Consider the following 1,149,070-nt stretch of genomic DNA (forward strand, 5'->3'; position numbering starts at 1 on the left):
TGTAAAAACACAAACAAAAAATAACACGTTGGACAGAATACAATGGCTGAGGGGTTGGGAATGGGAGTGGGGCACGGACGTCAACGGGAGGAAATGAACTTTTAAAGAATCCTTGTCCAAACCAGTGATGAAGGTTTATATAAACTAAGGAGCATGATTACCTCGGCTGCTTGTGTGCCCGAGGGTGGGGGCAGGAGAGAAAAGAAAGAGCAACAGCAGCAGAATAGCAGAGGCAGGAGGTTTAGGGCTTCAGAGGCTTGGACCAGACGCACGTGGGGAGTGGCGGGGTCTCTGCGGGCAGCCTGGCACCACAGCTTCCTAGGCCCATTGCCAAGGACAGGTCACCCTGGTCTGCTCAACGTCAAGAACATAATCCAAGACAGGGACAAAAGAAAGCAGGACAGAGTTCCTGGCAGTGGTTACCCAGGGCTGGAGCTTCCCAGTCCTGGCGGGGAGCTGGCAGTGAAGCCAGACTGAGCGTGCATCGTGCGTCTCTCTCCACAGCAGGGGAGATGGTGTGAGCTGGAGTGTGCACAACATTCAGGAGTGAAATTTTTAGTGAGCAGAAATGGAGAGAAGGGGTGTGGGCTGAGGGTCATGTGAGGTGAAGTGAAGAGGTTCTGCCTGCCTCTCCCCGGCTGCAGAGGGAACATCCACTGGGCACTGCTGCAGGGGCCAAACCACAGGGGACGAGGCTCAGCGATGCTTGGAATGGGATTGGCAGAGGTTTGTTCCGAACGATAACAGGAGACTGTTGGAAATGGGCTGGGGCGTGTGTGTGCAAATGTGTGTACATGTCTGTCTATGATGTGGATATGTGGAGGTGTATGTGTGTTAATGTATGTGTGCATGTATGTTGTGCAGGCATGTGTGCGAGTGAACGTATGTGGGCATGTGTGAATGTGCACGTCTACTGCATGTATGTTTATGTGTGTGCGTATGTGTACGTGTGAATGTGTGTGCATATGTGTGTGTGTGATGTGTATGTGTGAGGTGTATGTGCATGTGTATTGCATGTTTGTGCATATGTATGTATATGTATGTGTGCGTGTGAATGTATATGTGCATGTTTGTGTGATGTGTATATATGTGAGGTGTATGTGTGTGTATTGCATGTTTGTGTGTGCATATGTATATATGTGTGTGTGTGAATGTACGTGTGTGCATTTATGGTGTGTGTGATGTGTATGTATATGTGAGGTGTATGTGTGTGTATTGCATGTTTGTGTGCACATGTATGCATATGTATGTGTGCGTGTGAATGTGTGTGTGTGTGTTTATGGTGTGATGTGTATGTATATGTGAGGTGTATGTGCGTGTGTATTGCATGTTTGTGTGCACATGTATGCATATGTGTGCATGTGTGAATGTGGGTGCGTGTTTATGGTGTGTGTGATGTGTATGTATATGTGAGGTTTATGTGCGTGTGTATTGCATGTTTGTGTGCACATGTATGCATATGTGTGCACGTGTGAATGTGTGTGCGTGTTTATGGTGTGTGATGTGTATGTATATGTGAGGTGTATGTGCATGTGTACTGCATGTGTGCATGTGCATGTGTACGTGTGTATACGTATGTGTGCAGGTGTGTGTACCTGTGTTCTGAAGAGACTGAGAAAGAATAAACAGGAGAGGCTCCCACCAGCGGCGACTGGTCCTTTAATGAACCCCCCAAACTCTCCTTTCCTTTGCCTCCTGTGCTCGCTGTGCAGCCTCCGTAATTAATGCCTGCAGAATGCGTTCAGAGGCTGCAAGGAGAAGCAGCAGCTTTATAAATAAACACAGACTTCTAAAGGTTGACTAATCCCTGAGTCCCTGAGGGAGAGGAGAGAGCTGTGCTGTGTTGGAGGAAGGGGCACCCTGAGGGAAGGAGGCAGCTGCGGGGGTTCGCTGAGGTTTTGGTCCTGGCTCCCATTAGCAAGTTGCTTCTCCAGGGGCAGGCCCCGGCTCCTTTCTGGGCTTGTCTCCAGCAGCCAAAGGAAAGGCTTGGATTATGGCCTCACAAGATCCTTTCTCTTGCTCCCATTTTATACAGTGCCTGTTGTGGCCAAGGTCACGGCGTTGCCCCGGCTGAGCACAAAAGGGCACTCAAGAGAGGCAGGCAAGGGCCACGTGGCCGCCCCTCCCATGCAGAGAGCCTCGCTGGCTGGAGCCACCCATGGAGTGACCTGTTTGTGGAGGTCCAGCACAGAGCTCTCTAAGAGGCTCAGCAAAGGCCAGCAACAGAGCAGGAGGCTCCCGTCCATGGCAAAGCCAAACCGGGGCTGCAGGGCCATTCCACACACTGCAGAGCACCCCGACCTGGGGGATAGAGCGGGTCTCCAGGAGACGTGGAGGCAGAGAAAGTGGTGGCCGCCTTGCACTCAGTCACTCCGACAGTGACTTCCCCTGAACATACATCTTAACCAGAAGGAAGGACCTGAAAGGAGAAAGGGGGCTGGATGCTGAGACAGGAAGAAACTACATCTGGTAGAGACTCTTCATCTGACAGGGGAACCTGCCCTGTGTTTGCATGGCCTGGCTTTAGTACCCAGGGCGAAGTAGTGACAGAGCCAGCCCACTCAGCCTCCTGACTTTAGTCGGACTCTTTTAGGCTTATCTAAGGGATCCCTGCGGCTGGAAGTCTGGCAGGGCCTACCTGGTGATATGCATGGGGATCACTTGTCTGCATTTGCCCAGGACAGTCTATGTGTGTTTCTGCCTATTGTCTGTGTGACGAGTGACAGTTCACACCCAGAAGTGTCCTAGTTTGGATGATGAATTACGTGGTCACCCCACTGACGGACAACTGGGGGACACTAAAGAAAGAGGACTTGAACCTCCAGAATCTTTGACTTTTAGAACCTTTTGGACATCTGTTTTCTGCAAAATCCCTCCAAAATGTTCTGCAGCCTTCTGCTGAAGTCGTAAACAAGAAATTATTCCTCATCTGCCCACGTCAGAGTGGGGTGTGATGGGGGAAGTGAGTGACCCCGGTATCTGAGTTAGAGGAGGTCCCCTGAGACCCCAAAGCCAGGGTGGCCCCTACCGGACTAACATTTCCTAAGTGCTCACCCACAGGCACCCACAGCACCACCCAGCTCACAGGCGTGCTGAGTTTAAACTGCAGGGAGCCCCTCACGTGTCAGGCATCATGTTTTATTATTGGCATTATCAACTTCCTTATCTCATGAAGAGAGGAACAGACTCCTGAGGGGGAGACGGTCACATCCTGCTCTGTGAGTGGCCATGCAGGAGCTACAGCCCGGGTCCCTGGGCCCCGCCTCCCCTCCACAGGACATTGCCTCTGTGCGCCTGGTCACAGTCAGACCGAGCACGGCGCCCTGCTGGCAGCCAGGCCCGGGCAATGGGGAGCAGAGGGCAGAATCCCTCACAGAGTCTCTGCTCCCTGGAGGGGCTGGACGGTGCTTTGCCAGCCACATCTCCTGCCAATCTCTGTCTTTTAAGTTCCAGAACACTGAGTGGCTTGTATTCTACCCACTTCCCACCCAATCACACACACACGCACACGTGCGCAAGCACACGTATACACAGGCACTATTGCTGCTTCTTGCCTTCCTGTCTTGGCTCATGCCATCTCTTTTGCCTTAAACTCCTGCTGCCCCCTTATTTTGTCAGCTCTTACCTACCCTTTGAGAACCAGCATAGGCATCACCTCTTCCTGGAAGCCTTCCCTGGCCTCTTATTTGCACATAAGTGATGGCACTCACAATGTCACCTATGGTAAGTCTTTCCCACTGGTCTGTGAGATCCTCAGGGCCTGGGCTGGGTCTTACTCATCTCTGTGTCTCCAGCATGGCATCTGATGGGTGGAGGCCATTCACACACAGGCTGGGCGCTCCACTGCCGGGCAGAGCCCCTTGTCCTTTCAGGACCCGTTATCTCAAGATTTCCTATATCAAGCCACAGTTTCCCAGTCTCTGTGCATGCTGGGAAACCTCTATCTACACAGGAGGAAATAAAACCTAAGGAACTTGTGACCCTGGAGAAGTGCCATGGGCAGAAAATATAACAACATCAAAAATAATTTTGGACAGACTTATGATGGAGCCAAAAGTGGCGAGAAGAAAGGCTGGGACACACCTGACCCGTGAGGCTGATAGGGGAAGGGCCAGCTCTGCCTGGCACATCCCACAGGGCTGCCGTCCAGCGTAGAAAACGCCAGCGTGGCGCACGCGCGGCTCTGGCCCAAAGCAACCATTGCAGGGTTCCTCCGATTAACACCACAGAAAATCCTTTCCCCTTGATACTCATCTGGGCGGAGAAAGAGACAGGAGGTGGTGGGACTAGAACCCAGAGCTTCCTGAGTGCAGTATTCTCTACACTACATCACACAGGAGGAGGGACTCCTGACAGCCTAGATCTGGGGACTGCCGCCTTGGTCTTCTGAGCCCCTTCAATTGTGTAGGTACCAGGCGTGCCTGACAGGCGGAGGAAGGAGCTGGGGCATTCACAGAACTGTGTGTGCCCACGGCTGGGTGGGCTGCAGCTCCCGTCCTGGGCCAGGAGAACGTCACCTTGGAGACAAGGCCCTGCTTGTCCCCCAGCGTCTCTAATGCTGAGAACTCCCACCCGTCCCTTGCGTGTCTGTTTCAGTGTCTGCCGACCTCAGCAGGACGCTTTACCTTGGCTTCTCCCTAGCTATTTGGCGCCTTTCATCTTGGCCCTCAGACTTTTAGGGAAATTCTTAGACTTTGGCTTATGACTGTCTGGTCTCCCACCCTTTCTCTTGCCTACTTAGTACATTTTTATCTCCTTCCTGCCGTGCCCTTAGTTAACTTGTCCGAGGCTTGGATTTCTTTCTTCTGCCTCCTTCAGAAGCCTGGGCTGCACAGCTTGGGCTGCTAGCTGGCGCGGGGCCACGCGCCTGTCTGTACTGCCCAGCCGCCGGGAGTGCCAGTCACCCAGTGCTCTGCTCTCCTCCCCCCCAACAGTCTGCACACGCAGTTTTTATTTGTGTACTTTTCTCAAGGCTCTAAGCTGTTGGCAGGCATTACTCATGACTCAATTTAGTGAACATCTATCTAGATACCCAAGGTTGAGTTAAATATACCGAGTATTTGTAACCACCTCCCTCACTCCTCTAATTGTAAGAGGGAGTGGGGTGCAGAGCAGCTGAGATCTGAAAACCAAGTGTTCGGCGAAATGCAGGGCAGCCTCCCCAACGTGCGCGGCCACGCACCTTTCCACCACGAAGCGCCGCCTCAGCCTGTGCACTGCAAACGGCGCATTTCACCTCGAAGATGACTCCATGTTCCAAAGCCTGCAGGGCAGGCTGATTTCTTGGAGAAGGGAGGAGGAGGCACATGTCTGAATAGAGCAGGCCCTGTTAGAAAACAGAAGGCTTCTTCATTGCTAATAGGAGCGAGTGGCCAATCTGTCCACATTAATCCGGAGCCATGGTTCCTAAAACTGCACCCAACACTCCGCCCCTCCCCGCCCCACCTGCGTCTACACTGACAAATGGAAACCGAGCAAAGCCTGGTGCTCAGAGCACTCGTTTCTAATGTGCCCCTCCCTTCCTTGGCACCACATACTCCAGGGAAATAGGCCTTAACAAGTGTGGACTGTTGGTTTCTCTTTATACCCCAGAGAACCAAAGAAGGCTGTTACTCAATAGTTGAGATTTCTTGAGGTGGAAACGCACTTTCCTCTCAGATTTTCACCCTTCTCATTCAAGAGGAAGAAAGCAGGTCTTTCTGTCCTTTCTGGGTCTGAAAAGGGCAGGCAGGCTGCTGGTGCCTGCGGGAAGAACAAACTTACCCAATGCAACAGATCTGTGATTTCCAGGGCAGTCCTTCAGCATGCGATATATATATATATATATATAGGTTTTGTTTTTGTTTGTTGGCCCAGGGTCGACCCCTTAAAAGGGCTGGAAGAAGCCAGTACAAGGGGGCTATGTGTATCAGCAGGGCTGGGTATGCACACCAGACAGTTCTAGAAGACGCTAATGAAGATTTCTCTCACTCTGCAGTTATCACCATGCCCGGCCTTCTGAAGGGGGAGATCGAGCAGAGTTTCTTCTCAGAAGATCCAGGAAGTACAAATCCTATCAAACAGCACTGCCTTCTCCCAGCCTGCAATTCAGGTGGTGCTTTACCCACACGGCAGGGGCAAGAACAATACCGACATGGCACATTACAAGTAACTGTACTGCGGGGTATGTGGACCTCTGAAAGAGCTGTGGCACCTCCTTCATAAGGAAGGCAGAAGCGTTACTGTCTTCATTCCAGTGATAAGGAAATGAAGGGGAGAAGACGGTAAAGCAAGGCGACCACAGATCCCTAAGTGCCAATGCCAGACTGAACACAGGTCCTGGTAGATGGCAAACGAAGGCCAGACCAGCAGCTGCGGGCCTCTCCCAACGACTGGAGCATGGCCCCCCACACCGCAGCCGCGGCACAGAGGAGCTGTTTGACTAAATGTTGCTCCCATTTAATCCTCATATGGACCTTGTGAGGGTCTTTCATTTTCTAAGTGAGAAAACCACGTCCCAGAGATGCGCTTGTTCAGGAACTGAAGGCGGGTCTGTGTGACTCCACAGCTGGGTGCTCTGTCCCCACACCAGACAGCTCTGGCTTCTGGAACTTCCGCCAGGTTGAAGCCCACTGCACTGGATAAGGCTGCCTCTATGAACAGAAATCTCAGCGCTCCACCTGAGATTCAATTAGCTGAAAACTGCTGCCTGGGAACCAGTGGCACCTAAGGAGTGGCGTCCATGATGTTCTCAGAATTTGGGCTGAGTGGAAAGAAGAAAAGCCCATTTATTTATGAAATCTAACTTTGGGTGCCTTAGATAACCCTTTTTGATCTGTTTCTTGGACTCACTAGAGAAAGTCCTTTTGTACAAAGACACTCTCATCTGCTCTGCTGTGTAGAAGAAATAAGCACTCCATCACCAACTGCCCTTTAAAGGCTGCCTTCGTCTTTGGTCTAAATGAATTGGGCCTGTCCCTTTTGAAATGATTTATTCCAATAAAGGATGGAGAATTTATTATTTTTCAAAACAGATGACTGTGGTGTTGACCTAGAAAGGCCCGACTGAAGCCTGCAGGGTAGGTCTGACCGTGCTGGGCTTGGCTTTGTTCCTCTGTTGCATCAGAACATGGGCACCTTTTCACATCAGGTACTGCAACTGATATTCTTTTCTGTGCTGTTTACTCAATTCTGAAGCAAAAGAAGAAATATTTCATGAAATTAATCATTTGCTACTGCAAATATGTTAGGAACATTAAGTATGGAATTCATCTCTCCTTAGCTAGTGAGGCAACTCTAAACATGTCAATAAGATCAAAGATATATTTTTAAGGTTGCCAGCAGTTAAGCAGATCATTGATTTTGTCCCATTTTTGTACATGTGTTGCTGAACCAAGCATTATTATCATTGGCTTTAGAATAACAGATCCAAGTGTGTCTCTGTCCTTGCCCTGTTCTCCTTATAAGACTATTGAGATACCAAATATGCAATTATTAATTTCAAGTGTTTTGTAAAAACTTTGCATGGTTTATCACTATGTTAGATGTTGTAGGTGATACCAAAGAAACAGAAGAACTCAGCACTTCCTAAATGTTGGAGGATAACACAGTAGACTCCTCGCCAAGGTCCGGCACACAACAAGGGTTCAGTAATAGTCAATCCCTTTTCCACCCACCCTTTCTCTTCACAAGAAAAAGCACCTTCCTGCGGAAGAGTAGGGGAGGTGGTGTTCTAACAATGCTTTCACTTGATGGCATGGCTGAACAAAGGTCTAGCGCTTAAAGTCTAAGCCTAGGTCTCAGAAACTGTAGGGAAACCTATTTTCCTCATGCTTCCATTTTATGAACTATAAAATGAGAATAAAACACCTGCCTACTGTGCAGTAATCTAAGATCTTTTTATTATCCGAGAATAAGAAGGGCTATAGAAACACAAAGCTTTATTTATTACGAATACTCAGCAGGGACTGATTCCCAAACATACTCTTAACAACTTGGCAGGGGCTCGTCCGACTCCTTCCAAGATTAAGCTCCTCATCGCTGTGAACATAAAACTCGATCTGCTACACAGCTTGCAGATCATGACGCCCTGAACATCACAGTCACAATCTCCTGTGCCCTCCCCCTCAGCATGTTCTGCGAAGGGTGATATACTATCCATTCGGAAGCTTAGGCGGGCACATCCTGCTGCTTGGGTCCAAAAGAAATACCATGGGCTGGGATGGATGAAGTGTTGCTGGAAATCTGGGCCATTTGTCAACTCCTAGAACATCTATCCTCTAGAAACCAGCTATAAATACCTTTAGAAATAACTTCCTTCAAAGGATTGGGTAAAACATGCCAACTGGGTTTTTACAAATGAAAGGTTTACTTTGTCTGGTAAAAGAAAACCGTCATTACTTCCAAAGGCTCATTAAAGCCTTTGTAGGCGAACTTGTGGGACGACACTGCCACCTGGTGGTCGGCGTGCACTGTGCACACTGAGCTCCCTAATGGAAGTTACACACTGCTCAAAGAACAGCCCTTCCTTCCCACCGAGACACCGATTCTTCTAAAGTGGCCCCACACACGTAAGGAGACATCCTTTAAGCTTGGCATTTACTTGAGTGACCTGAGCAAAGAATTTTCCTACCCACTCAATTCTTGGTACCAGGTGTACTGAAGGACATGATTTCTAAAAGCAAAACAAAACAAAACAAAAACACTTGAAAGGCAGGCCTGGTGGTAACAAAATCGCTCAGCATTTGCTTGTCTGTAAAGGATTTTATTTCTCCTTCGCTTATGAGGCTTAGTTTGGCTGGATATGAAATTCTGGGTAGAAAATTCTATTTTTTTTTTTTTTTTCTTTTTTGAGACAGAGTCTCGCTCTGCTGCCCAGGCTGGAGTGCAGTGGTGCGATCTCTGCTCACTGCAAGCTCCGCCTCCCAGGTTCACGCCATTCTCCTGCCTCAGCCTCCCAAGTAGCTGGGACTATAGGCACCCGCCACCACACCCGGCTAATTTTTTGTATTTTTAGTAAAGACGGGGTTTCACCGTGTTAGCCAGGATGGTCTTGATCTCCTGACTTTGTGATCCCCCCGTCTTGGCCTCCCAAAGTGCTGGGATTACAGGCGTGAGCCACCACGCCTGGCCCCTGAAAATTCTATTCTTTAAGAATGTTGAATATTGGCCCCGACTCTCTTCTGGCTTGTAGGGTTTCTCCAGAGATATCCACTGTTAGTCTGATGGGCTTCCCTTTGTGGGTAACTTGACCTTTCTCTCTGGCTGCCCTTAATATTTTTTCCTTCATTTCAATGTAGTTGAATCTGACTATCATGTGTCTTGGGGTTGCTCTTCTTGAGGAGTATCTTTGTGGTGTTCTCTGTATTTCCTGAATTTGAATGTTGGCCTGCCTTGCTAGGTTGGGGAAGTTCTCCTGGATAATATCCTGAAGAGTGTTTTCCAACTTGGTTCCATTTTCCCTGTCACTTTCAGGTACACCAATCAAATATAGGTTTGGTCTTTTCACGTAGTCCCATATTTCTTGGAGGCTTTGTTCTTTCCTTTTCATTTTTTTTCTCAAATCTTGTCTTCATGCTTTATTTCATTAAGTTGATCTTCAATCTCTGATATCCTTTCTTCTGCTTGATCAATTCAGCTGTTGATACTTGTGTACGCTTCACGAAGTTCTCGTGCTGTGTTTTTCAGCTCCATCGTGTCATTTATGTTCTTCTCTAAACTGGTTATTCTAGTTAGCAATTCCTCTAACCTTTTTTCAAGGTTCCTAGCTTCCTTGCACTGGGTTAGAACATGCTCCTTTAGCTCGGAAGAGTTTATTACCCACCTTCTGAAGCCTACTTCTGTCAATTCATTCTCCATCCAGTTTTGTTCCCTTGCTGGTGAGGAGTTGTGATACTTTGGAGAAGAAGAGGTGTTCTGGTTTTTGAAATTTTTAGCCTTTTTGCGTTGTTTTTTCCTCATCTTCGTGGATTTATCTTTGATGTTGGTGACCTTTGGATGGGGTTTTTGTGTGGACGTCCTTTTTGTTAATGATGGTATTCCTTTCTGTTTGTTAGTTTTCCTTCTAACAGGCCTCTCTGCACTAAATATGGAAAGGAAAAACTGGTACCAGCCACTGCAAAAAACATCAAATTGTAAAGACCACTGACATTATGAAGAAACTGCATCAACTAATGGGCAAAATAACCAGCTAGCATCATAATGACAGGATCAAGTCCACACATAACAGTATTAACCTTAAATGTAAATGGGCTAAATGACTCGATTAAAAGACACAGACTGGCAAATTGGATAAAGAGTCAAGACCCATCAGTGTGCTGTATTCAGGAGACCCATCTCACATGCAGAGACACACATAGGCTCAAAATAAAGGGATGGAGGACTATTTACCAAGCAAATGGAAAGGGAAAAAAAAAAAAAGCAGAGGTTACAATCCTAGTCTCTGATAAAACAGACTTTAAACCAACAAAGATCAGAAAAGACAAAGGCATTACATAATGGTAAAGGGAACAATGCAACAAGAAGAGTTAACTATCCTAAATAAATATGCACCCAACACAGGAGCACCCAGATTCATAAAGCAAGTTCCTAGAAACCTACAAAGAGACTTAAACTCCTACATAATAACAGAGGGAGACTTTAACACCCCACTGTCAATATTACACAGATCAATGAGACAGAAAATTAACAAGGATATTCAGGACCTGAACTCAGCTCTGGACCAATGAACCTAATATGCATCTACAGAACTCTCCACCCCAAATCAACAGAATATACATTCTTCTTAGCACCACATTGCACTTGTTCTAAAATTGACCACATAATTGGGAGTAAAACACTCCCCAGCAAATGTAAAAGAAAGGAAATCATAACAAACAGTCTCTCAGATCACAGTGCAATCAAATTAGAGCTCGGGATTAAGAAACTCACTCAAAACTGCACAACTACATGGAAACTGAACAACCTGCTCCTGAATGACTACTGGGTAAATAACAAAATTAAGGCAGAAATAAATAAGTTCTTTGAAACCAGTGAAAACAAAGACATAACGCACCGGCTAAAGCAGTGTTTAGAAGGAAATTTATAGCACTAAATGCCCACAGGAGAAAGCGGGAATGATCTAAAATCGACACCCTAACATCACAATTAAAAGAACTAGAGAAACAAGAGCAAACAAATTCTAAAGCTAGCAGAAGACAAGAAATAACTAGAATCAGAACAGAACTGAAGGAGATAGAAACATAAAAAAACCTTTAAAAAAAAAAATCAGTGAATCCATGAGCTGGTTTTTTGAAAACATTAACAAAATAGATAGACTGCCAGCCAGACTAGTAAAGAAGAAAAGAGAGAAGAATCAAATAGACATAATAAAAAATGATAAAGGTGAGATCACCACTGATCCCACAGAAATACAAACTACCATCAGAGAAGACTATAAATACCTCTATGCAAATAAACTAGATAATCTAGAAGAAATGGATAAACTCCTGGACACACACACCCTCCCAAGACTAAACCAGGAAGAAGTTGAATCCCTAAATAGACCAATAACAAGCTCTGAAATTGAGGCAGTAATTAACAGCCTATCAACCAAAAAAAGCCCAGGACCAGATGGATTCACAGCCTAATTCTACCAGAGGTACAAAGAGGAGCTGGTATCATTCCTTCTGAAACTATTACAAACAACAGAAAAAGAGGGACTCCTCCCTAACTCATTTTATGATCATCTTGATACCAAAACCTGGCAGAGACACAACAAAAAAAAAGAAAATTTCAGGTCAATATCCCTGATGAACATCAAAGTGAAAATCCTCAATAAAATACTGGCAAACCGAATCCAGCAGGACATCAAAAAGCTTATCCACCATGATCATGTCGGCTTCATCCCTGGGATGCAAGGCTGGTTCAACATATACAAATCAATAAATGCAATCCATCACATAAACATAACCAATGACAAAAACTACATGATTATCTCAATAGATGCAGAAAAGGCCTTCGATAAAATCCAACACCGCTTCATGCTAAAAACTCTCAATAAACTAGGTATTGAAGGAACGTATCTCAAAATAATAAGAGCTATTTATGACAAACCCACAGCCAATATCATACTGAATGGGCAAAAGCTGGAAGCATTCCCTTTGAAAACTGGCACAAGACAAGGATGCCCTCTCTCACCACTCCCATTCCACATAGTATTGGAAGTTCTGGCCAGGGCAATCAAATAAGAGAAAGAAACGAAGGGTATTCAAACAGGAATAGAGGAAGTCAAATTGTCTCCGTTGGCAGATGACACGATTGTATATTTAGAAAACCCCATCGTCTCAGCCCAAAATCTCCTTAAGCTGATAACCAACGTCAGCAAAGTCTCAGGATACAAAATCAATGTGCAAAAATAGCAAGCGTTCCTATATACCAATAATAGACAGAGCCAAATCATGAGTGAACTCCCATTCACAATTGATACAAAGAGAATAAAATACCTAGGAATACAACTTACAAGGGATGTGAAAGACCTCTTCAAGGAAAACTACAAACCACTGCTCAAGGAAATCAGAGAGGACACAAACAGATGGAAAAACATTCCATGCTCATTGATAGGAAGAATCAATATCATCAAAATGGCCATACTGCCCAAAGTAATTTATAGAGTCAGTGCTATCCCCATCAAGCTACCACTGAGCTTCTTCACAGAATTAGAAAAAACTACTTTAAATTTCATATGGAACCAAAAAAGAGCCCATACAGCCAAGACAATCCTAAGCAAAAAGAACAAAGCTGGAGGCATCACACTACCTGACTTCAAACTATACTACAAACTATACCTCAAACTATACATAACAAAAACAGCATGGTACTGGTACCAGAACAGATATATAGACCAATGGAACAGAACAGAGGCCTCAGAAATAATGCCACACATCCACAACCCTCCGATCTTTGACAAACCTGACAAAAACAAGCAATGGGGAAAGGATTCCCTATTTAATAAATGATGTTGGGAAAACTGGCTACTCATATGCAGAAAACTGAAACTGGATCCCTTCCTTACACCTTATACAACATTAACTCAAGACGGATTAAAGACTTAAACGTTTAAGACCTAAAAGCATAAAAATCCTAGAAGAAAACCTATGCAATACCATTCAGGACATAGGCATGGGCAAGGACTTCATGACTAAAACACCAAAAGCAATGGCAACAAAAGCCAAAATTGATAAATGGGATTTGATTAAACTAAAGAGTTTCTGCACAGCAAAAGAAACTATCATCAGAGTGAACAGGATGGGAGAAAATTTTTGCCATCTACCCATCTGACAAAGGGCTAATATCCAGAATCTATAAGGAACTTAAACAAATTTACAAGAAAAAACAAACAACCCCATCAAAAAGTGGACAAAGTATATGAACAGACACTTCTCAAAAGAAGACATTTATGTGGCCAACAAACATATGAAAAAAAGCTCATCATCACTGGTCATTAGGGAAATGCAAATCAAAACCACAATGAGACACCATCTCACACCAGTTAGAATGCTGATCATTAAAAAGTCAGGAAACAACAGATCCTGGAGAGGATGTGGAGAAATAGGAACACATTCACACTGTTGGTGGAAGTGTAAATTAGTTCAACCATTGTGGAAGACAGTGTAGTGATTCCTCAAGGATCTAGAACCAGAAATACCATTTGACTCAGCAATCCTATTACTGGGTATATACCCAAAAGATTATAACTCTAATTATTACCCATTACTGGGTATATACCCAAAGGATTATAACTCTGCCTATTACAGGGTATATACACAAAGGATTGTAACTCTACTATAATTAAAGGATTATCATTCTACTATAAAACACATGCACACGTATGTTTACTGCAGCACTATTCACAATAGCAAAGACTTGGAACCAACCCAAATGTCCATCAGTGAGAGACTGGATAAAGAAAATGTGGCACATATACACCATGGAATACTATGCAGCCATAAAAAAGAATGAGTTCATGTCCTTTGCAGGGACATGGATGAAGCTGGAAACCATCATTCTCAGCAAACTAACACAGGAACAGAAAACCAAACACCGCATGTTCTCACTCACAAGTGGTAGCTGAACAATGAGAACACATCGACACACGGAGGGGAATGTCATATACTGGGGCCTGTCGCGGAGTGGGGGACTAGGGGAGGAATAGCATGAGGAGAAATACCTAATGTAGATGACGGGTTGGTGGGTGCAGGAAACCACGAAGGCACGTGTATACCTATGTAACAAACCTGCACGTTCTGTGCATGTATCCCAGAACTTAAAGTATAATAAAAAACACTTGACTATAAAAAAAAATCTGAAACATTTTACTTCCTATTATACAGACTTTTTTAAAAAAAGGCAGAAACATTGAAGGAAACCACACTCAACATGAAAGGACCTTGTGCCAGAGTTCTAGAAGGACCTTGAAAATCAGTTTCAAACCGACTTGCTGTCACATAGTCTTTTTCATGGCTGCTTGAGTCATGCTGAAGAGATAGGCTTCATAGATTATATTTAAGAAGTTGTCATCGTTCTGGAAAACAAATCGAAAGACCCAAGAGAATGTAACTTGGTTGGCAGACACAAAAGGCTTCCTCTGTCTTAGAGCTGAACTGGCATTTGGATACTGAGACACTCATCTCTCCCTGTCTGATCTAACAGCTGGTGGTTTTTAATTGCACGTGTGAATGTTAAGTGGGGCTGAAGGCAAGGCTGGACAGAGCTGATGGTTTTCCACAGTCAGTGCACACAGTAGCAAGAGCTCATTACATGCAGCACAGATGGGCAGCCCAGCCACATGGCAGCATGGAGCAAGGTTTACTCAAGAACAGCCTGAGTCTGCTGCCTGAAAAGACATGGCGTTAGGAGGACGTGATCCAAGTCAGTGGTCTCTTAACCAAAGTTTGGTTAAGAGATTGCTGTGGTGTGTTTTTGGTTTCTTGTTTTTGGGGTTTTTGAGACTGGGTCTCACTCTGTCACCCAAGCTAAAGTGCAGTGGTCCCATCATAGCTCACTGCAGCCTCCACCTCATGGGTTCAAGCGATCCTCCCACCTCAGCCTCGGGAGTAGCTAGGGCTACAGTTGCATGCTACCGTGACTGGCTTTTCTTTCTTTTAAGACGGGGTCTCACTATGTTGCTCAGGGTGGCCTTGAACTCCTGGGCTCAAGTGAGCCTCCCACTTTGGCCCCCCAAGTGTTAGGATTACAGGCATGAGCCACTGTGGTTCTTAAAAGGCCCTCCAAGTCACCTACAATGTGTCTACTTTGTTTTGGGCATTACTTAGGATTGTACTTGCAATATCCTTCCATCAATACTTCATCAAAGCCAATATAAGTCTTCCCATAAGTTATGGAAAGTTTCTGGCCTTTGCAAGTGGGCAGGAGTAAGACTGGTAATCTCTGGGCTCTTTTGCCTGGCTAAGAAGTGAGAATCATGGTCTAATCAGTGGTTTTCCTCATTTTTTAATTCTAGAGACTTCTCCCTCCCACCCAAATTCTTTACAGTGTTAGTAATTCACCCACACTTCACATTCCCCCTTCATTCTCTCTTGGCATCCCACACAGAGTTAGCATCATTCTCATGTAATGAAGAGAGTGATGTTATCCCTCTTTTTCCTACAAAGTAGTCACCAAGTTCCTATGCATGAGATTGTGTCCTAACAAGAGGCAGAGACTACAAACAGACTGCTTGAGTGACTGGGAATATGAGGTGTGGCACATGGGAAGAAGTACGATGCATGCAGACAGTGGAGGGAAGGGGAATGTAATTTCTAACCTGCCATGTTCAGCAACTGCTCTGGAGTAACAGTCTCAAGACGATGTGAATGGAATCAGCCAGAAAGCATATGACTCTTTTAAATTCAAACTTCAGAAATTGGCTCAAAGTAAAGAGGTTCCCAGATGTCCTATCTAATTCCTCAGGAACTTACCATGAATAGCGTTAAAAGGTGGCAAGTATTTTTATCCTGATACTTATTTATGAATTAGTAACGCTCAATCATTTGCCGTATTTATCTCTGATTGTTATTATGCTTCTGCTGATTTCTACCCCATTCCTTTCATTCTCCCTCAAACATGTTTCCTTCTTTTGTAGTCTCACTATGTTGCTCAGGTTGGTCTCGAACTCCTGGCCTCAAGCAATGCTCCCACTTTGGCTTCCCAAAGTGCTAGGATTACAGGCATGAGCAGCCACTGTGCCTGGCCAACACATAACCTTTTAAAAAATGTTGTACTAATCGAGACCATTGTCTTTTTAAGTAGGATAAGACAACCACAGAAGGGGCTGGTCTGCTCTCTGAAGAACATCTGATGCTTAAGCAAAGTACCACGGAAGTTTTCTTAAAGATTATCTACCAAAAAGACACTTAGATATGTTAACTGGGGTATCTGAAGTCTGTCTGGTTACAAATGTTCCACTTTTCAAGGACTACCATTGATTTTTTTGGGTGTGCTTTGCTAGGGCACCTGTGCTGAATGTTCTCCCGAGGCTGGTCCCTGGTAACATTCAAGGGCCACAGGAGAGTACGTGGGAAGTGGCACTCGGGGGCCAGGCTAGGGGGCATCCCAGCTCTGCTTATAGTTCTGTGCCTTAGGCCAGTTGCTCAGCCTCAGTTTCCTTGTCTGTAGAATGGGAAAAATAACAGGGTTGTTGTGTAAAGGAGTAAATGAGTTAATAGGTGTGTAGCACTTAAAACACGGCCCGGCACCAGCTCTGTGGAGTGCTAGCTATTACAGCACTCATTATATTATTTCATAATTTCATAGACAAGTGAGGCAAGCGGCTCACAAGGAGTCCTGTCACTCCATCCCGTCCTAATGAGTAGGTTTCAGAATGACTCGTAAAACACACCTGTAGCAGCCATGGCCATTATTGCTTCCCTCCCTGTTTTCCACTCGCTCAGTGGCCTGCTCCCCACTTAGCAGGCGGCCCCTTGCCCAGGACTGCTCCCACCTCTACTTCCCAATGGTGAGTTTTCTGTGTGGGCCCCCAGTAGCACCAAGGGTCCTCTCAGGGACTGCTTAATTCCCAGCGTATGCTTCCTTCTCTTCTGACAGGTGACAGCTTGGAGGCCTTAGAGTCCTTCACATTACAAAATCCTTGAAAAGCTGAGACACCCAAAGCCACACTTGGTATCATAAATAACACCGAACTAACGGAGCACAGAAGCCGCTGGGGTCAGGACGAGCTGTTACACACACCTGTTATTCTCACGGAAGCTAAGCAGGCCTTGGCTGAGTCTTTATCTCATAGTTGCAGCCAGGAGGCCAACCGGCGCAGTCAGGAGCAAAGGCAGACGACGTGCCCGCTTACCTGAATGAGGTACAGCAGTGCCTCCTGGAGCTGGAGCTTGGTGAGTGGGCTGCTGGTGACCACGGAGGGCTCTGGGCCCTGTATGGGCAGGAGGAAGCTGGTGGTGGCAGCAGGTGGCTCCTGGCCTCCCACAGGCAAGGGGACGCTCTCCCTTTCCTTTGGCGGGACAGAAGTGGGCTGTGCGAACACCATGGGGGACATGAGCAGAGAAGGAGCTGCTGTAGCAGGGATGCGCCGAGGTGAGATGACCTGCTCACAGGAAATACACAGAGGGCGCGGCTCAGGAACAGCTCACGGCATCGCAGCAAATACACACAGAGGGCGGGGCTCAGGAGTAGCTCATGGCATGAGAGCTTGCAGTGGCAAATACAGGTGGTCTAAGCATGCCCTGTCCACAGCTTCCCTAGCTGAGAAGTCTACGAGTAACTGATTCTTGTTCCACTCTCCGTGCACCTTCCTTTGGCATCACTGAGCAGCTCTGGTATCGTCTGCTGTGGTGGCTGCTCCCACTGCATATGAAGCCTGGCCTCTGGGTGACAGCTTATTTTTCAGGCTACTAGTATCTGGCAAGTGCATTTAGGACTACTGACCTTTTCCTTAGACCTGGCTGTCCATGACTCTGACCTAAAGGTCTCACAACCTGTGGGACCTGCCACCCTTGTTAGGGGCCTACCCATTTCCCCTCCTGACCCCGGAGCACAGGAGGCGCTGTGAGAGCAAGTCCCCTCCTCCTGCGGCCTCACTCGCTTCTCACTGGGAGGGAGAGTGACTTGTGGGTTCCACCCCTTCTGGGTCCTTCCCCGACACGACCCGCCTGCCTGCAGAGAGCCCGCGTCTTCCGCTTCTGCAGCTGATGTGTTTGGGGTGACCAGGCTGCCTGTTGCTCAGCCCTGCCAGGGCCTGTCTGGTGAGTCTAACTCCCTTGGCAAACAGACCTGAAACCAAGTTTTCTAACAGCCCTTTCAGTTATGCAAGTGACATTTTGATCCTAATCTGACTGACTCCTACAGCTATCATTTGCTTCTAACTCAGGGAAGAAAAAGAATGTTATTTCTCAGCCTCCAAACTCCCCAAAAGAACTCCTAAGAGGGAGGCACGGAGGCCGGCAAGCTAGAAGGTGCTGTAATTTTATCATCAATCCCTCAGCACCTCTTGGAGCAGAAGTCGGCCTAGAGGAAGGCAGGCTGTCTCTTTTAACCTGTCCCTACGTGACATTCCGAGGAGCGGCGCTGAGCAGTGGTGCTCCCGGAGGAGGAGTCAGGCATTCTGAGCACAGCGTGGGCTGCTGCAATGCTTGCCTTTCTCACTTGGCTCTTGATATTTGTGAGTACTGAAAAGTCAAAGGAGTTGTACATCAGAAATTTAAGTCAGACTATATTCACCCCATTCTTCTCATTCTAAATCATCAAAGAGAAAAAAGCAGACATTTTTAAAAGAGGGACAATAACACCGAAATGAGGGGGAGTGGGAGTTACAAATATTGTTCCTAGAGCAGTCAGTACTCAGATTTGGGATGTTAATAAATAATAAACGAGAACACTTGGACTCAGGGGCTCACAAAGACTTTTGGTCCATGCCTAAGATCTTTGTTTTCAGAAAATTGAATTTTTTGTTTTGAGACAGGGTCTCACTCTATTGCCCAGGCTGGAATGCAGTGGTGCGAACATGGTTGACTGCAGCCTCAACCTCTTGGGCTCAAGCAATCTTCCCACTTCAGCCTCCCAAGTAGCTGGGACCACAGAGGTGTGCCACCACACCCGGCTAATTAAAAACAGAAAATTCTTGTAGAGACAGGGTCTCACTATGTTGCCCAGGCTGGTCTGAAACTCCTGGGTTCAAGTGATTCTCTCCCATCTTAACCTCCCAAAGTGCTGGGATTATAGGCATGAGTCACCATGCCCAGCCAAAAGTGAAAGATTTTTGAGAAACTGTTATAAATTACATAACAGGCCAGGTGCAGTGGCTCACGACTGTAATCCCAGCACTTTGGGAGCCCAAGGTGGGTGGATCACCTGAGATCAAGAGGTCGAGACCAGCCTGGCCAACATGGTGACACCCCATCTCTACTAAAAAAACACAAAAAATTATCCGGGTGTGGTGGCAGGTGCCTGTAATCCCTGCGACTCAGGAGGCTGAGGCAGGAGAATCACTTGAACCCAGGAGGTGGATGTTGCAGTGAGCCGAGATCGCACAATTGTACTCCAGCCTGGCAACAAGAGTGAAACTCCATCTCAAAAAACAAAAAAAAAAGGTATACAACAAAACATGACAAAGGGCCAGTGATTAGATATGTGATACACAGGAAGAACTTCCCGATTTTTAAACCCAATGTACTTTCAATGAATGTGTTCCAATCCAAAGGGAAAACAATTCAGTGTCAGATCTCCAGATGTTACCCACAGGCAGATGATCACTAGCTTGTGGTTTCCTCACTGTCCGAAGTCAGTGACAGACATGGAGAAGCGTCTTCCCCAAAGGACAGAGTATTTCTAAAAACGGTCATATTCTCCCTCTCTGGCAGTTTGTGTGGGGGGAGGAAGTGGGTGGCATGTGCGTCTCTCCTGATCTGCAGTAGGCTATACTGACGATACAGAGAAGGATAAAAACAGGCTGCACCTTTAAGGAGGAAATAGGCTGTTTTTTGTTTATTTCAAGAACCTACAGCATGGGCTGTGGGTAGAGGTAAGGAGTCTGTTCTCTTCATCATTATGCACCCACATGTAGACAATGCCTGACACACAGTAAGTGCTCAAAAATATTCACTAAATAAGTGAATAAGCAATAATTTACTGTGGACTGAAAAACAAGAAGCGGTCAGATGCTTGGCACTCCAGATTGATTTCAAGGCAGATCATACTAAGTTCCTATAGTCAAAACTTAGGGTTTTCTCCCATGTCTGTGTTGGTCTTCAGACCTCCTAACATTATGAAGATTTAACTCTATAAGTAAATGCTCTCAAAAAGGTGGGGGGGAAGTTCTCAGATTGTTAACCAAGGTGAAGATTCTCCTTCCAGGTAGAAAGTTCAGGCAATCAAGATGCATGGAGGTGGCTTCCGGCAGCCTGCTCCAAACAGAAATGTACGTGACACGCTGGTCCCTAGAGCACAGAAGTGGTCTCTAAATTTCACTGCATTATAGTAATACCTTTTTCTTTGTCTTTCTTTTTCCTAACAGACAGGGTCTCGGTCTGCCACCCAGGCTGGAGTGCAGTGGCACGATCATGGCTCACTGTAACCTCCGCCTCTTGAGCTCAAGGGAATCTCCTACCTCAGCCTCCCGAGTAGCTGGGGCTATAGGCCTGTGACACCAAGCCCGGCTAAGTTTTTTTTTTTTAAAGACAGGGTCTTGCTATGCTGCCCAGGCTGTTTTATTTTGCCCCAGTACAGATTTACCTGGAAAAGAGGAGTCTGCTGTTCTGTGCTGGATGTCTTGTTGATCCAGGATTCCAAGGGTTTCCCTGTTCCAGAGCTCTGAGTGAGCACAGGAAACTTAGCGGCCAAGGCCGGCCGGTTAGAGGCATGCAGCTGCTGCTCCTGCTGCACAATCTGAAGCTTCTTCAGTAGCTCTTGAGGGGAGATCACTCCAGAACTGCCAGTCTGATTACTAGAGATGGGGAGTGTTTGTCTTGGGAGTGTGGACTGTTCTCTTCCATGTGCCTGACGTCCTACTGTGTGAGGTGGAAGGGACCCATTGAAATAGGCCTGTGGTGGCTGAGTCAGACCCTTTCCTGGAGCCGCAGGGGTGACAGAAGTGGGAGCTCTGCTGCGGTTCAGGGCAGCTGAGCCAGCAGGTGCTGGTGTACTAGGGTCACACTTGTTTGCTGTCCCTGGGATACTCTGAAGTTTCTCGAACAGGTTCTGAGTTCTCGAAGCATTTTGTACACCACGATAAATCCCACCGTTGTGAGACCCTGGCTGGACGGGTCCTGTAAAAACTTCTTCCACAGAAGGGGTACTGCCATTTTCACACGGCCGGTTTTCAGGCAGCTCTGACAATGGGTGGAGGTCTGCACTCCTGACCATGAGTTTCTGAATGGCTGGACAGAGCTGCTTCTCGATAGAGGGTGAGTGTCTTTTGGGTTCCTCATAGGACAGGGAGCGTACAACCCCCTGCCTAATTGGAAGCTTCTCTTGCTGCTGCTGCTGCTGCTGGTGGAGAGTCTGTGGAGGCTCCACAGTTTCCTGACATGTAGCTTTGTCCTGCTTCCTAAACAGAGCTGTCAAGGATAAGTGTTGGGGTTCAGGGTCTAAGGTCTGGAAAAAATAAAGATACCTGACATGAGTCTACAAACAATTTGGTTATATAAGGGAGTACTATGAAACATAACTTCTCTGATGATTTATTCTATTTACAAAGGATTAGAGAGAATGAAAAACTTATAATCAACTTTAAAGACCCCCTTTTTAATGTCAAAAATTTTCACAGCATGATCCCGTACACCCCCAAAACAGTTGTTATATTTTACTATCTGTTGACTGATAAAATAGGTATAAGGTCTTTAAGGGCCTGGGGTTTCACAGATTGGGAACCACCTTGGTAGGAAATTATATGCACTAAAAAAAATAAACAATCTCTTTAATAGGAAGTCCATCTAAGCCTGCAGAGTAATATGAGAATACAAAGGCATATAAGAATTTCAGAATTTCTAGTAGTTGTTCACAGAATTATGGAAATCTAGGGCGGAAAGAAACGGAAGACTTTTAATCTAACTTGATCTTTTCAAATATATACCAGTAGGATTTAAAAAGTCCTTGGATACATAAAATCTACCTTGGCCCAGCCAGTTACAAAGCTACTTCCTTCCTGCTTTTTACTTATGTTGCTTTCCGCATTATTGCACTGAGAAAACAGGAGGCCAGGCACAGTGGCTCATGCCTGTAATTCCTGCACTTTGGGAGGCCAAGGCAGGCAGACTGCTTGAGCTAAGGAGTTCAAGACCAGCCTGGGCAACATGGCGAAACCCCATCTCTACAAAAAATACAGAAATTGCCGGATGTGGCAGCACACGCCTGTACTCCCAGCTACTAGGGAGGCTGAGGTGGGAGGATTGCTTGAGCCCAGGAGACAGAGGTGCAGTGAGCTGAGATGGTGCCACTGCACTCCAGCCCGGGTAACAGGAATGAAACCCTGTCTCAAAAAGAAAAGAAAAGAAAAGAAAAGAAAACACGAGCTTCATTTTAAAGTCAACATATTCAGGTCTCGCTATCAAAATATAATAAAAACTTTCCATGGAAAACAAGCAATAAAAAGAAAGCTAAAAATTAGATTTCTTCTCTTTAAAAATTCAATATAAGATTTTCATTACTAGTCTTTATGTCTTTTGGCTCCATGTTCATTTTCAAAATTGATTTAAACTAATTCCTTTAAGAAAATCTTTTTAATTAGTCATAGTCGTGATAAAATGACACAGCAATATTATATTTACAATCATTAATGGGACCTGTAGACTGACAATTTTTGTCACTGCTGTACTATTCTGAAATATATATATATACACACACACACACACACACACTAATACAAAAGTTGCTATAATATTTCTAATTTAGATTGCAAATACAGTGACAAGTCATCATGTCTGAAGAGGAATTTATACCATTCCTTTGGACTCTGAGCTCTCTGCAGCAGCTACCCCCATCTGTTGTGCTAGCACTGCATCTGGCACAGAGGAGGTGCTCAGAAGTGTTCAACTCAATTTTGTTGCCTTGGTTGTTGTTCTCTTAGGTGGCCTAGGGAAACCACCCACCCCAGAAGAATATGGACCCAATGTTTCTGTCATCTCTGACAATGTTATTAGTTTTCTAGGGTGTTTTTTTGTTTGTTTTTGTTTTCTGAGACATGGTCTTGCTTTCTTGCCCAGGGTAGAGTGCAGTGGCACATCTCATAGCTCACTGTAACCTCAAACTCCTGAGCTCAAGTGATCCTCCCGCCTCAGCCTCCAGAGTAGCTAGGACTACAGATGCACGCCATCATGCCGGGCTAATTTTATTGTGGAGATGGAGTCTCACTATGTTGCCCAGGCTGCTCTCAAACTTCTGGCCTCAAGTGATCCTCTTGCCTCGGCCTCCCAAAGTGCTGGGATTACAGGCTTGAGCACTGTGTGTTGTTTTTTTAAAAATACATTATCTTTTAAGGAGTTCAAGTTCACAAGAGATTAGCAAAGAATGTGGTATATGCCAAAAGTAAAAACTTGAACCCTCTTCTAGGAAGAGTAAGTTATTAATAATGAAAAAATCTCTGTATTTTGAAATCCCTCTTTCTTGGGTTTACCTGAAAGCATTCTTCAACAACACCAGGCCCTCCCCTGACTATATTCTGGGTCAAAGTTCTTTAAGAATTCTAGAGACACACTGAATACGACAAGCAGAGGACTCCGTACCTGGTTGGGCTGAGGTATACGCTGTTGCTGGTTTTCACTGGGTTTCACTGGAATTGGTTTGATGAGATTGGGATTGTCATAGATGGCAGAGGAACTGGTTATCTTTTTTGGCTCAGAACAGGTTTTACACTGAAACAGAAAAAAAAAATCACCTCGTTTTTGGCTTAGAAAAGATTTAGTCTTTTTAAAAGACTACCTTTTTACTTCTTATCAAATTTGTAGATGGCTGTGTTTTTGATAGATTTTCATGCAAAAAACAAAATCTCTTAAATTTCTCTAAGAGCTATATTTGAGTATAAATCAAGTTCAAATTTAATTTTTCGTAGTTGGACAATTCAGTGCTCTAAATAATACTAACACCACCAGCCTCCAGGACCAGGGGTTCTTAGACACCTGTATAATTGAAAGGTTCTATGCTTAATGTATCGACTATACATTTAAATATATGTAGTCTAATGCCTTTCAATGATAAACAAATATAGAAACCATTCCTTAAATAACATGTCTGGACAATTTAAGCAGTTGACTTAAAACTGGAGAGTGACAAGGCACCTAAACCTTTCTTGGTCTACAAACCAAAAAGCTGACTCAAATCACTGATTTAAAAATTACTAACATCATCTTTATTTAATAAATGACTTCTTGCATAAACAGAATAATTCAAATCTGAGCGTTCTGAGCCACTTACTACAAATTAGAATTTTGTAGAGAAAGAGACAAGACACAAATCTCATCATTTCCAACACTGACTCATTATCATATATTAATCTAACCAACCATGCAATTGCTAACACAGTAGGATTCATAACAAAAAGAGCATGGCAATGATACTGGTGTCTAGTTTGTGAAAACACTAAATAAAACAACATGAAATGCTGCTTTCTGTACTACACTCTCTGAAGCATCATTAGTTTCCACTGTACAACCAAGGCTTCAGGCCCCAAATTATTCCACACTGTACCGGACATGAAATGAGACATAAACATAGTCTTGTCCCTCAGGAACCCAGCATTCCCAATGTATTTTACAGTTACCAATGTGTATTTTCTAATCCAGCAATCTAGGGGTGTGGCATCTATTACCACTATATGCACGGTGAGGTTAACCATACAAAACATTAATCATTTTCTTCCGGGCATTCCGTCAATAATTTCTATATTCAGCACAAGTATTATGTGGGATGCGAAATCACCTTATAAGTCATAAAGTGTTCTTTCCAATTCTTCTTAGGTGAATGATGGTACGGGCTGCACGGACCAACTGGCCTGGCTTTCCCAACTCATGGAGAACCAAGATAAGACAAGAATACAGGCTAAGATGTAATCCCTTACACAATTCCGGCATGAAAAGCCTTGCTATTTAAAAGAACGTGAATGCTTACTTTCTTTGAATGACCCCTTCTGTATTTCTTCTTTTTCTATGTTCAGAAACACTGATTATCCGGCAAAGAAAAGCAGATTTTTCCCAGCTTCCCTATGCCCATATCCATATGGGCTAAGAGGCTGCTTTGTCTGTTTATATGCGTAACCCTGATAGCTTTTCCTAGTTAAAATGTATCTCCAGAAGCTGTTTTCTGTGTCACTACAACTGTCTACCCACAAAGCCTTGCTTTTATGTAACAACTGCTCCCTCTTATCAGAGTGCTCAGAATTAATCATCCACCTCAGTAGTTTGTAGCTCATTTTCCAGTTGTTTAATTTTCTATGCTTTTCCCGACCCAAATATCTTTAAAATCCTGGGGGAAAAACAGTTACTGAAAAAGTACATAATGGATTCTTCACAGAGAACCTGAGGCATTTCCTTTTTTTTTTTTTTTTGAGAGGGAGTCTCGCTCTGTCGCCCAGGCTGGAGTGCAGTGGTGCGATCTCAGCTCACTGCAAGCTCCGCCTCCCGGGTTCACGCCATTCTCCTGCCTCAGCCTCCTGAGTAGCTGGGACTACAGGCGCCCGCCACCACGCCCAGCTAATTTTTTGTATTTGTAGTAGAGACGGGGTTTCACCGTGTTAGGCAGGATGGTCTCGATCTCCTGACCTCGTGATCCACCCGCCTCAGCCTCCCAAAGTGCTGGGATTACAGGCTTGAGCCACCACGCCTGGCAAGGCATTTCTTTAAAACCTCAAAAACTTCCTCTGTTGGATGCTGAGGTTAAAATACAATAAAACCTCAAAAAGTATGTCATATAATCCAGTTTTAATCACACACAAATACATACATACATAAACATATGTATTTATGCCAAGAGAGACGTCTGAAACAAAATACAATAAAAGTGTAAAAAGTTTCTATCTTTGGGTTATAGGATTATTGGTGATTTTTCTTTTTATATTCTGTTGAATTTTATCACTCAACAAAAAAATTTCTGTAATTTCATAAATAACTCACAGCTATATCCAGAAAAGAGCCATTAATTATTGTCTTAAACCACAAAACACAAATAGTCCACTTCTGAATACTCCAAGCCTAACTATGCAGCCTGTAGATCATTTCTGGTCCTGACTCTTGTTCTTACTAAAATTTGGTTATTTTATTGTTCACTCGCATCTCAACTAGAAATTGAATAGGGCGGATATAAAAAGAGATTAAATGCAAATTAATATCTTTGCTACTTTAAAGCAGATTCACATAAAGTTTTTTCTCAAAAGAGAATGCACAAAATTTCGGCCAAAATAAGTTTTCAAATTATTTTATTAACCTCCTGTAAACTAGACAGACTTCACTTTACCAGTATCATATATACTGAGAGCTCGACATTTTTCCTACTTCCGCTTCTTGGGATGTTCACAACTTTAAGAATTCTAGAGAGACTTAAACATAAGGCCTGAAACTATAAACCTACTGGAAGAAAACAGGAGAAAAGCTTCCTAACATCGGTCTGGGCAATGATTTTTTGATGTGACCCTAAGGATAGGCAACAAAAGCAAAAGAGACAAATGAGATTACATCCAACCAAAAGGCTTTTGCACAGCAAAGGAAACAACAGAGTGAAGAGATGACCTACGGAGTGGAGGAAAATACCTGCACACCATACATACGATAAGAGATTAATGTCCAAAATATATAAGGATCTCAAACAACTGAACAGGAGGAAAAGAAAACAAATGTTCTGATCAAAAAATAGACAAAGGGCCTGAGTGGACATTTTTCAAAAGAAGACATACATGTGGCCAACAGGTATATGAAAAATGCTCAACATCACTAATCATCAGGGAAATGCAAATTAAAACCACAGTGAGAGATCACCTCAAACCTGGTAGAATGTCTACCATCCAAAAGGCAAAACGTAAGTGTTGGCAAGGATGTACAGAAAAGGAAATCCTTGAATACTGTTGATGGGAATATTAGTTAGCATAGCTACTATGGAAAACAGTACGTTGGGCTAGGCGCAGTGGCTCACACCTGTAATCCCAGCACTTTGGGAGGCTGAGGTGGGCAGATCACGAGGTCAGGAGATGGAGACCATCCTGGCTAACAGGGTGAAACCCCGTCTCTACTAAAAATACAAAAAAAATTAGCTGGGCGTGGTGGTGGCGCCTGTAGTCCCAGCTACTCGGGAGGCTGAGGCAGGAGAATGGTGTGAACCCGGGAGGCAGAGCTTGCAGTGAGCCGAGATCGCGCCACTGCACTCCAGCCTGGGCGACAGAGCGAGACTCTGTCTCAAAAAGGAAAAAAAAAAATAGTATGTTGGCCCCTCAAAACATTAGAAATAGAACTACCACATGATCGGAGAATTTTTGTTATTTCTGGGTATATATCCAGGAAAATGAAATCAGTATGTTGAAGAGAGAGCTGCATTCCTGTGTTCACCGCAACATTACAATAGCCAACAGATGGAATAAGCCTAAGTGTCCATCAAGGAATGAATGGATAAAGAAAACGTGGCATATAAACACAATGGAATACTATTCAGCCTTAAAAAAGAAGGAAATTCTGTCATTTGCAACAACATGGATAAACTTGGAGGACATTAGGTGAAATAAACCAGGCACAGAAAGGCAAATATTGTATGATTTCACTCCCACGTGAAATCCAGAGAAGCTGAACCCATTGAAGCACAGTAGGCTGGTAGTTGCCGGAGGCTGGGGGTAGGAGGATTTTGGAGATGTTGGTCAAAGGATAGAAACTTTCAATCTGACAGGAGGAATAAGTTCAGGAGATTTATTGTACATCATGATGACTTTAGTTACTACTAATATATTGTATACTGAAAGTTGCTAAAAAAGTAGATTTTAACTATTTTTGCCACACAAAAATGATAAATACGTGAGGTTAAACATGTGTTAATTAGCTTGATTTAGGCATCCTATAATATACATGCATATCAAAATATCACATTGTATACCATAAATATCTAAAATTTTAATTTTTCATTAAAAATAATTTAAAAAATAAAACTTCAAAAAAAGTAAGTCTAGCATTGAAAAGCATCTCAGAAGTCTTTTAGTTTAATAGTTATCCAACACAAGCCAAATTATTGTATTGCATCACCAATAGGTGACGGTTCAATCTCTTCTTGAACACTGTAAGCAACAGAGACTCACTTCCCAACAATAACTCTGAAGGAAAATTCTGTTTTCCTTCTCTCTCACCACCTCTCCATTTCACCCCTTTCTTCTATCTCAGAACCACTCTCCTCAGGGTCTCCACATTTTCTGAAATATCTGTGTGTGAGTGCAGAGACAACACGAATGTAAGAAGGCGATGGAATGCTCCTTCCAAACATAAGGCGCTGGCAGCTAGCAGGGCGCATGCACATCTAGTTAGGCAGGCCAAAAATACGGTGATGGAAAAAGAACATCTGAAACGGGCCCTGAAAGATTGATCATATTTTGATGGCTGAAGAAGGGGAGGGAACAGTATGAGAAAAACCATGAAAGCACTCTCAGGAAGCAAAATGGGTATTCTGTTTGGCAGAAGCTTCAAATATTTGTAGAGGGTAGTAGGGTTAGAAGAATAATCCGAGGCCATCTTAGGGAAGGCTTGAAGACTCCAAGGGTTCCTGTACTGCGCAATGACAAACCAAGAAAAATGTAGACTAGGAAAGTAGCATAATCATGCAGGTGTCCTGGCACACTGTATCACAACATCTGGCTGTTAATGGAAGAAGAAATAATTTCCTCTACTATTTATCTCACAGTTGGAGCAACTGACATTACACATATAACAACATGTATTTGATTTTTACAGAAAAGCATCGTCTACACAGGAATCAAGTGTCTGCATGTCAACATTATAACAAATCTGTGAGGGCATAAAGATGAACAGAACATTGTTTTAACTTCAACCAGTTTACAGTGTACTGGGAGAAGCTGACTTAATGTAATAAATGAGGAAGAACAAAATAAGTTTTAAATAGTAATAGACTGAGTTCACATGGAAGAGTAATTAATTTGACTGAAGAGATCTGGGAAAACTCCACGTAAAAAGTGTCATTTTTACTGAGCCTTAAAGGATATGTAAATTCTGAAGGGTAAATAAAATAAGGGGAAAAATATTCCAAGACATAGGCACAGTATAAAGTGATGGCCTAAATTAAATCTCCAGAACCGTATATGAGTGTTCCTGAGCGAGACAGAATGTGTATGCCGTTCTTTTACGTGGTGGTCACTCCAGTGAGGCCAGAGGAGACCCAGGGGAGTCTCAGGAAAACAAAGTTTATTATACTCACAGGTCCTGCAGACAAAAGGCACGCCACACTGCACAGGGCCACATGTGGAAGCCTCAGCAGCAAGGGGAAGGCGTAGGCAAGGCAGGGCACGGGAAACAGGTTAAGCCTGGCCAGTCTGAGAAACTCCAGCAGGCTCTGAACTGTGTGAGTGGTCCCTAGTTGCTGGGTACCCGGCCCTGGGATAATTAAGGCAGAGGAATATTATACAGGCCAGAGAGAGGAGATATGGATCGCTCAAGATGGGCGAGTGTACGTATTAAAGGCGTGCTCCCTGCCAAGCCCTTTGCCATCTCTGAAAACTGGCCGGCCCTAGGAGGGGCGGTCTCCCCAGCCAGAAAGGATTTTGAGATATCAAAGCATTATAATGTATAGAAGATAAAAAACAGAAACAATACAAGGTATTTGTATGTTGAGAGGAGGAAGGGAAAGAAAGGAAAATAGTTGTGTTCAATATTTCTATTTATTATTTATTTGCCATTGTTGTGCTGTCTTCACCGAACATTAAGTTCCTAGAGGGCAGAAATATCACCTTTTGAAGATTAATCTTTAGTGTGCATAATATAGTATAATTAATAAGTATAACTAATTATTCAACTAGTTGCCAAGTCATCATAATATACTTTAATGACTTTTGAAGAATTAAAAAAACACAAAATGAGTATAGAAATAGTTGTTAGTGTCTGAAGCTGAGATTGAGGCATCTCTGTCCAGGCCACACAATAGAAGGAGAATTAAACTGTGGCTCATTCACATTCCGATTCCTTCCTTCATTCAACAGCCATTATTCAGCACTCATCATGTGCTAAGTACTTTGAAGACAACAAGGGATATAAAGATAAATAAAGGACGTTCTTTGTACTCAAGAAGCTCACAGTCAAGGCAAAGCATGTTAAAGAAACTTGTCCAACTGCTCTTATGTGCCACTTCATTCAGGACTTTTCTGATTGCTTCCTCGTGGCACCATTTAATTTGTTTTTCTACCTGGTCTCCCCTCGCTCCCTCACTCACTTTCACTTTCTGTAAACTAAAAAGTTAGGGCTCAAGGTTTAATGAGATTCACGATCAACTCTTTGGGCAAGAATATTTCAAGACGGTGCTGTACATTTGACATCTTATCACATTAGGAAGCCAGAGTGTCTGGTTATCTAACTTTTAATGATGATAATCAATGGGGTTCAGGTGGAGGCAGACTGACGCTTCCACTGTCAAGTTTCTATCAACCTTTCCCATAACATTAATATTACTGATGATCACTGCCTGAATCAATTATTTTAACTAGAGTGTCTTTAAGTTCTATGATTCCCTCCACATGTACCAGCTGGAATTCTTTGGTAGAGAAGAGCTCTCCTTCATTGACCAGGGCTGTTTGATTACTCTGAGATATAGTCCCTTTAGGGCAGGCAGGATAAAAGCTTAATTCATTCCCATTAATTACCAAGCTTCAGAGGAAGGGGTTGGTGCCTTAGCACCTTCAAAGGATGACTAATAATTATTCTGCTTGGTTTTATATGTTTGGTTTGCTTGCTCTCTTTCTCATTACTATGAAACAGATTTTTATACATTCAATGTGTTTTAATCCATTACAGTCATTCCTATTGATGTAAGAATTTGATGCTCTGGTCAGTGTCCTTGAAGCTGATTACTGTGCCCTTTCACATGACCCTATTGGTTTTACTATTCCAGACCTGGAATCAGAAATTTCTTTAAAGAGCCCTGACATCTTTTGGAAGGAAGTAATATTTAGAAATAACAATCTGGGTGATATAGATGCTTACTGCCACTTTTATTTTTATGTCCTTTCAGGGCAACAGTTAGAAACTCTATTTTTTGTTTCTATACCTAAGAAACAAAACATGAACTAATTCTGATATTTCCACTTAATCATATATAGTTTTAACTTATTAGATTTGATTTTTTTTCCCCTTACACTAAGGTTTTGGTTCCAACCACGTTTATCTAATTTCGTATTTGTTATACCCACAACAGTAGAAAAATTACAATGCCAACAGTAGAAAAATTAAAATGACAACATTACTATAAACAATAAAACCAATGAATGAAGTTATAATTTCTTGCAGTTCTTTTTGTCCTTAAAATATAACCCACTAAGAGTGTTCAGTTCAAGCAGCGGGTTTTGAAGTCACTCTAATTTTTTTCTAAGTAATTATATCATAATATGATATTCAGTTAGATACGTTTATTTTAGCTAGTTTCCAAATTCTATAATTTTTTAAAATTTTTATTTTTTGCCCATTTTTCTAGTGTTAATCTTGTACTTCTTAATTTTTAGGAGCTCTTCATAAAATAACCTTCCTGTTATTCTGGTGTAAACAATTTTTTTCTCAGTTGTTTTTATATCTTTCTATTTGCTTGTGTTGTATTTAAACCTTGTAAAATGTTATTTTATTTTTATGTAGTTTAATTAATTGCTTTTGGGTTTTAAGGCATAACTACAAGATTTCTCTTTTCCTAGATTATAAAGAAATCCATACAGATTTTCTTCTGGTACTTGAATCATCACATTTTTACATTTAAATTTCTAATACATTTGGAATTTATCCTGGTGTATGTTGTAAGGTACAGACTCAATTTTGTATTTTTCCAAATGGCTACCACTTGCCCCAACACCATTTATTTAAAAATTCACTCAAATAGCTGACTTGAGATTATCATCTTTATCATATCCTACATTTCATATACAACTGGATTTAATCCTAGACTTAGAATCTTAAATCTGTCCCATTGGTCTATTGGGCTGTTAGGTATCAATACCATCAATACCATACTGTTTGAAATGTTTAGACTTCAATGTTTTAAAATCAGGGAGAGTTTGCTCCATCCCCCCTCATCTCCCCCATCTCCAACCCCTACTAATATCGCTCTTCTTTGCCAGGATTTCCCCAGCTATTCTTTCTTGCATATTTCTTCCCATGAGCCTTACAATCAACTTGTCTGGGTCAGAGAGTAAGGGAGAAGTGGGGAGGGGGGTTGAAAAGAAACCAGTGGTATTTATTTAGCGATCACCTTAAATGTAGAGATTTTTTTTTAAGAGCTTTATGTTGAACCTTCTTATCCAACAATAGGGTGTATGTTTCCATTTGTTCAAGTCTATTTTTATACCTTTCAGGAGTTTTTAAACATTTTCTTTATATAGGTTTTATCCATTTCTTGTGAATTTTATTGCAAACAATTTTATATTCATTTGTTGCTACTGTAAATTGGGGTCTTGTAGTAAGTCTTCTGTTTGTATATATGAAGGCTATTGACTTCTCAGGCTATTTTTTAATCCATCTAAAGGCAAACAGTTTCCTTTAGCTTACTAAAGGCAAATAAAGATTTTTTATTTGTAATATAATTTCGTTTGGTGGAAGGAACAGCACCCACAGCACCTAGTGTTCCTAAACAAGAATATTCCCACTGCAGAACTGAAGTGTGTATGTATCACAAGGAAGGGCAAACACTCACCTTTGTGTATTCGTCTTTGGCCTTGAGGAGCATTCGTAAAATATCTACTTCTTTGCCCTCTCCTGAATTGAGGATCATCGGGGAAATTCCTGCTCCAGTTCCCTGATGGGCTTTCAACTGTTCATACTGAGTTAGACTAGAAAAACAGAGGGGAAGGTCCAAACGAGAAAAACCAATTCAACACAAACAGTGTTTAAAACCACCCCAGTTCTCACCTAGTTGTTTTCATCCTGTTACAACCATATTAGAAAGAAGGCTGCTTAGGAATTTAAAGGAGAAAAATGAGAGTTGAGGTCTTGAATTCACTGACTACATAGATGAATCTAGGGTAGGAGTCAGCAGACCTGCAGGCCAAGTCCAGCCCACCACCTGTTTTTGTAAAGAAAGTCACAAACACAACCAAGCTCAACACAGCCATGCTCCTTTGTTTATGTGTTGTTTATGGCTGCTTTCACATTACAAGGGCAGAATTCTATAGTTGCAACAGAAATCCTATGGACTGCAAAGCCTAAAATACTCTCTCTGGTCCCTTTGAGAAGAGTTTGCCAACTCCTCACACAGTGCATTCTAAAGGATGCTCTCATTAGTTGCTAAGGAAACCCAATTTAGAGTTCTGAAATACTAAGGAAAGTACCCCTGACTTTACAGACTGCCTTGAAGACAAGGCAAGGTTGATTCTGGCAACGCAAATCCTGTAGCTCTCTGGCCGTTTCAAAACATGGTAAAGATTCCATTCTAACTCGGAGAAGAAGGGCCATTTAAAAAACCATTTACAGCAATGAGGAATTCTTCTGTTGCCTGGAAAACAATACAGAGAGAGACCAGATTGCTCCTATATGCTGCTAGGTGATGCCGAGGAAAATGTACTTTCCCTTTATGTGCTGTGACTTTCAGCTCACATTCTTATTATTGCCATGAAGTTTATGGTAACAAAGATGTGAGTACTTACTGAGAGACTTAATTCTAACTAGGGAGGGAGTCTGAACCCACACCAATCAGCTGCTTATTGCTAGTAAATAATCAATTTCCTGCCCGAGTTGTTAGGTAATTACTGCAGAATGCTGACAATTTTAACGTGGCCTCTTGGCTGAGCGACAGGGTATTTTTAAATCTCTGTATGAAATCCTACTATTACTATCCACTGCACAATTTACAGTAACACGAATGTTCTAGAACTAGTTGTTACGGTGGTAAATACCAGTTTGAATACACTTAATCACCATCTGCACCTTGAGCTAGTTACCTAAAGTTAGCTGTCTCTAGCTAGCCTTTCAGGAATCTATCTCATTTCTTAAAAGGTGCTCCCTGTTTTTCATTTCTGTGAGGTCACTTTCTAGTCATTTCATTGCCCCAGGATTTAAAAGTGGGGACTGATTCTTTTGCACACAGAGCTACAGTGTCATGTGGCAGCAGCCATCCTATGTGCTTGGCTGAGTCCAGTCCCAGGCTGTGACACAGCATGTGCAGGAAACTCATCTCACTCTGAGGCTCTTACCCATCCCCATAAATGGCAGGGAAATAACTGCCTCACAGTGAGCAGCCCTGGGCTCAGAAATTGATCAGTCAACCAATTGTAGAGCAGAGAGCAAGCCTCCTCTTCCAATGCAATCAGGGAAGCCAAGAGTGGGACGGTCAGACAGCAATTTTAAAGCTGCCCAAAATGCAGAATGGGACCAATCACAAGGTATCACGAGATTAAAAGAAAGAGACTAGTAACCAGGAAGAGAGAGACGGTCAGCTGGTCACGAAGCTAACAGTAACTCAGCAATTTCTAAGGACACTGGAAATAAAGACTACCTTAACTCAGTGTCTGAGACACGGGAGGAACTTCTGAGCTCCCACGAACACGTAGACGCAGTTAAAGGAAAGCACTTTGGGGAGGAAGGAGATGAAAGATTTTACAGAATCTGGAGCAGGCATTTAGGATGGCTCTGAATGTTCTTTTTACTGACAGGCATATTGATAACTTTTCAAAGCAAAAAATTGCTAATTTACAAATGAAAATATTAAAGAAAACTGCCATCTGGAACAATTCATATATATTTCACACACAGGAAAAAAATGAATCATTCTAGATGATAAATATGACCTAGTGAAAATGTGGCAAGTTGTTTATGTCTATTTTTCATTTATTAATTAATACTAAATGTCTGCCTAACCACTGTGAAAAGGGCTGCTGTGGGAGATATATTCTGTTGAGTATAGTATAGTTACACACACTTAGAAATACAAACAAAAGTACCAGGTCCTGAAAAATATTTAGCCGTTTAGTACTTACTTTTTCATAAGCTCTGCAATTCTTTGGCATTCCTCCTTATCATAAAACCAAATTCCATAGATGGACACTGCAAAAAACACATCAAACAAATTATGAGCGTCTTCAAAACTACAAAATAGAAAAAAATCTCCTTTCCATCTTAAATACATAATAATCTATGTATTGAATTGATTTATTCAATAATTATTGAATAAATAAAAACAATCATTGGGGTTAAAGCTTAAAAATGCAGTGTCAAGCCAGGCACAGTGGCTCACACATGTAATCCCAGTACTTTGGGATCACCTGAGGTCAGGAGTTCAAGACCAGCCTGGCCAACGTGGTGAAACCCCATCTCTACTAAAATACAAAAAAAAGTAGCCAGGCGTGGTGGCAGGTGCCCATAATCCAGCTACGCGGGATGCAGAGGCAGGAGAATCACTTGAACCTGGGAGGTGGAGGTTGCAGTGAGCCAAGATCGTGCCATTGGATTCCAGCCTGGGAGAAAAGAGCGAAACTCTGTCTCAAAAAAAAAAAAAAAAAAGCATCGAAATTTAAGTCCACAGAGAAATCTGTGGTGGTTTTGAGCAAAGATACATACCCACACATATCCAATAAACTGTGTTCTCCTTAAAAATATAGCACCTGAACACAATAGGCATTTGGTAAAATTTTCTTAAGCAAATGAATACAGATTGAAAATGAAATCACAATTTCTAAACTTCCTGGCTTCGAGATATCATTGTTTCCACACTCCATTTGCACATTCATAAACACATTTCATCTTTATTTTTAAATATTCACCTGATACTCAAATTATGCCTGGAAGCCTCCCTCCCCTTCTCCTTCTCTGAGGAACATGTTAACTGAAAAACTGGCTTTGAAAGCTGTAAGTTAGGGATAGGCCACTGGAAAAAATAAAATTTAATAATAAATCTCTAGCTTCAAAACGGTACAGAAAATTTACAACTGCTGAAAGATTAGACATGACTATGATTTCATCACTTAGTAATGAAAGGAACTGTGACATAATATACCTGCTATTGATTCATTTAATAACGTTCAAATAAGTTGTACACTTTAGTACGTGCCTATCTATATCATTTTTATAGTAAAGGCTGAAACAGCTTCAAAAGATGTTTATAAATATCTAGTTGAGGATCTGATGGCATTAATCATCTAAGTAATGTATTAACTACATACACATTTTAAAAATCTTCAGTGAAAATAGCAACAATATTATGATAGAGCAATGAAAACCAACAAAACATGTTTTTAAAAGGGAAAAAAGACTTCAAATTCAAACTTTCCAAACATGTAATTATATTAATAGTGTTTTGCTGTTAAAACAGCTGTGATATTCTAACTACATCTTTTTTCTCCTCTTACCTGACCAGTGTGTGGGCATGGAATTTCTGCTTCTCGTCAGTAATGATTCAGATATCCAAAGGTACAAGAAAGGTCTGTGTAGTGCTATTTTAAGCAGGCATCTTAAAGAGGAACCTATGAATCTGAATGACTAACTTGCCGAAAGGAGGCAATAGGGCTTTAAACTTTGTTTTGCGATTATCGGTGTACCAGAAGTCTTTTATCTTATCTTACCTACCTGCATGTGAAGTAGGGGGGAAGTAGGGGAAAAGATTCCAGCTTTTCCTTGAACAGGACCATTTTACTCTCTTAGGTGAAAATACATACACATTTTCCTCCCTGGTACACTGACTTTTTTTTTTTTTTTTTAAAAGAACATCTGAGTTCTGAAGCCCATGTGCTGAGAGGTTTTACATCAAAACAAAATTCTTTTACCTCAAGATCATTGAATGTGTATCTTGAAACTTCATATTCAAGGTTGCTTCCAGTCCATCAACAGTAATTCCCTACTCTGATTCCCTACACAGATTCCCACACTAACCTGCCTACCCTCACATTCTTGAAGTCAAAGCAGACTGGATCACTGACGTTCAACCACTTAATAAATCTGAATATGTTTGTGTGTCTTGGTGACTTTAACCTTAGTCACAAAACTAGAAGCCTGGTCTATCTTTTTGGTTACAGTGTAAGTTTTCCTTCCTTGAAGACTGACTTTTCCAAAACTATCAAAGGAGAAAGGTGGCAGTAAGGGAGAAAAATAGAGCATAACTCAGAAACACGAGGCCAAACGGCAGAGGAAAAACCGGCCATTGTTGCCTCATGAGTAGCCTCTATTAACAGGAATATTTTGGGTATCTTTTGTTTGATGTTATACATTTGTGGCATTTGACATAAGGAATTAGGCTTTTGTAAGGGTGAGATGCCAAGAAAACTGTTGATACAAATAGAAAAACAGTCTGACATTGTCATTACCACGAGATAACTGAAATGCAGACTTAGGGAGGGAAAATGCCATGGAACATCTTTCAGATGTCAAAGCAAAATGAAGGAAAGACTGAGTTTGCAGTAATTATTGAAGACACTGTGAAGACTTCTTTAGGACCCAATCATTTATCTCCAAAGCAACATGGCTTTAAAAATTAAAATGAGATCATTTTGAGATAACTCTCTTGATCCCAGTTTAGTCTGGACAGAAAATTTAAATAGCCAAGGAGGAAAAAGAAACATTAACCAAGAGTTCTGGCTATCAAAAAGTGGCACCAAGATAAAATGCAGAACTGGGCCTAACTTTCTTCTCCCTAAAATAGTTTTGCAACTTGAGCTGCATTCCCCTGGGAAAGAGGCTGTGAATTCCATTAAAGTTCGCATTCCGACTGAAGTTTCCTGCCTCTTAGCCCTAAGGTCTACCAACCCCTGGACAAACCTATCACTCTTCCACACAAGAGGGTCTATCAGAGCAGTCTGTGGAGATATATAAAAGCCAGAGATCATCATGCCTTAGGGAGGTGATGAGCTGACAGGCTGACAGAAACCATGAAGTTCACATTTCAATCCAAGTTTTCCCGTAAAGCCACTGGGTGAGAGGCCCATCCCTACATAGGCAGGGAGCAGAGCAGGGAAGACAGAAAATACAAGGTTGAAAAGAATCAAGCAAGAAGGTGTTTTGTTTTGTTTTGTTTAGAATTCTAAAATTTAAAAGTAATTTTACTGTAACCTAAACTTGCAGCGATATGATATGGCCATGTAAACTTTTGTGGCACTGAAATGTTACTGCAGGAATGGCTTCTGGGTTTTAAAAAATTACAAGAGATCATGAGCAGGATAATTATTTAGCTTTAAAAATCAACCAATTAATATACAACTGGAAATTCACAATGCTTCGAGCCTTTGTTCAGCCTGGGACGCCTGCATACCAGCCGCTTCCCAGCCACCTGTCTGCCGACACGGAGGTCAAGTTTAAGGGTACTTTGGTGCATGAAGCTCAACTCAACTATTTCTACATCTCTCCTGGAGGTAAGAAACCCTAAAGCGAAATAAAGAGTAGGAAGAACATGTTGAAATTTACTCTAAATATTCTAATGATACTTAGAATGTGACTGCCTCACTCTAAGAACTCATCTCTCCATATTTAATCAGGATTTAGCACATACCGTTGTGAAATTTTGCCTATAACTGCACCATCCTGGTTTATGCCGTTCTTTGGAAATTCTCAATTGAAAAAAAGTGATGTTTGAGGCAACAGGCGATGCAATACTGCCTTTACATAATAAAACACCAATCTTTTACCTTCCTTTTAACTCTGTCAGAAAGATCAAGGAGATCAAAATTTCCGTATTAGACTTCATGCTGGATTTTGTAGGTCCACAAAGACAAGGCAGAGAGCAAGCTGATTATATTCAATAGTGGTGTTTTCTTTTTTAAATTTCTTCAGTGGAAAAACAAAAAGCTGGTCAAATTTTAAGAGGCAAATTAAGAGGCCACTAAAGGTGGTATCAATGTCACTCAAATGCACATTTTCATTTGTAACCCTTTGATTCTTATTAGCATGGTGCATTAGTTCATTTTACATGTTCTTTGGGGATTTGCCTCATCTTGTTTATGTTCCTAATAAATACTTCTGTTCGATCTGTTCTTTTAAGATATTTATAATTTGTTTTATATTTTACCCAGATACCATACAACTCCAAATCATGATTGATAGCTTATAATTGTCTAATGAGGACATGTGATAATGTTTGTGTAAATTTTTAAAAGAAGATATATATCCATTCAATTAGGAAGTGGATGATAAACACATAATTACATGGGTAAAATTTAAATAGGCAGGACATCTGATTTGGTAATGCTCTTTCTAATATAATTTCACTAATTCCTCTCAAAAGGATAGGGAAATATGTTTTTCTTAGTATCCAGCAAGGAAAGCATTTAAGTTCCTTCTTTTTACTTGGAAAGCCATGGAAACAAGGGAGTGTTAAATTACACAAACCTCTTCTGGGCATCTAAGGATAAACCAAAAATTTAAAAATTCCTTCAAACTCCATTCCTTTCATGAAGTCTTTCTCAAAAGAGTAGAATAGTATTTTCAATGTAAGGATGGAGAACATCTAATCATATATTTGTGTAAACACTTGTTTCTGAGACTTCATTCAAATATAGTATTTCTTGATTTACTGTACCATTTATCTAGATCAAGCTTTAATAAATTTGGCCATCCTGATGATGACTACTTACTAGCATATGGTAGTACACATGCACACACAGTTACTAGGCATTTGAAAGACCTCAAGATATTTTTAAAAACAACAGAAAAATAGAACCATGACATTTTAGAGCCAGAAGTCAGGTAAGAAGCATGCAGTTCAATAACCTATTTCCCTAATGAGGAATCTGTGGTCTAACAAGGCTAAACAAGCTAGCCAAAGTCATTTTTCTTGGTTTAATCTGTTTCCCCTAAAATATGCCCTTCTCCTAGCCTTTCAAATGAAATAGATGAAGCATTCAAATTTGTTTTTACATATCGGATTGAGTTCTAGGCTTGGTTATAAAAGACTGGAATTAGTCTTTTTAAACCAAAGTTCATGTGGACTCTCTAAAGGAAAAAAAGAAGGATGGAATGAAGGGAGGGGGGAGATCAGTGAGGAAGGGAGGGAGGGAGGGGGAGAAAAAGAGAGAAAAAAAAGAGGAAGGGAATTAAGCTTTCTGGTAGTGGCAATGTTTTCACAGCAGTAAACACTCGAGCAGCAATGACGCTGCCTGTGTGCTGGCATCCATAGATGGGAAACACAGGCTGTGTTTGGCCGGCTCTATGCGGATTCTGTACTTCTTCCCCATTTGGAATGTCTGCACTCAAAATGCTTTCCCTCCAGCATGTTCTCTAATGCCTTTAAAGTAATGTTCTTCCATTCACCTTCCGCCTTAGCTTTACTGACCAAACACGGACACAATCTTGTAAAATAAAATCTTCACTGGCCACTGAGAGTCTACATAGCACTGTTATCTTTGGCCCTTGGTCTGCTTCTCTTCATATGACATGGTTTTACTGCACCTCACAAATCAGTGATCCCATGACCCGGGAAGAATGAAAGGTTCAAAGCAGATGAGAAGCAGTTTCTATTTTACGGGTGACTAATACTCATGAACATTTTGGGGGAAACAGTAGTAACAACCCTCCCCTTTCTAAATAAATTAACGTTATTAGAAAGTTAATGCCATTAAAAACAAACAAAACTCTCTTAATTAAAACTTTATACTAATTTGGATTAAATTAATATGTACTCTCCAACTATAAATGAGAATTTATTACTTTCCCAGTAAAAGATGGATTTAATCTTTTAGAAAGTTTTAATTCATAATGGATTCATGTTGTATCATTCAATCTTCCTAATCTTCACAGAGGTCATTATCTTCCTAAACTGGGAACCTTGAGGTCATCTACTACCCTCAGGTTTACCAGAGGTCATATGGGATCTTTTTCATCATATACTAATTTCCTAGTTTTATTTGTTCCTTTAATCTAAGAGATATAACAGAGTAAATAAACTTTTAAAAGTTAGGAAGCCGAAAAGTCCATAGTTTGTAACAAATATAAATAGAAACAACTTATTCTGCTTTACTGGCCACTTAAATTTATATTTTCATTTGTTCATAATCTTGCTGATAATTTCAAAATCTCCTTGGCCACAAATATCATGCAGGGAGTCCCTAATATATCTTTTCCTTCTCTTTACGCATCCTTGAAGACCCAGGCTTTCTCACTCCTCTGGGGATAAACAGTCCCAACTTTTTCTTTGCTCCTGTAGTTTTTTTTGTACATCCTTGTACTAAAAAAGGTAATAAATTAAGCATTTATAAATCTGTTCCCTCCACTAGACTATAAGCTACTGGAGGGGAGGACTTTGTTAATACACCCAGTACAGCAACCAGCATGTGCAGACATTCAACAAATACGTGCCGAGTTGAACTGAAATCTAAGACTTCAAGCTCTTCTACCATCAATAATCCTTATAATTGTTGATATCAATAATTATCACTTCCTGGAATAATTAAACATGTGGATTAGATATGCCAGAATTCTCTATCAATTGATTACACCTTCTACTAGAGATTTCAGCATGGACAGTCTCTTCACATCACCCCTTTTGTTCTCCTTCAACCTTCACTGAGAGTTTATTTTGCTTCAAATGCTTTACCTTCTTATGCTTAAGTAATGTTGATGGGATTCTGTCATTAGGCTATGAGCTCCCAAAGACTATATATTTCGATTGATTCAGCACTATGTAGGCACTAATGTACTCATTTAATGTGTATTTATTATTACAACCCTACCATATACCATTCTTCCTGACTGACTACTTGTTAGGCACTAGCAACTAAGAGCTCAAAGAATGCAGCAATTCTGCAAAAGCACATGCATTTCTCTTCATTATGGAAAAACAAAGGACAAATAATAATAATACTTTGGTCTACCAGAAAATCTAAGATATTCATATTCCAGTCGTGTTTGATAATAGTAATCTCAAGCTTACATATATAAGTACCTAAATGATCTGAAAAATGTAAGATTTATATGCATGTCAATTATTCCAGCAACACACTGACAATCTATTACCATACGTGAATCTCAATGTATAGAAATGAATCCAGTCTCCTATAATTGCAGTTTTTGAGAAAGTTATATTTAAACATATCTATTTATGCTTAAGCTTATTTTTAAAACAGAGTATTTCTACAGGTCAAAAATTTGTTCCAATGAAGAACAGACTTCTTCATATTTAAATTAGACGATTTAATCGAGTGTTTAACAATGATAGGAATAGCTCTGCTGAAAATAGCCTAACTATAAAACACATGATCACGGAAATATTTCTACAATTTGACATAGCAGTAGTCTAGCCAAAGAAGCCTAGTGCTACTTCCTGATTAAAGAAAAGTCAGAGTTTCTGTACTTTTTCATTTTTACCTTAATCTGTGAATATAGACATAGGAGATACTACTTTCCAAAAGACTCTTTCCAAAAACCCTTTATGTTGAAACAGTTTCATTGTGTTTTGGTTCTACTATGAAATAAGAGCTCTAAAGCTATATATAAGGTGATTCTAATACAAGTTCTTGTCCAAAATTGTTTTCTTTCTTCAAAACCCATAATTTTTCCTTCTGTGGGTTAAGCAGTAAATTTACTTTGATTCCAGAACTTGATTATTTGAAACTATTTGTTAAATGATTTTTGGACAAAAATTAGTAATATAAAACACAGAATCTAAAAGAATATACATTATATAGCCATAATGACCACTTACTATAGATAAAGGTTAGGAAAACTAAAAGATGCTTTCCTTATTAAGCATTTAAGAAAATGTTTTGGAACCCGGCTTTTCTCTGCCAAGATTTAGGCTTCCACCATGCTAAACTGGGCTCTCTTAAACACAAAATATAAAATACACTGCATGTCCAAGCCACAGATGCAGTGTATGAATCTGAATAGCATTACTATGTTTTCCTGGTCAAGCCGAGAACCTTCATAGTCTGTATCGTTCAGGATAAAACAAGTGACTTTGCTTTAATTTTACTCTCACGTAGCAGCTGTAAATCACCATGTCTGACTTTGCCACATGGGTTTTTCCTCACCTCAGCATGTCAGATTGTTAAGTTACATAAGAGATGTATATATTCACACGAAGGCTCTCTCCGTGAGTCCCCTAGCAGCTACGACGGAAAAGTAGAAACTGTGTTAATTGGGTGGTCAGGGTGAAGAGAAGGGTTGTTTACTCACGTTGTGTATCTGCTTATGTGCGTGTTTCAAGGAACTATCTGGTGTCACGACTCAACACACAGAAAAACAGAAATACAAAATCCAGAGATACCACAAGGCTCAAGAGTGAAATTCTGCTTTACTTGAGATTTTTCAGAGCCTTCTTTAACTGGCAGAACACCAGTTCTTTAGACGAATAGTCTTCTTTAGAGTTTAGATCCCTTCCTTTCAGCCTAAGTGGAGTACTGACAGAGAACAAAAAAGTCATTCTGGATTAAAGGTCAGAGTGACAAGTTTCATCACTCAAGTCACAGTAGATGTATAACCCTTCATCACATATTAACACATTAGCTCTCTAAGCAATGGTGCATAATAAATAGATCAATTTTTCAGTCAGAATGGCAAAGGAGACTTAGAGACACAAAGCAAGATTCAGTGACCACATTATAATTTTTAAATTTTGGGGGCTCTTCTTCCTCTCTCATTAAGTGCAGGCTTAAAAAGAGTCCTTGAAAGTTTCTAATGCAACCAACCACTCCTCTCACGTACAGTAAAAGAGCCTCAAGACTGTATAGGTTAGCAATTCTGACTAAGTGTGAAATGTCAGACTCCTCAGCTCCCATTCCATACTGCTCATGATTTGAATGAGTCTACTTTGAGGATTTTGTCTTGCTGGGCAGATCCCGAAGAGAAATGTATTCTGTTATTCCTACAAATACTAAGTTTTTGCCTAGTAAGAATGTCAAGTATTTTTAGCCATATAGTTACTTTAAATATTAGTTTCTTGACCCTAGAGAGCTTTAGGGGTTCAATAAAATTCCTAAAACTCTATGCAAAATGTCATGTATATATGCAAACAGACATTTTGGGAAGTGAAAAACTGCAAAGCATAGACCCTCTAGAACAATGTCTGGCACACAGTAGTCAAGCAAATATGTCTGAGGAAAGGGGGAGAGGGAGGGAGGGGGGAGGAAGGAAAGTAGGAAGTAAAGAAGGAAGAAATGAAGAAAAAAAGGGAAGAAGAAAAGTATTCAGATTCTCATAGGGATTTGTGACTCACAGAAGATTACGAACTACTATTTGCGACTATCAATATGCCAATAAATATCCTAGAATGGAAAACAACCTTCAATTATCTGTGGGCAGATAATGTGTCTTTCATTTACTTAGTAATGAACTTACACAGAGTTCACTTTTAGCTTTCCAAATAGCTTTTGTAATCATTGCCTAGACTGACTGCAAGGTAAAGAAAAGACATAACAAAGTCTCCAAGTCTTAGAATTTGTGAAGTTGGAAGAGCTATTCCTCCATGTAGCCTGAAGCCTAGGAGAAAGCTTAAAAAGCACAGATCGGTTAGCATGCTCAGCCATGGAGAGGGTGAATCACACAGTTCAGCTGTGGCTACTGGTTTGCTGAAGAGGTGTCACTGTCAGTCTCTACAACGAAGTGGGAAACAGGAAGACATTTTGGAAAGCTGGGCAACTTTGTGGCTTCTGCCTGATCACTCTAAGCAGCATACCTTCAAAGCTTTGTCTTACGCATTCTGATGTTCCAGATGCTAGACAAAATCATCATATATATCTATACACACATACACACACACATATGTAACAATTCTAGAATATAAGTGGTTCGGGAATTTTGTTAAGTACACTGTACATGTCTATTTCTTATCTAAATCTGTTTATTTCCTGTGTTTATTTGGCACCACAGAATACAAATAAAATATAAGATATGTTCTCTGCCCGTAAGGGGCCTGTAATTTATTATCCATGCCACTGCCTTCTCAATAGCCTAGATAATTAGCAACCAGTTAATTAATGGTAACATAGTGGCAGAGAAAACGTTTTACAAAATGCATTCTAAGTATAATGAGCAATATTGTTTCCAAATTATGACTCCTCATTGTTCTGTAAATTTGACTTTCTTACTGCTATTATTTACTATGGGTATATACGGGTACACTTTAACTTTGGTGCTTTGGAAGAGAATCAAGTTTATACTTCATAATATGTTCTATAATAGCCACCAAGAAAATATCTACTATTATATTTTAAAACTGTATTGTTTTTATACATTTCATTCTAGAGGAAACACTGCAGAGTAGATGCTAAGGCTTCTCTTTGCTAGCAAATTGACATTTTAAAAAATTGACTCTCAAGAGAGAAGTGGAAGGTTAATTCCTTCCACTCAGGAAAAATATTAAGTTATACAGGTTTCCATATTTTTAGCAAAAAGAAACCTTGCTTCTCTGACCACGGGGAGAAAGCAGATGTCACAACCCAGAGAAAGGGGGCAGAGCCTTCTGACTGATCTGGAAACTAGAAATGCAGACTCAACTATTTCTATTACCTCACATTACTTGGCGCTTTCAGCTGATGTCAAGCTTTTGGTATCATGTTGGTTTAAAGTACTGAAGATGTGTTTTAGAACAAGGACTGCTTTATTTCCAGGTTGAAAAAGCCAAGACACAAAGTGATAAGAGTTAATGTAATATTCTAATCAACACAGCAGAGATCAGAGTTAGCAGAAACAGCGGCTAATAATGTCAGGAAAATAAAGAAAGGTAAAAAATTATCCTTAAATATTCATTTATTTAAATACTTCTTTTATAAGGTTCAATTATTTCTACTTTCTTACATTGAAGAATCATTTATGTAAAAGAAAATGCACAGATCTGAAAGTGTTCTGCTCAGTGAGTTGGCAATAAAACACTCTTATGTAACCAACACTGAAAACAAGATATAAAATATTTTTATCACTCTTTTCCAGTCAACCAGCACACCCCACTTCCACCACCAGCCCCAGCAGAGGCAACCAATTTTTTACTTCTATCATCCTAGATTAGTTTTGCCTGTTCTTAAACTTCATATCAATGGGGTCGTACAGTATATCCTCTTTCGTAGATGGCTTGCTTTGCTCAACGTGTTTCTGAAATTAATTCATGTTGTTGAATATATCAGTAGTTCATTTCTTTTTATTGCTGAGCAGTGTTCTATTATTATATACCAAAATTTATCTATGTAACTATTAATGGGTATCCGGGTTATTACCGGATTTTTTTTGCTACTACGAATAAAACTGCTTTGAGCATTTGTGTAAAGTCTTTGTGTGGACATGTGCTTCGGAGTCTCGCTCTGTCACCCAGGCTGGAGTGCAATGGCGCGATCTCGGCTCACTGCTGCAACCTCCGCCTCCCACGTTCCGGAAATTCTCCTGCCTCAGGCCCCCAGGCTGCTGGGACTACAGGCGCCTGCCATCACGCCTGGCTAATTTTTTTTTTTTTTTTTTTTTTTTTAGTAGAGATGGGGTTTCGCCAAGTTGGCCAGGCTGGTCTCAAACTCCTGACTTCAGGTGATCTGCCTGCTTCGGCCTCTCAAAGTGCTGGGGTTACAGGCGTGAGTCCCAGCGCCCGGCCTCTTCTTGTTTTTGTTTTTGAGACGGAGTCTGGTTTCACCGCCCAGGCCGCAGTGCACTGGCGCCATCTTGGCTCACTGCAACCTCCCCCTTCAGGGCTCAAGCGATCCTGCCTCGGCCTCCGCTGTAGCTGGGATTACAGGTGCCCGCCACCACGCCCAGCTAATTTTTGTATTTTTTTGGGGGGGGGGGGTTGTTCACCATGTTGGCCAGGCTTGTCTCGAACTTCTGGCCTCAAGGGATCCGCCCGCCTCAGCCTCCCAAAGTGTTGGGATTACAGGCGTGAGCCACCGTGCCCGGCCCATTTCTCTAAAGTAAACAACTATGAATGGAACTTGTTGGATCATACGCTAGTTATATGTTTAAGTTTATAAGAAAATGCCAAATAGTTCTCCAAAGTAGTTGTAGCATATTACTCTCTCAGAAGCAATGTATCAACCTTTCCATTGTTCCACATCCTCATTAACACCTGTCTTTTTAATTGTAGCCATTCTAAGGAGTATGTGATATTCTTATTTGGGCTTTAATCTGCATAGGTTTCCAATGCCCAATAAGCATATGAAGAAACACTCAATACAATCTGTTGTTATGGTAAAATGCAAATTAAAACCACAATGAGATATCACTTCAGAATTCTCAGAAAATTTAAAAAAACAAACAATATCAAGTTTTGACAAGGATGTGGAGCAAATGGGAAGTCTTAGACATTACTGGAGAGAGCATAAATAGGCACACAACTGTTCAGCAGTATCTCTAAAGCTAAACAAACCCCTACACTATGTCTCCATCAATTTCACTCCTACGTATAAACCCAAGACAGATAAGCATACCTATTCACCTAAAAAACATGAACGGAAATGTTCATGGTAACTTTATTCAGAATAGCTCAAATCTGGAAATAACTCAAATCTATCGATAGGAGAATAAACAGACTGCACTATAATGATGCAGTGGAATACTACACAGAATAAAAAGCAAGAAACTACTGCTACATGCATTAACTTCAAAATAACTGATGAATAATGGTAAGAATCTTTTCATATGACTATTGGTATTTGTGTATCTTCTTTTTTAAAGCATCTTTTCAAATATTTTGCTCATTTTTTAGTTGGCTTGTCTTTCTGTTGTTAACTTCTAAGTGTTATTTACATATTCTCAATATAGTACTGTGTCAGATATATGTACATGTTCTCAGTATGTTTTCCCAGTCTGTGGTTCTCTTCATTTTCCTAAAGGTATCTTAAGAACAGAAGTTTTTAATTTGATGAAACTTTTACTTTTGATGAGGTAAAATTTATCATTTTTTGTTTTATAGTAAATGCTTATAAGTGTCATTTTAAATCTAGTGTTTGGTAATACTACCTTTAACTATTTTTAATAAAGATTTATTTCATTGCTTCTATAAAAATGAAAAAAATTCTTATTTCATTTGCAGACAAAACATCTATAGCATAAGCTTTTCTGTTTACACCACATGGCCATGTTTAACAGGGCCAGGAGGAAACAGAGATGTGACCTGTTTTCATGTATCATAATTAAGGTATCAAGTTTAAAATAGTGAATAAACTTCTTAAATATCAAATCACAGTATCTCAATAAGCATAAAACAAGTTGAAGGAGACATCCATAAAAGTGCTTTTTTAGAATTTAAAGTTCTATAAAGAAAATTTATATTATATATATGCATTATACATCATCTTGTTCACATAGATAAAACTAACATTTTCTCACATTACATATCTCTTCCTTGAACTATTAAATTTCCCATGATGAGGATGTATGGCATTCTCACAACTCACAATTACCTCTAGGAACTTCTAGGTAAATGTTGCTACTATCTATATTAAAGTAACCTTGAGAATCAGAGTAGTTCCTAGGTAAGCTGCTAAAATTACTTACTGCTTTGAGTTTCTACACAGGAAACACAGAGGCTTCTTAATGCCTAACGGCTAATGCTCCAAAAGAAAAACTAAAGAAATAGTTGTGAACTTTTAGGTTAAGTTTAATCAGTAGCTTTGAATAAAGAAATCCAATAAAAACAATTCAGTACTCATTGCAAATATTTAATTGTGCACATTTAATGCAAGGAATTCAGTGCTATGGGGGGGGACTGGAAAGATACCTTTGCCCTGAAGGTGCTTGCACTCTAACAGAGAAACTAGCACAAAATATTATGCATAAGGTAAAATATAAGCACAAGTAGTAATTGCCTTTATTTCTAGCTCAGATTTAGCATGTTATTTTGAACATATATGTTTACATGTCTTTTGTGCTAGGATGGTAAACTGTAAGGAGGAAGGGAGATATCTTTTTTTTTTTTTTTTTTTTTTTTGAGACAGAGTCTTGCTCTGTCGCCCAGGCTGGAGTGCAGTGGGGCGATCTCGGCTCACTCCAAGCTCTGCCTCTTGAGTTCACGCCATTCTCCCACCTCAGCCTCCCGAGTAGCTGGGACTACAGGCGCGCGCCACCACACCCAGCTAATTTTTTTGTATTTTTAGTAGAGATGGGGTTTCACTGTGTTAGCCAGGATGCTCTCGATCTCCTGATCTCGTGATCTACCCACCTCGGCCTCCCAAAGTGCTGGGATTACAGGCGTGAGCCAGCGCGCCTGGCCGGAAGGCATATATCTTATTCATTACTTCCAAAACCCAACACAGAATCAGTATCAACAGACAAGTGCTCAATAACAAATGAGCAAAGCAAACATAAATACAACATAAAAGACGTATATGCTGCAGTGAGACACCACAGCTATACGGGGGAATCACAAAAACATCCAGGGAGGTAAAGTTCCAGCTGGGTTTTGAAATATGAGTAGAATTTATCTGGTAGAGATTGGTCAGAATGAGGGAGAGAATTCAAGGAGAAAAAAAATATCGAAAAGCATGCAGGTAGGAGTGTTCTGGGAAAGTGTGTACGTAGTTGTTTACTTGGAGCATTAGACAAGCGTGCAAGAGTGTAGCAGACTTGACCTGAAAGGGAAACTGACCCGACTACAGCAAGCTTTAAATGTTGGGTGAAGAGTTTTACTTGGTAGGCATTTAAGATTTTGAGAAGGAAAGCAACTTAATTAGGCTTGTGCTTTAGGAAGATGAATCCAGCTGTGGTTTTGGATGGAGGGGATAAGCCAGATGTGAAATATAAGGCTAATGACATATCCTTTTTATGAATTGCTGGATTCAATTTGCTAGTATTTTTTCCTTTTTCTATTGTGTTAAAATATTAAAAACATTAAATTTACAGCTTAAAATATGCAGTTCAGTGGCATTCAACACATCCACAATATTGTGCAACCATCACCACTGTCCATCTCCAGAACTTTGCCATCATCCCAAACTCAAACTCTGTACCCATGAACAGATAACTCCCCACTCTCCATCCCCTGAAGCCCCTGAAAACCACTATTTTACTTTCTGTCCGTATGAATTTGACAACTCTATGTACCTCACAGAAGTGGAATCATACAGTATTTGTTCTTTCGTGTCTGGTTTAACTTAGCATAATGTCTTCGAGGTTCATTCATGTTGCAGTACATATCATAATTTTATTCTCTTTTAAAGTGGCACAATATTCCACTGTATGTGTATATAATATTTTGTTTGCCCATTCATTCACTGATGGATATTTGGGTTTTCCCCACCATTTGGCTATTGTGAATAATGCTACTATAAACATTATTTTGTTAGTATTTTGCTGAGGATTTTTATATCTATGTTCACAAGAGACATTGACTGATAATTTTCTTTTCTTGTAATGTCTTTGCCTTGTTTTGGTATCAGGATAATGCTGCCCTGATAAAACGAGCTGGAAAATATTACCTCTTCTACTTTCTGAAAGAGATTGTGTAGAATTGCTATTATTCCTCCCTTGAATATCTGGTTGAATTCACCAGTTAAACTATCTGAACTTGGAGTTTTGTTATATTTTTAATTACAAATTCAATTTCCTTAATATGGGACTATTCAGGTTACCTATTTTTCTTGAGTGAATTCTGATGATTTGTATTTCTCAATGAATTAGTCCATTTCATCTAAGTTGCCGAATTATAGTACTCCTTTATTATCCTTTTAATGTCTGTGTATAGCCTCTCTTTCATTTCTGATACTGCTAATTTGTGTCTTTTTTTCTTCTTCATTAGTCTGGCCAGGTGTTTATCAGTTTTACTGATTCTTTTCAAAGATAATCAGGTTTTGGTTTCACTAATTTTCTCTAAATAGTTTTTCTGTTTTTTATCTCATTGATTTCTCCTCTTTTTATTTCTTTCCTTCTGTTTGCTTTGGATTTAATATACTTTTCTCCTATTTTCTTTAAGTGAACGTTTGAATTACCGATTTAAGAACTTTCTTCTTTTCCAATACAAGTACTTGATGGTATAAATTTCCCTCTAAGTCCAACTTTGGTTGCATCTGAAATATTGTAATTTTCATTGTTATTCAGTTCAAATGTTCTCTAATTTTCTTTCTTCTTTGACACGAGTTTTTCGGAAGTGTGCTGTTTAATTTCCAAATACTTGGGGATATTCCAGATACCTTTCTGTTGTTGATGTCTAATTTAATTCTATTGTGGTCCCAAGAATATACTTTGTATGATTTCAATTCTTTAAAAATGTTTAAGGTTTGCTTTATGACCTGCGAGGAGGTTTATCTTGGGGAATATTTCATGTGCACTTGAGAAGAACGTGCATTCTGCTGTCGTTCGATAGAATGTCATATAAATGACAGCTGTGTTTAATTGATAGTGTTGTTCAAGTCTTCCATATGCTTCCTGTTTTCCATCCTCTTGCTCTATTGACTGTAGAAAGTGGAGCACTAAATTCTCCAAGTGTAATTGCAGAATTTAAAAAAAAAAACAAAAACTTCTCCTTTCAGTTCTGTTACCTTTTGCTTCACACACTTTGAAGCTCTGTAATTAGGTGCATACACATTAATAATTATTATGCCTTCTGGATGACTTTATCCCTGTATCATTATGTAATGTCATTTTTTATCCCTAGTAATTTTCATTGTTCTGACATCTACTTTGTCTGTTAATAATCTAGGCACCCCAGTTTTCTTTTCATGAGTATTTATGGTATGTCTTTCTTCATCCTTTTACCTTTAACCGATCTGTATCATTACATTTCAAATGGGTTTTGTGTAGAAAGCATATAGTTAGGCCATGCTTTTTTAATCCAATCTGGCAATCTCTGTCTTTTAATCACTATGTTAGCCCATTTACATGTAACATAACTACTGATATGGTTGAACTTGGGTAGGTCTGCCATTTTGTTTTTTGTTTAATGTTTGTCATATTTTTTGCTCTCCTATTACCCTCTTTCTTGTCTTCTTTTGGGTTATCTGAATTTTTTAGTATTCTATTTGATCTCTTGGTTGTATCTCTATATTTCTTTTTAGTGGTTGCTCTAAGAATTACAATATACATATCTAACTTTACACAGTCTCCTTAGAGTTTTTCTTTTACCACTTCAAATAGAATGTAAAGGCTCTATAAGTGTCCATTTGTCCTCTCTTTTTATGTTATAGTTGTCACGTTTCACATCCGTATACACTGAACCTCCTCCTGACAATGTTGTAACTTTTGCTTTCAACAGTCATATGTATTTTAAATAATCTGAAAGGGGAAAAAATAAATCTCTTGTAATTACCAATATATTTACTGTTTCTGTTGTTCTTACTTCATCCTGCAATTCCAGCTTTCCCTTTGATATTATTCCTTCCAGCCTGAATAATTTCTTTTAACATTTATTCTACAACAGGTCTTCTGGCAAAAACAACAACAACAACAACAACAACAACAAAAACTTCTTTTTATGTTTCCTTTATCTGAGTATGTCTTTATTTCACCTTCATTCCTGAGAGATATTTTTGCTGGAAATGGAATTCTAGGTTAATAGCTCTTTTATTTCCAAACTTGAAAATGTTGCTCCACTGTCTTCTGGCCTACATAATTTCTGATAAGAAATCTGTAGTCATTCAAAACATTATTCTCCTAGATGTAACACAATGATTTTCTCTGGTTTCCTTTCAAGATTAAAAAAAAAAAAAAAATAAAAAAAAAAAAACTTTGTTTTTCAGCAGTTTGATTATGACTAAATGTCATGTCATGGGCATGGTTCTCTTTGGGTTTATTCTGTTTGGGGATTCACTGAGTTCCTTGAATCTACATACATTTGTTTCCTTCACTGGATTGGGAAAGGTTTTGGATATTATTTTTTCAAATATTTATGAGTCTCTCCTCTTCATTAGACTTCAATGACACGAATTAGACCTTCTGATATTGCCCCACAGATCTCTGAAGGCCCTGTTCATCTTTTAAAAACATCTGGCTCTATATTCTTCAGGTTTGGAAATTTCTATTGACCTATCGATGAGTTCACCAACTCTTCTTTCCACTGCCATCTGCATTTTGCTATTAAGACCATCCAAGAAATAGTATATTATTCAGTTCCATATTTTCCATGTGGTTATTTTTTATACCTATTTTTTATGCCAAGAATTTCTATCTTTCCATTCATTTCAAGAGTATCCAGTTTTACCTCACAGAGCATAGTAATAACTATCTTAATGTCACTATCTTATGATTCTAACATCCAGATCATCTCAGGGTGGCTACTGATTTTTTCCTTGAGAGTTTGGCATATTTTCCTGGCTAGTAATTTTGGATTGCACCCTGTACATTTTTATTCTTTTGTAAGACTCAGAGTCCTCTTGAAACCCTCTGGAGAATGTTCATTTTGTATATTTGAGAAAGCACTCAATTCAGTTAGGTTTAGGTAAGAAGCTCTGTCTTACTGTCTGTGGATGACGCTTCCATGTTAGTTCCATTTTCTTTTCTTTTTTTTTTTTGAGACGAGTCTCCCTCTGTCGCCCAGGCTGCAGTGCAGTGACACGATCTCTGCTCACTGCCAGCCGCCTCCTGGGTTCACGCCATTCTCCTGCCTCAGCCTCCTGAGTAGCTGGGACTACAGGCGCCCGCCACCACACCCAGCTAATTTTTTTTTTTTTGGTATTTTTAGTAGAGATGGGGTTTCACTGTGTTAGCCAGGATGGTCTCGATCTCCTGACCTGGTGATCTGCCCGCCTCGGCCTCCCAAAGTGCTGGGATTATAGGCGTGAGCCACCGCACCCAGCCCTCAGTTCCATTTTCAAAAGTGTGTATGTCTGCCCTATACATATACTAGTCGGAAATTTGGAATAATGGTTTATATTGTAAGCTAATTCTCAAAGCTGTTGTTATTTCCTGGGTTCTGTTACATGTATGTAGCTCACAGGTGGACCCAGGATTTGCATCAGTTCCTAGACAGAATTAGGAGATCTCCTTATCCAGCTCCCTCCTCTAGAGTCACTCCCACTCGCCAGCTGTCAGGGCCTTTTTCCCCAGTCTTCCGGCTACAAAGTCAGGGTTTGTCTCAGGGTTTTAGACTCTCACACTGTCAGGCAATCTGTGCAGCAAAAGAAAATCAAAATAAAATACATAATGGGATTTTCCTCACACTCTTCAGACCGCAGGGGCAGAGACAGGCTCTTTCTTGGGATTTTGGGTGCCTGTGCCACCACCATGACCACCACAGTGGCAGTTCAGCTTTCTTTGCAACTGGCTTCAGGGTAGGGATATAAGAGAAAAGGGGAGGTAGGGAAAGAAAAGGGGGAAGTTTTTAGAAAGAGGAGTTTCTCTCAGGTTTTGTTATTTTTTTCCTAGAGTTATGTGACTTGGCACATTCTTGTGTCAAATCCAGTTGATAAAAGAGGAAAGAATAAACCCGGGAACTCACCACCATAGCAGTTTTTCTTCAAGTTCTGATTGCTCTCCTCAGTGTGTCTGTTGTCATTTACTTTCAGAGGCCCCAGTTAGTTGTTTTTGGAATCTGCCCAGAACTTTTAGTTGTAAACAGTGGGAGAGATACATTGTAGTGAACTTACTCTATTTTGGATGATGCCGGAAGTTCAGTCCCTTTTTGCTATGGGGGGTTATGAAACATCCCAAGTAACACATAATGAAAGCCTGAACTGGAAGAGAAGTGGGGATGGAAAGAAGGAGAGAAGCTACAGAACCACTCCAGAATTAAGAAACATGGCTACAAAGACTTCAAAAGGTTTACTATTACCACACATGCTTAAAAAAAAAAAAACGTACAGGAACTCCTAGCTTTACAAATGATTTGTCAATACAAATGGGAGTAAGAAGTACTCTGCCCTGCTGCTAAGGAAATTATATTCTTGGTGTCTATACAGTTTTATTCTTGAATGGATTTTCCTACAGAAATAATCCTACATATGCTAGTGCTATATTTCATATGTACATCATTATAATGCTAGTATACTACTCTTAAATAGGTGCATACTGGGCTAAAAAGCCTTTTGTGAGTTGACTTGGAAAGCTAACCACAACTAAAATTACATTTTTTATGAGAGAATATATTCGGATATCCAATTATATTTTTAATTATTATTTTCATGAAAATAATACATGTACATAATTTTTAAAGTTAACTAATACTATGAAGTTTATAGCAAATAGAATCCTTCTCTAGTCACTCCATTCTTGATTACTGTTCCCTAAAAGCAACTTAAATTATATCTATGACAGTTCTTTCTGCTCTCCATTTCTCATCTAATTTTTCTTATGGTATTTAAATCCCTTTCCCATGTATCATGTACGTACCATTTCTTGATTCTTAAAAATTGACTGAAGAGGATTCAGTTTTCTTACAATACACACAAATTCACACACAAATTCACACACAAATACACCACACACAACCCCATCCTTCCAATATAAGGCTTTCATATTCAGTGTCTTTAACTATGTATTATGATTTGCAGAGCTACATGGTGTACTATGATTTCCTTTTTTGTTCAATATTTTGTTTTCCCAGGAATTAAAGTGTTTCTTTTGTCTCCCTACCCCTTAGTTTTCAATGCTCCTTATATCAGCACCAAACTCTTAAAAAGTAACTGTAAATGTCCCAATAGATTCAAACTATCAGTTGTGAATTTTTTCTTGGATACCATTCCTGAAGCAATTCACCCTTTGACTTTAATTTAAATCCCCTCCAGTTGCACAGGGGTCATTATGGAACTCTTCACCTTTGCTCTAGGAGATTCCCTTCTTCCTGGATGGTTTGTATATCAGTCACAATAGGCCAAGTTATGCTGCAGTAACAAATGACACCAAAATCTCAGTGGCCTAGCTTACAATGACAAAGGTTTATTTCTTACAAGCTACATGTCCGTCATGGGTCACTTTTACCTCTGGGCCATGTTATCTTCATTTCAGAACCTAGGCTGACAAAGCAGCCTCTGCCCGGAATATTGCTGGTCATCATGGCAGAAGGAAAAAAGGCAGTAAATCTTGAGCTAGTTCTTAAAATATCTGCTTAGAAGTGATACATATTTTCAGCCACATTTCACTGGCCAAAGCAATTAGTATAGCCATGCTTGAGTACAACAAGGTGAGCATGTATTATCCTTCTGCAGGGTGGGTCAATGTGTGGTAGAACCAACAGAGCAGAGATCAACAACCCTCCGTGAGGAGGCAGAGCTCGTATTTGTGTACAATGAAGCTATCACGGCACGGCTTCCTACTTCTTGTTTATTCCATCTCTTTCGTAAAATGGGTCCTCCACTCTTTGGGTTTATGTCTTTTTTATGTTTTCACTGTCATTTCAAGAGAACTTCAGGAAAACCAAGAGTATGCTCACTCTGCCATGGTTTACCCAAAAGCCTATCAGCCAATCACTTTAAAAGGTAACTTTTTGGAAGATGCCTGTTTAGAAGATGAGGGCTATCTGTAATTTTCCTTTTCATTCAGGGTACTATTTCCATTATTTATAGCAGTTTTTCCCAGGTCCTATAAATGTTAATCAAGGATTTAAACTGTCATTTCTTTTTTAATACAAAACTTCCCAAAATGGTAAATTCACTTTAAGACTTAGGAGGAGTTTTCTAAAATAGTTTTGGTCCTAAATATCTTAAGTTTGTCTTTTCTGATTTGATCTAAACTTCAGGTTTACATTTGCAATAAAATCCAGCATCTAAAAAGAATTTCATTGCAATCCTATAACTGTTGATAATAGTATATTCAACTTGTTGGCCTAGCTCTGAAATCTCCCTGTCAGCTGGGCATGGTGGCTCCTGCCTATAATGCCAACTACTCAGGAGGCTGAGGTGGGAAGATCACTTCAAGCCAGGAATTTGAAACCAGCCTGGGCAACACAGCAAGATCCTGTCTCTAAAAAGGTTGTTTTAAATTATCTGGGTATGGTGGTTTAGCCCAGGAGTTCAAGGTTGCAATGAGGCTATGATCATGCGACTGCACTCCAGCCTGGGTGACAGAGCAAGAACTTGTCTCTGAAGAACAGAACAGAACAGAGGAAAGAGGAAAGAAAAGAGAAAGGGAAAGGAAAGGGGCCAGGCATGGTGGCTCACACCTATAATCCTAGCCTTTTGGGAGGCCAAGGTGGGCAATCACTTGAAGTCAGGAGTTTGAGACCAGCCTGGCCAACATGGTGAAACCCTGTCTCTACTAAAAACTAGCCAGGCATGGTGCCGCACGCCTATAATCCCAGCTCCTCAGAGGCTGAGGCAGGATAATTGCTTGAACTTGGGAGGTGGAGGCTGCAATAAGCTAAGATTGTGCCACTGCACTCTAGCCTGGACAAAGAGAGCAAGACCCCGTCTCAATTGAAAAAGCAAGAAAAGAAAGGAATCCCCCTGTCATTGCTGTCTATAACCTAAGTATTATATTTGGGAAAAGATATTTCCATACGCTAGTATCTTATTTAGTTGTGAAATGAAAAACACAGTAAATGATTACTATAGGGGAATATTACAAAAGAAGTGGTCTAATTCAACTTTTTGTTAAATTAGTTTTTAATTTGGTAAAAACGAATCTTTCTAATAACTGATATATGCTTGAATTTCAAGGCTAAAAAAACTTGCTTTTTAAACCTTGGAGTGTACTGTAAAATAACTAAGTGCTTGTAAATGATAAACTTTGCTCAAACGCATTATTTACTGCTAATACTTCACTGTTTGGCCCTTGGGTCTTGAAGTTAAGGTTTCTTGGTTTAATTGGTGTTGCCATCTCAAAATAATCATGGACTACAGTGCATTACTTAATCCCTTTAACCTCAGTATTCTCATTTATAAAACAGGAGTAATAGTATTTCCAAGAAAAAGTTACGGGATAACCCCTATAAAGCCTGAACATAGTGTTTGGCAGACAGTAAATGCCCAGTAAATGTTTGCTGAATAAATGAATGAATGAAATGTTTGCCCTAACTTTAACAGCTATCTTATTTACTTTTAAAGTTCATACAGGTCAAACCCCATTTTAACAATGTTTAAACCCTTTAAACGATGTATAAACCCTTTTCTGTAATAAAGTAATCTATTTTGTGTTTGAATGAAGTTACTTTATTTATCAAGCATCTTTTTTTGACTGATTAAATGAAGGGAGTTTGGGATTTTCATTTCTTTATTTTACTCTTCTACATTCATCCAGTTCAAGAAAGGGATTTTTTTTCTCTCCTAACGAATCTAAAAAACCTCACCACAAACCTCTATCAGTTCTACCTTTGTCTACTTGAAATGCCCAAATATGGCCTATGATATACATAAGCCAATGTGCAATGCCAAGACCATACAGAGAGATTCCTGACTACACAGACTATCTTGAGGAAACAGTCTTAAAAAAAATCCTGAGTGAAGCTGAGTTCCTTGCCCAAAGAAAGGCCGACCAATCTACATGCCACCAAAGAATATGTAAACCATACATAATTATGATATAACATATTTGAATTGTATTAAAATGTTTAAGAGGTATCTGAGACTCTGACAGCACCTGTGGTAAACCCTTCTGTGTACCTTTGATGAGCAGGATTGAAAAGGCTTTTGCAAACAACATAAAACCAATGACTCTGGCTGCAAAGGCAATCAGTATCAGATGTAAAGGAGAAAAAAAAAAAAGGCAAAATGAATCCAGAAAAGTAAATAGATCCATTCCCTTTCACTCTTTGTTGTTCAACTGATTCTATTTCTTTTGTATGGGAATTCATTAGAAACATTTTAATATGCATCCCAAATTTGCATCCATGTTTAATAGTAGAGCAGTACAGGTAGTGGTGTGGAAACAGCAATTGAAGTGAAATCAGAATCTGTGGGTTTTTACACAGTCTGCCACCTCACTGAGTCTCAGTTTTCTCATCTGCAAAATGGCAGTGAAAATGTCTACTCTACAAAATTGTGATTATTAAATACGGTAAAATAAATGAAAATCATTATAAAATGTGGAAACATAAATGAAAATATGAAAAACAAATTAATAGAACGGTGCCATTCAATAGAAATATGAGGTGAACCACGAACGTGAGCCACATCTATTATTTTAAATTTAAAAATTCAAAGAAGCAGGTGAAATTAATTTTAATAATATATTTTATTTTGGCCAATTTATCCAAGATATTGTCATTTCAACATGTTAATATAAAATAATTAATAATTGGGGTTTTTGACTTTTTTTTTTGGTACTGTCTGAAAATTGGTGCCTATTTGACACTCACAGTACAGCTCGGTTCAGACTAGCCACATTTCAGGTGCTAAACGGCCACAGCAGCTAGTGACTATTAGAGTGGTCTGCATATGTTTAGAACCAAGGTATATGTTTATTAGATCTAAATAATATTTCCTATCAGATAAACCCTGTGGGACTTAAGAAGGGTATTTTTAAAATTGATGCATTAAAGAGAGTTTGCACTTTTATATTTTTGATATAGTAGTTAATACATGATACATAATAAGAATTTAAAATATTACCTATAACTGACCAGACCATGTATTTATCCAAAATAAAAGCAACCAAAAATGATGATTATAGGTAACTTTGTAGTTATTTTATTAGGACTTAAATTATATATTAATTTGACATAAAATCTAATAATCTTAAAAAAACCTGATATAACTATAAGCGCACAAAACAATTCGAACTATAAACAATTCAAACTGGCATTTCTGTAGACAAGGAAAGGGTCTTGGAGTTGGAAATCCAAATCTTTGGTAATCAACTACAATTGATAAAGTGTACCTTTTGGCAAAGAAACATGAGGAGAAAACACAATATTTTTCTATATTGCAAAACTTCATTTCACAGGACCTGCCATTAGTAAGTCATATTACAGTTTCAATAGCTTTATTTTTTTCCTCTCATAAAAAATTTATTCTCTAAATAACAGGATGACCACCTATTGTGACAATTATATATAGCATCATTTTAATGCATCTTAATGATGCATTGGGGTTAAAATGTCAAATATTATTTACATTATACTCACTATTAAAATTACACTGAATAGTATATGGTAGGCAAATTCTTGTATCTTGAGTTCAAAGAGTAGGATGAAAAATATAAAGCAAACATTTCTTCACTGCAAGGTCTTTATGACAGCTGTCCACAAAGCGTAAGGTGCGTGTGTGTGCACACATGTGCACACATACATATTTATATATTATGTTCTTGTTTTCTGTGTGTGGAGATGTCCCTGCAACTGGCATATTTTCAGCAATCGTCCTCTGGGCTGACCAGCAGTGCAACACAAGTGGTCAGAAAACGATATGAGAGTAAAATGTAGTATTAGAAAGGCGATGGCTACTTCATTTCAAATCTGACAAGGACTATTTAGTTACCTACTATGACTTCCACATTACAAAGGGTTATTAAATTCTTAATGACGGAAAGAAACTTTTTGGACTTTGATTTTTTATTTACTTGTATTCAGAAGATGGCACTCCTACAACACAGGCCCTCAAACACTTTGTCAGCACACTGGGCCAAAAGTGATACATCCAGAAAAAGTGTCACAGCAGACTCGTTAGTTCTTCGTTCAGGGCGCCACCTATGTGTCTCTCTGGAGTCTCCTCCCTAAGAACTTGCCTCACCCAGCCCTGCTCAGGCTTAAGATCAGCAATGGGTTCACACTACAAATCCATAAAGCTTCAAAAGACATATATCATCATATTTATATTCACTTAAACTCTTCCGAGGACGCATCTATTCCATCAGTTAGGCATGCATTTCCTAAACATTAACATTTGTTAAAATGCTGACCACCCCCCATAGCCACTGATACCAAATGCAAACACAATAGCATACACTGTACAATTTTAAACACTTGGCCAAACTTCAGATGTAAAACTACCCAATGCAGTAAGAAAGACTCACATCTGGCATTTCTGTAGAGAAGGAAAGGGTCCTGGAGCTGGAAATCCAAGTCTTTAGTAATAGGTTCTGTCCTATTTTCCATGCTCAGCCTATTCATAATGGTGAATCCGTGCTTTGGAGAAGCAGACCTAAAAATCACAAGGGGTCAGGGGGAGATCAATAGACAAATTGCTTAGTATGCTATATTTTCAGTATAAGTACATTCTGATGTGTCTCTCAACTTTTGTTTGTATATGCAGCTTTATACAAGCAGCCTGTACACATACTTCCACCACTGGCATCATTAGGGACTGATTCCCATGTAATGCAGCAGCACTGTCATGATGACTCATTCGGTAAAATTGAGTCACACTTCATTTGTGGGGGGGGGGTGGGTGTGTGTGTGTGTGTGTATACAGTTGTTGTTTGTTTATTTCTTTACCTACGTTGTAAATTCCTTTAAGGCAGAGTAACTACTTTTTAAAATATTACTGACTTTTAAAGAATACTTTTTAAAAGTTAATTAAAGATATTTTTAAACAATCTTGGTAGTTAATATTAGAGTGTACATCACAATTATATGAAGAAAATTTTCATAGAAAATGTTAAGTGTTAGTCTGAAACTGAAGGCTGCAAAATCTCTTAACGATATGAATCAACTCTGAACAATGAGTTTATGAGGACACAGCCTGAACTAGAAGTTTACATAACAGTGCAAAGGGCAGATACTTTGTTTTCTTCAATGCAAAGCAAACAGCTTCACAGACAAACCACTATAGAAGTTTTTCTCTATAAAAATGTGACATTTAGTGACGTTTTATTTTCATTTCACTCAATAAACCTTGAATGCCTACTCTGCCAGGCAGAAAGAATCCAAATCATACTGAGTATAAACTCTAACAACTACATGTGCATTTGTCTACCCTTGGGTGACAGCCATATAGTAATTCAACTGTTCAACTTCCGGTGACAAACTAAACACCACATATTTACACACTGAAGCTGAAGCAAGCAGAATTCATTTATTTACTTTAAATGAGGGTGCTAGGGCTGTTATTGACAAACCCACAGAAATGTTATGAGCAACAGGAAGACAAGTTGTTTATGTCTTAGTTTTATTTTGCCTCTATTTGATACTGATCAAGGAACACAGCTACACAACCACTGCCAGGATTTTCTCCTGAAACCTCCAATTTTAAAACTGATGGGAGGCAATCCTTGCCTAGCTTATTTTACAAAGGGGGTAAAGTGGTGGTAAGCATACAATCAATACCAGAAATAATCATGATCATCACTTCAACTTAAACTCAGAGAAGAATGAAAATGTACTCCCAAAGAGCTCTGTTAGGGGGTCTTCTGGACGTGTCAAGTTCAGAAACCACCAGTGGGTGTCTCTATGAACTCTCTATTACAGAAAGGAAGGCATGGGAGGAAATAAATGATTTTTTAAATGGGATTAAGTGTTTTCATACAAGAATCAGAATTTGATTCTTCACGTATTTCATTATCACAACTGGATCTCACCTCTTTAATAGCACGGCTACTATACCATCTCATAATTTAGAAAATAGGCCCAGGGGATAAATGTGCCAGCTGCTCTAAAGTAACTTCCGTAAGAGAAGTCAAAATACATCACTGCCAGCTCCATTCCCTGTAACACGCCTCCCGCCCCCCAACCACCATGAGTTTTACATGCTTTTTGTAATTCTCTACTGAAGAAAGGCCTCAACATACTAGGATCTGGGAGGTTTTTGTTTTGCAGGGGATAAGGAAGGCATCCTATTCTTGAGGAGTTAGATTTGGAGAAGAGACTAAAAAAAAGCAAAGGATTATTTTCTCAATTTAATGTTTTGTTTAATTGAGAGTTCCATTAGAAACTTGGAGTATAGTAAGAAATCCTTGAAAATACAAACCTACATTTGGTTTGGATGTACAAAAGAAAATATTTCTATGATTTGTTCCTCTTCCATAGTTAGAAAAAAACCCTACTAAAAATTCCCAAAATCAATCATTAATACATACGAATACATCTTTTCTGTCACTTCTCCAAAGAGTAGTAACGCCTGTTGTGAGACATGAGTGAGAATGGACCCTGTGCGCACGGCACGTAGTACAGTTCAACCCTATGGCTTTTGTTGTAAACTTCAGAATCCTCAAGAGCGCTCATACTCTATTGACTAAACCTGCCTGGGGGCATGCTCCGGCGCTCTGGATGTTCAGGAGCATAATGTGGACGAATACGCCAATGGTTCTTGGGTACCTCACTGCTTTTCTGAGACTGTGAAGAACCTCACCTCCTTGTCACCGAGTGTGCTGGCCTTGCCTCCCATTCCTTCCTTCCCCCTCCCATTGTTGCCTCCACTGGAACAGACCTTCCTCCCCTGCAGCTGAGCTCCCTCCTGCCCAGCACACACAGACCTCCATCATGCCCACACTTTGCACCCAGTGGGCCTCTCTGTGCTGTTCTAGTCCTGCTTTTACCTTTCTAGCTGACTCCTCTGTATCCTTGCTGGCCCTCAAACCTAACCATAAACCCTCATCGGTTCCACTTTACACTCACTCCTTCAGGGAACAGCTTTCTTTCATGGCTTCAACTACCAAATTACTTCAGACAACTCCAAACCATCTCCAGCCTTGCCCTTACTCTGAGGGGCTGGACACCTCCACCCGAATGTCCTGCTACCAGTCCAGATCATTACTTCAAAGTAAAATGAGGGCTGATCCTCAAACCATATTCTTGACCTCCTGTCTTTCTATTCCACCAATGCTTCTGTCATTCTCAATCTTCCATGTTCAAAATATTGTCATTTTTAAAATTTCACCATTGCAATGCCCTTTCCATTTCAATTTCTATTATTCTAATCCCAACTCTCATCATTTCATATCTACTCCACTGCAATAATCTTCTCACTGTCCTGACTCCAATTTCTTCCAGAACCAGTGCATCCCCATGAAGTTAACACACTGACTTTCCCCACACATTTTCTCTATTACGCTCCTGTTCATAAGCCTTCAATAACTTCCTACTGCTAAGAAAATAAATCTCAAAAGCCAGAGTCTGCTATTCCAAGTCAGCAAATCTCTTTACACTTGCTAACTACCACAAACCAGTATAAGCCCTCTGCACCACATCTCCCTCACTGGCCCTTTTACACACCAGGTTCTATGCCTCTGCTTTTGCCATTCTTCCTGCTGAGACTGCCTTCCCTCTCCTCTATGCAAGCTAAGTTCTACCATATTCCTGAGGCCCAATTCAAGACCCATCACTCTATAAAGCAGGGGTATCCAATGTTTTGGCCTCCCTGGGACACCCTGGAAGGGGAAGAATTGTCTTGGGCCACACATAAAATACACTAACAATAGCTGATGAGCTTAAAAAAAAAATCTTCTAATGTTTTAAAAAAGTTTACAAATTTCTGTCAGGCTACATTCAAAGCCATCCCCGGCCACATTTGTCCAGCGGGCCACGGGTTGGACAAGCTTGCTATAAAGCCTTCCACGATCACAGCAGTCCATTCATTGCTCAGAATCTATCCACTGGCACTTAGGGTACTCTATCCTGTATTGTGGCTTACCATAAACATGAATATATGTAGAAAGAAAATACACTTGTGTGTGTGTGTTTCCTGTCTCCCCAGTGAAACTGATACCCCTAGAAAGGTTTATATTAGGCCTTTTAATTTCATCTTTGTACCCCCAATGAAGGTGATGACCTTTTGCTATGACATTTTATGTGAATGTTTATGTGAATGAAAAGTTATTTGTTGAGCCAATATACATAATGTATGTCTCTATATGCATTTGTAATTTGATATTAATAATATAACAAGAAATGACTAAAAACATGAGCTTATTAAATCTATCCTGAAACATATTCTGTTAACTAGACAATGGAGGACTGAAAGACATCTTTAATTCTGGATCACGCTTTTTTAAAGAGTCGGTGGTGGGAGAAAAATGATCAACGGCCAGGCGTGGTGGCTCACGCCTGTAATCCCAGCACTTTGGGAGGCCGAGGCGGGTGGATCACAAGGTCAGGAGTTTGAGACCAGCCTGACCAACATGGTGAAACCTCCGTCTCTACTAAAAATACAAAAAAAATTAGCCAGGCATAGTGGCGTGCACCTGTAATCCCAGCTACTCAGGAGGCTGAGGCTGGAGAATCACTTGAACCCAGGAGGCAGAGGTTGCAGTGAGCTGATAGCTGTGATCGTGCCACTGCACTCCAGCCTTGGCAACTGAGCGAGACTCCATCTCAAAAAACAAAATAAATAAAAATGATCAATGAAACCCTTTTTCAAATGTTAACTGAACAATCTAGTATTTCTCATAGTGTTCTTCTAGCTCCTGGCCAATGCATTATATTCAAGAACTCTGTGCCATTCATTTGAATCAAAGAATATTTAATCTATTTTAAACAGTGCTCAGTCAATGATTTAAGTTCATCTATATTGAAGTTTAAATTATATTCTGAAATTAGTATTCATCACAACATACCCGGTGACATTGTTCAGTATTTATTCCCTTCTTCATGTCAACTAATAACTTCAAAACTGAGATTTAATTCTTTTACTTCTTTTTGAAATAAAACTGCATGCACTTGAAGAGTGACACAATTGAGCTAAAATATTATTATGAAGATTGTTAGTTTCTTTATAAAAGTGAAACACTCTTACCTTGTATAAACAAATAAGGTTCCTTCCACATCAGTTTTCTCCTAAACAATAAAAACAAAACACACAAGACATGTATGTTCTCCTCATTCACAAAGGTATAAAACAACTTCTCATGGAATAGGAATTATATCCAACTTCAAGCAGGTGAAACTGCAATGGGCCAAATACACCCAACATGAGGAGTGATTCTCAGGAAAAGGAGAAAGCAAGCTCTAGGCCATCCGTGTTGCCTCTGCAGACTAGGCAGCAGGAAGCAGGCTTTCTTCTGTCATTTATAAAATAAACCATCATTCTCTCTCTTTACCAAACACAGGGAGAGCAACATACCTCTAGCTGAAACAACGAGAAAATAAGTGTGCTATGTGGATTTAATTAGAAAGAAGAGCGCTGCCTTTTTCTCCAGCCACCACACTGGGTATGGAGCAAGCTGCAGACATCACTGGTGTCTGCATTTCACTATTCTTCATTTTGTTTTCCTGGTTCATTTTCTCTTGCCATATCCAGTCACTTAGGAGGGCAGATGATCTGTCAATAACTCTACTGTGGCTGCTAGATAGAGAGGGCAATGATGGCCACAGAGTTCTCAGATGAATCAGTCACCTACTTAGTGTAGTCTATTTACAGTCAAGGTCTGCCCCGAGATCCCTGAAGTAAAGTTACACAAGTACTACCAAGTTAGGACTCAAGAAATTTGCCTGAGAAAATCTGGGAGAGGTGGTAAAGTTAAAATGATGCTTCAACTAGTTCATTTGACATTTCTTTTCCATTTCTCCGAAGGCAGGAAGTCGGGCCATTATGATAATATTCATCCATATAACGTATACTAACAAACATACATGTAACTATCCAGGTGTTTGATTAACCAGTAACCAGGCCTATTGTAATTCAGAATTTAAAATGTACTTCTGCAATTTACATGGTTTAATTTCAGCATTCTATTTAAACCCCTGATATTTTATTATTAATATTCATGACCATAATCATTCAAAATTTAAGTACTCTATAATTTTGGTGAAAAATATGCCCTTTTAAAAAAAAGTGTAATGTCAAAACAGCAATTTTTAAAAGGCACACAAGGCACGATCCTTTCACATGCTCAAGCAATTTCAGCCAATTTCTCATTCACTTTAGTTCAGTGGGCCCCAAAGTGTTATCCCCAGATCAGCGGCATCAGCATCACCTGGAACTTACTAGCACTGCAAGTGCTTGGGCTCCTGCCCAAACCTACGGAATCAGCAACGCTGGGGATGGTGCTCAGCAATCTGGTTTTCATTCAACTGTCCCGGTGATTCTGATGTATGCTAGTCTGAGAGCCACCCACTGCCTCAGCTCAACAACATACTCTCTGCCCATGAAATTATATTACAAGTCCTGAAAACAAAATCCATTTTGGCACAAATCGTATCAAGTTATTATCAAGAATAAAGGGCTATAAAAAAATCATTACTTAGTAACAAAATTTTTAATCTCAAGATGTTTATTATTATGGAATATGAAATTATAAATAAAGAATTTAGACTAGGTGCAGCGGCTCATGTCTGTAATCCCAGCACTCAGGGAGGCCGAGACAGAAGATCACTTGTGGCCAGGAGTTCGGTCTGAGACCAGCCTGGGCAACACAGTGAGACCCTGTCTCTACAAAACAAAGTTTTTCATTAGCCAGGTGTGATGACACACGCCTGTAGTCTCAGCTACTCAGGAGGCTGAGGAGGGAGGATGGCTTCAGCCCAGGAGTTTGAGGCTACAGTGAGCTATGATTGTGCCAGTGCATTCCAGCCTGGCAACAGAGGGAGACCCTGTCTCTTATAAATAAATAAATAAATAAATAACAAAACAGCTTTAGCCAGTTTTTCCCTAACATATAAGCATAGGTAAGAAAGTCAGGGAGTTCATCCTTAAACTAGACCCACTATAAAGTTTGTATAAATCACCACAACATACTGTGCAACATTTCCTTATTTCTGAAATGCGGCTCATTTGCCCCCGTACTTTGAAAAATATCCAAGTCAAAATGAAAAAACATATATACAGAAACATTACTTCTCTTTCTTTGAGAACAAACGTGGCTAATTCCTATCTGTTGACAAATGTATATCCTGAGTGTACTTTAAGCACTAAGAATTACTTAACCCCAAACCACCAAAGTATTAATCAGGAAAATGGCCCCTACAGTACAGTAAATGCTACCTGAACAAATTTTTGGCTGTCCCTAAAGTTTAAAGGATTCAGTCAGCATGTATTCACAAGTCCACAAAGCATTTAAAAATAAATTTGTAAAAACTAAGTATTTGGTATTACCCATTATATTGTTAGGAAACTGAGCCAAGATACAGGGGATAGAACTAGGACTTTGCAGAACCTCTATGTACCGTCAGGATCACGCCCCACAAGATCAAAACACTCTCCTGGTATTCCAGTATTTGACCTTGGACTGTTTCATCTTAGAGATCTGAATCAGGACATCTATATACATCAGCACACATAAAACTAAATAGCTTCTGACTTGTTTCCTTTCTTCCTTGATGTAACAGAAATTCTCTTAATTAAAAAAAAAAAAACAAACCTTTAATGCCACATTTTAGTTTTTAAAATTCCAAGGTCAGAAATGTAAAAGGCATGCTTCTCCTAAAATTAATCTCTAACTTATAACGAGCAATTGTGAAAACTAAGATTTTTATTTGGCATTACACACAAAGAACATGAATTTGTTCATAGGAAGGAGTTGTGCTTCAGCAATCACAACCTGGGACCTACAGAGGGGTTCCTGCCAGATCATGCTGTATGGTATGTCTCAGTTTCTCCGCTGAAAAGAGATAACCAGGCCGGGCGCGGTGGCTCACACCTGTCATCCCAGCACTTTGGGAGTCCGAGGCAGGCGGATCACCTGAGGTCAGGAGTTCGAGACCAGCCTGGCCAACAAGGAGAAACCCCGTCTCTACTAAAAATACAAAAATTAGCTGGGCGTGATGGCAGGAGCCTGTAATCCCGCATACTAGGGAGGCTGAGGCAGGAGAACAGCTTGAACCGGGGAGGCAGAGGTTGCAGGGAGCCCAGGTTGCGCCATTGCACTCCAGCCTGGGGGACAAGAACGAGACTTCGTCTCAAAAAAAAAAGAAAAAAAAGAGATAACAAGCTTACAATACTCAGATCTTTTGATGAAAAAACGTCAGGTGCTCTATGATACCTGGATAAAAGAGACTTTGAAAATGTACATTTCTGTTCTATTATAGCTGCCCAAATTCATGCATTTTCCTGGCCCCTCCACAGTTATCCAAGGGCAACCAGATTTTTTTTTTCTTTCTGAGCAAAGTCCAGGGTTAGGGATGTGGAGAATAGTTAAAACAAGATTAGATATTCCTTAGATCCTTTAAGGAGAACTTTTATGTTAAAGTATTAGTTACTAGTCCTGGGGTATTTTAGCTTAAATTTTAAAAGTACAATTTGACGATTTAATATTATATTCTATTACAAAATCTAACAAGTGCCAAAGAAATGAGCAATTCAGAATTCAAAATACTAAAAAACCCAAAATGGAATATAAAATAGTGCTGTTTTGCAAATTTTGGGGACTGTACACTGACACAAAATAGCTCAGCACAATCTCTATTTTAACTTGATTATTCTCAATTAAAATAATCAAAACGTAGGCCTCAACTTATCCTCCCAAATCTCTCTTAATCATGCATGTAGCATCGGCGTCACCTATGAAGCTTTCAACAATCTCAAATGCCTGGGTCTCATTATCCAGAGGTTTTAGTTGGGCATTTTTCACTTTTAAAAAACTCTGAGTTAATTGGCTACACCAAAAACTTAGAAAACCACTAGCTCGGAACACAACCTCAGTCACTGTAGGGCAGTTTACAGGCTCAGCTCACCTGGCCTCTACTCTGCAGATGTCCTAACACTCTTCCCTTCAGTGCGACAACCAAAAACGTCTCCAGACGCTGCCAAATGTCACCTGGGGGCAAAATCAACGCCAGTTGGGAGCCACTGGTCTAAGGACTGACAGCTGGAAAATACCAGGGCTATGGTCTTCAACTGACACACAGGTATTAATATTTTGGAGGGGGGGCATCTTTCCTGGCAACAGGGAGTAGATCTAACTCTAAAATTCCTATTCCAGTCATGACATAATCTTTCTTAATTCTTCTTTAAAGTAGTTCATTTTCTATACACCTTTCCTTCCTAATTTCTCCTCCTCTGAAAGGCTGAAGTCATTCTTCATCCATTCTCAGGGCAATAAGAATTCCCCTCTTTAACATCCCCCCCGCCTTCTTGTAAATACTTTCTCCTCTCTTCTCAAGAATGTTCTCATATTCTTATTAGGTTTACATGCAAACGGCTCCCATCCAGAGTGACAGCACATGGAGACAGTGGTCACAATTTGTTTGCCTCCAGCAACTGCTCTGCAGCTGAACTATGTCTCTCTTTTTGTTTTTCTGGCTACCACAGCCTTGAAGGTTAGAACTTTGAAAGAATGACCTTTTCCTGAGTGAATTATGCCCTGTCTGAAGGCAACATGTCCAGCAAGCAGGAAAGCATAACTCCTGTAAATAATGCATTGTGACACATCTGCTTTTTGATGAGGCTTTAGGTATCTAATAAACATCTGTAACTATCTTAAAAGGTATCTATCACATAGATAACGGTCAAAAGCCTATAGGAAATAACTTTTATTATTTAAGAGAAATGCTCTACTTTCTTTATATTAATAGTTTCTCAGGATTCTCCAGACTCGAATCCCAGTGTCAAGTCAACTTACAGAACTATACATCCCTGGTCCTCATCTCTCTACTATGGAATTAACTTTTACAGGATTATAACATTATACCTTTGGCGTTTTTCTACAGAGCAGCAAAATAGCCTTACGTAGAATATCTTCATATATACTTTTAATTACCATGGAGGAAACTGTCTACTATGTTGCTCAATGTTCTTTATGTAAAGACCTAGGTGACAAATTCTCCTGGAAACTAGGGGGAAATAACCTTTCTCCCGATTAAGTGGTAGGCTGTCTATTACAGAAGAACGAATATTAAAGAGCTCTTCCTGTTCTCCTTTTGAGTTTGGCTACGAGGACCGCAGACCTAAATTCTTTGCCCCATTCCTGTAAATTTCCTCTGTTAAGAACTTTGGGCAAAACTGTTCGTCTATCCCATTGTTGCTTGTCTTTTTATTTTTATGTTAACGATTTTCAGGTGAGTTTTTACTACAGACTGCTGAACTACACTGGAGATAAGCAGGCTTATGAATATGGGTGTTAAAAAAAAAAACAGAGTTGTTCAACATGGATGTTTTCCTTGCTTAAGTTCTGATGTTTATACAACCGACTTGAAGAACACAAAAAGTTTATCTGAAATCCATTCATCAAGGCTAAGTTCTCCATACTGTTTTGTAACTTATTTTAAAATGATGGATATCATATATGTGATATATAATGGGCAATATATAATGGATGATGAATATTATTTGGACAAAAATCATTATGAGGAAAGAAATAAAATTACATCTCTCTACATTCGAGTGGGTGGGTTACAAAATTACAAGCAGCAATTCCTGCAACAGGATTCCAGTGTTCTAGGCTTCTACCCCATTCTAACTGTGAGGACGATGAAATTTCATTCCATTACCATTTATTGGGACTCTGCTTTGAGAAGAGCACTAAAATAATCTGGCTCCCAAATGGCCTCCAATATCAAACTTGGTGGACTGTCGTATAATCATCTTCCCGAGAGCATCAGCCTCCTTCTAAGTGTTGGACCCTGCCCCATTTTGTCTCTTATTTGACGAGTTGGCTCTTTTCTTGGCGTTTCCCTAGTTTATAACTTGCAGATTTCTCCCTTTCTATCAAGTTTTGAATTCTCTTTGTCCCATCTAAGACTGACATTCCAAAATCAGAACTCTGCACTTTTATTCGTCTGCTGTCCTTGCCTCCCCCATAGCCACAGATTCACTGTAACAGAACTCTGCTTTACTGTCTCGAGCACATCCGTCTTCCGACCTTAAGGCATCAGGTCCCTCCTTTCCTTCGGCTCTCAGGGTGCGGTACCCGATCGGTCTGGTCTCCCAGCGTTGGGTACGTTAGAGATTTAAGTCTTTTCCCCAACTCCAGGTAGCTCCACAGATCCGCCTCCCTTCCCCCAAACCCCCGGGAGCGCATCTCCACAACTTCGGCCTCAGGCCCCAGATCCACCCACCTCAAGGGCGTCAACGTCTCCTCCCCCTCACCGGGTCCTCAAGTCCTGAGTCTGGCGCCCCCCGCCTCCACCCCAACCCTGGTCTGCACTGCTCCGCCGCGTCCGCACGCACCCACTCGTTGGCCCGATGGCCGAAGGTGTACAGAGCCACCTGGCTGGCCACGTCCACGATGCGGTTGATATAGGGGTCGTGGCGCTGCAGGGCCGCTAGGCTGATGTCGCGCCCCTTCCCCACCGGGCCGCCTGCCGCCACGGCTGCCATCTTCCCTCCCTCCCCGACATAGGCACGGGGCTCTTGGAAGCCACTCTCAATAGATCGCAGAACGAGCGAGCTGCCTCGCTACCAAGAACCCACGGCGACCACAAGGCCCGGGAGGCCTTCCGGCTCCGGTCACCCACACCCTCCCGCCCGCCGACTGACGCAAGGCCTCACTAATCGATGGCTGCGCTCCGCCCACTGAGGATCGTTGCCACTGGCAACGACAAGCCCAGGCCTGCCCTCTGCATCCGGTTTCTTTCTCCAAGAGCTGTTTTTCTTCACGCTCCAGCCTTTGAGCTGTGTGCGCGGTAGGACTTCCTTCTTGGATGTGTTCGACGCCTTGGCATATCTTTTCTTTGGCGCTTCAGTGATCAGACCTATCACAATAAATAAGCCTCGAGCATCAAGAACTCTGAAGAAAGAGAGAACTGAGTTGATTTCTGAATGCGCTAACACCCAGTGGTTCTCAAAGTGTGGTGTGGTCCTGGAACCCCTTGGGAGTTTCTGAGACCCTTTCAGGGGATCTGCAAGGTTAAAAAAAAAAAAAAAAGTTTGATGACAATACTAAGACTTACTTATTTGACTTGTTCACTGTGGTGACGTTTTGCAGACAATGGTGGTTAAAAGTGCTGGTGGCTTAACCCAATCAAGGCAGGGACACCAAACTGTATTGCTAGTGAAAGTACGTAACTCGTCACTAACCTGCATTCTCAGTTAAAAAAAAAAAAAAAAAGCTAGAGAGCCAGTGTCACCTGATGGTGTTCTTGATAAGTAGTAAAAATTATAAATTTTATTGAAGCTTAATCCTTGGGTACCATTCTTGTTAGTATTCTGCATGAAAAAATAGGAAATAGGCATAAAGCACGTCTGCTACAAAATGAAGTGTGTCATATTTGTCTCTAGGAAAATACTTCTGTGCTTGAGTTTGTAGGCCGAATTCATGTTTTTATTTTTATTTTCATAAAACATTTTACTTGAAAGAAAGATGGGCAAACTATGATTATTCAAACAGGTACTTGACAGACATTTTCCTGAAAATAAATAAAGTGTGCCTGTCACTTTCAGAAAAACAAGGGACAATTACTGCTGCCAATGATAATTTTTAAGCCTTCAAGCCAGAATTAAAAGTTTAGAAAATGTGTATCTGCTGCCATGAGCTTGACAACGTCTCAATATTTAACTTTTTTTCTGATGAGATCAATGATGATATTAATGAGTGCAATTTTAACAAATCTTGTGTAATGGAAAGTGTCAGTATCTCAGAGATCTGCTTAACTCAGTGGTCTAATATTTTCCAAATGACCGATGTCTCATGCTACATAATCATGCACAGGCAAAAGATCCATTCCAGGACAAGGTGGACTAATGGATTTTTAATGTAACGGTATGAAAAGTTAATAGGATTTCAGATAGTACATTGCAGCTAAGCTTTGAGAAACTCCAGCTTGTCAAGTTTTGGTATATTATCCAAGAAGAATATCCACAGTTATCTGAAAAAGTCTATTAAAATATCCATCTCTTTTCCAACTACATTATCTACATATGAGGCCAGAGTTTCTTCATATGCTCTGAACAAAACACACATAGCCCGGCCTCTTTAAAGTTCTTTTTAATTTCCAACGTGGTAAATATAGGTAGATATAACTCATATAAACAAAAGTTCTCTGAGGGAGTCCTTAATATTTTTTAACAGTGGGCCAGGTGCGGTGGCTCACGCCTATAATCTCAGCACTTTGAGAGGCTGAGGCGGGCAGATCACAAGGTCAGGAGTTCAAGACCAGCCTGGCCAACATGGTGAAACCCTGTCTCTATTAAAATTACAAAAATTAACTGGGTGTGGTGGTGGGCACCTGTAATCCCAGCTACTTGGGAGACTGAGGCAGGAGAATCGCTTGAACCCGGGAGGCAGAGGTTGCAGTGAGCCGAGATCCTGCCTCTGCACTCCAGCCTGGGTGATAGAGACTCCATCTCAAAACTAAATAAATAAATAAAAAGTAATAAAAAAATAATTTTTAAGAGTGTAAAGGGGTCTTGAGACTAAAAAGTTGAGAACGGTTGCTCTAAACCATTTATCTAGCATTAAATATTAGAAAACTGTGCAGACATTATTACATTCATAAATTCTTACCTATTTGATATAGAAATATAGATATGGCACACATAACCTCTCGTAATAATACGTTGCAATATAATCTTTGTAGTCACAATTTCAATTGTACTGAAATTCTTGGTGAAGCTGCGTTTTGTAGTCTCAGTCCTATTGGTTCCCAAGCCTAGCTTCCCAGTGAGGAAGAATACGGCAACGGCTTCCAAACGACTTTTTTTTGACTGAGGCTGGGGTTATTTGCAGTCTGACCCAGGACATATGTTTATATATTTATACCTGATATTAACTAGAATAAATGTTTCATGAAACAATACTAAGTGATACAGACATTTTTTAAATTGCTGTTTGTGACTTTGTAAATTGATTTCATGATCAACTAATGGATTATGACCTGCAGTTTGAAAAACACAGGGCTACAGCAACGGAGCAACCACACAAAGCTGACTAGACAACTTTCCATGTTAGTTCACAGCCTTTTTCCAGTGTTACTGACCTGTTTGCTCTTAATCGCATACGTGCTTCCAAAAACAAGTCTAATTTGTAATATGGGCAATGGAGAATTTTGTGATTAACACTTGAACTAGTCACACTCTCTCACTTGATTAGCTGTTCTAATTTGGATTTTTCAGCATGAACCCACAGATTCTACTTTGCATTTCCCTCATACATATAATGAGGCCTTGCTTTTCCTTTGTCTGTTAAGTTCCATGATCCTTACACAGATCATTTTCCAGTCTTTCCATCGTTAAAGTGTAAAGAATAGATTGTGGCCTCCAAAGAACGAATTGCTTTGAGCTCAGTAGAGAAGACCAGCAGTATGGGGGCCGTTGTAAAAGCTTAAATGTTCATAAAACAAAGTGCATTCGGGTCTTGGTGATCAGTGTGACTACAGCCGCAGAGCATTTACGGAGTGCTCACTTGATGAAATTCATTAATTCTTCTTGATTTATTGTTGCTTCTTGTGTCTGTGCTGAAATTACATGGTCATGTCATCTCCGGTCTTTGATCTCACTGATGAGTAAGATGAAGATACCCTTACTGTGCTTATGGGGAAGATTTCACACATGTGAACAACATGCCAATATGATGCTTAGTAGAGAAGGGTTGATTTTTTGTGTGTTGAGAGTTAATGAAACAACCCACCTTCTGTTCCAACCTCCTTGTATCTGAACTCTTTTCTCCCAAGTATCTTACATATTCCCATCTCCGTACCTTCACCCATCTGTCTTCTTAGCTTGGAATGACCTTTTCCTGGAAAACTCACCTCCTGTCTTCTCCCATACACTCCTTTCAGCCTGTGAATCCTCAGTGCAGTCTGTTGCGATTTTTCTTGTGGCACTGAACTCACTTCATCTTGACTTAGACTTATTTCTTTACTATGTTACAAATACTTTTTTCTCCAGTTCTTAAAAAAAAAGAGTCATTGTAACAAAAGAGAATTGTTATAGAAAAATCTAGTCTGAAAACGTTACTGCAATTGAACAAGAAATTTAGCTTTGAGTTTCTTGACAGATAAGCAAAAAGGAGGAAATAGTATGTTTCATAAATATTTATTTATTTATTTATTTATTTATTTATTTATTTTTGAGACAGGGTTTTTCTCTGTTGCCCAGGCTGGAGTGCAGTGGCAGGATCACAGCTCACTGCAGCCTTGACCTCCTGGGTTCAAGCAGTCCTCCCACCCCAGCCTCCCAGGTAGCTGGGCCCACAGGCGGGTACCACCATGCCCAGCCAATGTTTTTTATATTTTGTAGTGATAGGGTCTCATTATGTTGCTCAGACTGGAGATGTTATTTTATTTATTTATTTTTTTGAGACGGAGTCTCGCCCTGTCACCCAGGCTGGAGTGCAGTGGCACGATCTCGGCTCACTGCAAGCTCCGCCTCCCGGGTTCAGGCCATTCTCCTGCCTCAGCCTCCCGAGCAGCTGGGACTACAGGTGCCGCCACCACACCTGGCTAATTTTTTGTATTTTTAGTGGAGACAGGGTTTCGCCATGTTAGCCAGGATGGTCTCGATCTCCTGACCTCGTGATCTGCCCGCCTCAGCCTCCCAAAGTGCTGGGATTACAGGCCTGAGCCACCGCGCCCGGCCGGAGATGTTATTTTTTATGTGCTTATCACCTGCATAGTCTCCCTAGCACTTGGTCCAATGCCTTGTGCATAATAAAGATTCAATAAATGCTTATTCTTTTGAACTAAACCCTGAGTTAGTGGAATTTACTCATTAAATGTCAGCATTTTTTAAAGAGCTCATGATTTATAAAATAATGAAATCCAAGTTGGGATAAAAGAACATATAATAGCGAGTCCTGATCTCTCAGATTTTACATTCTAAGGGAGATAGAAAAAAATGGACAGGTTTTTGGTTTTTTAACTTTCAAACAAAAAACTCTTGAAGATGAGACATCATACTCAGAGAAAAAAGATAAATAATGTTACAGTGACTTCAGCATTGCCATATTGTTCATCTCCTCGGCCCACAGAGCTTTATTTTTTTTATTCTTTTTTCTGCCCCCCAAAGTCCTAAAGCTCTGACCTTCTAGGATGACGCCAGCCTTCTGCCTTCTTTCTATTTGAATAATCTGTGTTTGTAAAACCAGGGCATCATCACTTATCCAAATACACTAAATTGCAGGCTTGATATTAGTAAAAGACCATTTCAAATAGGCAAATTCTTTTTTAATCCATGTAACTTCCATTGCTGTTGGCTTCCAGAGTGCTGGCGCACTTCCACTGTGTTTCCATAAGCCTCGTTATGATACCTTGGACAAATATTGGTGACTTCGGGTTTCATGATTATATTATAATTGTCATTATGAGCTTAAATATATGCTCACACTTGGTTTTATAAAGTTGGATACTGCAATTTAAAACAAGTTTGTAGTGTGATGAAAAAGAATAATGTTTGGGTCTGGGGTTTTTATACCATGGCGATGACTGAGTAAGACAAAATTCAGCACCTAATCAATTAAGATAATTGTAAGAAGACAGTATGTTTAGATTCTTTGAAAATCAGAATATAATTGAAAACTGGTTTTGTAGGTGTGAATGAATGTTTGTATACAAATATAGATTGTATCATAATTTTAAAACACAAATGCACGATCTGCTTTATTAGTACTCTTTTCTTTGTTGTGTAAATACCCTCTAAGTCTGGCATTTGTCTTGTAGCAGAATATGTTAGAATGAAGAGGAAGAGATTCTAGGATGCCCCTAAGAATTTGTGATTCTGAAATGACTTAAACAGCCTCTGATGCTGTGCAAAAGCCATGTGTACGAGTTGCCCTTTTTTTGCTAGGAATTTTATTCCAAAGGATGATAGAAGTGAAGAATTAACTCCCTCTCCCTGTGGAGGAGAACAGTTTGAAGCAGTGTGTTATCAGTTGTTTTCAATGTATGGTTCATTTATTTTTTTAAGCAGCAGAGCACAGTGGAAAGGGCACCCCCCCGGAAGGGAAACTAGTTTCACCTCTTTCTATCTATGTGACATTCAACCAATGACCTCACCTATACCTTGGGGAACATAATATTTGCTCTACCAATTTCACTAGGTAAATGAGATCAAGTGAGAAAATGTACCAGAAAAAGCTTTGCAATCTGTACAGTGTTCTGCAAATGAAAAAACAAAAAACTATTATAATTAGTAGTAGTAAGAGTATCGCTATCTTCATCATGATTATTATTAGTTTCATGACCAGTATTATTCTTTCTAATAGAAGCCCAGAAGGGATACTTTTAGTCCAATTACCCAATTAGTGTTCAAATCAAAAAAAATTCTGCATAAGTGACAAAGAATATGTTAATTTCTAAGGCAGCACATTCCCAATATTTTTATACAATAAAGGATGCAAGTTAAAACATACTTATCAGAAACTTCACAGAGGACGATAAAATATAGGAGACATAGCTCTTTGTTCTGCAAGGTTGTACAAAGAGGTTACAATTTGAAACAATTGTTTGGAAGCCAGAGCAGAATGAGAAGGGGCAAATATGGGGTGAAGATTGGGTGATGTGAGGAAGGCAGACATCTCCCAGGGGGGCTTTTGCTAGGGTAAGAGGTAACCTATACCTTTGAAAAGGTCAGAAATTCTCCAGTCTGGGCCTTATAGCTCCCTGGACTAGACCTCTGTTAACTTGACCTGGAGCGGGGTTGGGGTAATTAGATCTTTTTGGAATGGAGAGACCACTCTTGAATTGACCACTCTTGAATTGACCACTCTATGAATTTTCTCTTTTGATCTCTCTTTGCTTCTCTCAGTCAGTCCTATGAAATCTATTAATTTTAGTGTCACTGTCAGAAGTCAGGTGAAGGTGTAGTGGGTCTAGAGGATCTCTACAATAGCTACTTCTTTTGATTTGTTTCTTTGTGTTTCTGGGCATCATCCTAAGATATGAGGAAGTACCTTTAATTCCACATGAAGAGATCATGGGCTTAAAATGCAAAGATCTGATGCTGCTACCCAATGTCCATGAGTCTCAGTCAAAGTAATCAGTCATTTGATTACCCAGAGGGAGAAAAAGATGTTAAGACAGAGGAAGTAGAGGTCGGACACAGTGGCTCATGCCTGTAATCCCAGCACTTTGGGAGTCTGAGACAAGTGGATCACCTGAGGTCAGGAGTTCGAGACCAGCCTGGCCAATGTGGCGAAACCCCGTCTCTACTAAAAATACAAAAAATTAGCCAGATGTGGCAGCGGGCGTCTGTAATCCTAGCTACTTGGGAGGCTGAGGCAGGAGAATCACTTGAACCTGGGACACGAAGGTTGCAGGGAGCCAAGATCGCGTCACTGCAGTCCGGCCTGGGAGATTAGAGCGAAACTCCATCTCAAAGAAAGTAAAAATAAAAAAATAAAGGAGGAAGTAGAAACTGCAGAAGACAAATCTCTGTTTTATTCTCAGTGTACCATGGAAAGGACAATGGAAGTTGCTTGCCTCTGAAAACACAGGCAGCTCTGTGTCACATTATTGAGGAAGATGTTATTGGATGTGGCTGATTTCACATAAAGGAGCCTTGTCCTGGGACGTGGAGGAGTGTTGAGGGTTGTCACCGGATTGTCTTTCACATTAACTAGGTGTGTGCTAGCTGAATCATTATCATAGCACCAAGATCATAGAGGGACGACCTGAATGATTATCTGCTTTGAGCAAAGAACCCACAGTTCTGGGCAAGTCACTTCACTTCTCTGTGTAATAAAGAGATTGAATTAGAAGAGTGCTACCCAGCTACAGATTCCGTGGTTCTCTATTAAGCTACCTCCATTCACATCAAATGCATATCAAATCTTTACAAACATGTAGATAAGCCCAGAAACAATACTGAACGATTTGTTTAAGGGAACATCTCACACTGAAATTACGTCGGGGAAGCAGCCCATTAAAGACTTTTTAATGTTAAATCAAAACTGAGGGCCGAAAAGCCTTTCTTCTTCCGTGTGTTGTGTTCCTTCATGCTCCAAGGGAAGCTGTTGTGGGGAGGAAGGAATGTTTCCTCTTGCCATGCTGTAGGCGGCTTCCTGCCCGGGTGGATGGGCTCTCACTGTAGATTGCTAATCCAGGTGAAATGAGTATTTCAAATCACCTATGATGATTTGCATGGCAGTCTGTAAGAAGCAGTTGGGAAAGAGTGTCAGAGACTCCTTGGTGGAATGCGTTTGAAGAATTTCGTAATTACTTATTGTTCTTACAACCTACTATGTTAGCTTTCCACTTTGTCATTGATTTTTCTCTTTTTAAACTGATGTATGAAGCCCCAAAGGTAATTGGGCTGCAAAACATTGTGCTAAACTAACCTTAAGTCCTAGATGAGAGGCTTTGGAAAAATACTTGGCTTGGTTAGGGGCTAGAACTCTAGTAGTGGGGACGAGAGGGTAGAGGGATGAGGGGAGGTATAGTATCTACTTCTATAATGCTGATATTTGAGAATATTTCCTTACCCAGTCCCTCAAGCCTATCATACATATTCTATATTGGGTTGACAAACTACAGTTCACAGGCTAAATCTGGCCCTCTGCCTGTTGTGTAAATAAAGTTTTATTAGAACACAGCCATGCTCATTGAATTGTCTATGGCTGTTTGCACCCTGCAACAGCAGAGTTGAGTAGTTGCAACAGAGACCATGTGATCTGCAAAGCCTAAAATATTTACTATCTAGTCCTTTACAGAAAAAGGTTTTTGGCCTATATTATTTAAACAACTCAATACATAAGTTATAGTGAGGACTTTCTACATGCTTAGTCGGCAACCAGTTTGTGCACATTGTAAATACACAATAGATTGGAAGCCCAGTTTCTATAGTCAAGGAATTTAAAATGTAGTTGAGGGGACAAAGACTAGCATACATGAAAAAATAGTGAACAGTAAAAGGCAATGTATAATTAAGGGTTCAACTGTGATGTACAGGCAAGTACCAGAATTTGGAGAAAAGGAAGGAGGATCAGTGAGACCTCTAGTAGTTGGGGAAAGCAATATTTAATATAAAAAGTTCCAGGACACAATAAGAGCTTGGTTGCTCCCTTGAGATCCATTGTAATTGGATTTGACCTGTATTTCCACTCCAGTGTCATTTAAATCACTGTTATTTTTGGCCTGGTGCTTAGAAGACACCTAAATGACCAGAAATATTTCTGAGTGACTTTAGCTGACTGATTTTCCTGGGATTTGGGATTCCTTCAATCTCCCTAAACTACAGAAAATTAAATCTAGCCATAGTGGCATAATGTCTTCCTCTTTTGAAGACAATACAGCAAAATGGTTGCAAGCATGAGCTCTGCAGTCAGAGAAACCCAAGTTTCAATCTCCCTCTAGCTGTGTAATCTTGGGGAGACTCTAAAGCTCTGGGCCTCAGTTTCTTCCTTTATAAAGTAGAGACAACAATAATGGCAACCTGCTGGGGTTATTGTGATAACTAGATCATATAATGCCTGTGACGTGTTTAGAATATAAAGTGCCTGCCTGGTATGAAGAGGTCTCCATGAATGTTTAGCCATTGGCCATTGCTCCTGAGAATAGCAAGGTTTATATCCTGCACAAAAGAGTCATACTTACTTCTGGAACAAAAATTAGTACTTCATCATTTATAAAGGCACTTACAACAAAATGTACTAATGTAAAGCAAAGAATTACTGCTCCCCATTATTTGGTTTACTAATGGTTACGATTTTTAATTTTTAATATATCGCCATTTCCAGGCCCCTGATTTATTTCTGTGATGTCCTTGGGGATCTTGGGACCAGGAGCATGATGCAAAAAACGCAGATACAGATCTCCACTCTGATACTAATGCAGGAGTCTCGGGGGTTTTCAGGACCTGTAGTGACTATCTTTGGAGGTAAGGCAGAGGGCAGTGGTACCAGCCTTGTGGGCTGGGAGGCAGCATCTGCAGGTTCTCACCGATTTCTGTGGTTATGGAAGAAATTATGTAGAATCCAGACCAGTTTTTCTTATCTCTAATAAGGAGATAATGTTATAACATTTATTTTTGTGCTTGTTTTGAGTATTGCTGAAAGAGCTCTTTGAAACACTTAAGTGTTTTGATGTAATCATAAAATATGAGGCTTTAAAAGTAGGGTTTGAGCATCCACAGAAGGCTCTGTTTTCTCTGTGGATAATGTCTGACGATAACATTGTTTTCTGTTTTCCTTGAGGTAATTTGAAGATTAAAGGGCAGGGTGTTTTCCACATTTCCTGTTGGTAATAAACAGCCCTCTCCCAGTGCTTTGACCTTCCCCCGCTGCTATGGAGACTCCTAGGAGCAGTGACCAGGACTGCAGCCAGCCAGGCCCGTGTTGTTAACACGGCTGACTCCGTGGGCCTTCAGTATTAGTGTATTTATAAACAACCCCAAACACTGAAACCACTGTTTGGTTTTGTTCGCTCTTTTTAAAAATTACATGGACTTTAGAAAAAAACAACAAACTGTCAGAAAAATAGGCATCTCTCTCTTTTTTTTTTTTTAACCCAAATAAGCCAGTGTTTAGTCTATAATGGGAGAGTTCTTATAATAAGCATAGCAACTCATGGCTCAGCACCTCCCCATGGAGTAGATAGCAAGTATTGCTTATTCGCTTATGAGAGAACCTTTACATTTAATCACTTGTCTATTCAGTGAATATTTATTAAGCTCTTACCATGAGACAGGCACTGGGTAGGAGCTGGGAATATTGCAGTGAACAAGACAGGCACATTCCCTGCCCTCCTAGAGCTTAGAGTCTCACCGGGAAAATGGACACGTAAACAGGGAATCGAAATAAAGTGGGGTGAGTGTGAAAAGTTTGGGATGCTACAGGAGCATGGCAGACCCACCGGAGGCTCCAGTTTCTTTAAATGAATTGCCAAGTGTATCGACCTGAAGACACTGTACATCCTGTCTTTGCGCCTAGACCAGGGTGGAATGGTCCTAAGAGTTAGAGGCTGGTCTCAGTTATTCTTGGACATAAGACTTTTCTGGTTGGTTCGAGCCTTAGGCCCTAGAGAGGAGCCAGAGACTTGTTTGGGTAGTACCATAGGTGTCATCCTAAAGCCACCTTGGTCCCCACTAGCCTTGGAGCTCGTCAGACTAAGAGCCTTCCAAGAGCACTGGGAATGGGAGCAATCCCTTCCTACTCGCGGACTGGCAGGTCTTGGCCCAGGGTTTCACCTGTGCAAATAGCACATCCTTGAACCACCAGTAGTTTTTACCTGCTCAGCTTTCTCTTGTTGTCCTTCTTGGAGTTTCCTTTCCCAAGAAAACAGACTGGATCTTCTGCTTCTCCAAACCCATCCCTATGAGGCAAGGCTGAGAAGACCATGTTGGTCAATGAAAGGGTTAGTTTACCAGCCAGGGGACTCTGCTGTACCCTCTCTCCCTTTACTTGGTGCCGAAAGACCATCCTCAATGAGGGCTGACAAGGAGCACCCACTTGGCTACATTTATCCTCCTTATTCTTCTTAAGAAGCTATAGCTTTTACTTGCTGTACAGTATCTAACAAAATAAGACTGTTAGCTTATCCCAGCCCCAAGTTTTCTGTAGTGGAGGCTGAAAACTTCAGGGGAAAGCTTTCTGGAGTCAGATGTGGAGAGTCTAGGAGTCCCCTGTTTGCCAGGGCCTAATGTGGGAAGTGGAGGAAGGGCAGGGATAATTTGTAGGCATTCAAGCTAGAATTATTGCCAAGATAGGTGGCTTCAGCCACCTCTTGGTATGGAAGAGACTGAAGCACAGAGAAGTGGCTTTTGGGAGGATACAATGGCTTAGAATAGAGAGAGAGCCTAGAGCAAAAGTTCTCAACCCTGGCCATGCTTTAAAATTGCTGGAAGACATTTAAAAAGAAGCCCCAGTGGCCAGGGCTCATCTAGAGGAGTTAATAGGATTCTGAGGTTGGGCCCTGGTCAGTCTCAAAGTGATGCAAACAGCAGGCAGGATGGAGAACCACTGCCTGGTCGGCAGCCTCTGCGCTTCCTGGGTTCAGATCTGGTTCAGCTAGTATGGGAACTTGGGCAGTTCACTTGTCCTAGGTTAACCTCAGCTTCCTTCTCTATAAAATGAGGTTGCTAATCACATCTATTTGGTAAGATGATTTTTGAGGATTAAACAGGAAACTACAAATAAAGCACCTGGGACATATCAAGCACTTAATAAATACAAATCACTGACTTTGTCATTTGGTAATGACAGAACAGGACTAGACTTCAGGTCTCCGATTTCTAGGCAATGCTCTTTCTACCACGAGGATTTATCAAGGCTTATGATGATCAGTTCAGTGGGAAATGGGGTGCTCCCTCTTTAAAATAATTCCCTTTATTAAAAAAGACATGAATGACTTCATTTCTTGGTTCAGTGTCTCCTGGTTGAAATCATTCATATATTTGTTCATTTGTTTGTTCTTTGATTTGACAAACATTTGTTGAGTGTCTTATTAGGTGTCAAGTACTTATCAGGTCCTGAGTACTGTCTAAATATCATCAGTACAACAAAATAAATACAGACCCTACCTTCCAGGAACTTACAGTTTAATGGAGGAGATACACTAAAACTAACTATTATACAATGTGTCAATGAATTGATTATGACAATGGGTTTGTTTAAAACATTTCTTTCCTTCCTTCCTTCCTTTCTTTCCTTCCTTCCTTCCTTCCTTTCTTTCTCTTTGTTTCTTTGTTTCTTTCTTTCTTTCTTCCTTTCTTTCTTCCTTTCTTTTCTTTCCTTCCTTCCTTCCTTCCTTCCTTCCTTCCTTCCTTCCCTCCCTCCATCCCTCCCTTCTTTCCTCCCTCCCTCCCTCCCTCCCTCCCTCCCTTCTTTCTTTCTTTCTCTCTCTCTCTCTCTCTCTCTTTCTTGAGACGAACTTTTGCTCTTGTTGCCCAGGCTGGAGTGCAATGGCACTATCTCGGCTCACTGCAACCTCTCTCTCTCTCTCTCTTTCTCTCTCTCTCTCTCTCTTTCTTGAGACAAACTTTTGCTCTTGTTGCCCAGGCTGGAGTGCAATGGCACTATCTCGGCTCACTGCAACCTCCACCTCCCAAGTTCAAGCAATTCTCCTGCCTTGGCCTCTCGAGTAGTTGGGATTACAGGCGCCCGCCACCATGCCTAGCTAAGTTTTTGTGTTTTTAGTAGAGACAGGGTTTCGCCATGTTGCCTAGGCTGGTCTCAAACTCCTGACCTCAGGTGATCTGCTTGTCTCGGCCTCCCAAAGTGCTGGGATTACAGGCGTGAGCCACCATGCCTGCCTGTTTAAAACATTTCGAGAACAGTACCTGATCTACCAGGCAATCTGGGTGACCAAAATCCTAATAGAGTTTTGGTATTACCTAAGGTGCCAGACGCTGGCTTTACCCACAGACCTTCTGATGTAATTGACGCAGGATGTGGCCTGGGCATTGAGGTTTTTTAAAGCTCCTAGGTAATTATAATGGAATTATAATGTATAATTCCCAAGCCTGGGACGCACTGGCTTAGAAGCTTCCTGTTCCTTAAGGATAGAGCCAACTCTGGAAAGATAGGCTGCAGCTGGGTGGTTAGGAGTCTTCTGGGACCACGCTTGGACTTTGGGAATTTGGAGTTTATTCTCTAGGCAATGAAGTACAATGACAAGTCTTTAAAAGGGGAAGTGACATCCAAGTTTCAGAAAGGTAATTCTGACTACAATTTAGACAATTGGAAAGGCCGGACACAGGGTAATTGTTAGGAGTAAGAGATGACACCGAGGGCCTACATGAGACTGGGATGGTGGCATTCCGATGCCAGGTAGCAGCGGAAACCCGGGCACACGGGGGAAAAAAGAGAATAAGAGCAACTAAAATGCTCTGCTTCTGCTGGTTTTCAAATTTAATGGTGGCCTTGTTAGTTATCATCTAAAGAATTCAGTTAGTACTTATTAGCTTGGTTGTAAATGGGTCCGGACAGTCCCTTCAAGAGCTCTCAAGCATTTGTGGGTTTCAGAATGATACAGAGATAATCGATCACCCTTAAAAAATAAAAGAACTCGACTGGGCGTGGTGGCTCACGCCTGTAATCCCAGCACTTCGGGAGGCCAAGGCGGGCGGATCACGAGGTCAGGAGATCGAGATCATCCTGGTGAATGCGGTGAAACCCCGTCTCTACTGAAAATACAAACAAATTAGCCGGGTGTGGTGGAGGCGCCTGTGGTCCCAGCTTCTAGGGAGGCTGAGGCAGGAGAATGGCGTGAACCCGGGAGGTGGAGCTTGCAGTGAGCAGAGATTGCGCCACCGCACTCCAGCCTGGGTGACAGAGCAAGACTCCGTCTCAAAAAATAAAAAAATAAAAAAAATAAAAATAAAAGAACTCAGTTAGCTTTTACAGTTACCCAGTTAATTTTGGTAATATAGATCATTAAGCTCCCAGATAGAATTTTTCACAGGGGGTGAGGGGAGAAGAGATAGTCTGGCTACTTAGACTCCAATTACATGGATAATTGCCAGATACCCACTAAACATGGTGATGTAAGCATGGTTTCAGTCAATGTATCTTTTTCTCTGTTTTTTTTGTTTTGTTTTGTTTTTTTGTTTTTTTCTGATCTAATGCCTCTACTGATAAAAATATATTTTTACTATTATTGGTTCTGTGGAGCCAGTATGACTGTGGTAGTGAGAGGACTGGATTCATTTGCCTTGTGCTCCATCAGAGTCAGCTGTCAGTGCGTCCTCATGCCAGACTCATTGTAATTAGGAAGGAGGCAGAAAAGGCAAGAAGAGCCCAGCGGGAGGCTCTCATTTTGGCTTGAAGGCAGTAGCACCACAAATAAGAAAGATCACTGCTTGCCTTCTACACGGACTCAACACAATACTCTTGTGTCTACCAATGGGAGGTTCTGAATATTTTTTTACAACCCTTGAAAACATAAAAACCATTCTTAGCTCAAGGGACATAGGAAAACAGGCCACAGGGCAGAGTTTGCAGACCCGTGGTCTAAACAATTAACAGAACAATAAATCAAGCCCGGATGTGTCACATTTGCTGATCTCCTTGTTGTAAATACTCTCAGGATGACTTGATTTCAGAATCTCCACGTAAACGCGGCTGCGTGGGGAGTTAGGGAGAGTCGTACAGTGGTTTACCATTGTGTGCTATCTCCACCACGCAGAGAGCATAGGCTAACGGGTATGATAAGCAACCTTGAGAGCAAAGCGAATGGTAAAATGTAGTAAAATAATTAGGAAGGAAGGAGTTCTTGAGTATTTATTCTCTTTGTTTCTACTGTGATTTATTTAATTGTAAGTTTACATAATTTAGTTTTTATACTGGCCATGTTGAACAATCGGCTGACAAAATTTCTGAAAATTTAACAATCTTCTCTCACAAACTGGTACAAGCTGGCTCCAGTACACCACGGCTGGAGAGGGGAAGCTGGAGTGCTGAGAGGCAGTCAGGATGAAAGCAACAGAGCAAGGGAAGCTGAAGTTTATGGTTGTGGATGGGCACTTCCTCCATCAACTGGGATGGAGCCACGCGTGGGCATTGCACAGGGCGGCAGCCGATGATGGACGCGCGGGCATTGCACAGGCCGGCAGCCGATGATGGACGCGTGGGCATTGCACAGGGCGGCAGCCGATGATGGACGCGTGGGCATTGCACAGGGCGGCAGCCGATGATGGGACAGAGCTGATTCAGGCCCTGTGTCTTAATAAGCATGACTCAACTAATTTGGGAAGAAAACTCACTTCAGTTGACCAGTACCTGGTGGGGACAGGGAACTTGACTTAATATGTAGTAAATCTGATTATAAAAATAGAGTACTGTGCTCAAAATTTACATGTGAGTAGAACGATCATGAGTGAAACAGAAGATAGAAGTTTTCCCTTACCATAACATTGGATTTTCTTTCCAAACCTAGCTCTCCTACAAACATGCAAATAAACTGAACCAGCTGAAGAAGTGATCTCAAGGTTTTATTTAAAAAAAATATTTAACCCTTTCCTAAATACTATCTAAAGAGGGAGCAAAATGTGTCACTCTCCCTTAACAGATGGGATTCTGATGGCTGCTGTGAAAGGGGAAAAAGGAGAATCCAAACTGGGTGACTCCTTGAGTTAGATCTTTGGCTCTGAACTCTGTGAGTCTATGGTTTGATAGGTTGGCAGGGCAAAGTGAAAAGCAGAGGGAGGTGACTGAGGATTAGAAATGGAATCTGGGGCTGGGTACAGCGGCTCACACGTATAATCCCGATACTTTGGGAGGTTGAGGTGGGAGGATCATTTGAGCCCAGAAGGTCAAGACCAACCTGGGCAACATAGTGAGATCCCATCACTACAAAAAAAATTTTTAAAAAGTAGCTCGGTGTGGTGGCACATGCCTATAGTCCCAGCCACTCAGGAGGCTGAGGCAGATCACTTGAGCCCAGGAGTGCAAGGCTGCAGTGAGCAATGATCATGCCACCTTACTCTAGCCTAGCCCACAAAGCAAGACCCTGTATCTAAAATAAAAATAAAAAAGAAAGAAGAGAGAGAGAGAAAGGAAGAGAAAGAAAGAAAGAAAGAAAGAAAGAAAGAAAGAAAGAAAGAAAGAAAGAAAGAAAGAAAGAAAGAAAGAAAAAGAAGGAAGGAAAGAAAGAAAAGAAAAGAAAAGAGAAGAGAAAAGAAAGAGAGAATCTGGATGACTTCTAATGTAACATGGTATTTTTGAGAGGGGATAATGTTACCTATAGCAGTCATTTGATTTACTCACAGATTGATTTAGTTTTTAGTGTCCATAATATGTTAAGTATTTTAAAATATGAAGTATGTACCTACATGTATTTAATATTTATGACTTAATTGAATTCTTAAGATATCAGTGGTAGATGGCTTTCTGTTTCTATTTATTTCTCATGTTTTTAAACTTTCTGCAGGGAGGAACCATTTGTTAAATTTTATGTTTCTTACTATGCAGCATTGCACCATGAATATGGAGGGTGAGCTTTAAAATAGTATTAAAGACAAATGTTAAAAGGTATACATTTCTTTCAGAGAACTTTTTCTCTCTCTTTCTCTCTCTGAGAGTGTGTGTGTATCTCCTGTGTCTCTCTTTCCCTCTCTCACATGCACACACATGTGCACACACATGCATACACACACTTCTCTTGGAAACTGAAGGAGGCAGGAATATGATGCCATTAACAAATGCTCTTCGGTGGACAGCAATAATAATAACTGCTAACTTTCACTGAGGACTACTTATGTGCCAGATACCATGTGAAGCACTTTGCTTGTGATCACCGAAACCTCAGAAAAACTCTATGAAGTGGGTGCTAATATTTTCTAGATTTTTCAGATACAATACTGAGGGTCAGGGAGATTGAATAAGTTGTCCAGTGTCACCCCTGGTAGCTGAGAGAGCTGATGTGGGTGCCTAGGGCTGTTTGTCTCCAAACCTATGCCTTGCACCCTTAGCTCTGGTTCCTCCCCTCTCGTGTCATGTAATCAGCACAAATTTCCTGAAGTAAGCCTACATGCCTATAACAAGAATAAAGGAATAAAAATAGAGGATGCCGTGGAATGGGAGAAGGTGGACTACTTAAGGCAGCCGAGGAGACAGTAGGAAAGGAAAACTCTAGATGCTGTAAAGCTTCCTGGGACTATAAGTACACTTGGCTCCAACAAAATGGTTGAGCAGGAAAGAAGGGAAGACAGAAGGGCTGATTTGGTGGAGGGCCATGGGAGGAATAAAATTAGACATCATAGCTACAGAATAGAAGCACTGAAATTGCACCAAATCCATCGACTCTCAGGAGTGGAGGAGAATTTGAATGCCATCTGCCTAATACATAAATTTGCTCTGCATCTTGACAAGGTGGTGGTTCAGCCTCCTTGAATGCCCTTGGCCATGAAGAACTCATTAGCTCCTCTCAACAGATGGTGAATTAGAAAGTTCTTCCCTGTATGGAACCCATATTTGCCTACCAGTAACTTCTGCTCAGTGGCCAGGAACTGACTTCTTGGGGCCATACATGAAAAGTCTTTCATAGAATAGTTTCCAGGGTAAATAGGAAAATATCCACACGTCAACTATTTTTCCCTAGTGGTAAAATTATTTCTAGATACTGGGTTCACAAATGCTTCCTAATCACTAATTATCACTCAGTACATTTCTTAATCAACTGCCTTTTTACTAGGTAATAATAATAGTTGATAATAACCAACTGCAAATAGCTTTGCACAGATCACTTTTTATGTTGTCATTTCTAACTTACAGTTGAGGAAGCCGAGGCTCAGAGAGCTTAAATAACTTGCTCAAGGTCTCCTACGCTACAGGCAAAGGAGTCAGGATTTGCTACAGGTAATTTAAACACAGAAGTAGAACACTATCTTAGTCAATTTGGTGCTGCTCTACCAGAAACCTGAGACTGGGTTATTTATAAAGACATTTATTTTGACCGGTCGCTATGGCTCACGCCTGTAATCCCAGCACTTTGAGGGGCTGAGGTGGGTGGATCACCTGAGGTCAGGAGTTTGACATCAGCCTGGCCAACATGGCGAAACCCATCTCTACTAAAAATTCTAAAAATTAGCCGGGCCTAGTGGTGGGCACCTATAATTCCAGCTACTCAGGAGGCTGAGACGGGAGAGTTGCTTGAACCTGGGAGGTGGAGGTTGCAGTGAGCCAAGATCACGCCATTGCACTCTAGCCTGGGCAACAAGAGAGAAACTTCGTCTCAAAAAAAAAAAAAAAAAGACATCTCTTCTGTCACGGTTCTGGAGACTGGGAAGTCCAAGATCTAGGCGCAAGCCCTTTTTATGGTGGTATTAATCCATTCATGAGAGTAAAGCCTTCACAATCTAAACACCTCTAAGAGGCTTAAGTTTCCAACACATACATTTTGGGGGACACATTCAGACTATCGCAAGTACAGCAGGTCTTTGAATAAATTTATTTTGTTCAACATCATTTCATTATGACATTGATGAGAAGAAAAAACTGATTTCTGGCCAGGGCCACTGTCTGGGTGGAGTTTGCAAGTTCTCCCCACATCTGTATGGGTTTTCTTAGCCTTTCCTGTTTCCTCCCACATCCCAAAGCTATGCACTTAGGTGAATTGGTGTGTCTACATGGTCCCAGCGTGAGTGTGTGTGTGTGTGCGCGCGTGTGTGACAGCTCTATGTGATGGAATGACCTCCTGTCCAGGATTGGGTCCTGCCGTGCACCCTGAGCTGCCAGGATAGGCTCTGGCCACCTGAGTTCAGGGGAACTGGAATACTTGGGTAAATAATTAAGTCATTTCTGGTAATCTTTCTTAAATGTATGTATAGCGCACATTTGTTTCAATGTTTAGTATTATAAGTGTTTTGGTCCTTATTTAGAAATTTGGAGGGATTTTTGGTTTGGTAATGTTTTCATGACCAGAAAGATGCCCTAAGGAACTTTTTTTTTTTTTTTTGGGACAGAGTCTCACCCTGGGGGGACTGTAGTGGCGCAATCATAACTTGGACCCTGGGCCGAAGTGATCCTCCTGCCTCAGCCTCCTGAGTACCTGAGTAGCTGGAACTACAGGTGCATGTGACTACACACAGCTAATTTTTGTATTTTTTTTTTGTAGAGAAGGGGTCGCTCTATGTTGCCCAGTCTAGTCTCAAACTCCTGGGCTCAAATGATCCTCCCACCTCAGCCTCCAAAAGTGTTGAGATTACAGGCATGAGCCACGTTACCCAGCCTTAACTCTTGTTCGTATCCATTAGCTTATGGTAAAATGGGTTTTTTGTTACACCAATTTTATAATACCCTTATATCATCATTTCTCTTAAAGTGACAATTCCTGAGAACCTATCAGTGACATTAAGTGAGGACTTATTGTACTTAAACCATTCATTCTACTTGGTATAAAAGGAGAATGCTGTGGAAGGTAGAGTCTACCCAGGGTTAGCTTTGAGGACATGCAGCTTGTACAGTCTCCCAGTGAGAAGGGCTCTGAGCCTGGTTTTATGCTCTGCTGTCGCAGCCTTGAAATTCTTAATAAATTTTGAACAGGGAGCCTTGTATTTTCATTCTGCACTGAGCCCCCCAAATTATTAACTTCTTCTGGGTCTGCCATTAAAAACAAAAGGAAGAAAACAGTCAAGCTGACAAATAGACCACCTGTTTCGGTGGTGGTGCATGGAGTGTTCTATCGTTCTGTAGGTTCACATATGTTGGAGTGACCTTTAGAACCCATTCTCTGTTCTGTGGCTTCTGCTCTTACTACCCTGGAAAGCCTCAGTGGGCAGGGATGGGGTGTAGGCTGTGGAGGTGGCTTCCTTTCTTGTGTCTTTAACGCCATGCATGGAGAAGGGCTGAGTTCTGGCAGGAATGCTTTTACATTTTTGGTTTTTATCACTTTCTACTCCTTAGACACTGTGTCTCCTGTCAAAGGAAATTTATGGGCACATTATAGTAGTTGACAGGAACAACGAGCCTCCAGGATTTCCCCAGGAGAAGCTTCCACCTGCTGAGTGAGAGCTTCCTCCTTCTGGCTGGCATGGAAGCTCTGGGCTCTCCTCATTACTTCCTCAGCCTGTCGTAAATGCCAGGAGTGCAGGTTTCACAAAAGCAGGCAGAGGTGCGCTGTTAGTAACTGCTCCAGGACAAGTCATTTGGGAAAGGTACTTACTGTGCTTCTTGGATGTCTGCTTCCAGTCATCTTAGTAAGTCCAGTTTAACAAAAATGTGCCTTTCTGAGTAAATGTGGCTCATAGCTCACGGTTGCCAATTAAAAAAAAAAAAAAAAGGACAGATGTAACATGTAAGAATGCATAGCCACCCAACGCCTTCTTCAGAACACCAGGGCCTGATAGTGTGTTTTGCTGCTTAATAGGCTTCATTCAGATTATGAATGCCTTCAAAGTGGCAGTAAGATATCTTGGAAAGAGCACTGCACTGGGAGCCAGGAAACCTGGGTTTCCACCTAGTTTAATCTTCCCAGAGTAAGGGAAGGAGTTGAATGAGGCAATAGCTAAACCCTGCCCTTAGTACCCAGTGCAGAAATTTTATGAGGCTCCCTCTTTTGGGAATTGACAGATGTTGAGCTTGGGTTTCCTTCTCTTGGCTCCAAGTGAACAGGCTTTTAATCAATCCGGAGACATTTACCTAGATCTTTTCATTTACTGCGCTGCAGGCCCTGTGGCAGAATGATATACAGGCAAACCTGAGGCTCATTATGAGAAAATTGCATAAGGGGCTTCCTTTTTTTTTTTTTTTTTTGAGATGGAGTCTCACTCTATCTCCCAGGCTGGAGTGCAGTGGCCAGATCTCAGCTCACTGCAAGCTCCGCCTCCCGGGTTCACACCATCCTCCTGCCTCAGCCTCCCGAGTAGCTGGGACTACAGGCGCCGCCATCACTCCCGGCTAGTTTTTTGTATTTTTTAGTAGAGACGGGGTTTCACCGGGTTAGCCAGGATGGTCTCGATCTCCTGACCTCGTGATCCGCCCGCCTCGGCCTCCCAAAGTGCTGGGATTACAGGCGTGAGCCACCGCGCCTGGCCAGGTTTCTTTCCTGACTTCCACACAGGCCCAGGAATCTTGGCTCTGACTGTTAGGCCAGCTCCACCTGGGCCAGATATTTTCAGATGACATCCTTAGATGGGGAACACAGAGCTAGCTGCTATAATAGAAACCCCAAATAACAATGAATTTAATGGGGGTAGACGTTGATTTCTCTCTCAAGCAATCTAGGGTGTCTCTGTGTCAGACTCCCAGGCCCCCTTCTGTGTTGTTGCTCCTGCCCACCTAGAGTGTTGCCCTCCCTGCATGGCCCATGATGGCTTCCCACTGTGTTCACCGTCCAGGCAGCAGGTTGGAGGAAGGGGAGTCAAAGGCAGGTTGCACCTGTCTCTTTTTCCTCCCAGCCCAACGACCAGAACTTAGTCCACCGAAAGGTAGGAAATGCAGTCTTTGTTCTGGGCAGCCATGTGGGAGAGTGGATACTGGCAGACAAGTAGCAGGTTCTGACATGTGGCCTGTGTCTTGGGATTTGATTAAGATGAACCAAAGGGCCTGTGGAGAGCATCTGCACTCTGACCTGTCAGGAGGTCTCTATGCCCTGTAGGCCACAAACTTATATGCAACAAACCACAAAGACCGAAGCAGGCTGTGGCACCAATCACCCATCCCTCCTGCAAGGAGCTGGTGCAGACCCTTAGCTGGTGTGGCCATGGCTGTGGTATCTGTGCTAGTCCAGTCTGGGTCTTCTCTGACTATCCTGCACTGTTCTTGTTGGATTGCTCGGGAGTGCCAACTTTTCTTCGCAGTTCTTCTGATTAGAAATGAATTTACTAAACTTCACTCATGCATTTGTCACAATGGAAGCTCTCCGCACTTATTTCTGGGGAAGGCAGGCTTAGCCTTCCCCACAGCCTCTACAAAGTGCTGCTGTCAGTTCCCTTACCCTGAGTTCTCTGTCTCTGTGCAATTCTATGGTTGTAGTGAAGGCAAGGGATCCCCTTCTAGTGGGAAGGGTCACTTCCGACTTAGATTCAGACTGGAAAGATGACCTCTAGCTGTGCCGAGACGTGTTCCATGGTTCTGCATTCCACCCGACATCTGGAAGAGTTGATTCCAGGCGGTGGTGCCTCAGCACAGCTGGGGCAGTGCTGTCTGCCTCCTGCCATGGTTGACATCCATTAGGTGAGTACCGTGGGTGTTGTGGTGTGTGTTAGAGACTCTAGAGGTGAATGTGATGGTCAACTTCTCCTGTTCCACCTCTGCACTCTCTGCACAGTGGAGGGTCAGACACTTTCTTGTTGAGGACTTAGTTTACTCTAAGCCTCCAAAAATGGTTCTGGGCCCATTTTACTTTGAGTCTCCAAACACAGTTTGGGCCTTCCTGTTTTCCTTTATTCTCTCACATCTCAGCCTCCCAAAATGCTGTTCCGTCTTCTGCCTTTTGACTCAAATCCTCTTCATCCTTTGAAGACTCCAATAACTCCTCTTGGAGAAGCTTTTTCCTAAAATACCAGCCTTGGGATTTTTATGGCACTTGTCTATTCTCCCCTAATTTCTTTCATCGGCCGAGCAGAACCATTACCCATCTCTATTGTTCGGTATTTAACTTCACATATTTTTGTCCTCTTCTCAGGTTTTAAACTCCTGACTTGTTTTATTCATGCATTTATCAGTCATTTATGAGGATTTGCTAGACACAGAGCAGACAAAGACAACTAATTCCCCTCTGTAGCACCTCGCTAGGATAACCAAGGGGGGAAGGCAGTTACTGGAAACACTAACAGAACAAATTATTATCTTACTAGTAGATGTATGTGCAAAAGCCTTTGAAAGACCAGGAGAAAGCCAATGGCCTGGCAATGTCAGAAAGTTTCATGGAGGAGCTGGCATTCTTTTTGGCCTGTTTAGTGGTGGATGGATGGAAACAGTTGCTGGCTGGAAGAGGTGTGAGTATAAATGGTCAACAGTTTGAAGAAGGTGAGAGTTGGAGGTCTATGTATTTGGGTGGGAGAAAAGGATACAAAAGAGAAGGATGGATGAATAGAAGATAAAGCTGAAAACCTGAGCTGGGCAAGATGGGCAAGTACTTATTGGCTCCGCTAACGCTTTTGGATTTTCCTGTCGGTAATAGGGAGCCTTGAAAATTCTTAGGGAGGGAAGGTACATGGTCACTCTGTGTATTAGATGATGAGGTTGGATTTGGAGGGAAAAATCGATTGGGGCTGAGGAGGAGCCTCAAGTCAGATGGATCCGTTAGATACAAATTTCTACCAGACAATGACACCAACAAAGGTGAGAGGTGAGGCGAGTTCTGAATTATTAGCAGTGGCAATGGGTAGGAATGAATGAAGGGAACACATTTAAGAGACACTGAAAGTGAGTAGTTAGATGCGTGTGAAGTTGCAGACGCTGGAAGCCTTCACTCCTCTATATAAGGCAATGTCTTTTTTTATTCAATAAATATTGCCTTTTCTACTCTGTGTACAAATGGTGTATGCTTTTCCGAACATTTGGGTTTTGACACAAACTTCTAAGACTTAAACCATGTGAATATTCTTTTTTAAAAAGTGAATCGTAAAGATTTCATGTGAGAGTTAAGTGTGTACAAGACTTCGCAGTGTTGATTTTCAGTCAAGCTGGTGGTCAGATTCTTTTCTTACAAAGTACTATGGGGGAAATTTCGAGGAGTACGCGGTATACATTCTTGGAGTACAAAATCAAAATGTGTACCCTGTCATGTTTTAAAAGAAGAACTAAAACTATGAAATGATGCTTTCCTTCAGGTTTTGTGGTTTTCAAAAAAAGTTACTGGAGAAATAGCTTTCTAGTTCTTTCTGGCCATTTCCCAAAGAAAGATCCTGTGATATTTCACTAAATTAAAAACAGGGTTTTTTTTTTTTTGTTTATTGTCATCAGGCTGGCAAGCCAGATGATGCTGGGGAGCAGGGGTGTAAAGAAAAGGAAAATGTTTCCCAGTATAAACTCTCTTCCAGTGCCGAACAAGTTCTTCGCCCCTTGGGTGGCATATACCACCCAAATAGCAGAGCAAGGGGGTTTAGGAGAATGTCTTTTCCTTTTTGCCTGGTGTTGCCCATAACTACATAATTGTTTCTTGGTTAATTGGTTCAGATGCTACATTGTTTCCAAAGGAGATCAATCTTTCTTCTCTCCATCGCTCTCCTTCTGTTTTTCCCCCATGTGTTAAGCTCCTTTGCTTTAATGCTTAAATGCTTAACAGTCTGATCTGCTGATCCCCTCAGTTCCCAGATACTGGAAATAAATTACCTTTATGTTACGGCTGCTATTAATATATTCCTGTGTGTCTTGGCCTCTGAGTTACCGGTAGCCGTCTGCCTTGAGCACTGCATTGTAACAGTTGTGTAACCTCTTCCAAGCACTGCAGCAAACTTAAATTGATAAATCCCTGCGAAGTGAGAGGAGAGAATGGAATTGACTTGAGCGTGGGCATTTAAAGCAGAAGGTCCCTTCTCTGGAGGCCTCTGTCGGTTGATCTTTGCAGAGTGAGCGTAAGGGGCTCACTCTCTCCCTGACACTTTTTATCCAATGATTCATTGACCAAGCTTGATGATGGGGACCAGAGGAAATATCAGTATTAAGTTTTAGGAAGAATTAAGTAGTACTACTTTAATCAATGTTAAAAACTCTATTAACTAACCCAGCTTAATAATTGTGGAGCTATTTAGAGAAAACGCACAGATTGAGAACTGAACAGCTTGTCTCCCAAGAGGGCCCCACTGGGCTGGTAGCATCCAGCAGTGAGAGAAGAGGGAGGCTGTGCCCCCTAGAAGGTTTAGGTTTTGGACATCCTTATATGTCCTTGGAATGATCCCCTTTGCACTTCATACCTGAAACCTTCGCCTCCTCTGCACAAAGCCATCAATCCAAACACATGTTTTTGAGCAAAGTGACCAGAAGATTGTAAGTTTTCCCACAGTGTTAAAGAACGCCTAAGGATGAAGTATTTGAATTAAAGGTTTTTAGGTTTTTTCAAAAGAAACCTTGGAGGTTTTCAAATTGTATTCCACAGAGTTACAAGGGTTCCAAGACAGTGTCTCAGGAGCTGCTTGGGGCATGGAGAGCGGGTCTGCATCCTCCTTCCCCCACCTTAAGCCAGAATAGCTCCATGCTTGTATGTTGTAGATACTGGGTTTCTAAGCGAGGTTTAATCTGAAGACAGTTACACTGATTAAATCGTTGGAAAACTATTGATCTAGTCCAACTTCTCATTTTATAGAGGAGGATGCTGACGGCCAGAGAGGTTTTATAATCTGCTCAAAGTCACAATACCAGTGACCAAGATGGATCTAGAATACAGATCTTCTATCAGTCCAGTGTTCTTTTCTTATCCTATTAACTGTTGAATTCCTCCCTTTATCCAGGACAAGCATGGTCCTATCAGCACCAACCTTAGAACTAAAATAAAATCCACAATAAAATGGATCCTGTCTATGGAAAGGCTGTGAAGCAGAGAGGTTAAGCGTGTAGACTCTGGACCCAGATTTTCTAGGATCAAATCTCCACTCCGCTGTTTATGTCCTGTATGATGCAGGGAACCTTGCATAAGTTACTTACCTTCCTGTAGCTCTGTTTTCTCATCTGTAAAATGGCTGTGATGAAATAAACCAGTGCATATACAAATACTGAGAACAGTGTGTGGCAAGTAGTGAATAATAAACATTAGTTTTTAGTTAAAAGTTGGTTTCATCAGCCTTTCTCTAAGTTTCTGTCAGATACTCTGTAGTCTGTCGATCCTTCTGCCCTCTGTGTTTGGTGCTGAGGATGACCGTGGTCATGGATGTGTGTTCTCTCATGTCTGTTAAAGCCATTCTCCCAGAGGTAGAAGGAGTAATGGGATCATAGACCATCTGGACTGGACGCATGTCTTATGTTACAAGTACCTGAGTGAGAACTGAGGCCCCATGAGTGGAAATTACTTGCTCAGTAATCCTAAGGGACTTTCCAAAAGGGCGGGGGACAGGGAAGGAGAGACTCCTGACAGTCCTGGGAACCTGCATTCTATCAGAAAGCCAGTTTTCATTCATTGGACCAATATGTTTATGCTGCATTTACAAATTTTTCAAAATTGAGGTGTGATTCATTTAACATAAAATTAACCTGTTTACAATGTAAAATCCAGAGGTATTTAACACATTCACAATATACACCATCACCACTAACTTTTTCATTAATCCCGAAGGAAACCCTATACCCATTAAGAAGTCACTCCCGGGCCGGGCGCGGTGGCTCAAGCCTGTAATCAGAGCACTTTGGGAGGCCGAGACGGGCGGATCACGAGGTCAGGAGATCGAGACCATCCTGGCTAACACGGTGAAAACCCGTCTCTACTAAAAAAATACAAAAAACTAGCCGGGCGAGGTGGCAGGCCCCTTGTAGTCCCAGCTACTTGGGAGGCTGAGGCAGGAGAATGGCGTAAACCTGGGAGGTGGAGCTTGCAGTGAGCTGAGATCCGGCCACTGCACTCCAGCCTGGGCGACAGAGCAAGACTCTGTCTTAAAAAAAAAAAAAAGAAAAGAAGTCACTCCCTATTCCTGGCTCACCCAAGGCCCTGGCAGCCACCGCTCTGCTTTCTGTCTCTGTGGATTTACCTCTTCTGGATTTTTCGTACAAATGGAATCATGCAATAGGTGAACTTTAGTGTCTGGCTTCTTTCACTTAGCATAATGTTTTCAAGGTTCATCCACATTGTAGCATAAATCAACATTTCATTCATTTTTATGGCTTTTATGTTGCACTTTGGTTAAAGAATTTTATTGCCTTTCTTTGTCTCTCACCACCCCCAAAGTGAGGCTAAGTGACTGTAACATGGTTTTCTGTTTTACTATTTCTCTCTCCCTTTTCACCCCATACCTTGGTCATTGGTAAGGGGTTAATCCTGTGGTTCTGTTATTTACAGAAAACTTGTTCCTGGTTTCTTGGGTCAGGAAACCAACAGCAGAGAAAGTCCAGCTGCTGCTATACTGGTGGGACCTGCTCTGTTAGGTTCCCTGCCTGTCACTGTTCTTGTGCCCAGGTGCTTGTGAGGGCCAAGGGTTGCAGCATGAAGAAGGAAGGGACTTCAGGGGCTGGGCGATCTGGCCCCACCATGATATCTGAGTGTTGCACAGAGCCCACATGGCAGTGGTGAGGCTATCTCTTATCGGTGCCTTAGGTGTCAGCTTCTTCTCACAACCCCCAGCTTGCCAGGGGAACCACACTGATAGGTGGGCCCTCTGGGTCTTGGCAACAATGTCATAACGCAGATTACCAGAGCAATATGTCATGGTGTCATTTTGCAGTGTTGAGGTGTTCCATTTGTTAATGGGGTGAATTTCTGGTCTGTAAACATGAATATCTGAACTGTAGAGGAGAGATTAACAGAATAAAATCACCATACTAATCAGGCCCAATAATTCCTTTTTTAAGCTTGGATCCAATGCTGAGGAATCTCTGGCATCCTTCCTTGGAATCAATTACAGTCAATTTCTTCACATTTTACATCAGTTAAAGGAACATTGTCAAGATAAAATCTTGCCCAACATAGATTTTTTTTTTTGTTTTAATTTCCTTATTCTCATAAACCAAGACCTTCATAGGCTACTTTGCCAAAAATGCATTTTTAGAGCCAAATCCGTGGTTTGTCTTTATTTGGGCTGTGCTGAGGAAGGAGCATCTTCCTTTCCTTTGGTTCACGTGTTGCTGTGGGCCACTCCATGGGTCTCAGATGTGCCCTTGGGGCTGCATTTTGTCCACACAGGGGCCTGTGTTCTAGTTCCTTATGTGCCTGTGAAGTCGTGTCTGCCTGGCTGATGGGGTTATTTGTGCTAATCTTTCTGGAGCCTGGGCACAGGCCACAGCAGGGCAGAGATACCTGGAAGGGGTCAGGGCTGGGTGCCAGCATCCTAATGGGCCACAAAGTCAGGCGGGCATGAGGCCACATTCCACAGGCTTGAAGGAGCAGGCAGCTTGGGCTCAGGGAACTTAGTTGAGGCAGAAAGGCTCAAAAGGCACCAGAGGTGAGGTGGGTGGAAGCTGGAGGCCCAGCAGCAGGTGGGGAACATTACCCGTGAGTTTAGTTCATAAGACAGAGGCAAGCTTTGTCCTGGCATCATTGCCCTTCTCTTTTGTCCTATGCTAGGCAAGAACTCACAGATGCGTGTGTGTGCTTCTAGAAGGCAAGCCAGGTCTCTGCAGGTTCAACTTACCCATAATTAAGGATGGACAGCAGCCTAGACCTCTCAGTGGTTTCCTAATGTGAGTCGTTAACGATAAATTTTGTTCAGTTGTGGTAAAGGGACCCAGAGACTTGCTGCCTAAGTGCCCATGGGCATCCTTGGTTCTTCCCTACCGGGCAGGCCCTCTCCTCCTCATCCGAATTGGAGGATCCAGTCACTCTCTTGGGGGGTCCAACCTGGATTTTGTCTTTATCAGCATTGTGGTCTTAGTATGGAGAAACCAAAACTCATGGCACTCAAGAGCTTGTTCACTCTTCTCTTCTCCAAACCCTCTGGTGTCCAGGTGAGTTTGGACTAAATGGGAGGCCAGATTCATTGGCACACAAGTGGCAGCATGGTGAATGGGGGGCTATGTTGTATTCTTCAGGCTCAACCTTCCAGAAGACAATGCGTGCCTCTCTCCTCTGCCACCTTCCTTGTCCCATGTCTTTTGTTTGAACAAAAGAGGATTGGATAATGTGTTTCTTTTTTATTTCCATCCTTATGTTCTATGGACATGAAGCTTGAAAGTCAAGCTTCTTGGGTCTCTATCTCTCTACCTATCCTACTACCCCTTTCCCTAGAGTAAAGGTTCTGAATGTAAAATAAAATTATTAGGGAGATTTTAAAATTCTGATGTCTAGGCTGTATCCCAAATCAAATTAATGATTGGATTTTATTATACAGTAAGGAATGCTTTGGTACCATTTTGAATGTAGATGACTCAGTGGCTTTCTTTGGCTTTCTCTAAGTCCTGCTCCATCCTTCTGAGATGCCCTGAGAATACTGGCTTCCTGAGCAACAGTGGCAGGATCTCAGGAGAGAGACGGCAGCTGTGGGCTGTGTCTTTTCATGAGTATGCAATAGTCACCTTTGTTTATTATTTTCCCACCCTGGAGAAAAATGTGTTGCTCTCTCTGTGTGCGTGTGTGTGCGTGTGTGTGTGTGTATGTGTGTGGAACGGGTAAGAGCAGTGCAACCACAGCTCCCATCTCCATGCTGCAAGGTAGAGGGAGGAGGGGTGGCTCACATGTGAGTGGGAGTATGGCTTGCTGCAGTCTCGGCAACTGGAGCGGGAGGGCATGCTCTAAGGGAGCCAACTTGGAGGAATTCCTGTGGTCCCAAACACCGATCCATCTCTGCTTGAGTTCTTTGCCAGTTTTAGGTTTCATATGAATGCTTATATCACTATAACTCACATCAGCCTTAGTGCCATGGACAATCCCTAAAGTGAACATCAATCTCTCTGTCACCTGACATATTTTGGGTGTATCCTAGGGGACTTTAGCCTGTGGATGGCACATATTGAGAATGGACTCTGTTGCTCTTGAAAAGGATTGTTAAAAAATCAAGTTAGCATCTCGTTTGTCAACATTAAGACTGTTGATGTTTCAGAATAATTGACAAGCATGAAAATCTGCTGGAAACAGGAATATTATGAGGCGACTGTGTTTGTGAGTGTTCGGATGTGAATTGAACCAATCCATTACACTTGTTTGATGTTCATTGGGCCTGCAATATTTTTATGCAGAACCCGTGAAAGGAGACACAGTTCAGTGGTGTTTGTGAGTGACCTTGTCTTTTCCTCTGAATTATGGACAGGCAGCTCAGAACATCAGGAGCTGGTGCTAAGAACTGCGCCGTGTTTTCTTCATATTCCATATCCCTGAGATGGTGCTGCCATCTCGGGCTTAGATTCTGAAGTAGAGAACATGAATGTGGCTTTTCAAATCAGAAATATTTATAGAACTAGGTCCTGATTTAACCATCGCTGAAGCTCTGGTCATGGAAATAATAACACAAGTCAGGAAAGAGAACCTCCCTCCCTATAAAACATCCCTCCAGTGCTTGCTTTTGAGGGGACTGTTTGTGAAAAATAATGTGTGCCAATCTGTTCAGAAGGGTTTTAAACTGAAGGTAGGGGGTGGTGGAGTAAAATGCCAGGTGAGCCTATGACACTGACAGGCAGTTCCTGGTTAGGTGCAGTGATTAGCTAACCCATCCTAGGGGAGTTCCACTGGCCTGTTCCACCTCCAGAGAGGAGGTGCTTGACTCACCATTCCTTGACATTCAAGGAACCCTGAGGAAGGTGTGGGCAGGATATACCAGAACAAGTGAAGCCAGTCTCTGTGTCCAGCTGGGTCCTCTCTCTAGCCCTGACACAGATGCTCCCATGATGCCCGCGCTCGGCAGGCTCAAGTCCGCCCATATGCTCGGCCACCGCCTGGCCTGCCAGTCTATCCTGGGATGCTGAGGGGGCAGCTCTGGCATCCGATGACGCTCTGGAAACCAGAACATGGGTCCCGTTTTCTCTCCAAACCCAGGCTATATTTATACCTTGAAAACACATAAGGCCGACTGTCCCTTCTTTCCTGAAAAATGGAGCTTCACCTCCACTCTTCTAGGCTATATGTCTCCTGGGGTCTCGGGGTCCTTGGGGCTTGGGGGCATTGTCTTCAGGACTTTGAACATGATTCACAGTATAATCCTAAGGACAAAGTTTTTCCGGCAACCTCATGCTAAAACATGACAACAACAATAACAACAACAACAACAACAACAACATCCCAGCTTGTTCTCATTTAAAATCATTCGCCAAGTCAAATCACCAGCAAATATCCCACTAGAGAAATGAGAATAACATAGTCAAAATGCCCAGTAACCTCAGCAGATGCAGCTGCCAATAAAGCTAAAGTAAACGTAGGCACCATGAATAGATGTCTAGCATTCCAAATGGAGGTGGTGAGAGTTTGCCTGGCCCTGCCATACTGCCCTGGAAGACAGCTTAGCTCTGGCAGCATGTTCTGAGAGGAGCACTGATGGAGAAAGAGGAGCATGGAAGAGGAGCATGGAAGAGGATGGGAGAGTGGCTCATGTTCTGGCCTAGAGAAGAAAAGATTCATAGAGAGAAGAGGAAGATAATATAGTATTGCAACATTTGTTAATAATAATAACAACCACATTTTTAACATCTGCTATACCTTAGGCCTTTATAACGTAGTAACTCATTTTAATCCTCACAACAACCCCATCAGGTGGATATTTTTATTCCCAGTATACAGATGACAAAACTGAGGTTTGAAGAGAGAGGTTTAGTGACTTGCCCAAACCCACATGCTTAGTGTGGCAAAGTTCAGATTTTGCCACATCCAAGTCCTTTTAGATCCAAGGCCATGTTCCTTTTTCTAAGCCTCCCTGGTGTGTGGAAGAGAGTACACTTTCTCCGTGAGATGCCAGATAACTGAATGAGAACTACAGGGAAGATGTCAGAAGAAAAAAATTCAACTTAACCTGATAAAGAACTTGCTCATGGTCAGAGTTGTCCAGAGATGGAATGAACAAGCCCAGCCGGGACTGCGTTTCCATCCCTTGGAGGTCTCAGGCAGATGCTGAGGTACTAAGGTTGAGGGTGCAGTGTTGGGTTATTTAATATTATGAGTCCCTCACAATGCTTCCTGTTTTATTACTCTAAAGTAAACTTCCCAAGCACGCAGCTCAAAGAGAAGGCCAATGTAATATGCTGGTTCAGTATCCGATGACTTGGAAACAATTCGAGGGCTAGCTGGCTCATCTAGTGTGATGAAAGCTCATAGTTTCCCATTCATGTATTTACTCGCTTATTCAAAAAACATCTTTCGGAGTGCCTACTTTGTGCCAGGCTCTGCAAATACCTTTGTGAACAACAGTCCCTGTGCAAGGAATCTATAGATGTGAATGGAGAGAGATGGGCAAACAGGTGATTTTCATTCTGTGTGTAAATATAATTAGGAAAGTACAGGATGCTATGGGACACCGAATCCAACCTTGTGGGAAAGGGGAGGAGACTTAGGAGCGAGGTGAGGGGCTGAAGAGGGGAAGGAGGTCTGGGCACTGGGAACAGCGCACGTGAAAGCGGGAAAGGCGGACGCCACCTCGGGGCCGGAACTGCGACAGCCCCGTCGTCCACGTCCGGTGCGGGCGCCCCCTGCTGTGCACGGAGACCGCAAGGCCGGGGGCGTGTCCTCCCCTGCGCCGGGCGGGTGTGCCCGGGCCCTCTGCGGGGCGCTGGCGTCTGCGCCAAGGCACCGTCTCCTGCTGCCCCAGAACTGCCACCTTCCAAGTCCTGAAGGAGGCCGTTTTCCTGTTATTTTCACCTGGCCGGAGCCATTCTGAATGTTTTAAGGAGACGAGAAAACCATTCTTTCCTCTTACTGGATGCTATGCTATGTCGTTTGGAAACAAAGAAGGGCTCTGTTTCTTGGAGTCCATGTGTTCTGTCTGCAAGAGGGGCAGTCATGAGGCTTGCAAAGGACTGGGTAGGATGCAGGGAGTGGGTGGGTAGGATGGTGCTACAAGCGGCCGGGAGGTGATGGGGTCCAGGGAAAGAGACATTTCCATTTCTTCCTCCTCCCTTCTTTTCTCCCCAAAATCCCCTGTGCGAACCTCTTCTGTGCAGACACCTTCCCACCCCACCTCAACAGAGCCCTATGGGCCTCCCACGCTAAGTGTGCGGACTCATCTGAGTGCCAGTAGGGACACAGCCCAGATTCAACCTGGAATCCCCGTAATAAGTGCACCTGCAGCCAGGTGTGACTATAGAACCACAAATGCGACAGGTGAGGGGACCATCTTATTATTTTCCTACTTCCAAGGCAGGACGGTACTTAAACCATCTCAGACAGATGGTTAACTGTCCTATTTTAAAAGATCTCTGGGGAGGACGATTTCACAATTCCCTGTGGCTGTCTGTTCTAGTATTTAATCATCTTCATTACCAGCGAGTTCTTCTTTATGCCGGCTCTAAATCTCCATGGTTGTGATTTAACTTTTTTTCCTTGAGGGTAGACGCTGTGGCTCTTCTGCTTCAGGGGAGGGGAGGATTCTGGTCCTAATTCTGCGGTCTTGTGAATCATTCATCTCTTGTAACACCTTCTTTGGGGTTTATTTTCTTTATTGGTAAATGGGGTTGGAGGGTGAGTTAGGGATGGTTCCCAATGACTCTTCTACCTCTAAAAGCTATGACTTCTCAAATGTCGTAGCTTTTAGACAAATGCTGCATTGGTATCCTGCGCAATTCAATACTTAGTGGAAATAATAACGCTTTGTTACATGAAAAGTGTGTAGCTGAAATCTGAAATGATACCACGTAGACCTAGTCCAGAAAGCCATCGATCCCTTAGTGGCTGAGTGGGCCGTGGGAAGGAATGAGCAGTGGAGTGGGCTGGGCCACTGAGTGGGCCGTGGGAAGGAATGAGCAGTGGAGTGGGCTGGGCCACTCACAGCTGGACCTTCCAGAAGTCACTTCAGGGTAGGCACTCTGGTCATCTATTGCACAGAAAAGGGGAATCAGGCTTTGTGGGTGCTGCCCCAGCCTCTAGATCTGGAGAGCTCAGAAATAAACACCCAGCAGAGGGCAGTTGTATGAGACGGTGGATTTTCTTCCTCCCTCCCCTTTCCTATCTTTTTTTTTCTTTTTCTTTTGCTTTCTTTCTTTTCTTTTTCTTTTTCTTTTCTTTTCTTTTTCTTTCTTTCTTTCTTTTTTTTCTTTTGACAGAGTCTCTCTCTATCACACAGGCTGGAGTGCAATGGAGTGATCTTGGCTCACTGCAACTTCTGCCTCCTGAGTTCAAGCGATTCTCCTGCCTCAGCCTCCCCAGTAGCTGGGATTCCAGGTGTGCACCACCACGCCTGGCTAATTTTTGTCTTTTTAGTAGAGACAGGGTTTCACCATGTTTGTCAAGCTGGTCTCGAACTCCTGACCTGGTGATCTGCCCTCCTTGGGCTCCCAAAGTGCTGGGATTACAGGCATGAGTCACCATGCCCAACCTCCCCTTTCCTATCTTTAAAAAGCAAATGCCCTAGGAAGGGCTATACCTTAAGTCATTATCAGGTAACCCTTTAGCGACTGGATGAGGAAATGGGCTACAGAGTAGCTGCTTAGTCTCCAGACTGGAGGGGTTAGCACAGGAGGATTTGGGATACCCTGGGAGGGAGGTTTGCCAACAGCAAAACAAGGGCTCCACACTAGCGGCAAGAGACCAAGTTCACTCATTTCCCCTTGTTTTCAAAACATTCTTGTCTGCTTACTTTAGTATGTGTGTCCTTAGGAGCTGGTTCTTGCTCCAGGTGGCATGAGTTACCTTGCTTTAGGGGGCAGTTTTCAGGCAGGATTCATTCCAGGCAAAGTTCCACCAGCCAAAGCTCTCCGAGCATCCTGCCTCCTCTATACATAGGAGTAAACAGAGCTTCAGCCAACGACTGGATCACATCATGAGACAGAGTAATCTGCTGTTTACTTGTATTCTCTTACCTCCTCAAGTTGTTTGAGACAGGCATAAAGACTTCCTTGTTTGGTAGGCATGGGAGGAATTTTAATCTTCTGCACATGTAAATGTGAGATTGTAGGATTTCTCTTGCCTTTGTTACTGGTATCATCAAACACTACGTTGGGCTCACTGTCCACTAACAGCAATTCTTGTATTATTATTTCAGAGTTAGCTGGGAGTTAAAGTATCTTTGGACCTAACTTGGTCTTGAAGTTGTTAAAAGCTATTGGGTACACCAAAAATGTCCTTGGGCCTCTGAAGGGGAGAGAAGGGGCAGAATGGTCCCAACTCAGATATGTCTCCTGGGAAGGGACGTGTTCCCCGCTTTGTGCAGGTCAGACAGGGGTGCACTGCAGAACTGGTTTCCACCATTGTACCAGTCATGGAAGGGTTTCCATTAGCTCAGGATTGCAACTGTGTCCCACTGGAGGAACAGCATGAAGATACTTGGGCCTTCTATATAACCCCCACTTCTCAGAGCATGTTCTGGGGTACAGCAGCATCAGCCTCACCTGGAAGCTTGTAAGAAATGCAGAATCTCAGGTTCTACCCAGCTCTACTGAATCAGAATCTGTATTTTAAAAATAACCCCAGGTGATTCTTATGCACATTTAGGTTTGAGGCCCCTGGGCTAGCCCACTGGAAAAGAGTCCTTCTTGGTGGATTTCAAGTGCATTGTTCTAGGCAATGTTGTAAAGCAGGTGAGGCTTCTCTTCGGGACCACTGACTCTAGTTTTCAATATTCTTTTCTCTCAATAAAGCTTCCTTTTCCCTGCATCTCCCTTCATTCTCTCCTGAAAGCACCCAGACAAAACCCTACTGACGAAGACTGTGCACTCAACATAGCCCAGGTCCCTGACCTACTGGAGAAAAGAGACATGATTAAATAATTCCTATTAAGCTGTTAGTGACTTAGGATTTGAAGGGTTCTTTCTCATATGGATATTGCACTCTAAAATAGGATACTTAATGAATCACTCTTTAACCTAAAGATTATATATCCTTTCATAGAATTCCAGTCACGGTGGCACTCTGACAGAGACTGCAGATATCTGGGGATAGGGTGACTTTTCTAATCACTAATAGGATGCTATGTGGGTGACTACTTAATCCAACTATGTAACAGACTGGACCCCCAAGTTTTGGGTGATCCCCAAAACTTCCCAGCTCAGTAAGCCCTGATTATCGCTCACAGACACTGGATTCTTAGTGCTGCTTCTCAGATACTTCTTTCTTATCTTTATTATTTTGCTATGTTTGGCCACTTAAGATACAGAGTCCAGTTTTGAAAATAAGGAATGGACTTTAGGAGAGTTTCTGATAAGTCAAAGAAACATAAAAGAAGAGAATTGTTGAGACATGATTCAGAAACTGTTTCTGGAGATAGCTGAACCTATGCTTAATAGGGTGCTGGTTTTGCCGGGCGGCTTTGACACGTGACAACTGTCTCTCCTTTTAATTTCCAGTTATTGTGGAAATAAATCCGGCTTACATGGTATTTCTCCTTTTTATTGCTTGACCTGACTTTTTTTTTTTCCCCCATGCAAGTCACTTCCTAGCGATTCACTCCAATATTACAGCAAGTCCCTGACTGTCCTGGGCCCAGGTATATTGACAGGTGAAATCCCTTAACATAAATTTTGTCAAAAAAGCCTGTAAAAGACAGATGCTGGGAGATAGAAATGGATACATCCAGGTGTTACAGATGGGACACTGGCAAATGCAAGGATGGCAAATGTTGTATAAGTAAACACAATGTCCACAGGTAGGAAATTGCCAAAGACAGATGCTGTGGATAATAGTCTACGAGGTCAACAGACAGCCCTTTGCCCATAACATGGGCCTCTTAATAGACAAATAAAATCTAAAACTTTCATGCAGAGTTCCAATCCCCTAGCAGAGGATCTTTTTAGCTAAGGCACTCACTAAACAATGATGAGAGGACAAGTGTAACAACCTCCCTTCAAACTAATCTCCCTGGGTAACCTGCCAGGGAGTTTTTCCAGGAACGTTAGCTACCAGCTCAAGAGCAGCCTTTCATGTAGATATTTTATGAGATGATTGATAGAAGTAGGGCAGGTCTCTTGGTCTCAAAATTTCTCTTCTATCAGCCTGCAATATGCCTGAAATTGCACCATGAGCAATATATTTTTGGATTAATTCTCTACCACCAACAGGATTGATAGAACAATCATTCATTTATTCATCAAATGTTTATTAAGCACTTACTATGAACCAAATACTATTCTTGGTAAAGGAAATTCAAAGGTAAGTACAACATGGTTCTTGCCCTTGAGATGTTCCGAGTCTAGTTGGGAATATAGGAGGTAAACAAATAACTACAGCAATATAACTAGTGCTTTGCTACAGATAGCTGTAGGCTCTATGGGAACACAGGGGAAGAAGAACTGGACTCTTGAGCTGAGTCTTAAAGGAAGAGTAGGAGCTTGCACACAGATGCAAAGGATGGAGGTCTGCAGTTTGGGTGTGGGAGGGGAGAAGGAATAATGGATGATTTTGGACCATTGGGCCATAAGGGTGAGCATCCCTGTACCTGGGCAGGGATTACAGTTCTTGGGTTCATGCAGCATCATGTCAGTATTGGCTGCCTATATATGCAGAGAGAATGCTTCTGGAGATGGAGGTGGGGGTAGGATTTATACAAAGAGGAGATGGAGGATGGCAGAGACCAGTGCATCTATTTGGATGCCATGGAAAGCCTGACAGCACTAGAGTTTTCTTTCAGGTCATTACCTCTTCATTCAATTTGCTTTCCCATCCAGGTGCTTTTCTACCCAGTGGTGGTGCACCCATGACTTCAGCAGGGAGAGAGTTAAGACTTTGAGGATGGAAGCAAACCTCCATCTATTTTTTTGTTCGTTTCTGTTTTTAACATTCGTGATTTGGGTATTGTAGAAACTATCAAAGATGGCTTCAATGAGGTCTGTGTGTGATAGGAAATGTTCTTAGCTCTGCTCTTTTAACATTGAACTGCTCTCTGCAGAACATCCATCTTGGTGGGCCTTCGTAAATGCATAGAAGTGACAGCAAATAATTGAGCTGGTCTAACTACCCCCCTTATAGGGTTTACTTTCAGAGTTTTAAGGGAAATTTTCAAGCAGAAAATGGTTACATGGATAAAACTGTTGAGATTTAATTAGACTTTTACAAGAAATGTGACAGAATTTCATTATCAAAGTCTGAGTAAGTGGTAGGCTGGGTGATGTGGAGACGTTGAATACCTTGACTTCCACTTCTGAAGAACTGGTTTTAAGTATCCTCTTTTCAAATAGTTAATTGATTCTTACGTAAGAGATGGTGATCAACTAGTCTCTTTTTCCAAAGAGGAATAAAAGACAAAAAGAAAATGATTGGAATTGTGGTTAATGATATTTGGGTTGGACCAAGAAAGACTGTTGGGTGCTTCAACGGATTGTCAAAGATGATAGAAAATTCCATCTTTGTGGTAATAAGTACCCTGCTATATCTATACTTTTCCTTGCCAAGACTTTTTCATATTAATATTTCACTTTGTACTCAGAATCCATTCCTTGAAAGTTCCTTGGTTTATGGTTGAGGGAACTGATACTCAAAGAACATAAGAGCCCTGGCTAAAGTTACACAGCCAAGTGGTAATAGATACAAGGTTTAAACTCAAGAGTTCTATCTAATACCTGATGCTTTGGTCTTCTAGACTGTAAATGAAAATACAGCAGAATCAGATCTGTCCAATAAATCCTGACTGAAGGCCGGAACTGAAAGTATTTCTTCTGAGGCTGAGAAAAATTCCATCTCTAATCATTCAAAGGCTAGAAATAGGCAGTGAAGTCCTAGTGTCTGCTGCGTTTGGCCTTTCTGGGTTAAAAACATACTTAAAATTGAGTGACTCTGTTGTAGAATAAAATCTAAACAACCTGGGTTGAAAAAGGCTGCTTAGAGGTGTGTGGGTCACAGCGCTGCTAAGGGTATTCTTGATATCCTCTGGGATAATGTGACCATAGGACACCTTGCTTGCTCGCTCCAAGAATCTCAAGAAGACTAAAAACCCCAAGAAGGGAGGCATATCATTCGAGATCATGTTTGGGATAGAAGATAGAGTGAGAATGAGAAAGCAGAGATGTTCATTTGTTTTATGAACATTTACTTATCTGCCAGGGTCTGTAGCCCTGGCCTTCCGTGTGAAGAGCAGCAGCCTGCACCAACCATCAGAGGCCGGGGTTGCCAAGCTAGGACCTTACAGGGCTGCAGCCTGTGCTGATCCAGGGCCTCCGCAGTGCTTTGCTTGCAGATCCCCCCAAAAAAGTTGTGAAAAAGTCTGTGCCTCATCATGCATTTTCAAGTTGACATCCCAAAAGTTTCATGATAATTTTAAATGGTTGTAAATGATGCAATTTCTGGTGCTTTATAAATCTTGACAGTTTAACATAAAATTGTTGCATTACTCTTCTAAAGTTTCCAATAAAATATAAACACTGCAGCTATTTGATACCTTCTATTATGTATTCAAAAATATATAAAAGCCCTGTTTTTAACAGTCAAAGATTTTTCATCATTTCTTTTTCTCCTTGGATACATACTTACATTCCATTTCCTTCTTAAAATTTTACCCTACTACAATATATTTTTATGCTTGAAAGTCTTTTACTGGTCACACTATCATATTACTCTGCAACAAAAAGATGTATATAAATTAAAATTTAAAATTAAAAATTTTATAACCATAAGGCTTTGTGTTATACATTTCTTTTGGATTGAATTATCACAGATACTAATAATATATAACTGAGCAAAACAACATAATTACATTATGAGCTTTTCGAGGTAATTCTTAATATAAAATGTACCAGAAATATATATTTTAAAAAGATCATGATTGAAGGGATATGTTGTCTGATTCAAGAGGCTTTCTAGATACCTGTATTTCAAATGTCTCCTTGTCTGGGAACCAGTATTTCCTAGATCTCCTTGCTTGGTGTCCTGGGGGCATTCACGCCACAGGGATATGGACCTGGAAGGATGCAGGGTGAATGACAGGTGTGCCTCTCTGCTGAAGTGTAGGATATGGATGCCCCTTTGAGAGACAGGAGAAGCAGCAGGTGGGCTCCAGGTTCTGCCCCAGGTTGTTTTCCGGTGAACATGAAGACTGAGCACATATGAAAGTTGAGGATCTGGAAATGAATTCTATTAAATCATTACTTGTACACGAGTTTCAAGATGTCCTACACTACTCCAATTACTTTCCAAGTCCACTTGGGAAATTGTTAACGTGTTCTTGATTCATCCACACAAGAATAGTTTGCATAAGCGATTCAATATAAACACAAGCATAAATATACCTGTACTTTAAGAAGATTTTAAGAGGAAAACGTATTTTGAGGTATTTCATCTGTATAATCAGTTGCTATAGACACCATCACCAGTTTATCTAGAACAAATAAAACTATTATATGCTACATAAATTATAAATGTTTTCAATATTACTTCATCGCAAGATCATTATCATTACAGCCTGCCCTCCTACGAATTAGAATCATTGACTGATATTATGCTGATTGGAAGAGAAGTCAGTTCAATGAATCAGAACTTGGCAAATCCATAACCACACGTGGGTTACACACATGGAGTTGTTGATTTATTCCAGCCTGTTAGTCAAGATAGTTAACATTATATTATGGTAATATTTTCCACATTCCTGGAGCTTAATAGAGTACAAATCTATTTCTTGATCATACTGCATCCAGAGGGGGCAAGTGAGAGGTTCTGGTTCACAAAGTCACTCAGGGATCCAGGGTTGATGGATGCTTCTCTATCTTGCAGCTGTACCATCTGGATAATGTGGCAGGAGAAGGGAGAGACAGAATAATTGCAACAGGTCTTCCATCACCTCAACCTGGAGGTGACACAGTCACTTCTACTTACATTTTATTAGTCAGGACTAGTCCAATATTTGTGTGCAAATGCAGAATGGTTGAGAAGCTCACTCTGCCCTGTGCCCCAGAGGAGAAGAAAACAGAATATTCTTGCTAACTAAACTACAGTAGAAGTTGATATGGGTGGCATTGGTCAATTGTTCATTGGATAAAAAAAAGATTACCAAGAGTTAGTGATTAATAATAAAATAATGGGGTTATATTCATCACAAAAAATCATTATGTAAGCAGGACTGAACACGACAAAGGCAGAAAATCTGAATCTGCTTGTAAAGAGGCAAAAATGATAAATCTTGGGAGATTGAAACTTACCTTCAAGTATGACTTTGGCTGAAGGAAGACCTATGTAGCTGGTAGAGGTACTTCAGCTGAGTCATATGAAGACATGACTGGAAGTGTCCTGCCATACTTGACAACTCTGCCCAGCTCTTGTTTCCACCAGGTTCCACTTGGCCACTGAGTGGAAGCCATTTGGCAAGTTAATGATGGTCACTACTGAGAAGATATCTTTTTGGTTGCCCTCTTGACTTTGCCTATATCTAGATGTATTATGGAGCAATGACCTCTCTAGTAGGGTGGTGATGATTAGCTGTAACTTCCCCACCCCCAGGTACTTGGAAAATGGCCTAATCAACAACTTAGAGTGAACTAGCCAAATGTTAATTAGTTTTATGGCATTCGAGTTTACCGTTCCAGGAATGCAAATATTTGGAATTATTCCTATCAGTGCAGTCTATATTCTTTTAGATTTCAGGGATGGGACGGCTGCAGATTGACCAAAGGGTACCCCTATAAAAGATCCTTGGAATCTACAATTAGAACAGTGCATCATCTTTAAAAGGAGGCTTTAGAGAACAAATATCCTTTTTCATCTGTTGAGGTGGCCAGGTCCCAAATGTCATATCAAGTAAAGGGTTACCTGACCTGTGTCAGACTAGGAACCAGAAATGTTCATGGCTGTATAACCCTAGTCTCACATGACTTCTGATACTGTAGGAAAGCAAGCTGGAAATTAACGTGGAATTCTAAGAGAGATGCATGCAAAGTGACCATTCAGGAAAGAATAATCCAGAATGCAAATACGAACTGAGCCATCATTTATTATTCATCCTTGCGTGAGAGGGAGAAGAACCAGGGGTCAGAGAGAGAAGACATTACAGATTGAATGAAATATGGAAGGAAAGGTGAGTTTGCCAAGAGTTATATTTATAGGAGGACTGTGAATAGAATGAGGGTTGATGGCTGATTTCTGATGGCCAGATAAAGGTGTTTACTCTTAGGACCGTGTTTTGAAAATGAGAGAACTTAGAATGCGTTCAGAGAAGGGTAAAAAGAGAAGAGAGAACAGTTATAAAGCTAATTAGAAGAGGAGGGTTCTGAAAGCCCTACTGAAAAGAACACTTTTCAGCTTCCTTTGAGAAGACATTTTCTACATAGCTCCATTGAACACGTTTGAACTGGCCTGGAACGTTTAAGAAGGTAAAGGGGTTAGGGAGGTTGAGGATCAGAATGGTCTTTGGGGTTTAAAGCCAGGTCCACTTCTACCCAGCTGAGTTGGCTCGGCCAGGTTACTGAACCTCTCCAAGCATTCAGTTTCTCTAATCAAATAGCCGAGGGTGATTCACTGAAAGGGTTAAGTGTGAGACTGAGTTGTGTGGGAAGGAGCATCTTCCATAGTGAAGCACCTTTGTCACCACTCACTTAAGCTCTAACATATGGCAATAACTTCTGTTTTATAAGTGAAGAAACTGAGCCTCAGTGGGAGAGAGAAAGAGGTTGCTAAAGTTTCAGGAATTAGCAAACGTTGTCTTGAGATTCAAATGAAAATGGATGAAGAAACATTCTTGTAGATTAGGGTAGTGTAGTGGGTTGAATAGCGGCCCCTCAGAATGTACGTACATGTCCTGATCCCCAGAAAGTGTCAATTTTAACTTATCAGGAAAAAGGGTCTTTGTAGACGTAACTAACTTAAGAATTTTGAGATGAAGACATTGTCCGGGATTATCTGGGGAGTCCTAAATCCAATGACAGGTGTCCTTGTAAGAGTGAAGCAGAAGGAGATCTGACTGCCAGGAGATGAGGAGGCAAGGTGATCATGGAGACAGAGTGATGTGGCCACAAACCAAGGAATGCTGCCAGCCAGCAGAAGCTGGAAGGGACAAAGAAGGGGTTCTCCCTGAGGGCCACTGCAGGCAGCACACCCTGCTGAATTTTGAACTTCTGGCCTCCAAAACTGCGAGAGAATTAATTGCTGTTGCGTTAAAACACCCAGTTAGTGGTAATTTGCTATGGCAAAAATTGAATACAGGTGGGAATGGCTTGCGCTTCGTGATGGCCTTTGAACTCCTAAAAAAGTGGACACAATAGTGGATAGGTCTGAACCTTGACTATGCGGTTCCTTCTGGGGGTCAGCAGGTCACCCAGATGAAACAAACGTTCTCAGGGCCTTAACAAGTAATGAAGGTATAACTTTGGTGATTGAGCGCTTCCCTTGGTATCAACTTCTTTTTCCAAAGAGCCTCAGGAGATGAGGCCACAGATTCCCATTTTGCAGATGAGCAAACAGAAGTCCAAGATAGTTACATAATTAGCATGCACCATTGGTTTGCTGAGGTAGAGAGGGCCATGATTTGAATCCACACATGGTAGATGAATTCTCCCACCTGGAGATCCAGTCTCCAGGATCAGGCCATAAATAACCTTGCTGTTTTCTGTCTCTGGGGGCTAAGTATTGCTGAAAATCACAAGGGTATTCATGTTAGTCATGTTACCACACCTTATTATCCTAACAACTTAGGCTGCTGTAGAATGAGGCTTGAATTATCCTCGCACCCTGAGTACTCTGGCTTCCCCTTGGGATGGACACTGGGGCTGAGCTGCCAGGAGAGTTTTCCCTAAGTGTGGTGTATAAAGATAGTCCAGTGGGTTAGGTGGGATCTGGTTCGTCCTATGGCTTCTACAAAAGCAGACAGGAGGAAGGATGGAGATGTGATAGAAGGGAGTACTCTGCCAGCAGAGGTTTTTAAATATTAACATGAGTTGTGAAGGCCTCAGCGTTTTTATGGGTCTTCCAAGAGAAGGAGAAAGGCCATTCTGCACCCTCTTCAGCTCTGCTGTCTGAACTGTGGGTTGAGGGATTTTCCCCAAAGCCTTCCTCTCTCCTCCATTTTAGTTCTAGTGCCTGAAATGTTGTGCATAGTAGCGGCCAGTGCATGGCCTCTGGGTTTGTGTAGACTTGGGTTCAAATCCCAATTCTATAATTTGCTGACAAACCAATCTTGGGCAAGAAAGTTAGCCTCTTAGCTACTGTTTTGCATCTGTACAATGGTGGTAAGTCTCTTTGGCAGGGCTGCGGTGAATTCAGGGCACATAGTAGATAGTCAACAAATCTTCCTTGCAGGGGTGAAGGATGGTAACAGCTAACATTAAATGAGCATGCTGTGCACCCCACACACTTTACCTGGACTATTTCATTTCATTCTCACAACCACCCTATGGAGGTAGGTACCACTATTAGCTTCATATTGTAAAAACTGGGTGTTAAGAGTTAAAGTCAGGTGTCCACATTCCCGTAGCTCATAGCAGGCAGAACCCGGCTCTGTGTCTGGCCTGTCTCCACACACCAGGCTGTTAGCTGTATTTAAAGTGCCTATCATAGCACCTGATATTCACCAGGCATATTAAAGGATGATAATTAGTATGAATTCAACAAACATATATATTGAGGGCAACTATGTGCCAGGCACTATTTACTCATAAAAATATCTAAACAAGTAACCTGGTCATGGGTGGGAGCACTACACTGATGCATCAGTCAGGTTTGATCAGGGAAGTGGTACCACCATGACTGACATGGAGGAAGGGATTGATCGCAGAGATTAGACCTTATCCAGTTGTGGAAGCTGGTGAAGAATCTACAGAAGGCTGCTACCTCTGCATCTGAGGATGGGTCTGAAGTTGCTGTAGTGCCAAAAGGCAGGAGGAAAGCAGGATGTGATGTGGGAGAGAGTGAGGCCAAAGTGGAGCCCACAAGGACAAATAAAACCCTTGTTTGCCTTTTACCATTGCTGATCTTGACTATGAAACATAAAGCTGGAATCTTTACTACAGAGCTGGGCATGTACTTTGCTCAGGCCTCAGAGTAGCTGAAGAAGGAGAACTAGCAGGAGCTGGAGGAGCTGTGGGCTCCACCGTCAGGGTAAGCCAGCAGATCGGTGACAATGAATGCATGCTGCTGCTTCATGTCCACCTTCCAGAGGCTCCACAAATACCTGTTGTGGACAATCTTAATGCAGAACCACATAAGGAAGGCAATTCTGGGAAATAGGTTCCAGCTTAGTTAAGCTGACCTAATGCAAAACCACCACACTGATGTTCCCATCTCTGGCCTTTGAGAAGGAACGGTTGTGCGTGGCCCTATGGGGAGATAAAGAAGGTAAGGTGTCAGAAGGCACATTTAAAGTGGGCTTTCTAACCCCCCTCTTCCTACTCTGGCTTGCTAATCAATTTTACCTGGTTTGAAATGTCCACCCTTATATACAGGCAATTATGTGGATTAGAAATTAAGGATGAAACATCTTCCCAAAAGGTCATTGTTAAGATTTACCCATCATCTTGGTGCTCCTAGCTCTCTACCACCAACACAGAGTGGCTGACGCTTCAACCAGGCAGCTCAGATCGCAATGAGGACAACGTAATGCATCTGGGCTGGAAACACTGGACAGGTAACTTTTTGCAGGTGGGTGGCAGCATTTAGTGCTGAGTGGCTGTTGTGGTGGGCAGAAGGAGAGAAATAGAAGGGACACCTTGCAGACTTGATGACAGAGTTATTCTGAAGAGATTTATTAGCAGTGTCTTCCCTGGCTAGGCAGTAGGGGGAGGGCTCTGTGTCAAGAGGTGTGTGTGCTAAGGGAAGAGGAAGAGCCTGCTTGGCAACCTGGCTTTCCAAGCCTTGGGCCAGATAAGGAAGAAGAAGGAGAAGAGGAGAAGAAGGAGAAGAAGGAGGAGGAGGAGGAGGAGGAGGAGGAGGAGGAGGAGAAGAAGGAGGAGGAGGAGGAGGAGGAGGAGAAGGAGGAGGAGGGGAAGGAGAAGGAGGGGAAGGAGAAGGAGGGGAAGGAGAAGAAGAAGAAGAGGAAGAGGAAGAGGAAGAGGAAGAGGAAGAAGAAGAAGAAGAAGAAGAAGAAGAAGAAAAAGAAGAAGAAGAAGAAGAAACATTTACGTGTAATCCCCCTCCCAAAGAAAGCTACTGTCTACATTTTTTCCCCCCACATACCCCAGTTTGAGGATACTGTCAACATTTTGGTGTGAACCTTACTTAGTCTTTTCCCTAGTTCAAATATAAACCTGACATTAAAAGGAAAATGAAATCATATTGCCTGTAATATTTTTGTGACTTGTTTTTCTTTTAGTGTAAATCATTTTTTTCCACGTTACTAATATTCTTAATATTGTTCTTGTCTACGTAGACTTTCACTGTGTGAATGCACTCTAGTTCATCTCTGTGGTGGTGAAGAGCATAGGCTCTGAAGACTGCTGGGGTTCAAATCACAGGTCTTTCAACATTAACTGGCTGTGAAAACATGGGCAAGTGAATAAACCTTTCTGTGCTTTGGTTTCCTCACTGGTAAAATGGGGATAAAAGCAATTCCTTTACAGGGTTGTTTGGAGGAGCAAATGACTTTATATATGTGAGGCACTTAGAATAATCTCTCAGTGTTGTTATTATTATTATTTTTGAGACAGAGTCTCGCTCTGTCTCCCAGGCTGGAGTGCAGTGGCCGGATCTCAGCTCATTGCAAGCTCCGCCTCCCGGGTTCAAGCCATTCTCCTGCCTCGGCCTCCCGAGTAGCTGGGACTACAGGCGCCACCACCTCGCCCGGCTAGTGTTTTGTATTTTTTAGTAGAGATGGGGTTTCACCGGGTTAGCCAGGATGGTCTCAATCTCCTGACCTCGTGATCCGCCCGTCTCGGCCTCCCAAAGTGCTGGGATTACAGGCTTGAGCCACCGCGCCTGGCCTCAGTGTTATTATTTAACCAACATTTTTGTTGAATATTTAGTTCATTTCCAGGTTTTCACTCTTACAAATACACTGTAATTAACAAATTCAGTGCACTCTTAATTGCTTCCAAAGACAATATCTGTGGTCACATTTAAAAATCTTTTCCAGAGTGAATCATGCACTCAACACAAATGGAGTGTCCATATGCACAAAGCATTATGTTATGCACAAAGAATAAACACAGTTCTCTTCTTGAAGACATCTAAAATGTAGTAAGGAAGAGGAGAGAAAAGGCTCATGCAAATATAAGCATAATACTATGTAGAAAGAGGGCACACATGAAGACCTATGGGAGATTCTTTAGCTGGAGAATCAAATCATTCAATGACAGAGAAAAACAGACTCCCTCTTCTGCTCCCACCACTTCCCAAATCCCCAAGTCAGAATTCACAATGGTCTCCTTTTGTCACGTTGAGTATTTGTTACCTCGAAAGAGCACACCCAGGGCTGTGTTCCAAGTTAAAAGCTGGGATATGGGCGTATACTGCAAGACCAAATATTTAGGAAATACCTTTTTCTGGAAAGGAAAGAACACATTTCACAGCTGAAAAGAGAAGTGAAAAATGAAACTAAAGAAGCATGAAGGTAATATTTACTTGCTAGATTTATACAGTGCCTACCTTTAGAAAAGCTGGGCTATCAATCCTGCACGTGACCCCCTAACACACATACACTCTGTTCCCAGTGACTTGGCTCTTTGTGAATTATCTGCAGCATATTTTGCAATCATTTCACACTGTTCATCTCCCTGCAGCCCTGCCCCCACCAGCTCACCCACACTTCACCCCTCAGAAGAAGGAGTAAGATAATGGTAGAGCCTAAGTCTGGTGTCAGATACGTCTGGGCTAAGTCCAGGCTCCACAGTTACTCACCTGGGTGACCCTGGACATTGTAATTTAAGTCTCAAAGACTCAGTTTCCATATCTATAAAATGGGGATAATAATGACAATAACACATAGCTTATTGAGTTGCAATGAGGATTAAGTAAGATAAAGGCTGTAAAATGCCTGTCACAGTACCTGGCACAGAGCACTCACTAGTGTTAGCTATTATTATTATTCCTGCACTTGTGTGTAAAGGGGATGCAAACCAATTTTAGTATTCATTTAAACAAATTATCAGCTGCAGCAGCCTCTGAAACACAGGCCTATGATGCATCCTAAAGTAAATGGGAAATATTTGAATTTGTGTCATTTCTAATTTTCTCTATTAGGTTGAAAATTGAGTATGAACACACCAGAATGGCAAGGAGGCCAGATTTCTCTTGTAACCAACAAAATTGAGATCGCTATTCACATTAGAATGAAGATAACTGATACAGCTTAATACCTCTCCCAGGGCCACTTGCATTTTAAACTGGGGCCAGAACCACTGGACAAAGGAAGGAAACAGGAGTGGTAAGGTTTCAGGTATCAACTAAGGGACCAACAAGATGCATTTTGATAGGGGGAATTGCAACACTCCTGAAAGTGCTCAGGCACTCATTCATTTCATTCAACACATATTATGTACTTACTATCTGCCAGACACTGCTCCAGGCACTGGTGAACAAAATAGATGACTTCCTGTCTTCATGGGGGTTACATTTTAGTGGGGGGATACAGACAATAAACAATAAAGTTAATGAATAAGTAAACTATATACTATGTTAAGCAGGGATTCAATAAGAGTAAGGGGAGATTGGGAGTGCTGTGGGGGTCCGTCAGGATGAATCAGGATGAGGTCCTGGTGAGCCTCATTGAACAGGTGAGATTTGCAGAAAGCTTTGAAGAAGCCGAGGGCGTTTGTGTTCCAGGCAGTGGGAATAGCTAGAGCAAAGGGCTTATAATGTGCGGTGTGTTGGGGAGTCATTTCGGGACTGTCTGGGGGCCGGCCAAGAGGCTAGTGTATCCTGAGTGAGGGGACGGCAGTAGGAGATGATGTAAGAGGATTTGTACTCGGCCATTCCTGTAGGTCACCACAAGGACCATGGCTTTTACTAAGTGAAATGGGTAACCACGGAGGGTTTTGAGCAGAGGAGAGCTGTGATGTGTTTTAAATGGGTTACTCCAATTGCTGTATTGAGAAAATACCAAAGCAGGGGAGAGGGAAGGTAGGCCAGGGGGACCAGCTACTGGAGAAACCTGGGTGAAGGATGTTGGCTCAGCCCCGGGCGGTGGCAGTGGAGGAACTGAGAAATGGTCAGGTTCTGGATTCACCTGAAGGCAGTGCCAGCAGGATCTCCTGATGGACTAGACGTGGAATGATAAGAGAAAGGAGTCAAGAGGGACTCCAGGATTTTGATCTGAGCAACTAGAAGTATGGGATTGTCATCGACTGCGAAGGGGAAGGCTGTGTGAGGAGCAGGCTTTGAAGAGATCAGGAATTCAGGGTTGGATGTATTAGGATTGAGATGTCTATTAGACAGAGTCTGGAATTCAGGAGAGCGGTCTGGGCTGGAGATAGACATTTGATATGGACAGCTGCTGAAAGCCACGGGAATGGTTAGGGTCCCCCAGGGAATGAGAGTGGATGTGGAAGCGAGGAGGTCTTACGTGGAGGCAGGTAGAGGTTTTCCCCAAGAGGGAGTTGTAGGCCCCCCTGAAAGGGATCACGAAGCCCTACTGGAGGGGAGCCCGGTCCTGCAGGGGGTGCCGTGGAACTTGCTGCGGTTGCAGGCAGTTCTGGAGGGAAGTGTTTGCTTCTCCGGGAAGGAGAGGTGCTGGATAGGTTCCTGCCGGAGTTGCAGAAATAATTAAGAGAAGTGGGTAAGGATATCCTAGCAGAACACGTGCTCGGCTGCCTCCAAGGAATTAGCAAACCTGGGTCTTAGGAATCTGTTCAGACATCTGGGCACCGCTGCCTCGCCTACCAGGCTCCGCCTCGCTGCCCCTCCCGCTTCCCCTCCCCTCCTCTGTCACTTCTACAACCGCTCTGATTATAATTGATCAAACAGAATCACGGAATCACGGCTCATTTTGCCGTTTTGTTCGGTGGCCCGATCCGAAACCAGACTCTGGTAGTTGGGCAAATTATATTCCTCCTCCTTGGAATTCCGCTCACAGAGGCCTTGCCGGCGTGGCCGGCCCAGCAGGGACGCGCCGCCGCAGCTGAAGAGAGAACGCGGGCGGGGGGCTGCAGGCCGGCGCGGGGGGCGCGACGCCGCCGGCGGGGCGCGAGGGGGTGTGTCCGCGCCGCGGCCACCGCGGCCACCACGGCGGGCGTCCGGGTCCCCCGCGCGCCTCGGCCTCCCCGGGGGCTCCTCACGCCGCCCCTCGCCCGCCGGCGGCCGGGGCCCGCTCCCCTTGACGTCATGCGGGCCGAGGGCTCGCTCGGGCGGCGTTGCCGCGGGCGCCGAGAGGGGGCCCAACTTCGGGCTCCAGTCAGCCGCCGTGCGCCCCGCGCCGTGCGCCCGGCTCCCTGCGCGCCGCCGCCGCCACATCTGGAAGCGTTCAGCGCGTCTGCCTCCGGCGCGCCGGGCGGGCGGGCGGGCGGGCGGCGCGGGCAGGGGCGGGCGCGGGCGCGGCGGGGCTGGGCCGGGGGGAGTGAGCGCGGCGCTCTCGCGCGCCCGGTGTCTCCCTCTCGCTGCCTCTGCAGAAACAGCTCCTGCCAGAGCGGCGCTCGGCGCGGCGCGGCGCGGCGGGCCCGGAGCGGCGGCGGCGGCTCTTCCTGCCTCCGCGCCCAGGAGTTGCCGGCTCCCTTTGACAGCAGAGAGCCGGGCAGGGGCCTCAGGAGGACTCGCCGGGAGTGGGCAGAGGCGCCTCGGCCCCTACCGGCCCAGGCGGGCCCCGCGCGCCCCCCGCCCCTCCTTTCCGCCTCTTCTCGCCCTGCCTCTCCCGATTTATTTTTTCAAATGGTGTAGCCGCCAGAGGTGCGGTGCTCAATTCTTGGAAGGGGCCCGGATGTACTGAGGATGCATTACAATTTCACTCGAGGAGGCAGTAGTGGAAAGGAGCAGTTTTTGGGGTTTGATGCCATAATGGGAATCAGGTAATCGTCGGCAGGGAAGAAGCAGCACTGCAGACCACGGCTTCCTCGAATCTTGCACGAAAGCCGCCGGCCTCGGAGGAGGGATTAATCCAGACCCGCTGGGGGGTGTTTTCACATTTCTTCCTCTTCGTGGCTGCTCCTCCTTTGAAAACCATTTTTGGTCCATGGTCAATGAGAATACGAGGATGTACATTCCAGAGGAAAACCACCAAGGTAAGGCTGGACCCCGCTGCCTCGCCGGGGCTCCCTGCCTTCTCCACCGGGTTCCTGCTCTCCCCGCGCTCCCCGAGGCCCCGGGGTCGGTCCCTGCAGAGTGGCCCGGGGCCGCGTCCGCCAGGGGCGCCTCCGCCTCGTCGGAGCGCCCGGGAGCCCGGCGGGACCGGGGCCCGAACCGCCGCGCGAGACGGAGCGGAAAATTCCCGCCCCTCCCCCCCCGGGCCCCAGCTTCTCCAGAGCATGTGTTTCCTATGAAATTCCAGGCGAGGGGGGAAAAGTTCCCCAAGTGGCTGCCGCCGCCTCGCTTTCTCGCGTTCGCCTGGGGAGCCCGGCTGCCTGGCCAGCCGCGCGGGGGGCAGAGGGCGCCGGCGCCGCGGAGCCCAGAGGCCCGGGGTCCCTCGCCCGGCTCGGGGCGCGGCTGGGAGCGCGCGCGCGCGCACCCCGCGCCGGCAGAGCCCGGCGCCCACGGCCGCCCCTGGGGCGCCCTGGCGCTGCCCGGCGTCCACTCTGGTCCAGGCGCCCCTGCCCTGGGCGGCGCGCTCCAGGTGGCGGGTGGGGGCGGCGGTGCAGATGTGAGCCCCAGCGCGCCCCTCTCGCTCCCCCTCGGTCGGTCCCCTTCTTCCTCTCTCCCTCCCTCCTCCGCCGCTCACCTACTCCCACCCACCTCTCCACTGCCGTTGACCCCGAGCGCGCCCACGCCGCGTGTGTTCTCATTCGCACCCATATGTGGGCTAGCACCTGAGGATGGAAGCGGCGAGGAGCCGGGCGGTGTGTGGGCTTTGCTGTTTCGTGTTTGAAGGAGATCATGAAAGGGTGTGCCTGGCTCACGCGGCTCCATACTATTGCCCAGTGTTTTCCGAGCATCTCCATCCTTGGCCGCAAGTGTCACCAGCTCCCCCTGTGATGGTGAAAGGCAGTCAGGTAACTCCCTACTTCCTGGAAACTTTCTCCCTCGCCGCTCTCCCCCCATATTAACAAGTTATTTTCTTTGACGTTGCTCAGCATTTAAGGTTTTGAGGCGGGGGAGTGCAGACAGGGTGGTCCCGCGGGGCTTTCTGGCAACCTCCAGGCGTGACATCTCTTTCTTCTCGCCACTGCATTCTCTGTCTCTTTGGTGTAGTCTCGCCCTTTTCTCTCCCAGTTCCCGGAGCCTCCCTGTTTCCACTCTTCCTCTTCTCTTGCCCTGAAAGCCTGTCTGTCACTGCTGGTCTCTGTTCCTTCCCTGGGTTCTTCCAAGTGATCCTACGAAGACCAGCCTGGTGGAAGGAGTTGTCTCCAGGTCTTTCTGTCCAGCTTTCCCCCTCTGTTTGCTCCCAGCTCCACCTTCTGGGGACAGGGCCTTCACTCTTTAGAACCAGAAGCTGCCAGCCGGCCGGCCTGCCTGGTCTCCATCTCTCCTGAGACTGATTTTGGGGCCAGTCTTCTCTGCTTTCCAGCATGGGTGGCAGCATGGGATTTTGGCCTCCTTTGGAAGAAAGAATCTTGTCAAGGGTCATGGGTTCTGGGGTGAGACAGGACTTCGGGGTCACAAGGGCAGCGTCCATGTTTGGATTTCTCTACTGGTGACCCCATCCCTCGCCTGCTCCTCTGTCCCTTCTGTAGCTGATGGGATAGTGAATGGTTTAGGAGGGAGGGAGGGAGACACAAAAGACAGTGGCATTTGTGAAGAGTGGGGATGCAAGACGACTCCCCTCCAGGTTCTGAGACTGCGTGCTTTACCCACCTCCTCAGTCTAAGCAGCATTGAAGAGGCGAGCTCTGTAGTATTGCCCTAAGTATCACTGTCAATGGCAATGTACTGTGGTAATAATAATGATTATTCACAGGATGATAATCGTAACTAGTTTACAAGGACTCCTCTTAGTGCAGGATTAAACCCCTTCTGATCCCATTTCCTTACTCTGGTTGTTTTCTTTTGCCCCTTTGTGTCTCAGCATCTCCCCGCCGTATGCTGGGAATAGACATTAAAAGTAGGAGTGCCAACCCCAGAGAGGTTCCTGAGAAAGGTAGAGGGGAAGGGAGCAAGGGAACCAGTGGCTGAGAGCTCTACCTTTCCAGCAACATGCCAACAAACACTATGGCAACCTGAATTCCAGTTCTCTCCCTTGAAGCTGCAGTGATTATATAATTCATGGGAGCAGTTTTGCCTCCATTTCTAGATGCGGTTCCCAGGTGGAAGAGCACCAAGATCCCTGTCCCCACTCTGCTCTCCATCTTCTCTTCTTTAGTTGGTTGGCATTGCCCAGGTTTTTGGGGTAGGAGAGGGGAGGAGGGTGGTGGAGGCGGGAAAGGCAGACCTAGAAGAGGATGAATATTGACAAGGAAGAGGTTGCTGTGGCTAATCACTAAAGGGAGTGGGTGAGCCATAATAGGGGTTAGAGTTTCAGGAGACAGAAGAGGAGTCTAGGACTGCCTCAGAAGATCAGTAATGGTGACGAACCAAAGAGTCGAGAACCAAAAAAGTTGCCAGTGGCCGGGGCTGTGCATCCGTCTCTTCCCAACATGCTCCAAGACATGGTCCTTGCACCCTCACCTTTTCTGTGGAGTGTGTGCATGTGTGAGAATGTGTGTGTGTGTGTGTGTTTTGAGGGTTGAATAGGAGACTGGAGGTCAGTGCCTGGGAACAACCTGGAAGTTCATGGCAGGACGAGCTTCTGACCCTGGGTTTCAGGCTGGGGTGGCACCCTCAAACCTTGCCTCACCTCTGGTGCCCTGTCTGCTCTGGGCCTGGGCCAGCCTCCCACTTTTCTGGGCCGATTTTCCATTGCAGGCTCCAGCTAGCAAATGAGTGTCTTAATAGTCAACCACTGAACAAATAAAACACCAGAATGTCCCTTATCTGCTAGAGACAAGGCAGAGGGGAGAAACATGTGTTCTCAGAGTGCAAGACACACTGTGCTTTTCTTTTAACTACTTAGCAATTCAGCAGAGTAAGAATCGCTGTCATAAGGTAATAATAATAATGATCACAGCTAACTTTCTTTACAAATGGTCAGAGAACAATGTTGCTCGCACATCAGCTTGAGCAGGTTAAAGAAAGCTGTGGCATTAGCTTTGCTTTTTCTTGATCCTGCATGGAGAAAATTGGAGAAAAGGGGCTTTTGGAGTTCAGCATATTATTCCTACTATTGGTCAGGTACTTTTTAGTGTTTCATAATATGACAGAATATATTAAAAAGAGTCAAGTTTTCATTATTTCCATAGAATACACACTAACAGTATTTAAGTGTGTGTGTGTGTATACATGCATGGAATAAGGAAAAGCTGTTTAAAATAGATCACACAAGAGGCTGATGTCCTTCAGGGACCTGGGGTGTTGAGAGAGGAGTATTGATAATGCAGTCTCCTAAGACTGTTTAAACATTTCTTCTTCATAGTAAAGGGAGACTTGTTCTTACAGGTAGATGCTGCAGGCAAAGTGCTTTGCAAATGAAATGATGAGCCATTAGCCCCCTGGGACCATGTCTCGGTCTTGGCAATGACCTAGGACTCTTCAATTTTTTTCTTCAACTAAAACTGCTTGAGTTGGGTTCTTCTGTAAGACCTACCAAAGGGGTCCAAGGAGCATACCGAATGGAGATTTCGAGGCCCAGCTAATCTTTGGATCCCTGCTTCCTAGTACTGGCCGCTGCCGAGTCCAGGGCCTTGATGCAAGGCTGAACAAATCAATGCCTGCGTGAATGAATGAATGCGACCTGGCCAGACCTGCAGTAGATGTGGCTTCTGCCTCTTCCAGTAGGTGGCGCCACAGGGCTTAGGAGTCAGGAAAGGGGCTTCAGGGTCCGGCTGGTGATGAAAGGTGTAGCGGGAGTTTGGAGCTTGTGACCTGTTGGAGCTGTGCTGCTTTCATCAGGCCCACACCTGCCCTGGCACAGGCAACCCAGAAGACCAGTGTGTCTCCATGCCACCGCCCACACTGGAGGCCCTCGCGGCATCACTGAGGGACCCAGGTCCCACAGTGACCTCTCCACCCTGTTGTGATGAAAACTCCTTTGGAGACTGCCCAGTCCATTGCAGGCTCTTCCCACAGCCGTCTGTTTCCTCCCAGCACAGACAGCATCCCGCCGAGCCTGGAGGGAGCCTTTTGGGTAAATCGCTGAACTGGGTATGGCCGTATGTTAATTTTCTCCCTGATTTTTCGCTGATGGTTTAGTAACAAGAGGGCCTGGTGGTGCCCAAGCCCAGTGGAGCATGGGGTGACCTGAAGCCATGGGATCTGGGAACCCAAACCTGGGCAGTCACGAAGCTTGTCAGCCAAAGGCAGGAAGACATTTTCCTAACTTTAATAGGGAAAAGAACACAAAAACAACTGGGTGCACTTCACAGTTGATTTCCGTTTATGAGTCTGCCTGGGTCTCCTGCTGGGTAATGGCAGAAAAGCTCAGGAGATCCAGGTTAGGAAGTAACTGAGATTTGTTCTAATTTCCAGTGATGTTTTCCAGCGCCTGGCATTTTCTTTTCTATTCCTTTCTTCACTTGGTTTTCTTAGTTGCGTGGCAAGTTCCATGAGGTCTGAGAAGCCCTTGGCACTGTGTGAAGAAGGGGTGAGTGGCTGGCAGCACTTTCTTCCTTTTACAGTAATTCCTCCCGCCTGACACAGCAGCTACTTGTTCTGTAGGAGGTACAGGTCAGCCGGCGTCATCTCACCTCTTCCTTCCCGGGACCCTGAAATCAGTGCTCAGCATTCAAATTCAGCAGACAGTTTTATTCTCCAGTATGGACTACAGAAAGCTGATAGACTGTTTGGGAAACACCTGGAGACTTAACAACAAGCCTAATGAACAAAATAATCACACTGATTTAGTCTGTTTCTAGATTCCATCCTCACAGTTGCCTAGGTTAATGTTGGGCACTGTGGAGGAGAACAGAAGATTGGTTAAAAAAAAGGCATGGGGAATTGTTTTGCAACATATCAGGTGCTAAATATTTAGCGACATAAGTGCTAAACATTCTGATAATGAAATAACACTCTGAGCCGTGGCTGTCATTATTAAAATAATTTAGTAAACACCTGTTTACATGTACCTCAAGGTTAGATACCGCGTAAAACAAGGAAAAGTGACAGGATCCCTCGGGGAAAATGGAACGGAATGTTTTTCGGTGCCATTTCAAAGCGGGGTGTGTAGACTTAAACTGAGCCCACTGCGGGAAAAGCAGAATGGAAGGCTGAAATAATGAATGCCATCATTTGAACCTAAACCCGGGCATTCCAGAAGAGCTCTTCTCTTTTAGTTTTAGTTTTAGTTCCCAGACGGGGTGCTTATTTGTTCAAGACCAGGCTTTCCTGAGCCCATGTAGACACGGGCCTGGACCAGGTGAGCAGACCCTCTTGGTTTCTATAGTTGAGGAACCCCTGGAGGCAGCTGTTTATCATGGCAGGAAGGGAAGTGGACGCATTCTCTACTGCCCCCTTTACCCTGCCGAATTCAGGCAGGACCCGCGCGGGTCCCTGGAGAACCTTGCTTCCGTGTTCCGTGTGGACAGGACCCCAGCTGGGAGATGGGGAGCCTGGGATGACCCCACAGAAAAGCAGAGCTGTGAGATGGCTGGAGCTTCCAAGAGGTGAGGTGCAGAAGATGAGGGGAAGCCAGAGGAGCCCCAACCCACTAGGGTGTCTGGGAGGGTTTGGGGAGCAAGGTCATTGGGGCACTCAGTTACTCTTTGTGGCACTGAACTGAATTTAAGTAGGGATTGTAGGGACTGTAGGAGAGAAGTTTGGGCCTGGAGCTCAGGAGTCAGACAGAGGTTGAACATAGACCCTTCCTTCCCCGGAAGCTGAGGGAACTAGAGGAAGGGTTCATCTGGCTGAAGCAGAGGGTAAGCAAAGCGAGGGTTAACTGGCAGGAAACCTGAACCTCTCAGCCCCTCTGCTCCCCAAAACCCCACAAAACAGTTCTCTCCAAAACACCCTCATTTTAAAATGGGCTTCTTGTGCTATATACCCTGTGTATATAGGGGGCAGGGAGCTAGGCTCTGGTTCTTTAAAGGGTTTGTCAAACGTAGAATCAATGTAATGTCTCTTTGGGAATTTACTTTCTAGGATCAGGACATTTTATGGGTAAAGGAACCTTAGAGACAATCCTCATTTCCAGTCGAGAAAACGGAGGCCCCTAAAGGGTCACCGAGGCAGGGATGTAACTAAATACAAGCTCTTCAGTCTCTGTATCCTCCTGCCTTTACCACACTTGGTGCTGGCTCCCTGAGAGAGCCTTGTTAGTGCTTCTGGCTAAATTTTGCTTGGTAGATCTCTCAACCTCTCTATTCTTCCTCCCCCTGCTTCCACCTTTGTACTGCCTGAAAATAATTTCTGCGATGTTAGATTTAGGAATGGAGTTGGAAGGGTGGGGTGGGGGAAATCTATCATTGGAAAGGTTTAAAAATACTTTCTTAGACTACAGAGTAGAAGTTCATACATGTCCACAAGAAACTCCTGCAAAATTCAGATCACGATTTTGTCTGCAAACAGATCTGCCTCTAAGCCTTTTTTATTTGCTCACTTCCTCTCGGCCCCAATCTAGGCTTGTTTCAGCCCCTTTGCGAGAGTGGGATGGGGAGGGGAAGCCAGGCTGTGCTGGTGAGCTGCTAGGGACTTCATGGACCAGCTGGCATTACCAGTAACCGGGGTACATGGACCAGCTGGCATTACCAGTAACCGGGGTACGGACACACAGATTAGCCCCAGGGTAGAGACTGTGAACAGGCTGCCACAGACTCCACCTGAGCTGGGCGAACAAGGGCATCATTCTGCTCCCATGTCAGGGCTGGTCTCCTAGGACCCCCGGCCTACTCCCAGGAGACATTCTCAGCCCTTGGAAGAGAATCACTAGGACCTGCTTCTGGCATTCCCATCTTCCTTGAAGTGTTCATTGGCTGACTTGTTTGATACTCTTTCAAGTCATCTCCAAGAAACTGGAAGGCCTCTGAGGCTGACTCGGTCTAGCTTGAAGACGGAGGCATGAGCCAGGCTCATGCGTAGAGATGTGGCCTTTGAATTCCCTGGAGGAAGCCACCATTTCAGAACATAGTGTTGTGATAATTTCATGAAATATTCAAGCTGCCAATTTGCCAACAGGGGTTTCTTTTAATACACTCGGCTACACTTGGTGTTGCCCGCTTGAACCTAGCTAAAAGGAAAATAAAATAATCTTGTCTCCTGTCCTTTGGAGAACCAAGCCAAAATCTAGACAGTAAATGAATGTTCTTCTCCATATTGCCTGTGGGCAGAAATGTTGACTTGATTACTCAATTAAGCTCTATTTACTTTATAACCATTGTGTCATGTTCAGTCATTTATATTCCTTTTTTTCTTCCAAAATAATCTAGGTTGGGCTAAAACCTTTCAAAGACATTAACAAAAGTAACAAAGTAAATAGCTAAAGAATAAATAAGGCTGTAGGCTAGAGAAATGACTTGGGTCTTGGGTCACATTCTTTGACTTGATCTCTTTCTCTGAGAGTTCAGAAGGAATCAAATCCCTTTTTTTTTTTTAATCTGTAAAGTGGATATAATCATCCATAGCCAATTCACTTCATAGGGCAGCTGTGAGGATCCAAATGGGAGAATGAGTGTATATCACTGTTCAAACATCAGCTAGTCTTTTTCTCCCCATCAGAGAGCAGAGCACCCGAGTTTGGAAAAGCAACGCCACGAAGTAACATTCGCAGCATTTCGAACAACTTTGGAGGTGGTGTTGGAGGGCTGACATTATTCAATATTTTAAAGGTGAAAATGTAAAACAAAGAGAAACCAGAGTCTGAGGTGGTCTGACTGATACCAGAATAATCAAGGAGGAAGTGAACCATTGGTTGACATGGGCCTGGTATTTTGCCCTCCAGAGAGTCTAGGAGCCTGTGGCCAGTAGGCTCCCGGGACAGTGGAACCATGTGAACTGCTGCTGTTTCCAAGCTGAGGGTGAGGACGTGGGGATACATGGTTCCCAATGCCCGGCAGCCGTCCACCTGCCATGCTGCTGTCCCCTCACTGCCACCACACATGGCTGCCTGCCTTCGGCCTCAAGTCCAAAGCCATGCTAGCTGGAAGTCCTCTGATGGCCTGAATATCTGAAAATAGGGCCATTGAGGGCAGGAAGGACACCACCTGGCAAACCAATGTCTCCTCCCTTTTGAACGTGAATTCCCCAAACCTAAACACAACTTCCCAGTACAGGAGGACGGGCTGGAAAATAAAACTTTGCTTCACAAGTAAACTTTGGGTTTGGAAAATAAACTTATTTATTTTTTCATAGCAAAAGTGCTGCAGGTTTGGGGATAGAGGGAACAGTTCTGTGCAGCTCCCTAAGACACTGATCAGAATAGGAAAGGGCTTTAACATTACAGTCTAAGTGACAGGATTAGTTTTAGTTTCCAAAGCAAAAATAATCCCATCATCAAAAAGTAAGCTGGGAAACTTTCGCATTTGTTTGCACCTTGCTCTACCCCCAGCTCTGGTCCTGTGATCTGTGGAGCCATATATGTTTTAATTTTTATCTAAGGAAAAAAAGCTATATATTGAGGTATAATATCTACCTTTTTATAACTTTAAAATGGAGCAAGAGTAATAGCCACCATTTATTGAATGCCTGGCATGTGTCAGGCAATATTCTTGGTGCTTCATGTGCTTAATATGTTTTATCTTTACACTGATCCTACCACGTGGGTATTAATTATGTTTTTTAGATAAGGAAACTGAGGAACAAAGATCTTAAGCAATGTGGCCACAGCCACCCAGACAGTGTTGGGGCGGGGAATTAAATTCAGGTCTGTCAAAACATTTGTTCTTTCTGTTACTTCTCCCCATGGGGAAGAGCAGAAAGAGGAACCCACTATCCATCTATCCTGGGAAAATGACCTTGTCCTCGCCTTCTGGAACCTTGGCTTAGATTTGCCTTGTGGAAGCTCAGAGCAGGAATCCTTGTTCTTACTTGATGGCCGTATGTGGTCCCGGTACCCCGCCTCCCCTCCTGGTCCCATCCTCTGGCTTTCCCCTCATTCCCAGGGTTTCTGCCAGGGCCCTCCTTGAGTCTTCAGATGTCCTCATAGGCCTTCACAGACCACCTAGGTCAGTATATCTTGTCTCTCGGGGGACCCCTTTGTGGGATGGCCTTGCTTCACCACCCATTCTTGGCACATTTTCTCAGTCACTCCCGCCTGGAAAACAGACACTCTCCATTCTCCAACGAGATTCCTGTGAGTCCCAGGGACTGCCCCTGTCTCTCCATTCTCAAACAGGATTCCTGTGAGTCCCAGGGACCGTCCATGTAAGCTGAGCTCTCCAGACTTCATGCATTATTTATTTACTTATTTTGAAATAGCAGCTTTGTTGAGGTATAATTCACATACCATAAAATTTACCCCTTTTGATGTGTACGATTCAGTGGTCCACCTAGTTCCCCAATATTTTCATCACTCCCCCAAAAAAACCCTTTACCCATTGGTAGTCACTTTTCATTCCCCTCTCTCTCCAGCCCTTGGCAACCATGAATTTACTTTTGTCTTTATGGATTTTCATGCATTATTGACAGCAGTAGTAATTCCTTGTTTTTGTTGGTTTGAGGCGTAGTGTCGCTCTGCCACCAGGCTGGAGTTCAGTGGCACCATCTCGGCTCACTGCAGCCTCCGACTCCCTGGTTCAAGCAATTCTCCTGCCTCAGTATCCTGAGTAGCTGGGACTATAGGTACCCGCCACCACGCCTGGTTAATTTTTGTATTTTTAGTAGAGACGGGATTTCACCATTTTGGCCAGGATGGTCTCGATCTCCTGACCTCTTGATCCGCCTGCTTGGCCTCCCAGAGTGCTGGGATTACAGGTGTGAGCCACTGGGTCCAGCCAACAGCAATAATAATTCTACAGTTGGAGTTTGCTGCGTAGTCTGACTGTTGGCAACATATCTCACAAATTTCAGACCTAGATAGGTCATAACAATCTGCATGATAAATGATGAAATTAAAAGGAAGCACGTGAAATTGGTTAGGGAGCTGGCTGTCATTTGGAGGTGGGATTAAGCATTTTCTTTCAATTACACAAGAAAGTGGTTTTAGCATTTTTCAAAAGTATCTCAGCATAATGTCTTCAAGGTTCATCTATGTTGTACCATGTGTCAGGACTTCGTTCGTTTTTATGACCAAATAATATTTCATTGAAAGCACATGCCACATTTTGCTTATCCATTCTTCCGTTGATGGACATTTGGGTTTCCACCTTTTGGCTATTGTCAATGGTGCTGCAATGAACACCAGTATTCAAGTATCTATTTGAGTCCATTTTTAATTATTTTGGGTTTACCTAGCAGTGAAATTGCTGGCCCTGCAATATGACTTTTTAGCTTTAAGAGTCCACTTCCTTGTGTAGTGCCCCAAGTTTGAAGCCCGTGTAGATGAGACTACAGCATTAGGAAATCCTGGTGTGTCAGTGGTGAGGGTTTGGTATTTACTCTGGGCTCACAGTTCCTATATCAGAAATTTGACTTTAATTGGTGTTTCACAATCTGACAGCTGCCTTTTGATGAGGAGTGACTGATACTGCCTCTGTTCAAAACAAAACAAAACAAAAAAACCAAAAAAACAAATAGTGTCTCTGCATCCAGTTCAGCGTTCACCTCGTTGCTGACCTGGCTTTGCAACTCAACAGGAAATTGGTGTTTGGCAAGACAAAGCTATTTAGTCTGTCTCTGTCTCTCTCTCTGCCTGTGTGTCTCGTCCAGGAGCACCCATGCCTGTGGCTGGAGATGTGGGCCTGATAAGCCTGAGGACTGTGGGAGAGGGTGGCTCCCCCCATGTGTGGCTGGGCCCAGTCCTCCCTGGACTGTGCGGGGGAGGCTGCTCTGTGCTCTGCGCTGACCAGAGGCTGCCTGCCCTGCCTCAGGCACGACTGATTAATGAGGGATCTTTGCCTTCAGCCTGAAAGCTGCCTTCAGGGGGGAAAAGCAGCTTCCCAGGGCTCTCACCTGCTCCTCACACATCTAAAGTCTAGGCAAGGAAGGCAAAAACGTGAGAAGAAAGGTAAATAGTCCGGGGAGAAAATCAGGAAAGGAGGAAGGAGAGAAGGAAGCGAGCAGGGGGTGGGCAGCCAGGGGAAACAGCAGCACGTGGTAGGCTCTTGGCTGTGGATTGATGCCCCAGTTAAATGACTCTGGAAGCCTCTTCCCATTTGGGATGGGTGTTTTCTTGGTAATCATTTTACCTAAGAGTGGTAATATCATCAGCTGCATTTCTGTCTTAGCATGCTGAACTCTGCTAATCTGAGGAAGTAACAAACACAGACACGGATGCCTCGGCTGAACCCATTAATCAGAGACCGGGGTATGGGCAAAAAAGCACACAGGCTCACGGAGGTGTGTGAAGCTCAGAAGACTTTGCACTTTGAAGGCCAATGCACTTAATTTTTTTTTTTTTTTTTTACGGAGTCTCCGTGTCTCGCTCTGTCGTCCAGGCTGGAGTGCAGTGGCCAGATCTCAGCTCACTGCAAGCTCCACCTCCCGGGTTTACGCCATTCTTCTGCCTCAGCCTCCCGAGTAGCTGGGACCACAGGTGCCGCCACCTCGCCCGGCTAGTTTTTTGTATTTTTTAGTAGAGATGGGGTTTCACTGTGTTAGCCAGGATGGTCTCGATCTCCTGACCTCGTAATCCGCCTGTCTCGGCCTCCCAAAGTGCTGGGATTACAGGCTTGAGCCACCACTCCTGGCCCAATGCACTTAATTTAATCCAACCTACTAGGAGTAAATTCCTTTCCTGTGGGCTCTGCCCTCACACACCCTCACTGGCCCTGCTCACAGGTGCATCTGGGCCACTGTCCAGAGCTGGAATGTTGTATTTCTCCAAGGTAGAAGCTTCTGTTGCTGTATCTGGCTGCCTGAGACATCCTGGGGATTTGAGCTCTACATCCAAGTGGATTTCAGTGACTCAGAGCTCATATTTGGTCTTCCGTGAATAGGATCTTGTGCCTCTGGTTTTTAAATTATTTAAAAGGCAAAAATTTTGACCTATGCCCAGCTGTCTGAAAGACCAGGAGATAAGAAGCCTTTTCTAGGATAAATTGACTGTGAAATATCTCTGAAGATGGAATGTCTCATGCCAGTTGTGGTGAAAACAATTCTAGATAGTTTTTTTTTTTTCCTCCAGAATAGGAATGGTTAGTCATTAACAAAAAGTGATTGAGCATCTGCTGTCTGCAAGGCAGTTTGCTTATAGGATCTCTGGATTCAAGAGTACCTGCAAGGTTATAGCCCTCAACTATCCCTTCCTTCGAGGGAAGTATCTATTCTACTAGGAGGTGAGATGCATGCCTAGACACGCAGACACCCACAACTGTAACAGAAGGCGGAATCTGCTGGATGTTACAAGGATATAAAGGTAAAGGCTCACAGATTTAAAGAAGAAGGGTGATATGGAAAGATGGAATAAATGGAGGACGTGTTACATGGAGGTTGTGACTGAGCTGAACCTTGAAGGGTGGACAGAAGTGGGGTGGAGAGGAGAGGTGCACATTCCCAATAGAAAGGATGGGATGGCCTGTAATGTATTCACAGGGATCTGCATTGAATTTCAAAGGAGTAGTGAGTTGAGTTTGGCTGGAGCAAGGTTTTGCAAGGGGGGAGAAGTGAGAGAGAAGGTTGGAATGGCAGGAAGGGGATAATGCATGGAGCACCCTGTATTGGGCTGAAGAGTTTGCATGGCATTTGGTAGGCAATGGAGGGCCATTTAAAGTGTATGAGTGGAGAGAGAGTATACTCAGAGCAGCTCTTCCAGGCAGCAGGCTAGAGGATGAGGTAGGGGAGTCGAGGCTGCAGGTAGAGGGGCAGTTCTGAGGCTGTTGCCACTGTCCAGGCAAGAGAGGGAAGGAGTGGTTTTCCCAGCAGAAAGCCAGAGACAAGGGAGCCTTGTGCTGTGATCTGGATGGGAAGGGTAGAGGTTGTCTTCGGAGGCAAGTAGAAGTTGCCCAGCATGCATGCCGAATTACAGTTCTGTCTAAGAAGGTGCTATTTGAAGCTGTGGAGATGGAGCCATTAGGGAGAGAGAGCAGAGGGAAGGAAGGATGGAGAGCTGAAGACAGACAGGAGGAGGGTAAAATGGAGGAGACAATGACAGAGCAGTCAGGGAGGTAGGGGGAGAGCTACTACTGCAGGGTCTGGAGGATCAAGGCAGGAGAACGTTTCCAGGAAGCTGTCATTGCTGAATGGAGTCGTGGAAGGGAAGATGGGAACTGAGAAGCCCACTGGATTGAATGATTGGCTTGGAGAGTGGGTTCAGATGACTGTTGTCCAGCCCAACTGTGCAATGCTGAGGTGTGATGGTTGTGAAGTTGGGGCAGCACATGGGGACTACTCTTTCAAGAATTTTGGCTGTGAATAAAAGGAGAAGGGAGGGATTTGTTGGCACGTGAGAGATTGGAAATGCAAGAGAGGGGAGCAGATTGGGAAGCAGGCAGTAGGCAGTGGCATTGGGGATGGGAGTGGAAGCCCCAACCCCAGCAAAGGAGGTAGCGCTCTGTCTTCAGAGGCAGCCATGCAGTAAAGCAGGGGATGAGGAAATGGAGAGGGGTATGGGGGGAGCTGGAAAGGAGGACAGGAGAGGTCTCAGGCAGGGGTGCTGAATCCTGGGAGGGATGAGGCACCTGGAGTGGGGCCTGAGCTTGAGGAGACTGGAAGAGGGAACAGTCAGTGGAAAACACTGTGAGACACCCAAAGAAGTCTGCAAGGGTGCGCAGGTTCCAGAGGGCACTGGCCAAGGTCTGGAAGCATGAGTTAGGGGCCAGGAGTGATTGGCATTCCTAGAGAAAGCTTCCCCAGAAACGAGTTTGGCAAAGTGAGACAGCTGCTGAGTAGGTCTGGGGGCAAAGGGTTCTAGCTCTGTAAGGAGGCGTGCCAAGCTTGAGCTGGTGTGGGAGAATCGAGGTGGCCAGTGGGATGCAGGAGCCAGGATGTGTAATTTTAGTGGGAGTCAGGGGGTCTGAATCCCCCAGCCTACCTCCATCCCAGGTGGATTAGTCATCGGAATAGCCGGTGGGCCCCTTGCGCTCTGAGTGGATGCATAAAGGGCCAGGTGGACTTTCTTTGGGGAGCATAACGGGAGGAAGATGGCAAAAGCCTGGGTGGTGGAGATGGTGGCAGTTTAAGGATGTGGGCTTAGGATTGTGGACTAGGATGCAAGTGTGTGTGTGTGTGTGTGCACGCGCGCGTGCCTGTGTGTAACAGTAGGCACATGAAGACAAACTTTACTGGTTTCATGGTTTGGCCTCCAGAGGGTCTTCTGGGTGCTGACACCAAAGCAGAGAGAGAGCTCGTAGTGTGGAGCCCTGAGGTCATATTTGTAACATGGATGGAAGGAAGTAGGGGATGTGAGGACTGACTGGTGGAGGTGGACCTGAGACACCAGGCTTCCCACAGACTGTCTTAGGCATCAAGGACAAGGAACCTGCACTGTTAACCCCAGTCAGGGCACAACGGTAGAGAGGAGGAGTGATAGGGCAATTGAGACCACAAGTGCCAACCTCAGTACACTCACTGGGAGAACACTTACCTTCACACTCTTCCCACCCCTGTCTCTCCATACCCCTCCATCCAAACCAGGCCCAGCTTCCCAGCCTATGATACTGGCTCTCTGGAGAACCAGTTAGCCTTTGTGGAGTGTTAAGCCCTGCGATTCTATATCCTTATAATTATATCAGAATATCAAATTCCTGAGAACAGAACATTTTATTATTTTTTTCTTCATCCTCTCCCCTGTTATAATTCCGCAAGAAAAATGTTACAAACCACTGGAAAGCCTATGGTTGGATCCCATTTGAGCTTTGCAATGCCTAGATTTCCCTGTAATCAAGAAAAATATGATATCCTGAATGTTTCATGAAAGGATGTGAGTATTTGGTGCCAAGGACAATAACACTCTTTGAATGCCGTGGAAATATGTTCTGCTGAGTGGCTCTGAGCTTACCCTGGGTGCAGGAAGGTGTGAATGACCAGGAGGTACCCCCAAGACTCTGCCTGAGTCCCTGTCACATATGCAGAGGACTCTGGTGGGGAGCAGTCTGGTGTGGGGGTTGTGAGTGGCCTGGAGGCCTTTCCGAGAGGCAGGCAGAGAGGCGGTGGCTGCAAAGGCCCAGTGTCTCTGATTTGGGGAGGCTGGTCTTCTGCACCTCACTCAAATTGTCTGCAGCAGGCAGAGCCCCTGCATCCATTCTTACATGTTGGCATTGTTCCCAAAGGAGGCACAGTTGTTGACTTCTCATAGATGCCAATTTGGGTGATGTTTGGAGTATTAGCTTCTCATGGTGAAATCCTTGAAGTCCTTGCCTTTGTTCTTCCATTTTTGGCTAGGGAAATAGCACTGGTCTTCTGTGTGCCTTGCCTGGAAACAGTGTGTTATGGCAGCCCTCATAGGAGTTGGCATGGCAGGCCCTGTGGCCACCATCTCACCCTGTCTGGCCTCATCTGGAAACCTACTTGAAGAGTTTGGCCTTATTCTGATGAACCTCGAGGGCAGCACTGACCCCAGCTTGATCTCTTGCTGGGTCTGGGCAACAAAAGGCTTTGGGATTTTTCCTTTTTTCCACTCCAGTGAAACTTAGGCAGAATGCAGTGTTTTCCTCTGAGGGTATCCGTTGGGGAATGAACTCAGAGTCCAGATGGACAGGGTTCCACAGTTCCAGCTGCTACCACATTCAGACAACTGGTCCTCTGCATTTCTTTGGAGTTTGACTTGGCTTTAATAAAATGAAGGAGAAAAGAAAATTTTGAGGAAGAAAATGACCAGAAGAAGAATGTCCTTGAGTTGGGGGAAGCCATGGAATGGGCTGGTGTCCCGAGAAGTGGACTCAGCTCTTCTTCAGAGACCTGTAGACATCACAGCCTGCAGTCCTATGCATCCTTGGCCCTCAGACTGGCACAGCTAGCACTCCTAATGATTTTTCCTGGGTCTGTCTGAAAGAGAGAGGATAACATGGCAATCAGGGTCATCAACTTACATCTTTCAGGCCCAGAAGGAAATGAACAGAAAATTTAAACCAAAGATGGAACATTATGGAAAGGTTCCTCTACCACTTGAGGGCCAAACCCTTATAAGTTATTTGACTTGCATGTAGGGGGTGTGCATGTACGTGTGTGGATGTGCATTCGTGTGTGTCAGAAGAAGCAGAGAGGAGGAGAGAGCAGTGTGACCGAGTTTGTAACCCCTGAAAGACAGCATGTTGTCACAAGATACAGCCATATCTGGGGGCAGGAATTTATATTTAGATGTATTCTCATCTGTCACATTGGCATTTTGATCGAACCATGTAATTTTCCCATGTCTAGGATTCTGCTTCTGACCTTCCCACCTTATTAATCTGTTTATTCTTGTAACCCTATTTATAATGACTGTTACTTGAGTATTTCAAAAGGATTGATGGAAATATGGCAGGAGAAAACTTTGTATCTGGTCCTTTTTGTACTATCAGCTGCATTGGGACATTATAGCATAGGCTTAAATGCTTAAAGAGTATTTCTTTTCTTTTTTTCTTGAGACAAGGCATCACTCTGTTGCCCAGGCTGGAGTGTAGTCATCCAATAATGACTCACTGCAACCTCAAATTCCTGGACTCAAGCAATCCTCCCAAGTAGCTGGGACTGTAAGTGTCTACCACCGTGTCCGGATACATTTTAAATTTTTTGTAGAGGCAGGGTCTCACTATCTTTTCCAGGCTGGTCGCAAACTCCTGGCCTCAAGTGATCCTTCTGCCTTGGCCTCCCAAAATGCTAGCATTATAGGCTTAAACCACCATGTCCAGCCTAAAGAGCATTTCTGAGCTAAGTTCGCACTAAGAAAGAATGTCTTGGGGGTGGAGCGGGAAGAATATAAAACAGCGCTGCTCCATGACTTCAAAAATAGTACCAGGGACAAAGGACTTTAGATCTTAAAGGAATGAGGATGTCCCACGTTTCCATAGCCTTGCATATGAAACTACTGAGAGAGTCTTGAATTGGGGATGCTTTATCTTACTTGCGGTAGATGTGACTAAGAAGTCACACCCATTTTCAAGAAAGTCTTTGAGAGGCAGCTTTGTTGCATCTTGCATTCCTTTTCTTCTTTCTGGGTTTCTTTCCTTAGTACTGAAGCATATATTTTGTAGTTCTTTCAGCAATGGTCTATGAGTGGTAAACTTCCTCAGTCTTTGTCTGAAATTTTCTTTTATTCCTTTTGGCTTCTCCTTCTAGAATGATAGTTTAGTCAGGTACAGGATTCTGTGATAGCAGTCTGTCTTCAGTGGTTTAAAGATGTTCCATTATCTTCTGGGTTCTATTGTTGCTGATGAGAAGTCTGCTGTCAGTCTAAATGAATAATCAATATTCTGATTTTTGAAAAGATATATTAGTGTTATGCAGTTTTACAATGGTGTGTTAATTACATAGACTAAAAAAATATTGCTGGGAGTTGGTGAGATACTTCAACTTGAGGATTCATATCACTCACTGGTTCTTAGTCATTATCTTTCTCTCTCTCTTTCTTTCTTTCTTTCTTTCTTTCTTTCTTTCTTTCTTTCTTTCTTTCTTTCTTTCTCTCTCTCTCTCTTTCTCTCTCTCTTTCTTTCTTTTCTTCTCTATTTCTTTCTTCTCTTCTTTCTTTTCCCTCCTTCCTTCCTTCTTTCCCTCCTTCCTTCCCTCTCCTTCTTTCCTTCTCTCTCCTTCCTTCCTTCTTCCTTCCTTCCTTCTTCCTTTCCTTTCCCTTCCCTTTTCCTTCCTTCCTTCCCTCTTTCCTTCCCTTCTCTTCCTTCCTTCTCTCTCCTTCCTTCCTTCCTTTTTCCTTCCTTCTCTCTCTCCTTCCTTCCTTCCTCCTTTCCTTTCCCTTCCCTTTTCCTTCCTTCCTTCTTCCTTTCCCTTTCCCTTCCCTTCCCTTCCTTCCTTCCTTCTTCCTTTCCCTTCCCTTCTCCTTCCTTCCTTCCTTCCTTCCTTCCTTCCTTCCTTCCTTCCTTCCTTCCTTCCTTCCTTCTTCCCTTGCCTTGCCTTGCCTTCCCTTGCCTTCCCTTGCCTTCTACTGCCTGCCTGCCTTCCTGCCTTCCTCCTGCCTTCCCCCTTCCCTTCCCTTCCCTTCCCTTCCCTTCCCTTCCCTTCCCTTCCCTTCCCTTCCCTTCCCTCCCCTCCCCTCCCCTCCCCTCCCCTCCCCTTCCCTTCCCTTCTGACAGGTTCTCACTTTGTTGCCAAGGCTTGAGTACAGTGGCACAATCTTGGCTCACTGCAGCCTTGACCTCCCAGGCTCAAGCAACCCTCCCACCTCAGCCTCCTGAGTAGCTGGGACTACAGATATGCAGCACCATGCCCAACTAGTAGAGATGAGATGAGGTCTTGCTCTGTTGCAAGGCTGAACTTGAACTCCTAAGCTCCGGTGATCATACCACCTCGGCTTCTTAAAGTACTGGGATTACAGGCATGAGCTACTACCGCTCCCAGCCTCATGATCTTTTCAAATATTATCTCTCCCCTAGTCACTCTATGTTATTCCCCTGGAACTCTATTATTAAAACATGTATTGATCTTCTTCATTTTACTCTTTCTTTTAAATGTTCTTTCATATTCTATATTTTGTTATCTATCCTCTGCTACATTCTGGATAATTTCTTCTGCTTTGCTTTCCAGTTCACCAGTTTCGTCCTCATTTGTATCTGCTGCTTAGTCTTTAAATGCATTTGCAATTTCAATGACATTTTATTCCTAGAATTTCCATTTTTTCAAATATTTTAGTTTTTTCATAGAGTATCTTTTCCCCTTTATAATTTCTGTTGTGAATGAATTCACAATATGTGCATGAATTCTCCATTCCTTGGTGCTCTGAGCATGGCCTGCCATATTGCCAGAACTGGAAATTTGAACCTGTGTTTTAGAGACCACTAATAATACTTCTGCTACCATCACAAGGATGTTGTGAAGACAAATGAGATAATGGATGTGGACATGCTTTGAAAGTATTTGTATATTTACTGGAAAGGGGTTATAATAAATATACTTCTGCTTGGCTTGTTAAATAATTCTCTCTTGAATTTAATAAAACTATATTTGTAAGGTGATCTTCAAATTTATGCAACAAGATTATATATATACACAAATATATATACACAAACATATACACACATATATACATATATGTATGTATATACGTATATATACGCACACATATATACATATATGTATGTATATACGTATATATACGCACACATATACATATATGCATATATACGTACATGTGTGTGTGCGCGTGTATATATATACGTGTATATGTATATGTATATATGTATTTGGAAACTGAGTCTCTCTCTGTCACCTAGGCTGGAGTGCAGTGATGCTATCATGGCTCACTGCAGCCTCTGCCTACTGGGTTCAAGCAATTCTCCTGCCTCAGCCTGCTGAGTAGCTGGGACTACAGGTGCACGCTGCCATGCCTGGCTAATTTTTTTGTATTTTAGTAGAGACGGTGTTTCACGGTGTTGCCCTGGCTGGTCTTGATCTCCTGAGCTCAGGCAGTCCACCCACCTTGGCCTCCCAAAGTGCTAGGATTCCAGGTGTGAGCCACTGCACCCGGCCTGACAAGATAATATTTAATAACTTACCTCATTTATTGCCTCCTGTTCATGGCACCTATTGATTTCTAGTCTGTTCGATGGAACTTACTTATTTACAGAGTGTTTTAAACATTCAAGATGTTAGTCCATGGTTTCTCCTTTTCAATGTTTTGGTATATAATTTGATATAAGAGGTATACATTAGATCTACATTAAAATATATTTTTGGTACATTAGGTATGTGTTAGGTAAATTAGGTTAGGTATGTTGGGTATATGTCAGGTATATTAGGCTAACTCATTCTACTGCTTTCATTTAGGGAACCAAAGACAGGGCAGACTGTCAATGAACAATCAATCAATCCATGTTAAATGTGTGCTTACTGTGAGCTTGGCACTGTGATGGCCTTTGGCAGAGGGCATAACCAGGCATAACCAATTTTGACAGCCATGTATTAAGTGTCTACTAGATACCAGACAGACACAGTGGTAGATATGTTGATGAATAAAACAGATGAGCATCTGCTGTGCTAGAGCTGACAGTGGGGCCACTGGCTGGAAGTGCATCACACGTTCTCCGTGGTGGCAACACAGGCCATTGTTAGACCACACTTGTTTGAGAAGTGAGTGAATCTTTCAGCTCTGAAAGTCTTGCTCTGTTTTCCATGGAGCTCCAGTGCACAGGCAGATACCCTGATCCATCAAGGACTAAGTGTTTAAAAAAATGTAGTCCAAGAGATCAGCAGCTTTTGGTATAAGGGGGTCAAAGACAGGACGAAACATGGTATTTTGTGAGGTTGGGTGGCTATCTCTATGTCACTGGAGTTTGTCTTTGGTTGTCATCTTACCCTTCTGTGCCCTTCCATTGCTGTGGAACGTTCTCACTTCACCCTCAGGGGTCTAGGGCTCTTCCCTTGTATCTCTCCTTCCCTCTGCCGAAACATGCCCACAGAGAAAGGGCCCTTGCTGCACTGTTCTTGCTCATCCTCGCAATGCAGTGCTGGCTGTGTCTTGGAGGAGCTGGGCTGGCCCTCCAGGGCAACTTTGCCAGGAGAAAGCACAGGTGGGAGGAGAATGGTCTTTAGGATGCAGCTGAAAGCCCCGCCGGAGCAGGGCCACCTGGAACCTGCTCAGAGGGAGGCTGGAATCAACCATTTACATTTTTGTATACATTTAAGTCATTTCGTCTTCCCTCTGAAGTATTTGCATGTTCAGCCTTTTCTCTAATTGTGAAATGAAAGACTTTGTCTCCTTTCCAGGAATTTCAGGCATCAGCAAATAAGTTCAGGAGGAATTAGTCAGATGAAAATCATTCTGTGGATGATTTTGCCGAGTCTATGACTTCCAGTTACATCCGGCAAAGGAGAAATCTAAGACGACAAATAGGTTTCAGACCCTGTGTGGATTCAGGACTGGTTGTGGCCACCTGGAGTGCTGTGTTGAAAGGATCTGGAACCATTGCCTAAGCAACTAGGGGAAAGTGTTCAGTGATGGATTAGTGATGTCTGCCATAGGCCTAGGCAGGAGTGAAGGCAAGTGGCACAACTGCAGTTTTGGCCATTCCTCATAGAGTCAGAGAGGTGCTTAGGTTGTATTTTACACAGCAAATTGATTCAATCATCTCCATCAAATAGCCAATTCAATGAAAAAAAAAAATCTGTTGAAGTATGTGTTAGGATAATGTAGGAAAAAACATCTACCCATTAAAAAATTATATTCTTCCCTTTTTATTCAGCTAGGTTGGTAACTCATAGACATATTTTTAAAGGGGAATTAATCTGAGAGCTTCTAATTTCTGGTCTAGCTTTCCTGAAGGAGTCAGTAAATAGTACTTTATAGTTTTACTGCACCTTCATTCTAAGGATTTTTCAAAACATCTCACGCATGTTGTGTCATTGCATTGTTTACTTGACCCCATGACAGATTTATTTCCAGCATACAGGTGGGGAAACTGAGGCTCGGAGATGCTCTGACTTGCCGAAAGTTGAATGAGCAGGTGCGGGCAAAAGTCTGAGCAGGTGCGGGCTTGACCCTGCTCTTCTTCCTTTGCACCGTGAACTGGTTGCGACTCCTCTGGGGTCTCCTCTGGGGGTGGAAATTTCCATCCAGGGAATCCTGCTATTGATAGGCTGTCTCAGGGGGAGGGGACCGTTAGTGCGGTGACTCAAAATAGCTGTCTCTTCCCTGCTGAAGATGTTGCTGTTTCCGCAGCAAATGGATGAATTAGACCCCCCTGCTTCGATAAAATACTTTAGGGTTTATAGGGTGGAAAATTTTGTTTGGAAATGAAAATAGCCCATAGCCATCCATACCCTGAAGCTGTCAGCTAATGCCGTCTGAGTCACCCCTCCCCATCTTCTGGCACCTGTGGGGGGCCTCCCTGTGGTCCACCTCGCGGGGTCTGAGCTTGGCCATATTTGGCATTCTAGAGCCTGCTGGCTTTGGAAGTGCCTTTCAACCTGCCAACACCCACATGGGGACCCGGATCAAGCCATGTGTTTAAATGACTGGGCTGTGGAGGGAGCTCCAGTGGAGACGTCCAAGGGATGTAGGGCCATTTACTTAACATAAATCAGTTTCCTGAGTGTGAGTGTCTTAATGCATTCCTTCAGTTATAAACAGTTTAGAGTCATGACAGCCAACATCTTTTCACCCCCACTCTCCTTAGCCCAGGCCTCCATTTGGATTTGTTTCTATAGCCAGAGACTTTGATGATTGCAAGGGATGATAGGGAGGCCATTCTGAAGACAAATAGCCATTGTTTATGGAGCCCTTACTCCTGGGGTGGCAGCCGCTCACTGGGTGCAGGCAGGAGCCCTGCTCATCAGCTCCTGGTAGGCACTACGCTAAGTGTGTCCCATGCACTGTCTTGTGTAATCTTCCCCTCCCATTGATGAGGTGGGGACCTCTTACATTCTATACTTTACGGAAAACTTTACATTTATGGAAACCTATTTGACAGAGGAGAAAAGTGACGTTCCCAGGGCCTAAGTAATTTGCTGAAGGTCACACAGCTAATGAATGGGAGAGCTGGAATTTGAACTTGGGCAGCTTGTTTTCTGAGCTCTGGCTTCTAAAGTGCTCTACCATGTTTATGTTATTTCCTGTCTAATTTGGATGCTTTGTTGTTGGGCTTTTGAGATCTTTCTTGCTTGCTTAAATAGCAGTCCATAGGTTGGCAGAACAAGCCTGTGGATCCTACCCTGGCCTCCCCGAGTCAGGGGAAAGTTTGGGGCAGGAATGTTCACAGAAGTGGCATCAGTGCCATGGATTTGTCCTTGTCCCAGCCTCCGATGTAGAACAGTGGAGCCAGGTTCCCAGAGTCCTGGCTTGTGCTGTGCCCCAGGTTTCTCCTGGGAGCGGATGTGCCAGGGCTTGTTCTTGGGAGTCTGCCTGCACCCATGGAGAACTGACAGTCAGGGAACCCATTTTGGTATAAACAGGGGTTGGTATATTTAGAAATAATCTCTAGAGACTGTCATATGTGCTTATCTGCATGCTCAGAGATAAAAGTCAGGGAGGTGGGTCAGTAAGAAAATGCTGGGGTTGACATCCAGTTGACACATGGCTCTTTCCCAGGGACACAGGGCAGCCTGATACACGGGGCCTATTTTAGGGTCTTTCATTATCAGTTTGGAATTGTCGCTGTCTGCACTGCAGTAAAACAAGACTCGCTGGATCTGCCTTTCCTGACTTGAGAAAAAGATCCTTACACAGGCTTCCCTTCGATTCCCATCTTTCTCCAACGTGCTTGCATGTGCTAGGGCTTTTTGTTTTCTCTCTGCAACCCACCCGCAGATGTAACCTTCTGATTCACTGTCTAATTTAGGGCAGAAACTTGCAGAGCAATGTCAAATGGGTCTGTTTTCACTTCTGGATATTACACATGCTTAATGTTCTTGCTTTGAAAGCATTCCAAGAGGATACGATAAATAAAGGGGCTCGTACACATCCAGCTCAGTGGCCACGTGGCTCACATGGGTCTGCTGCTTTTGGGAGGGAGCCATGTTTCTTCTTCTCCCCTTGTTTCCCTTGCCTCCCTCCCTCCCTCCCTACCTGCCCCCCCTTCCTCCCTTCACTTTTCCCCCTCCTTTCTTTCTTTGTTAAGCAAAATAATTTTTTCATTCATGAACATAAACAGTTTTCCAAGGGATGTGAAAAGGCAACAGAGATGGCATCTCTAGCACCCTGTATTTTTCAGTCACAAAATTATTTGCCTCTGGCTTTTTTCCCAAGTTCGATTCCCATTTATTCTGTAGTCAACTACGCTTGTATCGGAACCACTGCTGTTTTCTGTGTGATGACACAGTTAAAATGAGCCTCTGCTTTATAGCAGGGGACTTGTCAGATGGGTCACCCTGTTTGGAAGGCCCCAGGAGACCTCTGGCTCTTTGAACATGCAGTTGCTGTGTGTGAAGGACGCTGGGTGCTGCTATGTGGTACTTTCTGCTGAGTGGGAAATTGAGAGATGGAACATGAACCAGCCACCCCTGGAATCCAGGAGAGGGCGGAAGCACTGGCTGGCACGTGGCCTGGAGTGGACGCCATGCTGAGCTCACTAGCTGGGGCTTCATGTTTAGCAATGAGGTCGAGCAACATTCATGACAACACATTGCCTACTTAAGTTTGATTTAAGATGTGTACCGTTTGTGATCAACTGGGAAATTTAATTTAGGTATAGCTAATAGCTGTATATGTGAATTTGTGTATGTGGTAGGTTGGTGAGGGTTTCAGGCATTTTGTTTAAATTTGAACATTAGCTAACCTTCTAGGTAAGTGTTTCATAATGGGGTGTCTCACATAGAAAAATGACATGAGGGTTCAGACTTTGCAAATGATTGCAGATCTCTCTTTTCTAAATGTTTTCTTCTGTCTTTTTCAAGAGAACGGGGAGATCTTAATGTATGGGTATTCCGAGGTACATAATGTTTTATATCACAGTTTTAAATTTGTATTACTTTTTAAAGAGGAAGTTGAAGTAGTATTGGCTAGACAGGGTTGAGTTGGGATTTGCAAGTAAAAATAGCCTTACTTTATTGAGTATCTAGTGTATGCCAGGCCTTATATCAGGAACTTTAGGTGAATTGTATAACTTAATTCTCACAACAACCCTGTGTTGTAGATATGAGTGTGAACAAAGGAGAGAATAGGTGCAAAGTGGCTAATGCTATGGCAGCCTATAGAAGTTTGGAGCTGGATATAGGGTATAGGGTTTGGGGCTGGGGAGGTAAGCGTTATGGCCTCAGGCCTATAAGAATTTGGGGAGCTGGAATGGAGCCCTTGCATAAAACCCAGAACCTTAAAGAGCTTCCTGTTCAGGGAAGAGAGATGAGAAGACTCTGTTTACTGCTCTGGAGTCAACAGCAAGGAAGTATTCTGTGTGTCCTGGGGGTTGTTGTGTCACCTTTGAGAAGGCGAAACTCTCAGGCTGTATCACTCACATGTGTGGCACCTGAATTCATACTGCTTACATACTATAGGAACTTTAGGGTAAAAATTAATGTAGAAATGAAATCTAAGACATTGATAGATGAATGGATAGAGAAAATGTGGTGTATACATACTGCTGTGGACTGAAAAGTGTCCCTCCAAATTCATGTGTGGAAGCCCTAGCCTCCAATGTGATAGTATTTGGGGAGTGGGCCTTTGGAAGGTGATTAGGTTCAGATGAGGCCAGGAGGTGGGCCTTCATGATGGGATTAGTGCCCTTAGAAGAAGAAACACCAGAGAGCTTGCTCTCACTTTCTGCCTGCCACGTGAGGACACAGCAAGAAGGTGGCCATCTGCAAGCTGAAAGGAGAGTCCTCACAAGAAATCCATCGGCTGGCACCTTGACCTTGGAGTTCCAGCCTCCAGAACTGTAAAGAAATAAACTTTTGTTTCTTAAACCAGCTAGACTATGGTATTTTGCTATGACAGCCTGAGCTGATTAAGACATATACAGTGGAGTATTATTCAGCCTGAAAAAAAGAAGGAAATCCTGTCATATGCTACAGCAGGGATGAACCTTGAGAACGTTGTGCTAAGTGAAATAAGCCAGTCACAAAAGGACGAATACTGCATGATCCCATTTATACGATGTATCTAAAGTAGTCAAACTCTTAGAAAGTAGAATGGTGGTTGCCAAGGGCTGGAGGAGGGGTAAAGAGGGGATTGCTTAATGGATATAGAGTTTCAGTTACACAAGATGAAAAAGTTCTAGAGATCTGATCACAAAACAATGCACATGGAGTTAACACTAGTTTAACTGTACACTTAAAAATGGTTAAGATCGTTGTCTTAGTCAGTTTGGCTGCTATAACAATTTACCATAGACTGAGTGGTTTAAACAGCAAATATTCATTTCTCACAATTCTGGAGGCTGGGAAGTCCAAGATCAAGGTGCTAGCAGATTTGATGTCTGGTGAGGAACTGCTTCCTGGACGACTGCCTTCTCACTGTCTCCTCACTGGCAGAGGTTGAGAACTGGAGAGCACTCTCATGGCTCTTTCTATAAAGGCACAAATCCCACTCATGAGGAACCATCTTTATGACCTAATTACCTCCTGAAGGCTGCACCTCATACTGTCGCATTGGGGGTCTGGTACTTCAACATATAAATTTTAGGGAGACACACATTTAGTCCACAACAATGGTAAATTTTATTATATTTTTTGCCTCAATAACAAGAACCCCACAAAACTAGATCTGGGATAACTGAGACACATAGGACCCTTCAAAAATAATCACAGTAACTCTGAAGCCTTCTTCTACAGCTCAGGACCCTTCAGACTTTTATAAAATAAGCAGTCCAGGCTGAAGACAAGTTTACAATAAAAAATAATATACACCTCACAACAGAGTTGAGGAAGAGTCAGCAGATATAACAAATAGAATTACTACCTTGAAAACTAAAGTCACAGGACAATTTGAGGAGAATATAAAATAACTTTGTTTAGGTTGGGTGCGGCTCACACCTGTAATCCCAGCATTTTTGGGAGGCTGAGGCAGGCAGATCACTTGAGGTCAGGAGTTCGAGACCAGCCTGGCTAACACGGCGAAACCTTGTCTCTACTGAAAATACAAGAATTATCTGGGCATGGTGGCACGCGCCTATAGTCTCAGCTCCCTGGGAGGCTGAGTGGGGAGAATGTCTTGAACCCAGGAGGCGGAGGTTACAGTGTCCCGAGATTGTGCCACTGTACTCCAGACTGGATGACAGAGTGAGACCCTGTCTCAAACAAAACAAAACAACAAAACAAAACAAATAAAATAACCTTGTTTAAAACAAAGATAAAGGAAGAAATAGAAAGCATAATAAAATATTAGTGCTGTATGAAAAAGGAGATTTTTAAAAAGGGCCCAATTGTATTTTTAGAAATGAAAAACACGTTTAAATAAATAACTTAATGGATGGGTTAAACATTAGGTTAGATATGGTAGAAAGTAATATCAGTGGATTGGAAGTTAGATCTGAGGAAATTGCATAGAATATAGCCCAGATATTAAAATATTGCATATATGAAGGAATTGAAAGGATTGGTGGAAAGAATGAAAAAGGTTAACTTACATCTAAATGGAGTTCTAGGAAACAGTGGAGGGAATGATGAAAAGGCATTACTTTAAAAGATAATGCCAAGAATGTTTCGAAATTTAAGAAAGCTATTGATTTTTAGATTATAATAGCACACTAAGTATTGAGTAGGGTAATTAAAAATACATCTCGATCTAGACACTCAATGTAGAAAACTGCTTAAATGTCAAAGTCTTAAAAGCAAGCAGGGAGAAAAGACAGATTATTTCTGTGAAAACATCAGACTTCATCAACCAACAGAGGCCAGAAGACAATGAAATAATATCTTCAAAGTGCTCAGTGAATATCAAACTAGAGTTCTATACAAAGCTAAATTATCATTCAAGAGTTAGGATGAAAAGACACTTTTCAGCCAGGCGCGGTGGCTCATGCCTATAATCCCAGCACTTTGGGAGGCCGAGGTGGGTGGATCATGAGGTCAGGAGATTGAGACCATCCTGGCTAACACAGTGAAACCCCATCTCTAGCAAAAAATACAAAAAATTAGCCAGGCATAGTGGCGGGCGCCTGTAGTCCCAGCTACTTGGGAAGCTGAGGCAGGAGAATGGCATGAACCTGGGAGGCAGAGCTTGCAGTGAGCCGAGATTGCGCCACTGCACTCCAACCTGGGCAACAGAGCAAGACTGTCTCAAAAAAAAAAAAGGAAAAAAGACAAGACATTTTTCATATAAACAAAGGCTGAGAGTGTTTACCTCTAAAGTGATCTGTGCAGAGAGAACTACCAAGGGACATGTTTAATAAAGAAGCATTAATTTTTTTTTTTTCATGAACCTGGCATTGCAAATGTATTTTTTAAAAGAAGGTTAAGATTTAGGACGATTGAAAATTAAGGTGGTTTTAGACATTGAACAATAATAAGGTGGAAGGTTAGTGAGAGATGGGGTGGGTGCAAAGATCAGAATTTAATGTATTCTAAGGTCTTGGTATTTTTCAGAGGAATAATGAACTATTATTTGAAATATTTCATAATTCAAAAGAAAGAAGAGAGAAATACCCAGACATTGACCTTTGGGCACCGTCATTATCACTAGAATAACAACTAATATATGCGCAGTTCTTACTGTGTGCCAAGGTCTTTTATGATGTTATTCCATTTAATCTCACAGCAACCATATGAAAAAGGCAATGCTGCCATTTTGAGAGGTAAGAAAACAGGGGGACAGGGGGATTTTCACTTTAGTGCTGCCATCACTGAGGGTAATGCACAGCAATAGTCTGTGTTCGGTGAATGTGGATGAAACAAACCAAGCTGAGGTTAAACTACAATAAGCACCTTGCTTGTGTCACATGTCAGAAAAGTGATGAAACTGTGGTTGTAACTCGGGCCTGTCTAGCCTCAGACTCCCTGCCCTTCTCCACAGTGTCTGCCCCTTACTGTTTCCTTCTCTGAGTAGATGACTGTAGGATTGTCAGACCCTGGCCCTGCACTTCCTGTGAGTTAATGCCCCGCTTTTCCCCTCTCACACATGCTGTGGTCTGTGTGACTTGTCCCATTCAGGCCCTGATGTCCTACTGGTGTCTTTTCAGGTGTCACACAGCCTGGCAGAGTCTCCTGGATCCCTGCTTTGCTTTCAACAAGCCTGGGCCAGCTGTCGCTCCCCAGTTTCTATGTGGCAGTCAGACAACACCCCCAGCCTGGTGTTGCTAGGAAATGCAGGAGCGATCATAGCATTTGGAGAAGGGGCCCTTTCTCCTGCCTCCTGTACACACCTGCCTTTACCATCTGTTCAGGACGCTCCTGGCACCTTGACCCTGCCACGCTGAGATGCTCCACTGTATTCTAGACTGTGGACCTTAGAGCTTGTGTTTTCTTAATGGAGGAATTATCAGGGGGAAAACTGGAGTCTGGGGTTGCTAAGCTACACTGGACCCTGTTCTAGTCACACACTGGAGAAGAGGTGCCGAGAGTGGGATGTCTCGCGTTCGAGGAATTTTCATTCAGTTTCCTATATTTTCAACAAAACGCCTATCTCTGCTCAAGTCTACTTTATATCCTATATTTATATATAGATATGCACACACATATGTATACATACACACACTGAATAGTTAACTTGTTATGTCTGTGAAAATAGTTTTTTGGTGGTGTTTGTGTTTTGCCCCTTTGGTTTGTTTAATCATGCACTGTGCTGTTTGGTTTCTGGAATTGCCAGTTAATTTCAGGCTAAGGCAGTTAATCAGGTAGCCCCACGTGGCCTGGCTTGAACATAGAATGAACAGGGAGCTCTGAATGCATTTAGGTTCTGATTACTGGCTACTCACACACTGTCATCATTCTTTGGAGGGTTTTTCTTGACCTGAGCTCAGATCATTCCATACCAGAGGGATTCCTGATTTAAATTGTCAGTGTTAGCAGGCCTGGTGGACAGATGGTGTCTTAAAGGCAAACAAAGACTCTTAGCTTGCTGCTCATGGAAGCCATGGACTCCTCCAATTTCTGCTTTTCCCCCACAGAGGCCCTGGCCGTAGATCCCAGCATTGCCAGGGCAGCCTGTGTTGTTGAGGACTGTGTCCTGCGGTTCGGTGGCCAAGAGCATTTCGGCTCTCCCAGGGGCGTGCCAGAGGATCAGGCTATCCCTTTCTTAGGGGCACAGTCGAGGTGGCTGGAAACCGCGTGCACCTTGCCGTCGGTGGAGCTGGGTTTATGCTGTGACTCACCCAACCATCTCAGGTTGTGCTCTTGGGAAAGTCTTTGATCCTCAGTTTCCCCAGCTGTCGATTGGTGATATTTATCTCCACATTGTAAAGAGAATTTATGATACAGAAGAAAATGCCGTGTAAACTTTAAAACAATACAAATGTAAGGCATTGCTACTCTCAGTGCTTGGAGGATGTTTTGTGGGAAGTTAATGGCCCTTGCTCTACCATATTTCAGTGCCAAGAACCACAAGAGCTGTCAATAAATATTGATGAATGATGAGGTGGAGAAGCCATTTGACTCTGTGGAAGCCCGTGCTTTATATATTAAATGCATGCATTCATTGGATCATTCATTGAGCAAATATTTATTGAGTTCCTATGAAACACGAGGCACTGGGAATAAAACAGTGAGTAGAACAAGTGGAATCATGACGAATGTTTCCTCTGGCTTTCAAAGAGTTAGAAAAATTAGGTGTGTTGTTTTCATAAAATTAAATTATTCTATATATATAAAGGATTTTAAAATGCTGATAATGTATCTGTCCTCCTCTTTGGTGTTCAGATGTCTCTTCTTTTGTGTGATGATGGTGATGGTTGATTTTCAAAAAACTTTTTACATAGTAAAATTTAAAAAGGTATTGTTACTTGTCCTTGAAATCCAGCTTGGGGATGACTAATCCAGCCCAACTCCTCACCCAGGGCAGGCCTGTCTTCAGCATTCTTTTTTTTTTTTTTTTTTTTTGAGATAGAGTCTCGCTCTGTCGCCCAGGCTGGAGTGCAGTGGCGCAATCTCGGCTCACTGCAAGCTCTGCCTCCCGGGTTCATGCCATTCTCCTGCCTCAGCCTCCCGAGTAGCTAGGACTACAGGTACCCGCCACCTCGCCTAGCTAATTTTTTGTATTTTTGGTAGAGACGGGGTTTCACCGTGTTAGCCAGGATGGTCTCTATCTCCTGACCTCGTGATCCGCCTGCCTCGGCCTCCCAAAGTGCTGGGATTACAGGTGTGAGCCACCGCGCCCGGCCTGTCTTCAGCATTCTTAACAAGTGGTCATCTGGTTTCTACTTGGATAGTTCCAGGGAAGGGGGCCTCACTAACTTCAACACACAGCCGCTGGCATGTTAAATAGCCATGATCTTTTGAATGTTCTTTTTTATATTAAGTTGAAATCTGCCATCCTCTAACTTCTGCCCATCAAGCTTGAGTCCTCAGTCTGGAGCAAACGAAATATATTTACTTCATTTTCTTAGAGCCCTCCAGATTTTTGAAGCAGACTATTATGTTTCTTCCAAGCATATTTTCCAGACTTCTTGTCCCCACTTTCTTTACCCAAGTTCTCTCATGGCTTCGTTCCTCACCCTCTTGCCTCTGCTGGTCAGCCTCTACTTGCCAGTGTTCCTCTTGGAGTCTGTTCCCCAGAAGGGACACAGGGCTTCAGCTGTGTGCTGCCTTGGATGGAGTGCTCAGCCTGCTGCGTCCCTGATTCAGAGCTCTGAATGCAGATTAAGGAAGAAGTAAAGATTGCATTTGCCTTTTTGGCAGCTGTGCTCTACTGTTGACTCATATTGAGTCGCAGCCTACTAAAATCCCTAGGGTCCTTGTCATATAAATTGCTGATAAGACAAGCCAGGGTTCCACCTACCCTGTGTTTATGCAGTGAATTTTTTTATCTAAGTATAGTCCTTTACATTCGTGCTTATTATATTTCATCTCGTTAGTGTGGACCATAGTTTCAGCTTGTTGAGGTCATTTTGATTCTGACTCAAACTTCCAGTTTACTAGCTGTTCCTCCCAGATTTGTGTCAGCAGCACATTTGACAAATTTGCTTTCATCCAACTTTTTAATTTAGTGTTCAAAAGGCTGGAGCCAAAGACAGAGCCTTGGGTCACATCAGTAGAGACCTCCCAGTGTAAACGTATCAGTGAGTCAATCCCTAGGCATCTGTGCATAGAACCAGTGCACCTACGCATGTGTCAATCATCAGTGCATCTCTGGATCAGCCAACTGCAGACCCTCCTGAGTGTATTAGCCACACTGGTGATGTGAGTTCTATTTTCAGACTCTTCAACTTCTCCTTTTTTTAGGCAATATCCACCTTTCCCATTATTGCACCACCATTGGTAGGATTATGACTTTCAAATTTACCTTTTCAGCCCGGATATCTGTCTCAAGTTTACATTTTTAATTTTTTAATTGGATAGCTGCAGAATGTTTTAATTTTTCAAAGTAAGTCCACTATCTCCATGTCCTCTGAAACCTTCTTCTCTTTCTGTGACCACTATTTCAGGGATGGTGCCACCAAGTTGGCTAAGTCAGGTACCTGGAAGCCATCCTCAGTGCTTTTGCTTTCTTCTCACTTCACAGCTAATTCAATTAAATAGGGTAATTAAAAATACCCCTAGCTGTTCTAAGAGATTCTACCTCTTTAATACATCGTAACACACCCCTCGGACTCTGATCTGTCTTGCCTATACAACTGTAAGAACCTTCTGACTAGGTTCTGTACTCCTGGCCTAACTCCTTCTAGCCCTCATCCTCTGCTATGTCACCAGGAAACAAAAGCACCACTCAGATTATATCAGTGTACTTCACTGAGGCCTTCGCTGGTGCCCTGCCCACTGTAAATGATAGGTGGTCCTGCATCGTCTTACTGTTCTCAGCTTTTACTGTTTCTTCTACCAACCCTACACTTTAAATGTACTGTCTACTGCTGGTTCCCAGTTGCAGCATGTAAATTCATACTTGGGTTATGCTGTTCCCTGTACCTGGGATGCCTTTCACTCCTTTTAGTCAACTGACTTCTCCTGCTTCTTTAGGATTCAGATCAAGCATCCCCTCCTTTGGGACTCCTTCCACAGATCCAGACTGACTTGAGCATCCCTTTTTGGCGTCACTGCAACACTCTAAGTGTGCCCATTGGATAACTCATCACTACGTGCTAGATTGCTTGTCTGCCTCTCCAACTTGGTTGAGGGCCCTCGCAGGGCAATGCCTGTGCTCCTTTTATCACTAGACCCACAGCTCTTAGCACATAGTAGTAGGCACTTGGGATTTGTTGAAAAAATGGGGAAATGGATGATTTGACAAATCATTTCCAATTTGCCTTGGACTGAGTGACTGTTACTTCCCTTTTAGCATATTACTCTATGATTCTGCATCTGTGGCATCCCTTTGATGTACCAGCCATATAATTCCATTCAAAAAGTGAAAGTGTACTTTGACATTGATTAGGTTTTTTCTCCATCGGTGTTCCACGTCGTCTGATTTCTAATCTATTCTAGACTTGTTAAACTCCATTTTTACCACTGGGCTGCATGTTTGTTTCTCTGATCCTGTATTGGTTAGGAAAGGCTAGAAGCTGTTACAAGCAGCCCTAAATCTCACTGGCTTGATGCAATACAAGTTTAATTTTCAGTTATGTCATAGTCCAGTGCAGTTATTCCTGGTCAGGTGGCCTTCCACATGGTGGCTCAGTGACCATGGTCCATTTCATTCTGCAGGGCTTCTCTCTTTGAGGTCTTTGACGTCTTCTCCATTCAGCTAACATATGGAGAAAGAGAAGCAATTGCAAGTGAGGAAGCAGAGGGATGGTGCATGGGAGCTTCTCACCAGCCCAGCCTGGACTGGCACACCATCACTTCTGTGCACATTTCACTGGCCAGAACTTAACCAAATGGTCATATCTAACTGCCATGGCAGCTGGAAAATGCAGTCTAGCTGTGACCCCAGGAAGGAAAAGAGAACACAGATATTTGTGAGCATGAACAGCTGCCATTGCATCCATTCTTAGATTCTGGACCTCTATGATTCCTAGGGCTGCCTTCCAGAGCTCTTCTTAGTAAGGGCATTTTCTGTGCTTCAAGCACTTTGATATTCTATCTCCCAGGCTGCGTTTTTTATCTCTGCCCTTTGCCTCTCTGTTCTCTCAAGCCCTCTTGGCCATTGGTACCTCACTTCTCTTTTCTTGCTGGCCTGTCTGATCTTGACTCCTCATCGCTCCAGTTTCCCAGCAGCTGATCCTCGCTTGCTCACGTAGCTGGGACTAGACCATCTGATTCTTGGTACCTGCTTGCCATTGCCAGGTGGGTTCCTCAGGGACAGCCCGTCCCATTCCAAATCCCGGCACAACCGGGGAGAGTCCTTTCACTGTGTCCCGTGCTTTGAAGTCCTTCCTATGAGTCCAGAGTATGGATTTGAACCTGTTTTTAGAGATAATTATGGAACTTAGAGAGTTACAGTGAGAGCCATTGGGAGATGTGGGCTTTGGGAAGCCAAAAGAATCCATGCTGTATGTCCTGAAGCAGAGAAGCCTGAAGTGAATGGATAATCTTTACATGTATGTAGAAAAATTGCAAAGGTCGTGATGCTAGAGGACATGTTCTTTTGTTACTCTGAAAAAGAAGAAAGTGTCACATTTTAGTGTGAGAATTTTAGGTAAGAGACAAAGAAAAAAATCATAAATTCCAGAATTTGGGATGCCATTATGGGTTCCTGAGAGAGGTTAAGTAATGTGCTTTCCTAGAAAAAAACAGGAGTGGAAGAGCCCACCTCAGAAGGCTTTGCAGTGACCTGCTGGGTGGCAGGAGATGGATGAGCAAGCTCAAAATCTCTTCTTGTGCCATGATTCTTTGAAAAAAATGAAAAAGCTGGGTGTTCTGACTCTGACCTTGTTTGAGAGATGCTCATACTGAACGTGTTTGTCTCTGGGTAATGGTTCCGGATGATTTTGTAAGTGGAAGGGATGTTGCCTTGTAAGGTTTCAGAAACTATGATGCCTGAGTTTCATTACCTGTTTTGTCACCTACTCATTCTGCGGGTTACTCACTTGGGCAGGCCACTTCTCCATTCTTTTGATGGTCTGCTTATCTATTAAGTGGGGATGGGAACAGGATGAATTTTCAGGAGGTTCAAATGAGAAGTAATTCATGTTTCTAACATGCTTCAGAATACATAAGTACAACATCCTATGGGAATTCAAAATACAATTATACTTTTGTTAGGTTTATTTCTCCGTATGCTGGTTCTTTGGTTCTTGCCTTGAGACATGCAGCTTTTTGCAAATGCTGTTTCCTAGAAATAGCTCTTTATATGTGTATGCCTCTCCTAAGTGAGGGCTGAAATGGTACCCTCTGCTGGGTTGGAGGCTGGGGAGGAAGGAGAAGAGGCTGGAAGTCAACACCCTCCCCAGGGCCCTAACTCTAGAGGCCATGAACATGGTGGTTAAAGTGCGTACTTTGCTGTCAGGCTGCTTGGTTTACTGGAGGCTTTGCACAAGTTGGTTAGTCCCTCTGTGCCTCAGTGTTCTCATCTGTGAAGTGGGCGTCATAATAATGCCTACTTTATGGGGGTGCTGAGGGGATTAAATAAATCAATGTATGTAAAATCATGAGAACAGGATCTGGCCCACAGGAAGTACTCTGCAAATATTAACTCTTATTTTTTTTTTTTGGAGATGGAGTCTCGCTCTGTCGCCCAGGCTGGAGTGCAGTGGCGCGATCTCAGCTCACTGCAAGCTCCGCCTCCCGGGTTTACGCCATTCTCCTGCCTCAGCCTCCTGAGTAGCTGGGACTACAGGCGCCCGCCACCTCGCCCGGCTAGTTTTTTGTATTTTTTAGTAGAGACGGGGTTTCACCGTGTTAGCCAGGATGGTCTTGATCTCCTGACCTTGTGATCCGCCCATCTCGGCCTCCCGAAGTGCTGGGATTACAGGCTTGAGCCACCGTGCCCGGCCAACTCTTATTTTTAAACAGGTATTTTAGAAGGATGCTTTGCCTCTGATGTGTTCTCCTTGGTTACTTGCTGAATAAACAACCTCCTCCCATGTATTTGAAGGGCCTCAGATCTGCCTTCATGCTTGCAGACATGAGGAGAAGGACCTTCCCACTGTCCTCGTGCTGGCTCAGTTGATGTTAAGAGATGACCATCAACACATGGGGAAAGCAATGTTTCAGTTCACAGGATTTAGTTGGAGTGTTTTATTATACGTGACCGCAGCACGGATGGAATATCAGCAGACTCCACCGCACCAGGCAGGCTGGGCACTTGCTCGCGGTTGATACTCTTAAATGAATCACAGTGTTAAATGTGGAGGGAGGGCTGTGCGTGCAGACCTGTATTCTTACTTCTGGGAGACCTGTGGGGCTCTGAGACTTTGTACTTCTTAGTCCAACCAACTTGAAGCAGTCCCTTGCTGCCAGTGACTCATTCTGCTTTTACTGCTGATTCTGTGTTCTTGAGGGATTCATGGTTCGTGCACACGTGGAAGGCTGGGGCAGTGGGTGAAGGAGGCACATTACGTGAGTGTGTAGACAATAGCTGCACCGTGTCACTTACAGCTGGGCCTCTTCTGTAAGCCCTAAGCCACCCCTGTCTGTCCCCCCGACCCTGAGGGAAGCCATGGATGTGGGGGCGAGGGGTAGACTAAGCATCCCTTTGGAAGACAAGGATTAATTTGCATGAAGCTAGGAACACACTTTTGAAAAATTAAATCTAACAAAGGTCTGCTGAGCACCTCCTATGTGTAAAGCCCCATGCCGGGTGCCGTGCAAGGTGCTTGGGGTGGTAAGACTCGACGCCTGTCCTCAACGAGCTCAGGATCTCTTGGGGGAGATGAACACAGGAATAAAATAGGTCGTGATGAACATGGCAACGGAGCGCGGTGACAGCAGTGCCGTAAGAATCCTGAGGCTCTGCTGGGCTCATCCGGGGCATGCTATGTACCCAGAGATTTGACATTTTTTAATTTTTAAAAACTGCGGTAAAAAGTACGTAACACAATTTTCAGTCTGGATCATTTCTAAGTGTTACAGTTCAGTAGTGTTAAGTATATTGTTGTGGAACACATCTCCAGAACGTTTTCATCGTGAAAAATCATAACTGACTGGGCGCGGTGGCTCACACCTATAATCCCAGCACTTTGGGAGGCCGAGGCGGGCAGATCGTGAGGTCAGAAGATCGAGACCAGCCTGGCCAACATACTGAAACCCTGTCTCTACTAAAAATACAAAAAAATTAGCCGGGCGAGGTGGCGGGTGCCTGTAGTCCCAGCTTCTTGGGAGACTGAGGCAGGAGAATCACTTGAACCCGGGAGGCGGAGCTTGCAGTGAGCTGAGATCGCGCCACTGCACTCCAGCCTGGGTGACAGTGCTAGACTCCGTCTCAAAAAAAAAAAAAAAAAAAAAAAAAAAAGAAAAAGAAAGAAAAGAAAAATTGTAACTTTGTAACTATATACCCATTAAACAACTCCCCATTTCTCCCTGCCTGCAGCCCACCACCATTCTACTCTCTGTTTTTATGCATTTGACTACTTTAGATACCTCATGTTAAAGTGGAATCATTCAGTATTTGTCTCTTTGTGGCTGGCTTATTTCACGTAACATAATGGACTGAAAGTTCATCTGTGTTGCAGTGTGTGTCAGAATTTCATTGCTTTTTGAGGCTGAATAAGATTCCATTTTATGGATACACTGCATTTTTTTTTTTTTTTTTTTTTGCGACGGGGTCTTGCTCTGTCGCCCAGGCTGTAGTGCAGTGGTGTGATCTCGGCTCACTGCAACCTCAGTCTCCCGGTTTCAAGTGATTCTCCTGCCTCAGCCTCCTGAGTAGCTGGGATTACAGGTGTGCACTACCCCACCTGGCTAATTTTTGTATTTTTAGAAAAGATGGGGTTTCACTGTGTTGGCCAGGCTGGTCTTGAACTCCTGACCTCAAGTGATCTGCTCACCTTGGCCTCCCAAAGTGCTGGGATTACAGGCATGAGCCACCATGCCTGGCCAAGGATAGACTATATTTTGTTTGTCCATTCTTCTGTCAATGGACATTTGGACTTGTTATTGTAAATAGTGCTGCTATGAACCTGGGCATGCAAATATCTCTTGGAAATCCTGCTTTGAGTTCTTTTGGATACATATCCAGAAGTAGGATTGCTGGATCATATAGTAGTTCTATTTTTAATTTTCTGAGGAATCGCCATACTGTTTTCCACAGTGGCTGCTCCATTTTACTTTCCCGCCAACAGTGCATAACGTTCTTATTCCTCCACATCCTCGCCAGCTCTTGCTAATTTCTATTTTTTGATAGCAGCTATCCTAATGAGTGTGAAGTGATAGCTCGTGATGGTTTGGATTTGTGTTTCTCTGATGATCGGTGATGTTGGCCGTGTGTATATCATCTTGGAGAAAGAGCTATTCAAGTCTTTTGCCCATTTTAACATCAATACTCGAGGACTGCTATTTCTGCTCTGCCTATACCCTCAGACATCGGGACTGGCCTGCTTCTGCAGAGGTGGCCAGATCGACCCTGAGCCAGCAGAGGCTTCTGCCTCTGGAAATCCCGAAAGTATGTGGGTTACTCGTCCCCACTGGCCATATAACTGGCACCCCCCTGGACTGCTTAGCTATGCCCATCCTGCTGTTTCCACCTTGCGATGATTTACACGAATGAGAGGCTGGGTATGTTCATTTCTTCTCGCTTCAGTATAAATACATTACCACAAACTTAGTGGCTGAAAACAACACAGTTTTACTATCTTCTGTTTTTGAAGGTCAGGTGTCTGAAATGGGTCTGCAGGGCTGCAGTCCTTCTGGAGACATTTGGAAGACTGTTTCCTTGCCTTTCCCAGCTCTAGAGAATGCCCACATTCCTTGGCTCATGCCCCGCTCCTCTACCTGCAGAGCGAACAGTATAGCATCTTTTACTCTCCTCCCCTGCCTTCCTCTTCTGAGGACCCTTGTGATGACCTCAGACCCACGTGAATAATCCCCCCATCTCAACATCCTTAACTTAATCACATTGGCAAAGTTTCTTTTGCCACATAAGGTAACTTACTCACAAGTACCAGGGAGGAGGACAAGTACATGTCTGGGGTTGATGGTCATTATTCAGCCCACACTGGGCCTCTGCTATGTGGAAGGCAGGGGTAAGAGCAGCTTTTGTAGGGAGGGTTCTTATTCTGTGCCTTCTGGACTTAGACTTTACCCTGGGTTAGTAGGAACAGCGTCCAGGGATCTGAAGGCTTGGGCTTGACTTTGGTTTGGCTTTGACTGGGCGGGAACCTAGGGGACAAGAGGCTTGCTTTCTCTGAGCTCCTGTGACCTCACCTTTTAAAGGAGGCGGGTGGGTCAGGTGCTCCTCAGGTCCCTCTGTCTCTGCCATATCCTCATCTGCTCTCATTTGTCATGTGGTGTCCTCACATTGCTTTTTCCCATTGGCTGTGGAGAGACTGAGGCTGCCTTGAAGGGTAGAAGAGGAAAGTCCTGTGGAGCTTTGGGGAAATGGCTCGTGGGTACCAACTAATTCAAAGGAGGACGGGAATAGCAGAAATGAAGGGCGTGAAGGCACTTCTTTATTGCCCGCCTCCTTCCTCCAGCCCCTACACGAAGCATCCTTGGAACAAACAAATGGAACTATTGCACACCCTGTATGCTTAATTGGGTCATACATAACTTGTACAGTGATTTCCTATGAAACTTCAATTATCCACCCTTTCTAGTTCAAACCTGATAAGCTCAAATATTTGTCAACTGCCAGCCAGATGGAAGATGTGTCTCCCTGTGGCTTGGATATCCTGTAATTCAATATGTGTGGTGACTGGCATGGGCATCCGTATTCAAGAAGAGAAGGAGCCTTGCACCCTGGACATGGCATTAAGGGGCAAGAAAAGGTGTTGTGTGTTCTTTTTGGGACAGGTGGCCCGACTCTCCTCTGGAGCAGGCTGGGAGAAGTTGCCAAGGACAGCTGGCGTCCTTCAGAGGCTGGGGAAGGAGAGGGTGACTCTTGGGTCTCTTGCGTCATTCTTCATCACTTCCAACTCGAGGGAGAATGTTGATGTGAAATAGTTAACCTTTAGTAAGCATGCATTAGTATTAATGCTCCCTATTTAATCCTTATTATATTACCCCTGTTTTACCGATAAGAAAGCTGGGGATCAAAGAGGTTAAGTTAACTTAGGAAAGATCACGTGGTCAATAAGTGGAGAGCTGAGACTCAAATGGAAATGAGTCTAATGTCTAATTAAATGTCAGATCTCAAAATGCATCTCTTTCTGCTCTGCCACATCCTATCTTCTGGCCTCTTTCCTTCATCTAAAACCACTGCCCTTGGGCGTGGAGTGTGGAGCTGTGGGTGAAGGAGGAGGCACCGAGCCACAGCCTGGAGGAGGTGACGGCTGCAAACCCCGCACTCTGGCAAAGGCCAGTCAAGCGCTTTGGAATGCCAAGCTGCCTGGAGCCAACTGTGGGCCAATCTCGTGTTGGCCACTATCGTTTCAGGCCCAAATTTAGTTACAGACTCAGAAAGAGCGAGGCCCCTAGCCGGGCAGAGTTACCAGAGAGTGTGCGTGGGTGTGTGTCTGTGTGGGTGACTGTGCGGCGGGGCCTCTCCTTCCCAGGGAGGCTGGTGGCTTCTTGTGGCAGGGGAGTATCTTCCACAGCCGTGCCTCCCACTCTCCTGTACCAGTGGAGCCCCTGGTAGGCCTGTGCCCCGATGCTTCTTGACCACTTGTCCTATGCTAGGCACTATGAGACCACATAGTGGAATGAGACAGGGCTCTGCTCTCAGGGTTACGTTTGATCTGGAGGAGACGTTATGTGGATATAAGAAAGGCAGTGACCAAGGCCACGAACTGCACAGATGCAAGTAGCTATGTTTTGTGCCTCCGTGTCCCACGCCGGCAACATGCATTCGTACATGTACTCGTGTACCTCCGTGCGTGTACTCAAGGATGACTGTGGGATCATGTGGGTCTTGCCCCCCGAGCCCCTTCCCCTGGGCAGGTGGTGGCTGCTCCTTTCCCCCATGGCTGAGTCCTTTACACAACTGTATGATCGTGGATGATCTGGGGCCTGTGGGGGCAGCTTGGTAACTCTTTGGCTCAACTGGGAAGTTGGAGCAGGTATTTGCCAACCTGAGTGTGAGCCCTAAGATCATAGTTTTATGCAGGAAACCGCCCCTCTTTCATGACACTCAGTGCCCAGTGCCTGCAGTTGCAGGCTGCCAGGGGACCACCCAGTAACAAAGCTATGTTGAGGCCATCTGCGTTTCATGCTGAAAGGACGTTTTTCTTCAGCAGCATACTGAGTGCATAGAGCAGACCCAAGCAGACATCCCGTTTTCCCCAGTGACCTCCGTGTGTGTGAAAGCGAGGCGGCTCTCGCCTTGAGAAAGCTGCTGTTGGGTCACCCCAGAGATTCCACACACCTGCTGTTTGGTGCCTCCTTGTCTGTGTGTAGCTGCTATTAGCCCCATTTCACAGGTGGGAAAGGCAAAGGCAGGAAGGCTGCCAAAGAGCCTGGTATTCAAGGGAAGCGAATGAGCAGGTCGTTGTAATCCCAGTGGCCTCCCTTTCCACAATCTGAGTTCATCCCCAAGGGTTAGGGAGAGCAGCTTAAGAAACCAGCAGACATTTCAGAAGCTGAGCCCTATAGGCGGTGAACATCCCATGCTCAAGGAGTTCCAGTGGTCCTAGCCCGTTAGCCACGTTTGTTGAGACTCAGGGGAGCACCCCCAGTAAGTGGCTGCCCTATTCAGGAGTACTTTTCAGATTCAAGTCTTTATCAACATTAAGGGAGGAAATTCAGGGGTAGAGGTGGACGAGTAGGGGCCTCCTCTGTTTTGGGAAACCTATTTCTTTGGCCAGCGTGTCCTGAATGATAAACTTCTCCACCACCCACTAGTGAATGCAAGAGTCACTGAATGCCAGAAAAGTGCGTAGGACCTTAGAGATCATTTGGTGAACACCCTCATTTAACAGATGAGGTGACTGAAGCGCACAGAGAGGGAGATAAACTTGTCTAGAGTCACACAGCTGCTTAGTGGGAAAGGGAGGAAGGGACTCATGCAGTCAGCCCCACTCAAAAAAGTGACTCAAGAGGGACAGCCGACCAGGAAGTAGGAGTGACTGGGACTATCTGTGCTTCAGGGGAAATGTTAGGGGTTGTGAAATGCAGCCACTCTGGATGGGGCCGTGCTGGGGTGCCTACAAGGGCCTTCCAGGTGCTCAGCCCCTCCTGTGCCTCTCCTTTATTGCTGCAGGCCCCAGGAGCTCAACCCCCTTTAACAATAACAAAAATGAGACCAATTAATGACTCCTTCCCCCTGAGAACTTAGTAGAAGGGCTGCACCATGCTAAGTGCTTATAAATGTTTTAAGACTCTTGTCACAACTCAGAGATATCTAAGTCTCAGAAATGTAAATAAGTTGCCTGGGCTCACGGGGCTAGTAAATGGCAATACAGACGGGAACTTAGGGCTCCTGCTTTTGCTGTTAACCACCAGATCACACTATCTCTTCGCGGAGGTGGCTGCTGTAATTCACTCAGTGCCCTCAGTGTAATTCAATGCAGTCCTGTCCCCCTAAAACTCAGGAGTTCTAGATCCTGCGCTCCACCTGTACACTTTTTCTTTCCTGTCTTCATAGACCAGAAGCAGGTCCAGTTTGTCTTAAAGGTTATGACCTTCCTAATTCCTATGGGGACATGGGCAAAGGAGAGGAACAGAGATAGGGAGACAGAGTCACAGAGATGATCGAGTGTTACAGCGTTTTTACAGCCCTGCGTTCTGCGCTGTGAGTCCTGACTCCATTCTGAGATGAAAAATGGTAGTGCCATTGACCTCTGCCTTCTGCTTTCGGGCTCTTAAAGATGGACTTCTCCTGACCTCCCCTTCTTCTCCCTTTTGGCCCAGACTTTCAATGCATTGAGGCTGCGGGAGAATCCAGGCAGCACCATAAGTGCCCTTGGCCCGAGTCAGGGCATCCGGTGTTTCCCCAGTCCTTCAAGGAGAAGAGGACCCTGGAGGAGAAGGGCTAGGCAGGGTCGGATACCACCGGCTCCAGAGAGTGTCAGAAAAACCTGAGCAGAAAGAAGAGAAGGGGGAGTGCAGGACACGGGAAGATGGTAAACAGATGCCCACAGAGGAGGAGAGTGCACGTGTCCTGTGGGGATGGAGCATGGATTTATGATGCCAGAGAAATTGGAAGGTTTAGGAGTGGAGAGGTCAGTCTTAGCCTGGGTCCCACTGGATGGAGGCTGTGTGCTTCTCTCTGCCTTGGTTTCATCATACACCATCCTTGGGAATCATGTCATTTGTCTCTTTACTTAAAATGATCAGGCACTGAGTTGAAATCAGCATTCCTTCAGCAAACACTTCTTTTCATCCTGGCTGTGTGCCAGGCTCTGGGCTAGGCACAGAGCCACAGAGATGAGCACGTCACGGCCTGCCCTGGACATACTCACAGGTGCCCAGAGTGGAGCTTTTGGACAGGAATGAAACTGTGCAGAGATGAGGGGTTGATCTAACTTCCCATCAAACCAGCTCTCGCAGCCAAAGGTCCGATGCCTGATTGTTAACGGTGCTTGAGAAAACTGTTGATATATTTGGAGGTGGGTCTGGCTTTACTCAATTGTGAAGGCATGTTTGTGCATGTGCACATGTGATTTATTTGATATTTGAAAACAATTTATGACCAGAATTCTTTGCATCCTTCTCTGGGCCTGTGTCCTGTGCTGAGGGCTCGCCGGAAGCACTTGTGTAGGGTAGAGACTTGTCCTGCCACATCTCTCTCCTCTGGACTGGCCTGAACTCTGTCCTCCCGCCTCCTTCCTGAAGGACAGCTTCCAAATGCCTTCCCCTCTGGTTCTCTTTTCCTGAGTAGGACAGACCTCCTTCTGTTTCCTCTTGGGATGTTCTTCCACGTATTCCGAGTCTCTTTGGCTTTCCAAAAAACATTAAATTGAGATAATTTTTTGGTATGGTGAAATATATGTAACATAAAAATGATCATTTTAACCATTTTAAGTGTACAATTTAGTGGCATTAAGTACATTCACCATGTTGTATAACCATCAACCACTCTCTGTCTCTAGAACATTTTGTCATTCCAAACCAACACTCTGTAACGATTAACTCCCATTTTCACTTCCTCCCTGGCCCTGGCAAACTCTATTCTACTTTCTATCTTTACAACTCTTCTAGGTACCTCATATTAGTAGAATTATTCAATACATGTTCTTGTGTGTACGGCTTACTTCACTTAGCACCGTGTCTTCAAGGCTCATCCATGTTGTAGATTAGCAGAATTTTATTCTTTTTAAGGCTAAATAATGCTCCCTTGTGTGAACAGACCACACTGTATTTGCCCATCCATTTGTTGATGGACACTTGGGTTATTTCCATCTTTTGTCTCTTTGCATAATGCTGCTATGGACATGGGTGTACAAGGATCTGTTTGAGTCCTTGCCTTCAGTTCTTTTGGGTATACACCCAGAAGTGGAATTCCTGGTTCATATGGTAATTTTATGTTTAATTTTTTAATGTTTTAATTTTTATTTATTTATTTATTTTTTGAGATAAAGTCTCACTCTGTTGCCCAGGCTGGAGGGCAGTGGCACGATCTCGGCTCACTGCAAGCTCCGCCTCCCGGGTTCACGCCATTCTCCTGCCTCAGACTCCCAAGTTGCTGGGACTACAGACGCCCGCCACCACGCCTGGCTAGTTTTTTGTATTTTTAGTAGAGAAGGGGTTTCACCGTGTTAGCCAGGGTGGTCTCGATCTCCTGACCTCGTGATCTGCCTGCTTCGGCCTCCCAAAGTGCTGGGATTACAGGCGTGAGCCACTGCGCCCGGCCATGCTTAATTTTTTTGAGGAACTTTCATCCTGTTTTCCATAGTGCTGGCACCATTTTACATACCCAACCAGCAACACATAAGGTCTCCAATTTCTCCACGTGATTGCCAATACTTGTTATTTTGTGATTTTTTGGTAATAGCCATCTTAAGGGGTTTGAAGAGCCATCTCTGGCTTTCAGGATTTCCATGTAAATTATGGTGAAGTGCCAGGGCTCTCTGTGTGGCTCTTCCTAGCCGGGGCCTCTTGGGTTGAACTTGCCCTGTAAACACAGGCAGATTGGAGGCAGCCGCTCAGGATAGCTGAGCGTGCTCTCAGGCCACCTCTGCAGCCGAGAGAGCCCAGCCAGTGGGCAGAGCGGAGTGGCTGCTGGGCTGCACCTGGTTCAGTCCCTGCTTTGAGATCAGTAGGGGAGGAGATCCAGGCACCAAACCACTGGGAGTGCGGGGGTGAGGCCGGCTGGAGAGGCTGAGGGGAGCAGTGAGATGTCTGGACCAATGAGTTCTGGAACCTGAGCTGTCTGAACTAGAAGGACCTCGTACGGTCTCTGGTCGAGCCTCCTCATTCTGTGGAAGAGATTGAGAGCCGGAGAAGGAACGTGATTTGCCTGAGTTCACAGAGCAAATGAGTGATGGGCCTGGGGCTGGAATTCAGATTTACTGACTTCTGGCATGGTTCTTTTCCCACCGAACTTGGGAAGGAGTCAAGATAACTTCATATCTATTGAAGTTTAATATTTACCAAGGAATGACAGCCTCAGGGAAGACTTGCATATTTTTTCATTGCCTTCTACCTTCTTGTCTCCCTGCTGTCTGGTGGGGTTTTGTGGGGATCAGATAAATGACTTTGACTTTTCTAAATGAAAGAAGCATTATGTTTTATACAAAGCATCATTATTAAACGGCCTGTGAGTATGTAGAAATAAGCTGATGCTGTTTCTTTTGTCGTGCCTTAGTGAGAATTAGAGACTTCCAGGGGTGGCACAAATAGGCTGTGTGTGGGTACATTTGTGTGTGTAATGTTTTTGGCGTGTACATATGCAGGTGACCCACCTTCCCCATACAGTGCGATCCCCGGACAATGGAAGAATTTCAGGGCCTTTTAGTAACAGAGGATCCTTGGGAAATGCAGCACCATTTTCAAGGATCTCTGGAATTCTGTGTTCTGAATTATCTGGAGAGATCCATTAATATCTGTGTATGGGATATAGCAATTATTTTTAAGAGTTGGTTGCTTAACATGGAAAATGTGCTTCTGGGAAAAAGAGTTTTAAAAACCCGGCTTTCATGTTTTATTTTACTTCGTTGAAATGAGGTTCTTCTTGGGTGCCCGGAGGCTTTATCTGTGGAGTGATTTTGACTAAATAATTCTTCATATTCAGGTAGTACTTTCATAGACATCATCCCTTGTAGTCTTCACCATTGTTCTGTGAGGGATGTGGTTTCATCTCAGTTTTACAGATGGGGAAACTGAGGCGTGGAGCGCATGCGTCACTTGGCACTGGTGGCACTGCTAGCACTGCTCAGGGTGTGAGGGGTGACTGCAGAGCCAGGGCCTGCGTGCTGAAGCCGCGAGGCTGTGGGGCTGGGGAAGCCCTCCCTCCCTGGCGCCTGGCTCTGAGGTTCTGTGCATGGTGCACCCTGGCCCGGGGCTGAGTCTCGCGGCCGCTCACTCCGGGCGCCTAGCCCTGCTCGTGCTTCATGGAGCCGAACAGGTAGGAAACGGAATGGTTTTTCCATAAGACGAAAAGAAAAAGGAAAAGATGAAGAGAAAAAGGAAAGGATCTTGCCCATGTTTCTCAGCTAATTTTCAAACCAACTGTCTTACTCTACCCTAAACCTAGATCCTTCTGTCTGCAGAGAGCCACAGCTGGAAACCCGGGAGTGCAAGTGGCCCTCTGTCCGGAGCTCAGGCTGAAGGTGAGAGGGCTGCCGAGAGGTGCGCTGAGTTCTCCTGGGACTTCTCCCTTCTTTCTCTGCGGCTGCAGGGAGCTGCCTGTGTGTCCCAGCAGTGCTGGGGGTGAGGAGGAAGTGGCCTCAGGCAGGTTGCAAGGCGGGCGGCCTGTCTGCCCCCTTCCAGAGGCAGGAATCTCGCACTGGGGTGGCCACAGTCATATTGGAAGTATACTTAAGCAACCAAACCAAACTGTAACTGGGTTTTCTTTCTGATTACCAAATAATTACTTGTTGCACAGAAGTTTGGAAAATTAATCACAAAAATACCAGTACTATTTATTATGTATTATGTTTTCTCTTACCGTGGCCATGCCAGTGCCAGATTCTTGCCCAGCCACTGACAGTCCCACACTGGAAGGGGACAGACAGGCCGCCCGCCTCCCAACCTGCCTGAGACCGTTTCCCCCTCGACCCCAGCACCACCCACACACAAGCAGCTCCCTGCAGCTCTGTCCCGAGAGTTTTATGTTCATTAACTCATTTGATTGTCATACAGTGCTATGAGATAGGCAGTGTCATTATCTGCTTTTTACGAGTGAGGAAGCTGAGGCACAGTCAGGCTATGTGCCTTTTCAAGTCTCACAGCTAGCAACCGACAGAGCTCAAATTTGGATCCATTCTGCCTGGTTTCCAGGTCCGTGCTCCTGAGTGCTAGGCTGTACCGCCTCTCAGCACGTGTATATTACGCTACACTTAAAAATAACACTAGTGTTTCCTTCTAGTCTTTCTTCTATGAAAACAAACATAAAATTGGATGGGGGCAGGGTGCGGTGGCTCACACCTGTAATCCCAGCACTTTTGGAGGCTGAGGTGAGTGGATCACCTGAGGTCAGGACTTCGAGACCAGCCTGGCCAACATGGCAAAATCCCATCTCTAGTAAAAATACAAAAATTAGCTGGGTGTGGTGGCGCGTAATCCCAGCGTGTAATCCCAGCCACTTGGGAGGCTGAGGAAGGAGAATTGCTTGAACCCGGGAGGCAGAAGATGCGGTGAGCCAAGATTGCGCCACTGCACTCCAGCTTGGGAGACAGAGCGAGACTCCATCTTAAAAAAAAAAGAAAAAAAATTGCGGTCCCATTGTGTATACTTTTGTGGACCCTGTTTTTGCTTAATATGATACTGTGGAGACAATTTCTATATTCTTTCATATTTTTCAAAATGTAGTTTTCATGGCTTCCTAAAATTCTGTCAGTGGATGTGCACTGATTTATCTCACCAGTTCTCCAGTGCTGGGCTTCTTGGTTATTTCCAGTTTGGTACTGGTATCGTTCACACCGTCACGAGTACCCAGGCACAGAGCGTTGCCAGAGTCTTGGATTACTTCTTTCAGGGGACCTTCTGAGAAGGGTGGTGAACGTTGGAATTTCTTAACAACTCCCGCAAGAGTGCTGAACTGCTGTCCTGACGGGGGGAACAGACCATGCTTCCCCCGGGCAAAGTGCAGGAGGCTCTGGGAGGGGTCAGGGGCTCAGCCTCCCCATCCCAGGTGGGGCTGTGGGAGCTACAGCTTCATCGTCCTCACAGTGCAGAACAGAAGTGCACGCTGCACCTCCCTGAGGGTCAGGTCTGTGGGTCCGCGAGCTCCGAGCCTCAGGAGCAGGGACAGCTTCTGCTGCGGGGACCACTGTGCCATCCCACTGAGTCCCGTGACCCAGGAGGCTGGGTGTTCAGAGGCACGAGGTGGAGTGCTAGCAGTTCCTACCAGTTCCCGCGGGTGCCCGCCCAGTTCAGGGGGTGACAGTGAATACACAGGGTGAGTGAGCGTTAGCTGAGGGAACCATTCCCTTGGATGGTGGCAGAAGGAGGCTGGGGCCACCGAGAATACTAAAAACTGCCCTCGCGAGGTCGCTGCCTCCTATGTTCTAGTTCTGGTGCCCGGGAAAGCTGTGCTCACCCTCTGCTCTGCCCTCCTACCAGTAAAGTGGGCCAGAGCAACAGAACCCTTGCATCATGGGATCGAAGCCCAAGTAATTACTATTATGGGAAAAAAAGCCTTGGGACAGATACATGTTGAGTCATCCTTTCATTCAGCACGTTGGTACTGTGCACGTACCACACTCGGGGTGCCCTGGGCTCTGCAAATACAGTGGTACAAAACAGACAAAGGCTCAGGCTTCCTGGGACTTCCCTCCTGTTGGGAACAAGAAACACATATTCATTTAACCAATGATAATAGATACATTGAACATATGGCAAACATACTGATGTAAAATAATGGAAGAGCATCTTCCCCATATACTTCTGCACAGAAACCTTTGAAGGCCAAATGAAAGTTCTGTAAAGGAACTTCCATGCGGCCAATGTGTTTTGACTGCCTCCTGGCAACACCGGACTAGGATTTGAGGCCACAACGCTGTTTCCTGTTCTCAAGGAGCTTATGAGTTGCTGGGAAAATAAGAGAAGGACCCAAGTATTAGAGTTGAACTCATCTCAGGCGTTCAGCAGCCGAAGGAAAGGCTGAGCCAGTGGCTGGGTTCCCTCAGTGTGGTGCCTGGCTGCTGGGGCGTTCTTCCCCACTGTCTGCACCCCGTCCCTGCTTCCTAGACATCAGCAACCTGAAGGATTTCTCCTTTTTGTGGAGGGCTCTCTGTCTTCAGGCAGGCAGATTATATTTTCTTTTTATTTTTTATTATACTTAAGTTCTGGGGTGCATGTGCAAAATGTGCATGTTTGTAACATAGGTATAGACATGCCATGGTGGTTTGCAGCACCCATCAACCCGTCATCTAATTTAGGTATTTCTCCTAATGCTATCCCTCCCCTAGCCCCCACTCCCCAACAGGCCCCGGTGTGTGATGTTCCCCTCCTTGTGTCCATGTGTTCTCATTGTTCAGCTCTCACTTACGAGTGAGAACATGCGGTGTTTGGTTTTCTGTTCTTGCGATAGTTTGCTGAGAATGATGGTTTCCAGCTGCATCCATGTCCCTACAAAGGACATGAGCTCTTCTTTTTTTATGGCTGCATAGTATTCCATGGTGTATATGTGCCACATTTTCTTTATCCAGTCTGTCTTTATGGGCATTTGGGTTGGTTCCAAGTCTTTGCTATTGTGAATGGTGCCCCAGTAAACATACGTGTGCATGTGTCTTTATAGTAGAATGATTTATAATCCTTTGCCTATATACCTAGTAATGGGATTGCTGGGTCAAATGGTATTTCTAGTTCTAGTTCCTTGAGGAATCGCCACACCGTCTTCCACAATGGTTGAACTAATTTACACTCTCACCAACACTGTGAAAGTGTTCCTATTTCTCTACATCCTCTCCAGCATCTGTTGTTTCCTGAGCTTTCAATGATCACCATTCTAACTGGCATGAGATGGTATCTCATTGTGGTTTTGATGTGCATTTCTCTAATGACCAGTGACGATGAGCTTTTTTTTTTTTTTTTAATAGTTGGTGCATAAATGTCTTCTTTTGAGAAATGTCTGTTCATATCCTTTGCCCACTTTTTGATGGAGTTATTTGTTTTTTTCTTGTAAATCTGTTTAAGTTCTTTGTAGATTCTGGATATTAGCCGTTTGTCAGATGGGTAGATTGCAAAAATTTTCTTCCATTCTTTAGGTTGCCTGTTCACTCTGATGATAATTTCTTTTGCTATGCAGAAGCTCTTTAGTTTAATCAGATCCCATTTGTCTATTTTGGCTTTTGTTGCCATTGCTTTTGGTGTTTTAGTCATGAAGTCTTTGCTCATGCTAATATCCTGAACAGTATTGCCTAGATTTTCTTCTAGGGTTTTTTATGGTTTTAGGTCTTACATTTAAGTCTTTAATTCATCTTGAGTTAATTTTTGTATAAAGTGTAAGAAAGGGATCCAGTTTCAGCTTTCCACATATGGCTAGCCAGTTTTCCCAACACCATTTATTAAATAGGGAATCCTTTCCCCATTGCTTGTTTTTGTCAGGTTTGTCAAAGATCAGAGGGTTGTGGATGTGTAGCATTGTTTCTGAGGCCTCTGTTCTGTTCCATTGGTCTATATATGTGTTTTGGTACCAGTATCATGCTGTTTTGGTTACTGTAGCCTTGTAGTATAGTTTGAAGTCAGGTAGCATGATGGCTCCAGGCTTCTTCTTTCTACTTAGGATTGTCTTGGCTATACAGGCTCTTTTTTGGTTCCATATGAAATTTAAAGTAGTTTTTTCCAATTCTGTGAGGAAAGTCAATGGTAGCTTGATCGGGATAGCATTATATCTATAAATTACTGTGGGCAGTATGGCGATTTTGATGATATTGATTCTTCCTATCCATGAGCATGGAATGTTTTTCCATTTGTTTGTGTCCTCTCTTGTGCAGTGATTTGTAGGTCTCCTTGAAAAGGTCCTTCACATCCTTTGTAAGTTGTACTCCTAGGTATTTTATTCTGTTTGCAACTGTGAATGGGAGTTCACTCATGATTTGGCTCCCTGTTTGTCTATTATTGGTGTATAGGAATGGTGGTGATTTCTGCACACTGATATTGTATCCTGAGACTTTGCTGAAGTTGCTTATCAGCTTAAGGAGATTTTGGGCTGAGACAATGGGGTTTTCTAAATATACAATCATGTCATCTGCAAACAGAGACAATTTGATTTCCTCTGTTTCTATGCGAATACCCTTTATTTCCTTCTCTTGCCTGATTGCCCTGGCCAGAACTTCCAATACTGTGTTGCATAGGAGTGGTGAGAGAGGGCATCCTTGTCTTGTGCCGGTTTTCAAAAGGAATGCTTCCAGCGTTTGCCCATTCAGTAATCTCTCCTACCACACTAAAAGAGTTGAAATGCTGATTTTCAATAAATGTGAATTAACCCTCAACTAGGGCCTGTAATTTAGGTTTGCTATCACCAGGTGGTGATAGCTGCTTTAGTTCAAGTAGAAAGAGGTTGTGACTTCCCTCCTCTCCATGCTTGGAAATAAGTGGAAGAGGCATTTGGTTATTATGGCAAAAATTGTGGCAATTTGTCATCTTTAGTTGAAGGCCATGGCTTATCTGTGTGTCTGTCTCTCAGTTTGTTTTCTTCCTTCTGGTCTCTGATGTCAATATGAGAGCCCTTGAGTGCCAAGGGTGTTATATCAGGGTCCTCTCGCCAAAGCCGTGTTGGCCTTGAGATCATCGCAGGTGATTTGCTTCTGGGGGTTCCTCACGAGGCTTCGTTTTGCTTTCTTTATCTTCTTTCTGCCAGCTGCCCTGTAAAGAACAGAGAGCAGGTGTGGTTTGCTGGACCGCTAGCAGGTGTGAATGCTGTGGCTTTTCCGCTTTTCCCATTGGCTTGGGCCTCTGAAGTGCTCCAGGCTCTTTGCCTTCTCCTGCCTTCAAGCAGTCATCGGAGGCAGGTGGGTTGTAGGATAGAAAAGAGACAATTGTATTTGAGGGAGTACTGGTCAGTTGGGCTGGGGAGAGAGCCGCAGATGTCCTGGCGCCCTCACAGTCTCCTAGTTTTGGAGTACAGTTGACTGCTGTGGTCATGGGGCCTGTTCTGGGCAGCCCGCCTCTCATGAACTGTGTCTGTAGCAGGGCGGGGGAAAGGAAGGCGGGCAGAGTGACAGAATGCTGCTGGAGACGGTGTGAAAATAGTTCAGGTAGGAGGAAGCGCAGTCAGATGCGTCTCGGCGGCGGTTGCATCGGGAAACCACTGGGCGCCCACCCTGGAGCGGGTTTCCACCTCAGCTGGGCGTCCTGAAGCCACTGGGCACCCACCCCGGAGAGGGTTTCCACCTCAGCTGGGCGTCCTGAAGCCACTGGGCACCCACCCTGGAGCAGGTTTTCACCTCAGCTGGGCGTCCTGAAGCCACTGGGCACCCACCCTGGAGCGGGTTTTCACCTCAGCTGGGCGTCCTGAAGCCACTGGGCGCCCACCCCGGAGAGGGTTTCCACCTCAGCTGGGCGTCCTGAAGCCACTGAGCACCCACGCCGGAGAGGGTTTTCACCTCAACTGGGCGTCCTGAAGCCACCGGGTGCTCACCCCGGAGCGGGTTTTCACCTCAGCTGGGCGTCCTGAAGCCACTGGGCACCCACCCTGGAGCAGGTTTTCACCTCAGCTGGGCGTCCTGAAGCCACTGGGCACCCACCCTGGAGTGGGTTTTCACCTCAGCTGGGCGTCCTGAAGCCACTGGGTGCCCACTCCGGAGCGGGTTTTCACCTCAGCTGGGCGTCCTGAAGCCACCGGGTGCTCACCCCGGAGCGAGTTTTCATCTCAGCTGGGGTGTCCTGAGGATTTCTCTTGCTTAGGCTGGAGGGGAATGCCAGCTTCCCCATTTGCCCATTGAAAAGAAAGTCATCTCTCATTTATGTCATGAGAGTATTAGATACTGAAAAAGGACTTGTGGTTTCTACATTGTTTGTTGGATCTTAGAATCTCTTATGCTTTGAAAATATGTCTTTTTGCATAGGGTGGTTAATTCCTGATCAGAAAATCCACCCACCCATCAACATCTGAATTCATTCTCGATTGCCTTTTTAAAAAGTTTTCCCACAATTTTGAATTCAGTGCTCGTCATCTTCCTTACTTCTCACACTTCTTCGTCACCAGGCTCTTCCCACAAGGACTTCCTCTTGATACAGCACAACCTGTGTTGCCCAGTGTGGGAGCCTCTAGCCACATGTGACTATCTAAATGTACAGTAATTGAAAATTAAGTAAAATTCAAAATGCATTTTGCCAGATGTGCTAGCGGCAGTTCAGGTGCTCAGGAGCTGCGTATGGCCGGTGGCTAGGGCTCTGTAATCCAGCCTAGGATTATAGAGTGTTTCCATCACTGTAAACATTGTATTGGACAGCGTTGCTATAGACGGGTCTATATATCTCAGTCAGGGTTCAGGTCTGTCACAGAAACTTCTGCAGCCATTTTTGGAGGAAAGACACTGAGTACAGGAATTTAGGGGTTTATACAATAATTGGAAGTGCTTCAAGAGCAGGTTTTAGGCTGGGTCTGTAGGAACGATTCCCAAAACAACGCCGCACAACAGGCCCGCCGAGGAAACTGCAGCTCAGGTACAATTATGAGGCTGGGGGACCTGGAAGCCACTGTGCCAAGGGCTGGCTCTGGGATCACACCACCTTATGAATGATCCAGGAATCAGGAAGCCACTGGCGTGGCCCTGCCAGCTTGTTCCCTGCAAGATAGACGCCTCCCGCACCTGACTTAGTTTTGATTCAGTTCTTGACGTTGTGTCGGGATTTCTCGCTCCAAGGGAGGTTGGGAGCTGTTGTGTTTAGCCCTCTAGCCCCTGCGGTCCAGCGGGCACAGTAGGAGGAGGGTGGAAGAGCTGCTGAGACCGCCAAGTTTACCAGCTTCTCAGCCACCACATGGTGCCCAGCACACGCCATCTTTCCAGAGAGGAGTGCCATTGGGCTTGAGGTGACAGTTATAAAGCTGGGCCTCGGCTTATCGTCTGAGACCAAGAGACGGTGTCCTCTCTGTTCACGTCCTCCAGCTATCTTTGTACTGCAATAGATAGGGAAGACTAATGGCCCAGCTTTCTAGTCATCGGGCCTTTAGTGGGCAGAGAAAGTCCGGTTTCCGTTCCGGGTTGTCTGCTGTGCTCTTAAAGGGAATGTAGGCCCCTTGTCACTACAGCAAGATGACAGACGGCGAGAGCCAAGTGGGCTTCTAGGTGGCATGTTGGCCTGAGAGAAGGCATTTCCTTTGCCGTGCAGAGATTGCTCAGTGGTCAGGACTTCACGAGAAATTCATTGGCAGTTCTTCCCTTTCTGGGTGTGAGCGGCGGCTGCTCGCCCTCTGAATCAGTCTGGGTGTCTGTGTCTGCGGAGGTGGAGGAGTGACCTGCCTTTGTGCTCACAGAAGGCGCCAAGGCCAAGCAGGGGGACTGCTGCTGAAGCAGGCTGGTCGCCCCAGACCTTTTCCTATACACGGCTGATTGGGGGGGTCCCTTTCCAATGCCAGGGCTGTTGGAAATGTTTGTTTAAGGGTGGCATGGAGGCAGGGAAGTGGGGAGAACACTGGCAGCTGTTTGAGTTCTGCTTCTTTGGAGTAGGGGCTTGAAGAAGGGATCACCTGAGCCTAGACCTGAAATGTGAGAAGGGATTGCCTAGCAAAGGGCAGAGGGAAGAACATGAAGGACATCCTAAGTACGTGCAAAGGCACTGCGACAGGCAAGAACTGAGCATGTCTGAGGCATGAAATGAGCCACTGTGTCAGGAGCACGTTGGACCAGGCCCAGAGGGGAGTGAGGTGAACTCAGAGAAGTGGGCCAGGGCCAGTCTGTGCAGGTGTTGTAAACTGTTACAAGGAGTTTGGATTCTGAAGGGATCTAACTAGGGGAATGACAGGGCCCAGTTTACAAGTTCTGTTTCTAAAAAGTGACTTTGGCTGCTGCATGGAGATTGGCTTGGAGATGGCCAAGTGTGGACTGAGGGAAATGGCAGGGGCTACTGCAGCACTTCTGGGCAAGAAATAGGTAGTGGCCTGGACTAGGATGGACATCTTCCTCACCGCCCCTTTCCTCAGAACTTCTGCCCCATGGTTACATCCAAGAAGTCAGTAGAAGAGCACGTGGCTTGAGAATAAGCGCCTTCTTTAGAGATGGAGGGACTGACTCCAGCAGTGTTCTTTCTACAGCGTCCCTGTAGTCCACCTTTATCTGTATCATGACAACAGTATGATTATAGTCGTTAGCAAACTGTGTTGAGCGTTTTCTGGGATACGGCCCTGAATCAGGTGCAGAAACAGAGATGGATTAAAGAAGAAAAAAACCAATTGTTTCATCACTGAACACTGTCCAAGTCCCCAGCACCAAGCCCCTCACCCACAGGGGACACCCAGGAAGCACATGCCACTGACTCCTAACTTGGACTCCTCACTTGGACCCTTGCAGAGTGGAATGACACGAGGCTGGCCACACTGTGCCGGGGTCCTGCCTTCCTCCTGGTCCCCAGCAGCAGCACCTGGGTGCAGGAGGAGGGTGCAGAGGCTGTCTTCAGGGGAGCTGGGCCATTTGACAGGTGGGAGGCATTTTCTTATGTCTGGGGATTAGGTCACTGCTGGGGGGCACCTACCTATTGGTGTGTGGCCTGATCTTCCAGACAGCTGCTCGGGGCCTTGTTCAGGGGTGGGAGCATCGGTGGAAATAGCCCAGTCGGGCACAGCCAGAGCAGACTTAAATGGTGGCATCCTTTCAGCTGGCAGCCAGGAGCCTGAGCTTTGAATCAGCCTTCTAATTTGAAAATTGATCTCTTTGCATTGGGTGGTGATTTCGTGCTAACAAAAGCCATCAGGGACACAATGCTGCCCGCCCTACCTTCATGGCAGCACTCTGGATTCAAAACATCGAGCCAGAGATGGGGATTTCCACTCCTGGCAGCCTTGGGTGGTTGTGCCACCCTGTTGTGGGTGACCCGGAGATACTCAGAGCATTTCAAGTGCTCAGGAGCCACACATGACTGCTGGCTAGGGTATCGGACAGCCTAGGATGATAGCACGTTTCCATGACTGTAAACATTGTATTAGACGGTGTTGCTGTAGAATGGTCCGTATGTCTCAGGTCAGGGTGGGGATCTACCACAGTGCATGGGGAAAATTACTTGGAGAAGGGAGGCCCAGGCCCAGAGGTGGCCAGTCCCGAGAGGCCATACCTGTGTCACTTGTGTGTGGTTCTGCGTTCCTACGCAGGGCCCTCGTCATGTCATAGGACCGCAGCGATGCTCAGAGCTGCCAGGACCAAAATAGTGTAGGTTGTTTTCTGGGCTTCTGGCTAGGGAGAGGTTGACATTCCATTTTTCCCCATGGGCTGGTTCCTATGTGCTTTCTCCAGATGGTGTGCTCCAGAGAGGTCTTGCGCTCTGGGAATGGTTTACAATATAAATAAGGTCCCCCCTGGAGTTTTGGGAGGGCTCAGAAGGCAGCTCACCAGGATGTGGTTTTCAGAGCTGCCCCGGGGCTCCGCACAGCCAGTTGCCATCTTGGAAGCTTCTACCTCGTGCTCCGGGTGCAGGGAGGTGCCCCTCACGCAGCTTTTCTGGGTGGTGCATGTGTTCTCAGGCTGGGGCTTCCTGCCCTCTTTCCAAGTGTTGTCCCCAAACTCCTGGGACTCTTGGGACTGGTAGCCTGTATGAGAGGGGGAGATTAAGGGCAATGCGTGGGGGTGAGTACAAAGATTAAGGTCTGGGTACAGCCATCTCAGGGGAGGCGTGAGCTGAGGAGGGCTTACAATGAGTGACTTGGGGTCTGGGAATGCCAATAGTTGGGGACAGGGCAGCTTTTATGTATCTGAGGGAAAAGGAGAAGTTAGTCTAGGAACTAAAATAGTCTATTAAATTTTGTCAGTGCCAAACAGAGCGTCTAGGAAGAAAAAAATTATATACCACAGATTGAATGGAGCAAAATTAGAGTTCCAGCCTTCCCTGGCAAGCCAAAGAGGCAGGAGCTCCGTGGCTCCAGTGCAGCAGATGGAAACAGAGGCGCTTTCCACTTTTGCCTAAGAGGCGCCCCAAGGTTACTGCGGGGGCAGGTGGCGTAGTGGATGCTGTCACGTGGTGATCATAGTAAACAGAAAGAATGTTCTTGGGGTCAGAAATCCAGCCCCTTGTATCTCGAGGCCTGGAGAAGCACAGGAGGAAGTGTGTGCCTTGTCTGCCACCGTGTACACGAGCACGTGTGTGCGTGCATGTGGAGTGTGTGAGAGAGGGCTGAGGAGAAAGGAGTAGAGTCTAGCAGCTCACTGTGAGCCCTGTGCCTGCTGCAGCAACCCTCCGTCACCCATTCTGTGACCTTTAGTGAGTCAGACGCTCCTTTGTCTTATGTGTTAAATGGAGACACATATGCTTGCTGGGTGTTCAAGCAGTTCTCGCGCTTTGGGTGCCTTTATTAATTCAAATGCACTCTTTATATCTTTTCCTGCTGGATCTTGTGAGAAAGGTTAAAGTCCCAGCCTTACTGGGGCCTTCCTCACTTTAGGCTTGGGATCTACACAGCGAGTTCAGGGAGGACAGGGACGAGTTACGGGAGCGATGAGACGTCTCATGGTGGGGAGTGTCACGTCCTCCTTGAGCCTGATGTTCTGGTTAATGCAGTTTATCCCTGGGACAGAGAACAGGAGGAAGGTGAAGGGAATATATATGGTAAGGTGAGAGTTGGTGTCACATTGAGAATGTGGCTATGAATTGGGTATGGCAGAGAGGCAATTTCCCAGGCCTTGAGGAGTGGAGGCGGGGCTGTAATGCTACAGGGGCCAGATGGAGGTAGAGCAGGTGGCAACTGCTGTGGGACAGGAGGCAGCTGACCAGCTGGTCTCCAAGAGGACCTGAGGGGTCTTCTTGCGATCATGCAGGGGTGGTAGCTATGTGGCATGAGTGATGCCATTCCCTGCCCTTTGTGCCCGTGGCAGACACCACTAATCTTTCATCCTCAGAGTCCTTTAAGTAGATAGCATTTTGGACAGTGATGTCAATCAATTGGCATAAAAGTTGAAACTTATTGTCTGTCACTGGTGTGATGGAAAGGATATAGACTGGAGTCCAACAGAAATGACAGCCCCACGGGGTCCAAGCTTTGGGCACTGACCAAGCATATTAGGTCGTTTTTTGGTTGCAAGGGACAGAGAGCCGTTTCACATTAGCTTTGGCTTATTTAAGTCACTTAAACATCACGGTGGGTGGGGGAAAATTACTTGGAGAAGGGGAGGCTCAGCCAGCCTTGCAGTACAGCCCTAATGGAGGTCAGCCCCAAGAGGCCACACCTGTCTCACCTGCGTGTGGCTCAGGGAAGGTCTAACTTCAGGTGTGGCTGGATGAGGAATCTGGTGAGGTTGCTGGGGCTCTGCCTCTGGGGCAGACTCTCTCTAGGTGAAAATGTTCACATGGCTAAGCCGGGTCGTGTGCTCTTCACAGGTTCCTGTGGGGACGGGGTGGAGGGGGCGGTGATAGGTTCTAGAAAGCAGGTCGCATGGGGAGCAAAGTTACCTTGGAGGTCAAACATAGAAGGATCAGTCTAAGATAAGAGCTGGGGAGGCGGCTGGGAGAGGCACCAAGTGTTCAGCTGTGTCTTAGTTACAGGTGAGGAGAGGGAGGGGCTCAATCAGGTTGAGCCAGCAACCTTCGGACCCAGCGGCTTCCCCGGAAGACCTTGTGCACATGGAACACAAAAGGTCACTGTGGGCGGCCTCGGAGGTGAAGTATGTGCAACTGGTCTGGCTCCTTCCGCCCCAGTCTCCCGGGCAGCTGAAGTGGCCTCAGATGCCAACCTCACCGCCCACAGTAGCACCCTCTTCTCTGCGGCTTTTCTTGATCCCGCGGCACTTGGCCAGTTGACTAGCGGTACCACGTCTCAAGGTCACACCTGTGTTCTGGGAGATTCAGGTTTGGGCCAGGCTGAGCTGATCGCTTGGCAAACCTTACAGATTCTAGAGCGAGGTATCCAGCCTAACAGGCCAAAGTGTGTTTGCCAAGCATATGTGCTGTCTTAGGGACAGTCTCAGAGGCTTCGTTGCCTAGACACCGGAGCAGGGCAGCTGTCCCTGTGCAGGTTGGAGCCCTGGGTTGCACTGGTTCCAATCAGGTTTCCTTCTTGACATTGTCCCTCTCCCCTACCCCATCAACCCCTGCCACTCACAGCTCCCTTTCCCAGATAGCAAATGCTGTCTAATGAATCACCCCAAAACAAAGTGGCTTACAAGCAGACACCCTGTTATTGCTCAGTCTTTGTGGGTCAGGAATTCAGGAAGCTCTTGTGTGGGTCAGTAATTCAAAAAGTTACTGATTTGGGGCAGTCCTGACTTGGGATCTCTCCTGGGGTGGCAGTCAGATGGTGACTAGGATGGCTGGGGGCTGGCCAGGACTCTCTCTTGCCACATGGCCTCTCTGTTGAGGCTAGTCTGGGCTTCCTCACGGCATGGCAGCTCAGGGCTGAATGGCTGCCTTGTGTGGGGGCTGGCTTCCTCCAGGGCGACCATCCGGAGATAGTCAGGGGGGTGCAATGTGGCATTTTTTTTTAACCTATCCTTGGAAGTCACATGGTGTCACTTTTGCTGTACTTCATTGGTAAAACAGTCACCAAAGGCTGACCTTATTTCAAGAGGAGGGCCTAGATCTTTCTCAGTGAAAGGGATGTCAGATGTGAAGGGATTCGTTGACATGATTTAAAACCATCACAGCTCCCCTAGCTCCTTCTGGTCAACCAACACTTAAAACCCAGATGGCTTTGAGGTAGCTGGATGTGACCTTACTCTAGTGCAACCTTCTCACTTTATTATATTTGTTTTTGTTTATTGGAACCCAGGTGCGGAGAGTTGAGTGAATCATACTCTAGTTCATTGTACCTTTTCATCATTGATTCATGCGATGACCTCTCACATGCACTCACTCATTCATTTATGCTTCCTCCTTGCCCCCATATCTTACTCTCATTTTCCTCCTCACCGTCCTTAAACAGTCATTCTATTCGATTTCATGAATATCCTTTCATTTGCATGTGTTCTTAAAATACATATTTTAATTTGCAGGTAATGTGTTGTGTTTCATCTGTTTCTGCTGAGGTCCACACGTGCGGTCATGCACGGATCTCATCTGTTTCTGCTGAGGTCCACACATGCTGTCATGCACGGATCTCATCTGTTGCCCACCTAAGGTGAGGCAAGGAGACTAAAGTGGAGTGGCGCGCCCAAGGTCACCCAGCTGAACCAGGACCGGAAGAATCCTGGCCCTCTTCCCTCAGCATCTCACACTCATGTTTCCACGTACCACCTCCTAAGCACTTGCAATCGCTTGAAATAAGGTTTTGAAAAGATTGTGAATCTGGGGTCCAGAGAGTGTCGGAAGTGCCCCCGTTTTCTATCTGGTCACTGTTGTGTTCTTTTCTCTTTTGCCACAGGTTCTAACTATGGGAGCCCACGCCCCGCCCATGCCAACATGAATGCCAATGCGGCCGCGGGACTGGCCCCTGAGCACATCCCCACCCCGGGGGCCGCCCTGTCCTGGCAGGCGGCCATCGACGCAGCCCGGCAGGCTAAGCTGATGGGCAGCGCTGGCAACGCGACCATCTCCACAGTCAGCTCCACGCAGCGGAAGCGGCAGCAATATGGGAAACCCAAGAAGCAGGGCAGCACCACGGCCACACGCCCGCCCCGAGCCCTGCTCTGCCTGACCCTGAAGAACCCCATCCGGAGGGCCTGCATCAGCATTGTCGAATGGAAATATCCTTTGTTCACTGGGCTGGGCATGCTCCTGGGACCTGCACCCTGGGGCCAGCCCTCCGAGGCTCCCTGGGTCACGGGCTGTGTCAGCGGTGCTGGGCTACAAACGGGGCCTTGGGCCTACTGCATCTGCATGACTGGGGTGCCGTGAAATGCAGAGTTCTGGGCCCTGCCCTAGACTTGATGAATCAGAATCTCTGGGGTCAAGGCCCAGCAATCTGCTTGTATAATAAGTTGCGTGGGTTTTTTTTTTTTTTTTTTTTCCATATAATAAGCAACATTTGAGAAAATGAGCCTAAGAAGTTATGAAATATCATCTCCTGTAGCTGAGCTTGCCCAGGTGCCGACTCATGCTTTGGGGTAACAGTCGTTAGTTACATGCTGCCTCATTCGCTTCTCTCCTCTCTGTGCCATGGCACTGGATGGTGTCATGGCCTTCCCTCTCTCTAGGGTGAAGGGGCTCAGGAGATGCAAGAGCGTGGTGGTCAGGGCCCCTGGCTCTTGGCTCAAGGGCCCCGAAGCAGTGGTTCTCAGCCTGGACTGCACATTAGAGTCTCCTGGAAAGTTCTAACAAACTACAGAACACTCAGTTCCACCTAGGCATTAAAACAAACAAAAAACAACAACAGAAAACTCTCTGGGTAATTCTCATGTGCAGACGAAGTTGAGAACACTGTCAGGAAGTGTTGTGTTTGTCCATATAGAAACAGGTGAGTGGATCCCTCAGAGACAGGGGCTTTGAAGGGCTGGGCTCGCACTGGGAAGTTACAAGCCCCTTACTTCATCAGGATCCTGGGGCTGTAGCAATTGGAAAGGAACTTTAAGTGCTGAAGTTCCACCCCTACTTCCACCAGTGATGAAACTGAGCCCCCCAGGAGAGGCTCTCCGGGGTCCTGTGGTCAGGAACGGATGAGACTAGAACCCTGGTACTGACTGTGGGAATTTTCTTAGTAAGAATTCATCCCGGCAGGACTGCTATGTTTCTCAAGGGCCAGGATGGGAGCATTAGGCTTCATCAATGAGTTTCTATGGAAAGACTTAAAAGTCTCAGGTACTAGTTGAAAGAAGATAGCCCAGTGATAAAAGAAAGTTTCTGTTGAGACAGAAATGTTAGTTCTATAAATGTTTGAAGCCAGGTGCTGTGGCTCACGCCTGTAATCCCAGCACTTTGAGGGGCCAAGGCAGGCGGATCCCCTGAGGTCAGGAGTTCGAGACCAGCCTGGCCAACATGGTGAAACCTCATCTCTGCTAATAATACAAAAATTAGCCAGGCGTGGGGGCACATGCCAGTAATCCCAGCTACTCGGGAGGCTGAGGCAAGAGAATTGTTTGAACTCGGGATGAAGAGGTTGCAGTGAGCTGAGATCATGCCACTGCACTCCAGCCTGAGCATCAGAGTGCAACTCTGTCTCAAATAAATAAATAAATTAATAATAATAAATAAATGTTTGAGCCCCTCAACTTAAAAGTATTTTAAGAAAATGCATTTTAAAACAAGTGGCTGCAGCTGCCTGGCTGGCCTGCCTGAGTGGCCGGGCCTGGTTTTAGTCCCCAGGGGACTGGGCGGGAGGCTCGGTCTTGGTCAGCCCCATAGGACTGCTTGCATAGCTGCTCATGGTGGAGTCAGGGAGTGGGAAAACTGAGGGCCCTGCAGGTCAGGCACCCCTGACAGAAGGGCAGCAAGGCCCAGAGAAGCCAAAGGACTTGCCCTAAATCACGCAGCTGGCGACTGTCAGAGCTGGGTTTCAAATCCAGGTTCCCCTAACCCCAAAGTCCATGCATGTCCCACACCCTATGCATCCATAGTACTAGGTGGGACTAGGCAGGTACTAGTAGATACTAGGTAGAACCAGTTAGGTACTTGGGAGGATGTTCGGGAGCTGCAGTCCAGGTGCACTGGGACATGCTGGACCTGGACCTGTACCTAAAACCTACTCCCTGGGTGCTGTGGCCACTCCTCTGTGGGAATGTGCCTTCCCACCTGGAGGAGAGGAAGGGGGCCCAGCCTTAGTGCCAGGTGGGTGGCATTGGGAAGAGTGGCTGGACACGGAAGGAGATAGCTTGGAGTACTAGCCAGCCAGTTCTTGAAAAAGTGGCATCTGACACTGTCGTTAGGAAGGAAAAGCAGTTTAAAAAGTCATCTGGGCCTCAAAAGGTGACACAGAGCGCTTCCCAGGGCTTACCTGGGTTCTCTGCTTTTTAGCCGGTGGCTTTGCTTCTCTGCCTGATTGGTTTTTACACATGATCTTCTCTGGCATTAGCCCAGTGCCTTTAGCATAAAGTGAAGGATGGAGAGATGGATAGTCTGAATGAGGGGAGGGGAACTGATAGTGCCAGAAACTCCAAGCTCAGCTGTCCCCCACTGTGGTGGAGGCAGTGAGGCGACATTTTCTGGGCGTGTGTGCATGGGTCTGGCTTGGCTGGGTTGTTGTGTCCTTGTCCCGATGGGGACAGCACAGGCACCAGCTGATGGGAATGAAATTGGCCAGCCAGTGGACTCAGTGTCACTTTCCTAAGCAGGCGAGAAAAGGTTTGGGAGGCAAGAGGCGGCACGGCAGGAGGGCTAAAAGAACTGCCTAGGAAGCCTTCAAGGTAACTTTAGAGTGGATCAGTATAGAGCAGTCCTTAACACTGAGACTGCCTGAGCTTGGATCCCATCCTACTGCTTGCTCTGTGACCTGGCACAAGTTAACATCTGACCCTTCTGTGCCTCAGTTTTCTCACGTAGAAAGTGGGGATCACAAGCATACATTCCACACAGGGCATTTCCATAGGGGCGTAAGAATGTGCCTGGCACTGAGCAAGCTCTTGGCAGAGGTCAGCTTCTGTCCTTACTGTCACCGGCACCAGCATCGGCGTCTGTCTCCCATCATCACCACTTGTGCCTCATCCAGCACAAGGACAGCAGAATGTAAAAGCTTAGTCAGTCGGTCTGGGTTCTGGCCCAGGCTCTGCTATGTGCCAGCCTGGGGTCTTGGACTGGCCGCTTTACTTTTCACACCTGCAAAATTGAGAGATTGACGGGGCCACTGTGTGGCATCTTTTTTGATATCAAGGTGGACACAGAAAATGTTCTACAGGAAAATGGATCTTCAGAAGTACCCACAGGGCTAGGGAGACCAGTGCTAAGATAATTACCCGGGTTCCTCCCAGTTCGCAATTCTGTGACACTGGCCCAGGGTTGCCCGTGAACACGTCAGAAGGCCGTCTGTGGCAGGGGAGTGAACACTGGACTTGGTGATCGGGAAGTCTGAGCTCTAGTCTCAGCTGGTCACTAACCTGCTGTGGGGCCTTGGGAAAGTTTCTCAGGCTCTCTGGGCCTCAGAGGGTTAGACTAGATAATCTCTAAGATCTCTTTCTGCCTCAGTATTCACTAACTTTGTGAGTATGGATTTCCCTGAGAGAATTATGGTGGTCCCCTCACCCCAGACCTCCACCCCTCTCTGTCTTCTCCTCCTGTGAGACTCCATGAACTGGGCTGCAAACTGGGCAATGGGAGCGGGGTAGGTAGGAGTGGAGCTGGAAGAGCATAGACGGGCCCTTCCATGGAGGGTGTGGGGTGGTCCCGTTGGAAGGGGTGTTATCACATTAGCTGATTTTTCTCTTGAGAGTGTGTCCTTCCTGAAAATGTGATGAAGTCGTCAGGGCGTGGGACCCTCTGCCTGCACTGCTTCTGGTGAGGGAACCTCGGACTGTCCCGCTAGAGCCCAGCACACCCCAAGGAAAAGTCAGGAGGCCTTGAAATGAAAGCTTTGCCTGCTGAAGCAGGACCTCTGCAGACCAAAGGGGTTTCTATGCTGTCTGTGAGACTCATCCTTAAAGAGGAGACAGGCTTCCTTCCCTATACCCACTCAGGGCGGACACCCTGCCGTGCTCTTGGGGGTCTTCAAGATCTCTGGATCTTGTCAGAGAATGAGAGAGAAGAAATGGAAACCACTCTTAACTTTAGTTGAAAAGATTAAAAATAAAATCTCCAAATGTCAATGAAACCCAGGGGAGGTCTCTCTGTCTTAGAATCCCGTTCCACCCATGTCCCCCGTTCCAGGTGGGCATGGGCCCACAGGCAGCTCGGCGTAAGCCGTGAAGAAACGGGGTGCTTGGCACAGGCCATGCTCTTTAGAGGCAACCCCAGGCACACATGGGGAAGAATGGAGACCAGTGCAATCCAAATAAATAAAAGGAGGGGAGAAAAGTTTTTAGAACTCTGTGTTTACTCTGGCACGCGACTGGCCTCCACTGCTTTTGACATATTAGGGAAAATGTTGGCGAGGACCCACTAGCCGTACTTAAAAAGGCATATGTTTCTTTTCAGAATACAAGGGGCTTGGAATGCATTGTTTAAACAAAATTCTTACGAATCTTTGATTCATTTGAAAAAATATGTAGATGTATGTTTGTTTCACTTGTACTTTCCGTGGCATTAACTTCCTTAACTCCCTTTCTCAGACCATTTGAAATAATTATTTTACTGACTATTTTTGCCAATTGTGTGGCCTTAGCGATCTATATTCCCTTTCCAGAAGATGATTCCAACGCCACTAATTCCAACCTGGTAAGTCCACCGTCCTCAAGTCTCTGCTTTTTCACTCGATGGAGAACTGCGTTCAGATCACATAGATTCATGAAATGTGGGAGAGAAGTGAGACATGTGTTTGGCATGTGCAGAAGGCCTGCAGAGCTCACATCCCGCGTGCTATTTTGCTCTTTATTCAAATCAGCACCTGTCTCATCCCGGCCTGTTTTCCAAAAGAATATTCCAGTTAGGTGGTGGTGAGCTCTGTGTATGTGTGTGTGTGTGTGTGTGCGCGCGCGCATGTTTAGTAGCAAATCCCATGACTGCCACAAAATGTGCTGCAAAAGTTGTGAGTGCAGGTGTTTGGTGCAGCAAGCACCTATTCTTGGGTTGTGTGTTGTATTTACTTTGAATGTCTTTGTTCCATTGGTGGGGTTTGCTCAGGTGATCTGGAGCGTTGCTGTTCGATACATAATTTCTAGGAAGCTTTTAGGAACGTTTGCTTTTGCAGCCAAGATGTATTATTGAGTTAGAAAGGCTTTCTTTTATTAGGAAAGGCGGCTTTCCATTTGGATTGTTGAGGGGCCAGCTCTGGCAATTTGGGGTTAGAATTGGTCCATGGAAAAAGTGGAGAGTGTGTTTACTTTTGGCTGAGCTTGAAGTCATTACAAAGACTTTTGCTCCGTCTGGGCATGTGCGGAAAAGAGCTCTGGAATGCAGTTGGCAAAATTGGGGCACTCCAGGGTGCCTCTACAAAAGGCACACAGGGAACATCCCGTCTCTTTCTCCCCCTCCATTGCAGAGACACCGTCACTCGTCACGTGATTTCCACATGGCGTGTTCGGTCATCAGAGCCACCATCTTTCCCCTGCCGTGAGCACCTTCCTTTAATTCCTGAGACGGGACCATCCAATGAGATGGTTTTCAAAAGAAGCAGGCAGCTTATAGGATTCTCCTTTCCACAGCTGCTGGGCTGATGCCATCACATGGTTGTTCTTGTGTTTTGTAACCTTCGACATTTCCTTGGGCCCTTTCAGCAAAAACAATCTGATGCACATTTTAACTTCTCTGCTGTCACCCCAGTTTTTTTAGGTAGCCGCTGATGCATAGCAGGTAAGGTGTTCGCCGCCTGTGGGCTGTGGTGTCTTGTGGCTTGGCTTGGGGCCCTTTGTTGGGGACAGGCTCCAAAAATGTCAAAGCTGGGCACGGCACTGAGTGATGACATGGCCGGAGTCGGAAGGCAGAGCATCGGCCGCCTTCCATGAGGCCATCTGAAGCGTGACCTTGCCTCTTAAGGGGCAAGAAATCTTTACTGTGTCAAAATAAATACAAGCCAGAGTGTCTCCCTGAAGCAGGAACTCCTTCCCTTGGTTCTGTTTCTTCCCTGTGCAGCCACCTCCTTCCCCTGCCATGGTCCTCCCAACCCTCCCACAGTTTAACATTTAAGCTGCAATTTTTAAAGAGGAGCCTTGGTTCCAAAGAGAATCCGTATCTTGTTCTTAAGCTGATGATGCTTTGGGCTGCCCAAGGCCCAAGCAGTGGTGAAAGTGGGTTAGAGGAGTTTGGTTTTTCTTAGGTCCTAGCGATGGCCACATGTAGCCCCTTCACCCCTCGGTTCCCGGGAGGTTTAAGGGAGCCACTTGGGTTGCTGAGCTAGAGGGAAGCCCTGGGCTGGCTGAGATCCCTCAACCTTGGACCTCCTGGAGGCAGAGGGGCTCGTAGGAGAGGACAAGAGGTCACCCTGGACTTATTCTGGAGCTGGAGTGAGGTTGCTGGGTACGGATGAGGCGGGGCGGGTTTTTATCACACGGCAGAGTGATGGCAGTGTTCTACACGAGATGGTGGGGCTGCTTGCACGACTGTGTAACTTTACCAAACGTCATCGAATTGCGTACTTACAATGGCTGAATTTTATGGTATGGCAATGATACCTCAATAAAGCTGCAGATGACTCCTCATTCTCTGCAGTTCCACAGTCACAGGGTCGCACTCTCCCTGGGGCAGTGAATGCAGCCAGCTGAAGGGGGAGGGAGGGGGGATTGGTGGGGGCAGCATCAGAAAACCCCTAAAACAGACAAATAAACACTACCTCTCATCAGCTATTAAATCAGAACCTGATTCAGCCCCATGGAGAAACCCATCGCGAGTGCTGTGACCTCGCCTCCCGGTCCTTGCTCTCTACAGTATCTTCAAGCTGCAGCATCTCTGCAGATGCCCCGTTTTCAAAACACATTCTCCCCTTGCTTCTTCCAGCCTCTCTTCCTGTGTCTGCACGGACGTGTACTAGGCTTCTGTCCTGAACCCTCTGATTTTCTTCTGCACTCTCCCCTTGGGGAGCTCCTCTGTGTCCACAGATTTTAGTTCTGTTTCCCGGTAAATTGTTGCTAAGACTGACATCTCCAGTGCTAAGCCTCTCCGAAGGCCTGGCCCAGTATTTCCTGCATTGGAGAGGCCTGTGGACAGGCGCAGCGACCCCAAAGCCTGCACATCATTACAACCCCAGAGAGTTCCAACTGTGCATGGTTGGGGATGCGCATTAAAAAGAATTCCTCATAGGGATGCCAGTGATTAGTCAACTTCGGGAAGAACTGGCCTCTTCGGCAGAGCAAAATTTGACTTGGACAGACCTGACTTCAAATCTTGGCTTCTCCACTTGAAGATTAAGTCTGGGCTGGGCGTAGCGGCTCATGCCTGCAACCCCAGCACTTTGGGAGGTCGAGGCAGGTGGATCACAAGGTCAGGAGATTGAGACCATCCTGGCTAACATGGTAAAACCCTGTCTCTACTAAAAATACAAAAACAAAATTAACCAGGCGTGGTGGCGGGCACCTGTAGTCCCAGTTACTCGGGAGGCTGAGGCAGGAGAATGGCGTGAACCTGGGAGGCGGAGCTTGCAGTGAGCCGAGATCACGCCACTGCACTCCAGCCTGGGCGACAGAGCGAGACTCCATCTCAAAAAAAAAAAAAAAAAAAAAAAAAAAAAAAAAAAAAAAAAAATTAAATGTGATTCTTAATCTGAGGTTATTTAATCTTTCCAAACCTCTTTTCCCCAGCTTGTAAAATGGAAGTGACCTCAGAGGGTCCTAGGGAAGAGTAGGGTTGGCAGTGATAATTATATGTGCCAGGATGTCTTACCGATACCTCAAACAAGCCCCAAATAGAACTCATTCTCTCTCCCGCCACACGACCTGTCCCGCTGAAGAAAACAAAACATAGCCCAGGTGAATGCTGCTCCTTTTCTTTTCTCTTGGCCGGGCTGATGGCATTGCTGGCCTTGCTGTCACACAGAACCATCTCTGACATCTTCTTCCCCTTGCCGTGCCCATCTGAGCAGGAATCCAGTCTTAGAGATTGTGATTTGCAGTGTATCACATTTAGCCTTCTTTCTATTCTCAAAGTCATTTGTTTAGACTTCGTGTGCCTTAGTTTCTTCATTTATGAAATGGAAATAACAGTAATGACAGTACCTACCTCAGAGGGTTGTTGTGAAGATTAAATGAGTCCAAATATGTAAAGCCCTTAGGAGAGCGCCTTAGTAAGGGCTCAGTGTTGGTTCTTGTTCATAGTGCTGGATACTATTGTTACTATTGTCACCATCGTCATCCTTGTCACCCTAACCCAGGCCCTGTTGCCTTTTTGCTGGACTCTTACAGTCGCCTCCTTCCTGCTGTCCTCCCTCTGGTCTCTCCTTCCACTGGTCTAGCTCGTGTGTGTGTGTGTGTAGTCATTTGCCAAACATCTATACCAACAGACAGACACTGCGATTAATAGGGAAGATAAACCTGTAAACAGATGTTTCAAATGGTGAAAGGTCGTATACGGGGCCAAGGTGTCAAGTTGGAAGAACTGATTCATTTTGCTGTAGAGAAAGGATTAATGGCAAGTTTCACATAGGTTGACATATTTGCATTGCGTCTCTCAAGAAGAGGATGCCCTAGAGATACTTCAGGCTGAAGTATACTCATGTACAAAGGCCCTGTGGTCACGTTCTTTAGGACCAGAGGAAGGGGTGCTGGTTTTGAGGGAATGGGAGAAGCCGGGTGATGGAGGCTTGATGGCCCATGCAAACTGTTGGACTTAACTGCAGGTGAGGAGGAGGCTCGAAGGCTTCACCGGCAGAGGAGTGTTCTTGCAGCATGAGGAAGATGGCTCAGACGGAGGCCTCACTGTGAAGAGAAAAAGAAAGCTTGCCAGAGTCCAGATGATGGTGACAATAAGGATAGAGAGGGGGCAGTGGATTTAGGAGGCAAGCTTGCCTGGACAAGTAACCAGATGGATATCATGGGTGGAGGAGAGAGCTGGCTGCCAGGATGGTGATATGAAGAGCCAGGTGCCCTTGGCCAGGAGAAAGACTTCAGGAGAAAGGTCATATTTGAGGGGCAGGGAATGACGCATATGATTGATGATTGTCAGGTGGAGGAGCCCGTGGACCATGAGGTTGGAGATGTCCCATGGGCTGTCGACAGGGGCCTGCAGCCCGGGAGACTGTTTATGCTGAGGTTGGAGACTTGGGGGCAACAGGAAGAGAGACACAAGGAGAAGCTGTAGGTATGGCCTAGAGCACCTGCATCAGGGTGGAGCGGGAGGGTAGCAGTGACCACAGCTGGACCCTGGAGAACAGTGACGTTTGCAGAGGATGGAGGAAGAGGAGCAAAGAAAGGACGTACACCACGTGTCAGGAAGACTTAGCCCGAGAGGTAGGAGGGGAACCTGCTGAGAGTGGAGTCTTAGAAGCTAAGGAAACAGAGAGTTTAAGATATCCAAGAGGGGCTGGTTGGTAGTTCAAAAGCATGGCTCATGGCAACTCAAGGCCAATGACAAGAGGATTGGACTGACCGTGAGAAGAGCTGAGCTTAGGGCCGAAAGTAAGAGAAGAGGATATTGATCTGTGTCTGTACCCCTATGGAGGCCCTGAAGTACTAGGTGCATGACAACGGTTTGCTGAGGTTCAATGCTTGGAACATTCCCATTGTTGGGCCAGAGTGGGTTGCCCCAAATCGTTTATGTACCCCAAAAACGAAGCTTGAGAAATCCTCCATTGGTTTCATAGCTTTTTAAGAAAACATTAAAGAATTGCTATTCCAGAGCCCTGTTCTGAGAAATAGCAAAGAAGAAATGCTGATGCACCTGCAGCAGTGGCTCTCAACCCCTGTGGCATAAGATCCTAGAGATGATTAAAATGCGTGTTCCCAGGCCCTGCTCCCAGGGATTCTGATTCTGGAGTGGGCCCTGGGAGTTTGAAGTTTTAATAAGCTCCCCTGGGGTTCTGATGCAAATGGTCCTGGGCTGCTCTTTGAGAACAGTGACCTAGAATGTTCCTCATGGTGTGACTGGATCCACCTTCAGCTCCCTCCGCAATCAGCTCTGTCTACCCACAAGTTCCCTTTAGGATCCAAGCAGAAAGACGACACACGTCAACTGCTGAGAGCTTTCCCACTCCATTGGGTTCAAGAATAATCTGTTTAGCAAAGCACACTCACACTGTCACAGAATTAGAAAAGATTCTTCTTTTCACACACACTTGCAAATTCACATCTGTGCTTGCTCCTGCTCTCAGATTCCCTCGCAAACTCATCGGCTTCCACCCATTCTCTCGCAGGCCCTTTCCATTCTCCCACCTGCTTAATTTAATCTCCCCTTATTTTTCTAACACTTTGCTTTCTTCTGTTTCCAAGAGATGAAAAGTATTCCAGAATAGAGTTGTTTTTTTTTTTTTAAGATCTCTCTTGCATTATTTAAAGTCTGTTTGTTGTAGGCTCCATCTAACATACACTTTTACACCAAAATCCATCATCTTTGTTATCTTTTCCTCATGCTAGTGAAGCATAATGAAAGCTGAACTGGGCCATGACATGACATTCTTTCTTTAGACTCAGTGCTGTTATTGGCAATGCCACCTCTATGTAGCACATGATTTATAATATAGCCGCTGTAACCCGCGTCTACCAAGAGCTGTCACCTGTTAGGTCGATTGTCTGATGTCTGTTGAACAAGCTCTGCAAGCAGAGCCGACTCACTGTGTGTGGAAAACTCCCTCTTCTCTGCGTACCCTGAAGTCCACAAAGACTTGGCTTGAGTTGAAATATTAAGAGAATATATTTGGCATTTGACCTTGTGCAAAGAACAGTGCATGTACTTTCTGGAGCAAGAGAGCCAGGCCTGAAGTGGAGGTGGAGAGAAGAGGGGATGAGGCCAGAAAAGGGATCATCCTTTGGCTGGGCTTTCTTCCTTCAGAGGCTGTGAGAGGAGAAGCTGTCTGTCAGAGGGGCTTGAGCTCGACTAGGAAGAAGGTTGAAATGCCTGATTTGCCCGTTTGTTGGTGTAAAATTGGGGCAACGAGAGTTGCATCATAACCTGGTTGAGAGGATTGAGTGAGTTAACATAAGTAAACTTCATAGGACATGCCCAGCACAGGCGAATGTGTGTGTGCTGCTCTTTGGAACTCTAAACCAGGCTGAAGGCCCCTCCCCTCCACCTGGTCCCTGGGGGTAAGTCAGGGTCATTGGCACCTTGTACTAGCTTTGGCCTTAGAAGGGTGGGAGAGAGGAGACCGAAACGCTGTGCTTTTTGGCAGCTCTGACCCAGCAGGATTGGTGTCTGTGTGCTCACCCTTGCCTCTGACTACACAGGGAGAGAAGCGGGGGTCCATTCATGGCCAAAGAAGAGCCCCAGAGGGAGAGCACTGGTGGGGGACCCCACTCCCCCACCCCCGGGCTTTGTGTGTCTCTTACCAGTTCACTCAGGAGGTGCCTGTCAGCCTGAGGTTCCCCCACTCCCACACAGTGCTGGGTTGAATTTCGCGACCTGGGGCCCTGCACTTGGACCACCACCGCAAGGTCTGAGATGCCTCTGAACCCTATCGCCCCCCATGCTTTGAGAAGTGAATGAAAATGCCAGTTTGGGTTCCCTCTTCTCCCTGCAGTGAACTGTGTTTTCTTTTATTATCAGGTTTGCCTAAGAGCGAGAAGGGGCTTTTTTGTAGGGCTTTCATGCATCAGCAATAATGGTGATAATGACATGAGCTTATTGCTGTCTCATAGGTGTGGTCCTAATGCAGCAGGCGTTAGGGTTCGCAGAAATGCCAGGGTTATAAAATACACTAATAGATAACTGCAAGGAACAAACCACATAGCTACTGTATCATGCACCCACACCCTCTCCTGTGCTGTGCAGTGGGGTGTGGAAGGCAGGGCGGAGAGCCTGGTTTTGGATGAGAGAATGAACTTGACACCGTGCATTGGGAAGGTGCTTCTACTGAGTCAGGTCTCCCCTCAGATTTTCCTGCTGAATGGGTCTGAGTGGGACCTGGGTGTGGGTGTGTCTTAAAAGCTATATCAGAGCCACGGTTGTAGGGCACTGACCTAGGAGGAGAGATCTGAACTGTGTGGCCTTAGGTCAGTCACTCAGCCTCTCTGTTGGTATCTCTTTTGTCACGTGGAGTAGTAACGCTTGCTTAGTCATTGTAATTGCCTTTGTTGAGTGACCACCAGGTGCCAGTGCTTTGCGTGCAGTGTTTCTTTTTGTATTTATTTATTTATTTATTTTTGAGACGGCGTCTCGCTCCATCACCCAAGTGGAAGTGCAGTGGCGTGATCTTGGCTCACTGCAAGCTCTGCCTCCTGGGTTCACGCCATTCTCCTGCCTCAGCCTCCCGAGTAGCTGGGACTACAGGCACCCGCCACCACGCCTGGCTAACTTTTTTTGTATTTTTAGTAGAGACGGGGTTTCACTGTGGTCTCGATCTCCTGACCTCATGATCCGTCCGCCTCGGCCTCCCAAAGTGCTGGGATTACAGGTGTGAGCCACCGCGCCCGGCCGTGTGCAATGTTTCTAATCTCCACAGCTGTAAATTATCCTATTTCTTTGTTTACTTGAGGGTAGAGAATGTATCCCTCTTGCTCATGGCTATATCCCCGGTGCTTTGGCAATAATGGACACACGTAAGGCTCTCCATAAATATCTGCTGAGTGAACCCTGGGTGAATGAGTGGATCCTGTGAGGTGTTGTCCCTTTACTTCAGATAAGAAAGTAAAATCTCAGGGAAGTAAAGTGACTTGGTGAGGCAGTGGCAGGGCTGGAGTTGGAACTTAGGACTGTATGAAACCACAGCTTGGGTTATTTGCTGTGTTCCCTGGGATGTGTAGGGTCGCTGTGAGTATCCAATGAGGTATATGTGAAAATGTTTTAAAGATTAAACGCTCTGTGGCAGTATTAACAGATTTTGTTTAAAAAAAATCAAAACTTGGTTCTGTTGCAAAATAAATTCAGTAAGTACCAAGTTAGCCAAAGGTAAATACGTTATTATAAGACTTCTCCAAGCCTTTAACACAATAGCAACAGACACTACTCATGAGTTCACACCATGCAGATGCTGCTCTAAGTGCCTTGCGTAGAAATGCATTTAAACATGGTTATAGCACGAGGAGATGTTATAATCCCATTCTATAGATGAGCACACAGAAGCTCAGAGAATGTAAATAATTCACCCTGTGAGATGTAGCCCTGAAGTGAAGTCATGGCCATGCAGATGTGGGCCAGGCGTCTCCTGGTCTGTGTTCTTAGCCATTCTGCTACAGCTGCCTCCTTACGTGGTAGGGTGCTCCGTGAGTCCCTGGACCAGCCAGCACGTCACCTTTCCCACTCATACCGTCACAGACATCTTGAAGAATGGTGTTCCCGGGCTCATACCTTCGGGAAATGCCGCTCTGTTAAAACCACAGAGGAGAAGACTGTCGCCCCAAGAACCGATGCATTAGGAGAAAGGACGGAGCTGGAACCAGGATGAGACACGTTGCAAGGCTGGTGTAGGAAAGGAGCAAAGACCACAGGACTGTCTTCCTCAGGAACATGGCATTTTAAAATAGATGGCAGCTTCTGGATGGGTTTGTGCTTAATCTCATGGTCATAAACCTGCAGAGAGCCTGGGGCAATTGTTTGACTCAGTGTTTACTCACTAAATATTTCAGAGAGAGGAGAAAGCATTGTCTGCTCTGTGTTTGCCAGCGGATGGGAAAAGAGAGATGATGATTTGAAGTCTAAATATGGTGACACCCCTTGCTCCTCTTGCTCCAGTTTTATCTGTCTTTATTCATTTTTTTTGGAGGGGGAATATTCCAAATAAATCCACTGTTTATGTAATAGAACCCCTTTCATGTACCAAACTTCTTGTAATTTAAGTACATTTGAAGGAAGTCTTTCCAGAATGTAAAATAAAAATCCCTGGATCCTTAAAAGAAAAATCTGGACATATTTCATCCTTTTTCTGGGACTATAATTCTTAGGAATTTCAATGATTGCCCCTGTTGTAATGCTGGGAAGCTGTCGGGAGAACTAAGCAACCCCCAGAGGGTCCCAGAACGTCCTGACCTGGGGAAGATTTGGGGTGCGCCTTTCATGCACCTCTCTGGTGGGATGTCAGCCTCCTCCAGCACCAGCCCGATTAATTTGCTCCCCCCTCTGTCCTGCGGGTTTGGGAATCAGTTGATCAAGTCCATTACAGTTATGTGCAAAGTTAAACAGATTCCGATTGAGGACCTGCGAGGCTTACTTATGAATAAAGTACATTAGCTTTAATTTATGGGTTTTATAACATTGATTTTGGCTTCTTAGCCATTTTTTTCCTTTATCCTCTTTGTTCTCTCTAGTTTCTGTATGATTGAAGTTGTTGGATTGCCGCCTTCTGACTAATAATAATAGCAGCAATAACGTCAGCCCTTAATGCTGCTGGCATTGCTCCGACTATGGTCCATGTGTTAACTCATTTAGTCGCCTCGACTCATTTAGTCGCCTCGACGTTTCTTATAATCACCCCATTTTAAAGATGAGGAAGGGGCACAGGCCAATGAACTAACTTGCCCAAGGTTGCATAGCTATGAAGTAGTGGAGCTGGGATTCCAGCCTGGGTGTGTGGCTCCCAGGTCTGTGCTTTTAATTGCTATGCTGTGTGGCCCCCAACTAAGGTGAAAATGGGAGAGGTATTTTGCTTTGAATACAGTGCCTTAATTATCAGGCTCTCACCTAGAGTTTATGCAGTGTGTGCGCTTCTGTTTTTACCAAGAGGACCAGGGGAGGAGCAACAGTGAAGGAGGGAGTGAATGTCCCCAGGCTGGGTGGTGTCTGTGGGGGTCCTAGGGGCATGCCATGGAGCCCCCAGGCCATGCCATTTGGAAAGCATAAGGGGTAGGCAAAGGGGAGGCTTTTTCATCTGCTACCACCTGAGAGGTAGACTTGGCTTTGTGGCCATATTTTCCCAGGGATCGGTGATTCATGTTACCTGAGATCCTCCTAAATAGATGAGGATCTCTCGTTGGGGTGAGGGAACCCGGAATCAGCTTGACTTTCTGAGACAAGCTTAAAACTTGAGGGACCCTTCTTGTGGACTAAGACCTTGGAAGCAGATCCTGGGAGCTGCCTGGGCCTGCATTTGAACTTGGGGCCTTCATGGGATCCCAGTCAGACTGGTGGTTGGCAGGGCTCAGAGCGTAACATGTGGGGGACCCCCGTGGCATCCCACCCAGGTGACAGCAGTCCCCCTCTCATGCTGAGAGACTCCACAGGTTCTGCCTGTGCACCCTGGGCCCTGCTGGAGATGTGGAGATCATAGAGCTACGGCCTGAACACCAGGATGTGGGATGGGTAGTAAGAGAGTGCAGAACTGCAGGTCGTAGCCCTGGGCTCTCGTTCCACTTCTACCCCTGCCTAGTGGCACAGCCTTGGCACTTCACTTCTTTGAGTTTTAGGTTTCTTGGCTGTGAAATGAAGATAATAATTCCTACCTCACTGAGTTATGGCAAGGGCAAATGAGAATATAGATAGAAATGCTCCGCCCAGCTCTACCAAAAAAAATGTACATATATATGTACAGACACACACATTAGCTGGGCCTGGTGGCTTGTACCTGTAGTTTTAGCTGCTTGGGAGGCTGAGGTGGGAGGATTGCTTCAGCCCAGGAGTTCAAGGCAGCAGTGGGCTGTGATTACACCAGGGTGATGGAGCGAGACCCCATCTTTATTTTTTTAAATGCTCTGGAAAAATGCAAAGTGCCATATAAACGTAGAGGTATTATCACAATCATTATTACTGTTATGATTAAAACTGGACAGATATATTTGTCTCTAAAATACGTACTGTTTTTTTCCTGACACATTCCTCTCTGAACCTTTTTCCTCAGCCTCCTCTCAAGATAACTTAGAGATGCAAAGGAACTAAAAGCCAAGTTCCAAATTTAGTTCTTGACCTTTCCAAGATGGATGGTGAGTGGTGCGGCCATAACCTGCCTGCTGCCAAGAGCCTGGCAGAGCTGCTGGGGTCCGGGAGCGCCAGGCCAGGGGACCCTGTCTTTGTGTGCAGTCCCGAAGCCGACACATTGCCTCTTACAGGCGCCCCTGCCGGGAGCTCATACAAGCCACTCCTTGTTTTCTCACGGGGTCTAGCTGAACTCCGGCACAGCTGAGCGTAGCTGCTGAGTCGTTCGTTTGGTGCTGTCCTGCGACTTGCAGACCCCTTCCTCAAATGCATAGCAGAAATAATGGGAAAACCCCAGCGCTTTACTCTCTGGGCTCTCAGGCACGTAGTCAGAAACATGGCCTGGGGCAGCCTCTCTCCCCGGTGTCTTTGAGTCCTGAGGAACAGGGTCAGGCATCAAGAATAAGGAAGGCTGGGATATCCAGGAGCAGACCTTGTGTCTGCACCGAGGCTTCATCAGATCTGACTGGAAGTGCTGTGGTCCCTGTGGCCAGGCCAGCCTCACAGGGCCGGGGAGCACAAGCCTTGGTGCGGCCTGTGCTTGCAGATGGATCCTGGTTGTGTGGGGGAAGGCAGGGGGCAGGTGGTGGATGTTATGCTTGAGGACTGGGCTGTGTGCGTAGCTCACAATGTGGAGATGCTTGACCCGTGGCAGTTGGGCAGGGTTGATAGGGACGGGCCTTGTGGGAAAAGGTGTCGAAGGCCAGGACATGGCTCCGAGTCCCACCTCGGACAGCCTGACTAGAGAGAGCAGGTAAGAGAGTGACCAGCAGCAGGCCGGGGTCACTTCCACACTCCCTGCCCATCAGAGGAATGTTCCAGAGGTTATCCCGGAGAGAGGTGAAGCCCAACATGGTCTTTCAGCCCTGTGATCTCTGCCCATGCCGGGCTCCCCTTCCCCTTCTGCCGTGAGTGGAAGCAGCCTGAGGCCCTCATCAGAAGCAGATGCTGGAGGCATGCCTCTTGTGCAGCCTGCAGAACCGTGAGCCAAATACACCTCTTTTCTTTTTGAGTAACCCTGCCTCAGGTATTCCTTTATAGCAACACAGATGGACTTAGACAGTCCCCAAGGCCCAGTCTTGGAGCCTCTTCTTGTAGGAGGTTTTCTCTGCTGCTCCGTGACTGGCTTTGGTGCTGCCCTCTCTGTTTCCGTAGCATTCTAGATGACCTCCATCTAAGCACGTCCAGCCTCCTACTTACTCATCTGTGTCTCTCATCGTATTCGTTTTCTAGCACTGCTGTGAAAATACCACACATTTGGTGGCTTAAAACAATAGAAATTTGTTGTCTTATAGTTCCAGAGGCCAGAGTTTCAAAATCCAGGTGTCAGTAGCATTGGTTCTCCTGGGCGCTCTGAGGAGCGTGTTCCGTGCTCCTGCCCTGGCTCTGGTGTTGCTGGCCGTGCCTGGCATCCCTTGACTTCTAGGTGCCTCACTCCAGATCTCTGCCTCCAGCTTCACATGGTGCACTCCCCCGGGTGTTTTTCTGTCTGTGCCCAGCCTTCCCTCCTGTGATAAGGACGGCAGTCATTGGATTAGGGCTCCTTCACCTTAATCAGTATAACCTCATTTTCACATGATTCCATCTGCAAAGACTTTATTTCCAAATAAAGTCTGTCTGCAGCTCTCACCAGCAGCGAGCCCTGTGCAAGGAGGGATCACGTCTACACAGATCCAGTGCAGTAGCTGGAGTACAGCTGGAGCCTTGCGCGTGTCTGTGAGGCCAGACCAGGCTGTTAGAGAGTGTTTCTTTTTTTTTTTTTTTTGAGACGGAGTCTCGCTGTATCGCCCAGGCTGGAGTGCAGTGGCCGGATCTCAGCTCACTGCAAGCTCCGCCTCCCGGGTTTTTACGCCATTCTCCTGCCTCAGGCTCCCGAGTAGCCGGGACTACAGGCGCCCGCCACCTCGCCTGGCTAGTTTTTTGTATTTTTTAGTAGAGACGGGGTTTCACCGTGTTAGCCAGGATGGTCTCGAACTCCTGACCTCGTGATCCGCCCGTCTTGGCCTCCCAAAGTGCTGGGATTACAGGCTTGAGCCACCGCGCCCGGCCTAGAGAGTGTTTCTTAAAGGAAGGTGTGCTTCAGTGTGGATGCTGGTCCTGACCGGGCCGCTGCCCTTGCCTGTTAGCTCCAGACAGTGTGGGCTTCTGTACCCAATTATGGCACAGCTGCCTGAGGGACAGTGGCATGCGTGGCAGAGGAGATCTCTTGCCCCACTGAGGTCCTCTAATTATAGCTTAGTCCTGCAGCTTAGCAGCAATGCCTCCTCATTCTCTGCCTCCGCTGCCCGCTGACCTCAGATATGTACCCTAAAGATGGCAGGATGCAGAGTGCGAACAGGAGGTGCTGGGGGGGTAAGGCCGCTCCCAGGACACAGCAGGCCTCATGCAACATGCCCTGGCTTCTGGCTCCCTAAGCACCAAGACCATCCAGGGAAGGGCTGGCCTCCTCCCTGGCTCGCAGGGTGTGTGAATCAGGTTTGGCGGGGTCTCAGCAGGGACTTATCTCTGCGACAGTTCAGTCCAAACAGGGTGAGCAGCTCTCGGTGGACCAGCGGTGACCCAGGCAGCTCCTGGTGCTGTGTACCAGGCTAGGAGCTTTGGAGGGCGTCCCTCCCTGCAGACACCTCTCTCACTGCCCATGTGGCTGTGTGTTGTCATCATATTTTGACAGAGGACCTGTCCCATAACCAGAGAACCTCTGTCCTGGGACAGGGACAGGCCCCAGCTCACTCTGGGAACAGTCACGGCAGGTGGACGATTTGCAGAATGGTCAGAGACCCTCCAGCAAGAGGATCTGTTTTTCACGGCTGTGGGGTGATTTCTTTGGGATTGCAGACTAAGGGCCTTCCAGTCACTTTTGGTTTGGCCTATGTTCTTAACACAGTTCCCGAAACATAGAAGGCACTCGATGAGTATTTGCTGAATAAAGAACTGAATGAATTTGTGAAGAAGAGAAGCTGCTCGTGGACTAGGGATTCTGGCAAGGTGTGGCATGGCTGAGAGAGCACCAGGCGGGAGGACAGGAGGTTTCCATCTCAGACTTCTCTCTGCTCCTCACCAGCTGAGTGACCTTGGGCAAGTGTCTTTGCTTCTCTTGACCTCTGTTTGTTCATTTTTCATAATCTAGGAGAGGAGTATATTTAGAGGATTCTTTTATGTTCTGTGCATCTGTGGTCTTTTGCCTGACAAGTAGACCATTTGACTTGATATGAGCACATTCCTTCATGCATTCATTCTGTCCTATTTATTAAATGCCTACTGCGTACCAGGCTAGGTGCTGGAAACGCAGGATGTGCAGAAACAAGGATGCGTGGGGTCTCTGCCCTCATGGAGCTTACATTCTTATGATGCCAGTCGTCAAACAGCTGGCAACTTCATACACACAATGCTATCAGAGCGTTGTGAATGTTAATACTATGGAGAAAGTAAAGGAGATAATGAGATGGAGAGTTCCAGGGTGAGGGCCCACCTGGAGTGAGTAGGCAGGGAGGGTCTCTCTGAGGAGGTGGCACTGGGGCTGAGACGTGGTGACAAGATGCTGGCTGTGGGCAGACCTGGGGAGGAGTGTGCAGGCAGGGGACAGCAGGGCCAGGACCCCGAGGTGAGCAGGGCCCACCGTGGCTGCTGCTCAGGAGGGAGATGAAGGAGGATGTGAGTGGGGTTGGAGGGGCAGACAGGGCTGAATCATGTGGGCCAGCATAAGGAGTTTGCTCTGAGTGTGACGTTGGCAGGTCTGTGCACTTCCCAAGGCTCCAGAGGCGCAGGAAGGATCTGGAGGAGGGTTAGGAAGGTAGCAGAGATAGGTGAAGGTTACGGCCTTGACTTTAGCATTCCCAGAGCAGTTGATGTGGTTGCCAGAGGGCCTGACCAGAGCTCACCGGGGAAGAAAGCCCTGGACGGTGCGAGCTGCCATTTCTTGAAGGGAAGTCGGTTATGGAAACATGTCAAAGGAACCTGCCAGAAGCTTCCGGGACACAAGGCTCCTGTGAGGTGTTTTCCTGTCTCTTTTCTGTACACTGTGGGCTTGGCCATCCAGTCTTCAGTTCCCTGGCAACTTCTCTACATCCAGATCCACAAGAGAAACCTTTCTGGTCACCTCGTAAGGGGTGCAAGCTCCGTAATGAGCACTCAAGCTCCTCGCCTGTGGGGACTGCGAGGTTCCAGAGGGTTAGCCCACGCAGCCGGCCACTCCTTAGCGGGTCTGGCCCTGGGTAGACTTTGACCTCAGGGGAAAGGAGTGTGGAGACAGAGCTGTGGACACCCAGATTGCTGTATATCTGAAAGCGCTTGGCCCCCATCTATCTGGAAGTGGGGTGAGGCAGACTGCATTTTCAAGCTCGACCCTTTCCTTTATGGCAGCTGGGGTGGTGACCAGTCCTGTGTAAGCCGTAATAACCCAGCCTGCATGAGGATACCATAAAGCGGAAGCCAGGCGGCCCTTTGAAGGGATGACATGGGAAGGGTATCCACTCCTTTCCAGCATTCCTTCATTTGGGGAGCACTGCCTCCTTGGGACAAGACTCCGTATGGAGGAGGCAGCACTGAGCTGGGAGGTCCCTGGTCTGGCGGGGGACAACCACTACCTGGCACGTAACGGTGGTGAGGAAGCCTTGTGCTTATGAGTGCTGCAGTGTGCAGCTCTGTGCCTTACACAGGCCACCTCCTGCCGTCTCCCAAGGACCACGTGGGGTGGATCGTACAGTTAGGCACTGCATAACAAGGGTCTGTCACGCCTGTAATCCCAGCACTTTGGGAGGCCGAGGAGGGTGGATCACAAGGTCAGGAAATCGAGACCATCCTGGCTAACACAGTGAAACCCCGTCTCTACTAAAAATACAAAAAATTAGCCAGGCGTGGTGGCTGGCGTGGCGCCTGTAGTCCCAGCTACTCGGGAGGCTGAGGCAGGAGAATGGCGTGAACCCAGGAGGTGGAGCTTGCAGTGAGCCGAGATCACTCCCCTGCACTCCAGCCTGGGCGACAGTGCGAGACTCCATCTCAAAACAAACAAACAAAAAACAAGGGTCTGATCAGCGACAGAGCACATGTACGATGGTAGTCCCATAAAACTATCACGGAGCCACAACCTCCCTATCTTCTTGCCATCGTAATGGTGCAGTGGCACACATTACTTACATGTGTGTGTGGTGCTGTTGTAAACAAACCCACTGCACTGACAGTCTTATCAAAGTCTAGCACAGACAGTTCCGTACAGTACACAATACTTGATAATAAAGGACTGTGTTACTGACTTATGTATTTACTGCACTATACTTTTAACTGTTATTTTAGTGTATACTCCTACTTATTAAAACAAACGTTAACTGTAAAACAGCCTCGGGCAAGTCCTTCCGGAGGTAGCCATAAGAAGGTATTGTCATCATAGGAGATGCAGCTCCGTGTGTATTTTCCGTGAAGACCTTCCAGTGGGACAAGATGTGGAAGACAGTGATATTGACGATCCTGACCAAGGATGCTGATCCTTGATATTGACAATCCTGGCCTAGGCTAATGTGTACATTTGTGTCTTAGTTTTTAACAAAAACCTTAAGAGTTAAAAAAATGTTACAAATATAAAAAAGCTTATAGAATATGGATAAAAGAAAGAAAAGTATTTTTGTACAGCTATACAATGTGTTTTAAGGTTCAAGTGATTCTTCTGCCTCAGTTTCCCGAGTAGCTGGGATTACAGGTGCCCGCCACTGCGCCCAGCTAAGTTTTGTATTTTTAGTAGCGACGGGGTTTCACCATGTTGGCCAGGCTGGTCTCGAACTCTTGACCTCAGGTGATCCACCCGCCTTGGCCTCCCAAAGTGCTGGGATTCCAGGCATGAGCCACTGCGCCTGGCCTAGAAAATCTTTAAAATACATGTAGTGTAGCCTAAGTGCACAATGTTTGTAATGTCCACAGTAGTGTCCTGTAATGTCCCAGGCCCTCACATTCACTCACCACTCACTCACTCACTCACACAGAGCAACCTCCAGCCCTGCAAGCTCCATTCATGGTAAGTGCCCTGTACAGGTGCACCATTTTTTATCTTTTATAGATTATTTTTACTGTACCTCATCTATGTTTAGACATGTTTAGATATACAAATACTTACCGTTGTGCGACCGTTGCTACAACGTTCTGTACAGTCACAGGCACGGTCCGTGGCCTGGGAGCACGAGGCTGTAGCGTGCGGCCTGCGTGTGTCATGGGCTGTGCCATGCAGGTTAGTGTAAGTGCACTCTATGATGTTCACACAACAACGAAATCACCTGACGACTCATTTTTCAGAATGTATCCCCGTCATCAGGAGATACAAGACTGTAATTAGGGGTAAACTTTAAAGGACTTTGTTGAGAAGATCATTCATGTGGGGTTTCCTGGATTTGGTTGGATCATGGTACCTCCTCTAGTGATGTAGAGCCTTCCTATGATTTTTCTCTCCACCCCACCCCAACACCCAGTGCCATTTACCTGCTATCTGTATGATGTAAGTTGTGTCTTCAGTTTACTGTTTAGCTGCCTGAAGACATTTGACTGTGAGTTTATAATCACTGGTATTGGTTGCAGGAGGCTCGTTAGTTGGTCCAGTCAAACGAAGATGAACTGATCCCTGCTCCCTTGCTTGTGGTCAGCACCATGTGGGCACACAGGAGGACTCATCGCTACTGTGTAAACGTTGAGAAAACAGAACTAAGACACATGGAAAAATTAGGAGCTTTCTGCAGGATTCTGACTGTAGTGCGATCATTAGAAAGCCAATAAGGCAGTGGTTAGCATGAATTGGAGTGGTAGAAATGATTTCTTGGAAGAAGTTGGGCTTGAGTGCCATCTTGAAGGGTGTAGAGGAATTGTCTGGACCAATGGTAGGAGTGCTGGGATTCCAGATAAGGAAAAGAAGAGACACCATTCCATGCGAAAGGTATCATTTTGACATATAAACACAGAATTTCCAAAGTTCAGTCTAAGATCATTCTTAGGGTGGTCTGCTTTCATCTATTCAGAAATTGTCTATTGAGCACCTGTCATGTATGAAACACAACAGTGCTTAAAACACACACAGTTCCTGCCTTCATAGGGCATCCTTCTAAGGGAGACAGGTATTCAGTATCTATTTAAATAATTATTTATGTCATGCGCGTCCGTGTGAAGAGACCACCAAACAGGCTTTATGTGAGCAATAAAGCTTTTTAATCACCTGGGTGCAGGAGGGCTGAGTCCGAAAAGAGAGTCAGCGAAGGGAGATAAGGGTGGGGCCATTTTATAGGATTTGGGTAGGTAAAGGAAAATTACAGTCAAAGGGGGGTTGTTCTCTGACGGGCAGGAGTGGGAGTCACGAGGTGCTCAGTGGGGGAGCTTTTTGAGCCAGGATGAGCCAGGAAAAGGAATTTTACAAATAATGTCATTGCTTAAGGCAAGGACCGACCATTTTCACTTCTTTTGTGGTGGAATGTCATCGGTTAAGGCAGGGCAGGGCATTTTCACTTCTTTTGTGATTCTTCAGTTACTTCAGGCCATCTGGGCGTATACGTGCAAGTCACGGGGGATGCAATGGCTTGGCTTGGGCTCAGAGGCTTGACAATTTATTCATTTATAACTCACCTCTAAAATGTTTAGGTTTGGGGTGTGACTATATTTGTTTTAATATTTTACCCATGCTACTGAAAAAACAAAACCCAAACTAATGGTCACTGTATTTCATGGAAACGGGGGCTGTCTCAGGAAGATGACATTTGTCTTAAATTATGATTGAAAAAATGTTTTAGGATAGATTGTTTGTGGAGTTTTTCATCCTGCTAAAGTGATCCCTACATCATAAAACTTGAGACTTGCTGAATGAAAGGGATGAAAGAGTGAGGAGGACCTACCAGTCTTCGTGGGGAGTAGATTGTGTCTGTCTGAAGTAAAGCCACACCTGTCATGAGGGACCAGGAGAGGGTTCTAGGAGGAAAGAGAACATAGCAGGGAAAGAACTGAGCAAATTTCCAACCCTCTGCTGTATTAGAGGTGGACGGGAGGTCAGCACTATATTGGAGAGATTGTTAAACTGAAACTCAATTAGCATGCACAAAAAGTGTATGTGTTTAAGGCTGTTTTAACTGTTGGTGAGATGCTGAGCTGCGAAGAGCTGCCTGCTGTCATTACCTATTAGCAAGACTTTACATTCTGACTTGCTGAAGTCCTATTTCTTCCTGTAGCTAGCCATTTCTAGTAAAGCTTGTTTATTTCTATTTTTGTTTAAAAAAAAAAAAAATGGTTATAGTTACTTTATCCTTTTGGAATCGGAAGAGCTTTCTGCCTGAATAACTTTTTTTTCTTTTCATTTTCTCCAATGTAGAATTCCTGGTTTTGGCCTTTTGGAGCTAAATAATAAAACTCTTTGTTTATTCTGCTGGGTCTTTGCTTGTGTTAGAGCTGTTTTATCTCAAACATTTGTAATTCTATAAATTGAAATCAGCTTTTCTTACACTTGTGGATTCCTCTAGAGTTGAAATCTATTCTTGGTTACGTTTATAGCTTCAACACGCCTCTCGTTGTAGGTTTATACATGTGTTTGCTTGCTCATTTATTTTGTGATCATTTGCTCATTTTATTACCATTTATTGAGTGCTTACTGTGTACTAGGCACTGGGCAAGGGGCATTCTGTGAGAGAAGGCATGGTACCTGTGGGCTTAAGTAGCCCATGGGCTTGTGGGGAAAACACTAGATTAAATCTTGATTACTGTAAATGTCAAGTATGGCCAAGTGTGGGATTTCGTGGCAGGAGTGAGCTTTCCTGGAATTTGTCTTTCTTGCCTCAATTTGCCTGATAGTCATTTCATGCTCGGGATGTTTTAAAGTCCCTGGAGAGGCCCTGCAGTGTAGAGGAAAATGCTGATCCCACACCAGAAATGCGAACCTGGCTCTCTGCCCTTGGGCAAGTCACTTAACCCTCCTGAGCCTCAGTTTCCATCTGTCACTTAGAGCTGATTATACCTACTTAACACCCAGGCTTTTTGTGAGGAGCATTATCTCATTAGAGATAATGTTTTTAAAAGCTCTTTGTAAATCGTGTAGCATTCAAATGGAAGGTATTGTTATTTTTATTATTGAGTGCCTTCTAATTCAACACTGGGATGGTAACAAAACAAGAGAGGGGTTAGTATCACCCCTCTTCCCGGTCACTGTGGGGGTGTTGTGAGTGTGTTTGGATTGGGGCAAGGAAAGGTTCTCACCCTCGAGGAATTTATGATCAGACTGGGGAGACAAGAACCAGTTCGAGAAGCAGGTAATGGTAGTTGAGAGAAGGGAGAGAGGGCTCAAGAATCTCTCTGGGCCTTTCTGGCTCCAAAATTCTACAGTGGGAGTCAGGAAAGGCTTCACTTGAGAAGTGGCACTTGAGGGAGGCTGTCGTCAGCGTAAGAATCAGAATCATCTTTGTATGCTCATCATAGTCAAATAAATATTGATTGGGTAGCAGTATGTGGCAAGGGACTCAAAAATACCTTTTGGTTGAGGAGTCAGGTTACTTGGATAAAAAATGATAATGAATGGTACAAAATTCCCTCCACTGGTGCCAGAGGAGGGGCAGCCCCAGGCCTGAGGTCTTTGGGAAAGGTGTGGGAGAGGCAGTAGGCACAGGCCTAGGGAAGGGCAGGATTTAGACAAAAGCAGAGCCATTGGAAAGGCGTTCTGTGTTTCTGCTATTGACAGTCTTAATTATCGGTTTTCCCATTCAGCTGGACAAGATTGCTTTCTGCTCTCAATACCCCATTCTGTTTACCTGCTGGTGGGCAGAGCACCACACAACCAAACTCACATAGCCTTCTTCACCCTTTCCCCTCTTTTCTGCAGAATGGGTTTTGTTATGATTTGACTGTGATTTTTCAGGCCCTTAATCATCCAAGGTGAATTGCTAAAGGGTTAATTGGACCCAAGCAGGGCTGAGAGTTGGGGGAAGCGGGGAAGAGACCGGAAGGACAGCCTGAGACCTTCCAGACACAGGCAAAGGAGGACAGACATATCCTCCCTGAGAGCTCTCCAGCCCCTCCAATTATCAAAGCAAATCAATGTCACTCTAAGTCATATCTCCATACGAGCTCTATCCTTTCTCCTGTCCCTATCTCTAGGTCTGTAAATTCAGGGCTTAAGGATAAGGATGGTATCTAGGGCAATTACAACAAAGGAATCACTGAGAGAGGGTGGCAACCCCCAAAATGTTGTGATTTGCTTGTTTAATGTTTCAGGAGCTTGAAAGGAATTGAGCAATTTAGATTAAATTTCAAGAAGTGGGGCTGTCTAGAGAGAGAGGAAAGTTAGAAACAGCGTGCTATAGAGGAGGTTGACGGTGGAAATGAACTCTGCTATTTTAGCCAGGCCAGGTTTCCTTCCAGACAGTGTGCTTCTGTATGATGTTGATAAATGGAAAAGTGATTGACAACTTCCTTAGGCAACTTTGGGGAGTGAAATGCCAAGTTTGGGCAAAGCAGACATCTAGCTTTATTGGTATTGGGGCTTCACCAGAATTATCTTCTATTAAATACTTCCAGGGACCTGTTGCCTCTTTGTGACAAATGTTAGATAATTTCCATTAACTGCATTATTGATGGAGAAAGCAGAAAGGTGAGAGAGTGGAGAGAGTAAAGATTGAATGAGCGTCAGAACTAACTGGAGGAAGAGGGAAGATAAAGATGTGAAGTATATATCTGAGGATAAAATGTAAAAGGAAATTAATGAAAATACGGTGGTCAGATTGGAAGGAGAGAAAATATGAATTACAGAGTGAAAGAAGACTTCTTTCTACTCTCTCAAATGTTTTGGGGGAATTTTGGGGGGTCAATAGGCAGTAGGTTTTCACACAGGTGAAGCATTTTGAAAAACCCAGCTCTTCACGTTTTAGCTTTCATGTTCTTGGTTCATAATCCTAGGATTACCATTGTCAGTTGTGCAGAATCCCATTGGAAAGCAATATACCATCGGTACATCTGGTAACAGGAGGATGCTAGGAATGGGAATACAGTATATTTATGCAACTTCTAGGCTTCTAAAAATTGTATGTTTACATGCATATATACACATACATGCACACTTACGTAAAACCTGTCAAATTTTTCAAAAAGTTTTGAAAGGATTAGCATTATAATGTCATAAAGAAATCTCTGAAGGGACTTTAGAGAAAGATGTGGGAAAAAGCCTAAATATATCACTCTGCAGCAAACCAATCATCCACACAACCACAGACATCTCTGATAAATCTCCTGTGAACTAAACTCCCTGTTGCCTGACGGTTCTTTCTGGAAACTTTGTCTCTGTCTTTCATATTAAAATATTGCACTGAAAAGACCTGCCATGGGGGTATTGATCCCACTTATGGGCAAGAAGGCATCTGAACTTGTCTTCCAGCCATGGCTTAAAGATTGCAGATGGAAATCCCTGCTGTTCACATTTGTATATTTAACCAAACTCTTTCCATGGCCTGACCAGGCTCCAGGGGTTTTGGATCACATCTTCCCTCTAGCTGCCATTTACTTTGATCATACTAGTAATGATTACCACTGTGTACTAGTAATGATTACCACTGTGTACTAGTAATGATTACCACTGTATATAGTAATGATTACCACTGTATTCTAGAGCATGTATTATGTGCCAGGAACTTTGAATTTGTCATCTTTTTGGTTTTCTTGAGACAGGGTCTCACTCTGTCACCCAGACTGGAGGGCAGTCTGGCGTGATCTCGGCTCACTGCAACCTCTGCCTCCCGGGCTCAAGCCATCTTCCCACCTCAGCCTCCTGAGTAGCTGGGACTACAAGGCATGTGACACTACACTCGGGAAATTTTTGTAATTTTTTTTTTTTTTTGAAGAAACAGGGTCTTGCTGTCCTAAGCTGGTCTCGAACTCCCGGGCTCAGGCTGTCTTCCCACCTCGGCCTCCAAAGCGCCTTCCCTCCCTGCGGTCTGGAGGAGGTGCCTTGGGACCTGTGCTTCCTTGGCTCTATGCGCTACTAGATGCAGTCCAATGGGCAGCCTGTTGGATGTCCCTGGGACTCATTGCTTTGCAGCCTGTCCGGACCATCCCTAACAGTTTAGTTTTTTGACTTTTCCAGTGGAGATTCCACAGAGAATTTTATTTTTCCTTGGGCCATCTGTAAAGACTTGGCAAGTGATGTCTTGCATCTGGGAAGATGTGGTCTTGGGGGTCACCTAAGCATCAGAAGAAACCTTGCAAGATAACATTTGGGGCTAATGTAGAATTAACTAATAGACGGATGAGTTTGCTTGATCTGAGAACTCACAAAGAGCATTGAGGAAGAAAGGGCAGCTACGACCCATCTTGGGGCTTTGCGTTTTGTTCTTGTGACCCTGTGGAAATGCTCAGTTGAGTGCACATGTTCAGGCTCATGCCAGGCCAGCGTGAAGAATCAAGCTGAGTATGCATCCTTCGGAGGCTCGAAGCCAAAAGAAAGAAAGAGAGGGCTGGTGAAATATCACGGGAAATGTCATGGTCCTTTCTGGACTCACTTAAAAAGCCCAAGACCCGTTTAATGTTTTGATTGCAAGACTTATCTCTGCTGGATGGTGTTTTCGAAAGCTGGAATTCAGGAAAATGCTGGTTGTAGGAACGCTCTGCTGCTATGAACAGTCCCGCTTTTCAAATGCTCATAGCAGTACAGAGCGGGCTACTGACTTTTCTGGTTTTCAACAGTATCATTTTTCCTGAACATTTATTAACTGTCCTATCGGAGAACTTCTCAGATTGGGACTTCCCTTGAGTAAGAGACAGTGACCTGAAATGCAGGGTGAGAGAAGTTTCTTTCAGTGGAGGGCAGAAGGAGGGACCCAGACTTAAGAGAGCCAACCCCAAGAAAGGAAGACCAGCTCTCACTGGGCATGTGTGGGGCCCAGGCTGGAGCACACCCCAGGAAAGGGCTGCTGGTTGTGTGGGGTCCAGGCTGGAGCACACCCCAGGAAACGGCTGCTGCTGGAGCTGGAGGTCTGACCTGGGGCCCAGGCTGAAGTAGAACGTCAGCACCTCCAGTAGCCCGGGAATCTGGATAGCAGGCAGAGTTTAAATGACCAAACTGGAATTTTGAGTCAAGACTGGTCAGGAAGCAGGAAGCAAGGGTGAGGATCCAGGTTATGATAACTAGTGACGGATGGGGTGTCCAGGCCCAGAGGCACTAGTAAGGGGTCAAGGACCCAGCATGGAGACTGGCTGTGCTCAATGGAATCTGGGCAGCAAGAGTAGCAGCTCCCAGAGGGGCTGGCTGGCAACCCTTTGTATCAGCTTAGGAATTTTCATGTTGGTCAGGAGCAGAGACGCGGTCCCAGTTTTGGCTGGCCTGGAGCTTGCAGGTTGAGATAAGCCTGTGTCTGGCTGCACTGTAAAAATAACATGGAGAGTAGGATGGGTCTTGTCCTTGGTCTCTAGAAGAGCTACTGCATGGAAGAAAAGGTAGAAGGCGGGTGTCTATCAAGTGACATCAGCGGAACTCAAGAGGACTGAATGTCACCTCCATTCCCCAGTCTCCCACCATTACCTGGGGGAACAGGGCAGAGGGAAGACAGAGTAGGGGCATTCCAGGATAAGCTTCACGCACCCAGAATGTGGAATGCTCACCAAGGAAGAACAAGAGCCCTGCTCACATCATGATATTCCGCCCTCTTAATTCCCTAACAGGGCTCCCAGGCTCCAAAGCAGCTTTGATAACAGCAGTGCACTCCCTCTCCTCTAGAAAGTTAGGTGGCTTTAAAATAGGTAAGGCTCATTTCATTCCTTCTGTGAGTTCTGATGAAAGGGGCATTTGGCGAAAAACGTGTGTGGGTTGGCATGCAATGAATACTTATTTACATGGGTGTTTGGAAGACAATGACACGGAATCAACATTTAACCCACAAGTTTTCTTCTGCTTTTCTCCTTTGAGAAGTCGAGATGGGAAACTGTCTCTACGGCTCTTATTTTCTCACTCTGATAACAATCTTTTCCATTACTAGAGTGCTGTATAAGGTACAGTGCACTTGGGAAATGCCTCTTGGGAAGGTGACATGTAAAAACAGTGGTCAATGCCACTTCTGGGCAGGTGCCAAGGCCTGTAGCAGCCTGTGTCTTTGGGTCCTGCATGCTTTCCTTTGTGTTGGCTGGTTCCTTTCGCTGAGTTCACTGTTGGTCTGTCTTTGACAATTACGGAGAAGCAGGGCGGTCACAGCTTCCCTGAGTTCTACTGGACTCATGCACTTCGTTCGTAACAGACTTTACAAGTGATACAGGATTCCTGTGGCCACAGCTCAACTCAACTCAGTAGCAATCAATGTTTATGGATCATTGGAGCTAAAAGAAAACTTGCAGATCAGATCATCTCATCCAATTCCCTGACTTTACAGAAAGAGGAAACTGAGGCACAGTAAGATTTTTTTTTCTTTTTTTTTTTTTGCCCAGGTCTGAATAAAATTGAAGCCACCATTACCATAGCCAGGATTCTTCGTATACACCACTGGCTGACCAGTGGTAGCTAAAAAAAAAAAAAGGGGATTTAAGATGGTAGGATGGGTGTCTGACTGAGGAGCCATTTTTACAGGTTTTTATAGGCATTTGCATGGGTTTGGAGTAGCAGAACCAGAAATAGCCTTTCCCTTTTCAGAAGCAACTCTGCATAGAAGACTCACTGGTTTTGGACTCTGTCCCTATCATATACATTTCAGTAGCCAGGCCAAGGCATCTGGCTGGGAGGCTGGGTGCGTCTCAGCTAGAGAACAAGTGCTTGTCATAGAATGAGTCGTGAAGCTGGGCAGAGAGCCAGGCTTGCAGAAATGGCTTTGTATTGATGAAGAAGGGAGATTTTTACCTTGTCTTGGCCTCCATCATGATGAGAGTGCTACAAAAATGTACGCATGGTAGCAAGCCACTCTCGGAGACACAAACGAAGCTTGTCTTCCTCTATCCCAAATACATAGGTCAGGGGACCCTCAGGAATCTATTCTGATGCACGGGTGGATGAGCCAAGGGCTGGGCAGAGGCCATTTCAATAGCTTAATGCTTGCCAGGCATATCTGAACTAGTGCTACCCCAGGGACAGAGTATGCCTCTGGGAGATCCGAACCAAGCAAAGGTGTGGCAGCCGGCGGGTGATGTACAGTCAGCCTATCTGGGCAGATTTTAAACCCTGGTGTTTTTAGTGCCTTGACTAGTGTGAGAAACTTGGAACTCAGTCTCATTGCTATTTGTGGTGATGGCCATTTAGTTTCAGGAAAACATCAACTGTGCCTTTCCCTCGATAGCCACATTGCAATGGACCACATTATGGCATGCACATTAACGTAGGGGTCGTTCCTACAAAGGAGGGCACAGACACCACTTGTGACAGAAATGACTGTTATCCTGTGTCTGTTCTCTACCTCTTTCATAGTGATAGAATTTTCAGCTGGGCAAATAACTGCCTAGAATGAAGACCTATGGTTCGCTTCCTCCTTTGTCGCTTAGTGAGGTTGTGTGACTAAGTTCTAGCTAGTAGGATGTCAGCAGAGGCGATGCGTGTGACTTCCGATGTGTGCCCTTGAAGGGAAAGGCACGCCTGCCCTTTCCCTTTCTCACTCTGCAGGCGTGAGGCCGTCACGGTGAGGAGCCATTTCATATCATGCAGACTAAAGACCCTTTCCAGGTGGTGGAGCAACCATTCAGAAGGCCGTGATGGCTGGGGGAGGGCTTCTATGGGCGAGGGGAAGTAAATGTCTTTCATGGGGAATCCCTGTTGTTTTGGTCTCTGTCAACCACGGTTCAATTTATAACTTAAGTTATACCCTACTTGTTGGGAACTTTGATTTTGGAAAACAAAGAAATTTAAAAATTAAGAAATAAAAATAAAACAACACATAGCACTTGGATAAGATGGCCAAGTTCAAGTAACACAAAAAAGTCAGGACACGGAACCAGAAGGTGGAAGTGCCTCATTTCTCGTCTCTACTCCTTCTCTTTCTGGTGCCCATCTCACCCACAGGACCGGTGTGCCCTGTAGGAAAGATTGGCAGGTCGCCCTGGTCCTGAGTGTCCTACAGCACTTTGTATTGGATAATACTGGGACTGGATTATCCTAGAGATTGGGAATGGTGGCAGAAAAATTAAAATTGGGAAGTGAAGGCTCAAGGAGTTAGTTACAAAGCAAAGCAAAACAAGCAAACAGTTTTGGGCATCCAGCTGCCTTTCAGTGGTGGTCACTATAGCAGAGACCAGCAGAGCGAAGGGCTGGGAGACAGACTCATTTCTGATCTAACTTTAATAATCAATTTTAATGACCTGAGTGAATGGAGCCGTTGATTTTCCTCTCTGTCTGTGTCTGTTGTTCCTGCAAAGCCTACTGGGACTTGCCTGAGGAATCGGCCCTCGTCCTTGAGGTTAACGAAAGACAACACTCATTTCATAGAAACTTCCCACTTACAGAGACTGTTTCTCCAATTTAGAATGGAGGCTACTTTTTTTTTTATTATTATTAAACTGTGGTAAAATATACATACTATAACAACTTTCACATTGTAACCACTTTGAAGTGGCATTGAGCACATTCATGCTCTTGTGCCACCATCGCATCCATCCATCTCCAGGACTATTTTCTTCCTGCAAAACTGAAACGCTCTACCTATGAAACAGTCAGTTCCCATCCCCCTTCGCCCAGCCCCTGGCACCTACCATTCTACTTTCTGTCTGTGAATTTGACCACTCTGGGAACCTCATGTAAGTGGAATCTCAGAGGATTTGTCCTTTGGTGACTGGAGCTGGTTTTGGCTAAGTCGTGGGAGAGGCGAGTGGATCCCTTGCTGGTAGGAAGGACAGGGCCGTGTTGACAGGGACCATGAGGCCTCCGCCCTACAGATTTCCTGCCCCCGGGGGGAAAAGGCTCTCCTCATTTCATCTTTACTTTTCCTTCCTGGTAGATGGAGAAAATGGTGCCTGCCTTGTCTATTTGGAGCACACAGGCATAGATCATTAATAAGAGAGTTGGAATATACTTGGCAAAATATGAAATATTAACGATCTCAGAGAAGCTAAATAATCACAGGGTCTCACCCAGCTCTACCTCCACAAGGGCAGCTTTCACCCGTCCTTGGACATTTATTTCCCTTTGTCCACACTCTGTTCCCTTTCTCCCAAAATGCTGGGTAAAAGTTCTTTAAAATTCAAGAAAAAAGTAAGACTTCATCTTCTCCCCCATGACACTCCCGGCCTCTTCTCTCACTCAAGCGATTTCCTGTATAAAATTCAACAACAGGTCCACCCAGAGGATTTCTTTTTCCTCCAGCTTCTCTGTTTAAAAATCTTGGGTTCTTCCTGACAAAAGGAGGCTTAGTCATCTTCCCCCAGTGACAGGCCCTACTTAAAAACAAACAACGAAGAAATCCTACATCCCACTCCAGCCTATGCCGCAGAGCCTGGCCGGGGAGGGACAGGGGATGGTACAGTTGGAAAGGCAATCAAAGAGTGGGTGGTCAGAAAACAAAACCTGCCAGGTTATCAAAAGGACACCACCTCCGAGGCACAGAGCTGCTTCCTTCCTGCACACACACAATCTTCCTGCTCCCTGCCCCACTCACCATGGTCATGGCCAGCTGTGTCCAGCAGCCTGGCGCCCACTTAACAAACAGGGGCAATGAGGGAGACTCCTCAACCGGGCCAGTGTGGGTCAGGTAAGAGCATGGGGTTAGGGCTCAGGAGTCTCAGCCTGAAGTCCTGTGTTTGCAGCTACAACTCCAAGGCCTTGGGATTTGCCTAGTGGGGAGTCCTGGGCTCCGGGGCAGAAGTCACTGAAGGTTTACCAGGCAGACTCATGAACGGGGAGAAACTGAAGCCTAGAACGCCCCCCTCTCTGATGACTGCTGCCTACGCTGCCTCCTTCCTTCTCTCAGCTCCAAAGGCACAGAATGTCTGATCAGAGAGTTTAGCGTGCTGCTTTCTACTGTTTTCTCACAGTTTCATTTATCAGCCTTGTCTTGCCAATGATACAGAAGCTCCCCGCAGGACAGTGGGTAGGTGGGAACTTCACGATGATCGTATGGGTGTCGACAAAGCTCCCCACAGTGGGGCATTCCCTCAGGCTGGTCTCCTGAGCTGGCTCTGTGCTCTGAAAGGGGTCCATCCTGCCTTCCTGGGGTATAGGTGCTGTCTCTCTCTGTTTGTTATCAGCAGATGAAAGATTTTTTCACTTGGTGAATCCTGGCATTGTGGGAAGACTCTTCTAATGCAGACATAATTCTCTTGCAATCACACAGGCACGCACATACACAGAGTCACACCCCTGGTGTGTCATGGGCGTTGTTTTGTGTGGAGAACGTGGAGCGTGAAGAAACGTTTTCTGCGACAGTGGCTCCCTTGGTGTGGGATTGATGGACCTGTGGACAACAGGAGTTTTGTTAGTGCTCTTCAGGGTCTCGGAGATCACGTACTGGAACACCTTTCCTCGAACACAGATGAAGAGACTGCAACCCAGAGAGCTTGGTCACTTAGAGACACAATTTTACTTCGCTTGGGCTTCAGTTTCCCTATGTGAAAAGAAAAAAAAAAAATAGAATTGCCCTAAAGGATCCTAAGGACTTTTTCAGAATTCTGTACAAAATGAGTTTTTATTGTCATTTTTCTCACCATTCTTTGGGCTTTGTGGAACTGACTAGAATAACTCAATTGTTTGTCAAGGAATTTCTGACCTCAGTCAGTTTTCGTTATATAAGGAGTTACCAGTTTTAGAGCCTCATGTCACTTGGGGCTGTGCCTCACTTAGAAGTGCTATGCGAGAGAGCATATTGGATTGCTGAAAGGAGAAACTGACCACCTCTTAGAAGACATCACCAATTCAAATGAGGGTGTCCCCTTTCCCAGTGAAAATGGGCACTTAGACTAGTTTAGAGCCACCGGAGGTGGGAGGATGAGCCAGATGTCCCTGGAAAGCCAGTTTAGGGGTGCTTTTCTCGTGTTTTCAGAGTTTAATTATGCTCCGTGCTTGAGAGAAGTATTTTTGAATCTGAGGATTTTTCATCGTAATGTTGAATAAATTATTTAACTTATCTTTCTTTTCCTGTCTCCTCCATAGTTCCCCAATGCCTCTAATTTTATTATTGTTATAAAGCATTTTTCCTTGAAGAGTAAAGATGCAAAAAAAAAAAAAAAAAAAATTCTGCAGCGTAGACACAACAAGAAGGGATCTGACAAAGCTAAGATTGAGTGAGAGAAACACTGCAAAGGGTGTGTGTGTTCAGCAGGACTCCATTCCTGTGAAGCTAAAAATGGGCCAAATGAAGCTATCTTTTAAGGTACACATACCTAAGTGGCAAAACCGTGAAGAAAGGTCAGGAAACGGTGATAGCAAAGTCAAGGTAGTGTTGTGTTTCTTGACTGAGGGTAGTTACAGGAAAGTTTGCTTTATTATTCATTAAACTATAAAAATATGTCAAATGTACCTTTTAAATAAAAATCGAATAAGGTGACATGGAAATCAGAAAAAAACTAGTAGCATAAAAACTGCAGATTAATATGGCGGTTGAATGCTGTCTTCCAAAACCACACTAATGTGATGGTAAAGGAATTGTTAAAAAATGCATAAACCACAAAGACAAAATGAATCCAAAGAAGACATCACCAAGCATATGCATATACATATACACACATACACACGTGCATACACATACATCTATACATACACATATGTAGACATATACATATATATGGAATCGTTTTTATTTGTTCATTTTTTTTTTGTATTTGAAATACTCTTTGATGACATATTTGGCCTTGATTCTTTGGCACTGTCCTTAACAACTATACAGCTGCAACACGTTGCTTACAGGGCTTTGCTTTTCTGCTGATTTTGCAGAGGCCTTACCCATTCCTTTAGTTTGACCAACCTCAGTTGAGCTGATGTGAGTGTCCACAAACAGTTCCTCAAACAGGTTTTTCTGCATAGACTCATGAGAGTCAGATGCAAGTACACATGAATTCCGCAAGCTAAGCCATCGTGGACGAGGGTGGTCTGCAGCACCCTTTTGAAGCAGTGTGAATGTCCCTTTCTCCCCCAGCAGCAGTGCCTTTCCTGGCCATGGTGGAGGCTTGAAGTTGGAGCTGAATGTTGAACTCACTGGAGAAGTTCTGCCTTCATGCAGCCCAGTGGCGGCTGGGAAAGCTGGAAAGTAGATGGACACGTAGTAACAGACTTTGCATGTACTGTATGAGAGCTGAATCCTAAGCGGCAGTGGGGAAAATTGAGACACAATTAAACTTGCAGCTCACAACCTCCAAAAGGCTTGGAAATTGTGGTATCAGGTATTTTTGGAAGTGACTGTTGAAATGGGGCTAAAAACTGGAGAATTGGTTCCACATTTGTATTCTGAGAAAATGCTAAGAGTAGATGTAAAGTGTTCGCACCACAAAAATAATAACTATGTGAGGTAATGCATGTGTTAATTAGCTAGATTTAGTCATTCCACGATGTAAATATTCTTCAAAACATGTTGTACACAATAAATATATATAATTTTATCTGTCCATTGAAAAAAAGTAATTAGACCTCAGACCCCTACTCCTATTCTTAGCAACTAATACGCTTTCCCATTTCAGCTGAGGACTGGAGGATAAAGCGGAATGTCCTCTAGTGTGGATGAAGCGGAAGCTGTCTGTTGGGGGCGCCACTGGTACAATTGAGGGCAGCACGCCCCAGGTGAATACAGGGCTGAGACTGCTGGAGTATCCCCCACTTGCTCTCAGGGGGCTGTCCCATAAGCCTGTACTCTCTGGGCAGGAGGTCTGAATGTCTTTCTCTGAGAGAGTGAATCAGCCTAAAGAAGACAGCCCAAGAGGGACCCCAAGATCTGTCCAAGAAGGCTTTCCAGCCACGGGGCCCTAGAGCAAAGCCTAGTGCATCGTAAGCCACACCTGCGCTCAGAATGTCCCATCAGGTTTTGGTGGTTCTCTCTTAAATAAGGTCCATCAGTTAAAGATCCCTAAATATCCCTAAATATCTTAGGAAGGCCTTGAAATTAGAAACCAAAGCAAACAAGCAAAGGATGCCTATTTAAATCAGAATATATAAGAAGAAAACTTTAAAAAAAAACAAACCCAGCATTATGTTCTGTCTTTAGAGAGAGAAGATATTATATCCCGGATACAGAAGCTGATTGGTACGTAAAGGAAAAATTAAAAAATTGATAATTAAGAAATGTAATAACTGAGTGCTGTGAGTGGTTAGAAAACAAAATTGAAGAATATCCAAGAAAGTAGGGCAAGAAATCAGAGATGGAAACTTTCTCTTGTACTCTCAGCCTCCATGTGGAAAGCAAATGGGGCAGACGTGTTTCCCTACACACAAAATCAGCATCCTCATCCAGGCAGGAATGATGGCTGGTGAGCTGCTCCTCAAGCGGTTTAGGTTCAGCCGGAGGGGACAGGGAGGCCTCAAATGGGAGGGGGTGGTGGTCAGAGATGGAAATTGGAGATGGAGTAAAAAAAAATATGACAATTAGACAACCAGTCCAGGAAGTCCAATGTCTGAATACTAGGAGTTCCAGAAAGAGATAACTACAAAAACAGAGGGGAGGAAATCACCAATGAGACAGTTCTAGTACATTTCCTAGAACAGAAGGATATTAGTATCCAGATTGAAAGGGTTCATCAAGTGCCCTCACAAATAGATGAAATAGGCCTATACCAAGGGTGCATCTTTGTGAAATCTCAGAAAAGTAGGGACAATTCGATCTAGGTTTCTAGGCTGGGTGCAGTGGCTCATGCCTGTAATCCCAGCACCAGAGGCAGAGGCGGGTGGATTGCTTGAGCTCGGGAGTTTGAGACCAGCCTGGGCAACATAGCGAAACCGTGTCTTTACCAAAGATACAAAAAATTAGCCAGCCAAAAAATTGGCACGTGCCTGTAGTCCCAGCTACGAAGAAGGTTGAGGTGGGAGGATTGCTTGAGCCTGGGCAACGGAGCAAGACTGTGTCTCAAAAAAAAAAAAAAAAAAAAAAAAAAAAAGTTTCTAGCAAGAAGAAATGTATTACAAAAGGTCAGGAATCAGCCTGATTTACCAGCAGCAGTGTGGGAAGCTAGAAGGCAATGGAGAATTGCCTTCAAAGTTCTGAAGAAAAATGATTTCTGGTTGACAATTTTACATCTGATCAAACTATCACTCGAGCAAAAAGGTAGAAGAGAAACATTTTCAGTTAGGTAAAAATATAAAACAAAAAGAAAAAAATAAAACTTAGCTCTGATGCACCTTCTCTCAGGAAGCTACTGGAGTTCTTCACCATAAGGAGGGAGTAAACCAAGGGACATGTCGGATCCTGGAAATGGGGGCCAACACAGAAGAGGGGCGGATGGAGAGTGTAAGAGGAGGCCCTTCGTAGTCGTGATAAAGTGGACACAGGAAATTGATCCAAACTAAATCATGACAGAACTATTGCAGAGAATAGGGAAGAGGTGAAAGAGGGCTAAACCCTTACCTTCTATAATGAAGAAAAAACCTTAAAAATCACTAAGGGGCTACATAAGCATATTATTAAAAATATGGAATGAAATACCAAAAGAAACAGCTAAGGAATTGAAAGAGGTTATTGCTGTTGAGGGGCAGGTTGGGGAGGAGGGGTAAGAAGAGAACTGTGGATTTTTTTTCAATGAACCTTTTGGAACAAATTGACTCTTTAAATTATGTGTATAGGCCAGGCATGGTGGCTCATGCCTGTAATCTCAGCAGTTTGGGAGGCCGAGGTGGGAGGATTGCTTGAGCACAGGAGTTTGAGACCAGCCTAGACAACATGGCGAGACCCCGTCTCTACAGAAAATACAAAAATTAGCTGGACGTGGTAACGTGTGCCTGTGGTCCCAGCTACTCAGGAGGCTGAGATGGGAGGATTGCTTGAGTCTGGGGGGTTGAGTGCAGTGAGCTGTGATTATACCAGCCTTGAGGACAGAGTGAGACCCTGCCAATAAATAAATAAATTAATTAAATGTATGTATAAGAGGTAAAGATTAAAACTAGAAAAATTAATAGCTTATTGGTGTTTATCTCCTTTAGATTTCTTTTTTTTTTTTGAGATGGGAGTTTCGCTCTGTCGCCCAGGCTAGAGTGCAATGGCATAGTCTCGGCTCACTGCAACCTCCGCCTCCCGGGTTCAAGCAATTCTCCTGCCTCAGCCTCCCAAGGAGCTGGGATTACAGGCATGTGCCATTACGCCTGGCCAATCTTTTGCATTTAGTAGAGATGGGGTTTCACCATGTTGGCCAGGCTGGTGGTGAACTCCTGACCTCAGGTGATCCACCCTCCTCGGTCTCCCAAAGTGCTGGGATTATAGTTGTGAGTCACAGCACCCAGCCTAGACTTATTTCATGTAAGTAAAACAAGAGTCCTGTGTTGTCCATCCATTTATTCCACAAATTTTGTTTTGAGTATCTGTTATGTGCTGGGCATTGAGGCAATTTCTTTTCTTGTTTCCCCTTGTTTTCATTGCTCCTGTTCTGGACTGTCCTGCTGGGATCCTATTTAAGGAGCTAGTTACCACCTGCCCCATACGCCTCTCTCTGGATTTGTGCTGGGTGTGGCTGTGGCCCTAGTGTGATGTCAGGGAGATCTTAATGCTTCTGTCATGCTCTCCAGTGGTGGGTTGTCAGAAGTGGTACGTTTTGCTTATTCTTCTGAGATGGGAGAAGCCTGCCCTATCCACAGATTCCTACGTGGCACAGGTGACGGCTTATTTGCTTAGCACATGGCCTGACACGTAGCAGACACTCAGTGGATGAATGAACGTGGTAACTGTGACATGTACTCACTTTCTGTCTCCTGTCTCTGATCCTCAAAGAGGAGCAAACATCTGCCACCCTGCATCCTCGGACGGCTCATAGCTTTGGCAAAAAGGGGCCACCACGAGGGCCTGCTGCAGCCTTCCCAGTTCCCTGATGTTTCCACTTTTGCTACCTGAAATCTAATGATTTGAGGTCCAGTACTTTGCGTCTTGAAGAACATTTGGAAATTAAGGAAAATACAAGTGCCCCCTAAGAGGAAAAATACTATGACCCATTATCACAGTAATTTCCAGCCTGGAGTTCCCACACGCTGGGGTCTCATAATAGGCATAATGGTGGCCAGAGAGCACTTTTTAATATTTCAAAACACCTAATGGAAACTGCGCATTTAAGATAAGGCTGCAAAGAGTAACTAAAATGGCAAATTTCTTTGCTTTCCAGTGAAAGAGTATCGATTCAGTATGGTAGCAACGATTCAGTATGGTAGCTCTGGTTATGTTTTATTTTATTATTATTTTTGAGATGGAGTCTTGGTCTGTCACCCAGGCTGGAGTGCAGTGGCTTGATCTTGGCTCACTGCAACCTCCGCCTCCCAGGTTCAAGCGATTCTCCTGCCTCAGCCTCCCGCCTGAGGACTACAGGCGGGACTGTAGTAGTCCTCAGTAGTAGCTGGGACTACAGGCGCCCGCCACCACACCTGACTAATTTGTATATTTTCAGTACAGACGGAGTTTTACCACGTTAGCCAGGCTGATCTCGAACTCCTGACCTTGTGATCCACCCGCCTCGGCCTCCCAAAGTGTTGGGATAACAGGCGTGAGCTACCGCACCTGGCTAGCTCTGGTTATTCTATGCTGAATAGATGCTTGAGTTGATAGCCATCTATCAGTGATAAACACAAGAATGGAAGGAGAGAATAATTATCAATAACAGCTTATGTGGTTGACAAGACCTTGCCAAAGGCAAGGATGTGGATGTGGTAGAATGGGAAAGGAGTCTTTGGGAGGGGAGAGACGGGGGCAATGTATGCTACTTAGTTATTCCTGGGGTTTGTCGGCAGCTGCACTGAGGACAGAGGGCTCCAGACAGGGGCAGAGCTGGGGCACAGAGAGTGGTGTGAGGCTCTGAAGGCCAGTTTGGTTGGCCCACTTTGTCATTTTGCTGAGGGCTGGTGGAGGCGCCAGTGTGGCTGTGCCACGGGCCCCGCCTGTCACCTCTCCCTGCAATCCAGACCCTATCACAGAGCCCATGGCAGCGGAGATAAATGCTTCAACAAGGCAAATGAATCTAGAGGGAAAGGGAGCCTCTAACCGTGAAAAATGATGGGGACTGTGGCCTACTTTCTTGCTTTGTAAAAGTCACTTGCACTTTTCTGGGGCACAGCCAAACTGACGGTGCTGTAGAACGGGATGTGCGAGAACGCTGTTTGGCAAACAAAGAGCGCTCTCTGGCCCCCAGCGGTTCTGGCTTTTGAGCCCAGACTAAAGAAAGCCAGGCTGGAGACCGTATATCAAACTTTGCAAGCCCGTTTATATACCTTGCTGGTGACTCAGGGGGCAGAAGTGGTGGTTGGGTATCTTTGTGTTTTGTTTTGAAAGAGTGATGTTTGGGAGCAGAAGCACTCAAAAATCCATCCTGACCAATGGCACTTAAAGCTGCCACCAGAGCTTGGTTCTCGTGATATGTTCTAATTTTCTGTTTCCAGGTAGATTGTAAGGTCAACAATGGCAGTTTATTTACCAGTAAGTCTTAGTTTTTTCATCTGTAGAAATGGGGATAAAAATGAAGATTTACTGTGAGGGTTAGGGGTTCAGGGTTTACTTTTGGGCCTAACTGCTCCTGTCTGCCTGTCTGCCCTTCCAGTGCCTCTCAGGATACATCTTACTCCCAAAGCACAATGTCCAAATGGCAGAGAGAGTCCCTTTCTTAAAGAGCTCCACAAGCACCTGACCACCACCCCCTCCCATTTGAGGCCTCCCTGTCCCCTCCAGCTGAACGTAAACTGCTCTGAGGAGCAGCTCACCAGCCATCATTCCTGCCTGGATGAGGATGCTGATTTTGTGTGTAGGGAAACAGGTCTGCCCCATTTGCTTTCCACATGGAGGCTGAGAGTACAAGAGAAAGTTGGGGGAAATAACAAGCAAAGTTCAGAGGGCAATGGTCTATTTTTTCTTATCGCCACAAAACAACTAATAAAGAAGGAGGAGGCCGTGTCTTTGAGGCACAGTAAGCCTGCCCACTGAATGTCCCTGAGAGTAACTAGTTATAATAGCTACTCCTTCTACAGGGAGACCTAGAGACGGGGCAGAGAGAGGAAAGGACGTGCCCCTGTGAATAGCAGAGGGGTGAACAAGAGGCCTGGGGGAGAAATTGCCTTCCTGACAAGGAGAGTTGGAGATGATGAATACAAAACCCCTGGCACACTGCCTGGCCCATAGTGATGTTACCATCAGTAGTGGCTTTGCCATTTCCAGATTGACATCCATGCCCTAAACAGAGAACTTTACTGAGATGAAATTTCCTTGTTGGTATACTTTTGTAGACTGCTCCACTGAGAACCAGCACAAAGCCATTGCCTTCTTGAACATCTTCATTAAAACTAGAATAATCGCTGCCCCTCATTTGCCCATGCACATGGAAAAACCCATGGATATGCCTTCCCTGATGAAAAATATGACCACTGATGGGAGTTTAAGACCAGCCTGACCAACATGGAGAAACCCCATCTTACTAAAAATGCAAAATTAGCCAGGCGTGGTGGTGCATACTTGTAATCCCAGCTACTCGGGAGGCTGAGGCAGGAGAATCGCTTGAACCCGGGAGGCAGAGGCTACCGTGAGTTGAGATCATGCCATTGCACTTCAGCCTGGGCAACGAGAGTGAAATTCCGTCTAAAAAAAAAAACAAAAACAAAAACAAAAACCACTGAAATGTGTATAATGCTTTAAAATTGACAGTGAATTTTCTCATCCATCATTTGAGCCTCACAACAGCCTTGTGACGTAGGCAGTATTAGTATTCTTACTTCAAAGATAAAGAAGCAGATGCTGGAATGGCTTGGGCACCAGGCCAGGTTCATACAGTAAGTCAATGGCCAAGGCAGGGCATAAATCTTTGGACTCCACACCCAGCGCTTTTTTTTTTGTTGTTGTCTGTGATGCTTCTTCCGCCCTGCTGTTGATAGCCCAGAAACAAGATGTGTGGCTTTTCTTATCACCCCCTGGTAGGTACATCCTGGGTACACTTTTCTGTTTTCTAGTGGGGGTAAGGAAAATGGCTTTCAGTGGTGAAGGTTCGCAGAAAGAATGGGATCCAGAAGCGTCTTCCAGCATGGTCCAGGTGCCAGAAGGACTTTGGCAGGCGAGTTTACCATGGCTGAGTCAGGCGCTCCTCCCCCGCTCCCTGGATTTTGGATCGATTTTGCAACGGCTCTGGCGGCTCCATGTGTTTCCCTTGGCCTCTGAGGCATTCCAGTGATGATGATGGCTCGGCGGGGTCACGGCCCTGTACAAAGCAAGGGCTATTTGTGGCTGATCTAAAACATAACTGGAGCCACCTGCATCCGAGGCTGGCTTCTCGGGCTCTGGGGCCTGTAACCCAGCCGGAGTAAAAAGTTCACGTTCCCGTGTGGAGCAGATATCAAAGGTGACGTCTTTTTTTTTTTTTTAGGTTTGGCTGCGTAATTGGAAAACCAAGCTGCCCGTTACCTTGCCATGGCTTCTTCTATCCCTAGGGCCTGGACTGGCCCTCCTCCCTCCCTCTCTCTATCTAAACCCTCCTTGCTGCAAGACCCTGCTCCTTCCATGGAGTCTCCATTCCCAGAATGTATGTGACCTGATTGTTTGTCATCCATGTGGGGGCTTTTAAAAATATCCCCTTGCACCATTTTATGACTGCTTCATGGATGATAATCCTGACTGTGTTCCTTGGGGCCAGACACTGGGTCTGCTTTCGTTCGTCTCTCTCAGTGCCTGGCTGTGCTGGGTACACATGAAGGCTGATGGTTCACTGAATGAGGCATTGTGGAGGGTGTAGAAAACATGGAGACCTGGGAAGGCAGAAACCAGGTTTTGTTGCCAGGGCAAATCCCTTTGCCTTTCTGGGTTGCTCAGTCCGTGTCTGTAAAATGAGAGTTGAACTGGATGATTTCTAAGGTCCATTTCAAATTCAAAGTTCTAGAACTCTTTGTAGACTAAGCAGGAGAGATGCTCATCGCCTTTACCTGTCTCTCTGTGCTCCCCGTATTGCAACTCGGTAAGCTGTTTTGGCGTTATCACCCGCACCTATGACTTGCCTGAATGTCGCTTAAAAACTTGTCTTCATATCTCAGGAAAGTCACATAAGAGAATGAGGGAGTGTTGAGTAGTGTTTAGAAGCAGAGACTGGGGAATCAGACAAACTTGGGTTTCAGTCTTAGCCCCACCACTTGTTAGATGTGTGGCCTTGGGCAAGTCACCTTGTTAAGTACCCCCCTTTCTTTTTGGAAACACAGCAATGCCAATCTCACAAGGCAATGGAGGAATACGTGAGATAATGCAGGTATGGCACACACAGAGTGTCAGAGCTCACTGGGTGGTAGCGATCATCGTTATTAAAGTGGGGAGGGGCAAGAAGCAGAGGAGTGTGTTTTCCAGTCCTTTGGTGAGCACTTTCTGACTTGTAAACTATTGGTTGCATTTGGAGACAATGCCTTTATCATTTTAATAAGCAATGTAATGATTTGAGGAAAACTACTTCAGTTCTAAGAAGAACACTAGCAGTACTAATTGTGCGCATGATAACATTTTAATAGAATTCCATAATTTATGGAATTGGGAAGACTTATAAAAACATGGGTTGACTCTGTAGAGTCTTAGGTTTCTGGTGAGTGATTCAAACAGGCTGCTCTTGCTTCCTGCCAGTGCAGATAAATCAAGTGTAAACCTGCACTTTTAAACAAAATTGTGAAAAAGGAAACAAATCCAGTGATAAGAAACTATTTTAACGAGACACTTCATTTTTGAGGTGATTTACTAAGGAGAGATTTTCCAGATTGTCCCTAAACTACCCAAAGCAACAGACCCACCGTGGTACTTGCTTCTCTTTTTCTAGCTGCTCTGGGTTGAAGTAATCGAAGCTTCCTCAAGTATTAAATTTGGAGGGTGGCTCAGTGATTCAAGCAACGAAGACTCAAGAAAGACTTTGGGTCTGAATCAGAGTTTTCTAACTGCCTTGCTGTGAGTGCTGAGAAAGTCACTTCCTAACCTTGGATACCTCAATCTTACCAACTAAAAGAGTGGTGAATGGCAGGATGAACATTGCCCAGCTTTAGACAGTGAAACTTGGATGAACTTAACCTGGCTTAAGATGATCCTTTTCTGTTTAAGTGGAAAATGCATGTTGAGTGAACATTACCTTTCAAGAAACTTCTGGACAGAGTCCAGATGTGTGTGTGTGTGTGTGAGCATTAGCCTGAAGTTCAGGTACTTGCAAAGGTTTCTAGCACACAGTGTGCGGTAGGTGAGCTAGACTTAGTTAGACTTAGGACTTCCACATCTCCCATGTCTTATCTTGACAATTACGTTTAACTGAGTTTTAACATTGACTCTCAGAGTCAGAAAGAATTCCAGAAGATAAAGGAAAACCAGAAAGTCAAACTTTAATAAATACTCAGAGAGCAAAAAGAAATAATGGAAATGGCATACGTGCAGAGGGCACATAGTTAGTGAAGAAATAGCTTTTGATGAAACAGGACAGGGTGAAACTTCAAAGACTTGTCTTTTATCCATTAATCCCATTAGTGCTCCAGTGATTTCTCAAAGATTGATTATCTCTGGGGAAATGTGTTACATCAGCCCTCAGCTTTCCAGTCCCATTAGACCCAGCAAGCATTCTGACCCAGCAGTGCTGCTGGGATGATGGGCTTCTGTGCCATGTTTATCGGTATTCCTCCAGCTTGGCCCCCTCCTCACCAGCTCCAGTCGGGAACAGAGAGAGGCCTCCACCCTCAGTAGTCATTCTTTGGGATTATCACTCACACCCCTTTGGAAGGGAAGAGAAACATAAAGAGAATGGGCAAGCAGCATGTGCTCAGGTTAACTTCACATTGGCTGATCAATTCTTCATATAGCCTTGGGCGTTTATCAGGACTTTCATGGTGAATAGACACACTGTCCCCATTCAAAGTGCCTCTAAATTGGAAGTGAGATACCTAAGGAGTGTCAACAAGGGGGAACAATGGGCTTCTCTTGAAGTCTTGCTCTTTGTCTAGTACGGTGGGCAAAGGAATTTGTCAGTTACTAATTTTGTCAATAACCTTCTCACAGTCTCTGTTTTGTCATATGTAAAATGGCAGCAATATAATGTATCCCTCATAGGGTTGTTAGGAGGACTAAATGGGTTAGTATATGTTAAATGCTTGGCACTGTGCCTGCCTCACACCATACAGGCACTCAATAAAGGTTAGCTGAAATTATGTTAACTAGTGTAAGCAAAGGATTAGTAGGCATGTTGGAACTGATGCTGAGAAGGAATAAGACTCACCCTGGGAAGAGTGGGGATCAGGGAAAAGACTAGGCAGCAGGCTTCTGAGTGTGGGAGTGTGCAGGATGTGAGCACATCTCTGCAGTGCCTGTGCCCTCCTTGCCACAGAAATAACCTACATCAGACATAGTAACTGAAAAAGAACCCAAGCATTTTCAAGACAATGTGAGCAAGGTAGAAAAGGGCGACACATGAGTCAACAATACTCAAGCTTTTATCAGTCTCCGTTTCTTCATTCTTTGGTTCATTCATTCAACCCACGTTTATCATCAAACCTCTGGTGTTCATTGATGTTATAGATGAAAATGAACCACTCCCTACCCTCAAGAAAGCAGAAGAAGGAAGCAGGCAAGTAACTAGACAATTAGATAACAAGTTCCTGAGTGATCAGGAGGAATGAAGTGCCCTGGGAAGGCTTCCGAGAGGAGTTGATTCCTAAGATTAGATGAGTAAGAGTTATCTAGTGATGGGAAAGGCATGGATGACAGAGCACGGTGTGTGACAAATCCTTGTCTGCTAATTCTCACATCTAACTCACTCAGGGTCAGTCTCCATTGATTGCCTATTCTTTTAAGTATGGGCCATATTTTTATGTCTAGTAATTTTTGATTATATTCTAGACATTGTTGATGGTCTAGTGTAGAGCCTATGGATTCTGTTATGTTTCTCTGGAGAGTGTTAACTTTTTATTTTAGCAGGTATTTAATTTGACTGAACTCAAACACCAAACTGTCTCCTCCATGGTGGGCAGAAGCTGAAATCTCTGATCAGTTCTATTAATTTTAGATGGGTTGTTTGGAATCTGCCCCATGCATGTATAGCTCAGGAGTCAGCCACAGATTTGGATGGAGTTTATATGCAGAATTTGGAGCATCCCTTCTGAGGCTTTCTCCTTTTGGGGATTTCTCCTTCCATTTTCCAGCTGCCCCAACCATTTGCTCCTTCCACTTTCCAGCCTCCCTTCTGATCCTGCAGATTTCTATCTAGTTTCTAATCACTCTATATACTACAGATTGAGTTCTGCTCTCAACCAAAAAAAAAAAAGTGAAACCCAGAAACTTATCCAATGCTCCCTTCTCCCAGGTGCTGCCTGCTTTGAGTTGCTCTCTAGTGCTTGCAAATAGGTATTTTAAATTTTTTGTTAAGTAACAGCTATGTTCAGATGATAGGTCCAATATACACTATTCTGAGATATTGGAAGCAAAACTCCCACAATGGATATTTTAAGAACTGCAGGTAGGTCAGTGTGTGTGTGTGTGTGGGAGGGTGTTTGTGTACATGTGTGCATGCTTGTGTTACAGGGCCCTGGACAGATGCACAGCGTCAAGGAAGGCAGAGGTCAGATCATCAAAAGCCTTCTGGGTTATATTAAGGAATTTGAACTAGATCCTGAAGGCTGTGATGGAGAGCTTTAATCAGAAGAGTAAAATGATCACAATTGTTCTTAGAAACATTGCTGGGCATCTGTCTGAAGGATGAATCAGAAGAGGTAGAAAGATGGTTAGGGGATTGATGGGGATTTTGTCCCCTGGAAGATGAGGGGTTGAACTAGCTGATCGTTCATGTCTCTTGTGGCTCTAGTATTCTGATCTTCCCATCAATGCCTTTACTTGGTCCTACTGTAGCCAGGAGTTCCTGCAAGGCTGTTTTTTTGCAAAGCACTATACACAACCCTTAGAGCCCAGGCTTTAAAATATGCCATTTAGTGATATTTTATGGCTTGTGAACAGATTAAGGTAATGGAGGCACAAAACAACACACATGAATGCACCACGGGTGGGTAAACAGCCTTTGAATTTCTCCAGCTCTCCCTTCAGACCTCGTGTATCACAACAGGTATTTGGTCATTTTATGTGATCTTAAATGGCCTACTATTAACCTGGCTTTGATTTTTTTCAGTCCTCAGAGAGATGGAGATGGGCCTAGCGGGAACCCGATGCTAGGGATTCATTGCAATAGGGGTACCCAAACTGGGAAGGGTGAGAAGCTATTCTTTGATGGTCTTACGAGAACCTCACGAGATGCTAGTGGAGGTGTGATGGACATGTTGGTTTCATCCTTTCCTGTTGCTGAACCAATAGGAAAATGAGGCTTCCTGAGCCTCAGGATGCCCTGGCCTTTCTAAGGCTTCCTGGAGAGCAAAGAGTTCCTACTCTGCCCTGGTATGAGTCAGAGATTGTGATGACACACTGAACAGCAACACCTGTCCTTGCTGGGGAGGGGATCCAAAGTCCAGCCACTCGCCTTCAGCATGACACATTTTTCTGTGCTTTGCCTCGTTAAGAGCTCAGGTCCTTCAGTGCTTGAAAGTAACTGAGTGCACCACCTCTATAAATCGATCCCTCACTCAGTTCATGAAACGTCAGGTTTTAGAAATTGGAGAGGCAGCAATATAATTTTTGTGTGCTGTTGCTTGAGTGAACTGTAAACCAAGGCTTTCCACCCAGGATTGCACAGCTTTTTACTTTGATGAATGTCATTTTACTCAGAGTTGACTAAATGATATTGTCTCATGTGGCTCTCAACTTTTTCTCTGATCTGTTCCCAAGCTGAAACGTGTGAGTACATCACTTCAGATATTTGCTACGCATCTTAGCTTGGCCTGAGGATATTCACAAGCATGATTGAGAAAACATGCTTGTCCTCAGGAAGGCCCAAGTCTAAGCACCTGCTCATGCCCCTTCCTTGGCTGTGTGGCTTTTCTGCGCTGCAAACCAAGCTTGTAGACATGGTGTACCTTTTCATAACAGGTCTCTTCTATCATATTGTGGTCACCGAATTGGATTTGGCAGAAATACCAGGAAGTGGAGCATGTGGTTGCAGCATGTGACCTTCAAGTCAGGTTGCAGCTGGCATTTGCCAGCCTCCGTTTGTTGGTTCTGGTGGAATCAGGCCTATGTGTGGACTCTGCTCCTACTATTTGAGGGCATTGTGAGCCCTTTTCTGAGTGTGTCTCCTGCCTCCTGGACTCCGTGCCTGAAGTTTCTGCCATTGATGGAACTCATGTACAGCATTGCTTCTAGAATTCTGCTATTTATGAAGGCCTATTCTGTTAGAACAGGTTGATTGAGGAGCACATTACCTACTTATGGTGCTCCATCTGGGGACTGTGGACAGCCGAAGGTGGGGTGGGGTGAGCTTGAGGGGTTGAAGGAGAGTGACACAGAAGAGCAGGGCTGGTTCCCCTGAAACAGGAGGCTCCCCTGTTTCAGTCGTGGCAGGCTCTCTGCCTGGTTTTTTCCACTCCTTTATCCCCAGCACTTAACCTCATGTTTGGCTCATAGTAGATGCTTAGAAGATGAAAGCCTCGGGTCCAACCATGGCCGGCAGTTAAATCTGTGAATCTCAGACTTGATTTCAGCTTGGCCAGGTCTGAGTCATTAAAGGACGTTTTGCATTTTTGGATAGTGGAACTCTTGCCATCTTCTTCTTTTTCCATGGTGTCATGGCTTTGGCATGATCAGGGTTATGAAAAAAGGGGGGATAAGCCCTCTGCTGTGATTGAGATCAGACACTGGTTTTTAGAGGGAAATGTCCATTTTGGAGCAAGAGAAAGAGGACCTTAAGCATGACCTAAAGAAAAGAGAGAGGCCCGGCTGTCCCGCCACTTCATGCTTGGTTGACGGAGCCAAGTTTGACTGCAGGGACAGGGTCTTGGCCCATGATGGAGAATATTCACTAATGAGGCAAATGACTTCAAGAACATCAAAATAATTAGTCAGTTTTCACTGCTATAGTGAGTCACCCTTGTGAAGACATTATGTTCCAACTGAAGAGTGAGTGAGTTGAGGTGGAAGTCTCCTGGCTCCTGCTCCCTGGGGAGGGCAGAGTGTGTCCAGAAGCCTGGGCCGGCAGGCCATGGAGGGGGCACTGAGCTGGGACTGAGCTGTCTCCTGCCTGTGCTTTTGCTCTTTCCTCTCCCACGTTCACTGGGAAGCAAGGAAGATGAGGACACGTTACCTCAGTACGTACCACAATATGCCTCAGAGGTCTGCTTCCCAGGCCCCTGGATTCTAGGGAGGGCACTCCAGGCCTGCAGGGGCCCTGAGGTGGGGGTTGGTGGGCATGAGAATGGGGCCCACCCCTGCTGCTTGGGAGGGTACGTGTTGCCCTTGGAGGCAGGCAGAAGGGCTGAACTGTCCCTGCATTTGGGCACTCCCATCTCCACAGTGCCCTGTGGCAGGGAGAAATGGCCTCAGAGCCTGTTTGGCTTTTCATGTGCCGGACTGGATTGCTGAGAACGTCTTTTCCCTGGGGGATCCCTGAATAGGTGAGGTGGACTTGGGTCTGGAAAGTTAATTGATATCTTTTCTGAAGGCCAGGGAAGGGCAGGGGCAGCCTGACCTGTCAGGGCGATACAGTCCGTAGCTGTTGGGCCAGAGTGAGAGGAGTGTCTTATGGAACAGGACTTGCCTTGGAACTGAGCACATTGGCCCCATAGAGATTGAGCCTTGGACCTTTGTTCCCCCGAGTCCCCCACCCCAGCCAGCTCACAGATCGGAGGCTGGAGAAGGGAGTGGGGTGGATCACACTCCATCTCCACATGCTATCTGTGGGCCTGTTCTCTCCACATGTGAGGAGGGATGAGCATTCTGCAGGGAGTCCCGTCAGGATGAATCCATGGTGGAAAAGCTCACAGGTGGGGAGGTGGGGACTCCACAAGGTTCTGCCATTTCCTGGGAAGGGAACCTTAGGAACGTCACTTAGACTCTTTGAGCCTTCTTTCTCTTCTTTCCTCCCTCCCTTCCTTCTTCGTTTTCTCCCTCTCTTCCTTTTCCCCACAGATATTTTCTGAGTGCCCATCAGGGGTTGTCAGTGCTGGAAATGCAGTGAAGAATAGCATAGACAAGGCTGGTGCTATGGTGGGAAGAGAGAGAACAATCAAGCAAACAGCTAAGTCAGTCAGGTTTTCAAATACGGGTAAGTGCTTTCAAAAAGTAGGATAACATGTGGAGATGGGCGTGCGACGATCTCAGATAGCGGAGGAGAGGAAGGCCTCCCCGAGAGAATTCCACTTGGTCTGTGACCCTATGATAAAGAGCCCCTCGTGATAAGTCTGGGAGGATGGCCAATACACACAGAAGCAGCAGCACACACCACGGCCAATACACACAGAGGCAGCGGCACACGGCACGGCCCATACGCACAGAGGCAGCGGCACATGCCATGGCCCTGAGGAGGGAAGACCCATATGCAGATGACCGCAGGGCCCTATGGGAGGACAGAGACCAGTCTCTGAACCGAGCTTGGAAGAGCATGAATGCAGGGTTGTTCCTGCTTTGGACTGTGGGCAATAAATAAACTCCTCTTGTGCCCAGAAGCCGCCTCGGTGTTGGGGTGTGTTTGCTGCAGCAGCTAGTGCCACCCTAATGACTGCAGTCTAATCATTGTGTGTGGCAGTTCACAGGACCTGAAGCAACTGGGAGCTTGAGACAGGGAAGTAAAGCTCATTATCACCTCAGCAGCAGGGGCCCTGGGAGAGCCAAAGGCCTGCTCCTCTCTGCTGCTGGTTCTTCCTGCTAGTCTGAGCCAGAGGCTGTATCCTGCTGTAATGCCAGTTTAAAAGGCAGCCTTTCTAGACTCTTGTCACGTCACCAGGAGCTCTTGGTCCTCTAATTAAGTAGTAATGTGCTTGTCCAATAAGTGCCATATGGTTGCAATGAATCAAACCCAAATTATCTTAGCTCTAAAAATTAATATTACTAATGATAATAAAATTGCACAATTTTATGTCTGCTTTTCTTCTGAAGAGCTCAAAATGCAAGTATTAAAATAATATGTCCAAATATCCTACGTTAGGAAGAAAGGAGGACCCGCAGAGAAGTTGGGAAGATGGCTTCCAACGTTAAGATAAGGCTCCCGTCTTTCCCTTGTCTTTATCTCTGACTCCATAAAGATAGCTACTCTTCCCTGGCAATAAGCCAGAATAGTGATAGGATTAGGGAAACGGGATTATCTTAACGTCACAGAAAGGAGATGAGGCACAAATGAGGGACTGAAGCTAATTAGATACTACAGAATGCCAAGATTGGAGAAAACTGGAATAGACTCACCCTGATGGACCTTGTCTGTGGAGAACGGATGTAGGGCGGGGCCAGGGAGACTGGCCAGCCTTGCCTGGGGCCTCCTGGGACCAGAAGTGGCAGCAGACAGCAGAGTTGGTGAGGAGCTGGGAGGGGATTCATCAGGAAGGACTGAGTTCTGAATGGCAGGGACGTTTGCAGACAGGAGACTGGCATCTGTCCAGGAGAGAGCAAGGCTCACTGTGAGCGAGGGAAGCAGTGGGTGTGTCCAGGGGTGTCTCTTCCTTACGAGTGACAAAGGAAGAGTGCCGGAGTTTCCGTGTTTGGCCTTAACCTAGGTCCACTTCACTGCCCCGAGAGATGCTGTGGGATGACGGAGGGGACTGGGTGCAGAGTGGATATTTAAGTCTGAGAGGAGAAGTTAGGAAAGGATTGTGGGTCACAGAATTAGAGAGTTACCAAGGAAACTGCAGAGGCCATTACTTAGTCAGTTCTCCATTTCCAGGAAGGTTTGTCACCATAGGAAAAAATTTCACTAACCTTTTTTTCAACGGGTATTAATTGGCTATTATGTGCTTTTCTTACCCCACAAGAGCTTATGATGGAAGGTGATCATACAATTTATGATCCTAATTGGGACACAGTTGAGAAGGAAAGGTGGCATGATTATGTGGGAACAAAGACTGGTCCATGCCAGCTGGGACATGTGGTCACCTTACTTATCATCCGTGAGATGTGTAATCACCGCATTTGTTGATAGCAGGTGCAATGAGATGCATGCTCTATGTGCAGTGTGTGTTTTCACCCTGTATCACCATCTTCTGCTGGGAGCAGGACTCCCTTTCTCCCCGCCTGAGCCCGTTCCCCTCAGTGTCAGGATCCAGTTCAAGCGCTACCTCCACCTGCCCCACCACCGCTGCCCACCCCACCACCCCCCACCACTAGGCTTGCTACTTAACCATTCTGTGCCTCAGTTCCCTGATCAGTAAAACGGGGCTAACTACAGTACCTACTACTAGAGCTGTGTCCAACTCAAAGTAGGCACCAGATATGTCCTGCTAGGATGACTGGGAACCCTGTGATTTGGTAACTTCCCCAATCTCTCTGCACTTTCGTTTCCTCATGTGGGAATCAGGGACAATATTACCTGCCTTTTAAGGGCCTGGAATTCAAGAAAAATTAGCCTCCCTTTCCCCTTAGAATCAGCAGCAGACATCGAAGGGCGAGTTTTAATACTTTTCACACAAGTTCACAGATTTATTACATAATATGTTTAGTTGTGGTTAAAGGACATCTAAGGGGCCGAGGAGCTGCCCAAGGGGAAGGAGGCAGATGAGAGGGACATGTGTGGCCTTACATGGAAAAGGGAAGTGGTATCCCAGATAAATGGTGGCCAGCCTTCCCAGGTTTCTCAGGCAAGAGAGAAAACTCTAGACGTCAGCAGTGCCTGGGCTTGGTTGCAGGCAGAGATGCGTTCTCTAGAAGGGAGGCAAGTCCCAATAGTCCTAAAATGACTGTCTCTTCAGTGTCTAGTGCTTGACCTCCAGCCAGAATTGATGGGGTGCTCAGTACTATTCTGGGTACTTTGAAATTTTTTTAACCTCATTAAGTTCATCTATAAGATAGGTAGTTGTACATTTTAAAATGGTTTTAGAATGGAAAATTTCAAATGTAATCAAAGAGACATAGATAACGAGTTCCCATGCTCCAGTTTGTTTGGAAGCAAATTCCAGCAATTATATGATTTCACCTGTAAGTACAGTTGATCCTTGAACAAAATGGGGATTAGAGGTACTGACCCTTTGGGTGGTTGAAAATCTGCACATAAATTTTGACTCCCCCAAAACCTAACTCCTAACAACCTACTGTTTACCTGAAGCCTGACCGATAACATAAACAGTCGATGAACACATATTTTGTATATTGTATGTATTATTTAGTGTATTCTTACAATAACGTAGGCTAGAGAAAAGAAAATGTCATTAAGAAAATCCTAAGGAAGATAAAATATATTTACTATTCATTAAGTGGAAGTGAACCATTGTAAAGGTCTTCATCCTCCTTGTCTTCACATTGAGTAGACTGAGGAAGAGAAGTAGGAAGAGGAGGAGGAGGAGGGCGGCTAGATCTTGCCATCTCAGGGGTGGCAGAGGTGGAAGAAAATCCACATGTAAGTGACCCACGCTGGTCAAACCTGTGTTGTTCAAGGGTTGGCTATACTTTGGCACACATCTCTAACAGACAAGATTTTTAAAAAATGTATAGCCAAATGCCTCTATCACTCCAGACAACAGTAACAGTAAAACACAAGAGATCCTTAATATCATCTAATATTCAGTTCATATGTAAATTTCCCTTATTATGTCAAAATATCTTTGCCGGTTGGTTTGAATCAGGATTCTAATGAAGTCTACACGTTACATTTGCTTGTATGTGTTGTAAATCTCTTTTTATCTATGATTGTTCCCCCTGCCATTTTGCATGTCATTTGTTTGTTGAAGAAACTAGGTCTGTTGTCCTGCAGAATGTCCTTCATTTTGATTTGGTTGGCTGCTTCCTTATTTTGTCCTTTAATTTGTTCCTTCATCCTCCATGTTTTCTGTGACCTTGGAGTTAGATTCAGGTTCCATTTGTTTTGAAGGGAGTGTCCAGGATGTGCCAGCTGTGGTTGTGCCCCTTCCTGTTCTGATGCTGAGATGGGTGGGTGGGCTCCAGGATCGGCAGCCTCATCCTTCATCTATTACTGAGGCCCCATCAGCCTTTCCCCTGATGGTTTTCACATCCATCGACAATTGTTGCCCAGATCCATTACTTCATTAGAGCTTGAAATGCTCATTTTCTGATTGTGTCATTCCTTTTGCATTGAGTAGCTGGAATTCTTCTATAAAGAAGAACGCTCTCTCATCAACAGTTTGGTTACCCTGAAATACCATGTGACAGAAAAAGCAGGACAGGTGCTTTCTCATCACTTACTGGCTTTCAAAGTAATGAGCTGGTCCCTTGCAAAGGAGGATAGGTCTTTAATTAATTGATTAAACAAATATGTATTGAGTTCCTGCTATATGCTGGGTATTGTTCTAACATCCTGATGGTTCAGCAGTGAACAAAACAGATAAAAATCCCTGCATTCTCGGAATTTACATTCCAGTGGGGGAAGACTGATAGTGAACAAACTGGTGTGCTGTATATTTAGTTGGGGGATGATACGGGTTATGGAGGAAAGCAAAGCAGGACAGGGACATGAGGCTGCTAGAGGGGTGGGATGCTAGAGGATGCTGGATATTTGGATTTGCAATCTTGAATAGGGTAAGAAGGCTCAGGAGGTGTCATTTAAGCAAACTCCTGAGAAGGTGAGAAATTGCTGGAGAGGAGCCGGCCACACAGAAGGCTGGAGTGCGTGAGGGAGGGGTGCTGGTGTGGAGCCTGTGTGGGGAAGATGGGAGGAGATGGCCCAGAGAGGTGGTTGCAGGGGCAGGCTAGGCAGAGTCTTAGAAACCATTTTCAGGGCCTTGATTTTCCCCTGAATGAGACTGGCAGCCCTGGAGGACTGTAAGCAGAGGTATAGTTGGACTCATGTTTGTTTTTTTTGTTTTTTTTTTTTGTTTGTTTTTTTTTTGAGACGGAGTCTTGCTCTGTCACCCAGGCTGGAGTGCAGTGGCGTGATCTCCACTCACTGCAAGCTCCGCTTCCCGGGTTCACACCATTCTCCTGCCTCAGCCTCCCGTGTAGCTGGGACTACAGGCGCCGCCACCTTGCCCAGCTAGTTTTTTAAAATGTGTTTTTAGTAGAGACGGGGTTTCGCCGTGTTAGCCAGGATGGTCTCGATCTCCTGACCTCGTGATCTGCCCGTCTCGGCCTCCCGAAGTGCTGGGATTACAGGCGTGAGCCACCGCACCTGGCCGGACTCACGGTTTTAAAGGGTCCTGCTGGCCGCTTGCGGAGAGGATGAAGTCAGGTAAGGGTAGCACTGAGTTTAGGCTTGGAAGCAGAAAGCCTTCAGCTCTGCTCAAGTTTCTTCCTTTTCAGCTAGTGCCTGGTGTTGGTGGGGAGCGGGGGGTGGAGCCGGGGGGCAGCAGGTGCTTCACATGTTCCTAGGGGTCCTCTATGCGTGTAGCATTACACGATATGCTTCCCGCTCAATCCCATCCTTTAAAATTCCTAGGCATAGCATTCTCCTTGAGCACTTCAGGGCATAAAATCCCAGAGCAGAAACCTTCCTCCCCGAGTCTCTAAACAGAATGGCTACATGTCCATCACCCCCAAGAACTGGAATTCCATTTTATACTGAAAGTGGGCTACACGAGGACAATGCTATCACTTGACCCATCTTCTTTCACAGTTGGTGATGAGTCTTTTGGACCATGTTTACCATCACTGAAGAATTGGCATTGGCTAGCTAGGCACATTCAGGGGGAACTTCTCATGATTCTAGAACTCAGTCAGCATCTGTGGTGGGATCGGCCATCCACCTATGGAGGGTGACCACTCTCCCCATGGCCAGGTCAGCTTAATCAAGAGATGCCTGATGGCATAAGGTACAGAGCAACAGGGCACCTTTTCCTTTCCATCCAGATTTTCCCAGCCAGCTTGGAGAGCACTTTTTACCCAGGCTGCCTTCCCAATACCCAGAGAACCTTTCTGTGGATGAGCATCTCTCCTTTGCCTGTAACTCTCTCCTATCAAAGGCTGCTTGTGAATTTCTGGGTGCTTAGCAACCAGGAGAGGGGACGATACAAGCCGCCTCTATCCCTGTCAGGTAGCTGCTCCCGTTGTTCGTCTTCTCCTCTGGGTTTGTATATGCAATGAAAGCAGCCAGAGAGACGCTCCACCTCAACTTAAATAGCAGCTTCTTAAATAAATAAAAAATACACAGAACCCAGTTCAAGCAGATCTTGCCTCAAAGACAAGTTTGCAAGTATCTCTTCTCATCATTCCCTTCCTGATTTCCAGTGTTTCTCTCTCTTTCTCTGTCTCTCTCTCTCTCTCTGTCTCTCTCTCTCTCTCTCTCTCTCTCTCTCTCTCTCTCTCTCTCTCTCTCTCTCTCTTTCGACAGAGTCTTGCTCTGTCGCCCAGGTTGGAGTGCAGTGGCGTGATCTTGGCTCACTGCAACCTCCGCCTCCCAGGTTCAAGTGACTCTCCTGCCTCTGCCTCCCGAGTAGCTGGGATTACAGGCTCCCACCACCACACCCACCTAATTTTTGCATTTTTAGTAGAGATAGGATTTTGCCATGTTGGCCAGGCTGGTCTCAAACTCCTGACCTCAGGTGATCCATCTGCCTCGGCCTCCCAAAGTGCTGGGATTACAGGCACGAGCCACTGTCCCTGGCTGATTTCTAGTGTTTCGATGTAACCTTCTGAGATTCCCATAAGCCTAGCATGAAGATGAGACACATCAAGGGAGGTGAGGAGCTAGGAGAAGGGCACGCCTCTCCAAATTGCAAGTTTCTTCTCAAACTGCAGATCTGCAGAGAGAAAGGAAGGACACAGTGAACGAAGAAGATTCTCCAAGGAAGGGGTATCAGGACTTAGGAATAGACTCTTTGCCTCTTATTAAAAGGAAAGTTGCTTGCTGGGGAAGTAGCAAATTATTTCAAATGGGCATCAGTCCTTGGTAGCCACCACTATCCCTCAGTTTAACAGGAGAGCAAGTAGAGCTGTTTTGCCAGGAGGATTTTGGAGGAGCCAGTGGCTGGCTGTCGAGAAGGGAAGAGAGCTAGCACTTGCTGAATTTCTTCAAGGGACTGTGCACTAACTGTAGGAAGCATGGACTTCGCTTTTTGCATGGGATGAGCCTAACTCAGAGTTGATGCTGCATGTAGGATTATGCTTTTCAGACGGTCTGAGGATCTGCAGAAGGCTTGCTACAGGATCTGAGCGGGAGTCTAAGCAGTTGCCTTGTGGTAGCAATGCTGCTGTGTCTGGAGAGCTGGTTGCTAAGTCCTGGAGTCTGGGCCCCTTTTGGACTGTCACAGAAGGCTGTGAACACCTCTCTGCTCCTGGAAAATGCCTTCCTTTCCTGGTCCCAGGACAGACTCTCCGACTTCCTTCATGACCAGGTTCCCACTGGGGAGCCTTTGGAACCGCTTGAGTACCAGATTATTAGCAGGACCCGTGTTTGTGCTTTTTTCCCCCATACATATTCACAGACCCTGAGAAGAAAAGGAGAAGATAGGTCGGGCGCAATGGCTCTTGCCTGTAATCTCAGCACTTTGGGAGGCCGAGGCGGGCAGATCTCCTGAGGTCAGAATTTCAAGACCAGCCTGGCCAACATGACAAAACTCCGTCTGTGCTAAAAATACAAAAATTAGCTAGGTGAGGTGACAGGCGCTTGCAGTGCCAGTTATCCAGGAGGCTGAGGCAGGAGAATCGCTTGAACCCAGAAGGTGGAGGTTGCAGTGAGCTGTGATTGCACCACTGCACTGCAGCCTGGGTGACAGAGCAAGACTCTGTCCAAAAAAAAAAAAAAAAGAAAGACGTGATGAGGGTCTTTTCTGTACTTAGAACAACCTAATACTTATTTAATGGATAAACAAGCATTAAAATGAATGTTTGATGACTTGGAATCCAGTCTTTTACAAAACTCTCAGTGTTTTGTGTCTGCAGACACTCATGGCTGTGGCAGGCATCCTGCCAGTTGGAGCCAGGGGTTCAGCACAGAAGTAAGTGGGAGAGGGGGTGTGCATTGCCACAGACGTAGGAAGCGTTCCCTGGACCTGCTAATGATAGGTTAGTGAACTGATGGTCTTTAGCCATGTTCCTGAACAAGCGAGTTGTCTAATGAAAGGAAAACATACACACCTGTTAGTGGAGTCAGCACCTTAGACCCATAGACTCTAAGGTTGAAAGGACTGTTAAAGTCATCTAGCCCCTTGCCCCACTCGATGCTTAATTAATAAGCACCACAAAAACTCTGGGCTCTGCATACTGAACATTGACCCAGACCTCTGTTGCGTTAGAAAATATTACTGCAATTAGTGGAATGCTGCTAGAATATTGGCTCCAGACCTGAGTCCCCAAATTGGAAGAGACTTAGAAAGAAGGATGTCCAGAGGGAGGAACAGACATGAGTGAAGTTGGAAAATGGAGATTGGCAAAGAGTAGCTTGAAAAAGAACAAAGTTTCATAATAATGACCACAAATGAGTATTTGGCTGTTCAATGGAAATATGCCTGCTCTACACTCATTGGATGCTAGCGTGCTCTCAGGAAGAGTTCTTGCCTTCCTGCCTCCAAACCACCGTACACACCGTTGCTGGACTGATCTCCCAAGAATCACCTTCTACCATGCTCCTTCTCTGCTTCCAATGAAATTTTGATCATTTCTCTTCATCTGACAGGTGAAAATCAGAATTTTCTGAGCTTGGTCCTCAAGGCCCTTCCTTTCTTTCTCCACTCATCCTTTGGCCGGGCAGGCCCTCCGACTGCCTGCTGAGCAGCCTCGCTCAGGTCTTTGCTCACACTTGCTAGAACGGAGAGCACGTCCTCTCGTTCCCTGTAACCCCAGCCATGTCTGTTGTAATGTTAAGCACACGGTAGATGGATGGATGAAGCCTTCATTCTGAGTAAACACGCCTGCAAGTATAAACACATACCTACACACAGAAACACCAACACAGTCTTAAGTGTAGATGAAGAGAAAGAACCCTTTCTTTCTTCCCTGGTGTCGGGCAAATGCCAAAGGGGTGGTGGGGAAGGCATTAGGATACAGAGGCTCTGGTTCTTGTTCCTCCCTGGAACTGGCTTCTGCTAGGAAGCCCAGCAGGGCCTGAGTGCTGGCAAGCCTGGCATGGAGCCCTCCTGCTTTGGAGGAAGCGAAATGTCCCAGCAGGATGAGTCAGTGGGAGAATGGAACCAGAAAGTGAGTCATTTTGGGAGGAGAGGCTAAAGGATCTTCTCTGTTCAAAGATATTTTAGGTCTTGGTAGGTTTTCCCCACTTCTCTTGTTTAGATATAAGTTTGGGGCATGTGACTAGAGTGGCTCAGTTCCCAGGTGGAATGCCGAGAGACTGTCCAGTGCGCCGCGTTCTAGAACATTGTTGCTGATAGGGAGGCCATAAAGTGAGGGGCTGGTTTTGGAGCCAGGCAGATTGGGTTCTAATCACACCATGTCCCAGAATCAGCTGGGGACCTCAAGTGAGTTGCTTAATCTCTTCAAGTCTAGTTTTTCTCATTTTCAAAATGAGAGTTGTTGGAAATGTCAAATGTTTGTTCGGCAAGTGTTTGTTGAGTCCCTAGTGTGTGTGTGGCATAGAGCTGGGTGCAGAGTACAGGGTGCTGAATGCGGCAGCCACACATCCTGCCCTCGGGGGATGGGTGCAGCTTGGGCTTGTGTTATATTTGTAGCAGTTCTGATGACAACAAGAATAAAATAAAACACCTGGATTTGTTTCATGGACATAACCCTCATATCTGCACTCCCCTATTATGTGTTTGGGCAACTGAATTTTGGAATCTACATATCAGACTCAACTGTTTTCCTCTGGGGGGTTATAGTCTGGGGGAGACCCCTGTGTAAAGCATGTAGCATCGTGCCCGTGGACAGGAGTGCCCAGTCCGTGATGGCAGTAACGATGATCATTACTACCTCTGTTATTTCCCGTAGCCAACTCACCTCTTAGCACCTCTGTTTCCTCATCCAGAAAATGTGCAGCTGAATTGCAGTCCTCTCACAGAGGCAGTTCCTAGTCTCTAGTCATTGGGTTCATGCTTGAAGTTATTTAGAGAATCTCTAAGAGACAAGTGGAGAGACAGCTGGAAGGGGCAGCACCCAGGCCTTCGGTGTGGGGACAGAGTTAAGATCCACAGGATCGCAGCAGACTGATAGGGCGAGCTGAAACAAACAGGAAAACATTTGAGCCTGATATTCGGTTCCAAAACTCAGTCACTGAAAGGCGTAATAGGGGAGTGCAGATTGGAGGGTCATGCCCATGAAAATAAATCTAGGTGTTTTATTTTATTCTTGTTGCCATCAGAAATGCTACATACAAATATGACACCACCCCAAACTGCACTCACAGAATAGTGAGTAGTGTGTCGGCCAGGGCAAGAAAAATAACAGCAATAATAGTTATTTTAGTTACTGTAGGCCAAGGGACCCACATCCACGATATCGTTTGTTTACAGCTCATTACTAAATCCTCACAATAACCCCGTGGGTAGATGTTAGTGTTATTACCATTTTATAGATGCGCACACTGGAGCTTAGCGAGGGTAAGTAGTGCACTGCAAGGACGCTCTGCCCCTGGCCCGGAGGAACAGCTGGAGGATGCCGGCAAGATGTGTGTGAAGGGGGTCGTGCAGAGCGGAAGTAAACTGATTCTGGATTACTTATTAATGTAGAACTGCGACCGGTGGGTGGAGGGTATGGGATCATAGGGAGCTCTTCAGAAATGGAGCACATTGAGAGACCAGGAGTTCTCTATCCCTGAAAGCATTTAAGGAGAGGTTGGGTGGCTGTGGGAGGTATTGGAGAAGGGATTTTAACCTGGGGAGGGAACTGGGGAGATTATGTGTGAGTTTCTGTCTGCAAAAAAAAAAAAAAAAAAAAAAAAAAGATGGTACCAACCTTGAACCCGTGTAATCTTCTTTGGTAATATTCAAGCAAGAACAGCCATCATAAAATTGGGTGAGCAGTCCAGGCGTGGTGGCTCAAGCCTGTAATCCCAGCACTTTGGGAGGCCGAGACGGGTGGATCACGAGGTCAGGAGATCGAGACCATCCTGGCTAACACAGTGAAACCCCGTCTCTACTAAAAATACAAAAAACTAGCCGGGCGAGGTGGCAGTGCTTGTAGTCCCAGCTACTCGGGAGGCTGAGGCAGGAGAATGGCGTGAACCCGGGAGGCGGAGCTTGCAGTGAGCCGAGATCCGGCCACTGTACTCCAGCCTGGCGACAGAGCGAGACTCTGTCTCAAAAAAATAAATAAATTAATTAATTAATTAAAAAATTGAGCAAATCAGGTAATACTGGTGAAAGCCAAACACAGGCTCCCCGTTGTGGGAGTGAGAACATGGCATTGTTAGGGTGATGGATTCATGCACCCTGGGGTGGGTGTGCTGATGGCTTCTTTTGCTTCTGCTTCTATGAGGCCCCTCTCCCAATGCCTTTCCCAAATCTCTCCTTGTGGAGATTTTTCCCCCTCCTAAACCACCTTAACTTGAAATCCACTCACATTTGTAGCCATTTCACAGTCTCTTTGCATATTGGTGAGCCCTGTGGGGGTCACTGGTATCTTATAGTATTGAGGTTACAAAATGTAAAGTTATTCTGGGGAAATTCCTTCTCTTCTGAAGTTTTAATAGGGAGAAGGTGGTGAGCTTAACCCTACACTCCTTTCCTTTGTCTAATTCCTCCACAGGACATTTGTCCAGTGCCCACTGTGGACTGGAAGTGTGCTAGGGACTGTGTACTGCAAGGTAACTGGGATGTGCCCCTGAACATCCCTGAGTCCAAGGTAGGGGAAGGAGGAAGTGGTCGACGATCACACTGTGATGATGGCCATCCTGATGAAGGCACACCCCACCCTGCAGCGGCTCGGGGAAGGGGCACGTGTCCAGACATCTTGCAGGCAGGGTTTCGATGGTGTTGTTCTCAGAAGAGAGGACTTTGGAAGCAGGTGGTCTTGGTTTCAGTCCTTAGTCCACCGGATGCCAGGTAATCCTTAACCTTTCTGAGCCTCTGTTCTTCACCTCTTAAATGGGGATAATATTACTTCCCCCACATGATCTTTTATTTCTTTAAAAGAATTATTATTTTTAGTAGTTTTAATAGAAATGGGGTCTCACTATGTTGACCAGGCTTGTCTCCAACTCCTGGCCTTAAACAGTCCTCCCATCTCGGCCTCCCAAAGTGCTGAGATTACAGGCGTGAGCCACCATCCCCAGCCCCCCGACATGATTTCTATGAAAATAAATTAAATGAGTTAATTTAGGGAAGCCACTTAACATAATTCCTGGCTCAAAAAAAGAGAAGGTTTTCTTCCCTTCCTGATCTTGGAGGAGAACAGAGCTCCTTCCCCTGAGGTGCTTGAGTCCCTTTGCAGAGGTTCCCTAACACCTGGTCGTAGGTCAGTGTCCCGCTGTCTGGTGAGCTACGGGAATGGTCTCTTAAACACAAAGTTTGGGCTGCCGCCCCTAGAGATTCTGGTTCCACAAGTGTGGGAAGGGGCTGCACGGGAATCAGAAAAGTTGCCCCGGTGATTCTGATGCATAGTTCGGTTTGGAGACCTGCTAACAAATATGTAGCAACAAAAGTTGTGTGTGCCTTTTTCTGGAGACAGACCCCCACCGGCTTTCATCAGAATGTCATGGTCCCACACAAATGAAGATGCACCCTCGCGTGGTATGCGCTAGTGGGCACAGAGAGTGGGGCTGGAGAACGAGGGCTTGGGAGGCGAAAGGCCCCAGGGCCAGCCCTGCTCCGCCCTCCTCTCTTGCCCTCCTGCCAAGTGGTTCCGGAAATAGGAACAGGTGGTTAGTCACGGGGCTCTCCAGCAGGTAGGGCAGTGGCTGGGGAAACGGGTATCTCATCAGCTCTGTCTCTAGAGGTTCTTAAGATACTTACTTGTCACCAGCCTGAAAAGTCAGCCTGGAAAATGTTCCAGTCTGGTCCCTGTAAACGTAAAATCTGTTATGAATTATGTCCATCCGCGTGGAAAGGGAGACAGAGAGTGATCTGGTGTGTGCAGGAGGGCCAGCCTCTGCCTGGTCTGAAAGCTTTTGCAATTGTTCCTAATTGGCCCAGTCCTTTTCTGTAGGAATCTCCTCTCATCTCCATCCCATCCCCCACTGCCTGCAGCTTCCGATTTCTTGGCAAGGCAAGCAGGCACCAGAGCTGGGGCTGTGGTGGTTCTGAAGGACTTTCAGGTGTGCGTGTTGAAAGCCGGCAGGAAGAGAATGCTGGCTCTGTGTTTGGCAGCCTAGGGGACTTGTTATTTAATGTGTCTTCTGAAGCCGCGAGGCCTCGGCTTTGTAACTGGCTTTCTTTATTCTTATAAATCTTCTAGGATGCTCCGTGGACTGTAGGAGGAGCTCTGACTTCCCGACCATGCCCTTGTGTTTACCACTACAGGGACAGAGGTTCACAGCTGCTTCTGGTTGCTGTGGATGATCTGGTCCCCTCCTGATAACTTGAGATAAGTTTGTGTTCGTTTGGAGTCTTTGGTGAAGACTTTAGGGTACATGATTCTTCGTCGTTCCTGGCAGGGCTGATCATAGACCACGTCAACCCAAGAATGTGATTCCCTCTCCGATGAGGCTACATCTAGAATATGAAATTGTCGAGTGCTTAAGTATCTTTCTACATAGTTTGTTCATTAGTCTGTTCATTTATCTGTTCAACAACGATTTCTTGCTTGTCTACCATGTTCTAGACATGCCATGGGCTCTGGAAGCAGGGTGAGAAGCAGGGCTAAGTCCCGCGCTCACAGAACTCAGGTTCTAGTGAGGAAGACAGGCAAACGGGGCGCTGCGGAGAGGCAGGCAGAGGACCTTGCTTTCCAGCCCTGCTCAGAGGTGCATCTCTTTGTATTTCCACTTCCGCTATCCCTAAATATGCCCATCAGCACTGACATCTAAAGGCTCGTGGTGAATTAAAATGTGACCCCACCTCTGGGTATTTAGTCATTTAGTATTTAACTGGGGTTAAAGTCCTAAGGAAAGGCATGTGGAGCTAATATTTTTGCAGGGACAGGCCCTACTGGAAGTCGTGGGATCTCACTGCGTGGCTCATTGTTCCTGGGCTTTGCAACTCATTGCAGCTGCAGCTGCAGCTCATTCACCGTGCCATGGCCAAGCAGCGGGAGTTCACATGTCCCCACTGCCATCCTCCAAGTTGTCTCTCTCTTGGTTTTCTATTTCCCTGGCTTTTGTCACTCGCACTTCACCTGTGGCCCAAATTCTTCTCTATTTTAATGTGTGGCAGGCAGGCGAGATAGACAATGGGGAGGAGTTGTTCTGCAGGAGGGAAGGGGACAGTCCTTCCTCCAGCCTGGAGCAACTTCCCGCACCTGCTCCCCACCCCTGTCTAATCTCCATATCCCACCACACCCTCAGGGCCTTGCCCTAACCCCAGGAAGCCCACCTATCTTTTGGCTGACTCCTATGGGCTGAGTTGGGTTCCCCTAAAACTCATGTGTTGAAGCCCTGTCTCCTGTACTTCTAGAATGTGACTGCATTTGGAGACAGGGTCTTTAAAGAGGTGATTAAGTTAGCATGAGACCATTAGGGTGGGCCTACTCTAGTATGATTGGATTTATAAAAAGAAGAAACTTGGACACAGACACACATGGAAGGAAAAGCACGTGAAGACATGGGGAGAAGAGGGGCAACTGCAAGCCATCGGGGGAGGCCTCATGAGACATCCACCCTGCTGGCACCTTGATCTTGGACTTCTAGCCTTCAGGAAGTTCATTTCTGTTGTGTAAGCTGCCCTGTCTGTGGCACTTTGTCAGGGCCGTCCCAGCACCACTTCCTGCCCTGTCAGTATGGCCCTGGGTGGAAGTGGCCTGGGAGCTTCACTCACCGTCCCCCCGTACCACGTGTCTTTGCCCAGTGGGTTCCAGCCACGCCTGGGCAGCAGTGTAGGCTTCCTGCAGTGTCTCAGGCTTTTCTGTGGCTGTCCCATACCAAGTGCCCAATCACACTTGTAGCCTGATTGATTGGTTTTCTCAGCCAGGGCACCGATCGTTTCCCGGCCACTGTCTGGCTCCTCTTTCAGGCGCCTCACCCAGTTCCCTACTCTGAGATGGCTACGGCCAGACTCGCGTCAGCAGCTGCCTCTACTACGGGCTGTGGTTTTTGGTAAGCTGCTTTCAGTCCTTTCATCCTTATGGGAAAACTGCCCAGCCCAGCACCGATTAGAGTGGGATGGTTGCAGTAAAGGTCTCCCTTCCTGACATGTGGCCAGCACGGAGCCTTCCCTGGTTCCCTCCCAGCATTCAGTCACAGTCCCCAGCTCTGTGGTGGGGCCGCTCAGCTCGTGTTAATGGGTGGTCGGCAAGGCAGGCTCTCTTGGGGTCTAGGCCCAGGTGATTGGGTGAGGCAAGGTGGCCGCCTCTGCATCCTCCTGGGGACGTCCTGAAGCGGCTGTGGGCCATGGGCAGGTTCCTTTCAGTGAGAAATGTGCCTCTACCCAAGAGAACTTGCATTCACTTTTTTTTTTATTATTATTTTAAAGAAACGAAGGGAGAAAAAGAGACTAAAAACCCTGTAGGTCAGGGTCTGAGAGACAGAAACTGAGATGCGCTGGGGACATTGTTTATGGATTTATTGATCCCTGATTTGTTCCTATCTTGTGCCTGGAATTCAGTACTCACATGTTTCCATAGCATAAGGGACATCAGTTTAATAATAATAGGATTTCTTAAGTGATTACTGTAGGCCAGGTACTATGCTAAGTCAGTTGTCAACACGACCTCCTTTAATCCTCTCGACAATCCAATGGGAAAGCTCTCATTAGCCCCATTTGCCAGAAGAGGAAACTGAGGCTCAGAGTAGGTCGCATGACTAAAAGAGCAGGGGCTCTGCGTTCAGGTCTGCCTGACCCAGAGTGTATTATCTTAAACATACGTGACACTTCTTGCTTGCCTTCCTGGTGCTGCACCATCTGCTTTTTTCCTGTGAGATCCCCTTTCCTCCCACACTGGCTGTGAGCACACCCGACCCCTTGCCTGTCCTGCTGCCCCCATCACTCAGTGCTTTGCTTGTTGCCAGCAGAGTCAAACACACAGACTCATGGTAAAATGTTGTCTTACATTTGTGTACCGTTTCATGTATTCAGAACCTTTTCCAGGCAGTATCTAATTTAATTTTTACCATCATTCTGTGAGTGGATATTATTTTCTGTCTTATGGTTGGGGAAACTGAGGTCAGAGAGGTTAAATCGTTGCCTGGGGTGGCACTGCACAGCCTCTGTGGGGTGGAGCTAGGACCCAGTCCAGGCTCAGAGTTCTAATCCACCACTCTACCCTGGTAGGAACCTCTCTGCAAAGCCAGCCCCTACAGCAGCCTCTCTATCTTGGGCCGAAGATACAAATCACCAATGGCCAGGAAATTATTTGCATGAGGAACTGAGGTGGGGCGGTGGGCAGGAGAGAGGCTGAGGCAGCAAGGGACGGAGTGGGCACATAGAAACTTCCTTCTGGAGGCCTCAGCTGAGCGTCCATGCAGTGGCTTAGTTTGTTCATTCCTGGGAGCTCCAGGGAAGTCTCCCCTCTCAGAGGGAAAAGCTGGTTCTTCCAGGCAAGGGTAAAGAGACCCACCTTTCTGAGTCAATGACTGATGGGCCAGAGGGCTGAAGGTGTGGGCACTGCGGTGAGAACCGGAGTAGCCAGGGAAGCAGAGTGGTCCCCACAGGGGCAGTGATTGGTTTGTGGAGAACCTGCCTATCCTCCAGAGAAAGATTATCAAGGAGCAAAAGCCGACTTTGCTCAGTGACCCCTTCTGGTGCCACATCCCTCACGCCTGCAGCAGAAGGTGGGGAGCTTCAGGCCCCTGACAGGTCATCCTGATCTCAGAGAAGAGTCTGCTGCCCCCAGGACGGGGACTGAGCTGAGGGCGAGGAGGATGCCAGGGGAGGCACCTTGGCCGCTGCTGTGGTATTGGCCGCAGGTTGGGAGCTGCCTTTCCCCGAAGGCCTGGCTCTGCTTCTGTCAGAAGCAGGCACCCAACAGCCTAAGCAGCCTGCCTAGGAGGCTTTTCACTGGGACTTAAAAACACAAAAAAGGAACTTCTTATCAGCATGCACCCTGGGGCCACATGGAATATGATCAGTGGTGTCTTCCCCATGGTCTCCTAAGACCTTCGAAGGCCCAGACCCTCAGTTGGTAACTTCGCCTTTCCGCATCTCAAACATCTGAAAATGTATCTACCTCCCACATCAAATAGAATGTATTCGCTATAACAAAATTGGAAAGAATGGTTATATTTTTTATAATATTGAGTTTTATTAAGAATAAATTATTCATTTTAGTCTTGCAACATAAACTCTATTATTCTGATCGATAACTCTGTGGATTGAGATGCATTTGACTAGTTGACACAATGTTAATTTTTGTAGATGTTGTATTAAATATTTATTTTGATTTTGTAGTTTTATATTTTGGACCCAATCTAGTTTTGTTTTTGATTTTCACATTTTTTTTTCAGGACAGTGAAAAGCTTATAGGGTATAAGAGTTGAACCTAATGGATAAAATCTCTTCTGTCCCTCCCCATCCCCAGAGAGAGAGAAAAAATAAAAATAAAAAGAGAAAGATACTGTTTCAGCAAATTGATATTCAGTTTTTAGGCCTATATTATACTTGTGTCTCAGGTCCTCTACTGTCCTATTTGATGGTGTCCTTATAAAATATAAGAAGTGTTCTCTGAGAAATGTGGAAAATTTCCGACTATTCCAGATGATACTAAATCAATTGCCCCAAATCCTTTAGAAGAAGGAAGAATACGGCTAGGCACAGTGGCTCACGCCTGTAATCCCAGCACTTTGGGAGGCCAAGGTGGGTGGATCACGAGGTCAGGAGATCAAGACCAGCCTGGCCAACACCGTGAAACCCCGTCTCTACTAAAAATACAAAAAAATTAGCCAGGCATGGTAGTGGGCGCCTGTAGTCCCAGCTACTCGGGAGGCTGAGGCAGGAGAATGGCATGAATCTGGGAGGCGGAGCTTGCAGTGAGCCAAGATTGTGCCACCGCACTCCAGCCTGGGCGAGAGTGCAACACTCCGTCTCAAAAAAAAAAAAAAAAAGAAGAAGAAGGAAGAATACAAATTCTCAACGTGAAGCATCAAACAGCTCAGCTTTTCTAAGTGTTGGAAGAAGAAGTGGAGAACACTGGTTCTCCTGGGATGGTGCCTTGGTTAGCACCATTGTGTGGATCTGGTGTAACCTGGATGCGGGATTTCTCTCCTTGCCTGGTAAGAGAGCCTTGTGCTAGATGCAGTGAGGACAGAGGCCCCTTGCTGGCTGTGTGTGCAAATATAGAGCACCAAATGGCTACCAGAGGAATGGGGAAGAACGGACTCAGGGTAAGAGTGGGATGCGTACAAGGAGAGAAGGCTGGGGAAAACCTGGCACGCTGCCAGAGCAGGCTCCCCAGGACGTGTCAGAAGGGCTCAGCTGATGGAAACAGGGAGACTTGCCATATGGACCATCATGGCTGCCTGTGTGGGGACCGAAGCTGGGCACTGGCTGCTGCCCGAGACGAGGGGGCCTGGTCCAGCTTCTAAAGGGCAACTTCTGGGCAGAGGGCTGCTAACTGGCTGGAAAACTATCAGTGCATGGAGTGGGAACCTGTAGGGCCAGGGAAATGAAGGAACCTTTGGCCATCTTCCGCCATTATGATTTACCTGCCATAAGAGAAACTAAAGTAAAGCAGCATGAAGTTGTGGCCAGCCCCATTAAAATAACATGCTTATTGAGGGCTCTTATAACTAGTGATATTTAAAGAAGAAGAAGAAAAAACTCAACAGAAGTACTTGAGGCAATTATCTACGGCAAAAGAAGATACAGATCCCTCGAGATCACTGATGCAAGAGAACAAAGGAGGTCCCAAAAGAGGCTGCCTGTGATCCAAGTGAGAGCCGAAACCTTCAAGGCTGGGTACCAGGGCTTCTTACCCCTGAGTGAAGCATCTCTGGTCATGCCTTGTGGTTCTCCGTCAAAGGACTAACACAGCCAACCAGAACCTGCTCTTCGTTAATGGAATGGAATCCTCTTTCTGCACTAAAAATGAGATGATGTGAAATCCTTTACAGTTTATTGGAAGGAGGGAGAGCTTCTTTGTGCATGATGCGTTGCCATGAAATGACACTGTCTCACTCCTTATTGCCTAATTAGCAATATTGTACTTCTGTGTGAAATGGCGTGTTTAAACATTGCCAATCGATTTAAACAAAAGATTTCAAAATACTGTAGGATGGAGCACAGTGAAAAACTCCTTGCCAGCCAGCGTTCTCCTAGGTAAGGATTTTGTCATTCAGAGTGTGGCTGCACAGCGGCAACTGTGCAGCAGGGAAAGTTTTGCTCATCCCTGCCCCCCAGTGCCCCATTCCCTCCATTGGGGGCTTATCTAGCATTGGGTCTGATTTTCTGTTTTTTGTTTGTTTGTTTGTTTTAATTTTTTCAGGGTATCGTAGACACGTTGGGTTCCCCTGGGCCCTGCCAGCCATTCACTTATTTATTCATGACACACTTAATGAAGACATAAGCTGTGCATTCTAGGTGCAAAGGATGTAGAAATGAGTATAATACAGTTCCTTTCCTCAAGGAGTCAATCCAGTGGGAAACAGGCGTTTTTGTGGAAAATGGAAACATAGCCTGGCGGGCGAGGAGGCTGTAGAGAGAGGAACACCACAGGCGAGGAGGCTGTAGAGAGAGGAGCACCCCGGGCGAGGAGGCTGTAGAGAGAGGAGCACCACGGGCGAGGAGGCTGTAGAGAGAGGAGCACCGCGGGCGAGGAGGCTGTAGAGAGAGGAGCACCCCAGGCGAGGAGGCTGTAGAGAGAGGAGCACCACACTGTGAGGAGGCTGTAGAGAGAGGAGCACCATGCTGTGAGGAGCCTGTCTGCTGTAGCCAGTCAGCCCCACCCAGCACCTGGTGGCTTCACAGAGTAAAGGATAGTTTCTTGCTCACATCACAGCCCAGCCTGGATCGGTGGGGTGGCCATAAGGGTTATTCAGGGTCTCAGAATCCTTCTGCCTACAGGCTGTGCCATCCTCTCGGGCCTTGGAACCCCCCTTTTAAACCCCTGAGTCTAGCTGACAGATAAGGGCTCAAGTTGCACCCATGTTTTAGGGTCTAGGCCTAGAAAGGGTGCCCGTCGTTTCCTGCAAGTCCCATTGGCTGGGACTCAGCCTGTGGCCCTGCCTTGTCCAGGGATACTGGGAAGTGTGGTCCAGTGCCGTGCCCAGATGTGGTGCACATCAGCCATGTCCCCACTCCACGGAGCAGCTCGTTCACCCTGGGGCGGTCGGGAGGGGCTCTGTCAGAGAGGATTTTGCCAGGGAGATGTGGGGTGTGGGGTGCTGGATGCTAGGTCCAGGAGAGCAGGGGCATGAGAAGAGCAACCCAAGCAAGGAAGAGGAGAAGGCCTGGATGTGTCTTCAGATAGAAACAGATTGAAGCGCCGGCCACACTCACCAGCCCCGTGGCTTTGGGCCTGGTCCTTAGGTGTCCCAGGTGTCAGCCTCAGGGCATCTTCCCAGGCCTTCTCCAGCATAGTGGCATCACCTGGGGCCTGGCCCTCTGCAGTCACGCTGGCTCCAGGCTCACCAGGAGTCACTTTCTCTGGCTGTGACTTTCCTTTTGCTGTGGATTAACCCACACATGGGCCTGATGCTTTTTCTTTAATGTATACACACACATACACTCACACATACACACACGCACTCACATACACACACGCACTCACAGACACACGTACACACAGGCACACATGCACTCACACATGCACACACGTACTCACACACAGGCACACATACAGGCACACACACATGCACACATGGTCTCATACACACAGGCACACACGTACACATGCACACTCATACACATGCACATACATGTACACACACGCACACATGCATTAACACACACGCAGGCACACACATGCACACACAGGCACATACATGTACACACACGCACACACATGCATTAACACACACATGCAGGCACACACATGCACATACATGTACACACACGCACACACACATACACACGCAAGTACACACATGCACTCACACACATGCACGCACATGCACGCACACACACACACCCCTCTCTCCCTCTCAAGGTTTTTGGTTCAGCCTGCACTCAAGTTTTTGGGAAGATGGAGCTGACATCACGGTAATGTGAATGTTGACTGACTGAAACTTCTGTGCTGAGAAATCCCCTCCGGCCTTTTTGCCAGGTTGGCTGCTGTGTCTTCGTATATTTCTTGCCCTTTCCACCTCTCCCCCTTTGCTGCTCCCAAGCAGCTCTAACACCCACCGCCCCCTGTTTTTGTTATACAGAGCGAAAACCGTCCCCACCCCTGAGCTCAACTCCAGGCCTCCTTCTGTGCATGGATTCCCGTGCCTGCGGACTCACAGCAGGCCAGGCCGGCTCACGTGGGGTGGACCCTGTCTCCTTCCATAGGGAGACGGGCAGTAAAGACGTCCATTGTCCATGCTCTGAAGGATGTCACTGTCTCAGAAGGCAGAAGCTAATTGTGTCAGTTTTTAAGTACTTTTTCCTTTCATGTGTAATTTCATTAAAGTTAATTTTCCCTTATGTAAAATGGGAATGCTGCCACCACAATTGCAAAGTTGTCCTGAGAATTAAAACGATAATGAATGAAAGTGTGTAACACGGTACCTGGCACTGCCCCCACTCTCCCCCTCCTCCACAGAGCCCTGAAAGACTTGGTGGGTTGGGTGGTGCTGTGACAAGTGCAGTGTGTGACAGGGAGTGGGGAGGGACAACTGGAGAGGGTACGTGGACCCAAGTTTCATGCTGTGTATTTTTCCAAGGAGATGGGCCTTTGTCCTCTGCATTCAGAGTCAGAAGAGAGCTCATCAGGTACAAATGGGAAGAGAACCTTTTAAATAGCTGTCTGTCTGAGCAGATTTCCCCCCCTCGGATTCAAGATGTCATTCCATGTAGGTTTCCATTTGCAGGGCACATCCAGGAGAAACTGTTAGTTGCTGTGATTCCATACCTGGAGTGAGGGGAGGAAAACATCATCGTTTCCTGCCAGGTGTGCTGGGGCTTACTGGCCCTGCCAGGAGCATCTGGTTGAAACTTGTCACCTTAAGGCCCGGTGCAGAGGCCCATGCCTGAAATCCCAGCACTTTGGGATGCTGAGGTGGGTGGATCACTTGAACCCAGGCGTTTGAGATCAGCCTAGGCAACATGTCAAAACCCTGTCTCTACAAAAAGTGTAGAAATTAGCCAGGTCTGGTGGTGCATGCCTGTAATCCAGGCTACTTGGGAGGCTGAGGTGAAACAATGGCTTGAGCCCAGGAGGCAGAGGTTGCTGTGAGCTGAGATTGCACTAGTGAACTCCAGCCTGGGCAATAGAGCTAGACCCTGTCTCAAAAAAAAAAAAAAAAAAAGAAACTTGTAAAGGTGCCATGTGCTCCTTCCCTGCAGAGGTGGATGTTGAGACCCTTGCCTTCTGTTTAGAGGTAGGAAGAGAACTCAGGCAAGTGGCGAGCAAGCTATCTGAATTGAGCAGGGCCCTGGGTTGGAACCCTTCTCTCCCCTGCTTTCCTGGTATCACAGTGCTAGACTGGGCCTCTGCTGCCCACCCAGCCAAGGAAGCCCTTCTACAGCAGCCTTGACAGGTCTGTCTGGCCTTTGCCCTGACACCTCCGGGACTGGCCATCTATGTGGGGAAGATTATGATTGGAAGGAAGGTTTTTCTTAGAGCTGCCAGTCTTTATTTTCTACCTGCTGCTCTTCATTTTGTCCTCAGAGGAGGAACGTGTCCTCTCTTCCCTGGGACGTCTGTCTTGGTGTTGAAGACAGTGCTCCTGTGCTTCTTACTTATCTTCCTTGAGGTTAGCCATCCTTGTCTCTGCACCCTCTTCCTCAGTCCTGGCCACTCCCAAATGAACCTTGGTGTTTATTCCTGACCCAGGATACCTCAGCTCCAACTGGACCCCAGGCAGTAAGAGGCTTCCTGTTAGAGTCAGCGGATTCCCATTGATGCAGCCCAAGAGTACCTGCTCCATCCTCCTCCTCCTGCTCCTCCTCTGGCTCCTCCTACTCTCCCTCCTCCTCCTCCTCCTCCTTCTAGTGCTTCTCCTCCTGGTCCCCCTTCTTCTTCCCTTCCTGCTCCCCTTCTGTATTCCTCCTCCTTCTACTCCTTTTCCTCCTCCTCCACTGCCGCCTCCTTCTTCTCCCCCTCCTGCCCCATCCCTCCTCCTCCTACACCTCCTCCTCCTCCTGTTCCTCCTACTCTGTGCTCTTTCTCCCCTTCCCCCTCCTGCTCCCCCTCCTCCCTGCTCTTCCCCTTCCCCCTCCTGCTCCCCCTCCTCTTCCTGATTGTCCCCTCCTCCCCTCCTCTGAGCAGCCACATTACAGAGCTTACTCACGTTCAACATGTGCTGTCCGCGAGCTTGGTTTCTCTCTTTCTGTTCGTGTACCGTTGTTTCTCTTGGATTGTTTTCTGTCAAATGGTTTTCATTGATGACTTTGCTCTTTGGGTCTCCTTGCCTGTCTTCCTTCCCCCTTCCTGCTCTGTGACGTTCGTGTTTTCATACCCTCTCTGCTGTGGGCCTGGTATTTCAGTGACTGGAGAAGTTTTGGGCCTTATCTGAGCTTCTTTCCTTGTTGTCACTTACATTCCCACGGCTCGATCCATTTTCCCGTGCAGGAATGTTTCTCCCCAAAGTCCTGACCCTGCCGTGGAGCACCTGAGGGGAGGAGCCACAGGCTTCTGGCCTCAGAGGAGCACAGTGTTCCCCAGGACCTACCCTGCGTCCTATACTGGAATATCTGAACATTCATCACTGACTGTTGAAAATAGGAATGTTTTCTGAACTAAGGTCTTCTGAGGACATTGGGGACACTTTATTCCCAAGAGCAAACACTGACTAGGATGTCTTTGTGGCTATGATGGGATCTGGTAGAAAGTTTCAAGTTACTAAAATAGGGAATGGATTCTAATGTTGTCTTGAAATGCACCAAATACACTTCCCTGAATGAAAGACGTGATGTGTGTTTAAGTCATTGATAGCAGCCGCGATGATGGTGACGGTCACCCATGCCGTACCTGGCACCTTGCTAAGCACTTGCACACATCGTCAGTTGGTCCAGGCAGTAAGTCATGAGGAGTGGGTGTTAGTATCCCAAAGCCTCAGGGAGGTTAAGGCCTGTCCTGATCACAGCTGGAGGACCTCACCACGTCCCTCCCTGTGGAAGTGGGGATTCTTCAGCAGGAAACGGAGTTTTCCCACAGAACACAGGACAACAGGGAGGAACTCACTGGGGCGCATGGCTGTACCACTGCCACTGCCACTGGGCAATCTCCGGGCCTCAGTTTCTCCTGTCGTAAAGTGGTGGGATTGAATTAGATGCACTTAAGCAGGTTTCCAGCTCTAAAGATCTATGACTTGATGTTCCCCTTATTTCAGTGACAAACGCCTTTGGAAAACATCGCTGTCACAAGAAAAAATGCCATCATCAGAATATCTTCTGATGTTGGACAAACTGAATGGGGTTAGGAAACCACTTCTATAGGAAGCAGGGGTAGGGATGAAGGCGAGGAGGGCAGATGGACGAGCATCCTAAACAGAATAGGGAAATAATTTTAGAACTGATTTTTCAGGGAGTCGCAAGGTTATATTAATCTAGCTCTAGCTCTGCCCCTGGAATTTGACAGTGCTCGGATAGGGAATGTCTAAACCAGAAAGGGGCTTCCCCTCAGGCCCGAACTCCGAATTCATATGTCAGGTCTGGAGAAGGGACCACCGTGACCACTTAGTCCACTCCTTCATTTTATGTCAGCATCCCTGGAGACCTCAGCCTTTGGGAGAAAGACAGCCCTGAGGTCACATGGTCCAAGCTCCTGGAGCATCTCTGGCAGAGGAGTCTTCAGATCAGTTGTCTCCCCAGCCTGTACCCACCAAGTGTACCATCCCTGCTAAGGAGATCTTAGTGGAGTGGGGCTTACTTCAGGGTTGTGGAGCTTATTGGGATCCTTCAGCCTCTCTTCCAATAACTTCTGCTTTAGAGATTATGAGGTAACTGATGAGAACTGTCTTGAGACTTCCTTTTGTACTTAGAGTGGATGGGACAGGCTGGTTCAGTGCAGTGTACCTGGGGCAAGGAGTCTGGCGTCCTTCTGTTGGTTTAGGAAGCTCCTCTTCTCTGTCTGGCCTGGATACTTGGGATTTGCCAGCTTAGTCTAACAGTTAACTACCTCTTGGTGGGAAGTAATGAATCCAGGATTCTCTGCTACTTCTCAGGTGATAAATTGTGATAAAGTCAAGTCAGAATTTCCCAGCTTAGGGGTTGTGAAAGCCCAAATGAGGCCTGATTGATATTTTGAGTTTTTCACACAGAAGTAATGTATAGATGATTCCCAACTTTTGAACTGCTCTTTTATTTATTATTTAGTTGGTGTTTCAAACTTAGAAAACTGCACATGGCATTCAGTTTTCCAGGCTGGCCTGTTTAATGCATAACACAGCTGGCACACTATATGGTTGCCATAAATCATAATGGAAAATCGTATTTTTGCAAGTGGATAATGTAGAATTGCAGTTGCAGACTCCCTGAAGGCTTTCAGCGGTTCCAGCCGCACACGAACACATTTACATCGAAGCGTAAAGACAGTTGCTTTGTGCATCTTTACTCTGCTGTGAGGGCCGTGAGGAGCAAGAAGTCACTGGGGGTCTTCAGGCAGTCCCGGGCAAGCAGCAACCAGAGCAGCAGGGTTTAGCCTTCTTATGGCTATGGCTGTGTGCAGCCACACGACCTCCTGAGACACCATTCCTGGGCTTTTCAGAACTGCCCCAGACCAACCAGAGCTGTTAAGAGCCAGGTGGGCTGGGGAGAGCAAAGGCTCTAGAGCTTCTCGGGTTTGGAGCAGGACAGAACCTGTTAGCCACCTGCCTTTTGCTCAGAAAAGGTGGGCTGGAGCTGCCCAGCAAAGTAAATGCTGACCCTTTCTAGGTCAGCAATCCAACGCCCAGTTCTACCTCCAGAGCCTGGCTTTCCGCGAGGTGCAGGCTGACCCCGAGCACCTGCCTCCTTCCAGGCTCTGTGCTGTGCTTCTGAGATCGGGAGTGGAAGCTGGCAGAACCAGGGGCATGCAATGCGCTGGCCTCTACCTTGGCCCAGAACATACCCACCACGCCCTCGGGAAGTTTAAATCCCATCACTCTCTCTGATGCTTTTCCCTGTCACAGCGTGTAAACTGAGATTCCACACTTGGAAATTCATGTGTTCCTCTCTGGGGAGACCTTGCCGCCCCCATCTCCCTGCACCTTGTGTCCACTGGATCCTCTCATTGACCGTTGAGAATGCGCAGTTTAATGCCGGGCAGCGCACACTCGGACTGTACCCCGGGCAGTTTAATCCCGGGCAGCGCACACTCAGACTGTACCCCGGGCAGTGTAATCCCGGGTGGCGCACACTCAGACTGTACCCCGGGCAGTGTAATCCCAGGCGGTGCACACTCAGACTGTACCCCGGGCAGTGTAATCCCGGGTGGCGCACACTCAGACTGTACCCCGGGCAGTGTAATCCCGGGCGGCGCACACTCAGACTGTACCCCGGGCAGTGTAATCCCGGGCGGCGCACACTCAGACTGTACCCCGGGCAGTTTAATCCCGGGCGGCGCACACTCAGACTGTACCCCCCGCAGTTTAATCCCGGGCGGCGCACACTCAGACTGTACCCCGGGCAGTGTAATCCCGGGCAGCGCACACTCAGACTGTACCCCGGGCAGTTTAATGCCAGGCAACGCACACTCAGACTGTACCCCGGGCAGTTTAATCCCAGGCAGCGCACACTCGGACTGTACCCCGGGCAGCTTAATCCCGGGCAGCGCACACTCAGACTGTACCCCGGGCAGTTTAATGCCAGACAGCGCACACTCAGACTGTACCCCGGGCAGTTTAATGCCACACAGCGCACACTCAGACTGTACCCCAGGCAGTTTAATGCCGGGCGGCGCACACTCAGACTGTACCCCGGGCAGTTTAATGCCAGACAGCGCACACTCAGACTGTACCCCAGGAAATCTGACACAAACCGTGTTTCCCATTGATTTCAAAAATTAAGACTCAGTGATATAATGCCACTCATTATTACATAATAAACCCCTATTATGGCTAGTAATTTTTCAGTGACTAGCTGAATTTTACTTATTAGTGTTCATTTAAATCTTAACCTATAATATGTTCAGTGCAAGTACTAAAACTGCCTTTCTTCAAACCTCAGAAATTTGAAATTTTTTCATCAGTCAAGACTACCTTCCTTTCCCCTCCTCCAAAAACATCCAGAGAAGTGAGATTTTCTCACATTTAAGTCAATGATTGAATAGAACCAAACTGGGGGATGATTAATTTTTGAACCAGTAGCACCAAACTGAAATTAATTTTACTAATTTCAAAATCTGACAGTTTTGAGGACCCTGTCATAGAACCAGAGCTTCTGAAAATAAGCCCCTACTGAATCGGTTCAGTGTGGAAATGAACCCAGGTCTAGAACTGCGGTGTCAAGAGATGATTTCCAGACTAAGCTGCGGTTTCATTTGGAACGCTCCCTTGATTTACATGTTCTGGGTTTTGTAAGTTTAATTCAAATTAATTTTCTCCTAAATGATTTTTTACTACCGGAAGGCCCCCGTATGGAAATCACCTTGTCTCATTATGCAGCTTGCCTGGCCCAGAGGGTGAGCGGGCCTTGAAACGAGAACAGCCGCCCTGGCTGGGCGTCGAGGCCGAGTTGGCGTCCAAGGCTGTAGCACGGTGCAGCCCACAGCAAAGGGCGTCCTCAGGAAGGAAGGTGCTTGTGTTTGTGCCTTTGTCCTTTAAGACTGAATACCCAGATCTGGCAGCATCTCCTGCAGCAGCAGGGGCTGATTACCTGGAGCTCTGCCTGCCCCTCTCCCCGCCTCTGCCTCCCCACAGAGAGGCGGCTTCTGAGGAGGCTGCTGTTTGCGGCCAGGAGAATTCCTTGTCTCTGTGGAACCGGAGGCCTCCCCTCTGCGGCTATTTAAATGTGTTCCTCCGGCTTGAGGATGACTCACCGTTTAACAATTAATTACAGCTCCGCATATTGTAGGCACTGCACCTACATGGGGGTGTAATCTCGGTGCTGCACAATGTTAACGAGCTTCTCCACATTACCAAACTGTGAGGACTTCGGTTTTAAAAAACAGAAATTGAACCAGGCTTGGAAGAAAAGGCAAATTTATACAACGTCTTTGATAGGAATTCTTTTTATTTTTTACTCTGTGGCTTGCAGTTTCCACTAGGGTAAGGCAGGCAGAGGTGGGAGGTGGGGAGGGAGAGACAAGGGATTCTGGCTAGTAAAGGAACGGACAAGGAAACTGCCCACTATGTGCTGTCATCCGGTGGCTGCTGTGGCCGGCCCTCATTCCCACCACACCAGAGAGAGGCACAATAATCTTAGGTGATTTTTTTTTAAGTTTTCAAGGTAAGAATGCATTTTAGTGTATGCTAATTTTTCTTAATCATATGTTATAGTTTATTATCGACAGATCTTTTAAGAACTTTTCCTGCAGTAAATACTTTAACTTTTATAAATGAAGTATTGGCTGCATCAAGTCCTCTCTCCTGAGATTTGTTGCAAGTTTGTCGTTTTTGAGATGCATTGAGTGGCTCCAAGTCATTCAATCATGATCATGTCCATGACATCTTTTTTTTTTTTTTTTTTTTGAGGTGGAGTGTAGCTCTGTCGCCCAGGCTGGAGTGCAGTGGCCGGATCTCAGCTCACTGCAAGCTCCGCCTCCCGGGTTCACGCCATTCTCCGGCCTCAGCCTCCCGAGGCGCCCGCCACCTCGCCCGGCTAGTTTTTTGTATTTTTTAGTAGAGACGGGGTTTCACCGTGTTAACCAGGATGGTCTCGATCTCTTGACCTCGTGATCCGCCCGTCTCGGCCTCCCAAAGTGCTGGGATTACAGGCTTGAGCCACCGCGCCCGGCCTGTCCATGACATCTTGATAGACTTTTAAGCGTGAATCCCCCGATCTCTGTCTTGCTGCCTTCCCCCCACCATCCCCTCAACTCCCCTCCAAGCCACGAATTATACTTCCTCATACCCAATTTCTTTTGGTACAAGGAGAGGGCCATGCTTATTCTGGCCTCAGGGACGTTGCACTCGCTACAGCTGACCCTTGAAGGGTACAGGTTTGAACTGTGTGGGTCACTGACACGCGGATTTCCTTCCGCCTCTGCCACCCCGAGATGGTAAGACCAATCTTTCTCCTTCCTCCTCCTCAGTCTACTCAACGTGAAGACCACGAGGGTGAAAACCTTTATGATGATCCACTTCTGCTTAATGAATAGTAAATATATTTTTTCTTCCTTAGGATTTTCTTAATCACATATTCTTTTCTCTAGCTTACTCTACTGTAAGAATACAACATAAAATACATATAACATATAAAATATGGGTTCATCGACTATCCTGTTGGTTGGTGAGCCTTCTGGTCAATAGTAGGCTATGAGTAGTTAAGTTTCTGGGGAGTAAGAAGTTACCTTGGATTTTCGACTGTGAGGGAGTCAGCGCCCCCAGTCCCCATGTTCAGGGGTAAACTGCATTCTGTCTTCTTGGACTGCTCTTCCCACAGGCGTTACCCCCTCCCTTTTCCTCTGTCAGGTCCCAGAGCATGCATTACCACCACAGAGAGGGCTCTGCAGATGCCTATCTAAAGTGGCACCATTGACTCGAGCCGGGAGGTCAAGGCTGCAGTGAGGCAGGACCGTATCACTGCACTCCAGTCTGAGCAACAGAGTGAGACCCTGGCTCAAAAATAATAGCAATAATTAAAAAAAGTGCTCCCATCCTCCCAGCTCCTTGCTCCCAGGCATCACTCAGGAGGCAATGGTTCTGTCTTATTTTTTTCATAGCACAATTACTATCTGAAATGATCTCATTTATTTACTTATTTTTTGTCTGCCTCCCACCAGAATGTTCTCTGTTCTCTGCTGTATCCTTAGCACCAAGCAGTGCCTGCACACGGTGAATGCTCCACAAAAATTTATTATAAGGATGAATGAATGGATGGACCCTCGATTCTGTTATTATGTTTTAATCCAGGCAACACTCAGGAGTTTCACTGTATCAATATATCCCTTAGGAAGGTTAGTAATGTGTGAAAACTCTCCTGTGAATGCTTTCATTCAATACTCTTACGGTGCCTAACCCAGTTGGTAAGGGGTAAATCCTTCAGCAGATTCTTGAGGAGTGTTTACCAAGTGTCAGGCCCTGTTCTAGGGCGGCGGTTCTAACCTAGGGATGATTTTGCCTCCCCAGGGGCAACTGTCAATGTCTAGGAACATTTTTGGTTGTCAGGGTGGGTGGCAGGTTACTACTGGCATATAGCGGGGTAGAGACCAGGGATGCCGCTAAGCATCCTGCCGTGGACAGGACAGTCCCACCACAAAGAATCATCTGGCACAAAATGTCAACAGTGTGAGGTGGAGAAACCTTGTTCTGGAGTCTGAGGATGCAGTGGTGACAGGGCAAGGCTCCTACTCCCCTGAAGCTTATATTCTGTTGCAGGAACTGGGGTAGATACACAATAAACAAATGAGATTATTCCGGGAATGACAAGGGCTGACAAAGAAATCAAATAGAATGGTACAATGGTAGCTGTGGGAGTTACTTAGGGTTGAAGGATTGAGGAAGGCTTGCTGAGGGGTGGCATAGGAGCTAGGACCCCTCCAGATGAGCTGGAGGCAGCCTTGGAGATCTGGCAGACCCTACCAGGAGGAGGGGGACAGCAAGCGCTAATGGGGAAGGGGACAGCTTTCCAAAGGTTCTGAAGTTTAGGTTGGTTTAAAAGAGGACCATTCACTTTGGGGCTTGAATGTACTTTTATTCAATGAAGGTAGCCTAGAAATCTGCTTGAAAAACCATTAGATTAGTATTCTTTTTTGCAATATCTCATTTTTTGGAAAGAGCTAAGCTTCCTAAAAAACGTATTTTTCTAGACTTCAGAGTTCCTTAAGAGTAGTGGTTTATCTTTCTGAGGTGGGCTGCCATGTTGATTCCTCCTCCCGTTTCCCAGAATTAGGAATCTTACAGCTTTGTCTCTCCACTCAGTGCTCAGAGAATCACACACACAGCCCCAGGATAGGACATGCCAAAAAATAAAGAAGGGCATAGAGAAGGTGGGAGACCTTCCCCGCAACTTAGCCGCAGTTGGACTTTCAATAGTTGAGCCTGAAAGATCGTTTTAACTTCCTCAATAATAGTTTGGTGTTCTTATCTGTTAGGTTATAAAGCTCCTAAAACGCAGTACAATTCAATACCATTGTGTTGCAAACCCACTAACACTTTCTTCTCCACTGCCCAGCCTGGCTGCTCTTCTTAGGGGTCCCCTGTCCATAGCTGAGAGAGTCCCAGAAATTCTGCCTCTTTTCTCTGTGTTCTCCCAGACTGAACAGAAGACTGGAAATGTCTTCCCTAAGGTCTTTGCTGCCAATCTGGGAAATGTCAAAGGAATTAGCTTTTCTTTCTCGACTTCTAGCATGTATTTATCCTTGCTATAAATGTCACTTTTTTTTACTGCTTGTGTGTCAGGTTGCTTTTGGCTGCAAGTGTCCTCACGACCCTAACAACAAGTTACTGTGTCACATATCAAGTTCTGGGAGAGGGGATTCCAGGGGCAACAGGAGAGCATGTCTTCCTTGAGTGAGGAACCCTCTCCAAGAACCCTCCAGCAGACTCTGCCATGCTTCATCGGCCAGGGGCTGGCCAGATATCTCTTTAGCAGGGAGCATAGGGTTGGCTTGGGCGAATTGTGGTGTGCCTCCATTGCTGCGGGAGGGGTGACATCAAACCAAATCCGGGCACTCCTAGCAAGGGAGAAGAAGGGAGTGCTTCTGGGTAGGCAACGATTCCAGCTTTATCGTTTGTCTTCCTGGCAAGGACTCAGAAGATACTGACCATTTATATTTTTCTAGTTCTCCATCACATGCAAGAATGTCTTTTGTTATAGTGATTAGAGAAATGATAATTATCGTGGCCTTCGTTTCCCCGTGCCTGAGCTGGGCCTTCACAATGCACAGACGTTGCTTTTGATAAATTGGATTGACTTGGAGGATTTTAGACTTGGAAAGCCTTAAAGAACAGCCAGTTCAGTCTTTGTCTTTCCACATGGGGACACTGAGCCCAGGCTGCCTAGTACCTCACCGCTCGTTCAGCTGAGGCCCGCATGCTTTGGGAGCATAGACTCTCATTTTGTGTCTTTTACCTAATTTTATGATGCCTGGTCCCTGTTTGCCTCCAGCTAATCAATGCTGTTGTACACGTTTAAGTCTCTATCTCAGTTGAAACCTGCACAAGAACTGAAGAACTAAATAGTAGTCATGTGTAGCTCAGCATGAATATTAGATATTTCATATTTTAAGTCTTCTCTTGAATCATTTACAGACATTTCAATCATTTATTAACAGGTATGGAAGTTGTTTTAAGGGGTGGAGACCTTCAGTCCTCTTCTTGGTCCTTTAGGACCACACCATTTGGGCGGAGCCTCTTCTGCCCCTTCCTTCTCGAAGGTGCTCTGCCACCACTAACAGCCACAGTGGAGAAGAAAAAGGTGCCTTGCTTCACGTGGGAAGGAGTGTCTCACCTGACAGCATCCTTGGACTCTTATTTAATTTAAAAATGTTTCATGAGCAAATTCTGAGCTCTGTTGTCCTCTTCCCCATGAGCAGAGGGTGGGGTGAAGTTTGAGGATAAAGGACCCTGGGCCCTGAGAATGCTTTAAACCCCAGAGATGAAGCTCTCTGTCTGACAGAGGTCCCCAGGTCTGCATCCAAGGAGAGGACCTCTCTTTATGAAGAGATGCTTGGCTTCTGGAAACCCAAGTACGATCCTAGAAACCTAGGAGCTGGCCGTTTGTACACTGAAAGTTTTCTTTTTTTCTGTGTGAATGGAATCCACATGGGGAGCTTATTGAAGTTCTCTGGGGAATTTAGAAAGGTCTTGATTTCCAGGCGGGGGGTGTAGCCATGCATACTCTGTCTGCAGTGAAATGTACATAGTCTTCCATGAAGGGAAGTGCCTGCAAACTGTTCAAAGTATCAGGCCACGGGAGCGACCAGCCAGGACCGAGAAGGTGGTGTAGGATGGGATGTGCGCCTGCAGTCTGTCTCCGTGCTGTCCTGTCCTCATGTCCTCATAGGAACAGTTATGGACATTGGACTTCTCCTTCTTACAGTCCCCCTCAGTTGTGCTGTTGGCATTTTTGCAGGTACCGTTCGTTGTTAGGGGCAGTTTCACCCACTGAAGGGTGTTTAGGATACTTGGCTTTTACCTTCGCTCAATTCCCCACCCAGGTATTGTAGCAACCAGAAGTCCCCCACCGGCTTCTCGCCACCTCCTGCTGGGTGGACTGCTCTGGGCCTCTGTTAGACACAGGACGGATTAGGAGTCAGCGTCCTGGAGGTGGCTGCAATCCTATGGACAAGACAGTGCCTGTACCTCCAGGGATCCGCATTCTTAGGGCGGTTTTCTGAATGTAGGGAAAGTGCACACCGGGGGACACTGCTCCTTTGGGGTCACCCACCAGCACATCGTGGCTTCACTCAGCCAAGAAGCACACTGCATTTCCCTGGGGCCCCCTGGCATCTCCTCTGCCTTCATACTTGGTCCTGGGATGCGTGCATTTGGGATATATTTTCACACCAGAGAGCTTGCTAGACAGAGCCCAAGGGGATGGAACTGAGTGAAGTGACCTATAGGCCTGCTTCTGGCCAAATCTCAGGGCCCAGGTCCCCTGCACAGGTCTTCGCTGCGTGTGATGTGTGCCCCGTCATGCGGGGCCAGGAGGCTCTGCAGTCTTTTGGACATTAAACGATGCTTGTAAAACAACAATGTGATGAGTTAGGAATGAATCAGAAGCAGACGAGGGACATTTAAAACCTCTTATATATTCATTCCCTCATGCTCATGTTCCTCCCCAAAGGACCTCCTTCCTTCCCAGGGAGAGGGTCTTGGTCACGTGTGTGGGAGGCTCTGTGAAGCCAGTGAGCTCTTCCACCCACAGCACTCCCAGGGCCCTGTCCTTCCTCCTTCCGTTTCCTGGCTGCCAGCCTTCCTAGAAGGAAGCCATGCATTCGGACACTTCTGAAGGACTGGGTGAAACCAGGCAACAGACTTCTGCACGTTACACTGGGAAAGCCAGTGTGTGGAGGTGCAGTGTGACCCCAGCCAGTCCTGAGAGGCCAGGTGTCCACACTTGGCTGTGGGGCGTGGCTGGTGGGGGCCAGGTGTCCACACTTGGCTGTGGGGCGTGGCTGGTGGGGGCCAGGTGTCCACACTTGGCTGTGGGGCTTGGTTGGTGGGGGCCAGGTGTCCACACTTGGCTGTGGGGCGTGGCTGGTGGGGGCCAGGTGTCCACACTTGGCTGTGGAGTTTGGCTGGTGGGGGCCAGGTGTCCACACTTGGCTGTGGGGCGTGGCTGGTGGGGGCCAGGTGTCCACACTTGGCTGTGGGGCGTGGCTGGTGGGGGCCAGGTGTCCATACTTGGCTGTGGGGCTTGGCTGGTGGGGGCCAGGTGTCCACACGTGGCTGTGGAGTTTGGCTGGTGGGGGCCAGGTGTCCACACTTGGCTGTGGGGCATGGCTGGTGGGGGCCAGGTGTCCACAGTTGGCTGTGGGGTTTGGCTGGTGGTGGCCAGGTGTCCACACTTGGCTGTGGGGCTTGGCTAGTGGGGGTGGGGCGTGTAGCCTGGGTATAGGGAGGAGGGGGACTGCCCGGAGGCACTCGCTCTTAATTTAGCTTTCTCTTTGGGACTCATTATGTGTCACTTAATGTGAAAAGTCTGCTTTAGACTCCTATTCTAAATCGTCTTAACCTTTCATCTTTCCCTGTGGTGCTCTTGACTCCTATAGTGCTGAAAACAATGTGTAATTCTATATTTATTTGTATATCGATTATCTGTCACCCTCAGTGGATGGTAAACTGCATGAATTGGGGTCCTGTGCATTGCAAGTGCTGGCATCTCAGTAGCTGCAGAGTGAACAGTGGCAGTAGCATCCTCTCAGGCTGAGTGTTCGAAGTAGGAAGCAGGCAGAAGGTTTGGGGTCATCTTAGTTTGCTCAGGCTCCTATAACAAAAGACCGCCGTTGGGGGGGGCTACAAAGAAATGTATTTCTCACAGGTCTGGAGGCTGGGCAGCCCCTGGATCAAGGTGCCAGCAGATTTGGTGTCTGGGGAGGGCATTCTTCCTGGCTTGTGGACATTTGTCTCCTCACTGTGTCCTCACATAGTGGAAGGGGCAAGGGAGCTCTCTGGGTCTCTAAGAGTGTTAATCTCATTCACGAGTGCTCTGCCCCATGACCTAATTGCCTATGAAAGCCCCTCCCCCAGTATCATCACATTGGGGGCTAGGATTTCAGCATCGGAATTTGGGGGGACACATTCAGTCTATCACTGTGTACATGGACTGCAGTGGGAATTACCCTGATTTGAGGAGTATTTAGGGAGGGGGAAGGCGAGCTGGACAGACCTGGGATGGCTCCATGTAAACCGTGTCTGCAGCATCCTGGGAGCCTGCTTGAGATCCGGCCCTTCTAAGGAGCTCAGGAGACTTACAACCCAGCCCTTGGAATGAGATCCAGAGGGAAGAAGGCCAGTTGATGACTTATGAAATGTAGATTTGTATTTTCAGAAGTGCAGAGTAGTATTTTAAAAAAGCAAATGAGACTCTGAGGGTTGGGAGAATGGCAGAGCATGGGAAGTGGAGGCTGCTTCTGATCCGAGAGGAGGCACTGTGAGACGTGGAAAGAGCTCGGGCTTTGGAGTGGAGCCTGCATTTGATTCTAGATTTCACCGCTGGGTGGTTGTGTAGCTTTTGGCCGAGTCAGTTATCCAGTCTGCAAAATGGGGCTAGTAACACCATCCTCTTTGCGTTGTCATGAATATTCAATGAGATGACGTGTGTACCCACCTCCCTGCCTACCACATGCCTGCTTCATAGTGAGTGTCCAATGAGTGTTTGTTCTTTGTTCCTTTTCTTTCTTGAATAGCCAGCATGAGCAGTTTTAGATTTCTCTTGGTCTCCAACCTAGTCTAATTTATTCTGTCAGCTGTCACATCTAACTAGGTGGTCCGTAGGTGCATATTGTGTGCATGTAATGGACCCATTGTTGTGTGAAGGGTGGTGAAGATTTAGGACTACAGATTTCTCTTGCAGACTGTCTCCCACATTAACATGTTCCTGGGAGAATACATTTTGGATTTTTAATACCCATGCTTCACATTTTAGGCACATATTTTAATAAAATGATTTTAAGCTGACGTTTATAGAGGAAATTATGTTTACAGCCTCCAAACGCAATGTAACATTTTAGTGAAAATCTTGAGTTACATTTCGAGTACAGTTGGTAGAATGTGGGAATCACTTGTGGGTGTTGCGTAGAGCCCGTCGAGTGTCAATCAAGGGGACATGCTTTGGGGATGTGTCTGGGCCCCAGGATCACATTGGAGAGGCATCTTTCCCTTCCCAAGGCAAGGCATCTTGGCCACCTGTGTTGGAGGATTTGCAGAGCCAGGATTTGGGGGAGAGACCAGGCTGCCTTCCCGACCCATGACACACCTGGACTCTCTTTCCTTCCCTTTTTCTGGCTGACAGTCTTCCTAGAAAGAGGACATTTGTTTGGCCCCTCCATGGGGCTGTGTGAAGTCAGCTGGCGGGCTTCTGCACATTAAGCTGAGAGGTCAGGAAGTGCGATTTTAAGCACATTATATCCATTGTGATAGTTGATGTGATAGTTATACTATATAATAGACATGCTCTATTTTGTTACATTTTAGGAAATACATGATGAAGTGTTTTGGTTACATTTTAGGAAATTGGCTTTGAGTTGACATGTAATGCATTATGATTTTTCTTATTTAAAAGATGAGAAATAGGCCAGGCGCGGTGGCTAAAGCCTATAATTCCAGCATTTTGGGAGGCCGAGGTGGGAGTCTAACTTGAGCTCAGGAGTTGGAGACCAGCCTGGGCAACACAGCAACACCTCGTCTCTACAAAAAAGTAAAAAAAATTAGTCAGGTGTGGTGATGTGCGCCTGTAGTCTCATTTATTCTGGAGGCTGACACAGGATGATTACTTGGGCCCAGGAAGTTGAGGCTGCAGTGAACTGAGAGTTGAGATCGCACCACTGTACTCCAGCTTGGGTGACAGAGCCAGACCCTGTCTCAAAAACAAAGCAAAACAAAAAACATGAGAAATAGGCTAGCATTTCCCACAGAACATCTGACTTTCAGGAAAGGCTTATGATGTTGTGCCTTTTTACAAATGGTCCCTATCTTCAAGGAGTGGATAGTTTTTTCAGGGAGACAGAACAAACAATAATAATGGGGCATTCATGCAAGGAACATAACAAATAGCACAAGGAGGTACGCAGCCAAATTAGTGGACCTTTGAGGACAGCAGGGCTGGAGAGGGTGGGTAGCAACCACATGGGCCATGGCTCTTGGAATTTCCGACTTTAGCAGTTTCTCTCAATGAATGTTCCTTAAGTACCTGTCATGCACAGGTGCTGTGCTAAGTATAAAGTGATAAGCAAGGAAGCAGAAAACGTAGCATGATGCCCAGCTTGAACTTCTTTATGTCTAAGAGGAATGAGACAACATTAAAACAACACAGCACAACATGATTCAAGGTAGAAAAGTTACAATGTGCTAAAAGAGAAGAACAGTCAGACAATGCACTGCTCAGAGAGGAGAAATGACGTGCATGTCTAAGAGGTTGCTGTGGCTTTGGCTAGGACAGTTATCTTAGCTGAGATGGCCTTAAGGCAAGGTCTTGATGAGGGCTGCCCATGTTATTAACACCTGGCACTGCAGTGCCCGTAGAGTGGATGCCCCTGGCTGAGGGAGCTGGTAGGCTCTGGAGCTGTCTGTGCCCTAGGCATAAATCCACTATGCACTGCATTGGAGGGAAGCTCCAGGGACCTATGGAAGGCTGTCTGGATGGTGGGCAGCATTTGAGGGACTCAGGGCACTGATATTTACCAACCCATATAGTGTTTTACTATTTATTGACCAGTATGTTTTACCATGTATAGTAGCTGAAGATCAGCCCAAATTGGACCCCCAGGGGTAGGTAAGCTAATGAAGCCAGAGGTGTAGGCTGTCCATCCTTTTTCATCCCAATGCAGGAAATATATTTTACCCAGTAGCAACTGTCCTGTGTTCTTGGAGGGTGTTCTACCTGGCTTAATCTAAGGGTCGAACTTAGGGTTTAAGTACCCTACATTGAAATAGTAGAGAAACCTGTGACCTGACCACTCTAATTATTCTAATCAGAGTGCTCCAGCACCCCTGGGCCTCACCCCCATCCAGTAAATGGAGGGTTTGTGCATGGCAAAGCTGAGGGCCGCAGAGCCTCACGCCAGCTCTCCTGGCCAGCAGCGTCCATTCTGATGGTGGTGTTTGTGCAGCACCTGGTATTCAATCTTGCAGCTATCACCCCCCCTGGTTCCCATGCCTGCCACTTCTATCAGTAAGAAGCAACGAGTCACACAGTACCACGGTGAAGTCTTGGTTTTGGATGAGGTATATGATTATAAGAATTTGTTTTCATAAAAACAATAATCATCCTAAAAAGTTATGTAAGCCTCCCCTCTATAAATCAGTATGGTTTGAAAGAAAACCAAGTAAAACAAACACCAACAATCCTTATGAACAAAGGAGCGGGAAGGGGTATGTTTGATGGTTGTAATAGTAAGACATTCACGGGGAGGAGTCATAGTGTGCTTGAAGTTTGGTGGCTCTCTGAAGACAAATGGCACTCCATCTGTGTGAAAGGGAGCGAGGGAGGGAGGGAGGCACGTCCGTGGTTGCTCTGTAGCTGGGGTGATGTTTCATAAGGTGGTTCACTGGTTGGTACCACCGTCACCCAGCACCCTATTACCAGTTGTTTACCCAAGAATAAAGAGTCCTAATTATATTTTAGAAATACAGTTTAAGGAGCTGAAGTTTAAAATAACTATCTTGAGCTTCAGAAAACTCATCTCTGGAAAATATTCATAGAGAGATATTTGTACTTCCAAGGGAATCTGATGGGGCAAAAAGCAAGTCAGATTTCTCTACTTTTCAGTTAGTGGACTCCTTAAAGATTATGTTCGTATTCCTTTAAAATAGTAATTGCTTTGTTTCCTCAAGAGCCAAGATCCATCCAGTCCCTAAATCAAATTCTCAACTAAAATCAGAAGGTTTAAGATACAGTTATTTTAAGTGCTGCATACTCTTAAAAATGTGTGTCTGGTTATGTTGTGTATATAAGTGGCTCATATCAGAGATGCAGCAAGTCAAGCTATATAAAATTCCGTAACACATGCCAGAGAGGGAAGGAGGGGATAGAGAGAGAGAGAGAGAGAGAGAGAGAGATTGAAAGAGAGAAAGAGATGCTTATCCTTTTCTCCAGGAGAGGCTCGAATTTTACTTTCAAGCGGTTTCTAAAAATGGCAGATACAAAGTAAGAAAACAAATGTATCTGTTGCAGGAAGGAAGGAAGGACAGAGAGGGGAATCTGATCTTCAGCTTGATGTGATATGTTTTTATCTGAATGCTTTTGCAACAGAACATCTGGGAGGCAAGTGAGAACTGGGGTATGCCCATGTTTCAACAGTTTCCTTAGGGTCACAGAGCTTTATTTCCCGGGGCTGTGATAGAAAATATGAACTCTTTCCATCGTTGGGACTTGAGGAAGGGGTAGGCTGAAGCAGTGACGTATGTAACAGTGCGTGCCATCAGTGGGATGTGATGATAGTGCTTATCACAATAGCTTTAAGACTTACGCCCTCTTTCTTTGGAGGCATGTAAATAGCGAGCCTTGTTTCTCTTTCCTAGGAGGAAGCCTGGGATTGATGTTGGTACCTCCATCCTGAAGTCTGGGAAATGGGTGGGGGGTTTGTTGACTCACGTTTGTAAGTGGATTTTAACCCAGTTCACGTGGTACTTGTGCTGACACTGACATTTTGTGCTGCCTGATCTGGAAGTCGAGGCAAACATTATCAATGTTAGGCTGGCAGAATCTCAGAGGACAGAGTCCACGTTTCAAAGTTTAGAAACATTTCATTGATCAAAGTGTATTAGAGAAAAAAGCGTTAAGTTAATATTTTCATTCAGTCATTCAGTCATGCAGTCATGCAATGTACCTTTCTCAATCATCTGCCCGGGCCCCAGCACATGGCTGGAGGCTGTATTTGGGGGCAGACTGAAGCTAGGTGCAGTGTCATCTCCTCTCTGGTAACTCCTTTCCAGGGGAATCTGCAGCTATAACTGGGATTTAGTGCCAAAGAGAAGGAAGGAAGTATACAGGTGGGCAAGCTGGGATTGTGTGAGTCGAGATGGTTATAGTGATGGAGGAACTATCTCTTTTGATGCATTTAGCAGAAAGGAACATAGAGCATTCCAGAGTGCTGTCCTCCAGTTAGCGTTGGGACTGACTTTTCTTTGTGCTGTGGTCAAGGAAGGCCCGACTGAAAACCCAGGAATCAAGGTGGGTGTCTGCATGAAGGTCCCTTCAGCATCAGCAATGACAGCAGTAAATCAGGCAGAGTTCCCTGAATTAGGAGTCCTCCCAGGCTGTCAGGTCAAGGTCAGATTTAATTTGGGATTTTGTAGTTTACAGGATGCTACCCACTTTCTTACACCTTGCAGTAACCACGTGCCAGCAGCTTATCAGATTGGTCCAGGCTGTGCCTGGTGGTGAGAACGTCAGGTTTTGTGGGCACATGGCTTCACCAGGAGAGGTCTAGGGTGTCTCATGTTGGTAGAGAAGGAGTAAGTCGGTGGACTTTAACTTCTCTACAGGCAACGCCAAAGGCAGACTGGATAGCCCTTGCTGCTGTAGTTTTGTAAATCGATGACCCTCTGTTGAGGCCTCTTTAACTCTAGCAGCTTTATGTATCTTTATGATTAATTCGGTAGGACCCCACCAGCAGATTCTCCTTCTTCCAAGAATGTAAAGTCATTCATGCAGGTTTGGTCTTGCTTGGAGGTTGGGGCTTGGGTGGACATGAGCAGGGCTTGCCCTCACATTCCCAGTCATTTGGCTCCTCCTTTCTTTCACCTGTCACTCTTTCTGCTTCTGCTTTTTTTTTTTTTTTGAGACAGAGTCTTTTGCTCTTGTCTCCCAGGCTGGAGTGCAATGGCATGATCTCGGCTCACTGCAACCTCCGCCTCCTGGGTTCAAGCGATTCTCCTGCCTCAATCTCCCGAGTAGCTGGGACTATAGGCACCCACCACCACTCCCAGCTAATTTTTTTTCGTATTTTTAGTAGAGATGGGGTTTCACCATGTTGGCGAGGCTGGTCTTGAACTCCTGACCTCAGGTGATCCACCCGCCTTGGCCTCCCAAAGTGTTGGGATTACAGGCGTGAGCCTCCGCGCCTGGCCTCTTTCTGCTACTTTTAAGTTATTTACACAAGCTTGGAGGACTAGAGACAGGAGCTGGTATTTGGATCAATGGCTGGGTAATCCAGAGCAGTCAAAGAACCAAGAAATTATTAATATTTTGTTCCGGATTATATGTTTTTATGGGGTGATGGTGAAAGAAAGAATGAATTTTGTGTCCTAAATGTGTGCTTCTTGCACTGATAGCAAAATTAGCCACTGTTTGCATTTCCTGAGCACTCATCAGCCTGTGGTAGAGAGAAAGAACTCAAAGTGTGGTTGCAAGGAAAGAAACCAGGAATCCAGTGGTTGCCGCTAGCTTCATTCAATATATAGATCCAGATTATTACATATTATCTGAATTAAACAACTTTTACTTTAGAGAGATCATTCCAGTTCTGTGTTTGAGGAAATCTTATGATTGCTTATAAAGGAAACCATAGCCACCAAAATTTTGGATTTTAAGTGATCTGATCTGCTTAAAGCATGACACCTGCATACTTGCTAACTTAATTTTTGAGAATAGAGAGTTAGATAAGAAATAGGATTCAGTCCTTAGAATGCAGAGCTTATAATTTGAGAAAGAGATGTATTTGATTTAGGCCAGATATTTGTACTGTTAATATCTTTACTGTTTTATCTAGAATGTTGACTCCATTATGCTTGAGTCAGTTGCCCCTTCCTCTCTTCCTCTTTCCTCTGTGTATTTACTGCACACTGACTAAGTGTCTGGGGTGACAGCAGATGCTGCAGTCATAAGGGTGACCAGTTAGACATGATTTCTGCCTTCATGGAGCTTACAGGCTGGTGGGAGGGATGGACAGAGGAAGCACAGAACTGGACACCATGCATTTTCTCCTCTGACATCAAGCCGAACTGGAAGATCCTGAAAATAATTCTATTGCAGGTCCCTTGGAGATATTAACAAATTGCTCAGTGATTTTGATTGTTGAAATCTCCTCCTGTTTGGAATTGTTATCACAGTGGCTCCTCTGGTTCCTCAGTGGTAGCACAGTTATAAAAGCAACCAGCAACTGTCCGTGTGCCCAGTCTAGGCTCCTGACTCCCACAGATGCCTCTGGGGCGGGGGCCCGGCTAAGTATTTTCCAGGAGAAAAGTGGTCAGTCAGGAGCCAGCGCCTGTCATTTCCCATTCTTTCAGAGCCAAGGAGCTGGACGGGCATCTGACAGCGTGGAAGGGCCCTGCTCTGACCTGGAGCTGAGGTTAACACTTCAGGTCAGCAACTTCCTAAGGGAAGGAAAAATCCCTCCCAGGTGTTACTTTGAGCTTTCTCTGGTGCTGCTTATTGCTGGCCTTCAGATTTTGGCCACCACTATCTTCGGGTACTGTTCTCTCTGCCCCCCTTGGAGAGGTGACCTTCCCCTTCCGTGCAGGGCACTGTCTTTCCCATGTGGGCTTCCAGGGCTGGGGTGAGGAGGAGGCGGCGAGATTATTGCCTGTTACACATGGACATCTAGACGGGGGAAGAAACATAACAGCTTTATTTTTAGGCTTTGCTAATTCTCACTCTTCTCCTAGTTCGCTGCTACCTGGCAACAGCTTATTGTCATGGCAACACCGATGTTAATGAGTGAAACTCTCAGTGTGTCTGCTTTCCTGGTGCTCTCACAGACACTGTGTGGAGCTATCTTTCTGGCCATCACAGGCTAAACGCTAGGCTCCCTTCCCCTCTAAAGGCCTCCTGGGCCCCGGGCCCCGTCCACAGAGGAAAGGCACGGAGGCAGCGTTGACAAGGGATTTATGGCGTTGCTTACACAGTCCCAGCTTCCCCTCTCTACACGGATGGGCTGCTGGCTCTCGCACTGCCCCTCCTCCCGCAGTCTATCCCTCCACATTTTTAAGCGGCAGCTGTAGCCCGTTTTCTCATGTTTGGGGCACCTCGAGATTTGAGCAGGTTTTTATGGCGCCTTCTCTGCAGTTGATCAGCAGGGCTGAATCGCGAGTTTTGAGAGAGGAGATTTGTGGCTGGAACTGGCGCTCACACTGGGGAGGGAAGACCTACATCTTCAGCCCTTAGACTGAGAGTCAATAACTCCACCATAGCTTCTTGTCTTGCTTCCCTGACATCTGCCACTCAAGGGTGCCTTCGCAGCATTCCAATAACTTGTGAGGAAGAGCAGGCAGCGTCTGCTCCAGCCTCTTCGTGTCTCAGTTTGTCCATCTCTAAAGCAGCGCGTATCTGAAACTGGATGGTCCTTCAGTTGGCGCTGCTGAGGAGGGGTTCGTGTAAAGTACTCTGGGCTCCTGCTCACCATTTCTGTGATGTGGGTGACTTGCTCCACCCCTCTGTGACCCCACTTCTCACTGGTAGATAAGGGTAGTAACAGTACCTACCTCAGAGTGTCATTGTCGGACTCCAACCAGATACAGATGTGTCCAGGGCTTATAATAGAATCATGGTTCAGTAAATCTTAGTTCTTATTACTTGTGGTCATTATTCAGTCTTCACACTGATCTCATGAACTAAGGACTACTATTATTCTTGAATTACAAAGAAGGAAACTGAAGCATGGAGAGGTTGAACAACTGCCAAGGTCGCTGGAAGCGACATGAAGCCTAGGCGTGCCCTGGGCCACCACACTGCACACTGCAAGGTGAGCCTGAAGGGGATGGCCCTGTATGCCCTCAGTGACTGCTCCCTGTTCTGGGGAGGTGGGTCCGGGGCCTGAGGAGTGTGCCTGAGCACCTTGCACTCCTTGGATAAGAGGTGCTATGTGAACACAGAGTTACCAACATAATTTTTTTCTTTTTTTTTGAGGGACTCCCACTATGTCACCCAGACTGGAGTGCAATGGTGGGTCTCAGCTCACTGAAACCTCCACCCCTTGGGTTAAATAGATTTTCTTGCCTCAGCCTCCCGAGTAGCTGGGATTACAGGCACATGCCAACACACTCAGCTAATTTTTTGCAGTTTTAGGAGAGACAGGGTTTCACCATGTTGGCCAGGCTGGTCTGGAACTCCTGACCTCAAGTGATCCACCTGCCTCAGCCTCCCAAAGCGCTGGGATTATAGACATGAGCCACCATGCCTGGCCACCATCATTGTTAAGTGTGACCTCCAGAGGGGTGTCGTTCAGCTGCTGTGGCCCATCATGAGGCCAGCACTGCTCTACCAGGCTCTTTAACGAGCAATGGAGTAAAAACTGCAGCCACCTCTGTGTAACCCTAGCCTCTTCCTTAGGATGCGGTCCCTGGCGAACACCTCTCAGTTGGGCTAAGGAAGCACATTGCCACTTATTTACTGTGCTAGTTCATCCAAAGCTTCAGCAACGTGTAACAGCTTTACTTTTCTTTTTTCAGAGTAACAGTCCTTTTAATTTTTCTATGTATCTTTTAAAAAGGTAGCACATACACATGGTATAAAGTCAAAAATATGCAAAAAGGTATACAGTGATAAGTCTCTCTTCTCCCTTGTCCCAGCCCCCTGGGGCCTCCCCTGCAAGGAGGTCTGTCCATCAGTAAGCATAAACATGTATATTGATTTGTAAACCTCTGACGGGAACACTGATACATTCTGTCCTGCGTTATGTTTTGTTTTTTCCACTTAACAGTGTGTCTGAGAAACTGCTCCATATCAATTCACAATCTATGAGGGTGACTTCATTCATATTCAACAGACACCTCAAAAATCTTATTGTTTTCCAGGTAAATGAGGTCAAGTATGTGAATCATTGAGGTCAAGTATGTGAATCATTGAGGTCAAGTATGTGAATCAGTGTGAAATATGCTTGAGAAAGCCTAACTGCTGGCAATAAGTTAATAATACTGAACAAATATTATCACCATGATAATAATACCAGGATTCTTTTTAATCCATGATACAGTTTTTTACGTCTCGTTTTAAAGCTGAAACCTGAAGTCATGGAGCTAAAAGTGTCCCTGAGCCGCGGTTTGAACCTGAGTCTGTCTGTCTTCCATCCCTCTGTCGGTTTGCCTGCACCGCACTCCTTCTCTTATAGAAATGTGCTCGGAGTGGGTCTTGGCTACAGCATGGCCGTAGGCGTTGACTCCTGGGAGTTCCCATGATGCTGTAATTCAGCGACAGCATCACAACACAGTTCTCATCACTGCCAGCCCTCCTTCCTGTCTTCCCTGTAGGCCCGGCACTCCTCCACAGGCAGACACTTCCAGTGAGCGCACACGGCTGATGGACATGTGAGGTTCCTTTGATCCCATCCCTTCTAGTCTATGCTTCTGCTTCTTTGCCTAGAAAGTGTGCAGCCATGTCTTATCTCCGCCAAAAGAAGTACTCAAGAAGAGAGAAGAGGAATGTTCAGTGTTTTCTCCTCACGTCCCCTTTTCCCCCAGCGAGGCAGAGGAGCTCTCTCTGGCTTTGGACTGGAGCACCTCGTGGGTGTGAAGTCAGGGGGAGCCAGAGGCAGTGAGGACCTGCATGGCAGCGGGTGTGCTGGAGGGCTGAGCAAACGTGCGCTGCATGAGATGGGGAAACGAAGCCGTGTTTGCTGGCATATCCGGGGTTCCCTGGTCACTGAGACATCAGAGACAGGTCAATCTGAGTCCCTGTGCTTGGATTTAACCTTCTGCTATTTGTGGGTGTTCTGTTGCATTCGGTGGGGCTTCAGTTTTCATTTTCCTTGTCCTTCGCACTTCCTCGTCATTCCCTTTCCGCGAGCTTGCCCACGTACTAGGAGAGATCCTGGTCAGTGGATCAGGTGTTGGTGCTGAGGGCCCTGTTACCCCGATGGCTCGCCAGCTTGCAGGGCCCAGTTTGCCTGTGAGGGTAGAAGGGTTCTGAGTGGGGCCTGTTCCTCTGGATGGGATGTGCTCTCCCTCTTCCTAGGCTTGGTTCCTCTCCTTCCTTGGGGCCTGACTCCTCCAGCTCATGCTCTTGTCTTTCCTCAGAGCTCCTACTACAGTCCCTGTGCCCAATACCGTTGACACTTTTACATCAGCATTGCATATGGACATAAAGGGGCACTGCAGCCAGTCCCCTGTGGAGGACTCAGGATGTCCCAGCCCTTCAGGGATAGGCTCCAGGGTAGGCCTGGCAGAGGGAAGGACCATGTTCTCTCCCAAACGGGCCAGTCCTTGGAGCTGCTGCCATGGCTTCAGCTCCCAATACCCTGTTTGGCGGGCTCTTTGCAAAGAGGCAGAAGAGCCCCAAGGTGAGTTGAAGGGCCCTGGAGCCCCAGGTCTGCCTGCCTGGGGAGCAGCTGATGGCGAATCTGTGTCCTAGAACACGCCCTGTTGCTGCCAGTGTCACGTCGGCCGTGGTTGTGACATTTCTGACAAAGATGCTTGTGGAACTCGTCCTATTCTCCAAGTCACTGTGCTGCCCATCAGTTAACGTGCTCTGCTGTCAAGAACACAAGAACCAGAGAGAAAGCACACGCAACAGAGATGTGTCCTAGGGTGTTAGAGGAGGGAACCCCATCACAGACGAAAACTAGCAAAGACAGAACTGGGCAGAACCACCAAAGGTCCCTGGGGCACGCCAATTAAGTAACTGGGAGTCTCGGGCAAGAGCGAGTGGAGGCCAGGGCTTAGGGATGAACTGTGAGCATGGGGAGGGGCCTCTTGAGCAGGCTCAGTGCCTCAGTCGGGCACTGGATATAGACTGGGACCACATCTTCTGTCCCCTCTTATTGTCCCTACTGCCTTGAAAGGACTAGATTATAATACCTGAAGGACGGAGTAGGCCTGGAAATACTTCCCTAACTGCTTACTCATATCAACATTCCTTCCAAGAAAGACGCAGGCACGCAGTCCACAATTAGAGATAAAAGCCTTCAACTGGAGGAGGTAAGGCAGTGGAGCGAATGTTTCAGTTGAAATGCAGTCAGTCAAACAACTAGGGCAATTGACTGGTTATCAAACCCTTCTGGGCTTTGATGGGAGGAAAGAAGAGGAATTACTCATAAGGCAGAGATTTCTTAAATAAAGAGAAGGGCCCGCAGAAGAAGAGGCTTCAGGACACTGATTCTTACTCTTGTCTGTACAGTGGAATAATCTGGGCAGCCTTTTAAAAATACTCAATTCCTCTGCCTCAACTCAGAGGAGTTCTGATTCAGTGGGTTTCATAGGGCTGGGCCATCAGCATTTTTTAAAAGCACCCCAGGTGATTCTAATATGCAGCCAGGGTTGAGAACCACTGGTTTAGAGGTGTTTAAAGACAGAAGGCAAAATGTGTAGACTCTAGTACAGAATTTGCTGTTTTCTAGGCTGACACCAATAGAAAGCCTATCCTGATTTTAATTCACAGTGGCACATTCTAAAAGTCTACTCCAGGATTTAAAAAGTCTAGGGACTTTCGGAAATATTTGTTTGCCCATGTTCATATCAACATTATTCATAATGGCCAAAAAGCAGATGCAATGCAAGTATTCATTCATGGATAAATGGATAAACAGGATGGGGTATATACATACAATGGAATATCATTCGGCCTTAAAAAGGATGGAAAATCTGATACATGCTACCACATGGATGAACCTTGAGAACACTATGCTAAATAAAATAAGCCAGACACAAAAGGAGAAATATGGTATGATTCCACTTACATGAGGTGCCCAGAATAGACAAATGTATAGAGACAGAAGTAGAATGGAGGTTGCCAGGGGCTGGTGGAGAGGGAAATATGGAGCTGTTGTTTAATGGGTACAGGATTTCAGTTTTTCAAGAATAGCAAAGTGTTCTGGAGATGGGTGGAGGTGATGGTTAAACAACAATGTAAATGTTTTTAATGCTACTAAATTGTACACTTAAAAATGGTTAAGATTGTAAAATTTATGTTACATGTATATATTTTACCACAACCTAAAACATTAATTTCAGATCAATGAGAATCATCTGTCTATTTTAATACTTTAGAAAAACAGAAATTTATAAAGGAGAAAATTTTAAAATTACCACTTGGTATCTAGATGTATTCTTTCTCTGCATGTGCTTAATCATGCAAATACATACACACATTGAATGTTACTTTCTATGATGGCTTGCAATCTGAGTTTTCATTTGTATTTGATTTGGTTTAATCCTTGTTTCTTTACAGAGATGGTTCCATCTCAAGGGTGGAGTAAGTCAGGTGATGTGGTAGGTGGGCATCCTAACATATCCATATAGCCAGCTTTGGAATCAAACAGTACTGGGTTCAAAGTGCACCTGTCACGCTCATGATCGGTGTGACCTTGGGCCTCATTCTGAGCCCAAGTGTCCTTATTTCAGGCTTGTTTGGGAAGTTAAAGATAACTTAGGTGCCAGGTCCCTGCTCAGGCCCTCGGGAAACGGGAGCTGTAACTGTGGAGTCACTGGAGACTTCCACGGACACTTCTATGTACTTGAGATAGATATTCAGTCTCCACTTATACCCCCTGTCCAACTTAGGAGCGAGCTTCAGAGAAGTCCTGATCTGAGATTCAGGAAGTCGCCAGGGCTGCCACGTGGTGCTGTGACCTTGGCAACACCAGGTTCTTTCTAGGTCTCCGTTACTACATTTACAAAGTGAGCACTTTGGGTTTTGGGGTCTCTGGGTTCCTCCCACCTCTCTACTGTAGCATCCTTTGCTTCTCCATAGCCTCTCACTCCCTGAGATGATGCAGAGCCCTCAGTGGATGTCCAGTAAATGTTTATTGACAACGAGGCTCCTGCAGGTTAATCATCAACATGCAATAATATCCCAGATATGACCGGCTCCCTCCAAGGAGGGAAACCTGCTTTTTGGCAAACTCATTGACTTTCCTTCAGGAAGTTAATTTCTGGTGGTGCAGCACCATATTCTGCAGGAGCTTGGATAGGCTGTGCTGGAAAGACAGGGATATTTTTCCCTAAAGGCAGTGCATGGGGCAGAGGGGCAAAACTCCCTTTTTTATTCCTGTAGTGCTTGTACTGGGGTAGAGGAAGCAGATTGGTTACCAAGAGCATGGAAAGAAGTCTTACGTCCAGCCTAGAGCTCAGCACATCTTTCAGTTGCCAAATGGAAGGTCTCTCTGTGGCAACGCCGGGGAGGAAAATTGAGTTAGACTGGCTTGTTCCAAATAAAATGCTATATTTAATTTCACTCTGGGAAACCTTTGATGTCCGGGCTACTGTAATATGTGAAATAGATTTAAGAAGATCCTTTTTTTGGTTAGAACAACAGAAAATACAAAACAGGGAGGTCCTGAAATCAGTTGCAGGTTGCACGTAGGGATCTGATCATTTCAGTGTGGTTTTTAATCATCTGGCAGCTGCTGGTCAAGGGTTGACTAGTCGGTATCTAGCAGCCTGAGTGTCACTGTGCACGTTGAATCTGTCTCAGTAGTTCAGCCTCTGAAATGCCTTTCAAGTTAAGCCAAGGCACTCGGCGCAGGAATGGGAAACTGTCAGTTTGTAAATCTGGGATGTGCATTTGTGTGCTTGACATGTGGAAGGGAAGGGCTGAGTATGAACCAATGCCGAGTTAGATCAGCAAATATGTATCTGACTGTAGGATCTAAAAATCAGCCAGATAGAGTCCCATCTCCAGAATTGCTGTCCCTTTTATGAGGGTCATAAGCGCCGTGGCTGCTGGATGCTTCTCCCGCTTTGTGGAGCTCTGCCCTGGTGCATTTCTGGGCTAACTGGCCATGCAGGAAATTTGGGGAAGGAACTCACAGACCTCCACTTTTCACATTGCTCCTATCCCTTCGGGCTTCCACCTGTTTCCTTCCTAACTCTCCTGTTATTTTTTGGTGTGAGGTCAGAAAAAGCTCTTCACCGCTCTTCTGCCTTCATTCATTTACCATTCAGAGGACCTCACTGAAGTGGAGAGACCAACAGATAGGGCTGCCAACTCAACCCTGGAAATGCTCCTTTCTCGTTTTACCTGGCCAACTAGAAACCAAGTGTTTTATTTCTTTGTCTATTTATTTAAAAAAAAATACAGAATGAAGTATTTTTGGGTACTGTGCCACTCTTCTGGGCTGTAAGTAGAAAAGAACAAATATATACTTGTCCAGCTTTTCCTGTTAGACCCTCAGAGGAAGAAGCTCCAGCCCATAACCTGTGAGGCTTTATCCCTTGTGATTATGTGAATTAGAGAGAGAAGCTAATCTTTTTGAATGACTATGAAAGTTTCTCTGTGGAGCACCTGAAACCCTGGAAACACTTGCTTTCACACACACTGAGGGCCCCCTTATGTGTGGAAAGAATTTCAGAGGCCAGGTGTCAGGAGAGGCCCTGGGAGAGTAAGGAAGTACAAGCAGCTTTTGGTGGGATCTAGAGGCCTGTGACCCAGGCAGAGGAGGGCCCAGGAGGGAGGCAGTCCTTGAAGAGCACTCTCTGATGTTGGTTCACCTCTCTGACATTGAAGTTGTCATGAGAACCCAAGCTGCTCTCCATGGTAGAAAGGATTTCCTCTTCCTCAGACGCTGAGGGAAATGGTCCTTTGCATCCTGCATCCAGAGACAGCAAAAGACGGTGGAAGTGGTCAGGGACCGGCATCTGGGCTTCCTCATTCTCCAACTGGCAGTGCTGTGGGGTCCCTGGGCAATTGTACAGAAAGCACATATATAGAGTCAGATAGATATGTGTTGGAATACAATTCATAGCTCCCTCTGCTCAACTCCTGTGAGCTGAGCTTAATTCATAGCTCTCTGAACCTCAGTTTCCTTATCTGTACAAGTGGGAATGATGATACTGCAGAGTTGTGAGGCCTGTGCGTGCTAATGCATGTGATACACCAGCTACAGTGCTGGCTCCCTGGTAAGGCTCAGGCATAGGGAACTGGTTTAAGCATTGCCTCTGCCCTCCCTTGAGCAGAGGGGTGCTGATATTTGGTGTGAAGGGGTGCTGACACTAGGTGTGAGGGGGTGCTGATACTAGGTGTGAAGGGGTGCTGACACTAGGTGTGAAGGGGTGCTGATACTAGGTGTGAAGGGGTGCTTACACTAGGTGTGAAGGGGTCCTGATACTAGGTGTGAAGGGGTGCTGACACTAAGTGTGAAGGGGTGCTGATACTAGGTGTGAAGGGGTGCTGATACTAGGTGTGAAAGGGTGCTGATATTTGGTGTGAAGAGGTGCTGACACTAGGTGTGAAGTCGTGCTGATACTAGGTGTGAAGGGGTGCTGATACTAGGTGTGAAGGGATGCTAGCACTAGGTGTGAAGGGGTGCTGATATTTGGTGTGAAGAGGTGCTGACACTAGGTGTGAAGGGGTGCTGATACTAGGTGTGAAGGGGTGCTGATACTAGGTCTGAAGGGGTGCTGATACTAGGTAGGTGTGAAGGGGTGCTGATACTAGGTAGGTGTGAAGGGGTGCTGATGTTAGGTTGGGTTCTCCTAGATCAGTCTGATGTAGGAGAGGCATCTTCAGCTGGAGCTTTGGGATCTGGAGTTACTGACCAGTCTGGACTCACCATTGTTCATGGTGTCTCTTGTCTTTTTTTTTTTTAACTTGTTTCCGGAAGGCAGCTGGCAGTAAGTTTTACATTAGATTTAGCTTGAGTATTATGCTTGGTTAGCGCAATACTAAAATTATTTCCTTTTTCCTGTGCATTCATCTGTTCAACACGTATTTATCGAGGATGAACTATATGCGAGGCACTTTGACAGGCACTAATGATGCTGTGCTGAGCCAGAGTTTACATTCTCTGTGCATATGAGGGCAAGAAGAGAGGAGAGACAGAAAATGTAGGTGTAAGCAAATAAATGAGAGAGCTTCATATTATGGTAGGTGCTATGAACAAGAAATTAAAGAGAAACAAGCAGAGTTTTATGGTAACTCTGCTATGGGCGGGGGTTACTTTAAGCTGGTGGTCAGGGAGGTCACCTCTGGGACCTGGAAGACAAGAAGGAGCTAGGCTTGCAAAGAAAGAGAGAAAGAGCCTTCCAGGGGAGGGCATTGCAAGTACAAAGGCCCAGAGGCAGGACAACTTTGGCATGTGTCAAAAACAGAAGAGCAAGGCTGGCACACAGTGAATGACCAGGAGGGTGCAGGTGAGCTGGTCAAAGGGTTGGCGGCGGGGGGAGGGGGAGCGCTAGATCATGACTGGTAGGGATGTTGACGTGTCTTTTTTATTTTTAGGATATCATCATTCTGCCTGTGGATTAGAAAAGGGAGTTGGGAGGGAATGAGAAACTGGTTGGGAGGCCAGTTGGGTAAGAGAATAGAGGCTGGCACCAGGTGCCAGCAGTGGAGGTGAGATGAATGGGCAGAATTTGGCCAGTGGGATGAATGTGAATGCTTGGGAGGCAGAGTTGCCAGGGCCTGCTGGGCAGTTGGGCAAGGAGGCCCCAAAGGATGCCAGGCAGTTGGTTCAGAATAAACATCAGCAGTGAAAGTCTTGTCAAGAGTGTTGGGAAGCTGGACATTTTCAGATACAGTTGATGGCAGTGCAGAAGTTCTACTCACCTTGGTGGGTCATTTGACAAAATGCTCAAAGGCTTCAAAATGCTCCTTTCTTTTGGTTCAACAAGTCCATAGGATTTTATCCTACGGAAATAGTCAGAAATACACAAGGATTACTTACAAGTGTGTTTGTTGTAGTCTTATTTGTAATGGGGCTAAACCTGGGATAATTTAATTTCTCTCCTCTATTTTTCAATCACCAGAGTGCTGGGTAAATAAGTTAGGATGCATCCATGTAATGGAACACCACGTAGCCATTTAAATGATAACCTAGAAGGACAGTTAATGGCACATAAAGATGTTCAACTTCACTGCTAAATGAACAAAGGTAGACAGTTATCTACAATATGGTCCCAAATTTTATGAGACATATAAACTATTTACATCTCATGTAAGTGTAGACAGGATTACTATACCCTGGAAGGTCCAATAGGTATACATTAGAGTGTTAATGATAAGCCAATTCAGGGAACAAAATTACAAATTATTTTATTTCATTATTTATGATTCTTCTAAATAATCTACCATAAACATTTGAAATAAAAACTTTTTTTAAAAAACCCTGTTATTTGAAAAAACTTGTGATGTCTTACCATGTCCAAGTATAAACTGAATAGTGAATAAATCAGTGGGCTGGTGGCCCTTCTTAATACACAGCCGTACATAGGACAACCATTTGTATTCAGAAAGTTCGTGTTGAGAAAGTCACTGGATTTGAGTCAGAGAACTTGGAGTTGGAGTCCCAGCTCACCCATTCACTGGCTTTGTGATCTTGAACGTGACGCTTAACCTCTGACATGCAGACCCTTGGCTGCTTCAATTTGCAGTGGGAATGAATGGTGATAATAAGAACAAGAATAATGCTTTCATGCAGTTGTGAGGATTCAATGATAGGGAATTAGAAAGTATTTTGTAAGAGGAAAAGCACAATGTAAATATTAATATTCCAGGGCCCAAGTCTTTGACATGGACATGACTATGGGCACCAACAGATTTTTGGATGGATCATTTATGGTACCCTGTCATGCCCTTTAGTGTGCATCTCATGCAACCAAATGGCCAGCTCACATCTCATCCCAAGCCCTGAATTAAGCAAGCAATCTGAACATAAGGGACAATGAGTTGTCCTGAGCGGCAGGCAGCTCTCAAATGAGGAGTGCTTTCTCATTCACTGGAAAGCTGTAAGTGAAATGCTGCTTCAGCAGCCGCACCCAGAGCCCCTTTGATACGTGGTTCAGCTGTTCTGTTACATAAACCTGTTGGAAATGAACCTGCAAAGGAGTTGAGCAGAGGGAGGTGCCCATTGGAATAAGGATGAAGGAGTGATGCACTACCTCTCCATTTAAAGGAGACATTGCTTTTTAATGGACCATAAACACTGGGATCTGAAATGTTACAATCTTTACATACTGGAATGGACATGCACATAAATGCTGATGAACAGCTCAGCAGGTACTTCATTTTTAAATCCTTGATTGTTCAAGGACAGGGATATCCTACTTGGCTCTGCAAGACGCATAGTGTACTGGACAATGTTGTCTGCATCAGGATGTCTTAATGGGGAGTCACACCTCCAAAAGAAACTGTAGAGTGAATGGGTCCAAACATAAGGGTTTGAGCCCCTGTTTTCAGCTGGGATTTTGGGGTAAAGGGAGATGAAGCAGCCAAGTCTAACCAACTGCTGAGGTTTATTTCTTGGGGACTCCCAGCTCCACTGAGGTGTAGAAAATATAGCACCTACCAGTTACCAGCAAGGATATCTGTTCCTGGATGGAACTGCCTGGTTGGAAAGAATGCTGGTGGTCAGCAGTGCCTTCTGATCCTAAGAAGAGGACCCTAACCTGGCCATTTTGAATAAGGGCCCCATAGCTGCTGATTAAGTGTGTCAATAGTGGGTTCCTTGTGATGTAACATTCATCGTCCTTCCTGTGGTGGATGACCCTACAGACCCACCTGCTGATAAGCTAAGCTGCTTGCCCAAGGCCATAAAGCTACAGAGGTGTTAATGTATTTGAACTGGATCTCTCTGACCCTAAGATTCCTGCTCTGAAGTCCTCCATTATCCTGCCTCTTACTGAGTTGTTTTGCCAGGGCTATTGGATTTGAATTCGATAGTATCCTATGTACATTAGAATGAAAATGTATAAATCTTAGAAAATGAATAAATCATGGTTCCATCCCTCAAGAAACTTATATATACTCTTATTATTTAAGAGTCTGAAGTGCATAGCAAGAGCTCAATAAATCATTATTGAGTAAATGATAATGCACAAATGTATTCTAGTTTATTTATAGATATCCATAACCCCAATCAGATTATAATGCATCTCATAAAAGGTGCACACACAAAATCCTGTGGGAGTTTAAAGATGGGAGAGGATACCTCTGGAGAAATCAGGAAAATATCAAGTTGGATGTATCGTTTGAGATGGGTCTTAAAGACCTGTAGGCACTTTGACAGGTAGAGATGGTGAGGCTTGGTTCCCACCCTGAGCCTCCTGCCTGCTGACTGACTCCTGCAGTAGACCCCAGGTGTCCTGGTTTATTTCTGCTTTGTAATTCCACTTCTCAATGACATCAACAACCGGGAGCTGGGAAATGAAGTTTTTATTCTGATCAACCTGACTTGCCACAAGAGGCCTACATGAGAAAGTATGATTTCTGGTCTCTTCTCCACTGTCTCTGATATGCAAATGAGTCACACATATCTGTATCTTCATTCTAGAACTCTCTTTTGAACTGCTAATCCCCCTGGCTGAGCCTCTAATCCTGGTTATCCAGCATTCTTCTAGATTTAAGGTTGAAACAGAATGCATGACCTTCCCAGACTCCCTTGTACATGAGCTCCCAACCTCCCAACCCCTGTTCTGTTCCACCCCTTGTGGTGGTAGCCAGGGAGGTCAGCTGCATTGCATGTTAGTAGTAAGGGAAGACTGGGGTGATGGGTCCAGAGTCGTGTGTTATAAGATGACTTTGGAGGTCAGGCTGTTGTTTTGGCTCACTTTGGGATTTTGGGGAGTAGAGCATACTTTGCCATCGATTTCCTGATGAAGAAAAGGCAACTTGGTGTTCTTCGTACAAGCAAACAGGTCAGTGTTGGAGATAATTACCTTATGAGGCACCGTGGGTCCCAGAGAGGGGAAGCCTCATGGAACTACTACTATGCCATTGCCATCATGGTCTGGAGGAGATGATAACGTAGTATTTGCTTGCAAAATGGTTTTCTGATGTTTGTTCGAAAGAGACAGTTATGTACCTCAGCCAACTGTTAGGGCTGTTTTTCTTCCAGCACAATTTATAAAGTGCTTTCTGTCACGCCCAAATTTTGCAGGACTGGAGAACTCAGATATTTAAGGTTGTGGCTTTTTAGAATGGATGAATAAACATTAGTACTCCAAACTGAAGAGTGTGAAGACTTGTCAAGGCTCCGTTTCTGATTTGCTTTCTGATCTCATGCAAGTCACTTCACCTCTCTGCTTTTTGTTTTTCCATCTGTGAGACATTGCTCACTTTGTCAGGATATCTTCAATATGAATAAGATAATGTGTGGAGCCCTTTCAGCTGCTGCATCATTAAAAAGCATTTATTCAGCACTTATGTAGCATTGCACAAAGAGAATTATAAAGACTAGATCCCTGCCTTGCCTGCTAGGTTATATTCTAGTATCTTCTTAAAAAGGCAGAAACTAGACAACTAAAGAGGGCAGTAATTCAAATGTTATCTTTTAGGCTACACAAATAACAGTAGCATAAATAATTAGCAAGCACCAATATGGAAAGAAATCAGTTATCAAAAATACATAGATAAAGTTATCAGAAATTTCTCATCTTTCTGGAGCTAAGTCATGCAAGAACCTGGTTTCATGTACATGAAATTGCCAGACACTGCCCCCTGGAACCTGAGCAAGAAGAAGATCCCAGTGGGCAGAGTGAGGAGGGAAAGCGTTCTGGAGAGTTTTACTTGGGATTCTGGTATTTGGGTTTCTGTCACTGTCTCTTCTCCCTTCAAAGTCAACTAATACTCAAGACATTAAGGCTTAAGGCCCTGTTAAGGGGAAAGGTCTATGCTTTAGAGAGGGTGTATAGAGTGGTAGGCAACCATCATTCCTCTTCTGAATATTGTGGTCATTGCATTGTGGGCCTTCACTGAATTATGAACCACCATGAGAATGAGATCCAAACCAAGCTGGATGGAAACCACATGGATGAGGCCCTAGAGATTGAGGACGCCATACACATGTAATCACTGAGCTGTCTGAATCATCTTGAGAAACTTCTACAAGTCTGTCTACATCTGACTTCCCCATCAGTTACACACTTTGACAGGAAAGCTCTAGGGAGAAGAGTACCATTTCTTCCCCAGTGCTAGGAGAGGAAGGTGATGAGACCGAGATTACCAACTAAATTATTTCCTGTGACTTCGTAGAAAAGCTGAACTCCCAAGGTATGCTGCTTGGAGATGTGGGGGCATGCACATACGTGTGTGCACGTGCACACACACACACACACGGAGTTTTCTTCATATAGGGGTAGTAAAACCTCTCAGGAAATTAATTAAATTAGCTATTATTTGTGTTTCTCTTATAGTTTACAGCATCCTTTCACTGATTTGATCTCATTTGACATAAAAAGATTAGCTGTCAATGTACGTGAGACTAATATTAATCATCCCCATTGTACATAAAAGGAAACCAAGACTCAGAGGTTTGGTAACTTTGGGCCAAAGTCACACAACCAGTATGAATCTGCCGGAGACCAGATTTAGATATTCACTCTAATACCCTGACTTTCTCTCTGGAAGACGGTCAGCATTCTAAAGCCAGTGTATTTAAATACTACCTGTCTATCACAAATTTTGCATACAAAGATTTCAAGCCCCATCTAGATACCTAGATTTCCTCTCCATATGTCATGTTGTTAAATTACTATTTTGTGTCACCATAGTGCACAGTATGCTTAAGACCCAGCTTGCTGCTGTTAATAATTACATAGTGTCATTTTTTCCTCCACGGAGACTCACAATAGAAGCTAGCAAGCCAGGAACTTGTCCTTCACTGCACTTGGGTCTTAAACAACTACTAAATACACGGAGTTTGACTCCCATCTCCCTCCAGTTGTCAAGCTCTCTCCCTGTTGGTTTTCAGCACGGGTTTCAAGTATTCTTTCGGCAGGAGAAGAGCTCTTGACAAATGGCCCATCGCAGTGCAAATTCTTTTCTAATGAATGCACTGGGCAGGCAATAAATCTGAAAGGGCTGCATCTGAATCCTGGTCCAGGTGGAAGATGCTAAACTGGCCTAAGGCTTTAAAATATGCCTGTCCTTAGCCCACTTGCAGATATTGCTGCCATTACTGCTGATGCCACGACCTGTGTCGGGGGAGGCGATCCTCACCAAGAGCTCCCTCCACAACTGCTGGGTGGTGGGGGGAGTGCTGCATGCTTTCTCTGTTCCCTGCCCTCCCCTTTTTAGCTATTCCCCTCCTATTTGAAACCATCCCCTCCTGACTTTGGTCCAGGATCTCGTTCCAGCTCCTCTCCTTCCTCTAACCAGGACCAACTTTCTGGAAAAATGGTTCTTGCACTCCAGTGTCAATTTTCCCTAAGAACATGAGCGTTTCAAGCTTTGAGTGCTGATTTGGGGATTTATCCAGTCACAGGGGTTTCCAAGACAGACACTGCATTCTGCTGATTCGGAATCATAGTGACTCTGTGATCAGAGGGACCTGAGTTGGAATCTCTACACCACCTTTGACTGACTTTTGGCAAGTTACCTAACCTTTCTGAGTCTGCAAAACGAAGACAATGCTATTGTCCTGTTAGAAGGATTAAATGATATCACATAAAGTGCCTGGATGTGCCCAGCCTGTGACGAATCATAATATTTCAGTTCCATTTTTCTGTTTCTCTCCTGAAGAACTCACAAAGCCTCTTTATGTGTTCAAGGTCACTGGACGACTTGCTAAGAACTAGGCAGAAGCCAAAGGTCGTTCTCCCATAAGTTATCACTCCTACTTGACAACACACACCTGATGTCGATTTGTTTTTGGTTTGACCTACTACGTTTGACTGATTCTACTGATCCTGACATTTTTTCCCCTACACTTTCGTTTCTCTGAAACTAAAGTGCAATCTAAACTAATAGGTTAAACTTTAGTTGGCACCATTTTTCTTTCTCGTTGATACATAAAATAATGGGCACGTCTTACAACTTCCGACTTTGATTTGATGGACATATGGTAATTCTTTTTAAACACCTGAGTTTAAATTCCCTGAACTCAAGTGACAAACAACGGCCCTGACCTGGTGATTCTTGATGCAGTCTCTTCCCAGGTGCCTTGTGCAGGAGTGTCTGCAAGATGTCCCTATGTGGTGGGCTGCCATCTGGATAAAGGGGCAGCAGGAAGAAGAGTTTCCAGGCTGCTGGGACACATTTGAATAGAGTGCCAGTGACTCTTAGGGTTGCATTCTTGCATCAGAGTTCAGGAGGCTTGTGCAACCCCGCCCCTGTGTTTGGCCCCAAGATGCCTTCCCACATCTCCCAATATTACAGGACAGGAACTCCCTGTCATGCAATATTCAAAGTGGGCTTTTCAACCAAGATTTATTGAGTGCTTACTGTGTATCAGGCCTTGTTAAGCACTTGACATATGTATGCTGTTTTAATTAATATGATTGCTCCATAAAGTAGGTACTTCTTTATCTTACACATGAGGAAACCCTGGCTTAGGAATTAACTTACTTGCCCAGGTCTTCAACTCAGATTTGTCTGGCTCCAAATGTCCTGATCTGAATCTCTCTGGCCTTCTGCTTCTCTGCCAGCCTGACTTGGCAACTCTGCCTTACCTAGTAGCAATGACAAAACAGCACGGGAGTTAAGTCTGAGTTTTTGTTCCTAAGAATCTGATTGACAAGGTATGTGCTAAAGAGGTAGGGGTAGATTATAGAGTTTGTAGAAAGGGGAGGATGGACAGGAGGAAAACCCACTACAGATTTTGAGCCTGTCTGAGTGAATTTTCAGCTCCTCTTCTCCAGGTATGCTCATTCCATCGTTTCATCTCTGGCATTGTGCCAGCATGGTCTCAGGGCCAGGGGTGACTGTGGCCACCTGGCATGAACAGTGCCCCACTTTTCCCGTCAGTGATTTTTTCCTGTCTTCTGCCTTGAATCAGATATGCCCCAGGTGCCAGGGAAAGAGGAGTGTGTGCTTGATGTTCTGTCAAGACAGGTAGAGAGAAAATGAACATCTCTAACAGTGAGTGATTGAGACTGAATATTTTCCAGGAGCTGGAATATTATGTGTGTGTGCGCACATCTCCTGGAAAAACAGGAGACGCTCCTGTGGCCTCAAGAGAGCTCAGTTTGGTAGTGAAGACAGCAGATGTATGGAGCCATTACTCTTAGGGAGGCAAGTTCTTAGGGGTGTGAGAACCAAGAGAACCGTTGTTTGGTGGAAAGCACACAGGATTTGGAGTTCTGAAGGGCACGTTGAGCTTTTTCTTTTCCTTGTTCCTTAAACTCCAAGCTTTAGTCTCAATTTTATAATGTGGGTAGTCCATTTTTCTCACGGCCTCATTGAAAGACTTAATGAGACACTCAGAGTACAGCCTTGATAGAGGCCTGGGATGTATTAATTGATACAGGCCTCCTCCAGGGCCTGGGATGTATTAATTGCTGGTGCTCCCTCAGTGGCAGCCTTGATATGTACACTTAGGAATATATATATATATATATGCGTTTGTATATGTGTGTATGGGTTTTAAAAGTCCGTCCTTCATCAAATATTTATTACGTATCTGTTCTAGGTGCAAGGGAGTTAGCAATAAATAAAACAGGCCTCAGTCCCTGCCCACGGTGAGCTTACATTCTAGGACAGAGAGACAACGAATAAAATAAGTTAAACACAGTTTGTTGGATGGCAATAGGGGCTGTGGAGAAAGGTAAAGCAGAGACTTGGGGTGTAAGCAGAGGTTTACTTGTAAAGAAGGCGATGAGGGAGCGCCTCCGGAGGGGATGCCTGAGCACGGTCTGTGGGAATGAAGGGGCCAGCAGGGTGGACTGACATGCGGGAGGAAGGCATTCCAGGCAGAGGGAATTGCAGTAGCAGACACTGACAGAGGAGCGAGTGGCCTGGCAGGCTCAGGGAAGGGCGAGGGAGCGGCACCAGCAGGGTGGGCGCTGGCTGCAGGTGAGGGGTCAGGAGCCGGGCAGAGCACGGCCTTGCAGGCCACGGTGAGCACGGCAGCCTTTGCCCGGAAGGAGGCCATTGCACATCTGGAGCGGGTGTGGCGTGGTCCAACGCGGGTCATTGCAGACTTGGAGCGGGTGTGGCGTGGCCTGACACGGGCCATTGCGGACTTGGAGCGGGTGTGGCGTGGCCTGACGCGGGCCATTGCGGACTTGGAGCGGGTGTGGCGTGGTCCGACGCGGGCCATTGCACACTTGGGGCGGGTGTGGCGTGGTCCGACGCGGGCCATTGCACACTTGGAGCAGGTGTGGCGTGGCCTGAGGCGGGCCATTGCGGACTTGGAGCGGGTGTGGCATGGTCTGACGCGGGTCATTGCAGATCTGGAGCGGGTGTGGCGTGGTCCGACGCGGGTCATTGCAGACTTGGAGCGGGTGTGGCGTGGCCTGACGTGGGCCATTGCGGACTTGGAGCGGGTGTGGCGTGGTCCGACGCGGGCCATTGCAGATCTGGAGCGGGTGTGGCGTGGCCTGACGCGGGCCATTGCGGACTTGGAGCGGGTGTGGCGTGGTCCGACGCGGGCCATTGCAGATCTGGAGCGGGTGTGGCGTGGTCCGACGCGGGCCATTGCACACTTGGGGCGGGTGTGGCGTGGCCTGAGGCGGGCCATTGCGGACTTGGAGCGGGTGTGGCATGGTCTGACGCGGGTCATTGCAGATCTGGAGCGGGTGTGGCGTGGTCCGACGCGGGCCATTGCACACTTGGAGCGGGTGTGGCTGGTCCGACGCGGGCTCCCCAGGTGAGCGTGGCTACTGTATGGGAGGTGACTGGGGGCGGGGGGGCTGCCCTGTGTGCGCGCCTGCCTGGCTCCGCAGTAGCTCTGAGAACTGCCGGTAGCCATTCCCTCAGGTTAGAGGCGGAAGGGGAAGAAGAGGCCTGGAGAGGTTCTCGGGGCGGGACGTCCCTGGCAGACTGTGTTCAGAAGGTCCCGCCCCAGGCAGTGAGGGGCGGCCGCCGAGCTCCACATCCCGGGGGCGGGCCCGGCGCGTCTAACTCGTGGTCCGAGGCCGGAAGGGCGCCGTGGGTGTGCGTGGGGACAGCGCCGGGCTGCGGCTGAGACGCCCGGGCCTGCTGAGGGCGAGCGGGGCCTCTCGCCAGGGCGGCGCGCGCGGTGCCTTGTGGGGAACAATGGCGGCCCCGGAAGGGCAGGCGGGAGCGGAGCCTGAGAGCATAGTCAGCCCTCTGCCAGCGAGGAGCTCTCAGTGCGGCCTCTCAGGAAGCGTCTGAGAACTGAAAGCTGAGAGTAGAACCTGAGTGTCCAAAGGGCTGAGAGGAGAACAGAAGGGAATGCTGGCTGAGGTGACACAGCACCCATCACGACAGCCTCAGTGGCTGGCCGTCCCGCTCTGCTGAGCGGGCTCTTCCCGCGCCTCATCTCTCATGTGGAAGGGCTGGCTGGGCCTTCTGGAGAAAAGAGACTAGAATCTTCCATCTTGGGTTGTGCGGGACTTTATTACACTGTCAGTCACAAAGCCATAAATACATTTCTCCAAGACAAGAAAAGGGTAACAACAACTAACCCTTCTCCAGTGCGTGTTTTGCACAAGGTGCTGTTCTGAGTGCTTGGTTTGTACTAACTCCTTTCATCTGCAGTATGATCTGGTGAGATGGGTCGTATTACTATTCCCATTTTGCAGAGGAAGAAACCAAAGAAGGACTTGGCCCAAAGACCCACAGCTAACAGGTGTTGAGACATGATCCAAACGCATGCTTCTGACTTCGTCAATCTCTTAATTTCTTATTTGCCACGTGGACTATTGTGAGGGAGTTTTTGGAAACAATATATACAGATACACGCAAAGGTCAGAAAGGGAAAATAAAAACCGGCTTAAGCCCCTTTCTTCCCATATGCATATGGGTACCTACCTGCCAGGCAGCTGGTGACTGGCAATTTTCACTTCTTATTTTGTTATAATTTATTGATGTATATGTCATCCCACTTCCTAAGGCTAGAGACTCATGAGACCAGAGTCCATGTACAATCCATTTTTATATTCACCATGGTATCGAAGCCAGTGTCTTTAATATAATAGGTGCTCTGTAGATATTAAATCATTTCTAACGTTAAATGGATGCATGTGGTAACCAGCTCTCACTTAAGCCATTCCGTTCTGAAAACAATGAGAATGAGAACCTTTAAATATGTGAATCATAACAGTTACAGCTGCATAATGTTTTTATGATTTTCAAAATGCTTCCACACAGTTTATCTTGTTTCATCTTCCTGCTAACCCTTTTGAGAGTGGGAGGCACACATTACTTAATTATAAGAAAATGAGAAAACTGAAGGCAGAGACAACAGATGAGCTACCCAAGATCACAAATAGGTTTTGTTTTTGTTTCTGATTTTGTTTTTAAAATCAGAGCAGAGATCAGAACCATCTTCTCCTGATCTTCCTATTTTGCAAGCAATGCCCAGTACACACCTGTTGGATACACAGCTTGAACACAGGACCTAATTGTTCATTAGGCATGAACAACAGGGTGTTTTGACTCTTGTAAACTGCCAACAGTCTTGCATAGTGCTAGACTGTGCACTAGCACCATCTAGAATGTGATCCTTTGACTGGTAGACCAGCTATCACTTACCAGTTTTTGGCAAGATCAGGAGCTTGTGACAGAATGTAAATCAGCTGTGTCTATAAACACACTGCTTAGTTAACCTTTTATTTTTATTATTTTTTTACATTTTATTTTGAAATAATTTTAGGCTTAAAGTTGAAGAATAGTGCAGGATTCCCATAAACCCTTTGGAAACTTCCTCTATTGTTAACATCTTGCATGACCATAATATAGTGATTAAAACTGAGAAACTGACATTGGTATAATACTTTTAACGAACTTCAGACTTCATTTTGATCTTACCAGTTTCTCCACTTCAGTCCTTTTTTGTCTGGTGCAGGATCCAATCCAAGATCCCACGTGACATTTAGTTATCATGTCTCCTTTGTTTAATCCAACTGGTGGTAGTTCTCACTCTTTCCTTTTTTTTTTTTTTTTTTTTTTTGTTTGTTTTTAATGACTTTGACACTTTTGAAGAATCCAGGTCAGTTATCATGTAGAATGTGTCTTAATATGGGTTCGTCTGATGTTTATTCATTATTAGATGGAGGGTATGCATTTCTTGCATACTGATTGCATACTTCTGAATATCACAGAAGTGGTGTGCCCTTCATAATGTGTCCTATCAAAGGGTAAAGGATGTTGATGTCTTTCTACTGGTACTGTTGACCTTTATCACTTGGTGAAGGTGATGTCTTTTGAGTTTCTTCACTATAAAGCTGCTATTTCCCCATTTCTAATAAGTATCCTGGGGGAGATATTTTGAGACTATGCAAATATCATGCTTCTTGTCAAGCTTTTGCCCATGGTTTTAGCATTCTCCAGTGCATCTTGTTTACAACAGTTCTTATGTTTGGCTAATTATGATTTTTCTGTTGTCCTTTTTGCCTCCATATCTATTAACTGGAATTCTTCCATCAAGGAGAAAACTGTCCCTTCTTCCCCAGTTATTTATTTATTTAGTCATTAATTTGTGCCAGTCTCATGTTTATTTATTTTATTCTATGGGCAATAATCCACTACTACTGTTAATTTATTTTGTTGCGCAAATTGTTTTAGCTTTGGCCATTGGGAGCTCTTTCTGGTTGGCTTCTGTGCCTCTCAACATACCCCCATCCTTAAGTGTTTTCTTGCTTTGGGACCACAAGATACTCCAGGCACATCTTTTATTTTTCCTCCCCCAGCCCTAGAATCAACTGTTACTCCAAGGAGTACTGATTCGTTTTATTGGAGAGTGGTAGTCTGTGAAAACCAAGACCTGGGCACTAGGTATGCTCATTACTGTCAGCTTGTATTTATATGGAGACTCTCCTGATGAAGAAAGTAGTGTGTTGATTCACGTTTTGGTGCTAGCTTCGTATCTCATCATATCAGGACCAGTTTGTGACTCTCCCACTTTGAGTCTTAGTGGTCTTTAAGTTCTGTTGTGTCACCATGTCCATGTGACTCATCTGGGGGTAATTTCAAATTCCATTGAAGTAAAGTTATGAATCAGTGTTATCCTTTCACTCATTCATTAAGTCAATACGTCTTGCTTGTACAGTGTGTGTTGGGCCTTGTGATAGGCACTGGGTTTACAGTGGTCTTTAAGTTCTGTTGTGTCACCATGTCCATGTGACTCATCTGGGGGTAATTTCAAATTCCATTGAAGTAAAGTTATGAATCAGTGTTATCCTTTCACTCATTCATTAAGTCAATACGTCTTGCTTGTACAGTGTGTGTTGGGCCTTGTGATAGGCACTGGGTTTACACTGGTGAGTAAAATTCTGCTCTTTTTTTTTTTTTTTTTTTTTAAATTTATTTATTATTATTAAACTTCAAGTTGTAGGGTACATGTGCACAACGTGCAGGTTTGCTACATATGTATACTTGTGCCATGTTGGTGTAAAATTCTGCTCTTAACAAGTTTATACTATAGTTTCTTTTTTTTATTGTTATACTTTATGTTCTGGGACATATGTGCACATATGTTCTGTGCACAACGTGTGGGTTTGTTACATACGTATACATGTGCCATGTTGGTGTGCTGCACCCATTAACTTGTTATTTACATTAGGTATATCTCCTAATGCTATCCCTCCTCCCTCCCCCAACCCCACAACAGGCCCTGGTGTGTGATGTTCCCCGCCCTGTGTCCAAGTGATCTCATTGTTCAGTTCCCACCTATAAGTGAGAACATGCGGTGTTTGGTTTTCTGTTCTTGTGATAGTTTGCTGAGAATGATGGTTTCCAGCTGCATCCATGTTCCTACAAAGGACACTAACTCATCCTTTTTTATGGCTGCATAGTATTCCATGGTGTATATGTGCCACATTTTCTTAATCCATTCTGTCATTGATGGACATTTTGGTTGGTTCCAAGTCTTTGCTATTGTGAATAGTGCTGTAATAAACATTCGTGTGCATGTGTCTTTATAGCAGCATGATTTATAATCCTTTGGGTATATACCCAATAATGGGATGGCTGGGTCAAATGGCATTTCTAGTTCTAGATCCTTGAGGAATCGCCACGCTGTCTTCCACAATGGTTGAACTAGTTTACAGTCCCACCAACAGTGCAAAAGTGTTCCTATTTCTCCACATCCTCTCCAGCACCTGTTGTTTCCTGACTTTTTAATGATTGCCATTCTAACTGGTGTGAGATGGTATCTCATTGTGGTTTTGATTTGCATTTCTCTGATGGTGAGTGATGATGAGCATTTTTTTCTATACTATAATTTCTTCAGTGGTGTCTAGGAGACATTACTCTTTTTCTTGGTTCTGCATATGATCTGAACTCATCTCAGATTGTTCAGCATTCTAAAATCATATAAGTTCAGCCTAGGGAATTTTAAATTTTGATTTTAGATTCAGAGGTTGTTGGAATACAAAGACACCATTCCCTATCTCAGTAGCTCCTGGGGCCAGTAAAAACCTTTGCCCATGCCTTGTTTCTGATACAGAGATGGTTGACTTCTTCAGATGCAAGGAGACTGAAGATATATACTTTGACTTGGTAAGACCTCTGCAGTCTTAACTGTTCCCTCTAACCATTGCTCTCTGGTCAATACTTCCCTCTCCTATGGTGTTGGGGTCTAGGGTAGGCATCCTCCTCTTCAAACTACTCTCAGACCCCAAAAGGATCCCTTCAGCAAAGACCCAAAAACATCCCTTCAGCAAAGATTCTGTTGCTTGACTTTCCTCCACCTACAAATCAAGTTGCATCTGGGATCAGCTTCAAGGGGGTTGGCAGTTAAGGTCATTTGGATGGTCATGATCCTCACTCCCAGGTCTACCCTTCCCACTTGATTTAATACAACCTGGCATTATTCCAACACTTCTCCCTTTGGCTGGTCATTAGCATTTCCTTTAAATTTTTGAACATAAATGGAATAAGAATCAGTTTCACAGCCCAGAAAGTGTCTCCAGCAAGGCGTGTTCTGCTGGACAATGCAGCCTTTTCTAACGAGTCAGTTAGCTGGAAGTGTCCGACGTTTCCTTTACTTTTGGAAAAGATGGGAGTGCTGAAAACTCACGCTAAGGCTGGTTCTCTGTTTCTGTTGGTTCCTTTCTGGAGTGTGTTAAATTACGTCTTTTGTGTTCTGAACAAATGTGTGTTCTCAGCATGCAAAATATGCACACAGTGGCTGACCCGTTGCCTGTTCTTGGGAGGAAGGGAACAGTCAAGCCGTGGTGAGTTGACTGCCGTGCACTCTGTGGTCGGAAATGTGAGGGCACCATGGGTCACCTGCGTTTGCCTTGAAAAGTACTGTAGGGTCTAGGCACCTGCGCATCTGTTCATCAGGTGTGCCACAGATACTGCCAGCGGGCTGCTGTATGCAGGCTCCTCAACAGCCTGGAGCATTTGCCGGAGGTGGTCCAACCCCCAGCTTTGAGCCTGGTGTAGGGCCAGGGGCCAGATTGTGGAAGTGAGTCTTTAGTGCCTCCCTCCATTTTCATGTTGGTGTTTTTCGCAAAAATTTTCTCTCTGTGTGTGTATTTTAATACATGAAATCCGGTTTAGAGAACAGCCTCGTATGTCCCATCCTGCTTGTAATGCAGTGATCTGCCCTTGAGAATTTTAAATTAGCTGACCTACATAGCTTAACTATTTCAATTAAAAGTAACAGGCAGCGTAGATTGGCAAGAGGTGGAGGACAGGGAGGGGAAGATCCCTCCCAGGAGCTTTGGTTCAGGCAAAACAATAGAAGTGACAAGCGATTCTGGGAAGAAGTCATGACAGTTGTCACGGAAGCTCTGACACCCTTTCCATGGCTGGGGTTCTCATGAAGGTGGCTTCTGGATATCTGCCTGCTGTGAACACATAGCCTTTGTGGGATGGTGCCAAGTAAACTCTCTTTAAGGGAAGGATTCAGGCAGCATTATTCCTTGCTCTTCTGCACATCCGCTCTTCCATTTCCAGCATCTCTATACATGGCTGTCTGAGGGCCAGTGTTCTCCCAGTCCTTCGGCCTGCTCCCAGGGGAATACATGGAGAGCAAACACTGTCGGTGGTACAGGGGGGCCATTCTTTCTCCCTTTCCATTTCTTCTCTACTGTTCAGAATTCTGATTCCACAGAAATGCCTAATTAACTCAGTTGCTCTGCAATGACAAGCTAACATCTGGAGCTACCAAGTCAGGAGGGCCATTCAGCCGGGGTCCAGCACAGATTTTCTCCCCTCTGCACCCAACTCAGCCACTTGGCACTGCACCAACCCTGATGTGGCAGGATGAGGATGCCAAGGGCTGGAGCAACTCAAGGCTCATTTTTTTTCACCTAGAAAATCAGGGGTTAGATATTTTTTAATTGCTGGCTTATTTCGCAGCATTTTTTTTTTTCTGGTAGATGAGGAGATCTTGTCATCGCTGGGGGTCCATCTCTCCCACATGCTGCCTTGCAGTGCTCCTCTACCTAGACCATCTCTGGGAGATGCCAGGTTACCCAGGAATGGGATGGGGAGCAGTGTGTTACGCTTCAGGTTGTATATATGGCCCCCTTGGGAATCAGGTGCAAAGCAAGGCTGTGCCTGATGTGAGGGCTGGGACAAAGGTCTAAATGACTAACAAAAAAGCTGTCTCTGGCAGGCAGGTAGGGGCAGTCTGGTGCACTGGAGCTGTAGAATGACTCCCAGATTCCATTCTTCACCTCCAGTTTGCATCCATCTGCCTGCCCACTGCGTACAGTGTTTACTACATGCCTTGCCTAGTCTAAATGCTTTACATAAATGAACTCATTTGACGTTCACAGGACATCACAGGTAGGCATTACCGTTGTCCCTGTTTTATAAATCAGAATACTGAAGCATTGAAAGGTTAATAATTTTGCACATGGACATTTGCTTCTGGAGCTGGGCCAGGCAGTTTGGCTTCAGAGTCTGCTCGGCTCTATCAAAGTCTTGCTATCAGTTACATAAGTTCTATTCCATCCCAGCCCCAAGTGTTTTCAGAGACAGAGATCTCGCAGTGTCTCTCAGGACCGTGCTTATCAGGTTTGAATGTGCCCATGAGCCATCTGAGGATTCTGGTAAAATGTACATCCTGATTCAGCAGGTTCAGGTTGGGGCCTGAGAGTCTGAGGTCCAGCAAGCTCCCAGGTAATGTCAATGTGACTGATCGCTGGTCCACACATTGAGCAGCAACACTGTAGTAGACTACTATCATGCCTGTGTACTATTTTCACTGTCAGATTGGAGTTAACTGCATTTGGATAGGGAGCTCTTTCAGCAATAGAATAACACCAGTCAGAATTTTTGATGAGTGATCGACTATAGTAGCAGACAGTAATCAATTTTTGATTTAAAAACTATTTTTCCTAGGACTCTAATGGAAAATGGAAAGGTTGTGTCCCCCTTTTCTGTATCTTTGCCAAGGGTCTTTCCTTTGTTCCTGGGTTTAACTTGGTGCTTCTAGGCTACTTTAGTCCTAACTTTTCTCAGTTACCATTATATGCAATTCTCCCAGCCACACCCCAGCAATGTACAAGGGATCAGACACAAGGTTGAATTCCATTACAGAAGGAGAATCACCATGGTAACTGTATCCTTTGATTCTTGAGTGTGCCCAGCAACCTGAGCAGAGGTGATAGTTAAAGTGAACCAAGTTCTCCTGAGAAATGGAGGGGAGTGGTGCTGGGCCCTCACTAGGGTGCGGTATTTTCCTCTCTACAGTGAGGGGCTTCCATTTTCTCTGAAGACTCCAGACACTCAAAGTCTCCTCCCCTCCCTTTTGTCCTGCAGTTAGCCTCCAGGGGTTTCTGATCCTCAACTTCTACAACGATGAGATTACTACAGTGCCTTGTGATACTCTTGTTCTTCTGGTTTGGGTTTTGATGGATAACCACATCTGAGTCTTGCTGTGTTAATGCATCAGTATTTTGGTGTATCTGCTTGCTTGTCGTGTGGGGCATATGCCAAGTCCAGTAGTGGATGGGCTGGGGAAGACCAGACCTTACTATATGGTGGCCTTGGGGGAAATCTTAATTCTAATGTGTGAAACCAGTGAAAGTGTGATTTTCTGGATCAATTTTTAAAAATGTACATTCAAGCAAAAAGCGACCTATTGTCTCTTCTCTTTCTGCCTCTGTACACGGCAGCCTCCACTACCTCGTGGATGATAGTGTGGATTCACTTTGTCCATCTCATTTGGATGACATCAGCAGAGATGCACTCTGTACCTCTCCACTGAGGCCTGTGACAGGACCTAATGTTTAATGAAGCTGAGAGAAAATAAACCAAAATGACCCAACGGAATATAAATGCTGATTTCTGTTCCCCTTGTTTGACAGAAAGGAAATAATGAACTGAGATGCAGTAGCCTGGCCACGTGATGTCTTGACAAGCAGCTTTCAGATTGGAGATGCTTCAGAGTGTTGCATTGAGTCTCTAGGAAGACCCTAAGCACTCGGTTTCCAGTGGTCAGTGGTTGGCCTCTTTTGAGACATAACCAATTGGAAGGAAAGATGGACCATCCTGCTTCCTATGACGTTGCCTTTAAAAGACATTTTCTGAGAAGAACTGGGCAGATGGTGGCTTTAATCTCAGTAGCCTTGTTCTTCATTTCTTAGCTAATGCTAAGAAACTAGCATTAGCCAACAGCACTGTTTTTACTGCTAACCAAAACTTCAGGAAAGAGCATCCTTCGATAGAACGTTAATTAACAAACGTGCTGTCAGTCCAGATGAAGACCTGTGCTGCTCCCTCTGCCCTCCCCAGCTCCACCTTTATTTACTTACCCAAAACATTTCCAGTGGTATTGAGGCGACAATGATAGGTTTTAATATTGAAGACCTAACATTAATAAATGCAGTTTTGATTGCTGTTCCTATCCGTATGTTCTTTAAGGAGGTTTGTTTAAAAGCCAAACAATCCCACGGGTTGCAGAGACTCTTTGTTCTAGCCTTCATCGTCAAAACAGACAGAATCAGGTTTGGGAGCAAGACTTCTACACAGGAGACTGGGAAGCTGTTACGCAGAAGAAGCGTTTTTTGTTCCCCTAGGTAGCCAATATAGTTATTAGGCATGATGTGTATATAAACCGGGATGTACTGTGATGAAGTAACGAGGTAACTAGGTGACTTTGGCATGACCCTCCCACAGACATAATGGTGCTGGACCATATGTAGACAAAGTTAAGCTTTCACTTAATATAGAAAGAACTGAAATGTAGCCAAAAACTGTGTCTCCTCACCCTTACCTTCACTGTGATTTCTGAGCTGCAGACTCGGAAGTTTCTCGCATTCCGTGAGATAGTGGTGAACGGTAAAAGGTTTGGGAATCGGGGAACTTCTGTAGGAACTCCACCAAAGTCATGTGGAATCTTACAGAGAAATGGGAGGAGTCAGTCAGTCTGACTGTCTTGTGAATGAGAATGGGCAGGTGGCTCTGACAGGCCTCAAAGGAACAGGCTTTGGAACTGACCCACCAAGTGCCCACTGGCCATTCTCTGGGAGCAGAGTTTGGGATGACGTGGTCCTTTGTCCAAGGAGAGTGTCCTGGAAAGGCATTCACCATCTAGGTATTTTCTCTGAGAAGCAGAGGATGAGGGCTGAACTTGCAGGAAGCCGAGAGGAGGAAGTGAAGTCAGGAGAAAATCTTCCTGGTTAAGGCTGAAATTCGGGGACTCATGATCCAGAGAGGTTCAGAATGCCTAACCCTGGTTTTGGAGGCCCGGGTTTTTCATTTTGACTGGCTTAGCTCCTTGGCTTATTAAATGTCTTTTATTCAGTGGCTAAACCACCCTGAGCCTTGGTTTCATTACCTGTAAAGTGGGAATAACTCTTGTTTCAGAAGGTGGTTAAGAGGATTACTTGACATAACACGTATGAACCATTTAGCTAGCATCATGCCTGTCACATGGTAGCTCGTGAAATTTTAGCAGCTATTTTTACTCCTAGTTTTACTACAGTAGACTGACTGGGAAAGCGCCTGTGGGCAGGGCAAAAGGGAGGAGCCGTGAAGATAATCAGGAGGTCAGCATTAGAGGGGGTACCAAAACAGCCAGAGAACTGTTTGGGAGAAGTTGCCTCCAGAGCACCCCTGTTTGGTCCCCCCCATCAGGGTCCACTGGTCATTGTGTGCCGTGTTGCCTGAATGACGGCGAGGTCTGGGTCAACACCAGCTCTCCCAGGCAGTGGGGCTTTCCTACCACACGCACAGGCTTCATCTCGGAAGGCTCTTGGTGGGAGCCGCAGCTGGGGCACTGCTGGAGGAGGGGTCAGCTGCACAGACCTCGCAGCCCTTTGCCCAGTCCCTGACGTCAAAAGGGCCGTTCATTCCCAGGGCTGCTGTCTCCACCCAGCTGCTGGGTCTCAGCTCCCTTCCTGGGAAGCCCAGGGCTTCACGGGTAGGAGATTCTATCCCGACAGCCTGTTCTAGCTCCCTTCCCTGTTTGTGACTGTCCCTCTTCCCTCCCACTCGCCTCCCACGCTGCCCCCCACCCCCTGCCTGGTTTCCAATTTTAGCGGTGTTACCAGGGCAGGTTTTCAGGAAGCCTGCTCCAGTGGCTCTCGCCTGGGCCGTTTCCACAGAGGCTGTGTGCCCGGCTACCATTCCCTAAGGCTCAGCCATTGCACCCATCTGTTCCCCGGGCTGCAGCCAGCCAGCATCTGCGGGGGGCGGTGAAGGCTGAGGATGCCCAGACAAGGGGCAGGGAGGGCCAGCCCACGTGATGGCCAGGGGAGCGGGTCGCCCAAGGGAGATGGCGTAAAGGGTTCACTGGTTGGGAAAAAACGGAAAACAGAAATAAGGTTAAAATTGAAATGTTTTTAAAAAGTAATTTGTGAAGACTTAAACAAATTTCTTTCAAACTGCTTTATTACTCATAGAAATTGTATCAATCAACAGTGATGGCTAAATTGCTGGATCAGTCAGAAAATATTGTTGCTGCTGAAGAATCAATGCTAATTGGATCATTAGGGCATTATTACATGAAACACAAATAGCTCAGGATGGTCGCTCTTTGCTTGGCTTGATCTGTAGTCTTCAGAGAAGCAGGGAAACCGCGATTGTTTCCCGCTCAGCTGACATGCAGTTTCCCCTCCCTTGCTGCCTTTCTCGCTGGAGTTAAAGGTGGATGCTGGTTGCAGACATTTCCCCCTATTTAGAAAAGCAAAGACATACCATGGTCCTTGAAATTGGTGATATTAAACAGTCCTAAAAAGTAGAGAGGTTAAAAAGGGATCTGGATTGCATTTTAGCAATCTTCTGTTGGGGTCTATGATGTGTGAAGACACATCTGCACCTTCACTGAGGCAGGTAGAATCCAACAAAAGCCACTGATGGGGCTCGAGACGGGGCAGGGCCTGCATTGAGGGCAATGGTCACAGCCTGGACACTCGACCTGAGCCACAAGCCAGCTGGAAGGACTCCTGGAGGGGTGAGACGTTTCGTAAGATCTGGGAGGCCAGCGTCAGCGTTGGGCACACCATCCCCCAGAGTGCCTGGTAGTGGTGACCTTGCTGCATGGCAGATGCTGTTGGGTATTGACTGAAGGGACAAGGTGCCCTCTCCACCCATGCTTGGTCATTAGCAAATAGTTAGGTGGGCATGCGTGGCCTCCTCATGGTCTCCTCTTCCACCTCTCTTGACCATTTTCCTTGCCCTCTCCCCTACCCCCGACCTCCGGCAGCCCAGAGCTCTCCTCAGCAGTGCTCCCCCCAACTCCCTCAGGGCCTGAATTTCCAAGGTGAGCGTCCCCTCTCCACACCATCGCAGCGGGTGCTTCTGCCGGTGTGGGATCTCGCCAGGGGTTATGCTTGCATCTTAACAGGAAATTTACAGGGGATGGAAGTATTAACCCAAATGGAGTTACCAGGGAGGGGGTTTCACACGTTTCTCAAATAATGCCAGAGAGAGCCATGGTTTACATCATCAGGACGAGGTGATGGGGGTGGGAAGAGGGCAGCATTTCCTTGCGAGGCTCCCGGCAGCTTCATTTCTGACTTGCAAGTGGTTCAAGAAGCCTCCATCCTCCCACGCACGGAGAAGGCCAGCATTGACTGCAGCCCCGCTATGTCCCCGGGCTGGCCTGGCTGTGTGTTCTCACATAGATGAGGTCATGGCAGCCTTATAAAAATTCTCTGAGGCAAATCTTATTGCCCCCGTTTTTAAAGACGAGAAACTGGAAGCTGAGGATCCTGTGATTTGCCCAAGGTCATGTGAAAGGGCTCGAGTTCAAGTCACCCCAATTCCAGATCTTTTTATCATGCCGTGTTTTTTATGCCTCCCTCTTTGCCCCAGAGTGTGGCAAGCAGAGGAGAACACGTGTGTGGGATGGGATCAATTGATCAATTGTGTGCAGCCTGGCCAAGCAGGTGGGGGAGTGGCAGGACCAGCTATGTGTGTTCTCATGCTCAGGTTCCTCTGTGTCTTCCCAAGATAGATGGGGCAGCGGGTTCCAGCTGCTTTGTGCCTGCACCAGCTGAGCATTGGCAGGTGGGGCATTTTTAACCTCACGCCTTAACTGTCCCCTCTCCCTGTCACAGTCAACTCTGCCTATTGTCCTCCGTGACTCAGAAGCACCTGTCTTTAATTATTCATGGGGGAATTTTGTGGAAAGATCCCTCCTAATGTGGCTGCATCGGCCACAAAGTGGAGATTTTTGTTATGTTTGATCCCCTGCCTGCTGTATTCCCAGAGAACTCAGTGTGTCTGGCACACAGTGGGTCTGCAGTAAATTTTTGAATGAATGAGTTTGCAAGGCATTTCTCCTGGTTCTTGCCCATCAGAATTTCTATTTCTCCTGCTCCCTAGGCTGGCATTACCATGCATGGTGCCCTTGTCCCTGCCGTCGCCATCATCATTCATGCTCCCCGCTCCATTGTGCAGCCTCATTTCTTAGCCCTAAAGTCTTCCCAGTCATCCATTGTCCCTGTCCCCTCTGCATAGCCCCTCCTCCCAGTCAGGCCGCATCCTCCAACCTGGCCTCCCACCTCCACGCTCAGTTTTTCCAGCATACTTTGCTCTTGTTACATTCCCGCCACCGTATCTCCTGGGAGTCTCTTTGTCCTTCAGGTCAGACAGTGCAAACTTAAATGCCTGCTGAAATAAGCAAGAAAGGTGCGCAGGTGCGGGAGGAGTCTTCACTTTCCCACACAAACACACTCCCATTGCTACACAGAGACAGCAATGCAGGGATAATGAAAGCTGCTGACACTTGGTCTCCATGCTGGAGGAGCGGTGGGGGACCAGCGGAACTGTGATGAGCTGAAATGACAGGTGTTTCCTGAAGGTGGCGGCCACAGCAGACGGTCACCACTGAGGAAGTCTGTGCCCGCTGTTATGAGCTCTTCTGACTTTTTAAGGCAGAAAATTTGGATTTTATGTGAAACCTACTGTTTATTTTTCTTTTCTTTTTTTTTTTTTTTTTTTTTTTTTGAGACAGAGTCTCACTCTGTCGCCCAGAGCTGGAGTGCAGTAGCCGGATCTCAGCTCACTGCAAGCTCCGCCTCCCAGGTTCACGCCATTCCGCTGCCTCAACCTCCCGAGTAGCTGGGACTACAGGTGCCCGCCACCACACCCGGCTAGTTTTTTTTTTGTTTTTTTTTTTTTGTATTTTTAGTAGAGACGGGGTTTCACCGTGTTAGCCAGGATGGTCTCGATCTCCTGACCTCGTGATCCGCCCGTCTCGGCCTCCCAAAGTGCTAGGATTACAGGCTTGAGCCACCGCGCCTGGCCAACCTACTGTTTCTTAAATGTTGACTCAAAAAAAATTATTCTTAATCAACTCTGTCAGCCAAAAAAATCCCGTCTGTGGGCCACATTGGCCTGTTGGCCGTGAATGTGTGACCTCTGCTTCAGGGAGTCTTCCTAGATTACTGAGGCCCGACCAGATTCTTTACTTCCTACCTGTTCCTAGTTAGCGAAGCATCATCATGGAGAGGACAGACCTCCTGCCAAAGGACCTAAAAACCTGAGCCCTGGTCCCGGTTCTGCTTCCGGCTTCAGTTTCCTCATTTGTAAATGAGAGCAATACTATTTGGCTTGTCCAATAATCTACCACTGTACAGCTGCATGGCTTGTAATTTCAAAGTGCTTTCGTACATGTGATTTCATTTGATCCTCAAAAGAACCTTGTGTGGTTAGCAGGGGCAAGTATTGTTATTCTTAATTTAAGAGGAAAGAACGGAGGCTCTGAGAGGTGAAGTGACTTATCCACGATCGTACAGCTTATAAGTGGTAGAGCTGGCTGTGTCATGTGGGTCTTTTATCTGCTGTGTGGTTTGGTGTTTTGTTTGAACTTTTGGATAGAATGAGATCTGTCTTTGTAAACTCTTAAGTGCTGTGTGGGTGCATAAGAAGGAGTAAGGAGCTTACTTATATGGGTTATTACAAATAAGTATATGCTCTCCATTTCCTCATAGTGTGGCACTCATCCATACACCATGGTAATTGAGGTCTGATGATTTGATATGTAATGATCTTACCTCTCTAACCAGGTTGTGTGTGAGTACCTGGAGGCAGGGATGAAGTCTAGTGCAGAGAGGCCCATAGAATCATTTGGTAAGTAATTGCTGATGAATTGAATCATAGGAAAGTGGAGATGCCACTTGAGAGAGAACCATAAGTTGAAACCAAAGCTGGACTGTGCCTGAGGTTAGTCAGTAGCCTGGTGGCTCATAGTCCTAAACCCTCAGCTCATGGTCTGTGAGTAGCCACTGATCAAACATGCATGATAGCATGTATGACTGCTGCCATCAGTATGGTCACCATCCAAGAAGACCACATGGGGGGATGATGAGAAGGTATGAAATGACATAGTGGAAATGGCATTTTGGAGTCAGATCTGGGTTTGACTAATCCCTGGCTGTGGGGCAACTTAACTCTTTTGAGCCTTAGTTTCTTCACCTGTATAGCAGGATGATAATAACTACCTCACGAGTCTGTCCCTGGAACAGGCCAGGTGCTCAAGTGCAATGCGTAGCCCAGTTATAAATTGCTTTGTTAGAGCAGTACTCACAAGGGCACTGTTTATCTGGTTTTACCAATGCCGGGCACCGAATTCCTCACTGCAATTGTCAGATGAGGTTCAGTCAATACAAATATTCCTTTATAACAGTACTGGGAGGAGCCTTTTAACTTGAGATTTTATTAAGATAATAAAGACAACTGGAGAATGACTAGGTACACGTAAGGGAAATGGAGCTATTTTCAATCAAACTTCAGGCCAACTATGTACAACTATGGGTCTAGAGCTGAGTTGTGATGTGGAATTCCAGTTTCTCTCCAGTGAGGACCTGGGTGAACTGTTACCAGAGAGAGAAGCATCTCTGGAGAGCTCCTCTAAGCATTCTGCCCGCTCTGTGGGGCCATCCCCTGCTGCTCTTGGCTCAGATTCATTTCTTTGTTTCAAGGCCTTTGCCCTCCTCAGTCTGTAGTTAGCCACTTGCTCCAAGAGTCTTTCAGCTACAGCCTTCATTAATTTCATTGTGAAGGGGCCTTCGGCTCCCCTAGCATGCGTTGTGGAACGTCAGCTGCCTGCTTTGCTCATTACCACTAGCCCAGGAATGCGGTGTTGACTCATGGCTGCAGCTCTGCTTTTGAACAGAAGCACTCAGGGCCTGAGCTGTATTTATCACTAGGCAGGAAAGGTCCTAAGGGAAGGTTCCAGGTGAACACAGACCTCATCCTTCCATCATTACCTATGCAAAACACTAAATACAGCCATTTCCTCTGGAAACTGCCTCCCAGGTCCCAGCAGTAGTTCAGCATTCCCTTGTTAACCATGTTGTGCCCACTGCCTTTCAGGCTGCACACACTTCCCTCCACGTTTAGAGAGAAGGGAATGCAGAAATCTGCCGTGTAGGGCATGAGGGGTGAAGCCACAGGTCGGTCCTATGGGCACCTCCTCCTTCCAAGACCAGAGCCATCACCTGCTTTGGGCCTTGCCAAGGCTCTTGTTGAGCAATTCAGTGCCTCACGTGGACGCCCCCTGCAAGAATCACTGAGGATTATTGGTTAATGCCGGTAAAGCACTTGGGCTATAAATGTCAAGTTTAATGTTAATAAACAGGGGGATTAGGTTCATTTATGTAAAAGGGAACGTTTCACAATGGATACTGGGCAGGGGAAGACTTTTATCAACAAAAAACAAACAGTATAAACTGTAAACCCAGACCCATCGAAACCAAGGCCTTCTTGTGTGCTCACCATGATGTTCCCACAGAGTTTCTCTCTGCGGCTGTAAACGCAGTTCCGTTGCTGAACTGATTATCTGAATATACTTGTGTGCTTGATGTCTTTCAAAAAGAAAGTGTCTAGGAAGGTGCAAAAGAGGAGCAGGCAAGGCGAGAGAGCGCGGCCACGTGGAGGGGCTGCGCCGATTGTGAGAGCAAAGGGAATTGTATTATTCCTTGGGATTTGCATACTTTAAGAAGGTTGTTCAATTAATGGCGTTCTGTTCCTCCTCATTGAAGACGGCAAAATGGAAGCCTAAGGATTTGCTGAGTCCTCCCTCCAGGAAGCTTCTTAGCTGAGCCATTCTCAGCTCCATTCTCCATTGAGAACCCTTCCGCACATGCGTGCGTGCTTAGCCACCTGGGTTTCCATTCTCACTGACTGGACAGTAAAGGGAAGAAACAAACACACATGAGATCACTGAGCAGAGTGTTTCAGGTGCTTTATAATAAACCTGTCCTTGCCTGGACCGTGTCTTCCCATTTCACAGACCAGGCAACTGAGGCTTAGTCCAGAATGCACCCACACTGGGGCTCCTTTCCTTGTGCCTCCCAAAGGCAGCAGTTATACGATTTCCTTTGTGTGAAAATATTTATCTTTATGACCCCAGAACACCTAGTACAGATCCAGAGCCGTTTCTCTGTAATTCTGAAATCCCCGAGTCTCTGAAAAGTGAAAGTTCATTTATTATCCCTCTGACAGCAAAACTTGGCCTATCCCGAATTCTTCTGGGGCAAAGTTGGCCTAAACTGACACAAGAGTCGTTGCAGTCTTATTTACCTGCTTAGAGTGAATATTCATATGATTCACTGCAGAAATACCTTGGCTTCTGGGGCCCTCCACCCCACTGTGCTGTTACATACAATAGATACACAAATGACTTTACCTGACACATTCTGAATTCTGAAATGCATTTGGCCTCAAGAGTTTCCAATAAGGGACCGTGGAGCTCTAGAAGGCCCTGCACCCAGTGAGCACTGCCCGCATGTTGTTGCTTAATTAGAGTGAAACCTCAGTACCATAACTTTGTGCGTGGTACACCCATGGTGGGATGGACACAGAACCACGCCCCCTCTTCAGAGTCACCACAAAGCACCTGCCGTGAGGGTGGCAGGAGGAAGGGCCAGCAAACAGAGCAAGAGAAGATGTGGCGCCGGCAGCAAACAGCACAGGGCAGGGCGTGGGGATGATAAAGGTGAAGAGTGCCCATAGTCAGTGCTGCGGCAGGACAACTGCAGTGGGGCCGGCTGGGCAGAGCTGGGCAGGGGTGCAGACGCTGGAGGCCTTGCTGCCCAGCAGATGAGAGTGGATCCAATTCTGTAGATTGGGGGCCGAGGCTGAATTCTGAGCAGGAGAGTGATCTGCTGAATAGGAGGCTTTGGTAAGGCCTTTTAGATGGTGGCTCCCGGAGTGAACAAGATCCTAAAATCTCAGGCTTTCCTTATCCCACTGAGCCATACTTCCCTCCCTGAAACGTGTTTCTGAGTAACAACAGCTAACACTTATACAGTACTTCCTATGTAATAGGCACTCCTGTAACTGCTTAACCCATGACAACTCTGTGCATTTCATACCATTACTGTCCCCATTGTATAGATGAGAAAACTGAGGCACACCGAGGGTAGGTCATCAGGTCCTGTGAGTTGTGAGTATAGGGGCTGTGGTGAGAACCCAGCCAGCATGGCGTGTGTGTGCTCTTAACTGTTGCCCTCTGTCGTAACCTGTTCTTTTATAGGTCCCAGCAAGGAAGCTTTTCTCCCGGTCTACACCACCCCCTGGGCATGGAGAAACTCACTGGCACATTGGCCAAGGTCAGGGGTGAGGGGTGATGTCATGACCCATCTAAGAAGAACTGTAACCTCCTGTCTTCAAGGCAGCCAATTCCCTTGGCTGACACTTCATGCACAGAGGCAGCATCCCTGCTTCCCCTCTTCTCCATCCCCTCCCAGGCCATTCTTCCCCCATGCACACACATGCCTATGTATTGTGTGTCCTGCAATAACTCCCTGATAGATAAAATTAAAATTTTGAAAAACTTAAGCTACGGCTATAAAGTAAGAAAGGCTAAATCAGCTTCCTTCCTTCTTCCCTTTGACTCCTGCAAATCTGTAGCTTCCTTCAATTCATTCTGGAATTTTTTTTTTCCAGTTTTCACCCTGATAATCCTTTATTCTTGTCTTAAAAATAGGCAGGACATTTTCTTTGGGCATTGGGGTTGGCCTGTTATGACCTTGCCTTCTCTGTGTGGTCACAGTGCATTGCATGGGAGTTGGGAGCACCCTTGCATTTTCCTGTGAGGTCACTCTTTGATTTCCTGCGCCCACTCTGGCCTGTCAGTGCCGCAGGGTCTGTTTTTCCTGTAAGTCTGATGCTCTCTTGCCCTTGAACTCCTTTTCCGGGTGGGGTTTAATTAGCTAAATTTGCATGTGACAAAATGAGATACAAGCTTTGTAGGGAAATTCCTCACAGATTGCTAGGCTGGGAGAAATCGACCATGCCATTTTGTGCTGGAGTGTCCCAGTTTAACATGGCAATGTGACTTCAGACTTCATTTGCCTGGCGGGCACTCTGTCCCCATGGCAGAGTTCCAGGCTTCCTGGCCTTCCTGGTGGGCAGCCAGTGCGAAATCCAGACCTCCTGGTCCTTCCTCAGTTCCCTATGGACTGGGGCAAGATTTGGCAAAGGGACAAAAGGAAACTTTTGCTGAAACCTTGTAGGTCTTTAATCACTTGTTTTTTTTCCTTCTAAAATTCTGGATTCTTGCTGAGCCTCTTTGTGCTTCCTCTTTTCGTTCTCTATCACCTCCACTTAGTCTTGTTCTTACCTGCTCCTCTTTCTCTTTATTCTCCAAGGGTGGGGAAGACAACTTGAATTTTAGGAACAAAGCAAGAAACAATGCATGGAAAGGAGAGAAGGTGCTGTGGCCACTGCAGAGGGTGGACAGGTGGCTGGGAACCTTGGTAAGCCAGAAAGAACTCTTCTCTCTCATTCTCAAATATAATTAGTTATTTCTAAAATTGAGCTGAATCGTGGGCATCTTTTTCCACTCAAACTTTTTTTAACTTAAAAGTCCTATGTATATATGTGTGTGTGTGTTCATTGGAGAAACAGTAACACCACAACTTAGCTAACCTAGGAAGGTTTGGCTCAAATGTCCATTGCAAAGTAATGAAGAATCTCCTCTGCTGTGTTTACACTGCACATTCCCATAATGTCCACCTCCTGGCTGCTGGACTCCGCTCTATACATATAACCAGCGAGCAGTGTCTCTTTCATGCTCAGCTCCTGACCGGTTAGGGGGAGGAGGAGATGAGTCCAGGAACCACAGTTGGAATGCTGGGAATCTCCATGCTGTCCTTCCAGGGAGCATTTCTCTGCACTGGGCCAAGGACCCAAGGGAACATCCCTTTGCATTGTGAAGGAACCAAGGCTGCATCGCTGGGCTCCATTTTCCAGTATTTTAGTTAGCAGCCTGCGAGTGAGTGTTCTGCCTGCAGTGCTGTAGAAACTGACAGACGCTATGTGTTGAGTGGCGTGCAGGACGGACAGGAGTCAGGGCTGGAGAGGCGATGGCTGCAACTGGGGCACAGAAGTGAGCCTTCCTTTCTTCCTCGGGGTGATTATCCCCAAGACAGTGCATCATGCTCCTGTGTCTACCTTTTCTCTGGAAAGAAGTAACCAAAAGATGGGAGCGGATGTTGCTTCCTGGCAGGAAGGCCTCACAGTATGGAGGGGCAAGGGCCATCCCTGGCGGCGATGGTCTTGGTTCTCTTATGGCTCTAATGCTTGCTGACTGTGGGACCTTGAGCACGTTATGGTAACCCTCAGCCTCCACTTCTCCCTCTGTAGAGTGAGCATCATGATAGCCCTGTTCTCACAGAGCTGCTATGAAGGTTGCATCTGGGAAGCACCTGGCACCGTGCCTGGCGTAAAATAGGCCCTCAGGAAATGTTGGCTATTATTATGGCCACGCTTGACTGGCACCTCAGTTTGATGTAGTGGTTGTCATGTTTCATTTCTAGCGTTCTGAAGAGGCTATCAGCAGAGAGGTAAGGACTCGGGGGCCAGACCGCCTTTGTTTGAATCCCAAACCTGCCACTTAACAGCTCTCTGGCATTGAGCAAGTGAATTCATGTGACTGGGCCTCAGTTTTCTCATCTGTAAAATGAGTATGAACTGACGTATACTTCACTGGGTCGTGGTGAGGGGAAGTATGCAAAGCAGGAGTTGGTGAACTGGCGAACAGGTCACATCCGGCCCACCATCTGCTTTTGTAAATAAAGTGGTATCAGAACATAGCCGCACTTACTCATTTATGGCCTGTCTGTGACTGTTTTTCTGCTGCAGCAGCAGAGATGAGTAATTATGACAGAGACTGTCTGTCCTACAAATCCTAAAATAAAATCCTAAAATATTTACTACCTGACCCTCTACAGAAAAAGTGTGTTGCCCTCTGGTTGCAAAAGGTTTAAACAGTGTGTGGCACAGAGCAGATGCCAGGTAAATGTTTCTGTTAGTCCTGCTGCTGCTCCTCTGCAGTTCGTCACCCCCAACCCTCACATTAGCTGTGTGAAGCGGACACAGAGGTGATGCCTGCTCCCTGTTTACTGCACCTGGGATTCAGGGGACTCACGTGACCTGTCCACAGTAATGCCAGGCCTAGAATCTAGTCTAGGGCTCACTTGGCCAGTGGTTCCACATCAGTGACATCTGCCTTGCCTTCTCTTTAGATTCCTCGAGGACAAGGATGTGTCAGTTCATCTCCCTGAGGCATGGACGGTGCCTCACAGAGCCCACCCAGTCAGTATTTGCAGAGTTCATTTGTCTTCTGCCCTCCACCTGGCCAGCGTCAGCACTGAGCACTCCAGGAAGGGACATTTCCAACCCTGGGCTGTTCACCTCCCAGCGCCTGGAGTTGGGAGCACTCAGCTTATTAACAGGGCGGAAACTCCCAGGTTGCACACGCAGCAGTGAATCCTGAAGGGCACAGGCCAAGACCCTCTCTCCATCCCCAGACCTTGAGTCAGGATTGTGGGTGTGGTTGATGACAGCTGATATCTGGGTAGTAATTTATGGTTCACTGAATACTTTTACATCCATAATCTCATTTGATCTTCATAGCAACTACTCAGGGGGACGAACTGGGTGATGGCCCAACCTATAGCTGAAGTGGAGAGAGACTAGCGCCTCCTCCAAGGCCATGCGTTAAATACCCCCTGAGCCAAGGGAGCCCTGGTCATCCATCTCTAATCCAGTGGCCTCCCAACCCCAGCCGGCCCTCCTGACTTAATCATTGTGGTGATGCCAATGCTGTAGCCTTGGGCACTCATTCCATTGTCTAATGACCCTCACTGTCCAATAATTCTTTTTTGTCTGTAACGGAAATTCCACATGCTTTAGGGGTTTGTTCTGCTCTCAGTGGAGATGACGACAAGCTACCCAGAATAATAGCTCTACTTTTTAGTCTTCAGCCTTGAAGCTGTCCTCTCCCTAACCAGTCCAGGCTGGCTTTTCTGTCCTTGTGGGTTTGCTGGAACACAGACCGTCCCATCCACCGTGGTGACTTCTACCACATCCTGCACTTAGAGCAACTTCCAGCATGAGGCAGAAGGAGGGACAGTGTGTTCTGCGTTGGCTCAGCTCGTCTGCAGAACAGTCGTGTCACTTTGGAAGAGCCTGAGTTTGGGAGGGATGTGTGTGCGCTCATATGAATACTTCTTGATTATTTAATTTCTCTCATCAATATCTGGGGAGTGGAGAATCGTTGCTGAGGGCTTCTGAACAGCAGGGGAGAAAATAGATTACGTTGACAGTCAGCATAAGGTCGTGGGGGTGAAGGGCAAAGGGAAGCTGAGTTGCTGCTGGACAGTGTGGTCTACTGACACGTCTCCTGGGATCGTGACCATCACGAGGGCAGGCGGTCGATGGCTGGTCAGAGCTACACCCAGCTTTCTAGTACAGTGATCCTAAAGGACATGGCTGAAGCATGTTGAAATCCTCCTTTGTAATGAAAATTCTCCCCTGCAAGGGGAGAAGTAGCTCCTGTGAAATTTCCAGCAGAGGTTTCCAAGACAGGGAGGTTGAGGTAGGTCATGGAGGCTGCAGGTGCTTATCTAAGTGGCACTGCCACAGTCTTTGAGTTTCCATTACCGGCCTCCTGGATTCAGTGGAGTCCTGCTGGACATTGTCATTGCAGGGCAACCAGACCCAGCCCCGGGCCCATGGGAATGAACATACATGTCTTCTGATGGTTAGAGAAATAAATTGCTTTATAACCAAAATACCCTTTTGGTTATGTGTCTCTCTTCGACAAATAATCAGAAACAGCTGCCCTGCAGTTCTCCAGAGAATGGAGTCTTCCTAGTTTCCATGAAACGAAAATGCTTCGGAAATCAGAACTGAATGAGGCTGGAGCGAGAGGTGGGGCTGAGAATAGACTCCTGGCACCTCCTCTGATTGATCCTAAATCACTTTCTCACTCCGGCCTTCGGTTTCTGCGTCTGTTAACAGGGCTAATGAAACCTGTTTCTTACTGCAACTTGACACCATGAAAATTTATTCTCTCATCTGCAGCAGGCTTAGGCAAAGTGGCTGGCCGCATAAAACAGCTTGAATCCTTAAGCATGGTGGATGGAGTTTGTTTAATGAGTGAAGCCGTGTAGCCCACTCCATGTCTGTCCTACCATTAAAATTTTTATTGTTATTTGTGAAGTATCCACTGGAGTTCAGAAAAAGACTGCACACCACTAAATCAAGTCGGCTCAGCTCCTGCTGCCGTTAAAAAATGAGTGCTGTAACCCCAATTAATAACGATTTTTTTTTTCCACTGGAGACAGCTGCTTGCATGGATGTATTATTTGCTGGGGGCTCTTGTGGAGCTTGCTTGAAGTGTGTAAATAGTCCTCCTGAAACAGAAAGTCTAAACAAGGGCTGGTTTAGACAGAGTGGCCTCTGCCATCTGGCCACAGTCAAAGGCCTCTTCACATCAGCAGCTCTGATATGATACACAAACGTTTGGGTTGTAGGATAGTCTAGAAAGAAGGACCCTCTGGGAGGCCAACGTGCTGAGTGGAAGGTGGAAGGAAATGGAAAAGCAGCAGCCAGGCAGCCGAGGCTGAGAGCCGAAGAAGCCCTGGAGCAGGCTGGGGGGCTTCCGTGTGACTCATCGCTTGTCCTCCACTGTCTATCGAGAAGCAGGGACAGGGGTTATGCACTTTTTAAAAGTCAAGATTGCCTTTGTAGGTGGTAGAGACCTGGTTGCTTCTAGGAGATTATTCAGGTTCTATGTAGAGGCAATTCCAGATCCGATCAAGGTGTTTGTGCGGGGACAGCTGTGGTTTTCTGTTCAGACCTGTTAGGTCAAACCCCTTCTTGCTTTTCTCTAAGCTCTTACTCTTCCCCAGTTTTTACTTCCCAAGACTTTCTTGGGTCCTTCCAAGTCCTCCTTAGAGGGTGGCCCTTTGCTTGGTCCATGGATTTGACTCTTTGCTTTTTTTTCAATCTTCCCCATGTTTTTGAGTTATCTTGAAAGTGTTGATGACCCTCTTGCCCAAAAGGAGTATCATTTACTCCCTACCCCTTGTGTGACATAGGCAGGGGGAGGAGCGAGTTTCTATCTCATGTTCCCAGAAGGGAAGGTATGGGAGGAACACATCCCACTTTTCCCTGTCTCCTTATGCCCTTGTCCCCAGGGGAGAAGTGACCTATCTGATTGGGGAGTTTGGTGTAGCCCCTTCTGGGTCTCTCGTTTGAATCCACTTATCCCCAAAGAAGGGTTCACCAAGTTACTGGGACTGACCTGGCCCTGTGGGGAAAGCCAGTGGTGGGCTCACTTTCTGGCAGGGTATGTACGTTTAATAGTGGCTGAAATATTAGGAAGTCCTTTGAAGCCCATCCAAGCTACTTCCTCCATTTTATAATTTGTTCCTAATCAAACTTTTGGTTTGATTTCAATCTGTGTGTCTCCTATATCTTACTTCTTAATTGGTTCTGAGCTTGTAAGGGGCAGAAAGGATGATTATTTATTGGCTGTCACCCAAAGGCTTAGAACTCCTCCTTGATCATTGACTGAGCCATTTGGAAGACTCTCCAAGCAGCTCTGGGTACAGTGGAGGCCAAACATATGTGAATCCTTTTCCCCACCAGGGTACTATTTGCAAGTCATTGGAACCTAAATCTGTGGCTTCTGTTTTCTAATAACATCTGCTGTGGAAATGCTATTCTTTTCCTCTTTCTTCATCCCTGAAATAGTGATACCTTCCTGGCAGGAGGGTGTCGAGGATTAAATAAAATAAAGCACATTCACACACTTAGGTAGTCAGTAAATGTCAGTTTCCGCCTCTCCTGCCATCCACTGGTAACCCATGTTGTGGTTAAGTAGCGCTTACCACTATTCATTCTGATGTCCAAAGCATGCGTCTCATGTTGCAGTGGAAGATTTCTTCTATCTCATTGGGAGCACTTTATAACCTTTAATACATGATGGGAAAACCTTCTGTCTCACATGCCTGATTTGTGGGATCATTGAAGAGAGAAAACTTTGAAACCAACAGGGAAGTGAGGGATGCGTACTGACTGGGAGAAGCAACAGTGCCGGGATCCGGGGGAGGGCTGGAGGGAAGGGCTTGGTCATGGATAGGACTGAAGGTGTGCTGGTGAACCTGTAAGCCATCACTGGGCGACTGACCTCACCTGGGCACTTCTTAGTTTGGATGTGCCTTATTTAAAGTAAAACTTGCCACAATCCAGAAAAACTCGCAATGCGAAAGCAACTCACTTTTCTGGAGCTTTACTGTGTGTGCCCAGCACTGTGCTCACCACTCGAGAGCCCCTAGGCAGGCACCCTCCCTCCAGTTGCTCTAGGGGAGTGGGGTGGAGAATATCAGTACAGAGGAGAGCCCCAAATGACCCCAGACTCTGTCTGTCAGTGTGCTTCTAGAGGACATATGCTGAGTCTTACTTATCCTCTCAACCCCCGATGGTCTGTGGTGGCCCTTCCGTTTCTTGTCTTTCTTAGACACATGCTCCCGTCTGTTGTTTGGAGTGTTGGCTGTGAACTCTGTAACCCTGTATTCTGTTTTCCTCTTAGTTTGAGAATGAAGGTGTGGGCCCGGATTCCCCTGTCACTCTTGTGTGCTGTGCACCTTTTGTATCGTACTGTGGCAGACCGGCACAGGGGCACGTCGGCTCCGCACCCTCTGCTGTGGATTGTCCAGGGTCCCGGTTTCCTCTTCCTACTGCTCACCCCTGTCCCCTTTCTGTTAACACCTACCCATGGGATATGGGAAAAGGAAAAAGCCACTCGAACGACTCCACTGTGAGATTGGCTATGGAGTCAGGGCTGAAGTGGGGTTGGTTGACTCATCAGAATCTGTGAAGGGGGACGATGTATGTTGAGAAAGTGCCTGGGTGATTCTGATACGTCCCATCTACACTTTGAAAACTGCAGGTTCATTACCACTGCCAAGGAAAAGATCTTTCCGTATCCCCCTGTCCTCTCTTTACTTGGATGGCAATTGAGCCTCTGAAAGAGATTCATCCCAAAGGTCTTTTAAGTGAAGAGAGGCAAAGCTTAGCTTAGTATTTCCTTTCTGAAGAGCACATGCCCCTGTGTAAAACTGAGGAGCAACAGCTTTAAATGGAAGCAGCTGTGACTCCCCGCCCCTATGAAAGGGCTGTGGCCCTGTGGATGCCGCGGCTGTGGATGCACAGAACTTGGATACCCTCCCTGGCTTCATGGCTGACCTGCTGTGTGACCTTGGGCAAGTCAGATTTCCTCTCTGCTTGCCATCTGCAAAATGTGGATACAGACCTGTGCTCCCTTCTGGTTTTACTGAGGTACTGTGAGAGCCAGTGAAATCATGGATATGGGATGCCCAGCATTCTGCTGCAGAAATTAAAAAAAAACAAAACAAAAACAAAACCTAGTTACTAGGAAAGCACCATTCCCCAGGTGTGGGAGTTCTCAGTATCTGTGTGGAGTTTGCTACCAGACCTGGGGTCATTTGGGGTGTGACAGGCCGGCCCTCTCTCCTAGATCCAGGTCCATTTACTAATGTCCTTGCCCATCCGTGCCTGCAAGAAGGAAGGGATGTCTGAGCTGTCAGGAGGTGGTGGGCACAGATGGTCCCTGGCAGAGCAAGAAGGAAGTGCCAATCAAAGGAGGTCGGTCTCGTCAATGAGAACTCTGAGCAGATGGGGCTTTGGCAGCCAGAAGGGGCACTTCCCAGTTTACTAAGTGTGTGACAGTAAGCTGGTGGCCTTCAGAAGACCAGAAGGGTCACCTAGATCATTTCCTTTCTTGAAGGAAGGGTAGTATTTAGGATAAGTCAGATGAGATTCCTCCTCATTGGACAGATAGTCAGCTTTATTGTGAGTTAGGCAATATGCTCGGCGCTGCACATGTCACATTAAACAAAATAGACCTGATCCTGACCTCACGAATTTACAGTCACACCCACTGTTTCTTGCCGCTTGCATACAACTCATGGATGGGGTAGGAGGAATGTCATAAATGCAAATTCCTGTGCCCTACACTGGAACTACTAGATTAGACTACCTGGAGGCCAAGCCCAGGAACCTACATTTTTAACAAGCTTCATAGTTCAGCCTTGCACACATTAAATTTTGAGAACTGGTTACTTCTCCACAATGCACAGGGTAATCAGTCACCTTGAGCACATTGGTGTCTTAAAAATGACTTAAACACACAATTGGAACTGTTTTGCTAAGTCTGGCCTGTGTCTAGATTGCTAGAAAAGCCCTTTTCCCTCTTATTCTGATGGCATAGAAGGAAACAGCTGCTTAAATCAAATGAATTAACGTGTTGATTGAGCTTTTATTACCTGCCTAGCTTCATGCTGTTTGGAAAATAAATATAAAAGCTATAATCTTGGCCCCTGATGAGCGTACAGGGTTCTTGAGTTGATAAAACACACCAGTTAACCAGTTAAAAATGACGAGAAGACGGTGCAAGATTAGGAGCCAGGACATAAAGCAGATGCATTTCCAGGGGTAGAGAAATGAGGACATCGGCAGGTCAGCATTGCAGCCACATCCTTTCCTAGCCATCCTCAGATTCCAGCCTAATGATCAGTCGTAACCTCCAAAAGAATTTTTTTAAAAATCCTGGGAAAATACAGGAGATCCAGGGTGTAGTGTAGGAATCTGATTAAAACTCTCCACAGGTGGTTCTGATGGGTGTATCCAGGTTTGGAAACCAGCACACTACCTTTTAACATAGTAAATAGATTAGTTATCTCTTTTTAGAGGGGGCATGAGAACAGCAATTCCTTTATCCATTTTTCTATTACACCAGCTATGTTACAGTTGCACTTAAAAATCATGGTGATTCAACACAGCGGAATGTAAACCCAACCAGGACTGGGGTGGCTCTGCTCCATATTGTAGGGGACCAGGGCTTTGCTGTCTTTGTTGGTGGCTTCCCAGGCCTCCCTGGGTGTTAACATCCAGCACTCAGCCAGTCACAGAGGAATGAACACAGGCATTTGTAATGGCGGCCAAGATCGTCCAGGCCCGGAAGTTGTGACTATCACTTTCACTGACATTTCACTGGCCCGAAGTCAGCCATGGGCCACACCTGTCTCCAAAGGAGGTTGGGAAATGTAGCCCAGCTGAGTACCCTGGAGGAAGGGAACTGGCTGTGGTGGGACAGTTCAGTCTTCTCTAGCATGGCAGTCTCCAGCCCTTTTGGCAGCAGGGATCGGTTTTGTGGAAGACAATTTTTCCACAGAGGACCGAGAAGGGATGGTTTTGGAATGAAATTGTTCCACTTCAGATTATCAGGCATTAGATTCTCATCAGGAGCATGCAACCTAGATGCCCAGCATGCCCAGTTCATAGTAGGGTTTGCTCCCATGAGAATCTAATGCTGCTGCTGATCTGACGGGAGCTGGGGCTCAAGCTGTAATGCTAGCTTGCCCACCGCTCATCTCCTGCTGCGCAGCCTGGTTCCTAACAGGCCATGGACTGGTACCTGCGGATTGGGGACCCCCGCTCAAAAGCATGTTCCCTTCCTCTACAAGTCTTTAAGCATTTTCAATGATCTCTTCTCCTCCAGATTCTCCCAGGTTCTCAAGCAGTGAGGTTCCAAACTAGGTTTAACTCTCTAGTCTTCAGAATGTTCTTTTCTAACTATTAGAACTGCAAAGACAGCCTTGAAATGGTGTATTCTTTATACCTGTTGCCTCCACTTCACTTGGTCTTACTGTTAGGCTGAACCTTAGGAAATCACTGATATTTTTTGACCTACAGAGGTAGCATTTTCATACAAGTGAATGCTACCCTCTCAACTTGATCGGAAGAGCACCCTCAATCTGCCTTCAGCACGTGCACTCCTGCTTTGTGGTAGGCAGAGATTTGAGAACCAAGCCAAAGGGAAGAGAAGACGGAGGCAGAGTTTCTTTGTACTAAATCTCATCACCTGGTGTATTTGGGGTCTGCCCTATCCCACCATAGTAAAGCTCGTATCCCACCTCTTCCTGAAACCTTAATAATGACATCTTATTTCTGGTTATTTGCCAAAAGCTTTCACACACATGATCTCATTCATTGCTTTGAGGAATTCGTTTGTTTCCGCCTCTCAATTTATGAGATAATGAGAGTTATGTAATAATTCCCTTCTTCAATTTAACTGCCAGGAAACTTAGGCCAGCATTTGTAATTAGTCAGAATAATTTTACTGTGTTTTTGGTTGGTATATATTGTTTAAAAATATGTATTTTACTCATTAATTTTTGAAAACTCATTTTTTTCTCAAGTTTTTTAAAGAATGTGAAATTTAACAAATCTCAAGTTCTTCTTAAAAAATGATGTGGGATAAAACAACTAACGTTAATTATATCATCATCTTTGGAGGACGATGTTATCTTCATCTTGCATATATAGAACCTAGGTCCATAAAAACGAACTTTCCGAGCCCATAAGGCTCCTTGGTGGGGTAACTGGGACTGGGTTTCCCGTCCAGATTTAATCCGGGGCCTTCTGCTGTATCGGTGCTGCCCTCACAGACTGCTCCTTCCGTCTTCACTTTAGTCTCTTCCCTCTCGATTTCAGGTAACTCGTATTTTAAGGTGCCTGAATATTTTCTATCTTATTTATTGTTGTAGATATGTGAGCACCAGCTCCTTAAAGTTACTGACTATTTCTGATCAAATTCTGGTTATTTTTGTCTCATTAAAATGAACTTTTAAGTTTTCGGGAGAGAAGAAGGCACAAGTGTCCCTTAAAAAGTAATCCATTTGAGAGATGGATTAATAAAGTAATGTTATAAATTCAATATAAATTAACTTATATGCGTTTTCAAATTCCAAAAATTGCAGGTGGCGGGGGGAGATGGAATTACATGAGTGAGTTTGGCATGATTCCTAACCAAGGCCTTTTCATAAGTGGAAATCTTTAACCTGGCCCTGGGGAAATCACGGAACTCAACATTTCCTTCACTTCATTGTTTTTCTTCTCCGTTTAAGGAAAGGTAGCTTAAAGCAGTGGTTCTCAGAATATGGCCCTGAACCAGCTGCATCAAAATCACCTGGGAACCTGTTAGAAGTGCCGATTCTACAAAAAGGACCCCCCCACCCCCACCCACGCCCTGCCCTGCCCGACATGGGACCCAGCAGTTTGTGTTTTAACAAGCCCACCAGGTTTTTGTGATGTATGCTGAAGTTTGAGACCAGTTAGCTTAAAACAGCCTCTGAGAGGGGCTGGAAGCCACTCTTTATTTAGATCATAACTGAGAAGTTAAAACATCCCTGAGTGAAATCAAAATGCTAATGAGGGAAATTAATATCTTTATAAAAAAAAAAAAAGGAACAAAACAAACCTCTGGAGACCAGAAGTAAGTTGCCTCTTTAAGAAGCAGAGCTGCTTTGAGGTGTTGCAAGGGGGAGCTAAGAGCAGGGCAGAATTTTCCAGGGTCTTTTGACAGGAGGAAGTAGTTGGGGACTACGTATTTTTGTGGCCTGGAGAGAGCCTGTCGTCACTGGACTAAGCATTGTGTCAGATCTAAGCGTGTGCTTTCTTAATGTAATTTAGAGCAGGAACGATATGGTTTTTGTTTGTTTTTTCATTTTATCATTAAGAATGAGTGCATTACAGCCTGGGCAATGTAGCAAGACCTAGTCTCTACTAAAAAAGTAAAATAATTAGCCAGGCATGGGGGCACATGCCTGTGGTCCTAGCTACTTGGGAGGCTGAGGTGGGAGGATTGCTTGAACCCAGGAGGTGGAGACTGCAGTGAGCTAGGACTGCCCTTCTGCACTCCAGCCTGGGTGACAGAAAGCACTAGTAATAGCATTGTGAGCTAAGTCCCACTTTCTTGGGTGTTCTCATGGTCGTGCTCAGAGAATCCCCCTCTCCCCACCAGCATCCATCAGATTGCACACTGGTGTGCAGGAGAAACCAGCTTGGCAGCCTGGGTCCAGCAGTTCCAAACCATCGGAAGGAAAACCGACATCCTGCACCTCCGCGTGGTCACTAATTCCCTGCTGTGGGGGCGCATTTTGGCCTGAAGTGGGCACTTGGCTGACACAATCTGGGGAAGAAAAGAGAAGAACAGGCTGGGTGCTGTGGCTCTCACCGGTAATCCCAGCATGTTAGGAGGCCGCAGCAGGAGGACTGTTTGAGCCTAGGAATTAGATCAGCCCGGGCAAGATGGTGGGACCTTGTGTCTACAAAAGTAAACATAAATAAAAATAATTAGCTGGCCATAACGCCACATGCCTGTAGTCCCAGCTACCCGGGAGGTTGAGGTGGGAGGATTGCTTGAGCCCAGGAGTGTGAGGTTGTAGTGAGCCATGATCATGTCACTGTGCTACAGCCTTGGTGACAGAGACCCTGTCCCTATTCAAAAGAAGAAGAAGAAGAAAGAAAAGAAAGAAGAGAGAGAGAGAGAAAAGAAAGAGAAGAGAAGAGGAGCACAGATTGCTCAACCCCATGGAGGCAAGGATCTCACTTCTGCTAGTGGGGCCCTCAGCCCGTCCTGGAGTTGGGGTAGCATCATGGTTAAGAACACATGGACTCCTTGGCCTAATTCCTGTTTTGAACACTTGGCTGTGTGATCTTAGATGAGCCATTGTTTCTCTCTGCCTCAACATTCTTGCTCCTAAAATGGGGATAATTATATACACCTTGCAGGGCTATTCTGAGATTAAATGAGTTAATACAGCAGTTCTGAGACTTTTTGGTCTCAGGATTCCTACATATTCTCAATAACTACTGAGAACCCCAGAGAGTTTTTATTTATGTGAGTTATAGCTACTAATGTTTATTGTATTAGAAATCAACTTAATTCATTAAAAAACTGATTGCGGCCGGGTGCAGTGGCTCACACCTGTAATCCCAGCACTTTGGGAGGCCAAGGCTGGTGGATTGTGAGGTCAGGAGATCGAGACCATCTTGGCTAACACGGTGAAACCCCGTCTCTACTAAAAACACAAAAACAAAAACTAACCGGGCGAGGTGGCGGCGCCTGTAGTCCCAGCTACTTGGGAGGCCGAGGCAGGAGAATGGCATGAACCCGGGAGGCGGAGCTTGCAATGAGCCGAGATCACGCCACTGCACTCCAGCCTGGGCAACAGAGCGAGACTCTGTCTCAAAACAAAAACAAAAACAAGACTGATTGCATGTTAACATAAGCAATATTGTTTCTGAAAAATAATTTTTTTCTAAAACAAAAAAAAGCAGTGAGAAGAGTGACATTGCTTTACATTTGTGTAGATCAGCGTCTGGCTTACTAGAAAACAGCTGGGTTCTCATATCCGGTCTGTCATTCAGTGTGTTGTGGTACCACGTCATGTAGGCTCTGGGAAATTCTGCTGTGTATTTGTGAAAGCATGACAATAAAAATGTTAGAATTTTTATAAAAATAGTTTTCTCCTCACAGATACACTAAAAAGGTCTCAGGGATCCTGCTAGGGTCCCTTGGGACACACTTTGAGAAACACTGGATTAATAAGTCATGACAAGTGTTTAGTATAACACCTTGCATGTGGTCATCACTGAATAAAATATTATTACAAACAGCACTGTTTACTAGGAGATACAGCGTCACAGGTGGTTTTCTATACACGTATGGGCCAAGCTCTGGAAGGGACCCTGTGCAACACACACACACACAACAGATGCTTTTGCTGTTGCCACCAAGCAGTTCCATGTCATCCCGTCTGGCTGGGGGGAGCCCTGAAAGTGTCTGGATGTATCTGAAGCTGCTGTACTGGGATGTGTGCAGTACTAATATGGGAATGACGGTGGTGGACATCACATCACATAGTAACCTTTCCTCCAAGGAGGCAAAGGACTCACCTCCCCATCACCCAGCAGTTATCCTCATGCGGGAGGGAGCCAGCCCAGTCCCTCGGGAAGGCAGTGCCACGGCCAGGATGTGAACCTGCCTTTCTGACCTACAGCAGAGTCAGGCTAAAGAGGGCAGGCGGAGGCTTGCCAAGGGGCACCGCAGAGTGCTTCAGGACTCCCAGTTGCTGGGGCTGAATGCGGGACACGGCCTGTCAGTTCAACCCAGGAGATGCTAAGATGCAGGCCAGAACCCATGACTTTGTCCTCCCATCGGGGGACATGCAGACCATGTGACAGTCAGCTGGCACTCCCTTGACCTTTTGGTTGAGTCCAGAAACCATAATGCAAGCAGTGGGCTGAAAGCTGTGGCAAGCTGCTGTGTTGGCGTGTAATTTGGAAAGCCTATTCACTTAGCCACCTATTAAACACCTGGTGTGTTTTGAGTCCCCAATCTGTTTTCTCGCTCATCTCCCACCAAGGGAAAAGCAACACTGACCAATCGGAAGGCAGGCTCAGTCTTGTAGTCTCAATAGTACCGTCTTCCTTGTGGCCAAGACAGTGTCTCCAGCATCTGCAGTGGTGTGTGCAACCATAGGTTGACAATGAAATGCAGGGAGCCAGGATCAGGAATCTGACCTGCACCAAGAACTGAGGGCAGAACAGACCAGCATCTGTCTGATGCTGAGGCTGGTGGTGCGGGAGGCCAGGAGGCGGCCAGGAGCCAGAGTGATGCCTTGCAGGACTGGGGTGGAGTGGGGGCTGTCTAAAATGTGGGATGAATGCTAAGAGTCAAAAAGTTAAGTGACCGCAGGCAGAAACCCAGAAACACACAGTTGATGTGAAAAGTGCTCCTTGCCCTGCTTTTTAAATGTTCTCTGAATGCCCACAGTGGGCAGAAGCTACTATTCAGTCAACAAATAATGGTCAAGGGCTGGGCATTGTTGTAGGTGCGTCACTAGTTACATCAGTGAATAAAACAGGCAACAATCCCTACCCGCAAGGAGGTTGCACTTCTGTGGGAAGAGAAAATAAAGGAAAGGAGAACACGAAGGAAAAAATATAAATAAGATACATAATATTAGATGCAGTAGGGGGATGAATGCAGGGATGGAGATAGGGTGCTTCAGGGTGGGGTTCTAGTTTTCCATAGGGGGATTAGGGAAGGTGTTATTGTGAAGATAATGTTTGAGTAGACCGGTGGGAGATGGCGAGGTGAGTGCTGTGGATCTGGGGAGAGGGCATTCAAGGGAGCAGGAGAGCCAGGTGCAGAGGCCTTCAGGTAGGAGCAGGGAGGAGGTGGGCATGGCTGGAACACAGCAGGTGTCCAGAGGTGAGGTCAGTGAGGAGCAGAGGGCACTTAGGGGCTTGCAGTCATTGTGATAACGGTGATGCTAACTTGGGGTGAAGTGTGAAGCTAGTGGAGGCTTTTGAGCAAAGGAGTGACTGATCTGACTGTTTTGAAAGAGAATCATTGCCAGGAGCTTCTCGGGGTTGGTAGAAGTGTGTCGGTCAGTCAGGAGACTGGATCAGTAATCCAAGAGGCAGATATTAGCAGCTTGGACCAGAGTGATAAAGGTGGAGGTGGAGAGAAGTTGCTAGATCCTTGATGCATTCTAGAAGTACACCAGAAATAATCTGCTAACAGACTGGACATGAGGTATGAGAGAAGGAAGAGGGAAGATGGACTCTCTGTCTCTTGGCTTGAGCGAGTGGAAGGCTAGAGAGTCGCCTGATCTGAGATGGGCAGGAGCTGGTTGGGGTGGGAGAGGCTCAAGAGTTGGGGTTTGGACATGCCGTGGTTGAGATGCCCAAGTAGAGACTGTAGAGGTCTAGGCTGGAGCAGGCAGAAAGACCCAGGATGTGCACAGAAAAGAGAGAAACAGCAGCAGCAGCACTTGTTCAGCCAAGCCCTACTTCAGGGATCAAATCAGAGCCAGCCTCTAACCCTGAGCTTAATCCCAAAGAGCAGCAGAGTAGCCTGGGCTATCCACTCCTCCATCCACCCTGGTGGTACTGCAGAGCCCCTCTTGTACTCACAGGTGGCAAGAGGCAGGGCTCAAACTTACCTCACAGGAATGGCTCCCAGGGAGTGCATGTAGGGTGAGGGCCCCGCTGGAACTGGAACTCCTGTATTGTGGTGCCTCCTAAGCCTGGGGATGCCTCTGCAAGGGCTCCAGGGGAGCTCTCAAAGAGAAGCAGGCTCTGCCTTTCTCAGATCAGCCCTCTGGCTCTGTTGTTCCCTGGGGTCTGTCTTCAGATGACCACAGTAATCCAGGGAGATGAAATTGGCAGATCAGAAGCCCTTGATTAGACCTGCAGAATGTCTGAACTGACAAGAACGGCAGAGAGTGTCCCATCCAACTCTCCTCTTACAGGTGGGGGAACTGAGGTCCGGGAAGATGATGGGACTTGTCCAGCTTAGAAACTTCATGACCGAGGGCACATCACTGAGCCCTTGCAATCGTGCCAGGGTGACAGCATTTTCCTAAATGCTCTGGCTCAGAGATGGCTGTGTGCTCATGGTTCCTCCTGTTTCTCCCTAACCCTCTTCCACATGCGTTTTTTACTGCCAGATCAGGGTTTGGGGAATGATTGGCAGCCCAGAGGTCAGCCAGCCCTTTTGGCAATCCAGTCACATCTCCCCACTGGCTGATGAAGCACGGACTCCCTTGGCAGCCAGTGCTTCCTCAAGAGATATTTTGCTTAAAACTGATGGTCCTCCTTTGGCTTTGCTATTCCCCATGTCCTTGGTGGGGCAGAGAGGTAGCTCCATCCCAAGTTCTTCTCCATTGCCAGAGTCCACCTCCGCCCCATCCCAGAGCTGTTTGCTTGCCCTCTCCCATGTTGGCTGCTTTCACTCTCTGCAAACCCTTCTGTCCTTCCCATAGTCTGAGCTGCCTTTTTCTTGACTACTTCTTAAGCCTCTGGATTTCTCCTTAAATATCAGCTCTAGGACGCCTGCCCGATGAGCTGAGGTCATTCCTACCCTCAAGTGACCTGATGAATTAAGCAACAATACCAGGGATTCCAGGACAGTGAGTTTGAAGATCAGCATCTTTGCTGGCCTGCGGGAGGCCCTTGGCCTGCTGGGGGTGGATGGAGTGATGCTGACCTTCTGCACAGGCTTTGGGAGGGGAGCGGTTAGTTACCGCAGATGTCTGGCTGTCTAGGTGAAGCATTCCCGACCCTCTGCCCCTCAAATGTAGTTGTGAATTACAGAGCTGGAAACAGCCCACGGGGGCATTTGTTCCACTCCTGTTCCAGGGACAAAACTTAGGCCTGGGTCTCTAAAGCCAGAGGTGTTTGAGGCTTCATCCCAAGGCTAAAGGGGCAGATGCCCTCTCTCTCTGGCCTTGTGTCTTCCTCTACTTCCACCTTACTGTAGAGTGGGGGGCTGGAACGTTGGCAAGGATCAAGGACTCCGGTACCCTATCTCATTCTCCTCCCACACCCCTGTCCCTTCATTACAGATAATCCAACCTCTTTATTCTGTGGTTGCTGAATAGCATCCCCCAGGAGACCATCTTCCCTGCAAATGCAGGGTGACGCCATGGAGTCGTTTCTCTACCATCATCTTTTCTCTGCTGGGGATGCCAGAGCATAAACCGTGGTACAATGGAATGTGCCTGGCAGCGAGGAGGAAGACGCCAGGGCTCCCGTGTGCTCCACCCCTTCCTCTCTGTCAGCTTGAGTGCTCTCGCTCCCTTTGGGCCTCAGTCTCTCACAGAAAGGGAGAACTGGGTGGCCCAGCAATCTCTGGAGCCCCTTCTGGCTTAGACCTCCTGCAGTTCTCTGTAGCCTCCTGGTTCCCAGTGTATTTTTAAAGGATCCTGTGTTATTTATCTCAGCATCTCTGCCCCCCTCCACTGCACACTGCTATCTGTGCAGTAATGACATCCAAACACCCACACTGTATCTTAACAATCTGATGAGATAAATGCCTCATCCTTGGGCTCCGTGGACACAGAGTAGCAGTTCTCCTATTCTGCTATCAAAGAGCTCTGAAACTCAGGATACCAAGGCAGGACGAGCAGGCATGTGGATTGCCATGTGCACATCACTGGGCAAAAACACATTCTCCTGCCCCAAAGCCCCTGTTTTTCCCCAAAGCTGCCTCACTTTTTCCCTTCCTCCACCTCCAGAACAATGCCTTTGAGCCTGCTGGCATTTGAGAACGTGCCAAATGGCATTTGAGAATGGGCGGGCGGCATTGGGGGCATGTGGCCTTGTTATTTTGCATGGAGCTCCTAGTGGGATGCACCAGCCGCTGGCCAGGTCCTGGAAATAATTAAGCTGAGCATATTGATCTGGGGGGTTGCAGGGCCTTGGGCATGCTCCAACCTCCAACATCTGCTGTCATGCTCCTTCTGCAGTGACCCTCTCGTGCTCTAGGCACACCTGTTAGATGGAACATGGGACTTTCAAGGTTGTCGCTGCCACGGCTGGCATGATGTGCTTGCACCCCTGCTCCCTTTGTAGACCCGGGAGCTGGGAAGGTGCGTTGGGTTCCAAGAAAAGCAGGAACTGATTTGGTCTTGTAGTGAAAACAGACCTGGCTCTGGTCTGGTAAGTGAGTGACCTCAGACTTAAGTTTCCCTAGAAGCAAAAATAGGATAACAATAAGTCTTCCCACTTTAAGGAATGTTGTAAGGATTAAGTGAGAGAATGTGAAATTCTCAGGAACGCTGCAAGGGAGCCTACCTGTTAAACACAGAAGCCACGGGACACAGAGGAAGGAGTAAGGGCTCTGGAGCTGGACAGGCCTGGGTGTGAATTCCAGTGTTTCTCTTCAGGCTGTGCTGCCTGGGGAGGAAATGTACTTACCTGTTCTGAGCTTTTCTTTGCTCTTCTGTAAACCAAGGGAAAATGAAGCTACACTGACTGGTTACTCATAATGATAACAGGAGTATCTATTATTTATTAAATGTTTATTTGGAGCCAGGACCTTCGTTCCTTTTCTTTTTAAAACCTCCCTAAAAGTAGCCGGATTTGTAATCGCACATTACTTCACACGGACTTTGGATGGTTTGTGTAGTGTCTCCGTGAGAGCAGGGGTTCTGGGGGCTTTGCCCAGTGCTGTATTTCCAAAGCCCAGCACATGCCTGGCCCACGGTGGGTGCTTAAGAAATGTTCATGCAGTCAAGGGAGTGCAGCTGCCTGGCAAGGAGAACCCGGAAAGTTCATTTACCTTTCTTATTATTCAGTTCCTTCACCTGAATTCTCTCAGGCTGGAGCTGAGCTTTGGGTTCATAATATATAATTATTATCCCCATTTAAAAATGAGTAAAATGAGGTCAGGAGAGGTTAAGTACTGTGCCCTAGATCACTCAACCAGGAACTAGGGAACTAAGTCTTGTGCAGTACTTGTTAGAGCTTCCTTGCAAGCTTGGGAAAAGGGTGTGGGCAGGACTGGGCAGGGAGGAAACAGCTGGGCGCCTACTGGATTCACTGTCTGCCCCAGTGAAGATACATGGAATCCTCCCTCTCATCACGGCCCCCAGCAATGCTCATTTTACAGATGAGAAAATGAGGCTGAGAGGGAGAAAGAACCCGAAGCTCAGCTCCAGCCGGAGAGAGTTCAGGTGGAAGAACTGCATAAGAAGAAGGGCAAATGAATTTCCAGAGTTCTTTCATCCCAGAGTAGGATCTTCAGCCTTGCCAGGCAGCCGCACTCAGCCTCCCACCCTCTCTGAGCAGGGGGGTTGGCATGTGTCTGCGGAGGGCAGCGAGGAGGGAGCCTGCTGGAATTCCTTCCGTGTGGCACATCTGGGAGGGGTATTCCCCCTGGTGATACTTGGGAAATCTTGCTGGCCGGCCTCACCAGTCCTTTTTTTCCACTGTTCTTTTGGTCTCGGAGCACCCGCCAAACATCTGACACTGTTCAGGATCGATTGCACGTCAAATGAAGAATGGGTATTTAAAAAACAGGTTTTTTGGTGTGTTTTTTCCCCCTGTTGTCATCTAAGAAGCAGGTTTTTAGGTTCTTTGATTCTCTCCCAGAGTAACAACCATATGGGGCCTCCACTTACATCGAGCAGCCTGTACCTTGTGCCAGGGACCGGTTTGTTTCCATTGTCAGCAAACCTTGAGTGGCTGCAAACATTTTCAATCAGGTGGTTTCTGAAAGAGGGAGAGACTGAGGGGAAAGTGATGATGTGGTCCCTCTGAAGAGGGTTTAGCTTTCAAAGGTATGGCAGGGGTGGGGTGGACAGCCAGAGGGATGTGACTTTGAGAAGCCAACTCACTGGCAGGATCCAGCGAGATCCAGGCTCGGCGGCTGGAACAAAGAACATTTTGAACCACACGGGGCTCTGGCATGTTTGTTGATCGACTTATCCAAGGACTGGGCCTGCTGCTTTTGTTCCAGAAGATTTCATGGATTAACTCCCTGGGCTTTGGAAAATTGTTTCTTTTTTAAGAAAGGGAAGTTTTGAAAAGCAAATGCTCCTGGGCAGTCTGGGGGTGTGGGGAGTGTTGGCTGGAGTGGGAGGTCACATTCACCCCATGGTGGGATGGCCAAGGGCTCCCAGCGAGGGAACAGTTGGACCTGTGGTGTCCTGGGGGGAGGGTGCCTCTGAGGGCCCCTAATGAACAGAGGAGTGTGGACACCTGAGCCTGGGAGCATCATGGGCATTTAGACCAAACCACGGGAAGGACTCCCCAATGCTGAAGGTTGCTAGGCACTGGGGGAGGTTCCCAGGGAGACTGTGGCTAGAAACACCATCTGCCAAAGATGATTTAGTACCGGAAGAGACAAGGGATAGAACGAGATGGTCCTTTCTGTCCCAGTTAATCTTGGTGCTGTTCATTCAGGGCTGAACATCCCCTCCCTGAAGTGGAAGAGAAGACAGACTTGGCCTTAGGTGGACTCTGAGCGTCTTGTGAAAGGGAGTCCTACCTCCTTGGCTTTGTCCCCACCCCCTGACCAGGGTCGGATGTCTTGGGAGCTTGCCGGCTCTCTGCCCACTGTCCTGCCCTGTCAGCAGGTACCAGCAAGCCCGTGTGCCATGTGGGGTACAGGGAGTCACGGGCATATGATTAAATACTCATGCTTTGTCAAAACACTGACAGTTACAAAATGCCTCCGCCTCTACTCAGGGAAGGGTGAGCAATGAGGAAAATGACTACAATATGCAAAAGACATTCCAAGGAGTCCGGGAGGGAATGCTAATTCTAGAGCCAGGAGGGAGTAATGGGAATTAGTTCTTGATTTATAGACTGACTGAAAGAAATCAGCTAGGTTAAACGTGCCTAAATTCTGCCATCTGAGTATGTGCTTAAGGAGATGGACTCAATGAACTTTGAAAGGCTGTCTCTTCTCTACTGATGGGAGTGACAGTGAAGTTCCTGATGAAGAAAGGTTTAGGGTGGAAGAATTCTGAGCCCCTGGGTTCTGGATTCAAAATCACACACAGCCGTCTAGACAACACAGAGGTGCAGTCTTTGTGGGTAATTTGAAAAACGAGAATGGTGATTGTCTATTTAGGACAGGTTTGGGTATGGCCACTCAGGGAAGCTAGGAACCAGCTTCTAACCACGGAAGCTTTGTGTTTTCTGTGTAAACTGTCCTTGACTGTGGACAAAGAATGGGTACCCAGTGTTCAGTTGGCATCATAATAGGAAACAGAATTCTACACAGATGGTTCAACGGAACAGAGTTTTCTGAGGGGCATATTCACAGAGGGGTAAGGAGACCAGCAACGGATATCGAGGCACTCAGGGCTAAACGTAGAGGGAAGCTGTTACCACCTTAAGGCCTGAGGAGGAAGGGGAGAAAATACTGTTTGGGGGGCCTGGTGGCAGCTGGAGCAGGGAGGAGGACCATGAGGGAGAAACCATAGTCATGGAAGGATGTTGTCACTGCCAGGACCAAGGCACCAAGGTAGGGGGACATGGCAAGAAAATACTCTGCCTTCTCTGCCTCCCGTCTCCAGTTTCCTATTGACACTGCTCATTGGCGAAACCAATCTGAAGCTGGAGAACCAGGGAGCCGGGCCCCTTGAGTGGTCCCCAGGCGCCAGGCTTCCAGGGCACGGGTCAGGGAACAGAGGGTGGAAGGGGTCTAGGGGAGCCAGCAGGGAGCCAGAGCTCATTTGTAATATTTGCCTTGTTTAGCCAACTCGAGAAGGCTCGTCCTGAGAAGGCGAGCTTCAAAAGCTCTTACCGACTCTCAAATTATTCCGTCGTCAAGACTGGTGTGTTTACCTTGCAAACTACCTTGAGCCAGCTGTAATGAAATTCTGAAATGTCTCCCACACACCCTCCTTCTCTGTGAAATGTCAGCTTTTTGAGGGCAGGGCCTGATTCTTTTATGAACAGTTGTCTTGATCACTTCAACCCCTCCGCACGTGGAGTGCCTTACACTTTCCAGAGTGCCGTACTCAGTGACCCTCAAGTCAATGTTTTGAGGCTTTTGAATCGGTCAAGGTGATCATCTTGCTGAGTGGCCTGAGTTCTCCAGCGAGAGAAAACGAGTAGTCTCCTTGAGTGACGGCCACAGCACTCCAGACGTGGTGGTGGAACCCTTTATGGTGAGAGCCCACAGCCATGCCACCAGCCAGACAGGAACCCAGGAGGCCAGGATGGAGGAAGCAGGAGTGGAAAGTCATTGGATTCCCTTTCCGGTTTAAGCTTGGCCATGCAATGTCTTAAGTAGGGCTCGTGGTCCTAAATGTCACCTCCATCCTGATGCCACAATGTCTGTGTTGCCACTATTCCATTTCTACTTTTGGGTGAAGACTTACTCCACCTGAGGGGAGAGCACATGAAATCATTAGCAAGTGCTGGCACAGCCAGCCATTCCCCGCCCTGGCCAGGCTGGAGGGGCTGGGTGGTGGTGGGGGGTGTGGGTGAAGTAAGCGTGAAAGGAGAGGCGAAGAGTGTCTAGACACTCCCTTTGCCGAGGGCTGGTGGCCTGTGGCTTGCTGTCCAGGACAACACGGATCTATTTGGGGTAATGGCAGGCACTGTTCTTTCTCATCCAGCTGTCTCTTCCTCTTCTGAGTCCCACAGGGTCCTGGGGCCAGTAGGCTCTGTCACCTCCAGCCTGTATTGGGTAGCTACCTGTCACTGCTCAGGCTGGGTTGGAAGGGCCTGTGAGGGGTGGGGTGTGGGATCCAGTTCATGGCTTCCAGGGCCAATTTGGGTGAAATGCAGATGCTCTTCCACTCCTGTGTTTCTACTTCCCAGTTTCATTCTAAATGGAAAATATTTCTGTAGGTTTAAGTCCAAGGTGCAGTCCCAGAGCGGGTATTTTCCCTTTTGACATAAAACAGAAAGTGGAGGCTGCCCTGAGCCTTGGGAAAAGTACTCAGAGAGAATCTTCCCCCTGAGGCAGCGTAGCTTGATGAGTTAGATATTCTGAGTACCTGTAAAGCCTGTTCGTTCTTTCCATTCCAGCTCAGACTGACTGAGTTCCAAGTCCTGGTGTGGCCACTTACTAGCTGGGTATAAGTTATTTAACATTTTAGTTCCTCGATACCCTAATCTATAAACTGGGGATGAAAATAGTGTCTATGGTAGGGAATCGGTATGAAGATTAAACAATTTAAATTGTGTCAAGGCCAGGCATGGTGGCTCACTCCTATAAAGCTAGCACTTAGGGAGGCTGAGGCAGGAGGATTGCTTGAGCCCAGGAGTTCGACACCAGTCTGGGAAACACAGTGAACCCCATCTCTACAAAAAAAAATTAGCAGAGCATGGTGGTGCATGCCTGTAGTCCCAGCTACTTGGGAGGCTAAGGCAGGAGGATTTTCTGGGCCCGAGAGTTTGAGGCTGCAGTGAGCTATGATCACATCACTGCCCTCCAGCCTGGGTGAGAGAGTGAGACTGTCTAAAAACATTTTTTTAAAGTGTGTCAAGTGCAGAAAACAGTGCTTAATGCATGCCATGTGCCATGCAAATGCTTGCTCTTATTTATTTCAAGAAGCATACACTCTTCTGGGCAGAGCATCCTCCTAGGACTCTGGAGAGCTAGAACATCTGTAAGGCTACCAACGGGACCAGTATCTCCCAGTGTCCCCCAAGCATCTCTTCCATCGAGCTATTGCCTTGCTCACAAACCCTCAGTGAGTTGCTTGTCTGGAGATACAGGCCAAATCCAGCCTGTCTACAATCTGCTGTCTGGCTGTGCCCATTCCTGGCCACAGACCTTCTGCTTCACCAGGAAAACCTGTTTATGGGCCCCATTCTCCTACTTGTTTTCACCTCTGCCTTACCCTGCCTGAAATGCTCTCCTTCCTCACGTTTCCCTCCAAAGCCTATCCATTCTTCGATTCCAGCTCCAGTTCTGCCCTGAAGGCTTGCCCATGCCTGTGGTTCACCGTCCTCTGCCTCCTGCCTCCTCCTGCTTCCCCGGCTGGTGTCTGTCTGGTGTCATCAGTCATCTCCTCCCAAGCAGCCTATTACTTTCTCTACTGACAATGCCTTGAGCCGGAAGCCAGACAGCAGATATTCCGAAACTGAAAACCTACAGATTTGCCTGTGTATTTGCTGTATTTCTTAAGAACACAAGAGAAGCTGAACTTCCTAGAAGTTATCCCTAGGGCCAGCATCATGGGAGTTTGAAGGTTGGCTGTGTAGAGCAGTCACTCCAAGTCAGTCGATGTGCTTTCTTGTTGCTCTCACCACATCAGTATCATAACACAGAGCTTCCTCTGTGTTGTGCTGTGAGATGACAGTAAAAGGGGTGTCGCCACTGCCTGGGACTTGATCTTTCCCTGAAACAGGGACAATTTCTATGACTAGTGCTACGTTACATTTATCCATTCTATTGGACACACGTTCATAGGCCCAGGATCAGAATAAAGTAAATCCACAGCTAGAAGAAATCAGTTTATAGGCAAACAAGACTCTGATGTTGGCCCTTAAAAAGAAACTGCTTGTATTACATATTACAGTTTAATTTTGTCCCCGTTAGACGGTCCCAGTGATATCTTTGCTTCCTGACCAGTCTAGTTTTTAAAGGTTATTTGCACAGGTGACTTTTTTTATCCTTTCCAATCTAAATACAGTTGTCCCTTGTTATCCACAGGTGATTGGTTCCAGGACTCCCCAACCCCTTGGATACCAAAATCCTTGGGTGCTCAAGTCCCTTACATAAAATGCATAGTGTTTTCATATAACCTTTGTACATCCTCTTGTGTACTTTAAATCATCTCGAGGTTACTTATACTACCTAATACGGTGTAAGTGCTATAAATATAGTTCTTATGATGTATTATTTTCATTGACTTGTATGATTTTATTGTCATATTATTTTTATTAAAATTTTTTTTTCAAATATTTTCTATCTGTGGTTGGTTGAATCACCAAGAGTGCAAAGGGCCAACTGTATCAACAGCTCAGAGTGGAGAGCCCAGGGCCCAGGCACGGATCATCAGGGGAAGAATAAGGCTGGTGGAGAAGAAACGGGACCCCCAGAGCTGGTTCTTTCTGTGGGCTGGGAGCTCCTCCAGGATGCTGGGTTAGCACCAGCAGGGCGGCCACCACCATGGAGACGTGCTGCTGCTTTTGGAGATGGGGAGAGGGATATGACCTTTTCTGGGAATCAAATCAGAGTGAAACCAGAAAAAGAAGCTAGACTTCTTGGGGTAACTTGGCAAACAAAGCTCAGACAGATGGAGGGGTGTTCAAGGAACTTTGCACGATTTCCTGTGGGCTAAGAGAAGACATGTGTAAATCTGAAAGGGCAACATAGGGAGAACTCCTGCAGGGAAGGGAGAGGGTCAGCCCCCTCTCCCTGACCCCGGGCTTGGTTAGGGGACAGAGAATGGGACAGGGTCAAGGAGGCCGTCTGTTTCCCTCAGTGCAAATGCCTGGACAGCACGTGTGTGCAGGCTGTGTGCCTGACCGACGAGCCCCTGATGGGCGACTGTTGACTGACTGTCCATGCAAGGGGTATGGGCTGTGCTTGGCAGTCCCCAGCAGGCAGGGCTTGTTCACCCATGTCCTGTCCAGGAGCTATCCTGGCCTTAGTGTTGAAAGACGGCCCTGGGTTGAAGGAGTGGCAGAAGGTCCCACTTGGGTGCTTGATGATGATCTAGAGCGTTGTGCCCTTCTCTTCATGGCCTCCTCCTTTATGGCAGCAAGCCATCGTCCTATGGGGCCCGTTTCTGAGCTGGACGCCCAGCAGTTACCTCAGAAAGTGTTGTGGGGCCCAGGTGTCCTCTCAGAGGATATGCGCACGCCTGAGTCGTTCTCACTGCGTGTGTTCATTTCACTCACTGCGTGCTTCGTTCGTTCAGCTCCGAGTACCTGCTGCTGTTTCTGAGCTAGGAGGGCTTCCTTCAGGTAATAGGGGAAGCATGATCTGGAAAAGGGAACGTTTCCTTTTGCCTCATGGAGAGACATCCTGAGACACTTCATCAACCAGGAAGTCTCCTAAGCAGCCACTGGGTTGCAGTGAAAGTGTTCAGCTGCTGGTGACTGCTGTGGTGAGACTTGTGAGAGAGAACAGTGGTGGTGAGCATAGCAGCCCCTCAGAAAGCAAACCAGGGAGTGGGTGCCTGACACGCACAATCCTAATTCACATGGTCCCTGCATAAGCTAGGCATTCCTGTATCCTGTTTTCACATGAGGAAACTGAGGCCCCTGGAACCTCACGTCTTTTGCCCAAGGCCATCTAACTAGGAGGCTGTAATTAGTGAAGCCGGGATTCATACCTAGGGCTGTCTGATTCCAAAGCTGGGCTCTTTCCACGGTATGGCCTGAAGTTGCAGTCTAGAGCAGGGACTGATGGGGTTTGAAAGAACATGAGATGGTGGAGTGCCAGGCTGGCTGGTGTGGGGCCCCGGCTGGGATGAGACAGTGTCTTCAAGTGTCAGGGATGGACACATGTCCCTTTCGGTAGATGTTGGTCCCTGGCAGCCAGGCATGGTGGCAGCACTCCCAGCCTGGCCTGCCCTGCACAAGCCTTCAGGCACACGGGCTTCTTGACAGAGTGACAGCTGGGGTTCCATGCCTGCACCAGTGGCAGGAGAGATGCAGGCGAAACAAGGGGGAAAGGACTGTAATTACCTCTTAACAGGTTCCACGTTTCTCTGCTGTCAGAATGGTTTTGTTTTCTGATTTATTTTGATCTGCTGGAAAATTAGTTGCGGCAGTGTGTTTGGTGTGTTATCATTGTCCTGCTAGCTAGCAGTCATCATCAGCAATGTTAGCCCGGCAAACGTGATCTTTCTTTCCTTTGCCCAATTCATGTCAGGCTCTGTGAGGCAGCGGCGAGGGAGAGGCATGACTGTGTGTCTTTGCCTGTCTGTGGACCCTGACTCCTCACCACCACCCGACAGGGGACAGTCCTGCTGGCTGTGTCTTCCCGGAAGGCTCATGCCCCCACAGATTGTCTGGCGAGCCTGCCAGCTGTACTGCATCGCTCTGTGCGTGTGACCTAGCTCACTCCCAGCCCCCTGCACCATCCCACATGCATCCTCTGTCCACTGTCCCCCAGCTCGCAACCCCCACGCAGCCCCACCTTGGACCCACCACCTCCATCTGCACCTGCTTATGGAGGCTGTGTCATGGAGGAGAGGCAGCCTGACCACTCTCAGCCCACAACACGACTGGATCTTTCCCCTCTCTCTGTGGGAAGACAGCCGGTCTCAGACTGGATTTGACCTTTTCTCTTGTGGTCGGGCCAGGATGAGCAGGAAACCATTGTTAAGGCACAGAAGCCTAGGTGGGAGAAGAGAGTCAGCACTGTAGAGTGGGGAGGGCTCAGTGCTTCCAGGGGTGGATGTTGGGCAGCAGGCCCCCTCTGGTCTCTAGTGAATGTTGCCTGCAACAAGCACTCAAAAAACATGAGTTTTAGAGCCAGACAGAAAGTCACTGAGCCCAGTTACGGTCATCCCTTGGTATCTGTGGGGAGACTGATTCCCAGACCCCTCTCAGATACAAAACCCAAGGATGCCAAGGTCCTTATATGTATGTAGGTTATATGCACATACTACACCATCTTATGTATTTTACATATGGTATGTTTTATTTTTTAATTTGTATTATTTTTTAATGAATTTTTTTTCCTGCTATTTTTGACCCAAAGCTGGTTGAATCTGTGGGTACAGAGGGCCAACTGTATTTCATTAGTCGGAGTAGAAAACTGAGGCTGAACACAGAGGCAAGGATGTGCTTAAGAACTACTGTTGGTTGGCACCAGGCCTGGGATATGAACCTGAATCTCTGTGGCAGTCTGTCCAAAAGTGGGCTGAGCTGGTTTCAGGATTGGAGCAGACAGCTGCCCGGGAGCTGGAATTGGAGGGATCTGCCATTTCCTCCCTAGAATTTCTACCTTTAGCATTACCTTTGGAGTAAGTCAGGGATCACCAAACATCTCATTACCAAAGAACTCTTTCTTCCCCCATGACCCAACACAGAACAGAAAAGAGCAGAGATGCTTTGGTTCAAGTGCATGGGAAAGAGCGGATGACTCAGAGCTGGCCTGTTCAGCTTCTCCTGATTCTCCAACGAGGTCCCTTATGCATCTTGCCAGCACCTTTAGAGCCCCGTGGAGTATAGTGAGAAATGTTTATGGCCTCTATTACCAGGGCAGATGAATCGGTGCAGACGTTAACAGCTTCTACACCTTAATTAGCATGGGTGTGTTTAGCAGAATAATTGAGAGCAGAGACTAGGTTGATAAAAGAATAGGGTTCCCAACAGAATAGTTTTTGATTAAGGAAATATTTGGAGCACTATGGAAATGCTTGGAACATAGGAAGGTCAAGTTTAGCTGGGGTGCATTGGGATGATGGAGGGTGGGGTAGTGGGGTAGGGTGAGAATCGGGGCAGCCTGGAAGCTGGGGCCTGAATCACTGGGGCAGGGACCAGAGAGACCAGAGAAGGTCTCAGACATAAACTCTAGCTACTCCATAAAACTGACTAGAGCATGAAAATCCCAGCGCCTCTGCCACAGCCCTGCACATCACAGGGGTTGCAAAGTCACAAGAAAGATTATGGCATCGAGCTTTCCTAACAGGAACTATATCCTCAACTAATATTAATAGCTGACGTTTACATAGCAGTTCACAGTTAATATAACACTCTCATATGTTAGGTGCTTCTCTTAATACCCCTTGAGGTAGGTATTATTATTGTTATTATTATTATCCCTGTTTTAAAGGTGTGGAAACACAGGGTCAGGGGCCCAGTGAGCCATTACTTGGAAACACTTTCATTAACGATTACTTCTTATAGTTGTTTCTAGCAGCTCATGTCCTGGAAATGTCTGGTTTAATTCATCTCTCTCTCTTTCTAGTAGACAGACAGACACACATACACTCTTCGGACTGATAGGGAAGAGGACTTCACTTCTTGCTTCTCCATAGTCATTTCCCAATTGTTGCTCTCTAACAAAAAACCCCCTTCAAAACCGTCAGCCCTGCTCAGAAATCTAAGGAGACTTCAGGCAGCAACAGTAGGGTCCACCCCACCCTGAAAGGCTTCTGCAAAGATCTCCAAGAGGAGGCCCCCAATACCATTCCTCTTGAAGGTCCCGGTTCAATGTGGCTTGAGTCCTTCACCTCTGAGTCTCAGCCAGGCAACATCCCAAGGAGCTGAGGAAGCCTCCTCTTCTCCTGCCTCCTCTCCCTCACAAGAGATGGCTCCTGTCCTCCCCATCTCCCTCCCACCCTAACCGCTTACCAAAAATGGACTTGTTTTCTCTGGTGCTGCTTTAATGCATCTTAACACTTCATTACTGGACTTGATCGTGTTATACTTGCATAAAGCAAGCAGACCAGAGGGCCCTGAGCATGCGGCATTAGATGGAGAAACTGCCTGCAGTCTCATCACGCCGAGATGCCTTGCACAGCGCACCACTCTTAGCAGAGACTGAGGCTGGCTGGGCCACCCATGCCGGGTGCTGACAGGCCTCAAGCCTGCAGTGAGGGCCAACCTCAGTCCTCATGGTCTGTACTGGGGACAGAAGTCATCTGATTTTACATTCCATAGGAATAGACCAATGGGTGGAGTCACCAAACATCCAGATGTTTTCTCCCAGCTTTCCTATCTGCCATTTATTTTTAAAGATGTGTTTATGGACGAGGTATAATTTTCATACAGAAGGTAAGATTCACCCATTCAGTCTACTGTTCTATGAAATTTTAAAAACAGCTTATCTGAGGTGTAATTGGCATATAACAAACTGCACATAGTTCAAGTGTATACTTTGGAAAGTTTCAACATTGACCGTCAGTGCAATCAGGAGGGTGAGCATATTTATCACCCCCCAAAGTTTCCTTTTGCCCCTTTGTAATCCCAGTAGCTCAGCCCTCCCCACCCCGGCTATTTCTTTTCTGTCATCGTAGATTAGTTTATATTTTCTGTGGTTTTCTATCAGTGAAATCATACAGCATGGACTCTCTTGACTGCCTTATCATTCAGCATAATTCTTTTGAGGCTATGCATGTCTCTGGAGGTACCTCTTCCTTTTTATTGCTTAGTTGTGTTCCGTTGTCTGGATATAGCACAGTTCATTTATCCATTCACCTGTTGAGTTATTTCCAGTTTTGAGCTATTTAAATAAAGCAGCTATGAACATTTGTATATAAGGCTTTGTATGGATGTGTGCTTTCCTTTTCTCTTGGGTAAATACCTGGGAGTGGAATGGTTACATCATGTGGTAGTGTATGTTTAGCATTTTAAGAAGTTGCCAAAGTCTTTTCCAAAGTGGTTGTGCCATTTTGTGCTGCCATCAGCAGTGTATGAGAGTTTTGGTCCTTCTACATCCTCACCAACACCTGGCGTGGTCAGTATTTTTAATTTTAATTTTAGTCATTATAATGTGTATGCAGTGGTATCTCATTGTGTTTTCAGTTTGTATTTCCCTGAAGACTAACAATATTGAACATCTTTCCTGTGGTTATTGGCCATTCATATATCTTTTTTGGCGAATTATTTGTTCATATATTTTGCACACATTATACTTGGGTCATTTTCATATTATTGCATTATGAGGTTTCTTTATTCTGGCTGGCTATACTTTTTTTAAATCAGATATGTGCTTTGCAAATGTTTTATCTCAGTCTGTGTCATCTTTTCTCTCTCATCTTTGTTGGAAGTCATTTTCCATATATGTGGTGGTCTATTTCTAGACCATCTGTTCAGTTCCATTGATCCATTTGTCTATTTTTACACCAATACCACACTGCTTTGATTACTATAGCTTTATAATAATAAGTCTTGAAATCAGATAGTGCTAGTTACCCCTTCGGCTTTGTTCTTTTCCTTGGTTGTTTGGTTATTCTAGACCTTCTGCATTTCCGTGTGAATTTTAAAATCAGTTGGCCTATTTCTCCAAAGAAAAGTGTTTGCTTCATGTGTTTATTTTGAAGCTCTGTTAATAGGTGCCTGAACATGTAAGATTGTTATGTGCCCTTGAAGACTTGACCCCTTTGTTGTTTTGAAAAGCCCTTTTTAATCCCTAGTGATAGCCTTTGCACTGAAATTTACTTTGCCTGATATTAATATAGACACTCCAGTGTCCTTTTGATTGTGTTAGTATCGCATAGTTGGCCCTTTGTATTCTTGGGTTCTGCACGTGCAGATTGGAAACACTGGAAAATAAAAATAAAAAAATAACAAATAATGCAAATAAAAAATACAGATCACAATTATTTACATAGCATTTACATTATATTGGTTTGTTTTGTTTTGTTTTTTTTTTTTTTGAGGCAGAGTCTCGCTCTGTTGACCAGGTTGGAGTGCAGTGGTGCGATCTCGGCTCACTGCAAGCTCTGCCTCCCAGGTTCACGCCATTCTCCTGCCTCAGCCTCCCGTACATTGTATTGGTTTTTATAAGTAGTCTAGAGATGATTTAAAGTATGTGGAGGGATGTGCATAGGTGATATGTAAATATCATACCATTTTATAGAAGGGATGTGTGCATCTGAGGATTTGGGTATCTGTGGGGCAGGAGGAGGTGTGTCCTAGAATCAGTCCCCTACAGTTACTGAGGGACAGCTGCATATCTTTGTCCGTTCCTTTACTTTTAACCTATTTGTGTCTTTATATTTAAAGTGGATTTCTCGTAAGCAGCAGATAGTTGGGTCCTGCTCTTTTATTCAGCCTGATTTAATTGGCATATTCAACCAATTTGCTATGGATAACTGGCTATGCTTATGCTTAACCTCTTGCTGTTGTTTTCTATTAGTCCCATATAGCCTTTGTTCCCTTTTCTCTCTTTTTCTGCCTCCTTTTGGATTAACTGAATATTTTTAAGATTCAGTTTCATCTCTTCTGTTGACTTATTAGCTAAAATCCATTGTTTTGTTATTTTAAGAGTTGCTGTAGGGCTCATAGCATACATTCTTAATCATCACAGTTTGTCTTCAGTTTACTAAACCACTTCACATATAGTGCAGGAACTTCAAAATAGCACACTTAGATCGCTCCCTTCCTGGCCTTTATGCCATTGCGGCCATACATGCTAATTATGCATTTGTTCTAAACCTCACAATACATTGTTACTATTTTTGTTTAGGCAGTCAATGATCTTGTAAATGAAAATCATATATACTTCACCATATAAGTACCATTTCTGGTGCCCTTCATTCCTCTATGTAGACCCACACTTCCATCTCATATTATTTTCCTTTTATTTTTATTTTTATTTTTGTTGAGACAGAGTCTCGCTCTGTCGCCCAGGCTGGAGTGTAGTAGCCAGATCTCGGCTCATTGCAAGCTCCGCCTCCCAGGTTCACGCCATTCTGCCTCAGCCTCCCGAGTAGCTGGGACTACAGGCGCCCGCCACCTCGCCCAGCTAGTTTTTTTGTATTTTTTTAGTAGAGACGGGGTTTCACCGTGTTCGCCAGGATGGTCTCGATCTCCTGACCTCGTGATCCGCCCGTCTCGGCCTCCCAAAGTGCTGGGATTACAGGCTTGAGCCACCGCGCCCGGCCATTCTTTTCCTTTTGCCTGAGGGACTTCCTTTAACATGTGTTGTAGTGCAAGTCTGCTAGGATTAAAATCTTTTAGCTTTTCTGTGTCTGAAGAGAAGTCTTTATTTTTCAGTTTTATTTTCGAAGGATATTTTTACTTAGTATAGAATTCTCAGGTGATAGTTTTTTCTTTCATGACGGTAAAGCTGTGATTCCACCATCTTCTTGCTTGTGTTGTTTCTAATAAGAAACCTGCTGTCACTCTTGTCTGTTCCACTGTACCTAAATGTGTCTTTATGCCCTGGCTACTTCTAGCATTTTCTCTTGATCACTGCTTTGAGGAATTTGATTATGATGTGCCTTGGTATAATTCTTTTTTTTTTCTTCCATGTTTCTGGTGCTTAGCATTCCTTGAGCTTCTGGAACTTGTGGGTTTATGTTTTTAAAATTAAAATTCGTAAATTTCTGGCTATTATTTATAAAATTTTTTTTTTTGCTTCTCCCCCCATTCCTGTGAGAATTCTAATTACACATGTATTAGGCTGCTTGACATTGTCAAACAGATCACCAGCACTTTCATTTTATTTAATTCTTTCTTTTTCTCTGTCTTTCATTTTGGATAGTTCCTTTGCTATGTGATTATGAATCTTCTCTTTTTTTGCCATACATAATTTGCCTGCCTTCTTCCCTCCCTCATTCCTTCTCTTCCTTCCTTTAGAAGAACCTAGGTGGATTTACCTAATTTTATAATGATTATTATTTCAAAACCAATCCAGAGCTTCCATTCCCAAAGCCAGACTACCGGTTGGAGATTCTGGAGGCGGGGAATACAGGGGGTGACATTCCTGGAATTTGGGGGACTTTGCAGGACTCAACACTTTAGAGGTTGGATTAGGATACTTCCAATTTCTCCTGCTTCCTCCCTCTTCTTCTTTCCTATCCCCAAAGTAAGGAGAGTCCTGTGAGCCCAAAGGCACCAGACGGCCCAGCACGCTCTTGGCAGGCAGGGCTGAGTGCCTGCATTTCCCTCTCAGTAGGGAAGCCTTAGGGAGCCTCTCACAGGAGTGAGACAGGAACGGCAGCTTTATGGAAACTGAGTTCCAAATAAACACCCGGAAGAAAACTCAGGCTCCCCCGTAGGCCTGGAAAGCTTTGTCTGAGACGATGACCTTAGGAGGAGGTCACCAAAACCACTTCTTCCCTCACAGCTCACGGGGTCAGAGCCAGCTGTGTCTGCCGAACGAGTGGTCAGGTACAGCGCACCTACCTCTGCCAGAGACAAGGAGACCTGCAGTCTGGCTGTGGCAGGTCTCAGTAGAATCTTTAGCTTTCTTCAGGCTTGATCAGCTGCCTCAAGACCTGTGCTCATGTAAAGAACAAAGAGTACATGTAGGTCAGGAATGTCCTCCACTTCGAGTACCAGGGTACTTAAGGACTTTGAATTGGTTCAGCAGCTCAAGATGCCACTGAGAACCAAGGCTCTTTCTCTCTTTCCACTTCCTTATACCGAGCCTGTTGGCTTTTCATATTCAAGCTGATTTCCTCATGGTTGCAAGATGGTCGTCAGTGGGGCTCCAGGCACCAATGCCCCCATTCAAGGCAGGTGGAACCAGGAAGGAGTGGAGCCAATAACACTCTGGCCGGTTTTTTACATAAAACAGGGTCTTTCCCAGAAGTCCCTAGCATAGTACTTCTTGAATTTAATCTACACAAGGATCCCCTGGGGATCTCGTTAAAATACAGGTTTGGATGTAGCAGATCTTAGGTAGAGCCTGAAATTCCGCGTTTTGATCCAGCTGCCAGAGTATGTCAGTGTGGCTGGAAACTGCATTTTGAGTAGCAAGGTGCAAGGCTACTTCTCCTTCCTCTTCGTGACACAGTCCAGTTCACTGGTTCCAACTGGCTGCAAGGGAGGTTGACAAAGTGTCTTACCTTTTTCGGGGGAGAGTTTGGGTAGCAAACCAGTATCAGCCACAGAATTGTACTGAAAATGCAGGGTAGGACGCATCTGAAGTCACAGGGTCAGGCTGGGACAAGTTAGAGCCTTCACCTCCACGAGGGACGACCATGGACCCCTTACTGTGTGTCCACACTCAGCCTGCAGGGACAGGGCATTATTGCCGCGAGCCAGTCTGTCCTGTATACTCACTGGAGTAGGGATTCCACTTTCAGAATTTTATCACCTCAGCACCTAGCACAGTGCCTGGTAGACAGCAGGTACCCAATACGTGTCTATTACACCGAAATGTTTATTGGCACATGGTCTAAGGATGGTGACAGGGAATCTCGTGAAAATGCAATTCTGATTCAGGAGATCCAGGATGGGGATCCAAGATGATGCATTTGGAACAAGCTCCCAGAGGATGCTGCCGTCTGTCCGAATCCTGGGCCCCACTTTCAACAGAAAGGGCCTAGGACATGCAGAGTTAGCAGCAGCTACTTGTTCTTCATTCATGCAGACCCGAAGCTGTTTGCAAGGGTGTTAGCAGATATTAGATATGGCCGGTGGGGAGGAGTAAGGAGGGCCTTGGCTATGCCTTTTTCCAAGATCCAGGAGCTGGATGCCCAGAGATCTCATCCCTGGCTTCCTTGTCCACTGAAAACAAAAATCAACAGTATACCCGGGTGAGGAGAGAGACCAGCCAAGCACATCTTTCAACAGCTCTTAACTTGCTTGGCCCCAGCCATGAAACAGGAACCCGCCATCCCCCTAGCTCAGCCCTGGCCCTCAGGAAGTGCCGGGGACTCTGCCGGGCTGTGTGAGTGAGGGGCTGATGTCTTTCAGATGTTGGGGCTTCAGCGGGGGAGTGGGGTAAGCTGGGGAGAGGGAGCATTTTTTGTGAATATTTTACCCACGGGAAAAGCTGAATTCTCTAGAGCAGAGCTCTGGAATTTTTTTTTTTTTTTTTTTTTTTTTTTTTTTTTTAGGTAGTGGGAAGTGAGTTACTGGAATTTCTTCTGAATTCGAAGCCAAACAAAGTTTCTTGCGGTTTTAGTTACACAAGCGGCTGCTGCCAAGATGGAATGAATGAGAAGAGCCACTGAAAGGAAGAGACAGCGAGGGGCTGGGGGAGGAGGGTGCAGAACAGGACCCGGGCACAGTGCAGAGCAACCCTCCAGGCGGGCATGCTGCCTGCTTCTATGCTGTCAACTCTTTAGGGAGAGAACTGACTATTCTGTCTGCCTCCCAGGATCAGCATTAAAAAGAAGAAAGGTCTGTGAAAGTGAGGCGTACACTGGCAGACACACACACACATGTAAATGATTATCATTGCTTTGTAATTTACCATAATTCGGGCCTGTGCACTCTATGGGGTCCTGCTTTGTTCAGTTTCCTCACTGAGTGGCAGTTGGACGAGACAGTCCTGCCCCTAAGCTGTAGGCAGGCGGCTCTCCGTTCAGCCTGGTTCCAATGTGAGTCTGCAGCGATGCCCGCTGTTCCAAGGGGCAGCAAAGATAATTAACTTCTAGCGGTGATCCCCAAACTTCATTTTCCTTAGAGCCTGAAGCCTCCTCCTCGTTACCTGCCCTGGTAGCCACAGAACAGACCAGGGCCATGTGTCTCCTTTCATTTCTCCAGCCTGCCCTCTGGTGGGAGCTGGGCTTCAGTGAGCGGCGCCCTGGCCAGGGCCTTTCTGCAGATTCCGGGTTGGCTTCCCGTGGTGCCTGGCATCTCTTCTGCTCTCTGGGAGGAGGGACGGGCCACTAAGTGCTGACAGCAGCCCGTCACTCACACTTTGCTCCCTCTGTAGAAACACTCCATGTCTCTCCATTCCATCCCTGCGTGTTACCTAGCAGGAATTTCCTCTTCCTTGGGTCAAGCAGGTGGGAAGGGCTCATGAGAGCTGGCTGAACTCAACCCTTGACACTAGGCATTCAGTGTCATTACATTGATAGCTTGAAATGGGCAGTAGGGGGAATATTTACACCACAAAAACTGGCGTATGCTACAACCAGAGCTTTCCTTCTCTCTCCCCTAAAAGCCGGTTGTTAAAACATTTAACAACATACCACTGGCCAGAACCACTTGTGAAGGTGAGGTAGGGCTGCAGGGAGAGCCCAGGTAGTGGAGGAAATCGTAGCCTTCCTTCCTTGCCCATAGCACATGCCGGCCACCACTCAGGAGCTTTCGGAACTTAGGAGCTCTCTTCTGAAACTCTCCTTAAACACCTCCTCATCCCAAATGGGTTGACCTTCAATTAGAGGACTCTGCTGTGGAGCAGAGCTGGAATTACTCAAAGCAGAGTTATAGATGAGACTTATTTTCCATGTTCCTAGGCTCCCTTCCACTGTTCCCTGTTCTCCAGACTCCATGTTCTTATCCGATGGTATTTCTACTCTTTTTCTCAACCTGTTGCTAATGTGCTCATTCAAGAGAGGCTGGTGTGCACCTACCCAGGGACTTTTTGCGGGGAGTGGAAGGGAGTGTTTTATTAGGAATTTAAGTTATATGTGCAAAGAATAGCACATCCATGGAGGAAGGTTGGGTCAGTGGAGATCAGTGCCAGAAGAGCAGTTTCAGCCTGCGTGGTCTTGATGTGGGCTTGGCTGATGAGAAGCTCTCTCCAATTCTGTAATTCTGGGATTTCAGCTGTTTTCCACTGAAGATAGGGATTTTTAAAACTGCACAGCCTTTCAGGTGAGTTCCTTTAGGCCAGCCCTCATGTTACAGTCAGGGAGTTTGAGGCCCAGGGATGTTTCCCAGGGGCTGAACTCTAACTAAAAATGAAGGTCTCCTAGTCCCATTGCCTGTTTTCTTCACTCAGCTGTTTCAACAGATGTTGCCTCATGTGAATTATGGATGACTGCTGGAGTTATTAGAATGAACAGAGTTACCAAGAGCTAAATACTCGTCATTTATACCTGGCCGGTTCTGTTTTCAGTTGTCCTTTTTCTTTACAAAGAGCTTTGAAACAAGACTGGCCTGTTTGACCTTCCATTTAGAGTTAATGTCAAAGCTTGCCGAGGCCTGGGAAACAGGTTTCATTGTTGGCCTTAAAAGGGAGTAGGAAACAAGAACTTTGATTATCCTAGGCTCTGGCCTATTCTTTAATAAGGAATTTGAGAAGATGCCTTAGTGGCTAGTATTCCTAGAACATAATACTTGAAAGTGGAACAAGCAGACGAAAATATGCCTTAGGCAGGAAGCCAGATGGGAAGGGCCACTGTCCACAGGATCTGCACAGTAAGGACCCTGTGGGAAGACGTCATAGGTAACTGGGCCTGATGGCCCAGCACCCAGCTGCTTTGCAGTGGTTCTGGCTTTGGGGCTTCTCTGGGTGGCTGAAGAACAGGTCTGGAGGTTCATTCAGCAGCTCCTGTTGATCAAGTGTGAATTGTGTGCGGGACCCAGGGCTGGGGCTGTGGAGTCAGGAGGTACAGTTCCTCCCTCCAGAGCACTCTGGCCACAGAGTCACAAGGTTAGGCTGGAAGGAGACAAACAAGAAACAATGACAGGACTCATGGACTCAGGCTGTCATGAGCAGCCCTCCTCTGGACAGCGGGAAATGTGAGTTGGGGACTCATGTTTACGACTTTGTTATGTGTTTTCTTACTGAGCGATGCTCATAACAGGAGAAAGGATTTCTTCACTGTCCCAAAAGAACGTGCCTCAGGACTGAAATTGGTAGTGGCCCTGCCTTACTCATGTGCCCCAAGCACGTTGGAACCCCAGAGGAATTTTAAGCAGATTTTTATTCTTGTTTTCTGGAGACAAAATCTAAAGTGAGGGCTGTGTGTTGTGGGCGGGGGTGGGGGTGGGGGGGTCATGCAAGAAATTTGAAAGCTGTGTGCCTTGCCTGGCTGACTGTCCCAATTACCCCGGCACAGTGGGGGCCTCTGGGCCCAGATGTGGGAGGTCCCACAGGGGCCTGCTCCCAGTTAACAGGGGTTCTTTACCATTAGGACCTCTTCTGGGTTTCTCAAATTATGGCTTTTCCTCCTTCATGGTCTCCCAGTACTTTTAACCCCTTCTGTCCATTTTTCCCAGGGAATGTTCCAGAGGAAGGGTTTCTGGGAATGGGTCCCCTCCTCGCCTGACCTTCGCAAGGGGAGGGATCGGACAAGTATTGAGTCGTTCCTGCTCATCTTGATTGTGATCGTGACCCAGGCCTCATGGAGTGTCACTGGATAAGCGATCGTGTCCCTTGAGGCAGGGCTGCACATGGTGCAGTTCCAGAGAAACGAGGGAATGAGAATGAACGTGGCTGCTCACTTGTTCAGTGGCTATTTAGGAAGGTTGGGTCAGTGGAGATGAGTGCCCGAAGAGCAGTTTCAGCCTGCATGGTCTTGATGTGGGCTTGGCTGATGAGAAGCTCTCGCCAATTCTGTCATTCTGGGGAAAGCAGGCCATGTCCCATTGGGAGTGCTCCTGTGAGTCTTTAAGTTAGTAATTCTCATCACTGGCCACACAAAAGAATCATCTGGGATCATTTAACAGAAACAATGTCAGGATCCTACAGTCTATTCCAGGCCCTTCATTTTCGAACTTGAGTGGGCATGAGAATCACCTGGAGGATTTGTTAAAACAGATTCCTGGGCTCCTGCTTCCGAGTTTCAGTGGCTCCAGGATGGAGCTTGAGAATTTGCATTTCTAAAAAGCTCCCAGGTGACTCCCTGCTGCTGACCTGGGACCACACTTTGGAAATCATGATTATGAACACAGGAATCAGAATGTCTGCAGATGTGGCCTGGGCATCTGAATTTGTTCACATTCTCCAGGTGATTTTAATGTATAGCTCTGGCTGAAAACGATTTCCGATCATTGATTTTTTTATTTTTTTGCATCATCCAATAACTATTCATTGGTCAGATTGTGTGCTAATCACTGAGTTCAAGTGAAGATCCTCAAGAATTCGACTGATGACTGCATCATCAAAGGGAACCGAGCCCTGCCCAGGGACACACAGTTGTTTTCCTCTTCCTTGTCCTTTGGAGAAGCACAGTTGAAGCTTCCTCCCTGCACCACAGCCCCCACTCCTCGAGCATGAATGTGCTGTAAGTGTGAGAGCCTGCTGTGTGCCCTGCCCGGCCTCCCTCTCCAGCCAGCATCTCTCTGAGGAGTGAGGATTTCTTGCTAAGTACATGATGATGGCCTGTTTACTTTGCTCTGGAGTTTAAGGCTCTTGCGCAGATTCTGCCTTCCCAGACAGTTCAAGAACCAATCAACCAGCTGGCCCTGGCGACCTAGAAAGCATAGTCAGTTGCCCTGGAATAGGTTGATTGTACCCCAAAAGTGCTTTTCCGCCTCTCCCCATCACAGGTGTTTGCAACTCCATTTTCCCTCTGAGTCAGCTTGTCCATTACTGGGTTTGCGTTCCTTGATGGGGTCTGTTTTTCCAAGGTCTTTGGGAGTGGCGCTAGCCACCCAGTTTGGCTGCGGGGCATTTTGTATTGTGTGTCCTTGGCAGGTCTGTGCCTCCCTTCTGTCTCTTTTCCCTCAGGACCACCCACCACCCCATGCTTGTATCTACAACAGCTATGAGGAAGAATATACAGATTAATCACCTTGCTGCAGGGTGCCAGTTTCCCAGTGGCTCTGGCAGACCCAGTCAATGGATCCTTTAGTGTGGCCTTCATCAGTAGAGCTGCCACTGCTAGCACCCAAAAGGTAGCACTAATATGCATGTGTCACCTGAAAATTGCAATGTAAACAGTGGAGCAACACATGTATAGGAAGGTAAATTTTAATTAAAAGTCTGTTCTCCAACTTAGCCTGCCTTTAAAGATACAGAAATGCCAAGCTGTCAGGCTGCTGGTCAGGTTAAGAGGGTTCTCTCGTGCACTGTGGACCAAGCTGGAAGGACTAGGGCGTCATTGAAATCAGGTGCCTTTGATTAATTTTCTACCAAATGCATCCCATATGGGGAAGATGTGCCCTCAAGTGGTTAGCGGAGCCAGCAGGAGCCAAAGCTTCCTGAGAAGTGCTGGGTCTTCTCTCCTGCAGTGTCAGGGGTGCAGAAAGCACAGGGGGAGGGTATGAGAGTTGAGCCATGTGCCAAAAAGGAGCAGGTGGGAAAAAGGAGCTCATGGCTCAGCAGCAAATTGTGGATGCTGAGTGGACGTGGCTTTTGAGGCCCTATGCCCAGTGGTCATCCTGAATTTGCTGCACTGCCTGGGGAGGGGGTAGATGGAGGAGGGAAACTAGCCACCTCCAGAGGCAACCCTGCTGGACAAAACTCACTGTTAGAACCATCAGAAGTCCATTTTCCTATGGAAATCTACAGGGAAGGGTAGAGAAGAGCTGCAGTGTCTATTAAATGTGTGCTTGCTGCCTGGTCTCTGGTACAGTCAGGAAATCAGATTTGTACAGTGGAAATTCATTCATGCAACAAATAGTTATCGAGTGCCTACGATGTGCTGGTGGTACTAGGGATACAGCGGTGGGTGAGCTAAAGGCACAGTGCCCTCACCGAGACTTGTATGCCACTGGAGAACATGGATTAAACAAGGCATTATGTGATCAGCATATCAGTGCCATACGGGCAGTGGGCCAAGGTGCTGATGGGTGCACACCGGGGACACCTAGTTCTTAAGTGACTTTTTAGGCTCGTAAGTGGTCAGAACAGCTTTCTTATTTTGCCATTTACATGTTCACATTCACTTAGCTCGAGTTACCCTTCTGATAAGAGGAGATTTGTGTCAAGTCACATAGAATCACTGAATATTTGCACTTGGAGGATCACCTGGCCTAATTCTTCTGCTTCAAACATGAAGATGCTGAAGGAGAGAAGTTAAAGAACTTGTCCAAAATTGCCCAGCTAGTTAGTAATAAAGTTTGGATGGAAATCTGCTTTTCTGGCTCCCAGATTAGTATTTCTTTGACTTTACCTCACCTTTGGAAAAATGAAGCTGATTCAAGGGAAGTTCCTGGGCACTTATGGCCAACTGCCCTCGCTCTGAAGATGTCATGTTTTAATTGGCCCAGCAGAACTGGAGTCCACAGGTGGTAAGCGTGGACAGGTGGAGAGCCAGCATCAGAGAGAGCCTCCTGGCCAGTGCCTGCCTTGCTTGGCAGATGTCAAGGCAATTGAGGATTGGGGGCAGGGTATGATAAAGGACATCAGGAAAGTGGCAGTGCTGGGGCACTGTCCTCTGGGCCTCCCTGGGCTCAGCCGGGCAGGGGCGTGTCTTCAGAAACAATGGTGTTGACTCCCTCTGGGCAGCCCTGCAGGGTGGCAGTCCCATAATGGAAACCTTGGAGCAGATATGTTGGAGGATATGTATAAGAATGAGGGATTAGTGCTGCTTGGGAGCAGAGAAAATGCCCTCTTGGGGAGAAAGAAATGATCTGTGTCAAAGGACTTCCTTTCCTAACCAGGCAGACTCTGGAAGATGACCTCGAGGCCGGGTGGGAAGGTGGCAGTGGGAATGTGATTAATTGTACTGTCCATGGACAGTGAGCCGAGGAGCTTGTGCCTGGCTTTATTAGGGACATACACTCAGGGCTGCTCCACCCAGAATCCCTGCTGCTGCCTCCAGGGCTGCTCCACTCAGTGTCTTAGAGATGAGAAAAGGAGTCAAGGGCTCCGACCAGCATGGAATGGTAACCTCTGGAGAGGAGGCAGGTCTCCCAGGGATCTGAGCCGATCCCTGGAATTCCCGGTATCCTCAGCAGTGGTTTCAGGATCTTGGAGACCTAGGGATGTTGTCCTGACTGCCCTAAGATAGCATGTCCTTGGCTTACTCAAATGTATTGTCTGAATCAGCAGGCTTCAAGGTTAAATCAGGGGGTTTGTAGTACGGATGTTGGAGCTATGTAGACTGGATTCAAATCCCCAGTTCTAGCAATTCCAGCTCTGTGGGCAGGGCACTAGAACTTGCTGAGTCCTAGCTCCTTTGTAATACGAGGTGATGGTGAATATGTCATAGGGTTGTTGCCTGGATTGAAAGTATGTCAAGCACCTACTAGTGTGTCTGGCACCTGGGAGGTACTTAAATGGTCCCCCTTATTACAACAAAACAATAAAAGGTCCTTCCTTTTAAGCCAGAAAAGCTATTTGGAAATGGAACAGTCTTTTAATGAAGAGGCCTTAAAATCCCAGACTACCAGCCAAAACCATCAAAATGGAACCCAGACGGATATTTGCCCAAGGGCGCCCCGGCTTCTCAAGGGCCGCCTCCGCAGCAGAATTTGCCTTCACCACCTACTGGTGGTTTCTTAGAACTACACACTCTCTTTCTGAACTGCTCCTTGGTGAGCAGGACACCAGGAGAGGTGGGGAGGAAAGGAAGGTAACTAGTAGTTTCGCAACTGTTTTAATTACTTCACATTGAGATGTTTGTAAATAAGACATTACAGTCTGGAGCTTTTGTTTGGTCTTGTGTTCAGCATGAATATAGTTTTATAGTCACAAAAGTGCCCTGCAGTGGAGGGCGCAGGATTTTGCTGTGATGGCAGAGCTAGAGGCGACTTGCAAATGGCGGTGTTTGGAAGTGCCTGTTCTGGGTAGACATCCAGTCTGCTTTCAATTTGCTGTTTGTCCCTCCCAAGAAGCAAGAAAGGTGAATGGAACCAGCCCACTGGAGTCGGTCCTTTTGCCATTAACGTCACCTCTGTTTACTCCGTGGGAAGAGCGATTCACAAGCAGGAAGAAGACCTTTTCCAGAAATCCTCCATCAGCTGGAAGGAGAGAGCGAGCCTAATTAGGGAGCCGTGCCACATTTCATTCTGAGATTTTGTTTGGAAGCATTTTCCCAACTGAGAAGGCAGGAGTGGGTCGTTTAAGTTTGCCACTGTTCTGTTGGGCTTCATGACCTGCCCAGGTCTCGGGCTGCTCGGAGCTGAACTGTCAGTGAGACCAGCAGGAGGGCATCACTGGGATTGGAAATAGCGTGGAGTCAGTGGACAGGCATCCATGCAGCACTACTAAGTGCCAGGCCTTGTGCTGGTTGCCGGGGAGGCAGAGAAACATAGAACATGACCTTGGTGCTTAAGAAGACGAAAGTTCAGTAGACAAGATGAGCTTGTGCTAAACCAGTGTACAACAGCGAGTGAAGCAGGTGATGAGTCCTATTGGATAGGTCTACCCTCTTGTGGAATATTAGAGAAGGAAGCGTGCATGTGTTTAGTTAGACACAGTTTCTGACCTCCAAGGTGATAATTCAATTCCATGCACGTTTGTTGTGTCCCATTTTGTATAAAGAGAGCACGTTTGTTGATATTCTAAGGTATCTGGAGCAGGATACAGTTGAGGACCGTTTTTCAGCGCTTTCACACTGTGCAGCACAGAGGTCAGGAGCACTGTTTCAGGAATCAGACAGCCCACGCTGGAAACCTCCAGGACTTGCCACCTGTATGTCCTTGGTCAAGTTATCAAACCTCTCTACGGCTTCATGTATTCAATCAACAAACGTTTACTAAATACTGTGCCGGCACTGGCAGGCAGGCGAGAGGGACTGAGGGGGATGTGCAGAGGTTGGTGGAGAGGGTGGGCAGGGCGCAGACTGAGGGTATCTAAGCAAAGCTGCCTGCTTTAGGTGGCCTGGGGAGCTTCTAGTTCTCAGCCCGTCTCTTCCCTGAATGGGCAGAGCCTATGGGTGAAGGTCCAAGTGAGGATGTGGCTGTAGGGTCTCTGCCTACCTTTCTCCCGTGCCCTGCAGCAGCAGGCCCACACGGGAGTGCTGGGGGGAGCCGGTGTGCCTGGTTAGGAGCATGCCAGAGAGCTGTCCATAATTCCTTCCTTCCTTTTATTTTCTGGTGTATTTATGAGTTTTAAAAGCCCCTTGGCAACCCAGGAAATTCCATTTCCCTCTGCAGCTCATTTATACCTTCCTTGATATATGCCCAGGCACAAACACTTCTGTGTATTATTTGGTCGTTCATGGGGGATCTTGTAAAATCTGAGGCCTTACTGGGTGTACTTCAGGCTTGAGGGCAGGAGAGGGAAAGGAGCAGAAGACAAGAAAGGAACCTCTGGCAAGGAAACGGTAACACTTTTAAATCTCCTCTGAAGACCACAAGCGAAAGAAATTGGCTCAACCTGTAGCATAAGTGTGCTGGAATAGACACAAGCAAGTTTTTCCTGATAAATGTCAATGCCTTTTTGCCTGTTCACAATAAACTTTTATACATATGAGCGATTCTCATCTGGCTGGGACATGATGCAGGGGGTGGAATAAACTAAATGTCTAGTGTGCTTAACTGGTGTTGCTATAATTAATATTTTTCAGCCCTTTGACTCCATGAATGCCTCTAACACCTAGAGCTGGCTTGTCCAACCCATGGGCCACTGGCCACATGCGGCCCACGATGGCTTTGAATGTGACCCAACACAAATTCACAAACTTTCTTAAAACGTTATGTGATGTTTCTTGCATTTATTTTTAGCTCATCAGCTATCACTAGTGTTAGTGTGTTTTATGTGTGGCTCAAGACAATTCTTCGCCTTCCAGTGTGGCCCAGGGAAGCCAAAAGATTGGGCACCCCTGGTCTAGAGCCTTTCACAGTTTGACCTTTAGAGTAGCTGGTTTTGGCTTATTATTTTTCATACTTCATTTTCCAAACTATATTATACACTTATCATTTCTATTTATATCCCTACCACAGCCTAAAATAGTGCCTGAATATAGTAGACAGTAAGTGTTTGATGAGTGACTAGTAGATGACAGCAGCTTCCAGCATCTGCCAGTACTTACACTATGTTATAATTTATCATTTTTTCTTGAGGTGACAGAACTCTTGTAATAACTCTAATAGCAAGTCTTCTTTTGTACTAATATATTAATTTAATCATTTATTAACTTTCTAATAATATGCAGCAACCACTGTCAGGTACTAGTTATTCAAAGGAAGACAAGACACAACCCTGACCAGACATGAGGAGTGTTTACCATCCACATGGGAGATGGGCATATAATTTAAAATGAAATAGCAATTGGTAATATATTAATGAAGAGCATATATTCATAATTTAGGACAGAGGAAGTGCTTTTTGCCTGGCATTAAAGGGGAGAGTTTCAGGGAGGATGTATTTGAGTTCCATTTTAAAGATGAGCAGGAGTCAGCGAGAAGAAATGGCAGTGGTGGCAGGTCCTGGCAGAAGGAAGTGCGTGGCCCATAGCATGAGGCAAGGGTATGGTTGTGCTTGGGGAGCCCTGAAGAGGTGGCTGCTGAGGAAGATGGAGCTGGAAACATAGATTGGAGTCAAAGCACGAAGGCCTTGAATACCCTGGGCAGAAGCTGGGCAGGTTGTCAGAAAGGCCCTGAGGAGACTCAGAAAGAAGGGTCAGCTGGGGCAGTGGAAAGTTGGGGGGGGCAGGGAAGGCTGGCCTGGAACCACCGCGATAGGCCTGGTGTGGTGGGGGAAAGAGATGGGGCTGGAAACGTAGATGGGAGTCAAAGCACGAAGGCCTTGAATAACCTGGGCAGAAGCTGGGCAGGCAGTCAGAAAGGCCCTGAGGAGACTCAGAAGGGTCAGCTGGGGCAGTGGAGAGTCGGGGGCAGGGGAGGCTGGCCAGGAACCATCGCGATAGGCCTGGTGTGGTGGGGGAAAGATTCCTTTCGTGCATGCTATCAGGCTACATCATAGAGCCTGAAGCATGCCAAGAGACCAAGAAAGGGAGCGTGGCCTCATGCATGCCATCCGAGCCAGAGGAGCCCAAGTAGAGATGTGGGTTAAATGGCTTTGTTAGTTAATATGTGACATGTCACCTCAGTATTGAGCGTCTCTGGCAGCCGCTGGGACTGCAGATACATTGTTGGTCACACTGACCCAGACAAGTAGTCAAGGCAACTTTCACCACAGATCAAGCAAGAGAGTCGGCAGTAGGAGGGGCAGGGCGGTCTCCATCTGTGTGCACATGGTGCTCAGCGAGTCACATCTGCTCCAGTTGTGTCATCTCCGTGGGCAGTGAAGCGATATTGTGCGCGCAGTTCTGTGTTGTGCCTCTCCCGGGGAAGGGGTGTATTTGGCCTGTACCTCACCCCAGCCCTCCTTCCTCTTCCTTCTTTCACCACGTCTTCCGGGGCTGGCTTGAGCGCAGGAGTGTTTCTGCCAGCTCCCTGCCTACAGCCGCCCACTCACCAGCCCTTCATGTGTGCCTCTGAGAGTCTTCCTCCTAAACCGCCCCATGCCCTTCAGTCGCCTTTGAAAAAGCTTGTCTTTGTGAGGCCTGGGCAGTGAACATCCTTAAGCCCTTAGCAGCTTCCCTGAACACTTCCCATTATCCTTCAGGAGTCCTTCCATATGGTCAAGCAGATGAATTCCCTGTTTCTTATTCATATCATGCTGCTTCTCACCTTTGGTAACCCTGTCTAACATGCCTCTCCCTCTTCGGTCTTTCAAGGTTTCATTCAAACCAAACTTCCTTCATGAAGCCTTCTGTAACCACATGCCCCTCAGTGAAGCATCCTTCCTTCCTGTGCACATGACCCCTGTGGCTTGTGGCAACTGTGCCTGGATACCCCGATTTCTCTTTCCGAGGCAGGGAATTTTCTTGTCCTTCCTTTAGTCCTAGTACCTAGCAGAATTCTGAAAAACAGCCACTCAGTGAATGTGTGTTGACATCAACGATTCTGGCGCAGCTGAGGGGACCAAGTAAATGCTAAGTGGTATTAAGAATGATAATGGTTTTTAAATAATAACAATACCTACCATTTAGTCATTGCAATGGGTCTGTCACAGCGCGAGACCCATTACGACCCTCATGTGATCGAATCAGCGTAACCTCCCTGTGTCTTGGCATTACTTCCATTTTGCAGGTAAGAAGTGACTTACCTTGACCAAGGTCACGTGGGTAGTAAGTGGCAAATGTGGAAGTGGGCCGGTGTGCTTCTCGGCCACACTCCCAGCCTCTCCACATGTGTCCTCTGCCATAGCTGCGTCTCCCAGATTGCATGGGATTTTTTCATTGTTGTGTTTTTGTGACCATGTTGCTTCCTTATCCCTGTGATTGGGTTTTGCCCACCTCTCTCGTGTGAGAGCAGCCTTGGTAAGCAGCAGGGAGAATGGAAGGGATGTCACATGCCAGAGTGGTCAGAAAAATGAGGTTGCTCAGCAGGTGCCATGAGAATGGATGACTCGTGCCCTGTGCCTCAGAGGAAAGACGGAGAAATGGAAAGGGAGTGGGGAGCAGAGGGACGCTGACAGATGATGAGTGAGCACAAATGTTTATCCATGCTAATGGAGTGGGGACGTGATAGCCACTCTGCTCTAGTGCTTATGAGGAGCAGTCTGTGGGCTGCAAATGCAGGAGGAGCACAGGGAATCTTCACCCTAGGGGCAGGGGAACCTAAAACTCTAGGCTGCAGACAATGGCTGGGGCATCTCTGTAACAGTCTGGCCTCGCAGGTCCAAAAGACAGGTCACAGATAACAAAGACAGCTGATATTTCCTGACACTGCCGTCCTCTGGGCTCTGGGGGAGTCCGAGATCATTTGCAGCACTGCCCTGGGAGAGGTGACAGGCTGGAGGAAAATTACTAGGGTCCGAAGGAGTGCAGGCCTAGCTTTCCTCTCACTTCCAAGGCCAATCCAAAGAAATAATTGGTGCTGCTTTCAGCATATCCTCACGTGGGACCACCACCACCTCCACTAGACTCTGTCCCCAGCCTCCTGCCTTAGGCTTTTCCACCTCACACTACAGACTATCTAATAAATTCTCTACTGTAGAGCCAAGGAGTGAGGATAAGGGAAAGGAAAGCCAGGGGTTCTGCGGGACCCAAAATAGTATCAGATTCCCCCGTTGGTCTGTGGTCCAACAGTATGGAAATGGATAGCCATCTGCATGAGGTGGAAATGTCTCTTCTTTGTAAATGTCCCACGGCCTGAAATTTCACCATTCCAGCTTGTCTTTTGCTTCCATTATTCCATAGTTTCTACAGGAAGAGAAAACTTTACGTGGTTAACACCTTGATCAGAATCACTTCATCACAGATCAAATACATCCACAGAGATGACTGAGGAAATAGAGAAGAGCTTAGAAAGCCAACTCTTCATCACCTTTTGGTCTTGGTCCTCCTGCCTTGGGGGTATAACCCTCTCTTAGTTGGTGGGAGAAAAATGTCCATGGTAAGAGGAAAGATGTCAGGTCCAGGACAGCAAAGGAAACCACTCAGTAATAGAAGCAACTCCAATTGTATGAGCAGTCTTCTCGAGTGCTGTCCTGTCAGCCTACCATCCACATTCCTGGTGTCATCAACTCCCTAGGGACACGAGCACAGAACACGTGGGAGCCGCCACTGCAGGAGCTGCCTTAGTGACAGTAGCATTCACCAGAGGCATTTAACGACTGTTTCATCCATAGCACTGTCTGGGCTTTGAGAGAAAAATCCCGCCTGCAACAGGAGAAGACTGAAAAATAGAAAACCATTGGCAGTATCAGAGAATTGTCATTAGTGGACCAGGACACTGATTTGATTCACTAGGGCTGTTATTATGGTTGTTATTTTAATTCCTCAAGAGGCAGTGGGTTGTTAGAGAACATGGGCGGTGGCCCTTGCTTCCCAGGAGGAAAGGCAAAGGGAAGACAGATGCCAGGGGGTCATTTCTGTAGAAAGCACATGCCCAGGTGTGTATTTTCCCCACTGCTGCCCAGCCCCACAGCATGGCTTGTGGATGTTACAAGTGATATTGTGACGTTGAAAGCATTCCGTTGCGTCTTTGTGAGAATCGGGGGCCCTCTTTTCTGCTTCGTCTAAGTATCTACAGATAAATATGCATCTATATTATATATGTATTTGTTTCTCCATACTCTGTGCATATACTTAAGTCTGTAATGGGCATATACCTGTATCTGTCTGAACAGTTGGATATATATAGGGCATATACCTGTATCTGTCTGAACAGTTGGATATATATAGGGTGTATACCTGTATCTGTCTGAACAGTTGGATATATATAGGGCATATACCTGTATCTGTCTGAACAGTTGGATATATATAGGGTGTATACCTGTATCTGTCTGAACAGTTGGATATATATAGGGCATATACCTGTATCTGTCTGAACAGTTGGATATATAGGTGTGTTGCAGCTCTCCAACCTTTACCAAAGAAACAAAAAAACCCCAAAAACCGCACACACACACACGTGTGCACACACAAATAAATAAATAGAAAAGGAGAAGGAAGAAAAGAAAATGGCTAGAAGGAGGTTGCCTTTTCTGTTTCAGGGACCTCAGTAGTTCTTCCCAAAATAGGCTTGTGTCCTTGCTGGGCAACATCTAAGGGAGACGACATCACAGGGGGTCCAGGCAAGGGCGGTGGAGTCAGACAGGGGGGTTCAAATCCTCACATGTGCGGCTGTGACCTTGGTGCAGCAACTCAACTGCTCGAAACCTCAGTTTCCCCATCCAAGGAAGAGGGACAGTCCTTCCGGGGAAGAGCACCCTGCCCTTCCCATGACAAGGGCTCAGCGATAGTCTCAGGCTTCTTTCACAAGGAACAAAATTGCTCATCCTGTAGTTACAGCTCAAGTTGGCCACGCAAGCATCTCTCAGGTGACAGGGTCTTTTTTTTAGACAGAGTCTTGCTCTGTTGCCAGGCTGGAATGCAATGGCACAATCTCTGCTCACTGCAACCTCTTCCTCCTGGATTCAAGCAATTCTTGTGCCTCAGCCTCCCAAGTAGCTGGGATTATAGGCATGCACCACCACACTCAGCTAATTTTTGTATTTTTAGTAGAGACGGAGTTTCACTGTGTTGGCCAGGATGGTCTCCATCTCCTGACCTCGTGATCCGCCCGCCTCAGCCTCCCAAAGTACTGGGATTCCAGGTGTGAGCCACCGCGCCAGGCCAGGTGACAGGGTCTTAACATGGAGGCTTCCGGGACAGATTTGGTTCGTGTCTGCCCTGGCATTCAGAAGGTGCCAAGTAGAGCCTGGAAGGCTTTCAGACTAACTTCTGTAGACCCGTGCCCTCTGCAGCCGCGGAACTGGCTTCTCGTTCCATGTTGCTGCTAGTGCTTTGTGTGTCCCCAGCCAAGCCGGTTCCCATCTTTGGACCACAGTGGACCCATCGAGGGGCTCTCTCGAGTCCTCCCAGCCCACCCTTCTGTGCCAGGCCACTCCAATCTCGCAGGACACTGTGCTGGAAAGTGACTTCAAGAGTAACACTGATGTGGCTGCCACCTCCGGGGACTTTGTAGGTTTGAGTATGTGTGTGGGAATGCGGTCTGTTTTATTTACTCTTCCTAATGAGGCTGAACGGAGCTAGTGAGGGCATTAAAACATTTTAGTGTTATTAGATTTAAAATTAGCCCGAGCTGTTAAGGAGAGTCCCTGCTCACTTTGCTTATGTGAGAAAGGGGCTTCTGAACGCCAAGGTTGAATGGCCAGTATCTTTCATCCTAAAAAAGACAACTTTATGAGCTATGCATTAGAATGACCAGGGAAACTTTAAATATAACGATATGGGGTACCTGGGCCCCACCTCCTCCTTTGCTCCACCGCCCTCCCTGGACATCAGGGGGTGTGGTTTTTGCTTTTTTGTTTTTTAAGTTTTCCAAGTGGTTCTCATGTGCAGCCAAGGTTGAGGCCCACTGGGCTAAACTAAAAACATTTTCCGGTGTATGTGGGAGGCAGGTGGGAGGGAGGGCTGGCGTGCTGCCCAGCTGTGTACCATTTCCTGCTTGGTAGATGCTTGGGGAGTATTTGCCAGAGAGCTCTCATCTGATGCTTGGCATGGCTGGTTCAGATGCTATGGATGCTATGGACAGAGGCGTGGGTACCTGTGGGACCAGTGCTTCTCAGTCTTGAAAAGATGATCAGAATCCCCCCCCAGGGTCTTTGAGAAAATACAGATTCCTAGGCCTCATCCGCATTTGCCAGATGAGAACCTCTGAGGGTAGGAATGAAGAATCTGTTATTCCTGTTATTCTCAGGAATAGTGAAGCTTCCCAGAAGATACTTTTGATTCAGAAACCACCGGAAGGGGAAAACTCGATCCTCATTTCCTAGGAGGGAAGATTTTACATTTTCCTTTTGGTCATCGGATGGCCCTAGGGTTCACTAGATAGGCCACTTACTCGCCATGGGCCCCGGGCAAGGCACTCAGCCTCTCTAAGCCTCAATTTCATCATTTGTAAAATGGGAACCATAATGGTATCTGCTTCCTAAGAGTGTTTCGAGGATTAAATGAGGTAATATGCATGTTTGGCGCACTGTACATGCTCAGTGTGTTCACTGCCATCATCATCGTCAGCACTATCATTTTGTAACTCAGACAGAAGCGACACATTGTAAGAGCAATTTCTAAGGTTTAAGTAATATGAAATAAAAAATTCTGGCTGTGAAGTCTCAGGCAAATCTAGAGGCTAGCGGGGATAAATTTGTTTTAAACTTGTATCTGAACCAGAAGCTTCTCTGGAGAGAGTTGGAGTAAGTCGCACAGGTAATCCTCAAGACCTATTTGTTAAGAATACAAAGCCATAATTGGGAAAACAGTGAGGTCCTGATTGTCATCCAAAATGAATTAATTAACATGCACTTATTGAGTGCTTCCTGTTTGCTCAGATTTGTGCTCGGTGGCATCACATATAAAAAGGACCAGGCCAGGCACAGCGGCTCATGCCTGTAATCCTAGCACTTTGGAAGGCTGATTGCAGGTGGATCACTTGAATCTAGGAGTTTGAGACCAGTCTGGGCAACATGGTGAAATCCTGTCTCTACTAAAAATACCAAAAAATACAAAAAATTAGCTGGGTGTGGTGGCATGCACCTGTTGTTCTAGCTACTGGGGAGGCTGAGGTGGGAGAATCACCTGCGCCTGGAAAGTTGAGGCTGCAATGAGCTGTGATCGCACCACTGCACTCCAGCCTGGGTGACGGAGTGAGACCCTATCTAAAAAATAATAATAATAAATTAAAAGGACTGGATTTCTTTCCTTCAGGGAATTGGCAGTCTGGTCTGGGAAGTACAATTAGCACCCCTTTGAAGAACAGGAGCAGGATGAGAGGATGTGTAATTAAGTGCTCAATTTTGTCATTGGGACTCTCCAGGGCTAGATGATTCAAGGATGGCAACCCAGTGAGCCATGGAGGTGGCTGGGGGAGCCTCTTGGGATAGTGGGGAGGGACCTGGAGCAGGAAACTGCAAGCAAATCCACAGAGATGTCCAAGGAGGGGCCTGGGACGAGAGTGACGGCTGAGATGGGGATGACGAGCAGCTGCCCTATCTGGATGGAAGATGAGGGTCCCTGTTATCCTGGAGCTGCACAGCCACTTATAACTGGGGTCATCTGGGTCTGTGGCCCCCTGACAGCTGGTGGTAGTCTGCAGGCATACACTCCACGTCCTGTCGTGAGCCGGTCCTCAGGGTGGCATCTGCCCAGGAAGCCGCAGGCACACTTAGCACGGCCCAAGGGTACTATCTGCATGAGGCGTTTGGCTCCAGGGCTGAGCTGATGGTGGTTGGGTGGGGATGTGGGTGAGCAGGTGGACTCCTTCCTCTGTGCCATTGCTTAGGGGGCATCGGTAGAACCCTCTGTCCCAGAAGTCAACTCCGTATCTGTGGGTCTTAAAAACCTTCTGATCTGGTAAAATTACATTTACAAAAATGGTTAGATTTGAGACCTTAAATTCTATGATTTTGGGCCAGCAATTTAGCATAGAGGCAGGGCAGAATTTCCTGCAGAAGGTACCTGATCCATGATTTGCTCCAGAGGTGAAAATGAGCAAGGTTCTGTTTCTTAAATGAGCATCAGAAATGCAGCAGCCTCATCCCTGCCCCCTCTCCCCGCGGAGAGTCACAGAGATGCTCATTGGCAGTTTAAAGCTTCAGAGAAGTCCTGCAGTGAAGAGCCCTGTGTGGCCTGCAAACTCTCTTGACCACAGTACCCTTCTCACACAGCCCCTGTGAAGGTTCTGGGCAACCTGTGACCCAGCCTGCTCTCCTTTGGAAAAAACTGGAGTGACGAGGTCCTGCCAGACTGAGCCTGAAGGAGCCTTCCGTCTGCCTGTTCAGTTTCCAAGCCCCAGACACTGAAAGGAGATTCCTAAGTTCCCCAGCCTGGCCCCGCAGTGGTGGGGAGCCCCAGATCCCAGGACTGGTTTCATGTTCCCTAGTTGTTAACCAGCTGGAATTAAGGCTGAGAGGAGACTCGTGGGCAGGGTTTGCCATTGAATGAACTATCAGTGTGGTTGCGAGGCTGTTTTGAAGACATTTTAGATTGTTTCTGGTTCCGTAATCTCACAAAAAGGAGTATGATCCAACTGATTTATTAGGAAAAAATTTGTAAACTTTGGTTAACTTACAAGAAAGAAGTGTTTGGGTTTTTGAAAAAGATCCTGCCTTTGAGGCTGGCTGATTTTCGTGACTGACTAGTGTTTATGAACTGAAATCTGGCTGCCTCTGCCACTCAGTGAGCCTCGCATAGTGAATTCCTAGCCCGAGGCCTCATTCGTAGCTATTAACCCATTCACCATTCTCTCCCACTGCTGGGACTTGCAGATGGAGGAGGCCTGGCCTGTGTCTTGGCAGGAGCCAAGGCTGACGTCAGGAACATAAGGTCATGCCATGATGGCTATGCCCCCTGCCACCCCCGCCGCCTCTGCTTGCTAGTGCCAGGCTGCCCAAGTGCTGAGAATGCCAAGGTCACCCTTCTAAAGGAGGCAGGAGGCGGCCGTCGCGTCAGTCCCTTGCCTCATCCGTATTCCCCATCTTCTTCCAAAGGCACCAATTCCTGGAAGTTCCTCCCCTTGTGGCTCTGGCCTCTGGGATGCCTGGGGACATTTCCACTTTGCCGGGAGGGGAGCGTCCTCCCAGCCCCTCGGATGCTCCACCAGTGAGCCAGGGCTTGGGGTAGGTGTTGTGCCAACAGGGAGTGGCCACTTACCTTTGCTCCTGTATCTGCCCTGTCCTTAGAGGGGTTTAAATACATCAATAGCTTATTCGCCAAAATGTATCCAGAACTATTTTTAGTGCTTTGAACATGTTGACTCTTACATAAGATTCATTCAGTATATATAAACTATTCAGTAAATATTCCCTCATGAGAAGAATGGTATTTTGGTCTATTTTGTCTCTCTGCCCTCTGTGTTCTAATTTGGGACCAGGAAGTCTCTTGGCTCCATCCTGGGGTTGGCTGCTCCCAAACCTCACTCATGCTTTGGCTAGGCTTGCTGCCTTGGCCATGGAGAGGGGCTCTTGCGGCCCTGGGAGTGGGGCTTGGTCAATGCAGAGCCCGCATCACAGCACCAAGTGCGGAGCCCAAGAGCAGGGCGTGGAGCTCCTCCTTCTCCCAGGATGGCGGTGGGCAACCGGCGGTGGGAGCCTTGCTGGTGGGGACCATGTTCCCAGTCCAAAGGGACGTGGTTGCATGCTGGAGCCGCTAATTTGGACTCGTGAAAGTGCCTTCCAGGTGGGAAAATGAGTGAAGAAACCTGGAGTATTTGCTGAGCTGCCGGGGCAGAGCACCACAGACTGGGTGGCTCGCACAAGAGAAACAGGTTTCTTCTCGGGCGGGAGGCTGGAGGCTGGAGATCTGAGACCAAGGTGGTGCAGGGTTCCTTTCTCCTGAGGCCTCTCTCCCTGGCTTCTCCCTGGGTCCCACATGGTATCCCTCTGTGCATCTGTGTTCACACTTCCCCTTTCTATAAAGACACCATTCATCTTGGATAAGACCTGCCCTCATGCCCTCATTTTAACTTAACAGCCTCTTTTAAAACCCTACCGCTAGGCCAGTGCAGTGGCTCACACCTGTAACCCCAGCACTTTTCGAGGCTGAGATAGGAGGATCACTTGAGACCAGGAGTTCGAGATCAGCCTGGGTAACATAGGGAGACCCTGTCTGTACAAAAAAACGAAACAAAATCGTATCCTATCTCTAAATACCATCACATTCTGAGGTGCTAGGGGTGAAGGCTTTCGCACGTGAGCTTTGGCGGGGGCACATCCAGCCCATAGCTGAATGTCTATGCTTCTGTCTAATGGGCAAGGCTGCCCTGCAAGGCCGTGGGGAACAGGCGCCGGGCAGAACTCCAGGGGAGGCGCCTCAGTCTGATGCCCGAGGAGGCCCCCTGCGGACGGGTGTGGCCCAGAAAACCTGCCTGTTCCCACAGGTTCGGGGTGATGAGCTGCTTTGGGGTAGAGACAGGTCTTGTTTGACTTTTCACCCCAGTTCGTATCTGCACATGGTGGGCGCTGGCTCGGTGCCTGGAGCGGAGTGGTGGAGAAAGATTGTGGAGGTACTTCTTGTGGATGGCCCCTGCCTCTCTCCTGGTGAGATGTGGGCTTCTCTTAAGAAAGCTCCAACATGTGCTCCAGGAGATACTTGGGCTCCCTGGCCGGGGTGCGCAGGATGAGGAAGGGAGCGTTTGCTGCGTCTTCTGTCAGATCTCTGAGGGATGTCCCTCAGGGGCTGTGAACTCTGGTGGAAAGTACAAAGTCCCAGGGTGGATTCTGGCGGGCTGCCAGCCGGGCGTGTGTGTGAAGGCCAGGTGGGGGGTTTGAGGAGGTGCATGGCCCCAGAAGAAAGCTGGAGGGTGGCAGCCTAGGACATGCTGTGGGCTTGCAGATCCTTTCCTTCCTTCAGGGTCAGGCTTCACCAGGCAAGCCGAGGGTCCGTCTTACAGCAGCAACAGCAGCAACACAAATGACCTGATATCCTAAGCCAGTGCCAAGGAAGACCCCTACTACCAGGCTGTTCTGAGGGCGTGAAATCACCTCCATCCTGACACATTTGTGCCCCCATGCTTTTGCTGTTCCACCTCCCGAGCAGGGCTGGATTAACTGGATAAAGCTGGAAGAGTAAGTGCCAGCTCCATGACCTGGCATCCAGGGCAGGCAGCCCCTGCCTCCTCCTCCTCTCTGTGAAGGCACAGAGAGCCGGTGGCTCCACGGGCCACAAAGCACACTCCTAGGAGGCTCTGGGCACATCCAGGCCTCCTTGAGGACCAGCCCTCTGCACCCCAGAGGTAGATCCCTTCCTGCTAGGACAGTCAGTTGTTTCTAAATTAAAAAAATGATCCTTGTATCCAAATGCAAGAGCTAAGGTGAGTTTTGCTGGATATCAACACGGGCGCACAAAGACGGGGTCTTGGGCAGGGCGGGCAGGGTGAGCAGAGGGTTTGAGTGAGAAAAGCTGCCGTGCCCAGGGGCTTTATGTTGTTACAGAGCTTTCATTTCTAATGTGACGTTAAATTATTTCCTAGTTGAACACGGCTCTCGGTGGCTGGCTGGCAGCTGTGTGCGGGTGTTTGCAGGATGATAACTGCCTCAGCATCCGTGCCATCCTGAGCTGCTCAGAGGACTGCTGGGCAGAGACTCCTTGGCAGGGGCTCCGGGAGGCATCTGAACATCCATCTTCCCTGATCTCCTGTCCCGCACACAGATGCACACACTGCGGGGCTATTTTTTTACTCGGTTTGGTTTTGCTCTCACCCCCTAGCCCTCCCTGTGCCCAGTACCTGGCTCTAGGAACATAGAATTTAAAAGCTGGGGCAGATTCTGAGAGCTCTTATTTCAATCTCATCATTTTACTTGGGAGGAAGCTGAGGCCCAGAGATGCTGAGACACGTTCTCAGGACAAAGCAGAGTTTGTGGTGCAGCCTGAGGTGGAGCCCAGGTCCCCTGGCTCCCAGTCTGGTGCTCCTTCCCCTGGATGACAGCATATCTGTCCTTCTGTTGATTTGTCCTACCTGGGATATTCTCCCCATCCTGGTGTCTTTCTTCAGCTGGGCGTCTTTGTAGAGATCCAGACACAACTCAGGCTGAGTTGTTTCTTCCCCACCTTCAAGAAACAGGTTGCTCAAGGCAGGTGCAGAGGCTCATGCCTGTAGTCCCAGATCTTTGTGAGACGGAGGTGGGAGGATCACTTGAGGCCAGGAGTTAGAGACCAGCCTAGGCAACATGGTGAGACCCCGTTTCTTAAAAAATTTAAAAATTAGGCCGGAGGATCACTTGAACCTAGGAGGTGGAGGCTGCAGTGAGCTGTGATTGCACCACTGCACGCCAGCCTGGGTGACACAGCAAGACCTTGTCTCTTAAAAACAAAACCCAGATTACTAGTGAGGCCAACTCGTAATATAAAATTTGTAGTAGAGACACTTTTTTAGGGCTGACCATGTGCCAGGCCCTGTTTAAATATATTACTCATATTAGCTTATTTAATCCTCATATCGACTGTCCCCATTTTACAGTTGAAGAAACAAAGGCACCAAGAGGTAAGGAACTTGCCAGTTATGCAGCGGAGGGTAGTGGAGCCAGGATTTGAGCCCAGGCAGCCTCCCTGCAGGCCTTGAGTCAGGTGCCTCTCCTCTGAAGGGAGCCCCGCTGTGCTGCTCATCCTGTTTAGTGACAGTCGGCTAGGATGTGAAGGGGATGTTGGATACTTCCAGAAGCTGTGGTTTGGCTGTGCGGATGGTTGTTTCTTAGGCTCTGGTCCATGGTGGGAAGCACTGAATGGGCAGACCAGCCCACCTTCCACCTGTGTGCTCTGCCGTCTGACACCCTCTACCCGCAGGGCCTGATCACAGGCCAGCAGGCAGCTGGTGGCCCTCTTGGGTCCTCTGTCTTCTCCTGAGATCTCTCAGAGACAGCAGAGAAAAGATGAACCCAGGAAATGCCTCACAGCTAGTTTGAATCCTAGCACTTACACAGGCATAAAGTTAAGTCCTTGTGGTCTTTTATCCTGTAGAATATAAAACTAAAGGAAAAAGGTCCTGAAAAGAATTCCTCCTCTGCCTGTCCCCTCTCGCCCGAATCCTCAGAATGTCAATCTTTCCCCAAACTCTGCACACCCTTCAAGCACTTCGGTAACTAATACTTTCGTGTATCACAAATTGACTGTCAAAGAACATTGGATAAAATTTTCTTGTAAAAAGGGTATGTTAGTCAAAAAAAGTTTGAGACACACTGGCTTCAAGTCGTGCTAAACTAGTTGATGTGCCACAGTGTTTTCTCAGGACCTTTGATATGCGAATGTCCTCGGGAGGCCGAGCTAATCCACAGTTTGGCAGAAGCTGAGCCCCTTCCCCTCCATCTCACATACAAATGAGGAATTGTTTTCAAGGCCTGTTTGCACTGCCAGTGGCTGTCATAGCAAGCTAGTAGCGTCCATTGGTTGTCAGGAATTATGCTGTCAGCACTTCCCTAGCCCCGTGACTAGCCTTAGAGGAAATAAGGACCCCCCTCACCAAAACCGGAGCCCACTCTTAGCCACTTGCCGTGGTCTCAGCTGAAGCCATGAGGCACCCCCCCCAGCCAGTTCTTCACAACGCTTCTTGGCCTGTCAGCTCCTGGGTTGTACCCTTGGGATGGGCACAGCTGCAAGTCTGACCTGGACGTTAGGTCATTGGCCCAGAGGACTCACAGCTATGTTCTCTGGTCCTCTGGGATCCAGTAGGGCTTCCTGCTTCACTTTCATCTGCTCTCTATACCCAGGATCTGAGAAGTTTCTTTGGCAAAAGCATTTCATTGCTAAAAAAGAAAATCTGAAAGCTGCTGATTTAGTTTAACCTCCTTTATTTGACAGTTGAGGCAAATTAAGGCTCCAAGATGCTGAGACCTGTGCAGGATCACACAACTCCTTGGAAGCAGCAGAGCCAGGACTAGCACCCAGCTCCCTGCTTCCCAGTACTCATGGTCTTTCAGCTGCATGGCTCTACTTCTCTGCAAAGGGTGCTGGGGCCGAGATTCATGGCCTTGAACTATGGTTCTTAAATGTTACTGTGCTGCAGACCCAGCCAGGGCACTTTGTAAAAATTACGGAATCATCCATCTTAAGGGGCAGGGTCTTGGGAAAGTTGCTTCATCTTTTGAGGCTCTAGATGGAGTGTTCTTTCTGTGCTGCTGAACCTGGAGCACTGAGAAGCTTTTCCTGTTCTTGGGTGCATTTGAATTTGCATGGTCTCTTTTACAGGTCAAAAGGTGCAAATTCCTATTGCTTAAGCCCACTTACATAACAAACTGGCCACACCTTCAATCCCGAAAGGCAATGCAGCTGCCCACTATTGCAGACTCTGAAAAGTAAAGGTAGAAACGAACTCTGGGAGCCACAGAGGCTACTCTTCCTGGGCTTATTTAAAAGGAAGACTTCTGGCTCTGTCCCCAGAGATTATGATTTAGGAGGGTTGGGGTGGAGGACAAGAATCTGCATTTTAACCAGCACACCCTCTTCCCACCTCCACCCATGTGGTTTTGATGCAGTTCATCTTTGGACTACACTTGAAGAAATGCTGACTTACATAGTAAAAAACTAAAACTGTGTAATTATAGGAATCACTCAAACACCCACATGCTAGGATATGAGGCTAGAAATTCAGGTTTATGATTGTCCAAGTGGGTTAGAGAAAGAAGCAAGGCATTCTGATTTTTAATGTGGATAACATGTAGCACAATGATATCATCCTGATAATGTGTTTTTAAATTTGTTTTTTTTTTGTTATTGAGATGTATGAATTTCTTACATATTTTGGATATTAACCCCTTATCAGATATATGGTTTGCAAATATTTTCTTACATTGAAATCTTTAATCCATTTTGAGTTGATTTTTGTTTATGGTGTGAGATAAGGATTCAACAGACGGTTTTCTCAGCACCATTTATTGAAGAGACTATCCTTTCCTCATTGTGTATTCTTAACACCCTTGTCAAAGATTAGTTGACCATATATGCATGGGTTTATTCCTATGGTCTCTATTCTGTCATTGGTCTATGTGTCTGTTTTTGTGCCAGTACCATACCATTTTGATTACTATAGCTTTGTAGTGCAGTTTGAAATTAGGAAGTGTGATGCCTCCAGCTTTGTTCTTCTTTCTCAAGAGGGCTTTGCCTATTCAGGCAAATAACCTGATGGAAAAATGGGCAAAGGACCTGAAAAGACATTTTTCTAAAGAAGACATGCAAATACCCAACAGGCATTTTGAAGGTACTCAACCTTACTGATCACCAGGGAAATGCAAATTAAAACCCCACACCTGTCAGAATGGCTATCAAAAAGACAAGCAATGACAAGTATTGATGAGGATATGAAAACAAGGGAATCCTGGTACACTGTCAGTGGGCATGAAAATTGGTGTAGTCATTATGGAAAACAACATGGAGGCTCCTCAAAAAAATAAAAATAGAACTACTATATGATCCAGAAATTCCACTTCTGGGTATATATCTAAGGGAAATGAAATCTATATTTCTAAGAGATATTTGTACTCCCATGTTCATTGCAGCATTATTCACAATAGCCAAGATATTGAAACAACCTAAGTGTTAGTCAGCAGATGAATAAAGAAAATATGAGTTTGTATGTATAATGGAATACTATTCAGTCTTAAAAAAGAAGGAAATCCTGCCCTTTGCAACAGTGTGGATGAACCCAGAGGCCACTATGCTAAGTGAAATAAACCAGACACCGAAGGACAGAAACTGTGTGACCTCACTTGTATGTGGAACCTAAGAGAGCCCAACTCATAGAAGCAGAGAGTAGAACATGTGTTGCCAGGGCTAAAGGGGTTTGGGGGAAGGGGTAGTGGGAGATGGGGAAGGGGTATAAACTTGGCGATCTAATGTACAGCATGGTGACTATAATTAAAAATACTATGCTGCATATTTGAAATTTGCTAAGAAAGTAGATCTTAAGGCCTGTCACACCACACACACACACATACACACACACATGCACACACACACACACAGAGGGAACTATGTTATTCAGCTCTATGTGGCAATCATTTCATGGTGTATACATATATCAAATCATCACATTGTACACCTTAAATATATACACTTTTTTTATTTGCCAATTATACCTCAGTAAAGCTGAGTAAAACTGTAAACTATAGCTATATTTAAACTACAGATCTGTAAAAAGATAAAAATAAATAAGAAAGTATTTATTAAGCATCGCCTTGCAGATGACATTGTGAGTACTGTACTGCATGCACGCAGCAATCTGCACAGATATGGCTCCTGCCTTCTGGAGACTTACAGTCCGGGAGGGAAGGAATGAGGAAGTGGAGCAGTGAAATACCAAGTAGCAAATGCCCTGGAGGAGACAGCTGGATCATAGGCAGCCGGGGAGCTGCGTGAGTTTCCGAGGTTTCTTAAAGGTCTGTATGGTATCTCTCACCCTGTAGGGTTTTCAGCAGGGAGCAGTCTGGGAACACCCTAGTGCTACCTGGAGTCAGAGACCTGGTGGCCTGGAAGTCTATGAGATCTATGTTGAAATCTTGCTGCCTGGTCCGTAGAGCTGCCCCGTTCACTGGTTGGCTACGATGTGGGACACTTGTCATACAAAGCCCTCTGCGATGATGAACTCGTTTAACCCTTTAGCAACCCCATCAGATAAGTAGTGGTATTACACACAAGGAAACTGAGGTGCTCAGAGAGGCGACATAACTGAACCCAACTCAGGTTTGTTGGACTCCAGGGCCTACATTCTATTCCCTTCAGTTCCCTCAACAGGAAAGATGGGGCAACATCTTGTCCTGTCCTCTGCCTCCCAGTTAAAAAAAAAAAAAAAAAAAAAAAAAATATATATATATATATATATATATATATGAGTAAAGACTTCTTGATGTGTATCACCAACATATCTAACTTGGTTTTTAATGTGGGGAAGGCAAAATGACATTGACAGATAATAGGATTTACATGAAATTTTGGTTTGTTTAGAGGTGCTATAAACTGCTTGGCGTTGTTGACTTCTTTGGAAATTCAGCTTCCAAAGGAGCAAATGCAAAGTATTTCTCATGCCCCAGCCCTCCATTTTTAGATCTGAAGAGGAAAATAACAAGGAAGGTAACCGAAAGTCTGGAGCTGTTTCTACTTAGCTCTTCCTAAAGGCAGGGGGATGGACTAGAGGACACCTGCAAGGGCTTTCGACTCACAGGGTTCTTTCATTTTGTGGGCTCCAGTTCTCTGGGCATAAGAGATGCCAAGGAGCTGGTGTGTTTTTGGAGAACTCATGCTCTGAAGCACATCAGAAGAACCAATGGTTGCCACAAGACCCCCTTCCTAATGCAGATGGAGTTTTCTGTGAATCCCAGAAGATGCACTTGGGTGTGAGGGAGTTGAGGGCTAGAAAAACGGAGACAACCCCCACCTTCAGCAGAACCCAGGGCTGGTGTCTGCAACAGCATAAAGTACCTTCTAGAATCTAATCCTGGTCATCCATGTAACATCTCCCTTCTCTAAACCCTCATCCTAGGCTTTCTTTCATGCTCATGGCCACACACAGTGAAGGCTTTCCTCTCTGCCCAGAATCCACAGGGCATCACCCTTCCTCTGGAGCCAGCTTGGGGCCTTCCTGACGTCAGGAGTTTTGGGGGAAGCCAGTGTCACCTTATCTCCATCTTGAAGCATATTTAACTTTCCCAAATAGCAAACTCTGGCTCTTTGAGCAAATGACTTCCAGATGCTGGAAGCAGCGGCTAGTGGAATTTTATTGCCCCCAAACTGTGGTTCCGGGCTGCATACTTCTGACATGAAGGTAATTTGGAATGTAAACATTGCAAGACGTGTACTGGAATTAATTAAAGCAACCCTGTATTCTCTAAGGCCTACAAGCCTGCAATTAACTGTTTACATTAACACCAAGCCAAGCAGATTAACCAGAGGACGCAGGGACCCTTGATGTTCACTTTCTCCCTTTACCTTCAGAAAAAAGTGAAATGGGAACCAAGCTGACCCATTTCCACAGTCCCAACCTGAGACCAGGCTGCTTCAGCCATCCTCTCTCGCACAGCAAACAGGAGGCGGTGTGAGAAGCGTAGCTGGCATCACGTGGAACCAAGGGCAGGCAGGAACCTCTTCCCCTGATACGTTAGACATCAGAAACTTCTTTAACCAGAAATACAAGTGTGCCCTTAAAAACGAATGGCCACATTCATGGTGGGCTGCAGAGAAAACCGTGGCATCTCATACTTGCCTGATAAAACCGGAGACAGCTTTTGAGAATGATTTTGTAACTTCATCATGGCATTTAAAAGTAGCATGAAAGTTTTGGAGCTGGATGGATTGCATAATAATGTGAATATACTTAATGCCACTGAACTGTAAACTTAAAAATGGTTAACATAGTAAATTTTGTGTTATGTATATTTTATCCCCCAAATAAAATAGCAGGATGTTCTGACTTTAAAGGCTCTTTGGGATTATGTAAACTATGAGAACCCCTGGAATAGTCCTCATTTGTTACCCCCATGTGATGCAAGAGGGTGAAGTCCTGGCTTCCTGGGAACAGGCCCACACAATGTCAGGATATTTCAGGGGCATTTATGTAAAACACCGGAAGGCCATGCCCCTGACGCTGACCAATCCCTCACATCCCCTCCGAGTTTGTTAGAGGGGTGACTCTTGGCAGGGAGCACTGAGAAATGCTCATAAGTGGTCGCCTTCACTACTGGCTATAACTATGAAAAGAGTTGCTGGAGGCTACCTCGTTACTCTCACCTCCCCCAAAGGAGAAGAGGGGCTTCAGTATCCGGCAGCACGGCAGTGGGGTACGTGTGCGGGTGTGCACACGCCAGCTGTTCTGTTGTTGAAACTCTAATTGTTGCAGGTTCCTCCCTCTTTATATAAAGCAAAGCAACACCCACAAAAGGCACTATAATCTCTCCACTGACTGTCCTTCTGCCCTCAGATCAACACAAGGGCCAACTCTGTTCCAATAGCACTTTACGTCTTTGAAACTGCTGTGTCCTGCCCGAAACTCCTCCTGTTCTCTTCGGTTTCTTCCTCATATGACACAGCTTCCAGACCCCAACCACCCTGGGCGTCTTCTTGGGGTGTACAGTAGTTTTTCAGGATAATGCCCAGAACTAAACGCAATACTAATAGTGGTCTGCTCAGAGAGGGGTATGGGAATTTTATCATCTGTTCTGTTCTGATTTCCATATGTCCAACATTATCCCCCAGTGTTGCATTTCAACCGTTGTACCATCCTTTCCTTAAAAAAGCTTGTGATCATCTGAAGCCTCAGGGATTTTTTTTTTACATGAATAACTGTTGAGCAAGGGCTCCCCAGTCCTGAAATTAGGTAAATTTATTTAACTTAAGCCCAGAAATTTACTAGGAATCGTATTATTATTCATTATGTTAGAATCAGGGCCTTTGATATCCAGATACTGAATCCTGACTCCCTCGCCCACTGTCCTTCCCCAGCTTTGGGTGTGTCTATGTCTTCATCTGAGTTAGAATTCTATATAGCACAACTTGATCGAAATGCTGTACAGAATTGGCCTGGAGTACAGAGACCACCTTTTCAGTTTACAGTGAACCATCAGCCAGAGCCATGTGGGTGTGGTAAGGCCACCCTGAGTCCACCTAGCCACTACCATCTAGCTTGGGTTTCTCCACTTTGCTCCCAAGGATTGATGGAGAGTGTCCGAGGATTGGTTAAAGAGATGTGTGCTGTGATAGAAAGGGCAGGCTGGCAGGTGATATGGTGCCCAGCACGTGGCGGTACCCACTACATTCTGTGGGCTGAGCCGGTCAGGGAAGATACTGGTCATTCCCTAGCCTCCTTGCAGGTGATCATTCAGACTTCACTTCCTCCCCACCCAAAAAGCTGCCTCAAAACTGCGCGAAAAGTGGGGGCTTTGAGTTTAATTTCTCCCGGAGCCCTCTGGTAGGATACGAATCGGCAGGAAACTGGCTTGTGGGTCTTTGGAAAGAGAAGTAGCCTAAGATTAAGGGCTTAGAAAATCTCCCAGAAAAAAAAAAGCATTCCTGTCATCAGTGAGGATAAACTAAATGACAGTTTGGGACAACATTTGGTTTCTTTGGTTCATTTAAAACATTGATTCAGAGACTGGGGACTGGCGTTTCCTGACTGAAAAGCAGTGGAGCCCTTTCCCTCTGACGTGGACACACGCTGGTTCCCTCCCTGCCTCGGGAAAGGAGTCTGTCAGGTTGGAACTAAGAGGGCCCGGGAGGGTCTTTCTTGGTGAAGCAGCATTAGCAGTTGGTTGAGACTGAGGCAGACAGGGCTTCAGCTGAAAAGGCTTTTATCGCTTTTTATCTATTGACACTTTTTCAATTAAGGAGTCTCCCCCGAGATGATCTATCGCCTCCCTGTCTGAGCAGGAAATAATTACCAGCAGAGCAACTCCATCACCTGCCGCATGTTTTTCCCATGGCCAGGGAGGCTCAGGAAAATACCAACAGCCTGCCTGCCGCTGGCGGTGCCTATGTGGGCACAGGGCACGCGCCCTTTCCAGGTGGCCTAGCCCTTTCCTCTGTCTTCTCCTCCCCTCACTTCTTATTCCCTGTGACCAAGGTTTTTATATTATACCCTGTTACCATCAGGGAATCTAGCCACGTCATCTTCTCTCCTGGCACCTGCTCTTCTAAGGAGCTCGCAGCCATCTAGGCTGGGTCCCTGCTTCCTCTTGTTCCAGGGCCCCCTGTACTGCTCATATATTCAGATGCCCAGGGACATGTTCCAGCGGAGGCTACCCAAGATAACATTTCTATCTCACCGAGGTTTTTTTGGAGCCTTCAAAATTCCATGATCTGATATTTTACAGTAAAAGCTTTAAATATAAATGTCATTGAGGTGTAGCACACAGACGGCAAAATGCAAACATTGTGAGAGCACAGCGTGAATTCTCACCTCGTGTACATGGCTGTGTCGCCAGCAGCTGGGTCAAGACACAGAACGTTACTCACACCTGTCGTGCCCCAGCTCATCACTGCCTCCCTTCCCCAGGAACCACTGCCCTGACTCCTAAACGGCATAGATCCATTTCTCCTCTTTTGTACTTCATATAAACTCATGAGGTCTATATTTTTGTCTAGATTTCTTCACTCAGAATCATGTTCATGAGATTCATCCATGCCTGTAGTTGTTTGTTCATAGCCATTGGTTTAAAGTGGTTTGTTCGTGTTCATTGGTGTATAATGTTCCATTGTACAAGTGTGCCATGGTGTTTCTACCCATTCTGTTATTGATGGATATTTTCTGTCTTTTTTTAAATGGAGAATATATGCATGTATGCATATGTACCTGTAATGCCTAGGAGTAGAAATGCTGGGTTGTAGGGTATGCCTATGTTTAGCTCAATTACTGCCAGTTTTACAAAGTGGTTGTGCAACTGTGAAGTTTTTTCAATGTAGAAAATGTAAGAACAGTTACCTCCTCAGCCCCCGCTGACTTGCCTGTATGAAAGAAAACACAGAGGTGGAGACTTGTGCAAGGTGAGAACTGCTATTTCTTGATCCCTGGCCTAGTTACCTTTCTATTAGCCTGCAAGGACTCTCTCTTTTGAGGGACCTGAGAGAAAAGGACGCATCCTCCTGTCTCCCAGGTCACACTTCCCCCCAACGCATTCTACAGCTCATATAATTTTCCACAAAATGCCTTATTTGAACTTCAAATGTTCAAGGCCAGATGAGCACCATAGATGTGGCCTCTTCTTATTTATCCAGAGGGTTTGGGGAAGCACAGCTCCCTGACATTCACTGATGGACATCATCTGCCACCGCCTGCCTTCCTTTTGTGCCAATAATCTGGGAACGGGAGAGGGATGAGTGTTTGCTTGAGACTGAATTTATGACAACACGGAACCAGCCTCCTTCAGCTGGACTGATGAACACCTGGGTGAACATGCCACAGTTTGTGTTTTTTCTCCTTCTAGTCACCACCTTTCTTGATTAGGAAGCTGTGTTGTCAGTGTGCTGACTTATTAGGGAGAAGAATGGGCTCTAGCAGGCCTTTAACCATCACAGTTCTCATTCAGGAAAGAAACGAAGGCAGGTGCTGTACGCCCCGTGCCTCCCACAGAGTCCCACAAGCCGCGGGTGTCCTCAAACCATCCATCCATCCTCCCTTGAAGGGCTTGGGGGAAGGGGTGTGAAAGGGAAGAAAAAAAATCTATGAATTGTACACACATTAAGTTCTAGGCATTATTTTAGGCGCGTGTGTACAATTTCCTGAGTAAATGAGTGAATGAATGATTCGTTTTAAAATACAATTAAGAGCTTTGCTGGCTTCCCCAGAATAGAAATTTTCTGAGATTTTTCCTAGATCACTTTTAGCAGTAAGAGTGCCCTAAGAATAATGGCTTTTTGGTCAAAGTCTCTTAATGTCACCGAAGCTTGGGAACATGTTCTCATCAGGCAGGAGAACAACAACAGAAAGATCCGCGTTCCAGTTCCTTGTGTATAAAGGTTCTCCTGGCCTCTTTGGCCCCAGCTCTAAGGGTGAGAATAACCACAAGTTATTGCCAGAGGGCAGCGCCTTCATGGACAGAGGGCAGGTGTTTGAGGGTCCGGTGCTCCATCCAGGAGGCTGCTGGCTGCGCTGAGAGATGGGCTCTGAGTCTGTTCAGTTTCTACCAAGGTAGGGCAGGCCCCCAAAGCTGAACATAGATGGAGACACAGCAGGGCAGAACAGTTAAAGATTTAATTCCACCTTTGCCATCTCTTACCTGTATGGTCTTGAGAAAGTGCCTGTGTTTCTGTGAGACCTTGATTTCCACATCTGTAAAATGGGGAGAATCATACCTACCTTATGGGGTGGTTATGAGGATTAAATCAGTCAGGGTATGTAATGTGCAGGGCACGTGGTAAACGTTCCAGAGTGTAGGCTTTGCTTTTGTCATTGGAGAAAGCATTTGCCAGGTACCTACCGTGTGCAGACAGAGGCCAGACACGCCTCCAGGTGCCTGCTTCATGCACAGCCGAAGCTGGCACAGTGCTCAGTTAGGGGCAGTCATTACTTGAGGCTTTGCTTTAGCTGACACGGAAAGCCCTTGGTCATCCTGTATGCCGTGCCAGGCTTGGGCTCATGAATAGGTAGAGTAGCATGTGTATGGTCACTGAGTTTCAGTGGAGACCCCAGTGGCCAGAAAGAGAAATCCCACCTTTCCTGTTGATGCCCAAACACCATGAACTCAGTAGTTCTCACCGACAGAAAACTCCCAAGTATCTGCTGAAGTTGGGGCTCGCGCCGGCAGCCTGCGTGACTCTGCGGGTGTGTGCTCTGAAGAGCTGATGTGCAGTGGAGACCCATGTGCACAGGCATAAAACGATGGCCAGCGACCTCGGGGAGAATGCGGACACTACCAGCTGAGTGCTGGTGTGACTTGGACTGAATGAGGATACTCCTGCCAAGCACCCAGCGTAGTACCTGAAACATGAAATCACTACCTCACACCTACTAGGATTTTCTTGTTAAACAAAACAAAACAGAAAGCAGAAAACAAGTGGTGGCATGGATGTGGACAGATTGGAACCCTTGGCACTGCTAGTAGGAATATAAAATTGTATCATTTGGAAAAATGGTATGGTATTTCCTAAAAAAATTACAAATATAATTCTCATACCATCTAACAATTCCGCTTTTGGATATGTACCCTAAAGAGTGGAAAGCAGGGCCTCAAAGAGATATTTGCACATCCATGTTCACAGTAGCATCACTCACAAAAGCCAAAAGGTGAAAACGGCCCGAGTGTCCTTTGACAGATTAATGGATAAGCAAAATGTGCAATGTGATGGCAAGCTTTAAAAAGGAAAGAAATTCTGATCCACGCTACAACATGAATGAACCTCGAGGACATTACGCTAAGAGAAATTAACCAGTCACAAAAGACAAATTCTGCATGATTCTATTTGTATGAAGTCCCTAGAGTAGTGGAATTTATAGAGATGGGAAGCAGGATGACAGTTTTCAGGGACTGAAGGGAGTGGGGAATGGGGAGCTATTGAAGGAGTACAGAGTTTCAGTTTTGCAAGATGAAGAGCATTCTGGAGATCGGTTGCAGAGCAATTTGAGTGTATAGAACACTCCTGAACCACATACTTAAACGTGGTTAAGATGGCAAATTTTATATGTATTTTCCCACTATTTTTAAAAATAATAAAAAATGTAAAAACACAAAAGGGGCCGGGCGCGGTGGCTCAAGCCTGTAATCCCAGCACTTTGGGAGGCCGAGACGGGCGGATCACGAGGTCAGGAGATCGAGACCATCCTGGCTAACCCGGTGAAACCCCGTCTCTACTAAAAAAATACAAAAAGCTAGCCGGGCGAGGTGGCGGGCGCCTCTAGTCCCAGCTACTCGGGAGGCTGAGGCAGGAGAATGGCGTGAACCCGGGAGGCGGAGCTTGCAGTGAGCAGAGATCCGGCCACTGCACTCCAGCCTGGGCGACAGAGCGAGACTCCGTCTCAAAAAAAAAAAAAACACAAAAGGAACTCAAGTAAATATTTGCTGTATCTGAATCCAGATGAACAGAAGAAATCCCCCCAAGCACTGTGACCCTGGGCAGGCCGGAGGCTCTGGTGGCGATTGAATGTGGGAACACGGTCTGGGTGGAGAGGAGATTTCAGGAGAGAAGAGGGAACGGAGCCATCCCCTTCATTTCATAATCAAGCTGAAAGCAGCCCTGGGAGAGGTGAGGATGCAGTGACTGAATCTCATCCTAAGGAATAAATAACTGGCATCACATTTTAATTAGCGGAGAAGCTCCGGGAGCCAGGCCTGAGGAAGTGCGCCTTCTGTGGGAGCTCAGAGGCAGACGGGGACAACCGAGGGCGAGCCGAGGGTCTGGGACGTTTGAAGGGTGGTGGGTAGGAGTGGCGCTGCGGGTGGCTTGGTCTGACTGGCCCAGGGTTCGAAATAGATGGTTGTTCTCACTCGGTTGACCTAGTTGACCTTCCTCTCTGGGAAAAATTCACAAGGTATTTAAAGAATGATCTTTGGGCCCCTTGGCCTGGGCGCTGTCCTTCTGGGGCGGGAACTCCCAGGATGAAGAAGGTTTTGTTGGAGCTGTGGAGTGTAATTACCGGCCTGACAGGTGGCAAGTCAGAGGGAACATCTTACTCTGTAGCCGCTGAAACAATGATTTTAAGCAAGGTGACAGCGGAGAATTCTCCCTAATGTGCAAGCCAACACTGTTGAACCACACGCCAGCACCACATCCCCAGTAAAATCAATTCCAGTGGTGGAAGGAGGCCTCCATCCGTTGGACCTGGCACCCAGCCCATATTGCCCAAGAGCTGTCTCTGGGCCTGGTATCTGCTGCGCCCTGTGCTACGCTTCTGTAAGCATATGGCTCCTGCCCTCAAGGGGCGTAGAGTCTAGAGAAGGCTCTGCTAAGGGTCCCAGAAATCAGAGGAGTCAGGCTGGGTGCTGATTCCCAGCTTGGAGGAGTTTACAGATCGCCAGACAGGCAGGTGCTACACGGCACCTAGAATAGTGTTGGGCACAGACTAGGTACCAAAGAAAGAGAATGGAGGGAGAGAGGGAAGGAGGGAGATGGCACAGGGATTGATGATGGGAAATAGGGCAGGGAGACAGAGGGAGGGGACAGGGAGGGCGGGGCTAGAGGAGGGGCAGAGAGACAGGGAAAGAGGGAGGGAGGTGGATGGGGAGGGATGGATAGAAGAGAATGGAGAGAGAGAAGGAGAGGGAGGAGAGCAGGGAAGGAAGGAAGGGAGGGAGGGAGGCCTACTCCTCTAAGGCCTCAGGAAAAGGACTGAGAAGCTCAGAGTTGAGCTCCTTTTCTGACAACAGTGGTGTTTCTGAGGACCAATCTTTAGTCTCCAGAGTGGGCCTTGTGAGTCTCTCACACCAGCTGTTTCCTGGGGATGTGAAGTTCATAGGCTCCTTTTCTTACCCCATCACCTACCTGTCACCTTTCTGGGCAGGTGCAGCATCCTCATGGGCTCCCTTGCCCTGTCCTGGCAGTATACATGATGGGCAGCTTACATGATGTGTAGTGTACATGGGGGTGGCATGCATGGTGGGTGGCCTGTGGGGGCGGGGTACGTGAGGGCGGCGTGCGTGAGGGCGGGGTACGTGAGGGCGGCGTGCGTGAGGGCGGCGTGCGTGAGGGCAGCGTGCATGCGGGTGCCGTGCATGGTGGGCGACATACATGGGGGCAGTGTGCTTGGTGGGCTGTATACCGGATGGGTGGCGTACATGGGCAGTATACATGATGGGCAGCGTACACGATGAGCAGCCACCATGCATCAGGCAGGAAGAGACCTCGCTCCCATGCCACAGCCCCGGGCTTCTGACACCCTGGCTCCGGACCGCCAGCAGCCAGCGGGTGGGTTAGATTCCAGGGTCTCCACTCAGGGGCATTGCCGGGTGAGCCTGAGATAAGGGTGTAGCTCTGCTCGTTTCTGGAGTTCTCCACACACACCCTCCAGGCAGACCTCATTCTTTAGACATTTCTTTCACTCTTTGGCTTGCTCTGGCTGTGTATTAAATTTGATCTGGGGTGTCTGCAAATGTTGGGGCTCACAGGGGTGTGCTGGGCCGGGAGAGGTTGAGCATTCCTCAAGAAGGAAGACAGCAGAGCACTAGATGGGAAGGGGCTGGACCCTGAGAGAGCCTGCCAGGTGTCCCTTTCTAGCAGGAGGGGCCCCCAGACATCTCACGTCATTCCTTAGGCATGAGTCATTTTCACATTTCAGGGAAAATGCATATCCTTCCCAGAGCTGAGGAAGCCCCATGAGCTATTCTGGTCCTGACACCAGCTCCCACCCTTTAAAGCTCCTGTCCCTGGGGGTTTTGCAGCAGGATGGTCTCTGAACTCTGCAGCCAAGTACTTCCCTTCTTAGAGAACCACCTCCCTGGCCTCTTCCCCAGCCCCAGGGATTCAGGTCACTGGTGTCCCCTGCCTGAGGATAAGCCACAGTGCTACTGACCTGGGCCCCTGACTCCAAATTGAGCAGTTTCCAGTGGTTGGTCAGTGCCTGCCTGAAAATCCCGGACTTCAGGTCCTGAGGGATCCAGCTTCCCTCATCCTAACTCCCTCCTTTGACTTTATTCCAGGCTGACAGAGCAGCCTGCGGTTCCACCCTCCTTAGCTGCCTATTGGCCTTGCTTTTGTTTATTTCCCATGTATTTGTTGAATATGTATGCATATTTTAGCAAAAATAAAAAGTAAGCAGAACCCAAATACCAACACGTCCTAGTCCATCAGGTGGCAGCGTATGTGCTCTCAGTCTGAGAAATATACACAAGTCATTAAATAGCAATTATTGTAATTAGCAGAATGTACACGTGATTAATCACCCTCTGCCCCTGCTCCTCCATTTACCTTGCCTGTGGCATTAATGGATACCGTAAGGGGCTGGGAGCCAGCTTGTGGTATAGAGGAAGGAGAAGGGGAGGGCTGGTTTCCCTGAGGTTTCTTTTCTCTCTGGGGTTGCATGGTTCTTTCTTTCTGTGTTACTCTGGACTCCCTCCAAGGCCACCTCTTCTCTCCTCCCTTTCTCTGTGACCCATCCCAATACACGGCTTTCCTCAAGAAAAGCACCGTATTAAATCAGCAGCTTGGAGGTGTGTGGCCTCAGCCAGGCTTCAGGCCAAGGCAGCTAGGGGTAGCAGCAGGAGACAAAAAGGATGAGATTCCTGGGTGCTTGGAAACCCTCATTCCCTGCACCATGGCTCGAGGACAGTCACAGGTCCCGGGTGACCTGCCAGACCAGCTGGAGCATCTGCAACCCAGAGCCCGGAGGAGGGGCTTCCATCACCACACGGACACTGCAGCAGCAGCTGTGTAAGGCTATGGATGGCTGAGGCTGCAGCCTATAATCACATATTTACAGTTGCTGCCTCATGGAAAATTAAAGGTGTGTGAGGCACAGCCTCTTCCTTCAGCCAACGGAGGTCATCTGCTTGGGCTCAGCTCAGGCAGCCAGTGTCATCTGCAGCTAGAACTGGCTGACCTGGCGGTTCTGACCCCATTGGCTCTTCAAATCCTCCTACCTGTCCAGGGGAGGGGCTTCTTCTGGTTTCCAAGCTGGTGTTGGCGAGGAGAAGAGCAGGTGCCTGTACTCACCTTGGCTCCTCCTCTGTCGCCTGGGTGGGATGGATTTGTTCTGCTTTCTGTCCACCTGTTAGGCAACATAGCTTTTGAAGTCCCATTATGAGCAAGGTGCGTTAGCCTGGCTCAGTTCCTCGTCTGTGAAATGGGCACTTGTACCCATCTCGTAGGGCCTATGGGATGATTGAATGCAATACTGCTTAGCCTTGTGTTTACATTTATTAGTTAATTATTAATTCTGGTGGTTTGATAAATATGGAGCACCCACAGTGTGTCAGGATGAATGACTCTAGGTTCTGGGGATAAAGCAGTGGCTAAGATACAGCTTGCATTTAGTAGTATGTGTGAGCATGTGTGTGGAGAAACAGACAATTAAGCAGGTAAACAAGTGAATAAACAAGGTAATTTCGTATAGTACTAGGTGCCATGAAGAAGGTAAAGTCATATGGGCTGGGAGGTGAGGGCTCTGAGAAGGTGACATTTGAGCCGAGACTTGAATGAGAATGAAGTCCTAGCCATGTGAAGATCTGGAGGAGAAGTTGCTAGGCAGAAGGAATAGCTCGTGCAAAGGCCTTGGGGCAGGAATGAATGAAGTCTGATTATGTTGTGATGGCAACTGGTTCCTTCCTCGGTGGAAAAGTTTGGATGAAGTTTGCATTAAATCCCAAGGTGACCTGGTGGTAAACATCAGAGGATCTTCCACCTGGGAGTGAAGGGCTGAGTTCTTGGGGAGGCGTCCCAGATTAGCCTGATCTAACAGAACTAGATGCAGCTGCTGAGGTTGGTGACTGTGTCCGATACCAAAACGGATTTATGTATAGGACATTATTAAGAAATTGATTTAATTGGCACTTTGGGTCAGTTGAGTTGCCTCACACTTGTGTGTGCACATTGTTTATCTTTACAAGTTATTTTCCGTGCACATGTGCCTGTGCGGGTGATGAACAAGGAGCGGTGCTTGAGAGCCTGGGAAGGGCACATCTGCCTACAAGGTGAATCAGGTAAATCACAGGGGCACCCCCAGATGAAGACATCTGTTTTCAATGGATGTAGTAAAGCTTTTCCTAACTTCAGGAGACAGTGGGCAGACGAAGGGCTGGGAGGGTCCGCCCAGCACATTGATTCTGGAGATTATGCATGATATGTTCCTGCCACCATGAGAGATTCCCAGTGGCCACCAGCGGTCATGATGCCCAGGCATGTGTGGAGCTGTGCAGTTGTGAATCACTTCCATCTGCACAATATGCAGGCTCAGAACAGCCCTATGAGAAGGCAAGAGAGAAATCATCTCCATTTTACAGATGAGAAAAATGAGGCTCAGAAACCTTAGTGGACTGTCCAGGCTAGAGATGGGACCCTCTCAAAGTCAGGTGTTCCTCCCCCGTGCCTCCCTCTCTCCCTTCCTTCTGCTTACCCCAGATGCTTTGTTGAGCACCTTCTTATCATGCCGCATTGCATGGCGGTTATGCATGTGACCTTACGACCTGCCAGCTTGCCTGGGCTCCAATTTCAGCTCTATCCCATAGCCTGTTGCATGAGCATCTGTCTCACGAGGTTACCTTAGAAGTTAAGTAGGTGAATACATGGCAAGTACTTAGAACAGCACTTGGTCCATAGCAAGCACTCCACAAACGTGAGTGGTTGGGTGATGAAGTGCCCCTCCGCCTGCCTACTGCACCACGCTGTCCCGATGCTGTCTGTTCTGAAGGTCCTCACCACTCCCCCTAGCTGTGGTCCAGCCCTGGTCTCTGAAGTTCTTCTTTCTTGTCCTCTCCATTTACCTGCCTGTTCTCTGTGACGATCCTCAAGCCCTATGCTCTTCCCCATCTCCTCCCTCCCTCCCTCCCTCCCTCCCTCCCTCCCTCCCTTCCTTCCTCCCTCCCTCCCTCCCTCCCTCCCTCCCTCCCTCCCTTCCTTCCTTCCTTCCTTCCTTCCTTCCTTCCTTCCTTCCCTCCCTCCCTCCCTGTTTCTCCCCTCTTCTCTGCACACACAGGAGACAACCAGACACAGCTGCAGCTCTTTTTCAGCCTACCTTGCTTCCTCTATCTCAATCTGGTAATTCACAACTCTAAGGAAATTTGAAGTTTTGAAGATGTTATTTAAACTCACAACCCAGAAAATAATAATTTTTTAAAAAGTATTTGGGCAGCCTTCCTTGGCAACTACATCGAGGGGCTCTGCTCCCCCTGGAGAGGCCTCTCTGGGCTAGACATGCCGGGTTCACTGCCTGCAGCTGCACCTTGGCAAGGACCGAGGGAGGAAGTTGGGCCTTCTGTTTGTGGAATAGGAAAATAGCGGCAGAATTTGAGAGGATGGTGAGTGTCACCATCAGAACAGGATTAGAGTAGACCCACATAGGAGGCGGGATCTTCAGCTGGCCCTGCCATACCTACCCCTCACCACCCTGTCCTTCCCTGCAGTGCCCACACACTGTGCTTGCTGCCCTGGACCTGTCCCCTGGCAACCCTGGAAAAACCAGACCTGAGGCAGCTTCCACCCCTGCCCAGTGACAGCTAATCCCACAGTTTATCTTCTGCAAGCTCATGCTTCGTGTTCCTAGGTTATAACCCAGCACATGACCAGGAGATTTGGGGAAATGGTGCATTAACTTCAGGGTGAGTCTAATGGAGGCTGCGTAGGGCACTGTGGGAGTCCGTGCAGGGAGAAGCTTTGGTAGGTCTCTGGGGGAGGGGGTTGGGGTAAGGACCTCTGTCTCTGTCTGAGATCAGAACCTCCCCCTGGTTCCCAGCAGAGGGTAGACGGATGGGGGCGTACAGTGGGGTAGTGGTGGTGAGAGAAGGGCATGGAGAAGATGAAATCTGAGACCTTCCATTCCAGTTCTCCATCGCAAGAGCTGGGTCCGTTTATCTGGTGAGTCTGGCTTATGTAGTCAGTCTGGACATTTCCATTTGAGAACAAGCCAGTTGGCTCTATATATAACCCAAATGTCCAGAGAATTGTCAATCCTTCCCTTCAAGTCTAAAAATAGGAATGCAAGTCCCAGTTCTGATGCTTAAAGATGACTCACTGTAGCCACTGTAGCCTCAGTTTCCCTCAAAAGCCTAGGGGATGGGGATGACACCTCAGGGCTTCCATGGGCCTGGCACAAAACGTGGAATCACCTCACAGGGCCACAGACACTTAGAGAGGCTGGACAAGTGTGCGTTTCTTGATTCATTTTGCTTTGGGGAGGTTTTGGATTTTTTGTGATCCCATTTCTCTGGACCAAGAAGGGACAAGCCACGCCCTTGCTGCCCAAATCTCCACCTGGTGGCACCTGAGCATGTGCCCAGATGACACACTGGAGTTGTCCTGTTTTTGCCCAAGACCACTGCACACGTGCCTGAGGAACACGCAGCAGCCCTGGGTCCTGAGCTTGCACTCGGAGCTGCCCGGGCCCCACCTCCCCAGGAGAAAAGATTCCCTGAGCCGCACCTGCCGGCGCAGGCGTGCCGCCAGGACCCTGATGTTTCAGCTACTTCTCTGTTCTGTGATTCTGTCTGAAGTAGGAAATAGGGCAGGCTTGCTGGTAGACTCCAGAGGTCATTAAAAATAGGCAAAGGAAATAAACAGGCCTCCATCAATCACCTCCTTGGCGGGCTTGCTTGGAAGGGTTCTGGGGAGGGGCGTGCTGGGCCTGGGGAACAGAGCTGGGCCTCTCAGGGCTTTGCTGTCTGTCTTGCTCTCCGTGTGAGGAGTACCTACTATGCGCCAGGGACTGTGCTGGATGGCTTTGCGTAAGCTATTTAATTGTTGCTGTAGCCTGGCGAGGAGTGAATTACTGTCTCATTTCCACAGATGAGAACACTGAGGCTCAGAGAGGTTAAATGACTGACAGAAGAGGTTAAATCACACAGGTTTAGATCCAGTTCTGGTTTCAAAGCTCTGCCTGGACCTGGGCTCTCTTTCCCAAGGTCTGTGCCAGTCGAGAACCCTCCTCAGTCCTGTAAAGCGGATGAGTGTGCTGCCCTACCCTGGCTCCCATCTCCTATGCTCTGTGTGTCACCTGCTGTCCGGAGGCGCCCACCCTCACTGTAGCCCCTCCTGGACAACCTCTGCCCACCATCCATACTATCTGGTCTCAAGACCCATTTCCTCTGAGCTGCTCTCACGTTGGAAAATTATCCAAGAAACACTGTGATACCGTGAGAATACCTGGTCAGGAAATAGATTAGTTTACCAGGGGAGCACCTTGTTTTAATAGAGGCAATGTTTTAACAGAGGATTCCTGGAACCAGTCCTAAGAGGTGAATGTCTAATAGTTGAAAGTTGAAATTTGTTCTTTTGGGGTACATGGCATATGGTTTATTGGAAGGAATATCGGCTCTAGACTTACATATCAAATATCAACCCTCACTTACTCGTTGTGTGAACTTGGACAAATTATGCAAACTCTCTGAGCTCCCACTGTACCATTTGTAACACAGGGATAAGTGAAATTACACACACAAAGTGCACAGCACCACAGCACAGAGCCTGGCATTCAGCAGGACCATCAATAAATATTAATTTATTTCCTTTCCCCTTGACGGCAAGCAGGTTTTTCCTGCTTTCCTTCAAGTCACGTAATAGCTCCCAACTCCACTTATGTATCAGCCCAGCCCTGGCCATGTAGACAAGGTGGTGGTGTTCTGTATCTTTCATGAAGGGACACTCAGGCCATGAGCTCTGAGGATGGCAGGAAGTTTTCTCTAGGCCAGGAAGGAAGAGGGGGACTGAAATAGGACCTCCTTCAGACATTGCTACTCTGTGTGTGAGTGCAACCGGCTTTTCCCAAGGGGTCCTTCATCCCACTCGCGGCAAACATCAGCCTGGCCAGCCCCCTGAGGACAGCTGTGAGGAAGGGCACACAAGGGCCTGCAGAAACTCTGGGGGCAGCTTGGGGAGGCAGGACTCACCCACATTTCAGGGGGAGCGTTTTTGTTATTCATCATCAATTTTTTTCAGAAGGGCTTTTGAGGGGTGGACTAAAGGAGGCAGGCAGAGAGAAAAAGGAGGATGACGAGGGAGGAGAGAGAGTACAGAGAAATGGTGTGTAAAGGGGGCAGATAGTTAGCAGGATTAAGGTGGACGGTATGAGCTGGCCTTCCTTCAGAGGGAACACGCTGATCTCATGATCGTTAACCATCAGCTGGGCATCTTGTTAAAACTGCACATTTTGAAAAATTAATGAAAATCCTAGAACTTTGATTAAATAAGTCTAAGCTAGGGCCCTAGGAATATGCATCTTAACCAGCTCTTCTAGCAATTTGGATGTAGATATTTGGAGACCACACCTTGAGAAGTACAGAACCTTCAGCTGAGCCCTGGAATGGGGATTTTCAAAAGTCCCAGGCTCCTTTCCCGGGAAAAACAGGTTCTTCATCTCGTTAGAGGGGCTGCCACTGCCTTTGGACTACAGGAGCTATTTTCCAGGAATGTAATCAGGCTTGACCCCTGCCTCCTCGCTCTCTCCATGCTGTGTCTCCTAGTAAATACCTGCCTGCATCTCTCAGCATTGTTTTTGGCCTTGAGGGCCCGCCCTGTATTTCACCCTCTTCTCAAGGCCTGGCTGCATTGATCAGCCCACTGGATTTACTGCCTGAAACAAAGCTTAGCGTGATACTTCATCGATCTCTCCTCATTTCATGTCACTCAGAATGGCTCCCACTGGAAGGTACCTGAGAGACAATCTGGTTCAATTGTGCTTAACCAGGGTATGCATCAACAACTGCTTGTGAAGCTTTTTAAAAACAGGCACGGCCAAACTCCAGGAGGCTCCTGATTTGGTGAACATTCTCTCTATAGTGCCATGGCAGATATATTAGTTACCCCCTAGTATTCATCCTTGCCTCCTCCTTCCTCCGCTGGGAATGTGGATGTGATGGCTACAGCTTTAGTTGCCATCTTGGACCATGAGTAGGAGATGATCAGTGAGTGAGCTGGAAGCATCTGGTGTCCACAGACTGGGTGGAGTAGACTGTTCACCTCCGGCGTTTTACGTAAGAGAGAAGAAATTATGTTGTTTAATTAACAAAAAAAAGGAAGCCCAGACCTGTTCCTCGAGATTGAGGTCCTGGATGCTGAATTCCTGTTCCTCTCAATTTTCCACTAGCTTTGTAAGTTATTTGCAGGTAACTGCTGTACGTATACTTCCCCTGCAGATCTTACAAAATGAAACACACTGCCAGGCATCTACAGTTAAATAGCAAGCACTCAGTTGACTGAGCAAGTGGTTGATTAGGTTGCCTGTCCCCCTCTTTCTACTCAAAGAAAATGGGGTTCATTGGTAGCATCAGGAGTTCTAGGCTTTCTTCCTGATTCTGATTCTGATTTCATTCTGTGCCTTGGCATTCACTGTGGTCCACTGTAGAATGACAGTCTTTAACCAGATGACCTCCACACTCCATCCATTTCTAACATTCTGACCTAGCGGTAATTCTGAGAGGTGTTTGTGTGGTGTGAGCTGGAACTCGGAATATGTGAACCTGATTGGCTAAGCTTACCTTGTGGTTGGTTGACAGATGACTAGGAAATGGATGCAGCTGGGGGTTGACGCAACAGTATACTTAGAAGGAAGATGGTGAACTTGGAAGGTTGCCTTGCCAAAAGCAAAATGAAAATTCAGTTACCTTATTATAGGTACTCATGAAGGAAGATGGTGTCAGAGGAAAAATCACCATGACTAGACCTGGTGAGGTGAAAGCCCTGGGAGGTGAGGTTGTACCTGAAAACTGGACCTCAGTGGAAAACCCTCAGATGGTTCTTCACCTTACTTCATCCTTCACCTATGGCCTGTTCTCCTGAATATCCAGTTTAAAAGATGAGATCATGTAATTACTCTGTAGGAGAATGTATCTTCCAGATGCCCTAGATGGGGAGGGCAGTTCTTTGCAGAGGAAAATTTTGATAGAACTTCAGCCAAAAGAGTAGTTTCATTAGATCTGTCAAAGCGGCAAGGCTGCTGGCTTCTTTTCTCCCCATGCAGAGAGTAGAGAGGATGCTGGCTGTAATATCTCTTGCCCCCCAAATGATCCTTGAGTTTTGAAGGTTCACAGAAACTTCCCGGATGTCCCAGTTCTTTCTGCTTAGTACCTGGGCAGCAGAACCTCCCTGGGGATACTCAGCTCCCTTTATTAGAGAGCTTCTGCCGGTGAGGCTTCATGCCCAGGTTTAACATAAGTTCCTAGGATGCTGTAATAGTAGTAAAGTCACTAGGATTCTAGCACTTTTGCCCCTTCTTTTATTTTAATTTGTCCAAAGGTGTGACTTCGTTCTGACCCCAGAATGGGTGTTAGAATGAGCCGAAGGTGGAGATGGATGGATTAGTCAACTTCAGCTCCAAATGCAGCCCCCATTGTCTGCTCTTGTTCATTCTCCCTAGGAAAGGCATTAGGAACCCCAAATGTGAACATTAGTGAATTATCAGTCTTCAGACCAACTGGAGCAGCTTCAGTATGGAAAACATAGGTGGGCATGGGCTTGATAGATGAGTTTTATGGAAGCTGGGAACTGAATCAATAAATGCCACTTGGTCTGTTCTTGGGCCATTTATTTGCCATCTTGGTGCAATTAGACAAGGGTCTAGATGGGGGCTTTTACTGTGTCAGCTCCAATTAGCAAGTCATTTTTAGTTGCTGCTAATGCATCTTCTTTATTGTGCCATTGATCAACTGCAACATTCACTTTGACAGTGTGGGTAGACAAGGCCACTCAAGGCAGCCTCCACAGAATGACTAAGGAGCAATGCGGTGTCTCATCTGGGACCAAGTGGAATTTGTCTGCGTATGAATCAGGTGAAATTAAGTACTGCTTGTTGTCACCCTTGTTCTATTTTTACCTGTCAGATTGATTTGTTCAGGATCAATGACCATATGGGCACTAAGAAAATTTGCTGCGAATGCCTCCTGGTTTTGTGATAGATAACTAAAGATAGTGCCCTGACTAGCAATGTTGGTGTGCAATGGCTTCCTGGTCCCACTGGCCACCTACTGAGTCTACAAACACCACAGTCCCTGATCGGTGCTGCTGGTCTAATGACTGCGTTTCAGTCTCCACCCATTTTCTCTACCAGCATCATGTTCTTTTCCTGTATATAACTTTGGGATGGTTTTGATTAGTGGAATAACAGCATCAACAGTGTCTACTGTTACTGTAATTTTTCAAACACATAGAACTCAGTAATACATTAGCCAGAATTAGGTTCTCTGTCTTGACATTATTATAGCTGTTTGCCGTACTCAAGCCCAAGTGTGGAAACTTGCTCATGAGGAAGAGTCCCTTCAGCTGCAGTGTCCGCGCACCGCCGGCCAGTGCAGTGAGGTCCGGTGCCTGTCCCCATCAATGAACATCATTCTTTTGTGCCTCTTGTCAAGCAAATGCATCCTATTCTGCACATGCCACATGCTCTGTCCTGATTTGTCACTTTAGGCTCTTGCAGTCTACCCCCCCAAAATAAAAATAATTCTTAATGTTAGCATTTTGGCAAAAGGAAACTGTTTTTGTTGCTGTAGATGTTGTGTGGTTGTGTGATTATGGGGACACGGTGAAGAGTCCAGTGTGCACTTTAGGAAGTTTACATTAGAGGAGAATAAAATAGGAAAAGGGGAATGACCTAAGACAAAAAACGAGCGGCAGTTGGGCGGCCGCGACTTCACTCTCATGGTCATTGTAGTGAATAAACTCCCCTAGGAGAGGGCCACACTGCAGAATGGCAGCCACTTCTTGTGAAGGCCACGACAGCTGGATTTTGCTCCAGGAGGATTAGAGGTCTGTTGCTGGGGCAGTTGAGCTTCAGATGGAATAACTTTAGTTGGTTTACATTTAGGGCCCGTGCTCTTTGAAAATACATATCTTTAAACACTGGAAACCCACTCAGTGTGGTGAAGAAGGGCCACAGGAACTAAGAAAGACAAGCTGAACAGCCATTGGGGTCTCCCCACTCACATGGGGTGCACATATGTTGAGAGAAAGGTAGATGGTACCACACATCCTGTTTGAATTGCATCCTCCCTCCCTCTCACCTTCCCTCCCTCTCACCTTCCCTCCCTCTCACCTTCCCTCCCTCTCACCTTCCCTCCCTCTCCTATCTCATAGAGGAATTTGCCTACCTTGGCCAATGCCATGGGGCTTGACCTGAGCACAAGATGCTGGGGAGGACCTGCCATCTTGGAGGAAATGTATCGGTGTGGGAGGGCTGGGTGCATGAGCTTGGAGGATCACCTTATATTGCTAAGCCTCGGTTTCCCATCTCAGACATAAACAAGTTAACATAAAAAACAACAAGGTCATTTGAAAAAGAATAATAACTAAGATCTATTGAGTTCCTCCATGTGCTAAGCACTACTTTAAGCATTTAAGTGTTTTGACTCCTTCAATACTCATGATAGCCTACAAGGTGGATGCACTGATTAGCCCCATTTTACAGGTGGGAAAGCGGGGGACCTGATTTGAATCCAGGCAGCCTGGCTTCGGTCCAGAGGCCAAGTGCTTAGCCAGGATGCACTTTTTCCAGTGTTCTAAATGATGTGGGACTAGGAGAGAAAAACAGTTTTACCCTGCAACCTTTATAAAACCCGCTTGGCCAGATGGAGATACAAAAAGCAATTTCTAAAAACAACAATGATAAATCAGTGATGAAGGGAAGGATTATATAATAAATGGTGCTGGGACAATTGGTTAGCTGCTTGGAAGAAATATCAGAGCAATCTGGATCCTCATCTCGTACAGTTTGCCACAATATATTCCAGGTTGATTAAATATATTAATGGAAAATAAAGAAGAAAATAGAAGCGAGTATCAAATCTCTGACTGGGGGAGGACTTTAATAGTTCAAAACAGTGAAATAAATTACAAAAATTGGGGATCGTTCCAACTTTAAAAAACGAGAAGTCTCTACATCAGGAATCAAAGAGCAAACAATAAATTTGGGAAAGTACCACGAAGGTAATATTTTTCCTTAATGTCTATATTTAAACGTGTATCTAAAGAAATGCGAAGACTGATAGATGTGCAAAGGAGCCGTATGATACCCTGATAACATTTGGAAGGGTTCAACCTCAGCAATAGTTTTAAAAAATTCTAATTTAAAAAGAAATGCCATGTTAATATGATGTTTGTGCACATATATTATATGTACATGTATGAATGTACATCTAATATGGATTATATATGTCCATACATATGTATCCTAACTCGATAGCAGCTGAAAGGAGTTAGAAATAATGACACCCTTGTAGCCATATGTGAATCTAGCATCTAGATTTTGGTTTCTAATATTGTGCCTTACTGAAAGGAATCAAAGGCAAAGTTAGCACAAGAGAACTTCTTGCTGCATCTGGTGCCAGAAAGTTATACTCTCAGAAGGAGGAGGTCGTGTCAAAGGACACAGAAGTCCCATCCAAGAGCTTCCTACTGCCTAAATCCCAGATAATTAGAGCATCAAAATAGAGGATGACATTAACAGCTTAAATAAGAATGCATGAGTCTGTGCCAGTATACAAAAGTTAATGAATAAATACATGGGGCAGAATGAGGAAATTTTCCTTAGGTCATAATGCCAACTAACAAATGTGGACACTCTACCCAATGTGACATCCCAAGACGGACCCAATGTCCCTTCTGTGGTGTTCCTGCCCAAAATGCGTGATTCTGAGCTAATCAGGAGGAAATATTCGATAAACCCAAATCGAGGGACATGCTACAAATATCCTGGCTTGTTCTTTTTAAAAATGTCATGGTCATGAAAGACAAAGAAGGATGGAGAGAACTGTTTTAGATTAAAGGAACTAGAGAAATACGACAACTAAGTGTAATGCATGACCTAGGTTGAATCCTGGACTCCTTTTTTTATTTTTATTTTTTTGGTATAAAGGGCATGGGGTGAAATTCAGGGCTACAGATTAGTTCCAGTACTGTGTCCATGTTAAATGTCTTATTTTGCTCATCATAGTATAGGAACATGTCTTTGTTTCTATAAGATACATACTGAAGTATTCAGGCATAAAGGACATCCTGTTTGGAACTTAGTCTCAGATGATTCAGAAAAAATATGTGTGTGTTTATGTATGTGTATGTATGTTACATATGTATATTTCTGCCTACCTACCTATCTATTGAGGAATAATAAAGCAAATATGACAAAAATGTTACCAACTGGACCATCTGGCGGAAGGGTCTATGTGAGTGTCTTTCTCTGTTCTTGCAACTTTTCTCTAAGTTTGAAATTATTTCAAAATAAAAAGATAAAAAGAAAAAGGCAAGTGCCCTATTTTGCTTGTTGATGAATAAGGACAAGCCATCGAAGGAGAGGATGTGAGGGTATAGTAGGAACTCCAAGCCACAGGAAAGACTTGGCCAGACTTTTCTGGAATGCAACTTGGCAGTTTGTATTAAGAATCTTAAAAATATTCATAACTTTTAGTCCCATTTCTGCTCAAATAAAATAAACAAAAATGCAAAGACTTATGCACAAGTATCTTATTACAGGGGGACTTCCAACAATAAAATATTGGAGACAATTTAAATATTTAACAATGGGGGCCTGGTGTAGCCCTACCGTGGAATAGGATGTGCCCATTAAATGATGTCTCTGAAGAGTTTTTAACAGCATGACAAGGTGCTTATCTTATAATGTCCTGTGACATACCAGAATAAAATGTACATGCCATAGAACCTCAATTACATCCAAAATATGCATTATAAATCTGGAAGAAAGTAAACCAAAATGCCAAAATATTGAGTATACTTGGTAGCATTTCTCCCTACTTTTTCATATTTTTTTTAGTAATATCACATTTTTTATCATAAGGAAATATCCTAAAGCCAGAAAACAACAAATAAAGTAGCAATGAAGTTCTGAGTCTTTCTGTGACTGGGTGACGATAGTGTCTGAACGTTTCTCCCTCCGGCAGCGAGGAGCAGCCCCTTGGACGTGCTCCAGTCCCAGTTCTTGAGAAAGTGGGGAAGACCCCGTGGGGGAAGAGGAGAGGTTGCTGATGTCATGGTGACAATGTGGAGTGTGACACACTTACAGGTCATGATGGGCTGTGTGCTGGGCATCCAGAATCTCATTTAATCCCCTAGTGGATAAGGAACACTAAGTATCGGAGAGACGGAATGATTTACCCAAGGCCAGTGTGTAGGAGGAGGTGAGGCTGGAATTCCAAGTGAGATCGGGAGACTCCAAAACCTGTGCTTTTAATTCCAGCCCTGCCTGGCCTCCCAGGTCATGCCCATGGTGGGTGAACTGGGGGTGCTGGCCCCCACGTTGCCATCCTGACTAGTCAGCCTGTTTGCTTCCTCCTCTCTGGTGTGATTTCCTCAAGCTTGTTATTAAATAGCAAACATCCTTCCTTCTTTTTCTCCTGGAATTCTCATCCCACAGTGGCCTAAGGGGAAGGCAAACTCCATGCTTGTGCCTAGGAAGCATGACCGCACCAGCCAGCCTCCTTCCAATGGCGATGCACCAAGCCTTCCAGCAGCAGTGGATGCAGCCTTGTTAAGAGTGATTCTGACCCCTCGTTCTCCGTCACCTCACAAGGCATTAACTACAGGGGCAGCCGCAGGGAGAGATGTAGGTTGGCATTCAGAAGCCTTTCTGACAGCAAGAGTGAATCAACACAAAATGAATTACACAAAGACACCATTCACGGTCTCCCCAGAGAGTCTGGAGAAGAAATGCCTGCCATTTGTGTAGCTCTTTTTGATGTTCAAAGCTCTGTGGCACACGGCCCTCATTAGGTTCTCACAAGAACTCCCTAAGAAAGACAAGGCAGGAATTACTTCCCTTAGGAAAGGAAACTAAGGCTCAGGGAAACCAAGTTATTTGCCTCCAGTCATTGGTGACTAGATCAGTCTTCTAACTTCCTCTTTATCCCTTCTTACTCCTTCTGCAAATGGTACCAGTAGGATGCTGGCAGAGGGGAAGATCCCTTATTGTCTCACCCTGGGGCAAGGAGATGGGCTAAATCAATCCTAATGCTGCTTCCTGCCTCGGAAGATGAATTTGCCTCCAAGAGGTGGGCCCTCCATGCTTATAAATCCTCCTTCAGGTTACCCCACTTAGTGAAAAAGATTTACACAAGGCAGAAAGTGGGTGGAAGCCATTTGACCACACTTATTTATTTATTTATTTATTTTTGAGAGGGAGTCTCGCGCTGTCGCCCAGACTGGAGTGCAGTGGCCGGATCTCAGCTCACTGCAAGCTCCGCCTCCCGGGTTTGCGCCATTCTCCTGCCTCAGCCTCCCAATTAGCTGGGACTACAGGCGCCGCCACCTCGCCCGGCTAGTTTTTTGTATTTTTTAGTAGAGACGGGGTTTCACTGTGTTAGCCAGGATGGTCTCGATCTCCTGACCTGGTGATCCGCCCGTCTCGGCCTCCCAAAGTGCTGGGATTACAGGCTTGAGCCACCGCGCCCGGCTTGACCACACTTATGATGGCTTATTCTAGAGGAGGCCCCCTGAAGTGAAGATGCAACAGCATTACTGCAGTTCAGCAGACATTTACTAGCACATGCCAGTCACTCTACTGGAACTGAGGAGAGAGAAAGCCAGGGAAAAGGTTACCATGGGTTGAGTCAAAAGAACTCATTCTAGGCTCAAAAGGACAGGAGTGCTGGTTCGTTAGGATGCTCAACTTTCGTCTAGCAGACTGGGCAGATGGCCTAGAGAGGAGTTGTGCTGTAGTGAGGCAAAGTGGGCTTGGATGTCTGGCAAATCATGGTTCAGATACTGACTCCAACCAGGCACGGTGGCTCACGCCTATAGTCCCACTGGCTCAGGATGTCGAGACAGTAGGATCTCTTGAGGCCAGGACTTTGAGACCGGCTTGAACTACATGGCGAGGCCCCGTTTCTACAAAATAATATGTATTTTTTCAGTGTTGACTTGACTTCTTAGTTGTGTGACTTCCAGCAAATTCTTTAACTTCATTGAAACTCAGTTTCTTCAGCTATAAAATTAAGAGAATAAATAAACTGTCCCATGGTATGATTGCAAGAATTAAATGAGATGACAGCAACTAAAGGCCTGCCACCATCAACTCTCAACAATTTATTTCCCTCCTAAATTAGAAACGTCATAGTTTGGGGTTGCCATTGTGTGTTCAAGAAAGATAAGACCATAACGCCTGTCTTAAGTGTCCAAGCTTCATTATCAGAGCCTCTCACACATTCTCTTTAAGCTTCTCCCCCATAGACCTATCCAGTGGCCCCAGGCTGAGGCACCCATTCCAGGGACTCCCACACCTGCTTCCAAGCCAGCAGTGGCCTCTCATGAGCCTCAACCCTGTGCTGAAGATGCTCTGGGCTTGGTGGTCCTAGTGTCTCAGCCACACATATGCCATTTTACCTTGTCCCAGCTGGCCAAAGTGTGACTGTGATCCCCTGTCTTCCACTCACTCACCCGGCAGCCTCATCTTGGCTGCTGGAGATTTTAGGCTGCGTTCCACAAGTGGTGCCAGTGATTTACGATCCACATAACCCAGTGGTCTGTGCCCCCATGCCTGCAGGCTCCCACCTTCGAAGTCGTTGGAATTTAAAACACCATGAAAACAAACATCTGTGATTTACAATGTTAACAGCCATTTCCTTCCTCTTGAGACAACCTCCAGGGTTATTTCCTTTAGGTCATCAGCTCTGAAGAGCATATAAGTTTAAAAAAAAAAAAAGAACCAAAAAAGAAAACAAACAAAAAAACCACCTCAAACGTAATGTAGAAAGATGTGCAGGTATGGAAGACGGAATGGCAGCACCTTTCCACAAGTGGCAGCCATCAGACAGCAGGACGTGCACAGCGGGGCACCCTCCTGTCCCTGGAAGGCAGGTCTGCTCTGTTCTCTTCCTTCACACGTGTCTACTCCCAGCCTCTGCAGGTGCAGGACAGGGCGAGCATCAGAAACACTGGGTGAGAGACCGGCCCTCCCTCTGAGTGCTTCCTGCCTGCACATCTGAGTCCCATCTGTAGACCCAGAGTGATGACATCTGTCCAGCCTCCCTGCAGGCTGTTGTGAGGTCAGCGGAGGCCCAGAAGCCATGGTGGCTTCTATAGGAGAGATGCAGGATGAAGAAAGTTGTCATGACTTTTGCCCAGAACTGTCAAGAATACTTGACAGTGGTGTATATGTTTTTCCCCCAAAAAAGTAAGACAAAAAAAATCAAGGCTGATCCTAACGCTGTTCAAGTACAAATAGTTTGTAAGTAATGGAAAAAGCTATAAAATTTTAATATAGGGAAACCTCAAAAGCCTTGAAAGGAAATATAAAACAACTCAAAAAAAAAAAACCTAAGCATCCTCTTTGTTCTTCAGTGACAATTTCCTTACTATTTTAAGCCACATTGATTCCCAAGAGAGAAACTGGCAAAGCAATGATGGAGAAGCTTCATTTCCCTACCACTGCTGTGAAAATACCCTATGCTAGTTTAAGGATATAGAATTTTCTAATAAAAACAACCAGAGCGCACTAGGCACAATTATTCCTGCCCTTTGTTTCTATTGTATCGTTCCGTCTACCTTGCCGATTTCCAAAGGAATTAGAGATGGCTTTATTACATTTAAAAGAATATGAAAGAGGACAAGTATAGCCCCTGTTTGATTTTTATGTTACAGATCTGGCAGTAGGTTTTTAAAGAGCCGTATTTGACTCTGTCCTATTTTGGGGCCCAGGTACATTATTCCTATTTTTAGCAGCTCTCTGGTATTGTGAATCTGAGATTTCAACCACCAGTGAGTCAGAAGGTCTGGCTGCCCAGAGATATGTGACTCAGACAGGCAGGAATAGTCTGTTCACCAGGAGATGAGGGCTTAAAGGGGAGCTTTTGTGCTTAGCGAAACACGCAAATGAAAACAAACGTTTAAATAGGAACCTATTGCCCTTCCGGAAGGCTCTGTCCCTGTCCCTGAAAGATCTCAGCTCACACCCAGGGAGGAGCTGGTGCTGCTAGCTGGGAAATGAGGCCAACGCCCTGGCTACTTCCTCCTCTTTAGGGGCCCTCTAAGGCATCTGGGAGGAGGTTTCTGGGTGGCTTCAGCCTTCAGAATGAACAGAGCAGCCTCCTGATGGGCAGCAGTGGGGGGAGAAAGGAGCGAGTGGAGTACAGTGTTGGGCAGGGTCAGGACACAGGAGGAGATTCTACTCTCTTAACAGTAAGACACTGCAAGAAAAGGTGGCTTCCTCTGGAAAGGCGGGAAGCAACACGTTGGTGTTTTCTTGATTAGAAATGCTATGGAATTCATTCATCCATTCACCATCCATCCATCCATCCACCCACCCATGCATCCATCCAAACAGCCAATGCATATGGGAAGCTGGCTATGTCCTGGGTCCTTTGCTAGGAACTAGGGAAGTGGTTTCTACCCTCAAGAAGCCCACAGGATTGTGGGAGGAAGATAAGCAGGTAGAGAGGCAGCCTGGCTACAATGCCCTTCCAAGACCAAGGTTTTGGGGTTCCAAGTTTCTGGGGTCTTCTGCATGTCCTTCCCCTGAAGAACCTGGGTAAACACAGACTAGCCGGGACCATTGTTTCCGGCCATATGAACACCCTCCTTTTCCTTTCCTCCAGACTTAGACCCCTTTTGGAGCCAAGCACCCCAAGACTGTAGGCCTTCTCTGGGTGTGAGCCTGAGGGTCACAGTGCTCACCAGCCCTCCAGCCTCACCAGAATGAAGATGCTTATCATGGAGGCTGGGATAGTTGTGTTTTTAGCTGGTGTTTAGATGTTCCAGTGTTCCATGAAAGCTCCTGAATCTCTTCCCTAAATAACAAAGTCCTGTTTGGTATTTGTTGAAATGTTTGGAGTGCCGTGTTCAACCAAGCTGAACTAAGCTGCTGACAAAATACTGTTTCAGCCCTTTAATAATAATGGCTAACATTTGTATAGCACTCCACACTTTAACAAAGCACTTTAAGTGCACCCAGCCCCTTTGAGATGCGAGGGCAGTGTTATCACGTGCGTTTCACCCAGGAAAAGTGGACTGCCCAGAGGAGCTGAGTAACACCCTCCAGGACCCACCACTGGAGAGGCCAGAAGCTGGCCCTTCTGAACCAGGCCCTTTGCCCGTGGCCACCTTCTCTGAAGACTGCGGTGACCGCACCTCCTCCTCTGACTTCAGGCTTGGTCTTTGCCTCTGGTCTCAGCCCCCTGTAGTATCCCACAGGCAGTCCCCAGGCAAATCTACTTAATTGTCCCCTTTCTCTGCTTCAGCACCTGGAATGACTCTCCCAGGATTAAGTCCACACTTCCAGCCTGGAATCCCCTCTCTGCACAGCCTGGTCCTATCCCAGGATCCTACACTCCCCCTCACTACCCCCGACTTGCCTTCCCTACAGCCGGGCAGGACATGGCAGGAGCATGCCACGCCAGCTTTAGACCCAGTGCTGGCTATATGGGAGGGGGAAAGGGCGACTTGTTTTTTCCCGTTGTGCCCTCCTTGATGTCTGGCGAGGGGCCAATTAGCAGCAAACCTCTTCTGAATCAGTAAGTCAGAGAGTTTGTAAATGAATAAAACGGACATCTGTGTAGGCACAACAGCATCCCTGTGCAGTCCATAGCAAGAAGAGACCCCAGGGTGGGCGCCTTGTGCACAAGGGTCTGTCGGAGATAGATGCCAAGGCTAATGGACCCATGCCATCCACAGGTCCTGGCTGTGTGGCTCAGGATGCACTGGAGCCAAAAGTGGCCTGTATGCCAGAAATGCCCCCCCACCCCCACCCCCATGAAGCTGGGACAGCTGGAACCATGGTCTCCCTCCCTCCAGTCAGTGACACTGACCACTGATGGCTCATCTCAGCTGTTCTTTTGGCAGATGCCGTTCTTCTGCTCCCCAGAGAGTGGATGATGCCTGAGAGATAGGGTTCGGGTTGGGAAGGTTGGTGTGAAGTGGGTAACTTTGGAGGAGAGAGCGATCTGGTATATGCCTGTGCATCCAGGACACAGGGCCCAGGAAGCAGGAGAACAGCAGGAGCCTTGGAGGAGGTGCCCTTAGGGGTGGAATAGGGCTCTTGAGGGCTTGTCCTAGGTCCAAGGAAATGAAGGGAACTCCCCTCCTTCTTGTCCCTTTCCCCCAACACACCCCCAAGTCGAGCTAGCATACCGATCATGCTAAACAGGTTTCACAGGTTTTATGGTCCAATCTGATTATCTTACTATGAGTTACACATTGCTTCATGGGAAAAATGCTTTCCCTCATATCAATAATAGTTTCTCTTTTAATTTAGAGAATAATTTACACAAGTACAGCCATAAATTACTTAACAATGGGGACACATTCTAAGAAATGCATTGTTGGGTGATTTCATCGTATGTGAATATCATAGAGTGAATTTACACAAGGCTGGAGGGTTGAGCCTCCTGCACACCTGGGCTATACGGCATAGCCCATCGTTCCTTGGCTTCTGTACAGCATGCTGCTGTACTTCAGTACTGTAAGCAATTGTAATACAGTGCTAAACGTATCTCAACATAGAAAAGGTATAAAGTACAGTATAAAAGATTAAGAAAGTGGTTTGCCTGTGTAGGACATTTACCATGAGTGGAGCTTGCAGGACTGGAAGTTGCTGTGTGTGAGTCACGAGTGAATGGACATGACTGCACACTACTGTGGACGTTATTAACAGTGGACACTTAGGCTACACTAAATTTATAAAAAATATTTATCTTCCTGCAATAATACATTAACCTTAGCTTGCTATAGCTTTTTCATTTTATAAACTTTAATTTTTTAACTTGATGACCCTTTTATAATAACATGTAGCTTAAAGCACAAACATAAGCTGTGCAAATATATTCTCCTTATATCCTTTTTTCTATGTGATGTATTCTATTGAAAATTATTTTATTTTATTTTTTGCTTTGTAAATTTTCTGTTAAGAAGTAAGACATGCACACATAGTAACCTAGACCTATGCAGGTCATCAAGATGTCATGAGGTGATAGGAATTTTTCAGCCTCGTTATGACCTTATGGGACCACCATTGTGGATGTGGCCTGTTGTTGACTGCAGTGCTATGCAGCGTGTGACTGTCACACATAATCATTATTGAAAAATTAAGAGATAGATTTTTAAAAAGCAAAGAAGTTCATTCAAAATCTCAGACCAAAGGGACACTACTCTCTTTTATGTGTATATCCTTCCAGTCTTTACCATGCAAATACAGAAATATATTCTTTTTTTAAAAAAGAATCCTACTACACCTATTACTATGTAATTCGGTTTTTAAAAATTACATGTCATGACTGTCCTTTTGTGGCATTAAATACAAATCTGCAGTATAATGTTGAATCCTGTGCAAGTGTCCTGATGGTCGTAATTCCTCTGCTGTTTGGTGAGCACTGAAACTGTTTTTGCAGTTTCAATAGCACAGTGAAGAGTAAATTTATTCTTCCGTATCCACCTTTATAATGTATATAATATATAATATATGTAAAATAAATAGCGCACACACACACATATATATATATATGTTTTTGCAGTTGCTCTTCCTGATGATGTATTCTAATGGAAGGATTGATAGGTGAAAAGTTATGTTTTTTGCTTTATTTTGCCAAAAGGCACTTAAGAAAGCCTGTCCAAATCGAGATTTTCAGCAGCAGCAGAATATGAAAGTTTCTGATACGTCACGCCCATGCCAACAGGCTGAGCTTTATCTTGATCAATCTGAAAGGTAGAAAACAAGTGAACGGGACATAGCATTGGGAAAATGCTTTCTAAACCAACACTTACTCTTTTGAAACACAGCCCAAGTGCCAGGTGTACAACCTCTAACAAAACACGGCTGGACCCGAGCTGGGGCATTCTTATTTCTACCTGTAGTTAAGATAAAATTCTGATCAACAGAGAGATTTGGAGGGTCCCTGGAAATATGTTGAGAGGGGATTGATTTGATCCATAGCTGAAGTTTCCTTGAAAAAAGAAACTGGCCGGGCGCGGTGGCTCACGCCTGTAATTCCAGCACTTTGGGAGGCTGAGGCGGGCGGATCACCAGGTCAGGAGATCAAGAACATCCTGGCTAACACGGTGAAACCCCATCTCTACTAAAAATACAAAAAATTAGCTGAGCAAGGTAGCGGGTGCCTGTAGTCCCAGCTACTCGGGAGGCTGAGGCAGGAGAATGGCCTGAACCCAGGAGGCGCAGCTTGCAGTGAGCCGAGATCGCACCACCACACTCCAGCCTGGGCAACGGAGCGAGATTCCATCTCAAAAAAAAATTAGAAAATGAAAAAAGACTTGGCCTTTTAATGAAATACAGCGGTACAGCAGCAGGCACCTTCAACACTCGCTAGGGGGAGTGGATATGAACGTTTCTGCATGTAAGACTTGGTCGAAAGCCGTGGTCCAGGCCTGGATGTGCCACTCGTGACCCTTGCCACCTGGACAGGCCTCTTCCTGTTTTCACCTGTGGTGGCTTGGGGCAGTGAGGGGAGCGCTGGGGCCCTGGTTACACAGATCCTGGTTCCCCCCTCCATCCTGGCTGTGTGACTGGCAGGCGATCCGCAGAATGATTGTGTCTCTGACCCCTGGAATAGCGTGAGGATTAGAGCACGTGGTGAGAGCTTGGCACTTGGACATCGTTTTCCCTTTGGCCCTTTCCCTTTTTCATCTGTTCCAGCGAGGGATTAAATTATCTGATGTCTAAGAACCCCATGAGATCTGATTTCCTGAGGATTCCAAGGCAGCCCTAGTGAGGCCCTGCTCTTTTAAGTATGAAGTTCAGAGTCGCTGTGGAATCCTGGCTCCAGGAGGCGATGCTTGTGCGGGCCCTGCGTTTCGTACAGGTAGCCACAGGCCCCCATGCACACCGGAGAGGCAGCCTCCCGCGGAGCCCTGCTGAACTAGGATGTTATCCACATGCCTTGGCAGATGTCTGTCGTTGTCTTCTTGCCTTTGTGGGTTTGTCCTCTGTTTAGAAAATGAATTTCCTGAGGGCAAGACCAGGTCCGTCATCTCCTCTGACTTTTGCCTGCCCTCAAATAAGTCTGGAGCTAGTATGAGCACGTGTGATGGACCCTCATTCAGGGGCAACTGACTGGTTGATAAGGAGTTTGACTGACAGGGAAATGATGTCAACGGGTCAGCCTCTCTGGTCCTGGCTGTGCTGATCTGTTCACTGCAGCCTGACCTTAGTGGATTTCAGCCCATCTGCACAACCCACATAGCCCCATTCAGCTCATGGCTGCATTTAAGGCCCGCTGATATCCTTAGAGTTGCAGGGTGTTAATCCCATGCTGGTTGGGTAGGCTTCGACCCAACCTCACGGGTTAAAACCGTGGCAGTGAGGTATTACAGGGCCCAGTCATTTGTTAGGAAATAAAACCAAACAGATTGTTTCCAAAGAGTAGAGAAATAGGATGACTCATGAAGTATAAACCACTTAAAAACTCCTAGGCCGGGTGCGGTGGCTCAAGCCTGTAATCCCAGTACTTTGGGAGGCCGAGATGGGCGGATCATGAGGTCAAGAGATCGAGACCATCCTGGCTAATACGGTGAAACCCCGTCTCTACTAAAAAATACAAAAAAACTAGCCAGGCGAGGTGGCGGGCGCCTGTAGTCCCAGCTACTTGGGAGGCTGAGGCAGGAGAATGGTGTAAACTCGGGAGGCGGAGCTTGCAGTGAGCTGAGATCTGGCCACTGCCCTCCAGCCTGGGCAACAGAGCAAGACTCCGTCTCAAAAAACAAACAAACAAAACTCCTTGGGCATGTCTTCCCTTGGTTCCCTTGAGCAGTGTCACCCGACAGATTGCAGTAGGATTGTCATTGCTGAGTTGAAGTTACGCACCCTGAACTCATGCTGGGCGTCCTCAGTCAGGGCATTGTTGAGTTTGTTTCTCCTTTGTGCACGTAGCTGGTGCCTTTTCTTTTCCCTGCCCTGTCTTGTCACTTATAATATAAAGGGAGTTAATCCAGCCACATGTATATCCCGAGTCCTTTTCGTGTATCCAGCACTTTGTAAATTCACCATGGGCATTCACTCAGCGTCTTCCTCTTTCCATCCACAAATTTTTATTAGCAGGATAACAGCCGCTTGCTTTGAACAAAGCGTTTCTTTCTAAGCTCACAAATGGGACTATGCCTAGCACAGTGCCTGGCACATTGAGGTGCCCGGTACATTTATGAAAAGCACCTCTCAGGGTTCTTGATGGAGCTGTGTCATACTGAAGCCCCTGGCCTAGATAGATTGGCCTGGATGAAACACTTCCCTGCCTTCTTAAACAGAACACATTGAATTTACTTTCCTCTTTTCCTGACGCCTCCAAGCCATCATTTTGAACATCGGTGCTGCAGTAGGATGATGTGTTGCCTCTGTTTTATCAAGGTATACCGGTTCTTTGCCCTTACGTTAAATCAGTCTGAGTGTTGTCTTTGTGAGCGCTTGTGTTTCATTTCTGTAGTTTGCCTCCTTGCTAGCAGTGAAACTGAGGATGCTTATTTTTTATTCCATCAGTGTATCTCTGTGATAACAAACATCTTACATTTATTTAGCACTTTTCATGTGCATTATTTTATTTAATCCTTATATCGACTCTGCAAGGCAGATAGGATCATCTCCAATTTGTTGATTAAAAGAGAAAAAACAAACAAACAAGCAACAGACTGAAGCTTTCAAGAGCTCAGCAACCTGCCAAAGATACATAGCTAGAAGGAAGACGGTGGGATTCAGGGCTGTGTGTTCTGATTCTAGGCTGGGACTCTTTCTGTGCCAACATCCTTCTTCCCTTTAGCAACTCCCAATCTTCTTTCTAGTTTGGTACCGGTAATCTGCCACAAAGCTTGTTAAAATTGGGTTTGAAATGACCAGGTGAAGGTTTAAGAGTCTCTCCTTTGGACACAGTGTTTGAGATTTAGTGCATGGGTTTTGTGGCCTCTCTTTATTTGGCTGTTGACAACCTTTTTCTTCTCTCTCTCTGAAGTGTAAGCAAGGAGACAGATAACAGATCGAGTTGCCAGATTTAACAAAAAACAAAACAAAGAAACAACAGAACAGAACCAAACACAAGATGCCCGGCTGGATTTGAATTTCAGATAGACAACAAATAATTTTTTGTAAGTATGTCCCAACTATTACATGGAGCATACTTATACTAAAAAAAAAAAAATTATTTGTTGTTCATCTGAAATTCAAATCTAGCTGGGTGTTCTATATTTTATCTGTAGCCCTAATACCAGGGCTGTGACTTGGTGGGCAGTCTCTGATCTGTAATGACAGCAGAGCCTTCAGTAAGAGTGGGGGCTGGGAAAATTAATGGGTTACAGAATGTATAGTGTTAATTTGATAATGCTTCCTGGAAAAGATGGATCTTGAGGTACTATTTACAGGGCAGTGGGGAAATGATTTGGCCACTAGCTGCAGAAAGAGCAATTCTTATGAAAAAGGATGGCAGACTGGAGAGGCCAAGGCTCAGAGACACATGCACACACCAAATAAGGGTCAGTTTACTTTGACTGTAAAAGTATATTCCTTTTTGACTATAGCAATGTTTCATCTCCTGCCTAACATAATGACCAATTTGATTCCTGTCCTGGAAATAGAGAAAACGGTGCCACCTTCCCCACACACTTGAGTTGATCTGACAGTGATGGTTTGAAAACTTTGGCTCCCCCAGGCAGTCCATTTAAGGAGCAACCCTGTCTTGAAAATGGAATTAGGTTACCAAAGACTTCTCGGCTGTGAGAATTTCTTGAAATCCGGGAGATCATATTTTCCCAATAATGCCTTCTTGAGATCTCACAAGTCATGCTTCTAAGGTCGATTGCTACTCCTGTTAGGAAAGTTACCTGTGATGGTCTCAGGTAAAGGAAGTTGTGGATAAGTTGAAAATTGCCAACCTGTTAATCGGAATGATACAGCAAAGAAAGGGCATTCTCTTTGAACACTTCCTCCGGTGTGCGAGCGTTTCACACTCTGCATTTTCACAGCATCTTTGTGAAAATAGCTCTGGGTTCTCTTGCACCCTGGAGAGGCAGGAACATGCCTGGTGCCCTCCTATGAGTCTGTCCTCTCTCTTCTTTTATTAGGGGCATTTGCATTACAAATCCACAGGCCAAGCAACATTTTTATTTTTTTACAACATTTATATTCAACTACTTTTTAGAATGCTTATCATTCCAGTGACTGTGAAGGTGCATGGCCCAAAATCTCCTCCCTCAATAACGTCTTGAGTGCTGAGTCTCTGGGCTGTCTTGGGATGGGCCCTCACCGTGCTTTATTCCCACAGCACACCTCACTCCCAGGTGAGGATGTGCGCCTATGTGTGTCCCTGTGTGTGTGGAAGCTGAGACTGCAGGGACTTACCACATGCCCCATGTGGCACCACTGAGATTCAAGCTCATGTTTTTTTATTTGAATGTTATACTTTCTGCTTGCCGGGTGACTCCATCCAAACAGGGATAACAAACCAGGACAGGGCAGACGGTGCATAGTGGTGGCGGAATTGGACGGATTTAACTGTTTCTTTAAGAAATATTTACTTTCTCGAGCGTTTACTGCTGCGCTAAGAGACTAGCCTTGGGGTTTTCCTAGCTTCGCAGAAGTGTGGACATTGATTCCAGCTTTTCCCAAACATTTTTGGCCTTGAAATGAAGCTGGGAACCACACTAGGTCAAGCTCTCTGGCCGTGAGCCCCATGTCTGTGGGTTTGAAGGATCTAGAGAGGAACTGCATACTCAATCGGAACCAGGAGGAAGGCGAGCAGGGTTAGAAGGCTCCGTCCCTCTGAGAGTACTAAGAAGGTGTACCTCAGGAGCTTGGCGAGTGCGCAGAGGTGAAAGGGAGTGTGAGAGAGTCCATGGGGCAGGGGTGACATTTGAACAGGGAAGGATGCTATGGCATAGATATCAAGGCTGGCACAGGCAGCTCCCCCTGCCTGCCAGGCATTAACTGGATTGGTAGCTGGATTGCGAATAGGTCCTGGAGCCCTGGAGGAAGGGCCACGGGGCGGGAGATTCTCAGGGAGCATAGGGCAGTGTCCACTAACCACCTGCTTCCAAAGTGTTTTAATAATGTAAGCGCTTAGTTAAATATGAAATGCTTTATTACATATATTAACTCAGTAACTTTTACAAATAACCCAGAAGTTAGATTTTGTTAGCATCTCCGTGTCACAAATGTTGAAACTGAGGCACAGAGTGGTTAAGCAACTTCTCTAAAATTGTAGCTAGAAAGTGGCACGGCTGGAATGGAACCATCTGTTTAATTTTGAAGGCTGTGCTCTTAATGACAAGGTGATTTTTTTTCTCCTCATGCAAATTGCCTGCTACTGTCCCTGCAGGTTGATCTAGGCTGGCCACTAGAAATAGTTCACTTCAGAATGATGACATGGAGGTGACTGAACAGGGCGGGTCATGTGGTGCAGCCATGATCATCTGTCCCTGAGGTCCTAAAATGGAGTATGGTGAGATGTTTATGCTTTTGAACCTTCATGAACTTTTCCGTTCTTCCCTGGGCCAAATTCCAAGGTCCAGGACCTGGAGGAAGGGAAGTAGAAACTCACTCACCTCCTCAGGACCCTGCCTGGCTTCATGAAACCCCCATTAATCGCCTCTGACGCCTGGGCTTGGTCTGTGAAGGAACATGGGCCATATGGCTGTGATGGGGGGAGGCTGAAATAGTGCTGAAGATGCAGAGCCTCTGTGTTCCATCTAGAACCACTGAAGCTCCCTGGGGCACCGAGGAGCCTTCCCAAGACCCGGATCCCCTGCAAGGTGATAGCCATGGCTTGGTTGTCTGTGGGTGGAGCCGAGAAAGGCGGAGGTGTCGTAAGTGTCTCTGTGTGTGTCATCTCTGTGAGTGTCTCTGTGTGTGTCATCTCTGTGTGTGTCTCTGTAATGTGTGTGTGCACCTATGTATGTCTCTGTGCATGTGTGTGCGTTTGTGTGTCTATGTCTGTGTTTGGGCAAGACTGTGTTCCACCCCCTTCCCCAGGCTTGGGACGAGCTCACATTCCACAGGTCCTAGAGGAAATGTTTTTGCTGTCCGGGGCTTTGGGACAATGGACTTGCTGCTTTTTAAATTTTGGGCCCCAGGAAGAGAGTTACAGCTGTGTTAGGATGGCTGTGGCTCAGTCACATACTCTCCCGTTTCTCTTAGCCGGCCCCAGTGTGTATCCTGGGGACATAGTCACTGACCTTCCAAGCCTGGAGAATGACTGCGTCTTCCACCATGATAAAGTGCAGGCTTTGCCAGGGCTTAGCAGGGGGAATTGGAAGGCCTTAAAAGGAACATTTAGAAATCAGGAGTCAAACGTGACTTGGACATTAAACCTTGATTTTGGCCGGGCATGGTGGCTCACACCTATAATCCCAGCACTTTGGGAGGCCGAGGCAGGTGGATCATGAGGTCAGGAGATCGAGACCATCCTGGCTAACATGGTGAAACCCAGTCTCTACTAAAAAATAGAAAAAAAATTAGTGGGTGCCTGTAGTCCCAGCTACTCAGGAGGCTGAGGCAGGAGAATGGTGTGAACCCGGGAGGTGGAGCTTGCAGTGAGCTGAGATCATGCCACTGCACTCCAGCCTGGGCCACAGAGCGAGACTCCATCTCAAAACAAACAAACAAAACAAACAAACAAAAAACACCCCAAAACCTTGATTTTGCATCCAGCTCATGATAAGAATATAGCAGCATCTACACAAATACACACAAAGCAGTGTGTATATGGCGATCATTTGGGGCCTCACTCACCTCCAAGGCTTGTTGGGGGTGCCGTGATTTGAACCATCTCACCTCTGCATTTTTGCTGGTGTCTCCCTCTTCTCAGAATGCTAGTCCTTTGTACAACCCTTTCCACTGACTGGTGCCACAGACCTTACAGGACTAAGAGGCCATCTGACCCCCTTTCAATGAGTAGGGTGCTCTTCTTTTGTGTAGGATCACACCCCAGTTTTAGCCTGCCTGACCTCTTGTTATAATTCTTTTCTCCCCTATGTTCCTGGAGGGCAGAGACCAAGCCTGGCTCCTTGTGCTGCCTCCAGGGGTGTGTGAGCCTGCCACGTGTATGCAGCTAGCATCTGAATGAATGAATGAACAAATGCAGCTTTTCTCACCTCCCCACGAACGCCACGCTTTCCCCACATCTATCAGTGAGGAATGAACTAAGTGAGATGCACCAGCACCCATGGTTGCCCGTCTTCCAGATCATACAGTTTTCATTTGTAGTTCAGCCAGCATCCAGTGCTGTGTGCGAGGCACATCCACGGCATCACAGTTTCATTTCATGCTGCTCACAACTGTCTAAGCTTATCCTTTCTGGAGGGAGATGGGGAAGGAAGTTAGACTCCACATTTGTACCAGTAAAAAGCTTCAAGAGAGGTGCTGAGTGCAGCGGGCTCAGGACCACAGAAGTTAGCAGGCTCTGGGCCTGATGCTCGTAGAGGAGTATCCCAGGGCTTCCTCTGACCCAGTCAGCAGGAACACTGCTCCAGGACCAGAGAATCCTAGAGGACAGGAACCAGGAGCCGTGGGGGCCAGTCTCATAGCTCCTGCCTTTGGGATTCGTGGCAGGGTTTGCCTTATGCGATTCCATCCTCTGAGCCCCACCCACATGGCCAGGCCCTCTGCCCTCTTTGCCTGACTCATGCCTGAGCTTGGACACTGAGCCAGACCTGCTCAGTGATGTCTCTGGCCAGCTTCTACAGGAGGACACATCCCCACCTTGGGAGCAGGTCCCAGACTCAGATCTTGCCCTTTCTCCCTCCCCACCCATTCCAAGGGGCTGTGCACTTGGTAGGCTATTGGAGTATCACACCAGATGCCAGAAAGGGACCAGGAGCAGGAGGGTTGTGCCCTGGGGCCGTTCTCACCAGACTCTTGGAAACAGTCTTTTGTACCTGCTGAGAGAGCCAGTGCCAGCTGGGAAATCTGTGAGGTCTCCCTGAGGAAGCTTGTCCTAGAAACTGCGGTGAGGTGACTATGTGATAGGCCCACTCTCAACTCGAGGGGAGCCCCTCCTGCCTGCTGCGAGAGTGGGAGCGTGGGGCTAGCTGCCAGTGGGATGGCCCCAGATGGAGGAGCTGGGCAGCGCAGCAAGGCACCAGCTGGGCCTGACTCCCGAGGCCTTCTGCTCACTGGAAGGGGTGCAGGTCTGCAGCCCCTCCCCTGCTGCCAGGCCAGGACAGGCAGTCCTGAGTGCTGGCCCTGAGGATCTAGACCCTTTGCATCCTACATGTGGAGGACTTCCCGAGAGCTCCCAGCCCACGACTGAGTCACGCGGCTTCTTAGCAACTTAGTCAGACAATCCAAACGTGGAGGTGATTGGCATATGTAAGAACCCCCTTTCCCGTTGGCGTGTATGGTGTCTTCTCGCTGAGCCGCAGCACCTGGTTTAGGGCTACAAATAGTCTCCCCGAGGGAATGGGCTCATACGCCGGGTGGGCAAGGATTTCAAGTCGTCGGCACAAGAAGAGGCACTATATTAAGGCCTGGTTATGTTTAGAAGCTGTCCGGAGAATGTTTGGCATGCTGAATATAAACTCATGCTTCCGTCTGCTGCCACACTTTAAGATTTCTCTCAGAGGGACCCAGAGTGTGGGGCGCCCTGGAGAAGGAGCTGGGAATGTCTGGGGGGAAAGGTCCCTTCCTCGGGAACTGGGTGGCATGGGGAAAGGAACTTCAAGCTTGCTCATGCCTGGACTTCCCAGATACAGGGTGGGGCTGTGGGATGTGACCCGTAATGTCAGCTTTCAGAGCCTGGCAGGAAAAAGCCTCCTTCAAAGTGAACCCAATTCCTAAAGGCCTCCTTAATGGAATTCCTCTTAGAGATAGCCGTTGTCTGTCTAACTGGTGTTATACTCTGGAGTTCAGTTAGCCCAGAATGATGAAGAAAATGACTGTCGCCCAAAACACACTGAAATGAAGGACGGTGGTGCCAGAAAAGGCTGTGAGATTATCTTATCCAGCCCCTTCATCTGTAAGATGGGGAAACTGAGGCCCAAGAGAGGATGGTGACCTACTCTACTGTTGGCATTCAGCACTACACCAAGGTCATGGGAGGGGTCTGCTCTAATAGCATATTCCCACAGATTGGAAAACATCACGAGGGTAGAACACAGTACAGACACCGTTAGGATTGAGATGTGACCAGCATGAAGTCCCATGGTCCTGTGTGAGTGGAACCCTGGTTTGGGAAGTGGGCCACGGCAGCGTTGGGACATAGAGCAGCTTGGGTTGTGTCCTAACTGGGTATGGAATTTCAACAGATTCGCAGGGAGATTCTCTAGTACTGTCTTGATTGGAATTACCGTTTTTTAAAGTTAAGAAGAAAAATGGAAGGGCTCAGGTGAAATAAACATTCTACGAGCAGATGCTTGCCTCTGCCAACCTGGGGGCATTTTGAGTAGGGGTACAACATGCAAAGCAGAGAAGAGCTCCCACGTCTGCCCCCTACTCTCCTCCCCTCTGGAATTTTAGCCCCTGCTTGGCATTGCCTTGGGCGTGAAAGGTGGTGTCTAGACTCAGGAGGAAGGTACTGCAGAGGGTGGGAAGAGCTCTGCAGTGGTCCCACGGATCTGGCTTTAAACCAGGAGCTCTTGCAAGTCTGGAGCTACGTGAGTTCTCTGAGCCTCTGTTTCTCCATCTGCAGAATGGGGATAGGATTGTTGTATGGGAGGAACGCACCTTGCACAGTTGCACAGTGTCTGGCACACAGCGCCCTCTGAAAGGGGCTCTGCATGTCCCTAGGTGCTCAGGAAATATTGCAAATCTGACTAGGAGTTTTGAAATTTGTGATTTACTTAGTCTTGGGGAGGAAAGAAGAGTCATTTTCCATGGATCAGTGTGTAGATGTGGTGGCAGAGAGAGAATCAGAGAAAGAAATGGAGCCAGGACAAAGGGGTGGCCCCAGCATTCACAAAAGGTTTCAGAATTCCTTTCTGGGTTTCTGGCTATGACACCCTCTTAGGAGTCGTGTTTGTTCACTCTCCAGTGACCTTCTAGTAAACTCCTTTTAGGGGGCCATACGGAATTCCTCCTTGCTGTATGTGCCTTCTCTTGCCACACTAGTGTGGGACCAGAGACCCCACTTCACCTCCATCAGGTGAAGATCCAAAGTGGAGAAGAGCGCCTGAATGGACCTTCCCCAGGCGTGGAATGAGATGAGTGGTTATCAGCACTGAGTGAGGGGTGGTCACGGGCCAGATGCTGCTGAAGCCTTTACTTCCTAGCTGCCTTGTCAGGTAGGAGACTGGGACTCTCCCGTTTTACAGATGAGGACGTTGAGGTAGTAAACTGTCATAACTTGCCCAAACCCACACAAATAGTGATGCTGCTGGGATTTCAGCCAGGCAGTCTGGCTCCAGAATCTGTGTCTTTCATCTCTAAGCCTTTCAAGTGGCAGAAAGAGAAAGATCAGGGAGACAAGGGGCCTGAATATTTCCACAATGAGGGCAAACAGAAGAGGAAGTGTGCTGGGTTGCAGGGCCATTGATGCCCATGAATTGAAGAGCCCGAATGCCCAGATGGTGAATGGCTGGTCGCCCCCTCATATGGGCAGCAGAGGCTCTCTTCAGGCTCGGCAGCTCAGCTCTCATTGGCCTGAATTAAGTCCTCTTTTTCCAAGCCCTTTTACCCTGGACAGTTGCTGAGCTCTGCCCCTTTTGGCAGGCACCCCCGCATGTCACAGGACACCAGAGTCTTCGGGTTGGAAGGACCTTGGAGGTCCCCCTGTTTATTCTTCCACCTGACGCAGGAGTCTCACAGACAGCCTTCTTGGCAGGACCTGTCGAATCAAGCAAGGATGATGGAGGAGCCCTTGGATGTCCATCTAATTGCTAGAAGGTTCTTGTTTGTAAACTCAAGCTGAAGGCTGCCTTGCAGCAGCTCCAGCCACTGGCCCTAGCCAGGCGCTTTGTTCTGTTCCCCTGGGACCCTCCTTCTGAAGGCAATTGCTGAGTGAACTGTTTCAGATACTCTAATGGAAATCTCTTGGCCTTGGCCCTCTTGACATTTGCGGATGGATAATTCTTTCTTGTCCGGGGCTGGCCTGTGCATGGTAGGATGTTTAGCAGTATCCCTGGCCTCTTCCCACTGGGTGCTAGTAGCAGTCACACCCTGCCGCCAGCTGTGATGACTAAAAATGCCTCCAGATACTGCCAAACGTCCCCTGGGGTGAAGGGGGGTGAAATCGCCTGGGCTGAGCTGCTGTTCTAATTCTGCTTGCCCAGTGCTCAGAGAGCAGCCCCCACCCCAACCTCCGATGGCCGTTGGCTGAAGCACAACCATCTCCCCTCACCTGGCCTCCGCGGAAGTGGCCTGGAGTAAACAAGGCAACGATCCCCAAGGCCACTTCCTGGTCCCGGAGGTGGTCTGGCTTCCTCAGTCGCCCTGTCGGTAATGGGCGGCGTGGGGCCTGCCCCCCCAGCTCTGTCCTTCCTCTCCTCAAGGGTGGCTGATGCAGCAGTCGAGGGACCATAGGGTCCAGGGAGCGGCCGGCGGTGGAGGGATGGGTTATTTCTAAGGTCTTTCCCGCTTGTCCTCCCGCTGGGTGTGTCCGCAGTGATCTTCTCATTTGGTTGATGTGTACCATGCCGCAGAATGGAAAACAGCATATTGCACACCTGTGTCCTGGCTTGGGGTCACGAGAGCACATTTCCTCCCGTGTGGGCTCTGCAGGTGCTTCCTTGGGTTTCCCCTTTCCACACCCTTACCGTTAAATACGAGCCCACCGCCTCTTCTGCACACCCTGGGTCCGGAAATTTCCCAACAAGGAGACAGGAGCAAGGAAAAGACATCCCCAGGCTCTGGAAAGGCCTGAGGACAAAGCCAGGATTCCGGTCTTGTCAGGTTTTCGGTCTGCCCAGTGCAGCAGACCTTAGTAACCGGCCCTGTTCTCTGTGGTCTGACTCAGAAATGTGTTGGCTGGGCCGGGCGCGGTGGCTCACGCCTGTAATCCCAGCACTTTGGGAGGCCGAGGCGGGCGGATCACAAGGTCAGGAGATCGAGACCATGGTGAAACCCCGTCTCTACAAAAAATAGAAAAAATTAGCCGGGCGCGGTGGCAGGCGCCTGTAGTCCCAGCTACTTGGAAGGCTGAGGCAGGAGAATGGCGTGAACCCGGGAGGCGGAGCTTGCAGTGAGCCGAGATTGCGCCACTGCACTCCAGCCTGGGCGACAGAGCTAGACTCCGTCTCAAAAAAAAAAAAAAAAAAAAAAAAAAAAAAGAAATGTGTTGGCTGAAATGTCAGGCTTTCACCCCAAATGCAGCTCAATCACCCTGTACCCAGAGCCACAAAAATGCCCTTTCTTTGTTTCTAGTTTGCTCTGTAGCAGCTTGGTGAGAAGACAGACAGTCTAGAGCTTCATTAGGTGAGACGCTCAGACCTGCACTGTGGGCCTTGGCAGAGGCCGCGACTTGAAAACGTTACTTTCTTCTCCCACTCTTCTGCTCAGTTGACGAGGTCTCCTAGGCTGCCTGAGGTTGTCAGAAGGTCTGTATGGTGAGACCTCAATTGACAGGCCCTCTGGAAATGCAGTTACCCTGTAATTAAATTCTTATGCTAAAAAAAAGTCTTCATCAATCATACAAAATAAGCTGCCTGCATTTGATGTGTGTGGGTTGCAGAAAGATTTGGGGAAACGTGGTCGGGTTTGAAGACCTTCACAAGACATGCCAGGTGAATTCTGTGTCGCTGCTGTCATCCCGCCTTTTCCAGTAATGGCCTCCTTTCTTTATCTTGGTGGGGAGATGCTGATTACCCCCAAGGATGCTGAATTAGCCCTGCATTATTTGTTGGGGGAAATAGACTCTGTGGACTGTTGAGTGTCTGGCAAAGAAAAATGAGTTCAGGACTAACTCTGCCCTACCTCTTGGTTGTGATACAGGATCTGAGAAGGCCCCTTTGACCCCCAGTGTTGCCAGTCTGTAAGACTGGATAATGATGTCACACTGACTTTCTCAGAGCACTGCTGAGGATCACATCAGACTCTGCAAGACAAATGCATTTTCAACTTATGAAGCATACACACAAGGGACTGATGGGTTGTTATTGTGGAAGAAAAGGGGGGAATGTTATTTTTAAGGAATCTTGTCCTTAAAGTAATCTTGGTTGAGCGTTCCACGTGCAAGGCAGCGTTCTGGGTGCTGGGGGAAAGTCACCTGTGGAATTGGCGTGGAAGCAGGTCAGGTGGGAGGGAGTTTAGAGGAAGGCCACATCAGTCTGACTGGGATGCTGGGGGCTGTTGTCCTGGAGAAAGTGGCCTCAAGCTGAGTCTGGCAGGTGGGTGGAATTTTCCCGGGGAGAGATGCTGGCCTGTGCAGAAGCGCCCTCCCACCCTGCAAGTCTCCAAGGCCTGATCCAGACAGCAGAGTGAGCCCCCTTGGTGCTGGGAAATTCCGAAGCCCATGGGGACAACCTTGTCCCCTGGCTGTGCTCTTATCCTCCCTACGTGTCCCATGCCGGGAGCACTTCTACGCTGCTGCCTTGGAAGACTGTCCTGACAGGCAGCGCTACCACACTCAGCACCTGGGCTGGGAAGAAGAGCACTTGGTTTGCCTCTCGGAGCCCTGGGGCCCCCTGCAGCAGGAGGTGGAGAGGGACACTTGGAGGGTCTGCTTCCATCAAGTCAAGGTCCAAAGGGCCCCATGGAGGAGACGGGTCAGGAGCCTCTGTCCTTGGATTTGCCAAGTGCCCCCCAGTGTGTTGCTCAGGGAGAAGACTCTGGTTTGAAGGGCTTCCTGGAGGAAGTAGAGCATGACCCATCCCTCAATCTAGAGGGGACTTGAAGGGGAGGCTGCCTGGGGGTGGGAGATACAGTGTAGGCTCAGGGCTGAGATGGTCCAAACCTGTTTGTGGGATTCTGATGAGATGGCATGGCTGAGGCAGAGCCGTGTGGGAAGAGGCAGGGGAAGGAGGTCAGGGCGGCTAGGAGCATACCTCCTGGTCCCGAACGCAGGGCTGTGGTGCCGCAGTGTCCTGCTGTCAGCAGTGGGCCTTCTGTGTGTGGTAGGATGAGATGCTAGTCATGTTTGGGTGTGATTAATCTGGCCACTGTGTTCACACGGGTTAGAGGAAGGAGAATCCAGAGACAGACGCCTGCCCGGCGACCACGGCAGGGTCCCGGCAGCTGGGTGAAAGTGACAGAGCTGGGAGGTTGCTCTGAAATGCTGATGGGGATAGAGTGGGGGCCATCGGGAAGGACTGGAGGGAGTCTGTTTTTCCAGAACCCCTTAACCCAGTGGAAGCCCCGCCTTTCATGTGGGCCCTGCACAGTTAGGCTGCCCGGGTCCCTCTGTCCTCGCACCCTCACCTGGCTCTCTTGCCGAAGCCTGTCACAGAAGCCCTGCAGAGCAGGAAACGCAGAGCAGAAGGTCACGCACACAGCTTTGTGTTGCCTCTGCGCCTCCAGGTCGCTCTGCAGCCACCTGCCTGGCATGGTGATAAGCCAAAGCTTTCTTTAGAGGAGCGAGAACACGGCTAGCCAGGGCTGCCGCTATGACTGCAGCCTGTAGGGAATTGCCAGGAGGAACAGGAGACTGTTGAGAAGGGGACGGAGAGCCTCGCCTGCAGCTGAACTGAATTCCATCTTTGAGACCCAAGAGAGGGAAAATGCCTTTCTGCATGCATGCTCTCCTAGCTATGCTTGTGAGAAGTGCGTGCTTCTGGTTGGGAGAACCCAGGAATGGGGTCCATCCTTTCTCCTGGCCTCCAGGGAGAGCCCAGACACTCCTGACCACAGAGTGGCTTGTAATTTGGCTTTTCTGAGCACGGCAAGAGAATCCTCCGTGTCAGTTGGGCCTTACACCTGCTTTTGCCTTCTCCGGACACAGCAAGACCGGCCTTGACTTCTGGTTTCATTCTCATTTCCCTGGGCTGCTCTCCACCTTCCAGGCTCAGCCGGAGTAAGCATTTCAGAGCGGGTCGTTTCCCCGCACCTTTAGATTCTGTTTTGGTGAGGAAATTTACGTTACCCAGGTGTGCGCTTGGGCAGGCCGAGCGACCTGAGTGAAATGAAGCCACATCCTGGAAGTGCAGGTGTGAGGATGGGTCTGGGCGTGGGGTGGGATGGAGGGCTGAAGAAGGAACTGTAACATTGTGTGAAGTTGCATATTAAACCTACTGCAGCAAACCCAACTCTGTGCTCCCTCCCGCTGGGTATTTATCATGCTTACCGTCTACTGCACACACTTGTCAGTGTGAACTATTGCAGAGAAAACCGTTTTCCAACGTTGTCAGGTCAGAGCTGATTAAGCCTTCACTTAAGACCGAGAGTGGATTAAACTTTGGGATCTGCCCTCCTCCAGAGGGGGAGAAGCTGGCTGACGTTCACGGACCTGTGGCTGCATGGCCATATCAGTTGTTAAAATACTGAGAAACTTCAACTGGCCCGTGTCCCTGAGTGCCCATCCCCCATCCAGGACCTCCCACCTCCCCACATTTCCTCCATGGAAGGCTGCTCCCTGGACTCACTTTGGCTGGTGGGTGCCACCGTGGTTCAGTATTTTCAGAAGCTCACTGTAGCCTGTGGGTTATGCCAAGTCCCTTGATACTGGGTCCTCATATCTCCTGCTTCTGTATGTTTTCCTCATGAGGTAGAAGTGAGACTTGTCAAAACCCTACTGACTCTCTTAGGCCCAGCCCAAATGTCACTTTGTCTACTGAGTCCACCCTGGTCACCTGTTTCTTGGCCCACCTGACACTTGGTTTATACCTCTTTTATGGAAAATTATATTTAACGTCCAATTGCAGCTATGGCTTGCAACGGGGGTGATTTTACCACCCGGGGACATTTGGCAGTGTGTGGAGACAGATTTGGTTGTCACAACTGAAAGGGGTGCTACTGGCATCTAGCGGGTAGAGGCCAGGGGTGCAGATGAAGAGCCTACAGCAGACGGGGCAGTCCCACCCCAGAGGATGATCCAGCCCAACGAGTCAGCAGTGCTGAGCTGAGACGTCTACACGTCTCCCTGTCTGTTCAGCTCCTTCCTGTGACCTCCCAGAGGGCAGGACACAGCGACTTACATCTCGCCCCAACCCACTCCTCCAGGCCCCCAACCCCCAGGAACCAGGCCGAGACATGGCATTTAGCTGGACACTCAATAAATGGGGCTGAATTGAATTCATTTAGTTAAACAGAATCAAATCGAACTGAACCTAAGCCGCCCTGCAGATGGTTAGGCAAATGCAGCAATTACCTGGTGCAGTAGCTCAGTCTTTTCCTTTGCTTCACAATCAAGACGTGACCTCCGTGGCCTAGACTGGGGGCTTAGGGACGAGAGCGAAAATTGAAAATGCTTGTAAGCTGTGGCCTTGAATGGTTTTAAACACTCCTCATTTACTGTGCATCTTAATGACACGTGTAATTCTCTGACCTTCTCGTCCCAAAAGTGATGGGGCCAAAAACAGCCCCGGCCCCAACTGTCTGTTGAGTTAAGTTGGAAAAGTGCAGGACTGTCCAGAGTCTATACCGAGAGGCAGTGTGGTGTGGAGCTGAGCTCCTCAGCGTTCTCACGTGGGAACCCACATAGAAGATGCTTCCATCTGAACTGTATGTCCGGGAAAGGGGGCAGGCAGGCAGCTGGCCCAGGCCTTGCCCTTGGCCCCAAGGCTGTGGGGGCAGAGCCTGTCACACCGGTAGCGCATTAGGGGCACACCGTTTGTGTGAGCGCTCCGGTGAGGCGGAAGAAACCTGACCTGAAGAGGCAGATGGCCTCTGTGTGGCCAGCCCCTCACCAGCGCTGTCTGGCCCTGACCTGTGGGCTTGCCCTCCTCTGTAAATGGGAATAAAAATTCTTCCCTACTTCCAGGCAGAGGCTGGACTTGATCAGCTCATGGGCCTCTCCCCAAATATACTAAGTGCTCTGTATGCATTGCTCGACTCCCCTCCATCTGCGTTCCCGTTCCACAGATGAGGCCGCTGGGGCACAGACGGATCGTGTTGCTTGCCCAGGGTCACACAGCTAGCAGGCAATAATGACCGGTCTCAAACTCAGAGTCCCAGAGCCTTGGCCGTTCTAGAGTGCTGCGGCATCCTTTTTATCCGCTTCTCAAAAATGCAGCCTCTGCCCATCCTTCCATCCTCCGTGGGGTCTTGAAACTCAAGGCTGCTTTGCCTGGGTGTTTTTAAGCTGTGCTTGCAATATACACAGTCTTCTCTGGGCTTTTTATGTGTCGCTCATTGATGGGAACCAAAACCGGACAAGATTAGAAGTGAGGCTTTCCTGCTTTCCAAGACTGGATTTTCTGTTCCATCCAGAACACCCTGCTGTTCCCCAGCTACACGCCCTGGTTTCAAGCAGGCCTAAAATTACAAGAGAGTCACCTTGCCCCGAGGCAGCTGGCGTCTCTGTTTCCCGATGAAAGTAGGTACTAGAGCGTGGCGCTACCCAGAAACCAGGGGGTGGCATGTTGGCCATGTGGAGGCAAACAGAGCTGTGTTTTCTTTTCTTGGCCTTCTGAAAGATGTATCTAATTTGGGGCATGTTTTGTTTGGTTCATCTTATATCTGGAGAGGTTCTTCTTTTCTCCCTAAGTGACATCCCTCTTGAGCCCACAATTCCCTCTTCTCAAGGTGAGTAATCCTCTCTCTGGCTGTTTATAATTGCTAATGAGTGAACAAAGAGGCTCGCCAACAAAATTAGCTATTGGGCCAGGGTTTAGAATTGAACCAAAGGGTGGAGAAGGGCTTTAGTCTGCTTGTTTTTTATTTGTTTGGGTTTTTTCCTTTTTTAAAAAAAAGAAAGAAAGAAAGAAATCAGCCGGGTGCAGTGGTTCACACCTGTAATCCCAACACTTTGGGAGGCCGAGGCGGGCGGATCACCTGAGGTCAGCAGTTCGAGACCAGCCTGGCCAACATGGTGAAACCCCATCTCTACTAAAAATACAAAAATTAACCGGACATGGTGGCAGGTGCCTGTAATTCCAGCTACTCGGGAGCCTGAGGCAAGAGAATCGCTTGAACCCAGGGGGTGGAGTTTACAGTGAGCCAAGATCGCACCATTGCACTCCAGCTGGGCAACGAGAGTGAAACTCTGTCTCAAAAAAAAAAAAAAAAAAAAGGAATCACAACAAAACATATGGCCCTTCCCCACTGGTAATTTATCATAGTTGCATCTAAAGTGTTCTTACCCGACACGTTCACCATGTGAGGAAGGGTCACTGATAATTCCTTATCTCATCAGCTACGGAGGCCCCAGAGCGGTTTTCCAAAGGAAATGCCTGACCTCAGCATAGGATGGAAGAAGGAGGTGCCATTCTCCAGGAGGGTGTGTCCACCCAAGCCCATCTGCCACTGGGCTGGCCCGAGAGAAGTGGTGTCCTCCTCTGTGTGTGTGTGTGTATGTGTGTCTCTCTCTCTCTCTCTTTCTTTGTCATCTTCAGCATATCCAGTGCAGAAAGATAGAGGCATTCATATTCAGCGAATGTTTCTTGGCATGTAATTACATCATCTCTTTAAAATCTCATTACAACCCTTTCCATTTATTGGACCAAGCGATTGAGGCTAAGATTTACAGACTTCCTCCGGGCCACACCTAGTAAGTGGCAATACCAGAAATTAACTGTGCTGTCTAAAGTCAGTGGCCGTAGTGTTAGGAATTTATGAGAAATAAGTGCCAATTCTGTTGGGAAGACAAAAATTATCATAGAAGAAAGGATTTGAAAGAAAGGAGAAGTGCTAAATGACGAGCTACTAAGTGCACTAGGCTTTCTGGAAACCGCACAATCCAGGTTAACCGCGAGCGGTGGGCAGTTTGTGGGTGAGAGAACAGTACGCACGCCCACACGGCTGTTCTGTGAGATCACCTCTTGGGAAATATTTAGAAACTGGTGCCCACTTTCCCAAGTTTCCAGCAAAGCCTACAGTCACTGTCCTCACTGGAGGTGCAGTCGGTGTTTTTCTGGACCCCAAGACGGGGAAGACAGATTCTCACTCGATTTCTGTGCCTCTTCCACTGCCCTCTCTTCCCTCTGCTGTCTTCTCCCTTTCCTTCTGCTCTTTGGAGAAAATAGGTCTGCAGCCCCTGAACTTTGTCTCTCTTTGTTCTACCCTTGGTCTTGCTTCCTTTCTTTCTCCTTCCACCTCTCCTGGCTGATTTTTCATATCATCCCCTTGAGAAAGCTTTTTGCCTTCCTTAAAAATCTTCTCAAAAGTGAATTTCTGCTTATTGTTTAAACAGATGCCATTGTCAGCCGGGGTCAGCGGTGACCCACCATCTCCTACACTCCTCCCCTCTGCTCTCTGGTTCCCACATTCGATTCTGTGTTCTCCACTTGCTGGGTCCTTCGGGTATTCCCATCTTGCCCTGATCTCCGCCATGTGAATGGAGGGAAAGCTACGTCGTCCCTCCTGGCTTTCTGGTGAGCCAGCGGGTGGGACTTCCAGCCTGTAGACTCACCTTTCTGCCTCTGTGAGCATCCAGAAAACTTTTGGGGTGTGTTGCCATGGAGACAATGGAGTATTTATTGTACTACCTTCCTTAGACTTTCTTATGCAACCTGCCCTCTTTCCCGGTTTGCTGTGATGCTACAGGGAGGTTTCTTAAATTAATCTTGTCAAAATAGCCTTCGAATCCTTTTGGAGCAGGATTTTTTTTTTTTATTTTTTTTTAAATCTCACAAGACACAAACTGTTCAAGGGAAGAATTAGGAACAAAGACAACTCAGGGGGACTGGAGAGAACTTGGAGAGCATTTAGAGAAAAGCAGGGAAATGATTGATGGGTTGGAAAGTAGGAGCATGGATGAATGGTAAGAGGAATGGGGATGATTTAACTGGGACAGAGAGGCTGACAGGTGACCTAGTAACAGGCTTTCAGTTTGTGGAGGGTTAGGACATGGAGACTGGCTTCCTATTACCAGGGAAGAAAAGACACTTGAAGTGGGAGGTAGGGGAGCCTGAGGCTGCAGGAAGAACTTCTTATCACAGGGTCTGTTAATTATAGCAAGGCAGGATGGATCACAAGCTCTTCCACCGAGCAGTCTTCCCAGACGAGAGCAGCACTGGGATGGTGGTAGGGCTTCTGTGAGTCATCCGGTACACAGCTTCCCGATCCCTTGTCCTCAGATAGTAGCGAGATGGCTGCCTCAGCATCTCCAGGGACACGTGGTAAAAATACAATTTCGTGGGCCCTATCCAGACCTCCTGGTTTAGGATTTCTGGGAGGAAAGTCCAGGTGTCTGTATTCTTAAAACACACACACACACACTCCCCAGGCGAAATGCATAACTAACTCATTGAGAACCAAAAGGCTGGTGATGTGAAGAAAGAGGAAGCGCCTCCCCAGATTCCTCTGGTTGTTCCCTGCAGCATCCCGCTAGAGCTTCCACTGGCCACGAGCTGCTCCGGAGTCTGGGCCGCACCTGCCCCCCACTGCCCATGAGCTGCTCCAGAGCCCAGGCCACACGTGCCCCCCACTGCCCATGAGCTGCTCCGGAGCCCGGGCCACACCTTCCCCCCACTGCCCATGAGCTGCTCCAGAGCCCGGGCCACACCCGCCCCCCACTGCCCATGAGCTGCTCCGGAGCCTGGCCACATGTGCCCCCCACTGCCCATGAGCTGCTCCGGAGCCCGGGCCACACGTACCCCCCACTGCCCATGAGCTGCTCCGGAGCCCGGGCCACACGTGCCCCCCACTGCCCATGAGCTGCTCCAGAGCCTGGGCCACACGTGCCCCCCACTGCCCATGAGCTGCTCCAGAGCCCGGGCCACACCTGCCCCCGAGCCCGGGCCACACGTACCCCCCACTGCCCATGAGCTGCTCCGGAGCCTGGGCCACACGTGCCCCCCACTGCCCATGAGCTGCTCCAGAGCCCGGGCCACACCTGCCCCCCGCTGCCCATGAGCTGCTCCAGAGCCCGGGCCACACCTGCCCCCCGCTGCCCATGAGCTGCTCCAGAGCCCGGGCCACACGTGCCCCCCACTGCCCATGAGCTGCTCCAGAGCCCGGGCCACACCTGCCCCCCGCTGCCCATGAGCTGCTCCAGAGCCCGGGCCACACCTGCCCCCCACTGCCCATGAGCTGCTCCGGAGCCCGGGCCACGCCTGCCCTGGTGGCTCCATCCAGCAGCCCTGCTGGGTCACTCGGAATGGACCCTGGGGCATCAAAGCTGCCCGACAGCCCTGAAGAACCCCCGTGTCTCTCTTTAATCACAAGGGTGCTGGGAAAAATGCTCGTTCCATGTTTTTGTCTGGACTTCACCGGCAGTCACCGAAGTCTTTGGTCACAGTTCTGTGGAGTTTGCCAATGCCAAGGGGTCCTTCAGACGCCACCGCTGCCTCACAGGGGCTAGAATGGAATGAGCCTGGGAGTCAAGAGATGTATGTCCCTTGAGCTTGAGCAGGTTATTTTGCCTCTCCCCATCGCAGTTTCTTTCTCTGGAAAAGGAGGCACTCGGACTGGACAGTCTCTGAGGTCCCTGCAGCTCTACCTTTCTGTCCCTGCTGGCTGTTTGAAGAATCGCAGTGCTCGAAGAGTATAAAGTCGTAGATTCAGTGTAATATTTCGTAGTGAAGTATTTTAAATTCAATGTTTTTTTTTTCCTTGCATAACTTATCTTGGGGAAGTTGGGAAGGATGAGGGAAAAATACACGAATCCACTCATCTCCAGCTAGCTCAGCTTGTGTGTGGGTCTGCGTTCACCACACACGACCGTGCGCAAGCTCTCTGGTCCCTTGGTGCAGCATACCAAACTACAGATTCTGTTCTTTGGCCTCAGAACAGTTTTGTGTATGTTTTAAATGTGTAGCTTGGAATCAGTGAGTTTTGTTCTTGGGGATACTAGGAAGGTTGTGGGGCTGGGATCATTATTTCATACACTTATTTGCTTGTTCCCTGCCAAATTCCAGATTGCGGTGGTACTTTAAAAAAAAAAAAATTAAAGCTCCAATATCAATTATTAATTTTGCTTCTAAGCTTTTTGGGACCAGCCACACCCTGACACTTCAACAATAATAATGAAATGTTAGTATAAGAAAAATTGCTAGCTGCCTATCCCAGCCTTCCTCCTTAGTAACTAAACCTGATTTGGAGCACATTGCTACCTAGACTATAATAGTAGATTTTCCAGTGTCCTGCATGGCCAGGTGAGCTCTGGACAATGATAGAGATAAACTAAATTACTCTATGCTATAATTTAAGGAAGCTTCCTTTAAAAAGGTTAGGAAAGGATCTTTTTTTCCTTTCTCCCTTCCCCCCTTCATTTCTCCTTTCCTCCCTTCTTCCTTACTCCTCCTTTCCCAGGATGCAGTTGTAATGGCTGGAGTTCTAGCAGCCACTTTAGACCATAAGATAGAAGCCAGGCATTAAGGATGGCAAAGCAGAAAGCTAAAAGCCTGGGATATGATGACCATGGGGCTGCCATCCCATCCCAGGACTGTCTCTCTTCAGACATCTTTTATGTGAGAGATAAATAAAGCCACTATTATCTTTTGTTTTATTTCTGCAGCTGAACCAAATTCTAATGAATCCATATAAGTTCCAGGTGAGCTGGCTTCGATGGGGAGAACCAAGGTCGAAGGCAAAGGGTAGCCCTGATAAGCGAATGCCACTGCTGAGTTGCTCAGAGCAGTCGACTTTTGCTATAACATAGCACAAGAAAGGAGAGATCCTGGAGACAGATGGAGTGTGACATGGGGCTCTGCCTCAGACTGACTGTTGATCTTGATCAACTGTTTGTCTTGAGTCTGGATTTCCTCATTTGTAAATTAGAGTAATAATCTCCACCCACAGGCCATTCATTGGCATTAGACATCATATGTATTAGGTGTCTGGTTTAGTACCTAGCACACAGCTGGTGCCTAAAAGTAGTGGCTCTGTGTGTGCACAGGCACGATGTGTGTCCACCTGACCACAGACACTGTGCTACGTGCTGGGCACATACAGAGGCATATGGTGTAGACCCTGCTCTGAGAGGGCTCAAAGGCCACTGGTACATATCCAGTGTGGTAGCAGGGGGCCCAGGTATGCAGCATGTGTGTGCCTGCATGCTGTGATGCTTTCCAAGCCTGTGTGCAGTGCCAGAGATTCAAGGATCCCATCTTAGAGTGGTGTTTCTTGGCCTTCACTCACATGGGCCCGCGACTTGGGATATTTCCCTTCTCCTTTACTCCTTCTGAATCCTACCTGTTTTTATGGCCCATGGAAGTCCTTCCTCCCCCATAGACCCACCCAGGCTAGTCTAGCTGTTCCTCAACATTTGTACTGAGCTCAAGACCACACAGTTCAAGGCTTCACTTGTTCTCCTGCTGGGGTGCATGTGTGTCCTCTCCAGCTGGACCATAATCCTCCTGAAAGCAGAGCCTAGTTCTGATCGTTCCTTCTGTGTGGAAGGCACAGTAGGCACTCAGTGTTTTTATGGAGAAAGCTGAGTTTTACAGTTAAGAATTATTTTTTTCTGCGAGGGCTCAGATCAGGCCTGTGGCCCTCTCTCTCCTGTGGCTGCAGACTGTAATGAGGGAGAATGGAAGGAGAGCAGTGAGGGACGGCTCGGCCCCAGGTGCACACATGGCCCAGCCCAGATTCTAGGCCCAGCGGGCATCAGGGCAGCTGTGCCAGGCAGACACAGGGGAGCCTTCCTCCGACCCAAGTGGGAACTGGATGATAAGAGATGGTTTCTCACCCTAAGGAAATCTCTACATAAAAGAAGTTCCCTCCTCAAAATCCTCCCAGTGGCCATAACAGGCTGTTAGTCATATGTGATAATGGCCTCGGGTGAGTAGGTGTCAGGAGCTGGGCTGAACTGCCTCCTTCCGTCAGCAGTGAGCTCTTGCGGTCCCACACGGTCACAGTATGGCCCTCCAGAGGAACACTTCCCTCTCCCAAGAGCGAGCCCTGCGTCCTCCTGCCCCAGCTGTGCCCTTTCCCTGGCTGACCATAGCATTGTCTCTGCCCTTGGAGGTTCCCCATGAGGAGACGAGCTACCTTGGACGGCTTCCTGATTAGGGGCCTGCTTCTCTCTGGAAACCCACCTTGTCTCATCTCAGTATACACTGCAGAGGATCTTGGAAACCACTAGAATGATCATTCTTCCCCTCTCTGTATCATATCTATATTCCTGTTTTTTGTTTTTTTTTGTTTTTTTTTTTGAGACGGAGTCTCGCTTTGTCACCCAGGCTGGAGTGCAGTGGCCGGACCTCAGCTCACTGCAAGCTCTGCCTCCCGGGTTTACGACATTCTCCTGCCTCAGCCTCCCGAGTAGCTGGGACTACAGGCGCCGCCAACTCGCCCGGCTAGTTTTTTGTACTTTTTTAGTAGAGACGTGTTAGCCAGGATGGTCTCGATTTCCTGACCTCGTGATCCACCCGTCTTGACCTCCCAAAGTGCTGGGATTACAGGCTTGAGCCACCGCGCCCGGCCTATATTCCTGTTTTTATAAACTCCACATCATTTTGACCTGGCTCAACCAATTAGGTAGTCCACTGCAAATAAGTTACCAACCCAAACTCACAAAGCCACTTTCAGCTGTCGGAGGAGAGGCGGATATCTGGCGCTGTTTGCAGATGTCTCTTTCTCTTCTGTTCTTGGTGAATCCTTCCTCAGTTTGCTGGGGTTCCCGGTGAGGGAGTGCTTCCACAGTGCCCACCCCACCCCAGCCTCTGCCTCTCCCCACCCTCCCTGCTTCCTGTTTTCTAGAGCTTTTTTCTTTCTTTTCCCTGAAGGTGATCTCTGTATAAAAATAGCCACAATATAATGTGGGAGGTTGAGCAACATAACCTGGAAGGTCTCTTCCAGCCTCTGGAGTCTTAATTTTCTTGAGTGTCTTGGGCTGGACAATGGTATGTATTAAGGTTTGGGGCAGCGGGACAGTAAAGAAGGTCTCTGCTTCTTCTTGGAACTGTAAGTGAAGCACAGGTTGGAAGGGAGAAGGTTAGGAATGTTCGAATAGTAGGCAGACCCCCTGAGCGACAGTAGCAGGTGTGATCCAAACTTACTGGCAGGCCTGGAGGCCAGGAGGCCAATGCCATCATCCCCTGTTGCCTGGTGACAACCAGCCCTTAGAGCTTTGAGTGCCAGGTTAGCAGAGAGGGTGGACTGATCCTTGGTCTCCTCCAAGGACAGCCTAACTTACCAGTCAGCATCCCAGCTCCAGACCAGCCCCAAGGTCCACTGCATCTGATGTGAGTCTTCAGACCTAAATGAGAGGGAGGCCAGAGCAAAGGCCCGCACCCTCTTTTTAGTTCTTTTTTGTTCTCCATTATGGGCGTGATTTTGTGAGAGGTGGTTTTCAATTTAAGACCTGGCAGTGGCAGTAAAAGTGCACACCTTGTTTGAAAGGTACAGCGCCGGTGGGAGAGGCTGGGAGTGGACCGGACGTCTCTGAAGTCCACACCTGTAAACCTGGTGTGGTGGCCCAGTGCAGAGACTTAGTAAGGATACAACGAGAGAGGAACTTAAGTTATATTGTGGAAATGTATCACAGCCTGCCTGTATAAACAAAGATAGGAATAGTGACCTCTTAACACCGTTCAGAAAATAGTGCAGAGGCGATAGTCTCATCTTCTGCTAGAAATTTCACTCGGCTAAAAGCAGAACATTTAAATACACTCTTGCCATGAGCTGCTGAGAGGTCCAGCTCTCAAGAAGAAGTGGGAGCAGCTCTAGGGATGGCCACGCTGGACTCACTTCTGAGAAAGAGGAAGAGTTAGTTGGGGTGAGGAAATCGTGGAGGAGAGAGACCAGTCATTTCGGGCTCCTCCTCCTGAAAGCAGAGGCTGCCGTACAGAACTCAGCCCATGGAGGTCAGCCACGGAGACCTCAAGAAGCACAGAGAAGAGAACGATCTTGTGATTCCAGGAGAGTCTGAAAAGAAGGTAGTTCAAGAAGAGTAGAACAAGCAGGGGCTTGCAGAGAATGCTGAGAATACCACATGGGCCTCTGTGGTGAACTTAAGGCAAGATGCAGAATGAGGAAGCAACAGCCCGTGCCTGTGAGTGGCCTAGAGGCCAGACGCAGCACGGCAGACGCCGCCAGCAGGGAATTGACCCAATGCATTTACGAAGCATTCCTGTCTTTCTTGTCCAGCTTGATCCCAAGTAATGGAAGAACCTCCTGATATTTTCTTAAAGCTTCTGACAGTGATCTCTGTGAAATTTTGGAGTGTGTATAGAGGCCAGAGAAGCAAAACATTTTGATTTTCTACAGCTAGGAGGCTCTAGGAGAGTAAGGTCGATGCTAATTCCTGGAAGACTCTTAGGGGATATTCTTGTTTTTTGGGGGGGGGTGAGGGGGTGGGGATGGAGTCTCACTCTGTCGCCCAGCCTGGAGTGCAGTGAGTGGCGTGATCTCATCTCACTGCAAGCTCCGCCCCCCGGGTTCACGCCATTCTCCTGCCTCAGCCTCCCGAGTAGCTGGGACTACAGGTGCCCGCCACCACGCCTGGCTAATTTTTTGTATTTTTAATAGAGATGGGGTTTCACCATGTTCACCAGGGTGATCTCGATCTGACCTCATGATCTGCCCGCCTCGGCCTCCCAAAGTGCTGGGATTACAGGCGTGAGCCACCGCACCCGGCAGGGTATCTTCTTTAAAAGATAGTGTGTGTGCTTTCAAAAGAAATTGGTAATTTTAGGAAGATGGCAAATTAACTGAACTTTCTTTTATTGTAGGTCTACTAGGTTTAGATCAAAAGAATACCAAAGATAGTGTTGATTTTATTAAGGCCTTGAGGGACATCTATCATGACTTCTTTTGAAAAATATGGAGAAATATGTTAATACGTGATAGGCCGACACTGGCCCAAAAATGCAGATTAACAGATTGATGTCAGTTTGGTGGGAGGACTTCAGTTCATTGTCACGGGGCTCAGGCCTAGTCAGCATGTCTACCGCCGGCCTTCATGAAACTGCAAAATAGAAACTTCACGAGTTTGTTGAAGACACAAAGTTGGGAGAGATGACTAATGCCATAGAAATAATGCATAGAAAACAATATTTTAAAAATCCATGCTGGTTTTTAATTTAACATGACAGGAGATCAAATATGCTTGATATACGTCCTAAGAACATATAAATAAAGTGCCCATAAATATGCCAACAAGTTTAAAACTTCCAATCACATTGTAAATCAAGGGGTGCTAAAGAGCAAGTGGAATTCCTACCCGTGGGAATGGATGAATTGAGAGGCATTTTTCTGGCCTGCACTTCACATGTCTGTCCGCTGACAGACCCAAAGAGCTGGATTGTTGAATGAGATGTGATTCAGGCAGAAAAATATCATGAAGACATATGAAAATATGCGAGATCTCAGAAAATAAAGCACGCGTGTCCTTCTCCAGGGACAATGAGTCAATTAATTTTTAATGTTCCAAGTGACTGAGATGAATGAAAATCAAGGACCCCAACATCGTGTAAAATGGACCAATGGTGAATTGAAACCAGTTAAATAGAGCTGAGGCATCATGGGCAAGAGCATAATATATCAACTTTATTAGTATTATTAATAAAAATAACTATGTTAACTATAATTGCAAAAGAAAAATTAGAATTTACTTTTAAAAATAATATTTTAATGATGAGTTAATGGGTGCAGCACACCGACATGGCACATGCATACATATGTAACAAACCTGCACGCTGTGCACATATACCCTAGAACTTAAAGTATAATAACAAATTTAAAATAAAAATAAAAAATAAAAATAATATTTTGAGAAATAATATAAGAAATTGCCTGTATAATACAAGACTAAATAGGTAATGACAAGGACATATTAGGTGCTGGAGGGAAGCAGGTGTTACATGCAGGTGAAACTTACTTGTCTTAATGAAGGGAACCATGAGTTAAAGTTTTGTTTTGAACTTTGTAAATTATAGAAGTTTAAGTTGCAAATGTTTTTAACAAGTATAAAGGCTAAAAATCAGGGTTTCAAACTTTCAAAAACATCAGGATAAAACAAAAGTATATGACAGCCGTCCCCAAACCTTTTGGCACCAGGGACCACGTACTAGTCTGTTCTCACACTGTTATAAAGAACTACCTGAGACTCGGTAATTTATGAACAAAAGAGGTTTAATTGACTCACAGTTCCACAGGCTGTACAGGAAGCGTGGCCTGGAAGCCTCAGGAAATTTACAATCATGGCAGAAGGCAAAGGGGAAGCAAGCATGTTTTGCCACAGCAAAGCAGGGGAGAGAAAGAGTGCATGCACAAAGGGAAAGTGTTACACACTTTCAAACAACCAGATCTCATGAGAACTCACTCACTGTCATGAAAACAGCAAGGGGAAGTCCGCCCCCATGATTCAATCACCTCCCACCGGGCCCCTCCCCTGACACGGGGGGATTCCAATTCTAGATGAGATTTGGGTGGGTACACAGAGCTAAACCATATCACACCAGTCTCATGGAAGATAATTTTTCCACTGACTGAAGGGATAGGGGCAGGGTTTTGGGATGAAGCTGTTCCACCTCAGATCATCAGTCATTAGATTTTCATAAGGAGCACGCAACCTCGATCGCTCACATGCGCAGTTCACAATAGTGGTCGAGCTCTTATGAGAATCTAATGCCGAGAGGAGGCAGAGCTCAGGGGGTAGTGCTTGCTCGCCCGCAGCTCACCTCCTGCTGCACAGCCGGTTCCTAACAGGCCGTGGACCGGTACTGGTCCACCATTGTGGAGACTGGGGACTCCTGCTCTATGAAACAAAAAATGAGAAAATAAACATACAGATATCCAGAAGCATAAAACAAAATGACAGAAGTATGGTTGAACGTTTAACTCTGCTAAAATATGTAAGTGGGTTAAACACTCTTATTATTAAAAGTTTAAGATTTACAGATTTTGGTTAAAACAGAAAATGTATCCATATTCTGTACAGGAGACACTAAAACAAATTGTTGCAAAAAGGCTAAAAGTTTAATTAATTCATTAGGATGCAGTATCAGAATAGATTTATAATATAAAGCAGCTGGTGCTATAAAATACAAAATTTAATAAATTTACCTCTGGAAATTTAGAAATAAAAAAGAGCCAAAATTAAGGAAACATAATAGCATAAGAGAATGAATGCTGTTCATAGTGGTATGCTAAGAAATTTGAAAATCTTAATTGTAACTTTCTAGAAAAATATAAATTTCCAAGTTCAGATCATTTGTTTCAAAATGCAGAAGAACATTAAAGTTAAAAATTTATTTAATAAAATTAGCATTATCTTGACAAAGATGTCACCAAAAAAGTTTTAGAATAACCTTATCTATGTACACAGATGAAAAAATAAAAATGAAATAAAATGGAATCCATTGGATTCACAGTTAGGTAAGACACAGCCAATGAATTCAAGAACTGGTCAATGCTAGGAAATTTACTAGTGTAATGTGTCACATTGATAAGTCAACTAAAAAATGAAGCATGCAATAAAACTCAATATCCATTTTAAATACAACTCTTAAAATACTAGGAATAGAATGATACCTAATATGATAAAGAATATGTACGTGAAACTAACAGCAAACATTTAGTGATGACATCCTGGAAGCATTTCCTTTAAAATCAAGAACAAGAAAGGGATGTGCACTTGAACCATTGCCAGTCAGCATTGTGAAAGGTCGAGGGGTTGCAACAAAGCGGGACACAGAAAGGAAGAGAGAAACTTATCAATATTTGCAAACAGTGTTATTATAATCCTAGAAAATGGTTAGCATTAATAAAAGGGCTCAAGAAATGTGACTGGATATGACATAAATAGTGTAATAATCAATAGCTTTTATATACCAAAAATGACCATCTAGAAAATAAAATGGAAAAGAATTCCTATTTACAATAATTATAAAACTTTTAAAATGTGCTTAGGGAAAATATTCTAAACACATGGGACTGTATGACAAAATTAAATTTAACTAAAAGATATAGAAGAACAGCTTGAATAAATGAAAACATGTCATATTTCTATAGGAAAGATTGAATATCTGAAGATGCCAAATCTTTCCAAATTAATTCATGAGTTAAAAAAAAAATCCTAATCAACAGCCCAGGGTGTATTTTCGTTGTTTGTTTTTTTGGTTTGGGCATTGTTTGTTGTTTTGGTGGTGAGTAGAAAGAAGGAGAGTGCTTAGAAAAATAATTCTAGAGTTTATCTGGAAAAATAACCAGGTGAAATTTACCAAGAAAGACACATCATTAGCACAGTGAGGAAAGGATAAGAAACGGAATTCCTACGGTTGAACAGAATGGTGCAGGTAAAGGAATCCACGGACAGAGCTATGAAACAAACAGCCAGGAAACAGCCTCTAGTAATGATATGTATTGGGGCATAAAATAAAATTTTTGAAAATAAATGTATCCAAAATAACGTTGTAGGCAACAGCACCATTTTAAAAGTAGAAGGCCAGAGCCATAAAGTAATGCATTAGTCAAAGGCAGAAGAAAATTTGCATCCTCCTCTGTGTCTCCAAAGTAGCATATACTGTGTACTAGAAAACAAAATCTGTTTTCCCTTACAAAACCAGTTTAAAATTACCCTCAATTCATGTATGGTAAAAATAACTTTAAGGTGCTTCTCTAAAAAATGAAACTAGTATGTGGTGCATCTATGGCTCATGAGAACCTACTATATGGTAAAGGAAGCCAGGAAGTTCTAAGGAAGGTGAGTGAGGCCAGGGACTGGATTGGTAAGTATTTGGAAAGAAAATAACTTTACATACCTTTTTTTTTTTTTTTTTTGAGACAAAGTCTTACTCTGTTGCCCATGCTGGAGTGCGGTGGCGCAGTCTTGGCTCACCACAACCCCAGCCTCCCAGGTTCAAGCGATTCTCCTGCCTCAGCCTCCCGAGGTGCCACTGCACCCAGTTAATTTTTTTGTATTTTTAGTAGAAACAGGATTTCACCATGTTGGCCAGGCTGGTCTTGAACTCCTGACCTCAGGTGATCCTCCTGCCTCGGCCTCCCAAAGTGCTGGGATTACAGGCGTAAGCCACCACGCCCAGGCTACACACCTATCTTATACATTTAGACAAAGCAAATTACAGATGGATTCAAATAGTTAAATGAAAGATGATAAACCGTAAGGCTTGAGGGAGAATGAATATTTAACTGCCTTCAGAATTACGGAAGACTTTATAAACATGAAAGTAATGGAAGAAGGCACAAAAGAAGAGACCGAGATTCAACTCATAAAAATAGAAAACTTTTACACACAGAAGAATTACAGAAAGCTTTGGAAGGCAAACACACACCGGGAAAATGTTTATTAAAGTGATAGACACAGACTCTATTGCTGCTGTATAAGGAGATCTTAGAAATCAATTTAAAAAACACATCCTCATTAGAAAATTTGGCAAAGGATGTGAACAGATTTATTCACACAATATAAACTGCACACTGGTAAATACATTTTGATTTTTAAAATCAGCCTCACTAGTAAAATAGAAACATAAATCAAAAGAAGATGCCATTTTTCACTTATTAAAGTAACACAGATTTAAAAAAACAAATACATTAGCAATAGGTGTGGTGAAATGGGCTCTCATATACTATGGTAGAAATAGAAAAAAGTTATGACCTTTCTGGAAACAATTTAGCCATGCATATCAAGGTCTTTGAAATGTTCATACCCTGTTACTAGTAATTTTCCATCTAGGAATTTGGGCTGAAAAATAATTAGACGAAGTTTTATATTTATATATAATGATGTTCATTTCAGCTCATGTATAACAGCAAAAAAAGAGGAAAGAACCTAACATCAAAGGGGAATGTTTAAATGCGTTATAATTCATATGATGAGCTAATAAAACTTATGTTTTTGAAGCCAACAAGTTGAAATGCTCATTTTACATTAATAGCAGGATATAAAACATATGGGCAGCATATGAATTTGAATAAAGTTTAAAAGGAAAATAAATATGCATAATATCACATTTTTGTGCAGTATAAAAATAAATTCAATAGTATCTTAATAAAAATTCTGGACCAAAACTAATGAGATAAATTTATTATTAGAAATGCTAAGTTATGGGCTCAGGCTCAGAAAATAGGAAAGAAAGAGGACTAACTTAACTCTTGCATTTGTGAAAAGGACCAGGGGGATTTCATTGCCCCAGGCTTGGTGGTGTGATTGTGACCGAAGCTGACCTGGGTTGCCTTGGTGACGGTCTGCCGTGTCCAGGTGGGGAGAGGGCAGTCCCTATGCTCTGTACAGTCGGGCACATCTGCTTTCCAAGTTTAATAGAGGATCAAGGTGTGCCCTCATCTCATGTTGGTCACATTCAGTGAGGGAGTCCAGGGGAACCATCTGGAAACTGTTACCTAAGGAACTGCAGAGGGATCTAGGAATGTTTTACCTGGAAACAAGAATACTTAGGGGCAATGGAATAGCTGATTTCACATACATAAAGGGTTACATGAGGATGAAAAATCAGACTCATTCTGAGTAGCTTCAGGAAGCAGAACTAGATTTGGGGTAGGAGTGAAAGGGAGAGGCAGGTTTTAGAACCATGTAAGGTGTAGTTAAGTGTTCATCTTGCAAAATGGTGAGCTCACCAGGACAAAAATCATCCTTGAGGAGTGAGACCAAGAGGCTTCATTGGGCAGAAGTTGGAATAGAAGTCTCCAAAAGACTCAGCCGTAGGATTTCTGCCGTCCCATCACTGACTGACTGGAGGCCCAGGTGGGCAGAAAGAAGGTGTTGAAGGGGCATAGACTCCTTAGGCCAGTGGTTTTCAACCTTTACAGCACAAGCACCTGAGGAGCTTGTTAAAAGAGTGCTGGACCCCACCTCCATAGTTTCTGATTCTGCAGGTCTCAGGTGAGGACCTGAGAATTTGCATTTCTGACAAGCTCTCAAGTGATGTTGCTGCTGCTACCACTGCTGCTCCAGGAATCATACCTTAAGAACCATCACCTGAGGTCAAGAGCAAGAAATAAGGAGCTATTCTTAAGCCTGATGGTATAGAGAGCCTAGAAAAAATTATATATGGCACACAAGGAACACATACTAAGTGACATATGCCTTTTTTTTTTTTTTTTTATCTCAGACTCTTGGACAATAGTGTTGAAACTTGTGGAATTAAATCACAGACTGGAGGCCATTCTTTCCAGACCCACATTTCTACCTGGATGCTGGGCTCTACACCAGGTCAAAGAAATTGATGTTGATTGTTAAAGCCTTTAAGGGGAACGGGTGCTGCAATTTTCTTCCTTCCCCTCTTAGATGCTCCTAGATGGTGGGGAAGTTCATCGTCACTTAGAAATTCATGAAGGAAATAGAATATTGCTCATGGGCTTCAGAATGGCCCATAATTAGCTCTTTTGGGTTTTGTTTTGTTGGTTTGGTTGTTTATCATTTGTTGTTTTACTTGACCCTGGAAGGAGCCTTCCTCAGTGAAACCCCTTATTATGACAACAGATAGTATATGATGTAGAAAACCACAGATGGGACCCCAAAGTTTGATGACATCCCCGGTGTCCTGCAGTTATTCCAACAAAGATGCACAACTCCTGTCATCATCTCCGTTCAGAGTGAGCCTCATTTAGTTGAGCTTTCAGCTAATTGGTTTAGGAAGAGATCTGTGTACAGCCTCCCCCACGACTCCCCGCCCCTTGCTGCTCTCTTCCTGAGCTCACTGTGTCAGTGTGAGCAGACCGTGCACCTAACACACTGGAGTCTGTTGCCATGACACTGGGGAGGAATCTTGTTCCTATAGCAACATCAGGTTGACTCGTTGCACCTTGCAACACAGGTAGATCTCCAGCAGGGGCTTCTCTGATCTCCAGTTCATCCAGGAGAGATGGACACATGTAGTCCTGGAAAATATTCCATTTTCCCACAACCCACGTAATCCTGCCTGCCTGCCTGCCTTTCATCCCCCACGTTACCGAAATAATAATGATAATAAATAAATTCACATTCCCTTTTTTTTTTTTTTTTTGGCAACCTACAAAAATAAAGCAATGGATCCCTTTAGTGTCTTCATCAAATTAAAATGTAGTTTGAGGATCAATCTCCACCACCTCCCTTTCCAAGGCCAATCCATCTGTCAGCATGCCCCCTGGCACGTCCCTCGAGGCCTGTCCGTCCGGCCTGGCTGGCTGATGAGAAGTCGTGTCAGCCGCAGGGGCCAGGGACATGCCAGTAGTGTGATGGCAGCTCCCTGAGCAGGCCTAAGAGGCCAGGGACTTATTGGCAATGGCAGCAGATGGATGCGGGGGCAGCCCCGGGAGAGGCCAGCAAGTCCGGTGCCGAGAAGCTCCTTGACTCACCATCCAAAGGAACGTGGGATGTTGGCTTCTGTATATCACAAAGTGGGCAGCCGGCCTGGGGTGCTCGGCACATTCCTGGTCTGGTCTGTGGCTGGAGAAGTGACAAGGAACCGGATCATTATTGACAGGAAAGCATCTTGCTGTTCTTTAAAGAGACCTTTAGTGAAGGAGGATCCATGATTTTCCCCAACCCTTCATTTGAGTGCCTTTCAGCCTTCCTTGGGGAAAACATCCATATTTTTCCTACTTATATTACTTACTTGTCACCCCTCATTCATTCAACAAATGCTCACTGAGCTTCTTCATGTGGCAGGCTCTGTTCTAGACCCTGAGCACTGAATAACATAAACGGGGTTTCTCCTCTCCTGGGAGAGATAGACAATAAGTAAAGAAAGGAAAATGTCAGGACCATGAATATAAAATGGAGTGACTCAATGGGGAGTTATGGGGGAGGCTGCAAGATGAGTGGTCGGCAGAGGTCTCCTGAGGTGACACTGAGGCCCGAGTGCCCTGAGGAGCCTCCCCTGAGACAAGCTAGAGAGGGGCGTCCCAGGCAGCATGCAGAGGCCAGTATGGAGTGCTCTGAACTGGGCAGAGCAGTAGGGCAGGAGTTTGGTGTGGGTCCGGGGCTGTGGCTGTAGGGCTTGCGACCGGGGAGAGATGGGATTTTAAGTGATAGATATGGGAACCGTTGAAAGTATTTTAGAAGGAAAGCAACAGAATTATATTCTTATTTATGAATTTGTTCCAGCTGCCTTAACAAGCCCTCTTCAAGCCCATTTTCCTTTTGCCTTTCTATTAGTGGCGATTAAGAAAAGATATTTGCTGTCCTTCTTAGGCTTGAAGGTGATTTGCAAGTCAAACCTCATGCTTTTCTCCAGTATTAATAAGTTCAGTCCCATTTTTCCTCTCTTGTGCATGATGAACTTTATTATGCCAGCCTTCAAGGGGTATTCCGAATTCCTTTTTCTTAGAATTCTAGAGCCGGCGGGGCCCTTGGAGATCACTGGGTCCAGTCCTTATTTTACAGATGAGGGAGCTTGGTTGCCACAGTGGTCAAGGGACCTGGCCCACATCACAGCACTGCCAGCCAGGGCTGGGCCTCCGGTGCTAGAACCCTGCACCTCTCCCACCGCGCGACTAGTGGACAGTAGACTAGCAGTCTTCCCACACACACTTTTACTTACCAGCGCTCGTTTTTATCTTCTCTTCCTTTTCTGCTTCGTCGTCTTTGCCTTCCACTGGTCCTTCATTCTTCCCCGGTATGCTGGAATTTTTTAGTAATGGACTGTTAATTGCAGTATGTGGGAAATTTGGCCGTTAAGTTTCGGTTCTATGTGGTTTCTTATTGTGGTGGCAATTGTTTTCACCATTTTCTGCTTTGGTGTTATTTGTGGCTCCCACTGGGGCCTTCCTAAGCCCTGCTTATTTTCCCATGACTGGGGACTGGGTGTTATTGTTTGTAACTCAATATGCCAGCCATAGCATTCAAGGCCACCAACCCTCTGCCTGTCTCAATAGCATATCACAGCCCACGCCACACTGGCCTTCTGTGGGCCAGGCCTCGGGGTGGGAACTCAGCCAGCGTGGTTTTCCTACTCTTGAGGCCTTGACAGAGCGGTCAGGGCTCCCTGCTGGCTCTCACACCCACACAGCGGCTCCACACTCCACAGCTTGTCTTCCCCTCTTCTGTCCACTCCGGCGCAGGCCCCCTCAACCCTTCACTCAGCAGACAAAGAATACTAATAGCAGGTGATAACCACTGCTGCAGGGATGACACATCAGCATTAGTGACAAATAAACCATCTCCAGTCAACATGATCCCTGCTGCATCCAACCAGCATGGTCGGGAAAGCAAGCAATGAGGCCGAAGCTGGCTTCCTCACTCTCAAAGCCACGTATGCACTAGAAGTTGGGTTCACTGGAGAGCGGGATGGCTTCACGTGGGGATCTGTGGCAGGAGAGCCTCAGAGCTTGGTGGTGGTGTCTGGGAACTGGGAGATAACAGTGATAAGGTGCTTCCAGTGACAATCGACGTCTTCGTCTTTACAAAAGCTTTCAGAGATAAGAGTATTGCCCCAGTTTTCAGATGGGGCACAACATGAGACAGGATTAGTGATTCTTTCAAGGTCAACAGGCTAGGGAAAGTCAGGGTTGGAACATGAACCCAGTCAGTGCAGGGTGCACTTCTCACACTCCACCTTTCTCTCCGGGCAGCAGATGTACCTGTGCTGAGCGGCCGCCAAGGAGACAGGATGGTTGAGACTCTGCCGAAGACGGGCCGGCGTCTTCCCTGTGCTGCCTCAGTGGGGCAGGCTGGGCTGAGATCTGCAGGGTATAGGCAGGGCTTGCTTGGGGTTCTGATGAGAACGATGCCCCGCGAACGATGCTTGGTGTCATGGCTCAGCAGAACAGGCCTGGCGTGGGGCTCAGGAGATGCGTGTCCTGGGTCTGGCCCGCCTCCCGCTCCCGCGGCACCGTAAGCACTCTAAATGTTAGCTTTCTGACCACCAAGTGAAGGAGTTAGCCTGGAGGTCCCCAGCGTCACACTCACTGATACCATTCTATGATTTACAAAGCTCTTCCTTGCTGATCAGATGTTTCCTTTCTGAGGTATTTCAACTTCCCATTTATAGTTAGTATTGAAGTGCCACCTGTGGGTTTTTCAGGCCACTGTCTCTTTTCTTCATACATCATACCCTAAGGATGCTGATTATTGCTGTTGTTACTAAATCAAGTCCTTGCCTTAGTATATATATCTTAATATATTGAGTTAGAGACCGTGCCTAACTTGACAGTTCTGACAGTGTTGATATAATCCATGGAGAACCTTTAGCCCACCGGTTCTGCCCAGAGCTCATTGGTGGAAGTGGAAAGATGTTGGCCACACCTCTTGATTGGGAGCTGTGTCTTCCTTCCCTGGGATGAAAGCAGTCAGGACCTTCTCACATGGAAGGAGTATCAAAGACTAAACCAACCTAGAACCAAACAACCAAGCAAGCAAATCAGAAAGGGGGAAGAGGACCAGCAGGGCCCTAGGCTGTTTGGCTGGTGCCCAGCACAGGGCCTGGCACTAGCAGGTGTTTGAGAAACACTGAGTGAAATGACATGATTGCCCCGTAGAAGGAGCAGCCACACTCAAGGCCAGAGCTGCCGCTTTAGTCTCAGCCATTGCTTGGGGAAATGGTCTGTTTTTGCCATTAGAGAACACACAGCCATGGAGGACACTCTAGATCAGAAGTCCAGGTTGGAGTCATGACTTGGTGACCTCCTGTGTAGCTTCGGGCAAGCCATTGACCTCTGAGCCTCTGTGTGTGAGGACAAGCACCCGTTTTTCTCCTTCTTATTGCAGAGTCCTCATAAAATACAAATGGGGCCGGGCGCGGTGGCTCATGCCTGTAATCCCAGCACTTTGGGAGGCCAAGACGGGTGGATCACGAGGTCAGGAGAACCATCCTGGCTAACACGGTGAAATCCTGTCTCTACTGAAAATACAAAAAATTAGCCGGGCGTGGTGGCGGCGCCTGTAGTCCCAGCTACTTGGGAGGCTGAGGCAGGAGAATGGCGTGAACCCGGGAGGCGGAGCTTGCAGTGAGCCGAGATGGCGCCACTGCACTCCAGCCTGGGCGACAGCAAGAGACTCCGTCTCAAAAAAAAAAAAAAAACAACAAATGGATGGTGTCCCCTGAGTACCTGTGCTTGAGGAGGGGGGCAAATGGCACCACCTTTGTATCCCCAGCATGTGGCACAGAGCCCGCATTCATTAGGTTCTCAGCAAAAATGAGTGGGTGGTTGGATGAAGGCACAGCTTAGGCAGACAGGTGGACAAATAAGTGTGCAAGGAAGGCTCTGGGAGCTGCTGGAGGCAAACTTTGCTTGCTTCCGAAGGGTTGTCCTGCCTTTCTCTAATGGGCTAGGGGGCTGTGAGCTGCAGTATATTTCTGCTCACAGGAGCCCTTTCCCTTGGGGAGCTGTGTGGAGGGCAAGACCACCGCCAGGAACCCCAACATGAAACCCTAACTGGGATTCTGCTGCTCTAGGCTGAGCAGTCCTACATTCTTGACTAGAAGAGTGTGTCTTGGGCATGCATTGCTGCATAGAAAACCCCCACCTCCTCGCTGCTTCACAGAGATGGGGTGAGAAGTGGCGGTGCCCTAAGAATGCAGAGCCCCTGTGCCACACAAAGCATGCTCGCTACTCCCGCTAGCTGGCCAGGGATGGCAGGAATCGCAGGGACCATGATCGAGCCTTTTCTGCTGGGGCCACCTGCTGCTGCTGTTGTCACGTTCTGTGCTCTGCCGCCATCCTCTGTGGGGGTAGAGCCAGCATCTTGGCAGCCCCAGGGTAATAATTAGGGGTGGAGCAGCTCCCCAGCTGGTGCGATATTTGAGGAGGGGCCTGGAGGAGAAGGAAGGGCTGGGACCTGGCCAACAAAAGGAGAAATTAAATGGGCTGTCCTGGGAGCCCATAGTTAGCATCTAAACGCCAGCGTGAGCTGTGGGTTTCACCGAGCAGGGCTGTGTGCGGGCTCAAGGCCCTCCTCTCCCGGCCCCCGTGCTGTTTGTCAGCACACGCTGGGAGGACTCTCAGCAGAGCCCTGAGATGTGATGTTGTCATGCCGAAGCCCAGGATTCAGGGGCTTTCATGCAGTGCAAGGACAAACGTGGCAAACACACATGCACCTATGGCTACAGCAGCGCTGCACCCTGACCTCCTCACAGCCTGCAAGGAGCTCACCGCCCAGCCTAGCCTTGCAGCGGCCGTTGCACGTGTGCTAGGCCCCTGATGCCGAGGGATTTAGGGTTTTGTTTTATATGCTGTCGGCATGGCTCATGCTGCCATTTTGATTGTGGGGATACAGCCAGGAAATACTAAAGAAACACCCCATACCTCCTTCACCACAGCCACAGGTACTGAACATCGAGCACACGCTCTATGTCCTTTTTCTCCTCCAGTCTGCACTGCTCACTTAAAAGGTGGGGCAGATCATCCCCATTTCACAGCTGCGTAAAGTGAGGTTCGCAAGCATTTTGTGGCTGGCCCAAGTTCACACGGCTAATGAGGAGAGGAAAGGATGGCAAGGGAGTCTGCCTGGCTCCTGGAGCTCCTTCTGCTTCTCCATGCCTTCGGAAGAACACACAAGGCCTCCCTGTGTCCCGTGGGAGAATTCGCCGGCTCTCCTATGTAGGCCCGAGGGCTCCCGTGAGCTTTGGGGAATGAGAGCTGAGTGAACTGGCCTTGCTGAGGGATCTGGCGGTGATCTGGTGGTCTTGAGCCCAGAAGAGGGCTGGAGAGGGTGTGAAGAGTATGATCCCCCGCAGAGCCGAGTCATGACTTCTCTTCTGCCAGGAGCTCACTGGACTCCCATCCCTTCTTTGGACTTTAGTTTCTTCCAGTAATAATGGTGATAAAATCTAGAAATAATACAATTAACAACCACAACTGAGTTAGTAAATACTTGGGAATGAGTGAAGTGCTAGGTCTTGTGAGTAGATTCTAGAGGTAGAAACAGCTCCAGAAACACAAGCTAGAAAAAATAGGAACAGCTTCCAGGAGAGTTCCAGGCATCCTAAGAGAAGCACAGGCCCCTGCGTGTGGATGGGTTCGAATGCCAGATTCCAGCACTGCTCTATGGCCTCTCCAATCTGCAGTCTTTTAAAATTGTTTTGACATTAGAACATCACAGGGTTGGACTGTGCCGCCACAAAAGTACCCATCTTCATTACCCATGATTCCTCAAATCATCAAACATAAGCACATAGATGCCAACCAGTGTCTACGAGGCGAACCAAGCACAGGCCCATGGTAGCCATCTACTCTGTGCGGGCAAGAGGGGAGTGGTTGTCTATGAGAAATTTAAAAACAATCATAAAACTCACAGAACGGTGGTGTACTTTGTATTGTTGTCATGACCTGGTCATTCTAAATAATGTCAGGGATAAAATACTCCCCATGGGGAAGAATGCTCCCTCACCACTTCACAGGCTGCTAAATCTTCATTGCTCTCGGCCATTGCTTGGTTGTTGTTGCCTTTTTTTTTCCTTCCCTCCCTCCCTCCCTCCCTCCCTTCCCTCCCTCCCTCCCTCCCTTCCCTCCCTCCTTCCTTCCTTCCTTCCTTCCTTCCTTCTTTCCTTCCTTCCTTCCTCTCTCTTTCTTTCCTTCTTTTTTTCTTTCCTTTTGTTTTTTCTTTTCTTTCCTTTCTTTGCCAATAGGCCACCATAGTCAGTTTCATGTGTCTTCCTGGTCAATCCCATGTTTACTACACGAATTTAGGTTTCTTTTTTGTGGTCCCTTTTAGGAAACTACCTAGAGAATAGTGAGAAACCACAGGAGGGAAGGAGAACAGCGAGAAAAATACTGTTTTCTCTTTTTGTTATTTTACTTATAAATGTGACAGAAATATTTCAAGTCCTTTTTGGTTTTTGTAAAGTGCTTTTTTAAACCAAGGCCTAAATCAAGGGCCGCTCTTGGCAATGTCCCTTTGACAGAACCGAGGAAGGGTGGCAGGGCAGGGAGGCACGAGCTGCAGAGGCACTTGTACTGTACAATTTTCTGGGTCCTGACTGATAAATTATTGTGCATCTTGTGCGTGCTCTGACATGCAATACAATTCGTCCGTGTAACGGTGATGATAGGCTGTCCCAGGCTAATAATCATGAACCCTTTATTTAGCTCCTTCAGCCTTTTAGGGAAATCTTAAGTCACCGTTCATATCCCTTTATCGGTTTTCTCTTCCACATTTTAGCATAAGTGGAAAAAGCTTTTAACCTTGAGAATTTTACTCACCATGGGGCTGGGGACAAGGAAGAAGGCGTGTTGTTAAAAGTGTACAGGAAGTAGGAGGATCTTGACACTCCCGATAGAACGGCTTTTTCTTGGTCTGCCTCATAGGAGTGTGAGGCTGTCTGGGTGGCAGAGATTGTCCAGTCCATCTCTCATTTGACTGGTGAGGAAGGGACGCAAGCCCTGAGACATAAGTAACTGGCCCATGGTCACATGGCACAGTCATCTGGAAGTAACACTGAGCTCCCTTTACCCATTGCAGAGAGCCCGCTACGACGTGGGACGTGATAATAATAATACTGGCTCTCGTTTGGCGCAGGTCCCCTGGTTCCCATCCCCACCCACATGATGGTCAAGGCAGTTTAAGCACACGTTCAACACTGTGCCTAAATGACTGGGTGTCCCTTGCATCCTTTTCCGTGTCCAGGTTATTGATGGTAGATTGTGTTCTCTGGAAGACAGATGCCGTCCTGGTGGTAATTGCTTCCTGTAGCATCTGTGTAGTCTAACCCTAACTTGCATGGTGCTTGCATGGCACTTTTTGGACTTGACTTTGCAACCATTAACACATGAAGCTGCTTGTTTCTTTATAGGCACAATCTTGCAATTGGGGTGACTAAAAAGCAGTACCTGGACAATGGTATTATGATTCAAATATAGCTTCTAAAAGATTGGAATGATAGCAAGAGGGCATGGAAGCATTCCATCTGAGTGTTTAGGTGGTAGCAAGGAGCATTCAGTTGTTCTCTGTCTGCAGCTGATGTTTTTCACCCCTCTGGGAGCCCTGTACTGACCTCTTCTGATAAACTGGGCTCTTAATAGGTTGGTTAGATTCCCAGTGTTTCCCCATCCCTCTTTCATCCCTGGAGAACATACACAAGGGGTTTGTCCGAGTTTGTTCTCAGATGAAGGCTGGCACGAAAGGGCTCTGCCAGTGAGAACGTCAGAATTAAAGACATAATAATACTAATTAACTTTCCTACGCCTATGATCTCTGCATTTATTATTTGTGTAGAGATAAAGCCTTAAATAACATGACCGGCCTCTTTGGAAGCCCTGCTCGGGAGTGGGTGGGGGGCAGTGTCCTCGTTGCAGCATGGAAGATGGATGGTGTCCTGAGGCAGAGGCACCAAGGATCACCTACGGAAGGTGCAACCTCCTTCCCAGCTGGCCCATGTGCTTTTTCCCGGCAGCACGTGGGATGGGGAGGGGGACTGAGGCGTGTGAAAGAAGAGAAGCAATTTCCAGGGATGTGGCCCTTTGCAAGGTCCACATCCATGGCCATCTGCCTTCCAGGACCTGCTGTGAACCATGTAGCAGAGACGCTCACGCTGGCTGCCTGTGGCTGTGGGAGTCCATCACTCCTCTGTCCTCAGTTTCATCTCTGAGTGGAGAAAGGGAGATTAGATCAGGCTTCCAAGAGTCCTCGGAGTTCCTACAATTACATATAAAATGTGAATGTGTGTCAGGCGTTTGTCAGGAGCTAAAAGTCCATTGCCTGTGATTCTCAGAGGTCCCTGAACCAAAGGCTGAGGGCCACCAAGTGAGACGCTCGCCAAGGATCCATCATCCTCTTCCCGACTATGGTTTTAGAGCTTCCAAACCTAACGTGTGTTGTCAGCTCAGACAAACTCAGCATTTGGGTTGTGGAGACAGATAAGAGACACTCGATCCGAAATGCCCTACAAATTAGCTAATTTAAAAGTATTGACCAGGTAGCCTCCCAGGAAAGTTCCCCAAATGAGGTGGCTCTGGTGTTCCCACGTCATCTGTAATAGCCCTGGAAAGCCTGGCTCCTTGCCTCCAGGTTATCCTCGACGTAAGGCCCCCCCACCCCAGGACACTGTAGCAATCCTGGGGCTAACCCTGAAGACCATTTCCACCATTGGGCAGCCTTGGTGGGTTCCTTTTTTTTTTTTTTTTTTTTTTTTTGAGACGGAGTCTTGCTCTGTCGCCCAGGCTGGAGTGCAGTGGCCGGATCTCAGCTCACTGCAAGCTCCGCCCCCGGGTTCCCACCATTCTCCGGCCTCAGCCTCCCGAGTAGCTGGGACCACAGGCGCCGCCACCTCGCCCAGCTAGTTTTTTGTATTTTTTAGTAGAGACAGGGTTTCACCGCGTTAGCCAGGATGGTCTCGATCTCCTGACCTCGTGATCCGCCCGTCTCGGCCTCCCAAAGTGCTGGGATTACAGGCGTGAGCCACCGCGCCCGGCCCGGGTTCCTTGTAATAGAGAACTAACCCAGTTTCCCCAGACTGGCTACCTTCTCATCATCTCACCGTCGTAGCTTTCACTCAGATAGAATGATCTCAGAGCAATCGGCAGCATTTCTCATTTGGAATTTTACTAACAAATTAATAATAATGACTTTGACTATGGGGATGCGTAAGAAAATCTCCCAGAGTCCTTGGAGGTATCCTGGGAGAAAATAGAAACAACTCTGAGAATCAGAACATCTGGGAGGAAATTCTGCAGATGGATCCCAAGGACAGCCCAAGAATTAGAGGGCCCTCCTTCAAAGCAACTGCTGCCTCCAGCCTGGGGCAGACCCATCCCTCTCTGTGTCGTTCGTTTTCCCAAACATTCCCTTCTTAAACTGGGGTTCATGAAGTCTATAGATGGAATTCCAGAGGGTTTATGAACTTGGATGGGAGAATAACTGGATCTTTATTATCACAGGCTTCTAACCGAAATGTATCACAGTATTCCTTCGCAAGTATAGGCAACAGACCACAACAGCATTAGCAGTTTCTGTTACTTTGTCTGTCGTTAGAAACCATGAATAATTTCTTATCACATTAAGATGGTTGCAAATATCTCAAAAATAGTGTTTGCTTTCAATACTACTTCAAAATTCTAGTAGTCCACTAGATTTTGTGGTTTAACACATTATCGAAGAAGCATGTGTATTTGTGTATTACAAAATTGTCTTTAAATATTTTTGATATCTAGGGTTCAACATAACTGGCTTTATTTGCAATCCTTTATTTCCATTTAAGAACATCATTCTGAGAAGGGACCCACAGCGATCATGAGACCCACCAAAGGCAGCCACAGCACAAGAAGCTTACAGACTTCTCGTCTCAATCGGCAATTCACATTTCGATCCTGTGCGGCTTGTGTCTAAATAATATTATAGGGGGAGCTTTGGGCTTATGTGAACAACGAGGCTGTGGGAGACAGAAAGGAGAGATGCAGGAGCCAACTTTGTGTGTGCCGAGAGTCGAAACCAGTCATACATCCTATAAGGAAAGGTTCCTGAACTGGCAAATCCCAGAATGTATTTTGCCCTGGGCACCCTTCACCTCCTCATTAAATAAGAAACTAACCCACGAGTATTTGAAAGGAGCTTGCATCAACGTGGAACTGACTGACTTAGAATAGAGCTCATCCAGGATCTTGAGACAGGCTTATTGACACAGCCGCCTTTCCGGTGTTCTTGAGAGTCCCACAAGGTGGGGAAAGCCTTGGTATTAATCACTGGGATCCGAGTGGGGAAGCTGCTTAGCTCTGGGCTCAGCAGGCTGGACCAAGGCCACTTGTAGGTAAGAGGGGCAGTGTTCCCTAATGCACTCTAAATCAGCGAGAACTAGTTTGCAATCCTGGATTCAAGTCCCAGCACTATCATTAATGAACTCTGTGACCCAGGCAAATGGTTTCTCAGCCTTCTCTTCCATAAAATAGGGTGCTGTGCTGTGTAGGCGTTGCACTGGCTTGTAAGCACCTAAACAAGTGTAGCTCTACTATGGCCACATGCAAGCAGCACTTGTAGCATTTGGAAGGCTCAGGAAAAGAAGGGTGGGTGGGAGCAAAGGCAAACAAGAGCAGTGGAGACTAAAGCAGGTTGTCTTGTGGCAATGATTTAGAATTTCCTCCTTTGCCTGGTCTTACTGTCGTTGGAATAATCATAACCACTCCTGGGTGGTAAGAGACCAGCAATATAGCTGTAGTTCCTTGAGTGGCAGGAATGTGCCCTTTGTCCTTGGTTTCGCAGTAATGATGTCTTCATGTCCGGTTGAGCCGAGGGGTCAGCTTCCACCCTACAGTAAACCAGTGGAGTTATAAATGGAAAGTCTGAATTCCCAGACAGAGGAGAGGAGCCAATGAGACAGCAGAGTAAGCAGGGAATTTTCTGTGCCTCATCTGCAATGATAATGTGAATAGCAATAATAATCATCCTAAGAAAGGATGTTGTCTCAGAGCCACGGCAAAGAAAAGAGCCTTTTCCCATGCCTTGCTGGAGAGAGCTAAACACTCAAACCACGTCGAAATAGAAGGAAACAAAAATATAGCGAAGGACCCTTTGCCCCAATGAGAAGCCAGTGCAAGACAACCCCCTGCAGAATGGACCAGAGGGCCGAAGAAGAGGCCGGGGCCCAGTCCTGAATTTCTCTGTTGGTTTTCACTTCCTCCTTTAATCATTTCAGAAGGGCTGTTAATGAGCAGGAAATCTAATTGATTAGCATTTCATCCCGGCTTCCCTTTCTGCCAAAGGTGCTAATGAGCAGGGAAATCACAGATCTTTCGGGCGCAAGGTACTTGAGAGGTTTTGCATGCATTTACCACCCCTCCATGGAGAACCTCATCTGAACCTCAGCAAACTGATAAGGACCACTCTGATTTTTAAAACCCTCCAGACAAGCCACCTTCCTTCTGTGAATCACACACCACCCAGGTTAGCAGCAGCGCCACCAGGAACACTCTGTTGCACTCAACACAACTTTTCTCACAGGTGACTCATCTGTGTGCTCCTTGGCGGGGAATCGCGGGTTACTGTACTGTCTTTCTGTAAGAGTTCTTCATATTCTCGCTGATGTTTGTTACATCTTGTGTCTACTGTCTTTCCTCCAGGTTACACATTGTGCATCTTTCACCCTTTCTGTGCAAGACGTTCTTTCTGACCCTAATCACCTTCTTATGTTGTTGGATCTTACTCCAAGTTCATCTCCTTTGGTTGTGGATTCGGAACTGAGCGAAGAATCCATGAAGAGCTCTAGCAAAAATGAGCACAGTTAGAGGCCTCCTGGCACCCTGTTGTTTGCTCCTTTTTTTCTTCCTAACAAAAGCCCATGGTCAGTCTCTCCAGTTCATGACTCTTTTTCAACCCCAGCCTCCCTTTCTCCTTTTGTGTACATGCCCTATTTTTCTTTTCCTGGTAGACAGCCCAGGACTTTTCCTTCTCCGAGCAGCAACCGTGAAAGGGAAGGGAGGTGAAGGGAGAGTAAGCCACATGGGCAACCTGGGCCTCCAGCCTCTTGCAGTCTTGGTCCTCACCGTGGCATAGTATAGCGCCAGTAGAGGCACTGCAGGGACAGATGAACTCCATGGCAAGGCATGCAGAGGTCTTTGGAGAAATTCCTTTGCAGTTTGAGCAAAGCCCACTCCTTGGCTTAGCAAGTCTTTTTACTTTTTGGTCTGCTAGAATTTACTGCGTGAGGAGTTATCCAGAAGGTACGTCTCTGTCCCATTCAGTTTTATTAGGCGCCATCTGGAAAGGGGCTAGGAGTGGTCAGCCTCAGGGAGGGGAGCCGACTGACCGTGAAAGGAGGGAGATGAGAGAGAAATAAGCATAGTGCTTGCTCCCCAAGGATGGAAATCGCCTCCCCCGAGCTGAAGACTTACAAAGACGTAGTCTGGATTCCCAGAGCAAATGAGGCTTTATACCCATAACAGGTTGTAATTTGAGTCATAGAGGAAGTTAAGAAAGTGAAAACATGAGCAAATGCCAGTGTGATGGAATCAGAGTCTCCATGCTGGAAGAGACTTCAGAGGGATCTGCTTGAGCTCCCTGGCTTTACAGACAGGCCCCCTCACAGGCACACAGCCAGGTACTGCATGGCCGGGGCACAGGCTTATCTGATGCCTGCCTCCCTCTCCCGGCAACGGAACCTCATCACCTAGTTCAGATAGGAAAAAAAAAATGAGGTGATCAGAAAACAACTTCCTCAACTTTCTCAGTCTCCACCAGCAACTAAAATTGTTCTTGTATCCCCCTCACCTTATCCACTTAGCACCCCTACACCCAAGGGCAGCTAGGACCTGCTGCTGTCTCTCCATGACCTCCCTCCCTCTGTAGCCTTAGGTAAGCCCCTGCCAGCTTTTGCCTGGACGTTTGCAACAGTCTCTTGACTGGTCCCCCGGCCTCCCTCCAGTCTTAATTCACCTGTCACTGTGTGGCTGAGTTACCCATCTCAAACGCAAACCCGATACAATTTCTTCTGTTTACAAGTCTTGAAATCCTGCAGTGGCCCCAATGGCCCCTAGGATAACTATCAAACTCCTTAACATGGGCTACAAATAGGTGGTTCTCACCCGTGGGTGTACCTTAGAATCACCTGGGATCTTTTTAAAATTACCCATGCCTGGGTCCCACCCCTAGTGAGTCCACAGAGTGGGCCTGGGTGGGGCCAGTGGTGTCCTGCAGCTGGAACCAGCTCCTGCGATCCCAGAGAGGCCATCGCTTCCAGGAATCTTCTGAGTGGGTCGTTAAATGACCATTATTAAAAAATTAAATTATATAAACTTGTAAGTAAGTACATTATGTTAAAAACGAAGGTGATAAATACTCAAAAGTCAGGTTTGCCTGATGACTTTACTACCTTTCGAGGTCATTTCTATCGATTGTATCTGTTGGGTGGAAATACCAGATAATGGTACGCTACTACACATCTCTCCCAACTCTGCAGTCAGTGACATCCCATTGGTAGCTTGAAATTGACCATGGCATGAGTATTTATACCATAGAAATTGACAAATGCTGGAAATCAGCCCCCGCACCCCAACAACAGTCATTCAACGTTGATATCACTGGCTGCGGCTCAGGTATTTACATGATTTTTTTAAAGCTCCTCCAGTTGATTCTGATGAGCAGCAGAGTTGAGAAGCACCGGCCAGGATCTGACTCTTTCTGCCTCTTGAGCGAACCTCATCTCTTAGAAAAACTCTCCTCTTCCCCCCAAGTTTCTTCAGTCCCGCCACACACAACCAACTGCAGTGGCCCAAACACGTGTGCCATGTTATTTCTTATTCTGTGTTTTTACTCCTAGACACACTGATGCTTCTGCCTGGAATGCCTGTCACTTCTTTGTCTGCCTGGCAAGCACCTGTTCATCTTCCAAAACTCAACTGAGTACTTTGTCCTGTGTGAGCTCTTCCTATGCCTCCTGCCCACACAGGTTCACCACTCTACCTCTGTGACCTGTATGTCTTCTCATTAAGGGGCTTTTAGAATTTTATGGTGCTTTCTGCTATATGTCTGTCTCTATCTCCACCCCATTAGACACTAAGCACCCGAGGGCAGGGCATGCCTGTTTCTCTGCATCCCGGCATGGAGCCCAGCACCAGCATAGGAGATGCTCAGTCCATGTTTACTAGATGGATAAATGAGCTAAACCAGATTTCCTGACTCCTGGGGCAGCCTTCTTGCCACCCTACTCCTCCACCTGACCCAGCCTTTTTAAAGGCAGGAAGAGTAAATTATTGCCATACCTGTGATGGACCACATTCTGGGCTTGCTGCTGCTAGACATGGTATGAAGATGGTTCTCACAGCTCTTTTAACAATAAGACTTTTTAAACTGACTTTAGTTTTTCCGGGTTTAGAATTCTGTCCATTCATTAGTCATTCAATAACATGCCAACATGATTCTGGTCCTAGAGATAAGTGGTGTGCAAGGCAGGGGAAGGCACTTTCTTCAGAGCACTTTCAGTTAGGAGGTGACTCGGATGATTAAATAAGCAATGACTGGCCGGGCACAGTGGCTCGTGCCTGTAATCCCAGCAATTTAGGAGGCCAAGGTGGGTGGATCACTTGAGGTCAGGAGTTTGAGACCAGCCTGGCCAACATGCTGAAATCCCAGCTCTACTGAAAATACAAAAATTAGTCGGGTGTGGTGGCAGGCGCCTGTAATCCCAGCCATCCAGGAGGCTGATGCAGGAGAATTGCTTGAAACTGGGAGGCAGGGATTGCAGTGAGCCGAGATTGCACCACTGCACTCCAGCCTGGGCGACAGAGCAAGACTCCATCTCAAAAAAAAAAAGAAGAAGAAAGAAGCAATGACTAATAAGTGAACTAAGAGCTATAGCATGGAAAGTGCCGGGCTCCATCCAGGGTTGGCTCCTAGTCTGTGGGGTTTCATGAAGGCTTCCCAGAGTAGGTGGAGCCAGGGACTAACACCTGAGGCAAAGAGGAAGGTGGAAAGCTGTTCCCTGAAACTGGAAGATCCTGTGAAATGGCTCCAGGGCCAGAGAGAGCTCAGCAGCTGCAAGGAACAGAAAGAAGTTGCCACAAAGCCTGTGAGGAGTGACAGTGGAGAGACTAGGGCAGGAGGAGCCTTGGAAGCCATTTTCAGGAGTCTGGATTCTATCCTAGGAACAGTGAAATGCCATTGAGTCATAAAACCAGGGAGCCCCCTTACCAGATCTGTACTAAGAGAACTTGCCCAGAGCAGTTGTCCAGGAGAGAAGAAACTAGAGGGCAGGAGACCAAGCCTTGAGTAGGGAAGAGGCTGCTGCCATGGGTAGAAGGGAGGGGTTTCGAAAGCAGAACCGTGTCTCACTTATATGTGGAATCTGAAGAAATGAAACTCACAGAAGCAGAGAGTAGAAAGGTAGTTGCCAGGGGCTGGGGCACTGGGGGAAATGGAGGGATTTGGGTCAAAGTGTACAGAGTTTCTGTTGTAAAATGAGTAAGTTTTGGAAAACAAATGTGCAGCATGGTAACTATAATTAATAAAAATGTACGCTTGAAATTTGCTCAGGAAGTAGGTCTCATGTGTTCCCACCACACACACACACACACAATTTGCTGTGTGTGGTGGGCACATGTAAGACTATGGTGACTATGAGGTGATGGATATGTTGATCACCTTGGTTGTGGGAAGCACTTCACAGTGTATACTAATGTCAGTCTTACATCTCAATAATATACAGTTTTTATTTGTCAATTATACCTTAATAAAGCTGGGGGAAAATAAGAAGCAGAATCATGGAACATGATGACTGGATTTGATGATGGAGGTGAGGGAAGTATGAAGAATCTGAGAGAGGTAGGGAGAGCTGATCAATTCGTGGTTCATATTGGGCTTGTGGAGTTGGCAGTGCCTATAACATACCCAAGTGCAGTTGATCAGTTCATGGTTTATCTTTGGGCTTGAGTGCAGTTGATCGGTTCATGGTTTATCTTTGGGCTTGTAGAGTTGGCAGTGTCTGTGACATACCCAAGGGCAGTTGATCAGTTCATGGTTCATATTGGGTTTGTGGAGTTGGCAGTGTCTGTGACATACCCAAGGGCAGTTGATCAGTTCATGGTTCATCTTTGGGCTTGTGGAGTTGGCAGTGTCTGTGACATACCCAAGGGCAGTTGATCAGTTCATGGTTCATATTGGGTTTGTGGAGTTGGCAGTGTCTGTGACATATCCAAGGGCAGTTGATTGGTTCATGGTTTATCTTTGGGCTTGTGGAGTTGGCAGTGTCTGTGACATACCCAAGGGCAGTTGATCAGTTCATGGTTCATCTTTGGGCTTGTGGAGTTGGCAGTGTCTGTGACATACCCAAGGGCAGTTGATTGGTTCATGGTTTATCTTTGGGTTTGTGGAGTTGGCAGTGTCTGTGACATACCCAAAGGCAGTTGATTGGTTCATGGTTTATCTTTGGGTTTGTGGAGTTGGCAGTGTCTGTGACATACCCAAGGGCAGTTGACCAGTTCATGTTTCATGTTGAGTTTGTGGAGTTGGCAGTGCCTGTGACATACCCAAGTGCAGTTGATCGGTTCATGGTTTATCTTTGGGCTTGTAGAGTTGGCAGTGCCTATGACATACCCAAGGCAGTTGAGCAGTTCATGGTTCATCTTTGGGCTTGTGGAGTTGGCAGTGTCTGTGACATACCCAAGGGCAGTTGATCAGTTCATGGTTCATGTTGGGCTTGTGGAGTTGGCAGTGCCTGTGACATATCCAAGTGCAGTTGTTCAGGTGTCACTTAGAAATGCAGTTCTGGAAATTTGAGGAGAGATGTGAGGGAGAGTAATATAGATGGGGTTCATCCGTGTATGATAACTGAAACTGTAGGAGCAAGGGTCATTCATTATCTAGGAAGAATGACTAGGGTAGGAGGAGAATAGGACATCACATTTAATCAATGACCAGGGTAGACAGAGCTAGTAGCAGCGATGAGATGAGTGGCTAGAGAGGTAGAGAGAAAACCAGGGAAGTGTGGAGTCATGGAAGCTAAGGAAGATGGTGTTGGGAATAGAGGTGGTGAACAGAGTCCCCTGTTCTTGCTGATAGGAGAGGTCAAGTGAGATAAGGACAGAGGCGTGGCCTTTGGATTTGGAGATGTGTTGATCACTGTGCACTTGGCAAGCAAGACAGAGGAGTGCTGAGGCAGAAGTCAGGGCACACCGTGCCAAGCAGTGGGAGGCAAGTGATGGAGACAAGCATCTGAACTCCTTCAGGACACTGCTGGGAAGGAGAGGGGTGAGAGAGGGCAGTTTTTGGATCAAGGGATATCTTCTATTTTTGTTGTCGTTTGTTTTGAAGTAGGAGAGGCAAGCTGGCTAACTTTCAGTAAAAGGGAAGATTGTGATCCTGTCCTTTGTGAGTGAAGAAGAGCATCCTTTTAATGTGATCAGTGCCAGGTGTCATCTTACAACCCCTGTGTCTAACCTGATAGGGATTTAGAATGACCAAGACTTCCTGGACTCGCCTCATTTCACTGATGACTGCTTTTGCAGAGACTCTATTGCCTCCTAATTGTCCACACTTGGGGCCTCCATTTTTCTTTTCCTTGGCAGAATTTTAGAAGAAGCCTGCTGTCACCAGCCTTTTGGAGGCCCCACTGATACTGGTGTGTGTGCCCCTGCTCTCGTGCCGCCCACCCACCCTCGTTCTTCCAATCCTCCAGCACCGAGTCCCTCCTTTCACTCCCTTTGTCCCCTGGGCGAGTTCCAGTTGGTTACAGTGAACTCCCATATTTCCCTCCTGTCTTACTTCTCATTCATCTGAGTGCACAGAAGGCTGCCTGGAATGCCTTCTACTCCCAGGCTGAGGAAATTAAAGTAGCTCAATTTTTGTTATAGCCTCTCTCAAGAATATTTCTAGAAATCATAGAGTCCTTGTGCCTTATGACTGAATGGAAGTTGAGGGGTTATTTGACCCATTCCCTTACTTCCAGGCAGCTAGATTTCCAAACTCTTTGTAGGTACATTTTCTTTAAGATTTCTGTATAAAGGTCCCCCAAGCCCAGTCTTTATAACTGGGGTGACCATGTAATTTTTCATTCGAACAGAGATGCCAAAGGGGACCCTGACCAAAAAGGACTTGGGAACCCAAGTACAATCTTTGGGAACACCAGAACAACACCCGGTGTAAATGAGGACTGTCCTGGGCTAGCCAGGACATGCAGTTTCCCTGTCTATGATGAGTGATGCACCAGGACATGCAGTCCCCCTGCCTGTGATGAGTGGTGTAGACAGGACATGCAGTCCCCCTGCCTGTGATGAGTGGTGTAGACAGGACATGCAATCTCCCTGCCTGTGATGAGTGGTGTAGACAGGACATGCAATCTCCCTGCCTGTGATGAGTGGTGTAGACAGGACATGCAGTCTCCCTGCCTGTGATGAGTGGTGTAGACAGGACATGCAGTCTCCCTGTCTGTGATGAGTGGTGTAGACAGGACATGCAGTCTCCCTGCCTGTGATGAGTGGTGTAGATAGGACATGCAATCTCCCTGCCTGTGATGAGTGGTGTAGACAGGACATGCAATCTCCCTGCCTGTGATGAGCGATGCAGCCAGGACATGCTGTCTCCCTGCCTGTGATGAGTGGTGTAGACAGAACATGCCGTCTCCCTGCATGTAATGCAGTAATGGGGGACAGAACCTGAGAGAATCTTTTTTGGCTGGTGCTTAACATTAGGGGACAGTCACTGAGCATTTATTATGGATTAGGCATTGTTCCAGATACTAGAACCAACGATATGATATAATCCTTGCCTTAAAAAACTGTTAGCGAAGAAGGACACAAACAAAATTCGCCATAATTCGGTGTGATAAGTTTTGATTTCAGTTCTGATAAGTAATAGCTTTACGGACGAAGTGCTTTGGGAACAAAGCAGAAGAAGGGATGTGTTTGGAGGGGTTCGAGAATCAGAGGAGGTGACAGGAGAGCTGGGCTTTGAAGATGATCAGGATTTCTCCGGGAATAGGGCTGCAGGAGAGGGAATGTGTGCCAAGAGTGTGAAACGGAGACACAGTGGGTAAAAGACAGAGCAGGAGCTAAAGCTGGGAACTGGACAGGGCCCTGCCAGGACCCATTCACCTTCTGGAGGCATCATTCATTCTGTGCATTTGTGATCTCTTTGTGCGTGAGTGCAGGGTCTGAAGCGGCCTGTGGCGTGCTGGAGCTTAGTAGACACATCTGGTGAAGGCGTGGAGAAGGCCAGAATAGGAAACCACTAGAAGTGGAGAGGTGACCTCAGAGACTCTCCACACAGCAGTGGGGATGTGGTGGCTCTGAACTAAGGCAGGGTCAGAGAGCATAAAGAGGAGGAGGCAACTCCTAAGAGAGCATTTGGCAGCAGAGACGATAGGACATAGTGACTGACGTGGAAGGTGAGGAACACAAAAATGCCAAGATCAGACAAACCTGCTTTGGAAGACCAACAATATGGAGTTTCCCTTCACTGAGACAGGGGGCAGGAGAGCAGCTAAGTCTGACGTCACCAAAGGCCACTGGGGGCACGTTTGGGTGCTTGTGGTGCATCCACACGGACACGTCCATTAGGAGTTTGTATCTGTGGGTCTGGAGCTCAGGGGACAGATTCATGCTGGAAATACCGACTCCTCGGTGCACTGATCGAAGATGTGATTGTGGATGAGATGATTCAGGGAGCAAGTGTGGAGCGAGAGGACTTGGGAACCCAGGGTTGATTTTTGGGAAACGTCTAACCGCAAAGAAAGGGCAACCATGAAAGTCTGTTCAGAAGCAGCATCCAGCAGGGTGGGAGGGAACCAAGAAGAGGCCTGTCAGGGAAGCCCGGAGGGAAGCAGGGTCAAGCCGAGGACACTGGATGAGCAGTTTTCTTGAAGTCACGGGCAGGAGCCACGAGAATGGGGCGGGAGGCAGAGAGGAGGAAACAGCAAGGTGTAGGCTGCTCCTTCCGAGCGCTTGAAGTGGGGCAAAGACAAGGTTTGAAGATGGAAGGTGAGCTGGTGTTTAATTAAAAGTATTTCTTTTCAGGTTAATGGAGTTTCAAGGAGGTCCCTCTTTACAGTGTATTCTGAAAGAACACCCACTCTGAGCATCGGTATAAGAAAACTTAGCTGTTTGTCCACTAGACCTGGGCTGTCAAATCCACTAGCCACTAGCCAAGTGTGGCTATTTAAATTTAAATTAATTAAAATAAATAAAATGTAAAGTTCCGTTCCTCAGTGGCACTGGCTGTGTATCAGGTACTCATCTGCCACGTGGCTGGTGGCTGCCATGCTGGACAGCACGGACACGGGGCGTTCCCATGTTTGCCAGGAGTTCCGTTGGACAGCCTTGTTTTAAACTCTGCGTTTCACCATCTGCCCAATCCTGCCTTTTGGAACTTAGCGGAGTATCTCAGCCCAATCTGCTTATCTAGTTTCCAAACCTAGTTCTGAGGTGAAGAAAACCAGATGGTATTTTTATCAGATGAGCTGAAGAATTCTTACAATTTTAAGTCAACATTTTTTTCAGGCATTGACCTATAATAAATGGCTCCACGATGTTAAACATAAGAGAGAGAAATGTAAACGTGAGAATTATTTCTGCTGAGCCATCTATTGGGTCTTTCCATAGCTACCATCATAACTATTTCCATCTGATAATTAGCCTTTGTGCATCCATAGTAACTTCATTTTGCTTTTTTTTTTTTTTTTTTTTTTTTTGAAGTTATGAGCTCATTAGGGAAACCTAGCACCATAGCCTCTTCTTTCCAGGAAGCTACAGAGGCCCTGCTAGCTTTCCACCTGTCTGAGCACCTAAGCAGACCTTGTCAGCTGCTGGGAAGGAAAAGCATCTGATTTGCCAGCTCCTCACATGCACCCATCAGCCGGGGGTGGGTTTCTGAGAAACCACTGTGTCTGGGCCCAAGCTCAAAGCACACTTCTCATTCCTCCCTGAGCTGTTTTCCTTATTATTCTTTAGAGGGGATTCGTCGTGGGGTGACTTTGTGTCTCCGAGGTGCCTGGGTTGAAAAAAGGTCCTTTGCTTTATTCTGCATGTGGCAGGACCTGGACTTGGGCTGGAGAAGTGTTGCTGATGCCCAAATGGGAGGCAGAGGATTGTACCTGAGAACTCTCCCCGTGGCCTTTACCTGGGGGAGGAGAGCGTGTTGGCAGAATGTTCGCAGGACTGGCCCCATCCCACATGGATGTGTTCATGGATGCGTTCTGCAGAAGTGTGGCAGCTAGGGAGCTTTTCTTTATGTCCATCTGGCCTTTGCTATTTTGCTGGAATTCCTAGACCAATCCTTGTGTCCATAAGAACCCTGTGTCCTTACATTGTGTAGACTGTTGACTACTGTTAACCCTCTAGTATTAGCACAGCAGTACTGTTGTGCACTTCAAGCCCCTATACAAACACATGCCCCTCAGCCAGACCTCACCCCTGGAGCTGCTCCTGAGTCAGCAGCCCTTGAAACTGCATTGTCCTGCCTCATAGCTGGAAGCTAAGGCTGCAACTTCATCTCCCACGGAAACCTGGGCTCACGAGGAGAGGCAAGGCCTCTAGACCACCGTTTTACCGTAGAAGCTGCCTGGCAAACTGCAAACTAAGCAGAAAATGCAGGCTGGGCTGAGGAGGCCTCTAAGTGATTACCAGCCAAGCAGAGGAGGGGTGAGTGGTCTATGAATGACTGCTAGCTCTAGGCCTGGACCATGGACTCGAACCCTGCTGGCTGGCCCTCCACCATCTCCTCCTCCAAGGAAAGCTGTGGCATCCAGTAGTGGGGAGAGAGTACACGCTTCTGACTGTGGCTCCTTCTCATTTTCTGGCTCTGCCATCCGCTAGCTGTGTAACTTTGGGCAAGTGTGGCCTGACAGCCCAAAGCTTACCTCCACTCCTTGCTAGCTGTATAGCTGGGGGCAAGCCATAGAACTTCTCTGAGCCTCTGTTTCTAGTCTGCAAAAGAGGATTAAAATACTTACTGTGCAGGGAGTTGCAGAGATTAAATGATGTTTTTCAACTGCATCACACAGAGGCTCTGTAGATGCTGGTTCTCTATTCTCTCTGGTTTAAATCCTTGTTGTGTACTGGTTTTCTTACTAAGAAGGTTATAAGATCAAAATTTCTTATTTTAGGGAATTAAAATTCAGGAAAGGGTTTATATCTCTGAATTAGGCTGAAAAGGGACACTGGGGATTGGGGGTGGAGGCTCACACCTATAATTCCAGCACTTTGGGAGGCTGAGGTGGGAGGGTCACTGGAGGCTAGGAGTTCAAGACCAGCCTGGGCAACATAGCCAGATCCCATCTCCACATGTCTACAAAAATTAATATTAAAAAATTACCTGTGTCATGTGCCTGTAGTCCCAGCTACAGGCTAAAACAGGAGTATCCCTTGAGCCTAGGAGGTCGAGGCTGCAGTGAGCTGTGGTTGTGCCACTGCACTGCAGCCTGGGCAACACGGGTAACAGAGCAAGACCCTGTCTCTAAAAAAAAAAAAAAAAAAAAAAAAAGGAAAAGGAGGGACAGTGGGGAAGAAGCTCCACAGTTTTCCTAGGTGCCAGGGTGAACCAGCATGGGCCAGGCAGAGGCCTGTCGTCTGCGCTCCCACATGGCCTTCCTCCTACTCCTGATGTGGCTTCTCTCTGGTGTGGATACAGGAGCTGCTCCCTGGCCCACAGGAGAAACTTGGACACAGTCATGATAAATACAGGCTTTATAATCCAAGAGCTGGAAAACAAAAGTGTGACTAATAAAATAAAAATTCTCCATTTCTTCATGCTTGACTTTCAAGGGAGGATGTAGAATAAATTTGAGCCACCCTCCCCCCAAAGTATACCTTTAAATATTGAATATTTTAATGAATTATAAAATCCCCTGCTGCCTGGAGAGAATGGCCACCTTCTCTCCTTATTGGAAATGATGTCATCCCGTTTACTGAGTATGTGAATGGAAAGTGTTTTCAGACTGTAAAACCCTGGATGGGGTTCTGGAAGGCCTCCTCCCTGGGCCCATCCAAAGGGGTCTTCAGAAGTGTGTTGGTGACAAAAATGACATCAAGTAGGAAGGGCTCCAGGTGTAGAGGGCTGGGGAGCAGACACCTCTGTCAGGAAGAGTCTTCCTTATCCAGGGCTATCAGGATCAGGAGCTAGAGCCACCTTTGGAGAAAACACAAGAAGTAACCAACTCGGTGAGTCTTGGGTGAGAAATCAGAATCGTTTGGTTTCCCATCTCTAACCTCTAAGTTGGCCAGATGTACCATAAGCTATATCTGCAAAGCCAGTGTAAGGCTAGACTTTGGTTCAAGTAGGATCCAAATTCTTTACTGTCAACTTGCTTAAGTTTTTGTTTGTATGTGTTTTCCTTAGTTTCCTAGTGAAATTTTCATTTGAAAATTCCCAGCCTTATTTATGTATTTATTTTTTAACAGAGACAGGACCTCCCTCTGTCGCCCAGGCTGGAGTGTAGTGGCACAATCATAGCTCACTGCAGCCTCGATCTCCCAGGCTCAAGTGATTTCCTGCCTCCGCCTCCAGAGTAGCTAGGACTACAGGCAAGAACCACTGTGCCAGCACTCCAGCCTTATTCGCTTTTCTCTAGTTGGTTGTTTTTTTTGTTTTGTTTTGTTTTTTAATATTTGAGATAGAGTCTCGCCTTGTTGTCCAGGCTGAAGTGCAGTGACGTGATCTCGGCTCATTGAGAGATTCCCCTGCCTCAGCCTCCCGAGTAGCTGGGACCACAGGTGTGCACCGCCATGCTCAGCTGACTTTTGTATTTTTAGTAGAGATGGGGTTTTGCCATGTTGACCAGGCTGGTCTTGAACTCCTGGCCTCATGTGATCCATCCACCTTAGCCTCCCAAAGTGACCAGCCTTATTTTAACTGAATAAAGGGAAAGGGGCTTTGTTTCATGACCCTGAAGACAGAGGGACTCGGTGCGCCCCCAGTGGCCAGAGGCTGTAGTTACAGGGAAAGCAAGTCGGGTCCCTCTGAGCCTCTGGAAGAGCCAACTGGCTGCTGGAACCGTTCAGGAGAAACCAGATTTTCCAGGCTAGAGCTGTTTCTTTTTTCCAGTCTGAGGCTTCCCATGTATTCCTTTCAACGCAGCACCTCTATGTGCATCCCCGAACCCTATGATCTGAGAAAAGGTAGCCGAACACTCAACTTTCTCTTTTGCATTTACATTAGCACAGATCTGAACCACGTAAGCAGTTGCTCATACCATTATCTCTTTGGTTGAGAATTTAGAAGGGGCTAGGCACAAACACACGGCATCTTATTTAATCCTTACAAGCCAGGATCCAGTACTAGGGTCCCCAGTGTTCAGAGGGATTAATTTGTCAAGATCCCACAGTGAGTAGATTCCAGCCTAGCTCACTGGAGCCTGGTGCCGGTCCCCACGATCTGCACTCCTGGTGTTGAACCTCAGCAGGGGCTGGCCCTGGCCTGCTGAAACAGTTCAGCTGATGCAGGAAGTGAATGTGCGTCGTGTCTTTTGTACAGTCTCAGCCCCTGGGTCCGACCCTCCGATGGTCTTTTAGGGTGCTAGGTTATTTCCTGGGGTTCTATCTGTGCCCAGCTATGTATCTTTCAGTGACACGCATCTGTTCAAGCCTTCTGAATTGGGGAGCAACAGAAAGAGGTGAAGAGAGAAAGCACACCGGGAAACACGGAAATATTTTTGCAGCCTGATTTTCTCTGCATGCAACACTAGCAAAGCTGTTTCCGCTCCCTTTCGGTGTCTGAGTCAAGGGGATGAAGAGGCCTGCCCGCAAAGAAGAGGGATGATTTTTCTCTTTCTGTGGTTGGGGGCAGAAAGGCGATCTGGCTGCCCAGGAGGCTTAGGTCAGGCCTAACCGGCTCTGTGGCCTGTGGCCTGGGGAATGTGCTGAGCTTTGATTCAGCCGAGCAGTGGCTTGAAGCCCAGGCCTGTGGTCCTCCCAAACACCAGCTGAGGATTCCAAAACCCAGGGCCCTTGTGAACAGGGTGAATTGTCGTCACCAGGACTTGCCCTGTCACCACCTATTACATTTTCTGGGGACCCGGCAGCCCCTGGCCTATGGCCACACAGCAGGCGCCTCTTGGCCAAGAGCTCTGGCACGAAGCTAGGCCTCTCCAACTATTTAATGTTTCATTAGCGGTTTTCTAAAGGCATGGGGCCAAGCCTGGCCAAGCCACACCATTCAGAAGTACGTGAACACTTCATAAAACCAAACTGTTGAAGGATCCCAAACCCAGGAATCTGGTCACTTGGAGTCCAGGCTGGAGGCCCAGGGCGGGCTGCTGCAGTGTCTCAGCTCTTTGTTGGTCTGGGTACTTCTGGGCCACGCATCTGTCTCTCAAACTGTTTAGCCTGTTAGTAGTTCTAAACTATTTGGGGTTCACCAACCTCTTTTCGTATCCGATGAAAGCTTTGGACTTGCCCCAGAAAGATACATCCATGCACATACGCACAACATTGTGCTTAGAATTGCAAGGCATTCACAGGCCACACTCTAAAGATCGTCAGTGGATCCAAGTGGAGAACCCCTGTGCTAAACCACACTTGCTTCCACACTTAGACTCTGGGAACTGTGGAGTGTTCTCCATCAAAAAGAGTAAACAGGTATTGGGTTTTGTGGGGTTTTTTATTTTTTATTTTTTGGCTTTTTGCTTGTGTCTTGAATTTTGAATCGAAGTCCTTGAGTGGTAGAATGGGGGCTAGATCATTAGAATCACTCCAGACTTCACAGCCATGAGTGGGAGCTCAGTTGAGTGACAGGCCCATCCCAGACACAAAGTCACTCCAGGGCAATTATTCAGAGCCCCAGGAGCTTTAGCGCTCTAGGAGCAAGTCAGGTAAGCAGCAGCAACACACGTGCGGCGGAGGCGGCAGCTGCATTCAGACGCGCGTTGCTCTTGATGGACTGTGTGGCCCTGGACCGGTCCAGAGTCCGTGGCTCAGGAAATGGTAATCAGGCTTGTGGTTGCAGGGGAATTTATGTGTGCCAAGTGTCTGGCACGAAACAGAAGCCCAATACACTCAACGCTGGTGGATGATAGAGACAGTGGAGCAGCAAAGCTGGTGAGGATGGAAACAGCCCATCACCTGAGTGGGATTAGAGCGTCTGCAGAGGGGATCCTGCTGGCTTCCCAAGCCATGAGCCTTCTGATAAATCGTACTCACTGCTCTGTCAGAGCTTCTGATTCCGGGGGAGGGAGGGGCAGTCAAGAGAAAGCATAGTTAGCTCTTGGGCAGCTAGCTGTGGCAGACAGCAAGCTTCGTCCCTCAGATGAGCCACCACAAGTGCCCTTGGCAGGCAGGAAGGGCTTTGAAGTGTGGTGCCCCAAAGGGCTGGTCCAGGAGGCCCCTACCTGGCCCCTGGGCCTGTCACTCCTGAATCTCCATCATTGGCCCGAGGGCAGGTCCAGGCTTGAAATAAACAGGCCAAGCTGGAGGGGCGATTAGAAGGAAGAGAGCCATTTGGCTTTTTCCAAAAGGTAGGAAGGAGGGCTTCTCATTTTTGTGCTTTAAATATCAGTGCACTCTTTTGATGCCATTATTTGCATTTTCTGAGTTCCATTGTTCTTGGGCAAACTCCAGTAGCCCAACTCCGAAGGCCTCCTCCACATACCTGCCCCTCCCCGGGAGAATCCCTCACACCTTCTTTGAGCTTCCAGGCCAAGAAAATTTTATTGAGCTTTACCTTGTGAAATTTGCATTTTAAAAGCAAGATGTGTTTTTTCATCTCTAAATATAAAGTTTTCACATGGAATAAGCTTTTCCAAACTATACACCCTGCATCTGGATACTCTGTGAAAGCGAAGGGCAGCACGGCTGGGTGGTGCTGAGTCGGGCAGAGCTGTGGTCTGTGCATCAGGAGACTGGCCACTCACCAGATGACTTCTGGGAGCCACCACTCCTTATCTGAAGGCTGGGCAGCGGGCGGCCTCTGTACCTTGCATTCTGCCCACTTTCCATGGAGTTGTCATCATTGAATGAGATTATGTCTAGAGAAGCACTTTGAAATGCTGCTGCAGCATTCCAGGTCAGAAGAGGGTGGTCTACACCACCCAAAGCTGCAGGAAGAGGAGCATGGGTCCAGAGGAGAGGATGTGTGAGGTCTAAAGCTGCCCAAGACAGTTCCTGGTGAGACAGCCCAAAGGAGGCAGCAGGCTAGAAACTTGCAGAGGAACAAGGAAACTGTGACACCTTCTTACCTGGGGACCTCAGGACAGGAAGAATTCATGAAACATTCTTACTGGGAAAGCCAGAAGAACTTTCCTAGTACTGTTGTTATTGGTAACACCTGTGAGGTGCCCCTTCAGGGACCTAGCAGCTGTCATTATTACAGATCCTAGGAACATAGGGCTTTGGGTACAGTTTGACCCTCTCCCTGAGATGGAAGAGCTTCCTTAACACCTCCACCCTGGGACTTGAGACAGGGGGACAGGAGTGGCTCCTTTGCTTGGCTGCTGTACTCTAACCCTTTGCGGGAGGAGGAGCATGCAGGTGAGTGGGTGCAGGAACCGGGGCAAGTACTCTTGAGCTGTAGCAGGAATGAACCCCTTACCTGCTCACAACAATGTCTAGTGGTTGCCTGTGGCCTCTAGAGCCCCAGAGGGTGTGTGTTACAAACAGTGCTCCTTTAGTATTTTCCATCCGTGGAAGACTTAATGTTAACCCAGGTCAGTGGAGGATCCGGGTGACAACCTTTTACGCCCTGCCCTCGTGGTGCCTGGGTTCTTGTCCGGCATCCAGGAAGAATCAAGTCAGATGTGAAAGATGGTGAATGCAGAGATTTTATTGAGTGGTGGAAGTAGCTCTCAACGGGATGGGAAGCTGGAAAGGGGATGGGGTGGGAAGATAATCTTCCTCTGGGGTTCAGCCATCCCCAGCCAAACTCCTGTCCAACCATCCCCAGCTGAACTTCTCTCCAACCATAGTCTCTGATGTCCAGCTGCCTCTTCTCTCAATGTTCAGGCACCTCTTCTCTCCTTCTCTGCCACACTGCTCTGCTCCTCTGCCAGCGGAGTTTGGGGTTTTTATGGGAGCGTGGTGAGCCAAAAGGCAACATTTGGGCAGGAAAACAGGGATGTGAACTTTTCATTCGGGGCCATGGGTCCAGGCTTGGGGGTGGAACCCTTGCCAGGGACCCCACCCTTTTCTTCCCTGCTTCCTGTCCATATCATCCCCGTGGGTTTACTCCATCTTATTAAAGAACTACTCACAATGACCTCAGATCGTTAGTAACTCAGCATCTGAACCCTGACTTCCTGTCTCTTGCTTTTGGGATATATTAATGCCAATGTGGCCGCCTGTATGCACCAGGGGTTCGATTCCCCCTTGCAAGGTTTTTAGGAGATTTAGACAGTGAGTCTTACAACAGCTGTGCCCAGTTTTTAAAGATCTTGCTTCCTGGAGGTGAAAGGAAAGGGGAGTGTGTTCCTAAAACTGTATCACCAACAGTGTAAAGGGCCTGGTACTTGGCATTATCTCATTTATTCCTCACTACACCACCATAGGGTGGATAATATTAAACCCATTTTACACAGCTGAGAACTGAGGCTCAGGGAAGTTAAATAACATAGATCACTGGTGGACCAGGACTCAACTCCAGCCTGTGGAACTCTAGAAACCAGGTCATTCCTTCATGCCCTGTTGCCTGTCTCTGAATGCAAAGGCTAAAGCAGAGTGAGGGACTCAGCAATGAGTAATGGCTCATTGTGAAGCAGACTCTGGGTGGTGCCTACGGGGCAGGGGCTTATGTGCCCATAACTGACTCCATCTACCTACCAAGTTCTCATTAGGGTCAAAGCATGCAATTGGAGTCAGAGGGACCCGGGTTTGAGAACCTGCTCCTTTTACTGAAGAATTTCATCCCCATGCTGTATGAGCAAACTTGGCTTTGCTGACCTTATCTGTAGCATGAAACCCACACAGGGCTGCTACGGGTTTGAGTCCCATTGGTCTAGTAGGGGCTTAGCTTAATTAAAGTGGTTGATTTGCGTTCAATTGATGCAGAGTAGGTTTTTGCAGTCCTTACGTGTTTCAGAAATTAAGTGGTCTACTTACTAAGGGCTTTGAAGGCTCTTGGTCTTATTTAACCTAAATTTCTAAGGAATAGTTAGGATTAGGGGGGTGATTGGTAGTAGGAGAGTAGAAATGATGGTGAGTGTGGGGGTGAGGGGTGTGGGTTTTGTGTTTTCAAGTTGTCAATACAGAATGAGATAACGCAAATAACGTGTTTAGCACGGCATCTTCTCTGAACACCTCAGGTTGGCTTAGGGTCTCCCATTCTGCGCCCCATAGCATTCTCTGCCTCCCTTGAAGCATTCTTCCCTCTTGTTTATCCACCTGCCCCCAAGCTACCTCATCTCAGGGGCCCCATCTGGACTGCTCACCGCTGAGTGCCTGGCCTTGACAGTGCCTGACGCCTAGGCAGAGATGTACACCTCTAACGCTGATATGCTGACTGGTAACCATGGAAGGAGGCGCAGCAGCTACAGCTATTGTTACTGCTTCCTTCCACCCCCAGATACACTTGATGCTTCAGTTGCATCTCCCCTCTGCCCTGCCCTCCACATGCCAGGCATCTCCATCCTCGTCCTCTCAGCCTTTTCTTCCAAGTCCCCTGCTCCCCACTGCCCTCAGACCCCCTCCCTATCTCGGCCTAGAAGCCCCCCAAGGCTTGGTCCTCCCTTCAGTCTCTCCCAGCTCCTGCCCCCAGTCTTCTCAGAATAACTGGATGGCTCTTGGTGACACCTCAGGGAGGGTCTGGAAGAGGCCAGAATTATTCTGGTACTACTGCATTTGAGTCTCCAGTCCTTGTTGGTGTGCTGGGCCTCCGTGGCAGGGGTGGGAACCTGTGTCCCCTGCCCCCTGCCCAGGCCCAGTGCCAGGCTGCACACAGAAGAGGCTGCAGGACGAGTCTGTTGGGCAGCAGCCAGGGTGCCCACAGTTAAGTTTCAAAGGAGGACTTAAGCTGCACCTTAAAAGAAAAAGATTATTATACTGACATTCATTTCACACCCTTGTGATAAAGGACACATTTCCACGACCTCATCTGATCATCATCAACCAGCCTATGAGCTCAGTAGGTAGGACAGGTCTCTCCTTTGAACAGATGGGGAAACTGAGTCACAGAGTGTAATGTTATCGAGCTAGCAGACAGGAGAGCAACCACAGATCTGGGTAGAGCATCCATGATGGTCAAGAACAAATCCGAGAGCCAGACTGCCCGGGTGTGATTCCCAGCTCCTCCATGTATAGCTTTGTTTCCTTGGCAAATTACTTAACCTCCCTATGCCTCGGTTTTCCCTTCTTTAAAATGGACGTAATACTTAGTTCATAGGCTTACTACGAAGAATAAGTGAATTATGATCTTCAAAGCAAGTATTAACTGATTGTGTGCCTGGCAGCTAGTAAGCACTTGATGTTGTAAAATAATGCAAGCTAGACATGCATATGGAGTTCTTTACACTATGTCCTCTCCTTTTGTACACTTCTGAACACATCCACAATGAGAAGGAAGGGAGTCAAGTGTCACCTATTTTTCTGTTATTTAAAGAAGGCTCTAGATATGGCACGAGCCTGTGACAATGGGATGAGGACCTCATTCTTTAAAACTTTTGTTTAAACATGGTGAATTTCCTTTATACATGAATATCGTAGGTTCATGCCTCTTGGCAGAGATGATGAATATGGGCTGAATCATAGTATCTCAAAAGATGGCAGTGTTCATTGCAAATGCTGGAACATCCTGCTTGAGAAAACTTTGATTTCTAGTCTGGTTCTATGACTCCACCAAAGCTAGTCAATTACCCAAGCAGCACCTGACCTTTTTGACTGTTTATCTTATTGACTGGCAGTGGTCCAGGCCTTTAATGTTAAGCTTCTCCTCTTGTTCCTGGAGCTTTGAGGAAGATAACGAAATGAGTTGAGCGCCATGTGCAACGCGGTTGGCTAGGAGACTCTGCTGGAGACTGCAATTGGAAGGGGCACCTCTGTGTGCTTCCAGGGTCCTGGGCCAGACCTGACCTGGAGCTCCAGAGAACAGAAGCCCACCAGCTGGAAGGGGCAGACAGGAGGTTGCGTTGCAGGCAGTGTGAATGCGGACAGCAAAGGGTTTGCTGTCCCAGGCCTTACTCTGCCACTTGCTGCTGTGTGACCCTAAGCAAAACCTTTAACCTCTCTGAGTCTCAGTAGTCCTGTCTGTGAAATGATAATTTGAATACTGGCTCTGACGACTTCACATGTGAAATTAACCTGTAAATCTTCAAGTGCACATGGATGTGGTTGTAATCTGGAGATAAGCAGCAATCTACTAGCAATAGCCTTGCGTCACCATTCAGCTTTCATTCTCCTAACCAGCACTGTGAGCCCCCAGTGCCAGTGGGAGCCCTTGTGGCCTGGTCTCAGGGTCAACAGGAAGGGTCTGCTGTGCCACTGCCACCACCACTAGAACATAGCTCCCTTCAAGGATTTATTCCTTGGGTTACGATTTAAGCCATATCAATTATAATACCTTAGGAATAATAGGTCCATTAATTTTTTTCCTACCCATTTGACCCTCTGCTATGAGCAAGGTTATTTGCTTTGTTTTGCTTTTGTGTTTGGGTAGGGATGAGAGAGAGACAGATCATGAGGATCTTCGAGTTGGGGCATTAGAATAGCACTGTGGGGGCGGGCAGAGGGACTAGTGTGTGTAGGCAGCAGCACACAGACAGGGGCTGGGACGTAGGCCTGGAGTGATGAGGGTCAACCACGGTCTTTCCAGCATTTCCTGGAGGTCAACCTGCTTTTAACACCCTTAATTCTTTTCCAACTTGTGTCTCACTGCCCTGCCCCAAAATCAAGGTGAAGCAGATACAACTCCAGGCCAAAGACACATCTCCTAAGACTGACCTTCTGGTCCTGGCCACACGCTGACTAGCTGCTTGTGTTGTTGGATGAGTGACTTCCTGTCTTGTATCAAGGTGGGCTGCAGAGGGAGGGCGTTGGAGGCAGGAGTGAGTATGGAGCTGTGAGGACCCAGGGAGGAGGGTTTAGAAGTCAAGGAGGAAGCCGCAGGCATGTGACTCCTGCACTGGCCTCACCTCTCACCAGCTCTGCAAGGCCCGGAGCTGCCATCCCAAGGCTGCTTTTCCTTTCCTTTCTTTTTTTAAAATTCTTTAATTAAACTTTTTTGATTAAGTGACAGCTTTTACCACTCCTGGCAGCTGCTGTGAGACAAGATAATTTATAGATGCATTGACACTATATGATTAGGACAAGTGCAGTAAATAACAGATGAGAAGATGACTCGTGCAACCTGCAGGGCCCCTCCTCCGTCTCTTCAGTCCAGCCCCCACCATCTCCCAGTGAGTCCCAGGTAGATGTCTGCTGCATCACTCAGGGATTGCGTGGAGCACTCGGTGCCTTTCCCACCACAAGACGATAAAGATGCTGGTGTCGACAAAGTGCTGGTGTCCGTGGACCACAGCTCTGCCCTGGGCCCCAGAGACTTTCTCAGAGATATCTGTTTCCACCTGGAGGAAAGACTTAATGATTCTCACCCTTGAAAGTGTCTACAGAAGTCCTCTAGTCAGAATATCCTTGCTGTGTGCCAGGGCACACTGTGGGCTCCGTCCAGCCAGGCGGGGCCTGGACTCAGGATCCCCTAGGCTGGTCACCTCTGGTTGTGGGTGCTTCATCCATTTCTCTGTGGATGCCATAAAAGCACTGTCCCTTTCTCTGTGTGCCACACTGTGGAAAAGGTTGAGAATCACCGCTAGTCCACTACTGTGTCTGTAGCAAGAATAGTAATTAAAGTGCCTCAGGAAACTCCAGCTGTGTCGGTAGCTCTTCAGCACTGCCTGAGCCCCATGCTCCTCAAGAATGAGCCCCTGGCCTTTTCCTCACAGTAACTGAGAGTGCTCATGGGAGCAGCCTTAGCCTGTCTTTCTGGGTGAAGCACATTTCCCCTGTCCCCTTGTCTACCCTAACATTCCATTTGTTCCTTTCTTAGGATAAAGGCCACCCTCTTCTTAGGAGCCGTGCACCCAAGCCACAAGGGGTTCACTTAGCAGGCATTTTGCATGGAAGGGGTGCCCTTTGTACTTATAATCAGTATTTTCTAAGAGAGATTAAATCAGTGACATTCAACCGTGTACAATCCTGTGTGATCAGACGATTTGTTGGAAGGCAGGACTCGATTTCCCCTCAGAAGCTGGCTTGCTGTGCACACCTCTCCTAATATGGACTCTCCTTATGTGCCCAGACAGAAAGCGGCCAGCTCCCAGCCGGATGCGTGGGGGGCCCTGGGTTCCAGAAGATCAAGTGGCCAAGCACATGAAGACAAATAGTTTGTCTCGTCAGCTTCTGGGGGTCGCTTGTTCACGTGGGAAGAAACCAAGCAGTGGAGGTTCCCATAGAAAGATTACATAGCCAAAGTCTGTGGCTGGATTTTTTTTTTTTGGTGGCTTTTCTTTGTGAAGAGCTAAGCACGAAGGACTGAGGGTATCCAGGAAGAAAAGCAGCTTTGGGATTATCAGGAAGGATCCAGGTACATGTCCCTAACTTCTCAAATTGCCTGGCTCAATGCTCAGGACATAAACACACTGCTAAACTGCACAGGAACTTACTCTGTTAAGAGAGCTCCCTACCTCTGTTTCCCCACCTGACGGGCCTGCTAGTTTAGACTCCTTAGAGGATAACTCAGCTACTCCCTGTGGGAAATCTGGAAAGAGTGGGGACAGGATATAGATACATTCTACTGATCCAAGTCACTTTAAATTTTTTAAAGATTTTAAATAATTATAGGTTCATAGGAAGTTTCAAAGGTAGCACAGAGACAGTGCCCTTCACCCAGTTTCCCCCAATAGTCACACCATATGTACATAACAATGGCACAATCTCAAAACCAGGAAACTGACTTTGGAACAATGTGTATGTATAGTTCTGTGTTGTTTTATCATATGTAGATTCATGTGACCACTGCCACAGGTGCAGAACTGTTCCTTCACCATGGAGAGCTTCCCTGTGTGCACATTTAGACACACCCACCCTTCCTCCTCACCATCCCTGACCCCTGGCAACTACTAATTTGTTCTCCATCTCTGTAATTTTGTCATTTCAAGAATGTTATAGAAATGGATTTTCTTGCATTTCTGTGGATTCGCTGAACATTTTTTAGAACTCCATTTTTATCTGCCTCTAGTGTTTTTGAGTGTAGCTCTTTGTATAGCTGTTTTGTGGCTGCCCTAAGTATTACATTATATAGACATAATTTATCAGTCTACTGGTATTACTTTTTTCCAGGCCAAATGAAGTGTGTCTATCTCCCTTTTATCCTCACCCATTTATGATAGAATTGCCTTAGGTATTTCCTCCACACACATGAGAAATGCATGTGTTACGATTTTTGCTTGAACTGTCAAAATTTAGAAAACTCTAGAAGAGATAGAAAATCTATTCATTTGCCCATATTCTTGCTCTTTCTGTTCTTCCTTCCTTCCTGATAACCCAAGATTCCTTAAAAAAATAATTTCCTTTTAGCTTAGAGAACTTCCTTTTACCATTCTTTTAGTGTAGGTCTGTTGGTGACAAAGTCTTAGATTTCCTTCATCTGTGAAAATATCTTTATTTCCCCCTTCATTTGTGAAGAATATTTGCACTGGGTATATACTTTGGGTGGACACTTTCCTTCATTATGCACTTGCAAAATGGTATGCCACCTCTTTCTGATACTCATGGTTTCTGATGAGAAAGATGCTGTCATTTGAATTATTCTTCCACTGGGCAAGGTGACATTTCCCTTGCACTACTCTCAAGATATTTTCTTTGGCTTTGGTTTTCAAGGGTTTGACTGTGATGTGTCTTGGTGTGGATTTCTTTGGGCTTATCCTATTTGGGCTTCACTCAGCTTCTTGAATCTGTAGGTTTATGTCTTTAGATAAGGAATTTTCAGCCATTATTTCTTTGAGTACTTTTTCAGCCCCATCCTTCTCTTTCTCTGCTTTTGGAACTCTGATGACATGGATGTTAGAGCATTTGTTATAATCCCACAGGCCACCCAACTCTGCTCACTTTTTAAAGATTATTTTCTCTCCATTGCTTATGTTAGGTAATTTCTATTATTCTACCTTCAAGTTCATTGATTCCTTCCTTCGTTGTCTGTATTCTGCTATTGAGCCCATTCATTGAGTTTTTAAATGTCATTTATTGTTCTTTTTACTTTTAAAATGTTCATTTAACCTTCTTTATGTCTTCCATTTTTTTACTGAGGCTCTGTTTCTTTGCTGAGACTTTCTATGTTTCCACAGTTTCAAGCATGCTTGTAATTGCTTGTTGCAGCATTATACAGTAGCCGCCTAAACATCTTCGTCAGATAATTCTAACATCTGGGTTATCTCAGTGCTGGTGTCATCCAAGTGCCTTTTCTCATTCAAGTTGGCGCTTTCCTGTTCTTGGTATGAGGAATGATTTCCAATTGGAACCTGGAGGTTCTGGGTATTATGCGGCTCCGGATGTTATTTGAAGCCTTCCCTTACAGCTGCTTTCCTTTGCCACTGACCCAGCAGGGAGGAGGGATGCCACCATCTTGTTATTCCAGTAAGGGTGGCAGCTGGGTTTCCACTCGGTCCTCATCAACACTCAGTGAGGCAGGGCCTCCTCATTACTGCTGGCGTGGCTCAGGCTCCCTGCTGGACCTCTGCTGATACCACCCTGGCTGGAGGCAGAGCGGAGCCTCCTTACTGCCTCACTGACACCGCAGCAGGGGAGAGGCCTCATTACCACGTGGTGAATGTCCTGGCCCTCCCTTAGGCCTCCCCTGACACCACTTCTGCAGGGAAAGGGGGGCATACCTCATTACTGCCTAGTTGGGGTGAAAGTTCAGGTTCCTCGCATGGTCTCCACTGACACCATGTGGGTCCTGGGGAGCTTCGTGATGACCCAGTGGGAAGGAATGTTCTTTTGATAATAGCCATCCTAGTAAGTGTGCAGTGGTATCTCATTGTGGTTTTGATTTGCATTTCCCTAATGACTAGTGATGTCAAGCATCTTTTCATGTGCGTATTGACCATTTGTAGATCTTCTCTGGAGAAATGTCTATTCAAATCCTTTGCTTATTTTTATATTAAGACAGAAAATTTTAGACAATAACTATTCTCCTCTAGCCGAACACCACAAGGAAAACAGTGGCTTCACCCACTCCTCCCCCAGCAAAGGCCAAGTGGGGAACCTCGACATCCATCCTCATCAGGCTGTCACAAGGCACCCCAACTCTTTTGCCGGGGTGGCATCAAGACAGGTGGGGAGCCAGGAATTTCCAACACACGCTACAACATGGATGAACCTTGAAAACATTATGCTAAGTAAAATAAGCCAGACATAAAAAGGCAAATATTGCATGATTCCACTTATATGAGATACCTAGACTAGGCAAATTCATAGAGACAAAGAGTAGAATTACAGTTTCCAGCAGTTGGAGAGAAGGGATGATGAGGATTTATTATTTATTAAGTACACAGTTTCGGTTTGGGAGGATGAAAAAGCTCAGGAGATGGATGGTGATAATTGCACAACAACGTAAATGTGCTCAGCACCACTGAATGGTACACTTAAAAATGGCTAACGTAGTAAATTTTATGTTATGTATATTTTACCACAGTTTTACAAAGTTTGTGTCTTGCTAGACTTCCCCTTTCCTGGGCTTTTGGCTAACGAGAGGAGGCTTTAATTGGGGCTTTTTTTTTTTTTTTTTTTTGGTCTGTACTTTTTGATGTTTCTGGGTTCCCCGGAATCCCAGAGAACTCTGCTGTGTCACTCCTCAGGTCCTGGGGTTCCCTTCTGGTCTACTGTCTTCTCTCCTCTTTTACAGTCTTTTTATGTTTCTTTTATATATAACGTACAGGGATTTTGGTTGCACTTAGTAGGGAAAGATGTGTCTACTCCATCTTTCTGGAAGCAGAAGTCTCCAAGCCACTTTATGTGAAGAGTTTTGTCCACATTTAATTTCCTTTTGCTCACTAGTGAAGTCTTACTCATTTCAATTTAGTATATAAAACTTATAGCCAAAAAATATATTTAGTTTTCATGGAAAAGGACTCCTGCTTCTGAAGCCTTGCACTGATATTTCTAAACATTTCCAGGGCACCAGTCATAACATCAAGTAAGAAGCCTATTGCCATCCTCCGTGACATCCCCTTCCTCAACATCTCCTTTGCCCCATGTTGCAATAATACTAATCCCAGGTATGTTGACTAGTGCCACTCATAATCACGTTAGTTTATCCTACTTATGCTGACACTTGTCTTCTTGTCCTGTTAGTGTCTTCAGCTCGTGGCTCTCTGTTCGTTGTTGGCACATGTGATCATACATGCTGACATTGGACTTGTCCTTTTGTCCTCATGGTAACTGCTGACTGTTAAAACACTCCTTGGATGAAGCACCCTGGTGTGGCATGCTGGTGAAAGCAGTGGGCTTTGAATTGGGATGTTTGGGTTCCGACCTAGTTTTGTCACCCGTCAACAGATCGTCTCTTTCCCCCAGATGATTAGCCTCAGACTCCTCACCACTAAAGTGACAGGTGTAGAACTAGGTCATCCCTAGGGACCCATCCTCTGGAAAGTATCTTCAGATTCAGGCTACTCAGCTCTGATAAAGTCAAGAGCATCGTCAGACCAGGAGGTTGAGAATGGAGGTATCACCATAGGTCTGCCCTCCTTGACGAGTTTCTGTTGATGGATGTATTAACCAGCAGTGGATGGTCACTACAGGTAGAATCTTCAACGAGACTCCTATTTTAGGTTTCTCACCATAATTTTTAAATTTTTGTTGGCAATTGTGCTTGAAGCAAAAACCAAGTTAGAAATGATGCTCGTCTGTTCCCCTTGAAGTTGGGGGCCTTGATTGCGGGTCCTCTTTGTGTCTTTGCCAGTTCCTTGCAGTCCCCCCGCCCCAATCCCTTATAGTCCTCCCTGAAGCTGCAGTGTTCACCTTAGCAAGACAAGTACCTGTGCTCCCTTGGTGCCTCCCATGGCACTTGTGCCAAATGCAAGAAAGAGGAGCCCACGCAGGGCCCGCTGCCCAGCAAGGGAGGTGGAGGCAATGCAGGTGTGATGCACACAATCCGTCTCAGGTCAGGGAGGAGAGGGAAGTAGGGCTAGGAGGAAAATGGGGCAGGAGAGGAAGGGAGAGCACGAGAGAGAACAAGCAGAAGGGAGAGATGGATGAGCAGGACAGCTCAGAGAGACAGGAATGCAAACAGAGGAGAATTTTCAATCGGGGTGGGAATGAATCATCCTCACCTGCCAGCCGCGGGCCTCAGCAAGCTGGCAGCTTCGTCCTCTCAGACTGTGGGTTGTTTTTAGCTGTCAGACTTGGATGGTGGGCTCATGCATCCTGTTCCCATTCCAATCTGCCAGAGGGACAGGGTCCTTCCCTGGAGCAGCGAGGCTTGGCCAGGCCTGATGCCTATGGCGATGGCAGAATTGACCTCACCGAGCTCGTTGCAGGGCACCGTTTTAGAAGCCCCACCACCCATTTTTGGAAACACAACCCTGGCCTCCCATTCACAGCAGGAAAGGGCACAACGCCCTTCGTGTCCCACCACCTCCCTTCTCTCTGGGATCACCGTGGCTCCTGTGGTTGTGGAAGTTTGTCACAAATGGACCCCAGCAAGGAATTGGTGCATGATATAGTTTTCCTTTTCAAAGGATCATGATTTCCATGGATTACTTTGTGCAAAGGATGCCAAAACCAAATATTTAAAGTAAATGAGGAAAAAATATGCTTGGAGTAAAAAGCATCTGGACCCTGTGCATGTGTGTGTGTGTTCCAGGAGCTGACTCTAGCTGTGAGGATGGGTCTCGTGTGCGTGCGTGTGTGTGTGTGTATGTGCATATATGTGTTCCAGGAGCTGACTCTAGCTGTGAGGATGGCTCCCTTGTGTATGTGTGTGCGTGTGTGTGTGTGCATGCGTGTGTGTGTTCCAGGAGCTTCCAGCTGTGAGGATGGGTCTCGTGTGCGTGCGTGTGTGTGTGTATGTGCATGTATGTGTTTCCAGAACTGACACTAGCTGTGAGGATGGCTTCCCTGTGTGTGTGTGTGCATGTGTGTGTGCATGCGTGTGTGTGTTCCAGGAGCTGACTCTAGCTGTGAGGATGGGTCTTGTGTGCGTGCGTGTGTGTGTGTGTGTGTGTGTATGTGCATGTATGTGTTCCAGGAGCTGACTCTAGCTGTGAGGATGATTCCCGTGTGTGTGTGTGTATGTGTGTTCCAGGAGCTGACTCTAGCTGTGAGGATGATTCCCGTGTGTGTGTGTGTGTGTGTGTGTGTGTGTTCCAGGAGCTGACTCTAGCTGTGAGGATGATTCCCGTGTGTGTGTGTGTGTGTGTGTGTGTTCCAGGAGCTGACTCTAGCTGTGAGGATGATTCCCGTGTGTGTGTGTGTGTGTGTGTGTGTGTGTTCCAGGAGCTGACTCTAGCTGTGAGGATGGCTGCCCTGTGTGTGTGTGTGTGTGTGTGTGTGTTCGTTCCAGGAGCCAGGAGCTGACTCTAGCTGTGAGGATGGGTCTCATGTGCGTGTGTGTGTGTGTGTTTCAGGAGCTGACCCTGGCTGTCAGATTTCCTTTGAGGATGGCTTACCTGTCCTTCCTTTCTCCCGGCTGCCTCCCATTGTGACATGGATTTTTCTCTCATCTTTCTCTCCCTGCTCCCCTTGCAGCATGAGAGGCCCAGCCCCTGTAAGACTACCAGGCTCTGCCACTCTCCAGAGAGGCCAGTTCTGCCTATTAGGAAGGGCCTACATCAGCGCAGGTCTCACCATCATGACATCCCCAGCTGCCCCGCCGGTGTATGTGTTGGGTGTTTCCAACGTTCCCCAGCAAAGCCAGCTCCTCCCCACCTCCTGAGCCCTGTGGGGTGTCAGGAGCCTCACCACTCGGGCGGGGAAGAAGGACAGAGCAGCAGCCTCAGCCCACAGCAGCCCTGCGGTGGAGAGCTGTGATGAAGGCAGGCCTTATATAGACAGGAAAAGAAGGGTGACTGGAAGTGCTCAGGCACAGGCAGTCCGAGCCCTGGGGCCTTTAGGGACAAGGCAAGTGAAAGACCTGTTAGAATCAGGGGGTGAGGGGCTGGAGGTGGGGGGTACACTGGAATGTTACGGTTCTATTTTTCGCTGAATGAAAACCACTAATACCAACTACAGAAGCTCTGCGCCTTCTGCGGGCTCAAATGGCACTGCTGGTGGTGTGTTCAGAGCAGCTAAGAACCAGGAGGAACAGAGCCCTTGCCTCCCGGCCCTAATCCCCAGGCCCTGGCCTTACTGGAGTCACCAGAGGCAACCAAGAGCCCTCCATTCAGAAAGCAGCCATGAGGTAGCCTGGCCACCCTTTCACCTTTTACGCCAGGGAGCCCAGAGGTTTCCAAGGCTTGCTGAGATGAATCCAGTGAGAAGATTGCAGATCCTCAGGTGTGTGCAGGGGATTAGCCCAGCACTGCTGTCTGTCCACCCTGAGGCTCCTCCCCCGTCCTCAGGATTGCTGGGCTGGAGGCAGAAAGCTGCCCTGTCCTTCTGAAGCTCTGCCCCGAAGGAACTGCAAGTGTCTGCTTCCTTTCATTTGGGGAGAGAAGTCGGAGGCACAGGGGCCATGAAAGGAGAAGGCCTTTGACTTAGATAGCCTCTCCCTTGTGGCTGTCCCTCTGAGCTGTCCTGTGGAGCCAGGAAGAGCCTTTCTGAGCCCCAGAGCTGTCTTCTTGCTCAAGCTAGGCCCTGGCTCCACATACCCAAGGCCCCCCTGCATGCCCACCTGCCCCTCCACTGCCCTTAGCTCGTTACCCCTGTGGCTGTGGAGGTCCCTCAGGAAGAGCAGCCCCACAGGCAGGGGTCCCTCCCTTCCCTCGCCACAGCCCCAGCCCCGCTGCAGGACGCCCAGGACGCCGCACAGGCCCCCCCGCAGCCCCTGCTGGCAAGGCCGTCCTTCCTCAGAACACACACCAGAGAGGCCTCCTCTATGTGCTCGATAACCTCAGACCTGGCTTCTTAGAGAAACGGGTCAGGAAGTGACGTTTGTGGCTTCGTACTCCATTAAATGCTCTTCAGGCCCTCCCTGGATCTTTTGAGATCATGGGGATAAGGGGCAGTGCCCAGCAGACCTGGCAACTTAAACCATGGTCTCCAGGAGATAGGAGACACGTAAGACCCGGGAGCCCAGCAGTGAGACAGGCGCACCCGTGGCCAGAGGCTCACACCGTATGCTTTGCTTTAGGGCTCGGGAGAAAGTGCATTGAGCTTGCCCTATCTCTGTCATTAATTCAGTTTAACTCAGTCACCTCCACTTCATAGTAAGTGCTCAATAAATCATCTCACTTTTTTTTGAACCAGAGAATAAATATGTTGATCAATATGTAAATACATAGATATTTAAGAGATGCCTATACAATGGATTTGCTGAGTTTTCAAACTATTGAAATCAAGAGGAAGGGGCTGTGCTGGAGGAATAAACGTGTCCGAATATAGGTTTCTCTCGTGTTGAGTACGTAGCAGAGAACCTATTCTATGGGACAGAATTGTGAAATACATAACACCAGGGCACACTGAGAAAAGACTGAAAAGCATGCAACCCTGTCCAAGCCTAACAATTCAAAATATAGGTAAAATTTATGATATAAGTGAATTGGCTGCTAGAAAGATACACTCATAAAATAAGCTGATTTTTGGGCCCACCCAATGCTTTTTCGGTTTTTTTTTTTTTTTGAGGAGTCTCACTCTGTCGCCCAGGCTGGAGTGCAGTGGTGCGATCTCGGCTCACTGCAACCTCCGCCTCCTGGGTTCAAGTGATTCTCCTGCCTCAGCCTCCCAAGTACCTGGGACTACAGGTGTGTGCCACCACGCCTAGCTAATTTTTGTATTTTTACTAAAGACATGGTTTCACTGTGTTGACCAGGCTGGTCTTGAACTCCTGATCTCAGGTGATCCACCTGCCTCGGCCTCCGAGAATGCTGGGATTACAGGCGTGAGCCACTGCGCCCAGCCTACCCAATGCTTTTTGAATGACTGCATGAACAAATGAAAGCAATTTGATCAAGTATGAATGACTCTACCTCCTATCCTATCCCTGTGCCCCCTCCTCCTCCACATACTCTTCCCCTTCTCAGTTTGAATTGCCATGTGAATTTATTGCTCCTGCCAAATGAAGTCAGCTGAGATGGAAATGTTAATTTATTGGACCAGACACGTGTCAACAGAGCTCTGATAAAATGCAGCGACATGCTGTTCCAAAGCCCGCTATCCCGAAACCTCCTACCATCCTGCTGCAAAACTGCTGTGTTTGAGGTTTCACAGCTGCTCTGGCTGGATCTGGCCGCCGTCCTACCATCTCACTCAAGTCCTGCCATCCCTCCATAACCTCATGTGAGACACACGGGTCCCCAAAGCCCTGACCTTTCCCACCTGCATCTTTGCTCACCATAGTCCTTCCACGGAGAAGGCCCTTCACTGCCATTTAGACCATTGGAACCCTTCTGTCCTTTAAGGCCCAGCTCAAATGCCTCCCCTTCCCGAACTAGAGGTGAGCTCCCCTTCTTCTTCCCCAGGGAAGAGGAACAGGAGTTAGGGAACAGGAGTTTTCCTCTCCTGCTAGACTATAAGCTCCTTAAAAGCTGAGACCATCTGATGAGTTTTTAAATCACCCCCCACCCAAGGCTACCCCCAAAACTCAAACCAGTGCCTTGCACAGCAGGGATGCAGCATTAGGCAGTGCAGAGAGGGTGGCATTCAGAGTAAGACTGGCCCAAGTCCCATCCCATCTCCATCATTTGCCGGCCGTGGGGCCTGGGATAAGCGGCGTCATCTCTCTGAGTTTGTTTCCTTATCTGTAAGATGGGGATGACACTAGTCACCCGTGTTCCAAGTGTCCCTTGGTTTACCATCTACACATGGCAGTCACTCAGGGCATAGCTGCCTGTCTCTTTATTCTCCTCACTCCACTGGGGCCCATCATTTTCGATATTTCTTTTAAAAGGACTAGCACTTATGCAACACAGCCTTCCCATTCCTTTTGTGGCTCAGAATTTGGCAATGGGAATTTTACGGAGATGATCAAAGGGTGAAGTCGTACATAAGCCATGGGGAAGACACCAGCGTCCTGTGGATGGCCGGATTTGGTTGCCTGTGCTTGGTGGGAACAGAAGGGAAGGGAAGGACCTGGGAGGCTTAGATAGGAACCAAGTTCAGCTGGTGTCCTTATGCCTGGGTCATGCTTCCCACCTACCAGTCTCAAAGGAAGGGCAGCGTCATTTGAGATGTCAACAGCTATTCTGAGATTTTAAGAAAGTGGAAGGGTTCTGTGTTCCGGGTGTCAGCACACTGCAGCCCTACCCTGTTTGAGTGTCACAGGGCATACACCGGCTCATTAAAGGCTCTGAGAAGTCCTGTAGCAAAGAAGCCTTTTGATTTTGCTTAACCCAGTGTTTCCCAAGTTTTTTGTACCCCTTACTGAATGTGGGCAACCCTGAGCTAGAGATTCATTTCTAGCCAGAGGGCAGTCAGGTGTCTGCCCGGGGGACCCTGGCTTTAGTGGGACAGGGGTGCTGGGATCATGGGCTTGCTTTCTCCCAAGAAGGAATACTAAGGCCCAGTTCTTTTCCCAGGGGACCCAAAACTGCTTGCCTCCTCCTGGAGTCAGGGATGAGTCATGCCCAGCAGGCTCTCTTCTCCAAGGCACCCAACACGGTCCGACACGGTCTGTGTGTGCCATGGGCTCCTGTTCCGCAGGCACGCACACTCTCTTCTCGGGGGCAGATACCTCTGGGGCATGTGAGTGTGGGACCTGAACCCAGGTTCCATCAGCGTGGCGAGTGGGCTCACCCAGAGGTTGCACTTTTCTGTCTCGCTCTTGCATGTTTTCTCTTCCTGTTTGCCTTTTTATTCTCCTCTGTATTTTTAAACGTTCCTCTCTAGTAATTTTTGCTAGTCTTTTTTCTCTCTCACCTCGTTTCCTCCACTGTGAGTACGCTCACCCATTCGCCTGTTGTCCTATGAGCCACATCCACGCTTTTCTACCTACATTTCCAAACTTGAGTCTGGCTGGTACAGACTCCCAAGCCTCTTGTGAAGGCCGCACAGTCCCCCTGTAGTGCCCCATGGCAGCAAGCCGGTGTCCTGAGCTGTGATCATGAAAAGGAAATATCCACTTTTCTTCCAAGTGGAAATACTTTATGTATTTTCTCCAAGGCCACAGAAAATGAGGCAGCAGGAATAACACCACCATCCCAAGAAGAAGAAATAAAAACAGTGATGCACTCTGTGGCTGCCCCTCTCCTCCGATTTGATCAAGCAGAGGCACTGGGGAGGCAAGGACTGGGCAGTGGTGGCCATCAGTGGCAGTTACAGCCCTATGTGTGCAGGGCCTTCCTGCTTGATGTGGCCAGAGCTGAGCTTGGCGACTCTCACGGAGCAGCTAATGCAGGAGTCCCCGCCATGGTCGCCTCTTCCCCCAGCCCCTCTCCCTCTTTGCTTCTCTCTTTGCCTACCTTCCTCTCCTCCACGTGTGATCAACCTGCCCCTTCCCAGGGGGCCAGCTCTTCTTTGGCACCCTTTCCCCCGCTTCCTGGCCACCCTTCTCTGATGTGCTGGGTGACTCTCAGTGCCGACTGCAGGCTTCTCTTTCTGCTCCTTTCTCTCCCCTTCCCTTTCTGGACTCTCAGAGGAGCCAGGTTTTGGGCTTCGCTGAGGTGAGGGTATGGGGGCGGGACCTCTTCACACTATCCTCAAGCCGGCCCCTTCTTGCCCTGTGGGTCCCAGCTCCAGTGCCTCCTTCTCAGAGAGGCCTCCCTCAGTCCTGGTTGTTTTCCTTTGACAGCTCATCGCTATTTTAGAAAAGTCTTATTCGTTCACTCATTTACCGTCCTTCCCACCTGCGTGCGTGCTTCATGACAGCATCCTTCCTTTGTGGCTCACGTTCTCTTTCTTCTCTTGTTCCCCGCTCTATTTCATGGGCCTGGGAAGTATCAGGCACATTGGAGATGCTCCACTGGAAAGGAAGAAAGGAATGGAAGAATGGAAGGAGTCGGGGAAGAAAAGGAAGGAGGGAAGGAGGGAGGGAGGAAGAGAGAGGGTGAGGGAGGAAGAAGAAAGGGAAGGAAGGAAGGAGTGGGGAACAATTGTAGTATTGATGTTTTAACCCCATGGGGTAGCTGCTACCATCTCCATTTTATAAAGGGGAAACTAAGGCACAATGCTTAAGGATTTGTCCCAGGTCAAACCACTAGTAAGTGGCAGCACGTGGCTCCAAAACCAAGCAGTCTGTCTCCAGAACTGGGCTCAACCCCCACACTCTGAGCCTGCAGTCGTATGTACAAGGCAGGAGCCCTGTGGGTGGCAGTTGGGACTCCACCCACCATGCCAGGGAATGTCTCCATCAGGAGCAGGAGAAGAGGAGTTAATTTTTACTTGGCACTGACTGTGGAAGTCATGGCCTCAGACATGACTTCACTTCATTTTCATCACAACCCTTTGAAAAGGACCCTTTACAAACGAGGACTCTAAGAATCAGAGAGGCTAAGGGACTGGCCAGAGTTCACACAGCCAGCAAGAAGCAGAGGCTGGATTCGAACCCAGCTCTTCCAGCTCCACATCCGGTGTGTTCACATTCCTCATGCTACTTGGCTTTTCATCACAGGCAGTCCTTTAGAGGTTAGTGACTGCCTCTTCCTGTTTTGAAAAGTCTTGTTCCATACACACATCTCTTAAACATGCTCGCAATGGGTCAACTGTGCTGTTGTGGTCACTTCTGTAAAATGCGGAGCGTCCAGCCCTCTGGCAAGGACGTCACTTTGGTCCAATGGTGAAATCAGACCTAGCTCATGTCATGCTGATGTAGAAGGCCTTTTCCTAAAAGTGGCCCCTTTCGTGAGTGGGGAGCCTCCCTGTGGTTAGCCCATACTCTGCGATGCCGGCTGTACCTGTGGCTCCCGCCTGGTGATGTCCTGTGATGATCTGCTTCCAGCAGCTGTGATCCACTTGCAGCCATTCACCTTCACCTCATGGGCCTGCACGGTGGTGCTGTAGACACCCACAACGGGTTCGGGGGATCTCAACTCTGGCTGATGGTGCTTGTGGGGTGCTTTTAAAAAGTGCTGACGCCTGGGGCCCTTCCCTGGCCCCTGTTAACCTTGTCTCTGGGGATACGGCCCAGGCACTTTGTTTAAAATTCCCCAGGAGGTACGCGCCGAGGACCTCTGCCCGGCCTGTTGGATCGAGGGGCCCTGTGCGTGTGCTGCAGTCTGTCTGGTGGCATGTGACTGGCCGCAAGGTGGTCCAGGCGGATGACAAGGGAGAGGTAATGATGCTGTTAATCAGAAACACTAATCTGTGCTAATGTATCATCCTTCCCAGGTAGCAGAACGTTCTCATTCAGTTAAAAATCTCGTCTCCTTGAAAAGGCCCTTGAGCAGTGAGTGGTATGAATACTGACAGTTTTGGAAACCAGGGAGAGATTTTTGGGCAGGAGACTTTTCACTGTGCTCCAACTCCCCACCACAGGTGGCTGCCCCTCCCACCTGTAGCAGTAAAGGTTGACACAGGAATGGCAAGTGGGGTGTCCCAGAGCAGACATTCTTCTAGCTGCATATTCAGCAGATACCTGTGCGGGACCTCCCAGGTACAGGGGCTGGGCTCGCCACGGACTTCAGCGGAGACCAAAACCAGACACAGCTCCTGCCGTTACTGGGCTTACATCAAGCAGAGGAAGTTGACCTTACTTAAGTAATTCTTTCCCACGGGATGAGGGGGCCGTTCCCTCTCTGCTTCTGGGTCCCTGCCTGACGTTCTGCCTCAGCTCACTCAGCTGCATAGACAGAACCCTAGCATTACAGCTGGAATCTCTCAGGCTGGCTTCTCCTGGGCTCAGGGCGGCCTTTCATTTTGGAACCTCTGCCGCCCCACAGTGCTCCCCAGCTCCCACCTCTTTTGCCTTTGGATGGGGTCTCCCACATTTCAGATGGCTATAAACACAACGTGCAAGTTCAGATGCTCCAAGGAGAGCGACCTCTGCCTTTGGATCGTGCAGTACGGTGTGAATGACTAACATCAGATCTGTCCTGAGAGCAGGTTTTAGTAGAGGGAGAGAATCTGGCAGAGGTGGGGGCCTGACGAGGGCAGGCGAAGAGCCTGTAAAACAAGCCTTGCCCACAGCAGACTATTGCTCAGTTAGGCCAGAGCTGTGTGGAGGAGATCAGTGTTTGGGTAAGGAGAGAGAGGAGGAGGAGGGCAGGAAGAGGAGGAAAAGGCTCTTGCGTTATGTTCCAGTTATGCACCCCAAGGACAGCATCATCTCAGGAAAGGCCCAGGGTCCTCCTCCAGCAAGTAAAATGAGTTTCAAAGAGCACCCAGGCAGTCCTGATCAGTGGGACTCACCTTTGCCCGCAGGGAGCTGACACCCCTGGACAGCTGGCCAGTGGAGCCTCTAGGGAGGTGGGGGCCTACAACCTGACACTAGCCAGCTTTAGCCTCAGATGCAGCCCATGCTGACCCCCAGTGGGAGCACGCTGTCCCCCAGCTCCACTGCCTGTAGAGGGGATCGGGAGCTGAGGGGTTCTTCACCTCCTGGGGTCACAGGGCCCCTTATGGTCTGTTGGAAGCTACGGACCCCTATGGAAACATACAAGCAAATGTGTACGTGCAGCACTGTATGTGATTTTACATCATAAAATAAACGCTAGGGGGGAGCAAAGGGATGGGGTGTTCATTTTACAGATTAGAAAACGGAGGCCCTCAGGGGCATGACGTCTTCCCCCAACCCTAGGCCTCTCCACCTACATTAGGCCATTGTTGCGTTGCTGTAAAGAAATACCTGAGGCTGTGTAATTTATATGAAAAGAGGTTTATTTGGCTCACAGTTCTGCAGGTTGTAAAGGAAACTCAGCACCAGCATCAGCTTCTGGTGAGGCCTCAGGAAGCTTCCGTATCATGGCAGAAGGTGAAGGGGGAGCAGGAATGTCACATGGCAAGATTGGGAGCAAGAGAGAGGGAGGGAGGAGGTGTCCCACACTTGTAAACAACCAGATCTCATGAGAACTCACTATCCGAAGGACAGCACCAAGACATGAGGGATCCATCCCTACGGCCCGAGTACCCTCACCAGGCCCACCTCCAGTCCCCCAACATTGGGGATTACCTTTCAACATGAGATTTGAGGAACAGATATCCAAACTATAGCACCGCCATGCCAGTTCCCTTTCTTTCTGTCATCTCAGATCTACCATGAATCATGTGTCACATCAAATTAGACTCGTTAGGGCGTAAGTAGGGACCCTGCAGTCTAGAATGTTCCAAATAAATTGAGACTTGTCCATCTCTGTGTCCTGATTTGGGGGTTCAAAGAATAGTCCCTCTAGACACGGACACACACCCTTCCTTCACACACAGTAGGCCCTCGAGGAATAGTGGTTGCAGCAATAAAGAAGAGAATTCTCAAGGGTGTATGTTGCCTCTCCTCCTAAGAGATTTTGACTCTGCAATCCAACCTCAACCACACAGGAGAGGGCAGCCAGTGCTGAGGCTGAGTGGGGGCTTCGTACCTGTGTCACCGTGGGTGCCAGGGCCCATCACCTGTCCTGTGCTAGGGTCACTTCCACACCATCTCTGTATCCCCGCCACCTGTCTCCAGTTTGGCCCACATTGCACTTTCAGCCTTGCTCTGGGCCCTGCCAAGCTTCTCGTAATGGGGTCACTTTGGCCATGGCCCCACCCCTTTGCATGTCCGGACAACGCAGCCAGACAGGGTAATCAGACTCAGGCAAAATGGTGTGTGTGTGTATGGAGCGGGAGGGAGCATTCAACAGGGAGAGAATACCAGGTAATAAAGAGCTACAGAGCCAACAGGGACATGGAGCCACTCCCACTAACTAAACCTCCCTCCTCTTTCCCTCCACCCTCGGAAGTTGCGTTCCGGCCAGCTGCCACTGTTAATTCAAGTGAGAGATTGGACCAGGGAGATGCCACCAGGCTTTCACCCCTGCTGTGATGCTGAGGCGTTGGGAGGGATGGTGTGGTTGTCTGGGGCACATCTTCACTAGACAGAGCCGCCATCCTGATAAAGGAAAGGCTTCTTGTCTCAGACCTGTGTCCTTCCACTGGCTTCTCTCTCTGCATGCTGTGACTGGTCATCTCAGTCCTGAAGCAGGTGTGTGTTGGGCCAAGGTGGAAGGAGAGTGATGCTGTGGTTAAATTAACCCAGTCCCTTTCATTGATTGCATCTTCCGAGTGAAGAACAAAAGGGATTCTGCATTTGTCCATAGTGTCTCTCTAAGCAAGGTCTCTGGAACATCTGTAGGAACTCAGACACATATGGAATGGGCAGAGAAAATGTGGTGAGCATCCAGCAGCAGCCCGGGGTGCTGGGCAGAGCCAGGACCTGGGTAGGGATCAGAGCAGGATTCCAGCCTTGGCTCTGCACCTTGCATCGCTCAGTCCCTCTCACCTGGCTTCTGTATCTGGAGGAATACACCTATTTCTCACGGTCACTGTGAGGATGGAATGGGGTTTTGTATTTGAAGCTCTGTGTGTGGTTCTGGAGCCCCGGATGTCCTTGTGGGTACTCTGAAACCTTAGTGCCTTTATCGCTCCTAATGGTGGGAAATGCACCCTTATTTTAGTCAGATCCTGTGAATTAAATTTTAAAATGGCCATAATAACTAAGAAGGTAAACTATTAGTGACAAAGTTGAAGTCTCCATCAGTGTCAAGAAGACAGTTTCATTTGCTGTTACATAAAATTTTCAGATTGTTTTTCTCATACTTCCAACCCAAACGTGCAGAATATTTAAAGCTTAGCAAAAAAAAAAAAATTATAGAGAACTTAGAAATATATAAAACATGTGATGATTGTAATGTTCTTGTGTTAACTGGGTTTACAACTATTTTGCTAGGATAATCTGCCCAATTAACCTCACATATAACTTCTGAAAACCTTGTTTCATAGAACACTGAAGGGCAAGGGAAAAGCAAGACTCAGTCAATGTCTGAAGCAAACTAGAGTCAATGAGGCAATGCCTGGTTAGAACTTTGCACGCTTGAAGTTTCGTACTGTTAATTAAATCTGCCTCAATTCTTTTGTGAGGGACAAATGGGATTCACCGTGGGAAAGAGAGTTGTCTTAGAGGAACTTCCCAGATCTGAGAAGGATGAGGTCAACTTAGCCCAACTAGAGTAGTCCGACAGTTTAATTCTATCTCACTACAACGTAAGTGTTCTGTCAGGTCAGCCTGCTAACTTCCTTTCCTCTCTTCTCTTGGGTCTGTAACAGTATCGCAATTCTGACCAGGTGCGGTGGCTCACGCCTGTAATCACAGCGCTTTGGGAGGCTGAAGCAGGCAGATCATGAGGTTAGGAGATTGAGACCATCCTGGCCAACATGGTGAAACCCCGTCTCTACCAAAATACAAAAAATTAGCTGGGCATGGTGGTGCACACCTATAGTCCCAGCTACTTGGGGGGCTGACACAGGGGAATCGCTTGAACCTGGGAGGCAGAGGTTGCAGTGAGCCAAGATCATGCCACTGCACTGCAGCCTGGGCGACAGAGCAAGACTCTATCTCAAAAAAAAAAAAAAAGAGCATCACAATTCTCTGTCTCTTGTCATGGCTACTTTAGGACATGGAGAACCTGGCAATGAATGAAACACCTTTCTCTGTTCCTCCACTCAGAGAAATCTACTAATACTTGGTTAGACTTTAATTTTTCAATTTTGCAATCTAGAAACAGAAAATACCCATAAATCTCCCAAAATAGAAACCAAATGCAGCCCATTCAATTACCGAAAAGTAAACAAAGTATTCTTCCTCCATGAGATGCCTGAACACATTCATAGCTGGCTAATTAAACTACCATAGAAGCAATTATTCAATATAGGAGGAGAAAGAGAGGAGGAGGAAGGAGTGGGAGCGTCAGCAGACATACATGGCTTTTGGCTAGGAAGGTAATGAGCTGTTACGGGCCAGCGGAATGGAGGGAAAATAATCCATGGAGGGCAGAGTCATTTCTGCAGAGAAGGCTATGAACCAAGCTGAGCCTTTGTCCTTTTTTACCAATAGAATTTCCCTTCTTTCCCTTTGGTGCCTCCCCAGCCGTCTGTAGGAAGATGATCCCAACAAGCCTTCCTTCAAGTCAGTTTCAGAACTTTTCTGCGCTACGGGACTTGGGTGTATCCTGGATGCCTTGGGAGGCTCATTGAAGTACCATAGAATGGCCATTTTTTCCAGGTCATCTGAGGCAACCCCAGCGTAATTACCTGTGTCCCCCACAAAATTATTAATAGTTGCCCTCTTTATCTCTCTAAAGTGCCCTTGTTTGAGTGGTAACTCGTACGGCCAGTCCACGTACCCTGCAGGGAGGGTAAAGGGCACCACCTTATGTATCACTGCGGACTGGCAGCAGCTGCTGGCGTGCCGTGTTGAGGACGGTTCTGCAGTCGTGTTGTGGCTCGACAAGCAAAGCCCTGGCAATGGGATAACTGCAGTGGCCAGTGAGGCAAGTGAGGGAGAGGCAGCACTCCCTGCTGGCACGGAACAAACACTGGCCAGGTCAGGGTGTGGGTTTCAGGCCAGCTCCGCTCCTAGCTTCCTGTCATCTGAGTGGGATCGTTTCCCCTCTCTGACGTTGGACCGAGATACCTGTAAGTTCTCTTTCAATTCCATGATTCGAATCTCATCCTCCATCGAGGATTAGCTTGGAAGGGAGCTCCGATGTCATCTAGCACAATTTCCCACTCCCTCCGTCTCCTGGGGGACTGTGCAAGATAACATCTGAGCTCCCTTCCAACCTTAGAATCGTGTGATCCTATGATAACTTCGTGAGAGGGCCCTCTCTGCTCTAGAGTGAAGCTGCACTTGGGGACAGATGTCAGCTAGTATTCTCATAGTGCATTTTACAGTTGACAGAGCACTTGTGTGTATGTGGCCACGGTCACATGACTCTGGCTTTATTTTCATCATCTTCATGTTATAGGTGAAGAAATTAAAACTGAGTCGAGGCCAAGTAAAGGGCACTCTGGGCTCGGACTGCCTGGATTCAAGCACTTGCCGTAGCTCTCACAATACGTGTGGTTTGGGCAAGTTAATCTCTCGGTGTGTCAGTATCCTCATCGGTAGGATAGGGGTAATACACTTACATCATAATGATGTTTCCAGGCTTAAATGAAATGATTCATGCAAGCTGCTTGGGACACTGGTTGGAATAGAGATCCCATGTAATAAAATGAGTTGATAGAGTGAGTGGTAGAGGTGGCGGAGGTGGCAATCAACAGTGGTGGTAGTAGTATAGTAGTTACACCCAGCAAGTAAATGGCATAACTGGGACTCTTCTCAGAAACTGGCTCCAAGGTCTGTCTGTATGTGACCCCAGTGACCCCAGAATTTATTGCACTGTCTGCCTTAGGATTTATATCCACAGGTCAGAAGCAGCAGGCAAGGCCATGAGAAAAATAAAGATGATGTTTAAAGAGATGTTTTCTCCATCTAGCACTGAGAGAGTATTGGCTGGGGAGCTGAAATGCTCCCCTCCTCCACCTCAGATCATCTGGTAAGGTCAGTGGCAGGTGCAGGGTGCTCGTGATGCCATTGCTGTACTACGGGCTCATGGCGGGTGGGTGAATGGACAAGCTCGTGCTCCCTCCCGCTCCCCCTCCCCTCCTCTCCAGAGAGGCTACCTGCAATGTCAGTGTTTCTTCAGTAACCCACACTCATTATGTGGTTCCATACGGGTCAGGAAATGTCCCCCAGTCTCTGTATTACAAGGTCTGGTGCCTCATTAATGGCGTCTTCAGTGCCACAAGCTGAGGCTCATAGCTCTGTGTTTTTCCATTTTCAGTGGGTCTGCACACATTTTCAGCAATTTGCAGGAAAGACCTCAATTAGCCAAATTCCTATGTGACTCAGTGAATGCCCTCAGAATGTACTCAGCTGCCCATCCTCAGGTGGAGAGCGGGGATCTGAGAGGGCCACAGAAGAGGCAGAAAGGAAAAGCAAGCGGGAAGAGGCAGAGAGGAGAGGCAAAGTCAAGGAGGAGGGAGGGAAGATGAGGAGAAGGTGAGAGAAACCACAGGAGATGTGGAGGAGCGTGCCTGAGGACATGGTTATTTTCACCCAGTGTGAGACAGATTCCCTTCTTTCTTGGATGTTTGGTGTCTTGGCTAAAAATATGTCAACTGAATGTTGCCTCAGGGACAGGGAGATGGAGAGCAATGGGACACTTTGCAGAAAGCCCAGGCCTGGAACAGGGCTTTCTTTCACATGTGGGTTGGGAATAAGTGCTTGGGCTGTGCCAAGAGTGGGGCCCAGAGCATCGACAGTGCAGAAACTCACTTCTCCAAGAGCTTCAGCAGCTCCGGGACCCCTCTGCCTGCCTCCCTCTCCCAATTCCATGGTGAACTGGCAAAGTCTGTTCCAGGTACTGCGTCCTGTGGGAGGGTGAGGAGGAAGTTGGGGAAAGCCTCTCTCCCAGAGACCAGGCTGGCAGAGGCCATGGGCATGGGTGCTGATAAAGGCCAGGAAGTGGGGAGAATCCTCACACCATGACAAGGCCAGGTCCTTGTCTGCAGTGTCACAGGGCTATGGTCTTCTACTGGCCAACAGTAGCTCCTCTGCACCTGGAGGAGGATGTGGGGACCACTGGACTCACCTGGGCGATTGTCTGCACCGTGGGAGGGAAGAAGAGTCCAGAGGTCTGGTCAGGGACTGAAGCATGGCATGAGGCAGCCCTGGGGCTAATGCAGGCCCTGGTTGTCACACTCCCCAGAGAGGGATAGGCCCCGAATCTTTGCTAGGTGGCATAGAAACCTAACACACCAAAAGCAGAGAATTGGTTAAATAAATTATAGTACAGCTATTCCTGCTACTAGAATGCTATAAGGTTATTGGAAATGATATTGTAGACAAAATGCGATAATGTATTAAATGTTTAAAAGCTGTTGTTAAGCAAAAATAGAGACTATAAAATGATATGAATAGTAGAATCGCAATTTTAGAAAAATACGCACCCACAAAGGAAGTAGACTAATCATATAAGCGAAAACGTTAGCAACAGCAGCTTCAAGGAAGTGGGGTATTGCCCCTTTTCCTTTTCCTGTTTTCTGGGTGGTTGTCTCAGAGTTTTCTTAAATTTATAACATAGAATTTGTTATTTGGCTATTGGAAAATAAAATTATCGAGATTATAAGAAATAATTGGGACAACAGCAAGTCACATGTTGCTGGCTTCTTCTTGGCCATTTGAGAAAACTGAACCAAAGGATGAAACTGTGAGAGCAGGGAACCCTGGTCCTTACCTTTGCAATTAAACCTTTTGCAGCCAGTCTTTAGAGGTCTGGCTTTAAATGCACTTACCTCATTCACAGCCTGGACTTAATGCTCTCCTCGTTTGCAATGCTAAGCTTTTTATCTATTTTCCCCTCAAAGCTTTGTAGTTCACTTTAAAGACTTTAGTGAAGGCGGAAAAGCACGGGAAGCCTGGATTATCCAATGCCAATGCCTGGGACAAATGAAAGGTCACAGGAATGAGAAGAAAAAGTTTCCAGAAGGTTTTAGAAAGCCCCAAGAGACTTGGGAAGTCAAGTAATAATTTGGCAGGAGGGGTCTTCCTTGCTTTGGTTTGGGTGTGCCTCTCTGGATTTTGTGGTATTCTTGTAGGGGGAACAGGCGACCATGTTCCTCATGTTCTCTAAAGCCTTTGTGGTGGGACTGAGAAATGAGCCCAGTCCTCATGGAAAAGCATGAGAGAGTGGGATATCGCTCAGAGCTGGGGGCAGAGAACATTCCTGAGAACTAACCCAGCACGGTTATTTTCATATAACCACTGAATTTCCAAATCTCATCAATCAATGAGCAACACATATGCCCGCCCTGTGCAAAATACTGGGTTAAAAACTGGGGGATCTAAATATGATACACGCCTTTGCCATGAAGGACTGGCAATCTAATTGAGAAGGTAATAAGCCCATCTGAAGTGAATGTTATCAGAAATAATTGACAACAGTGTATGAGAGATGCTACAAGGTGACGAGTACATGATTAAGGGCCAAGGGAGTGGCATAGACAGTGAGTGCTGGGTCTGTAAGAATGGGTAAAATCTAAGGATACAGGCAGTAGATATTTCAGGCCTGGAGGGAATAATTTAGGTAAATTCTTAGAGATAGGAAAGCCCAAACTGTGTTTGAAAGCAATAGAAGGGTTTAGGATGCCCATGAAAATCGTGGTCAGAAAGGTGGTGTATCAGTTAGCTTGTGCTGCGTAACAAACTACCCTGATACTTAGTGGTTTTAAACAACAATGAGTTATCGACTCATTTCTGCAGGTTGGTAATCTGGATTGGCTCAGTTGAGCAGTACTTTGGGACCTAGCAGGGCTCCCCTGATCTTGGTTTGGTGTTCAAGTGTCTGCGGTTAGCTGGTGGATTGCTAGAGCTAGGTGATTCATAGTGACCTTGGCCGGGATGGCTGGGATGGCTGGGAGTCCTTTTTCCACATGGCCTCTCATTCTTTAGCACACTATCTTGGCTTGTATGTGTGATGGAAGAAAGGTTCCCAGTGTGAGAGGAGAAGCTGCAAGACCTCACGTGCCCTAGGCTTAACTCTTGCACAGTATTACTTCCACAGTATTCTTTTGGTCGAAGTGAGTGACAAAGTCAGCTCAGATTGAAGAGATGAGGAAATAGACTCTGATTCTGGAAAAGAAGAGCTGCAAAATATTGTGGCCATTTTTGCCATCTTCCACAGATGGGTCGATTGGATTGGGTGCCAGACCAAAGAATGCCTTAGTAGGAAGAACATACAAAGGATGTAATGAGCTAGAGAGTGGGAAGGACCTGTGCTTCCCAGTGCCAGTCTGCCGACCTGTGCCAATCTGCAATGAAGGTTTATCAGCCTGCAGTTAGAGGAGAAAAACAGGAAGAGTGCATTGTGTCCATGCCAGGGGTGGGGATGGGGATGGCAGTGGGGGTTGTCCACTGCTTGTTATTCTAGTATTGCTTCTCCTTCCTTTTATGAAATGAAAAGGATAACAAATGATCGTTGTTATTTTTAATATATTATTGGCAGAATAAAAAGCTGGCAACCCTGTGTCCGTTCCTAACGTTTCTTTTGCTTTTGTACTGATCAATAAAATCTTGACTAGAGTCTGGGTGTCACTGGATAGCCTGTGAAGATCCAGAATTCCCAGAAAGAAGAAATGGCTCGCTACTGACCCACACAATCAAGGAAGCCTTCCCAGCAGAGGTGGGATCTCAGCTGGGCCTAGAATGGCTGGCACTTTGTGAGGCATATTTTATTTTACCTTATTTTTATTTTTTTATTTTATTTTACTTTTTTTATTTTTATTTTTTTGAGACGGAGTCTCGCTGTGTCACCCAGGCTGGAGAGCAGTGGCGCGATCTCGGCTCACTGCAAGCTCCGCCTCCCAGGTTCACACCATTCTCCTGTCTCAGCCTCCTGAGTAGCTGGGACTATAGGCGCCCGCCACCACACTCGGCTAATTTTTTGTATTTTTAGCAGAGACGGGGTTTCACCGGGTTAGCCAGGATGGTCTCGATCTCCTGACCTCGTGATCTGCCCGCCTCAGCCTCCCAAAGTGCTGGGATTACAGATGTGAGCCACCGTGCCCGGCCATAGTTTTTTTTATTTTTTGAGATAGAGTTTCACTCTTGTCACCCAGGCTGGAGTGTAATGGTGTGATCTCAGCTCACTGCAACCTCCGCCTCCTGGGTTGAAGTGATTCTCCTGCCTCAGCCTCCCAAGTAACTAAAATTACGGACAGGTACACCATGCCCACCTAATTTTATTTTTAGTAGAGATGGAGTTTTACCATGATGGCCAGGCTGGTCTCAAACTCCTGACCTCAAGTGATCTGCCCACCTCAGCCTCCCAAAGTGCTGGGATTACAGTCGTGAGTCACTGTGCCCGGCCATGAGGCATATTTTTAAAAGTAAAATACCATTGATTTTGGAATGTTTATACTGTATTAGTGACTCCTTATCAGATCAAACACTCGGTTTATCACTTTAGAGCTTTCAAACTAAGAAACGCTTTCAAAGGAAAGGCTATCTCTTATTACTTGCTTGCAAATGGAAAACCTGTTTTAATTATACCTGAAAACTACTTTCATAAGATCGACTTATGTACTGTCTGTTCAAAACTGCTTACGGAAGCAAGCCCTAATTTTTTTCACTGACATTTGAAGCCTTCCCTGAAGGGACCCCCACCATGTCCCCACCCTCTGTGCCATCCCTCCTCTGCAAACGCCTGCTTTAACCAGGTCCTTGTCTCCTGCTGGCCTTGGGTCCTCCCCTGCCTTTCAGCTTTCTCTTCTGCCCTCTCTTTGGTGGGAAGTTCCTACACTGCCTTCTCCAGGAAGCCCTCACTCGTGGATCCAGCTAGCTGTGGTGTTGGCTTTGTATGTCACTCACCTGGTATTTAGTTCTATTTGGGGGCCTATTAATCCTGCCTGCCTAGACTGCCACCTTACTGAGGCACAGATATTGTCTTCCCAATCCCTGCATTCCCCTAATGTGTGGCATCTCAAAGGGAGGGAGCTTTGCTCACTCTGAAAGGAGCCAACATAGTAGAAGCCCCAGACTGTGGGGCCAGGCATATATCTCCCTGCTACCTACTTACCTGTGCTCTGACACTCATGGTCCCACTGAACTTGCAACCCACTGAGATGTCCTCCTCGTTGGCTGGACATTTCCTTAAAGGCATGAGAGAAGAAAGAGGGCTCATTAAAGTCAGAGGTGCTTGCACTGGGTAGTGGCTCTACAGTGGGAAGCCAAGAGGTTGATGCTGATGTTTAGCCTGTGTCCAAGCCTTGTCACCCTGATTCTGTGCAAAGAGGAGAAGCTGGGAGCATCTTAGGCCATGGCCTTGTGTTAGTTACTTAAGGATGCGGTCACAAAGTACCACGAACAGAGTGGCTTAAGACAACAAAAATGTATACTCTTGTATCCTGGAAGCCAGAAGTCTGAAATCAAGGAGTTGGTGGGGCCATTCTCTAGGGGAGAATCTGTTCCATGCCTTTCTTTTCGCTTTTGGTCTTGCCAACAGCCTTGGCATTCCTTGGTTTGTAGATGCATTAATCACTCAGCTTTGCCTTGGTGGTCACATGGCTTCCCTCTTTGTGTGTGTCTGTTTTCCCTTCTTATAAGGACATCAACATATTGGATTAGGGGCCCACAAACTCCAGGATGACCTCATCTTAACTAATTAAATTGGCAGTGACCCTATTTCCAAATAAGGTCACATCCTGAGGTCTGGAAAAGACATGTATTTGGGGAAGGGAGGACGCTGTTCAACCCAGTGCCAGCCTGGATTCTGTAACAAACTGACTGGGAAGGAGTCTGTACTCTCCTCAGCTAACAGAGAGAATTCTGGAACCTAACATCTATTCAGCAGGCACACACCAAGTTGATTTGGGGGAAAAGCACTGGGGTTGGAGTCAGAAAACTTAGGTATAAGCCCACTCTCCACCGTAGTCCAGTGGGGTAAGCATTGCTTTCCTTGTCTTTTCCATGGGGATGATAATACCCTTTCCTCCCTCCCAGGGTCCAGGTTAAGAAAATCCACCCACACAAAAGCTCTTCATAGGCTGCAGGCAGGACGCACATGGTAGATGGTACCGTGCTTCTTTTTGTCCAGGAGATGGTTTTGTATGTTAAGTTCAGAAATGTGCAAGGGGTGCTTGGAGCTATTTGATAGATACCAGTCCCTCTGCTCACTCCCAAGTACTTCATGATATTCTATGGGCCAAGACACCAGCCGTGCCCAGCTCTACCCATCTTAGGTGATGAGGAAGAGTAGTTTCCACAAGCTCGTGAGTTCAGGCCAACTGTGGTGGGGAGTAGGAGAGGAGGCTGTGCATACAAAGACCTGAGATTTGAGCAGCGCCTTAGTCAGTTCAGGATGTTGTAACAAAATACTGTAAACTGGGGTATTTCTTGGGAATTTATAAGCCACGGAAATGTGTTTCTTATGGTTCTGAAGGTTGGGAAGTCCAAGATCAAGGTGCCAGCAGATCTGGCGTCTGGTGAGGGCTCATTCATGGATGGCTGTGTTTTTTGCTGTGTCCTCACATGGTGGCAGGGGCGAGCTAGCTCTCCTGGGTCTCTTGTGTAAGGGTCCTAATTTCATACCTGAGACCTTTTGCCCTCATGACCTAATCACCTCCCGAAGGCCCCACCTTCTAACACCTTGGGGGTTAGGATTTCAACATAGGAATTTGGGGGAGGGAATCACAGACATTCAGACCATAACAAGCAGCGATCTTAACTTTCCGTAGATCTGCCGTGCTATATTTCATTTCATGAGTTGGCAGGATAGGTGTTCTTATTTCTAACTGGAATCCAGAGACACTCCATGTGCTGCCTGAGGATCTGCAATTAGTTCATGGGAAAGTGACCCAGATACCTTGATTCATGGTCTAGTCTATTGTTTTAGCTAGTTCCCAGGACTGTTTACAGAAAACTGTCAACCTGTCCACCCTCACACTTGCCTCACACTTGCTCTCCCCACCTGCCCACCCCTGACTTCCTCTGGGAGGTTGTCGGGGGTCCAAGCATGTATGAGACCCAATGCTGGCCCAGAGTATGTGCTCTGTAAACACTTCCTTTCTCCTTTCCCCTGTAAACTCAAGCACTCTGGTCTCTGTTCTTCAGGTGCCGCTTATTGTATACTCCTTCTGGCATTGTAGGATCTGGATGTGGAGGTCTCCTTCCCCCAGGGGTATAGGAGGCCCTTCCTTTGTGTTCTCTGCAGTCCTCAACATGAAGCTGGGCACATGGAGCCCGGTCCCCACAGGCTGATGGCGTTGAGCACCCCGGCCTCACTCTGTTTCTCCTGTGTTCCTGAGCCTCCCACCCGGGAAACACACCCACTGCTGACTCCATGTCCGAGTACCCCAGCCACACACAGCTCCTCCGTGGGCGGCTTCAGGCGAAGCTTCTGCCTCTCCCCACCCACTTTGCACTTCCTGGCCTGCAGGCAGAAGGAGCTCCCTTCTTTGACGGGTGGCCACGAGCAGGGTGATATGTTTGAGAAGCAGCGAATCCTGTAGCTGAAAGGAACTATGGGGGGCACTTCGGTCAGTAGTTCCCAGGCCCTGGTACTTTTCAGAAGTGGGGAGCTTGTTAGAAATCAAGATCCCCAGGTCCTCCCCAGGATCTTCTGACTTAGCAGATCTGGAGTGGGGACCCAGGAGGCTGCATTTTTAACAAGTACCCCAAAATATCTGTAGGTGGTTGTAGGAGAACCGAAGTTTGGGATCCACTCATATACTCCAACCTCTTCACTATATGGATGAGAAAAATCTGGCTTGTAGAGGCTGTGTCACCTACCCAAGGTCACCCAGCTTGATAATGATGGAACTGAAATTAGAACCCAAGACGCCTGGCTTCCAGGATGATGCTCTTACTGCCACAGCTTGCTCATTGCCCTTACTGTGTTTCCAGAGGGAGAAAAACCATAAGAGGCAATGTGGAATCCAGCGATCCAAATGTGCTCTGTGCTGAGAGGTCAGTAAAACGTGATAGTTAAAACGCCAGCCTGGTGCCAGGCAGACCTTGGTTCCAACCCTGTAAAATGAGAATAATGATTATACCCACCTCCCAGGGTTGTTGTGAGATCATCTATATAAAGCGTTAAACACAGGACCTGGTGTGCAGCAAGAACTAGGGGTCAAGGGTTTGGCCTGTATGAGGGATTCAGGCCCAGTTACTTCATTTGCCTGACGTTATGGCAATGGAGGAGTCCCACAAGCAGATGGAGGTGCAGCTGCCATAGCATTGCTCTGCAGCAGAACGTCTTCAATGCAGGGACCTCCTGGGCACTGTGAGCCCTGGTGTTCCAGGCCCCGAGATTCCCATTCCCTCACCTACCACAACATTCGCATTCATCTGGGAGAACCAACTCAAGGCTCAGCCCACCCCTGCCAAGGTCACCAGAGGATAAGGCCGTGAATCACTTTTCCCACAACTTCCCTTTTAAGGGCAGGTCCCCAGCTTTTACTGTACTCTGTTTTATATCATTATAATTGTACTGATCAGCAAAGAGAACAGACCGATTTTTACAAGGGAAAGGAGACACCCACAAAAAAAGCCAAAATTATGACAGTTTAAAGCTTGCAGCAAACACTTTTTAAATTAGATCTGCCTTCAGTATGGGTGTCAGACAGCTTCAGAGCAGAGCCTGATTTGGAGGAGAGACGAGTTAGCCCTTTTGGGGGGCATGTGGTCAGCAGAGAGGCCAGGAGCAGTTATTGGGAATAAAATTCACTTACTTACAAGAAAGGAAGGGCTCCTTTGGAGCAGAGACTGTGTCTTTCTTTGCATTGCTGGTGTCCTGGTGCCCACCATGATTCCAGGTGTGCCTTCAGCGCCTGGAGAGGGAAGATGACCCTCCTGATGGTCAGCCCTGAAGACCTACCTCTGGCTGAGCTGGGGAAAGGGACTCGATATTCTGGGGTTCAGCTTCTTTTTCTCTGGGAGTCTGACCCTCTCCCCTCACCCACCCCACTCTCTTGCTACCTTGGGGATTAGTGACCGGGGCTAAAGGAGTTGGAGCAAGACCAGGGCTGGGAGACACAGGTGCAAGTCCAGATAATGGAGCAATCATCTGTTCTGGATGGTGGATCAGAAAAGGCATACGTGCAATCTTCTTTTTAAAAAATGGAGTGTGTAAATAAGCATCATTACCACGTTACTGATAGTATTTCGTTCTGTGGCCTTAAGCAGGTCCTTCCCCCTCTTTGTGCCTTACTGTCTTCATCTGGACAACTAAAGCCTTGGACCAGAGGAGCTTCCATTTCCCTTCCAGCTAGAATGCTTGCTGTGCACCACAAAGCCTCTTAGTCTTCTGCAGCCTTCCAGCTGAACCACCAGGAAGGACTTGGAGACTGAAGAGGGCAAACAAACCAGACACTGAGGCTGGGATGAGGGGAAGTGTTCCTTTAGAGACTAACCCTGTGCCACTTAGGCAGCGACAATCCCCTTCCACAGCAACCCATGCCAGAGGAGCCTGGCTGCCAGAATGAGGCTCCTGTTCCATGCATTTGACATGTGTGCTGATGACTCCGCACCATATGGTAAGGGTGTCCAGGCTGCCGCTGGTGGGCATTTTATTTCCTTGCCTATTGGTTTTAAGGAGCCTGGATAGATGCTGCCCTGTGCCTGTCTCAGCATAGGAAGCAGAGCTGAGCAGCAGAGATGAAAGACATACAGAGGCCAAGGAGGCATCCAGCCTGGTGTAGCTGGTGTGCTTGGAGCCACAGGTGGTCCTGCTCAGGGGCAGTCCCTCTTGTGGGGCCACAGACCCGGAGCAGTCTTAGCCCGGGTAAGCCCAGGTGCAGGAGAGAGGAGGGAGGTTTGGCTAAGACAATAGAAGCCCTGCAGTGCCCTGGACCCATGCCTGCTTTGATAAAGAGCCCTTCTCCGCCTCCATTCATCTATCCACCCACCCATTCATCCACCCATTCACTCACTCATTCACTCATTCCTCCATCCACCCACCCATTCATCCACCCATTCACTCACTCATTCACTCATTCCTCCATCCACCCACCCATTCATCCACCCATTCACTCACTCATTCACTCATTCACTCATTCCTCCATTCACCCACCCATGTGTCCATGTACTTCCTTGCTCTCTTCTCACTCATGAATGTGAGGACATCTCGTGGCATCTAGTGCTGTTGGTCATCAAAGGGACCTCAGAGGAGATGTGCTCTAACTCTCTCTGAGGCTCAGTCCCTCCATTGTCTACAGACAGCCCTTCCTTCTTGGGGAGCTCCAAATCTAGAAGTCCTTTCTTGAGACAAGATCCACCTCCCTCTTGTTCCCACTGCTTAGTCCTGCCGACTTCCTTCTCCCTTCCAGAGCCACATGGACCAAGCCTGATCATTTCAAGGGACAGTCCTTGAGCCCAGTGTTTCCCCAAGTGTGGAATGGGCCCTTCGCATGGCTGAGGAGACAATTTTGGGTAGTACATGGACATTTTTAATAGTTATTTTTACTGTTACCATTATCATAGTAAGCGACAATAGTGGTGCTCTGATTTTTTTTTTTTTTTTTTTTTTTTTTGAGACGGAGTCTTGCTCTGTCACCCAGGCTGGAGTGCAGTGGCCGGATCTCAGTTCACTGCAAGCTCCGCCTCCCAGATTTACGCCATTCTCCTGCCTCAGCCCCCCGAGTAGCTGGGACTACAGGCGCCCGCCACCTCGCCCAGCTAGTTTTTTTTTTTGTATTTTTTAGTAGAGACGGGGTTTCACCGCGTTCACCAGGATGGTCTCGATCTCCTGACCTCGTGATCCACCCGTCTCAGCCTCCCAAAGTGCTGGGATTACAGGCTTGAGCCACCGCGCCCGGCCGCTCTGATTTTTTTAAAAAGTTCCCTTTCCAAATTGTTGTGTAAGAAAAAAGTGAGTTGATTCAATGAAAAAATGAGGAAAAACACTATGCATACATGGACATGGCAAGGGCTACGATGGTCCTGGGGGATGCTGCACTGGGTACTCTCACCTGTGCCCCCTTCTTGCACCTGATCCCTCTGTTCCCCTTGCTTCACACTTTTCTTTGATTGCAGATTTCACACAACTATCTGTATAGGTTATTTGTCAAGCCCACCTGTCCTGAGCCCCCATCTCTAATCCCCACATACATCTCCACAGGGAGGCCGTCACCTCTCTTCATTGTGTCGTGTCTGAAGTGAGCTTCTCAGACACCCTGGAATTCTAGAACCACTAGGGGTTGGGGAAGGGGAGTATTTCCTATTTAACGTGTTAAGTTCACATTTTCCCTTTAGTCCTCAAAGAGTCTCTGCAAGAAGATATTCTCTCCGTTTTATAACCAAAGAAATGGAGACACGGGAAGGTTAAATCATGTGTCCAAGCTGCAATGGTTGTGGAACAGCTAAAAATTGTAAACTTGGCTTGTCTCCTTCCAGTGCCATGGACGTCCCACTACACTGGGATGCCTTCTAGCTGCATGCAGGAAGGGGAGTGGGGATTACCCAGCCAAGTTCGCTTTCATGGATAAAGAAACTGTGGTCTGGCAAGTTTGCATGGCATGTCCAAGTCCCCTGGGGTCACTGGCCAGCCCACACTTTGGACTCTGTCTTCTGTGAGCCTTTCATTCTTCCAGCCGTTCTGAATGAAGTCTGGAGGCCATGTTTGATAGTCCCCGTCAGGCCATAACTTTTTCTCACTCTGTCTTTTCTCTTCCTCTTCTCCCTCTCTTTGATTCAAACTATCATTGCCTCATTCCTGGACCATGGCAGAGGTCTCCCCACTTCAGTCTAGTTCATCTAAAGATTGCTTTTCATATCCTAAAACATAGCTTGGCACATATCACCCTTTGATCATGAACCGTCGTCAGCCCAAGTCAGTGTGGACGTTAAGTCCCAGGTACAACATCCTAGGTAAGGAGTGTAGACTCTTCCTGCGATCCTGGAGGCTGGCTAGAGTTTAGCCCTCACCTGCCTGTGCAGAGGCTTTCCCCCGCCGTGCAGACACTCCAGCAAACAGGGAACTGCTGCTTGTTTCCCCTGAGGATCTTGTGTTTCTCATGTGGAGATCGCTGACCTTGACCAGGACCCCACTGTGCAGCTCCTCCCCTGCCACCTTCAGGCCTTGCTGCCACCACACATCCTGACCACCAGCCCCAGCAATCGCCTTTTCTTCAAATCCTTAAACTGCTGATTAGCGGCAGGGCTCACGTGGCGGGCTGCACACACAATCTGTGTTGTAATTTCTCCATGGTGTGTGTCCTACCTGCCCACTTGCCTGGACGGTGCACCCTGGGGGGCAGGGGAAGCGTCTCATGCCCTTTGTAACAGCAGTCCTTCGTTCCAGTGCCCTCAGGGTGGGCCCTCAGTGCAGGCCGTCCATGTTGAGGATACCAAGGTGTGCTGGTGAGTGCTGCTCGTTTGAATTCACATGGTCGGGGCAGGGGGAAGGGGCGCCCAGAAAGAAGGGTGGCCTCTGCAGCGCCCCTGGAGTTGCACCCTGAGTGCTGCGAGATAGGCAGCCTGAGAGGTGAAAGCATGTTGTCAACCATGACATGCTGCAGGCACCGGAGGGAGGCCGTGGCCGGGACATTGACCTCGACGGCACTCAGTGCCCTTCAACTTCCACTCTGGAGGACTCTGTGAGCCTCCAGTGCCCGGCACTGTACAATGCACTGTGGATAGCACAGGAAAATCTGCCCTCAGAGTGCTTCTGCTCCTGAAGCAGAAGTGAAGTCTTGCACGCCTGCTGAATGGGAGGGCCTGGAAAGCAGGGCCGTCGTGCCGTGTAGCAATATCCCAAACGATCAGTGGACAGACTGGCCAGGAGGCTGCAGAACCATAGGGAAAGGAGACCGAGAGGCTGGACAAGACAAAGCACCCTCCCAGGGGAGGAGGAGTCCAGCTGGCCTGGCTGTGAGAGCTTCCCAGGCAAGGGGCTGCAGGGGCAGTGATGGAGATGGGTGGTCCGGAAGGCAACTTCTCCACCAGAGCAGTGAGTTGGGAGAAGACAAGATACGTAGGTGGGGAGGGAAGGATTTACACAGAGAAGCTGGGCCTGATGAACTACTAATTGGGAATCCTTATAAGTTTTTGAGTTAGGGAAGTGGCATGTCCAAAGTAAAATTCCAGAAACTTCCTTGTCAGAAATTCACTGCTCAGAAATTCCTTCATCCCTCAAAGGTAGGAAGAAGCCATCACTAGCAGGGGGGAAATAGTGGGTCTGCATCCCTGTAGATACGAGGCTGTTGAAGAGGCCTCTTCTCGGCCTCCTCACCCTGGCCTCTCTGCGAGCTGTAACGTTACTGCCTCCCTCCCACAGCCTCATCCTCTGCGCCACAGCTCTGTGCTGTAACAAGAGGCTAAGCACAGAATTACATGGACGACCCTCGGCTGGGGATTTGGGCTGATCTCTGTAGATCTAGTCTGAACTAAGCATCTCCCGCACAGGCTGGGAGCTAACAGGGAGGCAGAGCAGCACTTGTCTTCCAGTGTCTGCACGCTACTGCCTTTTCCGCCCAGGCAGGACTAAGCTGGTCTTTAATACGCCCAAATGGTTGATAAGGGGTGGAAGCACCGAGCAGCCTTGCAGAGACAGCAAATGAGCCCATCAATAGAGCTGCTTTCAGAAGCAAGTACTAGAAAACTCAACTCGGAATGACTTTCACAATAAGGAAATTTTATCTCACATACAGGAAGCCCCAAATTAAGGTGGCACTGAAGATGGTTCAACCGCTTCCCCCAGGACCTCAGTTCTTCCCACCTTTTCTCTTTGCTTACCCTCAGCATGTTGCTCTTGTCATCAGTTAGTAGTCCTCATGGTCCCCAGATGGCTGCCACAGTTCCAGACTTCACATATAGACATGGATGTGTCCAGTTCGATCAGAGATCATAGTGCTTTTGTGCTGGTATGCCTCTCTCTCTTTTTGAATCAATGAGAAAATTTCCCTCCGTGCCACATTGGCAGGGTTGGGTCTCAGGCCACTTCTGAAGCCAATGGATGGAGGAGAGAAAAGGGATAAGGTCAGCTTCAGCTGGGTTAGACCAGCGGTGGGTTCATAGCCAGCGGTGGTCCTCATGAGATGGTGACCAGGTCTGACAGGCAGTGGGAAGAAAGTGTGTGGTGTGGGGAGAAAGGGGAGGCCTGTGCAGCAGCCAGCGCATGACTCAAAAATCGGGCATTCGGTGTAGCCCCAACAAAGCCCCAACACACTTCCCATTCTGACAGCTGTGCCAGGTAAAGGGGGTTCTAGGGTGGTTGGGAGCTGAGCTGATGGAGGCCAGCTTTCTCTCTAATCACCAACAATGGGGAAAAAAACATTAAACTCAATGTTCTGGCTCTATCATCTACTAGCAGTAAGGCATTGTGGAAGATTACCTAAGCCCTCTGATCTGTTTGCTCATCTGTATATTGGAGATAGTTTTTATCCATCATGCAGAGTTACTGTTAGGATTAGAACAGAAATGTCCAGGCTCAAACTGCTGTTAATGGCAGCTATAGTGGAGGTGATGATGGTGGAGATAGGGGAGGTAGAAATGGTGGTAATGGTGGTGATGGTGGTGGCGATGATGGTGGTGGCGATGATGGTGATATTAGAGGTAATTGGGATGGTGGTAATGGGGATGCTGGTAATGGTGATAGTGGACATGGTAGTGGTGGTGATGGTGGTGGTGGTGATGGTGGTGGTGGGGATGGTGGTGATGGTGGTGGTGGTGGTGGTAATGGTGGTGGTGGTGGTGATGATGGTGATAGTAGAGGTAGTATTAGGGATGGTGGTAATGGTGACAGTGGAGATGGCAGTGGTGGTGGCGGTGGGGTGGTGGTGGTGGTGATGGTTGGGATGGTGGTGATAATGATGGCGATGGTGATGGTGGTGGTGGTAATGGTAGCGGTATGGTAGTGGTGGTGATGGTGGTGGTAATGGTGGTGGTGATAACAATGATGGTGATAATAGAAGTAGTGGGGATGGTGGTAGTGGAGATGGTGGTGATGGTGGTGGTGGTGGTAGTGGTGATGGTGGGGATGGTGATGATAATGATGGTGATGGTGGTGGCGGTAATGATAGTGGTCATTGAGCCTGGTTAGGAAGCTCTTTTAATATCCAAACAACCCATGATGGGGGCCTGAGTGGGGAGAGGCCATGGGGTGAGGCAGAAAGACAGGGTCCTGTTCCCTGGGCCAGATGTTGGTCTAATTCCTGAAAGAAGGTGGGCAGCTAGTAGAGAGTTTTAAGGCCACTGCTACACTTTTTCCCCATTTGGGAAATTATATGCTAGCCCACAGGTCACTAAGCAAATGCCCATTGTCCCCAGGTGTATTTCGGCCCTGATTGGTAATACCTGTCACCCTCTCCACTCCATTGCCCCCAAAGAAGAGGTAATTACCATGAGCACAGTGAGCTCCTTGGAGAGTTTGGGGCTGTGGCCACGTTCTGACACAGCTGCCCAGCAACAGAACATGTAGCTTATGAGGACATGACAGCCCTGGGACAGAGGACGTCAGTGGAGAAGGGGCTTCTGCCCTGGGCAGGTGGCTGGCCTGGGTGGCATTTGGGCTTCCTCTCAACTCCAAGAGGGTGACACAGGTGGCGGTGTGGCAAAGGTTGATCATGCCCTCTGTATTGTTCAAACGCTGGACACCAAACAAAGAAATCAAATGCCCCAAGCCTGCCCTGTAGATTGCAGTTAGAGAAACATGGGCCATGAGGAAAAACACTGGGGTGTGCAAATCTCCCGCACTGGCTTCTCATCCCCAGGCCGGCCTGTGAGAGGTCAGCACAGGCACATGGCTGGGCTGGGGCAGGGGAAGTGACGAGTCCAAGAGGCGTGCACAGGGCTAGTGTCAGACGACAAGGCAGCTTTCGGCACCCTGGATCTGAGCACCCACGCCCATGTGCTGGGGCGGGGAAGCAAGGCAGGCCCACGCCCACGTGCTGAGGCAGGGAGGAAGGCATACACGCAAGAAACTGATAGGCAAATAAACCATTTCAACTTAACATCGTGGGCAGGTACAGAGAAACAGATAAGTTTGAGAAAGGTTTTTTTGTTTTTTGGTTTTTTGGTTTTTTTTAATTGAGCTACTGTAAAACCGATGAAACTAGCATATACTTTTCAATTCACCCAGCTTCAATTGCTGCTTGCCCTCAATAAATAGGTGCATTGTTCTCTTCAAGGCTGGTCTTTGCTGTTAGGCTATTATTGATTTTCCCTGTCCTTCTGCTTTACAAGAATGTCCTGAGTGTAAGCCCAGACCGTTGGGAGCAACAGCCATCTTCTAGCAGAGGCGGCTGCAGAAGGCCCTCAGCAGGACCTGCCTGCAGGATTGTGAAATCGCAGCATTGTCCTGCCTCCCTGCCCAGCCCTTCTTCCCAATCTAGGCGCACCCTGCACATCTGTCCATTGCCCCACTACAAAAGGCTGTGCTGTCAAACATTTAAGATCCAAAAGAATGCTTTTTTTAAATTATGGTAAAATATATATAACACAATTTACCATTCTAACGATTTTAAGTATGAAATTCAGTGGCATTAATTACACCCACAATGTTGTGCAACCATCACCATTTCCAACGTTTTTCATCTCCTCAAACAGGAACTCCGTACCCGTTAAGCAGTAGTTCCCATTCCTCCCTCCCCCAGCCCCTCATAACCCGTAGTCTACCCTCTGTCTCTGTGAATTTGCCTACTCTAGATCTTTCATGTCAGTGGGATCATACGGTATTTGTCCTAAGTGTCTGGCTTCTTTCGTTTAGCACAGTGTTTTCACGGCTCATCCATACTGTAGCGTGTGTGGGAATGTGTAGGCACCACATCTTGTTTATCCATTTCTGTCAGTGGAAGGAAAGCTTCTTAATGGCTGAATCTCAGGCATAGGTGGAGACCCCAGGAGGAGGAGGCCTTCAGTGAGGAAGGCCTGCTGCCCACCCCTCCAGCCATACCTGGCAAGCAGCCTTTTACCTGCCCAGTGGCTCCTGCTGGGCAGAGTAACCCAGGGATTTCAGACAGTCCGTGGATGGAGACGGCCGTGCTTCAGCAGAAGGAATGCCAGACCAGCCGTGGAGAAACCCTCATGCCCCTCACACAGGGGAGACCTGTGGCCTTGAATCAGCTCCCTCACCTCTGTAGCCCAAGGAGTTTGGGATGAGCGTCCTGGTTTTTCTCCCTCACCTCCGTAGCCCAAGGAGTTTGGGATGAACGTCCTGGTTTTTCTCCCTCACCTCCATGTCCCAAGGAGTCTGGGATGGGTGTCCTGGTTTTTCTCCCTCACCTCCATATCCCAAGGAGTCTGGGATGGGTGTCCTGGTTTTTCTCCCTCACCTCCGAATCCCAAGGAGTTTGGGATGAGTGTCCTGGTTTTTCTCCCTCACCTCTGTAGCCCAAGGAGTTTGGGATGAGCGTCCTGGTTTTTCTCCCTCACCTCCGTAGCCCAAGGAGTTTGGGATGAACGTCCTGGTTTTTCTCCCTCACCTCCATGTCCCAAGGAGTCTGGGATGGGTGTCCTGGTTTTTCTCCCTCACCTCCGAATCCCAAGGAGTTTGGGATGGGTGTCCTGGTTTTTCTCCCTCACCTCCATATCCCAAGGAGTCTGGGATGGGTGTCCTGGTTTTTCTCCCTCACCTCCGAATCCCAAGGAGTTTGGGATGGGTGTCCTGGTTTTTCTCCCTCACCTCCGAATCCCAAGGAGTCTGGGATGGGTGTCCTGGTTTTTCTCCCTCACCTCCATATCCCAAGGAGTTTGGGATGGGTGTCCTGGTTTTTCTCCCTCACCTCCGAATCCCAAGGAGTCTGGGATGGGTGTCCTGGTTTTTCTCCCTCACCTCCATGTCCCAAGGAGTCTGGGATGGGTGTCCTGGTTTTTCTCCCTCACCTCCATATCCCAAGGAGTTTGGGATGGGTGTCCTGGTTTTTCTCCCTCACCTCCGTAGCCCAAGGAGTTTGGGATGGATGTCCTGGTTTTTCTCCCTCACCTCCGAATCCCAGGGAGTCTGGGATGGGTGTCCTGGTTTTTCTCCTGGCCTCTTACATTCTCCAACTCACTGATGTCCTGAGAGGGCAACGCGGCAGGTGGTGAAAAGTGCTGCAGCTCTCGGGAAGTATTTGTGGCGTGCCGGATGAATACATGGGAGAAGAATGAGGTAGCGAGAGCTAAGGGGTTGTGCTTCCTTCGTCTCTCAGATAGAGAATAGGCAGGAACTGCATGGAGAGGTCAGGCTGATTAGTATTCAAGTTCTGAAACAACCTGAGATACAACGTGCTGCTTGAAGTATTATTATTGTGTTGATTGTCTTTTGCACCTTGTACTGAGATGGAATTGCATAACTGGGCTTCTCATCAATTCTGTTTGGTGGAGAATTCTTGCTGGCTTCCATAAGTACATTTACATAAATCGAGGTGGGCACACACAGGCTGTCTTGGTATGAGTTCTCACTCCTGGGTCTGTCGCCTAGTGGATGTGGCCACACAGTGTTCAGCACATGTGGGCGGGCATCCCCTAGCTCTACGGTGCACATGGGAATAGACACTTCGGTCTCTCCAGACTGCCCTGGTCCCAAGAGATCTACCCTGGCATGGCTTCTGCTCACAAGGAGTCTGTGTTCCTCTAAAGTACAAATATGAATAATCTCATTAATGAAGGGTGTTTTATTATAAAGTCTATTTGTATTCATGGTGATCCTCCAAACAACGAGGAGAGGAAGTGAAGAAGAGGAGCTCTTTATTCCGTCCCATGTCCTAAAATCTCACTGTGCCGTGGGCAAAAATGCACAGACCAGGGCCTGGCGGTCTCCCTCGCCATAGCATCTTGGAGGGACTTTGGAAGTTATCTACCACTTTGGAAGTGGTATTCAAAGTACCAAGAAAAATGAAAAACACACTGATCCCTCTTCTCAAATCTTATGCAGAACTCGGCACATAAAGCCAATAAAAGTCTTCCAGACCAGGTCAGTAATAGATAGCTGCTGCTTTTTGTGTGTATTCTCTGTCCACACTCTGTCATATTGGCTCCCTGGACCCTCTTCAACTGTGTTAGAACCCTTGGACACTCAGCATGTGGGTTTATGGTGTTGCTCTAGTTCAAGAGGGGATGGGGAGTCGAAGCCTCCTTGCTTAGCTTTCCCCTTGCCTGTACCTGTTCCCAAGCCCTCTGTGGGGGCCTAGAGCTCTTTGCAGCACTGTAATTTTCTTAAGTCCTTTTGCACATGAGAACATAGACCCAGAGAAGTAGAGTCACTTGTCCAAGGACGTGCAGCCAGTTGGCGCCAGAATCGAAATTATTACCATCATTCAAAGACTTCTCATCAGTAAAGACTCATTATTATTCTCATTCTTGAGCCTTTGTTCTCAAAAGCTTATAATGTAGTTGAAAAGAGTGGTAATATATACATGAGAAGATAAACGGAAAACTAGGATAGCCAGTACACATCAGTGTCTAATTAGCTCTACAAGTGTTTAGAAGCCGTCATGATTCCTGGAACTGGGGCTCTCTCTCCACTGACCTCTTCTAAATATTTCAGACATGAGTGTGGCCCTGGACCCCCAGTTGCCAGTAGGAGATCTAGGAAGAGAAGGAAGAAAGGGAAAAGAAGATGGAAATAGGAAACAATAAAGGAAAAATGGAATTGAAGAGAAAGTGATAGAAAGGAAGAAGACAGGAGCTATCTGTGGGCAAGGCCATCAGCCTGCCTCAAGGCTGGCAGGGATCCACTCACTGTCAGAGGAGCAGGGTCCTCCAGGAGTGCCGGGGAATCCCTTCCAGCTTGTGTTGGGCCATTGTTGCACTGCTATAAAGAACTACCTGAGACTGGGTAATGTATAAGAAAAGAGGTTTAATTGGCATATGATTCTGTGGGCTATACAGGAAGCATAGTGCCATCTGCTTCTGGGGAGGCTTCAGGAAGCTTCCAATCATGGCAGAAGGCAAAGGGGGAGCAGGCACATCACATGGTGAGAACAGAGCAAGAGAGAGAATGGAGCAGGGAGCTGCTACACATTTTTAAATGCTCAGATCTTACAGGAATGCAGAGAGCTCACTTATCACCAAGGGGATGGGCTAAGCCATTCATGAGGGACCCATCCCCATCACCCAAACACCTCCAACCCTAGGGATTACAGTTGAACATGAGATCTGGGTTTGGTTGTGTTCAAACGATATTCTGCTCTTGCCCTTTCCCAAATCGCATGTCCTCATGTTGCAAAATGCAATCATCCCTTCTCAGTGGTCCCCCCAAAGTCTTAAGTCATTCAGCATTAACTCGAAAGTCCAAAGACTCATCTGAAGTAGCAGGGCTGGAGGGCCCGGCAGGAGCAAGATGGAAGGCAAATCCCTTCCACCTATAGGCCTGTAAAATCAAAAGCAAGTTAGTTACTTAGAAAATACAATGGAAATATAGGCATTGGGTCAATTTTCCTGTTCCAAAAGGGAGAAATTAATCAAAAGAAAGGGGTCACAGTCCCCAGGCAAGTTCAAAACCCAGTAGGCAGTCATTAAAGAGCCAGAATGATCTGCTTTGACTCCATGTCCCACATCCGGGGCACACTGGTGTGAGGGGTGGGCTCCCAAGGTCTTGGGTACAGCCCATTTGCAGCTTTGAATGTCTGGGTGCTTCCATGCTGTTGGTCTTGGATTCATTTTCTCTTCTGCAGTTGTTCACACCTCCTCTACACTATCCAACCTTAACACTGAACGGTAGGAATGGGAGTCTTCATCTGTCCCACTTGGCTTCCAAAGTTTCCCAGTTCCCAAGATCACCAAAAGGGCCAGTTTGCATGCTGAATATTGCCTTCTCAATGAGCTCTGTGACCACCCAGGATTCAGGAGGGCACACAGGCCTCTGGCTTCAGAGTTCAGGCATGAGGAGGGCCACAGAATTGCGTATTCCTGGAACCAGAGGCGCTTGGGGCATCCATGAGAACAGTCTTTGACCAACTTTTTATTTTCTTCACTCCATTCATACTCGCCCTTAGATGTTTCTATGACAGCACAACATATGTTTTGAAGGAATTAACCAAGCTGTTTTGCTTGTTTATGGTTTTGGTTGTTTTTTTTTTTTTAAGTAATTCTAGAAGGGCAGTCATGCCTCTAAGGTCAGACTGAATAACACTGCTTGTTGCAGCATTTAGTCAGCACACGCACACACGCAGTGCACACACATGCCTCACGGTGACCGTGTCCCAGACTTTTCAACAATAGGCAGCTGTCCTTCTCTGGGTTCTTGTTCAGACCCCTTCTTACTGGCTCCCTGGGCCTTTTCAGTTCTATCTCAGACCCTTAAACAATCAGCCATGAGGATCATGAAACCAGCCATGTCTCTGGGGATAAGTGGGACCAGTGAACTCTGTTTCTCCAGTACCCCGGCAGGTGAGACGGGATGAACAGACCTTTGGCTTGAAGGTCAGAAAGTCTGGTTTCTTGTCCTCTGCGTGTTTCTCCCGGGCTTCAATATCTTGTTAGTAGCCTAGTTTTTCAGGTGAGGAGTTTAATTAGATAACCTTTAACTTTCTTTCTCTCCCAGACTTCATGATTTTAAGAGAGGTCCTGTAACTTCTGCTGGAGATAAATTCGCATAATGTGAAGGAGATTTCTTGGGGATGAGGTTTCTGATGGGATGCACATCCTGATTGGCATTTGTAGTGGCTGTTCCATACTGATTTGGAGCCCAGCCTCTGCCCTTTTCTCTTTAGTCTGCACACTCTCCTCTTTCAGCCCTCCCCTGCAAGATGAACTCTGCTCTGGGCCCCACCTCTGTAGGTCTGATCGCCAGTATCTCCAATTCAGCACGTTCATAACTGATGTCTCTACCTTCCCCCAAAACCCCTCTTCCTCTTCTTGAAGTCCCCTGCTGCAGTGAGAGGCATCACCATCCACACAGTCACCCAAATTAGAAACCTCAGGGAGGGGGCATTGCACATCTCTGCACTGCCTCTTCCCTCAACCCCTACGTGCAACCAGAAAACAAAGCACATGCTTTCTCCTCTCAGATCCACCTACGTCTCACCAATCCCACTGCCTCTACCGTGGCTCCAGCCTCCGTGATCTCTGCATGGGTCGCTCCCCCCTACCCTTAACCCCATCACTCATTCTCCAGCCAGTGCCAGATTGCAGGGCATATCTCCCCAGGTCATTCCCATTCTCCTCAGAATGGAATCCAAGCATCCAGGCATAGCCACAAAGTTCCTGGTCATCTTGCTCCTGCTGTGCCCTCCAGCCCTGCTACTTCAACACCCTCATCCCAGCCAAATCAAATGTTTGCATCGCAGAGCTGTCCATACTTCCCATCTTCTTAGTTCACTCTCCACCTGCAATGCCTGACTCCTTCCACATTCCCTACCCCATGCCCCCAGCCCCTAAGCTTCTTCACCTGGACAACTCTTCATCCTTAGAGATTCAGCTTGAAGGTTCTTACTTTGGGAAGTCCATCCATAGCCAGCTGTGCTTGCCTCCCGAATGCCATGTACTAATTGTATTGGAATCGTCTGTCCATTTGCCCTGCATTGTACTAGTACATCCTCGAGGTTTGTTTCTGAGACTTTTTTTCTCAGATCTCCAGCAGGTCCATCTGGGTCTCCCCATGTTCTATGCCAGGATGCAGGACAAATGTTACATGGCATGGATCAAGGAATAGGCTTCATTGGGAAAATTTGCCAAGGCCCAAGGTCAACAAGAGAAGTCACATCCCCCAACCCTTCCATCTCAAAAAGAGATATGCCAGGTCCAGGATGCTGCTGGTCCTGCAGTAAGCCTGTACCCCAGTGGAGGACCCTCACCACATCCCCCAAACATAGCTCTCTCTTTTTATAGGGCAATTAAGTAAGAGAAAGCAGCCTGTCAATGAGGGAATAAGCAGACTGCTTAGTGCCAGGTGGTCTGGACTAGGGGTGCCAGCTGTTTACAGGAGTTGTCTGGGAATGCCAGTTTCCCAGCACATAGGGCCCTCAGAGCCTTCAGGATATTGCTGCCCTCTCTGACAGGGGGAGGAGGGACTCTGTGCTTGAGTGCTACCTCTTCTGGAGGGCTCATTATCTAGACAACCCAGAGGGAGATACAGGGTCACTTTTTGACAATGCAACTAGTTGTGCCACACCGATCATGAATGACTGAGGGGACAGATGGGTGGATGGTGGGTGAGTGGATGAGTAGATGGATGATAGGATAGATGAATGAGTGAGTGGGTGAATGGATGAATGGGTAGATGGATAGATGGATGGATAAATGTATAGGTAGGTGGATGGATGGACGGATGGATGGTTGGATGGATGGATGGATGGATGGACAGATGGGTGTATGGATGGTAGGTGGGTGTATATATGTATGTACGTGTGGGTGAGTGGGTGGATGGATGAGTGGGTGGTTGGATGAGTGGGCGGTTGGATGGATAGAAGAATGGGTGGGTGGGTGGGTGGATGGGTGGACTGATGGATGGGTGCTTCAGTGGGTGGGTGGGTGGATGGATGGATGGGTGGGTGGATGTATAGATGGGTGTATGGATGGTAGGTGGGTGTATATATGTATGTATGTGTGGGTGGGTGGATGGATGAGTGGGTGGTTGGATGGATAGAAGAATGGGTGGGTGGGTGGATGGGTGGGCGGATGTATAGATGGGTGTATGGATGGTAGGTGGGTGTATATATGTATGTATGTGTGGGTGGGTGGATGGATGAGTGGGTGGTTGGATGGATAGAAGAATGGGTGGGTGGGTGGATGGGTGGACTGACAGATGGATGGGTGCATCAGTGGGTGGGTGGATGGATGGATGGATGGATGGATGGATGGATGGATGGATGAATGAACGCACAGGTGGGTGAATGGGTGAATGAATGGATGAGTGGGTCGGTGCATAGGTGGGTGAATGGATGGATGGATGAATGGGTGGGTGGCTGGCTGGATAGGTGGTGAGTTGGTGGGTAGGTGGATGGATGAATGGTGGGTGAGTGGATGGAAAGATGAATGGAAGGGTGAGTGGGTGGATGGATGGATTGATGGGTGGATGGACAGGTGGATGAACAGATGGATGAATGGATGAGTAGTGAGTGGGTGGGTGGGTGAATGGATGAATGGATGGGTGAGTGCGTGGAAAGATGGATGAATGGATGGATGAATGGGTGGGTGGGTGGATGGATGGAATAAAAGAGTGAAAACAACTAGCACATATGAAAGCACCTGACATCTAATGGATACCCAACTTCTGTTTGTTTCCCTTTCCTTTTCCTTCTTTCTCATCTCAGCTTCAACTTTCTGGGAATACGGAAAGAAGTGACCCTGTCATCTAGTGGCAGACATGAAAGCTCTGAACCATCACGGTTTGGGGATGAGGAGATGGGCTGAGTGGCTGTGTGACAGCTCCTCTATTCCTATTCCCACAGACATCCTCAGGTTCCCCTGTGCTGGGTTGTCTCATGTTTTCTCCTTCAACATGGCCCTGATGTACATTTTAACCCAACACCACCTGACTTTAGAAGATTGGAGCTTCCCACACACTGTGATTTGTTCCTGGGTCACAACCCCAAGGGAGCCGCCTCCCTAAATGCATTTTATGGCACAAAAATGGGCAGGAAGGGAAGGACGAATCTGCCTCTGAGATGCTGATTAAGTCTGACCCCCGCACTCTCTTCCCACTGCCTCTGCGTGATCTGGGCTTTCATCAGCATGTGAGCTGGTGGTTCTTCCGGGTACCTCAGAAACACCTGGAAATTGTCTACAGTGCACATTTCCAGGCTTCACAGCCAGGAGATCTGTTTCAGTAGATCTGGACAGGGCCCAGAATTCTACAGTTTTTAATTTGCATCCTCAAACTGCTTCACAGTGAAGCTGGCACTCCCTACATGCCCAGGGGACTGTGATGGAGTGAATGGGAGCCCAGGTACCCGAAGGCTCCCTACAGAGCTTTCCATCCAGCTCCTGATGGCCCTGCCTTGGAGGACCCTGCCCAGCTGGCCAGGCAGGAGGAAGTGGGCCTTTGTGGGTAACACTCCTCCTTCAGAATGTGGGCGAGCCTGGAGCACCCCCTCACCACTGCTTCCACATGCGCACACCAGAGCTCCCTCTGACTGGCAGAGGAGGGGAAAATGGGTCCAGGGGTTCTGAGCCAAGTGCCCACTTGGGGCTGCGGACAGACCCGCCCCACTCTGGAGGGCCTGTGCCCAAATGCAATATGGATGGGTGTTTCATGGCTCCAGTCAAGGATGGCTGAGGCTTCTGCAGAGGCGAGCAGTGGAGCATGAAGGCATCCAGGCAGCCTTTGCCTGGTGGGGGCCATTAAGGTTCTGCACTTGGGATGGGGGTGTGGGAGAAAGCAATTAGTGGTGAGGGAAGAGCATGAATCAGCACAGAGTCGGCTCGCTCTAATTGAGCCAACAAGTTTGTCCTGTTCGCTCTGGGCTCCCAGGGGTGGGAGCTGCATCCTTAAATGCAAAGCCCTTCTTCAAGGTGTCAGGGGAGGAAGAAGACTGTCTTCTGTCCCTCGAGGGAAGAGAGGGGCTCCTTCCATTCTCCACCCCCACCCAGTGCCTGCCTCCATCCTCAAAACGCTGATTTTCTCTGCTGAAATGTTTGATGTCTTTGGACAGAAGGTTTTATCTTCTTAAGAAAGAGATTTCACATTTCTGGATCAGTGTACGTGAGCAGGTGGCCTCTGTCCGGGCTGCTCTTAAGAGATCTTCACCGTCTCCATTTCTTTGTGGCTGCATTTTCGCTCCGTCATTTGGAGGAACTCAGCTAGTACCCTCCCCAAGACCAAGTCTGCTGTCTTCAGGGCTTGTGCCTGCAGAATTGTAGCACGATTTTCCAGGAGCTCTGCTTTATCCCCTTCTCTTTTTGCCCTGACATTGTTTCCCTTTAGATGGAGACATTGTGACTTCTCTTCTGGGAGGGCACAATGAAATGTCAACTGATTAACTCAATAAAATGTTTCAAAAAATAGGAAATTTTTCCACTAGTCTAATATTTACGTTTTAATGGGGGAACTTTGACGAAAAAAAAAGAAAAAGAAAATCCCGTAATCCCCAGTAGCTTGGTGCTGTCATGGTAGAGCTGTGGAGTTGCTAATTTGGCCTGGCTGTCCCCACTTGGTCCCACTACAGTGGGGCCAGCATTGTCTTCAATCTACTTGTGAGATCTGCTGGTTCCAAACTTTCCAAATCCCCAAACTAATGACTTATCTTTCTCTCTTTTCTGTTTTTGTTTCCTAGGAACGAGTGGAATATCTCTTTCTCATAATTTTTACGGTGGAAGCATTTTTAAAAGTCATCGCCTATGGACTCCTCTTTCACCCCAATGCCTACCTCCGCAACGGCTGGAATCTGCTCGATTTTATCATTGTGGTTGTGGGGTAAGTATCACTGCCTGCCTCTTTCCCTTTCTCTTACCAGTGTTGCGGGACTTTTCCTTAGGTTAGCTGGAGACAGAGTCCTTGTCATACGGCCGCAAAAATTTAGGCTCGTAGATGATTTAGAGAGTGAGAAAAATGAGATTTATTTTGCTAAAGGAACAGAAAGGGAAAGAGAGATTCTTGGCAAAGTGAGAGTGTGCGCTTCCTGCCCATGGGTTTCCCGCCTCGCAGACCGAATCCAAGGTTTTACCCAGGAAAAGGAGGGGTCAGGTCTCCCTGCTGCAAACGGTGGCATGAACGTCTGTGGCTCCACCCCAGTGTGCAGGCTGGCTGGAGTTTCTCTGGGGATCGCTTGCCATTTGGCTATCTCACCAGTACATCCCTCTTCTTCCTTCTGTAGTATCTCTTTTCAATTTGGTCCTAACTGTGCTGGCCTTCAGGCAAAAGAAAGGATCCATGAAAATCACTTTGAATTCACACTTCCCCAGAGGGACAGGATGTTCCCAAGAACACCTCTCTCTACCACTCCCACACAGGCATGCACACACACACACCCCTCCCTACCACACCCACGCAGGTGCGCGCACACACACCCCTCTCTACCACACCCACGCAGGTGCGCGCACACACCCCTCTCTACCACACCCACGCAGGTGCGCGCACACACACCCCTCTCTACCACTCCCACACAGACGTGCACACACACACCCCTCTCTACCACACCCACACCCCTCTCTACCACACCCACGCAGGTGCGCACACACACACCCCTCTCTACCACTCCCACGCAGGCGTGCACACACACCCCTCTCTACCACACCCACGCAGGTGTGCGCACACACACCCCTCTCTACCACTCCCACACCCCTCTCTACCACTCCCACGCAGGCGTGCACACACACCCCTCTCTACCACACCCACGCAGGTGCGCACACACACACCCCTCTCTACCACTCCCACACAGGTGTACACACACACCCTCTCTACCACACCCACACAGGTGCATGCACACACACCCCTCTCTTCCACTCCCGCACAGGAGTGCACACACACACCCCTCTCTACCACTCCCACTGCCACTCCCACTCAGGCATGCACACACACGGTTGGACCTGAGTGCTCCTAATGGAACCCACACTGCTCGGTGCCGCTAAGGATATCCTCTTGCTTAAGGACTTCATGTCATCTCAGACCACATCTGGTCCCGCAGTTCCTCTGCCAGTTTCCCTGCTGTATCACTGAGCACATTTGGAACAGCTCGTCCGTGAGCATGCAGTCTGCAGGTGTGGGGTGAGGGTGGGGCGCACATGGACTGTGCCTGTGCTCTGGACTCGTACAGAGGCCACATCCCCATTCTCACGCTACAGGGGGCCTGGTTCTGTGGCCCCAGGGAACCAGACTACTCAAGACAGGTGGATGAGAAGGAAACAGGGAACTATGAAAGGCGAAGATGACAGGTAACCAAACCCCAATCAAATGCAGCTTCCCCCCAGACACCCTGCTCCACGGTAGCATAAGAGTCCGTCTAGGCTTTCAAAACAGCAATGCAAAGAATCTGAAATAAAATGTGGAAGTGATCTCCTTATAAATAAGTTGGTAACCCCACAAAAAGATTCTCCATAAACTATTTGTACCTAACAGGCCTACATACACTGGTGAAGTGTAGGTTATTAAAACGCAGGTGATGAAGTTCCATCAACACATCTGTCTTGTAATAGGAGGGAGCCCATTGCAGCAGATTTTACCTTGAGAAGAAGCCGGCTCCTTTGGGCTAGTCCCTTGTTACTCTGAGCCCAGTGAGTGCTCAAGTGGCCATCACCTTGGACTCTCCCTCCCTTGAAGTCCTGGCAGTCTGCAGAGTCAAGGCCAGAATGTCAGGAGCTCTTTGTCCCAGAGGCCTATTTTTGGAGGATCCTTTTGTGCCATCCCGGAGGAGACACAGCCATTGTGGATGTCTCCAGAGCACCCGCCATTCACCATCTTGTGAGAGTGCCTAGTCTTTACAGCAGGAAATAACGCAGGAGGACGTCGAGATCATTTGCAAGTTATTTCCTCGTCTCTGGCCATCTGGATGGCTCACGAGGTTACTTGGAACCACGTTAGGGTTTTTTCTTTTTTTTCTTTGTTGCGTTATTTTGCCTGGCCAATGAATGATGCACTTTGGCCGTATGAACCTCAGGAATATTTGGGTGATACGAGGGGCACTAAGGTTATTAGTGTCGTTAGCCAGGTCTAGCTCTGGCTCACAGCACTCGGGGTGTGCATGCAGCTATAGGAGAGATTTTGCGGCTTCTGCTCATGCCAGAATAAACAAAGAGCGGCTAAAACGCGTGCCTTGAATAACTCAGTAAACCATAGCAGAAGTCCTTAAGGTGGGTTGTTCCAAATGCCCCTAAATCCTTTTCAGAATTCGACATCTTTCTCAAGGCCTCAGTCTCCTGGGAGCCTTTTGCACATGCATAGAAAAGAGCCTTGGGAATGAGAGCAGCTGCTTCTGGGACCAGTGGAGGGATGAGGGTGACTTGCAGGGACGAGTTTTGTTTAGGCAAAATTTTGGAATTTTGGAGTGAGTTGGAGTTGATTATATGTGCTTTGCCCCATATGTGGTCTTAATTAAATCATGAGTCGGGGAAGCAGAGACAAGAAATGCAGGGTGAGTAGGCACCAAACAGGAGCCCTGGGAGGGAGGGGTCCTGCCTGGGTTGACAGGCAGTACAGTGGTGCATCTCTGGACTACGCTTCATGCCTCACCTGCAGCCTGTCTGGACCCAGCTTCATCCCTTAGACTCCTCCCCACAACCATAGGGGGTCCGGCTTTTCTGTGGGGTCAGCCCAGATTCCAGTCACATCTCCCTGGGGTCTAGGCCATGAGGCTGATGAAGAGAGGGAGGCATCCAGTTGTGTGCTCCTGTTTCTTTTTTTTTCTTTTCTTTTTGAGACAGAGTCTCGCTCTGTCGCCCAGGCTGGAGTGCAGTGGCCAGATCTCAGCTCACTGCAAGCTCCGCCTCCCGAGTTCTCGCCATTTTCCTGCCTCAGCCTCCCGAGTAGCTGGGACTACAGGCGCCCGCCACCTCGCCTGGCTAGTTTTTGTATTTTTTAGTAGAGACGGGGTTTCACTGTGTTAGCCAGGATGGTCTCGATCTCCTGACCTCGTGATCCACCCGTCTTGGTCTCCGAAAGTGCTGGGATTACAGGCTTGAGCCACCGCACCCAGCCATGTGCTCCTGTTTCTAAGCCCCAGAGGTTATGACACCAGCAGTGGCCCAGCTTGTGGCTGCACTTGCACTGGGACGTATTTGGAACCTAGTCTCTCTTCTCCTAAGGGCTCTTCATCCTGTCTGAATCAACCTATCCTTGTAACGATCCGCCATCGCTGGAGGGTGCAGCTTACCACCTCTCTTCAGCTCGCCTCCTTTTTCTGCTTCCTTTGCAACATTAAGTAGTAATATTGGGTAGCCCTTTGCTTCCCTGGGTCTCTTGGAAAATATCTGCTATCCTTGGCGCCTCCTCTGTAGCTGTAGGGAAGGGTTTCTCCTGGCCTCCCACACAGCTGGGGGGGGGGGGCCTGACTTGCCTTGGAGAAAGGTGGACCTGCCTGCCTACTGCCTGAGTGCCAGGCTGAGAGCGTCGTCTCTGCATTGCTATTCTGGTGGCACATGACACAGGGCATTTCTTTCCTTCCTAAAGCAGAGGCCTCCCCAGTGGTGGGACTGCTGAATAAACACGGAGGGACTGTGGTGGCCTCAGATTCACCTCCCCCTACCCAGGGACCATGGAGTCCTCCGTGGATCTCCTGCTTAGGAGGTTCCATGCCGGCCAGTGAGGCTTTGTTGCCCTGCCTCCCTAGCAGGGCGGTGGCCCTGCCTTTCCCATTATCTGGGCCTCACAATCATTCTACAGCCTCACGATCCTTTTCTTCTAACATCTCCACTGCCTGGCTACAGATTTGCCAAACACACCTCCCAGAGCGATCCTTCAGCCAGGCGTCCACGTCAGAGCCCAACCCTTAGGGACCAGTGGGCCCTAAGCCGTGGTTTTGCCTTTGGAATGTCTCATTGAGAAGAAATACACCAGCCACTCCTACATCCATGTTTGAATTTTCTACCCTTTCAAAATTAAAAGCGGATACGTAATAAAGAGTCTCAACTTGAGGCGGGAGTTAAGGGCAAGTTGTCTAATCTCCACTCCCTTCACTGAATCCTATTTTGTGAACATCTTTCACTCCGATAAACATATTGCTTTCTTGCAGGAAATACTGGGAACAAAATCGGGTTTGCATTGGGGTGTTGTTTGACAAATTTGCAGACGGGTCTTCGTTTCCTCCAGTCTCAGTGATCTGGGCTTCAGCGGAAAGAACATCTCCCTTGTAGAGAAAGAAGCCCACTCCCCCATCCTGGCAACTTCTGCCTGGGATTCAAGGCCTCAGCAGCTAACACAGGAAGCTGTCAAGTCTCCAGGCTGAGAGACACTGCAGATGCAGCCTGAACAGGGTTCTCAAACTTCATTCGGCTGCAGAGCCTGCTCTTGAGAGTCTCACTCAGAGGTCCAATACACAGACCAGATAGAAGGGACGTCCTCTGGACCAGAGGAGCCAGAACCCCAGTCACTCAGCCAGTCAGTGCCTGGGGGCCTCCATGGAGCGTTTCTAGGCCGATCCCCTCGTGGCTCAGCCCTGCCTGGCCCTGAACTTCTGCTAATGCATCTGGCTAATCCCCCAGCTGCAGCTTCCCATTTGTAGATCCGGTTACCTGGGGCATAAGTCACTTAGGAGCTCAAGCCTATTGCTCCTGAATGAAAGTTGCCCTGGCTCATAGTTCAGACCCGATATGGAGACCCACTCCTAATACCTGGGCGCCCTCCTTGATCCCAGACCCCACTACTGAAGAAACATGACCCAGCGTGTAGTGCACTCTGCTGCCAATGAATCCATTGCATCCTCTCTGGGTATAAAGGACAGAAATCGCCCCGCACGCCCTTCCCCCTATTTTTCTCGGTTGCCATGAAAAGCCCAAAATTCTTGAGTCATCCCTCATCACCCAGACTCCTGTTCCCACGTGGCTCTGTGCATCCTCTGATCTAACCCCTCCTTTCTCACTACCCCACGGCGGAAACCTTCCCACTGTGCCCTCCCATCCCCATAGTCTCTCGCCTATTCGGGGTCGGTCAACTTTTCTGTAAGGGCCAGATGCTGGTTTTCATCTTTGCAAGCCAAGTCTCTGTTCCAGCTACTCCACCCTACCCAGCAGCAGGACAAGAGCGGTATCTCCATGAGTGGGTGTAACTGAATTCCAGCAAAACTTTGTTTGCAAAACAGGTGGCCCAGTTCTCAATTTCCTTTCTGGTCACTTCCAGATTCTCCCGTGAGGGTACAGCTTTCTCTGCTGTCTCTCAGCAGGTGGCCACTTCCTGTCCCAGAAGCCTCCTTCCACTGTACCAGGTTGCCAGGTCTAAGGGGGCCCTGCCAGCTCCTGATTTCTGCTCTACTGCACCCCCCCCTCCCTTTTGACATTTGTGTCATCAGATCCTCTATGCCTTACTTCTCTTTACTGCAACCTTCCGCAGACCTTTGAGTCACCCCTCCTTGTGCCTTTAGGACTTGGGCTCTTGGCTCACTCTACTTCACTCCAAGACTCACTTCTTCTCTACTTTCCCTGCAGTAGCTTCTTGGTTCCTGGATATCTGCCTTCTGGGGAGCCTATCTCAGTAGGCCCACTCCCATGGTTATAGCCAATATCCCTGTCACCACTGATAACACCTCCCCCATAATCCCAAATCTAACATCCTACTGTCTAACCAGCACCACTGTCTTTCCAGTCCCTTCCCTCTCTCACCCTGACTCCCACAATCCCTTCGTCCCACCGTACTCTTCATCCCCACCACCATGTCCACCCTCCTTCCAGCCAGCTCAGATGCCATGTGCCACTGCTGCACTCGCTCAAGGTTTGCATTTATGCTCAGCATTCTTAGTCTTCTGTCTGTTTATCTTGCACACCTGGAAAAATGCCAACCCTAATCAAGTCCAAGCAGAGATCTGCTTGGTACCTGGAAAGGGTCAAGAAATCTGCAAAGTTGAGCAGAGTCTCACTTTACACTCATGACCTCCAACCTCGAGGAAGCCCTTAGTGACACCTGAGGGCCCTCCTGCTTTATCCCCACCCCATTCACCCTTCTGCTTTGTGAGAGAATTCTTTCAGCACCCTTGCCTCTCTCTTCACACTTCCCATCTCCTTCCCCTTTCACATTTTCGGCTGATGGCCTCGTTCCCCAGTTCCCTGAGAAAGATGCAGTCAGAAGGGGACTTTCATATATTCCCACAACTACGCGTCTGTGCTGCCAATGTGCCTTCTTACTGAACCATGGCACACAGCCCTGCCCCTGCGCAGGTGGGTACCTTTCGTGTGCACCCATCCCCTTCTTGCCAATGAAGGAGCTCCGTCCTACCAGCAGCGGTTCTCTCTCACTTCTATCTCATCACATTTTCTGCCTCTGTTAGATGATTCCCATCACATAGAAAAATGCTGTCTTATCTCCCATTCAGAAACAAAACCCTCTTGACTCCACTCCCACTTCTAGTAACCCCCTTTTTTTCTCTGCTCATTTAGAGCAAAAGTCCTCGAAAGAGTTGTCTCTACGGTGGCCACATGTGGCCATTCAGCACTTGAAATGTGGCTAATCTGAATTGCGATAATAATAATCATAAGGATAAAATAGACAGCATATTTCAAAGACTTAGTTACAAAACAAGGAATGATAAATGTCTCCTGAATAATTTTTTATATTTATTACATGTTGAGATGATAATATTTTGGCTATGTTGGGTGAAATAAAATCTATGATCACTGTTAATTTTGCCTGTTTTTACTTTTTTAATGTGGCTCCTAGCAAAGGTAAATTACACATGCAGCTCACACCTGTGGCTTGCCTCGTATTTCTGTTGGCTAGGGCTATCTATCCTCATGGTCTCCCACTCCCCCCATGCTCTCTTGAACCTATGTCTGCTAGGTGTTTGTCCACATCGCTCCACCAACACAGATGCCTCCAAGGTCTGGATGGTCTTGATGTTGGTAAACCCAGCGGTCAGTGTCCAGTCATGTCTCTGCAGCATGTGACACCACCGCCTGTTCACTGACCACTCGCTTCGTGGGGCGCTGTTCTCTCCACGTCCCTGCTCTGCAGTCAGTCTCTCTTATTGCTTTCTCCTCTCTTGACCCCTCAGTGTGGGAGCACTGCAGGGTTGGGTCCTTTCACATCCTCACCTTCTGCGCTGGCCTCCTAGGTAGTCACATATGATTTGACTTTAAATATGAACTATGCAACTACTGCGCTTTTGTCTCCAGCTTGGACCTCCCCACTGACCTCCAGACACAGTAGAACCAACTCAAGACATGCATTTGATGTCCAAGCAACAACTAAAGCTTCAAGAAGTTCTCGGCAGAACCCATGATGTCCATTCAACCATATCTCATCATTCCTGTTGCTCACGCCCAAACTGTTGGAATCTTCTCTGATTCCCCTCTCTTTCTTACACCTCACATCTAGTCCATCGGCCAGTCCCACCAGCTTTATCTTAACGTAAATCTGGTATCCAACTTTTTCTCACTACCTCCAACGCCACCGCTCGTTCTGAGCCACCAGCGTCTCGCACCTGAGTGACTACAGCAGCTGGTCTCTGGCCTCGCCCCCAACAGGAGAGTCTCCCACAACAGCAGAATGATTCTTTTAGACCTGTAGTTAGGTCATGTCACTCTCCTGCTCAAAGTCCCCCAGTGGCTTCTGTCTCAGAGAGGATACCAGCACCTGGTGGGGTTCCTTATTTCCTCTCCAACTTCCTCTCCCACAGTTCTCCACTTTCCCTGCTCTGCTCCAGCCACACTGGTCGCTGTTGTTCCTCTAATGCACACCCTGCTCCTCCCTTGGGCCCCTGGCTCGCCTGCTTCCTCTGCCTGGAACAGTCTCTAGATAACGAAGTGGGTCCCACCCTCACTTCCCGTAGGCCTCTGCTCAAGTGTCACCTGCAGGGAGTTCTTTGTGCAGACCTCTCAGGTGGGAAGGGAGGCAGCCCTCACCCTCTCTCTGCAGAGCCCCTCGCTGCCCCTCCTGCTCAGCACTCATCACTCTAAGCTGCAGTGTCTATTTACTGATTGCTCAGTTTGTTGTCTGTCTCCCTGCTAGAATGTAAGTTCCATGAGGGGAAGGGCTTTGTCCATTTTGCTGTAGCCCCAGTGTCTAGAACAGTGCCCGACATGTCGCAGGTGTTCTTGTTTGTTGGAGGAGTGAATATGCCAGCTCAGACCTATAGTGGCAAGGCCGAAAGCCCTGCATCTCAGTTACATGCATGTGTGGTTTTGCCCCACTTGAGACCTTCTTGTTTAACCACTGAACCATTCATTCATTTGTGCAGCACCCACCTCAAAAAGGAGGCCAGCAAAAAGATTTCCATGGGCCAAGAACAAGTCAAAGAGAGGGAGTCTCTAGAAGGAAGGAGGTGGGGAAATAGAACACATGGTTGCTGGCACCCCTGGGAGGGGTGCTGGGATATCATGGAGAGGGCGGAGGGCTCCTCAAGGAGATGAGGACTGACGACAGATGTCACCTGCTTCCCACTTTTGTCCAGCGCCTGTCCAGCTCATGCCTTTATGATGGCAGAGGGCCTGCCCCTCAGCTCGCTCAGGCCTCCCTGGGCCATGGTGGCACCCTGGGCATGGCCACCACCCACACTGAGGGGATGTCAGCTTACAACCACCCACAGACTCCACGCGTGCCCACAGCGCCCACTCCTGGGCTGGAGACCCGTGCGCAATTTTGCCCAGCTGGGCAAAAAAAAACCCCAGTCCTGACAGTCCTCCTCTCTTTCCTCTCTTCTAGGCTTTTTAGTGCAATTTTAGAACAAGCAACCAAAGCAGATGGGGCGAACGCTCTCGGAGGGAAAGGGGCCGGATTTGATGTGAAAGCGCTGAGGGCCTTCCGCGTGCTGCGCCCCCTGCGGCTGGTGTCCGGAGTCCCAAGTAAGTGAAGCCTGTTCTTGTGTACAGTGTTATCTCCTTGCCACTTTCTGCTGTCGTTTACTGAATTGCCAAGAACAGTCTGCAAAGGGACCTGCTTTCATATAAATGGAGGGGTTTTGTTTTTGTTTTAAAATGAGTTCCTTTGAGCTGAAGAACCCAACTCTGATATAAGTACCTTAAAACGCACTATGGTCCCAGCTCTTGGAAACTCCTGGAGACAGTTCACAGCAGTCACTCAGCCACATGAATACTACACGAAGGAAGTAATCCCATGGCCATCTGAGCCACCCCGGAGGCCCTGGGATGGGGATTTAAATACATTTTGCAGCAGAAGAGCCAGGTGGCTAATCCCCGAGGCTCCAGAGCACTTCAGCCAATGAGATTATCTCTACTTTCTGTATTTTTCCAAAGAACAATCAGGAAAGCATCAGTGGATGTTCTAAAAGTTCTGTTTTGACCTTTCTCCCAGCCCTCCCGTCCTGTCAAATAGGGTAGTCCAGGCCTCAGGAGCCCCACTGGGGACACCACACCTGTCATTGTGAGAAGTGATTTTACCCAGAGAGGAGGGTATTCAGCTCTCTGAATCGGGGAAGGGTTTGGAGAGGTATTGTCTATTCAGATGTCAGTCACATGGACAACACCTCTTCTGCCACTCCTGCAGAAGCCTGGCCCATTATGGATGCACCCCAGGTACTGAACACAGTGGCTTCAGGTGCCCTGGGGAGGTGCCAGCAAACCCCAGCCCAAGGTGCTCCTGGGGGCTCAGTCCACTTTAGGAGAACTCCTCCTACTCTTTCCTCTTCAGTTTGTGGTGTCTGAGAACAATTCTGGACTCATTTGCTTAAATTTTATTTTCAGTTCAACTCCAGTAGATTCGGCCCATGACTCAAGACATAAGTGACCTCTCAGACTAGGCTAGGACCAGATGAGCTTGGAGCTGGGGTGAGGGACAGGAAGACAGATGACCTCCAGATGCACAGCCTCTCCTACCCATGCCATGCACTAAGCACTTGGTTCCCAGTGTGCTGCTGGTTGGTATCTCATGGAGTCATGAAACCGTGGAAATATGAGGGGCTTTATATTAACCAGTTATTCATGCACGGAACGGTGAAAAGATCTTCCTGTGACTTTAATTAACTAGCAATAGAGCCAAAACTAGAATCAGGTCTCCTGATTTCTAGACCAGCTCTCTTTCCTACCACACTGCACTGCCTCTTTTAAAGAATTAAGCGGTATATATCTCTTGATTGTCTTGGATTTTTTTTTTTTTTTTGGAGACGGAGTCACGTTCTGTCACCCAGGCTGGAGTGCAGTGGCATGATCTCGGCTCACTGTAACCTCCACCTCCCAGGTTCAAGCGATTCTCCTGCCTCAGCCTGCTGAGTACCTGGTACTACAGGTGCTTGCCACCATGCTCAGCTAATTTTTTTTTTTTTAATTTTTTTAAATTTTTAGTAGAGACGGGATTTCACCATGTTAGCTAGGATAGTTTCGATCTTCTGACCTCATGATCCGCCTGCCTCAGCCTCCCAAAGTGCTGGAATTACAGGCATGAGCCACTGTGCCCGGCCGATTGTCTTGGAGTTTTACACATATATCCTGTCTCTTAAACTACACTATAAGCCCCTTGAAACCCAGAACTGTGCCTTCTATTGCCTCTGATTCCCACACAATACCTACTTCAGTCTCTAAATAAGCAAAGGGAACCTACTGAATAAGCAAAAGCAAGAGTTTGTTTTCTTTGCAGTGGGACTCCCTGGGCAAAGCTTGTGGCCTGTCTTAAGCTCAAAAGGCACACAGAGCTGAGCACACAAGCACAATTAAAGCCGACTTTCTCTACTCAGCCTTGACTGTTTGGGTGTACTTAGGAATAGAAACTGCATATATCATGGCCAGGACTCACTTCTTTTTGAAGCCTAAATTATTTGGGTTTTCCTTGTCAATCAGCCATAACTCAATAGCCCAAATCAGGAAGTAGGAAGGGAAGATGACAGTGACTTTGAACATGACTTTAAGGAGCTGATAATGGTACTGCCAGTGTGTCAGTGATAGGAACCAGGAGTTAATTCCAAATGCCAGCCAACCGAGCAAAATGGACACAGTGACCCTTGGCCTGTTATCTACGTACTTATTAGGGGCCTACAATTCTTATTAGGGGTATTGGGGCATATCATAAAGAACAAGCATGGTTCTTTCACTAGATAAATTTGACAGTCTAATAAAAGAGTGTATCAGTCAGCTTTTGCTGTAGGAATAAACAATCCCAAACTCTCCACGGCTTACAACCAGCAACTTTTACACCTGGCTCATGGCACCTGAGGATGGTGGTCAGCTGCAGCTCTTCTGCCCTCAGCTGGACTCTGGGCTTGACCTCATTGTGCGTGCCCTTCAATTCCAGAGCCCAGGTCAAAGGAGCCCTCACCCTCGGTGGTAGGCCTTGTAGTTGTCATGGCTGAGGGCAGATGCTCACAAAATGGGGCCTAGAGCCAACCGCACCAGCAACTTAAGGCTTATGCTTAAATGTGGCTTCTGTCTTAGCTGTTCACATTCCACTGGCCAAAGCAAGTCCCATGGCCACCCTCAGAGATAACGGGGCCAAGAAGGGTGCTGAACCTTCAGAGAAGCATGGGTGAACGATTGAGAACACATAGCAGCCTACCACAAAGAGACCGAGGAAATGATTGTTATCAACAGCAGTAGCTACAGTAATTGCTCTAGTCCAGAGATGCTTAATTAGAGATGAATATGGTTGAGAGCCTCTCATGCTACAGTGCATTAAAAGGAAGAATTAGATTAGATTGGGTCACTTGGGTTCCACTACAGAGGAAACTTCCCGAGGACGGAGCCCTGTCTCCATCTGTACTTAAGCAAGGTAGATGTGTCTTGCAGTGGTCAGGAAGCAGTAACACTCCTAGGAATTCTCTCAAGAGGATGAAGGCCTCAAATGCAAAGCCATCATGTTACCTGCTGTGCAGTCCAGGAAAATATTTTCGCCATTAGAGATGATGACACTGAGATGGTTTTGCTGTTGTGGGTGCCTTGCAGGTAGCTCCATGCTTATGCGTAGGAGCAACAACTGTGTCTGGTTTCCTGTGGGTCACCAGTAAAATGGTGACTTCCTCAGCTCATGCAACCTTCTGCCCTTTCTTGCTGGAATAGTGTCTGTGCAGCTTTTGAAACAGGGAACCATGCAGACCATGGTGGATCCGTGCATTGTACCAGTGTGGTTGGTGTCATCTACAAAGATGTCAGCAGTATCTCCCCCGACTACAAACCTAGACAAATGCCTCCTTCTTCTACTTCTCATAACCATAGGTTATCTCCTTCTGTATTTCAACAAAACTCCTCAAGAGTTGCCTCTACCTGTTGTCTGTGATTCTTGTCCTCCCATTCTCTCTTGAATCCACTCTGATGGGGCTTTCTTTCCCACTGCTGCACCAAAACATCTCCTGTCCAGACCATCAGTGATCACCGTTACTGCACCCAGTGCTCTGTGCTCCAGGACCGTGTTACATGATCTGTTGACAGCTTTGGATACAGCTGATCACTCCTTGTCTTTGAGCCACTATTACCCTTGGCCCTTAGGACACTGTTCTTTTTTTTTTTTTTTTTTTTTTTTTTGAGATGGAGTCTCGCTCTGTTGCCCAGGTTGGAGTGCAGTGGTGCGGTCTCGGCTCACTGCAAGCTCCTCCTCCTAGGTTCACGCCATTCTCCTGCCTCAGCCTCCCTAGTAGCTAGGACTACAGGCGCCCGCCACCATGCCCGGCAAATTTTTTTTTGTATTTTTAGTAGAGACGGGGTTTCAACATCGTTCGCCAGGATGGTCTCGATCTCCTGACCTCGTGATCCGCCCGCCTCGGCCTCCCAAAGTGCTGGGATTACAGGGCACCCTGCCCCAGAACACTGTTCTTTCTTAGCTCTGCCCTTCACGTGCTTGTTTCTTCTTCTTGGAATCCTTTGCTGACCTCTGTCTCATCTTCTCACCCTCTTAACATTGGGACGCTCCAGGGGTAGATCCTGAGACCTCTCCTGTGTCCACACTCACTCCCTAGTTATCACGTCCAGCCTCCTGGTGTTAAATATAATCTATGTATCTTCCAATAACCACCAGCTGTGTGTCACCAGCCCAGACCCTTTCTCCAAACCTCAGACTTGCATCTCTACCTGCCGACTCCATTCCTCTTCTGTCTGAATAGCTAATAAGTATCTTGCATTTAGCAAGACCCATGGCAGAACTCCCAGTCTTCCCAAAGCTTTTCTCAGCTGGGTAAATGCTCGCCTCATCCTTCTAGCTTCTCTGGCCGTATTGGACTTATTTCTTTTTGTCACTCTTTGCATACAACCCATCAGAAAATCCTACAGACTTTACCTTCCAAACATATCAAGAATTTGTCTCTTACCACCTGCACACTCGGCTCAGCGCTGGCCGCCCTCGCCTCTGACCTGGATGATGGCGACAGCCTCCTGCGGGAGTCTCTGCCTCAACCCCTGTCATGGCCTGGACCTAACACAGCATTCAAACAGCCCTCTGAACAGCCAAGTCGGATCATGTTCCTACCCTACTCAGGACCCTCCAAGGCTTCCGTGACTTGCCCAGAGTGAGCGCCAAAGTCCCATAGGCCCTGCAATCTCATGCCTTCTTCCTCCCTAAGCTCACCTCCTTCACCCTCCCCTCCTCTCCCTCCTTACCAGCCCTCCACAGTGACCCCCTTGCTATTCCTCCAACATTCCAAGCTCACCCCACTGTGGGGTGGTGGCCGGCGCTGCTCCTTCTGTCTGAACGCCCTCGACTCAGCTCTCCACAAAGGCCTGTGCACCTCTTCAGCCCCCGCTGATGCCGTCCCCTCACCTCATTCATCCACCCTTCCGTGCTCCATTTCCCCACATCACCTCTCACCATCTGCCATTCTATACATGTACGTGTTCATTTGCTTATCACCCCTTACCTCATGAGAATGTAACCTACATGAGGCCAACAGTTTTTGTTAGTTGTGTTCACAGCTGTGTCCTCAGCACCAACAATAAAGGTGATAAATATCTGTAGAATGAACAAACATGGTTGCACAGACGCCCATGGTGGCTGGCATGGCTTTACATCACAGGCCCTAAGAGTCACCCACTCCACTAAAATGACGTGAATGCTGCCAGCTTCCTAGATATGTGTCTTTGCTGGCCTTTCCGAAGGGTCTTTACTTCTGTCTCATTTGATCTTCATGACAATTGGGTGATATGAAGAAATGTACACAGGTGATATGTAGATATATAGGGTTTTTCTTACAACAAATAGGTTCGTTGGGCAGTTTTTGACATCTGCGATTCTAAACCAATAGTGTTAGAGGCTCCAAAAGTTGCATTTTTTAAATGTACTAAATGTACTAAATGTCATTGAAATCTTATGATCACAGGTTGTGGAAATAGTTGATTGCGAGAGTACAAGTCCACGAATCATTTATCAATTTGTTCAACAAAATCGACTGAGTACTTACTTTATGTAAGGTTTTACTAACCATTATAGCAGATACAGAAGCAAATCAGATGCTAAGTGTGTTCTAGAGAGCTTGAGGTGTAGTAGAAGAAAAAATATTCATAAAAGTGCTTAGATAGAATAAAACTTGGAGATGCCAAAAAGCAAAGTTTAGGTAAGATGTGCGATGTGATGAATTCTGTGACAAGCATGCATTGGAGACGCCATACTTTGGGGAGCGGGGATGGAGAATTGGGAGAGCCTTCTTGGAGAAGGTAGCATTTGGGAGGGAACTTGAAGGATGAGTGAGGAGAGGCGTTCCAGGAAATCACACAAAGGAAGGAGAGTGGCCGTGGCCCTCAAGATGCACACCGTGAGGCTGTAAGGCTAACGGCTTGATTATGCTATGGAGGTGAAAATCAGATTGGCCCATCCAATGGAGTTCTGTGTAGTTGAAAGATTTGGCCATTTGGCTTCATAGAGACTCTTCTGCAATAACAGAATCCGTTCCCTCTGCTGTGAGCATCCAGTCTCCCACAGCAGCAGTGCTGTGAAGCATGCATATGACATCAAAGGCTAAGCCATATGGAGGAATCAACGTTATGCAGCGAGATGAACAATAAATAGGGAGAGTTGTGCTGAAATAATTTGCACTGTATATGCAAGGAGTACGTTTGCTTGTAAAGCAGTAAGCAAGGGGTCATTCCCTCCTTTCTGTTTCATCTCAGATGCCTTCTGGAGAAGAACTTTCAGGAGGGGCTTGATAAGGGGAGAAGACAGATGGAGATGAGAAAGATGTGTAGGGTCTTTGACAAAAACTCACAGCAACCTAGACTTGATCTGATGATGAAGGGAACTAAAAAATCGCCTCTGTGTAAGACCAGCACTAGCCTTGGAAGACACGCTTCACCCATCATGAATGTTTATTGAGCACCCTCTGTGAACCGAGCACAAAGTGAGGTGCAGGGACAGAGGTCGTTAGCACACTCCCATCAGTCAAAACAGAACACCTGTGTGGTTTTCATAAGGACCATCCAGTTTTAAATCTGGACCTCCCAGTCCAGATTTGATAAGAGAACATCTTTCTAGAGCAGAGAGTCAAAATCATGTAACTCAGCCCCTGAAACTGACATATTTTGGAGTTCAGAGAATATCCCTGAGTCAGAACAGAGGCGCAAGCCCACACTGCTTCACTCTTCATCCTTTGCTTTTTCCACTGCCTGTGTCCCCATCTTCCCAGACTTCCCTTTCATCCTGGTTAATGTGATTTTAATTTAGTCCTAATGGAACGCTTTAAGGACCTTTCATGGGGTACATTTTTCCTAGTATGCGAGTCTTTACAAGATTAGATCTTTCAGGATGTCCCTTTTGTCAGTAAAATGTTGTATCTGGAAGCACAAAGAATAGAAAACAGCTCGCTGTTAAACAGAAGTTTGCTTTCATCCTGAGAGGTGAGAAGGAGCACTGAGGACCATGTGTGGGTAGAGGTCAGGTGCTTCCATTTTTCCTTGCTCAGGTGAGGACCGTTTCCTGAAAACAAATCAGCACCGGTTAGTAGACAAATGTCGGTGGAGTGGATACCATATAGAAGGCAAGGAAAGGCTTAAGACATGCTGGTTTTGAACATGAGCTCCTGAATCAGACTGCTGGTTTCTGCCACTTACGGACTCTGTGGCCTTAGGGAAGTTACTGAGCCTCTCTGTGCCTTTGTTTCCTCCTATGTAAAATGGGAATTGTAATCGAACCTGTTACCTGTTTCATATGCTGCTGGAAAGACTAAATGAGTTAATGCATGCAAAGCGCTTTTATGGTGTCCTGCTTATAGTAAGCGCTCAGTTAAGTGATAGCTGTCACATTCTATTATGTTACATAAGTAGCCTAGAAATAGAAGACAAGATCATTCTCAAGAGACAACAAATACACTTTAAAAGAGAAGGAATAGGCCGGGCGCGGTGGCTCAAGCTTGTAATCCCAGCACTTTGGGAGGCCGAGACGGGTGGATCACGAGGTCAGGAGATCGAGACCATCCTGGCTAACACGGTGAAACCCCGTCTCTACTAAGAAATACAAAAAACTAGCTGGGCGAGGTGGCGGGCGCCTGTAGTCCCAGCCACACGGGAGGCTGAGGCCGGAGAATGGCGTGAACCCGGGAGGCGGAGCTTGCAGTGAGCCGAGATCTGGCCACTGCACTCCAGCCTGGGCGACAGAGCGAGACTCCATCTCAAAAAAAAAAAAAAAAAAAAAAAAAAAAGAGAAGGAATATTCAAGAGTTAAATAGCAACTTGAGACCAAAAATCACCAGAGAGGCGTGTGTGTGATTATTTGACCTGCATAGTGTAGATGATGAAATGGATTCAAGGTGGAGAGTTTACCAGGGACCGTGGCAGTCCAGAAAGTTTTATGAAGGAGGACATATCGGAGATGAGCCCTGAGGTTTATGTGGAAGAGGCAGGGATGGGGATGGAAGGATGTCTGAGAATGAAAACCTCATTTGTTTAGGTCCCCAGTGAGGGCCAGCCTCGGCCAGCACATAGGTGTGGCGGGCCCCAACCCGTTACCGGAAAGGAAGTACAGGTAGTGAGAACCAGGAGACAAAAGTCCGCAGTGAGCAGACTGAGCTGGGTCTTGGATGGCATGCCAAGAGGCAGTTTTCTAAACAGCCACTGCTGTTCACTCTCCATACGAAACATTCAAAACACCGCACTGCAGAGACAGCTACGTGTCTTGGAAATCTACAAAAGGAGGTCAGAACTGACCATGGATCTTGAATTCCAGGGAGGTTCACGAACCCACCCTGACTGGTGGCAGAGCTGGGGTCAGAGCCATACCGAAGCTGCCACTGCTCTCTCCCACCCTGCATGACCTCCATCCCAGAGGCCAGGTCTGGGCCATCCTGCTCTGTCCTGAGCACCCTGCCAGAAGATCCTATGCAGCTTGACACCAAACACTCTTTTTTAAAAAATTGTTACTGAGACGATGAATAATGACTTAAAAATTCCTGCTGCAGAAGTTGAAAACTCACCTGAGTGCCAAGTCCCCAGGTGAACCACATTCATCCTGAGATGTAGTTTTCCTCCCAGGATGGGTTCTCCCCTCCTGGGGATTAGTCATTGTGAAACTGGCCGCACTGATTAGCAAGCAGTGCCAGTTAATCAGACCACTGGGGGCATATTAGAGCTACTAAAAGCAACTTTTCTGAGTGTTTTCACATTTTGATGGTTTAAAGACACTCATGCTGTCCTGTCTGAAATTTGCTGTTGGTAAATTGAGCACAGCAGATTTGCAATCCCATTGTGGCTCCCAGGAAAGTGTTTTCTGGCCCGGGTGGTGCCGCATTGTGCAAGAGAGGAGGCTAGGCAGCAGGCATGGTCCCTGCAAACAGCTCCTGAACCTCACCTGCAGTTAAGGACACCTCCCAGCCTGGACTGATAAGAGAACATCTTTCTAGAGCAGATATTCAAAATTATGTAACTCAGCCCCTGAAACTGATATATCTTGGAGTCCCAGAGAAGATCCCAGAGTTAGGGAAGAGGCTCAAACCACAGTGCTTCACTCTCAATTCCTTGCTTTTTCCACTGCTTGTATCCTCATCTTCCCAGACCTCCCTTTAATTCTGGTTGATGTGATTTAACACTGAAGTGCCCACAGGACGCTGCTGGTGCAGCTGAGCACAAGCCTGGGTAGGGAGAGGACCCAGCCTCGAGTCCTGGAGGGTCACCCGAACAAGCCTGGGGGCCTTGGGCAGGTCTGCCCTCCCTCCGGACTTTGTCCTGCATCTGGGACTTGAAGGGCCTGGACCGGCTGGCCTCTGCATCCCTTTTCTCCTGCCCATCCTCCCCACACCAGCCTGTATCCTCACTGCTTGCAGACCTTCGGCCTCTCCACCCCTTGTTCTCACCCCCTCTTATGTCCTTGGACTTGGACCTCGTTCTCCCCTCACTTTCTATTTTGCTTCCTCTTGCTTTTTATCCCCTTTGTCCTTTAGGGGTCTTACAGGCCACATACCCTTAAACAGCATGAGGGGACATTTACAAAGCTGCTTATGAGGACAGGGGCGTGTGCAGGGGGCCACCCCCGAGGCCATCCCTCATTCTCCTTCACACAGCGCTGGAGGCTGCCTGGTCCCCCTGCCTGCCCATCAGAGACGGTCCTTGTAACATCTTCTAAGCCCTTTCCCTCCCACTTCTTTCACTGCCACAGGAAGTACTCAAACCTTGTCCCCTGTATGCATCTCATGGCACTGTTCCTGAATCCGAATGTCTGGGTGGGAAGGGACTAGGCTAGTCCCACCGAGCTTCCATTCTACAGAGAGGAGCTCTGCGGCCGGAGGGCCACATGACTTCCTCAAGGTCACAGAGTGGCCCGGTGGCAGGTGGGCAGGACCCTTACTTCCTGCACGGTCTGCAAGGGGACTCTGATGGCGATGGTGAGGGAACCCTCAGGGCTGCTGATCTTTGGTGCCCCTAGGTCTCCCAGCCTCCCCAGGAGGGAGGAAGCCCCCAGAACTGGCTCCCCACCTTCCCACCCAGGCAGCCTGGGCTTGTGCTCTGCAGACGGAGCAGAGCACCCTGGAGGGCAGCCAGAGACAGCAGGGGACGGGCGGGGGGGCCCTTCACACTGCAGGAGCCTTGCCTCTCAGAAACAGAATTGAGAATGGGGTGGGTCCCACACCCGGCCCCGCCCCTTAGCACCTGCCAGGCCCACCTTCTCCCCCGGTGTCTCCTGATCTCCCAATGCAGACAGGCTTTCCCCTTGACCACTGCCTCCCCAGTTAAGCAGCTATCTTCCCGGCTGCCTCCCATGTGCCCCTGAAAGACGCCTGGGCCAGCAGCTCAGGGCCCACTCAGAGTCCCGGCTCTGCTGTGACTTCTCTGTTGCCCTGCCAGGTGCTTTGCCTCAGTTTCTCAATCTACAAAGAGTGAGTGATAGGGGTGCTGTGGATAAAGAAGAGATTCCACCTGGACAGTCCTACGAGCTCCCAGCATCCGAGACCTCTTGGAGAGGGACACTGTGGGTTGTGAGGATCCACCATACCAGACAGGAAGGCAAGAAGCCCCCCATGAGGCAAAGTGAGCTGACTGACACAGTAAGCACACTCACAAGGTCCCGCCTCCGCTATAGTGGAGTTTCACTGAGAGGTTACTGAATATCCACAACAGTATGTGGCTGAACTGAGAACATCTTTATTATTTAGTGTTCTAGATACAGTAGGATAAAAAGTCCTCAGGGCAAAGAATGCATGCAGTCACACAGGAACGTCACATGTGTGCTAAGGCACACACACCTTCCTCCAGTCACGAACTGGTCTCTTTTTGATTTGAGAACAAAATGTAGGAGGCAGTGAGAAATGTTAGGGTCACCTCCAACTGCAAGCAACATTCAGCATCCGTTCAAGGCCTTCAGACTCAAAGAGCTCGATTAGCTGACGAATCGGCCCGGTGGTCTAGGAACACAGGGACGTTATCCCTAATTTAGAGATAGGCAAATCCGGGCTATCTTGTTCGGACTGTTTTCCAGTTGGGATAACTCCTTCCAGGACTCGGTTTCTGTTGTTTAGAAGGGAGCACAGCTTCCTGAGCCAAGCGGAATCACGTTGCTTCTGGGCTGTGGGGCGCCCTGCCTGGCTCTGGAGATTGAGAGTGGTTCATAGTTTGCCTGTTGCCTTATTTATATTTCAAGAGTTGTGAGCCCCTTGGGTGGCAGGGCCTGACGGCAAATAGTATTGTTGTCACCTCAGGAATTGTGATGGAGTGGGAGGCACTCCGGCCTGCTGGTGAAAAGACCAGGAATCTAAGTCTGGCCAGCTGTGTGACCTTGTCATTTAACCTCTGAGCCTCAGCTTCCTCATCTGTAAAATGGGAGGGGTACAACTGTATTCGCCCTAGAGTGTTAGCCTTTAAGTGCCTACCCTGCTCACCTTTCACCATGGCAGTTGCCCTCTAATTGTGCGTAATTTTCAGTCAGCTGACTTCTTGAGCACCCCCTTGCATATTAGTGAGTGAGTGAGTTAGGTGTTTTTTTTTTTTTTTAAATTTTTGGATTGGGAACATTTCAGAGCGACCAAGGCTGTTGCCACTTCTGTTGTAGGTACTCTGGTAGACTGTGTGGTATGTGACCCCAAGGATATACAGAATCACATTGGGAGGGGAAAAACATGTTGGGGTGCGTGTGTGTGTGTGTGTGTGTGTGTATCAATGTCTGTATATATGTGTGTGTGTATATATATATATAAAATTTTGAGATATATATGTGTGTGTATGTGTGTGTATATATAAATGTGTGTATGTGTGTGTATATGTGTGTGTATATAATTTTGATGTGTGTGTATATATCAATGTGTGTATATATATGTGTGTGTATATATATAATGTTGAGATATATATGTGTGTATATGTGTGTGTGTATATATATATATAAATGTGTGCGTATGTATATATATGTGTGTGTGTGTATATATATAATTTTGATATGTGTGTGTGTATGTGTATATAAATATGTGTATGTGTGTGTATATATATGTGTGTGTATATCTAATGTTGAGAGGTATATGTGTGTGTGTGTATATATATAAATGTGTATGTGTGTATATATATGTGTGTGTATATATATATAATTTTGATATATATGTGTGTATGTGTATATATATAAATATGTGTATGTGTGTGTATATGTGTGTGTATATATATAATGTTGACAGATATATGTGTGTGTATGTGTGTGTATATATAAATATGTGTATGTGTGTATATATATGTGTGTATATATATAATTTTGATATATATGTGTGTGTATGTGTGCGTATATATATAAATGTGTGTATGCATGTGTATATATATGTGTGTGTGTATATATAAAATTTTGATATATATGTGTGTGTGTGTGTATGTGTGTGTGTGTGTCTATATCGCAACATTAGCCAGGGGAAATGGTTTTAGTAGAGACGGGGAAATGCCACCGGTCCGGAGCATGTGTTCAGAGACTACTATCTGCCAGCCATCGAGCGACACAAGCCACCGGTCTGCCTCTTCATCTGTGCTGCATTGTGTTGACACGGGCAGAGGATTAAACAGGAAATGCACTCATATCATAGCGGGTGTCAAGCTGTGTGTCAGGGCAGAAAAGAGGAGAATAATCTGGCACAAGTTGTCGACATCTTCCCTCTGAAGCTATGGGTGGTTGGAACAGCATGTCATCAGGTGAGTTTTCAGGGGTGCTTCAAGTTCTAAGCTGGCATAATTCTGAGTATTCTTAAAATGTACTACTGTTGGAGGATAATGGAAAAGCTGAACTCAGAAAAAGCCTTGGGACCGTGAGCACCATCAACTGCATTGAGGAGACATCCACAAAAAAGTAGAATGCCTTCTTCAAGCTGTCTACTAGACCATATAGTCCTACTAATCAACACTTGTGCAAAATAGAAATACTTTCTTTAAAAATAATATATGTATTCACTTAATTTTCCCAGAAATAATGCCTTGATCGTGTATTTTCCCCAGAAGTTGTTAGACTTATCTTCTATTGTCAACAAGAGCTTTCCTGAATCTCTTGAGATTTAGTGAAAGCGGGTAGATGTAAACTATATTAATTAAATTGCATTTTCCAGAAATACAAAAAAAAAAAAACTTGTAATACCCCTAAAATTCCTCTCAGTATTATCATCCTGTGCTTTGATGATAGAGAATAGCAGTGACCTAAGAATTTCTTTTTTAATGACTAGTTCTAGACCTGAAGGTGTCATTGACAGAGTATGATCCAGGGCAAATGCCACTCTTTCAGCTCCCAATACAGTAGCAATCATGTAGTCCAGAGGTGGAAGAATAGGTCCTAAAATAAGAGCAGGTATTTGTTAAGCATTCCTCATGAGCCCAGGACCATGGCAGGTGGTATAATCATCACAAGAGGCAGGCAGGCTTCTTAAACTCAGGAAGCTCCATAATGGATTCCTTTTTGTGTCTGAAGACCCCCAAACATGAAATCACAGCCATGGTGATGACTGATTAAAAATAATGGCAATAATAAAGGCCACATAGGCTTCTAAGTGACCCAGGCTTTCTAAATGTTGGAAAGAAAAATGAGGGGAGAATGAAAGGAAGATCCAGTGAGGCCAGCATCCTGTGAAGTGATCAATACGTAGAATGTGAGCCCCCATGTGTCTTACTATTGGTTGATTCTCTCGTGCTGATTCATGATACTTAGTGGTTAAAAACGCAGATGGTGGAATCCCACTAACTAGGTTCAAATTCCCAGAGCCACCATTTATTAGCTGTGTGCCTCGATTTCCTGATCTGTAAAATGGGGGCTAAAATTACACCTGCCTGCTTCATGGAGTTGTTGTGAGGATTAAACAAGTAAATGCTTTTAAAGCAATAGAATTGTGTTAAACACACAGGAAGGATTCAGCAACTATTAACTGCTAGTACTCCGTGGGTCCAACTCCCTATCTGTCTACCTCAGGCTCCAAGTTGGACTGATCAGAGAAGGGGACCTTCTATACTTGATTTTTTTTTTTTTTTTTTTTTTTTTTTTGAGACGGAGTCTCGCTCTGTCTCCCAGACTGCATTGGCAAGATCTCGGGTACTGCAACTGCCCCTCCCGGATTCAAATGATTCTCGTGCCTCATCTCACTAGTAGCTGGAATTATAGGCATGTACCTCCACACTGGGCTAATTTTTGTATATTTTGGAAAGACAAGGTTTCACCATGTTGGCCAGGCTGGTCTCGAATTCCTGACCTCAGGTTATCTGCTCTCCTTAGCCTCCCAAAATGCTGGGATTACAGGTGTGAGCCACTGCCCCTGACTTATACGTCATTTTAAAAATAACTTTATTGAAGCATGATTTATATTCAATAAAATTCACATATTTTAAGTGTACTCTTATAAGCGTAATAACCTTAACATCATAGAATTTCACTTACTCAACCCCCTGTCCTGTGTGACTGCTATGTGTCTTCTATTTACACATGTATTATAAGTTCCACCCAACAATGTTGTTATTTTTACTTTAGTCAATTTTCTTTTAAGTCAATTATGAGGAAAAATAAAACATAGTATTTTACATTTACCTACTTATTTACTGTTTCTGGTGCTTCCACTGCACATTCTGTAGATCCAAGTTCCCTTCTGGTATCATTTCCCCTTATCTTGAAGCAACCAATAGCATTTCCATAATGTAGGTCTGCTGCTGGCAAATGAGCTAAGCTTTTGTTTATCTGAACGTGTCTTTTGCCATCCTCTTTTGAAGAGGATGGTATAGAGTTTTGCTGGTATAGAATTCTTGATTGACAGGTTTGTTTGTTTTTTCTTTTAGAACTTTAAAGATATTCCATTTTCTCCTGGTTTCCACGATCTCTGATGAGAAGTCATTGATTTTTTTATTTATTCTTTTTTTTTTTTTTTTCTGAGATGGAGTCTTGCTGTGTCGCCCAGACTGGAGTGCAGTGGCATGATCTCAGCTCACTGCAACCTCCGTCTCCCGGGTTCAAGCAATTCTCTGCCTCAGCCTCCCGAGTAACTGGGATTACAGACACCCACCACCACACCCTGCTAATTTTTGTATTTTTAGTAAGGATGGGGTTTCACCATCTTGGCCAGGCTGGTCTTGAACTCCTGACCTTGTGATCCACCTGCCTTGGCCCCCCAAAGTGCTGGGATTACAGGTGTGAACCACCATGCCCAACCTGATATTATTATTATTATTTCCCTGCACATAACGTTTCTTTCTTTGCTGACTGGTTTAAAATTTTCTCTCTCAGTTTACAGCAGTTTGACTATGATGTGCGTCATTGTTATTTTCATCATATTTGTTCTACTTGGAGTTTTCTGAGCTTCTCAGATACATTCATAAATGAGAAGTTTTCAAGTTCGGGACTTTTTGGGCCATCATTTCTTCAAATATTTTTTTCTACTCCATTCTCACTCTTCTCTTGCTGGGACTCCTATAATACATAGTGTTTGGTCATGTTATAGTATCTCATTGGTCCCTGGGGCTTTGTTCAGTTTTCTTCAGTCTCTTATTCTCTGTGTTCCACAGATTGGTTCATTTCTGTTGATTATTCTTTCAGTTGACTCACGTTTCCTCTAATGTCTCTATCTTCATTAAGCCTATTCGTAATTTTTCATTTCAGTTACTTTTCAATAATGGAATTTCCATTTTGTTCCTTTTTATAGTTCCTATTTATTTGTGGAATTCTCTGTATTTCTGCCTTTAAGATCATATACTCGTTTATTTCATTTAATCAGTTTTTCTTCCATCCTCTAAATACGTGTATCTATATATGGATACATATGTAGCACTCTCTCTCTCTCTATAGATATATATATACACACACATACATATATATACACACACACATACACACACACATATATATAGCTGTTTTAAAATCATTGTCTGCCAAGTCCAACATCTGAACAATCTCATTTTTTGTTTCCTATTGACTGCTTTTTTCCTTGACTATCACATGTTACATTTCTTTATATATCTAGTGATTTCTTTTTACTGAATATTAGAATCATGGATAATATGTTGTTGTGACTCTGGATTTTTTCATATTCCTAAAAGTATTGATTCTTCAGTTTAATCACTGGCTGGTCACCATGAACGTGTGTAGGCTTGGTTTTATGCTTGTTGGGGCTGACACATTGAAAGCCCAAACCCCTCGACCTCCAGATTTAATTTTCCCCTCCCGATGTTGTCAGGGCATTGATTTTGGCTTTGCCAGGATGGATCTAGAGTGGGTCTCACTGTAGAGGAAGGGCCTTACTCCCAGGAGGTGCCCTCGCAGTGTCAGAGTCATCTGTCCAGGGCGGTAATGAGATGTTAACTAGGTCTCTCCACAATTTCAGGGTCGTGAGTCCAACCTCCTGACACTGCTTTTTCCCCAGCACTGATTAACCTATACCATCTCTTTTTTGCTCTCAACCCTAAAGTAGCTGCTATCTGATATGCCACATTGGTTTCATCCTATACCTGTACAACCCAGCCCTAAGCCACAGACACACAAGCAACCCCTATCCAAACTTCTAGGGACCCGTATCTACCTCGCTGTCTCTTCCGGGTGTCCCACCACAGCCACTTCAGCTTCCCACATTCTGACCTGATTTCTGCCTTCTCCATTCCACGGGGCTGCCATGGTGTGCTTGAACTGTAGCTCTTTGTGCTGCACTCAGGAAACTGTTCTTAATTATAGTATATTATGAAATATAATGTTACATGTTATATATTACTTTATATGTCACACATTTACTCAGGATTTATTGTGTATAAGGCACAGTAGTAATTGGAAGAAGGAAAGGTACTAGAATCTTGCTTTATTTGGAAAGTAACAACTTAGAAAATTTTAGAGCCAGATTGCACTCTGTCATCCAATGTGCACCTTTTAAAGATATTGAAACCTAGACCCAAAAGGCAACATAACTTGTCAAGGTCACACAGTTATTAATAGCAGAAGAGGAAATAGCCTGGCATTTTCCCCCACTAAATCCCTCCAAAAATATATTTAAAAAGAAAATCTAAGCATGACGTTTAGAAATTTTTCCCACTATAGAAAATTTGGTTAGTGCCAAAGTCCCTATTGATGTGATAGTGATTTGAGCCAGAATTAGAAAATAGGTAAGTATGTGACCCTAAGAGCATTTTGTTTGAGTTACATAGAAAGATTAGCTTACGGTGTAGAGTTAGCGTAAGTTGGCAGCAATGAACAAATTTGGTTCTTTGTTACACTCCATCTCAAGAACATCCAGGGAAAAGAAAGCTGTTGCCTGGGTTTAATGGTATTTGCCAGAAAAAAATCATTAGAGAGGCATAATTAGGACTAGTTCAGTAACTCATTCAACTAGATAACTCTATAGTGAGTACTTCTCATTTACCACCAAAACCAAAGAGATATTTTGAAGTTTTCCCAAAAGTATACCTGTTTTTACATTTCTAAAGGAAGGAGTGAGGATTTGCAGTAAGTGTGACCAAGCCACCCTTTCCTCCTGTTTGGCCTTATTATCAAGTGTATTGCTCAGCAAACAGCCAGTCCTCAGAAACTTCACTCCAAGAGGCTCTGTCAAGGGTTTGGCAGTAGGAGAATTTGGCAAAGATTTTTCCAGTGCTCTAGAATATATCCTTATTTTCAAAACCCAGTTGTCTGGTTCAGGGAGTGAGTGTGGCAGGAAAAGCTATAGTTGGATTCCGTAGGTAGTTTCTCCTGTAAGAAGTGCAGGCCAGGCCAGGCGCAGTGGCTCACGCCTGTAATCCCAGCACTTTGGGAGGCCAAGGCAGGCAGATCACTTGAGGCCAGGAGTTCGAGACCAGCCTGGCCAACATGGCGAAACCCCATCTCTACTAAAAATACAAAAGCTTAGCCGGGTGTGGTGGCGCACGCCGGTAATCCTAGTTACTCGGGAGGCTGAGGCAGGAGAATCACTTGAACCCGGGAGGCTCAGGTTGTAGTAACTGAGATCACACCATTGCATTCCAGCCTGGGAAACAACAGCGAAACTCCATCTCAAAAAAAAAAAAAAAAAAGAAGAAAAAAAAGAAGTGCAGGTCACTTTTGCTTTCAGAAATGGTAGCTGAGATGACTCAGATCAACTGTCCTGCTAAGGATAATTAGAAATGCTGGACAAAATATTCTAAATCTTCTTTCTGGAACTTGGAAAAGATGCCTGATAGAAACAAATGTGAATCCTCTCTGGAGAAAGATACCATCATCAACATTTTGAAATTATTTTGAAAAGCAGTTTTGTGAAACTAAGGTTTCATTCATGATACCAAATAACTGGATACACAAGGAGACAAAATAACCTGAGTGAAAATGGAGAGAAACTATAGACCACAGAAATAGACCCACAGGAAATCAAGATATTGGAATTATCAGATATAGACTTGAAAGTAACTGTATTTACCATGATCAGAGATATCAAAGACAGGACTGGTAATGTTCCAAAGAACCAGATATGGAAAAGAACCAAATGTAAATTTTAGAAATGAAGAATACAATCACTGAAATGAAAAATGCAGTGAATGGATTTAAAAGAAGCCTTGGCACCGCCGAAAACAGAGTTGTTGAACTAGAGAGAGAGCAGGGAAAAATACTGATAATCAAACACAGAGACTGAAAAGATTTGGAAATGCAGCAAAGAGTGCAGAATATTAGGGAATAAATGGATGCTCACATTTATGAGAGTTTTTTTTCCTACATCTACTGACAGAATCATTATTTTTAAATGAATGTGGTGAATTACGTATTAACTTGTTATGGAAGCATAATAGAGTGGTTATCTTGGTGCAGGAGGAGTGAGCGGGGCTGCCGCAGAGCTGGTGGGGTTTTATTTCTTGGTCTGAGTAATAGTTGCATGGCTGTTTGTTTTGTGATAGATCATACATTGTAGCAGCTCCCTTTCTTGCATTTTTTGTATGTATATTTCACAGTTTTTTCCAAAAGAATATTTAAAAAAGAAGAAGCAAAAGTACAGGCCCAGGTAGCTACATCATTGGCAGATGCCAAAAGAGATCTGCCCCTTATTCTGCCTGGAGCAGAAAACTACAGTTTGCCACCAATAGGGAGGCAGCACAGAGGGATGGCCATCGTGATGCAGCCACTTCCAATGGATTAGAGTTGTCGTGAGAGATGCACTGTTGAGAAAGATTGTGAGGCCCCATCAGGACCAGAGGGAAGGAGCAACATCTGCCATGGTGCAGGGCCAAGAAGTGACACATATGTGCAGTGTGGTGGTCATTTTGCCTGGATAAAGGCTAAGGAGTGGAAGTTGTGGCTTCACGTTGACTTGGTTTCTAACTCCAACTCTGCCATTTACCAAGTGTGTAATCTGGGACAATGTATCTGTCCTACCTAAGCCTCAGTTCTTTTATCTGTATCAAGATGGTTGGAGAATTAAATGAAGCAATGTATGTAAAGCACTTCAGGGGTGCCCAGCAGGTGCTGAGTCCTCGGGAAATGGTAGTTAATATTATTATTGTTGTTGTTTGCTTTAGATCATCTTGTCTCCCTTTCACCATATGCAATTTTCTTCTAACACAGGGTTTCTTTTCTCTCTTTTTCTCTGAACTTCTCTTTTCAGTTCACATTGATAATACAAAAAATTAATTCAACTTGGAGGTTGATATTTTAATTACTCCTAAAGTTTTAATTTATTGGGGAACCAGTTATCCACCACCCCTTTCCTAGGACAAGAACCCTCCTTTAGTGTTCCTCATACCATGTGTGGGATGCAGAATTTATTAATATGGAAAGGCTAAATTAAAAATAAATGAAAATCTCTAATGAATAAGGACACTCTAATGAGAATATGCAAAAATCATAAAACTTGAGGCTGTAGGAAAGCTATACAGGTTATAGTTCTTTCCCTCTTTGTAGGAAGCTTTTTTTCCCAGTAAGAAAATGCGTTAGACACTTTGGAAGCTCAGCGTGATAAACTCACTCCTCTCCCCAAGGGAGAACTATCTGCCTTCCTAGTTCTAGACCTATTTTCTTTTGAAAGCCATTAAGCCTGGGAGACCATTAAAAGTGTCTGTTACTTCATCAGCCAAATGAAGGCAGAAAACATGATCTGTGAGATTCGTCACATCTCCAGCTTCTAGCCAGTGCAACATGATTCATGGAGATCAGAAGTAAGCGTGGGCTAGTAGTCACAACCTGATGATGACAGTGGTGATTGTCACCACCACAAATGCTAAAAGGAGCACTCGTTTTTAAACACAGTCAGGTATGACTTTGGAAGATGAGGACCCAGCGTTGGCTAGTGAGTTATAGTAAGAGGATATTTATCTGATCACTGTCCCTGGGAGGGAACTTGTTGGCTCACAAAACTTAGAAGCCCTCCAGATGGAATACTTCCTCCTGGATTAATGGAAGGGTGACGGTGGCACATAGAAAGCCACTCTGTCTTGTCTGCCAGCCATCCTCCAATTGCACTACCACATCTGCTCTCCACCCTTCCCCACTCTGCTCTCTGGCTGGGGAGTTGACCAGGTGGCCTCCATCAAATGGCTGCCTCATCTCCAGCTTGTAGTTGGGTTCAGTCAATGGAGAGCCAAGCAAGAGCTCAGTAGGTGGGAGCAGGGTGAGGTCAGGTTCTTCCATCCCCAGATCCTTCCCTGCAGGTCTGGGCTGGCATTGTCACAGCCTCTCTGGATGGTCCTTTCTACAAAATGCTCTCCTTCCCACTTTCTGTAACCACGCTTTCCACTTCTTCAGTCTAGTGGTGCTAATAGATCACTGTTACTGCCACTTCCAGGCCACCCTTGTGATTCTCTTTACCCCATCATGCCTTCATAAAAAGCACCAGTCATCCCAAATTATCTTCATGTGAGTGTGAGGAGATGGTGGGACAACCTCATAGAAATATGTAGTAGGCTTATGAAGCATGTCTTGAACTCAGAAGAGAGGACAAAGAAAATAAATGTAAGTACAGGTATGGATGCATCTACTTAGTGGTCACTGTTGGGCTCTTAGGAAGGAGTGAAGTGCATGAATTTTCTGAGAGAGGGATTGTTCAGAGAGAGCCACACAAAGGGCAGAAGAGTAACAGAATAAAAGGGCAGAGAGAAGCTCCACCATGGACACAGCTCACAGGTTCACTCTTCTGGGAACTGTTTTCTTATTTTCCTAGGTGAAGATAGTCTCTCCCTCTCCTCTACGCTTCCACAGTCCTTTGGGCATAATTCTTAGGAATATTATATCACTGGCTTTGCAATGAGCTGTTTCCACGGCTGCCTCCCCCCATCTAGCTGAAAGCTCATAGGCAGGGACTACATCATTTTTGCCTCTGTGATATTCCTCAGACTCAAAGAGGCCCAGAAGGGAGGGAGGGAATAACGGAAGTGAAGAATTAAATATGGAGTTGCAGGAGAACCAAAATTGTGCCCTGCCATGGAGACGAGGAGAGACCATTTTGAAAAGAAGCAAGTCATCAATAATATCAAATAGGTCAAGGAAAATGAGGGCCAAGCCAAGGCATGGATGGGCCTGTTGGAGCCGTCAGTAACCTTGAGGATGCAAGCTCCATGAGAGTGGCAGTGACAGAAGCCACTAGCGAGAGGGAAATTCAGGTGGAGCTGCTCAAACCTGTAAAGCTGGTGCACTGGGTTGTGACTCTCTGCGTGACTCTGTTGAATGGCTGTTACTGCTGCTGGAAGGGGAGGCACTCACATATCATTTGTGCTCCCCAGCAGTGTGGTGCAGATATGTGGCTCCCGGTCTGGCCCTCTGCAGTGACCATGTGTTTACAAATAAAAATTAAAATTAAAAACTTAATAGATAATCCCGCAGGACCCTCACACCAGTTGGTGTATATGGTATTTTCTGCATCCAGCGTTGGCTTCACGCACTTTACTGATTATACAAATTATTTGAAAGAGTGATGTATTGAGGATAAGCCCCACGCAGGCAAAAATCCAGTCGCTGCTTGAGAGCATCTCGGAACCCCAACAAGACTGGACGAGGTTGCTGCAGCCTCCCAGGACGGCCAGCGTGCCCCCGGGCCTGGCTGCTGTCTGGTGGAGCAGCCGCTGCGGTGTCACTTGAGACCTGGTTAGAAATGCAAACTCATTCCCCGCCCACGATGGAGAATTAGAATCCACATTTTGACAAGATCCTAGGGGACCTATGTGCTCATTCACCCTAAAAGGTCCCACTGAGACCTGTGTCATGCTTGTAAGGCTACACTTCGAATGACAATGACTATCACTGATGTGGCTTTTACTGTGGGCCTGACGTTATTCTGGGCACTTTGCACAAATTAGCTTGTTTAATCCTCACAGCAACCTTATGGGATAGGTAAGCGATCATCCTGTCTTTAAGATGAGGTCAGTTGTTGGTACAAGGACACGTGGCTGAGACATGGTGGGATTGGGATTCATTGGGGTCCTTTGGCTCCAAGGATCCCTCTTCTTCAACCACTGTACTCTCCTCCTCCCGCCTCCCATGGCATCCAGCAGGGTGCTTCATAGGTTCTCCGTAGGTGCTTGGAAGATGCACGAGTGAGGGATGGCGTAGCTGTCTGTGGTGCCTCAAGAAAGGGAACCTTGACCATCTGGGGAAAGCCCGGGTACACCCGCCTCTCTCATTGGGGAAGGGAGAGACTCTCCCATAGTATTTTCTCAGATAGAGGACGTAGCTGAGGATGGAAAGCTTCATTCTAGATTCCCCTCTGGGAGAAGCTGGTATTTGATCTATACTTTCTTAGAATCTGCATTGCAAGTCCAAGGTTAGTGAGGTTGAAGGGCAGTTATGGGACTCAGTGGGCACAGTAAGGACAGTGCCCTTCACTTGAACACCTGGGTTTTTTTTAAGTTTTTTTAAAAAATTATTTTAAATGTTCCTTTTTCTTTTTTAGAGACAGGGTCTTGTTCTGTCATCCAGGCTGGAGTGCAGTAGTGCCATCATAGTTCACTGTAAACTTGAACTCCTGGGTTCAAGTGATCTGCCCACCTCTGCCTCCTGAAGTGCTGGGATTACAGGCTGAAAGCCACTGTGCCTGGCCTTGAACACCTGTCTTAAGAGAAATGTGTTTCTTTCAGATGGCATCTAGTTCTAAGAGGAAGGATTTGTAGGGAAGCTTAGAATTTGCCCATCATCTAGTGACTCTTTTTGTTTGGATTTGGCTAAAGTTTGTTGGGAAATACGGAAGGCATAACTTGTTTTGGTAGGGCCAGTCTCACTCAGCCATCATTCAGCTAATCAGACATCTGGATTAAGCAGTATTTCTTTCTCTTCCATTCTGCAAGGACAGCCAGTTCCAGTTATGGAATAACTTTCTAAAACTCCATGTCCTGACTCCTGCCCCAGTCCTGAAAGTGGGCTGTCATCATAATTCTGGCTTGAAACACAGCAGAATACAGAGTCAGCCCCACTCCTGGGAAGCCCTGACTGCATCGGGTTCAGGGATATCACGTGTGGAGGGGTTTTCCCAGGCTTGGGGTCGATTTGCCATTTCTTTTCATCTAGGCTGTCTGTGTTGGCAGAATCTCACATGGTGCTGCAGCCCTCTCTTCTGTTGGATTGGGTCTGCTGAGAAGTTGTGGTTAATGTTGCCCCAGTAAAGCCAGCAGAGCAGAGGACCTTGGCCTAATGCTGTCCTTCCCCTGCCCCTCTGTGGCACCAGATGGGGATTATTTCCTCCACTTTCCAAGTGACGACGTTATCAGGAGGGCCTTCCTCGTGTGCTTCCTGAATTGGTTTCCCTGAAAGTACAAGTGATACCTGCTTCCTCTGACTTCACACAGAAGCAACAAACTGGTTCCTCAGACCTCTTTCCAGGGATTTCTTTTAAGAGACAGAATAAGGCCAGGCGCGGTGGCTCACGCCTGTAATCCCAGCACTTTGGGAGGCCGAGGTGGGCGGATCACGAGGTCAGGAGATCGAGACCATCCTGGCTAACACGGTGAAACCCCGTCTCTACTAAAAAATACAAAAAATTAGCCGGGCATGGTGGCAAACGCCTGTAGTCCCAGCTGCCTGGGAGGCTGAGGCAGGAGAATGGTGTGAACCCAGGAACCAGAGCTTGCAGTGAGCTGAGATCGTGCCACTGCACTCCAGCCTGGGTGACAGAGCAAGACTCTGTGTCAAAAAAAAAGAGAGAACAAAGCCAGAAACAGCATGGGGCTGACAGACGGAGAGCCCTGGGTGTCCGATAGCTATCCAGGCTACGTCGCAGTCTGGACCTCACGGCCCTGGCGCCGGGACCCTCTGCCTGCATGCACCTGACCAGGTCCTCTCCCCATTCAGCCTTCAGCTTAAGCACCACTTCCTGGAAAGCCTTTCTGCAGCCTCCATGCCAAAGGAGGACCCTCGTGGTACCCTGTTCCGCTTCTTTAAGACTCTTCACAGAGTTTGTTATTATACGTCCATTGTGTGATTATTTGACTAATGTTTGGCTGCCTACAAGCTCTGTGAGGGCAAGGCCCACAGGCCTTTTAGTCACCACCATATTCCCATTTCTAGCACAGCAAGCATGGCTCATGGCCCGTATAGCTTAGCTCAGTAAATAGTCTTTGAGCGAGTGAAATGAAGGCACTGGGTGAGGTGATCCCAAAGCCCTCTTCCTGTCATGGCAAACTCCGAGTCCATCCATGAGAAGCTTGTGCCCACCAACCCCCTAAACCCAAACTTCTCTCTTCCTAGTTCAGTGATTCTCAGCATTGTCTTCTGATGAATTCTGTCATCAAGCCTCCGTGATCATTTTCATACCTTCCTAAGGCTTGGCTGGAATCTTCGAGTCTGAGTAATTGGGAACATGACATGTTTGTGCCTAAACACCAACCGAAAAGCAGAGCATCGGTGTGGAATCCAAACAATGGAATCTAACATTGGCAATGATCTCCAATTCTAGGGTCTTCAACAGTTTCTCCCTGTGCCCTCCCATTTCATGTGAAATGACTCGAAATATGAATTCAAAAGAGGGAACTATGGGTTGAAGATCACATGAAAAGGACAGAGTCCTTAAGAGGAGCCTTGAATCAGGCACGTTACCCTCCAGCCCCAGAAGTTCTCATTTTCCTCTTGCTCATAAAGGCATTTTCATACTCTTTTGTGATCATATTCCTGGGTCCTTAAGCAGAACGATTCATCCCAAAAGTGGGGCTTGCTGAGATGCTGTTTTATAAAGCAAAAGGGTGGGATCTCTTGTCAGCCCTCGTCAGTCATGGTGGACAGTCTGGACCAGGTAACGGAAGCACCAACTTTGACCAGTCTGGGCATCTCCAGACTAACCTCAAAACCACCATAGAGAAAGGTGCCAGATACTGCTTTCTGCAATAGATGGCTTCTCTTGACCTTTTAAGGAGAAACAGAATGATTTATATATGCAGATTCTCTAAACCTTTCCTAACTGGAATTGTCAAGTTGCACCCCAGAGGGAATGCAGGCAGCACTGTAAGAGGAAGAAGGGAAAAGCCATGTCTGCTGGCTAAACTCCATCCTCCCCTTTTCCCAAGCCCAGCACTGAATGATGCCACTGCCCAAGGCCCCGTCTCCCTGGAAGGTCTTCCTGGTACCTCGAGAGTCTTCCCACCCACCAAGAGGCAGTCACTTGACATGAGCTGCAAACTAGCGAGACTGAATTTCTAGGTTACGTGCTGTTTGATCTTTGCATGGAATCGTATGTTCCAAATTTTCCGGTAGAGCTCTCCTGTCACGTATTCAGTCCTGTTGGTCCCATAAGCACACAGGTGTTTGTCAGCTCTTACCCTGATTTAGGGCTAGAAAAACAGGCCCATCACATGCGTGGGCCAGTAGTGATCTTGTGTTCACGGAGCATTTGACAGCAGTTGCTTCACCAGGCTTATCTAGGGCCCGTTTTCTTTCACCGACATGAGCAGCCAGCCCTGAAGAAGGCCCGACACTCGCTTATCAGCTGCGAGCATGGCCTATCTGAGAACACTTGGGCGGAGAAATGTCGTGTGTTTTCCAAATTAGAACTTGAGTTGGAGGAGCTGTTTCTGGGGCAGCTGTGAGCCAATCCCAAGAAGCTGTTAAACATCCAGGCCCCGAGAGCCAAACTCTACACGGCAGGGTGGAGAGGAGGAAGTCTGGCTGCACGCCTTCACAAGCCAGCCTGGCTCGGCCACCCCAGGCGGGCCGCGAGGAAAGCAGATGGAAGCAAGAGCCTTTCCTGGACCAGCCTTGGAAACATCTGGGCTCTCCTGGAAGCAGGGACTCCACTAGACTCTCCCGCCTTCCCAGCAGATGTTGCAAGCACGTGTCACTGCTTTATAGACTCAGGTCGTGGAGGCTGAGAGCCACTGTTTAAGTGTGTGGGGGGCATGTGCACAGTAGTGAAGCCACACACTAGGAGCCAGACCACCTGGCACTTCCCAGCTGTGTGACCCTGGGCAGATCACTCCACTGCTCTGGACCCACTCTTCTCATCTGAAACATAGGTTACAAACAGTGCCTACTTCCTAGGGCTGTTGCCGGGAGGAGCTGGAATGATCCAGTAGAGTGCTGAGGGCTGCTCTTGCCCATGGCAAGTCTTCAGGACATGCTCATCAAGTTGGAGGGCCTTTGGTGTTCCCGGGCAGTCCTTCACCCACTGGCAGAATCCGCAGCCAGGTGCTTCCTCAAGTCACTGCTTGGATACCTCTGTAGATGGGGAATCCACTATCTCTTAGAGCACCCTACTCCACCTTCAGATCAGCCTGTTTCCTGGACAGATAAGTGTTTATCTGTGTTGAACCTAAGTCTTTCCCGGACACTTCCCAGCTGGTCGCAGTTCCATCTCTGTGGTCAGACAGAACTCGTCTAATCCCTCTTCCTCAAATAGCAGTTGAGGTCCTCTGAAAATCACTGACACTACCCTCCTGCCTGGGCCTTTTCACCGTTCCTGACAAAACACCTTCAATTTCTTCTAATGATGATTGAATGATGTCATTTGCAATTCCTTCATTCTTGTGGTTTCTGTCTTCTGAAGGCACCCTGTGCTTACGAATGTGACTTGGCTCCATGCGCACGGAGTCCCTCCCACGTGCCTGAGACACAAAGATGAGAAGACATGTTGAGACTCAAGGAGCTCTCAGCGAGGCAGGGAATGGCATTCCAGGCAGGGGGAACCACATGCGCTGGGATTGGAGGCACGAAGCCTGGGAACTGCAGGGTGTATTGCTCAAGCCTAACGTATAAACTGGGAGTCATTTGAGATCAAACTGGGGAAGAAGGCAGGTGAGTTTACCTGCAGGTGACAGGGAGTCACTGGGTGACTTTCAGCTACAAAGGGACATGTTCCAGTGTGTACTTCAGGAAGAACATTTTAAGTGTCGCTCGAAGACTGGGCAACACTGAAAGCCGGGAGACCAGTTGACCAAATGACGAGCACGAAGGGGACAGAGGTGGAAAACGCGTCGTGGACGGGAAGGGCTGACAGTGGCTCTTCTCCTGGGGCCAGGACAATGAGTGACTGCTTTTTTCTTCTTGCTTCCCGGTGTTCTGTAATTTCTCTATAACAAGTATTTTCTGTTTTCTCTATAATTAGCATATATGATTTATACAGTAAGAAAAATGTATTCATGTCTAAAGAAACTTTGAAACCAACCCGGCAGGACTTGGTTACTGAGTGGAAGGAGGAGGCTAGGAGATCAGTTTTCTGGCCTGGGCGCTCAGGTGAGTGGCACCCCCAGACTGGATGGGGGTGTGAGGAACAGGGCATTTGGCAGGAATTCTTATGGCATCGCTGACAGCTGAACCGATGCCCACAAGCTGCTTTCACTCCGCTTGGCCTCTCTCCAGCCTGTTCAGTGGCCTCTGTCCCCTGCAGGCCCTGACACTCACCTGTCCCTTAGACACCTTATCTGGAAAGCAGATGTCTGTGCAGCAATACTCAGCAGCACTGCAGGACAGCAATAGCATTTATTTGGATGATAAGTTTTGTCAGTCCTTCAGTAAATATTTACTGAGTTCCCACATATGCTCAGCACCAAGCCAGGCCTTAGTGACAAAACAGGGAGACGAACAGGCACAGTCCCTCCTCACAAAACTCAGCCTAGTGTGAGAGACAGATATAAATGTTTTAAAATCCCGTGAAGGAACATAACATTTCAAACTGAGGTGCACTCTCCAGAGGAAAGGAAATCGTTCCAAGAAGACTTAAAGGACACGTCTCTGGTCTGGGAGTTGGGTGATGAACCCAAACAGATGCTTGGGCTGAGAGTGAAGGATAAGTAGGAGAGAAGTGGGGAAAAGCATTCCAGGTTGAGGGAACAGCATGTGTGGTGGCCCTGTGGTGGGAGGAACAGTAGCATATTCCACTTTCTAAAAGAAGAGCTGTTTTACTGGAGTGGGTTGGGGAGAGGCAGTCGGTGGAGAGGTGGGTGGAGGAGACCCGACAGGGTCCTGGAGGGCCCAGGAAGGATCTTGTCTTCATCCTAAGAGCAGAGGAAGGCATTCAAAGTTCCAGCAGGTCTGAGGCAGCCTGCTGAGCAGCCCTCTAGCTGCGGCCTGGAGGGGAGCCTCCCAGTGGGTGTCCTTTTATGTCCCACACCCACTGTTCTCTTGCCATTGGAGGCTGTAGCACTGAGGCCCACCGAGACAACCCCTTATGCCTGGGTAGCCCAGATTTGGGGTTCCCCCCACCTCGAGTAGCACTGGGTACACATCCCCCACCCGCACCCCCAGCAGATGCCCTGAAAGCTGCTTTGCGGTTCAATTTTCAACTTTCTTCGAGGCTCTGCACACTCTAACACTAATGTGTGTACAACTTGCTAATTAATGGAATCATTTCAATCTGAAAACGTCTTGTTCTAATGGGAGGCTGCAAGCACTCTCATTAATTCACAGGTAAAATCATTCCAGCTTTTCTTTTCTTTCTTTCGTTTTTTTTTTTAATCTTCCCAGCTTGGCTTAATAGCTGGGGAGAATCGTTCTAATCAGCCTTGTGAGAATCACACCACCGGAATGAAAAGCACCAACAACAGCCTTGGGGTTTGGGAAGGGGGTGACTGGCCTTAGTTTACCCAGGGGCAAGCACGGTGGATAAACGTGAGGGTGAAATGCCCCACACACAGAAGGTAAAGACACAAAAAGTGACCTGTGTAGTGTGACCTGGACAGGGTGTCCTGTCCTGTGTGTATCAGAGGTGGCACTCAGGGTGACTTTCTGTACCACTGGCTCTGCTGGAGGGAAGCAGGAGCTGCCTCCACGTTCTCACCTGGAAGGTGAAGACTCACTGCACTCGCCTGGGCAGGGATCTCACACGTGACTTTCTCACGGCTGGGTGTCATCTGGGGGTGACTTGCTGGTAACCAACCTTCCTGCCATTTGCGAATGATTTGCAGTGTCGCTTTAAGTAAGTGGCATCCCCAGTGTGTTATTTCTGATGTAGCCGAGCTTAGTAAGGGGGGCCTTCTCCCCACAGACCACGGTGCAAGCCCCAGACCTCACCAACAACACCCACGTCCCCAGGCGGGCTTTTCCTTGACTCTTTTTACCAGAAGGATCTGGGTGCTTTCTAGAGTTTCTTTTCTTGTGGTAATAAGAACATAACAAAATTGATCATTTTAATGATTTTCAAGTGTCCAGCTCCGTGGCAGTAAATATCTTCACACGTTGTACAACCATCAGCACCACCCAGCTCTGGAACTTTTCCCAGTCCCACCGTGGGGATAACCTGAGGACAAGTGAGTCCCTGCAGGGCTATCTTGAGTCCACATGAGCTCTCACTGTCCTGAGATGCTGCTCTGGGAGAAAAAGGCGCTCGGTTGCCTGTAAGATGGGGTATTACACAATCTGATAGTTATGGATGGAAACAACATGTTCTTCCCCTCAGAAGTACAGCAGCTGCCAGTCCTTTGCTTTGGATGAGTCTCCAAGACAGATCTGGAGTGAGGCCAACCTGGATTTAGACCCCTGCACCATCAATCCTTGGTGTGTGGCTCTGAGCCTCAGTCTTCTCATCTGAACACCAGGACTGGCAGTTCCTTCCTTGCAGAGTTGCCGGAAGACGGCATGAGATGGCGTCAGCATGGTATCTGCAGTGACGCTTGGTTCAGTGAGTGGCTCTGTCCCCGCAGGTCTCCAGGTGGTCCTGAATTCCATCATCAAGGCCATGGTCCCCCTGCTGCACATCGCCCTGCTCGTGCTGTTTGTCATCATCATCTACGCCATCATCGGCCTGGAGCTCTTCATGGGGAAGATGCACAAGACCTGCTACAACCAGGAGGGCATAGCAGGTAAGAGGGGCAGGCAGCCGTGCTCCCAAGGCCCTGCCCTCTGTCACTCCCGGCACCTTTCCTTTCCCGCTGCTGGCTACACCAGCATGACCAGCAGAGCCCGAGGAAGGTCCCATTCACTCAGACGCCCACTGGGCATGTTTAAGTGAGAGGCAGAGAGACCCATATCCTTTTTTTCTCAGTTCCAATTTTTGTTTTAATCTGTTAAACCGGCCTAACGCAAACTTCGTTCAGCACTTTTCAATAAGCTACACAATTTGAGAAATATTTGAATAACTTAGATCCTATCTTTCGTCAAGCCAACCCTGAGTGTTTTAAGAATCAGAGCTGACCTGGGAACATCAGTCTCTGCTCCTTCCACGTTTCAGTGTGGCTGGCCATCGGGTGCCCTTTCGGGGGGCCACTCAGCCCTGAGCAATAGGCTCTCCCAGCACCGCTCTAAGATCTTTCTACGTTCATGGTGCTGATTCCAGATCCTCTGTAATTATTGTTTCTGCTTCTCCATTCACAGGCAGATGCCCCCGAGCCCCTATTTCCAGGTGGGGGAGGAGGACAGGTGGGAATCACCCCCTTGCCAGGAGCCAAACTTCCTCCCTTCAAGGAGAAGGCTTAGTTCTACCCCATGACTCCCAGTCCCTTCCTTTTTGAGCCTTCTCGCTTCACGTTCCTTCCATAAATCAATATATTTAACAGCAATGCTGGTTCATTAGGCACTTCCCTGCGTGGCACTGGAGTTCTGGCTTGCAGGATATGCTGCAAGCTGCTGCTAAAGCTACTAACATCGCAGCTTGGCCTTTTAAAGAAACATTTAAACAGAAATTGACAAGGCTTTTAAACAGACAGATAAAGCAGCTTAACACAAAGAACTTGTTGAAAAAATATCCCCCGCCCCAAAGGGGCTAGCTGTGTTAAATGTATGTGATTTTTTTTCACACAGCAAGATCCATCATCTTAGTTTTTGGCATCTTGGTGGAGAAAGGGGAGCATCATCTGCCAGGAACAGTGAAGGGTACCTAATTTTCTCCATCGACACTGCCCCTCATTCCCACTCAGTCCCAGCATTCAGTTAAATGGGACCTCTCGCTTGGCTGGGGTGAGGAGGGATAGCTTCCAAACAACAGGGGGTGAAATTTGTAGAGAAATCAAAATAGAATACTTTCTATGTATAATCTAGTATGACTGGATGGATTAACTGCATATTTGAGGGGGTTTCTAGTTTATTTCCACATAGCCACCGTCCTAAAAACAAAACAAGAAACCACACACGCAGAACGTATACTCCTGTAGACCCAGAATCACACCAATGTTTTCACTTTTTGGATGGAAGTCTGTTTAACAGGAGACTGTTTTTTCACTCTAGAGAGAATTTCCAAATTACTTGGGTCATAATCATATAAAATAAACTATCCTGTTTTCAAAAATAGAATCCTTGTTAAATTGGAAAAAGCAGATCTTGCCTGTAGCTAAAATTCTGAGATTTTCAGCCTTGCTTAAAGAGATGCCAAACCAGAGATGAATAATATTTTCCCCTTTAATTAAAATCCTTCCTTTTATTCAGGTTGATTTGTAGCTAGCTCAGGACGAATAAATTTATTGACTTGTGTGGCCCTGTGAGAGCTCGTTTTAAGACTCCTTAAGAACTGACTGTGGTATGTCTAAAGTTGATGCAGTTGTATTGAAATTATCAATGACCATTTGACCCGAACTCCTCAGGAAGTCATAGACATGTGGAGTCTCAAAGATTCCCCGTCAGTTCAGCAGTGATGATGGCGAGGCTCTCACCAACAAAATGGGGAAGAGCGAAATGGTGGAATTCAGCCGTCGAGCCGAAGATGGCGGCCCTGTTGTGCAATCAGATGTCTGTGCACCACAGAGCTAAGGAGAGGGGCTCCAGCACTGCAGGCGGTTTCCATCATCCTAACGAGAAAGCAGCCCAAGTGTGTTTTCTGCCGGTGGTGGGCTCTTGCAAGGGCCTGTGGGAATAAGTGGCCCTGAATTCTGGTTGGAAGTCCAGGGCTTTGTTACCAGGCCTCAGTGACCCTGGAGAGTCAGAAAATGGTGGGCATGGCAGACAAAGAAAGCATGGCACAGGGAGGGAGCCGTCCTCAAGGTCAGAGCCCCAGGGCCCAGTGAAGAGGTCGCCCCAAGTACTGAACCTGTCATGGACTCCTCTTCTCTTAGGACAAAGATAAGACTTGGCCTCCCCAATTGGAATGACCAATTTAGGGTCACATTGTCCATCCTTGATAGTAAACAGGACCAGGAAAAAGTGCCTGAGAAGTTGCCTTCTACCAAGAGACTCATCAGATGGTTGATGTGATGGGTTTATCTGTGCCTGCAAGTTCAGAAGAGAAGTAGGCTCCCATCACGGAAATGGCCGTGAGCCAAGGGGGCCAGAACAACAACAGAAGTGCTCCAGAGAGAAGGGCCCTGCCAGGCTCCATGAGAAGGTGGCCTCACTCATTCATCTAAACCAGAGTCCCTGCTGGGAAGAGGGGCCCAGGACACAGCTGCAGAAGCCTGTCCTCTCAAATACTCTGCAATCAAGAGCTTGCTGTCCCTTCGTTCCCAAACCTGCCATCTGATCACAAGCTAGGACCCACTCTGTCACTCTTAGCACAACATGATGCTGCTGCCATCAAGCCCTTGTCCACCCACATAGTCGGCAGTGCAGACAAGGAAGGAAAATGTGCAAGAACCCAGACATATCTGTGCAGCCGTGGAGGAGAAGACCAAATACTTGTAGGCTTTGAAACCAACCCCTAAGTGTTTTGGAGAGTTTTATATAAACTTTGGAATGGGTGGTTTAAATTTTTTCTTTCTTTCTTTCTTTTTTTTTTTAATTTCAGACTTTGGATTGAATTACCCTATTTTCTGCAAGTTTAGATTACACAAAAGTGCTTTGTGAGCCCTCGTTGTAATTTTTGATGAGATTTACATCAAATTATTTTTATAGTCCAATATTATTTCACAGATTGTGAATTTTATATATCTCTAGATTTCAAAATACATTGGATTTTGATCCATGTTTCCAACAAAATCCACAAAGAAAGTTATGGAATTGTTCAGGTGAACCATATTCTGCCTCTAGACTGCCCTTCCAGGCAACAGCCCCTGGTGAAGATGGTCTCAGAAGAGGCAGCGTTTCCCTAATCCCGGGGACATCTGCATGGCGTCTTCTCAGCTCCTCAACAGACACTTCACCATATGCCGATACCTTTTGTTTCTGGTTGTCCCATCTGTTTGATGGTGTGCTGAGCCAGGTCACTCTGAATAGCTTCCCAAGCACAGTAATTACCCCTGAGACTGGCACAGAATTGGTTGGCTAAAACCTAGAAATGAAATCATCTTCCTTCTATTCACTCCTTAAAGTTGAGTTTTTAAAAAGTAATTGATTTCTGTCTTTAGTGATTTCTCCTTGGAATCACTAACTGGAGCTCTCCCAGGATTTCGTGTTTTTGTTGGTATCAACTGCGTTTCTAAAATCTCTCCTAATCTTCACCTCCATTATTTTACCGAAAACTTAATTTGGACTTTCCAGAATGACTCTACCTCTCTTCATGTCTGTCTTAAAATACAGAACTTGCATTGCTTTGTTTCCTTCTCCCACCTCATGTTCCCACTTTCCTCCCCAGGACTTCATGACTCTGCAAAAGAAAACCAACACATTTTTATGTTTTAAGCAAATTTCTCCTCACCCTAGAGTGTGTGTTGCTAGGACCTGCTGATTTTTGTGTGTTCACATTTTTTCAAGTGTTCGCTTTAGTGCTTTTTATAGATACCTATTTTTACCAGATCATCACTGCTTCTTAATTGTTCTCAAATCTTTTTCATTATTGTTCAAATCAGATTTTAAATAGCGAAATGGCACTAGAGCCTTTAGATAATATTTCTGAATCTCATCCCTTTCTCTCTTATTAGTGAGACCACTTTCCCTTGATGCCATTTTCTTTTTCACAGATATTCGTAAAATCCCCAGAGATGTTTTCCTTCCTCGAGGACACTCAGAACTCCCTTTGGCAGCCTTCTCCTTTGCCCTCTTTGTGACGTCTCGGGAATTGAGAGTGCAGGGAATGCTGTCGGGTGAGCGGTCCCAATGTAAAGATAAACTGCATCTTTATTCTGTTAAAAAGCAAAACATGAGAAAAAGATGCAAGAGCTTCTCCTTCACTTTTTCACCCTCTCTCTTTGTCCCGTCTGTCCTATCATTCCAGCACTTTTATCACAGTGACTGAACACATCTCTCTAGAAAGCTATGACTAGAATGGGTGAGAACCCAACAGAATTAATGATCTGCTTGGCTCTTGGTTTTCCGGTCTGTCAACTCTCAAATTTTTAGGTGCTCATTATCCACTTTTTCATGTATTATTTAGGCTTAGGATTTACATTTTAGTTTCCCCCTTTTTTGGAGCGTCACATCCAAATCTCTAAAGATTTCACATTTTTAAAAGTCATAAAAAGTTGTAGTTAGAGTACTGCTTATTTCAGCTGCGTTAATGGAGCCCTCCTGGGAGCTAGACCCTGAAATAAGGAAATGGTGTGGATACTGTCTCTCTAACAGTTCAGGGACCAGCAGTGCAGACCTTTGCACCTTGATCAACAAACATAGGACTTACACACAACTTTAAGCACTGGCCCAAGAATAAGCCAGGAAGCAGCATTATTCATAATAGCCCAAACCTGGACACAATCCAGACGTCCATCAGCTGGTGAACGGATAAACATACAATGAAATACACTGCTCAGCAATAAAGAGGAACAGAGCCTACTGATATATGCAACAGCACGGATGAAGCTCAAAACATTATGCTAAGTGAAAGAAGATGGACATAAAAAGCCTCATAGTGTGTGATTCCATTTATATGAAATTTCTAGAGGAGGCAAAGCCATGGAGGCAGAAAGCAGATCAGGTTGCCAGGGACTGGGGGTGGGAGCAAGGATTGACTGCAAACCGGCGAGGGGGGTTTCGTGGAGTAATGGCCGTGCTTTAAAACGGATTGTGGTTATGGCTGCATGACTATGTAAAAATTTACTAAAAATAATTAAGCTGTACATTTACACTGATAAATTCTGAGGCATGTAAATTGTAAGTCAATAAAGCTGATGGGGTCAGTGGGAGAGAAAGAGAGGAGAGGAGAAGAAGGAGGAGGAAGAGAAGGAGAAGGAGGAAAATGAGCAGGAGGAGGAAATGAAATTGACAGAGAACAAGAAGGAGGAGGCCACAAAGATGACCACGCAGGTGCTGATGACAATGAAGAGGAGGAGGAGGAGGAGGAGGAGCTGCCACTGCTGCTGGGAAGACACAATCGGGCATATATTTTCAAGTAGACTATATTCTCCTAAGAATTATCTCTTACTTAAGGATTAATATTTCTCTTCTGGTCTTCCTCTTGGGAGTGAACAGTTTCAAATTTAAAGCCTCCAACTGAGAATCAGCCCACCGGCCAGTCATCTTCAATGCAGAGCCTAATGTAGGCAAAGTAATCACAGTTATGATTGTTTTGATACATGAAACCAGAAAACAATCCTGGGTGACCTGTTGTCTCAAAGAACTATAAGCAAATTCTCTCTCTCTCTCTCTCTCTCTCTGGAAGCGTATTTTCATTGTTATAGGCAATCGTTTATTTGTTGGAACTGGGGTCTCTTCTGTCTGTTATTGTCATTACTTTGTCTAAGGACAAGACAATGTCCTTGATTTCACGAACTTTTGTGAATTCCACACCATTACCTTCCATAGCCAGCGCCAAGACTTTCTCAGTGTTTTCCCATAATCGAAATTCTTAGATCAGTCAGGTCTTATTTAAATTTACCAACAATCTCCACACTCAAAATATAAGTCACATCTTCATTCATTAATTTGCTGGGAGCTATTTCCCGCACATGGCATTAGTCCAACTGCTGCCTTTAGCCACAGACACTGTATTCTGCTATTTCCTGACCAAGCCGTGTCCGTACTGAGGAAGCACGCTCCCTGTTATTCACTGCCGCTCTGTCTTGATTAGAGGTCAGAAAATGATTCCTCTCTTCTGAAAGGTATTCATGCTGCAGAGCAAAGGGCAGAGCTGCGAAGTCCCACATGACATGCATGAAATACAGTCAGTAATGTGTACTCGCAGGCTGCAATGAAAACGGCTGCAGGCGATCCCTCTCCGCAGTAGTCAGAGTCCGTTTTCCATCTTTCACCTATATAAGGCTTCACTGTAAAGTGACTTGCATCCCTGGCAATGTTTTATCCTCTAATACGTGATGGACCCAGGTAGTTAGAAAGCATTATTGGATGGGATCGGTTGGCTAACTATGTGAAGGAGTGTTTGCATCAGTGTTGTCCTTCCCCTAAATTCTGGTATTCCAATACAAGTGTCTGTAGAACTCTACCACCAAAAAGAGAAAATATGGACTTCCTAATCGCTTTCTGGGTCAGTTTCCACTTGCAGTGGTGGCATCATCATTATTTTTTGATTGGCCATTTGATTATGATGCTGACATGTTACAACAGAATGGGCAATAGAAATCAGTTACTGAGATTAAAATACAGCTTTTACAACAGTGAGTGAAAAGGACTGACCTTCTAAATTAACGGCAGCCTAAACGGAATGCCTACTTTCTTATGTTGCTTGATTCACATCTAGGGGACATGATTTAAGCGTGTCTTGCACTGTTGTTGCCATGGTTGCTTTGCCCATCCCATCAACCTCATCCTGTCACTTTTCTCTCTGACTTTTTTCTCTGCCCACATCTCTGCCCCGCTGCTGCTCCCGTCTCCTGTCTTCTTCTGGCCATTTGAGATGTTCCAGCAGAAGATGACCCTTCCCCTTGTGCGCTGGAAACAGGCCATGGGCGGCAGTGCCAGAACGGCACGGTGTGCAAGCCTGGCTGGGATGGTCCCAAGCACGGCATCACCAACTTTGACAACTTTGCCTTCGCCATGCTCACGGTGTTCCAGTGCATCACCATGGAGGGCTGGACGGACGTGCTGTACTGGGTATGTAGCATGAGTGGGCAGTCAGAGGGTGGGGGCACAGAGGCTGTGAGCCCTTCCCTGACACCTCCCTTTCTCCTCCTCCCCATGCTCTTGGGGTCACAAACACATCTCGATAGAATGGTTGATGAAGAGCATCTTTAATTTCTTCCAGGTCTTGCCTGAGAAACAAGGCATGAGCTTTTCACCCTCACGAGTCCCCTCCCCAACCCGCTGGCCTTAGGGAAAGGTCGTTTTTTCAGTGTGTCCCACCACAGTGCAAAACCCTGGTGTGCAGGCATGGATGAGCTGGCCAAGCTGGCACAAGGGTTCCGTTCAACTCCTTCTCCCATGCGGAGTTCCTTCTGCCCTCATCCTTTTCTTGCCTCTTTCCTCAGAAGGGAGCTAGAAGGCAGAATTATGAATTCTTTGGGCTGAAGAGAAAAAGTCAGTCCTGATCTTCTAAAAAGACATTATATAAAGAAACCATTTTTATTGAACTGTGAAGCATTGTGACATGCTATTCAATTTTTACTCTTTATTTTAATCTTACCTTAACATATTAGAATAGTCCATCAGACAGATGCATTGGCAGCATTTTTACCATTCCCAAAACATGCTGCTGGTCGTGTGATGCCTATTGAGAAACACACTTTTTAAAAAATGTTTATTTTACTTTCAGTTCTGGGATACATGTGCAGAACGTGCAGGTTTGCTACGTAGGTATACATGCAACATGGTGGTTTGTTGTACCCATCCACCCATCGTCTATTAAACCCTACATGCGTTAGGTAGAGAAATAGCATTCTCGAGAGCCACCCAGTCAATAGTAAATCTTCATGTACCTTCAAGTTGCCCCTTTTATCATCCAGCAGCCAACACTACTTTGCTGTGCTTCCAGCCTCTGAAGTGCCAGATTTTTGTACAGCCTACCCCACAGGCAAACCCACACTCCGTCTTTGAGCTGTCTCGATTCTGGCAAAGTCCGTTATTAGGAAAAACTCCAGAAAATATATTCTTCATCGTGTCTCCAACTTCAGCATGAGAAATGACTTGCCAGAATCCAGCGCTGTCCTCCAGAATTTGGGTGAATAAAAAGCATACTGCCAGTCTTACAAATACCATCTCCTTCAGAGTTTTGCAAATAGGCAAATGTATTTGGCCATCGTGAAAACAATCTAAGAGCCTACTCAGGGAACATGTCTACAAACTGAAGCAGGGAAGAGTGAGAGGGGAGCAAATGCTTCCCGTTGAGCAGAGCTGCCAGATCAAAAGGAAATCATGCCAAGAGGGGCATCGACTTCTTCCTGAATCGGAAGGAAGAGTTTTGTAACTGTACAGAGATGTGGTGCACAGTATTCTGTCATATGACTTCTTTAAAAGCGCCATGTCCTATTGATTCGAAATCCCTCTTTCTCAGTTTTTATGTGATAGTCAACATGCCAACACCCAGTGTTGCTATGACATGCGTCCCTCTCTCTGTAAGTGATGACTTGAAACTTGCCCAAGGACCTGGTACCCAGCAAACATTTCCTGAGTGTCCTTGCATGCCAGGGGTGCTCCTAGGCTCTGAGGATTCAGTCGTGAATAAGATCCAGTCCAGTTCAATTAGCTCAGTCTAGGAAGCCAACTAAATTCTAAACCGAATAATGGCAATATGGCTGCACCCGTGCCGCGGCAAAGCTGGTGCATTGTGATGCTTTCAAAAAGGAGACAAAGGTCAGATCCCCTCTGCCTCAAGCTAAAGTGGAACATTGGAAAACATATTTGAGATTCATGCTCAATAAGAACTTGGTTTTGAATAATTTGTAAGACAGAGAGAAGGAGTTGAACTTATTACACTTAGGCAAATTTATTTTGTTTAGCAAAGCAGACCAAATTCCCAAGTGGCCCTAACTGGTCCTTCTTCCTCGGGTGGGTCCCTCTGACCAGCCAAGGACAGAAACATCCTTATCCTTCTGCCAATAGGCAGTTTCTGCCTACAGCCCATAGAATAAATGATTGTGTGGGACTGTGCTTTGGGACCTCATCCCATAAACTTCAGACCCATGCCTTCCATGGCATCAAACTGAAGGCAGGTGGCAGTGGAGGGTGGGTGGAGGGTAGGAATAGATATGATTGCCTTTGCTGATGTATTTTTGTGTTCTTCCTTCACCACTCCCTTCTTCTCCCCCACCACAAGTCATTGATGCCCCACCAGCCAGATGTGACCCAAAGAAATACTGTCATAATGACAGCCGGAGCGGGGAAGCAGAAGCAGCAACAACTGCAACCACCAATTTTCGGCAGCTGTGTTGTGCCTTCTCCCCTGGGGTGCGTGTGATAGAGCTCAGGCTGGGAATGGAAAAAGTGTCAGAGGTGAAGAAACAATCCCAGGCTCATGGGACATGCCTCTCTCTGATTTTCCCAGCACCTTCCCAAAATGGCCAGGTTGTGTGTGTGTGTGCATTTGTATGTGTGTGTGTATCTGCATGTGTGTATACACACATGTGCACATACACCTAAAACTGAAACTTGGGTATTCATGGTAGAAGCCCTGCCTAGCCCAGTGCTCCTGCTTTCAGTTTCTCTAATTGCTTTGACCTTTCTATGGCTGTTTCTTCCTTCTTCCTCCCTCTCCCTCTTCCTTTCTTTCCGGTGTCCCTCCTCCTTAGCCTCTAGGTCAGTATCTCCAAAGCACAGACTCTCAAATCTCAAAATATTTTAGCATCAAACATAGAGCTTTGTCAATATAAAAATACCCAAACCTCCCTCAGAGCCATTGAATTAGAAGCTCTAATGTCGGGGCCCCAATCTCTGCATTTTGAAAGAGCTCTCCAGGTGATTCTGATTTCCAGGCTGGAGTTTGAAAACGCTGCAAATCTAACCTATTGAACCTCATGGTGCTGGTATGATGCTGCTGACTTTGAACCCTTCTAGGGGGATAGTTTCCACAGGGAGGAGAGGGAAGTAAGGTCTTTCACTCAGAAGAATGAATTGTCCTTCAAGCACAAAGGGCAAGTCTAAAGGACTTGAGAAGGAGCAGCCAAGATTTTCAAGTGTAGTAATGCATGGAAACCCCAGAGCTCCATTCACTCTAAATCACCAAACAGCTGGAAAAGAGTAAGTCACTAAAGCATCAAAGAAGCGACTGGTCAGCCGCTGGATATGGCCTGAGATAGAAGGGACCAGGGAAGGCACCTAGCAGATGGCAGCTCTTGCTTCCTGTTGTGGATGATACCGTCTCTTTCTCTTTTCCTCTAACATCCGTTATTGCGTTCCATTGTTACGATTTTAAAGAGTGGACTAAAAATACAATCAGACTTGGTCAAGTAATACTTGAACATTGCTTCAGCTATGAAAGCCTTTGGCCATGCATTGCGCTGAGGCTCCAACAAGCCAAGCAATTTGCTGAAAACATTTCTTTTCTACCTACTATTCTGTTTGAGGAGTGTGCAGATGACAGAGTAAAGAAGGGTGGACACCGGGGATTTGGAAACTAAACAAAACTTGGGTTTGGGGTGTAGTTTCCTTAGGAAATTATTTCTTCGGTCAAAGACTCATCCTTTACTCACAGAATGTCCAAGCTTCTTAAAAACAGATGGGCAGGTGTGGGGAGTGTAATCAGATAAAAAGCACTGGCCTTCCTCAGAAGCAGTGAAGCACCAAGGAGGGAAGAACCTAATTGTATAACGTTACCATTGGTTTCCATTCTTAGTTTCACATGTTTTGTTTTTTTCAAAAATCTAAACATCCCTAGCCTTTTGCACATCATTCAAGGCTGCTTGTCTCCCATGGTCTACACATGTGCCATCTCAAGGATTCAAGAGGCTGCTGGGTCAACCTCCTTTGCAGGTCCTTGTCTATTCTCGTAGGCATACTCTGAGAATTCTGGTTGGTCTGAAACTCTGAGCATGACCTCTTACACATTGTGGGCAATCACAATCAGGTGACAGAAACATCCATCAATTAAACATCTTTTCAGTGCTGACTTTGTGTTCAGCACTTAAAATGAGCCCCCTGCTCATGGGAAACAGAATGACATGGTGGATGATCTGGGGTTTGGGACACACGCAGAAGGTTGCAGGTGAGAACTGTAGGAGGGGGGCAGCAGCTAGACTGGACGTCACACCAGTGGACGTGTTTCTAGCTTTTTAGGAATCTCGATGCATGAATAATTCATCAGGAGCATTCTGTTGACTTCTGTCCACGCCATGCCTTTCTGGGATCCCCAAGAACGTGGCACACTGTGAACCACAGTAAAGAGCCTCTGACCCACGTCATCCTGGGTTCATGCCCCTCCCCATCCTGTTGGGGCCACCTCTTCCTGACGCCACCAATTGCCCCCTGCATTAGTTTCTCCGTGATCAGTTCTTCAACTGATGTTTTTCCACAAGTTAAACTTAAAAATAAGGGTGTAAAAAATTACTTAATGAGAAATCATATAAAAGAAAGATTTTTTTTTTTTTTTAGAGTCACAAATAGTGTGTTCTCTAGTACCTGGGATTTGTTTTGGTTCAGCCAACAGGAGATCCTTGGAACAAAAATCTAATCAGTTAACTTTTCATAAGTCACTTGTCAACTCCACCCTTCATCTTGCCATCCCACTACGTGCCTGGATGTGCGGAGAACGTATTTCTACTAAATTCTCACACACACACACACACACACACACACACACACACACGACAGCTGTTAGTCTCTGGTCTTGGTGCTGCCGAAATATCCCTTGTTTATGACAAACACCTTTCGCATCCAAGCAGGTTGAATTTGGGTGTTTTACCCTATTTTTGTCTACTCCATCTTCACAAAGCCACCTCTTTCACTACAGAATATAGAGTTGCTGAAGATTTCATAAAAGGTAGAGCTGAATTCTATGATGACCTAAGAGTCATTCTAAGTGAGGAGCTGAGAAACCCTCAAGTAACCCAGAAACAGTGTCCAGGGCTCTTTCTCAGGTATCGGAGTAGAGACCGTGTTAGGGCCTCTGTGGCCCCTGACTTTTCACCTGCCTCTGGGCTACCCCCAGAGTGCACCTGTTGCCTGAGATGGAGAATCCCTGATCGAAACAGTAAACTGGCTGTTCAGAAGCATATCAAGGAAGAGAGTCAGCATCTCTCAAAGCCATTCTTTAATTATTGGGTTTCATTTTATTTATTTTGCTGGTGTTACATGAGTCCTTATGATTCTGTGATTTAATTTAGCAAACGTCTATTGAGCATTTACTGTTTCCTGGATGAGGGATGTGGGAGCACAGAGAAGAATAAGGCCTGCCCAGGCAGTTCAGGTCTAACTAAAGAGGTGCACGTCATGCAGAGGAACACAACTGAGTTGTGTGAGGCAGTACCCTCTGTGGGAGCAGGATAGCTCTGAGGGGCACAGAGCACTCCAGGACCAAGTGGGGCTTTGCTGGACCAGGAGAGAAGGCTCTTCTGCCTGGGGAAAGCAAGCTTTGTCTCAGTTTGAGAGGCTGCAGAGACCTGGATTTTAGGTTCTCTCAACATCACTATGGCAGTGAGCCCGTTGTCCCCTGCACAGGTCTTCACACTGGGGCCAACTACTGTCTACGACGGCTCCCAACCTCCCACATGTCAGCACCTGAGTCCGTCTGAGTCCAGGGAGTTTTAAATACATGGAGGAGCTTATTTTTTTGGCTTGCCTTAGTGCTAGGAGCTTGTTTTCTTCCCCCGTGTAAACTAAGCGTTTACCTGGGCTCTGAGGCACTCCTGGGTTTTCAGCACACAATAAGCAGGTGCAGGGGTGGGGAGGAGCCAGGCGAAGCTTGTTCCACAACTTCCTGCTCACTCAGTGCTCCATGAGGTAGCTGCCCGTGTCCCAGCAAGCAAGGTGACATAGGTTATGAAAGCCGCAGGTTGATGGAGCTATTGGCCTGAGCTGACTGGTGTTCACTGGCAGCAGCAGATCCTGTCCCCCAGTGACGCTCAGTGTAAAGCACCTTGGCTTTCAGAGATTCACACCTCCTGCCTTTCCATGGCAGGTGTCAGCCTCTCTCTCGACATTTGCTGAAACGATTCAGTTTTTTTGGATCCACAGTGCCTGTGCCAAGAACCTTACAGGAAAGGTACGCACAGCTTGAGAACCCATGGAAGTCTGCTAGGCAGGAGAGTGGCCTTGAGGAGATGGGCTAGGGAAGCTTATTCCCCTATTTGTCTTTTTGGGGAAAGAGAAAAAGTAAACTTGAGGGTTTAAATCTGGGGTTCCCTTCAAGGAATTAGATGCTGGTTTCCAAAGGTTCTTTGGTAGTAGTTTTCATTCAATGCCCCTCCCTTTGTAGTGAGGCTGTTTCGGCCAAGGCAGGGGCCGTCCTGCCAGTACTTGGGCCTGGAGGCACTCAAGGCTATAGACAATGAACTGACTTTTCTTTGGAAAGTCAGGAGACCCGAGGAACATGGCTTAATGGCTCTAGAAGACCTATCCTTTATTTCACCTCTAAATAAGGGTGTCAGCCATCTGGGTCATTTTTTTTTTTTTTTTGTAAATCTGACTTATTCTTTGTCTTCTTAATAGCTCCATTTCAGCTGCTTTAGGACATCAATCTCATGACTCCAGGCATCGCCCTACTTCAGAGCCACCCAGCTTTGTGTGCTCTCTACTCAGCCAGCCCCCCAAAGTAGGTGGCCCAGAATAAAGAGGAGAAAGTAAAAGGGAAACAAAAGGAGAACTTTCCTTTCAGACCAGAGCCAGGCAGTTCAGAGAATCACCTTCTGTGGCGGCCGAGCATTGCTCACCCAGGCGGTGGGGTTCTGAGGACCACACTGGCCTCATCCATCTCCATGTCTCCTCTGTCCTCCTGCCTCCTGCCTTCGCCTGCTGTTCCCCATCTCAAAGCTCTAAAAAACCAGCCCACAGCCCAGGAAGGACCAAAGCAGAAGTGTGGGATGGCAAGGGGGACATATGGGTTTCCTCTTATGGCCCTGGCTGTCTGTGGGGCCATGACCTTGAGGTCTGTAGCCCCCTCTTTGAAGTCCTTCATATGCTGGAAGCCTCTCACCTTGTGTGTGGCACAGAGGAAAGGATTTCCAGACTAAGCTCGGGCCCTAGGAAATCTCCAAGGCTCGTGGGTTTGTGTGGCCTCCAAGGCTGCATTTTCATGAGGTTAAATGTTCACAAAATGTAAGGAGTGTGAGGAACCAGTGAGGAAAGATTTCATTTTGAGGAAGTTGCCTGGGCGCCATCAAGCCCAACTCCCACTTGCCATCTGCCCAGGCTCCAGAGGCAGCTTTGGGAGGGGAACCGTGGTGAGCACGCTGTGGCCTCCTGGAACTGGCTGCTCCCACGTGTCCTGAAGAAGGTGGGGTCTATTATCCAGAGAGGAGCAAGGCGAGCTTGCCAAGAACAGACCTCCTCTGCCACTCCCCATCCCCTGAAGCACACTTGGGGAAAGCTCCTCTGGGGTCGAACAGAACAGGCCAGTCGTTTGGAGTGGGTCCATACCACAGGGTCCTGCACGGGCTTCGGGGTGCCGGTGTGCCCTCGAGGCCGTCTGCAGGATGCTGTGTGTGTGCAGTGTGCATTACTTCTGGTGGGAGTCCATAGTTCTTAAAAGCTTTTCCTGACCACCCCACCCTTTCCAAAAAAGTAAAGCAGTAGTCATTTAGAGGAAAAGAATGGGATTGCTTCTGACTCTCCTTAGCAGGATTTACTCTGAGAGAAAAAGCTACAAGGACACCCACAGGCTCCCCATGACCTTGGATCCAGGTTTCCCTCTTCCTTGGCAGGTGCGTGGGACTCCCATTCCAGGGCTGTCTCAACCCCATTGCTCTCGCTGTAGCAGAGAGTCCAATACACAACAGAAACCCTTACACAGGGAGGCATTCAGTAAATACTTGTTGAACAAATGTGGACTCTGATCTGACCGCTGCTAAGAATAATCAAAGAATGACCTCATAGTTCCCATGGTCAAATGGGACCTGCAGCCCACAGCCCCTCATGGCCAGCAAGGCTGTCAGTGTGGTCTGTGGTCAGGCAGCTCTTGGGGCTCTCCTGCCTTTCTCTCCCTAATCTTGTGTCACCAGTCCCACCCCATCCTCTATTGGCTGGGGTTTGTTTTTCTTCTCCTGGTGATGAAGTCTGGCGTGGTTTCCTTTGCACTCTTGGTTCAGACAGTTACCTTCTGGCTAAAGGAAAGCTCCCAGGCTCCCTGGGATGGGGACAGGGCCTGAGACACAAGGACCTTTCACCCTGCCTCTCCTAACAGCTGCTGTTTTGCTGGATGTTTTAGGAGTTCAGCCACTGGGAGAATCTTCCATCCTGCAGCTGGGATGGCTTTACAGCCGTAGGCTCTGTTTTTAACAATTGCCAACTTCTGCAAACCTCCGTTGCTATCATAGGACCACATGGACTCTGGGGCTTCCTTCCTGCCCTTTGTCTCCATTGCCTCCAGTGGTTGTGCAGTGCAAGGTTGACACAGGCCTGCTGAGCCTGGCCCTTGCCTCGCTCAGCCTCACGCAGCCGCTCTTCCACTGGTGGAAGCCTTCTGGGACCCTGCATGCTTCCTCCTGCAGTAGCAGCTGCCAGCCTGCACTGTAGCTGCCTGGTCATTTCCTGTCTCCCCTCTAGCAAGGATTTTGTGTTTCCAGCACAGTGCCTAGCACATTTCAAGTTCACTCATTCACTCAAAGAGCATTAGCTGAGGACCTACCATGTGCAAGGCACGCTTGTAGGCACCTGGGGTAGACCCGTGAACAAAGCAGGCCAAAACCACCTGTCCTTGGGGAGCTCACATTCTAGCATGGAAGACAAGCAGCAAATAATTAAACGTAATAAATAGGTAATGATACCAAGTGGGAAGCGCTCTGGGAAAGCAGACCAGACGCGGGAACATGAGCATGTTCAGTAAACCCACGTTCGATTGAATTTCGCAACAGCACGGCCAAGTGGGCACATGCTGGGCATCTTCTTTCCCCATGAACACGGGGGTCCCTCAGACAGAGACCCCCAGACGCGATGTTTGCACTATGCACAATGATTACGTTGGGTGAATTTTCCTAACCAAAATTTAGTAATATCAGATACATATGAACGGATCCGTAAAGAACGTACTGGGATGTCACACTTCATACCAGTCAGACTAGCTGGGTGTCTCGGTACTTCTCAGTCTTCTATTCCCTGCATGCAGAGAACATGTTTACCCAGCGTACTTAGGCAGCTGCAAGCATCTGCTGAAGCTGCGAAGCCCAAGGGCTGAGGGCATTAATATCCCACCTGCCTGAACTCCTTTGAGGCCCCTGGGTGGAAATCGTGGGGTGGTTATCTAACTTGAGTACACCCTAGAATCGCCTGGGGAGGTTAATATGCAGACTGTGGGCCACTCTGAGACCTTGGGGCCGTGGGGCAGGAATCTGCTTTGTTAATAACTCTCCCAGATGTTTCTAATGCTGGTGGTCCTCGGACCACACTTTGAGGAACACTGCTGTGCAACCTTGTGGAGGTACATGACGAGCCACAACACTTGTGTTGTTGCATTTGAAGTTTGGAGCTATAGAGAGAACAGTATGGTCAGTGGTGCTTAAGCGTGCATCAGAATCACCTGCAGGGCCTGTCAAAACGCGGGTTGCTGGGCCTCCCCCACAGTGTCAGGGTGAGGTCTAGGTATATGCATTTCTGAACAGGTTCCCGGATGACGCTGAGGCTGTTCGTCCGTGGGCCACACTTTGAGATCCATTGATGTGAATCATTCAGGATGCCTGTGTGCCTTGGAAGTTTGGGTTTCTATGAGCTAATCACAAGTACAAAGTGGGGTTCATTTTTAGGAAGCCAAAACTTAACCCTGTGTAGTCAGAAAGCATTAGGAGAGAGAGATTTGGGAAACTAAATCAGAATAAATTTCCTCTGATGGAAGCATAGCTCTGCAATGTATCTGCACGTCCCCCCTCCAGCCAGTGGTGAGCTAATAAATGTTTAAGCATCTCTTCTTAGAGACACCGGGTACAGAGGGCTGATTTATTTGCTTGCCTATCTCTGTAGTGTAAATACTCCCACCATGGTCAGTTTCAAGCCACTAGTGTGGTCGCTGTACACGCAGCTGGAAAGAGATGTGCACAGTGAGCTCCCCACAGCCTCCAGGAGCCAGCTCCAGCACACCACTGCCTCCGGCTGCTGTAAGGGTTTGTGACCTTTCAGGGTGTTAGTTACAGTCAGTTCCCACATTAAGGACCATATCCATCTAAGCTGTGGTTGCAGTCACAGGACCTTCCTCTGAATACATAAACCAAAATGATTGCCTCTCCCAGCCGGTGGCCCACAGTATGTGTGAAGCACTGGGGTTTAGCCTCTAACTTCTGGGCTTGGCCCATGGTCCAGGTGGCAAGCCTTTGAGGAAGGTTATCTTTCCTCACACCTCCTCTGAGGTTTCAGTTCTCCAGGCCTGTCAGTTGAGGAGCTGACACACTTCATACACCAAGGTCAGGGGCCTCCAGGGGCAACGAAAGGCTTAATGTCCACCCAAACCCAAGTGAGCTAAAACCAGCTGAAGAAGTTAATTTTTGCGATGACCCATTTTCCCAGACAAGTGAATGGAAAACATTGGAGAAATGTTTCTTTTTCAGAAAATAAAACCACAGAGAGAGAGTGATTCCTCTTGAGGCAGAGCCGGCCGAGGTCCCCTTCGGTCACAGGAGGTCCTTTGAACATGGGTGATGCCCGGGGAACACGGGTATCCTGGGGCACATGAACAAAGCCCGCGTTCGGCCCCGTCTGTCTCCTCCCGATCTGCTCACACCTGCTGCCTGCCTCTTTGCTGTAACCCAATTCTGCTGCTTCCTTCCTAACTTTCCTTCGTCTTTGCAGATGCAGGACGCTATGGGTTATGAGTTACCCTGGGTGTATTTTGTCAGTCTGGTCATCTTTGGATCCTTTTTCGTTCTAAATCTGGTTCTCGGTGTGTTGAGCGGGTAAGCTGACCGTTTCTACGTCCTCTCCACAACGCAGCCGAGCAAGGTCTCAGGTTCCACTCCATACATGCCCGGGGTCCTCAGGGACGGGACCCTGACAGGCCCAGGAAAACCACCACAAAGTCTCCGTTCAACCACAGATTCTGACCCATTGGCCGGGCAAGGCTGTTTGGCCTCTGATTTGCACCTAGAGGGTCCCCGGGTCCCGGCGCTGCATGGGTCAGTGTCCCGGGAGCCGGGGACCGGCACTGGCCGTGCTCGGTTGCTGAGTGTGCCTCACTAACTATCATTCCGTTCTTCCAGGTCAATGATGCCGTAGGAAGGGACTGGCCCTGGATCTATTTTGTTACACTAATCATCATAGGGTCATTTTTTGTACTTAACTTGGTTCTCGGTGTGCTTAGCGGGTAAGCAGGACCAAGGAAAAAGGTCTTGATTTTTCCATTTATTTTTATTTATTCTTTCTGCTATTCCTGGCTGTGTTCTTCTTCTGGCTCTGATGAACCTGGGATAAGGGGTCACCACAGGAGCCTTGAAGTGGATGTCCTTGTCCTGGCTGGGTAAAGGGTCAGATGTGCCACTGGTCTCGGTGGTGGACAGTGGAGGAGAGCTAGCTTCACCACAAAAACTGGGTCCAGCCAGCCCCTCCCAGCCTCAGGTAGCTGTCCAGGCAGGCAGGGCCCTTCTCCTTGTGCCTTCATGGCCTCTGGTGAACAGGCCTGGGTAAGAAGAGACTGGTTTAGAACATAAACAAAGACAGACTCAACATCTAATTCTCTTCCGTTTTAATTCATAGACTGAGTAGTCTATCTCTGAATTTCCTTTTCTGAACGGAAAGGAACCTTAACTGTTTGAAGCCATAGATTATTTAAGAATAGAAGAGATAGGATACACTTTCCTCTAACTTTATCTAGTCGGCTGCAAGTATCACATCTACCTAATTTCAGCCCTTGCTCACATGATATTAGAAGTGGTAGAAGTAGCTGGGCATGGTGGTGCACACCTGTAGTCCCAGCTACTCAGACGGCTGAGGCGGGGGGATCACTGGAGCCCAGGAGTTCAAGGCCGCGGTGAGCTATGATCATGCCACTGCACTGCAGCCTGGGCAACATAGCAAGAGTCCATGGTAGAAGTAGCATGTGGTTGGAAGGTCAAGGAGCTTTTCATCATGGAAACGCATGAGATATTTCCTCACCCCACTTTCTTCTTCAGAAGTCCACACCAGCCATGCCAAGGCCTAACACCTAAATGCTCCTGGTGACCGGCTCATGGGTGACCACTCTGCTGCCTTTGCCACTTGGGGGAGGGGGTTAATCTACTTCTACTCTGCTTGAGACTGGTCAGCTGCTTTGCAGTCTTTCCTAACTATCTAGAGAGGTTAATGCTGGGAGAAATTTAGGTATAAAGAGAAAGATTGCTTCCCACTTTTCCCCAGTACATAAGCTAGGAACAGCTACTCCCAGCTCCTACAGCTGCCCTAATGCAGTGCGAAGCAGTGGGCTTGGCCTTCAGAGCTGCGTAGAGGAAACAGTCTCCTCCCAGCCCTTCCGCCTCCCATGGACAATGGCCCGATAGAGACCTTGATGACAAAATGCCTTTTTCCAAGGTGAGACCACACAGGAGACTAGTGCCTTCCATCAGAGATATCAATGATGAGCAGAATAATGTAAGTCTCGGATTCATTGCCTGGAAGGTAGAGAGGTTTTCAGTTTCATGTTCAAACACAAGAAAATGCCCCGTGTTTATTTGTGAATCTCCAAGGAAAGGATTGAAAAAATCAACCTCATCACCCGGAATCAAAGCAGAAATTGAGGCATCCCAGCTCTGCCCTGGCTGGGTGCATAATGTTGGGTGGTTTCACCTTTTTAAATCTTAGATTCCCCATCTGAAAAAGGGAAGATGATAATTCCGGTGCATAGGTGGCTGTGATGATAGGATAAGATCATTTTCAGGATACTTAACAGTGGTATATAGTAAGGGCCCAATAATGGTGCTATCATTACAATGATTATTATTTACTTGGTGCCTGTTATAACTGGAATTACAGAATCATCAAATGTTAGAAATGCTTTTCCTCGTAAAGATGAGGAACATGAGCCCAGAGATGTTAAGCGACTTGTACAACGTCACTTCCCTGGTAAGCAGCAGAACCAGAGCCAGCACTCAGGCACCGCCTCCCATGTGATCTACGATGAATGAGCTTGAACTGCAACACAAGCCACAGCTCAAGACTTTTAAATGAATGTAACTCCACTTTCTTCCCCTGGAGATTGGGAACCAAATCTGAGCAAGTAACCCCCCTCCAAGAACCTGAAGTGGAGAATGAGGGCTGGACCCTGAGGGTCCTCCCTGAGCAGAGCATCTGTCCACAGTCACTCTTGGCCCCCCAGAGGAGTAATCTTCCTGGTGGAATCAAAGCAGTGAAGTCAAGTGACAGAAGCTGCTGATGTTGGAGAAAAAGCCACTTTGAAGACCATATCTTGGCTGACTCAGCCTAAACGTGCTAGAGTGTGTTTAGACACCTCACCCCAAACCTGAAGCTTAGTAATACTCAGAAATGTTGCTTGACTCAGAACAAGAACATTAAGGCTATTTGACCTCTGAACTTAGGAGTCTTTGAGTCTATACGCTGGTCTTTCCTGGAGACCTTCCCCAACCTTTCTTTCCTGACCCGTTTTGAGAGCTGCCATCTGCTCCTTGCAGCTCCCGAATCACTGATAGAACATCTGCCAAGGCTTCCTTGGCCAAGGGTCTGCTCTGAAGAGCAAAGAGGTGTGTATGGGTGAGCACCTCCCCTTTCTGGTTTAAGGAGGCCTTTCCTTATGTGTCAAGGGCTGGCCATTCTGAATTGGTTCCCCCCCGCCCCATGCAGTGCCAAAGTTGGAATCAGGCTTCTGTTGGCTGACCACTCAGAAGCAACGGTTTCCAGTCAGTCTTGATTAACCAGGACCGTAGAATAGCCACCCACTTACTGGGTGCAGATGTAGTCGACCATGCAGTCAAACGCCCACTTATTCATCAGACTTCTGATTAAGCTACACTTCCAGAAGCATTCAAAAAGGTCTCACAGCTCCATGAAGTTGACTGTCACAGTGACAGCATTAACAGTCCCTAGCATTCTCTGTGTCAGGCTCTGTGCTCAGAGCTTTTGCTAGCTTCACTCAGTTAATGCCCATGGCAACTCAGTGAGCTGGGGTTATTCCTGTGTCCATTCTACAGAGAAGGAAAGTGAGGCTTAGCAGCCAAAACGACCTCAGTTCCAGCAAGTGAAAAATATAGGATGCAGAGCGGAGCCCAAGCAATGTGAATCCATGGCCTCTATTCCTGACCTCTGTGGTGTACTCTCCCCAGATCCATGGGACGGGTCCATCCCATGCTTTTAAATGGCAGGTGAGAAGTGGAGAGGGGAAGAGCAGAAGCTGCAGTAGGAAGGGTGAGAGGAGCGAGCCGGCAGGCACAGAAGCAATCAGCACAGGCTGCGGGAAACAGCCAGCAGGCACACAGAATCCCAGCAGGAAGCTGCAAAGGCAACCACCCAGAGGCCTGCAGCAAGGCAGGGCTGTTTAGCAGAGGGGCAGGCAGCCCTGCAGATCTTCATGGCCCTTGAAAGAGAGCGAAGCCACTAACTGAATAGCACTGCAGTCTTGGAGCCTTCTGGGACTGGGAGGAGTGTGAAACCCTACATTCCAACAATTAAGGATAATAGAATTTTATAGCCCAGCACAGTAACTCATCCTCATAAATCATGTCCTTCAGTCACTAACGAAAGATTGAATGGTGCTTGGTGTGTTCTGCTCGTGAAGGTAGAGAAGATGACTCCATAAAGCTTCCATTTAAAGTGTGGAAATTGAGGGCTGTGCATGGCGGCTCATGTCTATAATCCCAGCGTTGGGAGGGTGAGGCAAGAGAATCATGTGAAGCTAGGAGTTTGAGATCATCTTGGGCAACATAGTGAGACCCCTTCTCTCTAAACAAAAAAAATTTTTTAATTAGCTGGGCGTGGTGGCAGCACCTATAGTCCCAGGTATTCAGGAGGCCGAGGCGGGAGGATCACTTGAGTCCAGGAGTTGGAGGCTGCCGTGAGCCATAGTCGTGCCACTGCACTCCAGCCTGGGTGACAGAGCGAGACCCTGTCTCTAAAAGTAAAAAAGAAAAAAATGTTTTAATGGAAATTCAGACTTTGGCCCTGAGAGGGTTAGACCTCTTCTATCTGGAGCATGCACACACATCCAGAACACCTATTTCTGATGAGGCCAGATAGAGTCAATATAAAGAATAGAATAATTAAAGGATTTTTTCTAAATACTTCATTATCTGATGGTCCTCACATTAACCCTATGCAAGACATAGGGCTGGTGCTTGTATAGATAATAATCGGATTATGATTACTTCCCCTCAGCTCAATCTCCAGCTGACTAGAGTAAAGTCTACAACAGTGATGATGAGATTCTTGAAATTGCCCTTGAAGCTGTAATGAGGTGGAAGCCTCTGGACTCTGGACTCCGGTTACTTCTTGTTTTTAAGCGATTGCAAACAGAGGGCTTGGGAAGTGCGCCTCCAGTTGGCAAGAGGCCCACGATTTCTTACATAGGTAGTCATCCCATCCCTTTTCCCACTGGGAGTTGGGCGTGTCTTGTCCCCAAAAAGCAGAGAACCCCTGGAGGTAGGCATTTTACAGCCAGGAAGTACCACTGGACCATGGCCCCACAGTTAAGACACAGTATCTGGGAGCAGAAGAAAGCAATGAAACGTCGGGACATACGGGCCTTGTGGGTGGGAGCAGAAGAGATGGCCCAACGTACACAGTCAGTGCCCCTTATTCATGGTGGTTACGTTCCATGAAGTCACCACAAACATGAAGTAGTGAACACTGAGACGTTAGTTCTGGGGAACCACAGAGTTATTTCCTGTGAGCCTCTGCTCACATTTTGTCAACCAATCAATACGTAAACTTGTTTTAAGTGTGTTTCTATTTAAAGACACTTTATTTAATATATACGATTGATTCATTAACATTAAACACGTGGCCACCAGCAGTGTAACTCGTGCCTGCGTGAAGCTTACTTAATGCACGTGTTTTCTCTGTGCAGCACGTCATAGCCCTCCTGTGCATAGTGACACTGGACGGCACTTCAGCATTATGCTTGGGGCCATTTTAAATAGCAAAATCACCAACAAAAAGCACAAAAATGAGACAACGTGGCACTAAGTGGACAGTGAAAAGGACACCTCATAGTATGAGGGCTGAATTGGGAAGGCAGAACTCTACGTGCCCCCTTGTTTGGCCTCAGCGGGAACACGTAGAGTTTTTGTCATCTGTACATGTCCACAGGTGACTAAAAGTACCACGAGTCACAAACACATTTTAGTGAGTAGGCATATTTGTAGATGTGGGATCCACAAATAAGGAGCCTGGGCAGTATCGACGATGGAAGGGCCTAGCACGCCTCGGGCTGTTGGTTGGATTCCGCACACACCGCCCTGTGCATGCTTTACACCGCTGAGCCCTGGCCCCCGGCTCTCCACACCACCCCTCGTTTTTCATGTTGGCCATTGCTGGCGAGAGATGCAGTCCTGTCTCATGACAAATCCCACAGCAGTGACTGATTGTCTTGTCGGCTGTAGTCCTTGGGCCTGGTGCAGCCTGTCAGGCTGGAGCTCCATGTCTTCATTAGCTCAGTCCCCAGAGCAGGAACATGGCTGGCATCCAGGTAAGGAGATAAAGAGAGCCAGGCACTGCCACCAGCAGATCCTTTACTGTGTGGGGACTGCTGAGGGAAACCTTGGCTCACCTTCCATCCAGCCTCAAGCCTGGCTGTGCCTCACACTCCATGGGATGCAGCCATGCTCCAGATCTGACTAAAGCCCTTCTCCATCCCTCTCACGCTCCCGAAACACATCCTTCCTCTATGAGGAAAATTATCTTCAAGCCAGGCAGAATCAGCAGCATACCTCCTGTTCTATTTCTCCCCCTGGATGTTTATTTTAGATTCCCAAAGGCCTTGGGGTATAGATGGTGAGCTTCATTCCATAAGGCTGATGCTGTAAAACAGGATTGGGCCAATTGTCCCTGCTCCAGTTGAGTCCCAGTCCTCTTCTCCCAACTCCAAAAGAAGGATGGGTAGGTGTTTTGTAACCAGAACTTGAACCCTCTGCAAAGTCACTCAAAAGAGCTGAAGTGAGCCCTTACAAGGGACTGCGAAGTTCAGCCCCTTGCAACTCCAAACCCACCCCAGAGGGGTGCAAATGGAGGTAGACAGAAAGACAGTCAAGAGAGGAGGCCTTGAAACACAGTTTTTGGAGTTGATTTGCATAGGGAGAAAAGTGCTAGATGAGGTTACTGTCTCCAGGAGCAAGACTAAGGCCCCGGAGGCTTAACTAGGTACAGGGGATGAAAGGTTAGGAGGAGAGGGGATGGCATCTCTCTATGATCATCCCCAACAGGGAAAGAGCAAAGCTTCCCTCTCCGTTGTGAGCTGTCAATCTGTCTGCTTTTCCCTAGCATAAAACTCCCTGGGAAGGAAATGAAGGTACCCGCTGGTTGGCAGGAAGCCCAAGAAGCAGTAAGTTCAATCCAATTAGAATTGGATTCAATCAAATTTAAGAGGAAAATTCAAACCAGAGCATCATTAAGGCAGCAGTTGAAGAGAACTGGTTAGCTTGAGAGCCCCCACATTCTCCCAATTAAAAAGTTCCCTAGGCCCCATCCCAGCCCCAACTCCATCTCACCGTAAAGACGGTGCATGCTGAAATCAGTGCGCTCCTAAGTGGCACAGGCCAAATGCGAGCACTAGGCAGTGCAGGTAATGATGGAACTGCCCCACAGGACAGTAGACTCAGAAGTAGAGCCCTTTGCCCTCTAATGGTTTGTGGTGCTGTCCCTCCTTCCATGGTGCCCTTCCTAGAGTGTGGCTTGAGCAAAAAAATTCTCCAAGGTGCTTCCAGCAGCCTCTTGCCCTGAACTAGGCCTTCACTGGTGAGAGAGGAAGACACCATGGCTCCAAGAATTAACCAAGATGTCCTGTGCATGTACACACACACACACACACACACACACACACACACAAATACACACAAATACACACATACATGCGCCACCAAGGGCCTCATTCCCCAAAGACTGCATATCACAACCAAAAATACTCCCCATACCTATTTTGCAAGAAAAGGCACAGACTTGCTTTGAGGATTGAGAATTTGCTGTGTTGATGATTGCCTTCTGCTGCCAGCCTCCTCCTTGCTCAGAGAGTGAATTCGAAGTCAGAGAGAAAATTAGGACAGAATCATAGAAAAGAAATAGTTATTGTGTCAGAAATTTTTCAGTAGGCCCTTCTTCCAGCAAATCCCACTCCAGTTTCAACGTCTACTCATTATTACTTTAAACCAAATGCATCGTTTAACTTTTATATCATCTTGATTTTAGGTATTTTTCTATTCTGATTGGATTTCTTTAAACCAAAAGGGCAGCCCCCAGGACATTTTCTTGTGTTTGGAACCTTCATTTGTCTCCATGTAGAAGAGACCCTTCTCTAGATTAGAAAAAAAATCCTTCCAGGACTGCTGAGTGGCAGATTGAGCTCATCATAAGGATAGAGATTGAGGACATTAAATCTCCTGGGTCCCAAATCAGTGGTATACTGGTAAATATTTAACAATAGGCTATCTGGGGGGAAAGCCCTGGTTTTCAGCATTTGCCAGTTACCATGGTGTAAATATTCCCACTGTGGCCGATCTCAAGCTACCAGTGAGACATCCCTGAAGCCAGAGTTGGGAAGAGACATGAATGATTGGCTCTCAGGACCTGGTGCGAGTGAGTGGGCTTTGGTACACTGCTGGTCTAACACCTTGTGTCACCTGGAGATCCTTGGGAGAATTTTAAACTGCCACTCAATACTGGGTGGGATGGAAGTGCATGTTCTGGAATGGTGGTGGAGGTTTTTAGTTACTGCTTGGAACGGGTTTCCAGGTCTTTGGAGAACAGTTATTAAAAAGCAAAGCCTGTGATCATGATCCAGGAAAAGAGGGAGATGGACTTCATCCATCCCCTTAAGCCTCTCCTGGCCTGTGTCAGAATTGTCCCCTTACTGACGCTTCCCATCGAGGTGAGAGTAGACAAAACCTAGGCTGGCTAGCGGAGCTATCTGTGGAAAGTAGGGGCGTGTGGGCAGGTTTCTCCCTGCAAAGCAATTAAGACTCTTGTTTCTCCTTATCTCCATCTCTCCTTCCATCCTCGACCCTTCTCGGTGTTCCCTCCTCTGTGCTCTCCTGCCCTGTCCCTCCTCTCACTCTCACCAGAGAGTTTTCCAAAGAGAGGGAGAAGGCCAAGGCCCGGGGAGATTTCCAGAAGCTGCGGGAGAAGCAGCAGCTAGAAGAGGATCTCAAAGGCTACCTGGACTGGATCACTCAGGCTGAAGACATCGATCCCGAGAACGAGGACGAAGGCATGGATGAGGAGAAGCCCCGAAACAGTGAGCAGCCGTCTTCTTCTGTGTTTGGGCTGGGTTCTGGGGGAGAGGAAACAACATCGGGGTCAACACAGAACTTTGACTGCCACCCTTTCTTGGCAGCCCACGGTGTGCTTTCCTGGAGCCGCACTTATCTCACTGATGGCAGTCACTTGCTACACACAGACATCGCTCACATGCGGGAAATCATAGCTGTCGATCTAGAAAACCTCGTGCTCCTTTTAGAATATCTCACCTTAAAAGACAGTTGAGATGTTGCTAAGGCAGAGGCTTGTTTAAAATCAGAGATCCTTCTCCTCCAGGTTTCACCTTTTGGGGCCGGGGCACAGGCTTCCCATTTGAAAGCACAGGCTTGTTTGAAAGGAACAACGTCTGCCAAGCAGCTGCCTGGAAAACTTTATACCTGCTCAGGTATCCTTCCCCTCTTTGCAGAAGATTTCCAGACACTGCTGAGCTTTCTCGTAGGAAAGGTAGCCAAAGGTTTTTCTCAAGGGGGTTAGCTTCAAAGACCTGGGGGAGTGCTAAGTGGGAGTGTTGGGGGAAGCCCAGAGGAATTTGTCAGGATCCAACTAGGTGATGGAAATTGAGCCAGATCCCTTCCTCGGGGGTTCACGTGGCCCATTGTTGGATAGGCTGTGGCTGGGATAGAAATGAGAGTGATGGATGGCATTGACTCACAAATATGTAAAAAATGATGGATCATGAAAATTCAGGCTCTTATCAGATTAGCCCAGTGGTTCTCAAGGCGTGGCCGCCGACCAGCAGCATCAGCATTACCTGGAAACTTGTTAGAAATGCAAACTCTTGGGCCCCACTCCAGACCTACTGACCCAGAAACTGTGGGGATGGGGCCCAGGAATCTGTGTTTTGACAACTCCCCCAGGTGATCAAGATGCATAGTAAATTTGAGAACCTTTGGGTTAACTCTGACCACTCTCTATCTCATTTGGCCTCGATCTCTGTGACTCTAACCATACTCTTTCTTTCTTTTTCTGTGTGCAATATCTTTCTCTTTCACTACACATGTTTGAATAGGTGCATTTCTGTCCTCTCAGGCAGCCTTACTTAAAAACAGTTTCCTAAACACTGAGCATCTAGAGTAGTCCAGGAAGCAAACAGGTTAAAGAATCGTCCAGGGCATTTGCTACGTGGAGTCATGCCGACAAAGGCAGGGAGCTGGAACTTCACCCTGAGCAGAGAGGACGATGAGCAGAGCTGCCAGGAGCAGAAACAGGTGCAGGAAGAAGGGACGAAGACAGCCAAAGATGTTCACGGGAGCAGAATCTCTGCTCCCTCATTTCAAAGATAGATTTAATAAATCTATCAGCTGCTCCCTTTCTGATAACACTGCTCGAGGAGCAAATACAAATTTAAAGCACACAAACAACAAGGGACTGGTAATAACATAATTTAGTAACCTAAGGAGGCCTTTGTGCTCTGCTAAGTGGTTTTGCAAGTTGGAATACAGGGCCTTTGATGGGTTATAACAATGAGCCATGATGCCGTTGAGGGTCTTCCTGGAAAAATGCCTGACGGCTTCTATTACACTGTTGATGGAACTGAGGAGTAGTGGATTCGTTTGTGGCACTGAGTGGTATGCTAAATAAATAAGTTGGCCTGTGAGCCATGGAGAAGCATACCTCTAAAATGCAGGAGTTTGTGTGCTGGCTCCTGGCTCCACCCTAAGTCAGAGCACTGGCCCTCCCTTGTGACTCATGGTGATGAGCGTTTCTGTAGCATGTGTTACTGAAAACCTGCAATAGCCACTACATGCTTAGCAGCCAGTGGCTGTCCACTGAGATAACAGAACATAGCTATTCTGTTCTCTGCCTAAAGCAGGAGCTTCCAAGGGAGAGTGTGCGGCTTCTCCACCTAACCTATTAAATGAAGAAATTCCTAGGAGAGTTCCCAGCATGGAGTATTCTTTGCAGCTGGAACAGATCACATTGACAAGGCCCTTCTACCCAAATTTCTTGACAAACTTTGAGAAGAGCGTAATGAGCTGCCTACCCCAATAGACAGTCTCACCAAGATTTTCCTAAGCCTAGATATGGATGGTCTTAGACTCTGGAGACTGGCTTTTCTCGCCTTGCACTGCTTCCTTATGGCTGGAGGAGCCCTGGGGGTCTGCTTCTTGTCCTAGGAGGACTGGAATGGGAGCCTGGCTCCTTCGTTAGTGGAAATGCTAATTAGTGGGACAGTTCCAGGGGATGAGGCAGGGGAATGAATATTTTAAAAAGCAAGGTGTACAGAGTAAGATAGACACATGCAATGAAGTGGAATGTGAGAGACAGGAATGGAGCCAGGAAGAGAATCCAAAGGACTGCGTCTGTTGGGGAAGTCCAATTAAAAGTAGAATTGATGTGATGAAATGATTAAGGAATCGGAGGCCTAATTCACTTGCAAAAAAGGCAAGACAGTGGCTCAGAAACTATCTTCCTGTCTTGAGAATTTCGTAGATTGCCCTTTGAAACAAATACAAGGGGAGAAATCCTGCTACGTTTGAAGCATGTGTGTTTCAATTACCGTAATATCTTAGCCTTTGAAGCTTCTGAAAGACTACAGCATGGTATGTTTGCCAACTCTCTTCAGCTCAAAAGCTAAGTCATCTTTTAAGAGAAAAGGCTGATCACTCTTCATCAGCAGCTATGGTGACTCTGCTTCTCCCCGGGCAGCATCCGTATTCCCGTGGTGTGAGGCTAGGGAGGTTGGGCTGGGTGCAGCACAGGAGCTGCTTGGTGACACACAGCATATCTGAGGGGAGTCCAGGGATTCTGTTTTCTTAGGGAAAGCTGCAAAAGCCACCAAGGAAGTAGAAGAAATGGGCTGGAAGGACAACAGAAAGAAAGCATGCAGTTAGGAGGCTTTTCTCTAACTATTAGAGTAAGCGAAGTGGCCAGTAAGTTATATGCAAAAATATGTTCCAGTTCATTCATTCATTAGTCCACCCACTCACAAATGAAAGGTCTGCTCTCTGCCAGGCACTGTTGTAGACACTGGTGATAGATCAGTGAACAAGGGAGTCAAAAATCCCTGCCCTCGTGGAACTTAGATTCTAGTAGAGACAGATGGTAAATTAAATAGCATGCCAGAGAGGGGCGAAGCAGTGAAGGGGGAAGAGTGTTGAGAGGTTGTGATTTCAGAGGGGCAGCCAAGGAATGTCTCACGGAGAAGGCAGCATTGGAATAAAGACTTGGAGGCTGGAAGGAAAGGCACCCTGCAGATAGTTGGGAAAAGAGCGTTCTAGGGGTTAGCAAGAAGGGGCCAATGAGACGGGGGCCACGCTGATGAATCCGGAGCTGAGGAGGCTTGTGCAGCTGGAGAGGAGGGAGCAAGGGGGTGAGTGGTGTGAGGTGAGGCTGTGGGACCCAGGAAGTAGGGTATATAAACTGTTGTGAGAACTTGGCTCTTACCGGGAGTGAGCGAAAGAGCCTCTGGAGGGGTTTGAGCAGAGAAGCAACACGATCTGACAGACCCTCATCAGGGTCCGTCTGCCTGCCATGTGCAGAATGGAGTGAAGGTGGACCAGGGGGAGGCAGGGGTCCCGTCAGGTGCCTGCTGCCTCAGGAGATGCTGGCCCTGGTCTTGACACCCATGGAAGTGATAAGGTCAGACTTCAGGATGATGTCATTTGCAGACGGATCAGATATGGGATGTGAGAGAGAAAGGTCAGGCATTTTCCAAGGCAATTGTTCTAAACGATACCAAGAGTGGAGCTGTCATTTATGGATATGGGGAAGTCTGGGAGAGGAATAGGTGTCAGGGCAGGAGGATCAGGAAAGCCACTGCAGCCCCTGAAGTTTGAAGTGCCTATTAGACATCCAAGTGGAAATGTTGAGTATGTAATAGCGAATGAACCTCTCCAGGAGAGAGATCTGTGGCTCAACTGTAATTTTGAGTCAACAACATATAGAAGATACTTATCCCCTGGATCTCTGGATGAGATCACTGGGGTGTGAGTGTAGACAGAAGTGAGATGCGGTCCAAGAACTGAGTCCTAGCCCTACCGATGTTTGGAGATTGGGATAAAGGGAAAGAACCAGCAAACAGGACTCCTAAAGGCACGATCAGAGAGACAGGAGGGAATGCAAAGGAAGGGGTGTGAGTGTTGCTGCTGTGACTGGAAACTGACCATTGTGCTTAGCAATGTGGGGCTCACTTGCTAGTGCCTTAACACAGGCTGTTGGATGAAATGCTGGGGAGAAAGCTTCCTGGCGAATCAGCCTTACCCTGTGCATCTCTTGAGTCTGCATGCCTCCTGCAATGGCATGGAGCGTTGCTCTGCAGGCTTCTTGCTGCTTTGGCGTGGCCCAGCTTCCAGCCACCTGAAGAGTTTGGCCATCAGGAAACCAGAAAGAGGACAGAAGGACACTCACACAGAATCTGGCATGCCCGTGGCCTCAAGACAGTCAGTGTCTAAAGCTTAGCCCATCATGATGTTCCCTTCTACAGTAATGCCAACACTAGCCACTGCCTCTGCAACGCATTACTGACAGTCTTGGAAAAAAGAGGACTTGATATTCAAGAGCCATTTCAGAGCCAAAACGGCAAGAAAGGGGCATGTTTATGCACTGTTACCCTGGATGCACCTTCCTAAATGGGGCAGCCAAGAGCCAAGCCCCTTTTCTCTCTGGGCATAGACTAGGATAACGTTGAGGTCTGCCCACTCTAGTGACTGCTTCTTCCCCGTCTCTGAGCAGCAATGAGCAGCCCCTGTGAAGGGACCCATTGCAAAACCATCATTACCACACGGGTTTATTGTCATCAGCAGAGATGCACTGCTTCAAGGGACGGGGCTCATTTTCCAGCTCCAATGTTAAATCTAATAGAAGGTGAGACACTAGAGGGAGAAGCCATAAAGAAAAAGAGACAGATTTTCTTCTTTTTCCTCTTCAAGATCAAAAAACACATTTATTAAATATCCATCTTTACGGGAATCTCTCTCTCATGTCGTTAAGACAACTTAAATGCAGCCCTGGCTCTCTAAAGCTTGCAGTCTAAGCCAGACGTTGATGTGGATGAGCATGTAAAAAGACAGATAGACGGTGGAGCCAAAATATTGAATTTCCATGCAGATAAGCAGGATTAAATATTTACCCCATGGTATTGAGTTGTGTGACTCGGGAGCCACTTTTGCAGTCATCACCAGCTAGCAGAGCCGCATGCCTGCTGCCTGCCCCACAGAGTCTAGGATCACGTATTATTGAGACAAGAAATTGGAAGGCTTGTAAGAGCTGCAGGTTGCCCACGAAAGGGCTCCATGTGGCTTGAGAGCAGTAACCTGAATATCGTTGATTTACATTATGTATGTGTCAAGGGCATGTACGTAGTTATTTGATCTTTTAAAAAAAAAAAAAAATCAGTTTGATCAATATTTACCCTGGACCTCTGGATACCTACAACACAATCCCATGAAGCATCTGGCTCAGATTACGTGAGAAGACACGCTGATGTTTGTTTTCGTCCTTGATTCTGCTCATACCTCGCACTGTTAAGTGATCGTGCTGCCAGGCCATGAAGTGAGAGCAGATCCTTAAGGCAGAGCCTGGAAGTAAGTCCTGGGCCTTCAAGTACACTCTCAGCTGGTCCTAATCAGAGCCCTGGAAACTTTAGTGCTGGAAAGTTGCCGGAGGGATCAGGTGAGGAAACTGGAGCCCAAGGTGGGTAACAGCCACCTGGCTAAATGTTACTGATGTCAGCACTCGAACCCAGGGCTCCAGATTCCCCACACAGGACCCTGCCCTGCAGAAGCCTTCTCAGACACCCAGGCAGCAGCACTCCCTAACTGTCCCTCCGTCCCCGTAGCTCTTGGGGCACGTCCCCACTTATCTTGTGGAATTACATCCACCTCATTACACTTGCTTGCTGGGCTACACTGAGAGTTCCTTCACTGGGCTGCCTTTAATTCACCCTTGTATCCCCATGACCTGACATAGCCCAGAGCATGGGAAGGTCATGGCACATACGAGTCACATGATCACACACAAGCGCGAGTGCATGCCATATGCAAGTTTTGGCAAAGCACCTTCTGCCATGCTCTGAGCTCTGAGCTGATGGAGCAGGTGAGCTCACACTGCCACTGGACTGAGTTGGCTCATTGTTCTGTCTGCTCAGAACTGACTTCCTTGTGGCATCGCCAATGACATCCTTTCAAAGTCATTTTCTTTCATGAACACAGTTGCTCTCCAATAGCCCTCAGTCACCCTCAACTCCTGGAAGGCACCATTTGGAAACAGGCGAATAAGCGCAGAGCTCCCCATACGTGTGGACAGCGGTGATGACAGGGAAATTGAAGTGCCGTGGGAAAGCATTGGGAGTTCTTAAGCAATGAGATTGTGCTGTTCCCTGAAGACCATGGTGACTAACGGGGCTGAGTACTGGGGCTCTGCAGTGAAACCACTGATGGATATTTCTGGCCCTGGTAGTCATGCGTACCCATGGGCGAGGTCCTGCGGACTTGGTGTTGTGAGAGGCGTCTCACCCAGTGCGGGGGGTGGGGGCCATGTTGTAGTAAGGATCCAGAAGGGGTCTGTTCATTGGTAGCACATTACCTTTGGAGCACAGCCTGGCTGCTGTGCTGTCTGGCCCCCTAAGTGTACAGATGCCATTTTCCCAGCCGGGGGAGCAATGGAAGAGCTATGTATGGAAGGCCTGTGTTGTGTATACAGTGCGAAGTAGGCACGTCAACCTGTCTCTGTGAGCTGTCAGACACTTCCCAAAGCAAAACCACCAGACTTGGGCAAAGCTTGCTGACTTAAGCTGTTGGGAAGCCATGACAATCCTCTCACTGACCAATGGCCATGTACTTCAGAGGAGTGGGAAGGTGACAGCCACAAAGCATTTTGACAAGAAACATTCACGGCTTCCTGGGCCTGGCATTAGATCAGCATAAAGGTGCCTGGCAGCTCTGCCAAGCCATCAGCTAATAAAGGCTCTGCTCCCCCTAGGGAGATGCCTGCTTGACTTTAGGGGAGTGTCCAGGCCAAAACAATAACCTTGATAAGCCAACAAACTGCAGAATCCAGATGGCTAGGTTTATGGTGGAGAATATTTATCAATATCAGCTGAGAAAGGCACCAGAAGAAGGATTCCCACACTCTTTTTAGATACCTGCCTTTGTGTTGGTCTGCCTTTCACTGTGTAACAGCTATGGTGGGAACAGAGGCTGTGTGGAGGGGCCTATGAGAAGCAGGGGCTGGGTAGGGTGCTGTGGAGGCCACACTGTGGTTTTGGAGGGACAGGAGTTATCAGGGAGCCACCGGAAGCTCTCCTGCAGTTTAAAATGGATGTGGATGGGGAGCAGCTGTGTTCCTGGGATCACTGGCCAGCCAGCCACCCCACAGGGGCAGAGCAAACAGGCTGTTAGCTCTTGAACTGCCAGGCACACTGGGGGTCCTTGGCAAGGAGTGGAGCATGAAGGCCCTGTTCCTCTCCAGGGCCTGGAGGACAGCATCCTCTGCCTGCCCGCCAGGTTCCTGGCCCAAACCAGCATCTTCCCAGCCCGCTTCTCTCTCCAGAGGCTTCATTATCTTCCCAGTTCCCCGAGCTACAAAGCCTCCTTCCTCCTCCCTCTACTGTGCCCTTCCACAGTTATCAGTGCCTGTGTTCAGTCAGTCAAGTCGTATGGGCTGTCCTCTTCGCTCGGACCTCTCACTCCTTCCCTCCTCTCCCCTCACCTCTCTCTGCCTGGACTCGCAGCCCCCTTGCTGCCCTGCCTTCGAGCCCCACTCCCACGCAACCTGTGTAATGCAGCCTAGTTCATATTTCTGCAGCCGACCATGTCATTCCCTTGTTCAAAAGCTTTGAATGTCTCTCCCTGGCTACAGAATAAAGCCTGAACATCTCTCAATATTTCAGGCATCTGCAATCTGTGCCAGCCAATAACTTGAACCTTATCACTCCCTACTGCCCTGCCACAAAGCCAGACTGCATCTTGTTTTCCAGAAATGCCTGCTGCTGTCCTGTTTCTGCACCTTTCTCCATCTCCTGTCCCTCTGCCTAGAGCACCCGTTTCCTCCCCTGCTCCTCCGCCACCTCCCAGCCCAGGTCGGAGAGCACATCTTGGCTCAGGCCTCCCAGAGCCCCCATCTCAGGACAGGCACCGTCAGCATTCACCCCTCACCTACCCACCAGTGGGCAGGGGGTGGCCCAGCGCTCTCATTATATAGAATGCTCTCGGGAGGCAGGAGCATGCTTTGGTAACTTCTTATTCACTCTCCCACTCAGTATGCAAGGCAGTGATTTCTATTTCACAGACTTCCCCCCAAAAAACATACTGAATTGAATTAAATCCTCTTCAGATCAGAGAATTAAGGTCTGATAGCCCTACATTCATACCTAGTTGGCCAAATACCGTTTTTCCAGTCTTAGCCACGTTCATGGTAGACCCCCGAGAGTGTGTTGTGGTTGACAGAATGGGTGGAAATGATTTGGCGTTGTGAAAGTGGGCCGAGAGGAATGGTTGGAAGAAGTTAGAATTATGTAGTCCCAGGAGAAGAGAAGCCAGGAGTCGACAGCACAGGGACAAAGCTGCCTCGTGCCCACATACTCCCCATAGGATGGGTCATTGTTTCACTGGTATGGAGTCAACTTTTAGACTCTGAGTTTGGATCATGGACACATTTCAGCCCTCTGGGGCTCTTCCGGGCTGGGGGACAGAGGAAGGACAGGGGCAGAGGCAGGAGAGGGGATGTCTTTTTCTTGCATGGAAGGTGAAGAAGGCCTGGATGGTCTCCTTTTATCTTGCTCAAGATCATCTCACATGGGTACTGTTTGCCCCATTTTGCAGATGGAAAAAGTGAGGCTTGGAAAACTTATTCACATTGTTCAGCTTGTAAGTTGCACAGTTATGTGGGCCTTGCTCCCGGTTCTGCTCCCTCCATTGCATACTGGTCTCTACCACAAGCCCCCTCAGGAATGCCCTTCTCTTCCCACCAGGAGGAACCAGAAGAGGTCCCTCCAGTCCCCCAGCCAGAACAGCCTGTGAATTTTCCTTGGTTGTGGCATTTATCGCTTCAGCCTAATATGCAAAGCAGGTGGACGGAGGAAGGAGGTAAAGAGCGCAGGTGGGGGTGGGGGCGGTTGTGTAGGTAGTAGGGCATGGGTTTGATTTTTTTAAGTTGAACTTTATGATTCTGAGAACTATATTTGAAGCATGGAAAGAAGTTATGGCATTACCTTGCTCATGGAAAGAAAAAGCGAACTGAGGTCGAGCGCCATCCCTTTGGAATGGTTTACGAGGCGGTTTTGTTTGGGAGGAGATGTATCAATCCTGTGACCTATCCGAGTTTCCTTCAGTTCAGGGTTGCTTTGGACTGGCTTAGAGGAGGGTGTTGATCAGCCAGAATGCTCTGGGAATGGGAGTTGTAGCTTCACCACTTTCCTGCCTTGGCAAGTACAGAGGAATGTCATAGAACCGTCTCTGGTGATTCTGGGCCGTGCAGTGCTATAGCGTCATCACTTCCAAGTCTCCGATCCCAGGACCTCAGCACTACAGGGCCCCGGGGGGGATCACTGACATGGGGTATCTTTGGAGAAGTCCTGTCACCTACCTAAAGCCATGGGTCACTTTAAGAATGGACCTACCTGTGTCCACTTGGCCTTGCCCAGAGTAGGCACCCAGTAAAGAGCTGATTTGATTTTAATTTGGTGCTTTGCAAATAAATCTATACACCTGGGAGTTAAAGTAGCTCAACAGAGGGATGGAAGGGGAGATGAATCATCCTAAATTTCCCTTTGATCCATTTCCTCCAATAACCAGTGCTCAGCCCGCCTGCACTACAGTTACCCGTGGCTCCCCCACCCACTCCATGCTTCCTTCTCCATAAACACTGGGGGATAAGAAGCTCATGCTGCATCAAGACATCTTCACTGTCAGAGGCTATCAGTGGAGGGGAGAGTGACGGCTCCTGCCTTTCTCACTACTTGCTGATGTGGAAAATTATCATCCAGCAATGGAGGGAGATTAGCCACGTATTGTATTTCCATCGTCGGATGCATGGCATGGGAGGATGGTTTATAGAACATGGAACCCTGGAGCTAGTGGAAAGGGCACAGAAAGTGGAATCGTTGGCCTCGGAGCAGTAGCTGGTGTCTGGGGGAACCTCCTCGAGCCACATGCATGCCAGAACATCCTGAGTGCTTGAGAGAGACACGGGCACATTAACGCACATTTACGTCCCAACAGGGCACCCAGAATACTAAGATAAATAGACAGCATCTCTGTCCTGAGGGGACTTACAGCCTAGTTCAGGAGACAGATGCACCAACAGACAGGTGACAGTGATGAACTGCAGTCATGAACCAGGGGCTGGAGAAACACGGAGGAGGGAGAGCAGAGTTTGGAAGAGGGTGGGAGGGGCTGCCTGCCCCAAGAGTGATTCATGAAGGTGCCGAATCAGTCAGGGTTGGTGGACCATTGTAATGAGCAGCCCCCAAATGAAATCTCAGTTGCTTTAGTGCAGTAAAGGTTACTTCTCACTCCACAGTGGAGTGTGGGCTGGGGATTGGAGGGAGGAGAGTTCCGCCGCACCAGTCTTCAGGGCCCAAGGCTGCATCCCTTTTGTGGCTTTGCCACCCCCGGGGCCTCGCGGTCTCCCCTGTCTGCTCTGCATCGGGCCGGCAGAAGAGGGAGCATAGAGGGCCTGCTGGAGGCTTCAGCAGCCAGGCCTGGGAGTGTGGGCATCGCTCCCGACACACCATTGGCCAGAACGCAGCTCCCAGTTCCGCCTGACATCTAGGGAGCTGTCGAACAGCCGCTAGCTACGTGCTCGGAGGCAGAAGGACTGGGGCTGGGTGGGCACAGGACAGTGTCCCTGGTGCAGTTTGGCAGCAGGTCACATGGCCAAGAGATCACAGACGGACCTTGTAAGCTAAGAGGGCTACAGTTGCAAAGTTGTGGAAGCAAAATATTTTTTAAAAGAAGGAAAGGAAATGGAATTGCCCATGTTTCCTGGTGATTTAGTTCAGGGTGCACAGGGGAGAAGCCAAAAAGAAAGATCGGGCTGGAAAGACCAGGACCTGGTCCCAAACGGCCTCGGAGTGGGACTCTATCCTGTGGTTAAGGAGGAGCCACCGAAGAGATTTAAGTAGAAGGATGACAAGGCACCAGTTTACCATCGAAAGTTCGCTGTGCAGCTGAGTGTGGACAATGGGCTGGAAGCAGAGAGAAGCTGGAGGCAGAGCAGGGGGGCAGACAGAGGTTGATAAGGCCTGAGTGGGAGTGGACAGGCAGGGAAGGATTGGAAAGAGCCTGCATCCACTGGGATAGGGTCCTAAGGGCTGACAGGCCCTGAACACCTATCCTGGAGGCTCCAGGATAAGCAGCTTGTGCTGTTCAGCCTCAGGGCTGATGGAGGAGGTTGCACAGTGCCATGCCCCTCTGAGGGGCTCTTCCTGGGAGTCGGTTTGTCCTGCCTGCTCCGTGGCGGGATCCCTGCCATGACCCTCTGCCCCTTCGGATTCCAAGGCCTGTTTAATACCCATGACCACAAACACACTCAAAAGCGGTCCCCTTACCCTAAAAGGTGCCACATGGAGAATTCCAAGTAACTCAGCCTCATTAAATCCCTGCCCTCATGATTAAGTGCCTCCTGGGGAAAAAGTCGAGTAACAACCCCAAACATGGGCTTTGATGGCTCCATCCTTCAGGATGACTTCACCAGATGGAAATACTCATGCCTCTGGTGACAGCTGCAGTGTTTCCAGAAGAGATTTCTACTCTCATATAACAGGAGACTTTGTCCTCTTAAATAACTATAATACCTGCTGTAAGTACTGGACTATTAATCACTGTGGTCACTTTGTGTTGAAGCCACGCTGCTGGAGGGACAGAACTGAAGCCTTACCAGAAACAACAGAGAATCTGCTTAAGGAGTTGCCTAATAAAAAGGGTGGTCTGTTGGGGAGATAGATGGAATTCTTCAAAATAGAAGGCAGTTGGCAGCGTTAGGCTGGGGTGAGGGTGAGGAGAAGAGGGGTAGCTGGGGAGAGAAGGGCTGGCTCGTGTAGGTTTTGTTTTCTTTCTATATCCTGGTGCCAGGTGCTGGATTCCTTCTTTAGACATGTGGTTAGCTCCATCGCAATCCAAAAATTACGGAATCCTAAAACCCTGGGGTATAAAGGGGGCTCCAGGTCCCTGAGTCTGTCCTCATTCCCTCAGCTTAATCATGCATTCCCGAGCCACACCCAACCCCATGGGGGGCTGTTGGCCCAAAGACAAGTGTCTGCGCTGCTATTCCAGGGCCTTGTCACATCACAACTGGAGTGACCACCTCCCAGCTGACAGTGCTCCCAGATTCCGTTTCTTTTAGAGGTATGAGCAGGTTTCAACACTGTCTCTGGAAAAATCACAAGACATGCTCAAAGGTAGCATCATGCAAACAGGGCAAGGGCCTTCCACAACAGAACAGGAAGGTGTCCTCATTTCCAAACACCGGGCTTTGAACCTAAACTTGCACTTTACTGATAAGGCCATAAACTCTCCTCCTCCTGCACCCAGTTTGATTCACCAGGAGGGCCCACGCATGGGGTGCCATCCAGAGTCACCCCTCCTCAAAGGAAATGATGGGCAAGAAACATGTTTGCACAAGAGTCTCTGAACACAGCCCATGAATGAATGGTCTCTGGTGAAGGTAGCCTGGAGTGATAGAGTAGCATGTTCACTTCTACATGGCAGCTGCAGAGAGCCTAAGAAGAGAATGAAGAAAGAAAAAAGCTCAGTCATAAAAACATACATCCATTGCAATTTAGACTTAATACATATTAGTTCCTCCCACTGAGGAAAAGTAACCCCAGCCAAGATCTGCAGGGCTGAGCCACTGGACAGAAGAGGTTTGATAAGAGAAATGTAAAGGTTTATCCTTTCTAAATAGATATATTTAAATTCTGGTAAAAGAGAAATTTAAAGGTTTATCCTTTCTAAATAGGTGTATTTGAATTTTTGATAAAGTTATTCAGTGTTTTGTTTTATTCTACAAAAAAGGATATTAAGACATTTTAAAAATACCTGGGCAGAGGAGCCCTTGCTGTTCCCTAAATTATGTTCTAAAGCCTTATTTGCTAAGGCTGAGGCTGGTTTTGACTAACATGGCCCAAGTCTTACTCCAGGGACTTCAGTGAGCACCTTGTGTGCGGGATCACAGTGTATGAAGATCAGAGGTCAAGCGAAGACAAACCCCAGGCTGGCACCATTAAAGAATGATCACAACTGCGCTGGGACTTGTTTGTGTCTTTTGCTTGAAGTAATAGACTAAATCGACTCTCAGCAACTTACTGATGAAGTTGAAAAGCCTTAATTATTTGCTTGACAGGCTGGCTTTAAAGGGAAAAGCCTTTGTTTACCTTCTCAATTCCAAGCTTCAAATCAGCCTGTCCAACCATTGTCTCTCATGTCCATGACTCATGAGATGTGATCATGGTGTCCAATATCAGTTATTATGTTAACAAAATTATCTGAAAATAACCAAATGCACACCTACTAACACAGGCACACACCCCGAACACAGGAGCAAGAAGAAATGAAGGGCTCCTTTCTTGTCAGGAATATTCAGAATTAGAGTCTCAATGTATTTACTAATATTCGCTAAGGTCAGCTGGGTCCAGCTTTGAGTAAAAAGCTTGGCATGATGTTTGCTATGCCTGGCAGAGGCAGAGAAAAAGATCCCTGCTGTCCGCACAGGGGAGAGCGTCTGCTTGGCATGAAAAGTCATGTCAGTGGTGGGTCCTAGCCCCTTGGCCCACTTCTGCATTGACTAGGAAGCTAAGGGGTCATTTGCTAACCCATCCTAGGTTTTCATCAAGAAGATCCCAAGCTTCAACAAAAACTGCGGCGTTTCTTCTTGTACCTCTTACATGGTATAAAATCATTTCCATTAATTATAATTTCCATAATTCCTTAGTAAACTAATTCTATTAATCTACTAAGTCCTACCCCTTGATTAGATGAGTTGAGAGTACAACAATCTGGGATGAATGACCCTCCCCTCCCAACAGGATGTCAGAGTTTTGAGCCTCAACAATTGTCGTGTGCCGTACAGGAACTAACAGGAGTCAGAGAAAAGCAGACAGCCTGACTTCACGGCCCCGCTTAACAGCCAGTCTGCAGCTGGCCTCTCCCAGTTTCCTTGTTTGTAAAAGGAGGGGGTTTAGGTCAGTAAAAGCCCCTCCCAGCTCTGGTGTTTGTTTCTGTAGTTCTAAGTTGACACACGTTAGCTTTAGCTCCAGAAGCCTGGGCCAAACCTGATCATTTCAGTCCATCAGACCCCAGAGGAATTCAGTTGATTCTAGAATCTTACAGTCCACAGACTCCTGGAATTGTGCTTTTCTTCCTGCAGGCTTGCCTGCACCCTGAAAGCCAGCCCATTCTTCCAATGATCCTCCACACACAGGTGCACACCCTGATTTCTCTGCACAGAAAGCCCAGCCCCTCCATCTGCCTTCTGAACTGGCACTGTTACCAAGCCAGGCTTGCCCTATCCATCATGCAGTGTGCCAATCACTGAGACACAAGTTTTGCAGCAGAGAAAGGGTTTGTTCACAAGGCAGCCAAGCAAGGAGATGGAAGAGCAGGTCTCAGATCCACTTCCCCAAAGATGGGGTTTTGGGGATATTTATGGGATAGAGGAGCAAGGTCCAAGGCATGGGGAAAGGTGATTGGGGGGTAAAGAAAAGTGAGGCAGTCGGTGGTCTGTGCAAGTGTAGTCAAGTTTCACAGCTTTTCCTAGGATTCAAGTTCACAAAATGGCATTGTTAGCGTGATCTGAGGATGGATGTTTAGGCCCTCTGATGTCAAAAGGTCATACATTGGACACTCACACAGGCCCAGTTGGAGCATTAGTGATTTCAGCTAGCTTGAACTGGACAAAAGCTGACCCCAGTTCTTGAAAAATGACTTAAGCAACCATTACCATGGTGACTTATACGTCAGAGATGTTATCTGTAAGGAGGCTTGTGGAAGTTTAGTTATATATTGCTTAGCTACATGACTTTTAGCTGCATATGTTTTAAAATCAACTAGAAACCAGTGACGCAAGTTAGGTTTGGTGGACCTCATTAGGTTAGCCCTTGGTTTCACCACCCCACCTTCAAAGCCCCGTCAACCATCCCTTCCTTTTCTGCCTTTCCTATCCTCACCACCTCTTCTCCCCAGCAGGGTCTTACCCCCTCCTTCATGCTCCCAGAAACCCCATCCCACGACTGCATCGTAGTACTTATTGTACGTGAACTGTAGTATCTCCCTATCTGCTGTATTCATTGCATTTTATCTGTGGCCTTCATCTATCTGATCCCATCTGCTGGGTAGTACATCTTGAGTGTGAGGACTTTTGTATTACCAGAATCCCATACATATCCTGGCGCATAGGCAATCAATGAATATTGGTTGGAAAAGGGTTTGGAAATTGGGGGATAAAAGTAGGGTCTTGGCTTGGAAGTCCTTGGAATTCTACCTCTGGGAATGGATCGCTTAGGCTTGCTTTGTCACTATGTCAGATCTAAAACCAGGTTGGGCCAGATCTGATCCAACATATTCAGCAGAGGATGTGTAATTAACCAGACACACACATTAATTTTTAATCTTCCATTCCTTGCCTGTCAACATTTCTTTCTCACTTCTCAAGGAGGATATGATTATCCCGTGATGTTTTTCTTCGTGTACTCATTTCTCCTCCTCTTTCTTCTTCAAACATGTCCAAGGAAGTGTCAGAAATATTTCTTATTTTAATCTGTCTCAAGAAGGCCAGGTAGCCAGCTAAGAATAGCCATCAGGGGCCGGGCGCGGTGGCTCAAGCCTGTAATCCCAGCACTTTGGGAGGCCGAGACGGGCGGATCACGAGGTCAGGAGATCAAGACCATCCTGACTAACGCGGTGAAACCCCGTCTCTACCAAAAAAACACAAAAAACTAGCTGGGCGAGGTGGCGGGCGCCTGTAGTCCCAGCTACTCGGGAGGCCGAGGCAGGAGAATGCCGTAAACCGGGGAGGCGGAGCTTGCAGTGAGCTGAGATCCGGCCACTGCACTCCAGCCTGGGCGACAGAGCGAGACTCCGTCTCAAAAAAAAAAAAGAATAGCCATCAGGAAATAAGAGAATACCAAGACTAAATTCTGAGTTGCTTCTTTACAACTAGAAAGCTGAATACGTTTAAGACTTGAAAGGACAACACCCTTCAAAGGGGGCAGAGGTTTTATTTCATCCATTATGTGGTCTTCAGCATGATGCTCATTTCATTCACTGGCTGCGATGGAGATTTATGGAATAAATGTTATCACAAGCTGAGACGTAATGAGATCTCAACCGTATCTCCTGGATGTAGTGGAAAGCAACCATTTTGGTAATAAATAAGAGGACAGTATCTAATTTGTAAATTCCTTTTTCCGTTGCTAAGTTTAATCAGATCAGTGAAACTGAAGGGAATTGTTGATGACCAAAAATTATTTTCCATGCCTTAATCTGGCCAGGAAACATTACTCCTAATGGAAATGTTGCTCTGGCAATGGAAGGGGATGACGTTTGTCATTAGACTAACCCAATTGTTGCGAATTGAAAAATATGTTTAGACCAAAATCTATTTAAAACCCAACAGAAGCTGAGGCCCCGTGTTGCCCTGGTACTGGTATTACTGGTTCATAGAAGTAAAAACTCTTTCCAGTTAAACTACGGAGATCTGTAGCAGTGGCCATCCTAAAGATTTCTTCTTGACCCCACCGAACAGCCAGAGCAAGGCCAGAAGGACCACCAGAGGGCCCAAATTGTGGTCACAAGTGACCTTTCCTGAATGGCAGAGAGTGGGTTCAGAGAACAGAACACAATCCCTGGCAGGGCCTTGGCCTACTTTAGGGTTAAAAAAAATTCAAGGGGGCACAAAAGGGAGTTGAACGCAGCTCTCTTTTTTCCAGCTGTGCTTCAATTTTTTTTCGTGAGTAATCATAAAGATCATTTCCAGGATAGGGACCGTGCCATAGGTAAGTGACTGTTAACACCCAGTAGGAACTTCATGAATACTGCATGATGAGAATGACAGCAATGAGGAGCACATCTGAGAAGCTGATGGCCCCAGAGGGAACGTGGCTAACCGTGACATCTTCAGGGGGTGGCCCTGAGAATGCTGTATCCCTTCCAGTAAGAGTACCGTCTCCAGGTGACCTTTAGGTACAAAGCAAGGGGTCCTAAGGACATTCTTCTCTTGGTCTGCACTTGCTTTTGTATTCCCCAGTACATATGCCCAGGGTCCAGGCATCCGACATACTCAGAGCTCTAATATTGAATATAAGGAATGACAGCTACTGCTTATCAAGCACCTCCTTTTGCCCATATTATCTTTGCCCTCACTTCACCCTCTGAGACTGGTATGATCTCCATTCTCAGATGAGAAAAGCGAGGTTCAGATCATTGGCCCGAGGCCAGTTGGCTAACAGGAGGTTTACCCAGGCTCACACCCAGGCACGCCCCATCTGACTCAAAAGCCTTGCCTCTTTCTCTTTTGTCAGAGAGGCAAGCACATGGTAGACCCCCAGAATCATGAGCCTGGTGATAGGAGGAGAAGTGGAGTGGAAAGAAGTTCTAGAAAGGGAGTATGGAGACCTGGTTCCTAGTCCCAGCTCTGATACTAACTGACCCTGTGACCCTGAACAACCCTTTCCTCTCTGGGCCTCCATTTCCTCATATGTAAAAGTAATACCCAAAGGATCTCGAATCGTCTGTTCATCTTTCTGCATTCTAATCCCCTTGAAGCCCCCTCCAGCCCTGTCTTTCTCTTGGAGTCTCATATTCCAGAACAAGTGTGTGACTGAGCTGAGGAGAGGATGCCCTCATTTTGCGAACAGACGCTTCTTCCATCTCGGCCAGGCAGCAGAGGTCACAAGAGAGGAAGTGTCCACTGCGTAAGGACTCCGGGCAGCTTCTCTGCCAGCATCATCCCGCAACTGACTCTTTCCTCGGGGCCCACACTCTTTCCTGCCCTTTTCCCAGAGCCTCTACCCTGACAATGTCTATCTTTACCTTGAGAGCACTGAACAGTAGAACCTCAGTGCTGGGAGGTGTCCCAAGGCTCTCTCCTTCTCTCCCGTCATCCCCACCTATGCATGAAACTCCTCTACAACACCTTCACTATGGAGTCTGTCCACCCTGCTTCCTACTACACACTCTCCCTGTAGGAACTTACCAGTCACAACAAACCCTTCCATCTTTGTGCAAGTCCCAGTTGCTGGAAGGTTCTTCCAACTGACACCTGCAGCTATTGAATGGCAGTGGAAAGACAGTGTCCGGGGTGCAGCAGCATCCTCCCGATGGTGTGGTGAATTACCCTGGCATGGTAAATTACTCACACTAATTGCTTTTCTGTCCCTGCGCTCCCTCTTGCCTTACTTTCCATGAGGGGTTGTGCTTTTGAGATAACTTCCCACCTCATCTCCCTTCGTCCTCCCAGTGACTCTGAGGGAAGGACTGAGCTGCTACACCACGCGCCTTCTCAAACAAGGAGCTGGCACTGAGCAGAGAGGGGCTCTTGCCTCTTGCCTCTGGCCCAGGCAGGCTTCAGGGACCTCTCTGCCTCTGTCCGCCTCTCTCCCTCCCACCCCTCGACACAGCCCTTCCTTCCTCTCCTACGTGTGTGCTTGGGCACTCCCATCTGCAAGGAGGCCCGCTCCCCCACAGTATTATTGAGATAATAACCGGCCACCTGTCCCCTTTCTGCTTTCCCCAAATCAGGCACATCCCAACTTCACCATCCAGGTAGTTGTTACTCTTGTAATATAAGCAGCAAAAGCGATAGAGCAGCTTGAATCTGCCCAAGGCCCAGGCTCTGGCTGGACGGGCCCTCCGATGCCTGTCTTCACACAGCCCAACACTCCCATTCCTCACCCCAAGAGCCTTCCTGTGTTCCATCCACCAGGACCAGGACTCCATCCCCAAATCAGAACCTCTGTGTCCTTTCCTTCCTTCTGGGTTTCCTGGGCCACTGAGCCTGCAGCGTGAATCCTCCTAGAATTTAAGACTCAGAAGGAGAGCGGTCACAGAGAGGTGGCAGCATACCCCAGGCAGTCGGGCCCAGGTGAACCCAAGGTCAGGCCTCACATTTCAAGTCGATTTCAGGATCATTAGCATTCCCACTTCCTGTCATGCCTCCAGGCCTTTTGCTTGTGGAAGACAGTGGTCCCTGTTCTCTGGATTTCAAAGACCATTTCTCTCTTCTGAAGGAAGAACAATCAGCGTCCCCAACAAGCCTAGCTCTCCTGAGAAATGACAGAATAGTTCTAAGATTCGGGCAAAGAGGGAGGAGGGATGAAGGGTGAAGAAGGCCTTTGATTCAGACTCAGCCTTGAGAGGACGGATCTGGAGGGAGAGGCTGTTCAGTGGAATAAGGAGAGTGACAGAGGCCGGCGTTCATCCCCATCTGTTCTCTTTGCACTTTTGGTTTGGGGTCAGTTTCTCCTTCAATGTGCTTGGCTTAGAGCTGCCCCAGCTGCTGTGGGCATGAAAACCACTGCCCACCAGACCCCACATCTTGGCCCTTACCCAAAATAAGCCAGGAGGGAGGAAGGAGCTCATGGGTGGGTGGTTCTGAATAATGGATCGAACATTGAATGAGTGAAGCAGTGCACACCCTGTCCCTTGGCCCCAAGATGCTCATTCATACCCCTCTCTGAGCGTGAAGGAGAAACAAAAGAAAGCTGAATTTGGGGCGTGTGCCCCAGTGCCAGCCAGTCTCTCCAGGTTGCCCCGATGCCTCCAGTGCAAGTCCCCAGCCATGCGCCTGCCCTGGGGCACTCCCATCTGCCCTCCCAGGGAAGGCGGCTTGGTGCAGCAGAGGTGTGTGCTCTCTGGGCGCTTCAGTGGAGAGGAAAGGACAGGGGAGTCAGGATACAAGGGCTGGTAGAGTCTGCTAGGTGGGGCTAGGGCAGCCTCACTCTTCCTTGTCCCGGAAGCACATGTCAAAGGCGCCAGGGCCAGGGAAGCAGCAGGGAACAGAGGCTGGAGAAGACCTGTGCCCCTGTCCCGGTTCTGCTCTCAGCAGCCTCAGTTTCCTCATCTTCACCTGTGGCTGCAGACGCCTTCCCCAGTAGTCTCCCCGGGTTGTCGTGAGCATTAAATGAGGTGATGTCATGTGAGTGCTTGAACAGCACACGCTGCTGGACTCTCTAAGCAAAGAGCCGTGTGTGTCAGAGCACCAAGCTCCCTGGCACAAATAGTAAATACCTCAGGAAAAAGGACCATTCTGGGATGCCACGTAGGTCAAGGAGCCTTCAGGGAGGTGGTTGGAGTTGGAGGGTAGGTAGGAAGGCTTTTGTGCATGTGGGGGAGCAGTGGGGATGGAATTCCAAGAGTGGGGCAGCAGGGCAGAGACCACAACATCGGTACATAACCCCCGGCAAGCACCCTGGGTGCATTAAGCCCTCTGTCAATGGTGTCAAAGCAAGAGGGACCGCTTGTGGTATGTTCTGGAGGCAGAGGGTAGGGCTGAGTACATGGATCAGAGGACGAATGCTGGAAAGGGAAGGTGTGGTTCGATGGGTAGAGTGAAAGCGGTTTACCCAGGGCCCTGGGAGCCAGGCCAAGGGTCCCGTGTGCTGAGTGATAGTGATATGACATGGTGAAGTCCCTGCTGAGAAAGACTCCTCCAGAAGACGAGAGAATTACGTGTGGGCTTCAAGCTCCTCTGTGTCTGTGCCGAAAGTCCCCTTACAACCAACAACTTACTGTTTCATCCAGTCAACCCACTCCTTTCTTGTACAGCTCAATTTTTTTTTTACAAGGCAAAGAAATCTTAGAGATCTCCTCTCAACCTTCACCTCCCCCACCCCTTCAGCAAATGCTTACCCAGGCTTTGCCTGGAAACTTCTGCTAATGAGCAAGTCCTCATCTCTCCAGGTAGCCAGGCCATTTGGAAAATGTTTCATCCATTAGGGCACGATCTTCCCCCTCCAGTTCTCCTCCTTTGGTGCAGTGCCCTCTAGAACTACTCTGGGCAGGCGGTGTCTTCCTCCCGTGTAAAAAGACTTCAGATATTGGAAGGTGGTGGTGAGGTCTCTTAGGGTCTCCTTATCTAAATTAAACCTTTCCATTTTTTTTCCTGCTGTTCTCTGTAAGTGACACAACATGATGTACTTGCCCTTCCCCATCAAAGAATTCTATTATTGTTCCCTTTAAACATGTTCCTGAGCACTGAACCTCTATCCTAAGGGCGTGTGCCTGATATAGGGGAGAGGGAAGCCCTTCCTCCCTGGGTCTTTGCCTGTAGCAGTGAGCCTGGAAATGCATGAAGCCGCAGGACCTCTCACGAAAGATGTGGGCGATTAAAGCAGCCAAAGCCAAGCGTGGTGGCTCAAGCCTGTAATCCCAGCACTTCGGGAGGCCGAGGCAGACAGGTCACGAGGTCAGGAGATCAGGACCATCCTGCCTAACACGGTGAAACCCCATCTCTACTAAAAATACAAACAATTAGCCGGGCTTGGTGGCGGGCGCCTGTAGTCCCAGCACTTTGGGAGGCCGAGGCGGACAGGTCACGAGGTCAGGAGATCAGGACCATCCTGCCTAACACGGTGAAACCCCATCTCTACTAAAAATACAAACAATTAGCCGGGCGTGGTTGCGGGCGCCTGTAGTCCCAGCTACTCGGGAGGCTGAGGCAGGAGAATGGCGTGAACCCGGGAGGTGGAGCTTGCAGTGAGCCAAGATCGCACCACCGCACTCCAGCCTGGGCAACAGAGCGAGACCCTGTCTTAAAAAAAAAAAGAAAAAGGAAAAGCAGCCAGAGGCGGGGCGTGGTGGCTCACGCCTATAATCCCAGCACTTTGGGAGGGCGAGGTGGGATGATCACTTGATCCTAGGACTTCGAGACCAGTCTGGGCAATGTAGTGAAACCCCATCTCTATTAAAACAAAACAAAACAAAATAATTAGTCGGGTGTGGTTGTGTGGGCCTGTAATCCTAGCTACTTGGGAGGCTGAGGCAGGAGGATCACTTGAACCCAGGAGATTTAGGCTGCTGCGAGCTGTGACTCCAGCCTGGGTGACAGCAAGACTCTGTCTAAAAAAAAAAAAAAAAACAAAAAAACAAAAAAACAAGCACATAAAGTAGCCAGATGGAGCAAAGACTGCACCAGGGCAAGGAGGAGGAAAACAAACTGCAAGCATCCAGCAGGCAGAGTTGGGAGAAGAATTAAAGCAAAGGACGTGCTACATAGCGGGCAAGCTGATCGATATCCTGACAGCTGCCCATAAACTCATTCATGAAATTATGGGGCTGAAGAGACACCATGGGGTTGGAGTTAAAATGACTCACTTCACATAAATGTCATCAATGGCGGCAGCCTAGAAATTTAAGGCCGCAATTTATTTGCCTGCTGGAAAGGAAGACACAAATGAGACTGGTCTGAGGAAGTCTTGCTCCACACTCGGGACGGCTCTCCCTCTGTGGCTGTTGACGGCCTTCAAGATAGTGCTGGGCCCCTGTAGAGCCTCATTGCAGGAAATCTGACCTGGTCGTCAGCAGCAGAAAGCAGTGAAGCAGGAAAGATGGGGCCCAAGAGACGAGAGAAAAATGAGGGCAAATCGTGAGCTCTGCATAGCTTTGTGAACAGCAAAGAACAGGGTGCAAACGTCAAAACTCATCTATAGTAAAACTCTGACTTCTGTACAGGAGAGGGAGCCTGGGGCCTGTGTCCGTCCTTGATGCTTTTCTGACCAAGGGTGGGCTCCTGGCCTCTCCGTGATGTGCATCAATGGCGAGTGAGAAAGGGAGGCAGCACTGATGGTGGAAAGAGGTTCAAAACTCTACCACCGTCTGCCTATGCAACTCTGGACAAGCCAATGACCCTCTCTGGACCTTAACATTCTCACCTATACAATGAAGAGCTAGGTGGGGGCACAATAGCTCGTGCCTGTAATCCCAACATTTTGGAAGACTATGCAGGAGGATTGCTTGAGGCCAGGAGTTCGAGACCAACCTGAGCAACATAGTGAGACCTTGTCTCTACAAAAAATTTAAAAATTAACCATGTATGGTGGTGCATGCCTGTGGTCCCAGCTACTCTCAAGGCTGTGGTGGGAGGATCACTTGAGACTGGGAGCTGGAGGCTGTGGTGAGCCAAGATCATGTCACTGCACTCCAGCCTGGGCAACAGAGTGAGACTCTGTTTCAGAAAAAATAAAAAGTCAAATGAAGGGCTGGCCTACAATCTTACAGACCCCTTCTGACTGCAATGATGTTATGATTAAGATCTCCATTTTACACTGGGGAAACTGAGCCACAGAAGAGTGAGGTCACATAGCCCCAAGTGGCAGAGCCAGGATCCAAACTCAGGCCCCTGGCCCCCGAGCCCATGCTCCTAACCATGCTGCCTGCTGACTGCCTCCTTCTGCCCAGAGGAGCCGGCAGGGAGGTCCTGGGCAGGGTCATAAAATAAGTGCCTTCTCCCCAGGACCACCACCTGCACCCACTGCCCTCCTCCTCCACTTAGTGATGCCAGCACATCCTCAGGGCTCTCTTACCCTTGCTGTCTCATGATAGATAGGAAAAGGCTTTATAATTTCATCAGTAGACATTATAGCTAAGAGGATGGACTTGGCATCAGATACACCCGGGTTCAAATCCTGAATCTTATTGGCGCTTGCTTGGAGTAAATGACTTAATTCTCTAAGCCTCAATTTTCTCATCCAAAAAACGGGCATATCTAATGCCTCCCTCATAGGGTTACATCAGTTAATATATGTAAAGTGCATGGAAGAGTCGTTGGCATGTAGTGAGTGATTGAGAAACTGAGCTGTTATTGTTAATATGAAGATAGAAATGGCTGATGTTGCTATTGCACACTCGGGGGACCAGGCCTTAAAATCAAGGAATGGCCATTAGGTGTCATGGAACCGGGTTGGAGGGGGATTGGGGGTGCAAATCATTCTCTATCCCTTTCCAATCATACCACACGGGTGACCATCTGGCATGTGGCACTTAGCACTTAAAAGGACACTGCTAATGTACCTTTTAGTAGTGAGAACTGGGTGTCCAAAGGAGTCCTCTAGAGAAAGACCACCACACTGCATGTCTAGAAGATCCCTGTCCCATCCCTAATGGTTGCAGGCAAGCTGTGTTTTCCCCTTAGGGTGTCTCGCCCTCCTGTGCTGTCAGATAGTCAGTTTTCCCCATAGTCCCCGAGGGTCTGAGCATGTCCCAGGCTGCCCTGCCGTCTCTAGTGAAGGTGGGGTGGGGGTGGGAGAGGGTGTGTGCCAAAGTTTAAAAGTTCGTTGGGTGCAGCTAAACTTCCTGCCCCTGCCCCCTCCCTGCCCCGTCCACCTCCCCACCAACCCAGCAGCAATAACCAAGGCAGCCTGACAGACTCTGTGGTACCACAATGGTGCAGAGAGATTTTCTGCTTGGAAGCACAGGATGTTGATGGCCTGCTGAGATCACAATAACCCTGGCTTTCTTCTTTGGATTATGGCTGCAGATCAAGGGCAGCATTTATGCCTCCTCCCAGTTTATAGCAGTGATCAGAATTATGATGATGGCAGAGCGTGCATCTATTGTGCCTTTTTAATAAGGCCACTTTGTTTGGCTTCTTAATATTTAATCCTGTTTTATATTTACTTTCTGATGGCTTAAAATCAAGCAGGTTTTACTTGCTTAGGCAGAGGAAGCCTAGCTGGGCCTGGGCTGGCAGGGAGTTGTTGAGAAGGTTCTGGAAGCTGATGGCACCTTTCTCTGTGACCTTTCAACCCAAGCAGGCTGCTGTGGCCTGGGGACCATGTTTCTTTTTCTCTTCTCTTTTTCTCTCATCCCCTCTTTCCTCTTATTCTACAACCTTCTTTTCTCTTTTGCTATTCCTTTCCTTTCTTTTCCTTAGAAGAAATCCTCAATTTACCCTCCGGTTCAATTTATCCTCGTAAGAGACCAAAGTTTTAATGTGACCTGTCAAAGTTTTGGAGCTACTTAGGGCAAGGCCAAGGCGAGGACTGTCTTTGTTGTTTTTCCTGGACTCACAGTCTTAGAGACTCCTAAGACCCCAAACTGGGCAGACACATATGAAGAGTCCCTTCACCTATCCACTTGAGAATACATGTGGCCAGGTGCTTGATCTATCCAACCGTAGAAGAGTCATAAAGAATAACTTTCCAAGTTATTGTTTTCTGAAAGAGAAAATTAAATCAGATGAAACGTGCCGTGCCACAGTTCCTGCATTCCTGGGAAGTAACACAACCCGGTCGCTCAGTTCTGTTCTGCTGTGGGGCTGGAGCAACCCTGCTACAGGCCCCTGTACCACCAGCTCTCAGCAGCAGTCCAGCCTGCAAATGTACACTCCAGCAACGTCGCCTGATGGGGCTGAAAAAGGCCTGGACTCAAGACCTGTCATTCTCTGCCATTTACTAGCTCTCCCCTTGGGCACCTAACTTCAGCCTTTGGGGACTACACTTTCTTTTGTCAGTGGGGATAATATCTACCTTGCCTGTGCCATAGGGGTATGTCAGTCAGGGTCTCCATGGAAACAGAAAGTACTCTTTTTAATTTTTTTTTTTTTTTTTTTTTTTGAGACGGAGTCTCGCTCTGTCGCCCAGGCTGGAGTGCAGTGGCGCAATCTCAGCTCACTGCAAGCTCCGCCTCCCGGGTTCACGCCATTCTCCTACCTCAGCCTCCCGAGTAGCTGGGACTACAGGCGCCCGCCACTGCGCCCGGCTAATTTTTTTCTATTTTTTAGTAGAGACGGGGTTTCACCATGGTCTCGATCTCCTGACCTTGTGATCCGCCCGCCTCGGCCTCCCAAAGTGCTGGGATTACAGGCGTGAGCCACCGCGCCCGGCCAGAAAGTACTCTTAAACTAGGTGACTTAAGGAGGGTTTCATAAAGATGCAGACAGGGTTTAAGGAAGCCAGCAAGGACCCCAGGGTAGCAGCTGTGTGGATCTGTTGCTGGAGGAACTAAGTGAGGGGCATCCTCGGAGTCAGAGAGCAGCTATGTGGAGAGGGCCATGGCGCAGACATGTGGCCTTGGGCAGCAAGAAGCAGCCAGTCTACACCCACCCTGTGTGCTGGAGTTGGAGAGTGGACACCCCACCTCTCTCTCCTTGGCTCCAGCCACAGACGTCCTGCCAGTGCTGCCCATTGGCCGGCCCAAGCGGGAAGCAAGGTCAGCTTCCTGGAGCACCAGGCCGGGGGAGAGGGGAGGAGAGTAGGTCTGAGGACAGACGTCAACTGTCCAGCACCTCGGAGTCCCCTTAAAACTCCATGATGATATGAAGTGTTATTCTAGGGAGAGGGTGAAACCAAAACACAGATCCAGTTTTTTACTTAAAATTCTCACAGACTCCAGTGTTGCAAGAGCTCAGAAGAGCAGACGCGGTGGGCAGGAGGGTGGTCCTGGGAGCTGCCACAGATGTGAACTGGGCCTCTGAGAAGGGATGAAATTTGGATAGATCAGGGGTCAGCCAACTTCTTCTAGAAAGGGCCAGAGAGTGAATATCTTTGCAAGCCACACAGAGCCTCTACTGAAACTCCTCCCCTCCACTGCTGTGGTGTGAGAACGGTGGTAGACGGCACACACAGGGCGTAGCAGTCCCAGGAGGACTGTGCTGACAAAGACAGGGCAGGCTGCAGTGCGCTGACCTCTGGAATACGTGCAGGGAGGTAGACAGGCACTCCAGGGGCAGGGCATGACGTAGGGCCCCGTGCATGGAAAAGACCAGAGGTTGGAAGGGAGCCAGCATGTTGAAGGATGGTGAGGAGGGCAACCCAGTGTGGATGGAGTTTCTGCAGGAAGTCTCGGGACGTGAGAGGGTGCCAACAGTGTCTTAGTCGGCCAGGGCTGCCTACCAGCGTATCACAGACCCAGGGACTGGAACAGCAGGAACTGATTTTGTCAGTCTAGAGGCTGGAAGTCTGAGATCAAAGTCGTGGAGGGCTTGGTTCCTCCTGAGGGTCTCGAGGGAAAAGGGGTCAGTCCCCAGGCCTCTCTTTGGCTTGCAGGTGGCTGTCTTGTCTCTGCATCTTCACATCGTCTTCCCTCTGTACCTGTCAGTGGCCACTGTTGTTCTGCTCATAAGGATCCACTCACACTGGATTCAGCCTACCCTCATGACCTCATGTTAATCTAATGACCTCCTTCAAGACTCTGTCTCCAAATATAGCCACACTCAGAGGTACGGGGGGCTGGGACTTCAGCATCTGAATTTCCGAGGAGATATAACTCAACTCATAGCAGATAAGATGAAGCCAAATTACAGGGCGTTTTAGATACCAGATTGGAGTCAATGAGGTAGGAAATGAGGAATCCTTTTGCTTGTTAACCGTAAGTCTGATTAGTACTTTGAGAAAATAAATACAAATTATGCCACTCATATGCAAAAAAATGTAGTAAGATGGGCACCTGGCCAAGTATATGGCAAAGTCGATTCCTCACTTCCATCCTGGAGTGCCTGGAAGCCTGGACACTGGATCCCAGCAGACTGGTGACCTGGACTCAGCCGTTGGCCTTGTATGACATCCCACCACCCTGGAGAAGTTTGGGTGGGGCAAGCAGTGCTCTCGATACCCCTAGCCACTGCCTGGGATGTCTGGGCCTGAGGCATCAACCCTCTTCCTCCCAGAGGAGGCGTAAGATTGACAGCGGCTGGTGAGCTCTCTGGCCTTGGATAACGAGCTACCAGCTAAGTTCCGGAATACAGACGGGGCATTTTTCTTAGCAAATCTCATGAGAGGCCAGCCGCTCCTGCTGACAGGCACATCAGGACATTACAAAGCTCCATCCCTGGGACAAAGTCAAAGCTATTTTGGGTGACCAAAGGTTTCGGAACTAGGCAGATTGTTTCATCTCGCCCCACATCCATCCCTCGTTCTCTCATGTGGAGCTTTGCTCTGGTGCCACTCACTCAGTCATGACACATAAAAAGCTCTGAGACGGGGGGCCTCAGGAACAGGCCGGATACTCTCTAGCAGGATGGTCCTCCCTGTCCTGCCAGTCTCAGGACGGGAAGGAAGGGAGTCAGGATGTGGCAGGGAGGAAGGAAACGAGACTACAGCAGCGGGCACCAAAGAAGATTTTGCTCACTGTTTCCTTCGTGGATTTCTTGCTGTCACCTTAGTGCCTTTTTTTCTTTTTTATCAAAACTAAAGTGGTCTGACTCTCAATCCTTTGCCAAAACCCCTTCTGGAGTCATTTTTTATTCATGTGGATGACTTTGGTCATCTTTGGACACATCATGCTGGCCTCATGGTGGCTAAATGAGATCCAATTCTTTTTAAGGAGAACGTGAGTGTTCGCACACTGGCATAGCCTGCAACAGATTCACTACTTGGAGACTTGCTTTCTGCAATATGGGGAACTGTCAAGAGAGTCGTTCGTTTTATAGAGAGCTCACTTCCTATGGGGAAAAGTGAGGCTTGTGTGCCCTAAGCCTGCCCATTCTCTGTTGACCACAGCTGTAGAAAGGCTGGCCCGCTGATCGCTGCAGCCATACTTTCAAAGCACCACCTGGTGTTCAATGGCGGATTCCCAAATTTCAGCGAGTAAACCCTCAGAGGGTTTGCAAACCCAAACACCAAGGAAGGGCAGTCTACACAATGGCTTAGCTCTAGTCCTTCCCCACTAGCACAGCTGGCATGCTTCCAGTTTCAAGAGATTATCCCAGGGAGAAAATGACTTTTTATAATCTCCCCAGTAGTCACACAACTGTTCCCAAAGCAGGTCAGGGGAGACATTGGCTGCCGTGAGACAATAACTGGGCACCTCTCTTGAGACATAGAAATAGTCCTACTGAGCACTGTTCAAGCAAGAGTGGCCACCAAGAGTATATGTTTGTGGGGTCGGGGGGAGAAGACACTAATTAAAGGATGTAATCAGTTATTGGTAAGTTGGCCATACAACTTGCTGTAGCCGTTGATAATATTACTAAAAATGCAATGATGTTAGCCATCTTGAGCTACCAGCCAAGTTCCAGAATACAGACTGGGCATTTTCTTAGCAAATCTCCTGAGAGGCCAGCCACTCCTGCTGGCAGATGTTTCTTACACTTTCAAAGAAATCTCATTTTCTTGTGGAGTCTTCTCAGCAGAAGCAAGGGACTGGAGAGCCCAGAGAAACACATTTGGTCCACAGCACTTGGTAAGAGGGAAGTTAGAAAATTGGAAAACAAGCTTCCTGTCTAGCTTTCTTCCCCAGCATTCTCCTTCCCAGATCCATTCGATAAAGCATATTGTGCCTTATAAAGGATGTGCTAGTATGGCATTGCCTGCAGATGAGCAGACAATCAAGCTTCACTTCTAAGGACATTGGAGTAGGTTGCCTTTAGAGAAAAGGTACCCCTTAGTTTCCAACCAACTCATCATTTGAATGGCCGAGGGAGAGGTCAGGCTTTCCATCTCATCCATTGAATAAGTATCTAGCATTCATGATTCTAAACTTTCAACAGTTTGGACATTCAGCTTCCTAGAAGTTTTCCTTGAGGAATCAGCTTTGATACCACTATGTAATCCCTTGATAATAGGAACACAAACACCATTTCACCATTTTATTCCTGTAGGTGCTTGTGGGATAAACTATCACAAATTAATAGGCACTAATGTGTTCATATAGTGCTTCTTCCAGGTGAGATATTTTTATTTTAGAAAGGAACTTTAGATACATGCCATGCCCCAAAAGAAAGATCTGAGACTTCCGTGAACCATCCAGGGAGATGATTTAGTTGCTCTTCAGATCATTTTTCCATACAGGTGACTGCCAACTTGGCCCCCATGAAAGACCAGCCCTGGTCAAATTCAGGTTTATAAAGTGATCATACAGTCACTTCTGAAATTGGACAAGATAGGACACTTAGGATGTCAGAGCCAAAAGCTGAATAACGCTTCTACATGGAAGGTGTCAATGTTCTGGACTCTCCACCACTAAGCAGGGCTCTCATGCCCTCAGACAGCCACCACACAGATAGAAACTTGGAGACTGGCAGCCTACGTCTACCCCCTACATCTCCAGATAAAAGACCATTCATTATGAGAGTCCCATGTTAGTGGCTGTTTGAGACATACCTTTCCCTAGAAGGGAAACTTGAACCAAGTGGCTCATTTCAGCTCCTAACTCTCAGTGCTTTTTGCATGTGGGATTTCTGAGAAGTGAAAAAAAAAAATCTGCCAGTTATGAAGTTTCTGTGCTTTCCACACTTTGTACCTTAAAGACGAGTGTGTGAGACACAGCCCTTCAGGTTAAAAATAGGTATGGCCCTTTTCTATCACTGGCCAGTCTCCAAAATTCTCCTTACCAGGCAACATCCAAGGAAGTCCATTGAGTATAATCTGCGTTCTAGGAGAAGAGGATGAAATATAGAAAAACCTAAGACTTGGGTTGCCCCTCCCCTCATGCCTTTCCCGGAAGTGATGGGGCCACCCATGAGTTCAGCAGGGCACATGCTTCCTTCTGTGAGTGGTGACCGACTTCCTGCCTGCATTCACTGGCACTCATTAATATTAGGTTGGTGCAAAAGAAATTGATTTCAGACCATGAATTTTAAATCATTATAACTAGGCTCAAACACATCTTTATTAATCAAAATAGGAACCATTACAATCAACACATTTTTGCCAACAAGAGATAAGATTTTTATTCCTATTACGTAAAAATCCATGCTTCCAGATTCAACAAACTCTTGGAAAGCATTTTCTGCATCCTGCTGGTTGTGAAAAGCATTTTCCCTGCAAAAAGTCGAGATGCTTGAAGAAGTGGTAGTTGGATGGCAAGAGGTCAGGTGAATATGGCAGATGAGGCAAAACTTTGTAGCCCAATTGGTTCAATTTTTAAAGCATTGGTTGTGCGACATGCGGTCCTGCATTGTTGTGGAAAAGAATTGGGCCCTTTCTGTTGGCCAATGCCAGCTGCAGGCATTGCAGTTTTTGATGCATGTCATTGATTTGCTGAGAATGCTTCTTAGATGTAATGGTTTCACTGGGATTCAGAAAGCTGTACTGAATCACACTAACAGCAAACCACTAAACAGTGATCATGACTTTTTTTTGGTGTAAGTTTGGCTTTGGGAAGTGCTTTGGAGCTGCTTCTCCCTCCAGCCACTGAGCTGGTCATTGCTGGTTGTCATATAAAATAGACTTTTCCTCACACATCACAATTTGATCAAGAAATAGTTCGTTGTTGTTGAGTAGAATAAGAGAAGATGACACTTCAAAACAATGTTTTTTTTTTGTTTTTTTGTTTTTGTTTTTGTTTGTTTTTTTTGCTCAGCTCATGAGGCACCTACTTATCGAGCTTTTTCACCTTTCAATAAGCCTCAAATGCCAAACAACCATAGAATGGTTGACATTGAGTTATTCAGCAACTTCTCGTGTAGTTGTAAGAGGATCAGCTTCGATGATGGCTCTCCATTGGTCGTCATCAACTTCCCATGGCCTGCCATTATGCTCCTCATCTTCTTCATTATGCTCCTCGTCTTTGCAAAACTTTTTGAACCACCACTGCGGTGGATGTTCATTAGCAGTTCCTGGGCCAAATGAGCTGTTGATGTTGCAAGTTGTCTCCACTGCTTTATGACCCAAATCACTCGAATTTGCTCTTTGTCTAACATCATTTCCATAGTCTAAAATAAACATAAAATAAACAGCAAGTAATACATCATTAACAACAAAAAAAGAGAAATGCCCATTAAAATGAAGTACAACATAACCAAATTTATTTAAGAACATATTTCAATACCAAATGGCAAATGCCAACAATGCAAAAACCACAATTCCTTTTGCACCCTGCATAGTGACCTCGCAGAGACACAGCTCATGCCAGTTCTTTCAAATGAAATGGGAAAACTTTATCTGAGCAATTAGCTAAAGCACTTGACATCCAGAACTCCAAGTTCATACAGAACATCCCCTTCCCCATGCAGTGATTAGTGTCTTCATGCTCTCCAGTGCAATGGCTAGTGTCTTCACACTCTTCCATGTAGTAGGTGGAGTCTTCACACTCTCCTATGCAGTGGCTGGTGTCTTCACACTCTTCCGTGCAGTGGCTGGTGTCTTCACACTCTCCCTTGCAGTGACTGGTGTCTTCACGCTCTCCCATGCAGTGACTGGTGTTTTCACACTCTTCTGTGCAGTAGCTGGTGTCTTCACACACTTCCTTGCAGTAGCTGGGGTCTTCACACTCTCCCGTGCAGTAGCTGAGGTCTTCACACTCTCCCGTGCAGTGGCTGGTGTCTTCACACTCTTCCTTGCAGTAGCTGGGGTCTTCACACTCTCCCGTGCAGTAGCTGAGGTCTTCACACTCTCCCGTGCAGTAGCTGGGGTCTTCACACTCTCCCATGCAGTAGCTGAGGTCTTCACACTCTTCCATGCAGTGGCTGGTGTCTTCACACTCTTCCTTGCAGTAGCTGGGGTCTTCACACTCTTCCATGCAGTGGCTGGAGTCTTCACACCCTCCTGTGCAGTGGCTAGTGTCTTCACACTCTTCTGGAGCACTCTCCTCTTCAGCTGTAGCCCAGACCCAGCAGGGCTCACAGAATTCTTCTCCCTTATTTACAAACTTCCTCAAATGGCCACCCATTGACAGGCAATTTAACAACTTACCAGCCCATTTAAACTAATTAAAAGCAGATACATATATGTTTTGGGTATGAGCCCTAGGCCTTTGATGGGTCTTTGCTGAATAGAATTGAATTATTGGCCAGGCGCAGTGGCTCACGCCTGTAATCCCAGCACTTTGGGAGGCCGAGGTGGGCAGATTACGAGATCAGGAGATCGAGATCATCCTGACTAACACAGCGAAACCCCGTCTCTACTAAAAATACAAAAAATTAGCCGGGCGAGGTGGCGGCACCTGTAGTCCCAGCTACTCAGGAGGCTGAGGCAGGAGAATGGCGGGAACCCGGGAGGCAGAGTTTGCAGTGAGCCGAGATCGCGCCACTGCCCTCCAGCCTGGGCGACAGAGTGAGACTCTGTCTCAAAAAATAAATAAATAAATAAATAAATAAATAAATAAATAAATAAATGAAAAGAATTGAATTTTGAACAAAGGAGCAAGTAGGTCAATGGGTTATTTTCCACCTGCGGGTGACTCCATCCAGGTGCAAATAGCGAGGAAACCCTTGAATCCACTACAGGTGAAAGTTTTGCAGTGTAGTCCCATGTGAGGGAGGAGACAAGTCACCTGGCTAGTGGGTAGGGATGAAGAGGATACCAGGGCTACTGCTAGACTTTAGCAGTGACCCCACTTGAGCCTGCAAAGGGCAACAGCTCCCTAAGGAAGCAGCAGGGATGAGTGCCAGCCCTGTCCTAGGAAGCCCTCTCAAAGTCTTTCATTAGATATGCCACATAGCCTCTCTCTCCTGGAGTAATTCCTTCTCTCCAGGGTCATCATTTGTTTTGTGATGTTAATTCATGTGAGTTGGGGGTTTGGTTCTATTTTGTTGTTTTCCTATATGTTTTGATTTATTGCTTTGAATTTTTTTTGTTTATTTTCTATGATAAAAATAGATGTTCTATGTGAAAGCTGAGTTCCTTGTTTCTTTCTTTTGCCCGTGGCTGACTGCGTGTGCTCTGTTGATGTCTTGTTCCTGGTTCTTGACACTGACCATCTTGTCTGTGAAAGGAGGCACTCCGGCGGGCATGCTTGATCAGAAGAAAGGGAAGTTTTCTTGGTTTAGTCATTCCACAGAAACCCATGGTAATGTCGCCCTGTGCTGTGTGTGTGTAAATGTGTGTGGGTGCATACCAGACAGAACGGGAGGGTGTTTCTCTTGATGGCTTGTGCCGCAGTGGTTCTGTGTGTGTGCATATATGTGTACGTATATATGTTGTGTGTGTGTCTGTGTGTTTGTGAAGGGATGGCAACCTGTCCCCCCTCAACGGCACTGCCTTGTCATTGCTTCATATGTATAAAGTCAGTGGGTGTGACAACTGGCAGAGCCGTTCCTCTAGGAGCTCTTCCTTTGGGCAGTGCTGCCCTGGAGTAAGGACACTGTGAATGCGCGGTTGGAACCAGTACAGGCAGTGCCTCGATTTAGAAGGTGCTGTCCTTATTTCTAGTGCCCAGGCCTGCCCCTCCAAGTTCATTTGTCTTTCCAAGCCTAGCACCGCCACCTCCACAGCACTGTACTCACACATAAGGCTCTGGGAACCAAGTGTCACAGCGTCACAGAACTTTTTCTACATGGCCTGGCCCTTCAAGCAAGGATATCCAGAGGGTGGAGAGCTAAAAAATAAAAAATAAAATTAAAAAATCTTAGGGCTGAGATGGCTGTAGATAGATGGATTGGAAGACTGAGAGTGCTTCCATTTTATGGCTTCCTTAGTGTGGTTTGAGCAGGGTCCCTGGCAAGCTCTGAAGGTCCGTTTTGCCAGCTCCCAGGCCTGAAACCATCCCTAAGGGCTGGTCTCACCAGCCCCTCCAGACTTCAGACTATAAAGTGAGTGTAATGCTATGGAATTCAGTGCCCCTGTTTGGCTACTCACTGCCTTCCTGTGGTGCTCCCAGAGCCTAGTAGGCTATAAGAAGCTTGTCGTTGCCTAGGGTGTAGAGTACAGAGGCGGTTGAGACTGGGGCACTCAAGATGAATATGGTGCAGGGGGTGTGACATTTGTGCCCTGGTCCCAGGCCTCCTCGAACACACCGCGTGACCGCGGGCATCACATCCCTTCTCTGGCCTCGCTTTCCTCTCCTGCAGAGTGAGGAGGACGAGTTAGAGCCAGAAAGTTTCTAAAGCCTCACCCAGCTCTAGAGTTCTATGAAATGACATCTGGATTTTGTTTTAATTCAATTTTATTAAAAAGATCAGAGAGGTCTCTCATACACAACAGTCAAACATACGGTAAGTCGTGGACTTTGTTTTTATCTTCCATGTGCTTGAAATGATTCTCTTCTCACCAACCTGGCTTGTCTTAATCCGAAGGAAAGGAAACCGGGAAAAATCCACATCCATCAACATTATCCATACGACCAGTAGAAGTGTTTCTTGGGCGCTGGCAGCCTCACAGGGACTTGTCACCGGAGGCCGCTCCCTCACTAACAGCAGATTCTGTGTCTGCTGAGGGCTGGTGGCTTTCTCAGCAGATGAGGGGTTCTATTCTGGAGGAACAGCAGAACCAGGACCAAGCATACGATGGCCGCTCTAAAGAATAAGGGTTACAGAACTAAGGAGCACGTTGTGTCATAGTAAGAGAATGATGGAAGGTGAAGAAAATTTATTTGAGTTAAACTTTTATTTAGAAGAAAAAATAATAATTAATAATAATAATGACTTCTTTCAGGCCACCAAACTGGGTTCTAAGCTAGAAAACTCCCATCGTTCTGGAAATTCAGCCCACAGTTGCCTTGGGAGGAGGGTGGACAAGTTGAATTAAACGACTTATACCCAAGTCAACCTGTTGACATGGGAATGTCAGGGTGGCTGAAAGGGGAAATAGTATCTGTACAGGCTGTCTTCTGACCACAGTTAAACATCATCGTGTGGACTGCACACTTCCACTCCTCACTCTTGATGTCTCCAGGGCTAGTTTGAGTCTCAGTGCGTGGCTCTGGGAATGGCCATTTCCCTCAAGCCCTCTGTCTCAGTCGTGCTCCTGGGAGTAACCGGCTGCCGGAAAGGGGAGGTCCCGTCCACCCAGCAGCAAGCACGCCCTTTCTACAAACAGGCTGGTCCCTGCTCTTGGAGATGGAGCCCCTTAGAGACGGTGGGTGGGATAAAGTAAGGAAAATGATATATTTTCACGAAAGCTCCTCTTTCTATGGCAAGTGGTAGTTGCAAATGGGGCTCTGCAGCTTCTTCCAGTCCACAGAGTGGAGAGGAGAGATTCAGTGGTCAGTTTTTTCAGGATGTATCCTGTAAGGTAAAATGCTGTTATTACCAGATATCCTCCCATACTTCCATTAGTTTACAGTGTTCTTGGCAGCAAAACCTGCCCTGGACAAGCAGCAGGTGTGTCAGTCAAGGGGATCTGTGCGGATTAGCCAGCCAGTGCACACAGGCTCTCTTTCTGCCAACCCGCACTGGGTCTTGCGGTGAGCGTGTTGCAAACTAATGCTCTTCTGTTCCCTTCTCTCCCCACCCTCAATGCCTTGCTCTGCTTCCCTTTGACTCTTGCAGTGAGCATGCCCACCAGTGAGACCGAGTCTGTCAACACCGAAAACGTGGCTGGAGGTGACATCGAGGGAGAAAACTGCGGGGCCAGGCTGGCGTGAGTAGGCACGGCGAGCCCAGGGGCTGGGGCTTTTTCTGGAGCACGGGTGGAAAAGCTGCATCTGGAAATCACAATGGGCTGACTCATCACTAGGAAGGGCAGAGATTAGAGTTGGTGGCAAGAAACAAACCTCAGGTGGGAACCAAGATAGGGAGCAGAGGGCCGTGGGGTGAGGATGGCCCTGGCTGGGGGTGAGTCTTAAAATCAAGGCTCGTCTTCAATTCAGCACTTCTTCGGGGGCGCTGACTGTTGGGTTTTGAGCTACTTTTCATCACATCTGAGAAATATAGAGGGGGGGTGTGTAGGGGGCGGCCCCGAAGTCTGTTTTTTTCACTCCAGTCCCTTTCACCCCCCTTCAAAGAGACGGCGAGGTTAGGGTCCTGAGTCCTGCTGGCCACCCCTTCAGAATGGACACCCCTTCCATTCTGATAAACGTGACCTGGGAGGGAAGGAGACAGGTGAGAAGATGCGCTGGGAGATGACCAGCATGTGGGTCCTTACCTGAAGCTCTGCCATTCTGCCAGTAAGGGAAGCAGAAGTGCAGTGGAGTCTGCTGTTCTGTTGCCTTGGGGTGTCACGACTGTACACTCACCCTGACCACTGGAAGAACTGCAAACAGAGGCTCTTGAGTCAGACCAGTCCCCGATACAATGCATTTCTGAATCGCTCCATCTGGGAGGCAGCATCTCCCCTCCCTCCTCGTCTGTGGAATGACGGAGAGCCTGGGCGAGCACAGCCCTTTCACAACGCTGAGCTGAGAAAGAGTCTAAACCAGCAATGCCGGCCTTGAGCGTGGTCTCGGAGCCCATGTGGGGGAAGGAGAATGAGGATGAGGCCAGAGCAGCCCTCACAGCCGCTGTTTCCAGGCAGCATGGGGCTTCAGTATCACTCACTCTGACAGTGGCACCAGGGAGTCTGCACTACAGATTTCTCAGCATTGTCGGGAAGCAATTCTTGTCAAAATGTTGTTAACATACGATGCTAATTACATTTTTAAGCAGCAGTGCAAACCTCTTCTTTTGGAATCATACAAAACAAGTACTTGAGTTTCTGGCAGTAGGTCCCAAACAGCAACTCAAGGAAAGGCCCGTAGGAAGGCTTCAAAGTCCGTCAGCTCTAGGCCTTTCTGCCGTCTTGCCACCAAGACGAGGCTTAGAGAGATGATCAAAGGCCCTGCAACTCTGGCTGTTGAGCAGGCTCAAGTCACACACCAGGAGGGACCAGGGAGCTGGCACCAGGAAGTCACCGGACAGTACCTTTCAGGAGAGCCTGAGGCTCTGTTAGGAAGGAAACCTGATACTCCCCTGCGGATGGAGGCTGGCAGTCTCCAGTGGATCTGCCGTTTGCTCAGAGCACGTGCTCTGCAGCCTGGAGAGCGCTGCAGAAATGGTCCCTGTCATCCCCATGTTTAGCCACATTCGTACTCTGTGCATGCAGAATGCTGTGTCACATGCCAGAATTGTAATATGCCCCTAATAAAATGTGGTCTTTCCCCATCTCCCGACCTCCCACCCTGCCCCAGACAATGACGGGCCAAGACTCTGCCAGCATTCGTGGTGGGAGAAGCAGCATGGGAACTGAGACTGAGTGTGATGGTCTGAGGGGACAGTGAGTGACCAGGATCTTTAAAGCTAGGAGTTAAAAGTCTTATGTAATAAGATGAGGTCACGATGAGGACTGCTGTGTAGTAAGAAGGCCAGGATGGAGATCTTACTCTTGGGGGAAGAGAGGAAAGAACTACAGCATGGTATTTCGTGGCGGCAGAGGCAGGCAGGTGGAGGTAATGAAGAGGAAGGAGCCATCACGGTTAGGGAAGAGGATAATGAGGCGGAAGTGAAATCTGAAGCAGGGGCCCAGTTGGAGTGACCTGCAGGTATCATGGAGACCACGAGATACCGAGGTCCAAGGCTCAGCTCTGAACAGGGGTGGCCACACACGTTCGAGGTTGCCAGGATGAAAACCACCAATGAGGTGATAGGACGGGGTTGTTCAGAGCGAAGTGAAAAACAGAAGACCAAGGGCTGAATCTTGGGAAATGGACACACAGAAGAAGAAGACCAAGCAAGCAAAACAGACAAAGGAACGTTAGGAGAACAGGCAGCAGCGCCAGCCTGGAAGCGCGGGGGGAGGAATTTCAGGACAGAGCTGTTGATCTGTGCATTCGTTCCACAGTCTGCCCAGCTTGGTGCTAGGCTAGGTGGTGGTGGTGACACACAACAGGGGAGGAAATTGACGCCATCATACTGGAGCTCACGGTCTAGTGTGGGAGAGACGCTGTGCAAATAAATAGGCAACTCTAAATTGGGGTAAGTGTTGAGAAGGAAAAGTAAGTGTAATGTTGGGCTGATAACAAAGGTTTCTGATTTGGACTGGCAGGTTAGGAAAGCCTTCTTTGCAGAATTAAAATTCCAGCTGAGAACAGAAGGATGGACATGAGTGATTGAGGGCCTGGCAGACCCTTAACCATTTGGGTCTGCATCAGAAGAGTGTGAGAAGTCGCTGAAGGGCGTTCCGAACAGAGCTGAGCGGGAGGTTGATTTGGTTAGTTCGGAGCTCCTGAAGGATCACTGCGATGTTAGGAAAAGAGCAGGGAGGAATGAGAAGCCGCAAGAGCCTGGCGCAGGTGCGAGGTAGTGTGGCGGCAGCTCGGGTTGCAGAGGGAAAGAAGGGCTATGCTGTGTGTGTTCTGGGGTGCTACCCCCTAAGAGTTGCAGGGCTCTGGTCTTGGGAGTAAGTCTCAGTGAGGGAGAAGGGGTGGAAATGGGCCAGAACAGGTGCTCACTCAGGCAGTGAGGCCATGGACAGGGAGGAAGATGGGAGCATGTGAAGAGGAGTAGCATGAGTGTGGGAAGTGCTGGCCTCCGTTGTGATAAAAGCTAGGGCAAGCTTCAAGGCAAGGAAGAGGTCACAGAGCAGGAAGAGGCAAAACAAGCTGGAGGGGAAGCAGGTGCTTACAGGAAGGCATTGCTTCTGAAGAGGAGAAGGGCGACAGCAAAGACAGTTTGAGGCACTGAACTTGCTCAGGAAAGAGGAGTTTCTGTGCGCCTGGGACTAATTGGAAAATGAAAGAAGAGGAGTCCCAGAGTCTAGTGCCCATCAACCTCCAGCTAGCCCTGGGATCTTGGCCAAAGCGATCTGCTCTGAGCCTCAGCCTCATCCTCTGGGAAAAAGAAGGGTCGGACTGACATCTCAGCAGAGGCTGGGGCAGGGGGCGGAAACCACCTGAAGCGGTGCAAGATTTCATATGAAGAAAGCATTCTACACCTGGAGAAATTGCAAACTGTAGGTCCACATGGTATCTAAGGGTCCCTTCCAGCTCTCAAGGCCTACAGTTCTGTAAAGAAGATAGAATCAGAAACAGGCTCTGATGAAGGGGTCAGTGATAGGAGTCACTCCAAATGAGCTCAGCCATCTCATCTCCCAAAGCAAGGGTCAGGGGCCACAGGAACTTGAAGGACAGTATGGAGACTGAAACCAGTGAGTCATCGAGAGGTTGCCCAAAGGTTCCTGGGCAGCACTGATGCCGCGGTGGAGACTGATATCATAAATGTGCAGTCAGCCATATTTTTGGCAGACTCTGCAGCCTGAGAGCACTAAAAAGAGACAGCGGGGTGACCCAGGGTGGGGCTTAGCCATGCAGGTGCAGCAGAAGGCCCAGGCGGTGTGGAGTCTCTGTGGTATTGAGGGCAACGTTGTCATGACTGTAGTCAAGCCTGGTGTTAAAGGGTGTGGGTGATGGGGAGGATCCAGTGAGGACAAAGGTTGGGTCCTCTGAAAGAGCAGGAGGGATCATAGAAAGGGAGGCTCTGGCCAGAGCCATGGAGCATCTGAGCTCAGTACCCAGGAGTGGAAGGAATCCTATGCCGTGGCAAGGGCAGGATGTGACCCTCCCAATAATAAGAGCTGTGCTGGAGAGGAAGTCCCAGAGTTAAGGATGCTGAGTCAGACGCATTGTCAATGTGGATGATGACTGTAGTGCCATCTGACTTACGTTAAAGGCAAATTTGGGACAATTCAGGGAAATACTATTTTACACAGCAGGTAGTAAACATATGGCACTCGTTCCTCTAAGAAGAGGGGAGAGGCTGAAAATATAAATAGCTCTCAAGAAGTTCAAATATTTCTCAGATAATGACAAATGCAAACTGAGTAACCAGGGGAAAAAAAGAGTTTGGGGCTTGTCTCTAATTCTGAACCTGAAAAGCACAAAGGAAAATCATGGTCTCTCCGAAGGTTTGTCTTAGAGTCCTGGGTGGAGAAAGTATCTGGGGTTGCATGAACTTCAGTTCCCACCCACTGGAACTGTTCTGATGGTCTCGTGTTCCTTACCAGCCTTCTCTCCCTCCTCGCTCTTCTACAAGAATCCGCTCAACCTGAGGTAGGAATTGTGCCTCATTGGAACAACGATGGTTGTTCCAAAGAAAGCCAGGAAGCCTTCTGAGTGCACGGTGCATAGAGAAGCCAGAGCCCCCAGCTGTTCTCAGGGTTCTTTGGAGATTGTGAAGATCAGTAGCAGGGAGGCACTGGCCACAGTGAACCGGCCTAGGATGTGGACCAGCACCATGGCACCAAGGCACCTGGGCTCCTGGCTTGCGTCCTCTCACTGCAGGAGCACCTTTCCAGCCCAGAACCCTGGGCCACCTCCCAGGAGGCAAAGAGGTCCTAGCATTAACTCCAAGGTGTGCAAAGGGAGCAGGAAGAACCAAGGAGTTCAGATGTCACGGAGTTCTCACCGCAGCTCCCACGGGCATGGAGTTTTCCTCGGTCTCCAGACAAACGCCGCTGCAGTGTCCTCCCCTTCTCCAGGAGGGGAGTCTGCCCAACATGGAACTTAGTCATTCGGCGGTTGCTTGTCAAAAGTGCCAGCCTTTAAAAGAGGATGAGGTTTTGGTCCCCGCAAACCTAAAATTGTGCTCACAATCCCAGAGAATAGCAACAATAGCAACAAAATCAGTCTTTAAGTGTGGTGCCCAGGCTTATCCATCCGGACCTGTCACAAAGCAGACAAGAAAGCTCTGTCCATTTCTTGCTCAGAATGTGCCCGGATGCCACAGAAGGACCTGCAGTCCACGACCATGCTTGAAGCAGGACCTCCTTTTCCAGCACCCCCAGCACCAGTCCTGCTTCTCAGGGTCATTTCCCTTGGAGATGAACACTCAGGGTTAGGTTTCCCCAGAGAGGAGCTTTTCAGAGCCCACTTGCACTTGTGACCCACTTGCACTACGAGCAAGAGAATGCCTCATGGCAAAGGGTCGGTGGTCGTCATCAGGGGGCACCCCAGGCAGGACTACTGAGGTGTTTCTGAAAGAAGGCCTGGGGCCAGGCTAGGCTTGGAGTCAGAATGACAAAGCTGAAGGCCGTGGTCACCCACTTGGGCTTATGGGTAACAGCAAGGAGAGACAACCACCCAAATGCAGCCTGGGAAGACGCTGAAGGTCTGGGGCTCAGCATGGGCCCGCTGGAGAAGAGAGCACCTGGGTTCCCCAGCACCCAGTTAGCAGCTGGGAAACATTCGTTTGCTGGTTAAACTGTGGCTGTAAATAACAGTGTTGCCCTGGGCTCGTAGTCCCCCTCCCACACGCTGTTAACGTGTGATTAAACCCTCCAGCCCTCACAGGCAGTCTATGGGGGTGGGATGAGGTTATTAGCTAACGGTTCAGAGCAGTAAAGGCACTTGGCTCTGATTCGCAGTGCCCCAGAGATATAATTATCTCATGCACGATGGCTTTGCCACCTGTCACATCTTCTGGCTTAATTTTTTTTAATAAGAAATAACGAGAGGGGCTGGCATGTTCTTGCTCTGCGACACAGCTCGCTGTGTGCCAGGCTGGGACATGGCAGGCCTGCGGCGGTCGCCTCCCAGACTCCCTTCTCGTGTTTCCTCCCCATGCCTCTCCTTGTTGCTCCACCACTGTCTCCGTTGCCTTCTTCATCTCTAACTTGCGTTCTGTTCTTCCGCTTCTCCATCTGAACATTGTCACCACCTGCACTATCCCCAGTGTTCACGCCCTTCTAGCACCAAAGCCAAGCTGACAGGTGCCTTCTAATAGCCTCAACTGCTTACAATCTCTCACTCTGTTTCTCTCTCTTTGGCTCAGCCTTCTCTCCTCCACACTTCTCTTTCACAGTCTCTCCCGCCTGCCCTCTTCTCCCAGCCCCCTGCCTCCCGTGCACTCTTCCCTACGTGAACTAGGGAGGCTCAGGAGTTCCTTGAAGGTTCCGCCTTTCCATGGAACCCCCTCCCTGTTCAGTGACCCTTCCAGGCAGCCACCCTCACGCCCACCCTGAGCTTCTGCCCAGAAGTCCCCAGGTCTTCAGGACTGCACGTGACTGTCAGCATCCTGTGTTTCTCCTCTGAATCTGGGGCTGGCTCCTTAGGCCCCCTCTGTAGCTCTTGGGTGGAGGCTGTTGTGGCCCCTCCATTTCTGGCTGGCTCATTTTGCTGGTCTTCCCTTCATAACCCCACTCTAGCTGGGCTCTGGCAGACAGCTGTGAGGTCAGTGCCGACCTGTTCTTGCCTGTGATTTTTCTGCTATTGGGGTCTTCTTGTCATCAGGAGAGGCCTTTTCTTCCTCTGCAGCTTTTCTCAAGATACAGCTCTTCCTAACCTGACCTCATAGAACTTTCTAGGCAGACCCCGAGGACCTGGTACTCTCCCTCTACAGCAAGGATTGTACTTAGAAGATGCTAGCTGGTCCAGACCTCAGTCTCCACATTCAAATACATAGTGTTCTTTCTCTCCCAAGATGTTCTAATTCACACCATGCCTCCTTCCAGCGCCTACACGAAGTTACCTGGGGAACATCAAATTTCCCTGGGACTGTTGAACATCTTTTAAATGCACGTGTGTTTGGTAACATTTCCTTTTTCTCTTTCAGCCACCGGATCTCCAAGTCAAAGTTCAGGTGAGTGAGACGCACACTGCTCTTCCTTCCTTCTACCACCAGCTCTGTCCTCAGCCACCCTGTTGGGTGGCCCAAGGTAATGCCTACGAGTTGTCAGTAGGGTAAGGGGTATTCTTCTTAGGGGGTAACTACTTTCTGTATGGCCATTAAGAAAAAGCTTATGGCTCAGATCAGACAAATAATCCAGTGGTTGACATTTGTTGAATGATCTCGGACCGTCCATCTTTTTGGCAGCAGTGTCCCTAGGAAGTTGTCAGACCAGATGTGTTTTCCTCCCTTCTAAGATGAAGTCCAGTTAAAAGAAACATAAAGTGAACCCTTGTGACTGTCATGACCTACTTCCTCTTTATAGAACATGGTAAGATGTGAACTATGATGATGATGGAAAGCACATAGGATTATGACACCCATCTGGGTCACTGCTCTTGACAATGACAGAACCTACAAAAGGACCCAGGGTCCTTAGCCCCCATCTGCCTCCCAGCCTCACTTCCTGCACTTCCGTGAAAATAACCTTTGTTCCTCCTACAGGGAACTTCTTGCAGTTATCTAAATGTTCCCTGTCCTGGTGCACATTGAGGCCCTTGCATGGAGCCGTTCCTCCACTTAAATCACCATTCCCCCTAGGCCTTCATCTGGAGAACTCAGACTTCTGTTCAGACCCTCAGATGTTACTGCTTCCATGTTACTGCTTTCTCTCCGTTGCGCTGGGAGTGGAAAATACCTTCTGCAAACTCCAGGGAGAGTTACTCAACTCCCCCTTCCCTGGTGCTTTGCTGATGTCTCTGTCACATCACTCAGCAGATCACACTCGGATTCCTGGCTCACAGTCCCCTGCCTCCAGAGGCTCTGCTTGCATGCCTCACAGGGGTTACTTTCAGAGCACCCAGCTCAGTGCCTGTCCAGTGGTGAATGTCCGTACATGTGTGTTGAATGAATTAGTGGACAGACGTGTGCAGGGAGAATGTGAATTCACTCCCACAAAGCGTGTATCTACCAAAAAATATTGGTTGTTTTTCATCATTGAGCTAATCTTGATTCCCTAGCCCTACCTACTACAAGGCAGGAGCATAAAGAAATTTTCATCCAGCTGAGTAAACGTAGCCCAGTGCTGTATTTTAAACTGTCCCTTAAGGTAAAGTGATTTGTCTCTCAGATTGCCTCTGTCCCAGCTCCTCTCTTAGATGGAGCTGGACACATGGAGGAGAGGGACTTTGCGATTCCAGGAAGCAGGGAATGATGAGGGCTGGTCCTACAAGCCGCACGCCCTCTGGATGCTCATCTCTGCTGCATGCGGCTAGGCTGGACTGCTGTCTGAACTGGTACCCACTGAGGTCCATCTGGTTAGAGCATCCACTGCTGGAGTCCATGCCCTCTGCTTGCCTCTGGCCTTGAAATCTCCACCTCTGCTCTCTGACCCTTGAGTTCTGTTGGCCCACTGACTTTAGCACCTCTACACCTCAGCTGAGTACACGGACACTTCGAAGTCCCTCATGCTCTCTGAAGGAACTGGGGGAGGCAGCAGCACTACGGCAGGCTCATTGGCCTACTGGTGTCCCATCACGCCCTCTGTAACAGCCAGGATAAGCTTCAAGCCAAGGACTGACCTCCCAGGGTCTGCCAAGGCACTCCACCAGCCCCAGTGTCCCTGGGCCTCCCCATGGCCATCTGGGTGTTTCTAAAGCAACCCCCCACCAACCTCTTGAGGTGTGGTGCCCAAGGGCTAAAAATTAAGTGAGGACCCTGGTGTCTGACTTTGGCTCCACTTCTGACACATTCTTTCTCTCCCATTTCACTAGGACTGGAAAATATAGGCTTTTTTCCCAGTTCCTCTTTCTCTCAAACCAAGACCTCGTCTACATAAAAAATCTAGGGTCCAGCCCATCAGCTCTGGCTCTTATTACAGAGAAAGAGCTCCAGAAATATATTAAAAAAAAAAAAAATTCTCTCTCTCAGTAATGCTTGGCTCTCACTGCTTTATCTCCAGCATCTGGAGAAGTGGCTGGTACATAACAAGGACCTAATAAATATTTGCTGAGTGAGTGAGTGAATTAATGAATGAATGATCTTGCCCCAGTAAGACAATAGACTTGACACAGATTCAAACAAAATATCTAATTTGACAGTCAAAGCTGGAAAAGCATGTTGTGCTTTAACAGTTCCAAAGCCCCCACACAATAAGAGTAAAGGGATTAAAAATACACTTGAAAATATTTCCAAAATATCATTCTCACTTCATGCAAGTGGTTAAATCATAAATTAATAAATGAATGAATATGATCCAGAGGATGGAAGGGAAAATTGCATACTTGTGTCTCGAGTTAGAGATTGCCTGGAACACTCCGGCAACATTGTTTTCATCCAGTGATCTATGGTGCAAGCTGTGCTTTTGAACAAGAGGGAAAGAGCCTTGGTGCCTGTAAACCTCTGGAGTCTCCCTCGGCCCTGAGGCTTTGCTACGTGCTGGCCATTCAGCCCTGGTCATCTGCCTCTGGGAAGGCCTTCTCCTTCTGCAGCCACCCCTCAACACACCACAGCAGTGCAGACAGCAGCTTTTGTTCTCCTAAAGGCTTGCAGCTAGTAGGTTGGCACTATCATCGAAACTCATTTCCAGATGAGGATCTTGAGGCTTTGAGGGGCCCAGGTCACAGGGCTCTAGTATGGCTGAGTCAGAACTCATACCTAGGGGCTCTGCTGCCGATCCCTGTGCCATCCTAGTGATGAGGTTCTGCCCAGGAATAGTAAACCCTGTTCCTGTATAGCTAGCGTGTCCACATAACTCTAGAGCCATGCTATTCAAAAGAAATACAATGCAAGCCACATATGTACTTTTAAAAATGTTCTAGTAGGCAGGTTAAAAAATAAAAAGAAACAGGAAATTTCTTTGATTTAAACCAGTGTCTCTAAAACATTACTATTTCAATATGTAGTTCATATAAAAAGTATTAATGAGCTATTTTACATTCATGCTTTTGTGCTAAGTCTGAAATTCAGTGTGTTTTGCCGGTACTGCACATCTCAGTCTGGACTGACCACGTTTCCCATGCACAGTAGCTGCATGGTGCTAGCGGCTGCCACACAAGGCCACATGGCCCTGGAGGTTTCACACATGAGCAGGTATCACCCAGCAGCTGTCTGATCTGGATTCAGCAGTTCACTGATGGTGTCTGCTTAGGGAATATCAAAGGCTACAAATAGATTGAAAATGCCACCAACATTTTGAAAGGATTCCTAATCATTTTCTCGAGTTAGGTGAAACAGTGTAACAATTACAGGTAATGGAATTTGAGTCTCAAACTGGCCTATTCCGTTTGCAAAACGGAATGATCCAAAGTCATGTTTCTTTAAAGGAAGTATAGGAATGGAACCTTTAGGGAAAATTTGGCCAGTTAATGGATTACAGCCATAGTATATTACAGGCATCCTAGAGTATTCCCTTGGTAATCCAGGTTTTCACTTAGAGGAATTAGTTAAAATAAGAGATTTGTGGCATCTGGAGCTCACTGTTCAGAACAGAATGTAAACAGTTAGGAAACAAATGATGCAGGAAGTCTTTTGCAACCTGAAGGGATTAATTAGACAAGTTGGAGTTTCTGGAGCTCAACTTTACGGAGTTCTGAAGTGAACCTCATGGGGTTCTAAAATTGGGAGGACTGGCTTGCCCAGTCTTCAGTGAAATGTGCTTCCAGTGTTCTCTCCACTTCTGCCGTGCCATCAGCAACAAGGCACAAATCCACATTTGCCCCAATCTCTAATAGTCCTTCGTAAAGTTACTTATTTACAAGAGAATTAAACTTAATGATTTTCTGTGCTGTTGTTGGTTCTGGTAAAAAAAAAAAAAAAAAAAAAAAAAAAAGGAAACTTACTCTAGCCACTAGAAGGAGCCTGCAGGGCCCATCATTTTGATGTTGTCTACGATTCCAGATGCCTGTCCACCATTGCGTATCAAGCAAACTGTTTTAGGAGCACTGCCCTCTCCTCACCTCCACCCTGAGCCCTGGTTCACAAGAGCTCCGGGAATCTTCAGCCTTGTCATCCAGAGGGAGGTGGTCCATTTGCGTAGAGTTCACCTCTGCTGCTCAGCCATGCCGTCAGCCAGGGGTTCTTGTGCAGGATGGATTGGGCTGAGTCCCGTGGGTCTGTAAGCAAGTATAAGACACAGCCCCATTCCTTCGTGGGTCTTGTGAGCAACGTGGAGAGGCAGGACCATACAAATACAAGGTAACTGACAATACAAGGAAATGTAAGTCATTTCCTCTGGGGACCCTTCTTGCCTAAGGTGTCCTTTTGTGTGCTTCCTTGTGGACCCGCCCAGCACTTAGGCCCTGCTGTGACTGCTCACTTAGTGGTCTGTGTCTCCGGGTGGGTTTTACACAGAGGAGGCCTGAGGGCATTGTGCTAGCTGCTGGGTATCTGGTACCCTTCCATGGTCGGTGTTTAGTAACTATTTCTTGAATGTGTAACTAAAATGAGTAATGCAGACAGTAAGCACTGAAGAGTGCCCAGACTGAGAAGACTAGAAGCATGCATCCCGGAGAAGCTGGGACTCCGTGTGAGCCCCACAGGAGGGGCAGGACAGAGGATGGAGCAAAGGTGGAGTTTCCGGTAGCTGGGAGGACTTGCCGTGCAGCTGGACGGGCAAGAGGAAGGTCCAGTGTAGGGAGAAGGGCAGGTGGAGCTGGGGCTGCGAGAGCAGAAGTTTCCCCTGGGAATGCAGTGATCCTGAAGTTTAGAGACATAGATGAGACCCATTCGTAACCATCCCTCTCTCCTGTGTCTACATACGGAAGGTCCTATTTTTAGAGAAAATGACTTCCAGTTAGTGTGAAGGGAACATGAATAGCAGGCAAATTTCTCCTCCCTATTTTATCATTTAATTTCTGTATCCTCCATGCATATGTAAACACAAATAAATTTACACATTCTAATAAACCATTACATTTATTATACAGTAGGAAGTGTTGCCAGGAAACCAGTTGTCAAGCAAAGCTATATTTTGAAGAGTGGGAGGTGTATAATTATCTTTAAATACTTTCTCTGGATAGTAATTACCCCACCCCCACCCCAGCCCAAATCCATGTGACTCTCCCAAATGGGTCTGCTCAGGAGCACCCCAGTTTAAAGGGACACCGTCCTGTCCCCTCCAGCCACTCCTCAGGGGTCTCTGCAGAGCAGCTCCAGACCCATGGGACAGGCCTGACCACCCAACACCCATACCCACTACCCCCAAGCATGAGGAAAGAGGGGCATAATCAAGTTCTCATATTAAACCCACTCTAAGACAGCTCTACATACCGTAAAGAAAGCAACCTTGATTGCCTTGGACTCTGAATAACAATTATCAGTGATTTCTGGAACTTGAGATTGTATCTATTTAAAACATGTTCTTTGCAAACTTCACTGTCAGCTGTTTAAGATCAGATATGAGTTTGTCCTGAAAATTCATTTTTTAGGGGAAAAAACTACTTGCCAAATTTCTGTACAATATTAATAATCACAATCACAGGAAAGAAGCGGTGGCATGCCCTGCGAGATAAAGACTGTTTAGTATCAAGATCTGGCAAACTTCAGAGGTCTCCTCTCAAGGGGACCATCTGGTACCATTGTCCCGTTCCTTTGTCCCTCCGTCCACCCTCCACCTTCCTCCCTCAGATCCAGGGCAGTATGTCTGGCGGTGCAAGAATTCCAAAGTGCATTTAGAAATCATAACTTTTTAAATTGTTAACGACTATGGGCACTAATAGGTGTATATATTTATGGGGTGCATGTGACGTTTTGATCCAGGTGTAAAATGTGTAAAAATCAAACCGGGGTTATTGGGGTATTCCTCATGTCAAGCACTTATCTTTTATTTTTTTATTTTTTATTTTTTTTTTGAGACGGAGTCTCACTCTGTCACCCAGACTGGAGTGCAGTGGCCGGATCTCAGCTCACTGCAAGCTCCGCCTCCCGGGTTCACACCATTCTCCTGCCTCAGCCTCCCAATTAGCTGGGACTACAGGCGCCCACCACCTTGCCCAGCTAGTTTTTTGTATTTTTTAGTAGAGACGGGGTTTCACCGTGTTCGCCAGGATGGTCTCGATCTCCTGACCTTGTGATCCGCCCATCTCGGCCTCCCAAAGTGCTGGGATTACAGGCTTGAGCCACCGCGCCCGGCCACGTCAAGCACTTATCATTTCTTTGCATTAGGAACATTCCAATTCCACTCTTTTAGTTATTTTAAAATATACAATAAATTATGACTGTAGTCACCATCCTTCTCTCCTATGTTGTATGATCAAATATTACGTCGTGTTTATTCTATTTAACTATATTTTTTTTACCTATTTACCATATCCACTACCCTTTCCAGCTTCTGGTAACCATCATTCTACTCTCTGTATCCATGAGTTCAGTTGCTTTAATTTTTAGCTCCCACATGTGAGTGAGAATATCACAATTTGTCTTTCTGTGCCTGGCTTATTTCACTTAATATAATGGCCTCCAGTTCCATCCATGTTGTTGCAAATGGCAGAATTTCATTCTTTTTTATAGCTGAACAATATTCCAGTGTGTACACATACCGCATTTTCTCCATTCATCTGCTGATGGGCGCTTCGGTTGATTCTGTATCGTGGCTATTGTAAATAGTGCTGCAGTGAACATAGGAGTGCAGATATCTCTTCAGTATACAGACTGGAAACCATATTTTACACCTGGTGGCCTGCTTCCCTGTGTAGTGGATTTTCCCCCGAGTGGTAGGCAAGTGTCCTGGGTAAGGTGTGGCCCTCACTGGAGATGGCCTTCAAGCCAGGGCAGAACACTGCCCGGATTAATCCTTTCTCCCCTCCCTGCTCCTCAGGCCAAAAACTAAGTTCTCCCTGCAGTCCTGAGGAAAGAGTACCCTTCTTAGATTACTCTTCGTTCTCCTAACCGCATCCTAGATTGAGCAAAGGCTTGGTAACAGGATTTTCTGCAGACCATCGATAGAAAAATGACAGAATAGAAAGGTGGATGGAGTCAGGCTACTCCAAGAGGCAATTTTGGGGGTGGGTGGGTGCAGGGATCCATAACAGCTGAGGTCCACATCCTGGAACCTTGGAACACTAGTTGTCGCTAGCATCTTGGAGTTTGCTGATGTTTGGAGGGGCTTCTGCTGTGGAAGTAGAGGACCAAGGCTGAGGGCAGTGCACACAGCCCAGAGCTGTCCCTGCCCCCTGGGGCACACCCACATATGGTGCTGCTACGTGCCCAGGGGCTGGAAAGGAATAGGCCATTCACAGACCAGCAGGTTCACACAGATGGGACTTGCTGTTCTACCACCAGCATAGCCTGGCCCAGGAGGTGACGCTGAGGCTTGATGGTCATCTCTGGCAGGAAGGCTGGAGAAACGGACTCATGCCACAGACTCTGATTTAGAATAGAGGACCTCAGTTCAGCTTCCTGGTGCTGAAGTGGAGGGCCAGTTTTCACATCCAGACTTAGTATGCCACACACACACACCCCCCCTGGAAACAAAGTTTTATGTAAAAAATATTTTCCTTACTGCTTACTTTAAAAAGCAGTTTCCTTATGATATGATAGGCACTGTGATATTTTCCACTCTATTCCTTTATTCAGTGCCAGGTATAACCTACTCAATAGATTTCATGACCCACTAATGGGCTGCAGTGTGAGGTTTGAAATCTCTGCCCTGAGGCAGATTCTGCATGCTTATTTAGAGGAATGTCTGTCTAGACTAGAGAGATTCATAGAAAGAAGATCATTTTATGGAAAAATACAGATATTCATGGACTTTATCACCAGGATTCTACTTTATTTCTCCTCCTGCCTTCATTACCCAAGCAGGAGCTGCGTCCTCTATGCCTGGTGGGTCTGCGTACAAGCCCTACAGGTGCCCCAAAGCCATGTGCAGAGCTAAGCACCCCATGCTTCTCATAGCTGATGCCTCTGCCTGGAGCTCTACTCCCTCTCCTCTGGCCCTCCTCTGTGCCGCTCTCCCAAATCGCCCCAGCTAAAAACGTGGGCCTCCCTTCCATACCTGTCTTTCTTATTCTGCACATCCTCTCATCTCAAGGGCCTGTTGATTCTGCCTCCAAAATTGCTGCCAGCTCCGTGTCGTCTTTGCCATTAATAAATCTATTGCCTTCATCATCTTTAACCTGGAGAACAGGAAGATAATTCCTCATACTCTCCCTGGTCTGGAAGGTGACAGAGGGGCTGTTTTTGTGCGGTGTTCCAATCCAACCTGATCATGTCCTTTCCCCCTCCCCAAGCCCTCAGCATGGCCCCTGCAGTCTCCTCCTCAGCACCTCTTCAGCTGTGGTTCCTCGCTCCTTGCACACTGCAGCCATTTATTAACCATGTCGTCTACTGAATCCAACCAAATAGAGCTATGTAGGTTCTCTGTATCAGGAAAATGAAAACGCCTCCACCATGGAATCTTAAAAGGTGTTTCTTCAGGATCATCTTAGCCAACGGTTCTCAACCATCATTACACATTAGAACCACCTGGGGAACCTTAAAAATACCCAACCCCCTAGAGAATCAGACTTAATTGGTTTGGTGCTGGGGCTTGCGGACCAGTGGGGTTCTGGGGAGGGTTCCCTAGGTAGTTCTGTGTGTAGCCAGGTTTGAGAATCACTGACAAAGGCCCCTAAACCAGGATACTGGGAACAGTCCACGGAGCATGAATGAGCTTTAAGGGGTCTGTGTGCTGCATGGGCTCACATGGAAAGGTGTGGGTGTGGGTGTGTGCCCATGTTTCTGAAAGGCAGATCTAAACGCTGATCAGATTCTGGAAAGATTCTATAACCCAGAAGAACAAAGAGCCTGTGCTCCAGATGAACCCCTTCTACCATATGGATGCAGCACGCAGAGTCAGGGCCAGGAGGCTGGGCAGAAAACCACGCCTGGCTCTGCCCGCTGTGATGTTGGTCGAGGTACACAGCCTCCCCGGCCCTTAGTTTTCTCCTCCACAACAATCAGGATGATGCATGTTTTGCAGAGTTACTGAAAGAATTGGAGAGAAGGCATGAGAAGTGCCCAATGTGGTACTGGGCCCCTCCACCGCTATTACTAAGAACGCTCTTATTAGCCAGGCGCGGTGGCTCAAGCCTGTAATCCCAGCACTTTGGGAGGCCGAGACGGGCGGATCACAAGGTCAGGAGATCGAGACCATCCTGGCTAACACAGTGAAACCCCGTCTCTACTAAAAAATACAAAAAACTAGCCGGGCGAGGTGGTGGGAGCCTGTAGTCCCGGCTACTCGGGAGGCTGAGGCAGGAGAATGGCGTAAACCCAGGAGGCAGAGCTTGCAGTGAGCTGAGATCCAGCCTGGGCGACAGAGCGAGACTCCGTCTCAAAAAAAAAAAAAAAAAAAAAAAAAAAAACGCTCTTATTGCTTGCAACACTATTTCTAAGAATGCTGTTTTACAAAAATTTTTTTTAAAAAACTTCCATTTATTGAGCACCTTCAACTTCAAAACAACCAGATGCATTAAAAGGTATTTGATCCATCCCCACAATAACCCCATGAGGTTGGCCCTCTTCCCGTTTCACAGATGGGAGAACTAAAGCTTGGAGGAGTTCAGGGGCATCCCCAAGGCAGCAGGGCCTGGTTAGCTGGGTGAGAAGCTGGGCTCCTTGCCACCAGGTTGGGCTGTTCTAGCAAGGCCAGGTCAGTGAGGGGTGAGAAGAGCCACAGGGCTGCATCTTGGGTTGGAGGAAACTTGAATTCACAGCCATCCCCACCCTTCTCTCCTTGTCCCCTTTCCAGCCGCTACTGGCGCCGGTGGAATCGGTTCTGCAGAAGAAAGTGCCGTGCCGCGGTCAAGTCTAATGTCTTCTACTGGCTGGTGATTTTCCTGGTGTTCCTCAACACGCTCACCATTGCCTCTGAGCACTACAACCAGCCCCACTGGCTCACGGAAGTCCAAGGTGAGCGGCGGCCCCAGCTCTGCCCTGGTTTCCTCCTGGTAACTCAGCCCCAAGGCCCAGGGGAGGGCATAACCACAGGCAGAAGGTGGATGGGAAAGCAGACAGTGGTTGGGGCTCTTGGCAGATGCTGTGCTGGAGATAACAAGTGCCTAGCAGTTCTAAAGCCCCACAATAAAATGCACTACCTTGTTAAAAACAGACACGACTTCCCTGACTGGGCCCACACCATCAGCCTGCCCCAAAGTCACCGTTGTGCCCGGGTGATGAGGAAAGGGGCTGCAGCTTGTTTGCCTATCTCAGACCCCTGGCTGCCAACTTCCCAGCATGGATTTTAAATACCTGGGGGCCTTCCTGCAGCCCCGAGGTGGCCTTAACCAGAACACGTGAGGATGGAATGAGCAAAAACGCAGAGAAGAGAATAGGGCCTGAGCACAAGGAACTGTCTTCAATGGGTCATTCGTTCTCATTATCCTTCCTTGGGCCCCTAGACGAGGGTCCTGCTAGCCAGGCCTCATCGTCATTGCTGGGCAGTCAAGAAGACCTGGCCCCATCCCCCACAGCTGCATTCCAGAGTCCTGGGAGGCAGGGGGTCTGGTGGTGGAGAGGTTGGACTCAGACAGTGCAGCTCCAACTGTTGGCCGTTTGGCCTGCAGATTACTCACCTCTCTGAACCTCCTTTCTCATCTCTGAAAATGGGCATGACGATGGTGGTGCCATCTCCACAGGCCTGCTATGAGGAGTAGAGCTTGTGTGTGTGCTGAGCCTATGGCACATGAGAGATGCTCAGTAAATGTCTGTTATGATTAAGACGAGAGAGCCCTTTCCCACTGGCTTGGCCCTAACTCTTCTGTTTTGGCCAAGGTGGATGGGAGCGGTGTCATGGGGGATCTTTTTTCCAGTGGAGATAATTACTGTATTCCCTTTCCCTGCCTCCCTCTGTGCCCTCCTCTGGCCCTGCTCGGATCTCATCCCTCTCCTGGGCCTGCCAGACACGGCGAACAAGGCCCTGCTGGCCCTCTTCACGGCAGAGATGCTCCTGAAGATGTACAGCCTGGGCCTGCAGGCCTACTTCGTGTCCCTCTTCAACCGCTTTGACTGCTTCGTCGTGTGTGGCGGCATCCTGGAGACCATCCTGGTAGAGACCAAGATCATGTCCCCACTGGGCATCTCCGTGCTCCGATGCGTCCGGTTGCTGAGGATATTCAAGATCACGAGGTACCAGTCATCTCCTCTCACTTTGGAGAGGGGACTCAGGGAGAAGTTCTTCCAGAGGGCAAGGGAGGTGGCAAGGCCTGGGTGGGAGCGGGGCTGTTCTTCCTCAAAGGGTGTCTCTGAAGTTCACATGCAATGGGGGTAGTTTGTGCTCATTTAGATGGCATGTCATTTGGAAATTCCTCTGGCTGCTAATACCAGAGACTCAACGCAGTAGTGTAAGCAAGCTAGGGACTTACTTAGCCACGGAAAGAAACTCCAGAGGCAGCTAGCTGAGGTGGCTTCCAGAAAAGGGCCAGGGACTCAGTCTCTTCTCCTGTGCTTCACCAGCCTTGGTGCTGATTCCTCTCCAGGGTCATAAGTTGGCTTCTGGAGACTGAGCCATCACATTCAAATTGGAGGTGGAAAAAGTAGAAAGGAGCAGAAGGGCTGACCACCCTGGCCAGGTCAGCCTCTCCACTCCCAGAAGTCACTCCCAGACACACCCATCAGGACTGCTGCTGTCGAAAACCCTGAAAATCCTGAGGGTTGGCGATGACATGGAGAAATTGGAGCCCTTGTGCACTATGGGTGGGCGTGTAAAATGCAGCCACTGTGGGGAATGGTATGATAGTTCCTAGAAACATTAACGATGGAATTACCCTCTCATCCATCAATTCCACGTCTGGGTATATGCCCAAAATAATTGAAATAGGATCTCAAAGAGATATTTGCACACCCAACTGCCTTAGACAGATGAGCGTATTTTTAAAATGTGGTCTGTACATACAGTGCAATATTATTCAGTCTTAAAAAGAAAGGAAATCCTGACGCATGCTACAAAGTAGATGAAACTTAAGGACATTATACTAAGTGAAATAAGCCAGTCACCGAAAGACAAATACTGTATGATTCCATTTATACGCAACTCTTAGAGTAGTCAGATTCACAGAGACAGAAAGCAGAGTGGCGGGCGCCCAGGGCTGCAGGGAGGGAGCAGTGGGGAGTCAGTGTTTGATGGGTGCAGAGCTTCGGTTCTGCAAGGTGAGAAGGGTTCTGGAGGTGGAGGGTGGTGGTGGTTTCACAAGCGTGTGAATGTATTTAGCACTACTGAATTCTACAGAAAAAAAAAAAAAAAAAGGTTAAGATGGTAAATTTTATGTTATGTCTATTTTAACACAATGAAACAAATGGGAAGAAATCTTCCAGAAATTTCAGCAAGGGCTTCTGTTCTTGGGCACCTGAGCTGTTAGGGAGGCTGAGAAATGTAGTCTTCTAGCAGGACAAGTTCTGCTGAAAATGTGATCGAGATCCAGCCACCGTAAAGGGCTGTGGACACTGCACTGCAGGTGGCGTTCACCCTCTGTCCACATGGCCACCCCTCCATATATCAGTCCAGCACCTCCCCACAGCGGGCCATCTCCTTCACTGTCTAGGCCAAGCAGTGACTCTCGTGATGAGGACAGGGCTGAGGGCCACCATTCTCTAGGACAATGGTTTTCACCTGACTTGTGACCACTGGGAGTGGTGGAATCAATTTATTGGATCACAACCATCATTTTAAAACAGCTCTACTGAAACATAATTCATACCCCATATATTTACCCCTTAAATGTGTAATTTAATTGTTTTTTATATTAGCAGTTATGCAACCATCACCACGTTCTAGTTGTAGAATATTTTCATCACCCCAGAAAGAAACTCCATACCCACTCCACATTCCCCCCATCTTCCCTCCCAGGACCAATTTCACTTTATGTCTCCATAGAGTTGCCTATTTTGGACCATTCATATGAGTGAAATATTATAATATGTGTTTTTGTGATGGCCTCTTTGACTTACCATAACGCTTTCAAGGGCCATACATGTTGTAGCATAGATCAGTACTTTGTTTCCTTTTATGGTGAATAATACCCCATTGATGGATATGCTACATTTTGGTTATTCATTTGTCAGTGACGGACATTTGGTTGTTACTATGTTTTGGCTCCTATGAATAATGCTGCTATGAACATTCATGTTCAAGTCTTTCTATAGATGTACGCTTTTGTTTTTCTTGGATACATACTTCAGAGTGGAATTTCTAGATTATTTGGTAACAATATGTTTAAGATTTTGAGGAACTGTCAAACTGTTTTCCAAAGACACTAAAGCATCTTACATTTCCATCAGCAATGTATAAAGGTTCCAATTTCTTCACATTCTCTCAAGCATCATTTTTAAAGAAAGAATGAAATAGAATAGAAAAACATCAGAGGGTTGGCCGGGCGCAGTGGCTCACGCCTGTAATCCCAGCACTTTGGGAGGCCAAGGCGGGCAGATCACGAGGTCAGGAGATCGAGACCATCCTGGCCAACACCATGAAACCCCTTCTCTACTAAAAAGAAAATACAAAAAAAATTAGCCGGGTGTGGTGGCGGGTGCCTGTAGTCCCAACTACTCGGAAGGCTGAGGCAGAAGAGTGGCGTGAACCCGCGAGGCAGAGCTTGCAGTGAGCCAAGATCGTGCCACTGCACTCCAGCCTGGGCAACAGAGCGAGACTCTGTCTCAAAAAAAAAAAAAAAAAAAAAAACAGTTGAAATACAGACTTGACTTGCAGTATAATATACATTTCTTAATGTGCATTATGGTCAACCTTAGAAGACAGACAGGAGACAGTTGGAAGGAATTTTCAGCCTGTGCCCCTCAAAGGTACAAGTCCCTTGTCCTTAAAATTCTGCTTTGGGAGCTCCCAAAATCTCTGCTTTAGGGAACCTTTGGTAACAGGAGCTCTAAAACCATCAGCTGGATTGTGATGGGTGAAAAGGGATGGAGGTTGATGTCTCCTGCTCAGGATCTGGAGCTGATGGCTCAGACCATGTTTCTGAACTTGGCTAAGTGAGGCTGGAAAGTGTCCCTAGGTATTACTCTTCTCGTCACAATTCTCTTGGCAGACACCCAGAGCATGGTCACATGGTATTGTGGACGGTCCAGGGAGGTCAGCATTTAAAGTGTTTCATTTAGTGCACAGAAAGGACTCAATATGCAGAAGCTTTTATTATTAATCTAATATTATGACTGCTATTATTAGAAGGAAGAAGGAGAAGAGAGCTAATAGTGACTTACATATTCACATACTCTTATTCTTACTTATTTACCCACCATGTATATACTGTGTATTGAGCTCGGAGAGATGGAAAAAATCAAAAAATAAGGTGTATGGCATGAACTAAACCTATAGTCTGGTTAGGGAGATGGAGTTTGTGCACATGAAGAGATTAAAGGAAAATCTAAGACAGAATATAATGAGCTGGCAAAGTGTGGTGGGTGCGGGAATTACCTGCTGTGAGAAATTGGGAGCAGGAGATAGCTCCTGGAGAAGGTTGAATCTCAGATGAGGGACTTAATGGATACGAACGATTAAAATTCAGAAGTTTAATACTCCTAAGCAACAGCCTTCTTTCCCTCTCTGACCCCCTTGAAAGAGAGCTCTTCCTAAGTGTCCTGAATATGTTGGCATTACAGAAAGTCCTTGGTTTACCATAAAAGTGGTAGAAATCCTTATAACAGCAATGATTACCATGCACCAGTGCTTACTCTGTGCCAGATAGGGTGAGCCAGAGGCCTGCGAATGTTAGCTTGAGTCATCCTCCCAACTACCTACTTGAGGATGAGGGCAGCCTGCTACTATTCTTATTCCCATTTTGCAGATGAGAAAACTGAGGCTTAGAGAGTTGTCAGTTGCCCAAGGTCACAAAACTGCTCAGAGGTAACACTGGGATTAAAAGGCAAGGCAGGTCTGTGGGTCTGACTTGAGGTGCTGTGCTCCTAACCACTGCTGTGCACCGCAGAGCTGAGAGCTGACCTGTCTTATCTAGTTCCCTGAGACAGGACTTAAAGGATCTTTATGCCCTGGTTCTTGTTAGAAAATTGCCGATTCTACTTGCTCCTCCTGGGGTCTGGTAAAAGCTATTTTTAACTTGGAGTTTTCAATGCCTCTTAAATAATTCTCAAAAGTCCCTGTTTGGGGTTTTATATATATATTTCTATAGAAAAGAAATCTTGCTGCTATATATTGTTATGACATCTTGAAAAGATTTAACATTCATTCTATTTTTAATCACCAATTTATTTCTAATCTGAAGATATTGCCAAGAAACCATTTTTCAAAATCTATCTTAATCAGAGAGCTTCCTGTAGTCCCTCCACAAGAAAGAGTAGTAGTATTATCAGATCTCTATGAAGTCTATAAACAGAAAAAAAAATCCTTGTCTAATTGAAAGTGACTTTGGCAAAGGCCATCATCTTCCTATTTTCAAGTCTCCAAAGCCTCCGGGGGTTTTCGGAAAGCAACAAAGAGACTAATGAGGTTGGGAAATCCCATAAGCCTGTCTCCAGCCCCAGCCTTGGGACTGGGTGACAGTGACCAAGAAAAATGCCTAAAATATGGGCTGGGAGTAGACATTGTGGTCCCTTCAGCTGAACCTTGAAATGAGTCATCTGTGCATGGTCCTGCCATCAGACAAGTGCATGCGTTCTTCTTCTTTTAAAATATCTTGGAAAATACTTTGCAACATCTGGCTGCTACTCATATGTAGAAGAAATTTCTTCTTCTTTTTTTTAATTTTTACAATGTAGTCTGAACCAGTGATTGCAATTCTTAAACCTAGCTGAACCCATGAAGGAGCTTATTAAGGAGCTCATCTCTAGAGATTTTGCCCAGCAACTCCTGGAGAGTTCCATGCTGGTGGTCCAATGACTGACCTCACTTGAAGAACCACTGGCCTAATTTCCTACTGCTGCTCTTGGTCTGCTTTCTTCTCCTAAAATACTGCCCTTCATGTGCATTTGGAAAACTTTATTATTATTCCTCCTTCTCCTCTTCCTCCTTCTCCTCCTCTTCCTCCTCCTCCTGCTCCTCCTCCTTCTCCTCTTCCTCCTTTCCTCCTCCTCCTCTGCCTCCTCTTCTTCCTCCTCCTCCTCCTCTTCCTCCTCCTCTCCTCCTCCTACTCCTCCTTATCCTCCTCCTCCTCTTCCTCCTTTCCTCCTCTTCCTCTTTTCCTCCTCCTTCTCCTCCACCTCCTCTTCTTCCTCCTCCTCCTCCTCCTCTTCCTCGTCCTCCTCCTCCTTCTCTCCTCCTTCTCGTCGTCCTCCTCCTTCTCGTCCTCTTCCTCCTCCTCTTCCTCCTCCTCTCCTCCTCCTGTCCTCCTCGTCCTCCTCCTCCCTCTCTCCACCTCCTCCTCCTCTTCCTCATCCTCCTTCTCCTCCTCTTTTCCTCCTCCTCTTCCTCATCCTCTTCCTCCTCCTCTTCCTCTTACTCCTCCTCTTCCTCTCCTCCTCCTTCACCTCCTCATCCTCCTCCTTCTCCTCCTCCTCCTTCCCCTCCTGTTCCTCTTCCTCCTGTTCCTCTTCCTCCTCCTCCTCTTCCTCCTGTTCCTCTTCCTCCTCCTCCTCCTTCTCCTCCTCCTTCTTCTTATTCCTTTTCTTCTTCTTCTCTTCCCTATTTTGTCAAGGCAGGATCTCACTCTGTCACCTAGGCTGGAGTGTGGTAGCATAATCATAGCTCACTGTAGCCTCAAACTCCTGGGCTCAAGTGATACTACCCCCTTGCCTCAGCCTCCCAAGTACCTTGGCACTATAAGTGCCATGTCTGGCTAATATTTTTATTTTTTGTGCAGATGGGGTCTCACTATATTGCCCAGGCTAGTCTGAAACTCCTGGTCTTAAGAGATCCTCCCACTTGGCTGACCACCTTGCCAAAAAACTTGATTCTTACATCTCCACTGTCTTCTCCATACTGTGGTCTCTAATTCTGTCAAGATGGTACTTTGATAGTTTTTGACTGAGAAAACAGTCAAGGTAAGAGCTACTATGAATTCAGTAAAGCTTTTAAATTTAAATTCGTATACATCTGTGTATGTTTGAAAAGCGGTAATGTCAGTGCAAGACAGGCTGTTTATTCAGAGTAGTATAATGCTTGGTGGACACATGGATTCATGGCTCCCTTTCTAGAATTCTAGAATTCCAGGCTGCTCTTCCCTCACCCAGGGCCCGTTGCCCAAGAGTCGGGAACAGGGATCTCAATCAATGGTTCTCCACCCTGAGGTCATGACACACTGGTACATCCAGAGCAGCTGGACGGTGTATAGTAAGTAATTTATTACTGAGAGCTGAAATTCCAAAGTTTGTGAATAGTTTCTTTAAAAAATAAAACCAATTAATATTGTCCTTATAACATAATAGCATCACTCTGTCACTTGCATTACAAAATGCTTCTATGAATGGGTGGACTTACTACTCATCCATGATGCCTGAAGGGAGCAGATGTCTTTGATATATCATGATGAGGAAAATGAATTCTTTACATATATTTTTTGTGTTTTGTCAAAACCTGAGAACACCTTAAGGAGTACGCTACACGTATGCGTCTCATTCATCTTATTGTTTCAAGACAAAAAAAAGCCAGGAAGACTGTACTAGACTATAAGAAAATTACTTAATAGAAAAGATTGAGGAAGATGAGATTCCTGCCCATTGAGAACAGTGGGGCAAACACATGGCCAGAATCTTTGTCCTCTTTGAGTAAATGCCCCAGTACGGTGGGCCTTCCAGCCTCACGATGGATTGGGTTCTTCCACCTGTGGCTCTCAGTGCCGCCCAGATTCAATATCCAGTTTGTCTACTCTTTGTCAGCCCAGTCTGACATATTCTGAGGAGTGGGAGAAGGGCTTCAGACAGATTCAATCCGGATGTGATACCAGCTTACTGATCGCATCTCATTTTTGACACACTTGGTTTTCAAGTGCAGTGAGGCCCCTCTGGCACTTGCTGTTTTCCTTCTCACACCTTCAATCCCTCTTTGTTTCTCCTGCTGCTCCTCCCCTGAAGCTCCCTTCCCAGGCCTTGCAATGGGAGCTGGGGCTGATTCAGCACAGACGGATTGGCTCACGAATCTTGGCCACATATGGGCCCCACGGAGCTCCGGGTGAGAGCCTTTAGCACATCCCCCAGGTTCGAAATGTCTTCATGTCCCCACCAGCATCTGGCCTCGAGCAGCAGATGCAGCCCCACACCTTCCCAGCTCTCCCATCACCTTCTAGCCCCCACTCTTCTCAGGCCCCCGGAGCCTCTGAGCTCATTGAGGGCCATTATTAAGGAGGTCTGTTTGGCAGAGGCCCAGTTCCCTGGCAGGGGTCTATAGCAAAGGCAGCTCAGACTCCAGAGCCTGCAGTGTGACTGTCAACACAATGGGTGGTTCTCCTCTGGAATGGGAATGGACTGGTGTCACCTACTAGGAGAAAGATTAAGAAGATGCAGGTGAGGATGACTCCCTAGCCCTGACACAACTGTGGTTGGAGGGGCCAACTAGGTGACACTGGGTGACTAGGGCCCTGTGGCCCAGAAGCTCAGAGAAGCATGCTGCTAAGGCCATCCCCAGGTCCAGGCCAGACCACCTTGCCCTCTTGACCAGATTACACTCCCCATGCAGGTTCCGTTCTCAATGTGACCAAGACATCTGCTGCAAACAGGGAAAACAAGACCTTTGAACTTGTTAACCAAGTCAGCCCTTGTCTCAAAAGTGAAACCACAAAATGGTCTTCCCAGCCTGCTAGAAGGGACGGGAGCTGTGGCAGGTACCAGTAGAAACTGAGCCGGTAGATGAGGCCCAGGCTATCCCAGACCAAAATACTCTAGAATTCTGCTTGACTCCTCCAGGCCCAGCCCAGCATATACAGTTCCACCTCTGGGCATACTAATCCCTCCCAGCTCTATCGTGTCTTAAGGGGCTAGGGCTCAACTTGACGGAAGCTCTGCTCTGAGGACACCCACTCCTGTGCTCACTCGCTGGATGGATTCTACCTGCTTCCCCAGGTGGCCTCAGCTGACTCTCACTCCTCCTCACTCCATTGCCTCCCATGAAGCCCCAGCCACACAGATTCACCACAGGAGATTGCTTTATAAATGCACTTTTAACAATAGATCACTTGCCACTGAAACTAAGAATTTTTTTTTAGCCTTCAGGATGAGAGCATTTTGGGCAGGTATCAAAGTCAGTTATGACCTTCTCTAGAACACAAAGAGAATAGGGTGGAACATTTGCAGAGCATCTGAAAGTGGTGGCTACTGTTATTTTGAAGATCTCTTATTTATGGCAAGCTCCATGCTCTGCTCTGTACCTAGGATAAAGGTAAAGGACCTGGCCCTGAGCTCTTTGAAGCAAAAGGTTCACGAGATGAAAGTTCCAATTCAAGGAAGGCTCAGGTCTCTTTATATTATAGAAGAGAAGGAAGAATTCCACAGAGCCCCAAACCCAGAGACAGACCTAGAGAAGGGGAAACAAATGGAGATAAAAGGGTTTCTGAACAGATGGTGATAACTTAAATCAGGAGAGGCAGAGGGAAGAGGTAGCAGAAGTGACATGGCGGTCAGCAAGTGAGAGGGCTTAAAGGGAGGCTGGGAGTAGGAAGGTAGAGGGAAGGAGAGAATTTAGGTGGCAGAGAACTTGATGTGATGAAAAGCCCTCAGATGTGCCGTACTTTAAGGATAAAACAGTGAGCCGAGCGGGTCGGATGGGGGATGGGGTGAGCAAGGACGCACAGTTTGGCGAGAATGATTCCAGCAGCCAGAGAATGGGAAGGGAAAGTTGATGCCAAGGATGGCGACGCAGGTGGAGTGTCTGGGGGGTGATCTAGAGCTGGACACCTGCACCCGGGTGCTGTAGAGCCCACAGCACTGAATGTGAGCTTGGGCATCTGCTGTAGAGCCCACAGTACTCAGTGTGAGCTTGTGCATCTGTGGGCATGTGTGTGCACTACTCTGATGAGACAGTGCTTCATTTTTCCACTTCTCCATGAGGTCTGTGACCAACAGACATGAAGTGCTTTGCTCTGCTGCTGCTTGCTTCTCTCCAAAGCTCTTGCCTTTTTGGCGTATGAGCGTGTGTATTTCATATTTTTGACCAATGAGGAAAAAAGCTTCAGTTGATTGTGAGTGTGCCATTAACCCCTCTAGTTTACCACCAGTGAATCTTCCTAAAAAAAGAGGGTGATTCTAGGATAGGAGGCCATCATCCAATCTTCAGGCCATAGCTGTGTGAGCCATCAGACCACATTAAGAGGAGGGAATGTGAGGACCTGCAGGACCACCAGCTGCTTTATTTAAGTGGTGTTTCACGTCACCCTGCCCACCTCAAAGGCTGCCACCTGGACACCTCCAAATCTCATCCATGTCAGTGATAGCGAGCCCCCACCCTCAACCTGCTACCAGCCAAGACCTGCCAGGCTCCGGAATTCAGCGCGTCTGCTCTGAACTCTATCAGCATTCTTTGCCACGTTGTCATTTCAGCAATTCCTTTGTCTTATCTTCTAGATGAGCACATAACACGTCCCCGATAATTTGCACATTAGGAATGGAAGCCTTCTGCTCAGCAAGCTGAGCACCCCTCATGATGCCAGGCCCCGGGCAGCAACCTGCCCTCTTTATCCTGCTGCAAAGGAAAGGAAAGGACAGGTGGCAGGCCTGCCTCGGGCCCAACCCCATCTTTCTCCCTGTTGAATGGGAAGCAACAGTAGGCTGAAGACAAACAGCAGAAACAACCATGTCTCTGTCTGTCTGTCTGTCTGTCTGAGCCATATTTTCACTATGTTACTGGTCCCCAGGACGTGTCTTTCGCCCCAGGTGTTTTTCATGTAGACAGGAGGCTGGTGCCAATTCATCTTTTAAACAGAGACTGACCTATGCCCTCAAAACTGGGACCAGTGAATTTGAGAATGTGAGTTCTTCCCCAGAGGTGACACACCTTCACAGTGATCTGGAAATCCTACCCCAAGGGTTGCTCAAGCCACAGAAACTCTGTTTTCTGTAGGACAAATTGATACATATTAGTCTGACGCATGGTCTGGCAATGGAACAGTCAGGAATCTCAGAAAATCCCTCCCCACGGACGTAAGGAAGCTATGGGAATAGGAAGGCTATGCGAGCAGGGGCAGACAGCCACTTCTCACTGGCAAAGTGTGTTCAGCTGAAGTGCACACGCACACAAACACACATGCACAGAAGCAACCGTGCAACTCCGTGGCCCCTTGCCTTTCCCTCCAGGAAGTACCGACGTGTCATATGAACAGTAAGCTTCATTCATTCACTGAACAAAATGTTTGCTCATCACCTACTTTGGGCCAGGCACTGTTCTAAGCTCTAAGGATATAAATATAACAGATGGGTTCCCTCTCCCATGGTCTTACATTCTGGTGAGGGCAAATAGACAATAAGCAAAGAAGTAATTATTCTTTGAGAGTGATGAGGGATAGAGCAGTGGCCAGGGCAGATGTGAGGTCTGAAGGAGCTGAAGGGGTCTGAAGACCCCACTGATGTCTGCTGAAGAACCTGCAGACGGACAGCAGCACGGCCTTGGCCTTGGCCAGGCAGGAGCGTCTGTGGGAGCTGGAGAAAGGGTGAGGGGGCCCGAGGGAGGGGAGTGCAGCTGACTGGTCGCTGAGGCTCTGGGGCCAGAATCTCCCAGGCCTTTGGGAGGACTCTGACTTTGACCCAGAGGAGAAGGGGAGGTGATTGAAGCAAGACTGAGGCTTCGTGGGCCTCACCTCATAGCAACACCTGCTGCTGCTGCAGCCTGGAGAGCAGCTGCCCGGAGCGGGGGTCCAGGCAGTGAGGATGAGAGGCGGTGGGAAGTGGCCAAAGTCAGGACTCATTTTGAAGATGGTGCAGAAGGATTTGCTGATGCAGAGTGTGAGAGAGTCAGGAATATGACTCCAAGGACTTTGCTTTGAGCCAAAAGCTATAGTTCTCATTTCCTGGAGATGGGGAAGTTGATGGGTGGGAAGCAGGACCTCCGTCAGAGCACGAACCCCGGTGTTGTGCAGCTCAGACTTTCCCAGACACCCCAAGGGTTGAGGGAGGCAGGGGCGGCAGGGAGAGTGGGCGGAGGGTGCTCCTCCAGACCCAGCTCTGTGTCCACACGCGCGTCCTTGCCTTTGGCCGTCGCTCTGGGAGATCCCTGCCAGTTTCCATGCTCCATCTCCGCCTTTCCAGGAGCGTTCTCCCCTCTTAGAGACTGGATCTGTTCCTGGCCCACAGCCGCCTCCTCCCTGGAGCCCCAGGCATTCCAAGGGGCTCCCAGGTCAGGAGGGCCCCGCCTCCGCAGCTGCCCTTCATCTGGGGCCTCCCCCAGACTTTCTTGCTGATGGCACCTGGCCCTCTCCCTCTGCATCCATGACCTGTTTGTCAAGCTCTCGTTGGTCCCCATGACTGTCAGACATACCTGAGTTTCAGGTATAATCCCAGTTGGAGTTATTTCCCACATGTCTCTTTACTTCATGAAAATGAAGGCATCAACCTTCCATGGCCATTAAGGGTTTTCCAGAATCTTCCATGACGGTTGAGCACACCAAGGATCTCTAGAGGATTTGTGACTGCAGCACACATGCAGACACTCTTCCCTCGGATACAGCTGGAAATTCTTGTTATAAATATGCTTAAAGTTGCTGGTTCCCAACTCCCAGTGTATTGGCAAGTGTTGAACTGGCTGCTTGAGGATTACCCCAGCCCCAGAGTCAGAGATTAGGGTTTCACAGTGCAAGGGAGGGACCTGGGAATCAGGATGTAGGAAATGCTAACACACCCCACTGGTATTTTTGTTGTTGTTGTTCTATTATTATTATTAATTAATATTTTAAGGCAGAGTCTCACTCTGTCACCCAGGATGAAGGGCAGTGGTACAATCATAGCTCACTGCAGCCTCGAACTCCTGGGCTCAAGCGATCCTCCCATCTCAGTCTCCCCAGTAGGCGGGACTACAGGCATGCGCCACCACATCCAGCTAATTTTTAAATATTTGTTGAAGATGAGGTCTCACAGTGCTGCCCAAGCTGGTCTCGAACTCCTGGCCTCAAGCAGTCCTCCTGCCTTGACCTCCTAAAGTGACAATCTTCCCAAAGGGGGTTACAGTCATGAGCCACCACCATGACCAGCCACCTCCGTGCCCAGCCACCTCTACTGGTGTTGATCACCAGGCAGGCTTGGGAAAGCTGCTTTAGCTGTAAGAGGGGAGGGTGTCCTACCCCCAGAGAGGTTCACTTTTTTCTTTAAGCAGATCACTATAGCCTCTAGCCTGCAGGGGCTCCAGGCAGTCCATCACACATAGTGGGTTGTACAGAATTTATTTAAGGACAGAGATGGGGAAGATGGAGGGGGAAAAAAACCCTGCCATCTTCTGCCGTCTAAAATTTAGAGCCTTTTTTGGTGAGACAAGACTGTATAGAACAGATGCAAATAAACGTATATTAATGTTCTGCAACAGAGGGGGTATGGCTGGCAGGCAAAATAGAAGTGAGGAAAAGCTGGATTTGTGGAGGCCAAAGGTGCCCTTGAGGCTGCAGGTGGGTGAAAAGTTCGTGTTGCCATCCAAACTATGACCCCTCTGCTTCTGTCCCTTGGTATGGAACCATTCTCTGCAGAGATGAGCCCAGGCTGTGGCTGCAGTGGGAGTGGCTTGCATGTCACTCACAGAAGCAGCAAAAGCAGTGCACTGTCTGGATTGGGAATCTCTCACGGTAGTGACCTAGGAGGCAGGTGGGCCAGAGGGGGCCGGAGGGAAATGAGATTGTCCTGTTCTTGCCCTTGCTCCCTTCGGGGCCGTGTCCTTTTGCTACGGTGCACTTCCTGTTCCTGAGCGGACCCTCACCCAGGCGTCCACCCAGCATCCGGCAGTCATTAGTAGGTTCCCCCTCCCACTTATTCACGAGAAAGGGATTTTCCCAGGATCTCTGTATTTATAGTGGAGAGAGGCCCCAGGACTGTAAGGAGTGGGGACCTCCTCCCCAGGGATCCCACTGAAAGTCCATGTCCACTCAGGACCGAGCTCCTGCCCACTCGTGCTTTGAGCTGCCCCAGTGGGTGTGACAGGTTTGCTACAATCTAGGATTTCCCAAACTCACCTGCTGATCAGAATCCTGTAGGATGCTTGTTAAAAACAAAGATATCTGGGCCCCAAACTACAGCTAATGAATCAGAATCTCAAGAGCAAAGGCCCTTGAAAAAACAATTCTTAGGACGCAGTCAACTTGGGAAACTTCACGGAGCCGTGAACTCTCTCTTACCCTTGGGTGACCTAATTCCTGCCTCTGCTAGAAAGCTGCTGCCTAGGCTGAGCTCAGACAGGCATTCATGGGGAAAAATAAAAATAAAAATAAAAAAATAAAGCTTTTTTTCTGTTTAGAGACCAACAGCGACAACAATAATTACCAACCTTTATCAACTGTGTGCCAAGCACTCTCCAGGGGGCTCTTTGGGGAAAGGTGGATCGTGTCACACAATTCTGCCAATAGCCTAATGAAGCAAGGGCTACAGCTGTCTCCATTTTTTCAGATGGGGATGCAGAAGGCAGGGAAGTGAAATGTCTTGCCAGAGGCACATGTAGCAGGTAGCCAGCAGAGCTAGGTCACGGGCTTCTGACCACTGCCCCGCTCTGTTCCCCAACAGATTAGTCATCCTGGCACTTCGAATTAACTCCCTCCAGGGTGGCAACTCACACCACCCCCAACACCCCTCCCCCCAGACAGGAAAAAAAAAGAGCATAGAGTGGCAGCTCCTCTGAGAACCTGCAGTGGGCAGTTGTGAGAATGAGGCACAATGGGGAGGACAGCAAGGGGCAGGGTGCTGACCTCCCTCCTGTTGGCTCTCAGGTACTGGAACTCCTTGAGCAACCTGGTGGCATCCTTGCTGAACTCTGTGCGCTCCATCGCCTCCCTGCTCCTTCTCCTCTTCCTCTTCATCATCATCTTCTCCCTCCTGGGGATGCAGCTCTTTGGAGGAAAGTTCAACTTTGATGAGATGCAGACCCGGAGGAGCACATTTGATAACTTCCCCCAGTCCCTCCTCACTGTGTTTCAGGTACGGACTCTTCTCTCCTGGGATTTGGACTCGGGGTGGTTGAGTGGCGGGGTGGTGGGGGGAGTGTGGAAAGCTGCACCCTTTCACCAGGCAGCCACAGCCAGCCTAGATCAGCCCTGGAGAGCCCATGCCTGGGAGAGTCTTGAGTTTTTTCTGTAGTTTCCCCTGTCCCCATCTGCCGTGGAATTCCACTAGTGGGTGGACCATTAGGGGAAGCAATCTAAGTGGTTTAAAAATGCCTTCTCAGGAGAATCTCTTGAACCCAGGAGGCGGAGGTTGCAGTGAGCTGAGATCCCGCCCCCACTGCACACTCTAGCCTAGGCAACAGAGCAAGACTCTGTCTCTAAAAAAGAAAAAAAAGAAAGCCTTCTTATCCATGGAATCCTTTACTCAAATTCTCCATGAAAGCCCAAAACATAAACAAAGAAAAGCAGACTGCTCTTATTGAGGGGGAGAGAGGGTGACGAAACCCTGGCTTTCCTACCCACCATGCTTGTCCCTGGAAAAAAATATTACTGGCCCATCAAATTTGTGATTTCATAGATATTTTGGCTTCGGACAAACTCAGAGTGGCATCTATTTAAGTTTAAAAGTAGATGGAGGTAAAAATGAATCACATGTAGATGCTATGAAAATCTTCAAGTGACGAATGTTTGGGGAAAGCTGGTGTAGCATGTGGCTGTCTCAGCAAACACACAACTGCACAAGGGCCTGATGCCTTACGCCCAGGAATAGCTGATGGTCAGCTCAAGCATGTGTGGAGAAAGTCAGAGATCTTTGGGCCAAAAAGCCCTTTTAGTCACCCTTCAAATCCTATTATGCCAGTGGCCAGGCCTTTTGTCTGAGGACAGTGGAATAGCTCAGAGCCCCCTGGGGAGGAGGATCGGGGGCCAGGAGGAGGGAAAGGAGTGAAAGGAAATTTTGGACAATTCTGTTGACGTAGTGGGGCAGGGCAGGGTGGTTTCGGGTTTGCTGTTGGTCTAACGCTGTGTCCCTTATTGGTGGGAATGTGTCATTCAGATCCTGACCGGGGAGGACTGGAATTCGGTGATGTATGATGGGATCATGGCTTATGGCGGCCCCTCTTTTCCAGGGATGTTAGTCTGTATTTACTTCATCATCCTCTTCATCTGTGGAAACTGTATCCTTTGCTGCTGCCCCCCACCCCTGCGGCCCCTAGCCCCCAGCCTGCAGCACAGTGCCAAGCGGGCACGTCCCCGCAGGTCCGGGCGGTCCCGCTCGGGCTCACACCACCCAGCCTAGAACCCCATGGCGGCGGAGGTGGGTCTGGGTGGAAACCTGCAGCTTTGCCATAGGTGAGGTTCACCTTCCGGAACCCTTCCGGGCGTGCGCTCGACGTCATGTAGGTGAACGGCGCCCCCTGGCGTTGCGGCGTGCGCTGCGCAGCCACTCACACGGGCTGCGGTAGGGACAGCGGGCCGGCTGCCCTGGGGCCACTGCGTCCGCGCAGAGGCGTGACGCTCCGTAAGGGAGGGTGAGCCATTGTCTTTCAAATGACCTTCAGCTCCCCTCCTGCTTTTTGCTCAGCACCCCTCCCTCTGATGCTGCTCTCCAGGACTGGAGTCATAGGCAGAGCTGCCCAGACTTCACACAACCCTAAAAGCTCCTTCCTGATCCTGGCTCGGGGGTGGGGTTTCCAGGGTCACAAACCGCAGGTGCTGCTTCTCTTCCCCAGCTCACCACCCCGAGAGAGTCACGTCCAGAGTCAGGGGTAACATGGGAACAGCACTTGGCCAAGGCCCAGTTAAGGCAGTGCAGAGAACACAGTCATGGAAGCCTGCAGACAAGGTTTCCTCTTTTCCCAGCTGGGTGACCTCTCCTCTACCTCAGTGTCTGTAAAATGTGGCGATGGAATCATAGAACCTACTACGTAAAGGGTCGTGGGGAGTTTTCATGGGATCATGCATGCAAAGCCCCTACCACATTCAGACACCTCCCTGGACAAGCCCCTCTTCCCCTGCCTGGGTTGCGGCTTCCCTGTGTGTGAAATGATATGAATATCTGGGTGCCTGGGGCTGGGGGTCAGACTTCACAAACTGAAAGCCCCCTTCCAGCTATGCTTTCTTTGATTCTGCACTTCTCTGACCCACAGCGTTTCTGTTGGTGGAGTGGGGTGGGGAGAAAGGGCAAAGAACTGTCTCCATTGGGAACTCCTGAGCCTTGGCTGACTCCAGCCAGACCCTCCAAGGGTCTTCGTGTGTGCAGGCTCACATTAAGAGTTGGCAGAGATGCCAAGCCACCCCCTCAGTGCCTAGTTATAATAAACCGCTCTTAAGAGCATTCTGCATCCTGCTAGAGACAATGCTGTTTATAATGTCAATTACAGCCAGTCATCTCAGTGGGGAAACCAATCATGAAACCCAGCAATTAAAGTGCAAGGCAGGGCTTGCTGCCTCACTCCCGCCCGCTCCAGTGTGCAGGCTAGCCTGTTCTCATCCCTCTAGATAGCTCCAGGTAGCTAGGAGGGTGATGGGGAGCAAGGGGAGGGGAGTAACACTATTGGGGTCTGACTCCCTCAAAGTGATTCACTGTCAAGCTCTCTCTGCTGAGGAGCTCTGCCTTGCACGTCCTACACCCCCCCCCCCCCGCCCCCTGTGCCCACCAAAACCCCAAGCCAAGGGTCATTTTCTTTAAGAATGGACACAAACAGATATCCTACTGAATGTGTTCTTGGCCATTGCTGTGGACAACCTGGCTGACGCTGAGAGCCTCACATCTGCCCAAAAGGAGGAGGAAGAGGAGAAGGAGAGAAAGAAGCTGGCCAGGTAACCCTCTAAGCTTGCCCAGGCCCGGGGCTCCAGGACTCCCTTTCTGGAATGTCATCCCACCGGTGGCAGAGAGAGGCTTGACTGCCAGTCTGTGTTGGCTGTCCCTCCTAGGAGGACTCTGGGTTTGGGGCTTCCTAAGTTGGGCCTTTCTCCTAATTCCTGAGCATCGCTTCGGTAGGGACCATCGTGAATTATAAGTCTCTACAATGGTGTCATATTCTCCACCTGTTGGGATTATCTTTTGAGAAGCTGTGATAGGTGGCGAGAGTGTAGGGTGGGGAGAGAGAAAGGCAACCACTCAGTTGGGAAACCCAACTCCAGCTTATGAAGAGAGTCCTCCTCACTACTTTATAATTCATCTCCAGTGTTAGGAAGGCAAGACGGGGCCCTGTGTTGTATCCTATCATTGTCTAGATGGGACAGTTCCAGGTCACACAGCTGTCAGGCACTGAGCAGAGCTCCTCCAGGAGCCAATCCTAGAGGAGATCCACCATCCTTTTCTGCTTTGGCAACCCAAGCATCTCTGGAGCTGCAAGAGGCCAATTGCGTGTCAGGCAGAGCAGGTGTGGCTCAGCCCCATAGCGCTTGTGACTGATCTGTACACGAGAAGTGCCCTGGAGAAAGGAAGATGGATTCAGACCCTGGGAGCCCCCACTGGCCCCAAAAGGCCACAGGGCGGTTCCCTCCTACACTGTTCCCTATCACTCCAGTAAACAGCCATTTATTTTTTCTGCTGCTGACTGGCCAGGACTGCCAGCCCAGAGAAGAAACAAGAGATGGTAGAGAAGCCGGCAGTGGAGGAATCCAAGGAGGAGAAGATTGAGCTGAAATCCATCACGGCTGACGGAGAGTCTCCACCCACCACCAAGGTGAGGAGCTGTCTCCTTCCTGGAGCTGTGAGGCTGGTGCTGGGGAGGGAGGGCCACAGCCTTCCCCAGCCAGACCCCGTGGAGAAGAGGAGAGAAAGAAAGACACCCAGTGGAAAGAAAGCCAGTGGGGATGAACAGGAGAGCTGGGAGGAGGAAGAGAAGGCAGATTGGCTGGATCCCAGCCATCTGCTGGTGTCTTGAAGGGGATATGCAAAGTGGCAAGGACCTATTTTCGAGTGAAGTTACTGACTAAATGCAACTTCAAGGCTACTGCAAGCCTCTTAACTTGTGGACATATCTAACTGAATTCTTCCTCCTTCTCCCCTGTGACTGTCTAGATCAACATGGATGACCTCCAGCCCAATGAAAATGAGGATAAGAGCCCCTACCCCAACCCAGAGACTACAGGTACCAGTCCCACTGCCTAACCTGGGATTGGGAGATTGGGGGCAGAGATTTAAATTCTAAAGCCACATGGGAGTGGCCGTGTATTAGGGACCATGGTTCTGGTGTCCCTCCATAAGTACCTTGCACTCCTGAGTGTCTTCCGTCTCTATATTTAAGCATCATCAGTCAGCATCTGGGAGACAGCTTTGTTTCTGGTTTCCTCATAATGAGATCACATTTGAGCAGTGCTTTTGTGTCCTTTCCAAGCTGGATTCTGTGTACATTTAAATTTTTGTTACATTACATGTTGTAAAATCATTATTAATTTATATAATGTATTAGTATGGCATATGTTGCAACATTATGCTCACTTAATATTAATAGTAAATCCCAAATCTGCCTTGCCCCCTACTCAGGAGGCAGTGCCGAGTGCAGGGACAGCTGCCACCACAGATGTCCCACTTGTTGCTTTAGAAAATGATTTCAGGTCTCATTATAAAAGGCCCTCTTACTGACTCCATCTTCCTGTGCTTCTATCTGATACATAAATTGGCAGGCAGTCTGCTTCTCAAGGGCCTTAATGTCAGAGGTCAGTGGTCTTCCCTCCAGGCTTCACTTCCCAGCTTCCTGAAATCCCATGCCCTGTCCAAGGCCTTGGCTTACCTTCCTCTGACCTAGAATTGCAGATATCATCGCCAGTTTCAAGCTTGAAGTTAATAGCATGTATCAAGGGACTGTTGATTCTACTGACATTTCCTTGTTCCTATAGGTTAGGCTGTATTGGGTTGTTCACCAAGTTAGGTGGCTGAGAACCTCCTACATTTATGAGCAAAGCTTGGTTTCCCCTTTTGCTTTCCCTCTGCTAGTTCTCTGCTTAGAACACTCAGAGGCATCTTCTGTTGTCCTTGGGAACCAGACTCCCTGTGGTCACACCATCCTCACTCCCCTCCTCCTGCAAGGGAATAGGATGTGGTTTCCTGGAGCTTGGATAGAAAGAACAGGAAGGGTGTTTTCATATGCAGGACATTAAGCCTTTGAAGTTCTTAAAAACCCTTCCAGGGTGAAACTGTTAGGGAATTTCAACGACGTACTAGAATTATTGAACAAATGCAATGGGAGGATCTTGTCTTGATCCTGAAGCAACAAATACACTTTAAAATGACATTTTAGAGGTAATTGGGGGAAATTGAATATGGACTTGGAACTAAATGCTTTAAAGTAGTTTTGTTAATCTTGTTGGTATAATATTTTGTAGTTCTGTTTTTAAACTGCTGCCGTGTTTATAGCCAGAGTCTAAAATGTTTACGAGTTGCTTTGCTTTTAAAATATTCCAACAACAAAAAAGTGGGACAGAGAAGATAAATGGAACAAGATCAGCAAAATGTCCAAAGTTGTTGAAGCTGGTTATATATGTGAGGTTTAGTATGCAAGACTCTACTCTTGCGTAAATCTTTAAGGTTTAAAATGAAAGACAGTAATAAAACAAATTCCTTAGGGCCCTGAGAAGAGCCCTCCCATGGGGCCAGCCTGCAGGATGGGCCTCCCTACACACACCACGAGGCAGATCTGGTATGAGGGTCTTTTCACACAGGCACCCAGCTGCAGCCAGGCCTGTACGGCAGATACACCTCTTGCATCTTCAACAAAAATCTCAAATTCTCTTATTCTAAATACTATACTCTTGGCTTTTCTCTGTTGCTCTAATGAAATCAAAGAGAAGAATGTTTAAAAAAAGAAAAAAAGGCTAATAAGGATTTTGTCACCACATTGACCGTCCTAGAAATGCCTCTAACGTAGCTACCCAGTGGCTCTGAGGACCGGGGGATGCTTATGCTTTCCAGTTGAAAAGCTCTTCCTCCCCTCCACTGAGGCCTCAGGATTCTTGAGATTTTTGAGCGTGTGTCCCGCTCCCCGTCATTTCTGTTGGTTACATGTGTCTCTTTACTTTTGTGTTGAAACCTCTGGTCCATACCCTGACTGCCCCGCCACACATACCAGCCACCACTCCGGCCTTTGAAACCAGCCACAAGCATGTCCATTTGTACACTATCCCCGGTCTCCAGGTCCTCATCCAGGAGGTCCAAAGGGCAGTATGCTCTTAAAGCTGGTGGCCCCACACATCGCCCTGCCCCTAAAGGCTAAGTCAGCCTGTCCGCCTTCCCATTTCCTCCCTTCCCTGCCTGCCTAGTCAGCTCCTGGATCCTTTAGTGCCAGGTGCAGCAGAAGTTCCCAGAGACTCCTCCGAAGATCACGTGTCCTGTTGTCTCTGTTCTGGTCAATCTCTGGTTCCCTCCTGCTTCTCTTCTCCCGAACCATGAATGGCGAAGAGCCTGATCTACCATTGTGCTCCCAACCGCTGCCCCTTCCAGGCCGCTGGCCCCTGCCATACCTGGTTCGTACAGGTACCCCTTAGCAGGCAGCACTGGTGAGCGTTCCTCCTGCTCTGCCTTCAGCCGGGCCACTAGGAAGAAAGGGCCAGTGCCAGGGAGCACACTGCCATGCTCTTCTGCTGCCTCCCCATCTCTCTCTTGCCCTGTCTCCTAGGTTTGCCCCCTGCCCTCTCCCTCCGTCCTGGGCTGTCCAGATTGCACCCAAAGCGATGTATCAGTGGCCAAGTGGGAGCTGGACTCCGGAGTGCACTCTGCTGGCTGCAGCTTCAGTTGCCCTCACATGACCATGAATACTCAGAGGAGGGGCCTGTTTCTAATTCAACAAGGGGCCATCGAGGCCAGCCATAGCCCTAGAATCCTTCCCTCTCTGTTTCATCTGAAAAGCTCGCCAGCCGGTTTCAGCCTCCCAGATCGGTATACCCTAATTATAGAGAAAAACCCCAACTCACTGGAAAGAAAATCATTATGCCCAGATGAGTGGAAGCTAATTCTACCTTTGTTTAATTTATTAATTTATTTGAGTGAGCGTGTAGATGTTTGCAAGAGCCATTAAGGACTTAAAGTTAACAGGTACACATTTTAAAAAGGAGTGCCACCAGACACTGAGTAGTCAGCAGCGCCTATGCTGGGGGAGCCTTTCATTGTTGTAAGGGGTTCAAGGTCAAGGAGAGCCATGAGGTTGTGGAGTCTGGGGGCTTCATGCAGAAGGGTGGTCTTGACTGAGCTTTGAATCAGGGAGTTGGAGAGGCTGAAGGAGTTTTTTCAACATCGTACAATCATCAGAGATGCTAGGAGTTGGGAGGAACCTTGCAGATATTCATGAACTACCCATGAAGCACTTACTTGTGTGCCAGGCACTGTGCTAGGTCCCAGGGACATGGGGGTCCCTGTGGTGGGCAAACAGGGAAGACCCCCACCCTCCTGGAGCTGACATATCAGTGGGGAGACAGGCAGCAGGCAAACCAATCAAAAAGGTGACATCACATGATGTGAAGATAGTGAAATCAGGGATTGTGTTAGGGGATACTCAGGGGTCAGGCTGCTTTGACTGTGTGGTCAGCAAAGGCTTCTCTGAGGACACAGTGTTTGACTGGAGCCTGAATGATTCAAAGGAACTAGACACGGAATCAGAATGAAGAGCTCTCCAGGTGGAGAGCCTGAGTGCAGAATCTCTTACGGGGGATGCACTGGCTGTGGGGACTCCAAAGAGGGCCAGTGTGCCTGAAGCAGAGAGAACCAAGGGATAGTGCCCTGAGGCAGGAGGCTGGGGCAGGGCAGGAGGGCAGGGCAGGAGGTGCAGGGCCACATGGGAGACCGGGTCTGATCCAGTGCCCTGGAGGGCCGCCAGAACGTCTGAGCAGAGGAGGCCCTGACCTGATGTCTGACACACCCTTTCAGAGATTCCCTCTGGGTGCCGCGTGGATAAAGAGCAGTGGCGGTCGAGAGCAGAACTGGGGCAGGGAGGATGCTTGTGCAGTATCCAGGCAGAGAAGATGGCAGCTTGGGCAGGGGATGGTGCTGGAGATGCAGAGAAGTGGTCAGACTTGGGGTACATTTTGCAGGTAGAACCAGCTGGATTCACTCATAGCTTAGATGTTGGAGAGAGACAAAGAGGAACGTAGGGTGACTCTGAGGTTTTCTAATTGAGCCAGTGAAGAGAAGATCCCCAATGCAGAAACTATATCCACCACCTGTGCTCCTTGTGCCCCAAGGCACTGCTCTGGGTGTCTGGCCCTTACCAACCAGGCACTCCCTTCAGCTGGTAGCAGGGACTCTTGTGCCCTGCTAGAAACTAAGCTCCTTGAGGACAAGAACCATGGCTTTGTGTTCTCAGCCTTGGGCTCAATACTCTGTAGGCACCAGATCTTACAAATGTCTTTATGTGGCCAAGAGCGAAATCACAGAAGTGAAAATGAGCATCAAATGGAGAGGGGCAAGGGCTGCCAAGGACCAAGGGCGGGGCTTCGAGTGCTACCCTGGTTTTACTTTGGAATCCTCTGACCTGCCGTCCAAAATGCAGCAGCAACTCCAGAGTGTGGCAGCGCCTCACTTCCCGTGCTTTTTCCAAACCTCTAAGAACAAAAATGAGAGAAGAAAGATCCCTAATGTATTCCACTGGCATTTGGGAGTAGACGACTAGCTGGTTCAGTTGCCAACACCAAAATGAGCTTTGCGTGACTTCTCCTGATCTGTCAGCCTCCCTCCGTATCCATAATACCTGCTAAGCATCACATGCTGTTGAAGTTGTGTTCCTTTACAAATCAGTTTGTCCTTCAGAAATCGTTTCCCCTTAAGCACTGTGCCTGACGTTCAGCTGCTCTGTGACTGAATGGACCAGCTAACTTTCTTCTCCCCAGGAACGGAGCTCAGCATGGAGCTTCATAAACAGGGAGGGAGCGCGTACAGATGGAAGAGCCTGCACCATTTTCCGTTAGGAACTTCGAATGGCACCAAGCTATAGTAAATATGGGTTTCTGTAAACACAAATGATTAAAATAAGCACAGAATTACCTGTTATCAAATTACCATGAAGAAGAAAGTGTTGGGTCATTTCAAGCAAAACTGAAAAGAATGCAAACACCTAGGCAGGAATTTAAGATCCTTCTCAGTTAAATTTCACTTGAAATATCATGATTTAGGCCAATTCTGGTTTTACTTATTCGACTTTAATTAGAAGACTTTTCTGTTACATACCAAGGGTAGGATGTCACAAGAACTCCCACTCTTGGCCTCTAGACAGTTTTTCATCTTGGACCTCCCTTCTGCTGAAAAAATATCAATTGTCTTGCTGGTCAGCTCTAATTACCCTAGGGAAAGAATCTGATTGATGCCTATATGGTACTAGTCCTCCAAAAAAGCCTTGGGTCCCTAAATGCTTGAATGCTTTTTGCTTGATAAAGAATTGCTTTCTGTGCCAGGCATTTTTTCTTTGCAGTACCTGGCTTTGTTTGAACCACAAGAGGGAGAACATGCAGAGGCCCGGCTGTGTCCATCAGACAAGCGTCCCATAACTATCTTTCTCCAGCCAGACTAGTATCCCCTTCACCTTCGTCTTATACAGAGTCCCCTTCCTTCTGAAGGGTGTGGAAGTTCAATCATCATCAAGAAAAAAGGGCTTCTAGTGCCAGGCATAGCTTTTCTTTCCAGGGTTTTCAGCACACAGAGAGAAGGGACAGACATTTAAAATCAGTCATCAAGGCACTGGAGGCAGAGGTTCTGCTGCGATTCGTGGAAAGGTCATTCCCTGGAGCACAAGTACTGAGGAAAGCTGGATGGAGGATGCTGTCTGGATTGGGGGTCCTTGTGTGCTCTGCAGAGAGGCAGATGAAGAGCAGCTCAAACAGAGAGAGAGAGAGCATGAGGAAGGACGGAGCACACAGTGAACTTGTCAACTCACTAGGGCTACCATAACCAGTGACCACACGCTGGGCAGCTTAAGCAGCAGAATGCATCCTTTTATGGTTCTAGAGGCTGGAAGTCCAAAATCAAGGGGTCTGCAGGGTCAAGCACCTTCTGAAAGGCTCTTGGGAATAATCCTCACTTACTTCTCCTAACTTCTTGTGGTTGCCGGCAGTCCTTGGCTTGTAGATGCATCCCCCCAGTCTCTGCCTCTGTCTTCACACGGCCTTCTTCCCTAAGTGTGTTTTTGTGTCTCTGTGCCTGTCTTTATGAGGAGAACAGTCGTTAGATTTAGGGCCCATCCTAGCCCAGAATAACTTCATCATAACCAATTACATCTGCAAAGGCCATATTTCCAAATAAGGTCACATTACGAAGTTCTAGGTATGCATGAGTTTGCAGGGAAACTGTTCAACACACTGTAGTGAAGTGTTCAGAAAATAGTTTCATGTGAGTGGACAGTTTGTTAGGGAATAATAGGTGGTAAGGATCTGACTGAGAAAGATGTTGAGCTTTAATTTACAGGCTTCGAGTCTATCCCATGGCGGCTGCTATGTGCCTGGCACCATTCTGAGGTATAGATGTACTGTTGTTATTATTCCACCTTAGATGGAGAAACTGAGGCACAGAGAGACTCAGTAAAATGCCCACAGCTAGAAAAACAGAGCCAGGATTCTGATCCAGGCGACTGGCTGGAGAGTCTGCTCTTCACTCCCCCCATGTTGTTACTTTCCCCTTCTGAGCATCTTCAACACATTTGACCAGCACAGGATATGCAGTGTGTCCCTCCGTGAGCATTGTGCTTGCAAGCGCAGAAATAAGCTGCCTGACTTTCTTCCACAGTAAATGTGGCCACTGGCAGGGAGAACAAAGGCACTACTTTAGTTGGTGTCAGTGTCTAAACCTTTGCATGAAGGGCCTGTTGTGGTCTGTAGCATTGCCCTGTTATCTCGACAGCACATGATTTTGTTGTCGTCGTCGTTTTGTTTTGTTTCAGAAATTGGGAAAGTGTTGGTTTTTAATTCCTGGAACTTCCAAGGGTGGGGTTCTTTGCAAGGGATTCCACAAGCCAACTAAGCCATACCCTTTCCCCAACCTGCAGCCTAGATAGATGAGTAACACCTGGCAGTGCCCTGTCCCACTTGGTCACCTTTTCTCATACCTTACAACGAGGATGACCAACCACCCCAGTTTGCCCAGAACTAGGGGGTTTCCTGGGATGTGGGAATTTTAGTTTTAAAACCAGGACAAGTTGGTCACCCTGCTTACAGTCCCCCTTATTGTGCACTGCCAGCTACGTCTTCTCCAACAGAGATGAGCTGCAGCAGCACTCACAGGGCGACAGCAGAATGTCTGTCTTGCTTGGTACCCTACATTTTCAGAGCCATAATCATGTCTGCCAGTAGGAAGGTCTCTGAAAGTGGTAAAATAAGTGGGAGTGCTGGAGTTATTTAGAATGGTGCTGTTCTTCTTACAGGAGAAGAGGATGAGGAGGAGCCAGAGATGCCTGTCGGCCCTCGCCCACGCCCACTCTCTGAGCTTCACCTTAAGGAAAAGGCAGTGCCCATGCCAGAAGCCAGCGCGTTTTTCATCTTCAGCTCTAACAACAGGTGTGCAGCGATGGTGGGGAAGGTGGGCTCCTGCTCTCTCCAGTACCAGCCTGGCCGTTTCCTGTGTTTTACCTGAACCTCTGGATGGAGCCTGAGACTCTCCCAGCTCCCTGCAAATTGTATAAACAGACACTGATTTAGGAAACAGTCCTGGATTTTGAATCAGAAGGCTTGTGTTTATTTTTCTCTGCACTTTTTGGTTTTTGTTTTTTTTTTTTTGAGACTGAGTCTCGCTCTGCTGCCCAGCCTGGAGTGCAGTGGCGCAATCTTGGCTCACTGCAAGCTCCGCCTCCCGGGTTCACGCCATTCTTCTCCCTCAGCCTCCCGTGTAGCTGGGACTACAGGCGCCCGCCACAGTGCCCGGCTAATTTTTGGGTGATTACCCTTGATAATTTCCTAATTCTATTTAACTTAACAAAATGTGATGTTAAACAATATCAAGAATCTCCTCCTGTATAATAGATTGACCTTGGACTGTTTTTTGTTTTTTGTTTTTTGTTTTTTTTTGAGACGGAGTCTCGCTCTGCCACCCAGGCTGGAGTGCAGTGGCCGGATCTCAGCTCACTGCAAGCTCCGCCTCCCGGGTTCATGCTATTCTCCTGCCTCAGCCTCCCAAGTAGCTGGGACTACAGGCGCCCGCCACGTCGCCCGGCTAGTTTTTTGTATTTTTTTAGTAGAGACGGGGTTTCACCGTGTTAGCCAGGATGGTCTCGATCTCCTGACCTCGTGATCCGCCCGTCTCGGCCTCCCAAAGTGCTGGGATTACAGGCTTGAGCCACCGTGCCCGGCCGACCTTAGACTATTTTAACTCACTCATCTGCTCCTTACTTAAATGGAATTGTCATTAGTATCTTAGTCCAACTTTTATTTGTAACCCAACAAGTTAGTGAGTCTTATTATCATATAGATAGTGTGTGTTTGGATATATGTACACCTTACCATTTTATTTGTTCACCATTTTTTTATTCATTTCCATCCATCCTTTAGCTAACATTTTCTTTTCTCCTAAAGTACATCCTTTAGAAGCTCCTTTAGTCCCATAATAGCAAATTCACTTGGCTTCTACTTACCTATAACTGTTTTCACTTCTTGCTCTTGAAAGATAGTTTTGCTGTGAACACTATTTTAGACAGTTTTTGTCCTGCAGCACAAGAAAGGTGTTATTCCACTGTAAAGTCAGGTGTCATTCCAACTATGAGTTCTTTGTGAGTAACCTAACCTTTATTTGTAGCTGCTTTTAACGTATTCTATTGCCTTTGTGGTTGTACAGATTTACTACCATGTGTCAAGGTGTGGATTTCTTTCCATTTATCTTGCTTAGAATACATTCTGCTTCCTAAGCCTATGGATTTAGATTTTTATTTAGTTAATGAAAATGTACAGCCATAATGTTTAAATGTTACTTCTTTTTAATTCTATATTTCTTCCTTTTGACACTCCAATTGGGCATCTGTTAGACTTTTTCATTCTGTTCTCCCTATTTCTTAGAGGGCCTTACATATCTTTCATCTCCTTGTCTTTCTGTATTCTGGGAGATTTCTTCAGCTGTATCTTCCAGTTTCTTAAGTCTATTTTCAACTTAATCTATATTGCTGTCTAAACCAATTTTTTATCTTGACCATTATATGTTTTTGTTTTAGTTGGTTCCATTTGTTGCTTGATTTTCCAGATTCATCTCTCTAAATCTAGTAGTTTCTATCGATTCCTCATCTTTGTGATTTAGTGCTTTATTTCATTAAATATTTCAAATATAGTTGTTTTATAGTCTATATCTAGTATTTCCAATACCCCCAGTCTTTGGAATCTAAATCACTTATCCGGTGTTTCTTCAGATTTCCCATCTTAGTGGCTTGTCCTTTGGTGCATCTGATGATCTTTGATTGTGACCCCAACACTTCTTCTTCATTTGTGAGAGTCCTGAGGACTAAAGTAGGTCTGGGGAGGCTTTCTTCCAGATGCCCCTTGGAGGTGTTGGCTCGGCCTAAAATTCCCACGCTTTCCTGCCCCATGTCAAGACTGGCTTAACCTGCAATTTCTTGACAGCACTGCTGTTATTGGCTTCCATCCCAAGCAATTCTGCCTTCCTGGCTGGCTCTCTCTCCATACATAGCCTCAGCTCAATGGAGGTTGGCGGGAGGGGTTGTTGGTTTGAAGCAGATGATTCTTACAGCCATCTCCTAACTCTCGTAAACCAGAATTGTCTCAGAGAGCTTGGCCCTTCGAGGGTTTGGTGCTTCTGCAGCAGGAGGGCTTCTCAGAGCATTTAGTCAACCATAATGCCAGGAGCAGAAGTCTGAAGGCCTGGGTTGAAGCCCTGACTCCCCAACACTAAGGCTATGTTTCTGGGCAAGCTTCTCCTACTTGGGTTTCAGTGTTCTTACCTGTGAAATGAAGATGATGACACTCATCCCCTCCTTCCTATATTGTTGTCAAGATGAGATGGTGTACAAGACACTTTCACATTTAGGAACCTAGCATTTTTGGTACTATCACTGAGTGCCTAGAAGCTCAGTTGGGTAACTGTGCTGGGGCATAGAAGTGAATTGCACATGTAAAGCTCTTACACAGGAGCAGATCACCTACAGAAAGCCGGCTTGGCCAGCTCCTCAGCATACCCAGCTCTGGGCAGTCCTATTGTTCCCTGTGCATAAGCATAGAGCAGATCTCATAAAGTGATTTCTTTTCAATGATAGGGAAAATAAGTCCCCAAACAAAAGCCAGTTATGAATGTCAGAGCAGGATTTGGGAATTCAGAGATTCTCAAAGGTCTCAGATGTAACCTTCTAAAATATCAAAGATGATATCTGCACCATGGGGGTGAGGGGTTGTCATTACCAAGCGGCAGTAAGACTTCAAAATGAAGAGGTCAGTTGAAGCCAGCAAGCACCTGTTGCCAGCTGCTGGGAAGAGCTGAGGGGACGGGCTCCCAAGAGCCGACTGCTGCTTCCCCTTGTCTGCCTTGACTTGTCTCTCCTTCTGTCCCCCTCCCATATAGGTTTCGCCTCCAATGCCACCGCATTGTCAACGACACGATCTTCACCAACCTGATCCTCTTCTTCATTCTGCTCAGCAGCATTTCCCTGGCTGCTGAGGACCCGGTCCAGCACACCTCCTTCAGGAACCATGTATGCATTGCCTGTGTCCTCTGCACTCCTTCCCTCTGGGGCTGTGCCGGGTCCACAGCTTCTGTTGCTGACATCATTGTTCAATCCGGAGCCCAATTCTAGATGTCATAATCAGATCCACAACTAACATTTCATTAAGAGAGTAGGGCTTTGATAGAAAACCACCCTAGGACCACAAACAAGTAAGAGAGCATGTACCCAAATGCTCAGGCTGGCTTGATCATTGGCAAAGGGTAGGACTTCCATTGCCTGTGGATGTTCCCCAGGAAGCTCTAGTTCCCTGCAAACTTGGTAAAATATGGCCACTGACTACATGCCCTCCCTTGCTCCCAGCATACTCTGACCAGAAGGGGAGCATTGGCAAATAGGTGCCAATGATGAGGCTGACCTTACCTAAAAGAGAGTCTTGGTACCTTCAGTAGAGTAGACCAAATGTGAGGACCCACCCACGGCTCTGTTGAACAACGTTAAAGGCCAGTTTAAGAATTGCTATATTTCAAAACCTCAAAACTTTGTCAAGTCCAACCAAGTGGGCATGAGGACAGCCCACTGATCTAAAGCCATACCCATGCCAAACTACTCTGCACTCCTGGGGCCTGCTTGGTCCCGGGCTGTCTTGGTGAGGTTAGCAGGTGTTGGCCCCAACCCTGATCCATCACCTGAAATAGAATAAGTATGCAATCCTGCAGCCGGTCCTCAGCCTGTGCAGACCTCACCTGAAGGATGCACCTCCCTTGCCCCCAGAGGACATAACCCAGGAGTAGATTTCTACCAATACAGGAAGCTCGCCAGCTCAGTCCCACCAACAAGAGTGAAGCATTTTTAATCTCCCTGCAAAAAGACAAACCCCATTCTCTGTCCTTTTGACAAGCATCTCAGTGGTCCGATTTGGGTTTGTAAGTAAATTGGATTAATGGGAAAAGCATCCAACCAGATGCTGCTCAGATCCAGTACCAGCTGAGGCCAGCCCTGGAAGCTCACCTCACTTATCTGGGGGCTTCAAGGGAAGCCGCTGTGCTGCCTGAGGCTAGCCCCACCTCAGGATCGCTGTGTGCGTGCTGCTCGCCCCGCCATTTCCATCTGTGTCCATGTGCAAAGGCTCAAGTGCTATGCATCTCATTTTGAAGTGTGGCCCCTTTTCTGGTGAACATCCACTGACCTCTCTTCCCATCCTGCTTTTCTCCCTTCCTCATCCCATCCTCACCCTGTTCCTTTTTGTTTTGCAGATTCTGTTTTATTTTGATATTGTTTTTACCACCATTTTCACCATTGAAATTGCTCTGAAGGTAAAGCCCCCATCCCCCTCTGCTCCTCCTGTCCCCCTTGTGCCAGCACCAGGTCTCTGCCGCTGTCTGTCGCTAACACACATGCTCCTTCCTGTTGGTGTCGGGTTCACTCTCAGAGCCACTAATCCAATTATGCTTATTTTTCAGATCCTAGGCAATGCAGACTATGTCTTCACTAGTATCTTTACATTAGAAATTATCCTTAAGGTAATGCAACCTGGGCAATGCATCCTCTGTCGCTTTCTTTGTGTATCTCTGCTCTGTCTGGCTGGCTCTTTTCTCTCTTCTGTTTCTTTCACTCTCTCTTTTTTTCACTCCCAAGCCTGAAATTGGAAAAATGAGTGCCCCTCACTTTGTGTGATGCACTTTGCCCAGACTCAGAAGCCAGGAGCAACTTACCCCACTGCAGCCCCTCCCTCCAGCCACCCCTAAGCAGTCCGTGCCCTGGAAGGGACACGTGTTGGCTGTGCCAACATCAAGGCTGCCATTTCACTGGTTTGGGCTGCAGCCGTCAGCAGCGCCAGACGTACATGCCCACACGCACCAGCTCTGGTTAATTGATACCTGAGCCCACGTAGGACTCTCCTTCCCTCCTCCTGCTCCATACACTCTGAAAGTGGGAAACCTCCTGGGGCACGAAAGAATCACTTCGGCTGCTCTCTTTGGATGCCCATCCTTAGCACCGTCCTCTGTACTTGCAGCAGACATTGGGTCTAAGCTGGGGTTGGGGGCACGTAACAGTCATCACAGGCCTGCTGTGCGATGTGGAGCTGGTCTCCGAGATGAGGGCTTTCAGCAGCTAACTATAGACTACTGCCGACCCCTCAGTCACCTGCTGCAAAGCTTTGTCACAGTGCCCCTTGCCCTGAGCGTGGGGCAGGGAGAACTGTGCTGGAGAGCTGAGTACAGCGGGGTGAGAGCGGGTGCTGCAAGGAACCTGAGCACCCAGCCCCCAGCCCCCAGCCCCCAGCCCCCAGCCCTCAGCCCTCAGCCCTCAGCCCTTGCCTTCTGCTGGCCCAGCTCAGTTCTGCTAAGGGAACTGCTACAACATTGCTACCCTCAGAACAGGCAGAGCCCACCACAGAGCAACACTGGGATGAGAGAGAGAGTATTCCTCCATTTTTCTGGTATATTTCTGAGTCTCTAAACCAATGCATGGCCAAGCCAGTTCATCTGAGAGTCAAGGTGTGAGTTCCATGGCCTCAGGGAACGTGTGCTCCTCTCTGAGCAAGGGGGTGGATTCTACCCTTTTCCCAAACAGAAGGACTAAGGCTCTGAAGTCCATGCTTCAGCTTTAGCTTCTTCCTGGGAGACTAGGCTGGGACTCCCCGTCCCAAGGAGTCCAGAATCCCTTGTCATCCTATCGCTGTGGCCAGTGCAAGCTGAAGTCCACACCTGACCGATGACACTGCCAGCTGCAGACCTTTCCTTCCCTGATGAGACTCCCTCATCATGACCCAGCTTGTTGATGGACATGACAGTTCAGTCACATCCAAATACAAATTGAATGGGGCAGTTTTTGTGTGCCTTCCCCTGTGTCCTTGTCCCCAGGATACTCAGGTGTCCCCAGCTTCCATCCCTGGTTCCCGCTAGCCAAGTGTGTGGCTCAGATTTTTCTTTTCTGCTCATGGAGAGTAGATCTGACCAGGCTCTGGCTCGTGGAGGTCGGGAGAGGGAACCGAAAGTTGTGTGGCTGCACTAAGATGCGCTGCGGCAAAACCTCTTTTCCATGGTGAGCTGCTTTGATTCCTGGACTTCAGATGCAGGGAGGTACACAGACACCAGAGGTCTTTCCTAGGACAAGAGAAGCTCTGAGGCCCAATTCTCAGTGCCCTTCTCCAGAGCTGCCCTTGTGGATTTCAATGGTGCTATTTCTCCTTCGGGATTGCCATACAAGCCAAAGTGAAAGGTCTCTTTGCAACCATTGTCATGGCAAGGTCCTTCCCTCCCCTCCATCCCCTCCCTCTTCTACTCTCTCCTGTGCTCAGCATGCTTCTCGATAGACACCCCAACGCCGGAACACTTCCCTGTACCTCCTTCCCACTGGGTTCCTCTTCCTGGCCTAAGGCCCAGTGTCATGTTGTGGCACAGATGACTGTGGCTGTCCAAGGGGGACATTTAGCACAAGGAACAGTGGAAGGGCCTGGAGATGTTTGGCCTTAAAAAGGAAAGGCTTGTAGGCCCACAATAGTTGGCCTGAGTAATACAAGGGACTGTCACATAGAAGAGGAAGAAGGTAGAATCAGGACCCATGAGTAGAAACCACATAAAAAAGACAGGTTTCCTAACTAGGAGAGCTGCCTGTAGAGGCAGGGATGGCCCATGGTTGAACAGAGAGCTTTCCTACCCTTCCAGGCAGAGCCAGCGAGCCACGTCCCATTCCTTTCCTTCCTCAGGATAGAAGCACCCCAGCAAGGGCCGCTTCCCAAGTAATGGTGTAGAATTAGGCAAGCAGGACCCAGGTGGCTGGCAATTGGAAAAACAGGGTCGAAGAGGGACAATTCGCAGTGGGTACCTGAGCCTGGCTTTTCCTGATGCCCTGAATGGCACGGATGACTTTCAAGTGAATGCTCTGTTTTCCCCACGTCCCTTTGCCCTTTCTCGGACAGCCACTCTTCCTCTGGCCCTGGGTGCATCCTCCCACTGCCCCCATATGCACACACATGCACTTGCTCAAGAGTTGGTCTCATTTGAGGGTCCCCAGACAAAACAGGAGCCCAAAACCAGAGGACAGAGTCGGCACTCTGAGCCTTGTTAGTCCACCCCTCTGAGGAGTGCTTTCCGCCAAGCGCAGAGGGTTCTGCCAGAGTTCAGTAGTAGCCTCGGAAGATCCAAGCCAGGAACAAGAAGGAATCAGACCCGGTGCCTTCCTAACACTAAAAGCGAGGTGGCTGGGGAAGTACTGGGCTTTCTGCAGGTACGGAGGGCTCTTCAGTTAATGTGAACTATGGGAGCCTCCTGAGTGCAGTCTCTGGGGGTCCCAGGTCTTCACTGAGAGGCAGAGAAGCAAGCCTTCCAGATGGTGGGCCTTCTGGAACTATACTCCCTTGCATCTTTTATATAACCTACCCACTTCTAAAAATTGCCCAACACAGGTGCCTGAGTCCTGTGGGACCCCCTGCTGCAAGAGATAAATGGAAAGAATTAGGTTACAAGAGCTATTTTTGCCCGTTTCCCCCTGTGATTGCTTTTTGTCCCCCTGTGGACACTCTGCCCTGGGCATGCTCTGATTCCAAAGAGATTAACTGGGCCCCAGATGACCAGGGAGCCTTGCTCCCCTTCTCCACCGTCAGTTCCACATTTTTCCCTTTGGCCGATGCTTCTTGTCTGCTGCCTGTCACCGCCCTTATCCTGGATAACCACGGGCCCTTATGCAAGTCGGCAAAATGAGAAAGGCTATAAAGGCGATTTGTTGAGTGCCTGCAGTGCACAGCTTTACACCAGGCTCAGAGGGTGGTAATAATGGCCAAGTCCTGTAACAGTCATCATCATCTTGTGTGTTCTCTTTTAAAAAGTTTCCAAAGGGCTTCCACAAAGCCAGGGGATAGTTTCCTCACTTTATGATGAGAGAACAGAACTTTCCTCATCCAGGAAGCATCCAGAATACAAATCCAGGCTGTAGTGACAGCTCAGCCTTTTATGGGGCTCACTGTGTGCAGGGTGGGTCCTAAGTATTTTACACAGAAGTACCCGCTTGATGCTTACAACCCTGTAGGGTGGGTCGTATCCTCGTTTTCCAATGAGGAAACAGAGGCACTAAGGGAAGTTGAGTTTCTTGCTCCAGGCCACACAAATAAAATACCGTGGGGCTGGGATTCCAGCCCAGGCCGCCTGGCCTCAGAGCCTGTGCTCTTAGCCACGGAGCCTCATAGCCCCTCTGATCACACAGTTTTTTGCCCTTAAAAAACTCCAGTTGCAGTCTAGAAGCAAGACAGGAGAATTGAGTTTAGAATAGTTGGCATCAATCGTCAGCACCCTTTGAAGCCAGGAAGGGGAGGTATGCTAATTGCCAGAGTCACCACTGGAACTTCTCACCAGGCACCAGGGTGACCAGCTGGCCTAGTTTGCCTTAGACTGAGGAGTTTCCTGGGATACAGGATTTCTGGTGATAAAGCAAACCTGGGCAAACCAGGATGGCTGGTCACCCTCCTGGGCATGCCCCCCCGCCCCCACCCCCACTCCCTGCAGATGCCTGGTGCTCTCAGCTGGCCTAAGGACTCAAGCATTCGGAGAGGCAGTCGGGGCGTGTGCTCCCAGCCCGAGAGCATCAGGAAAGGACCCTGCAGGCCCGAAGCCACGGACTTGGGATGTGGAACAGCGGGAAATTAGAATGGGATGGTGGGGCCCACGTGAAAAGGCTTTGAATGTAGGACTAAAGAGCCTGGCGTGGCCTGGCAGGTGCAAGGAGTCACCCAGAAGTCCTGGGCTGGGAGATTCTTGGGCGATTGTGTGCATGGTAGCAGAACTCTTCTCTTGGCACCATATTGCCGTCTTTGTCCTTCCTGTTCTCCATGGATGGTGCTTGGGACTTGCCCAAGGAATGCTGTGGGAGGAAGGGGTGGTGTGAGGGGTCTCTGGGCTCGGGCTAGGGCCACTCACACTGGTGTTTCTCTGTCCCTCCCTGCAGATGACTGCTTATGGGGCTTTTCTGCACAAGGGCTCCTTCTGCCGGAACTACTTCAACATCCTGGACCTGCTGGTGGTCAGCGTGTCCCTCATCTCCTTTGGCATCCAGTGAGTGGACCCCCTCAGCCCACGACGGGCCATGCGGCTAGCAAGGGGTGCCAGAGAGGACAACCAAACCCTGGAGGGCCCGCCTGCAGGACCACCGAAGTGTGATGAGAGCGGGGTGGGGCCTCCGAAGCTGTGCATGGCGGCTTTGAGTTCTTGGATCTGTGTCCTCAGTGGTCTCACACTTGGGGCATGTTGATCAGGCGCGAATATGTTTAAATACCTGGGTTTTGCCATGACAGGTGGGGCCAGGCTCAGCTATTAAGAAACGGTTGTCTCCAGGACCTTCCTGCCTCCTCCACCACGGCCCCAGTTGCCTAGGCTGACCTTCAGCAACCCGTAGTCTTCCACTACCGTGGCCTCCCCTGACCTGGACCCTCCTCCCTTTCTCTCCCCTCTCTCTCCAGCCAAAGCACCTCATGTATGAGTGTATGTGTGAATGTGTATATATATGTCTGTGTAAGTGTGGGGTGTATGTGTGCATGTGTGTGTATGTGTGGGGTGTGTGTATATGTGTATGTGTTTGTGGATGTATGTAGGTGTGTACGTATGCACTTGTATGCATGTGTTTGTGTGTTTGTGTCTGCATATGTGTCTGCATATGTGTACGTGTTTGTGGATGTCTATGTGTGTACGTATGCACTTATATGCATGTGTTTGTGTGTTTGTGTCTGCATATGTGTCTATATGGGTGTGTATGTGGTTGTATATGTGGATGTATGTGCGTGTGTGTGTGTGTGACTGTATATTTGTGTCTTGTGTGTGTGCGTGTGTGTGTGTGTGTGTGTAAGTGTGTGTGTGTGTTTCATTTCACTGGGCTGGGGTACAGTCTGGGTGTGAGTTCTCAGAGCTCTCCAGGTGACTCCCCTGTACAGCCAAGGTTGCAGACCTCATTCAGGTGTGGAGGATCTGTTTACTAGTTTCTACCAAGTTCTAACAGCTGATAGTGTGAATCCTACACTTTAACTTTCAAAGCACTTCCACATACACATTCTTCTATGGTCCTCACACACACACAATGATGGAGGAGACAGGGCAAGTGTTATTATCATCATTGTATAGATGGGAAATTTGGGGTTCAGGACATCATGACACTTGCTCAAGGTCACACCTATGGTAGAGAAAGGCCTAGGTCCCATGGTTCCTAGATCTCTCCTCCCAAGCGTGTTTCCATGGTCGGCTGAGATCATGCAGGGACCGGGGCCTTGGGAGATACCCTTGTCTGTGATCATCAATTATATTACCCCGTATTTTCTGCCTGGGAGCCTACAAGTCTAGATTTGAATCCCAGTGCGGCCACTCAATCACTATTTAACCTTGAACGAGGAATTCTTCCTCTTCAGCCTGTGTGTTTCCCATCTGACCTTTAAACCCCTCCCGTTGTAATTCAGTGCAAGCTGACTCCCTCCCAGAGAGACTGTAGGAGAAACACGGTGATAGACAGGAGTGGCCTTTGCATCTCTTGGAATTAAAGAGCTATGCACCAGAGAAATCGGATCTTTCTGCCAGCCCCTTCTTGAGCACATCATCCTGACCACACAAAGCATGAAATCAGCACTTGCTGGCCTGCCATTCATTGTTTAGGTCCCAAGGCAAGTATGAGGCTCTCTAAAAGCTTGAGAGGCTGTCTCAGGTAGTTAGCCCGTGAGGGTTAGGATGTACTCCACAGCTGCTCACCGAGGTGGTATGGTTAATAAGCCCCACCTGGGTAGGACGGACAGCTCCAAAAACCATGCAGGCATCTTGTTCAGGGGCCTGTCTCCTGCTGTCTCCATCGCACTGGGGAAAAGCAGTATCCTGAGACTCCAAGAAGCTCTGGCTTGGCCTCAGTATCCCAGGTGTATGGAACCTGTAGTGCAGTGTAGGAGCCAAAGGGCCTTCTGAAGGGTCACTGAAAAATCAACTGACAAGAGAAAGGTTAATTGGAGAAAAAGCATTCACATTTATTTCACGTGTATACACAGAGCCTTCAGAATGCAGACCCAAATTTACAGGGAAAATTGTCCATTTTTATGCTTTGGTTCCAAAAAAGTATGGACAGCCATGTAGAAATGTGATTGGACAAGAAGGGTAGGATCTAACATGAATGGACTGAGTGGGGAACCCAGCAAGGCCTGTCTCTAGGTTCTTCTTGGCCTCTCTGTGAAGCATTCCTTCCTTCTGGGCTGGGGACAGGATCCTGTCTGCAATAGGAGTCTTAGGATCTACACTCCCACGTGGTAGATCTGAGGATTTTTTATGGCCAGTTTTTATACAGAAAAGCAGAGGGAAAATTTGAGTAATATTTTTAGGTTGTGTGGCTGGCTTTGAGGAAATGGGATTCTGGGTTCTGGCTTCTTGACCCATCTTGGAGAAGAGGGATTCTAGTGTCTATGGCTAGCCTCGGAGGAGAAGGGGACTGAGACAGGAGGGCAAGAGAAGTTCAGAGAAAAACTTGTGCTTCCGAGACTGCTTCTAAGGCAGTCGTTTCGGGGTATTGTTTCCTGAGCCCCAACAGTAAAGCCCACCCTTCCTTGGAGTCCTGAGTGTGCTCTGGGTGGGTTTTAGGTATAGGTGCCAGGGGCAACTGTCTAAGGAATGTGTTTGGAGATAAACACTACGAAATCTCCTCCCCATGCCCATCACCTCCAGCCACAAGGCCCGAGATCCCACCGTTAGTACGGCATTCCTTTAAGTGTAATGATGTCTTCAGCGGGCATCATCATAAAAGGTACCATTTAGGCAGTTTTTCAAGCACACGGCTCGGTGATTTACGTGGAACTCTTATGTAACCCTTGCAAAGACCTTCTGAGCTGATTACAGACCCATTTTACAGATAAAGAAACTAGAGCTCAGAAAATTGAGGAAATTTGTCCTCAGTGCCTTGGCTAGCAAGTGCCTGTGCTGGGCTCTGGATTCCCATGGCCTCGCTCTGGATTTCTTCTGTGACACTGTGGGTGCCCCTGCAAGTAGCACAGTACATTGCTAATGACCTGCCTTGAGCCACTTTGTGTATTATTTATTCACCCACAGGAAAGCCCCAGGGTTATAGGCAAACTCCAGGCTCTCACGGGGTGGGAGACAGGAGTAGAGAGTGGTCTCAGAATGCAAACGTCTCCAAGATGAGCTTTACATTTTCTCAGGTTTGCCTGGGATTCACCTATCAGGACACTCCCTTACCACATTATTTTTGCTCCCCCCAGAAACAGGAGGAGCTTACTACCCTGCCTGTTTCCCTCTCCCAGGTCCAGTGCAATCAATGTCGTGAAGATCTTGCGAGTCCTGCGAGTACTCAGGCCCCTGAGGGCTATCAACAGGGCCAAGGGGCTAAAGGTAAGTTGAGGGCATGGGTAGGGAGGCTCCAGCCAGCCCACTGGGGAGTGGGAGCTCCACAGAGGTGAGGGGTGGATTGGAAGGAGGAGATGATGGGTCAGGCCAAGTGGCTGCCATGTGGGGTCCCGGACACTGGTACCACTGCATGTCCCGGATCCGTAATGAACAGAGGAGTAACAGAGGCAGTCATCCAAAGTGTCTTCCCTAAGCAGAACGTGCCAAAGGGAGATCCCATGCAAACCCTGGGCCCCTGTGGTGCCGCCATCCCTATATTCCTTCCACTGTAAGATGGGAAGTTGGCAGGGCTTTTGTCCTTGTAGTCACCGAGAGCCCAGTGGGGGCCTTTGCATTCCATTAGGGTTCATCACTTCCCAGGTGACTCTCGGAGCGTGGTTTTGCCCCTCTCAGCCCAATGACTCCCCCTTGCGGCAAAGGGGCTCCCCCTGCTACCTCCTGGAAAGGTTCCTGGCATCTCCTGAAGCCACGTCTCTCTCCCCTTCCCTTCCCACTGCAGCATGTGGTTCAGTGTGTGTTTGTCGCCATCCGGACCATCGGGAACATCGTGATTGTCACCACCCTGCTGCAGTTCATGTTCGCCTGCATCGGGGTCCAGCTCTTCAAGGTAAAGTCTGGGCTCCGCCGTGATCCTGCTTCCTCCCCTCCCATCAGCATTCCCGGGGAAGGGAGCTGGCAGATACAGGACAAACAAGACAGTGGCCCGGGCCAGACTTGGCCTGGATGTAACCTCCACCTGCAGCCCAACTCCAGCTTCAGACCAGGGGAGGGAGGCACTGGAAGGAGGCACCGGGCCAGCAGACCAGAGGCCCCTCACCCTCTCCACTTCACCTGCCCTTCAGGTCACTGCCCTTCCTTCTAGAAAGAGAGGGAGAGGGACTTGCATCCTGTGGAAGCTCTGTGTCAGTCACTTGCTTAAAGCCTGCAGCAGTGACCTATTACCAACAGCATCACGTCCCTGCTACACCACCCAGCTTTCAGAGCCCTGCACCTGTCAAAGTCAGCTCCCGCTGCTTCCTGCAGCACCCCTCGGCTACAGCGAGGCCAGTGCCCTCCTTGGATTCTGGTCTTTTTTGTCCTCACCCTTTTAGTTCTGCTATTCTCCCACCTAGAGCATCCTCCCCTACCACCACCCCCACCCCCACTGTGTAAACTCCCATCTAATTCATTTCTCTGAGTCCAGCTCCACTTCTCCCTCCCTGGCGAGACTTCCTGGAGAGTACAGCTCCCATGCACCTGAGCTCCCGTGTTTGCATTGCAGGGCTACTTGCAGCACTGGTATCTGTATTCGCCACTGTTTTGTGCATGAGTCAGGCCCTGCGCATCTGGATTCTGCACTTTTGTTTTTTTGTTTTGTTTTGTTTTGTTTTGTTTTGTTTTGATATGGAGTCTTGCTCTGTCGCCCAGGCTGGAGTGCAGTGGCGCGATTTTAGCTCACTGCAAGCTCTGCCTCCCGGGTTCACGCCATTCTCCTGCCTCAGCCTCCTGAGTAGCTGGGACCACAGGCGCCGCCACCGCGCCCAGCTAATTTTTTGTATTTTTAGTAGAGACGGGGTTTCACCATTCACAGGATGGTCTCCATTCCTGACCTCGTGATCCGCCCGCCTCAGCCTCCCAAAGTGCTGGGATTACAGATGTGAGCCGCCGCACCTGGCCGGATTCTACGCTTTTTGTCCCTGGCACAGTGCTGGGCTATGGAGGTGCTCACTAATTGTTTTTGGATTGACTCATTGATTACTGAACATCTCTAATACTCTGTTCTCTGCCTTCCAGGGAAAGCTGTACACCTGTTCAGACAGTTCCAAGCAGACAGAGGCGGAATGCAAGTGAGTGGAGGTGGGAGGGCAGCCAGGGCCACGGCCAGTCAGCCCCAGCAGGCTGGAGGCTTGACCAGAAAGGAGGGACAGCTCAGTTTCTAAGACCGCAGGGGCACCTGGACTTTTGCCTGTGTGTTATCTGGCCTCGCTGACACAATGTGTAGCATTTTTTCTTCCTGAAGTTTCTAGCCACTGAAGCTCCTCCCATGGCTGGAACTGTGAAGGTCAAGCCAGGCAGTCCTATCCCACCCAGCATTCAGGGTGACTGGCAGGTGTGAGGGAAGATGGGAGACCCCAGAGTAAACTGCTTCTCCTTTCTCAGGGGCAACTACATCACGTACAAAGACGGGGAGGTTGACCACCCCATCATCCAACCCCGCAGCTGGGAGAACAGCAAGTTTGACTTTGACAATGTTCTGGCCGCCATGATGGCCCTCTTCACCGTCTCCACCTTCGAAGGGTGGCCAGAGTGAGTATGCAAACCAAGGCCTCATGAACCCTGACCTTCAAGGGCCAGTACTGACTTTCCAGCCCAACCCCAAGTTTTGTTCATGTCCCACACTCCTTCTGGAGGTCATGTTTACCTGGGTCCTCCCCAGGCAGTGAGGTATCTTTCTAGAACAACTCATAGTCCACTGTCACTGCTGAAACACAGACTCTTCCTTCTCTCGAAGGTGTCAAGAAACTCCCACCAAAAATGACCTTTTTTTAAGCCCTCTTTCCAACCTCAGCATGAGCCACAATGTCAGAGGTCTCTGTCATTACCCTTATGGCATCTGGGAGCTGGGTGTGGGGAGAGCTTCTCCAGGTGCGGGCCATGTGGTCATCATAGAATTCAAAATTACCACTCCCAGCGTGCCCTTCATTGGGGTAAAGATGGCTGAGATATCTTTATTAACTAGACCCTGGTCTCCTTAGGAAAAGCCTTGCCTATATTTACAGAGGACAGTGAAGAAAGGGATGGGCCCCACTTCCTCTGCAGAGGCAATGCGTTTGTGCCTAGAGCAGCCCATGGCCCTTGCACACTGTGTCACCTCTACCAGGCAGCTTCCCATCAGGTCCTTATATCTCTGTATAGACACCTGTTTTTCTCCCAATGTGTATTCCAGTGAAATTAGAATCTGAAAGTCAGAAAATTCTAAATGTTTCTAAGTCAACAGCAATGCATGGATCTTAGGTGAGAGTCATCATTATTATGCGGTAAAATATAGGTGATAGAGAATAACCAAGTGCTGTGCGGGCTACGGAGGAAGGGAAAGAGATAATCCCTGTCCGTGAAGAATAACAAGCTCCATGGGGCATACAGCCAGGCTCAAATGAATGGCATATGTATGTAAACTGCTTAAGTCTATAAAACCAGACCATCGGTGATGATCGGAGTAGCATGGGTCATGTGAGTGTTTTTATCTAAGTGGATATTTGCTCTCGGAGAGATTTATTCTACATTCTCTCTAACATCCTCTGAGTCCATGCCAGTTTGCAAAGCTGTCTCAATATTTACCAATATTTCCAGTATTTGAAATCAATGCCCATGACTCATGTTACATTTAAATAGCCCTTCACAGTTTCAAAACACCTTCCTATACATTATTCTAACTTCCCTGCAAGGTAGGAAAGTCGGGAATTATTGTCTCCAATTGACAGATGAAGAATCTGAGTCTCAGAGAGGTTAAGAGCTTTGCCCAAGGTCACACAGCCAGTAAGTGTCCGAGCTCGGACTCCAGCCCAGAGCCGTCTCCTGCACCCTGATCCCTGGGATCCCTGGAGCAGTGGTGCCATCCTTCTGCAGAGGGGACCCTGCTTCTCCAGTTCCCTCTGTGGGACCTGTCTCCTCCTGCAGGCTGCTGTACCGCTCCATCGACTCCCACACCGAAGACAAGGGTCCCATCTACAATTACCGCGTGGAGATCTCCATCTTCTTCATCATCTACATCATCATCATCGCCTTCTTCATGATGAACATCTTCGTGGGCTTCGTCATCGTCACCTTCCAGGAGCAGGGGGAGCAGGAGTACAAGAACTGTGAGCTGGACAAGAACCAGGTAGCTTCCTAGGAAGGAGCAGAGGGAAGCGGGGCCCGTGGAGGGAATGGCTGCCTGCACCCACCCCGCAGAGGAGCTGCATCAGGGAGAGGCCGTGCAGATACTGAGATCGTCTCTGCTTCTCAACCAGAGTGGGCTCTCAGTCTTTTTGAGGGACCTGTGCAAAAGAAATGCATATTCCCGCAAACCCCAGATCTGGCAAATGTGCTCAGCCAACAAATATCTATGAAGCTTCTACTTAAGGATACTCTGAAAGGTTTTGTCAAAAAAAAAAAATCTCATGCCCTATCTAGAAGTTAACAAGTTAGAAGGACCCAATTGGGTCGGCACCATTGATACGGAGGAGAGAAACTAGAACTATGAGGGAATGAGGGCTTTTGGGGTGGGGAACAGGACGGCTTCAGGAAACCACTCTTATATGGTTTCTTAAGTAAGACCCAGAGGACTCTGTGGGAGGTGGGGGCAGGAAAGAGGCTTAAGTGGGAGTGAGATGGCGATGCCAAGTATCGTGACAGGTTCTGGTAGCCGTGGAGAGCTGGCAGTGCCGTGGCTGAGTCAGGAAGCTGTTAGGGTGGAAGGTAGGTGTAGTGCCTCAGGTCTGTTCCCCAGCTCGGCTCCCACTGGAAGGAGTCCGTGGGGAAGCACATCCCTGTCTGTGAATACGGAGTGCCCATGGGAAGGAACGTAGCATGGTGTGCCCCTTGTGACCCTCACCAGGCCAGCTAATCCCCTGTGGGTCTTCAAGTCTACATCTCAGGCGTAGACTCACTCTGTTGGCTGTTGCGTGGACCCTGGATTGAAAGAAGACAGGAAAGGCCGGGCGCGGTGGCTCAAGCCTGTAATCCCAGCACTTTGGGAGGCCGAGACGGGTGGATCACGAGGTCAGGAGATCGAGACCATCCTGGCTAGCACGGTGAAACCCCGTCTCTACTAAAAAATACAAAAAACTAGCCGGGCGAGGTGGCGGGCGCCTGTAGTCCCAGCTACTCGGGAGGCTGAGGCAGGAGAATGGCGTGAACCCGGGAGGCGGAGCTTGCAGTGAGCTGAGATCCGGCCACTGCACTCCAGCCTGGGCGACAGAGCGAGACTCTGTCTCAAAAAAAAAAAAAAAAAAAAAAAAGAAAGAAAGAAAGTGGAAATGAGAAAGGATTAGACCCCGATATCAGGTTAACGATGGTAGCGATGGAGAGAATAGGAGGAGGTAAAAGCGTTAAGGCTCAGGCATTGGACACGGGGGCTGAGGGTTTGAGAAGAGGCCGGGGAGATTCCCCAGTTCCTGATCTGGAAGCCGGGGCAAAGTGCAGAGAAAGGGACTGGCTCTTTGCCAGAATCCCAAGAATCTAGTTAGCCCAGAATCTTCTTCCCTGTCAGTGAACTGTGTTTTTCCATCTTACGGACACTGGCAAATAAGAAAGATTGATTTAGTTGCCCAGGCACAGTGGCTCATGCCTGTAATACCAGCACTTTGGGAGGCCAAGGTGGGTGGATCACTTGAGGCCAGGAGTTTGAGAACAGCCTGGCCAACATGGCAAAACCCCATCTCTACTAAAAATACAAAAAATTAGCTGGACGTGGTGGCACGTGCTTGTAATCACAGCTATTTGGGAGACTGAGGCAGGAGAATCACTTGAGCCTGGGAGACGGAGGTTGCAGTGAGCCGAGATCATACCACTGCACTCCAGCCTGCTGGATTTAGGACAGGAAAGAAAAACTGAGGAGAGAAGTACCCAAGGAAGGTCTGTGGCATGGGATGTAATCAGTGAGAAGCCCAGCTGTCAGTGGGTCAGCAAGCACATTCTTAGCAATGCCGACTCCTGGTTGAGGCACATGAAGGCATCACCAGGTGGAGGAAAGGAGATGTATGGTCCCTGCCTTGGACCTTGATACGGGGATTTGACAAGAAGGGGCTCTCTCCTTGATTAAGGGGGCCGTGGAAAAATCGAGACATTTTCCAAATAACATCTCCCACCTATAAGTGAGCCAGAGCAGCCGATGATTTCTCTGACTTCTGGAGAACCCCACCCTGCAGTGTGTGGTTTCATTCACATCCCACACCTCTCTGCCAGCTCCCCCCACACCCTCCAGGTAACTAACCCCACTCTCCCCATCCTCCACCACCCTCCCAGCGACAGTGTGTGGAATACGCCCTCAAGGCCCGGCCCCTGCGGAGGTATATCCCCAAGAACCAGCACCAGTACAAAGTGTGGTACGTGGTCAACTCCACCTACTTCGAGTACCTGATGTTCGTCCTCATCCTGCTCAACACCATCTGCCTGGCCATGCAGGTCAGTCCAAGGGGGAGCACAGCCACGGTGCTGCAGGAGGGAGGCATGCCATGGGGATGGAAAGCGTAACGGAGCGGCAGGCAGCTCAGTGCATCGCCTTCCTGGTCACCAAGGGAGGCAGCTGGAGAAAGACGAATGTTCCCTGTCAAGGATGTGCTCCTCTCTGGGCCTTAGGGAAGAATCCATGGCACCCTGGGTTGATCAGTGGAGAGAGGGGAGGAGATAGAGAAGGGAGGGAGTGAGCTGGACGCATTCGTTGTGCCGGGAAGGCGTGGCGTGTGGAGGTGGGTTCTGCATCCACCCGTCTTCAGGGACAGAGCTTGTTCCCAAGCTCTCTTGAGTGCCGGAAGTCTCCATAAAGTCATCACAGCCAACCGGGAAAATGAGCACAGATGTGTTCAGAGAGGGCAGAGCAGGGAAGAGCTTGGAGTTCTCCTGAGTCCTCCTGACTGCCCACGGAGAGGTGGGTGGCCCTCTGGGGTTGGGTTCGAGGAAGGTCTTGCTGAGACAAGGGCCTCTGAGAAGGGTGGGCAAAAGGTGGGGAGGAGGAGAGACCTCCCTGCCCCGTGTTCACAGCTCCTCCCCTCTCCTGATGCAGCACTACGGCCAGAGCTGCCTGTTCAAAATCGCCATGAACATCCTCAACATGCTCTTCACTGGCCTCTTCACTGTGGAGATGATCCTGAAGCTCATTGCCTTCAAACCCAAGGTAGGCCTCTGAGAAAGACCTTTGATTCACAGGCATCGGGGTGGACAGGACGGGGAAGTGGGGTGCAGGTATTGAAGGCAGAATCAGGGGAAGAGGGAAAAAGGCATTGGTGAAAGACCATCGCTGCTCCAATGATCAGTGCTCCAACTCCTCCACCTGCCCAGAGCTGAACCAGGCCAACTCCAGGAAACCCTCTCAGCTCTCGGTATTGATCCTGGCTGGGATGCACAAGCCACAGATTCCTCACTGAGCTGAACCTCTGACCCTCTCCTGGGAGAGGCAGGTGATGGTCTTTCTCCTATGTCCCATCCTCTGGTACATAACCTGTTATTAGAAGAAACTATGCCCATAGACTGGCAGACCAAACCTCTCCGGGCCCAGCCCCCCAGATCCACTCAGGCCTCTGTTCCACCCTCCTCCCATTTCATCAGCCACACAGACCAACCTCGTATAAAACATCCAGCCAGGGCTGGATTTGCTCAGGTCTCAGGACTGCAGCCTGTGGGCACTCCTGTTCCCTGCCTCAGAGGCTATGGCATTGCTGCTTACACGCTCTGGGGCAGGAAGAACAATTACCTGCAAATTTCTCTGCTTTGTTCCTCGTGGTGTAAGGGCAAGATTAGGCCTGCTCTGCTGAATGAGGCAGGGTCAGAATTCCTGTCCTTTGGATCATCTGTGCCCTTCCTAGCCAGTCACCCCCGCTGTCCTCAGTGGTGGAGGAGCAGACACTGCTGTGAGCCACACCTTCCACCCTGGGCCTCTGTAGATGGATCAGAATCACTGGCATCCACTGGCCGGGATTCACCACCAGGACAGCTGCTTCTGAGAGAGGCTATAAGAGCAACTGAGCAGCCCCCAGGCTACCATAACACCTTTTGGAGAAGGATGAGAAGGAACGAGTTCTAGGAGCATCATGAGGTTGCAGACTTGAGACAACCTCTCCAGCTTACTGAGCCTTCTTCTCCCTCCTTTAGCAGTTTTCCCAGATGCAGCAACAGGAGGCCAAGAGCAAGAGTCCCTGGCTGTATTTTCTATTTTCATTCAAGTTTTTACTGCTCTGAAGATTAACTGGGGGTGGGGGAAGGTCCGGCTTGGCCTTCGAATCCATGTTCGTTGAGGAGATATCCATAGCCTTCTTTGCATGAATGTTCAACTCACACTTTTGATTCCGTATCATGTGCTACACATATATCATGGCGTGTCATCCTCAAAACATCCCTATAAAGTGGGTATTAGCATCCCTCTGTAGAGAGGGAGGGGGAGTGAGGCTCAAACAATTAAGTGCCCAGTATTAATTGCTCCACTACTAAGAACTGGCAGAACGGAGACTGGAATCTGGCACCTCTGACTTCACTGTATTTTCCACCACACTGAGGTTAACTAGCATTTTCCCAAGTCAAGTGCTGTGCGGGTATTTTTCAGAAAGAGGGAAACAACCTTGGAAGGACTGAAAAGACAAGATAGTATTCCTACAATGCAGGTGCTTCTCTCGCTCAAAGAGTGCCTGGGGATCCCAGCTGATTTTCATAGAGTAAGGCTCCTAAAGGACATCCTTTGGTGATAGAACGGTGGTTTCCTGCCTTCTCCAGAGAAGCAGGTACACTCTTTTTCACCTTCCTGTACAAGTCCCATTTAGGAGGACAGACTTGTCCTGACCTAGAGAGGACCCCTGGGTTGCCCTGACACCTTCCTTAGGGCACACGGTGTCTCTGCCCATACATGGCCCTGTTCCAAGTCCTACAGCCCAGGAGCTCTGACAGTTCACCACCCACAGCAGCATGACCAGCTGAGGCTAGGAGTGCAGTCACTGCCGAGCTGAGCCTCGGACTCGGGTGACATCCTCTCAGTGGGAAAACTGGCGTCGTTTTCATCCAGTGTCATGAGACATATGGTTTAAATATTTCAAAGCCTTGAGTCATTCCACAATTGACTCAGATGTGTTTCTGACGATGTCTGAGGCAGTCTGGAGAGCCTTCAGTGGACTTTCTGAATCATGCCTCCTGAGCACGGGAGACATACGGACAACATTCCCTGGGAAGTGCCTGAAATTGACACCTGCGGGAGCTTCGGTCTAAAAGGCACTCCACCTAAATCCTGCAAATCAAGGAACAAGACAGTTTCCTAGGAATTAACCATTGCGGGTGGTCTAAACCATAAAGTGCCTCCTAATTTCCTCTGTCCCTGGTTTTCTGTTGTGAGAAGATGGGGCAAGATAACAGAGACTTTTACCCAAGAAGAAAGAGAGCCATCCTGGGGCCATTTGCATTTCACACTCCTGTGGTGTAAAGAGAAAGGACAATGGATCTTTCCCTGTGAATTTCCCTACAAGGGCTCTGGCAAGAGGGCGATAAAGGTGTCCACCCAGTTGGGAGCATCATGGAGCACAGCTGGGTCCCTGGATTCTTTCTGAGCTATGTTCTTCGTTCACAAATAGACTCCAGGAAAAGCAGCTCCAAAATTTTCAGGCAGAAAACCAAACTGGAAAAACCTGAAGCTCTGGAAGAAATATTCAGCTGGATCTGGCCCAAGAACCAGTGGCTTCTAACCATGACCTGAATCCATGACAACTTTCATTTCCCACCGTTAACTAGGACTCTGTGCTGCACTTTTTATTTCACTGGCATGCTGTTTGTGTATGACCCAGATGAGCATCAGCATTTGCTATGAAAGGACAGCTAGGAACCAAGGATGTCAAAGACAGTCTGAAGTTGTCACTGCTTTTGTTTTGTCTCTGCAACTGGCTGGTTGGTTGTTCCATCAGCCAGTCAACTTGTATTCTTGCTTCATTCTTTCATTGTTTTCATGGTCATGGATGTTCCCAATTTCTTCATTTCTGTGTGTTCTCCTCACCACTCCATAGAAAATAAATTTACTCAAGTAAGTCCCTGCCTAAAATCTAACCATCCCACTCCTTGAATTCATACTCTGTTCACACACACACAAAAAAAATCACAAAAAAAAACTAGGGATCAACATAAACCAGTTTAGATTGAGTCGGTCCCCCACAAAGCCTCAGGAACCTGCGGGGATGGTTTGAAGAGAATGAGGTGGATCATGGCAGCATTGATTTGAACAGTGAACAGTGATCCAGAAGGACCTCCTTCCATGGAAGGGAGAGGCCACAACCTGGAGATAACCGGATGTCCCCTGCGCCCCACACGATGGTGCAGGACCAGGTTGGGCAGCATGAAAAGTGCTGGCTGGAATATTCTGAAGGTAATTAAATAACTGGATTGTTCTATCATGAACTGATACTTGTCAGCAAAGACAGGAAAATAAATTTTAAAGATACTCTTATAGATTTGATAAACTGAAAAATATGCAATGCCTGGGGAAAAAGTCTAATAGAAATGGCTAAGATCTCTACAGAGAAAATGATAAAATTGAAAGGAATTCAAGAAAAGCTGATAACTGAAGACATCTGCCACGTTCCTGAATTGGAAAGCTCAATATTATTAAGGTATCATTTCTCCTCAAACTGATCCATAGGCTCAATACCATTCCAGTTAAAACTCCCAATTACACTTTGCTGGAGGTGAGAATAGCAGGAGAGGGAGCCGCACTGCAAATCCTTTATGGCCAACAGGATGAGGCTGGGTGGTCCTGAGTCTTCAGCCCCTTTGGGCAGCTCCGACGTCACCAAGGAGGCAATGCACAGGAGCCTGGCGCGGGAAGCAGTGTCTGTCTCAGCTACTCCACTGTCAGCTGCTGTTAGTGGGAGTGATGATGTCACTTAGTTGCCTGAGGTTTGCTGTCGAGGATGCCTCAGCAAGGGCACTGGGGGAGGAGGAGCTGCAGGAGGCAGTGAGTGAGAGGCTGGGCTCCAAGCCTCTCCTCAGTGGAACGTGGTGTGCCCAGGAAGGCAGGGGTTCACCCCATGGAAGGCTCCTAACTCGTCCCCTCCCCACAAGCTCCCACCTGGACCATGGAGGGGTGAAGCAGCTGAGACTCACCTCTGCCCCTCAGCTGGAGCCAGCCCACACAGGGAGCAGCCAGTACTCACCTCCCTGAGAGGAGGATACTGGAGAGGCCTTGACCCTGGCAGCTCTCTGGAATCAAAGTCTCAATCTCCCTTTTCGGTTTTCTCCCATCCTGAGAATGGTCCAGAGGGGAGAATGGACCCAGAGTGAAGGCACTCGTTGGCCCTTCTGATGCCCTGCTTTTTTTCTTTTTATTTATTTATTTATTTATTTATTTATTATTATTATACTTTAAGTTCTAGGGTACATGCACATAATGTGCAGGTTTGTTACATATGTATACTTGTGCCATGTTGGTGTGCTGCACCCATCAACTCGTCATTTACATCAGGTATAACTGCCAGTGCAATCCCTCCCCCCTCCCCATAATAGGCCCCGGTGTGTGATGTTCCCCTTCCCGAGTCCAAGTGATCCCATTGTTCAGTTCCCACCTATGAGTGAGAACATGCGGTGTTTGGTTTTCTGTTCTTGCGATAGTTTGCTGAGAATGATGGTTTCCAGCTGCATCCATGTCCCTACAAAGGACACAAACTCATCCTTTTTTATGGCTGCATAGTATTCCATGGTGTATATGTGCCACATTTTGTTAATCCAGTCTGTCACTGACGGACATTTGGGTTGATTCCAAGTCTTTGCTACTGTGAATAGTGCCGCGATGAACATATGTGTGCATGTGTCTTTATAGCAGCATGATTTATAATCCTTTGGGTATATACCCAGTAATGGGATGGCTGGGTCATATGGTACTTCTAGTTCTAGATCCTTGAGGAATCGCCATACTGTTTTCCATAATGGTTGAACTAGTTTACAGTTCCACCAACAGTGTAAAAGTGTTCCTATTTCTCCACATCCTCTCCAGCATCTGTTGTTTCCTGACTTTTTAATGATTGCCATTCTAACTGGTGTGAGATGGTATCTCACTGTGGTTTTGATTTGCATTTCTCTGATGGCCAGTGATGACGAGCATTTTTTCATGTGTCTGTTGGCTGCATAAATGTCTTCTTTTGAGAAATGTCTGTTCATATCCTTCGCCCACTTTTTGATGCAGTCTACTCGTCTGACAAAGGGCTAATATCCAGAACCTACAAAGAACTCAAACAAATTTACAAGGAAAAATCAAACAACCCCTGCTTTCTTGAATAAGCAGCTAAAACCTCAGAAGGCCTGGCCCATTTCCCACAAGTTCCCAGTCTCCACTCTCCTCTTTCTGTCTGGGCCTCCTCAGCCCAGGTGCTCCAGCTTCACGAAGCCAGATGGTTTCTCTCATCCCTCCTACCCTTTCTTCTGGTGATTTTCTGCCAGAAGTCGACACATACATAATGGAGCCCCTCTCGACTGCGTTAGACAGTTTCTCGCCCTGGCCCGAGTGAGTTTCTCCCACTATCAGTTACCCCAGCCATCCCTGGCTTTCTCCAGCCGGTGGCCGCTGCGAGCACCCAGGCCCTTTCCCTGCAGACTCTTTCCCACCCAGTGAGTCTTGCCACTGCGGGCCCCCATAGGGTGTGTCCCGGTGAGCCGTGGGGCATCCAGACACTCTTTTCCACGGTCGATTGGACTTCTGTCTAGATTTCCCCATTAGCATTTTATTGCCCTAGTGACACTGAAATCTAAGAGCCCTGAGCCCCTCCGGGTTCTTAGCTGATCCCCTCTGGGGTGCAGAGCCTTGTCCAGCTGCTGGCCAGACTTGCCGCCTCATGGCCTCCATGCCACTTCCAAAGTGGGGACAGCCTCCTCACCACAGCTCCTCTGCAGCCTTCCTGCCCACGCCCTCGCCCTGCCCGCGGGTCTCTGCTGGGCCCGGCAGGCCTTACCACAGCCATGTAAGTCGTCTGGGGCTGTGGCTCCTGCCTGTCCCCACACACAGAGGATGTGGCTGGCATTTTCAGAGTGTCAGCTAAGAACGGGGCGGTAGTTCAGTTGCCACAGTCTTGTCTGCTTTGGGGGCTTCTTTGAAGCCCCCGCTATCTTTCAGGAAAGAGGAAATGAAGGCAGTGAAGCCTTGGCCTTGGCTGCTTCTCAGAGAGTAGAGGGACAGAAAGAGGAGAGGTTTCTTCGGTCCCCCGTCTGTTGTCCTGAGGAATCCGTCAACGAGGCCCTGGGCACTTCCCTAAACGAGGGTGAGGGGTGAGTCAGGACTAGTCGGTAGCCTGTGAATGAGATGCTGCCAGAATCAGAGCTGCTCAGGGCCCTGGAGGTCAAATGCTGGCTCTCATTGGGGCCACCCTTCATAGCACAGCTCCGGGCCCAGCCTTGCCCCGGTCTCCCTGGCACAGGTGCCAGCTAAGCTATAGGGAGAGCCAGGAGGCTCTGGAATGGTCCTCCTAGTGGCGGGCACCCTGGAGTTCCTGTGCCAAAACCAGCCTGCTCTGCACTGTGAAGGCTCTGAGCTGGCAGAGGCTATTGCTGGCCTTGGACTTTCCACACTCAGAGGCAGCCCTCCTCGTATCTAGTGTGCCCATGTGGGGCCAGAGATCCCGTGGCTTCCAGAGCAGTCTTTCCTCTGCAGGCTCTGCTGTTCTTAGGACTGGTTTCTGCTCGTGGGAATGATTCCTGGCCCTGACGTAGGTGGGCACAGGCCCTGCGGAGGGGAGAAATCTTTGGGGATACCCGGAGGATGTGGCTCAAATGGAAAGGTCGTCACCAGCCACCTCGTTTTCACTGGGCTTGTGTCAAAAGGCACCGATGAGAGCTGGGTTGGGGCTCTAGGTTCGCACATGGATGGGCGAGGGAAAGTTGGAACGGGGAGGTGGGTGCATGGGGAAGAACACTTGCTTCCACAGAGAACAAACAGCCCAGTTTCTCATCTGCTCTGTCAGCTCTGTCCATGTCTAGAAACTTCCGTCTTTTAGATTCAGCATGGTCTCTTTGGGTAGATAGCTTTTGTCACATGACCTGAAGATGCTGTGGTCCCTCCCCCAGCCAGCTTGGGGTTCTCCAGGGGCATCCATACCCTGTGCAGATGCAGGGGACTTCAGAGGCTGAGGGTCCAGATTGCTCAGGTGTGGACCTCCTGTTTTAGGTGTTGGAGTCTTTGGTTCCAGGAGTGAGCCGCTCCCAGGAAAGGGACCAGATTCTGACATTCCCCTGGCAGGTGGAGAAGTTGGGAGGGCACCCCCAGCAGACAACTCAGCCCCCAAGTCAAAGGTCAGATCTGCTTGTCTGAACAAGGGAAGAGAAACCACCTTACAAACTGTAAGCCAGGCCTCTTTTCCTGCCTAGGCCAGGGTGTCAGTCTGGATGGTAATCAGACGTGTTCTCTGTCCCTGGGAGGAGGCAAGTGGATGGCACACCAAAAACAGGCGACAGAAACAGCCACAGGAGAAGAGAGTGCATGAGCCTGTGTCAAAGCAGCGGCTCACCAGCCTAAGGAGAGGTGGTGTGGCAAAGGCCACAAGGCCCCAAACTGCCCCCACTGGAGCCCTGGGGCAGCCAGGGCAGAAGCAGTGGGAAGAATGCCAGGGCCAGAATTCTTCTAAAGGCACCCATGTGTCCACCTGAGGGGCCAGGAGAACCCTGCAGGCCTAAATCCATCCGGCCTGAGCTGAGCCTTCCCCGGAGGCAGGAAAGATGCCAATGTCCACATACTCTTCCATGGACTGTTGAGAGACATTTCAGAACTTGTGCTTAAAAGCTCAATCAAGGACCAGGAGAAGGAAGGCGAAAGTGGGATGGTCAGGAGGCAAGGATGCACACTGGGGCCCCTTCCTCTTTTTGAAAGCTGAGAATCTTCTGGGAATCTTGGTTTGTTTTTCGGTCATGTTTTTGGCAGTAATGACATTGCCGGCTGAAATGTACTTTCTCTCCAACTTGACCTCTGCCTCCACCTGTGCCACTCTCCAGGAATCATCCTCTTCCAACTGTTTTAAATTGGCCATGCACTTCTGCATGATGCAGTAATTTTTGTGAAGTTTTAATTTTTACAAAATATATTTTGCTTCATTTCTTCGCTTCATCATCTGCTGCCCCCAGATCCCACCCAGAGAGGAAATTCTGGTAGATTGAGACCCAGGAAGCCTAGATCCCACCTCAGCATCACCTTGAAGAAGCCAGGGCTGAGCAGACAGGACAGGAAGAGCTTCCTACAAGCACTTGTTCCTTCCATGTCTGTTTCTCCGTAAAGTAGGAAGACTGCCTTAGCATACTGTGGTGAGACTGAGTGAGGTCATCTCTACAGAGGAATGAAGGCTTCAGGGAAAGTGCCATTCAGATGAAACTCAGCCGGATCCCTATGCCTGGGGAGTCTGCACCCAGCCCTCTAACTCAGCACCAAGGAACTTCACCTCCAGCCTGGGTGTGCCCTCTTGCCCGTGACCATTTTAAATGGGCCCTTTTGTAATATTGGTATTCTGGCATCTTTCATCCTGAGCCCATGTATTCTATCCCTTCAGTCTGATGTCTGCCTCACACCATAAATAACTTTAAGGCTCATCTTAATGAATCCTTGAAGTTGGGTTGTGCAAGCATCAACCATGCTACTAGCATCTAAACTATCACTCCCCTTTCGTGTGGCTAATGCAACCCATTAGTCGGCTTTTCAAGCCTTCAGCTCAGTTTTTCACCATTCCCTCTCTTTCTCGGTGCCTAGGCCTTGCCATTCTTCATAGTCTTTATTTCAAGAACTCTTTGTTCATGCGACTTTGGCTAGTGTTTTGCTGCAGGCTAAAGTTCACCAACAATCCCCAAAATATTTTGTGGAGCAGCTCATGTGCTAGGCGGTATGCTTGGTGCCAGGGACGAATCACGAGTACAAGCAGGTAGGTAAGGCCACACTTGCCTGGGGCGACTTTGGCCCACTCTTGGGACTTGTAGCGTCCCCAGTTCACCCTCTCATTTCACTAGGAAACCTCCTGTCAGCTGACATTCATATTTCAACTTAAAAAGAAGCAGTCGATAAACGCATTGACCCATTTGGTATCATTGCCTACACCTGAGCTCAAGTAACATTTAGAAGCACTGGAGGGAAGCAAACAGCATATATTGTCAATGAAGAACCAGACATGAAGCTAGATATTTTACTTTCCTCATCTCATTCAATCCATAAGACGAATATTATAGCCTCCCATTTTACATCTGAAAAAACTGGAGGTCAGAGAAAGGCTAGGTAAGGAGTCCAGAGCTGGCTTTTTGTTGTTATTGTTAGCTTGTAACAAACACCAACCTGCTTAGTATGCACCCTACACTGCTCTAAGCACCTTGACAAATAGGAATGCATTTAATCATAGTAAAAATCCTGGGATTCTGTTGCAGGTTTAGGTGACTCAAAAGCCACTCTTTCCACAACAACCCCATTAAAACAGGAAATGTGGACAGGCCCGGTTGTTGCTGTGCACTCAGTGGGCCCTCGGTAAATGTTAGCTATCTTCCTTCTAAGAAGATCCGAGACAGAAAGAAAGAAAGCCATTCTCGAGTGACCACCCTCTGCAATGAAAAGTGTTCACTCCACTCCTGCATCCTGCCGCCTTCTCCGAGGCCCCTTGCCGCCCTTCCCTCCCATTCAGCCATTCTGTCTGTGGCCCCTGCATTCTCTAGATTGCTTTGGACCTTTGGATTTTGTTTCCAAATCTGAGTTGACAAGCACTTTCAGGAGAGGGGGCGGTCAGCTGACAGGTGGGCTCAGGAAAGTGAAACAAGCCTGCTACACACTCATATGCGTGTGTTTGCACACATATGTGCAGTGGGAAGACTTACACATTGGGGACACAAAAATTGCCAAATTCATCAATGGCAGGAGCTGTTTCATGTTCTTCTCTGTGCCATGAGAGGCATTCAGTGAAAGTCTGATGCATGAATGGATGAATGAGAATTATGAGCCGGGAAAAGAAAGTCAGAATATTCGTGTCAGAAAAGATCCAGACCATTGAGCTTCCCCGAGTGCAGAAATCTCTACACCATCCTGCTTTCTGCCCTCCGAGTCTCCTTGTTTATAGAGGTAGCTCTGTCAGAAATCCTTCTTTATACTGAATTAAAATGCACCCCTCTGTAACTTCCCCTTATCCGTACTTCCTTTTCCATTTCTTTCTGTAAGTAGTTCCTGAGCGCCTCAGTGATGTTGTGGAAGCATAGTACCATCTTTACAGGGCTCACAGAGTAGTACAGGATACACCAATACACAATAAACAAAGGTTTCAGATGGGGTAAGGGCCGGGGTGGGGAAACGGAAGAGTGCGGGTGAAGAGTCACCTGTTTAAAGTAAGGAGGTCAGGAAGGCAGCATTTGTGCTGAGCCCTGGAGGCTGAAAAGGAGACAGAAGTAGAGCATTTCAGGCAGAAGGAAGAGCAAAGACCCCGAGGCAGGGGCCAGCTCAGCTGGTTCTGGAAACTGAGAGCGATGGTGAAAAGGACTGTGCTGGAGCCGCAGGCCCTTCAGGACCACAGTAAGGGGTGTGCACTTCCTGTGACTGTCCTTGGAAACCACAGGGATGGGCCATTCAGTAGGGAGATTATATAATCTGATTTCCATTTTTTAACCAGCATGCTGGCTGCTCATTGACAAATGACTGGTGTGGTGAGATGGGGAGCAGCAAGGAGCCCGATGCTGGGAAGGCAGGTGGCCGTGGAAGAGACGGAGTGAGGGGGGCAGAGTCATGACATCATTGGATGGTGAACTGGATGTGAGGATGAGGAACAGGAATCAGAGACGGCTCCGGGGTTCCTGGCTTTCCCTGAGTCGATGGAAGAGTGGTGTCATTTGCTGAAATAGAGAAGAACAGGAAGAAACCAGTTTAAAGTGAGAATGTGGGGATATATTAGGTTAGAAAATGTCACGTAGGCTGTGAAAATCTGGAATTCAGACAGGCGATCTGGGCTGGAGATGTATTTTAGGAGTCAGCGCCGTCTATTCCCTCTGAAGATAGAAACTCCAAGAATCCTGTCCAGAATCATGTCCTGGGAGAAGTGTTAGAGAACGTGCAGAATTGGAAGGAAACTTGGAGAGAGGAGAGGAAGGAGAAGGAAAGGGGTCTGGAGGCCAAGAGCCAGCTGAAATGAGGGGTGGAGAAGAAAATATCATTTCCCAGGATAAGAGCAGGGATGAGTTAAGCCAGTTGCCAAGAAGAAAGAAACAGTCCTCCAGGCCTTCTAGAAACAGCGGATAGGCAGAGGGAGGCCAGAATGCTGCCCTGCTGTCCAGAGGGTGACGTGAAAAGGGCCGGACAGAGGCCAGTGCGCACAGGCCCTTCAGGACCACAGTGAGGGGTGTGGACTTCCTCTGACTGTCCTTGGAAACCACAGGGATGGGCCATTCAGTGGGGGAATTGCATAATCTGATCTGGGGTCTTCAGTGTGCACCTTTGCCCTCACCCACATCTTCCCTTCCTGAGCATCACAGATGTCCCTGACTGTGCCCCTCCTTCTCCCATACTAGAAATCCTTGCCCTGGAGGAGCTCAAAAGCCAGGCCTTCCCAGACCTTGCTGGACATGTTTGCGACAGAACTAGGGCCTTCTCCTTTTCCCAGCTGTGCAGAATTGAATTTACAGGCCTCGTGATTCCATAAAAGGAATTTCCAGGACAGACCTTCTGCACTTCTCTTTGGCTACGAGGTTCTTTGCTATAAAAATCTCAGATAATGGGGGAGTGTACCCCGCCCCCAGTCCAGTGCTGAAGCTAGGGACAAGTGTTCTCTTACAGCTCTTTTCTTTCCTCTACAATCTTTCCTCTCTCCTCGCTCTGCCCACCACCCACCACCTCACCTGTGTTCCGTCCCTACAGTGGTCAGGGCAGCCTGAGGCTCAGAAGTCTGGCCGGCTCAGTGTTCCATCTCCTGGTGGGCCTTCTGTGGGGCCTCAGGGCAGATCTTCAGGGCCAGTGGCTGTTCTCAGCCTCGTGGGGATAACCCTGACCACAGCGAGAAATGCCCTGCTCTTGGAGTCACTTTTGAGGAAGACATGCTCATCTCTACGTAGTCTTTCAATGTACAGGGAAAGGCCTGAAATCTTTTGCAGGCGCCCAGGGCTTGGTCATTCACTGCTCTGTGTTCAGACCTGCTCTTTGGGAAGGTATTCAACAACAGTCTAAGATGCTGACTGAAGAAAAAAAACAGTGGCCGTCTAGTGGGACAAGGGTTTAGGATTTGGGATGAAAGGAAAGTGGCTGTGATTGGGTCACATTCAAACATCGAGACTGTTGGTTCCTGCCTGACATTCTCCTTCCCATCGCTCCCCTCCTCCGCCTCCCCTGCCGTGGCCTCTCTGGGTCTCTGCAGAAGCCTCACTGTTCCTCATGGTTCTGCTTCGTCCTGAGTGCCCCCACGAGCCTCTCTGTGGTTCCCCATTGTCCGCAGAGGCAGCTGCTCTGGACGGCCCCGTCCTCCAGCCCTCGTCTCCTGTTCAGGGCCACCCATGCTCTGGGTCACGCCTCACCTTTTCCTAAACACCCTGTGCTGGACTTCCAGGCCGGGCTCCAGTGCTGCATCCTTCAAGCTGCCTCCCGAGATCAACCTGGCTAGAAGCGGTCTCCACCGCCTCTGAGCTCCCAGAGCATCCTTTTCTCTTTTCTGGCATTTAATCAGAGCTCTTGATGGAAACGTCTCATCCCTCTAGCAGGACTGGTTAGTCTTTGAGCAGGACTGTCTCTTGGTGGCATCCACACTGACCGCCTTCCAGATGCGAGCACAGTAACACCGTGTGCCTGTCATCTCTGTCAGTGTCACTGAATGAAGGCCAACCAAAGACAAGACAAGCAGCTTCCGCTGGGGTGCCCCTTCTTGCAAAAGTGACTCCAGCCCCTGGCTCACAAGCTCCAGCATCCAGTGAGGACACCCCCTTCAGTTCTCCACCCACCACCAGAGCTTGTCACTCTCTGGGGTGGTCCGCTGGAAAAGAAAGCAGAGATAGAAGGCAAAGACGATGGCTTTGGAGCGGCCATCGTGCCATGCTCAGCAGGACTCAGCAGCATGGTCGCCCAGATCAGGGAAATTCTGGCTTAAGTGTGCTCAGACAGTTCAGTGCAAAGGGCCCTGAGACTACCCCAGGCCAAAGTTCTGAAATTCAACCCTCCCAGGCTTATTGGAGGATGGGGTCCTTGTTTGGGGGTTTGTTTCATTGGTTGGTTGTAATGCCGATTAACACCCCCATAGACCTAGTGTTCTACAGAACACGGTTCTGGAAATCCGTAGGGGCATCCCCATGATTCGGGTGGGACTGAGGATGCCGAAGGAGGGTTCGGCCCAGCGAAGGAGCATCCTTGGGCCCTGTGGTGTGTTTGGGAAATATTTATCCGAGGAGCCCCCTTCATGGGTGATGTTCAGTGACACTGATAGTGGGGGAGTCTTCAGTGGCTGGCCAGTGGCTGAGGCTCAGCAAGGATAACAGTGCCACTAGAAATATGACCATATCTTGGATTGTGTGACTGTATTTCCTCACTAACCTGGAATATTCACATTGAAAAACTTGAAGAGCAAGCAAGAATTTTATTTCAAAAATCCTATGGAAACCTAGACATTCTCTTGGGCTAGGTCTTCAGTCCTTTCTGGACCCGATGCTCTTCTTTTTGGAATAGTCTCCCCACCCACTGTATACTCCATGTCCCCACAGAGCTCCATAGCGCCCCGTGGTGGCCAGTGTCACCCCCTCGCTAAGAACCCACACATAGCCTCAGGCTGGCTGACTCAGCCTCTTAGTGACTTTCAGATGAAACCTATTTATCCAATCTGTTGAGAAACTGCAGTGTCTGCCACCGTCCACAGAAACCCCAAGGTAGAGAAATGCGTTAAAAGGAGTAGAAAAGGGACCGGGAAAGAAGGGCAGCAGCTGGGGATGAAATGCAGCAACTCTCGCCCCAGCCTTCGCCATCGGCACAGAATTCAGAGGCCAAAGCTGTGTGGGCCCAGCTCCTGCATTCCCCTGATTATTATTTATTTGCAGAGTGCCCACGGGGCACCTGGTACCACGCAGCGCTCCTTAAACAGGCAGGCCCCAGCTTTGCCAGGAGGACCTGCCCCGCTGTGGCTCTGCACCCAGGGATTTGCATATTGTTGCAACATTGTGACAGGCTTCTCTCCTGCCTGGTGCTGGAGAGCTTGAAAGTCACCATGAAGGATAAAAAATAATTATATGACTTGCATAAAGCCTTCGTGTGGGAAGGGTAGTATTAGCTACTACATTTAATTATTTAATGTAGAAAATTATTCACACTGTGTAAAAAAGCCCGGTGGGAAAGTACACTGTGGTTTCCGTCTCCGGCCCTGCCACGGGGAAAGAAACTGGAACACGCCGGGCTGGTAGGAAGAAGAGGGATTCCCAGACCTACCGGGTGCGTCGGCGGTAACCCAACCCACTGAAGCCCAAGGTGCTGCCAGTGCTTCTGGCCCTGCGCTGGGCCAGCCTGACTTAGGGGCAGGAAGGACCTTCTCTGACACAGAGGCTGTGGGCGTGCAGGAAGGTAACCTCTCAGCAAGAACTCCAACAACGACAGTAATGGTAGCAACGCAGCAACCAGTCAGCACTTTCTCGGTGCCAGACAGGGCAGGTATGAACTCATATCATTCTCACAAAGCCTTACGAGGGGGCCAGGCACAGTGGCTCACACCTGTAATCCCAGCCCTTTGGGAGGCCGAGGCCGGAGAGCCATTTGAGCCCAAGAGTTCCAGACCACTCTGGGCAAGACCCCATCTCTACAAAAAACAAAAATTCTATTTTTTAATTAGTCAGGTGTAGTGGCACACACCCGTAGTCCCAGCTCCTTGGGAGGCTGAGACAAGAGGATCTCTTGTGCCCAGGAGGTGGTGGCTGCAATGAAATATTATTGCGACACTGCACTCCAGCCTGGATGACAGAGTTAAACCCTGTCTCTAAAAATAAAATAAAATAAAAACCCTACAAGGGCAAGTACTCTGGTTATTCCCATGCTGCAGGTAGGGAAGCTGAGGCACAGAGAGGTTAGGTAACCTGCCTGCACAACCGGAGGCTCACTGTGGGAAGTGAAGGCAGTCTACCATTTTATTCACAGCTTGTTCAAGAGTGTGGATGCAGGTTGCTGGCCAGATGCCCTGGCAGAGGAGCACTGGCCCGCTAAGTTAGAGACGCCACAGGGCGGGGGTGACAGGATGGGCTGTGGGAGCTTTCCGAGAGTGCTGAGCAGGAAGGGACCTCTCTGATCGGGGTTTGGAAAGCTCTGTCCATGGCCTTGGTCCTCTGGATTGGACTGGAAGGGGTTCTAGGCAGGCAGGAGGTTTTGAGGGCTACCACAGATGCAAGCCCTCCCACAGCAAAGGAGAGACTGCTCCGCCTTGTTCCAGCCACACCCGATGCTACTTGTGTCTTGCCTTCCTTTCCTCAGAGTGCAGGGTTGGTGCTGTTCATTTGAGCTGAAAGTTGCCGGTATGCATGGCCGTGTGTCTGCCCAGCCTTGCCCCTCTCCAAGGAGGTGTTGATTCAGCACCCTAGTCCTGAAGGCACCTTTGCAGAAAACGGCTCATTTATTCCAGCATGAGTAGTGCGAGGCGGCTGTTGGGATCCCCCAATCTACCCAGGTGCAAACTGAGGCAGAAAAAGAGCCTCCTGAGGCCCCCAAAGGGAGCTTAACTGATAACCCCATATTTTCATCTGCTCCCGGCGGGGAAGATGGCAGGCTTCAGGGGGGCTGATTCATGTTTGTATGCCCAAGCCTTGCTTAGTTACAGGCCTCTAGTAAGTGCTTATTATGTGTTGATGAGATAAATAAATGAATGGGTAAATAAATGGACGAAGACCTTCAAAAATGTCCTGGGGAGGAAAAGCCTTAATTCCAAAGAAAAATGGGAGCAGAAAGTGTCCAGTTAAAAGTCTGCATTTTCAGGAGTGTGTGTTCCTCCTGCAAATAGGAGAGCAGCCCTCCTCGCCTCCACCCACCTGGGATCCTCTCACGAGGCAGGCACCCAGCCCCTGCCCACTCCTGCCCTTAGTCCAAGTAGTTCTCAAGCTGGCTGTGCAGAGTGTGTCTTGGGGTGCTTCTGAATTAACACATCACAGGATGGGAGCTGACAGAGGAGGGCAGAAATCCCCACCTCCTCCCAGGCTGCTGGCAGCTCTGTGCTCCAGTTATGCCTTCTCCATTAGGCGCCACTAATTTCCATGATTACTGTTATGTCTAAATGGTATCCTGGTGTAATACAATTTATATTATCTCTGCTTGGTGTCAGTTACCATTGTTTTCATGATATTCAATGGGATCAACTCTGCATAGACACATAGACACGCACTGAGACTTCACTGCCACCACCGCCAGCTGCCAGTGGGACCCAGCTCCTCTCCCCGGTTCATTCAGCTCTCATTTCTGGGACCCAGAAAAGACCAGTGTTTCCAGGAACTGGGCACAGCTCCCTCCCTCACAGCCACCTCTGCCCAGCCCCCTGCCTGGCGCACCTGCGCTCTCTCCAGTGCTTGCTCACTCACCTCTGCTCTCTTGCAAGGACCCCCTTCCCTAGGTCTGGTGAAGCCATCTGTTGCCCCTCCCTCAGCCCCGCCCCACCTTGGCAGCCTCCAGCTGCTTGCTGACTGATGTTCCTAACCCTGTCTGCAGGGGCCCTTCAGAGGACCCTTTGTCCTTTTCCACTCTCTGTCTCAATCTCAGCAGCCCCACTTCCAATCCAGCCCAGAAGTCCTGCAGCGCCCCCAGCCAGCGCGCTCCGTGCCCCATGTGTCCTAGGAGGGGAAACCAGGTGTTCAGAGTCAGCTTCCCCACAGGGCCGGGGCACTCAGGAGCTGGCTGCCTCCCCTGTGTTTCTTTGGGCAGATAAGGAAGGCAGGCAGGAAGGAACAGAGAAGAGAAAGAAATGAGTCAAGGCAGTGACAGCACCTCTGCCCTCCAAATGCCGAAGACTTTTTCACCGCACCACCCCAGGTGAGGAGTGAAAGGTGTGCGCAATTCCTCATGGACGCCCTCTTGCCACCAGCCTGATCGAAAGCTGGTGCTGCCTCTGAGGAGATGGCAGGGCGGCCTGTGCTCTGGGCAGAGAAGAAGCTAAGGACCCGGAATTCAAAGGCAAAGGCATGTACCCGTCACCCCTTCGACAGCAGTCCCCTCGCAGCTCTCCTGTAACAGAGACAGAAAACGGGGCCCCTGCCGCCGCCCCTCTCGATTAAAGAAGAGTGGCCTGTGCCTTCCTCGGTGGGAAGAGTGCTTCCTAAGAACCTAGCAGTTCATTGTCTACATGAACTCCAGTCTTACAAAATGCAACCGTGACAGCCTGCACCCTGTCACCAATCTCAAACGGTATCGGCCAGATTTCATTCAGGAGAGTTTGAATACTAGTGACCTGGAGGATGGGCAGAAAAGGCCTGAGAGACAGACTAAAGGAAAACTCAAGATTCCAGAACCTTCAGCTTCCTCCTTCCTCTTTTCACACACCTAGGCTTTGTCCCCCTGGTGTTTAGTCCCACACCCAAAATAGAACCTGTGACTCCTACCTCACTAGGCAGAGCAATGCTGCTAAATAATGACAGGGGCTGGCCGGGCACGGTGGCTCACAGCTGTAATCCTAACACTTTGGAGGGCGGAGACAGGAGGATCACTTGAGGCCAGGAGTTCTAGACCAGCCTGGGCAACATAGCAAGACCTCATCTCCCCAAAAAGTTAAACAATTAGAGGGGCGTAATACTTGGGAGGCTGAAGAGTTTGAGACCACAGTGAGCTATGCTCATACCACTGCACTCCAGCTGGGGCAACAGAGAGAGACCCTGTCTTTAAAGATTTTGGTCATCAGAGGGCCAGGCATCCTCTCTCTGGAACATTCACACATCCAGAACACCTATCCCCGAGGAGGCCAGATAGAGTCAATATAAAGAACAGATATTAAAGGATTTTTTCAAAATACTTTCCTAGGTATTGGTCCTCACATTAACCCTATGCAAGACATAGGGCTGGTGCTAGTATGGTTAATAATCAGATTATGATTACCTCCCTTCCAGAAAGCTCAATCTCCAGCCGACCAGTGATGATGAGATTCTTGAAATTGCCCTTGAAGCTGTAATGAGGTGGAAGCCTCTGGACTCTGGACTCCGGTTACTTCTTGTTTTTAAGCGATTGCAAACAGAGGGCTTGGGAAGTGCGCCTCCAGTTGGCAAGAGGCCCACGATTTCTTACATAGGTAGTCATCCCATCCCTTTTCCCACTGGGAGTTGGGCGTGTCTTGTCCCCAAAAAGCAGAGCACCCCCGGAGGTAGGCATTTTACAGCCAGGAAGTACCACTGGACCATGGCCCCACAGTTAAGACACGGTATCTGGGACCAGAAGAAAGCAATGAAACGTCAGGACACACGGGCCTTGTGGGTGGGAGCAGGAGAAACGGCAGGTTCTGAGTGCTTTGGATGCACGGTCTCCTTTCACCCTCACCTCAGCTCTGTGCTTTATCCCATGTTCTAGGTGTGGAAACAGTGGCATAGGGAAGTTCAGGTATTTGTTCAAGGCCACCCAGCTAGTCAGTGGCAGAGGTAGTGTCTGAACCCAGATCTGCCTCCAGAGATCCTGCTTTTAACCACTATGCAGCCTCTTTCGACTTGGCATATCTCCAACAGTAGAGCCAAATCAGGGCGTGGATAACCAAAATGGAAGAAAATCCCCAGTTCCTGTGCATGGGAAATGCATCCCATGATGCTTTTGCAGCAGTTGTTCCTCCCCAGCAATGATTTTCTGATGTCAATATCAATTTGGTGTCCATTTTCTCAGCCCACACCTATCAGTGAGTGGAGGTGCTGCGGCTCTCAGGCCTGGGTACTGGGAGCCTGGGGTGCACACAGGATCTGCCCTGGGATGGCCAGAGGAGAGGCCCATCTTATGAACACATCTCCAGAGTGGGGAGTTGGAAGGGGAGAAATCCACTCAACCTGTGGGACTGGGGAATGGCAAGGGCAAGGCTTCCAGCTGCAAAAGCGCTTTCCCTTCCGGGCAGCCCGCCCTGCGTGGCTCTGAGGAGCTGGACAGTAAGAGGTTTGGTCTGCCACTTCAAGGAGAGCCAGGGAAACCCTTTCCCGCAACCCCTTACTTCTCAACCATTTGGGACACAGTCACCAGAGAAATAAGGGGCAGCAGGTGTAACCAGGCTCTGGGTCAGACTGAGTTTGTAAGACGTGTATGATTTTTTTTCCCACCCTCCCTTCCCCATTACAGCCTTAAAACCCCTATTACTAATGGTTTCCAGCAACCGAGGGGGTGGCAAAAACAGAGAGGAGAGAGAGGAGACAGCATCAGGCCCTTACACTCCAGAGAGTGTTGGGAAAAGTATTCCTCCTAGGACCCAACCACCTGGGGACTTGGGGACCAGCAGGGAGGCCCTGGGCCTTGTTTCTGGGCAGGGTGTGGTCCAGGTGGGAGGAAGGGGCTGTTGAAATAGTGGGAGGAGGGGACAAAGGGACAATGGGGATGGAGGCCTGAAAGCTGGACCTGAAATTTTCTTCATGGTCCAGCTGGAGGACTGAGGGGCTCTGGGCACCAAGGGCAGGATGGTGGGAGGATGGGTCAGGGTGAAGAGCTGCCTCTTAAAGGGACCCTGTTTGCCCCCAGACATGTACCCTCACCCGCTGCATTCCAGCTCTGCGGAAATCCCCCAGGGCTGGGTGCACAGCAGCTCTCGGCGACAAGGAACCTGGTTGGTTTCTGCAGCCCCCCAGGTAGTGTGTCAGTCTAAAGCCTGCAGTAGCACAGCCTGCTGAGGGCAAGTGTGAGGCACGAGGCATTAACTCCAACAGAGCCCAGCCAATGCCAGTCCAGTGGAGCCATGGGCGGAGGGGGCTGTGGTCAAGAAGGAGGAGGCTGTGCCTTCTGTCTGCACATATACGAAGAAATCTGGGAGAAAGGGTAACCAGGGGTGCACAGCCAGGCGGTTGGCAGGGTTCCTTTAGGTCTCAGCCCTTCACCCTTGTGCGCCCGCTGGTTAACTGTGTGTGTTTCTCTGGTTTTCAACACCAAACCTTTGCTCTGTTCTGTCCGTTTCTTCCTTTTCCTTTCTCCATCTCAGAGGTGTTGCAGACCAAGGCCAACTTACCCATTTTGTTCCAGGTCTCTCTGGTGGATGAAGATTCCAACCCACCCTCCTTTCTTGAGCACTGACACTCACACCATCCTCTCTCTCTCCTCCTGCTCCCACACCCAGATAATGTTTTCTTGCACGTTTTCTAGGCTGATGCAGAGAATTCCTGGATTCTGTTCTTGTTCTTGTTTCTCTCGCTTCTCTTCCTTGACTTCCCTGCCCTTCCCTTCTGAAACAGCTCAACCCACAAAGACGGTATTCATATCGAGAGGGCTGCCCAGTGTTTTCTGAAATCTAATTTTAAGACGTATGCATAGCTGTAGTTCATCTGGGGTCTTTGCTCTTTATTTCCCTCTCCCCAAAATCACTGTTTTCCTTTTGCCCTGTGAATGATATCCGAGAACCCGAGAGCAAACTGGTTATTTCCTGCTCATAGCACGTGACTTAAATGGGAGAAAGAGGTGTCTCTGCCTCATAGGCTCCACTATATTCAGAAAAATACCCTGGGAAGCCAACAGGAAAGCCCTGATTTGAAGCTGACCCTCACCTCACCCACGCCCTGGTCAGCTAATCTCTGCATCCCCCATCCGGCTGTCCAGAGTCTCTGTGGTGGTGGTTCTGTTTTCTTTTGGCAGAAATGCCTGGGAACCGAAAGGCCCCTTTCCCTGTGACCTGACCTCCCACGCTAAGAATAACAGCCCCAGGACAGCATGTCTTTCGGTCCCTCTGGAAAGAAGGCATGGCTGGGAAGTGGGAAGTTAAGAGAGCTGAATAGAGCTGGGAGGAAAGGGAAGAACACAGATTCTTGGCTTTGTGAGTAAAAAATAAAGGGGAAAAGTTGGCAGCCTTCAAGTGAACTGGGGAGAGATCTGGGAACCTCTCGGAGGATGCTTCATGCTTTCATACCCCACTCCGACCTCTAGAATTCCACCTCCTGGAAGCCCAGAGGGCAGGAAAATTCTGGTCCCAGTGAAAAAATGTGGCCAGCCCTGTCTTGTCCCCTTTGCAGGCCGTATCTAAACTAAAGGCGTAAATGTTTTTACTTAAAGAAAACAAATGTCTGTAGTACTTGGTCCTTCCCCCTCTACCCATGGGGAACATGACTGCCTGTAGCTGGGGGTGTGTGCCCCCGTTCGCTCACAGAACATTGCTCTGCAGGCTCCTACACCTCCCACACCCAAGAAATCCATCTGCTAAAGAGTCCAGTCATCCAGGACACCAGGGGTCCTACAGGGCCTCTGGGACAGCCCATTCCTTGGTTGACCAGTTGTCCAAGTACATGAAAAAAGTCTTTTAAGAACATTCATCCCTTCTCTTCTCCAAATATGGTGAAAAATCAAATCCATAGCTACAGAATCAAGTAGTAAAGTCAGGACACGGGTCTTCCCCTTCTGTGCCAGAATCTCTGCTTTAGGGCACCACTGCCTTCATCCCCTTCCAGGCAGCCAGCCTCCCCCAACCCACCAGCCTGTCCCTAGCAAACCCATCCTCAGGAAAGGCTTTGGTCACCGCATGCCCTCTGAGTGGCATTTGCATTCAGCAGGACCCTACCTCAAAATGACCATGAAAGAACCTGGGGAGATGCTTAGAAAGCCTCAGAAAGCCCTGTCAAGAGCCACATAACCCACTCCCAGAGTAGGAGCCCAGCCTTGCCTCTGTCTCCTTTCCCTTAGGAAAGTCTTCGCCAGGGTTGGAACTGTCCCTAGAAACCTGGGCACCCAGTGCAGGAACTAGGGTTACCCTGATTTGATCTGCAAGACTTGCCCTTATTATGGATCTTATTTTAACAATTTGGTCCTTCTTTTATTTTTGAGCTTTATATGAGTCACTTCTGAGCCCAGATAACCTGCCACCCTGCGGCCCACACTGATGGCTGTGGTTTTCAAAGCCTTTTTCATCCCCAGCTTCACCCATAGGACTGAGCCCATTACCCTCTGAGGGGTCACACACCTGTGTTCCCTCCGTCCAGATGAGCCCTTCTGCTAGAAGAGGACTGGGGGTGAAGGAGATGCTCAGCGTGGACTGAAAAGAGAGCATAGTAGCCACATCCTGTCCCCTGGTGACTTGCATCGCCCCCACACCCACTCCTGCTCCTGGTGGGAAGTGGACAGGGCCTCTGTGGAGAAGGGGTAGGGTGGGTGGAGCTGTAGGATGGGGCCGTGTGACGGAGGGAATGCGGGCAGTAGGGTTAGCGTCACCTCCCTGCTGCTCCTTCCCTGCTGGTGCTCCTGGGCTCCTGGGCTCCTGGCCATGGTGAGGGCGTCCGGAACTCCAGAGGCAACACGGAGGTGCCTGGACGATGATTCTGATGGTGGTGTTGCTCTGTTCTTGTCTGTCTAATATTCCTTTTTAATCCCCATCCTGCCTGCCCTCCCTTATGTAGGGTTACTTTAGTGATCCCTGGAATGTTTTTGACTTCCTCATCGTAATTGGCAGCATAATTGACGTCATTCTCAGTGAGACTAATGTGAGTATTACTCTGCCCTCCCCAGGAAACCTCCTCATTCCTCCTCCTCTGCCTCCTCTATTTCTCTCTCTCTCTCACTCTCTCTGTTTACCTTCTTTTATTTTTTTTTTAATTTCCTGTTTTTACCCGCCTCCAGTCATGCCTTTTATTGAACCTGCCGTCGTCCTGTGGGGAAAAAAAGTGGGAGCTTCTCCTCCTTTTTTTCCATTTACCTCAGCTCTGCCCGGCGGTGCCGGGCTGGGGCGTGGAGCTGAGCAGAGGGAGTGGCGGTGCAGGGGACACACCGCCCGGCTCCCCGGGGCGGGCACAGCCCCACACCACCTTTGAACTAACCCAGCTTTTGTCAGGCCTCTGCACCCTGCGAAAACCAGGTTATCCAGGTTTGAGCCGCCAGAACTGTAGAGTGGTAAGAGAGTGTTTAATATGCCCACGTAACCTCTTTCTTTTCTCATTTTTTTTCTCTTCTCTCCCTTTTTCCATGCCTTTTTTTTTTTTTTTTTTCATTTTTCCTCTTCCCTTTTGTTTTGTTTTTCTCCTTTGTTGTTGGTTTTTTTTTCTTCTCTCTCTCTCTCTCTCTTCTCGGCTTCTCTGCCCCATGCAGCACTATTTCTGTGATGCATGGAATACATTTGACGCCTTGATTGTTGTGGGTAGCATTGTTGATATAGCAATCACCGAGGTAAACGTAAGTACATGGCGTCTGTACCTAACTGTCCGTGCCTGCTCTAACACTCATTTGTCTTTCCCCGGTTTTTTCCTTCATTTTATTTCCTCTCCCCACCTTCTTATTTTTATTTCTTTTTTTTTTTTTTTCCTAATTTGTTTGTTTCAATTGGTTTGAAGGGTTTTTTTCCTTGTTGCTTTATTTTGAAAAAAAATTTTTTTTAACTTTGGAACGCATTAGGCCTTTCCCTTTTCTGTTAAGTTCTGATTGCTGCATCTTCTCTCTCTCCCGTACAATCAGCCTGGCATGAGTCACACTGTATTGGAGGAAGCAGCTCTGGGAGCCATGGAGTGAGAACATGAGGGGATGTTTTCCACTCTGGGCAGCTGCTGGGGCAGGGACCCAAATCTCTTCTGACCTCCACCTTCTCCTCCAGCCACTGCCTTCCCTACTCTCTCCTTTCCCTCCCCACAGCATCTTAGAAGGGAGCTCTCTCAGAGTAGAATACCCTGCGTTAAGGCTAAGACTCAGCCTACATAGTCAGCCATAGCCCACCCTCGCCCAAGGACCGCCCATCATCTTGGGTTGAATGGGCTGTGTTTCCATTTAACAGCAGCAGCCCACGCAGGCATCCAGGTCCCTGCAGGCTGGTTTGGAAGAGGAATGAGAAGAGGAGAACCAGTCATGTCTGGACTCTTCTCTAGAAGTAGTGGGTGACCTACTGAGAGCTGCTCTGGGTGGACCTTTCCTCCTAATTGCTGTGGAACCAGGCCCCATGTGAGCGCCTCCCTCCCACATGCACCTGCCACCCCTGCCCTCGACCCGTGACCTCTCACACCCCTGCCTCTGGCTCCCTAGCCTCAGACAGAACCCCAGCCTCTGTAAGGCCTCCTGCCACCTCCTTCTCCCAAGAGGTGCCTCCTTCTATACAGTTCCTATCAGTTCCTGCACATGTCTTTTCTGTTACCTGGCATGTTTAAATCTCTCTTTATCTATAGGCAAGCCTTCTTGCGGTCAGTCTTTAACATGTGTTGTTTAATTTTTTTGTCATTATTTTTCCTTAATTAAGAGACTTGGTAATGTTTGCATAGACTTTTGATGCACTGAACCATTGAATAACAGCACAGAGCAGACGCTTTAGAGTTTTGATCTAAGATGTTTGGAACTACCCAGCCCACCACCCCCAGCTCCTCCATGCACCCTTACTCCCCTCTCCACTCCATCTTTTGCTCCCGGTCAGTTACACTGCCATATTATTTTGCCTGCCAGATTCTTCCAGATTAGAAGCCCCTGTCTGCTCCTCTTCCAGCAGATGGACTTTGGAAAGTGGTTATTACACTTGTCCTACGTCCCCCGCCGTAGCCTGGTGTCCCAACCCTGCTCACACTATAGCTCCAGAGACCATGGCCCATCTGTCTCCCTGTGTCTCTGAGAACTGTCTTTGTCCCGTGTGTGTATGTGTGTATATGTGAGTGTATGTCTGAGTGTGTGTGAGCATGTGTGTATGTGTGTGCATGTGTATGTGTGTGTGCATGTGTGTGTATGTGTGTATGTGTGTGCATGTGTGTATATGTGAGTGCATGTCTGTGTGTGAGCATGTGTGTATGTGTGTGCATGTGTATGTATGTGTGTGCACGTGTGTGTGTGTGTGTGAGTGTATGTGTGTATGTACACTCTCTCTTAACTTCTCCCAGTAAATCGTCAGATCATTTTTTAAATCAATCTTCCTACTCAAGCTCTGAGACTCCCCTCCCCTGTCTGAATGGACCCCAGTTTTGCAGCTGGATGAGCCCCATGTTGCTGTTCCCACTCATGCACGTAAAGGCCAGAGCTTCTGTGCCCAGAGCTTGTGCCATGCAGGGCTCAGCCCTGGCAGACGCTGCAGGGAGAGAAACAGGAAAGACGGGACAGCAGTGGGCTCTGCCCTCAGGAGGTTTCCTTTCCAGACAGCAGTGCAGAGCCACACAAAAATCTATGTAGAGGAGCCGAGAGCCCCACAGCAGGAAAATGCAGAAGGGTGGCTGCAAGCTGCCCCCTTTTGCAGAGGCCCCACTGCAGCTGCTCCAGGGGTCCTGTGGGTTCTTCCTACAGTCAGCAAGGCCCCTATCACTCAGTGTGCCATTTTCTCCCAAACTATTCACGTCTTTAAAGAAAAAGAAAAAACAACAAAAAAGCATTTTCTATAAAATTTATACAGAAAAGGGGGCTCTGTTGGGGGTAGGGAGGGAGCCTGGACCCATGTAGCAGCTCCTGACGTTGGAATAGTGGTTTTCTATTTACAAGTCACTTTGCATTTATCTGACTTAACGCTAAACTACCCTTTGACAGGTAGGAACTCTCATCCCCAATTTGCTGATGCCAAAGGTGATGATGGAGAGATTAAGTACCTTTCCAGTGCCTCAGAGTCAGCCTAGCCCTCCTGGGGCCAGCTCACTTCCTGCTAGGCCAGAATTCATGGTTTCTGTACTCCACAATGCCTTTTGGTAAACAGAAACCTCACCTGTCCCTCCCGGCGTACTGCCACCGGCCACAGTTTACTCAGAACTTACGTTCTGTAATTGATATCTTAAATAACCACAGTGTTTTTTTCCACTTTCTAAATAAGCAATAATCAGCCCCCCTGAGAGTTCCACTGCCCTGTGTCCTCCCACACTGAGATGCTCCACCCCGAGGCACTCGTGGCTTTGAAGTCCCACTGAAGGATTGTCGGGGGACAGGGTGGCAACCGTGCATGTGACTGACAGCAAGAGGAGGTGTCCTGAGACCCGACACCTATTTCAGAGCCACTTTCTCCCTCTCCCACACAACTGATGGCTTCTGAACCAAAAGAACAAACATAACATCCCCCAAGGCAGGAAGGCGGTTTGGGAGAGGAGAAAGCTGGACTTGAAGTCAGAAAACTGGCAGATTGTTGAGTCTTGCTGCTGCTTCCTGTCAAAGCGTTACCAACATGCCCAAAGACTCTGTTTTTTCATCTGTCAGAGGAATGTGGTATTTACAGCAGTGTGTTTTGAAGCTCAAATAAGAGCATCTATTTAAAAACTCTATATAAACTGGTAACGCACTGTGGAATGGGAGAAACCGTGGCACCCAAGCAAATGACATTCTTTCCAAATTTACTGCTGGTGTCACTCAGAGGGCCTAGTCTCCAACCAAGACCTTTTGGTTAGTCTAATTATAACCTACAACCCACAGTCGAGAGCCCTGTTTCCCAGATATGCTTGGACCCATAGAGCTGGCCAACAGGTACAACCGGATCAAAACCAGCACACACACACATACCACGGTCCGTTACTTTGAGGCCTGCAGGGACCTGCTCTGAAAGCACAGTCCGGCTTGACCCTGTGCTCACATAGCAGCCAGTGTGAGGGACGGCAGCTTAACTGAGCAACACCGCCTATCCTCAGAGGTTACTCCCTCCCACTAGATGGTTCTGCCTCTAGGACATTAGCCCTTATGGACAGCCCCAGCATTTTCTTCCCAAGCCCATGGGATCCTTCAGAAAATCCTGCATCCCTGGGCTCTGCTCCGGGCCTTCCCAGATATTCTGAGTCACACTCTCATCACAAGACATATGTTCCCAGGGTGGTCTATTTGGAAAGAGTCTACACTGTCAGCCTCAGTGTAATCCATGAGGGCGTTGTACCTGTAACCTGCCATCTTTAACTCCTAAACCCCTCCCCAGATGCCTTCTCCACCCTAACTTTCCTCCAAATCATCCCCACATTTACACTCCCCTCACCTTTTCTCTTTCCCGGGCTATGGGGCCCCTCCCTCTCAGGAACCATCATTCATTCATTCCACAGCATTTAGAGTCTCACTTCCTATATGTCAGGCACCGTTTGAGGCACCTGGGATCCATCAGTTGGCAAACCAAAAGCCCCTGCCTTCACAGATTTGCACTGTAGACGGGAATAGTCAGACAATTCACAATGCAACAAGGACAGAAAATAAGGAACTCGTACGGTGTGTTAGAAGATGATAGACGTTTCAGGAAAAAAAGTAGTGCCTGATAAGGGGGTTCCAAGGTGCTGGGGAGCGCGATGGCAGGCGCTGGTTTAAATAAGATGGGCTTCCTTAAGGAGGTGACAGTTGAACAACGTAAAGACATGAAGGAATTGAGGATTCTCCATGCGGAGATCTGGGAGAAGAGGTAGCAGGGCAGGAGGAGCCAAGTTGGCTGGTGCAGACTGAGCTGGGAAAGGAGAGGCGAGGGTAGCAGAGGGGTAACTAACAGGGTCCACATTTGGGCTTTTACTCTGAGCAAGAAGGGGACATACTGGTGGCTTTGAGCAGAGGTGTCACATCACCTGACTCTGGTTTTTAAAGAGACCAGTCTGGCTGTCTGTAGGAGTCAAGGGTGGAATCTGGAAAATCATTTGGAAGGCAAATGTGGTCATCCAGGTGGAAGATGTCCGTTGCATGGAGCAAAGTTGTGGCAGTAGAAGCGGTGGAAAATGGTCAGCCCATCACTCTGTTTTGCAAACAAAATTAACAGTGTTTCCTGACAGACTGCATGGGGGCAGGAGGAGAATTTCCCAGGAGGACTGGGAGATTTGGCCTAAGTCAGAGAAGGATGGAGCAGTTAGGCAAGGAGGCGGGCTGGAGGCGGGGCCTGTGCGAGTGAGGAAAAGCCAGAGCACGGTTTTGACGTACCTGTTAGGCCTTGGAGGGGAGATGTCAGGTGGACAGGTGGACACACTGGTCAGAGGCCTGGGGATGGAGTCATTCACAACAAGATGGTACCCAAAGCCCTGGCACTAGAGAAGAAGCAGTGACAAGAGGCAGAAGAGTGGAGAGGCCTGGGCCAGGGCCTCTGGTGCGAGGGGATCAGTACCCGCCAACTTCTGTTCATCTGGGAGATGTCTCTGAACAACTGCCAGATGTCACGAGAGGACTGTCTTCAGGCCCCCTCGTGCGGTCACGCCGAATTCTGCCTCAGTATCTGAAACACGGGCCCCTGCCCTTCTCCCAGTGCATCACCTGGGTCTAAATCCAAGCTTCTCTTCCTCTGTAGCCGGGGAGACAAGAGTACAACGTCCTGCTGCTCTAAGGAAGCCTCTTGGTCGTCCTCAGTGCTTGGGTCTGAAATCATATTTTCCTGCAGTTGTTCATGAAAGTTACTATAGCATCAAAAGCTGCTCCCTAAACATCCCAAACTGGAATTAATATGACTGCTTGGGCCAACAGCCTTTCCCGACACCCTTCTTTTTCATTCTGTATTTTAAAATATACTGAACAATAGAACGTGCTGGGCAGCCTGAATTCCTGCATTATGGACATAAAGAAACATTCCCAAGTTGTGAATGAAGAACCTTTGGTTATGCTTCCAGCTCTGGTGACTTAGAGCAATGAACTCCATTCTCTGGGCCTCCATTTCCTTGAATGCAAAAGTGAGGAGTGAGAGGTTTGGGATGGTCCCTTGCAACTCTAGCATGCAGTGATTCTGTCTTGGGCATTTTCTGACAGCTGGAGGTGGACGCTTCATTGCCCCCATTGCCTTGCTGGGTTCTGAGGTGGTGTTTCCTGTCATCAGGCACCCATGGCTTCACAGGGATGATTCCTCCAGGGAAGGAGTCGTCTGCATAGAGATAATCCGCAAAACCACAGTGCTGAAGGAGAGCAATGGAGGATAGGCTGGCTCCCTTGGCTTTGGTGGAGCTCACGTGGAGATTCTGCAGAGAAAAGGAGCAGGAGAAAGACCTTCAGGGAGCAGAGCAGGCACAGTGGGGAGAAAGAACACTGGCTCTGGAGCTTCTGGGCACAGCCCACAGGAGGAATTGCTGAAGGCTTTGCACGACGCACAGAAGTGTCCAGAGCAGGGAAATAAGCGAAGGTGGCACTGGCTGTGAACATGAGGAGAAGAGGACCAACATGAGCACGACCTGATGAGCATGGATCAGGCATTGTGCCGAGGACACCATACACATGATCGGATGAAAACCGAGTGCTTGCTCTCCACATGAGGAAATCAAGGCTCAGACAGGACAAACCTCTGCCCAAGGCCACATGGTGAATGGGAGGCAAATCTTGGATTCAAACTCATTTCTGTCCAAGAATTGGCTCTTGTATTTCCACAGTGCCCGCTGGCTAAATCCCTGGGCCAGGCTGGCCTGGGCATGGCATCACTGAAGGGCAGGGCCCAGTGGCTCCTGCACTCCTCATTCAGTGCCTCCTGGCAACGGGACTTGGGGCAGAGCTGTCTGACTTGACTTCTTTGTGTCGGTTGATGCTGCGGATGCTGGATCCACAAAGCCTGGGATCCCCCTGGGATGCTCAGAATGCAGGCTACACCAGGATCCGTGTCTCTGGTTACAGGGACCCGAAGGCAAAGGCCAGGAGGCATGGAGCAGCACTACTCCCTTTACCCAGTTGGCATTTGCATCTGCAGCTGAAGAAAGAGACGGGGAGGAAGGGAGCCAGAGGGAGCAAGCAGCGACAAGGCGGGGCAGGGAGTGTCCAGGGATCAGCATGTCGGGGTGCTGGTCCCAAGTCTTCCCCACCTTCAGGCCCTGAAAGCCTTTCTACATTAGCGTCTTTCCACCATAGGCCCACAGGCACGACTTCCAATAACTGTCACTCACTGCTCCCCACAACAGTCAAGCTAGCTGGGCTCCTCTCTGACTCTGGGTCCTGGAAGGATGGAGGAAAAGCAGTCAGTCCTGAGTCAGAGAGAGAGCTGCTTGCTACACGTCCACCCCCTCAGGGGTGAGTCAGCCCAGCCTGCACGACTCCAGCCCTCTCTCTCGGCCTGCAACCCACAGTGCTTGCGTTGGACAGCAGGCCTGGCTCTCTCCGTCTGCCTCTGTGGCTGTAACCACGCCCACTGCGCCATGCCGTGGCAGAGAAGGGGCCAGAATAGGCAAAAGAAAGGCAAGGCTGGCCAGGCGCAGTGGCTCACGCCTGTAATCCTGGCACTTTGGGAAGCCAAGGCAGGCGGTCAGGAGATCGAGACCATCCTGGCGAACACGGTGAAACCCCGTCTCTGCTAAAAATACAAAAAATTAGCCAGGCGTGGTGGCGGGCGCCTGTGGTCCCAGCTACTCAGGAGGCTGAGGCAGGAGAATGCCGTGAACCCGGGAGGCAGAGCTTGCAGTGAGTGGAGATCGCGCCACTGCACTCCAGCCTGGGCGACAGAGCGAGACTCCATCTCAAAAAAAAAAAAAAAAAAAAAAAAGGCAAGGCTGAGTGCCCTCCCGCCGCCCATAGTTGTGATGAGGGAGGAGGGTAGAGAGATGTGGTCAGAAAGCAGATCTGTCCAAGGACATTACGGTGTACACACCTTAGAGCCCACCTAGCCCAAACCCTTATCTGTTTATTCTTCAAAGATACCTTGAGCGTCTGCTCTGTGATATTGCTTGAGGATATACTAATTTTCTAGGCGAGAACACAAAAGGCCGGAGGCAGGAAATAGGTTACTCACTTTCACAGGTTTTCCACAGCAAGCTGACCAGAACTCCCAGTCAGTAGGGGGCTCAAGTGGGTGCTGTTGCCAGCCATTGTCTAGGTGACATTGGTGGGTGTGGCCTGAGCTGGTTCTAGGACAGATTAAATCAAGCTCAGTGGTCTCAGGACAGCTGGGTGGGGCAGAGCTTATCCTTGACACCTCCCTCCAGCCCCACTTCTCATTGCTGCAGCCTCCTGTTGCCCTCGGAGTCCCTTCCAGCTTCTTTCCACTTTCAGCAACACCCCTGACCCCCAACAAACCTAATGCTACCGAAGTGCCTTGTTTCAAAATGAAGTGATTCCAGCACAGTAATTCGTGCTGGGTGGTAGCAGCTCAGTGAGCAGCCTTTCTAATAAATCTCTGTACCTTGAAGAGAAGGCCATGCTCAGCCTGCAGGTGGAATGTTGACTGTATCTCAGGTGAGCCTTCAGCAGTGTGACCCCTGAGTGGGGAGGATACTTTCGTGAGGTCCCTCCCCATCCTCCCTTTTCCTAGTCGCTCTTTGTAGAGGAACTAGGTTGTTTTCTACTCTGCTTAAGAGTACAGCTGGCCCTGGAGAGAGTTAGCAGAGCCACCCTCATTCCTAGAAGTGGGATGAAGCATCTGACCATCAGCAGTCCCCTGGGAGGAGGCCAAAGGCCCCGGATCTCAAGGTCGAGGGCGAGGCTTGCTGTGTGAACTGGTGTGACGTGGGGTTGAGGGGGTGGGGACAGAGAGACGGGCCTGAGAAGTGGCCCAGTGCAGCGAGTCTTCTCCAAAGCTTTTGCCTTGGGAAGTACCCTGCAGGTTTGACCCAAAGGGTCATGGGAACCTGTTTTTTTATAGGCATCCAATCTGGGTTCTTAATTCAGCCGTGTGAGATTGACAAGGTCCTGATGCGGCTCTGACCCGTCCAGGCTCCCCTTGCCCTCTGCCTTCTGCCCCATACCGTGTCCCTTTTTATTTTCCTCAGATGCTCTTTCCTTTCCTGTTCTCATCTTATCAACCCACATATGACCCTCTATTCCCCTCCATGTTAGGGCAGAAGTTGCCTAGCACACCCCTTGCTGTGGCCAGACAGCTGATTGTACCTGACCTGACACTTCAGTGTCTGACACTTTAGTTCCTACAGGCTCAACAACCTGCTGTTGGGGTTTTTTCCAGAAAGCTGGTAAAGCAAAGGCACCTAGAAGATGCCATGAGCTGGTAGTGAGGAGACACAGGCAGGCTCAAAGATACACAGGGTGCCTCGAGAAGCACGGCCACTTCTGTTCATGCCCATTTACTCTCATAGTTGGCGCTCCCACCCTGGGATCATCTGTTTGTTTCCTTTTTGAGTCTCTGCCCCTCCCTGCCTCACCCACTGTCTGTTTCTCTGCCTTTCTTCTCTATCCTGTGGCCTCTCCCTCTGGCATAAGGAATTCTTTGATGCAGTTGGCACTGCTGGCACACTGATTTCGTTCGTTTATCCTTCATGGGCTTTTCGTTGGTGGAGGTTGGTTGGTTTGAATGACTAGATGCTGGGCTGCCCTTCCCAGGGGAAGATGAAACTCCCAGGCAATTGTGTAATCAGTCTTGTTTAGTGTGTTTCTGGCGGGTAATACCACCTTGAGAGCCATCAGGTTGCAGATGATAATAGTGAGACCCTGAGGCTTCAGCCACTTCCAGCCAGCAAACTGGTCACTGAAGCCAGCAGCACAGGGCATAGCTCTCAGCCATCCACAGCTTCGCACACAAAGCAGGAAGAGCGAAAGAGGGCCAGGAGCCGTAGCCCCATGCTAGGAGCCCGCTGCCAGTCCCCTTGGGGCCAAAGGCCCCTTGAGGGAAGTTCTTAAGGGGCATTTCAACTCAGTGTCTGTAACTCCAGACACACAAGAAAGGCAAGAAAGGCCCTCTCCTTCTAGCTGGAATTCCACTTTGGAGAAACACGAAAGCCCGTGGGTTTCCGACCTTGGGGAGGTGGCCCGGGACAGAGTTCTTTCCTTGGTCCCCGTCCATCTTTAGCGTTATCCTGGTGCGTTCCCTGCCCTTTGTCTTCCTCTGCTCAGTGCTCCTCCCCCCTCACTTCCATCTCTCCATTCACACCAAACCAGAATGGGAATTCTGCTGAAAATTGCTTCCAGCGACACATATCTCATTCATTTGCTCTTTTGTCTGAAAGCCACTGGCCTCTACCCTCAGCTCCTGTCTATCCCAGCTGACGTGTGTTTAACCTTCGCCTCTCTTAGCAAGTACCTGTTCATTCAACTGTAGAAGTCTTGCAGTTTAAAACATGATTTACTTTGGCCTCCTTAAAATATCTTGCCCTGCTGCCATCCCCAGTGGCTCCAAAAGTCAGCACCTCCTGACTCCTCCTGAGATAATGTGTTTCTCCTGGTGGGAAGGGGAGATAAAAGGATCATGAGGACCCACATACACACCCTTAACCTACACCTGCTGGCTCCTGACCATGAAGTTGGTGTCAGATGTCTCTAGCAGCCCCTGACCCCTGCCATTCCCAGCTCTCTCTGTGCACCAGCCTGACCCACCTCCTCCCAACCTAGATTAACTCCAAGGTCTCTCTCTCAAAGGCCCACCCCTTGGTCTTCCTCCACACCATGACACCCCCCAACAGAACCAGCTGTTGTGTCTTGCAGATGAAATTGAGATTAGAGGTAGTACAAGCAGAGAAGTGGAGCATGGGGAAGGGGTACCAGCTGGATCGAGACCTTCACGTGGCTTGGAATGAAATTTATATCAGATCCACCTCCCTAAGTTCTGGACAAGACATTTAAAAAAATACAGCAAGGGTTCTGTAGCAGAACCGCGATTTAGAGACTCACAATCCCATGACATTACTTTTGACATCTGTTTCAGAGGTGCGTGGAATCTCAGTGACACTGAGGTCATAGCGTTATTTCAATGGCAGCCATTGGAATGGGACAGTCCTTTTCTGTAGGGCCAAGAGCCAGCCTTCCCTGGAGGAGAGCAGAGGTCATCTGCACCTTTCAAAATCAGCCTGCCATGCAGCCATGGCTTATGCTCCCTTCACAATGCTCTCTGGCCGCCTGACTGCAGGAGAGTATGGTGGAGGACAGCTGGGCTGGGTATTCCAGCCTAGAGATCTACTGCTCAGCCCCTGAATTTCTATAATCCTTACCCTTGGCTGTGCTTTCAAAAAATAATAATTATTTAAAAACTGTTTTTCGTATGGTGAAGAGCTATTTTTCAATTACCTTTTAAGTCTCCAGAGAGACCATGTAATGTGGCAACCAGAAAACACATCCCACGGCCACCCACACCATCCTGGTGGGAAAATCCTCCACCTGGGAGGATCCTGTCTCTGCTGGCCTCTGGCATTCCCTGACTATCACCCCTCAGCATCCTAAATGTGGCCTAGACCTGGCATTCCAATGAAAATAAGTGCACAGTGACTGCCTTCCAGAAACAAAGACTTCATCCACTGAGGTGTTACTTCTCATTTGACCCTGAGCTTAATTCAGAAAGACGGCTTTCCAGAGACCTCCTCTCATTAGCTGCCCTGCACCGCTCCTCTCCTCAATGCCACTTCTGCCAAACCAAGGCAGTCTGCATAAGCATACTGAAGGAAGGAAATCGGCTCTCCTTTCTATTTGCCCTGAGCCTGTTATCTGGAACCACTAACCAGAGCTCTGTCTCTCTGAAAACGCCCGACCTCTGCCTCAGATACAGAGTAATAACCTCATTTCATTTATATCAATTACGTGAAAAAATTAAGTTAATTGCCCCAATATCGTGCAATCGTTGAAAATTACCAGATCATTAGAAAACAAGGATGAAAGAGTTGGCTGCTCAGAAATTTCTCCACGCCTACCATTAGTGGAGACAGTGCCGTATTAAAAATCAGCCAGAATGTTCAGGTTATGTAAGCAGCTCTGATGGCTGCTGCAAAAGGGGAATGCAGTCTCCAGTCTTCAGGGAATCCTACGGCCCCTTTCTTCCCCCAGAAAGACCACAGATGGAGAAACTACAAACTAACTCAAAGGCCCCGGCAGCAAATCTGGGAAGGGGTCAGAGATTAATGGCCCAAGTATTGATGGCTACCAACAAATTCTGAATTTACATGCAAAGGTAGAACTGATGCTTTGTCGTTTCTCAAGGCGCCGTACTTGATATTTAAAGAGAGTCGTAAACACAGAAACGTGTCTCTGAGCTAAAAGTGCTGATCCTGGGATACCAGAGATGTCCAACTCCAGCAAGTCCAATCTCTCCTTCCATCTCAGAAGGGGATTCACTTGCCAAAGGGAAAGGGTACCAAAGACCAACGATGACTTGGGATCATGTAGGAAACGTCTAGGGCATCAGGAGACCTTGGGGGCCTTGGGGGTAGGGGCTGTGTCTTAGGCTGCTTCCTATTGTTACCATGTAGAAATCACTCAGGTGTTGCTCTCTGATTTCATCGTGAATGGTGATTGGTTTTTGAGACCACAGACCTTGTAAACGTAGCTCCTTATGTGAAAACAAGTTTGTGTGGTGTTAGAGGCAACACTGTCTCAGCTAGTCAAAAATGCCCTGTGAACAGTATGGCTTAAGGCTCAAGAAAAAGTGAATCTTTGAGTCTCTAGATTCTTCCAAAGTTGGTCTCTTAGGAGAGTTGTCATTACCGGGGTGGGAGAATGCCACATAGATCTTAGAGAGTCTTCATTCCTCCTCTTTCTACTGCCCTCATAGCTGCTCCTGACTTTTCTTGTCTGCTGTTATAGAGACATGCCACAGGAAATGTTAAATCAATACATGTTATTAAAATACAAAAAACTATCAAGATTATCAGAACAGACCTAAAGTCAAGTCTTGAAGTGAAATATGAGTTAAATAGACGAGGTCTTAAATGGGAGCTATAAAATGCAACAAGAGAAAAGACAGTTAAGACAAATGTTTAAAAATCTAAAAATCCCAAATGAAGGATTCTGAATGTTTAAGAAGTAAAATCAAACCGGTTTTTTTTTTTTTTTTTTTTTTTTTTGGATGCCTAGAGGTTGATTCAATTAGGCCAGGTGAGCCAAATACCTGGGTGTGTTGTCAGAATTATCTCCATTTTGGTCCTGTTCAGGCTGGGATTGACCCAGAAGACCTTCAAGCATTTGCCCAGGGTTCTCAGAAGTGATGAGCAGCTGTGATGGTTTGCAGGATGGATCCAAGAGGCCAGCAATGGCTCAAGCTTCCTGGGAACTCTGCCCAACACTCTGGAGTTAATGTGGTGTAGGTTACCTCCCTCTGGGCCTCCCTCCCTGCCCCACTGAAGCCTGAGAAACATAGAACTCCTTGTCCATGAGCAAAAGAGCCCAAGCACTGGGCCAGGAGCGGGGCAGAACGATGCCAGAGGGTAGCCAGACCCGACCATCCTGGGCAACTATCACACACCAGAGGAAAAGGGGTTTAGGTGCTTTGCCAAGAAATTTCTTCTGTGCATGCCTGTATGAGAGAGAGAGAGAGAGAGAGAGAGAGAGAGAGAGAGAGAGAGAGAGAGAGAGGGTGTGTGTGTGTGTGTCTGTCTGTCTACCTATGTTTGTCTCTGTGTTCAAGCTCAGCCTGCTAGCCAAATCCTAGGGACCCCACACCCTGCAGTCACAAGGATTGACCTGGCAGGTGGAATCTTCATGAAGCAGAAGCTGAGATCTAGAAAGCCAGATCTAGAGTGTTCTGTAAAAGCCTAGAGAAGCGTCCCTTTCTTTCTCTTCCCTCACCTCACCCTATATCTTCACCATCCCCTAAAAGGACATCCTACCAACTAGCTATGAAAAAAAAAAAATTGCTGAGAAATCTGTTACCCAAGAAATATTTCCAGGCTGCAAGCAAATGTCTAGTTGTGCACATTTCCATCCTTCAAAAATTCCATTACACATTTTTCTTGTTTGTACCTTAAAAACAGAAATACAAGAGCAACCATCTGAAAGTGGAGGGTAAAAGCCAAGTCCTGATTTTCTAGAAAGAGTTGGCAGCTCAGATGGTCAAGATCGGTTGGAGCTGAGCCCTCTGGGCTAGAGCCCCAAAAGTAAGGGCATCTTCCCAGAGCCAGGCTCCAGGAACTCAGGGAGAGGGCTGGCCCTGGGATACTCACCAGAGGCCGGTTTCCTTAGCTTCTACCCCCAAATGAGTTCAGCAGTCAGACCCATGAGAACAGCTTCCTGGGATGTTCATATCCTAAATTGTGTGCAGGGCTTTCAAGTTTAGAAAACAATTCAACACTCATTATTTCATGCCAATGGCCAGGGCTTGCCACATCTATAGACTAACTGCTAAGCAAGGCCATCTCCTGCCTGAGCCTGAGCTTTAAGAACAAGCCCCATTATGGAGTGAGTTGAGGCCACCTCTGGAGGCCCTCCTCAGTGTTGACTTGAAGTCATTCTCCCCTAAACCTGAGACGCCACTGCCCTTGGGCTGCTTTGCTTAAATATATGTGGGCTAGGATAGGCTCTGGGGTTAGCGAGGCCTCTGTCCTTCAGCTGGTCCTGCCTGGGGTAAGCGAAAGTGCATAAAGCCCAAGTTCTCAAAGGTTAACAATGGCTAATAAAATTAAAACAGGCTTGGCACAGTGGCTTACACTGGTAATCCCAGCAGTTTGGGAGGCCAAGGCAGGAGAATCACTTGAGGCCAGGCCACGAGTTTGAGACCAGCCTGGGCAGTATAGTGAGACCCTATCTCTACAAAAAAATAATAAATTAGCCAGGCATGGTGGCACGTGCCTGTGGTCCTAACTACTGGGGAGGCTGATGTGAGAGGATCATTTGAGCCCAGGAGTTCAAGGCTGCAGTGAGCTGTAATTATGCCACTGCACTCCAGCCTGGGCAACAGAGCTGAGACCCTGTCTCTAAAACAAAACCACACCAAACAAAACAATTACAAACCTCCATCCACAAAATCCCAAAGACCTCATCTGCTTATGTAATAATATTACGGGTGTGAGTTTTAAAGGTCTTAGGCAGGAGAATGCCTGTGGGTCCTTGTTTGACATGAGACCCAGCAACACAGAACCCACAGTCTCGGGGATGCCCCAGGACCTGCCAGGCCTACGCTTTCACGTTTCTTTCACTTGTTTCCTTTTGCCCTCTTCTGCCACTGTGTTGCTCCTGTGTTAGCCAAGACCTAGAATACCGGGCATCTTCCTAGGAGACTCATTACAGCTTATCTCTATCTGCCTTTCTTTAAAGCCAGCTGAACATACCCAATGCTCTCCCTCTATGGTAAGACCAACCCTCCCGACCATGCTCCCGGCTTCCGTGTCCCCCTCTAACACCCCTACTCTCCCCACCCTGATCTCCAGAGTCCTTGGGAGCCCCGCCTGGCTCTCACTGCATGTGGCCACCGTGTCTGCCGTGTGCCTTGCCTGCCTGTTCCCTTCTCGTGTGAGCTGTGAAGATGCTGTTTGTGCAGTGGTGGTGTTTTACCCCTGAGCTTTCCTTGGGGTGGTAATTCACTGTGATCTTGACTATCTAACAAGCCACTGGGAGAGAATGGGACCTGAGGGCCATTTCCTGTTAAACGCCCTGAGGACTCCACGGGCCAAAGCCTCTGACCTTAATCTTAATCTGATGTGAGAAATTTGCAGAGGGTACCTATGAGAGCCATGGGAGGGCTCCAAGGTAAGGAGGGAAGAAAGAGGTGCTCTAGCCAGGGGATGGAAGGGCGGACGATGGTTCCTATTCATCAGTGTCTGCAGCTCTTAGCTTCCCTGTGCTTCAGGTGGAAGTCCACCATAGAAGGTTTAAGCTGGGATTTGTTACTGAGAGCATGATTGAATTTCCAGGCACTCCAACCTTGCTACCCCTTGCATTTTTCTAAATTCCTTAAGTCCATTAAAATTAGGCTACAGCCACTTGTTCTGCAGCAAGCTGGAAGCAGAAAAACGAGCTCCGTTGATTGGATCACTCCTCTGGTAGGAGTCTCTGATTCGCTTTGGCTAATGTGATAAAAGAGACGCCATTCAGTGTGACCTTGAAGCCTCCTCGGCCCAGCCTCCTCCAAAAGGCTGCCGTTACGCATTTCAAACCGGGCCACGTATGAGTTTTTAGAAGGACCAGTGGGGTTGACTGACCAAGCCGCAAAGTCCACAGACCGAGGCAAGCTTGGGTGGGTGGATGTGTTCCCCAGTGCAGCCAGGCAGGGCCAGGCAAGGCTGCCACAGGAAAGGCTGAGCCCGGGGTGCTCTACCCCACTTCCTGGGGACGCTGCTTCCTGGATCAGCCGTCTGGATCTGCCTCTTTTTTGCATTGTCATTTGGTTTATTAGAGCAAATCGGTGTGTCCAAATGGCAATGTGTTTGTTCCCCTTCTCGAGCAGCATTAGGAAACTGCAGCCACAGGGGAGGGTTCTGCACAGTGGAATGGAATTCACACTGCAAGCTTGGTGTTTGGTGTTTTCTTTTTTTGTTTGTTTTGTTTTGTTTTTTTAACTGAGCAGATCCAGATGCCCCTGTGGCACCAACTTCTCAAACTCTTGACACTTGGAGCTGAAGTTCTCCACTTCAGCTTGTTCTTTCTTTTTTTTCTCCTTTCTCGAACATGGTGGAACTGACAGCTGAGTTACAAAATCCTAAGCCTCCTCTGCATACTCCTCTGGGGGAACACAACCTCCTTTTAAGGAGTGAAAATAGAATTTCAAGTAGATACACAGGTGATAGAAATACAGAGATGAAGGGCATCAAAGGCTTCAGAACACACAGGCAGGGCAGAGCCCAGGGCAGGACAGGGCTGCTGCCTGCAGCTCTCGACCCAGCCCCTCAGGTACCCGTGCAGCAGGTCCTGAGACCCACCAGTCTGTCCCCTGCCTTGAGGGGAATGGGAGCCTTCGGAGGAACTGAGGCAGCTCTGATTTTGAAACATAAGAAATATGTTTGCTCTTCTCCTGTCTGGAAGGTCTGGAAAGCAGGAGAGGTCTCTGGCTTGCTTCTGTGCAGAGTGGTGGCTGCCTCCGGGTCACCCTGCCTCCCTCATAATCTCCTGTCCTGCAGAGTGAGGGAAGCGGCCTCTGACGTCACACCAGGGTCGGCCAGAGCAGGCAGTGCAGTTAGAAGGGCTTTAGCGCTGGATATTGCCAGGGAGAGTCTGACCTAGAAACAATTCAAGATAAAAGGCAAGGTAAAGCAAGGAGTGGGGAGGGCCCAGGTGGCCCCAGTAACAACCTGAGACCTCCCACCTCAGGGAGGTGTGGACGGAACAGTAACAGGAAGCCCCGAGGGTCCATTCTCTCCCGGTGCCGCAGGGCTGGGTGAGCTGCACTAGCTCCGGATTTGGCAGTGGCACCCTCCTAGGTTCCTGCTCACCAGGCCGGTGTGGGCAGAAGGAGGAACAAGTGGGGAGTCAACTCATGTTCTCAGGTTTGGAGGCAGAGGGTGGCAGGGCAGCCTGTCCTGAGTTCTGGCCAGGCATGTGCCCAAGCCCCCAGGTTCCCCCAGGTCCAACAGCAGCAGCCCAAGCACCTCCACTCACCTTGGCCTGCACTCCACCCTTCCTCACCTTCGCCTTCCCTTTCCCCTTCCCCACCTCCACTCACCTTGGCCTGCACTCCACCCTTCCTCACCTTCGCCTTCCCTTTCCCCTTCCCCACCTCCACTCACCTTGGCCTGCACTCCACCCTTCCTCACCTTCGCCTTCCCTTTCCCCTTCCCCACCTCCACTCACCTTGGCCTGCACTCCACCCTTCCTCACCTTCGCCTTCCCTTTCCCCTTCCCCACCTCCACTCACCTTGGCCTGCACTCCACCCTTCCTCCCCTTCGCCTTCCCTTTCTCCTTCCCCACCTCCACTCACCTTGGCCTGCACTCCACCCTTCCTCCCCTTCGCCTTCCCTTTCCCCTTCCCCACCTCCACTCACCTTGGCCTGCACTCCACCCTTCCTCCCCTTCGCCTTCCCTTTCTCCTTCCCCACCTCCACTCACCTTGGCCTGCACTCCACCCTTCCTCCCCTTCGCCTTCCCTTTCCCCTTCCCCACCTCCACTCACCTTGGCCTGCACTCCACCCTTCCTCCCCTTCACCTTCCCTTTCCCCTTCCCCAGGGCCCCTGAGGGAGACCATCTGCAGGAGCATCACTTGCAAGGGAGGCCTCCCCTCTCTTATGCTGCCCCTCTCCCTTCCAGGGTTTTGTACAGCCTGGAGGGTTGGAGCCTCCTAGAGGCCCCAGGGCAGAGGGGAGTAGGAGGGCAACAGCTTCAGAGCAAGGGCTGCAAATCAGACCCTCTCCAGCACTGAGTAGCCCCCTAATTCCTCCCTTTGGGACAGGGGCTGTGGAAAGTAGAAGGAGGTGATACAAGGGAAGTGCTGGAGTCCCAAGCAGCTGAGGCATGAGGCCCCTTCAGAGGGCCTCAAATGCAGGCATACCCACAGCTGGGAGAGAGGCCATCCACCAACCCATGTCCTCAGAGAGTGCTGGGCTCCACTTAGGATGCAGGACTCTCTGCCCAGACAAACGGGAGAGAGGCTAGGGCTGCTTCCTCAGCAGTGCAGAGGCAGGGGCTCCCAGGGCAACTGGCTCTGGGCCTACACGATTCCAAAGCTTATGGTAGTTCCTGATGGAGCTGTCTGTTCCTCCACCCAGGGCATTAAGAACTAGGAATGAAGGGGAAGTGGGGAGAGTAAAAACACAGCACAGCCCAGCGGCCTGGGCACAGTCTAGCTCTACAGACACCATGGGGCTGAGCTGTCCACTCGTTACAGTGGGCGGCTGCCCTCCCATCCGAGGGGGAAGTCTAGTGCAGCAAACCCTGGCCTGCCTTCTGCCACTGCCACTGAGGTCTGTATTTCTCGGAGGGGCCCTTCTGTTCTCACCCCCCCTCTTGCTGTGCTAACTGCACCTCCTGTTGCCGACGGGTTCCAGAACGCAGAGGAAAACTCGCGCATCTCCATCACCTTCTTCCGCCTATTCCGGGTCATGCGCCTGGTGAAGCTGCTGAGCCGCGGGGAGGGCATCCGGACGCTGCTGTGGACCTTCATCAAGTCCTTCCAGGTAGCCGCCCCTCATGTCCTGCGGCCTGGGGATCCCAGGGCTGCCGCCTGGCCCAGAACACAGCTGGCACAGGGAGGAGCCCTCCACTCTGGGGCCCTGCTCCTTCCTCTGTGTGGCAGAACTCGGCCGCTCTACCTGGCTCCCTGTTTCCGCACTGAGAGGCTTAGACGAAGCGTGTGGTTTCCAAGGCAGGCTCAGAGCCCGAGAAGGCCAGGTGGTAAAGGAGGGATGGGAGCTACGGGGAGGCGGAAAGGGTCTGCCTTACTTTTAACCATCATTTATGTCTTTCTCCACAAGAATTTACTGGACCAAGGGGTTTTGTGGTAAGGAACAAACCTGAAAAACACGGGCCTGGACAACCTGGTGACCGCTATTGCCCTTCAAATTCAGCATTTTCAGAATCTGGCCATCGCCCTCCTCCCCACAGGCATTTCAGCAGCATCTGCTGACAGCACCTGTTATGTCCTCGGCCAGAGTCGCAGGACCCTGGTGTCCTCCGCTCGGCTAGACAGGCCTTTCGAATGGGCCCAGGACTGCCTGGCCACGTGATGCGTTCCTTTTCTCAGCCACTGTTTTTCCGTTAAAACAGAATGACCATCAGCCCCTGCCCTGCCAGCTCGGAGGAGCCTTTGTAGGGTTGAAGTTAGGAGAAGCAAAGCTGCTGGGCCACTTGACTTCCCGCAGATGAGTGCTGAACCCCTGAAGGTGGTTCATGCTTCCCTGGGCTGGCGGAACGCAGGCTTCTCTCCCCCCATGGAGGGGCCGCTCTCAGCTTTCCTGAGACCAGAATCTGTCGGGGAAGATGGCCTTTGTGTGCCCCACCCCGGCCAGTCCCCGCCTGGGGACAGGGCGTGCCTGGGCCTGGTCTAGTGTGCCCATGGCTGTAGCTGTAGCCAGAGGAAAGATGCCCGTCCCCGCTCTGCCCCCAGCAGCCTCCTGCCAGGGACTGACCATCCAAGGTTCTTGAGGGAGCTCCCAATGGCCAGGCCTCCTCTGAGCCGCCAGGGCTGACCCCCGCCTAATGGTGAGCTGGGGCTCCTGCACTCCCAGCCCGGGTCGGCCCAGGCTCCGGGGATTCGGAAAAGTAGGCCCCAGTGGAAGCAGGACTGCCGCTGACGCTGCACTTGGGTGCGCGCGGAACCCACGGCTGTGAGTGGCCATACTCGCCCTGCCCCCCGACATCTCCCGGGCCTGGGAAGAGACTCAGACTGGGTGACTGCGAGGGCCTGACGGTGGCACAGGCGTTCGGGCCAGGCAGCCGGTGCCTGCTCTGGCTGCACCCTCTAGTGACCGGCGGCCAATGAAGCGGCGCCTGGGAACACGGGCCGGGCCTCCCATCCCGGGGACCATGGCCTCTCCCTAGAAGTGTCGGGGGCTCTGGAAATTTAGTCGTCCTAGTTGCCAGGCAGATAATGCATTAAGCGAATAGAATGTATGGAACCCAACTCTGTACAAGGCATGCACTAAGCACTTTATAAGCCTTAAATCATTTAAACCACAAAACCTCTGAGAGGTCATTATTATTATTTCCATTTTTCTGATGAGGAGACTGAAGCTCAGAGAAGTTAAGTGCCCCAGTTCTCATCGATAGAAAGTGGCAAAAACAGGAGTTGAACCCATGATCTTTCTTTTAAATTTTTCCTTATTAAATGTTTTCATTGCAATAGTAATACCCGCTCGCTACAACTAGTGGGATAGAATGAAGCTGTGTAAAGGAAGGGTGTAACTTGCCACTACCCCACTCCTCCACAGGTAACCACAGTCAGCTGGGTGCTGTCCACGATTTCTCCCCCCTCGTACAAACATACCGCACATGTGTAGTCGGAGGAGACTTTGCTCTTTCTTGATTGTTTTGCCCAGGTAGTGTCGCACTATGTGGTTACTCTGTGGCCTGCTTTGAAAACCCAGCTGAAATGGGAAGTCAGTTCCGGTTTCTCAGACCTTCTCCCAGGTTCCCCGTAGTCCTGTGGGACTCTTGGAAGTGTCCCCCAGCCCAAACCGGGCAATAGCTGATGGCTGCAGAGACAGGGATGCGGCGCTCCCTGGGAAGGGGCCCAGCTGGCCTCTGCACTCCGGCCTCATGGGAGTCTCCTGCACTTCCTTCCAGGCCCTGCCCTATGTGGCCCTCCTGATCGTGATGCTGTTCTTCATCTACGCGGTGATCGGGATGCAGGTAGGGAGGCTCCCATCACGGGGCTCCTGGCCTTCTGCTCTCCTCCTCTCCTGCTCTGTCTCTTCCCAGTTCCCAGCACCACATTCCCTCACACCTTCCTCCCTCCCTTCTCCCTTTCATTCCTGACTGTCCCTCTCCCTCCTCTTCCATTTTCTGAGGCCCAAAATACCACAGGAATGGGAACTTTCCCCAAATGGATCTCCTGTAGGTAACAGGAGAGCGGCCAGGTACAGAATACACAGCCCAGAGAGCTTCCCTCCCCGAGGCCTGGGTTCTGCTCTTGGTAGAGGAAAGACACTCCTGAGTTATGCAAGGGGCCTCGGGAGAGACACAGCCCCTTCTCAAGAAACAGCAGCAAGGTGTGTCTGCCCAGCACCCCTGTTTGTGTCCAGGTCTGATGGGCCTGAGAATTACCCCAACCAGATTCATTGGAAGCTAATGACTGAGAGGGAGGGAGGAAAGAAGAAGGAAGCAAGGAAGGGCCAAATCAACACAAGGCTCACCACATCAAACGTGCAGCAGTTTTCTGGGGCCTCCCCTCCCAGGTGCCCACTGCACCTTTCACCACAAACCTGGAGCTCTCCATTCCCGTCTCCGGGCTCCAGCTTGAGGTCCCAAGGTCAAACCTGGCAGGACGCCCACACTGGCCCAGAGCGTTTCCTTGGCCCCTCCTCCAGGAAGTCCCCTACTTACTCATCGCAGAAAGACCCCAGATTCAGTTGCCAAAACCTTTTGAGACTAAAAGAGCTACCTTGATACCTGGTAACGGTGGCAGTTTCTAAGATAAGCACAGCTTTAAAAGACCAGGAAAAAAAAAGGGATTTCAGGAATGAATGAAGCCTGCCCTAGCCCCAGATCACTCACTCCACATCACTCCAAAATGCAAGAACTAAATTTGAAAGAGTGCTTGGGCATGCAGCGCTGAAATAGCAAAGAAAGTAACACAGTGCATCCTGTGTTCTGTCAGAAGCTGGGTCCCTGTCCCAGCATCCACCACTCTCAGCCCCAGCTCCCACCGGGCTGTAGGGACCTGCCTGGGGCTGTGGGCTCTTTGATTCTCATGCTTGTCCAGTGTGGGGATTGTGCTCAGGGACTGGGTAGGGCAGCAGGTGCCTGCCAGGTTGCATGGGAAGACTATTCAGCTTGTGGTGGCCAGTTCCAGGGACACCTGAGACCCCTGAAGAGACCATTGAACAATGGTGGGAAATTAGGATCCTCTCTGTCCACAAATCACTGAACACCTCTTCCTTCCCTCTCCTAGGTGTTTGGGAAAATTGCCCTGAATGATACCACAGAGATCAACCGGAACAACAACTTTCAGACCTTCCCCCAGGCTGTGCTGCTCCTCTTCAGGTGGGTCCCTGAGGACACAGGTGCACAGATACACACACACCTGCATGGTGCCACACTGTGGCCTGATGGTAGAATGATGGAACTGTTTCCCAGGGAGTAGGAAGGGAGAGAATGTGTGCTTGGTGTCTGCCTGACAAGGAGGCCAGTGGGTCCATTGTCGTTTATGATAACTTTCCACAGAGAGACACACTATGCACTGGCACACCTGCTGGAAACCAGCCAAAACCATTAGGGGAGCAAAAGTCACATGCTGAACGCAGCCTGGCTTGGAGTCTGAGCAGGCCCAAAGCCAACCTGCCAACATGCTTTGCGAGCTTGAGCGAGACATCTAACTTCTCTGAACCTCAGTTTTTTCGTCCAATAAGTACGGATATCTATCACTATACCAGCACCTGTCTGTGCCATTTGCTGTGCTGGATGCTTATGTCCACATGCACTGGCGTCATCCTCATTTAATCCTCAACACAATACTAGCAAACTGAATCCAGCAGTACATGAAAAAGATGATACATCATGATCAAGTGGGTTTCATTCCAGGGATGCAAGGATGGTTCAACATATGCACATCAATAAGTGTAATACACTATATTAACAGAATGAGGGAAAAAAGACCCACATGATCATCTCAATAGATGCACAAAAGCACTTGACAAAATTCAACATCCTTTCACGATAAAAACTCTCAACAAATTAGGCATAGAAGGAATGCACTGCAACACAATAAAGGCCACATATGACAAGGCCACAGCTAACATCACACTTAGTGGTGAAAAGTTGAAAGCTTTTCCTTTAAGATAAGGAACAAGACAAAGATGCCCACTCTCACCACTTCTATTCAACATGATAATACTGGAAGTCCTAGCCAGAGCAGTTAGGCAAATGTTATCCAAATAGGAAAGGAACAAGTGAAATTTTCTCTGTTTGCTGATGACATGATCTTATGTATAGAAAATCCTAAAGATCACCAAAATCTATTACAACTGATAAACTAATTCAGTAAAGTTGCAGGCCACAAAATCAACACACAAGAATGAGTAGCATTTATTTACACTAACAATGAACTATCTGAAAGAGAGATTAAGAAATCAGTCCCTTTTACAATAGCAACAAAAAACTAAAATACTTAGGAAAAAATTTAATGGTCTATAAACTGAGAACTTATAAAACATTGATAAAAGAAATAGTTGTGACACAAATAAATGGAAAGATATCTTGTGTTCATGAATTAGAATAATTACTATTGTTAAAATGACAGTACAACACAAAACAATCTACAAATTCAATGCAATTCCTATCAAAATGCCAATGTCATTTTTTATGGAAATGGAAAAAAACAATCCTAAAATTCATATGGAACCACAAAAGACCCTGAATAGCCAAAGCAATCTTGAACAAGAAGAACAAAGCTGGAGGCACCACACGGCCTGATATCAAAATCTGTTACAAAGCTATAGTAACCAAAACAGCATGGTACTGGCATGAAAACAGACACATAGAGCAATGGCTCAGGATAGAAACCTGAGAAATGAACCCACTCATTTACAGCCAATTGATTTTCGACCAAGGTGCCAAGAACACAGAATGGAGAAAGAAGAGCTTCTTTAATAAATAGTGTTGCCAAAAAGGAAAAAAGGGAATTACTTTGAAAATCATCATTAGCATTAGACTTTTCATTAATGAAAGTATATATGTAATAGAAGACAATGGAATAATATGTTCAAAATTATGAGGAAAATGTGTTCTTGAACCTGGCCCTGTATATGCAGTCTAATCAGCATTCAAGTAGCCAGGCAAAATACATTTCCAAGTGTTTAAGAACCCATAAAGTTTACTGCCCCACATAAGTCTTCCTTGAAGCAATTACTCAGGCTGTACTTCCACAGAATGAAAAACGAATCAAAGAAATAGAATGAGCAGAGTAATGATATGAGTAAAAAATAATGAAGTTTATAGTTGTGAGTTTTGAACAAGGACATTATAAAGTTTATATAAAATCTACATAATTGTTAAGGGGAAAATGTACAAAACCTTAATGACAATTTGGAAGTAATGTTTTATGTTACCTCAACAAGGTAGGAAGTGAGGTGGTAGAAGAATTAGAAACATGAAACCACGCTAAGATTCTTCTCTTGTTTGGGGATAAAAATAGATACTGTTTAATTCTGTACATAACTAAGGGAAAAGTGTGTATAAATATATATGTTAAATACTTAAAGGTCAATCACTAAAAAAATAGAAATGGAATGTATACATTCCAAACCACTAGAGGAAAAAGTAGATAAAGAAAACTTAGCAATTCAGCAAAAGGAAGGTAAAGCAAAAGTAGAAAAATAAATAAATAAAACATGGAAATTAGAATAATAAAAGGAGATGGCAGGAATAAGAACAAAGATAATTACTAAACTTATTGAGCTAAAGTTCACTATTAAAAGATAGATACTCTGATGCTGGCTTTAAGAAATCTAGCTCTAGCCTGTTTATAACAGGTATAGTAAAACAAAATGACCTAAGGAAAATGAAAATAAAAGGACGGAAAAATGAACACCATGTAAGGCTCACAATGTAGATGTAATAATAGCAGTAGCAGAAGAAATAGAATTCCAGGTGAAAGGCATTAAACAAGACAGAGAGGGATTTTATACTGATACAGGGTATAATCCATCAAAAACATGTAACGGTCATAAAACTACATGAGCCTAACAATATAGTTTGGAAATGTATCAATTACATATTGATAGAAGTATAAGGAGAACACACACACACACACACACACACACACACACACAGTGGAAGATTTAATACAGGTAGTAGAGCATGACAGATCAAATAGACCAAAACAGAAAAAAGGGTAAAGAATATCTAAGTAGGCCGGGCGCGGTGGCTGACGTCTGTAATCCCAGCACTTTGGGAGGCCGAGGCGGGTGGATCACGAGGTCAGGAGTTCGAGACCATCCTGGCTAACGGTGAAACCCCATCTCTACTAAAATTACAAAAAATTAGCCGGGCGTGGTGGCGTACACCTGTAGTCCCAGCTACTTGGGAAGCTGAGGCAGGAGAATGGCGTGAACCCGGGAGGTGGAGCGGAGCTTGCAGTGAGCCGAGATTGTGCCACTGTACTCCAGCCTGGGCGACAGAGTGAGACTCCGTCTCAAAAAAAAAAAAAAAAAAAAAAAAGAATATCTAAGTAATACAAGTAACAGACTTGATCTTATAGATTTATACTCAATAAATGGCCAAAAAACCACATTCTTTTTAAACACCCCAGAGACATTCACAACAATTAGCCAACACTTAAGTCACAAAGAATTTAACAAATTCTAAAACTGCTCTTACTTTGATATAGCAAAATTAGAAATTAGCCATAAAAACAATAACCTCTCCAAAATCTACTTAAAATTTTGGCACTCTTCTTAGTGACTCAAAGCTGAAACTACAATCTGCAGTCATGTGCCACATGATGACATTTCAGCCAATGACAGTCTGCCTAAAATTACAATGGAGCTGAAAAATTCCTATCACCCAGTGACGCGATACATCATCACCCAGCACAGTACCTCACTCAAGTGTTTGTGGTGCTGCCAGTCGTATGAAAGTATAGCTTGGCCGGGCGCGGTGGCTCACGCCTGTAATCCCAGCACTTGGGGAGGCCAAGGCAGGCAAACTACGTGAGGTCAGGAGTTCGAGACCAGCTTGGCCAACATGGTGAAAACCCATCTCTATTAAAAATATAAAATTAGGCCGGGCGCGGTGGCTCAAGCCTGTAATCCCAGCACTTTGGGAGGCCGAGACGGGTGGATCATGAGGTCAGGAGATCGAGACCATCCTGGCTAACATGGTGAAACCCCGTCTCTACTAAAAAAAAAAAAAAAATACAAAAAACTAGGCGGGCGAGGTGGCGGGTGCCTGTAGTCCCAGCTACTCGGGAGGCTGAAGCAGGAGAATGGCGTGAACCCAGGAGGTGGAGCTTGCAGTGAGCTGAGATCCAGCCACTGCACTCCAGCCTGGGTGACAGAGCGAGACCCTGTCTCAAAAAAAAAAAAAAAAAGTATAGCTTATACAATTATGTACAGTACATACTATTTTATAATGAGAATAAAGGACTGTGTCACCAGTTTATATATTTACTGCACTGTACTTTTATCATTATTTTGCAGTGTACTGCTTCTACTTATTTTTTTTAAGTTAACCATAAAACAGCCTTAGGCAGGTCCTGCAGGAGGTATTCCAGAAGAAAGCATTGTTATCATAGGAGATGACAGCTCCATGCGTGTTACTGTCCCGGAAGACCTTCCAATGGGACAAGATGTGGGGGTGGAAGACAGTGATACTGATGATCCTGACCCTGTGTAGGCCTAGGCTAATGTGTGGGTTTGTGTCTTAGCTTTTAACAAAAAACAAACAAAAAAAAAAGGTTAATAGAAAAAAAAAACAAAATAAGGATATAAAGAAAAATATTTTGTACAGCTGTACAATGTGTGTTTTAGGTTGCGTTATTACAGAAGAGTCCAAAAGTTAAAAAAAAATTAAAAAGTTTATAAAGTAAACATGTTACATTAACCTGAAGTTAATTTATTACTGAAGAAAGAAAAGTACTTTTTATAAATGTGTGTAGCCTAAGTGTATAGTGTTTCTAGTCTCCGGCGGTGTACGGCAGTGTGCGGTCATGTCCAAGGCCTTCACATTCACTCACCACTCCTCACTGCCCTACCCACAACAACTTTCAGTCCTGCAAGCTCCAGTCATGGTATGCGCCCTCTACAGGTGCACCATCTTTGAATCTTTTTTACTGTGCCTATTTTACTGCTCCTTCTCAGTGTTTAGGTATGTTTAGATACACAAATACTTACCAGTGTGTTCCGGTTGCCTGCAATATTCGGTACAGTCACATGCCGTATAGGCTTGAAGCCTAGGAGCAGTGGGCTGTGCCATAGAGCTGAGGTGTGTAATAGCTATGGCATCGTTTGCACAACAACAGGATTGCCTAACCGTGCATCTCCCCATTGTTAAGTGGCACAGGGCTGTACTTAGAAACGAGAGCCAGAGCACCGTATCTGAGATGGATGAGATGCATCAGTCAACACCAAAGAAAAAAGTTCAGAGCCTAAAATTTATTTATATTTATTTAAAAAGATGTATATTAAATAAGCCAAAAGATGGGGGAAAGAATAGTAAAATAATCCCAGAATATGAAGGAATACATTTTTAAAAGTAAAAGCATCAATTAATAAATTATGGATTTTATCAATAAACCCTAAAGCTGATCCTTTGAAAAGACCAATAAACAGACAAAGCATCAAATCCAATTAAAAAACACAACAACATCAGGAGTGCAAAAAGCAACGTCATTACAGGTGTGGAAGTGATTTTTAGAATGATAAGAGAATCTCATGCCTCTGTTTTGTGGCACCTCAAAGGTGATCAGCTGCTTCAAGATGAAGCAGAAGATCTCCTTCTCAGCCAGTGGCTGCCAGAAACTCACTGAAGTGGACAGTGGATGCAAACCATACCTTTTATGAGAAGCATGTGGCCTCAGAAGTCACCGGTGCCACTCTGGGTGAAGAATGGAAGGATTATGAGGGTCAGATCAATGGTACAAATGACCCGCGAGGTTTCCCTGTGAAGCAGTGTGTCCTGACCTGTGGTTGTATCCACCTGCTACTGCGTATGGGGCATTCTGTTACAGACCAAGGGGAACTGCAGAAGGAAAGCACAGATTGTTCAGGGTTGCATTGTGAGTGCCAATCTGACTTCTTAATTTGGTTTTTGTAAAAAAAGATAGGGGAGAGAGAAAGACTAGACTGACTGATACTACTGTGCCTTTTCACCTGAGGTCCAAAAGAGATGGCACAGTCTAATAACTTTTCATTCCGTGTAAAGATGATGTCCACCGGTGAGTAAGCCCCTAAACAAAGGATGTCAGGAACCTAGAACCAAAGCACCCAAGACTCGGCATCTTCTTACTCCACGTGTCCTGCAACACAAATGCTGACATATTGCTCTGAAGAAACAGGACACTAAAATAAAAATAAAAATAAGTAAGGCTGGGCGCGGTGGCTCACACCTGTAATCCCAGCACTTTGGGAGGCTGAGGCAGGTGGATCATGAGGTCAGGAGTTCGAGACCAGCCTGGCCAAGACGGTTAAACCTGTCTCTACTAAAAATACAAAAATTAGCCAGGCACAGTGGCAGGCATCTGTAATCCCAGCTACTCAGGAGGCTGAGGCAGGAGAATCGCTTGAACCTGGGAGGTGGAGGTTGCAGTGAGCTGAGATTGTGCCACTGCACTCCAGCCTCGGTGACAGAGCAAGACTCTGTCTCCAAATAAATAAATAAATATAAGGAAGAGGTTAAACAATATGCTGAACTTTTGGCCAAGAGAATGAAGGAGACCAAAGAAAAATGCCAGGAACAGATTTCCAAGACGTGGAGGCTATGTTCACTGAGAGCTTCTGAGTCTATCAAAAATAAGATTTTCACCAGGCATGGCAGCTCACACCTGTAATCCCAACAATTTGGGAGGCTGAGGTGGGAGGATCAATTAAGACCAGGAGTATGAGACCAGCCTGGGCAACATAGCAAAACCCCATCTGTAAGAATAAAAATAAAAATATTAGCCAGGTGTGGTGCCATGCACCTGTAGTCCCAGCTACTTGAGAATCTGTGACGGGAGGATCACTTGGGCCCAGGAGTTTGAGGTTACAGTGAGCTAAGATGGCTCCACTGCACTGTAGCCTGGGTGACGAAGTGATATCCCATCTCTAAACACATACACACACACACACACAAGATTTTTCTAAGAGTAGCAGACGAATAATATCAGACTTCAAAAAAGAAGACAGAGAGAACATCATGAACAAATTTGTGCCAATCCATTTGAAAACCTAAATGCAGCAGATGCTTTTATGTAGAAAATAAGAATTATAAAATTACCTTAAGAATTTAAAAAACAACAACTACAACAGAAATTGAAAAGGTAGTCAAAAATTTAGCCTTTGAAAAGGCCCAAGATTCAATATTTTTATTTGTGAGGTCTACCAGACTATCAAGGAGCGCGTCATTCCAATGTTATATAAACTTTCCAGGAACAGAAAGTTGTGGAAACCTCTTCACTCATCCCATAAGACTAACACAAAGCTAATGCCAATGAGAAAAAGAGAAAAAAGCAAGCAGTTATAAATATGAAAGTATGTACACATAACTGCCATTGTTTGCAGACGACAGGCTAATTTATGTAGAAAATCTATGCAAATTAACTAAAAACCTTTTATGACAATAGAATTAATAAAGTGGAAGATTAAAAGATTAACAAAGAAAAATAATTGTTTTCCTGTGCTGGCAATAACTAATTAGTAAATGTAATAGACAAGATTTTATGCTGTCACTTTTTCAATATTATTATTTTGTAACTCTTAACCAATAAAATAAGACAAGAAAAATAAAGGATAAGAATTGGAGAAACAAAATTAAATGCCAAAAAAGTTGATTGCCTGTGTGTATATACAAGAAAAATTACAGAAAATTGCTAAAACTAATAGGAGAGTTTAGCAAATATTCCATAATATGAAATCAATTGTATTCCCTCTATATCAGCAGCAAATGGATATAGCTTTTAAAATATAATGTTGAAACTATACCATTTTAAATGTACAACAAAATAAAAGGAAGGATATGCCACATTTCTGGCCAGGAGACTTAATATCATAAAGATGTCAGGATTCCCCAAGTTAATCGATATCCCAATGCAATTCTAATAAGACTCCCAACAGGATTACTCATAGAGCCTGGAACTGACTCTACTGTGCCTATGGAATAGAAAAGGAAACTGAATAGCCAAGACAAATGTTGAAGAACAACAGGTTGGAAGGATTCCTGCACTGTGAGAGGGCAGGACTTACCGTAAGGCCACTTACTATGAAGACAACACAGTACTTCTGTACCAAGATAAACAAATAAACCTAAGGAATGGAATGGAAAGGCTAGAACACAACCTACACACCTATGGAAATACAACTTATGGCAGAAGAAATATTTCAATTAAGTAGGTAAAGATGTACTATTCAATAAATAGTATTAGTAAAATGACTTATCTATACAGAAAAAAATAAAAGCATATTTCTACCTCATATCAAACATGCAAATAAATTTCAGGTTAGTAAGTTATTGTGAAAAACAAAACTTTAGAACCTTTAGAAGAACATAGAAAAGAATGTCTTTATGACCTAAAACAGAGAATGATTTTTTAAACAAGATGCAAAAAGCACAAAACATAGAGGAAAAACTATAAATTTGACCTCATTGAAATACAAAACTTAGATTTACCAAAATACATCGTAAAAAATGCCAGAGATAAGCCACAAATTGGAAGAAGCTATTTCTGATGCATATAACTAACAAAGGATTAAGAGTAGACATGAAACCACCATGAGACACCACCTTACTCCTGCAAGAATGGCTGTAATTTAAAAAATAAAAAATAATAGATGTTGGTATGGATGTGGTGAAAAGGGAACACTTTTACACTGCTGGTGGGAATGTAAACTAATACAACCACTGTGGAAAACAGTATGGAGATTCCTTAAAGAAGTAAAAGTAGAACTACCATTCCCTCCAGCAATCCCACTACTGGGTATCTACCCAAAGGAGAAGTCATTATATGAAAGAGACATATGCACACACATGTTTATAGCAGCACCATTTGCAAAATGATGTAATAGACTTTGAGGACTCAGGGAAGGGTGGGAGGATGGTCAGGGATAAAAGGCTACTGCTTGGGTGATGGGTGTACCAAAATCTCAGAAATCACCACTAAAGAACTTTTCCTTGTAAGCAAAAACCACGTGTTCCCCAAAGACTATTGAAAATTTTTTAAAATAATAAAGAATAGAATATCTTAAGCACCCTACAAATGAGCAAGAAGCATCCTGAATCAAACAAGCAAAAACATGCACATGTAATTTAATGGAAGATAAAATCTAAATTTTCAACCCACTAATCATTTTATAACCAAATTAAAACAGCAATGACATATTATCTCACACGAATTATACGAGCATCGTTTAAAACAATTCACTAATGAACAGATGAGTTTGTAGTGTCATTTCTCCTACACTGGTAATAGGAGGTCTAAGTTGGACAAACCCTTGGAGTTCAAGGAATATCTAGTAAAAATGAAGACACGTGTACTTTAACTGGCAATTCCACTTCTAAGTGGATACCCAAGATATAAATCTGCATGTTTATTGCAGTGTTTTTTGTACTAGTAAAAGAAAAAAGTGAAAAGCCTAAATGTTCCTTAACAGGACGGTGGATTTTTTTATGGTAAGTTCATAGAGCATACTCCTATACAGCAGTTAAGGTGAATGAACTGGAACTAAAATACATCCAAAAGGCTAAGTCTCAAAAACATCATGTGGATTGCAAAAACAGCAAGTTTTCGGAAAAGGTGCAGTTTGTTACTGTGTATATAAAATTTAAAATCTTCAAAATAATGCCATGTGTTTGCATATTTAGCGAACATATCAGAGCATTCGGGGAATGATGAACATCAAGTTCGTTTTAGTGATTCCCTCTGGGGAAGGAGGAAAGGGACAAGTGGGGAGGGATGCAGAGGGCCCTCCTTGGCGTCTGTAGGATGGGCTGCATGGATGTGGCTCTCCCTCCCCCGTAGGTGTGCCACCGGGGAGGCCTGGCAGGACATCATGCTGGCCTGCATGCCAGGCAAGAAGTGTGCCCCGGAGTCCGAGCCCGGCAACAGCACGGAGGGTGAATCACCCTGTGGCAGCAGCTTTGCCGTCTTCTACTTCATCAGCTTCTACATGCTCTGTGCCTTCCTGGTAAGCCAAGGGGGAACTCAACAGCCAGCAGCCATGAGTGCCCAGTTCCAGGGCAGCCTGAACCCTCCATCTCTGCAGCTCACGGTCAGGGCAACCCCATCAGAGGAGCTGGTTTGGGAAGGCTAAGTTGGCAGGAGTGTCCAGCCACATGGAGAGAAAGGCAAAAAGCCCCGGGCCAGAGTGAGCTCCACCAGCATATTGCTTGTCCATTCTTGGCTCTTGTCATGCTGGCATTGTCCCAGAGGACACAGGGGACATGTGGAGGCCTAGAAAGAACTATACTTTTTTGGCATCTTTCTGAGGAGTGAGGAAAAGGGGATAAAGTCCCCTCTTTCCTGTGCCGCCTTGCCCAGCAGCTCAGTAGGAGGGAAGCTGTCCAGCTTGTGATGTGGGTTCATCACACACAACTCTCAGGGAAGCTGTGTCAAGTTTACATCCAAGAGACCCAGGTTCTACGGCTGGTAGGATGGATTACCGGTCTTTAGAAATGTTGGCTTCTGCCATCCGTGGGCCCCGGCTGGCATGGGGGTTCCAGAGGCAGGTGTGTAGGAAGATCTTCTCCCAGCACCTCATTGTACTGTTCCCCGCAGATCATCAACCTCTTTGTAGCTGTCATCATGGACAACTTTGACTACCTGACAAGGGACTGGTCCATCCTTGGTCCCCACCACCTGGATGAGTTTAAAAGAATCTGGGCAGAGTATGACCCTGAAGCCAAGTAAGTTCCCAGAGGGAAGGCCTGATTCCCTGAGCTGAGAGAGGGTATCGCTGACCATACCTGCAGGAGGGGCTCACGGTTGGCCAGCACTGGGTGGATCAATTAGAAACACCAAACTGCATCAAACCCCAGGGTTTGCCAGCAGGAGGAGGCCTGGCACCTTCAATTAAGTCAAGAATATATCTACTAGGTTGGGTGTGGTGGCTCATGTCTGGAATCCCAGCACTTTGGGAGGCTGAAGTGGGTGAATCACTTGAGGCCAGGAGTTCAAGACCAGCCTGGCCAACATGGTAAACCCCCATCTCTACTAAAAATACAAAAATTAGCCGGACATGGTGGCACATGCCTATAATCCCAGCTACTCGGGAGGCCAAGGCACGAGAATTGCCTGAATCCGGGAGGCGGAGGTTGCAGTGAGCTGAGATTGCACTACTGCACTCTAACCTGGGCAACAAAGCAAGACTCCATCTGAAAAAAAAAAAAAAAGAAAAGAAAGAAAAGAATATATCTACTACCTTCAGTTGAATGGAAGGATAGGAAATTCTAGTATCAGGAATAACTAGTTAAGTGTTCAAGTTAGGATACACAGGGCCGGGGAAAATGTTGACTCCATTCCTGCTTCTGGTCTAAAGATCAATCACATTTGGCTGACCCTCAGTAAATACCTTTTGGTCAGAAGGTTAGTTCATTCAGTCAGCAAGTATGTATTGAGAATTCCGTTGCACTGCTAAAATCCCTTCCACTTTGAACATAGCATGGGCAGAAAAGTATTCATTAAAACCTAAACACGTGTATATGTATATTGGTTTGGGGCTGTGCCATGCAATTCTGCAGCTCTGCACTGAGTGTGACTAATAGTGACTACACAGTGCCATGTTGCCCATGTGAGTGGGCCCCACCCCTCAGGTGCATGCATCCTGGGCTGCTGGCAGAGACCATGGCTCTCTGATGTCCTGTCCCTCCCCTCCTTCCTCTTCTAGGGGTCGTATCAAACACCTGGATGTGGTGACCCTCCTCCGGCGGATTCAGCCCCCACTAGGTTTTGGGAAGCTGTGCCCTCACCGCGTGGCTTGCAAAGTAAGAGATAACTGGGTTCATGGGAGGAAGAGGGAAAATAGGGGAAGCGAAGTGCCCATTTCTTGTGATCCTTTAAGGGAATGAACATACTAGTTTATGTGCCTAAAGATTACATTTTAAGGATCCTTCCAGCTCTAAATTCTCAGACTCTATAAGGGAATAACGGAGTGAATGCCTCCTGTCCCAGCGAGCCAGGGGCCCAGTCCTGGATAAAGGACTTTTTCAGCCCGTCCCACTGCACCATCCGGGCATCCTGGGGTGGGAGACTCCCCAGCCTAGGCTAGAGGGGTTAGGCATTCTTTTCGTGGAGTTGGAGGGCAATTAGAAAGCCCAGGCATTGACTTCAGGGTTCTGCGAGTCCTAAAATTGTACATAAAATCACTAAAATACAAAGTGTACCAGGGGAGGATCTCTCACTTTCCTCAGATTCCTTAGTGAGACCATGACCCCAAAAAAAGAAAGTGTCATTTCCATTTCTCCCCTCCTCTCTTCTGTGGCCATTCTGCACTCCTTGTTGGGGCAGTAATGAGCTGACAGAGAGGTGAGCGAAGGGAGACCAGAGGGCTGGAGAGAGGAGGAAACTCAGATGGCAGGAGGATGCGGCTCTGTGAGAATCCACTCATGGAAAACGCAGATTGAGGGAACACCGAACCTTCTACTTGTGCTCTGTTTACTGAGTTTCTTCTCATTTGTGCCTCTACTCAAAAAAAAAAAAAAAAAAAAACCAGATTTTAAGAGATTTCTAAGGGCATAGAAAATATCAGAAAAAAAGGAGTATAAAATAAATGCAAGGTACAAACACCATGCAAGGTGAGGGTGGGCAGGGGTGCAGCCTGGAGGGGGCTAAGGTGCATCCATTGTGGCCTCCGGATGGGCCTGGGCAGGCTGAGGCCTGGGTGTGAAACTTTCCAGTGGCCACGATACAGTTCACACCATCCATGAGACTCACCAAGATCTGGTCACTCAGGAAAAGTGTAACCCTTCTAGACACTGAGATTAGCAGGAGGTCACCGTGTGAGCTGACAAATAGCCCTCTTGAGCATGCCCTCGGCATGGATGCCGTGGTGAGCTTCACACCGCGCTTGCTCATTGTGACCCAGTGCATGCTGAAGGCCCCACACCAGAGCTCAGTGCCAGGGAAGCCTGTTCTGGGAGCGTGCTAGAAAGAAGAGGGCAAGACAGCACTATCCAGTGTCAGCAGGCTTCTGCTCCAGCTTGATGCAGAAGCGTATTTGGCAATACACAGAGAGGACATGTAGCATCTCCTGCAGGCAAAGCTCCTGTGATCCCTTCTCTTCTCCGGGCTGTGGGTGAATGCTGCCTGGCAGGTGGGCTCCCAGCATGTGCTGGCGTACAGCCGGTCTCTGCTGCCACTGGAGAGCGCACCTGCACGCCTGAGCAGACTTTCGAGCAGGGCGCAAGGTTGGGTGGCCTTCACATCGTTCTGTGGAAGTGAAGGTCTAATGAGGATAAATGTCATACCTCTCCCACTCTGTGAGGAGGGTCACAAGTAGTTGTGGCAAAGGCAGGATTCTCCCTGGAATGCTTCAGGGATCATTCACTCGCTGTCCACTCCAACAACACCCACACAAGCTGCGTGTCTCCCCCAGCATCCTCTGTGTTAGGCCATCCTTGTGCTGCTATAAAGAAATACCCGAGACTGAGTGATGTATAAGAAAACAGGTTTAATTGGCCCACAGTTCAGCAGGCTGTACAGGAAGCTTGGCACTAGCATTCTGCTTCTGGGGAAGCCTCAGAAAGCTTCCAATCATGGTGGAAGGCAAAGGGGAGGCAGGTGCATCACATGGAGAGACAGGGAGCAAGAGAGAAGGGGGAGGGACCGCACACTTACACAGATCTCATGAGAACCCACTCACCAAGGGGATGGCACCAAACCGTTTATGAGAAATCCACCCCGTGATGCAATCACCTTCCACCAGGCCCCACCTCCAATTCTGGGGATCACAGTTCAACATGAGATTTGGGCGGGGACACAGAGCCAAACCATATCACTCTGCCACGGTGTTCTGTGGTCCCCTAAGCACCACCTGCCAGCATCACTGGCTTTGCTCCCCTTCCCCTGCAGCGCCTGGTCTCCATGAATATGCCTCTGAACAGCGACGGGACGGTCATGTTCAATGCCACCCTGTTTGCCCTGGTCAGGACAGCCCTGAGGATCAAAACAGAAGGTAAGGGCGCCTATGGGCACTGGGAGAGACACTCAGAAGGTCTAGCAGACAATCAGAGAGGAGCTCGGCAGCCTGCACAGTGCTGGAGGGACCTTCCTGCCCCAGACAGCATCCGAGCGGGGATACAGGGGTGACCCGTGCTCCAGCACATCGCAGGGCCCCAGCCTGCTCATGACTTCTTTGCTTCCTGAATGGTCTCCCTGCCTCTAGCTCAGGGGTATCCAATCTTTTGGCTTCTCTGGGCCACATTGGAAGAAGAACTGTCTTGGGCCACACATAAAATACACTAACGATAGCTGATGAACTAAAAAAAAAAAAAAAAAATCACAAAATACTCATTGTTTTAAGAAAGTTTACGAATATGTGTTGGGCCACATTCAAAGCCGTCCTGGGCCGCATGTGGCCCGTGGGCTGCAGGTTGGACCAGCCTGCTCCGGCTTATTCATTTTGAACTCTCGCTTTCCATGAAACTCTGGGACTCATTCTGGTGGTATCTTAAAGTCAGAGGGTATAGCTCACAAAACAGAAGGAGACAGGTGTTAGCTGAAGCAGGACCAACCCCTGTCTAAAAGGACTTAACACTGGCCACAGGTGGGTGTCTCAAATGCTCAACTCATTAAATTAATAGGACTGTGCTGGGAAGACATGTGTGGGAAAAGGGACATAGTGACAAGTGGTGGCCGTGGTGGAGGTCATTGCACACATTGTGTGGGCTGAGCCTGGCTCAAGGCTCTCAGCCAGCGGACAGGTGAGGATTCAGACCTCACCGGTGCCACCTAGTCAGACCGGGCTCAGGGCTGTGTCCACCTGGAGGGGTCCTTCTAAGTGTCCTTAGCACCCTAAGGGCTAGCAGCAGCCGGAGTGAGATAATCTGCTCCCTTTATGATGGATAAGAGTTTGTGAACCACTGTGGAAAAGGCTGTATTAAATACACCTAAGAAGATGCCATTTCTCTCCAAGGGTGTCCAGCCTTGGAGTGTCTAGCGTTTCCTAGAGCGTGGTCAAAAGACCACCTGCTGCAGAATCAGCTTTGGACACCTGTTTAAGCTACAGAGTCCCAGGCACCCACACAGATCTGATAACGCCAAATCCCCGAGCATGGGGCCCAGAAATCTGCATTTTGAACCAGCTACAGAGATGATTCAAACCCACTGGTGTAGTAATTACAGAAAACACAGATGAGACAGGCAGTATGTTTCCTTCCCCTTCCTACACTTTCAGCTTAAAACTCAGGCTGTCCGTCAGTGTGTTCCTCTGGGGCAACAGAAGGAGCCCTTGGCAGGGAGATGGGAGACTCGAATCTAAATCCCTGCTCTCTCACTAATGACATGAGTATGAGCCATTTACTCTGTCTCTACTTCCGTTGCTTCGTTGGTAGACTAGAGAAAGGTGATGACATCTGGGAATTTAATTCATTGAATAACCCAGACATGGATCTTCTCTCAGTTAGATCCTTCAGAAAAAATAACAGAAACATTTGAAATGAAGTGAAACAAGAACCAGTCCACCAAGACAGAAATCAAAATAATTAGCTGATTTTTAAAAAATAAAAATAGGAGCCGGGCACGGTGGCTCACGCCTGTAATCCCAGCACTTTGGGAAGCCAAGGCAGGTGGATCACTTGAGGTCAGGAGTTCAAGAGCAGCCCGGCCAACATGGTAAAACCCCATCTCTACTAAAAATACCAAAATTAGCCAGGCATGGTGGTGACAGGCACCTGTAATCCCAGCTACTCAGGAGGCTGAGGCAGGAGAATCGCTTGAACTTGGGAGGCAGAGGTTGCAGTGAGCTGAGATCACACCACTGCACTCCAGCCTGGGCGACAGTGAGACTCCATCTGAAAAACTAAAATAAAATAAAAAATAAAAATAGGACAAGTTCCGCTACTAAACTGAAAAAAAAAAGCAAAGGCTAAAAAAATATACCATCAGTAGCCAATGCAATCACTCAATCTGAAATGGGTGTAAATAGGCCTATTTCTGACTACCAGAAAACAAAAACACACTTTTTTTTTTTTAATGGATCTTACTCTGTCACCTGGAGTGGCGCAATCTCAGCCTCCTGCAACTGCCAACTCCCTGGTTCAAGCCATTCTCCTGCCTCAGCCTCCTGAGTAGCTGGGACTATAGGCGTGTGTCACCACACCCAGCTAATTTTTGTATTTTTAATAGAGACAGGATTTCACCATGTTGACCAGGATGGTCTCAATCTCCTGACCTCGTGATCTGCCTGACTGGGCCCCCCAGAGTGCTGGGATTACAGGCATGAGCCACCGCGCCTGGCCAAAACACACATTTAATTCTTCCTTGTATAACAAGGAAGAAAACTGGGAAGAACATGTGTTCGTATGTTAACATTGATTATCACGAGTAGAAAGATCAGCAGTGACATCTACCTTACTCCTTTAGTTTTTTTACTTTCCAAATTTTCTGCAAGGAGTGTTACTGCCCTACGTTCTGAGGGAAGAAGAGGCGATACAAATGACTGCCAGGAGGAATATGCTGTAATACTTAAAGCTTAATATAAATTGAGGATGTAAGATTTTGTTCCATGGAGGAACAAAAGGCAGGCAGGTATGGAAGCAAGGATTTGGCAAGGTCGAAGGTTCACTGTCAAAGCAAACCACATGCCAACTAAGGAAGACCAGTAGCTAGTAACAATGCGAAAGACTGATCCATCAAATGCAGAGACCCAATTCTGAGGAAATAGGAGTTCCAGAGAAAAGGGGAGAAGCCAGCCATGTGGGAACTACAATCATGTCAAGAATTAAAGACTATCTTTTAAACACAAAGACATTTCAGAACAGCTACCAAAGGGCCCGTAATGCCCCCACCGAAGGGTGAGCCTTCATCACACACGGGCCCTCCACAATCTTGTTAAAATCTTAAGAAAGGAAGACAAAGTCACGTCTTAGAAACAACTAGAAAGAAATGGGAGAAGGCACCTACATTTGTGAAGATAAGGCTGGCATCAGTCCTCACCCTTCAGACATCTCAGCCTGGAAGGAATTGGGGAGAAATTAACACCTACCTCAGAGAATCAGAGCTCTCATCCCACGTCCAGCACCAAGCCAAACAGGCTTTTCTCTTGGAACATAGAAGGAAGATATTGAAAAATACTCAGATGACATGAAACAATTGTCGGTGAACTTCCACAATTACATAGACCGTCATGAGAATAAATTAAGGCTGATAAAAAAAAAGGAAAGGTCCTTTTGGAAACTATGTTAATTTCTTAGGTCTGCTGTAACAAATGATCACAAACTGGGCAGCTGGAAACAAGAGAAAGTTCTCTCAGTTTAGGAGGCCAGAGGTCTAAAACTAAGGTGTCAGGAGGATTGGTTCTTTCAGGAGGCTGTGGGGAGAATCTGTTCCACCCTTTCTCCCAGCTTCTGAGGGCTGTGGACGATGCCTGGTGTGCACTAGCTCACGGCAGCATCGTGCCATCTGTGCCTCCATCTTCACATAGCCTCCAGGGTCTTCGTTCCTCTCCTCTTCTTATAAGGACACCAGCCACATTGGACTTAGGGCCCACCCTCATCCAGAATGGCCTCATCTTAACTAATTACATTGGTGAAAATCCTATTTCGAATGAAGGCCACATTCTGAGGTTCTAAGCAGACATGAATTTTGGGAGGACACCATTCAGCCCAGTCCCGAAGCCAAGTATATTTGAATACCGTGTGTGTTAGGATCTTGTCCTGCGTGTGTCAGAAACCTCCAGCTACCTCTCCCGTGAAGGGGATTGATTACCGGGAGTCGTCCCCTGCCTTCAGGTCCTGTTTGGATCTGGCATTCAGGGAGCTTGGGATTCCGTCAGTCCCTCTCCTGCCACCTCTGCATGCTCTGCCCTGTGGCCCCAGAGGTGGATTTGAACCCAGGCAGTCTGACACGAGAGCCCTCCACAACGATACTGAACCGCCAGTCCTATGCAAGAGCAGTAAACATCCCATGTTGGTTTCCTATTCTGCAAAGCAAATCACTACAAGCTTTTCAGCTTAAAAAGATACCCTGTTGGCCAGGCACGGTGGCACACGCCTGTAATCCTAGCACTTTGGGAGGCTGAGGCGGGCAGATCACAAGGTCGGGAGTTTGAGAACAGCCTGATCAACATGGAGAAACCCTGTCTCTACTAAAAATACAAAATTAGCTGGGCATGGTGGCGCATGCCTGTAATCCCAGCTACTCGGGAGGCTGAGGCAGGAGAATTGCTTGAACCCAGGAGGCGGAGGTTACAGTGAGCTGAGATCGTGCCATTGCGCTCCAGCCTGGGCAACAAGAGCAAAATTCTGTCTTCAAAAAAAAAAAAAAAGATACCCCGTTATTAGCTCATGGTTTTGCAGGTCAGAAGTCCAGCAGTGGTGAAGCTGGGCTCTCATAAGGCACATCCAGGATATTGATCAGGCCATGGTCTCTTCTGGAGGCTCTGGGGGAGATCACGTTGTTGATGCGATTCATCCGTTGCAATTGTGGGTCTGAGGTCCCCACTTTCCTGCTGGTTGACAGCTGGGGACCCCCTCAGCTCCTAGAAGCAGCCTCTCTAGGTTCAGCCCACATGAGTGTTTGTTTTCTTCCAGGCCAGCTGGAGAGGACTCTGCTTTTAAAGGGCTCGTGACTAGGTCAGGTCCGCCTAACCTCCCTGTCTTAGGTCATGGGTGCCGTGTGCCATATAACCTAATCTCAGGAGTAAAATCTCTGATGGTTAGGGGCCCAGGGGTTTGGCAGCGTGTATACCCTGGTGAGGAGCATCTTAGAATCCTGTCCCCCACATCTGCCCTTACAGCTGTAAGGAGGCTCGGCTTTCCTTTTTCACCACTGTAAGGCTGGGGCCCCAGAGGCTGCACAGGGCAGGCATCTAAGCAGGGGAACTCAGGACAGAGCCCTCATTGACAGATGTACCCTCCTATCATCCATGTTCCCTGTGGCTGCCCAACGAGTTCCATGAGAAATGCCACCCATGGGGACCCCCTACTGCCCGTGGTGGGGTCATACATGTTCCAGCTGGTGAGCGCATGGCCGCCATTGTTCCTGCCCGGGCCCTGGGCTCAGTCCACAAGGAAGAGCACTGAGTGCCGGCAGAGGGGCCCCCTGGCTGGCCTGAGCCACAGGCAGGGGGAAGGGGAGAGGAATGGCATTGGACAGAGCACGAGAGGGAAGGGGGAAGGAAGGAAGGTGGAGAGAGGAAGGGGAAGAGGAAGGAGGTAGAAAACGGGAAGACTGGGGAAAAGTGAAGCCAGTGAGAAAGAAACTGATGTGTCAGGTTGCGTGGGGCAGACGCCACCATCTGTGGCTTCCTACCTTACGCAGAGGGACCCAGCCCATCAGAGGCCCACCAAGGGGCTGAGGATCCTTTCCGCCCTGCAGGGAACCTCGAACAGGCCAATGAGGAGCTGCGGGCCATCATCAAGAAGATCTGGAAGCGGACCAGCATGAAGCTGCTGGACCAGGTGGTGCCTCCTGCAGGCGGTGAGTGCTCCCTGGGCCCCGCACCTCGGCCACAACCTGGCCGTGCCTTCCTCGGCCTGCCTCTCCTCCAGCAGTGGCACCCTTAGAATGTGGAAGCATCCCCTGAGACTTGCTTCTTGAGTCCCCTAGGCTTGCTGGAGTTCTGCCTTCAGACCCTTCCTGCGGGACTCAGAGGCCCCATTGGTTAGAAGGGACACAGGTGCAATGCCCTGCACAAACTCAGAAACAGAATGTCAGGCTGGAAATCTGGTGCAACCTGCTTTTTACATAGGGTAACAGGCGAGTCCCTGATGCTTAGGGGTTTGGCAGAACTTCTAAGCAAACTCTACAAAGTGTAGGTTTCCCATAAGCCTGATTACTGTAGGATTGCTCTAAGGCCCTGAAAGGAGAATCCCCTGAGATTCCTCCCCTCTTGGATGAAATTCTTTTTGTTCTTCCAAGAGCAGTGTTTCTTGACCCTGTCAAGCCCCAAATCCCTTTTTATAGCAAAGAGTTTATACTGCCTTTACTATGACCCCGAATGAAAATTATAGATAATATATCTTTCCTATACATATAATTTCCAAAATATTAATATAATGCCTTCACTGTAACATAAAATCTATTAAAAGCAGATGTTTCCAATATGCAAATACTCAGGCATAACTATACCAGAGGGTACATTTAACTGATGAGATCTTCTCATGTACACACTTACAACACAGGAAGTAAGACAATTGGGTTCACAGGAAGTAAGACAATACTGAATACTGTCAACACTTTGTCATTTTGAAATAAGGGGTAAATCAGTGTATTAAATAACTGTGTGTAAATAGCCCCCCACACATAAACACACACAGATGTACTTACACGTATGCAGAATGACCATGACATGACACTTACAGTGAGTGACCCAGACACCGCAAAGAGCATTGCCATCAGGAATCCAGTTTTCCAAAACGCGAACCTCTCTCAGCCAAGTTTAAACACTCCAAGGTATAGTTTTCGTCAATTTACACAGCAGTTATATTCCCGGAAATTTTTAGGTATGTTAAAACCATGCAAAACAATATCCTATGTTCATTTGCAAAATGGAACTACGTTCTGAGCTCAGAGAATCCTACGCAGAATCATGGATGTGTGGTATAAACTCGAAAGCCCTGCAGGGTGCAAAGCTGCGATTGCAGAACATGTCTGCACTTCCAGGGACAGGTCTGGAGCTGCCGGATGCCAGTGGCACCCCCACAGTACCCTGACAACTAAAAACCATCCCACACATTTACTGTGCCCTCCTTAAGAGGCGACACCACTTGTGTTAAGAACCACTTGCCAGAGCGAAAGCCAGACTTGGGCTACGTGAAAATCTCACCAGTGCCATATGATATTTTACATACATCATTTTATTGAATCCTGACAACATTTCTGTGAAGTTTGCTCAGGGAACTAAAGTTCTTTGAAGCTAAGTTGCTGACCCAAGGTTACCTGGAGAGTCCAGAGCACATTCAGGATTCAAACCCAGGCCCCAGGGGACCTAGGACTCCAGGCTTGTCCCACCGTGCAGTTCTTCCTTCCCGACTATGCGGGAGAGGGGACCCTGGGTTTTTCCCTCCCACGTGGAAAGGGGGTGCTTGCCAGAGAAGGGAGGGGTCATCACTGCTATGGATTTGGCTGTTTTGGAGGGACAGGTAGGAGGAGAACCCTCACCAGCCCCTAGGTCTGTCTCTTGGGCCCGTTGCATCTCTTCACAGTGAACCAGGAGGTGGAGCCAAGGGGCTCCTTACCAGGCAGGAACTGTTTCCTGTAGGAACTTATGGCTTCTCCACCATCAGGTTCACTCCCAGGACAGGGACTGATGCTGTCACACGTAATCTTGGGTATCCAGCCTAGCAGGGGTGCAGCCAAGCCACGCTGCACAAAAACCTAGTCTGGTTTGAAAGAAAAATCCAAACTTCCATGGGAAGAAAGTCCTCCTTCCAGCAGCCCCTCCCTCCAAGTTGAGCTGAACTGATTTGGACTTGGAAGAGGGGCCAATTGATGAGGGACATTTGAAGCTCTGGAATCAAATAAGAGTCAGCAAATATCAGTAAAGTTTAAAAAAAAAAGCAGGAAATAATTTTGATGATAGGCTACTTTTTCCTTAAAAAAAAAAAAAAACAGGGGCTAAGAATATGTTTGATGATTTACATAACTAATTTGCACTAAGAATCTCCGAGAAAATACTCGAGAAACTAGATTATCTACAGGAGGTGGTGACTAGGCAGATAAGGGCTGTGGCAGGAGAGACTTTTCACCATAAGCCTTTTTATGTATTTTTTTTTTCTCTTTTTAAGCCTTGTGAATGTACTATCTCTCCAAAACAATTAAACCTAAAAAGTTTTAGAAAGTTTTGGATGCTGAAAAAAAAAAATGAAGTTCAACTGAATTCCCTCTTACCCCCTCTCCCCTCTCCATACGTCTCAGATGATGAGGTCACCGTTGGCAAGTTCTACGCCACATTCCTGATCCAGGAGTACTTCCGGAAGTTCAAGAAGCGCAAAGAGCAGGGCCTTGTGGGCAAACCCTCCCAGAGGAACGCGCTGTCTCTGCAGGTGAGGGCCTGGGGGCGGGTCCACACTCCAGGAAGGTCCTGGTCACTGCCTCTGACCTCCAGTCAGGGTGCCAGTCCCTTCCCAGCAGGCTGGAGGCCAGGTCCCTGCAGAGGGAACTTTTCAGAAAGCTCCAGACCTTTCCAAAGATGGCTGTGAGAAGGGGGTGATGTGCCCTTCCCCACCTGCCACCCACCGACTGTCCTCCATGGGCCTGCCTGCTGTCATAGCCCCCAGATCTCTCAAACACTTCACTGAGGCTCCCATGACAGCCCCTGACCCCTGGTGCCCCCTCCTAATGAGACTTCATGCCTCCTGGATGGGCGAGTGGATTCTTCCATCAGAGGGCAGCCCAGCCCCCAGTTCACACACAGACAAACCTTCCGGAGAGTCGACTGGCTGGGTGGAGGATGCCAGGGCCCTGGAGGGACAGGCCTTGACCCGAGGCTATGGCTGGCTGGCGAGCTTGGAGGAAAGGGAGCACGGTCCTCACCATCCTCCCCTTGGGTTCCAGGCTGGCTTGCGCACGCTGCACGACATCGGGCCTGAGATCCGACGGGCCATCTCTGGAGATCTCACCGCTGAGGAGGAGCTGGACAAGGCCATGAAGGAGGCTGTGTCCACTGCTTCTGAAGATGACATCTTCAGGGTGGGTGGTGCCATGGCGCACTCTCGGCCTCTATAAAGTTCAGTTTGGAGCAAGAGGGTGGGCTGGGGTTTTGCGGGGAACGTCCAGGGGAAAGAGCTGCACCAGAGGAGAGGGCCAATTCCAGGCTCTTCTTGATTAGCTGTCTCCTCTCCCCTTTGCCTTTTCCAAGCCTGACTCCATACCATGGCAGGGCTCCCTGGAAATAGTGGCTCCCAGTGTCACTGGCTCTCAGCGAAGTGGGAAGGAGCTGCCTCCCTAAGTGAAATGTTTCCTAGGAGAAACTTCTACATTAGAAGTTACAAAGTGGTCACCCCGGGGCACATCTAATCTGCAGGCTTGTTTTGTTTGTTAATATTTGAAAATCTGGCACATTCAGGTCAAAATCAAGATTTCTGGCATTCCTTGGAAAAGTCAGGAGACCTGGCAATTTTGAGCTTGCATTCCCACAGAGCAGCAGAGGGCTGGAGCCTGATGGCGGTTGCCCTTTGAGATGGAGCATAGCGTCTGTTCTCCAGATCTCGAAGACCCCTCCAGTCCTCCCCTTTCCCTCTCCTTTCCTGGAGACTGAAGCTGCCCAGCAGTTGCGATAGTGAAAATTTAAAAGGCTGTTCTGGAATGAGGAGCATTTATCACTCACTTGTGTTGCCTGCCTCACCCCGCTGGTGTTTGGTTACAAATCCTTCTATAGCAAGGGAGAAGCTACCAGCCATAATTGTGCAGGGCCCTGCTCACACCTCTCTCTCCCTGCCCCGGGCCCAGTTCCCAGGCTGTGGAACACACAGGGGGCAAGCTGAGCCCATCCTGCCCTTGCTCCGTCTCTTCCTCATCCTTATTCTCATCACTGGGAGCCATTCATCACTGAGTGGCCTCAGAGACATGGCATGGTGGTGACACAACCCAACAAGACCCCAGAAACCAAAGGCTCAGTCACCAAGGCCCAGGGATGTTCTGATGTCAAGGGTTGGGCCAACCTTGCAAATAGCTACTTGCCCACTTCCCCAGGACAAGGAAAAGAATACTGGGGAAAAACATTGGCTTCAGGTTTTAAATCTCTCCGAGTCCCCGAGGGGAAAAAAAAGACCATCATGCAGGAAATTCTTCATATTCAAAACCGTTTGGCCAACACAGCTTTTAGCTCTGTGACCACATTGGATTTCCATTTTTTAAATCTGGTTAGAATCTTCTGGTTGCTCTCCCAGCCCCCGCCCTCACGATGTGCTGGCTGCTCTTAGGGACCACCATCCTGGACGTGCCCTGGAAACTCACCCCAGCCCAGGGGCTTCACTGGAAACCTCCAGGGCAGCTTGTACCAGCGACAGCCCCTTGCTCAATCCCATCCCCACTGGTGGGTGGGTTCTCCCAGCAGCCACAGAGGGGATCCTGGAGCCTTGAGTCCCTCCTTCTCTGGAGCTACTAGGCATGAAGAAGGTCCTCAGGTGCTCCTGGCTCCCAGCAGGGCTGGGCCTCCCCGAAAGAAGGCAACCTGCCCTCCCAGGCCCTGTACTTCCCTGACCTGGCTGTGGACTCTGTTCTCTGGGAGGAGTGGGTGCTGAGGGGCTTCTCCTTCACCCGCCCCTCCTTCTTGCCTACAGAGGGCCGGTGGCCTGTTCGGCAACCACGTCAGCTACTACCAAAGCGACGGCCGGAGCGCCTTCCCCCAGACCTTCACCACTCAGCGCCCACTGCACATCAACAAGGCGGGCAGCAGCCAGGGCGACACTGAGTCGCCATCCCACGAGAAGCTGGTGGACTCCACCTTCACCCCCAGCAGCTACTCGTCCACCGGCTCCAACGCCAACATCAACAATGCCAACAACACCGCCCTGGGTCGCCTCCCTCGCCCCGCCGGCTACCCCAGCACGGTCAGCACTGTGGAGGGCCATGGGCCCCCCTTGTCCCCTGCCATCCGGGTGCAGGAGGTGGCGTGGAAGCTCAGCTCCAACAGGTAAGTAGGAGACTGGCCACCCCAGGCGGCATACAGGGCCCACGTGTTGCAACCCTCAGGAGACAGTGGAGGAGACGGAGGCCTCGGCCGGCCACTTGCCCCTCAAGCTTCCAGGAGGTCCCTGCCCCAGACGCCAGCAAGAGCAGGAGGCACTGTGCTGTCTCCCAAGTCCTGCCCTCGATCAGACATGGCAGGCTCAGGGCAAGTCAGCAGTGTCCTGCGGCGCCGCTTCTCCCTCTCCTCTCCCGTGCTCCGAGTGGCCCAATGTGATCCTCAGATGTGTGCGTTCTGGCCGCACAACAGAAACCATCCTGTCTGCTCTTTACCAAGTCTCTGCCCAAACCTGGCCTTTCTCCCAGCTGAGATGGGAATGGCATTTCCATTGCTTCCCTGGAGCCCCTTAGCCAGCCTCCCGGGGAGGGCACCCCGCTGTGGGAGGCGCCGTCTGTAGCACTGGCCCATTCTGCCCAGCACAGGATCATTCCTGGAGGTCTTGACTGCACCTCTCACCCTGACTCACTCTTTTCTCCTCGTCCTCTGATCCCCTGGCCTCTAGGATGCACTGCTATGACATGCTGGATGGTGGGACTTCCCTCCCACCCTGGGCCCCCAGGGCGTTCCTCCCTGTCTGCATGAGCAGCTCCGGGGTTCCCCGGTGGGACTGAGAGAGGACACACCCTGCATGGTGCCTGGCCACGCTTAACAGTGCTGCTCTTCCAGAGTGGGACAGTGGCTCCCAGCAGGCGGCACAGCCCCCCAGCATGCCAGGTTCTTGACAGGCCTGCCCTCCAGCTCAGAAAATAATAGAGAAGTGGGAGCTTCTCTCTAAACCCCTGGACAAGTGTCCATCCCAGGAGCAGGCACACCTGCCGCTGGCCTGCCCATCCCTCCAGAGGGCCCATTTTCAAGTGGCTGCGTGCAAGCCCATGGGACCCAGGAACTTAATTGTGTCAGACGACAGGCCAGTTTAAAGGACCATCTCCCTGTCTGCTTTCCTTTCTGCAAGGTTGGCTGGTTTTGCCCCCCAGAAGCAGCACTGGGGGTGTCCTTCAACTCATGAGGCCTGCACTGCTGCCTTCTGTGCACAGGGCAGTGTGCTTGGCACTGGATTTTAGGTGCTGGCCTGAAGGGCTGGCTTTGCATAGGAGAGGATCTAATCTAGGCATCTAGTCTTGGGGGCCTGCACCTGTCGTGGGGGCCTCATCCTTCTCTGCAACCTCATCCCCCTTCCACAGCCTTTGAGGACTCAAGTCCTGGGTCCCCACACCCCCTTCTCCCCTCTGGCCTCCTAAAGCCTCTGCTTAAAGAGGGCTCCATGTCCATCTTTAGCATCTCAGGGTGAATTAAATCCCCCCCTCTAAGGGCATTTTCATGGAAGTTTTGTTCTCTGTGACATAAGGGGAGAGGGATGTTTAGGCGAGCTGGGGGAGGAGACCCCAGGGGATTTCCTTGTCCCACAGATACATCTCTCCACATAGCAAAACACATGCAAAGCATCTGGCACAGTGCCCAGCACACAGTCAGTGCTCATGAAATGTCGGTTCCCTCTGCCCACTGCAGTGGGTACAAACACCACACAGGGCATCAAGCCTCAGCTTGGTTAAGAAGAGGAGCATAGCCCACGTCCCAGCTCCCTCGTCCCTGTGTCACAGCTCAAGGCTAAGGGCAGCTCAGGCCCTAGCATTGCTTGTGCTGAGGATGGGCCAGCACGTCCTGTGCCCGGTGGCCCCCAGAAGTGCTGTTGCCTGCCTGCTGCTGCCCTGCATCTCCAGCCCCTCCCCCCGTGCCTCACCAAAGCCCACTCCACCTCCCTCCCCTCCCAGTCCTCCTGGAGCTCCCGCCTCTCATCTTTCCTTCCACTGCGGGGCGGGTGGTGGTCTGCAGTCCTCCTCTTCCTTGAGAGAGAATTGCTTCCACCCTGCCTGAGATGTTCAGAGCCAGGGCACTGATCTAGCACTCGGCTCTGAGACGATGGACCAGGATCTTTCCCTGATGCCCTCAGGGGGGTCTGAGGATAAAGTGGGCCCAGGATGCAAGGTCTATAGAAAGCAAGACAGAGGGAGGCACTGAGCTGAGCTCAGACAGGAAGAGAGGCTTTGGTCCAGAGCTAAAGAAGACATGACCCAGTGAGCAGAAGACCCTGTCCCAGCAGGGAAAGCCACGCCCTGGTGTGTGAGGATCTGGAGCTCAGGAGGGATTCAGGCTTAGCAGGGACTCAGGCTCACTGCCCTCTGCTCAGGAGAGCAAACCCCTCTAGGTAAGGCTTCCTCTCTGAGTCTTTACCCCAGGGTGCCAGTGTCAGAATCAAGGGCACCATCAAAATAGGATGCCAGGGACTTCTCAGCTATGCCAAATGCCAAAGACGCAGGTGTCATAGCTGGGGGTGAGTGGGAGGCAGCCTCTAAGTCAGGCAGGGCATATGTCATTCCAATTTCATAGAAAGGGAAACTGAGGCATGAGGTGGACCAAGTGACTTGGACCAGAGGGTAAGTGAATTGGGGTCAGGACTCAGATCTCCCTGGATCCACAGCAGACATCCTTCTCCCAAAACGGGACCCTCACTCTAATCTTAACACTTCCACAGATCCATCAGCAATCACCGGAGAACAAAGCACCAGCAACTGTATGCCCGTTCACCTGTGTGTGCTTGTGTTTGTGCACGTGTGCGTGCATGCATGTGTGTGCGTGTGTGCTGCTTTACTTGCTGAAGGAAGGGGAGGTGGTTAGCAGTTCCTGATGTTTTTCTTCATCTTGGATATTGTAGGTGCCACTCCGGGGAGAGCCAGACAGCCATGGTGGGTCCGGAGGAGACGTCTCAGGATGAGTCCTATGAAGTGAAGATGAACCATGACGCGGAGGCCTGCAGTGAGCCCAGCCTGCTCTCCACAGACATGTGAGCTCTGCTGCCCTCTGCCGAGGCTGACCCAAGTGTGGGAACAAATCTGGGGAGGCAGGGGAAGGTGCCTGAGATCCCTTCTCTGGGGCTGATTGCAGGAGGAGAGGAGATCATGGAAAAAACATCTGCACCTTATCTCTCATCTCCTCAGTGAAATGGGAGCCCCCATCACACACACACACACACACACACACACACACACACACACACACACACACACACGATGCCCTTTTTAGCTTGGTCTTTCCTCGCCAGGAAAATGTCTGAACATTGTTTTATAAACATTTTAGGCAGTATGACACAGTCATAAATACATTTTCTGGTGAGACTCAGTGCACACATACATCTATTGACAATCACACAAGTGTTTCAAGACACGGCTTATAATAAAGCTGCCCAGAAGAGGGCACTGGTGGCAAAGCCAGGCCTGAGATTTCTTCTCCTTGCTGGAATTCTTGGAGGATTTTAGCTGCAGATCTAGATTCTTTAGAAGGTTATGACATTCATTTGGTCACTAATGACTAGCCCTTAAAAGCAGGCGCAGCACAGCACAATAGAAACTATCAGAATGCGCCAAATGTCACAAAGGTAAGCACGTGCTGTGAAACACTGGCTTAATGGCCCACAGATGTGTATCTGGGGGTCGCCTTGTGAAATGTCTTAGGACTGTGGGTGACATCCACAGAAGTTTGAGACACATTGTTTCAGAAGCTTTTCTGGCTTTTTTCACCCTCAAAGCCCCATACTTTATTTGTGACTCACAACAGGCCTCTGAGGCAGGCAGGGCATATGTCGTTTCAATTTTGTAGAAAGAGAAACTGAGGCATGGGGTTTTCCCCAGGGGGAAATGCCTGGGTCCCATGGGCTTGCACGCAGACACTTGAAAATGGGCCCTCTGGAGGGATGGGCAGGCCAGCGGCAGGTGTGCCTGCTCCTGGGATGGACACTTGTCCAGGGGTTTAGAGAAACTCCCACTTCTCTATTATTTTCTGAGCTGGAGGGCAGGCATGTCAAGAACCTGGCATGCTGGGGGGCTGTGCCGCCTGCTGGGAGCCACTGTCCCACTCTGGAAGAGCAGCACTGTTAAGCGTGGCCAGGCACCATGCAGGGTGTGTCCTCAGCCCCACCGGGGAATCCCAGAGCTGCTCATGCAGACAGGGAGGAGCTTCACGGGGGCCCAGGGCGGGAACGAAGCACTCACTGACCCGTCCCAACATGTCAGTCCGTTCAGTTCCTGAGAGGACTTTAGAGTGAGGAAGGAGTAGCCTTGCAGGCTTTTGAAGACAGGAAAGGTGTGGCTGGAGGTGGTGGGAGGGGGCACCAGGCTCCCCACTGTGGGGGTGTGGGGAGAGCGGCAGCCAGGCCAGCACAGCATGCAGCTTCCTGGGGTCCGGTGCTTTCTGCTCAGGAACTGGATGGGAGAGTAGCAGAAGCGCCTCCTTTTCCCCAGCATAGAAAGAGGAATCCAGTGAGTAAGGAAAAGCATGGAAAGAGTCCCAACCAGCGACTCCTGACAAATTCCTGAGCCACCCTGTGCCTTCGTGTCCCCATCAGCAAAGTGGGGGGGGTGGGGGTGACCGGCCTTCTCCTTTTCTGACTCAGCAAAACACAGACAATGTAAGACCAGGAGAAACACCTGAAGTCCGTTAGGAGATAATATTCTGTAAGTTGATTTTTAGAGAATACAAACGCACGCCTGACTGCCTACCCTAGAAATCAGGAAGAGCATGTATTTTAACCTTTTTTGGTTATTCTAGAGTGCTTGGTGCACCAGGCACTCTGCTAGGTCCTTAAGAATCCGGTCTTCATCCTCAAGGAAATTCCACAAACTAGGAATCTAAGAGGGTCTCAGGAGAGGAAGATAACATGGAGAGTTGCTCACTACCCCCAGAGTGGTACAACCCCCAGGGGTACAGGCGTTCAGCGAAAGTTGAGGGCAGGGTGACCTTAACTGGTACCATGCACAAGGTGAAACGGAAGCTGGGTCTGCAAGAGTGGGGGTGATTTGCGTAAGAACAAAATATAATAGGGAGGCCTTACCTAGCTGGGAATAAGAGCAAGGCTAGAAGGCATAAATACTGCAGTCTACACTCAACCAGCATTCCTGCACGTCTATAAATTATCCAAGTCTCTGTGCTTTGCCACGAGCAGGCATGGAGTGACCCTCAGAGGTGTGGGGTGGCACCAGGGACCAGCGAGTCAGTGGTCTCATCTGGGAATGAGGTTGGAATGCAACGGTGCTTCTTGGACTCCAGGCTGACCCAGCAGGGATTGTGAATCAAGATTTCAATAAAAATAGAACAGACTAAAGTGGACTAGGACTCACCAGGGTGCAATGTGTGCACCGAGGGTAACCAAAGGCTATGAGGTTTCATTCCATCAGCATGATGGGAAGGTGTCGAATCTACTTCTCATTGAGTCTCCATCAAAGGCCTGGAAGCCATAGACTAGATGCCCCCTGAGGACCCTCACAGCCCTGCTCTTCACCTGCTGAGTGACTGTAGAGTGGTTGTAGGCAGCTGCTTATGTGCTCTTGCTGAAGAGGGGGTGGCAGGGCAGGGAGAAATCGGGGGGTAGGGATAAGTTTGGGCTAAAGTTAAGAGTCACTGGGGAAAACAGCATCAGCTCTTGCAAACACGGGAGCCAAGGACATTCCCCAAAAGAACTTCATGGGCCTAGGATTCTTTCTGCTTTCTCAACACCTTTGACCCCAGAGTGCCTTCACTGCCCCAAGTCAGAACTGCAGGCTCATGAGACAGGCTGTGGGTGAGGAGCTGGCAACTCCCACTGAGCAGGCCTGGAAGACGCCAGGGGCAGGCCAGAACTTCTTGGGGTGGCAATTCCCCAAACCTGTCTGTAAGCACAAAGCGGGCGTCCCTTCACTAAGGATCAAAGTGCTTTCCGGGGGTGCAGCTGTCCCTGTGGGTGGCCACTTCTCAGCCTCCAGGAACAAGCCCCAAGAGCTCTCTGTTCCAGGCTGTCCTACCAGGATGACGAAAATCGGCAACTGACGCTCCCAGAGGAGGACAAGAGGGACATCCGGCAATCCCCAAAGAGGGGTTTCCTCCGCTCTGCCTCACTAGGTAAATGCACCCCTCGCTCTCCAGATGTGGCCGGTGGTAACTCCCAAGAGAACGCCGGTCAGGTACTCAGGGATGACTGAGAAACCATTGTGGCCTGCCTCAAACCAGCCCCACACAGTGGGGGGATTTCCAAAGCAAGGAGACAACAATCCAAAGGCAGGGTGTGCTGGGATGAGCCCTGGAAAGATGCTTCAGAACACGTCTCAGACCAGGGGAGGGGAGAGGAGGGGTGTCTCGGGCCATAGTTACTGCTCCTGGCACCCCACCAGGGTGTAAACTGTCACAGGCCAGCGTCCTGTTTTCCTGCCCTGATCGTGGCTCTCTGGCTGGCTTTGCAGGTCGAAGGGCCTCCTTCCACCTGGAATGTCTGAAGCGACAGAAGGACCGAGGGGGAGACATCTCTCAGAAGACAGTCCTGCCCTTGCATCTGGTTCATCATCAGGTAGCTCACACTTTTGGACAGGCCACTGTCTCCTGCTAGCAGGCCAGATAGTCCCAGGGGTGATGGACAAATCCTGAAGACCTCAGTGGGTCTTGTCTGTCTCAGATGGCTGGCACGTCCTGCCCCTGCCCTAACAGCCATCCCTGTAAGGCTTTGCACTCCCGTGCAGGTGAGAGCCGCAGCAAGGTCTGCAGCATCGTGGGTGGGGGCCTAGGAAGTGCTGGTCTCAGGAGCTCTTTGTGTGATCCTGAGGACCCAGAGCTGTGGGTTCCACCTGAGCTTTCTTCTTAGGCTGCCACTGATGCCACTGACTCCCCTGACACTGGCCTATGCTGCAGAGCACTCAGGAAGATGCACTTGTACCTAGAGTTTGAACATACCTGGAAATGGTGCTGCACAAAAGTCCATCCAGTGACATAGAGAAGTGATTAAAGAACCCACCAGCAGCATGGCCATGAGTAGGGAATGACATCCACGGAAAGCAGGTCCAGGGAGATTTCATAAGGAAATGTCTCTTGGCACGGCTGACTCCAGCTGAGACAGTGAAATCCAAGATGCCAGGACCAAACTTACTGTAGTATCTCTGAGCTTCAGTGTCATATGAGGCCAGTCTGTTATCCCAGGCAAACTGAGGCCTAAACCTGGGTTTCCCAACATTCTGACCTTTTTAAAGATATGCTCTCTTATAGCATGGACCTGTGTTTTAAATGGACTTATGCTTTGTACCCAGAGGTATTCAACTGCCAATCAAAACTCATCATCAGCATGAGCTGGCCAGTGTGGCCTGGCTGAGTTGATAGTACTTCAGCTCCAAGAAATAAACAGGTTTTCTTAGCCTGTGTGGCGCTGACTTCCACTGGGCTTTCTGAAATAATGAATATGGCCTTACACTTTTCTCAGATTCCCAGGCACCGAGGAGCCCCAGACTGAGGAACACCATGGGCCGGGGCAGGAGGTGGAAGGATGTGGGGACACTGTGTGTGCTATCTTAAAAGATTTCTAGAAGTCGATTTCACTTATCTGTGCACGAAACTCTCTTCTTCGTCTCTTTCTCCTCCTGTACTCTGTGACCCTACAGGTGGGCTTTCCCCACCACGGTGTCGCTTTCTCCCGGGAGCACATCCCATCGGAGCAGCTCACCCTGCAGACCCTCTGCCCGGGCAGGTCATCATGGCAACAGCCAGGCAGGCCTGGTCCCGACCCTCAGGATGCTCAAGAACATTCAGGGACAGAGGGTGCACCATGTGAATCAGTTTTTGTTTGTTTGGTTTTTTGTTTTTTTGTTTTTTTTTTTTGAGACAGAGTTTCACTCTTGTTGCCCAGGCTGGAATGCAATGGCACGATCTCGGCTCACTGCAACCTCCACCTCCCAGGTCCAAGCCATTCCCCTGCCTCAGCCTCCCAAGTGGCTGGGATTACAGGCACACGCCACCATGCCTGGCTAATTTTGTATTTTTAGTAGAGACAGGGTTACTCCATGTTGGTCAGGCTGGTCTCGAACTCCCGACCTTAGGTGATCCGCCCACCTTGACCTCCCAAAGTCCTGGGATTACAGGCATGAGCCACCACGCCCGGCCATGAATCTTTTAACCACAATACAGCACCAGATTTAACAACGGTTCAAAGACAACCTGAGCTGGAGACTGGCAGGGCGTTATGAATGGCCCCATTAACCGTAAGAACTAAAACCACAAATACTGGTTTTCCCAACTCTCTGTGAGGTGCACAGTGCTTCTTCGCAGACCTCATTGCACTTGAACCTCACACCCGCCCCACAGCGGGGATGGATAGAGAGCATTTGTTCTCTGGCTTTACAGACATGCGGGCCTCACCCTGCTCTCCATTCTATTGAGGACAAAACCAAGAGCAAGAGAATGCACAGCGGACAGGTGACCAGGCCAGGGCTAAAAGCAGGTTACCACAACTCCACCCAATCCCGGCTTTCAGAAGTTATAGGAGAAGGAGATCACTTCAGACCCAGATGATCCTAAGATGTATTTTGAGATGGTTGAAAGTCATGCCAGGTTGAGAAGGGACCGAGAGGGGAAAACAATGGCATGTCAATGCCAGGCAGGTAGAACTAGCTGGACGCGGCAGCTGCAAAGCAGTGGTTGCTCAGAAGCAGGGCCCTGCCTTGCTTGGGGTCGGCCACTCCTATTAACTCGAACTCCTTGTGTGTCCGCAGGCACTGGCAGTGGCAGGCCTGAGCCCCCTCCTCCAGAGAAGCCATTCCCCTGCCTCATTCCCCAGGCCTTTTGCCACCCCCCCGGCCACACCTGGCAGCCGAGGCTGGCCGCCACAGCCCATCCCCACCCTGCGGCTGGAGGGCGCCGAGTCCAGTGAGAAACTCAACAGCAGCTTCCCGTCCATCCACTGCGGCTCCTGGGCTGAGACCACCCCCGGTGGCGGGGACAGCAGCGCCACCCGGAGAGCCCGGCCCGTCTCCCTCATGGTGCCCAGCCAGGCTGGGGCCCCGGGGAGGCAGTTCCACGGCAGTGCCAGCAGCCTGGTGGAAGCGGTAGGTGACTCACAGACGGGCTGGGGGAGAGGCCACAGGCAGCAAGGGGGCTTGGCATGCGGAGCTGAGAAGGTGGCACCTGGCTCTTGCCAAATTCATTGCAGTCAGTATCTGAGCCGGACAGACCCTCCCTCTCAGGGCTGCACGAGGGCTGGGATGCGGAAAGCCATGACTGCACAAGACGCTATGGGCTTTCTTGAGGCGAGGCCCACTGCAGAGGGCAACAGAAAGGACTGAGCAACTTATCCCGGCCAGAGGCATCTGTGCTGCAGCTGCTCAACATGCAAATGTGAGCCTGGCTGCCTTTATACACAGACAGGCAAGATCCGAGGTGCTCAGGCCTGACTGCCCGTGAGAATCACCTGGGGCGCTTTGGAAACCCAGGACAGATTAACTGATGATTGTTAAAGCTCTTCAGTGATTTGAACGTACAGCCAGGTTGAGAGCCACCAGTCTAGAACGAGAGAGCTTTCAGTGCCACGGTGCTCTGCCTGGTCAGAGCGTCTAGTGCCATCCTGGCACCACATTATGAGGGACCTTTGACACACTGGAACAAACCCAAAAGAGGAGGACCAGGATGGCAAGGTTCCTAGAAACCCTGTCCTAGAAGAACCGGTTCAGGGAGTTAGGGAAGAAGCCCTGGAGAGGAGGTGACCATGGAGGGTGCAATCCACCTCTTACACCTCAAAACGGGTGGAATGGGGAAGGGGTGGCAGGCTGGAGCAGTTGGCTCAGCCCACCAGCAGGCAGATTTCAGCTCACATGAGGAAGACCTTCCCAACAGCTCTTCCAAAATGAGAGGGGCTTGCCTGAAAAGTAGTGAGCCCCCCATCATCAGATATAACCAAGCAGAGACTCTGCTCACCTGGACATCAGGCTGTCGTGCAGGAGGTGGGGAGTTAAACCAGGTGGCTTCCAAGGTTTACCTCTCAAAGTCTGATATTCCTATGGCCTTGGTCATCCTGCATTCATTTCACAGACCTCCCGTGAGGGCCTACCATGTGCAGGCGCTGTGCTAGGTACAAGGACACAGCTGAGAAACAGAGCTTCTGCCCTCATGAGCTCACATCATGGTGAGGAGAGACAGATGATAAACACACATATACATAACACATCAGGAAGGTCAGGAGTGCCAAAGAAAAACTAAGCAGGGCAAGGAGAGAATAAGTGGCGTGGGCAAGGAGCAAGACAGACAGATGCCTGGGAGGAGAGAGTGCCAGGCTGCACTCAGCTTCCCCCCACCCCCTGGCTCAGGAGCCGATTTTCCCATAGCCAGGCACTAAGCAGCCGGTGGGGAGGACAGAGAAGCTTGAGGGTCACCGGCTGGCCCTTCCCAGCAGAAGCAAGGCAGGAGCATGCGCCGTGTTTGCACACATACCTCACCCCTAGAAAGGCGGTGGCAGGCAATGGGCAGCGGGCCTGTCTCAGCAGTTTCACCAGGGAGAACGGTTTCTCTGAAAGAATAGTATAAAGGTCCGGTGGGTGTCAGAAGGGAGAGAGGCAGGCTGGGATCTCCTGAGGTAGCCACAGGGCGGCCTCCCTGGTCCCTCTGAGAGTCAAGCCTACCATGGGTTTTGTTTTGGTTGTGTTTGAGACAGGGTCTCGCTGTGTCACCCAGGCTGGAGTGTAGTGGTGCAGTCACAGCTCCCTGCAGCTTGTCTCTCTGTCACCCAGGCTGGAGTGAGGTGGTGCAGTCACAGCTCCCTGCAGCTTGTCACTCTGTCACCCAGGCTGGAGTGAGGTGGTGCAGTCACAGCTCCCTGCAGCTTGTCACTCTGTCACCCAGGCTGGAGTGAGGTGGTGCAGTCACAGCTCCCTGCAGCCTGGGGCTGCTGGGGTCAAATGATCCTCCCACCTCAGCCTCTGGCCTTGCTAAGATCACAGGTGTGCATCACCACGATCAGCTAATTGTTATAAAATTTTTTGTAGAGACGAAGTTTCCCCGTGTTGCCTGGGCCTGGTCTCGAACTCTTGGGCTCAAGCAGTCCTTCTGCCTGGGCTTCCCAAAGTGCTGGGTGACAGGTGTGAGGCACGGTGCTGGGCCATTAGCAAGTCTTTATGTATTTGATGACAGTGTTTGACCACCCCAGCCAAAACTTCTCTGGCCTGCACATCCCTAATTCTTTTGGCCGATGCTCCATCTCTACTTGTTCCCTGTGGGTGCCCCTCCCAACACACACAGGTCCACACTTCCCCGAGTGACCCACCAGATACCCCTGGCGCTAGCCCTCAAGAGAAGAGCTGGGCTCCAGGAATAATGTTCCTTTGGTTCTTCATGGCTCCCACCCCGCTCCTTCAGGTCTTGATTTCTGAAGGACTGGGGCAGTTCGCTCAAGATCCCAAGTTCATCGAGGTCACCACCCAGGAGCTGGCGGACGCCTGCGACATGACCATAGAGGAGATGGAGAGCGCGGCCGACAACATCCTCAGCGGGGGCGCCCCACAGAGCCCCAATGGCGCCCTCTTACCCTTTGTGAACTGCAGGGACGCGGGGCAGGACCGAGCCGGGGGCGAAGAGGACGCGGGCTGTGCGCGCGCGCGGGGGCGCCTGAGCGAGGAGGAGCTCCAGGACAGCAGGGTCTACGTCAGCAGCCTGTAGTGGGCGCTGCCAGATGCGGGCTTTTTTTATTTGTTTCAATGTTCCTAATGGGTTCGTTTCAGAAGTGCCTCACTGTTCTCGTGACCTGGAGTTAACCGGAACAGCGTCTTCATTCATTTCTGTTGGGACAAGACGCGGAGCCTGGGTGCGCGAGCCGCCCTCCGGGAGGAAGGCGCCCGGCTGCGTCTGCAGAGGCGGGGAGAGGAGGCGGCGAGGGTCCCGGGGCGCGAGGAAGGCGCCTGCCCTCTCCCAGCCCGCAGGCCCCGGGCCCGGCCGCGCCTCTGCGGGGAGAGCACCCCGGCTTCCCGCGCGCCCTCACCCAAAGGACCCTACAGCAAACGGGTGTCTTTCGACTCTGCTTGTAGAAACCATTTGCACATATTCTGTACGAGCCTCGCTGTCTCCCTAGAGCCAGGGTCCCGCGGATTTGGAGAAGGGAGCGGGGCAGGACTTCCAGGAGGACCCCAGCCCGGCCCGGAGAGGGAGAAGGAGGCCGTCAGGGGCGCGGAGCTTTGGGGATGAGCGTCGGGCCGGCCGTGGTGCCGCTCACCCCGACCCGCCCCTGCCCACCTGCGACGGGATCCCCCGACCGGCACGGGCCACGCCGACCTCCCGGCCAGCCGCCGGCCCGCAGGCAGCGCGAGGGAGGAGCTGCGCCGCCGGGAAGGGGCCGCCGGCTCCGCGCAACCAGGTGGTGCTGAGCTTCCGCTGAGCGCTCTTTTGTTTTGTGGTTTGACACTTTTCTTGACAGCATGTTGCAGTTTCTTTTTGGTTTTGGGTTTTTTTATTTTTTATTTTGTTTTCCCAGGGGGAGGGGAGGAAGAAGAGTGTTTACAAAGTCCTGTAGCCCCCTCACCTTTCTGTTTTCACTTTTGCCAATGTACATCGGGTTTGGTTTTCTTGTATTATTTAAACGGTTGTGGTTTCCTTTTTCCACGGAGGTTCAATAGAAGCCGCTGCAGGAGAGTTTTACCAACCATTGTGTATGCCCAATAATTTGTTATCATTTCCTTAGGTAGCAACCTATTTTTGTTCTGGTTTGGTTCGGTTTTCTCATGGAAAGGTAATTGCAATGCACTTGATGTGGTCTTGCACATGTGGGTGATAGAGTTGGGTTCCTTTTAATGCTGGGTGTACAGGTGGGTTTGGGAGAGAGGAGCATGCGCGAGAGTCTCCGAGTGTGTGCGACGCGTGTGTGTGTGGTGGGTTGTCTGTGTGCATATGTCCTGCCTATGTATATGCACCCACACCATGTGCCCGTGCACACCAGTGACTACGCAGTCCCCCCTTTCTGGTTTAGCTGTGGGAAGATCTGAATCTGGGGCCATTTGAAAGCAAAAACAAACCACTGTCTCTGCTTCTGAAATGGGAATCAGTAACTCTGCATTTTCTGTCCCACAAGATATGCAAAAACAATGCAATAATATTCATTTAAAAATACAATTGTGAGTTGTGTTGGCATTAAAACTGTATTTAAAAAAAAAAGACACAGAAATTTAAGGGAAAAACACAAGAAGGCATTTTGCTTCACTATATTCCGTGTAATGTTTTATTGCATTGATAATGTTTCTGTTGAAGAAACCGTTATACTTGAATTCAGGTCAGTTTCAGTATTTTTCAAATATTTTTTTAAAACTGAATTGCAATTGTGCCAAGCGAATATAATGAATTGAATTAAGTTGGTTTTCGGATTCACTTCTTGTATATTTTGCTGCATGTAAAGTAAATCATTTTGTATTTGGAGTGTGACAAGCTTTACCTTTGAACTCTTAAGTGCTTTTCTATATGTGGTTGGGGGAAAGGGAACAAGTTTTCTTTAATTTGCACAATGAGCAAAGGTATCACCAGTGTAGTCATTATTCTGCTCTCCACAAACAGGTTTGGACATTACTGTTTTGCATATCTTGTGTTCGCTTCCGTTTCCCTCAATTTTTCCAAAATCGTTTGCTGGGTATGTTTGTACCGCCTCTTGCTGTGATAGACCAGGACCTATTTTATTCCAGGCTTCACTGTCCACTCTGCTCTGGTCATCTGATTTGGTACTTCTCCAAGAACAGCCCTTCACTGTTAGGCGTAGGGAGGCGTTCTGACCAGCCCTCAGTCACCGGGCTGGCATCCGCATCCCCCACGGAAGAGGTGGCTGGCTTTGCCGTCACTCCCACCACACAGACTTTTCTCGTTGGCTTCCTTAGGAAAGTGTACACCAACCGGGAGGATAAAATTAAAGTCAGGCTACTTGGAGGGAGGGGCATCCTCACTTCAGGATTCCGCTCTACCCAGCGAGGAGAGCAGGGGCTCCAGAAAGGAACGGGTGAAACCCTGATCCATCTGAAAGTCAACTCTGCGTGCTCCTTTCTCCATCCCCTCCTCACTCTGGAGCAGCCTTTCCTTCAGGCTTGCCCTAATGTTTGGGCTGCTGAGGAGGAGGCCAGGACAGGGGAAGAGGCATCCGGAGATCACAGTAGGGGTGGGAACGGATTTTATGGGGACATCTCTGATGCTCACGTATCTCCCTAGAACATCACTCTTTTGGTGCTGTGTCCTTCAAATGTATGTCAACAGTGATGGCTGAAAAGGGACTGCTTTGGGGAAAACTGGACCCAACATTCCCCCAGAATTGACCTATTGAATCTCTTTCAGTCCTAGTGTTCCCTCAGCCCCTCTTGGCACATATATAAGTAAGCTAGAACATTCCTCTATGACAGCATGCTGGACTGATTCATGAAAAAGTGGAGAAATGTACTTGATACTCCCAGGTTAACAGTCTAGAAACAGAGTTTCTTTATGGGTATCCACACCCAAGTCATCCAGACTTTCTTGATTCCTTTTCAGTGCCATCAAGGTCCTCTAGAAATTGAATTTAAGTATCATCCTTTGTAAAGTTCCCAAGATTTCTACCCGGAGGTACACACGGGCGTTCTCTGTCTAGGGCAGGAGGACTGTCCTAGACTGATCTTCCGATCTAGAATAAGACTGGTGTACGATGCCTGTCATCAGAACAGACTGGCACAAGTAGTGACACCAATGAACCGCATCCACAATTTTCCGAGTGATGTCTGCTCTCCACCTAAAATGGAATTTTCCCCATGACCTTGTAAAACATTATTGTCACATCTTCCATACCCCTCCTGACAGCCCCCAAGTGGCAGGAGAAAACAGCCAGGGGCTAAGGGCCCAAGGGACTTGAAGAAACAGTTTAAGGTCTGCAGTTTGGTCAGCTTAATTCTTTGTCCTCTGACCAGCCCTGCCTCTTTCATTTCCAGACCTTGAAGAATTTTTCCCAGCTTTGATTCAGAAGGTATTATTATAACCCCTTTCCTTCTTCTTAATTCAGTAGATCTCACTCTGGGAAATCCACTCAAAAGAGCAAGGCAATGTCTCTCATTCTGTTTCCCAGTTCCAAATTCCAGGTGCTTGTCTGGAGTGAAGCTGCCTGTTTTTTTCTGCCAGCTTTTCTCCACCCGGCATGTCTCCTGACTGTGTAGCTGAAGACACGGGGGGCAACCTCAGGAAACGCAGCCCTTTCCATGCCCAAGTTCATCTCCTGAGAAATAGGGATACCTTGAAAATGAGGACTTTGGAAGTCACCCAAAGGATGGTGGCTACTTTATGGAGTCCTGAAGATACACAGCCACCACTCCTAAAGGCAAAGAAGTAGAACAAGAATGTAGGTCAGGGATAGAGTGGAACCCTGGTCATCAGGGTTTTTAGCCTCATCGTGGGAAAGGTGGCAAAGGAGGAGGATGGCATCTCCGTCCCTAGAGGCCTAGAATAATTGAAATATCATTGTTGAGGATTTAGAAACAATTCAGCAAAGAGGCCACAAAAGGAGCTGCTGCCTCCCAGAAGACCTCTTCAAACCCCAGGGGGGGCAAATACTTGCTGACGCAGTCCGGGCCAATTCCATGTTTTAACGAAGACCTGCCTCTGGGGCAGATGTCAGCACAGGGAGGACTGGGAGGAGAATGGAGGCAAGAAAAGGGCATAGTTTGACTCCCTCTGGGTCTCTTCCCAGTTCATGGAAGGACGTGTTCGGCTCACCCACCCAGTGATCCATGTGGTGGAGCCGCTGACATCTCAAGGATTTGGGAAGGTGAGAAGAGCACACGTTCCATCTGGGGGTGTTGTCCCAGCCACGTGAGCCTACCTGGCGGGGTGTGAGGGTGTCTGCCGCCCTGTCCCCCCTCTGCTGATGTCCCTGCCCTCATGCGGTCCAGGTGCCACCTGAGACAGGCTCCTGTGCAAAGGCAGGCGGGGAAGCCTGAACCTCACTCACAGGGAGGCCCTCAGCTGCCAGAGTCCAGGTCCTCCAGCGGCTACGATTTGAGGAGGTTGAGGGGGAAGACAGGAGGCAAAGAAGAGCCCTACAACTGTCAGGAATGGGGCACCTTTCCCTGTCCCTAAGCAGAGCTCCCTCTTCCCACTGCCCTCCCCGGCCCCAGCTCTCTGTCTTTCCCAACACCTAGTGAGAAAGACGGTGCATGGAAAGGAGTCCCATGGGCAGATGCTTACACAACCTCTTTGTGAAGCCACTTCTGGGCTTAACTTCATTCATCAATTCATTTTTACATCAAAGCGATGAAACGCTTCTTTGTGGAGCCAGATACCAGTATAACAGGTGAATGAGTTTCTGCCACATCTCTACATTACTGTGAGGGATGCTTGAACCACCTCCCTTGGACACACACCTTTAAGGCACAAGGGCTGGGGTTGAGCTCTAGATAAGGGACTTTCCTGCTCCTGCAAGGGTGAGCACTGTATACACAGACAAGGAGGGTGCAGCAGAGTGGCTCCCTCGGGTGGAAGTAGTACCATCAAAACCTCCTATTATTATGAGATACATTCTATTTATGTACATTGAGAGAATACTACAATCAACACTTTTACCTGGGATGACTTTAAGAGGTTTGAGCCAAAGCACCTGAAGTGGCAAAGATCCGTGGTCTTCGTGGGGTGTTAGAGAAGCGTTCCAGGCACCCCTGAAAGCACTCTAGATCTTCCAGCTGAGTGGATGAAGGGTAACACATCTATGGAGCACCAAGAGGAGTCAGAGTTAGCATTTTTCATGAAAATTCTCCCACGTCTCTACTAATAATGAGGAAGAAAAGATGAAGACTAGGTAATTACACAGAGGTTTGAAATGTTACGTCACCAGAGCCAAGTCCTCTCCCTTCAGATCCGTTACTGGCTGCTACACAGGGACACCCCCACCTTTTCAGGGCATCCTATGCACCCCAATTCTCAGAATCTAAGGAATTTGACTTTGTAGGGATCCCAGAAAGGGCACCGTGCCACTTCCCCTGGCGTGAATCAGACATACATTGTACATTCATTTCTAAAATTCACTCATGCACCTCAAACCAAGGTCATTATCAAAAAGAAGCTCTGGGTGGAAGAGCTTGTAGGTTTTAAGACAGGGTCATTTCTATGTGAGGAAATGCAGAAATGGACAGAATGATTCTTATTCACTGTTTGGGTCTGGAGAATTCCCGTTATGGAATTCTTAGAGATCTCAAGTTTATTACCAAGGGAATAAGGAAAAAGAGGTGAGCAGACACCAGGCCAAGCAGTGACTCCCTTGCCAAGGAACCTGAGGCTGCAGGATTCAGGGACCTCCTTGAGGAAACCTCTCCTGGCCATTGGCCAGGAGAAAAGAGAAGGCTCTCCTATAGAGTGAAAAGAAGCAAAAGAGAGTGGGTCACTGGGTCCTGTACATAGCACCCAACCCCAAGACTTCCCAACATGCAGAAACTATACCAATGTTTTAAAGGGGGAAAGGAAAGAACTTGCACATCAAGGGAAGACAATTTGTAAACAAACAGTCCTGTGCAAAAAGATCTCCTTCAGGAGGTGTCTCTAGCATTCCAAAGCTGTGTGCACCTTCTCTTTTCCTGCTCAGGCCACCTATGCATCCAGCTGCAGCCCATCCCCACACCTGAAATCCATCTCTTGAATCCCTGCCAGATTATATACCACCCCATTTCCATGTCCTGTTCTCCCAGAGCCTGGTGGGAATGAGGCCTTGCAATGAGGCCATGGGAAACAGAGATGAGCATGTCTGGACAAGTCTGTGATGGTAGTGGATGAGAATAACCCATGGCAAAACACACACGTTCATTAAGAAATAGGGTGACAGATTCCCCATTGGTGAAACACTGAAAGGTCTATTACTCTCATAATATTGCTGTTTTATTTTAATCCACCAGAGCTACCATGCAGAAGTTTCCTCCCGTGAAAGGCTCCAGATAAAGCTCCCCTCTCCTTGTGTCCTCCTGCTCAAACCCACCTTCATCCGCCAAACCAATCTGTATCATGTCTGTTATCAGAGAGGCACAGAAAGATGGGCACTGCCTCCATTGTCACCATTCCCCACACCCCTACACACCCCCACATCCTCCCCTCCAGGCTCCACGACTTCACAGTCTTACTGTTGTAAATATCATTGTACAGTTTGTAATCCTCAAATAATCCCATTGTCAGAGGCCTCGCCTGATGGCCTTCTCACCCTTGAGAAAGGCCAGGGAATCTAGAAGGGGCAACCCTTCAAGGAGAGCTTCAGGGTCATCTCTGTGTGAGACACTATTGTATATTCCTGTAAGATTGCATTTTTATCTAAGGAATGATGTTATTTAAAAAACAAACAAAAAACACAAAAAATAAGAATTGCAAATAAATTTCTTAACAATGTCTACATTGGCTTCATTGTATCTTCCCTCTTCCATATTTCTTCCTTTCTCCTGTTTCCTAGAGGTCGCAAAAACAGACTTCACTCAGTTATCTCAATTGTCTGGGATCCCCAAAAGGAAGAAGACTGGAGAGAACACAGGAAATATGAATCCAATGATAATACCTAAGTCCATTCAGCAGTTAATCCATCCCCTATTTCTTCCTTCTCAGGAAAGAATTGACAGGAAAATGGCCAACAGTTAAAAAGGAGACAAAATCAGAGGAATTAAATGACTAATTCACATGAATTAGACAGGAAAATCTGTCTCCTAAACTGGTTTTGAAAGAAGGACAGAAGGGAAGAGGGATGGAATGTAGGAGAGAAGAAAGGACGGGGAGACATGATAATATATAAAGTACTATGAGGACTATACAAATGTAAGATTGCTTTTCTTTTTTTGGTTACTGTAACTTAAACTGACTTCGATAAAGCTTTCAGAATAACCCCTTAACTAAAACTAATTTGTCCCAGAGATTCTGGGAAGATGGCAGAGTAAGGAGCACCAAGAATCCTCCCTGATAGACAACAAATACACTGGCAGAATCTGTTTTGTGTAACTATTAATATTTTGAAACTCTGGAGTCTAATGAAGGTTTGCAGCTTTCAGGGGGAGGCTCGGACAGTAAATCAAGATTAATTTTGGTCAATTCTAGCTCTTAGTACAGTAGCAGCTAATCCGCTCTCCTCCCCTAGCCCATTTTCTACTCCTGGAAGGGGTGAGCACTGCATAGACAGGCATGAAGAGAGAACCAGGGTAACTTCCTTGGGTGGAAATAGTACCAGCAGAACCCATTATTATTATGAGAAAGTACTATTTATCTCATAATACAGGCAGCTGAGCACTTGTCCAATACCAGCTTGCACACAGAGTGTAGAGGCCAGAGTGGGCTAAAAGTACCCTGTTATTCAAATTTCAGGGATCTTTGTTCAGGATACTTATTGCTGCTGCTAATCACAGAGGTGCAAACACAGAGGTGGGCAGCTACTTTTGTTGCACCTCTCCCCACTGCTGCAAGCCCTCCACCACCAGCTGAAGTGATTTCTAGATAATTTGAAGAGCCAGCACTCCTCCTGCCCCTTCGCTTTTCTCTCTTTCCTTCTTTGGGAGCCAGACATTAAAGACTAAGACACTCAAAAGCCACTGCATATACAAGGAAAATTAGAAAGTGACTGCACATACCCAGGGAAAGAAACAGGCTCAGAAAACACCTGAGAAGACCTGAAATTTACACCTCATGCTGATGCTTGGCACACAGTGGCCTAAAAAATTAAAGACAAAAACACCACCACCAAACCCTAAGGAAGGAGGAAACTCTGATTTCCAGAGTTAATCACATTCTTAGATTCAAATGTCCAGTTTTCAACAAAAAGTCACAAGACAAAGAAAGAAACAGGAAAGTATGGCCCGTTGAAAGGAAAAATAAATTAATTAACAGGAACTTCTCCTAGAAAAGACCTGATGGCAGATCTACTGGACAAAGAATTTAAAACAACTCTCTTAAAGATGTTCAAAAAACTAAAGATATTAAGTCAAGAAAAAGATGTATGAACAAATGGTAATATCATTAAATAGAACACCTAAAAAGAAACAAAAAAATTCTAAAGCTGAAAATACAATACCTGAAATGAAAATTTTACTAGGGTGATTTAAAGTCAAAATTGAGCAAGAAGAAGAAAGAATCAGTAAACTTAAAGATAGGACAATAAAATTATTGAGTCTGAGGAACACAGAAATAAAATATTGAGAAAAGTAAACAGAGCCTAAAAAGACTTGTGGGACACCATCAAGATCAATGTACACATTGTTGGAGACCAAGAAGAATAAGAGAGAAAGAAAGGAGAATAGAGAATATATGAAGAAATAGTAACTGGAATTTTTCCAATTTTGACCAAAGACATGAATATAAATATCCAAGCTTAACAAACTCTAAGTAAGATGAAAAAGACCCATACTAAGACATGTTATAGTTAAGTTTTTGAAACATAAAGAGAGACTCTTAAGAGCAGCAACAGAGAAGTGACTTATCACACACAAGAGAATTCTGAGTAAGATTAACAGCAAATTTCTCACCTGAAACTTTTGAGACCAGAAGGTAGCGGGCCAGTATATTCAAAGTGCTAAAAGAGAGAAAAAACAACTGTCAGACAAGAATTCTATATCTGGCAAAATTGCCTTTCAAAAGTGAAGAAGAAATTAAAGCATTCCCAGATAAGCAAAAGCTGAAGGAGTTCATTACCACTAGACCTACCCTGCAAGAAATTCACTCCTGCAGGGTGAAATGAAAGGACACTGGGCAGTAATTTGAAGCTGTATGAAGAATAAAAGATCTCAATGAAGGTAAATACATGGGCAATTATAACTCTGCTTTTTCTTTTCTACTCCACTTTTTATTTTCTACTTAAGAGACTAGTACTTAAAAAAAATACCAATCTAAAAGGTAGTATTATTGTAACTTTAGTTTGTAACTCAACATTTTCTACATAATTTCAAAGACTAATGCATTTTCCAAAATTATTAGTTTGTGTTTTGGAGCACATAGTATATAAAGATGCAATTTTGGGACAGCAACAACTCAAAGGGCTGAGGATGGAGTAGTAAAGAAACAGTTTTTATATGTTATTGAAACTAAACTGGTATAAATTCAAATTAAAGTGTTATAATTTTGAGAGTTTAAATACAATCTCCATGGTAACCACAAAGAAAGTTGCTATAGAATATACACAAAAGAAAATTAGAAAGGAATTTAAGTGCTTTACTACCAAAAAAATATCAACTCAACACAACAGAAGACAGTAATATAGGAAATGAGGGACAAAAGAAGGTATTAGAAAACAATGGCAAAATAACAGAAGTAAGTCCCTCGTTGTTAGTAATTACTTTAAATTTAAATGGATTAAACTGTCAAAAGACAGAGCTTGGCAGAATGTATTGAAAAATATGAGCCAACTATATGCATCTGCAAGAGACTCACTTAAGATTCAGACACAAAAACAGACTAAGAGTAACAGGGAAAGATATTCTATGCAAATAGTAACCAAAAGAGAGCAGGAAGGGCTATACTAATATCAGAAAAAATAGACTTTACATTTTAAAAAGCTTACAAGAGACATTATATGTTAATAAAAGGTTCAATACAGCAAGAAGTTATAACAATTACAAACAGTTTCACACCCAATAACAGACCATCGGTATATATGGAACAAAAACTTCAGGCAGAATCAAAGGGAGAAATAGACAATTCTACAGTAACAATTGGAGATTTCAATACTCCAGTGTCAATAATAGATAGAATAACCAGAGAGGATAAATAAGGAAATAGAGGACTTAACACAATAAACCAACTATGTCTAACAGACATACAGAAAACGTTATCCAATTACACCAGCATACACATTCTTCTTAAAAGCATGTGGGGCATTTTCCAGGATAGACCATATGTTAAGCCACAAATGAAATCTCAATAGATTTTAAAAGCTGTCATACAAAGTATCTTCTCCAACCACAGCAGGATGAAATCAGAAATACAAAATAGAAGGAAAGTTGGAAAATTCACAAATTTGTGGAAATTTAACAGCAGACTCTTAACCATTGAATCAAAAAAGTAGATATCACAAGGGAAATTGGAAAATACCTAGAGACAAATGAAAACAAAAACACAACATACCAAAACTTATGGAATGTAGAGAAAGCAGTGCTAAAGAGAAATTTTATAGCTATAAGTTCTTACATTTAAAAAAAAAAAAACTTAAATTAACAATCTCTCCTTACAACTTAAGAAATTATAATAAGAACAAACTAAACCCAGAGCTAGAAGAAGGAGGGAAAATTATAAAAATTAGAACAGTAATAAATGAAATATAGAATGGAAAACAATAGAGAAGTACCAATGAAACCAAAATTGGTTCTTTGAGAATATCAACAAAATTGACAAGTTTTAGCTAGACAGACAAGGAAAAAAGGAGAAGAGACTCAGATTGCTAAAATCAGATATGAAAGTGGAGGCATTACTACCAATTATATACAAATCAAAAGGACTGTAAGAGAGTACTATGAACAATTGTACACCAAAAAATTGGATAACCTAGATGAAATGAACAAATTCCTAGAAAAACAAGACTCACTCAGACTAAATTACAAAGAACTAGAAAATCCACATTGTGCTATAACTAGTAAGGAGATTAAATCAATAATCAAAAATCTCCCCATAAAGAAAGACCATGAACCTGATGGCATCACTGGCAAACTCTACCAAACATTTAAAGAACATCAGTACCTGTCAAACTCTTTCAAAAAAAATTGAAGAGGAGAGCACACTTCCTATCTCATTCTTTGAGGCCAGCATTACCCTAATACTGAAGCCAGACAAAGATACTACCAGAAAAGAAAAATACAGACCATTGTCTTTTATAAACATTGATGCAAAAATCTTCAACAAAATACTAGCAAGCCAAATTCAGTAGTATATTAAAAGGATTATACGCCATAACCAAGTGGGATTTATTCCTGGAATGCAAAGATGGTTCAACATATGAAAATTGATCAATGTAATAGACCACATTAATAAAATACAGGAGAAAACACATGATCATCTTAATTGATGCAGAAAAAGTATCTGACAAAATTTAATATCCTTTCATGATAAAGACATTCAACAAACTAGCAATAGTAGGAAATTACCTCAACCTAATAAAAGCCATATATGAAAAGCCCACAGTGAGCACCAAACTCAGTGATGAAAGACAAAGAACTTTCCCTCAAAGATCAGGAACAAAGCAAGGATGCCCACTTTCACCACTTTTATTCAACATAGTACTGGAAGTTCTAGCCCTAGCAATTAGAAAGAAAAAGGAAAAAGTCATCTGAACTAGAAAGTATGAAGTAAAATTAGCTCTGTTCACAGGTGATATTATCTTCTACGTAGAACATACTGAGGATCCCAGACACCAAAAAAGTTAGAACTAATCAATGAATTCAGCAAAGTAACAGCATACAAAGCCAACACACAAAAGTCAGTTACATTTCTGTACACTGATAATGAAAAATCTGAACAGGGAATTTTGAAAATAATTCCATTTACAGTAGCATCAAAAAGATTACAGTGCTTAGGAATTAAGTTAACCAAGGAGATAAAAGACTTATACAATGAAAACTACAAAACATTGCTGAAAGAAATAAGAAAGACATAAACAGCAACGTACCCCATGTACATGGATTAGAAGAATTCATATTATTAAGGAGTAAGTGCCACTGAAAGTGATCTGAAGATTCAATGCGATACCTACCAAAAATCCTAATGATACTTTTTGCTGAAGTAGAAAAACCCATCCTAAAATGTATATGGAATCTCAACAGACATCAAATAGCCAAAACAATCTTGAAAAAGAACAAAGCTGGATGACTCACACTTTCTGATTTCAAGACTTACTACAAAGCTACAGTGTCAAAATAGCATGATAATGGCATACAGACAGACATACAGACCAACAGAAGAGACTCGAGTGCCCAGAAATAAACCCTGTATATAGTCAGTTGATCTTTGACAAGGGTGTCAGGACCATTCAATGGGAAAAAGAACAGTCTCTTCAACAAATTGTTCTTGGGAAAATGTATATCAACATGAAAAGAGAGAAATCAAACCCCTTAATACTACCATATATAAAAATTCAAAATGGATCAAATACCTAAATGTAAGGCCCAAAATAATCGTAAGAATTAAATTCTGCCATATACTACAACATGGCTGAAACTTGAGGACATTATGCCAAGTCAAAATAAGCCAGTCACAAAAAGACAAGTACTGTATGATTCCATTCATATGAGGTACTCCATGTAGTCAAAATATGCATTTCAGTTTTACAAAATGAAGAGAGTTCTGGGGGTGACAGTGGTGATGGTTGCACAACATTATGAATGTATTTGATGCCACTTAATGGCTACTTTGTTTTGTCTATTTCACCACAATTTAAAAATTAAAAAAAATATAATCTGTCCCCGAAATACATGTATATTAGATGAATACAGTTGTAAGAACCCTCCTAACCTCTCCCCATTGAAGATCAAGTGAATTCTGAGAATTACAGAGCCAGCTTCTGCTTGTAAAGTTGACATAAGCCAACTTTTCTACTTCCCCACTAGAACCTCCTTCCACCCTGCCCCATCACCCAGAGCCTGAACCCTGAAGTCTCGAGCTGTATGGGAAAAAAAAAGAGGAGTTCAAGAACTAGAGAGAGGAGCAGAGGATTGACCTCATCTGAAATTGCTGCTTGCCTGGGCTCCAGGAACAGGTCGGAGGTGTATTCACCAGGACCTGGCACACTAGGTCATAATCTGTTGGTAGATCACAATCAGTTGTAAAATGTTGTTACCAGTAATCATTAAAGCTTCAAAGTTTGCAAATGACATTCTGAATCAACTATAACAGATGCAAGACTTTTAAAGAAATTTCTCTTTTTCATTTTGGTATGCTTTCTTGAATGAGAGTAAAAAGAGTGGAAGTATAGCCGATGCCAGGAATTAAAAAACCATGGAAGCATTTCACCAGAGTAAAAGTCATCCATTGTGTGTGTAGGGCCCCACTTCTGCTTTATAATTTGTTGTCAGCTGCTTAGGTCTATCCTGGCCTTCAGCCACCTTTTCCTGCACCAGATCTACTTCTGCCCATTTTATCCTCTATATAGTAATAGTAAGCAGAGCCAAGCACTCTCTCTCTCTATCTCTAGCTCTTATTTTATCTCTCTCCCACTATTATCATATGGCTTACCAAGTAAATGACTCAGCAGTCTGGCAATCTCTTGCCCTTCAGAAGCACATTTGGATATATCAGCTTGAGAATTCAGACTGTGGAAAGTGGTCAAATAGAAGACCCTGAACTGACCATGAACCAAACTGCTGGGCTGCAATCCAGCATTTACAGAGCTCTATGCCGCACAGTATTCCACATTATTCCAGCTAATAATGAAATAGTAATTATAGTTTTATTGACTGTAATTTCATGTTTATAATTTCCTAGGGAATCTCACAGGGAGGAGAGGCAGGGCAGGACTCAGCACTCTCGAACAGCTTTAATAACAACAAAATTTCACATAACCCCATGAGATATGGTGACCGCTTAGCCCAGGTGTTTCAATGATGTCGCCATTGACATACCATGTGTCACAATTTTAGAATCAGAAGACAGTTTACACATTTGTGTGTAACTGTCTATATGGCATGACTCCTGGGACTCAATAAAGCCTTCACTTCTCACAGCTTATGCATGCAACTCTAGCATCAGTGACTCTGCCTTTAACTTGAGGCATTACTGTCAAAATGTGGTTCCTGAAACAACTCTCAAAAATCACGTAAGGCCGGGCACGGTGGCTTGTGCCTGTAATCCCAGCACTTTGGGAGGCCCAGGCACCTGTAGTCCCAGCTACTCAAGAGGCTGAGGCAGGAGAATTGCTTGAACCCAGGAGGCAGAGGTTGCAGTGAGCCAACATTGCACCACTGCATACTAACCTGAGCGACAAAGCGAGACTCCATCTAAAAAAAAAAAAAAATCACATGAGATGCTTGATTAAAACACGGATTCCTAGGTCCCGCCCCAGAACTTTTAAACCAGATTCTTAGGTATTGGAGCTCATCGATATGCATGTCAGACAAGCTCCCCACATAGTTTTTTCTTACGTCAAGGGACCACTGGTATCAACTTTGATTCCTTCTAAAATGCAAAGTCACTGGGAGAGGAAATGTATAGTTTCTTATCATTCCATTCCCTTATAGTGGAAAACAAAGGTTGGAGGGTATAAATAAAAGACTGGAGAACAGGACTTGATGAAAAATGGGTCCAAAGGCTGTCAGCTTTACGGTAAATTAATGGAGAGGGAGGGAAAATATGACAAAAGGTGGAGAGAGTAATGGGTTAGGTAAAACAGCTAGAGGCGTCTTAGGGCAAACCTCCTGTTTCACCTACCCGTAAATTTTGATTTAGCTGGAGAAGCAATGAAGTCAGCTAAAGCAGGAGCTCTGACTTCTGTTCCAAGGTCCAGGAGAAGTAACAGATGGCTTGATCTTCTGTCCATGGCTGCATTTTGAACATCTTATTAGGAAACTTGAAAGGCTTCTTCTGCAAAATCCTTTGTGGGTACCCTGGTCTTCAAAATAGGTCTGTTGTCAGTAGGACTGTCCCTTAGTCCTATTTATGTCATCTTAAGTTAGAGAAATGCCAACACTTGACAGCAGGAATTACACCAATGGGCTAGGGCCTGCCAGTATGAAGAAATAGGAAAGAAGAAAGGATTCTTAGGTGTTGATACAAACTGTGTGTTTTCTCCCTCAGTGGCCTTTGAATTTTAACAGGAATCAGTCTGGTACCAGTGGCTCCTATCAGTAGGTGGGGCGGTTGGCGGGGAGGTCCTGAGGAATTACCCATACTTCAGTCATTCTCCAAAGATAGCAATGATATAGCAGTCACTCCTGGAAATTCTACCTAATGATCTTGAAATTTCAGGCTTGTTTTCAAGAAAGGAGAGGATTTGAGATATGTTAGAACCAGGGTGACCATATAAAATATGGTCTCAAACTATAACGTTTGAGAATAAAGAGCACATGAACCCTAAGTTGTTGCAGGCCAGCTAAGACATTTGATCACGCTGGTTAGAACTCAGGAGAGAAAGTGAAGCCTCCAGAAGATGCAGTATAAGTTACCTGGCACTTGGTAAACGGGAGCCTCCCTTTTCTTCACTCTTGTCCCCTAAAGTCAAGTATACACCTAATAATCAGACTGATATTTTTAAACAAATTAGACCCCACCACACCCCTGCTCTAAACTGTTCAATGCTTTCCCATCACACCTGGATTAAAATCCAAAGTCTTTGCCATGATCCATAAAACCCTACATGATCTGACTCCAACTACCTCTCTGCCTCTCAGACCTCATTTCCTACATTGTCCCTGCCCTATTCACTCACCTCCAGCAGCAGCAGCCTTCTTTCTAACCATTAAACAACCAAGTTTATTCACTCTTGTGCCAGGTATCAGTTTATTGCCTCACAGCTATAAATCTACCCTTCTTTCCCCTGCTTTGAGATACTACAGGTGGGTCCTGTAAACATTTCTCCTGTGCCAGATGACTCAATGTCAACAGAGGCTTTGTCAGTAGAGAGCCCTGAGGGGACGCTGCAAGGCCATTGTAAGCTAAAGGGACTTTTCCCCAAATTTATGTGCTATTTTTAACCATGGCAGCCCATGCAGTGGTATGTGAGAGATCTAGTCATGCTCATCTCAGTAGCCCTTGCAGACCAACTCCAGCCTGCCAATGCCCTCTAACTAGTTTCTCCTCTACCCAGCAGGCCACTCGTAGGAGCCAACACTCTGGCCAATGCTCTCTGGAAAATTTCTTTACCACTGGCAGACTGTGCAGGCCAATGGCAGCCATTCCTTCCCAAAAAGGTACAAATCAGTGTTGAAGTGGATGGTAGAGAGAGCTTTTCTAAGTTCTCAGTTTCTTCTTAATTTGCCCTCCCTCAGCCCTAGAGCTAGATAGCTGCTTTTCGCATTTGCTACTTCTCTTTTGATAATTAATCACCTATTACAAGTTGCAATTATTAATATTAAATTTTTCTCATTTAAATTACTAGTGTGTTTTCTGTTTTCTGATTGACCCTGCTATAGTATTGGTATTTGGAGGGGTCTGAGAAGACAGATTTTCAAAGATGGGATTTGAGAATTGGATTAGTCATGGATTTGGGTTAGATGAAAGTGCTGAGTTCATTGCCAATGGGAAATCAGATGCTAGTTATCCATGACATACAGTGACATTTCAACAAGTTAGTTAGATTATCACCTGTGGTTGATTATGATGATGTGCTAACTAAAGCAAATGCCTTGGGAGCCCTAGTGGCTACTGAATTTGATTATAACAGCAGTAGTGATGACAACAGTTATTGTAGTTTGGAACTGATTTTCCTGAATGCATTACCGCACTTACAGAAAAGGACAAGCTTAAGATCATAGTCTCAGAGTCCGAACATTTCCATGGCAGTTTTAATACATTCTCATGTCTCATAACCACAGGGCCACTATTGCTGAAAATCGAACACAAAATTTAACTGTGAAAGTGGCTAGATTACAATAGCACTTGAATTCACAGCCTTAACAAGTTTTTCATGTGAACATTAGGGAACTGATTGAGAAATAATGAGACCCTGAAAGTTGGAATTGGGAAATCTGGCAGGATTCAAATGGAATTGAGAATCTTACATTTTCAAGTCACTCTGATCACCTTTTACAGCGCAAGTAGACCACTTCTACCATGACTAACCTTCCTTTGTGGGAAAACCCTATGATATCATCATCTGGGGAAGATGCTTTGAAAGGGATGTTATTTCTCCTCAAGACTCACTGTAATTAACCCTTGTTGCCTATAGACCCACAACACAAGCCAAATCTCAGCATGTTTCAGATACATGGTATGACCCAGGAGAAAATAGCTCATACATTAAGATAATTAAATGTACACTTTTAGTGTGTGTGTGTGTGTGTGTGTGTGTGTGACAGAGAGAGAGAGAGAGAGAGAGAGAGAGTTTGGTTCTGTGTTCCCACCCAAACCTCATCTCGAATTGTAATCCCCACTTTTTTTTTCCTTTTTTTCTTTTTTTTTTTTTTTTTTTTTTTTTGAGATGGAGTTTTGCTCTTGTTGCCCAAGCTGGAGTGCAGTTGTGTGATTTTGGCTCACTGCAACCTCTGCCTCCCGGGTTCAAGTGATTCTCCTGCCTCAGCCTCCCGAGTAGCTGGGATTACAGGCACCCACTACCACACCCGGCTAATTTTTTGTATTTTTAGTACAGACAGGGTTTCGCCACGTTGGGCAGACTGGTCTCAAACTCCTGATCTCAGGTGATCCACCCGTCTCGGCCTCCCAAAGTGCTGGGATTACAGGCATGAGCCGCCGCGCCCAGCCAATCCCCATGTTTTAAGGGAGAGACCTGGTGGGGGGAAGTGAATGAATCATGAGGGTGGTTTCCCCCATGCTGGTCTCTTGATAGTGAGTGAGTTCTCACAAGATCTGATGGTTTTATAAATGTTTGACATCACACATTCTCTCTCACCTGCCACCATGTAAGAGCTGCCTGCTTCCCCGTCTGCCATGATTGTAAGTTTCCTGAGGCCTCCCCAGCCATACAGAACTGTGAATCAATTAAACCTTTGTTTTATGTATATTACCCAGTCTCAGGCAGTTCTTATAGCAGCGTGAGAGTGGACTAACACAATATGTATGTATAAATATATATATACACACACCAACACATGTATATTGCATATATAATATACATTATACATTATACATATTATTCTTCTAACTGCACCTGGAACATACTCTCAGATCAGCTACATACTCAGTCATAAAGCAAGTCTCAATTTTAAAAAATCTCAATCACACCAATCATCTTCCCAGACCACGATGAAATAAAACAGAAACGAATACCAAGAGAAACTCTCAAAACAACACAAATGCATGGAAACTGAACAACTTGCTCCTGGATGATTTTGGATAAATAAAAAATTAAGGCAGAAATCAAAGAATTATTTGAAACCAATGAAAATAGAGACACAACATACCAAAACTTCTGGGATGTGTCAAAAGCAGAGTTAAGAAGAAAGTTTAGAACCATAAATACCTACAGCAAGAAGAGAGATCTCAAATTAACCAAACCTTGCACCTGAAGGAACTAGAAAGACTAGAACGAACTAACTCCAAAGCTAGCAGAGGAAAAGAAATAATTAAAATTAGAACATAAATAGGCCGGCGTGGTGGCTCAAGCCTGTAATCCCAGCACTTTGGGAGGCCGAGATGGGTGGATCACGAGGTCAGGAGATCGAGACCATCCTGGCTAACATGGTGAAACCCCGTCTCTACTAAAAAATACAAAAAACTAGCCAGGCGAGGTGGCGACGCCTGTAGTCCCAGCTACTCGGGAGGCTGAGGCAGGAGAATGGCGTGAACCTGGGAGGTGGAGCTTGCAGTGAGCTGAGATCTGGCCACTGCACTCCAGCCTGGGCGACAGAGTGAGACTCCGTCTCAAAAAATAAATAAATAAATAAATAAATAAAATTGAGACCCAAAAAACCATACAAAGGATCAATAAAATGGAAAGTTTGTTTTTTGAAAGGATAAACAAGAAAGACCCGTAGCTAGATTAACAGAGAAGAAAAGAAAGAAGATCCAAACAACCCAATCAGAAATGACACAAGTGACATTAAAATTAAACCCACAGAAATACAAAAGATCCTTGGAGACTACTATGAACATTCCTATGTATGCCAACTAGCAAATCTAGAGGAAATAGATAAATTGCTGGAAACACATGACTTCCTAAGATTGAACCAGAAAGAAACAGAAATCCTAAGAGACAAATAGGAAGTAATAAAATTGTCCAGGCATGGTGGCTCACACCTGTAATCCCAGCACTTTGGGAGGCTGAGGCAGGTAGATCATGAGGACAGGAGTTCGAGACCAGCCTGGCTAACATGGTGAAGCCCTGTCTCCACTAAAAATACAAAAATTAGCCGGGCATGGTGGCAGGTGCCTGTAATCCCAGCTACTCGGGAGGCTGAGGTAGGAGAATTACTTGAACCCAGGAGGCGGAGGTTGCAGTGAGCCGAGATTTTGCCACTGCACTCCAGCCTGGGCAACAGAGTAAGATTCCATTTCAAAAAAAAAAAAAAAAGAGAGAGAGAGAGAAGAAGAAGAAGAAGTAATAAAGTTGAATTGATAATAAAAAACCTAACCAAAAAAAATCACTGGTCCAGATGAATTGACAGCCAAATTCTACCAGACATGCAGAAACGAGCTGGTACCTATCTTACTGAAACTGTTTCAAAAAATCAAGGAGGAATTCCTCCCTAACTCGTTCTATGAAATCAACATCATTCTGATACCAAAATCTGTCAAAGACACAACAAAAAGAAAACTACAGGCTAACATCCCTGATGAACACAGACACAAAAATCATCAACAAAGTACTTAGCAAATTGAATCCAGCAGCACCTCAAAAAGTTAATTCATCGTGATCAAATGGGCTTTATTCCTGGAATCCAAGGATGGCTGAAAATATACAAATAAATAAATGTAGTTCACTACATAATCAGAATTAAAAACAAAAACCATATAATCATCTCAATAGACACAGAAAAGCATTCAATACAGTCCAATGTCCCTTCATGATACAAATCCTCAACAATAGCCAGGCGTGGTGGCAGGCGCCTGTAAACCCAGTTACTTGGGAGGCTGAGGCAGGAGAATCGCTTGAACCCAGGAAGCGGAGGTTGCAGTGAGCTGAGATTGCACCAGTGTACTCCAGCATAAGCAACAGAGCAAGACTCCATCTCAAAAACAAACAAACAAACAAAAAACTTCTCAACAAACTAGGCATTAAAAGAACATGCCTCCAAATAATACAAGACATCTATGGCAAACCCACAGCCAACATCCTACTGAATGTGCAAAAGCTGGAAACATTCCCCTTTAAGAACTGGAACATGACAAGGATGCCCATTCTCACCACTTCTATTCAACATAGTACTAGAAGTCCTAGCCAGAGCAGTCAGGCAAGAGATAGAAATAAAAAGCATCTGAATAGGAAATGAGAAAGTCAAATTATCTCTCTTCACTGACAATATGATTCTATACCTAGAAAACCCTACAGATTCTACTGGGAGACTTCTACATCAAATAAACGACCTCAGCAAAGCCTCAGGATAGCAAATCAATATACAAAAATCAGTAGCATTTCTGTACACCAATAACACTTAAACTGAAAGCCAAATCAAGAACATAATCCCATTTACACTCAGCAAAAAATTAAAATACCTAGGAATCTAAGATTTCTAAGATTACATCTAAGATTTCTACAATAACTACAGAGAGATGCAAATCAAAATCACAATGAGATACCGTCTCACACCAGTCAGAATGGCTATTATTAAAAAGTCAAAAAAAAAATAACATGTTGGCAAGGTCGTGGAGAGAAGGCAATGCATTGTTGGTGGGGATGTAAATTAGTGCAGCCCCTGTGGAAAACAGTTTGGAGATTGCTCAAACGACTAAAAATAGAATTATAATTCTATCCAGCACCCCATTACTGGGCATATACCTAAAGAAAATAAATCATTCCACAAAAAAGACACATTCACTTTTATGTTTATTGTACTGTTCACAATAGGAAAGACATGGAATTGATCCAGATGCCCAGCAACAATGGATTGGATAAAGAAAATGTGGTACATATACACCATGGAATACTATGCAGTTATTTAAAAAATGAAATTATGTTCTTTCCAGAAACATGGATACAGCTGGAGGCCATTATCCTCAGTGAATTAATACAAGAACAGAAAACAAAATACCACATGTTCTCACTTATAAGTAGGAGCTAAACATTGGGTACACATGGACACAAAGATGGAAACAAGAAATACTGGGGATTCTGAAAGAGAAGCAAGGGTTGAAAAACTACTATCAGGTACTATGTTCACTGCTTGAGCAATGGCATCATTAGAAGCCCAAACCTCAACATCACGATATATGCTCACGTAAAAAATCTAAAATAAATAACAATAACATTTTTTTCAGATTTGGATTGAGTCACTGCAATGAAGATTAATGGTCTCTCACCCAGTTTCCAGTCCTAAGCCAATTTACAGGCCCAGAGTCCCATGGTTGAAGGGGTGGGACTCTGAAGCTTTGCTATTGCATATGCAGTAACTATTCCTCCAAGACTTCCCTCAAGAGATTTGCAGTCCCTTAGTGGAGTGACCAAGCACTGGAGAAAGGAACTACTCAGACTCCTTAGGGATCACTAGACATTGGCTCTGAGTTGCTGCTACTTCCTAAGGACTCATGACATCATTGTGTCCCACCAGTCAAAGTAGGAGCTTATGGTTCCTCTGTAATAGATGGAGTCTCAGCCCAGGTTCCACTCACAGTGACCTTGGTTGGTCCACGAACCCACCCTGTGGCTCTTCTCTCAGTTCCTGAATGCATAATTAGAATAAATGTACTCAGAAGCTGGGAGAATCCCCACCTTAGCTCTCGGACCCATAAGGCAGGTGCGATTGTGACACAAAGAGCTAAGTGGAAGCTCCTAGAACTTCCCCTCTTTACCAAAATGGAAGGAACATCACATACCTAGAGGAAATGCAGAGATCAGTGCCACCATCAAAGACCTGAGAGATACAAGAGTAGTGATATCTAACACACCTGTATTTAGCATGCCTGTTGGGGCCATGCAAAAATTGAACCAATCTTGAAGAACTGTGGATTATTGTAAACTTAATCAGATGGAAATTTTGATTGCAGCTGCTGTCCTAGTTGGGGCATATTTACTGGAGCACATGAACACAGCCTCTGGCACTTGGTATGCAGTTATGGACCTAGCTAGTGCTTTTTTCCTCCACATTAATTTGCAAAAGATAACTAGAAGTAGATTGCTTTCACTAGGCAGAGCCAAGAATACATTTTGACAGACTTGTCTCAGGACTACATCAACTCTCCACCTCTGCCATAATACAGCCCAGAGAAATCCCAATCATTTGACAATCCACTAAACATCACACACAATACCATTATGCTGATTAAGTCTGATAAGCAGGAAGTAGTAAATAATTTGGATGTCTCAGCAAGATATAAATGTCTCAGAAGGTGGAGGATCTATATCACACAGATTGGAAGCCCAGCAGCTCCTGAAGTTTCGGGGAATCCAAAGGTCTGGAGCATGTTGAGATAACCCCATCCAAGGTGAAAGGCAAGTTGCTGCACCTAGCACCACTTACTACACACACGAGTGCACACACACACGCACACAGAGACACACATACAGACACACACACACAGACACAGAGGCACACACACAAGACACATAGGCACACATACACAGACACACGCACACACCAGACACACACACACAGACGTGCAAGGCTTGGTAGTCTTTGTATTTTGGGAGCAACACCTTGTCCTGGCTTTTACCCAAGTCACCAAAAAGGCTGACAATTTTGAGTAAGGATCAGTGCAAGGGAAAGTTCAGTAGCAAGTCCAGGCTACAATGTAAATTGCTCTTTCACTTACCTTATTATCAAGCTGATCCAATATTTTCTAAGTGTCTGTGGAAAATAATAAGTTTTTGGAGTCTCCAGCAAACACTAATCACAGTGCAGACCTCTCAAATTTTGAAATACATCTATGCCCTCTTCTGCAGATGAATATTCTCCTTTTTGAGAAATACCTTCTGACTTGCTACTGGCTCTCGATAGAGATCTAGTCATAGAATGTTAGGACCACACAGGCTGAGCTTTTTATCGGAAATCCTGTGTTATCTTATGTTAGTCATAAGGTTGGGTGTGCACTGCAGCAATCCATCATCAAGTAGAAATGCTATACAAAATCTGGGCTCAAGGAAAGTCAAGAAACAAGTTGCACAGACCAGCGACTCAGATTCCTTTGATACTAACACCTCCTACATTAACTTCTCTCTCTCACTTCAGGCCTGGGGTATCATAGGGAGTTCTGTAAGATCAATTGCCTGAGGAAGAAAGGGCTTGAGACTGGTTTGTAGATGTTCTGCTTGATATATTGACCACACAAAAGTAGAGAACCACAGCATAAGACTCCACTACGGAATGCCACTTTACAGGAGTGAGAGGGAATGGTGAAGGAAAATGCTTCAAGTGGGCAGAATTTTGCCCAGTATGGTTGGTTGCCAAATTTGCTGGACTGAGAAATGGCCAGAAATAAAAAATCTACATGACTCATGAGCAGTTGTTAACAGTTCGAATGGTCTTGAACTTGGAAGAAACAGGATTAAAATACTGGTGACAAAGAAGTCTGAGCAAAATATATGTGGGAGGGCTTTTTCTCCAAATTGGCAGCCTGAAGATATTTTTGTCCCACATGAATGCTCACCAAAGGGCACTCACTGCAAAGGAAGCTCTCAATAATCAAGTGGACAAAATTATACACTCTGTGAATGTCAGTCAGCTTCTTTCCCCAGCCACCCCACTGACGGCTCAGTGGGCCCGAGAACAAAATGGCCATGGCAGGGGTGGAGGCTATTCCCGGCCCCAACAATATGGACGTCCCCACTGAACTGGGAACTTCACTAACGGGTCATAATCTACTAACAGAACATACCAACACCGAGGCCCATGTGGGTCCATCTGTCAGGGATACCGGCCAGACTCCTCATGGCAGGCTGATTACCTTGGCTCTCTTCCACTATCAAGAGAGCAGAGATTCGTCCTCACAACAGCAGACACATATTCTGGAAATGAATTTGCCTTTCCTGCCTTAAATGCTTCTGCCAGTACCACCAACTGTGGACTCAAACACACTGGGCCACCAAAGATACGGGGCAAAATTTGGCCATTGTCCCACTCACCGATGTGGTACTGCTCACAAATTTTGCCTGATCATGAGGACGCGAAGGCCTAAGAATGATACAATGGCTTTGGGGACTTGAGGGGAAGGGTGGGGGGGTGGGGCGGCGAGGGATAAAAGATTACAGATAGGGTGCAGTGTATACTGCTCGGGTGATGGGTGCACCAAAATCTCAGAAATCACCGCTAAAGAACTTACTCATGTAACCGAATACCACCTGTACCCCAATAACCTGTGGGAAAGAAAGAATGACACAGGTGGATTGTTTGAGCCCATGAGTTTGAGGCCGTAGTGAGCTATAATCACACCACTGAACTCCTGCCTGAATGACTGAGAGACCCCTCTCTGGAAAAAAAAAAAAAAAAAGAATATTCTATTTTTGCGAAAATAAAGTTAGATAAAGTCTATTTTATCATTATAATAATGTCTAATTAGTAGATACTTAAAATAAATAATTTGTCTACAGATCTTTAAAAAAAAAAAAAAAAAGAATTTTGCCTGGTCATGAAACAGATTTTGTGGCAGAGGGAGTGTGATAACAGGCCCATGTCCATGAAATCTAAACACAATACCCCATCACCCAAGGGAACTGGCTGGATTGAAAGGGGATCTGGCTCACTGAAAACTCAACTACAGTGTGAGACAATTCCTTGCAAGGATGGAGTCTGCCTTGTAGGCTGCAGTATATGCTTTGAATAGGAGATCCCTATATATGATGCTATCTCCCACATAGCCAAAATATACATGTATTGGAATCAAAGGATGAAAGAGACAGCAGCTCCTTTTGCTATTGTACCTAAGAAAACACAGCAGAATTTTTGGCTTCCCATTCAGCAACCTCGAGCCCTTCTTGTTCGGAGGTCTTAATTTCGAAGTGGGAGTTACAGGTTACGATAATGGTTCCACTGGTTTGCAAGATGAGACGGCCACTTGGCCATGTTGGGCTCCTTATGCCACTGAACCAATACGCAGAAGAAAGGGTTACTCAGCTGGCTGGAGTGATTTATCACAATTGCCAGTGGGAAATTGGGTTGCTGCTATACAATGGGGGACAAGGAGAATGATATTTGGAACCCAGCATGTTTTCCATGACCAACAGTAAATGTTAGTTGAAGACTAAAGCAAACAAACAAAGTCAAGACCCTTCAGAAATGATGGTTTGGGTCAACCTACCTGAATAAGAAGTCATCTAGTTAAGTTTCTGGATGAAGACAAAGAAAAAATTGAATGGGGAGTAGAGAAGGGAGACAGATATCAACTATAACCTTGTGACTCATCACAAGAATTGTAGCAGGTTTGCATATTTTCTTTTTGTATATATTTATTTGTATATAGTACCTATTTTCTTCTCTATTTTTCTTTTCCTTATTATGTCATATACAAGTTGTTGAAGGTTAACTTTACAATTCAGTTTTTAGCCAACAACACTTTCAGTAGGACTGTGACTAAACCTGGAAGTACCGAATGCAGCCAGCAATGGATATAATGTCTTTGGGGACTGTTTGTCTCCATCTTGGAAAGAATATGAGAACTTCACTTGCACAAAGGACAGTTTCAGCTTATTAGTGAATGTATGTATAGAAGGATATATAGAGAAGTTGGGTGGTCAAACAGATAGACTGTGCCAGTTATCAACGTATTGCCTCCCAACTCCAAATCCACCCTTTCTTTTTCTGCTTTGTTATACTGGAGTTGTACCCCTATGAACTTTTCTCCTTTACCAGATGGTTTGATGTTAGAATTTGTCAACAGTTAATACTAGGACACTGAGAGGCAATAGCAGAAAGAAGGAAATTCCTTCTGGTGTCCTAGGTTTTGGTGCAGCAGCTGGTTCTTTGGTTTTCAGGAGGCTTGGTAGCACTCGCTCATGGACTGGCTCCTGCCTGCACCCTCTGGCAAGTTGCTCTGCTCCTACAGATCAGCTCTGACCCAGGCATTCTGGCAAGTTTTTTTTTAATCATCCAAGGCTACAGGTTTCTGTGGCAGCCACATCATTCTTAGTTCCCTCTTTGTTCTCTCCCTCAGCCCTAGAGGTAAAAGCTGCTTTCTGAAATTGCTACTTCTGGACAACTCTAAGTCTTCTTTTTACCATATTAAGTAGTCAGCCACTTGTAACTAATGAGTCTCTGTATTAAAGTCTCACCATTCAAATTAGTGTGGTTTCTGTGCCTGATTGATCCCTGACCAATAGACGAGCTCAGTAAGGATCAGGACCCTTGCCATTGTCACTGCCTGGAACAATCTTCATCTAGACAATCAACTGTTCAAACACAGTTGCTGACTGACTGCTGTTTCTGTCCAAACTTTCCTTCCTTTAAACTGAAGCCTCTGAGGCAGCCTCCATCTATCCTTTGAGACAAGATGGCACAGACCCAACCACTGTTTGTAACCAGGATAAGCCCAGGAGAGTGGACATAAAAGGGTTACTTGTGACATAAACCAGATGCTGAGTTTTAGGGTCTGACTCTCAGTGAACATGCCTGAGAACAGTATTACCACTACTTACAAGCCCTAGAAGCACCAAGATTATCTGAGAGTTGTGGTTATACTCTGTGTGCCCAAAAAGTATTTGTCAAGTCCCTACTATGTATCAAAAACTTTATAGGCACTAGGTATACAGCAACGCTTGGTTCTGATTCACCCCTAAAATGTCCCATATCTCTGAGAGGCAGTCCCTTTTTTACATAACCCCATGCGTGCATTGGGTAGACCCTCACCCCCGTGGTGCCTGCTGGCCTACCCACAAACTCAACTGCATTTCGAAAGGGAGACTCCAAGGGCTATGCACACAGTGGTATAGCTAACTCAGTGCCCAAAGATCCCCAGCTGAGGATGAGTGTGGAAGGTGGCATCAAGCAGCTCTAACTGCTGAGTCTTGTGCCTGCTGGGGTTGTGTAAGTCCAGCAGGTTGCTTCCTTGTAATTGTGTGTACAACTGTTCTGGGACCTCAAGTTTCACCTTGCTGAGCCTAAATGTACAACAGGATGGATCTGTTCAGGACCATAAGTATTTTTGCAGGACTGGCCTGGGCAAGAATTTTCTTACCTAGAGAGAAGGAGCAGGAGCTGCTGCAGCAGCAGAGCAGTCTCAGTCTTGGACAGTCTGCTAAGACTTGCTCAGGTCTCTTGCAGTACAGCTGGGTTTGCTGCTGCAAGAAGTGAAGGACAATTGTTTTCTGGAAGGAAAGAAAAGGATGTCTCCACAGATGCCTAATGCTGAGATCACTCAGCTTCCCTTGGCTCCTGTACCATTGTGGGGGCCCCAGAGTCACTGTGTTAGTTTTCTAATGCTGTGTAACAAATTTCCACAAACTTAGCAACTTAAACCAACATACATATATCATCTCACAATTGATATGGGAGACTAATCATGGGTCCTTCGCCTGTGGTCTCACAAAGTTATAACGAAGGTATGTACTGGGTTATATTCTCATCTTGAGACTTGATTGGGGAAGAATCCACTTCAAAGTTTATTAAAGTTGTTGGCAGAGGCCAGGCATGGTGGCTCACACCTATAATTCCAGGACTTCAGGAGGCTGAGGCTGTGGATCACTTGAGGTCAGGGGTTCAAGACCCGCCTGGCCAACATGGTAAAACCCCGTCTCTACCAAAAATACAAAAAATTAGCTGGGCGTGGTGGCAGGCACTTGTAATCCCAGCTACTCAGGGGGCTGAGGCAGAAGGATGGCTTGAACCTGGGGGGCAGAGGTTGCAGTGCCCTGACCACACTACTGCACTCCAGCCTGGGTGCCAAGAGCAAGACTCTGTTTCAAAAAAAAAATTGTTGGCGGAATCAATTCCTTTGCTGTCTATGACCAAGGTCTCCATTTACCTACAGGCTGTCAGCTGGGGGCCACTCTCAGCTCTAAAAGAGTGCCTGCAATTCCTTGCCATGTATCTCACTGCATTGGCCTTCTCATAACATGGCAACTTACTTCCTTTTTATTATTATACTTTAAGTTCTAAGGTACATGTGTACAATGTACAGATTTGTTACATATGTATACATGTGCCATGTTGGTGTGCTGCACCCATTAACTCATCATTCACATTAGATATATCTCCTAATGCTATCCCTCCCCGCTCCCCCTATCCCACAACAGGCCTCAGTGTGTGATGTTCCCCATCCTGTGTCCAAGTGTTCTTATTGTTCAGTTCCCACCTATGAGTGCGAACATGCGGTGTTTGGTTTTCTGTCCTTGCAATAGTTTGCTTAGAATGATGGTTTCCAGCTTCATCCATGTTGCTACAAAGGACATGAACTCATCCTTTTTTATGGCTGCATAGTATTCCATGGTGTATATGTGCCACATTTTCTTAATCCAGTCTGTCATTGACGGACATTTGGGTTGGTTCCAAGTCTTTGCTATTGCGAATAGTGCCTCAATAAACATATGTGTGCATGTGTCTTTATAGCAGCATGATTTATAATCCTTTGGGTATATACCCAGTAATGGGATGGCTGGGTCAAATGGTATTTCTAGTTCTAGATCCTTGAGGAATCGCTGCACTGTCTTCTACAATGGTTGAACTAGTTTACAGTTCTACCAACAGTGTAAAAGTGTTCCAGCACCTGTTGTTTCCTGACTTTTTAATGATCACCATTCTAACTGGTGTGAGATGGTAGCTCATTGTGGTTTTGATTTGCATTTCTCTGATGGCCAGTGATGATAAGTATTTTTTCACGTGTCTGTTGGCTGCATAAATGTCTCCTTTTGAGAAGTGTCTGTTCATATCCTTCGCCCACTGTTTGATTGGGTTGTTTGATTTTTTCTTGTAAATTTGTTTAAGTTCTTGTAGATTCTGGGTATCAGCCCTTTGTCAGATGTATAGATTGTAAAAATCTTCTCCCATTCTGTAGGTCCCCTGTTCACTCTGATGGTAGTTTCTTTTGCTGTACAGAAGCTCTTTAGTTTAATTAGATCCCATTTGTCAATTTTGGCTTTTGTTGCCATTGCTTTTGGTGTTTTAGTCATGAAGTCCTTGCCCATGCCTATGTTCTGAATGGCATTGCCTAGGTTTTCTTCTAGGGTTTTTATGGTTTTATGTCTAAGATTTAAGTCTTTAATCCATCTTGAATTAATTTTTGTATAAGATGTAATGAAGGGATCCAGTTTCAGCTTTCTACATATGGCCAGCCAGTTTTCCCAGCACCATTTATTAAATATAGAATCCTTTCCCCATTTCTTGTTTTTGTCAGGTTTGTCAAACATCAGATGGCTGTAGATGTGTGGTATTATTTCTGAGGGCTCTGTTCTGTTCCATTGGTCTATATCTCTGTTTTGGCACCAGTACCATGCTGTTTTGGTTACTGTAGCCTTGTAGTATAGTTTGAAGTCAGGTAGTGTGATGCCTCCAGCTTTGTTCTTTTTGCTTAGGATTGTCTTGGCAATGTGGGCTCTTTTTTGGTTCCATATGAAATTTAAAGTAGTTTTTTCCAATTTTGTGAAGAAAGTCATTGGTAGCTTGATGGGGATGGCATTGAATCTTTAAATTACCTTGGGCAGTATGGCCATTTTCATGATATTGATTCTTCCTATCCATGAGCATGGAATTTTATTCCATTTGTTTTTGTCCTCTTTTTTTTTCATTGAGCAGTGGTTTGTAGTTCTCCTTGAAGAGGTCCTTCACATCCCTTGTAAGATGGATTTCTAGGTATTTTATTCTCTTTGAAGCTATTGTGAATGGGAGTTCACTCATGATTTGGCTTTCTGTCTGTTATTGGTATATAGGAATGCTTGTGATTTTTGCACATTGATTTTGTATCCTGAGACTTTGCTGAAGTTGCTTATCAGCTTAAGGAAACGTTGGGCTGAGACAATGGGGTTTTCTAAATATACAATCATGTCATCTGCAAACAGGGGCAATTTGACTACTTCCTTTCCTAACTGAATACCCTTTATTTCTTTCTCCTGCCTGATTGCCCTGGCCAGAACGTCCAACCCTATGTTGAATAGGAGTGGTGAGTGAGGGCATCCCTGTCTTATGCCAGTTTTCGAAGGGAATGCTTCCAGTTTTTGCCTATTCAATATGATATTGGTTGGGGGTTTGTCATAAATAGCTCTTATTATTTTGAGATACATCCCATCAATACCTAGTTTATTGAGAGTTTTTAGCATGAAGGGCTGTTGAATTTTGTCAAAGGCCTTTTCTGCATCTATTGAGATAATCATGTGGTTTTTGTCTTTGGTTCTGTTTATATGATGGATTACATTTATTGATTTGCATATGTTGAACCAGACTTGCATCTCAGGGATGAAGCCAACTTGATTGTGGTGGATAAGATTTTTGATGTGCTGCTGGATTTGGTTTGCCAGTATTTTATTGAGGATTTTTGCATCGATGTTCATCAGGGATATTGGTCTAAAATTCTCTTTTTTTGTTGTGTCTCTGCCAGGCTTTGGTATCAGGATGATGCTGGCCTCACAGAATGAGTTAGGGAGGATTCCTTCTTTTTCTGTTAATTGAATAGTTTCAGAAGGAATTGTACCAGCTCCTCTTTATACCTCTGGTAGAATTAGGCTATGAATCCACCTGGTCCTGAACTCTTTTTGGTTGGTAGGCTATTAATTATTGCCTCAATTTCAGAGCCTGATCAAGATGGTCAAGTAAGAACAGCTCCAATCTACAGATCCCAGCATGAGTGATGCAGAAGATGGGTGATTTCTGCATTTCCAACTGAGCTTTTAAGAGAGTAGTGGTTCTCCCAGCACAGAGTTTGAGATCTGAGAATGGACAGACTGCCTCAAGTGGGTCCCTGACCCCTGAGTAGCCTAACTGGGAGACACCTCCCAGTAGGGGCCAACTGACAACTCATACAGTTGGGTGCCCCTCTGAGATGAAGCTTCCAGAGGAAGGATCAGGCAGCAATATTGCAACATTTGCTGTTCTGCAATATTCACTGTTCTGCAGCCTCCACTGATGATACCCAGGCAAACAGCGTCTGGAATGGACCTCCAGCAAACTCCAATAGACCTGCAGCTGAGGGTCCTGACTGTTGGAAGGAAAACTAACAAACAGAAAGGACATCCACACCAAAACCCCATCTGTACGTCACCATCACCAAAGACTAAAGGTAGATAAAACCACAAAGATGGGGAGAAACCAGAGCAGAAAAGCTGAAAATTCTAAATATCAGAGTGCCTCTTCTCCTCCAAAGGAAAGCAGCTCCTCCCCAGCAATGGAATAAAACTGGACAGAGAATGACTTTGACGAGTTCAGAGAAGAAGGCTTCAGACAATCTGTGATAACAAACTTCTCCGAGCTAAAGGAGGATGTTCGAACCCATTGCAAAGAAGCTGAAAACCTTGAAAAAAGATTAGACAAATGGCTAACTAGAATAAACAGCATAAAGAAGACCTTAATGAGCTGAAAACCATGGCACGAGAACTACGTGATGCATGTCCAAGTTTCAGTAGCCGATTCAATCAAGTGGAAGAAAGGGTATCAGTGATTGAAGATCAAATGGATGAAATGAAGCAAGAAGAGAAGTTTAAAGGAAAAAAGAGTAAAAAGAAACAAACAATGTCTCCAAGAAATATGGGACTATGTGAAAAGACCAAATCTGACTGAAAAAGACAAGTCTGATTGGTGTACCTGAAAGTGGCGGGGACAATGGAACCAAGTTGGAAAACATTCCTCAGGATATTATCCAGGAGAACTTCCCCAACCTAGCAAGGCAGGCCAACATTCAAATTCAGGAAATACAGAGAATGCCACAAAGATACTCCTCGAGAAGAGCAACTCCAAGACACATAATTGTCAGATTCACCAAAGTTAAAATGAAGGAAGAAATATTAAGGGCAGCCAGAGAGAAAAATTGGGTTACCCACAAAGGGAAGCCCATCAGACTAACAGCAGATCTCTTGGCAGAAACTCTACCAGCCAGAAGAGAGTGGGGGCCAATATTCAACATTCTTAAAGAAAAGAATTTTCAACCCAGAATTTCATATCCAGCCAAACTAAGCTTCATAAGTGAAGGAGAAATAAAATCCTTTACAGACAAACAAATGCTGAGAGATTTTGTCACCACCAGGCCTGCTTTACAAGAGCTCCTGAAGGAAGCACTAAACATGGAAAGGAACAACCAGTACCAGCCACCGCAAAACCATGCCAAATTGTAAAGACCATCGATGCTAGGAAGAAACTGCATCAACTAACAAGCAAAATAACCAGCTAACATCAGAATGACAGGATCAAATTCACACATAATAATATTAACCTTAAATGTAAATGGGCTAAATGCTCCAATTAAAAGATGCAGACTGGCAAATTGGATGCAAATTGGATAGAGTAAAGACCTATCAGTGTGCTGTATTCAGGAGACCCATCTCACATGCAGAGACACACATAGGCTCAAAATAAAGGGATAGAGGAAGATCTACCAAGCAAATGGAAAGCAAAAAAAAGCAGGGGTTGCAATTCTAGTCTCTGATAAAACAGACTCTAAACCAACAAGGATCAAAAGAGACAAAGAAGGCCATTACATAATGGTAAAGGGATCAATTCAACAAGAAAAGCTAACTATCCTAAATATATATGCACGCAATACAGGAGCATCCAGATTCATAAAGCAAGTCCTTAGAGACCTACAAAGAGACTTAGATTCCCACACAATAATAATGGGAGACTTAAACACCCCACTGTCATCATCAGACAGATCAACGAGACAGAAAGTTAACAAGGATATCCAGGAAGTGAACTCAGCTCTGCACCAAGTGGACCTAATAGACATCTACACAACTCTCCACCCCAAATCAACAGAATATACATTCTTCTCAGCACCACATTACACTTATTCCAAAACTGGCCACATAGTTGGACATTAAGAACTCCACAGCAAATGTAAAAGAACAGAAATTATAACAAACTGTCTCTCAGAACACAGTGCAATCAAACTAGAATTCAGTATTAAGAATTGATGGGTGCTGACGAGTTGATGGGTGCAGCACACCAACATGGCACAAGTATACATATGTAACAAACCTGCATGTTATGCACACGTACCCTAGAACTTAAAATATTTTAAAAAAAAAACTCACTCACTCAAAATCGCTCAACTACATGGAAACTGAACAACCTGCTCCTGAATGACTACTGGGTACATAGCGAAATGAAGGCAGAAATAAAGATGTTCTTTGAAACCAATGAGAACAAAGACACAACATACCAGAATCTCTGGGACACATTTAAAGCAGTGTGTAGAGGGAAATTTATAGCACTAAATGCCCACAAGAGAAAGCAGGAAAGATCTAAAATTGACACCCTAACATCACAATTAAAAGAACTAGAGAAGCAAGAGCAAACACATTCAAAAGCTAGCAGAAGGCAAGAAATAACTAAGATCAGAGCAGAACTGAAGGAGATAGAGGCACAAAAAATTCTTCAAAAAATCAATGAATCCAGGAACTGGTGTTTGAATTGATAGACTGCTAGCAAGACTAATAAAGAAGAAAAGAGAGAAGAATCAAATAGATGCAATAAAAAATGGTATCACCATCGATCCTACAGAAATACAAACTACCATCAGAGAATACTATAAACACCTCTACGCAAATAAACTACAAAATCTAGAAGAAATGGATAAATTCCTGGACACATACACCCTCCCAAGACTAAACCAGGAAGAAGTGGAATCCATGAATAAGCAACTTACTTCCTAAAAGCCAGTGGCAACCTTTTGCTCTAACCTACTCAAATGGACTTCCGCATAACATACTATGATCACAGGAGTGACGTCCTTTACCATACCCTATTAGTTAGAAGCAAGTCACAGTCTCTGTCTGCATGCAAAAGGAGAGGATTACAATGGGGACACCAGGACGCAGAAAATCACTGGGTCATCTTGAGGTGTATATGACTACACCAGAGGAAAATTCCTCTTCATTCAGGTGATCTGGGAACATCATGTTCACTTGAACAGCACCAGCTAGATGCCCCTGCTCTACATCTCAACTTTAGCCCCTGGATGGAGCCCAAACCTTGGGCACAGCACGGTCACTCAAACTACTTTTGAGGGTGATGTGCCTAACACAGGATGAGGTGACAGACCATACTTTCTCTGAAACATCCTCCTCATTCTAATCCCCATCTTTGCCCATCTCTAAATGCAAAGTGCTTTTGCCATATCTAGTCAAACTCCCTTGTGCTTGCAAACACCAGGACTTTGCAGGGAGCCCCAAAGAGTGGTTAATAACCTGTGTGTAGACCTGAGCTAGGCTGCAGCTTATCTCAAGATAGACGGGTCAGGTCTGGGAGCAAAGGCACCATTCTCAGTACAGTGAACCCCAGTGGGCTGCTTCCACTGATGCTCATTCTAACCCCCTGCCAGACCTCAGCCAATTTTCAGACTGGAGTCCCTTGGTTGAAGGGGTGGGACTTTCAGCATTGCCACAATATGTACAGTAAATATTCTTATAAAATGTGTCCTGTTCCCCAGTGGTACTCATCTAGGTATATGTAGCCCTCACCGGAAACTCAAGTGAGGCATCAAGACAGAGGGCACTCCTAAGAGTTTGGGGAATTAATTCCAAGAGGAAGAAGCAGGGTGCTCCTACCCTGAAAGTGCAGCTGAGAATTTTCATCGGGGGAATAATGGTCTTCTCTGTATTTAAAACCAATGCTAGAGAGGCTAGAATACAAGCAAATCGATCTAAAGCTCTTTGTTCCAGGACTATAAAGACTGTTCTGGATTTGGAGATACTGGAAGAAAGCTCAGAGTCACAGGCTTCCGGTGAGAGTCAAATTGGATAGCCTACATGAAAGAGCTCTGCAGGGTTCTCAACTGCATACCACCACCAGTAGTCAGACAGCCTTAGCTTGGCTGTAGACAGAGAAAACTCTCAATAGAACAGGAAATGTTTATTTTTTAAAGGAGAAAACCAAAGAAGGTTAGCAGGAGGAAGCCCTGCCCCAGACACAATACTTAGAAGAACACAAGCATTGTGTGAGAGAGAAAAGACTTTAAGAAAGGTGTTGTCCCTCCCAAATTTCAATCATCCAAAACTTAGAACTCAAAAGGCCCCTGAATGCATCATAAAGAGGATGGCCATGCAGGACAAGGTGATGAGGGTGTGGATGGACATCTGCTTCTCCAGGGTTGCTCACCTCAGGCAGAGAGAGGGGCCAGGACAGCCATCGGTGCTGTAGTGGTTATTGGTTTTGCCTACCACAGGCAGGCACTGAAACAGGAGAAGGGACAGAACCACATGCTGGGTGCCAACCTGCAGGAGAAAGTATAGAAGGTAGAAAAGCAAAAGCATCTTCTCTGATGGAAGTTCAGGATGGCTTTCTTTGGGGAGGTGGTGTGTTCCTGGATTCCCACCATATAGCCCTTCTTCACTTCACCTGCTCCCAGCTCCACTCATTCCTGTTCAGCTTGCTTATGCCAAAGCTAAGCCATGAATTCCTAAGGAAGAATAGGACTATGAAGAGGAAGAAGTATCAAATTCCCATTACGGGATTGCCAGAATTTTTTCCAAAATACTCCATCAAGCAAGAATAGGTGATTTTGCCAGGGCACTGGGAATCTTCATGGGTAGGGGTCCAAGGCATATGGACCACGTACCCCACCACTTCATACATGGCAATTAAACCAAACCACAGCTACTGCCCCAAGGTAGTAGCCAGATTTGTCACTAGCCACAGAGTACAGTACAGAGATCAGTGCAGTCACTGCCGCTGCAGTCATCTCCTTTGACTCTCATGGGACCAGTGGAATCTAAGACCAGGAGAACTCTGACAGCACCTTAGGAGGAAAAGAAAGGCAAAGAGAGTTCAGGGTCAGAAAGGAAGAGAAGTTGCCAAGAATTCTAAGCACATTCAAGAAGCCTGCTCAAGTTTTAGATCCATCACAGCTCTCAGTTTCATATCTCTACAGCCAACCTAAGCAAGAAGTGTTTGTGTTCCCATGATGCAGTTCTTCCTCTCTGTTTCAGCCTGTAATAAATTAGGCTGTCCACCTCTGGACACCACACAGCCCAACTGTATTATAATTACATTTGTAGATCTTACCTCTCCTCTTCCTAAAGGTGAGGAATCAAGCCTTATTCACATTTGCAATGCACATATCATCCAGCACAGAGCATTACATCTAATAAGGAACTAATTATGCTTGATAAATGAATGCATGAATGAGAGAAGGAACAAATATATGAATTTTACAATTTTTCCCTTTTTTTCAACTTTTAGATTAAGGGTGTCCATGTGCAGGTTTGTTTCACGAGTAAATTGTGTGTCACCAAGGTTTGGTGTATGAGTGATCCCTTCACTCAGGCACTGAGTGCCTGATAGGTAGCTTTTCCACCCTTACCTCCTCTCCCACCCCCTCCCTCTAGTAGCCCCCAGTGTTTATTGCTCCCATCTTTATGTTCGTGTGTACTCAATGTTTAACTCCCATTTATAAGTGAGGACATGTGATATTTGGTTTTCTGTTCCTGCATTAATTCACTCTGGATAATGACCTCCAGCTTCATCCATGTTGCTGCAGAGGATATGATTGCTTTTTTTAACTGCTGCATGGTATCTCATGGTGTGTATATACCACATTTTCTTTTTCCAGTTCACTGTTGGTGGGCATCTAGGTTGATTCCATGTCTTTGCTATTGTGACTAGTGTTGCAATAAACATATGAGTACGTGTGTTTTTTTTGAGGAAAGATTTATTTTCCTTTGGGTATACACTCAGTAGTGGAATTGCTTGGTCCAATGGTAAGTCCAAGCTCTTTGGGAAATCTCTAAACTGCTTTCCACAGTGGGTGAACTAACTTACATTCCCACCAACAGTGTATAAAGATTCCCTTTTCTCCATAATGTCACTAACATCTATTATTTTCTGTCTTTTTAATAACAGCCATTCTGACTGGTGTGGGATAGTATCTCCTTGTGGTTTTAATTTGGATTTCTCTAACGATTAGTGATGTTGATTCTTTTTTTCATATATTTGTTGGCTGCATATATGTCTTCTTTTAAGAAACATCTGTTCACGTCCTTTGCCCACTTTTTATTGGAGATATTTTTGCTCATTGATTTGTTAAGTTCCTTTTAGATTCTGGATATTAGACCTTTGTTGGGTGCATAGTTTGCAAATGTTTTCTTTCATTCTGTAGGTTGTCTGTGTGTTGACAGTTTATTTTGCTGAGCAGAAGCTCTTTAATTAGGCCCCACTTGTCCATTTTTGACTTTGTTACAATTGCTTTTGTGAGCTTAGTCATAAATTATTTGCTAAGGCTGGTGTCCAGAATGGTGTATCCCAGTTTTTCTTCTATGATTTTTATAGTTTTAGCTCTTACGTTTAAGTCTTTAATCCATCTTAATTTTTGTATGTGATGTAATTTTGTATGTGATTTTTGTATGTGATGTAGGAGTCCAGTTTCACTCCTCTGCATATAGCTAACCAGTTATCCCCACATAACTTATTGAGTGAAGGGTCCTTTCCTCTTTGGTTGTTGTTGTCAACTTTGTTGAAGATCAGATGGTTGTAGGTGTGTGGCTTTGGGGCGTAGGGTTTCTCTATCCTGTTCCAATGGTCTGGGTGTCTATTTTTCTACAAGTACCATACTGTTTTGGTGACAGACTGGTAGTGTGATGCTTCTAGCTTTGTTCTTTTTGCTTAATTGCTTTGGCTATTTGGGCTCCTTTCTGGTTCCGTAAGAATCGTAGCATAGCTTTTCATAATTCAGTGAAAAATGGTGGTAGTTTGACAGCTTTGGGCAGTATGGTCATTTTAACAATATTGATTTTTCCAATTCATGAGCATGGGATATTTTTCCATTTGTTTGTGTTACCTGTGATTTCTTCTAGCAGTGTTTTGTAGTTCTCTTTGTAACGAGCTTTCCCCTCCTTGGTTAGATGTATTCCAAGGTGGGTTTGTGTGTGTGTGTGTGTGTGTGTGTGTGTGTGTGTCTATTACAAATGGGATTGCATTCTTGATTTGGCCCTCAGCTTAAATGTTATTGGTGTATAGAAATGCTACTGATTAGGAGCCGGGCACGGTGGCTCACTCCTGTAATTCCAGCACTTTGGGAGGCCGAAGCGGGCAGATCACGAGGTCAGGAGATCGAGACCATCCTGGCCAACATGGTGAAACCCCGTCTCTCCTAAAAATACAAAAAATTAGCTGGGCGTGGTGGCGGGCGCCTGTAGTCCCAGCTACTCAAGAGGCTGAGGCAGGAGAATGGCGTGAACGTGGGGAGGCGGAGCTTGCAGTGAGCCGAGATCGCACCACTGCACTCCAGCCTGGGTGACAGAGCAAGACTCCGTCTCAAAAAAAAAAAAAAAAAAAAAAAAAAAAAAAAAAAAAAAGATTAAAAGAAATGGTACTGATTAGGCAGGCACGGTGGCTCATGCCTGTAACCCCAGCACTTTGGGAGGCTGAGGTGGGCAAATCACAAGGTCAAGAGATCAAGACCATCCTGGCCCATCCTGGCCAACATGGTGAAACCCTGTCTCTACTAAAAATAGAAAAATTAGCTGGGCGCACATCGGTAATCCCAGCTACTTGGGAGGCTGAGGCAGGAGAATCACTTGAACCCGGGAGGCAGAGGTTGCAGTGAGCCGAGATGGCGCCACCGCACTCCAGCCTGGTGAGAGAGCAACAGTCCATCTAAAAAAAGAAAGAAATGCTACTGATTTTTGTACATTGATTTTGTACCCTGAAATTTTACTGAAGTTGTTTATCAGCTCTGGGAGCCTTTTGGTGGTGTCTTTAGGTTTTTCTAGATATAGAATCATATCATCAGTGAAGAGAGATCATTTCACATCTTCTCTTCCTATTAGGATGCCATTTATCTCTTTCTCTTGCCTGATTGCTCTGTCTGGGACTTTCAGTACAATGTTGAATAGGAGTGGTGAGAGTGGACATCCTTGTCTTACATCAGTTTTTAAGGGGAATGCTTCCAGTTTTTTTTCATTTAGTATAATGTTGGTTGTGCATTCGTCATAGATGGCTCTTATCATTTTGAGGTACATTCCTTCAATGCCTAGTTTGTTGAGGGTTTTTATCATGAAAGTACGTTGAATTTTACCCATGGCATTTCCTGTGTCTATTGAGATGATCATATGGTTTTTGTTTTTAATTGTTTATGTAGTGAATTACATTTATTGATTTGCATATGTTGAAACAGCCTTACCTCCCAGGAACAAAGGCCACTGATCATGGTGAATTAACCTTTTGATGTGCTGCTGGATTTGATTTGCTAGTATTTTGTTGAGGATTTTTGTGCCTATGTTCATCAAAAATATTGGCCTGTAGTTTTCTTTGTTGTGATCTTTGCCAGATTTGAGTATCAGGATCATGCTGGCTTCACAGAATGAGTTAGGAAGGGGTCTCTTCTCAATTTTTTGGAATTGTTTCAACAGGATTGGTACCTACTTTTCTTGTATGTCTGCTAAAATTCAGCTATGAATCCATTAGGTCAGAGGCTTTTTTGTTTGGTAAGTTTTTTCTGACTCAATTTCAGAACTTGGCATTGGTCTGTGAAACGTTTTGATTTCTTCCTAATGAAATTTTGGGAGGTTATGTATTTCCAGGAATTTTTCCACTTCCTCTAAATTTTCTACTTTGTGTATAGAAAATAGAGGTGTTCCCTCTATGCAAATAAACTAGAAAACCTAGAAGAAATGGATAATTTCCTGGACGCTTACACTCTCCCAAGACTAAACCAGGAAGAAGCTGAATCCCTGAATATACCAATAGCAGGCTCTGAAATTGAGGCAATAATTAATAGCCTACCAACCAAAAAAAGTCCAGGACCAGACAGATTCACAGCCGAATTCTACCAGAGGTACAAGGAGGAGTTGGTACCATTCCTTCTGAAACTATTCCAATCAATAGACAAAGAGGGAATCCTTCCTAACTCATTTTATGGGACCAATATCATCCTGATACCAAAGCCTGACAGAGATACAACAAAAAAAGAGAATTTTGGACCAATATCGCTGATGAACATCTCTGCAAAAATCCTCAATAAAATACTGGCAAACCAAATCCAGCAGCACATCAAAAAGCTTATCCATCATAATCAAGTGGGCTTCATCCCTGGGATGCAAGGCTCATTCAACATATGCAAATCAATAAATGTAATCCAGCATATAAACAGAACCAAAGACAAAAAACCACATGATTATCTCAATAGATGCAGAAAAGGCCTTCGACAAAATTCAACAGCCTTCATGCTAAAAACTCTCAATAAATTCGGTATTGATGGGATGTATCTCAAAATAATAAGAGCTATTTATGACAAACCCACAGCCAATATCATACTGAATAGGCAAAAACTGGAAGCATTCCCTTCGAAAACTGGCACAAGACAGGGATGACCTCACTCACTACTCCTATTCAACATAGTGTTGGAAGTTCTGACTAGGGCAATCAGGCAAGAGAAAGAAATAAAGGGTATTCAGTTAGGAAAAGAAGTCAAATTGTCCCTATTTGCAGATGACATGATTGTATATTTAGAAAACCCCATTGTCTCAGCCCAAAATCTCCTTAAGCTGATAAGCAACTTCAGCAAAGTCTCAGGATACAAAATCAATGTGCAAAAATCACAAGCATTCTTATACACCAGTAGCAGACAAACAGACAGCCAAATCATGAATGAACTCCCATTCACAATAGCTTCAAAGAGAATAAAATACATAGGAATCCAACTTACAAGGGATGTAAAGGACCTCTTCAAGGAGAACTACAAACCACTGCTCAGTGAAATAAAAAGAGGACACAAACAAATGGAAGAAAATTCCATGCTCATGGATAGGAAGAATCAATATTGTGAAAATGGCCATACTGCCCATGGCAATTTATACATTCAACGCCATCCCCATTAAGCTACCAATGACTTTCTTCACAGAATTGGAAAAAACTGCTTTAAAGTTCATATGGAACCAAAAAAGACCCCACATCGCCAAGGCAATCCTAAGCAGAAAGAACAAAGCTGGAGGCATCACGCTACCTGACTTCAAACTATACTTCAAGGCTACAGTAACCAAAACAGCATGGTACTGGTACCAAAACAGAGACGTAGACCGATGGAACAGAACAGAACCCTCAGAAATAATACCACACATCTACAGCCATCTGATCTTTGACAAACTGACAAAAACAAGAAACAGGGAAAGGATTCCCTATTTAATAAATGGTACTGGGAAAATTGGCTAGCCATTGGCTAGCCATGAGTAGAAAGCTGAAACTGGATCCTTTCCTTACTCCTTATATGAAAATTAATTCAAGATGGATTAGAGACTTAAATGTTAGACCCAAAAGCATAAAAACCCTAGAAGAAAACCTAGGTAATACCATTCAGAGCATAGGCCTGGGCAAGGACTTCATGTCTAAAACACTAAAAGCCAAATGGCAACAAAAGCCTAAATTGACAAATGGGATCTAATTAAACTAAAAAACTTCTGTACAGCAAAAGAAACTACCATCAGAGTAAACAGGCAACCTACAGAATGGGAGAAAATTTTTGCAATCTACTAATCTGACATAGGGCTAATATCCAGAACCTACAAAGAACTCAAATTTACAAGAAAAAAACAAACAACCCCATCGAAAAGTGGGCAAAGGATATGAACAGACACTTCCCAAAAGAAGACATTTGTACAGCCAATAGACACATGAAAAAATGCTCATCATCACTGGCCATCAGAGAAATGCAAATCAAAACCACAATGAGATACCATCTCACAGCAGTTAGAATGGTGATCATTAAAAAGTCAGGAAACAAGAGGTGCTGGAGACGATGTGGAGAAATAGGAACACTTTTACACTGTTGGTGGGACTGTATACTAGTTCAACCATTGTGGAAAACAGTGTGGCAATTCCTCAAGGATCTAGAACTAGAAATACTATTTGACCCAGCCATCCCATTACTGAGGGATATACCCAAAGGATTATAAGTCATGCTGCTATAAAGACACATGCACACGTATGTTTATTGCGGCACTATTCACAATAGCAAAGACTTGGAATCAACCCAAATGTCCATCAGTGACGGACTGGATTGAGAAAATGTGGCACATATACACCATGGAATACTATGCAGCCTTAAAAAGGGATGAGTTCGTGTCCTTTGTAGGGACATGGATGCAGCTGGAAACCATCATTCTCAGCAAACTATCACAAGAACAGAAAACCAAATACCTCATGTTCTCACTCATAGGTGGGAACTGAACAATGAGAACACTTGGACACAGGAAGGGGAACATCACACACCAGGTCCTATTGTGGGGAGGGGGAGGGGGAGGGATAGCATTCGGAGATATACCTAATGTAAATGACAAGTTAATGGGTGCAGCACACCAACATGGTACATGCATACACATGTAACAAACCTGCACATTGTGCACATGTACCCTAGAACTTAAAGTACTATTTTTAAAACAAAGAAGCTTTTTTTTTGTTAACTCCATTATATGCTTTAAATAATAAGGACTATAGAGGATTTTACTAAGTAGCTTCACAGTTGCTAATCTGAGCTACAAGAGTCCAAAGAGATTTAATAGGTTCTTAATATGATACAAATACTATGGCAATTTCTCAGGATGAATAATAGCAAAAAGAAAAGGAGATGACATTTGTGATTGAAATTAAATAATGCAAGGATCTGCAAAAGCAAAGAAATTGTGTGAACCAGTGAATGGTGGCAGAGTCTCAATCGTTCACGAGCAGCAGGAAACACAGAAGCATCAGTCCCACACAGGACTACCCTGAGAGAAATCATCATGGTCCATTTGGCTGACTTCTCTTGTTTGGAGTGACAGGAGTCTAAATAAGAGATAAACTTAATTTATTTTAAACGTGGCCAACCTTAGTATTTTAAATATGATTTTATTTTTCCATTAGTTGTCATTTATTGCATATATGTCACATAATACAAATTTTTTTCCTGTTTAAATATTTGGAAGTGTATTTATGTTATTTTTTCCACTATACTTGTTTTTTAAATTTAAACTTTTATTTTAAAGAGGGTACATGTGCAGATTTGTCACATGAGAATAGTGCAATCCCATCACCCTGATAGTGAGTATAGCCGTCGATAGGTAGTTTTTGAACCCACACCCCTGCTACCCTCTCATAGTCCACAGTCTCTACTCTTCCCATATTTATGTCTATGTGTGTTCAGTGTTTACCTCCCACTTATAAGTGAAAACATGGTGTATGTTACTGCTTTCTGTTCCTGCATGAATTTGCTTAGGGTTATCGCCTCCAGCTCCATTCATGTTGCTACAAAGGACATGATTTTATTCTTTTTTGTGGCTGTATAGTATTCCGGGGTGTGTATGTACCACATTTTCTTTATCCAATCTACCATTGCTGGGTACCTGGGTTGATTCCATGTCTTTGCTAGTGTGAATAGCACAGCAATAAACATACAAGTGCAAAAAAAAAAAAGAAAAAAAAGAAAATAGAGGCGTTCATAAAATAGTCTCTGAGGATTTTTTGTATTTCTGTGGGATTAGTTGTAATATCGCCTTTGTCATTTCTGATTGTGCTTATTTAGAGTTTCTCTATCTTTGTTAATCCACCTAGTGGTCTATCAATCTTGTTGATTTCTTCAAAGAACAAGCTTTTGTTTGTAGTGAGTCTTTGTACAGATTTTGGGGTCTCAATTTCGTTCAGATATGCTCTGATTTTGGTTTTTCTTCTGCTAGCTTTGGGTTCAGTTTGTTCTTGTTTCTCTAGGTGCAATATTAAGTTGTTAATCTGACATTTTTCTAACTTCTTGATACAGGTGTTTCCTGCTATAAACTTTCCTCTTATCACTGCGTTAGTTGCAGCCCAGAGATTTTGGTATGTTGTGTCTCTATTCTCAGGCCCTGTTAACCAGTATTCTACCTTCTATAGTCAAATTCAGAAGAATTTCACTTGAATTTGACTGCTCTAGGTACATCATATAAGTGAAATCATAGAATATTTATCTTATTATGACTAATTTATTTCTCTTAGCGTGTCCTCAAGCTTCATTCAGGTTGTAGCATGCATCAGAAGTTTCTTCCCCTTAAAAGCTGAATAATATTCCACAATAAGTATATATCACATTCTATTTGTCCATTCATCAATCACTGCACATTTGGGTTGTTTCTACCTTTTGGCTATTGTAAATAAAATCTTCTATGGACATAAGTGTACAAATATCTGTTGAAGTCCTTGCTTTTCGCTTATTTTGGGTAAATAACCAGAGAGGGAATTGCTGGATAATATGGTAAATCTATGTTTCATCTTTTGAGGAATCACTATGCCATTTTTTCTTTTTAAGGCAGAGTCTCACTCTGTTTCCAGGCTGGAGTGCAGTAGTGAGATCTCGCTTGCTGCAACCTCCGTCTCGCAGGTTCAAGCATTTCTCCTGCCTCAGCCTCCCAAGTAGCTGGGATTGCAGTCACGTGCCACCACCCCCAGCTACTTTTTGTATTTTCAGTAGAGACGGGGTTTCACCATGTTGGCCAGGCTGGTCTTGAACTCCTGACCTCAGGTGATCCACCCGCCTCAGCCTCCCAAAGTGCTGGGATTACAGGCGTGAGCCACTGCGCCCGGCCACACCGCACCATTTTCTACAGCAACTGCACCGTTTTACATTCATCCCAGCAATGCACAAGCGTTCAAATTTCTCCCCATCTTTGCCAACATGTTATTTGCTGGTTGTGCTTTCCTCAATAGTGCTTTTGGTTTTCATTGAAAAATGATCTCAGCTGGTGCTAAAGAGTCTCTTTAAAAGGTCCCTAAGACTCAGCATATTTGAAATTTACTCCCAAGGATCAGATCACATTCAAGCAGATCACAGGCGGAATCAGGAGGGCAGCCTCCAGAATGGGCTGGCTCTTGTTCGCTCTGCTCCTTAGGTCTCCTACTCAGACAACAACCTCTCCCCTCCCAACAGCTGCTCCACCCTGCAGAATCTCCCGAGTAGCCCCATGAGCTGAGCCTCCCGCCTGTCTCTAAGTCTCCACTAATCACCACTCACAGAAAAGCAGGTGCAGGGGAGCCTGAAGGCCAAATCTCCAAGAGTGTAGAAGGCAGGTGTTTACGGGATCAGGGACCTGCTCTGAAGCCTGGGCAAAGGCCCTGGGGAGGCTCTTTTTGGGACCCGTCTTTTTCCTTCCGTCTGGCCGTAGAGTCAGATGTGCAGCAGTCTGACCTGGAAGAGACAATCAGCAGGTCCCACAAGGGTATCAGCACTTTTTCCATTTCTTTCAAACCTCCAACCCCCGTCTCCCACACTCTCATCTCCTCTCATACTTTAAACTGAAAAAACAGAAACTGCCAGCCAGGAAGCGCCGGTTTTCTACCCTTCCAAACCCACAAACCTCCTTTTTCTTCCCCTTGTCACAAGGCAGAAATACTGCGACTCATCTCTTTGAAGGCCAGTCCCGGGGGCATTCCAGGCCTCAGCCCCAGGCTCCTCAGAGACCCTGCACCACTCTTCAGCCCCTTCCCTCTAAATTCTCGATTTCTGCCTCTCTACAGAGTCTTCCCATCTGCAGCCAGAGTGTCCCCCATCTGACCACCCATCCTCACCACAACACACCCTCTCCGTCCTCTTCACAGCCGAGCCCCTTGGCAGAGTGGACGCCAGCCTCCACGCTGCCTTCACCTCCTCGCCTCGGATTCACCCTCAACTGCTCCCACCTGGTGAGGTCCGACCTCCACCTTCTTCAGGCAGAAGCTGTGCTGCTGTAATTAAAGCACTAGGAATGACTAATTCCCTGTTGTGCTTTGTTTTTATCTTGCCTGAAATAGCAGAGCTACGTGTGTAGTTAGACTAATTCTATTACGCTGGGTTCATGGCATATTTCTTTTCCTTTCCCCATAGTTTTAATGGTTGATAGTTTGATACCACAGATCGTAGTATCAGCTACCATAAAGTCTTTGGAGCTAGAAGTTCTAGAAAGACAAGGAGAGACACACCTGGTTCCGTTTGTATTTAACTCAAAAAGCAATTTCAAAGCCATGATGATATAAATTACAGCCCGATGTGTGAAAAAACAGTAGGTAGTCATTTAATTCTAAATCCCCAGTGATAGGCATAGAGAAGCTCTCAATAAACGTTTGTCAAGTGTGTGGGTGAATGATACAAAGTCAAAAGCGGAAAGCCACAGATGTTACGTGCTTGACAAACAGCATGGGCAACTGTGCGTGCCTACCGACACACACCAGACACATACACAGAGAGACGAAACAGGTGCAGCATGGGATAAGGAGCTGCAGGCTGATTTCCTTTTTGTTTTTGTTTTCTGTTTCTTGTTTAACAGCATCACAGGGATACAAGCTGGAGGGGGCGTGCCAGAGTGCTCTGCACTACAGTTCTACGCTCTCTGTGTTCCATTTGGCAGAAAACATGGTTTTGGTTCTCTGTTCCCACACCCCTTGACGGGAGGAGAGATAAGGTCTCCTTGCAAACATCCTGCCAGGCGGGAGCTGCGGGTATGGTCTCATCTTTGGAAACTCTGCTGCTGGACCTTTAAGGACATTTCCTTCCTGAAGTTGCAGCAAATCCTACCAAGGCACTTCTGCACTGATGGATTATTCCCAGTGATTCATGGGCCAGCAGGTGAGGCTGCACCTGGCCGGCCTTCTCTGTCCCACATAGCGTCAGCCTGGGAGTTCTTGCGTGAAGCCCCAGTGGCCAGCAGCTGGGCTGAGCTGAGGGTCACTCCCACGATGCCCGCCTGGCCCATACATGCCCCCCCTTGCCTGACTGCTCTGGCTGGGGTTTTCAGTACTGTGTTGAATAGGAGTGGTGAGCGTGGACACTTCCTAACTCAATCTCTTATCTTGAGTTTCTTCGTTGTATGGCAACTGGTGTCCCCAGAGACAGGATCTCTGTCACGGCACTGCTGCAGAAGCCATACGACCTCATTTCTGCAGTCTCAGACTCAGGGAAGGGAAAGGGACGCCGCCGCCCCTTGATAGGAGGAGAGACAAGATCTTCTTGCAAAAATCCTGCCAACTGGGAGCTGCAGGTGTGACATCTTTGGACACAATCTGCTCCTGGGCCTTTAAGGACGTTTCCTTCCTGGAGCTGCAGCAAAGCCTATTTCTAGGCACTCCTGCTTAGCAGGCAACCTGGTGAGCGGACTCTTAAGAAGAGGTTCATGAAGCCCTGGATGTTCTTTTTAAATATCTCAGTTGGCATGAACACAGAAATGAGCAGCTGGGTCTGGAGCAGGTGGAAGAGTAACCTGAGGCCATCCAGTGGCTTGAAGCCCAGCCATGGTGGAGACCTTTATGGGACCCACCCACCGTGGGCTCTGGAATCTTGACCACAGCCCCCAGCAGGGGATCCGAATCCACTTGTCTCTCTACAGCATTACCTGGGGGTTTTATTTTTTTCACTTGGAATTGCATAAACACTGTTTCAGTATAGTTATTTTTATTGTGGTAAAATATACATCACACAAAATTTACCATCTTACCCATTTTCGGCACACAACTCAGTGGCGTTAAGCACATTCACATTGTTGGGCGACTGTCGCCACCACCCATCCACAGAACATTCTCGTTTTCCCATTTAACACGAACCCTCTCCATTCCCTCCTTCCCCAGGCCCTGGCAAACATTGTTCCACTCTCTATCCCTGTGAATTGGATGACTCTAGGTACCTCTTAGAAGTGGATTCAGCCGGGCATGGCGGCCCATACCTGTAATCCCAGCACTTTGGGAAACTGAGGCGGGCAGATCCCCTGAGGTCAGGAGTTCGAGACCAGTCTCGCCGACATGGTGAAACCCCATCTACTAAAAATACAAAAATTAGCTGGGTATGGCGGTGCATGCCTGTAATTCCAGCTACTCGGGAGGATGAGGCAGGAGAATTGCTTGAACCTGGAAGGCGGAGGTTGCAGTGAGCTGAGATCAAGCCAGTGCACTCCAGCCTGGGCAACAGAGCAAGACTCTGTCTCAAAAAAGAAGAAGGAGGAGGAGGAGGAGAAGGAGGAGGAGATAACGCATACAATAGTTGTTCTTTTGTGTCTGGCTTATTTCACTTCACATGATGTCCTCGAGGTTCATCCATGTTGTAGCGTGTGTCCGAATTTCATCCCCTTTCAAGGGCAGGCAAAATATTCCATTGTATGAGTAGACCACATTGTTTATATACTCATTCATCAGCGAATGCTTGAGTGGTCTCTACCTTTGGGCTATTGCAAATGAGCCTCCTGTGAACATAGGAGCAGAAATATTAAAAATGATTCGTAAAGGAAAATTTATTCAGCCAGTACTTGAGCATCTGTTCTGGACCAGATGCTGTGCCAGCAACCATGATAAACAAGACTGTAGGCACAGCCAACCGCCTCCTGGAGCTCCGAGCCTAAAGGGGACAGAGAATCAGTGTGGTGAGGTAACTGTCAGGACAGGAGGAACAGGTGCCCCATGGACACGTGAAGCCTGTCCCAACTCCAAAACAAGGCCTCAGAGGGTGGTGTGACTTGGAATCTGGGCTCTGAAAAGTGAGTCTGGGGCAATGGTGTGGGAGCAAACAGGTGTGGGCAGAGAAGGAGGCAGAAACCCAGAAGCATCTGAGTCTGAGGGTGAAATTTGTGGCTGGCATGCACCCAGGCCAAGGGACACATGGGGGTTTGACTGGGTGGTGTCAGCTCTGTGAGCCTATTAGCAAGCTTGGGTTTATCTTAAAATCATAGAAGTCACTGAAACGTTTCAAGTAAGGAAGTGACAGGATCTAGTTTACATTGTACATGATCAGCCAGGCTGTCTGTGGTGTGAGTGCATTTTACTGGATGAAGGCAAAAGTTCAGACAGGAGGCTACTGTTCACAGCCAAGCCATCAAGGATGGAGGCCTGAGCTCATTGACTAGCAGGGAAGGAGACAAGGCACAGTTGGGGAGGTGACTGAATCCAGCAAGTGGGAGAGAAGGTGGCACTAAGGAAAGAAAGCCACAGGTAGTCATTAAACAGTGGAGTCAAGCATAAATCGAGGTGCAGTGAAATACTGACACTGTCGAGTGGGGTCTGGTGCTCATGTTCAGTTCTTCTCCAAGGACCTGGGGATATCTTGCTCTTTGGTCAGATTTTTCCTCATCAGCCTCATTTCCTGCAACCTGTTAGGCCTCCTGGATGATGCACATCCAGAGAGCTACCATTTTCAGAGCGTAATCTATGTCCTGTGAGACTCAAAACAGTCTATAATGAATCGATTTGTGTCCCCCTAAAATTAACCTATGGAAACCCTGACCCTTAATATGACTACTTGAAGATAGGGCCTATAGGGAGTTATAAAGGTTAAATGAGGTTGTAAGCAGGAGACCTTAATCTGATAGGACTGGTGTCGTTATAGGAAGAGGAACGGACATTACAGACGTCTTCCTCTGTGTGTACACACAGAAGAGACACCGTGAGGACACAGCAAGAAGGCCGCCATCCACAGGCCAGGAAGAGAGCCCTCCCCAGAAAACAACCCTGACAGCGTCTGAATCTCAGACTTCCAGCCTCCAGAACTGGGAGAAAATGCATTTCTGTTGTTTAAGCCACCCAGTCTGTGGTATTCAGTATGACAGCCCAAGCAAGCTAATGCACAGTCTTAAGAGGTAGGCATTGTCATCCCCATTTATAGACGAGGAAACAGGCTCAGAGAGATTGACTTGACTAAGATCCACAGGTAGTAAGCTGCTCATCCGCTGCCCTGCAGTGGAGGCTTCCTTACAGCAAGCCTTTTGTTTTTGCAGAGAACTTTCTGGGCATATCTTTGAAGAACCACCCATTTAACAACTCTATTTCTAAAGATCCAGCAGTGGCTCTGCATTTCAGCCGGCTGTGCAGATCCACACAACGATGAACTACAGGGCCTGCTCTGCAAGGTCGCCCCAGAGAAGGCTTCCCAGTCTCGGAGATGCAGAGATTTGCTGTACTTCCCTGTCCTCCTGCAATAGTGACAGGGGTTTTCAGTCAGCTGTACACTTTTCAGCAGGAAAAGCGTGACTTCGTGGCTATATAGGATCCCACATGAGTCCCCTGCACCTGTCTCCTGTAACTGCGATGCTGCAAAGTGCACAGAGGAGCCTTGCCTCCAGTCACCTTCCTGTGAGTGCCCTGCGCTCCCAACTGTCTGGCTACAAGTCCAGTGGGACATGAGCCTTACTGAAGCAAGCTTTGAAGTCTTAGTTTGAACCAGATGAAATTATGATTTTTAGAGGTAAAAATGATCAAATATCAGAAATTTCATATGAATCAATGTAATCAATGCAGCTGGCCCTCAATCCTGCCCCTTCCCTCTCATTCAATCTTCTCAGGCTGCCCCCAGATCACCCCAGATCCCTGGCTTCCTCCTCTCACCCTCCCTGGCGGGGTCCCCATGATGGACAGAGATGGACACCTGGGAGAGAAGTCTGTAAAGGAAGAGAGAGGAAATGGTCAGAGAGGTAGAAGGACAGCGTCAGGGCCCAGAACGCATTACCCCAACGTATGGCCCCTTGGCCTCCTGAGTATTTTCTATGGAAGGAAATGGGAAAAACGGCAGGAGCCAGGATATTCTCTGACATGCTCCTCCTTTCTCCCCTGAGCGTGGTCAGAAAGGAATTCTCTGACTTGCCTTGCCTGAAAGTAGGTCAGGAGACTCTCATTCCAGAGAGGTCTTGACTCGGTCCCCACACCCCCTTCTCCCCTCTGGCCTCATGAAGCCTCTGCTTAAGGGGGGCTCCATGTCCATCTTTAGCATCTCAGGGTGAATTAATTCTCCCCCTCTAAGGGCATTTTCATACGAAGCTTTGTTCTCTGTGACATAAGGGGAGAGGGATGTTTAGAGGAGCTGGGGGAGGAGACCCCAGGGGATTTCCTTGTCCCACAGATACATCTCTCCACATAGCAAACTACATGCAGGGCACCCGGCACAGTGCCCAGCACACAATCAGTGCTCATGAAGCGTTGCTTCCCTCTGCCCACTGCAGTGGGTACAAACAACACACAGGGTGCCAAGCTTCAGCTTGGTGAAGAGAAGCATAGCCCGCCTTCCAGCTCCCGGGCCTTGTCCTCTGTGTCTCAGCTCAAGGCTAAAGCAGCTGAGGCCCTGGCGTTGCTTGTGCTGAGGATGGACCAGCAAGTCCTTTCCCAGTGGCCCCCAGAAGTGCTGTTGCCTGCCTGCTGCTGCTCTGCGTCTCCAGCTCCTCCCCACGTGCCTCACCAAAGCCCACTCCACCTCCCTCCCCTCCCAATCCTCCTGGAGCTCCCGCCTCTCATCTTTCCTTCCACTGCGGGACGGGTGGTGATCTGTAGGCCTCCCGAGAGAGAACTGCCCCTATCCTGCCTGAGAGACACAAAGCCAGGGGCACTGATCCAGCTCTCAGCTCCGAGAGGATGGACCAGGATCTTTCCCTGATGCCCTCAGGGGTCTGAGGATAAAGCGGGTCAGAAGCAAGACAGAGGGAGGCACTGAGCTGGGCACAGATGGGAAAAGGAAGATCTTGTGGCCCAGAGCTAAACAAGACACAACCCTGTGAGCAGAAGACCCTGTCCCAACAGGGAGAGGCACATCCTGGTGTGGGAGGGCTGCAAACCCCTCTGGGCAGGGCTCCTGCCTGTACCTTTACTCTAGGCAACTGGTGTCAGGATCAAGGGCACCATCAAAATAGGATGCCAGGGACATCTCAGCTGTGCCACACAAATGCCCAAAGACCCAGCTATTGCAGCTGGGGGTGGGAGGGCAGCCTCCTCACAGGCCCACCCTGCCCTTTATGGCACAGCCCAGGACCCACTGTCATAGCTGGCTCTTCCCAGTCTCAAAGCACTGTCTCGTCTGTTGCCTCATTTGTGACTCACAATAGGCCTCTGAGTCAGGCAGGACAAATGTCACTTCAATTTCATATAAAGGGAAACTAAGGCAAGGTGTGAGCTAAGTGACTTGGACCAGGCGATAAGTGAATGGAGGTCAGGACTCAGATCTCCTTGGATCCACATCAGACGCTCTGCCACAAGGTGCCCTCGCCCCAATCTTAACACTGCCATGGATCCATGGCTTCCTCAGCCATCACAGGAGCACAAGCCACAGCAACCGCATGTATGTTCATGTGAGTGTGCAGATGTCCATGTGTGTATGCGTGTGTGCAGGTGTGTGTGTGTGTACAGACGTGTACCTGTGTATGCATATGTGCAGAGGGGTGTGTGTGTGCAGATGTGCACGTGTATGCGTGTGTGCAGGTGTGTGTGTGTGTGCAGATGTGCACATGTGTATGTGTGTGTGCAGAGGTGTATGTGTGTGTGTGCAGATGTGCACTTGTATGCATGTGTGCAGGTGTGTGTGTGTGCACAGATGTGCACATGTATGCGTGTGTGCAGATGTGTATGTGTGTGTGTGCAGATGTGTACCTGTGTATGTGTGTGTGCAGAGGTGTACATGTGTGCGTGTATGATGTGTACCTGTGTATGTGTGTGTGCAGATGTGTACCTGTGTGCCTGTGTGCAGATGTGTATGTGTGTGCATGTGTGTGGATGTATGTGTGCAGATGTGCACGTGTGTGTGTGCGTGCAGGAATGCATGTGTGTATGCAGATGTGCACATGTGTGTGCATATGTGCAGGTGTGCAGGTGTGTGCATATGTGCACGTGTGTATGTGTGTGCACATATGTGCCTGTGTGCAGATAGGCACGTTTGCGTGTGTGTGCAGATGGGCACGTGTGTATGCGTGTATGTATGTGTGCAGATGTGCACGTGCAAGTGTGTGCATGTGTGCACATGTGTATGTGTGTGCAGATGCGTACCTGTTTGCGTGTGTGTAGATGTGCATGTGTGTGCATGTGTGCAGATATGTACATGTGTGTATGTGTGTGCAGATGTGCCCGTGTGTGCATGTCACATGTGTGCATGTTTAATGCATTACTTACTGAGGAAAAGGGAAAAGTGTTGGCAGTTCCTGATGTTTTTATCCGTCTTGAATATTGTAGGTGTCACTTCCAGGAAAGCCAGACAGCCATGGAGTGTCAGGAGGGGGCGTCCCAGGACAAAACCTATGAAGCGAAGATGAACCCACAACATAGGAACCCTGCAGTGAGCCCAGCCTGCTCTCCACAGAGATGTGAGCTCTGCTGCCTTCTCCCAGCCAAGCCCTGGTGTGGGAACAGATGTGAGGCGGCAGGGGCAGGTCCCTGAGATCCCTCTTCTGGGCATAATTTGCGGGAGGAGAGGCGATCACAGAGAAAACATCTGCACAGCCTCTGTTATCTCCTTAGGAAAGTGGGAGCTCCCATCACACACAACACGCACACACACACAGGATGCCCTTTTTAGTTTGGCCTCCTGACCAGAAAAATTCCTAAACATTGTTTCTTAAACCTTTTAGGCTGTAACCAACAGTCATAAAAATATTTTCTGGTGAGACTCAGTGCACACATACATCTATTGACAATCACACAAGTGTTTCAAGACACTGCTTATAATAAAGCTGCCCAGAAGAGGGCACTGGTGCCAAAGCTAGGCCTGAGATTTTTGTCCTTGCTGGAATTTTTGGAGTATTTTAGCTGCAGATCTAGGTCCTTTCAGAAGGTTGTGACATCCCTTTAGTCGGTTATGACTAACCCTTAAAAGAATAGCGCAGGGCAGCACAGCACAATAGAAACAATCAGAAAGCATCAAATGTCACAAAGGTAAGCACGTGCTGTGAAACGCGGGTTTCATGGCCCACAGATGTGTGTATCTGGGGGTCGCCTTGTGAAACATCTTAGGACTGTGGGAAATTCACAGCAGTTTTAGACACAGTGTCTAGAAGCTTTCCTGAAAGGATGTCAGAGTGAGGAAGGACTAGCCTTGCAGGCTTTTGAAGACAGGAAAGGTGTGGCTGGAGGTGGTGGGAGGGGGCACCAGGCTCCCCACTGTGGGGGTGTGGGGAGAGCGGCAGCCAGGCCAGCACAGCATGCAGCTTCCTGGGGTCCGGTGCTTTCTGCTCAGGAACTGGATGGGAGAGTAGCAGAAGCGCCTCCTTTTCCCCAGCATAGAAAGAAGAATCCAGTGAGTAAGGAAAAGCATGGAAAGAGTCCCAACCAGCGACTCCTGACAAATTCCTGAGCCACCCTGTGCCTTCGTGTCCCCATCAGCAAAACGGGGCGGTGGGGGTGACCGGCCTTCTCCTTTTCTGACTCAGCAAAACACAGACAATGTAAGACCAGGAGAAACACCTGAAGTCCCTTATGAGATAATATTCTGTAAGTTGATTTTTAGAGAATACAAACGCACGCCTGACTGCCTACCCTAGAAATCAGGAAGAGCGTGTATTTTAACCTTTTTTGGTTATTCTAGAGTGCTTGGTGCACCAGGCACTCTGCTAGGTCCTTAAGAATCCAGTCTTCATCCTCAAGGAAATTCCACAAACTAGGAATCTAAGAGGGTCTCAGGAGAGGAAGATAACATGGAGAGTTGCTCACTACCCCCAGAGTGGTACAACCCCCAGGGGTACAGGCGTTCAGCGAAAGTTGAGGGCAGGGTGACCTTAACTGGTACCATGCACAAGGTGAAACGGAAGCTGGGTCTGCAAGAGTAGGGGTGATTTGCGTAAGAACAAAATATAATAGGGAGGCCTTACCTAGCTGGGAATAAGAGCAAGGCTAGAAGGCATAAATACTGCAGTCTATACTCAACCAGCATTCCTGCACGTCTATAAATTATCCAAGTCTCTGTGCTTTGCCACGAGCAGGCATGGAGTGACCCTCAGAGGTGTGGGGTGGCACCAGGGACCAGCGAGTCAGTGGTCTCATCTGGGAATGAGGTTGGAATGCAACGGTGCTTCTTGGACTCCAGGCTGACCCAGCAGGGATTGTGAATCAAGATTTCAATAAAAATAGAACAGACTAAAGTGGACTAGGACTCACCAGGGTGCAATGTGTGCACCGAGGGTAACCAAAGGCTATGAGGTTTCATTCCATCAGCATGATGGGAAGGTGTCGAATCTACTTCTCATTGAGTCTCCATCAAAGGCCTGGAAGCCATAGACTAGATGCCCCCTGAGGACCCTCACAGCCCTGCTCTTCACCTGCTGAGTGACTGTAGAGTGGTTGTAGGCAGCTGCTTATGTGCTCTTGCTGAAGAGGGGGTGGCAGGGCAGGGAGAAATCGGGGGGTAGGGATAAGTTTGGGCTAAAGTTAAGAGTCACTGGGGAAAACAGCATCAGCTCTTGCAAACACGGGAGCCAAGGACATTCCCCAAAAGAACTTCATGGGCCTAGGATTCTTTCTGCTTTCTCAACACCTTTGACCCCAGAGTGCCTTCACTGCCCCAAGTCAGAACTGCAGGCTCATGAGACAGGCTGTGGGTGAGGAGCTGGCAACTCCCACTGAGCAGGCCTGGAAGACGCCAGGGGCAGGCCAGAACTTCTTGGGGTGGCAATTCCCCAAACCTGTCTGTAAGCACAAAGCGGGCGTCCCTTCACTAAGGATCAAAGTGCTTTCCGGGGGTGCAGCTGTCCCTGTGGGTGGCCACTTCTCAGCCTCCAGGAACAAGCCCCAAGAGCTCTCTGTTCCAGGCTGTCCTACCAGGATGACGAAAATCGGCAACTGACGCTCCCAGAGGAGGACAAGAGGGACATCCGGCAATCCCCAAAGAGGGGTTTCCTCCGCTCTGCCTCACTAGGTAAATGCACCCCTCGCTCTCCAGATGTGGCCGGTGGTAACTCCCAAGAGAACGCCGGTCAGGTACTCAGGGATGACTGAGAAACCATTGTGGCCTGCCTCAAACCAGCCCCACACAGTGGGGGGATTTCCAAAGCAAGGAGACAACAATCCAAAGGCAGGGTGTGCTGGGATGAGCCCTGGACAGATGCTTCAGAACACGTCTCAGACCAGGGGAGGGGAGAGGAGGGATGTCTCGGGCCATAGTTACTGCTCCTGGCACTCTACCAGGGTATAAACTGTCACAGGCCAGCGTCCTGTTTTCCTGCCCTGATCCTGGCTCTCTAGCTTGCTTTGCAGGTCGAAGGGCCTCCTTCCACCTGGAATGTCTGAAGTGACAGAAGGACCGAGGAGGAGACATCTCTCCGAAGACAGTCCTGCCATTGCATCTGGTTCATCATCAGGTAGCTCACCTTTTGGACAGGCCACTGTCTCCTGCTAGCAGGCCAGATAGTCCCAGGGTGATGGACAAATCCTGAAGACCTCAGTGGGTCTTGCCTGCCTCAGATGGTTGGCACATCCAGGAGTCCAGGAGAAATAGGTCTTTCCATGCCTAAGTTGGTATCTTTTTGGGTGAGAACACTCTGAAAATGAGGACTCTGGAAGTTATTTTGAGCCACACAAGACCAGAGATAGCCATGTCCAAGCATATTTGTGTCTGTCCACAATTGCAACCTTTTATTCATTTATTTCAATAATAAAAGTCGTGAGCTACATGAAGGGGCCAAGGAGACAATTCTCCATAGAGCCTATTTCTACAAAGGAATTACTCTTACAGCACAAGTGCTATGTACAGAAGTCATCCAAAGGGTCACGTAAAGTAACCAACCTTTGGATAGTTACTTTACAATAGGCCTGACAACACACGCCCACCACTCCTAAAGGCATAGAAATAGAACAAATGCTTAGGAGAAGGATAGAGTGGAACCCTGGTCATCAGGGTTTTCAACCTCATCAAACCATCATAGGAAAGGTGGCAAAGGAGGATGATGGCATCTCCATCCCTAGAGGCCTAGAATAATTAAAATATCATTGTTGAGGATTTAGAAACAATTCAGCAAAGAGGCCACAACAGGGGCTGCTGCCTCCCAGAAGACCTCTTTACACCCCGGGGGGGCAAATACTTGCTGATGCAGTCCGGGTCAATTCCATGTTTTAACGAAGACCTGCCTCTGGGGCAGATGTCAGCACAGGGAGGACTGGGAGGAGAATGGAGGCAAGAAAAGGGCATAGTTTGACTCCCTCTGGGTCTCTTCCCAGTTCATGGAAGGACGTGTTCGGCTCACCCACCCAGTGATCCATGTGGTGGAGCCGCTGACATCTCAAGGATTTGGGAAGGTGAGAAGAGCACACGTTCCATCTGGGGGTGTTGTCTCGGCCACGTGAGCCTACCTGGCGGGGTGTGAGGGTGTCTGCCGCCCTGTCCCCCCTCTGCTGATGTCCCTGCCCTCATGCGGTCCAGGTGCCACCTGAGACAGGCTCCTGTGCAAAGGCAGGCGGGGAAGCCTGAACCTCACTCACAGGGAGGCCCTCAGCTGCCAGAGTCCAGGTCCTCCAGCGGCTACGATTTGAGGAGGTTGAGGGGGAAGACAGGAGGCAAAGAAGAGCCCTACAACTGTCAGGAATGGGGCACCTTTCCCTGTCCCTAAGCAGAGCTCCCTCTTCCCACTGCGCTCCCCGGCCCCAGCTCTCTGTCTTTCCCAACACCTAGTGAGAAAGACGGTGCATGGAAAGGAGTCCCATGGGCAGATGCTTACACAACCTCTTTGTGAAGCCACTTCTGGGCTTAACTTCATTCATCAATTTATTTTTATGTCAAAGCGATGAAACGTTTCTCTGTGGAGCCAGATACCAGTATAACAGGTGAATGAGTTTCTGCCACATCTCTACATTACTGTGGGGGATGCTTGAACCACCCCCCTCACTACACTGACACACACTGTTAAGGCCCAAAGGTTAGGGCTGAATTCTAGATAAGGGAATTTCCTACTCCTGGAAGGGTGGACACTAAGCAGACAAACATGGAGGGAGAACCGGAGTGACGTCCTTGTGTACAAAATTGACTTTCTTGGGGAAAACGAAAACCCAGAAATAATACAAGGTCAACACATGCAATACTAAATTCAATACTTACACACTAGCAATAAATAACTGAAAAGTTTAAATGTTGCAAAGATTACATTTATAATAATTCTGAAAAATGAAATTCTTAGGTATATAAGATTCTCTATTCTGAAAACTTAAAAAATGCTATAAACAAAATCAAAGAAGGTCTAAATAAATGAAGAGATATATTCATGGATGGGAAGAGTCAACAGAGTAAAAATTTCAATTCTTCCCAAATTTAACTATAACTTAAATACAAATCCACTAAAATCCCAGCACAGGATATTTTGTCTATATAGACAAACTGATTTTTAAGTTTATATGCAAAGGTAAAGGTAAAAAGATGAATTTAGTTTCATTTAGCTGAAAATATAGTGCTACAGTATTTTAAGTCCTACTTTAATGTAAGAGTAATCACAATCTTGTGGTTTACTGAAGGAATGGACACAGAGACCAATGGAACAGAACACAGAGTACAGAAACGAATCTACACAAATGTGGTCAAGTGATTTCTGACAAAGCTGCAAAGGCAACTCAATAGAGAAAGGGCATTTTTTAAACAAATGCTATGGGAATAATGGAATTTTCATGTGTAAAATTTGAACCTCAACCTGAAATTCCTCCTTAACATCAAAATTATTTCCAAAGAGTCACAGATTTAAATGTAACATGCAAGACTATAAAACTTTTAGAAGAAAACATAGGAGAAATATTTAACATCTAGTTCTTAGACACGACGCCAAAATAACAATTCATGGTGGAAAAACTTATAACATGGACTTCATCAAAATGTGGGACTCTTGATCCATGAAGGATCCTATTAAGAGGATGAAAAGACATGCTACAGACTGAGTAAAAACATCTGCAAGCCATATAGCAGGCAAAAGACTTATATCTAGAATCCATGAAGAACTCTCAAAGCTCAACACATTAAAAAAAAAAAAAGAAAAAAAAAAATTCCCAGCCAGGCACAGTGGCTCACACCTGTAATCTCAGCACTTTGGGAGGTCAAGGCGGGAGGATCATGAGGTCAGGAGATCGAGACCATCATGGCTAACGCAGTGAAACCCCGACTCTACTAAAAATGCAAAAACTTAGCCAGACATGGTGGCACGCACCTATAATCTCAGCTTCTCAGGAAGCTGAGGCAGGAGAATCACTCGAACCTGGGAGGCGGAGGTTGCAGTGAACCGAAATCTGCACTCCAGCCTGGTGACAGAACAAGGCTCCATCTCAAAAAAAAAAATCCCATGAGAAAATGGGCAAAAGACATGAACCGACATTTCACCAAAGAAAGGACGTGAACAGCAAATATGCACATGTAAATATGATCAGCACCACTAGCCCTTAGGGGAATGCAAGTTCAAGCCACATAAGCTATTGCTATGCCTGCTAGAATGGATAACATTAAAAAAAAAAAAAAAAAAAAAAACACACACACATCAAATCCTAGCAAGAATGCTAAGACATTGGACAACTCATGCGTCATTGGTGTGACTAGATCTTCTCTTCCTTCCCTTCCCTTTCCTCCCCTCCCCTCCCTCCACTCCCCTTCCCTTCCCTTCCCTTCCCACAGCCACTGTGGAAAATATTTTGGCAGTTTCTTATAAAACTAAACGTACACTTGCCATGTGACTCAGCAATTGTACTCTTTGACATTTACCCCAAAGAAGGAAAATGTTTTCTCCCTACTTAAGGAAAAGTCCATTTAGTATCTTTGAAGAATGCTCTATTTTTTTTTTTTTTTTTTTTTTTTTTTTTTTCCAGAATCTCACTCTGATGCTCAGGCTGGAGTGCAGTGGTGCGATCTCACTCACTACAACCTCTGCCTCCAGGGTTTGAGTGATTCTTCCATCTCAACTTCCCAAGTAGCTGGGACTACAGGCATGCTCCACCATGACTGGCTAAATTTTTTATTTTTTATTTTAATTTTTTATTATACTTTAAATTTTTTAATTTTTTATTATACTTTAAGTTATGGGATACATGTGCAGAATGTGCAGGTTTGTTACAATGGTTTACATGTGCCATGATGGTTTGCTGCACCCATCAACCTGTCATCTACATTTCTCCTAATGCTATCCCTCCTTTAGCTCCCCCACACCCAGACAGGCCCGGTGTGTGATGTTCCCCTCCCCATGCCCATGTGTTCTCATTGTTCAACTCCCGCTTATGAGTGAGAACATGTGGTGTTTGGTTTTCTGTTCCTGTGTTAGTTTGCTGAGAATGATGGCTTCCAGCTTCATCCATGTCCCTGCAAAAGACATGAACTCATCCTTTTTTATGGCTGCATAGTATTCTATAGTGTACATGAGCCATATTGTCTCTATCCAGTCTATCATTCATGGGCATTTGGGTTGGTTCCAAGTCTTTGCTATTGTGAATAGTGCTGCAATAAACATACATGTGCATGTGTCTTTAAAGTAGAATGATTTATAATCCTTTGGGTATATACTCAGTAATGGGATTACTGGGTCAAATGATGTTTCTGGATCTAGATCCTTGAGGAATCACCACACTGTCTTACACAATGGTTGAACTAATTTACACGCCCACCGACAGTGTAAAAGTGTTCCTATTTCTCCACATGCTCTCCAGCATCTGTTATTTCCTGACTTTTTAATGATTGCCATTTTAACTGGCATGAGATGGTGTCTCATTGTGGTTTTGATTTGCATGTATCTAATCACCAGTGATGATGAGCTTCTTTTCATATGTTTGTTGGCCACATAAATGTCTTCTTTTGAGAAGTGTCTGTTCATATCCTTCACCCACTTTTTGATGAGGTTGTTTGTTTTTTTCTTGTAAATTTGTTTAAGTTCCTTGTAGATTCTGGATATTAGCCCTTTGTCAGATTGCAAAAATTTTCTCCCATTCTGTAGGTTGTCTATTCACTCTGGTGATAGTTTCTTTTGCGGTGCAGAAGCTCTTTAGTTTAATTAGATCCCATTGGTCAATTTTGGCTTTTGTTGCCATTGCTTTTGGTGTTTTAGTCATGAAGTCTTTGCCCATGCCTATGTCCTTAATGGTATTGCCTAGGTTTTCTTCTAGGGTTTTTATGGTTTTAAGTCTTAAGTTTATGTCTTTAATCCACCTTGAGTTAACTTTTGTATAGGGTGTAAGGAAAGGGCCCAGTTTCTGTTTTCTGCATAGGGCTAGCCAGTTTTCCCAACACCATTTCTTAAATAGGGAATCCTTTCCCCATTGCTTGTTTTTGTCAGGTTTGTCAAAAATCCAATGGTTGTAAATGTGTGGTGTTATTTCTGAGGCCTCTGTTCTGTTTCATTTGTCCATATGTCTGTTTTGGTACCAGTACCATGCTGTTTTGGTTACTGTAGCCTTGTAGTATAGTTTGAATTCAGGTAGCGTGATGCCTCCAGCTTTGTTCTTTTTGCTTAGGATTGTCTTGGCTATATGGCCTCTTTTTTGGTTCCATATGAAATTTAATTTGTTAATCATAGATTTTTCTAATTCTGTGAAGAAAGTCAATGACAGCTTGATGGGGATATCATTGAATCTATAAATTACTTTGGGTACTATGGTCATTTTCATGATATTGATTCTTCCTATTCATAAGCATGGAATGTTTTTCCATCTGTTTGTGTCCTCTCTTATTTCCTTGAGCAGTAGTTTGTAGTTCTCCTTGAAGAGGTCCTTCACATCCCTTGTAAGTTTTATTCCTAAGTATTTTATTCTCTTTGTAGCTATAGTGAATGGGAGTTCACTCATGATTTGGCTCTCTGTTTGTCTGTTATTGGTGTATAGGAATGTTTGTGATTTTTGTACCCTGATTTTGTATGCAGAGACTTTGTTGAAGTTGCTTATCAGCTTAAGAAGTTTCTGGGCTGAGACGATGGGGTTTTCTAAATACACAGTCATATCATCTGCAAACAGAGACAATTTGACTTCCTCTCCTCCTATTTGAATACCCTTTATTTCTTTCTCTTGCCTGATTGCTCTGGCCAGAACTTCCAATACTATGTTGAATAGGAGTGTTGAGAGAGGGCATCCTCGTCTTGTGCCAGTTTTCAGAGGGAATGCCTCCAGTTTTTGCCCATTCAGTATGATATTGGCTGTGGGCTTGTCATAAATAGCTCATATTATTTTGAGATATGTCCCACCAATACCTAGATTACTGAGAGTTTTTAGCATGAAAGGATGTTGAATTTTATTGAAGGCCTTTTCTGCATCTATTGAGATAATCATACGGTTTTTGTCATTGGTTCTCTTTATGTGATGGCTTACATTTATTGATCTGTGTATGTTGAACTAGCCTTGCATCCCAGGAATGAAGCTGACTTGATCCTGGTGGATAAGCTTTTTGATGTGCTGCTGGATTTGGTTTGCCAGTGTTTTATTGAGGATTTTTGCATTGATGTTCATCAGGGATATTGGCCTGAAATTTTCCTTTTTTGTTGTGTCTCTGCCAGGTTTTGTTATCAGGATGTTGCTGGCCTCATAAAATGAGTTAGGGAGGAGTCCCTCTTTTTCTATTGTTTGGAATAGTTTCAGAAGGAATGGTACCAGCTCCTTTTTGTACCTCTAGTAGAATTCTGCTGTGAATCCATCTGGTCCTGGGCTTTTTTTGGTTAGTAGACTATTAATTACTGCCTCAACTTCAGAACTTGTTATTCAGAATTTCAGAAGGAATTTGACTTCTTCCTGGTTTAGTCTTGGGAGGGTGTATGTGTCCAGGAATTTATCTATTTTTTCTAGATTTTGTCTCCTTATGAAATGTCTTTATGACTGTGGGTAAAGATGTGAGTGTCTAGGGGGCCTCCCTGTGAAACGTCTTTATGACTGTGGGTAAAGATGTGAGTATCTAGGGGGTCTCCCTGTGAAACGTCTTGAAACCCAGGGCCCTGGTAGTGTAAGCACCCCTCCCCCACCAAGCTCGAGCATCCCAGCTCGACTTCAGACTGCTGTGCTGGCAGTGAGAATTTCAAGTCAGTGGATCTTAGCTTGCTGGGCTCCATGGGGGTGGGATCTGCTGAGCTAGACCACTTGGCTCCCTGGCTTCAGCCCCCTTTCCAGCAAAGTGAACGGTTCTGTCTCACTTGTGTTCCAGATGCCACTGGGGTATGAAAAACAGCTCCTGCAGCTAACTCGGTCTCTGCCCAAATGGTCGCCCAGTTTTGTGCTTGAAACCCAGGGCCCTGGTGGTGTAAGCACCCGAGGGAATCTTCTGGTCTGCGGGTTGTGAAGACTGTGGGAACGGCATAGTATCTGGGCTGAAGTACACCGTTTCACAAGATGCAATCCCTCACAGCTTCCCTTGGCTAGGGGAGGGAGTTCTCTGACCCCTTGAGCTTCCCAGATGAGGCAACACCCCACCATGCTTCAGCTCACCCTCTGTTGGCAGCACCCACTGTCTAACCAGTCCCAATGAGATAAGCCGGGTACCTCAGTTGGAAATGCAGAAATCACGGCCTTCTGCATTGATCTCTTTGGGAGGTGCAGACCAGAGCTCTTCCTACTTGGCCATCTTGCCTGCAAATAAATTTTTTTTTAATTGTTAGTAGAGACAGGTTTTCACCATATTGGCCAGGCTGGTCTTGAACTCCTGACCTCAGGTGATCTACCCGTCTCAACCTCCCAAAGTGCTGGGATTACAGGTGTGGGCCACTGCACCCCTCCAAATGTTCCTTTTTGATGAGACTTGAGCATTGAGGGAAAATTGTTTTTCTGCTTTTGCCAGACAAGTAAACAAAACTACCACCACCAAAACCAAAACCAAAACCAAACAAAAATGTGAGACAGAGGGAAGTGCAAATGGGCCATTGAGGAAGTTGGGGTAGAAAACAGAATCTTTTTGGGGGCCTGAATAGAATATTGTAGGTCTGCCAAGCCAGATCATGTTAGATCATCACCTCTTAGATTCCACGCTTCTGGTCAACCTACCCTGTGAGCTAACATACCCTATAACCCAACTTCTGTAACTCTACAGCAGATGCAAGAAGAAAATTCGCTTTTACGGAATACAGAAAATATTGATGAGTATCCCCAGACTTAAAGCACACGTGAAACTAAATGAAGATGAGATTCCCAGCTCTGCTCTCCCCCTCCCTATCCCCTTTAGCATCACCATTGTCAAGGCCGGGTGCTGACCAGGTATGATTTCCTCCAGCTGTTCTTCCCCTTTGTTCCTCATGACCTATCCAACCACAGAAATAAAGCTGACATAGCCACAGCCTTCCAGTGCAGAGGGAGAGCATTCCAGCCCTTTTCATGTCTTCTTCCCATATACCTCGTTCATGGACCTCATGAATGAAGAAAGCGCTTGAGGCCCTACGTCCTGGGAAGTTAACATTTTTCTCAGGACCCAAGATGAGATTTCAATGATCAGCAAATAACCAAGAGGAAATCAGGTTTGCAGTTGCTGGCCTTAACAGGAAGATTTAAACAGGACATCCAAATGCCAACTCCATCTGCCAACTGTTCCCCATATCATCATTCCCTTTCCATGATGGCCAACGACCTTGCATGGAAATCCTTCTTGAGTCGGAGGAAAAAGCTATAACCAGACCAAGTCCTCAAGCTATACCTGAGTCCTCCAATAGTCTGACTGAATGTTTCTTTGCAGGTCTTCAGTTCTGCGGGGATTCAGAAGAAAGGTGTCCCCTCCAGTCAAAGCAGAGAAAGCTTCCCCTAATGAGCCACTCCTGGCTGTGACTCCCACTGCAACAGGTAAAGGGCTACACTTTCTCTTCCTCTGCCTCCAGTTCGCCTGCTTTCCCACATCACTCCTGCTTTTCAGCTATGTCCTCTGCCTCCTGAATTCCCTTCAACCTAAGTCCTACTCTTCCTGGGCCCCAGCCCTGTTAAAGCTCTACACATGCCTTTTTCCCAGTCTCCATATTTTCACATCTCACTCTCCATTCAAATACTTTTGCTACCCAAACTCCCTTCCAAATGTTTCCTAACTTAAAAAATATTTCAATGGTTCTCTTTTCTTCAGTTTAATCTTCACTCAAACTTCCTGCCAGTCTAGTCCCCTTTAAATCTGCCAGTTCTCAACGTCCCCAGTCTCTTAGACCCATTTATTTCCTCCTTTACCCCTACTGATGGTCTGCTTACTCCTTTTTTGCTCCAACATTCTCCAAAACTTTCTGAAGCACGGATATCATTCCTTCGTCATCCCCAAATCTCCTGTCACGGTTTTGTTCCCAAGCATCTTCTCACCCCTTCGCGCCACATCACCCCGGTCCTTTAGACTCCTGCGCACTCTATTTCCCCGTCTCCCTCTCGCACCCACTTTCTTCCCTTGCTCCCACCACAGCAGTGCCCATCTGCTCCTCCCCGCTCACTCAGGTCTCCTGCTCAGGAGGCCCTTGCCGAGCGCGCGGGGGATTTGTACTGAAGAAGGACTGCGGGAGCTGCGCAGCAACTCCGTAGACCCTCCTTCTCCTTGTATGTAGCGGCCCCAAGTGTCCCGGGAGCTGGTGGGGCGATTGGGCTGTGTGAGTCCGGCAGCCAGGAGGCTGGGCTGCGCCAGGAGCTGTCCGTGGTGCTGAAGCGGCATCTGCTCGGGCGCGGGGTGTGGCGCGGCGGCTGAGCGCTGTCCCTGGTCCTGGAGGTTCCCGGCCCCCAGTGGTAAAGGCGAGAGCAGTGGCCCGGAAGGCCAGTACCGGGAACGACGATGGCGGACACAAGGGTGGGCTTGCAGCAGCTGCTGGTGCTCCCAGAGGCTGCGGTTCTCAGCGCTCAGCTCGTCCAGCCGCCGCTCCTGCTCGTCGAGGCGCTGGCGCTGGACGTGGACGAGGCTCTGCTGGTTCTGCACGATGGATGGCCCAGAGCCCTTGAGGTAGAGCACGGCGCGCACCGGGTTCTCCAGCAGGCTCTCGATGCCACCCACCGCCGCCTGTGCCCTGCCTGCCCCTGGGCTGGCAGCTGGGAGCGTGAGGGCGCGGGAACCCATCAGCCCAGCGGTCCCCTCCCACGGGCCCAGCCTCCCTCCCGCCACCAGCGCGGCGACACCGCCACCCCGATTGTCACACACTCACCACGGGTGAGGCCGCGGCCCAGAGCACCCCTTTCCTGTCTCTTGGCGTCCAGAGGAGGCTCTGGTTCCTGGTGGGCAGAGAGGAGAGGGAGGAGGCCAGCAATAGGGAGCCTGTGTCGGGGCGTGGGAGGGAAGCAAGATAACGCAGGCGACCAGAGAAGGACCGTGAACCTGACTGATAAGACGGCGAAAGGGAAGTGGTGATACTGGGAAGGTGCGGTGGGACCGGTAGGAGAGGAGAAGCAGAAAAGAAAGGAAGAGAAGGGGAGAAGCTGGCAGAGAAGAAGAAAAGGGGAAGGTGGGGGCAAAGAAAGAGAGAAATGAGCTGGAGGAGAGGAAGGCGTGGGACCCTGAAGGGGCGCAAATTCTTTTCCCAGGTCCTGGCCTTCCAGAGGCTGGAATCCATCTAGAGACCTGATGAGGAGAGCCCACACTCGCCTCTTGCTCGCAGCCGTCTATTCTGCTGGGGAATTCCCCGGAACACAATGATCCTGGGGCTCTAAGGGACCTTAAAGAGCATCTGGTCCTACTCCTTCCTTCAGCCATGTTTCATGATGAAACTTGGGCTGGAAATGCTGTTCATGCCAGGTTTTCTCTGGGAGTGAGACCTCAGGACAGTTTTGGCTGTTTCTACTAGGAACACAAACTAAATAAACCAGGCCCTCTGTAGCAAGGGCTAAGTCTTCCAGAAACTTCTGAATAGATCATTCTATTTGACAAACATTTATGGACTACAGGAGGAAGTGGCTCTTAAAGTGAGAAGAGTTTTCCAGAAAGGAAGGGCAGCATGAGCAAAAGCTCAGAGATACTAATCAGCATCAACCAAATCATTCATTCCTATAATAATTTTATGTAAAGTACCTGCCAGATGCATATACGCAAAGTAATGTACTAGGACCTCCACCAGGCATAGATAAAAAATTATTGTTTAGGTATATACCCAAAGGATTATAAATCATGCCTCTATAAAGACACATGCACATGTATGTTTATTGTGGCATTATTCACAATAGCAAAGAGTTGGAACCAACCCAAATGCCCATCAATGATAGACTGGATTAAGAAAATGTGACACATATACACGATGGAATACTATGCAGCCATAAAAAAGGATGAGCTCGTGTCCTTTGTAGGGATATGGATGAAGCTGGAAACCACCATTCTCAGCAAACTATCGCAAGGACAAAAAAACTAACAAACAAACAAACGCCGCATGTTCTCACTCACAGATGGGAATTGAACAATGAGAACACTGGGACACAGGAAGGGGAACATCACAAAATTTTTGTATTTTGAGTAGAGATGGGGTTTCGCCATGTTGGCCAGGCTGGTCTCGATCTCCTGACCTCAAGTGATCCACCTGCCTTGGACTCCCAAAGTGCTGGGATTACAGGTATGAGCCACCATGCCCAGCCTTGGCTGTGATTATTAATGGACAAGTCCTTGTGTGAACATGTTTCATATGTTTTATCAAGACTAAAATTATAGAAACGAAATTGCCAGATTACATAAAAATATGTATTTAACTGGATAAGAAACTGCCAAACTGTTTTCCAAAGTGATGTTTTTTTGTTTTGTTTTGTTTTCCAGACAGGGTCTTGCTCTGTCACCCAAGCTGGAATGCAGTGGCATGATCTCGGCTCACTGCAACCTCCATCTCCTGGGTTCAAGTGATTCTCCTGCCCCAGCCTTCCAAGTAGCAGGGATTACAGGTGCCTGCCGCCAAGCCCAGCTAATTTTTGTATTTTTAGTAGAGATGGGGTTTCACCATGTTGGCCAGGCCCGTCTCGAACTCCTGACCTCAGGTTATCCGCCTGGCTCCCAAAGTGCTGGAATTTCAGGAGTGAGCCACCGCGCCCGGCCAATGGTACTATTTTTAATTCTTGCCGGCAACATATGACAGGTTGAGGTATTTCACATTCTTGTTAACATTTGGTATTTTCATCCCTTTTTTATTTAATCCATTTGAGTGGGTGAGTAGTTGCATATCAATATGGTTTTAATAAGTGTTTTCCTGGTGACTAACGCTATTGAGTATCTTCACATGTGTTTTATTGTTTATTTGTGTATCTCTTTCACCACTGTTTCTATTGAATTGTCTGCCTTCTTATTTTTGAGTTGTAAGATGTGTTAGGACATTCTCGCATTGCTGTAAAGAAATAACTGAGATTGGGCAATTTATAAACAAAAGGGGTTTAATTGGCTCAAGGTTCTGCAGCCTGTTCAGGAAGCATGGTGCCAGCATCTGCTTACCTTCTGAAAAGGCCTCACAGAACTTTTATTCATGGCGGAAGGCAAAACGGGAGCAGGCACATCAAATGGCAAAAGCAGGAGCAAGAGAGAGTGAGGGGGGAGGTGCCACACACATTTCAACAACCAGATCTCACAGGACCTCATCACCATCCTGAGGACAACACCAAGCCATGAGGGAGCCACCCCCAAGATCAAAACACCTTCTATCAGGCCCCACCTCCAACCCTGGGGATTACAATTCAAATGAAAGTTGGGCGGGGCCAAATATTTAAACTATATCATAAGACTTCCTTCTGGAAAGCAGTCTTTGTCAGATGTATGTATGGCGAATATTTCCTCCCAGCCTGTAGTTTTCCTTTTCATTGTCTTAATATTTGTTGAAGAGCAAAGATTTTTATTTTGATGGAAAATATACTGACTTTTCTTCTATGGTTCATGCTTTTTGTGTCGTACCAAAAATTCTTTGCCTATTCAGGGTTATAAGCATGCTCTCTTTTGGTGTTTTTTGTTTTGTCTTGTTTTGTTTTTTGTTTTTTTGTTTTGTTTTGTTTTTCTAGTTTGTTGGTTTTTTTGTTTGTTTGTTTGTTTTTGCTGGAGGTTTTATAGTTTTTGCTTTCAAGTTTAGGTCTACGATCCATTCCAGGTTAATTTTTGTGTTCAGTGTGAAGAGTTAAGGTTCATTTCTTTCTTAAGTGCTTGACAGAATGAAGCCATGTCTGCCTAGAGGTCTCCTTGTGGGAAGATTTTTAAACTACATATTCAGGTTTTTTAATAGATACAGGACTATTCAGGTATTCTATTTCTTTGTCCATCCATTTTGGTATTTGCATCTCTGGTAGGCAGAATGGCCTCCCAAGGAGGCCCGTATCTTCGTCCCCTGAACCTGTAAATGTGTTACTGTACATGACAAAAGGGACTTTAAAAAATGTTATTAAAGTAAGTGTCTGTAGATCAGAAGTTCATTCTGGATTATATGGGTGGATCCAATGTAATCGCAAGTCTTTGTAAGAGGGAGACAGGGCCCTATTAAACAAATGGTGCTGGGATCATTGGCAAGCCACACATAGGAGAATAAAACTGGATCCTCATCTCTCAACTTACACAAAAATCCACTCAAGATGGATCAAGGACTTAAATCTAAGACCTGAAAAAATAAAAATTCTAGAAGATAACACTGGAAAAACCCCCTAGACATTGGCTTAGGCAAAGACTTCGTGACCAAGAACCCAAAAGCAAATGCAACAAAAAAAAAGATAAATGGGTGGGTCTTACTCAAATTATAGAACTTTTGCATGGCGAAAGGAACAATTAGCAGAGTAAAAAGACAATCCAGAGTGGGAGAAAATCTTCACCATCTATATATCCAGCGAAGGACTGATATGCAGAATCTACAAGGAATTCAAACAAATTAGCAAGAAAAAAGCAAACAATCCCATCAAAAACTGAGCTAAGGACATGAATAGACAATTCTCAAAAGAAGATACACAAATGGCCAACAAACATGAGAACAAGCACAACGTCACTAACGATCAGGGAAATGCAAATCAAAACCACAATGTGATATCACCTTACTCCTACAAGAATGGCCATTATCAAAAAATCAAAAAGTAATAGATGTTGGCATGGATGCAGTGAAAAGGGAACATTTCTAGCTGTTGGTGGGAATGTAAACTAGTACAACCATGATGGAAAGCCGTGTGGAGATTCCTTAAAGAACTGAAAGTAGAACTGCCATTTGATCCAGCAATCCCACTAATGGATATGTACCCAGAGGAAAATAAGTCCTTACATGAAAAAGATACTTGCACACGCATGTTTATAGCAGCACAATTCACAATTGCAAAAATGTGGAGGCAGCCCAAATGCCCATCAGTCAATGAGTGGATAAAAAAACTGTGGTATATGTATGATGGAATACTACTCAGCCATGAAAAGGAATGAATGGCATCCACAGCAAATGGATGGGATTGGATACTATTATTCTAAGTGAAGTAACTCAGGAATGGAAAAACAAGCATTGTATGTTCTCACTCATAAGTGGGAGCTAAGTTAGGAGGATGCAAAGGCATAAGAAGGATAAAATGGACTGTAGGGGTTCATGGGGAAAGGATGGGAAGGGGGTGAGGGGTAAGAGACTACAAATTGGGTTCAGTGTATACTGCTTGGGTGATGGGTGCATCAAAATCTCACAAATCACCACTACAGAATTTACTCATGTAACCAAATACCACCTGTTCCCCCAAAACCTATGGAAGTAAAAAATTAAAAAAAAAAACCAAGCCAGAGAGGGGATGTGACCAGAGAAGCAGAGGTTGGAGTGATGTGATTGCTGCTGCGAGCCAGAAGCCACGGAATATGCTGGCAGCCGGAGGATGCTGGGAAAGGATGGAGACAGATCCCCCGCTGGAGCCTGCAGAAGGAGCACAGTGCTGTCAATACCTGGATTTCAGCCAGAGGAAGCCCAGTTTAGACTCCTGGCTTCTGAAACTGTAAGATACTAAGTCTGTGTAGTTTTTGGGTCACTGTGTTTTTGGTAATTTATTACAGCTGCAAATGGAAACTAACACAGTGTCTTTCAAGAAATGTATCCATTTCATCTGCATTGTCAAACTTGTTGGCATGAAGCAGTTCCTAACACTTTCCAATTAACCTTTTTTTTTTTTTTTTTTGTGAGACGGAGTCTCGCTCTGTCACCCAGGCTGGAGTGCAGTGGCCGGATCTCAGCTCACTGCAAGCTCTGCCCTCCGGGTTCACGCCATTCTCCTGCCTCAGCCTCCTGAGTAGCTGGGACTACAGGCGCCCACCACCACGCCCAGCTAATTTTTTGTATTTTTAGTAGAGACGGGGTTTCACTGTGTTCGCCAGGATGGTCTCGATCTCCTGACCTCGTGATCCGCCCGCCTCGGCCTCCCACAGTGTTGGGATTACAGGTTTGAGCCACCGCGCCCAGCCTCCAATTAACCTTTTAATGTCTATAGGCTGTGTCGTGAGTCCTCTCTTTCATTCTTGATATTGGTAATCTGTAGATCGATCGATAGATAGATAGATAGATAGATAGATAGATAGATAGATACACATTTTTTTTTTTTTGAGACAGAGTTTTTCCTCTTGTTGCCCAGGCTGGAGAGCAATGGCACCATCTCGGCTCACCCGCAACCTCCGCCTCTTGGGTTCAAGCGATTCTCCTGCCTGAGCCTCTCGAGTAGCTGGGATTACAGGCATGCGCCACCACACCCAGCTAATTTTGTATTTTTAGTAGAGACAGGGTGTCTCTATGTTGGTCAGGCTGGTCTCAAACTCCCAACCTCAGGTGATCTACCCACCTCGGCCTCCCAGAGTGCTGGGATTACAGGTGTGAGCCACTGCACCCAGCCAGTAATTTGTATATTTTTTAAAAATCCGTGTGGCTAGAGATTTATTCCTCTTTATGATATTTTCAAAGAACTACTTTTTGGTGTCATTTTTCTCCTTGTTTGTGCATTTTCTATATCATTGATTTCTACTCTTAACTGCTTCCTTTCTTCTACCTAGTTTTGTTTCCATTTGCTTCTCTTTTACTAGCTTCCTAAGGTGGAAGCTTAGAGTATTAATTTTAGACTTTTCTTCTTTATTAATTTAAACACTAAGAGCTGTAAAGTTCCCACCAGGCACTGCTTTAGCTGTAGCTCACAAGTTTTGTTTTCATTTTCATTCACTGCAAAATATTTTGTAATTTCCTTTGTTATTTAAAAGTGGGCACAAAAGGTGGACTTTGGTGCTTGTGCCTCAGTTGACCTTGTTAAGAAGAGTGACTGAGACATGTCTCAATCAATTCCAGGTTTAATTAGCCAAATTTGAGGACGTGCTGAGCCCCCACACCCTTTCCTCCCCTCTGGCCTCATGAAGCCTCTGCTTAAGGAGGGCCCCATGTCCGTCTTTAGCATCTCAGGGTCAATTAAATCCCCGCCCTCTAAGGGCATTTTCATGTGAAGCTTTGTTCTCTGTGACATAAGGGGAGAGGGATGTTTAGAGGAGCTGGGGGAGAAGACCCCAGGGAATTTCCTTGTCCCACAGATACATCTCTCCACATAGCAAAATACATGCAAAGCACCTGGCACAGTGCCCAGCACACAGTCAGTGCTCATGAAATGTCGGTTCCCTCTGCCCATTGCAGATGGTACAGGCAACACAATGAGCCAAACTTCAGCTTGGTGAAGGAAAGCATAGCCCACCTTCCAGCTCCCGGGCCTTGTCCTCTGTGTTGCAGCTAAAGGCTAAGGGCAGCTCTAGTGCCAGTAGTGTTTGCGCTGAGGATGGACCAGCATGTCCTGTGCCCGGTGGCCCCCAGAAGTGCTGTTGCCTGCCTGCTGCTGCCCTGCATCTCCAGCCCCTCCCCCCGTGCCTCGCCAAAGCCCACTCTACCTCCCTCCCCTCCCAATCCTCCTGGAGCTCCCGCCTCTCATCTTTCCTTCCCACTGCGGGGCAGGTGGCGATCTGTAGGCCTCCCCGAGAGAGAACTGCCCCAACCCTGCCTGAGATGCTCAGAGCCAGGGCACTGACTAGTGCTCAGCTCTGAAAGGATGAACTGGGATCTTTTCCCAGTGCTGATGCCCTCTGGGGTCTGAGGATAAACATGGAGGGAGGCACTGAGCTGAGCTCAGACAGGAAAAGGAAGAGCTCGTGATCCAGAGCTAAAGAAGACACAACCTAGCGAGCAGAAGACCCTGCCCCAGCAGGGAAATCCATGCCTGGTGTGGGAGGGTCTGGAGCTCAGGAGGGATTCAGGCTCAGCAGGGACTCAGGCTCACTGCCCTCTGCTCAGGAAAGCAAAACCCTCTAGGTGAGGCTTCCTCTCTGTGTCTTTACTCCAGGGATCCAGTGTCAGAATCAAGGGCACCATCGAAGTAGGATGCCAGGCACACCTCATCTATGGCCAAACAAATGCCAAAGGCCCAGCTGTCATAGCTGTGGGTTGGTGGGGAGCAGCCTCTTCATGGGCCCACCCTTTATGGACTCGGGACCCTCCGTCAAAGCTGGCTCTTTCCACCCTCAGAGCACCGTCTCATCTGTTGCTTTATTTGTGACTCACAACAAGCCTCTGAGTCAGGCAGGGCACATATCACTCCAATTTCATAGAAAGGGAAACTGAGGCATGTGTTGGGCTAAGTGACTTGGACCAGATGGTAAGTGAATCAGGGTCAGGACTCAGATCTCCTTGGATCTACACCAGATGCCCTCTCACATGGAACCCTCACCCTAATCTTAACACTTCAATGGCTCCATGGCTTCAATGGCTATCACAAGAGTATAAGCCCACAGCAATTGCATGTGTATTCACGTGCGTGTGCACTGTGTGTGTGTATGTGCTTGTGTATGCATGTGTTTGTGTGTGTACGGATATGTGCATGTGTGATGCTTTACTTGCTGAGGGAAGGGGAGGACTGGCAGGTCTTGATGTTTTTCTCTATCTTGAACATTGTAGGTGCCACTCCCGGGAGAGCCAGGCAGCCATGGTGGGTCAGGAGGAGACGTCTCAGGACGAGACCTGTGAAGTGAAGATGAGTGATGACACGGAGGCCTGCAGTGAGCTCAGCCTGCTCTACACACAGAGATGTGAGCTCTGCTGCCCTCTGCTCAGGCTGACCCAAATGTGGGAACATGTCTGGGGAGGTGGAGGCAGGTCACTGAGATCTCTCCTCTGGGAGTAATTTGCAGGAGGAGAGGAGATCACACAGAAAACACCTGCACAGCCTCTGTCATTGTCTTAGAGGAATGGGAGCCCCCAACACACACACACACACACAAACACACACACACAAAATGCCCTTTTCAGTATGGCCTTTCCTGACCAGGAAAACTTCTAAACACAGTTTCTTAAACTTTTGAGGCTATAACCAACAGACATAAGTATATTTTCTGGTGAGACTCAGTGCACACATACATATATTGACAATCACACAAGTGTTTCAAGACATGGCTTATAATAAAGCTGCCCAGAAGAGGGCACTGGTGGCAAAGCCAGGCCTGAGACTTTTTTGTCCTTGCTGGAATTTTTGGAGGATTTTAGCTGCAGCTGTAGATCCATTAAAAGGTGGTGATATTCATTTGGTCAGCTATGACTGGCTCTTAAAAGAATAGTACAGTGTAGCATAGCACAATGAAAACTATCAGGGTGCCTCACATGTCACAAAGGTAAGTGCTGTGCCTGAAACACTTGCTAAATTGCCAAAAATGTGAGTATCTAGAGGGTCTCCATATGAAACGTCTTCATGACTGTGGGTAAAGATGTGAGTATCGGCCGGGCGCGGTGGCTCACGCCTGTAATCCCAGCACTTTGGGAGGCCGAGACGGGCGGATCACGAGGTCAGGAGATTGAGACCATCCAGGCTAACACGGTGAAACCCCGTCTCTACCAAAAAAATACAAAAAATTAGCCGGGCGCGGTGGTGGGCGCCTGTAGTCCCAGCTACTCGGGAGGCTGAGGCAGGAGAATGGCGTGAACCCGGGAGGCGGAGCTTGCAGTGAGCTGAGATCTGGCCACTGCACTCCAGCCTGGGCGACAGAGCGAGACTCCGTCTCAAAAAAAAAAAGAAAAAGAAAAAGAAAAAAAGATGTGAGTATCTAGGGGGTCTCCCTGTGAAACGTCCTTTTGACTGTGGGTAAAGATGTGTGTATCTGGGGGGTCTCCTTGTGAAATGTCTTTATGACTGTGGGTGGAATTCACAGAAGTTTGAGACATACTGTTTCCAAAGCCTTCCTGAAAGAACTTTAGAGTGAAGAAGGACTAGCCTTTTAAGTTTTTTTAAGAAAGGAAAGTGTAACTGGAGGTGGTGGGAGGGAGCACCAGGGCCCCCACCTTGGGGATTATGGGGAGAGCAGCATCCAGGCCAGCACAGCATGCGGCTTCTGGGGGTCCAGTGCTTTCTGCTCAGGAACAGGGTAGGAAGAGTAGCAGAAGCACCAGCTTTTCCCCTAATGTAAAAAGAAGACTCTAGTGAGTAAGTAAAAACATGGAAATAGCTAACACCTAGTTCTTAGAGATGACACCAAAATAACAATTCATAGAAATAAAAAGTGATAAAGTGGACTTCATGAAAATGGAGGCCTTTTGTTCTGTAAGGATCTTATTAAGAGGATGAAAAGACACTACAGACCGAGTGAAAATAACCACAACCACACACTGCATATCACACACACACATTACACACACACATATCACACACACACACCACACACACATCACACATCACACACACACACATCACACATCACACACACACATGCACACACACGCGCGCACATCTCACACACATCACACACATATCACACATCACACATCACACACACACATGCACACGCACACGCGCACATCTCACACACATCACATATCTCACACACACACATATCACACACACACACCACACATCTCTCACACACACACATCACACACACACACACACATCACACACACATACACATCACACACACATACACGCGAATGCGCCCTGTGAAAATGGAGGCAGAGCTTTGAGTGACGTGTCTCCAAGGCCCGGAACAGAGGGTGCCAGGATCCGGCAGAAGCCAGGAGACAGCCAAGCAGCTGATCCGACTCAGAGCCTCCAGTAGGACTCCCCCTGACAACACCTTGGCTTTGAACTTCTAGCCTTCACAACTGAGACAATAAACACCCGATGTTCAAAGCCAGCCAGCTATGGCGCGTTATTATGAGAACCCTAGGAACCCAATACATGACTTTCAAGGACCTTATCCCACTGACCTCCAAGCAGGCCTGGATCCATGTGTCTCAGTTCCAGGAGCTCCCACCAGCCTGCAGAGAGACTGCGGGGACTTCCTGAACAGTGACTGAAGAGGAAAGAGGGACTCAAAGAGTATTGCCCCAATATTCCCCCTCCCTCCTCCTAAACTCTACTGGGCTCTCTCTCTTCCCCAGGAAGGCTTCCCTGCTAAATTCTGCCCTGCAACTTGTCCCCTACGTTTCCAAGTGCTGCCTTCCCTCTGTGAACTTGAATGGAGTCCTCTGTTTTTTGCACAAGAGCACAAATGTCTGCCTGGGCTTCCCCCAGCCCTGTATTCCCCACACCCTAGGCTGTGCTCATTCTGGGGCTCTGCTCCTGGTGCGTGCTGCTTGGGTCAGCAGAAATGACTAGGAGGTGGCTGGCACCAGGGAAGAAAGAGGGCTGGCCTGGCCATCTGCAGGGCAATCACAAACTCCAGGACAAGGCATTTCTCCCACTTGCCCTTTCATGAATAATGTGGACCTGCCCAGAAAAAGTGAGTATTTGCCTTTAAACCAAAACTTTATCAAGAAAGTAGGTGATATGCCTGGAAGGTCTCCTTCAAGATACTTGTGGGCCTCAAAAGTGGCAAGAAGCGTGAAAGAAAAGGAAAGGCCGCACTCTGTAGAACGAAGTCCTCAAAACAAACCCAGCTCCAGACTAAAGCCAATCTTGCTGGGCAGCCGGGATTCCCAGCCCGCCTCAAATATGAGGAAGCCCTGTCAAACGCCCACCCACCGCCACCAGAACCACACGAAGCCAACAGTCCCCGAAGAAACCAAACTCTTTCATAAATAGCAGAATATTCTGTCTCAAAAAAATTATTCTTAATATCCTCAAAGAAATCCAAGCAACTATGGCACCAATAAAATGAGAACAACCAGTCAAGATAAAGGAATACTCAGAGATCGGGAAAGAGTTCCTAGGAGAAAAACCAAAGAATGCAGATGAAGACACGAACCCCCCGCCCTCCCTCCAGGAAACCCTGGCAGCCCTGCAGGAAAGGGACTCAGTCTCCGACCCCTGGGCTCCCTGCAGTGGCTCACCCACGGGCCTTGAGGGAAGTCATGCCTGCACCTTCCAGCCTGGATTCAGCTGTACCACAGCTATAAAGGGAGAGAGTCAGCCGGGCGCGGAGGCTCACACCTGTAATCCCAGCACTTTGGGAGGCCAAGGTGGGCAGATCATGAGGTCAGGAGATCGAGACCATCCTGGCCAACAGGGTGAAACCCTGTTTCTACTAAAAATACAAAAAATTAGCTGGGCGTGGTGGCGCATGCCTGTAATCCCAGCTACTCAGGAGGCTGAGGCAGGAGAATCACTTGAACCCAGGAGGCGGAGATTGCAGTGAGCCGAGACTGCACCACTGCACTCCAGCCTGGGTGACAGAGTGAGACTCCATCTCAATAATAATAATAATAATAATAATAATAGCAATGAAATAAATAAAGGGAGGGCGTCAGTGTCCACCTTTGAGCCAGAAGATTCCAGGGGGACAGTGATCACCAATGAGTGCCCTGCGGAAGAATGATAATCTCCTGGGTGGAGGTGAGGCTGCCTCACCTAGCAGCCCCTTCCTCCGATGAGACCTTCCTTTTTGTTTTTCTTAGAGACAACAAGAAAGCCTTACATAAAACTGCCAAGCCTACAACCTCTACCCTCTCAAAAACAACAACAGTTGACAGCCTTCAAAGAGCTCATTACCACACTGGCCTGCCCCTCTGTGGGTCTGCACACCTCCTTCTGCATCGCTTCTGATGGGGGCAGGCAAAGCACACTCCAGTAGCAGGTGAGCAGCAGCTCTGTTCTGCCATCCAGCTCCAAGAGCGACAGGAACTTCCTAAGATCCGGGATGAGACAGAGGTGAGACCAGACAGCAGAGCCCAGGAATGCCACTGAGGAGAGGGGACTTCATATTGTAGAGAGGGATGCTGGAGGCCAAGGGATAGGCAGGGGCCAGACACGGCTGTGTCTGGTTCAAAGCCCACAATCTTCCCAGGTCCTCTACCCGCAAGAAGAGACGGGAGCCGCAGGACTCTGGACTGCATGTCTGCCCAGCATACAGCATGGCCCACATGAGCAGATCCACCCAGATGACACTCCAGAGGGACAGGGAGGCTGCTCCCATCCTCACCCAGAGGAAAGTCCGTCCCTCAGCTTGGAACTCCATCCCTTCCACAGTCAGCCCCACAGCCCAGCCCCACTCCTTCTCCCTTTCAAGCAAGCCCTCACCATCCAGGATCTGCAACATCTGGGGGACCTCCCACATCCACAGTGGGCCCACATTCGATTGACGACAGCGTGCGGGGAGGCGATGGGATGCGGGGCTTATAACAGCCTTAGGGCATTTTTTCCAAATGCCTTTTCTCTGTAGCCCTTCAGGGAGAACAACTGAACAGCCAGAGAAGCAAACGGGAGGCAGAGAAGAATGAAGGCAAAGAAGAAAATGAGAACAAACCCAAAGAACGGTAGAGCCGAAGCTGAGCCCTCCCATTCTTTTCCACCTGCTGAACAAGTTGCCCAAAATGCCCTCAGATGCCACCTCCTCTGTGATGCCCTCTGTGACTCCTGCAGGCCAAGTTATCCACTGCTCTGCTAAGATCCCATTGCACCTGTTAGTACCTCTGTCACCTTTAACTATGAGTGGTGAGGTCACTTCCAGGTTTGTCTCCCTCACTAGCACTGTGAACCCCTCAAAGTCAGGTGTATATCCTGTCTCTCCACGTGTTCTTTATGTCTATCACAGCACTGGAAAAATTAAAAAACTCAAAACATACTTGCTGAGAAAAGGAGGTCCAGAAAGGCTGGGGGATTTGTCCCAGGTCAACAGAGAGAAGCTCACAACAAGGCCACACAGAGGAGACAGCCAGGCCCTCCCCATTTCCTCTCCCTCCCCGTGTTTCAGTCCCACCACTATGTGCCCAGGGCCTCCCCTCCAAGCCTGTCGGCCTGGGGCGCCTCTTCCTAGGACCCCCGTGGCCCTCAACCCTCCCTCCTCACTCCATATCTGGCATCAGGTCTGGAATGGAGTGGCCCTGGCCCACTGATGAGGGGTGTGGATGCCAAAGCACCTCCCTGTCAGGCCAGCCAGGCCCCTCTTCTGTGGCTCTGCTCCCACCCCTGCCCTTCTCTGTCCCTTGCCCCTGGCTCGCTCCACCCTCGGTCCCCTCACTTGCACCAAGTCCTGCTCACTGAGGGCTCCAGCTGGCTGCGCCTAACAAGGTAGTGGCTGATGGTGTTCCCCTGGGGCAGGGTCAAGTAGCTGTGCTGCCCCAGAATCTTGACGAAGCTCAGCAGGGGCGTGTGTACCCTTTGGGTCACAGACCGTCACACGCGTGACAGGAAAGGGCTGCAGGATGGCTTCCTGTTCCAGGTGAGCACACAGGGGACCAGAGCAGGTCAGGGAGGTCTTCAAGGACCTCGGGCCTCCTGACTCCAAGTCCACTGTGACCCTTCAGTGGGCGCTGTGGTTGTGACAGACCACCCGTGACTGGACCTGCCCACTTCTGTCCTCTGCTCTGAAGTTCCGACCCACTCCAGCCCCGTCGCCCTCCTGGAGAACTCCAAGCACTGACTTCCCACACTTTGTGTGCCGCAGACACTGAAATTGGCAGGAGTGTTGGTGGAGGGGAATCCAAGTAAAGGAAAGGTCTCATGTTTTGGCCTTTGTGGGGAAAGCCAGGAACCAATCTGCCTAGTCCTGAGCGCCCAGCCTCTGTGACCCTTCTGGGAACTGGGCCCTTGTTTTTCAGGCTGATGCATTGTTCTCTATTTAACACTCAAAACTAGTAGGGCCTGCTGCAGCCATCCCCACGCACCGTCCTACACCATCCAGAGCTGGGAGTTTCTGCTGCCTGCACCCCTGACTGCAGGGCTTGTTAAAAATACAGCTTCCCAAGCCCTGCTCCAGCCATGAAGCTCAAGGCTTTCTCCTCCCAAGCAACCTGTGGGTTCTTGGGGCCTGAGTCAGTGTCATTTGGAGCTCCGTGTCTCCCCTGAGGACACAACAGTGTTGCCCACAGAACAGGCTCAGAAGAGGGCAGGTAGGCACCACCTCTCCACTTCTCAAACTCTTCTCTGGTTTTAAAGACCCCAAACAGAACAGAAGGGCAGGGGTCTGAGCCCGAATTAGCTTGGTGAGGATGCCTTCCTACTCATTCCCTATCTGCCTCCTCTCTCCATTTACATGACATCAGGGTCTCAAGAAAGCAGTTGCCCTCCCGGCACAAACACACGGCCACTGCGCTCACAGGTCTCGGATTTTTCTGTATCAGCAGAACCACTGAACTCATCACCTCCTTCTTCAAGGTCTCCATCTGGGGCACTAGAGAAAACACAGGCATGCAGCCGGAGGTCAGCCGCCTCCTCCCCGCCTCTGCCGCTTGGGGAGACATCAGAGGACAGCCGGGTGGGAGGAACGCCAGGTACAGTCCTGGCCATCAAAGGCCAGGTGGAGTCTCCACAGGCATCTCAGCCATCCCTGCGCCTCCAACCACACTGAAACCCACCAGCCTGGCGGGTACTTTCCACAGGAGGGAATTCTAGCCCCATCCCTCGCCAGTCTCCACGACTGCCCACACAAATCCGCCTCTCCAGACAAGTTGTCGTCTCCACTGTCTGTCCATCTCAACCTTTCCAACCTCGGCTGCTGCTCCTCTCCCCTGTGGCCTCCTCGTCCTGACCCATGGTCACAGGCTCCTCCTTGCTTTTGGCCTGTCCCCTCTGTAAAGCCTGCCCCAGCTTCCCTGACCTCCCCCTGCTTGCCTTCCTGTCAGCATCGCCACTCCCATCCAAGCAGCCCAGAGCATGTTGTCCTGCACCGTCTCACCGTGTGGACAGCCTCACCCTCCCCACCCTACAGGGAGCTCGCTGAGGGCAGGGGCTGTCTTCTCTGTGTGTGTTCTCCATGCCTGGCACAGTGCTTAGCACACAGCGAAAGTTTGACATCCACGCCTGATTGGAGGTGAAGCCTGCTCTTCCAGGCAGTAATCACAGATAAACCACTGTGAAACCATTCCAGAGCAGGCCCTGCTCTCGGCACCTCACATTTACTCACTCCACCCTCACTAAAAATCCCAAAAGGGAACAATTATTTTTACCTCTGTTTTACAAATGAAGAAATAGAGGCACAGCCTAAAAGTCATTTGCCCTAGGCCACATTGCTAGTGAGAAGCGCAGTCAAGATCCGAACCCACTGAGATGACTCTGCATTTAAAATCGTGCTTCTAACTACTATACCGGACTGTCTCCAGAGAAAGCAGATTTCCCTAGGAACGATCGAGTCCTAGAACCCCAGGACTGTGCCCCATTCCCACTCACCTCTGCAGGATACATCCCTGAAGGCTTGCAGGGCTGCCACTGCCTTGGCAGGCTCCTCGGGTTTGATGATGCTTTGCAGGAAAATCGCCAGTTGATCACCGCCGTATAACCTGGCTGCAAGAAGGGTGTGAATACAAGGCAGTCAGGGGTATGTTTAAACGGCTGGTAATACCCAGGCTTAAATCATGCTCACAGCAAACCACTGACCATGAATTGGACGAAAGAAAAAGAAAGAGAACCAGGTCCCCCCAGCATTTGTCATGTGCCGAGCATGTGCCAAGTGCCCCCCTGCCCCACATACCTGCCCACAGGCAGCGCAGGTGTCCATCGGTGCTGTCCTGCTGTGAGTACCTTTCTGAAATGGCGATCATGCCAGGAGAAAGGGGAGTCAGACCCAGGTGAGGCAGTGGGAACAATAGGGGTGGGGTGGGGCCGTGGCTATGCCCTTTCTGATTCCCTCAATTTCAGGCAAAGTTCTCATTAATTACTTCGAATCTTGTCTCGGAGGATGGAATTCCCACCTTCCCATAGGAACCTAGGCCCCAACTCCAGCCCAGAGAGAGACCAAAGTGTTCCTGAGTCACACATGGGCACACACACACACACACACACACACACGGCTAGGGAACCATATGAACTTAGTATGTTGAAAGCTCTCAGAGCTGAGTTGTGGTTCAGCATGGAGTAACAATCTGAGTAGTATTTGCCACTCATCTATAGGGAGACCAAGGCCATCAGGCCTGGGAGGATGGAAACCAGGGACCCTACACGTGGAGGAGGAAACTGAGGCATGAAGCCGTGCAGTGCATGGCAACCAGGCTGTAAGGAGAACAGAAAACTGGAGCCCAGGAATCCACATTCCCAGCCCCAGAGGGAACAAGACAGGCCATCAAATTAAATATAAAGAAGGCGTCATCCTTTTGTAAAATGTTCAATTGCCCTCTGCCTACTCCACAACACAGAAGACCTGGCACCTCCCACAGGCTGCAGGAGGGCCTCAACCTTCTGCCTTTTCCCTAGAGTTCAGGGGAAGCCACAAAGTCTTGTCACCCCAGAAAGCACACAGGATGTACCCAAGTTACCTCCTGGAAAACGTCCCTCTCTGTGCCCACAATCCAGGCTGTTTCAGATGTGCCTGTTTCAGAGACGCCTGCAGTGTGTGCAGCTAAGGTCACCATGTCAAAGACCCCTGTACCATCTGGAGGTGGTGACCTGATCTGGGGAAGAAGAGAGAGAGGGCCAGGACAGGCTGCCTCCAGCCCGCAGCACTCACCAGCTGGAACAGCACGCCTGTGATATTCCCCAGCTGGGGCTCCAAGTTGACACGGCCACTGAGAGCCAGAGCCTCGGCCAGCTGGCAAATGCACTGTGTGCATAAGGACAGAGTGAGGACAGGTCGTCCCAGCCCTTTCCACAGCCTCGAGGGAAGTACTCCTTCCTCATGTCTTGGAGGCTGGTCCAAGCCCTTACGATTTCACATGGCCCTCTCGAGCCTTCGAGGCAGGACCAGGGTGCAGCTCTCCCGTCGCTTGACACGACCAGGACTGGACCGTTCCCCTCACCCAAGACGCTGCCCTGATTTTCAAAGAACCTCATGACTCCAAGAAAACCTTAAGGGGGTCGGGCGCGGTGGCTCAAGCCTGTAATCCCAGCACTTTGGGAGGCCGAGACGGGCGGATCACGAGGTCAGGAGATCGAGACCATCCTGGCTAACACAGTGAAACCCCGTCTCTACTAAAAACACAAAAAAAACTAGCCGGGCGAGGTGGCGGGCGCCTGTAGTCCCCGCTACTCGGGAGGCTGAGGCAGGAGAATGGCGTAAACCCGGGAGGCGGAGCTTGCAGTGAGCTGAGATCCGGCCACTGCACTCCAGCCCGGGCGACAGAGCAAGACTCCGTCTCAAAAAAAAAAAAAAAAAAAAAAAGAAAAAAAAAAAAGAAAACCTTAAGGGAATCCAACACTGCAAGTGTTGGCTGACCTGAAAGAAACAGGAGTCAACCTAAGCGTCCATCAACAGACAAATGGGTAAAGAAATTGCGGCATGTATTAAAAAAATGGAATATGATGTAGCCGTTGAAAAGAATAAAAATTCTTTTATTTTTAATAAAATTTTAAAATACAAATAAAAATCCTATAACATCGGCCTCACGGAGGCAGAATTCTGAGATGGCCCCCAAAATTCCAGGGTCGTGGTACACACACATCTTCTGTCAGTTACTCAGTGACTCAGTAATGGGTGTTGATGGGAAGGGATTTTGCAGTTGGCATTTATATAGGGGGATGATCCCTGCGGGCTTGACCTAACCACATGAGCCCTTCTACATCTGGGTCTACAGGTCAGAGGAAGGGAAGGCAGCGAGACTCAAGGGCGAGAGGGATCCAATGAGGAAGCATTGCTGGCTCCGAAGCTGGAGGTGCCTCAGGGCAAGGAACATGGTTGGCCTCCCTGAGGTAAGCGTTGCCCCTGGCTGACATCCAGCTGGAAAACAGGGAATTCAGTCCTACAATCATGAAGAGTACGTATTTTGGTAATTTGTGACACGTCAAGAGAAAACGGATGCAGCTCCACACTGTGCTTTCACGGCCATCGTCCTGACCGAACCTCGTCCCACCCTTGAGAGGCCGGCACACTGTTACCGTTTTACAGATGAGAAGGAGGAGGCTCGGGAAAGGCAAGGGATCAGCTCAAGGTCTCACCCCTGGTAAATCACTTGAACGCCAGTGGTCTGCACGGGCAGCCTGGCCACACTGCCTCCTGTGCATTCTCCTTTCAGGGCTGCTGTGAGGACAGAGGTGTAAGAGCACCTAGCAAAGACCTGCCCACAGGAGAAACAGCTCATCACTGAGTTAAGGCAGTGAGTGTCCTTAGCGAGTGCCCTGGGTCTCAGGGTCACCCTCTAGGAAATGGCCAAGTGGTGCCAGGATTCGTGACAGCTCCCTGATTTGTCTCCTCATCATCGTTTGCAGTTACTGCTGAGAAATGTAGCTTTGCTTGTCCATCCAACACACAGGCCATGTCCTATGGAGATGCCCAGAAACTTCTCCCCACGCACAGTGGTCTTTGACAAAGGGGGCAGGGTCACTCAGGACACGTGCGTTCTGACCAGCCTAGGCCTTGAGCCAGTGTGTCAAGGTCACACAGAGGTCTCCTGGGTCACACTGCTCTCTTTCTCTGCGCCTCTTCTTCCCTAGAGCCCTTTCTCACATCCCTATTCCCCGAAGAAATCTGCACTCCCCATCACCCCAGCTCAACCTTGTTCTTAGTCATTCTTTCTTATTAAGGCATAAACTGCAGCAGCATAAAGCAGGAGTTCTGCATCCGGGAATTAGGGATGAGTTTCACAGGGCCTGAGACTCTCTGGGATTGTGTGCAAAATCTTGTGCAAATGTGCCTTCACCAGTTTCTCAAAGGGCCCTGAGTCTCCAAACGGGTTGAGAATCACCAGATAAACAATTTTCCCAAAGTTCACACAACCTGGCTCTTCAGTGCTCCTGTGTGTTTTATAAAACATGACTGCACCCCAGTCCCCGGGCAGCAATCATTGCAGGCTCTGCAGGAACACACAACAGTAAGCATCCATGAAACGGGAGGATGCTCCAGCCACGGGGGCATTTCCAGGGCACAGGGAGGGCATTTCTCTGCCCCTTGATTTCACTCCACAGGAGTCAGCACCTTCTCATCTACCCAAAAGGTGGCCCCACCAGCTGGCCCTGCAGTGAAAAGGTTCTCCAGGCTCATGCTGTTCCCTCTACTTTTTTTTTTTGTTTGTGAGCTGAGACTGCACCACTGCCCTCCAGACTGGGAGACAGAGTGAGACTGTCTCAAAAAAAAAAAAAAAGAAAGAAAAATTGGATATATTAATAGGTAGTGTTTTTCAAATATGAACACACTGAGTTATGTAACGTGCGTGGCCTCACACACTTACCATTTTTTGTGGTGAGAACACTTCAAACCTACTCTCTTCACCATTTTCCTGTCTGCCCTGTGGTGTTGTTAACTCTAATCACCACGTTATACAGCAGATCTCTGGAACTTCTTCCTCCTGCCTAACTCCGACAAGCATCTCCCCAGTCAGCACCCCCAGCCCTTGATAACCACCATTCTACTCTCTGTTCCTATGAGTTCAACTTTTTCAGCTTCCACATGTAAGTGACACTGGGTGGTTTTGCTTTTCTGTGTGGTTTCTGGCTTATTTGCTTAATGTTATGAATGCCCTTCACATTCATTCATGTCATAAAGGTCCTTCTTTTTTTTTTTTTTCTGAGACAGAGTTTTGCACTTGTTGCCCAGGCTGGAGTGCAATGGTGCGATCTCAGCTCACCGCAACCTCCACCTCCCCAGGTTCAAGTGATTCTCCTGCCTCAGCCTCCTGAGTAGCTGGGATTACAGGCATGCACCACCACACCTGGCTAATTTTTGTATTTTTCTCCTGCCTCAACCCAGCCCGAGTTAGAAAGTTCCCAGTATAATTTGCCAAAAATGTAATGCCAAAAAAAAAATCAAACACCCATTAAAGACCTTTACATTTTTTCTTGTTAATTTTGGTGTTACTTATTTCTTAAAACATTTATTTATGGCTGGGCGAGGTGGCTCATGCCTGTAATCCCAGCACTTTGGGAGGCCAAGGCAGGCGGATCACAAAGTCAAGAGATCGAGGCCATCCTGGCCAACATGGTGAAACCCCATCTCTACTAAAAATACAAAAATTTACTGGGCTTGGTGGTGCTAACCTGTAGTCCCAGTTACTCAGGAGGCTGAGGCAGGAGAATCGCTTGAACCCGGGAGGCGGAGGTTGCAGTGAGCCGAGATCGCGCCACTGCACTCCAGCCTGGCGACAAAGTGAGACTCTGTTTCAAAAAAAAAAAAAAAAAAAATCAATTGTATTTCTGTACAACTGTAGTTCTAGCAATGAACAATCCAAAAACAAAAATTAGAAAATTATTTCACTCAAAATAACATCTCAAAGAATAAAATACTAGGAATAAATTTCACAAAAGCAAGACTTGTACACTAACAACTTTAAAACATTGTTGAAAGAAATTAAAGATGACTTTAAATAAATCAAAGCTATTCCATGTTCATGGATGAGAAGACTAGAGATTATTGTCAATATTCCTAATTGGTCTACAGGTTTAACCCAATTCCTATCAAAATCTCAGCTGCCTTTTCTGCAGAAATTGACGAGCTGATCCTAAAATTCATATGGACGTGCAAAGGACACAGAATAAGCAAAACAATCCTGAAAAAGAACAAGGCTGGAGGACTTATCTTCCTAATTTCAAAACTTACTACGAAGTAATCAAGTGAGTATGGTACCAGCATAAAGACAGACGTATAGGTCACCAGAGAATAACTGAAATCTCGGGCTGAGTGCTCATGCCAATAATTGCAGAACTTTGGGAGGCTGAGTTTGGGGGATCCCTTGAGGCCAGGAGTTTGAGACCAGCCTGGGCAACATAGAGAGTGAGAACTGTCTCTATTAAAAAAAAAAAAAAAATTAAAGGGAAGTGTGTGCTGGAGAGAGAGCACTGTGATCCAGGGTTTGGTCTTTGGAAGCAGACTGCCTGAGTGATCGTTTCAGACAGTCTGAAATAAATTAATTTAATTTTAATCAATTAATTAATTTTTAAATTAATTTAATTTTAATCAATTAATTAATTTTTAAATTAATTTAATTTTTAAAAAATTAGCCAGGCATGGTTGTGCGTGCCTGCAATCCACCTACTCAGGAAGCTGAGGTGGGAGGATCTCTTGAGCCTAGGAGTTTGAGGCTACAGTGAGCTATGATTGGCTGCTACACTCCAACCTGGGCAATGGAAAGAGAACATGTCTAAAAAAAAGTAAAAAGAAATAAAGGCCAGGTGTGGTGTCTTTCACCTGTAATCCCAACATTTCAAAGGGCCATGGAGAGAGGAGCCTTTGAAGCCAGGAGTTCAAGACCAGCCTGGGCAATGCAGCGAGACTCTGTCTCTACTAAAATAAAGTAAAATAAAATAAAATGAAATGAAATAAAATATTAGCCAGGAATGGTGACACACACTTATAGTCTCAGCTACTTAGGCAACTGAGGCAGGAGGATGACTTGAGCTCAGGAGCTTGAGGCTGCAGTGAGATATAATCATATCACTGGCACTCCAGACTGCACAACAGAATAAGACTCTGTCCCCCCAAAAAATGGTTAATTAATTAATTGAAAAGTAATTGAAATCCCAGAAAGAAATCATTACATTTAAAGTCAATTATTTGACAAATGGGTCAAGAAACTTCATTTGGAAAGAAACAGTCTTTTCTTGTTTTTGTTTTTGTAGAGACAGGTGTCTCACCATGTTGCCCAGGCTGGACTTAAACCCCTGGACTCAAGCAATACTCCTGCCTTGGCCTCCCAAAGTGCTGGGATTACAGGCGTGAGCCACTGTGTCCAGCCAGGAATAATCTTTTCAACAAATGGTGGTGGGGAAATAGGATATCAATGTGCAAATTATGTCTAACACCACACACAAAATTAACTGAAAATGGATCACAGATCTAAATGTAAAAACTAAAACTATAAAACCCTTAGACGAAAACATATGAGTAAATCCTTGTGTTCTTGTATAAGGCATTGATTTTTTAGATACAATACCAAAATCGTAGTTCAAGACAAGACTGGGCAACCTAATGAGACCTGGGAAAGGAGGAAAGGGGGGAAGTGAGAAAATGAAAAAAATGGCAAGTTGAACATCAGCTGAATTAAAAACTTTGGCACATCAAAAGAGACAAAATATATATATATATATTTTGCATATATTAATATATATTTATTTATATATAAATATATATTTATTTATATATATTTATTTTTATATATATATATATATATTTTTTTTTTTTTTTTGAGACAGAGTCTCTCTCTGTCACCCAGGCTGGAGTGCAGTGGTGCGATCTCGGCTCACTGCAACCTCCACCTCCTGAGTTCAAGGGATTCTCCTGCCTCGGCCTCCTGAGTAGCTGGGATTACAGGCGTGCACCACCACACCTGGCTAATTTTTGTATTTTTAGTAGAGACAGAGTTTCACTGCTGAGACCAGCTCGGTCATAGAGACCCTAACCCAGCAGCACTAGAGGAATTAAAAACACACACACAGAAATATAGAGTGTGGAGTGGGAAATCAGAGGTCTCACAGCCTTCAGAGCTGATAGCCTGGAACAGAGATTTACCCAGATATTTATTGACAGCATGCCAGTGACAAGCATTGTTTCTGTAGATTGTAGATTAACTAAAAGTATTCCTTAGGGGAAATAAGGGGATGGGCTGAAATAAAGGGATGGGTCTGGCTAGTTACCTGCAGCAGGAGCATGTCCTTAAGGCACAGATCACTCATGCTATTGTTTGTGGTTTAAGAATGCCTTTAAGCGGTTTTCCTCCCTGGGTGGGCCAGGTGTTCCTTGTCCTCATTCCGGTAAACCCACAACCTTCCAGCGTGGATGTCATGGTCATCGTGAACATGTCACAGTGCTGCAGAGATTTTGTTTATGGTCAGTTTATGGCCAGATTTGGGGGCCTGTTCCCAACATGCCCCCCTTTCTTTGTTTTGCAAAGCAATAAAAGTAAAGGCAGCTTTGTCACAGTGAGCTACTTCTTGCAGGAGTCAGGATCCTCATCCGCAGACAAAGACAAACAACGCAGATTAAAAGCACCATCATCATTGAAATCACAGAGCTTCTAAGGATTTTTATCCATTGTAATGGGTTACTAGCTGCTATTCTGTCTGCAGGTCCTTCAACACTCCAGTTCCTGGCATTAAGGTTGGGTGTGCCTGGGATGCTTTAAATATTTGTCCTTTTAATTTTGCAATATCCAAAGACAAATTTGTAGAGTATCCTTCTAGATGCTTTTTTATTATTTCCCAAATTTTGATCTTATTAAGAGCTCTTAATAGTTTCCCCAATTCTTATGTTTAGCTCCTAGAGTGGGCAATATCATTTGAGGTTGAGGTGCCACTATACCGCCATGTTTCCAGATAATAGGAATTCTTGCCATATTTCTTATCATTTCTACCATCTGACCATTTTATTCAGACCAGCTGAGCATAGTGTGGCAGACTGAAAGGTGCAATTCAAGCTAAATGTCCCCTTAGAGGACCAATCAATAATGATTCCATAGGAATCGTTGCACAGCACCTCTGCCTGTTCTGCAACGCAATCTTCCTAAACAAGTATGTTCATTTTTTCTGGCCAGGTCCAATTCTGTTTACAAATAGGTTTTTGAGGGCTGTTTACTTCAATTACAGGAGCAGATTTATTATGGTAAATACTGAGACCAGAAAGCATGTGTAACTGCGTCATAGAGTGATTACATCCAGGCATTATTGCCAGCCAAGATTGATAAATATGCCCCATAAGTATAATTGTTCTCTGTGTCAGCCCTTGTTGAAGGAACACTCAGGGCCATGGTGATCACCGCTATCATAGCTACCATTCAATTATTCATTGTGACTGGTTGTCCTGCTTTCCTCAGGTTTTCTCCCGCTATCTGTGACGGCTTCTTGACCTGTCCCCAGGTGGGTGGCTGTATTTGACGAGTGTTGCTTGTGACAGGTGGGGTCTTCCTCAGCATCAGTCTTGACATGGCTACAACTGGGGGGTCCTCAGGATCCTCCTGGAGTCTCTTCCTTGGCATCTGACTCATGATAAGGTTTCATGTGTCTTGATGATATCCAAATTGGCTGTTGATTTTGACTTGGAGAAACACAAGCATAACCTCTCCCCCAAGTTATTATTTTACCTATTTCCCAACTTTTTGTTATCAGATCTCTCCACCAAACCGGTTGTTCTGCTTCTGTCTGCAGCTGGTTTCTGTCGATGCTGTTCAGCTGCTGATAACATCTGGCCTTTGGGCAGGCTCAAAAAATTTAAAGTTAATAATGCTAGATTCAACTGTATATGTGGTGTCCCGTCATCCCTGTTTCTCCCCCTTTTTTGTTTTTGTCATCAGTTGTTCAACTGTATGAAATCGTAACTGAGCATTTTCAATTAACTATGTGAAATGAACCATGTATGAAGAATCAGAAATCACATTAATAGGCATATTAAAAGCAGGTATAAGTTCTGTAGGCTAACAATGGCCACCATCAAAAATCATATCCTAAACCTTGGCGGGAACTTTGTCTTTCCACTCAAAGAGATTCCTCCAAACCTTGCAAATTTTCTCCTAGTCCCATACCAGGGACATACCCCATTTCATGCATCATATGTTGACTTCGAGGGCTGTATAATTGCTCAGGAATTAGAACTTGTGCTCCCCACTGTTGTAATAAATCTCTTCCCCATACATTTATAGGTACAGAAGTTGCAGTAGGCTGAATAGTCCCAGGTTGTCCATCGGGCCCTTCACAATACAAAACATAACTACTTTGATATACTTCAGGGGCTTCACCAACTCCAACTGTGTTAAATGGAGCAGGTTGAATTGGCCATGTACGGCCAGTGCTGTAGAGAAATGATTGAAATATCCACTCCTGTATCTACCAAACCTTTGAATTTCTTTCCTTGAACAGTTATTTCACAGGTAGGACATTTATCAGTAATTTGATTCACCCAATAAGCTGCTTTGCCTTGTTTATTTGTGCTTCCAAATCCTCCTGTTCATTTAATTTCACTTTTCCCCATTTCCACATACGGCACAATCTGGAGCTGTGCTACGCGCTCTCCTGGCTCTGCTTTCCAGGGAACAGAAGTAGATATAACGATATGAATTTCCCCATTGTAATCTGAATCAATGACTCCTGTATGTATTTGTACTCCTTTTAAACTTAAACTAGCCCTTCCCAGAAGTAATCCTATCGTCCCCAGTGGCAAGGGTCCATAGACTGCTGTTGGGACCTTTTGTGGGGGTTCCCCAGGCAGAAAGCTCACAGCTTTTGTGCAGCATAAATCTACTGCGGCACTACCGGCTGTGGCAGGGGACAGACATTGCACAGGGTTGAGGGAATGGCCTGAGCCGGAAATGCCCCAGTTTGGAATGGGGCCCGGGACGGGCCCCTCATGGCGTTTCCCAAAATTGGGTTCCCATCTTTATCAAACTTAGAGTGACACTGATTAGCCCAGTGTTTTCCTTTTTTACATTTTGGACATATTTCAGGCTTAGCAGTTTTCTTTTTTCCTCTGTCTAGCGGCCTGACTCACTGATTTTTTTCTACATTCTTTTTTAGTATGACCATGCTTCCCACAGTTAAAACAAGCTCCAGGAAATGCAGTATTTCCTTTATCCACTTTCAGTCCTGACATAGCTTGCACCAACAAAGTAGCTTTATGCAGATTGCCTCCAATACTGTCACAGGCCTTGATATAATCAACTAAATGTGCTTTCCCTCGAATAGGTCACAGAGCAGCCTGGCAATCGGGATTAGCATTGTCAAAAGCTAATAACTGCAACACTATATCCTGAGTAGCCAAATCTTCAATCACCTTTTTAAGAGACTCCTGTAGCCAAGCTATAAAATCTGCATATGGTTCTTTTGGTCCTTGTTTTACAGCACTAAAGGAAGGGTATTGTTCTCCTCCTGAAATTATTTTTTTTCTCAAGCTCTAATGCACACAGGAGAAATGAGTTTGACCACTATATTCTATGGCATCGACCTGCATGACCACTTGTGCATCTAAACCAGCCCAGCCACCGACCCCTAAAAGTTGGTCTGCAGTTATATTAATTTGAGGTTGGGCCTAGGCGTTGTGAGCAGCCTGAATGGAAGCTCCATCTGCCCACCAAGTTTTAAATTGTAAGAACTGAGTAGGAGTTAGACAAGCTCGAGTAAGAGCGTCCCACTCAGAAGGAATCATCCGACTGGAAACAGTAACAATCTTTAACAGTCCCATTACAAAAGGAGAACCTGGTCCATACTGATTAATAGCTTATTTAAATTCTTTGAGTAATTTAAAAGGAAAAGGCTCAAATGTAGCTATAATATTTCCCTATTGATCTGGGGGTTGTATTCTAACAGGGAACTGCCGAGCCTCTAAATAACCCTCTCTTCTAGCTTGCTGAATTCCTGCCTGAATAGAACTGAGAGCGGTAGCTTGAGGCCGAACAGTCACTGGGACAACTACTTTTTGCCCAGGGTCCTCTGGAAAAGAAAGATCTAGAGGGTCAAGCCAATCTTTTTCTTCAAAATAAGGAGGGGGTACAGAAGGGTAGGGAGAAACCTCTTCCTCCTTTGCCACTTTAGCTTTAGCTGGCAAAAAACCTGCTCTGTAACCTCTTTTGTTACTTCATTATACTCTCCTTCCTCCTTATCATTAGTGTGAAAAGGTTCCAAGGTGGAATGAACCAAAGCCCACACTTGTCCCATTGTTACCCTGATGCTTCCGAGCTCCCCTTCTTACCCACCACGGGGATTGCTTAAGATTATTCGGGTGTCCTCCAGCTTAGTGCCACATTCTCCAACCATTGCTCCAGCAACCCTCCGACCCGGGTTTGAGCCCCACGTATGGGCACCACTTGCCGAGACCAGCTCAGTCATGGAGACCCCAAACCGGTGGCACTAGAGGAATTAAAGAAACACACACAGAAATACAGGGTGTGGAGTGGGAAATCAGGGGTCTCACAGCCTTCAGAGCTGAGAGCCATGAACAGATATTTACCCACATAATTATTGATGGCAAGCCAGTGATAAGCATTGTTTCTATGGATTATAGATTAACCAAAAGTCTTCCTTATAGGAAATAAAGGGATGGGCCAAAATAAAGGGATGGGTCTGGCAAGTTATCTGCAGCAGGAGCATGTCCTTAAGGCACAGATCGCTCATGCTATTGTTTGTGGCTTAAGAATGCTTTTAAGCGGTTTTCCGCCCTGGATGGGCCAGGTTTTCCTTGCCCTCATTCTGGTAAACCCACAACCTTCCAGCGTGGGCATCATGGCCATCACGAACATGTCACAGTGCTGCAGAGATTTTGTTTATGGCCAGTTTTGGGGCCAGTTTATGGTCAGATTTTGGGGCCTGCTCCCAACAATTCACCATGTTGGTCAGGCTGGTCTCCAACTCCTAGCTCCGCGATCCGCCCACCTCGGCCTCCCAAAGTGCTGGTGTGAGCCACTGTGCCTGGCCTAAGAATATATATTAATGTCCAATAAGCACATTAAAAAGTGCTCAACATCATTAGTCACTAGGAAAAAGTAAATTGATCCACAATGAGATGTCACTTCACACCCACTAGAATGACTAGAACCAATCAGCAGATAACAGCAAGTGCTGGAGAGGATGTGGAGAAATCAAAATCCTCATACACTGCCAGTGAAAATATAAAATGGTGCAGGCCAGGTGCAATGGCTCACACCTGTAATCCCAGCACTTTGGGAGGCTGAGGCGGGTGCATCAGGAGTTCGAGACCAGCCTGGGTCAGGAGTTCAAGACCAGCCTGACCAACACAGTGAAACCCCATCTCTACTAAAGATACAAAATTACTTTTTCACAAGATGGCACCGAAAGCGAAGAAGGAAGCTCCTGCCCCTCCTAAAACCAAAGTCAAAGCCAAGGCTTTGAAGGCCAAGAAGGCAGTGTTGAAAGGTGTCCACAGCCACAAAAAACAGAAGATCTACATGTCACCAACATCCCAGTGGCCCAAGACACTGCAACTCTGGAGGCAGCCCAAATATCCTCAGAAGAGTGCCCCCAGGAGAAATGAGCTTGACCACTATGCTGTCATTAAGTTTCTGCTGACCACTGAGTCGGCCATGAAGAAGACACAAGACAACAACATGCTTGTGTCCGTTAAGGACGTTAAAGCCAACAAGAACCAGATCCAACAGGCTGTGAAGAAGCTCTGTGACATGGATGTGGCCAAATTCAACACCCTGATTTGGCCTGATGGAGAGAGGAAGGTGTATGTTCGGTCAGCTTCTGATTACGATGCTTTGAATGTTGCCAACAAAATTGGGATCATCTAAACTGAGTCCAGCTGGCTAATTCTGAATATATGTATATCTTTTCACCATAAAAAAATACAAAATTAGCTGACTGTAATCCTAGCCACTTGGGAGCCTGAGGCAGGAGAATCACTTGAATCTGGGTGGCAGAGGTTGCAATGAGCTGAGATTGCACCATTGCACTCCAGCCTGGGCAACAAGAGTGAAACTCCATCTCAAAATAAATAAATAAATAAATAAATAAATAAATAAATAAATAAATAACATGGTGCAGCCGCTTTTTTGGAAGATAGTATGACAGTTTCTCAAAATGTTAAAAATAGAATTGCCTTAAACCCAGCAACTTCACTTCTAGGTATGTACCCAGGAAAAATGAAAATGTACGTCCACACAGAGGCTTGTATGTGAACGTTCATGGCAGCACCATTCACAAGAACCAAAAGGTCAAGACAACCCAAATGGCCATCAACTGGCAAAGGGATTAAAACATGGAATATACAATGGAATACTGTTCAGCCTCAACAATGCAATGCCTCGTGAAAGAAGCTAGATGCAAAAGAACTCACATTGCCTGACTCAGTTTATATGAAATATCCAGAAGAGCCTAATATAGAGACAGAAAGTAGATAACTTGTTGCCTAGGGCTGGGGATGAGAATGAAAAGTAACTCTGACGGGCACGAGTTTCTGGGATGACAGAATGTTCCAAAAGTAGATGTTGGTGATGGTTGCACAATTCTGTAAATATACCAAATACACTAAAAATAATTGAAATGGACCAGGCGTGGTGGTTCACATCTGCAATCTCAGCACTTTGGGAGGCTGAGGCAGGAGGGTCACTTGAGCCCAGTATTTTGAGACCAGCCTTGGCAACATAGGCAGACTCCATCTTTCCAAATAATTAAGAAATGTGTTGGGCATGGTGACACACACCTGTAGTCCCAGCTATTCCGAAGGCTGAGGCAGGAGGATCATCTGAGCCCAAGAGGTCTCAGGTCTTAGTGTGGCCATGGAGGACAGCCTTCCGTGATCCTCCCCCTTTCTGAGATCCTTCTCCTGCCCCCAGTGCCCTGTGTTCAAGCCTGAGTGCACCCTGTAGTGTCACGCTGAGCCCCGACTCCCCTGCCTGGTGTGTGCAGCCTGGCCTAGGAACCAGAAAAACCTACCTGCTTCCCAGACTCAGCTCAAGCACCTCTTCCTGCTGGCTGTGTGGGGTTTTGTTTGTTTATTTTGAGACAGAGTCTAGCTCTGTCACCCAGGCTGGAATGTAGAGGCGTGATCTCAGCTCACCACAACCTCCGCCTCCAGGGTCCAAGTGATTCTCGTGCCTCAGCCTCCAGAGTAGCCTGTAGGCTCCAGCCACCACATCCTGCTAATCTTTGTATTTTGGGTAGTGACAGGGTTTCACCATGTTGGCCAAACTGATCTCGATCTCCTTACCTCAAGTGATCCACTGGCCTCGGCCTCCCAAAGTGCTGGGATTACAGGCCTGAGCCACCGCGCCTGGCCCCACCTGGGGGTTTTCTGATACTCCTCCTCTCCCTACATCCTGGGGACCCCACAGCCCCTGAAGAGCCTTCTGCCCCAGCGCCTCACCCCACTGTTTGGACCTGTATGTTTCCATGGCTGCCTCGCCCTCTTAGACCACAGCCTCCTGCAGAGCAGGGCCCCATATCTCAGTTGGCTTTGCACTCCCAGTGCCTGGCACACAGCCTGGCTCCTGTGACCACTCAACAACTCTTGAAAATTCACTGGAATCCTGGACAGCGCCAAGGCAGCGCGGGGAATGGGGGCGTGATCTGCTGCCCTCTCCTGGCAATGTGAAGCATTGTCCTAAGCGCAGTCACCTCTCTCCGCTTTGCAAAAACAACTGCAGGATCGGGAAGCCGGAAAAGGAGCTGATGGAGGATGGGGGATGTGGATGCTGTCTAAGGAGACAAACTGGAATGAGGGGTTGCTGAGACTCTGCCGTCTCCCACACTTTTCCCACGTTCGTGGACGCAGGGGCTAGGTGAGTGCTTTCAAAGGAGGATGCCTCCTCAGAGAGGCTCTGGCTCCCCCGACCATACCCTAAACTCTTGGATGAGATCTCGCTTGTCAATATATGCTGTTGCCGTGTTGTAACTATCACTGCATCTTTAATTCCCTTCAGTGAGCGATCACGGAGTTTTTCCACCGTTGTTGTAAAGTGTGTTTTGCTCTTGTGTGTAAAAAGACTGTGAATTTAACCACTGGCTTCTCCTGATACTAACTCGGCTTCCTACTGCTGAGAGGATGTCTCTGACATTCCGGGTTTCTCAGCTTTCTATCAAAATCCAAATACAGTCATTCCACAGTATCCGTGGGGGATTGGCTCCAGGCCCCTCTCCTGAAGATACCAACGTCACAGGTGCTCAAGCCCCTAATACAGAATGGCATAGCGTTTGCAGACAACTATGCACACCCTGCAAGCTCGCTCTTTCTCTCTTCTTTCTTTCCTTTCTTTCTTTCTTTCTCTTTCTTTTTTGAAGGAATATAAAACTATTTATTGACCACTGTTCACCAGTATTTACAATAAATTAAACAATATATAGTACAATAACATTCTGCTTGCTACAGAGTTGTTTTCCTGGCTTTTGCTGAACCAATAAAGAAAATACTGAGTCTACATGTAAGGAACGAGTTGGGGTGTGGTAGCGCTCCTCACACGGGGACACCAGCTGCAGGAGGTCTGTCCTTTGCAGACCCCTGACCCAGGGACAGATGAATGAGGTACACTGACACACAGATGCTCTGCTCTGCCAGTCCAGCTGAGTGTCCCCGAGTCTCTTACAGACTCCAGCAGAGTCCTGTAAACAGTTGCCCTGACCAGCTAGGGAGACTCGCATTTACTGGTAAAGATTAATTGACAAAGACTTGAGTCAACACCACTAGAGGGTAATTGACATTGTGGACTTCCTGAGTAGAAAGCACTTAAGCTCCCACCGTACATCAAAGGTTAGTCTTAAGACCACATGAGTAAACAAGCTAGCTAGATAACTTCCCCACATTCTTTTGTTACTACTTTAATTTATTTAACTAAAGGTACAGGGAACAGGCTGCCTTTAGCCAGATCTATTATCAAAGTTATGTAAATTTCTCGGCCTTCCAGGAAGATTTGCATCCATCTCTATAACGATCTCTAATATTTTTCCCACCAGCCTGATTGAATCCCTACATTGGGGTAAAGAAGAAACATGCAGGTCAATAGTTTTCATTCCAAAAGGTTGTTCACACATTTATGGCAGCAGGTCCTAGATTGCCAACACCTCTAACCATCTGATTAGGTTTTTATGAGCCAAGTCTTATATATTCCATGAATCATGACCTTTTAGTCAATATAGCAACAGAGATTTCAACTTTTTGTTAAGGAATGGCCCTCTGGAGAAATTGTCAAATATTCATTTAACTCAGTTTTGTTTAGCTAATTAAAACACACTGGATTTGTATCGTTTCCTCATCTGGATGGGGAAACCTCCAGTGATGGCAGTGAAAAAAAAAAAAATCCTTTTAGGAATTTTGCAAACAAACCATTTCATTTGTAGATATAGACGCTCTAAAATTAGCCAATTTAAATTGTCCTATTAAGTAGAATTACTGATTTCACTTGAAAAGTATGGCTTCAGGAAAATTTTCACTTTAACTTGAAGTGATTATCTCATAGCTTGCTTAGAATAATAGCATCTCAGAAACATGAGTTTACCTGTGGCTTTTGTTTCGGTGAATTTTTTTTTCAAAAACCATTTACATGTGCATTTTATGTGTACACACACACACCAAAAAATAAAAATAAAAATAAAAATCTAGAATTTTCCTTAGACTTATAAGAAAACAAGGTCGGCCAGGTGCAGTGGCTCATGCCTATAATCCCAGCACTTTGGGAGGCCAAGGAGGGCGGATCACCTGAAGTCAGGAGTTCAAGACCAGCCTGACCAACATGGAGAAACCTCCCCTCTACTAAAAATACAAAAATTAGCCAGGCATGGTGGCGCATGCCTGTAATCCCAGCTACTTGGGAGGTTGAGGCAGGAGAATTGCTTGAACCCAGGAGGCAGAGGTTGCAGTGAGCCGAGATCGCGCCATCGTACTTCAGCCTGGGCAACAAAAGCGAAACTTCGTCTCAAAAAATAAAAATAAAAAACCATAAGTTCTGATGGAGTAATGACTGAAAATTTTCCCCAACATATAGAAAAGCTGTTCTCTAATGCAGAAGAAATAATATACCATGGTATCAAATGTTCTTTTCTAATAAAGGAAGCAACTACGGAAATCTTTTATTTATTCAAAGTAACCAGTATTATTGATGGAAAAAAAAACCCAACAACTCTTCCAACACTACTTTCAAAACAACATATCAAACTTGATTTTCATTAGAATGTAGTTATTTTGTCACATTAGTAAATCAAAAAGCAAGACCCAAATGTTTCATATTACATATGTGAACAATTATTAGGCTTCATCTTCTGGACAAAAAATGCCAAGTTAGTCTCTCTTCATAAAAAGCAATTACTGGCCAAGCATAGTGGCTCATGCCTGTAATCCTGACACTTTGGGAGGCCGAGGTGGGCTGATTGCTTGAGGCCAGGAGTTTGAGACCAGTCAACCCAACATGGTGAAACCCCGTCTCTACTAAAAACACAAAAATTAGCCGGGCATGGTGGCGAGCACCTGTAATCCCAGCTACTTGAGAGGCTGAGGCGAGAGAATCACTTGAACCCAGGAGGTGGAGGTTGCAATGAGCCAAGATCATACCACCGCACTCCAGCATGGACGACAGAGCAAGACCGTCTCAAAAAAAAAAAGCAATTACCATTGAGAAAACTTCACACTTGCCGCTTTTGCCACCATGAAGTCTACCTCACCTGAATCTTTCCACTTCATGAGAAACATCAGTTTTCCACTGCCATCTGTGGCACCGATTATTCTTCCAGGATCGAGACCTATGGCAAATCCTCCTGGTTTGTCAGCAGCATCTCTTTTCTTCTGTGATTTGCTGACATCGGATTCACTGTGAGATACAGATTTTCTTTTTGTACCATCTTTTTCTCTACCAGCTTTTTAATAATCAAGAAAAGCTTCAATTAACTCTGGACAAGTTAAATTTAAAAAAAAAAAAACATTTTTCAAGTTAAAAGACATGCCACAGACTAGAAGATAATTACTATATATATGTGTGTGTGTGTGTGTGTGTGTGTGTGTGTCAAAGCAAATCTTATCTATAATATATCAAGAAATCTCACAGATTAATAACCAGACAACAAAATTCTTTTTTTCTTTCTTTTTTTTCTTTTTTTTTTTGAGATGGAGTCTCACTTTGTCACCCAGGCTGGAGTGCAGTGGCGTGATCTCGGCTCACTGCAACCTCCACCTCCCAGGTCCAAGCAATTCTCCTGCCTCAGCCTCCCAAGTAGCTGGGATTACAGGAGCCCACCACAACGCCCAGCTAATTTTGTGTATTTTTAGTAGAGACAGGGTTTCACCATGTTAGCCAGGCTGGTCTCGAACTCCTGACCTCAGGTGATCCACCCGCCTCGGCCTCCCAAAGTGCTGGGATTACAGGTGTGAGCCACTGCGCCCGGCCAACAAAATCCTTTACAAGGGGCCAAAGATTTAGACAAGTCTTTCTTTTGTGAAAGACTGGATAGTTGGCCATCTGGATAGATGGCCGATAAGCATATGAAAAGCGTTCAACTTAATTAGCTATCAAGAAAATACAGATTATGTATTACGTATCTAGCCCTACATCCCCCAGGTGCACTAGAATGGAAAGGACTGACAATACCATGTGTTGGCAAGAGTATGGACCAACTGGTGCTCTTGTACACATTCGGTGGGAGTGTAACCTGAACCATAATTACAGGCAATTGTCAGTATCTACCAAAGCCAAACATGAGGAAAACCCAAATCCAGCAATTCCATTTCTTAGGTATCTACCAAACTGAAATAAGCATATATGTTCATCAAGAGTCATGTACAAATATATCCAGAGAAGCTTCATTCACCACAGCCAAAAACTAGAAGCCCCAATGTCATCAACAGTAGAACGGATACAGTGTGGGGTGTTCAAACCATGGAAGATTACAAAGCAGTGACAGGTAATGAGCTACTCCTGTCTGCCATGAGATGGATGAATTTCACAAACATAATGTGGAAGGAAGGAAGACAGTCATAAAAGAGTCTATACTGTACGATTCCTCTTGAAAGAGGCTCAAAACAGATAAAACTAACCTATTATGACAAAGGTCAGAATAGTGGTTGCTGTTGGAGATGACGATTGACTAGGAGGGAACATCCAGGAGCCTGAAGGGGGCTGACATTTTCTACATCTTCATCTGGGTGACAGTTTTGTGGACACATACGTATGGAAAAATGTATCAAGCTATACATTTAAGATTTATGTTTTGTCTCTTTTAAAAGTAAGTAAATACGATTTTCCATATTTCAAGCTCTTTCTCAAGTTGTAGCTCTTTGTGAGGCCTTCCCAGAATACTTTTCCCAGATGCTGCTATTCTGCACTTGGAAACTGTGCCCCACTGGCTAGCCCTGGGTTCTGCTCTACTTCTCTGTATAGGAAAGCTCCTTAAGGGAAGATTCTGTCACAGACTGTGCACTCCACAGCCTCTGGTAGAGACCTAGGAACCTAGTAGGTGCTCAATAAACATCTTTCCACCAGCTGGCCGTCTACAGGAAGTATAAATTTGTGGGGGCAAGCCCGGAGGACAGGGGCTGAGGGATGTTCTCCATCATTCTCTTTCCTTCCCCAAGTGGTTGGGGTGCCACATAATTAATCAATGAAGCCCCTGGCAAACAAGAGCACCTTTTAAAAAGGATACCCCTCTTCTCCAAGGGTGTATGAGTCTAACGAGGGACAGACTGGTCTATCCAGGAATCTATGTGAGAATCCCCACCCCGACCAGGGCTTCCAGCAACCTTTCTCCCCGTGAGGAAATTAAAGCTGAGGAGGTAAACCCAAGGGAAAACCAAAATAATTTCCCCAGAGGAGGCTACTTGTAGAGAGAAGGGCCATCTAACATCTCATCCGTGAGCCTATGTGAAGAGTTAAACTCAGAGATACTCTGAATCACATTTTGGCTAAATGCTAAAGGGCTACATATTAAAGTCAATATCTGACTAAACAAAAACTATTACCAACAAAGAATGAACTTCCAGGACACAAGAATAAATATGAATTCTCAATAAATTATTATTGCTATTGCAGTTCATACCTTTTCTAAAAGTTAGCAGACTGATCGTAGAAGTTTGATGTTATACTGAAGGAACAATAATGTCTTAATTCTCAATAACGACAGCTGCTGGATTGCTCCTATGCACACTGCAATGCACATTTATGATCTTAAATATACATTTACTTTCAACTGAGGACGATGGAAGGTAAGACTATTTTTCCCAAGTGACAATCCAAGTCCTAGTTATGCTAATTAGATATGATAATAACTTAGACACATACATGATGCTTTTTCTTTTTTTTTTTTTTTTTGAGACGGAGTCTCGCCCTGTCTCCCAGGCTGGAGTGCAGTGGCTGGATCTCGGCTCACTGCAAGCTCCGCCTCCCGGGTTCACGCCATTCTCCTGCCTCAGCCTCCCAAGTAGCTGGGACTACAGGCGCCCGCCACCTCGCCCGGCTAGTTTTTTGTATTTTTTAGTAGAGACGGGGTTTCACCGTGTTAGCCAGGATGGTCTCGATCTCCTGACCTCGTGATCCACCACATGATGCTTTTTCATATGTAAAATTGTGTTTATTTTTTGGTAGAGACAGGGTATCACTATGTTGCCCAGGATGGTCTTGAATTCCTGGCCTCTAGCAATCCTCCTGCCTCAGCTTCCCAAGGTGCTGAGATTACAGGCATGAGCCACCGCACCCAGCCACATGATCCTTGATCACACACAAGTTCAAGGAAGACAGAAATAATGCTGAAATCAGCCTTTGGCTATTTGACCCTCTGAAGATCCAGGCCAAAGCCAAATTTCAGCGCATCCACAGATACAGTAGGATGAAGATTTGCTTCTTCCTATCTCTCCAAGAGCAAAACAAAAATATGTGTATTTATCAGAAGCAAGAATTAGATTTTATAAAAGGAAACACACTTTCTTCCAGCACCAAATATCCCATCACCTCCCCTCAAGGAGATCAGCTAATGGTGGGATTCATGCAAGTGTTGACACCAAGTCTACCTTTAATGAGCTTTCAGTCTTGTTGGAATGACAAAACATCAGCAGGTGAAGCTACTGTGAGTTACATGAGATAGTCAAGTTCATAGTCAAGTGTCCAGGAGCATAAAGCACAGATGTAATTTAACATCAGAAGAGAAGCACTCCTCTGAAACTCTAGATAAGCAAAGCCTTATCTAGACCAGTGGCTTTTTCAACTTCAGGGCTAGAGACTTCCACATCTTCAACTGCATATTCCAAGGCTGGGTGCTGTGGCTCATGCCTGCAACCCCAATACTTTGGAGGGCTGAGACGGGAGGATCGCTTGAGCTCAGGAGTTCGAAACCAGCCTGGGCAACACAGTGAGACCCTGTCTCTACAAAAATAAAATTACTGGGCGTGGTGGCATGTGCCTGTAGTCCCAGCTACTTGGAAGACTGAGGTAGGAGGACTGCTTGAGCTTGGGAGATTGAGGCTGCAGTGAACCATGTTCATGCCACTGCACTCCAGCCTGGGTGACAGAGCTCGAGAGCCTGTCTCAAACAAACAAACAAACAAACAAAAAACACGACTGCATATTCCAGCAATCAACAGACTGAAGTGTGGCACACACACTACCACTCACCTACTCCCTGTGTACCATACACAAGTTCAGGTACTTCACACGTAATATCCCATTGCCAGTCGCAGTGGCTCACACCTGTAATCCCAGCACTTTGGGAGGCCAAAGAGGGAGGATCACTTGAGCTTGAGTTCAAGACCAGCCTGGGCAATACAGGGAGATCCCATCTCTACAAAAAAAAAATGTTTTTAAGTTAGTCAGGCACGGTGGTCTGTGCCTGTGCAGTCCCAGCTACTCCAGAGGCTGAGGTGGAAGGATTTGCTTCAGCCTGGGAGGCGGAGTCTGCAGTGAGCTGTGATGCACCACTGCACTCCAGTCTGGGCAACAGAGTGTGACCCTGCCTCCAAAAAATAAATCACCCATTTAATCTTCAAAGAAAACCCCTAAGAGAAAGGCATTATTGTGACAGCCATTTTAGGGACAAGGAAACCTTCCTCCAGGACTCACAGGGTCAGTTCAATGATGAAGCTGAGATTTGAACCCAGGTAAAGAGCCCGTGCTGGAGTTGGAACCCAGGAGAATCCAATCCAGAGCCCATGAGCTTAACCTTCACATGGGTCTTCACTGTGTACAGGCCTCGTATAGGGGCCCACTATTTTTAAATTGTATGAAAATGGAACTAAAATCACTCACATAAATAAATATTTTAAGAAATATGTAATAGCTTTTTTGGTCAGAGTTTCTATTTTCTCAATCAACAGACACCAAAGTTAACAAGAAAAAATGTGGGCCAGGCGCGGTGGCTCACGCCTGTAATCCCAGCCCTCTGGGAGGCTGAGGCCGGTGGATCACAAGGTCAGGAGATTGAGACCATCCTGGCTAACACGGTGAAACCCCGTCTCTACCGAAAATACAAAAAACTAGCCGGGCGAGGTGGCGGCGCCTGTAGTCCCAGCTACTCGGGAGGCTGAGGCAGGAGAATGGCGTAAACCCGGGAGGCGGAGCTTGCAGTGAGCTGAGATCGCGCCACTGCACTCCAGCCTGGGCGGCAGAGCGAGACTTCGTCTCAAAAAAAGAAAAGAAAAGAAAAGAAAAAATGTAAGGTCTTTAATGGTTTTTTTTTTTTTTTTTTTGGCATTACATTTTTGACAAATTATACTGGGAACGTTCTAACTCGGGCTGGGTGACAGATTTCCAGGTTTCACTGCACTGGTATGCTGCATAACATGTACGCATACATGAACACACACACGCCTATATGCATTTCACAGTCTTTTGAACGATCCAAATATTATATAATTCTTTGGATGTTAAGTGCATTGGCAGCCTAGGAAGGTCAAAATATGAACTGTAGAAACAAGGGGTCTTGATGTGTAAATGATGGGCCCAGAGTTTGGGATCTGAGCCAGGTCAGCTCTAAGAGGTTCCCTGTGACAAGAACAAAGTTTCTGATCCCAGCAGGAGTCACCTACAGATAAGGTGGATGAGAAAAAGTGTGCTGACTCCCTTCTGCAAAAAAAGTGGACATTTTGGAAGAATTTCGAGTGGTACCAGTTAAACATCTTTAATGAGAATACTAACTTAAATGGCCTGGGGAAAGGGTGAGGAGATAGAGGAAAGAGACTAAAACACGTGCACACTTTCTATAGTATGTGTACTTTTTATGACCAGAAAAATATCACATAAACGACATGGAAATATCCTAAGAGAAACAGTAAGTTCCCGCTCCAGGATTCAAGACCCCAATGCCTGTGGTCCCCTAGTTTCCTCCTTCACTGTGTGGGGACAGAGCTTCTCACTGGGAACCTTGTCCTCATGCCCTTGCCTGTCTCACAGATCTCTGTTTTCTTAGCCCTTTGTCCCCATCTCCACCGCAGCGCCTATCAGATCACATTACCGACCGTTATTTACCAACTGCGGAGCTGGAGGCGAGCAATGTGCTAGCTAGATACCATTACACAGATTCGCTGTTTTTAACCATTAAATCGCCCTCTTTTACAAATGTTACTATCCCTATTTTACAGACAAATCGAAACATAAAGATTAACTAACCTGCCCCAAATTAAACAGCTCACATAACACATGGGTCACCCAACTCCCCTTACTCCAAAGCACACGCTCATTCCACCAGGGTAGTAGGCTATATGTTAATGTCTAGGCAGGCAATCTGAAGAGCTCCATTAAGGATGTGCTGGACAGAATTAAAGGAGGGGTCCTACACTGCCTGCTTCCGATGAAGAAAAAGACGCAGAAAAGAAACCGCCACACGTGGAGTATCAGTAGGTGCAAGCCAAGGACAGTTTGCGGTAAACTGCCACCCCGGAAGCGAGCACCCACCATCCTCGTCTCCCGGAGTTTGGGTGGCCCCTGGCACTGTTACTTCTGCAGAAAAGTAATGGATTGAACCCCTACAGAGGCAGCGCCCCCCGCCCCGAATCCTCTGAAATTGTCTCCAGTTACCTAAAGAGACCTCATTATAGCTCAACTCATTTGTACTGTAAATCGCTGGAGCGAAGGGCTGTTTCTTCTGCATCCCTTTCAAGTTCCCTCGGCAGGGACTACAATAAATCATCACATTATGATGCTGAAAGTTCATCTCTAACAAGCTTTCAATTTAGTTTGATGAGACAATGGCGTACAACGGTACGGTGCCGGGCACATAACGGGAAGTCCAAAAATATAATTATTATTGGAATAAAAATTCACGCTGGGCGCAGTGGCTCACGCCTGTAATCCGAGCACTTTGGAAGGCCGAGGCGGGCGGATCATTTGAGACCAAAAGTTCGAGACCAGCCTGGGCAACATGGCGAAACCCCGTCTCTACTAAAAATACAAAAATTAGTCGGCGCGGTGGTGGACGCCTGTCGTCCCAGCTACAGAGAGCCAAGATCTCACCACTGCACTGCAACCTGGGAGACAGAGCGAGACCCTGTCTCAAAAAAAAAAAAAAAAAAAAAAGAAAAACAAAAAAAGTCAGCCAAGACTTGGAAAAGTTAACTTAAAAAAGGAAAATTCATGCAGCCAGTAACTATTGGACACCACTCACCAGGCACTATGCTAAACTGGGGTTAGGTGCTGAGCAAAACCAGGCCCCACTCTAGATGGCTCTGTAGGTCCCACGACCATGGCTTAGGCGACACGGGCAGTTGCGCACTGCACAGGCTGTCGAAAAACACTGGGGAAACAAACATTGAGAGGAAAAGACTCCTTTTGGAAAACAGAGTGACTTTTCTCGTGAGGGGGCACCCACGTGTGTAAGCATTCGCAGAAATGGCAGCTGTATTACCGCCGGGAAGGGTCCCCGGAGTGCGTGCCCCGTCTGAGTTCCGAGCTGGGCGGGCCATGCCTCGCCAACCCCGATGCTCGCAGCATCTGCAGGCGCTGGGATAGGCACCGCTGCCTGACCCGGGCTTCCCGGCTCTGGGGAAACCGAGGTCGCTTTCCCCCGCTCTCTGCAGCGGGGTAGCGTTGTCCGCTCACTCCCCCCTCCCCAGACGCCCTTGCCCTCTTTCCCCCAGGTAGGGAAGGGTCTACGCGGGTCATAGCGGAGAGACCACGCCGCCCGTGGTGACGGCCGGTCCCGGGGAGGGGGCGCCGCCACTGCCATCCCGCCGCCCGCGCTCCCCACACCCCGCCGCAGGCGCAGCGGACTGGTGGAGTGATGTCGGGAGATCGATCGAGAAGAATCTGGAAGAATCCGGTTAGACAGGGAAGCGGGCGGGGATGGGAGGGAGGGAGGGCCAGGGGAGACCGCTGGGGAGATCCCCAGAGTCCGAGGGTCCCCGGAGAAGGGGGAGGGGGCAGGCAGCCAGAAGGAAGCAAGAACCAGAAAAAAAAAAAAAAAAGAAAAAAGATTCCGAAGCGCCCGCAGCACTAAGCCCGAACCGGCTCAGTCCCGCCGTCTCTAGAAAGTTCTGCACCCCGCCCCCTCTGTCCGCGCTCCCGCTCCTCCCAGCCCCTCCCTCGCGGCGGGGCGGGACCAATCGCTCCCCGAGCGGCTCCTGACCCACCTACCCCCGCTCCCGCGCCGCGTGCAGAGGTGCTCGAGCCTCCTCGCGGTCCGCAGTCAGTACCGCCGCGCCCGGCCTCCCGCACGCGCCGCAGGTAGCGCCCCCGCCAGCGGCCCAGGGTGCGCTCGCGCCGGTGCCAGCTCCCGGAGAAACGGCGCGCCGCGCGGAGATGACAGCCGAGGAGATGAAGGCGACCGAGAGCGGGGCGCAGTCGGCGCCGCTGCCCATTGAGGGAGTGGACATCAGCCCCAAACAGGACGAAGGCGTGCTGAAGGTGAGGGGCGGCGGGGCCTGCGGGGGCGGCCGAACCTGGGGCCCTGCGGGCCGCCCTTCCGCCGAGCCCGGAGCCCGCGGCCGGGCACGGGTCGAGGCGGCCGCCTCTGCAGCCTCGCGCCGTCCCGCCGGGGGCCGGTGGCATCGCCGTCCCGTACCGGGCTGCGTCGTTTGAGGCACCGAGGCCGACCATGCGCTCAGCAGGGGGGCGGCCTAGGTGCGCCGGCCGAGGCCCCAGGCTCCCCAGCCCCCAGCGCCCGGGCCGGGGAAGGGGGTCGGGATTGCAGTGCCCACCCCGGCGCGCGCGGGGCAGCGGAGAGGGGCGGGGCGACCGCCGCGGGCCCGCGAGCCGCAGCCCGGGGCCAGGCCGGGCCTCCCGCGCCACGCCGCCCCCGACCCCCGCGGCCCCAGCGGAGCTGCCAGCCGCGGGGGCCGCCTCGTTGGTGGCGGTGCCAGGGCTCGCCCACCCGGGCGGTGGAACACGGGCCAGGACGGGGAGCGACTCCCCACAGTGCTTTCCTGGCCCGGCGGCCTTTGTGCGACGCAGGCGCGACAGGGTTCCGGCGCCCTCCCGGGGTCCCCTGGCGACGCCGGGACCCAGCGAGGTCCCCACTCGCCGCGCGCGGCGCCCCCTCCCTCGGCCCCGGGGAGGCCGGGCGCGGGGAATGCCGGGAGCTGTAGTCCCCTCCCCCCCGCCGCCTCCCGGAGCCGGGACTGCGGGGTGTGGGGCGGAGAGGAGGCGCTCTGCTGTGGAGCCTGCGGCCGAGTGACCGCTCGACTACAAATAGCCTGGGGAGCTGTGGGGAGGGCATCTTGACCTGGGCCAGGACAACCTGCCATGGGTCGGAGCAGTTTCCGGGGAGAGTCCGGAGATGAATTCCCAGCCCGTGTCTTATGCCTTCTCCCCATCCGCTGCTCCTCCTCATCCTGGCTTCCCACCGCTGAGCTCCGCGTGTGTGGCCCCCGCCTCAGGGGGCCTTTACCTGGTCCACAAGTGCATCTGTCTTTGCACCAGATTATTGGGGACCTCGAGCGTCTGCTCCAGCGGCTCTCCTGTGCTGTGGCTTCCCCTTCTCGCTCCAGCGTCCTGCTGTTTTCTATGAGATTGTTATTCCAGAAAGGGTCATTTCCCCTTTGATCCGCCATTCCTTCCCTTTTACCTTTCTACTCCTTAAAGACCCTGTCCATTCTCCGTGGAAGCTTTCCCTTAGAGGGTAACCACACACCTACCAGGTGGCGCTAAAGAAACCTATGTGTTTTTGGGAAATAACTCCAGCCCTGGTCTTAAACAGCCTACCAGTGAGGAATACTCCGCTCCCAAGTCAGAGTTTAAGGTCCCATGGAGAGCCTCTGGGTTCACTTATAACCTGGTTTCTTCCTTACCTGTTTTGAACTGTTTCTGTTCTCTTCACTCATACTCCTCTCGTTCTCCTGTCTCCAAACCAGACCTTAATCTGATGACCACTGGCATGAAGGAAGGAGGAGGAAGTGTGGCATAAATACTTCCCTCTTTGTCGATGATAATAATAATCTATTATTCAACCCTTTACTGGTCTAATCTTCCAACAACTGTAGGAGATAGGGATTATCATCACTGCTTTACAAATAAGGTGTGGAGAATTTTTAAAACTTATCCATACAGCGGAAACTTGAACTCGAATCTCTCAGCCTTTTGTCTCGTTTTTCAAACCAAGTCTTGCTGCACCTGAAGAAAGACAAGGAGGTTAGTTGACTCCTAAGTCAACTTGCTAGTAGCTGAATCTGGAGGGACAAGTAGGCAGAGGAGGATGAACACAGAGAAGTCCCTTTATGTTCCCTCTGGAGGCTTGCAGGCAGTGTTGGTGCCCCTTTCGGCCCCAAACCCTGGGTTACTCACTTTCTCCCCCTTCCTCCCAGGTCATCAAGAGAGAGGGCACAGGTACAGAGATGCCCATGATTGGGGACCGAGTCTTTGTCCACTATACTGGCTGGCTATTAGATGGCACAAAGTTTGACTCCAGTCTGGATCGCAAGGACAAATTCTCCTTTGACCTGGGAAAAGGTAGGCATGGTCAGTGGGCTGGTAGGATAGGTTCGAGGTGGACACAAGCTGTCACAAGCAGAAACCATTTTCTCAGGACCAAGCTCAGGGAGGAATGGTTTATCACAGTCTGTTAACTCTTTCGGTCACTCTTTTTTTTTCTACCGTTCTGTAACTATACTGATCTTTGTCTCCCCTTCTCCTGATCACCTCCCAACACCTTACTCCCCCTTCAGAGGTGGACTGTCTTGCATCTTAAACTCTTTTGTTCAGGGTCAGGTGATCTTTTACAGTTCTTAGACCTGGTAGCACTTAATGCAACCAGGTATCTCACCTTCTGGTCCCATTTCTAAAGGATGTTCAGCTTCCCCATGAGTGTGGTGCATTAACTCTTCAGAAGCACTGTTTGAGCCCAGAATCAGAACCCTGCTAAGGTGGTCCTGTTTGCCTCTGTACCTGCAGGGGAGGTCATCAAGGCTTGGGACATTGCCATAGCAACCATGAAGGTGGGGGAGGTGTGCCACATCACCTGCAAACCAGAATATGCCTACGGTTCAGCAGGCAGCCCTCCAAAGATTCCCCCCAATGCCACGCTTGTATTTGAGGTGAGTGTCCGGCCACTGACATCAGGCTAAGAGCCAGGCCTTATCTCAGCCCAATGCCTGGCTGCCCTCCAGCCCTTCCTGCTTCTTGGAGACAATGTAGCCAAGGCTGAGGGCCTGGCCTTATGGGAGGAGAAATGCAGAGGGCTCTGCTGCTGCTAGTAATGGAAGTAACCGAAGCTTCGGGTAGCAAGAGGCAGGCACAAGCCCCTCTCCAGACTCAAAGCATGGTTGGGGTTAAGACGTCTTTATCTCCCGAGCGGTACCCAGAAGAATACTGAAAGGAGTCGGGAGGTCAGAAACGATGGCCCATTGTAAGTGGCAGTACAGAATATTGGTGCTCTAGAGATCAGAAGAGGGAGCAATAGCTCCCCTGTGGGTCAAGGGCTGAGAAAAGGCTTCACTGAGGAGATAGAACTTGACATTGTTCAATCTGAAAATGGTTGAGCCAATCCGTGGGCCCTTGAATACTGAGAAACTGCTGAGAGATGTTGGGTAATCATTTCTAATACCTACCAGATTGGGCTTATCAGGTAGTGTGGATTAGGATTATCTGGAATGCATCCCAATATGTCCTTGTTAGTAGAGCAGGTAGCAAGATCTAGATTGCTGTCCTCAGCTTAACTGAAATCTATGTAGTCTGCCCACCTCTTCCAAAGTTGAGATTAGGGCAGCCCCCAAGAACTTCAAAAAAGTGCTGCTCTACCCAACTCTTCGTGACTGCCCTTGTGGTCAGATCTGGCCTGGCAGTTAGTAGGGACTCTCCCGGATGAGAAAGACTGTTTCACTGCCCATGAGTTAGTATGGGAAAGAATTGTGTTACATCCTGTCCCACAGGTGGAGTTGTTTGAGTTTAAGGGAGAAGATCTGACGGAAGAGGAAGATGGCGGAATCATTCGCAGAATACGGACTCGCGGTGAAGGCTATGCGAAGCCCAATGAGGGCGCTATCGTGGAGGGTGAGACAGTACAGTCTGGGCTTTCAATTCTAATTCTGATATTTAGGTCTTGTGTGGCTTTGGGCAAGTCACTTCCCTTCTCTGAGCCTATTTTCTTGTCCGTAAAATGAGGGGTTGGACCATATTCTCTTTAAATCACTCCAGATCTGAGAACACAGCTAGGAGAATCTTGGGGGTGATGGGGTGATGTAGGGAGGCTGATGGCATCCTTCCTCAGTCACCTGCCCTCTTACAACTCTGGTACACTGCCTCTCTTTCATACCAGTTGCACTGGAAGGGTACTACAAGGACCAGCTCTTTGACCAGCGGGAGCTCCGCTTTGAGATTGGCGAGGGGGAGAACCTGGATCTGCCTTATGGTCTGGAGAGGGCCATTCAGCGCATGGAGAAAGGAGAACATTCCATTGTGTACCTCAAGCCCAGGTGAGGGGTGGGCACTTCGTAGAGTAGGCAGGCAGGCAAACCAAGATCAAAGATATAAAATGAATTGTAGAACCAGCTGTTTGTATCCTTTTTAACTCTGGCCACACCAAACATACACCATTATGATATCCTCACTATACTTAGAAGCGTGGCCACAATTGTCTACATCTTCTTGGATCTAAGCCCAGTCTTTTCAGTCATAGTTGCTACACTTTCCTCTGCCATCGAGATTTTCTTCTCCATTAATTTATTCAGTCATTAGTGAAACAGCTACTACATGCCAGGCACTACTGAAAATTCCTAGGGGTTCAGAGACTAATAGAACATTGTTTCTGCCTTCTAATTCTAGCTCACTGTTTAGTGAGGTGCCATTTAAATTAGTAATCACACTGCTGCCTGGCTATAAGTTATTAGAAGGGTATGAAGGATGCTGAGGGGCCATCTGATGGTGTGAAGAGGCAAGGGAATATTTGCCAAACATTTGCACCAACTCTCAAGGGATGGGAAGGTACTTTCCAGGAAATGGACGGGAAGCCTTTTCAGCCTGGAGCAGGTTAAGTGTTGCCAAGACGACACGTCGTGTTTTTCACCCCTGCAGCTATGCTTTTGGCAGTGTTGGGAAGGAAAAGTTCCAAATCCCACCAAATGCCGAGCTGAAATATGAATTACACCTCAAGAGTTTTGAAAAGGTAAGTTTGCTCAGGGTCTCCCCACCTAAAGTCAAGTTCCACCCTGTACGTACTCTGGGGTAACTGACAACTCTGTTTCTCTCCTGGGGTGTGGCAGGCCAAGGAGTCTTGGGAGATGAATTCAGAAGAGAAGTTGGAACAGAGCACCATAGTGAAAGAGCGGGGCACTGTGTACTTCAAGGTGAGCCAATAGTCACTGTCCTAAGGACACTCCCAGGAAGAGTTGCTCTGAGCCTACCCTTCCCTTGGTGACTGAGATCATTTTCTGCCAAGAAATGGACAGGTTGGCACCTGCCATCTTCACTTCGTATATGTGAGCTTGCTGGCCTTGCCAGTGGGAGGGGTGGGAGCAGGAACCTCTTGTGGCCATGTGTCACTGATATCTGCAGGGTATAAGAGCCTGGTACCACTGAACCTGTGCCAGGTCCCTGAGCCTTTGTCCCATTCTAGGAAGGCAAATACAAGCAAGCTTTACTACAGTATAAGAAGATTGTGTCCTGGCTGGAGTATGAGTCTAGTTTTTCCAGTGAGGAAGCACAGAAGGCACAGGCCCTTCGACTGGCCTCTCACCTCAACCTGGCCATGTGTCATCTGAAACTACAGGCCTTCTCTGCGGCCATCGAAAGCTGTAACAAGGTGAGGCCCCCGCAGAGGGCATGGAAGCAGCATTCACAGGCAGAGCTGAGTGCCAGCATGTCTGAAACTTCCCCTTGGTGACCAGGGCAGGGAAAGCAGGGTGGATCAGTGGGAGCTCTGAGGTTACAGGCCACAGGCCTGGATGCAAGTATTCATAGCAAGCACCTTAGCTTTAGTGGTGGGAAGCAGTTGGCACAGAAGTAGGAGGGACACAGGGAATGGGAAGAATCACGTAAGAGTTTTCTCCCACCTTGGTTCTTAGCCTCTCCGCTTACCTACTTGCTTTATTCTAAAGTGAATGTTGATGTCTGAAGTCTTTTTATTTCATCCAAAGACCTGCTGTCTTCCCTCTCTGCCTGTTGGATTAAATGACGTTCCTTCCTAGACCTTGGATTGTTCCATTTAATGCCCCAGGCCTTGTTCTTCCTGGGGTGGAGCCAGCCATTTGCAGTCCTGCTGAGGGGTACTTTTGGAACCCAGTCTTGGCCAGATGAGCTACAAGCCCTGAGCTCCCACGATGTTGCTTCCTCCCTGCATCCTTTAGGCCCTAGAACTGGACAGCAACAATGAGAAGGGCCTCTTCCGCCGGGGAGAGGCCCACCTGGCCGTGAATGACTTTGAACTGGCACGGGCTGATTTCCAGAAGGTCCTGCAGCTCTACCCCAACAACAAAGCCGCCAAGACCCAGCTGGCTGTGTGCCAGCAGCGGATCAGAAGGCAGCTTGCCCGGGAGAAGAAGCTCTATGCCAATATGTTTGAGAGGCTGGCTGAGGAGGAGAACAAGGTGAGGATTGGGGTGGGGAACAGTGGGAATAGCATCCCTCCACGGAACCTGGCTACTGTGGGCTCTTGGTGCCTTTGGTTGTCTGTGCTGATCCCAGAAACCAAAAGTTGCCCTTTTCCCTGGAGCATTAAGGAGCATGTGTTCCCTGCTGTTGGGGCCGTGTTCTGTGATCAGTGCTGGGAACCCACCCACAAGCCCCAGAAGTTGGGTTGGTTGCTCTGAGTGTAATTCCCGATTTATGTTTTCTTGTGGGCCAGGCACGGTGGCTCACACCTGCAGTCCCAGCACTTTGCAGGGCCAAAGTGGGAGGATCACTTGAACCCAGTAGGTAGAGACCTCAGTGACTTATGATGGCACCACTGCACTCCATCCTGAGTGACAAAATGAGACCCTGTCTTAAAAAAAAAAAAAAAAAAGCTAGATGCTTTTTATGTGTGATTAAATAAATGATACATTTACGTAGTTAAATTCAAACTGTACCAGAGTATGTACAGTCAAAAGTCTGCCTCCCCCACCAGAAGCAGCTGACCCTTCAGGTTCTCGTATGGTTCCAGTGTATTGCATCAATGCACAGGCAGACATTCATGTTGCTTTCTCCCTTTCCCCTAACAAGAGGCAACGTGCTCTATGATTTGGCACATACTGTGCTTTTTTCACATGATAGTAGCTGGAGCTTATTTTACATCAGTATTTAAAGAACTTTTACATTCTTCTTTAGGCTTACATAGTATTCCATTGTGTGGATGTGGCTTATCTTAGTCAGTCAGTCACCTTTTAGTCTTCCAGTGTTGTTGGTGTTTTTTTTCTGAGGCAGTTTCACTCTGTCACCCAGGCTGGAGTGCAGTGGCACGATCTTGGCTCACTGCAAACTCCGCCTCCCGGGTTCAAGCGATTCTCCTGCCTCAGCCTCCCGAGTAGCTGAGATTACAGGTGCCCACCAGCACACCCGGCTAATTTTTGTATTTTTAGTAGAGACGAGGTCTCACCATGTTGACCAGTCTGTCTCGAACTCCTGACTTTAGTGATCTGCCTGCCCCTGCCTCCCAAAGTGGTGGGATTACAGGTGTGAGCCACCATGCCTAGCCAGTCTTAAACAGTGTTCTAAACCAGCACTGTCCAGTAGAAATATAGTATCAACCACATGTAATTCAAAATTTTCTGGTAACCATGTTAAAAAGGTGAAAAACAAATGGAATTAAATTTTAGTTGCATTTGTGTATTTTTCAAACCATCTTCAAAATCCAATGTATATTTTGCATTAAAAACACATGAGTTTGAACTAGCCACTTACAGTAGTGGCTACCATATGGGACAATACTGCTTAGAACAGCATTGTAGTGAGTAACCTTGTGAGTTCATAATTTGCACATATATAAGTGTTTAGTTTTGTTTGAGACAGTGTCTCTTGCCCTGTCGCCCAGGCTGGAGTGCAGTGGCAGAGTCTCAGCTCACTGCAACCTACGCCTCCAGGGCTCAGGCAATCCTCGTCTTAACCTCTCGAGTAGCTGGGACTACAGGTGCATGCCACCACGCCCAACTAATTTTTGTAATTTTTGTTGAGCTGAGGTTTCACCATGTTGCCCAGGCTGGTCTCAAACTCCTGGGCTCGAGCAATCTGCCCACCTCAGCCTCCCAAAGTTCTGGGATTACAGGTGTGAGCCACCAGGCCTGGCCTATACAGATATATGTTTAGGACAGATGTAGGAGAATGGGTGTATCTGTGTAATTCTGCTAGAAATTAAGTGTGTGTTTTTTCACTTGTGATGTCAGCCTCTTTGCTGTTCCTCTTCCTTGCAGGCCAAGGCAGAGGCTTCCTCAGGACACCACCCCACTGACACAGAGATGAAGGAGGAGCAGAAGAGCAACACGGCAGGGAGCCAGTCTCAGGTGGAGACAGAAGCATAGCCCCTCTCCACCAGCCCTACTCCTGCGGCTGCCTGCCCCCAGTCTCCCCCCTCCACCCTGTTAGTTTTGTAAAAACTGAAGAATTTTGAGTGAATTAGACCTTTATTTTTCTATCTGGTTGGATGGTGGCTTTAGGGGGAAGGGGGAAAGGAGTAGGCTGGGGGATTGAGGTGGGGAATCATTTTAGCTGGTGTCACCCCCTCTTCCCTTCCCCCTTTGCACATGAACATATGTCCATCCATACGTACTCATCAGAATGTTAATTTATTTTGCTCCCTCTGTTAGGTCCATTTTCCAAGGGTAGAAGAGGCAGGTGGTAGGGATGGGGTCTGATATGAACCCAGGGTGGAGAGGGAGACTCCTGGGCAGCCGTTTTCCTCATCCTTTCCCTCTCCCAGTCCATTTCCAAACGTGGCCTCCATGTGGGTGCTAGGGACATGGGAAAAACCACTGCTCTGCCATTTCTTCTCTGTTCCCTTCCTCACCCCCAGCGGTGTGGCTGATGTCTTCTGGTGTGATGGTGACCACCCCTCGTTCCCTGTTCTGGTATTTCCCCTGTCAGTTTCCCCTCTCAGCCAGGCTGTGTCCCGAAATCCCTCAGCCTCTTCTCCGCACGTTGCTGAAGGTCCAGGCTTGCCTCAAGTTCCGTGCTTGAGCAATAAAGTGGAAACAATAAAACCTGGGTGTCAGACAACCCTTTTTGTTCAGCCTTGGAGGGGTGGGTATGGGTGGGTACATAATGGGTAGTGGCAAAATTAAGGGGTCACCCACTTAGTCCCAGTTGAGCTTAAATGAGTGCAGCATCTCAAGTAGACACCGTAGTTGGGCAGGAAGCAGCCCCACGATGCAGGGCTTCCTGAGCACTGCACAGGCTGCAGCTGGGACTTGGGTCTGTGCGCTCCCTCCCTCCAGCAACCTGGCAGTTTTTAGTGCCTCTGGTTTTCTTCCCTGACGCTTAGGAAGAGGAAAGTATAAAGATCTAGAAGACTGGGACACCGTGCATGTTCATTTTGAAGTTGGAATTGGTCTTCTGCCTACCTCTGATATGGCAGAGGTATCTGTGCATTTTGGTTTTTGTTTTGTTTTGTTTTGTTTGTTTGTTTTTTGAGACGGAGTCTCGCTCTCGCCCAGGCTGGAGTGCAGTGGCGCGATCTCGGCTCACTGCAAGCTCCGCCTCTCTCCTGCCTCAGCCTCCTGAGTAGCTGGGACTACAGGCGCCCGCCACCACACCTGGCTAGTTTTTTGTATTTTTAGTAGAGACGGGGTTTCACCGTGGTGTCGATCTCCTGACCTTGTGATCCGCCAACCTTGGCCTCCCAAAGTGCTGGGATTACAGGCGTGAGCCGCCGCGCCTGGCTACATTTTGGTTTCTTAACAAGGTAAAAATCCTGGTGTCACTAACCTCAGTCAGATAACGTTTACATGATTAAGGTCGAGAGTAAAGAGTGGTCATGCCCAGCTTCCTTCCCAGCCTTAACAGGAAACGGCTTGTGCTTTTTTCCTAACTGTGCTTTGACCCTTAACTCCTATGGCATGATGGGGCCCTGGGAGAAGCCAGGCAGCACAAGCCAGTCATGCTGAGCTGCCTCTAGATGATCCTGGCTCCAGGCCAGAGCCCTGGTCTGCCCTCATTCCTCTCTCCTACTGTGGGCTCTCCAGTCCTTTCCCAACAGTGATGTGGTTGTCTGCTTAGCCACATGCCTGTATAGTTCCTTCCAGAAGAAATTTATAATGGTGGAAGATTGATTTCTGTGTGAAAATTTTCACCAAGTCATACAACATAGCTGATGCTGGAGTCAGGATTAAAATTGGAGTGTGCAAGTCTCCCAGTGTGAGTATCCCTTGAGCCCAAGACACCAAGGATGCAGAGAGCTGTGACTGTGCCACTGCATGCCAGGCTGGGCAAGAGTGAGACCCTCTTTTTAAAAAAAGTCCCAGTGTAGGCCGGGCGCGGTGGCTCAAGCCTGTAATCCCAGCACTTTGGGAGGCTGAGACGGGCGGATCACGAGGTCAGGAGATCGAGACCATCCTGGCTAACACGGTGAAACCCCCTCTCTACTAAAAAACCAAAAAACTAGCCGGGCGAGGTGGCGGGTGCCTGTAGTCCCAGCTACTCGGGAGGCTGGGGCAGGAGAATGGCATAAACCCAGGAGGCGGAGCTTGCAGTGAGCTGAGATCCGGCCACTGCACTCCAGACTGGGTGACAGAGCGAGACTCCGTCTCAGGGAAAAAAAAAAAAAAAAAAGTCCCAGTGTAACTACTCTCTTACTGGGCTCACCGCATATCACAGCCCTGTGTTTGTGGTTTGTGTCTGGGTCCTCTTGGTATTTCAAAAGTAGTAGATTCTTACCCCTGCAGCCAACAATCATCACTAACTCATTAAGCATTTATGGGGTAAGCTACTAACACTGTACTGACAGCATCACATGAGTTAAACTTAATCCTTGCAACCATCCTACAAGGAATGTATAACTCTAATAACCCTACAGATAAGAAAACCAAGACTCAGAAGTTAAATGGAAAGGTATGCCTGAAATGGGAGGTCTCTGAACTAATCCAGACTCTCCCATGAGGTTCATTTGGCTGTGGGCAAGTCTTGAGCTTCTTTCCTCATCTGCAAAAATTGAAAGCATTCCTAAGGTTTCTTCCAGCTCTGCATCTTGTAGGATTCCAAGAATGTAAAACTGCATTTAACTGTGGAACATTTAGAGATAAGTCTTAGTTTATGAAACATTAAAACTGTCTAGTGAGGATGTTTTGTTAAAATGCCTACAAGTCTAAGCCTAAAAATAATCGTACCACATACTCAAGTCTGCCCTGGGTCAGTGCTACAAGTTCATTTCCCAGTCAGTTGTCCCTTCCTACCAACACTTAAATCTTTCTATATGCAGAGAAATGTGCCCAAATAAAGAAAAGCTAGTAGCAAGCAGTACTGTGAGCTGTTAACAAGCTTTGCAAGTGGTCTCTAGGAAAAATTAAAATAGGGTTTATCTTGTCCTAGAGCTGGTTCTATCATCGAGTTCTATGTATTTTTATCTCCCAAGTATTTCTCCTCCCTCCACACTAGTATCATTCCCTCCCATCACCATGCACTGCAGCCTGCTCTCCTGCAAAAGGCTCCTATCTTGGATTCCCTCCTGCACCTGCAGTTCACTCTGTACTGCATCCAAATTGTGTCCCTCCGAGTACTTCAATCACTTTCGATGATTTCCCATCCCATTTAGGCTAAAGAATCCTTACCATGGCCCACAAAACCCTACAAGGCTGGGCAAAGTGCACTTAACACTTGCCCTCTATACCAGCTTTGCCACCCTGAGGGTGAATGGAGAACTGTATTCCATTTCCACTGGAGAAAAAATATGTGAAAGGCACTTTATGCAGGACTAGTAAAGTGTTGTATCTTTTTTTTTTTTTTTTTTTGAGATGGAGTCTCGCTCTGTCGCCCAGGCTGGAGTGCAGTGGCGCGATCTCGGCTCACTGCAAGCTCCACCTCCAGGGTTCACGCCATTCTCCTGCCTCAGCCTGCCGAGTAGCTGGGACCACAGGTGCCCGCCACCACGCCCGGCTAGTTTTTTGTATTTTTAGTAGAGACGGGGTTTCACCATGTTAGCCAGGATGGTCTCAATCTCCTGACCTCGTGATCCGCCCACCTCGGGCTCCCAAAGTGCTGGGATTACAGGCGTGAGCCACCGCGCCCAGCCTAAAGTGTAATATCTTTTTAGAAAATGTCATTACTGGAAAAAAAAGTTAGAAACCAGAACTTCTCATACCTTATTCCTGTTATGTCTCAGTGACTAATTTTCCCTTTCCAAATGCAAAACACCTCAGAACCTTACAACAAGTCGAATGACAGTGCACTAAGGGCAGTGCTGAATAAAACCAATGTACGAGTCTGGACAACATAAGTAAGGAAAATTCATTCTCTTTCTGGAATTCGTTATTGCTACCTTATGGCTACAGTTCCCCAGTTGTTTGTCAACCTCAGATAATGTGGATGCATTAACTATCCCCCGTTAGAAAACTTAGGAATAATAAAAACATTAATTTATCCTGTTATCCTGTTAAATGACACTATACCAATTTTTTTAATTTTTTTTTTTTTTTTTTTTGAGACGGAGTCTTGCTCTGTTCCCCAGGCTGGAGTGCAGTGGCGCAATCTCGGCTTACTGGAACCTCCACGTCCCGGGTTCAAGCAATTCTTTTTTTTTTTTTTTTTTGAGATGGAGTCTGGCTCTGTCGCCCAGGCTGGAGTACTGTGGCCGGATCTCAGCTCACTGCAAGCTCTGCCTCCCGGGTTTACGCCATTCTCCTGCCTCAGCCTCCGGAGTAGCTGCGACTACAGGCGCCCGCCACCTCGCCCGGCTAGTTTTTTGTACTTTTTAGTAGAGACGGGGTTTCACTGTGTTAGCCAGGATGGTCTCGATCTCCTGACCTCGTGATCCGCCCGTCTCGGCCTCCCAAAGTGCTGGGATTACAGGCTTGAGCCACCGTGCCCGGCGGGTTCAAGCAATTCTGTCTCAGCCTCCCAAGTCGCTGGGACCACAGGTGCACACCACCACACTTGGCTAATTTTTGGGTTTTTTAGCAGAGACAGGGTTTCACCATATTGATCAGGCTAGTCTTGAACTCCTGACCTCAGGTGATCCACCCACCTTGGCCTCCCAAAGTGCTGGGATTACAGGCGTGAGCCACTGCGCCCTGCCATGCTATACCAATTTGAGACACAAAGTGAGAGTGAATGGTCTCAGGGATGATCAAGAAAAAGCAATGCCTTTGTGAATGTCGAGGGTCCTTTGGCTAGAAGAGAGGATCAGCATGTATATTCCATATTCCATAGGATCTTCAGTCTCCTGTTTTAGAAGTGCATCAGACATAAACTGATTTGTATATTTTTAGGTGAAATTCACATTTTTAGGTGAAACAAAGTTAACCATTTTAAATTCAAGTTTGGTGGCATTTAGTCTTTACAGTGTTACCTAGTTCCAAAACGTCTTCCTCATTCTTTGTGTTTTAACCCTATCTCCCAGTGTTTAAGTGACACAGTGACAGTGAACTTCTCATCCATCAGTAGTCTTGAGCAGACAACCCTGATGAGTGAGTTCTAGGATCAAAGCTTCCCAGAGTTTGTGGTGCATTTTAATCGGGGCAAACTTGAGGAAGGCAGTGAAACTAAGTAGAGCTCTGAATAACAGCATTTCACTCAGTGCAGAGCTTCCCACACTACTCTGCCCAGTTTCTAGGTCAAAAAACATACCTTTCCAACACTTTAATATGCTAAGGTGTACCATGAATGAGAGAGGGAAGGGGGAAATGGTGATATAAGCCAAACTGAGCCCATTAAGAAGCCCTGGGCCCTGCCCCCAAGGTGGTGAGGCTCTGGGCCTCATGTTTTGAAAGATCTTTGGAGACCCTGTCTTACCTGGGCACTCTGGGCAAACAGAAACCACTCTGTCTACTGTTGGAGGATGAAGTAGACAATCTTCCTGGAAATGCTTCCCACTTAATCCCCCCCATCCCGTCCTATGGAGATGTCTATTGTTTGTAAAGAATATGCCACCCATACAACTGTATCCATGTCACCTAACCAGGAAGATACCCTAAGTAGACAGTTCTGGGGAGTAAGATAAAAACCAGCAGAAAGAGTGCTTGGCTTAGACAAGATGGAGTTTTAGATGGTGCCCAAAGAGACCTAGCAACCATCCAGCTAGAAAGGGGTCAAGACCAGGAGTGCTCTTTGTGGAGCCAGGGATCTGTCCATATGGCTTTGCAATGCCTAGTCATAAAAAACACTCACTGTACTTAAAGTAACTGACACAAGGTGGGGAGAGGCCCAGGCATGGAAGGACTTAATTTGTGCCCTATTTCTTGGAGACCTATCTTTTCTGCCTTTCTAACTTTATTTGGCTCTCTTGACAGAAGCCAAAAAGCATGGTATAGAAGTTGTGATCATAAAGCTGGGCACAGTGGCTCATACCTGTAATCCCAGCACTTTGGGAGGCTGAGGCAGGAGGCCGAGCACTTTGATCACCTGAGGTCGGAGTTCAAGACCAGCCTGGCCAACATGGTGAAACCCCGTCTCTACTACAAAAAAAAAATTAGATGTAGTCGTGGACACCTGTAATCCCAGCTACTTGGGAGGCTGAGACAGGAGAATCACTTGAACCCGGGAGGTGGAGGTTGCAGTGAGCCAAGATTGCGCCATTGCACTCCAACCTGGGCAAGAAGAGTGAAACTGTCTCAAAAAAAACAAAAAAGAAGTTGTGATCATAATTACATGACCTTCATGACAAACATACTCTACAATTAAAAACAGACACCCCGTATCACAGAAAGATCCAGACCAAGAAACCCAAATGATGAGGAAGATAAAACTAAGCCATTGGGGAATCCTGAGTTGGGGTCTGATCTTAGATAACTGGGTCAGGCTAAGGCACCTGATGACAGAAGCTGGGTGATCTCATCTCTTGTTTTGAGTTATTTAGTAATATATTCCTTTTAAAACCACTTTAGAGGTAAACTTTTTTTTTTTTTCCTGAGACAGAGTCTCACTGTTACCCAGCCTGAAGTGCAGTGGTACCATCTTGGCTCACTGCAACCTCTGCCTCTTGGGCTCAGGAGATCTTCCTGCCTCAGCCTCCTGAGTAGCTGGGACCACAGGCGTGCACCACCATGCCCAGCTAATTTTTGTATTTTTGGTGGAGTCACGGTTTTGCCATGTTGTCCAGGCTGGTCTTAAACTCCTGAGCTCAAGCGATCTGCCTGCCTCAGCCTCCAAAAGTGCTGGAATTACAGGCATGAGCCTCCACAGCCAACCTAGAGGTGAACATTTTGATACTGGTTTTGGTTTGCCCACCCCTTAAAACCTAATATGAAGCTCAGGGTTTGAACTCGGATGAGAGAATAGAGATGGGGTAGAACACGGGGTGAGGGAGCATGCACCTGCTCTGTAAATGAGAACATGTACTCAGAGCACCAGGAATACCTGTGGGACCCAGTGCCTTTTAATGGACCTGGCCATCCCACAGTACACAACCAGAAATATGAGCTTGTAACACAGTTCGGTCTCAGAATACATCTCAGTCTCCAGCCTTTGTCCAGACTTCCTCCAGTTCACTGTTCTGACCTGCTGTTCTTTCTTACCTTATCAGCCTCAGAATATATCTGCAGTCTCCAGCATTTGACCAGACTTCCTCCAGTTTACTGTTCTGACCTGCTGTTCTTTCTTACCTTATCTGGCTGTCAGATCCACTGGGACATCTAGGAAAAAATCTGCCACCCGCTTCCCCCAAAAAAAGGCCTTGCCCTCCAGCCTCCTCCCACTATGTACAGACATAGAAAGTAGGGACAAGCTGGGCATGGTGGTTTACACCTGTAATCCTACCTACTCCTACTCGGGAGGCTGAGACACAAGAATCTCTTGTGCCTGGGAGGCGGAGGTTGCAATGAGCCCAGATCACACCACTGCACTCCAGCCTGGGTGACAGAGCAAGACTCTCAAAAAAAAAGAAAGAAAGAAAAAAAAAAGGAACAGCCCCTGGTCCAAATTCCCAGATAAGGTAGATACCATTTTTTTTTGAAACACCAAGTGTGAGTCAGCCTGGGTTTACAGACCTAAATCTAAAAATGTATTGAACACCTGTATGATTTCATAAATATTGCCCTGATTGATGAGGCACCCCAAAGAAAGACAGAACTGGATTCAACATGGAAAGAAAGAATCCCAAGAAGCCAGCCATGAGAGTGACAGTCCCATCTGTGCTAGAAGAGTAAGGCCCCTGAGGGTGAGATGCAAGAGCTTTGTGCTGGGGGACCACAAGACAGAGCAGATCCAGAATCCAGGGAACTGTCACTTCCAGTCTGAAAACTTTCCTAGGAACTATGATAGCAAATGATGGAGAAGCCCTAGGGTTTGGGATCAAACAATTCTGGTTGGAGCACGCACCCCGCCTCACGATCCTTCCTTCTGCCATTTTACTTAATCTTGCTGAACCTGTTTTCCTCTACCAAAAAAAAAAAAAAAAAATACAAGCTCACCTAGTGGCTGAACTAATTATGTGAAATATGTGAAATGTGCTTTGCAGCAGGTGGCTTTTAAACTATGGACCAGAAAATACATACACTGTAAAAAAAAAAATTTAAAAAAAAAAGTTTTACATTATAAGCCAGTATACACATATAAGTATATACAATTGAAACAAGGGTGTCACAAAAACTATACTTACCTTACTACTTGGGAGTCACTTGATATATTCTATTGTATTTAATTTTTTATATGCTGATTGCAACTCACTACATTGTTTTCACTCTTAATGGGTAGCTAGCTTTTAAAAAACACTTTTCAAAACCATGCAATTACCAGTTATTACGAAGATTAGTAAGAGTCTCAGGAATGGTCTGATGGCTAGGAATTTTCATTGCCAGGGAAACAAAGGAAAAAGGTCAAGGTTACTAGGTCAAGCCCTTGAGAGCCGTGTTGCCAAGGGAACAGATCGGCCACGTCAGGGTTGGTTTACCCATGGGCTGAAGCTCTGTGGAGAAAAGGAGTGGCCCGTAGGCCTGTCACTCACATCAGAGGTGGTAAGCCCGCCTCCAAGCCCGGAAGACCCGCCTCCTCTCTGAGGTTAAAGGAGGAAGGCAGAGATTGGAGGCTCAGGCAGTGACGTAACTTGCTGCTTTAGGTGGCCTTCCGCTCTGGCGGCTGTCGCGACGGGGGTTCAGGGACCATTTATTGGGGCTCCCCGCTCCCTCTGCTCTTGGAGGTGCCATGAGATCGGTTAGCTACGTGCAGCGCGTGGCGCTGGAGTTCAGCGGGAGCCTCTTCCCGCACGCTATCTGCCTTGGAGACGTTGATAACGATACGGTAGGTGCATGCGCACTGCAAGAGACAGCCTGGATCTGTGCAGGGACGGCGCAAGGGAAGTGGGACAGGCCGCCCGAGCGTGCCACGTGAGCGTGAGCATGCGCGCTGTGGCTAGTATGGAGCGCTAAAGAGAAAAACTTTATTGATAGCTTCAGTGTTCGTGGTTGGTTTTGTTCCCTGGGAGGTTTTTTTTGTTTGTTTGTTTGTTTGTTTGTGAGACAGAGTCTCCCTCTGTCACCCAGGCTGGTGTGCAGTGGCGCGATCTCGGGTCACTCCAAACTCCACCTCCCGGGTTCAAGCGATTCTCCTGCCTTAGCCTCTTGAATAGCTGGGATTACAGGAGCCCGCCACCACGCCCAGCTAATTTTTGTATTTTTAGTAGAAACGGGGTTTCACCATGTTGGCCAGGCTGGTCGCGAACTCCTGACCTCAGGTGATCCCTCCTCGGCCTCCCAAAGTGCTGGGATTAGAGGGATGAGCCACCGCGCCCGGCCCCTGGGAATATTTTTTAAGTGGGATAGATAGTTGATCCCTCGGCCTGATTGCGTCAAGTGTTCACTGGAGGAGCCTGGTAAACTCTGGTGGCCAAGTTTTCTGGATCACTGTTTCTGAGTTAAGCCTCCTGCAGTGGCGTCACCTCTCAAATCACTTACCTTGGCTGGACGCAGTGGCTCACGCCTGTAATCCCATCACTTTGGGAGGCCGAGGCGGGCGGATCACGTGAGGTCAGGAGTTCGAGACCAGCTTGGCCAACGTGGTGAAACCCCGTCTCTACTAAAAATACAGAAATTAGCCGAGTGTGGTCGTGCGCGCCTCAGATCCCAGCTACTTGGGAGGGTGAGGCACGAGAATCGCTTACACCCGGGAGGCGGAGTTTGCGGTGAGCCAAGATCGCGCCCACCGCACTCCAGCCTGGGCCACGGTGGAAGACTTCGTCTGGAAAAAAAAAAAAAAATCACTTTTCAAAGCCGTGAAGTGGAAATAACAATGCCGCTCTCCCTGTGGCTCCGCCCCTTCGAAGACTTCTCTGAACCTCCTCCTACCCTCACAGAATTAAGCACACCGTCCGTGCTTAATATAGGCATTAAACTCAAAGTCTGCTGCTGTTAGACTTGGCCCGTTCGGCTGGAATAGATTGGGGTATTTCCCTGCCTCGCTCTCCCGCCAGGGCAACAATCACCCCCACAATCCAGTGTTAATAACGTCCGGTTTCTTCAGTGCCTGCTTCATGGTAGATGCGGGTGCCTGGCAACTTGTGCTACACCTTGGTTGAATTACAGAAACAATCTCCACCTACCTTTTCTCTGCTCAGCAGTCGTTCCTCTTTATTTTTTATTTATTTATTTATTTTTGAGACGGAGTCTCACCCTGTCCCCCAGGCTAGAGTGCACTGGAGTGCAGTGGCTTGATCTCGGCTCACTGCAACCTCTGCCTCCCGGGTTCAAGCGATTCTCCTGCCTCAGCCTCCCAAGTAGCTGGAATTACAGGCGCCCGCCACCACGCCCAACTACTTTTTGTGTTTTTGGTAGAGATGGGGTTTCACCATGTTGGCCAGACTGGTCTTGAACTCCTGACCTCGTGGTCAGCCCACCTCCGCCTCCCAAAGTGCTGGGGCTACAGGCCTGAGCCACCATGCCCAGCCCTTCTTCTCGTTTTTTAAATAAATTACCACAGGTCAAGCAGGTAAAACAATGCCTGGCACACAGTTTAGTGTTCTCTTAAGTGTTCGTGTTGTTGTGAGCATTTTATTCTGTTTTTCTGCAAATCTTTATTGAGCTGCTCATTATGCACCAAGGACTCTGCTACATTCTGGGAATTCAAAAATGAACGACAGAATTCCAGTCCTCAGATCGCTCATCATCAAGTTGTGTAATAGTCACCGGATAATAAAATGTAATGAGATGCATTGACTGAAATATGTAGAGGATTCTCCGGTGGAGCATTAAAGGGAATAGTGTCTGATGCCCTTTTCTTTTCTTTTCTTTTCTTTTTTTTTCTTTTTTGGCAGATTTTATCTTTTCTTTTATTATGTATTTCATATTTCTAATGCAAAGCACTGGATTGCCCCTTTCTACCCTCTGCCCTGTCTTCCTGCTGGGCCTCCCTGCTTCACGCTTCCTTCACTGTCCTGTGCACCGCCCCCTAGTGCTGTGATGGAGAAGGTATTTTATGAGGCCTCTTTTGACTCTACCCGCTCTGGGGAGGAAAGAGTTATTTTCATAAATTCGTATTGTGTTTTCTGGGCTTTCATGTTTCTTCATGAACTGCCAAGCCGTCCAATTTTATGAGAAAATCGGAGGAGGAATTTTTAAATTTTTTTTTTTTTTTTTTTTTTTTTTTGTTGAGACGGAGTCTCACTCTGTCACCCAGGCTGGAGTGCTGTGGCTGGATCTCAGCTCACTGCAAGCTCCGCCTCCCGGGTTTACGCCATTCTCCTGCCTCAGCCTCCCAAGTAGCTGGGACTACAGGAGCCCGCCACCTCGCCCGGCTAGTTTTTTGTATTTTTTTAGTAGAGACGGGGTTTCACTGTGTTCGCCAGGATGGTCTTGATCTCCTGACCTCGTGATCCGCCCGTCTCGGCCTCCCAAAGTGCTGGGATTACAGGCTTGAGCCACCGTGCCCGGCAATTTTTTTTTTTTTTTTTATAGAGACAGGGTCTCACTCTGTTGTCCAGGCTGGAGTGCAGTGATGCAATCATAGCTCATTGCAGCCTTGAACTCCTGGGCTCAAATGATCCTACTGCCCCAACCTCCTGCGTAGCTGGGACTACAGGTGCCTGCCACCATGTCTGGCTGATTTTTTTAATGTGTTGTAGAGATGAGGTCTCACTGTGTTAACCAGGCTGGTCTCAAACCTCTGGCTTCAAGCAGTACACTGGCCTCGGTGTCCCAAAGTGCTAGAATTATAGGTGTAAGCAACCTCACCAGGCCACATTTTTAAACAGTAAATTATCAAAGCACCTTCAGATATACATTATTTTCCATTTTATCTGATTGCCTTCTTTGTTTAAAAGCATTCCTTTTTTTTTCATAGCTTTATAGCACCACCTTTTTTGAAATTGTATTTATGTAAATGAATTACACTATTATTCACTTCTACAATATTAGATATACTATCATTTTTTTCACCTGAGTTGTAAGCTCCATTACTGTAAGCTCCGTAAGGATAGGAGTGTTTTAATCTGTTTTTTCCACTGCTATATTCTCAACCCTTAGGTCAGTGTAGGCACTGGCCGAGAGTGATGGCTGACACCTGTAATCCCAACACTTTGGGAGGCTAAGATGGAAGGATCATCTGAGTCTAGGTGTTTGAGACCAGCCTGAGCAACACAATGAGACCCCGTCTTTACAAAAAAATGTAGCCAGGTGTGGTGGTGCGTGCCTGTCCGGAGGCTGAGGTGGGAGGATTACTTGAGCCTAGGAAGCTGAGGCTGCAGTGTGATGCAGTGAGCCATGATCACACTACTGTACTCCAGCTTGGGCAACAGTAAGACTGTCTCAAACAAACAACAAAAAAAAAACAAAGAAAAGAAATAAGAAACATCAAGTAATAGAAGGTTTGATTTTTAAAAAACTAGTTTTATGCTTCTGTGATCTGATATTCTTACCAGAAACTCCCATAACAGTTATAACAATTAAAAAAGAAATCAAAGATTTTTTTTTTTTGAGACGGAGTTTCGCTCTTATCCCAGGCTGGAGTGCAGTGGAGTGCAGAGGTTCACTGCAACCTCTGCCTCCCAGGTTCAAGCGATTCTCCTGCCGTGGCCTCCCAAAGTAGCCGGGATTACAGGCATGAGCTACCACGCCCAGCCGGAAATCAAAGAGTCAAATAAATTCCAATTTGTTTCTAACTTTTCCTTACTGTTCACCTGTTATCTCTGTTGCCTTTAGAACTACATTTCTTGAGAGTATAGTATTAGTTCAGTGTATTCTGGGGACAGGAAGGGGATGTTGGCTGTATACCTAAGAGGAGATCATAAAGCAATTTGCAGAAGTGGAGTTTGAAGCCACTTGGTTAACATCTTGAGCCCCTGTAAAGGGCAGCTACCCAGATACAAATGGTGGAGAGGCTCCATGCAGGGATCTCCCTTCCCTAGAGCTTAGCCATCACTTGAGGGCACTGGAGGCCCAGAGTGTGGAGCAGCCCCTTCAGGCTCTACCCCCTCAGGCCCCACCGTCCTGTGTGGTTCCCACATACACTTCAAGATCAAAAGGCCTTGCTAGAGGAGGGAGGGCCCCAAGAGTTCACATTGTCTTTTTATTTGGCCCTTGATTAAATGTGAGGTCCGAAGTTAGATTCTGCAAAACTCCACCATCTTGGGCTGTTTTCAAAACATGTCCCATTTGTAATGGGCAAATGCAAAGAGCCGAAGTCAGGCATGTGTAGCCTAGAGCTATTCAGGTGGCATACTTTTCTGGGGTGAGCCATAAATTGTGTGTAGCCTCAATTTCTGTAAGCTCTCCTACCCCCTAACACACACACCCCTAAATGGAAATAAAGAACTGGGAAACTATGGCTGTGTTGGCCCTAAAAGATTGTTCTGTTATGTTTTTTGAGACAAGGTCTTGTTCTGTCACCCAGGCTGGAGTACAATGGCACGATCATGGCTCACTGCAGCTTCAGCCTCCTGAGCTCAAGTGATCCTCCTTCCTCAGCCTCCTGAGTAGCCGGAACTACAGGTGTGCACCACCACACCTGGCTAATTTTTTTTTTTTTTTTGAGAGACAGGGTCTCACTCTGTCACCTAGACTAGAGTGCAGTGGTACAATCTTGGCTCAATCACTGCAACCTCTACCTCCTAGGCTCAAGCAATTCTCCTGCCTCGGCCTCCCAAGTAGTTGGGACCACAGGCATGCGCCACCATGCTTGAGTAATTTTTATATTTTTTGTAGAAACAAGGTTTCACCATGTTGGCCAGGCTGGTCTCGAATTCCTGAGCTCAACCAATCCACCTGCCTCCGCCTCCCAAAGTGCTGGGATTACAGGCGTGAGCCACCGCACCTGGCCTCACCTGGCAGATTTTTAAATTTTTTGTAGAAATGGGATCTTGCCATGTTGCCCAGGCTGGTCTCTAACTCTTGGCCTGAAGTGATCCACCCACCTCCACCGCCCAAAGCAGTGGGATTACAAGTGGGAGTTGTTGCACCTGGCCAGACTTTTAATAAAGTTGAGGAAGAGGCAAGTTGAGGTCTTGTGATTTCCCTTGGTTAGGCTAAGTAGAGAAGAGCTTGAAGTGGTTCAGCAGAGTCCCATCCTAACGCTTTCTTCTCTCTCCATTTGAAGTTAAATGAACTGGTGGTGGGAGACACCAGCGGGAAGGTGTCTGTGTATAAAAATGATGACAGTCGGCCATGGCTCACCTGTTCCTGCCAGGGAATGGTCAGTATTCACTTCCCTGGGCCTGGAGGCGGGAAGGGATCCCTTCTGTCCAGGGACAGCCTAGGATGATTCCCACACAGGTGCTCACCCATGTGTCCTGACTCCCCAGCTACTGGGCCCAGCCACTGACTTGCAGCCAATTTGATTCAGGGAGGGACGCCCCCAGCCAGCGCTCGCACCTGTCCTCACACACGCATACATGGGCTGGGGTGTTTTTGTGTAACGGAATACTCCTTGACACTTTGTGGAAGTTGCCTAAGGTGGTCTAATCTTAAAGTATAGTCAAAAATGGGGGCAATAATTTGAATAAGTCTAGAAATATGATCGCCTAGCTCGATTAAATATAGGGTTCCTATTTTATTTTAAGTTCAGATTGTCTTAACCACCTCAGGTCTTCATGTTGCTGTCTGGGTAAACCAAACCTATAGCACAGTAACTCAGTTAATAAAGCTTATCACCATAGTTCATATGGCACAAGTTTTCAGTGAATGATGGTGATTAGAAAACCTGCCCACTCCTTGCTTCACAGAGGTCGGGGGTACTGGTCTCCTTGGCGTCTCCCTGAGCCTCCCTTTCTCTCTTACAGCTGACTTGCGTTGGGGTTGGAGATGTATGTAATAAAGGAAAGGTAAGAACTAGAGGGGACCTTTCTTGATTCCTAGCTCACAGCGGAAATCAGGTGAAGGTTGAAGGCTTCAGCTCTGACCTCTGTGATCTGATTATCGGGCTTGTTTCCAAAACTCCCTCCCCAGTCCGCCTCTCCTGTGCCTCTGTTTGTCCTAGAACCTGTTGGTGGCCGTGAGTGCTGAAGGCTGGTTTCATTTGTTTGACCTGACACCTGCCAAGGTGTTGGATGCTTCTGGGCACCACGAGACACTAATGGGAGAGGAGCAGCGTCCAGTCTTCAAGCAGCACATCCCCGCCAACACCAAGGTCATGCTGATCAGTGACATCGGTGGGCATGCCGACCTTTCAGGCAGCCAGGAGAGTAGGAGTCAGTGGGTGCTAGAGCAGACCCCAAGGGATTGGGGTGAGAGGGAGAATCCGTATTCATGTATGCATTGGTTATGTACTGAGCTCCTGTGATGAGTCAGGCATCGCTCAAGGCACTGGAATAGCCGTAGTGAATAAATAGACCAAAATTGCTGCCCTCCTGGGCCTTACTATGAAGAGACAGAAAAGAAACAATATAGGCCAAGTGTGCTGGCTCTCGCCTGTGATACCAACCCTTTGGGAGGCTGAGGTCCGAGGATCACTTGAGGACAGGAGTTCCAGGCTGTAGTGAGCTGTGATCTTACCACTGCACTCTAGCGTGGGACCCTGTCTCTCTTTAAAAAAGAAAGGAAAAGAAAAGAAACACTATACATTTTGTGAGATAACTAAGTGGTATATTAGAAGGTAGTAAGTGCATGGCTGGATGCGATGGTTCATCCCTATAATCCCAGCACTTTGGGAGGCCGCGGCGGGTGGATCACTTGAGTTCAGGAGTTTGAGACCAGCCTGGCCAACACGGTGAAACTCTGTCTCTACTAAAAATGCAAAAACTAGCCAGGCCTGGTGGCAGGCACCTGTTATCCCAGCTACTCAGCAGGCCGAGGCAGGAGAATCACTTGAATCTGGGAGGTGGAGGTGGCAGTGACCCAGGATCATGCCACTGCACTCTAGCCTGGGCGACAGACTCCCATCTCCAAAAAAAAAGAAGATAGTAAGTGCAGCCGACCATGTGGCTCACGCCTGGAATCCCAGCACTCTGAGAGGCTGAGGCAGGTGGGTCCCTTAAGCTCAGGTGTTCGAGACCAGCCTGGCAAACATGGTGAAACCCCGTCTCCAGTAAAAATACAAAAATTAGGCTGGGTGCGGAGGCTCACGCCTGTAATCCCAGCACTTTGGGAGGCCGAGGTAGCCGGATCACGAGGTCAGGAGACCGAGACCATCCTGGCTAACACAGTGAAACCCCATCTCTACTAAAAATACAAAAAAAAAAAAAAAAAATTAGCCTGGTGTGGTGGCGGGCACCTGTAGTCCCAGCTACTCAGGAGGCTGAGGCAGGAGAATGGTATGAACCCAGGAGGCGGAGCTTGCAGTGAACCAAGATCACGCCACTGCACTCCAGCCTAGGTGACAGAGTGAGACTCTGTCTAAAAAAAAAAAAAAAAATAGCTGAGCGTGGTGGCATATGCCTGTAATCCCAGCTACTCTAGAGGCCGAGGCAGGAGAATTGCTTGAACCCAGGAGGTGGAGGTTGCAGTGAGCCGAGATTGTGCCACTGCACTCCAGCCTGGGTGACAGAGACTCTGTCTCAAAAAAAAAAAATAGTAAGTGCAGTGGAGAAAATAATTCTCAGAAAGGGCTAGAGTGTCGAGGTAGAGGCAGCAATTTTAAATGGAGTTGTTAGGGCTAAGTCCTCACTGAGAAGGTAACATTTGGTTAAAAAAAAAAGTGGCGAGCAAGGGAGCCATACAGATAGGCAGCTTGTAGGTGGTGGGAGGTACATGGGATGAACTGGGACGCTTGAGTTGCATGTTTGAGTAGTATGAAGGCAGAGAGCGGATAGGAGCTGCGGAACAAATGGACGGGCAAGATGCCGCAAACGCAGACGGGGCGGGGGCCAACTGAGTGTGAAGTGAGCAGCACTGCAGATCAGGCATGAAGCCACACTGGCTAGAAGGTGCTGCTGTTAGCAGAGGAGCCGGGGCTGCTCGTGGGACTCCAAAACCCATCTTGTCTTTCATGCCTACAGATGGAGATGGGTGTTGTGAGCTGGTGGTGGGTTACACAGACCGTGTGGTGCGAGCTTTCCGCTGGGAGGAGCTAGGTGAGGGTCCCGAACATCTGACAGGGCAGCTGGTGTCCCTCAAGAAATGGATGCTGGAGGGCCAGGTAAGCTGCTGACTGTGGTGAGCAAGGCCCCAGGGAGCTGGGAAGAAGGACTCCTGGAGGAGGCAGGGGGAGAGCAGTCATGGGACAGGGCCAGGGTGGGGAGAAGTGAAGTCACCTTGTCAAGAGAGACCCAAAGACCATTTCGAATCAGGGGCTTAGGGGAAATTGCTAGTAACAGGCGAAGAGAAAGGCATGTTGGGCTAAGAATGAGGACTGTGAAGGTAGGTGTGGAGTGGGCCGCATCAGGACCTAGACCCCAGCTGGGTCACGCACAGGGGAAAGCATGTGGTCTGTGTGGAGAGGAGGGTGCCAGGCAGGAGCCCTGGAGACTCAAAATCCTTCCTCCTGCTGCTACCCTTGAAGCCCAGAGGGCTGTTCCCAGGACCCCGCCCCGACCCCCTGCCATTCTCTGCAGGGTCCCACTTCCTTCTGTCTCCATCTCCCTTTAATCCCATTCCCTGGTGCAGGTGGACAGCCTCTCAGTGACTCTGGGACCACTGGGTGTTCCTGAACTCATGGTGTCTCAGCCAGGCTGTGCTTATGCAATTCTACTGTGTACCTGGAAAAAGGACACTGGGTCCCCTCCTGCCTCCGAAGGGCCCACGGATGGCAGTAGGTAAGGGGGTACAGGCCTATGGATGGTGTGGGGGTGCATGGAAGCAGGATGGGCTCCCAGATGGCACGTGGTAGTCAAATGGGTCTGCAGTTGGCAGAGCTGCCTCATCTAGGTCCCAGCCCGAGCACCTTTGCCCCACTGGGGAAGATTACGTTAGGACCAAGGGAATCCTGGGCTCTAACGTTGTAGCACCTGAAAGAGGTCCTGAGATTCCAACCTGGCAGCGCCATCCCTGTCTCTTCTCTTTGCCACATGGACCAGATAGGGTCAGTGGCAGGTTTCTAAGCTGATTCAAATCCCAGAAGCTCTTGCAGGGATATGGGTTCCAAAGGGCTGGAGAACTCAGCTCACTTGGTCTCTCGCTTGATCCTTCCACCCTCCCGTGTACAGGGAGACCCCAGCTGCCCGAGATGTGGTGCTGCACCAGACGTCTGGCCGTATCCACAACAAGAACGTCTCCACTCACCTAATTGGCAACATCAAACAAGGTGAAAGTGCGGTGGGGGTGAGGGAGGGAGACGAGGGGCAGCCGTCAGTTCTGGGAGAGTGGAGAGCCGTAGCTTGCCCCTCATTTCGAGCCCTGTCCTTTCCCTGCTGCTGCAGAATACCCCTCTCCCGTAGGCTCTGACCTTGCCCTGCCCTTGACGTTTTCTTCCTCTGGTCCTCCTGTCCTACCCACAGGCCACGGCACTGAGAGTAGTGGCTCTGGCCTCTTTGCCCTGTGCACCCTGGATGGTGAGCAATGCTGGGATGGGGCATGGGGGCTGTATGCCTGTAGGGTCTGCTCGGGGCCTATCCCACCCGCGCTCAGCCTGCCTCTTCCCCGGCAGGGACACTGAAGCTCATGGAAGAAATGGAAGAAGCAGACAAGCTGCTGTGGTCAGTGCAGGTGGATCACCAGCTCTTTGCCCTGGAGAAACTGGATGTCACCGTGAGTGGAAAACCTGGCAGAGCAGAACATTCTTGCGTTTTCCACATGGAGAGATGGGATTTGGAATAATCAGGCTATTCTCACATCCCAGGGAACTCCCAACCTTTATCTTTAGTCTCTGTGTCTTTTTTTTTTTTTTTTTTTTTTTTTTTTTTTTTTTTTTTTTGAGACAGGGTTTCCCTCTGTCACCTAGGCTGGAGTGCAGTGGCATGATCTTGTTCACTGCAACCTTTGTCTGAAGCCATCCTGTCGCCTCAGCCTCCTGAGAAGCTGGGACTACAGGCATGTGCCCCCACACTTGGCTAATTTTCCTAAACTTTTTGTAAAGATGAGATCTCACCATATATGGTTTCAAACTCCTGGGCTCAAGCAATCCTCTCGTCTTGACCTCCCAAAGTGTTGGACTCACAGGCGTAAGCCACTAAGTCTCTTTAGATAGGTCTAAATCCATCCGAAGCGAGTTTGTTTCCTCTTACTCTACCGTATTTAACGCTATACCGTGCTGTTAGAAGTCTGTCATTTCCATAACTTCAGCAGAAGTAGTAGCCCTAAAGAAAAGTTACTGTAAGAGCCTGGAAGTATGTTATTCGTCCCAACTCCAGAGGCATATTTTGTAGGTTTTTCCTTTTTTTTTTTTTTTCTTTTTTTTTGAGACGGAGTCTCGCTCTGTAGCCCAGGCTGGAGTGCAGTGGCCGGATATCAGCTCACTGCAAGCTCCGCCTCCCGGGCTTACGCCATTCTCCTGCCTCAGCCTCCCAAGTAGCTGGGACTACAGGTGCCCGCCACCTCACCTGGCTAGGTTTTTTTGGGGTTTTTTTTGTATTTTTAGTAGAGACAGGGTTTCACTGTGTTAGCCAGGATGGTCTCGATCTCCTGACCTCGTGATCCACCCATCTTGGCCTCCCAAAGTTCTGGGATTACAGGCTTGAGCCACCGCGCCTGGCCAAGTTTTTCTTGTCCATATATAAATCTCTATTTAATGTCACTGTGGCCCCTGAATCAGCAGGCAGGGGCTACACTTTATATTGCCATCAGGCATGCTTGTTGGTTTAGGAGAAGAGGCAGACCTGGGTTTGAGTCCTGATTCTGCTACCTCCTAGCTGAGTGGCCTTGGGTGAGTGACTCTATTTCTATCAGCTGAGGTTTCCTCAGTATACTACTTCCTACGGTGGCCATGAGCATTATGTGACAGCTCATTTGACAGTCCTGTTTACTGCCCAGCCCGTGGGTGACATTCCTCCCCAGCTGGCTGTTTGTCATCCAGAGTCCAGTCCACAGCTCCTCTATGTTCCTTGTCTCTGGCCTTTTTCAGGGCAATGGGCATGAGGAGGTAGTTGCATGCGCCTGGGATGGACAGACATACATCATTGACCACAACCGCACCGTTGTCCGCTTCCAAGTGGATGAAAACATCCGTGCCTTCTGTGCAGGTGACCCCTGCCCCCATGGCCCCTTTCTGACCACACGTAAGTTAGACAGGCGTGTTAGATATGCCAGGGAGGTGTTTGCCCCTCACTTCCCTTTCTGCCGTATCCCCTGATGGAAGTCTTCATTCACCAACGAGTTCTTCAGCTCTTTTGTTTGGGGGTGAGGGGTGGTCACTACATTGCCATCTTGACAATCTTAAATAAGAAATAAAAGACAGCAGCATCTCCACCCCGGAATATTTTAAAGAGTGGCATGAGTTTCTGTCATCGGTCTGGGATGTGTGAAGACATCAGGAAGTTCTTTTCCACCTGAGCATGCCAGGTCTCTGTGGAGAAAGGTCTCCTAGAACATTTTCATTAGTTCCAAGTCAGGGGCCTTGGGAGGCAGCACTCACTCTCTGGGTGACTGGGGGATGCCTTTGGAAGGAGGCATTGGCACCTAAGAGAAGCCTTACTTTCTGATCGTGTTCTGCTAGTCTCGCCCTTGGGCGAGCAAGGCCGTCCCTCATCACTCCAGGGATATCACTAAGATGGGAAAATCAACAAATAGCACCTTTTTGGATTCTGTTCTGCCTGAGTTTTGTTGCTATGGTTTTTCTACATCTCAAGTGAGCCAGGTCTTTTCCCATCTTATCTGTTTTACTGAGTTCCTAACAGAAAACAAATAGAGAACCTTTCATTTTTTTCCGGACATCAGTGGGAGGATAGGAAGTGCTGACTCGAAGGTGTGTGTCTTGCTGTGTGCCCCCCACCACCAGCACTGAAACTTCCTGACCTTTGTCTCCCTGCCCACATCTTCCAGGCCTGTATGCCTGCAAAGAGGGCCGTAACAGCCCCTGCCTCGTATATGTCACTTTCAACCAGAAGATCTATGTGTACTGGGAGGTGCAGCTGGAGCGGATGGAGTCTACCAATCTGCTGAAACTGCTGGAAACCAAGCCTGAGTACCACAGCCTGCTGCAGGAGCTGGGTGTGGGTGAGTCCCAGAAAAGCCAGTGGCCCGGGTGCCCGGGAGACCCACAGCCTCTTACCCACCCCTTCTTGGCTCTCAGATCCTGACGACCTCCCTGTGACTCGTGCCCTGCTTCACCAAACACTCTACCATCCAGACCAGCCACCACACTGTGCTCCCTCAAGCCTCCAGGATCCCACCTAGCCGTTCTTGCCTCAGAGCTGGTGAAGGATTCTTCCGAACCCCCACCCTACCCCCTAAAGGTATCTGTGATATTGGCAGGATAGGGAATATGCATTACAGAAATGCAGGATTTGACTCTGGACATGAAAGATGGCAGCAGCGCTAGGGTGACCATGAACTATAGACCTCGCAGTCTTTTTGGTGAAAGAAGAGACAAGTTGACCCTCTGCCCATTTCCTTATGGACCTCACCCATCACGCCAGCAGGGTCATAGGACCCTGGCCTTGTTCCAGATCATCTGGGACATGTCCCACTTCCCACTTTGACTGTTGAAAACAGAGACTTGTTTGCATGGCCCCAACACTCATAAGGAAACCAGGCTTTAGGCCCAGGGGAGCAATGGAGGTAAGGGCTCCACCCCATCTTAAGCTCTGTCTTCCATGGCACAATTCCAAGTTCTTGACATTAGTAATTGTTAAAGGAATGGCAAACTGTTTTGTTTTGAGGGATCTTTCTACAGTCTGGTCTCACCCTTGTTCCTAGCAACCCTGAGATGAATTTCCTCCATTTACCAAAGCAGCTGGGTCAGTGCTTTCTCATGTTGCCATATTCTTCAGGTATTAGTGAGCTTCAGAAGCCCTGCTCCCATTTTTCCACCCACTCATTCCCCCGTAAAAGAGCTTATCGTCTCTAAGACAATAGACATTTAAAATGTGATGCAGGTTTATGATCCAGACCACAATCAGAATTATATCTCGGGTCATTTATGTGCTGTCTGTTCTTGATTCTCTGTGCTCTAAGTCGGTGTTTTTCAAACTGTGGTTGCAGTCCTTTGGTGGATTATGGCCAGCATTTTTAGAATAGGTAGAATAGAATAAAGTAAAATAGGAAACAGCAGAGTACATTGCTCACAGTGTGGGTAAGTATTATTTTGTTACAGTCATATGTGCGTGTGTGTACTGAGTGCCATGTGAAATGTATTCCTGCTGTGGTCAGAGGAGTTGGAAAGCCATTGCTTCCAGATTGCTCTCAATTATACTGACCCTAGTCAGGTGGGTCAGCCTGGGCGAGGGCCCACATTTCCACTTCCTTTCTGTAAGGGACAGCGGGCAGAGTTATCATTCAGCTCTTGACAGGCAGGGAGGAAGACCAGAGAAGAACATTGACATAGAGAAACAAGAGTTTATTCCAATGGAGAAGCAGCTGAACCGAGGGCTTGTCACTGGGCCTGGGGTCTGCAGTTACAGAAGCAGCAGGAGGCAGACAAGGAAAGGCACAGCACAGGACCCAGGAAAGCGGACCTTGTGGAGCAAGGCAGTGAGGGAGAGGAAAGCTTTTAGGATTTTGAGACCAGGTACTATGGCACTCGTGATAAGTGAACCCCTCTCCTTTCCTTCTGAGGGCAGGGGAGGCAGCTGGGAAAGGTCAGGCCAGGTGTCACAGGCAGCTCCTCGCATCCTGGTTCTTCTCTTTTTTTTTTTTTTTTTTTTTTTTTGAGACGGAGTCTCTTGCTGTCGCCCAGGCTGGACTGCAGTGGCGCGATCTCTGCTCACTGCAAGCTCCGCCTCCCAGGTTCACGCCATTCTCCTGCCTCAGCCTCCTGAGTAGCTGGGACTACAGGCGCCCGCCACCACGCCCGGCTAGTTTTTTGTATTTTTAGTAGAGACGGGGTTTCACCGTGGTCTCAATCTCCTGACCTTGTGATCCGCCCGCCTCGGCCTCCCAAAGTGCTGGGATTACAGGCGTGAGCCACCGCGCCCAGCCCCGGTTCTTCTCTAACCCAGTCTACCCCAGGCTCAGGACTCTGTCTCAGCCCAAGGGTCCCACCCAGTTCAGGTTAGCTCTGCCACTGTCTTTATCTCCCCGTTTGTTTGTTTGTTTTTGGAGACAGGGTCTCACTCCTTCGCCCAAGTTGGAGTCCAATGGCACAAACTTGGCTCACAACAGCCTTATGCCTCAGCCTTCCAAGTAGCTGGGATGATAGGTGAGCACCACCATACCTGGCTAATTTTTGTATTTTTTAGTAGAGATGGGGTTCTGCCATATTACCCAGGCTGGTCTCAAACTCCTGACATTAAGTCATCTGCCCGCCTCAGCCTCCCAAAGCGCTGGGATTACAGGCATGAGTCATGGCGCCCGGCCTCTTTCTTTACTCCTAATCCATGATTTGAGAGACTCAAACCAGCCAGAAAGACCCTCAGGGGTCTGGCGTCTTAAGCTTCAGGTTCTTCTCTTCACAGTGAATTCAGAAAAGCCTCTCTCTCCTGACAGACCCCAAACTTTAAAAAAAAAAAAAAAAAGCCTCTGTCTTTTTGCTTTGGCAAAGCCTGGCAGGGGGTTAGAAAGCCACTGATTCCAGGACAAGGCGAGCTTAAGCTCAAGAGACCAGAGATGGGGATGGGAAGAAGGCCTAACGAGGTGGGTAGTTCTAGAAATCAGAAAGAATACTAAATAGGTTCAGTCTCAGTGGTGACAGCCTCACTGTCCTGTCTGCCTTGTAGGAGCAGTTCTCTACAAGGCTCTGCCACACACACACCCAAAGTTCAGGGGCTCGGTGGGTCCAAAAAGCAAGTGGAGAAGGATAAATCCCTAGCGTTAATAGCAGAAGTATGTCCAAGGTTTTGCACAGGGTAATCAAACAATAACTGGCTTCAGACATTTGCAGCCCCAGAAAAATAACTAATGAAAGCTCTCAGCCTTATGAGATGGACGTTCCTATACTAATTCCATCTCTTTGTTGTATTGAATTCTGTCTCATGTTTCTTCCCCCACATCTGTGCAGATGTGCACAGAATCCAAGAGGCAGACACCAGGAGGTCCAGGGACCCAGGCTGGTGAGGCGTGGCAGTCTAGTGTGGGAGATACTGAGCCCCAGAAGGTGTGGTGAGACACATGGTGGTGTGGGAAGTTGAGTTGCGTTTGGGGTGGAATTGGGTGCTGGGCAAGGACAGCAGTCAGCAGAGCCTTCGACCCAGCCCAGGCAGGCGCCCCGTTTTGCTTAGCCTCCCATCTGTGGTCCTGGTTTGGCTTTGCTCTTCTTGGAGGGAAATGAATGAGAAACCTGGCGTCGTGGGCGCTCTAGTGAAAACTCCCCCTGGGGAGTAGGACAGCTGCTGAGAAGCAGAGAGGAATGTGGCCGGCTGGGGGAAATGGGACAGCAGGCCTCAGGGTGGTGATTGAAAGGGCAGACACCGGAGTCCCCAGCTACCTGGCTTCCCACACGCCTCTTCTGCTAAGGCAAGGTCTTTCCCTCTGGGGACTGACTGAGAGCAGTCACTGGCCAGGTTCTTGGTACAGAGGCAGGAAGGGTAGCTCTGAGAACGGGGCTTTCAGCCGCAGCACTCCGCGCTCCAGGTCAATGCAGCACTGTGGGGTGTAGAGCGGTCATGCCAGGTCACCTCAGCCTGTCACCTGCCTCCCACTTCCCACAGCTTCCACCTGCCTTTTGCTCTCCCCCTTATCCCCATTTCCCTTGACTCCTGTTGGAGGGGGTGACCGAGTTCTCTTGACTTTTCACTGGGTGGTAAGTAAGGAACCTCTAAGGAAGCAAAGGGACAATTGCCAATCTCTAAGTCACTCTCATCAGAACCTGGTCCAAGCTTCCACACCTGTGCCTTCTACTTTTTCCCAGTGCTTTGGATCAGGCCCTGAGTGTGGGTGCCTTACCTTGAGAGAAAGCAGAGTCTGCAGGCCCAGGCAGAATTCAGGACTCTCAACATCTGCAGGAACCATTTGAAAACAGAAGAGGCTGAGGGTTCCCAGTGGTCACTGCTGCCCTCCTCTCAGCCCTTGCTCCTTCTCTGCCCACCCCATCCCCAGATCCAAGGGCACTGGCCCGGAGATGAGGGATGGTCAGAACATCTCTGGGGACTCCTTGTGCTGCAGGGACTGAAAGTCTCTGCCTTTGCCCCACCCTGAAGAGAAAGGTGAGAGGCGAGCACCAGGGCTGTTGCAGAAGGGGGGACTTACCCACCACCTGTGCCGAGCACACCACGGTCTCCTGCCCCAGCTGTAGCTCCAACTGCTCCACCTGGTTTGGGGGCCCAGGGGCCAGGTCCCCAACTGAGGCTTTTAGGACCTTCTTCTCTAACCTGTGGTTGGGAAGCAAAGGTTATGGCTACCACAGCCCCCAGTGGGCTTCACTCCATTAATCAGCAGACGTCCCGCTCTACTATGGGTTCACCTCCAACCCCTGACCTCACGTGGGGTCTAAATCCTTGCCTTCTCTGCCAGAGTCTTCTAGCCACTCTTTTGTTAAATAACAGCTTTATTGAGATAAAATATGCAACTGTCGTCACTGTCTAATCTGAGAATATTTTCATCAGCCCAAAAAGAAACCCTGTCCCCCATTTGCTTTTTTGGGCCACTCTTACCCCAGGCGGCTGAGACATCCAGCAGAGATCCGATTGTACTGGGTGCCTGTGTCCACGGCCACTCTAAGCAGCAGGTCCTGGCACTGAGAAAGAGGGATTGTGCCGAATCAGTGAGTCCCTAGGAGAATGGGTTGGGATTGGGTCCTTCAGTTTCCCAGCCCATTGATGACTCCCTTTTAGAAATGAGTGGAGAAAACGAACTGTCTTTAAAACAGGCTTTTATCGGGGCCAGGCGCAGTGGCTCACGCCTGTAATGCCAGCACTTTGGAAGGCTGAGGCGGGTGGATCACCTGAGGTTGGGAGTTCAAGACCAGCCTGACCAACATGGTGAAACCCTATCTCTACTAAAAATACAAAATTAGCTGGGCATGGTAGCGTATGCCTGTAATCCCAGCTACTTGGGAGGCTGAGGCAGGAGAATCACTTGAACCCGGGAGACAGAGGTTGTGGTGAGTCAAGATCGCACCATTACACGCCAGCCTAGGCAACAAGAGCAAAACTCCATCTCAAAACAAACCCAAAAAAACAAAAACTGGTTTTTATGAGACTCACACAATAGGGGCAGAACTCCTGGATAAATCAAAAAAGGAAGTGGGCTACGTGAGGTGGCTCATGCCTGTAGTTCTAGCACGTTGGAGGCAAGAGGATCACTTGAAGCCAGGAGTCCAAGACCAGCCTGGGCAACACAGCAAGACCCTGTCTCTACAAAAAATAAAACAGAAAAAAAAAAAAAAGTGGTTATATGTGATGAGTTCATAAGTTTGGGGAAGACCTGCCAGAAATGGAGAAATGGTGATCTATTTAGAGGAATCCTTGGGAGTTTGATGGCCTCCTGGTTCGAAAACTCCAGGTTAGGAATAGAGGAAGGATGAGAAGACTGGAATCCCCCATTAGGAAACTCAGCTGTGGGTAACCAAGAAGTTTGCCATCGGAAACAAAGGAGGACAAGTTCACCTACTTTGGGACATAGACAGACATTTTGATATACACTTGGATATACACACAGGTCATTTTCTCATTCCAAACATTCGTTGAGTATCTGCTATAAGATATGTTACTGGAAGGTACATCAGTGAGTGCTATTCTTTAGGAGTCTAAAGGAAGTAAAATCTAACTCTACTATATGGCAGAAAGTTTTGTTTTGTTTTGTTTTGTTTGAGACGGAGTCTCGCTGTGTCGCCCAGGCTGGAGTGCAGTGGCGTGATCTCGGCTCACTGCAAGCTCCGCCTCCCGGGTTCATGCCATTCTCCTGCCTCAGCCTCCCGAGAAGCTGGGACTACAGGCGCCCACCACCACGTCCAGCTAATTTTTTTTTTTTTTTTTTTTTTTTTTGAGACGGAGTCTTTGCTCTGTCGCCCAGGCTGGAGTGCAGTGGCATGAACTCGGCTCACTACAAGCTCCGCCTCCCGGGTTTACGCCATTCTCCTGCCTCAGCCTCCCGAGTAGCTGGGACTACAGGCGCCCGCCACCTCGCCCGGCTAGTTTTTTGTATTTTTTAGTAGAGACGGGGGTTTCACCGTGTTAGCCAGGATGGTCTCGATCTCCTGACCTCGTGATCCGCCCGTCTCGGCCTCCCAAAGTGCTGGGATTACAGGCGTGAGCCACCGCGCCCGGCCCAGCTAATTTTTTTTGTATTTTTAGTAGAGACGGGGTTTCACTGGGTTAACCAGGATGGTCTCGATCTCCTGACCTCGTGATCCGCCCACCTCGGCCTCCCACAGTGCCGGGATGACAGGCGTCAGCCACCCCGCCCGGTGGCAGAAAGCTTTAAGGACTATAAAAGGATGTGAATGCCCCGGCCCCATGGCGCACACCTATGTATAATCCAAGTACTTTGGGAGGCCAGGGTGGAAGGATCGCTTGAGGCCAGGAGTTCAAGACCAGCCTGACCAATGTGGTGAAACCCCCATCTCTACTAAAAACACATACACAAAAAAAAATAGCCGGGTGTGGTGGCGCACACCTGTGATTTCAGCTACTCAGAAGACTGAGGTGGGAGGATCGCTTGAGTCCAGGAGGTTGAGGCTGCAGTGAGCTCTGATCATGCCACTGCACTCCGGCCTGGGTGACAGAGTAAGACCCTGTATCTAAAAAAAATAAATAAAAGGACTGGAAAAGTCAGGGAGCGCAGTGGCTCACACCTGTAATTCCAGCACTTTGGGAGGCCAAGGTGGATGGATCTCCTGAGGTCAGGAGTTCGAGACCGGCCTGACCAACCTGGAGAAACCCTGTCTCTACTAAAAATGCAAAACTAGCCAGGCATGCTGGCATTTGCCTGTAATCCCAGCTACTGAGGAGGCTGAGGCAGAAGAATTGCTTGAACCCGGGAGGCGGAGGTTGCGGTGAGCTGAGATCACACTATTGCAGTCCAGCCTGGGCAACAAGAGTGAAACTCTATCTTAAAAAAAAAAAAAAAAGGGCCAGGCACAGTGGCTCACACCTGTAATCTCAGCACCAGGAATTTGAGACCAGCCTGACCAACATGGTGAAACCCCATCTCTACTAAAAATACAAAAATTAGCCGAGCATGGCAGTGCGGGCCTATAATCCCAGCTACTTGGGAGGGTGGGGCAGGGGAATCGCTTGAACCCAGGAGGCAGAGGCTGCAGTGACCCGAGATCGCGCCACTGGACTCCAGCCTGGGTGACAGAGCGAGACTCCGTCTCAAAAAAAAATTTTTTTTTTAAAAGGATGTAACATGCCTTAGAGGTTGGGAGGCAGGAAAGGCTGTTTCCTACTGGGAAAATCAGAAAAGGTTTCAAGGAGGAGGTAACACCTGATCTGGGCTTTAAAAGCTTGCAGAATGCGGACCCAGAATTATTGGAGAGCAAAAAGAGAGCAATCCAGGTAGAAGCAGCACAGAGCAAAGACGGTGTCCCAGGACCACTGGGCATTTATTGGGAATGTGCCGTAGTGACTGAGTGGTTAAATTGTTCCAGAGATTACAGGGCCAATGCCTTGGAACACATGAGTTTTTTCCAGAATTACGTTATCCATGCACGCACACCATTCGTCTGCGTAGAGCACACTGAGGAGTACTTACTTAATTTAAGTACTGTATTTTGACCAAGGAAAGGGGGCCGAGTAATGGTGGTGACAGATGGAGCTGCACTGAGGAAAGATGGGTTGGGGCAGGGAGGAAGGAGGTAGAGGATCGTGGTTAGGTCCAAGCTAGGGAGAGACGTGTCCTTTCTCCCTCCTTCCCGCTGCCATCAGGGCAGAAAGGAGAGCAGGTGAAGTGAGACAGGCAGGGTTGTTAATGAAAGTGTGTCCCTGGGAGGCCTCTCACCTTGCAGTTGACCAGAAGAGCTGGAATCTCTGTCCTGCTGGTCCTCCTCCTGCTCTCCTGGCCATGAATCAGGGCCTGCACCCGGGGAGACTCCCTCTGAAGCCAATTCGGGTTTCCCTCTACCAGGCGTCTTTGGATCACACTGTGCGGCTGCTGGCTCCATCACGAAACAATGAAGGTAGGCAGTTCTAAACCCAGGTATCCAGGCTGCTCAGTTACCCCACTTAGATATCCCAGGATGCTCCCCCAAACCCCCCGCCCCAGACCTGAGCCTTATCCTAGGAGCTGACCCTGGGGTCCCAGCAGTCAGGTAATGAGAGCAGAGTAAGCCCCAGTATCAAATCATGCCATTTTCCTTGGACACCCGTAGATTGCTCAGCAGTGAAGAAATGGGAAGAGGAGAATGGTCCGTTCTTGGTTAAACTGACTTAGTAGCTAAAGGGACATTTCAGGAATTAGTATGCTTGGGGGAAATTTTGTCTCAAACTTATATATTTTTTTAACTAGGAAGTTTGTTTTTTTTCTTCCCCTCTGACCTCATCCTTCAATGGGCTTCAAATCCCAGGGTTGGTGGTGTGATGAAAAACAGTAAGAAGCTCTTAAGAACTAGGCCAGGCGTGGTGGCTTACACCTGTAATCCCAGCACTTTGGGAGGCCAAGGTGGGTGGATCACTTGACGTCAGGAGTTCGAGACCAGCCTGGCCAACATGGTGAAACCCTATTTCTACTAAAAATACAGCCGGGCACGGTGGCTCACGCCTGTAATCCTAGCACTTTGGGAGGCCTAGACGGGTGGATCACAAGGTCAGGAGATCGAGACCATCCTGGCTAACACAGTGAAACCTCGTCTCTACTAAAAATACAAAAAACTAGCCGGGCGTAGTGGCGGGCCCCTGTAGTCCTAGCTACTTGGGAGGCTGAGGCAGGAGAATGGCGGGAACGCGGGCGGGGGGGAGCTTGCAGTGAGCCGAGATTGCGCCACCACGCTCCAGCCTGGGCAACTGAGCAAGACTCAAGATCTCAAAAAAAGATCAAGATCTCAAGATCTCAAAAAAAAAAAAAAAAAGTACAAAAATACAAAAATTAGCAGGGTGTGGTGGCGTGTGCCTATAGTCCCAGCTACTTGGGAGGCTGAAGTGTGATGATCACTTGAACCCGGGAGGCAGAGGTTGCAGTGAGCCAAGATCACACCACTGCACTCCTGTCTGGTTGACAGAGCAAGACTCTATCTCAAAAAAACAAAACAAAACAAACAAACAGAAAACTCTTAAGAACTAGGATGCTGGGAATCATCTTTGACCTGTCCCTCATCTACAACCACTCCCATTCCATCCAGTCACTTCCCAGATTCTGCAGGTTTTGCCTCCGGTGTAGAATCAATCTGTCCCTCCTTTCCTTCTCTCTCTTCTTTCCTTCTTTTTCTTTTCTTTTTCCTTCTGCTCTTTCAAGACGGGATCTTGCTAAGCTGCCCAGACTGGACTCTAATTCCTTGGCTCAAGGCATTCTCCAGCCTCAGACTCCCAAGCAGCCGGGACCAGAAGCGTACACCACAGCACCTGGCCTCCATCCTTCCTTTCTGTTACCGCGTGTGTTCCACACTCCCCGCAGCTCTCTTGGATCCCTCAAACACCTTCTTAAGTTCATAACCTGTCTCCAGACCTGTTACCTTTCTTTTTTTTTTTTTTTTTTTTTTTTGAGACAGAGTCTCACTCTGTCGCCCAGGTAGGAGTGCAGTGGCGCGATCTCAGCTCACTGCAAGCTCCGCCTCCCAGGTTCACTCCATTCTCCTGCCTCAGCCTCCCGAGTAGCTGGGACTACAGGCGCCGCCACCTCGCCCGGCTAGTTTTTTGTATTTTTTAGTAGAGACGGGGTTTCACCGTGTTAGCCAGGATGGTCTCCATCTCCTGACCTCGTGATCCGCCCGTCTCGGCCTCCCAAAGTGCTGGGATTACAGGCTTGAGCCACCGCGCCCGGCCCAGACCTGTTACCTTTCAAATACGTCTGCTTGGAGCTTCAGACTGGAAGCTAAAAACCTTGCTACTCCAAAATGTGGTCAGCAACGTTAACATCATTTCGAAGCCTCTTAAAAATGCAGACTCTCATACCTACTGAATCAGATGTTCCATTGTGACAAGATCCCCAGGTGATTCGTGTGCAGGTTAAAGTTTGAGAAGCACCAAAGTAAAACATGAAACTAACCATGTACTCTCTTATTTAAAATGCATCAAAGACCCCCTACCCCACATTGCGTGCCAGAGCTCAAGCTTTTGAAGGTGATCCACAGCCCAGATGACGGGGCCGTGCCTCCTTCCCTGCCACTCTGTTTGTGAGCCCCAGAAGCACCACTCATACCAGGCTGCTTTTTGCCTCCGTGCTTTCACTCCTCTCCTCTCTCCTCTCTTCCTGAAACTCCTCTTCCCCACTCTTCTCGAGGCTAGACTGAAGAACTGACTTAACACACTTTATTTGAGAGAGAAGTTGCATCTTAAGTTTGGGATTCTGTGTACATCTTATAATGCAGGATGTACCTTCTCCAGGATACCCTCTCTGAACTCTTCATGCTTCTCTCTCCATACACCCCAAGCTGGGGTCCCTTGTCTTAGCTCCCTTTGCCATGCTTCTCACAAATGTTATTTGTGCATTTTACTCTCCCATTAGCCTGGAAAGCCCCTGAGTCTACCTCACTCATCTTTATATCCCGATAGGGCATGGCTCAGCATCTAGTAGGCACTCAATAAATGCTTGCTGCAGACTGACTCTCTCCCAGGCTCTACGCACCTCTCCACCTGCCCTCTCTCCTTGGGAGCCTGGGATTGTTTTTCTGCCCTTAGATTAATGAGGCCCTTGGGGTTGCTCCTGGCAGCAAAACTGCCAGCAGGAGACCCAGTGCTGGGAAAAGTTCAGCGAGCTCTGGGACTGGCTGGAGAGACTGGCTCTGCACTTCCCACGATGGACACAGGCTTCAGGCCCCTCCCACTGTTGTGCAGTTTGCTCCACAGCCATCCCAGGGAGGGAGACAATGGGGTCTCCCCTACCTGTCGTGCCTTTGTTCCCAAAGCCACAGGAGGTAACTGCTAGAGATCAACTGGGGACATCCTAGGCAGAGGGGAGAGGTGAAAAGCTCAGGACTTTCTCGTCAGAAGGCGGGACCTGCCACTCTGGGATGGCAATGTCAGTAGAGCACCTTCTCCTGGGGCCACACAGATGTAGGATGGTCCCCAGTAGGTTCTAGCCATTGAGAACCAGAGAACCCACTTCCCTGCTCCATTCCTGTTTTTCAGCTATGCTTGCTGCCACTGCAAGGAGGAATACGCCCCTGGCAGTTCCTTGAATTGAAGGCTCAGTGCAATCCCTTTTCCTTGTTGGGAGCTAGGGAATTGCCAGGCCTCTGGGCTATGGTCCTGGTGTGGGCACCCAGGCTGAGAGGAGTCTGGAAAGGTAGAGCTAAGTAGAGAAAGGTAACAAGGCGCTGCACCGGCCTTCAGCTTTCCTGGGAGAAGCAGTTGCTGGAGCGCAGGCCGGCAGATACGCTTCCAACCTCTCAGACAGGCCTGGTTGAGTACCTGTTCTCAGACTAGGAGAGGGGCTGGGAACGGAGTGCTCCCAAGCCTTTCCACAAAGGATTTCCTCTCTCCCATGGGTCAGAGGCCAGGAATATTTCTCAGACTAAATGGAATAGTAGCTGGGGGAATAATCATGGCATTTAGATAGCGCCTGCTATTACGCACTGTTCTAAGTGCTTTAAATATATCAGCTCTAACAACTCTCCCAACAAACCTATGATTGCTTTTATTCTCATTTAACAGATGAAGAAACTGAGGCACAGAGACGTAAAGTCAATTGCCCAAGTTAGTAAGTGGCAGAGCCAGGATCTGTTCCCAAGCAAAGTGGCTCCATGGCCGCGCTTGTCAGCACTGCCTCAGAGAGGAATGCCTGAATCTGCAATTGTCCCCCGCCCACTCACATCCTTACTGTTACTCCCCTGCCCCGTTCCTCTGAGGCCAAGGCTGCTGCAGACGGATGGGAGGAAAGGAGCCTGGAAGGTCTATTCCACTTAGGAGTGGGGGGAGCAGCATTCAAGGCAGCCAGGGGCCCCCTGGCAAGAGCCACACAAAACCCTGATGCCCTGGGAAGGATGGAGACCCCCCGATGCTTTGATTCTGAGGAGAAAGGACAAATGGATAGGCAGACCTGGTGGAGGGAACCTGTGGTTCAGGGGGAGCAGGAAGTCACAACCCTAAACTGGCCAGTCCTCCAGGCCCTCCCAGTTTTAAGTGACCACTCTAGAAGGTTCCTGTGTTCCTGTAAGCCCCCACTCCTAAACAGCCTAGCTCCTCACCACCCTCAAGTTTTGGGCCATTAAAGGGAAAAGGCAGGGAAGCTAAGCAGTGAGAATAGGACCCCTCAGAGCCACCAAACCATGGTAACATCCCCAGTGAAAAGCCTCAAGTTGACAGGATGACCTCTCCCCATCTCAGCAAGGGAGCGGGACCTGCAAGCTGAGGGTCTGTACTTTCTGGTCCTGCCTCGCCTGCTCAGGATCCGAGAAGTGGAAGGAAAGGGCCAGGGGACGCGGGCGGGGGAGGGGGATGCCTCACCAAATCCTTGGAGGTGCCGAGCCTCTTGAGGCTGTCCAGCGGGAGCAGGTCGGCCGAGTCCTTGTGCAGGAACTGGGTGGCCTGTTTGAGCCGGCGCTGCTGGCTCAGGTGGGCTCGGTCTCGAAGCTGTGCCTCCTGCCCCCTCGTCCTGGCTTCTCCCTCATCCCTCCTGGCTTCCTGCTTGGTGCTCATGGCCCCTGCTGGAGGAGTGGGCCGGGGGCTGCTCAGGGGGGCGTCACCGAGTCCTCTCTGCTTCCTGCCTGTCTCCGTCCTGCGCTGCAGCTCTCCTTCCAACAGGAGGGTCCCCGCGGGAGGGAAAGAGGAAAGAAATAATGTTCAGGAGCAGCCGCGTTGTCTCCTATTTCCGGAGATTGCTGTAGAGGGAGTGAGACTCCGGCTGGGAAAACCCAGTCCTAGGAGAGAGGGAGGGTTGGCAGGGCCCACAGCTGGCTGACTTGGCCGCGTCCCCAACCCCCAACGCTGGGGTCCTGTTCAGAGCGGGCGGTGGATGGGGCGTGTGTGTGTGTGTGTGTGTGTGTGTGTGAGAGAGAGAGAGAGAGAGAGAGAGAGAGAGAGAAGGAGAGAGAAGGAGAGACAGTACGGTAAACTGTCAGGGTGCCTGTGCCAGGTGGTTTGCAAGGAAGCGTCTGTCACTGTGTGGAGGCGGCAGCCCTAGTGCCCCTCCCAGCGTGTGTGGCCCCCGCCCTCCTCTGCATGCCTCCCAGGCTTCCCAGGGCCGCCCGGCTGTTTCCTCCGCCTGGCGTTGGCGTTCTCCGCAGCCCAGGGCTGGCGTGCAGGCCAATAACTGGATTCAGATCAGACAGGGGCAGCACGAGAGTGTCCTTCCCTCCTCCCATCCCCCTAGCTTTACCTCCTTAGGTCTCTTCCCTCGCGCCTAGCAGATGTCAGAGTCTTTAACTAATTTAGTCTGGATTCTGGGTTCCAGGGAATGGCAGGAACACCTCTGAATCTTCCCACGAGTAGAAATGGTCCCTGGCATCTCAGTCTCCTTTATATGACTCTCCTCAAGTCCTGGCTCTTTAAAAAATGTTACATTTCAAATATACAGAAGTTATAACGAATAAGATAACCAGTACTCTTTACTGATCACCAGTTTAAAAAATAAGCTGTTGAAGCTCCTCGTGCACTTCCACTTCCGCCTGCTGAAATCGGTGTTTATCAGGCCCATACTTCTTTATATTATTTATGCAAATACTTCCATATGCATTCTAAGCAATATATCGTTGGTTTTGGCCTACTCACTGTATTTATTCTTCTGCAGTCTGCTCTTTTTTGCTCGATATTCGTTAGTGAGATTCATCCATACGATATGCCTAGCTCTAGTTAAGTGACTTCACCTGCTGTGTAACGTAGTATTGCACTAGATGCATGCTTGACATTGAGGAAATGGAGGTTATTTTTCGTTTTTAGGTCTAACAAACAATGCTGCTATGAATGTTTTTGCACACAACTCCTGGGGCACCTGTGTCGGCATTTCTCTAGAGTATACACCTAACCTAGGAGTGGAATTGCTGGGACATCCCATATACAGCTTTGCCTTTTTGGCATATTGCCAGAGTGTTTTTACCAGTGCACACTCAGACAGCTGCACACGGGGGCTCCTGAGGTTCCCCATCCTCTCCAGCACTTTTTTTCTTTTCTTTTTTTTTTTTTTTTTGAGACGGAGTCTCGCTCTGTCGCCCAGGTTGGAGTGCAGTGGCGCAATCTCGGCTCACTGCAAGCTCCGCCTCCCGGGTTCACGCCATTCTCCTGCCTCAGCCTCCCGAGGAGCTGGGACTACAGGCGTCCGCCACTGCGCCCGGCTAATTTTTTCTATTTTTAGTAGAGACGGGGTTTCACCATGGTCTCGATCTCCTAACCTTGTGATCCGCCCGCCTCGGCCTCCCAAAGTGCTGGGATTACAGGCGTGAGCCACCGCGCCCGGCCTCCAGCACTTTTTTTCTAGCCCTGGCGTATCAGTAGATTTTTCTCTCCAGCCTTTCCTCTTCACCATCAGAGAAATGCATTGGCCAAGCACCTGTTTACCTGTGTTGGACTCTCACAAGATGATTACCCCACCTGAGCCCTGCTCCCTAAGGGTGCAGTCCGACCCAGACAGCTCCAAGGCCTGTGCACATTCAGGCAGACCAGATGTCTACTGAGCTTCTAGGAACCAAGCCTCTTCGAGACACTTTCACAACCACTGCAATTATATGAAGAAAGATTGTATTCTAATCCCCATTTAGAGGGAAAGAAAGTGGTATGGTTGAATTGTTTCCTTCACCCCCAAATGTACCCCTCACCCCTAGTACATCAGAATGTGACCTCATTTGGAGATGGGGCCTTTACAGACATGGTGAAGTTAAGATGAGGTCATTAGGATGAGCCTGCTCCCATATGACTGCGCTCTTACTAGAAGGAGGAAATTGGACACAGAGAAATGCACACGGGGAGAACGCCATGTGAAGGCTGAGACCGGGATGATGTGTCTGCAATTCAGGGAGCACCTGAGATGATCAGCAAACCCCCAGAAGCCAGGGGAGCGGCGTGGAGCGGACCCTACCTTACAGCTGTCAGAAGGAACCCACCCTGCAGCACCTTCCTGTGGGTTGTCGGGCCTTGCCCATGACACCTCAGTTTCCTCCCTTCATCATGTTTTTGACCTAACAGTTAGAGAATTAAAAAAAAAAAAATTTAGCCAGGCACAGTGGCTCACGCCTGTAATCCCAGCACTTTGGGAGGCCAAGGCAGGTGGATCACTTGAGGTCAGGAGTTCGAGACTAGCCTGGCCAATGTAGTGAAACCCTTTCTCTACTAAAAATACAAAAATTAGCCAGGCATAGTGTCGCATGCCTGTAATCCCAGCTACTCAGGAGGCTGAAGTGGGGGAATCGCTTGAACCTGAAAGGCGGAGGTTACAGTGAGCCAAGATCACGCCACTGCACTCCAGCCTGAGTGACAGGGTGAAATTCCGGCTCAAAAGAAAAAATTAATTAATCAACAAGGAATAACTCCATTGGTCTCTAATAATGAGACAGAGGGGGAAGAAACTTCATCCAACTATTCAGGAAGATTAAGCCGCTCTGAACTGTTAGGAGTAGAAGTGAGTGTGTTCTCGTCCAAGACATTTGGAAAATGTCTGTTATTCTCTGAAGTGAATGGATCTGAATTCAGAAATTCTGAGAGAAAAAATGAAAGTGTGAAATATGGCTCCTTCACTGCATTGGTTCTTCTCTGAATGAAGTTTCTTTCCATTCAGAAAAAAAGTATTTATTGAGCACCTACTACATACTGGACACTGAGCTAGGCCCTGGGTGTACAGTGGAGAGCGAGATGAGGGCCCTGCCCTCATGGAGTTCACATTCTAATGGAGAAGGTAGATAATGAACGACTACATTTATAACCTCAGGTGGTAGTAAGTGCTGAAGAAAATACACCATGAAATAGTATGGAACCATAAAAAATAACAAAATCACGTCCTCTGCAGCAACACGGAGGCAGCTGGAGGACATTATCCTAAGTAAATCATTCTCAATTCTATCAGAACGTTCTTTTTTAAATCTAAGTCCTGGTGGCTGTATTCAAAGTTCATCCTCTCTTCTCCAAGCCTAGCAGAGATGGAGATGAACTGTATCCCACCTTCCTTGTCACAGCCGTTCGTGCCTTCAAAGATCTTTCCATCTTTTCCACATTCTTTCCTCAAGGTTGAATAGTGTCAATTCTCGTCTCTGCTGGTAGGGATGGAGAGGAGAGCTCCTCCGGCCCAGTGAAATCACCCAGTGCAGTGCCCTGCCACATAAGGAAATTCTCGGAATATTCTTTATAGAATGGGTTATTCAGAGCTAGACAAACAGCTCTCTTGAACCCGTGGAGGGTGAAGGGCAGCCAGTTCTATTTCAGGCTTTCTCCTCTGGGCCTGTCAGATGTGCTGAAGACAGGAATGAGGCTGTTTTCCAGAGCTCTCCTGTCCAGCAAAGGCCCCGGCACCCCTTGCTACCAGGAGAGCACACCTCCCTACTGCCATCCCAAAGAGGTGGATCTTCCAAAGGCTACCAGACAAGGACAGTTTATATTTCTGACACTAGGATGATTTTCCTATTTCATGGATGGCAAAACGAAGGCACGAAGGGGTCAAGTGCTTTGGCTCTGTTGATGAAAGCAGCCTGAGCATGGCATGGTGAACTCAGAGGAGCCTGGTCAAGAGTTCCAACTCATGGCTGAGCACAATGGCTCATGCCTGTAATCTCAGCACTTTGGGAGGCCGAGGTGGGTGGCTCACCTGAGGTCAGGAGTTCGAGATCAACCTGGCCAACATGGCAAAACCCCGTCTCTACTAAAAATACAAAAATTAGGTGGGCATGGTGGTGTGTGCCTATAGTCCCAGCTACTCAGGAAGCTGAGGCAGAAGAATTGCTTGAACCTGGGAGGTAGAGGTTGCAGTGAGCTGAGATCGTGCCACTGCACTCCAACCTGGGTGACAGAGCGAGACTCCACCTCAAAAAAAAAAAAAAAAAAAAAAAGAGTTCCAACTCTGTCCTTGTACTAGCCAGGTGACCTTGGGTGAAGTGCTTAATCTTCTGGCATTTGCTTCTTCATCTGTAAAAATGAAATAACACATAATCTATAAAGTTGGTGTGAAGTTTAAATGAGGCAGAATAGCAAAAAGTAGTAAACTAGGCTGGGCACAGTGGCTCACACCTGTAATCCCAGGACTTTGGGAGGCTAAAGAGGGAGGACCTCTTTAGCCCAGGAGTTCAGCCTGGGTAACATGGCAAAACCTCGTCTCTACTAAAAATACAAAAAAATAGCTAGGCGTGGTGGCACACATCCGTGGTCCCAGCTACTTGGGGGGCTGAAGTGGGAGGACTGCTTAAGCCTGGGAGGTAGTGGTTGCAATGAGCCAAGATCACACAACTACACTCCAGCCTGGGTGACAGAGTGAGACCCTGTCTCAAAAAAAATAAAATAAGGCCAGGCCTGGTAGCTGATGCCTGTAATCGCAGCACTTTGGGAGGCTATGGTGGGTGGATCACATGAGGTCAGGAGTTCGATACCAGCCTGCCCAATGTGACGAAACCCCGTCTCTACTAAAAATACAAAAATTAGCTGGACGTGGTGTTGTGCACTTGTAATCCAAGCTACTTGGGAAGCTGAGGCAGGAGAATCACCTGAACCAAGGAGGCAGAGGTTGCAGTGAGCCAATATCATACCAGCCTGGACAGCAGAGCAAGATCCTGTCTCAAAAAATTAATAATAAATAATAGTAAGTTATATGCCTCAGTTTACTATCTCCAAGATGGAAATCATACAGGACCTACCTTCAGCACTCCTGTACCTCCCTCTTTGTTTATCTTTTTTTATTTCCTGTTCCATTCTTCTTGCCTAAGCTGTGGGCCTGAACTTGGCACCGTTGGACACAACCTCCCCTTTCTAGTGATACTCAGACTAAAGAAGTCACTGACTATTGTTTGGGAACCATGTCATGATACCTAGTGTCAGTGTTCAGTAAACACCCAGTAAACCTAAGAGTAGTCTAAGGGAAACCACACATCGAAATTCCTACCTTGGAATTTGGACAATGGCAAGATGCAGCAACATTCTTTACAAGCATGGAGGCATTCATGAGGCTCTGCCCTGGGACTGACAGAGAATGAATTGGCTTGGGACTAACATAAGTGGAGCAACCATGTGAATAGCCACAGGAACCGCTAACTGCAATGGCAAGTAGGCAGCAGCCGCTATTTACACTGTGTAATGAAAAAAGCAAATGTGTGCGGCTCGGTGGCACCACAGCTAAGGACAGGGCTCAGTGCTGGAAAAGAGGCATGAAGACAAGGGGCTCCTAGCAAGTGAGGCAGCGATGAGTAGAATTGAAGGCTGGAGGGTCCTAGGGAAGGTGGAAGGTAAGTTGGGAGCTGTCTGCAGAGGGGATCTTGGCTCAGATTTGTCATCTCAAGGAGCAGCTATGGGGCTTTTTGAGGCATGGTAATTAGATGAGACAATCCTGGCAGAGCATGACTGGCAATGTGGGTGGCCCTGTATGATCCCCCAGGGGTTCCCAGTCCCCACAGCTTCCAGACTCCCTGGCCCCAGCCATTCCTCAAGCTCCCAGCAGCTCAGGAACTTGCGTCAGCAACTTAGGTCATGACACCAAGATCAGGCTTGGAAAGGGGGAGGTGGAGGGAGGGGAGTTGTTGGCCCAGAAATGGCTGGGAAGACTTCCTTTGCTGGGATTAACTATTGTCCATGAAGCTGATGGCATTCGGCAGGGCACAGGGTGTCCTGGGGAGTGAAGGATGTAGGGGAAAGGGGTGTCCATGCCTTCACCCCTGCCTCTCTCTCAGAGCTGCACTCCAGCTGTGGTGAAAGAGTGGATCTTCAGGCAGATCCAGATCCAGAGATCCCCCCACCCCACCCCACCAAAGGCTTTCAGGACCTCTAGGTTCATTCATTCGTGGGAATGGAGTAAGGAGGTTGTTCTTGGTTGCCAGCCAAGTGTATGTAGGCTGAGCTGGGCTTCCTTCCTTCCTTCCTTCCTTCCTTCCTTCCTTCCTTCCTTCCTTCCTTCCTTCCCTCCTTCCTTCCTTCCCTCCCTCCCTCCCTTCCTTCCTTTGCTTTCTTTCCTTCCTTTCCTTCCTTCCTTCCTTTCCTTCCTTTCCTTCCTTTCCTTCCTTCCTTCCTTCCTTCCTTCCTTCCCTCCCTCCCTTCCTCCCTTCCTTTGCTTTCTTTCCTTCCTTCCTTTCCTTCTTTTCCTTCCTTCCTTCCTTCCTTCCTTCCTTCCTTCCTTCCTTCCTTCCCTCCCTCCCTTCCTCCCTTCCTTTGCTTTCTTTCCTTCCTTCCCTTCCTTCCTTCCTTCCTTCCTTCCTTCCTTCCTTCCTTCCTTCCTTTCCTTCCTTCCTTTCCTTCCTTTCCTTCCTTTCCTTTCTTTTTTTTTTCTTTTTTGAGTTAGAGTCTGACTATATTCCCCAGGCTGGTTTGGAAATCCTGGGCTCAAGCGATCCTCCTGCCTCAGCCTCCCAAGTAGCTGGGACTACAGGTGCGCACCACTGCACCTGCCTGGCTGCGGGTGGCCTCGTGAGGGTCCCCAGGCCCGGAAGGTCGCATGCTTGCTATTGCTGCCGCGCAGACCCCCATGGCCTGCTGGAGCTAGGGGGCGCCAGAAGCCTTGCTTCTGTGTCTCTGGCGGATAAACAAGAGGGCCCGGACACTGCTGTAGAGCAGAGGCTGCTTCCGGGTGGACAGAGTCCGCCGGGGCGGGGGCCTGTGTGAGTGCAGCTTCCTGTCTGCTCACCCCTAGCTTCCGGCCAGAGAGTAGGCAGCTCGTTTTCAATAATTCCAATAGCTTTGTTCCTCCCACTCCCTAAATCTTCTTGCCGACCCCCTAACCATGCCCAGGGCCTCTCATTGTAAGGTGGCAAGTAGCCCAAGAAGCAGATGACAGCACAGGCTTTGCAGTCCCGGCTCCGGCAGACCCCTCCTGTCCTCCCGTCCTCCCATCCTCCCGTCCTCTCACCGGGAGGCTGCCTGGCTTCGTGGTCCGGAGCAACTCGCTTCTCAATGGGCTTCACTTGGCCCATCTGAAGTCTGAGGTCGTTAGGCGTGTTTTCTTTTTTTTTTTTTTTAAAGACAGAGTCTCACTCTCTTGCCCAGGCTGGAGTGCAATGGTGTGATCTGGGCTCACTGCAACCTCCACCTCCCGGGTTCAAGCAATTCTCCTGCCTCAGCCTCCCAAGTAGCTGGGATTACAGGCATGCACCAACAGGCCTGGCTAATTTTTGTATTTTTAGTAGAGACAGGGTTTCACCATGTTGTTCAGGCTGGTCCTGAACTCCTGACCTCATGATCCACCCGCCTCGGCCTCCCAAAGTGCTGGGATTACAGGTGTGAGCCACCGCGCCCAGCCCAAGGCTTGTTTTCTAATGGCCTGCCCAGCTTTGGCATTTTTGGATCCTATGTAAAGGGAACCACTCCTTTCCACACTCATTCCTCATTCAGAGTGAGGAGAATGGGTAAATTCCCAGAGCCCCAGCATTCCCGTGGAGACCTCACCCCTCAATTCTGCTCTCACACACCCCATCCCACATACGCTCACATACACCATGGAGAGAGGGGCAAAGAGAAGGACCATGTGACAGAATTATGGAGTGGTGTTAGAAGGAAACTCTCTACAAGAGTTCGATGTATTATATTATTTTTAATTTAGATGAAATTCACATAACCCAAAATTTACCATTTTAAAGTGTACAGTTCAGTGGCTTTTCATGTATTCACAATGTTGTGCAACCACTACCCTTATCTAGTTCCAAAATATTTTCAATTCTCCCCTCCTTCAGCATCTGGGAAGCATCCATTCACCTTCTAGCTCTGTGGCTTTGCATGTTCTAGACACTTCATACAAATGCAGTCATACAATATGTAGTTTTTTGTGTCTGGCTTTTTTCATTTAGCATAATATTTTCAAGGTTTATCCATGTTGTAACGTGTATTCCTTTTTAAATTTTTTTAATGTGTAAAATATACATATCATAATATTTATCATTTTAATCATTCATAAGTATACAAATCAGTGGCATGAGGTGGTGCATTCACAATGTTGTGCTGCCGTCACCACTGTCTGTTTTCAGAACTTTTTCATCACTGTCCTCAACAGAAACCCTGTACCCAATAAACAGTAACTCCCGGCCGGGCGCGGTGGCTCACGCCTGGAATCCCAGCACTTTGAGAGGCCGAGGTGGGTGGATCACGAGGTCAGGAGATCAAGACCATCCTGGCTAACACGGTGAAACCCCATCTCTACTTAAAATACAAAAAATTAGCTGGGCGTGGTGGCAGGCACCTGTAGTCCCAGCTACTCGGGAGGCTGAGGCAGGAGAATCACTTGAACCCAAGAAGTGGAGGTTGCAGTGAGCTGAAATCACGCCATTGCACTCCAGCCTGGGTGACAGAGTAAGACTCTGTCAAAAACAAAAAACAGTGACTCCCCATGCCCTTCCTCCAAGCCCCTGATATCTTCTATTCAACTTTCTGTCTCTGTACATTTGCCTATTCTAGGTACCTCGTGTAGGTAAAATCATACAATATGTGTGTGGCTTGTGTCTGGCTTCTTTCACTCAGCATGATGTCTTCAAATTTCACCCACACTGTAGCATCTATCAATACTCAATTTCTTTTTATGGCTACATAATACTCTATCTACTTATTATTTTTATTCTATGAACAGTGATTGACAGCTTCATTTCTGGAGGGCTGCCAGTGGGCTACACACTTTGCAGGTCCTTCACCTATATTGTATTTATTCTTGTATTTATTCCATTTATTTATAAACTGATGGCCCCCATTGTGCAGATGAAGAACCTGAAAGCCAGAGGGAATAGCGACTTTTCCAGAGGTCACATTGCTGCTTAGTGGTTAAAGCAGCACTAGAACCCTGTGGTGTCTTGATTCCAGGTGCCTGCAGGGTTTGAGAGAAATGGAGACAAAGAAGGCCGTGGGCAGGAGGCCAAGAGAAGCTCAGTAGGTGCTGACCATCAATGTGGGGATGTGATGGGAGTGGGAGGAGGTGAGGTAGAGCCCCCACCATTTCAGCTTCTTCCCCTCCAGCCGCTTTCCTATCACCCTCCCCAACCGTGTCTCCACCCCAGCCAGGGCCAACACCATTCTTTTTTTTTTTTTTTTTTTTTTTTGAGAGACGGAGTCTTACTCTGTTGCCCAGGCTGGAGTGCAGTGGCTGGATCTCAGCTCACTGCAAGCTCCGCCTCCCGGGTTTACGCCATTCTCCTGCCTCAGCCTCTCGAGTAGCTGGGACTACAGGCGCCCGCCACCTGGCCCGGCTAGTTTTTTTGTATTTTTTAATAGAGACGGGGTTTCACCGTGTTAGCCAGGATGGTCTCGATCTCCTGACCTCGTGATCTGTCCGTCTCGGCCTCCCAAAGTGCTGGGATTACAGGCTTGAGCCACCGTGCCCGGCCCCAACACCATTCTGACTGTTGCTTTGCCTGCCTCTACTTTACCCTGGTCTTTGACTCCCTAATAGAAAAAGCTGAGGCCCAAGGCCTCTGGGCCGACTGCTCTTTTGGCATAAGTCCTCCACACCCTTCCCCCCACAGGCAACCCCAGCAGGGTGTGGAGAGACCGCTGTTTTACCTTGAAGCTCTACTTTGTTCTACTCTTGTTCCTCTGCTGAGACCTGGTTAGCCTTCCTGGGGCCTGACTCTCCCATTCTCCAGCAGCAGCCCTGACCTGACCTCTCCTCCTCCCAACCCTGCATGGGGCCCTGCAGCCAAGCACAGCTGTGTCTGGTCTTTGTCCAGACATCAAATGGTCCAGGGAGGCGGTGGCATTGTGGTTATTTTTGCCTGAGAGGCTTTCTGTGCCCTGACCAATCCCAGCCTCATTCCTAATGGGTTATGAGAGTGGAGATAGCGTCTTCTTATCCACGTTTCTTACAGCGCCTCTTCCCCCACCCCAACACACACACACACACCCCTTCCTTCCCACTTCTCCTCTCCTTAGGAACTGGAGTCCCTCCCTGTTCTCCCTGCTCTACCCAGCCTCCTGGCCTCAGTCCTCCCACCTTCGATGAGAGTCCTCCAAGGAAGAACTATAACAATTTAGAACTTCAGTTGAGTCTCCAATAGCCTGGGGTACAGAGGTGGCTTGAGGCTGGGAGGATGGTGGAGAGGCTGTTCTGCAGATGCCAGAGTCCTTTTGCTACCGCAGGGCCTCCTGCTGAAGGAGCGTTGATTGAGAACACTGGAGCCTGGGACTCTGGGTGCCACGATCGTCCCCCCCCCACCCGGAAGCCTTTCTAGGAGTGCCCAGGTCTTCTCTTCCTCTTCCTTGCTGGAGTTTTGCTTGCTTGTGCCTTGGAGAGGTGGTGGAGGGGTGAGGCAGTTCTGTCCTTTAGCAGGGTTTGGAAATTCTTTATGAGGTCCTGGCTCAGGGGCGCACTGGGCAGCAAGACCAGCTTTAGCACCTTCTCCTGGTAGTGAGGCAGAGGGTTCGGGCAGGGCCAGCTCCTGGCGAAATTGTTGGGAAACGGGTTGGGCATGAGCTGGAGGCCCTGGGGTTCGAACCTCCCACCAGCGGATATGTGCCGGTACCTGTTGGGAGAAGGGTGTGGAGAGAACAGAGAGATCAAAGAAGAGATCCAGGCACAGTGGAGAGATGGGGAAGGGGAAGGGTGATGCTGCTGTCCACAAGCTAGGTAGCCATCAGGTGGCAGGGAATCCCTTCTGTCTCTCCGCCTAATCGGGTATTGACCTATGCCAAATGGCCTGCAGCTTATGTGTGTTTTGGCGTTAGTCTGGTGAAATAATGTTCGGCTAGTAAGCCTTCCATCCTTTTGACATACTACATATAATACTATGATCCAGATCCCAATCCAGATTCTAAATGTCCTTCAAGTCTCACCTTTTCCACTAATGCAGTGCCAGTGGGAAGATCACAGAACTCAACTCCACTGGATAACTGCCTCTTCTCAGGAAGCCTGCGGTATTGGGTCGAACAGTAGGAAATAGACTTTTGTTTCTTTTAACACAGCTGAATAGTGACTGATTTTCTATGACTCAACACACTTTGCACCTGGTTCAGCAGACAGTCCCCTGTTTGCTGTTGTTGGTTTATGCAGAGGCTCTCAGTCTGGCTGCACATTAGAATCACCCTGGGAGCTTTTCAACACAACCTACCCAGGCTGCCCTGAAGGTCAGTTAGTTAGAATTTCCAGAGGGAGGCTCAAACCTCAGCATTTAAAAAAAGAGCCTCTAGGCCAGACCTGGTTGCTCACACCTGTAATCCCAGCACTTTGGGAGGCCAAGGCAGGTGGATCACAAGGTCAGGAGTTCAAGACCAACCTGACTAACATATTGAAACCCCGTCTCTATTAAAAATACAAAAATTAGCTGGGCGTGGTAGCAGGCACCTGTAATCCTAGCTACTTGGGAGACTGAGGCAGGAGAATCCTTGAACCCAGGAGGCAGAGGCTGCAGCGAGCCAAGATCGTGCCACTGCACACCAGCCCGGGCGACAGTGTGAGACTCTGTCTCAAAAAAAAAAAAAAAAAAGCAGCCCTAGGCTGGACGCGGTGGCTCACACGTGTAATCCTAGCACTCTGGGAGGCTGAGGTGGGCAGATGACCTGAGGTCAGGAGTTCAAGACCAGCCTGGCCAATATGATGAAACCCAAACCCCATCTCTACTAAAAATACAAAAATTAGCCAGGCGTGGTGGTGCGCACCTGTAGTCCCAGCTACTTGGGAGGCTGAGGCAGGAGAATCACTTGAACCTGGGAGGTGGAGGTTGCAGTGAGCCAAGATCGCACCACTGCAATCCACCCTGGGCAAGAGCAAGACTCTGTCTCAAATAAATAAATAAATAAAAAGAGCCCCAGGTCATGAAAATGGGCTACCAGGATTCAGAACTACTAGGTTTACATGTAAATGTTGTATTTTCCCAACAAGATCATGCTTAACATCTCATTCTATGTCTGAAGTCCTCTGGGTCTCTACAGTTTCAATGCTTCAGTGTGCTCACTGACTGATCCAGAGTCTTTTTTTTGTTTTGTTTTGTTTTTGTTTGTTTGTTTGTTTTTGAAACAGAGTCTTGCTCTGTTGCCCAGGCTGGAGTGCAGTGGCGCGATCTCGGCTCACTGCAACCTCCACCTCCCAGGCTCAAGTGATTCTCCTGCCTCAGCCTCCTGAGTAGCTGGGACTACACCTGCATCACCACTCCTGGCTAATTTTTTATATTTTTAGTAGAGACGGGGTTTCACCATATTGGCCAGGCTTGTCTTGAACTCTTGACCTTAAGTGATTCGCCCGCCTTAGCCTCTAAAGTGCTGACATTACAAGCATGAGCCACCACGCCCAGCCCAGAGTCTTTTTTTTTTTTTTGAGACAGAGTCTCGCTTAGCTTGGTGTGGTGGCGCACGCCTGTAATCCCAGCTACTTGGGAGGCTGAGGCAGGAGAATCGCTTGAACCCGGGAGGCAGTGAGTGGTGCCAAGATCGTACCATTGCACTCCAGCCTGGGTGACAAGAGCGAAACTCCATCTGAAAAAAAAAAAAAGATTAAAGATTTAAAGGTGTATAGGGCACTTACCGTGAATGGAGCTTGCAAGACTGGAAGTTGCTGTGGGTGAGTGAGTGAGTGAATGTGAAGGCCTAGGACATTACTATACACTACTGTGGACTTCATAAACACTACATGATTAGGTGACACTAAATTTATGTATTTACTTACTTATTTTGAGATGGAGTCTGACTCTGTCCCCGATGCTCTAGAGCAGTGGCCGTGATCTCAGCTCACCGCAACCTCCACCTCCTGCGTTCAAATGATTCTCCTGCCTCAGCCTCCTGAGTAGCTGGGATTACAGGCACCCGTCACCGTGCCCAGCTAGTTTTTGTATTTTTAGTGGAGACGGGGTTTCGCCATGTTGGCCAAGCTGGCCTTGAACTCCTAACCTCAGGTGATCCACCCGCCTTGGCCTCCCAGAGTGTTGGGATTATAGGCGTGAGCCACCACGCCCAGCCACTAAATTTATTTTATTTTATTTTATTTTATTATTTATTTATTTATTTTTTAAAAATTTTTTTCCTAAGATGGAGTCTTGATCTGTCACCCAGGCTGGAATGCAGTGGTGCAATCTCAGCTCACTACAACCTCCACCTCCCGGGTTCAAGCGATTCTCCTGCCTCAGCCTCCCGAGTAACTGGGATTACAGGCATGTGCCACCACGCCTGGCTAATTTTTGTATTTGTAGTAGAGACAGGGTTTCACCATGTTGGCCAGGCTGGTCTCAAACTCCTGACCTCAAGTGATCTGCCCACCTCGACCTTCCAAGGTGCTGGGATTATGGGCGTGAGCCACCATTCCTGGTCCACTACACGTATTTTTAAAATGAGGGAATTCGAGACCATCCTGGATAACACGATGAAACCCCGTCTCTACTAAAAATACAAAAAATTAGCTGGGAGTGGTGGCGGGCGCCTGTAGTCCCAGCTACTTGGGAGGCTGAGGCAGGAGAATGGCATAAGCCCGGGAGGCGGAGCTTGCAGTGAGCTGAGCTCTCCCCTTTGCCAGAGTCAGCACCTATCAGCAATCGGCAGTCTTCAGAGAAGGGTAGCAGGAGGCAGGGAGTAGCCTAGGTCCCCACAAAGGGGACTGGTTTCTCAAAGTCACTAACCTTTGGCGTTGTTTTCTTGTTTGTTTTTTGTTTTTTTTGAAACAAAGTCTCGCTCTTGTCTCCCAGGCTGCATTGCAGTGGTACGTCAGCTCACTGCAACCTCCACCTCCCGGGTTCAAGCGATTCCCCTGCCTCACCCTCCGGAGTAGCTGGGATTACAGGCACCCACCACCATGCCCAGCTAAGTTTTGTATTTTTAGTAGAGATGAGGTTTCACCATGTTGGCCAGGCTGGTCTCGAACTCCTGAACTCAGGTGATCTGCCTGCCTTAGCCTCCCAGAGTGCTGGGATTATAGGCGTGAGCCACCGTGCCCAGTCTGTTTTTTTTTTTGTTTGTTTTTTTCAGATTAAAAATCTTCACAACCTCTTGCTCCAACTCCCCAGTGCTTTGGTCATGCCCTTGGGATTGGAATTTGAGACATTCCGTTTTCACTGCCTTCCCCCTATCTTGTTACTCTTGCATGCTTAGTGCCTGGGCTGGACACAGTTAGGAAGCATCCGTGAGTTCCCAGGGTGGCCGGGAGCAGGAGCTGCGGGATTCACAGCGGCTCCTCTCACGTTCCTGACTCTGTTCCGACTTCTCAGCCTTGCCTGGAGGGCCTCAGCCACTGCTTTTGGCTGTCTGCTGGCTTTCCACCCTTCCAGCGTGAACCCTGACTTCCCCATGAAGGCTTCCTGTGGCAGGGACACTCCAACTTGCTGCAACCCTTCTCTCTTGAATTTCTGTAACAACATCTAACTTTTATTTTATTTTATTTATTTATTTATTTTGAGATGGAGTTTCACTCTTGTTACCCAGGCTTGAGTGCAATGGTGCCATCTCGGCTCACCGGAACCTCCGCCTCCCGGGTTCAAGTGATTCTCCTGCCTCAGCTTCCCAAGCAGCTGGGATTGCAGACACCCATCATCACACCCAGGTAATTTTGTATTTTTAGTAGAGACGGGGTTTCTCCATGTTGGTCAGGCTGGTCTGGAACTCCTGACCTCAGGTGATCCGGCCGCCTCGTCCTCCCAAAGTGCTGGGATTACAGGCGTGAGCCACTGTGCCTGAAAAACATCTAACTTTTGTTCAGTTCTTCCACGTATTCACTAGCTCAATTTATCCTCCCACAGTGAGGTCGGTACCTGAGGATCCCCCCTTCATCAGTGAGGGAGCTGAGACTAGAGAAGCTGGGCACCTCGACATGGTCATGGGGTTGGAACTGCACTCCAGGCCTTCGGGCTACAACTTTCACTCCAGTTCTTTACATTAATAACTGACTTCCTTATAACACCCTCTGTCTCACACTCTGGGCCCTTCGCATGTGTAGCCTTGTTTTGATAGCTATCTTTGCAAAGCTCCTTGAGGGCAGGCACTGAATCGCACTTCTCCGTATCCCCAGTGCCTAGCAGGTGTCTCCTGCATAGCTGTCCTCCCAGATTTTAGTGAAATTCTGTGCCTCCACTCGCTGTTCTTACCTTGTCTCCACCTTGTCCTTTCAGCTACACTCAGAAAAGAGTTTGGTTTTCAGATGACCAGAGGTGGGAAGGGCAGAGTCCTGGTTAGGAACAGGAACCCTAGAGAGGGAGGGGTCACCTGGGCAGGGCGGGGCAGGCTGGGTGGGCTCCCTGAGGAGGCACCGTCTTACTTCTTGAAGCTCGCTGGTGGCTGAATGTTGCCCTGGGCGTCGAGTGGAGGTGCTCTTGCCTCACTCCTCAACTTAAGCTTCTCCACCTCCTTCAACTCCTTCACTGTCCTGAAAATCACCTGCTTCTTCCTTTTTATGTCCACAAACGTGGGATAACAGTGGATGAAAGTCAGGAAGCTGTTTTGCCCCATCCAGGAGGGAGGGGGGATGGGGTGCTCCGTGGGGGGGCGTCTGTGGGCATTGGAGTCTGTCAGCCAGCGCCAGACATTGCTATCGTAGGGCCTGTCAGGCCGAGTGGGGAAGGTGGCAGGCAGGCGGCACACATCGAGCCATGTGTGGAATCCCCAGGTGTGCTGTGTGCCACCTTTCCAAGGATGGATGAGCCGCTGGTGCACCTTGGACTTCATATCTGTGCAGGGCGGCAGCTTCAGGGCCAGCTGGTGGTAGGCTTGCCGGGTGAAGCCAGGGAACTCCCAGGACTCGCTGGGGAGGAAGAACTCACGTTGAGCCCACGTTTGGGAGGGCGGGAGGGACTCGCTGGCCTGGACCATCTAGGGAGAGACAAAAGGGAGCCTGGGGAAGGTTGTGCAGACAGGGGTGCAGAAAGGTGGACGAGACACTCTGCTCTCCTTCCCAGGCACAGCCTCCACCAGCCCAGGATTCTCATCAGGACACAGAAGTCTTGGCAGGGCCACATCTCTATCCCTCTCCCGCCCGGCAGCAGTTATGGCTGCTCCGTATCATTGTCACAGTCACTCATCTTTTGGTCTCTTGCCATTAACCATATTTTGGTTTTGACTTCCCACCGTCTGTGCTCAGCTTTCGCTCTTTACCTTCACCTCCCTCCTCCCTTCTGGTGTCCCCACATTCCCACCCAGGAACGTGCTCCTTAGAGGGCACATCAGGTCTCAGGAAATCACGAAGGGAAATGCCCCCTACCATGCCAAGCGGGGCAGCCCACCTTCACTTTCTCCTGGTCTTGGCAACATACCAGGAAAGTCCTTCTCCAGAAAATAGGGCCATGTGTCTTCCCATCCCAGACTCCTCTCAATACTCATTTCTCTGTCATTGACACTTTCCTCCCACTCCTGATTAAAATGCTAGTACAGAAAGCGTCTAGAATGGCCAGCTCCTTCTTCCCCTTTCTGCACCCTGCCCCCCATGAAATAAACAGCAGCAAATACATGTTGACGCTGTGCTAAATACTTACATGCATCTTATTTAACCCCTACAACTCTGTGAGCAAGTATTGCTATCGTCCCTATCTCAAAGATGCAGAAAGCAAGATACAGTAAGGGTTGGTAACTCACGCAGGGTGCTGGTAACTGAGTGACAGCTGGGACTTAAGCCCTCTGTCTGTGCTCTTGCTTGGCATACCATGCTGGGTGAAATGAAATGGCCTTACTTAGCACAGTGCTTGACCGCAACAAAAATGCGTCTCTTTTAAAATGCTTCTCCCTCCTATCCATCCCCAGGGACTTTTCTTTTTTTTAGACAGAGTTTCGCTCTTGTTGCCCAGGCTGGCGTGCAAGGGTGCAGTCCCAGCTCACTGCAACCTCCGCCTCCCGGGTTCAAGTGATTCTCCTGCCTCAGCCTCCTGAGTAGCTGGGATTACAGGCGTGTGCCACCACGCCTGGCTGATTTTGTATTTTTAGTAGAGACAGGATTTCATCGTGTTGGCCAAGCTGGTCTCAAACTCCTAACCTCAGGTGATCCTCCTAACCTCAGGTGATCCATTTCCCTCGACCTCCCAAAGTGCTGGGATTACAGGCATGAGCCACTGTGCCTGGCCCCAGCGACTTAGTTCTGATTGCAAAAACCCACCTGTTTCTTGAGCTTGGGCCCCTAAGTTGTTTCTACAAGATCCCCCCAGTGGGTGGGACTGGGAGACGTGGCACTAGTAAGGCATCTCCTCTGTGTTCTGAGCTCTGGGTTGCCAGTGTCATGGGATGAAAAGGGGAAGACAGCAGAAAATGTATGGGCCAGGCAGTCAGCTGCCCAGAAGAAAGCCTGGCCCACTATAGGGGATAGCCTGTAGCCCAGTGGGGTACAAAAATGTAGGCAGCAGAGATGGGCCACTCCCTACCTGCAGGAAAGGTTCTTCCATACGAGGTGGGTGACTGGGCCCTCTGAGTGATCTTTGCCGGTTACTGGCCATTCTTCTGGGCCTCAGAGCCAGGAGGAGCGGCTTTGTGGGGAAACCCTTTCTGGCACCATTGTTTACTCCTGGGGTTGCTATGGTGATGCTGCCTGAGTGGTGATGCAGAGAGGCGGCCCTCACCTGTCCCTGGAGGCTCTTGTGTCCCTTGGGCCCCTGGCTGCTTCAGGTTAGACAGGCAGGGGATAGCACTCTCTTCGAGTTCTGACTGCAAAAGATGGCAGCAGGAGCTGCTGCCGGCAGGAGAAAAGCAGGGCAGCCTGGCTCCCAGGCCTCAGGGTGGGGGTAGCAGTGGGAATGGAGCACCTGTAACTGGGCCCATCCTGCTCTGATGTTCAGGGAGCCCTACCCCTCATGAGCTTTTCTCCTTAAGGAACCCTCAAAAGGCCTAAGTTAACCAGCAGGTCCAAAGGTCCCAAGGAACAAGGTTGGAGACGACAGGGAAAAGAGGTGAGCTGTGCAGGACTGGCACTGGGAAAAGCGGCAATTTGTGTTGTAGAGTGTGTGCCTGTGCAAGGTGCTCCAACTGCTTCTTGGGTCAACTTCAGGCGTTGCCTCTTCCCTATCACCATTGTCTCCATCAACACCCTCTTTCTTTTCCAGCCTCTCCTGGTGCCTTAGGAATCAGACACCAATAAACCACAGAGCCCAGCATGTCCACCCTCACTTTTATTGAGTAGATAGTTACAGTAGTGTTCTCAAGCCGGCTCACACCCTAGGCTGGGGCCTAGGGTGGCTCTTTGCAAAGCTGAGGGGCAAGCTAAGGAAGCCAGGCAGGTCAGGGGCTCTTTCGGCCTTCTCAAGCCTCCACCTGAGTTCTTGTCAATGCTGGTCTCCCTGGTATGACTGGGGACATTATCAGAGAAACATCTAATAGCGCATATCTGGGCACCCACGCTCTGCTTCGGCTGCATCCTCCCACCCCGAATTCAACTCTTGACCCAATACAAAAGACTTTTTAAACCAGGATTTCTTCTTGCAGGAAAGCTCACGTGGAAACACGGGGAGGTGGCAGGGAGGGGCAAAAAGGACTCTGGCAAGCAGATCCACTTGTCTGGGTCCCTGCAGTAAAGAACCAAGATCCAGGTACCTCGGCCTGGAAGAAACCGTGCACTGCAGGTCTTCCCTTCTCTCGAAACTAAAAGCAAGGAACAGAAGTCAATTGAAACCCCGGTCATCCTACCCACCTTCTGGCAGTCTCTGGATAATGATCTAAGGAAATAAGCTTACATTTATAATTAGAGGATAATTTGGAGGATTGACACTATTTACAAGGGCCACCCTGCAAAGATCAGGGAAGGTGAGAGACTGCTGGGCACAGAATGGAAACAGGCTGGGGAGTTCCTAATCTCTTTTCACCATTGCCTTTGTTGTTCCCACCCTTCAGCTCCTGGGAGGGACAGCAGAGGAATCAGATACTCTTGGGGAAGACAGGGTCCCAGCAGTGGCTAGGGTGTGACTGCTACCTTTGCATAATCAGGCAGCAGGGAGCTAAGAGGAGCAGAACAGTCCCTGCCTGCTGTCCTCATTCAGAGACTTGGGGTGCACTGAGCCTCGGACTGCTCAGCCACAGGAGTGCCCAGGATGGTGGACAGCTTGGGCACAAGGGCAAGGGCAGGGCTCTACTGTAGCTCAGGAATAAACTGGGACCAGTTGATGTTGTCAGGGCCCAGTGGGTCCTCCTCCAGGCCAGGAAAGCTGATGTCCAGCAGGATCTTGCTGAGGCTATCATTCATTGTGTCCAGAACCAGGCCTTCTGTCAGAGAACGATTGGCTGCAAGGCCAGAAACCTGTGGCTCCGGGGAGCCTGGCTTGGGGACTTCTATATCTGAGGGAGAAGAGTTGCCAAAGGGGACGGAGGCGAGGTCTAAGGGTTCTGAACTGAGGAGCCTTTGCGGTGATTCAAAGGGGGGAACGCTTTTCAGTGGAGTGGTGCTGAGATCCATCAGCCCCAGGGGGTCAGGCAAGGGGCCAGAGGCGCCCTGGGGGGTTTGTACTGGGCTGAAATCCAGCCCCCCTACTTTGGCTGGGGGCGTGAGCCTCCAGGATTCAGGCGTTCTGGGGAGGACAGATTTGCTCGGGGTGGAGGAGATGGGCAGCGTTTCCTTAATGGGTGTCTTAAAAGGTCCTCCCTCTTCCTGGGAGTAGCTGAGCTGGGGGGCAGGCTCAGAGGAGTCTGCCCGGAACGGGAGTTCTGCGGCCCAGCGGGAAGTACTGGACCCCTCTGAGAAGAGCAGCTCCGGCTCATCCACGCAGGGAGGCAGTAGATGCTGTTTCCTCCGAGACCGGCTCCTCTCCCTCCTTTCCCTGTGTTGAATCACAAGCATTTCTGAGACACACCGGGTTGGGGACCTAAGCCCACTGTAGGACTTCCTGGGTCTTGGGGTGGGAGATTGGGATGAATCCTCCCAGGAGTGAGATGATTCCTCTTTGAAAGATGGGGCCGGGGAGGGCCACTCTTCCAAGGGGGGGCTCTCCACTTTGATGGGTCTCGCTAAGTGCGGCATTTCCTCCCCAGGCTGGATTTGTTCCTCCTTGATAGACTGAACTGGAAGCAAAGGAGACAGCCCTTCTCCAAACAGGAGTTTCTCCTCTTTCCCTGGTCCTGCAGAAGGAAGAGGAGCTATCCCCTCCTCAGCTAGCAGTACCTGAAAGGGAAACAGAGACAAGGTGAAAGGGAACTCTGACTTCAGCCAACAGTCACCAGACAGGACGCACAAAAAAATCACATATTGGTACTGATCCTCTTTGTGTCGTTTTAAAGTCTTAAAATCTATTAAATATGAGAATACAATATATGTTGAAGCTGGTAGTTCAATTCTGGGGGTAAAAGATGAGAGTATGTAGTATGTAGTGGCATAATTATAATAGCATTCATCCGAGAGGAAATAAAATTGCATGCCTATTTTACACTGCTTACAAAGATTTAACGCATGCAAATTAGAACCTTAGGCTGCTCTGATGGTAGTGGGTAGTGACATTATCGTCACTAAAGTTGGTACACAACCCCCAACTGCTAAATTTGACTGGCTTTAAAAAAAATGAAAACCTTAAAATCATACAAATCCTGAAAGAGAATCTAGGAGACTACATATACAATCTGAGGGTGCGGGTGACCTTCTTAACCAAGACTGGAAACCCAGAAGCTGTAAAAGAGAAAAGAGACATTTGACTACATACAAATGTAAAATTTTACTGTGGCAAGAGATACTATAAACAAAATTAAGAAACAACAAATAAACAATGCCTGTAATCCCAGCACTTTGGGACACTGAGGCCAGTTTGAGACCAGTCTGAGCAACATAGTGAGATCCCGTCTCTACAAAAAAATATTTTTTTAATTAGCTGGGCGTGGTGGCATGCACCTGTAGTTCCAGCTACAGGTGGGAGGCTGAGGTGAGAGGATCACTTGAGCCTGGGAGGTCAAGGATGCAGTGAGCCTTCATTACACCACTGTACTCCAGACTAGGCAACGTAGCAAGACCCTGTCTCCAAAGAAAGGAAAAGAAAAGAAAAGAGATAATAGAAGTAGAAAAATATCTTCAGCATAAAAGACAGAAGATTATTTTAACAACAAAGAGCTCTCACAGGGGGCTGGGCGCGGTGGCTCACGCCTGTAATCCAGCACTTTGGGAGGCCAAGGTAGGCAGAGATCATCTGAGGTCAGGAGTTTGAGACCAGCCTGACCAATATGGTGAAACCCTGTCTCTACTAAAAATACAAAATTAGCCGGGCATGGTGGTGGGCACCTGTAATCCCAGCTACTCAGGAGGCTGAGGCACGAGAATTACTTGAATCCGGGAGGCGGAGGTTGCCAAGATCACACCACTGCACTTCAGCCTGGGTGACAGAGCAAGACTCCATTTCAAAAAAAAAAAAGGAAAAAAAGACAAAAAAAGAGCTCTCACAAATTGATAACAGAACCTTTAGAAAAATGGGCAATGTCCATAAATAAGCAATTCATAGAGGACAATTCCAAGTCACCAAATATAATGACGAGGTGCTCAGACTTACTGATAAACAAAGAAAGATTAAAATTAAACAAGAGGGTGATGGGTGTACCAAAATCTCACAGATTGCCACTCAAGAACTTACTCATGTAACCAAACACCACCTGTTCCCCAAAAACCTATGGAAATAAAAGATTTAAAAATAAATAAATAAAACATTAAAAAAATTAAACAAGAAGATATAAGCTATACACATTAGATTGGCAAATAGTAGACTAATAATACCGATTGCTGGCAAAGATACAGATCTTATCATACATTGCTGGTTTAAACATGACTTATCATAGCTTTTTTGAAGCAATCTAGCAATACTTAGTAGAATTTAAAATACCTTCTCACCCAGCAATCTCACATCTGGGACTCTATCCTAGAGAAATGAAAGCACTAGTAAGAGAGATCCTTGCAAACATCTTTATTGCAATGTCATTCACTGGGCAAAAATTGAGAAACAGAATGTGTCCATAAAAGTGGAATGGCTGAAAAATTTGTGGTGTAGCCACATCATGGAATATTACATGGACACTAAAAAATAATGAATTAGAACTATGCCAAGTGACTTGGAAGAACTTCCATGAGGTATTTTTGAGTTAAGACATGTAGAGGCTGGGTGCGGTGGCTCACACCTGTAATCCCAACACTTTGGGAGGCCAAGGCTGGCGGATCATGAGGTCAGGAGTTCCAGACCAGCCTGACCAACACGGTGAAACCCCGTCTCTACTAAAAATACAAAAATTAGCTGGGCGTGGTGGCGGGCACCTGTAATCTCAGCTACTCAGGAGGCTGAGGCAGGAGAATCAGCTTGAACCTGGGATGAGGAGGTTGTGGTGAGCCAAGATCATGCCACTGTACTCCAGCCTGGGTGACAGAGTGAGACTCCGTCTCAGAAAAAAAAAAAAACGACATGTAGAGAAGTATGTACAACACGATTACATCATCAATGTTCTATGTGTTGTATGTGTACATATAAAATGGCTACCGCTATACATGTATATTATAACTAGGAGCATCGATAAAATATGCAAGAAAGCATCATAAATTATCAACCAGTTATCTTGGGAGTAGGGGTGATGTGAGTGATGGTAGGGTGGAGAGGGGAGCCAAAAAGGAAAGGGGAGAAAAAAACCACTGCATTAAAACCAAAACAGTGTACATGCTACGACCACATTAATGCATTTATGCTAAATTATGTATTTTTTAATATAATTTTGTGTGTAATATATTTTATTTATAATTAAAGACATTTTTTTTTAGAGACGGTCTCATTTTGTTGCCTAAGCTAGAACGCAGTGGCACGATTATAGCTCATTGCAGCCTCCAGCTGTGCAGCTCAAGTAATCCTTCTGCCTCAGCCTCCCAAGTGGCTGGGACAACAGGTATCCATGAAAAGGCCTGGCCAATAAAAAAAAATTTTTTTTTTTTGTTAGAGACAGGGTCTTACTTTGCTGGTCTTGAACTCCTGGCCTCAAGTGATCCTCCTCCTTGGCCTCCCAAAATGCTAGGATTATAGGTGTGAGCCACTGTGCATGGCTTAAAATATTTTGTATATTAAAAAAAAAGCAAACCCAAGTTGCTCTAAACTCCAGAGTCGATGCTTTTTTCATCTCTCTGAAGGGGATGGGGGAAGCCTTTCACTTTGGTTACATGTCAGCCTTTACTTAGAGAATCCTTTAACAGCGTTAAGTGCAGATCTGATGGCTGATCCAAGTTTGCTCTGAATTTACCCTTCTCACCTTCCCCTCAAGTGAGACCAGTGATACTCAGCAGGGGTGATTCCCTCCCTGCCAGGGGACATTTGGCAATGTCTGGAAGCATTTTAATTGTCACACCTGTGGTGGGTGCTACTGGAATCTAGTGGGGAAAACAAGGGATGCTGCTAAACACCCTTCAATGCACAGGACAGTCCCTTCCACGTCCAACAAAGAATTCTCCAGCTGTGAACATTAATAGGACTTACTTGAGAAACCCTGAGCTAGTCTGACCCAGTCACCCTACTACTGCCAGGTACAAACTGCATTTCCTGCCTCCATGGCACTGCCCATTAGCATGCTCTCTGCACACCTGTTTGCTTACCCAAATCTACTTTTTCTTTTTTCTTTTTTGAGACAGGGCCTCACTGTTGCCCAGGCTGGAGTGCAGTGGTGCAAAGAGGGCTCACTGCAGCCTCAACCTCCTGGGCTCAAGTGATCCTTCTGCCTCAGCCTCCTGAGTAGCTGGTACCACAGGCATGTACTACCACCCTGGCCTTTTTTTTTTTTTTTTGGTATTTTTAGCAGAGACTGGTGTCTTGCTATGTTGCCCAGGCTGGTCTTGAACTCTTGGTCGTAAGCAATACCCCTGCCTTGGCCTCCCAAAGTGTCGGGATTACAAGTGACACCCACAATGTCTAGCCTCAAATCCACTTCTTTCTTTCTTTCTTTTTTTTTCTGAGATGGAGTCTCGCTCTGTCACCCAGGCTGGAGTGCAGTGGTGTGATCTCAGCTTACTGTAACCTCCCCCTCCTGGGCTCAAGTGATTCTCCAGCCTCAGCCTTCCGAGTAGCTGGGATTACAGGTATGTGCCACCACGCCCAGCTAATTTTTGCATTTTTTAGTAGAGACGGGGTTTCGCCACGTTGGCCACACTGGTCTCGAACTCCTGACCTCATGATCCACCCGCCTTGGCCTCCCAAAGTGCTGGGATTACAGGTGTGAGTGACCGCACCTGACCAAATCCACCTCTTTCTAAGGCCTGCCTCCCTTGTGTATCTTCCTTAACCATCCTAGCCTATCTATCACAATCACCCTTGTCTGAATTCTTACAAACTCATCAGGTATTTATAGGCCTTCTGACACCACTGACATTGTAATCTAAATACCTTTTTAGCTCTTCTAATGCTATTACACTTCCCTATGTTTTTATGCCTTGTCTACGCACTAGATTTATAAGCTCTCAAGGAACACTTCTCAGAGTGCTTTGCCAAGCTGAAGGTTCAACATTCTTAATTGGCCAGAATCTCTCTTCAGAGGAAAATAGGACACTCACCTTGGGGGCAATGCGGACTCGCTTGCTATGGCGGGCAAGCTCTGAGCTCATGAGGGAAGCCGCCAGGGGTAATGGCACCTTCACCGAGGGCTGCAACACCAGTGACTGGTTCACCGGGAATTGGATAGGCACCAGGTATGAGCTGACCCGTGGTAACAGTGGCTTCATCTTCCGCCCTAGGAGGAAACACGAGAGATCAGGAGCAGGGGGACTGGAGTACACCCCTTCTGAGCCCCAGGAGCTTTGCTCTCCTTCTCTGGGCTCAGATCCCTTTGAGGTGGGAACAGAATCCTGAAGTCTGGTTCCCTAAAGCTATGCCCCCAGAACAAGGACCAGGCCCGAGGCCCACTCTCCCATACTAACGTGCGCCCAGGGGGAGTTCAGTTTTGATGGTCATGTTCCGGCGGAGCTCTGGATTCGGTCGTTTCTGCTGCTGCTTGTGGCAGGTGGGGAGAGAAAGAAACCTGTGTTAATAAGGTAAAGAGGGGATGGCAAAGCCCCACCAGCTGCTCTGGTGGCGTGTGCTTGAGTTAACCGACAGCCCAGAGAGAGGAGGCCAACCTGAGGGGACGGACGCAGGTGAGCGGTCTCCAAAACCATGATTAGTGGGCCGGTGGGTGGCCTACAGACACGTGATGGCAGAGTGGCACTACCGCCTCACCCACGTGTCCTCAACACCCCTGGGGGATGCCAGAGCAGGTAGCTATATGCGTGACAAAGAAAAGCTAGGCACAAAAGTGAGCGAGCGCACTGCCGCCCGTGAGGCTGGCGCCATGCGCTTGTGGCCGCTGCAGCATGCTCCCTGCCGCGCCCCGCTCTGCTCAGCGTGCCCCTGTGATGCCCATGGGCGGGGAGGGAAGTGGGTGTGTGCCCGAGCCTCAGGGTGTTCTGTGTCTACAGCTGGCAGTCACATGGCCATAGGCACCCTTCCCCACATCACAGCTTGTCTCTGTCCATAAAGCCATGCTGAGCAGTGAAAGGAAAACAAGGCCAAGCCCCGAGCCAGAGGGAAAGAACCTTACTGATTCCAAGTGCTCGGGCAATTGTGGAGACCCTGGGTCCAGTGGCTGGTGGCGGCCAGGCATTGTGGGAGAGAAAGGAGATGAAGTTACCACCAACGTGGTCAATTGGACCAGACAGGGAAAAACACCTATTCCTGACTGATGACAAAAGACACCCCAGACAACTGTCCCTCCCAGGAGAATGGTTGCAGCCTTGTAGGCACTCTGAAATACCAAAATAGCTTCTTTCCAAAAAGACGTTCTGGTAGCTCAGCTTCTGGTCTGCAGCCTGAGGAAGGGCTTTTTTTTTTTTTTTTTTTGACGGAGTTTCACTCTTATTGCCCAGGCTGGAGTGCAGTGGTATGATTTCGACTCTCCACCACGTCTGCCTCCTGGGTTCAAGGGATTCTCCTGCCTCAGCCTCCCAGGTAGCTGGGATTACAGGCATGCGCCACCACACCTGGCTAATTTTGTATTTTTAGTAGAGACGGGGTTTCTCCATGTTGGTCAGGCTGGTCTCGAACTCCCGACCTCAGGTGATCCACCTGCCTCAGCCTCCCAAAGTGCTGGGATTACAGGCGTCAGCCACCACACCCGGCAGGAAGGGCTTTTTTTAGAGCAAGCATTCCCAGATTTTCTTGTAAGAATCATCTGAGATGCTTGCTAAAAATACAAATTCCTAGGCCCATCCCAGAAGCACTAAATCAAGAGCCCCAAGAGAGGGGTCTGGGAAGCTGTGTTTTAACAATGTCCCAGGCAATTCCCATTCACAGGGAAGTCAGGAAAACACTGCCCTGGGAAGCCCTCTCTGTTGGGTCAGAACAGCCCTCTCCTTGCTCTGGTCTGGCACAAAAATGTGTCATTTGGTATTTGTCAACTGTACTTAATTCAGTGGGTTTTGTGCAAATCACTAATTGGGTGGCTGGCTTCTAACCCTACCCCGATCAAATGAAAGCATCACTAGCAGAACTTGTTTCCTTTTGAGATGGCTATGACGACCTCCAACTTAGGCCCTATTTAGAGAAAAGCAGGGCATTCACCTTAAACACCTGGTCCAATGTCAAGTAGCGGTTGGCACTGGGGTGAATGGTCCAGAAGGAGACCTTGCCATTGGCAGACGTCTCCCGGACAAACATGTCATGCAGGGAAAGGTTGTGGCGGATGGAGTTCTGGAAGAAGAGCAAGACAACTGGTTATCAGCTACTTTAGATTCAGAAACATCACCCTTCAAACACATGGGGAAACCAGCCTCAGGCCCCTCCCACTGTGCTTAGCACAGGCTTTGTCTGGTGTCTTTGTAGCCCTGTCTCTCGGCAACTCTCCTCACATTTCACACCGCAGAGCTGTCACCCTCAGCCATAAACCCATCTATTCTACGGGAATAAAGACTGATGCCAACCTTAGATTGTGATAAAGAAAAGACCTGGATAGCTGTCAGGGGCTAGAAAAGCAGAGTAAGGCTGTGAGGCAGTGATCAATAGCAAGACAGGTGGGTCAGAGAAATCAAGAAACTAGGGAATTAGGCCTGGCATGGTGGCTCACGCCTATAATCCCAGCACTGTGGGAGGCCGAGGCTAGTGGATCACTTGAGGCCAGGAGTTTGAGACCAGCCTAGCAAACATGGTGAAACTCTGTCTCTATCAAAAATATAAAAATTAGCCAGGCATGGTGGCGCATGCCTGTAGTCCCAACTAGTCGAGAGGCTGAGGCAGGAGAATCACTTGAACCTGGGAGGCAGAGGTTGAAGTGAGCCAAGATCGTGTCACTGCGCTCCAGCCTGGGTGACAGAGTGAGGCCCTGCCACAAACAAACAACCAAACAGGAAACTAGGAAATTAAGGCTGGGTGTGGTGGCTCACACCTGTAATCACAGTGCACTGAGAGGCTAAGGCAGGAGGAGTGCTTGAGACTAGGAGTTCAGACCAGCCTGGGCAACATAGTAACCAGCCTGGGCAACTGCCTCTACAACAACAACAAAAAAAATTAGTGGACTGTGGTAGTGCAGCTGTTATCCCAACTGCTTGGGAGGTTGAGGAGGGAAGAGCTTGAGCCCAGGGGGCTAAGGCTGTACTCCAGCCCAGGCAACAGAGTGAGACCCTGTCTCAAAAAACAAACAAACAAAAAAACTAGGAAAGTAAGCTGATGGAAGGGAGTAAAGTTAAGAGTTCTACCATGAGGGGCCAGGTGCAGTGGCTCATGCCTGTAATCCCAGCACTTTGGGAGGCTGAGAGGGGCAGATCATTTGATGTTAGGAGTTTGAGACCAGCCTGACCAACATGGTGAAACCCGTCTCTACTAAAAATACAAAAAAATTAACCAGGTGTGGTGGCGCATGCCTGTAGTCCCAGCTACTCGGGAGGCTGAGGCAGGAGAATCGCTTGAACCTTGTAGGTGAAGGTTGCAGTGATCTGAGATCTGCCATTGCACTCCAGCCTGGGCGGCAGAGCAAGACTCTGTCTCAAAAAAAAAAAAAAAAAAGAAAGAGTTCTACCATGAGGAAAACAAAACACTTGGCTTGGAATTGAGCACCCGTGAGAAGACCTCATTTGTGGCTCTGACACCGACCAACTGTGTGAGCTATGTTGACTCCCAGGCATCTTGGTCTTTCCATGAATGAAGTGAAAGGAAAACCCCTGCCCACTAGAAATGGTATGTGACGCTATAGGAGATGACATCTTGGGTCATAAGGTTCACAGCATTCTTTTTTTTTAATCAAGACATTTTCATAAAACTACTTAGCCACTCTAGTTGCTGGCATCTAGGACTGCTGTTCAGTGTAGCAGAAAAGTGGGCTTGAGTGCTACATTGAAGACTCTTCATGAACTTTAGGTAGTAACAGATGAAGTAGTTAAAGAGCTCTTGTTAATGATTTTGCCTGGATTCAATAAGATTGAGTCAAAACCCAAAAGATACGTTTATCATTCTAGTATCCTTTGCACTTAACTGCTGTCCCAGATACAAGTTGCAGCACAGCACTGGAGACAGACTGTCAGGCTGGACTGACCTTGATTTTGGTTGCATTGGGACATATTACCTTCCAGCCTGGCTTGGCAATGTGCTTAAAATAGGGAAAGTGGTCCTCTATCCAAGTATAGATGTCTTTCAAGGTCATGCGCTTCCTCTCAGTGCTGTTGATGGCGAATTGTATCATGGCCATGTAAGAGTAGGGTGGCCGCTCAGACACAGAGTTCTGCCAGGATGTTGATGGTCTCGAAGGTTCCTCAACCTGAGGATTATGACAAAGGGAATGACACGAAAGAGTTCATGAGAACTACCCCAACTCAAGCCCTTAAAGAACATCTAGAGAAACCTTTATCCCATAGGATGGTACTAGAAACAAACTCATCTGAGACTGCTATCTCATAGAATACAATTTTAGAGTTGGGAAGGATCTTGGAGATGATCTAGCCTAGACCCTAGCCAATAAGAAACTCGTTTTGTCATCATTCATTTTGTTGAATTTGGAGAAAATCCAGTCCCTTCCAGTTGCAATTTCTCAGGAAAGTTTGAGTATGTACTTTGATTCTCAAATCATTGATGTTACACTAAAACCACGCCCATTTTTCAGACTTGTGGGTCAAGAAACCTAGGTCTTAGTCCCATTTCTATTCCTGATGTGTTGTGAATAAACCCATCTCATTTCCATGTTTGTATGAGAGAAATATTCCCAAGAGTATGAGTCAGACAATGCCTGCAAAGCACACAGTTAGCTAAGTTTTAGGCAAAGATCTGATCATTCACATTTTTTTTTTCTTTTTTTGAGACAGGGTCTCACTGTGTCACCCAGGATAGAGTGTAGTGGCTAGATCACAGCTTACTGCAGCCTTGACCTCCCCAGGCTCAGGTGATCCTCCTGTCTCAGCCTCCAAGTAGCTGGGACTACAGGCATAAACCACCATGCCTGGCTATTTTTTTTTTTTTTTAGATGGAGTTTCACTCTTGTTGCCCAGGCTGGAGTGCAATGGTGCAATCTTGGCTCACTGCAACCTCTGCCTCTTGGGTTCAAGCGATTCTCCTGTCTCAGCCTCCCAAGTAGCTGGGATTACAGGCACCTGCCACCACGCCCAGCTACTCTTTCTGTATTTTTAGTGGAGATGGGGTTTCACAATATTGGCTAAGCTAGTCTCGAACTCCTGACCTCAGGTGATCCACCTGCCTTAGCCTCCCAGAGTGATGGGATTACAGGCGTGAGCCATTGTGTCCGGCTATTTTTTTTTTTTTTTTGTATTTTTAGTAGAGACCAGGGTTTTGCTATGTTGCCCAGGCTGCCCTAGAACTCTTGGGCTCAAGTAATCTGTCCACCTTGGCCTCCCAAAGTGCTGGGATTACAATTGTGAGCCACCATGCCAACATTTTTAAAAACTGAGATATTACTTCCTAAAGTACACAAATTTTATGTTTATAGCACAATTAATATTTACTTATGTACATATGCATGTACATTTTCACTTTTTTTTTTTGAGACGGAGTTTTGCTCTTGCTGCCCAGGTTGGAGTGCAATGGCGCGATCTTGGCTTACCACAAGCTCTGCCTCCTGGGTTCAAGTGATTCTCCTGCCTCAGTCTCCTGAGTAGCTGGGATTACAGGCATGTACCACCACGCCCAGCTAATTTTGTATTGTTAGTAGAGGCGGGGTTTCTCCATGTTGGTCAGGCTGGTCTCGAATTCCTGACCTCAGGTGATCCACCCACCTCGGCCTCCCAAAGCCCTGCGAATATAAGCATGAGTTACCGTGCCTGGCCAAATTTTCACTTTTAAAGATTGTTAAGCTGGAGGCCATGATCCTAAGTGATTTAATGCAGGGACAGAAAATCAAATACTGCATATTCTCACTTATAAGTAGGAACTAGGCCAGATATGGTGGCTCACGCCTGTAATCCCAACACTTTGGGAGGCTAAGGCAGGAGGATGACGAGCTCAAGAGATTGAGACTATCGCAGCCAACACGGTGAAACCCTGTCTCTACTAAAAATAAAAAAATTAGCCGGGCGTGGTGGCGGGTGCCTGTAGTCCCAGCTACTCCGGAGGTTGAGGCAGGAGAATCACTTGAACCTGGGACGCAGAGGTTTCAGTGAGCAGAGATTGTGCCACTGCACTCCAGCCTGGCAACAGAGTGAGAATCCGTCTCAAAGAGAGGGAAAAAAAAAAAAAAAAAAAGAGGCTGGGCATGGTGGCTCACACCTGTAATCCCAGCACTTTGGGAGGCCGAGGCGAGTGGATCATGATGTCAGGAGTCCAAGACCAGCCTGGCCAACATAGTGAAACCCCGTCTCTACTAAAAATACAAAAATTAGCCAGGCGTGGCGGCGGGCACCTGTAATCCCAGCTACTCAGGAGGTAGAGGCAGGAGAATCGCTTGACCTGGGAGGTGGAGGTAGCAATGAGCTGAGATGGCACTACTACACTCCAGCCTGGGAGACAGAGCAAGACTCTGCCTCAAAAAAAAAAAAAAAAAGGAAGAGCTAAACATTGAGCACACATGGATACGAAGAAGGGAACAGTAGACAACAGGGCCTACTTGAGGGTGGAGCGTGGGAAGATGGGGAGATAGAAAAACTACCTAGCAGGTACTATGCTCACTACCTGGGGGACAAAATCATTTGTACGCTAAACCCCAGCAACACACACTATACCCATGTAACACACCTGCACATGTGCCCCCTGAACCTAAAATAGAAGTTGAGAAGAAAAGAAAATAAAGGTTGTTGAATGAATGATTAACACATATATACAATAGAATCTAGATGTATTATATTGGTAACTGTGGAAAAAAACAACCCAGACTACACAATTGGGTTCAATTTTGATTGCTAGGGAAGTATTTAAAATTCATATCTAGGCCAGGCTGGTGGTTCATGCCTGTAATCCCAGCACTTTGGGAGGCTGAGACAGGAGGATCCCTAGAGCCCAGGAATTTGAAATCAGCCTGGGCAACAGGGCAAAACCCCATCTCTACAAAAATTACAAAAATTAGCTGGGCATGGTGGTGTGCACCTGAGTCCCACCTACTTGGAAGACTGAGGTGGGGGGATCAGCTGAGCCTGGGAGGTCGAGGTGGGAGGATCAGCTGGGCCTGGGAGGTTGAGGTAGGAGGATCAGTTGGGCCTAGGAGGTCGAGGCTGCAGAGAGCCATGATTGCACCATTGTGCTCCAGCCTGGGCAACAGAGCAAGACGCTGTCTTAAAAAAAATGTATATATAAACTGACTTTATCTGCTATTAATATTATATCTTCGAATAAAATTACCTTATTATATTATATTCAATTTATACTGTTCATACTGTTGGGAGACATCTTTAAAGTTCAAGTGGATTCCCAAAGTGAAGACCTCTCAATCATTTCCTGAATACCTACTAAGGACAGAATACTAAACCCAGTGCTGGTTGGAATACAGAGTGACCAGGGGAATCTGACCTCAAGGAAATTTCACAGATCGGGGAGAAAAGATCCCAGGCAGAAAAGAAAAGTAGTTCCAAAGTTACACAGAAGAGCATGAAGTGGAGAGCTAACACCAGAACTCAGCAATTCTGGTCCATCAGGCCACTTGATCCATTTCCCTACCTAGGAATTCCCTGCCCTGGATCTGAATCTTTAGTGAGTGACAGAACAATTCACCTTAACCTGTCTCTGCTCCAGGTGACAATTCTCCTTCTCCTCCATCTCTTGCTTGATGCTGCAGGAGCCCAGTCCATCAGAACTCATCTTTCGGAGCCACTGGATGTTGGATAGGCTCTTGTTGATAGTGCAGCCTGCTGCCTCACCATCTGCTAGAGGGAAAATCATCCAACACCCCACTTAGCTGCCTCATCAGATGCCCAGTATGTCCATCAGAATTGGTGGCTAGCAGGCCGGGCGCAGTGGCTCACATCTGTAATCCTAGCACTTTGGGAGGGCGAGGCGGGTGGACCTCCCGAGGTCAGGAGTTCAAGACCAGCCTGGCCAACATGGTGAAACCCCATCTCTACCAAAAATACATAATTAGCTGGGTGTGGTGGCACACACCTGTAGTCCCAACTACTCAGGAGACTGAGATAGGAGAATCGCTCGAACCTGGGAGGCGGAGGCTGCAGTGAGCCAACACTGTGCCATTGCACTCCAGCCTGGGTGAGACAGAGTGAGACTCTGTCTCAGGAAAAAAAAACAAAAAACAAAAAAAAGAGGCCGGGCACGGTGGCTCAAGCCTGTAATCCCAGCACTTTGGGAGGCCGAGACGGGTGGATCACGTGGTCAGGAGATCAAGACCACCCTGGCTAACACGGTGAAACCCCGTCTCTACTAAAAAATACAAAAAACTAGCCGGGCGAGGTGGCGGGTGCCTGTAGTCCCAGCTACTTGGGAGGCTGAGGCAGGAGAATGGCGTAAACCAGGGAGGCGGAGCTTGCAGTGAGCTGAGATCCCGCCACTGCACTCCAGCCTGGGTGACAGAGCGAGACTCCATCTCAAAAAAAAAAAAAAAGAATTGGTGGCTAGGGATCACTTGTCCAAGACCTCTACCTTTAGGGACGGAGAACACATGCTGAATCTATTGTGGCTCTAAGTTACTCTGCCCCATTATGCATTTCAGGAAAACTGTAGGAACATAGTTCAAATTGCATTTCAAGCTGAGCCATACTGAGCCTTAGAGATCCATCAAGGCAGCCTTACAAAAGAATTATTGAGATCTGCACACCAAAAAAGTCACTTTTCAGCCTGGGCAATATAGTGGGACCCCATCTCTGCAAAAAGAAAAAAAAAATTAACTGGGCATGATAGTGCATGCCTGTAGTCCCAGCTACTTGGGAGGCTGAGGTGGGAGAATGGCTTGAGTCCAGGCGTTCGAGGCTAGAGTGAGCCATGATTGCGCCACTGCACTCTAGCCTGGGTGACAGAGCGAGACCCCATCTCTAAAGACAAAGTCATTTTCCTCCTCTTGCTTCAGCTTTCTCCCTTATCAAGAAGGAAAATGAGGCTAACATGGCGAAACCCTGTCTCTACTAAAAGGAGAATCACTTGAAACCAGGAGGCAGAGGTAGCAGTGAGCTGAGATTGCACCACTGCACTCCAGCCTGGGCAACAGAGCAAGACTCCATCTAAAAAAAAAAAAAAAAAAAAAAAAAAAAAAAAAAAAAAGAAGGAAAATGAAGTCAGGCGCTGTGGTTCATGCCTGTAATCCCAGCACCTTGGGAGGCCCATATGGTTGGATCCCTTGAGCTCAGGAGTCTGAGACCAGCCTGGGCAACATAGTGAGATCCCTTCTTCATTTATTTATTTTTTGAGACCCCTTCTTTTCTTCATTTTTAATTTTTTTTGAGACAGAGTCTCGCCCTGTGGCCAGGCTGGAGTGCAGTGGCACAATCTCGGCTCACTGCAACCTCCGCCTCCCAGGTTCAGCAATTCTCCTGCCTCAGGCTCCAGAGTAGCTGGGACTATAGGCGCCTGCCACCATGCCTGGCTAATTTTTGTATTTTTGGTAGAGACGGAGTTTCACCATTTTGGCCAGGATGGTCTCGATCTCTTGACCTCATGATCTGCCTGCTTTGGCCTCCCAAAGTCCTGGGATTACAGGCGTGAGCCACCGCACCCAGCTGAAACCCCTTCTTAATAAAAAAAACAAAACAAACCTTTTTTTTAATAGAAATTTTGTTGTTGTTGTTGTGTTTTTTTTTTGAGACAGAGTCTCATTCTGTTGGCCAGGCTGGAGTGCAATGGTGCAATCTTGGCTCACAGCAACCTCTGACTCCTGGGTTCAAGCAATTCTCCTGCTTCGGCCTTCCAAGTGGCTGGGATTACAGGGGCCTGCCACCATGCCCAGCTAATTTTTTGTATTTTTAGTAGAGATGGGGTTTCACCATGTTGGCCAAGCTGGTCTCAAACTCCTGACCTCAGGTGATCCACCTGCCTCGGCCTCCCAAAGTGCTGGGATTATAGGCGTGAGCCACCACGCCTAGCCAAGTTTTTTTTTAAGAAAGGAAAATGATTTTTACTTTCTTTTGGGTCAATGGGAAGGATAAACAGAGATAATCCTTTTCCAACATAAAGAAAGCCACAGAAATTCTAAATTATAATTGTAACCCTTTCAACAGCACCCAAAGGAGCTGGGTCAAGCTTTCAGGATGAAGACAAGACTTTCATTGGCTCAGGCTAGATGCCTGATTGTTCTGTTTTTTTTGAGACACAGTTTTGCTCTGTCGCCCAGGCTTGAGTGCCGTGGTGTGATCTTGGCTCACTGCAGCCACCTCCTCCTGGCCTGGGCAACATAGTGAGGCGATTCTCCTGCCTCAGTCTCCAGAGTAGCTGGGACTACAGGCGTGTGCCACCACGCTCGGCTAATTTTTTAAATATTTTTAGGTGAGACAGGTTTCACCATGCCATGTTGGCCAGGCTAGTCTCGAACTGCTGACCTCAAGTGATCTGCCTGCCTCAGCCTCCTAAAGTGCGGGGATTACAGGGGTGAGCCACTGTGCTCGGCCAGATGCCTGACTGTTGCAAGCATCAAGACTGACCACAGACCTTGCCAGTAGAGAGAAAAGGCTGGGCTCCCTCACCCCTTTCCCTGGAAGACCACATACCACAGGTCTCCCGTTTCTGCTCGCCAAGGGCTCCAGGTGGTCTAGGAAGATTCCCATCCCTAGCTGCAGGTTTTGGTCCCAAGGTCTCCAGGGTCACTTCTGTCCTTTTGGCATCACAGCTGGTTTGGGTTTGAGGCTGGAGTCCTGGAGGCTGAGCTGGGGCTCCCCCACAACTGATGAGGATGAATTTGTTGGGCCCACTACTGCCGCTCTCTTTTCCCTTGGCAGTCAGTGCCGTGATGATGCTGTGGATGTCGGCATTGTTGGGGATAGCCACCACTTGGGTGTCGGGCATGGTGGGGTGGTTAATAATCTTGATCCCAGCTGGAAACTTGCAAGTGTTGGACTCTGCCACTTCCTTGGAGGCCTCTGCTTGGTTAGGCTCCTGTTGGGCAGGGGATCTCTTGGGTTCCTCCTCTGATGTTTCACTTGGGGCATTTTGAACAGGAAGGGGCAGCCTCCGTCTTTTGAGAATCAATGGCCGACGGGGGCTGGTTTTCATTATGAATCTGCGTTTTCACTCTCCATTGAGAATCACAAGTGTCGACCCTGGAAAACGCAAACAGCAGCAAGATGTTAGAGATTTTTTAGGCTGAGAAGTTCTTTTAGAGAAAGGTGCTCCTCTTCATATGATCAGGAACATGAGCCTAAAGGCCCAGGTAAACACTCCATGGACTTTTGTAAAGACCTCAGATAATAAGGAGATAAGTTTTACTGACAAAAGAAGGCTAAAATTACAGCAGACAGAAGCAATTCAAAGGGTAAAAATGGGACTGGGCTGGAGATAGACAAAGATCTCCTTCTTGAAGCTTCAGAATATTTAGCTACAGAAGTGGATGGGATAGCTACAAATATGTGGAAATCTCTATAATTGCCTACTATAATATAAATAGATCACTTGCAATGACTGTATGGACAGGAATGGAAGATGCTAGAATAGGAAAGCATATGGTAGTTAGGAGTCCTGACAAAACTCTTATCCCATAGTCCATTCTAAGATAAAGCCTTTTAATTTTTTTTTTTTTTTTTTTTTTTGAGACAGAGTCTCACTCTGTCACCCAGGCTGGAGTGCAGTGGCACGATCTCAGTTCACTGCAATCTCTGCTGCCTGGGTTTAAGCGATTCCCATGCCTCAGCCTCCTGAGTAGCTGGGATTACAGGCGCCCACCACCACACCCGGTTAATTTTTGTATTTTTGGTAGAGACAGGGTTTCACCATGTTGCTCAGGCTGGTCTTGAACTCAGGTGATCCACCTGGCTTGGCCTCCCAAAGTGCTGGGATTGTAGGCATCAGTCACCGCAAGTCACCTGGCCAAGCCTTTTAACTTTTATGTTACTTTGTAAATAGGACCAGTGCACACAGAATCAAGAAAGAAAGGCAGATTGTACTATTGCCACACTACTGGAAAAATCATCTCCCAGTTTACAAAACCTCACATAAAATGGAAACCTCTATTGAAGGCCCATGTAAAGTTGTGCAGCTTGTTCACTGAACAACTTTAGAGGGTGACATTTATTTCACAGGCTATTATACTTGCTGTAATTTAAAAAGAATGTGTTCTTTTACAATTCGTACTGTATTTATACAGTGGCATTTTAGTACTTGCATGTGGTTATACATATTTTAACTTTCTAAGCATGCCACTTTATTCATTTCTTTTCCAGAAATAAGACTATAACCCCTGTCTCCTTACTACCAGAATGAGCTATCATCAATACACTAAGGTGGTTCTGAAATGCTAATAGCATAGTCTTTTTTTTTCTTTTTAAGTCTTTTGTTGATTTTTAAAATTTTTTTTCTTTTTTTTTTTTTGAGAGGGAGTTTCGCTCTTGTCACCCAGGCTGGAGTGCAATGGCGCGATCTCAACTCACTGCAACCTCCGCCTCCGGGGTTGAAGCGATTCTCCTGCCTCAGCCTCCCGAGTAGCTGCGATTACAGGCACCCACCACCACGCCAGGCTAATTTTTATTTATTTATTTATTTTTAGTAGAAACAGGGTTTCACCATGTTTACCAGGCTGGTCTTGAACTCCTCAGATGATCCACCCGCCTCGGCCACCCAAAGTGCTGGGATTACAGGCGTGAGCCACTGCACCCAGCCTTTTTTTGATTTTAATAGATACATGGAATACTCTACTATTAAGCAAAATTGTATAATTCTATTTCATGGAACTTTGGGAGACAGAGGAATTGGTTGTCTCTTTTTTTAGGACACTTATTCTCTCCCTGAAAAGCAATTGTAATTTTTTGACATTTGTCATCTGCAGAGTTCACAGGCCCGCCACACCTCTACCTTCAAATCTCAGTTTTACTTTCACTTCAGATCTTTCCAGGCTTCCCTCTCTCCCCGCATCGATCAGTAGATATTATTCCGCTTTTTCCACAGGATATCTACGTCTTAACTTTTTCTTTTACTTCCTGACCAGCCTGATATTATTATTGCCAACACTTTCTTGCCTGGCAAACTTCCTGAGCGGGGAAATCTTGCTACATTCTCAGGAACCAGGAGAAGGGCTCTGCAGATGGGTAAGACGGAGGCAGTGTTGCCTAGTGGTGAGCGCCTGGGAGCAGGGGAGTATGTGTGCAGGTTGGTCCTTGACTCAACGTAGTACAAGCTCAGTCTTCATCTCAGCCACAGCCGGCCTAAGAAAGGCCACCCCAGCCCTCCCGAGGCCGTGGGCAGGGTGCAGAGGTCAGACTTCCAGGGAAGGCCAAGGGGCGCTTTAAGTAATGAGACGGCCCCGGCCAGGAGGTTGGATGCAGAAACATTTGCACCCGGGCTCAGATTCTTCCCGTGTGGCCCAAACCTCCACTCGTGGCCCGTGCCCTGCTGCTAGACGCCCTGACCTCCGCGCCCGGAGGCCTCGCTCCCCGCCTGTGCCCAGGCCAGGCCTGGGACTCCATTCCTGTATCCCGCTCACCTCCAGACTGCGGTCGCCGCCGCCGTTGGGCCGTGGCTCCGAAGGCGGGCTCCGGGCTCCTCCAACCTGCGGGCCGAGCCAGGGCCCCGGACGGGGGCTCGCGCCGGACCGGCCGGGTCCCCGGCGGTGCGGGCGGGGTGGGAACCCCGGGGGATCCCGGGAGGGGAGGGGGTCCCGGGCCGGGGCCGGGGGTGGGGTCTGGCACCGGAGCTTTCAGTTTGTTCCGCTGTTTGAAATTGGCGCCGGCGGAGCGTTAAGGTCACGTGACGGAACGTCGCCAATCGGCGCCGGCCTTGTCTCGGCGTTCCGTCTCGAAGGCTGTGCGGTCTGACAGGAGCTGCGGCCCAGTCCGGCCCGGGCTGGTAAGGCTGGCCGCAGGCTGGCTTGCGGGGAAAGAAGTGGCCGTGGGGCCTGGGAGGGGCCGGAGGGGTCCCCGCCGCGTGGGTGGGCGAGCGGAGGGACAGTCTGGGGACGTGCGGAAGCGGCGCGACAGGCCCGGCTCCCTGGGTCCGCTTTCCCTGCCGCCATAGTCACGCCGGGCGACACGCCCCCGCTTCCCCTCGGGCTGCTCTGCTCCCCTTTTCCAAGGTCGGCTTCGGTTGGTTTCCTTCCTGGGGAAAATCGTACCCCATTTTCGTACAGTGAACGATCGTCTGCTCCCCCCGATTAGACTGAGGGTTCTTTGAGGGCTGCGTATGAGCTCAGCTTTCTTCCATCTTGAAAAAAATGTCGGCCCCGCGAACCCTGCCTCTGCGCGAAATCTTCAAGTACTGACCTGTCTTTGGCCCCTCCCAAAGCCCAGCCTTCGGCTATGGTAGACGGTGGTGCTTTATTAGTCAACCAGTCTAGTTGAGCACCTGCTCTGTGCCAGGCCCCGCTAGGCCCTGAAGATACAATGGCAGACAAGGTTCTTTCCTTCCCCCGGGCTCACAGTCCAGTCGTGGAAGAGGGGCACTGACATTTTAAAAGAATCAAATAGGCCGGGCGCGGTGGCTCACGCCTGTAATCCCAGCATTTTGGGAATCCAAGGCAGGCGGATCACCTGAGGTCAGGAGTTCGAGACCACCCTGGCGAACATGGTGAAACCCCATCTCTACTACTAATTAAAAAAAAAAAAAATTAGCCGGGCATAGCAGCACATGCCTGTAGTCCCAGTTACTTGGGAGGCTGAGACAAGAGAATTGCTGGAACTTGGGAGGTGGAGGTTGCAGTGAGCCAAGACTGCACCGCTGCACTCTCCAGCCTGGGCAACAAAGTGATACTCTGTCTCTAAAAAAATAAAATAAAATAAAAGAATCGACTAAACAAATGTGGGCTGGGCATAGTGGCTCACGCCTGTAATCCCAGCACTTTAGGAGGCTGAGGCGGGTGGATCATTTGAGGTTACAGGTTCGAGACCAGCCTGGCCAACATAGCGAAACTGCTTCTCTACTAAAAATTAGCCGCACGTGGTGGTGCATGCCTGTAGTCTCAGCTACTCTGGAGGCTGAGGTGGAAGGATGACCTGAGGCCGAGAGGTGGAGGCTATGGTGAGCCGTGATCACACCACTGTACTCCAGCCTGGGTGACAGAGGAAGACACCGTCTCCAAAACGAACAAACAAATGTGGCATTATTGCTGTAAAGTGCAACATAAGAGGTTAATGATACTTTGAGTATTTACAGTAAGATCTTGAGAGGTAGGACAGGAAAGGCGTTTCTTTTCTTTTTTTTTTTTTTCCTCGCTCTGTTGCCCAGGCTGGAGTGCAGTGGCTGGATCTCAGCTCGCTGCAAGCTCCGCCTTCTGGCTTTATGCCATTCTCCTGCCTCAGCCTCCCGAGTAGCTGGGACTACAGGCGCCCGCCACCTCGCCTGGCTAGTTTTTTGTATTTTTTAGTAGAGACGGGGTTTCACCGTGTTAGCCAGGATGGTCTCGATCTCCGGACCTCGTGATCCGCCCGTCTCGGCCGTTTCTAATGAGAGCTTGGTGTGAGATCTGATGCCTTTTACAAAGAAAGGAGGGAGCCCTGCTAAGCAGAGGGAATCAGGCGTGCAAAGGCTGGATGGCAGGAGGAAGCACAGTGAGTTCAAAGGCTAAGGAATATCTGAAGAGTTTGAGCTAATTGACCTGAATGGAGTGTGGTGTGAGTTGAAGCTGGAGCCAGGGGAAGCGGGGCCTTAGCCATACAGAGAAGTTTTGTGCTTATCCAAGAATTAAAGGAAGCCAATCATAAGCTTTAAGCAGAAGTGAACCCAGGTCAGATTTGCATTTTAAAAGGTCAGTCTATAGCGGGGTTTGCTAGAGTGGATTAGGGCAGAACAGTTGGATATTGCAGTACTCCAGGCAAGAACTGCTGGAGCTTGAAAAAGGGTGGCGGGGAGAGAGAGAAGAGAAAGAAGGAGACAGCGTGAAAAAGGGGCATTACGAAAACATGTTTAAGAGGTAAAGTTGACAGGGCTTGATGGTGGGTTGGATGGGAAATAGAAGTGTCAAGATTTTTGGCTGCATAGCTGAAGAATAATGACACCATTCCCTGACCAAGGGCCCTGGAAGATAATCACTTTGGCTAAGGGGTGGGGGTGGGGTTGTCAAGGGAATGATCATGAATTCAGTTTTTGTTTTTTTACTACAAAGCAATGCTCAGAATGAGTTCAGTTTTTTTTCAAAAAAAATTTATATATTTATTTTTACTCATCTTTTTATTTTTTAGAGACAGGGTCTTACTCTGTCCCCCAGGCTGAAGGTCAGTGGCATGACCTTGGCACACCACGCCTGGCCGCAACTAGATACTTCAAATGCACCTCAAATTCAACATGTGTAAGGCAGAGCACAGTGGCTCACACCTGTAATCCTAGCACTTTCAGAGGTCAGGGTGGGCGGATCGCTTGAGCTCATGAGTTTGAGACCAGCCTGGGAAACACAGTGAAACCTCAACCTCCTGGGCTCAGGTGATCCTCCCACCTTAGCCTCCTGAATGGCTGGGACGACAGGCACACGTCACTACACCCAGCTAATTCCCCCCCCCCCCCCCGAGACGGAGTCTCTCTCTGTTGCCCAGGCTGGGGTGCAGTGGCGCGATCTCGGCTCACTGCAAGCTCCGCCTCCCGGGTTCACGCCATTCTCCTGCCTCAGCCTCCCGAGTAGCTGGGACCACAGGTGCCCACCACCATGCCCGGCTAATTTTTTTGTATTTTTACTAGAGACGGGGTTTTACCATGTTAGCCAGGATGGTCTCGATCCCCTGACCTCGTGATCAACCCGCCTCGGCCTCCCAAACTGCTGGGTTTATAGGTGTAGGCCGCCGTGCCTGGCCTAATTTTTGTATTTTTTGTAGAGACAGGGTCTCACTCTGTTGCCCAGATTGATCTTGAACTCCTGGGCTCAAGTGATCCTCCCACCTTCACTTCCCAAAGTGTTGGCATTACAGGCATGAGCCACTGTGCCTGGCCAAGTTCAGTTTTGAACTTGCTGAATTTTTTTTTTTTTTCTTTTCTTTTTTTGAAAGAGTTCTGACTCTGTCACCCAGGCTGGAGTTCAGTGGCACAATCTCGGCTCACTGCAACCTCCGTCTCCCGGGCTCAAGTGATCTGCCCACCTCAGCCTCCTGAGTAGCTGGAACTACAGGTGCACACAACCGCACCCACCTAATTTTTTGTATTTTTTGTAGAGTTTGGGTTTCACTGTGTTTCCCAGGCTGGTCTCAAACTCATGAGCTCAAGCGATCCGCCCACCCTGACCTCTGAAAGTGCTGGGATTGAAAGTGCTGGGATTACAGGCGTGAGCCACTGTGCTCTGCCTTACACATGTTGAATTTGAGGTGCATTTGAAGTATCTAGTTGCGGCCGGGCGTGGTGGCCTACATCTGTAATCCTAGCACTTTGGGAGGCCGAGGCGGGCGGATCACGAGGTCAGGAGATCGAGACCATCCTGGCTAACACGGTGAAACCCCGTCTCCACTAAAAATACAAAAAATTAGCCAGGCGTGGTGGTGGGCGCCTGTAGTCCTAGCTACTTGGGAGGCTGAGTCAGGAGAATGGCGTGAACCTGGGAGGCAGAGCTTGCAGTGAGCCGAGATTGCGCCACTGCACTCCAGCCTGGGTGACAGAGTGAGAATCTCTCTCTCAAAAAAAAAAAAAAAAGAAATATCTAGTTGCCGTTCAGGTAGAAAGTGGGATATTTGGGTCCCAAACTTAAGGAATTCTAAAATGAATATGTAAATATTGAAGTCATCTACTTCTAGGTGGGTACTGAAATACAGGCAGATGAGTTTGCCAGAGAAAAGTATATCAAGTGAGAACAGCTCCAAAGCATAACCAGAGGGGAAGGACTTAGATAGCAGAATGAACTGACCTCTAATTAGAACAGAAAGAAGTTAAACGCTGATATGCATAGGTTTGTATGTTTGCTTTCTGGAAAATGAAAGTATTTCCTTTGATGTCTTCTGTATTCTTTGTCAAGTAGGAAGTAAAGTCATTTGTTAAGAGAAAAGGTGGCCGGGCGCGGTGGCTCAAGCCTGTAATCCCAGCACTTTGGGAGGCCGAGTCGGGCGGATCACGAGGTCAGGAGATCGAATCCTGGCTAACCCGGTGAAACCCCGTCTCTACTAAAAAATACAAAAAACTAGCTGGGCGAGGTGGCAGGCGCCTGTAGTCCCAGCTACTTGGGAGGCTGAGGCAGGAGTATGGCGTGAACCCGGGAGGCGGAGCTTGCAGTGAGCTGAGATCCGGCCACTGCACTCCAGCCTGGGTGACAGAGCGAGACTCCGTCTCAAAAAAAAAAAAAAAAAAAAAAAGAGAGAAAAGGTATATTCTGAAGCTCTAAGAAAGTGGGCAGGGTATGGTGATTCGCACCTGGAATCTTAGCACTTCGGGAGGCTGAGGCAGGAGAATCACTTGAGCCCAGGAGTTCAAGACCAGTCTGGACAACATAGCAAGACCCCATCTCTACAAAAAATAAAATGAGAAACTAATCAGGTGTGGTGGTACTTGTCTATATTCCCAGCTATTTGAGAGGCTGAGGCAAGAGGATCTATTGAGCCCAGGAGTTTGAGGCTGCAGTGAGCAATGATCGTGTCACTGTACTCCAGCCTGAGCAACAGAACAGGACCCCATCTCTAAAAATGATTTTAAAAATTAAAAATGTTCAGTCTGGGTGCGGTGGCTCACACCTGTAATCCCGGCACTTTGGGAGGCCGAGGTGGGCAGATCACCTGAGGTCAGGAGTTCAAGACTAGCCTGGCCAACATGGTGAAACCCCATCTCTACTAAAAAATACTACAATTAGTTGGGCGTGGTGAGGGTGCCTGTAATCCCAGCTATTTGGGAGGCTGAGGCAGGAGAATCGCTTGGACCCAGGAGGAGGTTTCAGTGAGCCGAGATTGTGCCACTGCACTCCAGCCTGGGCAACAGAGTGAGACTTCGTTTCAAAACAAAGAAAAAAAATTTTCCACTTTATTTATTTATTTATTTTGAGATAGGGTCTGTCTGTCACCTAGGCTAGAGTGCAGTGGCATGATCATAGCTCATCACATCTTCAAATTCCCAGGCTCAAGTGATCCTCCCACCTCAACCTCCCAAGTAGCTGGGACTACAGATGCATGCCACCATGCCCAGCTAATTATTCTTTTGCATTTTTAATAGAGACAAGGTCTCACTATGTTGCCCAGGCTGGTCTTGAACTCCTGGCCTCAAGCAGTCCTCCCACCTCAGCCTCCTAAAGTTCTGGGATTACAGGCGTAAGCTACTGCACCTAGCTTGGAGAAATTTTAAGATAATCTTTGTGGAGAATGAGTTGATCAAGGAAACAGGATTGCTGAGCAACGTACTGATGACTTTCAGCAAGTCATGAATTTCAAAACTATAGCTGTAGCAGGACGAGCCGCAGACAAAACTCAGACACCGAGTTAAAGAAGGAAGGGGTTTAATCGGCCGGGGGCATCAGCAAGACTCCTGTCTCAAGAGCCGAGCTCCCCGAGTGGGCAATTCCTGTCCCTTTTAAGGGCTCACAACTCTAAGGGGGTGCGTGTGAGAGGGTTGTGATTGATTGAGCCAGCAGGGGGTAGGTGACTGGGGGCTGCATGCGCCGGTAATTAGATCGGAACAAAACAAGATAGGGATTTTCACAGTGCCTTTCTATACCATGTCTGTAATCTATAGATAACAGAACCAATTAGGTCAGGGGTTGATCTTTAACTACCAGGCCCAGTGTGTGGCTCCGGGCTGTCTGCCTGCGGATTTCATTTCTGCCTTTCAATTTTTACTTCTTCTTTCTTTGGAGGCAGAAATTTGGCATAAGATAATATGAGGGGTGGTCTCCTCCCTTATAGCCATTGCTACCACTGCATCTTTCCACTGGATTCCTGTGGTAGCTTTTTGTTTATTTTCCAGACTGAATCTCGCTCTGTTGCCCAGGCTGGAGTGCAGTGGTGTGATCTCTGCTCACTGCAATCTCCGCCTCCTGTATTCAAGCGATCCTGAGTAGCTGGGATTATAGGTGTGTGCCATGACGCCTGACTAATTTTTCTACTTTTAGTAGAGATGGAGTTTCACCATGTTGGGCAGATTGGTCTTGAACTCCTGACTTCAAGTAATCTGCCCCCCTCAGCCCCCTAAAGTGCGGTATTACAGGCGTGAGCCACTGTGCCCGGCCTCTCTATACTTTTTATTCCTTTCCAACTAGAATGTAAGCACCACAAGGGCAGAGGGCATGTTATTCTCTGGTATATATTTTCAGCACCTGGAACAGTGTCTAGCACACAGTAGGTGCTCAGTAAATATTTTTCGAATGAATGAATGAACAAATGGATATATATATTTTTCGTGTTTTCCATAAGATGTTAGTTCCTTAAGAATAGAAACTTTGACCGGGCATGGTGGCTCACGCCTGTAATCCCAGCACTTTGGGAGGCCGAGGCAGGTAGATCAGAAGGTCAGGAGTTCGAGACCAGCCTGGCCAAAATAGTGAAACCCCGTCTCTACTAAAAATACAAAAATTAGCTGGGCATGGTGGCGTGTGCCTGTCGTCCCAGCAACTTATGAAGCTGAGGCAGAAGAGTTGCTTGAACCCAGGAGGTGGAGGTTGTGGTGAGCCAAGATTGTGCCACTGTACTCTAGCCTGGGTAACAGAGCAAGACTCCATCAAAAAAAAAAAAAAAAAAAGAGTAGAAACTTCATCCTTTTTTTTCTTTACCCGTATCTCTACTGCCTAGTCACATAAGTCAAACCAAGTTATTTTTTGTTGTTGACTGAATGGATCACGAATGCATAGAACCAACCTGCTCTGTTGTGTGACTTCCCAGCATGCTCAGCTGCAACTCTTTCACCTCTCTACCTATTGCATTCAACCTTGTGTCCCACCATTCCACTAAAGAAGCCCTTATTAAAGTTGATCTGGGCCAGGCGTGGTGGGTTATACCTGTAATCCCAACACTTTGGGTGGCTGAGGCAGAAGGATTGCTTGAGCCTAGGAGTTTGAGATTAGTCTGGGCAACAAAGCAAGACTCTGTCTCTACAAAAAATAATAACTTAAAAAAACTTTAAAAAAAGATGCTCTAGGCACCTTGTGAGAAAAGTCAGGTTGGAGATGGTGGTGGAAAAAGGAAGCAGGGAACTCAGTTAGAAGGCTACCAGAGGGGCCAGGCATGGTGACTCACGCTTGTAATCCCAGCACTTTGGGAGGCCAAGGCAGATAGGTCAGTTGAAGTCTCAACTGAGTTCAAGACCAGCCTGGCCAAAATGGTGAAACCTCATCTCTACTTAAAATATAAAAATTAGCTGAGCATGGTGGCAGGTGACTATAATCTCAGCTACTGGGGAGGCTGAGGCTGGAGAATTGCTTGAACCCGGTAGGTGGAGGTTGCAGTGAGCCAAGATCAAGCTGCTGCACTCTAGCCTGGGCGAAAGAGTGAGACTCCATCTCAAAAGATAAAAGTATAGAGAAAAATCAGACAGGTCAAGAGGTTGAGTTGCCTGTTATTTTGGACGTAGTTGTTAGGGAAGGCCTCTCTGAAGAATTGCTAGTAATCCCAGCATTTTGGAAGGCTGAGGAGGGACAGATTGGTTGAGCCCAGGAGTTCGAGACCAGCCTAGGCAACACAGTGAGACCTCATCTCTACAAAAAATGTTTTTAAAAAAGTTAGCCAGGTGCAATGTGCCCGCTTGTAGTTCTAGCTACTCAGGAAATTGATGTGGGAGGATGGCTTAGACTTTAGAGGTCGAGGCTGCAATGATCCATGATCACACCACTGCACTCCAGCCTGGGTGACAGAGCGAGGCCCTGTCTCAAAAAAAAAAAAAAAAAAAGAAAAGAAAAAAAAGACATAGAAAACCTGGGGTGTGGTGGCTCACACCTCTAATCCCAGTACTTTGGAAAGCTGAGGTGGGCAGATCGCTTGAGCTCCGGAATTCAGGACTAGCCTGGGCAACACAACAAAACCCTATTTCTACAAAAATACGAAAATTAGCCAGCGTTGTGGCACGTGCTGTAATCCTAGCTACTTGGGAGGCTGAGGTGGGAGGATCGCCTGAGCCTGGGAGGTTAAGGCTATAGTGAGCCGTGATCATGTTGTCTCGAAATAAAAGAAAAAAAAGAAAATGGGAACACTAGCTGGCTGGATATTTGTTAATGTTAAAGCATTTATGTATTTATTTAGTCGTATTAATGGGAATCATAGAATATATTTTCTTTTTCTTTTTCTTTTCTTTTTTTTTTTTTTTTTTGAGATGGAGTTTCACTCTTGTTGCCCAGGCTGGAGTGCAGTGGCATGATCTCTGCTCACCGCAACCTCTGCTTCCCGGGTTCAAGCGATTCTCCTGCCTCAGCCTCCAAGTAGCTGGGATTACAGGCATGTGCCACCACACCCAGCTAATTTTGTATTTTTCTTAGAGACACGGTTTCTCCACGTGGTCAGGCTGGTCTTGAACTCCTGACCTCAGGTGATCACTCACCTTGGCCTTCTAAAGTGCTGGGATTACAGGCATGAGCCACTGTGCCTGGCCGAATACATTTTCTTCAAAATAATCCAGGGATAGAAGAAGTGGCTGGGGTGTAGATGGGTCACAGTTAGCCTGGCTGATAGCTACTGGAGCTGGATGATCGGTACACAGGGCCCATTATGTTATTCAGTCCACTTCAGTGCATATTTGACATTATCTGCAGTGAAAAAATTTTTAAAAGCCAGGTGGGCTCAAATTCTTCTTCTGCTTAAAGTCTAAACTCATATGGTGTCACCTGTTTTTTGTTTGTTTGTTTGTTTGTTTTGGAGATGAGTCGCTTTGTCCCCTAGGCTGGAGTGCAGTGGTGCAATCTTGGCTCACTGCAACCCCCACCTCCCAGGTTCAAGCGATTCTCCTACCTCAGTTTCCCATGTAGCTGGGATTACGGGCATGCACCACTACACCCTTTTTTATTTTTAAAATACATCTTTTTTATTTGTTTGCTTGTTTGTTTGAGACAGAGTCTAGCTCTGCTGCCCAGGTCAGAGTGCAGTTGCGCAATCTCAGCTCATTGCAACCTCCAGCTCCTGGATTCAAGTGATCCTCAGCCTCTTGAGTAGCTGGGACTACAGGCATGTGCCACCACGCCCAGCTAAGCTTTGTATTTTTAGTAGAGGTGGGATTTTGCCATGTTGGCCAGGCTGGCCTTGAACTCCTGGCGTAAAGTGATCAGCCCACCTCAGCCTCCCAAAGTGCTGGGATTATAGGCATGAGCCACCACTCCCAGCCTAACTTTTGTATATTGAGTAGAGACGAGGTTTCACCATGTTGGCCAGCCTGATCTTGAACTCCTGACCTCAGGTGATCTGCCTGCCTCGGCTTCCCAAAGTGCTGGGATTACAGGCATGAGCCCCCTCCCCCAGCCGTGTCACCTGTTTTTTTGTTTGTTTGTTTGTTTTGTTTTTTACCTCAGCCTGACACCATGTTTATCCTCAGTTCCTGCCATTTTTCTTTTCATACTCTGTGTCCAGATACATTGAGTTTGTAATTCCCAGAATTCACAATACTCCTTCTCGTCTCCGTGCCTTTGTGTACACTCTTCCTCAGGTTGGAGTGCCCTCCTTGCTTTTTTGTTTCTTCTATGCCTTTCATACCTAGGTCAGGTATCTTCCTTTCCAGAAAGCCTCCTTTGGAATGAATGGAACCATATCGTATTCTCATACTGTGTTGTAAATGTCTGTTTCCCTTTGCTAGACTTTCAGCTCCTTGAAACAGGGATGACCTCTGTATCACTACAAGTGCTTGGCACTCAGTAAATGATTGTTGAATAAATGGTTATTCATCTTTAAATTCCCAGCACCCAGCATGACACTTAGCACATACTCAATAAATGTTCGTTAGATGAATGTTGAATATGAATATTGTGTTTTGCTTGGTGGTTGTAGGTGTAGGAGGCTGTGCTCCCCACAGCCTTGAGGTTTATGGTAGAACTGGCTGGCAGAGGATCAGGAGGAGCTAGGGAATCATCTGAATTCTTTGTTCTCAGCTTTTGTTTCTTCTCTACAGGCATGGGTTGGAATTGGAGCCTATCACCCAACCCGAAGGCTAACAGCATCATGTGGTTACTAACTGTTCGTCATTCACCGGTTGATGCCTCCCAGAAAAAAACGCCGCCAGCCTTCCCAGAAAGCCCAGCTGCTGTTCCACCATCAACCACTGGAGGGCCCCAAACACAGCTGTGCATCTACACAGCTTCCCATCACTCACACTCGACAGGTGCCCAGCAAGCCCATTGACCACAGCACCATCACTTCCTGGGTAGGCCCATGGGATTATTACTTTGACTTTTTTTTTCTTTCTTTTTTTTTTTTTGAGACGGAGTCTTGCTCTGTTGCCCAGGCTGAAGCACAGTGGTGCGATCTCGGCTCACTGCAAGCTCCACCTCCCGGATTCATGCCATTCTCCTGCCTCAGCCTCCTGAGTGGCTGGGACTACAGGCGCCTGCCACCACGCCCGGCTAATTTTTTTGTATTTTCAGTGGAGATGGGGTTTCACTGTGTTAGCCAGGATGGTCTCGATCTCCTGATCTCGTGATCCGCCTGCCTCGGCCTCCCAAAGTCCTGAGATTACAGGCGTGAGCCACCACGCCTGGCCTACTTTGACTTTTACTCTGTTAGGTTTTCCAGAATGCTGACTCTTCTGTCCCTTGAACCAGGGCCTCCAAAGAATAAGATTCATGGGGGGCAGGGGCAAGGAGTTAATGTATTCTTTCTGTCTGTGGCCAGCCATCTTCCCTGGTACATCTTCTTTTCTCAGTTCAAACTGAGTAATGGGTTAGTGGGAACTGGAGTCTTTCTCTTCCCTTATTTTCCTCTGAAAGAGTTCAGTGTAAAAGTTTTTTACCCATTAGCTGGGTGAGAATGCCAGATCAATGGCAGAACAAGTCAAAAATGAGATTGTTCCCCAAACCTCATGTGAAAGGTGGCGTATCTAGCTAGATACTCTGTTTATTGTTTAACGGATTGAGCCTTGAAAAATAAAAATCCCATAAGAATAGCATATGTCGTATTTTGACCGCTTAAAAGCCCTGGGAAGAGAGGCCAGGTGTAGTGGCTCATGTTTGTAATCCTAGCACTTTGGGAGGCCAAGACAGGAGGATTGCTTGAGCCCAGGAGTTCGAGACCAGCCTAGGCAACATGGCGAAACCCCACCTTTACTAAAAAATATTAATAGAAAAATTAGCTGGGCATGGTGGTGTGCACCTGTAGTCCCAATTACTTGGGAGGCTGAGGTGGGCAGATCTCTTGAGCCTAGAGGTCAAGGCTGTAGTGAGCCAAGATTTGCCACTGCACTCCAGCCTGGGCAACAGCGTGAGACCCTGTCTCAAAAAAAAAAAAAAAAAACAAAAAAAAAAAAAGCAGAAGCCCTGGGAAGAGAATATAGCTACTATACAACGGGAAAGTAGCGTAGTAAAAGGGCCAGACAAAAACATAAGCTTGGCTTGGGAGTATTTAATACATGTAACTTATTCAGGACTGCTTGGAAGAACCATAATACCTGCTACAGGACTGTGGAAGAAACCTAAACATCAGAGTCCTGTGGATGAGAGTAGGAATGAACATTTATTGAACAGTCATTATATGCCAGGTCCTCTGCTAGTTCTCACCCCCTGTGCTTGGAGTTGACTTTGCATTATTTACTGAGGGCCTTCTTTGTTCCAGGCATTCTGCTAGGTTCTGGGAATCAAGAACAAGACCGCTGGTCTCTACCCTCATGAAGTTTAAAGATAAGTTATATCTAGGCCAGTCATTGTGGCTCATGCCTGTAATCCCAGCACTTTGGGAGGCTGAGGCGGGTGGATCACTTGAGGTCAGGAGTTTGAGACCAGTCTGACCAACATGGCAAAAACCTGACTCTACTAAAAATACAAAATTTGGCTGGGTGCCGTGGCTCATGCCTGTAATCCCAGCACTTTGGGAGGCCAAGGCAGGTGGATCACCTGAGGTCAGGAGTTCAAGGTCAACCTGGTCAAAATGGTAAAATTCGTCTCTACTAAAAATACAAAAAGTAGCTGGGCATGGTGGTGCGTGCCTGTAATCCCAGCTACACGGGAAGCTGAGGCAGGAGAATCACTTGCATCAGGGAGGCAGAAGTTGCAGTGAGCAAAGCAGAGCGCCACTGCACTCCAGCCTGGGCGACAAGAGTGAAACTCTGTCTCAAAAAAAAAAAAAAAATATATATATATATAGATAGATAGATAGATGGATAGATAGATAGATAGCTGGGCGTGGTGGCAGGCGCCTGTAGTTCTGGCTACTCAGGAAGCTGAAGCAGGAGAATCGCTTGAACCTGGGAGGCAGAAGTTGCAGTGAGCTGAGATTATGCCACTGCATTCCAGTCTAGATGTCGGATTGAGACTCCATCCCAGGGGGGGAAAAAATTATATCCCTATGGTGTGATGAAGTGAAAGAGACATCATCCCCTTTCCTACACATGAGGAAGCTGAAGGCCAGAGAGATGGAGTAATTTGCCAAAAGCACCCTGTTGTTATTCCATTAGACATCTATTTTAGTTTTGTGTTCATTACTACATTAGACCCCGATTTAAGAGTCTGGTCATCAGATATAGTTTCCTCTCTTAGGTTAGTACTTAGTTAGGCTCACCTCACCTTTTTTTTTTTTTTAAGGTATCACCTGATTTTGATACAACAGCAAGAAGCTTGTTCCCAGCCTACCGGAAACACCACCACCAAAACCGGGCGAGACATTCAAGTCGAAAATCTACCACTTCCAAGTTTCCACATCTAACTTTTGAGAGTCCGCAGTCTTCCAATTCAGAGACATTGGGGATCCCCTTAATCCGGGAGTGCCCCAGTGAATCAGAAAAGGATGTTTCCAGAAGACCCTTAGTTCCAGTGCTCAGTCCCCAAAGCTGTGGGGACATGTCAGCACAGGCACTTCAGAGCTTACCTTATGTGTTCATTCCACCTGATATCCAGACCCCAGAGTCATCGTCTGTGAAGGAAGAACTCATTCCCCGGGATCAGAAGGAAAACAGCCTTCCAAGCTGTTCTCTTCACACTGGCACTCCTAATAGCCCAGAGCCTGGACCTGTTCTGGTTGAAGACACCCCCGAAGACAAGTATGGAATAAAGGTCACGTGGAGGAGACGACAGCACCTGCTTGCTTACCTCAGGGAGAGAGGGAAGCTGAGCAGAAGCCAATTCCTTGTGAAAAGCTGACTACCATCAGCAATCTCAATAGAAAAGAGACATGTTTTTTGGAGTCATAAAGGAATTCAATTCCCAGGGTTTTTTTTGTTTGTTTGTTTTATTTTGTTTTGTTTTTTGAGATGTAATATCGCTCTGTTGCCCAGGCTGGAGTGCAGTAGTATGATCGCATCTCACTGCAACCTCCACTTCCTGGGTTCAAGCGATGCTCCTGCCTCAGCCTCCCCAGTAGCTGGGATTACAGGCACCTGCCACCATGCCTGGCTAATTTTTTTGTATTTTTAGTAGAGATGAGGTTTCTCCATGTTGGCCAGGCTGGTCTCAAAATCCTGACCTCAAGTCATCTGCTGACCTAGACCTTCCAAAGTGCTGGGATTACAGGCGTGAGTCACCACGCCCAGCCGAGATTTGTTTTCTAAGATACTTTGTGTCATGAACAGTTGAGTTTAGTGTCATGAACTATTCACTTTATATTTTTCTTGTATTAACTTTAAATTTTTAAAATACCTTGTAGTAACTCTTTAAAATGTATGTAAGTAAATGGCTACAGAAAGTTTTTTTAGAGAATCCTGCTTCTGTCAGTAATATAGCAATATTACCCTATCCACTAAAGGTCTTTGTCTCCTTAACCACTACTCATTAATCCTTTAATCACCTCATTCAAACCAATTCATTCTGCATTTTTGAGTACCAGCTCTTGTCAGGCTCAGTGGCAGCTTCTATGAGCTGATGGATGGAAAAAAATCAAACTCTGTGACTCTGTGGTTGCCTGCCACCTCTGCAACCTTGACTCATCTGCTGAAAAGGCAAGAAGAAGAAAGGGCAACAAGTCCTGTTTTAGGGACTATATGAGATCAGGGAAGATAAAGGGGACATAGATGAGTTCTTTAGGATTGCCTATGTTTTGAGTTTTTGTTTCTAACTGAAGAAATCTATCAATATTAAATAGGGTGGGAAAATGATTTCTTAGAGTAACTGTTCAACTGTGTATAAATAAATAAGGAAAGTTTTCAATGAATATTACTTATTGTAATTAATGCAGAAAGACTTCCCCAGTCAACCGAATGTCTCAGATGGCCTTTTACTCAGATAAGTACATCCCACTAAACCCCATTCATCCAGCATTCATTCAGCTGGACCTACTGTGTCAGGTCCAGCCCCAACTAGATCAAGCAGGGATTACTCTGCATATTTTACAGATGGGAATTTGAGGCAGAGAATGAACCATGCACAGGGTCACACAGTGAGTGCAGGCTGAGGCAGGCAGTGTAACGGTCCACTCAGCGTGTGCCTCCTAAAGTTCTAACTTGTAGGTTCAAAACCAATGTGGAAACAACTTTGACCTTAGAATGCCATACAGCCATTTGTGCAGAGACTCGTCAGGACTTAGGATGTTCTGTAGGGATGATGTGCATGTCGGTAGGGAGAAAGGGACTGACATTTGGGGACGGGATTTATTGGAGACAGAGTACACTTTTAGCCAGGGGCTTTCACTGTGGGCTATGGATGTTTGAGGAAGGCCCACAGGCTGTAGAAAGGTAGATGGACACTGAGTCTCCCGGACGGGCCCATGCCTGTAATCCCAGCACTTTGGGAGGCGGAGGCGGGTGGATCATTTGAGGTCAGGAGTTAAGAGACCAGTCTGGCCAACATAGTGAAACCCTCTCTCTACTAAAAATACGAAAAATAGCCAGGCGGTAGTGGCCCGTGCCTGTAATCCCAGGTACTCAGAGGCTGAGGCAGGAGAATCGGCCTGAGCCTGGGAGGCGGAGGTTGCGGTGAGCTGAGATTGGGCCACTGCACTGCAGTATGGGCGAGACAGTGAGACCCTGTCTCAAAAAAAGAAAGAGTCTCTGGATTCCCTCGTGTGCTTTAGGGGAGTCTGTAGAGCAGGTCAAGCTTGGGCTGGAGTATGGGAAGCTTAAGGAGTTGTGTGCAGTTAAAGGTCAAGGCCAGCCTATGGAAGCTGCGTTTCACTGGGAGTGACTGGCGGAGTGGAGAGGGTACCAGAGCGGGTCCACGAAGGCCTCTGGTATCAGGGCAGGGGCCAGAATGGGAAGCAACAGAGGTCTATACATCCTCACAGGGCAGACCTAGGGCAGCGCTCTGGGTGGGCTCGGTAAAAATGGCGGGGGTGCGGGGAGCCGGTGCGTGCGTGGCGGTTGGTGGGGTATGGGCGGCTCCTCTGACCGGACTCGCCCGCTGGCCGCGCGGCGGACGAGGCCCAGGCAAAAACAAACTCTTGCCCTTCAGTCCCGGACGCGCGTGGCGCTCCAGAGAACCAAGCCCTGACTCGCGCCACCCCACCCCCGCGCAGGCGCGTTTAACTCCCGCTCGCCTCCCGCCCCTTAGCAACCCTCCCGCAGCGTTGCCCCGGCAGTAGCCAATGAGACGGGAGCCACGAGCACACGGACCAATCGGCGGCGGCGACGGTGTGGAACGCGGTTGCCAGGAGGCGGGACGCGGCGGCGTGCCAGCCGAGCCACTCTGGCGACCGCAGAGAAGAGTGTGTACGTGGTGGGGGCTTCCTCGGCGGCGGGCATGGAGGCTTCGCGCTGCCGGCTCGGTCCCAGCGGCGACAGGTCAGACAGGGCCGTGGCAGGTCTCCTCCTGAGCGAGGCGGAGGGGCGAAGCGAGAAGGCGGAGATCCTCTCCGGGAGCCCTGCGGGGAGAGGGCGGGACACGGGACTCGGAGACCCAGGCAGGGACTGGGTTCGGCGGCGGGAGGCGACCCCTCGCCCTGCTCCCGTGTGGGGACCCCTGTCTCAAGCGGAGCGGCGGCCCTACAGCCCGCCCCGTGGGCAGAGACCTTTGGTTCAGGTCCCTGCTCAGGAACTTTTGGAGTTTTCGTGTCGGGCTCCGTGGGCCCCTCTGGGCCTTGGGTCTCCCTGGGGGGAGACGGGGTGGCCCCGCTGTGCTCGCACTGCCCGGCCGTGTCTCCGCCGAGACGGGACCCAGCCCCTCCCGGGAGGCGGTGCGGGTGATGTTTAGTGACTTGTTCTGACGCCGCCGCTTCGGACGGGTAACGCCGAATTCTGGAGCAGAGTCCCAGGAGCGGAAACGCGAAACTTCTTTTTCCTCTCTGCTTTCCAGTATTCGTCCCTGATTCGGGACGGTCTGACTGATTTGCCAGTGGGCCACACCCCTTGTTTGTGCGCCTCTTTCTCTGCCAGGGGCAGAGTTTGGGAAAGAAAAAGGATCCAAAATCTCAGCGTTGTCACTTTCTTGTTCGCTAGGTTAATGAGAAGTTAATGGGGAGCCGTTTGAAATCCTTGGTTAGAAACGTTGGCGTCATCTGAGGATTTAAGTCCTACCCACCAACTGTATACTCCGCTTTTTATTGCATTATCAAGACAAAGATTTGGGGCCGGGCGCGGTGGAACACGCCTGTTGTTCCCAGCACTTTGGGAGGCCAAGGCAGGAGGATCGCTTGGTCTCAGGAGTTCGAGACCAGCTTGGACAACATAGTGCGACCACATCTCTAAAAAAAAAAAAAAAAAAAAAAAAAAAAAAAAAAACACTGTGGCCGGACACGGTGGCGTGCGCCTGTAGTTCCAGCGACTCTAGAGACTGAGGAGGGAGGATTCCTTCAGCCCAGGAGTTCCAAACTCCTGTGATGGGCCACTGAGCTTGCTAGCCTGGGCAACAGAGAGATCCTGTCTCCTTAAAAAAAAAAAAAAAAAAAAAATGATTTGGCCGGGCGCGGTGGCTCACCCCTGTAATCCCAGCACTTTGGGAGGCCAAGATGGCCAGATCATGAGGTCAGGAGATCGAGACCGTCCTGGCTAACACGGTGAAACCCCGGCTCTACTAAAAATGCATGAAAAATTATCCGGGCATGGTGGCGGGCCCCTGTAGTCCCAGCTACTCGGGAGGCTGAGGCAGGAGAATGGTGTGAACCTGGGAGGCGGAGCTTACAGTGAGCCGAGATCGTGCCACTGCACTCGCGCTTGGGCAATGGAGCGAGACTCTGTCTCAGAAACAAACAAAATAATTTGACGTGTAAAGATTTAGTTTGATATTTACACTAGTAGATATTTAAACAATTTAAAACCATTTTTAAAAATTGTCCCAAAATTGTTGGGGATAAAGAACCCCTATTTTCCTTTTTCATCAAGTTCTATTGAGGTGATAGCTGCACTCTGAAATTTGTTCACTGTGCTTTTTTTTTCCAAGTCGAGGAATAAAACTACATTTGCAGGTGTAAGTGCTAGGGGAGGTAAAGTTAGTATTCAGCATCTCTGGTTGAACTCAGAAAATATTTGTTCAGTTGTGGGTGCTCAGTTTTAATTCTATGAATTTAAAGTAGTAAATTTCATGGGTACCAGATGTTTGATATAACTCAGATTTTTGGGGGAAAAAAAGGAGGGGAGGGTGGGGGATTAGCTTTGAAATTGGAACCAGGAGATTTTTCCCTCCTTTTTTTTTTTTTTTTTTTTTTTGAGACGGAATCTTGCTCTGTCGCCAGGCTGTAGTGCAGTGGTGCAGTCTCCACTCACTGCAACCTCTGCTTCCCGGGTTTAAGCGATTCTCCTGCCTCAGCCTCCCGAGTGGCTGGGACTACAGGTACACGCCACCACACCCAGCTAATTTTTCTATTTTTGGTAGAGACGGGGCTTCACCATGTTGGCCAGGATGGTCTCGATTTCCTGACCTGGTGATCTGCCCACTTGGGCCTCCCAAAGTGCTGGGATTACAGGCGTGAGCCACTGTGCCCAGCCTCCCTCCTTTTTCTTCGGAAAGAAACTAGCTCTTTAAATTTTATTTTATTTTATTTTCATTTAATTTTATTTTTATGTGTTTATTTTTTTGAGACAGGGTCTCACTCTGTCGCCCAGGCTGGGATGTGGTGGGCGATCTCAACTTACTTCAACTTACGCTTCCCTGGATTAAGTGATCCTCCCACCTCAGCATCTCTAGTAGCTGGGACCACAGGTGCGTGGCACCGCCTGGCTAATTTCATGTATTTTTTGTAGAGATGAGGTTTTGCCATGTTGCCCAGGCTGGTGTCGAAGTGAGCTCAGGTGATCTGCCTGCCTCGGCCTCCAAAACTGCTGGGATTACAGGCCTGAGCCACTGCACTTGGCCCTAAATTGTAAAATTGACATCAAAGGGGAGTGTGTGAGTCACCAAGTGTTTCTCCTGCCCTCTGTAATGTTAGTGCAACTTCTATCACTGCTTAACTCATTTGTTACTAAGAGGGAGTCTCTTGCTTTTTTCTCTTTTTTGGCTTCAGGTTGTGTGTAATAATGTGTTTTGTTTTTTTTTTTCAAATGGAGTTTCGCTCTTGTCGCCCAGGCTGAAGTGCAGTGGCGCGATCTTGGCTCACTTGCCTCCTGTGTTCAAGTGATTCTCCTGCCTCAGCCTCCTGAGTAGCTGGGATTACAGGCATGCGACACCATGCCCGGCTAATTTTTGTATTTTTAGTAGAGACAAGGTTTCTCCATGTTGGTCAGGCTGGTCTTGAACTCCTGACCTCAGGTGATTCGCCCGCCTCCGCCTCTCAAAGTGCTGGGATTACAGGCATGAGCCCCCCCGCCTGTCTGTTTAATGTTTTTGATGAGATACATTGATAGAATTTTCTGTATTGCTGCCTTTCAATGTAAGGATAACAACCAACTTTTAGGTTTTCTGTGGTTTTTTTTCTTGGAATTATGTAACTGTTTTATCATGAGGCAGGTTTATTTTCAACAAAATAGAAAAATTATTAACTACAAATTTTTTTTAAATTTTTTTTTTTTTTTTTTTTTTTTTGTAGAGACAAGGTCTCACTATGTTGCCCAGGCTGGTTTTGAACTCCTGGTCTCAAGTGATCCTCCTGCCTCACCCTCCCAAAGTGCTGGGATTATAAGTGTGAGCCACCAGGCTTGGCCTATTTTTCTTATATCAGAAATATTTAGTGAAAATTGGCAGTGAAATTTGAAACAACACTCAGGACCTTTGTTGAGTCTAGACATTTTATAATATAGATTCCCTGGAGATGACAGGGATTGGCTGGTGCTGGAACTTAAGCCCTATCTGGCCTTTTGTAAGTGATAGACAATTGAAGGCTTGCTTCCCACTGTGGTGTGACCTTGTGAGCTGGAGTCATCTAAGAAGTTCCGGTCGGTGGTTTGTCCATATGCCATGATTTCTCTTAGAAATATAAACAGTAGGCTGGGTGGGGTGGCTCACGATTGTAATCTCAGCACTTTGGGAGGCTGAGATGGGGGATCACTTGAGGTCAGGAGTTCAAAACCAGCCTGGCCAACATGGAGAAACCTCACCTCTACTAAAAATACAAAACTTAGCTGGGCATGGTGGTAGGCACCTGTAATCTCAGCTACTCACGAGCTGAGGCAAGAAAATTGCTTGAACCCGGGAGATGGAGGTTGCAGTGAGCCAAGATCGCGCCACTGCACTCCAGCCTGGGTGACAGAGCAAGAGTCTGTCTCAAAAACAGCAACAACAAAAATACACACACACACACACACACACACACACACACACACACACACACAAGATCTGTCAAGATAAAAAAGCTCAGTAATAGGCCAGGTGCGGTGGCTCATGCCTGTAATCCCAGTGCTTTGGGAGGCAAGGGGAGTGGGGGCAGATCACGAGGTCAGGAGTTCGAGACCAGCCCAACCAACATGGCAAAACCCTGTCTCTACTAAAAATACAAAAATTAGCCGGTTATGGTGGCGTGCGCATGTAGTCCCAGCTACTCTGGAGGCTGAGGCAGAAGAATTGCTTGAACCTGGAAGGCGAAGGTCGCAGTGAGCTGAGATCGCACCACTGCACTCCAGCCTGGATGACAGAGTGTGATTCTGTCTCAAAAAAAAAAAGCTCAATAATAATGGCTAACATATTTGTGTTCTTTGCAGACTTCATTGTGCTTTCACATATTTGATCTCTTTTGAGCTTTATAACTCTGAAGGAAGCAAAGTGCAGGTGTCATCTGCATTTTGTAGATGCGGAAATTAAGGTTTAGAAATGTTATGTTATACCTAAGATTATGTGATGAGTAAAATGATGTCATCAGAAGTAAAATGTAGGCTTTGGCTTCCCGTCTCCTCCTCTTTTCTCACACATTATCTTAAGGTTGATTCCAGATACTCTGGATGCCCTTTGTGCATATAATTGATAATAATATACTGATTATGGCTGGGTGCAGTGGCTCACACGAGTAATCCCAGCACTTTGGGAGGCTAAGGTGGGTGGATCACCTGAGGTCAGGAGTTTGAGACCAGCCTGGCCAACATGACAAAACCCCATCTCTACTAAAAATAGAAAAATTAGCTGGGCGTGGTGGTGTGCAGCTATAATCCCAGCTACTTGGGAGGTTGAGGTAGGAGAATTGCTTGAACCTGGGAGGCGGAGGTTGCGGTGAGCCGAGATCATGCCACTTCACTCCAGCCTGGGTGACAAGAGTGAAACTCCGTTTGAAAAATAAAATAAAATGAAATAAAAATAAGAAATAGTGAAAATAAAAAACATTCCCGAAGAGAGAAAATGTAACCCCTGAGAAGGGAGAATTGGGCAAGAGTTAGAATGAACTTAAGTTCTGAGTAATGTCTGTTTGAATCTACAAGTAATAAATGCATTCTTTTAACCTTTGGATTAAATCATACATCTTAAATAGCCTTTCTGTTTAGTTCACTCGAAAGAATGCTTTTTGCTTTTGCTATGTGGTACATGCAAAATCAGGAGGGGTTTACTCGAAAATAGTTTTCCCTGCTGCATTCTTCGGGGCTCTGTGAATGCTCAAATCAGTGGCCAGCCTTTCCTTCTCATTGCCTTCCTCTCCCCAAGCAATTCTCCCTGCTCCGATTGTGTCTCTGCTAAATGGGCCTCCTAGGAAATGGATGTTCATTCCCTGGCTTCAGTTAAGTGAGCTCCAGATTGTGGCCATCTTTCAAGTAGAAGACAGCTGAGCCTAGAATACTACCATTTCTCCCTAGACAAGGAAGGATAGGTGTCAAAGGAATTCTTTTCTGACAGTTCTCATATGACCTTTATGTGTCTTTTCTCAGAAGCAATATTTTGTTCCAGCCAGATGTGTTCTTGGTGTGTCAGTATGTGTAAAAATATGGCCTTCCAATGCTGACATTTAGGATTTGGACAAGGTGAACCTATTTGTCAACTGAGTCAGGAAACATACTTTGTTAATAGCTCTTTCCACAATGATCTGAAATTGTTATCAGTTTGAACATGATGAAATCTGATGAGTCTTTCACTCTGTACAGTTATTTGCCACTTAGTGGTGGGGATGCATTCTGAGAAACGTGTGCTGTGTGAACATCACTGAGCGCACACAAACCTTGATGGGATATCCTCCTACCTACCGAGGCCCTGTGGTACAGTCTGTTGCTCCTAGGCTGCAAAACTACACAGCCTGTTACTGTACTGAACATTGTAGGCAACTGGAACACAATGGTAAGTGTTAGTGTATTGGGCCGGGCGCGGTGGCTCAAGCCTGTAATCCCAGCACTTTGGGAGGCCGAGACGGGCGGATCACGAGGTCAGGAGATCGAGTCCATCCTGGCTAACATGGTGAAACCCCGTCTCTACTAAAAAATACAAAAAAAAACTAGCCGGGTGAGATGGTGGGCGCCTGTAGTCCCAGCTACTCGGGAGGCTGAGGCAGGAGAATGGCGTGAACCCGGGAGGCGGAGCTTGCAGTGAGCTGAGATCCGGCCACTGCACTCCAGCCTGGGCGACAGAGCAAGACTCCGTCTCAAAAAAAAAAAAAAAAAAAAAAAAAAAAAAAAAAAAAAAAAAAAAGTGTTAGTGTATCTAAACATATCTAAACATAGCAGAGATACAATGACAATACTTTTTTTTCTTTTTTTTTTTTTGAGATGGAGTTTCACCCTTGTTGCTCAGGCTGGAATGCGGTGGCGCGACCTCGGCTCACTGCAATCTCTGTCTCCCAGGCTCAAGCGATTCTCCTGCCTCAGCCTCCCAAGTAGTTGGGATTACAGACGTGTACCAGCATGCTCAGCTAATTTTGTATTTTTAGTAGAAACAGGGTTTTACCATGTTGGTCAAACTGGTCTTGAACTCCTGACCTCAAGTGATCCACCCGCCTTGGCCTCCCAAAGTGCTGGGATTACAGGCGTGAGCCACTGTGCCTGGCTGAAAATGTAGTGTTATCATCTTATGGGATCACCATTGTATATGCAGTATGGTTGACCTAAATGTCATTATTCAGGGCACTCCTCCCCAGGACTGCTTTAAAATCCATTCACTGGCTTGAAAGTTCTACCTAAAAATAGCAAGTCAACTGGCATTTTTAATGAACATATTGAAATACCAGAGAAATTCCTGCCTCTGCTGACCATTTTAATACATGTGTTCAATCGTGCGGTTTAACACATTCAGGTAGACTGGGAGTGAGACTTGTGATTGAATTCTGGCTCTTTCATTGATCAACTGTTTGACCTTTAGAATATGAGCTATAGTTGTAAGTTCAAAATTGCTTTCCCGCGATGTGTAGAAAATAAGGCTATAGGCCGGGCGCGGTGGCTCAAGCCTGTAATCCCAGCACTTTGGGAGGCCGAGACGGGCGGATCACGAGGTCAGGAGATCGAGACCATCCTGGCTAACACAGTGAAACCCCGTCTCTACTAAAAACACAAAAAACTAGCCGGGCGAGGTGGCGGGCGCCTGTAGTCCCCGCTACTCGGGAGGCTGAGGCAGGAGAATGGCGTAAACCCGGGAGGCGGAGCTTGCAGTGAGCTGAGATCCGGCCACTGCACCCCAGCCCGGGTGACAGAGCAAGACTCCGTCTCAAAAAAAAAAAAAAAAAAAAAAAAGAAAATAAGGCTATAACAAGAACGCAAGAAATATTTTTCAGATATGCTCCTGGAAAAATAAAATTATTGCTATTTAGCTTTGCAGGAAGAAATTTCAATAAATCTATAAGGTAGGTACTATAATCTCATTTTACAGAGAGACATGAAACTCATATGAAAGGAGTTTACCTCCTTTCTCGCCAAATTCATTTAGAGCATCTATGAGTTTTGTGTCTCTCTGTAAAATGAGATTATAGTGCCTACTTTGTCAAGGTTATTGTGAAAATTAGATAATATATATTTAATATAATTCCTGGAGGGCAGTATTAAGTATTCACTAAGTGGAACTGTACTTAAGTGCAACTAGCAGAGTCACAACACATTTTAACAATGTTTCCATAACAATACAGTTTTGAACTTTTAAATATTTTTTTTTGGAGTCTTGCTCTGTTGCCCAGGCTGGAGTGCAGTGGCAGGATTTCGGCTCACGGCAACCTCCACCTCCCAGGTTCAAGCAATTCTCCCTGCCTCAGCCTCCTGAGTAGCCGGGATTACAGGTGCCCACCACCATGCCTGGCTAATTTTTGTACTTTTAGTAAGGACGGGGTTTTGCCATGTTGGCCAGGCTGGTCTCGAACTTCTGACCTCAGGTGATGCACCTGCCTCGGCCTCCTAAAGTACTGGGATTATAGGTGTGAGCCACCACACCCAGCCTAAAGATTTTTTAAATACAGGGGACATTCTTAGAAATGTGTGGGTTTCCAGCATTCGAAAGATTATGCAGAAGCTTTTGAAAGGTGATAAAGTGTTAGGATGAAATCATTAGTCTTCTCACTGAAGTGAAGATTAAGGTAATACATTCATTTGTAGTATTAAGAAGTATCGTAAAACAAAAATCTTCCTAGGCATGGTGATTCAAGCCTATAATCCTAGCACTTACAGAGACTGAGGCAGGAGGAAGGAGATCACTTGAGGCCAGTAGCTCAAGACCAGCCTGGGCAACATAGTGAGACCCCCTGTCTCACTATGGTCTGTTGGTCTGTCATGTTCGTTTGTTCTCTCTTTCAAGAGATAGGGTCTCCTATATTGCCCAGGCCAGTCTTGAACTTGGGCCTCAAGTGATTCTCACACCTTGGCCTCCCAAAATGCTGGACAGGCATGAGACACTCTGCCTGGCCCGAGACCCTATCTCTTAAAAGAAAAAAAAAAAAAAAAATCTAGGCTGGGCGCCATGGCTCATGCCTGTAATCCCAGCACTTTGGGAGGCGGGCAGATCACCTGAGGTTAGGAGTTCGAGATCAGCCTGGGCAGCATGGTGAAACCCCGTCTCTACAAAAGATACAAAATTAGCTGGGTGTGGTGGCGCATGCCTGTGATCCCAGTTACTTGGGAGGCTGAGGCACGAGAATTGCTTGAATATGGGAGGCGGAGGTTGTAGTGAGCCAAGATCGTGCCATTGCTCTCCATCCTGGGCAACAAGAGCAGAAACTCGATCTCAAAAAAAAAAAAAAAAAAAAAAAAGATATAATAGCAGTTGCAGTTTGAGTGCTTACTATGAGCCAAGTTTCATTTAATCTTCACAATAACCTTCTGAGTTAAGTGTCATTGTTCTCACTTTGTAAATTAGGAAATTTGAGGCTTTACTAGGTTAAGTTGTACTGGGAACTATGCTGTAACCACACAGCAGACGTCTCTAATGGGGACTTACGATTAGTTTGAACTAATATAGGCCAAGCCAGGGGTCAGCAGACCTTTTCTTTTTAATTTTTTTTTTTCAGATAGGGGTCTTGCTTTGTTGCCCAAGCTGGTCTTGAACTCCTGGACTTAAGCCATCTTCCCGCCTCAGCCTCCCTAGCAGCGGGGACTGTAGGCATGCACCACCATCCCTGACCAGTAGTCCTTTTCTGCGAAGGTCTTAACCCAATGTTTTTGGTTTTGTAGGCCACACAGTCTCTGTCCCAGTTACTCATTACTCAGTTTTCCTGTTGTAGCACAAAACCAGCCATAGATAATAGGTAAGTGAATGAATGTGTCTGTTTCAATAAGACTTTATAGACACTGGAATTTGAAGATTTTTTTCTTTTTATTCATTACTTCCTGCACAGTGAGAATTTCTTTTTGGGCAGGGGGGACAGGTTCTCACTGTGTTGCCCAGGCTGAGTGCAGTGGTGCAATCGTAGCCCACAACAGCCTTGAACTCCTGAGTTTAAGCAATCCTTCTGCCTCAGCCTCCTGAGTAGCTGGGATTACAGGTGTGCACCACCACGCCTGGCTAATTTTTAAATTTTTTGTAGAGACGGGATTCTCACTATGTTGCCCAGGCTGGTCTCAAACTCCTAGCCTCAAGCAGGCTGCCCACTTAGGCCTCCCAAAGTGCTGAGATGACAGGCATGAGTCACTGCATCTGGTTGGAATTTGAATTTAATATAATGTTCACATGTCTCAAAGTATTATTCTTCAGATATTTTTAACCCTTTAAAAATGCAAAAATCATAGGCTTGGCACAGTGGCTCTCGCCTGTAATCCCAGCACTTTGAGAGGCTGATGCGGGTGGGTCATCTGAGGTTAGGAGTTCGAGACCAGCCTGACCAACATGGAGAAACCATGTGTCTACTAAAAATACAAAATTAGCTGGGCATGGTGTCACATGCTTGTAATCCCAGCTACTCCGGAGGCTGAGGCAGGAGAATCGCTTGAACCTGGGAGGAAGAGGTTGTAGTGAGCCGAGATCGCGTCACTGTACTCCAGCCTAGTGACAGAGCGAGACTCTGTCTCAAAAACAAAAGCAAAAAAACTTGGATTCTAAAGATACATTGTTCTGTAGATGGTCTCTGGACTGTACTTTCCTCCTTTCTCCCCAATTTCATTTAGAGCATAAAAGCACTTTCTTAGGCTGTTAGAAGCACTTGGATTGGAAATGTTGCCTATAGTAACCGTATAAACATCAGTATGTCAATAACAGATTATTAGTGCAAAATTTAAATGTCCATAAACTGAAAGGGAATAACGATTGGTGACTGGGTCTATGAAATTACAGAAGTAAAGCCTAAGGGAGATGGCAAGCTTTCCTGTTCTGCTACCCTTGTCAGCTGATGGCCCGGGATAATTAATAAGTACTCTTTTTAAACTCAAAAACATCCGTTTTGAATAATACTTTTTTTTTTTTAACACCCTACCTTTGAGGTAACTATTGTTAATAGTTTGTGTATATCCTTCTGGAATTCTTCTATTCCTGTAGACTTTGCAGATACTTCTTTTTTCTACTTACAGTTATTTTATTTATTTATTTATTTATTTATTTTTTAGAGTGTCTTGCTCTCTCACCCTGGGCTAGAATGTGGTGGCATGATGACAGCTCAACCTCCTGGGCTCAAGCAATCCTCCCACCTCAGCCTCCCAAGTAGCTGGGACTCAGGCATGCGCAACCAAGCCGAGATAATTTTTTTTTTGTAGAGACGGTTTCACCATGTTGCCCAGGCTGGTCTTGAGCTCCTGGGCTCAAGCGATCCTCCTATCTCCTAAAGTGCTGGGATTACAGGCGTGAGCCACTGTGCCTGGCCGTGTTGTGGTTTCAATACACACTTACCTTGACCTTCCTGGCTCAAGCAATCCTCCTGCTTCATTCTCCCTGAGGAGCTGGGACCGCCGGAGCACTCCACTACACCTGGCTAATTAGATTTTTTTTTTTTTTTTGGAGACAGGGCCTCCTTATATTGCCTAGGCTTTTTGCCCAATTTTTATTTTGTTTTATTTTATTTTTTGAGACAGAGTCTCACGCTGTTGCTCAGGCTGGAGTGCAGTGGCGTGATCTCAGCTCACTGCAACCTCCGCCTCGCAGATTCAAGTGATTCTCCTGCCTCAGCCTCTTGAGTAGCTGGGAATACAGGCACGGACAACCACGCCTGGCTTATTTTTTGTACCATGCCCAGCTTATTTTTTATATTTTTAGTAGAGACGGGATTTCACCGTGTTGGCCCAGCTGGTCTCCAACTCCTGGCCTCAAGTTATCTGCCCGTCTCAGCCTCCCAAAGTGCTGGGATTACAGGCATGAGCTACCTTGCCTAGCTCCAATTTTTAGTTAGGTTGTTTGTCTTAATAAATCTGTAAGAGTTCTTTAGATTCTAAATATAAATTTTTTCTTAGATATATGTTTCACAAATATTTTCCCTAGTTTGTGGCTTGTCTTCTGATTTTCCTAACAGTATCTTTGCCGAACAAAAGTTTTTCATTTTGATGAAGTCCAACTTGCTGATTTTTAAGTAGTAAATTTAAGTAAAAGTCATAATCATACCTACAGTTTTTCTTCTAAAGGATGTTAGTCAATCTTCAAATAAGCATGCATAACTAGATTTAAGAATAAAAAATTATTTTTTGTAGTTGTTTTCTTGAGGTAAACCTTTTATTTCCTTTATCTTTCCTGTGTAATACCTTTGGAGTAATTCCCAGTATCACACATACTACATTTATTTCTAATAGGTTGAGTTGAACCAAATTTTTGTAAATTATTTTAACTTCATGCAGCAGCTAATTACTAAATATTTACAATTATGAATTTCTCTAAAATAAATTGCCAAGTTGGCCTTTTTATCACTGCACACTGGCATTTATTGCATTAATGAAAGAAGATAACTATATCTAATTTCTAAGTCTAAAAAATAGGCCAGGCACAGTGTCTCATGCCTGTAATCCCAGCACTTTGGGAGGCCGAGGCAGGCGGATCACAAGGTCAGGATATTGAGACCACGGTGAAACCCCGTCTCTACTAAAAATACAAAAAAAATTAGCTGGGCGTGGTGGCGGCGCCTGTGGTCCCAGCTACTCGGGAGGCTGAGGCAGGAGAATGGCGTGAACCCGGGAGGCGGAGCTTGCAGTGAGCCGAGATCGCGCCACTGCACTCCAGCCTGGGCGACAGAGCGAGACTCTGTCTCTAAATAAATAAATAAATAAATAAATAAATAAATAATAGTAATAATTTGTGATGTTCCGAAGCAATACGGTGGTCAGTAAAGGAAGCCTTCACTCAAGTTACTATCAGGAAAAGCAATGGGCTGCTCACAGCCTTTACTTTTGCAAGTCTTATCCTGCTGCTTTCCTGGCAAGGATCGTGTTTACTCTCTCCAGTACCACAGAAGGAGCCTGTTTAGCCTCCTGCATCAGTGGCCAAATTGCAGTTGAGTGCTGATTACAGCATCCTTATCTGGCACAGTGTAGGAAGCTGCAAGAAACACTCTGATTGTTTAGTGGCAATGGATTTTGTGTTACTGGCAGCTCAAAAAATTTACTCTTAACAGGCTGAGAGAAGTTGACAGGAACGTTGAGAGTGCCAAATAATCATAGATTCTTGAGGGTCATTAGTAACATTATTCAGTGCTTCAAAGCACTTGGCAGCGTGGTCTGTTGGGTATAGCACTAGACTAGCAATGGAGAATGTTTTAAAGTATGCTCGAAGTTTCTCTGTTACTTATCTTTAGCAAATTTCTTCATTGTTCATGCCATCTTCATTCCCTAGAAATACTGTGTGAGCGTAATTTAGGTGGTAGATTAAAGGGCAATGGGAATTTTTTTTTTTTTTTTTTGAGACGGAGTCTTGCGCTGTTGCCCAGGCTGGAGTGTAATGGCATGATCCCAGCTCACTGCAACCTCCGCCTCCTGGGTTCAAGTGATTGTCCTGCCTCAGCCTCCCAAGTAGCTGGGATTACAGGCGTGGGCCACCATGCCTGGCTAATTTTTGTATTTTTAGTAGAGATGGGGTTTCACCGTGTTGGTTGGGCTGGTTTCGAACTCCTGACCTCAAGTGATCTGCCCACGTCCGCCTCCCAAAGTTCTGGAATTACAGGCATGAGCCACTGCGCCTGGTAGCAGCGGGCTTTTTAAAGGTAGTCAGTCCACAACGATGAAAAAAAGTTACCGAAATGTCTATTTTATTTTTTTCTCTTTTTATTTTGAAAAAATTTGGCCAGGCACAGTGGCCCATGCCTGTAATCCCAGCACTTTGGGAGGCCGAGGCAGGTGGATCACCTGAGGTCGGGAGTTCAAGTCCAGCCTGACCAACAGGGAGAAACCCTGTCTCTCCTGAAAATACAAAATTAGCCAGGCGTGGTGGTGCTTGCCTGTAGTCCCAGCTACGCGGGAGACTGAGGCAGGAGAATCGCTTGAACCCAGGAGGCGGAGGTTGCGGTGAGCCAAGATGATGCCACTGCACTGCAGCCTGGGCAACGAGAGCGAGACTCTATCTCAAAAAAAAAAGAAAAAGAAAAGAAAAAATTGAAATTTGCTGAAAAGTCGCAAGAAAGCACAGTCCATAAACCTATGCCCTTCACGTAGATTCATCACTAATATTTTTTATACCCGACTTTAAAAAATCTTTTTAGACTTACATAAAATTTATAAAAATATTAGAGAATCCCTCTATACCTTTCACCAAGTTTCCCCTAATGTTAACATCATCATCTTCTTTTTTTTTTTTTTTTTTGAGACGGACCCTAGTTCTGTTGCCCAGGCTGGAGTGCAGTGGCGTGATCTCGGCTCACTGCAACCTCTGCCTCCCGGGTTCAAGTGATTCTCCAGCCTCAACCTCCTGAGTAGCTGGGATTACAGGTGCCTGCCACCACGCCTAGCTGATTTTTCTATCTTTAGTAGAGACGGGGTTTCACTGCGTTGGCCAGGCTGGTCTCGAACTTCTGACCTCGTGATCCGCCCGCCTTGGCCTCCCAAAGTGCTGGGATTACAAGCGTGAGCCACTGTGCCTGGCCTAATGTTAACATCTTACATAACCATGGCCACATTATCAAAATCAGGAAATTAATATATAATCAATACTGTTAACTAATTCACAGGCCTTATTTGAATTTTGTCAGTTTTCCTACTAATGTCTCTTTCCTAGTTTAGGTTTTTTTGGTGTCCATAAATAAAGGTGAGTGAGATGGGACATACTGCCAGCAAATTCTCTTTGTGTACACTGTGCAGTGTTGTAAGGCCTTGTAGTTCTCTTCAGCTAATTTTTATTTTATCTGTCTATCTTACCTATATTTATCTGAGATGGAGTCTCGCTCTGTTGCTCAGGCTGCTGTGCAGGGTCACAGTCACAGCTCACTGCACCCTTGAACTCTTGGGCTCAAGTGCTCCTCCTACCTCAGCCTCCTGAGTAGCTGGGACCACAGGCTCCTGGCACCATGCCCAGCAGGTATCTTCAGTTTAGCCTTTACTGGTTGGTAACTGGAAAATTGTCCAAGAGAATGGTGTTCTGTGGGCATTCTCATCTGCCACACTTGAGTGTTTCTGTGTTTCTTCAAGATGTGTGTTTAGGGTTTCTCCTGTTTGTACCAAGCAAATAGGAAATTTTCTTTGAGAAAAATGGGAGGAAAAAGAGTTACTCCACTTTTTTTTTTTTCCTGTAGGAATTCTTTCTGTTTGTGTTGATTTATTAACCAGGCTTGCTTGTGGTTAGGCTTGCTATTCAATAACTAAGTTAAAATGAAGGAAAGAGAATATTAACACAGGCCGGGCGTGGCAGCTCATGCCTGTATCCCAGCACTTTGGGAGGCCAAGATGGGCGGATCACCTGCGCCTGAAGTCAGGAGTTGGAGACCAACCTGGCCAACATGGCGAAACCCCTTCTCCACTAAAAATATGGCAGGCACCTGTAATCCCAGCTACTTGGGACGCTGACGCAGGAGAATCGCTTGAACCCGGGAGGTGGAGGTTGCAGTGAGCTGAGATCGTGCCACTGCACTCCAGCCTCGACAGACTGAGACTCTGTCTCAAAAAAAAAAAAAAAAAAATTAAGTCAGAAAAATGTAAATTTATTAAGATGATATTCCAGATTAGACTAGAAATTTTAGTTCAGATTGAATATAAGTCTATAAAATATCTTTTTTTTTTTTTTTGAGACAGAGTCTCGCTCTGTCACCAGGCTGGAGGGCAGTGGCATGATCTTGGCTCACTGCAACCTCTACCTCCCAGGTTCAAGCAATTCTCTTGCCTCAGCCTCCTGAGCAGCTGGGACTACAGGCATACGCCATCATGCCCAGCTAATTTTTGTATTTTTTTTTTTTTTTTTTTTTTGAGACGGAGTCTTGCTCTGTCGCCCGGGCTGGAGTGCAGTGGCCGGATCTCAGCTCACTGCAAGCTCCGCCTCCCGGGTTCACGCCATTCTCCTGCCTCAGCCTCCCGAGTAGCGGGGACTACAGGTGCCCGCCACCTCGCCCGGCTAGTTTTTTGTGTTTTTAGTAGAGACGGGGTTTCACTGTGTTAGCCAGGATGGTCTCGATCTCCTGACCTCGTGATCCGCCCGTCTCGGCCTCCCAAAGTGCTGGGATTACAGGCGTGAGCCACCGCGCCCGGCCTAATTTTTGTATTTTTAGTAGAGATGAGGTTTCACCATGTTGGCCAGGATGGTCTTGACCTCTTGACCTCGTGATCCACCCGCTGCAGCCTCCCAAAGTGTTGAGATTACAGACGTGAGCCACTGCACCAGGCGTTATAAAATATCTTTATAGGTCATAATTTAACTAAAGGTATAACTTTTTAAGTTACAATTTATTTAAACTTAGAACTCAGGGAAAATGTGACTTTTGATATATAGGAGACTTACAAATGTTACAGTTACTTAACATGTATTTATTGTCTCTTCTGTTCAGGTCAAAATGCTTTGATTGTACCCTATTTATTCAGATTGTCTGTTCAACTTGCCCAGGCTTGATGAAAGGAATCAAGTGGTGTCTAGATGTACTGTCAAAGACATACCTGTTTTTTTCACTATTTGAGGCCTTATGAGAAACGTTTGAAAACTTTAGTCGTATGCCAGAACTTAACATCTTTGAAGAGGGTTTAGCATGGGTGGGGAATGATTCGCTTTTCCCCCACGCCAGAAGTCATCACACCTTTGGTTTAGTGTTGAGAACAGAGTGCAGATTTGTAGCAGCAGCTGTTTGAAAATACTAGTTCATGGTGGAGAGTTCAGTGAGCCAAGGTCATGCCACTGCACTCTAGCCCGGGCGACAGAGCCAGACCCTGTCAAAAAAAAAAAAAAATTTTTTTTTTTTTTTGTTTGTTTGTTTGAGAGAGAGTCTTGCCCTGTTGCCCAGGCGGGAGTGCAGTGGCGCCATCTTGGTTCACTGCAACCTCTGCCTCCTGGGTTCACGCGATTCTCCTGCCTCAGCTTCCTGAATACCCGGGATTATAGGTGCAAACCACCATACCCGGCTAATTTTTTGTATTTTTAGTAGAGATGGGGTTTTACCATGTTGGCCAGACTGCTCTTGAACTCCTGACCTCGCGATGCGCCGGCCTCGGCCACCAGAAGTGCTGGGAATACGGGCATGAGCCACCGGCTCTTTTTTTTTTTTTTTTTTTTTTTTGAGACAGAGTCCCACACCGTCACCCAGGCTGGAGTGGTGCAGTGGCATGATCTCAGCTCACTGCATCCTCCACCTCCCGGGTTCAAGTGATTCTCCTTTCTCAGCCTCCTGAGTAGCTGGGATTACAGGTGCCTGCCGCCACTTCCAGCTGATATTTTGTATTTTAGTAGAGACGGGGTTTCACCGTGTTGGCCAGGCTGGTCTCAAACTCGAGCTCAGACAATCCACCCGCCTCGGCCTCCCAAAGTGCTGGAATTACAGGTGTGAACCATCGTGCCCGGCCTAATTTATTTTTAATTAAAAAAGAAAATGGCTATAATCCCAGCACTTCGGGAGGCCAAACCGGGTGGATCACCTGATGTCAGGAGTTTGAGACCAGTCTGGCCAAAATGATGAGGCCCTGTCTCTACTAAAAATACAAAAATTAGCCGGGTGTAGCGTGCACCTATAGTCCCAGCTACTCGGAAGGTTGAGGCAGGAGAATGGCGTGAACCCGGGAGGCGGAGCTTGCAGTGAGCCGAGATCATGCCACTGCACTCCAGCCTGGGCGACAGAGTGAGACTCTGTCTCCAAAAAATAAAAGAAAAAATTACAAAAATTAGCGGGGCATGATGGTGCACCCTGTAGTTCTAGCTGTTCAGGAGGCTGAGGCACGAGAATGGCTTGAACCCAGGAGGTAGAGGTTGCAGTGAGACGAGTTCAAGCCACTGCACTCCAGCTTGGGTGGCAGATAGAGACTGTCTAAAAAAAAAAATTTATGCTTATACACACTGAATACCTGTAATTCTAGCACTCTAGTTTTGTTTTTGTTTTATCTTTTTTTTTTTTTTTTGTCACACTATATTAATGAAGGATTTTTAAATTTGGGGTTTAAAAATACGTGACTGCAGATAAAAATCATTAAAGAAAACAGCCGGGCGCGGTGGCTCAAGCCTGTAATCCCAGCACTTTGGGAGGCCGAGGCGGGCGGATCACGAGGTCAGGAGATCGAGACCATCCTGACTAACACAGTGAAACCCCGTCTCTACTAAAAAATACAAAAAACTAGCCGGCCGAGGTGGCGGCGCCTGTAGTCCCAGCTACTTGGGAGGTTGAGGCAGGAGAATGCTGTAAACCCGGGAGGCGGAACTTGCAGTGAGCCGAGATCGCGCCACTGCACCCCAGCCTGGGCGACAGAGAGAGACTCCGTCTCAAAAAAAAAAAAAGAAAAGAAAATATAGCAACGTATCTAGGTGAAACATGGGGGCACAAAGTCAAGGTCAGAGACTGTTGTGTCTGACATTTTTGTTTATTTGTTCCTCTCTGGAGCTGGGAGAAAAGATTTATTGACCACCCAGTGTTTTTTTTGTTTGTTTTTTAAACATAAAGATGATGAGTGAATTAGTAATAGAGAGGCATGGCAGAAAATCAGAAAGCACCTCCACGTCTGTATGTGAGGGTTATTAAACCTGCCTCACAAGTGAATGAAGAGGAAGAGTCTTTTTTTTTTTTTTTTTTTTGAGTCGGAGTCTCGCTCTGTGGCCCAGGCTGGAGAGCAGTAGCCGGATCTCAGCTCACTGCAAGCTCCGCCTCCCGGGTTCACACCATTCTCCTGCCTCAGCCTCCCAGGCAGCTGGGACTACAGGCGCCCGCCACCTCGTCCGGCTAGTTTTTTGTATTTTTTAGTAGAGACGGGGTTTCACCGTGTTAGCCAGGATGGTCTCGATCTCCTGAGCTCGTGATCCACCCGTCTTGGCCTCCCAAAGTGCTGGGATTACAGGCTTGAGCCACCGCGCCCGGCCAAGAGGAAGAGTCTTTGAGACAGCATGCAAATTCCAAGTTGCTATGCATTAGTAAGATGCATAGAACCTTCTAAAATGTGGGAATATAGTGGCACACCATTAAGCCATACATAAATGCTTTGGCATATTTGCCCCACATGTAGCAAAAACCATGTTTCTCTTTGTGGTAATGGAATTTGTCTTCTTAAATAGCACCTTGTAGTTCCAGTTTTTCTGGCACTAAGTTCCCAGTAAACATTTATCATCCAAATAATTGAGAACCATTTCTGCCTAATTTCATATTTCACACTTTCCAAGAATGCTGAATCACAAAATAAAAGTCTTAAATTAGGAAATTGTCAACAATAGAAAAGCCTTCAGAGAGGGTTGGTTTTTTTTCCCCGTTTGTTTGTTTTGAGCCATAGTCTCACCCTGTCACCCAGGCTGGAGTGCAATGGTGTGATCTCGCTCTTCCTCTGCCTCCCGGGTTCAAGTGATTCTCCTGCCTCAGTGTCCCAAATAGTTGGGATTACAGGCATGGCCACCACACCTGGCTAATTTTTTGTATCCTTAGTAGAGACAGGGTTTCACCATGTTGACCAGGCTGGTCTCGAACTCCTGACCTTGTGATCCACCCACCTAGACCTCCCAAAGTGCTGGGATTACAGGTGTGAGCCACGGTGCCCGGCCCAAAGAGTGTTTTTAAATGTTCAGAAGGGCTTGGTTTGTCAGCTGAAGACTGGTTTTATTCCATTTTTGTTGTTCCTTTCTGCCTTCAAGCAGATCTGTCTCTCGGTGGCAATAAATGTCACCTGTTCATCCATACTTACAGTCGTCTCCTTCGATGACTGGCGTAATAAGTGTTATTAATGACAGACTTGAGTAAGTTAAATTAAATGCCCAGATCTTCAGGAATTCAGTAGGCTCTAATAAGATGCTATATACACAGTGTAATTTTCCCCGTCGTAGAACTAACTCCAAAAAACAAATAAATATATTTGATTTTTCAGATGTAATTTAGATGCCAGAAGGAGACCAGAATTGGAGTCTGTTTCTGCTGTTTAGCCTTACACATGACTCTTCAAGTCTTCCTTCATCTTCAAAGTGTAAAAAATAATGGTATCTAGTTCATAGGGTTGTTTTAAAAAATAAACAAAATAATACCATGTAAAATGCTTACCACTGTGTTCAGAGCATAACGCGTACTCAAGACATTGTTTAAAACAAAAGGAAATCCCTGCATGCATGGGGTCTGTGTTTTCATCTTTTTCTTGTCCTTGGAGTATTTTAGTCTCCTGAGGTCCTCTGGAGTAAGTGTAGTGTTAAGGGTGGGAAGTTCTCCTGCAGTCGGTGCGGGTAGCCTCTAGAAGCTGATGCCTTCTGTAAGGCAGAATCGATTGGTTCCAAATAACCCAAAAGAGTACATGCATAAAGAGATGAAATTGACAAGGAGTTTTCTCTTTATATACTTGCTTTCTTGCTTTATTTTTTTTTAAACAGTGTCTTCCATGAAGAAATGATGAAGATGCGACAGGCTAAACTGGATTATCAGGTGAGCAGAGTCTCCTCTTTTGAAATAGGTGGCCAACTATACTGGCCGTGATGCTGGTGGTCTTGGCTCTGAATCCTGGGCAGGGCTATGGAAAGAAGACTGGGAAGGAGAAGGCTCAGGTGGTTCCCCGTGAAGCAGTGTCTGGAGATAGTGGTTGCTGAACCAAGGCTCTGGGCTATGGCAAGACCAGAGTGCTTTGAGGATGTCAGCAACAAGACTGGTCTTGGATTTACAATCACCAAAAATTCCTTGGTGTCTTTCTTTCCGAGGAATTAAAAGAATGTTAACATTGTATTTCTATGTAGTAATTTGGTTCTGCTACCTTAAGTACCTCTCTACAATGTAATTTCACTCACACTATAATTTCACAAGATGGTGTTCTTATGCTAAAATGCAGATCCGAACTTGCTACTGCTGCTTTAAAATCTCCATCGCATGGCCAGGCGCGGTGGCTCACGCCTGTAATCCCAGCTCTTTGGGAGGCTGAGGCAGGTGGATCACGAGGTCAGGAGATCGAGACCATCCTGGCCAACATGGTAAAACCGTCTTTACTAAAAAATACAAAAAATTAGCTGGGCGTGGTGGCAGGCGCCTGTAGTCCCAGCTGCTCGGGAGGCTGAGGCAGGAGAATGGTGTGAACCCAGGGGGCAGAACTTGCAGTGAGCCGAGATTACGCCACTGCAGTCTGGTGACAGAGCAAGATTCCGTCTCAAAACAAACAAAAAATCTCCATCGCATAGAGGATAATTTTCTTCACAGAGCTGCTGGCACGTTTAGTTTGTTTTCTCCATTTCACCAAGCTCTGTGAGAGCAGGAGCCAAGCATGTTTTGGATAAACATTATATCAGAAGTTCTCAGCACGGTGCTGGACATGTAGTAATCTTTCATTAAGTATTTGAACAAAGGAAGGAATAAATGAACGGTTTTGTGTTGTTACATGCTGTGATCATCATGTTCAGATAGCTTAGAACCTATACCCAACATACATTGTATTTATATTCGCTTTTTTCTATGAATCTATTCTAATTCAGCAAATTCTGTAGCTAGGATCGTTAACAGTCAAGATGTCTGGATTCAGTAGGTGACTAAAAGTCTCTAAAGTTTTGTCTTCTCTTCCTTATGTGGTTGGTGGAACTAATAATGGGACTTCTAGCCTCATAAATTATTTTAGAGGTGGAATTACTGAAAACTAAGCAACAACTAAATTACTGTGATTGTGGAGAAAATTCCGTTACACACACACATACACATACACACTTATCCCTCTGCCCACAGAGGTCACAGTAATTGTGATGAGCCCTTTATTGTCTTCATTCCGGTGTAGAGCAAATTGTATTTAGGGAGAAGTGGACACAAAAATGTAGATCTTTGATTTATTTTTACTCATTTTTATTCTTAGGCATCCTAGTATCGTAAGGCCCAATTTTACCTACTTTGTTAACATTAGGTAACATCTATGGTTCATCTATCAATCATGTTCTGAGACATTAGTCTTTAAATTTTGTATATAGATACATTTTCTGAGTTTTTTTTTTAAAGGTGGCCCTAGTAGTTTGTAATTGTATTCTTCTCATTGAAAATACTACATGTGGTATAAATGTTGTAACTTTTGTAAGCCTTTTTGTAGCACAATTTTTTAAATTATGTTTTTACATAGGTAATAAAAACATAAGAATTCAAATAATATAAGATAGATATTTGATGAAAACATCTCTGTCTGCTTGGCTCAGTTCTTTGTCAGTGGCTGCCACTGACTTTTAATATATATCTTCCAGAGATAGTCAGTGAATTTTTTGTTTTTTTTTATTTTGTATTTATTTTTTTGAGACAGAGTCTTGCTCTGTCACCCAGGCTGAAGTGCAGTGGCGCAGTCTTGGCTCACTGCCAGCTCCGCCTGCTGGGTTCATGCCATTCTCCTGCCTCAGCCTCCTGAGTAGCTGGGACCACAGGCACCTGCCACCACGCCCGGCTAATTTATTTTATTTTATTTTTTTTTGTATTTTTACTAGAGATGGGGTTTCACTGTGTTAGCCAGGATGGTCTGGATCTCCTGACCCCATGATCCGCCCGCCTTGGCCTCCCAAAGTGCTGGGATTACAGGCATGAGCCACCGCGCCCGGCCTTTTTTTTTTTTTTTTTTTTTTTTTTGAGTCAGTGAATTTAGAGACATAAAATTTTATAGGATTTTTTTTCACATGCCTGGTAGTATCAAAGGAATTTTTTGAAATTAAAAAAAAATATATCTTTGGATAAGATGTATAAATTCTGGGGTTAAATAATGTATGAGAAGCTGGCATGGTAGTGTGCATCTGTAGTTCTGGGAGGCTGAGGAAGAAGGATCCGTTGTCCTCAAGTGTTTTCGTTCAGTCTGGGCAACACAGCAAGACACCACCCTGCATTTCTTTTAAAAAAAAAAAAAAAGGCCGGGCGCGGTGGCTCATGCCCGTAATCCCAGCACTTTGGGAGGCCGAGATGGGCGGATCACGAGGTCGGGAGATCAAGACCATCCTGGCTAATACGGTGAAACCCCGTCTCTACTAAAAATATAAAAAACTAGCTGGGCGAGGTGGCGGCGCCTGTAGTCCCAGCTACTCGGGAGGCTGAGGCAGAACGGCGTGAACCCGGGAGGCGGAGCTTGCAGTGAACTGAGATCCGGCCATTGCACTCCAGCCTGGACGACAGAGCAAGACTCCGTCTCAAAAAAAAAAAAGTGTATGAGAATATTGTTAGAACCATGAAATGCCAACAGGTACTGGAGAAGGAAGTTACTCAGTAGGGGGTAAGGGAATTTCCACAAATGCAAGCTGGGCATTCAAATGGTGTATAACAACAAAGGCAGCACCACATAACGAAGAAAACAACAAAGGCAGCACCACATAACGAAGAAAACATTGGGCTGGGAATCAGAAGGCTTTGGTTCTAGTTCTGGCTCTGCCATTATTCAGCTGTGTGATTTTAGGTAAAGTTCTTAAAGGCAGTTGGCCTCAGTCATTTCATCTGTAGAGTGAAGTTAGACTGGATAAAAGAATAGAATGTTAGAAAGAATCTTCAGAGTGTCTAAGTTAGAGCCAAGATGGGAGCATATTGAGGAAGCGCAGGCTACAACTCAGCCCAGGCATCCCAGGCAGGCAGTATCTTGGTGGGAGCCTCACAGTCCAGAGTAGGCCAACCTGCCCAAGGGATACGGTGCACACCCATCAGTGATGGTGGCACGTCCTAGCAGTTACCCTCAATGGAGGTGGGAGAGGCTCGGGAAGCCCTGCCCAGATGTACATTAGATTAGACTCAGGAATTCTGCTATGGCAGTGTCCCTTTGGTTGAGTGTCACTGGTCGTGAGCTTCATAGGATAAGAAACAGCTAAAAACGGCTGGGCACGGTGGCTCAAGCCTGTAATCCCAGCACTTTGGGAGGCCAAGGCGGGCGGATCACGAGGTCAGGAGATCGAGACCATCCTGGCTAACACAGTGAAACCCCGTCTCTACTAAAAAATACAAAAAAATTAGCTGGGCGAGGTGGCGGCGCCTGTAGTCCCAGCTACTCGGGAGGCTGAGGCAGGAGAATGGCGTGAACCCGGGAGGCGGAGCTTGCAATGAGCCGAGATCTGGCCACTGCACTCCAGCCAGGGCGACAGAGCGAGACTCCGTCTCAAAAACAAAAACAAAAACAAAACAGCTAAAAACAACCAAAGTTAATCTGTCTCCTGAGGATCGGTTCATATTAGCCCGTCTCATAAGTGATGAATCTGAATCTGAGAATTACTTTCTAGTAAACCATATTCGAGAATTAGCTGGTCTTTACATTCCCAGTAGAAATATCTGTAGGAAGTTTGCAATCAGAACGTGGCTTGGTATATTAGAAATCAAAGCAGGTAGATTTGTAAAATGATATTTATAGTGACACATTAAAATATGATAGTATGATTAATTCGCCTCTTCTGAAGGGATATACCTACCCAAGGAAGGAGAGTTGCATGTGCCCAGGACATTCTCCCTGCCTTAGTGCTAGAGACACAGGGTAGATCTTGTTCTTTCCCTTCCCTTAACTCATTCCTTTTTTTTTTTTTTTTTCTGGAGACAGAGTCTCCCTCTGCCACCAGGCTGAAGTACAGTGGCGCCATCTCGGCTCACTGCAACCTCCGCCTCCTGGGTTCAAGCGATCCTCCTGCCTCGGCCTCCTGAGTAGCTGGGACTAAGGCGCACGCCACCACGCCCAGCTAATTTTTGTGTATTTAGTAGAGATGGGGTTTCGCCATGTTGGCCAGGATGATCTTGATCTCTTGACCTTGTGATCTGCCTGCCTCAGCCTCCCAAAGTGCTGGGATTATAGGCGTGAGCCACAGTGCCCAGCCAACTCATTCTTTTATCATCTAGTTTACAGTATTATTGATCTGGTTACTGTTTGTTTCATATCTGTCATGTTTTCCTGATACTATAATCTTTTAATTTAATGTTTAAAGATTCTACATCTCCAGATCATTTACATGTGGCTATTCTTCTCCTATATAGATTTTAAACAGCTCTATTAAGATAAAATTCACATACCATAAATATACACATAGGTAAAGTATACAAATGATTTTTAGATCTTATAAATGGAATCATACAGTATGTGGTCTTTTGCGTCTGGCTGCTTTGACTTAGCATAAAGTTCACCCATGTTATAAATGTGCCAGTACTTCATTCCTTTTTATCGCCAAATAACATTTTATTATATGGGTATACCACATTTTGTTTATCCGTTCGTCAGTTGACGGACATTTGGGTTGTCTCCACTTTTTGCCTATTATAAATAAGGCTATTCTGGATATCTCCAAACAAGTTTTTGTGTGCACATGTTCTCATTTCTCTTGGTTATATATCTAAGAATAGAATTGCTGGGTCATACTGTAACTCTGTTTAACATTTTAAGGAACTGTCAGACTGTCTTCCAAAAGGCTGAACCATTTTACATTCCCACTAGCAGTGTATGAAGCTTTCCGTGTTTTCACTTTTTTTCAGTTTTAATATGAAATCTTCACGAGTTTATGTGTCGTTCTTGTGCAGGGGCCATGCTAATCTTCTCTGTATCATTCCAGTTTTCACTATATGAGCAGCCAAAGCAAGCACGGTTTTTCCACAATCTTTTTTTTTTTTTCTTGAGACAGAGTCTCACTCTGTTGCCTAGGCTGGAGTGCAGTGGCACAGTCTTGGCTCACTGCCATCTCCGCCTCCCGGGTTCAAGCAATTCTTGTACCTCAGCCTCCCGAGAAGCTGGGATTACAGGTGCCCGCCACCACGCCCAGCTATTTTTTGTATTTTTAGTAGAGACAGGGTTTCGCCATATTGGCCAGGCTGGTCTCGATCACCTGACCTCAAGTAATCTGCCTGCCTGCCTCCAAAAGTGCTGGGATTACAGGCCTGAGTCACTGTGCCCAGCCAGTTTTTCCACATTCTTACCAACACTTGTTATTGTCTGTCTGTGATTTGGAGCCATTTTAGTGGGTGTGAAGTGGTATCTCATTGTAGTTTTATGTTGAGTTTTGTGTGTGTGTGTGTGTGTGTGTGTGGTGGCCTTTCATTTTTTTATTTTTTCGAGATAGGGTCTTGCTCTGTCACCCAGGCTGGAGTGCAGTGATACGGTCATAGCTTACTGAAGTCTTGACCTCCTGGGCTCAAGCGATTCTCCCACGTCAGCCTCCCAAGTACCTGAGACTGCAGGCATGCACCACCACACTTGGCTAATTTTTCTTTTTTCTTTTCCTGTATTTTGAGATGGGATCTTGCAGTGTTGCCCAGGCTGATCTCAAACTTGTGACCTCGTGATCCTCCTTCCTTTGCCTCCCAAAGTGCTAGGATTATAGGCATGAGCCATCATGCCTGGTCAAGTTTTATAGTTTTAGCTTTTACACTTTCTGTGGTTTATTTATTTATTTTTTTCTGAGATGCAGTCTTGCTCTGTCCCCCAGGCTGGAGTGTAGTGGCATGATCTCAGCTCACTGCAACCTCTGCCTCCTGGGTTCAAGCAATTCTCCTGCCTCAGCCTCCTGAGTAGCTGGGATTACAGGCGTGTGCCACCACACCTGGCTAATTTTTATATTTTTAGTAGACTGGGTTATACCATGTTGGTCAGGCTGGTCTCAAACTCCTAACCTCATGATCCGCCTGCCTCTGCCTCCCAAAGTGCTGGGATTACAGGCGTGAGGCCCTGTGCTCAGCCTCTGTGGTTTATTTTTATTTTTATTTTATTTTATTTTATTTTTGAGACGGAGTCTCGCTGTGTCGCCCAGGCTGGAGTGCAGTGGCGCGATCTCAGCTCACTGCAAGCTCCGCCTCCCAGGTTTACGCCATTCTCCTGCCTCAGCCTCCGAGTAGCTGGGCCTACAGGCGCCCGCCACCATGCCCGGCTAGTTTTTTGTATTTTTAGTAGAGACGGGGTTTCACCATGTTAGCCAGGATGGTCTCGATCTCCTGACCTCGTGATCCACCCGCCTTGGCCTCCCAAAGTGCTGGGATTACAGGCTTGAGCCACCACGCCCGGCCTGGTTTATTTTTAAAACTGATATATAATTGTACATATTTATGGGGTACGTATGATATTTGATATTTGATACATGCACACAATGTGTAATGATCAAATTATTGTAATGATCACGTTGTTTAAGGTATCCATCACCTCAAACACTTATCATTTCTTTGTGTTGGGAACATTTCAAATCTTTTAGCTATTTTGAAATATACAATAAATTATTCTTTTTTTTTTTTTTTTGAGACGAAGTTTTGCTCTTGTCCCCCAGGCTGGAGTACAGTGGCGCGATCTCAGCTCACTGCAACCTGTGCCTCCCAGGTTCAAGCGATTCTCCTGCCTCAGCCTCCTGAGTAGCTGGGATTACAGGCATGCACCACCACACCTGGCTAATTTTGTATTTGTAGTAGAGATGGGGTTTCTCCATATTGGTTAGGCTGGTCTCGAACTCCCAACCTCAGGTGATCTGCTCGCCTCGGCCTCCCAAAGTGCTGGGATTACAGGCGTGAGCCACCACCCCCAGCCAATAAACTATTCTTAACTATAGTCACCCTGTTGTGCTATGGAACACTAGAACATATTCCTTCTATCTAACTGTATGTTTGAATTAATTGTTGTGTCTAGTGTGAAACAGAGATTCAGCTTCATTCTTTAGCATGTGGATATCCAGCTATCCCAACACCGTTTATTGAAATACTTTCCTGTTGAGTATATCTTGCTTTTATTTTTACCAGTTTCACTAGGATACTCTTTTCTGTTTTTGAGAAGAAGTCTTGCTCTGTTGCCCAGGTTGGAGTGTAGTGGTGCAATCTTGGCTCACTGCAACTTCTGCCTCCCAGATTCACACAATTCTTGTGCCTCAGCCTCCAGAGTAGCTATAGGAGTGCACCACCACGCCTAGCTAATTTTTGTATTTTTCTTAGAGATGGAGTTTCACCATGTTGGCCAGGCTGGTCTTGAACTCCTGGCCTCAAGTGATCCACCCACCTTGGTCTCCCAAAGTACTGGGATTACAGGTGTGAGCCACCATACCTGGCAAGGTACTCTTATTTTCAGGGCATGTGGGCACCTTAGCTAGCTGCAGAATGGATTTTCTTTCTTTTCCTTCCTTCCTTCCTTCCTTCCTTCCTTCCTTCCTTCCTTCCTTCCTTCCTTCCTTCCTTCCTCCCTCCCTCCCTTTCCCTTTCCCTTTCCCTTTCCCTTTCCCTTTCCCTTTCCTTTTTTTGCAAGACTCTTGCTCTGTTGCCCAGGCTGCAGTGTAGTGACATGATCTTGGTTCACTGTAACCTCTGCCTCCTGGGTTCAAGCAATTCTTATGCCTCAGCCTCTTGAGTAGCTGGGAGTACAGGTGCACGTCACCACGCCCAGCTAATTTTTTGTATTTTTAGTAGAGAAGGGATTTCACCATGTTGGCCAGAATGGTCTCAATCTTTTGACCTCATGATCTGCCTGCCTCAGCCTCCCAAAGTGCTGGGATTATAGGCATGAGCCACCGTGCCTGGCTGAGATTAGTTATTTTTAAACAAACTGATAGACCGCAGACAACCAGTCTGATGTTACTTACTGGTTGTACTCTGTGGTTGTTTGGTCTGTTGGAAAACTGTCATAGTGTAATCTCAGCCCATTACCTCTAGGGTGACTCCTTCTCTAGGAAAATTGAGAATTAGTTAAACTATCATTAATTTAAATGAAGCTTTATTTATTTTTGAGATGGAGTCTTGCTCTGTTGCTCAGGCTGGAGTGTAGTGGTGTGATCTTGGCTCACTGCAACCTCTGCCTCCTGGGTTCAAGCAATTCTCCTGCCTCAGCCTCCCAAGTAGCTAGGTTTACAGGCTTGCGCCACCGTGTCCAGCTACTTTTTGCATTTTTAGTAGAGACGGGGTTTCCGGTATGTTGGCCAGGCTGGTCTCGAACTCCTGACCTCAAACAATCCGCCCACTTCAGCCTCCCGAAGTGCTGGGATTACAGGCATGAGCCACTGCGCGGGCCAGAGCTTTTTTTATTGGATAAAGTAATTTCATGGAAATTTCCTCCTAAATTATTTCATGGAAATTTCCTCCTATCTAATCTCCTTTAGTTTCTTATTGTTTATTTTGACATCACCATTCAATATTTTGGCCCCAGGCAATAGTAAGACATACCTCTAAATTCTTGGGAAGATAGATTGTTTTACTGTTCAATTCCCAAGATAATTAGGAAATTTAAAGGTGATTAAATTTTAGTTTATACAACACTTAAAATCATGAAGGCAGTGTGTTTTAATTGCGTTTAGGGCATCTAACCATCAACTTTGGCTTTCTTCCTGGCTCCCTGACTTACCCTGTCTTGGTAATGAGCCCTTACTCGTTGATGTAGCCTCATTTAAAGCACTCTTAAGTTTTCAGGGAAGTAAAATGTAAATGAAATAGGAATTGACATTGTTACATTCAAACCCTAGTAGCCCTTCTCTCCTCCCCCATCCAAACTGCATGACAGTTTTCACCAAGATGGCAGCTTGCACATATCTATTTAATGGTATTTTTCTTATTTATAAACTTGGACAGTAGTAAGATCTATTCCATACTGAGGTATAGTAGCTGTGGCCCTGATTACAGTTTGAGTCTACAGTTGTTTTTTCCTTAAGTCATTGGTCTAAATGAGTTTGATCAGTCTTTAAGTAGATAGAGGCTTCCCCAGATACCTTGGTGGAATCTGTGGTCAGGGGTCTAGTCTCCCCTTTACAAGTCTGAGAGCTTAGTTTGTCAGTGAACCTGGATATAACCAGGTCCTTTGGCACAAATTCACACTAGTTAAACCCATACCAGTAAGTTTTAAAACCAGAACCCCAAGTTATTAATTTACAAAGGGAGGTCTACTTTTTCAGTGTGTATTCATCTCTACTGTTCATGATACTCTTTTCCTGGGAAAACGATACCTAAGAAGTTAAACTTCAAATTAGAAGGCTTATTGGTGAGCAAGGAATCAGAGGGAATGAGGTCAGGAGTTCGAGACCAGCCTGGCCAACATGCTGAAACCCCATCTCTACTAAAAGTATAAAAATTAGCTGGGCATGGTGGGGTGCACCTGTAATCCCAGCTACTCGGGAGGCTGAGGCAGGAAAATTGCATGAACCCAAGAGGCAGAGGTTGTGATGAGCTGAGATCGCACCACTGTACTGTCCAGCCTGGGCAACACAGTGAGACTCTGTTTTAAAAAAAGAAAAGTATTTCTCTTTCTTGGACAAACTGGATAACCCTATCAAATTCTAGCTCTTTGGCCTCCCTTTTCTAGACCACAAGCAGAAAACTCGTTTTCTATAGAAAATATTTTCCTTACATGTGAACCCCTCTCTACTAAAATACAAAAAATTAGCTGGGTGTGGTGGCAGGCGCCTGTAATCCCAGCTACTCCGGAGGCTGAGTCAGGAGAATTGCTTGAACCCAGGAGGCAGAGACTGCAGTGAGCCGAGGTCGCACCATTGCACTCCAGCCTGGGCAACAAGAGTGAAACTCCGTCTCAAAAAGTAAAATAAAATAGCTACAACATTCGTTTTTTTCTTTGTTTTGTTTTTTGTTTTTGAGACAGTCTCACTGTGTTGCCCAGGCTGGAGTGCAGTGGTGTAATCTCGGCTCACGGCAACCTCTGCCTCCTGGCAACCTCTGCCTCCTGGGTTCAAGCGATTCTCCTGCCTCAGCCTCCCGAGTAGCTAGGATTACAGGCGCCTGCCACCACACCTGGCCAATGTTTTATGTTTTTAATGGAGATGGGGTTTCACCATGTTGGCTAGCTAGACTGGTCTCAAACTCCTGACCTCAGGTGATCCACCTGCCTCGGCCTCCCAAAGTGCTGGGATTACGGGTGTGAGCTGCTGCGCCCAGCCCTTTTTTTTTTTTTTTGAGATGGAGTCTTGCTCTGTTGCTCGTCTTGGAGTGCAGTGGAGCAATCTCAGCTTAACGCAACCTCCACCTCCCGGGTTCAAGTGATTCTCCTGCCTCAGCCTCCCAAGTAGCTGGAATTACAGGTGCCCGCCACCACTCCGGGCTAATTTTATTTTTTAGTAGAGACGGGGTTTCACCATGTTGACCCGGCTGGTCTCACACTTCTGACCTCAGGTAATCCGCTCACCTTGACCTCCCAAACTGCTGGGATCACAGGCGTAAGCCACCGTGCCCAGCCTACAGTATGCGTTTTTGTTTCATCGATCATTTCACAGACTGTATGTGTGAGACGAAATAGCTGTGACCATATAGATAAGATATGGCAGTTTCTTATGATTTCAGTACTTAATATTTACCATCTTTTCAGGCAAGTTACTGGTTTTTCTTGTTGTTGTTGTTTTTTGAGATGGAGTTTCGCTATCGTTGCACAGGCTGGAGTACAGTGGCACAGTCTCAGCTCACCGCAACCTCCGCCTCCCAGGCTCAGGCAATTCTCCAGCCTCAGCCTCCAAGTAGCTGGGATTACAGGCATGCGCCACCACGCCCGGCTAATTTTTGTGTTTTAGTAGAGACAGGGTTTCTCCGTGTTGGTCAGACTGGCTTCGAACTTCCCACCTCAGGTGATCCTCCCCCCTTGGCCTCCCAAAGTATTGGGATTACAGGCGTGAGCCACTGTGCGTGAGCCACTGTGCCCGGCCAGCAAGTTACTTTGTATCCATTATATAAGACTTCTTGGCTGCTAGAAGAATTTTTTTTGAGACAGAGTCTCGCTCTGTTGCCCAGGCTGGAGTGTAATGGCGCGATCTCAGCTCACCACAACCTCCACCTCCTGGGTTTAAGTGATTCTCCTGCCTGAGCCTCCTGAGTAACTGGGATTACAGGCGTGCACCAAGATGCAGGCCAATTTTTGTATTTTTAGTAGAGACGGGGTTTCACCATATTGGCCAGGCTGGTCTCGAACTCCTGACCTCAAGTGATCCACCTGACTCCGCCTCCCAAAGTGCTGGGATTACAGGCATGAGCCACCGCTCCCAGTTGCTAGAAGAATCTTACTGGCCAATTCCATTTGGCAGAAGTCATCATAGCCTCCTGTGTATTTAGTGTTCCTGGGTTAAGGTCCTTCTATTCATGGTAGTTCATGAAATCTCAAAATAATCTCCAAACATAGGTTAGTCCTTGCTCTAACACCTATTCATTCTTGATGGTATGTTCCGTATTGGCACGTTATCTTCACTCCCCAGTCTTTTCCCTCTATACACGAGCTATTGAATTAATCAGTGTGCTCTCATCAGGCCAGTTCAGGAAAAACACACTTCCTTTTTTGATAGTCTCGCCCCTTGGAGTGACTCTTCTTCCTGGAGGCACTTTTTAGAAACAGTATCAATGGAAAAAAGTAAACAGATGGTTTATTTTGCCTGAAAAACAGTAGTAAGTGGGTTATAATATCTTTGTTTTTTAATCATGTCTTTATTTTTTAGCACGGGGCTTAACATTTTTCCTATTCTGAGTTATCCCAGATACATAATAATTGCTATATATTATAAGCCCTTATTTGCCAAAAGGTACTAGTACTATGTGCCAGTACTCTCCATTTCATTGGTTTTTTCTTCTCATGGTCTGTCCTCCGTTTCTCCTGACTTTTCTTGCTACCACAGTCTTTATCTCGTTCTTATTCATAGAGTTGACTGCTTTGTATTTGGTATGTTCCAACTGCCATTTTTTTCTTCTCACCCTTGATCCAAATTTGATTTCTAATTATATAAGATAAACAAGAATGCCAAACTTACTGCTCTTTGACTAATTAGAACATGGAAATAATTTGAGTTTTAGAGAATAACAAAGTTTTTTTCTTCCATTTACAAAAGTGAGAAAACTTTGGGAAAAAAAAAAGACTAGAAAAGAGAAAATAATCATGCCATAGTCTACCACCTGAAGAAACCACCCTTGCTGTGTTCCTCCATCTTTCCCCCGTGCATGTGTGTTTGTATGTTTTAAGCTTGTAATCACATTGTGATAATGCTGTGATGATTCCCATACATCTTCAGTAGACTTGGTTGGAAATGCATTGTGTGGGGCAGGTGCAGTGGCTCACGCCTGTAATCCCAACACTTCGAGAGGCCAAGGCACCAGACTGCTTGAGCTCAGGAGTTTGAGACCAGCCTGGGCAATATGGGGAAATCCTGTCTCTACAAAAATACAAAAATTAGCTGGGCGCGGTAGCACACACCTGTAGTCCCAGCTATTCAGGAGGGTGAGCCAGAAGGATCGGGCGCGCCTTGGAGGTCGAGGCTGCAGTGAGCTGTGATAGTGCCACTGCACTCAGCCTGGGCAACCAAGTGAGACTCTGTCTCAAAAAAAAAGAAAAAAAATGCATCATCTGATTTTAAATAGATCTTTATAGGTGTTAGATGTTCAAAAGTATTACTTTGGGAGGCCGAGACGGGCGGATCACGAGGTCAGGAGATCGAGACCATCCTGGCTAACACAGTGAAACCCCGTCTCTACTAAAAAATACAAAAAACTAGCTGGGCGCAGTGGCGGGCGCCTGTAGTCCCAGCTACTCGGGAGGCTGAGGCAGGAGAATGGCGTAAACCCGGGAGGCGGAGCTTGCAGTGAGCCGAGATCTGGCCACTGCGCTCCAGCCTGGACGACAGAGCGAGACTCCGCCTCAAAAAAAAAAAAAAAAAAGTATTTGTTAAATGAAATGATTGAATACTTACTCCTCTCTGTGCCTCAGTTTTCCCATTTCTTAAACGGGGAAAAAATAATTTACAAGATGTTTTGTTGGAAGTGGCCAGGTCATGTCAAAACTCTGCTTGCTGGCTACCGTGTCGCTTTTTTCCCAGAGGCTACTGCTTGAGAAGAGGCAGAGGAAAAAGCGCCTTGAGCCGTTTATGGTGCAGCCCAATCCAGAAGCCAGGCTACGGCGGGCGAAGCCAAGGGCCAGTGACGAGCAGACTCCCTTGGTGAACTGTCATACTCCCCACAGCAATGTCATCTTACATGGTGTGTATTTAGGCAGCATCACTTCCTCCTGGGGTACAGTTTTCACGAACCTAGAAGGCAGGAAGATTCTCGGACGGACCAAAGGGACAATATTATTAGCACCATTACTAGGTACCTTCACAAATCTTTATAAACACATTTGGGGTCTTTGAGGAGAATAAAAGCAATATAATCAGTGCAAGATGCCTTAAGGTTTGTGTCCATTTTAGAACTGTTGTTTTCTTTTCTTTTTTCTTTTTTTTCTTTTTTTTTTTGAGACGGAATTTTGCTTTCGTCACCCAGGCTGGAGTGCAGTGGCATGATCTTGGCTCACTGCCAACCTCCTTCTCCTGGGTTCAAGTGATTCTCCTGCCTCAACCTCCTGAGTAGCTGGGTTTACAGGCGCTTGCCACCACGCCCGGCTAATTTTTTTGTATTTTTAGTAGAGACGGGGTTTTACCATGTTGGCCAGGCTTGTCTAGAACTCCTGACCCAGGTGATCCACCTGCCTCGGACTCCCAAAGTGTTGGGATTACAGGCTTGAGCCACCATGCCTGGCAAGAACTGTTGTTTTCTAGATGCCAGATGAATGAGTTTAGAATGACCTATTTGAGGAGTTTTTGATTGTTAAATCATGGCAGAGGTGAATCATGAAGCCAGGAATAGGTAGAGAGCATCCATTCTTCCAATAGATAGTTCAGAGGACCATCTGAGATGGTGAGGGGTGGAGGAAGAATAAGATTGTAAGTTCCTCTAAATCAAGCCACCTGAGCTATTGGCTTGGACAGGATCTGTACTATGGAGGACCTACTTTGTTTTCTTGGTCTCATTCTTAAGTTTCTGAAGTACATATTACTTCAGGTACTAAAGTACAAGTACATATTACTTTAGTAATAGAGCATGTTAATAAAATGAACACCAGGCTGGGCATGGTGGCTTATGCCTGTGATCCCAGCACTTTGGGAGGCCAGGCAGGTGGATCGCTTAAGGCCAGGTGTTTGAAACTAGCCTGGGCAACATAACAAAACTCCATCTCTACAAAAAAATTAAAAATTCGCCAGGCGTAGTAGCACACACCTGTAGTCCCAGCTACTTGGGGGACTGAAGGGGGAGGATTGTTTGAGCCTAGGAAGTCGAGGCTACAGTGAGCTGTGATTACACCACTGCTCTCCAGCCTGGGTGACAGAGTGAGATCCTGTCTCAGAAAAAAAGAACACCAGTTCTGACCTACTCTCTTAACACATGTTCTTATGGATGTTAAGAAAGGAGGGGAGATAAAATGATTTCGTAGTTCTTAATTCTGATCACATATGCCAAATCCACCCAACTAAATAGTGAATAATACTTTGCTCCTTTTTTAAAATTCATTTTATTTTGTCCCCTAGGTATTGATGGTCCAGCTGCTGTCCTGAAACCAGATGAAGTTCGCACTCCATCAGTAAGCTCCCCTGTTTTGGAAGAAGATGCTGAAAACACCGTGGATACTACTTCCAAGCCAGGACTTCAGGAGAGTCTCCAAAAGCATGGTGAGGACTGGTAATGATTTTAAGGCAATTTGTCTTCTTACTCATTTGTAATCTTTTCCTTTCTTTTCATTGTGGTTAACAATCTACATGACTCAAAATTACTCATGGCTTAGGGCCTCACGGGGGTGACAGTATTAAGCATCTTTTACATCGGAATGTTGGTAATTGTCAGCAATGGTAGTATTTATACTATTGCCTGAGAAAAAAAAGATAATTAAATCTAAAATACTAGCTACCATAGATGACTGTTTCTCTCTTTTTGACTATTTTCAGTTCCCACCCTCTCCTTCTGACAGAGTTGTCACTCAGCCCTCTACTCCACCTCCGTTTCATAGTTGGTGATGATTGATAGCCTTTCTTCTAGTTGGAGCTCTCATTTCCATAAATATTCCCATACATTTCAAAGGTCCCTTGTAGTCTTCTTTCCTTTTTAGAAAAATAATTTTGTAATGAGAAGGGATTAAGCATCCCCTTTTCAGATGAGAAAACTGAAGCCCAATAATGAATCTCTATTGGGTACCTTCTTTGCATTAGGCAAACATTGCTAGGTCCTGGGATATATGAATCAGGAGATTCATATATCACGGAATGGCATAATAAATGAACATTTAAACAAATTCGTATATTCACTTATTTAGAAAGTATATTGTGGCCAGACGCAGTGGCTCACGCCTGTAATCCCAGCACTTTGGGAGGCCAAGGTGGGTGGATCACCTGAAGGTCAAGAGTTTGAGACCAGCACATGGTGAAACCCCGTCTCTACTAAAAATATAAAAAAATTAGCCACGCGTGGTGGTGGGTGCCTGTAATCCCAGCTACTTGGGAGGCTGAGGCAGGAGAATCACTTGAACTTCGGAGGCAGAGGTTGCAATGAACCAAGACTGCGCCATTGCACTTCAGCCTGGGCAACAAGAGTGAAACTTCTTCTCAAAAAAAAAGAAAGGAAAAGAAAGTATGTTTTGAGTCCAGGCATGGTGGCTCATGCCTATAATCCTAACACTTTGGGAGGCTGAGGCGGGCAGATCACTTGAGTCCAAGGGTTCAAGACCAACCTGGGCAACATGGAGAAACCTTGTCTCTACAAAAAATGCAAAAAAAAAAAAAAAAAGAAATTGGCTGGGTGCAGTGGTGCACACCTGTAATCCCAGCTACGTGGGGGGCCGAGGTAGGAGGATGGCTTGAGCCTGGGCAGCGGAGGTTGCACTAAGCTTGAGATTGCGCCACTGTACTTCAGCCTGGTTACAGAGCAGGACCCTGTCTCAACCAACAAAAAAAAGTAAAGTAAGAAAGTATGTTTTGAGTACATACCATATCTCAGGCAACATTCTAGGTACTTAGGATACGTGAGTAAGCATGGTTCTTGCCCTCATGGAGCGCTTATTCTAATTGAAGCTTCATGCACTTAAATAGGCTAGAGCTAGAAAATCAAGGTCCTGAGAGAGCCCGACGCCTCACTCCACTTGGAGGCTTGGGAGCCTTCCCAGAGAAAGTGATATTTGAGCTAGTGCCTGATTCAGGAAGAGGTGCTGGCCAGTTCATAATGGCAGCAGCTCAGGGCATGTGGTCATAGAGTAGGAAGGGGGATGTAGAGAGGTGAGCCAGGACAGGGAAGTAGGCTGTAATTACACGGGACCTAATAGACCACATCAGGAATTGGGACTTTATTTTTATTTATTTTGTTTTGTTTTGTTTTTTTTTTTTGAGACGGAGTCTGGCTCTGTCGCCCAGGCTGGAGTGCAGTGGCTGGATCTCAGCTCACTGAAGCTCCGCCTCCCGGGTTTACGCCATTCTCCTGCCTCAGCCTCCCGAGTAGCTGGGACTACAGGCGCCACCACCACACCCGGCTAGTTTTTTGTATTTTTTAGTAGAGACGGGGTTTCACCGTGTTAGCCAGGATGGTCTCGATCTCCTGACTTCGTGATCCGCCCGTCTCGGCCTCCCAAAGTGCTGGGATTACAGGCTTGAGCCACCGCGCCCGGCCAGGAATTGGGACTTTAAGGAGTAATAAAAGGCTGGGCATGGTGGCTCATACCTGTAATCCCAGCACTTAAAGAGGCTGAGGTGGGAGGATTGCTTGAAGTTAGGTGTTCAGGACCAGCCAGGGCAACATAGCAAGACCCAGTGTCTAACAAAAAAATTTTTTAAATTAGCTGGGTGTGGTGGTAGTCGCAGCTACTTGAGAGGTTGTGCTGGGAGGATTGCTCGAGCCCAGCTTATTGAGGATGCAGTGAGCTACGATCATGCCACAGCACTCCAGCCTGGGTGACAGAATGAAACCATGTCTCTAAAAATTTAAAAAAAAAAAAAATTGGGTTGGGCGGAGTGGCTCATGCTTATAACCCCAGCACTTTGGGAGACTGAGGTGGGAGGATTGCTTGAGCCTCAGAGTTTGAGACTACAGTGAGCCAGGATTGTGTTGCTGCCTGTGTGTAGAGTGAGACCTTGTCTCAAAAAAAATAAATAAAAATTAATTAAAAAAAAAAAAATAGAGCTGGGCGCTATGGCTTATGCCTGTAATCCCAGCACTTTGGGAGACTGAGGTGGGCAGATCACGAGATCAGGAGATCGAGACCATCCTGGCTAACACAGTGAAACCCCATCTCTACTAAAAATACAAAAATTTAGCTGGGCATGGTGGTGGGGCCCTGTAGTCCCAGCTACTTGGGAGGCTGAGGCAGGAGAATGACGTGAACCCGGGAGACGAAGCTTGCAGTGAGCTGAGATCGCACCACTGCACTCCAGCCTGGGCGACAGAGCAAGACTCCGTCTCAAAAAAAAAAAAAAAAAAAAGGCCAAGACAGGTGGATCACGAGGTCAGGAGATCGAGACCACCCTGGCCAACATGGTGAAACCCTGTCTCTACTAAAAATACAAAAATTAGCTGGGCATGGTGGCACATGCCTGTAATCCCAGCTACTCAGAAGGCTGAGGCCAGAGAATCGCTTGAACCAGGGAGTCAGAGGTTGCAGTGAGCAGAGATTGCGCCACTGCATTCCAGCCTGGCGACAGAGCAAGACTCCATCTCAAAAAAAAAAAAGAAGCCACACTTCTTAGAGTGGCTAAGTAATGTGTCATAGATCATACTGCTAGTTAGGAAGCAAACTTGGGCAGAAGAAATCGCATGAGCAAAGGCTAGGTGTGAAAACATGAGATGTCTGTGCAAACGGGGCCAGGTGACCAGAGTGCATGGTGTAGGAAAGGCAATTTGGTGACATGGATTTGAGCACAGCTCTTGGGCCAGCTTGCTTGGTTTTGAATTTCTATTCTGCCACTTCTGGCTGGGAGGAAGAGCGTACAACTTCACTTTTCTCTGCCTCAGTTCTCCTGTCTTTAACATGACGGTGACCATGGTACTTTCCTATTATTTTACTACCACTGTTTTTACAACAAAAGAAAGTAAAAGATGTGGGTTGGACAGATAGGATGAGTCAGAGCAAAAATGATTTTCTATTTAACCAAAGCTAAATTACTTACCTTGAGTCAACTAGCTGAAAAGTGGCAGATTTAGATTTTCTGATTCTTAGTCTAGTTCTTTATCCCTGACCGTAAATACCACGTTGTCTGCTTTTGCACTGCTCTGTGAAGTGGCTGTGTTCTTTCTCAGAGCTGGCCTTTCAGTGCCAGATGAATTAATGCCTTTTCATGTCTCAACAGGTTGCATCTTGACTATAAAACCCATTAAGTGCTGTTTTGATTGAATTCTAAGAAGTGTCAGTTTGGCAGATTATGTCCCTATAAGTGGGTCCAATTTGCTTGTCTTGAAAGTTTCAGAGAAATCTTTGATCTCTCAAGACAGATTCATGTGAACTGAGTTCTTGGTATAAAAATGGCATTTGAAAACATAGTAATAGGTGAAGATATCCATACGATAGTGGTATCTCAGGAGTTTTCTGCCTGTTTGCTACCAATAAAAAGGGGGGTACCAGGTGTCGTGGCTCATGCCTGTAATCTCAGCACTTTGGGAAGCTGAGGTGGGCGGATCGCTTGAGCCCAAGAGTTTGAGATCAGTCTGGGCAACTTGGTGAAACCCCATCTCTACAGAAAATTACCTGGACGTGGTGTAGTCCCAGGTACTCAGGAGGCTGAGGTGGGAGGATCACGTGAGCCCAGGAAGTTGAGGCTGCAGTGAGCGGCTGTGATTTGGCCACTGCACTCCCACCTGGGCAGCAGAGTGAAACCCTGTCTCGAAAAATAATAATAATAAGTTAATATTTTAGAGAGCAGAAGGAAAAAATGTCCTTTGCAAAGCAAATAATTTTTTTAAGTAACAGCTCTTTTGAGATATAAATTACAGACCATACACCTCATCCATTTCAAGTACACAATAGGCCGGGCACGGTGGCTCACGCCTGTAATCCCAGCACTTTGGGAGGCAGAGGCGGGCAGATCACCTGACGTCAGGAGTTCGAGACCAGCCTGGCAACATGGTGAAACCCCATCTCCACTAAAAATACAAAAAAAATTAGCCAGGTGTGGTGGCGGGCACCTGTAATTTCAGCTACTTGGGAGGCTGAGGCTGAGGTTGGGAGTTCGAGGCCAGTCTGACCAACATGGAGAAACCCTGTCTCTACTACAAATACAAAATTAGCCAGATGTGGTGGCGGGTGCCTGTAATCCCAGCTACTCAAAAGGCTGAGGCAGGAAAATTGCTTGAACCCAGGAGGCGGAGGTTGCGGTGAGCCAAGATTGCGCCATTGCACTCCAGCCTGGGCAACGAGAGCAAAACTCCATCTCAGAAAAAAATATAAAAGAAAATGCTGGGGGGAATAAAACTGCTGTAGAGAACAATGCATCATTGGATTTTTTTTTTAATTGTGGTAAAACATGCATCGTAACATAAAACTTACCAGTGTTGGCCTGGCATGGTGGCTCGCACCTGTTATCTCAACACTTTGGGAGGCTGAGGCGGGCAGATCACCTGAGGTCAGGAGTTTGAGACCAGCCTGGCCAACATGGTGAAACCCCATCTCTACTAAAAATACAAAAAAATTAGCTGGGCTTGGTGGTGCACACCTGTAATCCCAGCTACCGGGGAGGCTGAGACAAGAGAATCGCTTGAACCCGGGAGATGGAGGTTGCAGTGAGCCGAGATCGTGCCACTGCACTCCAGCCTGAGCGACAGAGCGAGACTCCATCTTAATAATAATAATAATAATAATTTATTAGTGCTACAGCTCTTTTTAGAATGTCTAGCAAGTTTTCCTGTTTTTACTGAAGCCTTCCCTTCCCTTGCAAATAACAAAAAGTACACTTTTTTTTTTTTTAAAGAGTTCAGGTGTCATTCTGTCGCCTACGCTGGGGTGCAGTGGTACAAGCATAGCTCACTTTAGCCTCAAAATCCTGGGCTTAAGTGATCCACCCACCTCAGCTAGCTAGGATTATAGACACACAGGTACCATCATGCCCGGCTAATTTTTTGTATTTTTAGTAGAGACGGGGCTTCACCATGTTAGCTGGATGGTCTCAATCTCCTGACCTCATCATCTGCCCACCTCAGCCTCCCAAAGTGCTGGGATTACAGGTGTGAGCCACCATACCCAGTCTGCCCTGACTAAAATTTACAAGTTTAATCATTTTAAAGTGTGAGATTCAGTGACATTAAGTACATTAGCAATGTTGTGCGACCACCACTACCGTCCATCTCCAGAACTTTTTCATCATCCCAGAGACTTCACACCCATTCAAGATAATTCCTCGTTCTCCCCTGCCCCCAGCCCCTCCCTAGTAACCTCTATTCTACTTTCTGTCTCTGTGAATTTGCCTGTTTCACGTATTTGGACAAAATAGTTGTGTTTACGGTCACAATAGTTAGGAAGGTTTTAAGCAAAAAAAATTGAAACTATCTTTGTTTCAAAGACCTGTTTTAAACCAGCGTTGGCAGTGCTAACAGTTCTTCCTTTTCTGCTAGATATCTCTGAAAGTGTGAACTTCGACGAGGAGACTGATGGAAGATCCCAGTCAGCATGTTTAGAAAGACCAAATTCGGCATCCAGCCAGAATTCAACTGTATGTAGTTCTGAAACTTCTTCCGTTAGAGCTAACTTGACTCTTTCTCAAACATATCTTCAGTATGTGTGTGTATGTGTGTATGTGTGTATGTATGTATGTATTTTTGAGACAGAGTCTCGCTGTGTCGCCCAGGCTGGAGTGCTGTGGCATGATCTCGGCTCACTGCAAACTCCGCCTCCCGGGTTCACGCCATTCTCCTGCCTCAGCCTCCTGAGTAGCTGGGACTACAGGCGCCGCCACCACGCCCGGCTAATTTTTTGTATTTTTAGTAGAGACAGGTTTCACCGTGTTAGCCAGGATGGTCTCAATCTCCTGAGTTTGTGGTCCACCCGCCTCGGCCTCCCAAAGTGCTGGGATTACAGGTGTGAGCCACCGTTCCCAGCCCTCAAACATATCTTCAGTATTTAAATACCATTAGTGAATGAGGGTTCCTTCAGAAGTTTAAGCTCAAATTTAGCTTATGATCTAATTTTTTCTATCTCAGGTCAGCTATTGTGAGGCTTTGTCCCATTTGCATACTTAGCTCTTCATTACTCTCAATATTCATATACTTATTTAACTTTTCAGTTTTCCTTATTCTGTCAGAAGATTGAAGACACAGGGGTAAATTACTAAGTTGCTTTGTCCACTAAGTGTTTCTCAAAGAGAATCAGATTTTGAGTCCCGGCCTCTTGTTGCTCATGTGTGGCTGTCCTTTCAGGATACAGGCACTTCCTGTTCTGCTACTGCAGCCCAACCAGCTGATAACCTCCTGGGAGACATAGACGACCTGGAGGACTTTGTGTATAGTCCTGCCCCTCAAGGTGTCACAGTAAGATGTCGGATAATCCGGGATAAAAAGGGAATGGATCGGGGCCTCTTCCCCACCTACTATATGTACTTGGAAAAAGAAGAAAATCAGAAGGTATGAGAATTGATTTCTAAGAAAACTCTTGAGAGAGAGAAGAATGTTGTGGGAATAGATTGTTGATGGGCCTTAGGGAACTAACTCTGGTATTAGACCAAGCCAGCTAGAAGTAGATTGTATCTTTCAATCCCCAGACGCCGCGTTCTCATTTTCTGCAAAGAGCTCATGGTCTAATAGGCAGCAAGCTCTACCCTCCCACAAATAAGAGCTTGATCCACAATGTGGGAAAATGAACAGGTATTTCTTAATGTAATTTTACAGGTATTTTGTAATGTAAGTTTTCACCTGTCTCCCATGATTTACTTTTTGGATGCTACTGTTCTTTTTTTTTTTTTTTTTTTTTTTATGATAAAACATGACATTGTGGAAGGAGAGCAAGTTTTGGGGAATAGGATGAATTAGAAATACGGACATACAAGTTAAATGTCTTGTTTCTCACCCTAGAAATTCTAATTTATTTTATAAGTTTGAGCCAATTTAATATGTGCTGATGAACTTTATTAATTTTGTATTAATACCAGGTCTTAACAGATGCTTTTAAGAGCCTAGAAATGAGATAACGATAGTAGGTATTAATTGTTCTAACCACCATTTATTGAGTGTTTACAACAGACCAACCATGTGCATATATCTTTATATGTATTATCACCTGTAATCCTTGTAGCCACCTTGTTAGGTAGGATTTCTCATCTCTGTTTTAAAGATGAGGTAACTAACTGGGGCTTAGGGAGTGACTTACCTACCCCAAATTGCACTAAGTGATGGCAGAGCCAAATTCAAACCTATTCCTGCATAATTCTAAAGTCTTCCTGCTTAGCCACTGCCACTCTCCTGCTTCCCTATTATGGTCCTAGTCTAGTAGACTTTAGGAGGGATGCCTGCATAGGATGGTATTCATGCCATTGAAGTCACAGTGGTTTCAAACAACAGCAATATAGAAAAAAAGAGGCCGGGCGCGGTGGCTCAAGTACTTTGGGAGGCCGAGACGGGCGGATCACGAGGTCAGGAGATCGAGACCATCCTGGCTAACCCGGTGAAACCCCGTCTCTACTAAAAAATACAAAAAAAACTAGCCGGGTGAGGTGGTGGGCACCTGTAGTCCCAGCTACTCCGGAGGCTGAGGCAGGAGAATGGCGGGAACCCGGGAGGCGGAGCTTGCAGTGAGCTGAGATCCGGCCACTGCACTCCAGCCTGGGTGACAGAGCGAGACTCCATCTCAAAAAAAAAAAGAAAAAAAGAGTATTTCCTCCCTGGAGAGCCTTCCCTTTTGCCCCTTCTTGCCCTTTGCCTAATCAAAGTCTTTCCTGATGTGCTCCACCAGATGTGGTTGACATTCCTTTGTCTGTGTCCCCATGGCATTAAGAAAGCTATCACAGGCCAGGTGCAGTGGCTCACGCCTATAATCCCAGCACTTTGGGAGGCTGAGGCGGGTGGATCCCTTGAGGACAGGAGCTCGAGACCAGCTTGGCCAACATGGGGAGACCCTGTCTCTAGCAAAAAATAAAAAAATTAGCCAGGAGTGGTGGCATGCTCCTGTAGTTCCAGCTACTCGGGAGGCTGAGGCAGGAAAATCACTTGAACCTGGGAGGCGGGGGTTGCAATGAGCTGTGAGTGCGCCACTGCACTGTAGCCTGGGTGATAGAGTGAGACCCTGCCTCAAAAAAAAAAAAAAGAAAAAAGAAAGAAAGAAAGCCGTCACAGTAAAGAATGGGAAGGTATTCAGGATCCTGTCTCTCCTAAAGTTGGAAAGACTCTTAATCATGGCATTGGATGAACATTGATTGTTATTTATTTATTGGATTCTGCAGGGTTGCCCAGGCTGGCCTTGAACTCCTGGACTCCAGTGATCCCCCTACCTCAGCCTCCCAAGCAGCTGGGATTATAGGCTCATGCCACCTGGCCCAGCTTTGGAGATTTTTTTTTTAACTGGAAGTTTTTAGGGATGAAGTTGTAACTAATTATGTGGAGACTCAAGCTAGTGAATTTAGAAAAACCGTACAGGAAGAAAACCCTGTTAGTGAATTTTTTTTTTTTTTTTTTTGAGACAGAATCTCACTCTGTCGCCCAGGCTGGAGTGCAGTGGCACGATCTGGGCTCACTGCAAGCTCCGCCTCCCAGGTTCATGCCATTCTCCTGCCTCAGCCTCCCGAGTAGCTGGGACTACAGGCGCCCGCCACCACGCCCGGCTAATTTTTTGTATTTTTAGTAGAGACGGGGTTTCACTGGGTTAGCCAGGATGGTCTCGATCTCCTGACCCTGTGATCTGCCCACCTCAGCCTCCCAAAGTGCTGGGATTACAGGGGTGAGCCACTGCACCCAGCCTGATAGTGAATTCTGATAAGAGAGTTAGAAAAAGGGATGAAGACCCAAAGATTAACAGCTTAGACATATGCTGGGGACTTGCTGAATACTGGCTGAATGAATAGGTAGGACGGCCATGGCCAGGGGCGGGGTGGGTTGTCTCGACTTCATTTTTGACTGACACTTTTTCTTTTCCCAGATATTTCTTCTTGCAGCTAGAAAGCGGAAAAAGAGCAAAACAGCCAACTACCTTATCACCATTGATCCAGTTGATTTATCTCGTGAAGGAGAAAGTTATGTCGGCAAGCTTAGGTGAAAGCAACCTTAGATCCCTGTCCTATTCTTTCTGATAGTCTTATTCCTATAGTTGCAGAACAGTTCATATCTTGGTTACAACTAGCATGTATTGATGTTGTAATCTTAAAAAAAAAAAAAGAAAAAAAGAAAAGAAAAAAAAAAAGGCTGGGTACAGTGGCTCACACCTGTAATCCCAGCACTTTGAGAGGCCAAGGCGGGTGGATCACTTGAGGTTAGGAGTTAGAGTCCAGCCTGGCCAACATGGCAGAAACCCCCTCTCTACTAAAAATACAAAAATCAGCCGGGTGTGGTAGCGCGTACCTATAATTCCAGCCACCCAGGAGGCTGAAGCACGAGAATTGCTTGAACCCAGGAGGCAGAGGTTGCCATGAGCCAAGACAGCACCACTGCACCTCAACCTGGGTAACAGAATGAGAGTCTGTCTCAGAAAAATAAAAAAATAAGTGTGGTGTGGTGGCTTAGGCCTGTAATCCCAGCATTTGGGGAGGCTGAGGTTGGAGGATCACTTGAGGCCAGGAGTTTGAGACCAGTCTGGGCAACACATTGAGACATCTCTTCAAAAATTTTTAAAATTAGCCAGGCATGGCAGTGCTCGCCTGTAGCCCCAGCTACCCAGGAGGCTAAGGTGGGAGGATGGCTTGAGCCTGGGAGTTCGAGGCTGCAGTGAGCTATGATCCCTGCCACTGCACTCCAGCTGGGTGACAGAGCGAGAACCTGTCTCAGATGAATGAACAAGTAAATAAAAAGTTAAAAGAAAATCTCAGTTCCTTCCTTGCTTTAATGAGATATTTTTGAAAAAGTGATGAACATTTAGACATTTGGAAAATAGGCTTCCATTTTCCTTCTCTTAGATTGTGTTTGTATAAGAAAAAAAATTACAGATCATCATGGTGACTTTTTCTCCTGACTCCAGATCCAACCTCATGGGGACCAAGTTTACAGTTTACGACCGTGGTATCTGCCCCATCAAGGGCCGGGGTCTGGTAGGAGCGGCCCACACCCGGCAGGAGCTGGCTGCCATCTCCTATGTGAGTGCTGCTTTCCCAAGGCCCACTTCCTGCCCTCCTGATGTCCTGCTGGCACTTTTCACCTAGTGTCGCCAAAGAACCTCCCCTCCCAAGCTTGTTTCTATTTCTGATTTCTGTTGCTGTACCACTTTCTCCATGTATTTGAGTTTTAGTTATTTGAATTGCCAAGTTCAATTATTTTTCACTCTCAGAATATTTCTTCCCTTATTTCCTCTTCTTTTTTCCTGCTGCCACTTAGTTCAGACTTTTACTTCTTATCCAGTGGCCAAAGGTTACAATAAATTAAAGCTGATCTTTTTTTGCTTTTAATCTTTTCCTATCTAGTTCATTCTCTTTTTTCTCTTTTTAATCTTTTTCCTATTTTTTTCCTCTTTTTGGCATTTATAGTTCACTTCTTTTTAAATTTCATCTTATTATTTGTTTTATTGTACTTTTTCATTTTATTTCACACCCAGGAAAGACCTGAGAACTATCTAGCTCATTCTCTACTGCTACCAAATGAATCTTCCTAAAACAAGGCTTTAGTTGATCCTCCTGTTCTGCTTCAGACCTTTTAGTGACTACCCATTGGGTAAGATCTAACATGGCAGCATTTGCTTTCAGACTCCTCTGTTGGCTCACCCCCACTTCCCATCATTCTAGCGAAGCAGCCCTCCTGTCGTTCCTTTGTCCAACCACACTCCTCTTTCCTCCTTGGAGAGGTTTTTGCCTTTTCCTCTTTCTTGCCTTTTGCCTTATCAAAGTCTTTCCTGATGTACTCCACTAGATGTGGTTGACATTCCTTTGTCTGTGTCCTTGTGGCATTTGTAACCCACATGTACTTGTTATTATTTGTTCAACATGAACCGTCTCCACCAGTTTGTAAATTCTTGTGAACTCTTACTCATGGCTGTATCCATACTAGCACATGGTCTGGCACACAGTAGGTATTCAAAGAGTTGTTGAGTAAGAGAAAGCAAGAAGGAATTGACCCATCTCAGCTGGTTTTTTTATTCCAAAGTCTCAACTTTCTTAAGTTGAAATTAATCCCATGAGATCTTATCTACATGCCTGAGAACCATTTGATTTCAACACTTTGATGTAAAGTGTCTTTCCTCTATAGCTTTCATACATAATATGCTTAGCTTGGCTGGGCTTGATGGCTCACACCTGTAATCCCAGCACTTTGGGAGGCTGAGGCGGGCAGATCACTTGAGCCCAGGAGAGACCAGCCTAGGCAACATGGTGAAACCCTGTCTCTACTAAAAATACAAAAACTAGCTGGGCGTGGTGGCAGTCGCTGGAGTCCTAGCTACTGGAGGCGCTGAGGCAAGAGGATCACTTGAGTCTTAGGAGGGTCGAGGCTGCAGTGAGCTGTGATCACGCCATGCACTCCAGCCTGGGCAACAGCATGAGATCCTATTTAAAAAATAATAATAATTGGCCAGGCGCAGTGTCTCATGCCTGTAATCCCAACGCTTCAGGAGGCTGATGCGCGTAGATCACCTGAAGTCAGGAGGTCGAGACCAGCCTGGCCAACATGGCGAAACCCCATCTCTACTAAAAATATAAAAAAATTAGCCAGGCGTGGTGGCAGGCACCTGTAATCCCAGCTACTCGAGAGGCTGAGGCAGGAGAATCGCTTGAACGCAGGAGGCAGAGGTTGCACTCCAGCCTGGGTGACAGAGCAAGACTCGGTCTCAGAGTAAAATAAGAATAATCTGCTTGGCTTGACAGGCATTTTTAACATCTAGTGCGGGCCTTATTTAACCACAACTCATTCTCACTGTGTGTAATCTAGTGCCATGCCCTCACTGGGAAATAAATATGTGTTGGTGCTGACAAAGTTGGGCAGTTTGTTCACAGTTATCTCAAATCTCATTTAAGACTCAAGAGTAAGAGGCCGGGCGTGGTGGCTCACTCCTGTAATCACAGCACTTTGGGAGGCTGAGATGGGCGGATCACCTGAGGTCCGGAACTGGAGACCAGCCTGACCAACATGGAGAAACCCTGTCTCGACTTAAAAAAAAAAAACAAAAACAAAATTAGCTGGGCGTGCTGGCGGGTGCCTGTAGTCCCATCTACTCGGGAGGCTGAGGCAGGAGAATGGCATGAACCCAGGAGACAGAGCTTGCAGTGAGTTGGGATTGCGCCACTGCACTCCAGCCTGGGCAACAGAGTAAGACTCTGTCTCAGAAAACAAAACAACAACAACAAAAAGAGTTATATTTATATATATTTTTATATATATTTATATATATTTTTATATATATAAAAAGATATATTACTTTCCTGTTTTTGACTCTCTGTTTATAGCAAAGTAATAAAATTATTTTTGGTACACATGATTTATTATATTTTTTATTTATTTATTTTTTTGGCAGAGTCTCACTCTTGTCGCCCAGACTGGAGTGCAATGATGCGATCTCGGCTCACTGCATCCTCTGCCTCCTGGGTTCAAGCAATTCTCCTGCCTCAGTCTCCTTAGTAGCTGAGACTACAGGCACTCGCCACCATGCCTGGCTAGTTTTTGTATTTTTAGTAGAGACAGGGTTTCACCATGTTGGCCAGGCTGGTCTGGAACTCCTGACCTCAGGTGATCTGCCCACCTCAGCCTCCCAAAGTTCTGGGATTACAGGTGTGAGCCACCGCCCCTGGCCAGTACACCTGATATTGTAAGCATCTTACGTTCCCAAGAAAGTCTCATGTTATAAAAGAATGTGGTCTCTATTTTTCGCCTGTTTCCAAGTTCTGCCTTGTTTTCCTATCTTCCAGGAGACGAACGTACTTGGATTTAAAGGTCCTAGGAAAATGTCTGTGATCATTCCTGGAATGACACTGAATCATAAGCAGATCCCATATCAGCCACGAAACGTGAGTAAGAACATATTTAAATCAGCAAAAGACTCTAAAAGACAGTAGTACAATACAGAGAGGTTAATACCAAAAAAAAAAAAAAAATTGAGCTTCCAGAGCCCCACACTGGAGCATGGCTCCATACCCTTCTTCAGGAGAGCTGCCCTCCAGAACCTCAGGATAAGAGCAGTTGCAGAGTAGTTGCCTTGAAACCATGTTTTCTTCAAAGAGAAATGCTGGATAATGTAGAATAATTTTTAAAACCTGTCTTCATTGTTGGCTTTCATTCTTTGCTTCTGGTTTACCCTTTCTGAAATGGAGAAAGGATTCTCCTCCTCTACCTTCTACCTCGTGGAGTTGTAGGGTTGTCAGTTACAAAGTAATGATTTTCCCTTTGGACAGAACCATGACAGTTTGCTCTCAAGGTGGCAGAACAAAACTATGGAAAATCTGATTGAACTGCACAACAAGGCCCCCGTCTGGAACAGTGACACTCAGTCCTATGTCCTCAACTTTCGTGGCCGGGTCACTCAGGCATCAGTGAAGAACTTCCAGATAGTCCACAAAAATGACCGTAAGCCTCCAGGAAGGGTTGGGTAGGAAGAGGAGGATAGACGCTCTTACAGGATGGGAAATGCACATTCCCTGTACGTGATAGGAAATGATAGTGAGGAGATAATCATGGAGGAGAGAAAGGATTTCTTTGGAAAGATGAAACTACAGTTTTGGAGAAAACTTGTGAATCACTGTGTTGAGGAGGGGGGAGGAGTGTGAGAGATACGCTATAGCAAATCAGAAAAGTTGGCTGGGCATCATGGCTCACGTCTGTAATCTCAGCACTTTGTGAGGCTGAGGTGGGCAGATCGTTTGAGACCAGGAGCTTAAGACTAGCCTGGGCAACATAGTGTGAAACCCCATCTCTACAAAAAATAGAAAAAATTAGCTGGGCCTGGTGGCAGGCACTTGTAGTCCAAGCTACCTGGGAGGCTGAGGTGGGAGCATCACTTGAGCCAGGAGGTAGAGGCTGCAGTGAGCCGAGATTGCGTCACTGCACTCCAGCCTGGGCGACAGAGCCAGACTCCATCTCAAAAAAAAAAAAAAAAAAAAAAAAAATCAGAGAAGTCACAGAGTAGGTTGTTTGGGAAACAAAGGCAAATGACCCCAATAAAGGTTCCTGGCACCTCTAGCCTACGGAGCTTGTGACGTTCCCAGCAAGCCGCTCTCTATTCTACAGAAACCTGGTGATTAACTAGCCTATTTGGAGGATTCTTTCCGTATCATAAATAGGTTTTCACTGGGCCAGTAATCCCAGCACTTTGGGAGGCCGAGGCAGGAGAATCACTTTGGCCTAGGTGTCTGAGACCAGCTTGAGCAACACACTGAGACCCTATCTTCACAAAAAGTAAAATACTAGCCAGGCGTGGTGGTGCTTGCCTGTCGTCCCAGCTACTCAAGAGGCTGAGGTGGGAGGATCACTTGAGCCTGGGATGGGAGGTCAAGGCTGCAGTGAGCTGTGGCCATTCCACTAGGCTCCAGCCTGGGCGACAGCAAAACCCCAGCTCAGAAGAGGAAGAAAAAAAGTTTTCCCCTAGTGCAACCACATTCTATTCTAACATCTTGATTTCCTTGTGTTTCTAGCTGACTACATAGTCATGCAGTTTGGACGCGTGGCAGATGACGTGTTCACGCTGGACTACAACTACCCGCTGTGCGCAGTTCAGGCCTTTGGCATCGGTCTTTCTAGCTTTGACAGTAAGCTGGCATGTGAATGACAGAACAATCAGGCAGGGAGCCTTTCTCCCCACAGAGCTTTCAGGAGCGGACAGTGGCCTCCTCTTCCCCTCCCTGCCCCAGGACTTGAAGGGCAATAGTTTGCCCCTTTTGGAATGATCCCTGAATTTATAAAACACACACACGAAAAGCAATAGTTTGCCCCTTTTGGAATGATCCCTGAATTTATAAAACACACACACCCCGTGCACTCTACTCCTTTTCCAGGTTTCATAGACTTGGTGAGGGATCACAACTTAGCATGGTTGACAGATGATTTAAAGCACAGTCATGTTCTTGTCACGTATCGTCTCCTGAAGCTAGAGTGGGATTTCCTGCGCTTAGAAACTTGCAGTAGAATCAGGGACTGACATTGCAGTCCCTGTCTCTCTTCATTCCCTCACAGCAGATTGGCCAGCACCAATCTTAGAGTGGCTGTGATCACATTTGTGATCCATTATGTGAGAATTGTATATAATTGTCTTCATTTCAATTAAGGCCGAAAGCATAAACTCTAGAGGTGACTCAGTCAAGACTGACAGTGATTTGATCATTGCCTTCATTTTCAACCCAGGAGTGCCTCCCACAGCTGTATCACTATGGATCCATTAGTGTGGAGCGACACACAACTGCTGGCATCTGGTGCAAACATTTTGTCATTATCAAGAGAGATGGCAGTATTGACCATTTAGTTAGTTTAAAAAAACAAAGGTGGCAGGAGAGGCTTTGGGGACGACCAGCCAGCAGACATGAGCACTGCGGGCCCGTGTGGCAGAGCTTTGGACTTTGTTCACGGCTCCCCCAACCCAGGTTCATAGGCATAGAAGGTGTTTTGCTACATTTTTTGGATTATGACACCCCTCCACGTATTATGTGACTCTTACACCAGTTCATCCCTCCCAGAATGTATCCAAACCTTGAGAATACAGGAGCTCTGTGAGCTCCACTGTCAGCACCGCTGAGCTGCATCCCTTGTGCACAGAACTGTTTGCCAGCACTGGGTGGGACGTCCACGGTGGCTGCTCCCTCAGACTTCCCTTCTGTGGACAAACCGCTCACCCCTGCCTGTTGTTCCTGCACCACATCAGATAAGCACGTGAAGGAGAGCCAGCTGGGACCTGTGGGACCCTTGGCTTTTCCCCCGCGACAAGTCCCACCTTCTGGGTGAGGACGAGACTGTTGACATCTCAGGCATGTTTCCCACCAAGTGCCTCCCTCACAGCCGTGCCCAGAAGCCTCACACCTCGTCACCATCACCCCCCCACCCCATCCTGAGGCACTGCCTGGCAGATGACTCTGGTTGACCGCAGAAGCTATTAATACACGACAGCATCTGGGGAAGGACTTACGGTGGGCCAGGTGGACCTCATCCTGCTTCCTCCTCCTCCCTCTGGTTTAAAGAGATATATAAACTAATTTCACATAATTCGTGTGTGCAGGTGATTGGTTTTTACATAAGTCCTATTTATACCTTTTATATGTTATAGAAATAAAAGTTAATTTATATAAAAATGTGTCACTGCTTTTGCAAGTCCTGTGCCTCAGGAAGTTCCCAGTGTCATGTTCCGTAATCATAATTGTCGTCTTGGGCCACGTGCAGTGGCTCACGCCTATAATCCCAGCACTTTGGGAGGTCGAGGCAGGCAGATCACCTGAGGCCAAGAGTTGGAGACCAGCCTGGCCAACATGGCAAAACCCCGTCTCTACTAAAAAATACCAAAATTAGCCAGGTGTGGTGGTGTGCCTCTGTAATCCCAGCTCCTCAGGAGGCTGAGGCATGAGAGTCACTTGAACCCGGGAGGCTGGGGTTGCAGTGAGCAGAGATCACACCACTGCACACCACCCTGGGCCACAGAGTGAGTCCCTTACCTCAAAAAAAAAAAAAAAAAAAGTTTTGGTAACACAATGAGCACATCAGTTCTTTAAAACCAGGTGATGTCTAACAAACATGTCATCCTGATGCAGAGCAGGAATCTGCAGACTAAGAAGGCTGTGTTCCAGAGGCTACCTAGACACACTACACATGATGGCCAGGGGCGCCCGGACAGAAGACAGGACCAACAGCTGAGCTTAGCAGGGCCAGAGGGTACAGTGTATATTCTTTGGATGCCTGCCCAGGTCAGCTTCCCAGATTTGTTGTCATTCCTTACTGGTTCAGCAGCAACACAAATGAACCGTCTAATGGTGAAATAGACCCCATCGCTTGCCTTTTGAGTGTTAACTTCTTGTGTTTGTTTTTTGAGATGGAGTCTTGCTTTGTTGCCCAGGCTGGAGTGCAGTGGGGGTGATCTCGGCTCACGGCAACCTCCTCTTCCCATGTTTCAGCAATTCTCCTGCCTCAGCCTCCTGAGTAGCTGGGACTACAGGTGTGCGCTACTATACCCAGTTAAATTGTTGTATTTTAAGTAGAAAAGAGGTTTCACCATGTTGGCCAGGCTGCAGGCTGATCTCGCTGTGGCCTCCAAAAGTACTGGGATTACAGGTGTGAGCCACTGCACCCAGCCTTTTTTTTTTTTTTGAGACAGAGTCTGTCTCTGTTGCCAAGCTGGAGTGGAGTGGGGTGATCTTGGCTCACTGCAACCTCCGCCTCCTGGGTTCAAGCGACTCTCCTGCCTCAGCCTCCCGAGTAGCTGGGACTACAGGCGTGAGCCACCGCGCCCAGCCTCTTTTTTTTTTTTTTTTTTTTTTTACTTTGAGACAGGGTCTCATTCCCATTGTCCAGGCTGGAGTGCAGTGGTGTGATCTTGGCCCACCACAGCCTCAACTTCCTGAGCTCAAGGGATCCTCCCACCTCAGCCTCCTGAGCAGCTAGAACAATAGGCATGTGCCACCAAGACTGGCTAATTTTTTGTTTTAAAGACAAGACAGGGTTTCACTATGTCTTCCAGGCTCGAACTCCTGGGCTGAAGTGATCCTCCCACCTTGGCCTTACAAAGTGCTAGAATTAGAGGCATAAGCCACCATTCCTGGCCTTCACATTTGAAAGCTGCCGTATGTTCAGAAGTTGAAAAAAAATTGCTGGGTGTGGTGACTCATGTCCAGCACTTCGGGAGGCCGAGGTGGGAGGATCATTTGAGGTCAGGAGTTCAGACCAGTCAGGCCAACATGGCAAAACCCTGTCTCTACTAAAAATACAAAAATTACCTGGGTGTGGTGGCGGGTGCCTGTAATCTCAGTTGCTTGGGAGGCTGAGGCAAGAGAATCACTTGGACTGAGAAGGCAGAGGCTGCAGTGAGCCAAGATTGTGCCACTACACTCCAGCCTGTATGTGACTCTGTCTCAAAAAAAAAAAAAAAAAAAAAAAGTGTCCACAAAGCTTTCCTAGGCTTTCTGGCTCTTATCAGTGTCACACTGATAAACACATGGAAAGAAGCAAGAAGAGCCTAAAAATCAGGACAAGAGCTGGAATCAATTCTTACAGCTTGATTTTTCCTTTTTTTTTTTTTTTTTTTTTTTTTTTTAAGTCTTCAACATGCACAATGTGAATTGTTTTCTTTTTCATAGGATTCTCTTTGGCTAAGGTGCATGGCTGGCCAGGTTTTCTGTTTTTTTGAGACAGAGTCTGGCTCTGTTTCCCAGGCTGGAGTGCAGTGGTGTGATCTTGGCTCACTGCATCCTCCGCCTCCTGGGCTCAAACCATCCTCCCACTTCAGTCTCCTGAGTAGCTGGGACTACAGGTGTCCACCACCAACAACTAATTTTTAAATTTTTGGTAGAGACAAGGTTTCACCATGTTGCCCAGATTGGTCTTGAACTCCTGGGCTCAAGCGATCCTCTCCCCTTGGCATCCCAGAGTGTTGGGATTACAGGTATGAGCCACCATGCCTGGCCCAAATAGATTCTTTGTGATACAGTTTTGTACACTAGTGATCAGGGACATACTGGTGGGCATTGACATGAAAGATTTCAGCAAGTGTCAATTACAAGTCTAACAGGCCTGCAAAAGGCTCTTTTTGATCAGTTTAATAGATCATAGAAGAAATGAACTAGCATCAATTCAATTCCTTGAGACTAGCATTGTAAGTGCAGAAATAAAGTGATGGTTCAACTAAGGCAAAATCTTCCTGGGTTCTGACCCTATTTCTGCCGATGATTTGCCTCCTTTACCGATTGAGAAGCTTTGAACTACGTGCCCTTTTACATTCTTGAATTACATGTTTCTCCCCACTCATGCTGACAACACTCTGGCATTCCCCTGTTTTGAGCTGAACTCACTGGTTACCCCTGGACAGCTTCATGCTGTTGATGGCTAAGGATGACTAGCAGGAGAGGTGACACAGAGCTCAGGGAAAGCACAGATTGCCTCAGCGAAGGCACCATGGAGAGGAGACTGGAATTGTGGAAGAAACAGGATCGTGCACTGAGAAATGTCCTCTTTATTCTACCAAGTACGATGTATTAGCCAACTTGACATTTGTCAATTTGGTTATAGTAACTAAGCAATTCTCTCAAGACACACACAGCTTGCTCCTAGAGAAAACTCCAGCATGTTGCAAGCTGCCTTTTTCCTCAGCCTCCAGCTCCTGCCCGGGAATTGTCTGCACGTCTAACACCTGCTTCTCTTCAGTCCACAGCTCTCTTAGCCTGGCCCACGCAGGCCCCAGCCAGGGGCATGCCAAGGACCTGCCAGTTTCTGTGCCACCTCCTGAGACACGTTTCCTGACCACTGGCATATTGGATCATTTTGCCTCCTTTCCTGCTTATGTCTCCTCGTTATCACTGGCAGTGGATATGCTTTAAAAGTCTCACAGTCTTTTTTATCAACCAATAGACTCCCCTCATCCACTAAAAACGGGCTGCCACAAATGAAGGTGTGCGGTGGGAACTGTAGGTGGTTCCATGGCGCCACCTACTGTCCAGGAATGCATGTTGCAAGTGCGTTAAAATGGGCAGACCCCGCACAGGTGAGGAAGTCACCAGGCCTGAGTGAAAACAGCAAGGCGACCACATTACCATGCATTTACCAAGCACCTCGTGTTATACCAAGGCTCTCTTCTGAAAGCCTGAGAACACCAATATTTCTGGAGTTTAGAAACTAGTTAAGGTGCCGGGCGTGGTAGCTCACGCCTGTAATCCCAGCACTTTGGGAGGCTGAGGCAGGTGGATCACAAGGTCAGGAGATCGAGACCATCCTGGCCAACACGGTGAAACCCCGGCTCTACTAAAAATACAAAAAAAAAAAAAAAAAAGCCGGGTGTGGTGGCGGGCGCCTGTAGTCCCAGCTACTGGGGAGGCTGAGGCAGGAGAATGGCGTGAACCAGGGAGATGGAGCTTGCAGTGAGCTGAGATCACGCCACTGCACTCCAGCTTGGGCGACAGAGCAAGACTCTGTCTCAAAAAAGAAAAAAAAAAAGGAAAAAGAAAAAACTTAACAGAACAATGATCTTCTTAGCCATGCACTTATACAGAATGGCTTATACATGTTTATAAAGCAAATTTAGATGGTTTTCCAGAGACAATAGGACAGGACAGAAGCACAGCATGGTTTAACCGGGTTACTTCACACACCAGTGCTAGCCCAGCCGTGATCCTACCTCCCTTTCCTCACCTTGTACCCATCTGTGTTTTTACTTGAAGTAACAGCCTATGCAAATATTAGCCCTGATGTTGATGGAAATTTTTGAAGTATTTCAAATACGAAATGGGCCTCCAAGATTCTTTCTGGATGTGCCTTGTCTTTTGGTCCATCAGTCCTGAGCTCCTTCAACACTGCCCCAACATGGCTTTGGCCATGACCTAAGCCACACGGGGGTAAAGCTGGGGGCACAGGAGGGGGTAGGCTTTCTCCTGGTCTATCACCAGCTTTTACTATACCTCTTTGGTTTAATATTGGGGCTCAAGCCACCGGGTTTAACATCTAGTTAAGCACTTTCTACCTAGATTCTGCCCCTTGTCATGAGTCTCAAGTGTTTCAAGAAGAATTATCCAGCAGTTCTCTTTCTTCTGTAGTTTGGAAGTAGGAAGATTAGGAAGGAAGAATGGTTTGAGGAGAAAGGAGGGTGACTGGCAGAAGAGGGCTAAGAATTAGAGCAAGATTTTTAAAGTATGTCTAGGCTGCATGTGGGTGCGGTGGCTCATGCTGTAATCCCAGCACTTTGGGAGGCCGAGGCAGGCGGATCACTTGAGGTCAGGAATTTGAGACCAGTCTGGCCAAAATGGCGAAACCCCATCTCTACTAAAAATACAAAAATTAGCCAGACGTGGTGGTACATGCCTGTAATCCCAGCTACTTGGGAGGCTGAGGCAAAAGAATCAGTTGAACCGGGAGGCGGAGGTTGTAGTGAGCCAAGATTGCACCACTGCACTCCAGCCTGGGTGACAGAGCAAGACTCTGTAACAACAACAACAACAAAAAGGTGGGTCTAAGTTCCATTTCCAAAGTACTGATGCATACTTAGGACAAACTATATCAGGCTAAGGTAGAATGTGACCTTGAAAAAGGTTTCCTGATTTTTGTCTTTGGTCAGTCGTACGTTGTTCTATATCAGATATTTAGAGAGCTAGAGATACATAAATTTAATTTTTGGGCCAGGTGTGGTGGCACACACCAGTAGTATTCCTAGTTACTTGGGAGGCTGAGGTAGGAGGATTGCTTACGTGCACTAGGATCGCACCACTGCACTTCAGTCTAGGGACAGAGCAAGACCCTGTCTCAAAACAAAACAAAACAAAACAAAAAAAACCCATACATTATTATTGTGTAAAATGCCTATCTATAGGGGACTAGTTAAAAACACTAAGGTAAGGCTGGACGCGGTTGGCTTATGCTTGTAATTAATCCCAGTATGTTAAGAGGCCCAGGCAGGAGTATCGCTTGAGCCCAGGACTTTGACACCAGCCTGGGCAACACATCAAGACCCTGTTTCTACAAAAAACAAACAAACAAACAAAAGCTTTTTAAAATCAGCCAGGTATGGGGGCACATGCCTGTAGTCCCAGCTACTCAGGAGGCTGAAATGGGAGGATCACTTGAGCTGGGGAGATCGAGGCTGCAGTGAGCCATGATCACACCACTGCACTCTATGCACTCTAGTCTGGGCAACAGAGAGAGACTCTGCCTCAAAAAAAAAAAAAAAAAAAAACAAGAGAGGAAAAAACCCACTAAGGTACTTCCCACAATGGAATACTATGGAGAATAAACATGTATGAGGAAGACGGTATTGATTGATGCAGAAATATCTCCAGGACACATTCAGTGAGAAGTGAGCTATAGAACTGTATGCTTCCTTTTGTGCACAAAGGGTGGGAAATTGCAAGCCCATTATTATTTTTGCATAAACACTGAAACACTGGAAACGAAAAAGTGGGTTAACTATAGAAGCAGGATGACATAGGAAGGGCAAGACAGACGCGGGAGGAATCTTTTTCTTTTTTTTGAGACAGTCTTACTTTGTCACTCAGGGTGGAGTGCAGTGGCACGATCACGACTCACTGCAGCCTTGACCTCCTGGGCCCCAGTGATCCTCCTGCCTCAGCCTCCTGTGCAGATGGGACCAGAGGCACATGCTACCATGCCCGAGTAATTTTTTTATTTGTTGTAGAGATGGGGTCTCGCTATGTTGCCTAGGCTGGACTCCAACTCCTGGACTCAAGTGATCCTCCCACCTCAGCTTCCCAAAGTGCTGGGATTCTAGGCATCCACCATCATGCCTATCCAGGAGGAATCATTAAAAAAGAAGTTTTAAACCATATGAAATTATTACTATTAATTAATTAATTTATTATTATTATTATTGAGGTAGAGTCTCACTCTGTGGCCCAGATTGGAGTGTAGTGGCACAATCTCAGCTCACTACAACCTCTGTCTCCTGGGTTCAAACGATTCTCCTGGCTCAGCCTCCCAAGTAGCTGGGACTACAGGCATGCACTAAAACCACGCCTGGCTAATTTTGTATTTTTAGTAGAGATGGGGTTTCACCATGTTGGCCAAGCTGGGTTTGAACTCCTGACCTCAAATAATCCACCCTCCTTGGCCTCCCAAAGTGCTGGGATTATAGGCATGAGCTACCACGCCCAGCCAATGAATTTTTGAGAATGGTCTCGTTTTGCTGCCCAGACTGAGTGCAATGGCACAATCACGTCTCGCTGCAGCCTCAACCTCCTGAGTAGAAGTGATCCTTCCTCCTCAGCCTCAGCTTCCCAAGTAGCTGGGACGACAGGTGTGTGCCACCACCACACCAGGCTAATGTCATCTTAATCCACACTTAGTAACTCCCATAACTTTACACATTTACACTTGCTCCCTCCCACAGTCCCAAATTTTTTCACAAGCTCTGCAAGTGTTATCCAATTGTTGCTAGGCATCTCTGTCTGAGATGGTGCACAGCTGTGCTGGCCAACATGTGGCTATTTACATTCAAATTAATTCAAATTCAGTTCTTCCGTCAGGCTAGCTACATTTCAAGTCCTCAATAGCCACATGTGACTAGTGACGACCACACTGGATGGTGCAGATGGAGAACATTTTTCTTTTTTTTTTTGAGATAGAGTCTCGCTCTGTTGCCCAGGCTGGAGTGCAGTGGTGTGATCTCGGCTCACTGTAACCTTCACCTCTCAGGTTCAAGCGATTCTCCTGCCTCAGCCTCCTGAGTAACTGGATTACAGGTGTGTGCCACCACGCCCGGCTGATTTTTGTATTTTTAGTAGAGAGAGGTTTTTGCCATGTTGGCCAGGATGGTCTCGAACCTCTGACCTCACGTGATTCACCTGCCTCAGTCTCTCAGTGTGCTGGGATTATAGGCCTGAGCCCCTGTGCCCAACTGTTTTTTTTTGTTTTGTTTTGTTTTTTGAGACGGAGTTTTGCTTTTGTTGCCCAGGCTGGAGTGCAGTGGCGAGATCTTGGCTCACCGCAACCTCCATCTCCCGGGTTCAAGTGATTCTCTTGCCTCAGACTTCCGAGTAGCTGGGATTACCGGCATGCACCACCATGCCCAGCTAATTTTGTATTTTTAGTAGAGACGGGGTTTCTTCATGTTGGTCAGGCTGGTCTTGAACTCCCGACCTCAGGTGATCCACCTGCCTTGGCCTCCCAAAGTGCTGGGAATACAGGCGTGAGCCACTGCACCCGGCTGCCCAACTGTTTGTTGTTGTTGTTTTGAGACAGAATCTCATTCTGTTGTCCAGGCTGGAGTGCCGAGACGTGATCTCAGCTCACTTCAACCTTTGCCTCCCGGGTTTAAGGACTTCTCGTGCCTCAGCTGCCCGAGTAGCTGGGATTACAGGCACGCTCCACCATGCCTGGCCAAGCCCATTCTCATCATCACAGAAAGCTGTGTTGGAAAATGTTAGTTGGGCTACAGAAATCTCAACTTCAGATTCCCAAGCGAACTATCTTCTTAGCAATTCTGCTCCTGTGTTCCATGCGTGGCAGCCTGAGAGGCAGACATCATGACTCCTCTGTTTTCCACACATTCAATAAATGTGCAGTGAAAAAATGAGTGATGGGGAAACCGAGGCTCACTTGGTAGCCAAGCTGGAATTTAAACTCTGACCGTTTAACACCCCAACAAGGTCATCACACACAACTTAGTTAACTCTCATTTTCAGAATATTTTATCAAACAGGATTACTGAAGATGAAGATTTTAGCTGAACAAGATTGGAGGAAGCCTTTCCTTCCTTTTGACTTTTCTTCAGAAAGCTCCTGGATAGCTGAGGATAAGACCCCCGTAGGAATTTCACCCTGCTTGAGAATTGTGCAGAGAACGCTTCCACCTCTGTGCAATGGAAACGTGTTGTTTGTTTCAGTTTGGAAATGTTAATACACTCAATTAGTCAGCCTGGACTGCCGTAGCCATAACAAAATCCACAGACTGGGGCGCTCAAACAACAGAAATGCATTTCTCACAGTTCTGGAGGCTGGAAGTGGAGGATGCAGGTGCTGGCAGGTGTGGTCTCTTCTGAGGCCCTTCTCCCTTTCTCCCTCTGCGTCCTCACATGGTCATCCCTTGGTCTGAGTGTTCTGTGTCCTCGTTCATGAGGACAGCAGTTACACTGGATTATGGCCCACCCTAATGACCTCGTGCTACCTTAGTCACCTCTGTAAAGGCCTTATCTCCAACACAGTCACATTCTGAGGTACTAGGGGTTTGGACCTCCACATACAAATTTAGGGGGACACAATTTAGCCCACAGCATATACTGTTCCCTAGATAGTGGACCTAGGGCCTGTTCTCTTTCACATTTCTTTTTTTTGAGACAGGGTCTTGCTCTATCACCCAGGTGGGAGTGCAGTGGTACAATCATGGCTCACTGCAGCCTCGACCTCCCAGATTCAAGCAATTTTCCCACCTCAGCCTCCCAAGTAGCTGGGACTACAGGCACATGCCACCACACCCAGATAATTTTATTTTTATTTTTTGTAGAAATGGGGTCTCCCTATGTTGCCCAGCCTGGTCTCCAACTCCTGGCCTCAAGTGATCCTCCAGCCACAGCCACAGCCTCCCAAAATGTTGGCATTAAAAGTGTGAGTCACTGCCCCTGGTCTACATTTCTCTTTCATGAAGACATAATAGAACGAATATTATGCTTATCAAATTATTGACTACTTTTATTCTATAGACAGTTGGGGGAAAAAAAAAAGAAAAACCTTCGATAAAGATCCGTTTTGCCGGCCGGGCGCGGTGGCTCAAGCCTGTAATCCCAGCACTTTGGGAAGCCGAGACGGGCGGATCACGAGGTCAGGAGATCGAGACCATCCTGGCTAACCCGGTGAAACCCCGTCTCTACTAAAAAATACAAAAAAACTAGCCGGGGGAGGTGGTGGGCGCCTGTAGTCCCAGCTACTTGGGAGGCTGAGGCAGGAGAATGGCGTAAACCCGGGAGGTGGAGCTTGCAGTGAGCTGAGATCCGGCCACTGCACTCCAGCCTGGGCGACAGAGCGAGACTCCGTCTCAAAAAAAGAAAAAACAAACAAACAAAAAAGATCCGTTTTGCCTAGGTGGGAGGATAGCTTGAGCCTGGGAGGTCCTAGCTGCAGTGAGCCGTGATCCTGCCATTGTACTCCAGCCTGAGTGACAGAGCGAGACTCTGTCTCAAAACAAAACAAGGCCAGGCGCGGTGGCTCATGCCTGTAATCGCAGCACTTTGGGAGGCCAAGGTGGGCAGATCATGAGGTCAATAGATCGAGACCATCCTGGTCAACATGGTGAAACCCCATCTCTACTAAAAATACAAAATTTAGCTGGGTGTGGTGGCACATGCCTGTAATCCCAGCTACTAGGGAGGCTGAGGCAGGGGAATCGCTTGAACCCAGGAGGTGGAGGTTGCAGTGAACCGAGATCACACCACTGTACTGCAGCCTGGGAGACGGAGCGAGACTTCATCTCAAAGAAACAAAACAAAACAGAAAATGGTCTGTCTTGTCCTTCAAAGCACAAGATGAAGTTCAGCTGATGTCAAGTGAAGATTCTCTTAAGGAAAAAAGTAAATAGAAGTATAGGATGGGCTGGGTGCAGTGGCTCACACCTGTTATCCTAGGACTTCGGGAGGCCAAGGCGGGCGGATCACTTGAGGCCAGGAGTTCAAGACCAGCCTGGCCAACATGGCAAAACCCCATCTCTACTAAAAACATAAAAATAAATAAATAAATGTAGGATGGAGAGGTTAAAAAAGAAAAAGCACCTGAGTGACAGCTGACCAGCAGGAGTCATTGCACAATCCTTTCCAAGGTGTGGGGAGCAGCTTTGGAGACATCTCCAAAGCAAGATGTGGTCCAGCACAGTGGCTCACACCAGTAATCCCAACACTTTGGAGGTCCAAGGCAGGAAGGGGGCTTGAGGCCAGGAGTTTGAGACCAGCTTGAGCATATAGGGCAATCTTGTCTTTACAAAAAAATTTTTTTTAATTAGCTAAGTGAAGTGGTGCACACCTGTGGTCTCAGATACTTGGGAGGTTAAGGTGGGGGAATCACTTGAGCCCAGGAAGTGAAGACTGCAGTGAGCCCTGACTGCACCACTGCACTGCAGCCTGGGCAACAGAGAGAGATCCTGTGTCCAAAAAAAAAAAAAAAAAAAAAGGAAAATATTTGCCTTTCACCTCAAAGCTAGGAAACAATCTCTCTTTACTCTGTCAGTTTCCTATTAGGCCATTCAATCCAGCTGTCTTTTGTTTGTTTGTTTGGGGGGAATGGTTTGATTTACTGGGGAAAAAAGTTTCTAGAGTTGTAAACTGGCAGTCAGCAATAGTTGAAACAAATATGTAGGATAATGAATGGATCGATAAGTCTAGAAGACTCAAATGGTGGCATTTACTCAGAATCTATTCGTTGAGTTTTTCTAATTCTATATAATCTCTTTGCTACCACCACCAGCTTTATTAAGCTATAATTAACAAATAAAAATTGTATGTATTTATGGTGTACAATGTACTTTTTTTTTTTTTTTTTTTTTGAGACGAAGTCTTTGCTCTGTCGCCCAGGCTGGAGTGCAGTGGCGCGATCTTGGCTCACTCCACCTTGTGGGTTCCATGGTTGGCCAGGCTGGTCTCGAACTCCTGACCTCAGGTGATCTGCCCACCTCGGCCTCCCAAAGCGCTAGGATTACAGGCGTGAGCCACCGTGCCCGGACGCATTTTTTTTTTTTTTTTTTTTTTTTTTTGAGATGGACCCTTGCTCTGTCACCAGGCTGGAGTGCAGTGGCGTGATCTTGGCTCACTGCAACCTCCACCTCCCGGGTTTAAGCGATTCTCCTACCTCAGCCTCTCGAGTAGCTGGGACTACAGGCGTGTGCCACCTTGCCCAGATAATTTTTGTAGCTTTAGTAGAGACTGGGTTTCACCATGTTGGCCAGGATGGTCTCAATCTCTTACCTCGTCATCTGCCTGCCTTGGCCTCCCAAAGTGCTGGGATTACAGGTGTGCACCACCACGCCCGGCCATTTTTTTTTTTTTTTTTTTTTTTTAATGGAAGACTTCACAAATTTGTGGGCTCAGGGGCCACACTAATCTCTGTATCAGTATCCAATTTTAGTGTATGTGCTGCCCAGGCAAGCACTGCAATGTGATATTTTCATATGTGTAAAGAGTTTTGTTTTTTAAAGATGTGAAGAAATTAGGGAAGGATTAGATATATAGTTCTAGTTACATTTGTCCCTGATTATAAACTACAAGTTTGTTATAGAAAATAAAGAATAGGGCTATGTGCAGTGGCGCATGCCTGTAATCCCAGTTACTCGGGGAGCTGAGACAGAAGAATTGCTTGAACCTGGGAGGCAGAGGTTGCAGTGAGCCAAGATTGTGCTGTTGCACTCCAGCCTGGGCAACAAAAGCAAAATTCTGTCTTAAAAAAAAAAAGAAAGAAAAGAATAAAAACAAGAAACTAAATCCCCTTAATTTGCAAACTTTCAGAAATAATCCCTTTAAAATACTTTTTCAACTTCTTTCAAAAACAGGGTCATCCAATATATAGTTTTTATTTATTTATTTATTTATTTTTTGAGATGGAGTTTCACTCTTGTTGCCCAGGCTAGAGTGCAATGGTGCAATCTCTGCTCACCACAACCTCTGCCTCCCGGGTTCAAGCGATTCTCCTGCCTCAGCCTCCCAAGTAGCTGGGGTTACAGGCATGTGCCACCATGCCCAGCTAATTTTGTATTTTTAGTAGAGATGGGGTTTCTCCACGTTGGTCAGGCTGGTCTCGAACTCTCAACCTCAGGTGATCTGCCTGCCTCAGCCTCCCAAAGTGCTGGGATTACAGGCGTGAGCCACCACGCCCAGCTATTTATTTATTTTTTGAGATGGAGTTTCACTCTTGCTGCCCAGGCTGGAGTGCAATGGTGCAATTTCGGCTCACTGCAACCTCTACCTCCTGTGTTCAAGCGATTCTCCTGCCTCAGCCTCCCAAGTAGCTGGGACTACAGACGCCTGCCACCATGCCTGGCTATTTTTTTGTATTTTTAGTAGAGATGGGGTTTCACCATGTTGGCCAGGCTGGTCTCAAACTCCTGACCTCAGGTGACCCGCCTATCTCAGCCTCCCGAAGTGCTGGAATTACAGGTGTGAGCCACCATGCCCAGTTTTATAGTTTTTATAAAAAAATATAAAAATATATATAGTTTTTAGAATCTGCTTTTCCACTTTTATCATGAATGTGTCTGGTTTATTTATTTACTTTTGAGACAAAGTCTCACTCTGTCACCCAGGCTGGAGTGCAGTGGCGCAGTCATGGCTCACTGCAGCCTCGACCTCCTGAGCTCAAACAAGCCTCCCACTTCAGCCTCCCAAGTAGCTGGGACTATAGGTGTGTGCTACTATGTCCACCTAATTTTTTTTTTTTTTTTTTTGGTAGAGGTAGGGTCTCATTATATTGCTCGGGCTGGTCTCAAACTCCTGGACTCAAGAGATCCTCCAACCTTGGCCTCCCAAAGTACTAGAATTACTGACCTGACCCACTGTGCCCAGTTAATGTGATTTTTAACTTTGACTTTGGAATGTAGCCAACACAAATACCCCTACATGAAACCACCCGGCCCTGCACACACCCTTACCCTCCTCCTCCTGCACAGTCCATCATCAAGTTTGAGTGAGGATCCATTTGTAGGATCCAGACAGCTGAAATATTTCCACCAAAAGACTCATTCCTGAGGGTCAGTGAATTAGGGTCCTGTCCCTTAAGAAATGTGGCCAGGCGCGGTGGCTCACGCCTGTAATCCCAGCACTTTGGGAGGCTGAGACGGGCGGATCATGAGGTCAGGAGATCGAGACCATCCTGGCTAACACGGTGAAACCCCGTCTCTACTAAAAAATACAAAAAACTAGCCGGGCGAGGTGGCGAGCGCCTGTAGTCACAGCTACTCGGGAGGCTGAGGCAGGAGAATGGCGTGAACCCGGGAGGCGGAGCTTGCAGTGAGCTGAGATGCTGAGATCCGGCCACTGCGCTCCAGCCTGGGCAACAGAGGGAGACTCCATCTCAAAAAAAAAAAAAAAGGAAATGTAAACATCCCTGGGAAGGGCTGATGTGTGGGTAAAATCACCTTGCCTTTGGTTCTTCAGAATTTGTAGATCTGTTAACTTTCGTTTACCTAGATGTTCCTCAGCAGCTCCAGAGCTCTCCAGGAGACTGTAAGGGTATGGGCCAGAAAGTCAAGATCCTGAAGATACACCTTTCCAGCTTGGATCACTAATATCTTGGATAGCTGAGATGTGGGAGGAATAAAGATCTCCAGGTTCATTCTCAGCAGTCTATGCTGAACGTGACACTGGTGTTGCTTCCCTGTCTCCACTCTGGACTCTGTCCTGCCTTCCTCTCTGTCCCCTGAACCTGGCTGGATCCCCCTCCGACCTTACCCCGCTCCCCTTTTGCTTGAATTCTTTTTTTTTTTTTTTTTTTGAGACGGACTTTCATTCTTTTTGCCCAGGCTGCAGTGCAATGGCGTGATATCGGCTCACTGCAACCTTTACCTCCCGGGTTCAAGTGATTTTCCTGCCTCAGCCTCCCCAGTAGCTGGGATTACAGGCATGCGCCACCACACCCAGCTAATATTGTATTTTTAGTAGAGACAGGGTTTCTCCATGTTGGTCAGGCTGGTCTCGAACTCCTGACCTCGTGATCCACCCGCCTCAGCTTCCCAAAGTGCTGAGATTACAGGCGTGAGCCATCGCGCGCAGCCCTGAATTCTTATCTCACTTACTGATACCAACCATTGTTCAGCTGTTAAAAGTTAGTGATTTTTGTTTTCTCACTACACAGCCAAATGATCTGAACTGTTTCCTAGCTCCTTCCCCTCCTCCTCAACCTCAGGACCACTGCTTGAGTTTTAGGGCACCCCGAGTCTCCAGTCCAACTCCAAGACTGTTGCCAGAGGGTCTTCTTGATGGTGGTGCTGATTATGTCACATTTGTGTCTTTTTTGATGCCCAAATCTTCAGCATGGCACGCAATGACCTTAAAGTCTGTTATCCATTACCTTCAATCTTCTTATCCACATCTCTATTCTCCAGTCACACCAATTTACAAACCTTCGCTAAACACACCAGCAGACTGGCTGCCTCACCTTTGTAGGCACTGTTCCACGTGTCTTAAATGGGGTTTCCAGCCTCAGTTTGGCAAACCCTCATTTATCCTCAAAAGTGAGATCAAACGCACTGTAACTTGGATTTCACTGTTCCTGCCCTTGCGCTCCCACCGAACTCTGCATAATTGTCTGTCTTCTCACCTAGACTGGAACTACTTGAGGAAAGGGACCTACCCCTTCCCTTAGTGCAGTGTCAAAGTCAACAAACACTCAAATGATTGCTGAATTCATATAATTATTATTAATTACTTTGAGACAGGGTCTCGCTTTCTCATCCAGGCTGGCTTGCAGTGATGCATTCACGGCTCACTGCAGCCTCAACTTTCTGGGCTCAAACTATCCTCCCACCTCAGCCTCCTGAGTAGCTGGGACTACAGGTGCAGGAAACCATGATGCCCAGGCTGGCCTTGAACTCCTGGGCTCAAGCAATCCACCTGCCTCGGCCTCCCAAAGTGCTAAGATGACAGGCGTGAGCCACCGCGCCCCCCTATGATTGCTGAATTAAATAGTTGGTGCTTAGTGTGTACTTCACATGGTGCTGATACGCTGCCTTGTGTTTTGGTCTTTTCATGTGCATGAGGCGTGACCAAGCCTGGATATGACTCATTATTTAATAAAAATACCACAATTCATCTATTCAAATGAGGGCTGCGTCTTCAACGCCTTCATCTTGCAGGGCTGGATGCTTAGCTCAGTGACGGCGTCATTGCTTGAAAGACTTTTGGAATCCCTCTCTTGGAAACAACTTTGGCCTCGATAGCACTTTCCTTTCAATATCTTCCACGGTAGCAATTGTTTTTCATTTATGCAGCATTTATCATGCACTTCCCTATCCCAGGCACCAGGCCGGTTCTGTGTGAAAGATAAGATAAATCAGACATTACTCTGTCTTCAAGGAAGTTTCTGTTTGGCAAGGGAGATAAGATCTACACAACCACCCAACACAAGGCTAAGTGATAATGCCCCAGAAAAGTTGGGACTTGATTTTTGGAAAAAGCCAAAAGTCCTTTGGTTTCAGTCTCCTGGCCAGGTAGATGATGGGGCTGTCTGCCAGCACACTGCTTTAAGCCCGTTTGTCCTGAGCGTCTCCAAACAAGGAGCCCAGCGTGTTTCCAGCACCCTCTGTCCCAACAAGAGACTCCTGGGCATGTGTGTCTGAAGTCCAGACTCTCGCCGATGGCAGTATACCCCGAGGCCTCCCCAGCTAAACTCTGAGCTCTTTGAGGGCAGGTGCTGAGGGCTGATCCTGGTCTTCACAGTAGCTGGATTCATCATACATATTAGATGAATATTCATTGAGTCACTGAGCCCAAAAGGCGTCTCAGGGCATGCCACATGGACTTCCAACCCTTTCTCCCATGTGGTTTACTCGTAGTGGCAGTTTTACAGATGCCCAAAGGGCAGGAGAGAAAAATGGAAAGGGCTAAAGCCGGGGAGGGCAAGCGAGGGGGCACTGGCGGCGGATCCGGGAATGGAGCCCGCGAGTTCCTGCTTCCTGGTTCCCCGGAGCAAGTGTCCTTTGGTGGGAGCCGCAGGGAAGGGAGCAGCCCTTCCTGCGCGCCGGGCGCCCGCCCCTTCCCCGGCCTCCCAGGGACTCGTGCGGAGGGACGCCGGGTGGCGGGGCGGGAGGCCGGGCCCCGTCCACCTCCCCCCGGGACAGCCCCACCCCGGCGAAGAGGACGGCTCTCGGCTTCTGGGAAAGAGAGTCGGGACCCCGCCAGGGCGGGAGGGCGCGGGGCGCGCAACCAGCAGGCAAAGAGTCGGAGCGGAGAGATCGAAGGGCGAGTGGGCGTGGGGGCCGCAACCGAGGCCCGGGTGGAGGGGTCCCCGCGGTTCCTCGACCCCCTCCCCCGCCGCCCGCCCCAGCCCGGCCCGGCCCGGCCCCGCCCCGCCCCGGCGGCCCGGCCCCTCGCCCGCCCGCGCTCCGCGCAGTCTCCTCCCCGAGGTGCCGGTGGCCCGGCCGCCACTCCCTCCGGCTCCCTCCCTCCGGCTCCCTCCCTCCCGCCGCGGCGCGCATCTCATTCCAGCCCTCATTCCGCGCATTCCAGCGTCCTCCTCGCACACTCGAGGCCGGGGGGCGGGAGGGCCGCAGCTCCGGCGCCGCCGCGTCCCGCCAGGTGAGAGGCGCCCGCGCCCGCCTCGCCCGCCGCACCCGCCGGCGCCCTCCCGGGCCGCGCGCCCCACACCGCCGCCGCAGCCGACCGCTCGCGCCGCGTGCTCGGCTGCTCTTTTCTTTCGGCGGCCCGCGTTCCCGCCTTGGACCTCTGCGCCCCGGCGCGCTCCGTCCCGACCTCTGGCTTCCCTCCGCGCTCCGACGCTGCTCGCTGCCCCTCTCCGGCTTCCCTCCCGTCCGCCCCGCGCTCCCCTCCTCGCTCCCGGTTGACTCACTCCTCCAGGAATAGGGATCCCCGTGTTTTCCCGTCAGTCCCATTCTGGGAAAACTCCTCCCTCCCGCGCGCTCCGCTCCGCTCCGCTGGGTGCACCGGGGCCGGTCGGCGCGGGGTGGGCTTGGCCCCGCGGCCCCGCCTTCACTGCGCCGCCGTCGGCCCCGGCCGGAGCCCGGCTCTACGCGCTGACGCCCTGTCGTCCCCGCAGAGCGATCGCCGCGGCCAGAAGAGTTGGCGCTCGGGGCGGACTCCTTGGAACTGGCTTAGCGCACACATCCCACCTTCCCGAACCCTGGGACCGGTAAGGCTGGGGAGCGGGGACTTGGTGGGACTTTGCCGGAGGGCAGGAGTCTGCGCGGTGAGTGCGGTGCTCCCTCTCGGGAGGAGACTGGGAAGAGCGAGGCACGTGGAGGCGGCGCGACTGAGGCTGGTGGAGGCGAAGCGGCTCCAGGGGCGGGTAACGGGGGGTGGACACTCGGGACTTTGGGGAAGAGGGAGGCCGGTGTGGAAAGGACCGGAGAGGCAGAACCGAGAGCATCGGCAACAGAAGAGACTCAGCACCCATGCCCCTTTTCTGCTGGGCCCTTTTTGAGCCTGGAAGGGAGAGACCTGGTGGTAAGCGGACCGCCTGTTTTAAGTGCACAGGCAATGCGAAAGTGGGAGGACGCCTGCAAAAGGTCCTACACCCCAGGGCTTGGGAAGCTGCTGTGTTCCCTGATGGAGACTAGTGAATCGATCCAGGGAGCAGAACTTTCAAACCCCAAAGTGAACATTTCCCCCGCTGCGCTCAGGCACCTGAGGCCCCGCGGACTGACTGCGTCTGTGCTGAATCTGTGTGACAACTGACTGCGCTTCTCCCTCGCTTTGAGTCTCTGTGTGGGTGATATCTATTCACGTGTGACTCACCTTGGCTTCCAGTGGGCGTATTTGTTTGTGTTGAACGTGAGTGACAGAGTGTGTATGTGTCTGCGTAAGAAGGGGCTCTCTGAAAGTGTGAGTATCTCTGAGTAGGTGTGTGATACCATGTCTCTTGAGTATGTGTTTCTCTTCGAGGATGTTGGTTCTGGCTAGGACTGTTCTTCCTCCCTACATAGCCGTGGGCAAGAGTCAGTGTCTTTGGTTGCCTGAGTGCAGGGATAATTTGGCTGTGGTTTTGGAGTGTGTGGCCTCCAGGCTCGTTTCCCCTGGACCAGGCAGAGCTGGAAGGAAGCTGTCTCCACCTGCCTCTTCCAGCCAGGAGGCTGACTTTCTCAGGGCGAGGGTCTTGTGCTTGCCTGGAATAGTTCCGAGAACAAGCTGGTAGGAGGCTGAAGGAAGCTGAGATCTTTGCCTTTGGGGGAGGGGATGGGTGAGTGAGATTTGGGAAGGTGTGTTGGGATGGATCCCTCAGAAACAGGAGACAGTTTTGAATCTGGAGACTTGTGTAAATACTGCTTTTAAGTTGGCCCCCAAGGACAAACAGATAGGGAGGTATACCAGCCTGAACTACTTTCTCCTGGTTTAACTCTCCTTGGAGCTAACCAGGTAACCCAGTGGAAGAATCCCTCATTTTTTCCAACTTGCTAGACATTCAGCACTTCCTTTGAGAAGAGGAATGAGTAGCTTGTTGCATGAAGACCTCAATGTGGATATAATGTGTAGGGCTTTTGGGAAGGAAGGAGCCAGAAACTGTCTGGGAGATTGGGGGTTCTTGTCCCTGCTCCTCCATCCATCCTGAGGATTCAGATGTTCTTGTGGGAAACACCTCATCCTCTCACCTCTTCAGCCTGGTGTGCGATGGTCTAAAAGCAGCACTGATGGAGTGGAAAGGGCACAGGTTTGGTGTCAGGCAGACCAGGGTACAAATCCTGAGTCTCTCACTACCTTTAAGACTCTCAGGCTGTTACCTGGTGGGTAATAGGAGGGGAGCTTGTCTGTCCAGAAAGTTTCTGTGAAAAGTCGACGTTTGCAGAGCCTCCACACAGTAGCACAGTGCCTGGCACATCCCACGGACTCCACAGGATAGCTGTTGTATCCAGTGTTTCCTAAGCTTATTTCAGTAAGAACCTCTTTTTCCTAGGGATTAGTGTTTTTGGAATTCGTGTTTCTCTGAGCACCATCTGAGAAACCTTGCCCTGTCTATCATGTTTATTTAGCAAACATGGACCGAGCATTTACTATGAGCCAGGCCTACACTGTGTTCTACATCCTTAGGAATCAGGGTCCTAGTGGCCCAGGCCAGGAGGGAGGGGGACAGACAGGGCCTGGTCACCAGAGAACATAGTCCCAGCTTCTATTTTTCTGATTCCAGTTTTGCCTTGGCCCCAGGGTGAGCTTGCTGAACATTATTAGATACCCTAATGTCAGCATCTAAGTCCCTCATTTTATTTTATTTCACTTTATTTTATTTTATTTATTATTGAGACAGAGTCTCACTCTGTCGCCTAGGCTAGAGTACAGTGGCATGATCTTGGCTCACTGCAACCTCCGTCTCCTGGGTTCAAACAATTCTCCTGCCTCAGCCTCCCGGCCGGCTAGTTTTATATACATATATATATATTTTTTGAGATGGAATTTCGCTCTTGTTGCCTAGGCTGGAGTGCAATGGTGTGATCTTGGCTCACCACAACTTCTGCCTCCCGGGTTCAAGCGATGCTCCTGCCTCAGCCTCCCAAGTAGCTAGGATTACAGACATGTGCCACCATGCTCAGCTAATTTTGTATTTTTAGTAGAGACGGGGTTTCTCCATGTTGGTCAGGCTGGTCTCGAACTCCCGACCTCAGGTGATCTGCCTGCCTCAGCCTCCCAAAGTGCTGAGATTATAGGCGTGAGCCACCGCTCCTAGCCGTTTTTTGTACTTTATAGTAGAGTCGGGATTTCGCCATGTTTGCCGTGCTGGTCTTGAACTCCTGACCTCAGGCGATCCGCCTCGGCCTCCCAAAGTGCTGGGATTACAGGTGTGAGCCACTGCACCTGGCCTAAGTCTCCCATTTTAAAGATGGGGAAACTGATGCCCCTAGAGGGACAGTAACTTGCTTAACGCCGCAACCCTGGCGAGTGGCAGAGCGGGGATTAGAACCGATGCTCTCCCTTTGGCGTTCTGTCTCCTACCCTGTGGATTGCAGTGCTTGTGCACTCCCTACGCCCCCCAGCCGCCTTCATCCAACAGGCGGGGAAGCTGGAGCAGACTGACTTGGGCCGTGCCTTGTGGCTCAGATAAGGTTGGTAGGAGCAGAAATACTCTGCTTCATCCTGGCAGAAAGCACATAGCTGTTCTGGGGAAGGAGCCATCTCACTGTACTATCTGTGGAGTCTGGAAGGGGCCCTCGGGTCTTTAAAACACACCCTCCTCTCCCCTTGATGAGCCGCCAGGTGAAGGTTCTCCCTATCTTTTTAGATCTCCTGGGTTGCAAATGTCACAACCTCCTTTGATTTCCACTCTGGAGTCTTGCCCCATGACTGTCACAAAGCAATGCCTGTTGCCAAACCTGTAGCTCCTCCTCCTCCTTCCCAGTGGAAGTGGAGGACGTTGGTCCCCAGCTTTGGACCTTGCCTTTCCTGCAGTTGAGGTCAGTCCAGTGGCAGTTGGAAATTCAGGGCTTGTGAGGGTGGCTTTACCTTGCCTGTCTTCCTTTGCCCCCATGACCCTTTGTTGGCAGGGGTTGGGCGACAGCTCCCTTTAAAGCTCTGAAATTGGAGCTGAACAGCTGCTCTCCAGTGAGGGGGGGTGAGGGGGCTGTCAGCAGCCTGGGGGGCCCAGGTGGAGGTGGGGGCAGGGCTTTGTCACTGGGGAGCACACAGTCTCCAGCTCCTGTCTTCTAATTCCGGTTTTGCCTGGACCCCCTTCTGAAATGACAGTTCTTCCCTTGCTTTTGGTTTTTCCGGCTCCTATCTGGGAGATTCTAATCACACCTGTGTGATCTGGCCCTGGGGCCTTTAGCTGGTAGGGACTGGATATTTGGGAAAATTTCCACTAGAACTCAGGTCTCCAAGATCTATGCCTATGTCCTCCTGCATTTAATACAGGGGGGCTGCTGGAAGGGCCAGAGGATGGGCCAGGCTCCCTGCAGCGGGGGGCCGGCTCCTTAGCTTGGCGTAGGCAGGCGGGCCCCCATGGGTGGGGACTCTGCTTCCTTTGACCCAAACTTCATGGGAACAATAGACTTCAGAGGAGTCACCAGGGGCAGGAAATGGGAGCTGTGCTGAGGCAGGGGTGACCCTCCTGGGGGATGGGATTGCATATCCGGTAGAGGGTTGGGGGCAGTGCAGAGGGCGCTGGGGAGGGGCTGATGACACATAGGGTGGGCCTCTGGGGTGGGGCCCTCCTCTAAAGGGGGCTGTTGACTCAGCATGAAGCTGGAGCTCAGTGCCAGTTCTGTGCTGAGTTTTACGCTCTGTCTTACTAGTACAAGTCTCGTGTTTGCCAGCCTCCTCTCGTGCCACGCTTGCCCCTGCCAGGACCTGGTCTTCCCCTTCCCCTCAAGCCCCTGAGTTGTCTTTGTGAATCATCCTGGGCAGGATAAAAGGTTGATGTTGTTGCTCCCTGGCTGGCCTCCACCTTGGCAGTGAGCCTCAGGCAATTGTGGCTGGAACGGTGATGTTGGGTTGTGGGCAGAGCTCTGGGCAGGGAGTCCCAGGCTGGTGTCGCTGGACAACATGAGGGATATCTTTTTTTTTTTTTTTTTTTTTGAGATGGAGTTTTGCTTTTGTCGCCCAGGCTGGAGTGCAATGCTGTGATCTTGGCACACCACAACCTCTGCCTCCCCGATTCAAGCAATTCTCCTGCCTCAGCCTCCTGAGTAGCTGGGATTACAGGTGCCCGCCACCACACCTGGCTAATTTTTTTTTTTTTTTTTAATAGAGACAGGGTATTTCCATGTTGGCCAGGCTGGTCTCGAACTCCCGACCTCAGATGATCCACCCGCCTCGGCCTCCCAAAGTGCTGGGATTGCAGGCGTGAGCCACCTTGCCTGGCCATGAGGGGTTTCTTTAGCCACAGGCAGAGCGAGACAGCGTGTGGCATGTTCTGGAGGCAGAGGACTCTTATCTTGCCTCCATCTTTGTAAGGGTGGACCAGACTTTGTGAGAAGGCCACAGCTTGCCCTGGGAGAATTGTGAGTCAGACCACATGAGCTGCTTTTCCTGAGTTCAGGTTGCCAGCTTTGGGGTCCCAGAGAAGGTGTAGGAGTGACCCCAGAACCACTGCCAGGACCTGGAAGGAGGGTAGGAGTAGTAGAGACAACACATGCTGCCTTGATTGTTTCTTCAAGGGAGCAAGATGGGGACCCTGGAAGGGGCAGACTCTTAGAATTGATTCCTTGCCCAATTCTAGGTTAGATTGTGTTTTTTAATGATTTTTTACTGTTTTGAGACAGAGTCTCACTTTGTCACCCAGGCTAGAGTTCAGTGGTGCAATCATGGCTCACTGCAGTCTTGAACTCCTGGGCTCAAGCAATCCTCATTGCCTTAACCTGAGTAGCTGGGACTACAGGTACGCGCCACCACACCTGGCTAATTTGTAAAGTTTTTTTGTAGAGACAGGGTCTCACTTTGTTGTCCAGCCAGGCCTCAAACTCCTGGGCTCAAGCAATCCTCCTGCCTTGGCCTCCCAAAGTGCTGGAATTACAGGTGTGAGCCACCATACCCTGCCAATTTAAAATTTTCTAGTAGCTACCTTAAAGAAAGAAAAAAAGTGAAGTTAATGTTAGTGTTTTCTTAAACTCTAATATTATCAAAAATAATTTCAGTGTAATAAATTTGTAAAAATTGTCATCATTATTATTATCGTAGACAGTGTCTTGCTCTGTCACCTAGGATGGAGTGCAGTGATGCGGTCATCATGGCTCATGCAGCCTTGTTCCCAGGATCAAGCGGTCCTCCCACGTCAGCCTCCTCAGTAGCTGAGACTGCAGGTGTACATGGTTGCACTCAGTCTTGGTTAGATTTTCGAACAAACAATCTGTGGAGAGTGTGAACATGAAGTTGAGATACCTAGTAGCCGACATGGGTTCACTCTACCAAATCTTAGAGAAAACAACTCTGATTTGAGTGGAGGAATGTTCAGTGAGGCTTTTCAGTCTAATGGTCTTCTTGGTACAAGAGAAAGCAGTGTGGTCTGGCTGGTCCAGCGGGGAGGTGGTTGTGTGACTGTTTGACCCACTACACTGGATGCTGACTCCTGACTCCTGAGCTTGGGTTACTGTGAGGAGGTCCCTGCGATGTGCCGCAGAGCTCTCTTTGGCTTAGTCCTCTATGTTTTCCATAGATACGAGCCTCTCCCAGGAGCCTGTGTGGCCCGTGTCTTCTGTTTCTCATTTCTTTTTCTTTTTTTTTGAGATGGAGTCTCATTCTGTCACCAGGCTGGAGTGCAGTGGTGTGATCTTGGCTCACCCTCTGCCTCCTGGCTTCAAGCAATTCTCGTGCCTTAGCCTCCTGAGTAGCTGGGATTACAAGCACATGCCACCATGCCCAGCTAATTTTTTGTATTTTTAGTAGAGACAGGGTTTCACCATATTGGTCAGACTGGTCTTGAACTCCTGACCTTGTGATCTGCCCGCCTTGGCCTCCCGAAGTGCTGGTATTACAGGTGTGAGCCACCGTACCCGGCCTATTTCTTTTTTTTGAGACGGAGTCTAGCTGCCCAGGCTGGAGTGCAATGGCGCGATCTCAGCTCACTGCAACCTCCGCCTCCTGGGTTCAAGCGATTCTCCTGCCTCAGCTTCCCGAGTAGCTGGGATTACAGGCACCTGCCACCACGCCTGGCTAATTTTTGTATTTTTAGTAGAAATGGGGTTTCACCATGCTGGCCAGGCTGGTCTCAAACTCCCGACTTCAGGCTATCCACCTGCCCTGGCCTCCCAAAGTGCTAGGATTACAGGAGTGAACCACCGCACCCGGCCCTGTTTCTCATTTCTATGGGTGTTGAGGGTAGCAAACATTGGCTGATAGAACCAGGGTTCATAATCATCTCAATTGACTGGAATGCTGCCATTAAGTAGAAAGATGAAGTTTAAAAATATTTCTCTCTTAAAATTAATACACGTACATTGTAGAAACCCTGGAAAATAAAGAAAGTCATAAAGGAAAAAACAACATAATACTATAATTCGGGGTGGCTGGTATTTAGGTGAATGTCCTTCCAAATTTGTGTTCGTGCAAATCTATATATTTTAGCATAATTGCAATTATATTCTATCCTTTTTTTTCCCTGCTGAATGCTATCTAATGGGTAATAGTACAAGTCGTAAAAATTATTTAAAACCATAATTTTAAGGATCCGAGTAATATTTCATTCTATGACTATACTATATTTATGCCCTACTTTAAAAAATTGTTTTTAGTTTTTAGCTTTTAAAAATTACTTGACATTGAGCAATGTTGAACATGTACTTATCTCAAGAAGAAATCTAATAGGTCTAAGTGTAAAATCCTGCATTTAAGTTCAAAACATTAATTATGTAAGTCTGGAATAAAGTGGAACTTACTATTAATTCATGTTGAGGGAAAAGGCCTGGGGTTTTTGGCTGAAGAAGGAAGGCAGAGGGAAATGAACATATTAGTGCCTATTAGGTGCTAGACCATTAGTCTAGACATTTTTGCCTCCATCGTCTCATTTCATCCTCTTAGCCCTGTGAGAAAGGGTTGGTTGGTTTGTTTTCTTTGTTTTGTTTTTTAACCTCTACTTTACACAGGGGACACTGTAGAAGTTTTACTGTAGTTGGAGTTTGTACCCAGGTCAGTCTGACTCTTAAACTACCCCATTAAACCATAAGCCTGTGTGGGCCAGCGCTGTGGTAAGGTCTGTGTCAAAGGAACCTCAACCCACTAAGCTCTATGGCACTCAGGCCGCATTGGAAGCCACATCTGGTTTTGGAAAGTTTATACATCCTGAGCTGTTAAGTATTGAGCTCGCCATTTTTATGGGTCTTCCCTTACCAGTGATCTGATCTCAAACATGTGGCTTTTTTTTTTTCTTTTTTGAGACAGAGTTTTGCTCTTGTTGCCCAGGCTGGAGTACAATGGCACGATCTCAGCTCACTGCAACCTCCGCCTCCTGGGTTCAAGTGATTCTCCTGCCACAGTCTCCTGAGTAGCTGGGATTACAGGCATTCACCACCATGGCTGGCTAATTTTGTATTTTTAGTAGAGATGGAGTTTCTCCATGTTGGCCAGGCTGGTCTCAAACTCCGGACCTCAGGTGATCCGCCCGCCTCGGCCTCCCAAAGTGCTGGGATTACAGGCGTGAGCCACCGTGCCCAGTCTTTTTTTTTTTTTTTTTTTTTTTTGTGAGACAGGGTCTTATCTGTTACCCAGGCTAGAGTGCAGTGTTGCAATCACAGCCCACTGTGGCCTTAACCTCCCGGGCCCAAGTGATCCTCCCACCTCAGCTTTCTTAGCTATTCAGGTCTCAGTAGCTGGGACCACAGGTGAACGCCACATCTGCCTAACATTTTTTTTTTTTTTTTAAATTTTTATTTTTCATAGAGACAGGATCTCTCTGTGTTTCCCAGGTTGGTGTTTTTTTGTTTTGTTTTGTTTTAATAGATAGGATCTTGCTGTGTTGCCCAGGCTGGAGTGCAGTGATGTGATCATAGTTCACCATAGCCTCAAACTCCTGTGCTCAGATGGTCCTCCCGCCTCAGTCTCCCAAGTAGCTGGGATGACAGGTATGCACCACCATGGCCTGCCAATTTTTAAAACTTTTTGTAGAGACAAGGTCTTGCTATCTTTATCTTGCCCAGGCTGGTCTTAAACTCCTTGCCTCAAGCGATCCTCCAGCTTCAGCCTCCTAAAGTGCTGGGATTACAGGTATGAGCCACTGTGCCAGGCCTGTGAGTGTCTTAACAGAGGCTGGATGAGGACTTAGAACCCGCCCAGCATCTGGGTGCTGTCATTTCCCACTTCTAGAAGGTAGGCACCCTTTGCAGCAGCAGCAAAGGTCCTTCTGACCTGAAGTATATTACTTCATTATGTAGAACCACGTAAAACTACAGTCGGCCGTCTGTATCTGTGGGTTCCATATGGATTCGACCAACTCTGGATCGACAGTGTTCAGGGGAAAAAACTCCAGAGTTCCAAAAAACAAAACTTGAATTTGCTGCTCACTGAAAGCTGCATTGAGTCCATGCAAATGAAGTGATGTTCGTGCGTTGTGTTAGGTATGATAAGTAATCTAGAAATGATGTAAAGCTCATGGGAGGTTGTGCGTAAGTTATATGCAAACACTATACCATTTTCTATGAGGGACTTGAGCATCCTCGGATTTCAGTATCCTTAGGGGCCTTGCAACCAATCCCCCACAGGTACCAAAGGACTGCTGCACATAGAGTTTCATTATGTAGAACTTGTTAGGGACGCTTTGGAGGAGTCTCTGCCCTGCTTGGGAAATTGGACTAGGTCACCCCCAGGGCTACTGCTTCCTCGAAGATTTTGTGGTCCTGGGCCTCAGTTTCTCCACATGTCAGCACACGGGGGTTCCATTAGATGATGTGTGAAACATTTTCCCACCTTGACACTTCGGGATTCCTGCCACAGGGAGGTAGCGCTAAGCTGCACCTGGAGCTGGAGGCAAGGCTTGGGACGAGGGTGCAGTGTCCGAGCAGTCAGAGGAAGCAGAATGGGGAGATGAGGGAATTATTGCGTGGCTGCCGTCATCTTTGTCCAAGTGAGCACGGTGTTAGGAACAAGCGGAATCTGGGTCCCGCCCTGAGGCTGCAGGGTGGGGAAGATGACCCCCCACAACCCCAGAGAGTAGTGGCTGTCAGTGCAGACTCCGGAGTGGTGCTGTCCCGTAGAAATACAATGTAAGCCTAGGAACTACATTTAAAAAGTAAAAAGAGCTCGGTGCAGAGACTTTTGCCTATGGTCCCAGTCACTCAGGAGGCTGAGGCGGGAGAATTGCTTGAGCCCAGGGGTTTGAGACCAGCCTGGGCAACATAGCGAGAACCCTGTCTCTTGAAAAATGAAAGGAAAAATTAACTGGTCAAATGCATTGTAATAACATATTATTTAACCTATGTCTACAATGTTATTATTTTAACATGTAATCAGTAGTAAAAAGTATCAGTGAGATAGTTTACCTTTTTTTCACACAAAGCTTTAAAACTGTAGTGTGTATCGTACACTTAACACATCTCAGTTTGGACTAACCACGTTTCTTGTGTTCAGTAACCACGTGGGGCTAGTGGCCGTGGTTGGCATAGTGTGGCTTGGTTGGATCTCTGTTCTGCCACTTAACACCTGGGTGGGATAATAAGGTTAATCGAACCAACCTCATATGGTGTGTGTGAAGACTAAATGAGTTACTATCTGTGAAGTGCTTAGTTCTTTCCCTGGCACATAATAACCACTGTGTAAGTGTTTGTCAAATAACTTAAGGACCTATAAATGGTTCTTAAAAACGATCGACACTGGAATTTGTGAGAGGTAGGGGTCGATGATGTGTGTGGAAAAACCCAATTGTAGAGTGGCCCTGTGGAGTTACTGACAGCCTGTGCCCGTACGGTGGTAGTTCTCCGTAATGAAACGGACTTCAGCTCCGAAGATCCTAATCTACTCGTTGCTGTAAAGAGCGCCTGCCTTCTGGAAGTGAGAACTGACAGCATCCTGATGACAAGACAGGTTCCCATCCCTCAGCAGGTGCGTCCTGAGCATCTGTCTGCCCGGGGCTTGAACTGCGCTGGGTGGCACGCAGGAAGCAAAAGCATCCTCGGAAATGCGCCATCATAAATTGCATGACCTCATGTTGGAATGAGAGGTGGGGTCACTTCTAGCACTTGGAGGTTGAAGCAATAGTTGCTGCTTATGCAAGAGAAGACATAAGCTGTACTAGTGCCTCCCATACCTCCTCAGAGCACGGCCAGCTCTCCTCTCTTGGCATCAGCTCCCTCCGATTGCATCTGCCCTCGCCCAATCCACAGCAGCCACAGTACCCATGGTGTGCCTGGCACTGTGCTAGGTGCGGCGGGAGTATGGATTGGAAGCCCTGGTTCCTGTCCTCACGGAGCTTGCAGGGAAATGGACTGTGAAGCTAGCGATAAGATGCTTCTAGGTGAAAGAACATGCACAAGCAGCGTATGTGGCAGTGCCTGGTAAAGGACGATTGATTCTGTCCCAAGAGGAGGAGGCAGCTGAACTGGCTTTGAGAATGGGTGGTGTTTTGACAAGCGTGTATATGTCTATGTGAATTCGTGTAAGAGAGAGGGAAGCAGACAGAGAGAGGAAGACAGACAGAGAAATATCCTTGAGAAGACAGAGGAAATGTAGTGATTTGAGGGCTATTGTCATGAAGTGATGAGAGGAGGGGAGATAAGTGGGTATTATGTTTTTTGCGGGTTTTATTTTTACATTTTCTTCTTTTTTTTTTTTTTCTGACGTGAAGTCTCATGTGTCACCCAGGTTGGAGTGCAGTGGCACGATCACAGCTCACTACAACCTCCGCCTCCCAGGTTCAAGTGATTCTCCTGCCCCAGCCTCCCAAATAGTTGAGATTACAGGCACATGTCATGATGCCCAGCTGTTTTTTTGCATTTTCAGTAGGGACGGGGTTTCACCATGTTGGCCAGTCTGGTCTCGAACTCCTGACCTCAAGCGATCCCCTGGCCTCAGCCTCCCAAAGTGCTGGGATTATAGGCGTGAGCCACAGAGTCTCACTCTGCCACCCAGGCTGGAGTGTGGTGGTGTGATCACAGCTCCCTTCAGCCGTGACCTCCTGGACTCGAGCAATCCTCCTGCCTCAGCCTCCCGAGTAGCTGGGACCACAGGCGTGTGCCACCACACCTGGCTAATTTTTAAAAAATTATTTCTAGAGATGGGATCTCACTGTGTTACCCAGGCTGGTCTCAAACTCCTGGGCTCAAGCCATCCTCCTGCCTTGGACCCCCAGAGTGCTTGGATTACAGGTGTGAGCCACCACAGCTGGTCAAGTGGCTTTATGAACAGAGTGGGTTTGACCTTGACCCTCTTGGGCAGGATAAGAAGGTCTTATTTTACATTTGTTTATTTATTTAGAATCAGGTAGCATTTCTTTTTTTTTTTTTTTCTTTTTGAGATGGAGTTTCGCTCTTGTTGCCCAGGCTGGAGTACAGTGGTGCAATCTCGGCTCTCTGCAACCTCTGCCTCCTGGGTTCAAGCAATTCCCCTGCCTCAGCCTCCCGAGTAGTTGGGATTACAGGCATGCACCACCATGCCCAGCTAATTTTTTGTACTTTTAGTAGAGACAGGGTTTCTCCCTATTGGTCGGGCTGGTCTCGAACTTCCAACCTCAGGTGATCTGCCCACCTCGGCCTCCCAAAGTGCTGGGATTACAGGCGTGAGCCATTGCGTCTGTAGAATAACATCTCATTCCATAAAATAGAGTGAATCTTCCCCTAAATTTATTTTTAACATACATACAGCAAAATACACTGTTTTTGGTAAATAGTAAGTGTTGACGAATGCACAGAATGTGTTTTCACCGCCACCATCAAGGTACAAGACAGTTCCATCCCCCGAACAGTTCCGTCATGCAGTGGCCCCTTGGAGGTCATCCCTCCCCGTTCCGCTCATGCCATCCCCTGGCCACACTGATCTGTTCATTCCTGTAATTTTGCCTTTCAAGAATGTCTCACAAATGGAATCCTGCAGTTACGTAGCTCTTTGCGTCTTTGCTTCTTTCACTCAGCAAGGTCATAGCTCACTGCAGCCTTGACCGCCCAGGCTTAAGTGTCCCTCCCACCTCAGCTTCCTGGGTAGTGGGGACCACGGGCACATGCCACCACGCCTGGCTTATTTTTGTACTTCTTGTAGAGATGGGGTTTTGCCACATTACCTAGGCTGGTCTTGAACTCCTGGCTCAAGCAATCCACCCGCCTCGGCCTCCCACAGTTGTGGGTGTGTGCTACCGTACCCAGCTGTTGTTCTGAGAGTTCTTTAACATTCTGGATACAGGTTGTTTGTCAGGACAGTCAGATATGGGATTTACAGATGTTTGGAGAAAATTAATATATGGAGAAAATCTTCAGAAGAGGATGGGAGTGAGGAACGACGAAAGTGAGGCAAGAGTCTGGTGTCCTGAACTGTGGCCTTTCTCAGAGTGCAAGATGGGACCAGGAATGAGAAGTGGGGTACACCTAGAGAATGACCTATGAAAAAGAGGAGTCCAAGAAGCTCTGTTCCTGGCATAGAGCATGGTTCAGAATGAGAGGCACAGGTGGGAAGTTTGGTTTGCCAGGCATCCTTCCTGCCTGGTGGGCTGCACCTGGTCTGCTGCGAATGGCCTGCTGGGTCAGGCTGGGCTGGTCCCATCCAGAAAAACAAATGTTCATGTCCAGCCTACATTTCAACCACTTCCATGGCCTTGTTTCCAAACCGGATGACCGTGCCCTCTGGAATGGGAGGTGCGGTAACCGTCAAGCCTACAGGAGTAAGGCACTGGGTGTGTGGCTGGTGCAAGAGAGAGTCAGTGGGGGTGAGTTTTCTGGGTCAGGGTGGGTTCTCTGGGATGGTAACCTCAGCGTAGGGTCTGAGTGAAGGCTTCCAGCTATTTTTCTTTTCTTTTTTCTTTTTTTTTGAGACGCAGTCTCATTCTGTCGCCCAGACTGGAGTGTAGTGGCACGATCTTGGCTCACTGCAGCCTCCGCCTCCCAGGTTCAAGATGCCTTACCCTCCTGAGTAGCTGGAATTACAGGCTTGAGTCACCACGCCTGGCTAATTTTTGTAGTTTTAGTAGAGATGGGGGGTCTCGCCATGTTGGCCAGGTTGGTCTCGAACTCTTGACCTCAGGCGATCCACCTGCCTTGGCCTCCCAAAGTGCTGGGATTACAGGCATGAGCCACCGTGCCCGTCCGGCTTTGAGCTATTAACAGAATATCTGAAACATCATAATCTTCCTTCCTATCCCTGACCAGGCAGGGTGGCTCTGGGACAGAAGACTTCTGTGAAAAATGACCAAGGCCAGGATGGATGCCACCTCCCACCTCTTGTCCAAGCTCATTCTAACCCCACCTGTTCCTGTGTCCTCAGAGCTGTGGCCCAGTCCAGATGCTCGAGTCTTCATTCTTCCCCCGGGGCTGCAGGTGCTTTTCTAGAGGTGCTTAGGCCATAGGGCTGGAGAGCAGGGCAGAGCTGAAGAGTCCTACTTTCCTGGAGCTCCTACTGCCTCGCTGCCTCCAGGATGCCCTGTGGCTCCCTGAGGCTCTGGGTCCTGGAAGGCGTTCCCTGATGTAGAGACTCCCTCTTCTGCCTGGCTCCTCCTCCCTGGGCAGGGCGTGCACTGAGGCCCCACCCAGGGTGCCTGTGCTGCTTGGACACCTGGTTTGGGTTGACCCTTGGGTTCTGGCAGGGTGGGACCCTCCTGCCTCTCTTTGAGACAGCAGCTGATTGAGGGCAAACCCACCCCCGAGGCTGAGGAAACAAGTGTGCTGGCTTTGATGGGATTCCAGGGCAAGTGCTTCTGTTAGTTACTCCCGGGCTAAATCTATTAATATTTTCAGATCTGCATTTTCCTAGGACACGCCTACTTAAAGTGAAGCCAACTGGTTTGGTTCAGTACTTTTGCCTATCAAGTTCTGTATTTTCATAACTTTTGCTTTATTTTACTTTTTAAATTTTGTATTTATTTATTTGTTTGTTTTTATTTTTATTTATTTATTTATTTTGAGACGGAGTCTCGCTCTGTTGCCCAGGCTGGAGTGCAGTGGCCGGATCTCAGCTCACTGCAAGCTCCGCCTCCCGGGTTCACGCTGTTCTGCCTCAGCCACCCTCGAGTAGCTGGGACTACAGGCGCCGCCACCTCACCTGGCTAGTTTTTTTTTCGTATTTTTTAGTAGAGACAGGGTTTCACCGTGTTAGCCAGGATGGCCTCGATCTCCTGACCTCGTGATCTGCCCGTCTCTGCCTCCCAAAGTGCTGGGATTACAGGCTTGAGCCACTGCGCCCGGCCATTTATTTATTTTTTAGTATCCCTGTCATGGCAGCTTTTGCTTTATTCTAGAAGAAAGGCCCCGAGGAGATAGTCTTACTCTCAACCTTTAAAAACAAAAAAGATTATAATTTTGAGTAGTTTGGGGTTTACAGAAAACTTGAGCAGAAAGTACAGAGTTCCCGTAGGTACATTCTTGCCCTGCCCCCAGTTTCTCCTAGTCTTAATATCTTGCATTTGTTGCAATTGATGTACGTTTGTTGCAGTTAATGAGCCAATATTGGCACATTGTTATTATTATTACTATTATTTGAGACGGAGTCTCCCTCTTGTTGCCCAGGTTGGGGTGCAATGGCGCGATCTCTGCTCACTGCAACCTCTGCCTCCTGGATTCAAGCAATTTTCCTGCCTCAGCCTCTCAAATAGCTGGGATTATAGGCATGCACCACCATGCCCAGCTAATTTTGTATTTTTAATAGAGACCCGGCTAATTTTGTATTTTTAATAGAGACCCGGCTAATTTTGTATTTTTAATAGAGACCCGGCTAATTTTGTATTTTTAATAGAGACAGGGTTTCTCCATGTTGGTCAAGCTGGTCTTGAACTCCTGACCTCAGGTGATTCGCCCGCGTCGGCCTCCCAAAGTGCTGAGATTACAGGCGTGAGCCACCGCGCCCGGCCTGCACGTTATTTTAGTCCATAGTTCGCATTAGGGATCCCTCTTGGTGTTGTCCACTCTATGGGTTTTGCCACATGGTAATAACGTGTACCCACCATTACAGTGTCATGCAGAATAGTGTCACTGTTCCCCAGATCCTCCAGGTTCCGTTTGTTCATCCCTCCTTCCCACTTCTGGCAACCATTAATCTTCTGACTGTCTCTGTAGTTTTGCCTTTTCTAGAATGTCATATGGTTGGAATCATACACTATGTGGCCTTTTCAGATTGGCTTCTCTCACTTAGTAATACGCATTTGAATTTCCTCCATGTCTTCATAGCTCATTTCTTTTTTTTTTTTTTTTTTTTTTTTGAGACAAAGTCTCACTCAGTCATCCAGCCTGGAGTGCAGTGGCACCATCTCGGCTCACTGCAACCTCCGCCTCCCGGGTTCAAGTGATTCTCCTGCCTCAGCCTCCCGAGTAGCTGGGATTACAGGCATGTGCCACCACGCCCGGCTAATTTTTGTATTTTTAGTAGACACAGGGTTTCACCATGTTGGCCAGGCTGGTCTTGAATTCCCGACCTCAGACGATCCGCCCGCCTCAGCCTCCCAAAGTTCTGGGATTACAGGCGTGAGCCTCCACGCCTGGCCAGCTCATTTCTTTTCTTTTTTCTTTTTTTTTTTTTGCTGATTAATATTACATTACCCCACCTTTTGTTTTTGCAAATGAAGGCACTGAGGCCCAGAGAGGGAAAGTGACTGGCTCAAGAGGCACCGCGAATCTGTGGCGAAGCTGCGCTTGGAAGCGAATGGGCCTTCCTCTGGGTGCCTGTTTCCAGGGGCCTCTGGGCCGGGCGCTGTTCTGGAACTAAACCTGTTTCATCACAGCTTCTGGACTGTTCATCACAGTCCAGAGGCTGAGGGGAGGCCAGGGGCAAGGGCTTTGTTCACCACTTGCCTTGACCCACTTCCTGCACGTGTTGGGTGGGGCCTGCAGATACCCACGCCCCTGACGCGGAAAGGGTGGTTGGGGGGGCGGTGAGGTCTCAGCTTCCACCTCCCTGAGAGCTGAGGAGATGGGATGCTGGGGCCAGGCCTGTACTCACCACCCCACTGCTGCCCAGGCCTGGGGGCTGGGTGGGAAGAGACTGCTTGGGTTGGGCCTGAGCTGGGCCTGCTGCATTTAGGAATCTTATCTCCCTCCATTGCTCTCTGAGCTGCCCCTCCCACTGGAGACTCCTCCCGGCTGGCCTGCATCCCAGGCCATCTCCACCTACTTATTACCTCCCCTCTTGCTAGCCTGCAGGCCTCCTGCTCCTTCTTCTCCATCCCGCCCTCCATCACCCTTCGTGATGACTACAGGGCAATGACAGAGAATGTGTGAGGAGCCCCTTTTTGGGCCGGGCTCTGTGCTCCTGTCTCATGGACATGATGGGATTCAATCCTCACAGCAGTTCTTTGGGGAGATTGAGATTGCATTGGTGCCTCTTCAGTGGTTGGGAGGACACTGAGGCTTAGAGAGGTCGAGTAGCTTGCTCAGGACTCCCAGGTCCCTGTGAGGCTGGGCCAGGATTGAGCTCAGGCATCTGAGTCAAGAGCCCAAACGCTAAATCTCTGCCCCATGGCGCTTCTATCTGTCTCTCTGTCTCTGTCTCTCTCTTTCTCTCTCCCCTTCCTGCTCTCTCTCCCTTTCCCCCTTATCACCTTTTCCCTCTCTTTCTTTTTTTTTTTTTTTTTTTTAGACGGAGTCTTGCCCAGGCTGGAGTGCAGTGGCCGGATCTCAGCTCACTGCAAGCTCCGCCTCCCAGGTTTAAGCCATTCTCCTGCCTCAGCCTCCCGAGTAGCTGGGACTACAGGCGCCCGCCACCTCGCCCGGCTAGTTTTTTGTATTTTTTAGTGGAGACGGGGTTTCACCGTGTTAGCCAGGATGGTCTCGATCTCCTGACCTCGTGATCCGCCCGTCTCGGCCTCCCAAAGTGCTGGGATTATACCCTCTCTCTTTTGACTAGGCATTGCTCAAGGGGTCCAGCTCTCTGACTTTTGTTCCAACATCTCCATGGCCTGGGAAGGACTGTGGAGCCTCTCCTCCTCTCACCCGCTCCGCATTCCCGTCCCGTCCTGAAGCCGGGTGTGACGAAGGCCTCACACCAAAGGATGGCCGGGGATGGTGCTGCCGTGCGTTGCCTTGCAGGGGCTTTGCTTGCTTTTCTCAGTCCTCAGTGGCTCTGCAGGCAGGAATGCTCATCCCCGTTTGACAGGTGATGAAACAAGCTTTGGGGGAGGTTCAGTAAGTTTCTGAACAGCTGTGCAACGTGGCTGGTGAGAGGCAGGTTTAACTCAGGTCACAGGACTTTGAGGCATCTTTAATGTGTCCCAGACTTCATGTGGCCTTTCCCTGAGAACTGCTGCATTTCAGGAGAGGAAGGGGCACTGTTCAACATGAGGAAGGGACTCCAGTGATGGGAGCTCAGGCCCCGGGACAGCTAGGTTTTCTTGGTCTTGTTTTCTGAAAAGGGCCCTTTTCTGGCCTCCAGCAGGCCCTGGCCCTTCCGAAGAAATCACAGTGGGGTCTGTTTGTTTCTAATTGAGTACACGGCCTGGCCCAGCCTAGCCCAGCCCAATCCATTTCTCTGCTGGGTTCTTTCCTTCTCCACCATTCCCTTTCCTTCCATCCCTAGGGACTCACCTGCCTGTGACATGGGGACTCTCCTGTCCTCTTTTCCTTTCCAGCTGTAACCAGGCCCTTTCCTTTGTCTCTTGTATTTTGGGCCCAGGTCCCCTGAAGTCCCTTTTTTCCTTCTCTGCCCTCTTCTTTTTGTCTTCTATCTCCTCTTGCACTTTAAACCGTTTTTTTGGTGAAATATATGTATCATAAAATTTGCCATTTGAACTCTAAATGTGCAGTTCAGTGGCATTAAGGGCATTCGCAGTTGTGCTGTGGTCTCCTGCTTCCATCTCCAGGACTTTTTCGTCTTCCCAAACTGAAATTCTGTACCCATTAAACAGTAACTGCCTGTTTTTTTGTCTTTTTTTTTTTTTTTTTGAGAGGGAGTCTCACTTTATCGCCCAGGCTGGAGTGCAGTGGTGCAATCTTGGCTCACTGCCTCTGGGGTTCAAGCGATTCTCCTGCCTCAGCCTCCTGAGTAGCTGGGACTACAGGCCTGCACCACCACTCCTGGCTAATTTTTGTATTTTTAGTAGAGACAAGGGTTCACCATGTTGGCCAGGCTGGTCTCGAACTTCTGACCTCAGGTGATCCCCCCGCCTTGGCCTCCCAGAGTGCTGGGATTACAGGTGTGAGCCACGGCACTCGACAATGATTGTTAATGTTATGAATGAAATTCCCCATTGCCCCATCCCCAGCTCCGGATAGTCTCTCTTTGGCTCTCTCTATGAATTTGCATATTCTTGGTACCTCATGGAAGTGGAATCGAATGAGATTTGTCCTTTCATGGCTGGCTTGTTTTACTTAGCACAGTGTCCTTAAGGTTCATCAATGTTGTAGCCTATGTCAGAATTTCATTCCTTTTTTTTTTTTTTTTTTTTTGAGATGGAGTCTCACTCTGTTGCCCAGGCTGGAGTGCAGTAGTGTGATCTCAGCTCACTGCAACCTCCTCCTCCCTGGTTCAAGTGATTCTTGTGCCTCAACCTCCCAAGTAGCTGGGATTATAGGCACCTGCCACCATGCCTGGCTAATTTTTGTGTTTTTAGTAGAGACAGGGTTTCACCTTGTTGGTCAGGCTGGTCTCGAACTCCTGACCTCAGGTGATCTGCCTGCCTCGGCCTCCCAAAGTGCTGGGATTACAGGCATCAGCCACCGTGCCCGGCCATTTCATTGCTTTTTAAGGCTGAATCATATTCTATTACGTGGATGCACCACATTTTGTTTATGCATTCCTCTATTGATGGACATTTGCGCTGCTTCCCCTTTTGATTCTCCTGGTGCCTTTTGACATTCTTTGCTTAGAAACAGTAGACAGCACTTCTGCACTATGCTTGGGGCCACTTGAAGGAGCAAAACCACCCACAAAAGTGCGGAAGTCATAGCCCTAAATAGACCCAGAACAAGACACTTGCTTACAGCAGGAGAACTGACCCAGGTAGACAAACTGCAGCGTCGCCGACCTCAGCTGGGAGCGCGTGTCAGGCAGTGAGAATCTGTGGCTTCTCAGTGCACACATGTCCGTGAATGACTGTGAAAGTGCTGGGAGCAGTGATCTGGGGGTTAGAAATTTTAGCAAGTTGGCAAACTTGTAAATATAAAATCTGTGACTATTCTGTGATTAATGAGGATTGACTGTACTTGTATCTCCATAGATGACTCTCCCTCCTTTCCTCCTGAGATGACAGCATCCATCCATTCAGGAAGGCAGAGCCCACATGACCCAATCACATCTTAAAGGCTCCATCTCCCAACATTCTTGTGTTGGAGATTAAGTTTTTGTTGTTGTTGTTTTTTTTTAAAAGAAGGAGTCTCGCTCTGTCGCCCAGGCTGGAGTGCAGTGGCGCGATCTGCAAGCTCCGCCTCCTGGGTTCACGCCATTCTCCTGCTTCAGCCTCCCGAGTAGCTGGGACTACAGGCGCCCGCCACTATGCCTGGCTAATTTTTTTTGTATTTTTGGTAGAGATGGGGTTTCACCGTGTTAGCCAGGATGGTCTGGATCTCCTGACCTCGTAATCCGCCCGTCTCGGCCTCCCAAAGTGCAGGGATTACAGGCGTGAGCCACCGCGCCCAGCCAAAGGTGATTAAGTTTTTAACCCACGAACTTTGAGGGGCACATTTATACCAGAGCAGTGGCCAATGCCTGGCGTATAGTACATGCCCAGTGAACAGTGAGTGAATGAAGGGCACAAGGACCCGTGCTGAGGTGTTAGGCATTTAGGCATGAGAATCAGCAGGGAGAGGTCTTTCTGGCAGGGGAGCCTGTTCCTCTCCTCCCTGGGAACAAGCCCTCTCCTGTGCTCATTGACAGGCGTCCAGTTTCAGTCATGGAGGTCGGAATTGTGTGGCAGAAAAGCGCAGGCCTGAGATGTAGTTCTAGTCCCAGTTTTAATGGCTTTTGTGGTCTTAGACAAGTCACTTCACCTCTCAGGGCCTTAGTCTCCTCACTTGTGCATTGGAGGGCAGTTTTCTCCCCTGCGATTCTTTCCTCACACAAACCCTGGGAACCCTGCCTCTCAGCTGGGACCTTCACTGGAGGCTGTGGGAACAGTGGGGTCCATGCGAAGAAAGAGACCAGGAAGTCTTCATGTCTGCAGAGAGAAACTTCTCTAGCTCCCCTTAGCCTGCCAATCCAGGCTACCCCTCCCTCCTACTCTGCACGTCTAACTTGCATCCCTCATGCTGCAGTCAGATCATCCACCTTCCTATTGCCGACAGAAGTGTTGGCAAAATAGGCCGGACGTGGTGGCTCACACCTGTAATCCAGCACTTTAGGAGGCTGAGGCGGCCGGATCACTTGAGGTCAGGAGCTCGAGACCAGTCTGGCCAACATGGTGAAACCCCACCTCTACTAAAAATACAAAAATTAGGCTGGGCGCGGTGGCTCAAGCCTGTAATCCCAGCACTTTGGGAGGCCGAGACGGGTGGATCACGAGGTCAGGTGATCAAGACCATCCTGGCTAACACGGTGAAACCCCGTCTCTACTAAAAAATACAAAAAATTAGCCGGGCGAGGTGGCGGGCGCCTGTAGTCCCAGCTACTCGGGAGGCTGAGGCAGGAGAACGGCGTAAACCCGGGAGGCGGAGCTTGTAGTGAGCTGAGATCCGGCCACTGCACTCCAGCCTGGGCGACAGAGCGAGACTCCGTCTCAAAAAAAAACAAAACAAAACAAAAAACAAAAATTAGCTGGGCGTGGTGGTGTACACCTCTAATTCCAGCTGCTCAGGAGGCTGAGGCAAGAGAATCTCTTGAACCTAGGTAGGAAGGGGAGGTTGCATTGAGCCTGTATCGCTCCACTGTACTCCAGCCTGGGCTGGTATACTCCAGCCTGGGACAGAGAAAGACTTTGTCTCAATTTAAAAAAAAAAAAAAAAGTGTTGGCAAAATAGGTCAAAGAAGCATCATGGCCGGGCGCAGTGGCTCACGCCTGTAATCCCAGCACTTTGGGAGGGTGAGGTGGGCGGATGATCTGAGGTCAAGAGCAAAACTCCATCTCAAAAAAAAAAAAAAAGCAGCATCATGCTGGGCAAGAGGCAGCTTGCAGTGGGGAAGGGCTTCAGAGCCACAGACTGAACCTTGACTCTTACTGACTTTGGGCTGGGACACAGCACTTCCCCTTGAGGAGCCTCCGCGTCTTCACCTGCCAAATGGGGCAGTGCAGCTACCTCAAGGGGATGGGGGCAGGACTGGAGGAAGATGTCATCAAGTGCTTTGCCCAGTGCCTGGCGCAGAGTGGGCATTCGAAACTGGCACCTCCTAGTGTTAAAGTAGTAAAGCGTGTGTCCCTCAGTGTCCTGGGCACCTCTTTGACACTCAGGCCTCCCACAAGGGCTGGGCTGTCTGTATCCGTCCTGCAGGGTCCCCTGCCCAGTGCACAGAGGCTGGCACTGTGTGAGGAGGCAGCACAGCCCACCCGGCACTGCCTGCAGGACAGGTTTTTCTTCCCCCCCCCAGGTCCCCTGGCCTCCTCTCTCTGTCTCCTAGCTCCTGAGTTTCCAAGCTTAGTTAGCATGGAAGACAGACAACTGATGGGCCAGAGTAACACTGCACATTCAGGCAATCAGTGTAGCAGCTCAGGGACCTCTGGGAACTGGGACTCAGGGAACTCTTCAGGGTGGAGGGGGCGTCTCAAGAGTTTGTTGATGGACTGTTGACAGGAATTAAATTAGTACTGAGGCCCACCCTAAGCAGGGAAGCAGTAGGAATAGACTTGGGGCTCAGGAGATGGTGAGGAGCCCAGGGGTGCTACAGGGCAGTGAGGATGAGCCTGGAAGAAGGCTGGGGTCTGCTGCTCCTCTTTCCCTGTCTTATTTTAAGAGATGAAATCTCTTAAAATGAAGAGACTTCTTCATTTCTTGTTTTGAGAGATGAAGCCCGGTGGCCCCCAAAGTCAGGATGTTTTCTTCTGAATTCTCGGTCACAGCTCTAGAGCCTGGAGGAGTTGTGAGGGGCTTAGGGATCACAGTGGCCACAGAAGGCTCTGAAAGGAGGGCTCTGGGAGCGTGAGATGGACGGGACTGGGGAGAGGATGGGACTGGGGAGAGGATGGGATTGGGGAGAGGACAGGATTGGGGAGATGGACGGGACTGGGGAGATGGATGGAACTGGGGAGATGGACGGGACTGGGGAGATGGACGGGACTGGGGAGATGGACGGGACTGGGGAGATGGACGGGGTTGGGGAGAGGGGAGATGGACGGGGCTGGGGAGAGGGGAGATGGATGGGACTGGGGAGAGGGGAGATGGACGGGGCTGGGGAGAGGGGAGATGGACGGGACTGGGGAGAGGGGAGATGGACGGGGCTGGGGAGATGGACGGGGCTGGGGAGAGGGGAGATGGACGGGGCTGGGGAGAGGGGAGATGGACGGGACTGGGGAGAGGGGAGATGGACGGGGCTGGGGAGAGGGGAGATGGACGGGACTGGGGAGAGGGGAGATGGATGGGACTGGGGAGATGGACGGGGCTGGGGAGAGGGGAGATGGACGGGACTGGGGGGATGGACGGGACTGGGGAGATGGACGGGACTGGGGAGAGGGGAGATGGACAGGACTGGGGAGAGGGGAGATGGACGGGACTGGGGAGATGGACGGGACTGGGGAGATGGACGGGGCTGGGGAGAGGGGAGATGGACGGGACTGGGGAGATGGACGGGACTGGGGAGAGGGGAGATGGACGGGACTGGGGGGATGGACGGGACTGGGGAGAGGGGAGATGGACGGGACTGGGGGGATGGACGGGACTGGGGAGAGGGGAGATGGACGGGACTGGGGGGATGGACGGGACTGGGGAGAGGGGAGATGGACGGGACTGGGGGGATGGACGGGACTGGGGAGAGGGGAGATGGACAGGACTGGGGAGAGGGGAGATGGACAGGACTGGGGAGATGGACGGGACTGGGGAGAGGGGAGATGGACGGGACTGGGGAGATGGACGGGACTGGGGAGATGGACGGGACTTGGGGGATGGACGGGACTGGGGAGAGGGGAGATGGACGGGACTGGGGGGATGGACGGGACTGGGAAGAGGGGAGATGGACGGGACTGGGGGGATGGACGGGACTGGGGAGAGGGGAGATGGACGGGACTGGGGAGAGGGGAGATGGACGGGGCTGGGGAGAGGGGAGATGGACGGGGCTGGGGAGAGGGGAGATGGACGGGACTGGGGAGATGGACGGGGCTGGGGAGAGGGGAGATGGACGGGACTGGGGAGATGGACGGGGCTGGGGAGAGGGGAGGTGGACGGGACTGGGGAGAGGGGAGATGGACGGGACTGGGGAGATGGACGGGACTGGGGAGAGGGGAGATGGACAGGACTGGGGAGATGGACGGGGCTGGGGAGAGGGGAGATGGACGGGACTGGGGAGATGGACGGGGCTGGGGAGAGGGGAGATGGATGGGACTGGGGAGAGGGGAGATGGACGGGGCTGGGGAGAGGGGAGATGGACGGGACTGGGGAGAGGGGAGATGGACGGGGCTGGGGAGAGGGGAGATGGATGGGGCTGGGGAGATGGACGGGACTGGGGAGATGGACGGGGCTGGGGAGAGGGGAGATGGACGGGGCTGGGGAGATGGACGGGACTGGGGAGAGGGGAGATGGACGGGACTGGGGAGATGGACGGGGCTGGGGAGAGGGGAGATGGACGGGACTGGGGAGAGGGGAGATGGATGGGGCTGGGGAGAGGGGAGATGGATGGGGCTGGGGAGAGGGGAGATGGATGGGGCTGGGGAGAGGGGAGATGGATGGGACTGGGGAGAGGGGAGATGGACGGGACTGGGGAGATGGACGGGACTGGGGAGAGGGGAGATGGACGGGACTGGGGAGATGGACGGGGCTGGGGAGAGGGGAGATGGACGGGACTGGGGAGATGGACGGGACTGGGGAGAGGGAAGATGGACGGGACTGGGGAGATGGACGGGACTGGGGAGAGGGGAGATGGGCGGAACTGGGGAGATGGACGGGACTGGGGAGGGGACGGGACTGGGGAGAGGGGAGAGGACGGGGCTGGGGAGAGGATGTCAGGTTGGCCTGGGGTCTGGTTCTGCCTTTTCTCAGGGCAGGTCTTTTGCCCTCCCTGAGGCTTGGCCTCTGCGTTTGGAACTTCGCATCCTGATTCTCTTCCTGTCCTGAAAGTGTTTTTGGAGGAGCTTACTGTTCTGAGTATTAGGGAGATCTTAATAAAAGCCCATACATTCCTGATCCTTCTGGAAATTCCTGAGTAATTAGCACCTGTGGGCCCGAGGGTGGAACAACCTGCTGGTCTGAGGTTGCCCTGGGGGCTACCCTGTAGCTTTAGGGTGGGGCTGAGGCAGAGTAGAGGCTCCTGGGCTGAGCCCTGAGAACCAAGTCTGGGATTATTTTTACTCCTCTGTTCACAGCGCATGGCCCAGCTCCATGATGCCATCTGTCCCCCGCCTCCGGCTCTCCCCTGGCAGGCCCTTCTGGGTCACTGTGGAGCACTTGGGGAAGGAGGAGGAGGCTGGTGCTGGCTTACCCCATTCCATGAGCCTCAGGGCAGGGCGCTGCGTGGGAGGTTTGCCTGGTGGCGGGAGGCAGCTGCCAGCCCCGGGACGGGACGTGGGCCGGGGGCAGATAGGAGAAGCTCGGCTGTGAACCTGGAGCACCAGGGACACATCGGGCTGGAAGCAACTCCATTTCGGTAACAATTCTGTGGCCCAGGGCCTTGGATGACCTGCTGCCCTGCTTTTCCTGGGACAGACCCAATCCTGGGGACATGGAGTGCAGGTCCTCAGAAAACCCCACTCGTGGGGCAGGGTCTGGCATTAGGAGTCTTTGGTTCTCCCCACGTGTGTGTTTTGCTGGGCTGCCCTAGGCCCACCTTCTGCAGGCACTGATGGTACCCGCTTCACCAGGCCAGTCCAGCTCAGCCTGGGCGAAGGAAGGGGAATTCTGACAAGGAGCAGGGCCCAGAGACCATAGGAGGGATCAGGTGGGGTGAGGGAGGTGGCAGCCCTTCTTTCCATCTCCTGACATCCTGGCCTCCACCGCTCGCTCCACCTGACTCAGGGCATCCATCTGTACTTAGTGTCAGGTCCAGAAGAAAATCTAGGCTACAACCAGGACCTAAGAGGCCTCAGGTATTAAAATGATTAATTAATTAAGTATTAATATTAGGCATTAGGGCTTGAGACTTTCCACTTGGCATTGTTTATGGCTCAATAATAATGAAGACAGTAAGAAATAGCTTTTTGTTTGTTTGTTTGTTTTTTGAGACGGAGTCTCGCTCTGTCTCCCAGGCTGGAGTGCAGTGGCGTGATCTCGTCTCACTGCAAGCTCCGCCTCCTGGGTTCACGCCATTCTCCTGCCTCAGCTTCCTGAGTAGCTGGGACTACAGGCGCCGCCACCACACCCGGCTAATTTTTTGTATTTTTAGTAGACACGGGGTTTCACCATGTTAACCAGGATAGTCTCCATCTCCTGACCTTGTGATCCGCCCGTCTTGGCCTCCCAAAGTGCTGGGATTACAGGCGTGAGCCACCGTGCCTGGCCAGAAATAGCTCTTATGAGCACTGACTGTGTCAGGTCCTACACTAGATGACATCTCACTATGTCATCTCTTCTGCGGGACAGCCCTTTAGGATGGATCAGTTCCCCAGCCTTCTGAGCAGAGCCACACGTGAAAGTGTGCAAAGTACTTTTAGAGGCCACTGGAGACTTCCAGGATCTGGGGAGGGAGTGTGAACCACAGATATGCTAGCACAGAAAGGACCCTGGATCCCAGTGAGGGCATCCTCCTTGTTTTACAGATGAGCAAAATGAGGCCCAGAGAAATAAGGTGGTTTGTCTGTGGTTGCGCAGTTAGTGATAGAACTGGAACCAAAGCCAGGCTCTTGCTTCCCATACATCACACTTCCATTCTACAAGCCTCCAAAATAAGCCGAAAAGGGATTTATGCACGATTCAAGCTCTTTTTCTGGTATACCAAAATCCAGATATTTCCTGAGGTTTCTTTTGTTTCCCAAAACTAAGCACAGAGCAATCTGTTCTCCCCACAGAGAAACCATTATTCCACAATAACACTTAACAAATATCCCTTCGTTTGTTCGTTCTGTGTTCATCAGCTCTGCAGTGTGCCGAGGACTACAGAGGAAGACAGCTGTCCCTGTCCCCATGGTGTGTAAAGGATGGTGGAGACCGGTGCTTACTGGGAGACGGGGGCTGGATATGGAAAGGCAGGAGTCTGCTAAGGTTGGAGTCATCTTCCCAGAGGAAGTGACATGTGGCTGGACCTTAAGGCTGAGCAAGAGTTGGTCAGGTGAACAAGGAAAGGGAAGTTTCAGGTGGCACTTCCACCAGGAGTGGAGAAAGCCTAGCATGTTGGGGGGTGATTTGGTGGGTGCAAAGAAGGAAGTACAGAGGGTGGTGCCTGTGGGCGGAAGGTATGGCCGGAGAACAGGGATCAGCAGATGCAAGCGCTAGAAAATCCCATCATGGAGTGTGTGGCGTTATCTTAAGAGCAAAGAAAAGGCATTGAAAATTTTTAGGTAGCGGCATCGTATGATCAGGTTTGCATTTTAGAAAAATCACTCTGGCTGGAGTGAAGAGATTATGGAGCCTGAATGGGGTTGCCAGAGTCATCCAGATGTGCGTTGGTGGAAGCTTGGATTAGGGCTGTGAGATAGAGTAGATTTAGGAGACATTTAGGCGACAGAAGGACAGGATGTGGTCATTAATTAGATGTGGGAGCTATTAATAAGAAGGAAAAGTCAAAACATAGTCATGTGCTGCTTCACGAAGGGGATGCCTCCTGAGAAATGTGTCTCTTGGTGATTTCATCCTTGTGCAAACATAATAGAGCGTCGTTACACAAACCTAGATGGTATAGCCGACGACACACCCGGGCTGTATGGTACAAGCTGTTGCTCCTGGGCTAGAAATCTGTACAGCACGTGACTATACTCAGTTCTATAGGCAACTATAACACAATGGTAACTGTGTTAGTATTTGTATATCTCAACATACCTAAACAAGGAAAAAGTACAGTGAAAGTAAAATATAAAAGATAATTAATGGCACACCTGTATGGTGTACACCATGAATGGAGCTGGCAGGACTGGAAGCTGCTCTGGGTGAGTCAGAGCGAGTGGTGAGTCAATGTACACTACTGTCGGCTTTACTGTATACCACTGTACACTAGGACATTACTGTAGACTTTATAAAAACAGATACTTAGGCTACACTAAATGTATTTAAAATGTTTTTTTCTTCAAGAATATATGAACCTTGGCTTTCTATAACTTTTTTACTTTTTAAACTCCTTGATTTTTTGATTCTTTTATAGTAACACTTAGCTTAAAACGCAAACACCTCGCGCCAGTAATCCCAGCACTTTGGGAGGCCGAGGCGGGCAGATCACAAGGTCAGGAGATCCAGACCATCCTGGCTAACACAGTGAAACCCCGTCTCTACTAAAAATACAAAAAAATTAGCCAGGCGTGGTGGCAGGCACCTGTAATCCCAGCAACTCGGGAGTCTGAGGCAGGAGAATGGCGTGAACCCGGGAGGCAGAGCTTGCAGTGAGCCGAGATCGTGCCACTGCACTCCAGCCTGGGTGACAGAGCAAGACTCCATCTCAAAAACAAAACAAAACAAAACAAAACAAAAAAACGCAAACACATGGTACAGCTGTACAAAAATATCTTCTTAATTTGTATCTTTATTGTATAAGCCTTTTTCTTTTGTTTACAAAATCTTTTTTTTTTTTGAGACGGAGTCTCACTCTGTCCCCCAGGCTGGAGTGCAGTGGCACAATCTTGGCTCACTGCAACCTCCACCTGGGTTTAAGCAATTCTCCTGCCTCAGCCTCTGGAGTAGCTGGGATTACAGGTATGTATCACCATGCCCGGCTAATTTTTGTATTTTTAGTAGAGACGGGGTTTCAGCATATTGGCCAGGCTGGTCTCGAGCTCCTGACCTTGTGATCCACCTGCCTTGGCTGTTTTTTTACTTTTTAACTTTGTTGTTAAAAATAGAGACATGCCAGCCGGGCGCGGTGGCTCATGCCTGCAATCCCAGCCCTTTGGGAAGCCAGGAGGGCAGATCACCAGAGGTCAAGAGTTTGAGACCAGCCTGGCCAACATGGCGAAACCCTGTCCCTACTAAAAATACAAAAAAATTAGCTGGGCGAGGTGGCAGGTGCCTGTAATCCCAGCTACTCTGGAGGCTGAGGCAGGAGAATTGCTTGAACCTGGGAGGTGGAGGTTGCAGTGAGCCCATATTGCACCACTGCACTCCAGCCTGGGCCAAAAAAAAGCTCAAAAAAAAAAAAAAAAAAAAAGATATATTGGGACTTCATTCAATTTCGTGCCATACAACGCCTAAAATCCTTGCAATCTTCAAAATGATGTGTCTTTTTGTGTGCTAATGAGTCGATTTAGGGCTTGCAGCCCCTAGGTAGCTTCAGGATGGGACCAGACTCCAGAAAGACCAAGGGTGGGATTAGAGGGGTGGAACTTTCAGCCACACCCTCCAACCTCAGGGAGCTGAGAGGGGCTGAAGGTCAAGTTGATCACCAATGGCCAATGGTTTAATCAATCATGCCTATGTAATGAAGCCACCATGGACACCTAGAAGGACTGGGTTTGAGGAGCTTCCAGAAAGCTGAACATGTGGAGGGACCTGAAGGGTGGCTTACCCAGGAGGGAACATGGAAGCTTCTCCAGCCTTCCCACGTGTCTTGCCCTATGTGTCTCTATCCTTTGTGAGATCCTTTATAATAAACTGGTAAAGGTAGAGGGTGTTTCTCTGAGTTCTGTGAGTTACCCTGGCAGGTTAATTGATCCTAAGAAGAGGATTGTAGGAACCTCATCTATAGCTAGTGGGTCAGAAGCACAGGTAGAACAACCCAGGGCATGGGATTGGCATCAGAAGTGGGAGGCAGTCCTACGGAACCCAGCCCCCACCCTGTGGGATCTCCTGGCTTCAAGCAATCCTCCTGCCTCTTGGCCTCCCAAAGTGCTGAGATGATAGGTCTGAGCCACCATGCCCAGCCCTGTTTTTCTCAGTGAGGCTTTTTGATTGGTAAATTATCTATTTTTGTCTCAAAATGCCTCTGTTTAGTCTTCACTCTTGAATGATTTTTTGTTTGGGTTTTAAATTCAAGATTAACAGATATTTTAACAGTATGGTGATGTTATATTGAGTCTTCTAGTGTTACTGTTATGAAGTTTGCTATCAGTTTGTTGTTGTTGTTGTTGTTTTGGAGACAGAATCTCCCTCTGTCACCCAGGCTGGAGTGCAGTGGCGCAATGTGGGCTCACTGCAACCTCTACCTCCTGGGTTCAAGCGATTCTCATGCCTCAGCCTCCCAAGTAGCTGGGATTACAGGCATGTGCCACCACACCCAGCTAATTTTTGTATTTTTAGTAGAGACAGGGGTCTCACTGTGTTGCCCAGGCTGATCTCAAACTCCTGACCTCAAGCGATCCACCTGCCTTGGCATCCCAAAGTGCTGGGATTACAGACATGACCCACCACACCAGGCCAAGAAGTTCAATATCAGTTTAATAGTCCTTCCTTTCTAGATAATCTGCCCTTTTTCATTCTCCATGCTTTAAAGATCTCTGTTTTGGGTATTCTGCAGTGTCCCTATGTTATGTGTTCCTTTTATATGAATTTATCCTGGTTAGGATTCAGCATGGTTCCTGAATTATTGGAGTCATCTCTTCTATTAATCTGGAAAATTGCCTGCTATTATCTCTTCCAATGTTGCTCTACTTTATTTATTTTCTGTGTTCTCTTTTTCTGGAATTCTGATGTTGAATTGCTTATTCTGTTCTCCTTGCTCTTTACTGTCATTTAAACAATACATCTGGGTAATTTCCTCAGCTCTGTCTTCCAGATCGTTACTTCTTTATCTAGCTGTATCTAACTTGTTAATCCCAACCATTGAGTTTTTAAAATCAGTGACTAAAATGTTTATTTTTAAATGTTTGATGTAGTTCTTTTTCCAACCTACTTTGTATTTTTGATAATATCTTGTTCTTTCCCATATTTGCAATTCCTTATTTAGGTCAGTAATCATTTAAACATAATCTCTTCAGAGATTTTCCGCCTGGGACCACTGTTTATTTTTAAGAATTGACTGGAGGTTACTAAGCGATATAAAATTCAAATTTCAAATCCATTAAAGGGTAGGCCCTTGGTTACAAATTCTTTTTTATTATAAGAATTCTTTTTTATATCTAGAATTTAGGCTAAGACAGAGAATCTTTTTTTGTTTGTTTGTTTTTGTTTTTGTTTTTGAGATGGAGTCTCTGTTGCCTAGGCTGGAGTGCAGTGGCGCGATCTCAGCTCACTGCAGCCTCTGCCTCCCAGGTTCAAGTCATTCTCTTGCTTCAGCCTCCTGAGTGGCTGGGATTATAGGCATGTGCCACCGTGCCAAGCTAATTTTTGTATATTTAGTAGAGATGAGGTTTGCCATGTTGGCCAGCCTGGTCTTGAACTGCTGACCTCAAATGATCCTCCCGCCTCAGCCTCCCAAAGTAGTGGGATTATAGACATGAGCCACTTCGCCTGGCCCGGAGAATGCCTGGCCCAGAGAATCTTCACTGTCACATTTTGTCAGTGTTCTACTGGTTCTCTGAGGATGTAGGTATAGTTCCCAGTTTCAGCTTCTCTGCATCTCTCCAGTCTAAGGTCTCATCTCTGAGCAGCCATTATAACCCAGTTGTGGCCAGGCATGGTGGCTGCCTCCATGGGAGGCCAAGGAGGGAGAGTTGCTTGAGGCTGGAAGTTCAAGACCAGCCTAGGCAACATAGTGAGACCTCTACAGTAAATACATAATCTCTACAATAAATAAATAATTAGCCAGGCATGGTGGTGTGTGACTAGAGTCCCAGCTACTCAGGAGGTTGAGGCAGGAGGATCTCTTAAACCCATGAGTTCAGTGCTGTACTAAGCTATGATCTTGCCAGTGTGCTTCAGCCTGGGCGACAGAGCAAGACTCTGTCTCTAAAAAATAAAAAGAAATGTAAAAATTTAAAGTGATGAAAAATAAAAAGCCAGCTTCCTCATTACTAAGGGAGCTTTGCTCAGTTGTTTCTAAATTTATTTATAGAGTGAGAGTTTTAAAATCATCTTATCTACTATATTGCCAGAAATTAAAGTTGACAACTCTTTCAAGTAGTTTGTTTTGGGCCGGGCATGATGGCTCACGCCTGTAATTTCAGCACTTTGGGAGGCCGAGGTGGATGGATCACCTGAGGTCAGGAATTTGAGACCAGCCTGGCCAATGTGGCGAAACCCCGTCTCTACTAAAAATACAAAAATCAGCTGGGTGTGGTGATGTGTGCCTGTAATCCCAGCTACTCCGCAGGCTGAGGTGGGAGAATTGCTTGAACTTGGGAGACGGAGGTTACAGTGAGCCGAGATTGCACCACTGCCCACCAGCCTGAGTGAGAGAGGAAGACTCCGTCCCCCGACAAAAAAAAAAAAAGACATTTATTTTGTAAGTATGGAAAAATGTTTTCATGTTTAGAATAGAGTCAAGACCAGAATTTCTGGTAAGAGAATAAGCTTGTTTATTACTGATCAAGTGACTCTGCCCCCAGACAAATCTAATGAAAACTGACTTTAACAGCCACAGAGACCACAGACGATACTTGTTACACTAAAAAGGCCAGTGACTCTGAAGGGCTGAGAATAAGACCTTGGCCTTCACCTTGGTCTCACTGCGCGACCTTGGGCGCGTCCTTAGGCCTTTGGGCCTCAGTGCCCTTTTCAGCAAGCTGAAGGAGCAGGCTTAGGTTTCCATGGGCGGGGGGGGGGTTCCTGCCTTTTTTTTTTTTTTTTTTTTTTTCTTGCGATGGAGTCTCGCTCTGCTGCCCAGGCTGGAGTGTGGTGGCACCATCTTGGCTCACTGCAACCTCTGCCTCCCGGGTTCAAGTGATTCTCTGGCCTTAGCCTCCTGAGTAGCTGGGATTACAGGCACCTGCCACCATGCCTGGCTCATTTTTTTATTTTTAGTAGAGACAGGGTTTCGCCGTGTTGGCCAGGGTGGTCTCGAACTCCTGACCTCAGGGGATCCACCCGCCTTGGCCTCCCAAAGTGCTGTGATTATAGGCGTGAGCCACTGTGCCCGGCCAGTTCCTGCTTTAAGAATCAGTGGCTGTAACCTCTTTCCTACTGCATGTCTGCGCCAGCTGCTTTGCCAAGCTCCTTTTGACCTCTCCTCCTGGGATGTGCCTCCCACACTCAGCCCCTCCCTTCCCTCGACCCTCACCCCCATCCTCACAGTGCCTCTCTGTGAAGGACATTGTCCTTCTCACAGGCCGTGGGTGGGAGATGAGGGGTTTGAGGGTATGGAGGGGAGTGATAAGCAAGAAACGCTCTGGGAGGTCTCACTTTAGAGGGTCCGAGGTGGAAGTGGTGAACTCAGGGGTTTAGACCCCCAGCCTGGGTTTGGGCTGCTGGACTGCATTGCTCCTCAAGGCTGGTCAGGGAGAAGGGACGGGCAATGTGTGTGGTGGGGTGAGGTCCTCCTTTACAAGTGGACTCAGTGGCTGGGATGGGGAGAAGTTGGGGGCTCTGGGAGGGCTATGGGAGGTACGTGGTTCCCATCTGGTACTCATAACCCAAAAACTGCCTTAAGATGACTAGTATGTCCTGCTCTTTCATAAACCCCTGAGAACTGTGTCTGGAAGCTTACAGCTTGGATGGTTGGAGCCGAGACATCACTGGATTTGTCTCATGTTAGGAGAAGGCGGGGTTGTGGCCATGAGCCCCCAGAGGCACCAGAAAGTCAATCCTGCCATTGCACCAGTGTGTGAGGAGCTGCCCAGACTGTTTCTTTTAGACAGAGCCTGAGTCGGGAAGGGAACAAGAGAACAGTGACCTATATTATATTGTATATGCATTTTTTAAAATTTTTCATTGTGGTAAAAAAGACCACAAAATTTACCATCCTAACCCTTTTTAAGTATCCAGGTTGGTAGTGTTAAGTATATTCACGTTGCTGTGCGGCAGATCTCCAGAAACTTCTTCATCGTGCAAAACCGAAACTCTACCCCTCAAGTCACAAGTCTCTGTTTCTTTCTCCCACCAGCCCCTGGTAACCACCATTCTACTCTGTTTCTATTAGTTTGACCACTTAAAAACTTTTTTTTTTTTTTTTTTTAACATTTTTAGTAAAGATGAAGTCTTGCTGACTCCTGGACTCAAATGATCTTCCTGCCTCAGCCTCCCTAAGCGCTGGGAGCCACTGCACCCTGCCAACTACTTTATTTTTATTGTATTGTATTTATTTATTTTGAGACAGCCTTGCTCTGTCACCCAGGCTAGACTGCAGTGGCACAATCATGGCTCACTGCAGCCTTGACTTCCCAGGCTCAAGGGATTCTCCCTGCTCACCCTCCGGAGTAGCTGGGACTATAGGTGTGAGCCAGCACACCTGGGTCATTTTTTTTTAATTAATTTTTTGTAGAGATGGGGTCCCCCTATACTGACTAGACTGGTCTGAAACTCCTGGGCTCAAGGGATCCTCCTGCCTCAGCCTCCCAAAGTGCCGGGATTATAGGCATGAGCCACTGTGCCTGGCCTAATGTGACTGCTTTAGATACCTCGTCAGTGGAACCATGTCGTGTTTGGGTTGTTTTGTAACTGGCGTATTTCACTCAGCGTAATGTCCTAATCAGGAGACTCTGGCCCCAAACAGAGTGCTGTGCTGCAGCACATGTCCAGGTTGTCTTCCTTTTTAAAGCTTATATTTTGCTGTAAGTATAGACCCATTTTGTTCATCCATTCATCCATTGATGGACATTTGGGTTGTTTCTACCTTTTGACTCTTGTGAATAATGCCACCATGAACATGAGTGTGCACATATCTCTTTGAGACCCTGCTTTCCGTGTTTTTGGGTATATACCCAGATGTTGGGTCATATGGTCTCACTCTGTCGCCCAGGCTGGAGTGTCATGGTGGGATCTCGGCTCACTGCAACCTCCACTTCCCAGATTCAAGCGATTCTCCTGCCTCAGCCTCCCGAGTAGCTGAGATTACAGGTGCCTGCCACCACACCTGGCTAATCTTTGTATTTTTAGTAGAAATGGGGTTTCACCGTGTTGGCCAGGCTAGTCTTGAGCTCCTGACCTCAAGTGATCCACCTGTCTAAGCCTCTCAGAGTGCTGGGATTACAGGCGTGACCCCCAGCGCCCGGCCTGCACAATTTTGCATTCCCACCAATAGTCCCCAGTATTTTGCATGCTTTTTGCCCAGTGTTGATTTAATGTCAGTGCATCCCTGGCACTGCGTCCTTGTCTCCTACTTCTCAGCCCTTGCCTGGGTTCCTAGAACCTTGATGTCAGGGAGTGCCTAGGTCATTGTGCTCATTTGACAGATGGGAAGACAAGGTCTCCAGAGGAGAAATGACCTGTTCAAGACCCCAGGCTTGATTCTCACAGACCTGTCACTTTACGCTTTGCTTCCTGAGCAACTGATTTGGGCTCTGGCACTCCCTGGAGTGCCCTCATCCTATGACCCACACAGTTTTTCCACTTCTCACTGGGGCTGCGGTTCCTGTCCCCACAGGTCCAACGGGTGCTCCTCCAAGCGGAGCCTTGGAGGGCAAGGCCGGCACCATTACCTCCAACGAGTGGAGCTCTCCCAACTCCCCTGAGGGGAGCAACGTCTCTGGGGGCAGTCAGGCGCTGGACAAGCCCATCGACAATGATGCAGAGGGCGTGTGGAGCCCGGACATTGAGCAGAGTTTCCAGGAGGCCCTGGCCATCTACCCGCCCTGTGGCCGGCGTAAAATTATCCTGTCGGACGAGGGCAAGATGTACGGTAAGGAGCCCGTCAGGTTCGGCCCCGTACCTGAGGCTGAGGCAAGGGGCCCACCCCGAAACCTTGGGGTTCCTGCCAGGCCGCGGAGGGGGATGACCACTTGGGGCTTCGTCGGGTGGACACTGCTTTTCTTCCTTCCTGGGCTCCCAGGGATGGGGGTGTCTGAGGAGGAGCCTGTGAGGGGGTGTGGAGGGTGGGGCCCCTGGCAGTGAGCAGCTGTGGGAGTGGGAATCTTGGAGAGTTTGGAAAGGGCGAGTCTGGGTGGGGTAGAACGAGCCCCCAGAGCAGACGGGGAGCACCCCACAAGCTGTACCCCAGCAGGTGCCTGAGCACCAGGCTGCCCACTTTGACTGAAGGATGCTCAGTCATCCCCTCTTTCCCTCATTCACTCACTCATTCGTGCGGCAGACACACGCCGGGCCTTCTGTGTGCCTGGTGTGGGTTGGGCAGGTCTGGTCCCAGCCCGTCATCTGGGGTGCGGGGAATGTGAACCCACAGATACTGGCTCTGCAAGGCAGCCTGGAGCGCTCCTAGGAGAGGCAGAGTGCTGGAGACCACTCCCCTAGGAAAGGCCCCCAGCCCGGCAGAGGGTCACCAGAAATGGCTCGATCTTCGTGAGTGACTGGGTTTGCAGAACACAACAGAAACTGTTCAGCGCCACGTGGGAAGGGCCGAGCAGGTGGCATGGGGCCACGATGACTTTTGGATGGAAGAGGGAGCATCTGGAAAAATGAAGCAGGGGCCAGGCATGGTGGCTCACTCAAGCCTGTGATTCTAGCACTTTGGGAGGCCAAGGTGGGAGGACCACTTGAGGCCAGCAGTTTGAAACCAGCCTGGGCAACAAAGCGAGACACCACCTCTAGTAAAAATTTAAAAAACTAGCTGGGTGTGGTGGCGCTAGCCTGTAGTCCCAGCTACTGGGGAGGCTGAGGCAGAAAGATCGCTTGAGGCCAAGATGTCAAGGCTGCAGGGAGCCATGATTGCACTGTTGCACTCCTGCCTGGGTGCCAGAGTGAGACCCTATCTCAAAAAAAAAAAAAAAGAAAGAAAGAAAGAAAGAAAGAAAGAGAAATGAAGCGAGAATGAAAACTGAATGGCTGTTGGAAGGTCCAGATCAGGCTTCTGTTCCCGTTGGAAAGTCCTCTGAGAACCCTAGCTCGAAACAGTGGTCTTGGGGCAGGATGGAGAGCCCTGAGTGAGTGTCTAAATGACTGAAGTCAGTGACAACAAGGCCTCTGCCTGACTTCCAACAGGATAGCCCCAGACCAGCTGCCCGCTCTCACGGGTTTCCATTCATTTCTCCTCCGTACCCAACACTGGTGCCACCCCTACCACTGTTGCTTTGCTCAGCTTCCCCAGAGTCTCCCTTACTTCTGGGTCGGCTCTCCAGACCATCCCTGCTCTGACCACTTCTTGCTCTGGTGGTTGCTCATTTTTTCTTTTTCTTTTTTTTTTTTCTTTTTGAGATGGAGTTTCATTCTTGTTGCCCAGGCTGGAGTGCAGTGACGTAATCTTAGCTCACCGCCACCTCTGCCTCCTGGGTTCAAGCGATTCTCCCACCTCAGCCTCCTGAGTAGCTTGGATTACAGGCATGTGCCACCACTCCTGGCTAATTTTGTATTTTTAGTAGAGACAGGGTTTTTCCTTGTTGGTCAGGCTGGTCTTGAACTCCGGACATCAGGTGATCCACCCGCCTTGGCCTCCCGAAGTGCTGTAATTACAGGCGTGAGCCACTGCGTCTGGCTTTTCTTTTCTTTTTGTTTTTTTGGAGCAATCGGCTCACTGCAGCCTCTGCCTCGTGAGTTAAAGTGATTCTTCTGCCTCACCCTCCCAAGTAGTTGGGTCTAGAGGCATGTGCCACCACGCCCGGCTGATTTTTGTATTTTTAGTAGAGGTGGGTTTCACCATGTTGGCCAGGCTGGTCTTGAGCTCCTAACTTCAAATGATCGGCCTGGCTCGGCCTCCCAAAGTGTTGGGATTACAGGCATGAGCCACTGCACCTCGCCTATTTTTTTCTTTTTTACAATTACGTATATTTTATGTGCATAGCTTAAAATGTAAAATTGTAGTACAAGGTTTAAAGCAGAAACACAAGTTCTTTGGGCCTCTCCTGCTCATTCCCAAGTGCAACTTCCTAGATCTTCCTAGATGCCAACTCTTTCGTCTTTTTTTTTTTTTTGAGACGGAGTCTCACTCTGTCGCCCAGGCTGGAGTGCAGTGGCACGATCTCGGCTCACTGCAAGCTCCGCCTCCCGCGTTCATGCCATTCTCCTGCCTCAGCCTCCTGAGTAGCTGGGACTACAGGCGCCCACCACCACGCCCAGCTAATTTTTGTATTTTTAGTAGAGATGGGGTTTCACCATGTTAGCCAGGATGGTCTCGATCTCCTGACTATGTGATCTGCCCACCTTGGTCTCCCAAAGTGCTGGGATTACAGGTGTGAGCCACCGCGCCTGGCCTCATCTTTTTATTCTACCATTTGCATCTGTATTTCTTTTTTCTTTGAATCTGTATTTCTTTTTTTTGAGACAAAGTCTCGCTCTCTCCCCTGTCGCCCAGGCTGGAGTACAGTGGCACAATAGAGATGGAGTTTCACCATGTTAGCCAGGAGGGTCTTGATCTCCTGACTTCATGATCCACCTGCCTCAGCCTCCCAAAGTGCTGGGATTACAGGTGTGAGCCACCACACCTGACCTTGCATCTGTATTTCTAAATAAAATACTTGAATGTGTTTGTGGCAGTTAAGATGAAGTTTGGCTTTAACAGATCCCAAATAGCAGTGGCTTGTATAAGAGAAATTTCCTTCTCTCTCCTATAAATGTCTGGAGGGTAGGTAGTCCAGGGAAGGTGTGGCAGCTCTGCTCCATGAAGCTCTCAGGGACCCAGATGCTTCCGTCTTGTGGCTCATGAGCATGACTTCCATTGTGAATATTCCCTTAAGGCCCAAGCAGCTGCTTCGGTTCCAGGAGTTACATTGCAGCTAGCAGACGGAGAATGGGATGAAGAAGAGTGACCTGGCTACCTTTAAGGAAGACACTGGGAAACTAACCCCTGGTATATTTACTGTCCAGAATCCAGTCTTGTGACCATATTTAGGAGCAAGAGGCATTGGAAAATCCAGCAATGCACTGCCATAGCCAGGTGCATACGACCATGCCTGGCTAATTGTAAAGTTTTTTATAAAGTCCGGGCGCGGTGACTCACACCTGTAATTCCAGCGCTCTGGGAGGCCGAGGCGGGCACATCACCTGAGGTCAGGAGTTTGAGACCAGCCTGGCCAACATGGTGAAACCCCGTCTCTACTAAAAGTACAAAAATTAGCCAGGCATCGTGGCACGTGCCTGTAGTCCCAGCTACTTGGGAAGCTGAGGCAGGAGAATCGCTTGAACCCAAGAGGCAGAGGTTGCAGTGAGCTGAGATTGCACCCCTGGACTCTAGCCTCGGTGACAGAGTGAGACTTACAGGCTACAGATTACAGGTCACAGAGTGAGAAAAGTAAAAAATAAATGTAAAATAAAAAATAATTTTTTTTTTTGAGATGGAGTCTTGCTCTGTTGCACCCAGGCTGGAGTGCAGTGGCGCTATCTCGGCTCACTGCAATCTCTGCCTCCTGGGTTCAAGCGATTCTTCTGCCTCAGCCTCCCAAATAACTGGGATTATAGGCGCCTGCCACCCAGGCACCCGGCTAATTTTTGCATTTTTAGTGGAGATGGGGTTTCACCATGTTGGTCAGGCTGGTCTCGAACTCCTGACCTCAGGTGATCCACACGCCTCGGCCTCCCAAAGTGCTGGGATTACAGGTGTGAACCACAGTACCTGGCCAAAAAATAAATATTTTATTGAGATGGTGCCTCACGGCCTTGTGTAGGCTGGTCTCGAACTCCTGGTCTGAAGCCGTCCTCTTGCCCCAGCCTCCCAAAGTGCTGGGATTACAGCCGGCCTTCTGCCCGGGTCACCTGCCCGGCCTTCTTATAGTTTTTGATTAAACTTATATTCGAGACTTTAGTATCTTTACAAAGTAAACATTGGTCATAGCTGTTCCATATAGTTTTACGTTTCTTTTCTCATACAGCTTTTTGGTTTTCCTGGAGATAATGTTCTTGATTTTTTTCATTTGGTCACTTGTGTCTACATCTATCATTAGTTTATCTTCAAACTGTTCAGAAAAGAGTAAAATTCTCACTTTTTTTTTTTTTTCTTTGTTTTAAGAGACAAGGTCTTGCTCTGTCATCCAGGCTGGAGTGCAGTGGCATAGTCATAGCTCACTGCCTCGCTACAGGCCCTACCTCCTGGGCTCAAGCGATCCTGCCACCTCGGCCTCCCGAGTAGTTAGGACTACAGGCAAGCATCACCGTGCCTGGCTCCTTTTTTTATTTTTTGTGGAGACGGGGTCTTGCTGTGTTGCCCGAGCTGATCGTGAACTCCTGCACTCAAGCAGTCCTGCCTGGGCCTCCCAGAGTGGTGGGATTACAGGAGTGAGGCACTGCACCTGGCCTAAAATTCTCTTAATATGGTCCAGTATACCAGGTGACCTAAGATTTTTTTTCCCTAAAAGTAAGCCTCCCGGAGGCTGCCGCCCTCCTGCTTTATTCTGTGCCAGATGCCCCCCAGGCCTGTTGCACAACTGTCATTCTGCGATTTTCTTGGTTTTTTTTTTTTAGATGGAGTCTCACTGTCGCTCAGGCTGGAGTGCAGTGGCACGATCTTGGCTCACTGCAACCTCCGCCTCCCAGGTTCAAGCAATTCTCCTGACTCAGCCTACCGAGTAGCTGGGATTACAGGTGCCCGCCAGCACGCCCGGCTAATTTTTGTATTTTTAGTAGAGACGAGGTTTCACCATGTTGGCCAGGCTGGTCTCGAACTCCTGACCTTAGATGATCCGTCTACCTCGGCCTCCCAAAGTGCTGGGATTACAGGCGTGAGCCGCTGCAGACTCAGGGTCCCAGCAGATCCGGCCATCCTGGGATTTTCTTCCTCTGCATCCTGTGAAGTCCCTTCCGCTTCTACTTGTGAAGTTTTGCTTCTTACTTTTAGTGCCTGGGGAAGCGTCATGGGGGAGACAGCTGTGTGTGGAGCACCTGGGGGTGTCTGATGTGGTGTTGGGTGCTTTGCAGAAATTGTTCCCATTTGGCCAGGAGAGACGCAGCCTCTGGGACCCCCAGGCTCTTTCCTCTGCTTTGGTGGAGGAGCGGATGGCTATAGATTATGAGCTTAGGTATGAAATGAGAAAGGGCAGGGGGAGTGCAGGGAAGGGCAAACGGCTTGGCTGGGGAGTGTGTGCCCTGACCCTTTACAGGCCAGGTCTGTGTGCTTTAGAGGCAGAGATGGGCTGGAAATCCTAAGTGTGCATGAGGCATCCAGCAAGGGGCAAGGACGGAGGGCGCTGTGGGTGTCTGGGAGAGCCCCGTGGAGATGCCAGAATGCGGTAAATCAACAGACGTCTGTGGAATTGAGCACCCCTGGGGACCAAGGGCTTTTGAGTACTTGCTTTTTTGGGAGGGTGGTGTATGTGTGTGTAAAAATATACGTAACATTTTCCATTTTAATCATTATAGTTTTTTAGTTTATAGTTTGATGGCATTAAATATATTCACATTGATGTACAACCATTACTACCACCCATCACCGGAAATATTTCATTTCAAAGTGAAATTCTTTACCTTTTAAACAATAATTCCCCATTCTCGCCATCTTCCCCACCCTCCAGCCCTGGCAACCACCGTTCTGCTTTCTGTCTTTATGGGTTTGACTAAAGGTTTAGTTACCTCATATAAGTGGAATCATAAAACATTTGCCTTTTGTGACTGGCTAATTTTACTTAACACAAGGTCCTCAATGTTTATCTGTATTGTAACCTAGGTCAGAGTTTCCTTCCTTTTTAAGGCTGAGTAATATTCCATTGTATAGACCACATTTTGTTTATCCATTTGTCTGCCGATGGACATTTGGGTGGATACTTAGTTTTATTTAGTTCTTATAGGTAGATGTTTCTGAACCTGCTTCACATGTAAAGATATTGGGGATAAGAGACTGTGACCAAGCCTGGGGAAGCGCCAGGCTGTGGATCTCTGGCAGGCCTTGGGTTGGAATTCTCTTTGGCAGGAGGGAAGCCAATGACTCGGGGAAGCAGACTGAAAATGGTTTGGCAAACTGTCCTGGCCATGTTGGCATCTCGGATGCTGCTCCTCCCCTGTGCTGAGACCCGGAGAGGGGTATGGGGCGGGGACGCTCGGGAGGGCCTGGAGGAAGAGCGAGGAGGGGCAGAGGTGCTGCTTCCCTGTGCTTCATCACACGCCAGCGCTCCCAGCATCCTGGGCATCGGTGATCTTTCGGTCCTTTCAAGGGTCCCTTCAAGGAAGGAGGAATGGCATCTGTGCTTACACATGCAGAAATGGAAGTCCAGGGAAGCCAAGAGTTTCTCCAGTCTCTCAAGTTGGAAGTGGAGAGTGGGGCTTTAACCCAGTTCTCCTGCCTCCGAGCTTGGCGCTCCTCTGTCAACTGCACGGCCTTGCTCCTCCGCTGCCTGGTCCTGGCTCCAGGTGGGTCAGGCCCTGGGCAGGGCCCTGGAGGCTATACTGCAGGCTCTGACAACCGCCCAGCCCCCACAGCACCTGTCCTGCATGAGCATAGGTTCTGCTGGGATCCAGACACCCGCTCACCCCGTCTCTTCTTACCAGTCCCGGGGGCCGAGCCAAGGCAGGACTGCGTGGGGACTGATGGAGGGCCGTCAGCAGGCAGAGCTGCCCGGCCCGGCTGGGAGCTATAGATAGCTCTGAGCTCACCCCAGTGTGTGGGATGGGCCCTCTGGGAGGCGGAACGGGAGGCCAAGCTGAGAGCTGACTCAGACCTGAGCTCACTGTGGCTGCTCCCCTCCTGTCTTCTCATCTTCCCCTCGGGGACCTGCGCTTCCCATCCTCTGTGTACCCCAGCTCCATTCTGAGCCCCCAGCTGCTTCCAGCATCCCCAGAGCTCTGGTCTTTTCTCACCCCTCACTTCCCTGCATCCAAAGACCACCAGTCCCTTTCCAAGTGGGCTGGCCCAGTGGGGTATGGGGTGGGGCTGAGAGGATGACTCCTGACCTGGGGACCTGGCCTTAGCTGTTTGAGGACAGGGGTTAGGCCTGCGGCCATGACACATCCAGCATAGAACACGCTGACCAAGGCCAGGCAGACATGCAGATGACATGCAAAGCAGCATGACAGATTAACACCTGCTATTTCTGAGCTGAGTCTCCCACGCTTGTTGGCTCCGGCCCTCCCCTTGAGCACCTCTCACCCTCGTGGGCCGGCTCCCGGACCCGGGGTGCTTGTCTTCTCCTGCTCACAGCCGCTTTCATTTCTGCCCTGTCACTGTGTGACCCTCCCCCTGGCACAGCCAATGCTGGCCTCTCTGACGTCCTTTGGCCAGGCTCGCAGTCGGCCTAGCCTAGCATGCAGGTGGTGGGATTTGAACAACTTCTCGCCCCCTTCTGCCTGCTCCTCGCCTTCCCCACTCCTCACACTCAGTGCTGGCCAGGTGGGCTCGCGTCCCGCCTCCTGCTCTCTGGAGGGCTGTGGCTAGCTCTGGGGTTTCCTCTGCATTCATCCCTTTCTGCCTCCTATGCTTCTCACCTTCCTGAGGTTGCTCTTGACTTTCCCGAGTCTTCCTGCCTCTTCTTTTCCCTGCCTTTCTCTCTGCTTCTCCCCTCCGGTGTCCCAGGTGGGCCATCCTATCAGCTGCCCGTCAGCTCTTATTAAGCGCCCACCCCCACTGGGCAGGCCGTACTGAGGCCGTGTGGTCTCTGCTCTCCATGACTTCATGGTCTAATGAGAGGGGCAGGAGAAACCCCTCTGGACAGTTAGCCACCCAGGCAGACACCAGGGTTGTCCACAGCCAGTATCAACCAGATTTATCTTGGAAGTTGTCTTGAAGGAAGCGGAGCTGAGGGTGGGTGCTTGTCTTGGTCTGTTTTCTGTTGTTTATAACAGAATACCTGAAACTGGGTAATAAACAAGAAGTTTATTCCTTACAGTTACAGAGGCCAGGAAGCTCCAAGGTCGAGGGGCTGCATCTGTGAGGCCCTTCGTGCTGGAGGGGACTCTGCAGAGTCCCAAGGTGGTGCAGGCATCCCGTGGCGAGGGGGCCGGCTGTGCTTGCTCAGGCCTCTTCTTCCTCTGAGATAGCCCCCAGTCCCACTCCCGTGCTAACCCGTTAGCCCATTAATCCACGAGTGGGTTAATCCATCATGAAGGCAGTGCCCTCAGGGCCGTATCACTCCGTAAAGGCCCCACCTGTCAGTACTGCCACATGGGAGATTAAATTTCAACCTGAATTTTGGAGGGGACAGATACTCAAACCATAGCAGTGCTCCAGGCCAGGGGGCGGAGAGGTTGTGAGCATCGACCTAGAGGCGGGACTTTGTATGGTGGGTGTGGGGGACCTGATGGAGGGTCTGGGCAAAGCACTGTTGATTCATCAGACTGTCAGAGGTGAAGGGATCCCCTTGTTTTGTGGATGAGTCACACAGCTGTTAAGAGGCAGAACCGGAACCGGACTCGGGCTGAGTTTGGGAGTAGAGCAGGTCGAGGGGTCTGTTCACAAAGGCGATGGGACAGAGGTTAGGAGTCTCACCTGGGCTCCTGCCCCCACTTCTTCACCATGGCCTCGTTCGCGGGATTCTCTGCTCCTCTTTGCTTTGTTGCCTTGTGGGTTTCTAGCTGCTCCCATGCTCCTCCCTACGGTCTATAGCCCTGGCTTGAGGTGCCTGGAGGCCTGATGACGGAGTGTTCAAATCTACTCTGCCCCCAGAGCTGGCATGACCTTGGGCAAGTTATTTAACCTCCTTGGGCTTCACTTCCCTTTCGTAAAGTGGAAGTGATACTACTATTGCCTTTGTGGGGGATGTTTTGGTTTTATTTATTTTATTGTGAAAAAATATACATTACATAAAATTAACCATTTAAGCCATTTTTATGTGTGCAGGTCAGTGGCATTAAGTACATTCACCTTTTTGTGCAACCATCATCACCATCCATTTCCAAAACTTTTCCATCATCTCAAATAGAAATTCTGTACCCATTAAACAGTAATTCCCCATTCCCCTCTGCCCCAGCCGCTGGTAACCTGTTCTCTTTTCTTCCTCTACGATTTGCCTGTTCGAGGCATTTCATAAAGGTGGAATCAAGCCAGCCGCGGTGGCTCACGCCTGTAATCCCAGCACTTTGGGAGGCCAAGGCGGGTGAATCAAGAGGTCAGGAGTTTGAGACCAGCCTGGCCAACATGGTGAAACCCCGTCTCTACTAAAAATACAAAATTACAAAATTAACTGGGTGTGGTGGTGCACACCTGTAATCACAGCTACTCCGGAGGCTGAGGCAAGAGAATCTCTTGAACCTGGGAGGCGGAGGTTTCAGTGAGCCGAGATCATGCCACCGCACTCCAGCCTGGGTGACAAAGCGAGACTCTGTCTCAAAAAAAAAAAAAGAAGTGGAATCAGGCCAGGCGTGATGGCTCACGTGTGTAATCCCAGCACTTTGGGAGGCCAAGGTGGGCAGATCACTTGAGGTCAGGAGTTCGAGACCAGCCTGGTCAACATGGTGAAAACCCGTCTCTACTAAAAATACAAAAATTACAAAATTAGCTGGGTGTGGTACACACCTGTAATCCCAGCTACTTGGGAGGCCGAAGCACGAGAGTTGCTTGAACCTGGGAGGTGGAGGTTGCAGTGTGAGCTGAGATCGCGCCACTGCACTCCATCCTGGATGACAGAGTGAGACTCCATCTCAAACAAAAAAGAAAAAGAAAAATGGAATCATACAGTATTTCCCCTTTTGTGTCTGGCTTATTTCACTTGGTACAATATCTTCAAGGTTCATCCATGTTGTAGCGTGTATCAGAATTTCCTTCTTTTTAAAGACTGAGTAGCCGGGCGCGGTGGCTCACGCCTGTAATCCCAGCACTTTGGGAGGCCGAGGCGGGCGGATCACGAGGTCAGGAGATCGAGACCATCCTGGCGAACACGGTGAAACCCCGTCTCTACTAAAAAATACAAAAAACTAGCTGGGCGAGGTAGCGGGCGCCTGTAGTCTCAGCTACTCGGGAGGCTGAGGCAGGAGAATGGCGTAAACCTGGGAGGCGGAGCTTGCAGTGAGCCGAGATCTGGCCACCGCACTCCAGCCTGGGCAACAGAGCGAGACTCCGTCTCAAAAAAAAAAAAAAAAAAAAAAGACCGAGTAATATTCCATTGTATGGATAGACTGCATCTTGCTTATCTGTTCACCTGTGGACAGACATTCATATTGCTTCTGCCTTTTGACTACTATGACTAATACTGCGATGAACACTGGTGTACAGGTATCTTGAGTCCCTGCTTTCAGTTCTTGTGGGATTGGAATTGCTAGCTTATATGGTAATTTTATGTTTAAGTTTTTGAGGAACCACCAAACTGTTTTCCACAGCAGCTGCATCACTTTACATTCCCGCCAGCAATGAACAAAGGTTCTGATTTTGCACATCCTCATCAACACTTGTTATTTTCCATTTTTTGGATCATAGCCATCCTAGTGGGTGTGAAGCGCTATCTTGTGGTTTTTGATTTGCATTTCCTTAATGATTCGTGTTGCAGAGCATCGTTTCATGAGGTTATTGGAATAAGACCTTGCCTTCTAGTGTAGTAGCAGGGATGAGAGCACACAGCAGGTGCCAAATGCACAGCACGGGGTGAAGGGAACATGCACCTGCCCTCAAGGAGCTCACAGCGTGGTGGGGGAGCGTGATTAGGACAGAGACTGAGGCAGGAATGGGCATGTCTTCTTGGGTGGGGAGCCGGGCCGGCTTCTTGGTGCTTCCTGGGGCTGTGGCCTCGAAGCCTGGCTGATTTCACAGAAGCCTCAGAGCCCTCCAGGGACAATGGTAGGAACAGCTCGAATGTCAGGCCCCATTGCTGCCTTCTCAGGCTTCAGTCAGAAGTTCCTTCTCCACAAATAGCCTCCTCCTCCAGCCCCAGGTGTTTATGGCTTCAGTTGATCCCTGGATAGCTGCACGCCCCCACACACATCCTGGCCCCCATTTCCAGGCCACTGGGGATTAGGGTGGGGCAGGGAGGATGGGCCCAGCCTCCTCTCCCTGAGCCCCAACCTGCAGGGGTGCAATATGGTGCTTGCTTGCTCCACCGAGGCCTACAGTGAACCAAAGATGTCCTCTTGCGCTTCCACCCGCTCTTTGGTGGGGAGGCTTGTGCCCTCAGATCCTCAGTCCTTTTCAAGTTTGAAAGCTAATAGCATGCACTATAACAGGGCTTCGTTAACAATGTTAACAATACTCGCTGACCTTGCTGGCCCTCTGCTGAGTGGCGGGTGTTTTACTTACTCCATGCCATTTAATAGTTTATGGCCTGGGGGGTGGGCTGCCATGGAGAGAGGGGACTCGGCGCAGAGGAAATGAGATACAGAAATGACCTAGCCCAGGCAGGATTGTGCAGCTGGGGTAACGATTTTGGTGGTGCTATGTGACGGCAGGGTGTGTATGAGGCTGGGTGTGGGGCTAGGAGAAAGCAGAGATTCCTCGTGGACGGACGCTGCCTGGGGAATGCTCCATCCTCAGCCTTTGGGCCACAGCTCCTGTTTCTCCATGGGCAGCCTTCGCCCCTGGTGGGGTGGGGCCATGGGTGTGAGCTGTGTGAGCTGGGGGCTGCTGGACACATGTCCTCTGACAGATGGGCCACAGTCTGGTAGGGTTGTCCTTCCCAGCCCCACCCAGGCCTGCCCTGGGGTTGGCCGAGGCCACCTGCCACATTGCAATGCGCAGCTGCCCGACTGGCCTCCTCCTTCCCCGGCCTGTGTTCTCAGCCACCAGAGGGAGAGGGCCTGCGGTTATGCAGCTAGGGGCAGAGCTGGGACAAGGACAAGCCTTCCCACCGCCACCACCTCGGCTGAGTGCCTTACAAGTTTCTCACTGCCATGGCCCTTTGCTGGTCTTCACTCTGGTTCCCACGCTCTGCCTGTAGGCCCACGCTCCCTACTCCCTTCCGCGCCTGCCCCTGACTCTGGGAGCCTCCTGGTGTCTACATGATCCAGGGTACGTTGGCTCCCATCAGCTCTGGGTACCACTGTCCGTGAGTGGTGGGCAGGACCTCAGGTCCAAATAGTCAGATCTCCCTCCAGGACCTTACTTCATGCAAAGACTTAGGAATTGGGGGATTGATCGAAAGGGGAGGAGCAGCATCATCTCTTGCAGAGGAAGCTCAGCCCTGTTGGGGGAACACATCCTAGGGGGAAAGAGCCAGCAAGGAGGAGTCTCAAAGCATTGGGGACAGCCTTGGAAAACACCTTCTCGTGGTGCCTGGGACACTAGCAAGCCATGAGACGATAAATAAGTCATTTCCCCTCTCTGGGCTTCCGTTTCATCTTCATCAGGCTAAACAGGACCTCTAGAGTCATGTGGTCCAGCCCTGCTTCTAAGAGAAGTGACCTCCAATTCCCTGTTCATTTGGAGTGGTACCGTGCAGTAGTCACAGATGGGCACTGGCACCAGACTACGTGGACCCGAATCTCAGCCACCTGCTTGCCTGTGACCCTGAGGACATTTCTCAACCTTGCTGTTTCCCTGTCCGTGGTGGATGACAGCACCACCCTCATGGAGCTGTTGTGAGGATCGAAAGGGTGAATGCAGATAAGCTGTCACAGGATACATATCCATGTCCGCACAGATACTGGTACTGAGGAGGTGTGCGGCAAGCGTTCATTGTCATTAACGTTGTCACTGGAGTCACAGGCCACAGCAGCTCCCTCTGTGTGTAAAGCCTGGATTAGATGCCAGCTGGCCTGGAGGCAGTGAAATGGCTGCGCTGACCTCTAGAGCACCCCTGGTGGCAGGAAGGAAGCTACCTGTTCCCCTTGGCTGAAACACCCACAGACACCCACAGACACCCCACACTTCACTCCCCCACAGGGCGTTCTCCACTGCCGGCATCACCCCTGACCAGCACAACGAGGCTGGAGGGTCTGAGATGAGCCAGCAAGGGAGAGGAAGTGGAAGCTCCCCAGACAGCCAGGGGAAAAACACAACTTTAACAGATACAAACCTGGAGGACAGTGTGCCGAGTGAAATATACCAGACCCGGAAGGACAAATGCCCGGAGGGCTCACTCAGGTGGAATCTAAAACAGCGGAGCTCAAAGCGGAGAGTAGAAAGGTGGTTACTGGAGGCTCCGGCGGGCGCGACGGGGAGGTGTTGGTCAAAGGATACAGTTTCAGTTAGATGGGGAAATGTTTTTGGTTTTTAGTTTTTGTTTTTCCGTTTTGTTTGTTTGTTTGTTTTAGACAGGGTGTTTCTCTCCCAGGCAGAAGTGCAGTGGTGTGATCACAGCTCACTGCAGCCTCAATCCCCTGGACTCAAGTGACCCTCCTGCCGCAGCGTCCTGAGTGGCTGGGACTACAGGCATGTGCCACCACGCCTGGCTAATTTTTTTTTATTATTATTATTATTATTATTATTATTTTTTTTTTTTTGAGACGGAGTCTTGCTCTGTCGCCCAGGCTGGAGTGCAGTGGCCGGATCTCAGCTCACTGCAAGCTCCGCCTCCCGGGTTTTCGCCATTCTCCTGCCTCAGCCTCCCGAGTAGCTGGGACTACAGGCGCCCGCCACCTCGCCCGGCTAGTTTTTTTTTTTGTATTTTTTAGTAGAGACGGGGTTTCACTGTGTTAGCCAGGATGGTCTCCATCTCCTGACCTCGTGATCCGCCCGTCTCGGCCTCCCAAAGTGCTGGGATTACAGGCTTGAGCCACCGCGCCCGGCCCCATTTTTATTATTTTTTTATTTTTATTTTTATTTTTTATTTTTTTTTGACAGAGTCTCGCTCTGTCACCCAGCCTGGAGTGCAGTGGCGCGATCTCGGCTCACTGCAAGCTCCACCTCCCGTGTTCACACCGTTCTCCCACCTCAGCCTCCCGAGTAGCTGGGACTACAGGTGCCCGCCACCTCGCCCGGCTAATTTTTTCGTATTTTTAGTAGAGACGGGGTTTCACTGTGTTAGCCAGGATGGTCTTGATCTTCTGACGTTGTGATCCGCCCGCCTCGACCTCCCAAAGTACTGGGATTACAGGCGTGAGCCACCGTGCCTGGCCTTATTTTTATTTTTTTGCAGAGATGGGGTGGGGTCTCACTATGTTGCCCAGGCTGATCTTGAATTCCTGGGCTTGGGCGATCTTCCTGCCTCGGCCTCCCAAAGGGCTGGGATTATAGGTGTGAGTCATGATGCCCAGTCAAGGAGGAATGTTTTTGGAGACCTATTGCCCAGCATGGTGACTACAGCGAATAATAATGTATTGCATTTTTCAAAAGTGCTAAGAAAGTAAATTTCATGTTCTCATCATGAAAAATGATAAGTATTTGAAATGATGGACATGCTAATTAGTTTGATTTAATCATTCCACATTATATAAATATATCATAACATCACTTTGTACCCCCAGATATACAGGTTGAGCATCCCAAATCTGAAAATCCAAAATCTGAAATACTCCAAAGTTTGAAACTTTTTGAGTGCTGATGGATTTTAGGATTAGAAATGCTCGACTGGTAAGTATATAATGCAAGTAGCCCCCAAATTTGAAAAAACCCCAGATCTGAAACACTTCTTGTTCTAAGCATGTTAGATAAGGGCTAGTCAACCAGTATGTACAGTTTTAAAAAGAAAGAAAAGCCAGGTGTGGTGGCTCATACCTGTAATCCCAGCACTTCGGGAGGCCGAGGCAGGCAGATCACCTGAGAGGTCAGGAGTTCGAGACCAGCCTGACCGACATGGAGAAACTCCGTCTCTACTAAAAATACAAAATTAGCCGGGTATGGTGGCGCATGCTTGTAATCCCAGCTACTTGGGAGGCTGAGGCAGGAGAATCCCTTGAACCCGGGAGGCAGAGGTTGTGGTGTAAGCCAAGACTGCACTATTGCACTCCAGCCTGGGCAGCAGAGTGAAACTCCGTCTCAAAAAAAAAAAAAAAAAGATAAAAATAGAAAGAAAAAAATACAAAAACGAGCTGGGTGTGGTGGCTCATGCCTATAATCCCAGCACTTTGGGAGGCTGAGGTGGGCAGATTACTTGAGGTAAGGGGTTCGAGACCAGCCTGGCTAATATGGTGAAACCCTGTCTCTACTAAAAATACAAAAATTAGCCAGGCGTGGAGGTGTGTGCCTGTAATCCCAGCTACTTGGGAGGCTGAGGTGGGAGAATCACTGGAACCCGGGAGACGGAGGTTGCGGTGAGCCAAGATCACACCAAGTACATTCCAGCCTGGGCAACAGCGAGACTCCATCTCAGAAAAACGAAACAAAAAAGAAGACGGCTGAGCCTGCGTTAGACCCCTTGGTGTGGCTCCTGTCCTGCCCGCTTCCTAGCCTCTTGCCCAGGGCTAAGATGGCTTTTCTAGCAGCAGAGCCCTGGAACCTTGTGGCAGAAGGTGAAGGTAGTTGTGGGGCGGTGGGCAGGGGTTCCTTGCAGAGGCTGAGTCCTCTGTGATGTTTGGGGTGAGGGTCTCAGCTGATGGGGGCCAAGGTCTCCCTACTGCTGCTCACTACAGGCTGCAGAGGAAGCAGCACTGTTACGGGGCAGTCCTGCCTGATGAGAGGAGGTTCCATTAACTAAGCATCCTGGCTAGACCAGGCCTCGGGCCACATTCAAGCCCCTGGGCCAAAAGTCACACCTGGACAGTTAGTCTTAGCTCTGCTGTGGGGATCTGGTGCAATTCTCTGGCAAATAGGTATCGTTACCTGCCCATTGCAGGGAGGAGGTGGATTTACTGTGAAGCTAATGAGGTTTACACGTTAGGACCCGGCACTTCCATGGGCCCCTTCCAAGTCCCTAAACTTAACGTTTGCTTCATTGAAGTAGAACTGACATACAACAGACTGTACATGCTTAAAGTGGACAGTTTGACACATTTTGACAGATGGAGGCACCTGTGAAGCCATCACCACCATCAAGATAATGAATATGTCCATTGCCCCCAAAAGTTTTTAACCTAATTTTGTATTTTTGTTTTTTTTTTTTTTGAGACGGAGTCTCGCTCTGTCACACAGGCTGGAGTGCAGTGGCCGGATCTCAGCTCACTGCAAGCTCCGCCTCCCGGGTTTATGCCATTCTCCTGCCTCAGCCTCCCGAGTAGCTGGGACTACAGGCGCCGCCACCTCGCCCGGCTAGTTTTTTGTGTTTTTTTAGTAGAGACGGGGTTTCACTGTGTTAGCCAGGATGGTCTCCATCTCCTGACCTCATGATCCGCCCGTCTCAGCCTCCCAAAGTGCTGAGATTACAGGCTTGAGCCACCGCGCCCAGCCTCCCAATTTCTAAATGTCTTAGTCTTCACAAAAGTCTGGGTTTGCTCAGGTGCAGAAAAGTTCAATGAGACCAGGACAGGATGGCGCTTTGAAAGTTACGTCAGACTAATCAGAAGTATAAGGTTATTTGTGTGTATTTAACTCACTCCTTTGTCTGAGAAGACTAAAACAGTTACAGGACATCTGACCAGCATCTTAGCATTCATTCCCTTGTCATTCAGGCAGCAAGTATTTATTGAGCACCTACAGTATGCAGGCAGTTTTCTAGGTGTTGGGTATAAAAAAGTGAATAAATAGACCAAAAATCCCTATTCACATGGACTGTGGTTCTGATGGGGGTGGGGGCACAGACGGTACTCAAATAAGTTAGATTATGTGTTATGCTAGAAGGTGCTGTGGAGAAAAGGAAAGGCGGTGGGTGCCAGGGTGGGCAGGTAGGAGTACGACTTCAGCCCTCGGTGGGGTGGTCAGGGAAGAGAGGCCCCCGAGGGGTGCAGGTGGTGTGGGACTCTGCGGCCGAGTGTTCCCTGGAGGAGAAACAGGAAGCACAAGGACCTTGGTGGGGCAGGTGTGGGCCTGGCGCATTGCAGGACAGTAGGAGGTTTAGGATGGAGCAGGTAGACTACATCAGAGAGGTGACTGAACTGGGGTGGCCAGATCCTGCAGGGGTTTCCATGCCGTTGTAAGGACTTGGACACCATTAGTCTGGGGCAGATGGAAGCCGTTGGAGGGCTTCTGAATTTCAATAGGGTCGCTGCAGCTGCTGTGTTGAGCAGATTGGGAGTAGGGAATACACATGGACGGTGATGATCCTAATGCAAGCCAGAGATGACGGGAACTTGGACCCTGGAAGGTGCGGTACTGCACAGTGGCCGAATGAATTCTAGATATGTTTTGGGAGTCACACCAGACTCGTTCATTCGTTCAACGAGTAGGTGCCAGGTACTGGAGATGCAGACTTGAACGGATGCATAATCTTTTCCTCTGAGCTGTTGAGAGTCTAACAAGGAAAGACAGACACAGACAACCGATGAGCACATGATAACCTGTGTGCAAGGCACGGGCCGGAGGAGCAACCAAGAACTGTATCCCAGATAGTCTGCCATCCCCATTGCTCCTGCTACACCATCACCCACTTCACAGCTCTTGGGAACTTCTTCCTCCCTCATGCTCTTCCTTGCTTGCAGACTGCTCTCTGAACTGGGTTACTTACTTGGGCCTAGAGCATGTTCATTTTACAGAAAAGGAAACTGAGCCACAGAGTGTTCTCACTGAGCCAGCGTTGAGGTCTGTTTCCTACATATGTAGAAATTTGGAAAAATCTGCAGGAAAAACCTAAAAGGAACTAGATTCAAGAAGAGAAGGCTGGCCGGGCACGGTGGCTCAGGCCTGTAATCCCAGCACTTTGGGAGGCCAACGCGGGCAGATCACGAAGTCAGGAGATCCAGACCATCCTGGCTAACACGGTGAAACCCCGTCTCCACTAAAAATACAAAAAATTAGCCGAGCGTGGTGGCAGGCGCCTGTAGTCCCAGCTACTTGGAAGGCTGAGGCAGGAGAATGGCGTGAACCCAGGAGGCAGAGCTTGCAGTGAGCCGAGACCGCACCACTGCACTCCAGCCTGGGTGACAGAGCGAGACTCCGTCTCTTAAAAAAAAAAAAAAAAAGAAAAAGAAGAGAAGACTGAGTGAAGGTCCTTAAAGGGAAGAAACTTACCGTGCTCCCAAAACTCATTTGTGGAGCTGCCAGGCTCTAGTCTGGCTCACCAGCTGGCAGGTCTGTGGCCCTAGTTCATTCACCTACTGGTGATGACTTACACCCAAGATGCTGCACGGGTGACTTTAGTTAGACCTAGGGTAGAACTGTCAACGGTTCACTGGACTGCCAAAGCCTTTCCCTAGAACGCTTTGAGAGGAGACATCTTGTGGACTCAGGGTTTTAGGTGCAGAACAGCCCACAGACAATGTCCCCAGACTCCGATTCTCCCCTCCCTCCTTCCTCTGACAGGCAAACCTTTTCTGGCAGACAGTACCTCTGGAGAGTAGCCTCTTAATTTGGCCTTGGCATTGGGGAAAGGTCAGCTGGGGGGTCAGCTTGGCCTTGGCCGTGCATTCTGGTTACAACCCAGGTGGCAGGCAGCCCACTCCCCTCCCCTCCCCCACCATCAGCAGCTGCCTCCCGTGGACGGCCGCAGTTCCTCCAGGCTCCGCAGGACAGACGGGCTGGCAGCTGCTCCCTCTGATCCCCGCACTCAAGCCCTCTTGCTCTGCCTCTCCTCACCCAATGCTTTTCTGTATGGTCTAACGCTACCCAGGGGTCAAGGGCCACCCAAGGGCTTGCCTGACCACGCAGCCCGAACTGGCCCCTGGTTCTGTGAACAGGCCCCTGTCCGTAGCACCCATGGATCCCATTGTGTGGGCACATGCCACTCCTGAACTAGGTGACGCTTTGAAATGAAGAACCCGTTTCCATCATCTTTTTCTTTTTCTTTTTTTTTTTTTTTTTTTGAGACGGAGTCTCGCTGTGTCTCCCAGGCTGGACTGCAGTGGCGCGACCTCAGCTCACTGCAAGCTCCGCCTCCCGAGTTTACGCCATTCTCCTGCCTCAGCCTCCCCAATAGCTGGGACTACAGATGCCTGCCACCTCGCCCGGCTAGTTTTTTGTATTTTTAGTAGAGACGGGTTTTCACCGTGTTAGCCAGGATGGTCTCGATCTCCTGACCTCGTGATCCACCTGCCTTGGCCTCCCAAAGTGCTGGGATTACAGGCGTGAGCCACCGCGCCCGGCCTCCATCATCTTTTTCAATACTGGAAGCCATGGACGCTCTTTGGGGTTTTCCAGGATGCTTCAGGCACAGCGGCAGTCCCTCGGGGGCTGGGCCCAGGGGAGCGCTCAGCCTTCCTTGTTGAGGGCTCTGAGTCCGCCATGGGGCCGCACATGTGCATTGACTGGCTTTTCTTTATGAGCGAACAGGCTCAGGCCTCCTCTCCGGGTCGCTAAGTGTCTCCAGCAGTTGCACCCCCCATGCCTGCTGCTGCCTGCAGACAGGACAAGAAGTCTGGACGCTCCTACTCGTTTACAGAGGCGGAGGGCACGGTGGCAGTCACACAGGGCAAGGCCGAGGGCCTGGAGCCTCCCAAGTGTGAAGAAGGCCCCAGGAGAAAGTGTGGGGAGAGGGGAGGAGGTGGCCAGCGCTGTGGAACGGTGCTGGGGGTCAAGGGAAGCTCTGGAACTTCCTTAGGCTGTGTGTGGTTGGTGGCCATGGGCCCTGTTAACCTTGTTCGCAGGTGTCAGTCCCCACAGTGAGGCCTTGTCTTCCTCTTGCTGCTGGGAGATCCCTGTGATCCAGAGAGGGAACCCACAGAATCCTCACCCCACAGATCCGCTTAGGATGGGCAGAGAGGGAGCGTAGGGCTCCTCCCCTGCAGAAGGTGCCCCACACCCCCCTCGCTGCTTCCAGCCTTTTGTCCTCTCTGCTGAGAGGCTGCTGGTGTCTCTGCAGGTCGGAACGAGCTGATCGCCCGCTACATCAAGCTCCGGACAGGGAAGACCCGCACCAGGAAGCAGGTGGGCCTCAAGAGACGGGTAGGGGTCCCAGGGGTGGTACCCCAGCACCAGCCTGCTCCCAAGGTGAGCCAGGCCCTCCCAGGACCAGACGTAGGCTTTCAAGGGGTGGCAGCTCTGGATGAGTTATCTTTGTTAGGCGTGTCACGGGTGGTCCAGTTTTCTTTTTCTTTTTTTCTTCCTGAGACGGGGTTTCACTCGTGTTGCCCAGACTGGAGTTCAATGACGTGATCTCAGCTCACCGCAACCTCCGCCTCATGGGTTCAAGCCATTCTCCTGCCTCAGCCTCCCGAATAGCTGGGGTTATAGTCACCCGCCACAACGCCCAGCTAATTTTTTGTATTTTTAGTAGAGATGGGGTTTCACCATGTTGGCCAGGATGGTCTGGAATTCCTGACCTCATGTAATCCACCCACCTCGGCCTCCCAAAGTGGTGGGATTACAGGCGTGGGATTACATGCCTGGCTGGGTGGTTCAGTTTTCTTGGGGTCCCTGCTGTCATCACTTAGGAGGAAACTCCTTCCCTCTCTGGAGAGTCAACAGCCCCCTCTTATCCTTCTCCAGGACACCAGGACAGACAGTAAAACATTGGCACTACTTTTTTTTTTTTTTTTTTTCTTTTTTGAGACAGAGTCCCGCTCTGTTGCCCAGGCTGGAGTACAGTGATGCAATCTCCACTCACTGCAACCTCCGCCTCCTGGGTTCAAGCAATTCTCCTACCTCAGTATTCCAAGTAGCTGGGATTACAGGAATGTGCCACCACACCCAGCTAATTTTTGTGGTTTTAGTAGAAATGGAGTTTCACTGTGTTGGCCAGGCTGGTCTCGAACTCCTGACCTCAAGTGATCCACCTGCCTTGGCCTCCCAAAGTGCTGGGATTACAGGTGTGAGCCACTGCTCCCTGCCGGCACTGCGCTTTTGAAATATTGCCAGTTTCTGTGCTTCTGGATTAGCTGGGCAAGGCAGGACTGAGGGCCGACTAGTTGACCCTTTCATTCATTCGGTCCACAGATGTGGATCGAGGGTGGTGGAGGGCGAGGGTCGGGAAGCCAGAAGCCAGGCTGGGGAACACAGGTTGTTGGGAGGTAGAGACAGGAGCCCTCTCTCCCTGCTACAGGTTTCCAGCCACATCCAGGTGCTGGCTCGTCGCAAAGCTCGCGAGATCCAGGCCAAGCTAAAGGTAAGGAAACTGCAGTGTTGGGGGCTGGAGGGGCCAGGAGTGGTGGCTTTCTCCAGCAGTATGCCTTCCCTTTGGGGTCAGGGCGTGGCTGCTGGTGTGCGAGTCGGTGTGCTTCTCTCTGTTGAGGAAAGCCAGGTTGGGCCTGTAACCTGTCTCCCATCCGCACAAGAGGGCCAAGTGGTGGGCGCCTGGCTCCCCACACCCTGGGAGCTACAGGCCAGGCTCCTGCTGGGATCCCCCCTCGCTGGCTCCTGCTTAGAGGGGCTCACATGGCTCAGAGCAGCCGGATCACCCGCCAGCCCTGATTTCTTGAGGGCGCCTTAGCGCCCTCAACCAGAGCATGTAGAGCAGCAGGGGCATGGGGGGCGCCTGCTGTGGGGGTGGGGGTGGCGTTTATGGTGTTGTGGGAGCTGGGGAATTCCTTCCTGCTTCCTGCCCTGTGGGACTGGGGGTTCCTTCCCTTCCCTGGGTCAGCCCCGTCTTGCAGGGCCCCTGCTCATAGGTGACAGCTCTGGGGGGCCTGATGTTGCAGCATTCCCCTCGGGGTAGTCCTGCTCCCCACAGGAGTCAGGCCTCTGGGACCTTGGAACCAGGGGCCTTTGGGTGAACACTAGGGGGGTGTGAGCTCTCCATCAGGGAGATGATGACTACAGAGCCTGCACAGCCAGTTGGTGGGAAGAGCTGACATTTGAGGCATTAAGTCTAGACCATTTATAAACATTTTTATTGATGTATTTTTAGAGACAGGATCTCCGTCACCCACGCTGAGTGCAGTGACGCAATCATAGCTCACGGCCGCGTTGACCTCATAAACTCCAACCATCCTCCCACCTCAGCCTCCTTAGTATCTGGGACCACAGGCAAGTGCCACTGCACGGCCGTTTTTTTCTATTTTTTTATAGAGACGGAGTCTCCCTGTTTTGCCTGAGAGGTCCGTAAACCTTTGGGCTCAAGAGATCCTCTTGCCTTGGCCTCTCAAAGTGCTGAAATTATAGGCATGAGTCACTGGGACTGGCCTGCAAACATTTTTTTTTTAAAGCAATGTAGCCCCTTTTCTTTTTTTCTCCCAACAAAATATCACACTGATGTGTTATCAGAGGAGCTGTTCTGGTCAAATCTAGGTTGGCAAGGCTCCTCTCCTCCCCTGAATCCTTTCCTACCTCATGACACTTGAACTCTAGGGGACCTCAGAACCCAGTTTAAAAGCTACTGGGAGGTCAGGCATAATGGCTCATGCCTGTAAGCACTTTGGGAAGCCAAGGTGGGCGGATCACTTGAGGTCAGGAGTTCGAGACCAGCCTGGCCAACATGGTGAAACCCTGTCTCTACTAAAAATATAAAAACTAGCCAGGTGTGGTGGCACACACCTGTAATTCCAGCTACTGGGGAGGCTAAGGTAGGAGAATCGCTTGAACCTGGGAAGCGGAGGTTGCAGTGAGCCAAGATAGTGCCACTGCACTCCAGCCTGGGCAACAGAGTGAGATTCCATCTCAAAAAAAGCCACTGGGCTAGCTGGGCACGCACGCCTGTAATCCCAGCTACTTGGAGGTTGAGGCCAGGAGGTGGAGTCTGCAGTGAGCTGTGACTGCACCTGTGACTGGCCACTTCAGCCTGGGCAACATCGTGAGACCCCATCTCTAAAAATATTTTTTATATTAAAGAGAAGCCACTGAATTAGATGACCTTGAAGGTCCCGTCTGGCCCTGGCAGTTCATGATCCTGACACAGGAATCTCAGAATGAGTGGGTGGGAACCACAGACCTTTCTGCCTCCTAGGAAGCCACACCCCACTGCCCACTCAGTTCCATTCCTCCTGCCATCAGCCCAGCTGTTCCCCAAGCCCCACAACTGTGGCCTGGCACCTCGCTCCTTTTTCCCTGGGACAGCTGACTGGCCCTCAGCTGTTGCTCCCTGCCTCTCAGCCTGGCTCGTGTACCCTGGAAGCACCCACAGCCTAGCCCTGCTCCCTGTTTCCCCTCTTTTGTCCGCCTCTGACTCACCGGGACCCCGCAGATGACCACGGTGAATAGACTTCCCACTGCTGCGTTTAGGGCAACCCCTTGGGGGCCAGCTGTGAGGCCCAAATTTGCCTCAGGGAATTGTATTCATCCTTGTCCACAGGTTCTGACTTGGGGCCCAAGGACAGCCTTCAGTGGATGGCTGGACAGACACCAAGGGGAGCCATAAACTCCTTAAAATATGCAAATTTTCATGTATATGTGAGTTTCCTTGGAGAGATAGCTGTGAGGATTTTGTCATATCCTCAAAGAATCTAGAACCCAAAGTTACTAAGCTCTGGGTTAGAGAGTGATCCAGTAGAAATCCCTGAGTGAGAGGCTGGGTCGTAGACCTGGCTCTGCCCCATGGTCGTGGGTACTTGGGCAAAGTCACTGGGACCTCCTGGAGCTCTGTTCAGTTTCCTCATCTGTAAAGTGACAGACGAGCAAGGTGATATCCAAGTGCCCCTCCCGGCCCCAGTTAGTGGCTCCCTGGCTCCATTGCCCGGCCACTGCTGTCACTCCCCATCAGGTCCTTCCCACTTCCTCCTGACCCCTGCCCTACCCTGCTCAGGCTGTGGTTTCCTGAGCCCCAGCCGTTTGTTTAGATCGAGTATCCAGGAAGGCAGGCACTGAGCAGGTGCAGCCCCGGCCTCGTGATGCAGTTAAGTGCCGAGGTCTGCGGGCTCGCGGGGGTGCGCCTGTCAAGTCCCTCATGCCCTCCTGCGGGGAGAGGCCGGGGGCTGGGCTGGGCATTTTCCTCCTGAAAACTGCAAGTGTCCCTGGATGAGACACACCCTTAGACTTACTAGTTAGCTCCCTCTTTGGTTATCAGAGACAACCTCTGAGAGCAAAGCCCAAGTTTGGCCCCAAAAGGACAGTGGGGAGGAGGCCAGGAAGGACCAGGGACAAACCTCATCTGTTTCACTGCTTTGTCCACGTTGACAATGACCTACTGCTCAGAACGGTTCCCCACTCCCCACCGCCCTCTACAATGCGTCTCCCCGGACCCCTTCATTTGCACGGCCCCCTGTGTGCCAATCTGGACCAAGCTCACCTGGCCACCCTCACCACTCTCAGCACCCTAGTCACCCGAATTCTCGGAGCCTCAGTTTCTTCATCTTAAAGATCCTACTAGTCCTGCCAGTCTCACGGGATGCATTGAGGTCGTGTTCTTGTGAACCTTCTGTGGGCTGCCTCATGCCACATGGGTGAAATGGTCACCTTGAGAGGCTGAGTGGAAGGGCCTGCTGTGTTCTGGCTCCACACCTGCACGGCACCAGGACAGCAGGGGAGCACTAAGCCTCTCTGAGCCTCCAGGCTGTGGTGCTGCGCACCTCATGGAGCTGCAGTGTGGACCGTGTGGAGGCATCCCTCGGAAGAGCTTGTAAGGTGCAAGGCTCGCCATTGCTTCTCAACTTCTGTTTTTACTTTATTTTTTAGAGACTCCCACTCTGTCGCCCAGGCTGGAGTGCATTAGTGCTGTCACAGCTTACTGCAGCCTCGACCTCCTGGGCTGAGGTGATCCTCCTGCCTCAGCCTCCCAAGTAGTTGGGAGGTTCTCAACCTTTGTGTCACTTAAGGGAGATCCGGATCTACCAAGTTAATTATTATTAGTTATTCAATAATGGTTTTTTTTTTTTTTTTTTTTGAGACGGAGTCTCGCTCTGTCGCCCAGGCTGGAGTGCAGTGGCCGGATCTCAGCTCACTGCAAGCTCCGCCTCCCGGGTTTACAGCATTCTCCTGCCTCAGCCTCCCGAGTAGCTGGGACTACAGGCGCCCACCACCTCGCCCGGCTAGTTTTTTTTTTGTATTTTTTAGTAGAGACGGGGTTTCACCGGGTTAGCCAGGATGGTCTCGATCTCCTGACTTCGTGATCCGCCCGTCTCGGCCTCCCAAAGTGCTGGGATTACAGGCTTGAGCCACCGCGCCCGGCCTCAATAATGGTTTTATCTTTCTCATTAAAAAAAAATTCATGGCTGGGGGCAGTCGCTCATGCCTATAATCCCAGCACTGGGCAGTCGAGGCGGGAGGATCACCTGAAGCCAGGAGTTTGAGACCAGCCTGGGCTAATGAGATGCTGTCTGAAAAAAAATAATAATCATAAAGATATTTATTTATGTATTTATTTAGACAGATTCTTGGTCTGTTTCCCAGGCTGGAGTGCAGTGGTGCAGTCGCAGCTCACTGCAGTCCCTGTTTCCCAGGTTTAAGCTATCCTCCCACCTCAGCTCCTTGAGTAGCTTGGCCAAAGGCACACACCACCAGACCTGGCTAAGTTTTGTATTTTTTGTAGAGACAGGTTTCGCCAAGTTGCCCAGGCTGGCCTTGAACTCCTGGGCTCAGGCAATCTACCAGCCTCAGCCTCTTCAGGTGCTGGGATAACAGGCATGAGCCACCGCTTCCGGCCAGATACCAAATTTCTAATCAGAGCTCCTGAGTGGACTCAGTCGAGCCATTTAGCCCTGATAAAGCTGCAGACAGTGAATGGTACTTGCTGTTCCGGCCTCTGTGTGTGTGGTCTTTTAGGATAATCCCTGCTGGGTACAGTAACGCGTGCCTGTGGTCCCAGCTACTCAGGAGGCTGGGATGGGCAGATCATTGGAGCCCAGGAGTTTGAAGCTGTCGTGAGCCACAATTGTGCAGTACTCCAGCCTGTGTGACACAGCGAGACCCTGTCTCTGAAAAAAAAAAAAAAAAAAAAAAAAAAGACACAATTTCCATTAGGCTTCTTGCAGTAGGGAATGTTGTGTCATTGGTTTTGAAGACCTTTGGAATTCAGGCACTCAGGATGGAAACCACTGGCTTATACAAATATAACAAACTATTACTATTGTTACCCGTGCCATCCACGTGGCTTTCCTTGTGTGCTCATTTGTTCCGGGCCTATTCAGGGTGAACCCATCCTCTGGGGTCTTAGAGCCTTTGGAGGGCAGACAGTGGGTATTTACCTTCTGATACGTGAAAGATGGGTGAGTCCCAGGTGCCTGCAGTGCCCAGGGAGATCCTTAGGGAGGACCGAGGCAGGTAGGGCCACAGGAGATGGTCTCTTGCCTCCAGACAGCCCGTGTGGCCAGGGATGATGCTTCCTGTGCACTTGAGTCGGGATCCAGCAGATTTTTTTTTTTTTTTTTTTTTTTTTTTTTTTTTTTGAGACGGAGTCTCGCTCTGTCGCCCAGGCTGGAGTGCAGTGGCCAGATCTCAGCTCACTGCAAGCTCCGCCTCCCGGGTTTACGCCATTCTCCTGCCTCAGCCTCCGGAGTAGCTGGGACTACAGGCGCCCGCCACCTCGCCCGGCTAGTTTTTTGTATTTTTAGTAGAGACGGGGTTTCACCGTGTTAGCCAGGATGGTCTCGATCTCCTGACCTCATGATCCGCCCGTCTCGGCCTCCCACAGTGCTGGGATTACAGGCTTGAGCCACCGCGCCCGGCCCCAGCAGATATTTATGCTTCGTTTTCACAAGACAGGTCCTGAGCTGGGCACCCGTGGTAGAGAGGTGAGCAAAGCATAGAAGACCTTTGTTCTCGAGGTGGCCCTGTCATTAATAAAATGACAGTTCATGTCTCTCTAAGCTCTGAAGAAATAAGCAGGGCAAGTATCATGCCCCTTTGACAGACGAGAAAACTGACCAGAGAAACCAGGTGACCTTCTCAGCTGCAAAACAAGTTAATGGCATGGCACAGACTTAACGCCTGGTCCCCCAGCTCTGGCCACTGGCAGTGAGACAGCTTCCCTGACCCCAGAGCCAGACCCGCCTGGCCTCAGCCTGACTAGTGACCCTGCTGAGGTCCTCCCTTGCAATGTCTCCCCCAGGACCAGGCAGCTAAGGACAAGGCCCTGCAGAGCATGGCTGCCATGTCGTCTGCACAGATCATCTCCGCCACGGCCTTCCACAGTAGCATGGCCCTCGCCCGGGGCCCCGGCCGCCCAGCAGTCTCAGGGGTAAGTGGGCTGCCGAGAGCCGGAGGCCAGGCCAGCCCTCTCCTCCTCCCTCCTCCCTGTTCAGAAGGACCAGAAGCATTGGCCAGCCCAGATTTCTCTCACCTGAGTCCTATTGGCCAGGGCAGTCAGGGAAGGAGGGAACAAGACCAAGGGGTCACACAAGTCCCGGCTTGGCTGATATTGGGATGCCTTTCTTTGGGTCCTCAACAGTGACTGCAGACTTTTCACAAGGGGGAAATGGGAGCTTCCAGGAGCTGACCAACTGGTAGCTCTGCCAAGTTGGCCCAATTTACAGATGAGGAAGCTGAAGCCAAGGTGGCTGAGCTGAAGCCTGAGACCAGCATGTCCCTGGGCAGCCCTTGCCATGCAGCCTCATTCCTGCCCTCTTGCCAGGTGGAGAGCTGGTGCCTAAGAACAAACCCCTGGTCAGATTTTAAATTTCCCAGCCATGACCATGTTGGCCACACTCTCAGAATGATCCAGAAAAGCCCCTTTTCAGAGCTGTCTCCTCGGAGTGGTTTCTTGGCTCCAGGGACTAAATGAGTCTTCAGAGCACCTGCAGCACCACCCTAGGCACGTGGGGAAGGGGCAGTGCCAGGCCACAGCAGTTTCCAAAGTGTGTCCCAGAGAGCACTCGTCCATCCGCATGTCAAACAGATGGGACACAGTGGTGCTGTGGGTACGTTCGGGACCCTTGGCACTAAGTGGGTTCTTGGCACTGGGACTTTTCCGAGCCTTAGGTCTGCACTGTGACTCTGCAGGGGGTTGCCCTGTGCAGTGTGGACCACACCGGGATGATTTTCCCATGGAGCCCCTCATCCACAGGGCCTGAGAGCCCCCTGAAACCCACTCTGGGGGTGCTGCTGTGGTCTGTTAGCATTCACTAGCTAGGCGAGGGTGAGGGCTCCAGCCTCTCCTCCCAGTGGAGGCCCTGCCCAGTCCCATCCCCACCCCCATGCCACAGGGCCCTGGGTGCACCTGGGGCCATGCTGATTCCATGCCTTTTGCCTCCTCAGTTTTGGCAAGGAGCTTTGCCAGGCCAAGCCGGAACGTCCCATGAGTGAGTATGGCCTGCTTTCTGCTGCCAGTTGCTCCCTGAACTGAACTTGAACTCATAAACTCATGACATTGAGCCCGGGCCCCAGGGTGTGCTGGGGCTGCTGCTGGGGTCCGCCTTTCAGGATGGCTTTGAGCTCCGGGATTGGGCTCTCCTACTCTCAGGCGTCACTGGGCTCATCTGTGATGTCCACACCCTAGGGTGGTATTTGCCAAAACCCCAGTCTGTCCAGGGTGTAGGCAGGGCCAGAGCTGAGGTCCCCCAGGGGAGGAGGCTGGGAGTCAGATCTCGGGCTGGCCTGGGAGGAGGAAAGGTGGGGGGTGGATTTCTTCATCGGACACGCTGTGTCTGTGACCCACCACGAAACCCAAGGGAGTCGGCAGGGGCGGGAGTAGGAGGCCGAGGCCCATCAGGACCACTGAAATCCAGACCACCAGGACCTACCACACAGAGACCACTGGCCCCAGTGCAGCGATCCGTGGTGGCAGCTTGCCCGAGGCTAACACCTCCCCTCTTCTCTCTCCCGCAGTGTGAAGCCTTTCTCTCAGCAAACCTATGCTGTCCAGCCTCCGCTGCCTCTGCCAGGTGGGTGAGCGCTGCGTGTCCCTTGCCATCCATCGCAGCTGTGCGGCTCCGGCCTCTGGGTCCAGGCCCCTGCACGTCCCTGTTAGATGCTGCCCCATCACGCACTCCGACCACACATCCTGGTCCCTGGCCACACCCCATTCCTTGCCCCCAGCAAGCACACCTCAGCCGTGTGCCAAGCCCCTTCGTGCCCTTCGGGTTGCCTTGTCCCTGTCCCCTCCCAGCTGTGCTCAGGGCTTGTGGGACACATGCCTTCCAAGGGCAGTGCCTGTGCCCGGGTGGCTGCCCCACTTGGCCTACCTTGTTACTGCAGTGTGCCTCGCACACCTGGCTCCTGGGAGGGCTGAGGGGTGTCTAACTCACCAGCCTGGGGCCCCTTCCGAGAAGAGGGACCCTTGTGAAAGAAGACCTGGTGGAGGCAGCCAGCTCTGCCGACAGGAGCCTCCCCCCCCTGCCCTCCCACTGACAGGCTCCGCTCTGTCCTCGCCTCTTTCTCGGGAGGGGCCCTCACCACCTCCCACTCTGTAGGGCAAGACCAGCTCCTCACCCTTAAACTGCCCATTCTGGTGTGGACTCTGCCTGCCCAGCCCCTTGGCTTTCCTGCCACCGAGAGCAGCCCTGCTGCCTCCTGCCCCCAGGTCCTGAAGGCGGCTTTCTCTCGTTCACACATCCAAACAAAGTCACAGCGTCGGGTCCCATCCACCCTCTGTCTCGTGGCAGTCCTCTCCTGTCCATGCTGACCCTGTCTTCACTCCAGGCCTGCTGGCTTTTGCCTGCGTTCCTGCAGCAGCCTCTTCACCGGCTCCCTGTCCCGTCTCACCTCCTCTTGTCACCCTGTCACTCACCAGAGCTTCAGTCTCATAGTGTTGCTTCCAGGCTTATGGTGCCTTCCTGGCCCCCTGTTGCCTTCAGGACATGATCTAAACTACAGTAGGACTGGAGTAGCTTCATCTGTTAGCAGCGCTGGATGGAGAGCCTCTTCTGGGCCAGGCCCTGTTCTGGGAGCTGGGGAGACACCTGTGACGCACACAGGAAATGTCCCCGTCTCTCCGGGGCGATGCCACATTGTAATAGTTGATTCCTCTGGTTATCTCCCCCACGGGAACAGAAGTTGCTCGACGGCAGGAACTGAACAGTGCCTGTTCTGGAAGCCGTGGTCCTGCAGGACCCCAGTTGCCCTCCAGCATCCAGTCTTACTGGGCAGTTCCATGCAGAGTCTTGAGTGGCCTGAGTTGTACCAGGCGAGCCCCTCTCCACCAGAGAGGCTCCGGGATGCCCAAGCCTTGCACTCTGTCCTCCACCTCTGCTAGGAGGTCCATTTAGGGAGACAGGCAGTCCCCCAGGCAGCACGGGTCTGTCCGAGGAGGCCCGGGGTCCTTGCAGAGGGTGCGGGCAGGGCGGGTGTCCGTGACCAGGTTCCATGTGCCTCTCTCACTTTGTACAGGGTTTGAGTCTCCTGCAGGGCCCGCCCCATCGCCCTCTGCGCCCCCGGCACCCCCGTGGCAGGGCCGCAGCGTGGCCAGCTCCAAGCTCTGGATGTTGGAGTTCTCTGCCTTCCTGGAGCAGCAGCAGGACCCGGACACGGTAGGTCCTGGCCTGTGCCTGGCTGGCTCCCCCGCCACCCCCCTCTGCCTCTGTTTCTGCTTCCAGTGCTCTTGTCCCACTCCACACTGGGGCTTAATTCAAGTTCCTTGTTCCTTTATGGTCTTTCCTTCCGTCCTTCCCCCGACTCCTTTCCTCCTTCACGTCACCCCTCTTCCCTCTTTCCCTCCTCCCTGGCCCAGTGCCTTGTTCCTCCCTCCCTGTCCTGTGTTCCTCCTCCCCTCCTAACCCAACCAATCCTTAGTCCAAGGTTGCTGTGGTCCCAGCCCCACCCCCACACTGTCCCAGCCTTTCCCTGGCTCTGAGAGGCGGACAGGAAGCTGAGGAGTCTCCTGTGTGTCTGCTCCACATCCTACGGGGTGCCAGCCTGTCCCCTTCAGTGTCCAGTGTCCTGGGTGACCAGTGTCACCTGCAAAGGTCAGAGGGGGACCTGGAGGAGGCCAAGGTGACAGGATGCCAGGGCCCTTCTCACTCTGACATCTTCAAACTTCTTTTTTTTTTTTCTTGAGACAGAGACTTGCTCTGTCGCCCAGGCTGGAGTGCAGTGGTGTGATCTCAACTTACTGCAACCTCCGCCTCCTGAGTTCAAGCAATTCTCCTGCCTTAGCCTCCCGAGTAGCTGGGATTATAGGTGCCCGCCACCACATTTGGCTAATTTTTGTATTTTTAGTAGAGACTGGGTTTCACCATGTTGGCCAGGCTGGTCTTGAACTCCTGACCTCAGCTTCCCAAAGTGCTGGGATTACAGGTGTGAGCCACTGCGCCCAGCTCAAACTTCTTTTTAGCTGACGACCCCGTGAACCAAATAGACTCTTAGAAGTCCAGGATGTAAAATAAAATAAGTCTTTTACCATCTCCGTTTCACTCATGGGGAAACTATGGTCCAGAAAGGCCAAGCGGCTTGCGCCGGGTCACGTGGTGGGCATGCAGATCCGGGGCTGTCTGACCGTCTGGCCTGTGCTCCGCCTCCCTCAGACCCACTCTCTCTACAGTACAACAAGCACCTGTTCGTGCACATTGGCCAGTCCAGCCCAAGCTATAGCGACCCCTACCTCGAAGCCGTGGACATCCGCCAAATCTATGACAAATTCCCGGAGAAAAAGGGTGGACTCAAGGAGCTCTTTGAACGGGGACCCTCCAATGCCTTTTTTCTCGTGAAGTTCTGGGTAAGCCTGTGATAAACTCTTCCTTCCTACCACCAGGGCGTCCGTGGTAGTGAGAATGGGGCGAGAGTACCCAGAGTGTGCCCTTGCCACAGTAGAAACTTGGGGAGGTGGCACCAGTGAGAAGGGCAGAGCAAGCCCAGCGTGGCTATGGGGTGGTCAGAGCTGAGCTGAGGAACAGGGCGGTGATCCCAGAGAGCTGGCCTAGTTGAATGAAGCCTTGTCTCGTGGGTAGTGATGGCAGCTAACCCTGGCAAGACGTGGTGCCCTCAGGAGGTGAAGTTCCAGAAAAAGACACAGGGGACCCTACGGGGATGAGTGAAGACACGATGAGGAGCGCCCTTGTCACCCAGGTCTTTGAATGACAAGTCCTGCATGGGTTTCCGGGCCTGGAGCTCGTCCTTCAGTGCTCATGTCCAAGGCATGTTGGGCTGAACAGAGCTTGGAGAAGGGGAGGGAAGTGTTGGATGGGCGAGGCCACCCCAGAAGAAACACCCACCCAACTTCTCAGATAGTTCAGCCCATAGACTTGGCCTCTGCGGCCCTCCCACCTCACCCCTGGGCAGGTGTTTTGTGGGTAGAACCCCCTCCATTAGAAATGTCTTGTCTGAGGCCCAGAGGTACAGTAGCTGCCCTGGGAGCTTAGCTTCCTGCGGGCCCAGTATGTGCAGAAAAGGGGTGCGAGCAGAGAGTCAGACAAATAAGTGCTAATGAAGCCCGCGGTGAGGAAGGACAGGAAATCAGGCTCTGTGACTGAGGCTTGGAATATTCTCAGGTCATGGACTGAGGTTTTGGTGGCTCTGCCTGCATCCCTCTTCCCCACTCCCCTTCAGCTCTCTGCACGCTCTTTTCTTTTCTTTTTTTGAGACGGAGTCTCGTTCTGTCGCCCAGGTTGGAGTGCGGTGGTGCGATCTCGGCTCACTGCAAGCTCCGCCTCCCGGGTTCACGCCATTCTCCTGCCTCAGCCTCCCCAGTAGCTGGGACTACAGGCGCCTGCCGCCACATCCGGCTAATTTTGTTTTGTATTTTTTAGTAGAGACGGGGTTTCACAGTGTTAGCCAGGATGACCTCAATCTCCTGACCTCGTGATCCGCCTGCCTCGGCCTCCCAAAGTGCTGGGATTACAGGCGTGAGCCACCGCGCCCAGCCTTACACGCTCTTTTCAATGCCTCTTGTGCAGAGATTCTTACCATTTATTTGCTCCCAGGCCATTTTCATAATCTGAAAGCTTTACTTTTCCTAGAAAGAGGCGTATTCACACCAAAGTTTATATATACGTTCAGATGGCTTGCCAGCTCCCAGTGAGCAGCCCCCAGCCTGGCTCTCACCCACAGCTGAACTTGGGGGCAGGCTGTCTCCAGAAGGGACAAGTGTTGGAACGGAGACCTAGGGCCCCTGACCTTCAAGACACTTAGTGTTTGCGCTCTGCTAGCAGGGTGGAAGTTGGACCCCAGCCTGAGAGATGGGCACAGCTGTTGGCAGAGATGGGCAAGGCTGTTGCAGCCTGGGAGTGCATGAGTAGTAAAGGCAGAAGGAAGTGGGCTCTGGAGTGAAGTTGAGCCGTAGGTAAAGGTATGAAAGAGGGAATAAGAGGAGACAACTGGAAAAGTGAGTTAGATTCTGGAAGGTCTAGATCATGCTAAAGTTTGAGTTTTAACCTGTTCTGGAATGAAAAATAAGTAATATTTTATTTTACTTGGTCTTCTTTTTAAATTAATGCATGTTTATGGTTAAAATGTTAATACCAGGAGGCTTATTTAACAAAAAAGAATGAAGGGCCAGGCGCAGTGGCTCATGCTTGTAATCCCAGCACTTTGGGAGACTGAGGCGGGCAGATCACAAGGCCAGGAGTTCAAGACCAGCTTGACCAACATGGTGAAACCCCATCTCTACTTAAAAAAAAAAAATTACCCAGGTGTGGTGGCGCACGCCTGTAATCCCAGCTACTCAGGAGGCTGAGGCAGGAGAATCACTTGAACCTGAGAGGCAGAGGTTGCAGTGAGCCAAGATTGTGCCACTGCATTCCAGCCTGGGCAACAGAGTGAGACTCTGTCTCAAAAAAAAAGAATGAAAAGCATCATATTCTTGTCCTACTCCTCCCCACACCCAAATCCCAATCCCCAAAGGTAGTCACTGCAAATTTCAGCTGTTTATTTTGGGCTTTATCTCTTTAGTTCTAAGTAATATGCTTATATTGCTATATCTCGATGCCCGGATTAAGACATTTTATTTTCATTCCACTTTCCCCCCTTATCATCCCAATGTAATAATATCCTATAAGTTATTTAATTTAGCAAAAGTCATAAAACGTTCACATTTTTTGACAATGTAGATTGATCACCAAAGAGCCAAGAACGGGCTGGGTGTGGCGGTTCATCCCTGTGATCCCAACACTTTGGGAACCCAATGTGGGCAGATTACTTCAGTTCAAGACCAGCCTGGGCAACATGATGAAACCCCGTCTCTACAAAAAATACGAAAAGTAGCTGGGCGTGGTGGCATGCGCCTGTGGTGGTCTCAGCTACTTGGGAGGCTGAGGTAGGAGGATTGCTTGAGCCTGGGAGGCAGAGGTTGCAGTGAGCCAAAATCGCACCATTGCATTCCAGCCGGGTGACAGAGCAAGACCCTGCCTCAAAACAAAACAAAACAAAACAAAACAAAACAAAATACAAAGAGTCAAGAAGGGTATCATGATTACATTTTTACTTCTTGTACAACTTTTTTTTCCTGAAAATAAATGGCTATTGCATATTTTTTAATAAGCCTATTCTTAAAATTTTACAGATTGCTCCATCAAAACCACCATATAAAATTAAATTTTTTTTTACCCAAATATTCAGAACTATTAGATAATTTATCCATTTCTCCTTTCTCCTGGAGATCTTCCTCCTGGTTGCCACTGTTCTGCTCCAGTTTGAACGTGTTACTTTTTTTTTTTTTTTTTTTTTGAGCCAGAGTCTCGTTCTGTCGCCCAGGCTGGAGTGCAGTGGCGTGATCTCGGCTCACTGCAACCTCCACCTCCCGGGTTCAAGCACATTCTCCTGCCTCAGCCTCCGAAGTAGCTGGGATTACAGGCACCCGCCATCCTGCCTGGCTAATTTTTGTCTTTCTATAGAGACAGGGTTTCACCATGTTGGCCAGGCTGGTCTTGAACTCCTGACCTCAGGTGATCTGCCCACCTCGGCCTCCGAGTGCTGGGATTACAGGTGTGAGCCACCACACCCAACCCGAACGTGTTCTTCTCTAGGCTTGCCCTACAGTTGTCATCCTGAGCCTCCCCTATATTGAATGTACACTTTCCTAGCTCCTACATTTCTCTCTTTATTGGTGTAACCCCTTCATTTTGTGGGAACACATCCTCTAGTACCTTCTAAGAAAAGATGCACGGTACATAAATGACCTTGCTTCTTTTGAAATGCCATTATTTTTATTATATCCTTATACTTGACCGATTGGTGTTGGTAGTCTGGGTAAAGAATCTAGATCATACATCATTTTCCCTAGAAAATGATGGCTATTTTTTTTTGAGACAGGGTCTTTGTTTGTTTTGAGATGGAGTCTCGCTCTGTTGCCCAGGCTGGAGTACAGTGATGCAATCTTGCCTTACTGCAACCTCCGCCTCCCAGGTTCAAGCACTTCTCATGCCTCACCCTTGCAAGTAGCTGGGATTACAGGTGTGTGCCACCAAGCCTGGCTAATTTTTGTATTTTTAAGAGAGATGGGATTTTTCAGTGTTGGCCAGGCTGGTCTTGAACTCCTGGTCTCGAGTGATCCACCCACCTCAGCCTTCCAAAGTGCTGGGGTTACAGGTATGAGCTACCGTGCCTGGCCTAGAAATGGTTTTTAAGGATCATTTTTTAATGCGTTTGTCATTATCTTCTGACATAAATAGTCTGCTAGCATTCTAATTCCCTATCCTTTATTACGTAACTTGTTTTTTGTTTTTTGGGGTTTTTTTCCCCCCTCTGGAAGTTGTAATATTTCTTTTTTCTCCCTAATGTTCAGTTTCACACTGGTGGGCTTTGGGATATGTGTTGTTTTACTTCCCAGTGCTGAGCCAGGTACTTGGTGGTCACTTTTAACTGTGAGATTAGTCTTTCAGTTTTAGGAAATGTACTCGTATTATTTCTTTGATAATTTCTTTCCCTCTGTTTTCTGTTTTCTTTTCCAGGAATCTCTGTTATGATGTTGGAACCCTCTATGATGTTTACTATTTCTTTATTTTCCTGGATTTATCCTCTACAATTTTTACCATTTATTTTCCAATTTACTTTCTTGGTCTGTTTTCTTAGAGATTTCCTTAATTTTGTCTTCTAACCCTTTTCTGAATTAGTTAAGGTTGTATCCAAGTGCATAGCACACAAACCCCAAAGAAACAGTGGCATAAATAGTTTTTCTTTCACATCAAGGTAAGCTAGAGGTAAAGCCTGTCCAGGGCTGGCCCAGCACTGCTGACATCATGAGGGACCTGGCTTCTGTCTGTCTGCTATCCTCAGTGTATGACTTCTGTACTCAGGGTCTTACTGCTGGGGTTCTAGCCACTGTATCCATCTTCCAAGCATCAAAAGAAGCCAGTTTAGCTCCCTGCAAGGGGCCTGCCCGGAAGTCCCACACAACACATAATTAGTTGTATGGTTGCATCTTGCCGTAAGGAACCAGGGAAAGGTACTTTTTTAGTTGGGTAAGTTGCCGTTCTGGATAAAATCAGAGCTCTAATACTGCAGAAGAAGCTGCATCCATCCTTTTATGGGTGTATCTGAGTTCAGTTGGTGACATTTTGTTTTTTCTGGGTAGTTTATAAAGTGCATCCTGCAGTTCAGGGTGAATTGGATTAATGGAATACAGCAGCAGCTCTGCCACACCTTCTGTTGAATATTTAATTTTGGCTCTGACATTTTAATTTTCCAGAGCTGCTTCTTGTTCTGTGATGGCATCAAGATGTTTGATGGATGTAGTTTTTCTTTTCTTTTTCTTAAAGGTATGAAGTGAGCGCTATTTCTTAAGCTTTCTCCTGCTCTTAACCCTCCCCCTACCCACGCCCAGACTGTCTTGCTGTGTTGCCCAGGCTGGAATGCAGTGGTGTGATCTCGGCTCACTGCAACCTCTGCCTCCCTGTTCAAGCGATTCTCCTGCCTCAGCCTCCCAAGTAGCTGGGATTACAGGCGCCCGCCACCACGCCTGGCTAATTTTTGTATCTTTAGTAGAGGGAGGGGTTTCACTATGTTGGCCAGGCTGGTCTCGAACTCCTGACCTCAAATGATCCTCCCGCCTTGGCCTCCCAAAGTGCTGGGATTTACAGGCGTGAGCCACCACACCCAGCCTCCTGCTCCTTTCTCTGTCTTTATTTCGTTTTAATTTCTTTTTTCTGTTTGTTCTGGTCCTCGTCTTTCCAGCCAGAGGGTTTTCTTCAGTGTCTTTAGTTCTTAGCTGCCTGTGTGTATTTTTTTAACAGCTTTCTTGTAGTGTAATTACCTTACCATACAATTCACATACTTATAACATACAGGCCAGGCACAGTGGCTTGCGCCTTAATCCCAGCAGTTCGGGAGGCCAAAGCAGGCAGATTGTTTGAGCTCAGGAGTTTGAGACCAGCCTTGGCACATGGCAAAAACCTGTCTCTACAAAAATAATACAAAAATTAGTCAGGCGTGATAGCATGTGCCAGTAACCCCAGCACTTTGGGAGGACGAGGCGGGTGGATTGCTTGAGTCCACAAGTTGGGGACCAACTTGGCCAACATGGCAAAAACCCATCTCTCCTGAAAATACCAAAATTAGTCGGGCATGGTGGTGCGTGCCTGTAATCCAAGCTACTCGGGAGGCTGAGGTGGGAAGATTGCTTGAGCCTGTGAGGCGGAGGTTGTAGTAAGCCAAGATCACGCCACTTGCACTGCAGCCTGGGCAACAGAGCAAGATCCTGTCTCAAAAAATAAAGTATACAATTCAGAGTTTTTAAGTATATTCACAAAGTTGTGTAACCTTCACCACGATCAATTTTAGAACATTTTCATCATCCCCAAAATAAGCCCTGTTCCCTTTAGCTGTCACTCCCCCACTCCCACCCCCCAGCTCTGTGCAATAATCTACTTTCTGTCTTTGAAGCTTCGCCTCTTCTGGACATTGTATATAAATGGGTTTATACAGGATGTGGTCTTTTGTGACTGGCTTCTTTAACTTGGCATAATGTTTTCAAGGTTCAACCACATTTTAGCATGCACATTCCTTTTCATGGCCAAATACTTCCTTCTGTGTGGATAGCCCACATGCTTTATCCATTCATCCGTTGACGGGCATTTGGGTGACTTCCTCCTCTTGGCTATTATGAGCAGTGCTACTGTGAACATTACGTACAGGTGTTTGTGTGGACATTCATTTTCATTTGCATCTGCTTACGTGTGGAATTACTGGGTCACAGCAACTCTGTTTAACTTCTTGAGGCACTCCCAAGCGTCTTCCCAACTCTGTTTAACTTCTTGAGGCACTCCCAAGCGTCTTCCCAACTCTGTTTAACTTCTTGAGGCACTCCCAAGCGTCTTCCAAAGCGGCTGCACCAATTTTATTCCCACCTGCAAGGTATGAAGATCCTGTTTTCTCCACATCCTCAGGAACACTTGATACTCTCTGTAGCCATCCTAGTGAATGTGCAGTGGTATCTCGTTGTGGTTTTTATTTGCATTTCCCTGATGACTGACGATGGTGAGCATCTTTTCATGTGCTTACTGGCCGTTTGTAGATCCTTTTTGTAGAAATGCCAGTTCAGAAATTCAGATCCATTGCCCTTTTTCTTTTTTTTTTTTTGAGACAGAGTCTTGCTCTGTCACCCAGGCTGGAGTACAGTGGCGTGATTTTGGCTCACTGCAACCTCCGCCTCCCAGGTTCAACCGATTCTTGTACCTCAGCCTCCTGAGTAGCTGGAATTACAGGCACACACCACCATGCCCAGCTCATTTTTGTATTTTTGGTAGAGACAGGGTTTCGCCATGTCGCCCAGGCTGGTCTTGAACTCCTGAGCTCAAGTGATTCACCTGCCTTAACCTCCCAAAGTGCTGGGATTACAGGCGAGAGCCACTGTGCCCAACCCCATTGCCCATTTTTATAATAAATTGGGTTTTTTAAATTACCGAATTATGAGTTCTTGGTTCTGGATGAAAGTTCCTTATCAGTTATATGATTTGTAATTATTTCCCATTCTGTTGAGTATCTTTTCACATTCTTTTTTTTTTTTTCATAGACAAGGTCTTGCTGTGTCTTCCAGGCTGGAGTGCAGTGGCATGGTTATTGCTCACTGCAGCCTTGAACTTGGGCTCAAGTGATCCTCCCGCCTCAACCTCTTGAGTAGCTGGGACTAGAGGCGTGCGCTACCACGCCTGGCCAATTTTTTTTTTTTTTTTTTGGAGATGGAGTCTCGCTCTGTCGCCCAGGCTGGAGTGCAGTGGCCAGATCTCAGCTCACTGCAAGCTCCGCCTCCCGGGTCTACACCTTTCTGCCTCAGCCTCCCGAGTAGCTGGGACTACAGGCGCCCGCCTCCTCGCCCGGCTAGTTTTTTATATTTTTTAGTAGAGACGGGGTTTCACCGTGTTAGCCAGGATGGTCTCGATCTACTGACCTCATGATCCGCCCGTCTCGGCCTCCCAAAGTGCTGGGATTACAGGCTTAAGCCACCGCGCCCGGCCCCGCACATTTTTAAAAGTTCCTTCCCGTTATCCTTCTAGCTGGGTCTCTGGAAGGGAAAAAAATTAGCTTGTGTGGTCAGTCTCCCACCTTGAGCCAGGTGTCCAGGATGATGGGTGTGGCCTGTGTGCCACTTTGAAGAGGTCGGCAGTCGCAGTTTGGAGTGCTGGACTGAGAAGGCTCTGGCAGGGGGAGTGCTGGGTGGATGGTCACGGCCACGTGGTGTAGCCAGGGAAATATTTGTCAACCCTTCTCCTTAAGTGGTGAGGAGTCATTTAAGGATTTTGAACAGAGCAGGACGTGGCCATAGTTGTGCTTAGTTGGATAACTCGGGCACCCAGACTGGAAGCAGGTGTGAGACTCCTGCAGTGGAGTCCAGGCAAGAGGTATGTGCCTCCTAAGGACCTCAGCCGGAGAGGCTGGCTTCAGGGTGTGGCGTGGGAGGCAGGATGCTGTCCACTTTTTCTCAGGAGGGGCTTAAATCATCTCCCAGTCTCCCTTCCAGCCTTGGATGTGGGAATTGGAACCCGTACAGCCGGCAGTGGCGACTCCCAGCCGTGCTGAGTCTAAGGGGGCCTCCAGCCCCTGGAGGAGCCTCCACCCTTGCTTGATCACTCGCCCCCCTGGCCTGTCCAGGCTCAGCCCTGACTCAGGGGAAGGAGCTTAGGCGAGCTGATCTGTGGCTCTTTCCCGGCGTGGCTCAGGACCCTGGGGGTACAGTTGGGGTCAGAGGGGAGAGCCAACTGGCAGTGGCAGGAAGCACTCTTGGGACCACTGCCTTGGAGCGGCAGATGGCGTGTCCGGGACCCTCTCGCCTTTAGCTGTTGGTAATATTCTCTGTTCTTCTAGCCACCCTCCAGGCGAGGACCATCCTAGGTCTTTTGTTTCACAAGTAGGGGAAACTGAGGCATGGAATAAGCCAGGGCCTGGTGACCCCTGTCCTGTGGGCACTCCTGTTGGGTACATGCCGTGAGACAGCTGGGCCCAGACAGACTGGGAGAGATGACAGCCGTGCTCTTCTCACCACGTTACATAGAGTAACACGTCCGGTCCTCACCACAGCAAGACTGTGGATAACCTCCCCGGCAGAGGGGAAACTGAGGTACAGACAGGTGAAATCACCTGCCAGAGGTTGCCCAGTTTGTAGTACCCGACCCATACCAGACCATGGATCCATACCGGAGCAGCCTGACCCCAGGGTGTGTGCTTGGAGCCACCACACTGAACAGTCTTCCTTGCAAAGTCCCTGGCTGCCCTCCATGCAGTGTCCTGGAGCTTCTTCCGCTCCCACTGGAGAAGGCTCTGAATTGTCTAAAACAGATCCCCAGCCCCTGAGGAACAGCAGGCAGTGGTAGCGTGGGGAGAGCAGAGTTAACTCCGTGTAGTCAGTGTAGAGCCAGGCACTTGGACTTCCTGTGTCTTCTCGACCTCAGATATCCCTTCCAGAAAATAGGGCAGTGGCCTTGCATGGAGACTAAGGTTGCCAGGGAGGAAGGAGGACCTAGAAGGTACTTTTCCAAACTTGGTGGTGGCCCATGTCCTCTCTTCCCTTCTGACTCTTAGGGGAGTTTGGAGGTGGGGGTTGATGGGAGAAGAGAGAGTTGGGACAGCCAAGGACATGGGATTCAGCGGGTTCCCTTGTGGACTGTGTGTTCCAGCCGTGTGCTGTGCGGACCCAGCACGGGCCCAGCTCCCAGGAGCTCACTCTCTGGATGGGAGAATCCAGCGTGAGTCTCAGAGTCCTGGGGCAGGAGCCGCTGGACAGGGGAGTGTGGGGTGCCTACCAGCAAGGCCCTCCTGGCATGTCATGGCAGGGCACGGTGGGCAGCAGTTGGCCCAGCTGGGGCAGAGTCTCAGTTTTACCACTTGAGAACTGTGTCCTGGGCAAATATTGGCTCCTGTGCCTCTGCTTCTTTGTGTGAATAGTCAGCAGTTTAATCTTGGGGACCTGCCAGGGGCTGTGTCGCTGAAGACCCCGTGTGTGTGGCCGGCTGGTACTGAGTGGGGGGCGGTGGCCTGCCCTTGCCCCACCCCTTGTCTGAGCCCTCTGAGTGCCAGCGGCCTGGGCAGAGTGAGGACGGGTGAAATCAGAGACGAGGGAGCGCCGGAGGCCAGGGCACCTTGGCGGTCATCTGCTCCCTCCTCCGCATGTGTGGGGCGGGCAGAGGCACCAGAGGAAGACACGTATGTGGCGGGGAAAGGTAAATACTCGTGTTTGCCGACAGTGAGACTTCGCGTCAATCGTGGGTCCCCACGGGGTGCTTCGGCTCCTGTCTTCTGCTCCCTGGTCTGGCCCCGCCTTCCCCCGCCATCAGCTGGCGTGAACTTGGCCACACACAATTAGGAAGGAAAACTCCTCAGGCAAGGAAACGGTGTCGCCTCTCCCGGAGCCTTTCTTTTCCTGCCTGGCTGTTTTCTCAGTCCTGGCTCCCAGGCCCTGAATGTGCGCGCTGGAGAGGCAATCAGAACCTCTTGGAGTGGGAGGAGGACTTGTCCGTCCCCAGTCCCGCCTCCTTGCCTGGGCCCTGAGTTACTGCTCTTACTGCGGGCGCTGTGGTGGTAATTCATAGACTCTCCGACTGCTGGGACACATTTCCAGCTGCAAGTGGCATCTGCCAGCCTGAAGGCCTGAGGCTGCTGGGGCTGTGCACTGTCTGATGAGTGCCACAGGGCCTGGAGCAAGGACTGGTGCAATGAAGCCCCTTCCTCCCCCAGAGCCCTGCGAGTCCCCTCCCAGAGGGGTCCGGGGAGAGGGGGTCACTGGTGACCATTAATGCCGCTCTGCACATTGGCAATGCCGGGCAGAGCCGGGCTGCACCGTTGAGGCTGCAGAGTACCCCAGGCCTTCCTCCCATCTCAGCCTGCTGTCCCCTTTCAGGCCCTGACATTTCTCCCAGGCACATACCAGCACATGACAATGAATCTGAGCCCCTCCAGGCCCCCACACCCGGGCTGCGGCTGTCTCTGCTCATCTGTCAGTCACCCGATCCCCCACACCTGTTCCAGGCACAGCCTGTGAGCTGCCCACCCGCACGCACAGCTATGAATAGGGTGGAGGGAGGGTTGCAAGGGGGCACTCACAGGGCAGGGGACGGGGGCAGCTCCCATTTTTCCTTAGGCCGAGAAGCATAGCTTGTTTTGGGGAGGTGCTCAGTGTGGGGAGATAGGAGCGTGGACAGGAGATGTCAGGAGTATAGCTGCAAGAGAAGGGGTGGGGCTGTAATTAGAAGGATCCAGGCACTGAGGGAGTCGAGGTGCTCTGGGGCGGGTCATCCGCGTGGCCAGCTGGTGTGTTCTGGGTCTATGCAGTGTGACCACGAGTTCTGGGGCTGATTGTGGGATCTCTCTTTCTCCCCCGACCCCCCGCGCAACCCCAGCACCTGTGTTCTATTTGCTCCCAATTAGAAATTCCGTGAAGCAGAAACAATGTCTCAGCCTTTCCGGGCCCCCCTGCCTCCAGCAGTGCTGGCCTGGGCTGGATAAATGGGCACCTGAGCGATGGGAAGAGCCAGGGAGCGCGAGCTGATGACAGAAGAGTGTATTTGAGATGGGGGTGGAGCTGGGGTGCAAACTCAGGGGGAGCAGGACAGTCCTGCTTGTGACTGAGGGACCTTGCTCTTCTCACTGGTGCCACCCAGAGGTGAGAGGGTGAACAGCTGCCTGCAACCTTGATTGAAGGCCCTGGGAGAGCTTAGTTCTTGCCTCCAGCATCCTGCCTGCACGGGGGCAAGGACGTCTGGACAGATTATGACAGACAGGGGAGGGGAGGGGGATGGGGGCAGCTGCTGCCTCTGCGTGTCTGGAAGAGCTGGGAGGTGTGAGTGCCAGTCCTTCCCAGCTTGGCACATGAGATTCTTCTAAGCTGCCATATGCATAAGCTTTTTTTTTTGTAATAGTTATGTAGTTGCCCAGGCTCAGTGGCCCATTCCTGTAATCCCCCCCACTTTGGGAAGCTGAGGCAGGAGGATCGCTTGAGCCCAGGAGTTTGAGACCAGCCTGGGCAACATGGTGAAGCCTAATCCCTATGTTTTAAAATAATTTTATTTGAAAAATAGTTATAGGCCTGATGTGGTGGCTCATGCCTGTAATCCCAACACTTTGGGAGGCCGAGGCAGGTGGATCACTTGAGGCCAGGAGTTCGTGACCAGCCTGGCCAACACAGTGAAAGCCCATCTCTATTTAAAAACAAAAACAAAAACAAAAACTAGCTGAGTGTGGTGCTGGGTACCTGTAATCGCACCTACTCGGGAGGCTGAGGCAGAAGAATCGCTTGAACCCAGGAGGCAAAAGTTGCAGTGAGCTGAGATTGCGTCACCACACTGCAGCCCAGGTGACAGCGAGATTCCGTCTCAAAAAATAAAAATAAAAAAAAGTTATATAGTTATTTTCATCTATATTACAAAGAATAGAATCCTTGATTTCAGGGACTTGTTGCTTAGAACGGAATTAAGGAATAAAAGTGAGTCGATTTAAAAGAATCAGGATGTGTAGTGGATGACACATGAATGTGGCATTGATCAGAGGGGCCATGCGTGGCTGAAGTCTGAGGGTCACCAACATTGATGCCTGGCCTCACCTCGTGGTGTTCCCCACCATGTCCAGTGCGTCCTTCCCAGGCGGCTGGGCCTCCTGCCAGCGGCATTTCAGGCATGGTTCACATTTCTGCCCTGTGCTTCTAGCTGCAGCATGTCCTGAGGACACAAACCGTCTCCCAACCCCTTTTTAGGAACAGTCTGACAAACTCAGTCTCCTAGGAGGAGCAGGAGACTTAGAGAAAACAGGAGACGGGCCAGGTGCAGTGGCTCACACCTGTCATCTCAACACTTTGGGAGGCCAAGGTGAGAGGATCACTTGAGGTCAAGAGTTTGAGACCAGCCTCGGCAATAGCGAGACTCTGCCTCTACAAAAAAATTTAAAAAATTAGCCAGGTGTGGTGGCACATGCCTATAGTCCCAGCTACTCAGGAGGCTGAGGTGGGAAGACTGCTTGAATCCAGGAGCTCAAGGCTGCAGTGAGCCGTGATCATACCACTGCACTCCAGCCTGAGTGACGGAGCACCATTCTGTATTTAACCAAAAAAAAAAAAAAAAAAAGAAGAAGAAGAAAATAGAAATCCGAAAGCCCAGGTTCTGGTCCCATTTGCCTTATGTTTGCCTGTAAGACCTTGGGCCAGTCACGGCCACAGTTAAATCTTATCTGGCAGAGGCCTCAGCCACCTCTACCATGCCCCCTGGGCACCCTGCCTGCCATGTGTCATCCCCTCCCTCCCAGCATCACAGATGGAGACAGAGTGGGGAGACTGAGGCCAGCCCAGGGCTGGTAGTGGAGGGGGTTTAGGGTAAGCGTTGCTCTCTGTTTCAGAGGCTGAGCATTGACTCGAATGCTCTTTTTCCCTAATGGCCTCATCAAAGCCGAGGCAGATGCACCGAACCATATGCCATTCTGTTTCAGCATGAAAACAGCCTTTTTTTCCTCATCATAAACATAATCCTCCCTCGTTCTGCTCTGTAGCCTGCTTTCCCACTCAGTGTGTTTGTAGTCATCCATGGTAATACATGCAGGTCCTTCTCAGCGTTTTTGGTGGCTACATAATGTTTCTATTGTGCTCTAGACAATCGACACCCCCCGCCAGTCTAGAGAAAGGTCCTGCTCTGGGAAAACTTCTCTCCAAAGGAGAGAAAAATAATGATCGAGTGTCCCCTCATGGCCAGTAGTAGAATTGCTTGGTGCCTGGCTCTGAATCTGGCCAAAACCTTCCTGGGGTTCTAGGGATCCCCTCATCTTTGCACAGAAGAGTCCTTGGTGTCAGAACTTTGACCAAGGCCCGAAGCTCTACTGCACTCCTAGGGCTGTGCTCTGGGTGAAGCTTGCAGTGATTTCAGACCAGGGGTGTGAGTGGGAGGGCTGGCCGCCCCTGAGAACAAGCCTTTTGTAATGTGCCTGTGCATTGTTTCTGAGTCTTCACTTGTTCTCTTAGCACCCTTGGCTCAGATGTTTGATGTGGGGCTGAAGTTCTGGGCATGGGGTCCCCTAAGAGGTGTAGGGCTTCGGGAATACAATTCCTGCCTCAGAGTCCCCAAAGCACCAAATTGTCTGTGTGGTGCCTGCCTTGCTTCGCGGTGGCACTCTGCTGGTTTGGGACAAGTCTTGGGGTTGGAGCCTGAAGACCTGGGATCTTTCACTTACCAGCTGGGTGGTGTTGGGCAAGGCTAACAGTCAGGACCCCTCATGGATAAAACCGAGGCTGTGATTTTGGGTGTGAGATCGGCACAGAGTCTTACTCTGCCTTTTCTAGAAGAGAAGTTTCAGATCAGCCCCACATCCAGCAGGAAGCCTTCTGGGCTCTGCTTTATCAGGGGAAGGAAGAGCAGCCTGTCTGAGGCAAGGTGAGAAGCTGACCTAGAGGACCAGTGGCTGGGCCTGTGAAGGGCCTTGTGAGCCAGGCCGGGGACCAAGACTCCTGTCCCTTGTGGCTAAATGGCTCAATGAGATGGTGCAGTGACTCGTCTTCTGAAGGGACTCCCAGGGCCGTTAAGAGAACGAACCAAAGGGAGGGACAGCTGGTGCCAGGGAGCCTGCTCTGGAGGCTGAAGCAGAGATGTCAAAAGATCCAAGGTGGCAGGACCCCGCAATGCTTAGAGGGGCAAGAAGCCAGCCCCAGAGCCGTTTCTGAGGGAGCATCGATCGGGTCTCCGGCGAGACAAGAGGATGAGACAGGAGCACCCTTCACCCCCTTCCACCCTCACCCCTGCCGGTCTCTTGCCCTGGTTTTCTGTTCTCATGCTTCCTGCACTATCAAAATTCATTCTGGAACGATTCTGATAGATGCATTCAAACTAAAATAGAGCTGTCTGATAGAGATTCAAACCTTTGCAGTTTAACAAGAACAAAGTCTTAGACTATGAAACTTGAAGTCTTAAAGATGGAATCTGGGGCTCCCACCTGCTGGGTGTGTTAGTATCTGGGCAGGCAGCAGTGGCCTGAAACTATGTGGGTCCCAGTGTCCTCTTTTCCCATGATTTAGGCAACATGACCTGATTTTGTACCAGGCAGAGATGTAGAGGATGGTGGAGGCTTTCCAGCGTCCTACTGTCTATCCTCAGTCTGATTTCTTCCCAGCCCTAGAGCCGGGACCGGGACCCTGAGGTCTCCCTGATGCTCCCGTCTGACACGGCACCTGCTGACCCTCCCTCGGCTTCCCCCTGTCTCCCTCCAGGCAGACCTCAACACCAACATCGAGGATGAAGGCAGCTCCTTCTATGGGGTCTCCAGCCAGTATGAGAGCCCCGAGAACATGATTATCACCTGCTCCACCAAGGTCTGCTCTTTCGGCAAGCAGGTGGTGGAGAAAGTTGAGGTAGGAGGCCACCCTGGTGGGTGAGGGGCGCTCCCCAGAGCCATTGCTCCCCTTTCAGGATCCTCCAAGCACGTCCTTACAGGCACCCCCGGTCCTCTCCAAGATCAGAGCCGCAGCACAGGCAGGGCCCTGGGGCATCTACCTAGTCCAGCCCTCTGGCTTCACAGTGGAGGCCCAGAGAAAGCAGAAGCACAGGCAGGGCCCTGGGGCATCTACCTAGTCCAGCCCTCTGGCTTCACAGTGCAGGCCCAGAGAGAGCAGAGGCCTCCCCCGAACGCCCGCACGTGGTCACACCGCTCACTAGTGCAGAGGCAGGGCTCGGTGCCTAGGATCTCTGTCCGCTGCTCCCTTTGTTCCATGAATGCCTAAAACTCCCTGATTTTCTACTTGTGGGTACCCTGGAGACCCCGCTCTAGTGGACGTTACAGAAAAGTCAGGCCTGCCTTTTAGGCGGTGGTTTCTCCCACTCTGCTAAACCCCTGGCCGAGGGCAGTACAGGACAGTGGTGAGGAGCACACATTCAGGGGGATCCCCCACCCAGCCACCCTGCTTTCTGGTGGGTGTTTGGGGGGTTGTGATAAAATCCTCCATTTGTCTCTAAACAAGGGCCAAGTTATCTTCACTGTCCGTGACACAGTCTCCTGCAGCACCCTGTGTTCTGGGCCCGCTGCATAGTGGCAGTGACAAGGAGCTGGGACTGAAGGCCTCCAACCTGAAACACCTGTGCACTCTGAGAGTCCGGGACCCTGTGCTGCCCACACACTTGTTAAACCAGACCTCCTCGCCATGCAGGCCGGTCTGCGTCCCTCTCCTCACCCTGTCCCCAGATTGGTCTGAATTCACGAAGTCCTAGTCTCACAGCCTATCAGTTATTGATAACCTTCCTCATGCCAAATGCAGCCAGATGCCAGGCCCGCACCAGGGAAGAGAGATTCCTTCCCCCAGTGCTTCTCACCTGGCTGCACCCTACAGTCTCCTGGGAGCTTTGGAAACACACCAGTGCCTGAAACCCATTCAGCACCCCTCAATCTCCAGGGTAGAGTCCAGGCATTATTGGTGTTTAAAAAGTGCCTCAGTGCTGGGATTACAGGCTTGAGCCGGGCCGAGACGGGCGGATCATGAGGTCAGGAGATCGAGACCATCCTGGCTAACATGGTGAAACCCCGTCTCTACTAAAAATACAAAAAACTAGCCGGGCGAGGTGGCGGCGCCTGTAGTCCCAGCTACTCGGGAGGCTGAGGCAGGAGAATGGCGGGAACCCGGGAGGCGGAGCTTGCAGTGAGCTGAGATCCGGCCACTGCACTCCAGCCCGGGCTACAGAGCAAGACTCCGTCTCAAAAAAAAAAAAAAAAAAAAAAAGTGCCTCAGATTATTTATTTCTAATCAGTCTTGTAAAACTTTTGAGATAATTGTGGATCCACTTGGGATCATAATCCCATGTGCCCTTTACCCAGTTCTTGCCCTGGCAATGTCTTGTATAACTAGAGTATAAAGTGGACACCCAGGAAATTGACATTGATGCAGTCCACCAAGCTGGTTCAGATCTCACCAGCTTTATACGCACTCCTATGTGCACGTGCATGGGTGCGTGTAGATATGGAGACTTGCATGATCACCACCAGACTCCCAGGGGTCCCTGTGTATCCCCCGTGGTGTTCTCATGTACAGCCAGGATTGAGGGGCTCCTGCCACTGCTCCTGTGTCTCCTTAAGCTCCCCTCCTGCCATCTCCGGTTCCTGCTGGTCACCCGTGGAGGAAGGAGGTCTTGTTTAATGTCCACCAACCTAACAGGGTGACTATTTTTTTTGTGTGTGTGAGACAGTCTTACTCTGTCGCCCAGGCTGGAATGCAGTGGTATGATCTCAGCTCACTGCAACCTCCGCCTCCCAGGTTCAAGCGATTCTCCTGCCTTAGCCTCCAGAGTAGATGGGATTACCGGCGCGTGCCACTGTGCCTGGCTAATTTTTGTATTTTGATAGTAATGGTTTCACCATGTTGGCCAGGCTGGTCGTGAACTCCTGACCTCAGGTGATCCGCCTGTCTTGGCCTCCCAAAGTGTTGGGATTGCAGGCATGAACCACTGCCCCTGGCTGGGGGTGACTCTTTTCTTAAGGGCCCCTAGGCCTCCTGCCTTTCCTTCCCATGGAGTTGGGTCTGGGTCCTGGGGCTTCCCATGGAGTTGGGTCTGGGTCCTGGGGCTTCCCATGGAGTTGGGTCTGGGCCGAAGGCGGTCAGAATGGGATTCTAAGCCCCTGCTGTCCCCGGGCCTGCAGACAGAGTACGCTCGCTATGAGAATGGACACTACTCTTACCGCATCCACCGGTCCCCGCTCTGTGAGTACATGATCAACTTCATCCACAAGCTGAAGCACCTCCCCGAGAAGTACATGATGAACAGCGTGCTGGAGAACTTCACCATCCTGCAGGTGTGCCGCGGGTGTGGCTGGCGTCTGTGTGTGGGTAGCAGCGAGGGCGTGCCCTCATCTGGGGCCTTATTCACCCTTGTCTTTTTCTCTCCCACAGGTGGTCACCAACAGAGACACACAGGAGACCTTGCTGTGCATCGCCTATGTCTTCGAGGTGTCAGCCAGCGAGCACGGGGCTCAGCACCATATCTACAGGCTGGTGAAAGAATGAGAGACTCGGGGAGCAGGGAGGGGGGAAGAGACGTGTGTGCAGGAAACGGGGATGTGGGGAGGGGACCTGCAGGGGCAGCCCCTGAAGTGCCAAGAGAGCTGAGAGGAGCAGTTGTGACTCTACCCAGGAACAGACTGTGCCTGAACCTGCGGTGCCCAACCCCAAATAAACCCAAGATGCTGTGTCTTTTCAGAGGACCTGGTCTGGCTGTGTGAGCCTCGGGAGGGACTGGGGGAGCAATGGGGCCATCTGGGAGGCAGGCCGGAAGCAGTGCTCAGAGACGCACCCCGGGCATTTCTGAAGCCAGCACCCCAATGGACTCGGCCAGGAACATCACCAGACCCTGGAACCGAAGACGTGATGGTCCCCGTGCTGCCTGTCAAGCCCCTGCACTGTGGCGGTGGCCACGCCGGGAGGTCCGAGGAATGCGTGGGCTATGCACCCGCAGCCACCTGCACCCCTGCTGCACTCGCAGGACGGTTCACACAGAGAGGCCCCGTCCCCGGGGGGGTGGGTTTTAGGTGTGGAGGTGACAGTTGTTGGATGGGGACACCGCCAGAACTCTCTGGATAGTTTCCGTCCATCTCAGGGGATGTGGATGCCATGACCATCTTCCATGACCACGCTGGGGGCGCGGGTTTCAGATCGAAGGAGGCTGAGGTGGGGAGGGCAGGAGGCGGGGAGGGCAGGAGGCAGCGGGGCTGAGGAGCCTGGACTTAGATACACAGCTGAAGGGGTTCCTGGGTTTATTTCTCCGGAGAACTGGCATGGGCTCAGAGTTTTGCCAGTCCTGGCTTCGGTCCTAGTATTCTAAGCTGCCTGACCTTGGGCATTTGTCAACCTGTCTGAACCTTAATCCCCTTTCCTCTCTGTAGAGTGGGAAGATACGAAGTTCGGAAAGTGCCTGGTGCAAGGTGCACTAAATACACCTAACAATGAACTCCTCCCTCCCTCCCTCCCGCCCACGGGGAGGCCGGAATCCGGCTCCTTCCTGCCACCTAGTGGCTCTTTGGGGTCATCTTCCCTCATAGGAACCACAGATCAGTAGCCTAGAGCGGAAAGGGAAGTAAGATTCAACCTAGGGGTGTTCATGTTTATCGTGTGTCCGGCACTCGGGGAGATACAGCATGGGACTATGTGAGTAAGACAGCATCAAAGAGGTGTCATGGAGTGTGGTTAGGAGCAAGGGCTCTGGAGTCAGACTAGCTGAGTGACCTTGGGGCAAGTTACTTCATTTCACTGTGCCTCAGTTTCCCCGTCTGTAAAATTTGTATAACAGTAACCTACCTCGCGTATCTACAGTGCCTAGCATAGTACCCCACACATAAATGTGTTCACTAAATATACGTCGTTATTAATCATAGGAGCTTGCAGTCTCACTAAGTCAGACTGGAAGACTGTTAAGTGATCCTCAAAGCCACTGGCGCTCAGAGACGGGAGAGATCAAGGTGCAGGAGATTCAGGGAAGGGTAGCGTTTGAGGGGAGCTGCCCTTAAGGGGTGGGCAGCCTCTAGGGAAGCAGATGGAGGGAAGTTGGCAGCATCCCAGATTTGGGGAAGAGGCCAGCAGCCTCGTCTTCCTCTTCTCCATGGCCCAGCCCCCACTGTCTTACCACAGAACAGCTTTAACCAAACCTCTCCGGGCATCAGGACCACCGCTACACCTCTTGCCAGGCTGCAGAGCTGCGCGGTCTGCAGGCCCAGCTCTCATCAGAAGCTGGGGCGTGGGCTCTTGGGGAACCTGGGGTTGGAGGAACCCCTGAGCAGGTGCCTGTATGTCCCAGCATGGGTTTGTGTTTGTGTAAGGCTCTTCTGCCCTCACCCCCAGGCGCCAGCACAGCCTTTGCCTTCACTCTCGTCCCTCCCCTGTCCCTGGGGGATTGAATAAGGGAAGCTGGGGTTGGCCGTCCTTCTAGCTTGACTGGCAGCACCAGCGCTGTGGCGGAAGGATGTGTTGTGCCAGCAGTCTCGGCCACAGGACAAATGCACATTTAAAGAGATAACCTTTTTGTGTCCTGGCTGGGGAAGAGGTCAGTGCACATGTTTTTGGGTCCAGGTGTTGGCTGTGAGTTTTCCTTCCCTCTGTGAACTGACCTCAGCAGCCTCGTGGACAGTCACCTCCTTACAGGTGTAAAATTCAAGCCGGTCAACCATAGCAGGTGGCAGACTTAGCTGCCTTCCCCATGGTGTGGTGCAGACCATGACCCTTGAGGCAAATGGATGAGCTGGCTCCACCTCGCCTGCAGCGTCCTCTGAGGCTCCCTGCTGCCTCCCCACTAGCCACCCTGAGTCACCTACTTCCCAGCACCCCCGGCCAGTAGTGCTCATCCCGTCTTCCATCTGCCATCTGTCTCTCGTTCTTCCAGAGCCAAAGAGGAATCCCCTCTTCTCGTGCAGAAGGCTTAGTCATGCCTGCCCTTGTGTGTCAGAGGCATTCCATTTACGCCCTGTTAGAACCCCTGTCACATGCTTGGTACCTGAACACAGGTGCCTCTGTCGTCTCTTCTCATCCTCACCCAATGGGTACTGTGCTAGCCCCATTTTACCGATGAGGCAAATGTGGCACAGAGAGCTCCGCTAACTTGCTTGGACAATTCATGCATCTGTTCATTCACTTAGCAAATACTTATTGAACTTCTGCTTTGTGCTAGGCACTGGGGATGTGTCAGTGAGGAAGACGACAGACAGGCTCCTTGGGAAGCAAAGAGGAAGCAAGTGAGGAGACAGGCGGGCGTGGTGAGGCTGCGCAGGTGCTGAGGTCGAGTCACTGGGGGAGGCCTCTCTCAGGCGGTGGGGCTTGAGCTGATTCTGAAGGGCAGGAAGAGCCAGCCCTGGGGGGCCGGGGGAACAGTATTCCAAGCGGAGGGAACAGCAGGTGCTGGGGGCAGGGAGGTGACAGGTATGTCCAGGCACAGAGAAGAGGCCACTGTGTCCAGAATACAGAGTGAACGGAGAGAGGAGGGGACCAGCGCCTTCCAGGTGGGGGAAAGCAGCAGGTGGCCCGGTGGTGCCCCCTCTCTTGGTGAGGGCTTTGGACTTTACCCCGTGTGATGGGAAGTCCTGGACGTGTGTTAAGCAAGGGAGTCTTTTTGATCGGATTTTCTAGAAAACAACAGTGGGCTGCTCTGGACCTCAGAGAGGCGTGTGTGTGTTTCAGTTTCTTCCCACGAAACTCAGCTCTGCGCAGTGAGACCTCATTGCCTGGTTCTGTTTGATGAGGGAGCGAATGTGCGTGGCAGGCGGTCATGTCAATGGGGCCTGTGAGGCAAGGAAGGGTCCCCAAGCCCTGTGGGGATAGAGACTCCTCCACCATTCTGACATCATCCGAGTTAGGCAGCACTGTCCAGGTGGAAATGGGGACGGGAGATGGACCGTCTCTCTCAGTGGGTCCAGGCATGAGCCAGCAGACTGTTTCCCATTGGCCCCCATCTTTCAGAGCAGGATGATCTTTCTAACAGAGAAACCCACACAGGAGTTTGGGATGTGTGTGTGTGTGTGGTTCTTCCCTTTCAGAACGGAAGCCAGTGGGGTGTGGAGCGAGGGGCTGGCATGGTTGGCTTCGCCCAGCTTCTGTACCATATGTGTGCTTAGAGCGTGCACCTGCTCCCTCTGCTGGGCTGAGACTCAGAGGACACCGGACAGGTGGTGGGGGGTAGGAGGGCCGTGGCTGTGTTGGGTGGGGCCACATCAGGTGTGTGGCACAGAGGGGGAAGGCGAGGTGGAGTGGCAGTGTGCTCCACCCAGTGGTCCCTGTGTTTGACCTCTTCATACACTCTCTGTTGTATTAGCTCTCAGAATGAAAACGAGACACTTTTCCCCAATCTATGTACGTTGTTCTTAAGGATGTACACTTGGCCGGGTACAGTGGCTCACGCCTGTAATCCCAGCACTTTGGGAAGCCAAGGTGGGCGGATCACCCGAGGTCAGTTCGAGACCAACCTGACCAACATGGTGAAACCCCATCTCTACTAAAAATACAAAAACTACCTGGGTGTAGTGGTGGGCACCTGTAATCCCAGCCACTAGGGAGACTGAGGCAGGAGAATGGCTTGAACCCAGGAGATAGAGGTTGCAGTGAGCCGAAACCGTGCCACTGCACTCCAGCCTGGGCAACAAGAATGAAACTCCGTCTCCAAAAAGAACTTAAAGTTAAGCCAGGCCAGTGATCAAATTGACCTCTTACAAGTCATGTGATCTTGGATGAGCACCCCCTTGGGAACTTCATAATCTCATTTGTGAAATGGGAATAAAGTCTCCGACTTGGGATTGCTGTCAGGAGGAGGAAAGGTCATGGCGTGTGAAGGAGCAGGGCCACCCCTCACTCGTGGTGTGCACTCAGGGAATGTGAAATGTGGGTGTGTAAAACTGTCCCCTGACTCTGCCCTTCCCACCCCTAAAACACACGCACATGCACGCATACTTATTTTTAGAGGAAAAAAAGCTCTAATGTCCCTCAGAGAAGGTGAGGAGAAGACCTCGAGTCTTGGTTTAGCGAGAACTGCCCAGCGCAAGGTTGTGCTTTTAGATTTTCATCTTCACCCTGGTGTCAGGAAAGGGGAGGGAGTGTTCTAAATTGGAGAGATAACTTTGTGACCCATTAAGGGGAGAAAGAGGCCCCAAGGGATAGTCTAGAAAGGAAAGACAGGCCGGGCGCTGTGGCTCACACCTGTAATCCCAGCACTTTGGGAGGCTGAGGCGGGAGGATCACTTGAGCCCAGCCCGGCAACATGGCAAAACCCCATCTCTACAAAAACAGAACAATCAGCAGGGCATGGTGGCGTGCTCTTGTAGTCCCAGCGACTTGGGAGGCTGAGGTGGGAGGATCACTTGAGCGCAGGAGGTCAGGGATGCAGTGAGCTGAGATTGCATCACTGCACTCCAGCCTGGGCAACAGAGCAGGACCCTATCTCAAAAAAAATAAAAGAAAGGGAGGGCAGCAAATGGAGGACTAAATACTCTAAGAAACTGTCGGGAAGTCTGACTTTCATTCAGCTTCCTGAGAAACGGCAGGGAGAGGTGGACAGGCGCCTTCATAGAAGGCGGGAGCCCCATGGGTAGAAATGGCTGGGTCTTCTTAAGCTCATGGATGTCTAATACTCAACTTTCAGTTTTTTGTATTTTTGCTATGTAAAGCCCCTTCATCTCCAGATCTTCAGTAAAGTCTGCTACATACACAAAGGCCTTTGTGTGCGTGATCTTTTTCTTGGAAATGACAGGTGCACACCTGTCCACAGAGTGCAGAGGTGGAGGCAGCAGGTCGCGGTCACCGAGGCCGTCAGAGCCTGAAGCGAGGCAGTGGAAGCGGGGACTCAGCCGTGCAAGCTGCCCAGCCTCCCACCCAACCCCCCACTCAGAGAATGAAAAGCACTCGGGGACGCCTCCAAGCCTGGGGTCAGGTTCAAGCCAGTATCACTGGGTTCCCTGGGAACAAGTGTCTCCATGGCCATGTGGTTATATCAGTCCTTTACTGTCCCCAAGCGAGGTTCCAGGAGTTCTGTCACCAGGTTCTGTGAGCACTGCACCTGTAGGAGGAACAATGATGGACACAGGACCCCCTGGATTTGAAGAGTGGTCAAAGGGAGAGGTTCGGGCAGGGGCCGGCAAGATGTGATCCACAGCTTGGCATCCTAGGAACTTGAGTCTAGCACTTGGCTCAGGAATAAGCAAGCTTACTTACTAGCAGCCCACATGACCGACTTGCTAGCCAACATCAGAACCGCGTGATTGATAACGCCCAAGTGCCGCTTCACTAATTCACATGGAACAGCACCGCTCCCAGCACGTGCGAGTGCTTCTGTCTGCCTGTCAGCACATTCCTTCCTCCCTGGGGCACCAGATCACTTGCATACGGTAGCTTGTGCCAGTGCTTACGCAGGGACTTGCACGGCCTTAAAGCATTGCAGGCCATTGCTGAGGACCTGATGCCGCCGCATCCATTACAGGGACCTGGATTCTCCCATCCAAGGATCAAGAAATCCTTTTTTCTGGACATCGGTGAGCAATGACTTTTTTGTTTGTTTGTTTTCTTTTTTTAGAGATGGGATCTCACTATACTGCCTAGGCTGGTCTTGAGCCCCTGGCCTCAAACAATCCTCCCACCTCAGCCTCCTGAGTAATTGGGATGACGGGTGTGAGTCGCCGTGCCCAACAGCATTTTACCACCACAAGTCCATGCTCTCAGAGGTCCCCAACCCCTGGGCTGCAGACCAGTACCCAACCGCGGCCTGTCAGGCACCGGGCCACACAGCAGGAGGTGAGCGGCGGATGGGAGAGCGAGCATCCCTGTCTGAGCTCCGCCTCCTGTGCAATCAGCCATGGCATTGGATTCTCAGGAGCACGAACCCTGTTGTGAACGGTGCACGCCAGGGATCTGGGTTGCACTCTTCTTAAGAGAATCTATTGCCTGATGATCTGAGGTGGAACAGTTTCATCCCAAAACCATCCCCCCTGGACTCCCCCCGCCGCCATCCGTGGAAAAATCGTCTTCCACGAAACCAGTCCCTGGTGCCACAAAGGTCGAGGACCGCTGCATTACATCATGCGGAAAAGTGACGATGCTGTTGAAGAGGGTACAGGACGCAGCCGGTGGCCATTCCCCAAACGCTACTGAGCACCTGAGAGTTGGTTGGTCAACTGCACGCATTTTCAGTAGTTCAGGGTTCAGGGGGGGACCATTCGGAAGCCCCCTTTGTACCTGGAACAGTTTCTCCCTGCTTCCTCTCCCCGTCTGTGTGGGGAGACATGAGGCCTGCTGGTCACACACTCAGCACCTTCCTTTCAGACTGTGGGCTGGACCAGTGACCCGACACGACCCCTCACCTTTAGGGCTGGGAGGGTGGAGGAGGGTCTGCTGTAGACTGAGTTCTTTTTGGTTCAGGCTTGTGGGTTGTGCTGGGCATCACAGACAGGCTTACAGTTTGAGACTGACGAAAGCAAGGAAGGGGAAAGGAACTGGAAAACACAAGCGGAAGGGTGTGGGAGGAGCCAGGTTGGGAGTCCCATTATTGCCCCGAGAGTTGTCCTTTCAGGCACTGCAGCAGTGATGAGCAGGGTGAGGGTGGCTGGTGCGGTCCAGCGGCTATTCTACCACAGCCAACAGCTACATTTCCTGAGCAAACACTAGATGCAAGTACGGTCCTAGGTGCTGGGCATACAGCGGGGCAGAATGCAGAGGTCTTCACTCTCCTGTGGCCTCCCTTCTAGCAGGGGAGACATCCCAGAAACAAGCAACGGAAAAGGAAGGTAAACAAGAAAACAGCAGGAAGTGATGTGTGCTTTGATGAAAATAAAACTAGATGAGGCCGGGCGCGGTGGCTCACGCCTGTAATCCCAGCACTTTGGGAGGCCAAGGCAGGTGGATCACGAGGTCAGGAGATCGAGACCATCCTGGCTAACATGGTGAAAACCCGTCTCTACTAAAAATATGAAAAAAATAGCCGGGCGAGGTGGCGGGCGCCTGTAGTCCCAGCTACTCGGGAGGCTGAGGCAGGAGAATGGCGTGAACCCGGGAGGCAGAGCTTGCAGTGAGCCGAGATCCGGCCACTGCACTCCAGCCTGGGTGACAGAGCGAGACTCCGTCTCAAACAAAACAAAACAAAACAAAAACCAGATGACGTGTTGGAGTAGGGTTTGGCCAAATCCAGCCCAGCGCCTATTTTGTTTGTTTTTCTTAGAGACGGAGTCCCACTATGTTGCCCAGGCTGGTCTTGAACTCCTGGCCTCAAGCGATCCTCCTGCCTCAGCCCCCCAAGTAGCTGGGGCTACTGGCCCACACAATCACCTCTGGCTAAGAATGGTTTTTACATTTGTTTGTTTAGAGACAGGGTCTTGCTCTGTTGCCCAGACTGGAGTGGAATGGCACGATCACGGCTCACTGCAATCTCAGCCTCCTGGGCTCAAGTGATCCTCCTGCCCCAGCCTCCCGAGTAGCTGGGACCACAGGACTGCGCCACCTTGCCAGCTAATTTTAAAATGTCTTGTAGAGGTGAGGTCTTGCTATGTTGTTCAGGCTAGTCTTGAACTCTTAGGCTCAAAGTGATCCTCCCACTTCAGCCTCCCAAAGCACTAGAATGTGTGAGCTACCATGCTCAGCAGGATTTTATGTTTTAAAATGATTGAATAAAAATTAACATTTGTGACCCTGGAAAATGATATGGCATTCCAGTTTCAGTGTCCACAAATAGAGTTTTGTTTGTTTGTTTTGTGAGATGGGGTCTTGCTCTGTTGCCCAGGCTGGAATGCAGTGGTGCTATCTCAGCTCACTGCAGCCTCCACCTCCTGGGCTCAAGCAATTCTCCTGCCTCAGCCTCAAGAGTAGATAGGACCATAGGCACACGCCTGGCTAATTTTTGTATTTTTTTGTAGAGACAAGTTTTTGCCATGTAGTCCAGGCTGGTCTCAAACTCCTGGACTCAAGCGATCCTCCCGCCTTGGCCTCCCAGAGTGCTGGGATTACAGGCGTGAGCCACTGTGTCCGGCCATAAATAGGGTTGTACTGGAACATAGTCACAATCCCTTATTTACAGATCTTCTCCGCCTGCTTCCGGCCACAGTGGTAGAGTTGAGTGGTCGTGGCAGAGACCATAGACAGCTCACGACACCTGAAATATTTACTTTCTGACCCTTCACAGAAAAAGTTTGCCCGCTCCTGCATTAGGGGGTAGCTGGAAGGACTTTTTCAGAGTGGGTGTTCCTTGAAGACCCCTCTGAGGCGACACAGCAGCCAGCCACGTGAAGACCTGGGGAAGGAGCCCAGGGCCAGTGTGTGGAAGCAGGAGAGCCCACGTGTTCTGGTGGAGAAAGAGGCCTGGAGCGACGTCCTGGTCCTGGTCCACGGGGTGTATCTTCAATCGTTTACTAGAGGAGAGTAGCGGTTTTGGGAGGTGGTTTTTTTTCCCCCCGCTCCATCTGTTTCCGCCCAGTTGGCTTTTGTCTTGGCCATTCATGGCAGAGCCTTTCCTCAGAAGCCCAGCAGTCCTGGTTGTTCAAACTTAAGACTGGGCGCTAAAAGCTGATGAGAGGCTCTGGCTGTGCAGCAGGTGCTGGAGGCTGGGTCGTGCTCTGTGACCATCTGGCTGGGCTCTTATTTTAGGAAGTGGGTTTATTTAGGGTATTTCCTCCTGACCTGGTCAAATTCCATGGACAGGGTTTCTTCAATTTCTTGCTGTTTAGAGCCTGTGGCCACCCGCATTCTGGGAACCAAGTGCTGGAACGTCTCAACCTGCGGTATGGAAACTTTCACTAATCCCCCTGTTTTATGCACTGTGCTCTTGTGTTCCGCTGTATCTAGTGTCCCCCAGGGAGAGAACTCCCAGCTGCTGCCTGAGCTATGGAGGGGAAATCCCCCTACTGCACAGGGGAGGAGAGATTTGGAGAATCTATCTCTTCTTGAGCTCAATTTGATCAATTCTTCTGTCTTTGGCCCCATCTCTACCTCTACTTCCAGAGATACCTGGTGCCACCAATTCATGACTTTTGAAGGGTTTGGTGGTATGAGTCATGTTCCTTTGTGGCTTTGCCTGGGTTAGGATTCGGCTTTCTTCCCCTTCTTTCTTTCTTTCTTTCCTTCCTTCCTTCCTTCCTTCCTTCCTTCCTTCCTTCCTTCCTTCCTTCCTTCCTCCCTCCCTCCCTCCCTCCCTCCCTTCCTTCCTTCCTTCCTTCTTTTCTTCCTTCTGTTTTTTAGAAGGAGTCTCACTCTGTCACCCAGGCTAGAGTGCAGCAGTGGTGTGATCTCGGCTCACTGCAACCCCCACCTCCTAGGTTCAAGCAATTCTCCTGCCTCAGCCTCCCAAATAGCTGGGATTACAGGCACATACCACCACGCCTGGCTAATTTTTGTATTTTTTAGTAGAGACGGGGTTTCACCATGCTGGCCAGGCTGGTCTCAAACTCCTGACCTCAAGTAATCCGCCCCCCTTGGCCTCCCAAAGTGCTAGGATTACAGGCATGAGCTACCATGCCCAGCCCCCTGCTTGCTTGCTTGCTTTTCTTCTTCTTTCTTTCCCTTATTAATATTATTTTTTTGAGACAGGTTGGAGTACAGTGGCATGATCTCAAATCACTGTAAATTCTGCCTCCCTGGCTCAAGTGATCCTCCCACCTCAGCCTCCAGAGTAGTTGGGACTACAGGTATCCACTACCACACCTGGCTAATTTTTGCATTTTTTTTGTAGAGAGAGGTTTTCACCATGTTGCCCAGGCTGGTCTCAAAATCCTGGACTCAAGCAACCCACCCTTCTCAGCCTCCCAAAGTGTTGGGGTTACAGGCGTGAGCCACCGCACTCCAACTTTTTCTTTCTTTCTTTCTTTCTCTTTCTTTCTTTCTTTCTTTCTTTCTTTCTTTCTTTCTTTCTTTCTTTCTTTCTTTCTTTCTTTCTTTCTTTCTTTCTTTCTTTCTTTCTTTCTTTCTTTCTTTCTTTCTTTCTTTCTTTCTCTTCTCTCTCTCTCTTTCTTTCTTTTTCTTCTCTTTCTTTCCTTTCTTTCGCTCCCTCCCTCCCTTTCTCTCTCTCTCTCTTTCTCCCTTCCCTTCCCTTCCCCTCCTCTCCCCTCCCCTTCCCTTTTTTTGACGGAGTCTTGCTCCGTCGCCCAGGCTGGAAGTGCAATGGCATGATATCAGTGATTTAAGATAGAAATGTATTTCTCTCTCATGAAATCTGTCCATCATTGTTATGATACTCCATGGTATCAAGGACCCAAGATCTTTTTTTTTTTTTTCAGACAGTCTCATTCTGTTACCCAGGCTGGAGTGCAGTAGCATGATCTCAGCTCACTGCCACCTGCGCCTCTCGAGCTCAAGGGATCCTTCTCCCTCAGCTTCCTGAGTAGCTGGGACTCTGGATGTGTGTCACCATGCCCAGCCAAATTTTTGTATTTTCTGTAGAGACAGGGTTTCACCATGTTGGGGTATTTTTTGACCAGTTCAGGCTGGTCTCAAACTCTTGGACTCAAGCAGTCTGCCCCCTTGGTCTCCCAAAGTGCTGTGATTACAGGTGTGAAACACCGGACCTAGCCCCAGGATCATTTTACCTTGTTTCCTTACCATGGGTAGTTTCTATTCCTAAGGTCATATCATGGTCCAGAAGAGCTTCAGGAAATCCAAGACCATTACATAACATTCCATTCAAATGAAAAGAAAAAGGAGTGAAGAAGAGCATGCCCCTCCCTTTTGGAACATTTCTGGAAATTAAATTTCTGCTTACCTCCACTGGCCTCATTTAGCTGCAGAAGCCTCTAGGAAATGTAGTTTTTATTCCAAGTGACCATATGCCATACGGAGGAGTCCCATTACTCAGGAAGAAGAGGAAACCAGGGGTCTCTACGACAAATGCATTTATCTGCCCTCATCTTAACTTTCTGTCAGTAGCATTTGACCACTATCCCTGGAAACTGTTTTTTCTTTTTTAGATATGGCCTCACTCTGTTGCCCAGGTTGGAGTGCAGTGACGTGATCATGGCTCACTGCAGCCTTGAACTCCTGGGCTCAAGTGATCCTCCCACCTCAGCCTTCTGAATAGCTGGGGACACAGGCTTGCGCCACCACGCCTGGCTAATTTTAAAATTTTTTGTAGAGACAGGAGTCTCACTATGTTACCCAGGCCAGTCTCAAACTCCTGGGCTCAAGCAATCCTCCTGCCCTGACCTCCTAAAGTGCTGGGATTACAGGCATGAGCCACTGTGCCCAGCTGCTGCTTCTTCTTTTTTTTCCAGAGACAAGATCTTGCTCGGTTGCCCGAGCTGGAGTGCAGTGGAGTGACGTGATCATGGCTCACTGCAGCCTAGAATTCCTGGCCTCAAGCAATCCTACTACCTTAGCCTCCTGAGTAGCTGGGACTACAGGTGCATGCCATCACACCCAGCTAATTCATTTTATTTTATTTTTTAGAGATGCAGGTCTCGCGATGTTGCCCAGGCTGGTCTCGAACTCTTGTACTCAAGTGATCCTCCTGCCTTGTTTTCCCAAAGTGCTGGGATACAGGCATGAACCACTTTGCCCAGCCACCCTGACTACAGCACTTTTCAGTTTACAAAGCACTTTCTTTTTTTTTTTTTTTTTTTTTTTTGAGACGGAGTCTGGCTCTGTCGCCCAGGCTGGAGTGCAGTGGCCGGATCTCAGCTCACTGCAAGCTCCGCCTCCCGGGTTTACGCCATTCTCCTGCCTCAGCCTCCCAAGTAGCTGGGACTACAGGCGCCCGCCACCTCGCCCGGCTAGTTTTTTGTATTTTTAGTAGAGACGGGGTTTCACCGTGTTCGCCAGGATGGTCTCGATCTCCTGACCTCGTGATCCGCCCGTCTCGGCCTCCCAAAGTGCTGGGATTACAGGCTTGAGCCACCGCGCCCGGCCTACAAAGCACTTTCAAATACAATGTCTTGCTTGCTGTTTACAGCTACACTGTGATACTGTAGACATCCTCTTCACAGATGCAGACGCAGAGGCTCAGAGAAATCACTCACTCACGCCACTTGGTTACTAAGTCGCAGATCTTGCCCTGTACTTCAATTGGAAGTCCTGGCTCCTCTTCAGTGCCCATGAAAAGAGGTGGACAGCAGGTGATGAATGTGTAGGGTTTGCCTAAGGCCAGGTAGGAGAGTTGGAAGCTGTCCCTGAAGGCCCCAGAGAGCACCAGCATTAAGCAATCCCTTTTTGGTGCAACAATTACCCTCCGTCCCTCCCTCCCTTCATGCCTTCCTGCCTTTCCTCTCTCTCTCTTTGTCTTTTTTTTTTTTTTGAGACGGAGTCTCGCTCTGTTGCCCAGGCTGGAGTGCAGTGGCCGGATCTCAGCTCACTGCAAGCTCCGCCTCCCGGGTTTATACCATTCTCCTGCCTCAGCCTCCCAAGTAGCTGGGACTACAGGCGCCCGCCACTTCGCCCGGCTAGTTTTTTGTATTTTTTAGTAGAAAGGGGGTTTCACTGTGTTAGCCAGGATGGTCTCGATCTCCTGACCTCGTGATCCGCCTGTCTCGGCCTCCCAAAGTGCTGGGATTACAGGCTTGAGCCACCGCGCCCGGTGTGTCTTTTTTTTTTTTTTATTTTAAGACAGGATCTCATTCTGTCGCCCAGGCTGGAGTGAAGTGGCCCGATCTTGGCTCACTGCAGCCTCCGCCTCCCAGGCTCAAGCAGTCCTCCCACCTCAAGCTCCAGAGTAGCTGGGACCACAGGCACGCGCCACCACGGCCAGCTAATTTTTCGGTATTTTTTTGTAGAGACAGGGTTTTGCCATGTTGCCCAGGCTAGTAAAATACTTCTATTTCTATAGGGGTGATGTGGGGTGCAGGAAATTGTGGAGAATAGAGGGAAGTAAAAATGAGACAGCCACCACGAGAGGGAACTGTGCTTGCCAGCTGGTGCCATAGCAATCCCAGCTGAGAAGTAATCAGGGAGTAATCAGATGTTCAGACCAGGAGTCTGCTGAGTGTCTTGTGACTGTATAAATACTTTCTTGGAATCAAAGGGATCTGCTTCTCTTTGCCGTCTCCCTCCCTCATAGGCCAAGCTGAGAAGTTTTGAAATTTGGCACGATTCTCTTATTCGGCTTTTCCTCGTCAGTAACTACTTGGCTGACTTCTTTCCAATTTCTCTCTCTAAATCCACACCAATCCTGCACAGACCCTCTGCGGCTGGTGTACGGCAATATTATGCTGCAGTTGCCGGGGACAGACAGATTTCTGATTTTAAGCCGTTTAAGGGTTTGCACCGTCTTAACAGCAAGCGAAGGTGAGTGACTTTTACGCAACTTGCTCAAGTTTACACAGTCGGAGAGTGGAAGTTGCGACTCAAAGCCAGCCTGTGACTTCTTAGACCACATGCTGTCTCCCAGCATTCGTTCTGGAAGATGAAGAGCCCCCAGGAAAGACCATTCTGTCCCTCACATCCCTGTGCCCCTTTCATCTTGACTGATCCACCCTAGCACTGGCCCTGGAGACACATTAAAGCGCGCCTCGGATGCCTGCTCCTGGGAAGGCCTCGAGCCCCTCCCGGCTTAGAATCGGCCCACTTGCTCTGTCTCTTCATCTCGCTGGGTCTTGATTCCTGGCTGGAGTCCCTGCCTTTGATATTTGCTTTTGCTCTCCCTGGTTTGGCATCTCATCACATTTCCCTTGTGGCCTCCATTTTTCGCTAGCCCCCTGCTCTGCTCCCTCCTCTGGGTTTGTGTCCTCCCTGGGGCCTCCAGGAGGAATTCCAGAAATGGCTAGTGTCCAACCAGGCCTCATTCATCCCATGAACATGTACTAAGCACCTAGCGTGTGTTGGGCACTGTTCTGTCTGCTGGGGATGCAGCAGTGAATAAAACCAAAGTCCCTGCCCTTAAGGAGCTTATATTCTAGTGGGGGGAGTCACGCAACAACTTTAAGAGTTGTGTCAGGTCTCCCATGCTATTTGTCCCCCTCCCAGCCGTACCCAAACTACTCTTGGATCGGATCTCTGTGATAGAGGCAAGGCCACATGCACACTAGATCAACAGAGGGAGTGTGAGATGCAGAAGTGAGAGGGGGCAGGTGGCCCAAAACCTCCTGAGACAAGGTCACTGCTGTTGTGTGAAACAAAATGCTAGAGAAGGCCGGGTCAATGGCTGACGTCTGTAATCCCAGAACTTTGGAAGGCTGAGGCAGGAGGATTGCTTGAGTCCAGGGATTTGAGACCAGCCTGGGCAACATAACAAGACCCCTTTGCTATAACAAAACAACACTACAGAGAGAGAGGGCGGACCTGGCTGAGGGAGCAGCCCCGGCCTGTGTTCACCGGGACCGCGGAAAGAGCCACATGCACAGGTGCTCACTTGTGAACAGCACCTACTTTCTGGTTTCAGCGCGTGGTCCCCGGAAGGGTGGCAGTGTATTCTGGGAGCTCACAGCACGTGCAAACTTCACCCCACGCACTCCCGTCCTTCCCAGTCAAAATCTGCAGGGAGTTCCTGAAGTTTGAGAAGCAACAGAGCTAGACTTTTTGACCAGGTACAGGTTGATCACCCCAAGGCCATGGTCAATCCATAATTCCTCTCCCATGGAGACGGAGTAGGGATATGAGTGGAATACAGAGACTTCCTTCTGTATGTATTTGAGCAGCATATTCATCACTGTTTGTAAAAATTAGTGACTTTTCTCTTTACAAACAAAACACCAATAAAAATGAATGAAAGAAAATTAAATTTGAAAGAGGTGCTTCCTTTTGACTTGTAATATTTTTTAACTGTCAAAATTTCAACAAATAAATCGCTTTCGATACTTTTGTATTAGTTTATAAACTACTAAGTCACTGTCAGTTGAGTTTTTAATGCCTGAGGGAAGCTTTTATGCATGGAGAGGAACAAAGTTATTTGTGAATTTTACTTGTTTTTCCAGTTGATTGAAGGTGTACATTTTATTGTTGTTTTCGTTTTTATTTGTTTTACTTTATGTTGGGGGGACGGAGTCTCACTCTGTCGCCCAAACTGGAGCACGATGGTATAATCATGGCTCATTGCAGCCTTCAACTCCTGGTCCCATGTGATGCCCCTGCCTCGGCCTCCCAAAATGGTGGAACCATAAGCATGAGCCACTGCACCCAAAGTTGTAAATTTTCAACGCTAGTTTTGTTAATTTAAGTTCAACTCATATAGTTTATTACTTTGCTCATAAATCTAGTATTTTTATGTTACTTTGCTCATAAATCTAATATTTCTATCACTTGTTCTTTGATTAATGCCTGATTAGCTTATACATTCTCTAAACATTAAATATTACTTGTAAGCTTGATTAATTAAATTAGCTTAGGCTGTTTAAACTATATTAATACTAATATTCAAACATCTAACAAGGCAGATTTACAAATCTAACAAAATCTTAGACACTAAGCATTTAACATTAATAATTTAAACGCTATTCACAAAGCATAGCCTCAATTTATAGACCCAATTAGATTTATTTAAGCATTTAACCACCAAACTTAATCTACCTAAATACTAAACTAATATCACAAGTTTAACGTCACATGCTTTTACGCTTTTTCAACACTTTAAAAAGCAGATTTTAAAATTCTATACTTTAAAATTGTTAGTGGTTAATTTTATGTTATGTGAATTTGACCTCAACTAAAAAGCAGATAAAACCCAGATCATCCCAATGTTTACAGTAGTTACTAACATACCCTAAAGCTGTCAAAAGAGTATTAACCTATGTTCGTGTCCATTGTCTTCTTTACTTTTAAATATAAAAATTTGCCTCCATCCAAAGAAAGAAAGCAAAATTAGCCTCATAGTTGGGCTGAAATGGCTCCGTTGAAGATTTAGGTCTGAGAGACAGTTACAGATCAGGATATGAGTTCCAGATTTGGAGCTGCCGTGCTGTTCCAGCATGAGAGTTGCTTGGAGCCTGGGTACTGGGTCTGGGAGTGGGGCCTGGATGTGTCTCCTGCAATCATTTCTCCCAGGCTGGCAATGATCAGTGTGGGTGGCTTCCTTTGGTCAAATTTTGCCTGCTGCACTTACAAGATTCACAGAACTCTCACTGTTTTTGTTTTGTTTTGCTTTTGTTTTTAAATAACTCAGTGCATCTTTCATCCCTGAGTGTCCTTTAAATCTCATTGCCCAATATAAATACATAAGTACAAGAAATTCATAGCTTAATTATTAATCAAAACTTGGCTATGGTATGCACATGGTTTGAAAAGTGGACACTTCAGAACAATTGGCTTTGGCAAAACAACAGCAACAACAACAACAAAACAGCGGACATTTTCAGGAACTCACATATACTTCTTTTAGTATAACCCACACCCAATACCATTATGGACTCAGGCTTTTCACTAGATTTTTGCTTTCTTTTTGATAATCAGATGATCACAGTTTTGCCTTTTTTTTTTTTTTTCTTCTTTCTTTTCTTTTCTCTTTAGAGACAGTGTCACTGTAGCCTTGAACACCTGGGCTCAAGGGATCCTTCTACTTCGGCCTCCCAGGTAGCTGGGACTACAGGTATGCACCACCACACCCAGCTATTTTTTTCATTTTTTGTAGATATGGGGTCTCGTTATGTTGTCCAGGCTGGTCTTGAATTCCTGGCCTCCAGTGAGTCTCCTGCCTCAGCTTCCCATAGTGTGGGGATCACAGGCGTGAGCCACCGTGCCTGGCCAGCTTTGACTTTTTATGCTGTGTCCTTTTTCCTTTTAACACTACCTCAAACATTTTTGTTTTTTAACTTACATACTTCTAGCAAAGTCTACTTAGGCCAACTATGATTTTTCTTGCACCAAGGTATGGAATCAGCTATTCCCCAAGGAGCCCTGTTTCTCTGAGTGGCAAATTTTATTAGGTGAATGTTATGTCTGGGCACTCATGGTGCGAATCACATTATCCACATGAGAACCAAAGGCAGGCGTCTGTTTCTAGTGTGCTCCAGGGGGAACTGGGAAATGAATTCGCGCTGATGTGTCCAATTCAACTCCAACTTTAAGTCTTTTAAGAAAATACATCCTGTTATAAAAGGTTGTCATTTTTTCCTCCCCTTTTAACTTCCAGCTTATTCTTCTTTTATAAAAACAACTATATATATATATATTTTTTTTTTTTTTTTACCTCCTTCCCCCTATATGTGTATTCCAATTAAAATGTTAATGAACTTTTTAATGTCATAAATGGATGTATACTTAGATCCCAGACACCCTGGCAGGGGCTTCAAATGTACCATCTTCACTTTTATACTCCTTGTGTGTCTTATCAACCATCATCATCTGGTCTTTTTTTTTTTTTTTTTTTTAGATGGAGTTTTGTTCTTTTTGCCCAGGATGGAGTGCAATGGTGTGATCTTGGCTCACCGCAACCTCCATCTCCCGGGTTCAAGCGAGTCTCCTGCCTCAGCCTCCCGAGTAGCTGGGATTACAGGCATGCGCCACCACGCCTGGCTAATTTTGTATTTTTAGTAGAGATGGGGTTACTCCATGTTGGTCAGGCTGGTCTTGAACTCCCGACCTCAGGTGATCCACCCGCCTCGGCCTCCCAAAGTGCTGGGATTACAGGCGTGAGCCACCGCGCCCGGACATCCTCTGGTCATTTTATTGACAGTCACACAATTTCATTTCACCCAACTCTACTGAATTCATGAGGCTTTGATTTCAATTTCAAACATCGGTGTGGGCTCCCTGCTCCGGGAGCAATCGCTGCCTTCTGACTCTTCCCTGCTTTTGGTACTGGAGATCGGGGATGTCATTTTCTCATTGTTTCTTCCTGTTATCTTCAGGGAGAGAGCTTCTGGAGGAAATATAATTAACATGCATCTAACAAAGTTAACCTTTTTAACACTTTTTTTTTTTTTTTTTGATAGTCTTGCTTTGTCACCCAGGCTGGCGTGCAATGGCGTGATCTCGGCTTACCGCAACCTCCACCTCCTGGGTTCAAGCAATTCTCCTGCCTCAACCTCCCAGGTAGCTGAGATTACAGGCACCGGTCACCGTGGCTGGCTAATTTTTTTGTATTTTTAGTAGAGACAGGGTTTCACCATGTTGGTCAGGCTGGTCTTGAAATCCTGACCTCAGGCGTTCCGCCCGTCTCGGCCTCCCAAAGTGCTGGGATTACAGGCGTGAGCCACCACGTCCGGCCACACATGTGTTTTCATACATAAGCAGATTTCTTTTTCACAGTGCAAAAATGGAGAAAAGCAGAGAACTCTATCTCCATCAGTTTGTCCCCAAAGTCCAAGCCCCTCTCCTTGTCACCCATCACACCCTCATCTTCAAGTGCTCAGCCTTTCTTGTGCTGACCCAGCTCCCACCTTTCCCACATCCCACCTCCTCCACCATGCTGCCCTGGCGTAACCAGCAAACATCCTATATCCTCACCCCTTCTGAAGAGGACACACCCTAAGAGGCCCCCATGACCTCTGGCTGCTGGTGCTCACACTTCTGTGTAATGCCCTCTCCTTGAGTACATGTGCACCTGTCACTTGCTTCTAATGAACAGAATATGCAGTGGGGTTGGACGTCACGCTGTGATGGAGTGATATTATATGAGACTGTCTTGTGAACAGGCTTGTTCTGGAGACTTTTTGCTGGCTCAGTGAAACGAGCAGCACGTTGGAAAGGCCCACATGGCTAAGAACTGAGGGCAGCTTCCAGCAGACAGCCAGCGAGGAATCAGGAAACGAATTCTGCTGCACCCTGAGTGAGCTAGACGCAGATTCTTCTAGTGGAGCTTCCAGATGGCAATGCGGCCAACCCCCTGATTACAGCCTCCTGCAATCCCGAGCAGACAGCCCAGCTAAACTATGCTGAGACTGACTCACAGACCCTGTGAGATACTAAGTGTGTGTTGTTTTGAGCCTCTAAATCTGTAGTAATTTGTTCTGCAGCCACAGATAAATGCAATCATACCCCAGCATACACTGTGTCTTCCGTAGCCCTCCTACAGTGGTGGCTGTCATTTTCCCGATGCCACAGCTTAAAAGCTGGGCAGTAAGGTCATTGTCTTCCTTGCTTTCCATTTCCCTTAGGCTTTTTCTGAGTCTCAGCCGTACAGCTATGACACCCTCTTCCCCTCCTGAAAGCTTCTGTCATCCACTGACCTGCAGGTCCCTCCTTCTTCAGAGATCTCTGCATCAGTCTCACCACTTCCTCCTCGCCCGTGTGCTGCTGTCATCCTAGGTCAATTCAGCCCTGGCTTGGGTGAAATTGTCAACAGTCCAACTGGACGCTCAGCTTCTTGACTTCCTCCTCCCTAAAGATCACCTCTGCTCTCACTAAGCCCCCCACTTCCACAGTCACAGTTTGGGCTTTGGCACTATTGGAAGTTGAGAGTTTCCACTTCCAAATCACTGATTATTCACTCTCCCCTTCTCTGACTGCTGCTCCTTTCCCCACGGCTGGCCTGTGCGGGTACCCGCACTGCACCTGTTCACCGTCATCAGCACCTCTGATCTGTGGCTGTCTCTACTTATCCCCACACCATCCGCTGTCTCCCTCCCTTCCTTCCTCCTTTATCATGTTTAGAGTCCATGTCTCTAACAATCTTGGTCAAGCCCACATCTTGATCCGTTGTCATTTTTTTTTATCCTATCTGGCAAAATCCCAACGGTGTATGGACCCAACTATCTGTTACTATGCCTGCTCTCAGGCAGCCTCTGGGAAAGTCACACAACAGCGCATATCAGTTCTACATCAATTCATGACTACTATGTCCAGAGGGGCCCTCACTCCACCTGGGAAGCCCTGATAACTGTCTGATGAACTGACTCTCCCACAGCGATTATTTCAAACCCCTGTCGATCTCCCCAAGCCCCTGGCCCTTCCTTCAAACCTCCACTTGCAGATGACCTTGTCTCTTTCTTTTTTACTTTGAGACAAGGTCTTGCTCTGTGGCCTAGGCTGGAGTGCAGTGGTGCAATCTCGGCTCACTGAAACCTCTGCCTCCCAGACTCAAGTGTTTCTTACATCTCGGCCTCCCAGATGCTAGGACCACAGGCATGCACCACCACACTCAGCAAAGTTTAAAATTTTGTGTAGAGACAAGGTCTTACTGTATTGCCCAGGCTGGTCTCAAACTCCTGGGCTTAAGCAATCCTCCCTCTTCTGTCTCCCAAAGTGCTGGGATTATGGGTGTGAACCAATGCGCCTGACTTGTCTCTTCCTTTCTCTTTCTTTCTTTCGCTTTTACATGGAAATAGAAGTGACCAAATGAAAATTCCCATCTACAACCTATAAATCTGCCTGTATTTGCTCTCATCCTATACTTCTTTCCCCTCTGAAATAGCCTTTGCCATATTATCACTGTAGAGAAATCTGGGACGGCTGACTCCATCTTGCTTGCTGGCCTCACATGCTGGCTGTCTTTGCTGATTCCTGGGCATGGGCCAAGCTAACTTTGTAGGAAATTTCATTCATAACTTAAATGATAATAGCCCCAAAACTAAATTGCCCTTGTAATGCTAACGAAAGGCCATTGCATTAGGAGGATGAGAGGGGCCTAAATTCTACTAAGGTGTAGGCATAGTGAAACAATTCCCAGTCATTATTGCAGATGTCACAAGATGTGGAATTTCCCCAATTACTCCTGTAAATAGCATCACTATTGTAGAATCTGATTGACCTTTTGAGATGTTTTTCTGGTTTTTGCATTTCTGATGATCAGTGGCTCCACCTGGACTTGCCAACCAGTCCTGTCCCCACTGCTCCCCTCAAGGAACCAACTCAGCAGAAGAGAACAACTTTAACTCCCTATGATTTCATCTCTGACCCAACTAATCGGTACTCCCCACTCCCTGTCCCCCGACCCACCAATCCATCCTTGAGAAACCCTTGTCTCTGAATTTTCAGGGAGGCTGATTGAGTAACAAAACTCTGGTCTTCTGTTAAGACAGCTCTGCATGAATTAAATTCTTTCAAATCCAGGCACAGTACCTCACGCCTGTAATCCTAGCACTTTGGGAGGCTGAGGCAGGTGGATCACCTGAGGTCAGGAGTTCAAGACTAGCCTGGCCAACATGGTGAAACCCCATCTCTACTAAAAAAACAAAAATTAGCCGGGCGTGGTGGTGGATGCCAGTAATCCCAGCTACTTGGGAGGCTGAGGCAGGAGAATCTCTTGAACCTGGGAGGCAGAGGCTGCAGTGAGCCAAGACCGTACCACTGGACTCCAGCCTAGGTGACAGCACAACACTCCGTCGAAAAAAAAAAAAAAATTCTCTATTGCAATTCCCCTGTCTTGATAAATTGGCTCTATCTGGGCAGTGGACAAAATAAACCTGTTGAGTGGTTACACCTCCTGTTGCGATGCAAGGGCTGTCATATTTTCTGCCTTAGCCAAATCCCTACCCTTACACTGTGAATTCTATGAACCCATCTGTGGACCTCCCCAAAAGTTTCTAAGTATATATTTTTGTTGCATTTCTCTTTTTTTCTCCTTCTGAAATTCCAATGATCCATACATTAGACATTTTCATATTGTTCTGCAGGTCTCTGAGGCTTGGTTATCTCTTTTTCTTTCCAATGTTCCATTGATCTCTCTTCAAGTTAATTTGCTCTTTCCACTGAGATGGTGGAATGGTCATTAAGCACATCCAGTTAATTTTTGGTTTTTCTTTGGAGATGGGGTCTTGCTATGTTGCCCAGGCTGGTCTCAAACTTGTAGGCTCATGTGATCCCCCCACCTCAGCTTCCTGAGTAACTAGGATTACAGGTGCACTGCACTGAACACAGCCAGTGAATTTTTTATTCTATGTATTTTTGTTCTAAAATTTCCATTTTGTTCTTTTTAATATTTTGTAATTTTTGGCTGTGGCTTCCTATCTGTTCATTATGTGTGTGTTTTTCTTGATATTCTTCAGCATAATGATAGTAGTTGCCTTAAAATCCTTGTCTGATTATTCCAACATCCAAGTTACCTTGAGATTAGCCTCTGTTGTTTGCTTTAACCTTGAGAATGGGTCATGTTTTCCTGGTTCTTTGTATGCTTAGTAATTTTGGATCATATCCTGAGTATTTTGAAGGTTATGTTGAGGAGACTCTAGGTTCTATTTAATTCCTCAGAGAAAGGCTAATCTTTTTCCTTTAGCAGACAATTCACTTGGTTAAATTCAAATTGCAAAATTGGTTTTACCTTCAGTGGGCAGGAGCTTTGGTCTCAGTTTAGTATTTTCTGTTTTGTTTTGTTTTGTTTTTGAGATGGAGTTTCGCTCTTGTTGCCCAGGCTGGAGTGCAATGATATGATCTTGGCTCACCACAACCTCCACCTCCTGGGTTCAAGCGATTCTCTGATCCTCCTGCCTCAGCCTCCTAAGTAGCTGTGATTACAGGCATGCGCCACCATGCCCGGCTAATTTTGTACTTTTAGTAGAGATGGGGTTTCTCCGTGTTGGTCAGGCTGATCTTGAACTCCCAACCTCAGGCAATCTGCCCACCTCGGCCTCCCAAAGTGCTGGCATTACAGGTGTGAACCACCGTGACCAGCCTCAGTTTAGTTTTTTTATCTTTAGCTAGGCTGCCTGTAGGTTTCCCTGTTTATGTGAGGTTCAGCAGGAATCAGAGACTTAGGCAGAGTTTATATACAGAATTCTGGTTTCTCTTCTCTGGCTTTCTCCTTTCCAAGTCTCACCGCTCACTCTTTGATAACTTTGATTACTCTGGGCTCCACTCTCTGGTTCCTGTCACTGGAAAGCCAGTGGGCTTCTATTGGAATGTTAGCTGTAAACCAAAAATAAAATTCTAAGCCCCCAGCCAACTGAATGCCCCCTGCCACCTCAGCTGAGGGCATTCCAAAGTAAACCTGAAAAACCGGTTTGGGTGGTGATAGGAATAGGTGTTAGGACATGTCTCATTACGCCCTCCTGCCTTTGGAATTCAGGCACAACTGACCAGCAGTAACATCAAAACAGAGATCTTAAGACTGACAAAAGGACTGTAGCAATAAGACACCAACTTCCAATCGGACTCTAGTATAGCATCACATGACATAGCAGGCTCTGAAATAAATTATAGCATTTTCCCCCAAAACATATTTCTTTGACATATTTAAAAATGGCCCTGCAAAGCTGTCTCTTGTGGAGGAAATCTACATTCTGTAGAGAATCCTCCCTTTATTTCCAGGTCTTTTCCTGACCCAGGAGAGAATTAACTACAAGTTTGGTGCCTTTCTGGATCTGATAAGAGACATTTACCATCTATTCTCTCTGATGCAATAAGAACCTTGCCAGCCTGAACTATACGGTGAAACCCCATCTCTACAAAAAACTCCAAAATTAGCAGGGTGTGGTGGCACACGACTGTAGTCCCAGCTATTTGGGAGGCTGAGGTGAGAGGATTGCTTGAGCCCAGGAGTTGCAGTGAGCCAAGATCATATGAGCGCATTCCACAGTGGGTAACAGAGCAAGATTCTGTCTCAGAAAAAAAAAAAAAAAAAAAAAAAGCCAGGCACGGTGGCTCACGTCTGTAATCCCAGCACTTAGGGAGGCCAAGGCGAGTGGATTGCTTGAGCCTAGGAATTTGAGACCAGCTTGGGCAACATGGCAATACCTTCTCTCTACAAAAAAACCAAAAAATTAGTTGGGTGTGGTGGTGCCCATCTGTAGCCCCAGCTGCCGGGGAGGCTGAGGTGGGAGGATCACCTGAGCCTGGGAGGTTGAGGCTGCAGCGAGCCAGGATTGCACCACTGCACTCCAGCCTGAGTGACAGAGTGAGACCCTGTCTGAAAAAAAATAAAATAAAAGAACCTTCGTCCTTAACAACCCCTTAAGCCAGACCCTTCCTTCTGTTGATTCCTGTTCTTTAGATAATAACTCAATCAATTGCCAATTGGAAAATCTTTGAATTCTTTGAATCCACCTATGACCTGTAAGCTCCCCTCCCCCTCTTCAAGTTGTCCCACCTTTCCAGACCAAACCAATGTGTACTTCACATGTATTGACTGATGTCTTATTGTTATGGGTGGCTGGGCATGAGCGAGGCAGGAGGGGGCTCCCTCACCCACTAGGAATGTCAGATGATGATTTGGCAATGATCACATTGCATCTCTAAAAGAGATAAATGGCAGCTGGCCCCAGGGAGAGGCCATTTCCTGATGGTCCACACCTGTTGCACTACAGTGTTAATTGAAGGCAGGCGCCAGGGAGAAGCAGCTTCCTGGGCGTGTGCATCAACAGACAAAATGGCGGAGTATGACTTTCCGGGGGCACTCTACTGGAAAAGCGAAGAAAGCCTCAGAGGGGTAAGCATACAACTTCCTAAACACACTGTGTGTGCTCACTTCCCAAGAGTAAGGGGGACACCGTGCATATGGGCAGCCCACTCTAAGGGAAGAATCATGGGACAGGGGCCAGCCTATAAAGTCGCAGGATCAAGGTTAAACAGTGCACTTGACCTCAGTGCCTGCTTGGGTCTCTTCCAAGTGCACTCTTCTTTCCTTTCTTTCCTGTTCTAAAGCCTTTTAAATAAACTTCCACTCCTGCTCTGAAGCTTGCCTCAGTCTCTTTTTCTGCCTTAGGCCCCTCAGTCGAATTCTTTCTTCTGAGGAGGCAAGAATTGAGATTGTTGCAGACCCGTACAGATTCGCGGCTGGTAACTCGGCTACCTTCCACCGGTAACATTATGACTCCCTGAAACGTGTAAAACCAAGCTGTAACCTAGCCACCTTGGGCATGTGTTCCTCAGGACATCTTGAGACTGTACCTTGGACCTTAGTCACTCATATTTGGCTCAGAATAAACCTCTTTAAATATTTTACAGTTTGACTCTTTTCGTTGACATAGCCATCCTATGCTGTTGCTGTGACGGTGGCCAACACAGGGAAAATCCACAAAACGTGGACCCAGGTGCTTCTTGCACATATTGAATCCCCTCCAAAACCTACCTACTTGGGCTTACTCTCCAGAGCCCTTAGGTAGGTGGGTTTTCTGTTTGTTTGTTTGTTTATATATTTTGTCCAGAATGTATAGATGTTATCTGCGGAGGTTTGGTCAGCTAGGCGCCGATTTCTCCATAACAGAAACAGGACTCTGCCCATGAGTTTTAAATGGGCTCAATTCTCCCATAAAATTCCCCAACCCTCCCTTGATTTACAGTCTCCTTCAGCAACCTGCCCTGTGTCCTCCCATCCACAGCCAATTTTCTTGAAAGAATTGTTTTACCATCTTTATTCCACAGTCCCTACTCCCTTCTCAGCGCCCCCAACACGGTCTCTGCCTTATCATAACAAACAAATCGCTTTTGCCAAGTTCCTCAGTGACCTTCAACGTACTAAATCTGATGGACACTTATTAGCTCTAATCTTCCTTGAATTCAGCATCTTTCCCTTTACATCTAGTCTTCTTCCACTGTTTCCTATCTCAGTTAATCATTCCACCAACCATCCTCTTAGACTGGCCAGAACATAATGAGTCTTTTTTTTTCTTTTTTCCTTCCTTCCTTCCTTCCTTCCTTCCTTCCTTCCTTTCTTTTTTTTCTTTTTTTCTTTTTTTTTTAACATGGTTTTGCTCTGTTGCAAAGGCTGGAGTGTAGTGGCATGATCATAGCTCACTACAGCCTTGAACTCCTGTGCTCCAGTGATCCTCCCACCTCCATCTCCCAAGTAGCTGGGACCACAGGTGCACACCACGACTGGCTAATTTTTGTATTTTTTGTAGAGATAGGGGTCTCATTATGTTGCCTAGGCTGGTCTCAAACTCTTGTCCTCAAGCCATCCTCCCATTTCGGGCTCCCAAAGTGCTAGGATTACAGATATGAATCACTGCACCTGGCCAATGTATCTTTCTTTACACCTTCTTTTCCCTTATTTCTTATGTTCATTGCTGATGTAAATTTCACCTTTTAACTCTCTCTGAAGTCTATCCATATTACTCCTTTTTCGTCACCACCAACCTAGACCAAGCTAACTTCCTCTTGTGCCGAGATCACTGCTAAGGTATCGTTTATCCTTTCTGACTCCTGCTGCTCTAATTTGTTCTCTACCCTATGGCCAGAGTGATAGTCCCAAAATGCAAATCTAATCACGTCAGTCTCTTATTTAAAACACTTCACTGATGACTTACTTATTTTAGGACATATATACATGCCAATATTTTTTACCTGGCCTGCCATCGGCTGAGGCTTATCTAATTCTTTGTCTTTAGCTTGCACTGTGGTCCCCACAACTTTGGCTGCAGACATGGTAACATTTTTCGTGTGGTGGGAAGTCTGTGTTTGGGTTCAATGCTTTTAATAGGTCAGACCTTTTACAGGTGGTTTTGGTCTGTAGGGCAGCATTTAAAGTGATTTTAAACCATGGAATTGCCCTCAATAAACACATAGAAATAGTCTAAGATCAGTAAGAAAGTTGATACAAATGTAGCTGATATGGCTATTACTGTTACATTTATTGATTCCAACCAACCATGCAAATTCCTCAGTTGTTGCCCACCTGTTCAGATCGATGGTGTACATGTCCACGTGTGAGCACGTGTGTGCATGCGCACGCGCACAGAGGCATTTGTAGATACTTCCCGTGTGTTTCTGA

General features: G+C 47.6%; 11 protein-coding genes, 1 long non-coding RNA gene and 1 other non-coding gene across 62 annotated transcripts; 8 read left to right on the plus strand and 5 right to left on the minus strand.

Annotated features, from left to right (window-relative positions):
- Positions 1-6,422: 6,422 nt before the first annotated feature.
- DCP1B (decapping mRNA 1B) lies at positions 6,423-72,039 on the minus strand. 6 transcript variants are annotated; one of them, XM_007967177.3, is made up of 9 exons: positions 71,798-72,038; positions 65,489-65,529; positions 60,834-60,961; positions 35,105-35,171; positions 32,827-32,962; positions 23,697-23,825; positions 20,710-21,570; positions 17,318-17,566; positions 6,423-7,170 (listed from the first exon to the last, which is right to left on the minus strand). In XM_007967177.3, the coding sequence occupies exons 1-9, from the start codon at positions 71,945-71,947 to the stop codon at positions 7,165-7,167; spliced, it is 1,767 nt and encodes a 588-aa protein (XP_007965368.1). In that variant the 5' UTR covers positions 71,948-72,038; the 3' UTR covers positions 6,423-7,164. The 6 variants fall into 6 exon arrangements, with proteins under 6 accessions (XP_007965368.1, XP_007965367.1, XP_007965369.1 ...); XM_007967176.3 differs by lacking the exon at positions 6,423-7,170 and adding an exon at positions 14,315-14,539 and having other exon boundaries at positions 71,798-72,037; XM_007967178.3 differs by lacking the exons at positions 6,423-7,170; positions 71,798-72,038 and adding exons at positions 14,315-14,539; positions 71,686-71,768.
- Positions 72,040-122,031: 49,992 nt separating this feature from the next.
- Positions 122,032-772,593, plus strand: CACNA1C (calcium voltage-gated channel subunit alpha1 C). Of its 29 annotated transcripts, XM_073020379.1 has the most exons (50): positions 122,032-122,639; positions 182,749-183,070; positions 187,517-187,622; positions 520,567-520,706; positions 529,572-529,711; positions 559,688-559,846; positions 566,632-566,828; positions 578,000-578,103; positions 585,992-586,164; positions 622,209-622,299; positions 629,181-629,207; positions 638,965-639,125; positions 640,115-640,340; positions 653,993-654,200; positions 655,221-655,341; positions 656,872-656,986; positions 657,738-657,858; positions 658,197-658,266; positions 665,512-665,644; positions 668,640-668,769; positions 669,996-670,055; positions 670,203-670,262; positions 674,683-674,789; positions 678,011-678,098; positions 678,613-678,720; positions 679,887-679,939; positions 680,253-680,399; positions 681,771-681,972; positions 684,099-684,257; positions 684,856-684,966; positions 707,271-707,354; positions 707,956-708,039; positions 722,611-722,643; positions 726,272-726,400; positions 728,508-728,573; positions 729,835-729,926; positions 739,594-739,759; positions 740,350-740,477; positions 741,458-741,554; positions 743,641-743,743; positions 749,107-749,208; positions 751,648-751,775; positions 752,287-752,421; positions 754,014-754,366; positions 756,519-756,623; positions 757,131-757,259; positions 760,239-760,345; positions 760,684-760,787; positions 762,973-763,305; positions 765,605-772,593. In XM_073020379.1, exons 1-50 carry the CDS (start codon positions 122,591-122,593, stop codon positions 765,902-765,904), a joined length of 6,666 nt encoding a protein of 2,221 aa, XP_072876480.1. In that variant the 5' UTR covers positions 122,032-122,590; the 3' UTR covers positions 765,905-772,593. The 29 variants fall into 29 exon arrangements, with proteins under 29 accessions (XP_072876480.1, XP_072876455.1, XP_072876454.1 ...); XM_073020354.1 differs by lacking the exons at positions 578,000-578,103; positions 670,203-670,262; positions 756,519-756,623 and adding an exon at positions 577,593-577,696 and having other exon boundaries at positions 749,050-749,208; XM_073020353.1 differs by lacking the exons at positions 669,996-670,055; positions 756,519-756,623 and having other exon boundaries at positions 749,050-749,208.
- Positions 772,594-858,883: 86,290 nt separating this feature from the next.
- Positions 858,884-861,306, plus strand: LOC119620685 (large ribosomal subunit protein uL23-like). Its single transcript, XM_073020381.1, has one exon. It carries the CDS (start codon positions 859,539-859,541, stop codon positions 860,007-860,009), a length of 471 nt encoding a protein of 156 aa, XP_072876482.1. The 5' UTR covers positions 858,884-859,538; the 3' UTR covers positions 860,010-861,306.
- Positions 861,307-872,743: 11,437 nt separating this feature from the next.
- On the plus strand, positions 872,744-881,713 carry FKBP4 (FKBP prolyl isomerase 4). The gene is made up of 10 exons (XM_007967181.3): positions 872,744-873,020; positions 874,916-875,060; positions 875,502-875,644; positions 876,479-876,599; positions 876,865-877,021; positions 877,620-877,710; positions 877,808-877,891; positions 878,161-878,346; positions 878,891-879,130; positions 880,928-881,713. Exons 1-10 carry the CDS (start codon positions 872,916-872,918, stop codon positions 881,033-881,035), a joined length of 1,380 nt encoding a protein of 459 aa, XP_007965372.1. The 5' UTR covers positions 872,744-872,915; the 3' UTR covers positions 881,036-881,713.
- A 7,964-nt stretch (positions 881,714-889,677) lies between these two features.
- On the plus strand, positions 889,678-903,165 carry ITFG2 (integrin alpha FG-GAP repeat containing 2). Its single transcript, XM_007967233.3, has 12 exons — positions 889,678-889,895; positions 895,179-895,274; positions 895,861-895,902; positions 896,058-896,229; positions 898,015-898,154; positions 898,622-898,770; positions 899,161-899,258; positions 899,452-899,505; positions 899,601-899,701; positions 901,014-901,131; positions 901,931-902,104; positions 902,181-903,165. Exons 1-12 carry the CDS (start codon positions 889,800-889,802, stop codon positions 902,282-902,284), a joined length of 1,344 nt encoding a protein of 447 aa, XP_007965424.1. The 5' UTR covers positions 889,678-889,799; the 3' UTR covers positions 902,285-903,165.
- A 2,255-nt stretch (positions 903,166-905,420) lies between these two features.
- Positions 905,421-915,471, minus strand: NRIP2 (nuclear receptor interacting protein 2). Its single transcript, XM_007967234.3, has 6 exons — positions 914,524-915,471; positions 909,926-910,078; positions 906,637-906,719; positions 906,233-906,354; positions 905,930-905,982; positions 905,421-905,629 (listed from the first exon to the last, which is right to left on the minus strand). The coding sequence occupies exons 1-6, from the start codon at positions 914,713-914,715 to the stop codon at positions 905,537-905,539; spliced, it is 696 nt and encodes a 231-aa protein (XP_007965425.3). The 5' UTR covers positions 914,716-915,471; the 3' UTR covers positions 905,421-905,536.
- LOC140712723 (uncharacterized) lies at positions 910,020-915,790 on the plus strand. The gene is made up of 2 exons (XR_012094427.1): positions 910,020-910,103; positions 915,470-915,790. It is a non-coding gene; the product is annotated as an uncharacterized lncRNA (long non-coding RNA).
- Positions 915,791-924,156: 8,366 nt separating this feature from the next.
- Positions 924,157-933,027, minus strand: TEX52 (testis expressed 52). 2 transcript variants are annotated; one of them, XM_007967244.3, is made up of 3 exons: positions 932,418-933,027; positions 930,332-930,882; positions 924,157-925,625 (listed from the first exon to the last, which is right to left on the minus strand). In XM_007967244.3, the coding sequence occupies exons 1-3, from the start codon at positions 932,487-932,489 to the stop codon at positions 925,331-925,333; spliced, it is 918 nt and encodes a 305-aa protein (XP_007965435.1). In that variant the 5' UTR covers positions 932,490-933,027; the 3' UTR covers positions 924,157-925,330. The 2 variants fall into 2 exon arrangements, with proteins under 2 accessions (XP_007965435.1, XP_072876488.1); XM_073020387.1 differs by having other exon boundaries at positions 930,280-930,882.
- Positions 933,028-933,140: 113 nt separating this feature from the next.
- On the minus strand, positions 933,141-953,245 carry FOXM1 (forkhead box M1). 9 transcript variants are annotated; one of them, XM_073020386.1, is made up of 10 exons: positions 952,990-953,245; positions 950,069-950,617; positions 947,136-947,284; positions 943,555-943,746; positions 941,562-941,690; positions 940,543-940,587; positions 939,884-939,953; positions 939,521-939,696; positions 936,585-936,618; positions 933,141-935,137 (listed from the first exon to the last, which is right to left on the minus strand). In XM_073020386.1, exons 2-10 carry the CDS (start codon positions 950,568-950,570, stop codon positions 935,124-935,126), a joined length of 1,311 nt encoding a protein of 436 aa, XP_072876487.1. In that variant the 5' UTR covers positions 950,571-950,617; positions 952,990-953,245; the 3' UTR covers positions 933,141-935,123. The 9 variants fall into 9 exon arrangements, with proteins under 9 accessions (XP_072876487.1, XP_072876486.1, XP_037844340.1 ...); XM_073020385.1 differs by having other exon boundaries at positions 947,136-947,287; XM_073020384.1 differs by having other exon boundaries at positions 935,016-935,137; positions 939,884-939,956; positions 947,136-947,287; positions 952,990-953,186.
- A 17-nt stretch (positions 953,246-953,262) lies between these two features.
- RHNO1 (RAD9-HUS1-RAD1 interacting nuclear orphan 1) lies at positions 953,263-967,648 on the plus strand. Of its 2 annotated transcripts, none has more exons than XM_073020388.1 (3): positions 953,263-953,351; positions 963,468-963,677; positions 966,088-967,648. In XM_073020388.1, exons 2-3 carry the CDS (start codon positions 963,552-963,554, stop codon positions 966,640-966,642), a joined length of 681 nt encoding a protein of 226 aa, XP_072876489.1. In that variant the 5' UTR covers positions 953,263-953,351; positions 963,468-963,551; the 3' UTR covers positions 966,643-967,648. The 2 variants fall into 2 exon arrangements, with proteins under 2 accessions (XP_072876489.1, XP_007965426.1); XM_007967235.3 differs by having other exon boundaries at positions 953,266-953,351; positions 963,468-963,719.
- Positions 967,649-969,095: 1,447 nt separating this feature from the next.
- Positions 969,096-1,019,238, plus strand: TULP3 (TUB like protein 3). Of its 2 annotated transcripts, XM_073020389.1 has the most exons (12): positions 969,185-969,212; positions 978,351-978,424; positions 989,029-989,080; positions 1,002,346-1,002,505; positions 1,003,870-1,004,010; positions 1,009,919-1,010,016; positions 1,010,720-1,010,923; positions 1,013,427-1,013,539; positions 1,014,459-1,014,573; positions 1,017,328-1,017,426; positions 1,017,811-1,017,982; positions 1,019,047-1,019,238. In XM_073020389.1, the coding sequence occupies exons 3-12, from the start codon at positions 989,045-989,047 to the stop codon at positions 1,019,178-1,019,180; spliced, it is 1,272 nt and encodes a 423-aa protein (XP_072876490.1). In that variant the 5' UTR covers positions 969,185-969,212; positions 978,351-978,424; positions 989,029-989,044; the 3' UTR covers positions 1,019,181-1,019,238. The 2 variants fall into 2 exon arrangements, with proteins under 2 accessions (XP_007965437.1, XP_072876490.1); XM_007967246.3 differs by lacking the exon at positions 978,351-978,424 and having other exon boundaries at positions 969,096-969,212.
- On the minus strand, positions 994,079-994,186 carry LOC119620757 (U6 spliceosomal RNA). The gene has a single exon (XR_005237309.1). It is a non-coding gene; the product is annotated as a U6 spliceosomal RNA (small nuclear RNA).
- A 17,390-nt stretch (positions 1,019,239-1,036,628) lies between the features above and the next one.
- Positions 1,036,629-1,122,321, plus strand: TEAD4 (TEA domain transcription factor 4). 6 transcript variants are annotated; one of them, XM_007967250.2, is made up of 13 exons: positions 1,037,197-1,037,303; positions 1,037,782-1,037,874; positions 1,072,815-1,073,069; positions 1,092,880-1,092,944; positions 1,094,059-1,094,121; positions 1,099,933-1,100,061; positions 1,101,078-1,101,121; positions 1,101,648-1,101,703; positions 1,103,148-1,103,287; positions 1,104,298-1,104,471; positions 1,119,355-1,119,495; positions 1,121,769-1,121,921; positions 1,122,019-1,122,321. In XM_007967250.2, exons 3-13 carry the CDS (start codon positions 1,073,063-1,073,065, stop codon positions 1,122,130-1,122,132), a joined length of 1,086 nt encoding a protein of 361 aa, XP_007965441.1. In that variant the 5' UTR covers positions 1,037,197-1,037,303; positions 1,037,782-1,037,874; positions 1,072,815-1,073,062; the 3' UTR covers positions 1,122,133-1,122,321. The 6 variants fall into 6 exon arrangements, with proteins under 6 accessions (XP_072876491.1, XP_007965438.1, XP_007965441.1 ...); XM_007967247.3 differs by lacking the exon at positions 1,037,782-1,037,874 and having other exon boundaries at positions 1,037,089-1,037,303; XM_007967251.2 differs by lacking the exon at positions 1,099,933-1,100,061.
- The last annotated feature ends 26,749 nt before the right edge of the window (positions 1,122,322-1,149,070 follow it).

This window comes from Chlorocebus sabaeus, chromosome 11 (genome assembly GCF_047675955.1).
Source record: "Chlorocebus sabaeus isolate Y175 chromosome 11, mChlSab1.0.hap1, whole genome shotgun sequence".
Classification (NCBI taxonomy): Eukaryota; Metazoa; Chordata; class Mammalia; order Primates; family Cercopithecidae; genus Chlorocebus; species Chlorocebus sabaeus.

Bases quoted from the DNA above. Each gene is read 5' to 3' on its own strand.
- NRIP2 (XM_007967234.3), bottom strand. From the start codon at position 914,715: ATGAGCACCAAGCAGGAAGCCAGGAGGGATGAGGGAGAAGCCAGGACG. The intron at 906,720-909,925 runs GTGAGAGGCCTC...CCTCTTTCTCAG, and splicing joins CTCTTCTGGTCAACTGCAAG to TGCCAGGACCTGCTGCTTAG. The intron at 905,630-905,929 runs GTAAGGCACCCA...TACACCCCACAG, and splicing joins AGACTCTGCTTTCTCTCAAG to TGCTGCATTGACCTGGAGCG.
- FKBP4 (XM_007967181.3), top strand. From the start codon at position 872,916: ATGACAGCCGAGGAGATGAAGGCGACCGAGAGCGGGGCGCAGTCGGCG. The intron at 877,892-878,160 runs GTGAGCCAATAG...GTCCCATTCTAG, and splicing joins GGGGCACTGTGTACTTCAAG to GAAGGCAAATACAAGCAAGC. The intron at 878,347-878,890 runs GTGAGGCCCCCG...TGCATCCTTTAG, and splicing joins CCATCGAAAGCTGTAACAAG to GCCCTAGAACTGGACAGCAA.
- FOXM1 (XM_007967236.3), bottom strand. From the start codon at position 950,570: ATGAAAACCAGCCCCCGTCGGCCATTGATTCTCAAAAGACGGAGGCTG. The intron at 947,288-950,068 runs GTATGTGGTCTT...TTTTCCCTCTAG, and splicing joins GCAGAAACGGGAGACCTGTG to CAGATGGTGAGGCAGCAGGC. The intron at 939,957-940,542 runs GTAAGGTTCTTT...ACCTGCCACAAG, and splicing joins TGCCCGAGCACTTGGAATCA to CAGCAGCAGAAACGACCGAA.
- TEAD4 (XM_073020390.1), top strand. From the start codon at position 1,036,658: ATGGAGCCCGCGAGTTCCTGCTTCCTGGTTCCCCGGAGCAAGTGTCCT. The intron at 1,094,122-1,101,077 runs GTAAGGAAACTG...TTGCCTCCTCAG, and splicing joins AGATCCAGGCCAAGCTAAAG to TTTTGGCAAGGAGCTTTGCC. The intron at 1,121,922-1,122,018 runs GTGTGCCGCGGG...TCTCTCCCACAG, and splicing joins AGAACTTCACCATCCTGCAG to GTGGTCACCAACAGAGACAC.
- LOC119620685 (XM_073020381.1), top strand. From the start codon at position 859,539: ATGGCACCGAAAGCGAAGAAGGAAGCTCCTGCCCCTCCTAAAACCAAA.
- RHNO1 (XM_007967235.3), top strand. From the start codon at position 963,552: ATGCCTCCCAGAAAAAAACGCCGCCAGCCTTCCCAGAAAGCCCAGCTG. The intron at 963,720-966,087 runs GTAGGCCCATGG...TTTTTTTTTAAG, and splicing joins ACAGCACCATCACTTCCTGG to GTATCACCTGATTTTGATAC.
- CACNA1C (XM_073020379.1), top strand. From the start codon at position 122,591: ATGGTCAATGAGAATACGAGGATGTACATTCCAGAGGAAAACCACCAA. The intron at 670,263-674,682 runs GTAATGCAACCT...CCCTCCCTGCAG, and splicing joins CATTAGAAATTATCCTTAAG to ATGACTGCTTATGGGGCTTT. The intron at 751,776-752,286 runs GTGAGGGCCTGG...CTTGGGTTCCAG, and splicing joins GGAACGCGCTGTCTCTGCAG to GCTGGCTTGCGCACGCTGCA.
- TULP3 (XM_007967246.3), top strand. From the start codon at position 969,172: ATGGAGGCTTCGCGCTGCCGGCTCGGTCCCAGCGGCGACAG. The intron at 1,002,506-1,003,869 runs GTGTGTATTTAG...TTTGTCCCCTAG, and splicing joins CAGCAATGTCATCTTACATG to GTATTGATGGTCCAGCTGCT. The intron at 1,014,574-1,017,327 runs GTGAGTGCTGCT...CCTATCTTCCAG, and splicing joins AGCTGGCTGCCATCTCCTAT to GAGACGAACGTACTTGGATT.
- TEX52 (XM_007967244.3), bottom strand. From the start codon at position 932,489: ATGGCCAGTAACCGGCAAAGATCACTCAGAGGGCCCAGTCACCCACCT. The intron at 930,883-932,417 runs GTAGGGAGTGGC...GTCTCTCCCTAG, and splicing joins TGGAAGAACCTTTCCTGCAG to ATGGTCCAGGCCAGCGAGTC. The intron at 925,626-930,331 runs GTAAGACGGTGC...TTCTCCCAACAG, and splicing joins CCACCAGCGAGCTTCAAGAA to GTACCGGCACATATCCGCTG.
- ITFG2 (XM_007967233.3), top strand. From the start codon at position 889,800: ATGAGATCGGTTAGCTACGTGCAGCGCGTGGCGCTGGAGTTCAGCGGG. The intron at 899,259-899,451 runs GTGAAAGTGCGG...TCCTACCCACAG, and splicing joins AATTGGCAACATCAAACAAG to GCCACGGCACTGAGAGTAGT. The intron at 899,506-899,600 runs GTGAGCAATGCT...CTTCCCCGGCAG, and splicing joins TGCCCTGTGCACCCTGGATG to GGACACTGAAGCTCATGGAA.
- DCP1B (XM_007967176.3), bottom strand. From the start codon at position 71,947: ATGGCAGCCGTGGCGGCAGGCGGCCCGGTGGGGAAGGGGCGCGACATC. The intron at 65,530-71,797 runs GTGCGTGCGGAC...TTTATTGTTTAG, and splicing joins GCCATCGGGCCAACGAGTGG to GAGAAAACTGATGTGGAAGG. The intron at 23,826-32,826 runs GTGAGTGTTTGC...TTTCTGTTTCAG, and splicing joins CCAAAGACGAATACACAAAG to TGTAAAACCTGTTCTGAGCC.